The following is a 1153433-nucleotide window of genomic DNA, read 5'->3' on the forward strand; positions in this document are numbered from 1 at the left end:
AAAAATTGGCCATACTCCAATTTAGAACTTTAACTTTTAGATCATGTTTATCCTTTTCCACAATTATTTTAAAACTAATAGAATTATGATCACTGGCCCCAAAGTACTCCCCCACTGATACCTCAATCACTTGCCCCGCCTACTTTCTAAGAGAAGGTCATGTTTTGTTCCTTGTCTAGTTGGCACACTCACATACTAAAATTAAAAAAAAATACTTGTACACACTTAAATTCCTCTCCATCCAAGTCATTAACACCATGACAGTCCTATGTTTTTAAAGTTAAAGTCCTCTTTCATTACAATTATTATTCTTACAGATATTTGAGATCTCCTTACAAATTTGCTTCTCAATTTTCCACTGACAGTTGGGGGTGGGGGGTTTGGAGGGCTATATTACAATGCCAGTAAGATGATCATCTCTTTCTTATTTTGCAGTTCCACCCAAATAACTCCAAGGAATCTCTTCCCTAAGTACAATCATAATATTATCTCTAATCAATAATGTGACTCCTCCTTCTCGCTTGCCCACTTTCTATCTTTCCTACAGCATATAAAGCCTGGAACATTATGCTGCCAGTCATAGAGTCATACAGATTGGAAATAGATCCTTTGGCCCAACCATAATCCCAAACTAAACTACTCCCACCTGCTGTGCTCGGCCAATATCCCTCCAAACCTTTTTTTTTAATTCATGTACTTATCCAAATGTCTTTTTTAACATTATAATTTTACCCGCATCCATCAGTTCCTCTGGAAGGTCATTCCACACACGAACCACTCTCTGTGTGAAAAAAAAGTTGCTTGTCACCTCTCTTTACAGCCGTTCACCTTAAAAATATACCATCTAGTTTTGAAGTTACTCACTATAGCGAAAAGACAGCTGCCATTCTCCTTGTGTATACCCCAGAATAAGCTGAGCTTTTCTGTTGATAGCTGACACGAATAGAACGGTCCAAATGGTTTCTTACTATAACTTGATGGTTCGAATGGCTGAGTGTCATACTTACTGTGGGAAAGCATTAGCAGAACAATCAGACATGGGGCAGCAATGATAATTAGGCTGCATTCGCTTTGTTAAGCTGGATGTTTAAATGGGAATTGATTCACATTCCAAATAGAGACAGTGAGCTGGCGGCTGTTGTGGCACAGTGATACTGACCCTATCTCTGAGTTACGAGTTAAAAGTCACACAACACCAGGTTATAGTGCAACAGGTTTAATTGGAAGCACACTAGCTTTCGGAGCGACGCTCCTTCATCAGGTGATAGTGGAGGGCTCAATCCTAACAGAATTTATAGCAAAAATTTACAGTGTGGTGTAACTGAAATTATACATTGAAACATTGATTGTCTGTTAAGCCTTTCATCTGTTAGAATACAGTGATAGTTTACACATGAAAGAAGTGAAAATATCACTGTATTCTAACAGATGAAAGGGTTTAACAAACAATCAATGTTTCAATGTATAATTTCAGTTACATCACACTGTAAATTTTTGCTATGAATTCTGTGTTAGGATTGAGCCCTCCACTATCACCTGATGAAGGAGCGTCGGTCAGAAAGCTAGTGTGCTTCCAATTAAACCTGTTGGACTATAACCTGGTGTTGTGTGATTTTTAACTTTGTACACCCCAGTCCAACATCGGCATCTCCAAATCTGAGTTAGGAGGCCACTTACTCCAGAATTTCATACAATACCTCTGAACAGCTTGATTAGAAAATATCTAAAACCATTCCGCCATTTACATGATGTGATTCGTCAGCTGGATCATTGCCCCACCACTACCAACACAATGTTATGTGTACGTGAGTTTTAAAATCTATGTGCTGTCAATTCTGGTAGTTTACCTGTATCTCCCCTATTTCGCACTTCCGAGGTCCTTCATATTTCTTCAATGCCCAACGACTATTTTCAATTTCTAGCAGAAATCTCGCGGATTTAAGCCCCATTTCAGTACATTATCCAAAGATGCATAGGGAGGGCTGCGCTGTAGGAGGTGTCCACTTTCGTTCGAGGCGTAAAAGGGAACTGTACCTGCCTTCTCAGATCAATTCAACCGATTCTGTGGAATTATTTAAAAGACACTTAAGCTCCATATAATGTGGTGGATCCCCTCGGCCTGGGTGGGGAAGGGGTGCAATACTTAATCCCTTAATCAGCATCACTAGACAGATTGGACATTTATCACATTGTTCTTTTTAAGTGCTTGTTGAACGGTAGGCGGTAGTGTGGGGAAAATAAATAGAAAAAGAAAATGAAAGAACAGGAGGGTCAGATATCCCGTCACTCTGACAGATGCTCCTGAGGGAGCTGGATCAGTGTAAAAGAGAGAGAAAAAAGTTTAAAAATCAGCTGTATTACTGTGGATCTGAAGTTACAATTAGGCCAGATCTGATAACGATGTCCTTCCTAAAGGGCCTACAGTGAACCAGACGCATTTCCCACCGACAATCGGCAACGGTTTCACAGTCATCCTTAGACACTTAATCCCAGATCATTTTTGAATTCAGTTTCACCATTTGAGCCTGGATCCTCAGGACAATACGTAGCTGTCTGGATTAATAGTCAAGTGGTAACATCACTGGGCCATCGCCTGTCTTCACAGAGTATTTCATCGGCTGTACGATGCTTTGGGGGCGTTCCTAGGCTGGGAACTGTGCTAAAGAATTCCATATTCTTTGAATGTCAACAGGAGGGTGAGTCTTTAACATTTCCACTTCATTATCTCTACATCAAGTTGATGTTTTTGTGTGTCATCCGAGAACAGCAGTGGATATGACTATCGAGGGGTAGGAAAGAGCAGGTGATGTTAGCATTGGTGGCTATTTAACCTTCTGGTCTGCCCATCTAGAGAGCCAGCTTCTGGCATGTTTTGCCCTTTCATTGTGAAACATTTGCTGCAAATTCGCTGCACGTGGTATTTTGGATTGGAGGAACTGTTGGCTTCAGCTACAGACGAAAGAATTCAGTAAAGGCGAGACCATTCGGCCGATTAGTTTTGTCCTTTCTGCTTCTCTGAAAGGCTCTCAAATCAATAGCATCGCTTTGTCCCTGTATCCCTAACACATAGAAACATAGAAGATAAGAGCAGGAGTAGGCCATTCAACCCTCCAAGCCTGCTACGTTATTTAATGTGATATTGGCTAATCATGGAGCTTCATTCTCCAACCCCCTCTGCCCCCCCGCCCTCCCCTCCCCAGTTCCAATATCCCTTGATCCCTTTATCAACAACAGCCACATTGAGCTCCTTCTAGAAAACATTCAATGCTTGGACTCGACAACTTTCTGCAATAAGGAATTCTGCAGGTTCACAATTCTCTGGCTGAAGTAATGTCGCCTCATCTCATTCCTAAAAGATCATTGGCTTATCTTATTCTTTAAACTGTGCCACCGGGTTCTGGAGTGGTTCCTCCACCACTCGAACGTCTTTCCTGCATCTAACGAATCTAATTCGGTTCGAATTTTATAAGCTTCTATGAGATTCCCACTCCTAATTTTAGAGAACACAACCCAAACAGACACATTCCCTGTTTATCCGTCAGTCTCGCCATTCCAGGAACTAATGTGGTGAGCCATCGCTACATTCCCTCCATAGCAACAACGTCCTCAGATAAGGAGACCAAAACTACATCCAAAATTCCAGGTACGTCCTCACCAATTTCCTGGATAATTTCAAATCTTTGTCCAGCTTGCTTTCAGAAGTGTCTACTGGATTCCAATATCCTTTCAAGCATAAGTTCCCAAATTTCAATTTACTCCAAGCAAAACAGAAATATTATGTTGTACGTCTTTGTTCACTCAGCCCAGATCTCCGCAGTATAAACTCCACCCTCCCGCACAGGGGGAACAACACCGCAATATCGCCAGAGCGCATCCTGCTCTCCCCAAAGCCGCGAACTCCACAGTGAGTCGGCTCCCGGTGCTATCGCTCCAAGATCAGAAGAGGTAAGTTGATCAATTTGCTGGCTGGCGAATTCACGGATTCAGGCGGAAAAAGCTCAGACACAAATCCAGCTGTGGTGTTGTTGCTACTTTACCCAACTAGGGGAGGAGTGTGTGGGTTTCTCTGATAGCTTAGCTTCGAATGGTTCAGTGTTTTTGTACATTGTGCTGATGCCTCGCAGTGTGTATATATCCAGCACGCACAGTAATAGGTGGCCGTGTCCTCTTTCTGTAATTTTTCGATTCTGAGGGAGAATCCGTTTTTGTTAAAATTCCAAGCTTTGAACCGATCACCAAATCCCGGATCCCGCGTTGTGCCTGATCCATAATAAAGGATTCGGGTGGGTGCCTGACCGGGTTTTTGCTGGTACCAGTGAAGGGGGTCATTGTCACTGACGGTTATTCCTTCGACTTCGCATTTGAATTGAGCGATTTTACCCACATTTTTGGTAATAGATGGGACAGTCTGTTTCAATGTTTGTGCAAAATATCCGCCTAAGGAAAGAATATACAGGGTTACAAATGACCGCTTGGTGGTTGCAAATGAACAACGATATCTGAATAATAGCGTCAGAAACACATACAGGGCAAAGCGGTTACCACAATGAGCCAGTAATACAGCGACATGTTCACTCGGTCTTCAACTGTTCTCTCAAGCAGCTGGATAGAAACTAAAAAGAAATGAATCGCTTCTTTCAAACCAATCAGTGAGACATTGGTCAGGGTTGAACCCCGCCCCCTGCCCTCCAGGTCGGTTATTTGCAATATAAACAGAAAATGTTGGAAATACTCCAGCAGCAGCTGTGGAGAGAGAAACCGAGCTAACGTTTCAGAAACCTGAGCTGGAAAACGCTGAGATGTCGACAGGGTTTTTAACCCAGAGAGAAGGCAGGGAAATAGGGAAGGGGGAGGTATCAACCAAAGGGAAATCTGTGACCGGGTGGAGGATGGGAGAGTTAGATATCTCAACGGATAGCGGTGCAAGGGAAACAGTGATAGTAATGGGAAGTAAAAGGTGGGTCCAGAGGATGTGGAAACAGCAACAGCAGAATCATGAGGTTTAATTGGATCCTGAACATCTGAGCATTTTAGGGGGTGGGAACTCCATTTTCGGCGCTTTCTGAAATCATCCCTGAGTGACCCGGCTCTAATTTTAAGATTTTGTCCAATCTTTCCGGATCTTCCCCACCACAGAAATTTATTATTCTTTATATAACATCTCCCAGATCTTTCTCATTTCAAGTATATTTGAAATCGCAAGTTTTGGGAGCGCTGCTCCTTCGTCAGGTAAAAAGTCTGACCTCTGATTTTGTCCAACTCCGCCTCTTCCGCATCCTTTCCAGCCGCTCAATTAGATCGGCCCTTCACCATGTAAGCTGAAGGGCATGCCAGCCAAAATTGTTGAATCTGTCTTCATCACTTAACTCTCTTGGTTGTGAATGAATGAGACATTCTAGAATGTCTTTTTTTCTCTCAAGCTGTTGCAGTCGAGTATTGGACGAAATAACATCAGGTGCCTCCAGGTCCAGGTCAACGACCCCTTATTGAGCCAACACTGGGTAAGTTTACGCCAAAAAAGACTCCGAGGTCGCACTCAAGCTCAACGAGAATTAATTGGATATTTATGCATTCTGTCACGTAGACAGTACAGTGCTCGAATTCATCAATAACCTGTTTTAGAAAAACACATTGTTACTGTACATTCCAAAAGTGACAGTCCCACACCCCTCCCGATCGTCCCAGGTGCCATCCCATCTCCTCTCCGAAACCGGTGCTACATTCCAATCCTTGACTAAAACGGAGGCAAAAGCAAAACTCTCTGGAAAGCTCTCAGCAGGGAGCCTTCCTCAGAAATCAGTTCTCGGAACAGCAAGGGTCACTCCACACGAAACGTTAACTCGGATTTCTCTCCGCTGATGCGCCCAGACCTGCTGAGCGTTTCCCGGTAATTTGATTTTGGTTTTGATTTGCAGCATTCGCTGTTCTTTCGGTTTTTATTGTGTTAATTGCCCCCTCACAAGTCAAAATAAAAAGGCAGCTTCAAATACACATCCGCCGACATATATTTAGCCTCGCATTGAATTTTTTTAACAATGTATTCTTTGAGACACATTGGGACGATTTAGTATGTTAACGGCGCTTTATAAATAGGAGTTAATGTTTGTGTGGTGGCGGAGGGAGGAGCGATCTGAAGCGCCGTGTTTTTGTTAAGCATTTCTGCCTCTGTTGAACACTGTGCTATCCCAATAGGCGCAGTAATAAGTGGCAGCATCTTCCTTCACGATGTCATTGATTATCAAAGTGCACACAGTGTTCTGCTTATCCGCTTTAAACCTGCTGCCGAATCCCGGATCCCGATTGACCTTGTTCTCATAATAAAGTATTCTGGAGGGCGCCTGACCCTCTCGGTGCTGGTACCAATGGACTATAGTGCTCCCGCTGTCTACGGTACACTTAAATCTGACACTTTTACCGAGCTTGCTCACATATGACATCGGTGTCTGTGAGAAACATTCACCCAAACGCCCATCTGAAAAAAAAGAACAAAATTCGATTGAAAACGATGATGAATGGTGGACTAACATGACGTCTAAATAAATATAAGTACGTACAAGATAGAACTAGCGCCACAATCACCCGGAACATTGTGCAGGGACCGGCTCGCTCTGTACTCTGTTCCTGCTGCTCAGGGTTATGACAATAAATGAGGCAAGGTGTCTTCCGTTCCCCTCCTCAAAGGCGGGAATTTCCTTGCTCAGCATAAATTGAACCCCCCAGTTGAGTCTTTCGTTTATAAAACGTGAGAAGACTTATTCTCCGCCTCTTTTACCGTTTCTCGTTTGTTTCTTTTGATTTCACAGTCACCGGAAGTGTTAATTCAAAATTCAATTTAAGATTGTAACTGAAGCGGCTCCGAGTTAACCTGTTCGCTCAAGCCATGCTGAGAGATGGGAGCCGGCAGAATTGGTGGAGGGGCAGAGGGATGTGGGAACAGAGTGAGTGGGGGCGAAGAGTGAAACAGACACAACGGGGGCAAAACGATCAAATTTAACAGTGAATTCGCTCCACTCTCTCAAAGGGTAGATTCCAAATACATTATCAAAGAAATATCTGCTCTGAAGTCCGGATTAGCTGAATTAAAGCTATTGTTTATGATCCCGTTGATCCCGAAAGAAAGCATCCCCAACAAAGATCTATATTCGGGGTACAAGTGGTTATGTTATTGAATTTACTGAATTCATCATCTAATGGTTTAATGACCTGGAAGTATGAGATGAAATTCCATCACTGAGCCTGAATTTTAAATTCTGACAGTTATGCCCAGTTTTAAAAGCAGCAACAGCAAAAAACCGATTGAAGAGATTGTCGTTAAAAGAAATACCCTTCCCGGGGTGAAGTCTGCCCTCATTACCGAGTCTGGCCTGTATGTGATTCCGGATCCACAATAATTGCTGCCCGAGGAAAAGCCCAACAGCTACTCGAAATGAAACAGTGTCACACCACCCTGAGAGTACCGGCATCACAGACCGTCCCTTCGAGGATTATCATCACCACGTTCCGCTGGACAATTCAAAGCAGCCTCGTCAGTTTGACTGAATTTAACAAAAACAAATTCCAACTGACTGAGTCTGAGTTCTGGAAAGTATATAATTGAGATGATCTGATAATGCTATGCACACTTTGGAACTGTCTTACCGTCCGCACCACCCTGTGTGTGAAATAGTTGCTGCTTACATCCCTTTAAAATATTTCCCCTCGCATCTCGGGGGAGGGAGGAAGAGAGGAAGGGGTTGGGGGAAGGGGGCTGAGAAATTAACAGGAGGGGGTGAGGCTGGAGGAAAGTAACTTGGAAGGTGATAGGTGCAGATGGGGTTGGTGGTGATAGGAGCAGAGGGTGGAAGGGAGAGGGGAGAAGCAAGATGCACAGGTGGATAGTTCAAGAGGTCAGTGTTGAGGTTGGGGGATTGAATATGGGATGAATTGGGGGGAGGAGAGATGAAGAAACTGGTGAAATTGACATTGATGCCATGTGATTGGAAGGTTTCAAGGCAGAAGGTGGGGTATACTTCCTCCAGGTGACAGGTGGCTAGGATTTGGTGGTGAAGGAGGCCCAGGACTTGAATATTCTTGGCAGAGTGGGAGGAGGTGTTGAAGTGGTCGGCTACACGATGGTGGGATTGTTTGATGCTCATGTCCCAGAGATGTTCTCTGAAACCTTTTGTGATTGGCATCCTGTCCTCCCAATGTAAAGGAGAGCATGTCAAGAGCAATGGACACAGTAGATGAGGTGTTTGGATGTGCAGGAAAATCTCTGCCAGATGTGGAAGGATCCTTTGGGGCCTTGAATGGAGGTGGGGGCTGGGTGTGGACATAGGTTTCACATATCTTGTGGTAACAAGGGAAGGTGCTGGATGTGGAATATGGGTTGGTGGGAGGCATGGACCGAATGAGGGAGTCAAAGAGAAATGGTCTCAGCAGAATGTCGACAGGGGTAGGGAGAGAAATATATCTCTGTTGGTGGAGTCTCCTACTTTGAGGACAGCAATTTTCCCTCCCATGTGGTCAATGATGCCCTCCACCACAACTCCTCCACTTTCTGTACCTCCACTCTTGAACCCCACTCTTCCAATCCCTTGGTCTCACCTTCTACCCCACCAATCTCCATATACAATGCATCACCCTGTGCCATTTCCACAACCTACAGTCAGACCTACACTGGTCACAGGCCTCCAGTCTGAAAAAACCCTCCATCACCACCTTTGAGCCTGTTCTGCATCCAAATGGCTAGTTATCCCTGTATTCCATATGATCTCAACTTGCTAATCAGTCTACCATGAGCAGCCTTGTGAATGCCTTACTGAAGTCAATATCGATCACCTCCACCACTGTCTCTGCATTAATACTCTTCATTACTTCTTCAAAAAACTCAATCAAGTCAGTGAGACGTAATTTCCCATGCACAAAATCATGTTGACTATCCTTAATCAGCCCTTGCCTTTCCAAATACATGTAAATCTTATCACTCAGGATTCCGTCCAGCAACTTGCCCACCACCGATGTTAGGCTCACTGGTCTAAAGTTCCCTAGCCTTTCCTTACCGCCTTTCTTAAATTGTGGCACCACATTAGCCAATCTTCAGTTTTCCTGCACCACACTTGTGGCTATCAATGATACAACTATCTCAGCGAGGGGCCCAGGAGTCATTTCTCTCACTTCCCACAGATTTATGTGGACACATGATCAGCTCGTACGGATTTATCTACCTTGCTGTGTTTAAGATTATCAACACTACCTCCTCTCTAACAGTTTTCAAAATGTTTTTGTCTATTTCCCCATGTTCTCCATCTTCCATATCCTATTCCACAGTTTAAAAAAAGTGATGCAAAATACTCATTTATCATTTCCCTGACCTTCTGCAATTCCACACTCTAGCAGCCTTGCTGATCCTTAAGGGGCCCTATTCTCTCCGTAGTTACTTTTTTGTCCTTAACATATTTGTTGACTGCCTTTGGATTCTCCTTAACACCATTTGCCACTGATACCTCATTTCCTTTTTTTATCCTTCTGATTTCCCTCTGAAGTATATCCCTACTGCCTTTAAATTATTTGAAGGATTCACTCAATCTCTGCTGTCTATACCTAACATATGCTTCCTTCGTATTCTTAACCATCCCTCAATTTCTCCAGATATCCAGCATTACCTTCAGCTGCCAGCCTTGCACTGCTGAGGATGTATTGGTTTACATTTGCCTGGGATCTAAGGCAACTCATTCCCTTCAAAATAGACTGACTACTGGGAGGGTAATTCTGAGGAAGGGCATTGAACCTAAATTTTTAAATCTGATTTCTCTCTTCAGATACTGTCAGACTGCTAAACCTTACCAGCAATTTCTGTTTTTGTAATGACTGACAGCAGTCATTCCCAGAGATTCAGTGAACCCTACATGTTATCGATTCTCCTTAAAAATTCGGAAACTACTAATTGGAATGTAAAGAGTGCATTTACTCCAAGTTTTTGATACTTGAATGACTCATAGATTGTTGCATCACAAATGGAGACTGTTCAGTCTATTCTGCCCGTGGCACATTTTTGAAAAAAAAACCCATACGATTAGAGACATCCTCTTCTCTATTTCCTGTTGGCGCTGCAAACCTATTTTGCCTTGAACAATTTATCTCATACAGTTTTAAAAGTCACAATTGAATTAGCACACATCATCTTGCTAATTGCATTCTCTTGCACATAAACCTTGCTGTGCAAATTGCTCATGTCTCTTCTTCTATGGTCAGTTATATACACTTTGGTTCCTTTAGTTAAAAATATGTTAAAAAAAAGACTGTCAATGGAAACATTTCCTTTTTATTATCCTGAGCAAAACTGTGCATGACCCTCACACACCTCTATCAAATCTTTTTAAACTTCTATTGTTCTAAGGAGAACAACCCAGACCTGAGATTCCCCATCCCTGCTTGCATTCTCGCCAATCTTCATTGTACTCCTGGCATATGGTTTGGGACATCTTTCTAAAAGGTTGTACCTCGATATTGCCATAATGATCCCAGTTGTATTTTATGAAAGGTTGGCAAGCCTTTTCTGCTTTTCATTCTTGTGCCTCTTCATTGAACCCATTTCTTCCTATTGTACTTAATGGGATGTTTGTTGGTGATGCTTGTTTATGATCCATTGTCAACAGAGCTGACCAATTCACATAGCAGATATCTGCCATCTAGCAGATGTACCCTGAAATTGCCCCTAGTGAGAACATAGGCAAAAGTGAGGACTGCAGATGCTGGAAATCAGAGTCTGGATTCGAATGGTGCTGGAAAAGCACGTCAGGTCAGGCAGCATCTGAGGAACAGGAAAATCGATGTTTCGGGCAAAAGCCCTTCATCAGGAATCAGAATTTTCTGACCTGTTTTCCAGCACCACTCTCATCTAGACCGAGTGAGAACATGTCATAACTTTGGGTTTATGCTTTATATACGCATGGTTTCTATACCTGTCCTTTAACAAAGGAAGGATCTTGTGATACCTTTGAAAGCAGCCTTTTCTCCTTATTCTGTCAACTCTTGTTTTGTAATTTCCATCTATTATAAAGAGCAGTGATTCACGCTGTTGGAAATCTTTGCACACTCCTCTAATGTCAGAATTTGAAAATAAGCATTTCCAATGCTTTCCATTTTAATTCATCGCCATGCCCTCTTCCTCACAATTCTGAGCTTGACCTGTTGCATGTTCAATTGAAATTCAATGCAAGCTCAAAGACTAATACCTCATTTCCAATTAGGCACTTTACAGCCTTATGGACTCAATATTGATATGAGCAGTTTCAGAACTTTGTTCCCAGTTTTAATTCTGATTTAATTCCATGTGTCAGTCTGATAAATGTCTTCCTTGTGTTTGTTTTTGGAGTTGTTCATTATTCTATTCTTCATACTAAATGTGGACAAATGCTTTGTTTCATTACAACAACCATAACCAATCCTTTTGCCTTTTGCTCTGTATCATCTTTGGCATTTAGTCTCTTGTCTTACCAAGCCCAGACCTATCTTTTGCTCTTCCTCTGTTCCATCTCTTCGCTCTTTTCAACTACAGAAAATCATCCAATCATGAGAAATAAATGTCAAAAATGCTTGTAATCCTCAATGGGTCTGGCATCACCTGTGGATAGAGAAGCAGAATTATTGTTTTGATTCAAACATAATGCTTCTTTATGCCACTGAAAAGAAATGGAGGTTCTAAAAATATCTACAACTTACATGATGTGGGAGACTAGAACATCAGTGGAAAGGAAATAGCTCAGGCATTTGTAAGAATCAGCTTTGCTTCATCCCACTTAGTTCACACCCTGTAGTAACAAGAAATGGCTGAAGGCACTGATATGCAAAGCCTATTGCCCCTGACAATATTCAGTGAATAGTACTGAAGATCTCTGCTCCAGAACTTGCTGCATCCCTCATGAAGCTGCTCCAGTGCAGCTACAGCAGTGGTGTTTCCCTAAAAATATGGAAAACTGCCCAAGTATGCCCAAAAGGTAGGACAAACATAATTCAATCAATTACCACCCAATTGATTTATGCTGATGGTCATTAGTAAAATGATGGAAAATGTGACTAACAGTGCTATCATGTAGCACGTGCTTAGAAATAATCTGATCGCTGACCCTCAGATTGATTCTACCAGAACCATTCAGCTCTTGAACTTATCATAGGCTTCATCCACAATCAAGCAAAACAATCTTTACACAGGAGTGAAGATGACAGTGACTGCCGTTGACATCAAGCATGTATTTGACATGTGGCATGGAGGACCACTAATAAAATTTCAAAAATTGTGGAAAACACTCTAGTGGTTGTTGGAAATCAGATGAGAGTTAAATGAGCTAAATTTGAAATGATTGAGGGCACAGCTGTTTGCAGTGGACTGGAAAAAGGAGTTGAACAACAAATGCAGTTGAGAACATGTTTAACAGCACATGTTTAAGAAAATACTTCACAGCTAATAGCAACGATATATTCCAGCAAGAGAAAAGGATTTGAGGAAATAGATATATCAACCATGACGAAAAAGGGACATTAAGGATAGTATCAGATCAAGAGAAAATATGGCAACATTTATGGTAGGCTAGAGGACTGGGAACATTTTAGAAATGAACAGAAAATGACTAAAAGACAATAAAGAGGGAGAAGATGAACTTTGCAAGTAACATCAGGATGGACAGCAAACCTTCTTCAATATGTGAAAAGGAAGTGAGAAGCCAAAATAAAAATAGGGCCTGAGAGAATGAGGTGGGCAAATCATAATCCCAGAACCAGGACATGACAGAGCAGTTAAAGAAATATGTTTCACCAGTCTTCACTGTAGAGGACACAAAAGCATTGAAAATTTACTAAATATTCAAGGGACAACATGAGGGGAGGAAATAAATGCAATAACTATATCAAGAGAAAACATCCTAGGGAAACTAATAGGGCTAACGAATGATAGGTGCCTGGAGCCAGTTGAATACATTAGTGGATACAAAAGGAAGTAGCTGCAGAGAGTGCATACACTCATAGTAATCTTATAAGAATCATTAGATTCTGGTAAGGTTGAAGAGGATTGGAAAACTGTATAATACCTTGGTTTAAAAAGGTAACAGACAACAAAGCAGGTGACTGTAGGTCAGTTAGCTTCATGTCAGAGATTTGGGAAATGCTAGAGTCTGTTTTAATGGATGTAATAGCAGAGTCTTTAGATGTCCATAGTATGAGCATGCAGAATCATCATGGCATCACGAAGGAGAAGTCATGCCTGACCATTTGACTAGAATCCTTTGAGGAAGTAACAAGCCTACCAAATAAAGGGGAAGCAGAGAAGGAAGAAGATCCACAGCAATATGGTTGACTCTTATCTGCTATGGGGGCAATTAGATTAGATTACTTACAGTATGGAAACAGGCCCTTCGGCCCAACAAGTCCACACCGACCCTCCGAAGTGCACCCACCAAGACCCATTCCCCTACATACTCCTGCACCTAACACTAGGGGCAATTTAGCTTGGCCAATTCACCTAGCCTGCAATCTTTGGATTGTGGGAGGAAACCGGAGCACCTGGAGGAAACCCATGCAGACATGGGGAGAATGTGCAAACTCCACACAGTCAGTCGCCTGAGGCGAGAATTGAACCCAGGTCTCTGGCGCTGTGAGGCAGCAGTGCTAACCACTGTGCCACCGTGCCGCCTGAAGGGATTAGGGATGGATAATAAATGCTGGCCTAGACAGCGACACCTTCATCCCATGAATAACTAAAAATAGACAGAAATATATGTGTGAAGGCACCATGAGACTGCAGAGGGATAGAGACATGTAAGGTAAATAAGGAAAACTTGCCATATTGAATGTAATATGAGATTACATTTGTTTCCCTTATCAGTGAAATCATAAAAAATGAAAATATAGCATTGTTGTGCTTGCAAACAAAAAATGCAGCATTTATCTTTATGAAGAATATGTGCTAATTCAATTGAGAAATTTAAATCTGGGACTAAATATATTTTCTGATCAATGTTTATTTTGTGCCATGTGCACTGTGGACCACAGCAGACGATGCAGTGTGCATTCTCTCAGCATTGTTACAGTGACAATATGACCATTTTAACTCAGTGCCAGTGAGAAACATTAAGATGATTCCAGTCAGATCCATCTGGGGCTTGCAGGAGATCTTTTAGGTGGTGGTATTCCCATCCACCAACTACATTTGCCCTTCTAGAAATTCTGGATTTGGTAGCAATGGTGAATGCTGCTAGCATCTTGCAGATGGTGCACTGTGCAGCCGTGGTGCATTAATGTTTGAAAGTAATGAATACAGTTCCAATTAATTGGGGCACTTTTTCCTTGGATGGTGTGCACCTTCTTGAGTGTTGTCATAGCCACTCCCATCCTGGCAATTGAAGACAATTCTCCCATTCTGCTGATGTGTGAGCTGTATGGTGGGCAGGCTCTAAGGAGTGATGAGTTGATATTTTTCCACAATATACCCAGCCTCTGTTCTGATCTTTTAACCACAGAGGTTATATAGTTGGCTGGTTAGTTTTCTCATCCATGGTAGTCCCCAGGATGTTGATGGTATTGGTCTTAATTCTGGTCAGCAATTGAATGTCACAGTGAGGTGCTTAAATTCCCTTATGTTGCAGAAGATCACTGCTTTGCATTTGTGTGAAATTCTCAGATCAAGCCTGAACATTGTTCAGGTTCTCCTACATATAGATATTGACAGATTCAATAGCTGATGAGACATGAATGATCACAAACAACAGCGTCATCAACAAATATCCCTATTTTGAATTTCATAATGGAGAGAATTGATGAAGTAACTGAAGATGCTTGGACCTAGATCACCATTCTGATGGCCTCCCATGGTAATGTCTCAGAGTTGGGATTATTGGCTTCCAACAATATCAGGTATTTGCCATTGTGTTATGTATGATGCCAGTTATTGAAGAGTCCCTGACACACTATTCTCATTTACCTTAATTCTACTGAGGATCCTTATTTGGTTAATGCTTCCTTGCTTTTAAGGTAATTGATGCTGAGCTGTGTTTTAATACGTTTGAATTGAAATTGTTATAAGAACTGGAGAGGAGTGGTCCTGATTGAATCAAACCTGAAATCTGTGAATGTGCTGTTGCTGTATGGGTAATTTTAATCAAACTGTTCAACATCTCATGACATACCGCTGGACTGGGTGGGACTTGATCCTGCCTCAGAGAGAGAGAGACACACAAATTCCTGCTTGATAACTTTATCATTTATACCTTCCATCACTTTGATAATAACTGAAAAATGACTGTTACAGGAAGCAATTAGCCAATTTGATTTGTCACAAGTTTCATGAGGAGGACTTGCTCAAGAAATTGTACACCATTCAGGTGTTGTTGTTGGAGCTTTATGGAACACATTAACTTTGACACAATTGTGCCCAGCTTTTTTTATGTGAAGGAACACTGATTCATCAGATCAGGACAGCATATCATTATCAACTAGAAGTTTCACACTCATCTTTTTTTTAGATTAGACTTACAGTGTGGAAACAGGCCCTTCGGCCCAACAAGTCCACACCGACCCACCGAAGCGCAACCCACCCATTCCCCTACATTTATCCCTTCACCTAACACTATGGGCAATTTAGCATGGCCAATTTGCCTAACCTGCACATCTTTAGACTGTGGGAGGAAACCGGAGCACCCGGAGGAAACCCACGCAGACACGGGGAGAACGTGCAAACTCCACACAGACAGTCGCCTGAGTCAGGAATTGAACCCAGGTCTCTGGCGCTGTGAGGCAGCAGTGCTAACCACTGTGCCACCGTGCCACCAAACCGTGATCTTTGATCAGATTATATGAGATGCAATTTCCTGGGACAGTGTGGTGCAGTGGTAGTGCCCTTGCCAATGGTCCAGGAGTTCCAGCTTAAAGTCCCACTGGCATCAGAGATGTGTCAATGTGATGAACTAGTTGAGTTTAAAAATGTGTATTTGAAATTTCATGGATTTCAAAGTTAAGTTTAGAACTCCTGGCCAATCCCTCCACCTGTATACATGGGACTACCTCTCACTTTTGGTGCAATGTATTACATGCAGCAGGTTGGTGGTTGAGATTGGGACAGTGGTTTCAGAAATGATTTGGTCATTTCATTTCTTGAACAGTCTATGGGCGCAAGATCCTAGGTGTGTGAGAGGTATCTTGCAAGATCTAATGCCAAAGACGATTGATTCTCCTATTTTATTCTTAATTGACTTTTCTGCAGCAGTCCATAGACTCCATTTGGCGTGTTTCACACACAGGGTGGCAGGTTTCATTGACTACCAATTATTTGTAAACTCAATTGCTGTTCAAGGAATTCCAGTAGTTTCACTGCATTACTGCATATAATATTTTAAAAATGTAAAACCTCAACCACTATAATGGTGTGTGAATTTCTCTTCAGAGCTTTAGTCCACAACTCCAGATAACTAGTCATGTCACCTTACCGCGGTATTCATTCTAGGTTGTGGATGAGGATCCATGGTTGGTTTATAGTTTTAGATCACACATCACCATGAAATCTCTATACATTGGACCAGACTCTAAGAGGTGAAAGACTTTCCCATTTTAATTATCTTGGATGTGACTGCAATATGTATTGGATGCAGTTTGTTAGTTTAGCTGGCATTTTCATTGATACGTAGTCATTTGATAATGTAAGGCTTTAAAATTCATTGTTAGATTTTCTCAGTTTAATTGAAGATCTACTTTTTATTTTGTATGCTCTCATCAACCTGTTCAGAAATGTTATCACATGCCTTTAGAGCAGATGGGACCTAAACCAGGTTAGAGACCACAAGAAATCTTAGATCTACCTTTCTTATTCAGTAAGAATTTTGAGCAGTTAGAAGAATATTTCTATGCCCCACTCCAAACCATGTCAGAATATCCATTTTTTTTGGTTGTTATGAAGTTGAAGGTGTGTAGTGTATGTGTGTAGTGTAAAAGAATGTGAATACTGTTCTGAACTGAGAGTTGATAAGTAACTGTGATGAATAGCTAGCAGTCTCAGAGTATACTGGAAAATTGAAAATTTTAGATTATTAGACTTACAGTGTGGAAACAGGCCCTTCGGCCCAACAAGTCCACACCGACCCGCCGAAGCGCAACCCACCCATACCCCTACATTTACCCCTTACCTAACACTACGGGCAATTTAGCTTGGCCAATTCACCTGACCCGCACATCTTTGGACTGTGGGAGGAAACCGGAGCACCCGGAGGAAACCCACGCAGACACGGGGAGAACGTGCAAACTCCACACAGTCAGTCGCCTGAGTCGGGAATTGAACCCGGGTCTACAGGCGCTGTGAGGCAGCAGTGCTAACCACTGTGCCACCGTGCCGCCCTTAAAGTATGTCGTGTTTGGCTGTAAAATGGATGTCTGAGTTGGTTGCTGTTTTGACAGCAATTCGAATTTAACCAATGAATTTAAATTATGCCCCAGGATAGTGAAACCCAATCGAGTTTGAATTTGTTGTTTTGCCAACGTTGAAACAATGAGATGTTCTGATGTTGGGGGTGCTTAAAAGCAGGCATTTTGAAAGTCAGACAGTGTAACTGCCATTGAGAGGGTAACTGCCATTGAGAGAGTAACTGCCATCGAGAGGGAGAGAGACCCAAAACATTGAAACACTCTCTGTCAAAGGTACCTTTTCATATGAAAAAAATCAAAGAAAACTGAAAGATTTGATGCAGGAAGATCTTCAGACAAAGAAGAAAGGCAGTGGAGATGACAGCCGCTGTACAGTTTTGAAATTAAGTTGATGTAATTTTAATAAGTGCTTATTGGAACAGTATAGTTTTATAAAATTGGAGACAGGTAATAGCAGTTAAGAGAAAGGGGGCTTAAAATTGTGAATAATTGTTGTTTAATGTTCACTTTTAGAGTTAAAGAATAAATTTAAAGAGTGGAATTTGGGAGTTCTTTATCACTCATACTTTAACAGATTACGTGGCTTGGTGCAGTTTTCTGGGTGTTAGGTTTAATTAATAGAAGGATTCACCGCCATGTTGTAATAGTGCATAGATCAACCTATTCACAATGAAAGTAATCTATGACATCTCTGTCACTGTCCCCAGTGTATCTTGTTTGGGTGACCAGAAATGGCAATATCACTCAATCTGGTCTGACCAGAGGTTGTTATAGCTTGCCCATTACCTCCTCTGCCCTGCACTCATTTTGTGGTTTGTCAAAGGCAACCAGTTTATTCCCAATGGTGTTTGCTGCATTTGTTATTTGAGCTCCTTCTTCAACATCATGTTTGGATTTTCAAACTAATTCATAAGATTAATGTTCCGCCTATTGTTTCCACCTGATGTCTCTGTCTCTCCCATCCTCGGACTCCTATCTTTTTCTTTCCTCTGTCCTTTCTCCCTTTCCTTTCACTTTTTGATCCTGGTCTTTATCTCTTGGTGTCTCTTTTGTGATCTCCTGTCCTTTCTCATTCTCTTTCCTGTCCTCCATGTCATCCGGGTCTTCCTTTCTCTTCTCATGTCCTCTCTTCCTGCTTTACACTATCTTTGCTTGTTTACTTCTCATGTTCTCTCTACTTTTCTCCAGCTCTTCACTTCCTTCCTTTTCTGATTGTCTGTCCATTATATTTTCTCACATTCTTTCTTTCAGACTCACTCTCTGAAAATGAAGTGCAGGGAGTTTTGGCTGTGCCAGTATAACGAAGACAGAAAATTAACACTTAGATGTAATTTGGAGATGCCGGTGTTGGACTGGTGTTTAAAAAGTTAAAAATCACACAACATTAGGTTATAGTCCAACAGGTTTAATTGGAAGCACTAGCTTTAGGAGGGCTGCTCCGTTATCAGGTGATACATCTAACCAATTAGATGTAGGAAGCAATTAGGCAAATGTTTGCCTGCCATTCAATGGCATCAGGTGCAAGACTAAGGACGCCTTGCTACAAGTATACGTGCCTTTGCTAAGACTACGTGCAGTTTTAGTGTGAGGAAGTGTATATCTTCTTAGCAAATGTTCAGCAGCTTGGTTACTGGAAAGAGAAGGGTGTCCGAAAGTGAAAGGTTGATTACGTAGCCTCTATTTGCTCAAGAGTTCAAAACAATGAAAGGTGTTCGAACTGAAACAAAATATTCTAAAAGGTCTTTGCAGGATAGTCGCAAGCCTTGTTTCTCTGATTGGAAGATCTGGAAATAGGGTAGCACGGGCACAACTTAAGAGAAAGGAATTTATTGTTCTAGACTACGATGAGGAGAAACATCTTCCTTGCAGGTTGTGAATCTGTGGAAATTTATATCACAAACTGTTGAGGTTGGGTCTATAACTGAGTATATTCAAAGCCCAGATGACTAGAACTTTGTATTTTTCAGAGAGACAGGGATGAGGGGAGTTGAGGCAGATCATTGATCAAAATCGTAATATGTGTTGGTGTAGACTGCAGCAATCATGCTTTATTCCTGTTCCTGTTTCTTACTTTAACTCTTGCCATCTCCTGTTATTTGTACTTCCTATGGCCGTTTGAAATGAATGCAGATGAATCGACCATGATTAAAATAACGGATTTTCTTTGGTGTCCTGACCAATATTTATCTTCAACTGCCGTCACTAACCTAGATCTTTAACGTTTACCTTACGGCCCTTTGAGGGATCTTGTGTGCATCTTGGCCGCTTCATGCCTGTGATTTACAACGTCTTTAATAATATGAACGTTTTTAGGAAATATCCTGCTCATGAAATATAAAATAGAAACTGAGAGCACAGTAGTCCAATCAACTTTTCGAACCTGTTCGGCTTGCAATATGGTCATGGCTGACCCGATAGCTCAGTGCCATATTCCCCCACTCGCCCCACACACCTTGGTGCCTTCAGAAGAGAAAAAGAAAGTATGTCTTGCAAGATATATCGAAAATATCAACAGTTTCGAACCAATTCCATCCAGATTCACATTTGATACGCTGGATAATTCATGTGCTCCAAAGTCAGATGAATCCGCTCACTTATGTGAAATGTATCCGTCATCTGACCCAGGAGTGTAATCCTTCTTAAAGAAACGTATACATCCTGCACTCTCTTCATTCAATCCCGTGCTGAGGAAAGGTTCAACAACGTTTCACCCTACAGTCCAAAGTTAAATAGAAAATGTGCCAGAAACTCAATGTACTGTGTTGTTGAGTTTATTTTTTGACATAGCAAACGGCATCATTCTAACTCGAAACCACCTGTTCAAAACAGCTGGTCCCCAACCGCCAGTGTCTAGACTCTAAATGTTCATTTTTGTTCGAATTCACTATATATGTGAAGCTGGAATAGTCCTTAAGGACTATAGGGATTCTGTCTTACTGAGAGAGAAAGTCGACTGATGGTGGTTTAACCTGAGGGTCACTGCGCCTCACGTTTAGGTGAAAAGTTAAGTAGAGCCCTTCATGGTAACATCAGCTCGAGCAGGAACTGAATCCAAGCTGGGGGCGTCACTCTGCATTGTGAATCAGCTGACGAGCCAATGGATCTAACAAAGCCCTAGTAGGGAATAAAGGAAACGTTCGAACATTGCGTACAATTTCAAATACTGTGCGCATTCACGCAGCTGCTTTACGCTGGGTTGCATCAGAAGAATCACTGAGGCCACATGGGGAAAAGTTATCATTCCCAATTTTCTTTGATATTGGAGGATGCTTTTCTTGTTTACCTGATCGAAATCCTGAAATTGCACCATTTGACGACATTCCAAAATTGATTGGATCCTGGAGAGGTTCCAGTCAATTAGAAAAATGCTAATATACGCCCTTCATGGACCAGTCTGCTTAATGCCTGACGTTCGGGCATTGTTAGAATTCGTTATTAAGGATGTAGTAAGACGATATTTGTAAAGTCAAAATGCAATTCTGAAGCGTAAATCATGTTTCATTCATTTGCTAGAGTTCTTGAAGATGTCATAAACAAATGCATAATGGGGGTTCTGTAGCTGTAATGCATGTAGACTTCGAGAAGGCATTTGATGAGGTGCTTCACAAAACCTTATCATATAAGTAAGATCTCGTGGGGTTTGAGGAAATACACGAGGTTGGATAAAGGGTAACCCACTAGAGAGCAGAGTCCAAATAAATACGCCTTCTTCTGGTTGGCAAGATCTAACTAGTGTGGTGTCACAGGATAGACCTTCGGTCAAACCTTTTACAATCTGTGTCAATGACCTCGATGCATCGATAAGAATGGACTATGATCACATTTGTAGGTGATACCAGAATAAGCGGGAAAGAAAGTTGCAATGAAGAAATAAGGAAAAATATAAATGGATGCAGGTAACTTAAGGAAATCAACCGAAATTCGGCACATGGGGCTAAACGTGGATAAATGTGAGGTTATTCATGCTGGTCAGAAGAATAAAAAGGAGAGTTATTTCCTAGATTGAGGAAAAAAACATTAATACTTCAGTGGAGTGGGGTCTGAGAGCCCGGGTGCATGTGTATGTTCTATGTTCCAATAAGGAAGCAAATAGCATTTTAGCATTTACTGCTAAAGGAATGGGGTGGAATAACGATTGTTGTTGCAATTATACAAAGCCATTGGTGAGACTACATCCACACAGTTTTGACCCCCTTACTTCAGGAGGAATTGTTTTTCTCAAAGGCTGTAGGATTGACTACTCCGTAGTGTGTGGACGCCAGGATAGTAAGTCAATTTCTAAGTTGGAAACAGATAGATTTTGGATTAGTAATAGTTAAAGGATTTTGGGGGTCGGACAGGAAAGTGGAGTTGAGAACGAGATGAGATTAGTCATGGTAGTGTTAAATGGCCGAGTATGCTCCAAGGGCTGAATTGCCTACACCTGCTCCTGGTTATTCTGTTCTCATGTTCAATTGGATAGCCCGTTAGATGATGATTCCTAGAGGAGAATGATGCAGTGACCATAAGATTAACATCAACCAGCCATTCATGAACCACAGCCCACACCCAACCCCATCCGCGATGAGATTGTGTGAGCAACCTGTGGAAAATGAATCGGTGCGGGCTGGTGGGCCGAAGGGGAGGTTCCTGTGCTGTAACTTTCTTTGTTCCTTGTTCGAAAATGCAAATCAAAATTAGTTATAGTGTCATACAGCACAGAAACAGGCCACTCGGTCCAACCAGCCCATGACGACCATAATCCCAGCTAAACTGACCGCGTCTGCCTGCACTTAGCCCATGTTCCTCCTAACATTTCTTATTCATGTACATCTTAAAGTCTTCTAAACTTTGTAACCGTACCAGCATCCACTACTTCCTCTGGATGTTCATTCCACGTCCTAACCACTCCCTGGTTTAAAAAATTCCCTCACGTCTTGTTTAAAATCTTGCTCCTGTCACTTCGAGTCTTCTAGACTATCTAGTCTTGAAACCAACCTGCGCCCACACCCCGCCCTCCCCCACACCACCGCCTACCCTATGGGAAAGACATCTGCCATTCACCTTATCTATACTCCTCATAATTTTATAAACCTGTATAAGTGCAGCCTTCAACTTGCTGCCCTTCAGTGAAAAAAGTCCTAGTCTATCCAGCCTCTCCTTATAACTCAAATCCTGCATTCCTGGCGGCATCCCGGTAACTGTCTTGATGTCTGTCTGGGATCCAGGATTGAAAGGAATCTTGCCTTCAGCACAGAATCCCACATGGTGACTGTAACCACAGTGTCCAGTGGCAGGGCCACACGTCTGACTAAACTCCAAACCCCAAGGAACAATTAGTCTATCTCAAACCCAAGAAGTGTTGTTGGGAAGTGTAAACATATCCGAATTTTATCTGGATTCAGGAAAAGCACGTGGGAATGTAACTCTCAGCAGATTCACACGTGGACGGTTTCTAAGAAGTCTGTAAGGCGCTACTTCTTAAATACGTACGTGAGAAACCAATGAAAATAGCAGACCACTGATCGACCGTCGGCCACGTTTCCTTTCTACTGGAGAACTCTACAAACAAAATTAAAAATTAGGTATGATATCAATTGTTTCGTGGTGTCAGTTGATTTGATTGTAAATTATTTGGAAATAAGCGAGTTGGCTCCGCTGGCATTCGAGGGATTACTGGGAATAACGTCTCTTTCAAAACGGAGGCAATCTAGAATGGTTCGCGAAGTGTGCACATTACTTCACAAAGAGACGGCGTAAGGTCCTGTGGGAAATTCAGAGGAAGGATTTGAAAGGTCTGCTGTGGAGGTAGGTTGGAATTCATACCTGGAGCAAAGTTACCACTGAAAATGCATGCGGGGTAGATCTGCTAAATTATTTATGAATGAATGAATAACGGTCTATGAACATCTATTAGATTGATATTCTTGGAAGTTTAAGTTTTTCCCACTGAGGAATTTGCACAAACAGATTCGGAAACATTGATTACCTCACCCTAACATGTTGAGGGGAAATAAAAAGCTAAAATGAACCATTTGTTCGTTTTTAAATACATGACCAAAACCAAACTGACGTGTGTGGCAAAGATTGTCCGATTCTTCTACTGCGGGGGAAAAAAGCCAGGCGAACTAATTGAGCTTCAGTGGATGAAATAACTGAAAATGTTTCTTCAAGATGTGTCACTGGAATACGGCATCAGCGATACTGAAACCGTGCACGTAACTGCTCTGTTCCTTATTTCCACATCAGTCCTTGCATTCAAAACTCCAGTCATATTTATCTCTGCTTTTATTATTGAAATTGGAGTTAATCTTGGGTTTGATTTTGCGATTTGGTATTTCAGTAACAAGAACTCCACCTGTGGTCTGAAAACTGGGTAGGAGGCAGCCTTGGGGTTTTTGCAATGGGCTTCTTTCTGTTGTTTCTCACTGTGGGGATCCAATAGGGACAGTAATAGATGGCAGCATCAGACGGTTCAATGTTATCAATTACAAGGAAGAATAAAGAAACACTTTTCTCAACTGAGAACTTAGAGGGGATTCCCGGATCCAGCAGAACGCCGCTTTTGCTGAAATAAATTATCCTTCGAGGCGCCTGGTTGGGCTGTTGTTGGTACCAGTGGATAGTTTCCGTGTGTGGTGTGACGCATCGTATTTTGACTGTTGATGTCTTGGGCCTAGTGATTGATATTGGTAACTGTCTCAAGACCTCGGCAAAATGTTCACCTGCAAATAGAAAATATCGAAAAGTCACATAGCTGAGGAGACAGACAGAAATCACAAAGAAAGCGGATAGGAAGGAACAGTTCCCATTAATACAACGGCCAAACTGCAGAAGACTCAAATTTAAGATTATCGGCAAAAGTAGAAACGTGAGGGAAGAAAGATTCCCACAGCAAGTGTTGAGAATGTCGACTGCATTGGCTGTGGGCAGGTTCCTTCTTGGCTTTTTGAAGGAATAGTAGAAACTCGAGAAAAGGAAATAAATGCATGACTCTTGGAAAAGGCGGCGGGGGGATGGGTGGGTGTTGGAGCAAGCTGAGGATTTTTGGAGAGAGCCAACACAAAAAGAACGGGCTGAGTGGTGTCCCTCTGCAGCTTGATGGTTCGAACGGCTCGGTGTCGCACTCACTGGGGGAAAGCATCAACAGAACAACCAGACAATGGAACGACATGATGCAGCAATGATGATAAGGCTGCATTCACTGTGTTCAACCGGATAATTCAACAGGAAATGATTCGCATCCTGAATATAGGCAATGCAAACCAATCCCGCTAGGGCTCGTGATGAATTGTCTTGGTGCATTTTATCTGCCAATTCCCTCATTTTGTGTTCCCTCAAATGGTTGATGATAATCTAATTTCTTCTTCCCTCACCCGCAGCCTATATTCCTTGACCCCTTTAACCACAAGAACCATACCTACATCCTTCTTGAAAACATTCAATCTTAGGCCTCAAACACTTTCTGTTAAAAATGAATACCACAGATTCACCACTTTCTGACTCAAGCTGGTTCTCCTCATATCAGTCGAAAAGATCCTGACCTTGTCTTAATCTTTGTTATAACTCCTGGATCTGTACTTCCCGAAGCACCCTTCCTGTTAGGATTTTATAGGTTTCTATGACATACTCACCCATTCTTTCTAAATTCTACTCTCTGTTCATACGTCAGTCCTACCATTCCAGGAATCAATTCCGTAAACCTTCACTGCACTCTGGGATCTAAAGTACACACAATATTCAGGGTGTGTCCTCACCAATGCCCTGTATAATTTCAAATCTTTATCCAGTTCGCTTCCGAAAGTCACTCCTGGATCTGTTTCCACCAGCTTTTCAGGCAGAACATCCCAGATCACAACTTACTCCTAACAAAGCAGAAACGTTATTTTGTATCGCTGTTTACTCAGCCCAGGAGGCTGTAAGTGATTTCATGGGAAGTTACGTGTCGATGTCCCGTTTACTCCTGCAATGGGCCCAGAGCTGACGAACACAGTCGGGCACCCCCGCTCCACCCCGGGGTGACACTGTTCCAGCCGCTGGCGTGTCTGCCTACACTCTGCAATTCGATGACTGAAGGAAGAAATCCACAGTGTAACTCCACTGCGGCACGGTGATACAGTGGTTACCACGTGTCTGCGTGGGTTTCCTCCGAGTGCTCCGGTTTCCTCCCACAGTCACAAAGATGTGCGGGTCAGGTGAATTGGCCATGCTAAATTGCTTGTAGTGTTAGGTAAGGGGTATATGTTGCGCTTCGGCGGGTCGGTGTGGACTTGTTGGGCCGAAGGGCCTGTTTCCACACTGTAAGTAATCTAATCCACCCTCCGGCTCAGGGAGACCTTCACTGCAACTTCTACTCGACCAAAGCCCTTGAACTCCACAGTGAGTCGGCTCTCGGTGCTTTCACTCCAAGATCAGGAACAAATTGACCAATACGGCCGCGACCTGATTGGTGTCACACCACTCGCCAATTCACGGATTCAGGCGCAAGAAGCTCAGCACAAATCCAGCTGTGGTGTCATAGAGTCATGGAGTCATAGAGATGTACAGCATGGAAACAGGCCATTCGGTCCAACCCGTCCATGCCGACCAGATATCCCAACCCAATCTAGTCCCACCTGCCAGCACCCGGCCCATATCCCTCCAAACCCTTCCTATTCATATAGCCATCCAAATGCCTTTTAATTGCTACTTTACCCAACTAGGGGAGGGGTGTTTCTCTGATAGCTTAGCTTCGAATGGTTCAGTATTTTTGTACGAACATTGCATTGATGTCTCGCAGCGTGTATAACCCAGCAGGCACAGTAATAGGTGGCCGTGTCCTCTTCCTTCACGTTGCCGATTGTGAGGTAGAAATCGTTATTTTTGTATTTATCAGCATTGAACCGATCACCAAATCCCGAATCCCTCGATATGCCTGATCCATAATAAAGGATTCGAGTGGGTGCCTGACCGGGTTTTTGCTGGTACCAGTGAAGGGGATTGCTGTTACTGATAGTTAATCCTCCGACTTCGCATTTGAATCGAGCGATTTTACCCACATTTTTGGTCATAGATGGGACAGTCTGTTTCAATGTTTGTGCAAGATATCCGCCTAAGGAAAGAATAGACAGGGTTACAAATAACCGCTTGATGGCTACGAATGAACAACGATATCTGAATAATAGCGTCAGAAACACATACAGGGCAATGCGGTTACCACAATGAGCCAGTAATACAGCGACATGTTCACTCGGTCTTCAACTGTTCTCTCAAGCAGCTGGATAGAAACTAAAAAGAAATGAATCGCTTCTTTCAAACCAATCAGTGAGACATTGGTCAGGGTTGAACCCCGCCCCCTGCCCTCCAGGTCGGTTATTTGCAATATAAACAGAAAATGTTGGAAATATTCCAGCAGCAGCTGTGGAGAGAGTAACCGAGCTGGAAAACGCTGAGATGTTGATAGAATTTTAACCCAGAGCGAAGGCAGGGAAGTACGGAGGTATCAACAAAAGGAAAATCTGTGACCGGGTGGAGGATGGGAGAGTTAAATATCTCAAGGGATGGGCGGGGTAGGGAAACTAATAGAGCGAAAGATTTGATAGCTGCCTGGAACCAGTTGAATACATTCTTGTACATGAAAGGAAGTAGCAGCAGCGAGTGCATACACTCATAGTAATCTTACAAGAATCATTAGATTCTGGAAAGGTTGAAGAGGATTGGAAAACTGTATGGCACCTTGGTTTAAAAAGGCAACAGACAACAAAGTAGGTAATTGCACGCCAGTTAGCTTAATGTCAGAGATTTGGGAAATGCTAGAGTCTGTTTTAATGGATATAATAGCAAAGTCTTTAGATGTTCATAATATGAGCATGCAGAATCAGTATGGCATCATGAAGGGGAAGTCGCGCCTGACCATTTGAATAGAAATGTAATAAATAAAGGGGAAGCAGTGAAGTAAGAAGATCCATAGCAATGTGGTTGCTTCTTATCTACTATATGGGCAATTAGTGATGGACAATAAATTCTGGCTTAGCCAGCGACACCCTCATCCCTTGAATGAATAAAAAAGATACAAATATATGTGGGAAGGCAAGTGTTGGCATGGCACAATGAGTGTGCAAAGGGATGAAGACATGTAACGTAAATTAGGAAAACTTGCCATATTGCATGTAATGTGAGATTACATGTATAATTCTTGGCTTTTACCTTCATGAAAGCTTCTGTAGTCTTGCTTCCCTTATCAGTGAATCATAAAAAATGAAAATGTAGCATTGTTGTGCTTGCAAACAAAGAAAAATGCAGCATTTATTTATTATGAAGAATATATGCTAATTCAATTGAGAAATTTAAATCTGGGGCTAAATATATTTTGTTATCTACATTTATTTTGTGCCATGTGCACTGTAGACTCACAGCAGATGATGCAGTGTACATTCTCTCAGCATTGTTAAGGTGACAATATGACCATTTTAACTCAGTGCCAGTGAGAAACTTTAAGATGATTCCAGTCAGATCAGTCTGGGGTTGCAGGAGATATTTTATGTGGTCCCATCCACCTGCTGCATTTACTCTTCTAGAGATTGTGGGTTTGGAAGACGAGCAATGGTGAAAGGTGTGAGCATCTCGCAGATGGTGCGCTGTGCACCTGTCGTGCATTAATGCTTGAAACTAATGAATACTGTTCCAATTAATTGAGGGTACTTTTACCTTGGATGGTGTTCACCTTCTGAAGTGTTCTTATAGCCACTCTCATCCAGGTAACTGAAGACAATTCTCCCACTCTGCTGATGTGTAAGCTGTATGGTGGGCAGGCTATAAGTAGTGACAAATTGAGATTTTTCCACAATATACCAGCCTGCAATCTTGTCTTTTAACCACAGAGTTTATATAATTGCCTGGTTAGTTTTCTCATCCATGGTAGTCCCCAGGATATTGATGGTGTTGGCCTCAGTTCTGGTCAGCAATTGAATGTCACAGTGAGGTGCTTAAATTCCCTTATGCTGCAGAGGGTCACTTGCTTTGCATTTGGGTGAAATTCTCAACTCAAGTCTGAATGTTGTTTGGGTTTTCCTACATATAGATATTAAGCGATTCAATATCTGATGAGTCATGAATGATCATGAACACCGCAGTCATCAGCAAATATCCTTATTTCTGATTTTATAATGGAGAGAATTGATGAAGTAACTGAAGATTTTTGGGCATAGATCACCATTCTGATGGCCTCCCCGGTAATGTTTCGGAGCTGGAATTATTGGCTTCCAGTGACCTCAGATATATGCCTTTGTGCTATGTATGATTCCAGGTATGGAAAGTCCCTGGCCCACGATTCTTATTTACCTTAATTCTATTCAGGATCCTCGATGCCATATTTCGTTAATGCCTCCTTGTTTTTAAGGTAATTGATAACGAGCTTTGTTTTAATACGTTTGGATTGAGATTGTGATAAGGACTGGAGATGAGTGGACCTGATTGAATCAAAACTGAAATCTGTGAACGCATTGTTGCTGTATGAAAAGTTTAAGTCATACTGTTCGACACCTTAAGACATATCTCTGGACTGGAAGGGATTTGAGACAGACACAATTTATTGCTTGATAACACTATCATTTGGACCTTCCATCACTTTGTTAATAACTGAAAGATGACTGTTAGGGGAAGCAATTTGCCAATTTGATTTGTCTCAAGTTTCATGCAGAGGACTTGCTCAAGAATTTGTGCGCAAAATCAGGTAGATGCCAGTATTGTCGTTGGAGCTTTGTGGAACACATTAACTATGACACAACTGTGCCCAGCTTTTTTTATGTGAAGGAACACTGATTCATCAGATCAGGATAGCATATCATAATCAACTAGAGGTTTCACACTCATTTAGTGGGCGGCACAGTGGCACAGTGGTTAGCACTGCTGCCTCACCGCGTCAGAGACCCGAGTTCAACTCCCGGGCGACTGGCTGTGTGTACTTTGCACATTCTTCCGGTGTCTGCGTGGGCTTCCTCCAGATGCTCCGGTTTTCTCCCACAGGAATGTGCAGGTTAGGTGAATTAGCTTTGCTAAATTGCCCGTAGTATTAGGTGAAGGGGTAAATGCAGACGAATGGGTCTGGGTGTGTTGCTCTTCGGCGGGTCGGCGTGGACTTGTTGGGCCGAAGGGCCTGTTTCTACACTGCAAGTAATGTTCTTTGATCAGATTACATGAGATGCGATTTCTAAGGGTTGACGTGGTACAGTGCCAGTGCCCCTATATTTGGTCCAGGAGTTCCAGCTTCAAGTCCCACCAGCATCGTTTTATTTAACTAGTGTTTTTAAAAATATGCAAATTTCATGGGTTCACAATTACGTTTAGAACTCCTGGCCAGTCCCTCCACCTGTATATCACGATACTGCCTCTCATTATTGGTGCAAGGTTATACGTGCAGCAAGTTGGTGATCGAGATTGGGAGAGTGGTTTACGAAATGATTCTGTCATTTCTTGAACAGTCTATGGACCCAAGAACCTAGGTGTGTGAGAAGTTACTTGCAAGATCTAACACCAAAGGCGATTGATTTTCCTATTTGATTCTTGGCTCTCATTTCTGCAGCAGTCCATCGACTCCATTTGGCGTGTTTCACACACAGGGTAGCAGGTTTTATTGACTAACAATTATTTGTAAACTCCAATTGCTGTTCAAGGCAACCCAGTAGTTTCATTGCATTACTGCATCTGATATTTTAAAAATGTAAAACCTCAACCACATCTAGAGGTGTGTGAATCTGTATTCAGACCTTAGTCCAGAGCTCGAGGTGAGGAGTCACGTAACCTTACCCGCGGTATTCATTCCAGTTTGCGGGTGAGGATCCCCGGTTGGTTTATGAATTTAGGTCACAAATCGCCATTAAATCACTTTACGTCCTAACTTTACGACTTTTAAGAGCTGAAAGACTTCTAAAAGACTTCCCCCTTCTAATTCTTTTGGATGTGACTGCAATATACGTTGGATGCATTGTGTTAGTTTAGCTGGCATTTTCATTGATACGTAGTCATTCGATATTGGAAGGCTTTGAAACCCATTGTTGGATTTTCTGAGATCATAAATTAACGGAGCTGTTCGTTAAAACAGTAAGTGGATTGTTATGTCTACTTACAGAACAGTGAGACGTCTCATAATTAAATCTCATAGGATTAACAAAATAATTCTCCCCAGTTTAACAACACAACGCAAACAACATCTGAAACAGGCGCAGCGCGGAATTAAAAGCTGGTAGAAATCTCCTAACGCTACACCTGACATTTGTGTGATAACAGGCTGCAAAGAATCAGCAGGACGGCGCTCGCTTTTTGTGCGGGTTTCCCCTGCCTTTCAGTTACTGTGTAGCCCAGAACGCACAGTAATAGACCCCAGAGTCATCCTCTTTGATATTCCTCATGAGCAACCTGCACGTTTGGGTCGCAGATATTTTGTCAGCATGTAGTACTCTGTCGGCCACATCTTGCTGAGTTTCAGACGGATTCTTGAAATATAGCAGGCGCTGTAGCCCTTGACCCGGGGTCTGCCGGTACCAATGGATAACCGCATTGTCGAAATCGCTCCCTTCAAACTTACATTCAAACCGTACAGTCTTCCCCGGAGCTCTGGTCATTGAATTTGGAGACTGTGTCAAGGTTTGAGCAACAGATTTTCCTGCCAGTGAAAGAGATGCAAATCAAGTTATTTGTTCATACAGAGGCCACAGAATACGGAAATAATCAGTTGGAACTTGCTGTACTGACCGAGAAGAGCGGTGAGCAAAATCGCAAGGACGTGACCCTTCATGTTGATGTGATCAACGTGGAATTGATTGGGATTCGTTTAAAGCCCTCAAGAAGCCAATACAAAATCGGAAATGATGTCAACCAATTTTACCCAATTAAACCTTTCTGTGGCCTCGAGAATGACGTTTTCATTCAGTGAGTGGGCGTTTTCACCTTGTTGACATTCTCTTTAAATCCGCCCGTCAACACACCCCAGTACAACACGCAAGGCAACCTGCTGAAGAGTCATCTCCACTCGAAACGTTGGCTTGTTTTCTCCCCATGGAGGCTGCCTGACCCGCTGTGATCTCCAGCAGCTTTTTGTTTTCAGTATAGATTCTAGCATCTGCAGCAAATTGCTCCTCCCACCCAGACTTCTCGCTGCCTCGCAAAGGCACCAACATATTTAAAGACCTCTCCCACCCGGGTAATGGTCTCTTCCAACCTCTTCCTTGGGCAGAAGATATAAAGGCTTAAACAGACGTGCCAACAAATTCAAGAAAGCTTCTTTCCCTCTTTAATTAACTTCTGAATGGACCTCTCAATTTTAAATACAATGTTGATTTTGCTCCTTGTGCACCTTCTCTGCCACCTGTCACTCTGTTCTATTTCCCGAATGCAGTTTGTATGGTATAATCTGACTGTACTGCACACAAAACAAAACTTTTCACTGTACCCAGGTACATGCGAAACTAGTGAATCAAGTTAAGTCAACCATGCTGATCACTCACTGTATACATTGCTTTCACTTTTACACAGGATGTAGGTTTTCATGTGTTTCCTTGTCCCATTCCAACAGTTTACTTAAAAATAAGTTTGCAGATCTGCAGTTCTGAGGGTCACCAGACCGAAGCCTTTAACTCTGATTCCTCTTCACAGATATTGCCAGACCTGCTAAGCTTTTCCAGCAATTTCTATTATTTATTAAAGATCTACTTTTTTTGTATGTTTTCATCAACCTCTTCAGATATGTTATAACATGCCTCTAGAGCAGGTGGGACTTGAACAAGGCTCTCTTGGGATAGGTATAGGGGAACTACCACTGCACCACAAGAACCCTTAGATCTACCTCTCTTATTCCAAGAACAACTTTGTGCAGTTAGAAAAATATTTCTAAGCCCCACTCAATTTTTTTTTGCTGTTCTGAAGTTGAAGGTGTCAGTGTATGTGTGTCGTGTAAAAGAGAGTGAATACTGTTCTGAACTGAGAGCTGATAAGCACCTGTAATGAATAGCTAGCAGTCGCGGAGTGTACTGAGAAATTGAAAATATGTAACATTTCGCTGTGAAATGGATGCCTGAGTTGGTTGCTGTTTTGACAGCAACTCAAATTTAACCAATGAATTTAAATTATGCCCCAGGATAGTGAAACCCAATCGAGTTTGAATTTATTGATTTGTGAACGTTGAACCAATGAGATGTTCTGATGTTGGGAGTGCTTAAAAAGCAGGCATTTTGAAAGTCAGGCAGAGTAACTGCAGTCTAGAGGGTAGCTGCCATAGAGAGGGAGAGAGACCCAAAACATTGAAACACTCTCTGTCAAAGGTACCTTTTCATATGAAAAAAAAATCAAAGAAAACTGAAAGAAGATGATGCAGGGAGATCTTCAGCCAAAAGAAAAAAGACACTGGAGATGACAGTTGCTCTATGGTTTTGAAATTAAGTTGATATAATTTTAATAAGCTCTTATTTGAACAGTATAGTTTTATAGAGTTGGAGACAGGAAATATCAGTCAAGAGAAAGGGGGATTAGAACTATGAAGAGTTATTGTTTAATGCTCACTTTTAGAGTTAAAGAATAAATTTAAAGAGTGGAATTTGGGAGTTCTTTGTCACTCATACTTTAACAGGTTACGTGACTTGGTGCAGTTTTCTGGGTGTTAGGTTTAATTAACAGAAGGGTTCACTGCCATGTTGTAATAGTGCATAGATCAACTACTCACAATGAAAGCAATCTATGACATCTTTGTCACTGTCCCCAGTGTATCTTGTTGGGTGACCAGAAATGGCAATATCACTCAATCTGGTCTGACCAGAGGTTGTTATAGCTTGTCCATTATCTCCTCTGCCCTGCACTAATTTTGTTGTTTGTCAAAGGCAACCAGTTTATTCTCGATGGTGTTAGTTGCATTTGTTTGATGGAGATTGATTCTGTTTAAGCTCCTTCTTCAACATCATGTTTGGATTTTCAAACTAATTCATATGATTAATGTTTCGCCTATTGTTTCCACCAGATGTGTAACTCTTTCTGTCTCTGTCTCTCCCATCCTCAGACTTATATCTTCTTCTTTCCTCTGTCCTTTCCCCATCTCCTTTCCCTTTTTGATCCTGGTCTTTATCTCTCAGTGTCACTTTTGTGATCTCCTGCCTTTTCTCATTCTTTTTCTTGCCCTCCATATCATCCGGGTCTTCGTTTCTCTTCTCATGTCCTTTCTTCCTGCTTTATACTGCGTTTACTTGTTTACTTCTCATGTTCTCTCTATTTTGCTCCTGCTCTTCTTTTCTTTTGTTCTCTGATTGTTTGTCCATTATATTGTTCTCACATTCTTTCTTTCAGACTCACTCTCTGAAAATGAAGTGCAGGGAGTTTTGGCTGTGCCTGTACAATGAAAACAGAAAATTAGCACTTAGATGTAATTTGGAGATGCCGGTGTTGAACTGGTGTGTACAAAGTTAAAAATCACAACACACCAGGTGATAGTCCAACAGGTTTAATTGGAAGCACTAGCTTTAGGAGCGCTGCTCCTTCATCAGGTGGTTCATCTAACCAATTAGATGTAGGAAGCAATCAAGCAAGTAAGTCATATGTTTGCCTTTCATTCAATAGCATCAGGTGCAAGACTGATGACACCTTGCTGCAAGTATATGTGCCTTTGCTAAGACTACGTGCAGTTTTAGTATAAGGAAGCATAGATCTTCATCGGAAGCATTACAGCAAATGTTCAATAGCTTGGTGACTGGAAAGAGAGCGGTTGTCCGAAAATGAGAGATTTCGTAGTCTCTATATGCTCAAGAGTTCAGAACAATGAGAGGTGTTCGAACTGAAACAAAATATTTTGAAAAGTCTGATAGGATAGTCACAAGTCTTGTTTCCCTGATTGGAAGATCTGGAACGAGGGCAGAAGGGGGCACAACTTGAGAGTAAGGAATTTGTTGCTCTAGACTAGGATGGCAAGAAACTTCTTCCTTGCAGATGGTGAATCTGTGGAAATTTCTATCCCAAACTATTGAAGTTTGGTCTATAACTGAGTATGTTGAAACTCAGATGACCAGAATTTTGTCCTTTCAGAGAGACAGGGATGAGGGGAGTTGAGGCAGATCATCGATCAAAATCGTAATATGTGTTGGTTTAGGCTGCAGCAATCATGCTTTACTCCTATTCCTGTTTCTTATTTTAACTCTTGCCTTCTCCTCTATTTTGTACTTCCTATGGCCGTTTGAAATGAATGCAGATGAATCGACCATGATTAAAACAATGAATTTCCTTTGGTGTCCTGACCAATATTTATCTTCAACTACCGTCACTAACCTAGATCTTTAACGTTTACCTTACTGCCCGTTGAGGGATCTTGTGAGCAACTTGGCCGCATCATGTCTGTGATTTACAACGGCTTTAATAATATGAACGTTTTTAGGAAATGTCCTGCTCATGAAATATAAAATAGAAACTGAGAGCACAGTAGTCTATTTAGCTTTTCGAACCTGTTCAGCTTGCAATATGGTCATGGCTGGTCCGATAGCTCAGTGCCATATTCCCCCACTCGCCCCACACCCCTTGGTGCCTTCAGAAGAGAAAAAGAAACTATGTCTTGCAAGATGTAACGTAAATACTAATACTTTCGAACCCATTCCATCCAGATCCACATTTGAAGCGCTGGATAATTCATGTGCTCCAAAGTCAGGTCAATCCGCTCACTTATGTGAAATGTATCCGTCATCTGACGCAGAAGTGTAATCCCTCTTAAAAAACGTACACATCCTGCACGTTCTTCATTCAATCCTGTGCTGAGGAAATGTTCAACAAAGTTTCACCCTGCTGTCCAAAGTTAAATAAAAAATGTGCCAGAAACTCATGTACTGTGTTGTTGGATGTCTTTCCTGATCTAACAACCGGCGTCATTTTAACTCGGAAGCCATCAGTTCCAAACAGCTGGTCCCCAGCCGCCAGTGTCTACTCTAAATGTTCATCTTCGTTTGAATTCACTGTATAAGTGAAGTCTCCGTAGTCCTAGAGGGCTATAGGGCTTATTTCTTATTGAGAGACAGAGTTGACTGATGATGGTTTAACCTGAGGGTCACCGCGCCTCACGTTTGGGTGAAAAGTTAAGTAGAGCCCTTCATAGTAACATCAGCTCGAGTAGGAACTGAATCCAAGCTGGGGGCGTCACTCTGCATTGTGAATCAACTGACGAGCCAATAGGCCTAACAAAGCCCTAGTAGGGAATAAAGGAAACGTTCCAACATTGCCACAATTTCAAATACTGTGCGCACTCACGCAGCTGCTTTACGCTGGGTTGCATCAGAAGGTTCACTGAGGCCACATGGGGAAAAGTTATCATTCCCAATTTTCTTTGATATTGGAGGATGCTTTTGTTGTTTACCTGTTCGAAATCCTGCAATTACACCAATAGATGACATTCCAATATTGACCGGATTCTGGAGAGGTTCCAGTCAATTAGAAAAATGCTAATACACTCCCTTCAAAGGACCAGTCTGTTTAATATCTGACGTTGGAGCATTGTTAGAATTCATTATTAAGAATGTAGTAAGATGACATTTGTAAAGTCAAAATGCAATTCTGGAGAGTCGGGATGATGTACTGAAGCGTAAATCATATTTCATTCATTTGCTAGAGTGCTTGAAGATGTCAAAAAAATGCATAATGGGGGTTCTGTAGATGTAACCTTTATAGGCTTCTAGAAGGCATTTGATGAGGCGCGACAGGAAACCTTATGTAAGGTAAGATCACGTGGGGTTTGAGGCAATACACGAGGATGGATAAAGGGTAACCCACGAGAGAGCAGAGTCCAAATAAATACGCCTTCTTCTGGTTGGCAAGATCTAACTAGTGTGGTGCCACAGGATCGACCTTCCGTCAAACCTTGTACAATCTTTGTCAAAGACCTCGATACATCAATAGAATGGACTATGATCACATTTGTAGGTGATACCAGAATAAGCGGGAAAATAAGTTGCAATGAAGAAATAAGAAAAATATAAATGGATGCAGGTATCTTTAGGAAATCAACCGAAATTCAGCACATGGGGCTAAACGTGGATAAATGTGAAGTTATTCATGTTGGTCAGAAGAATAAAAAGGCGACTTATTTCCTAAATTGAGAAAAACATCAATATTCTTTAGTGGAGTGGGGTCTGAGAGCCCGGGTGCATGTGTATGTTCTATGTTCCAATAAGGAAGCAAGTAGCATTTTGGCATTTACTGCTAAAGGAATGGGGTAGAACAAAGATTGTTGTTGCAATTGTACAAAGCCATTGGTGAGACTACATCCACACAGTTTTGACACCCTTACTTCAGGAAAGATTTAATTGCACGGGGGAGAGTTCAGAGGAGGTTCTCAAGATTAATTCCAGAGTCAAGAGGTTTGTTTTATAAGGATTGATTGTGCAGTTGAGGCCTTTCTTCTCTAGACTTCAGAAAAACGAGAGAAGATCTAATTGAATTATAGTTTCAAACTAGTGGGGGGCGGGGGCAGATTTAAAACAGAAATGAGGATGAATTGCTTTTCTCAAAGGCTGTAGGATTTAGTACCCCATAGTGTGTGAACGCCAGGGTACGAAGTCAATTTCTAAGTTGGAAGCAGGTAAATTTTGAATTAGTAATAGGTTAAAGAATTTTGGGGGTCGGACAGGAAAGTGGAGTCGAGGACGAGATGAGATTAATCATGGTAGTGTTAAATGGCCGAATATGCTCAAGGGTCCGAATTGCCTACACCTGCTCCTGATTATTCTGTTCTCATGTTCTATTGGATAGCCCGTGTGACGATGATTCTTAGAGGACAACGATGCATTGACAATAAGCTTAACATCAACCAGCCATTCATGAACCACAGCTCACACCCAACCCCATCCGCTATGAGGTCATGTGAGCAACCTGTGGAAAATAAATCGGTGCAGGCTTGGTGGGCCGAAGGGGAGGTTCCTGTGATGTAATTTGTTTGTTCTTTGTTCTAAAATGGAAATCAAAATGCGTTATAGAGTCATACAGCACGGAAACAGACGCTTCGGTCCAACCAGTCCATGCCGACCATAATCCCAAGCTCAACTGGTCGCGCTTGCCTGCACTTAGCCCATATTTCTCCAAACATGTTATTCATGTACCGATCTGAAGGTCGTTTAAACTTTGTAACTATACTCGCGTCCACTACTTCCTCTGGATGTTCATTCCACGCACTAACCACTCTCTGGTAAAATCCCTCATGTCTTATTTAAAATCTTTCCCCTGTCACCTCTAGTCTTCTAGTCCACCTAATCTTGAAACCAACCCCCGCCTACCCTAGGGAAAATACGTCTGCTATTCATCTTATCTATACTCCTCATGATTTTATAAAGCAGTATAAGTGCACCCCTCAACTTCCTGCCTCCAGTGAAAAACGTCCTAGTCTATCCAGCCTCTCCTTCTAACTCAAATCCTGCATTCCTGGCAGCATCCCGGTAACAGTCTTGATCCAGGAGTGAAAGGAATCTTGCCTTCAGCACAGAATCCCACATGGTGACTGTAACCACAGTCTCCAGTGGCAGGGCCACACGTCTGACTAAACTCCAAAACCCAAGGAACAACAGTCTGTCTCAAACCCAAGAAGAGTGTTGTTGGGAAGTGTAAACATACCCGAATTTTATCTGGATACAGGAAAAACACGTGGGAATGTAACTCTCAGGTGATTTACACGCGGACGGTTTTTAAGAAGTCTGGAAGGCGCTCCTTCTTAAATATATACGTGAGAAACCAATGAGAATAACAGACCACTGATCGACCACGTTTTCTTTCTAATGGACGACTCTACAAACAAAATTGAAAATTAGATATGATATCAATTGTTTCGTGGTGTCAGATGGTTTGATTGCATATAAGAAAGTTGGCTCTGCTTGCATTTGATTACTGACAGTGTGGAAACAGGCCCTTCGGCCCAACAAGTCCACATCGACCCGCCGAAGCGCAACCCACCCATACATTTACCCCTTACCTAACACTAGGGGCAATTTAGCATGGCCAATTCACCTTAGCCGCACATCTTTGGACTGTAGAAGGAACCCGGGTCTCTGTCGCTGTGAGGCAGCAGTGCTAACCACTGTGCCACCCTGCTGGGAATTGCGTCTCTCTCAAAACGGAGGAAATCAAGAATGGTTCGCGAAGTGTGCACATTACTTCACAAAGAGACGGCGTAAGGTCCTGTGGGAAATTCAGAGGAAGGATTTGAAAGGTCTGGTGTGGAGATAGGTTGGAATTCGTACCTGGAGCAAAGTTGCCACTGAAAATGCATGTAGGGTAGATCTGCTAAATTATTTATTAATGAATAACGGTCTATGAACATCTATTAGGGTAAAAAAATGAGGTCTGCAGATGCTGGAGATCACAGTTGAAAATGTGTTTCTGGTTAAAGCACAGCAGGTCAGGCAGCATCCAAGGAATAGGAAATTCGACGTTTCGGGCATAAGCCCTTCATCAGGAATGGCTATTCCTTGGATGCTGCCTGACCTGCTGTGCTTTAACCAGCAACACATTTTCAACTATGAACATCTATTATATTGGTATTAAATTAAATTGGAATTTTCAGTGTTTCCTGCTGAGGAATTTGCACAAACTGATAAGGAAATATTGAGTACATCATTTTAACACGTTGAGAAAAAGAAGCTAAAATGAACCATTTGTCCGTTTTTAAATACATGACCAAAACCAAAATGACGTGTGTGGCAAAGATTGTCCGATTCATCTACTGCGGGGGAAAAAAGCCAGGCGAACTAATTGAGCTTCAGTGGATGAAATAACTGAAAATGTTTCTTCAAGATGTATCACCCTAATAAGGCATCAGCGAAAGTGAAGCCGTGCACGTAACTGCTCTGTTCCTTATTTCCACATCAGTCCTTGCATTCAATACGCCAGTCATACTTATCTCTACTTTTAATATTGAAATCGAAGTTAACCCTGAGTTTGATTTTGTGATTTGGTATTTTAATAACAAGGGCTCCACCTGTGGTCTGGAAACTTATGCGACTGCGCTGAGTAGGAGGCAGCCTTGGGGTTTTTGCAATGGGCTTCTTTCCGTTGTTTCTCACTGTGGGGATCCAATAGGCACAGTAATAGATGGCAGCATCAGACGGTTCAATGTTATCAATTATAAGGAAGAATGAAGAAACACTTTTCTCAACTGAGAACTTAGAGGGGATTCCCGGATCCAGCAGAACGCCGCTTTTGCTGAAATAAATTATCCTTCGAGGCGCCTGGTTGGGCTGTTGTTGGTACCAGTGGATAGTTTCCGTGTGTGGTGTGACGCATCGTATTTTGACTGTTGATGTCTTGGGCCTAGTGATCGATATTGGTAACTGTCTCAAGACCTCGGCAAAATGTTCACCTGCAAATAGAAAATATCGAAAAGTCACATAGCTGAGGAGACAGACAGAAATCACAAAGAAAGCGGATAGGAAGGAACAGTTCCCATTAACACAACGGCCAAACTGCAGAAGACACAATTTTATGATTATCGGTTAAAAAAAACGTGAGGGAAGACAAATTCCCACAGCAAGTGTTGAGAATGTCGACTGCATTGGCTGTGGGCAGGTTCCTTCTTGGCTTTTTGAAGGGAATAGTAGAAACTCGAGAAAAGGAAATAAATGCATGACTCTTGGAAAAGGCGGCTGGGGGCGGCGGGGGGATGAGTGGGTGTTGGAGCAAGCTGAGGATTTCTGGAGAGAGCCAACACAAAATGAACGGGCTGAGTGGCGTCCCTCTATAACTTGATGGTTCGAACGGCTCGGTGTCGCACTCACTGGGGAAAAGCATCAACAGAACAACCAGACAATGGAGCGACATGGTGTAGCAATGATGATAAGGCTGCATTCACTGTGTTCAACCGGATAATTCAACAGGAAATGATTCGCATCCTGAATATAGACAACGCAAAACAATACCGCCATTGTTGTCTTGATGCATTTTATCTGCCATTTCCCTCATTTTGTGTTCCCTGAAATGGCTGATGATAATCTAATCTCTTCTTCCCTCACCCGCAGCCTATATTCCTTGACCCCTTTAACCACAAGAACCATACCTACATCCTCCTTGAAAACATTCAATCTTAGGCCTCAAACACTTTCTGTAAAAAATGAATACCACAGATTCACCACTTTCTGACTCAAGCTGGTTCTCCTCATATCAGTCGAAAAGATCCTGACCTTGTCTTAATCTTTGTTATAACTCCTGGATCTGTACTTCCCGAAGCACCCTTCCTGTTGGGATTTTATAGGTTTCTATGACATACTCACCCATTCTTTCTAAATTCTACTCTCTGTTCATACGTCAGTCCTACCATTCCAGGAATCAATTCCGTAAACCTTCACTGCACGCTGGGATCTAAAGTACACACAATATTCAGGGTGTGTCCTCACCAATGCCCTGTATAATTTCAAATCTTTATCCAGTTCGCTTCCGAAAGTCACTCCTGGATCTGTTTCCACCAGCTTTTCAGGCAGAACATCCCAGATCACAACTTACTCCTAATAAAGCAGAAACGTTATTTTGTATCGCTGTTTACTCAGCCCAGGAGGCTGTAAGTGATTTCATGGGAAGTTACGTGTCGATGTCCCGTTTACTCCTGCAATGGGACCAGAGCTGACGAACACAGTCAGGCACCCCCGCTCCACCCCGGGGTGACACTGCTCCAGCCGCTGGCGTGTCTGCCTACACTCTGAAATTCGATGACTGTAGGAAGAAATCCGCAGTGTAACTCCACCCTCCGGCTCAGGGAGACCTTCACTGCAACTTCTACTCGACCAAAGCCCTTGAACTCCACAGTGAGTCGGCTCTCGGTGCTTTCACTCCAAGATCAGGAACAAATTGACCAATACGGCCGCGACCTGATTGGTGTCACACCACTCGCCAATTCACGGATTCAGGCGCAAGAAGCTCAGCACAAATCTATGTGGTGTCATAGAGTCATGGAGTCATAGAGATGTACAGCATGGAAACAGGCCATTCGGTCCAACCCGTCCATGCCGACCAGATATCCCAACCCAATCTAGTCCCACCTGCCAGCACCCGGCCCATATCCCTCCAAACCCTTCCTATTCATATAGCCATCCAAATGCCTTTTAATTGCCACTTTACCCAACTAGGGGAGGGGTGTGTGGGTTTCTCTGATAGCTTAGCTTCGAATGGTTCAGTGTTTTTGTACGAACATTGCATTGATGCCTCGCAGCGTGTATAACCCAGCAGGCACAGTAATAGGTGGCCGTGTCCTCTTCCTTCACTTTGCCGATTGTGAGGTAGAAATCGTTGTTGTTAGATTTCTCAGCATTGAACCGATCACCAAATCCAGAATCCCACGTTGTGCCTGATCCATAATAAAGGATTCGGGTGGGTGCCTGACCGGGTTTTTGCTGGTACCAGTGAAGGGGATCGCTGTCACTGATAGTTAATCCTCCGACTTCGCAGTTGAATCGAACGGTTTTACGCACATTTTTGGTCATGGATGGGACAGTCTGTTTCAATGTTTGTGCAAAATATCCGCCTAAGGAAAGAATAGACAGGGTTACAAATAACCGCTTGGTGGTTGCGAATGAACAACGATATCTGAATAATAGCGTCAGAAACACATACAGGGCAATGCGGTTACCACAATGAGCCAGTAATACAGCGACATGTTCACTCGGTCTTCAACTGTTCTCTCAAGCAGCTGGATAGAAACTAAAAAGAAATGAATCGCTTCTTTCAAACCAATCAGTGAGACATTGGTCAGGGTTGAACCCCGCCCCCTGCCCTCCAGGTCGGTTATTTGCAATATAAACAGAAAATGTTGGAAATACTCCAGCAGCAGCTGTGGAGAGAGAAACCGATCTAACGTTTCAGAAACCTGAGCTGGAAAACGCTGAGATGTCGACAGGGTTTTTAACCCAGAGAGAAGGCAGGGAAATAGGGAAGGGGGAGGTATCAACAAAAGGGAAATCTGTGACCGGGTGGAGGATGGGAGAGTTAGATATCTCAAGGGATAGTGGTGCAAGGGAAACAGTGATAGTAATGGGAAATGAACAGAAACAAAAGGTGGGTCCAGAGAATGTGGTACCAAGTAACAGCAGAATCATGAGGTTTAATTGGATCCTGAACTTCTGAGCATTTTAGGGGGTGGGAACTCCACTCCTCGGCGCTTTCTGAAATCATCCCTGAGTGACCCGGCTCTAATTTTAAGATTTTGTCCAATCTTACCGGACTCCTCCCCACCACAGAAATTTATTACTCTTTATATAACATCTCCCAAATCTTTCTCATTTCAAGTAGCTCAAATAGATTGGTTCATGAACATCTAAGCTCAAGGGAATACAAGGCAGGATTATTGAAATTGTCTTCATTATTTAACTCTTTCGACAGAATGAATGAGACTTTGCCAGAATGTGCGTCATTTTCACGCTGTTGTGGTAGATTATTGCACGAAATCATATCAGGGCCAACTCTGGTTGAATCTATCCCAGAAAAGATTCCAAGGTCGCACTCCAACTCAACGAGGATTAATTGGATATTTATACGTTGCATGACATGTAGACAGTACATTACTTGAATTCAGTTTTCGGCAAGCACGTGCTTTGTACATTCCACCCCTGGTCTCCCCACTCCCATCTCCTGTCCGAAGCCTCTGTTTCATTCCCATCCTTGACTATACCCGCTTGCTTGGTTCCTGGTCATCCTCCCATTCCATTTTCAGACAAAGCCTCACGGTTAATGCTGGTTCAGCCACTTGCATTTTCACTGAAACTGCTGCATCTGAGCGTGTTAAGTTCTTTTAGCCCACTTTTTTTAAAAAATGAGGATATATGAAAACTGATCTTAACTGATTTATGAAGTTTCCTAATCTTATTCTAATCCGAGCCGGAATTCAATGTGAATTTACAGACTAGCTCAGGGGCGGTACGGTGGCTCACTGGTTCTGACAGCGACTGTATGGATGGAGTTTGAGACATTCTGCCCATGTCTGCGTCGGTTTCCTCCCACAATTCAAAGGTGCGCAGATTAGGTGAATTGGCCGTGCTAAATTGCCCATAGCGCCTGGTGCATCAGTCAAGGTAAAATGTAGGGGGGGATGACTCTGTGTGAGTTACTCTTCGAAGGGTCGGTGTGGATTTGCTCCTCACAATTCAAAACAAAACGCCAGCCTCAGATTCCCATCCGCCGATTTTTATTTATATATACACTAGTATTAAATTTTGTTTCATCATGGATTCCCCGAGACTATGTGGGAGGATTGCCTTCGTTAACGGCGCTTTATAAGTGGGAGTTGATGAGTGTGTGGTGGCTGAGTGAGGAGCGAGCGTTTTTGTCAAGCATTTCTGTCTCTGTTGAACACTGTGCTATCCCAATGGGCGCAGTAATAAATGGCAGAGTCTTCCTTCACGATGTCATTAATTATCAAAGTGCACAAAGCGTCCTCCTTATCCGCTTTAAACCTGTTGCCGAATTCTGGATCCCGAATGACGCTGCTGTCATAGTAAAGTATTCTGGAGGGCGCCTGACCCTCTCGGTGCTGGTACCAATGGACTACAGTGTCCTTGCTGTCTACGGTACACTTAAATCTGACACTTTTACTGAGCTTGGTTACAGATGATATTGGTGCCTGTGTTAAAGACCCAGCCAAATCCCCATCTGGAAAAAAAGAATATTATATTGAAAACGATTATGAATGTTAGACTGACGCAACAGCTAAATAAACACAAGTACCTACAGGATAAAACCAGCGTCGCAATCACCCAGAACATTGTGCAGTGACCGGCTCGCTCTGTAGTGGGTTACTGCTGCTCAGGGTTATGTTTATAAAGGAAGTGAAGTCTCTTCCGTTTCCCTCCCCAAAACAGCTGGAATTTCCTCTCTTGCTGTACAAATTGAAGGCGCCCGATTTAATGCCTCTTTATAAAATGTGAGACCTTCTTCCTTTTCGTCTGTTTAATCGTTTCTCATTTGTTTCCTCTGGGTTCACAGACCCGAGAAGTGTTAATTCAAGATTCAGTTCAGGGATTGAAACTTTTAAAGTTGATCCGAATTAACCTGCTCGCTTGCCCCAGGCTCGGAGGTGTGTGCAGGCAGACTCGGGAGGGTCGGAAATGAGTGGAGTGGGCGGTGTAGACGGGTGGGGAAAGCAGAAACATAAGACCAGAAGACTTGGAGTGGAAGTAAGGCCATTCGGCCCATCGAGTCCACTCCGCCATTCAATCGTGGCTGATGCCCATTTCAATCTCTGTCTTGAAGACATTTGGCGTCCCGGCCTCCACTGCACTCTGCGGCAATGAATTCCACAGGCCCACCACTCTCTGGCTGAAGAAATGTCTCCGCATTTCTGTTCTGAATTGATCCCCTCTAATTCTAAGGCTGTGTCCACGGGTCCTAGTCTCCTAGCCTAATGGAAAGAATTTCCTAGCGTCCGCCCTTTCCAAGCCATGTATTATCTTGTAAGTTTCTATTAAATCTCCCCTTAATCTTCTAAACTCCAATGAATACAATCCCACAACAGTGGCAAGACGATCATACTTAACAATGAGTTCGATCCACATGCTCGAAGTTAGCTGTGCTGATCCCGATAAGAAATCTACGGCGAACATCCCAGATCTACAGTTGGAGTCCAAGTGGTTATCTTATTGGATTTACTAGACTCATGATCAATGGTCTGAAGATATGAGAACAGAAGAGAGTCAAACAGTCAGGGACAAAGCAGAGAACAAGGTAGGACTGATCAATTAAACTGCATTTATTTCAATGCAAGGGGCCTAACAGCGAAGGCAGATGAACTCAGGTCATGGTTAGGATTGTGGGACTGGGATATCAGAGCAGTTACAGAAACATGGCTCAGGGATGAACAGAACTGGCAGCTTAATGTTCCAGGATATAAATGCTATAGGAAGGATAGAAAAGGAGGCAAGAGGTGAGGGGGAGTGGCATTTTTGATAATGGATAGCATTACAGCTGTACTGAGAGAGGATATTTCCAGAAATACATCCAGGGAAGTTATTTGAGTGGAACTGAGAAATAACAAAGGGATGATCACCTTATAAGGATTGTATTATATACCACCTAATAGTCAGAGGGGAATTGAGTAACAAATTTGTAAGGAGATTTTAGTTATCTGTAAGAATAATTAAGTGAGGATATTTTCATTTTCCAAGTATAAACTGGGACTGCCATAGTGTTGAAGGTTTAGATCAAGAGGAATTTGTTAAGTGTCTACAAGAAAATTTTCTGATTCTTTATGTGGATGTATCTACTAGAGAAGGAGCAAAACTTGACTTCCTCTTGGGAAATAAGGCAGGGCTGAGGTGTCAGTGGGGGAGCATTTTGGGGCCAGCGACCATAATTCTATTAGATTTAAAATACTGATGGAAAAGGATAGACGAGATCTAAAAGTTGAAGTTCTAAATTGAAGAAAGGTCAATTTTGATGGTATTAGGCAAGAACTTTCAAAAGCTGATTGGGGGCAGATATTTGCAGGTAAAGGGAAAGCTGGAAAATGGGAAGCCTTCAGAAATGAGATAACAGCAGTCCAGAGACAGCACATTCCTCTTAGGCTGAAAGGAAAGGCTGGTAGGCATAGGGAATATCTATATATACCTACATATAGGTATAGGGGATGACTAAAGAAATTGAGGGTTTAGTTAAGAAAAAGAAGGGAGCATACATCAGGTATAGACATGATAGAGCAAGTGAATCCTTAGAAGAGCATAAAGGCAATAGGAGTATACCTAAGAGAGAAATCAGGAGGGCAAAAAAGGGACATGAGATAGCTTTGGCAAATAAAGTTAAGGAGAGTCCAAAAGGTTTTTAAAAATACATTCAGGACAAAAGGGTAACTAAGGAGAGAATAGGGCCCCTCAAAGATCAGCAAGGCAGCCTTTGTGTGGAGCTGCAGGAGATGGGGAGATACTAAACAAGTATTTTGCATCAGTATTTACTGTGGAAAAGGACTTGGAAGATATAGAATGTAGGGAAATAGATTGTGACATCTTGAAAAATATCCATATTATAGAGGAGAAAGTGCTGGATGTCTTGAAATGCATAATAGTGGATAAATCCCCAGGATCTGATTAGGTGTACCCTAGAACTCCGTGGAAAGTGAGGCAAATGATTCCTGGGACTCTTCCTGAGATATTTGTATCATCAATAGTCACAGATAAGGTATTGGAAGAGTGGAGGTTAGCTAACGTGGTGCTACTGTTTAAGAAGGGCGGTAAGGACATCTCTCAACCCTGCAGGCTTCCTGCCTCTATTCCTGATGAAGGACTTTTGCTTGAAATGTCAATTTTTCTGCTCCTTGGATGCTGCTTGACTTGCTGTGCTTTTCCAGCACCACTCCAGTTCATATTCGAGTTCCAGCATCTGCAGTCTTCATTTTTACCTGGTAAGGACAAGACAGGGAACTATCAACCAGTGAGCCTGACGTCGGTGGTGGGCATGTTGTTGGAGGGAATCCTGAGGGGCAGGATGCACATGTATTTGGAAAGGCAAGGACTGATTAGGGATAGTCATCATGGCTTTGTGCGTGGGAAATCATGTCTCACAAACTTGATTGCATTTTTTTGTACAAGTAACAAAGAGGATTGATGAGGGCAGAGCAGTAGGAGTGATCTATATGGTCTTCAGTAAGGCGTTCAACAAGGTTTCCCCATGGGAATGTGATTAGCAAGGTTAGATCTCATGGAATACAGGAAGAACTAGCCATTTGGATATAGAACTGTTTCAAAGTTAGAAGACAGAGGGTGATGGTGGAGGGTTGTTTTTCAGACTGGAGACCTGTGACCAGTGGAGTGCCACAAGAATTGGTGCTGGGTCCACTACTTTTCATCATTTATATAAATAATTTGAACCTGAGCATAAGAAGTATAATTAATAAGTTTGCAGATGACACTAAAGTTGGAGGTGTAGTGGACAGCGAAGAAGGTTACCTCAGTTTACAATGGGATTTTAATCAGATGGGCCAATGAACTGAGAAGTGGCAGGTGGAGTTTAATTCAGATAAATGCGAGATGCTTCATCTTGGGAAAGCAAATCTACACAGGTCTTATACACTTAATGGTAAGGTCATAGGGAATGTTGCTGAACAAAGAAACCATGGAGTGCAGGTTCATAGCTCCTTGAAAGTAGCATTGCAGGTAGATAGGATAGTGAAGAAGGCATTTGGTATGCTTTCCTTTACTGGTCAGAATATTGAGTACAGATGTTGGGAAGTAATGTTGAGACTGCACAGGGCATTGGTTGGGCCACTTTTGGAATATTGCGTGCAATTCTGGTCTCCTTCCTATCAGAAAGATGCTATGAAACTTGAAAGGGTTCAGAAAGTATTTACAAGGATGTTGCCAGGGTTGGAGGATTGAGCTACAGGGAGAGGTTGAAGAGGCCGAGGCTGTTTCCCTGGAGCATCAGAGGCTGAGTAGTGACATTATAGAGGTATATAAAATCATGAGGGGCATGGATAGGATAAATAGACAAAGTCTTTTCCCTGGGGTCATGGAGTCTAGAACTATAGGACATAGGTTTAGAGTGAGAGTGGAAAGATATAAAAGAGACCTAAGGGTCAATGTTTTCACACAGAGGATGGTACATGTATGGAATGAGCTGCCAGAAGAAGTGGTGAAGGCTAGTGCAATTGCAACATGTAAAAGGCACCTGGATGGGTATATGAATAGGAAGGGTTTGGTGGGATATGGGCCAGGTGCTGGCAGGTGGGCCTAGATTGGGTTGGGATATCTGTTTGGCATGGACGAGTTGGACCGAAGGGTCTGTTTCCATGCTGTACATCTCAATGGCTCTATGATATGTGGGAACATCATCACCTGCAAACTCACCTCCAAACCACTCCCCATCCTGAGTTTGAAATATACTGCCCTTCCTTCACTGTCACTGGGTCAAAATCCTGTCATTCCCTTTCGAATGACATTGTGGGTGAATTCACTGCTTGTGGACTGCAGCAGTCAGAATGCAGCTCATCACCATTTTCTCAAAGTAACTCGGGATGGGCAATACATGCTGCTGGCTAACCAGCGAGGCCCAGATCGAGCGAATGAACACACAGACAAAGAAGTTGCTAGTCCAAGCTCCGTCTTGGCAAGCACCTGCAAGGAGGCAGAGAAAACTCTTCAAGGACGTCCTCACATCCTCCCTGAAAAATTCAAGATCCTGCCGACTTGGAGAAATCCTTCGCCCACTCCTCCCATGCTGGAGAAGAAGTAGTCAACCCGTATTTATAGCATCTCCCGCCGGTTCCGCCAAACGCGAGTAGCAGAAGGAGCGTGCAGAAACTCCACTCATCCTTTTCAAACATCGCCTGATCCACACAGGGTCCGCTACTGGAATGTTAAGTGATCCTCCAGTCCGAGAGACTACCGAAGGAGGGCGGTCTATTTGTGGAGCTCCTAATCAGCAGTTGTGATTTTGGGCCGTTGATTAGAACGCAGAAATCTCTGCACTTTTCAACTAGAATTTTGAATTAAACATTTTAAATGGACTTTTTTTTTATTTGTTAAACGCAATGTGATTTAATTATGTAATTTCGACTTGAAGCGACGCGATAGTGGCTCCCCCTGGCGGCGTTAGGATTTGTTCTGATCCTCAGTTTGGGATCATAAACTCAGCGTCAGGAAAAGGAGCATGAAATGTCGGGCCAACGAACAACTGGCTTGCATTGCATTGTCAGGGTAGTCGAGAATACAGTGTTGGGGGATTCGCAAATTGCAATAAAATATTAACATGAAATGTCGGTAACACTGAGATTAGGGGACAGATAGTAAACCGCGTGAAACAAGAACGAGACGAGTTCCCGAAAACTTTTGGGGACAAAAGTTTTGGCGAGGTGTTTTATTGGGAGAAGCGGTTTACGCCACTGAAGGTGCGGGAACCAAGTCGCAGGATGATGGGGAAACCCTGGGGAGAGCTGCAGACAGGGAATGGCGAACCTGGCAGCACCTGGAGGAAAAAAGCAGCTAGCCTTTCGTCGTCGGCAGTTTATGTTTTTGTCATCCGTGTCATTTCCTGTCCAATATATTTCACCCAATTCTCAGAAGCAGAATGAAGATTTCAATATGAAAATCTGCTAAAACATGATGAGTGCGGACTGCAGTGTATTTCTGGACAAGCTGAGGAGTTTACAGGATTAACTATTAAAATACTTGTTTCCGGCCATTCCGACTCTAAATCCTTGCTCCGCCATAGACCATTACCTCTCTTGTGTTTGGGATATCTCAGTGAAAGAATTAGGGGACTCAAACGTGCGTTTAAACCCAGATTGTTAGAAGTCAGGTTTAAGACGATTTAGTAATTTATTTTCAATGTTCCACTGTTCACTGGACCCTGTTCCGTCGTCTGGGAGGAGAGCTCTCGATGTGCGGAGTATTTGTCGGGCTGTTCCACGGTCATATATCACCGTGTTCACCCCAGACGGCACAGTAATAAACTCCAGCGTCGCTATCCGCGATGTTTGTTAGGTCAAGCAGACTGCTTTTCTCTTTCGCCACGTTTTCGGATGTGAATCTGTCGGCGAAATCGCCGTCGTAAATTGGTCGGGCTCCTGTCACGTAGAGAATGCGGTGGAAGCCCTGGCTCGGGGTGTGGCGGTACCAGTGCACGGTCCCACTCACCAGATCCACATTCTCCAAGATGCACCGAAAACGGGCGACTTTTGTGCGCGCCCTGCTGACAGAGAGCTTGGCCTGAGTCAAGGATTGAGCTGACCCGCCACCTGTTTGAAAAGGAAAGATGACAATTATCAATATTGCAGGAAAATGTGTTGTTTAAAACGAATGAAACCTGAAGTACCTACAGGAGAAATACATGACAGACACGATGAGCGTTAACTGGATCTGCATGTCCCTGGCTGTGGGTTGGTCTGAGAATTGGGTGTAATATATTGCGACAGGAAATGACACGGATGACAAAAACATAAACTGCTGACGACGACGGAGTCGAAAGATTAAGTCTGCTTTTTTTTCCCCTACAGGTACTGCCAGGTCTGCTCAGTTTCGCCAGCAATGTCTGTATCTTTTTTCTTGGTTTCAGATCTTCAGCACCCGCAGCTCTTTGTTTTAATGACACTTGTCATCTCCACCACTACCAGTGAGCTCACGCAATGTCGAATTCCTGACTTAAGCAGGTGCTGCTGAGAATCCGCATTCACCGAAATGATTCCTCCCTGTCCATAAGACCATAGAAATAGGAGTGGAAGTAAGGCCATTCGGCCCATCGAGCCAACTCCGCCATTCAGTCATGGCTGATGGGCATTTCAATGCCACTTACCTGCACTCCCCCCACCCCCCTATCCCTTATTTCTTGGGAGATTAAGGATTTATCAATCTCCGCCTTGAAGACATTTAACATTCCGGCCTCCACTGCGCTCCATGGCAATGAATTCCATAGGCCCACCACTCACCTCATTTCCATTCTAAATTGACCTCCTCTCATTCTAAGGCTGTGCCCACTGGTCCTAGTATCTCCACCTGACGGAAACAATTTCCCAGCGTCCACCCTTTCTAAGCCATGCATTATCTTGTAAGTTTCTATTAGATCTCCCCTCAACCTTCTATACTCTTAACAAATACAATCCCAAGATCCTCAGCCATTCATCTTATGTTAGGCCTAGCGTTCCAGGGATCATCTGTATGAATCTCCACTGGACATGCTCCTGTATGTCCTTCCTGAAGTGTGGGGCTCAAAACTGGGCACAGTATTCTAAATGGGACCTAACCAGAGCTTTATAAAGTCTTAGTAGCACCTCAGTGCTTTTACATTTCAACCCTCTTGAAATAAATGACAACATTACATTTGCTTTCTTAACCACAGACTCAACCTGCAAGACAACCTTTAGAGAATCCTGTACTAGCACTCCCAGATCCCTCTGTACTTTGGCTTTATGAATTTTCTCCCCTTTTTAAAAATAGACCATGTCTATGTTCTTTTTTTCCGAAGTGCAAGACCTCGCATTTGTTCACGTTGAATTTCATCAGCCATCTCTTGGACCATTCTCCTAAGCCTAAATCTTTCTGTAGCCTCCCCACCTCCTCAGAACTACCTGTCCATCCATCTAACTTTGTATCATCAGCAAACTTCGCCAGAATGCCTCTGCAATAAACTATAGCGTTTGCCCATTCTGAATGAAATGTACAGATGCACTACATTATGCAGCAGCCCCAGAATACCTCCAACAGAAATCACTACAGTATTTGTGTACACCAGGATCCCAAAACAACCAGGTATTGATTGAGGAATCATCTTCTAGTGGTGCTGCTAAATCTTCTGAGGGAAGAGGAAAGCTTGATTTAAAGTCTCATCACAAAATCTGATCCACTTTCTCAGCTCTGAACCAGTTCCAATTAATCAAGTCCAAAACATGTTATACTATGAAGTTTGTCATGTTAGAGTATTCATTAATTGAGGGTGCGCCAAAGAGTCAGAGAGTCATAGAGTTGTACAGCAAGGAAACAGACCCTTTGGTCCAACTCGTCCATGCCGACCAGATATCCCAACACAAGCTAGTCCCACCTGCCAGCACCTGGCCCATATTCCTCCAAACCCTTCCTATTCATATACCCATCTAGATGCCTTTTAAACTTTGTAATTGTACCATCCTCCACCAATCCCTCTGGCAGCTCATTCCATACAGACACCACCTTCTGCATGAAAAGGTTGCTCCTTAGGTCCCATTTAACTTTTTCCCCTCTCACCCTAAATCTATGCCCTCTAGTTCAGAACTCCCCCTCTCTCAGGGAAAGTACCTTGCGTATTAATCCTATCTGGGCCCCTTATGATTTTATAAACCTTGATAAGGTCACCCCTCAGCCTCCAATGCTCCAGGGAAAACAACCCCAGCCTATTCAGCCTCTCTCCACACCCCACATCCTCCAACCCTGGCAACATTCTTTTCTGAACCTTTTCAAGTTTCACAATATCCTTCTGATGGGAGGGAGACCAGAATTGCATGCAATATTCAAAACATGGCCTAACCAATGTCCTGTATAGCTGCAACATGACCTCCCAGTTCCAATACTCAATGCTCTGACCAACAAAGGAAAGCATACCAAATGTCTTCTTCACTATCCTGTCTACCTGTGACACCACTTTCAAGAAACTATGAACCTGCACTCCAAGGTCTCTTTGTTCAGTAACACTCCCCAGGACCTTACCATTAAGTGTATAGATTTTGGATGAGAGGGAAAAATTTAAATGGGACCTAAGGAGCAACCTTTTCATGCAGAGGAGTAACAAGAAGATGGATTACTGGGCTAAAGGTAGACTACTTGGTAGTGTGGATGAGCAGAGGGATCTTGGTGTCCATGTACACAGATCTCTGAAAGTTGCCACCCAGGTAAATAATGCTGTGAAGAAGGCATATGGTGTACTGGGCTTTATTGGTAGAGGAATTGAGTTCCGGAGTCCTGAGGTCATGTTGCAGTTGTATAAGACTCTGGTGCGGCCTCATCTGGAGTATTGTGTGCAGTTTTGGTCACCATACTATAGGAAGGATGTGGAGGCACTGGAACGGGTGCAGAGGAGGTTTACCAGGATGTTGCCTGGCATGGTAGGAAGATCGTATGAGGAAAGGCTGAGGGACTTGGGGCTGTTCTCATTGGAGAAAAGAAGGTTTAGGGGTGACTTGATAGAGGTGTACAAGATGATTAGGAGTTTAGATAGGGTTGACAGTGAGAACCTTTTTCCGCTAATGGAGTCAGCTGTTACTAGGGGACACAGCTTTAAATTAAGGGGTGGTAGGTATAGGACAGATGTTAGGGGTAGATTCTTTACTCAGCAGGTTGTAAGTTCATGGAATGCCCTGCCACCAGCAGTGGTGGACTCTCCCTCTTTATGGTCATTTAAGCGGGAATTGAATAAGCATATGGAAGTTATTGGGCTAGTGTAGGTTAGGTAGGCTTTGGTTGGTGCAACATCGAGGGCCGAAGGGCCTGAACTGCGTTGTATTTTTCTATATTTCTATGTAAGTCCTGCTTTGATTTTCCTTTCCAAAATTCAGCACCTCTCATTTATCTAGATTCAACTCCATTTGCCACTCCTCAGCCCATTGGCCCATCTGATCAAGATTCCATTGTATTCTGAGGAAACCTTCTTTGCTGTCCACTACACTTCCAATTTTGGTGTCATCTGCAAATTTACATCTTCTATGTTCACATCCAAATCATTTATATAAATTTGAAAATCAGTGGAACCAGCACCAATCCTTGTGGCACACCACTGGACAGGCCTCCAGTCTGAAAGACAACTCTCCACCACCACCCTCTGTCTTCTACTTTCAAGCCAGTTCTGTATCCAGATGGCTAGTTCTCTCTGTATTCCATGAGACGTAAACTTGTGAACTAGACTCACATGAGGAACCTTGTCAAATGCCTTCCTGAAATCCAAATAGATCACGTCCACCATTCTGCCCTCATCAATCCTCTTTGTTACTAATTCAAAAAACTCAATCAAGTTTGTGAGACATGATTTCCCATGCACAAAGCCATGTTGACTATCCCTAATCAGTCTTTGCCTTTCCAAATACATGTGAATCCTGTCCCTCAGGATTCCCTCCAACAACTTGCCCACCACCGACATCAGGCTCACTGGTCTATTGTTCCCTGGTTTGTCCTTACCATTGTTCTTAAACATTGGCACCAAGTTAGCCAACCTCCAGTCTTCCAGCACCTCACCTGTGACTATCGATGATACAAATATCTCAGCGATCACTTCCGTAGCTTCCCACAGAGTTTTCAGGTACACCTGATCAGGTCTTGGGGATTTATCCACCTTTATGCGTTTCAAGACATCCAGCACACCCTCCTCTGTAATATGGACATCTTGCAAGATGTCACCATCTGTTTACCCATATCCTATATCTTCCATGTCCTTTTCCACAGTAAATATTAATGCAAAATGCTTGTTTAGTATTTACCCCATCTCCTGTGGTTCCACACACAGGCTTTCTTGCTGATATTTGAGAGGCCCTATTCTCTTCCTAGTTACCCTTTTGTCCTTAATATATTTATAAAATCCCTTTGGATTCTCCTGAACCCTATTTGCCAAATCTATCTCATGTCCCCTTTTTACCTGCCTGATTCCCTCTTAAGTACACTCCTATTGCCTTTATACTCTTCTAAGGATTCACTCAATCTCTCCTCAATTTCTCTAGTCATCCAGCATTCCCTACACCTACCAGCCTTTCCTTTCACCCTAACAGGAATATACATTCTCTGGACTATTGCTATCTCATTTTTGATGGCTTCCCACTTTTCAGCCATTCCTATACCTGAGAATATCTGTCCCCAATCAGCTTTTGAAAGTTCTTGCCCAGTACCATCAAAATTGGCCTTCCTCCAATTTAGAATTTCAACTTTTAGATCCGGTCTATGTTTGGACATTAAAACCCCCAAGCTTAACTACCCTATCATTCTGACAGATAACTGAAATCTCCTTACAAAATTCTTTCTCAATTTTCCGCTGCCTACTGGGGAGGGGTGGGGGTGGTGGGGGGGGGGGGGGCTCTATAATACAAACTCGATAAAATAATCATCCCTTTGTTATTTCTCAGTTCCCTGGATGTATTCTCAGGAATCTCCTCCCTAAGCACAGCAATAATGCGATTGTTTATCAGAAATACCTCTCCCACTCCTCTTTTCCCTCCTATAGCATTTGTATCCTGGAACATTAAGCTGCCAGTCCTGTCCATTCTTTCTCTCTCTCCCTCACTGACCATGTGGTTGCTGCCTTTGGCTGTCTTCCTCCTTTTAAAAGTGTCGTAGTTTTGATCTCCCCCCCCCCCCCCCAACCAAAGTTCCAAAATAATGCAACAGCATATAAAACATTGCTCCTGGAATTTAAGGACATTATCTCTAATACCTAAAATACCTCAAAAAAGGAGCAGCTCTTACAAACGCAACTTTTTCTCAACCTTTATCTTGGATTACCCAGAGCTATCCAGCAAATGCAATACTTTGATGTGTACCCACTTATACAAAAAAAAACCCACCACAATTAATGTTTGCATGCCCCCATAATCTATGGCAAATTTGTGATTCCTGTATAAAGCACGTTCTATTTTTCTCTCTTGAAATAGAAAAGGTTGGCAATAATAAGGAAAAGCAGGATATATTGTTAAGAGAAAGAGTTTATGCTGAGTGGCCTGAGTATTTCCACATGATTTTATTTTCCTTCAGTTTTTCAACATTTTGCTTCTAAGAAATGTCGCGGATACAGTGGTTCTGAAAGTTGATTGCATGGGCCAAGGGCAAATGATGATTGGGCCTTTTGTTGGGCCTTTTTGACCATTTTACCACAGACAGGAGCTGGGAAGTTACACATATATGTTAGTTATTTGGAGCAAGGTGTATTTAATCACTGGAGGCTGTTGAGATGAAGACCGGGATCATGGGCAATCACGAGTTCTGAAACAAAAAACAGAAATTGTTGTAAAAACTCAAGATCTGACAGCATCTGTGGAGAGAGAAACAGTGTTAACATTTTGAGTCCATGGACCCTTCTTCAGAAGTGATAATGACTAGGAAAGGGTTGGTGTATATGATGAAGACAAAGGTAAGTGGTGGTGGAACCCAGAGAGAGTGAATAACAAAGAAAGAAATGGATAATGGCAAGCCAGGGAGAAAGAAAAGTTGCTAATGGAGACCATTAGTGGGTGAAAATGGGTTGACTGTGGTGAAAGGATGTGATGACACAGATTGGTGTGTGGAAATTGGTGTAAGGACTTGGAAGAAGGTGCTTGAGCCCTAAAATGATTCAACTCAATATTGAGTCCTGAGACTGCAGTGACCCACAAATAGAAAATGAAATGCTGTTCTTCCAGCTTGCTCTGACCTTCACTAAAGCACAACAGATCTGGGATGGAAATATTTGCCACAGAACGCAGTAGTGTGTTGAAGTGACAAGCAACCAGAAGCTCAGATTCATTCTTACGGACAAAACATAAGTATTCTGCAAAGCAGTTGCCCAGTCTGCATTTCATCTCCCCATTGTAGGGGATACCACATTGTGAACAGTGAATGCAGTAGACTAGAGTGAGTCGAATGTAGGTAAATTGCCACTTCACCAGGAAGGTGCATCTGGTGCATCTTGGATAGTGAGTAGGGAGGAAGTAAACGGGCAGGTTTTATACCTTCTGTGGTTACACAGCAAGGTGACCTGTGGATGTTGGGATGTGTTAAGAGTGGAGAAGTGGATCAGGTGTCCTGGATGGAACAGTCCCTAATTGGGAAGGGATATGCATTTGGTGATGGCATCCCATTGGAGGTGTTGGAATTCACAGCTAATGATCCCTCGGATGTGGAGGCTGATGAGCTGGAAAGTGAGGACCAGGGGGCCCTATTGGTGTTGAGGGAGAGAAAAAGAAGGGCCTGAGGGCAGAAGAGGGGAAGATGATTTAAACATGACTGAAGGGCCTGTCAACCACACTGATGGGGAATCCTCATTTGAGGAAAAAAAGGTGGATATTTCTGAGGACCTCTGTGGAAGGTGGCATCATCAAAACAGATGTGACAGAGAGGGAGGAACTGGGAGAAATGGGGTAGAGTCTTTACAGAAAGCAAGGTGTGAGGATATATAGTCAAGGTAACTGTGAGAGTTGCTGGGTTTGTAGTGGATGTTAGTAGCCAGCCTATCCCTAGGAATAGAAAACAGAGATGTTGAGACTGGAAAGGAGAGAGTCAGAAATGGACTAAGTTAAGGTGAGAGTTGAAAATTGGAACCAAGTTGATAAGTTTTTCCAATTCCAGGTGAGACAGGGAAACAACACTAATGATGTTAGCAATGCACTGATTTTAATGATAACATGTGCCCTCATCCTCCAAGTTAGATCAGCTCAGTTATCATAAGGCATCAGCTTTATTCTAGATTCAGGGCTTCATTTGGTTTTTGGCCATGGTAGGCAATGGCAGGGTCTCACAAACTACCACTACCATCCTGAAAGACAATGGCAGCTGATGCAAAAAAGCACCCCACCTGCAAGTTCTCCTCCAAGCCACTTACCATCCTTAAACTATATAATTATTGTCACAATTCAAGGAAGCAGCTCACTGTCTCCTTATCAAGAGTATTGGGGATGGGCAACAAAAACTGAAGTAACTAAAATAACTAGCTTCGCTGTCATGTTCCCTAAGACCCAAAGTCCTGGGACTTCTAAAGTCCTTACCATTTACTAAATGATCCTATGCGGTAGCCTCCTGTATTTGTTTCTTTCTTTAAAAAATAAAATGTGGCTTGATATCATCAATGGCAATCTCAACGTTGCCTTTGTGGTTTGTGTGTAAACAGTTTGAACAAGACACTGCTGTAGTACTGGAAGGCTATGCAACTTTCCACCATCTCTGTTAGTGTTGAAATCCAAAACACATAATAAAACATCCTAATGTAAACCACCTCGACTGATTCAGATCGCTTGTCTGCAAGATCTTTTAAATAAAATTCATGTGTGTAAACCACCATTATACAAGTTGTAAGCTTAAAACACAGAATGCTTAAAACCAGAGGTACTTTTAATCTACTTGTTCAGATATGCTGTAAAATACCTTAACAGCATGTAGGATCTGAATTTGGACTACCTGGCTCAGAGGGAGGGACACTATCACTGTACCACAGGAATCATTCTGCTACCTTTATGTGCAGAGTAGGCACCATGATTCTTGGTGTCAGGCATTCCAATAAAGGTCATTCACCTTTATAAGTAAACATTATTGATCTATCAATTTGAATGAGTAAGACTATTTTGTCATGGATTTATTTATAGATCCGTATCTGGTGTGTGAACAGTAATACAATAGAAATAACCATTTTTAGATATTCACATTAGCATATGAAGGAAATCATTGCAATGATAATGAAACAGGGTTTCACATTGCTATTAAACACTCAATAAATGTGAGTTTAAAACCATCCTATCGGTGAAGTAGCTGTAATAGTTCCAACTTTCCCACTACTGAATCTATACCAAGTTTCCTGTAGCTAGTTGCAAGCTTAATTTCAGACCCATTGATCTTAAGCTTATTTTCAATCATACTGTTCAAATGTATTATGGCACATCTCTGGAGCAGGTGGGACTTGATCCCAGGCAGGGATACGGCCATCATATCACAAAAGACCCTTGAAAAGGGAAATAGACTTTACACAATCTTATCATTCATTAACTCCCAGATTGTATAAACTGTGAGGCTGTCAGAAACTATTAAAAATATCAACTGATATCTGGGTCAGTACCATCTCAAAATCAGAGCAGTGGTGAGGGAAAGGTTTCTATTCACATTTCTGGAATTAAATTAGATAATTAAATCCTTCAAGTTGCACGCAAAAAAGCCCAAATTTACCAATTGATCATTTGTTAAATGCAACATTCAGAAAAATATTTCAATCTATTAAACTCATTTACAATATGTATTCCTGGAAGGAATCCTGGTGGAATTTGATGAATCTTTCCGGCAATGGGGAATGTGCTCTGTCCTGTTCTTATCAAACAACAGCTGAGAATAGTCAATTTTTTATTAGTTCCTTTATTTAATTGAGAAGACATAGGTATTGACTCGCTAATGTATAAAGAGAAGGATATTTCTTGGTCATAGAGTCATAGAGATGTACAGCATGGAAACAGACCCTTCGGTGCAACCCGTCCATGCTGACCAGATATCCCAATCCAATCTACTCCCACCTGCCAACATCCGGCCCATATCCCTTCAAATCCTTCCTATTCATATACCCATCCAAATGCCTCTTAAATGTTGCAATTGTACCAGCCTCCACCATTTCCTCTGGCAGCCCATTCCATTACATGTCCCACACTCTGCATGAAAAAGTTGTCCCTTAGGTCTCTTTTATTTCTTTCCCTTCTCACCCTAAACCTACACCCTCTTGTGCTGGACTCCCCGAGCCAGGGAAAAGACTTTGTCTATTTATCCTATCCATGTCCCTCATAATTTTGTAAACGTCTATAAGGTCACCCCTCAGCCTCCGATGCTCCAGGGAAAACAGCCCCAACCTGTTCAGCCTCTCCCTGTAGCTCAGATCCTCCAACCCTGGCACAACATCCTTGTAAATCTTTTCTGAACCCTTTCAAGTTTCACAACATCTTTCCAAAAGGAGACCAGAATTGCACACAATATTCCAACAGTGGCCTAACCAATGTCTTGTACAGCCGCAACATGACCTCCCAACACGTGTACTCGATACTCTGATCAATAAAGGAAAGCATACCAAACGCCTTCTTCACTATCCTATCTACTTGTGACTCCACTTTCAACAAGCTATGAACCTGCACTCCAAGGTCTCTTTGTTCAGCAACACTCTCTAGGGCCTTACCATTAAGTGTATAAGTCCTGCTAAGATTTGCTTTCCCAAAATGCAGCACCTCACATTTATCTGAATTAAACTCCATCTGCCACTTCTCAGCCCATTGGCCTATCTGGTCCAGATCCTGTTGTAATCTGAGGTAACCCTCTTCGCTGTCCACTACACCTCCAACTTTTGTGTCATCTGCAAACTTACTAACTGTATCTCTTATGCTAGCAACCAAATTATTTATGTAAGTGACAAAAAGTAGAGGGCCCAGCACCAATCCTTGTGGCACTCCACTGGTCACAGGCCTCCAGTCTGAAAAACAACCCTCCACCACCATCCTCTGTCTTCTACCTTTGAGCCAGTTCTGTATCCAAATGGCTAGTTCTCCCTTTATTCCATGAGAGCTAACCTTGCTAATCAGCCTCCCATGGGGAACCTTGTCGAACACCTTGCTGAAGTCCATATAGATCACATCAAATGCTCTGCCCTCATCAATCTTCTTTGTTACTTCTTCAAAAAACTCAATCAAGTTTATGAGACATGATTTCCCACCCACTATCCCGAATCAGTCCTTGCCTTTCCAAATACATGTACATCTTGTCCCTTAGGATTCCCTCCAACAACTTGCCCACCATCGAGGTCAGGCTCACCCATCTATAGCTCTTTGGCTTGTCTTTACCACCCTTCTTAAACAGTGGCATCACATTTGCCAACCTCCAGTCTTCCGGCACCTCACCCGTGACTATCGATGATACAAATATCTCAGCAAGAGGCCCAGCAAACACTTCTCTAGCTTCCCACAGAGTTCTCGGTACACCTGATCAGGTCCTGGGGATTTATCAACCTTTAACCGTTTCAAGACATCCAGCACTTCCTCCTCTGTAATCTGGACATTTTGCAAGAAGTCACCAATCATTTCCCTACAGTCTATATCTTCCATATCCTTTTCCACAGTAAATACTGATGCAAAATATTCATTCAGTATCTCCCCCATTTTCTGTGGTTCCACACAAAGACCGCCTTGCTGATCTTTTAGAGGCCCTATTACCCTTTTGTCCTTAATGTATTTGTAAAAACCCTATGGATTCCCCTTAATTCTTTTTGCCAAAGCTATCTGATGTTCCCGTTTTGCCCTCCTGATTTCCCTCTTAAATATACTCCTACTTTCTTTATACTCTTCTAAGGATGTTAAAATAAATTTAAGTTATTATTTGCTGTCTCAATGTTGCAAAAATGATGACACTGTTTAAATTTAGCCACATGAATAGCAAAGTCATGCAATATAATATATAAACCAGGGTGTGCTTGCATATCTATAACATTTCTTTATTTCCAGATGATGAGACAGAAAATTGATATGATAATGACATTTGGAAATAAAAGCGCAAAGGAACAGGAGCAAAGTCTACCCCCGTCCCCTGCCTCAACCACACTGCATCGCCATCCAGTGAGATCATCGCAGATTTGTGGTCTAATCCAGACATCTGCTTTTGATACTTATCCCTATTGGCTTTTGTTGGGGTAGCCCATGGTCAGAGGTCATAGTCATAGAGTCATAGAGTGTACAGCACGGAAACAGACCCTTCAGTACAACCCGTCCATGCCGACCAGATATCCCAACACAATCTAGTCCCACCTGCCAACATCCGGCCCATATCCCTCCAAACCCTTCCTATTCGTATACCCATCCAAATGCCTCTTAAATGTTGCAATTGTACCAGCCTCCACCACTTCCTCTGGCAGCTCATTCCATTACATGTACCACCCTCTGCATGGAAACTTTGCCCCTTAGGTTTCTTTTATATCTTTCCCTTCTCACCCTACACCCACGCTCTCTAGTTCTGTACTCCCCGACCCCAGGGAAAAGACTTTGTCTATTTATCCTATCCATGTCCCTCATAATTTTGTAAACCTCTATAAGGTCACCCCTCAGCCTCCGATGCTCCAGGGAAAACAGCCCCAACCTGTTCAGCCTCTCCTCATAGCTCAAATCCTCCAACCCTGGCAACATCCTTGTAAATCTTTTCTGAACCCTTTCAATTCCAAACCCTGCCTCACAGCGCCAGAGACTCGGGTTCAAATCCCGCCTCAGGCAACCCCACTGTCTGTGTGGGGTTTGCACATTCTCCCCATGTCTGCATGGGTTTCCTTCGGGTACTCCGGTTTCCTCCCACAGTCCAAAAATGTGCAGGTTAGGTGAATTGGCCATGCTAATTTGCCTGTAGTGTTAGGTGAAGGGATAAATATAGGGGAATGGGTCTGGGTGGGTTGCTCTTCGGAGGGTCAGTGTGGACTTGTTGGGCCAAAGGGCCTGTTTCCACACTGGAAGTAATCTAGTCTAATCTAAAACAATTTTCACAACATATTTCTGATAGGATGGAGACCAGAATTGCACGCAATATTGCAACAGTGGCCTAACCAATGTCCTGTACAGCTGCAATATGACCTCCCAACTCCTGTACTCAATACTCTGACCAATAAAAGAAAGCATACCAAATGCCTTCTTCACTATCCTATTGAACTGTGGCTCACTTTCAAGGAGCTATGAACTTGCACTCCAAGGTCTCTTTGTTCAGCAACACTCCCTAGGACCTTACAATTAAGTCCTACTAAGATTTGCTTTCCCAAAATGCGACACCTAGCATTTATCTGAATTAAACTCCAAATGCCACTTCTCTGCCCATTGGCCCATCTGATCAAGATCCTGTTGTAATCTAAGGTAACCTTCTTCACTGTCCACTACACTTACAATTTGATGTCATCTGCAAACATACTAACCATACCTCTTATGCTTGCATCCAAATCATTTATATAAATGCCAAAAAGTAGAGGACCCAAGACCGATTCTTGTGGCACTCCACCGATCACAGGCCTCCAGTCTGAAAGAAACCCTCCACCACCACCCTCTATCTTCTACCTTTGAGCCAGTTCTGTATCCAAAGGGTGAGTTCTCCCTGTATTCCATGAGATCTAACCTTGCTAATCAGTCTCCCATGGGGAACCTTGCCGAACGCCTTACTGAAGTCCATATAGATCACATCTACTGCTCTGCCCTCATCAATCCTCTTCAAAAAACTCAATCAAGTTTGTGAGACATGATTTCCCATGCACAAAGCCATGTTGACTATCCCTAATCAGTCCTTGCCTTTCCAAATACATGTACATCCTGTCCCTCAGGATTCCCTCCAACAACTTGCCCATCACCGACATTAGGCTCACTGGTTTGTAGTTCCCTGGCTTGTCCTTACTGCCCTTCTTAAACAGTGGCACCACTTTAGCCAACCTTCAGTCTTCCGGCACCTCACCTGTGACTATTGATGATACAAATATCTCAGCAATCACTTCTCTAGCTTCCCACAAAGTTCTCGGGTAAGCCTGATCAGGTCTATGGGATTTATCCACCTTTATGCATTTCAAGACATCCAGCACTTCCTCCTCTGTAATATGGACACTTTTCAAGATGTCACCATCTACTTCCCTACATTCTATATCTTCCATGTCCTTTTCCACAGTAAATATTGATGCAAAATACTCATTTAGTATCTCCCCCATTTTCTGCGACTCAACACAAAGGCTGCCTTGCTGATCTTTGAGGGGCCCTATTCTCTCCCTAGTTACCCTTTTGTCCTTAATGTATTTGTAAAAACCCTTTGGATTCTCCTTAATGCTATTTGCCAAAGCTATTTCATGTAGCACAAAATGGCTGCCTATTGGCATAAACATGATGGAGATTTTTAGCTGCAATAACAGGATATTAGCTTGCCTGGTCCAGCATTAAACTGAGCACAATGGTAGCTTTGAGAAGGAGATAAATTGAAAGTAACCAGCTCTATTTTGAATAAAGATTCCTACAAATGAATATACAGGGAGTTCTGTATAAATCACAGCTGCAGATGTCTGTAAAAAGCAGTCTGATATAAGAATTGTATGGGAACAGACAGCCTGAAGTTTGTTGCAAGAATTAAAAAGCAAAGTATGATCCCACAATAACAGAGACAAATGATAATTAAAAGAATTATAAGATGATGCATTGTAAAAACCTAGGAGTTCAGACAAGTGGTTGCATTTCAGTCTTATTAATGGAGTAGATGTTATCTTATTAGGTGAAAAGTAAGTGTAGAAATATTTAGAGTTGGATCAGTAGATTTCATCTTAAAAGCATGTGACTAACTTGAGTTATTGTGCAGCTACAAGATAGAGGGGCAGTGTTTACCTGACCTTTCATGCTATTCATCTTATATTTCCTACTCTATTAATCACGAGATACAAAATAGTGCTAATTCCTATTAAATTCATAATATCATTCTAATAGAAAGTTAGCTATGCTGAGAGTTGTATGGTTATACCTAATGTTAGAATGCTATAACCATACAACTCTCAACATAACTAACTTTCTATTAGGAAAAAGTGAGGACTGCAGTTGCTGCAGATCAGAATTGAGAGTGTAGTGCTGGAAAAGCACAGCGGATCAGGTAGCATCCGAGAGGCAAGAGAATTGACATTTCAGGCATAAGCCCTTCATCAGGAATCCTAACTCAGGGCTACTGTTAGATCAGTTCTTATTACAGGACCAAAAGTAACTGAATACCATCCACTTGCTTGAATGAATGAGGCTCCAACAACACTCAAAACAACTTGTCACCATCCTGAACAAAGCAGCCCAGTTAATAGGCACTCCTTCCGTTAGCTTCAGCATTCATTCCATTCATCACTGATGAAAAGCCACATTATTGTGTATCATCTATAAGATTCACAGCGGCAACTTATCAAGACTCCTTCACCAGCATTTTCCAAACCACGACCTCTACATTCAGAAGGTACATAGGAATGCTCCCAACTGCAAGTTCCCCTTTGAGCCAAACATCATTCTGACTTAGAACTAATTTGTCTTATTCCTTCAGTATCAAAAACACCTGGAATTCCCTTTCTAAAAGTATTGTGGGTGCATCTACACCAGATGGTCTAAGTGATTCATAAAGATAACTCATCAGTACCTTCTCAAGGGCAGCTGGAAATGACCATTAAATATTGGCCTTAGCAATACACCATGAGAGAACTTTTTTTAAGATTACTTATTTTTCACTCTATCCTACTCGCATGCAGTATATCAGAAGACACCATCTTCCAGCACTGCATCTTCCAGTATTGCTTTATATTTAAATTAAAAACAGAAAATGCTGAAGAAACTTGGCAGGTCTGGCAGCATCTTTGGAGAGAGAAACAAAGTTTTCTGTTTTTCTTTCAGATCTCCAGCATCCACAGTATTTACTGTTATTTGATTGCTTTGTGGCTGTTAGGTATTTGGCTGGATGAATTGGCTTTATTCCGATTGGCCAGATGCCCAGGCATTGCAACACGCCTCTTCACAGGTGTGTGCCTGAGACTGGGGACTGAGGGAATCGGGGAAGACTGGAGGTGTGGACTGGCACTGGGCAAAGGTGAGGTGAGGTAAGGTAAGATGAGGTGAAGGAGAACAAAGGAACTGTGAGGCCTGGCCAGTTATGCATTCTTGGGTAATGTTTTTCAATTGAAGTGCAGTATTAGATTAGCAGAAGAGTAACTAGTATAGTTTCCTTCAACTGTTCACAATTTCTATGTGGGAATAATTTGATACTTGGATACTTTGACACTTGATACTTTAGCAACCTTTGAGAATAAAAGAGTGAATTGATTAAGTTAATACTCTGTGTCTCATAAACTCAGCTTCAATTAGGTTAACTGTTGCCTGAGAAAGATACAGTCAACACAATGAATTGAGATTTCAAGAGCATTTTGAATCATAGTATTAACTTATTATTATTTTGCCAACATAACACCAAAACCCTATCAATCAGTTGGGCTCCATTTGTTTAAAAATTAGATTGTATTTTGATCAAACATTCCTTTCAAACTGAGAGTAAGTGACAACTGGAAATGTGCATTGCCAATTCAACATCCCTCTGGTTTGGCCTAAAGAATTCACTCTGTTCTTTTTCAAGATGAGTTGCTATTAAACAGTTGTGGAGTGCAAAACTGAGAGGTCAGAACCTTGGGTAGGGTCTCTGAGCAACCAACTATTTCATAAAAGGTTGACAGGCAAAATTAACTCTCTCAGGATTTGATGCACTTGCATTTGAGAAGCTGAAGGCTCAGAATCAGGGTCAGGATGGACTCTGGAACTTATGCTATTGTAGCCACTAGATGGCACTATATCTTTATCGGTCTCCAATGGGCACTTATAGAGATATATATACATACTAAATTAGTATGTGTGTGTGTATATATATATATATATATATATACACACACACATATATATACACACATAAAACCTTTCTGTATGCTCACCCAAACAAGCTCAGAAATTTTGTGTTATCAAAAAGACGTTATGACCCTTTCTGTGTTTGGAGAGTTGCCGAACATGGGATCTGAGACCCCTCTCAGGCTGACCCTGAAATGGGCAGAAACAAATAAAAATATCACAGAGCAATGGAGCTGGGGACCAGGACCCCCTTATCCACCTGATTTACATAGTTATGAGTCCACAATTACACACCCCACCTCGCCAACAGGGAGTGTGGTCTCGAGTTAACTACGAGGACAAGACCAGCATAACACAACTTTAACCTGTGCTTTGAATGAAAACTAAAATGAAGCTTTGCATTCATGTACCACTTTTCACAATCACTATTTGTGGCCAGCACTTTGCAGTCAATTCTACAGAAAACATGGCAGCCAATATTACGGCAGCAAACTCCCCCAAACAGTGTTGTGATAATGATCAGATATGTTGATTGAAAATAAATATTGACCTCCATGTACCAAGGGAAACTCTTTGCACCTGGTGAAGAAGAATCCTCTGGCACAGTTCATAGGGAAATCAATGCTGTATTAATTAGGACTTCAGTTCTGAAGAAAGGTCTCTGGACTGCAAACATTAATTTGGCCTTTTCTCCACAGTTGCTGCCAGACCAGACTGCCACAGTTTCTCCAGCAATTTCGGTTTTTACTTATGTTGATCTAATTATCCTTCTGTTATGCTGGTAATTGCACACACTGTATAAGCCACCCCAGGTCCGGTTGAATAATATCCTTCCTTGTAGGATATTAGTGATCCCAGTTGAGTTTTAACAACATCTATTAGATCGTATGCTTTCTTTCAAGTCCCATAAATGATCAGATTTATCAAAACAATTCACAGTTTGCCAAAGACAAATTTAACCTTAGAAATTGGAGGAATAATATTGAAGATTATTGATGACACTAAGTTGTGACAGAAATTGTAAAATATTCCTTATCTCATTTTAAAACTCATATTTTTCTTTCTTCCAATGGCATTAACTCAACTCTGACTCTTCCAGCCTTCCAATCTTTCAAGATCTAAGGTCTTCTTCACTTCTAGCCTCATGCACATCCCTAATTTTAAATCGTGCAGCTATTAGCTACCAAGGCCCTGAGATGTGGAATTCCTCCCTAAATGTCTGTGCCCCTCCATTTCTCTATTCCACCATTCCTTTTATAATGCTTCTTAAAACTTACCTATTTGACCAAAACTTTGGTCGGCTATTTGCAAGTTTTCTCATATGGTAGTGACAAGTCTGTTTGATAATATTCCAGTTCAGCATCTTGGAGGACTTGATTACATTGAAGGTGTGATATAAATGCAAATAGGTTTTAAGTAAATGAATAGGGTCAGAAGTGGAAATGTTCACCGATGATTGCACAGTGGTCAGCACCATTCGTGACTCCTCAGATACTGAAGCAGTCTGAGCTCAAATGCAAGAAGTTCTGGACAATATCCAGGCTTGGGCTGACAAGTGGCAAGTAACATTTGTGCCACACAAATGTCAGACAATGACCATCACCGATAAGAGACACTCTAACCACTGCCCCTTGACAGTCAATGGTATTACCATCACTGAATCCTCCACTGTCAACATCTTTGTGGTTATCATTGACCAAAAACTCAACTGTACTCACCACATTAACACAGTGACATCCCAAATTTGACCTACCAGCTACAAGGCACAAGACAGGAGTGTGATGGAATACTCCCCACTTGGCTGGATGGGTGCAGCTCCAAAAACACTCAAGAAGCTTGACACCATCCAGGACAAAGCAACCCGCTTGATTTGCACCACATCTACAAACATTCTATCCTTCCACCACTGGCGGTCAGTAGCAGCAGTGTGTACTATCTACAAGATGCACTGCAGAAATTCACCAAAGATCCTTAAACAGCGCCTTCCAAACCCACAACCACTTCCACCTATAAGGACAAGGGCAGCAGGTGCTTGGGAACACCATCACCTGCAAGTTCCCCTCTAAGCCACTCACCAACCTGACTTGGAAATATATCGCTGTTCCTTCACAGTTGTTGGGTCAAAATCCTGGAATTTCCCCCCTGTCAGCATTGTGCGTCAACCCACAGCAAGTGGACTGCAGCGATTCAAGTAGGCAGCTCACCATCACCTTCTCAAGGGCAAATCGGGATGGACTATCAATGCTGTCCAGCCAATGACACCAAAGTCCCACAAATGAATAAAAACAAAGGGTGAGTAAATGTCTGATATTGTAAGGAAAGAGGTAATCAGACAACTCTGAAGTCTGCAAATGTTTCTTTGCTAGTCTTGCCTCATGTAGATATAGCCTTTAGTCTTTACCTGTTAAACAGTGAACAGGGAAATATAAACCGGTTCAAATACAGCAAGCACTGAACTGGCAATCTAAAACTGATCTTTAATGCAAGTGTCAGTTTAGTAAATATAGTCCAGAGATATGATACTGCATATTGATTTTGTACATCAGTGAACTTTAACACAAAAATAACACAGGAAAAGCAATTTGTTTCTCGATGTAAACAATTGACTCATCATCTGTTTTAATTGAAATTTCTACAGAAAAGATGTTTGAGCAATTCAGAAAAGAGAATGGTGCATCACTGAGATAGGTCTACCATGCCAGTACTGGCAACAGTATGTACCTTGGCAGAGTACTTCTTACAATTTCCTGCAAATTCTCTCATGCTAGTTCACAAGCACCATTAGATCACCTTGGGTTTCAACTCTAGAGGTTCAACGCTAAAATATCTTGTGTCTCTCCACTTCCATTAAAACCTTATGAGTAAGTAATCTTTCAACCATGCTTTGGACTGCTCTGCTGAATATCAGATTACGGTTATACTGGTTGAATTGTAATTATATGCAAAAAGAATGAAGATAACAAATTAAGTGAATTGTACAGAAAAATAATTTTAACTAAAGAAAGTTAATATTATTGATAAGATTCAAGCTAAGTAATGTTTAATTTGAATTTAATAAGGAATTTGTATCTTAAAGCATTGTTGTCAAATTTGTTTTGCTCTTTTCACAGATTGAGGCAGTCACTGGCTAGGCATCATTAATTGCTGATCACTAACTGTTCTTGAGTGGTGGTGAGTTGACTAGATATGCAACACATCTTCAGAAAAATAACTGGAACGTTGTTGCCTGTAGCCTTTACTGTATTCTGAGCCTTCAGCCATTTCATGATACCTTTTGAAATAAATCAAATTAGCTGAAGGCTGACATCACTGATGCTGGGGACCACAGGAAGAGGCTGAGATAAATCATCTACCTGGCGGAAGGTGGTTGTAAGCTTTTGTGTTTTGCATTGATGTGCTGATCTCCCCCATCATCTTTGAGGAGTTTCTTCCTCCAGTTAACTAGTTTTCCATTACCATTCACAACTGGATTTGTCAGGCCTGCAGAGGTTACATTTGTCCAACTGGTCATGATATCATAACTCTCTGTCAATTGTATGTTGCTTTTGCATTTGGCATGCAAATAGACCTAGTTTCACCAGGTTGATGAATAATTTTCGATATGCCCAGAGCAGCCCTTAGCATGCCTTCCTGTACTTTTTATTAAACCACCAGATGTCCTAAATCAATCTAGTACCATTTGCCAGCATTTGGCTCATATTCCTCTAAACCCTTCCTATTTGTATACCCTTCAAAAGGCCTTTTAAATTTTGAAGTTGTACCAGCCTCCACCACCTCCTCTGGCAGATTGTCCGCACTAGCACTACAATCTGTGCGAAAACATTGCCCCTTAGGTCCTTTTTAAATCTTTCCTCTCTCACCTTAAATCTAGGTCAGGTGTCAAAGGATTGGTGCAGACTCAATGGGTCTCTTTCCATACTGTAGGGAATTCTCTGATTCTATGATTGTATGATTCTCCATTACACTGTCAGTACAGCCAGTGACAGATGTTTTGGAGACATGTAGATTGAAGTGAACAGAGAATCATAGAATCAGAAAATGCCTACAGTGTGGAAACAGGCCAGTCAGCCCATCAAGTCTGTACCAACCCTCTGACATCTTGACCCCACACATCCAAACTCCATCGCCCCACATTTCCTATGGCTAACCCACCTAGCCTGCAAATCTCTGGATACTATGGGTCAATTTAGCACAGTCAGTCCACATAACCTGTCAATCTTTAGACTGTGGGAGGAAACTGGAACACCCAGCAAAAGCCCATGCAGACAGGGGAGAATGTTCAAACTCCAAACTCCATAGACAGTCACCCAAGGCTGGAATAGAACTCAGGTCCCTAGTGCTGTGAGGCAACAGTGCTAACCACTGAGCCAATATGATGCTCCTATTTCTTCCAAGTGGTTTTCAACATGGAGGAAGGAAAACTGCTTCATCAACTGTGGGGCCAGTAAGTGAAACCAGCATGAGGTTTCTTTGGTCATGTTTGTCCTAATGCCATGAGACATCTTTGGTTCCCAAATCAATATTGGAGACTCCCATAAAATTCCTTCCTGACCACATATCACTGTACTGACACGTATAGTAACTCTGCACTGATAGTAAGGCAGAACATATCCAGGGCTGGTGATATTTGTATCAGGACATTATCTACAAGTTATGATTCTGTGAGTATATATGACAGTGTTAGGCTGTTCTTTACTAGTCCATTGGCCAGCTCTCCCAAATTTAGCACAAATTGCCAAGTGTTAGTAAGGAAGATTTTGCAAATTGCTTCAATAGTATATGAGCTTAGTTATACTGCACCTAGAGAACTGTGCTTTGGTCTCCTCATCTCAGAAAAGATATTTTTGCCATAGAAAGAGTGCAATGAATGTTCACCATTACTCGTTACCAAGATGGTAACTGTCTATGAAAAGAGATTGCACAAACTGTACCTGTACTCTCTAAAGACGCTCTCATTGAAACCTACAAAATGGTTAAAGGGATAAAAAGGGTAGATAGAGATAAGATGTTTTCCCTGGCTGGGGAGTCTGGAATCAGCAGTGACAATTTTAAAAAAAGGGGAGGATAGCATTTAGGACTGAGGTGAATTTTCTTTTACTCAGAAATTGGTGAAGCTTTGGCCTTCTCTACCCTAGAAGGTTATGGAAGCTTAGTTCTTCAGCATTTTTGATGTTGATATACATTTGACTATCTTTGATGTAAAAGGTCATGGGGATAATGTATTGTCTGTTATCAATGCATTGAAATATTCGACCAGCCATAATTGTATTAAATAGCAGAGCAGCATACACCTGTTCCTATGACATTGTGAAAGGGCCAAATTTACTGTTGCCATGTCTGGTGCCTAAGCCAAAACTGGGTGATTCATTGGTTTCATTCCTTTTCTGTAGAGATTTCAGAAGCACAGAATTGTCATGATGCAGCAGTAGTCCATTTGGTTCATTGTTCTCTGACCACTTTGATATAGTGTCACTGTTCTGCCTGTTCCCCATAACCCTACAGATTATTATTATTTAAATAATTATCTAATTGATGATTTCCAGCAGCCATGGTATTTTGCTTTTGTTACCTCAGCCCATCCAATTAGAAAGAAACAGTTAATGTTTCATTTCTGATATGAATCTTCTTCAGGAAACATTAATTCAATTCATCTCTCCACAAATGTTACCAAATAGTCTGAGGTAATGGCCTCTGCTGCTCATATTTCATATTTCAATGAAATGTAAAGCTGACCAAACCACTGGATCTGAAGCTCCAACCCTCAATGAAGCTGAGGCAGTTTGCATCGCAAAATAGTGTCTACCCAATGGTGTTTAGGGAGGACAACCAGATTACGCAGTAAGTATGAGTTAGAAATGATAACATCCAGATGAGCCTTTGGATGTTAATAAAGCAGGGAAAGAACCATTATTTTGAAGAAATTTTGACAGGGAAGGGAGAGAAGTCTAAATAGATAATTTGCAACCTAACACACCATGTTTTTGTTGAAGAAAGAAATGGATTTCACTTGTTAATATTTTAAGAAAGATGTGGGAAGCAAGCAATAAAAAGACCAATGCAGATGAGATCCCACTGACATCCCAAGAGATAGAACATAGAACATAGAACAGTACAGCACAGAACAGGCCCTTCAGCCCACAATGTTGTGCCGACCATTGATCCTCATGTAATGTACAAACCCTCAAATTTCTGTGACCATTTGCATGTCCAGCAGTCTCTTAAATATCCCCAATGACCTCGCTTCCACAACTGCTGCTGGCAACGCATTCCATGCTCTCACAACTCTCTGCGTAAAGAACCCGCCTCTGACATCCCCTCTATACTTTCTGCCAAACAGTATAAAACTATGACCCCCCATGTTAACAATTTCTGCCCTGGGAAAAAGTCTCTGGCTATCAGCTCTATCTATGCCTCTCATTATCTTGTATACCTCAATTAGGTCGCCTCTCTTACTTCTTTTTCCAATGAAAAATGTCCGAGCTCAGTCAACCTCTCTTCGTAAGATAAGCCCTCCATTCCAGGTAGCATCCTGGTAAACCTCCTCTGAACCCTCTCTAAAGCATCCACATCTTTCCTATAATAGGGCAACCAGAACTGGACACAGTATTCCAAGAGCGGTCTAACCAAGTTTTATAGAGCTGCAACAAGATCTCACGGCTCTTAAACTCAATTCCCCTGTTAATGAAAGCCAAAACACCATATGCTTTCTTAAAAACCCTGTCCACTTGGATGGCAATTTTAAGGGACCTATATACCTGCACACCAAGATCCCGCTGTTCCTCCACACTGCCAAGAATCCTATCCTTAATCCTGTACTCAATTTTCAAATTCGACCTTCCAAAATGCATCACTTCACATTTATCCAGGTTGAACTCCATCTGCCACCTCTCAGCCCATCTCTGCATCCTGTCAATGTCACGCTGCAGCCTACAAAGGTCCTCTATACTGTCAACAGCACCTCCAACCTTTGTGTCGTCTGCAAACTTGCTAACCCCTCTTTCAATCTCCTCATCCAAGTCATTAATAAAAAATACAAAGAATAAAGGCCCAAGAACAGAGCCCGGTGGAACACCACTCACCATTGACTTCCAGGCAGAATACTTTCCTTCCACTATCACTCGCTGTCTTCTGTGGACCAGCCAATTCTGTATCCAGACAGCTAAATTTCCCTGTATCCCATTCCTCCTGACCTTCTGAACGAGCCTACCATGGGGAACTTTATCAAATGCCTTGTTGAAGTCCATACAACAACACATCTACCACTCGACCCTCATCAACTTGTCTAGGAACATCCTCAAAGAACTCAATAAGATTTGTGAGGCATGACCTGCCCCTCACACAGCCGTGCTGACTGCATTTAATCAAGCCATGCTCTTCCAGATGGTCATAAATCCTATCCCTCAGAATCCTTTCTAACACCTTGCAGACGACAGACGTGAGACTGACTGGTCTGTAATTGCCGGGGATTTCCATATTTCTTTTCTTGAAGAGAGGAATTACATTTGCCTCCCTCCATTCCTCAGGCACGACTCTGGTGGAGAGCGAGGATGCAAAGATCTTCGCAAGCGGTGAAGCAATCACATTTCTCGCTTCCCAAAGCAGCCGAGGACAAATCTGGTCTGGCTCTGGTGACTTGTCAATCTTAATGTTTGTCAAAATTTTCAGCACATCAGCTTCCTCAATCTCTATTCGTTCCAGCATGCTTACCTGCTCCTCAATGGTTTCATTCACTACAAGGTCCTTTTCTTTAGTAAAGACAGAAGCAAAAAACTCATTTAGGATTCCCCTACCTCCTCAGACTGTATACACAAGTTCCCTATGCTATCCCTGATCGGCCCTACTCTTTCATTGATCATTCTTTTATTCCTCACATACGTGTAACATGCCTTTGGATTCTCCCTAATCCTTCCTGCCAAGCCTTTTTCATGCCCCCTCCTGGCTCTCCTCAGACCACTTTTGAGCTCCTTCCTCACCTGCCTGTAATCCTCTAGAGCTGAGCAAGACCCTTGCTTCCTCCACCTTACGTAAGCTGCCTTCTTTCTTTGGACGAGAAGCTCCTCCGCTCTCGTCATCCAAGGATCCTTTATCTTACCCCTTCTTGCCTGTCTCAGAGGAACACATTTATGCATCACTCACAACAACTGTTCCCTAAACAGTCTCCACGTCTATAGTGCCCATTCCATGCAACAATTGCTCCCAGTCCATGCTTCCCAACTCATGTCTGATGGCATCATAGTTTCCTTTTCCCCAATTAAATATCCTCCCATTGTGCCTGCTTCTCTCCTTCTCCATAGCTATGTAGAATGTGAGGCAGTTGTGGTCACTATCACCAAAATGCTCTCCCACCGCAAGATCTGACATCTGCCCCGGCTCGTTTCCGAGCACCAAGTCTAGAATGGCCTCTCCCCTCATCGGCCTGTCAACGTACTGAGTTAGGAAACCCTCCTGAACACACCTTACAAAAACAGCTCCTTCCAACCCATCTGCTCGAAGGAGGTTCCAATCAATATTGGGAAAGTTAAAGTCACCCATTACAACAACCCTACTACATTCACATTTTTCCAAAATCTGCCGACCTATGCTTTCTTCAATCTCCCTGCTGCTATTGGGGGGCCTGAAGTAAACCCCTAATGAGGTGACTGCTCCCTTACTGTTCCTAATTTCCACCCATACTGACTCAGTAGGCAGACCCTCCTCGACAATGGCAACTTCTGTAACTGTGATACCCTGTTGTGGTTCTGTTCGCTGAGCTGGAAGTCCCCGTTGCAAACGCTTCGCCCCCCGGCCAGGCGACACCACCAGCTGTGCCTTACATTTGTATATAGGCATAAAGATATTTAAATTTGTGGAAGGTGGGGTGAGAAAGACACCAAAATACGGGTAATGAATGTGATCATAAATTCAATCAGAAATTCAGGAGAAACTTGAGTGATGAGAATGTGAAATGTGCTGCTATAGGAAATGTATGAGGGGGTGCATTTAAAGGAAAATATTCTTATAAACATGAGAAAGAAAGGAATAGGATGATATGCTGATGGGTGAAATGAAGAGGGGCTGGTGGCTTCATACACAATGGCAAGGACTAGTGTGGTTCTATGGGGCTTGTTTAGGCTGCTTATTGTTTAATACATTAACACAATGTGAATGTTGCCAGTAAAGCTGGCAGGTTTGCACACTCCTAATTGCCTTTGAGGAAGTGATGCTCACCACTTTCTTGATCCCATTCCACAGCTACCTGATGAAGGAGCAGTGCTCCAAAAGCTAGTGCTTCCAAATAAACCTGTTGGAATATAATCTGGTGTTGTGTGATTTTCAACCTTCTTGAACAACTGAGTGTCTCGTTGAAAGTCAATCACATTGCTTTGAGGCTGGTGTTACTAATATGTCACTAAAGTACATTAGAGTCATAGAGTCATAGAGATGTACAGCATGGAAACCAACCCTTTGGTCCAACCTGTCCATGCCGACCAGATATCCCAACTCAATCTAGTCCCACCTGCCAGCACCCAGCCCATATCCCTCCAAACCCTTCCTATTCATATACCCATCCAAATGCCTCTTAAATGTTGCAACTGTACCAGCCTCCACTACTTCCTCTGGCAGCACATTCCATATACATACCTCCTTCTGTGTGAAGAGGTTGCCCCTTATGTTTCTTTTATATCTTTCCCCTCTCACCCTAAACTTATGCCCTCTAGTTCAAGACTGCCCCATCCCACGGAAAAGACTTTGCCTATTTACCTGATCCATGCCCCTCATAATTTTGTAAATCCCTATAAGGTCATCCCTCAGCCTCCGACGCTCCAGGGAAAACAGCCCCAGCCTATTCAGCCTCTCTCTTTAGCTCAAATCCTCCAACCCTGAAAGCATCCTTGTAAATATGTTCTGAACCATTTCAAGTTTCACAACATATTTCCGATAGGAAGGAGACCAGAATTGCATGCAATATTCCAACAGTGGCCTAACCAATGTCCTGTATAGCTGCAACATGACCTCTCAACTCCTGTACTCAATGTTCTGACCAATAAAGGAAAGTATACCAAAACTTCTTCTTCACTATCCTATCTACCTGTGACACCACGTTCAAGGAGCTATGAACCTGCACTCCAAGGTCTCTTTGTTCAGCAACACTCTCTAGGACCTTACCATTAAGTGCATAAGTCCTGCTAAGGTTTGCTTTCCCAAAAATGCAGCACCTCACATTTATCTGAATTAAACTCCATCTGCCACTTCTCAGCCCATTGGCCCATCTGGTCAAGATCCTGTTGTAATCTGAGGTAACCCTCTTCGCTGTCCACTACACCTCCAACTTTGGTGTCATATGCAAACTTACTAACTGTATCTCTTATGCTCGCATCCAAATCATTTATGTAAATGACAAAAAGTAGAGGGCCCAGCACCGAGCCTTGTGGCACTCCATTGGTCACAGGCCTCTAGTCTGAAAAACAACCCTCCAACACCACCCTCTATCTTCTACCTTTGAGCCAGTTCTGTATCCAAATGGCTAGTTCTCCCTGTCTTCTGTGAGATCTAACCTTGCTAATCAATCTCCCATGGGAAACCTTGTCGAACGCCTTACTGAAGTCCATATAGATCACATCTACCGCTCTGCCTTCATCAATCCTCTTTGTTACTTCCTCAAAAAACTCAATCAAGTTTGATTTGAGTTCATGATTTCCCACGCACAAAACCATGTTGACTATCCCTAATCAGTCCTTGCCTTTCCAAATACATGTACATCCTGTCCCTCAGGATTCCCTCCAACAACTTGCCCATCACCGACGTCAGGCTCACTGGTCTATAGTTCTCTGGCTTCTCCTTACCACCCTTCTTAAACAGTAGCACCACATTAGCCAACCTCCAGTCTTCCAGCACCTCACCTGTGACTATCGATGATACAAATATCTCAGCAAGAGGCCCAGCAATCACTTCTCTAGCTTCCCACAGAGTTCTAGGGTACATTAATGAATTACTTGTGTTTTTACAACAGTTTGATGTTTTCAAAGTCATTGTAATGATGATACTATTTTATTTAAGATTTATTTAATTACTTGAATTTATATCTCCCATTCACTCACCCTTCCTCCACCCTGTTGCCAAGGTGAGATTTGAACTTCCTGTCAGTGACTTACAGTGCAGTAGCATAATCACTATGCTACTGTACTCAGTGTAAGATCGTGCTTGACACTCCATAGGGATTAGCAAGGACACAGCAATGATTGTACAGCGAGCTCTGGGCAAAGTGTGGTTCTTGAAAGGCAATAAGAGCAGAGCATTGTTATTAATCACTACAGGCTCCAGACTTCATCACAACCTCTTTCTGTCAAGTCAGCTGCAAGCTTCTTTGACAGACTGCCTGCTTGTGTTTCTCTGCATGTCTGACTAAACACCACAGAAGCTTACGAGCTTGAAGCCCAAACCGAGTACTCAAAACAGCAGAACATTTTTATTTACTGTTGACTTAATTCTAATAAGAGAAAATATAATGTATTTAGTGGATTTCCACAGGTGTCTTCAATTTCTTGACCACTGATTCAGAGACTAATGCAAATTTTAAAATGAAGATAAATTTTCTGCAAAATCTTTTGTCACGAGAAACTTTGGGTGAAGGATGAATATGCCTGTAATGGGAATGGACACCATTAGTTTTTCAAAATTTGAATTTTCCATCCAATAAATGGAAGAAGATTTAGCTGTATAGAAAATGTTCCAGTCTGTGCATTATCCCCACTAACAACAAAAAAGGTGATATTAGAATGAGAATGTAAAATTTATTGTATATCTTCTGTGATCTCTTTCTGATTTAATGTATGGTTTCCATGGTTCTGAGTCAGAAGGCTGTTTTTTGCAAGATCTACTGCAGGCTTTAAGGCTGAATTTTTGTTACAGTATCAAGGGGATGCAGCCTAATAGCTTTAAGTTAAGGGGAAGTAGATGTCAGACAGATGTTAGGGGTAGATTCTTTACTCAGCGAGTCGTGAGTTCATGGAATGCCCTGGTGGTGGTGGACTCTCCCTCTTTATGGGCATTTAAACGGGCATTGGATAGGCATATAGTGGGTTGGTGTAGGTTAGGTGGCTTGGGTCAGCACAACATCAAGGGCCAAAGGGCCTGTACTCTGCTGTATTTTTCTATGTTCTATGTTCTAGCAGGGGTGCCCTCTGTCAGATAAGGTATGCCCTCTCAGACATAAAACTATCCAATGACATTTTTACAGGAAGAAAAACATGTTCTTTGTGGGTGAATATTATCCCTCAACCAATATCTAAAATGGATGACTTGATCACTTACATCATTACCATTTATAGGGATTTGCTGCGAATAAAAATGGCTGTCCTGTTTCCCTACCATCACAACAGAGATTTCACTTCAAATACTTACTCGTTTGTAAAAAGCTCTGATGTCCTGAGGATGTAACAGGAATTATATTAATTCAACATTCAAAACAAGTATTAATTTGAACAATTTGGGTATTGCATAAAATATTTAGTGCTTTCCATGTTTAAAAAAAGCCTCAAAAGGTGTAGGAACTGCTGGACTCTAATTTGTTTATTTATTGGAAGAAACCAAAAAGAGTTTTTGGGGATTCCATTATTTCATCTGCTTGCTGCTATGAATGCTGCACAAACTTCTCAACTTTTGAGTCATTACTCTCTCTCATTTCCACTCTCACTTTTAAAATGTTGCTGTATTGTGTTTCCTGCCATCTCACATGACATGTTGTGAGACTTAGCTCAGCTTTTGCACGAGGCCAGCTTTACAGAGACAAACAAGGAATACCAATCTGATTTCTGCCAATGTCATTGGATGGGTAAAACAATGCCCTTCCCCTCACCCTATCCCTTTCACTACTTCCTGATCTTTGGCAGATATGAAAATCACTGCAATGTCTTATCCTCTAGGTTTGTTTTGAGAACCAAACTTAACTGTTACATTAAATTGTTCTATTATTTTTTGGCTTAATTAGGGAGGCTTTTCTAAGGTAATTATTTCAATGCTGCATAGTCAAATTCAAGCCCTGTTGAGTTTTGAACATTTGTGTCTTGCTGAATTTTTTGCCACCTCTAAAATCTAACCCGTCAATAAATTGGACTGAGAAGCTTTAATCTATAAACATTGGTCAAGGATTGCAGTGTTTTTATTCTGTAGAAGGGGATGCGAAAATTTGATCAGCATCTCCAATGATTTGGGGTCAGTTGTCAAGCTGGGTGCATTAACTTATTGTGAAGGGAAGAACAAAATAGAAAATGCTGGAAATACTGTACTCAACAGTTCTAATGAAAAATCATTGATCGGAAACTTTAACTCTGTTTCATTTTTCACAGGTTCCAGTTTCTGAGTATTTTAAAAGTATTCTTTTTTTTAATTTCCAATTTCCAACATCTGCTATATCTTGTTTTCCTACAAGGAGACTCAGTTTTCTACGTAGAAATGTATGTGAACACATGATAATTATCAGAAAAAAAAACACTTAATTGAAAGATAGAAACAAAATATTAGCCTCTCTTTTCACTTGTAAAACTTTTTGCTTTTATTAAATGTCCATAGTACCAGCTGCATAGTCAGCGGTGTTTGAGACTGCGACTATCTCACAGCAAACATTAAAATGACAAAGTTAATCGTTCTGAAAGAGCATGTCTATTTTTGTATCACAACACTCCTAGATCTGATTTATTTGGTTATCTTGAACACCATGATCTGATTCATGTATTTGTGTATTCCGTGGGTTTGATTTATTTAATTTTCTGTATGTATTCAGATATGATTTATTTATTGCAATATATGCTTACATCCACAACTTACAGGAAATTTACATCATTATGAATACATGCTCACATATCAAATTCTATTTTTTTCTTGTGATGGAATCTGTAGTTTCAAAATGTGTATTTTTTTTAGACATCATAATTTTAAAAAGGAATTTCAATAAAGGAAATTGACTCCTTATAAGAAACTGAATGGGATCCAAAGTGTCCAGGGAGACTAAAACTCAGTGAAATATGTAAAAGAAAATAGTTAACTGTAAGCTCAGAAGTTGATGAGTCCAGTGATGTAGTATAGGCAAGTCAAAGAATTCAAAGGCCTGATCCAGATTAAAACAAGCAAATGCACTGTTGCTGCATTTGACTTGAAGATAGCATTTAGACCTACAATCAAGATGAGGAGGTTCTGCAAAAGGAGAACCATTTTTGATGAAGGACATACCCATGGAACTCAGATTAGTATTGCCCTGCTATTGGCTGGGAGTTACGCTAGAAGAAGAGGAGCTAAAATTCTTTGTTAGAAAGAATGGATTTTGAAGGACTTTCTAACTGAGTTTGAATATCTATATACTGGGTAAACTACTTAGTCAATTCTTAAGATCAGCCTTAGTTGTGTCTACTACTTAATTACCTATTTATACTTTGTAATCGAGTGCCATTGCCAGACAAATCATGTTCAACTACTCCTGAATTTAGGTTTAAGGGATTCAGTGATTAACTAAGTTAGTACTTAGTGTTTGCTTTTGTTTTTGACTCTTACATAAGTAAAACTCTGTTATTTTAACCCATTGAATTGTGTGGCATCATTCTGCTAATAAATCATGAGAATTTTAGATTTCTTCAACTTAAAAGAAATGTTATATGATGCTTGAGCTCATAACACTAATTAAATGAATGTTTAAAATTTCAACCAAGCCTCTGGTAGAATCTTCTCAGGTCCTGAATGATGTGGGCTATAATGTGAAGTTTGGAAAAGTCCCATGAGAAGTCCTGCAAAGCCATTTTCAACATCAGGAGCAACAAGTCAAATTTCCCAACTAAATTCCAGACATTAGGATGTAATTCTCATTAATGAGTGGTGAAAGGCCTACCAAGAGGGATTGTCGTTCAATATTACCCTCATTGCTATCTAAATCCAGCTCTTCAGGTTTACTCAGGCTTTTTCTTTCAACTGTCCAATTACTTTGGACTGAAAAGGTAACTATAATTTTGTTACGAAGAAATAGCATTGAGTAATTGCAATACAGATAGAGGCCATTCAGCCATCAAAGTAATTTTTTAAAAAAATTCTTACACAGTTATGAAAATGGTCATGACTTCCTACTCTCAAGGAAACTAGATAAGGCAGGTTTTTCAATTTATCCTCATTCACCCCAAAGCTTAAAGATGGGAGAGTCAAAAGTGTGGTGCTGGAAAAGCACAGCAGTTCAGGCACATCCAAGGAGCAGGAGAATCGACATTTCAGGCAAAAGCCCTTCATCAGGAACGCTGTGCATTCCAGCACTACACTCTCGACTCTGATCTCCAACATCTGCAGTCCTCACTTTCTCCTTAAAGGTGGGAGATCGGAGGCATTTTTAAAATAAAAAAAACTTGCATTAACAAAGGTTGGAGTTTTCATATTTGGTTGTGATTCAATTGAAACACAAAGATAATGCAAAACTCAAGCCATTTTGGTATCATGGAGTGGAAAATATTGCATTGCACTAACACTAAATATACAGTATGACTGGACATGTGTCAGGAAGCTGCCCAGTATCATTACTCACTTTATTTAACTGGTAGCACAGAGAAAGTTCTTGATATATTGACCGTTTAGAATAAATATACTCCCTTCTATACTTTCTACTTTAGTTAACTGCAAGAAATGAGTGAGGAAAACTCTGAATAGGCAGCACACAGGATCATTTAATTTCCATTTAAAGTTGAAATCTAGCCCAGCACTCACTTTCCTGGAGAACAAGAGAGTATTAACTGCTTAGTTTGAACATACAAGAGCCTTTTATTAAAGAGAATATTAGACACATGTTTTCAGTTGAGATTATATGTAAAATGATGCAAAATAATCATGCATCACTTAATGTGAACTTAATACAAAATGAATTTCAAATTGAACATATTTTTCTTTTTAAAACTGTTTATCCAACAAATGTAAGTAGAAATTTCTAAATTAGTTGCTCATTCAGTACTTGGCACTACCCTCCTTAGCACTGAACATGGAGTGCAGTCTTCTGGGCAAAGAAAGTAAGAAGCCAAAAAGGGTGGCACTGGAAAAGCACAACCGGTCAGGCAGCGTCCAAGCACCAGGGGAATCGTTACTTTGGGCATGAGACATTCATCAGGATTGTGTTTATCATGGAGATGGGTGTTCTAGCAGTGAATGCAGTGGTGATAGTTCTGGCAATGATTGTAGATATGGTGGTAGTTCTGGCAGTGATTGCAGAAGCAGTATGGCTGGCAGACGCTGTGGTGAGGTCGGCAGCAGGGCAGAAGTGATGTTCTTGGTGGCATTCACTGAAACAGTGTCCTCGGTGATGGCTGCAGAGGCAACAGGGTCAGCAGTGCTTAGGTAAGTGGTGGTGTTTGTGGGGTTGGAAGTAGCGTGTTCAGCAGCAACCATGGGGGTAGAAGTGAAGTCCTTGGTGGTGTTCGCATAAGCATTACTGTCAATAGGGACGGCATGGTTATCATTGGTGTTCTGGTGAGTGACATCAATTGAGGTGGAAGTAGCATTGGCAGTATCAACCATAGGGGTGGAAGTGAAGTCCTTGGTGGTGTTCGCGTAAGCATTGCTGTCAATAGAGATAGCATGATTGTCGTTGGTGTTCTGGTCAGTGATGTCAATGGGGGCTGAAGTAGCATTGGCAGTATCAACCACGGTGGCAGAAGTGATGTGGTGGACAGTGTTCATGGAAATACTGGCTGCATTCACGGAGGTGGCAGTTTCGGTAGCGATCGCAGAGGCAGTATGGTTGGCAGTGGCTGCAGTGAGTTCAGCAGTGGAAACAGAAGTGATGTAATGATTTGCGGTGGTGGTGGCAGTAGCACCCACATGGAAAATGGCATTCCAACTGGGTTCCAGAGGACGGGGTTAGTGTCTGGAGTTGTTGAGGATTCCCGGGGTTGAAGGTAAGCACGTGAGAGTTGGTATATTTACATTCTTTAATGTCTGATGAGTTGGAGAAAAAGCATTTGTTGAATGTGTGGATCCTTCTCAGGATGAAGAACAACAGAGGTCCTTTGCAAGTCTGGGAGAATGTTGTCGCGAGCTGGGTGGAGTTGACTGCAAGGAGAGTAGGTGGCAATCCATGGCTGAAAGCATGGAGTGGAGGATCCAGAGGGAGAACCATTTCTGGGGGCTTTCGATTTGCTGTAGTTAACAGTAATCCTGGTTAGGTCCAAATTGCAATGGTCTGCATGTGGTCTGGAGTCCAATGGGGAAATAAGTTGATTGCGTAGGCAGATACTGATGAAGGACACATGGCTGTTGGAGGATGGCTGCTTCAGGACGTGATTGAAGAGCTTCAGGGCAGAGGAGATAAAACGGGGGCTGCAGTGGGAGAGAGGCTCATTGAGATCATTGTGAAGTGAGGAGGAGAACTTTTTCAAGGTGGGCATCCTTGGAAGAGGCTTCGCAGTAATGTTACAGCACCTAGGAGATATTGGTGAGCCAGAGTCAAAAAGGGTGGCACTGGAAAAGCACACCAAGTCAGGCAGCGTCTGAGGAGCAGGAAAGTCAACGTCTTGGGCATAAGCTCTTCATCAAGTAAGTAAGAAGCTGATATGGGTACAATTGAACAAATGACTTTAATTTGGACCACAATTATAGAAGGTATGTAAGCTTTAGCCTTAGGGTATCATAATAACACTAGGTTCCACTGATTGTAAATCTCTCGTCTGAGTGAATTTCTAAATTACTGATTCAGTGAATCCTTCCAAAAAAAAGCTCCGTGTGTTATCAGCTATTATTCAAACGTTTCTAGTCAGGTTCAGAAGGGTCTGTCCAATGATATCAGTGTATCATGCTAACTCACACTGATCTTATTCACACACTCATTGGAGTGGAACATATCCTTTGTGGGATTCACCTGACCACAGGATCATTCTGGCAACTTGTGCATTGCCCTCTCTTAGACCTACCAACGGTAACTACATTTTAAGCTGTGTAAGTTGAATTCTCTTGAATTCTATAAACCTCTCTTCAATGTTGAACTCACCTATATGAGTCTTCTTTTTATCATTACTTTTTACTGACCCTTAATTTTCCATAAAAAGGCAAAATTGTTATACTCTTACCAGAACAGAGGGCTGTTCATTCATTAGAGGGAGATGATTGGTGGTGGTCATCTTTATCTTCATCCAGGGTGTTCTCCATGATCAGCGAATGGTAGAACTATGAGGGGAGATATTGGAATCACGTTGTGAGATGACGATGCAATAAGTGGTCTTTGATTAAAAATCAGTTTTAAGGCAGGGAAGGAGTAATGTGGATCCCCACTATCTTGAGTATTGTGAGCAAAATGAAACACTAAACTATACAGAAAGGATTGTTCAGGTCTTGAAAGGCATAGAAAGAAAGGCAATTAAGTTAGTAAATGTGATTTAGCATTTGTGATTTGATGGGAGCTTAGCAAAAATAGGATGATGAGTATGAACCTTAATCCAGCAGCAGAAATGGAGCAAGTTCTCCAAGTCAAGAAAATAGAAACATGGCTGAGGGATGGACAGGAATGGCAGCTTAATGTTCCAGGATGCAAATGCTACAGGAAGGACAGAAAGGGAGGCGAGAGAGGAGGGGGAGTGACATTTTTGATAAGGGATTGCATTACAGATGTACTGAGGGAGGATATTCTCAGAAATACATCCAGGGAAGTTATTTGGGTGGAACTGAGAAATAAGAAAGGGATGATCACCTTATTGGGATTGGACTATAGACCCCCTAATAGTCAGAGGTGAATTGAGAAACAAATTTGTAAGGGGATCTCAGTTATCTGTAAGAATAATAGGGTGGTTGTGGTAGGGGATTTTAACTTTCCAAACATAGACTGGGACTGCCATAGTGTTAAGGGTTTAGATGGAGAGGAATTTGTTAAGCGTGTACAAAAAAATTTTTTGATTCAGTATGTGGATGTACCTACTAGAGAAAGTGCAAAACTTGACCTCATCTTGGGAAATAAGGCAGGGCAGGTGACTGAGGTGTCAGTGGGGGAGCATTTTGGGGCCAGCAACATAATTCTATTAGTTTTAAAATAGTGATGGAAAAAGATAGACCAGATCTAAAAGTTGAAGTTCTAAATTGGAGAAAGGCCAATTTTGACAGTATTAAGCAAGAACTTTCAAAAGCTGATTGGGGGCAGATGTTCACAGGTAAAGGGACAGCTGGAATATGGCAATCCTTCATAAATTAGATAACGAGAGTCCAGAGAAAGTATATTTCTATTAGGATGAAAAGAAAGGTTGGTACGTATAGGGAATGCTGGACGACTAAAGATATTGAGAGTTTGAGTAAGAAAAAGGAAGCATATGTCAGGTGTAAACAGGATATGTCAAGTGAATCCTTAGAAGATAGTAGGAGTGTACTTAAGAGAGAAATCAGGAGGGCAAAAAAGGGACATGAGATAGCTTTAGCAAATAGAATTAAGGAGAATCAAAAGGGTTTTTATAAATATATTAACAACAAAAGAGTAACTAGGGAGAGAATAGGGCCCCTCAAAGATCAGCAAGGCAGCCTTTGTGTGGAGCCACAGAAAATGGGGGAGATACTAAACAAATATTTTGCATCAGTATTTACTGTGGAAAAGGACATGGAAGATACAGAATGTAGGGAAGTAGATAGTGACATCTTGAAAAAATGTCCATATTACAGAGGAGGAAGTGCTGGATGTCTTGAAACACATAAAAGTGGATAAATCCCTAGGACCTGATCTGGTGTACCCTAGAACTCTGTGGGAAGCTAGGGAAGTGATTGCTGGGCCTCTTACTGAGATATTTGTAACATCAATAGTCACAGTGAGGTGCCAGAAGACTGGCGATTGGCTAATGTGGTGCCACTGTTTAAGAAATGTGGTAAGGACAAGCCAGAGAACTATAGACCAGTGAGCCTGATATCAGTGGTGGGCAAGTTACTGATTCATAGAGATGTACAGCATGGAAACAGACCCTTCGGCCCAATTTGTCCATGCTGACCAGATATCCCAACCCAATCTAGTCCCACCTACCAACACCTGGCCCATATCCCCCCAAACCTTTCCTATTTATATACCCATCCAGATGCCTTTTAAATGTTGCAATTGTACTAGCTTCCACCACTTCCTCTGACAGCTCATTCTATACACATACCACCCTCTGTGTGAAAACGTTGCCCCTTTTATGTCTTTCTCCTCTCACCCTAAACCTATGCCCTCTAGTTCTGGACTCCCCTACTCCAGGGAAAAGATGTTGTCTATTTATCCTATTGTTGCCCCTCATGATTTTTTTTAAAGATATTTTTATTAGAAATTTAATATTTTGACAAATTTACAAAAATAAACAGAACTTTCAAGCACAAACATTAATATAAAAATAGATCTTAAATATATAATCATCAAAATTCAAAGGAATGATACTAAAGAAGAAAGAAAAACAATGAAACTCAGTTAACTACTAATCTAATCCACAATTATCCAGAGTGTATAGTTGAGTCACTTACATCCTTCAAACAAGAAAAAAGTTCTCTAATACACTCATAACAGTATAATAAAAAGGAAACTATTTCCAAACAATAAGAACAAAAAAAAACATGTTTGAATGGAGATCCTCCCCCTTATTCTCAGGGGGCCTTACTTCCTTTCTAAAGGTCCACCATATCCTCTCCCAAACAGTGTCCCACCCTTGACCCGGGCGCTCCTTAATAGGATTTAGATATAATACCGAGCTAGAGTTAACAGTGAGCGCCCCACCCCCACCCCTCCCCACCCATACCTGAGTATATCTGATAGCATCAATGCCACATACAAACACCCATAACTATAAAATTACAACTCCAACAAATTACAGTTAAGTATAATAACATAAAATAGCAAGGGAAGACAACCCTGCTCCCAGAAGCAAAAGTAAAGTAGAGTAAAGTATCCATTTCTCCCCACGGAGTGTGGAAGAGGCAAGCCAACATAAATTGTCTCTTACGATTTATTTAAACGAGTCTAAAAGTTCCTTAGCCTCTTCTGGTGATCTAAAATTATACTCGGATCCTTCGTGGGTAAAGCATAACGTCGCTGGGTAGCGTAAGGTGTATTGAATATTTAAGTTCCGTAGACATTTCTTCACCTCATCAAACGCCTTCCTCCTTCGTGCCAAAGCCGGGGAGAAGTCCTGAAATAACATAATCTTGGATCCTTCATGAATCATAGCTTTAGGATCCTTTCCAAGCTTTCTGGAGGCGTCCAGGAGTATCTGCCTCTCCCTATAACTCTGCAGCCGGAACAGGACCGGGCGTGGGCGCTGGTTTGGGCCAGATCCGCGTACTGCGACCCGGTAGGCCCACTCCACCCTTACCCGGTCAGTTTCAGCCCCCAGGTTTAAAAGCTGGGGCAACCATCGCTCCAGAAATACTACTAACTGTCCCTTCTCTTCTTGTTCAGGGAGGCCCAGAAGACGGATATTCTTTCTCCGATTTCTATTATCCAGGTCATCCATGTAGATTTCAAAGGCCCGGACTCTCTGCTCCAGAGCTCGCACCTGTTCTGCAGCTGTTTGTGCTGCAGCCTCGGAGGTCGTGGCCTTTAGCTCCGCCCCCTCCACTCGGCCCTGCAATTCCTCGAGAGCCTGGCTGTTCTTTTGTAGCTTTTCTTTGAATGCATTCCATCTCTGTCTGGATTCTGTGATGAAATTGACGAATGTCGTTTCCAGCCTGGCAATCATCTCTTCAAGGCCTGTTTTTACATCAGCTGCAGCCGGAGGAGGAGAGGAGGGTGGGGGAGGGGTCTTTGTTTTCTGAGAGCTGCGGGATCCCTTTGGTTTACTCATTATCCACTTAATATTAAACTGCTTAAATATAATAGTAAACAGCTAGTTAAGGTTAGAAAATTTTTTTGGGTGGTTTGGTAAGTGTGGTGGGGGTGAGTAACTCACTTTACCCAGGTTTTGGGAAGAGCACTGTAAACTCAGACTTGCTGAGTCGCCGCCATCTTGGATCTCCGCCCCTCATGATTTTATAAAACTCTGTAAGGTCACCCCTCAGCTTCTGATGCTCCAGGGAAAACAGCCCTAGACTATTCAACCTCTCCCTATAGCTCAAATTCTTCAATCCTGGCAGCATCCTTGTAAAGGAAATACGTGTATTTGGAAAGGTAAGGACTGATTAGGGATAGTCAACATGGTTTTATGTGTAGGAAATCATGTCTCACAAACTTGATTGAATTTTTTGAAGAAGTAACAAAGAGGATTGATGAGGCCAGAGTGGTAGATGTAATCTGTATGGACTTCAGTAAGGCATTCAACAATGTTCTCCATTGGAGACTGGTTAGCAAGGTTAGAACTCATGGAATACAGGGAGAACAATCCATTTGGATACAGAAGTAGCTCAAAGGTACAAGACAGAGGGTGGTGGTGGAGGGTTGTTTTTCAGGCTGGAAGCCTGTGACCAGTGGAGTGCCACAAGGATCAGTGCTGGACCCTCTATTTTTCATCATGTATATAAATGATTTGGAGGTGAACACAAGAGGTATAGTTAGAAATTTTGCAACTGACACCAAAAATTGGAGGTGTAGTGGACAGCAAAGAAGGTTACCTCAGATTACAACAGGATCTTGATCAGATGGGTCAATGAGCTGAGAAGTGTCAGATGGAGTTTAATTCAGATAAATGCGAGGTACTGAATTTTGGGAAAGCAAATCTTAGCAGGATTTATACACTTAATGGTGAGGTCCTAGGGAGTGTTGTTGAACAAAGAGACCTTGGAGTGCAGGTTCATAGCTCCTTGAAAGTGGAGTCACAGGTAGATAGGTGAGTGAAGAAGGCATTTGGTTTGCTTTCCTTTATTGGTCGGAGTATTGAATACAGGAGTTGGGAGGTCATGTTGCAGCTGGTCAGGACGTTGGTTGGGCTACTGTTGGAATATTGTGTGCAATTCTGGTCTCCTTCCTATTGGAAAGATGTTGTGAAACCTGAACGGGTCCGAAAAGGTTTAAAGAATGTTGCTAGGGTTGGAGGATTTGAGCTATAGGGAGAGGTTGAACAGGCTAGGGTTGATTTCCCTGGAGTGTTGGAGGCTGAGGGGCAACTTATTGAGATTTACAAAGTTATGAGGGGCAATGCGTAGGATGAATAGACAAAGTCTTTTCCCTGGAGTGGGGGAGTTCAGAACTAGGAGGCATAAGTTTAGGGTGAGAGGGGAAAGAAATAAAATAGACCTAAGGGGCATCTTTTTCATGCAGAGGGTAGTACGTGTATAGAATGAACTGCCAGAGGAAATAGTGGAGGCTAGTATAATTGCAACATTTAAAAGTCATCTGAATGGGTATATGAATAGGAAGGGTTGGAGGGATATGGGCCAGGTGCTGGCAGGTGGGACTAGATTGGGTTGGGTTATCTGGTCAGCGTGGATAAGTTGAACTGAAGGGTCTGTTTCCATGCTATACATCTCCATGACTCTATGACTCTAAAGTGATCAATGTTTTTGTTAGACTGTTTTTGAAGGATGCAGGGCAAAAATAGAGTGTAAACTGCTTGACCTTTGAGATCAGCAGAATGGATAAGTATGATTTTTCCATTCCTTTGTGACCCACATATATTAACTGGGTAGCTGATTTTGTGAGGAATATTAAACTGAGCAGTTGAGTTAGATTTATTGAGTTCATGTGTTGAGCTTGTTCAAATCATGAAAATGTTAACTATCAGTTGGATTGGCTTGCTCAAATTATTGACCCACAAGTGAGAAAATCAGTGGAAGCTAAGTCATTAAATTTTTTAACGGCAAAGGTCTATAAATTAAGATGGGATTGAGTGAAATGCAATGTCACAATATTCAAGATGATGGGCCAAGTGCTGGAAAGTGGAACTCGTGTAGATTTAGAATAGTTTATTTTTTCAGTGCAAACTCAATTGGCCAAAGATCCTCCTTTGTCTAATATGATTGTATGATAAAGATTTTTGAGGACAGATCAGAATGTGGAATTGAAACATGAACAGATTGACCATGATCTCATTCATTGATGGAGAAAGCGTGAGGGGCCAAATGGTGTACTTCTGCTTCTTTTTTAATGTTTGTTTAAATACTTATCCACTTCATACAAAAGTTGGAATTGATGCCAAAGATCAGTCATGATAGTATTGAACAGTGGTGCAGCATCTATATACTGTACAGTTTACTCCTGCTCCTATTGCTTATGTTTCATTAAAGACAGGAATTATGGTGGGTGGATGTCAAATTTAGGTATGTGTTCAGTGAGCTATATCAGGGTGATGACGATTGGAGTAACTCCAGGCTTCTTCATTGCTGGATGATATAATCATACCGTAAAACTCCTGAATCAAGTGTTTATCAGAACAAAACATGACTTCACATGGAAGCAATGCAACAGATAGATGCAGATGCAGTCTTTCAATGATGTCAATAATGTCTTATTTTCTGTGTCCTGTGCATGTTTAGTCAGCTCAAATCCTCTGTAAAAAAAGGATCATCAACGCAAATCCTTTATTGGAAATAATATTTTCAGAGCACTATCCATTGTTCGCTTACATATATCTCTGGCAACTATTTCACATTCAACAAGGGAAAATCTTTACCATGGCTTTGAATTAAATCATCAGTAGCCTTGGTTCCACTGCAATTTAATCCTACTGGTTCCGTTCCAGCCTCAGGCAACTGCCTGTTTGCACATTCTCCCCGTGTCTACGTTGGTTTCCTCCCACAATCCAAGGTTGTGCAGGTTAGGTGAACTGGCCATGCTAAATTGCCAAAACTGTTCAGGGATGTGTGGTTTAGGTTCATAATAAGGGGTAAATGTCGAGTAGTAGGGCAATCGGTCTGGGTGGGCTACTCTCTGGAGGGTTGGTGTGGACTTGTTGGGCCAAATGGCCTGTTTCCACAGTGTAGGGATTCTATGATTCGGCTATAGTTACATTCGACAAAATGGGCTGACCAACTCTGTACAATGAGTTGCTCTGATATAATAGACTGGTTCAAAAACCAACAGCAACGAAGCTGGCAAATGTGTGAGACATTGGCAGGAAGAGCCTGTAGAATGGTTTGAAAATGATCATTTAGAACTTGTATTGCAACAGCACTTTCCATAGGCTTCACAGACTGTGCAGTAATGTGAAAGGATGGTGACTGCTCCAAAAGGAAACACGCCAGGCTGTTTGGCTCAGCAAGTTCTCAGACAGGGAATCTGCTCGTGTAATGTTGGTTAAGAGATAGATATTGGTCCCAGGACACGGGAGAGAATAGAAAGATGAAAATAGCGAACATAAATATTTGATTTTTTCAATATTTCAAATATTTAGTTGCAGCATCAATAGTAATTCCAACCGGTTCTACCCAATCCTCCCCACTCCCCGAGACGGAAGAATTGAAAGCCTGTGACCGAGCCGGAGAATGAACTGAATCTGGAATCTAAAGGCGGAATATTTAGCTGAAAACCAAAAAAATGTGGAAATCAGAAGCAAAACGGAAATTGCAGGAAAAACTCAGCAGACTGGCAGCATCTGTGGAGAAAAAGCAAAATTAACATTTCTTCAGAACTTGAGTCATTACACCCGAAACATTCATTTTGAGTTCTCTCCGCAGATGCTGCCAGACCTGCTGAGTTTTTGTCTGTTTTGGTTTTGTTTCGAATATTTGGCTATTGTGTGAGAAGTCCGTTCTGAGCTCGTTGCAGAAAGTAGCAGAAGTTTCATTCTTCCCAGTCCTGAAATCTCCAGATTATAGAAACTCGTTTCATAAAATGCAACAGAAACGGGACAAGCTCCTTTACGCTAGTGACTATAAGTCTCACAGCGATTTGCTGACGAGCGATCGATCTGCAAATGGGGGCCTCATTGTATTCAGTCTAGCTAGAGAGCACAGCCAGGTCGAGAAGTCCGTGACTGTAAATCAGTTTAACTGGTATTTTATTTATCTGTGGACAATTACCGAGAGTGACATCGTCATTATCAATAAAGCGTAAACATTAGGATTGATTCTGAGTCATTTCACTTACTTTGAGTTGGTGTCACTAAACCTGAACTCCCAGAGTTGTGCCTTGTATTGTTCAACTACTGTCTATTCCCCGATTGGTGATAAAGCACGGCCTATTCCATTAGCCTGATCAGGTATTTGGGTTCTTGCTGATGTTGGCTGCTCAGACAGCGGCAACCATGCAGCGCTGTCCCTATCAAAAGGGATACAGGGACTAAACACGAACTTTTCCAACATGGCTGGCTTCTTTGTCAGTTTATGACAATTTCTGTTTCGTGCAATGGGCCCGAGAAGCAGAATCAGCAAAGGTCAAAGTATTCAGAAACTCGCATGCTTTTCCATGAATATAAATTACACATCCGCAAAGGGAGAGTGTCTCGGGGTATATGATTTTTAGACTGTTAGATAAACAACCAACTTAAAAGGTTCTGAAGGGTCACTGCACTCGAAAAAATGACTGTTTTCTCTGCACAGTTTCTGCCAGACTGGAGTTTCTCCAGCAATTTCTGTTGTTGCGTTTATTATTTACTTATCAGAATCAAACGAATTGTCAGTAAAGATCTGGTCATCTGTAAGGAGTTTGCTTATTCCTTATAGCTTAGAGGCCGCTGTTCACTTTATAAGAACCCAGAGCGGGCCAGCAGTATGGATATTCCAACCCGGGGCACTGGGGTATGTTACCATATTAAAGGTGCTACATAAATGTAAGGTGCTGCCTTTGTAACAGGCTCTCCCTAATCCCTTGGGGACAGACATTTTTGGACATCTCTGCATTCCGAGCCTGAACCTCAAGTTTCCAAGTGTATACTGAACTCTGAGAGACCGCAGGGGAAGAAAAACACGAGAACAAAACGGAAATCAAATGACGCTTGGAATGAGTTGGATCAGACTCTCAGCACTGGCTGTTCCTGAGTTGGGGGTTGCTCATCGAACGGCATTACAAGCCTGGGGACTTTTTAAAAATCTCTCTCTCTTTTCGCTTACTTTTCCTCGCTTCCACCCGAGCTTCATACTATCGGCCGCCTGTTTATTGTCGGAGCGGTGTTAGTTTTCACATCATCCCAACATTTACCCTCCCTGTAACATATCGTGTGGATAAAGCCGCTGCGGAACTTCCCAGCCACTTCCAGTTCTCGCTGTGTCTCCTGCTCGCCTGACTTCGGTGTGGTTTCGGTGCAGTATTCACCTGCTCATTGCTCTCTCTCTCTCTCTGCCCCGGGGTGTGCGTGAACGGATCTATCCCCTGTTGAGCCCAGTTTGGTCTACTCCTCTGTCGCTCTCCGTCTTGCCATTCTCCCAGTGATGGCTCCACGCTCTCGCCCACAGTTCCTCGCCGTCCTGAGGATCGCTTGTCTGCTCATGGTCACCCGCGTCCAGGTCCGAGCACACGGTCAGTCCACTCTCTGACAATGCGAGTTTGCAAACAGACTGCGCCGTTGGAAACGCTTTTTTTTTAAAGATGGGATTTGCTTCAAATAAAGTTGCATTCTAAAGTAATTTCTGATCAGTTACGCAGGCGAATGCAGAATAATGCCTGATAAGATTGGAAGACTCTTTTAAGGGATAGATGTGCAGAACGCCACGTGTTTTTTTTAAATCTTGAAGTATTTGTTCAATTCCGTTTTGAAATTTATTCTTGAAACTGGTTCCAGATTGAAGCAGCGCACTGCATAAAATGAATTCTCCCCATTTTCCCTTTGGATCTTCCGCCAATGAGCTCAAATCGGTGTGCCCTGGTCGTCGCTGACCCTCTTGTCAGTGGAAACGATTTCCCTTCATTTAATGTTCGAACTCTCTAGATCGTTTGTTTTTACACCCGTAATAAATTCTCCTTTAACAGGGCAGCACGGTGGTTAGCACTGCTGCCTCACAGCGCCAGAGACTCGGGTTCAATTCTCGCCTCAGGCAACTCTCTGTGTGGAGTTTGCACATTCTCCCCGTGTCTGCGTGGGTTTCCTTCGGGTGCTCCGGTTTCCTCACACAGTCCAAAGATGTACAGGTCAGGTGAATTTTGGCCTTTGGGCCTGTTTCCACACTGTATCGAATTTAACCATTCCCTGCTCTAAGGAGAACGATCACTGAAATTCCGCAGCCACTGCACCTTCTCCAAGTCCTGTGGCAATGGAAGAGGAGTCTGTCCCTGAACAGAGTTTAGATCATTGGAACTGGGGTAGGCCATCTATTCCCGGGAGCCTGTTCCACCCAACCAGTTAGGTATTGGCTACATTTTATCGCCAACTACCTGCTTTGGTTTTATAATCGTGAATAGCCTTCCCTACCAAAATAAACTATCAACATGTTTTTAAATTTTCAATTGGTTCCTAACTTCAATTTTGGGAAGAGAATCTCTAGATTTCCACTTCCCTATCTGTGAAGAAGTGCTTCCTGACATCACCCCTGAAACAGTATGTCTCTACTTTTAAAGAAATGCAGCCCCCTTGTTCTGGACTTCCCCACCGGAGGTAATAATTTCCTTCTATTGACCTGACCGAATCCTTAAATCATCTTAACCATCTTAATTAGATGTCGCCTTAATAGTCTTTATTCAAGGTAATGCTACATACCCACATCATTTAAACCTTTTTATCCCAGACATCATAGAATGTAGGGCCTAAATTTATGAAGAATTTATGCTGCAATAAAATCGCAGCACTTTAACATCAGAGTTTGATTTGCTTTCATAGCTATGGACCGAAGATTTGTGCATCCTTCTGAGCACAACCAAATCGTAGTGCTAAGTTTTTATTGCATTTCAAATGTTTGAGGGCAAAATAGACCAATGAGGTGGATAAAGTTTCATGACCTAATTGTGTGTAAACAAAATCAAGGGTTCGAGTCTCCAAAGTATTAACTGAACACAGCATCTGTATCTGTGCAGTACTGCCTCACTGCTGCATTGCAGTCTCAGGCTAGATTATTATACACTAAAGTCTCTGAAGCGAGGCGTCATGACTCCTATAACACATTATTTTGTAAAGAACGGGAAGCGTTATTAATGGTGAAAGCATTATTTCAAAAACATTGAAAAGGGCAGCTTTTTAAAATTCTTTATGTTTAAATCATTCCATTTGTAGAGGGACGCATGATAGAATTGAGAGGTTAGATTAAATAACAATTTGGAGGAGAGGTACGAGCAGAGACTTTCTTATGCATTGAGTGAGACTCTAGAATCACTATCAGAGTCATTGATTTTAAACAAGAACCATGTCAGTATTTGAGAAGAGAGATGTGGTGGAACAGAGAAAGAACAGAGGTGAAAGTAGACCAGGTATGTGGGATTTGGATGTAATTCAGATGAGTCATAAACACTAACATGGACGATTTAAATTACTTACAGTGTGGAAACAGGCCCTTCGGCACCAACCAATCCTCCGAAGAGCGACCCACCCAGACCCATTCCCCTACACCTAACACTACGGGCAATTTAGCATGGCCAATTCACCTAACCTGCACACTTTTGGACTGTGGGAGGAAACTCACGCAGACACGGGGCGAATGTGCAAACTCCACACAGGCAGTTGGCTGAGGTGGGAATTGAACCCGGGTCTCTGGCGCTGTGAGGCAGCGGTGCTAACCAGTGCTAACCATGATTACTTGTTTATTAAATCGCTGCGAATTTATAGGTTTCTGATTCTTTCATAAGTGGAATCTTTCACTATAGATCCAGAAAGAGAAGGGTGGGGAGAATGAAAAAAAACCTTAGTCGATAAAAGCTGGACATCTCTAATACGGTTGTGTAGAGAAGGACTGTCCGGGTTAAATTGGCGACACGGAACTACAAGGATCATAGTGAGCTCAAAATGAAATTACTGTGGATGATGGAAATCTGAAAAATAAGAAACGATGGGAAAAATAATCAGGTCAGGCAGCATCTATGGAGAGAGACAGCGTTAATATTTCAGGTCATAGCTTTTCGTTATAGCTGGAAAAAGTTGGAGAAGTCTGTTTTTTTACAAACACACCGGCAAGAAGGAAGGGGGAGAGATCAAAAAGGAAGGGCCAGCGAAAGAGAGGAAGGCAGGAGAACTGAAATGATGCCGTTTACGATGTACGAGGTAAACGAGGGAAGATAATGAGACACGTGTAAAGAAAAGACGAGCCTAAAGAAAGTGCTAATGGAACAAACTTTATCAGAAGACGCTGTCTGAGGAAATAGAAGCCATGATTATAATCTAAAATGATTACATTCAATGTTAAGTTCGGAATATTGTTAAAAGAGAAGTTTAATGAAACCTAGGTTTCTTTGGGGCTACATTAGAAGTGCAACAGGTGGTTCCAGTGCTGAACCAAGAACATCAAAGTCAATAAAATTAATTGTGAATGAACAGCCGTGATGGAGTTCGGTCACTTTACATCCAGACCATTCTGGGAGTGGAAATTCGAGGCAGTGTCTTATTATATTTTTTCTTATCCCAGGGAAGATGTTCGTTCTCCGGCCAATGAATGGGAACGCGCAGTGGGACCTGGCCGCGGCCCAAGGATTGTGCAGAGAGCAGGGGGCGCGCCTGGCTACAGCTGACGAGCTGCGGCGAGCGGTGGAGGAGTGCGCGTTCACAGAGTGTACCACTGGCTGGATCGCAGGCAACCAAATCGGGTACAGTTCCCTCATCTCCCCTCATTCCTATCCCACCCCAAAGGTTGGGGAATAATTTTCCTGAAAACTTTGGCTTTCCCAATGACAGCCTGCAATAACGTGATTGATTTCCATCCAAGATCCCTGAAACCGCTTAGTCCAGCATCAAAAACTCAATCCCAGGCGATACCTGTATTCACTAGACTATAATTAAAATATATCAATAATGCTGATTCCAAACACCAGTTCCTATAACGCCACTTTCCTCACAGTCTGACCTATCTGTTTCCATCCCAAATTATTTCATCACCCGTTTCCTCTACTTTTGGCGAGGATTGTGATCTTTTGGATTGGATTAGATTCCCTCCAGTGTGGAAACAGGCCCTTCGGCCCAACCAGTCCACACCGACCCTCCGAAGAGTAACCCACCCCTCTCTGACTAAAGCACCTATCAATATGGGCAATTTAGCATGGCCAATCCATCCTAACCAGCACATCTTTGGACTGTGGGAGGAAACAGGAGCAACCGGAAGAAACCCACTCAGTCACGGGGAGAATGTGCAAACTCCACACAGACAGTCGCCCCAAGGCCGTGGTGCTGTGAGGCAGCTGTGCTAACCACGGAGCCACTGGGCTTCTGTCTAATTGTGCTTCTTCTACCTAGAGAATAACATACTTTTCTGAAGTATTTGTAGAACCTGCTAATTTACAGACTTTTGAATGACAGAGGAAACCTTCCCCCATTGTCTTTCTTAAGTAACGGGGGAAGAAATGAATGTATGGAATGGTTAGACGAGAATCTATTGCCCAGATACCAACTCCTCCCCGGCAGCATGCAACGGTCTTGAACCGTTAACGTTTTTTTTCTGTGTAGGAGAAGCAAAACTGAACACGAATCTTATAAAATGAGGGGAAATAGTTTAACATTTATAAATGTTAAAGTGGATAGAACTGGTTATGCTTCAGTAAGTGCAGAGAAATTTTGGAGAGATGGTTATGCAGCATGCAACCGAATAATTTACACTTTAATGAGTCAGTCTTCACATTGTTGGTTGAATATCAGAAAAGTGTTAATGTCGTAATCAGCAATTAGAACTATCTGAAGATGTTCTCTCAGAGCAGCACAAATCATCATTGACATTTTTATTACCCTAGACTGTCTATAACAATGACTCATGAATACTGCGTGCAATAGTCAATTCTAACTCACTATGTTGTGTCTGTTCTTCAATGATTCAGGAAACAAACTCGGAATGTTGTTTAAATAGTGAGAAATGAGCTTATTTTTAGATTTATAACCCATCCAAATGAGATGAAATGACATTTTAACGGCTTTGTCCTCAAATGGAATTGGGCTTCAAATGGAATAAATTCCATGGGTGAACAAATATGTCCTAAAAGAATTATTATAAATTGTGACCACATCTGAATCAGGGATTAATCTTAAATTTTGGCAATAACAATTGTGCATTCCTATTAACTCATGTGCATTGGTCATCTTTAGCTTAAAAACAAGAATGTTATTTACTTAAATTTATGAACTTTAAAGACGCAAGATCAAGATACATTATCTTGTCTTTTAGTTTTTGCCATTGAATATCAAATATTGCCACGATAACAGAGTTAAAAACTGAACAGAGCCGCCTTCTTCAACCCTAATCTCTTAATGACATCCCATCCCTTATTCACTGGAATAGTTTACAATCAGATACTCTCTGGGTGTTTTGTAGTTTCCGTGTGTCAGAATGTGAGCAGTTTTGTACCACGTGCTCAGCCTGAACTGAACTGTGACCACTGAAACGCATCATAATAAAAACTGTTACGAAGTGAAGGGAAAGGCGGTGTCCACCTTGCGATTCTAACTCACAGCCAACTTTCATACCTCTCCAAGTTCTCTCGTTTCTATGCTAACTCACTTATATCTGTGCTCTCTGGTTACCAATGTCCCTGCTAATGGAAGTAACCTCTCCCTAATCATTTCATCAACGCCTCTCATAATTTTGATTTGAGTTGAACAAAGCTAGAAATTACAAGATTTATAATGATATGAATTTAGATAACTGAGTGTCATAGTCAGTTAACAGATGTAGTCACTTCTGATATGTGCAAGTCAAATTCAACTCAGACTGATAGTCACAAAATTAGTTTTATGTGAAAGGAGTGAAGTGAGAGAGAGGAACTGAAGGAAATCAGTTTTAGTAGGGAAATGGTGTTGGGGAAATTGATGGGATTAAAGGCTAACAAATCCCAGGTTTTGACAATCTAGTACCAGAATACATAAAGAAGTGGCTCTAGAAATAGTGGATGCATTGGTGGTCACCTTTCAAGATTCTATAGACTCTGAAACATTTCCTACTGATTGAAATTTAGTTAATGTAACCCCACTACTTACAAAGGGAGGCTGGAATCAAACCTGGGTCCCTGGCATTGTGAAGCAGCAGAGCCAACCACTTGGATAACAGTGACAGGATTTGACAGAATTAACATGTAAGTTATGAAACAAAAATCATGCTTGACAAATTATTTGGAATTATTCAAGGATATAACCAGTTGAATTGATCGGGGGAACCAGTGGATGTGGTTTATTTGGACTTTCAGAAGGCATTCAAAAGGTCCCACATAAGAACTTAACATGTAAAATTAAAGGGCATGTGATTGGGGATAGTGTACTGACATACATAGAGAACTGGCTGGCAGGCAGCAAACAAAGTATCTGAATAAACAGGTCATTTTCTGAGGAGCTGCCAGTGACCAGTGCTTGGATCCCAGTGATTCACAATATACAGTAAAGATGTAGATGAGGGAATTAAATGTACAATCTCAAAATTTGCAGATGACACAAAGCTTTGTACGAGGGTATACTGTGAGGAGGATGCATGCTTCAGTGTGATTTGGATAAGTTGAGTAAGTGGGCATTAGTATGGCAGATGAAGTATAATGTGGATAAATGTGAAGTTAACCATTTTGTTAGCAAAAACAGGCAGCCAGATTATTATCTCAATGACAATAGATTGAGAAAGAGGGAGGTGCAATGAGACCTGGGTGTCACCTGGCAGTTTGCTTTTCTCTCTCTCAAGTACTTTTGTTTACTGCACCAATGTTGCAATTCTTAAATCTTTCCTTAAAGCACCTTTTGAGTTGGCCAGATAGCTCAGGTCTGTTCTGACCAGAATTATAGCAAATTTTCATGGCAAATTAGTTTCAAAGGAGACAGTAGCCTCACAATAATTTTATTCATGCTGAAATCCAGGCTAAAGTATGATGATTTGACTTTAAATCATACCATGTCATCAGGTAGAATTTTAATTCATTAATAATTCCAAAATATAAAGAAAATCTCAGTAACGTTGATCATGAAACCCTCATTGATTGTTAAACTCTCTCAAAAATCTGTTGGGGAGCTACTTATTTTATGAGAAATGAGAGATGGCCATCATAGAAAAATAAAAATGGTATTCTTCAATTTTATTTAGCAATTTATTTTCTTAGTTTTAAAAAACTGATGATGGCGATGTAGGATTTGTCACTGAAAATCAAAAATTCAGCAATTCAGTAACAAAGCCATGTCAGTTGGCATTCCAGCTGGTGAGTGGGGGCAGGACACTTTGACAATGGTTCACTAATGACTGTAGTGTGGCTTTGAGATTCTGAAGTTAGGAGGTCATCTGATGAAATATCTAAAAACATATCCAGCAGGAGATGATGTTAGCCAATGCCCTCTGATTCCAACTTGCAGATCCTTGTTACAGTGTAAATGGTTCATGCAAATATGTAACTAAGGTGGTCTACATCATCAATGGGAAATGATGTATTGTCACATGACAGCTAGAAAACTTCTTTTTAGCAGTCTTGTGGTAAAGATTAAGTCTGGTGTTGTACATATCCTGAATCTTGTAATGTTTAAGTAAAGGTAATTTTGCCAACAACAAAGACTCTGTTAATCTTTATCAGACCTTCTCCTGGACCTGCCCAAAATCAAACTGCAGGCTCATGTTAAATTCCTGAATTTCCACAGGTTTGTCCCAATTTCCAATCACAAATCTGATAGAAATTGGCAGGATTCTGGAGGGACAAAGTCATTTATCCCTATTTCTGCAAGAATTATGTCACTCTTTCACTGCCCATACTTCAGCAGAATCTCAGCCCAACAATCAGCAAGACATTTATTCCACTTTAAAGTGTCAACAATTGCGTAGTCTCTCACAATTACAATTGTACAGTATAGTACTGAAACAGCTTATCTGTTTGAGTTCTTATTTTGAGAATGGTGCAGAATGAAGGGCTGGACTTGGGGATTTGGGGATTAAATTGCTAATGAAAGAAGGTGAAGAAAAAATTGAATGTAAATTAACAAGTAATTCACAATCTAGATTAGAAGTAATCAAATGTTTTATTCACACACAGGATAACCATGTGCAATAACACAGGATTTAGCCAACAGGGCCTTCAAACCATTCGAGTAAAAACTGAAGCAGCTTCTTCACCTGGTCCATATGATTCATTCTGCATTAAAGATCAAGGTTAGTGCTGCATCAATTCACATAGTCAAATGTTAATCATTTAAATGGGTAACAATGTCTTTTATATTTTGGGATTTTACACAGAAAATTTGGAAATTAGTTGTACTGACGCAGTGCATTTTAAATAAACGTGGAGTTGCACAGATTTAAGATTTGTGCTGTGAACTGATGTGAGATAAAGAGGAGGGAAACATATGGTCAAAGATTTTGAAGAAGGTTGAAAGGCAGGACTTCCACTGGCTTAGAATTGGGGTTCAGTTAATCAATTTTCCTAGCCTGAGGTTGACCAAGTCAGTCTGACTAGGAAAGGAGTAATTTGAGTAAGAATCCAATTTAGCGTAATTTGCTTTTTTTTTAGAAACAACTGTCAATACAGTCCTGTCAGCCATGAGCATGCTGTAAAATATACTCAGCTTTAATTTTACTTTGGATGTAACACACGTTTTTTCAGTAAAGCAGGAAGGAAAATTAAACTCCATGTGCCTATTGAAAATGGAGCCTTGGTTAAAGGTCATCTGGCACAACTGCTTTCAGGCAGATCATCTGAGGAAGTGTATATTGGCCTTGGAGAGGGTGCAGTATATATTCACTAAAATGTTATCAAGGAGAGGGATAAAGTTTGAGGACAAGCTTCATAAACTTGGCTTGGATTCCATTTTTCTGTTGAAGAATAATCTGATCAATTTCTTAAAATGTTAAGACTGTGATAGGATAGATAAAAAAAAATCCTCTTGTGAAGAAATTAAAAACCCTAGGAGCACAGTTAAAATTAGAGACAGGCTGTTTAGGGCCAAGATCAAGAATGCTCTTTCTCAGGGCTGCTTGCTAGCTCTGTTAGCATGAACTTACTTAGTGCCTACCTGCATGCTGGTAACATCCATGCCTTGGCTTGCTGTGCCATGCCTGTTAGTGAGTTGGTATTTTAGCCAGAGACAAAGGCTACCATAACTGACAAATTTTAATGTCCTCTCTTGTGAAGCCGTAGACAGGCTGGTTGTGATGCTTATTAGCCACGACCTATCTGGGAGTACACCTTGCAAACTGAGATATCAATCTAACACCTATACCAAGTACCAGCTGTCTGCACCGACAAATATGCTATATGTTTATTCAACCAAATGGCCATAACAGAAATGGACTAGTTCTTAGCCAGCCAAATGGAGGTAGGCACTGTCGATCATGGAAGTATGGTGTCATCAATGACACAGTCTGTAAACAGTGTAGGGGCCATCATCTGTCATCCACTTGGGATGCTCACAGTCAGGAGTCGTGTCTCACTGCAGTCCAGGGAGCGAGCAGCATTCTGCCCTGTATAGCCAGGACCAGCAATGTGGGCAATTGTGTATCTCCAGTCAGGGAGCTGCAAACACATTGGTCAGGACTGGTCAGTCATGTCTAGGGTTTGCTCGTCAAAGTTGGTCAGTGTTCTGGGCCAATACATCCTGGGGATCCATCCATCAAATGTCAGGAAGGGTGCAAGGTGGGAGTGGGCACTATCAGTTCCAATGGGGGCTATAAGTCAGATATATAACCTTGTTGACACCCGGTTCTAGCAAATCAGAGCTGGGTACAGATGCCAGCATTTGGTTATCATTTCAGGGATAAAATGAAGCCTTTATTTGTTTCATTTGTGTTTGCTCCACCTGTCAATAAAAGCCAATGTTTCAAATTGCCCGATTGCTTGCCTAATCCCCTCTCAGACAATGACAAGACACGTGCCCAGTGAATTAGGGACAAAAAAACAGTGACTTAGAGAGGGTGATTAGACAGGATGTCGCTAATGACAGACAAATTGTGTGGCATGGTGGTTAAACAGTGACTAGGATGAGAGAATAGTCTTGGGAGAGTCAGCCATGCTGTTTGTCTGCCATGAGTAGTATGGCTTTGCCGCTGTTGTGCCATTACATTGCTACTAAGAGGTAATGCTGTTTGCCAATGCTTGGCCGGGTGCACAGAGGCCTTTCAAAGACGTCATGGGATGCTGATCATTGAGCAGATATCTGGTGAATAGTGAGTTGTTGTCGGAATGGCAATGGTTCAGATGGGGCTAGAATGGAATATGAGGGATGACATTGCAGAACTGTAAGTAGTTAATAAAATGAGGTTATGTAATGTACAGCAAGAAGTTGCGCTGGGTTTCTCAGTGAGAATTCATTCAAAATACTTAATAAAACTTGCACTTACCAAAGAAACCCTGAGATTCAGCCGAAGTAAACTTATTTGAGAATACTTGCTCCCTTTGAATGATATCCCTCTCCTCCAGTACTTTGTCTTTCAATGCTTGGATGCAACTCAATAGATCCCAAATCTTTTCCTTCTGCGTGATCCTACATTTTGATGGTCAGGCAGGACTCACTAAGTGTTAAAACCCTAGCCTGTGCTGTCACTCATCTGTATCTTTTGTTGGAGGATTCACAGAACAATGTTTAGGATCAGGGATTATTGCCAATACTACTCTCTGGTCCAGGAATTCTGCAGGAATGTAGACCATTATACTGGATAATATGTATTAATGCAGTACAAGTCAGTGATTGAAACTGATTGTCTTTGTGATTCAGTATTATGGACTATTTATTCCTCTGCTGATCCATTGTGTGTAGGACAGCTGCAATTGTGTTTACCTGTTATTAAAGAGTAATTTTAATGATCAAATTTTAATTTCCAAGTACCAGTCCTGTTAATAGAGAACAGTGCTTTGCCAATGGTTGAATGTGAGCTGAAAATGTGTTGCTGGTTAAAGCACAGCAGGTCAGGCAGCATCCAAGGAACAGGAAATTCGACGTTTCGGGCCAGAGCCCTTCATCAGGAATGTGACAACAGTTTAATGGGGAATTGACAGCATGAAAGGCACTATTGTCTAGATTATGCAGGCTCAGATTCAGATTTTAAAAGCAATTCAAACAACATTTTATTACTGTCATAAGTCTCTTCTCCAACTCCATCCCTGATTTTATGCATTCCACCACTGGTGGTTACACCTTCAACTGCCAGGGTTCTAAACTCTGGAATTCCCTCCTGAAAACTCTTTGCCTCTAGACCTTGCTTTCCTACTTTAAGATGCTCTTTAGAAATCTACTTCATTGAGCTTTGCACCATCTGCCATAACAGTGCTTTATGTGGTTCTGGGTTAAACTCTGGTTTAAAACATGGTTCTAAGTACCTGGGGACATTTTGTAAATATTTGTTATGCATAACCATTCTGAAAACCTGCTTTAAAGTCACTGTTAATACTTTCTTTTGCAAAGGTTTGCCATTATGTGATGTGATTATGCGAGTAATATTTTCTGGACAGTTGTGGTTGTCACAGTGTTTGAAGTGTTAAGCTGCTGGTTGCACTTATATTGAAAAAGCTAGATATGGCTGTTTGGATGTAGGTAAGAGCTGTGATTTGTTGGTTGCCCTGGTATATTGCAGGTAACAGGCAACTCCTGTTGAATAATAGGATGTCCAGGGACACACTGTATACAGAGGTTGACTGCATAGGATGGGCTGCAATTATACAGATTCTGTGTGGATTCAACTAGGAGTGGTTTTTGTCTGTTTTGGGCTAATCTCTGGTTAATGATACAAGCATTAAATCATAGGAGCATCTCAATAAACCATGTTATAACAAGCATCAATTAACTAGCGAATCCTTTGCCCATTCCCATTTGTTTATTTCATAAGATTCACAAAATAAATTTATTTTATTTATTTCCATATATTTTAAAACAAAATGGTTCTTCCAGTGGTTGGTAAGTTCACCTATGAACTTGTTAGATATTCTGAGGAGATGGTTAAATGTTGAAGTGATAATACCTTAGTTTAAAAATTTAAGATTGAAATCAATTGGGGAATTAGCTATTTAAAATTGGCCCTGTTTTATATTAAATTTTAAAATTTGTTAAATGAAGCTGCAATGCTATTTAATTATCTTTTTGAACCTTGGTCAAGTAGCCTGCATGTTAGATTGTGGTACCATTTAATATGGTATCAGGTTCTGTTCTGGTAAAATTCTTAAAGCTCAATTGTCCAATAAATCAGCTTCATTTAACAGAATCTAATTTTGGAAGATTATATCCAATACACCTATTACCTCTTAGTACTGTTTAACATTGACGTTGGGAATAATGGTCTCTGAAATAATCTTCTGAAGCAGAAATGTTTACCTCCAGCATTGCATCCAGCCAACAAACAAGGTAATAATTCTTAAAAATATTTTAAAAAACTTCACAAACTTTCTGAACACCTTTTCTTCCCAACACTTTGATCAAGCAATAAAGTATGTACATTCTGGGTCTGTATTCCATCCCGTACACAAGCACATAATATAGGTTGACATTCCCATGCAGTATTAAACGATTGCTGCTGTGTTAGATGTGCAGTTTTTTGGAGCAGTTGTTAAACCAAGGCTCCAGCTGTGTTATTATATGGATGTAACTGATCCTAAGTAAACAGGTAGGAGGCTGGAAGAACACAGCAAGCCAGGCAGCATCAGGAGGTGCAGGAGTCAATGTTTCAGGAGTAACCCTTCTTCAGGGGATGGGTGTGGGGGGTTCTGCAGATCAAGTGGGGGGGGGGGGGTCAGGATGGTGAAATGGGGATAGGTGAAGACAGGGAGAGAGTGCAACCTGGTTGGTCAATGGGAGGAATGAATCCAGTTGGTGACAGTGAGCAGTGGCAGGGAGGGGGAGGGGTTGGAAAGGGAGTTGGGAAATGGGGAGGGAAGCTATTTGAAATTGGAGAATCAATATTGAGACCTCTGGGCTGTAGGGTGCCAATGTGGAAGTTAAGGCATTGTTCCTCCAATAGGTCCTGTGCTTTGTTTTGGCAATGGAGGAGGCAAAGGATAGTCATGTCAGAAAAGAAGTGGTTGGGGGAATTGAAATGGGCAGTGACTGGGAGGTCCGGTCGGCCTCTGTGGGCCCAGCTGCAATGCTAAGTGACCCATTCCCTATTTTTTCGTTCAGTCTCCCTGATGTAGAGAAGACCATATCGGGAGCACCTGATGCAGTAAACTAGGTTGGCAGAGGGGAAGGTGAACCTCCATCTCACTTGGAAGGACTATTTGGGGCCGTGGATGGAGGTGAGGGGGTGGTGAACCAGCAGGTTTAGCATCTCTTCTGGTTGCAGGGGGAAGGTACCTGGGGGTTCGGTGGTGGGGGTGGCATGAACCAAAGATTGATGGAGAGAATGGTCCTTGTGGAAGGCTGAGAGGGATGGGGAGGGGAAGATGTTCATGGTGATGGGATCTAGTTGAAGTTGGCGAAAGTGTTTGAGGATGATGCATTGGCTGTGGAGACTAATGGGGTGGTAGGTGAGGACAAGGGGGACTCTGTCATTATTACATTGTGAGGGGGAGGGGGTTTAGAGCAGTGGAACAGGGAATGGAGGTGGTGCAGCAGAGGGCTGACTGGATGATGGAGGGAAAAGAAGTGCATTGTTCAAAATAGGTGACATCTGGGATGCTTGCAAGTGGAATGCCTCCTCACCTGAGCAGATGTAGTGGAGGCCGAGGAATTGGGAGAATGGGATGGAGTTCTTGCAGGATACTGGGTGGGAGGAAGTGTAGCCCAGGTACTTATGGGAGTCTGTAGGTTTGTAGTAGACCCTACGATATGATTGGAAGAATAGGGCAACTTTTTTTGTGTCAACTTCACAATTATTTGGTTATTCTGTCATTAGATGTAGAATCTTGTTTGCACAAATTGGCCGTATGTTTCCAACATTACAATTCAGAAGTACTTCATTGGCTGTAAGGTGCTTTAAGATATTCTGCAGCTGCAAGAGATGTGATATAAATAAATCGTTCTGTATTTATTTAACCTGAGAGTTAATACAAACAACATGGACATAAAATATAAAAATAAACTTGCAGAGGAAGTGAATTCTTTGGGCATGTTTTGACATGGAAACCTCAAAGTAGGGAGTCTGTTCTCAATGCTGAGTCCTATTCAGTTGTGGATGTCAATATGGCTGGATATTTGGGAATGCAACTATTGTCCTTCTCTATCCTTTGATCTGATAGCAAACATCAAGAAAGTTGAGAATACTCAGCAGATCAAAAAGCATCTGTGGAAATACAGTGGTCTCATATTTGCAGACCATTTCCTGATGAACATCTCTATTAAGCAAATCAGGCACCACCAATGAATCTCACAATAATGTCCTGCAAGTTAATGTTACTATTGAGCTGGACTATACCTTAGTATAATGTTTGTGCACACTATTCCCTTACTTGAACATACAATTGATTTGAAGTAAATTAGTTATAAAGTTATGCCGAATTGCTGAAGGGAAACACTGCCAAGATAAGCAGCAATTAGCACCAGCAAATGAATGCTAATTCCAAGCATAAATGCTACCTCTTACAAATAATTTTTTAAAAATCCCTGGAAAATATACATGGTTATAATTTAACCATGCCAATCATGATGTCAGCGGAAACCTTTGATTTGGAAAGTAGCCACTAGTCTAAAATGCATAACCTGTGAAATGCTGGGCACACCCAATAGATTGTAGAGTTATACTGCAAGTGGAACATTGGCTCAAGTGCCATTGAGGTCACCCAATACCTCAACACCACCCTCCAACCAAATCAGCTGCTTTTCACTCTTAACGTGTGGCTGTAAGGTTACATATTGAAATTTACGCTGTTAAGAGCTGAACACAGTTTTGCCTCGGCTGGTCAAGTGACAGTAAGAGACCTGCCCAGGTCACTGATAAAGCATCACCGATCACTTTTTGTCCTTTATGCTGAAATGATTTATGTGCATTTATATTACAGCCCCATACTTGTAGGCTTGCTTGTCTGTCATTGATAATTTACTTATTTCAAAGGTTATTTCTATTATTCTATGTGTAACTAATCCATTAGCCTATGCAAATATATGTTTTGATTTACAGATGTATTTTTGTTCTGTATTTCATTACCCTTACATCCTTGTTTGTTGGTGTGAATATTCATTGGCTCATGCTTTTATATAAAGGTGCATATGTTTGGCATATGCATTGATCCCATATGCATGAGTTGGCCAATACACCGAACCTTGTCTGGACTCATACTGAAAAATTGCACTACTAACCAATGATTTCTTCTTATTGTTACCTGTCTTTTAAGCTTTGTTGGAGACTGTGCATAAATATTCCCATTGTGTAGCTCTCCCAGACAGAAAGATTCAACACTTGGAACATAGGGCTCCACTTTCCCATAGCTATCTGGAGAATATGCAGCTACTGGACTCAGTGCACTTGCTAGTCCAACTTAATGTGAGGTGGCATCCTAACTGAGCATTAACGTATTTGCCAGTCAGATGAGGATGGCAGACAGACTAGGAAAGTGGGAGTTATAACAGGAAGGCCCTTAGTAATGGCAAGTTTGCCAGGAAAGGCAAATGCTACTGGAGAAGGGGGAGAGTTAGGGTGTACCTCAGGGGAGAGATGCTAATGAAGGTCTCCCTCTTCACTAGTGCAAATGATGACAAAGGGGTCTTAGGGTAGAGAGGTAACACCTCCAGGAGAGTTTCAGTGCCTTTGCTTGACTTATGAGATTAGTGACTCTTTGAAGCTGCAACTTAATTCAGCCACCCATGGCCTGTTGACCTCCTGACAAGAAGTCGTGTTAGGCTTCCCAAATGCAACATCTGAGAAAGTTGCAGTTTTGAGGGAAAATTACCCATGACTGAGGTCTTCATTGTTTGTCTGAATAGAGAGGGCTGCCAATTATTGTGCCGATCATCCCTGGGGAGTCACCCAAGGTGGGACAGTGTCAGAAGCAATGTGGACATCTTTTCCTACTTCTTTCCTGATGACCACCTATTAAGCCTATCATGAGTGGGTTGGCAAAGTTCAGCTTATGCAAGCACATAATTCCCCTTTTAATGCATATGAGAAGTCTCTGAACATGATAATTGCATAATCAACACGGGCTCAGTGATTAGCACTGCTGCAGCACAGCGCCAGGGTCCCAGGTTCGATGCCAGCCTCGGGTGGCTGTCTGTGTGGAGTTTTCACATTCTCCCCATGTCTGCGTGGGTTTTGTCCGGTTGCTCTGGTTTCCACCACAGTCCAAAGATGTGCAGGTTAGGTGACCTGGCTATGCTAAATTGCCCATAGTGTTAGGTCAGAAGGAAATGGGTCTGGGTGGGTTACTCTTCGGAGTGTTGGTGTGGACTTGTGAGATCGAAGGGCCTGTTTCCACATTGCAGGGGAATCTAATCTAATCTAATCAAACATTTCGCTTAAGGTGAATCATAACATAGGCCATACCTTCTGCCCACTGTTAATTTTCCTGACAGCATTATAAATTAACCTAATGGTTTGTGAACTAGAGTAATATATATGTCTTTCATGCAGAATAAGCTTCACTGTTGCAGCCACCAATACATTCAGCCTCTGATCTAAAATACATTCTCTTTGATTTGTCACCAACCGTAAGCTGCCATCCTCCTCCTCACTAATGCCAGAATTCTGGCTTGTCAGAGATAATCACACAGAGGGTGAAATCTATAGAGGGAATAAACCTGATCTGAGTGACTGTTTCACACTTGATATAAGACTAAAGATCTTCCGTTTCTTGCAGGTAAACCTTGTGGAGACCCTCCATCCTTTCCCAATACCATTCTCCAGGGCCACACCGGAATTGAAATGGGTGATGAACTGCTTTATGTCTGCGCCCAAGGTTATATCATGGCCAACAGGGAGAAAGCGTTTAGCTTATTGTGTGATAGCTGTGGAGAATGGTATGGATTCGTTCAAGCCTGTATCAAAGGTGAGAGAAAATGCACATCACTAAATACTAAATCAATTTGGAGGCATTGTGGCGTCAACTTTGGGACATTCTGCATGTTGGCTAGTCAGTCAGTTGCACTTTGCCAAAACCATCTCAAAATATTAAAGATCTATTTGTAAAATAAATTTCTTTTGTTTTGCATTGTGCATGGACTTATGTCAAAATGAACAACGGATTTTCGATTATTTAAATGATGCTTTACACTCTCAGACCTTCTTCATTCCAGAGATGATATTCTCAGGGAGTAAAATGTTTTGTACTTATGGCCCTGACATCAGCACCGAACATTCTTTGGATGGGTTCATACATAGTGACCCTTCCTTAAACCTAGACAAGGAGCTGACACGTTAACAATTGAGGTTGAGATGGTTTTAATTTTAGAAATCAAGAAATGTTTTCTTCAACCACGGTCTTGGAATATGAAAGTATATGTGTCAGGTAACTCCTAGATGTAATTGTCTGTCAGATTTCCATCCTTGTTAATGTAACTCTATTCCATTCCATATGATCCAAACTACAGTTGTCACACAAAGTGTCTCATTGTCAACCAAAGCACGCTGGTCATTTTTCTGAGCAATATCATATTTTATTGGACTATTGATCAGTTTAGATAGTGAAGTATGTTCTAGTACAGTGGATTTATATTTCATCTGTCACTGTTTAGTTACAAGAACCTGTTAGAGATTATGGCTGTTTCTAAGAAGCAAAGAAATCTCTGAGGCATCATTAAACACTGCACTGCTGTGTGTGTTTATTTACCAAGATATGGACCATGTAAGAATTCTTAAAAATAAATCTGTGTCTCCTTCATTGGCTCCTGCATTTCCTACATTTCCAACAATGACTGACCTTCAACAGCATTTCATTGACTGCAATGTGCTTTGAAACACTATAGAAGTGCAACGTTATGCATGTGGAGGGTGAGGGGATAGAGAATAGGCTAGGGTTGGTTTCCTTAGAACAGAGGAGTTTGAAGGGTAACTCAAGAGCTGTACAAAATAATGAAGAATTAATTACCAGGGGCAGATATAGTGTGTTTGGTAGATTATTTAGAGGGAATCTGAGGGATTCTTTGCCCATCGACCTGTTAGCCACATCTATTTTACTTATTTTAGAGGAAAACCTTTTTCTCACCCAGAGGGTGATGGGTGTCTGAAATTCACTTCCCACTTTGGTGCCTGAGGTGGACCCCTCAATTCAGTTAAAACAATCCTGAATCTGGATCTGGAACTTAAGATCACAAGCCCATAAGACATAGGAGTATAAGTTGGTCATTTGGTAAGTCAGTCTGTTCCACCATTAAATAAGATCATGGCTGATTTAACAATCCTCAATTCCACTTTGCTAACATTTCCTCATCAACCCCAATTACTGACTAAAAATCTGTCTACCTCAACCTTGCACATATTTAACATCCCATCCTCAATAGCTCTCTGCGGGAATGAATTGCACTACACTTCACTATACTTCAAGAAGAAATTCCTTAAATGTGTGATCCTTACTTTCTGATTATATACTTTCATCCTAGATTGTGTCAGAAGAAGACACAACTTCTCAGCATCTATTCTGTCACAGCTTAAGAACCTTATATCATTTGATATCTCATTCTTCGAAACTCCAAAGAGTGCAAGCCTATTGTATTCAACCTCCCCTCATATGAAATCTCTACATTGCTATGATCAACCTAGTGGACCTTCTCTGGGCTGCTTCCAATACTAGTGAATCTTTCCTTATGAAATTAAAACTGTTGACAACACCGTAGGTATGGTTTGATTAATACAGTTTTAGCAAGTGTTCTCTATTTTTATACTCCATTCCCTTGAAATAAAATGTTCCCTATTCTTGCTGAACATGCACAGTCACTTTCTGTGTTTTATGGACAAGGATACCCAAATTCCCCTGTTCTGCAGTCCTTTTTCAATTAAATAATATTCAGCCCTTCCATTCTTCCTGCTAAAATGCATGAACTCATATTTTTCCTACTTCCCAGATTGCTTAACTCTGTGCATATATCCACACTAAACAAGGAGCTGTAAAGTGGTATTAGAATGGGTTGCTAGTTTATTCAATCAGAGCAGACAAATTGGGCTGTATAGCCTTTTTCTGTGCCATACCTTTTTTTCATGGTTTTAACAGTCTGATCTCGTGAAAACTACTGAACTACAGGCTATATATTCTTACAAGGATTCTTGTGGAGACATTATAGATACATATCTTAGATATAAATTGACTCAACAAGGACCCTTTTGGATTATGTCATAGGTGTGAAGTAATACAAGCTGGCAAGTAGCTGTGGGACATTCACAGGTACAATGATTGCTCATAGTTAATGCTTCCTGCTTCCTTTCTTGGCATGAATGAACACAGTGTTCTACTGAAAACACAGAAACATTGAGCTTACCCTGGACAGGAGGCAACAAGTGTGGATTTGGAGACTTCCTTTATTCACTCTGTATCAGAAGGGACAGGGGTATGAAACCACAATTACGGCAAACAGCTTACCACAGCTAAGCTGTGAAATGAGGCCAGTGTTTGGGACTGTGAGATCGTGCTGTTGTTGCCAATCTTATTCTCATATAGAAATGCTCACTTGTTGGTGGAGTCATACACAGGAAAAGAGAGTTGGTGGGGGGGAAAGAGAGAGAGAGAGAAAAAAACTCATCTTGTAATACAGAGTTCATCTTTCTAAGCTCCAGGAGGTTGTTTAGGATGATAACTGTGTGGCGTAGCATTTGACTTAAAAAAACCCCACGAAGATTGCATGTTTCGTTTCTAAAGATGGAGCTGCATTCTGTCCTTCATGCAATTGAAAATAATTCAGTAAGTTGGAGGAGGGGAAATGAAGTACCATTCATTGGAACCATTTTTAGCTGCTAAATATAACCACCATCACACTTCCTTGCTAAATGCCAACACGGAGGCCAGGTTACTTTCTACAAAGGTAACCTCAACCCAGACAGAAATTATTACCCAATATTGAACACACCCATTAGTGTCATTCTGGAAAAGGAAACGTGAACCTTAGGATAAGGGAAACCAAGTTTGTTTTCTTTGATGTCAGACTGATGAATAGAAGCATTTATGCCTTCAACAGATTGGCTAGATTGCCTGTGCCAAAACTAACTCTCTGCAGTTGGACTGGTTCAAGTGAGGAAAAGGAATCTTTTACAATTTGTTGCAAGTAAAAACAGAGATTTCAAATTGATAATTTGATAACTATACTTATTTTCATTTCAATTGCCTATAAAAGTGTTTGGAAGCCCTAATGCACAGGCCAGCATTTATTTCCCATCCCCAATTGCCCAGAGGGTAACTATATTTCTGTGGGACTAGAGTCCCATGCAAGCTAAACCAAGTAAGGTTGGCAGATTTCACTTATGGGGAATATGTTAAATATGTACTGACATCATTCAGCTAATCTCAATTACAGGGTGAAATTTTTCCTCCTCTTCACATTTGTTGGTAAAATTCCAAGACAATCGGTGAGAGAAAGAGCAAAGAGAAAAGCCTAGGGTACAGAGTGAGATAGATAAACTGGTCAGATGGGCTGAACAGTCCAAATGAAATTTAATCCTGAAAAGTGTGAAGTGCTACATCTTAGGAGGACTAACAAGGGAGCAAAGATTGAACCCTAGGAAATAGAGAGAATATCCATAGATCGGCGAAGATAGCAGGACAGATAGATGAGGTGGTTAAAAAGTTATATAGGACACATTATCAGTCAATCTTTTGAATACAAGAATAAGTTGGCCATGATGGAGTTGTATATAATGTAAGTTAAACCATAGCTAAAGCATTATGTGTAGTTCTGATCGCCATTATATAGTAAGTAAGTGATTTGCATTAGAGAAGATGCAGAAGAAATTTACCAGAAAGTTGCCTGGGCTGGGGTCATTTAGCTATGAAAGAGACTAAATAGGCTGGGCTTGTTTTCCTTAGAACAAATAAAGCTAATGTGAGATCTGATTGATGTGTACAACGTTCTGAGGTGCATAGACAGGGTAGATAGGGAGAAACATTTTTCCATCATACAGGAATCAATAACCAGAAGGCAGAGGATTAAAATAACAAGCAGATGGTTTAGAGGGGATTTATGTAAACATTTTTCACCTAGAGGTTGAGTGTATCTGGAACATACTGCCTGAAAGAATGGTAGTGACAAGGACTTTCAAAACATTGAAGAACAATTTAGATAAGCACCTGAAATAACTATACAAAGTTATGGGCCAAGTACTGGATAATGGGATGATATAAAAGGGCAGAATATTATAGGGGTGTGAGTGATGTGGGTTATGCAGGCTGTGTGGTAGAATTGTGTGACAATTGCAGTGAGGTCCATCTCAAAGTAATTAATAGTCAACAATATTTACGTGCACATTTAGTGTCACCAAAGTACCTTCAATATATTTTCTTCTTTCTTGGTCACGACATTCATAGAAGCCTTACAGTACGGAAACAGGTTGTTTGGCCCCTCAAGTCCATACCGACCCTCTGAAGAACATGCCAGCCAGACCCAGTCCATCCCTGTGACCCTTCATTTCCCGTATCTAATCCACCTCACCTGCACATCCCTGGGCACTGTGGACATTTTAGCATGGCCAATCCACCTAACCTGCACATCTTTGGACTGTGAGAGGAAACTGGAGCATCCAGAGGAAACCCATGCACATGTATCTAACTATATCAATGGTTCTGTATGTGGGATGGAGGGAGCTCTAATGTATGGGTCATTAGCTCTGGAGCTTTGGTATGGCAAGCCTGGGTGAGCAATCATTTCTAGTTGGGCCAGGCATGCCAAGGGTCATTTTGACTTCTCAAATTGAACTTTCAAGGGTCGGGCGGAGCAGGTAGGGTGGACGCAGAGTCCTGAGTGGAAACTGCCAAAAGGTTTCTCCTCCAGCGGGGTACGATGCATCAGGTTTCCTCAGGTTTAAAGTTCTTGCACTCTCTTTGGAGGACAATGGGGGACTGTAGGGAGGATGAACAAACTGACCAAAGCACCATGGTATAGGGAGCTATTCAAGAGAGGGCAGAAAAATGTAATTGTAGTCAGAGGAATAGACAGTGTTCTCTGTAGCCAGGATCAAGAGTTCCAAAGATTGTATTGTCCACTTGGTGCTTGGGCTCAGGATATTTCATCTGGGTCGATACCTTGGAGTCAAAGGGGAAAGATCCAGTTGCTGTGGTTCACATAGGCAGCAATAATTTAGGAGAACAAGTGATCAGGGAATTATGAGCAGCTAGGGACTAACTTAAAAAGCAGAACTAAAAAAGGTAATCTCTGGATTACAATATGAGCAGTGAGCTTGTGGGTCGAAGAAAATTAAAGAGGTAAACACATGGCTGAAAGATTGGAGTGGGAGAAGCAGGTTTGACTTCATGGGACATTGGCACCAGGATTGGTGCCAGAGGGAGCTGTTTTGCTGGCTCCACCTGAATTATGCTGGGACCAGAATCTTGGTGATTTGCATAACTAGGGCTTTAAGCTAAATAGAGCTGAGGAACTGCAAAAGAAAGGACCCCGATGGGAGTAATGAACATGCTTCCTAGCAGTAGTTAGAATGTGAGGCAGAAAAATCAGGAGATACAAAAGGCTTGTAAGAAATGCACTATTGCAATAATTATGGGGAACTTCAATATGCCAGTGACCTAGGGAAATCGGCTTGATAGCGGATTCCAAGAAAAGGAATTTGTGGAATATCTACAAATTTTTTTGTTTTTGGAGCAATTTGACCATAGTATAATTCACCCTGCAGTTTGAGAAAGAGGAGCTCGAGTTAGATATAATAGAATTACAATTGAAAAGGTAACTACAAGACATGAAAGCAGAGCTAGCTAGAAATGATTGGAAGGGGAGTCTAGCAGGGAAGATGGGTGGAGCAGCAATGGCAGGAGTTTGAGGGTAATTAAGCAGGCACAACAGAAATCCATCCCAAGGAAGAAAAGCATTATAAGGGTAGGACGAGGCAACCATCCTGTGAAACACATTGCCACAAACATTTATGGAGATCAAGTTATTGAATGTATTTAAGACAGAGATAGATAAGCACTTGATTAATAAGGGGGTTCAATGGTCATGGAGAGAAGGCAAGAGAATGAGGTCGAGAAACAAGTCAGCTATGATTAAGGGGCAGAGAAGACTTGATTGGCAGAATGGCCTAATTTTCCTAGTAAATGCTATGGTCTGAGGACATCTTGTGGACATGTCTTTCAATGAGCAGAGCAGTTTTGGAATAGAAATGTCAGGTGCACTGCCACACTTTAAAGATAGTGGAGATGTAAGAGATGCTGGTCTTTGGCCAGACATCTAAGTGTTGAGTTGTGGCAAGATATACTGAAAGTTGGATGGGAGACACACCAAAGGGGCATTTGTGCAGTGAGTTTGTTTAGATATGGAGAGAGAACTTACTAGACATTTTGGCAACAAGCTCTCTAAAAATCTCAACATTAGCTAAGTCCAAGTTAAGACAAAAACTACAATTCAAAACTTTTGAATTTTTTCCAACATTGCCTGTTTTCCAAGTGGTTTTGAATGGTGCTTGGATGATCAGAAGGCTAGACACATTTTGGATGGGGCTCTAATACAGGTTTTTTACAAGATGGGACGGAGACCAAGGACCGGATACCTTGTCTCCTCCTATTGATAATGGGATACAACACTTACACTCCAGAAGAGCATAGGTGAAAACCAACACTGCAATAAGCCTTCAACTCATCAGACCACTTAGTGATATAAATGTATTTTAGTAACCATTAATTTAAGGATATTAACACATCTATCATGTCTATCCATAGCTAAAAAAATGCATTTTTCAATTACATTTAGTAATAGTAGTATCTGTATGCCAGCCTCTCCACTGCATAAAAGTCATAACTCACTTAATCTTGAAAGCTAAATCCAAGTTAATATTTTTAAAGATGCTTGGTTTTTTTTTTAGATAAAACTGAGGGACATGTTGACTATGAAGACAAGTTCCCTGATGAAGACTCAATGTCTTTTGCCAATCTTAATGAGCAAGGAAGAATCATTGTTTCTGAGGATGGTGAGACAGGTCTGGGTGATGAACTAGGTGAAGGTACTGATGGATCAATAGGAGAGGATGGCCAAGAAACACTTAAATCAACTGAGTCACCAGTTTCATTACTCAGCCAGAAGCATCTATTTTGGTTCCCTTCTGAGGTGTTTCCCAATACTGAGCAGCCAGATACCAAGGAACCAGACATGAAGTCCAAAATCCAAATTACTTCAAGTGACAATCAAATTGGGGTGAAGACTGATGTTACCAAAAGGGTCCAAACAGCCAAAGGCAAAGATTTACCTGATGAACCATCCATTGTGCACAATGAAACTAAAGTTATCAAGGAAACTATTGCAAGTACAGATGAAACCTGGGTAGATGGCTATCCCATTGTATCAGAAAACACAGAGGAAGGTGAGAAAGTTGACGGATCAATAGAAGTAGAGAGTAAAACTACTATCACCACAGACCATTCCAACTACATTGAGATCAGCAGGGCCGATACTCCAAGCACAACCTCTGCCACTCACTACACACAGATAAGTGTACCAACTAGAATGCCAGGTCAAGGAGGTAAACAGGTGGACATCGGACTAACACCAACTACAGAACCTGAAAATGCCAGTGTCAGGAAAGCTATTGAAGGTGCCAATTTCTACACAACTACCTTTTTGATTACAAATGCTGATGCGTCCCGGAAATCCCCTGATGTAATGACTGCATCTTTGCCATCTCTGGAAAACACTGGAGTAAGTGAAGGTTTATACCCTGTTGATCATACCCCAATCCCCACAGAAACAGAGGAGATTTCAACCCATTATACTTTGACTTTAGGCACACCTGAAGCTAGTACTCGGACTTGGATGGATTTTACAGAAATAGACATTATTGATGCATTTGCTAAAGGGGAGAATTTCAGTGATGGCACAGAGGCCAAACTGCTCCCCACTGTTGACAGCTGCACAGGACCTGAATGTTTGCACTCAAATAAAGGTCCCATAATCGCGGTCATCGTAGCAGTGATTGGTCTGCTGGTATTAGCAGTAATATTGGCGATATGGTGCTACAAACGCAGACACCAGAAAACTTCCATATACCAACTGAATGGAAAGGGACAGGTGAGACGCACTGAGCACATTGAGATGCAGCGTAAACTGTAATTTAAAACTTTGCTTATCAAGAAATGTTCTGTAACAAAAGTGGGGCTATCAGAACTGACCAACTTAAAATGGGAAGCATTCTGATCTAGCATGAATTGTCTTAATTCTAAGTTGCTTTCAATAGTCACCATAATAAAGAAATATGCTTAAAAATACCTGGGTTAAGCAGAATCAACAATGAGTTTAATTAGTTAAGCAGACAAAACCAAAAGTGTTTCCAATGGAAGAACGATGGGTGTACCAATAACCTCTGGGCAGGGACACCTTCTTCTTCGGTTGCAATCAGGCATTATAAAATTTGACTCAACTTCCTCAAGAATCTTGTAAAATTAAGGGTGGGAGCTTGAAATGGTCCCTGTCAGAATCATGTAAAGATTTGTAAATAATTGCTACTTAGATTCTGTGTAAGTTTGCATGTGTTTAACAAATGTAATCCAAAATACTGTCATTAATTGAACTTTATTTCAAGAAAATGCAATATATATTTATTCTACACCCTCTGTATTTATTCCATTTTTACATATGACTATCTTTCACTAAATTACTTCACACCGTTCTGAATAATGGCCAACAAAATCAAATCTCATCTTTAATAAAATGACGCCAGCTTACTTATATAAAAAAAATCAATGTAATCTCTCCATAAAAGGTTAAAACACTTTAGTTTATTGCACCCAGTCAGTTGTACAGATTCTATCCTTCTTTTAAAAAAAGGAACACAATGGCTGTAGTGTATAAAGAAAGATTAATACTGTTATATTAATGCGATTCATGTTAAAAAAAAAGGATTTACCACAAGAGTGTTGCTGTTCACAGGCCAGACATGATGTATTGAGATACAAGTGTGGTGATCATATCATGGGGCAGGGAGGAGTTGGATGTGGGGATGGAGGAATGGTGTAAGTGTAGGGAGTAATTAGCGATTGGTTGTTTATTTCGTACTATTTGTCAGTTTGCTTGAAATCATCAAAAATAAATCACATTTAAATATATTTGGTGCTTTTTTTTCCTATTTTTCAAGCAGTTTGGATTATACATTAAAAAAGATAGTTTATGACCTTGAGTAAACATGGAAAGAATTTAACGACAAGCTTGGAGGTTTTTTTTTGGTTGTGGTTGGTGAAAGTGATCAAACAAAGGTTAGTATTATGTGATTTGCAATAATATACACTTCCATGCAATTTTAAATGGTATCTGATTTAGTTTCTCCTGAAAAGAACATTTTGGGGCCAGAAAGATTGCAGATTAGCCAAATTATCAAGGCAGCAGTTGTTTTGTGAGAATCTCTAATCATTTGGTGAGTTTACATTATGTTATTCAATCCACAAGTGACTGTGTAAAAGAGATTGCTGTTTAAAGGCATGGCTCACAACCAAGTGTCCAGGCACAGGGCAGCTGCATTGAAGGATTACTTGTGGGTTTTTCACATTGACTCTCTACAAACAGCATCAAGGGTCTATGTTCAAACATTAATAAATGAGTCAATGTTTTCCCTGGCATTGAGGCAGTACAGTTAGTGGAATCCTGAGGCAAAGTACGAAACAAGTTTGGTTTAAGTCCTTGATATAGAACGATAATCAGTAAACATTTGTGAACTTTGCAATCTGTATACTTCTTCGTCACAATTTTAAATAAAAATTATACTGACACAATTCTCCAAAACTAGCAAAAAATACTTCCTTGTGTCACTTAAGAATCTAAAATCATATAACATCATATTTTTCTAAATATGGGATTTTCCCAATATTATTACATGGGTTTCTGAAAATTAGCTCAAATTACACCTACATGGCTTCCATTCTTACTTGTAATTCTAAATTTAGTCCCGACAGATATGAAGGATAATATGTACGAACAGCATCACTGATTGATGCCTCTATTGGGTGTGAGCCCATCAAGTAGATTTTACCAATATATATCATATTAAAAACTTCAGCTCTCCTACAGACAAACTCAACATGATCTTGGGGCTGATTCAGGACAACATTTAGCAGTGAAACCAACCAAGTTTGTTCAGAAATGGAAAGTGTGTTAGTTAAACCAACTACATACAGTATGTGTGCCAAGTGTCTTTCAACGTCATTTTAGGTTTAATAAGAAACCAAATAAACATTCTTTTAAAGAAAGACTCTACACTCTCTCAGTACAACCACAGAAAAAAAAAGTTTAAATGTTCTCAAGATAGCAGCCTGGAAGAACTTTTGAAGAGGCTATGATAGCTTTTGGCTCTAGAAACTATTTCTGAGTTAATTTGGATGAACACAATGGAAGCTAAATATATAATTAGGCAATGGCTCAAAGCTGAAAGGTTTCTATTAAGTAATAAAAGACACATCTCCAAAAAGTTTTAGGTCTGCCACTCAGTCACATAGAAGAACAAACAAAGAGAAGTAAAAATCTAAGACTTTAAGCACCTATGGGAAGAGTTCAGCATTTGAGGAAATTGTCCTGAGTTGAGGCAGCTGGAGACACGGATTCATTTTGTTTATTTAACCACCGTAGTCTTTACTACAGACTCTCCTCTGTCACCGATATTAACTGTCTGCTTTTTCCAGAAGATCATCAATATACTCCAATACTTCACCCTGTACAAAAGAAACAAACATTACTGGTCAGACCTCAGCCTGATTTACTTTCCATAACTCTAGTTCATTCATTGTCAGCCATACAGTAAAAGTACTAATACATACACAACACAGCAATAATTCCAGTTTTGTTGTTCTTGTGAAATAATTACTTTGGTTTTAAAATATATTTAATCATTTCAAAGATTTGTGTAAGAAATATGTTTGATCTTGCAATGCCATTTATTTGCAATGAAGAAAACACACCAAGGGCTTGCTGTGAAAGACTGAGAAAGTACAAGTGCTTCGTGCACAGTTCAAGTATTGAGTTTCATCACTTCCTACTGAAAGCTTTTTGTAGCATCTTAAGACACCCAATTACCACAATTCCAACAATTATATGGAACAGTATTCTACAATCCAATTTATTATACACATTTACTTGTTTCATTTTACATCACCTGTTACGGATTATTATCATGTACTAGGGTTCAATCAGAATCTTTGGCACATTGTTAAAACCTGCTTATTACTATTACATTGTGTGTTGTTTGAAGATCCTGTGGTATTTTCTGGTTTAGACTGTCGACATTATTAGCATACATAACATAACAGGACTGCCAATCAGATTATATAAAAAAAAACTGCCCATGAGAACCAATGCCATAATGTATGTGAAATTTCAGACAATTTTTTTTTCCCCTGCAACAAAAAGGGACATGTAAAAGAAAGACTGAAGTGATTAGCACAGAACTGTTGGTTCTTAAAAATTGAGAAATCATAGCTCTGAAGCCAATGGCATGGATCATCGACACTGATTTTCGATAAAAAGATGACAATATTATTACAAATAATCATTACAATTGAACTCTAAATTGTGTTACAAAGATTACATATGAACGAGGAGCAGAAGTAGGTCATTCAGCTCCTCGAACCTGCTCCACCTTAAACATGACGACGGCTGATGTGATTGTAACCACAAATTCACGATCCTGCCTACTCAGATAACCCATCTACCTTAAAGACTGGAGCCAACCACCTTTTTAAGGGGAAATTCCAAAGACTCGTGACCCTCAGAAATATTTTCACCTCATCACCATTTTATATGAGCAACTCCTTATTTTTAAAATGACCCTTAGATCTAGATTCTTCCAAAAAAAAAGGAAACATCAAAGACCCGTCAGGAGTTTCTATATTTTAATTAAGTCAACTCTTATTCTTCAAAGTTCCAGTGCATACAAGCCTAGATTGTTCAATATTTCCTCATATGACAATCCCATGCACTTCATTCCAGATTCCTTTGAATCTCAGAGCTCTGCAATCTCTTATCTTTAAAATAAGACGCTTCTGTTTTATTCTTCCCGTCAAAACAGACAATTTCACATCAAACTCTATTTGGCACCTCATTGCCCACTCAATTCACTCTTTTTGTAGTCTCCTTATATTCTTTTCACAATTTATTTTCTTATCCAGTTTTCAGTGAATTTGGCAACCATACCTTACATTACATTCTCTGAATCATGTATAAATTGTAAATATTGTACACTGAGGTCTCAGCACCAATCCCTGTGGTAACCACTAGTTTCACCTGCCAACTTCCAAAAAGACCCACTTATGCAGCCTCTCTGCCTCCCCTTAGCCGATCCTAATTTAACTAATATAACTATGCAAAAATAAAATTCTGCAGATTCTAGAAATTTAAATTAAAGGTTGTATTAGACATTTTATTGTGTACTCCAGTCTGCTGATTCTGATATGGATAGCTTCAATAATTACTGAGACAAGTGGACATTGAGTGAGGTTCAATATATAGTATGAGCACTAATGCTGCCTGGAATAACAGTACAACCCAAAATCCATTCCAAATTCAAATTCTTAGTTTTACTGATTCAACACATACTCTCACAGTAATGGTATGAAATTGGACTTCATGCACTTAGGCTCCCCCTGCTGTTTCAATAGTAACACATCAAAAATAAACAAAGCATTTATGGAAATATAACTCACCTTTTCTAATTAATTCACTAAATGCTCAATGTTATTGTGGTTCTGTTCGCAGAGCTGGAAGTTTTTCTTGCTTAAGTTTCGTCCCCTTTCTAGGTGACATCTTCAGTGCTTGGGAGCCTCCTGTGAAGCGCTTCTGTGCTGATTCCTCCGGCATTTATACTGGTTTGAATCTGCCGCTTCCGGTTGTCAGTAGCTGTCCGCTGCAGTGGCCGGTATATAGGGTCTATGTCGATGTCTGTTAATCGAATTCGTAGATGAGTGCCATGCTTCTAGGAATTCCCTGGCTGTTCTCTGTTTGGCCTGTCCTATAATAGTGGTGTTGTCCCAATCGAATTCATGTTCTTTGTCATCTGAGTGTACGGCTACTAGGGATAGCTGGTCGTGTCGTTTCGTGGCCAAACAGAGAACAGCCAGGGAATTCCTAGAAGCATGGCACTCATCCACAAATTCGATTAACAGACACATCGACATAGACCCTATATACCGGCTACTGCAGCGGACAGCTACTGACAACCGGAAGCGGCAGATTCAAACCAGTATAAATGCCGGAGGAATCAGCACAGAAGCGCTTCACAGGAGGCTCCCAAGCACTGAAGATGTCACCTAGAAAGGGGACGAAACATTTGCAAGAAAAACTCCCAGCTCGGCGAACAGAACCACAACAACGAGCACCCGAGCTACAAATCTTCTCACAAACTTTGAGCTCAATGTTATCATTGAAATTTATTTATGCTCTAGTGGAGGGAGACACACTTATGTTCTAGATCTGAAATCTAGTCGAAGAAGGTGAAGAAGTGATTTATACAAACAATAAACCTAACATGTAACTGTATGGGTAACTGGCTTGGCACTTCCGGAGTCACACTGTACATTTAGCCCTGGTATAAAATGCTTTTGTTTGCATACCAAAGATTCAACTTGTGCAGTGTGAATTAGGTATTGAGGTTCAAAGTGAGTCTGAAGCAAAGCACAAGTAGCTTCCACTTCTATGAAGACCTTTACTCCCCCTTTTTCCAGTGACTCAGAAGTCAGCATGCAGATGGTGAGCAGCAAAACTATTCTTACTGATGCTAACGTTACAGATTGAACACAAAGCATACAGAGGATCTTCCACTGTACACTGGGATTAAATTTGGATCAATCCTGCTCACAAACAAATTCTCCACTGATTAGGGTTAAACCAAAGCAATTACTCAAAAATATTCTAAAATAAAGTCCAAGAATGTGCTGTTTCAAAAACTGAAATTTAATCAGAACATATTCCAAAGTCATCTAAACATGATCAACATTCCTTTGATGTCTTCGCTTAGTTTGTGATGGTAATTGCACACAGTCTGTTTAGAACTTACACCAATAGTTTCACATTACTGTTAGACTTCAGCTCGTCTTGCAAGCAAACAGAGATATCTTCACACACATGAGAAATATGTGCTCTATATACAGATGGTATGTAAGAAATATTTTAAGTACGTTTTGTCATACTCTCACTGAGTTACATTCATTACACTAGCTGGGTGTTAAGGGAATATTTCTTTTTTTAGCTTGCCCTGTGGCAGTATCGAGTTTAAACATGGGTTAGATGGAGGATGCATCTCCTGTGATTCAAACCAAATCTCAAATCAAACCTACTGAAAAATATTTGACTTCAAACAGACCTCAATTGCTCAGTAGCTAATTTTCCACTGATCTCACAGATACATGGCAATAAAGGCTAGTATTTTGCAGTTTTGAGTGGTCAGTGACAAAGAAAAAATAGAAAATAGGAGCATAGGTAGGGTACTCAGACCTCAGAATCTGCTCTGCCAGTCAATATGATCATGGTTGATCATTTGACTCAGTACCATGTTCCTCCTTATTCCCTATATCTTGATCCCTTTGGCCCCAAGAAATATATCTAAGTCCTTTAAAACATTCAATGCTTTGGCCTCAATTCACTTCACTAGTGGACCTTATACCCACTTACATTCTACTCAGGACACTCACCCAATGCTCTCACTGGGAGACTTTCAAAACAATAGAATTTCCAGGTGAAAAGGAGAAAGGTAGTGAGTGAACACCACAATACCTGTCAAGTCACACACTGTCCTAACGCAGAACTATATCACTGTTCCTGCACTGCCACTGGATCGAAACTGTAATTCTCTCACAAACAGTACTGTGGATGGGCTATAGTGTTTCAGAAAGGCAGTTCCTACCAGCTTATCAATAGCAATTATGGATGGACAATAGATGTTGCAACTCACAGCCTAATTTCCTCTTCCAAAACACAATACTTTTAAAGCTTTGCCTTTCAGACTGTTGAATTAGACGGAAATTGATTAAAATAAATTGTACTCACTAAAGAAACTACCATCACCTCAAAACAAAAATATTGTTCTTCTCATAATTACACAGTGAAATCATATTGATTGATTATATTGAATTTATATTAAAGGAAATTTGGATGTGGAAAAGCAAACCCAAAAGCAAAATACTGCATATACTTTAACTACACATCAGGTCAGGCAGCATCTGTGCAGAGGGAAACAAGAGCTAATGTTTCAGATGATGTTCTGAAATTTTTGATGAAAGGTTATTGATCGGAAACATTACTTTCTCTTTCTCTGCACAAATACTGCCAGACTGTTTCATATCTATAATATTTTCCTTTCTTATTACTGGGAAAAAAAAAGAGAATCTATTTAAATTAAAGTATATTCTTATAGAGCTCTACGTAGGCGGCACGGTGGCTCAGTGGTTAGCATTGCTGCCTCACAGCACCAGGGACCCAGGTTTGATGCCTGCCTTGGACGACGATCTATGTGGCATTCACACATTCTCCCTGTGTCTGCGTGGGTTTCCTCCAGGTGCTCTGGTTTTCCCCCACAATCCAAAGATGTGCAGGCCAGGTGAATTGGCCAGGCTAAATTGCCCATAGTGTTAGGTGCATTAGTCAAGGGTAAATATAGGGTAGGGGAATGGATCTGGGTGGGTTACTCTTCGGACGGTCGGTGTGGACTTGTTCGGCCGAAGGGCCGGTTTTTATACTGTAGGGAATGTAAACTAATGTAAAAAAACTTCATCTATTTGCACATATAATCATTGGAATGCACAGAGATGTTCAGAGCTTCTACATATTAGTATAAAATTTACACTCAACACTAGCAAAAGAAATCGTAGCTGGACTGGCCATTTGCCTGCTTGAACTTATTTGCTACTTGAAAAGGATCATGAGTGATATCGTTATGGTTTTTAATTTCTTGTCAACCCCAAACCCCTTTTGATTCACTTGTCAATCAAAATTGTATTCAAATCAGCCTTAAAACTGTTAAATGATTCAGCCACCAATGTTCTTCAGAGAAAGGAATTCTACAATCTAAATGATCAGAGAAAATAAATTCTTCATATTGCCAGCTTAAATAGGAGCACCCCATATTTTTCAAATTATGCCGCACTATTCATCACATGGAAATCCTTTGTTACAGAAAGTTCTATTTTAATGGCAAATTTATAGAACTAGAAATTATAGTTACAAATCTTCAAATGGATTTGGTTACTTCTTAATGTGACTAAACAAGAAATGCATCAAAAGGGAACAGAGATTAGCCAGGGTAGTATATTAAAAGGAGAAAGTGAGGACTATAGATGCTGGAGATCAGAGTTAAAAAGTGTGGTGCTGGAAAAGCACAGCCGGTCAGGCAGCATTCGAGGAGCAGAAGAGTTGAGGATGTTGTTGATGAAGAGCTTATGCTCAAAACATCAACTCCCCTCCTCCTGCTCCTCGAATGCTGCCTGACTAGCTGTGCGTTTCCTGTAACAAACGTTTTGACTCTGGTATATTAAAGGGTATGGGAATGAGGATAGTAGTATGAAACGGAGTAGGATTTATTAAAGAGTATGAGGTCTAGGGAGTGCGGGATTAGAGATAATGGTATGTTAAAAGGCCTGGAGCCTGAACAGGATTGTCAGATTTGACGAGGTGGTTGAGATGGAGAAAAACAGCACAGAGCTGATAGGTTGAACCCTGCAACATTTTTTTGTTTGCTGATTTTACTACTGACAAGTTTTGAAAAATGAATAGCAGTTCAAAAAACATTTTGATTTCTCATTACAAAACAAATCTTCAGACATTTGCAGACGTTTTCTAATTTTACAGTTTCACATTTATATTATGCACAGTGAACACTATCCAAAATGCCAGCCAGGTTATAGCTTTGATTTATTTTTTGATGATACTCAATACTGAAGATGAGAATAAATACACCTTTTGGCATCATACCAGAAAAGAGTCAAAAACAAATGAAAATATTCAGTTGCTTGGTCCTCATTAATCTCCAAAGCTTCATTTACTGAAGTAGCAAAGAACTGTCAAAGGCAGGGCCTCTGCTCATTTCTTTGTTCTGAAACACACAAAACTCATAAGGACGTGACAGGGAGTAAGTAGGGAAAATGTTTCCCATGACTTGCCTATAACAAGGTGACAAAGTTTCAGAATAAGAGATAGACCACATTAGGCTCAGGCAGAAGTGAGGACTGCAGATGTTGGAGATCAGAGTCAAGATTAGAGTGGTTCTGGAAAAGCCAGCAGGTCAGGCATTATCCGAGGAGCAGGAAAATTGATTTTTCAGGCAGGAGCCCTTCATCAGGAATGAGAATCATTCCAGATTAGGCTCAGATGAGGAGGAATTTCTTAACTGGCTATGGAGGCTCGGTTGTGGAACTTATTAAGAAAAAGATCGATAAATTTCTCAATTTTTTTAAATATCAAGGGATATGGGGTTAGTGCAGAAAAATGTTGTTGTCGTAGACGAGTCACAATCTTGTTGAATGGAGGTAGCAAGCTTGAGGGGGCAAATGAGCAACTCCTGCTCTTATTTCTGACTTTCATCTTCTCCTACTTTTAAGTGCCTTCAGTTTTGAATTCTATCAAATAATACAGTACAACTAGGCAAAAAGGATATCACAGAAAACGATCCCTTGGGAAGTTTCTACGGTAAGCAAACACTGCGAGTTGAAGTTCTCGTCCCTCCACTGTTACCGCAAGAATTTGCTGGTTTCGGCATTGACCAAGGTTTGTAACCTTTAAAATGGGACCCTTGTCCTGGGGCAAGTTGGCAAGGATGACCACCCTCCAAGTTCTCAAATGACCTTAAGTAATTAAAATAACTGCAGAAACAAAAACGGAAATTGCCGAGAAAGCTCAGCAGGTCTGACGGCATCTGTGAAGAAAACTCAAGAGTTAATTTTTCAGGTCCGGTGACCCTTCCTCAGAACTGATGGTAGCTAGGAAAATGTGGATTCACATGCAGAAGATAGGATGGGGGAGGGAGAGGGGGTACGGAGTAAATAATGGGTGTGGATACAGCCCAAAGAGAGAAAAATACCAAAAACAACAAATCATTATCCACTCCTTTGTCTGTCCAATTATTTGGCTCTCTCTTTGAGCTCTATCCCTATCTATCACTTACATCTTACCCCTTCCACCCAACCCTTTCTTTTGCATTAAAAACTCACATTTTCCTAGCTACCACCAGTTCTGAGGAAGGGTCACTGGACCTGAAACCTGATTTCTACTCACAGATGCTGCCGGACCTGCTAAGCTTTTCCAGCAATTTCTGTTTTTGTCTCAAATGACCTAGTTATCCCAATTCACTATAGAGTCACGGCACGGTGGCACAGAGGTTAGCACTGCTGCCTCAGCGCCAGAGACCCGGGTTCAATTCCCGTCTCAGGCAACTCTGTGTGGAGTTTGCACATTCTCCCCGTGTTTGTGAGGGTTTCCTCCGGGTGCTCTGGTTTCCTCCCACAATCCAAAAATGTGCAGGTTAGGTGAATTGGCCATGCTAAATTGCCCGTAGTATTAGGTGAAGGAGTAAATGTAGGTGAATGGGTCTGGGTGGGTTACGCTTCGGGGGGGGGGGGGGGGGGGGGGGGGGGTCAGTGTGGACTTGTTGGGCCGAAGGGCCTGTTTCCACACTGTAAGCAATCTAATCTAATGTAGTCTGGATTTAACTGCTAAAAACAATAATTTCTTAGACTGGTGTTTTCAAACCAGAAGCAGGGTTAACAATTGAGTAATATTGCCTGAAAGCAGCATTAGTTCTCATTTGAATAAAACCTATCCTGAACGTAATCAAAGTCACCAGCTGGCAGGGATGTTGGGTAAAGTGTGCTGGACACTATCAGACCCCAAGTAAAACTGAACCTATACAAACTGATCACAAAAACAATTAATTTCCCACATACATGAGAGATGTTTGAAAAAACAGTAATATAATTGTAAATAACATTCATTGTTTACTAAGATCAAATATCGCAGTGAAAATTAGAGAAAACTTCAAAATTTAAATTTGGCAATTGGTCTCTGGGATTACGTAAATAATGCAAATCAGCAATAAGTTAGGGCTAGAAACAAATATTAGGAGCAGGAGTAAGCTATTCAACCCTTCAGCCAATTCCAACAGTTCAATATAATCATAGCAGACTATCAAACTCATAACCCTGTTCCCACTTTCTTTCCATACTCTTTGGTCCTTTGAATGGGAGGTAGAAGTGGTGAGGACTAGAGTGGGGACTAGGTATCAGGGCAGGTAGTGGGACAAAAAAAAACTGTTTGGGGGGGCATGGTGATTAGAGGGGACAGTAGGATGATTGAGGTGGTCGGTCCCTCCTCTCACTCTTGTCTGCTGCCGTGACCAAGGTTAACTCTTTTTTTTTAAAAAACACATTGGCATGAATTTAAGCACTGCTTAGCACATGCATGTGTTGTCAACAACTATAATCAGTTGCTGGCTCACTGGGATAAAAGCCTGCAAACCACGTACAAATAATGGGCATCATCCTCACAAAAAATAAACATTATGCTTGTCCTTTAATTTTGTGGAAAATCTAAACAGGATGGGAAGAAATCTTGGAGCAACTCATGACAGGATTCTCTGCACAGATAGCTCCTGAAAATGACACAAGACATTTCTCACAGGGCATGAGAGTGGAGAGGATTATATATGGAAGAAAATCAGAAGGGAAGGTCCTGGATTAGTATCCATGGCTGTAGCCACCCCTCTACCATTTTGATTCCATTCTCAGTGCTCCCTTTTGCTGAAATCCAAATCAAAAAGAAAGCCAGCTGGGCTTTATTCAAGGTAACCTATATAAATCCTGAATTTTAAAGTTTTCTAAATTTTCATTGAAATATTTGAATTAGTAAAATAATGAATGTTATTTATAATTTTATTACTCCAAGGTGTGACAGTCTCCAGCATGTATTTTACTCAACCTCACCACCAGGTGGTGGCTGTGAAAGCACTCACGAAAGTTCTTCTCCAAAATGAGAAACAATGCTGCTTTTAGACAATATTACAGAGGGCACTCGATTATCCGAATACCAGTTATCCGAATTTCGGATTATGCAAAGAAGATCTCAAGGTCCCGATAGAAACATTACATCAAAGAAGTGTTTCAACACTGATCCTATCTTTTGTTTACGATGATTAAAAATGTACCCAGCTTACTGAAATGCTGCAGAGGACAGTCATGGATATCGATGGGAGCCCAAGCACAGTCTCCAAATGACTGACCGCACGCCCCCTCACTCTCTCTCTCTTCCCAATCTAGTCCCCCCTGCCAGCACCCCGCCCACATCCCTCCAAACCCTCCCTATTCATAGACCCATCCAGATGCCCCATAAATGTTGCACTTATACTAGCTTCCACCACTTCCTCTGGCAGCTCATTCCATACACATACCACAGTGTGTGTGAAAAACTTGCCCCTTAGGTCTCTTTTATAAATCTTTTCCCTCTCACCCTAAAACTATGCCCTCTAGTTCTGGACTCCACCACCCAAGGGAAAAGACTTCGTCTATTCATCCTATCCATGCCCCATAATTTTGTAAGCCTCTATAAGGTCACCCTTCGGCCTCCGACGCTTCAGGGAAAACAGCCCCAGCCTGTTCAGCCTCTCCCTATAGCTCAACTCCTCCAACTGTGGCAACATCCTTGTAAATATTTTCTGAACCCTTTCAAGTTTCACAACATCTTTCCAATAGGAAGGAGACCAGAATTGCACGCAATGTTCCAACAGTGGCCTAACCAATGTCCTATACAGCCGCAACATGACCTCCAGACTCCTGTACTTAATACTCTGACCAATAAAGGAAAGCATATCAAATGCCTTCTTCACTATCCTATCTCCCTGAGACCCCACTTTCAAGGAGCTATGAATCTTCATTCCAAGGTCTCTGTTCAGCAACACTCCCTAGGACCTTACCATTAAGTGTTTAAGTCCTCCTAAGATTTGTTTTCCCAAATTGCAGCACCTCGCATTTAGTTGAATTAACCTCATATAATGGCAATTTATTCATGCTTAGCAAGCAACTCATTATGTCACTTGTCGAAAGCATAAAAGATACAGCGAGATATCCTGAAGTTGAGATAGGCCTCACTGGAGTTCTCATCTGATTTTGCTGTATAACATTCAGACCCCTGTCCAGAGAGTTTCTTTCTTATTTCCATTTGCTTTGTTTTGTTTTCAAAAAGAGAACAAGTTAACCTCCGAAGCAAACAACTTCTAACCAACTATCTCACCAGAATTATCACCAATTACTTGATAGTTTGCAAAAAATGCTAATTACCAACAGCTTTCAGACAGAAATGGGATCAGTTGTGGAGCAGGGATGAGGAACAGATGCATGGAGATTCTCTGACTTGAGCTTGGTGGAAGCCACAGGAAAATAGTGTAAACAACCATAATGATTTTTAATTTATCACTGCAAAGTGTGACGCTAATGTACAACAGGAAATGTACTCAGGCACACTGAGGGATATTAGGAGACTTTTGCCACCATTCTCTTTGGTTCCCACCACAAACTCTATTCACTTGACAGTCCATTGCACCTCCAAAGCTGCATCAAATTGACGTACCCTCACATTTCACTTAACTCTGACCTAGCATCCCATGCCATATCATTCTCTGTACCTTCACTCAGTTCCATTACTGCATCATCTTGCCAGCTGCTGAAATCCACATCCAAGCCTTTGCTATCAAAGATTTTGACCAATCCAATGCTCTTTTGGCTGTACACTTATTTCCACCTTCCATATATTTCAGCTCATCCAAAACTGTACTGTGCATATTTCAACTCAACCAAGTCCAAATCACCCATCACACCAGTTCATATTAACCTATATTAGAACTAGGTCTGGCAATGCCATGAATTTAAAATTCTCATCCTTATTTTAAATCTTTGTGGACTTGCTCCAGCTTTTATAACTAGTTTAGATCTACCATCTCAGATCTTTGACTTTCTAATTTTAGTTGCTCATGTATCCTTAATACCCATTACTGGCAGCAATGCTTCACTGCCTGCTTCTCAGTTCTGAAATTCCTTCCTTAAACCTTTCTGCCTTCCTATAAGGCATCCTTAAAGTCTATCTCTTCGACTAAACTTTTGGTTAGTTGTCCTATTATTTCTATGTGGCTCTGTATTAAATTTTTGGTTGGCTTCTGTGAAATGCCTTGGAATTTTATATTGTCAAAAGGTGTTATATAAATGCAAATCCTCATTATTTCTTCATGTAACATTTCTGGGGGCCATTTCATGGCTTGGCTACTTCAGAAAAAAGCTCAATTACAATGTGTATTTGGGGTCCTACATTATACACAATCCCGATGCTAATTTTAAAGATATGAATGCGCTGCACATGTGTCATGCATGATTTGCCCTTTGCTATGTGGCCTAACCGGTGGGTCTTTAATATTGGTCCCAGACCCCCTACCCTGACACTTCTCCAAAAAGATATTTTTAGGCCCAGAGAGACCACAAACAACCACAAGATCATTTCTGTGTTAAGTCCCTGCTGCAGTCACCCAGTTTACTACTTGCTTCAATCCATCGAGTCTACTCGGAGTGCTGGCCAAACGTTCACAGCAAACAAAGCTAAACATTCTGGCTCTCAGAATGGCTCAGGCTTCAGTGAGGACATCAGATTGGAGGCATGATTGCAGTGAAATCATTAACATTAGTCACGTAAGTCAGATTTATGCTGCTTCAAAAGGATGCTCATATTTTCCATATTAATAAAAACTGTACGAGTTTTCTGCTAATACAAAAAGGTGTGGCCATTTCATGATACAAAGATGAACAAAATGACACAAATGTGAATCAGACCAAAACATAATTGCTATTCAATTGAGTTTTTCTTAGAGTGTAGCTGTTATTGAAAGAGTGGAGAAAATGTGATGGTCTGGAATTTCACATGCAAGTTCAGCCTGTTTTAGATCATAAATGGAGCAGGATTAAATTTTACCAGATTGCAATCCACAAAAATTAGAAGATTTTGGATGATAGATCAACAGAAGGAAGCAATTTGGATCAAGAAAAATTTTAATTACGATTGACAATGATTAAAAATAAAATCTTTTTAAAAATTAGCCGGTTTTCTTTGTAATTCCAAATGCTGTCCCATAACAACTCAAAGATGAACTCCCAAAGTAGAGGAGTCCGTTGTCATACATAGTATGTTGTTGAGAACAGCAAGATAATGGTGGCTCTGATGACACTTTTTTAAACCCTCTGAATGTCATAATTGCATTGTGAACTGAAGAATGGTTCAGCTTTGTACTCTCCTACATTGTTCTGTACAGGGCAAAGACGGAACATGTCAAAAAGTTGCAGTAAAAAGTTGTGCGTGTAGGTGCATGCTATTTTGAGACTCAGTCCCCAAAGGCAGCAGCTGTCTTACTATTGGTGTCCAGTTTGGCTGCCCCAAAGGCTGGGGGAAGGGGTGCGAATGGGGAGTGGGGCCGGTGGGTTGGAGACGCAGACGGGAGGTGGGAGTGGACAGGGGCCAGCAATGATGGGGTTGGGGGGTGGACAGGGTCCGGAATTTGAGAGAGGTAGCAGGGGCGTGCACTGATCGGTGGAGCAGACGGGGGAAAGACACGCTGTGGACTGCTGCCTAGTCTCCTGAACAGGGAGCGGCCTTTGCAAATTCTCGCTGTGTTACTTCCATTGAACTGATGGGGCAGGCGGGCAGGGGCTTCAGTAATGCTGCAGGTTCCTTACACACAAGTGTGTCTCTGCTCCGAAACAAACCCTGAGATAGAGAGAGGGAGCAAGGCTTGCAGAGTGAGAAAAAAGAAAACTTCAGAAAACTCCAAGCCCCAGGGGAGAGGCATTGAATGAATTAACAGAATAATCAATTATCCAAACAAAATAGTGCCTGCCTATCTCATTTAGATAAGAGATTCCTCTGTACTCAGTTGTTAAACCTACTGCTGTTTCCAAAACACCACTGAGATGATTGGTATGGACAATTAAACTGAGTTTCTAAAGTGAATTGGGGTAATAAGGTTATTTGAGAAACACAGAAAATAGATGCAGGAGTAGCTATTTAACCCTTCAAGCCTGCACCATCATTCATTATGATCATAGCCGATCATTCAATTCCAGTATTCGACTTCCACTTTCTGTCTATAACCCTTGATCTGTTTATCCGCAAGGGCCATGTCCAACTCCCTCTTGAATACATCTAACAAACTGGCCCCAAAAGCTTTCTGTGGTAGAGAATTTCACAGATACACAACTGGAGTGAAGAAAGTAGAGCCATAGAGATGTACAGCATCGAAACAAACCCTTCAGCCCAACTCATCCAGGCCAACCAGTTATCCTAAATAAATCCATTTCCATTTGATGGCATTTGGTCTATACCCTTCTAAATCATTCCTATACCCATCCAGATGCCTTTTAAATGTAACGGTACCAGCCTCCACCACTTCTTTTGGCAGCTCATTCCAAATACGCATTACCCTCTGCATGAAAAATGTTGTCCGTTAGGTCTCCTGTAAATCTTTCCCCTCTCACCTTAAACTTCTGCCCTCTAATTTTGGACCTCCTCACGCTGGGAAAAATACCTTGTCTATTTACTTTATCTATGCCCCTCATGATTTTAAAGACCTCTATAAACGTCACCCTCAGCCTCTGATGCTCCAGCCCCAGCCTATTTCAGCATCTGCCTATAGCTCAAACCCTCCAACCCTGGCAACATCAATGTAAATCATTCCTGAACCCTTTCAAGTTTCACAACATCCTTCCTATAGCAGGGAGACCAGAATTGCACACAGTAATTTTAAAAATGGCTCAGTCCTGAACGGCTTACCATTTATTCTTAAATGGTGACCCCCTACATCTGGACTTCCCCAAAATTGGGAACATTCGTTCAGCATTTAGCCTGCTCAGTCCTATCAGGATTTTAGATGTTTCTATGAGATTCACCCGTCATTTTTCTAATTCTTCATTGCTTTCTGTTCAAAGCTCTGTAACTTGAACAACAGCTAATAATTGCCCCGCTAATGTTAGTTACTTACTTCATCATCAGCTTGTAGATGTTGTTTGGCAAATTCATACATTTGCAATTGAAAATTGGTCTGGTTGTAGTATCGCAAAGCCTCCTGCAAATCAAAACAGTTGAATCAGACAATTTAACACTTTTATCCAGTGATTAAATAACTGTGAATTCACCAAATCTGGCCCACGTAGCAGTTATTGCCTTCCAAAAACTCATGTGATATATTAAGTGCTTTAAGTTGTTTTGATAACACAATGAAACACTAGAGAATGGCAAGCATTTGTTCTTTTCTAGATCTCCCAGTTCACTACAGAATCTCTTTTCATGATGTAAAAGAAGTCTTTTATTGTGAAACAGGGATAAAGCAGTACCAGAGTTGGGGTGAAAACTGAGAGTGAAAAAAAATCAAGCAATTTGAGAGGGCCAGCACAAAAGATGGACAACAAGACAGTGTGTGGAGAGGGGGAAAGAGAGAGAGTGAGTGCAGGTAGAGCTGATAAAACAGCATGAGTGATGAGAGACAGAGCCCACAAGATAATGTGAGGGGAACAAGGAAAGATATAATCCATAAAACAGTGTGGTGGAAGTCAGAGCACATAAAAGAGTATAAAGGTGGGGAAAATCATGGCCCTTAAAAACAGAAGAAGATAATTACCTGGACACTTTATTCCAGAAAGCAGTCACACCCTTAGGTTGAAAAATTTGATTTGGTCAATGGTTAAAGACAAATGGGCATGATACAGGAAGGATGTCAGCAGGTAAAAGAGGAGGAACCTCAGCTTTTACAATTGTTCAAAAGAATTGAGATTCATGCAGCTTGTATCAATGAGTGCAAGGCCTGCACAGTGATGGGTGTATTGGTTGTTTCCCTACCACGGTGACATTATTCAATGGGACAGGAAACAGTGTTGCAGTAGGAGTGGACAGCATAGACTGAGGAATGGACAGAGCCCGCTGCAAGCAAAAGCATGAACCCAGATGGCTGAGGAGCTTGCCCGGTAGCAGGAAACACAGTATCTGCAAAACACTGGGAAGAAACTTGTTCATGGCAGAGGAAACAGAAGGGTGAATTCAATTGTTGTGATCCATGTAGGTACCAATGACATTGATAAGATTAGGAAAGATGTTCTGCTTAAGGATCATGAGCAGCTAGGAGCTAAACTAAAAAGTTAAGTCTTAAAAAGTAATAATCTCTGGATTAGTATTCAAATCACAAGAAAGTAAACGTAGGATAGATAGGATTAGAGACATGCATCTGTGGTTGAAGTCTAGTACTAAAGGAGACGAATGGGTTTTACAATTTACAAAATACCAGAAACCCCATTCTTTGATTTGTTTTTGCAGATCAATTAAGAAATGGATCTGGTGCAACTCTGACACATTAATAGTATACTAGGATTATTCACAAGATTATTCACTAAGACAATCATTTTGATCTTAAACAAGTGTTTGGTCAGGTCTCGCATTATTTTATCCTGTTTTGTTCTTTAAATCATAAAGGAGCATGAATAGGGTGAATAGTCAAGGTGTTTTCCCAAGGGTAGGGGAGTCCAAAACTAATGCGCATAGTTTTAAGGAGAGAGGGGAAAGATTTAAAGGGACCTAAGGGACAACTTTTTCAAGTAGAGGGTGGTGCATGTATGGAAGAAACAGCCACAGGAAGTGGTAGAGGTTGGTAAAGTTACAAAATTTAAAAAGGCATCAGAATGGGTCTATGAATAGGAAGAGTTTGGAGGGATATGGGCCAAATGTTGGCAAATAAGACTAGATTAATTTAGGATATCTGATCAGCATGGATAAGTTGATCCAAAGGGTCTGTTTCAGTGTTATACATCTCGGATTCTAAATCATTAGAATATAATAATGGAGCAGTCTTGGCAAGACTGTACAAGTCATTAATCAGATCACCGCTAGATTACTGTGAACAGTTTTGGGCTCCTTATGGAAGGAAAAACTCACTGCCATTGGAGGCAATCCAGAGATGGTTTACTAAGCTGATATTAGGTATATAGGGATGCCTTATAAGGCTAAATTAAGCCAGTTGTGAGTAAAGAAGAATAAGTGGCTGCTTTATTGAAACATTCAAGATTCCATGTGGACTCAACAGAGTAGATGTGGAAAGGTTATTTCCCCTTGAGAGAGTCTAGGACAAAAAGGGCTGAATTTCAGAATAAGACAGACAGAGGTGAGGAGGAATTTCTTTTCTCAGAAGCTTGTGAATTTGTGGAATTCTTTACTGCAGAGGGCTCATTAAGCATATTCAAAGATGAGATGGACAGATTTTTAATCAATCTGGGAATCAGGGTCATGGGAGTGAAAGTGGAGTTGAGAATCATCAGGTCAGCCACGATCCTATTGAATAGTGAAGCCGACCAATAGGGTAAGTGTCCCACTTCTGCTTCTACATCTTATGCTTTTATGGGCGAGATTAGGAATAAGTGCATTGAATGTCACATAATTAATCCTCCAATTGAAGCACATTAATTACCAAGATAGGATTAAAGAACTGAGAGATTCCACTTCAGAAAAGTATAGTTTTAGAGTGATTTGATCATAGCTTATTAGGTGAAGACAATTGATTGTGCTCATGCACTTTGTTTCAACTGTTTTGGGTAGGATCAGAATTAGATTGTAAAAGGATTCTTTCAGCAGAGAAATGGAATCTCTTAAACGGCCTACTATCTGCTGTGGGACCAGTGATTTATTGAATGTGCTCGAGAGAGAGCTGGACATTTTTCTGGATGGAGTGACAATCCCTTGTACAGGAGCTAAATGCAGTATAAGATTAATCGTTGATAATATGTTCCTCTAGACAAGTTTTGATCCCTGAAGTGGGGGTTGGAGGGGAACTTTCCAAATGTTTTGCGCCAATTATCCAGAGTCTTAGTGAAAAGGAAGAACTGAGATTGTTGGAAATATCAAACAACAACAAAAAGTGCTAGAGAAACTCAGCAGGTCTAGCAGCATCTGTAGAGATAAAAACAGAGTTAATATTTTGAGTCCAGAAATCCTTTGTCCTAGGCATCACTGGAATCGAACATTAACTCTATTTTTCTCTCTTACAGATGTTGCCATTGCTGGTGAGTTTCTCCAGTACAGGTCGTTCTGCTATTACGCATATTTCATTAGCGTGAACTTACTGTAACGCAATTGATGATTTGGGGACACTTTTTAAATGGCGAACTTTTAAAATGTGTGATGGCTGTAACATGATCACATCACCACACTGTTTCTAAAGCACTATTTTTCTATAATGTGGGGTTGCACAAGAAAGCAACCATCGCATTATAGGAGAACTAACTGTACTTTGGTTTTTGTTTAGTCACAGTCTTTAGCTGTTTTTAAATCGCTCCCAAGAGATTACGTGGGTTCAAGGTGTGGTGAGGAATGCAAATACTGTGAAGCTCAAGTCATTGCAGTTGTTGGAGATGAGATGAAATGCTAAGTGGATCCATTATTGTTGCTATCTGGGGTGTAAAGCTGCTCAAGTAGGGGACAGGGAGCTGTACAGCTGCAGTGCAGAATTACCCGATTAGTTATCACTTCCTGAATGAACTAGTAGGTACTTCTCTGTCAAAGACTTTTGAAGGACAGATAACTTCTTTTAACGAAACCAACATAATTAAAGATTATTTTCTTCCCAAATAATCTCATAACCCTTTCTCCTCTTCCCACAAACTCAAATTTAGTGCAGGTTATCTGTACATCAGTAACGTACTGGTCTGGGCAAGAAATCCTCCTCTGTCAGGTCCCATTTCAGCTTGTGGTATTGGTAATACACCAAGTTTTGCTTCATCACTGAATCTTCAGGATCAAAGAGCAAATAGGTTGCTACACATGGAGCTGCATTCTTCATATCATTGACTGCAAAAGAGATACAGCATAGTTAAAAACAAAGCATTAGGTTTGTACTGTCAAGAATTCCAGGTGATACAACAGCAAACCCAGTGTTACATTCAATTATCATTAGTTATAAGTCAATGGTAACATCTCAAAGATGAGCGAGCTCCTTCTGTCTGGCTAACACAGATCCTTCAACTGACATTGCCACAATCTTGTTGTTTGTGGAGTACTTCCAAGCAAAATAGCTGGGTTTCCACTAATGCAGATATTTCAGCACATTTTTCTGTGCTTGCACTAGAATCCCAAGCTTGTCAAAGGTGTAGTCTTTTATCTCTACCATATGTATTTCCTTATCGCTTCCACAAACTTTACATTTGCTAATGACTCTATTTGAAGATTTTAAACAATATAATCATTCCATAATCTAATTGCAAAGTACTCACGTTTATAATAAGTGAACTGCAAATAGTGGTACATAGTAGCAACAAATTTCTCCACAAAAAACCCTCCAATGACAGGAGTTAGTTCATGCTCACACTTCACTTTACACTGCAAAACTTCAGCGTAATGTTCTGAAAATCAAAGAACACTGTTGGTAACTCAGATACTGTTCAAGCATTGGCACTGATTTTATTTTTTCAAAACAGCAACAAAAACACAGCAGAAAGATAGTGAACATTATTATTCACCTAGCTTTAAAATAACTTGTTAACGAGTAAAATTATATTTCTATTAGCAAATGAGTACTAGAAAAATTTAGTCAAATGAACAGTTCACCAGCAACGATTGCACAGACCTCAGAAGAGCACCTTCTAGGGAGAAAGCAAAGAGACTTGAAGGATAACAGTAACAGAGAGCAGCTCGGGGGCGACAGAAAAAGAAAGAGTGCGTGCACAGAGAGAGAAACAGAAATAGTACAGGCATGTGGGCAAGAAAGAGAACGTCATTAAAAATCACAAGACACCAGGTTATAGTCTAACAGGTTTACTCGGAAGTACTAGCTTTCAGAGCGCTGCTCCTTCATCAGGTAGCTAGTGGGTCAAATAGCCTATCCCTGCTTCTAAGTCCTAGGTTCACATTTCATATGTTTTGAATTGTGTCTTCATTCTTGAGAGCAAATGGAGAACTTCTGCAAAGAAATATTTAAAATTTGTACAGCAGCTTAAACAAAACAAAACAGACCAATCATGATTTTATGCAATTGACCTGGAGAGGGCGAGAGAAAGTAAGTGAGTGAGCCCGCGTGAGAGAGAGATGGAGGGCAAGCAGGTGACAGACAGCGTGGGCACGGAGGCGGGAGGGTAAGCGCAGAGGAGAGCATGCGGGCAGGCACAGAGGGCGAGTGAGAGTGTGGGTGAGAGCCCGAGATTGCCAAAGAGAGTGCGCGTAAGAATACAAGAAAGAATGCATTAATGGGAAAGGGAATGAGGAACAAAGGCAGAGGGAAAGAAGGAAGAAAGAAAGGAAGAAAGAGGGAAAGAGAAAAAGAAGAGGATTAGATAGAAGGAAACAACTTTTAAAGACAAAACATTGATGATGAAAGTAAACTGGAAAGGAAAAGGATAGAGAAACAGAGGGAAGCACTGGTTTAAAAAAAAACTTTCAGCCAAAAAGCATGGTTCACATCTCGAACACCTGCACTGACCTGCTATTGAGGGATAGAAATCTTTAAACTCCTTCACCTCTCTTGAACCCTCGCAGGCAGCAATACACTCATCATAAGCCTTAAGGTATTCTGGGATGGCCAGTTCCATGTTTGTAATGGATGTCAGGTAGTTTTCGCCATTGTAAGCTTTCACCGCTTGGATGAATAGATTCTAAAATCCAATGACATTCAGGTTACAAGTGACTGAGGGATGTTGGATGGTGTTATGTCCTGCATCTTGTGGTATGGGTCTGCTTGACAATTCCAACAAACAACATTGGGGTAAAAAAAAAGATAAGTATGCGATAGTTTATGGCAGAATGCACAGCTGCAAAACTCAGCAAGTTACAACTGCTAGCAAAATGCACTTATGCCTCCAAGTATGAGATCCCGATTATCATGTTGAGGGAAGTAGCAAAGGCACTATAAACCAAACTTTAGATGGACATAGAAGAGGGAAGATCAAAAGGTCATTTAACCTTTAAACTTCTCAATATTTAATTTAATAGAGTAAACTATTTAATGCAAGTCAATAGCAAAGGACAAGACCAGTTATGCTTATAAAGGTTTGTGTTCCTGTCTGAACAAGTTGGGTTGTGATGATTAAAAACGATTATTGAGAATTCTTCTGGTAGTTCCCAATTAACCCAACAAACCATTGTCTCCAACTCCAATGGAAAGTTCATTCCTTAATCAAGTGCTGGTGATGCTCAGTTGTAAAATCAAATGGTTAGTTTTTTAAGACACTAAACAGACAAAAGGGTATGAGAATATTCCAAGCAATGGAATTTTAAATCAGAAGATTGTATTGAATGGAGAAGTAGGCATAAAGGTCTTCCTGGTGTCTTCCTATTCCTTATGTCCCACTCCACAACTACCAACTTCTTCTAACTGTCCAGAACTGGTTACCGTTTGAGATAAAATTAAATTAAACTTACCCATATCCTCTTTATTGTTAAGATCACCTACGTCTACTCCCATAAAATGCTCACCTCTTCCCTGCCTAAGGGGAATTCACTCCAAAACCCTAATTCATATCTTTGTTAACTCTAGACTTGGATTTTTTCAGTAATGCCCTAGCTGGACTCTAATCTTCCATCAATCATAAATGTAAGCATTTCCAAAATGTTGCTGCCAGTATTAGGAGCTCAAGTCCCATTCACAGAATCTATTTGGTGTAGAAGCAAGCCATTCAGCCCACTGAGTCTACAATGACCCTCCAAAGAACACTCCACCCAGACTCACACCCCCACAACTCTGCAATTCCCATAGCTAATTCACCTAACCTGTACATCTTTGGACTGAGAGAGAAACCAGAGCATTTGGAGGAAATCAATCTACGTGCCTCATAATTTTTCATCTCCAGGTCATTCAAGAAGTCATCAGAGTTTGGCAAAGACTTGTAGTAATCCATGTTCTGCTTCATCATTGCATCATCAGGGTGCTTCTGAAGGAAGGTATGAGCTGCCGATATGGCTTTAGCAACATTCTGAACCTAAATGTGAAAGAAAGAACGGAAATTTGGAAAAAGTAGAATATATCACTGGACACAAATTATCATGATCTCAGGTGTGAAAATATACATGTATATTCATACAACAGGTTTTAGACAGAAACAGAAAAATATTGCAAATCAGAAATAAAAACAGAAAACGTTGGAAACAAAGTTCTGACAGCATCTGAGGAGAGACACAAAGTTAAAATTACAGGTTTCAATCAGCAAGTTAACTCGAGATACACTTAACGTATTCTGAATCAAATGACCAAAACACCTGGGTGATGTGCATTGCTGGAATGAGACTAGTTGCAGAGTTAGCTGAACAGAGATCCTTCAAACCATTATGTGGCTCTGCAGAGATGAAACTGCCCAGAAAACAGCAAGAAATCCAAAGGCCTCCCACTTATATAATCATCTTGTGATATTCACAGTAATTGTTTTCATATTTTACTTAAATAGTTTCTGCTGACTCTGCAAAAGCTCCTGAGAAGAATAAAGGTAGAGTGTACAGAATCTATTCTGGGAATGGTTTTGAAAAGTTCAATGAACTTTCATATCCCATGCTCTAAAGTTCTATTTTATTTTGGATATCATTTCCCGCATGCCTATTTCTAATAAAGTTCAATCAATTATTATGTTTTTAATCAAGCAATCAATTCTTTTTGTGTAAGTGTAGTCAGTGAGTCTGGCAGGCTGTTCAACAGTGGTAAACATCACAAAAAACTAAATCTGAATCAGACAGTGCGCACAATTCCAATATTGAAAACAAGAGTCACTGAGCACAGTACAGAGAGTCTGCCGTTCACATTAACTAGAAACACATTATTTCAGTTCATGTTTTACCATGGGAAGATTACAAAGAGTAATTGAAGCCTCAACTGAAGCTTAATTAAAGAGCAAAGATAAGCGGTAGTGAATTTGTCTGAAATGCACAGCTTAAAATAACCTTACAACATTTTAATCAAGTTCTTGGTATATAACTGATGTACAAACTCTATATCTGAAACAGTTTCTCTCTCAGCTCTCTCTCTTCAAAGTAATATCAGATAGTTAGGAGAAAGTGAGGACTGCAGATGCTGGAGATCAGAGCTTAAAAGTGTGTTGCTGGAAAAGCGCAGCAGGTTAGGCAGCAAAGGAACAGGAGAATCGATGTTTCAGGCATAAGCCTGAAGAAGGGCTTATGCCCGAAACGTCGATTCTCTTGTTCCTTTGATACTGTCTGACCTGCTACGCTTTTCCAGCAACACATTTTTAAATATCAGATAGCTGCCTATAATGAAGATGCAAAGCAGCAACATTTACCAAAAATACTCTTCTATTTCAGTTTTGTCTGTCACACAGATAATCATCATTATCAGACAGACAGACATCATACAAGCCTCCTACTCATTAAAATATCGAATTAGTCATGACTCAAACCTCTAAATCAAGAATTACAATTAAAAAAAGTCAGTCATTGTGACTATTTGTCTGCTTTAACCTAAATAAAACATTAAAATGCATCTTATAAAATATAACAGTCAGATGTACAGCACAGAAACAGACCCTTCAGTCCAACTCGCCCATGCCAACCAGATATCCGAACCTAGTCTAGTCCCACTTGCTCGCACTTGGCCCATATTCCTCTAAATCCTTCCTATTCATGTACCTATCCAGATGCCTGTTAAATGTTGTAATTGTACCTGCCTCCACCACTTCCTCTGGCAGCTCATTCGATACAAACATCATCCTTTGTGTGAAAAAGTTGCCCCTTTTAAAACACTTCCTTCAACCTAAACCTCTGCCCTCTAGTTCTGGACTCCGTCTCTCTCCTTCTACTCCTCCCCCCTCCCAGAGAAAAGACCTTGTCTATTTACCCTAGCTATGCCTCTCATTAAAATTTATAAACCTCTAAAGGTTTAACCTCTATAAACCTCAGCCTCCGAAGCTCCAGGGAAAACAGGGCCAGCCTATTCAGCCTCTCCCTATTACTCAAATCCTCCAACTCTGGCAATATCCTTGTAAGTCTTTTCTGAACCCTTTCAAGTTTCACAACATCTTTGCGATAAGAGGGAGACCAGAATTGCACACAATACCCCAAAAGTGGCCTAACCAATGTCCTGTACAGCTGCAACTTTACCTCCTAACTCCAACATTCAATGCTCTGAACAATAAAGGAAAGCATACCAAATGTCTTCTTCACAATGCTATCTACCTGCAACTCAACTTTCAAGGAACTATGAACCTGCAATCCAAGATCACTTTGCTCAGCAACACTCCCCAGGACCTTACCACAAAATCACAGAATCCCTACAGTGTGGAAACAGGCCCTTAGGCCAAACAAGTCCACACCAACCCTCCAAAGAGTAACCTACCCAGACCCATTCCCCTACCATATATTTACCCCTAACTAATGGATCTAAGCTGCACATCCATGAACACTATGGGCAATTTAGCTTGACCAATTCACCTAAACTGCATATCTTTGGATTCTGGGAGGAAACGTGAACACCGTGTTACATTTATCCAAATTAAACTCCATCTGCAACTCCTTGGCCCATTGGCTCATCCGATCAAGACCCCATTGTACTCTGAGGTAACCTTCTTTGCTGTCCACTACATCTCCAATTTTGGTGTCATCTGCAAACTTACTAACTATACCTCCTATGTTCACATCCAAATCATTTGTATAAATGATGAAAAACAGTGGACCCAGCACCAATCCATGTGGCACACCACTGGTCTGAAAGGCAACCCTCCACCACCACCCCCCTGTCTTCTACCTTTGAGCCAGCTCTCTATCCAAATGGCTAGTTCTCCCTGTATTCCATGAGATCTAACCTTGCTAACCAGTCTACCCTTGAGGGACAATGTCAAATGCTTTACTGAAGTCCACATAAATCACGTCCATGGCTCTGCCCTCATCAACCTTATTCGTTACTTCTTCAAAAAATTCAAGCAAATTAGTGAGACATGATTTCCCAACAAAGCAATGCTGACTATCCTTAATCAGTCCTTGCTTTTCCAAATACACACAATTCCTATCCCTCAGAATTCCCTCCAACAACGTGCCCACAGTGGATGTCAGGCTCACTGGTATATGGTTCCCTGGATTTTCCTTACCACCTTTCTTAAATATTGGCAACACATTCGCCAACCTCCAGTCTTCCAGCACTCACCTGTGACTATCGATGATACAAATATCTCAGCAGCTGTAATTGGAGAAAAATAAATGAACGAGAATGGAATGAATTATTTGAAAGTGAGGACATAAATTTTGAAGTTTACACATTGGCACAGGGATCAGTCTAGCTCAAGTAGGGTGATAGTGATAGATATCAGAAGATGAGTTTATGTGAAATACTAATTGTAATCCACATACAGGGGAAGCAATGGCCTACTGCTATTGGGAAGCTATTGATCAAGACACAGACGTAATGTTCTGGGATCAAATCCAGTCTCAGTAGATGTTAAATTTAAAACAATTTGAAACTAAGAGCCTAACGATGACCACAAAACCATTGTTGATTGTCAGGAATCTGGTTCACTAAAGTCCTGTAGAGAAGGAAACTGCCATTCTTATCTAACCTGTCCTCCACGTGACTCCAGAGCCACAGTAATGTGGTAGATTCATAACTGGCGGCTGGGCAATTAGGAATGGGCAATAAATGTTGGCCTCGTCAGCAACACTCACATATTTATTTTTATATATTCAAGGGGTATGAAGATTTGAATCAGGTTTAAGTATACATGAATACCATTTCTGGTTTCTTTATTCCTATAGATTGCAGACTTTTCTGATGGCTAGAAATACTGAAGTGATCAAAAGTTGCTTATTCCTCTGATGCTTCAGAATTTGACTGTCTGATTACTCATTTTAACTGACATAGTGGTGTAGTTTTTTTTTTGCTGAACCTACAGTATATTTCATGGGAAAAGATTAGCCAAGGATGTTTTGTATTAAATAGAGCAAGATTGAACCTAGGGTACAAACATGTTCGTGCTGGCTGTATTGTAGGAAAACCATCTCTTTTAGGATTCTTGTTCAATATAACATAGGTTATGTATGACAGTGCAATCACTTACCAATAATGGAAGAATCAGACAACAAATGATGTCAAGCATCTTTGATCAAGTTGGACACTGATGTTAGATTGGGAAGAAACTGAGATAAGGTTAAAGCTTCAGCCGGAGAAAAAGCACAGAATTATAAGAATAACGAAAACCCTACAAAGGTCATCTAGTGTATTCAAGGTGGAGATGGACACACCTTTAAATCAGTCAGGGAATTTAGGGTTATGCTCCTACATCTCATGGTCCTATTATGTTGGGAAAAAGGCAGTGAAGTTGAGTTGAGGATTATTAGATCAGCTACGATCACAATGAATGGTGGAGTAGGCCATGATGGGCTGAATGGTCTATTTCTCCTCTTATGTCTTTGGATTGGACCGAGTATCAATATTGGACCCTTTCCAACTTAAATTTTAAAAAATGACGTTTGAGTAACCTGGTGGAATCAGAGACAAACCATTGCTGTTGTACTGGGCAGAAAAAGTTGAGAAGAGTGCTAATGATTTGGATAAGAATTTAGGATGCATAATTTGTAAGTTTGCAGATGACACCAAAATAGGTGGTATTGTGGACAGTGAAGAAGGCTATCTAAGATTACGAAGGGATCAATTGGGTCAACGGGCTGAGGGCATTAAATTTGGATAAATGCGAGGTATTGCATTTTGGTAAAATGAACAAGTGCAGGACCCATATAGTTAATGGAAGGGCTCTTGGCAGTAATAGGTGAAAGTGAGGACTGCAGATGCTGGAGATTAGAGTCGAGAGGGTTGTGCAGGAAAAGCACAGCAGGTGAGGCAGCATCCGAGGAGCAGGAAAGTCGACGTTTCAGGCAAAAGCCCTTCATCAGGAATGAGATAGAATTGTCAAACAGAGACACCTTGAGGTTCAATGACATGGTCATTTGAAAACTTTGTAACAGGTAGATAGAACGGTTAAGAAGGAATTTAGCACACTTGCCATCATTGCTCAGACCACTGAGTTAGGACATCACGGGGAGGTTGTACAGAATCTCAGTCCCTACAGTGCAGAAGCAGGTCATTCCATCCATCAAGTCCACCGACCTTCTGAACAGGATCCCACTCCCCCTTACCCTATCCCTAAAACCCCACATTTCCCATTGCTAATCCACCTAGCATGCACATACCTGCACACTACGAGCAATTTAGCATGGCCAATTTAACTTGCTCATCTTTGGACTGTGGAAGGAAACTGGAGCAAACCCACGCAGATACAGGGAGAATGTGCAAACTCCACACACACAGAATGGAACTGAAATCGGGTCCTTGGCACTGTGAGGCAGCAGTGCTAACCATTGCCGCACAGGAAGACAATGCTGGATTTGCTGGCCTCTGTTTTTTGGACCCTTTACTTGGCCAGTTTAAGTTTTTAGAAAGAGTCGAGCAGAACAATATTTCATCCTCACTAACATTCAACACTGGAGGCCCCAGGGGTGTGTACTCAGCCCCCTATTGTACTCACTGTATACTCATGACTGCGTCACCAAATACCAGACTAATGCCACTTACAAATTCGCTGATGATACCACCATAGTTGGTCAAATCTCAGATGGCGATGAAACAGACTACAGACGGGAGGTGGAAGACCTGGAAAAATGGCGCACTGAGAACAACTTGCTTTCAATGCTGGCAAAACCAAGAAACTCATTATTGACTTTCGGCGGGATGTTACTCATGCACCCCCCCACCCCCCAACACATTAACTGCACAGAGGTGGAACGAGTGTAGAATGTCAAGCTCCTGAGAGTGTTCATCATCCACAACAAGCTTTCTTTGACTCTTCATGTGGATGCAATGGTTACAAAGGCCCAACAAAGTCTGTTCTTCTTCAGGCAGTGAGGAAATTTGGCATAACGGCGAATACCCTTGCCAACTTTTATAGGTGCATCAGAGAGCATTCTGTCTGGAAGTATCACTACCTGGCATGACAACTGTACCATTCAAGATCAGAGATGGTTACAGAGAGTGGTGATCTCTGCCTGGACAATCACAAAAGCTAACCTCCCATCTACAGAATCCATCTATCAGGTCGCTGAAAAGGAAAGGTTGCCAGCATTCTCAATGATCCACCCCACTCTGGCAATGTTTTTCTACAACCTCTACCATCGGGGAGAAGGTACAGAAGTCAGAATACATGCACCAGCCAGTTTTGAAACAGCTTCTACCCTACTGTTGTTGAATACTGAATGGACTCAAATTCTTAACATTTGCCTGTATCTCTGTTTTTGTTTTTGCCGCTATTTACCTATTACTTACCTATGCTACTTAACTTTGGGATCTGCCTGTATTGCTCGCAAGACAAAACTTTTCACTGTGCCTCCGTACGCCTGACAATAAATTCAATTCAATTCTATTCTCTTCCAAATTGTCAGCCTACAGAGGTCTCTGGTGTCAGCGACTGTTTCCAGCTGTCAGTGTCAGCATCAGCCATCTTCACAGCTCATTGCAGGTGAACCTGCAGCAGAGGAACGGTATCCAGTGGTCAACTTGCAGAAGTCTTTGGGTGTGCAGTTATCATTCATCTGATGAACATGGTCAAGCTAGCACCAGCGCACTCAGCTCAGCAATAAATGTAAACTGATCAAATTTGCACATTCTAAGTGGTGTCCTTGTCCTTGCAAGAAGTGCTGATGATACACATGCAGTAGCAAAGATTGTACTGTTCAACCTTTTTCATACCTAGTTTATGTTATCGAGGTTTCATAATTGTAGAACAGTTCTCCTGTGAGTACAGACTATGTCGGTTTACAGGTTGGTATTCTCAGTCAGGTTCCTATTCCACACAATAATCAACTGGGACATACAAACTGCAGCTTTTAAACGCACATGTTGATTGCAGCATTAAGTTACAGATTAGTAGTGATTGTGGAGTTTAGATGTGTGAAGCTGTCAACAATGTCCAGCACACACATTTTCAATGCTGATACATAACCTAATGTATTAAACAGTAAGTGAGATAGGTGCAAAACTATCTTGAGTTACAATATAGAAAGAACATTGTAATTAAGAAAGTTTTAGACAACATACAAAGACTGCTCATTGTGAAAGACCTAGGTTCCATTACGAACCCACAGTAGAATAGTTTAACAATCTATTGATCCATTTATCAAAGGAAAATCTTCAACTGTTGATGCCAAATCATCTGAACTCATCAAGCAGATGAAATGAGTACTCCTGCACTTATCTGTACAAATTTCTGCATCTCTGGTGGAGCTCTAGGTTATGCGTGGCAGAAAGATTGTAACTTAATGCAAGAGCAAGGGCGACTTCAGCAATTGAGCAATCACTCTCGTAAGCATCATTATCGAAGTATTTCTCCATGTTGCTGTTGTCAGACTTGCAGACGCTGGTTGCAACTGGAAGATCTACGATTGACATGATCTTCTCAGTCTTGCAGATGCAAGAGAATGCTGTGAGCAAAGATCATAATAAACAGGGACAAGTGAAGGGCATTCAGTCACTCGAACCCGCGTTGTCATTCAATAAAGTTTATTTGAAAATGCAAGCTTTCGGTACGAGCAACCCGAAGGTGCAGCACTCCCAGAGATTGTATTTTCAAATAAACCTGTTCGACGATAACCTGATGTCGTGTGATTTTCATTTTTGTCCACCCCAGTCCAACACCGGCACCTCCACACTTTAGCCATTCAATAAGACCATAGTTGATCTTGGCCTCAACTCCAATTATCCTGCATGCCTCTGTAGATCAGAAACTCAACGGAACATTGTTCATGATTGAGGATCGATTTGGCCTTATTTTATGAAGTGCTTCAAGTTGTTTTCTCACCTTAAAGTAAGCAAACTGCAGATATTTGTAGACCTCCCGCTTCTCGAAGTCCTCCAGAGTTTCTCTGCTGGGCTGAGATTGGCGGAAAGCAGGCAAACCCTGTTTACACCTGCGGAGACACTGCGCTCTCTTCATGATACTGCTGAAGAGCTGGAGCTCAGGAAAGCCGCTGAAACGAGCAGTTTGGTCTGGCAATACTAGGCTACAGTTGAGGTTACAGAAAGCCTCACTGTCGCGGAGCAGACGGTGTAGGCGGAGGCTCATCTCCAGGTAATCCACACTCTCCTGCCAGTTCTCCGCCGAATATTGGTCCAGCGCATGTCGATACGCCGAATCCAGCGGCATCAACTCGTCCCGGGGAAAACTCCGGAAACTGTACTTCTCATACTGAGCGTGAACAGTGCAACAACACAGCAACAGCACGGAAACTACAGCTGGTCGCCTCATTGCTGTCCGCCACATTAACAACACTTGCCCCTTCTTGCTGACCTATCCCAAAAAAAACCGCACGGATGATTGACACCGCGACTGACCAATCATAGCAGAGGCTCTGAAACTACCCACTTACCATTGGACCTATGGTGTCCAATCAAAAGGCCGCTGTCCGGAAAGACGCTCCTCCGCCACGACACACACACTCAGCGCCGACACGAAAGCTTTGCCCCGCCCCATCACGGGTCAGGCCCCGCCCCCTCATGCAAATTCCAACGTCTCAGGCTCGAGCCCTCCCCGTCACAACAGACTCCCCGTCCTCCCGCATCCAGTCCCACTCCCCAGCCGCTCTTTGGGGCAGTTATGCAGCCACCAGACCCCCACAGGTTTGGACCCCACTTCGGTCTAGCTGATCCCCATCCCCCGTGCTGTTTGCCCTCAAACCAGCACTGGCCTCTGTCCGAGTTCCCTGGCCCAAACCCTCAAACCAAGGCCGGCTTGTATTCCCACCCCACCTCCCCCCACTCCAGCCCCTGGCCCCGCCCCCAGCCCCGCCCCCAGGGAAAGCCCGCGGACCCTTTTCCTTTCCCCTCTCTCCTCCCCCTTCCCACGTCCTCACTTGGCGGCTGGAGTCGGTGTGCTGAGTCTCTTCAGGCATCTCGACAGGCCGTGCTGGGTCTGACCCGAACCGGACGCGATGATCCAGGGGTTTCAGTGGCTGCTCGTCTCCGCTGTGTTGCTGGTTCGGGCGGGGGGGAGCCCACCGCCATCAGTGCCGCTGGATGATGTGGTGGTGGAGAGCAAGTTCCGACCGAAGGAGTGCGTCCGGGCGGCTGAGCCCGGGGATTTCGTCCGATATCATTACCTGGGGACACTCCCCGGGGGAGAGCAATTCGACTCCAGGTACTGCAGCACTCGGGAAAGGGTCCGGGAGTCTCATGAATCCGGATTTGGGCGATGCCTGGTCAATACGGAGTGGGGGTACCCGGGGTCAGTCCGGAGCCGGAGTGGGGCGCCCGGGGTCAGTCCAGAAACCCCAAGTGTTTTGTTAAAATACATTTAATCTACAGCGACTGAAGTCGGAGAAGCCAAATGCCAGCTTCCACGCATTAGCGGGTGGAAAACGAATCCTTTTTCACATTGAAGTGGAATTCCTGGGGTTTCCATCATGGCATTTACGTTGATTCATTTTTATTCTCTAGTTATATAATATATCGTCCACAGACTGGGCAAATCCAACCAGGTCAATTATAACCTCGTTTATGTACCGCCAATCATCAACAAAGTGATGGACGGCATTGTACACATAGCTGTCAATTAGCCTGCTCACCGATCCTCAGTTTTGGTTCGGTCAGGGCAGCCTAAGAGATGAGCTCAAGTTGACTTCAGAAAGATTACATTTTGACTGTGGATTCAGAATCCCTAGCAAAATTGAAATAATTGAAAATCAGAGGGAAAACCGTCCTATTCCTTTCGGGTAGATATTTTTAATCAACCTGTTCAGACGTGTTATAATACACTTCTGGGTCAGGTCGGACTTGTTTTTTTCCATAGTGTCCTAGATCCAATCATACTAAGCTGGTTCATTGATTACCTTCCTTCTATCATATGGTCAGAAGTGTGGATGTGCACTAATGATTGTGTGAAGATCAGTACCATTCACAAGTCCTCAGATACTGAATCAATCAGTATCCTTTTGCAGCAGGACCTTAAGAACTCAGAGCAGGGCTGATAACTAGCATATAATATTTGCAAATGCACAGGTAATGGTTATCTTCAAAAAGAGAAAAATTATACATCTCCCTTTAGATTTTAGTGGTATTAACATCCAAAAAGTCACTATTGAACAGAAAGTGAAGTGGAGTAGCCATATATTTACTGTGGCTGCAAGAGCAATTAAAGAGATGTGAACCCTGCCTTCTGTAACTCATCTCCTAACCCCCTAAAAGCCTGTCTACAATCTACAAGTCAGGTGTGTGATGGCATAGACCTACGACTCCAGCTTACCTGGATGAGTGCAGCTTGAACAACACTCAAGTTCAATAGCATTCAGGACAAAGCAGTCTGCTTGAGTGGCACCCTATTACCATTCGCTCACTCTGCCACCAGTAGCAGCAGTGTGTACTAACTACAAGGTCCACTACAACGACTTGCTTCAACAAGCGTCAACAACATACATTCACATTCATCACCATCAACATCAACCTGATCAAAAAAACACTGACCATACTATTAGAAGAACCAAACACCACCAATTTCATCAGCAAGAACAATGTCATCAAGCTAGTGGACCTATGTCTTACTGCCCACTTCAATTTCAGTTACAAAACCTACAGACGAACCAATCAAACAGCTCAGTCAAACATCCAACCCAAACTTTGGGTCCACAACATGGATGACACCTTTGTCATCATGAAATAAAACAATTTAGAGGAAACCTTCAAGATCATCAATAATATCTTTACTGGGATAAAATTCACAAGAGGATGAAAATAGCAACAAACTGACATTCCTAGATATCACAATAGAGCAAACATCCAATTGGGAATTTCAAGCTAGCGTCTGCATGAAGATATCACATACGGACCAAATACTGAATGACAGAAACAATCATCCCAACATCCACAAATGAAGCTGTGTTTGATTATTTCAATGTGTCACTATACACTGCAGTATAGAGGAACTACAAAGGGCAGAGTAAAATCACCTGCATGGTGTTTTCAAAAAGAACTGTTACCCAATGAACATAGTTTGCTGGTTTCTTAGCAACAAACCCAACAAGCAGACAAAATGCATCCAGAAACCCTGGCCACTCTCCCCTATATCAAAGGCATCTCAGAAATAACTACTAGACTACTCAAACCTCTTGGCATTATAATAGCCTGCAAACCCACCAACACACTAAATAGCAGCTAATGAACTTGAAAGACCTTATACAGACAACAAGCAAAACTAATGTCATTTACAAAATACCTTGCAAGAACTGTAACAAACACTACATTGGACAAAGAGGCAGAAAGTGAGCCACCAGGCTACATGAACATCAACTAGTCACAAAAAGAAATGATCCACTATCCATAGTATACTTACATACAGATTGAGGAAGGACGCCACTTTGACTGGGTCAACACATCTACCGTACAAGCCAAACAGAGACGCACACGAGAGTTCCTAGAAGCATGACATTTTAACTGGAACTCTATCAACAAATACATCGACTTGAACCCCATTTACCACCCTCTGAGTAAAAGAACAACAAATGACATCACCAACCCAAGGAAACCTAAACACACAAATAGAAAGCAGGTCATAACACCAGTGCTTCACTGGGGGCTCACTAATGATGTTACCTAGTATAATGACGAAACATCTGAAAACGAACCTTCCAGCTCAGTGGGAAAACGTACATCTGTGCTTCTACAATTTGCACCTTTCACACCTGTGACCGGAATCACCTACAAGTTAGGAGATACAGAAGATCAGCATCACCACTTGCAAGTTCTCAGACAGTCAGGACACCATTCTAACATTGATCTATATTGCCATTTCCTCACTGTCTCTGGGTCAAAATCCTGGGACTTGCCCCTTAATAGCATAATGAGAGCACCTTCATTGCAATGACTAGAGTGGTTCAAGATGATGGCTCAACAGCACCTTCATGGGACAGTTAGGGATTAACAACAAATTCTGGCCCCCAGTCTGTGATGTTTGCACGCTGAGAATGAATTTAAAAATGTTTATGGTTCTTAACTCCATGTATTTAGGTAATGTGAATCCTTAAAACAATGTTTCAGTTCTGAGTTGTGCTTGGGATTATGTAACATTTGAAATGTATTATTGCAAGATGTGAGAGTTTGCAATGTCTCAATGAGCCTGTCTCCCTCATTCAGCTATAATCGTGGCTCCACTTACAATGTGTTTGTGGGTAAAGGCCGACTGATTGCTGGGATGGATAAAGCTCTGATTGGGATGTGTGTGAACGAAAGACGCTTCATAAAAGTGCCACCTCACCTGGCCTATGGTGATGAAGGGATGCGTAAGTAAGATTGTAGCTAATGCCATCTTCCTCTTTAATGTAATTTTGAATTCAACTTTGCTTTGGATCTTCAATAAATATTTCTTCATTCGGGGGCTGGACCACACTTATGGACAGGCTGGAAAGGCTAGGACTTATTTTCCCTGGAGCATAAGGCTGAGGGGTGACCTTATAGAGGTTTATAAAATCATGAGGGACATATATATAGTCAATAACCAGGTTGGGGAGTCCAAAACTAGAGGGCATGATTATAAGGTTTAGAGGAGAGAGACTTATAAGGGACATGAGGGTCAACCTTTTCACACACAGGGTGGTGCGTGGAATGAGTAGCCAGAGGAAAGTGGTAGAAGCAGGTATAATTACAACATTTAAAGGGCATTTGGGCAGGTACATTAATAGGAAAGGTTTAGAAGTATATGGGCCAAATGCAAACAAATGGGTCTAGTTCAGTTTAGGATACCCGGTTAGCATGGATGAGTTGGACTGAAGAGTCTGTGTTTCTGTAGTGTATGACTCTGTGGCTCTACAAGATCCAGATTCACACCAACGTCCTGATTTTGTCCTTGGCTCTAATTTTAAATTTTTATTCCTTTGTCTAGTCTTAATCAACAGAAGAGAGAGCTTTTCTGTATCTGCCCTATGAAATTTTCCTAAGATTTTTAAAAACTTCAATTCGATAACCCCTCAATTTCCTGTACTCTACAGAATACAAGCCTAGCTTATGCGCAATGTTTTTGTCATATAGCTATGTATACCCTGCTTCCATGCTAGTACATTGTACTATCTTGAGGGTAATGTATCCATTCTGAGTACTGATATCCAGCAATTAATGCAGTTATCTAAATGACTTCTGTAATTTTTAATACACAGCTGATAAAATCCCACCTGATGCTACCTTGTTTTTTGATGTATTGATGCTCGATATTTGGAACCCTGAAGATAAAGTGAAAATTGAAGTTCACTATAAACCTGAGAACTGTAGTCGTGTTGTACAAGTGTCTGATTTTGTCCGTTATGATTATAATGGCACTCTCCTGGATGGTACATTTTTTGACTCCAGGTATTGCAACTTTATTTACTTGGCATATATTCATTACAGTTATTATTTGATTATTAATCATTTTGGTGTTCATTTGCTGAAGCTGTTGTGTGCATAGTTTGAACTCTGTTACTCTCTACTATCTTGTCTTGACCTTCTAGCCACACTCGACAGCAAACCTATGACACCTACATTGGAATTGGATGGTTGATTCCAGGCCTGGATGAGGGGCTGCTGGGTATGTGCATGGGTGAGAAGAGGACAATCACTATGCCACCTTTCCTGGCATATGGCGATAGAGGGGATGGTAAGACGGACAAATAGCATCATTGCCTTTTTATCTGACTGTATGAAATGTGAGTATCAAGTGGAGTACACTATGTCTAAATCTGCAATTATATTTCAGCTTATGAGCTGATCACTAATCAAAGTTAATCAATTAAATGTTTTTGAGGATGTAATTAGTAAGGTAGATCCAGGGGAACAAATAGATAAAGTATTTACAAAAAAGGTTAATTGGCAAGATAATGGCTCACGGAGTTGAAAGCAATAAATTAAAATTGACAGTAGATTGGCTGAAGGACATTTTGCACAGTGAGCATAAATGGGTTATTTTTAAGTTGATAGGTAGATGATAGTGGAGTACTGTAAAGATCACTGCTGGGTCTTCAGCTGTTTAAGAATGAAGTAGGCTATTTGACACTTCAAGCTTGCTGTGCCGTTAATAAGATCATGGATGATCTGAACTGTTTTTTTTTGTCAAGATGATATCTTTTTGTGTTCTTATTTTCTGATTTTGGACTGAAATGGGACAAGAACTGTTTAAAATAAAGAATTACTGAAGGATTACTACCGACATTACAAAGGAAGTTACCTGACATGCATTTATACAGCTGCTGCATCAAGCATTGGGAAAGCCTAGCTACAGATAAGCTGGAGCCAGGGACAGTGTGTGAATGGAGATTTGTTTGGCAACAAGTCGCTGATTAGTGTGTGAATGGTGACCAGTTATTGATGATAAATGTATCCTGCTTGCTGACCTTTTGGAGTTTTATAAAATAATGACAGGTATAGATTAGATAAACAGCCAAGGTCTTTTCCCTAGGGTAGGGGAGTCCAAATTAAAGGGCATAGGTTTAAGGTGAGAGGGCAAAGTTTTAAAAGAGACTTGAGGGGGACACTTTTCACAGAGGTTAGTGTGTGTATGGAATGAGCTGCTAGAGGATGTGGTAGAGGTTGGTACAAATACAACACTTAAAAGACATTTAGATATGTACATGAATAGTTGAGAGTGTGGTGCTAGAAAAGCACAGCAGGTCAGGCAGCATCCAAGGAGCAGGAGAATCGACATTTCAGGCTTAAGCCCTTCCGCAGGAGTCTTGTGCCTGAAACGTCGTTTCTCCTGTTCCTCGGATGCTGCCTGACCTGCTGTACTTTTCCATCACCACACTCTCGATTCTGATCTCCAGCATCTGCAGTCCTCACTTTCTCCTCCATGGACGTGAATAGGAAAGGTTTAGAGGAATATGGTCCAAACGCAGGCAAATGGGACAGGTGGATACCTGATTGACGTGGACGAGTTGGATAGAAGAGTCCACAGTGGAGATATTTGCATCATCAACAGCCACAGGTGAGGTGCCAGCACTCTGTTTGACAGCACTCCCTAGGACCCTGTCATTAATTATGTAAGACCTGCCCTGGTTTGTATTTCCAAAATGTAATACTTTGCATTTATCTGAATTATATGCCATATGTCGACCCACTGGCCCAGTTGATTATGATCCAATTGTGTTCTTAGATTACCTTCTTCACTATTCACTACACCACCAATTTTTGAGGCATCCGCAAATTTACTAACCGTGCCTCCTGTGTTCTCATCCAAGTTGTTGACGTAAATGACATTGGACACCGCAACAACCCACTACCACTACCCTCTGTCTGCTACCATGAAGCTAATTTTACGTCCAATCACCTAGCTCTCCCTGGATCCCATGTGATCTAACCTTACTAACCAAGCTACCATGTGGAACCTGTTAAAGGTCTTGCTAAAATTAATGTGGACCATGTCTACAACTGTGACTTCATCAATTTTCTTTGTCACCACTTCAAAAAACTCAATGAAGTTTGTGAGACACGATTTCCCACACACAAAGCCACGCTAACTATCCTTAATCAGTCCTTTGCCTTTCCAAATGCATGTTGATCCGGTCTCTCAGAATTAATAACCACTTACATTAGGCTCATTGGTCTGTATTTCTCCGGCTTTCTTAAATAACGGCACAACATTAGCCACCCTTCAGTTTTGTGGCACCTCATCTGTGGCTGTCGCTGATGCAAATATCTCCACTGTGGACCCTGTAATTTCTTCCCTAGCTTTCTATAATGTCCTGGGATACTAATTCTATGCTGCCTTAAAACTGTGCTTCCATTGCTCTTTCTAAAAACATTATGACCCTTTAAAATCTCCATTAAATACTTAGATGAAAATACATACAGTAATGTATTTAAGTTTGCTCGGTAAAAACAATGACTGCAGATGCTGGAAACCAGATTCTGGATTAGTGGTGCTGGAAGAGCACAGCAGTTCAGGCAGCATCCGAAGTGCAGCGAAATCGACGTTTCGGGCAAAAGCCCTTCATCGGGAATAAAGGCAGTGAGCCTGAAGCGTGGAGAGATAAGCTAGAGGAGGGTGGGGGTGGGGAGCAAGCAGCATAGAGTACAATGGGTGAGTGGGGGAGGGGATGAAGGTGATAGGTCAGGGAGGAGAGGGTGGAGTGGATAGGTGGAAAAGGAGATAGGCAGGTAGGACAAATCCGGGCAAGTCATGGAGACAGTGCTGAGCTGGAAGTTTGGAACGAGGGTGAGGTGGGGGAAGGGGAAATGAGGAAACTGTTGAAGTCCACATTGATACCCTGGGGTTGAAGTGATCCGAGGCGGAAGATGAGGCGTTCTTCCTCCGGGCGTCTGGTGGTGAGGGAGCAGCGGTGAAGGAGGCCCAGGACCTCCATGTACTCGGCAGAGTGGGAGGGGAAGTTGAAATGTTGGGCCACGAGGCGGTGTGGTTGATTGGTGCAGGTGTCCCGGAGATGTTCCCTAAAGCGCTCTGCTAGGAGGTGCCCAGTCTCCCTAATGTAGAGGAGACCGCATCGGGAACAACGGATACAATAAATGATATTAGTGGATGTGCAGGTAAAACTTTGATGGATGTGGAAGGCTCCTTTAGGGCCTTGGATGGAGGTGAGGGAGGAGGTGTGGGCACAGATTTTACAGTTCCTGCGGTGGCAGGGGAAAGTGCCAGGATGGGAGGGTAGGTTGTATGGGGGCGTGGACCTGACCAGGTAGTCACGGAGGGAACGGTCTTTGCGGAAGGTGGAAAGGGGTGGGGAGGGAAATATATCCCTGGTAGTGGGGTCTTTTTGGAGGTGCAGAAATGTAGGCAGATGATTTGGTTTATGCGAAGGTTTGTAGGGTGGAAGGTGAGTACCAGGGGCGTTCTGTCCTTGTTACGGTTGGAGGGGTGGGGTCTGAGGGCGGAGGTGCGGGATGTGGACGAGATGCGTTGGGAGGGCATGTGGGAAGAGAAATTGCGGTCTCTAAAGAAGGAGGCCATCTGGTGTGTTCTGTGATGGAACTGGTCCTCCTGGGAGCAGATACGGCAGAGGCGGAGGAATTGGGAATACGGGATGGCATTTTTGCAAGAGGTAGGGTGGGAAGAGGTGTAATCCAGGTAGCTGTGGGAGTCGGTGGGTTTGTAAAAACTGTCGGTGTCAAGTCGGTCGTCATTAATGGAGATGGAGAGACCCAGGAAGGGGAGGGAGGTGTCAGAGATGGTCCAGGTAAATTTAAGGTCAGGGTGGATTGTGTTGGTGAAGTTGATGAATTGCTCAACCTCCTCGCGGGAGCACGAGATGGCGCCAATGCAGTCATCAATGTAGTGGAGGAAGAGGTGGGGAGTGGTGCCGGTGTAATTACGGAAGATCAACTGTTCTATGTAGCCAACAAAGAGACAGGCATCGCTGGGGCCCATACGTGTGCCCATGGCTTCCCCTTTGATCTGGAGGAAGTGGAAGGATTCAAAAGAGAAATTGTTAAGGGTGAGGACCAATTCGACCAAATGAATGAGAGTGTCAGTGGAAGGGAACGTCTGAAGAGGAAAAAACGGTGGGCTTGGAGGCCCTGGTCATGGAGGTGTAGAGGGATTGGATATCCATGGTGAAGATGAGGTTTTGGGAGCCGGGGAAACGGAAGTCTTGGAGGAGGTGGAGGGCGTGGGTGGTGTCTCGAACGTATGTCGGGAGTTCCTGGACTAGGGGGGATAGGACAGGGTCGAGGTAGGTAGAGATGAGTTCAGTGGCGCAGGTGCATGCTGAGACAATGGGTCGCCAGGGTGGTCAGGCTTGTGGATCTTGGGAAGGAGGTAGAACCAGGCAGTGCGGGATTCCCGGACTATGAGGTTGGAAGATGTGGGTGGGAGATCTCCTGAGGTGATGAGGTTCTGTATGGTCTGGGAGATGATGGTTTGGTGATGGGGGGTGGGGTCAAGGTTGAGGGGGCAGTAGGAAGAGGTGTCCTTGAGTTGGTGTTTGGCTTCAGCGGTGTAGAGGTCAGTGCGCCAGACTATCATTGCGCCCCCTTTATCTGCTGGCTTGTTGGTGAGGTTGGGATTGGAGCAGAGGGATTGGTGGGCTGCGCATTGTGAGGGAGAGAGTTTGAAGTGAGGGAGGAGGGTAGACAGGTTGAGGTGGTTAACGTCCCAGCGGCAGTTGGAAATGAAGAGGTTGAGGACAGGTAATAGGCCAGCGTGGGGTGTCCAGGTGGATGCAGTGTGTTGGAGGTGGGCGAAGGGGTCTTTGGAAGGTGGACGGGAATCCTGATTGTGAAAGTAAGCTCGGATAGGAGGCGACAGAAGAATTGTTCCACGTCACGGCGTGTATTAAATTCATTGATGCTTGGATGGAGGGGGATGAAGGTGAGTCCTTTGCTGAGGACTGATTGTCCGTCCTTACTGAGGGGGAAGTCTGGAGGGATGGTGAAAACTCGGCAGGGCTGGGAGCTGGGATCTGGAGTGGGGGCGGAACCTATAACTGGAGTGGGTGTGATGGTGGGGGGAATGGGGGTGGAGTCATGAGCAGGGGTAGTGTTCCCCTTGGGGTTCTGGGGGATGGGGATAGTGACAGTGGGGTCTATGGGGGGGGGGGGCGTGTCAGCAGAATGCAGGTGAGTGGCGCTGTTGGGGGCAGACGTGGTGACCACGGCAGTAGGGGTGGCGGAAGTCACTGAGAGTGTGGCATCAGCGATGATGTGAGGGGCGGAAGTGAATTCACATGTGATGCATGAGGAATTGTGAGGGGCGGATGTGGTTGTGGGAGTGGCCATGATGCGGGCGGAAGTGATGTCATCAATCAACGTGGGGGTGGTAGCTGCATCAGCTGAATGGCTAATGGCGTCTGAGTCATTTCCAAGGCCGGGGGAATCTGCTGGAATGTTTGAGGAGTGCTGGTTATGGAGATGGGTAGATAAAAGTTTGTTGTATTTACAGGTTTTGATGTTTGAGATGGAATTGAAATACTGTTTGTTGAGAGTATGAATTCTCCTGAGGATGTAGTAAAGAGTGGGTCCTTTGCAATTCCGAGAGAGTGTGGCCCTCAGCTGAGGCAGGGCTGACTGGAGAGAGGTTAGGTGCCGGTGCATTGCTGTGAGCGTGGAGCAGAGGATCTTGAAGGAGAACTGTTGCTGGTGTTTTTGAATCTGCAGTCTGTACTGTTTGTCCTGTTCGGGTCCGAACTCTGCTGGTTTAAAGGTGATCCGGAGTCCGTGTGGGATGAGTTGGTTGCGGAGGCAGGCACTGAGGAAGCAAATGTGACTGTGGTAGCGAGTTTGTTTCACGACATGGTTGAAGAGCTTCAGGGCAGAGGAAATGACCTGGGAGTTGCAGTGGGAGAGGGACTCCCTGAGATTCTTGCAGAGAAAGGAGGAAAACTTCTTCAAGGCAGGCATCCTTGCAAGAGGATTTGCAGTAGGGTTAAAATCAATGAGGAAAAAACAATGACTGCAGATGCTGGAAACCAGATTCTGGATTAGTGATGCTGGAAGAGCGATGCTGGAAACCAGATTCTGGATTAGTGGTGCTGGAAGAGCGATGCTGGAAACCAGATTCTTATTTAAGTTTGCTGATGATTCAAAGGAAGGTGGACAGATAAGCTGCGTGGAGGCTGCAAATAGGCCAGACATCGAGACAGAAGGACTGGCTAAGTGAATAGACAAAAGATGATTGATGGATTATAACGTAGGGAAGTGTGAAGCTATTCACTTTGTTAAAGGGTAGACAATTACAAACCATTTGAAGATAAGTATGTTTTATAGTCAGATATCATTGCAGTAACTGAATTTTACATGTAACATGTTTTATCCTTTGTATGTTGGTGTCACTGGTCAAGCATTTTTTTGCCCATTTCTAACTGCCATTGAAAACATTGTGGTAAACTGCTTCCTCAAGTGGTTGCTGCTCATCTCACACTTGGCTTTTCTGTAGTGGTTTGGAAGGATTGGCTTGCTAAATGTTGTTATTGTCCATGGCTAACTTGAGATTTCTACTTTAATATTGCAGGAAAAGATATTCCCTCACAAGCTACTCTAGTCTTTCACGTGACTTTGGTTGATTTTCACAATCCTAAAGACAGTGTTGCCATTGAACAGGAGTTTGTTCCAGATCCCTGTCTCAGGAAAACCAAAAAAGGAGATTTTGTGAGATACCATTATAATGGCACACTTATGGATGGCACATTGTTTGATTCAAGGTACCTTTGTGTTGGCTTGTTACAAAGTTCCAGTTGGCTTTATTCTAGTGGCATTTGCAAGAGATTAAAAACAATCAAATTCTTGAGATCTTCTGATCAGATGATCTTTCTAAAAAAACTTGAGTCTTGATGTGTTTGAGTTTTAAAATATTAAGTTTTCAAAACTGAGACTTCTTTACATAAAATAGTCTCATTTCTTGAGACTTCTTTTCATGTCTAACTTGCCATGCTCCAAATCATGAGCTCTTCTGTGAAGATTAAATGAAGATGGGTACATGTCCTAATAGTTGTTCTGAAGGTGGACATGGTTCAAAATTGTTTCAGCTGAAGCTTCACAAACCTGCTGTATTGTTGCATACCTGCAAAAGGCTATTTCATTCCTAGAAGAACTTATACCACCAGTCTATGAGGTATTGAATATTTCACATCGCTTCTGAGTTATTACTATGCAGAGTGAAGTTCCTGAAGAAAAGCTTTTTGAAAAGTCTGTGATATGTCTCGAATACTATTACCCCTCTGGATGTTGTGAGCATGTGTCAGAGAGAAATAGTACAGACTGTGTCAGTCAAGTCTTCTGTTCCCTTTTTAGTTCTCTGTTGAAGTCTGGAGTGAGGAAATGACAATGTCTTTTTTTTCAGCTATTCCCGAAATCAAACTTACAATACATACATAGGGGAGGGCTACGTTATTGCGGGGATGGACGAAGGATTACTGGGCGTGTGTGTTGGAGAGAAAAGGACAATTATAATTCCACCTCACCTGGGATATGGTGAAGAAGGAATAAGTAAGTTGTGTGTAATTATATTATTTTCTCCAACTTTCTGATTTAAAAAAAATCGAAAATAAATAAATCTAAATAAAGAAAAGTCCCACAGTATTTTAAAATTGTGGTGTAACTTATGTATGCATTTCTGAATTTATTTGTTTAAAGTATTTTCTATTTTACAAAATTTGTTTAACTTGAAATTTAATGAAAATTTGTTTTAAAAAAAAAGGTTTTCTTCTTGACGGAGAGATCCTAGAATTGTTTCATATCAGTGTTAAACCATTCTAGTTAAAGTGAAAAATCAATGGCATTTGCACATTATTCAATTATTGTTATTGTTCCTAACAATAGTATTACTTAAGCATTTTGAGCCCTGGGTTCGTGTCTCTTGGACTTCTTCCTCCAGATCACTACTTTGAATCAGTAACATTTTTAAAGAATGATTGCACTAATAAATTGAATTGCTCGTCACTCAGGACTTTGTGCCAAGAGGATATTTTTTCTGGATGATAGCCAGTGTTCCTATGTCTTTCCTTTTCGTAACTGAAATAGGTGAATCTATCCCTGGCTCGGCTGTTCTAGCTTTTCATATCCATATGATTGACTTCCATAACCCAGCTGATGAAATAAAGATCAAGACCTACCACAAACCCACCAACTGCACTGTCCTGAGCAAGAAAGGAGACTACATCAAATACCACTACAATGCAACATTGATGGATGGAACAAAATTAGACTCTACGTAAGTATTGCTATTTCATTTGATTTATTGTTATGACATATACCTAAGTACAGTGAAAAGTTTTGTTTTGCAAGCAGTTCAAGCAGGTCATAACAAATGAGGACATAGAGATCATAGGGTGCTTTGATAGAGCAAGGCATACATAATTATGGCTGCATAAGAGATGCAAAACAGCAAGGTCAATATTGGATTTGAAATTAGATCCATTCAGCAATCCAATGACAGCAGGGAAGAAGCTGTTCTTGAACCTACTGATGTATCTTCTGCCTGATGGAGGAGACTGGAAACAGTGTATTACCAGGGTGGGAGGGATTTTTGATGTTGGCCGCCTTTTCATGGCAATGAGAAGTGTAAATTTAGTCCATGGATGGGAAATTGGCTTTCCTGATGGTCTGGACTGTGCATAGTTTTCTGCAGTTTCCTACAGTCCTGGCCAGATCAGTTGCTGTGCTAAGCTGTTATGCACCCAGATAGAATGCTTTCTATGATGCATCTGTAAAGGTTGGTTAGGGTCCTTATGGACATGCTGAATTTCCAAAGTCTCCTGAGGAAGAAGAGGCAACATTATGCTTTCTTGACATTTTATGTGGGACGTCTAGGATAGATTGTTGGTTATTGTCACTCCTAGGAACTTGATGGTCCTGACCTTTTCTATCTTAGTTCTGTTGGTCTAGGTAGGGGCGTGTCCTCCTTCTTTCTTCCTGAAATCAATGATCAGTTCTTTTGTCTTGCTGATATTGAGTTAGAGAGAGAAAGAGAGTGTGTGTAATATCATTGCACCATGACACCAAGCACTTGATCTCCTTCCTGTATTCTGCCTTACCATTATTTGATATCTGGCCTTCAGCAATGGTTTCATCAGCAAACTTATAGCTGGCGTTCATATGAAATTTAGTGACACGCCTGTGAGTGTACAGTAGGGGGCTAAGTACACATCCTTGCAGGGTGTCAGTGTTGAGGATTATTGCGGAGGAGATTCTGGAATGCAGTCTGTGGGTCAGAAAGCTGAGGATCAAGTTCATAGCATTATTATGGAGATGGAGTACCTTTTCTATGAGTTATTCTGATTGCGAAACTATTTCTTTCCAAATGGGAAGCTGACATACAGGGTCACTTGACACTTTAGGACGATTGTGAACTTGAACAAAATCTTGGGATTGCAGAGAGGGGAAATTTCAGGAGGAGAGTTTGGTCTAGGAGAAACTAGCATTTACAAAGTGCTGTCCCTGACCCCAGGATATCTATGCTTTATAGATAATTAACTTGTTGAAATGTAGTTACATAGGGAACATCACAGACAAGAAATGAGAGAATTTCTTGCATCACGTCAGTGACTATGTCCTAAGTAAGTACTTCCCTTGATGTGGGACATCTTGAGGTTGTCCTTGTAGATGGAGATGACCTGGGGTGTTCAGTTCCTCGGATGCTGCCTGACCTGCTGCGCTTTTCTAGCAACAATGGAAACATTTTCCCAATGTCCACTATACCCAGTATTGTGTAAGTTTCAGTCAGAACCCTCTTTGTCCCCCACAATATCCTTCTGAACTCCATCGAGTATAGTCCCAGAGTACTCGCACGCACGTTCTGTACCCCACAATGCTGTTGAAAGAATGTCAATATACTTCCAGGTTGAGAGTTTGGCAGGAACTTGCAGGTGATGTTGCAACTTCCCCCAATCTTGTGTGGCTTGCCCATCACCTCCACCCAGCAGGATCAAGATTTGGTCACTGGACTTCTTTTCCCAACTTTAAAAATTACTAGGTTTCAGCATTTTTGCTTCTGAATATTTTTTGAGGTTGTGTAAGGGTCTATAAAAATGCAAATCTTTGTTTTACATAACGTGGATAATTTATTTAATGTTCGTTGAGGAATAAATATAGGGCAGGACACTAGGTGAGAACTTCCTGCTCCCTTCCTTATAGTAACCGGGTGATTTTATTTTACGTTCAACTGAGTGGAAAAGTAAGCCCCTGGTTTAAAATTTTATTCTAAAGTCAATATAGCTGGTGTGCAGCACTTCCTCAGTAATGCACTAAGGCAATAGCCTATATTTTTGTGCCCTAGTTTTGGAGAGGAACTTGAACCCAGCACCTTTTGACTCATAGATGAAAGTACTACATATTGCATAAAGCTGTGTTTTTCTAAGTTCATTTGTGAGATTTTAATGGAAGTTATTCATGGCATGTGGGCTTCATGGACTTGATCAGAATTTATTGTCTATCCTAAGTTGCACATGAGAAAGTGGGTGTTGCAGTCCATTTACATCATAAGATCAAAAGACATAGGAGCAGAAATTAGGCCATTCTGCCCATCCAGTCTGCGCTGCCAATCATGGTGGAGAGGTTTTTCAACCCCGTTTTTCTGTTTTATACCCATAACCTTTGATCTCCTTGGCAATGAAGAACTTGTCTCTCTCTCTTTTAAATATACTCAATAACCTGGCCTCCACAGCCTTCTGTGGCAATAAATTCCACCGATTCACTACTCTCTGACTAAAGAAGTTTCTCCTTATCTCTGTTCTAAACGGTCTTCCCTTTATTCTAAGTTTGTGTCCTTGGGTCTTCGTCTCTTCTGCCAATGGAAACATTTTCCCAATGTCCACTATACCCAGTATTGTGTAAGTTTCAGTCAGAACCCTCTTTGTCCCCCACAATATCCTTCTGAACTCCATCGAGTATAGTCCCAGAGTACTCGCACGCACGTTCTGTACCCCCACAATGCTGTTGAAAGAATGTCAATATACTTCCAGGTTGAGAGTTTGGCAGGAACTTGCAGGTGATGTTGCAACTTCCCCCAATCTTGTGTGGCTTGCCCATCACCTCCACCCAGCAGGATCAAGATTTGGTCACTGGACTTCTTTTCCCAACTTTAAAAATTAATAGGTTTCAGCCTTTTTGCTTCTGAATATTTTTTGTGTCTGTGGATTTCATGGTTTTGCGAATATTTTTATTAATTAACAGGTCAATAATCTAGAGGAATTAATCCATTTTGGAGGTGATGCCCATCGTTACCTACGTAAAACTCTGTACCAGACTCTCTCAGATCGGGCTGTTTAGTGACTTGGCCATCTGAAATATATGCTCTGGCCCTTTTTGTAAATATTTCAATGTGGTTACAGGATGCTCCGTGTTAAATTTTGATGTGTTGAGAAAATGCAGAGGTTTGGTTTCCTGATTGGCTAGGGTATGTTTCAGGCCTGGCGCAGAGGAACATGGTACTAATTTGTATCCATTGTGATTTACAGCCTACACTGGTTAGATCTAGTGTGGGGGATGGGGAGAATCTGCTTCTCACAAAATCATAAGCATATGTTATAGGAGGCTTCTGCAGATCCGTCAGAAATTCCTGTCCCTTCCACAGTATATCTTTCAAAAATCCCTGCTGCTACAAATATCTACAGTTCACAAGCTAAAGTTGAGGGAGATTCTCCAGCAAGGATTAGAGAGGGAAAGAAGGGTGGAGAGGAAAGACTGACTTTGGTCTTAACCACTCTTTGTTAACTCTATTTTTCTTGTTTTAGTGTCAAATTTACATTCCCCTAGTGAGAATCAGCTTAGTAAGTCAGCTGTTACTCAGCTGTAGATTTCTTTTCTCTCTCAAAATGTTGGTTTAGAGACCTGAACACAGTATCTAGGCTAGCATGAGGGCAATTAGGGATTGGCAATTAAATACTGTTCTTGCCAGTGTGTGTATGGAAGGTGCTATGTAATACAAATTCCCTTTCCATCAGAACTCATCGCTGTAAGCACCCTGTCAGATGACATTTGCAGTCTGTATATCCAGTGAGTTATGTGTTGTGTAGAGAGCAAGCCACAGAAACATCTGTTCAGGATAGTATGGAATAAATTTGTTCTTCTCCCTTCACCTACCATCAGTCAGCTAAAGCCTCAGGTTATGGTTGTTCATTCATTTTTGTTAAGTGGGTCATGTGGAAAATAGGTGGTCTGATGGTGAAGATTTTTTATAGGCACACATGCTGACCTCATTATTTTAATTTATGAAAAACCTTTTAAACGTCAGTCCAGCTTTCAAGTGAGAATTTTCTTTCCATTGCAGCTTGTGCAGTGTTGATTTTAATTTTATTCTGTTCCTCTGCCCAGTATCATTTCAAAATCCTCAGGTAAAATGAAGTTAATGAGCAGTGAGTAAATGGATCAAGTCCTGCCATTGGAATTCACAGAATTTAGCCTCTATTTTAAATCTCTCACGCTAACCTTAATCTACATGTATTTGTACAACTTTTTAAATCATTGCAAAACAAAGTGAAATGTAAGTTGTGAGAACGAGTCAGACTGTAAAGAAATACAGATAGTGAAATAACTTCACGGATGCTGGTATGCCGTCACCAAATCGCCCTTCATTTACACATGGAGAGTCATCGCGCTGATCTGACTCTGTAAGAGCCAGCTCTCAGGATGAGTAGAACTTCTGACACTCCTGTTTATACTAGATTAACCGCCTCAGTCGGAGAACTCATTATGTCATGTCCACCTGGTTGACCTTGTTACAATCACTACAAATAGATTTTATGAATGGGCATTGGGATAGCATATGGAGTACACTGTGGGGAAATTTAATGTTATTGTCTTTGTAAGAATAGTAAAACAGAGTACTTTTTAAAAGATGTGAAAGGGGATATAAAAGTGAATTGCTGTAGCTGCTGAAAATCTGAAACAAAGAGAATGCTAGAGAAAATCAGCAAGTGTGGCAGCATCTGCAGCAAGAGAAACAGTAAATGTTTCAAGTCTGGACTTGAAATGTTAACTGTTTTTCTCTCTCCACGAGTACTGCCAGACCTGCTGACTTTCTCCAGCTTTCTCTTTTTTTGTGAAAGGGGATATGGTAGTGTAGTGGTAATGCCACTGGACTAGTAATCCAGAAAGCCAGGCTAATGCTTTACGGACACAGCTTTAAATCTTACTATAGCAGCTGGTGGAATTTAATATTTAACTGTTGTAAAAATCTGTTTCATTGATGTATTTTCGGGAAGGAAATCTGGCTCCCTCACCCTACATGTTTCTCTAGAACCACAGCAATGTTGATTCTAACTACACACTGAAATGGCCTAGCAAACCACTCAGTTCAAAGGTGTAACAAATGACCTGGGTAGTGATGTCCATGTCCCATGAAAGAATATTAATTAAAAGTTTACAGAGATATTTTGGTGTAATCATGCTGAGAGCACAAAAAGCCAGTATGCAATTGAGAAAGAAATGGCTTCTTGGCCTTTTTCTGCAAGGTTATTGAAATACAAGAATAAAGAAGTTTGCTGAAATTTTATGGTTCTTTGGTGAATTTTGTACAGTTTCAGCTTCCATGTTTAAGGAAGGATATGCATGCATTGAAGGCAATATTGCAAAAGTTCACTAGATCGGTCCTTGGAATTAGAAGGTTGTCCTATGATAATGGTTCAGGGAATTGGGTTTATGTTCTCTAGAATTTAGATCCATGAGAGGTGATTTTATTGAAACATTTAGGATTATAATGGGTTTTGAAAAGGTATTTCCCTTGGCTGGGAAATCTGTAATAACTGATGAAAGGTTTTTCCTGAAATGTTGATGCTCCTGCTCTTCGGATGCTGCCTGACTTGCTTTTTAGCCTCGGAAATTCTTAGCCCCTGGGAGGAAGTAGTTGATGAGGGTTCAAATGATGTGGCACCACTCTCTTGACTCTGATTTCCAGCATCTGCAGTCCTCACTTTCTCCTAATATACAGTAACTGTACAATTTCAGTATAAAGGGTTGATTATTTAGGACTGAGGTGAAATGAAATTTCTTTATACAAAATGTGTGAATCTTCACAATTATTGACATCAGGCACAGTCGATACACAATCATTCCATATATTTAAGGTTGACGTGGATTTTAGGTGAATCAGTGGATATTGGGAGAGGGCAGGAAAGTCGAGTTTGAAGAATCAGAGGTGCTCTGATTGAAACGTGGGATTCTTCAGGTAAATGGTGTGAGATTAATGTCTCATAGGATAGTCTAGAACTGGGGGCATAGTCTCTGAAAAAAAACTGAGATGAGAAGGAATTTCTTCTTTGGAGGCTGAGAGTCTTTGGAACCCCTGCAATAGAAAACGATGGGGGCAAAATCCTTGCTATGGCATTATGGGGAAAGGGCAAGGAAGTGGATATGGGGAATGCCATATCAGCCATAATCCTAATGAATGATGGAGCAGGCTTGAATGGGCTGAATGGCTTACTCCTTTTCCTAGTCTTATAGTCTTATGGAGTTGAAGCTAATGATCATTCATGATCCTATTTGATAGTGGAGCAGGCTCAACAAGCTCTATGATGTTTTCCTGCTCTGATTTCTTATGCCCTTAAATCACCCTGCAAACTCCTCTTTTATAATGAGTACAGCCTGATTTTGTTTTCTTTATCATATTTGTATTACTTCAATAAGCAACGGTCCAATGAATCTGCACTGTGTCCAAGAAATCACCTCACCGTGCTCTCTCTAATGCTAAGTCCAAGTACTTTAATTGTGAACTTATATAGGTTTAGCATTATATCTCTACTTCTATACATCTTGTTGCAAAAGGAATGTGAGAACAGTTGAGTATATGCAATGAGGATGAATACCATTCTGGAATGACTGAATGGCCTTTTCCATGTATGAGCTTGGATGCAGCTGTTGTTTCAAAGAGAATGTGAATTACTCAGATTCTTTGCTGATCCATTACATTTTTGAGACAAGTATACACTTGCTGTGACTGAGTCAGACGTTTAGATAATGAGTGTAAAAACCTCAGCTGTAGGTGTTTGTTCTCCTTAGCCCTTAGCTCCATGTTGAAGGATTGGTAGTGACTTGACGTCTAGCCATTTAAAAGACTAATGTTCTCAGATTCCAAAATGAGCTATGGAATACTTTAGCACTAGGCTTCATAGAATCGTGGAGGCTATTTGGCCCATCATTTCCATGCTCTGAATGATGTATCCATCTAGCATAATTCTGTCCTTACCATTGTATGTTCTGGCATATGTTCAAGTGCATATTCAACTACTTTTTAATAATGAGAATTTTTGCGGCTACCACTATTTCATGCATTGAGTTTTAAACCACCATCGTCCTTTGGAAGGGAAGTCCCTCAAAATCTGTGCTCTGAGGGTAGGGACTGCTCAGCTGAGGGTAATAGACCCTCCTGACCACTTTGTCTAGATACCTCACAATTTATACTTCAGTTGGGTCACCCTTGGCCTCTTCTGTTCCAAAGAAAACAAATCAAGCTTATCCAATCTTTCCTCAAAATACAATGAGATAAGTGATTAGAAAACCTACATTACTAATATTGGTTGTTGGGAATAATATTGGCTTAACATTAGGAAATCATCCCTACTCTTCAGATCATACTATGTCCCCTTCAGTAGGTAGATCGGTCTTTTGGTTTAGTGTAGCACCTAGTCTACTTTAAAAGCAATCATAGTCAGCAACTGCATTGAGATGCCTGACCCCTTGATCAGGAAACACCAAGACAAGTTTGACAAGAGTGATCAGGACATCAAGAATATTCTAGGCCACAAGTGCAAGGTATTCCTTAACTGGCAGCTCAACTAAAATTTGAGCATGAGGAAATAAGCTGACGGGCAACTGAAAGCCAAGGTGCCACAACAACTCCGTGACCCAAAGAATAGATTATTGGTGGAAATAGTGCAGAAAATCCAGCAACTCACCAACAATCATGACATGCACGGCTTCTTTAATGCAACCAAAGCTATCTATGGCCCGAGTACTCAGGGACCTACTGCACTTAGAGCTAAAAATGTACAGTTGCTTATCTAAAAGACAATCAAGCCTGCTGGAGAGTGCACTTTGAGGGACCTCTTCAATCAAGATGCAACCTTCAGCACAAGTATTCTTGACACCAATCCACTACTCACTACCCATTGTGATCACAGTAAACGTCCAAATCTCTGTGAGGTCAGAAAAGCCACCTGACGGATGAAAAACAAGACTTCCGGTGCAGATGGAATCCTCACTGCAGTTCTAAATTACAGAAGATAGTTTGACACACATCACAATCTCATTTTCCTTGTTTGGAAGTAAGACATCATGCCAGGTGATCTAAGGCACAACAATTGTGACCATGTTCAAGAAAGAAAACTGGTCCAATTGGAAATTAGAGGGATTTCCCTAGTATCTGCCATATCATGTGAATCCTCATCAACTACCTCCTCCCAGTGGCTAAATTAAATCTTGCCAAGTCTCAGTATGGCTTTTGCACCATCAGAATGCACAATGGACATGGTTTTTACAATGCATGAGAAATCCATGTAAAGTGTAGGGAACAGCACCAACCTGTCTACATATCCTTAGAGACAGAGTTGTACAGCATAGAAGCAGACCCTTCGGTCAAATTTGTCAATGCGGATCAGATATTAATCAAAATTAATCTAGTCCCATCTAACCCCTTCCTATTCATTTACCCATCTAGATTGCTTTTAAATGCTGTAATTGTACCAGCCTTCACCACTCCCTCTGGCAGTTCACTCCACCACCCTCTTTGTGAAAAGGTTGCGCCTTAGATCTTTTTAAATCTTTTCCCCCTCACCATAAACCTATACCCTCTAGTTCTGGACTCCCTCAACCCAGGGAAAACACCTTGTCTAATTACCCAATCCATGTCCCTCATTATTTTAGAAACCTCAATAAGATCACCTCTGAGCCTCCAACTCTCCAGGGAAAATAGCCTTAGTCTATTTAAACACTCCCTAGAGCACAAACCCTCCAACCTAGCAACATCCTTGTAAATCTAATCTGAACCCTTTCAAGAATCACAACATCCTTCCTAAAGCAGGGAGATCAGAACTGAACACCGTAATTCCAAAATTGGCCTAACCAATGTCCTGTACAGCTGTAACCTCCTAATATACTGACCAAAAAAGGCAAGTATACGAAACATCACCTTCACTATCCTGTCTACCTGTGACTCTACTTTCAAGGAACAATTAAGCTGCATTCCAAGGTCTCTTTGTTCAGCAACACTCCCCAGGACCTTACCATTTAAGTATATAAGCCCTGCCCTGATTTCCCTTTCCAAAATGCAGCATTTAACTAAATTAAACTCCATCTGCCACTCCTCGGGCCATTGGCCCATCTGATCAAGGTCCCATTGAACTCTCAGGTAACCTTCTTTTTGGTCCACTAGACCACCAGTTTAGCTGTTATCTGCAAACTTACTAACCATATCTCCTTTGTTCACATCCAAATCATTTATATAAATGATGTAAAGCAGGAGACCCTGCTCTGATCCTTGTGGCATACCTCTGGTCATGGAGCTCCAGTCCGAAAAGCAACCCACCACCACCACCCTCTCTTTCTTGCTTTCAAGTGAGTTCTGTATCCAAGGGGATAGTTCTCCCTGTTTCTCCATGTGATCCTTCGATTTCACAAAGGACATTGGTTAGGCCACTGTTGGAATATTGCGTGCAGTTCTGGTCTCCTTCCTATCGGAAAGATGTTGTAAAACTTAAAAGGGTTCAGAAAAGATCGACAAGGATGTTGTCAGGGTTGGAGGATTTGAGCGAAAGGGAGAGGTTGAATATGCTAGGGTTGTTTTCCCTGGACCTTCGGAGGCTGAGGGGTGACCTTATAGAGGTTTATAAAATCATGAGGGATATGGATAGGGTAAAAAGACAAAGTCTTTTCCCTGGGGTGGGGGAGTCCAGAAGTAGAGGGCATAGGTTTAGGGTGAGAGGGGAAAGATATAAAAGAGACTTGAGGGGCAACTTTTTCACGCAGAGGGTGGTATTTGAAGGAATGAGCTGCCAGAAGAAGTGGTGGAGGCTGGTACAATTGCAACATTTAAAGGGCATTTGGATGGGTATATGAATAGGAAGAGTTTGGAAGGATATGGGCCGATAGCTGGCAGGTGGGACTAGATTGGGTGGAGTATCTGGTCAGCATGGACGAGTTGGACCGAAAGGTTCCATACTTTACATCTCTATGACTCTAAGGCAACTCTGTCAACTGTGAGGGATTGTGGAATATCTTCCTTAAATTCAGCTGCCCACAGAAATTCATCACCATTCTCTGTCTGCTTCATGATGACACCAACAGATCCACTGCAGACCCAATACGAATGCAAACGGGGATCAAGCTTGTTGTGTGATTACATGAACAATCTTCTCCATCTTCCTTCCTTCAACATCTCACTTCATTTCCATGACGCTCCCCCTCCCAGGAGTGGAGCTACCGTACAGCACAAGTGGGAAACTATTCAAACTTCACCTTAGCCAGAACCAAGACACTCCAACTTCTGTCATCGAGCTGCAGTATGCAATATCTGTGTGTGTGCACACACAGAGAGTGAACTACAAACCATTGTCAATGCATTTATCAAAACGTATGAGAAAATTGTCCTCGGACTAAGCATCTGGTGAACAAAGAATCTCTACAATTTCACTCCTACTCCATGTCACAGCCCCTCCTCCAACATCAACATTTGTGGCGAGCCCCTGAGAACGTGCATAATTTCCCATGGCTCGGGAACCTCCGCTTGGTGTGAGCAGGTATCAATGAATTCCATTGTTGACTCCAATGTGCCAGTGCAGCCTTTGAACGCCTGAGGAATAGAATGTTCTATGTCTGAGACTTGACCTCAAACCCAGCACCACATTCATGATCTACAGAGGAACTCGTGGTCCCCACCCTCTTGTATGCATCAGAAATATGGATCCCATACATTAGACACCTGAAATCCCTGGAAGGTTATCAATAGCGCTGTCGTCGCAAACTCCTGAAAATCCACTGGCTGAATAGGTGTACCAATGTGACTGTTCTCTTCCAGGCCAACATCTGCAGCATTGAGGACCAGCTGTGATCAATAGGCCACATTTTCCTCATGTCCAGCACAAGACTGCCTTAACAAATACTCTACTCTGACCTCCGCAATGGTAAACAATTTCTCGGAGGGCAGAGGAAATGTTACATGAACTTCCTGGAAGCGTTGCTAAACAAATTAACATCCTAACTGATATGGGAATTGCTTGCCCTAGCATAAACTGAAGAGGAAACATCCAAGAAGGCACCAATGAATTGAATATCATCAAATGGAGCTCATGGAGATAAAGTGCGAGCAGTGGAAAGAGCATGCAGAATCTAGAACGCCCCTACCCCGCTATTCAAGCAAATCATCCTGAACCTGAGTGCCTGCCAAAAAACCAAACAGCATTCAATAGACAACCCTTTGATTGTATAGAATGCCTTCAACACTGCATTGAAGTTCCAGCCTAGATTAATTAGATTCCCTATAGTGCGGAAATAGACCCCTCGGCCCAACAAGTCCACACCAACTTTCCGAAGAGTAACCCGCCCAGACCCATTCCCCTACTAATGCACCTATCACTATGGGCAATTTAGCATGGCCAAATCATCTGACCTGCACATCTTTATACTGTGGGAGGGAACCGCAGCACCCGGAGGAAACCTGGGCAGACACTGGGATGATGTGCAGACTCCACGCAGACAATTGCCCTGGTCCCTGGCACTGCGACAACTGAGCCACCATGTCAAAGTTTTTGGAGCAAAGCCTCGATGTATGACTGATTTGGAAACAGGAGTTCTGTTGGTAGACTGAACAAACCAAGGCAGTTTTTCTCGAATTGGAATATTGGTTTCTGTCCTGGAATTTCTAACACACCGATTACCCAATTTTTGGATAAGATATTTTCATTCCTATTCTCTCTTTCACCCCTGCCTTCATCCACTCTCAAATTAGACAACCACTGATCAATGTCCGAAGGCAGGTTATTTGTCACCTGAACTACATAAATACGTAAGGGTTTGGCAGTTAGAAATGTAAGCTGCTGTTTTTTTTTAAATTGTTTAACATTTGTGAGCTTTGCTGACAAAGCCAGCATTTGTTGTCCATCATTAATTGTTCTTTTAATTAAGTGACTTGTTAGATCATTTAGAAAGCAAGTAAGAGTCAATTACATAACTATGGACTGAAGTCACAGGGAAGGATGGCAAATCTTATTCCCTAAAGTGAAATCAACTAAATTTTATTTTTCATGACAATTAATGGTAGCTTCATGATACCATTACTAACACTACGTTTATATTCCTGATTTATCAACTCAACCTATGTCCCCATTCTGACCTCTGGTTTATTTGTCCAGTGATATTATCAATATGCCACTAATTCTTGCTGACTCATCCAATTCAGCTTTGTTTGTGTTTTCATTTTTGTTTTAGCTTCATATATTAACCACTGACAGAATGTTAGAGTTGTTATTTATGTAAAGTTGCATTTTCTTTCAGACACAACTATGGAAAAACGTACAATGTTGTTCTGGGTTCTGGTCAAGTGGTCGTAGGGATGGACATGGGTCTGACCAATATGTGTGTTGAAGAGAAACGAACCATCATTATCCCACCTCATCTGGGTTATGGAGAGAGCGGAATTGGTACATATATTCCACTGCTATTGTTGCGTTTAAAAACCTTAAGTATAAGAACACAAGCTATGGATTTTGCTGTGAATAGTTTAATAATTGGTTGTAACAAAAATGACCTAGATGAAAACTCTTTAGCTGTAACTGATTATGTGGCCTCTATAGTCAGTCCCACTGTTGACCAAAGTGTTACTAGCACATTGCAGTGGGTCTGGAGCTAAATGGAGGTCAGACCAGGTAAGGATGGCAGATTTCCTTTCCTGAAGGACATCAGTGAACCATTTAGTTTTTATAACGATTGATAGATACAGTGCCAATAGACCTCCTTTTCATTCTAAAATTTTATTGAAGTCAAATTTCATTATTTGCCATGTTCCTACCCGGAGGATTGTCTGGGGTTCTGAACCACTCATTCAGTGACATTACTGCTATGCCACTGACTCTCCAAACTCTGGACTTTTGGCAGCACTAAAATCTAGAATTTATGACATTTTTTTCTATTCCAGCCTTCACTACATTATAGTAGTAAATGAGTCGCTGGATGTCCTTTTTTTTTATCTTGTTCATCCCATGAATCCCAACCAGGGCTGTAGGATGAGGTGAATTGTCTTTGGTCATTATGAAGACATGCTGGAACTTAAAATGACACTTTGAAGAATGAAGTGTGAAGAAAGATAATGTTTGATGGTGACATGGCTACATTAACTATTGTGATTCTATCTTGCAGCTGGAGAGGTACCGGGCAGCGCTGTGCTCATCTTTGACGTTGAGCTGGTAGAACTTGTCTCAGGTCTTCCAGAGGGCTATATGTTCGTTTGGACTACTTCACAAGTGTCTCCTGATCTCTTCCGAGAAATCGACAAAGACAAAAACAAGGAAATTTGTCTAGAAGAGGCAAGATTATTAATGGCTTTTAATGGTGAAATCTTACAGATTTAGGTAGCGTGTGCATGCATTTTTAAGAGGAAGGTGTTGATAGTAGCGATGATAGTTTTGGGGGGTTTTGAGGTTGTGGATGTGGAGTGGTGGGTGGTGTTTTTGAGGAGAGGTGAAAAAGGGCAGTTGTGAGAGTTTTCATAAAGTGGGTGAGGATGGATTTGTTTGGTAGGAGCTGTGGGAAAGGGGAATTGTGGATGTCTGAAAGTGCATTTAGGTGAATTTAGCAACAGGGCTGTTCAGGGACCTGGCTAATATTGGTTATGTGTGTGTGCAGAGGGGAGTATATGAGGAAGAGGAGGTTCTGGGGGGTATAGGCAAGTAAAACTTTCGCTGATCAGTGGTAATCCTAAAACAAAGTGGTTTTGAGCATTTGGCATATTTTTATTTTTACAAAAGGTCTTAGTTACAGATGCAACTGAAGGCATGTTCTGTTTGTAAATGTGGTGGAGTAAATAGGTCTGTTCAAAACAATAAGAGAAAATAATTATACTGTCTATATTTCTTGCAACTCGGTCAATGATATTAAGAGGTGTTATTACAGTCTTGCCAGAATTAGTACATGGCAGGAAGTGTAGAACCTAATATTCATTCCACCAAATAGAAACTCCTCTCCGAGACAGAGAAGGAACTTTCCAGGAGAAGTGCTTTAAAGTTTTTGTTCATATTTTGAGAGTACACCGTTCTATGAGTTGCTTGATGGGGCAACAGTAGAAAAAGCATGAGCACAGCATTAAAAAGCATCAATACATGGGTAAATGATGGCCTATTATCACTGGGCTGTTAATTTAGAGACCAAGATAATGTTCTGCCCACCTGGGTTTGAATCTTGCCATGGTAGATGATGGAATTTCAGTTCAATAAAAATCTGAAAGTCGAATGATGACCAGTTGTCAGGAAAAACCCAGCTAGTTCACTAATGTCTTTTAGAGAGGGAAGCTGCCTTCCTTACCTGGTCTGACCTACATGTGACTGCAGACTCCCAGCCATGTAGTTGGCACTCAACTGCCTCTAGGTAATTGGGGATGGACAACAAATACTGGCCTAACCAGCAACACCATGTCCTATGAATGATTTAAAAAAAACCTTTCATAAGCACAGGATATCTCTGAGTGCTTTAGAATCAATCATAGAAATTGTTGAATCTTACTACACATAAAGGGGCCATTTGTTTCCTGCCAATTCTTTGAAAGAGTTCCCTCCCTTTCTATTAGAGTCATAGGATAATATAGCGTGGAAATGGCCCCTTCAGCCCAAACTGGTCAATGCTGACCATGTGCCCACACAGCATCCATGTACATATCCAAATGTTTTTTAAATCTTACTACTGCACCTGTCTTAACCACTTTTTCTGGCAGCCCATTCCATATACGCACCACTCCCTGTGTGAAGAAGTTGCCCCTCAGGTCCTTCCTAATCTTTCCCCTCTCGTCTTAAACCTATATCTTCTAGTTTTCAATTCCCCGTTCCTGGGAAAAAAGACCATATGCATTCATCCTATCTATACCCCTCATGATGTTATGCTCTTCAATAAGGCCACCTACGTTTCAAGGAATAAAGTCCTATCCTGGCCAACCTCTCCCTATAACTTAGGCCCAGGGCTCATGCCCGAAATGTCGATTCTCCTGCTCCTTGGATGCTGCCTGACCTGCTGCGCTTTTCCAGCAACACATTTTCAGCTCTGATCTTCAGCATCTGCAGTCCTCACTTTCTCCTAGTCATGGCAACATCCTTGTAAACCATCTTTGAACTTTTCCAGTTTAACTTTATCTTTCCTATAACAAGGTGACCAAAACCGTATACAATACTCCAACTGCGGCCTCACCAGCGATTAATTCAACTGTAAAATAACATCCCAACTCTTATACTCATTGCCTTGACTGATAAAGATCAGCATGCTAAATACCTCCTTCATCACCCTGCCTACCTGTGACACTGTTTTCAAAGAACTCTGTACTTGTAATCTTGGGTACTTCTGTCCCACAACACTCCTCAGGACCTTACCATTTACTGTAGAAGTCTTTGGTTTGACTTTCCAAAATGCAACACCTCACACTTATCTATATTGAATTGCATTTGCCCATCTTCAGCCCACTTCCCCATCTGATCAAGATCCCTCTGTAATTTTTGATAACCTTTCTCGCTATCAAGATACCTCCTAATTTTGTATCATCCACAAACTTATGAATCATGCTTTCTACATTCACATCCTGATCACTTCTGTAAAGAACAAATAACAAAGGTCCCAGCACTGATTCCCTGTGACACGTCACGAGTCACAGACTTCCTGTCCAAGAAACAACCTTCAACCATCACCCTTTGATTCCTACCATTGAGCCTACCATTTTGAATCCAATTAATTAACTCTCCTGAGATCCCATGCAACCTAACCTTCATGGCTAGCCTGCTGTGCGGGACCTTGTCAAAGGCCTTACTAAAGTCCATGTAGATAAATCCACTGTCCTTCATTCATCTATCCACATGGTTACCTCTTTGAAAAACTCTGAAAGATTTGTCAGATGTGACTTCCAGTGTACAAATGCATGCTGGTTATCCCAAATTAGACCTTGACTATCCAAATGTTGGTTTTATCCCTCCGTATCCTCTCCAACAACTTGCCTGTTACTGATGTCAGGCTCACTGGCCTGTAGTTTCCTGGCTTGTCTTTGCTACCTTTCTGAAGCAATGGAACAACATTAACCATCCTCTAGCCTTCCAGAACTTCACCAGTAGCTAAAGATGAAGCAAAGATCTCTGTCTGCAATTTCTTCCCTAGCTTCCCACAACATCCGAGGATGGACTTGATCAAGCCCAGGGGATGTATCCACCTTAATGTACTTTAAGGCTATAAAATCTCCTCTCTAGTATGTATGCAGTCCAAAACATCTCTATTTATTTCCCTTATTTTCTTAGCATCCGTGATTCTCTCCTCAGTAAACACTGAGGAAAATATTCATTAAGAATCTCTCCCATCTCCTGTGGCTCCACACATAGACAGCTATGCTGATGTTTAAGAGGACCTATTCTCTCCCTAGCCACTCTTTTACTTTTGATGTAGCTATAGAACCTCTTGGGATTATATTTACCCTTATCTGCCAGATCCATCTCCTGCCCCCTTTGTGCTCTTCTGATTTCTCTCTTAAATAAGCTCCAACACTTTTTGTAGTCATCTGGAGATTCACTTGAGGCTGATAGCTTAAACCCAATGTATGTCTTTTTCTTTTTCTGACCAGAACACAATACTTCTCAACACCCAGGGATACCTAAACCTGCCAGTTTTTCCCTTCACCGTAACGGGGACATACAGTCACTGGACTCTTGATATGATGCTTTTAAAAGCCTCTAATTTGCCAGTCGGTCCTTTTCCTTCAAACAGATTCATCCAATCGACCTCTGCTAGATCCTGCTTAATGGCCCTAAATTGATCCTGCTCTTAATCTATGGACATGTCCTGTCTTTATTTATAACTATGTTAAAACTAAGAGTTTTGGTCACAGGATCCAAAGTGCTCTCCACCTGACACTTCAGTCACTTGTTGGACCTTGCTTTCTAAGAGGAGGTCCAGTGTTGCCCTCTACATATTGATTAGGAAACTTTCTTTGATATATTTGACAAATTCTACCCCATTCGGGCCTTTTACACTTTGGCTGAGTCAATACAGGGGCAATTAAAATCTCCAACCAATACTACTCTATTACTCCTACAGTTATCTAAATCTCTCTACACATCTGCTCCTTTAATACCTGCTGGCTATTTGGGTCTCTATAATAGAGTCCCAACAAAGTGACCATCCATTCTTGTTTTTAAGTATGGCCTCATTTGATGACCCCCTTAAGAACATCCCCTCTCAGCACTGTTGTTATGTCAAAAGGGCAACTCTCCCTCCTCACTTACTTGTACTTTTGTCATGCCTGTAGGTTCTGAAACCTGGAACGTTGAGCATCCAGTCTCTCAGCCATGTTTCTGTTATGGCTTTAATGTTACTTTATATCCATGCATTTTTCCACTTCCAAATATTTAAAGTGCATGTGGAAAAGTATGAGAAGCATACAATACAGCATTTATGTAGCTTTATCTCATGTTTTTTCTGCCAAATAACTATTTTCAAAAATGTTCAAGTAATACGATCCTGAACTGTCTCACCCAGTTGATATTATGTAGTCCTTTTCTTTGTGAAAGTTCTCTCAGCTGGATATCAGGAAGAGTGAAATCATTGCGCAAGATTTAACTAGGGTTTGGGAGTTGAAGGCATGGAACAACCACAGCGGAACTGGGTCAGATCCTGACCCCATCGCACCGTAGGTGCACTTTACCAGCAGTAGTACAGCATGTAAGAGGCTGACCATCTCAAAGAGGTTGGTAGCTGACTTACAGTTGCGAAAGCCTATTAAAGAAGATTTTATGTTAAGGTTAAATAAGTGAAGTGACCGAGCAGCAGGACAGGAGGGAAAGTCACATGGCAAGTCGGGGTTGGGGGGAGTAGTGGTCATGGTGGTGGCTGTGGGTACAGAAGGTATTACTTAAGGCCTCCAGTGACCTTCTTGTTAGGGTTTTCCCTGGCTCAGTTCTCATAGTCTCTCGCATTTCTCGGTGGCAACCCTCCTGGTGGTGCTGACAATGTTTCAGAACTACAAAAAAGGCCTTAATTAGTTGAGAGGTACAGATAGAAGCCAAATAGGAAGCTACTTGTTGTAAAATAGCTGAGCAGGTTCCACTACTGGTATTTCAATGTTTAGGTCTGATTTTTACACCGATGTCCTTGTAAAATTTACCCAACTGTTTGTGGGTCCCTTTCACAAACTCTGATTCTTAGCTACCAATTTCATCCCCCTCATGCTGACTGTTTGAGGTTGAACCAAAATGTTTGCAACTTTGCTGTCACATTTTTACCAAGGTGAGCTTCCAAAAAGTCTGTTTTGAACTCTATACTATTTCCTAATTATGCTTCTGTCTCAACTCATCTGCACTTGAAACCTTCACCCTTGTCTAGGTATCCAATTACCTCTGGACTTGGCTATTTCAATGTGCTTCTAGCTAACTGTCTGAATTCTACCCTCCACCAATTTGAGATTATCCAAAACTCTTGTTCATATCTTAACTCTCACCTAACTCTGGGGAGGTGATGGTCTTGTGATATTATCGCTGGACTGATAATCCAGAAACCCAAGTAATGTTCTGAGGACCTAGGTTTGAATCCTACCATTGCAGATGGTGGAATTTGAATTCATTAGAAAAAAATCTGGAATTAAGAATCTGATGACAATCGTGAAACTATTGTCAATTGTTGGAAAAAAACATCTGGATGACTAATGTTCTTTAGGGAAGGAAATTGTCATCCTTACCTGGTCTGGCCTACATGTGACTCCAGAACCACAGCAATATGGTTGACTCTTAACCATCCTCTCATGCCCTCATCCTGTGAATGAATAAAAAAGACAAGTGCCATTCACTTGTCACCCCTGTGCTTGCTGATCTGTATTTCTTTTATTAGATTAGATTCCCTATAGTGTGGAAACAGGCCTGTCGGCCCAATCAGTCCACACCGACCCTCTGAAGATTAAGCCACCCATACCCATTTCCCTCTGACTAATGCACCTAATGGCCAATTCATCTGACCTGCACATCTTTGGACTGTGGGAGGAAACCAGAGCACCTGGAGAAAACCCACGCAGACACGGGGAGAATGTGCAAATTCCACATAGATAGTCGCCCGAGGCTGGAATCGAACCTGGGACCCTGGTGCTGTGAGGCAGCAGTGCTAACCTATTGGCTTGTGCTCAAGCATGATTAAGTGATTAAAAGTCATGTTTTCAAATCCCTCCAAGATTTTGCTCCTCACTGTATATGTAATCTCCTCCAGCCCCAAAACCTCCAAGATATCTGCCCTCTGTCAATTTTTGGCTATCCCAATTTTAATCGCTCCACTGTTGATCACCATTCTTTCGGGGGTGGAAGGCCCAAGGTCTGGGATTTTCTCCCTTGACATTTCGTTTTTCTTCTTCTTTTAAGATACTCCTTAAAATCTAAGTCTTCGACCAAGATTTTGATCCTAATATCACCTTGTGGTATGATGTCAAATTGTTTTCAATAATGGATTTGTGAAGCACCTTGGAATATTTTACTTCTTTAAAGGTGCCCTGTAAATATGCTTTGTTGTTGAAGTGTTGTCATTGTTATAAATAGGAACATACGTATAGGCCAGGACACTGAGGAGGACTCCTTTATTTGTTCTAATATATACTCTTAACACTCACTGCTGACTAGAAAGCTGTTAGAAACAACTGTGAATGCAAACATGACCCATACTGCAGACTCTTGTGCATGCACAACTATTCCTGACATCTTTCCAGCCAGTGACAAGAGCATCATTGAAGTTTTTAAAAATCTCCACAAAATGTGGTATTGGAGCACAAGAGAATTCTAATTACTGTGATTGCATAAGGTATGAACAGATGTGAGCAGAGGCTGGTTGCAAAGTCTTTAAATATTTTGATTCCGGTAACTAGGATGGGGCTGCATGATTAGTACAAAAAAAATCTCTGAAGTGTTTCATGTTTAGAAATATAATACATGTAATGTTTCAGAATTATACAATTGTTGCTTCCTAAGGGTTTCTTGTGGAGCTCAAACTTGGGTTGGAAAGGCTTTGTGCAGTGAGTTTGTCTGCAGTCCACTTTGTTCAGTTAGTGGTTATTGGGAGTCTTAATCTTAGGGTCATGGCTTCAAGTCCAACATTGGATCGTGATTTTCTTACTTATCACTGAAGAAAGATATGTAACTGAATGAATGTGTATTTGCTTTGTAAAGAAACAATTTTTTTTTCACTAAAGATGAACTCCTATTTCCAGCAATTCAACAGATAGATTTCTTAAATTGGATCAGTGTAGGAGTTCATCTTTGTCTAAAAATCTTATAGTGATAAAATTTGACGGTTAACAATGTTGGGAAAAAAATTAAAATAATTTAATAGCATTATTCTTGCCATTACAATAATATGAATTTTAAAATGGCTGCTTATTTTCTTCTATTAATTGATTATGTTGTAAAGGGAAAACAGCTTGCACAAAACATAAGACATAGAAAGAAGACACTAATGGAAACAAATTGCTGAATCTTGATTTCCAAAAGCTGATTAGTTGGGATTGTTGGGGGAAAAAAAATGTGAAAATCTAAAACAGAGGTGCACTTCAAAGCATCACTCTAAACCATCAGATTGGCACTAACACCGTAACTGCACATGTGCAGTAAATACTCGCTGTAGTGTTGTGACACAAGTAAACACAACCTTTTGGATAATACATAGAATCTTTTGTATCCATTTGCTTAATGTTTTGTTTTAAGTTGAGCGCCTTCTACAATGAAATGCTGCCTTAACAGGCAGTGCTATCTTGGTACTACCATTGGCAGAAATAACTGAGACTTAGTGCTGAATTCTACAAAGCATGACTTGAACCAATGACTTTCTAACTCAAGACAGGAATGCTATTCTCTGAGTCAAAACTCATGCTTTGAAAAACAAAACACCTTGCTTTATTTTTCAGCATAAGTGGTGTGAGTAATAGCTTTGGTCAGCTCTTTTTGTTTTTATGATTTGTTATAAAATCTACTACTTTCCTTCTTGCAGTTCTCCGAATATATCCTCATGCAAGTGGAGAGTGGACAGGGGAAACTGGCCCCTGGTTTTCCACCAGACAAAATCATAGAGAACATATTTTCCAATCAGGATCGGAACGGAGATGGCAATATAAGTGCAGATGAGTTCAAATTGAAGGAAGAGGAGACCAATCATCATGATGAACTATAAGGTCAAGTGTACACATCTATGTTGAGTGGAAAAGTAAAGAGTTAACCTGTGGTTTGTTGGTTGGGAGGTAGGTTTTGCCCATTTCCCATTTTGGAACTTAAATATAAAACTTAATTGGTGACATTGAAAGCCCTGATTTGAAATTTATATTTTGGATGGAGGAGTCACTCACTCCTGAGCGTAGTTGATCCATGGTGTTTCACCTTTAAACAGTGTTCTTTGAATTTTAGTCTATCTTAATAAGGAGAAATGTTTCCTCATCTTATACGCTCCAAATTTGTTTTACCTGAACTATTTTATCATTTCACGTGCAGTTCAGAAACAATCAACAATCACAACTTTGTGCCAAAAGATTTAAATTTTCCATTAGTATGTAAAAGCATATCATGCAGCTTAATTATAATTTTTTTTAGTCTGTCAATCAATCATTATTCAATGAGAGGCGGTCAGATATTATATCCTGAGTGACCAGGAATGATTGCTAGTATGCAACACATCAGTAGAAAGCAGAGACTCAGTGCCTTTGCCTAACACATGACTTAAGATGCATAATTTTGTTAGAATTTACACGCCCTCCATCCATAAAATGAATGTAGGGAGGAAAAGCATGGTAGCAGTTGCAATGGGTCTGACTCTGTGAGGCATTTTCTCAAAGTAGGCACTTGTATTCAGCTTCCTAAACTTAGTAAATGAGTAATGGATGTAGCCTTTAAATGATGGTATGCACCTCCAACAATATAAGTTCCCAAAACTGGATCACAACCTGCAATGACCGACTCGTATTGCTCGCAATATCAACTATGAAATCATGATTCAGGTGATACAGTCCGTCAATCAGCTGTGAGCCCAAATTGACGTACACATGCAGTAATTTCTTTTTGCCTTAGTTCAATGGATGCAGTGTAATGAATTTGGCTTGATCACGGTCTACAGAATAGTAAGTGAATAAAGCATTGATGTCAGTTCTCCAGCTTCCCCCCACTTTGCTTTCATTTTGAAATCATATTAATTTTCAAGTTTAATAATTCTGGGAAGCAATACTGTAAGAGTAAACTCACTGCCTATTGAAATGTGGAATTGTCACTTCAAGGCCCACCAGACGGTGAAAGCATTGGAGGAGTACACTGCTCATATTGTAGTTGTGATGACATGTAATATGATGTCTAAAGGTATGCATCATTTTACATTTCTTTCCCATATCCCAAGGTTTTGGGCTGTGTTCCCATCCTCCAACCTGAAAACAATACTAGAACAAAGATTCAAAAAAATTTGCTTTAAAAAAAATTAACATTAAGCATACCCAATTGTATATCATCTTAACAGACTAATGCCAAATGAACACATATGGAAAACAAGCTGCTAGTGTTGTGGCTGATAATTTAATTTGCAAATATATTCTTTGTTGCTGCAGTGCTACAGTGAAAGAACAAGGGAGTTGGACTAAAGGAATAGTAATTTCAAAGAGCCATTACAGGCTTGAGGGCTGAATGATCCCTGTGTTTTAAGATTCCATTTTTCATAAAACACTTCCTCTTGTGCACATTAGTGTTAGAGTCATAGAGATGTACAGCACAGAAACAGACCCTTCGGTCCAAGCCAACCAGCACTTGGCCCATAGCCCTCTAAACCCTTCCTATTCATACACCCATCCAGATGACTTTTAATGCTGTAATTGTACCAGCCTCCACCACTTCCTCTGGCAGCTCACACACACACACACCACCTTCTGCGTGAAAAAGTTGCCCCGTAGGTCCCTTTTATATCTTTCCCCTCTCACCCTAAACCTACACCCTCTAGTTCTGGACTCTCCCATCCTAGGGAAAAGGACTCATGATTTTTAAGATCACCCCTCAATCTTTGACTCTCCAGGGAAAATAGTCCCAGTCTGTTCAGAATTTTCCAATTGCTCAGTTACCTCCAACCCTTGTAACAACCTTGTAAATCTTGTCTGAACCCTTTCAAGTTTCACAACAACCTTCCGATAGGGAGGAAACCAGAATTGCGTGCAATATTCCAACAGTGGCCTAACCAATGTCCTGTACATACGCAACATGACTTCCCAACTCCTCAGTACTCTGACCAAAGAAGGAAAGCCTACCAAAAGCCGCCTTCACTATCCTATCTACTTGTGACTCAACTTCTAAGGAATTATGAACAAGGTCGCTTTGTTTAGTAACACTCCATGGGACTTTACCATTAAGTGTAAGTACCGTTAACTGCTCTGATTTGCTTTTCCAAAATGCAGCACTTCACATTTATCTAAATTAAATCAAAATCCATCTGCTTTTCATTTTTCTGTGACTCTTGTGAAATAAATGTACAGATGAAACTAACAGTGAAATCTGTTCTCAGTTCTTGCTATAGTGCAGCCACAACAGATGAGACCTCTACAACTAGTTGTAATTTATTTCGAGAACACAAAAATCAGGTCACAAACCATTAGTGTTGGTTGTCTTATTTCTGGACTTATTCTGTAATTCTCTAGTGGGGTTCTCATAGCTCTAATTATTTCTCAATTATTCTCAATAATCTGATGGCTACTCTCAAAAGAACTGTTTTTCTTTTACTAATGGAAGAACTGGTTAGCTCATTTGGGGCTTGGATAGCATGAACAATAAAGTCCTGCATCCTCTACTGAAGACGTCTATTACAAATTCAAGGTAATTTGAGAATTTATGGTGAGTAGAGGGTACATGAGGAAAAACCTTTATATCCAGAGGGTGGTGGGTGTCTGGAATTCATTGCCCAGCTTGGGGATGGAGGCAGAAACCCACAAACCATTTAAAAGAAATCTTGATCTGCACCTGAAATGTTGTAATTTGCAAGCCTATGAACCAAGTGCTGGTAATTGGAATTAGAATGGGCACAGGTTTATTTAACTTGCATAGACACATTGGGCCGAATTATAGCACAGAAAGGGGTCATTCCCCTATAGTTATATAGGGATGTAATTCTATATGTAAAGCCCTAGATGGCTAACGAATGAAATAGAAGCTAAGTGTTGGAGAAATGTGGCAGTTCTGGCAGCATCTATGGAGCGAGAAAGAGTTACTGTTTTGGTTCTGATATCTGGTCATATTGGACTTGAACCATTAACTGTTTTTTCTCTCTCCACAGCTGTTGCCAGACCTGCTGAGTTTCTCTAACTCTGTTTTTATTTCAGATCTCCAGCATACTCAGTGATTTGTTTTTTTTCTAGTGTATGGATCAGATTGATGCCAACAGCAATAGGTTTAACTCCTGTTCTGGCAGTAGTCTGAGGGTCTGTCTCCTTGTTGTACCTGTTGTGAAATGCCATGACATTTTCCCATAGTTTAGTGAATAGTCATTACGGATCTACGTTTGACAGAGTAATCAAAAAACAACTTGCTAATCATAACCAGTCAAAAGCTGAACATCACTTTCCAATTGGAAGCCAAGAGTTTGAAGCATATGTAAAGATGGAGTTTTCTCAAGAAAGCTTAGCTCTTTCCCTCATTGTAACTAGCTTCTGTTAAACAATTTGTTCCTAATCTGTAGAGTTTATCAACTGCAGGGAAAATAAATTTGTTGCTGTTTGATTCCATGTAATTCAAGTCATGGAAGGACTGTCCTTTCTAAAACCAAAAATGTAGCCAATTGTTAGCCTAGCAAGATTGGAACAGCCCTAAACTTCGTGCTTCACATCATCTGAATATTCATTATGGACTTGAAAGATCCACAGAACATTTGGCAGCATCAATATTCTTTATCATCTAACTGTGATACATCCTGAGCAGTTGTCTTCAACAATGTCTTTTGCTTAATCATCACTTACTGGACCGGGGTGTTTGAACACAGATCTGTTGCTATCAGAATCCTGTTCTCTGGGACTCCACTCTGCAGCTCCAATGTAGAATTTGAAAGCCCCATTCAAGGCTTCATAGTGCTGTCATTCCAATAGATCAAGACTTTGGTCTGATGTGTGAACAGGAAGTGGCCGTCAGTTTCTTGAACCTCCTCCATTGTTCAGTTAGATTGTGGCACAGGTCAATTTTCCTCACAATGTTTGGATCATTGTCTAACAAAAATCAATCTTTGTAAAACTTCAACCTTCACAGTCTTTTACAGGAGATATTTACAAATTACCATTACCCTTTATGTAACAGAATATTTAGTGTTCCACCTGAGTTATCTTGCTCTAATTGTAAGATCACATTTCATTGTTTCGTATTCCTCAATTGGAAGAAATAATTTCTCAGCGTACCCACCACATTCCTGTCATTTTAGTGCCAATAATCAGGACCCAAGATTATGCAACCTGTCATTGTACTTGAATCCTGCAAGATCTGGTATTGTTGTGGTGAATTTGTACTCTATATTCTCCGAAGTCATTGCACTGTCAAACTTGAACAAAATTACTCCACATGAGGTCTACCCAAGGCTCTGTACAACTGAACTATCAATTCTCCCTTTTGAATTCAGAGCTGCCTTTGAAACTTGGCAGCACTCCAATAGCCTTTTTAATTGTTGTCTGACTTCAAAGCATTCCAAAGACAACTCCTTGAGGGTAAACAAAGTTTCAGCCTTCAGATAAAAGGATTTGCTGATTCTTGTGTTTTGAAGTAGAAATTTTTACAGCACTGCTCAATTATGGAGAAACAAGTTTTCATTTTTAAAAACATCTTTTTGACTTTTCAAGAAACTAAATAAGTCTGCAGAAAACTCATGCTTTAATAGAGAGAGTTTTTTGTGCAATTTATTTATAATTGAGTTGAAGCATTTAATATTTTTCTGCAGTCAAAGTGTGGCACTAGAAAAGTACAGTAGAAGATCAGGCCACATTTGAGGAGCAGGAGAGTTGACGCTTCGGGCGTAAGCCCTTTAAGAATTGTTGGGGGGGATGTTGAATGTGCTAGAGATAAATAGAAGCGGGGGAGGTAGCTGGGAACACAATAGATAGATGCAAGTGGGGGTGATTGACAGGTCAGTGGGGAGGTTCGAGCGGATAGGTTGGAAGGAAGATGGACAGATGAAGAGGGCAGTGCTGAATTGGAGGGTAGAATCTGGGATGAGATGGGGGACAGGAGACATGATGTACATATATTTGGACAGGCAAGGACTGATTAGGGATAGTCAACATGGCTTTGTGCATGGGAAATCATGTCTCACAAACTTGATTGAATTTTTTGAAGAAGTAACAAAGAGGATTGATGAGGGCAGATCGGTAGATGAGATCTTCAATAAGGCATTCAACAAGGTTTCCCATGGGAGATTGGTTAGCAAGGTTAGATCTCATGGAATACAGGGAGAACTAGCCATTTGGATATAGAACTGGCTCAAAGGTAGAAGACAGAGAGTGGTGGTGGAGGGTTGGTTTTCAGACTGGAGGCCTGTGACCAGTGGAGTGCCACAAGGTTCAGTGCTGGGTCCACTACTTTTCATCATTTATATAAATAATTTGGATGTGAGCATAAGAGGTACAATCAGTAAGTTTGAAGATGATACCAAAATTGGAGGTGTAGTGGACAGTGAAGAATGTTACCTCAGATTACAATGGAATCTTGATCAGATGGGCCAATGAGCTGAGAAGTGGTAGATGGAGTTTAATTGAGGTAAGTGCAAGGTGCTGCATTTTGGGAAAGCAAACCTTAGCAGGACCTATACACTTATACAGGTCGTAGGAAGTGTTGCTAAACAAGGAGACTTTGGAGTGCAGGTTCATGGCTCCTTGAAAGTGGAGTCGCAAGTAGATAGGACAGTGAAGAAGGTGTTTAATATGTTTTCCTTTATTGGTCAGAGTACTGAGTACAGGGATGGGAGGACATGTTGCGGCTGTATAGGACATTGATTAGGCCACTGTTGGAATATTACGTGCAATTCTGATCTCCTTCCTATTGGAAAGATGTTGTGAAACGTTAAAGGATTCAGAAAAGATTTACAAGCATGTTGTCAGGTTTGGAGGATTTGAGCTGATGCGAGAGGTTGAATAGGCTAGGGCTGTTTTCCCTGGAGCATTGCAGGCTGAGGGGTGACCTCCTAGAGGTTTATAAAATCATGAGGGACAGGGATAGGATAAATAGACAAAGTTTTTTTCCCTCGGGTGGGGAGTCCGGAACGAGAGGGCATAGGTTTAGGGTGAGAGGGCAAAAATATAAAAGAGACCTAAGGGGCAATTCTTTCACACACAGGGTGGTATGAATATGGAATGAGCTACCAGAGGAAGTGGTGGAGGCTGGTACAATTGCAACATTTAAAAGGCATCTGGATGGTATATGAATTGGAAGGGTTTGGAGGGATATGGGCCAGGTGCTGGCAGATGGGACTAGATTGGGTTGGGATATCTGGTCGGCATGGACGAATTGGACCAAAGGGTCTGTTTCTGTCCTGTAAATCTCTGTGACTAGTGAGGTCAATGTTGATGTGTGGTTGAAGGGTCCCAAGTTGCAAGATGAGGTGTTCTTCCTCCATTTCTCTGCAGTTTAAAATTATGCAGTTTATAATGAATATTAAATTCTTTGCTTTTGGCAAATACTACACAATTTACTTTAAAAATTCCACGATCAGTCCAATTATTTGCTGTTTAGTCAAATTCAGACAAATGTTGTCAATAAATGGTGCCATGTAGTACATGGGCATGCTGTGGTGAATAAATGGAAGCAGTTTGGATGTTTCTTTGAATTTTTGTGTTTTTAAGTTCTGCTGTATTTATGTAAACAGCTGACTCTGGCATGGTATATCTCAATTTTGTATATCTTCCATCTATGGAGTGATTTTAAATTGTTGGAATTTCAGTGGTTATGCACTGGCACTTTGGTCACGTAGAATGAAGAATTTTATTAGACAACTGAAATACTGAAAGGTACATCAATTCAAATCTTGTACCCAGTTACTGTATTTATAACATTCCACAAACTGGAGGAGGCAAGGAATTTACATTATGCTTTGATAGTGATATAGGGCAGATTACACTTGAAGCAGTGATTCATTCAGCTATTTGCTATCCAGATCTAGTTCTTTGACGTTTGTTTTGATGAATTCTTTTATTAACATTCACCTTCAGCATTTTGTCTGAAGTTTGAGGGCTGAGGTCATGGATCATTTTACCTTGAACAAAACTTCCATTTAATTAAGTCAAAAGTCCATCCCAATCCAACACTGGCATCTCCATATCCTTGTTAAAGGTAGCATTGGAAGCACGGGATATTGGCTGGGCAAGGGAAGAGGTGTAAGGGAGGTGAGATCTTTTTTGCTTTTTCATTTATTTCGCTGATTATTCATATGTTGAACATATTATTCCTGTACAGGGCATTTCACATTCCAATGTACACAGTGAAATTTGTCCACATTGTAATTCAACTTTTTGTCCACTTTCAATCTTTGCAGATTCTTTTTATCCTCTTCATAATGTGGCTTTCCTATCTAAATATTGTAAGAAATTTAGTAACAATACAGTCAGCCGCCTCCATTAATACAGCTAGCAAATAGATTTTGATTAGATTAGACTTAGTGTGGAAACAGGCCCTTCGGCCCAACAAGTCCACACCGACCCGCCGAAGCGCAACCCACCCATACCCCTACATTTACCCCTTACCTAACACTACGGGCAATTTAGCTTGGCCAATTCACCTGACCCGCACATCTTTGGACTGTGGGAGGAAACCGGAGCACCCAGAGGAAACCCACGCAGACACAGGGAGAACGTGCAAACTCCACACAGTCAGTCGCCTGAGTCGGGAATTGAACCCGGGTCTACAGGCGCTGTGAGGCAGCAGTGCTAACCACTGTGCCGCCCATAAACTAAAACTTCTAGTACTCCACTAGTTATAGCTTTCCATCCTAAAAATGAGCCATTTATCCCAAGTAAGCTTTGTTCATTAGCTTATACTCTGTCTATGATAATCTATTTTCCTAAACAACAGACTCTACCTTTTACATGACAACTTTTGTAAATCCCATTCACCCTACCTGGCTGCTTGTTATCCACCCTATTTATTAATACTTCAAAGAACTATATTAATTTGTCAAACACAATCTCTCTTTTTCGAAACCAAGTGTACTACCTGATATTGCAGGGTTAAAATGAAGACTGCAGATGCTGGTGAGGAGAGGCGAGAGAGTGGTGCTGGAAAAACACAGGAGGTCAGTTAGCATCTGCGGAGCAGAAGAATCGACATTTTGGGTTTAATCCCTTCATCAGGAATGAGGCTTATGGGTCGGAGCTGAGAGCTAAATTGGGGGTTGGTGGATGAAGGTGAGAGAGAAGTTGATTAGGTCAGAAGGGGGAAACCAATACCTCCTGATGCATGGAGGAGGAACACATCATATTCCACCTTGGGACCCTGCAACCACATGAGATAAATGTGAATTTCAACAGCTTCCTCATTTCCCCTCCCACCATATTATCCCAGTCCTGAGCCTCCAATTCAGCACCACGTTCTGGACCTGTCCATTCATTCTTCTTCTCTTCCCCCCCCCCCCCAGCCTATCACCTTCTCCCTCACCTTCATCCACCTATCGCTGTCTCAACTACCTTGGAGGAAAGTAAGCCTGAGGATGGGCTACCCAGCTGCTATCTATGAGTGATGTTTCATTACTTTCAAGGGTAAAATTATTGCAAAGACATTTCATTTAAAATTTCTCAAGTTTTGAACAATTGTGGAAAATCAATTTATTCAACTTATTTCAAGTTTTGTGCAAATACCTAGAATGTTTCTTTTAAGGTGGCTATTGCAAAGTCATTCTGGATATTGGAATTTCTTTAAATCTAGTTTATGACTTGATAATTGCTCACTGTAGGCCCCTGCTGGGTGGTTTGAACAGTGTCCAGATTGAGAAAAAAGGCTGTCCTGAAAAGAACTATCTTGTTAAGTTCAGAGTCCTTCTAGAAATAATTGAAGGAACTTCTCACTATTGTACTTCCTGAGCAAACAGTCCTCAGAGATTCCAGAGACAACTGTGCATGATTGACAACTGGAACATTCAACACTCTTTTATTCTCCCTTTAAGAGTCACCATAGTGGCCAGAAAATGTCTTCTTTTATAGTTAATCTCTGAAGAAATTATTTTCCTGACTTTTTTCTATCTTATTTAGAAAAATAGACAATTAATCCTTCCAAGTTATAGATTATATGCTAACCAGTTATTGCATTCTTTCATTGTTTAATAAAAGAATAATCACATTTAATAATCTGGTTGATAATTTTTTTTTAATTTAAAACTTAAGGCATTTGATTTATCATCTTGTTAACTTGGAAAAGTATTTTATGCTGTGATCTGTTGAGTAACAATGCACTTTTCTAGCTTCACTGATAGGAAAGTTACAACTAACAAAAACAGAAGTTGCTGGAAAAGCTCAGCAGCTCTGAAAGCAACTGAAGAGAAATCAAACTTAATGTTTCAGGACATGACCTTTCCTTAGAACATATCTAATACAGGTTGTCAGGTTCAGGGCATTTGTCAGCCTTAAATCCTAGTGATTAGTTTTATGTTTCTTTGTCCACATGCTTTTTGATTTTCCATTGAAGACTTAAAAAAAAACAAATCCAGACAAGAATTACCTAGGAAGGGAGTGGTAATATTTATGACATTGTCTGTAAGATACTATCCTATGAACAGCATCATAATTATTGTGCTGCATGACCATTCTATGACACAGACTTACTAACTGCTGGTGACTAGTGTCAAAGCTGAGAGAACTTTGCAGAAACAACAGCATTAGGTTCCATATTGTCATTTCCAGTGACTAGGAACTACTGCAAAGTCCATCTGGTTTCATTCCTTTAGACTTCATGGCAGTTTTATACAATTGAGCTCATTTCAGAGGGCAGTTAAAGAGTCAGCCATAGGCCAAGTCACCTTAAGGCTAAACGACTCATGGAACCAGTGACTCACATGAATTGTTACAATGGTTTCATGGTCAGCATTACCAATGACTGGTTTTGTTGAATTTCTACCAGCTGGAGGTTATTCTGGATTACAAGTTCACTAGCATCACCACTATAGCACTGACGCTCTAGAACACTAGTCTCTGCATAATTCTCACACTGTCCCAATAGTACAACTCCTTTAGTGTGGATGCCAGCACCCCATGAATTGAAACCCATTTTTTGCCATACTAAACATCTAGCAACCCATTCAACTCTTCCAGACTGAATGGGGAGTTTGTTATAATATATTTAAAGGGCTTTAAGAAATTAGAGCCCAGAGTTTAAAAATCTCTCCACCAACTTTAATGTACTGTACAAATATTTCTTTCATGTACATTCATTTTAAAATATGCAAATGACAATTTTCAATAGGCAACACAAACTGTGACAAGTAAACCAACAGCATCCTTAGTTATCTAAAAAACATTTGAAAAATCAAAAACTGCTTCAGAGTGCTTGTTTCTTATACAGAACTTGCAATAGATATACACAGGCAACGTAGCCATAGTACATCAAGCTTACAATACTTCTCTCTTTTGAGAGAGCATATACTGAAAACTACACACAGATTCTTTTAAAATGTTAAAGTCAGAAATTAAACTATTACATCTAAGAGGTAGTTTAAAATCTGCCCATGGCTGATCTATTTGTGTAATTGCCAATCTTTCTAAAGCACACACATTATTCCCTTTATTCACTCCAGACACATTCGTGCAAATTTTAAGAATATTTTAAGTTCCAGGTACTGAAGAATGAACAGCATTTTCAGAAAAAAGAAAAAGAAGCTGTTCAATTAAATGACATGAATGGTAGAAGAGTATTTCGGTTTTGAGCTTGCACAGGCCTGTATATCTTCAGTGTTCATATCACAGAATCTTCTGAAGGATAGCGTTCGTCAGATCTAATGTCTCTTCTTTAACCAGAACTATATCATAGGAGTCCATGTACTTTTCTAAACTTTCTTCCACCTATGCACATTAAAGAGAAAGATACAAATATTTATATCTAATATCTCAGTTTGTAGATAAGATCAGCATTAATTCTTCATAAGAACCAAAAATTGATTTGTTTGCCATGAAATTACAAAGACTTTATTCATCTTGATTATTGAAGTCCAGGTTCTAGTACAATGCACCTTAGTAATAAAAGGCTTGCTAGGCTATTACAATACATCGTCGGTACAATATATCTATTAAGATAAGAACAGCAACAAAAATGGCTGACAAATACAAAGCTTGTCTAACATAAACATTTTTCATTTTCAAAATCAAGCACACAAATGTAATACATGTAATTCCTCTACAAAATTACATCTGCTTTTTTGACAGAAGTAAGTAATATAATGGGAACTCTGCTCCATATGGTAGAGTATTGGTTGAGTGACAGCATGTAGAGGGTTGACATAAAAGGGGTTCTTACCTGGATGGTGAATTGTAACTAGTGGGGTACTGCAAAGTTTAGCTCTCAGACTTCAACTGTTTATAATCTATAGAAATGATCTGCAACCAGGGACAGAATGTAACAGCAAAATTCATGGATGATACTAAAATAGGTGGAAAAGCAGGCAGTGACAAAGAGATAAGCAGGTTATGGATGGATATTGATAGACTAGGAGAGAGGGCCAGAATCTGACAGATGGAGTATAATGTTGACAAGCACGAGGTTATCCATTTTGGCTGGTAAAGTAAAAAAGGCAAATTATTATTTAAATGGGAAGCGGATTCGATGTGTGTCAGTGTAACTTCTGGATGTCTTTATGCATGAACTACTGAAACAGGATTAGATTATTAAAAAGTACTGTTGTTACAATTATGTAAGGTGAATGGGGAGACCACAGCTGGATCGTGTGTCCAATTTTGATCTCCTTAAGGAAGTATGTGGTAGCACTGGACACAGTTCAGAGGAGGTTCACCAGATTGATTCCTGGGTTGAAAGAGCTGATGTATGAGAGGTAATTGAATAGATTTTGTTTGTACTCGCTGGAAGTCAGAAGATTGAGGGGGAGGATCTGATTGAGGTATATAAAATGCTAAGGAGATGGATAAGATGGATGTTGAGTTGCTCCCCCTTGTGAGACAATCCAGAACAAGAAATCAAAAACATTGATTGAGGAGAGGTAGGTTCAAAAGTGGGATGAGGAGAAACTACTTCTCTCCAATACCCCAAAGTACGATGGAGGCAAAAATCAAACGCCACACAAGAAAGAAAGATGTTTCTGAGGAAAAGTGGAATAAAGGGCTGTCAGGAACAGGCAAAAAAATGGAGTTGAGATCAGGATAAGATAGCCATGATCATATTAAATGGCAGAAAGGTTGAATTACCTACTCCTGCTCCTAATTCTTATAATCATATGACCCTAATTAATTCTAATGACTTGTCTTAATATTTCTTACTTTATCATTTAAGAATCCAATCTTGAGAATGCTTTCAACATTTTTAACACCATCTGCCATGGTCAAGTCTCCCAATGAATCACCCAGAAGGATAATGTTACAATTCTCCTTTAGTTGATCGAAGTACTCCGAGCTTCTTATGGCTCCATCGTGTTTATTATAAACATGGATAAGCTCACCTTTAAAGCCTTTTAAAATACCCTGAAATGAGAAAATCTCAGCTGAATGACTTTTGCTATTTAACAGCAAACACATACATGTGGGTTATAACATGTTGCACAAGTTATTTTGACCTTAAACAATGCCTTTCATCTATTAAAAGCAACCATTACTGTGTGAAAATGTGGCTCCACGAATCACAGTTAAACATCTTTCACAAGGACTATATCAAAAAGACTGTTTCCAATTATAGACACTGTTGTAATCAAGTTCTTTCTTGCAAAGGATTGCTAGGTTCTTTGCAACATTGTAAATTGTAGAAAAAAAAGAATTCGGATTTCAAATTACCTTCTCATCAAAGTCCATGAAGTTGGAGACTACCTTCACATTTGAATGAAAGACACCAGCCTGAGAAATAATCTCCTCTAGTATATCACCAATGCCAGCAGAGAATATGAAGACCGGGATGTTATGTTCGTTTAGCTTATCGAAGAATAGTTCATAACCATCTCTAGAAAGGGATAACATATTTAACATACTATTTGGCAAGCTTTCTAAAAAAGCATAGTGATCATACCTAACTTGATACGCAAGACAGTGAGTGAATTTATTGATAGATATTGTGCTTTATTCTAAATAAAAGGATTAATAGCTACAAAATTCAAAGGCAAAGGCATTCATAAAGTTGTATATCTTGGACAACAGTACAACTGTGCATTTATTTGTATGAATATTTTAGATCCCAGCCAAATCATCTATTTAGAAGAGAGGAAGTGATCCAGATTTAACAGTAACACTGGCAGCAATATAGGAATAAGTTGATTGTGTACTGCCCCAGTAAAAGGATACATAATGTTATGATCTCAGCTAATGGCTATATTGGAAAAAATACTTTCAGACTAAAATCTGGACAGAGAATTCAAGTTTTTTTTTGTAATTTGTGATGTGGTCAGTTACTGAACATTCACCCATTGCTGTCATTATATTTGTAACAAAATGAAAAACCCAAGCTATAATTTGAACAACTTTCCACAGACTCTACAACAGTGAAGCATCACTCCTAGAGTCAGAGTTATACAGCACTAGATCCTTTGGTCCAACTTGCCATGGGTGGCATGGTGACTCAGTGGTCAGCACTGCTGCGTCAGAGCCAGGGTCCCAGGTTCGAATCCAGCTTCAGGGACTGTGTGGAGTTTCTATGTTTGTGTGGGTTTCCTCAGTCCTCCAGTTTCCTCCCACAGTCCAAAGATATGCAGGATAGGTAGATTGGCCATGGGAAATGCAGGGACAGGGTTGGGTCTGTGTGGAATGCTCTTTGTAAGGTTGGTGTGGACGCCATGGGCAAAATGGCCTGCCTCTTACTGTCTGTGCTGACTAGATATACTAAACTAAGCATCTGGCCCATATCTCTCTAAACTCTTCCTATTCACATTCCTATCCAGATGTCTTTAAACATTGTGATTGTATCTGCCTCCATCAACTCATCTGGCTCATTTCGTATATGCACCACCCTCTGTGAAAAGTTCCTTTTAAATTTTACCCCGCTCACCTTAAACCTATGCCCTCTAAGTTGGACTCCTTCACTTGGACAAAAAGACCGTGGCTAATCACCCTATCCAAGTCTTTCTTGATTTTGTAAACCGCTAAGGTCACCCCTCAGCCTCCAATGCTCGAGGGGAAAAGAGGCACAGCCTTTTCAGCTTCTCCATGTAGCTCTATCCCTTCAATCCTGACAACTTCCTTGTAAATATTTTCTAAACCCTTTTAAGTTTAACATTTTTTCTCTAGCAGGGAGACCAGAATTGAAGACTGTATTCTAAAAGTAGCTTCACCAATGTCCTGTACAGCTGCAACATCACATCCCAATTATACTCAATGCACTGAACAATGAAGGTAAGTATGCCATATGCCTTCTTCACCACGGTCTACCTGCAATTCCACTGTTGAGGAACTATGCATCTGCATCCTTAGATCTCTTTGTTTGGCAACCTTCCAGAGGGCCCTACCATTAAAGGCCCTCGTTTGCCTTACCAAAATGCAGCATCTCAGATGTATCTGATAAACTCACGTGCCACTCCTTGGCCCATCTGATCAAAGTCCCGTTGTACTCAAACTTCACAATCCATAACATCACCTATTTGTGTCATCTCAAACTTACTAACTATACCTCCTATATTCATATCCAAATCATTTATATAAAATTATGAAAAGCAGTGGGCCCAGCACAGATCCTTGTAGTACACTGCTGATCAAAGGTCTTTAGTCTGAAAAGCAATCCTCTACTATCACTCTCTGTCTCCTACCTTCAAGCCAATTTTGTATCTAATTGGCTAGCTCTTCCAGGATTCCACATGATCTAAACTTGCCAACTAGTCTACTGAAATCCACACAAATGTCTTTTGTGTGTCTTCAATCTTCCTAATCACCTCTTCAAAAAACTGAATCAAGCTTGTGACATAGGATTTCCCATCCACAAAGCCATGTTCACTATCCCTAATGAGTCCTTGCCTTTCCAAATGCATGTAAATCCGATCCCTCAGAATTTCCTCCAACAACATACCTAGTACTGACGTCAGGCTCAGACTACAGCTCCCGGACTTTTCTTTAAAACCCTTTAAAAATAATGGCACTCTATTAGCCACCTTCCAGTACCTCACCCGTGGCTGTTGATGACACAAACATCTCAGCAAAGGGCCCAGCAATCTCTCCCTAGCTTCCCACAAGGGCCTGGTACATACCTGATCAGGTCCTGGGAATTTATTTATCTTTATGCATTTTAAAGGCTCCAGCACCACCTCCTCTAATTTGGACATTTTCCAACGCATCACCATTTATTTCTCCAAGTTCCCTAACTTACATATACTGAAGAAGGAAATCAGGAGGGCATAAAGGGGACATGAGAAAGCTTTGGCAAATAGAATTAAGGAGAATCTAAAGGGTTTTACAAACACATTAAGGACAAAAGGGTAACTAGGGAGAGAATAGGGTCCCTCAGAGATCAGCAAGGCGGCCTTTGTGTGGAGCCGCTAAAAATGGGAGAGATACTAAACGAGTATTTTGCATCAGTATTTACTGTGGAAAAGGATATGGAAGATATAGACTGCAGGGAAATAGATGGTGACACCTTGCAAAATGTCCATTTTACAGATGAGTAAGTGCAGGATGTCTTGAAATGCATAAAGGTGGATAAATCCCCAGGACCTGATCAGGTGTACTGTGGGAAATGATTGCTGGGCCTCTTGCTGAGATATTTGTATCATCAATAGTCACAGGTAAGGTGCCGGAAGACTGAAATTTGGCTAACGTGGTGATACTGTTTAAGAAGGGTGGTAAGGACAAGCCAGGGAACTATAGATCAGTGAGCCTGATGTCGGTGGTGGGCAGGTTGTTGGAGAGAATCGAGGAACAGGATGTACATGTATTTGGAAAGGCAAGGACTGATTAGGGATAGTCAACATGGCTTTGTGTATGGGAAATCATGTCTCACAAACTTGACTGAGTTTTTTGAAGTAGTAACAAAGAAGATTGATAAGGGCAGATGTGATCTATATGGACTTCAGTAAGGCATTTGACAAGTTTACCCATGGGAGACTGATTAGCAAGGTTAGATCTCGCGAAATACAGGGAGAACTAGCTATTTGGATACAGAACTGGCTCAAAGGTGCTGGGTCCTCTACCTTTTGTCATTTACATAAATGATTTGGAAGTGAACATAAGAGGTACAGTTAGCAAGTTTGCAGATGACACCAAAATTGGAGGTGTAGTGGACAGCAAAGAGGGTTACCTCAGATTACAACAGGATCTTGACCAGATGGGTCAATGGGCTAAGTGGCAGATGGAGTTTAATTCAGAGAAATGCAAGGTGCTGCATTTTGGGAAAGCAAATCTTAGCAAGACTCATACACTTAATGGTAAGGTCCTAGGGAGTGTTACTGAACAAAGAGACCTTGGAGTGCAAGTTCACAGTTCCTTAAAAAAGTGGAGTCTCAGGTAGATAGGATTATGAAGGCAGTGTTTGGTGTGCTTTCTTTTATTGGTCAGAATATTGAGTACAGGAGTTGGGAGGTCATGTTGCGGCTCTATAGGACATTGATTAGGCCACCGTTGGAATATTACATGCAATTCTGATCTCCTTCCCATCGGAAAGATGTTGTGAAACTTGAAAGGATTTACAAGGATGTTGCTAGGCTTGGAGGATCTGAGCTGCAGGGAGAGGCTGGACAGGCTCGGGCTGTTTTCCCGTGAGTGTCTGAGGTTGAGACGTGAACTTATAGAGGTTTACAAAATTATGAGGGGCACACATAGAGTAAATAGACAAAGTCTTTTCCCCAAGGGTCGGGGAGTCCAGAACTAGAGGGTATAGGGTGAGGGTGAGAGGGGGAAGATATAAAAGACACCTATGGGGCAACGTTTTCACACAGAGGGTGGTACGTGTATGGAATGAGCTGCCAAAGGAAGTGGTGGAGGCTGGTACAATTGCAACATTTAAGAGGCATTTGGATGGGTATATGAATCGGAAGGGTTTGGAGGGATATGGGCTAGGTGCTGGCATTTGGGACACTATTGGGCTGGGATATCTGGTCCGCATGGACGGGTTGGATCAAAGGGTCTATTTCCATGCTGTACATCTCTATGACTATGTCCTTCTTCACAGTAAATGTTGACGCAAATATTCATTTAGTAGCTCACCCATCTCCTGTACTTCCACACAAAGATTGTTTAGGATGTCTAAGGGGCCCTATTCTCTCCCTAGTTACTTTTTTACCCTTAATGTATTGTAGAATCTAGTTGGATTCTCCTTAATCCTATTTGCCAAATCTCTTATGTCTTCTGATTTCCATTTTAAGTAAAGTTCTGTCTTTATATTTATAGGGATTCACTTGATCTGTGCTGTCTATACCTGAAATGTGGTTCCTCCTTTTCCTTGACCAAACACTCCATTTTTCTAGTCATCCAACATTTCCTAAATCTGCCAGCCTTGCTGTTTGTACTAAGAGGAACATATTGTTTCTGAACTATAGTTATCTGTTTTGAAGGCCTCCCATTTTTCAACTGTCTCTTTGCCTGTATATAGCCTCCCCTAAATCAACTTTCTAAAATTCCTGTCTAATACCATTAAAATTGGCCTTACTTCAATTTACCTTTTAGATCAGGTCTATCCTTTTTTCATAGTCTATTTTAAATTTTGTTTCCCAAGAGAAGGTCAAGTTTTGTAGATACATCCACATATTTAATAAGAAAATGTTATTGTATGCAAATTCCTCCTCATTCAAGCCCTTCACATTGTGGCTGTCCTGGGTCTATGTTTGGAAAGTTAAAATCCACTACCATTACAACCCTCTCAAAGCTATCTGAGATTTCCTAACACATTTGCTTCTCAATTTCCTCCTGACTATTGGGAGGCCGATAGTACAATCCCAATAAAGTGGTCATCCCTTTCTTATTTCTCAGTTCCATCTATTTAACGTCACTGAATGTTCTCCCAGCAATATCCAAAGTACAACAATAATGTTATCCTTAACCAAAAATGCCACTCACCCTCCTCTCTTGTTCCCTTTGCTATCCTTACTGTAGCATCCAAAACCTGGAACATTAAACTGCCCTCCCTGAGCCACAGTTCTGTAATAGCTATGATATCCCAGTCCCATCTGCCTTACCTGTTAGGCCTCTTGCACTGAAATAAATGCAGTTCAATTTATCATTCTTACCTCATCTCTGCTGTCCTCTCGCCTGCCTTGACTATTTAATTTGCTCAACTTACCTACTGTACCAGCCTCAAACTTCTCTTTTCTCACTTTCTTTGGGTCTCATCCAACCCCTTTACTAGTCTCCAAGTAGCACTAGCAAATCTTCCTGCCACGAGTTTGCTCCCCTTCCAATTCAGATGCAACCTGCCCTTCTTACACAGGTCACTTCTACCCCAGAAGAGATTCTAATGGTCCAAAAATATGAATCCTTGCCGCTTCCACCAGCTGCTGAGCCATGCATTCATCTGCTTTATCCTCCTATCACTACTCTCACTAGCACATGATGTCACAAGGAATTAAAGGCTACGGGGAGAATGCGGGTAAGTGGAGTTGAAATGCCCATCAGCCATATTGAATGGCGGAGTGGACTCAATGGGCCGAATGGCCTTACTTCCACTCCTATGGTCTTATGGCACAGCGAGTAATCCAGATATTACTACATTCAAGGACTTACTTTTTAACCTTCTGCTTATCTTTACTTTGAAATTTTTTAAAAAACTGAACTGGTGATGATGCAAGCATTTCTTACCAGCTATTTTCTGCACATTCACCAGATTTAATTCAGGTAGGCAACACACTACTTTTTACTCAGAAGCCGTTAAGACAGATCAAGACTTCTAGATTCTTTCCAGCTCCAACAGCCTGAAGAACTTCACAGAAGGAAAACATGTTCTTCAGCTGGAATGGATCTTCTTCTGAATGCAACCTGCCTATGGCCTCTGGCCCATTTTTTTGTAAGTCATAGAGGTTCCACATAATATTCACCCCAGCTATTATCTTCCCAGGAAGGTTGAAACTAATGTAGAAACATAGAAAGTAGCAGTTTAAGAACCCTTGTGCTAATGCAAAAATGTCTCTACCTCTACCAGGAGATCCAGGCTCAACTCCCTCTTGTTGCATAGATGTCTGATCAGGTTGATTCAAAAAATATTTTCAAGTAAACCATTCGGCCCTTTGAGCCTGCTTTGCCATTCAATGTGATCATGGCTGATCATCCAACTCAGTACCCTGTTCTCACTTTCTCTCTATACCATTTGATCCCTTTAGCCCCAAGACCTCGAACTCCTTAGTAAAAATATTTAATGTTTTGGCCTCACTCACCACTCTCTGGGTGAAGAAATGTTTCCTCATCTCAATGATGAATGGCCGACCTTGTATCTTTAGACTCTGACCTGATTTCTGACTTCCTGGTCATCAGAAATATCCTTTGTCAGTTTACCCTATTTAGTCCTGTTAGAATTTGTTAGAACTTTATAGGTTTCCATGATGTCCCCGATCATTCTTTTAAACTCCACTAAATATAGTCCTAACAGATCCAGTCTGTCTTTATATATCAGGGCTGCCATGCCAGAAATCAATCTGGTGAACAGTCATTGTACTTTTTCTATAGCCAGAACACCCTTCCTCAGATAAGGATACCAAAATTGCACAGAATACCCTGTCTGTTGTCTCACCAGGCACTGTACAATTGCAAAAAGAAACCCCTCCTTCTTTCCGGCCAACATATAATTCGCCTTCTTCACAAGCTACTACACCTGCTGGCTCACTTTCAGCTTTGCATACAAGGACATGCAGGCCTCAGATTGGAAAAAGGGGAGGAGATCAATCTCCACATAATAATTTGCCTTCCTTTTGGCTACCAAAATGGATAACTTAATTTCTCCACGTTATACTTCATCTCCTTATGTACTTCATCAAAATATCAACTTAGGTCACATGCTTGAAAGACTTTTGAGAATGAGAGTTTTGAAACTGACATTTTAAAAAAACCTTCACAGTACTTTTTTAGATTACTTAGTGTGGAAACAGGCCCTTCGGCCCAACAAGTCCACACCGACCCGCCGAAGCGCAACCCACCCATACCCCTACATCTACCCCTTACCTAACACTACGGGCAATTTTAGCGTGGCCAATTCACCTGACCCGCACATCTTTGGACTGTGGGAGGAAACCAGAGCACCCGGAGGAAACCCACACAGACACGGGGAGAATGTGCAAACTCCACACAGTCAGTCGCCTGAGGTGGGAATTGAACCCAGGTCTCTGGCGCTGTGAGGCAGCAGTGCTAACCACTGTGCCACCGTGCCGCCCACAAAATTCTGCAACCAAATTCCCAAACAATAAAAAAATTATGAACATTCATCACAATAGTCAGTGGTATTTTAGGAGATTGAAATTATCTATGAAAGGGGAAGAGGTATTCTCTTACAGCATATTTCAACTGAGCACCACAATCAATACAAAATATCCCCAAGCACACATTATCTTGAGTTAACAAAGTACACCTAACCAAGATTTACGATTTTACATAACCACAGCTCTTGTCTGAAGGGTTAAGATGTAGCTTCTTTCATTATTAGTCATTTTTTAAAAATGCAGCCTGGCACCACACTATTTGGACACCCAGTTGTTTATTATTTTGCCATAAAAGGTTATGAGCTTGGGTTATCTGACAATCTAATTATTACAGAAATATTAAGTACCATTTCGCAAAGGATGAGAACGAAGCAACACAATGCTGCAATAGTAATTTTTCAACAAAACCCAGTGGATGCCACACAATTTACATTTTAATATTTAAATTTGCAAAATTCAAAGGTAACAAACCAAATTGGCAAACATTGAAAATGTTCTTATACATGTGTGAACTGATTATAGATAATCCTCGCTGTACCTCAGCATGACATCTGACTCCCTCACAACTGTAGCCAGTTTTGCCTTTTCAATACCTTGTTCAATTAGTAAATTGTGGGCTTTGGTCCACCTGTGCAAAAACAAAAGAGATTTTATTTTGAAAAATGTTGGTACGTACATGACCAGAAACACAAACATGAAGAACTTGGAAAGAATTCCATTTATCACCTCTATAGAGGTACTTAGTTATTTTATCAAAATTTCACTTATAAGCAGTGAAACCATTAGCTCATTTTCAGGCCAGTATCAAGAAAACTCTTACAATTGGCTTCACCCTTCATTCCAAACATTAACAAATTAATCAATTAATTTGTATTGTCTTGGATTTTATGTTTTGCAATTCCAAGTTGTGGGTCCAATGACTAGTGCACATCTGCAAAATACATTTGAACCAGAATGTTAAGCAGAGGTTCTCAGAGCTAAAGAGCATCAATAAATTTAGAAGTGATCATTAACCTAGTTTAAAAGAAATAATTTAGCCTTAAGAACACCTTACCCATTTTCATTCAACTATGTAAATTTCATATCTATATTTTGACCAGTAGTTGGAAGTCACCTGAGAAAGCCCAAGCTACTCAGAGACAATAAGTGATAGATCATAGGCTAAGTGCCGAGTTAGCTCCCTGCAGTCACTCTCAGGTTTGTGACAAAACCTTAGTCTGACTCCAAATTATCTGATATGAACAAGCTTGTCATTCAGCACCAGTGAAAAGAGCAAAGTAGTCTAATGCAATTAATCATGGGAAGCAACTCTCACAATAGTGGTTATAAATGTGTTGTTTGCAACATTGTCCAAATTCCAAGATTAAATAACAAAAAATGCAACTTTTTGGATATAACCGTAACATTATTTTATTGCCATTAGATAAAGTCAGTTTCTGTTCACACTTCGAACCATTCTTTAGCCAAAATCATTAACTGTAATTAGAAAACAACCTTTTTTTTCAGGTTTACCATTTTTTGAAAGCTAAGGACTTACCATTCAACCATGAAAGGGTACTTGTCATCAGCATTAAGAGTAGGATCAACCTCAATTGGATAGTATTTATTCCTAATTTGGAGCAACTGCAAGGAAAAAGTATACAAATGAAAACTGAAAAAGTGTGACATGCAAGAATTTGTTGTTGCTGTGATTGGTGAAACAAATACCTTTTTCCTACAGTCCTCTGAGATTAACTTACAGTTGTCAATAATATCTGTTAAAAAAAGGAATAAAAATTAATGTTTAAGCAAAAATCAAATATATTGTAGAGTTCTTAAGTAGCTATAAAGTAGTTATGTCATCTAGCTGCGTGGAGTAAATGTTTGTTTTGTAATGTTCGATCTTGCAAAGGTGATTAAGAAAGTTAGTTACCATGAATGATAACAGGCAACCAATATTGCTGTCAGGTAACATATAAATCAGTAACCTGCAGCACTCAAACCAAGGGGTCTTGTAAAAACTTTTGTTCAGCTTGCTGTTCTTGGCAATGCAACAGCAGGACCACTGCAGTTTGCAAATGTAGAGTGAAAAATAAAAATTCTGATGTGACATTGGCCATCTGTGTGACGTTGGCCAATGTGAGACACAGTTATAAGAGGACATATTAATGGCAACATTTCATCAAAAGGAAATGATCTACACATTAAATGGGAAAAAAAGCCCACCATGGATTGCATACACAGAACATTTGAACAGAGGATGGAAGAACTATAAGTCTAATGTGTTTAGACTGTTGGTAAACCTGAGAAACTCCAATGCATGTCATGAAACACTAGCAAATTAGGAGCTATTCATCAGTAATAATAGAGCTGCTTATGATCTTATTGGTTGACACCACACTGGGTTAACCATCTCCTCGGAAACAGAAATTCCAATAAGACAATGGTATTAGTAAAGCCATTTTGAAAATGTGACAGGAAATTAAGGACACATTTTAGTAAAAGCTCAGCATTCAGGAGATGGGTTTGATCTTTGTTGGCATATGTCTTCTGCTTCCCAGCAATGTGAAGGTGTCAATTCAAATGGCCACAGAATTCTGTACTATATCAGAGTACCTACTGTGACAGGTTGGACACCTTTTCCCATTGTGGAAGAACTTGCTCAGTGTCATATCAAAATCTGTGATTATCTGCCAAACATCAAGAGCATACAGCACAATTAATATTGAAAAACTGGTGATAAATTACATACATTAAAAGACATAGTTATTAAGCATTAAAAATAAGTTATCAGTAAGTTACTGTTACTTTTTCCAATTGGTGTAAATCATTTGTAATGTATTTTGTGGTGTCACCACGTCTAAGTGCCTTATAGCTGATTAAGTACCTTTTGAAGTATAGTCGCTGTAATAAAGTAGCTGAAAATGTGTTGCTGGTTATAGGCGCAGCAGGTCAGGCAGCATCCAAGGAACAGGAAATTCGACGTTTTGGGCAAAAGCCCTTCATCAGGAATGAGAAAAGTGTGTCCAGCAGGCCAAGGTAAAAGGTAGGAGGGGGGACTTGGGGGAGAGGCAATGGAGATGTGATAGGTGAAAGGAGGTCAAGGTGAGGGTGATGGGCCGGAGTGGGGTGGGGGCGGAGAGGTCTGGAAGAAAATTGCAGGTTAGGAAGGTGGTGCTGAGTTCAAGGGAATCGACTGTGACAAGGTGCGGGGAGGGGAAATGAGGAAACTGGAGAAATCTGAGTTCATCCCTTGTGGTTGGAGGGTTCCCAGGCGGAAGATGAGGTGCTCTTCCTCCAACCATCGTGTTGTTATGTTCTGGCGATGGAGGAGTCCAAGGACATGTCCTTGGCGGAGTGGGAGGGAGAGTTAAAGTGTTGAGCCACGGGGTGGTTGAGTTGGTTGGTCCGGGCGTCCCAGCCCTGGTGGTGGGGTCCGTTTGGAGGTGGCGGAAATGACGGCGGATGATACGCTGTAAACGGAGGTTGGTGGGGTGGTAGGTGAGAACCAGTGGGGTTCTGTCCTGGTGGCAGTTGGGGGGGGCGAGGCTCAAGGGCGGAGGAGTGGGAAGAGGAGGAGATGCGGTGGAGGGCATTGTCGATCATGTCTGGGGGGAATCTGCGGTCTTTGAAGGAGGTGGCCATCTGGGCTGTACGGTATTGGAACTGGTCCTCCTGGGAGCAGATGCGGCGGAGGCGAAGGAATTGGGAATATGGGATGGCGTTTTTACAGGGGGCAGGGTGGGAGGAGGTGTAGTCTAGGTGGCTGTGGGAATCAGTCGGTTTATAGTAGATATCTGTGTTGATTCGGTCGCCCGAGATAGAAATGGAAAGGTCTAGGAAGGGGAGGGAGGTGGATTTCCTGTTCCTTGGATGCTGCCTGACCTGCTGCGCTTTAACCAGCAACACATTTTCAGCTCTGATCTCCAGCATCTGCAGACCTCACTTTTTACTCGCTGTAATAAAGTACCACATCAAGGTATTCACACAACAATTCCAATTATCATTTGAATTCAGACACCTCACTTGTATTTATATTTTTGCACTACAGTCAGTTCTGCTACAATGCTGTAATTCTGTTCTCCTAGAATCCTATGTTGTAAGAAAATTATGTAATAGCATTTAAACAAATTGCTTTATAACTAGTGCACGTTTTAAAACTTTAGAAACTGCTTTAGAAACAGTGTCCCCAATTCGTCAACCGTGTTATAGCAAATTCATGTTAACGAAACACCCGCTATAACAGAATGACTTGTACTTTAATCTATCATTTGCGACAATAGAATAGGCTGCTTTTAAGCCTTTTTTGCCATACTGATGGCTAAGTTGTGAATCAGAACTCCAGAATACACAGAATGCATGGTTCATTATTCAATTTGTACCTGGTCTCCATTTAAACCGATGACAGTAAAAAAAAGGAATACGTCCGTGCAGGTTTGTGTGTTGTAATATATCAAAAGTTATGAAACTAAATGCACTATAACATTCTACAAAATGCCTTACATTGAGAAACATTGTATATCTGTGATCTTTGCTACAATAATTAATTTTATTAAACATGTGTCTGTAACAACATTAAGCTAATTTTTTATTGAAGTGCTTCACACACAGTCAAAATGATGCAGAAACTTCAGTTGAATGTGTATTTGCAAAATTGTTTTCCTGTTTCCCTTTAAATTTCTTTTCAATTATTTCTAATTCTATTTCAAAGTTACTACTACATCTGCTTCCACTGACCTTTCAGACAGTGCAGTCCAGATTATTTAATGGATAAGTATATTCTCATTTCACCGCCAGCTACTTAAGCAATAGTCTTAAATCTAATCTTTGCAACCATTCAGACGGCAAAAACTGTTTCTCCCCACCAAAGCGCCAAGAACATACTCCAGTGATTCCAAACTGTTCTCTGAAGTGCTCTGCTGCCGGTTGTTTATAAAAAGCCTGCCCTTTACTGGACTACAGAAACAGACCCAACTTGTCCATGCCGACCAGATATCCTAACCCAATCTAGTCCCATCTGCTAGCACCCAGCCTATATCCCTCCAAACCTTCCCTATTCATATACCCATCCAGATAAATCAGAAAACGAAACTTCTCTCAAATTTAACAAATTTTGAGTTTAGAAAGGGACGTTGAACTCTGCAGCTATTTTCCCCAGATTCCCTCAATATCACCCACCATTACTGATGTTGCTTACCTGAAGTTTGGAAGCTCCTCCTTTGATAAGACCACATATGATTTGTTCTACTCTTTCAGGGTCCTTAATGTAGATATTTTTTTTCTGGAATTCTGGCATCTGTGAAATGGAAGGATATTTATAATGAATACGGCGAGCACCTATAGATTCAAAAAGTTATACAACATGGAAACCGACCCCTTGGTCCAAAACAGCCCATGCTGAACATAATCTCAAACTAAACTAGTCCCACCTACCTGCACCTGACCCATAGCTCTCCAAACCTCTTATTCATGTATCTATCCATATATCTTTTAAATGTTGTAATTATACCTGCAACCACCACTTCCTCAGGAAGTTCACTCCACACGTAAAAAAGTTGGTTTCATGTCTTTTTAAAACTCTCTCTCCCCTCATCTTAAAAACGTAGCCCCGAGTCTTGAAGACCCCATCCTAGGGAAAAGACAACCACCATTAACATCCATCTATATGTCTCATTATTTTATAAACTTCTTTTAGGTTGATCCTCAACTTCCTATGCTCCAGTGAAAAAAGACCCAGCCTTTATTTATCATTTTAGCTTCCATACCGGGCAACATCCTGGTAAATTTCTTCAGAACCTTCTCCAGCTTAATACTATCCTTCCTATAATTCGGTGACCAGAACTGGCCATCGTATTCCAGAAGAAGCTGCACCAATGCCCTGTACAATCTGACCATGACTTCCCAAATTCTATTCTCAAAGGACTGAGCAATGAAGGCAATCGTGTCAAATGCCTACTTAATCACTCTCTCTATAAGAATTATGTACCTGCAACCTTCGGTCCCTCTGTTCTATAACACTACCCAAGGCCCTGCCATTAATTGAAGAAACCCTACTCTTGTTTGTAGTACCAAATGCAATATTGCACATTTATTTAGGTTGAACTCCATCTGCCATTTTTCAGCCCATTGACCCCATTTGATCATGATCCCTTTGTCACCTTAGAAAACCTTCTTCACTGTCTACTATGCCACCCACAAACTTACTAACCATGGCTTCATTATTCTCATACAAATCATTTATGTAAATGACAAAAAGAGGACCCAGAACCAATCCCTGTGGAACACTACTGGTTAAATGCCTCTGTCTTGTGCCATTAAGCCAATTATGTATCCAGTCAGCAAGTTCACCCTGAATCCCATGTGATCCAACTTTATTGATTAGTCTACCATGCGGAAATGTATCAAAGGCTTTACTAAAATCCAAATAAGCATCTACTGCACTGTCAATCTTTTTGGTTACTTCCTCAAAAAACTTATTTGATGGAACATGACAAAAAAAATTACTTCAAGTTTTGTCACTTGTATATACTAAATGTAAACAAACCACTGATCATACATTTCAGGTTTTTAAATAATCATTCACAGGATGAGGGAGTCATTGGCTAGGAGCATTTATTGCCCATTCCTAATTGCCCAGAGTAAACCACATTGCTGTAGGTCTGGAGTCACATGTAGGTCAGACCAGGTAAGGTTGGCAGTTTCCTTCCTTTAAAAAAAAAGGACATTAGTGAACCAGATGTGTCTTTCCCAACAATTAATAAATGGATTAACAGTCCTCATCAGACTCTTAATTCCAGATTTTTAAAAAATTAATTCAAATTATACCATATACTGTAGTGGGATTTGAACCTGGGTACCCAGAACTTTATCTGGTCACTCCACCCTCTCCTCCCTGACCTACCACCTTCATCCCCTCCCCCACTTACCCATTGTACTCTATGCTACTTTCTCCCCACCCCCACCCTCCTCTAGCTTATCTTTCCACGCTTCAGGCTCACTGCCTTTATTCCTGATGAAGGGCTTTTGCCCAAAACGTCAATTTCGCTGCACTTTGGATGGTGCCTGAATTGCTGTGCTCTTCCAGTACCACTAATCCAATTCAGTGATAATACCCATTAAGTCAGTGCCTCCCCAAAGTGTCCATTTTGTAATCTATTTTATCAATGAAGTTGTAGCAAAGTGGAATGAACATAGTTCAGGTATGCAACTCGATGTGACACTTCACCATACCAAATACACAGAATTGTAAAAAGTTGATTTCGGAGGAACATTTTATATTATGGTCAATATAAATCTCTACTCATGAGTAAACATCAGTCATAGCTGACTTGATTTAATACCAAAATTTGGTAAACTAATATTAGAGAAGTGTATGTTTTGTTTGAAATTAATTATGCTATAAATCCAGATTAGCATTCAAACAGACCAGTGATCACGTCTGAAATCGATTCTAGTCCATAAATTACTGTTTGTTTTTTTAAAAACAAAGTTCCAACTAACAAAGTCAAATGATGCAATATCATTCATCTCAAGGAAACTTTACCACTTATAAGCCACTTGAGATAACAGTAGTTTGTACTGTATTTACAAACAGTACAAGCTGATCATAGAAGACAGGATTGAGAATTATATTATGACAGGAAATTAGTCATATTATCCATCAATCTCCTCTCAACCTCATACTTCAAGGCAAATAAATTACAGGTCCAAACTTAAGCCCACCTGACACTTTTTGACATTCATTAGGTCACACATCCCACCACAGTATGAACTTTGTGCAAACATGATGTCTGTTTTGAGTTCCCAAGTGTGTTCACATTTTCGTCACCAGATGCTGTGATAAAAGTATTGCTGGGTAAAAGCTTGCTTCAGTTAGTACCATCTTTTCTGAGTTGGTTGATAATAGTTGAATCCCCAATTTAGGGCCTCAGCACACAATCTAGGTTAACACTCCAGTGCTCTATTGAACCACCATCCTTCTTTTAGAGATGATAAACTAAGACTATTTCTAGGTGTTCAATATACTGACATTTCACAGCATTATTTGAAAGACAGCAAGTTCTCCATAGTCTCTTAAATTATAAAACAAAAGCCTCAACTGGCACACTTATCTTACTGCTTTTTGGAACACTGCTACCGACTGTGCATGCCACATCAGTATGCTTGCAATATTACAAAACAATTTACTAGATAGTAGTTAGGTACTACTGACTTCAGGACTATGTTTCATCCATTGTATAGTTCATATCACAAATCAAGTTATTAACAATGACTCAATGATTCAGTATAAACAAGTCACATGTGGAACTTTATCCATGTAGATATTATTTTCAAAACCAAAAGGAAACAAAAACAAAATAAGACAAACAACTGTCCATCAAAATCTGCAGAGAAAGCAGACAGTGGGTAATTCAAGGTTGTGCCATTCAGAAAAGAAAAAAAAAGGAGTGACAGAGAAAACAAACACTAAACAAATTATCTACCAAATAATAGAAACAATAAAAGTGGGAGCCAAATAGAGGTTTATAAAATCATGAGGGGTATAGCTAAGGTAAGTGGCAGGTGTATTTTCCTAGAGTAGGGGATTTCAACACTAGGGTCAAATTTTTAAGGAAAAAGTAGGAGAAAGTGAAGTCTGCAGATGCTGGAGATGAGAGTCGTGAGTGTGTCGCTGGAAAAGCACAGCAGGTTAGGCAGCATCCGAGGAGCAGAAGAATCAAAATTTTGGGCTGGAGCTTTTCATCAGGAATTCTTGATGGGCTCCGGCCCAAAACATTGATTCTCCTGCTCCTCGGATGCTGCCTGACCTGCTGTGCTTTTCCAGAAACACTCGACTCGTATTTTTAAACGTGAGAGCAGGAAGATTTTAAAAAGGCATGAGGGGCAATTTTTTTGTTAAAGCACAGAGTGGTTCAGGTGTAGAATGGACTTCCAGAAGAAGTAGTGGATGTGGGTACAGTTACAATGTTTAGAATACATTTGGTTAATTAAGTGAATAAGAGATATGGGCCAAGTGCAAGCAGGCAGGACTAGTTTAGTTTGGGAATACGGTCAGCATGGACTGGTTGGACTACAGGGTCTGTTTCCATGCTGTATGACTCTGGCTCTGTGAGTAGTAAAGGCACAGGAATTGAGAGAAAAGTGATAACACGAGGGCAATGGAAAATACAATAATTAGGTTCCAAATTTAAGACAAGCTGAACTGAAAAGTTCAGAGGATCAATCAACTCAAAAACACAGCAGGAATAGAGTTGTATCTTTGCCAGCTGGCACCATACTCTGATGAAGAGTCTCCATTCACCCACTAGATCAAACCTAAGCTCCTCTGTAATGTAATTAGAGGATACAGATGCAGTCCTCAAATCAGTGCTTAGGACACAAGGTCCAGGCAGCTAAGAATAGAATGAGGCTTGGAGGAATATCGGGAGAGTAGGACCAACCTTAAACAAGGAATCAAGCAGGCTAAAGGGGGTCATGAAATAACTTTAGCCAGCAGAATTAAGGAGAATCCCAAGGCCTTTGCTTCATTTGTGAGAAGAGGGTAACTAGAGAAAGGGTTGGTCTACTAAAGGATAAGGAAGGAAGGTGTTGTGTCAAACCTGAGAAAATGGGTGAGATTAGATTAGATTACTTTTTAGTTTAGATTAGATTAGATTACTTACAGTGTGGAAACAGGCCCTTCGGCCTAACAAGTCCAGACCGACCTGCCGAAGCTCAACCCACCCATACCCCTACATTTACCCCTTACCTAACACCAAGGGCAATTTAGCATGGCCAATTCACCTGACCCGCACATCTTTGGACTGTGGGAGGAAACCGGATCACCCGGAGGAAACCCACGCAGACAAGGGGAGAACGTGCAAACTCCACACAGTCAGTCGCCTGAGGCGGGAATTGAACCCGGGTCTCTGGCACTGTGAGGCAGTAGTGCTAACCACTGTGCCACCGTGCCGCCCAAATGATTTTCAATGATTCCTTTGAATCAGTGTTTACTGACGAGAGAGACATGATGAATGCTGAGATTAGAGACAGAAGTTTGTTTACTCTGGATCACGTTGATACAAGAAGGGAAGATGTATTGGGTAGGCTAAAGGATATTAAAGGTGGACAAATCCCTAGGACCGGATGGGATCTATCCCAGGCTGCTGAGGGAAACGAGAGAAGAAATAGCTGGGGCCTTGACAGATATCTTTGATAGCATCCTTAAAAACAGGTGAAGTGCTGGAGGACTGGAGGTTGCTAAGGAAACAATGAGGTCTGCAGATGCTGGAGATCAGAGTTGAGAGTGTATTGCTGGAAAAGCACAGGTCAGGCTGCATCCAAGGAGCAGAGCTCCAGCCCGAAACGTCTATTTTCCTGCTTCTTGGATGTTGCCTGACCTGCTGTGCTTTTCCAGCAACACACTCAACTCTGGAAGGTTGTTAATGTTGTCCCCCTACAGACCAGTGAGCCTGATGTCAGTGGTGGGAAAGTTGCTGGACAAGGTACTGAGGGATGAAATCAATTTATATTTGGAAAATACTTGGGTTATCAGTGATAAGCAACATGGTTTTGTGAGGGGGAGATTGTGTCTTGCCAACATAGAGTTCTTTGAGGAAGTGACCGAGATGAAGGAAGGGCTGTAGATGTCATATACATGGACTTTAAAGTGTTTGATAAGGTTCCCCATGGTAAACTAATGGAGAAAGTGAAGTCACATGGTGTTCTAGCTAGGTGGATAAAGAACTGGTTGAGCAACAGGAGACAGAGAGTAATAGTCGAAGGGAGTTCTCGAAATGGAGAAAGGTGACCAGTGGTGTCCCACAGGGATCAGTGCTGGAGCCACTGTTGTTTGTGATATAATAACTGATCTGTAAGAGGGCACTGTTGGTCTGATCAGTAAGTTTGCAGATGACACAAAGATTGGTGGAGAAGCAGAAAGCATAGGGGACGGTCAAAGAACACAGGAGAATATAGATAGACTGGAGAGTTGGGCGGAGAAGTGGCAGATGAAGTTCAATCCAAGCAAATGTGAGGTGATGCATTTGGGAAATCTAATTCTAGCCTGAACTGTACTGTAAAAGGTACATCCTTGAGAAAAGTTGATGAATAGAGAGATCTGGGAGTTCAGGTCCATTGTACCCTCAAGGTGGCTGCACAGGTGGATAGAGCGGTCAAGACGGCATATGCTATGCTTGCCTTCATCGGACAGGGTATTGAGTATAAGAGCTGGCAGGCCATGTTAAAATTGTACAAGACTTTGGTTCGGCTGCATTTAGAATACTGTGTACAGTTCTGGTTGCCACATTACCAAAAGGACGTGGACGCTTTGGAGAGGGTGCAGAGAAGGTTTGTGAGGATGTTGCCTGGTATGGAAGGTGCTAGGATTGGTTTCATTAGTAAAAAAGGAATTGAGTGGGGAACCTGATTGAGGTCTACAAAATCATGAAGGATATAGACAAAGTGGATAGAGAAAAGCTTTTTCCCAGGGTGAGGGATTCAATAACGAGAGGTCACGCATTCAAGGTGAGAGGTGAAAGGTTTAAGGGGGATACAAGTGGAAAGTACTTTACAGAGAGGGAGCTAGTGCCTGGAATGCGTTGCCAGCAGAGGTAGTACAGGCAGGCATGGTAGATTCTTTTAAGGTGTGTCTGGACAGATGCATGAGTAGCTGGGGAGCAGAGGGATACAGATCCATAGGAAGTGGGCGATAGGTTTAGACAGTGGATTTGGATTGGCTCAGGCTTGGAGGGCCAAAGGGCCTGTTCCTGGGCTGTAAATTGTTTTTGTTCTTTGACACAGATCTGCAAAGAACAGGATTGTATACAATATTCAAATATACTGTATGCTTCATTTCTCCCAAATGTTGCTTTTTTGAATAAAATATACTAGAGTGTGTTTGTAACATTAAAGAAACACATTCTATAAATGTATCTGTTTCAGGCTGACAGTAATTCCCACTGTAACCCTACACTCCAGCATTGAACGTTTGCAAACTGCTGCCATTTATACAAGTTCCTATCTGATTGTCAGTCCTTTGAAAGCAGCTTTCATATAGTTGGACACTCGAGCAACGTTGTTTGCCTCGGTTCATAAGTGTAACAGCAGGCTTTAGAACCAGAGTAAAGACTTTAAAGAAATATGCAGCATAAATACTTTAGGAAAATGCATCATTACAAAGATCTGATGATTAAGTAAACTAGTTAACCAATGGATCAAACCATCTTTGCATATAAATATAGTACTTGAGAAAGAGAGACGTGCTGCAATTTTTCCAGCTGAAATTTCCAGAAAACATTCCTCTAACACCAGCAACTGTGTGTCCATTGACTGTCCTTGATGGAAAGCCAAGGGCAGTAAGCTGATCCACATTCAACATGGCAATCTTTTGCAACCTCTACGCTATTCAGTGGCTTTGGTAATTATAAGGCTTGCCTCCCCTGGATAAGAAAGCATCCAAAAAAGATAATACACACACTATTTTGAAAACTGATTTTGTACCATGTTTTTAAAAACTAATTAAGCAATTAGTGCACAAAAACTGGCAACCTACTAGGTGAAAATGGATTTTATTTTGTTCAGTAGATACCTGTGTGTGCACTGCAGCACATTTTCTCCTCATTAACCCTTGACTCAGTCCTGAAGCCACGACAGCGATGCCCAACAACATCCAGAGCCACAGTACTTGCATAAAACTAACAGAGAAATAACCAAATAAATTACTTCCTTGAAAACCTTTCAGGTCTAAGCTCAAATTGCAGAAATGTGAATTGCTTGCAAAAGCACTTATATTGCAAATGCTTTACCTGCAAGTAGTTTACAACACAAGTTGAGCACAGGTTTCTATCAGGCTGTCCTTGCTGCAATCTGCAGAAGTGATAGGAAAGATTTTGTTGATTATCAAAGCCTTTATATAAACACAGCCCAAAATAGCAGAACCAATCACTTTAATGCAGTGCCATGATACCACAAATAGAAGGGAGTGTGAAAACGTCAGTGAGCATTTCAGTTTAACATCTTAGTGTCTGAAACAAACTTGATATTTTAAGCTGCAAATAGCTCAACTAATTGAGATAAACAAATCCAAATCATATTTTTCTGAATATGAACCATCCCATAAACTGGACAGATATAAACAGCTCAAGTTTAAGGAAACTGTATTTTGTAAAAAGTCAATGCAATATCACCAGCTGCATTTTAAGCATAATCAACAGTTTGCTTTGTTGTTCTATATCTGTTTCCAACACTCAAGTTACACTTTTATAGTTGCAAAAAAAAACCCAAAATATTCACAATTTTGTGTTCAGCTTTTTCCCTCAAATCTGTTTACTTGGTACTTAAACTCATTTTGCTTTCAATCATAAAAGCTAAGTAAATATCATAAAATAATTAACTAATCATACAGATCCAAACTTTTACATCAATACTTAAGGTAGAGAACATAAATGTTTCAAAGTCCAGCTTAAAAATTCCAATGACGAATTTTATTGTTGGGTTTTATGATTTCTTAAGTTCCCATATTTATGAAAAAAGTAGAAAAGAAAGGGAATAAACTGAAACCTTTAAAAAGCATAGTTGGTAATTAAATCCAGTTTTTTGGTGATAATTGCATGTGTTATGAAACAGACCAACAATGGAGCATTTAGACACTAGGTGAAAATTAACAGTCAATATCTTGGGGAGCTACTCCAATCGTTAACTAAGAAAGATGATTTGTTAGCATACTGGAAAACAAGCAAATTGCAAAACCTATTATATGCAAAGAATACTCAATGTCCAAAATAGGCAGGATTTGCAGACTAACAGGTGATGCAAAAGGTCAAAAACTAAAACTCATCGACAATATCCATGTTCTAAATACAGCATTTTAAAGTATAAATCATCTATCAAAAGTCTATATAGCAATAATACTTTCAAAAATTGTTCAAAAAGTGACTTTGCTTCAAGCTGCAGTTTACATATTTCATTACTGTGCCATACCTAGGATTAGGAAGCACACTCATATAGAGGATTTCAATCTTCTTTGAACTAGGTACTAAATATTCTTGGTTACCATCTGTTCAGCAAAGACTGTAAAGGGTGGTAATACTGACTACCCAGTACATTCCAGTCCTCAAGAAACAGGACTCTTATGAGGAATCGTAGTTGAACAGTCAACTAAAGTAATCTGATTGAAGACTTTTCTGAGAGATGATTCATACTTAAAATAATCAAGTAAAATGTTGCACTTAGAACATAGATATTGTTGATGGGTTTTAATTTTTGATCTTTGCATCACCTGTTAGTCTGCAAATCCTGTCTATTTCATGCATTGAGCAGTCTTTGCTTTTGGCTGGTTTTGCAATCCGATTGTTTTCCAGCATTCTAACACTCTTTTCATAATTGACTGTTATTGGAATAGTTCCCTAAGATGTAGACTTAAATTTTTACCTTGTATCTCTGTGCTGCAACATTCTATAACACATGTGATCATGCATATTCAATGACAATTTATTTGGCTAGGGCTAAGGAACAAAAAAAGTGTGCAATTACATTGCTAGATATTATCTACTGGCCATAAACTAAGAAAAAGGATTGATAGAAAAAAAATTGCCAAATAATTAGAAAAGTAAAAATCATAGAGTAGTTATAATGGGAGACTTTATTACCCAAGTACAGACTGGGATTGTAATAATCCCAGTCATTCCCCATAATTTGGGGGCGGCACGGTGGCACAGTGGTTAGCACTGTTGCCTCACAGCGCCTGAGACCCGGGTTCAATTCCCGACTCAGGCGACTGACTGTGTGGAGTTTGCACGTTCTCCCCGTGTCTGCGTGGGTTTCCTCCGGGTGCTCCGGTTTCCTCCCACAGTCCAAAGATGTGCGGGTCAGGTGAATTGGCCATGCTAAATTGCCCCTAGTGTTAGGTAGGGGTAAATGTAGGGGTATGGGTGGGTTTCGCTTCGGCGGGTCGGTGTGGACTTGTTGGGCCGAAGGGCCTGTTTCCACACTGTAAGTCTAATCTAATCTAATCTAATCTAATTTAAAAGGGAATCAGAGTGTGTTCAGGAAAATGTTCTACGGCAGTATGTTTCCAGTCCAATAAGAAAAGAGGTGCTGATAGACCTGGTTCTTGGTCACGTGATGGACCAAACGTGTCAAGATCACAGAAGACTGCTTCAGGCACGGGAATGATTGTATCATAAGGTTCAGACTCACTATGGAAAAGAACAACAGTAAGAAAAATATCCTGGGGATAAGCCAATTTCAGCAGGATAAAAAAGGATCTGGGTTGCATCAATTGGAGCTAAAGACTAGCAGGAGAAACAGCAGCTGCACAATAGGCTACTTTCAAAGATAAGGTAATCTGGCAGAGTCAAGATATATTCCCTCAATAGGGAAAGACAAGGTAAGCAAAGTCAGAGCTTCTCTGGATGACCAAATTAAGATAAAGTATAAAAAGCCTGCTAATGATAAATGTCTCAAAAAATACAATCAAGAACCAGAAAAAAATAGAAGATTCAAGGGGAGGTGAAGAAAGAAGTTAGAAGCAAAGGAGTACGAAAACAGACTAGCAGCTTACATAAAAGGAAATACCAAAATTTTCCATAGGTTCATAAATAGTTAGAGTCGTAAAAGGGTATTTTGCATGGAGGCAGAAGCCATATTTGAGGTATTAAGTAAATACTTTGTATCTGCCTTTATCAAGGGTGACGATGCAGGCCATTACACAAACAGTTGGTGAATGGACATACTGGTGGCATTTAATGTTTAATGTGGGACCTGAATGCAAATGTGCACAACTCATTTCAACTGGAATGACAAGTTGAAAGTACAGTTAATAGAAAATAACAGTATCCTGGGCTTTATTAACTGGGATAGTATGCAGGAACATAGAGGTTATGCTTAACCTGTACAAGACTGTAGTGGCACATCCAGTTCTGCTCCAAGAATATTTTCTGCACTGTATGAAACTTTCACCAGGACAGCTCCTGGGACATGTAACAGTAGTCACAAATACAGATTAGACAAGTTAAGACTGGGAGAAGGAGAAAAGGCAACAAAGAGGTGATTTGATAGAACTCAAAGTTTGTGAGAAGATTTGTAGCTCGGGTGCTCGTTGTTGTGGTTCTGTTTGCTGAGCTGGGAATTTGAGTTGCAGATGTTTTGTCCCCTGTCCAGGTGACATCCTCAGTGCTTGGGAGCCTCCTGTGAAGCGCTTCTGTGATGTTTCCTCCGGCATTTATAGTGATTTGTATCTGCCGCTTCCGGTTGTCAGTTCCAGCTTTTGCTGCAGTGGCGGGTATATTGGTCCAGGTCAATGTGCTTATTGATTGAATCAGTGGATGAATGCCATGCCTCTAGGAATTCCCTGGCTGTTCTCTATTTGGCTTGTCCTATAATAGTAGTGTTGTCCCAGTCGAATTCACACACTCAGATGGTTAGCAACATGAATTCGACTGGGACAACACTACTATTATAGGACAAGCCAAAGAGAACAGCCAGGGAATTCCTAGAGGCATGGCATTCATCCACAGATTCAATCAATAAGCACATCGACCTGGACTCAATATACCTGCCACTGCAGCGGACAGCTGGAACTGACAACCGGAAGCGGCAAATACAAATCACTATAAAAATGCCGGAGGAAACATCACAGAAGCGCTTCACAGAAGGCTCCCAAGCACTGAGGATGTCACCTAGACAGGGGACGAAACGTCTGCAACACAAATTCCCAGCTCAGCGAACAGAACCACAACAATTTGATAGAACTATTTAAAATAATTTGGAAGTGACTGGGCAGAATATATTAGGTAAAGCTGTTTCCCTTCAGAAGTGGACTGAGAGCAAAACAGCACAGATTTAAAGTGATTAATGTCTGGAACATAAGCCAGAGACTGCAACAAGGTGGGTGCAGTTGAAACATTCAAAAGGGAATTAGACTGTTAGCTGGAAAGAAAATGTGCACTATTTTGGGGAGAAGGCTGGAGAATCACACAAAATGAACTACATATTTGGAGGCCCAGTGCAGACGAGATGGGCTGAATGACCTTCTGTATTCTAATAGTTCTGATTCCAATATTAATTCAAATGATGTGCCTCACCTGTAAGTACCTTGTGATAAACATGTTTAAGAAGTTCTAATAAAGCACCTTAGAGCATTCCGTAATGTTTTCAGCTCTTTTATCACTTCTCAAGACGTGGTTAGTTGATTAGTGTCTCTGATTCATTAGCAAGATAATTATACATTAATTGAACTCAAAACGCACATCACTATTCCTTTATCATTGCTAAGTCAAAATGCTGAAACTCCCAGCTCAACAACATTGTGGAAGTACTTTTATATGGAGCAGAATTTTGAACGCAATTTTCTGTAAAACTATTGCAAATTTCCTGAAGTAGTTTTTCAGAACTGAATTGTGAAGTAGCATTTCTAAATTACACAATATGCATTTCATATTGTCACATAATGTAAAGTTCAATGCTATTACATTGTGACAGTAACTTTCACTATTAGCACTTTTTCTGTCCTTTTCCTGAGTTTACATAGTTTCTAATGTTTTCTTATTAAAATATTCAAATGTTTATATTAGCATACAAAACAAAAATCAATAAAAGCAAAATTGTATTAAAGGCAGGCACTAAATATTCTGCCCAGCCAGAGCCACAGACCTGAGCCTGAAATGAAAGGAGGGGCAGAGACCAAAACAAAAATAACTTTCCATGCACAAATTAAGCAAAAAGTGTCAATCACACAGGCGCTCCAACAACATCAGTGAATGCACAAATATCTTTAGGAAACTGAGGTACCACTTTCACAGGAATATGAATTACCTGTAACCACCTATGTCATATGCTGTTAATTATAACATAAGCAACTTCTTGCAATCTGGAATATGATTTAAAAGATTATTTTGAAAAATGTCTTTGCTAATTTCCACTACAATTGTATCACAACTAGCACTGTCTGTTTGCATATTCCATCAGCAATGAACTGTAACACAGATCTGCATAGAAACATAGAAAATACTGAAGGTGGAGTAGGCCAGTCGGTTAGGAGTCACAGTCCATAAATTACGATAAACAGAGACCATAAGGACAACTGATTACATGAAGCTGGAAACACACTACTCCCTTAAGCCAGGGACAAGGCACAGAGGCATGTCCCCGTGAACTAGCACAGAGTTGGGGTTTAAAGCTACAACGTTGGTGTCATTCTGCATCGCATGCCAGCAATCTAGGTAGCTGACCTAATCACGATAGTTCAAGTGTATCTATCACATTGATTTTGTTTTACAAGTCTGCTATGTGATAGAAACAATCATGTTCAATGCGGTTTAGTGATCGCCAGGAGAGCTGACCCACCTTCCTTCCGAGGATGAGGTCACCTGAACACAACTCCTGAACTCCTTGGGGCAGGAGTCACAACATCAGTCTCTAACTTCTACCTCGCCCGTGGCGGGAGTAGCCGGAAGAGTCCTTCCACCTACCAACCCCCGGAGCCGTTTGACGTCCTTCCCCGCGCTCCCGCCACCCCCTTTCCCCGGTGACGGGATCGTCTCAGCCGGCATCTCACCTGCCTCACACCTACCGAGGCTTCTACTGTCGCGGAAAGGTGGCTGTTTTCCTCCGGTGTGTGCGGGTTGGCCTTTGTGAGGTGGTGGTACCCCGGCACTTGCCTCACCTTTGTGACTGCGGCGGTAGCCGGAGCCCTCACGCAGGCGCGGGGTGAACAGCAAGTACCGGGCACCCCGGCTCAGCCTTAAATCCACATACTCACCATCTCGATGATCTTGGTCTTGCGGCCCGCTTTTTTCTTCAAGGTGAAGATATATTGCGCTAGCACGGCGCCTCCAAAAAGCACGCATATGCCAGCTCCAGCCACCGCACCAAACTTCACTACCGCCACTCGATCCATCAGTGATAGACGCAACCTACCGGCTATCAGCACTTACATTCGTCTGCAGGAACCCCACCCAGCACTGCGCCTGCGCGGAACTCACTTTGCTCAATGTTGACCACTGCGGCGACTCGTCCCCCCCGCCCCGGTCCGGATTGGCAGCACTGCGCTTGCCCAGAACCTGTGTCGGTCGGGCCTGTACTGCGCCTGCCTGGACTCAGTCTTGCGTCTCAGCCGGCACGACGCATGCGTGGTTGGATGGTACCCAGCAGGCGGTTCGATGGTTTTGCCTCTTTTGTGTGTGTTTCGGTTCTGGGGCAGAACGTTAATATGGAATTATAGAAAAGTAATAGTTCATTCGCCCTTTCCAGTCTGGACAAGCAGGAAGCTGGAAGAACACAACAAGCCAGGCAGCATCAGAATATGAAGTAATCTATCTTCAGTACTGGGGTGGGGTTTAGGGAGAGAGCTGCAGATAAAGGCGGTGGAAGGGGTGGGGAGGGGAAGGGTGAGATGTGGATAGATAAACACAGGGTACGACCTGGTTGGTCGATGGGAAGAGTGAATCCGGTTCGTGGCAAGAAGGAAGGATCGATGGGAGGGGAGCTGGGATGTGAGTCGAGGTTTCAAACAGGTCGTACCCTCTACCTGTGTTCATCTATCCCCACCTTGCCCCCCCCCCCCTTTTACCTGCAGCTCCCCTTACATCCACCCCCAGTTCTGAAGAAGGGTTATACCCGAAACGTTGACTTCTCCACCTCCTGATGCTGTCTGCCTGTGTTCTTCCAGTCCCCTGCTTGTCTGCCTTGGTGGATTCCAGCGTCTACATTTTTTTGTCTCTAACTAAATTTAACCTTTCCATGGCTGTTTGGGAAGAGTAATTTACGTTGTACCACATATTTTCTAGTAGACCTACAAATATTTTCACTTCAGATATGTTCATCCCAGTCCCAATCAAATGAATGTGTGTCTCACCCACATTTGGAAATCATGGGACACATGAAAAACAGAAATTGCTGGCACAAGTTAGCAGGTCTGGCAACATTGAGGGAGAGAAAACAAAGTTAACCATTTGACTTCAATGACCCTTCAGAACAGATGCTACCAGACTTGTTGAGTTTCTCCAGTAATTTCTAATTTTTGTGTGTGTGTTTCAGAACTCCAGCATCTGCATATTTAAGTTTAGAGAAATACTGGGCAAAGCAGCTTATCTTGTTTCTGGGCTTAGTACCACCCCACCTACTCAACACTCAGTATTTTTACCCTTTCAAAGTTCACTAATTAATTCACTAATCATAAAGGTCTAAGTAAAATTATAATGTCCATTGTTGGCATCACCTTATAAATATTACCCAATATCTTGCACTGCGGGTCATCAATGTTAATAGTAATGATATACTGTGATGTTAGTTTGTGTGCTGCAAGTAATGTTACTGCAACAAACCAAAATGTACAAATTTTATTTTTACAACACTGTAATCCCAGTACAATATCTCATTAGATATTTGCAAGGGATTAAATAGATTTTGTTAACTAGCAGTCTGCCTTAATGTGTTCTGTACATGGTACGTACTGCTCATAATCTTGAAAGTAATAAATGTCAAAGGTGGTGATGAGTCTTCTTGTTGCAAGGCCAAGATCTCTTGCCACATCTTACTAAACATGGCTCATCAACTACCTACCTAACAGTAGCCCTCTCACCCAATTTTGCCACATGATATATCCAGAATAACTCACCTCTGCTAAAATATCCCAAAACGGACTGGTATCCTTGGCATTGGTGCCATCTCTAAAAGTCTGTTGAATACTTGGATGAACATGATCAGTCGAGAGTTGATTTGCATGTTTCCGAACAATTTTTCAGGACACAGCACATGTGCAATTTCTGCTCTACTTTGAAGGGTTAGGCGTTCTTGGAGGTTGGAAACTCAGGCTATCCTCTCCCTCAGGACTGGCAATGGAGGCTGTGACAGACCATGCCAACCTGATCCAAGGTTGCCACATGGGTCAGTGCAGTCTCAGCCATCTGAAGGATTGTAACAGGAATTCAGGAAGAAGGTCAGTTATCTATTCTTCAAGTATAAATGCCATCATTTGTATCCAATACCTCTCATTCACTCTATCTCTGCAACTGCACCCACTTTCAACCAAAGATTATGCTTTACCATCTTAGTGATTGCTTACAACATTTTACCTCTTTCTCTCCACCCTAATCTGACATGCCATGTGCATTCCTTACTCATTCAGGACACCTCCCCATCCGCAGCAAAAATAAAATCTTGCCACCCATTTTCATCTCCCATATTACCTGTCACTCTCTCTGTCTCTCTTCCATGAAGAAAACAGCCTACAAATGGACAAAAAGAGTCGAGGTGGATGGTGAGCTGCCCAATATTTGGTTCCTCACATTTTATTTGGAGAGGAGCCTGACTCTGACTACCCTGAGTCTCAAATCCCTTCATTGATACTGGAAGCTGCCCTTACTCTGCCAGGACAAAGACTTGACTGAGGAACACTGACAAACATAGCAAGGGTTTTTAGCTTTGTCTGCATTAAACAGCAAGGCAATGTGGCAGTACTGTGCACCGAAAAAGTGTCCTTGCTACAACATTACAGTGATAGCTGCAATTGCATCCTGAAGTGTAGTATTGAAGTTCAGAAGTATATTGTAAGTGGATTGGAGATGAACCATGATGGTTCTCAGCAACTGCCATTTCAGATTCCAATTTCTGTGAATATGGGTTGTGTGTGGCTGGTGCTAAATGAAATATGCCCTGAGATGATGTCTGGTGTCCAACATTGCAGCAAGCAGTGAATTGAAGTCACCAATTACTTGCTCTGACTTCCATGTCGAGAATTCTCGGTGCCAGCTTGCTTGTGTTTGGATTGAAAGTTGCATATTAATGAGATGAGATGTGCAGTTAATAAGATTATTAACAAGAAATCATCCCCTTTAACAGTCAGTTTTTAGCTGCCTAGTGAGAATCTCGCTTCAATGCTTGGAGTTTAGTTAAAAGATTCAGCGAGTTGTTCCAGGTATTGAGACAGTTTTTGCTGGTCCTTGTGCAAATCTGCCACATTTCTCACTGAAGCCCATGCAATTCAGGTGCAGCACCACACCCTCAACAGCATGTCATTAGCATTGTGTCTACTTTAGAGCATAATGAAAATGAAGACTGCTATATCTTTGCTAGCTTAAGTTCAAAAGAAAGTTATGAGAGGTGTAACAGTATTTAATATTGTGGTACTAAATTGTAAAAATCTCTATCATCTATTTAGCTCTCAAACTGATTTTCAACTGATAGAACTCTCCTGAAAATTGATGCAAGCCTGCAAATAGGATGTGCTGCTCTTGACCTTATGGAAGCTTGTGGTTTTTTTGACAGGAATTTTAAAAAAATGGAAGTCTTGCAGTGCAGTTGGACTATTCTGGTGTTTAGCACCAAGTGCACCTTTCTGTCCTGGGCCATACTTTAAGATAGTGCATTCCAACTTCTAATTCTTAAGTACATAAAGAAGTTTTCAAAATGTCATATTTGTTTATTTTGCCACTATTTTTACATGGACGTCCTTTGGTTATCAAACTTTGCAATAATAGGAACAATTCATCCTTATGAGACCTTACATGATTTTGAACATATCTATCAAATCTCCTTTAAATGTTTTCAAACTAAACAGAGCCACCTTCACCAATTTATCCACATAGCTGAAGGTCTCCAATTAAGTCTCCAATGCCTTTGCATCCTTCCTGAAATGTGGTATCTAGAAGTAATGCCAGACCTCCATTTGAGGCTGAACTGTAGAGATGTCCATGTTTCTAAAGCTTCCTACTGCTTCTGCTTTCCTTCTGTATAGTAATGATTTTATGGCTTTTATGTCTATTGTTTCATAATTTATTCAATAATTTAAGTTTAATTAAAACAAGTTGCTGTTAGAAATAATAAAGAATGGTTTCTCCACATTTTCGATTTTGCACATTGGCTAGGCCACAAATACTCTTGTCACCATTAAGATGGACAGGTGTCTCTAATAAAGTGGAATATTTGCAGATAAAAATCATTCTTTCCTCTAAATCGGGCTCAGCACTAAAACAAATGTTAAGTGTGAGATTTCTGGGGTGACACACTGTGGGAAACAGAACTCACTCACAAATCAGCCTGAGACAAAGCCTTGGAAACAAGAACAATTTATTACAGCCTTGCAAGTACCGGACGTTTCCGCAATCAAGCAGAAATGCACAAGAAAACAGAGCATGTTAGCATTCTTATTCAGTTTACAAGTCGCGGAATCATGCTTCCCTCTTCCTATCCTATCCATAGGCTGATTACCACACTTGTTTTTTTTCTCTAGTTATTTTCTCACCTGGCCATCCTGCTGTCCTTGTATGTCTGCATTCTTTGTTACAGCTTGTTCTTTTATCCAGTTTCTCTTATCATACTGTAAGTTTTATTGTGAAATGCCCCTGCTGCTTCTTTTTGTGGTCAGCTACAACCCTTCATAGTTATTTCCTAGCTTAAAACTATTTTCTTTAAAAGACCCTCTATATTCATTAAAGTCTTAGCCTTAAGTATGCTACACACTACAAGAATTCCGCGACCGTTTGTATAATGTTCCCCTTACCCCTCCTGCAGAAATTACATTTCTAACCTCCCATAATTCCCCTTTTTTCTTTTTCTCTAACTGTTGTTTCTGCACTTATTAAGTCTCCTTTAATTCATTTTCTTATGTTTTGCCCTCTTATGCCTTTTGGCGATGAGGTTCACAATCTTAGATTACATATTTGTGTTATTCGTCCCTCGAATTCTAGAAGCATTCTTTGACTTTCTCTTTGTTCCATATCACCTGCTGATTGTAAAAGCATCTGATGATTTATTTGGGTTCCTTCCCCAAGGGATGTCATCAGTTGTTTCATTACCCATTTTAGGACATTGAACCCTACCACCAGACCCACTAATATCAATAATCCATAGATAACTAGATTGACTAACCACCTTCCCCAACCAGTTAATCCCAATTCCCCCATTCCCATCCTTTTTCATTCCAGTACCGATTACCGGCCTCCCTTATCTTGGCGATTTTGACTCGCACATGTTTGGAGATATCAGTAATGTTAGAGGAGATCTCAGGTATGTACGTATAACATTCCTCTCCAATTAGTGCACAGGTACCACCCTTCTCTGCTAGAATATAATCCAGAGCCATCCTGTTCTGAAGGGTCGTTAGCCTAGTGGCAATCATTTCGGTCGTTATGGCTTCTACTTGAGATTGGGTTTTGGCCAACGCATCAGCAGTACTGTTGGCCAACTCTTCCAGGGAAGCTGCCAACTCTACTCCTGCTCTATTTCTACTCCTGCTCGAGTGGTCCCATACATACGTATCAAAGTCCAGAGGAGGCGATCTCCTTCAGTTACTTTCCGGGTTACTCGCCTTCCTCCCTGTTTTTTCCGAGGTATTTTTGGGGCTCTCTTTAACAGCCTCAAATGGGGAACTATATAGGCAAGGTAGCAGGAGCCACTCCAGCCTTTCTGACTTTGTGGTGTCTGAACTGGATGGTCCCAGCACCCATTCCCATGACATCCGCCACTCCAAATGTACTTCTCGCCGGGGGTAAATGGGTAGACCTTTACGCCACACACTCAATATGTCCCATTCAGTACTTGGGGAATGGTTGTGGGAGTAGCTTGGCTGGTGTAGACACAAGATGACTTTCCTAATCGGAAGGGTGCAGTATCATTCTGATTACAGGAAGAAGTGGTATTTACTGCTCCTTTCGGTGGGGAAACTCTAAGGTCATCGATAGTGCCCGTGGTTTTTGGGGGCTGGTCGAGGAACCATCCCGCAAAGTTGTAATTACCCCTTTCAAATCTCCACGTATGTATCATTTGAGCCCGAGTCAAATTGTTGTACATCGTACACTTCTTCTTTGGTAAGTGGTATTACCGGGAGAGGAATTCCGGATTCCCCATGGTGTGGGATCTCAGCACATAGCCAACAGTCGGTATGCCCCTTTAGTTTAGCATAATTCTGACATAAAGTGGTAAAATGATTTTTCCCACCCCCCCTTGACAGCTAGTGTTAATATTATCGTGACAACATAAAGCTGACCATTCATTTCAGCCCACAACCCTATCTGTCTATTCCCTAACCCTTTAAATATCAGGGAGGAGTGAGTCCATGCAACACTTACAATTATTTTGGGATACAGTTTTTTAAACCAATACTTAATAGTCTTTTATCTCAGTCCATTCTTTTTGCTCAGCTTGACTTTCAGAGGGTTGTCAGTAGGATGAGCTTGCCACCCTGCCGAAGGGGAAGGAGCGTCCACGGGGCCCTTAATCTAGTGTGATGACGCCACCCTTTTTCAGCAGATCGGACGGCTGTTTCAATAGTCAGGAGGAACGGTCCTTCCCAGCTTGGGTGCAGTTTGGTATCTTTCCAGGTTTTGATTAGGACCCAATCACCCGGTTGTATTCGATGTACAGCGAACTCAAGTGGAGGTGTCTGGGTCAACAGACCCTTCTTCCTAAGGACAGACAAAGAAGAGCCGAGCGCCACAATATAGTTCTTTAAAAACTTATCATTGAACTCTACAGTTGGTAATTGTCCTGTCATTTCCTTATCATTTCCTCTAATTAGGATTGGCTCAAAAATAGGCACCAAGAATTCCTTGCCTTTTACTCTGGAAACCCCGACATTCTTGTTAGTCAATTTAACACCGGTAGGTCTAAAACTTAGGGATGATCGTGCCACTCCCATGTCCACCAAAAATACTGCCTCCTCCCCTTCAGGTCCCACCTTTAAATTTATCAAGGGTTCCCAGTGGGTCTCAGGAGGAAAGAACCCCTGATTCCCCTAATCTTTATCTAAGGTCATTAGGGAAACGTCTTCCCTTTCTCGTGCTAATTCTGGGCATTCCCATTTAAAATGCCCCACTTTCCTGCAATGGTAACACCCTGCCTTTTGCCTCCTTTCCTGGGTATCTGACCCTTGTCTTTCGTGTCCTCCCCTACCCTTCCTGTTATCCCTTGATCCCATTCTCCTTTTTGTTATTTCTTCTACTGCCGCCACCATCATTTTGGCTTTCTGTTTCTGCTTCTCGTCTTCCCTTTTCACATACACTTTCTGTGCCTTACGTAACAGTTCTTCCATCTGTCTTTCACTCTATCCATCTAATTTCGTAGTTTTTTTTGTATGTCCGGCCATGACTTAGTTACAAATTGGACCTTTAAGAGACCCTGTGCTAACGGATTATCGGGATCCATTCCTGAATACTTCCTTGTGGCCTCCTTCAGCCTTTTAAGAAATGCAGAAAGGGGTTTCAGCCTTCTCTTGTTGTACTTCAAAGGCCTTAACAAAGTTTTGTGATCTAGGTGCCGCCTCTTTATTTCCTAATATTACCATTTCTTGTAGATCCCGCATTGACTCCCTATCTTCTCTATCATTATTTTCCCAATGAGGATCAACATTTGGGAATTTCTGTTCTGCTAGGGCCCCTTCTTCCCCAAATGGATGCTGCTTTTCCCATTCCTATAAAGCTGCTCTCCTAATCATACCTCGTTCTTCCCCTGAAAATAATGTTCCTAAAATTGCCATCAGTTCTCCCCAGATATATAAATTAGGTCCTAGGAATGATCTAATTGTTCGGCTAGTCCAACCGGATCCTCTATTAAACTTTTCATTTCCTTTTTAAAGACCCTAACTTCACTGCTAGTTAAGGGAGCATTTACATATCCGATTGTACCGTCCCCAGTCGGAACATCTCGTATTGGGACATAATTTTACATTTTCCATTATCTCTGCCCCTCCTTTACGTGTGGTGGCTCGAGTGATTCTGAGCCCCCTAGGTTCTGCATCTTTCAGTTCAGAGTCCGTTCCCTTTCCTGTGTCTGGACTCGGTTCTACTTTGGGAGCTGTAGGCTCATTCCGGGGAGTAGCATATGGAGGCGGCAAACACGTTAAGGGATCCCATTGTGGCTTCCCTTGTTCATTCTTTTTCTGTTCTTTCCCTGATTCCTCCGTATTCATGGGACATAATTTTACTCCAGCGCTCCCTATCCAACAAGCCGCATAATCGGACTCTTTTTGACTGTACGGTTCTTTTCGATTGACATATATATTAAGATCTTGACACAGCCAATCCTCATCAGACCCATATTTGGGCCAAAAAAATACCAGGCGCCTTAATACTTTCTCTAGTCCAGACAAAACAACAATAGTTTATCATTGTAGCCTTATCTTTCTTCCGCGTCCGGGAGTTGTATTCCCAATTACCCAACTTTCTCCCCAAAGAACTGTTGGGCAGGATATATCCCCTTTAACGTTATTTACAGATCAATCGTTACACAGGCAACTCCCCGTTCCTCCCATTGTTGCTAATTTAATTAATCTTAACGAGGTCTGGTGTCACCTTCTTCCGCACCCTCTTCAGGGTCCTGACTAGACACCTTACTCGTCCAATTAATCTGACCAATTATATGCTTTTTTTGAGACTTCAACTGTTCTTCATAAATCACTTTTATGTAATGATAAAAGGGATTAGTTAGAAACTGATAGTAAGGCAGTCATGACCTGTAAAAAGAACAGGAGTTAACATTTTATTTCATAATCTGTAAAATCCTTAACCTTAAAAGAAATCATGTTAAAATTTCCATAGCAGAAATCAGATTCAAAACAGTCCTGGATCTCAAGCTCCAGGGAACAAAGCACAAACATTCAATCACCAACAAACAAATGTGCATTCAAACCGAATCACAAAGGGTTAAACTTTCTACTAGCTGTACAGCTCTTTGCTCTCTCTCCCTCTCTCTCACACACACACACACACACACACACACACAGACATCACATCTCACAGACACTTTGAGCTTCCCGCAACGACTCCTCTAGCTTTTGAATATTCTTTTGGACGTCTGGCCATAAGATAGTTACGAAGTGCACCCTCAGTAGCCCTTCAGCTACTTGCCCTTCTGACACGGACTGTTTTCCATTGACATATGCTTTGTTTTATATATTGCAAAATTCCCCGTACTTTCATAAGTCCACACCAAGGCAATACTTAAAGATCTCTTTTCTTACCTTGGTCTGTGCACAGAGTTACCTGGTTGTTTTGGTGCACCCCGTCCTGCAGCAGTTCCTGCAGCAAATACCGCTGCCCCCGGTCGCTCGGATATATCCTTTAAGACCTTTCCCTACCTGGGTCTTGTGTACAAGAGTTGCCTGACCGAACCTGCCGCGTCTGCCCGCCTTGTTTCCAGGGTCTCCCAGTCCGGATTGTACTCGCCCAAACCGCGAACGACAAGCAAGGGAGTCAGAGATCACCGAAATTGGTGAGGTACACCTCCCCCATCGTCCCAAGAGTGTTGAGTGGTCCGAGTTTTGGATCCCGGACGAGCCCCCAATTGTGGGAAACAGAACCCACTCACAAATCAGCCTGAGACAAAGTCTTGGAAACAAGAACAATTTATTACAGCTTTGCAAGTACCGGACGCTTCTGCAATCAAGCAGAAATGCACACGAAAACAGAGCATGTTAGCATTCTTATTTAGTTTACAAGTTGTGGAATCATGCCTCCCTTTTCCCATCATATCATAAGCCGATTACCTCACTTGTTTTTTCTCTAGTTATTTTCTCATCTGGCCATCCTGCTGTCCTTGTATGTCTGCATTCTTTGTTTCTTGTTTGTTACAGCTTGTTCTTTTAGTATGCTACATGCTACAAGAAGTCCGTGACCATTTGTATAATGTTCCCCTTACCCCTCCTGCAGAAACTATATTTCTAACCTCCCACACACACTATAACCATTTTAACATATGATATCTCTATGACTACATAGAGTCACAGAAATATAAAGATTGGAAACATACCCTTCAATCCAACTCGTCCATGCTGACCAGATATCATAAATTAGTCGAGTCCTAGTTGCCACGCTTGGCCCATATCCCTCCAAACCCTTCCTATTCATATACCCATCCAGATGCCTTTTAAATGTTGTAATTGTACCAGCCTCTACCACTTCCTCTGAACAGCTCATTCCATACATGCACCACCCTCTGCGTGAAAAAGTTGACACTGAGGTCCCAGCATGAAGAGAATGGACGGTGTCTTAACTGCAAACAACAAATGCTTGAGATCACAACTGGTCAAGCAGCATTCATGGAGAGAGCAAGTTAACGTTTCCAATCTAGATGACTTCATTAGAGCTTGCGGAGCTATTGCTTCCAATTAAACCTGTTGGACTAAATCCTGGTGTTGTGTGATTTTTAACTTTGTACACCCCAGTCCAACACCGGCATCTCCAAATCAGGTCTTAAAGAAGTTTTGCAGAAACGCGGCAACAAAGAACTACACTTCCCATCAGACCTTGCTGCCAAGGCGCCAGGAACTTCCGTTCTTGCGCCGCCATCAGAGCGTCTCTCGCGGCGGCGCTATGACAACGGCGGAGCGGGCAGTGGGTAAGCGAGTGATCCTCGGGCCTTAGCGACCCTACACTCTCTGTTTCCTTCCTTCCGGAACGGAAACCTCTCTCCTTGGACCGGGCTGACCCTAGCAAGCCCAGTCTCCTGGCTGTCCCGATCGCCACCAACCCCTAGACTCAGAATCAGATTCCCCACTGGACCGAATCCCAACTCCCTCCCTCTGGATCGGGACATCTCTACACCGGGAACATGCTGTCCCCAAACCGATTCCATTTCCCATCCCAACCAGACCCCATCCTGCTTCTCTAACTCCAATCAGACCTATAACCACCTCCCCGATGCCCATGGCAGGAGGCTGCGATGGCCAGTGAATGTTATGCTTGCTCAGTGTGTGTGTGAATTTGCAGAGTCGAACCTGGGTGCAGGTTATTGAGTTCTTCTCACTCTTCGGCCCTTCGTTTCTGAGTAATAGAAGAGTTTCAAATTACTGATATATTCTTAACATCAGCTGAATGAAATGAGGTTGTGAACTAAGTTTCACGAGCATTCATCCTCTACTGTCATCTGCCGGGGCAGCATTCCACATTAATTCGAAACAATCCGAGGAGAGCCTCTGCTGCTTCATCTTCAGGCTGAGACTGCAAAGCTGATTTAGGCTGTACGTCAGTCCCCTTTATCCGAAGGGATAAGCTCAGCTGCTGTATATTTGTTGTCGCATGCAGCATTATTTAGGTTATATCTTCAAACCCACGCAAGTGATTTCGATGTTTGTTCTTTGAGGGAAATAACTATCTATGTTACAATCTGTAACATTTTGTAAACGTGGCAAAATGAGTTCTAAGCTCCTTTAAACCCTTGCTAATTTTGGAGTGGCATGGTTGGCTTAGTGGTTAGCACTGCTGCCTCATAGCACCAGGGTTCTAGGTTCGATTTCAGCCTCAGGTGACTGCCTGTGTGGAGTTTGCACATTCTCCCTGTGTCTGTGTCTGCCTGGGTTTCCTCCGTGTGCTCTGGTTTCCTCCCAAAGATGTGTGCAGGTCTAAATTGCCCATTAGTCAGAGAGGAATGGTTCTGGGTGGGTTACTCTTGTTGGGTTGAAGGGCCTGTTTCCACACTGTATGGAATCTCATGTGGAAAAGTACATTGCTAAAAATACATTGGAGGAACAAGGCACAGGCTGAAGAGGAAAACAACAGAGGTCGATCAATTCCAATCAGCCCTTGAGCATCATGCCAAGGGTAATGTCCAAGCTTAATCAATTACCTTCCCTCCATCATGGAGTCAGAAGTGGAAATGTTAGATTCTCCTGAGAAACTTGAAGCAGTCTGTGTCCAGAGGCAACAAAACTTAAGACAGCACCTAGGCTTGGGCTGATGAGTGTCAAGTAACAATCATGCCAAGCAATGACCATCTCCAATGGGAGTGAATGATGTTTAATAATGTTGATATCACTGAATCCCCTACAATCAGCTTCCTGAGGTTATTATCTAGCTATATAAATCCTGTGAGCACGCCAGATACTTGAAATTTTATGGCAAGTAATGCACCGCCTGTTTACCATCCACAAAACAATGCTTCTCACTTTCCGGAATGAGTACAACTTCAACAATATTCAAGAGGTTTGACACCATCAAGGATAAATCAGCCTTCTTGATTGGCATGCAAACCACCACCTTCAACATTTATTCCTTCCACCAAGAAACAGTGCCAGCAGTGTGTACCATCTGTAAAATGTATTGCAGTAACTCACTAAGGCTCTTGTAAATGCACCTTCCAAACTGCAATCTTAACCACCTAGCTGGAGAAGGACAGCAGGTACATGAGACCACTATTTGCAATTCTCCTCCAAGCCACATCATTCTGACCTGCAAATATAGCTTCATTCCTTCACTGTAATTGAATCAAAATTCTCAAACTCCGTTCCTAACAGCATTGTGGTTGTCCCTACATCCCAAGGATTACAGCAGCTCACCAACTTGTGCAGCCAATTATGAATACCATGCAATAAAAAAACTCCAATAAATGAATTTGGAAAAAAAAAGCCTCCAACATATTCATTCTGACTTGAATGGAAAAGACACACAAAGCTAATTTGAGTATTTACTACATTATCAATTTTGTTTCGTACCTTCATATTAATTTTCCCCTTGGTAAACTAGAGTAGGAAGGCTTTGCAGACCCTGCATGTCCCATTGAACACAGAACAGAAGAATGAAGGGTGTCTTCTGTGAAGGCAGGAGTTTTACTTAACCAGATCTCCAAGCAATAATGTCAAGTATTTGTGACAGGTAAATTAGTGAGATCTATGCCAGATTGTTCCTTTTTGATCCCCTTGTCAACTTCTGCAGACCCGGTTTGGCAGAAATGTCCTAAGGACTAATTTGGTGAATAGTAGTGTTCCAAGTCACTTGTGTTGATGGACATTAAAATCCAACACCCAAAATATATTTTGTGCCCGTTTTACTCTTTGTGCCTCTTCAAGAGTTGTGTGGTTCAGCAGGTAATGGGAGACAGGAGATGGCAATCAGCAAGAAGTATCTTTGCCCATGTTTAACTTGATGCTATGAGACTTCTTGGGGTCTGGAGTAGGTGTTGAGGACTCCCAGGCATTCTCTCCTAACAGTATACCTGGAGTATGGCATATCCAGTGATGGAAGAGTCTATTTAGGACATTGTCATCATCAGATCTTCAAATCAATGTTATGTTGTTGCAATAGGCTCTTTGGACAGCTCTTCCAATTTTGGCATACGTCTCCAAATGTTAATGAGGAAGGCTTTGCATCAATGAGTGGGAAGGTAAGTCCTTGTCATTTCTGTTGTCTAGGTCAATGCTTAGTGGATGTCTAGTTTTTTTTTGATTTTGAGATAGAATGTAGGGTGTTTTATTCTTTCATCTGAGGGTGCTGAATATTAATACAGGATGAGCAAACTAGGAGAGGGTCTTTACCTCGAGTGCTAATATTTAAATTCTAGTATCTTCTTGAGACTGTTGTGAAGACAGCATTGTGTGTCAGTAGTCTGAGCATTTCATTATTTTGGTAGTTTCAGGTTGAAGGAAGATGTCTTTGTTTAAAGCTCGAGACTGGTGGTCCACAGTTGTAGGAGAGCAGGAAGAATTTGATCAAGGATGCTTGTGTGTGGCTGATATTGACAACAGTGGAAATGGTAAGTATGATTGAGACCAACAACATTTCTTCCCCCGGCTTAATGAAATAATTTAGTTAGGCAGCCCAAAAAATGCATTCCTTAATTTTGATATTTATCAATTATAGAATTCATCATCAATGTCTTTTTACATAGGCCTTTAAGTTGTCATTGCATCCAGTAATTGCCACTGTCATGTTCCAACTCTCCCTTTCCCATATTGTTTATGATGAGTGGAGCAAACTGTAGGTGCTGTATCATAGCACATTGAATTTACAATCAGATCACATTTAATCTAGGCAATTCAAGAAAAATGTATATTGTGCTATGATGCTCCTAGTGTCCTGGAGAAATGATAGGTGAATGAAGCATCCAGATAAGCGCTGTCGCTTTTGAATTCTGAATTCACCTATCTAGATAAAAAAAAATGAAACAGCCACTTTATCTTAATGCCCTAATTAATGCTAATTAAGGGAACTGTACGTCAAGATTGGGTTAAACCTGTATGCTAAACAGCATCTGAAACCTTTGCAATATTTCACATCATTATTTCAACCTACAGGATGCTTGTGATTTTACATTGCCTCATCTTGGATAAATTGGATCTTGTAAATCCTAGGTCAAAAATAAATTGATTTTGCAAATTAATATGTCTTGTGATTGTAGAATTATTTGCAGATGTGTTTATACTTCATGATCTATTCAAACAAACAATGTCATTAAATTTATTCTTTTTCGTTGTTTCCAGACAAAATTATTGTTGGCAGTTATAAGGGAATTCTGCGTATCTATTCTCCACAGCCTGCTAAACCTGGAGCAGCACTTCATCCAGAAGAGTTAATCCTAGAGCTTCAACTGCAGGATCCAATATTGCAAGTAGAAGTTGGCAAATTTGTCTCGTAAGTTTAAAACAAAAGTAGATAAAAGCAATACTGAGAAATGGAATAGGTTAACTTGCCAACCATGAAGAGCAGTAGGTAGAATAGTTATTAAAACTGGTCATGAATATGGGGGAAGATTGGAATGAAAGGTTATTTTTCACGCTTACATTTGGTAATTGCACTACTTAGTGCCTATATTTTTGATGACTAGAAGGGAGACTATTATGCGCAGAATAACTGAGAGTGCATTTGCTGGGGAATGAGGTTAGGTTTCAGGGACTTATCTTAAGAAGCAGGGTTTCAGGGGTTGTGATAGGGGATATGGGTTGAGGGGGTTGTAGTGGTGATGGGAGTGAGAATATTGGTGTGTTGGTGATGGGAGTAAGATTTGGTACCAAATGTCGGGTGGTGTTATAGGGGATTGGCCGCGACTAGTTGGGTGTGGTGTGGCATACTATGGTGTGACTAGTTGGGTTTGGTGGAATGTTGGTGGGAGTGTGGGGCGAATGGTGACTGAGGGGTTGTGGTTGGGGCTTTGCATGCTAGTGCGTGGGCTGTGGATGTTGGGAGAATTTGTGGTGTTGGTGGGAAGTGGGAATATATGAGAGTGTCTGGTTTTGTGAGGGGAGGTGAGGTTGGTCAGTTGGTGTTACAGATTATAATTAATTGATCAATCCTGAAACAATGAACATAGAATGAGGCCATTCAGTCCACTGTTCTGTACTGTCTGAATTTTAAATATATCTGACTAATCCCATTTCCTTCCTCTTTCCCCCATGCACCTTTGACTTTGTTTTTCTTTCAAGTAGTTATTTTGGAAGTTACTTTTGAATCTGCTTTCACCATCTTTGCATATTTCAGATCACAGCCACTTACTTTTCTCAAGTCACTTGTCATTCTTTTGCAAATCATTATATATTTATTCCTCTTGTTACTGATCTTTAGAACAGTTGAAACAAACAAATTAAGAGCACAACTAAACCATTCAGCTTGTCAAGTTTGCCCTCTCATTCAATAAAATCATGGGTGATTGGTTGGTGTCTCAAATTTCACAATCCCGTCTCCACCCAGTAACCTTTGATTCCCTGACCTACAACACTCTCTGCCTTAACAAAATTTAATGACCCCAACTTCATTGCCTTCTGAGGCAGAGAAAGTAGCACAACTGTCTACAAATAATTCTCCTCATCTGTTTTAAAAGGGCAATCCCTAATTTTAAAACAGTGTCTCCTAGTTCTGGACTTAACCACAAGAAGAAACATGTTTTCCATGACCACTGAAATAACTCCACAGAAGCCATTTCCCAACACCAAATCTCCCAATATTTACATGTGCATAGTACTTGACACTGACCCAGCTTCTTCAGAGCCAGGTTTCAGAGTGAACAGAACCTCTGACATTTTTGTTAATACCTACCAGCCGGAATTCCCTGACTGGATCAGATTTATAGCCCCAATCAGAGAACTCATGTTCTATGAGGTCCACCTGGTAGACTTTGTTACAATCACTGCTTCCTTCTGCCCTCTCCCTCTAAGTTCAGGGTTATAGGCCTGTTCATAGGCCTGTAGCCTCTCCTGGGGCATTTTCGCACCAGGTCCTGTTCATAGAATTCCTACAGTATGGAAAGAGGCCTTTCAGCCCAACAAGTCGACACTGACCTTCCGAAGAGTAACCTAGCCAGACCTGTTCCTTTATCCTATTACTCAACATTTACCCCTGACCAATGCATCTAACCTACACATCTCTGAACACTATGGACAATTTGGCATGGCCAATTCATCTAACCTGCATGTCTTTGGACTGTGGGAGGAAACGGGAGTACTGGGAGGAAACCCACGCGGACAGGGAAGAATTTGCAAACTCCACACAGACAATTACCTGAGGCTAGAATCGAACTCGGGTCTCTGGCGCTGTGAGACAGCAGTGCTAACCGCTGAGCCACTGTGCTGCCCCACCAATTCTTCAACAGCCTTGGAAAAGGGCGGTGTGTACCATACACACCCCACCTCTTGCACCCAGAGTGGCTTGGAAAATATTCATCCTCTTCTGCAGGCGGTAAAGGCATTGAGGCTGCAATATCTGCCTATCCATCTCAGTCTCTGAGACTTCTTTGACGCAAAATAGAGGAGGAGAGCCCATGGGTTCTGACAGCCTTGCTGCTTGTTCTGAGGGGCCCGGTATGTTTTGTTCCTGCCCAATTTGTGAGTTTGCAGCTTTCGTGTGGTCCACATGCTTGTTTAGAACTGCTCATTTACCAAACTTTGTACATCATAGGATCTGACCTTGCCTCTTACCCATCCATAGTACCTGGCACTGGTCTGGCTTCCTCAGCCAGCTCTCAGAGTGTCCAGAATGTTTTACACTTCTGTTTATATCTGTCTGCCAAGGCTCCCTGATTGGATCAGGTTAACATACCCAGTCAGGGAACTCATATTCTATGAGGTCCACCTGGCTGACAATCACTACACCCACCTTATCAATTCCATTCAGGATTTTATACACTTCAATCAATCATTCCTCTTATTACTAAATTCCAGTGGAAATAAGCCCAATTCGTCCAGTCTAATTTCAAAAGTCAACCCATTATTTCCAGATACCAACCTAGTAAACTCTGAGCTGCCTCCAATTCATTTATATCCTTTCTTCAGTAAGACCAAAACTGCGCATTGTATTTGAGATGCAGCCTCACCAATCCTATAGAACTGAAGTGTAGGATCTTACTTTTATCCTCAATTTTTCTTGAAATAATTGATAACATTTAATTAGTCTTTTTGATCATGTTAATATCTGCATACTATTTTTGACTCAGCACTATAACACCTAAATCCTTCTGCACCTCTGAATTTTACAGCTGTTTTCCTTTTAAGTGATACTCTGCATTTTTGTTGTTCCTGCCAAAGTGAACAACTTCACATTTTCCCACATTATATTGCATCGTACAGATTTTTTGCCCACTTACTCAATTTATCTATATCCATCTGCACCCTCTTTACATCTTCTTTGCAAGGCATACCTACCTATTTATCTTGGCATCATCTGCAAAACTTTGAACTGAAATCATTCTGCTATACCAAATAATTTCACCCTCTGTATGTGCAGTTGAGAACTGGATTATTGATTAGGCATGAGACCATGTGGATCAATTTCTTGCTCAGTGCCATCGTGGAGGTGTACATTGATGGCAGTCACATGAAGGATGGAGTTGTACTGTAGTTGAAGTGTGTGCTAATGACAATGAGTGGGGAGGAACTACTTATTTTAACTGTGATTAAAAACTTCTCCATGAATTGAAACCTTAACTATAAATGTTTCTTCTAAGTTTGAAATGTGCTGAAAATGTGTTGCTGGTCAAAGCACAGCAGGCCAGGCAGCATCTCAGGAATAGAGAATTCGACGTTTCGAGCATAAGCCCTTCATCGTATTCCTGATGAAGGGCTTATGCTCGAAACGTCGAATTCTCTATTCCTGAGATGCTGCCTGGCCTGCTGTGCTTTGACCAGCAACACATTTTCAGCTCTGATCTCCAGCATCTGCAGACCTCATTTTTTACTCGAAGTTTGAAATGTGGCCTAAAATTGTTACAAGGAGTTTCAGTTTTTTTTGCTGTGTATAGCAGATACAGATAAACTGCAGTTCAGATTTTGAGAACTTTACATCACCATATCACCTGTCAGCCAGAGCAATCCAGTACAGGCAACTGCTCATTCACAGAATGATTTTAACCCTAAATTTTTCAAAGTTAAATATCGGCATGACATAATTTAATTCATGGATTGACAGTATTGGGCATAAAATAAATTCAGATATGTGGCATATGAAAAATTATTTTACACCCTCGATAAAGAGACTGCAATTGCTTCAGATTTGGGAATTCTATTTTGATATGTATAGGTTTTCTACTATTTCTGCTATTTATCATCTCATATATTGGAGAGTTGCTTATAGTCAGCCCTTCATCTTAAATGCCGTGCCTCTTGGATGATGTAATTACATAATTGTCAGCAGTAGACAATGTCTTCATAACATGCCTCAATATCCAGTAATATAATGGTGTACAAATATTAGCTTACCAAAATATAGGCTCAGACTTTTACAGCACAGAAAGCCACATGGCCAATCGTGTCCATGCCAGTCCACAAAGACCTGAGAATACTAATCCCCATTTTCTAGCTTTTGGTCCATCTAAATTCTGATTAGATGTTATGAAAGTTTCTGGCTTGATACCCTTTTAGGCAGTGAGTTCATGATTCTGAATCCCCTCTTTATGAATACACTTCTCGTGAATTCTCCTCTTAGCCTTTCACCTCCTACCTCAGATGCATGTCCTCTTGTTATTTATCCCTTTGCTAATGGAAAAAGTGCATCCTTATCCATCCTATCTGTGCTCCTCCATAATTTTATACATTTCTGTCAGGCCCTGTCCTAACCTTTGTTGCTCCAAGGAAAACAATACCAGCCCATACAATCATTCCTCCTAGTTCAGACCCTCCAGCCCAGGCAGCATCCTGGTAATCTGCTCTGCACCCTCCAGTGGGATTACATTCTTCTTATAATATGGTGACCAGAACTGCATGCAGTATCTCAGTTGTGGCCTAACTACTGTTTAATACAGTTCCAGCATAAGCTACTTGATCTTGAATTTTATGCCTCAGTTAATAAAAGTAGTGATTATTCAATTTATTGCCTTTAACTACCTATCTTGCTACCTTCAGAGATCTATGTATATGCACACCAAGGACTGTCTGATCTTCAGTACTTCCAAGAACCTATCATTAACAGTCTAATCACTTTCCAGTTAGCCATCCCCAAATACATTATCTCACATTATTCCATTTGCCAGTGCTCTGCCCACCTGAACAGTCCATTCATATCTTTCTGTAGTTTTATAATTATTCTCCTCACTATTTATTACCCTACAAATTTTTCTCCTAGCCATGAACTTCTTGATCATTTCTCTGCATTCAAGTTGAAATCATTAATGTACACCCCAAACAACAAGGGCCCTCGCATTGAGCCGTGCGGAATCCCACTGGAAATGGGCTTACAGCCGCAGAAACATCCCATCACCTTCACCCTCTGCTTCCTATCTCTTGGAGAACTTTGGACAATTTGCCAGTTCACCTTTAATCTCACTGGCTCTGATTTTCTTAACCAGTTTTCCATGGGGACTACCAAACGTCATGCTGAAGTCCATGTAGACCACGTTAAATTAATTCCCTCATGAACAATTCTAGTTACTTCCTCATAAAATTCAATCAAATTTGTCAAACGTAACTTTCCTTTACAAATTCGTGCTGACTATCCCTGATTAATCAGTGTCCCTCCAAGTGCAAGTGCCTTTCTGGCTTTCAGAATTCTTTCTGAGAACCTTCCCACCACTGAGTTTAGACAGACTGGTCTATAATTTCCTGGTTTTTTTCTTTCTCACTTTTTAATAATAATGCAATGTAGTCCTCCAGTCCTCTGGTATCCTGAGTCTGAAAATGTCTTTGAGGGCCCATGATAACTCCTTCCTTGGCTCCCTCAACAACCTCAGATACATCTCATTTGGGCCTATGGATCTATCCACTGTTTTAAGGCTGATAAACCCAGCAGTACCATCTCTCCCTCTCTCTCTCTTGCTCCTATTATTTCACAATCCACCATTCTGATGTCTGGACCTGTGTCGTCCTTTTCCATTGTGAAGACTGACATCGAGATCATTGAGGATTGTGTCTATGTCTTCTGGGCCCACATACATATTACTTCTAAGGTGATTTTGTTAAATTCATTTTTGGGATGTGGGCATGAATGGTTGGTTAGCATTTATTGCCCATCTGTACTTGCCCTTGAGAAGGTGGTCGTGAGCTGCCTTCTTGAATGGCTGCCATCCACTTGCTGTAGGTTGACCCACAATGCTATTAGGGAGGAATCGCGATATATTTCCAAGTCAGGAGAGTGAAAAACTTGGAGGAGAACTTGCATTTGGTGGTATACCCATGTATCTGCTGCCCTTGTCCTTCTAGATGGAAGTGGTTGTGTGTTTGAAAGGTGTTGTCAGAGGATCTTGGATGAATTTTTGCAGTGCATCTTGTAGATAGTGCACTCTGCTGCTTCTGACCATTAGTGGTGGAAAGAGTGGATGCTTGTGAATGTAGTGGCAATCAAGTGGGATGCTTTGTTCTGGACAATATCAAGCTTCTTGACTGTTTTTGGAGCTGCACCTATCCAGGAAAGTGAAGAGTATTCCATCACACTGCTGACTTGTGCCTTGTAGATGATGGACAGGCTTTGGGATGTTGGGTGGTCATGGAGTCATAGAGACATGGGAACAAACCTTTCAGTCCAACCAGTCCATACTGACCATAATACTAAACTAGTAAAAAGTGAGGTCTGCAGATGCTGGAGATCAGAGCTGAAAATGTGTTGCTGGTTAAAGTACAGCAGGTTAGGCAGCATCCAAGGAACAGGAAATTCGACGTTTCGGGCCAGAGCCCTTCATCAGGAATCCTGATGAAGGGCTCTGGCCCGAAACGTCGAATTTCCTGTTCCTTGGATGCTGCCTAACCTGCTGTGCTTTAATCAGCAACACATTTTCAGCACCCATAATACTAAACTAAACAAGTCCCACCTTCCTAAATATTTGCAAACATTTCTTATTCATATATTTATCCAAATGTTTTTTTTAAATGTTGCAATTGAACCTGAATCCACAACATCCTCTGGAAGTTCATTCCACTCATAAATCACTCTCTGTGTAAAAAAGATTGCGCCTCATGTCTTTTTAAAATCTTTTTACTCTCACCTTACAAGTGTGCCCCCTTGTCTTGAAATTCCCTACCTAGGGAGAGGACATCTTCCATTCACCTTATCTAGGAGGTCACTCCTCAACCTCCTACGCTGTTACAGTGAAAAATGTTCCAGTTTATCCATCCTCTCCATTCCTGGCAATATCCTGGTAAATCTTTTCTCCAGCTCCAGCCGCCTCCAGCTTAACAATATCTTTCCTATGACAGGACGACCAGAACTGAACATAGTTCTCACTAATGTCGTGTACAATCTCAACATGACGCCCCAACTCCTGTACTCCAAGGTTTGATCAGTGAAGACCAGTTGAACACCTTCTTAACCGCCCTGTCTACAAGTGATGTGAACTTCAAAGGATTATTTAACTGAACCCCTAGGTCCCTTCATTCTACAACATTACCCAAAGCCTGCTTTTAATTGTGTAAGGCCAGCCTTTTATTTTACCAAATTGCAATACTGTGCATTTATCTATATTAAACTCCATCTGCCTGTCTTCAGCCCATCGACCCAATTGACCAAGATCTCTTTCTAATCTTAGATAACCATCTTCACTGTCCACTATACCACCAATTTTGGTGTCATCGTCAAACTTGCTAACCATGCCTTCGATATTCTCATCTAGATAATGTATTTAAATGACAAACAAAAATAGACCCAGTATCAATCCCAGTGGCACACCATTGGTAATAGGCCTCCAATTCGAAAAACAACCCTTCAACATGACTTTCTGTCTCCTCCCATTAAACCAGTCTTATACCCAATTGGCAAGCTCTCTCTGAATACCATATGATTTAACTTTACTAATTAGTCTACTGTACAGAACCTTATCAAAGGCATTACTAAAATTCAAGTAAATAACATCTATCGCTCTGCTGTAATCAATCTTCTTGGTTACTTTCTCAAAAAACACAATCAAGTTTGTGAGACATGACTTCCCTTGCACAAAACCATGCTGATTTTCCCTAATCATTCCTTGCCCTCCAAATGCACATCAATCTTGTCTTTCAGAATCACCTCCAATACTGAAGTCACACTCACAGGTCTGTAGTTCCCAGGCTTCTCCTTGCATCCCTTCTTGAATAAAGGCACAACATTAGCCACTCTCCAGTCATGCAGCACCTCACCTGATGATACAAATATTTGTGTAAGGGGCCACCCAATTTCCTCTCTAACTTCCCACAATGTCCTGGAATACACTACATCAGGAGCCAGAGATTTATCCACCTTTATATTTTCTCAGACCTCCAGCACTTCATCTTCTGTAATGTAAACTGTTTTCAAAATATCAATATGTTTATTTCCCTGAGTTATCTTGCTTCTATTTTTTCTCCACTGTATAAACCGACATGAAATATTCACTTAATATCACTCACATTTCTTGAGTTTCAACACAACGATGACCTCTTTGTTCTTTAAGAGGCCTAACTCTCTCTCTGCATGAGTTACTTGCTGTGGTATTCCTAGCTTCTGACCTGCTATTGTAGCCATTGTTGTTATATGGTGCATCTAGTTGAGTTTCTGGTCAATGGTAATCCTCAGGATATTAATAGTGGGAGATTCAGTGATTGTAATACCATTGAATGTCAAGGGGAGAGGTGGTTAGTTAGATCGTCTCTTTTATAGTGATGGTCATAACCTGGCATTTGTGTGGTGTGAATGTTACTTGCCACTTGTCATTGTAAGCCTGGATATTGTCCAGATCTTGTTGCATTTGAACATGGAGTGCTTCAGTGTCTGAGGAATCACGAATATAGAACATAGAACATAGAAAAATACAGTGCAGTACAGGCCCTTCGGCCCTCGATGTTGCGCCAATCCAAGCCCACCTAACCTACACTAGCCCACTATCCTCCATAGCCTATCCAATGCCCATTTAAATGCCCATAAAGAGGGAGAGTCCACCACTGTTACTGGTAGGGCATTCCATGAACTCACGACTCGCTGACCCCTAACATCTGTCCTATACCTACCACCCCTTAATTTAAAGCTATGCCCCCTCGTAATATCCGACTCCATATGTGGAAAAAGGTTCTCATGGTCAACCCTATCTAAACCCCTAATCATCTTGTACACCTCTATCAAGTCACCCCTAAACCTTCTTTTCTCCAATGAAAACAGCCCCAAGTGCCTCAGCCTTTCCTCATACAATCTTCCTACCATACCAGGCAACATCCTGGTAAACCTCCTTTGCACCTGTTCCAGTGCCTCCACATCCTTCCTATAGTATGACGACCAAAACTGCACACAATACTCCAGATGCGGCTGCACCAGAGTCTTATACAACTACAACATGACCTCAGGACTCTGGAACTCAATTCCTTTACCAATAAAAGTCAGTATGCCATATGCCTTCTTCACAGCACTATTTACCTGGGTGACAACTTTCAGAGATCTGTGTACATGGACACCAAGATCCCTCTGCTCATCCACACTACCAAGTATCTGACCATTAGCCCAGTACTCCATCTTCTTGTTACTATAATGCTGAACATTGTGCTATCATTAACAACGTCCCTACTTCTGACCTTATGGTGGAGTGAAGATCATTGATGAAACAGCTGAAGATGGTTGGGCTTAGGACACTACCCTGCGGAAATATCCTAGAGCTGAGATGACTGACCTTCAACTACCACATCCATCTTCCTATGTGTCAAATTTAACACCAATCAGGGAGAGTTTGAACTGATACCCACTGATTCCAGTTTTGCAGGGCTCCTTGATGCCACACTCAGTCGAATGCAGCCTTGATGTCAAAGACTGTCACTCTCATCTCACCTCTGGAATTCAGCTCTTTTGTGCATAGTTGAACCAAAGCTGTAATAGGTCAGGAAAAACCCAAACTGGGCATTGCTGAGCAAGTATTGCTTGATAGCACTATTGATTGCACCTTCCATACTTTACTAATGATTAAAAGTAGACTGATGGGACAGTAATGGACTGGTTTGGATGTTTCCTGCTTTTTATGTACTGGACATACCTGGGCAATTTTCCACATTGTTGGATAGATGCCAGTGTTGTAACTGTATTAGAAGAGCTTGGTTAGGGGAGTGACAAGTCTGGAATGCAAGTCTTTAGTACTGTTGCTGGAATGTTGTCAAGGTCGTAGCATTTGCAGTATCAATTGACTCCACTAGTTTCTTAATATCACATGGATTAAATTGAATTGGCTGAAGACTAGTATCTGTAATGCTGGGTCTACTGGAAGAGGCCGAGATGAATCATCCACTCAGCAGTTCTGCCTGAAGCTTGCTGCGAATGTTTCAGCCTTATCTTTTGCGCTGATGTACTATTTCGTTACTGAGGATTTGTGGAGCCTCCTCCTCCTCCAGTGAGTTGTTTAATTGTCCACCACCATTCACAATTGGATGTGGCAGGACTGCAGAGCTTAGATCTGATGTATTAGTTATGGGATTGCTTAGCTCTGTCTCCCACTTGCTGCTTATGCTGTTTGGCATGCAAGTCATCCTATGTGGTAGTCTCACCAGGCTACCTCACTTTTAGGTATGACAAGTGCTGTTCCTGACTTTCACTAATGTGCTCTGCATTGAACCAACGTTGAACCAAGGTTCATCCCTTGATGGTAATGGTTGAGTGCGGGATGTACCAGGCCGTGAGTTCAGAGATTGTGTTGGAGTACAATTCTGCTTCTGTTGATGGTCCACAGTTCCTCTTGAATGTTGAGTTGCTAGATCTGTTTGAAGTCTATCCCATTTAGCATGGTGGTAGTGTCACACACCAAGATGGACGTTATTCTCAATGTGAAGTCAACTTCGTCTCCAGAATGACTGTGTGGTGGGCACTCACTGAAACTATCATAGACAAATTATCAGCAGCCAGCAGATTGTTAAGGATGAGGTCAAGTACATGTTTCCCTCCTGTTGGTTTCCTCATTACCTGCTGCTGATCCAGCCGTTTCCTTTAGGACCTGAGCACCTTGGTCAGTAGTACTACTGCTGAGCCACTCTTGGTAGTGGACATTGAAATCCTCCATCCAGAGTACATTTTGTGCCCTTGCTATCCTCAGTTCTTCCTCCAAATGTTGTTCAACATGGAGGAGTACCAATTCATCAGCGGAGGGAGTATGGTACATGGTCATTAGTAGGAGATTTCCTTGTCAGTGTTTAATGTGAAGCCATGAGACCTCATGAGGTCCAGAGTCAATGTTGAGGACTCCCAAGATAACTCCCTTTCGACTGTATACCACTGTACCACCACCTTTGCCGGGTCTGTCCTGCTGCTGGGACAGGACATTTCCAGGAATGGTGTTAGTGGTGTCTGGGACATTACTTGTAAAGTATGATACCGTGAATATGACTGTGTTAACCCTGTTGCTTGACTGGTCTCTGAGACAGCTCTCCCAATTTTGGCACTAGCCACCAAATGTTAGTAAGAAGGACCTTGTAGTGTCTTTCCTGGTGCCCAGGTCGATGCCAGGTGATCTGTCAGTTTCATTTCTTTGAGACTTTTGGTACACCTGAGTGTCTTGCTAGGCCATTTCAGAGGGCAGTTGCTGAGGGTCTGGAGTCACATGTAGTCCTGTCCAAATTTCCATCCTTGGAGGACATTAGTGAACCAGGTGGGTTTTTCCGACCATTATGGTTTCATAGTCATCAGTAGATGCTTAATTCCAGATTTATAAAAGATATTGAATTCCAATTCCACTGTCTGCCTTGGCGGGATTTGAATCAGGGTCCCTAGAATATTAGCTGAGTGTCTGGATTAGTAATCTAGCGAGAGTACTACGAGGCCATCACCTGCCATTTAATAAGCCCTGCTCTTTCACTAGTTATTCTCTTGCTCTTTATATAATTAAAAAATATTGTTTTTTTAAATTTTGTTCCCTAATACTTCCTCATGTGTTGTCTTTGCTTTCCTAATTTCCTTTCTAAATTCTTCTATGTACTTTGTACATTTCTCTAGGGATTCTAATATGTTAGTATCTGTCATAAGCTTCTCTTTCTTAACCTCCTTTTTATGCCCCTTAACGTCCAGAGTTCTGTAGGCTTGTTCCCATTGTCTTTACAGGAACATACTTGCCTTGCTTGCTATTTCCTCCTTGAATACCTCTCATTGTTGTGACACCATTCCATTTGCAAGGAGCTACTACCAGTCCACTTATGCCAAATTGTAGCTTAACCTAATAAAATTAGTCTTTCCCCCATTTCAAGCATTTATTCTTTATCCTTTTCCATAACTGTCCTAACCATAACTGAGTTATGGACAATATCTCCAAAATGCTCCTCTACTGATATGTCTCCCACCTGCTTGGGCTCATTTCTGAATTTTAGGTCTAGAACTTTTTTAAACTAAAAATTTAAAAAGTTTTTTTTTAAAAAAACGCCGGGTAGACCCGGAGGCTTGTGTTGCTAGGTTACCTGGGTAGGGTTTTTTCTCTATTTAAACGCGCAGGCGAGTAACCCGAGGCACTTCGGCAGAAGAGCCTCCCACCCGCCCTCCTCCTCTAACCTAAATAATAAGACCCGTTGCGGCAAGCAGGTAAGTGCTGCGTTTTGCTTGTTTGGTTTCTTTACATTTAGTTTTTTTCTTAAAGAAAGCTAGCTTTTTAGAGGGATGGCAGTGCAGGCAGTGCAATGTTCCTCTTGCAACATGTATGAGGTAAGGGAAGCCATTGGCGTCCCTGCTGAGTACACTTGCAAGAAGTGCACCCATCTCCAGCTCCTCCAAGCCCGTGTTAGGGAACTGGAGCTGGATTTGGATGAACTGCGGATCATTCGGGAGGCAGAGAGGGTCATAGATCAGAGCTTTAGGGAAGTAGTTACTCCGAAAGTTCAAGACAGATGGGTGACAGTGAGGGGGAGTGGGAGGAGGAAGTCAGTGCAGGGACCCCCTGCGGTCATTCCCCTCAAGAACAAGTATACCGTTTTGGACACTTGTGGGGGGGATGACTTACCAGGGGCAAGCAACGAGGTTCAGGCCTCTGGCACGGAGCCTGGCCCCGTTGCTCAGAAGGGAAGGGTGGAGAAAGGTAGAGCGATAGTTCTTGGGGACTCGATAGTGAGGGGTACAGACAGACGGTTTTGTGGGGGCGACAGTGACTCACGTTTGGTATGTTGCCTCCCAGGTGCAAGGGTACGTGATGTCGCTGATCGTGTTTTCCGGGTCCTTAAGGGGGAGGGGGAGCAGCCCCAGATCGTGGTCCACGTTGGCACCAACGATATAGGTAGGAAGAGGGGTGAGGATGTCAGACAGGCTTTCAGGGAGCTAGGTTGGAAGCTCAGAGTTAGAACAAACAGAGTTGTAGTCTCTGGTTTGTTACCCGTGCCACGTGATAGAAAGTCGAGGAATAGGGAGAGAGAGCAGTTAAATGCGTGGCTACAGCGATGGTGCAGGAGGGAGGGATTCCGGTTTCTGGACAACTGGGGTTCTTTCTGGGGAAGGTGGGACCTCTATAAAAAGGATGGTCTACACCTGAACCTGAGGGGCACCAGTATCCTTGGAGGGAGGTTTGCTAGTGCTCTTTGGGAGGGTTTAAACTAACTCCGCCGGGGCATGGGAACCTGGACTGTAGCTTTAGGGTACAGGACCTTGAGTGTAGGGAGGTTATGAATAATGCAGCGATCTCGAAGGAGGGTGCCTGTAAACAGAACGGTGGACTGAAATGTGTATACTTCAATGCCAGAAGTATAAGAAATAAGGTAGGTGAACTTGCAGCGTGGGTTGGTACCTGGGACTTCGATGTTGTGGCCATTACAGAGACGTGGGTAGAACAGGGACAAGAATGGCTGTTGCAGGTTCCAGGGTTTAAATGTTTTAGTAGGATCAGACATGGGGGTAAAAAAGGGGGAGGTGTGGCATTACTTGTCAAAGATAGTATTACAGCAGTGGAATGGACGATGGAAGAGGACTTGCCATCTGAGGTAGTTTGGGCTGAGGTTAGAAATAGGAAAGGTGAGGTCACCCTGTTAGGTGTTTTCTACAGACCTCCTAATAGTCCTAGAGAAGTAGAGGATAATATTGCGAGGATGATTCAGGAAAAGAGTGAAGGTAGCAGGGTGGTTGTTATGGGGGACTTTAACTTCCCAGATATTGACTGGGAGAGCTATAGCTCGAGTTCATTAGATGGGTCGGTGTTTGTCCAATGTGTGCAGGAGGGTTTCCTGACACAATATGTAGACAGGCCAACAAGAGGTGAGGCTATACTGGATTTGGTTCTAGGTAATGAACCAGGCCAGGTGTTAGACTTGGAGGTAGGTGAGCACTTCGGGGACAGTGACCACAACTCGGTGACTTTTACTTTAGTGATGGAGAGGGATAAGTGTGCGCAGCAGGGCAAGAGTTATAGCTGGGGGCAGGGAAATTATGATGCGGTGAGGCATGACTTAGGATGTGTGGATTGGAAAAACAGGCTTCAAGAGAAGAACACTAATGAGATGTGGGGATTGTTCAAGGAGCAGCTACTACGTGTCCTCGATAAGTATGTACCGGTCAGGCATGGTGTAAAGGGCCTTGTGAGGCAGCCGTGGTTTAGTAAGGAATTGGAATCCCTTGTGAAAGGGAAGAAGGCGGCATATGTAAAGATGAGGCGTGAAGGTTCAGTTGGGGCGATAGAGAGTTATAAGGTAGCCAGGAAGGATCTAAAGAGAGAGCTAAGAGAAGCGAGAAGGGGACATGAAAAGTCTTTAGCTGGTAGGATTAGGGAAAACCCAAAGGCTTTCTATAGGTATGTCAGAAATAAAAGGATGACTAGGGTAGGTATCGGTCCAGTCAAGGATAGTAGTGGGAAGTTGTGTGTGGAGGCGGAGGAGATTGGAGAGACACTAAATCAATACTTTTCATCAGTATTCACTCAGGAACAGGACACTGTTGCTGATGTGAATATGGAGTCACAAATGATTAGAATGGATGGCCTGGAAATATGCAGGGAAGAGGTTCTGGGAATATTGGAGAGGATGAAAATAGATAAGTCTCCTGGGCCTGATGGCATTTACCCTAGGATCCTATGGGAAGCTAGGGAGGAGATAGCAGAGCCATTGGCCTGGATTTTTATGTCGTCATTGTCAACGGGAATAGTACCAGAGGACTGGAGGATAGCGAATGTGGTCCCCTTGTTCAAGAAAGGGAGTAGGGATAGCCCTAGTAACTATAGGCCAGTGAGTCTGACTTCAGTGGTGGGCAAAGTCTTAGAGAGAATGGTAAGGGATAAGATTTATGAACATCTGGATAGGAATAACGTGATCAAGGATAGCCAGCATGGTTTTGTGAAGGGCAGGTCGTGCCTCACAAACCTTATTGAGTTCTTTGAGAAGGTGACCAAAGAAGTGGACGAGGGTAAAGCAGTAGATGTTGTGTATATGGATTTTAGTAAGGCGTTCGATAAGGTTCCCCATGGTAGGCTAATGCTAAAACTACGGATGTATGGCATTGAGGATACATTAGAGGTTTGGATTAGGAATTAGCTGGCTGGAAGGAGACAGAGGGTAGTAGTTGATGGACTATGTTCATCTTGGAGTGCAGTTACTAGCGGTGTACCACAAGGATCTGTTTTGGGACCATTGCTTTTTGTTATCTTTATAAATGATCTAGAGGAAGGGCTTGAAAGCTGGGTAAGCAAGTTTGCGGATGACACAAAAGTCGGTGGAGTTGTGGATAGTGAGGAAGGAAGTGGTAGGTTACAGCGGGATATAGATAAGTTGCAGAGCTGGGCAGAAAGGTGGCAAATGGAATTCAATGTAGCTAAGTGTGAAGTCATTCACTTTGGTAGGAGTAACAAGAGGATGGATTACTGGGCTAATGGTAGGCTACTTGGTAGTGTGGATGAGCAGAGGGATCTTGGTGTCCATGTACACAGATCTCTGAAAGTTGCCACCCAGGTAAATAGTGCTGTGAGGAAGGCATATGGTGTACTGGGCTTTATTGGTAGAGGAATTGAGTTCCGGAGTCCTGAGGTCATGTTGCAACTGTATAAGACTCTGGTGCGGCCTCATCTGGAGTATTGTGTGCAGTTTTGGTCGCCATACTATAGGAAGGATGTGGAGGCATTGGAACGAGTGCAGAGGAGGTTTACCAGGATGTTGCCTGGAATGGTAGGAAAATCTTATGAGGAAAGGCTGAGGCACTTGGGACTGTTCTCATTGGAGAAGAGAAGGTTTAGGGGAGATTTGATAGAGGTGTATAAGATGATTAGGGGTTTAGATAGGGTCGACACTGAGAACCTTTTACCGCTAATGGGGTCAGGTGTTACTAGGGGACACAGCTTTAAATTAAGGGGTGGTAGGTATAGGACAGATGTTAGGGGTAGATTCTTTACACAGCGGGTTGTGAGTTCATGGAATGCCCTGCCAGTAGCAGTGGTGAACTCTCCTTCTTTATGGTCATTTAAGCGGGCATTGGATAGGCATTTGGAAGTTATTGGGCTAGTGTAGGTTAGGTAGGATTCGGTCGGCGCAACATCGAGGGCCGAAGGGCCTGTACTGCGCTGTATCTTTCTATGTTCTATGTTCTAACGTGGGTTTCCTCCGGGTGCTCCGGTTTCCTCTCACAGTCCAAAGATCTGCAGGTCAGGTGAATTGGCCATGCTAAATTGCCCGTAGTGTTAGGTAAGGGGTAAATGTAGGGGTATGGGTGGGTTGCGCTTCGGCGGGTCGGTGTGGACTTGTTGGGCCGAAGGGCCTGTTTCCACACTGTAAGTAATCTAAAAAAAAACTATCCCCTCCCTTATGGGGCTTCTTTCATACTGATTAAAAAAAAGTTCTGCTGGATACAACTTAGGAATGCTTTTCCCTTCTTATATTGTCCATTAAAACTATCCCGTTCAATGTTTGGGTAGTTAAAATTCCATTCTACTATGCCTTATTATGTTTGCACTTTGCTGAAATTTGATTATGTATTTGAACTATGATCTCCTGTTAGACTGTTAGGAGTTAGTGAAACACACCCAATAGCATGTTTGTGCCTTTTGTGTTTTTTAACTTCTGCCTATGTGGTCTCAGTTGATGATCCTTCCAAGAAATGCTATTTCACAGCTAGAATTAATTCCTTAATTAATATTGTCAATATGATTCTAAGTTATGCCAGTATTGCCTATCTTTCAGCCAAATCTTGGTCATAGCTAGCATGAATAAAATCTCACAAACTTTCTTTGGCTGTTGGATAAGTTTCGTTTAGACTTTTAATCTGCCCAATGTTATCACTTTAATACTAGCTTCCTGGTATCCTCAGGTCAGTGACCTTAGAGTGATAATTATTTTGTGGTTCTTTACTTCCCTTTCTGTAGCCTTCTGGTGCTCAGTCATTGTAACAGCATCATTTGATCTGAGCTCTAAGTAATTTTTGACTTCTTGTTTTTCCAACCTGAGTTTAGCTGCTATTTTAAAGTTTACTCTGGCCTATCAGGGATTTAAAACTTTACTTATTAAGTCATCAATGTTTATTCACTCATTGCTGAACTCCAACCAGGGACCATTTGCACAGACCACACCATTACAAAGCAGTTATGAATGTTCCTCGTCTTGGAGGGTGCTATGTATCCTGTTATAGTGTGTTTGTTATCAGGACCGAAATGCTTTTGCCATTCAATGCAGTACAGTTCTTGTTGTGGATTGCCACGAAGGTTTCTTCTGCCTTGCTCTTAAATCCTCAGCTCCTCCCAGCTGTTAGCTCTACTGTATGAGTAGGAGATTTATATCAATCTGAAGCTGTCACACCGCTGTTCACTGTGTGTTGTATTAACAGTCAAGTTAAATCTGCTGCCTAGCATGCTGTATAGACATATCGGTTCACTGTTGTATGATCTGCTGCTTTCAGGAAAGTTTTCTATCACCATATTCTTTAAGTGTAGGAAACTTCAGGGCCTGAGACTAGTGTGACAGAGAGAAACCACTTCTGAGTGAACTAGCATTTATAGTTACTAAGATGTAGTTTATTGTATGTTAGCATTTAGTTAAGTTTACATTAATATGGTAGATACAATGTTTCTGTAACAGATGTTAGATCTCACTCTTATGAGACCCAAAGCTGTTTTCTGCATGAGTCCTTATGACATCATCATAGTAGGTGGTGCATGTGGTACTTCAGTGTTAACCCCTTCAGAAACATACACAACAAATTGCTCTTCGTCATCAAGGAAATAGTAAACCATTGTGTCCACTCTGACCCCATGCTCTTGACTGTGCCTACTTGACAAATGCACTATTATTTCTGTATAGTAATGAGCATTGACAGCTGTGAGCCAATAGTGTTTATTCAACTCACGAGAGACTATAGTGCTGTTTGAAAAATCTGACTTTTCACATTATCATGGTGGGATAAAAGATGCAGTATCTGCATCCCTAGGTCTCTTCGTTCAGCAGGACGCTTCCATTTACTGTATAAGTCCTATCCTGGTTTGTCTTACGAAAATGCAACACTTCATGTTTACCCAATTTAACTCCATCTGCTCCTCCTTGGCTCATTGGCACATGTGATACAGGTATTGTGTATTCTGAGGTAATCTTCACTGCTCATTACACGACCTAGAGTCACATTTAGACAGCATCGTGAAGAAAGCATTTGGCATACTTGTCTTTTGGTCAGAAAATTGAGTATAGGAATTTTCAGCATTTTGCGGTTGTATAAGACATTGGTGAGGGCTCTTTTTAGAATACTATGTACAATTCTTACATAGAATCCCTACAGTGTAGAAAGAGGCCCTTGGGCCCAACAGAGCCACACCGACCCTCTGAAGAGTAACTCACCCAGACTCATTCCACTACTATCCTATATTTACCCCTGACTAATCCAATTAACCTACACATCACTCAAAACTATGGGCAATTTAACATGGCCAATTTGCCTCATCTGGATTGTGGGAGGAAACCCACGCAGACATGTGAAAAATGTGCAAATCAAACAGACAGTCACCCGGGGCTGGAATTGAACCTAGTTCCCTGGCACCATGAGGCAGCAGTGCGAACCACTGAGTCACCATGCCGCCCCAGTTCTGATTGCCCTTCTATAGGTAGGATGTTGTTAAACTTAAGAAGGTGCAGAAAAGATTTACAAGGATATTGTTAGGACTGGAAAGTTTGAGTTGTAGGGAGAGGCTGAAAAAGTTGGGGCTTTGTTTCTTGGAATGTCAGAGGCTGAGGGATGACCTAATAGAGGTTTATAAGATCATGAAGGGCATGGATAGGGTGAATATTCAAAGTCTTTTCCTAAGATGGGGGAGTCCCGAACTAGAGGGCATTGGTTAAAGTGAAAAGCGAAAGATTTAAAAAGGACCTGAGGGGTAACTTTTTCACATGGAGTATAGTGCGTGTATGGAATGAGCTATCAGAGGAAGTACTGGAGGTGGGTATATTTACAACATTTAAAAGGCATCTGGAGGGGTATATAAATAGGAAGGGTCAGAGGGATATGGGCCAAATGCTGGCAAATGGGACTGTGTAAGATTGGGATGACTGGTTGGTATGGATGAGTTAGATTGACAGGTCCATTTCTGGCTGTATGACTCTATGATTCTTTGTTGAAACGTATAGTGAAGTGAAATGCATGACACTGTTGACCAGCAGAGGGAGCCATTTTACTGCAAATTTGAATTGACAATAACTTGACAGCTTCCAGCTATTAATAACCTTAACTTGTGCATGCAGTGCCTCTGAGAAGCAATGACAGATAGGGCTATGATTTACCTGTTGATGGTGCTGTGTATAATTTTATCATGTTTTTCTCTGTTCTACTTTATCTCTAATTTAGCTGAATGTATAACAGTTGAGCATTTTCAGATGCAGTCGGAATAACATTATAATAAACTGTAAAGCAGTCACTGTATGTTAAACATGATTTGAGCAGTCTGAGAAATGATCCATTTCTGAAATCTGGAGTTTCAGTTCTGGCACATTTTCTGACACTGATGTTGCTTAACCAGGTGGACTTCCAGAATTCATAAGTGTATTAATATTGGATCTTCTACACCAGCCACGTTGATTTTAAACCATGCATTAAGTGTTGATTTTCTTGCTGCACACAGATGACTGTAACCAGCTGGAGTTGAGGTATTTGCCTTTTCATTTAATTGCTTTTTATTTTGACACACACACACACTATCAATACCAATTTATGTTCAGTTTGTGACTTTAATGTTAAAAATTTTTCCAAGGTGATTTGAAGAGATGTGAAATGTTAGCAGCCAAAGAGGGAGATTTGTTGAGGAATGACTAAAAGTTTGATTGCAGAGATGGATAAGAAAGATGGGGAGGCAGAGAGAAAATTCCAAGTTGTGGGCTTTAAACTGAAGGTACAAGCAAACAGAAAACTGAGCAGATGTACAAGGGGCCAGACACTGGATGAGTGGAGACTTTTGAGAAGTGGGCTTGAAAGATTTGGACAGGGTACAAAGATGGCCTGAAGCTTGTGCTTGCAAGCCCCAGAAAGGTATGCCAACCATTAGATGTGATTTTTTAAAAAACTTGATGGTTCTTTGGACTCTTTTCAATTTATAAATTTGCATCCTTGGGGTCTTGTAGGAATGAATTGCTTGGAATTGATCAAATGTCTAATTGTGCCACTTCTGACATTGCGATAGAGAGAAGATCGTTAAATCAGCTGTAGATATTTGGACCTTGCATAATTGATAGAATAATCAACTCTTGTTCAGTAATGGCTAGATTTTTGATTTAACAGCTGTGGGTGATGTTTTGTTTGGCAAACTCTCCATCTTTCTTCATCTAATCAGAGGTCAAAATATTTTTTTCCACAAAGGCTCTTTTCATGACATTTTTGAAGGCTAATTTTTGTTTTCAGGGGCCCCTTTTTCATTTTAAGACCTTTATTGAATTATGCATCACGTATAATTACCTTGCGTATTTGCATTTTTTGGACGTTTTTCTTTAGAAAGATAAAAGCACAAATACTAAAGATTGCATACACATATAATTAAATCTTTTAGCTTGGAATCTAAAAATGAAATGCTCTGATTAATTTATGATGAATAAGTCTCCAAATATCTTTGCTTCCATATTTGTATCATACACACTTTGTAATCAGTTGCTTTTTTTTCGTTGTACTCAAACTGCACTCTGTTCCAGGCCAGTCAGTTGATCTTTTTCAGCAACATCAACAATAATCAGGAAATCCCTTAGTTTGGGGGTTAGCAGTATTTTACTTGAACTACTTGACATTATTGAGGTGTTGTTCGGCCAGTTCCTTTGATGGTCCAATAATGACTATATTTGAAGCATTTAGTTTGAACTTCTGTGGTTGTGACTGTACACATGAGCATCAATAGCCCTGGCAAGTGCTGTTAAGCCACCATTCAGAACAAATTTGAATTCTTCTTTAGCTAAATTAAATTTGAGCTCAGCATTCTTTAAAACACAGGAGACATGGAAAGGTTCATTCTGTGTATGTCGATGAATATCAAAGGCATGAACATCAAGTGTCTTCTATTTTTTGGTAAACTATACAATTAGTTTATCAAGAAGGATGAGGCTTACCATCATTTCAGTTAATGGGGAAAATTCTGAGAATGAAAATTAAAAATACTGGCAGAGTTCAATCTAGTCCAGAACACCCAAAAGAGTTAGGGAGTGGAGGGTGTTTTAGATCAGGGTGTCAGGATGTCTGGAGTCTGTGTGACTAGTACTAATCGTCCCATTTATATAATAATATTTTTAAAAGCAGTTCTTGATTCATCACCTGTCCCCCTCTGTGTTTCGACTTTCCCAAGCACTCAAGGGAAGGCAGTGACATAGTGGTAATGTCACTAGGCTAGTAATCCAGACTCACAGGTTAGTCATCTGTGGACATGAGTTTTGAATCTTGCCATGGCTGATGGTATAATTTGAATTCAATAAAAATTATTTGGCCTAATGGTGACCATTATCAACTCTTGTTAAAAATCAACCTGGTTCACTATTGTCCTCTAGGGAAGGAAATCTGACATTCTTACCTGGTCTGGCCTATCCATATCTCCACATCCACAGTAACTGTCTTCTGAAATGGCCCAAGTAAACCACTCAGATCAAGGGCAAATATGATTGGCAAGAAATGCTGGCATTGCATTAGATGCACACATCCAATGAATTAAGAGAAAATTCTTAATTCTTAGCATGGTCAGTACTAAGATTGCTGCCAGCAGCTGTTTTATATGCGTGTGTAGTAGTCATACTGCCTAATTGTGACAACACAGCCTTGTTGAATGATATCACATGCATGTACATGATGCGCAGCTTCATTTCGTGCATGTGTGTTTACCAGTGATGGAAATATGCAAATTTAAATAGGTTTGGCTTTAAATTTGGTGTGGCTGTAGAGGATACAGCTATGAAGGGAGTTGAGATGGTCCACCTGTGGGTATGGCTTAAAATGATTTGTGGAGGTGGCTGTGAAGTGGAGAGTAGCTGAGAGTGTTAATCCCAGCTACCCCAGTTCCTATCCCCTGTCACTGTCTGCCCTCACTCCTCATGCCTCAATTCCTCACACTTCCTCCCCATGCCTTACCCCCTCCTCTTCCCCATCCTCACTCCCCTTGCTGAACTCTGTTTCAATAACATGCTTTTCTGCACTCATACAAATCTTTTGCATATGATGTCATCAGAGTTGTATGTGATGACATAGCGTTTCTGAAATTGTGCACATTTATGCAAACATTGCTGAATATCAGCAATCACTGCGTTTTCTGAAAGCTGTGTAATGTTGTTATCTCACAATAAAAAGCGACCATATAAATAGTTCAAGATCCATTTATAGATCTGCACTACTGAGATCACAAATTTAAAGCATAATGAGTGTAGATTTGCAAATGTTTTCTGTTATGAACTTGAATTGACATTGCAGACCTGGTTAGGATTTAAATAATATCATAATTTGGAATGTATGAGTGCATACAGAAAAATTGGTTGAGTGAGGCATTTCGGATAAGGTACAGAAACGATGGTTCACAAGACTTCACACTGCTCTCCCTCCATCTGTGATCTGTTTGAATTGTACAATGCCTCTCTGCCAGAGTTTGTAAGCCCCTGGAGCATTTGCTCTGTTTCCTCCATATGAGAAATTTTTTTTGTAGCCTTGAAATTTTTTATAATGAATGGTTTTGTTTTTCTTCCAGAGGTACAGAACTACTCCACCTGGCTGTTTTGCATCCAAGAAAGTTGTCTGTCTATGCTTTCTCAGGTACTGCGAACTATTTAATATTTTACTGTGCATGAGATGTCTGTCACTACTCTTATTTTCCCTGAGTTTTCATGTATTCACACTTCTATTAAGTTGGACTATGCTCATGATAGATCTGTTCATTATAATTCTAATCAACCTGTTCAGATATATTATGACTGACATTTGGGGCAAGTGGGACTTGCAGAAAGATCTCCGAGCTCAAAGGTATGGACACTACCGATGTGCTATATCGTGGTGGGATTAACATCAGCAGTTTATGTAATGATGAAGTATCATAATGTTATGATGATGTCAGTGTTGCATGATTGTGTAGAGAGAAAGGAGCAGAAGCTCTGTCCAACTCATGAGAGAATGTGTGAATAGATCAAGCTGTAAATAGAGTTCTTGCAGATTCCTGAAGAAGGGCTTATGCCCGAAACGTCGAATTTCCTGTTCCTTGCCTGACCTGCTGCGCTTTTCCAGCAACACATTTTCAGCTTCTTGCAGAAAGTACCATGGATGCCTGCAGCAGTATTTTGAGATACTAGAGTTGGACTCCATAATACAAGAAAACATTCATAAACCTGTGAAATTAGGAAATTTAATCCAGAAGCTAGAATTTTGAAAAAATGTATGTTATGATCTCATAAGACATGCCATGCTTCCTCAGTAAGGTCAGACAAAAATAGATGCTAATTTTCTCAGGTTCCATCTCCTACATCATTCAACTGCACCGCTCTCTCCAACACTGCCCTCTCCCCAACCCGTGCTGTTTCCCTGACCTCCACTCTCTCCCTCTGCCCCCTTGCACTCTCTCTCTCTTTTTCTAGCTTTCTTTCATTCATTCTCTTGCTCTCTCTTTTCTATGTCCTGCCGTCTCTCTCCCCTGCCAGCCAAAGCTCCAGGCTTGGGAACATAGGAGCAGTAGTAAGCCATTCATCCCCCTTTGTCTGTTCCACCATTTAATGAGATCATGTCTGATCTGTGGCATAACTCCATATCCCTGCCTGTGGCTGATATCTGTTAAAGCTTTGCTTAATAAAAGTTTTACCTATCTCAGATCCAGCATCCATTGCCATTGTGGAAAAGAGTTCTGAACATCTATGACCCTTGTGTGCAGAAGTGCTTCCTATCATCTCTCAGGAACAGACTGGTCCTAATTATCAGACGATGGCTCCTACTTTGAGAGTCACTAACCAGTGGAAATAGTTAATCTTTATCTACCAGGTCTTTTCCTATTAATATCTTGAAGACTTTGATCAGATCACTACTTTATCTTTTAAAATATCGAGAAAACAGGCTAACCTTGTGTAAACTCAACTCAAACTTTATCCCTGAAGTCCAGGTATCATTCCTGTAAACCTATGTTGTACTCCCTCCAAGGCCAGAATATCCTTCATAAGGTTTGGTGCCCAGATCCGCTCACAGTACTCCAAGTGGAGTCTAACCCAGGTTTTGTATTCTTGCAGCATAAGTTCTGCATCCATTTATTGCAGTCCATAACTTATGCACTCTGTACTCTATTTTGCATAAATACCTTGGCTCCAGCTCACCTGCAGACTAGTTCCACTACTGTTTAACTATCTGTGTAAACATAACTTACAATGAGTATCCAGTTGCTTGCTTTCAATAAGTACAGCAATCTTTATTTTTTAAAACAGTTCTTTTCCCATCTTGGTCCACAATCACAAATATATAAAAGTAGAAAGATATAGCAAGGAGTGATCATAACATACTAAAATTTCAAATTCAGATGGAAGGCGAAAACCTGGATTCTATATTGGCAATCTGGAGATAAACAAAGGTAATGGCATAGGCATAAGATCAGACCTAGCCTTATGATCTGGGTGGAAGACTAAAACTTAGGATAGTTGATGAGCAATGGCAGGTTTCCCTCCTTCCTCTCCCCTCTCTCGCTTTCTTCCCTTTGCCTTGTCTCACTCTCTTTCTTTTATGCCATCTGTCTCCATTATGATGACTTATAACAAATCGAAGCAGGAGTAGGTCATGCACCTAGTCCCATTTTCTCCTCTATTCACTGTGATCATAGTTGATATTCTGCTTCAGCATTGTTTTTCAGTACTATCAATGTGTTAAAATCTTACCAATCTTAAATATACTCAATGACCAAACTTTGGCAACCCTCCGAACAGAATATTCCAAAACTCACCATCTTCTGAGTCAAGAAATTCCTCCTCATCTCAATTCTAAATTGATTTCCGCTTGTTCTGAGTCTCATTCCTTGATTCCAGACATCCCCAACCCAACAAATTTCCTTCTTGGCTAAAATGTGGTGCCCAGATCTGCTCACATTACTCTAAGTGAGGTCTAATCAGGATTTTGTATGGCTGCAGCATAACGTCTGCATCCACTTACTCCACTCCATAACACATACCCCTGTTAACCCCACAATAATTTTGCATATTTGAATGAGATTGCCTCTTACTCTTCTAAACTCCAATGAATGTAGGCCCCATCTATTCGCTTCATAAAACAATCTCTCCATCTCAGGAATTAAATTGCATTTGTTGTATTCCCTCTATGGCAAGTAAATATTTTCTTGGATTAGGATATCAGAACTACACACAGTGTTCTAGTTATGACCTCACTAAGGCTCTATAAATTTGTAATGAGACATTTTTACTCTTGTCCTCAAATCCTCTTTAAATAAAGAACAAAATACCCATTTGCCTTTTTAATTCTTGCTGTATCAACATACTGACTTTCAATGACTCATGGTCAAGGAAACCCAAGTCCTTTTTGAAGTTCAGCATTGTCAGCCTTTGACCATTTAAGAAATATTCTGTCTTTTTTTCTCCTAAAGCGGAGAAATATTCTGTCTTTTTTTCTCCCAAAAGTCAACATTTCTCTGCATTGTATTCTATTTGTCAATTTTTGTCCACTCATTTGGTCTCTACAAATCCTAGTTCATTTGCATTCACGCCTCTTATTCGTAACTAGTTATGTGCACGTTTGCTCACCATTTGGATAAATGTGATCAGAAAATCAATAGTAAGATGAAGGTGTGCAATTAATTTTCCTCTTAAATCTTTAGGTGTGTGTAACATAGGCCTCTGTAGGTATGTCATCAAATACCTTACAGATTTCTACACACTGTTAACAGAATGAGCAGATGGCAATGCAATATTTCACGTTGCAGATTAGATAAAATCATGCGGTATGTGCTGAGAGTAGTCAACGGGCTATCTTGGCTGAAGGAGGGCAGAAGCTTTCTAGGAGGATCATTTACATGTTTTCAAGGACTTATTGTAAAGGAATAATAATATAGTTCCATGCTAAGAAGATGCATAGTCAGATTAACCATGAAATCCTTGGACCAGGCCAGTGGCAAATGAGGAACATTGAACTTATCCCATTTTGAGAAACTCTGTGTTGAGGTAACACAGAAGAAAAGAAAAGTCAGGAAAGATAAAACCAGGCTATAATAATATGCTGAATTAATTTAAACTGAGTGTGATGAAGTTTGCCTCTTGCAAATTGGGGGTTAGTGTGCATTGCAAGAGCTTATGAGGAGAGGCACATTGACACAATACCTCAATTCATGATATGATCGCAAAATCATTGTTAGTCAAATGACGACCCAGTTGCTACATTGGTGGAAAGAATGGAAGTAACTCCTTAGTATGTTGAGATTGCTGGTGTGGGCTGCTATAATTTGACTTGAATCTGTTTTTTAGCATGTGCATGGGCCAGAGGTTACACAGAGCCTTCTTTTTGCCTCTTATTGTAATTTGTTTCGGTTACAGGAACTATGGGTACTGTAGAACATGGAAACCAGTACCAGCTGAAACTAATGTACGAACACAATTTTCAACGTACAGCATGTAACTTAACATTTGGAGGTTTTGGTGGTGTGAAAGGTAAGAATCCAACCTATTTTCAATATTTTTGTGAAAGTTGCAAAGTGATCAAAGAAGTGAAATCTGAATATTGTCTGTAACAGGTGGCTGATCCCCAATTTCAGAATTATACCACGGGTGGCAGTTGGGAAATATTTCCCAAAAGCCTCACAGCATACAAAATGAATGTTTATTTTCACATACCATTTCAGTGAAAGTCCAGTCTCTGATAGCATGGAAGAAAATGCTGTGTTAAAATAGCTTTGCACGAAATTTAGTTTTGTCAAAGCAAGACACTCTTCAGTGTCTCTTGAAGAGTTGGTATGTTTATAGCATGAATCATGAATGTTAGTATTACATTTGATGGTAACTTTTAAACATGTAGCTTAGTCATTAAAATGAACAATGGAAGGTCTATTTGCTGTTTCTCCCAGAGTTGGCTCCAGAACCTGTAAAGATGTCTGTTACTTGTTCAAAAACATAAATGGGAAGAAACCTGCAAAAATTGCCACTCCTTTCCTTTTTACTGTAGGTTAGGTGGCTGTTAACACCTTTTGCGTAATGTGGCAGAAGAAACACAGACAGCTTTTAATTTTTCTTTTAATCATATGTGGGACAAGGACACTACAAAATAGCATTTATTTCCATCCCTAATTAGAGTTGTAGAGATGTACAGCATGGAAACAGACCCTTTGGTCCAACCTGTCTATTCTGACCAGATATCCTAAATTAATCTAGTCCCTTTTGCCAACATTTGGCCCATATTCATCTAAACCCTTACTAAGCATATACCCATCCAGATGCCTTTTAAATGTTGAAATTGTTTCAGTCTCCACCATTTCCTCTGGCAGCTCATTTCACACACACACCATCCTCTGCCTGAAAAAGTTGTCCCTAAGGTCCCTTTCAAATCTTTCCCCTCTCAGTTTAAACTTGTGCCCTCTAGTTCTGGGCTTTTCTACCCAAGGGAAAAGACCTTGTTATATTTACCCTATCCATGCCCCTCATGATTTTATAAATCTCTATAAGGTCACCTCTTAGCCCCTAGAGAAGTTGGTGGTGAGCTGTCCTTTTGAACTGCTGTAGTTCTTGAGGTGTAGGGACACCCAAGGTGCTGTTCGGAATTTCAGGATCTAGGACTTCCAGGATTTTCATGCAATGGCAGTAAAAGAACAATAGTATAGTTTAGGAACATGTGTGACTTGGAGTGGAACACACGGGTGATGGTATTTTCATGCACCTCCTGCCCTTGTCTTTCTAGCTAATAGCAATTATAGATTTGGAAGCTTCCATCACAGGAACATCAGTGAGTTGCTACAGTGTATCTTGTAGATGATTCATACTGCTACAACTGTGCACTGGTGAAGAAGGAAGTGAATGTAAATGAGATGGATATGTTGTCCATTTGGTCTATTTTGTCCTGGACGGTGTCAAGCTTTTTGAGTGTGTTGTAACTGTATTCATTCAGTCTAGTGGAAAACATTCCATCGTACTCTTAACTTGCACTTTGTAGGTAGTGGACAGGCATTAGAAAAATATGAGGTGCGTTTATTTGTCACAGATTTCCTTGCCTCTGACTTATTCCTGTTGGAACAATATTTATACAGCTGGCTACTTTAGCTTCTGGTCTATCCTAGGATGTTCATTGTTGTCTCATTTGAATGTCAGAGACTAATGATTAGATTCTCTCTTCTTGGAGATGGCTGATGCTTATTACTTATGAGACACAGGTATTATTTGCCATTTATCAGCTCAAGCCTGGATGCTGCCCAAGTCTTTATGCATATGGACACTGCGTTAGTATCTGAGGTGTGTAGGATGTTGAACTTTGCACAGTTGTCAGTGAACATCTACACTTCTGACCTTACGATGGAGCCTAGGACATGAGCCTGAGGAACTCCTGTAAAGATATCCTGGAGTACAGATGATTAATTTTCAACAGTCACAACAATTTTCCTTGTGTTAGGTATGATTCCAAGCAGTGGAGACCATTCCTCTGATTCCTATTGACTCTAATTTTAGTAGAGGTCCTTCATGCCATACTTGGTCAAATGTTGCATTGATGTTAATCAATGTCACCTCATCTCTGCAATTCAATTGTTTTGTCCACTTTTGGATAAAAACTATATGAGGTCAGAACCTAAACTGAGTGCCACTAGGCAGTTATTTAATTGCAAGTGCTACTTGATAGCACTGTCAATGATCTCTTCCTTTACTGGTGATCGCGAGTAGACTGATAGGAGGGTTATTATAGAACTGGGTTGAGTCTGTGCACAGGATATACATAGAGGGGAGATTTCTGAGTAGTTTCCAAAGTTCACTTTGTCTCCTTTCTTGAAGACAGTGGAGATAGCATCAGTTCTGAGGTTGGCAGGAATTTCTTCTTTGCCCCAGATTTTCTGAAACAATTGATAAAGTAAGCTCTGCTGCTCCAAGATTGAAATCTTTGCTGGGATCTCATCTATTCCTATGTCTTTTTCAGTCTTCACATGGACAGGTTGGACTGAAGGGTCTGTTTCCATGCTGTACATCTCTATGATTCTATGTGTCTAATGATTGCTTCAACCTCTGCCACACTAGGTGGCAGTCCAAGATTATCTTTAGTGGGGATTTGGAGGTTGACCTCAAATACATCCTTGTTGACAATTGTATCGTGGTTTAGGGGTTCTTTGGGGTGTTCTCTTCATCAGACGATGATATTTCCTCTGCCTATCAAGAGAGTCCTGTCCTTACTATACACTGGTTTGAGGCCAAAGGGGTTGGATCTGTATATTGCCTTAGTGGCATTGAAGAAACTCTAGATGCCATGCTTATCAGCAAGGAGTTGCAGTTTCTCAGCCCACCATTTGGTTCTTGATTTCCCTCATTTTTCTTTGCATCCCTGCTTTTGCTGTTTGATAAGTTCTCTGCTTAATCTTGCTTGTGTTGTTGTTTTCCAGGCATGGAGAGCTTGCCCCTTCTTGTTGATGTAGTCATTTACATTGAACCAGTGTTGGTGTTCCCTGGTTTTGTAGTCAGTGGTTTGTTCATAACATGTTCACAACATGACTGTCTTCAGCTCTTTTCAGAATTCCTCTATTCTATTAAAATCTTTGGTGATTTTGGATGAAGACGTTGTTGGAGATTCTCTAGAGTGCTTGGCTGTTGAAGCCGGTCAATGTTGAGCTTTTTTCAGAACTGTTCCTTTGTCTTCAGCTGCTTCTAGTGGCATTTGATGGATATTGAGGAGTGGATGAGCTGGTGTCCAGCAGTTACCTATAGGTAATCACATTGGTAATGAGGACATATTTTTGGTCTCTGGATCGAATGATGATATGGTCAATCATGTGCCAGTGCTTTGATCATGGATGCCTCCAAGAAGTCTTGAACTTGTCTTTTTGGCTGAACAGTGTGTTGGAAGATAGAGTATTTGAAGCTATATTTTGATTTTGATATTTTGCTTCAATGCAGTTATGAGTGAAATTTGATCATTGTTGATTACCATATGTAGTAGAAGGAATTATTTAGCATGTAAAAATTGGAATTATATCTTTCAAACAGCACAAGATTTATTTTACGTATTTGTCAGAAAACAGTTAATCCACTATGGTACCAATCTGATGTACATCATAAGGAGATTCCCCAGCTGTAATGATAGGGCTTCATGTCTTCAAAACATTGTATAGACTGTGAGTGACTCAAAAATCGTGATAAGCGGAATGGTTTATATTGGGGACTCATTACCTAGCTGCTTATAAAAAGTCAGAAGGATTATCCGATGTCAGTCTGTTGTTATTGTATGTACCTTGAGTGCTTTTATGACCAAGCATGACTTGAAAAGCATAGCATAAGCAGTTAAAAGCTCATGAGGAAACAAGTTATTCCATGGAGGACTAGCCTTTTTACCAACCGGATTATTAAAAGAAAACAGAATAAAAACACAATCATTATTTCAGTTTCTTGTGCATTACTGCATGAAACACTGAGCAAAGTTACCAAGTTAAAATGCAGTAAAGGACTGTTGACATTAAGCAATTTTAACTCTGCCTCAGGAATTCAACAAGATTTCCTTAATTGAAATATTGACAATATAATTTAAGAAACTTTCTTGGTCAAGCAATAACTCAGACTACGGAGAGGGTTTCGTTTTTAAAAAGTCTTTGATCAAAATCATGTTCAAGTCTTTTTTAGCCACTGATTGGTTAATTGGCCAGTTCAGTCAATGTTGCCTTTAACTATCAACGTCATCAGATTTAAAAGGAGTGTTGAGCCAATAACAACTTGGCGCATTGGCACTGCTTCTGAACCTGCGTACCCCAGTTATTGAAGAAATGTAGACATTGTGAAACTAATAAATTGGCCATAATGAAAAGGCACATTCAAAATTGTACCAAATAATATTTCCACATGCAAGTAGTTGCCATTTTACTATAATTTATGCACTGAATAAATCTAGGTGTCCAACCTTTGTTCAGTGGTTTCTTATTAAATTTACTATTACTCCAGTTCCTTTGTCTCCTTAACTCAATAAATATTATTTTACCATGTGTGATGATGTACTTTTTGGATAAATTTCTTGCTTCACCACAGTGAAAACTTTGAAAAACTCAAAAGACTTCCTGAGGTTATGAAAGGGGCTGTGTAAATGTGCTCTAGTATTTCATTGTCTCTCTATGCCTTTCTGTATCTCACTATCAGTACTTGTCTTCTGTTTAGTACGTGGTAATTTTTGAGGTTTGACATTGTAGTGTCCCTCACGAGAAGGCTGTCGTTTATTGTAGTTTTTATGTGCAGTCACTGCCCTCTTTGCGTTTCAGATCTTTTTGCAGGTGAGCAGTTTCAAGGGCTTGTGAAAGTATAACAGTGTAATGAATGTAACATCTGCTGTTCTCATTAGACTAACTAAGAGAAAGCATCTGGACACATGCATGAAAAGACTGTAGCTTGTCAAGTATACATTTCCAAGCTGAATTGATTTGACATTGTGTACATTAGAATCAAAATGCAGGAAGTATCACATTAACTTGTACTTTCACATTTTGAATATCACACTGCAACATTGAAACAATTGGAGCATGTGTATATTTTGTTTATAAATTTGATTTATATTTTACACTCAATTCAGAATTAAAAATTTCATTACACTTTCATTGCGTTTTTAGTTATTGTAGGAATTAAATTAAATCAGTTTGTAAGTTGGTTTCAATAAAACTGTATTTATAATATGTTCTGACAGCTAACTTCACTTCCTTGACATAAAATGTGTCAATAAAGATTTGTGGCTGTAAGAAGCTTTTGGAACCTAGTCCTTAGATTTGAAGTAATTGGAGAAAGAAAGAAAGATGATGTGAGGAAAAAGATGATGTTTTTAGTGTAGTGAATGGTTAGGGTCTGGGATGCTCTGCCTGAAAGTATGGTGGAGAACGATTTTAACTGAAGAATTCAAAAAGGAGTTGATTTTTTGTTTGAAAGGAAAAAATGTGCAGAATTAGACGGAGACAGCAGAAATATGTCACTAAATGAAATGCCCATTTGGAGAGCTGGTGCATAAACAATGGCTGAATGGCCTTCTCTTGCACTGTAATTATTTGATTTTAACAATTTTTGTCAGTAGATGTGCCTCTGAGACAATAACTAGAATTTTGAGTTTTATTTTGAGACTGCTGATTGAAATGGTGCTTGCTCTGTTTATCTATCCATGTTAATATGTTATCTCCTTACACTATTTGCTTTTACAATAATCTTACAAAGCCCTTACCTTACGTGGTTAGGTTTTTTTCTCTTCTTAAGTTTTAATTTACAAAATACCGTGCAAGAACTGTAACAAACACTACATTGGACAATCAGGCAGAAAACTAGCCATCAGGATACATGAACATCAACTAGCCACAAAAAGACATGACCTGCTCTCACTAGTATCCTTATGTACAGTTGAGGAAGGACACCACTTCGACTGGGACAACACATCCATCCTAGGACAAGCTAAACAGGGACTTGCATGAGAATTCCTATAAGCATGGCATTCTTACTGGCATTCTATCAACAAGCACACTGACTTGGATCCCATTTATCACCCCCTGAGAAAAATAACAGGAAATGGCATCACCACAGGAAATAATGTCACCACAGGTAATGACATCACCAACCCAAGGAAACCTAAATACACAGATAGAAAGCAGGCCACCACTGTTTCATCCAGAGGCTCTCTGATGATGTTACCTACTATGGTGACGAAACATCTGAAAACGAACCTTCTAGCTCAGCAAGCAACCTACATCCAGAAGATTGAGATCCTTTCAGCCTGTTTGGATGAGAGTTGAGGCTGCACGTTGGATGACCATAACACTGTGCTAGAGAAAGCCATGCAAGTGCATAGAGCAACAAGGATTGTAATAGTAGTAGCCAATAATATGGTGAGGGGAACCAATACCATTCTGAAGCAAAGATTGAGAATCCAGATGAATTACCTGCCTGGTACCAGTACATCTACTCTGGGCTGGAAAGAAGCTTACCATGAAAGGTGCATGATCCAGTGGTCATGGTCCACTTAATTATCAAAGATATAGGTAAAACTGGGAAAGGGTTCTGCATAGACAATATGAGGAGCTAGGAACTAAATTAGAAAGCAGAACTTCAAAGGTTATAGTCTTCAAATTATTACCTGTAACACTTGCATATTGGCCTAGTGTATGTAAAATTAGAGCGATGGACACATTGCTGAGAAGCTGTTGTGGGAAATATGGGTTCTGGTTCATGGTCTACTGTTTTCCATAGTGGGGAAAATGGAGCCTGTGTGGTGAGATGGTCTACACCTGAATATCCTACGACAAGTGTTCTTGTGAACTCTAACTGGGAAAGTAAAGGAGATTTGAGACTAAATCGTGGGAACAAAGGATCAGATATGGAAGGAATGGCATAACAAAGAGCAATGACAAGCTAAGAAAATAAAGTAGTAATTTATGAAATGAAGGCCAACGAATGGCAGGTAGAAAGAAACAAACCTCGGAAAACATCAACAATCTAGACTTGATGTTGCAAACATAACATTAAGAACAAATTAAAAGTCTGTCTTTGAATGCACATGGCATTTATAACAAAGTAAACTAATCAATTGCAGTTATTGAAGTGAATAAATATAATCTGTTATTATCCTGCAGCCATGTCTCCATAATGGCTAAGGACTAGGTCTGAATATTGAGGTGTAAACGACAGTCAAAAGGAATAGGAAGCTAGGTAAAGATGGAGGTATAGTGTTATTAAATATGTCTCATTATGGGGATAAAAATGTCATTTCTTTACTCGCAGTAAATCAGTAGAGGGGAGTGAGAGAAGAACTTAGTACTGATTCCCTCGTGATTATAAGATTACTAAACATAATGATGGAGGTATGTACTGCCAAATCTGTAGGCCCATTTGGACATTATTATAGGATCTTTAAAAAGATGGCTAATGAGGTAATGTCGGTGTTAATTTTCAAAACTTCCCTTGAATTCAGAAAGTTTCTTTCAGACTGGCAAGGAAATATAACCCCTGTATTCAAGGGGCATAAACAGGAACCTGTGGCACAATTAGTTTGATGTCTGTCATAGAGTCATAGAGTCTTAGAGATGTACAGCATGGAAACACACCCTTCGGTCCAACCCGTCCATGCCAACCAGATATCCCAACCCAATCTAGTCCCACCTGTCAGCACCCTGCCCATATTCCTCCAAACCCTTCCTATTCATATACCCATCCAAATGCCTCTTAAATGTTGCAATTGTACAAGCCTCCATCGCTTCCTCTGTCAGCTCATTCCATACACATACTACTGTCTGTGTGAAAAAGTTGCCTCTTAGGTCTCTTTTATATCTTTCCCCTCTCACCCTAAACCAATGCCCTCTAGTTCTGGACTCCCCCACCCCAGGGAAAAGACTTTGCTTATTTGTCCTATCCATGTCTCTCATAATTTTGTAAATCTCTATACGGTCACCCCTCAGCCTCCGACACTCCAGGGAAAACACGTACCACTCTCTGTGTGAAAAAGTTGTCCCTAGGTCTCTTTTATATCTTTCCCCTCTCACCCTAAACCTATGTCCTCTACTTCTGGACTCGCCAACCCCAGGGAAAAGACTTTGCCTATTTACCCTATTCATGCCCCTCATAATTTTGTAAATGTCTGTAAGGTCACCCCTCAGCCTCTGACACTCCAGGGAAAGCAGCCCCAGCCTGTAAAGCCTCTCCCTATAGCTCAAATCCTCCAATCCTGGCAATATCCTTGTAAATCTTTTCTGAACCCTTTCAAGTTTCACAACATCTTTCTGATAGGAAGGAGACCAGAATTGCATGCAATATTCCAACAGTGGCCTAACCAATGTCCTGTACAGCCGCAACATGAACTCCCAACTCCTGTATTCAGTACTCTGACCGATAAAGGAAAGCATCCCAAACACCTTCTTCACTATCCTATCTACCTGCGACTCCACTTTCAAGGAACTATGAACCTGCACTCTAAGGTCTCTTTGTTCAGCAACATTCCCTAGGACCTTACCATTAAGTGTATAAGTCCTGCTAAGATTCATGGGAACGGTGCTAGAATTTTCATTAAAGAGATAATAGCTGGGTACTTCGAACATTCATGATAATCAGTAAGAGTAAACATGGTTTTTTGAAATGGAAATTGTGTTTAACTAAATTATTGCAGTGCATTGAAAGGGTAAATATACTGTGGATAGAGGGCAGCCAGGAACGTATTGTACTGTATGTTCCAGAAAGCACTTGATACGATGCCATATCAAAGGTTATTGTAAAAGCGCATAGTATAAGGAGGCAATATGTTAGCATGGATAGAAGTTTGGCTGGCAGAAACCAGAGAGTATCCATAAATGGGCCTTTTTCTAATTGGCAGAATGTGACAAGTGAAGTTATGCAGGGTTCTGTGCTGGGCCTCCACTTTTCACGTTTTACAAGAGTGTCTTAGATCAAGGGAGCAAAAGCACAGTAGCTGAATTTGCAGACAATATCAATATAGCTTGTAGATGGTTCAGAAAGGTTGAGTGAGTAGACACAAATGTGGCATATAAAGTGAAATATAAAGGTCACTTTTTGCAAGAAATATAAAAAACGGTATTACTCAAAGAGCATCTGAAGAATTCCAAGTGCAGAGGGATTTGGGGTGGCTTGGTGGCTCAGTGGTTAGCACTGCAGGGACCCGGGTTCAATTCCCACCTCGGGCAACTGTCTGTGTGGAGTTTGCACATTCTCCCCGTGTCTGCGTGGGTTTCCTCCGGGTGCTTCGGTTTCTTTCCACAGTCCAAAGATGTGCAAGTTAGGTGAATTGTCCAACCTAAATTGCCCGTAATGTTAGATGCATTAGTCAGGGGTAAATGTAGGGGAATGGGGTCTGGTTGGGTTGCTCTTCGGAGGGTCGGTCTGGACTGGTTGGGCCGAAGGGCCTGTTTCCACACTGTAGGAAATCTAATTTAATCTAGTACATAAGTTAAAAGAAATTAGTATGCAAGTACAGCATGTAATCATGGAGTTTTGAGGTGCATAGTTAATGGGATGCTATCCTTTTATTACTAGTGGAATTGAGCATAAAAGTAAGGATGTTATGCTTCAGTTATACAGGGCATTGGTGAAATCGCATCTGGAGGATTGTGTACTGTAAGGGTTGCTGTACTAATGAAACAATATTAATATGTTGGAAGCAGTTCAGAGCTGGTTTACTCGACTATACCTGAAATGAGCAGATTGCATCATGAGGACAGGCTAGATGAGGTTAGCCCATATAGTCTGATTAGAGTGGTGCTGGAAAAGCACAGCAGGTCAGGCAGCATCCAAGGAGCAGGAAAATCGATGTTTTGGGAAAAAGCACCTGCTGTGCTTTTCCAGCACCACTCTATTCTAGACTCTGGTTTCCAGCATCGGCAGTCCTTGTTTTTACCATATAGTCTGGAGTTAAGTGAGACTGAGGGATGGATGTGAAAAGGATGTTTCCTCTTGTGGGAGAATCTCGAACTAGAGGTCATAGATTAAAAGATGGGGGTCACCTATTTAAAATAGATGAAGATTTTTTCTCTCTGAGGGTTGTGATTCTTTGAAAATCCTTTCTCAAAAGGCAATGGTTACAAAATGTTTAAGTATCTTTAAGGCAGAGATAGATAGGTTCTTGTTTGCCAAGGCAATGAAATCTTATCGGGGCATGTAGGAATGTAGAGTTGAAGTTGAAATCAGATGACCATGACCTTACTGAATAGCTGTGCAGGCTCGAAGGGCCAGGTGGACTATTCTTGCTCCTTATTCGTATGTTGTATGTTTTATGTTCAGAACAATATAAAGTGTAGTATTATACATGGGAGCATAGTGGACTTTCATTTCAACTGATTTCACTTTTACAATATCATTTCTCATTACATTTCCTGAACTGCAAAAACAGTCCGAGCAAACAACAGTACAAACAAATTTCACTGAAGACTGGAAAAGTTGCATCCAGCACTTAAATCTAAAATATAATCATTTTTCCGTAAGAGTTTCTCACTCTGATGTTGTATCAGTTTAGAGTGTTCATGTGAAATCCAGTGATCTTCATGTCTAGAATTACCATCCTGCAAATTGCTAGTCAATCATTCCATAGTGTTTTCTGGCCACTCTCCCCTCCTAATGAGCATCTTAGGCTGAAAATTAGAAAATTCTAAAAATATTGTGCAGGTGTGGCAGTGTCTGTGGAGAGGGAACAAAGTTAATTGTTCTTCATTACTATAGAACTCCAGTTCTGAACAAGTCATAATCACCTCAAAATGTTAATTTAGTTTATTAGTGTACAGACGCTGTTGAACATGCTGAGTATTCCTCAGCACTTTATTATTGTGTTTATTTTTGATTAGTGAATCTAGTGACTGACTCCTGATTGTCAGAAATTTCAAACAGAGGTTAGACTTGCTGCTTCCAGCTGATGACATGCATATTGAAAGTCCTGTGAAGTTCTGAGATATTTTAAATCACCTAAATAAACTAAATTTAAGATTATCTTTACATTAGTTTGAGATTGATGATATGCAACAATTTAATCCAAACACAGCACTTTCTATTTTTATTTTCAAATTTCCAGAATGAGCTAAAGTTTATTGATGTATCCCCAAACAAAACATTATTATTTCTGCTGCTGCATTCTTGTTTGCACTGAGATTTGAGCAATACTACCAGAACTAGGTTAATTCAAGATTTTTATGATGTGAAATTGGCTTTTCATTATAGTGTATGGACTCCCTCTTTTTGACTAGTTTTCTATTGAAGAGCTGTAGAGTGAACTAGTGACTCCAGTAGTGGAGACCTAACTCATAATGTTGGAGAGTTACATTTGGTGCTGCAAATTGAATTTATTTATATTTTATAGTGTAAGAATATTTCTTGTTCAAAAATGCCAACTTGTTCTGAGCACAGCAGACCTGGCATGAGGTTGATGAAAGGGTAACAAAGATGAACATGAAGTTGTATAACAGAAGGCGTGTGATCATAATGTGGTTAGCTAATCTGGTGTGTTTTGGCTGAGCTCCCCAAGGTTTTTATTTATATAATGTGAAAATCTAATTTTCTTTTTCCAGTTGCTATAATTAATGCATCTGATTCTCACTGTCTCCCTCTTTGTGTAGGTCTCTCTCTTTATCCTTAACTGTCTCCAGCCCTTTTCACAAACAACCTGCTATGATTTATATTCTGCTTTCTGTAATATCTTCCAACCATTTTTCCTGAGGCATGGAGAGAGAATGAAATTCTGAAGACTGATCTAACATGATAGTAAAAACTTCACGATTGTTGTATGGTGGGATGTCACTCCAATTTATTTCTTTCAAATTTAGGTCGAGATTTAATTTGCATTCAGTCTATGGATGGAATGCTGACGTTCTTTGAACAGGAAAGCTTTGCCTTTGGACGGTTCTTGCCTGGTTGTCTTTTGCCAGGCCCGCTGAAATACAGCTCAAGGACAGACTCCTTCATTACTGTGTCCTCAAGTCGGCAAGTTGAAAACTATAAGTGAGTCCAATGTATTTCTTGCCTTTAATATACGTCATACATTGAAGACAAAATGATCAATTAACTGCGAATGGGTTTGGTTTCTACATAATGCATGGTTAATAATTCATATTTGCATTATGTTGAGGAAATAACAATGAAGAAACCAACTTAATGTATGTGGCTGTTGTGCTTGGGCTCTCCTAACTGCTAGGAGAAAGTGAGGACTGCAAATGCTGGAGATTAAAGCTGAAAATGTGTTGCTGGAAAAGCGCAGCAGGTCAGGCAGCATTCAAGGAGCAGGAGAATCGACGTTTCGGGCATGAACCTTTCTTCAGGAATAAGGGCTCATGCCTGAAGAAGGGCTCATGCCCGAAACGTCGATTCTCCTGCTCCTTGGATGCTGCCTGATCTGCTGCGCTTTTCCAGCAACACATTTTCAGCTCTCCTAACTGCTACCATACTTAGGAAGTTTTGTGGTATTGAGACTGAATTGATTTAATTTTCTTTTGACAGGCATAAATTATTACAAGAGTATGTAATTTTATTGATAATTCTTGATACATATACTGACTAAATTCACCAATTGTCAAGCCATTATGGATAATATTTTACTCTTTAGGACAGTCATTTGATTATGACAAAAAAGCATTTATTTAAAACCACACATTTGGTCACATCAGTTTTTAAGAGCCAAAATGCTATAACCTCATGTTAAAGAAAATTTATACAAATATAAAGAAGACAGTACATTCCCTGCTTCTCTCCTATCCTAACTCCAAATTATTGTTGCATAAAGTCATCAAACGTTTATCTCTCGTTTATATAATGTCTTTCATGTAGAAACATTGCTTACAGGGCTGTAAATATCAAAGAGCTGCGTCTGTTGAAATACTAAATAATTAGATTTTATATAGGAAATAATCTAATATTTTTTATTGTTTAATTCAAACTCTGACTAAAATGATTGAGCAGACAGTGTGGTCCTGGGCATCCAACAGTGCCATGTTTAAGCCAGCTCAGCTGCTTGTAGATCTATGAGAGCAGAAAGGAGTAACTGACAGATTGGGAAAGAACAAAAAGAAATTTCTGACGAAACTCAGGAGATCTGGCAGCATCTGTGGGAAGAAAGCAGAGTTAACATTTCAATGATTCATCTTCGGAATATGATTGGAACATTACCTAAGCTTCACACATCTCATACTTGTCTTTGACATCTTTTCTTAACAAATATCTTCATCTTGGTCTCGAATCATCAGTTGATGCAGCAACCACATTCTTTTGTGGAAATGATTTCTATATTTTCACTATTCCTCATGGGAAGAAATGCTTCCTGATTTTGCTTCTAATGGGCCTTGCTCTAATTTTAAGATTATGCCCTTTCAATTTTATTTGGACTTCTCCCATTAGAGGAAATAGCTTCTCTGTATCTACTGCTATCATTTGCAAATCTCAATTTATCACTTCAGCCATCTGAGGTTGATGCAAATGGCCTCCAATTTAATTATTTAAACACTGATAGAATTCTGGTAAGTTCTGTGCAGCACCCTTTCTAAGTTCAGCAATATGATGCATGCAACTGAATCCAATACTCTATATGTGGTTTGACAAAAGCTGTATATAAATGAAGCATTTTTTTTCTACTATATTCCCCTTGAAAATAATATCTACCATTACATTAAGTTTTGATTACTTTTTGTCCTCGTCTACTGAATTGTAGTGATTTGTACACCGGGATTCAAAATTCCTTCCTCCCTTACAATTTCTAGTTTTTCATCAATTAGAAACCATTTTGATTGGTCTTCCTTGGGTGCCTTCACATTTGTTGACGTTGTATTGCTTCTTCCTCTGTTTTGAACACTCTCACTATCTATGTTGTTTTATGACTTTTGTATGTGATTTATACTCACTGTGTTTCCTTGCTATTTACAAACTTGAATTTTCAGCACGATCTATCATCAAATAAGACAATGATATAAATGATAAATAGCTGAGCACAAATACAGGTGACAGAGGAGTATTATTTGTCCCATTTCTTAATCTCAGTACATTCCCTGTTTGTCTCCTATTTCCTAACTCCAAATTACTGTTGCATAAAGTCACATTCAGTTTTATGAGCACTGAGTCTTGCTGATAATGTCTGTCAAGGTACCTTCACAAAGTGGGTTTGAAATTCAAATAAATTTCTTGATGTCAGGGACTGGATTTGCAGTGCTTTGCTTCACAGTGATTGAGGTCTAAACTATTGTTTTACTTCAGCAGAAAGTGGAATAAATATTTAAAGCTGAAGGAGAGTGCAGAGCAGTGAAATCAATTTTAATTGCTGCTGAAGAAATTCATGCAGTATAACCTGTCAGTGTTCTGCTTACTGTGCTGCAGAACTCTTGAGCTTTAGCTTTGTATTTTCTTTAAAATTAATACATTGTGCATTTTCACATCTTAAAACAGCTTCAGTCAGTGGCTCCCTGACAGCAATTTGTTTTTTAAATAGCTTGGAAAGATTGGAAAACACTTCAAAGCAGCACTTCTGGAGGTAATGTCAGAAAAATGTTTTTGTGGATGTGTTCATCATAACGATTGGAAAAAAGGTTTTCTTTTTGTCTCCCATATCAGGTACCAGGTGCTAGCTATTGCCACAGATGCAGAATCCAGACAAGATTCTGAGCAGCAGAAATTAGGATCTGGGAAACGATTAACGGTGAGGCCTGTGTTTTTAGTTTTATTGTTTTTGCGAACAGGTCAGTCTGTCAGTTGTGCTGCACGAGGAAGGATAGGTTAGCTTTGTCCTAGTCAGATGGAATGTAATTTATATCTTTAAGACCCATTTTTATACTGTCCTTGGGTTTGGTATCTGATTGGAGGAATTCAAAATGCATTTCTCTGGGAAAATGTGCTTGAATTTGGGAACTGACAACACATTCAAGGACTCTCGAGAGGAAAGGGAAGTTGGAAGTAGCGGGCTGTTTGAAAGGGCAGTGGGGTTAATGGTTTCTTCTAAGGAGAGAGACAATTACAGTAGATTTAAAGGAGAAAAGGGTAACATGATATGAAAAGAGTGAAGCATTAACAATATCAACTAACATGTGGATGAGGAGGGGAAGCTGGTTGATCAGCAGTTTTGTGTGTCCAGGGTAGTGTACCACAAGAATCCCACAAATCCAACTCTTTTCTTTCCTAAGTGCAACAACAACAAAAATAAGGAAAGATTACTCACAGTGTGGAAACAGACCCTTTGTCTCAACAAGTCCACACCGACTCACCAAAGCGCAACCCACCCAGACCCATTCCCCTACTGGAGAAATAGGAGAGAGGGAAGCCACTAAATTAAAATTAAAGAATCCCATTCCATTTGTAATAAATAAACCGACAGCAAATCACCTGCGAAGAGGAACCAGCATTTTTCCTTAAACAAAGATGGTTTTATGCACCTCTGAACACTTTATCACCACCAAATCACCCATGTTTCCATTTAAATGACTAATTTACATGCAAAGCCATCAGAGGCAGTGTAAAGACAACAGAAGTGAGGAAAAGGTAGAAAGTGAGGGAGGATACTAAATCAAAATGGAGTTGAGGAGGAAGAACTCCTCTATTGAACATTTTTCTCCCACCACCAAGTCACCAGTGTTACTTCTTTTTTTATTTCCAGATGTGCTCTTTCTCCCATCACCAAATCAAGAATGCTTTTTCTTTCATTTATTAATCACTACCAGTAAATCACCAGTGTTTCCAATTGAATAATGTACATGCAAAGCCTGTTATGGACAAAGCAAACCATCAAAGGTGAGGGAGACAGGGGAATCTAGCCTTTTTTGTTAATACCCAAAACTGTTATTACTTTTATTTTCTCCCATCACCAAATCACTGTGATTTTTGTCCTGTTAACCACCACCAGAAAATCAAGAATCCAGTTTCTTTTGAATAAGTAAGATTTCCTGATGATGCATTTTGACTATTGACCTGTTGATGAATGTTATGGTAGACCTCTGGAGCAGGTGGAACTTGAACCCAGGAATCCTAGTTTAGAGGTCAGGACACTATCACTGCATCACAAGAGCTCCAGGAATCCAGCACTGTTTTTTCATTGTGAAGCCAATCGAATTAGCAAGTTTTGAGAAGATTTATAGCTCAGGTTGAGGTTTTGAATGTAGGTTTGCGCACTGAGCTGGAAGGTTTGTTTTTAGATGTTCCGTCACCATACTAGGTAACGTCATCAGTGAGCCTCTGGATGAAGCACTGGTGGTATAGCCCACTTTCTGTTTATGTGTTAGGGTTTCCTTGGGCTAGTGATGTCATTTCCTGTGGTGATGTCATTTCCTATGCTGATGCTATTTCCTGTTCTTTTTCTCAGGGGATGGCGGATAGGATCCAAGTGTTTGTTGCTGGAGTTATGGTTGGAATGCCATGCTTCTAGGAATTTTCGTGCTTGCCTCTGTTTGGCTTGTCCTAGGATGGATGTGTTGTCCCAGTCAAAGTGAAGTCCTTCCTAATCTAAGAACCCTGATATTAGAGATCCCATGGGTATTCCATTCCACTTCACCTTCACCAACAAAACCTACAGACAAACCAATGGAAAACCCATGGGACCTCCAAATATCAGAGTCCTTAGCAGAGACAGTAATGAAGAAACTCGAACAAACAGCTCTGCCAACCATCCAACCCAAACTTTGGGTCCACTACATGGATGACGCTTTTGTGTCAGGTGGGGTTCAATCCAGGCAAATGTGAGGTGATGCATTTTGGGTAGTCTAGTTCTAGAGTGAAGTATATTGTGAATGGAAGACTCTTGGGTAAAGTTGATGAGCAGAGAGATGTGGGAGTTCAGGTCCATTGTACCCTGAAGGTGACTGCACAGGTGGATAAAGTGGTCAAGAAGGCATATGGTATGCTTGCCTTCATCGGATGGGGCATTGGGTATAAGGGCTGGCAGGTCATGTTAAAATTGTACAAGATTTTGGTTTGGCCGCATTTAGAATACTGTGTACAGTTCTGGTTGCCACATTACCAAAAGGATGTGGACGCTTTGGAGAGAGTGCAGAGAAGGTTTACGAGGACATTGTCTGGTATGGAAGGTGTGAGCTAGGTATGAAGAGAGATTTATTTTTATTAGAAAAAAGGAGATTGAGGGGGGACCTGATTGAGGTCTACAAAATCATGAAGGATATAGACAGGGTAGATAGAGATATGCATTTTCCTAGGGTGAGGGATTCAATAACGAGAGGTCACGCTTTCAAGGTGAGAGATGAAAAGTTTAAGTGGGATACACACGGCAAGTATTTTACACAGAGGGTGGTAGGTGCCTGGAATGTGTTGCCAGCAGAGATAGCAGAGGCAAGTATGGTAGATTCATTTAAGGTGCATGAGTAGATGAGGAGCAGAGGGATACAGATGCTTAGGAATTGGGCGGTAAGTTTAGACAGTGGATTTGGATCGGCTCAGGCTTTGAGGGCCAAAGCACCTGTTCCTCGGCTGTAACTTTTCGTAGTTCTTTGTTCTTTGTCATCACTAAACAAAACAAATTAGAGGAAACCTTCAAGACCATCAATAATACCCTGATTGGCGTAACATTCACTAAAAAGGAGGAAAACAACAAAAAATTGCCATTTCTAGATGTCGCAGCCAATGGGAAATTTCATACCAGCATCTGCAGGAAAACAACACATACGGACCAAATATTGAACTATAGAAGCAATCATTCCAACATCCATAAATGAAGCTGCATTAGAACATTATTTCAACAAGCCACAACACACTGTAGTACAGAGGAACTACAAAGAGCAGAGGAAAATCACCTATACAGTGTATTCAATGAACACAGTCTGCCGATTTCTCAGTAACAAACCCAAACAAGCAAACAAAATACGTCTAGAAACTCTAGCCACTCTTCCTGACATCAAAAACATCTTGGAAATAACTGCCAGACTACTCAGACCCCTTGGCATCATAGTAGTCCACAAACCCACCAACACACTAAAACAGCAGCTCATGAACGTGAAAGACCCTATACAAACAACAAGCAAAACTAATGTCATTTTCAAAATAATTTGCAAGAATTGTGACAAACACTACATTGGACAAACAGTCAGAAAACTAGCCACCAGGATACATGGACATCAACTAGCCACAAAAAGACATGAGGTAAAAACAATGACTGCAGATGCTGGAAACCAGATTCTGGATCAGTGGTGCTGGAAGAGCACAGTAGTTCAGGCAGTTCGCTGTTCGTTGGATGCTGCCTGAACTGCTGTGCTCTTCCAGCACCACTGATCCACAAAAAGACATGACCCACTCTCACTAGTATCCTTACATACAGATGAAAAAGGACATCACTTTGACTGGGATAACATGAGCATCATAGGATAAGCCAAACAGAGACATGCACGAGAATTCCAAGAAGTATGGCATTCCAATTGGAACTCAGCAACAAACATATTGACTTGTATCCCATTTACCTCCGCTGGAGAAGAAGAACAGGAAATTGCAATACCACAGGAAATAATATCATCAACCCCAGGAAACCCCAACATATAAATAGAAAGCAACCTATACCACCAGTGCGTCATCTGGAGGCTAACTGGTGATGTACCTAGTATGGTGATGAAACATCTGAAAACGAACCTTCCTGCTCAGTGAGCAAACCTACAACAAGAGCCAATTGAACATTGGCCTGCAAAGCACCACTGAAAATCACCTATGTTTTCCAATTAATAAATTTATACGGAAAGGCCATTATGGGCAAAGCAAACCATCAAAGGTGAGGGGGAAGTAAGGAGGACAGGAAGAGGTTAAATCAAAATGAATTGGAGGGGGAAATAGGAATCTAGCTCTTTTTACATATCCAGAAGTGCTCCTGATTCAACTGAATATTTTTTCCATCACTAAATCGCTGTGACATTTTTTTTTTGTTTTCAAATACTAACCACCATCAATAAATCAAAGGAATCCAGTGCTTCCTATTATCACTAATTTTTGAATTAATCTTTTCCAATATAAATATTTTCTAATCAGCTTGTTTAATGATATTAGTACACACCTCTGGAGCAGGGTTAGACTTGAACCTGGGTCTTCTGGTCCAGAGGTAGGAATGCTACCATTGCACCTCAAGAACTCATGAAGGAATCCAGCATGTTTTCTTTTACCATATTCAGAAGTGCTTTTACACACAACTGAACAGAAGAGTATGGCTTTTTTTTCTAATCAACCTGGTCAGAGATATTATTGCATACTTCAGGAGCAGGTGGGACATGAACCCAGATTGCCTGTCAAGGGATAGCAACACTATCACTACTCTGCAAGAGCCCCGAGGAATGCAGCTCTTTTATTTTCTTTATATTTGGAAGTGTTATCACCCAGAACCAAAAAAATCTTCCCACCACTGCATCACGTGACTTTTGTTTTGTTTTTAACTGTTAATTACCACTAGTAATCACTGCAGTGCCTGCCTCTCCCTAAAGGGAAATTCCAACTTTTCTTTTCCTTTATATTTTGATGTACGATTACACACAACTGAGTGACCTTCCCACCACCAAGTCACTTGACTTTTTATTTGCTTTTTTAAAACTGATAACCATCACCAGTAAAATCACTTATATTGCCACTTCAATGTTTACCTGCAAAGTCCATTAAGTGCATTGAAAACAAAAGTGAATGGGAGTGGGAGAGAGGAAAGGGCCTAAATCAAAATGGAGTTGGAGGGGGAGATAGAGCACTGTACGTCCCATGGTGCCCACCTCTATCTAAAGGGAAATCTGGTTCTTCTTAATTTTTTTTCATCTATTTTCTAATCAACCTGTTCAGAGTTGTTATCACCCACATCTGGAGCAGGTGGGACTTGAGCTCAGGCCTCCTGGATCAAAGGTAGGGATACTAAATCCAATATGTTTCACCCACTCTCAATCAATTCTGGAGCTGTTCTGTTTTACCCTTATTTAGATGTGTACGTAAAAATAAATAAAAATGAAATCACAATTTTAGACCTAGCATTGTTACATAGTGAGGCATCCTTCCTGTGGAACATTTGTCAGTTTTTCTGTAGAGACAATTCTCTGAGTGAAACAATAAGATAGTTGATGACTATTTCCTGCTGGAAAAGCGCAGAAGGAGCAGGAGAATCAACGTTTCAGGCATGAGCCCTTCTTCAGGAATGAGGAAAGTGTGCCAAGCAGGCTAAAATAAAAGGTAGGGAGGATGGGGGCCTACTTCTTCAACCAGGATTCTCGTCCCCCCTCTGACGACCCCTTCTCCCGCCTCCAACACACCACTTGGACACCCTGTGCTGGCCTCTTACCTCCCCTCGATCTCTTCATAGCCAACTGCCGCCGCGACATTAACCACCTCAACCTCTCCACCCCTCTCACCCACTCCAACCTCTCATCCTCGGAACGTGCAGCCCTCCACTCCCTCCGTTCCAACCCCAACCTCACTGTCAAACCGGCAGACAAGGGAGGCTGTAGTAGTTTGGCGCACCGACCTTTACACCACTGAGGCTAAACGCCAGCTCACGGACACCTCCTCCTACTGCCTCCTTGACTATGACCCCACCTCCCACCACCAAACCATCATCTCCCAGACCATCTATAACCTCATCACCTCAGGGGATCTCCCATCCATCGCCTCCAACCTCATAGTCCCACAACCCCGCACCGCCTGTTTCTACCCCCTGCCCAAACTCCACAAACCTGACTGCCCTGGCTGACCCATTGTCTCAGCCTGCTCCTGCCCCACCGAACTCATCTCTGCATACCTCGACACGGTCCTGTCCCCCTTAGTCCAAGAACTCTCCACCTAGGTTCGGGACACCACCCACGCCCTCCACCTCCTCCATGATTTTCGCTTCCCCGGTCCCCAACGCCTTATCTTCACCATGGACATCCAGTCCCTGTACACCTCCATCCCCCATCATGAAGGACTCAAAGCCCTCCGCTTCTTCCTTTCCCTCCCCCAAGTCCGTCCTCCCTACCTTTTATATAAGCCTGCTTGGCACACTTTCCTCATACCCGAAAAGTCGATTCTCCTGCTCCTTGGATGCTGCCTGACCTGCTGCACTTTTCCAGCAATGCATTTTCAGCTCTGATCTCCAGCATTTGCAGTCCTCACTTTCTCCTAGAAGATGACTATTACCTACCCACCTAAGCTTAGATTTCTTGTCAGCATCTGTTTTAAACTGGCTGCATCCATTTTACACCATTTTTCACTTCCACTTTTTGTGGGATGTGCATTATCCCACGAAGGCCAATTATCTCTATAATCTTTTATTGGTTTTGTTCTACCTCCATCGCTTTCATATGTAGCATTTATTCTCGGATCTTAGACAAATAGAACTACCAAGTCAAGATCATCAATGAAAGACAGAACTTCAGCCACTGCTCACCACACTTTTTTTTTCTTGTCTTCCATGTCAACAGGCAGTCTTTCCCATTTTCTGTCTCAAGGAATAACACAATTCCTCCTGATTCGGCAAGTCCGTCAGTAAGAGTTGAATACACAAGATATTGCTAAAAGGAATTAATGTTATATTATTGGAATCACTCAAAGCTAACAACCTTTGTCTATTTCCTATTCTTAAACGTTTAACTAGCTCTCAGTGTGTCGTCCACCTTTGGATTTTTCATGATAGACAAAGTTACAGCACATCAAAACTTGCACCCGGTCTGGCCTGTGACCCTAACCAGTTGAACTGTCAGACAAGACTGCTCAGTTGTTCCATCTTATCCTTGGTAGTCACCTCCTCTTTCTGTCCAGAATCGGTATAATTAATTGCATTAGGATTGACATTTTCCAATTAAGACATTTGGTGTAAAATTATATTTGACTTACCCTGGTTCATTTCCAAACCCAAATATTTGAAAGCTCCAGAACTTGATTACCAATTTTGAATCCTTCCTACTTCAATTGGTAAACTTTTGCTCAAAGACTTTGGTGCCTCTCCCCACAAAAAAACATCAATATGCATCACTGAGATGCCTGAAGGTTTCCATTATAATACCAAGAACATCACCAGATCCACCTTCAGTTACGAACCTACTAACATTACTAAAAATGCCCTTCCTGAAAAATACCACAACCAAAGAAGCATAATTTAAAAGCCATAAATACATTTATGCAATTATCCTTTATTCCAGTGCTTCATTTGGAGGTTGTAAGAATTCTTCCCTCTCATGCACATTACTTTGATGAGATGCCACTTTAGTATCTTTAGAGTTACACTTTCAAGATTGAGGTTTTAAAAATGGTTCCAAAGATTTTCAATATTACCTTCCTAGCATAGGCGCTACCACTCTAATCTCTCTTTCCTCAAACAGTCTTCATTGTCTCTAGCTACTAACCTAGCCTTGACCTCAGGTTCTATCTGGTAGGACCTCTCATTTACAGATCCACCTGTGTGACAAAACAAGTTGACCCCCATCGTCACCAGGAAACTGGTGAAATCAACATTGATGCTTTTTTTTCTTTCCAGTTCTGTAACTCTAAGGTTGACAAAATATCTACATCTATCTGGTTTCTAAGATGTTTGTCTGGTAGCCATGTTGCTCTGTCACTACATTAGTTTGCTGCCTCTTTTCTCACATTGAGATCTCTCTGGACTACTCCTATCAAGATGTCTACTAGAAATTCCTTCTACTGTGCATGACCTTTTCTTTTAAAATGTACGTCCCAAATCAGTGGTGGAACATTTTCTAGTTCTTCATTCTCAAATGCCTTGCTGCCAAACAATGGCCCTCACTTTTTTAAGAATTCATTTGTGGGATGTGGGCATTGCTGGCCAGCATTTATTGCCTGTCGCTAGTTGCCCTTGAGAGGGTGGTGGTGAGCTGCGTTCTTGAACTGCTGAGTTGGCCTACAATGCCATGAGAGAGGGAATTCTAGGATTTTGACCCAGCAACAGTAAAGGAATGGCATTATATTTCCAAGTTAGGATGGTGAGGGACTTGGAGGAGAATTTGAAGGCCTTGGTATTTCTAAGTATCTGCTGCCCTTGTCCTGCTGGATGGAAATGGTTGTACATTTAGAAAGTGCAGTCTAAAGATCTTTTTGCAATGCATCTTGTAGATAGTACGCTCTGTTGCTACTGCGCATTGGTGATGGAGGAAATGGCTATTTGTGGATGTGGTATCAATCAAGTGGGCTGCTTTGTCCTGGATGGTGTCAAGCTTCTTGAATGTTGTTGGAGATCGGTCCTTACTGGCAAGTGGTAAGTATTCCATCACACTCCGAAGTTGTGCCTTACAGATGATAGGCTTTCGGAAGTCAGGAGATGAGTTACTTGCCGCAGTATACCTAGCCTCTGATCTGCACTTGTAGCCACTGTATTTATGTGGTGAGTTCATTTAAGTCCCTGGTCAATGTTAGCTCCCAGGATGTTGATAGTGGGGGCTATTAACATTCACCACTGAATTTCAAGAGGCGATGGTTAGATTATCTCTTATTGGTGATGGTCATAGCCTGGCATTTATGTGGCACGAATGTTACTGCCACTTGTCAGCCCAAGCCGGATATTGTCCAGATCTTGTTGTATTTGACCATGGACTGCTTCAGTATCTGAGGAGTCATGAATGGTGCTGAACATTGCGAATTATCAGTGAACATCTCCACTTGTGACCTTATGATGGAAGGAAAGTCATTGATGAAGCAGCTTAAGATGATTTGGCCTTGGACATCACTCTCAGGAACTCCTGCAGCAATGCCCTGGAGCTGAGATGACTGACTTCCAACTACCACAACCACCTTCCTTTGTACAAAGCATGACTCCAATCAACGGAGAGCTTTCCTCCGATACCCATTGGCTTCAGTTTTGCTAGGGCTTCTTGATGCTACACTCAGAATGCAGGGCCTTGATGTCAAGGGCTGTCACTCTCACCTCAGCTCTGGGATTTATCTCTTTTGTGCATATTTGAACTATTGCTGTAATGATGTCAGGAGCTGAGGGGCCTTTTGGAACCCAAATTGGATGTCACTGAGCAGATTATTGCTGAGCAGGTCCTGCTTGGTAGTGTATAGTTGACAATTTCCATCACGACTGATGATCAAGAATAGATTGATGGGAGGGTATTCGGCTAAGTTTGATATGTCCTGCTTTTTATGTGCAGGACACATCTGGGCAAATTTTCACATTGTAATTTTAATGGAAGAGCTTGGCTAGGGGAGTGGCAAGTCTGGAGTACAGGTCTTGCCCCTACTTTGGACTTCTGGCCAGTTTATGAATTTTCTGTGGACCTGTCTGCAAATTTCACTATTATGGCCACCCTCCTGTCATCTGATTCTGATGGCTGATAAACTACCCCATGAACCTGTTGTTGACATAAGATCCTCACATGAGATTACTTTTTCATGTTCCCCATGATCAGTCTGTATTTTCTGCACTCTTAAGCCCTGCTCCATGTTTTGAATTGTTGATTGCATGGTTTTGCAAGGGACTTGATGCTTTATCAACATCTCAGAGTGTTTTCAGAGTGTGAAAATTCATTTCTCATTCCCACTATGCATGGGAATGTATCTTCATAGTCTGATACCTGTGTTGTATTGTAAAAGATTTCCCAAAATTCATCATTCCCAAATTTAGCTGCGTTATCCCTGACAAATTTTATGACCTAAGCCTGTGCCAATCCACATTTCCATGACTTTGTCTACAGAAGGAGGAAACATTTAAAAGGGACATAAGGTGCAACTTTTTCACGCAGAGGGCGGCGTGTGTACGGAATGAGCTGCTAGAGGAAGTGGTGGAGGCTGGTACAATTATACCATTTAAAGGGCACCTGGATATGCATGTGAATAGGGAAGGGTTTAGAGGGATATGGGCCAAGTGCTGGCAAATAGGACTAGATTAGTTTAGGAACTCTGGTTGGCATAGACGAGTTGGACTGGTGGGTCTGTTTCCAAGCTGTACATCTCTATGAGCTGAAAATGTGTTGCTGGAAAAGCGTAGCAGGTCAGGCTGCATCCAAAGAACAGGAAATTCGACATTTCGGACACAAGCCCTTCATCAGGAATCCTTCATTAGCTCTGATCTCCAGCATCTGCAGACCTAACTTTTTCCTGTACATCTCTATGACTCTAATAGTTCACCTGTCCCTACTGTATATCACGGTAGATATGTTAAACCTGGCTACTGTACCTACAGAATGTAATATGGACTTTCTGATCTTTGTCTTATATCTTCCGAACTCTAAATCTTACTTTATTGAATTCTTGGGCGAACAGAAGATTTACAACTAGGCATGATGATACAGGGCAGTTCTCCTATAACCTGCATTTTGTAACGCGATTTGTGCATTGTGGATTTTTTTTATTAAAGCAAAATCCCGTTGATTATTGCATGATTTCATCTCCTGTAATACCAGCCAGCTGTGATTTATTCTGCTAGCTCATCTATTGCAACAGGTTGTCATCTGTGTGTGTTTTCTTTTGCTTCTATCTGCAACTAAGTTAGTTTTGTTCGCTTTCATCAGTGAGAAAAACGACGTGAGGGCCTTGAGCCTGTTCCCAGTGCTAACAGTTTAATCATTTCGTTGTAATACCACACCCCTCTCCATCAACTTGACAAAGAACCCCATCCCAGATCAACTCCCACAGCTCTCAAAGGAAGCAAACATTGGAATACTTTGATGGAATACTTACTGGGCTCATGCATGAAGTGTTTGGGGGGGGGGGGGGGGGGTCGGGGAGCGTAAGGAGTGGGAAGAAAGTGAGAGAGAGCGATAGGGAGCAAAAGAAAGTGCAAATGCAAAGATGTCCAGCAAGTGTTGGAGAGTAATCAAGGCCTTTTGTTCAGCGGAGACTCAGCTGCTGGCTATCTGAAGCTTCAACACATGGTGACTTTACAAGAGATGGTGTATGTATGTGGAAGGAGGTGAAGTGTGAAACTAAGGATGGACCAGTGATGACCCTCATCTCTCACCACCCCATCCATCCCCAAGTTATGCCTGATCCAAGTTCACCCAGTCTCAGTTTGAAAGCGGGGGGAGCAGGATCTGAGAGTCTCGGCCCCTCATTTTCTCTCTGAAATCTGAGACCCATCAAAACCTCCAGTTGTTCAGAACATCCCAGCCCTTTAGCCACCCCCTCAAAAAAAAGAGATTTTACTCATGCCAAAAAAAACCTTACTGCTTTTTTTTTCTCTTTGGAAAAGATTTTGGGAATAAATTTGCTGGGGAGAAATTGCATTGTTGTGAATGTCTTTATTCACATAATGAAGTGACTTCTTAGCTGGAATTGGAAGTTAGAAGCCGCGATACCATTTAAATAGTATTAAGTTCATCAGCCAGGCCAGCGGCAGCAAACTTCAGATGGGACGTTATTTAATTTAGAAACCCATTGAAGTGTTAAATTTACGATAGCATTCCATTGAATAATGTGATTTTAGAAAATTACTTAGATTATGCTATGGTTTGTGTTACGCTAACTACTATTTTTGTTTTGATATTTACGATATTTTTGTGGTTCGCCCCCTAACCCTGTTTTTCCCACAGGCCCTATTATTTCAATTGCGCGATTTTATATGACATAGTAATTGCGTTCCTGTGTCATGCTATGTTATAGGAGAGCAACCTTTAATAAAAGTAAAATATTGCAATATGATCTGTACTACACAGAATTTGTATTCTTTATCTGTAACTTTGGCATCCTTTAATAGTAGCTTTAATCTTTGTAAGGAAGGACGAGTAAATTTCCACTTAATCCTCTTTGAATCAGTGAGACACGCATCTCCAGAGGTCAGTTACATTTTTAGAACCTCTTAATGAGAAACCCGGTTTTTACAATGGAATACTGTCTGGATACTATGCATTGCAATTGCAAGTTCATTGCTTTCTGAAATACAAATGCCATAATACAATAAGCTTCAATCTGCAACTTGAGAGGGAGAGGGTACAATCGGAAGTGACAATATTTCTGATGAATAAAGGGAACTATGGAGCTATGAGGGAGGAGCTGGCCAAAGTTCAATGGTGCAATACCTTAGCAGGGATGACAGTGGAGGAACAATGGCGGATATTTCTGTCTATAATGCAGAAGTTGCAGGATCAGTTCATTGCTAAAAGGAAGAAAGATCCCAGGAGAAGGCATGGGCGGCCGTGGCTGACGAGGGAAGTTAAGAAACATATAAAGTTAAAAGAGAAAAAGTATAACATAGCAAAGATAAGTGGGAAAACTGAGAACTAGGAAGCTTTTAAAGAACACCAGAGGATTACTAAGAAGGAAATAAGCAGAGAAAAAATGAGGTACGAAGGTAAACTGGCCAATTATATAAAGGAGGATAGTAAAAGTTTTTTTAGGTATGTGAAAGGCAGAAAAATGGTTAAGTCTAAAATTGGGCCCTTGAAGACAGAAACAGGGGAATATATTACAGGGAACAAAGAAATGGCAGAAGAATTGAATTGGTACTTCAGATCTGTGTTCACTGGGGAAGACACAAGCAATCTCCCTGAGGTAACAGTGGCTGAAGGACCTGAACTGAAGGGAATTTTTATTTGCCAGGAATTGGTGTTGGAGAGACTGTTAGGCCTGAAGGTTGATATGTCCCCGGGGCCTGATGGTCTACATCTCAGGGTACTGAAGGAGTTGGCTCGAGAAATCGTGGATGCGTTGGTGATTATTTTCCAGAGTTTGATAGATTCGGGATCAGTTCCTGCGGATTGGAGAGTGGCTAATGTTATACCACTTTTTAAGAAAGGTGGGAGAGAGAAAGCAGGAAATTATAGACCAGTTAGTCTGACCTCAGTGGTGGGAAAGATGCTGGAGTCTATTATAAAGGATGAAATTGTGACAATCTGGATAGGTCAGAGTCAGCATGGATTTATGAAGGGGAAATCATGCTTGACTAATCTTCTGGAATCTTTTGAGGATGTAACTCTGAAGATGGATGAGGGAGATCCAGTAGATGTAGTGTACCTGGACTTTCAGAAAGCTTTTGATAAAGTCCCATATAGGAGGTTAGTGAGCAAAATGAGGGTGCATGGTATTGGGGGCAAAGTACTAACTTGGATTGAAAGTTGGTTGGCTGATAGGAAACAAAGAATAGTGATAAACGGCTCCATTTTGGAATGGCAGGCAGTGACCAGTGGGGTATCGCAGGGATCAGTACTGGGACCACAGCTTTTTACAATATTTGTTAATTATATAGAAGATGGTATTAGTAATAACATTAGCAAATTTGCTGATGATACTAAGCTGGGTGAAATGTGATGAGGATGTTAGGAGATTACAGGGTGACCTGGACAAGTTAGATGAGTGGTGAGATGCATATCAGATGCAGTTTAATTTGGATAAATGTATGGTTATCCACTTTGGTGGCAAGAACAGGAAGGCAGATTACTACCTAAATGGAATCAATTTAGGTAAAGGGGCAGTACTGAGAGATCTGGGTGTTCTTGTACACCTGTCAATGAAGATAAGCATGCAGGTACAGCAGGTAGTGAAGAAGGGTAATAGCATGCTGGCCTTCATAACAAGAGGGATTGAGTATAGAAGCAAAGAGGTTCTTCTGCAGCTGTACAGGGCCCTGGTGAGACCACACCTGGAGTACTGTGTGCAGTTCTGGTCTCCAAATTTGAGGAAAGTCATTCTGGCTATTGAGGGAGTGCAGCGTAGGTTCACGAGGGCAATTCCTGAAATGGCGGGATTACCTTACACTGAAAGATGGAGCGACTGGGCTAGTATACCCTTGAGTTTAGAAGACTGAGAGGAGATATGGTTGAGACATATAAGATTATTAAAAGATTAGACACTCTGGCAGCAGGAAACATGTTTCCGCTGATGGGTGAGTGCCGAACCAGAGGACACAGCTTAAAAATACGGGGAAGACCATTTAGGACAAAGATGAGGAGAAACTTCTTCACCCAGAGAGCGGTGGGTGTATGGAATGCTCTGCCCCAGAGGACAATGGAAGCCCAGTCTCTGGATTCATTTAAGAAAGAGTTGGGGAGGGCTCTCAAGGATTGTGGAATCAAGGGTTATGGAGATAAGGCAGGAACAGGATATTGATTAAGGATGATCAGCCATGATCATATTGAATGGTGGTGCAGGCTCGAAGGGCAGAATGGCCTACTCCACCTATTTCTATTGTCTATTGTCTATTGTCTTATCGTCTTATCATTCTCCATGTCTAAATGCATTTTTGCTGTTTTCATCAAAGACTTAGTGATAAATGTATGTCACTCTTGGATAGCATTGGTGTTTGTGAAATGACACAGTCCTCCTGTTTCACAGGGTGAATTACTTCCTTTAAGGTTGGTTGAATTATCAACCCTGCATTGAAAAAGCTTTCATATTATTTGCCACCACTTTTGTCTGCTTTCTTTTAAAAAAAGTTCAGCTCCACATAATGTTGAAGTGCAGCACAATTGAATAAGTCAAGTAGTAAGATATGTATGCAAGCTTGAATTTTTAGCTACTAATATAATATTTTCTTGCTGTTTCCTTACCATACCTTCAGAATTTCATGAGTTACTTCAATCACTTAATTTTTGACAGTGATATTTAAAGTATCTAATGATTCCCTATAGATTTCTGGGATTCACTCATTGGCTGACACTGCAGTCCTGGACCTTTCCTTGAATCAGAAATCCATACAAAACAACACTATATGTGTGCCAAACAGCATAAGTAGCAACTGGCAAAGCTAAACAATTCCCCAACCAATAGGTCAGATCTGGGCTCTGTAGTTCTGCCACATCCAGTCATGAATGGTGGTGGATAGTCAAACTTGTGGAAGAGACTGCTTCACAAATATCCCCATCCTCAATGATTGGAGAACCCAGCACAACAGGGCAAAAGAAAAGGCTGAGGGATTTGCAGCAATTTTCAAACAGAAGAGCTGAGTAAATGATCCTAGGGGCCTCCTCCACTAACATCACAGATGCTGGTTTTCAGTCAAAACAATTCACTCCACATGATATCAAGAAAAAGTTCATGATTTGGAGATGCTGGTGTTGGACTGGGGTGTACAAAGTTAAAAATCACACAACACCAGATTATAGTCCAACAGGTTTAATCGGAAGTACACTAGCTTTCGGAGCAACGCTCCTTCATCAGGTTATAGTGGAGGGCTCAATCCTAACACACAGAATTTATAGCAAACATTTACAGTGTGATGTAACAAATTATACATTGAAAAATTGATTGTTAAGCCTTTCATCTGTTAGAATATAGTGATAGTTTCACTTCTTTCATGTATAAGTCACAAAACCTTTTTTATTAAAAAGGTGCATCCTCGGGTTAGCTGTTAACAATGGTGATAGCTAGACAATATGTTGAAGGTGTTGGCCCCCTGTATTCTCTGTCTACACCATGATGTTTAGATTGATTCTAATCTAAAAAGTGAGACAACGGAGTTTTACATAAATTCATGCAGTTTTTGAGCTCAGAGTTCTACACGAATGCATGCTGTTTTTGAGCAAAGTACAATGTATCCCTGCAAGTACAAATTCACCCCACAAAATATATGTGTGCATGTGTGTGTGTGTCTGTCTGGGGTTGGGGGTTGTGAGTGTGAGAAAGTCTCTGTGTGTGTGTGTGTGTTTTGTGAGTGCAGAGTGTCTTAAGTTTGTGAGGGGGTGCATGTGTGAGTGTGGGAGTGTGTGTGTCTGAAAGGATGTGTGTGGGTGTCTGTGTGTGCGTCTGTGTGTATGTGTGAGTGTGGGAGTGTGTGTGTCTGAAAGGGTGTGTGTGGGTGTCTGTGTGTGCGTCTGTGTGTATGTGTGTCTGTGTGTATGTGTGTATAGGAGTGCCTGTGTGTGTGTGAGAGAGTGTGTGTGTGTAGGAGTACCTGTGTGTGTGTGTATAGTTCAACGGTGGTCACCTGTAATGTGACATGAACCCAAGGTCCCCGTTGAGGCCCTCCCTATGGGTACCGAACTTAGCTATCAGCCTCTGCTTGGCCACTTTTCTCTGCTGCCTGTCCCAAAGTCCACCTTGGAGGATGATCACCCGAAGGCCCGAGGCAGAATGTCCTGGACCACTGAAGTGTTCCCCAACTGGGAGGGAGCCCGCCTGTCTGTTGATTGTTGTGCAGTGCCCATTCATCCATTGTCGTAGCCTTTGCTCGGTTTCCCCAATGTACCATGCCTCTGGGCATCCTTGCCTGCAACGTATAAGATAGACAACGTTGGCTGAGTCACGTGAATACCTGCCATGTACAAGGTGGGAGGTGTCCCCACGCGTAATGGTGGTATCTGACATGTCTTGCAGTGTCTCCCGTGACAGGGTTGTCCTGAGAGCCGGGCAGCTTGCTACGAACAACGATCTGTTTGAGGTTTGGCAGTTGTTTAAAGGCAAGTAATGGAGGTGTGGGGAAGGTCTTGGTGAGTTGCTCATCCTCATTGATAATGTGTTGCAGGTCACGAAGAACATGGCGTAATTTTTCAGCTCCTGGGGAATACTGAACAACGAAGGGTACCCTGTCGGTTGCAATACGTGTCTGTCTCCTGAGGAGATCATTACAGTTCCTTGCTGTGGCACGTTGAAACTGGCGGTCGATGAGTTGAACATCGTACTCCATTCTTGTGGGAGTGTGTGTGTCTGTAAGGGTGTGTGTGGGTGTCCGTGTGTATGTGTGTATAAGAGTGCCTGTGTGTGTGTGAGTGTGTGTGTGTGTAGGAGTATCTGTGTGTGTGTATAGTGCATATATAGTGTATCTGTGTGTATAGTGTATACGATGCTCAACTCATCGACTGCCAGTTCCGACGAGCCACAGCAAGGAACCGTAATGACCTCCTCAGGAGACAGACACGTGCTGCAACCGACAGGGTACCTTTCGTTGTTCAGTATTTCCCAAAAGTGAAACTATCACTGTATTCTAACAGATGAAAGGCTTAACAGACAACCAATTTTTCAATGTAAAATTTCAGTTACATCACACTGTAAATTTTTGCTATAAATTCTGTGTTAGGATTGAGCCCTCCACTATCACCTGATGAAGGAGCGTCGCTCCGAAAGCTAGTGTGCCTCCAATTAAATCTGTTGGACTATAACCTGGTGTTGTGTGATTTTTAACTAAAGAAATAGTTCGAGGTACTAGATACTGTAAGGGCCCTACAGGCCCTGACAGCATTTTGGCAATAGTACTAAAGACCTGTGCTTCAGAACTTGCTGCATGCTTAGTCACAAACAAAACAAGAAATTGCTAGTAAAGCTCAGCAGGACTGACAGCATCTGTGGAGACAAATCAGAGTTAACGTTTTGGGTCGAGTAACCCTGAGCTGAGCTGTTCCAATATAGCTACAACAGTGGCATTTCCCAGACAAGATTGAAAATTCCCCAGATATGTCCTGGACACAAAAGGCAGAACAAATGAAACCTAGCCAGTTATCTTCCTATCAGTCTATTCTCTATTATCAATAAACATAGAACATAGCGCAGTATAGGCCCTTCCACCCTCAATGTTAAGTGTTAGAAGGTATTATTAACAGTACTATCAAGCATTCCTGCTCAGCAATAACCTGCTTACTAATGCTCAGTTTGTGATCTGCCAAGGCCACTCAACTCCTGACCTCATTACAGCCTTGGTTCAAACATCGACATAAGAGCTGAATTCTAGTGGTGAGGTAAGAGTGACTATACTTGACATCAAAGACATATTTGACCAAGTGTAGCATCAAGGAACCAGAGTCAATCAGAATCAGGACATTTCTCTCCTGGTTGGCATCATGCCTGGCTCGAAGGAAAATGGTTGTGATTGCTGGAGGTCACTTGTTTCAGCTCCAGGACACCTCCACAGGAGTTCCTCAGAGTAGTGTCCTAGGCCAAACCATCTTCAGTTGCTTAATTAATGACCTTCCCTCCATCATAAGGTGAGAAGAGGGGATATTTGCCAATGATTGCAAAATGTTCAGCACCATTCATGAATTCATGATTCCTTACAGTTGAAGCGGTCTACATCCTATCTAGTTTCTTCACTGTCACTGGGTTGAAATCCCATAATTCCATAACTCAGGGCTTTGTTGATCAACCTACATTATGTGGACTGCAAGGGTTCAAGAAGGCAGCTCACCACCATCTTCTCAAGGGCAACTAGAGATAGGCAATAAAATGCTGGCCAGCCATTCACTCCACGAATGAATAAAAAAAAATCAAATGCAGCAAAATCTGGGCAACATCCATGAATTGGCTGAAAGTGACAAGTAACATACGCATCACACAAATGACAGGCCATCTCAACAATCTCCAATAAATGACAGTCTAACCACCCACCCTTGGCATGAAATGCTGTCACCATCACTGAATCCCGCACAGTCAAAATCCTCAGGGTGGCACAGTGGTTCAGTGGTTAGCACTGCTGTCTTACAGTACCAGACACCTAGGTTCTTAGGGCACCTGTCTTTATGGAGTTTGCATGTTCTCCATGTGTCTGTGTGGGTTTCTGCTAGATGCTCTGGTTATCTCCTAAAGTCTAAAGATGTGCACGTTAGGTGTATTGGCTATGCTAAATTACCCACAGTGTTCAGGCATGTGAAGGTTAGGTGCATAAGCCATGGGGAATGCAGGGAAAGACTAGATGGATGGGATGTTCTTTGGAGGGTAGGTATGGACTTGTTAGGCTGAATGGCCTGTTTCCACATTGTAGGGACACTATGTAAAACTATACTATGCATCTTCTTAGTTGGAGAAATTATGTGAATTCACATCCCCACTTCATTCTTATACTGCTTGTATGGCCCCAATTTTGAAAGCACCGGTAGAGAATCATTATTTTTGATCTGGCATTCCTGATTCCATAGTTTAATTTTGAAAACCACTGGAAGCATTGTTTCAGATAGGAACAGAGATTACCTTCCACCTGAAGAGGTTGAGGGAAATCCTGTGCTACCATTGTTTAAAAATTATTTTGTGGAATGTGGATGTTGCTGACAAGGCTAACATTTATTGTCCAGCCATAAATATCAAGGTAGCAATTAAGAGTCAACAATGTTGCTGTCGGTCTGAAATCTCAGGTAAGCCAGATCAGGTAAGAATGGCAGCTTTCCTTCTCTAGAGGGACAGTAGTAGCCAAATTCCTACATGGTCAAATTCTGTGCCAACTCCATTTACAAGTTTGCAGATGACACCGCTGTTGTAGGTTGAGTCTCAAACAATAACGAGACAGAGTACAGGAAAGAGATTGAGTGCTGAGCAGCATGTTGTGTCAGTTTACAATCTCTCCGTGAACATCAGCAAATGAGCTGATCATGGACTTCAGAAAGTGGAGTGGAGGGTACCCACAGTGCTGAGCTGAAGATAATTGAGTGTGTAAAGTTCCTGGGGGTGACCACTAGCAATTTGTCCTGGTCCACCCATCTTGTCACTACAGTCAAGAAAGCACAATAATGCCTTCACTTCCTCAGGAGCGAAGGAAATACAGCATGTCTATAAGAACTCTTACAAATTTTTATAGATGTACCATAGAAAGTATTCTATCTGGATGCATCACTGCTGTTCCCAAGAAACTACAGAAAGTTGCAAACTCAGTTCAGTCCATCATGCAAACCAGCCTCCCATCCATTGACCTCATTGATAGTTCCCGCTGCATCGGGAAAGCAACCAACATAATCAAAGACCCCTCCCACTCTCTTCCATTGGGCAGAAGATACAAAAATTTGAATACATGTATGAACAGATTCATAGTTAAAAATCACACAACACCAGGTTATAGTCCAACAGGTTTAATTGGAAGCACTGGTTTTCGGAGCACTGCTTCCAATTAAATCTGTTGGACTATAACCTGGTGTTGTGTGATTTTTAATTTTGTACACCCCAGTCCAACACCGGCATCTCCAAATCAGAACAGATTCAAGAACAACTTCTTCCCTGCCGTTATCAGACTTTTAAATGGATCTCTTAAAGGTTAATGTTGATCTTTCTCTGCACCCTTTCAGCAGCTCTGTTCTGTTACCCTGATGCACTTATTTAATACGATCTGCCCAGAAAGCACATAAGACAATACTTTTCACTATACCTCAGGAAACAAATCAAATCAATATAGTGAACCAGATGCGTTTGACATCAACTGATATTAGTGGTCACCATTAGGCTAGTTAATATGTTAACTGTAGATATTTATTGAATTCACATTTTGCCAACTGCAATGGTGTGATTTGAACCCATGTGGGCAGAACATTAGCCTGGGGTTTTATATTATTACTCCTTGGATATATCTGCTACACTATGGTTTCTCCATAAACAACATTTTTCTGTTTAACAGAGAAATATTCAAGTTATGAATTAGCAGTAAAAGACATTCAGAGATTTACATGATTTTATTTTAAATCTATAGATTAACACATACACCAGTTTCTAGCTTTTCCTTCTTAATCTTTTTCATGTCCAGAAGCCCACACTCCATTGGGGAAAATTCAGCTCTTAACTTTATATTTTACAAACCCACCACCAATTTATCAAATCACCCAATTATCAAATGGCAACCACTGCCCACCTGGGCAGAAAAATCCACTTTTTCTTAAGAAACCCATAACAAAACCATCCATTTGATGACTTTAAACAGTAGATTACAGGCACCACCCTATAGAAGTAGTGCAACATAATGAAAATGAAGGAAGGGTAAGTAAAGAAGGAGAGCTTAATCAAAATGGAGTTGGAAGGAGTATAAAGTCTTTCAGCCCACAAGGTACAAAATCTGGCTTTTTCATGAAGATATAAGGTCTTAACATGTTTCTAATTAACCTGTTTGATGATATTAATACACACTTCTCAAGCAGGTGGGACTTGAATCTGCACTCTTGGCCTAGAGGTAGGGGCACTGCCATTGCACCACAAGAACTGCCAAGAATCCAGTCCTTCTTTTCACTATCGTATCTAAACCTGTTATGACACACCTTGGAAGCAGGTGGGTCTTGAATTCAGCAACCCAGAATTAGGGGCACCACCACGAAAACACTTGAAGCCCTTTTTTAAAAAAATACTCACTGCCAAATTATCCATTTGACAATCTAGACAATTAACATCCTGATTAACTTACTAGAGGCAAGTTGCAGCATGTCCTCGTTTGTAACCCAAAGGACTAGCCACACTACCATACATCAAGAGCACTTCTGAACTGACAGCCAGACTACTGCGACCACTAGGACTCATAACAGCACACAAACCAACAGCCACTCTCAGACAACAACTCACCAGAACGAAGAATCCGATACCCAGCATGAACAAAACCAATATAGTGTACAAAATCCCATGCAAGGACTGCACAAAACACTGCATAAGATAAACAGGAAGACAGCTAACGATCCGCATCCATGAACACCAACTAGCCACGAAACAACACGACCAGCTATCCTTAGTAGCTACACACGCAGATGACGAGCAACATGAATTCGACTGGGACAACACTACTATTATAGGACAAGCCAAACAGAGAACAGCCAGGGAGTTCCTAGAGGCATGGAACTCATCCACAGATTCAATCAATAAGCACATCGACCTGGACCCAATATACCGACCGCTGCAATGGACAGCTGGAACTGACAACCGGAAGCGGCAGATTCAAACCACTACAAATGCCAGAGGAAAAATCATAGGAAGCTCCCAAGCACTGAGGATGTCACCTAGACAGGGGACGAAACGTCTGCAACACAAATTCCCAGCTCGGCGAACAGAACCACAGCATCCAGCCGTTTTCTTAATTTAACCTATTTTTCGAATCAGCCTGTTCAGTGATGTCATTACACACCTCTGGAGCAGGTGGTACTTGAACCCAGGCAGGCTGGTCCAATGGTAGGGACTGTGCCACAAGAGGGCCCTTTTCAGTACTGTTTTTTAAACATAAATGCATCACCAAATGAACTGTGTTAAGAATCCAGGGCTGATTATTATTTTTATCAACTTGTTCAAGAATGTTATGCTACATCTCTAAAACAGATAGAATGTGAACCTGGATATTTTGGCTTAGAATTGGGATAATTTCTCTCATCAGCCTTTCCAGGGATGTTATGTTGCACTTCTGGAGCAGGAGGGACTTGAACTCAAGCCTCCTGGCAAAAGTAGGAACACTACCACTGGGATATCACTACTCCAGCACAGAAGTCCATTATAACCATCTGACTTCCAGAAGAGCAACTGGCTAGACCCTTTCCCTTCCCTCTTCTCTGTGGTCCTCATTCCTTTCTGCCAGCCACAATTGAGCATGACTCTCCTATTCTCTGAGACAGCGCGTTCAAAATCATAAGCTTTTCACTACACGTTATGGTAATATTAGAAAAAGTAAAACAAGGAAATCTTGCATTCATTAGCTCCTTTGCACAAGCAGACATCACAAGGCACTTTATAGCCAATTAAGTACTTTTGAAGTGTTGTAATCACTGTTGTAGTGTAGGTAACATAGCAGCCAACATGTACATAGCAAACTCATACAAACAGCAATGTGATAATGTCCAGATAATGTGTAGTTTTTTGGGATGTTGACTGTGGAATAGATATTGGGTAAAATACTGGGGAAAATTTATCTACTCATCTTCAAAATAGTGCCATTGAAATTTTACATCCACTCGAGCAGGCACGTGATTTGGAAGATGACACCACCAATAGAGCTGCACTGGAATATTAAACCAGGCTTGATTTTTGTGCTCAACCCCTGATATGGAATTAAATCTGGAACCTTGTGACTCAAGAGTGAAAGTATTACCAACTTTTGTGAGAAGATTTGTAGCTCAGGTGCTCGTTGTTGTGGTTCTGTTCGCCGAGCTGGGAATTTGTGTTGCAGACGTTGCGTCCCCTGTCTAGGTGACATCCTCAGTGCTTGGGAGCCTCCTGTGAAGCGCTTCTGCGATCTTTCCTCCGGAAGCGGCAGAGACAAACCACTACAAATGCCGGAGGAAAGATCACAGAAGCGCTTCACAGGAAGCTCCCAAGCACTGAGGATGTCACCTAGACAGGGGACGAAACGTCTGCAACACAAATTCCCAGCTCGGCGAACAGAACCACAACAGTCTTACCAACTGGTCCATGGCTGACAACATAGACATTTTTATCATCCTTTCAGCTGTGTTACAACACACTTCCGGAACAGGTGGGATTTGAATTATGGACATGCCACTGCACTACAATAGTACCTTGTGGCTGACAATATATCGATGTTATGGTTTTGGCCTGCATGAAATAGATTAACACTTGGTTTACTTTATGGTATACCACTGACAAACAAATACTAGTATGCATTTCTTAGCAACTTGAATTAGAAACAGTTAACCAGGGTAATTGGATTCCACATAGAATACAATCTAAATGATCAAAATAAAAATCAACCAAACAAGCCTACTCCTTTAAACAAATGCCTAACAGTACTTTAATGAATTTTGAAAAGATTTGTAGCTCAGGAGGATTTGTAGTTCTGGATGTAGGTTTGCTTGCTGAACTGGAAGATTCATTTCCAGATGTTTCATCACCCTACTCGGTAACATCTTCAGTGGGCCTCTAGGTGAAGCACTGCTGATAATTCCTGCTTTCTATTTATTTGTTTGGGTTTCTTTGGGTAGGTGATGTCATTTATTGTGGTGATGTCATTTCCTGTGGTGGAGTCATTACCTGTTCTTTTTCTTGGGGGTGGTAGATGGGGTATAACTCGATGTGTTTGTTGATAGAATGTTGGTGGAATGCCATGCTTCTAGGAATTCTTGTGTGTGTCTCTGTTTGGCTTGTCCTAGGATAGATGTGTTGGCCCAGTCGAAGTAGTGTCTTTCCTTATCTGTATGTATGGATACTAGTGAGAAACATGACCCAGTAGGGTGATGAAACGTCTGGAAATGAACCTACCAGCTCAGCGAGCAAGCTTACATCCAGTACTTAAATATAGGCTTTTATAGATCAGGGGGAAGTATTCCAAGTAAAGGAATAAAAATTAGTACTGTGTGCAACAGAGAAAACATTGGATTATAGTTCATAACTTCCAATGACAGCGTTAGAAATGCGAGTCCAATTTAGAGTAAAACAGAACAATTTCAGAGATTACTTAGAGCAGGTGATGCCCATTGTGCAACAAGACCTGAATTTGAGTCCCACCCAGTCCAGAGATGTGTTATAGCACTTCTGAACAGGTTAATCAAAAATAAATAAAAGTAGACTGGCAGTTTATAGAAAGCCTTCACCCCACAGCCTGAGCAGTCTCATGGCTGCAAGTCCTTCTGCTGAGTGCAGAGGAGTTTCCTGTATAAACTGCTGCTCCATACCAATCATCTCTGATCCTTTATCTGCTGTCTAGGCATGCCTTGGTATTATATTTTACCACTTGGCAGTGGGAGATCCTCAGTGGAGAGCTCCCTGTGCAAGGGTCATGTGGCTTTCCATCGGCGATCTGGGTGGAAGATTTTGAACATAGCAGTCTCGTATAATTGTAGGTCAAGGTGGTTCATAGATTCCAAGCCTTCTGTTTGTTTTGTGATATTATGGAGTCCATGGACCATGTATATATTGATTGTCAGTGATTGCATCCCTTTTTTAGTGACTTGCAAAACCTTTTATTGTTCGTTGGTTATATTTCAGCCTCACTCTCCTGAATCTTTGGGCACCCAATTTGGAGGGCGCAGGCAAATCGGAGGAGCTCCTTGGCAATCTGCTCCTGGGCCTGACCAAAGTGGCCATCAATAGGTCCAGCCAGCAGACTGTCCTCTTCTGCAGTTATGATCACAATCGGGTGGCTCTGAAAATAGAGTATATGGTGACCACCAGTACCTTCAAAACTTTTAGAGGTGGCCATCATGAGGGTATTGGAATCCCCAATTTCCATATCCATCTCCATTTTAATTTAGTTCCCTTCTCTTTTACTGCCCTCCCCTATATTTATTATTGTTGCACTAGCCCTGTTGAGCAGTGCTTGATAATTGTACTTTTAGTTTGTAACATAGGTGATTTGGTGGTGGTAAACAAAAATTCAGAGATTTATAGTAGCATCTGTGAACACAAAAAAAGAAAAAAAAATTATACTCTGGGCCAAAATACGTGGATTCAAGTCCCGCCTGCTCCAGAGATGTGTTATAACGTTCCTGAACAGGTTGCTAAAAAACACCTATATAAAGCAATAGTTATTTTGGCTAAAGTATTTGAAAAGGAAAAGATTGTTAGGGAGCTCTATGATTCTGGGGTTTTTGTCATTTCACAGGAGTGTTCCGAAAGTGCTATTGAATAAGAAGGAAAACTTGCATTTATAAAGGTCTTTTTATGAACATCAGATATCTCAAAGCACTTTACAACAAATGAAATACTTTTGAAGTTAATGTCTGTTGTGATGTAGGAAATGTGGCAGCCAAAATGTGCACAGCAAGATCCCACACAACCAGATGCTGTTCTCAGTTATGTTCATTGAGATATAAATATTGGCCTCAATACTTGGTTATAACCTGCCTGCTTTTTTTAAAAAGTTGTGTCATGGTGTCTTCTATATCCACCAAAGCATTGGCCTCGAGCAGACAGGGCATCTCTAATTGTGCAACACTAACAGATTGCTTTCCTGGATATTAAACTTTGCTCTTTGTGTTAAAACACTGGAGAGGGACTTGAACCTAGAAATTTGATACTGAGGTGAGTGCTACAAACTGAACCAGACCTGACATTCTATGCATACAACATATTTCTGTGATATCCCCACTTACTGAGCTGTCAGTGCTAACTATACTATGATGCCCTTTGCCAAACTGTTGATTTATATGAAACACTATATTGCAGCACAAGTTCGAACTATATGAGTAAATAAATATCTGATTGTCAAATTGCACCTTTTCAACATAACAACAGTTGTCTCAACTCTTGGGGTTTCTTTAATGGTTTTGTGAAGAGCACCAGCCTTTGACATGGCAAAAAAAATGGAAATTCCATTCCAATGTCAGTCAGTACTTGATTGTGACCAACTATTTCCGTTTGTTTAAAACCTTTCACCTAATGGCAGATGGATACTTGCAGTGGATATGTCGATTTGCTCTTTCCAAATATGGAATTTCAGAAAAAATAGTTAATGTATTTTAAGTTTTGTTTCTGTGATGTTAATGAACATCTGTCTTCTGATATATATGCAACATATGTTTGTATAAAACGTTAATAACTTTGCTTTAAGGTCACCTTTTAGTGGATGTTTGGTTAAATTTTTAGGTGTGCAGATGAGAAAGTTGCTATTGCAATAAGCATAGCTAACCCTTGAGGGTTTGTGTAACAATCTGAAGCTTTGTGAAATGAAAGCAAAATAGCAAGTCTAATGCTCTTATTTTAGATTTCCTACAGTGTGGAAACAGGCCCTTTGGCCCAACCAGTCCACACCGACCCTCTGAAGAGTAACCCACCCAGATCCATTTTCCCTCTGACTAATGCACGTAACACTATGGGCAATTTAGCATGGCCAATTCACCTGACCTGCACATCTCTGAATTGTGGGAGGAAACTGGAGCACCCAGAGGGAACCCATGCAGACACGGGGAGAATGTGCAAACTCCACACAGACAGTTGCCCAAGGCTGGAGTTGAACCTGGGACCCTGGTGCTGTGAGGCAGCAGTGCGAACCATTGTGCTGCCCAGATATTTTGACCAATTGTGTATCTTATTGTTTGCAGAGGGACTGGATGGTGAACATAGGTGAACAAGCATTAGACGTGTGTGTAGTGTCATTTAATCAAGCTACATCCTCAATATTAGTACTCGGTGAGAGAAATCTCTTCTGTTTCAAAGAAAATGGACAGCTTCGTTTCATGAAAAAGCTGGAATACAATCCAAGCTGCTTCTTACCTTACACCTCAGGTATGTAAACTTAAGGCAGTTATAGATAAATGCAAAAATGGAATACCATTCTCCTGACGGTTCATGATTTCATAGAAAATTATGATCCACATTCAGAAAATATTGTATGTAGCTTGAGTGTATCCCGGTGTCCCCTTTTCTGGCATTGTTTAAACAAAAATGTTAGTGCATTTTGTGGCATTATAATAACCTACCAAAAGGCTGATGTGATTGTTTTGATATGGTTATTATGTCTTATATCAGAACTTGACAGATTTGTTATTTGTAACTTAGGGGAGTTTGAAAACGGGTAAAATGCAAAGATTTTTTGCTAATATTCACGTCAGCAATTTTGGCTACAAATTGAATCTGAAGAAATAAGGTCCTTCCTCTTGAAGCTAAATTATTTAAAGAGAGTTATTTATAGTACATGGAAATCCTAAAAACATTAACTAACATTGTTTTGTAAATTAAGAATGAATTAAAATTGTACCATTACATTGTCACTGGTAACCTGATGCTGTCCCCTGTTGTTTGTAAGCATTGTTGGGATGCAAACTTCTTGGATGAAAATGTGTGATATTTACTTGTTATGTAAAATTATACAAAAGTATTTCTATAAATAATAGTTGACTTGTAATTTCACATTTGTGTTTACACAAATTTGTTGTTATGCGAAATTTTAATTCTACGGAGTGAGAAGCAATAGGTTTCATAACATTTTTATTTATAATCCAACACTTCAGTAAATGGAAGATGGCCAAATCCACAGAAATGACAACACAAAAGCAACATTTCTGTCCATTTAGTATACTTTGACGTGACCCTCTCTGAAAAATTAGTTCTAATCACATTTAACAGCTAAGTTCCTAATCGTTTAACTCATTTTCTTTCAATCAGCTTTCCAACTTGCACTTGACTGTTGATTAATTTTCTGCTCCAATTAACAGCCTTAGAAGTGAATTCCACAGATTCTAATTCTCTGGGGAAATATAAATGCTTTTTCCCTGTGTCCAAGATTTCTTCCATTTAATCTTTTACATAAGCGCCCTCATCTACCCAACGACTGGATATAGCCTTGTTCTACCTATCTTTTCCATCCCTTCGTAATTGAAAGCATTTACATTGTATCAGCCTGTAATATACTTAATGAGGAGCAGGAGTAGGTAATTCAGCCCCTCAAACCTATTTGGCCATTCTAGATTGTGGTCAATCATCTACTTCAAAGCTATTTTCCCACACAATCCCCATATCCCTTGGTGTCATTAATGTCCATAAATCTGTCAATGTCTGTCTTCAACATTCTCAATGTTTGAGCTTCTACAGGCCTCCAGAGTAGAAAATTACAAATATTCACCACCCTCTGATTGAAGAAAGATTGCCCTTGCCAAAATACAGGAGCACATGCATTCTTTGGTATCTCTCACAAATATGTTTAAATAAAAAGAGAAATACTTAACAAATATCTAAAACTGAATAATAAATAAAACTGTATTGTGTAAGAAAAAAGTGTTAAACTGATTAGGAGTTTTTCTTAATTTTTAAAAATCATCTTGATATTTCACATGTTTGTGCACAAATATTTGGCTATACTTGGCAGTACACGTGCTCAGTCATTTGATCATTCAGGTAATTTGTGTCAGCAAACTTCTCCCTTGTCTTGTTTCTAAATGGCATACCTGCCCTTAATCTGAAACTGTGTCCCTGGTTCTCAGAGCTAGTCAGGGGAGACTTTTTTTCTACAGTCACCTTGTCTAGCCCTCCAAACATTTTGTAAGTTTCAATTAGATTGACTCTTATTTTTGTAAACTCCAGAACTCCAAACTTGCTGTGCACATGATCACTTTTTAAAACTTAAGTGCAACCAAGGATTTACCCTGAAGGAAATGCAAAATCAACAATTTATTTTGATGCCATACAAATCTAAAACTAAGTGTGTATAATTTTTCATTTTGTCAACTTCTTACTAAGTCTCACTGTGACACCCGTGACTGCCATGGTCTTAAGTCTGGATTGTTCTTTGAGGCTACTTACGGTATACAGGCCATCACACATGCATTTATGAGGTGGGTGCAATACATGGACTTGATCATCTTAATTTGGGAGAATGCTGTCTCAAAGAGGTATATAGAGTCAAAGTAAGCTTTCACTTTAGAAACAAAAGATGATAGCAGTGGATGATGTCACCATCCACACGCATTCCTCTTCCCATAGTAACTTGCTCTGCATGTGAGGGGATGGATCTCTTAACCTTTTATCCCTTCTCTCATCATTCCAAGCACTCCTACCAGGAGAAACAATGGTTTATGTGTACATTCTTTCAATCTTGTCTTAAATATTTCTGCTGATAACATTGTTTTGTTTTGACTTTTGTTTTTCTTTCTTTGCTTGTTTCAGATTTTCTATTTTTACTTTCAGTTCTCAACACATTTGCTCTAGATATATCTTATGTTTCTATGTTTCTTTCCCTAATCCATCACTATTCTTATTGGCCGAAGAAGATTAATGTGCTCTGTCAATTTTTCCTTCTCTCGCCCAGTCTTTATTTTGTTCTTGTCTCATAAACTACTTGCTCAAAATCTAGAAACATAGAAAATAGGAGCTGGAGTAGGCTATTCAGCCCTTGCAAGCCTGCTTCACTGTTCAATAGTGGGGTTACATTATCTACCGTCCAATCCATCGGCACCTCCGGGTCTACAGAGTCTTGCAAGATGACCACCAATTCATCCATTATTTCAAGGCTCACTTACTTAAGCTCGCTGGGCTGCAAATTAGCTGGTCCCCAGTATTCATTGACCTTTAATTCCATCAATTTACCCCAACACCATTTCCCTGCTAATTTCCTTCAATTCCTCTGTCTCATTAGACCCTGTCTTTTCTAACATTATTGGGACACTATTTATGTCCTCCTTTGTGAAGTCAGAACCTAAGTATATACTTCATTAAATTTTCCTTTACTTTTAAACCATTCCTCCCTTCCTCAGGTTTATATCGTGTGCAGTTTATGTGAAGTTTACAAACATGAAACTGTTTAGTGTGCAGTTTAACCGAGGTTGTAGATAACCTAGATCAAATTTACATTTGCCACCTCTTTGCTCCCTGTTAATAACTTGTCTGTTTCTGACCTACTTTTGTCTTCACTATTTTTTTTCTCTTCATATACTTGTAGAAGCTTTTGTAATCAGTTTGTAAGCAAGCTTACTTTCTTACTCTGTGTTTCTTCCTCTTAATCAATCCCTTTTTTCCTCTTTTCTGAAATCTAAGCTGCTTCCAACACATAGGTCTGCTATTTTTTTTGGCCAGTTTATAGATCCTTCCTCAGATCTAATACTATCCCTAATTTCCCTTGTTAGTTATTATTGTGTCTCCTTCCCCCTTTTAGTTTGTGCAGGTCAGGAATGGACAATTATCATAAATCAAAGAACTGTGGTTAATGGAGATCTGAAATAAAAAAAAGCTCAAACTGCTTGAGAGACTCTGCAGGGCTGGCAGCACCTGTTGTGAAAAAAGAGTTAATATTTTGAGTCCTGTGACCTTCAGAACAAGAAGCAGCTTTGGAAAGGTGGTATTTATGCTGATGAGGGATTGGAGGGAGAAGGAGTGAGTGGATAGGTGGAAAGGAAACCTAAATTGAGAGAGATAAAAGGGAAGGCAGACAAAGGGATTGTTGTCAGTTGGCCAGGGAAGAATGAAACTAGTTAGGTGATAATGACAATGGTGAATCGTTGAAAATGGATTGGCTATACTGAAAGCAAACTATTTCTTGACAGAACCTGCCTCTGTGGGGTAGGTACTAGGAACATGATATTCATGATCTGAAATTGTTAAAAATCAACATTGAGTCCTAAAGGCTGTAAGGTGCCCAAAAGCAAGATGAGGTGTTGTTTCTGCAGCTTGTATTGAGCTTTGATGGAGCACTAAAGCAGGCCTGAGCCAGAAATGTTAGCATGTGACCATGGTGGTCCATATCAGGGGTGGCATGGTGGCTCAGTGGTTAGCACTGCTGCCTCACAGCACTAGGGTCCCAGGTTCGATTCCAGCCCAAAGATGTGCAGGTCAAGTGAATTGGCAATGGTAAATTGCCTGTAGTGTTAGGTGCATTAGTCAGAGGGAAACGGGTCTGCGTGGGTTACTCTTCGGAGGGTCGGTGTGGATTGGTTGGGCCAAAGGGTCTGTTTCGACACTGGAGGGAATCTAATCATCATGGAACAAAAAAACTGTTGCAAATCCTGTATGGGCTTTTAAACATTTGCAATAGCCTATCCACTGTCTTCCTTTAAGTAAGGTTTCTTTATTTATAATACCTAGTTTGTGCCTTATCTCAAAATTGTTTCCTTCATTTAGGTTCTGGACCCCAGTCTCAGAATCAATACACCACTTTCCATTTTAGTGAAGGATTGTGTCATGTGTTATGTTCATTTTTCTCCAAGAAGTCTCACACATCTAGACTGCCAGTTATTCCTTTCTTATTTGATTATACTCAGTCTAGAATGGCCTACTCTCTATTTGGCTCCTTATTGTGTTGATCTACAAAACCAAGCAACACACATTCCAGAAATTTATTCTCTACAGGGTTATAAATAATTTGATTTGCCCAATCTATCTGCAGTTTAGAGGTGTCTTTGATTACCATTGTGCCTTTATTGTTTGCATCTCTAATTTCCTGTTTAATGCCTTCCCCAACAACCCCTAAAATTATTTTCTGCCCTTTGGTGTTTCTAAGCTGTACGCATTCAGATTCCACTCAACAAGAGCCAATATCCTTCTTTACTTTTGTTAATTTAATCTTTAACCAGCAGTGCTACCCCACCTCCTTTCTCTTATTGTTTTTCTTTGCTAAAAACTGAATACACTTAGATTTTCAGATCCCTTTCCTGTCACCCTGCAACTACGTATGCATTCCCTAACTATATCAGACCCATTTATATCTATTTTCATGACTAATTCATTCAATTTAATGTGGATGCTTCATGTGTTAAGACACAAGTACTAAAGGTTTGTCTGTTTAACATTCATGCTCTGTTATAATTGGAAAATGCAGAAGGTGCCGACTCAACTGTACTTAATAGTAACCCAAGAAAAAGCTAGAGGATTAAATACATGAATTTCTGGGTAACTATGAAATTGTCCCCCACCTCACCTCTGACTGCTCTTCACATCCCTAGCTCTGACATCCTTACCCCTGACTAGACAACCACTCCCACTAGCCTGACTTGGCCTGGACTGGTTTGAGCCTGCTGGATCTGGACCAAGCCCGACCCTTCTGAATCTGACATGCCTCCACTTGACTTGGTCTTTCACCGCCAGACCCAGTCTGGTCGACCCACCTGACACCCTACTCTCTCAATTACCTTTGCCACTTACCATTCTACAACCACTTGAAAGTGTCTTTGGGACTAGTAACTCCTGAAACATGACATGTGTTTTTTGGACTATGGTGCTACACCTGCACTGAGTGAATTTCTCCGCAGTATCCTCAAATGGATGTATGTGATGCAGGTCATAATCAGAAGCTTGGCCAGAAAAATTACGCAAAGGAAAGACGGTAACTTTAAAGAACATTGCTGTCAATCATATTTAACTGGAATATCTGGGCCATTGGGCTATGTTTTTCTTAGCTAATTTGAATTGATTAATGTATATCCCATTGAATTTTATTTATTAAGAAATATCAGTGTATTACTGAGTCAATTCACTTTGTCTTTTGTCATCTTTAGTTTTCTTATTGTAAGCGAAACTGTGGAAATATTCTACATAAACCAGCACTTATCTTTATGTTGTATAATTTAAAAAGTGTAAACTGGTCCTCGTCAGATAAGACAAATATTTTGTGAAGATTTAGTCAACTGTGTACCATAACTTGGGAAAATATATTAACAAGTCATAGAGTTGCTGATAAATGTACAAGGTTTGAAAACAATATGACACTTTTTTCCAGTTACTACTCCAGCTTTATCGCATGAAAACATTTTCATAAATTCCAGTCCTGTTTACTTGCATGTGCATCAGACATGGCTGGCACTGGGAAATATGTTCAAACTTATCTTTGTCAAGTGCTTTGACTTAACAACCTAAAACCTTGTAACCACCATATAATGTTATGTAAATTGTTATGATCTCCAGTGAGTTAAAACAGGAAAGACAAATTTGCTTGTAGATGTGAGAATGCTACATTATATATGGTGTTTGTTTTGTTGGGGAAATGAGTAATTTATTTCTTCCGGTGTTTACCTTGTAGTGTTGGAAGGAACAATAAACACTCTCATTGGGAACCACAATAACAAGCTGCTGATATACCAAGATGTAACTCTGAAATGGGTTGCACAGCTTCCTCATGTTCCTGTGTCTGTACATGTTGCTAACTTCCAGTGAGTATCCCAATGTTTTTAAAAAAAATCTATCACTGTCAGTGCAATATGGCAGAATGTATTTAGTCATCTGTTTCCCAGTTTTAGTGTAATGTGTGCTGATATCTTGCCTGGCTTATTTTAGTATGATGCAGATCACAAGATGTAAGTAAAGAGAAGGTCAAAATGACTGGTTATTTTCAAAATCAAATGTTTATCCTGTGTTGAAATCAAAATGGCATCATCTCTAATAGACATCTGTCTAAAAGATTTTATAGTTTCATACTTGGAATCATTATTTGTAGAACAATATACAATTCTTTCATAAATGAATAACTTCATTATTAGCTTGGAATACCAATTTCTTTCCTTACATAATACAAATATAAACAGGATTGAAATAAAATGTGCACTTGCTGTTTTGATTTATTAGAGAAGTATAACAGGATTTTAATCTTGAAATTGCAACAACTTGCATTAATTTTGCACTTTTATCAAACTACTCATTGAGGTCTTTAAAAAAATTAGTAATCTAAAAATAATTTGAACTTCCTCTCTAAACTTAGAGTCATAGTCATACGATATACAGCATGGAAACAGACCCTTCGGTCCAACCCATCCATGCCAACCAGATATCCCAACTCAATCTAGTCCCACCTCTAAACTTAGTGTCATAGTCATAGAGATATACAGCATGGAAACAGACCCTTCGGTCCAACCCGTCCATGCCGACCAGATATCCCAACCCAATCAGCATCCAGCCCATATCTGTCCAAACCCTTCCTGTTGATATACCATCCAAATACCTCTTAAATGTTGCAATTGTACCAGCCTCCACCACATCCTCTGGTAGCTCATTCCATACACATACTACCCTCTGCGTGAAAAAGTTGCCCCTTAGGTCTCTTTTATATCTTTCCCCTCTCACCCAAAACCTATGCCCTCTAGTTCTGGACTCCCCGACCCCAGGGAAAAGACTTTGTCTATTTATCCTATCCATGCCCCTCATAATTTTGTAAATGTCTATAAGGTCACCCCTCAGCCTCTGACACTCCAGGGAAAACAGCCCCAGCCTGTTCAACCTCTTCCTGTAGTTCAGATCCTCCAACCCTGCCAACATCCTTGTAACTGTTTTTTCAATCCTTTCAAGTTTCACAACATCTTTCCAATAGGAAGGAGACCAGAATTGCATGCAATATTCCAACAGTGGCCTAACCAATGTCCTGTACAGACGCAACATGACCTCCCAACTCCTGCACTCAATACTCTGACCAATAAAGAAAAGCATACCCAATGCCTTCTTTGCTTTTCTACCTACCTGCGACTCCACTTTCAAGGAGTTATGAACCTGTACTCCAAGGTCTTTTTGTTCAGCAACACTCCCTAGGACCTTACCATTAAGTGTATAAGTCCTGCTAAGATTTGCTTTCCCAAAATGCAGCACCTCGCATTTATCTGAATTAAACTCCATCTGCCACTTCTCAGCCCATTGGCCCATCTGGTCCAGATCCTATTGTAATCTGAGGTAACCCTCTTCGCTGTCCAATACACCTCCAATTTTGATGTAATCTGCAAACTTACTAACTGTACGTCTTATGCTCGCATCCAAATCATTTATGTAAACGACAAAAAGTAGAGGACCCAGCACCGATCCTTGTGGCACTCCACTGGTCACAGGCCTCCAGTCTGAAAAACAAACCTCCACCACCACCCTCTGTCTTCTACCTTTGAGCCAGTTCTATTTCCAAATGGCTAGTTCTCCCTGTATTCTGTGAGATCTAACCTTGCTAATCAATCTCCCATGTGGAATCTTGTCGAATGCCTTATTGAAGTCCATATAGATCACATCTACTGCTCTGCCCTCATCAATCTTCTTTGTTACTTCTTCAAAAAACTCAATCAAGTTTGTGAGATATGATTTCCCACGCACAAAGCCATGTTGACTATCCTGAATCAGTCCTTGCCTTTCCAAATATATGGACATCCTGTCACTCAAGATTCCCACCAACAACTTGCCCACCACCGAGGTCAGGCTCACTGGTCTATAGTTCCCTGACTTGTCTTTACCGCCCGCCTTAAACAGTGGCACTAGGTTTGCCAACCTCCAGTCTTCCGGCACCTCACCTGTGACTATAGATGATACAAATATCTCAGCAAGAGACCCAGCAGTCACTTCTCTAGCTCCCCACAGAGTTCTCGGGTACAGTTGGTCAGGTCCTGGGGATTTATCCACTTTTAACCGTTTCAAGACATCCAGCACTTCCTCCTCTGTAATCTGGACATTTTACAAGATGTCACCATCTATTTCCCTACAGTCTATATCTTCCATATCCTTTTCCACAGTAAATACTGATGCAAAATATTCATTTAGTATCTCACCCATTTTCTGTGGCTCCACACAAAGGCCGCTTTGCTGATCTTTGAGGGGCCCTATCTCTCCCTAGTTACCCTTTTGTCCTTAATATATTTGTAAAACCCTTTGGATTCTCCTTAATTCTATTTGCCAAAGCTATCTGATGTCCCCATTTTGCCCTCCTGATTTCCCTCTTAAGTATACTCCTACTTTCTTTCTACTCTTCTAAGGATTCACTCGATCTATCCTGTCTATACCTGACATATGCTTCCTTCTTTTTCTTAACTAAACCCTCAATTTCTTTAGTCATCCAGCATTCCCTATACCTACCAGCCTTCCCTCTCACCTTGACAGGAATATACTTTCTCTGAATTCTGGTTATCTCATTTCTAAAGGCTTCCCATTTTCCAGCCATCCCTTTACCTGCGAACATTTGCCTCCAATCAGCTTTTGAAGGTTCTTGCCTACTACCCTCAAAATTATCCTTTCTCCAATTTAGAACTTCAACTTTTAGATCTTGTCTATCCTTTTCTATCACTATTTTAAAACGGATAGAATTATGGTCGCTGGCCACAAAGTGTTCCCCCACTGACACTTCAGTCACCTGCCCTGCCTTATTTCCCAAGAGTAGGTCAAGCTTTGCACCTTTTCTAGTTGGTACATCCACATCCTGAATAAGAAAATTGTCTTGTACACACTTAACAAATTCCTCTCTTTCTAAACATTTAACACCATGGTAGTCCCACTCGATAGTTGGAAAGTTAAAATCCTCTACCATAACTACCCTATTATTCTTACAGATAGCTGAGATCTCCTTACAAATTTATTTCTCAATTTCCCTCTGACTGTTGGGGGGTCTATAATACCATTCCAATAAGGTGATCATCCCTTTCTTATTTCTCAGTTCCATCCAACTAACTTCCCTGGATGAATTTCCGGGAATATCCTCTCTCAGTACAGCTGTAATGCTATCCCTTATCAAAAATGCCACTCCCCCTCCTCTCTTGCCTCCCTTTCTATCCTTCCTGTAGCAATTGTATTCTGAACATTAAGCTGCCAGTCCTGCCCATCCCTGAGCCATGTTTCCGTAATTGCTATGATATCCCAGTCCCATGTTCCTAACCATGCCCTGAGTTCATCTGCCTTCCCTGTTAGGCCCGTTGCATTGAAATAAATGCAGTTTAATTTATTAGTCCTACCTTGTCCCTGCCTGCTCTGACTGTTTGACTCACTTCTGTTCTCAGCTGTATCCGTCTCAGATCGATCTCTTTCCTCACTATCTCCCTGGATCCCACCCCCCCATTTTACTAGTTTAAATCCTCCCAAGCAGTTCTAGCAAATTTTCCTGCCACTATATTAGTCCCTTTCCAATTTAGGTGCAATCCATCCTTCTTGTACAGGTCACTTCTACCCCAAAAGAGATTCCAATGATCCAAAATTGTGAATCCTTCTCCCATACACCAGCTCCTCAGCCATGCATTCATCTGCCCCATCCTCCTATTCCTGCCCTCACTAGCTCGTAGCACTGGGAGTAATCCAGATATTATTACCTTGAAGACCTCCTTTTTAAATTTCTGCCTAACTCTCTGTAATCTCCCTTCAGAGTCTCAACCTTTTCCCTTCCAATATCATTGGTTCCAATGTGGACAATGACTTCCTGCTGGCCCCTCTCCCCCTTAGGAACATTCTGCACCCTCTCTGAGACATCCTTGATCCTGGTACCAGGGAAACAACACACCATTCTGCTTTTTCTCTGCTAACCACATGAAACGTCTGTCTGTACCTCTGACTACAGAATCCCCTAAAACAATTGATCTCTTGGAAGCTGACGTTCCCCTCGTTGCATTAGAGCCAGTCTCAATACCAGAAACTTGGCTGTTCATGGTACGTTCCCCTGAGAATCCATCACCTCCTACATTTTTCTAAACAGCATACCTGTTTCAAATGGGTATATCCACAAAAGACTCCTGCCCTAGGTGCCGACTTCTCTCACCCTTCCTGGAGTTAACCCATCTATGTGACTGTATCTGAGACTTTCCCCCCTTCCTATAACTGCCATCCATCACATACTGTTGCTGTTGAAAATTCCTCATCGCTTCTATCTGTCTCTCCAACCGATCCACTTGATCTGACAAGATTCGCATCCAACAGCATTTATGGCAGCTTTAATCCACAGTAAACCTTAAACTCTCCCACATCTGACAAGAAGTACATTTCACTGCAAAGGCCATTTTTGCTCCTTCACAACCTACAGTCCCAGAAAATAACACCGTCTTATTCCTCTATAAACACTGCCCAGGTTAACTTAATAGCTATAGCTTATATTTTAAGTTTAATCAAGAGACTTATCTCCAAAAACATATAATCAAGAAAGAATCCACTATACTCACTACTGCAGCCTTTCTCTTGGACAGACTTAAAACAACAATTAACTTATCTGATTCTGTGCTGTGAACTTCGCCCAACAGTTCCTCCAAGATTAGTTGTGAATTTTACTGTCTGTTAATTTTCCCAGATGCACTCTGATGTCCAGCAATACACGAATTCAAACGGCAAAGGCAGTAACTGTGCAAGTTCTCTCTCTCTCTCCTGCACTGTCCTCGCCATGTAACTTCACACGAGTGGGATAATTAATTATTGAATTGTTGATGTTGATTCCTATTCTTTGCTGTTTTCCCCTGCTCACCCTGTACATTATTCTGCCACACAGAAAGTAAAATGTTTACAAAGTTTCAACATCATTGGTACACTGTTCTACTTTTCCATTTTCAGGTTACAATTTCAGTAGGCATCTATGAAGACACACGTCCTGCTTCAGTTTCTTGCTGAGTAGCCAGTTTATCCTTATTGTACCTACATGTGCACAGAAATTAAAATAAGCAAATTTTCTCCCTGTGCAAATTCCAGCACATATTGTATTTCCCCTGACATAATGCTATGATACAACCCCACGTCTTCATTCTTGATGTAAAATGATGCAACTTATTTTAGAACATCTGTTTACTTTTCAAGCGACAAGTACAGGTTTGATTCTTTTGAATAAGAAACTCCATCATAAATCTGATAGTGCAATAATGCCTATTTTCATTGGACCAATCTCAAAGATAGTTTTGAACTCCAGTGCAAAATAATTACAGTACCTGTTTCTTAGTAATACTTTCTATTGTCTTCCTATTCCTATAATCTCATTTGTGGATTTGTTTAGTAAATGGCTAGAAAACATTACGTATTGTGGTTGTGTTTTTTTGTGGAATTGTAAGTTGCAGAGTTGAACTTATTAACAGGATTATTTGATTGTCAGAAATAATTTGGATGAGAATGTAGGAGGCATGATTAGTAAGTTTGCAGATGACATTAAAGTTGATGGTATAGTGGACAGTGAAGAAGATTATCTAAAGATTGCAAAGAGACTGTTTCCATGCTGTACATCTTTATGACTCTATGAGCTTGATCAAATGGGCCAATGGGCCGAGGAGTGGCAGATGGAGTTTTAAGTTGGATAAATGTGAGATAATGCAGTTTGATAGAATAAACAAGGTAAGGACTCAAACAATTAATGGAAGGGCTCTGGGTAGTGCTGTAGAACAGAGACCTAGGATTTCAGATACCTGTACATAATTTTTTGTAATTAACTTCACAGGTAAGATGGTGTTTTGCATGCTTGTCTTCATTGCTCAGACTATGAGTGTAGGAGTTGGGACGTCATGTTGAGGTTATACAGGATGGTGGTGATACCTTTTCTGAGGTACTGTGTGCAGTTCTGGTTGCCCTGTTGAAGAAGGTTCAGAAAAGATTTAGCAGGATGTTACCACTTTTGGAGGGTTTGAGTTATAAATATAGCTGGGATTTTTTTCACTGGAATGTAGAAGGTTGAGGGTTACCTTACATAGCGATTTATAAAATCATGAGAGGCATAGATAAGGTGGATAGGATGGGGGATGTCAAAACTAGGAGGCATATTTTTAAATTGGGAGGAAGAAGACTTAAAAAGAATCTGAGGGGCAACTTTTTTTATACAGAGAATGGTTCATGTGTGGAATGAACTGCCACCAAAGTAGTGGATGCAGATACAGTGGATTCCTGAAGAAGGGCTTATGCCCGAAACGTCGAATCTCCGGTTCCCTGGATGCTGCCTGACCTGCTGCGCTTTTTCAGCAACACATTTTCAACGCAGATGCAGATACAGTTACAACATTTAAAAGATATTTGGATAAGTACATGAGTAGCAAAGTTTTGGAGGGATATGGGCCAAACGCAAACAAATGGGACTAGTTTAGTTTGGAAACATGGTCGGTGTGGACTAGTACCAAAGAGTCTGTTTCCTTGCTGTGTGATTCTATGACTCTATGCTTAGCAATATGAATATAGGACTAGCTTTTCATAAATTGCAGATCCTTCACTGTTAATTAGGTCATTAATAAATGTAATTGTCTGTGAAGAGATGTCTGGTAATCAAAATTAAAGGAGCTTGGACTTATAGGTTTTCTTTCCATTGTTGTGTGTCACACATGAGTCGACTCCTTTCTACTTTATCACTTATTTTACTTATAATATTGGCCGCACATTAAAGAACCAATCTGTCAACAGTTTTTAAATGAGTTGCCCCATGTCTATAATTTCTGTCAAATAGTCTGCAAGCATCCTGTGCAAGCTTTTGCTGAAGCAGATCTACATCGAAGAGGCTATTCTTGTTCATTTGTTCTGCATAGTATCAAATTTACTTGTTTCTCCTTAAAAATATATCTTTATTGCTTAACATCTAACAGTATATTGAATCAGTTTTATATTGCATTGACAATGCTGTAGTTATTTTTGTTACAAGGGTGCCCAGTGGAACTGATGCCATTGTAGATGACCTTTCCTTAGAAATGTTCGGCGATAACAACACACAGAAAATTCTTTTATCACAGTGTCGGGAGTTAGGCTAAGAGATCCAAAGTTGTTTGAAGTCTGTTGGCTTTCTTTTAGTTTTATCAGACTGTATCTCCACTTTCACTTCTCTTAATGCACAATCCTTTCAACCACCGACCTCCTAAGTTGAGAGTGATGATAAAGTGAAATTCAATACAACAGAATTTTTTTTTTAACCTCCTGAGTTCTAAGGTAGCTTTGCTTTTTCTCGTTCTCGTTCTCACATCAGCTTACCAATTTGAAAGAATTTTTGTATTAATAATAGTTGTAAGTAAGCAGTGGCTTGGTAATACAGATATAGAGAATCGTTGAAAAATAAGATGCGCTTCCAAAAGCTTTCTTTCTTGCTCTCATTGGGACAGAATTACAAGAATACCAAACTTCAAAGGAAAAGGCAGTAGGCACTACGTGGGAAGTGTACTGATTTGGTTGGAAAATGGCATTGATTGGTAGATATTTGAGACTATCTGCAGTCAAAGTGTCAGTAACTTTTGAGGGATTAGTATTTTTTAAACTTCTTTAATCTTTGGGGTACTTGCAGAGATTGCTCATCTCTCAGAGGGACCTGACTTAACCAGGTGCAACAGAGAAAATTATAGCATAGCAAACAGTGTAGGTGAACATAGATTTATAAAAGTGAAAGGTCATCCACAAAGATATCACCCATGTCATCCATGTGCCTTCAGTATGTTTTCTTTTTTTTTCGTCTGGATCCTACTATTTCTAAGTGCAGTCCTAGCTTTAGCAGCTGGAGTAGAGGAAGCTTGGCCTGGAAAACCTGGGCAGATTTTTCCCAGCTGCTTTTGGGTCTCGATGGCCCAGGCTTGTGGAAAGTATGGTGTCCAGGTGCAGGCTCACCTCTTTGATTTGTATGTCTGTACACTTTGGGATGAGGTTGTTGTGGAAGGGCCAGGCATCTTTGGAGTGTGTTAATGAGAAGCTTTTGGGGATCCTGTATAGGCACCCGATGATACCATTCTGTTTCCCTGAGTAGAAGGGATACCTGGAGGGAGGTCAAAGTCATTGTTCCTTTCTCACCTTGCCATTCATGCTGGCATCTGTGGCTAGACCGACAGACTGCTAATTTGTGCACATAGCTGACTGACTTTGAGTATGCTGGACCTGGATCTCCAAGGCAGTTGCTAATCTGATAATGGATACAGCTATATGCAGGCATGCTGGAGCCAGGACAGCGCCAATAACTTTGGTAGACACCTCAATCCTTTGAACTCATTTACCAAGTAATTTCGATAAATCTGCTCCCGATTGTATGCTTGTCTATACATTTTGACAAAGTTATTGATGGCTATGACAATTGGATCATCTGCCTGAGGCTGAACAGGTCTGTGGTCTCCACTGTTTCTATGGAGACCAGAGACTTGGGGTGATTCCTCCTTGAAAGGTTGCAGAGAAATGCCGTTGATGTGATCACTGGGTTGTGCCCCAACATCTAATCTACATAGAGTATCCACCAGAGTGAAAGTCTGTAAGCTAGTGGTAGGTACAGGGAAAACTTTGCTGATGCACCCTCAGACGGTTCAGTAAATTCCTCCTCAGAGGTAAAGATTGAACTTGGGTCTCTGGCACTGGCCTCTTTGGGTCAGAGGTTCACTGTGTCCTGCTAGTGCCTTTGTAAGAAAAAACTGGGAATTAGTTGTCTAAGGGGGTTAAAAGATTGTGTAGATTAAGAATAAATTGACACTTATGGCAATGAAATAGGAATGCAATGCAACATAGCAGAATAACACTTACCAGGTTGATTGGTCATTGAGGTATTCTTGTACCCATATGAGCTGCTGTGCCCTTCTGTAGCTAAATATCGAGCTATCTGTTCATTGGAAATGAAGAGCCTGATGTCTGGCACTCTGTCATTGAGCTTAGCTCTCTTGGCATGGTTATAGGCCAACCCTTGCTTTATTGAGAAAAACGGGAGGGATTGAGTATGATGGAAGTTAGTGGTAATCATGAGCAAGAGAGAGGATGGATTGTCCCAGTGAATGAGTCAGAAGCACAGAGATCAGGAAGGTTAGGAGTTTGGGAGGATAAGGTGGTGGAGAGCTGTTGCTCATGTGCCTTAGTGGGATGTGCATGAGATAGCAGAGAGAAGATGGTGGTTCTAGCCCTTGTGGAGTGCTACACTTTCTTGCTACACAGCTGGGTGTCCTGCTTCAACCAGAACCCAAGCTGCTGTCTGAATCCATGCTGGCTTGCTCTGGTTGTGTGGCTTTTAGTGTTACTTAACTGGGAAAAGGATGTCTATCCTCTGTACCACTCTATCTGCCAGCCCCTCCAGCATCTGTCCATGAGGTGAGGTGTCTGCTTTCTTTAAATGCCATAACAGTTGAGCAGCAAGTGTGAGGGGCAGTTCATGGAATGCTTGATTGGTCCATTAGTGAATCAGAATTTTGCAGAATCAATGTTCACTCCCTTCCAGCCTGATCCACAGGGCTGGAAGAGTTTAGAACAACCTGAGGCTCAAAATAAGCTCAAAATAATTTACTTTTTAAAAAATCTACTCTGCAGTGCCTAGGTTCTGATTCTTGATGTTAAAATGTTAAAAAATATTTATGGCAAAGAAGAAGTTTGACGCGTACAAAGTTGTACATACCCTCAGTTTTGAACTTTAGTGTAACAACAACATTGACAAATACAAATTTACGCAAGAAAAACCAGAGTAGCTTTTCTATTCTCTTGAGCCTACTCTGCCATTCAGTAGGTTTGTGGCTTATCTGTTTGTGTTTTGAATTCTACATTACCATCTTACCCCAAAAAAGCCTAGATTCCCCTGCCTATCTAGAAAGAAAACTAACCACAATATTCAAATGACACTCCTGGTAATGATTTTTTTGTAACAAAAAGAGAGCACCAGTATGCCAGTACATTTATTTCTCAATATTGCTGATTTATTGCTGTTTTTTTCTCCTCTGGGACAAGAATTTATCCATCTCTGTCATAAAATTGTCAATGACAAACCAAACCTCCCTCCCTTTCCACCCCCACTAAACAACAGCTCCACCAGCAACAACACCATCACCACAAACATCATACGTTCAGAGGCAGAGTTCCAAAGTCTCTGAACCCTCTGAATTAAAAACATTTCTCATCTCTGCCCTGAAAGGCGACTCCTAATTTTAAAACAGTGCCTCCCAGTTGTGGATTGACCTATGGAGGAAATGTCCTTTCCACACCCACCTTGTCAAGATCATTCAGGATCCTGTACATTTCAATCAAATTACCCCTCACTCCCAAACACCTATAGAAATCAGCCTACCCTGAAAAAACTATCCTCATATGATAATCCATTCATTCCAAGTATCAATCAATCTTCTCTGAACCACCTTCAATGCATTGACATCATATCTGAAATAAGGAAACCAAAACTTCACACAGTTTTTGAGATGTGGTATCGCTAATGCCATTATAATTGAAACTTAATATCCTTACTTTTATATTGAATTCCTTTTGTAATAAAGGCTAACATCCCATTGGCCTTTGTGATGATGTGCTGTGCTCACATACCAACTTTTATGATGCGTGCACCAGAATACTAAGTCCCTTTACACCCCAGAATTCTCCATTTTTTCTCCATTTGAGTAATTGCATTTTTATTCTTTTTGCCAAAGTGAACATTTTACAGAAATGGGAATAAAATAAAAGTGAGTTTAAAAAAAATCAATCAGCTTTAAATCTGTAAATGTTTTAATCTGTTTCCTGTGCAGGGACTTGAAGGGAGTAGTGGTGACTTTAAGTGATGGTGGCCATTTGCAGTGCTCCTACTTGGGCACAGATCCTTCCTTCTTCCAGGCTCCAAAAGTGGAATCCAGGGAGCTGGATTATGATGAAATGGACACAGAAATGAAAGAGCTTCTCAAGGTCATCAAGGAAGCTACAAAATCACAAGGTGCACAGAGTCAAAAGTGATGAAAAATCCCTCAGTTTGAAAATTGTTCCTTTATTTAATACACATGATCTTTAATCTGCTAAATAATATATCTTTCTTAAAACAACTTATTTTACACAACTTTAACACTCATTAATTATCATGGTAAAGACTATATATTTATATTTTCTTTATTTTTGGACTATTGACTGCAAAATGGGAATAGATACTGCTTTAAATCAAGAAAACCATGGAAAAACATGTCTGCAGTTTTAAAAATGAGTTACTGGAACTCATTGCGAGGTATTTCTGCAATGTTGCCTTATTTGAGAAGAGAGACCGAGAGAGAGAGATAGAGAGAGAGAGAGAATGTGTGTATGTTGAGACCTACATGCGTGGGTTTCCATTGGGACTAGTAGCATTGACTCATGAGTGTTCAGTATACTACAAATGTCTTCATGTGTTCCTGGGCAAGCTTTTATAACCTTCTGTGTGGACAATAAGGAGATGATTCTAGCCTCCAAAGATAAAACACCTAACTCAAACAAAAACAGACGTTGCTGGAAAAGCTCAGCTGGTCTGGGAGTATCTTTGAAGAGAAATCAGTGTTAATGTTTCGGGTCTGGTGACCCTTCCTCAGAATTGGTGGTAGCTAGGAAAATGTGGGTTTATATGCAAAAATATGGGGTGGGGGAAGGGGGGTAAGGAGTACATGATCAAAGAGTGCCCAAAGAGAGAGAAGAACAGTTGGACAGACAAAGGAATGGATAATGATTTGGCTATGAGATTCTCAGAGCTTTTCACTTCTTCCTGGAGCAAAGGCCTAAACAGTCCCCAACCACCATCACCCTCCTCTTGGCCAAACTCATTCTCACCCTAAGTAACTTTACTTTTAACTCTTCTCATTTTCTTGAGGCCATAGGTACGCAAATGGGCCCCAGTTATGCCTGTCTCTTCATGGGGTACATGGAACATTTCTTGTTCCAGTCCTATTCCAGTTGCCACCCACAGCTCTTTCTCCACCTGCATATTGGGGTCCCCCATAATCACTGTGACTTTGCCTTTCTGATATGTCCTATCTATTTCCTGGTACATCTTGCGTCCCTGGTCCTGACCACTGCTGGGAGATCAATACATATGCATTGGGGAAACAAAGTGTACACTGGGTGACTGCTTCACAGAACATCTATGTTCTGCCTGCAAAAAATGCCCTGAGCTTCCTTTTGCCTGCCACGTTAACACACCATCCCGTTCCCTTGTCAACATCTCTGTCTCAAGCTTGCAGCAGTGTTCCGGTGAAACTCTGCACAAACTGAAAGAACAACACCTATGTTTTCAGCTTTAGGACCCTACAGCCCTCCAGACTCAATATCAAGTTCAATAATTTTAGGGTCTGAACTCTCCCATGTCCTAATCCTCTACCTCACACACCATGCCTTGTTATCACATAGTCTGCTATTGCATGCTACATATTGCTGGCCACTAACAACCTCCATTAACAGCTATTCACTCTCCTAGCCAAATCATTATGCACTCCTTTGTCAGTCCAACAGTTCTTCTTTCTCCTTTTGCTCTATCCCTGGCTATTGTTTAGTCCTTACCCCCCCCCCACCTATCTTCTACATGTAAATCCACATTTCTCTTGCTGCCATCAGTTCTGAGGAAGGGTCACCTGACCCAAAACGTTAATTCTGATTTCTCTTCATGGATGCTGCCAGACCTGTTGAGCTTTTCTAGCAATTTCTGTTTTTTGTTTCTAATTTACAGCATCCACAGTTCTTTTGGTTTTTAAATCTATTTCTCTCTCTTCTGTGTAGAGAATTAACAGAAAATCTCCTCATAGCTGTTCTCGCTCACCATTTCCCTCTAATCTGCTCTCTATAAATTTTCTTGTTCAAAGGAAAAAGGGGAAAAAAAATCAAAAACAATAAAAAGGTGAATTCTCAACTAGTAAATGAAGGCAGAGAATTGATGTATCTGTAACCATCCACAATTAGCAAAGGATTACGGATAGAAAACTGAAGGAAAATAACTTTCCAATGTCTGTGATCTGGACTGGTGCCAGAACTGACTATTTTGATTTTTTTTACTTTTCCAGCCCATAATATTTGTGTCTAGGTGTCATGTATGTTTGTATGTGAATGGGAATTTTAGAAAGTGGTTTTGATATTGTGTTCATGGATAATAGCCAGCAGTGAGGGTTTTGCAGTAGTAATAACATGGGCTGCTATCACTTCTGTAAAACTGTTAGCTGCTTTTTCAGTCTACACACAGGCAGTTAAGTATAGATATCCAGAAGATGGTGCCAGTGATATCATCTGTCTCAGTAGAATGCATTGTTGAAGTCCCTGCAGACTACAAGTAGAAGTCATGAAACCAATGGCAATAATCACTTGTCCTTTTGCTTTTGGTTTCTTTGTAAAAACCCTCAGAGAAAATTGCACCTTATTGAATGAGGTTTGCTAGATTTTTAACAACACACTTTGTTCACACCAAAATCATGAAAAACATCTCTTCCTCACATGTCGTCTTCATCAGAGTTTTGGATATTATAGATGAACAGTATTTTAAAAAGATGAGGTGAAGAATTACACATTTGTGCACACAGGAAGAAACAACACCACAATAAGCAGAGCATTTGTGGAAATTTGGAGATGTGTTAAAGAAATAGATGCTCTTTACTTTTCTCTGTTCAGCAAAAAAAGTCTGTACCCCTGATCTTTCTCACTCTGTTGTACCCAAATCACAAATCTGTGTTTCTTTTTCAGATGCTGACTGGCTTTCTTTGCATTTTTAATATAGGAACAGGAGTAGGCCATTTAGCTCCTTGAACCTGTTCTGCCATTCGGTGAGGTCGTGCTGATCTGTAGTCTAACTCCATATACCTTCCTTTGGCACATATCCCTTAATACCTTGTTCAACAGAACAAAATTATCTCAGATCTAAAATTAACAACTGTCATTTGTGGAAAAGTGTTCCAAACATCTATCATCCTTTGTGTGTAGAAGTGCTTCTATCACCTCTCATGAATGTACTGCCTCTAAATTTTACACTACAATCCCTAGTTCTAGAATGTCCAACCAGTGGAAATGGTTTTTCTTCATCTATCCTGTCTTTTCCTGGTAATATCTTGAAGACTTCAGTCACCTCTCAACCTTCTAAGTTCTAGAGAAAACAGGCGTAATTTTATAATCTCTCTTCTTAAATTAATACCTGAAATCCAGGTTCTTGTAAATCCATGTTGCACTTCCTCTAAGGCCAGTACATCCTTCCTAATGTGCCCAGATCTGTTTATAAAATTCAGGGTGGGGTCTAAACAGGGTTTTGTATATCTGCAGCATTACTTCAATATCTTATATTCCAATTCTCTAGATAAAAAGGCCAGCATTCCATCAGCTGCCTTGACTGCTTTCTGCACCTGTTTGTGGCATATTAAAGGTCTATGCACCTGAACCTGCAAGTCTCCTTCTATGCAACTCAATATGCCTTTCTTCTACTGTTTCACTTCTTATTCAACATATGCTCTTAACCAAAAATTACTATCTTCAAATTGTAATACTTCAATATGCAAATTATTATAGTGACAATATGCAGAACTGCATTTGTATGTGATTATAATATACAAGCAATAAAAAATGTTCCTTAATTTTTCCTAAAAACAGGAAGCTCTGGAAATACTTAGCAGATTTGGCAGTTTCTGTGGGGACAGAAAAACAGCACTGATGTCTCAGGTTCATGATCATGCTTGAGAACTAAATGTTAAGTCTGTTTCACAGATTCCATTGATTTCCTACATTTGTAGTATTTGCTTTTGCCTTTACTTAATAGATACAAAGGAAAAAAGTGCAATGGAATGAGAAGACTTAACCCAAGTTTAGACAGAAAAGTAAAACAGGAAAGTGACTTGATTAATCATCAACAACATAATGCTATGAAAACTCTGCTTACATCTTGGAAAAATAGCTGATAACACTAATCAGGATACTGTTGCTGATTTACCATGTTCAACATTTCTCCTGGAGCCAAGAATGGTGGCTGAGTGGACAATAAAGAGAGGAAATAAGAGAAAGGCGTGGAAAAAAATGGAAAATAAACACTCGTGGGACAGTTAATCGAAACAATAGGAATATTTTTGGAAGGCAACCATAATTTCCATATACCCCATGGCCAAAATTTGGTGCCTAATAGTTCAGTTAATTAAGTCAAAACTTGTAATTCATTTTTTTCTCTTAAGAAATATCTGAAACAGCATTTGTGGAGTAGTTTTCTGAAAATAGCTTCAGGCGTAAAGTGCTTCAACTTTCCAGATTTTAAACAATGCCCATGCCAATCCCCTAATTTTGACCCAGTTCTAATTTAAGGTTTCTCCATTTCTACAAAAGGCACATGTTTGAATTTTCTAATATTAGTTGACATGATCGAGCAAATTCATTAGACTGTTAATGTTCTCTTGATGACAGAAGTTAGTTTGTGTTTCAAATCTGATAATCTCATTAAAGCATGTAATGCATTGAAGATAATTGCATAGCTTCTGCTGCAATTTTGCCCCTCTTTCTTTCAGATATTTTACACAAGGCTGAAAAAGATGATGACTTGAAGGTTGCTGTTTCTGTCTCGCCAAGCCTGGACATAATTTCTGTATGTGAGACCAAATGAGTATTTAAGGCATCTTTCTTTCACATTTTGTAAATCAATATAATCTGATGGGGGAGAAAAGGAAAACAATAACTGAATGGCTATAAGCAGTTTCCTGCAGACAATGTAAAGTGCCTTTTGATTATCCCAGAAACCAAATCAATGAAATAGTTCAGAAAACAGAGAAAGCTTTTACTACTTGATGAAGAAATAAATATATCCTACTTACCTAATTCTACGTTGAAAGTTGTATCTTGAAATTGAGCAAAATATGTCTGAATCTGGCTTTGACATTTATCATTGTTTTAAAGAGTTTTGTTTGTTGTAGAAAAAATGCAATATCAAAGTTGCAATTTACCATTTAAGTAACATTTTAGGAAGGGGACTTACTGTCTGTCATGTAACACATCAAGAATTTGTAGAGTAATATTGATTCAGAATGCACCAAGTTTTTCATTTGAGGGTGCTTTAATGGAAGAGCTAGAGATTATAAAAGTACCTGTAAAACACTGTAAATGGATGGAATCATTTGCAATTAATAGTGAATTTACTGTTATCACTTATTAAACTGCAAATTGCTGATATCAAAAGCAATCAGGTGTCTCAATTGGTTAGCATTTAATGATAAAAGTTTTTTTTCATAGCAGGCAGCTGACAACACTGTAGACACAGCAGTTCCTTCTATCTCACTGAAGGTATTGTATGAACTTTCATTTTCATAAAGGGATGCAATTATCTCCATTTGAAGTGCTGATATAATAACATGGTAATTGTGTAAGGGAGGGATAAAGAATTGTCACTTCTCCATCAAAGCACAACCAAAAGTATTGAGCATGCATTCACAGAGTATCACTGTGAAGCAGAATCCTAGAGCTGGGATCGAATCTACAAATCATTCCAACCAACAATAATGGTTCTCAGTTTATCTGAGCATATTATAATTTCAGTTTATCATAACGTATGGTCTTGGATAAACTAACATCAGCAGTTCAGAAAAAAACTATGGTGTGGGGTTGATGACGCATTGAAAAAGCATCTAAATCCACTCTTAGAATATAATAGAATGCTTTGGCTGTGAACCATGACAGCAACTTGCATTTAAGTATCACCTTAAGTGTATGAAAGTTCCTGCAGGGGCCTCATAGAAGACCTCATCGTAAAGCAAAATATGAGACAAATATGAAAGGTTTCAGGCAAGAAATTCCCGAGCTTGGGGATTTATTTGACACCACTTGATCAGAATCCATAACTATGTATAGATATATTTTACTTTTAATTCCAAAATATGTTTTCCTTTAAAACGAGGATTGCTACAGTTTAAAAAAAGAACAGCCAATGTAAATTCAATGACTGGTCAAGTCCTGTAAGAAGCCCTTATAATATAACAGGTACAGTGAAGGAAACTTCAAATAGGGAATGGATTAACAAGAAGCTATAACAAAGGGGCTTACTACCCCTCTCAACAGAAAGCCATCTCTTGCATATATATCTGAGTTACCCAATAGCAATATACAAAAAGAAGTTCAAAACTGTTTGCAACACTAGTTTATGTGTTATGGCCAGTTGTACTAGTGTGTGGACTAGAGTGCTGTGAGGCTCACAGTTTTGAGAATAGCCAGTTTAAGCACTGCAGATCAAACAAAGGAAAAGACTCTTTTTCATTCTGAATACTGGAATTCAGTTACTGTCAGGAGGAATCATTAATAAATGTAACCTTTATTGCTAATTCTGGAAAACATGGTTAAATTGGCTTATTTTAAAATATTCAGCTTAGGAGCAAGGTGTCTGCAATGAAAGTAAACATTTTTGAATTAACCTTGTGACCAACCGAGGGAGTCATGCGAATACCTGAGGTAGGCCAGGTCATACCTTCTCACCTTGGAGTTTAATGATTCGGCTCATTCCTTCATAAAATTTAGGAAACCTTGCCCAGGGTCCGGTTGTAACAGGGAGTTAAATAGTGAAACAGTTAACATTGGGGATGATCAATGAGCAAGAGTTAGGTGAGTCCTGATATCTTAGAGATTTGTGGAACTGGAGGAGGTTATTGAGGTAAGGAGGGATGAGACTGTAGTTAGAATTCAAAGAAATCTTTTTTGAAATTGAGGTGCAGTTTGAACAAATATCCACTGTAGATCAGTGAGCACAGGATCAGTGGAAAAATGGGAGTTGGTGCTGCAAAGGGAATGGGCAGTAAATGTTTGGATGACTTCAGATTGACTAAATGTAGACCATCAAAGGCTGGCCAGGAATATGTTGACATGGTCAAGTCTGGAGGCAACAAAAACATTGATAAATTTAAGCAGCAGACAAGTTGAGGCGAGAGTAGAGTCAGGCAATACTGCAGAGATAGACCTAAGTGATCTCAGTGATGATCCAGATATGTAGCTGGAAGCTCAATTCTAATCAAATATAACACGAGTTTGTTAATAATTTTGTTGAGTTGTCGGAGACAGGGAGGTGGATTCTAGCCAGGTAACAAAGATTTTATGTTAACAGCTGAAGACAATTTTAAAAATTGTTTTTACTTGATCGGTATGTTTCTGGCTGGACCAGCAGTTTTTTCATTACCCTGTTGCCTTTGAGAACTTGTGGTGAGCCATCTTCTTGAATCATTGCAGTTCAGCCACAGTACTTTTAGGAAGGGAATTTCAGTCTTTTGACCCAGCAACAGTGTGCAAATTCTTGCTAATAGAAGTCTGATAGGTTTTTGCTGTCTGTCTTGTAGGTACGTACTGCTGCTATTGTATGTTGGTGATGTAGAGAGTGAACATTTAAGGTGGTGGACAGGCTTTGAATTCAGTTGGAAGCGTTGCCCTGGGTAATATCAAGCTTTTGATGAGTATTGTTGGATCTTCACCTATCATGGAAAGTGGAGAGTAGTCTGTTACATACCTGATGTGCATCTTGTCAAATGTAGATAGTCTTTGGGGAGTCAGGAGATGAGTAATTCTTTGCAGACTCCCCAGCCTTGGATCTGTTTTTGGAACTATCGTATGTATACTGCTGAGAATGCATATATTTATTAGCTGTGAGAATGGTAAAACTGATAGTCGGATAGTGCAAAGTTGAAAAGGATTGATTATATATTTGCATGGAATTGCAAAGTGAAAACATTCAAAGAGACTGTGGTCTATTTGCTGTTTATGAAAAATAAACAGGACACTTTAGGAAACAGTGACAAATAAAATGTTTAAAGAGATAAAGGTAGAGTTTTATTGCCATAATTGTTGAGCAAACACATCTGAAAACCCTTATGGATCTATACTACTATTACTTAGCAACAGCCTCTGGACTGAGGTACTGGGTGTTTAATACAACACACTGATAGAAATTCTGGGTATCTCACTCTGTCAAATTGTATCATGGGCTGTAACTCTGATCTCACCTCTGGATTTCAGTTTTTTCATCCACTTTTGAACCAAGGCTGTAAGGAAAGAGTGGTCTCAGTTGAACTTAATGTCATGGAACATGTTATTGCTATCAAGTGGCACCTAATCGTGCCATGGTGACCTTTTCCACTACTTTCCTGATCATTGACAATAGACTGATGAAGTGATAATTGACCAGATTGAATTTGTCCTACTTGTTGGGGATTAGATGTACCTGGTAATTTACCACATTTCTGGGTTGTTGCAGATATTGTAGCTGTTTTGGAATAGCTTGTCAAGGGGCGTGACTCATTCAGGAGCACAGGTACTATTACTGAGATGTTATCAGCCTGAAGATGGTCCTGGAGTTTGCAAGGGTCTTGGGGTCAACAATTTTTTTTTGAGGAGAGGACTGATAATGATTGATTTCAAGGAGAGGGAGACAGTTTCTCAAGATTTAGAACTGTTAACAATATCGTCTAACAAGGGAGCCATGCCTATAATTTGGGTGATAAGTTTGTTGGGAATAGGCTTGTCAGAATAGGAAGTGCTCCTGCTGGGTAAGATGAGCTTGGGAGAGGGCATGAGAAGAGAGGAGAGAGAAACTAGAGAAAGATGTAAGTCCAGGACTAAGCTGGAAGTATCTTTAGAGGATGTTTTGTTTGTTTGAGGGGGAACTGGTGATATGTCTCAAAGATAACGGAGTGGTTAACCTTTAAAGAGCATTGGCTGAACCTTTCACTGAAATTCTTTCAACTTCCTGAGCTCAAAAGCTGCAAGTGGCTTATTTGAGACCATTGTTCTGGGAATGGACTTACCCTAATGTTCACATCCTTGGCAATTTTTTACTTATGATTTCCTCTTGATAGATCATAACTTTTATTTTGGTAATTTAGTTACTATGATGAGATACTGAACATATTTACACAAGAAAGTTAATGTACTTTTAATAAAAGAAAATACGTTTATTACACAAAGAAAAATAATAAAGCTTTTATGTGTATATATAAAATAAAATGAACTTTTCTTGGACTGTGAAAAGAAAGATTCAACCTTTTTTTCCAGCAATTTCCTTTCCAGATATTAACTCCATTGGACTATCACTCCTATCCTCACTATAACATTTCTAACTAAGTGGATGAAGTTGCAAACATTTTTGTTTTATGACTTTCAGTACAATCACCAGATGTCATTCTCTACGTTACTATGTTTCCCCAAATGCACAGTCATCCTGATTAACTGAATGACTATTCCCACTAAACTCTAAGCAATAAACTCAATGCTTTGACTATTTTTAAGTTGCTAAGCAGCACAGCTGCTGGTTTTGTTCTTTTCTTCTGATCTGCTATCTACTTTTGCCTTCTGACCCTCCCTTTTTTAGCTTATAAAAGCTGAAGTCAACAAAAAGTAACAATTATATCACAAGGTAGCTTGTTGAATAATTTCCCTCAAGACACATAATTTCTTGGAAAGGCTGTGTTATGGTCACTGTTCCAAGTGACTTTCTGACCCTTCTTTTAAAAAAAACACAACTTTCACAGCATTGAAAATGAAAAAAATCTTTGTACCTCTATTTTGTAATCCAATTTTGTAAGTACTAAATTATAAATCTACATCAAAACCTGTTTATTCTTATTGTTCATTTATATATTTACAGGGTGTTGATGGGGATCATTGCCATTCAGTTCAAAAGTTCAGTGATGGTGTTTGTGCTCCACATGAACCTCCACACACATCTCAAACTATTAACATATCAGTCCATTTTTTTCTCCTTCGTGGACCTATTGATGTACTTCTACATAACAAATTTGACCCTCAGGGTCTGGCTTGATTATGTTTTCATGGTGTAGATTTACCCAATCAAGCCAAGACAAGCTGAAATTCTGATCTTGCTATGTCCCCTTTGGAATGTGTAGATGTAGGTGATACCTTAAATGGACATGACATTTTATAACAAATAGTCAAAATATTTTGAAAAAATTGCCTCAGTTGTATTTACTTTTAAAACTAGGTCACAATTTGGAGCAGATTTGCTGTTCGGGATGTGAAACTATCTGTATGTGTGCAGTCTCCACTGGCAGTAACACAAGACCAACTTCACTTTGCTGCCATAGGTAAGTGAATTTGCTGAACTAGGCCCATCAATCCTGAATTACAGTCACACTAGAACAGTTTAAATTGGAAGCTTTGGGTTTGGATCTCAGTGATATTTATGGAAATTACTGAAAATCTATATAGTCAAGTACCAGTTTCTCTTCAAAAGTTTGGGCTGGTGTTTATTTGTAAGGTTTTCATTATAATCAAAGCTGTTGATATGAAGTTAATTCCACAAAGCATGTTTATTTTTAAAAACAATCATAGTGATCATTTGGTACAACAAAATTATATAAATTGGTTGCATCTTGTAACCTGCTGTCTTATGACTCATTAGCGAGCAATAAATATATGCTTCTGATTGTAAGTGACAAAGAGACCACCTATTGCAAGAAACCTGAGAAAATATCTCAATCTCTTGACATTTTTGAAATGTTGGCATTCCAGTAGAACATTAAGTTAAACATGGTTACACTGTCTCTCCCCAGATTAGTTTGTTCTGGCAAGTATTCAAAATCCACATTAGTAGAATATGGCTTTTAATAACCATTGTTTTGTATATTCTCTGCAGTTTTTGAGAGGAAAATACACAGTTTTGCAGCATACTAAAGAAATAAAGTAATGATGTTGCATATTTTCACAGAATCTGGAATGTCAAGAAGTGTAACATTATCTGTTTTCCTAAAAGAAAACTTCCCACCTGCTGATCTGGGAGGAGATGCTGCTGTTTCCTACAGTACACCAACAGGTACCTATGTTTTCTGTTTGTTTATGTCAATGTGGATTTAATCCTGATTAGTAATTGATCTCCTAAATGCCAGTGTTGAACTGATGATTAATACTGATTCTTTAATGGTTGCTTACTTGTAAAATGAATTCAGATCAGATTGAAATTACTGCATCTGTAATGATGTAAGTATTAATTTTTGTAATCTGTCATACTTGATTTCCTAAAGTACAGAAATTGGTAAATCATATGTGCTCTCTTGAGTTTAATTTAATATATAAAAGATAATTTATTGTAATTTTGAATTTTTTTTTGAGTGCAGACCAATAGTCAGCATTGCAAAAATCTATATTAGTTTTTGTAATCTGTCATACTTGATTTCCTAAAGTACAGAAATTGGTAAATCATATATGCCCTCTTGAGTTTTAATTTAATATATAAAATATAATTTACTGTAATTTTGAATTTGTTTTTGAGTGCAGACCAATAGTCAGCATTGCAAAATCTAGATTAGAGAGAATGAATAGATTCAGCTTCATTGTTTTCATAGTGAGCTGCTGGCAGTGAATGCAAATACACTGCAATAGAAATTCTACTTCTGAAGAATGAGACCAGGTTTAGAGAAACTGAATTTGTGTTTTGCAGGAGGTTTTTTATTCATTTGCTTTACATGTTGTCACACAATGTAGATAATTCTCCAGTAGGCAGTGGATACTTCTCCATCTTGGAATCAGGGAAACTTGTAAAAACTGAATCTACTCAAAAGCAGATGATGATAGCAGTTGGATATTATAATGATCTGGTCTGTTCTCTATTCTTGTGTTGTGAATGAATCCCTACCGAGAAAGATTAGAACGTGGAGTATTACATAATAATGTGAACAGGGTCAGTCACAAATCTGGAGTGGTAGTCTGGCATAAAGTCGAGGTATCACTTCTATTTCAGAAATGCATGATCTAATGAACCACCTCAACAGGAAGCATTATACACTTCCACAGGTGTTTGTTTCACCAGAATGGAACAAAATTAGTACTTTGAGAGATAAAGTACTTACACTATTTCTTTTGCAGGCTGCAGAGAAAACTATTCTGTTTGGGGCAGCAAATCAATTACGTCTGTGCCCTGCAGGAAGATTGTTGCTAGTCTTTGTTTTCTCATCTTAAAGCTTTCTGAAAGCCAAGGATCTGGTCTTTTACATGAGATAATGGTTCTGACAGAGTTAATGTTGAAGCTGTATTAAGCTCCTCTAAATTTCATATCACACAGTCTTTGGGCAGAGAAGGGGCTGTCTGGCAGAAGGCCCTAATGGACACAGAAGTGTGATCTTTGTCTGCTGATAGTCTTTATAATTAAACATAATTTATCAATATAATTTGCATATATTGATATCATGCAATAAAGTACATCTTGTTATGTATAATAAGTGCCTCTTCTCATGAAGATCAATAGTGGTTTATTCTGCAACACATTGGATAGGCAGCTGATCAGTTGTGACCACCTCAATGTAACAGAAGTGAAAGAAATGAATCCATTTGATGCAAGAAAAAAAATATCAGAAGAAAAGTAAGTTTACCACTTTAAGAACACTGCCACTTTACAAAGGCACAGCTGGTCAGTCAGCAGTTAACATTGCATAAACAGACAAGCAGTCAGCAATGCTTGTGGAAGCAGCAGCAGGGCAAATGCATTACTCTAGAAGAAAGCTTTCACTACAGAACTGTTAACAGATGCAGGAAAAACAGTTTGTAGAAAGACTGTAAAGTCTGGTCGCACTGAAAAATTGGAGTCCTTGCAGAAGAAGGATTGCTGGGAGCTCTTTGGAAATCCTTGAATAAAGTTTGGAGTACTGACAAGCAAGGGGAAAAAACTTAAAATAAACACTCTAAAGGCTAGAGTGGGAAGGATAGAAGGAAACAGGTGTACGTAGAATTAGAATTGATTTTATTGTCACATGTACTCATTTGAGTACAGTGAAAAATGTACAAGTTGCCACTTAGGGCACCATCTTAGGTACAAAGGTCTCTAGGTACAGCTTCTTCAGTTACAGTTCTGACAAAAATAGAGAAGTAAAAAGTCTGGCATTGCACATTTTAGGACTAAATTATAAAATGCAGAAAAAAATAAAGTTCAGAACAACCGACTTGTGACCAAGTCCATGCTGGCACCTAGCCTCCAGTCCACACCAAGCCTTGACTCCAAAACTGCGCTGGGCTTCACGAGGCCAGGAGATCACTCTGGAATCACCTCGAGACAGGAAGTCCATGCTGAGGTATGCCAGGCCGAGCGAACTCCATGTATCACTGGAAGACTAGGCTGAGAGACCATCACTCTGGGCCGGTGGTAAGTCGCCGTGCTGGGCCGAGAGGCTGCTATGCTGGGTCGGGAACACTTCAAGCTGGCCTGATAGACTGTCAAGCTGAAACGGGAGGATGCTTTGCCAGGCTGGGAGGCCATTACACTAGGTCAAGAGGATGCCTCGTCAGATCTGCGCTGAAGTTGGGAGTTCCAAGGCTGTGATGTGTGAGGTTCGAGGTTGGGAGGTCCCGAGGCTGTGAGATTGGAGACTGAGAGGAGGAGAAATAAAAGATAAAAGAGTAAAAAGAAAGAGGAAAAAAGCAAAGGAACGGATGGAGCAGAAGAGCTCTGGCTGAAGTATCCTACTCCACTGCCATCTTGGATCTTCAAAACAAATGTTGTGGCCATCATGAGCAGGTTCTATGAGGCTTGATTACATTAGACAGAACAATGGCCAGAAATTTAATCTATGCTAAAGCCACTGTATCGGAAAATTTTCTTACATGGAAAAGATTTTGAATGCAGAATGTAATGGGAGAAGATAGAAGAAATTAAAGGCTTTGATAAGAGTGGAGCATTCAAAATTTAAACTACAGTTGTGGCTGAAAGTTTTATTAAGGCCATAACATTTGGACAAATACATGGATATGAAAGGTTTAGAAGAATATGGGCCATGTGCAGGGTAATAGAGTTAGCGTGGATGGACATTTTGGTCGGCATGGTCCATGGGCCTGTCTCCATGCTGTAAGACTCCATGACTCTATGACAACAAAATTTGAAAACATCTTGGCAGGAATTCCTTAGGGTAAATGTCCTAGACTCAACCATATTCAGCAACTTCATCAATGACATTGCCTCCATCACAATGCCAGAACAATACTCAGGCTTAGGCTGACAATTGGCAAGTAACATTTACGTCACAGAAATGCCAGACAATGACCAGTATAGAAGCATAGAAAATATAGGTAGGAGTATGCCATTCAGCGCTTCTCCTGTTTCACCATTTAAGATGATCATGACTAATCATCCAATTCTGAAACCTGTTCCTGCTTTCTTCCCATTCATTTTGATCCATTTAGCCTTAATAACTATCTCTAATTCTTGAAAACATTAATTGTTTTAGCCTCAACCACTTTCTGTGGCAGTGAATTACATAGGCGCTCCAATCTCTGGGTGAAGACATTTTTTTTCTCTTTTCCATCTAAATAGTTTATCCTGTATCCTTAGATTGTGACCCATGGTTCTGGACTTCCCAAGAAGTCATCAGGGATGCCCTTCCTGTATTTACCCAACTCAATTGTGTCTCAATTTTTTGTTTTCTATGCGATCCTCCTCATCCTTCTAAATGGCCTTACTATCATTGCATTCCCCACTTTCAACATAAGAATTTATATGTGACACAATTGTTCCTGGAGTTCTTGATGAGTCTTTATCAGACTTTTTACATCCCATAGAAGATTTGAATGGTGAAAGTGTATAAAAGACTTGATTTTGGTGAAAGCTATTGAAATTGTTCTGGAAGCAGAAATCACAAGGACTTTAAGACAAATAAAACAAATCCTGAAAGGAGAAGAGCAACCATGTTTTAGGAGAAGGACTGAACTTATCTATTTTATGATGACAAACACTCGAGAAACACGTGACAAGCCATGTTAAAGAGCAGGTTGAAAATTAGGTACTAAGATTTGGTGACAGCACTGTGAAACAGAGAAAGCCTCATAAATACAAACAGTTCCCAACTATGACAAAAGAACTGCATCTGTAAAATCAGAAATTCCAGAAGAAGTGAAGGAGTAGGATGCAGTTACAGAGCATCAAAAGGTCAAATGCTTACAGGTGCAAAGAGGTTACAGGTTGTTCTGCTATAACGTGCATTTCATCAAGGCAAATCCACTGGAACACAATTGTTTTGATACGTGCTGTTTCCAAAGCACAATTTTTCTATAATGTGGAGTTGCACAAGAACGTACCCATCGTGCTATAGAAGAACTGACTATAATGTGGTAGAACCTCCTCCTTTAGAAAGTATATAAGACCATAAGACACAGAAGCAGATATTAGGCCATTCAGCCCATTGAGTCTGCTCCACTATTCAAACAACCCCATTCTCCTACTGTCTCCCCATAACCCCTGATCCCCTTGATACTCAAGAACTTATCATTCTCAGTCTTAAATACACTCAATGACCTAGCCTCCACAGCCTTATGTGGCCATTAATTCCATAGATACACCACTTTCCGGCTGAGGAAGTTTCTCCTTATCTCTGTTCTAAAAGGTCTTCACTTTACTAAGACTGTGCCCTCCAGTCTTAGTCTGTTTTACAATGGAAACATCTTCCCAATATCTACTCTGTCCAGGCCATTCAATATTCTATATGTTTCAATTAGATCCCTCCTCATCCTTCTAATTTCCATGAGTATAGACCCAGAGTCATCAAATGTTCCTCATATGTTAAGCTTCTCATTCCTGGGACCATTCTCATGAACCTCCTCTGAACGCGTTCCAAGACCAGTAGATCCTTCCTGAGATATGGGGTCCAAAACTACGCACAATACTCCAAATGTGGTCTGACCAGAACTGTCTAGAGCCTCAGAAGTACATTCCTACTTTTATATTCATGTCCTTTCAAAATAATTTGCATTTGCCTTTCCAACTATTGAATCAATCTGCAAGTTTAGCTTGAGAAAAGCCTGGACTAAAACTCCGAACTTTCTTTGCACTTCAGACTTCTGAATTTTCTCCCCATTTAGAAAATAGTACTTGCCTCTATTCTTCCTACCAAAGTGCATGACTTCACACTTTCCCAATTGTACTTCACCTGCCACTTTTTTGCCCATTCTCCTCACCTTTCCAAATCTTTCTACAGCCTTCCTGTCTGTTCAATGCTACCTGTCCCTCTACCAGTCTTATTATCTTTTGCAAACTTGGCCAGAATGCCCTCGGTTACTTCATCTAGATCATTAATGTATAAAGTGAAAGGTTGTGGTTCCAGCACTGAGCCTTGCAGAACACCACTTGTCACCAGCTGCTATCCTGAGAAGGATCCTTTAATCGCCACTTTCTACTTGCTGCTGGGCAGCCAAGCGTTTATCCATGCCCAGCACCTTGCCTCTAACACTATAGGCACTTATCTTTTTCAGTAGCCTCCCATGCAGCACCTTGTCAAAGGCCTTCTAGAAGTCAGGTAGATGACATTTATTGGCTCTCCTAAGTCTAACTTGCTCATTACTTCCACAATGAATTCTAGCAGATTTGTTAAACTTGATGAAACTTTGCCCTATTTTACTATATACTTCAGAAATCTTGTCCTTTCCAGTGAATTACAGGATATTACCCATGTCTGAGGTTAGGCTAATCATTCTATAATTTTAAGTCTTTTGCCTTACTCCATTTTTATCAGGGGTGTCATGTTAGCGATTTTCTGGTACCCTTCCTTGTCTCTAGGAATTCCTGAAAGATCACACTAACACCTCTGCTATTTCTTGAGCTAGCTCCCTTAGAACTCTAGGGTGTAATCCATCTAGTCCAGATGATTTATCTACCTTCAGACCATTCAGTGTTTCTAGCACTTTCTCCTTGGTGATGACCACCATTGTCAGCCCCCTCACTATCTTGATTTTTTTGGGATATTACTCATGTCTTCCACCATGAAGACTGATGTGATGTAATTATTCAGTTCCGTGGCCATTTCCTTGTTCCCCTCTACTATCTCTTCAGCATCATTTTCCAGTTGTCCAATGTCCACTTTTGCCACTCTTTTGTCTTTTATATATCTTCTTACAGTCTTTATGTTACTGGCTAGCCTACCCTCATTTTTAATCTTCTGCCTTCTTATTTCTTTTTTTGTTGCCCTGTTGGTCTTTGTAAGCTTCCCAATCCTCTGGTTTACCACCGCCCTTCGCCACATTATATACTTTCTCTTTTGCTGTTATGCTGTCCTTGACTTTCCTAGTCAGCCATGGTTGCCTCAATTTCCTTGTACCATGCTTCTTTTTCCTCAGGATGAATCTCTGCTGTGACTCCTGAATTAGTTCTAGAAACTCTGCCATTGCTGCTACACTGTCTTTCCTGCTAAGCTTCTGTCCCAGTCAGTTCTACCTAGCTGTTCCCTCATGCCTCTGTGGTTGCCTTTATTCAACTTTAATACAATTATCTCTGATTGTATTGTTCCCTCTCAAATTGCAGAGTTAATTCAGTCATATTATGATCACTGCCTCCTCAGGGTTCCTTCACTTTAATCAAGTCTGTCTCATTGCACAACACAAAATCCAATTTGCTTGTTCTCTGGTGGTCTCCACCACAAGCTGTTTCAAAAAAAACCATCTTGTAGACATTCCACAAATTCCTTTTCTAGTAATCCACTACCAATCTCATTTTCCTAGTCCACTGCACATTGAAATCCCCCACGATCACTGTAACTTTTCCGTTCCTACACATTTCTTCTATCTCCTGGTGTATCTTGCGCTCCAGCTCTTGACTACTGTTTGGAGGCCTATACTTAACTCACCTTTTGCGGTTCCTCAATTCTACCCACACAGATTGTACACCATCTGACCCTTATTTGTTTGTTACTATTGGGTTAATTTCATTTTTTACTAATAGGCCAACGTCACCCCCTCTGCCCACCACCCTATCTTTTCGGTCGGATCTTTGAATATTCAGCTCCCAATCCTGATGCCATTGCAGCCACATCTCCATGATGTCCACCATGTCATTCGTGCCATTTCGATATGCAGCACAAGCTCAATTACCATATTCTTTATACTCATGCATTCAGATGTAACACTTTCAGTCTTGCATTTACTATCCCTCTTCTCATTGTCATTCATTTGTCCAGTGTGCTTGAAGTTTGATGGCTAACCCTTTCAATACACTCTTTCCACTCTGTGTTTTTGCTGGAGATTTTAATAATCTCTCTTGAGTTCTGCACTCTTACCTCCTCCTTTAATTCGTGTTTTCTAATTTACCTTATAACTGAACAACCCCCCCCAAATTTAATTTAAAGCCCTGACTACAGTCCTAGTTATGCAATTTGGTAGGATTCTGGTCCTGGCATGGTTCAGATGAGGACCATCCCGTTAGATTAGAATAGGATCCTTCTTCCCAAGTACTGTTGCCAATGTCCCATGAATTCAAACCCATTTCTCTCACGAGTCTTTGAGCCACGCATTTACCTGCTTAATCTTATTGACACTATGCCAATTAGCTCATAGCTCAGGTAGTAATACAAAGATTATTACCTTTTTGGTTCTGCTTTTTAATTTAGCTTCTAGCTGTTCATGCTCCCTTATCTGCCCAAGATTTATCTATGTCATTGTTACCTACGTGGGTCATGACTACTGGATCTTTACCCTCCCACTCCAAATTTGTTCGCAGCCCAGATGAGATATCCCAAACTTGACCACCAGGCACAGAGAATAGTATCTATGCTTCTAATTATACTATCCCCAATTACAACAAAATTTCTCTTCCCGCCACTTGAATGGCACCCTGCACCACAGTGCTGCAGTCCATTTGCTCATCCTCCCTGCAGTCTCCATTCCTGTCCACATAGGGAGCAAAACTCTTGAACCTGTTGGACAAGGACAGGGGCTGAGGCTCCTGCAACTCTACCTCCTGAATCCCTCAACCTGCCTCACTCACACCCACATCCTTCTGTCCCTGACCACTGGCTGAACTCAAGTTAGTTAGTCTAAGGAGGTATGACTGTCTCCTGAAACACAGCAGAAAATGTCTTGCTGGAAAAGCGCAGCAGGTCAGGCAGCATCCAAGGAGCAGGAGAGAAATGGTCCTCATTCCTCAAGAAGGGCTCATGCCCGAAACGTCGATAGATTCCTGAAGAAGGGCTCATGTCCGAAACATCGATCATTCCTGAAGAAGGGCTCATGCCCAAAACATCGATTCTCCTGCTCCTTGGATGCTGCCTGACCTGTTTTCAGCTCTGATCTCCAGTATCTGCAGTCCTCACTTTCTCCTAAAACACAGCATCCAGGTAACTCTCCCCCTGCCTGATGTACCACAATGTTTGAAGCTCAGATTCGAGCTCGTCGACTCTGAGCCAGAGTTCTTCCAACAACCAACATTTACTACAGGCATGGTCACTGGGAACCACAATGGGGTCCTCTGGCTCCCACATCATGCAGAAACAGCACATCATTTGACTCTCCATCTTTATTTAATTAGTTTTGAAATTAAAACAAAGTTTTAAACTGTTTTTGTATCTCTGCTTATGCAAGTTGTAACCAGTAAATTAACAAGATTCAATTTAACACAGATTTAAATTTAGCAGACCCTTTATTAGCCAATGAAATCACAGCCCTCCTGTGATGTCACTTTTCAGTTCCCCCCCTCAGAATCAGAATCTCTTAACTTTCTAGTCTGCTCTCTGCTCATTCCCGTTCAGCTCTGGTTCCCAACGTGAAGGCCCCAAATCCTGAGGTAAATTTTTATAATCTCTTACCTTCCTAGGCTGCTCTCCGTTCGTTCCCACTCTGGTGCAGTCTGGCTGCATCAGCCAGGATACTGCATTTCCAGGGGAAATTGGTGATGCAGCTGATTAGACTTTGATGGAACTTGTGCATGTTATTGGACATCCTGTTAATTTTAAGTTTAATATAGATGCAAGTGTCACTGTCCAATCAGATCATGGCTAAATTATAGCCTACAGAGATGAAACTACATGGTACAAGTAGAATTACATTCAAGGGTCAAGGTTCTACAAGTAATACCGCAAAACAAAGAGGGTAAGAGAATTGAAAATGTTCATGTAATTTGCAAACAACACTTCAGCTTGTGCCAAGATTCCAATTAAGAAACAAACCATTGTTGTCTAACTGGTTAAGGATCAGCCAGCAGAAAATTTCATTGGACTTCGTAGAACCATGGCAGAACCCAAAAAGAAGAAAGAATCAATTGAAATTTCCTAAGTTGGCATAAGAAAAGGTTATGTTTTCAGCCAACAGGAAGAAATTTGAAGACTTTACAAGAGTACTAAAAATATTTTCTGAAGAAACTTCAAATAACAGCAATCAGCAAGGATTTCCAGTAGAAATAAATACAAATTTAACTTTGCTAGATGATGTTAAAGAGGAATTATCAGTACCAGTGAAAAGATATTCCTAAGTAAGCTGCAGTCCTTCAATGATATGCTTGAGGATGTAAAAAATGCCGAGTTCAACAGGAACATAGTGGCAGAACGTGAATAAATATACCTAATCTAATGATCAAAATGAAGGGAAGAATTTGTAAACTTCAATGCAGATGGATTAGACTGAGAGTAAAGAGTTTTTGTTCCAATTCCACAAGAGTAGTGCAGCTCCAAAGGAATCCTCAGGCCTTTGTCAGTGTTATTTTTGTAGCTAACTGGTAAGAGGTGTAGAAGAGTAGCTTGTATTTGATTATTTTGCTTTTTTTAGATATGGCGATGGTGAAACATTTTTGGATGTAGGGTCGCTTGCTGAGCTCGAAGGTTCGGTATCAGATGTTTCGTCACCATAACAGGTAATGTCATCAGTGAGCCTCTGGATGAAACACTGGTGGTATGGCCCGCTTTTTATTTTTGTGTTTAGGTTTCCGTGGGTTGGTGATATCATTTCCTGCAGTGACATCATTTCGTGTGGTGATGTCATTTCTTGTCGTTTTTCTCAGGGGGTAGTAAATGGGGTCCAAGTCAATGTGTTTATTGATAGAGTTCCGGTTGGAATCCCATGCTTCTAAGAATTCTTGAATGTGTCTGTGTTTGGCTTGTCCTAGGATAAATGTGTACAACAAGCAAAACTAATGTCATTTACAAATTACCTTGCAAGAACTGTAACAAACACTACATTGGACAAACAGGCAGAAAACTAGCCACCGGGATACATGAACATCAACTAGCCACTAAAAGACATGACCAGTCTCACTAGTATCTTTACGTACAGATGAGGATGGACACCACTTCAGCTGGGACAACACATCCATCCTAAGACAAGCCAAACAAAGACATGCACGAGAATTCCTAGAAGCATGGCATTCTAACCGGAACTCCATCAACAAACACATTGACTTGGATCCCACTTATCACCCCTGAGAAAAAGAACAGGAAATGACATCACCATCACCACAGGAAATGATGTCACAAACCCAAGGGAAACCTAAACACATAAATAAATAGTGGGCCATACCACCAGTGCTTCATCCGGAGGCTCACTGATGATGTTACCTAGTGTGGTGACAAAGCTTATGAAACTGAATCTCCCAGTTCAGTGAGCAAACTGACATCCAGAACCTTAACCTGAGCTACAAATCTTCTCAAAACTCGTGACACCTTTTTCTTTTTGAAGCCACTTTCTCTACCATTTGCACTCTAGCTGTCATGCTGCTTATGCAGAGGAGACTTGAGTAAAACACTGAGTAAAAAATGAAAAAAGTTGTTTTCTTTCTAGAATCGACAAAGGCCAATGATAGGACTGGAAATTTGGAAAGGTTTGTGTTTCACACCAGCTTCCAGAGTCAACTAAATTAATTCTTAAATATAATTTCAGCCCCAGTCCCTATTTATCTGTCATCCTCTTCCCTCTCCACAGTCCTGATGAAGGGCTCATTCCCAAAATGTTGACTTTCCTGCTCGTTGGATGTTGCCTGACGTTCTGTGCTTTTCCAGCGCCACTCTTTTCAACTCACCTTTTAGGCATGCTTTTAAGAAATGTCCTTTAATGCAGGACCTGTTCGATATACTTTTGAGGTTAGACTAGTTTTCAGCTATTTTTGGGGGCCACCAGTTCGTGAACTGGATATTTTTTAATGAAACCTACTTATTCTTTGGCAATAGGTGATGTTGACCAGAGTGTAGTAATTGTCTATCCATAGTTGCACTGAGTAGGCGGTGCTGTGCCAGATAGAACTGTTCACATTCTTGTGATAATGCAATGCCCACACAGCTGTTGGGCAGGGAATTCATGGAATTTGACTCAGTGACCACAGAATTACGAAATTTGTCAAAGCAAGAATGGCATATCCTTTAGAAGGGGACAGGCAGATGAATGCTCTCCATGCTATCTCAGCTCTGGTTTTTGTGATGATTTGGAGATTTTTGTGGATAGTGAAGGACGCAAAACTAAAATCTGATTGAGTAAATAAGCATATTGATGTTCCGTATTCTTCTGATTCCTCACAGCATTTCCATTCAGTTAGTTGCATGCTACTGGAATGCAGTAACTATTATTATGAGACAAGCAAGGCAGACATTTTATGTTCAGCAAGATCCCATAATAAATGACAACTTAGTCAATTTTTCAGACATTATCAAAGAAAGGAAAGTAGTCAGGGCACAACTGCCTTGCTTCCTGTGAACATACTCACACAAACATATTCAGATATACAGAGGTGCATTCATTCACACAGTCAGTTGAGGGACATGTGAATAAGAAGGAAATAAAGAAGGAAAGAAACAAGTCTGTTGGTGCTGAGGAGTGGTGATGTTGTATTACTGCTTTAAGAACTGTATATGCTAATGAGTTAAGAACCAGGGTGACCAGCAACCATGAGTAACCTAAGCAGCAGCATGTTAGAATAAGGATGTGTACATATCTTTCAGTTACAGACCAATTTATCATTTTGTTAAATAAACCTATTTAAGATTTTCAAGTAAAATGAAAGTACTTACTTACCAATCCAGTGTGTGTGTGGCAATTCTGTGTTCAGGAAAGGACACAAGAATTCAACAATTGTGATGTGGAATATGACCAGCCATGGTTGGGTTCTGAGTCAAAAAGTGTAGCATTGGAAAAGCACAGCAGATCAGGCAGAATCCGAGGAGCAGGAGTGTCGATGTTTCGGATATAAGCCCTTTAATCAGGAATGCAAGGAGGGGCTTGGGGGAGGGGTGTGGGGGTAGCGGGATGGTGGTGGTGGGGCTGAGAGATAAACAGGGGTGTGGTGGTGTGGGTAGGAGGAAGGTAGGTGGGAAGGCGATAGGTGGATGCAGATGGTGATAGGTTGGTGTGGAGGGCAGAGTGGATAGGTGGGAAGGAAGATGGACAGGTCAAGATTGGTCTAACATAGGAGGAACGGCTGAGGATCCTGGGATGGTATTCATTGGAGTTTAGAAGATTAAGGGGAGACTTAATAGAAACTTACAAGATAATACATGGCTTGGAAAGGGTGGACACTAGGAAATTTTTTCCGTTAGGCGAGGAGACTAGGACCCGTGGACACAGTCTTCAAATTAGAAGGGGTCAATTTAGAACAGAAATGCGGAGACATTTCTTCAGCCAGAGAGTGGTGGGCCTGTGGAATTCATTACCGCAGAGTGCAGTGGAGGCCGGGACGCGAAATGTCTTCAAGGTAGAAATTGATAGATTTTTGATGTCTCGAGGAATTAAGGGCTACGGGGAGAATACGGGTAAGTGGAGTTGAAATGCCCATCAGCCATGATTGAATGGCGGAGTGGACTCGATGGGCCGAATGGCCTTACTTCCGCTCCTATGTCTTATGGTCTTATGGTCTTATGGTCTTAAGATTGTGGTGCTGAGTTGAAGAGTTGGATCATTGATGAGGTGGGGGCAGGGGAGATTTGGAAATTAGAGAAGTTGATGTTGATGATGTGTGGTTGAAGGGTCCCAAGGCAGAAGGATGAGGCATTCTTCCTCCAGTTGGCAAGTGAATTTGATTTGATGATGGAGGAGACCAGGACTTGTATGTCCTTGTGAGAGTGGGAAGGGGAGCCTCATCCCCTTTCCCCCTCCACATTGCTGATGAAAGGCTTGTGCCCAAAACGTTAACTCTCCTGCTCCTCGAATGACTTCCTGCCAGACCTGCTATGCTTTTCCAGTGCCACTCTTTTAAAGTCTAATTCTTCAGTATCTGCAGTTCTCACTTTCTCCCATGATTGGGTTCTGACGTATGGCAATTGTTAGTTTAAGTGACATTTATGAAACAAATCCTTTAACTCATAAACAGTAATATGGGATTGTCTAGTTTATTTATAGACTAATATGCAAAATACATGTCAGCTAAGTTACAAACTTTTATGCTCTTAGAAACTGTACAGTGCAGAAGAATGCTATTCAGTCCATCATGTCTGCGTTAGCATTTCAAATTAACATCATGACATAACACCATCCTCCTGCCCTTTTTCCATAGCCCTATGTGTTTTTTGCATTCAAATAATTATCTTATGGTCTCTTGAATGCCTCGATTGAACTTTCCTCCAATGTACTTCTAGTCACTGCATTTCAGACCCATGCCATTTACTTTGTGATAAGGTTTCTTCTTGTGTCACAATTTTACTTCTTTTGTATATCATTTTAAATCTGTACCATCTCATTCTTGACATGTTTATTAGTGGGAATGGCTTCTCCTTGTTTACTTTGTATAGTCCTCTCATGATTTTGAAAACTTCAATCAAATCTCCATTTAATCTTCTCCTGTCCAAGCAAAACAGTCCCAACATCTCTAACCTTTCTTCATAACTGAAGTTTCTCATCCATGGAATCATTCTTGAGAACCTTTTGCTGCACTCTCAGCAATGCATTCACTTTCTTCCTAAAGCATTGCACCCAAAACTGTACATTATATTTTAGCTTAGATCTACCTAGTGTCACATATAGGCCTAACATAACTTCCCTGTCCTTGTTTGCTGTCAGTATTAATAAATCCTTGGATATTGTATGGTTTCTTAACCATGCTGTCCACCTGTCCTGCCATTTTAATGACATACATATATGCACCCAGGTCTGTTTGTTCCTGCACATCTTTTTGAAGTAATACCTTCATACAGTCTCTCCATATTCTTTCTCCTAAAATGTATCATATCATACTTCTATTGCATTGAACATTTAACTCATCTGCCACCTCCTAGTCCATCAACATGTTATTTTTTTGAAGTTTTGTTTGCCTTCCTTGTTTTTGTTTTGCCAGCAAACTTTAAAATAGTTCCTTGCACACTTAAGATTTAGGTAATTCATGGAAATCAAGAAAAACAAGGATCTAATAGTGAGCCCCAGGCATCTCTATTACAAACCTTCTTCCTGCGTGAAAATATTCATTCACCATTGTACTCTGTTGCATATCACTCAGCCAAGTTGTATCTATATTGCTGTTATCCCCTATATTCCATGAGCTATTATTTCTGTCTGTTGTGCAGTAGCTTGTTGATTGACTTTTGCAAGTTGATGTATACTACAGAAACAGAATTACCCTCCTCACCTCCCCCCTGTTCCCGCTTCAACTTCCCTCCAGCAAGTTAGTTAAGCATGATTTTTCTCTTACAACATCTACATTTGCTCTCAAAAATTAACCCATTTGTCCATGTAACTGTTAATTCAAGATCAGATTTTGTTTTTTTCATGTTGTTCCCATCATCAAAATTAAACTGACTGTTCTGTAATTGTTGGGATTATCCTTACACCCTTTTTGAACCAGGACATAATATTTATAATTCTCCAGATTTATGGCATCATCCCATGCCCAAGCAGACTGAAAGATTATAGCCAATGCTTCTGCAATTTCCACTCTCTTTGCCTTCAGTCTCCTTTCTTATATTTCATCTGGCCATGGTGTCTTGTCACCTCGAAGTACAGATGACTTATTCAATATCTCTTCATTATCAGTTTTGAGCCCTTCCATTAGCTATGCTTTCTCCTTTGGCCTGGGTAACATTTGCGTTATTGGTAAAGACAGAAACAAAATATTTATTCAATATCTCTGCCATGCCACCTGCCTCTATGTTTAAATCTCCTCTTGGACTGTTAGCTGACACTGCTGTTACTTTTTACCACTGTTTAATGATTCATTTAAGGCTTCAAAATCCTCCAGTATATTAGTTGCCAAACATTTTCATGTTTCTTCTTTGCTTCTTTGCTTCCCTTCTGAGCATTTTGCATTTAGCTTGATTCTTGATTGTATTTTGTAACTGACTCCTTCACAAGCCCACTATTCTTTTTAATCTTATTCTCTACTTTATTTTCATTAAGGCACCTCTGGGTGTGTTTGCTTTACTTGACCCTTTTGAGGGAATATAACGTGACTGTATCCAAAGCATGTCTTCTTTGAAGATAGCCCATTTTTTAGCTATGCTTTTCTTCCAATATTTGTCTCTGGGCTAAAATGCTCAGCTTCATTGAGGTCAGAACTTCCTTGGCTAGTTATTCTTACTCTGGATTGTCTTTTACCTGGCTTTACTTTCATCTTAAAGCTTATGATACAATGACTACTACCTCCTAATAGTTCCCTCACTGATGGTTGATTTACTTGACCCGCCTCATTCCAAGACCCTGGACTAGCGGTGCCTCCTTTTTTTAAATCAGATTGGACACTTACAGCTGCAGAAAATTCACTTGAGCACAATATAAGAACACTTAACTTCCCTGCCCTTAATGCTATCATTATCCCAGTATATATTTAAGTCTCCTATTAAAACTACTGTCGAATTACTCTTGCACCTCTTTCTAATTTTGTTGCAAATTTTTTCCCGTACAACCTTCCCACTGATTGATGGCCTGTCAACTACACTGAGCGATGTAGCTACACGTTTCTTGTTCTTAGCTCTATCATTGAACCCTTTGGGACATCCTCCTTCTCCAGTACTGCGATGCTGTCCTGAACTCGCCTTAATTTCTTCTTTCTCTGCCTTTCCTGAATACCTTGTAATAAGGAATATCTAAAACCTAATTCTGCCCATGCTTCAGGCAGGTCTCTGTTATTGCCACAATATCATAATACCATATCTGTGTCTGTAACTCACCAATTTTATTTACTGTACTAAAATAAAAACAGAAATTGCTGAAGAAACTCAGCAGGTCTGGCAGCATCTGTGAAAAGTAGTTAATGTTTCAGGTCCAGTGACTCTTCCTGAGAACTAGTAGTAGCTAGGAAAAGCTGGTATAAAATGCTGAGACAGGGGTTAGTGGGAGTGATTGGCGAATCAGGAAGTAATAGGTGGAGATGGAACCCAGTGCAGGAGATAGACAGTTAAGCAGACAAAGGAATAGATGATGGTAAACCAGGGAAAAAGAAAGCTGCTAAAGGGGACCATAACTAGGTGAAAATGGCTGAGAGCAGCCCATGTGATGATAGGAGCTGTAGTGTGGGAATGGGTAAAAGACCTGGAAAAAGGTGCTCAGGCCCAAAAATGATTGAACTTGATATTGAGTCATGAAGGCTGCCGTGTCCGTGAGTGGCAAATGAGAAGCTATTGTTCAAGCCTTAGATAGAAAAATTAGCCAGGGAACACAGTGCTGTGTTGAGGTGGCAGACAACTGGAAGCTCGGGATCCTTTGGAGACTATATTTATTTACTTTACTAGCATTCACATTTATGCAGTGTCATTTTCATTTAGAAAAATTTAATTTCTCTCTTACTTCAATTCCAGCTATGAATTTATTATTCTCTGTTCTGGTACTATATGTCCCTTCCAGTCTTTTAACATACCTGGCGTTGCTCTCTACTATTATTTCCCGATTCCCACAACCCTGCAGAATTATTTTAAACTTGCTTGAGCAGCACGAACAAAACACCTCAGAAAGGACTCACCTCAACTTTGTTCAGGTGTAGCATGTCTGACTTTCCTCTTTACAGCCATGCGTTTATCTGCCTTTTCCTCTTATTTTTGTACTAACTGGTAAATGGTACTGGGATCTCATTCACCTTCCTAATTGCATTTTTGATACAACATTGACCATGACATAGGAACATAGAAAGAGGAGTAGACCATTCAGCCCATTGGACCTGTATGACCATTCCATGATATCTTGACTGATCATGGCCTAACTGCATATACGTATCTTTGGCTCATATACCTAAATTTTACCTTTGCTTAACAAAATAATATCTATTTGAAATTTAAAATTACCAAATTATCTAGCATCAACCATAATTTGTGCATAAAAAAATGCTTCCTAACATCTTTCCTGATTCATCTAGCCCTAATTTTTAGACTATGACCCTGAGTTCTAGAATGTCTAACCAGTAGAACTAGTTTATCTTTATCTGTCTGTCTTTTCTTGTTAACACCTTCAAGACTTTGATTAGATCACCCCTTCATCTTCTAAATTATAGAGAAAATGTGCCTGATTTTTATAATGACTTCTCATTATCTAACTCCTGAAGTCCAGGTATCATTCTTGCAAACCTATATTGTATTCCCTCCAAGGCCAATATATCCTTCCTAAGGTGTGGTTCCTAGATCTGCTCACAATACTCGAAGTGGGGACTAAACAGGATTTTGTATAACTCCAGGATAACTTCTGCATCCTTGTACTCCAGTCCTCTTGACATAAAGGTCAGTATTCCATTAGCTTTCTTGAAAAAGCAGGTTCACTTCCTCACCTAAAGAATGTCCTGCAACACCTTTGACGTTCTAGACCATTGTACCAGAGCTGAAAATGTGTTGCTGGTTAAAGCACAGCAGGTCAGGCAGCATCCAAGGAACAGGAAATTCGACGTTTCGGGCCAGAGCCCTTCATCAGGAATGAGGAGAGTGTGCCAGGCAGGCTAAGATAAAAGGTAGGGAGGAGGGACTTGTGGGAAGGGCGAGGGGCATTGTACCAGAGAGACAGTATACTTTCCTGAAGTCATATCTGTGGTCGCAGAATCATCAGTCTGTTCCCCAACTAATGAATGAATCCCTCATCACTACTACTTTTCCACTCTTCTTCCTTCTGTCCTGTACAGCTGACTAATGTGCCTTTGGCCTGGCACACGCTGCATCTTTCTGAGGAAACATTGCAATTATCAATATCTAGAATATAAAACCAATTCTTGTAAGATCACAAAGGACTCTTGCACTATCTGCCTGCATCTCTTAGACTGCATCTCTCAGACTGCTTGGTGGTCACCCATTCCTATCTTTCTTCATGCTTCTAACCTGTGTGTGACCATCTATTTGAATGTGCTGTTCCTATAACTTCTAGCCTTGCAGATGCACTCCAAAGCCTTCAGCCTGTGCTCAAATTCTGAAACCTGGAGCTAAATATTCTGTCACCAGTGATGCTTCCTGTACATGTGCTCAGTAAGTCATGTGAAATGTCCACGATCCCCCTACATTATAGTGTGGACATTTTGAATGATAAGATTACTCTGCCATAACATAAACTTTCTTTCATTCTATAAACTAAAGATTAGACATTCATGAACTTGTGTTCTCCTGTGATGTCATTCCTTATGTAAAAAGTTTAATGGGTTATCCATGCCCAAAGCATTCTATAGTTCTGAAAAAGAATCATATACAACTTGAAACATTAACTCTGTTTTTCTGTCCAAAAATGATGCCAGAACTTCTGAGTATTTTCAACTCTGTTTTAGAATCTACATCTACATATTTTGATTTTATTCCGGAGTTTGCAAAGATTTACTGAAAGTGCAGGTATTAAAAAGGAATGAACAATTTTGATGCAGATAATTATAGCTTGCAGAATCCTTTGAAACCCATTAGCTCTACTTGTATTCAGTTCAGTGTTCATTATTTGCAAAATGTTGATCGCAGTTTTTTAAAACTAGGTCTGTAAATGTCATAATATGATCTTCCTATAGAGGGCAGCAGATACTGGCAGAAATAAATCTGTAATAGATTATAACAGGCAGCTAGGACTAAATTGTATTATATCTATAACTTGTTAATATTGCAGGGTATGGAATTATCAAAGAATATTAATTGACAGAAGATCACTTGGATCATAGACTGATACGATTTATGAATGATCAGCATGTGTGACTTCATGACAGAGATATTTGTTGTGTTTGATGTGCATTTATTTTGCTTTCCGTGCTATGAATTGTCTTTTTGAATTTAAGTAATTTTGGAAATGTTTTATTATTTGTCATACTGTACTTCCATTTCTTTTGTTCTGGTGTTTTCCTTCAAACAATGCCATAAAAAAAGTTTACTGGTCATCGAGGTTATTCAATGAACCCATTCATTGCATATATTACTTGTCTTGTTTGGCTCTGTAACCATAGTGACTCTGCTTCACAACTATTTCATTGGTTTGGTGTATCACCACCACCTCAGCACAATTGAGGAGGAGAGGTACATGCTGTCCTAGCTAGTGACACCCACATCTCATGAATGAATTTAAAAAGAAATCCTAAGGATGTGATGAGGTGCCAAGTAAGTTTAAATTATTTGATTTCCGTTCACTCTTTTGAACATCTTTTCATGAGGAAATTGAATGAAAATAACAATATTCTGTTTAACATAATTAATTAAGCCATTTTAATTTGCATCTTAACCTTGACTGAAATAGATGATCCTTTAAATTGGAATGCTGGTGCTCTACCATTAATAAGCCAGTGATAATTTTTGACATGATCTGAAAATGTGTATAAACTAGTTGACAAAGGTGACACTGAATGTGTTGTTCAGGAAATGATGTTGGCAAAGAATTTTACAAGACAACTTATTATTACTAATTTATATCTTAGAACTTTATTCATATTTGCAATGTTGTAGGATTGTGACTGAAACTTCTGTAGGATTGAGACTGAATGTCCAGTTGGTCTGGTGAGGCCACCTAGGAGCAGCATAAATGGGAACTAAAACCAAAGTAGGCAAAAGAGTACTAGATGCATTTCAATGTAGATAACTCAAGATTAATTCACTGTAGGTAATATGCATTTTCAATCTCCAGCATCAACTTAGCTGAGAATAAAGCTGAAGGAATGAATGCACCAAAGCTTGGGACAAATGCCACCAATGTGCAGTGGGAAAAGACCGCAGTCTAAAGTTTTTCTGCCACATATAATGAGGGTAGACAAGCAGGAGGCAGGAAGAGCACAGCAAGCAAGGAGGTGGAGAGTGTCCGTTGTATTGGGTATAACTCTTCTTCAGGATTGCAGATGGGGGGAGGGGGAGTTGCAGATAAAGAGGAGGGAAGAAGGGTTATGGATGGGGAGGGGCGGAGTGGTGAAGTGATTTTAGGTGAATACAGGTGGTAGGTACAACTTGGTAGGTCAATAGGAGGAATGAATCCGGTTGGTAGCTAGAAGGAGGGATTGGTCAGAGAGATGGAAGGGAGGAGGCAGGTCTGGAAAGGGCGTCTGGGGATAGGTGGGAAGGTTATTTGAAATTGGAGAACTCAATGTTGAGTCCTCCAGACTGTAGGCTGCCCAGGTGGAAGATGAGGTGTTGTTCCTCCAATTTGTTGTCTGACTCACTGTGACAATGGAGGAAGCCAAGGATGGACATACTGGAGAGGGAGTGGAAAGGGAAATTGAAATGGCCATTGGCTAGGAGGTCAGGATTGCTGTTACAGGCCTGGCTGAGATACTCAGTGAAACGTGCCCTTACTTTACATTGGTCTTACCGATGTAGAAAAGACCACATCAGGAGCAGCAGATACAGCCCGGAGGATACAACATTGAGTTCTTCAATTTCAAAACACTTCATCTTCCATACCTACCACCTGTATTCACCTATCACCACCTCACCCCTCTGCCCCTCTTGCCACCCATAACCTTCCCCCCCCACCCCCGCATCAGCAACTCCCCCTTCCCCTACCTCCATTCCTAAAGAAGGGTTATACCCAGCATGTCAGACTTCTCCACCTCCTGATGCTGCTTGGCTTGCTGTGCTCTTCTAGCCTCCTGCTTGTCTACTTTTGGGTTCCAGCATCTAGTTTTTTTTGGTCTCTGAATATAATGAACTTTCATCAAGATCCCAGACCACATTACTACATTAAAAAGAATGTAAAATACTTTCCTCGTCCAATTAGAAAGTGCCTTTTATTGCAGCTGGATGGAAACGCTGAGGAATGTCAATTTCCAATGTCTATTTTCTGTCAAGTCTATTACAGAAATGTTTTGGTCCTTTGTAGGTAAACTTGAAGACATGTAAAAAGTGACAGTACTTTTAGCTTAATCTGGAAAAGCAAATCAAAGTCAGGTGAATGTGAAAAATCTCTTGACATGATTTGTAGAGAAATGGGAGTCCTCTTGATATCCTAACTAACATTTATTCCTTCATCAATATCAGCAAAACAGACTGGCCTTTTGTCGTATTGTTGTTTGAGGGTTTACTGTGCACAGTTACTATACTGAAATTGACAATGCAATAACAATCGTTGAGCTTAAAAATATCCATAGGCTGTGAAATGCTTTTAAATATCCTGAACACATGGAAAGTCATATATAAATGTAATTTGTACTGCAATATAGGTGATGCATCTATAAAGCAAGGCTGAGATGGATCCAATTAAAAGTGTACAATGATTTGGTTACTGCAGATTGTCTTCAACATTCAATTTGTTCATTAATTAGTAAAGGAGATATGCAAACCTTAGAAGTGCTATACAGAAGGGGAGTTCAATCTCTCATAAAAAAATATAGAAAAGTGTGGAAAAGCAAGAGGAAAATTGGATTTGAATTGGACCAGATTTTCCGAGGAATAGCAGTCTGTTGCTTCTTTTCATGCAATGAAAGACCTTCGCATTTCTAACTGGAGATTCTGATCAGAAATGCAAAGCTATACTTCCGTACTGACAGGTCCTTTCAAGGGGTTCCAAGTCCAACAGTGAGCAAGGATGGATCTGGTCATATGGGGAAGATAGGGTCATGTCCAGCGGCGGGTAATGTGGCATGGTGAAGTGTGTCATTGTAAATATTTACCCAACGTTAGTGGAATTTCTGAATTCTCTCATTTAAATAGATACTTTTGGGAGCTTTCCAGACATAATGGAATTGCTCAGTGAACCTTCAATTTCCTGGCTACTTCTTTGGAGCCTACTATGATAGGGACTCCATAGAGTTCCCATTCACAGCTCCTACTAATGCTTCAGAGACAATTATCTGGCCATCAGAAAATTGGAGCTACTGTCTCAGCAAATGGCCCACCTGTCGAAGCTGCTGAGCTTTGTGCGACATGATCATTGAGTGGTTACCAGTGTCCTTACACAATCAAAGGATTTAGCCGGGGATGAAGAATTCTGGTTGCATGCTGTCTTGAGAATAAAGCTTTTCTATTAATAATCTGTGTCAATGATTAGGATTTACATCTTTCAGTATGAAAGCATTACTGCGTCATTAACCATTGTTTACGCTCTGCCCTGAATTGCATGATTCATGAACTTGCAGCTTCTTTCATGAGTGTTATTGTGGTTTGTGGTTCTGTCTGCAATTGTTGATATTCTTCCCACAGGACTTGGTTTTCTGCAGTGTATTTTATTCTTTAAAGTGTAACTTGTATAGAAAATAGCATAAAATGACTGGACATCAAATGGAGCAAAGATTGCAATTAAGATAGCAGATCATATTGAAAAACTGTGTGATCATTGTGATTGAATGTTGACATGCAGTTGCATTCTCCTCCATGATTTTTTAAAATGCATTAATTATTCAAGGGATGTTTATGGGGCTGTGAATCTACTTGCCATTAGAGTGGATTTTAAAATTGAACATTTCACTCATTCTGGAGATAAACCATTGTAATAAGCCTTTTGTACTAAAGATCCCAGCATAAAAATTGGGACTGACAGTGAGTCTTTGGTCATTTTATAATTTTATAGCATGCATAGGAGGTTCAAATCTAACTTCCCAGCGGAAGATATTTGTCATTGTTCTACGTATGCCAGAAATAAATGTTTATGAATGTAAAACAAAGATTTTAGTGAAAGTATCGGAAGCATAATATGATAATAAAATATCAGAATACTGAGATGTAGAGTCATAGAGATATACAGTGTGCCAACCAGATATCCTAAATAAATCTAGTCCCATTTGCCAGCATTTGGCCCATATCCCTCTAAACTCTTTCTATTCGTATACCCATCAGGATGCCTTTTAAATGTTGTAATTGTACTAGCCTCCACCACTTCCTCTGGCAGCTCATTCCTTGTATTCACCACCCTCTGCGTGAAAAAAATTCCCCTTAGGTCCCTTTTAAATCTTTCCCTTCTCACTTAAACCCATGCCCTCTAGTTTAATCTATTTTTTCTGTCCATGCCCCTTGTATTTTTGTAAACCTCTATAAGGTTACCCTTCAGCCTCCAACACTCCAGGGAAAATAGCCCCAGTCTTTTCAGCCCCTCACTATGGCTCAAACCATCCAATCCTGGCAACATCCTTGTAAATCTTTTATGAACCCTTTCAAGTTTCACAACATGCTTCTTGTAAAAAGGGGACCAGAATTGCACGCAGTATTCTAAAAGTGGCCTAACCAATGTCCCATACAGCTGCAATATGACCTCCCAACTTCTATACACAAGCATACCAAACACCTTCAATGTCGTATCTACTCCACTTTCAAGGGACTATGAGCCTGAACTCCAATGTCTCTTTGTTCAGCAACATTCCCCAGCACCTTACCATTAACTATGTAAGCCCTACCTTGATTTGTCTTTCCGAAATTCAGCACCTCACATTTATCTAAATTAAGCTCCATCTGCCACTCCTCGGCCTATTGTCCATCTGATCAAGATCCCATTGTATTCTGAGGTAACCTTCTTTGCTGTCCCCTACACTTCCAATTTTGGTGTCATATATAACCTTACTAACTATATCTCCTATATTCAAATCAAATCATTTATGTAAATGACGAAAATCAACGAAAATCACTAGTACTGATCCTTGTAGCACACCACTGGTCACAGGCCTCCAGTCTGAAAAGCAACCCTCTGCCACCACCTTTACTTTTACCTTTGAGCCAGTTCTGTATCCAAATAACAAGTCCTTCCTATATTCCATGTGATCTAACCTTGCTAACCAGTTCACCATGAGGAACCTTTTTGAACGCTTTACTGAAGTCCATGTACATCATGTCCACCACTCTGCACTCATCAATGCTCTAAGTGACAGGATTGATTAACAGCAAGCTACTAATTCAGAAGTGGAAAACATCACTGTTATTTTTGCTTTAATTTGAACATTTTGTGTAGAGGATTTGTTAATATGACTAATAGTCATCTATTAATTTTAATAGTGTATTCTAAATAGATGGGATTAAATAGGTCTATTTTTTAAAAAAAAATCTGTATCTTAACTCATTTTGGAATCTGAAAAAGACATAAAAGAAAAAAAGATGAGTGAAGCTGTGGGAAAAGGCTAATGTATGTTTTAGTCTACCTGAGCCTGTATGTTGCTTATAGTTTTCTATTTTTCTTTGTGCTTTCTTTGGTAACCAGAACGAAACCCTGAAGGTAAGTTAATGCTTTGTATCACTTATTACTTTGAGAACTTCACAAGCTATTTTGAATACAAAATAGTTTTTGCCAACATTAATCATGAGTTTAAAATGGATTTAATCTATGTATAGAATTTTATGTCTCTTATACCCCTCTGCCCCAAATTAGAACAGCATTTATCTGTTGTGTTGATGCAATTAATACTAAATGCAAAATGAGATTTTTGCCTTCTCTATGGCATTATCCCCTCTACAGCATATCTTACTTGGGTTATACCTATATTGAGATTACAAGTATAAATTAATGAGCTTGAAAAACGTGCACTAATTTTAAAATATGCCTACATCTTGAAATAACATCAGTATTGAATTGTTGATTCAAAGTACAATTTAGTTAAAATGATTAATGATATACATAACTCAAACCAACACTGCCCCAGCAATTGAAGAAGTGGTTTAGTTCTTTTTCCTCAGGGCTCTCAGAAGGTTACAACTTTGGTGTGTTCAATGGAAGATTCTTACCAGATATTTGCATTTAGACATTTCATGAGAGTTTGAAAGTTTCACATGCCTTCATTGGATCTTATGTAGCTGAAAAGAAGGTTAGTATGGGGAAAGTAATTTGTCACATTGCTCAATTGTGCTCGTAGAAAGTGAGGATTGAAGCTGCTGAAGATCAGAGCTGAAAATGTGTTGCTGGAAAAACGCAGCAGGTCAGGCAGCATCCAAGGAGCAGGACAATCGACGTTTCAGGCACGAGCCCTTCTTCAATTGTGCTAGTGCTTAGTAGTAAGATTAGTGGCATCCTGATTTATATTTTTAACTCTGTTTACATAATTTCTTCTTAGAAATCCATTTGATTCTTTCATGAGAAGTGGGCTTTTTTGTTGGAGCCAGCATTTATTTCCCATCCTTAATTGGTCATGAGATGGTGGTGAGCTGTTGTCTTGAACAGTTGCAGTTCATTTGGTGTAGGTAAACCAACAATGTTGTGAGAGAGAGAATTCAAGAAATTTGACTCATTGACACTGAAGGAAAGGTGATAAATTTCCATGTCTAGGTGGTGAATGGCCTGGAGCAGAACTTGCAGGTGGGGTGTTCCCAAGTATCTGTTGCTGTTGTCCTTCAAGTGGTTATGGAATGTGCTGTCTAAGGAGCCTTGATGTTGTAGGTAACACATTCTGCTGTCACTGTATGTCAATGGTGGAGGGAGTGAATGGTTTTGGATGTGGTGCCAATCAAATGGCTGCTTTGTCCTATTTTATGAAGTTTCTTGAGTGCTGCATTCTCCAGGAAAGTGGGGAGTATTACATCAACTTGTGATCTGTGTCATATAAGTGGTGGACAGGCTTTTGTGGTGTCAGGAAATGTATTTACTGCAGCATTCCTAGCCTCCCTTAAAGCCACAGTATTTATATGACTAGCCCAGCTCAGTTTCTGGTCAGTAGTAACACCAAGATTTGATTGTGCAGTTTCAGTGATGGAAATGTCATTGAATGTGAAGGGGCGATTGATTGTATTTTGCCTTGTTGGAGATGGTTGTTGCCTGAAATTTGTTTCGCATAATGATATTTACTACTTATAAGTCCAAATCCAAATATTGTCCAGATCTTGTTGTATTTGGATATGGACTACTTTAGTGTTTAAGGAGTCATGAATTGTGTAAAACTTGTGCAATCATCAGTGACCATCCCAACTTCTGACCTGAAAAATTATAGATGTCTTGCATATATTTGAAGATTCTTGTTTGTCTGATCCTAAGTGACTGCTTTATCGCTACTGGTCTGCCTACAAACAGCTGCAAATTGCTGCCTGCCTGACCTTGAACTTTACAGTGTACAAGAGACAACCTCTTGTGTTTGCCTCTGAGCATTTACTGATTCAGTATCTGAGACAATACCAACTTCCTCATCCAACAAATATACTGTCAATCCTGTACTCTATACTACTCCTGTACGTTACTGCTGAATATCAACTCCAGCATCTCTTGCTAAAATAATTCATCCAACCTGGGTACATAAATGATGGTAAAATGATAAACGACATAATTTTCAGTGGATATGATTACTTTCATCTGATGTTATGCTTTTTAACAAATAAGTAAATTTGTATTTACTATTGTTACAATCGAGTGCACATTGCTGGAGTTCAAAAACTGCTGACAACCTTGAGATACTAAATCTATTTTGTTCTTGTATTAGAGGTCATTTCAAGTCCTCAGTATTTCAATGTTGCTGATGAATTCACCGGAAATCAGCTTCTGTTGACAGGATTTGTTTTACGTGAAATGTACGCCACTCAATGCTTTCCTTTCATCCAAGAGTGCAATCATAGTGATGTAATATTCAATCTATAAAGAATTTTAAAGAAATGTTTTATACTATTTAATGCTGCAATGAGCTTCCCTGTGATTGCCTGGAAGATTAGCGGCACTGACAGCGTGAAACAACACAGTGAATCAAGCCCAGTGCCCCGCCAGGCAAAAAAGGAAAACAGGAAATTCAGGAAATGCTGGCTAGCAGTTTAGTGCTACTGGTCTGTATCTACATTTAACCGTTAGAGAGGTGACTCATGTTACAGGAGAGGTATGTGTTCATTGATGCCATTTCATGCCATTCTAATAACATCCACCTGCTGTTCTACAGTGTTTTAAATATAAGCAAAGATTTTAAAACAAGAGACAGAGTGGAAGAGTTTAGATAGATAACCAAAGTCATGGCTGAAAAGGGGTTGTGAGGTTTACAAAGTTGATATCTCCTGTCGCTAATGATGGAATTGGGAGAAGAGGCAACAAGATTCAATGAAAGGCCGCAATCAGAGGATTAGAGACCATGAATTGGGATTGCAGTTAGGAGAAAGCAGTTAAGCATTTGTAAATAAAGATGAATACTTTGAATTCAACGCGTTGATTACCATGAAGCCATTAGAGGGTGTGGGGTGATTGAGAAGTGGGTTCGCTGACCAGAATGTGGGCAATGAAGGTTTGGGGGAGTTCAGAAGGCTGGCTAGAAGACTGTTTGAAAAATCCAGTCTTCAGCAGTTCGAGGGTTGGAAAACTGTTAAGGTTGAATATATTTGTTTCGAACTTCATGGGGATGGAGAACTTGATACTTATTTTAAAAATACACTTTGAAAACCCAATCAAAGTAATTTTTTTTATTTATTTGGGGGATTTGAGCATCATTGATAAGTCCAGTCTTTATTTCTCATTACTCCAAATGGGATTTGAGCCATAAGATTGTAAAGGTTTAATAACATTTTAAGGCAAAATGATTTAAACCTGGAATATTAAATAATATGTTATGTGTTATTGGTGTAAAAAATGAGGTCTGCAGATGCTGGAGATCACAGCTGCAAATGTGTTGCTGGTCAAAGCACAGCAGGTTAGGCAGCATCTCAGGAATAGAGAATTCGACGTTTCGAGCATAAGCCCTTCATCAGGAATAAGAGAGAGAGAGCCAAGCCGGCTGAGATAAAAGGTAGGGAGGAGGGACTAGGGGGAGGGGCGATGGAGGTGGGATAGGTGGAAGGAGGTCAAGGTGAGGGTGATAGGCCGGAGTGGGGTGGGGGCGGAGAGGTCAGGAAGAGGATTGCAGGTTAGGAGGGCGGTGCTGAGTTGAGGGAACCGACTGAGACAAGGTGGGGGGAGGGGAAATGAGGAAGCTGGAGAAATCTGAATTCATACCTTGTGGTTGGAGGGTTCCCAGGCGGAAGATGAGGCGCTCCTCCTCCAGCCGTCGTGTAGTTGTGTTCTGCCGGTGGAGGAGTCCAAGGACCTGCATGTCCTCGGTGGAGTGGGAGGGGGAGTTAAAGTGTTGAGCCACGGGGTGATTGGGTTGGTTGGTTCGGGCGGCCCAGAGGTGTTCTCTGAAGCGTTCCGCAAGTAAGCGGCCTGTCTCACCAATATAGAGGAGGCCACATCGGGTGCAGCGGATGCAATAGATGATGTGTGTGGAGGTACAGGTGAACTTGTGGCGGATATGGAAGGATCCCTTGGGGCCTTGGAGGGAAGTGAGTGTGGAGGTGTGGGCGCAAGTTTTACATTTCCTGCGGTTGCAGGGGAAGGTGCCGGGGGTGGAGGTTGGGTTGGTGGGGGGTGTGGATCTGACAAGGGAGTCACGAAGGGAGTGGTCCTTGCGGAACGCTGATAGGGGAGGGGAGGGAAATATATCCTTGGTGGTGGGGTCCGTTTGGAGGTGGCGGAAATGGCGGCGGATAATACGTTGTATGCGCAGGTTGGTGGGGTGGTAGGTGAGAACCAGTGGGGTTCTGTCTTGGTGGCGGTTGGAGGAGCGGGGCTCAAGGGCGGAGGAGCGGGAAGTGGAGGAGATGCGGTGGAGGGCATCGTCGATCACGTCTGGGGGGAATCTGCGGTCCTTGAAGAAGGAGGCCATCTGGGTTGTGCGGTGTTGGAATTGGTCCTCCTGGGAGCAGATGCGGCGGAGACGAAGGAATTGGGAATATGGGATGGCGTTTTTACAGGGGGCAGGGTGGGAGGAGGTGTAGTCCAGGTAGCTGTGGGAGTCAGTCGGTTTATGTGTTATTGGTATCAACCTAATGTGTTATTGGTATCAACCTAATGTTCACATTCTCTGTGTACATTAGATGGTGCATTGTTGAAGACATAAGTGTTAACTTTGTGTTCTGGTTTTCCTCATTACAGGGTTTAGTTACCGGAAAATCATAATTGCTGCGCACCGATATTTTGGAGTGTGACTTCAGAGTGAATGTGTACAGCGTCATAGGTGAAGTTTCAGAGAGGCCTGAAATCTGTGGAGAGAGATTTAGTCTTGCTGTTTCAGGGCAGTGGCTCTGACAAAGAGTTACTGACATGAAACCTCTTTTATTTATTTACTCACAGTCTGTACTTGATAGAATTTGGAAGGATGAGGGAAGATGTCATTGAAACTTACAGAAAATTTAGAGGCCTGGGTAGAGTGAACACAGAGAAGATGCTTCCACTAGTAGGAGAGACTAGGACCTGAGGGCACAGCCTCAGAGTGAAGGGACAACCCTTTAGAACTGAGATGAGGAGGAATTTCTTCAGTCAGAAAGTGGTGAATCTGTGGAAGTCATTGCCACAGAAGGTTTTGGAGGCTAGGCTCCTAGGTGTATTTAAGGAGTAGATAGATTAGGCAATTGATTAATATTGAGATCAAAGGTTATGGGGAGAATGCAGGAGAATAAAGTTGAGAAACATATCAATATGATTGAATGGCAGAGTGGACTTCATGGGCTGAATGATTTAATTCTGCTCCTGTATCCTCTGGTCAAATTCATGGATTTAATACCAGACAGGATCAGGGCGCAAGAAAAATCCATTTGACCTAGAGTGACCACAGATAGGTATTTAGTTATTTAATCTATGAAAGGCTTGTATCGCTTCTGTGGTTTCAGGCATGATATGTCTAGCACTAATGCCTTAATCTGTTATCACACCCAATGTAACTTGCATATTGACCTTGTGCTTATTTTTAAAAATTCATCATTTTTCATTCTAATTGCTTAATTATTTAAATTAAGCAGATTTTACATCGCATCTAATTTATAATTTTGAATGGAGTCTGATCAACCAAGCCCCTTCTAGCAACAACTTTTAAAAATAAAGTGTCTGTTTAAGGTAGTTGGCTAATCTGCCAACATTAGCTGTTCTTTAATGTCAAATTTATTGATGTTTAAATCTGAATTTCTCTGTTTGATTATTTTCTAGTTTCTACTTTCATTCACCAGTCTCACTTCTTAATTTGCCATCTTCTTAGTTGCATCACACGTAAAATAAATTTAGATTAGATTACTTACAGTGTGGAAACAGGCCCTTCGGCCCAACAAGTCCACACCGACCCGCCGAAGCGCAACCCACCCATACCCCTACATTTACCTCTTACCTAAGACTACGGGCAATTTAGCATGGCCAATTCACCTGACCCGCACATCTTTGGACTGTGGGAGGAAACCGGAGCACCCGGAGGAAACCCACGCAGACACGGGGAGAACGTGCAAACTCCACACAGTCAGTCGCCTGAGTCGGGAATTGAACCCGGGTCTCAGGCGCTGTGAGACAGCAGTGCTAACCACTGTGCCACCGTGCCGCCCATTTATCCCTGTCATATTGTGAAACTTGTTTTGGAGAGGAAGGTGGTGACTTACCCACCAAACTATTAGAGTCATAGACATACAGCACAGAAACAGATCCTTTGATCCAACTTGTCTCACTGACCAGACATCCAAATCTAACCTAGTCGCAGTTGCCAGCATTTGGCCCATATCCCTCTGAATTCTTTCTATTCATCTACCTATTCAGATACCTTTTAAATGTTGAAATTGTACCCACCTCCACTACTTCCTCTGGTAACTTGCTCCATGCATGCATCACCCTCTGCATGAAAAGGTTACTCCTCAGGTCTAGGATAATGCTCTCTTCCGCCATCTTCCATTGGACAGAAGATACAGAAATTTGAAAACAGATTCAAGAACACCTTCTTCCATGCTGTTACCAGACTTTTGAATGGACCTCTCATATATTAAAATTGATCTTTGTCTGCCAATTCTCTTAAGCTGTAACCTTGTATTCTGCATTCTTTCCTAATACCCTGATGTATTTACGTAAGATCTAATTTGTCTGGATAGCACTCAAACAATATTTTTCACTGAATTTAAGTGCATATGGCAATAATAAAGTAAATCAAAATCAAAATTCCATCAGGCCCTGGGAACTTGTCAACTCTCAGTTCCAACAATTTACTCAGTGCTACTCTCCTGATACTTATAATTTTCTTGAATTTCTCCCTCCCTTTCAATTTCTGATTTACAGTTATTTCTGAGATGCTACTCATATTGTTTACAGTGAAGGCTGACATAAAATACCTGTTCAGTCATCTGCCATTCCTTTAGCCTCCATTACTACTTTCCAGACTCATTTTCTGTCACTCCAACACCTACTTGTTAATGCTTTTCTTCTTAAATACCTAAAAAATATTTGTTTTTAAAAAATATTTTGGGCTAACTTTCTCTAGGAATGATGTGAAGGCCCTCAATGGTGTACAAAGGCGATTTCCCAAAATGGTTCCACACAAACAGGGAATTCAATTACAAAGTTAGATTGGAGAAACTGGAATCACAGCCTCTGTTTTACTCTTGTCACCACAGTATTCATATGGCTGGTTCAGTTCAATATCAAATTAATGGCTGCCCCCATGATGTTAATGCCATTGAATTTTAAGTGCAGCTCTCAGTGAATTTTGGGAGATTTTTATGAAGGACTTAGGGTTTCTTTTGGGAAGGTTAGGAAGATATATGTAGTAAGTGATGCAGTAAAGCAGTCGGAGAGAGCTTTGCGAACTTGCAATTAGAGAGGCTATGGGAACTAGGTAGATTGAGCAATTGCTTGTGATTATGGTAGTACATTTATAAAAACGAGAGGCTTAATGATGAAAGAGGTAAGTGAATTTAGAAGAGGGAGGTCAATAGATTTATACTAAATCGAAATATATTAAATATTATATTGTGAAATTTTATTTAAATATGATATAACTGATGATTACTAATGTCAGGATTTTGCTTCTTTCCACTGATTTGGCCAATTGAATTGGAAGATGTTATTTTCTGGTGTTCTGGTATTCTCTGTCATGTCACTCTCACTCTCTTCTTGTAAAATGCAACTTAAAACCTACTTCTTTGACCAAACTTTTGGTCACCTATCATAAAATCCCCCGTATATCTTGATATGTAGTTTCCTTTGGTAGTGTTGTTATGAAGTATCTTCAGGTGTTTTACTACATTATAAGCGCTGTATAAGTATAGGTTGTTAGTGTGTTGTTGGATAATACGCAACTATATTGAACCATTAGAGGTAGGTCTCTGTAATTTTAATCCATTTTAATACATGGCTATTATGATGAAAGGTACGATTTCATTGTCATTACTATTAAGGAAAAAAACTTGTGTACAAAGATATAATCTCTCAAGTAGGACAATGAAGAGGCATTTGGTATGCTTTCCTTTATCGGTGAGAGCATTGAGTATAAGAATTGGAAGGCCATGTTGTGGCCATATAGGATATTGGTTAAATTGCACACTTTTGGAATATTGTGTGCAATTCTGGTCTCCCTCCTATCAGAAGGATGCTGTGAAACTTGAAAGGATTCAGAAAAGATTTACAAGGATGTTGCCAAGGTTGGAGAATTTGATCTTTAGGGAGAGGCTGAATAGGCTAGGGCTGTTTACCTGGAGCGTCCGAGGCTGAGGGGTGACCTTGTAGAGGTTTATAAAATCATGAGGGACATGGATAGGGTAAATAGGCAAGGTCTTTTCCCTGGGGTATGGGAGTCCAGAACTAGAGGGCAGAGGTTTAGGGTGAGAAGGAAAAGATTTAAAAGGGACCTCAGAGGCAACTTTTTCACACCGAGCTGCCAGAGGAAGTGGTAGAGGTTGGTACAATTACAACATTTAAAATGCATCTGGATTGGTATATGAATAGGAAGAGTTTACAGGGATATGAGCCAAGTGCTGGAAAATGGGACTAGACTTATTTAAGATATGTGGTCAGTATGGATGAGTTGACCGGAAGGTCTGTTTCCATGTCGTACATCTCTATGACTCTATGGTATAAGTAGTTTGGTAGCGGGTCATGGTCCAAGTCATGGTTGGAGTGATAGCTCCAGTAGTGTCATGGTCAAAGAGGAAATGGGGGGGCAGAGGCAGTTTTAAATTATGCTTGCTTTTCTCCTCTGAAGATCAAGGCAGCGAGTTACTTTCTGATTTACTCCATTCCCTTTTTACTTTCATCCCTTACGAGGTAAGCCAGTAGGTATTACTTTAACCCTTGTTTCTACAATCATTTTTTTGAAATTAACCCACCAAGAGCCTTTAAAATAAAATCAAGTAAAAGAGTTAACAAAACATTCAAGAAGCTGGGGAATTGCTTCACCAAGCCACATGCACAAGCATTCAATAAATTAACCAGGATAAGACAAAGAGGAGATTTGTTATTAGTGCCAAGTTTTGGTAAATCCTGAGCGTAAAAACAAATTAACTCCAGTGAGTTATAGTGTTCCCAAGGTTAGTTTCCACAGAGAGCTGTGCCTGGCAGCTTTTCTTTTTACTGGCAAAGTATGGGCTTCTTTTCAACCATTAACTTGGAGATAGAGATGGAGTAGTCAATGCAGGCTGCCAGCTCAGTCTAGCGTCCTGCTCTCTTCCTAGGATCAAATCATAACTGATATAGATACTCAGGATTGAATATTTATGTAACCAATCAGCTCTGGTTTCAGTTGTGTGAGAGGTAGTGGCTTTTTAAGTCAAAGTATACTTTATTCATAAACGTAGCTTTATATAAATACATAGTCATTTAAGCAGTAGCATATGATGAAACAAACAAACTTTGGAGTTTATCCAACAAACAAACCAAAGACATTTCTCACTTGTACAAGAGCTAATTTACATATCTTTGAATTACCAAGGGTGGAAGTGCAGTGGACCTGATACCGAAATAGACCCCCATTTAACTTCAGCTGAAAGACTGTAGATGGTAGTCTTTCCCCACTTCTCCTTGGCAGCAGCTGCCCAAGCTTTAGTGTGTCCCTCAGCATGTAATCCTGGACCTTGAAATGTGCCAGTCTGCAACACTTGGTCAGGGTCAACCCCTTGTTCTGGAAGACCAACATGTTTCGGGCAGGCTAAAGAGCGCCTTTCACCAAGTTGATGGTTCTTCAGGGGCAGTTGATGTTTGTCTCAATGTGTGGGAAACAACCTGTAGAGCACTGAGTCCTGTGTCACAGATTTGCTTGAGATGAACCTTGAGATAAACCATTGCATCTTTCTCCAGACTTTGTTGGCAAAGGCACATTCCAGACGGGTGTGTATGACAGTCTCTAACCGCTGCCAACCTCCCCCTGCAGCCGCTTTGACAGCAGCATGCGGTGGCACAGAGTCCAGGCATACATGAAGCATCTCACAGACAGTGCCCTTCTCACGACCAGCCAAGTAATTTTTGATGTTTATTAGAGAGTTCCAGTGATGAGGCGTTCTGCCAAATGACTTAGACAATCTGCTCAGGGATCCACCCTCTCCTTTTCCCGCAGGGCCTCAAGGGTGCTATGTGCTGATCACTTCCTGATGGACTTGTGGTCAAAGGTGTTTTGTTTCGTTTCGCAAATTTCTCCAACTATTTGGAGTGTTCCTCGGCAATGAAGCCAGTCCCATCCATTGCAATGCTGGGACAGGTAGAATCTCAGTATGTAGTGACACTTGATGTTTGTATACCGATGGTCCATGCACAGCTTAAAGCAGCCACACACAAATGTGGCCATCAGGATGAGGATTCCTTTGGATACGTTCTTCCTCCCCTTATCCAGGGTTTTGGACATGGTGACCATCTTAGACCTTCAGATAATGTAAAGATGGCTTGGGTAACTGCAAAGGAAGAGATCCTGAGAATGGGCCAGACCTCCCAGACACTGCCCATTATAATAACCGAGAGAGTGCCTGAGGGTGCTGTGCACAGCCCAGGCCATCATGGGAGCCAACCTTCCATCCATTGACTCCGTTTACATGGCTCGGTACCACAGAAAAGCTGCCAACCTCATCAAAGACCCTTCGCACCCTCGTAATGATCCCCTATAACCTTTTCCATCAGGCAGAAGATACAGAAGCCTGAACACACACACACCAGTAGTTCAAGGACAGCTTATTCCCGGCCGTTATCAGACTATTGAACGGACTGTCTAGCCTCAAATAATGCTGATCTTCTTAATGTTGATCTCTTTTGTACGCCGTGTGCAATGTTACCTGTATGCCTCTCTCTAAATCTTTTGTTCTGTACATACTTGTTTACTACGATCTACCTGAACTGTTCGTAAGCAAAGCTTTTCACTGTACTTTGGTATAAGTGACAATAAATAAATAAATAATTCAACGATAACTAGGTTTTTACCTGCAATGAACAGGGAATAATACTCCCAAAGCCCAGTTTCTGCCTTATCTTAACGATATGCACAACCCAAACTTTTGCGCCAGCCCTTCCAACCCGTATTCTCAGCACATTCAGGTAATCTATCCTGATTCTAAGGAGAAGGATGATATATCGGCCCAGTTAGCAAAGAACATGGCCTTGCTCTTGCCTTGATTTCCCTTGGCTCCTGAGGCAGTTTGAACTGGGTGCATTTTGGCATAATCGGTCTTGAAGTTTTTTTTTGCTGAATGCTAGCTGGAAGCAAACGGCTCATCCCTGGGTCCAATGTGTCTTTAGCTGATTGTTTACACAATGTGGATGGTTCATAAACTTCTGGAAATTATAGTGTGTTCAGTCTTGATCAGTTTATAAGTTTAGCAAAGTTGTCAATTTTTATAAGAATTAGAATTTAAATGTAAAAAGATAGAGAGGTTACAGTTTTGTTTCGGATTTCGTTTCATCTTGTCTGGGATTATGTTGCTATCTTCACCGTCCGCAGATAAATTTCCGTAATAACTCAAAAGCAAAATACTGGAGATGCTGGAAATCTGAAATGAAAGCCAAATGCTGAAAATATCACCAGATCAGGCAGCATCTGTTGTGATTTAACATTTCAGGCCGGTGAGTTTTCATAAGAACTGAGGAAAGGAGCTCTACCTCAGTTTAACAAATTTTCAGCTTGCAGAAATGTAGAAATTTTCTTTAAGGGAAGAGAGATCTGACCCTGGCTTACAAGATTACCTCAAAGTTACTGTGCTTGGAATACAATAGATTGTGACTATCGAGAAATCAGGACGAAAATCACTTTTCCTATTGCTAAAGGTTTAACAATGTTAGCATCATAAAGTTCAATTGAGGGGGTTATATCACATGAGCAACATATGATGTGGAGGTGCCAGTGTTGGACTGGGGTGGACAAAGTTAAAAATCACAATACCAGATTATAGTCCGACAGGTTTATTTGGAAGTACTTCATCTGCTCCTTCATGAGGTAGCTGTGGAGCAGGATCATAAGATTTTTGCTATAAATTCTGTGTCTTACTCCGAAAGCTAGTACTTCCAAATAAACCTGTTGGATTATAACCTGGAGTTGTGTGATTTTTAACTATGAGCAATAACTATTTGGCGGTAAGCTTAAAAATATAATTGCAGAATATAAAGCTTCACATAATCCCTTATTACAGAATTTTTAATGCTGCCTTACAGGTGTTCCTCGAATTGTATGGTGTATGTTTAGTTTGCCACTGAACTTAATTTGTCAACCAATACAACCATCGAAGAATGCTGCTCACAAAATAACAATTGATACAAACCAGCCACCTGTAAGTCTGTCGTCAATCTTTCCAGGTAAGTGCTCTACAACCAATAATATTTTCATAAATGCAGCATTAGCAAGATTAAATTTAGCTAGCAATAACCTGAAATGTATTTTTGTAATACTGCTATTTTTCTACTTGGAGCATTATTACTTCCTCTATCCTATCTTTCTTACACTGCTGAAGAGCAAGACATTTTGCAAATGTGATCTTATGGTTTCTAGTACCATTTTTTAATTCATAACCCTGAGCTCACAGCTGAGTTTGTCCTTATCCTTGCAGAGACTTTGAGTTTTACGTAGTGTCATAATCTCACGAGAGAATGGTAATATAGTACAACCTCACTTATCCAAATATCAAATATCCGAATTTCGGATTATCCAAACAAGATCTCAAGGTCCCGTAAAAGCAGCTTAGACAATTCAGCATTCATTTTATCAGTTAAACAGCATTATGGCGTGCATTGCCAGATAATCGAGGCAAGTTCAATAACTCAAAGTACTGCTTGTTTAGATCGTATCGGTTCGGTTATCAATTAAATGGCATAATGGCGTCTATTGCTGGATAACCGAGACATGTTTGAATAACTGGCACTCATAAATCACCGCTAGTTTATGGTCAGATCAGTTATCTGAACGATCAGTTATCTGAACAAAATACTCCCCACCCGTCTTGTTCGGATAATCGAGGTTGTACTTTTTTTTGGAATTTCACTGTGTCTGTGAATCCCACAATTACTACACAATGTTTTAAATAGTCAGTCGCATTAAAGGTTAAGAAAACCAATACAGGTACTTGTATTCTAAATTAAATGTCATAACTTTACTTTTGATCCATTTTCATTAGATTTATGCCTCAAATCTCTCAAGTTAGATAGTTGCCAAAACTTGGAAATTTAACCTCTCGGTCTGGGTGCTGTGTTAAGGATTAAAATACAAGCTGACATTTCCTTTACATTCCATTTACTTTTGGCAAGGTTATCCCTTCCAATCCCTTTATAACCATTCTAATATTTTAGACATCTGTCATTTCAGAATTTTACTGCTTCTGATATTCAATTATGGAGATTTGTGTCTGAAATTCGCTCTTTCTATAGTTTGCTGTACCAGAAATTCAACTCACTATTAGTAGAGTCCTTCAGACTACTAAAAAATTTAACTATTTTTGCCAACATACATAATTTCAACCAAATTCTGTTGAAAGAAATTCCTTTACTCTCACTTATTCTAAAACAATGCAACTAACCTACCTGAACAGAGAACTATATCTTGGAACCTGCTCACCCCTGTAATTAGCTTTATAAACCCTTCTTTCTATTGTTTATCTGTCAGGAACCTGGACGTATGGTCATTTTAGCTTAGTTGTTATTCAGTTTTTTTCCCCCAAAATACATAGGCCATCGCAATAACACCTTTAAAATAATAATTTTTAAAAATCCTGAGGAGCTTCTCAGTTCCATTATAAAATAAAATTTAACATTCTCTGATCTGTGTTTTGCTTTCATATAAAATTTGATACTAATCCACATAAGGAGCATCACTGGATCACATGCTTGATTGAAGATTTATATTTTAGAGGGCATCTCAGAGATATAAAGAGAAGTGCAGAGGAATTCCAAAACTTCAGGTTTAGGAAACTAAAGGCATGGTGTAATATTAAAATCAGGGATTCTTTAGAGCTGGATGTAGGGAGATAGAGGAGTTTAAAAGTTGGAAGGCATCGAGGCTATAGAGAGATTTGAAACTAACAATGAAATCTTTTAGATTGAGCCCATTGTCAGACTAGGAGCAATAAATGAGCGAGTTTAGGGATGACAGGTGAATTGGGTAAAGTGCAAATAACAACATTGGCAGCACAGTTTTGGATTACTTCAAGCTGTAAATGTTACTGATTAGTAATCTTACTTTATTTCATTAAGCTGGGTATTGAGCCCAACTACAGCATCCTTATTGCTGAGATTAGTGAACTCAGCACAGAATTAAACTGAAAATTACCAGAGCAATGGCTGAACTATTTATGCTTTGCCATTTGGAACATTCAAAACTCAGTGATTGTAATTGTTATCATGTGTATAAAATATAGTGTAATGTTGAGTGCTGGCATATACTATTCTGAAAACCTCAAAACTAATTTTATATTTTAAAACAGGACACAAATGGCTTGAAAAATGGCCATCTGAGGATAACTTGATTTATTTTCTGTCCTAGGACCACTCCCCTATCTCAGGAGGGAAATAAAATTCCAAACTGATCAGAGTCTATCCTCTTTATTGAAACCAATCGGGGGGAGTTGGGGGAGGGGGGATGGTGGTATTATCAGATTGAATGGGTTAATAAAACATAAAGACTCTGCCTCAATCTTTAGTATAGTGACCCACAACACAGGACATACCATCGACATGAACACAACCTCCTTAGTTGGAAACGACTTTGAACTCGTGCAAGTCACATGGTGCAACTGCCTGTTTTGTTTGAAGAATCATTGGCAGGCATTTCTGCCAAAGCCATTGAACTATCATTAGGAAATATGTGAATCAGATTTGCAATGAGGCTACAAGACATGAGGCAGCCAAAGTATGTAACCTGTTCCACTTTAAGTTCATGTGAGAACCAATCTCCAAAAGATTCAACTCCAAGAAACCTCAAAGCGTGCTGAAAATCTTTTCCTTTACATGATCCTCAATTCATGCTTAAAGCATCAAAGCCTTTGAAGGAACGATAAGCTTGCTATGCGGGTGTCTGGACATCATAAAATCCAAGTTTGGGATCATTATCATCTCAAAGTACATTGTCTTAACTTGAATCTGATCTTCATGTGTGTGTTTTAGAATAAATGTGAGTTATTTTGTTTAATTTGAGGGGGTTGAGAATAAATAAATCTCTCAAAATGTGCTACCGTACTGTTATTTAATAAAGATAAAACATCAATGGATAAAAAGACACACTTCCTCCATACTAAACATACTGATCACAAGGAGTAAGAGAACGCGCAAACTTCATCTGTGACAATAGAATTGTGTTTTATACTACATTAGCTATGCTTTTATAAATAGTCCCCAAAAACATTTTCTTAATTTATGCAAGACATAATATTTGATTGTAACAGAGTATTTTAACATTTGAAATTCAATTCTGGTTTAAAAATATTTGTAGCAATCAATTAAGAAATGCATAATTTGAAATCTTCACAAAGATTAGCTTGATCAATAATTTCAAATTGTGCCTTTTATCATCATTTACTGCGGTTATTATTCAGTTATAGGTACAATTATGTTGTTTTTTTTATGAAAACAGATTTTCTTGGAGAATCAGATGATGAGCAGATAAACGTTTTAGGATTTAAATTCCTCTCAGGGGCAACAGTTACACTTCTAGCCTCAAAGACCTCAAGTGAGTACGATCATCTATGATTATCCCCTTTAACTGCCTTCAGATTAACTAATCGCTACTGCTCATGGCATGCGACATATTAATCAGGAGGGAATATATCTGATTTCAAGGATTGTAGTTATTCCTTTGGATCTACTTTCTATTTTCTGCTTCCCCTTTCCCTCTTTTAGCAGGAACATGCAATGACATACTGGATGATTACTGGAAAATGTTGGCTCCTAATAAGTCTTCTTGTAGCAATTTTTGTACATTGTTATCTGATAGGCAGTTTTACCAAAAGAAAAACATATCTGGATTCAATTGGAGATACTGTCTTAAAGTTTGAATTAACTTCTTTTAAGCCAAAAGACATTGAGATCTGCTGGGGTCACTTACTGACCTATGCCAATGCCTCTGGCAATTGCAGGAAAATTGTAGGTTATTGAGAATGTCGCAGATTTACCTAGATGTTTCTTAAAAGAAAAAGCTTTTATTTCCGGGTTAGATAAGTGACTGACCCATTGTATGGGAAGTGTGCATACAGAAGTAATTGCATGATTTCTCATTGTGCTAAATATTAATTCACATACTATATTGCTTCTTAGTAAATTGCATCTTTTGATCCTATTGACAGCATGATTCCCTTTGTTTAAGCAGAAATGCTGTAAAATGTATCGAAATCTTAAAGAATAACATTTTGAGGCTTTCACCCTTTAATCACATTGATGGCACCGTGAACGAGGTTTCCTACTGTATATCAAAGGTCACTCTTGTGTTGAAAAGTATGTTTCACTTCAGCATTGAGCACAAAGTTAGTGCCAGAGATTTTGAAAGAAAGTCTTCCTCTGTAACAGTATATTTGCAAAATGACAATTGCTTTTCCAATTTCATCAGAAAGGCTATAATAATCTTATAAACAAAAATTGAATTTGCTTTCTGACAAATACAGTTTCTGTAATGATTCTCTACCCATGCCAACTAAACATTTGCACTTCTAAAGGACAAAATACTGAGTCCTTATCTGTTTGTTCATCTTTAAGGCACGAATTAATGATTTCTTGATTCATCCCTTCACGTTACAGTCGGATTTGACTAGCATTAATAAAAATAAAAACAAATCGTATTGTTTAAGTGGTGAAAGGCTGCAGAGCTCTGAGATCTAGAGAGGTCTGGGTGTCCTCTTGCATAAATCGTAAAAGATTAGTATGCGTGTACAGAAAATAATCAGAAAAGTTAACATAATGTTGTATTTTATTGCAAGGGGAATTAAATGCAAGAATAAGGAGGTTATGCTTATGTTATACAGGGAATTGGTGAGACTGCATCTGAAGTACTGTCTACAGTGCTAGTCACTATCCTTATGAAGCATGTTAATGCATAGAAAGTTTACTAGATTGATACTTGGAATGAGCAGGTTGCGTTATGATGAAAGGTTAAACAGGCTAGATCCTTTTCTGTTGGAGTTTAAAAGAGTCAAGGAACTTGATTGAGCAGATGTCAAAAGGATGTTGCCTCTTATGTGAAATCTAGAACTATGCATCGTAGTTTAAAAATAAGGGTTCACCCAATTAGAACAGAGATGACAAAACATTTTTTTCTATGAGGGTTGTGTATCCTTGGAATTCCCTTTCTCAAAATGCAGTGGGTGCAGATTTTTAAATATTTTTAATACAGAGGTTGATACTTGATGACCACGAGGATGAAAGATAATCGGGGATATACAGAAATGTAGAGTTAAGGTTAAAGTCAGATTAGCTAAGACCTTATTGAATGGCAGAGTAGGCTTAATGGGTTCAGTAGCCTATTCTTATTCTTTATTTTAATATTTGCATTTACTTCTTGGACTGCTATTGACTAAACTATCGTAAGATGAGGAATACCTGTGCAAAATGTACAGTTTCAGCTTGAACTTCTGTGCAGCAACATCAAGGAGGTGGTGAGACCAGCAGTGAAGGAGAAAACCATGGAAGAAGGTTGCATTGTGATTGGCAAAACATTCAAGACTTATATCTGTAATTTAGGAGGGAGGTGGAGAAAAAAAACTCCAAACCGATCTTGAAAAGGTTAAGCGAAGAATGCCGCTTTGTGCTGAGCTTAGTTGTTCTGTATTTTGTAGGTTTTTTTGTGTCTTTTTTGCTTTTCTTTTTTTTGATCTATTAGTTATTTACTTATTTATTTGTGTTGCTTTGCACAGTGTTAGGGTTTGTTTTGTATTATAGGGGTAGGTTAGTCGTTAGTAGACAGTAGTGGCATTGTAATTTGTGCTTTTTAAATTATACTGATATTTGTTTTTGATTGTATTTTTCAATAATTTTATATGTTTGTAAAGTTTAAAAAACTTTGCTAATAAATATATTTACAAAAAAAAGCAGTGAAGAATGCCAGTTGAAATTAAAGGACAAGGACAAAATGGTGAATGAAAAGGATGTGAGATGAAGAAGGAGCTAATGTGAACTGGGGGAAAGAGAAAGTATGTGTCATGGCCTTTATAAGAATGTCAAACAATGGTATGTAAATGTTTTGTGATGTGAGGCTAGAAGAAATCTGAATTAAAACTAGAGTGAGTATAGAAGTGTCAACTTGAGTTAAGGGAGAGAAGACAGAGTGTCAGTGTGATCCTGGGCAAGAAGGGAAGAATGCCACTTACATTATTCCAACTATTTAAATCAATAAATTATTAATCAGATTTAGCAACAGTACTGATACATCTTGATGTTGTCGTGCAGTAGTTTTTGAAGAAATCCTGCAGTGTTTGCCACAATCCTCCATCATGCAAGTGATGGGCATTTGGGGATTTTTTTATAATTGCAGATATACTTCGCTGCAATTTCAAGTAACTGTTTATCAGGGCTCTTTATAAATTGTTAACTGTGTTTAAAATTGTTGGTCAGTTTTGATTATTTTCTTATGGTGTGACAAAATGTAGTATTTTGTTTTGCAATGTGTTATTGATTGGAGTTTCTTGCTAATGATGGTACACATTACAATTGGCTTTGGTATTTAATGATGTGGAGGGAATATGCTTTCTAAGCTGGTTGATAGACAAATGAACCAAGCCTTGGTGCTTTGATTGTTTGCCTCTTGCTCTTATAAGGCACCCATGTTAAAATCACTCAAATGTTTACATCTGATCTGTGATTCAAACCTATCTGTCCTGTGCTATTGCTCTGCCATATCAATTCATACTTTCCATTGCAGATATGCTGAGGGACTGTTTACTTGATCTAACAGCTGTAATTTGTAAACAGAGGCTATTACAATCATGTGACTGGCTGGTTACTTCAAATCAGTTATGATTGTAACTGAATTTACTTACCTTTTTTCTGGTATATATTTAATGACACGTAAAGCTTTGCCTTGATTGCAAGGGAACAAGAATCAGTCTGTCTGCGACTCACGCACACAAAACCAATTAAAAGCTCTGTGACTTTGTGTAGAGATTTAGTGCAGGAGACTTTGAAATTGCTTAAAATCTCTGTTTGAACTGAATTTTATTTATGTTTTGACCAGATGTGGAATATGTATTTTGTAATGAATATTCCATGTTTCATAAAGCAATGTCTTTTTTTTAACAAAAAAAACCCTGATCCTAGTCTGAAAGTGTTTGCAACCTACGAAGGGCAAGATCACATTTAGCAGCACGTGATCTAAGCAATGAAGCAGAGTACAGTGACTAGGGTTTTCTGGTAATTGATGTGTTTGTCTGGATATAAGCATCTGGTGTCTCACTATTCTTCAGCCAAGAGCCTGCGATCATCAAGAGTGATCAGAGATACTATTGCTCAGCACAACAAAAATATTGATGCGGAAGTACTGTTATTGGACTGGAGTGGACAAAGTCAAAAATTACACGACACCAGGCTATAGTCCAACAGGTTTACATGAAATCATGAGCTTTCAGAGTGGCGCTCTTCCATCAGGACCTGACGAAGGAGTGCCACTCCAAAAGCTTGTGATTTCAAATAAACCTGTTGGACTATAATCTGGTATTGTGTGATTTGTAACAAAAATATTGAATGAGAGAAAAGTATAAAACTTTATATTTCTCAAAATTTGTTATAATAGAGTTTGACTGCAGAGAGCAGTTTATAATGAGTTATACTGATCTTGAATAGCTTATAAGCTTCTTTCCAATGTTACCTTATTTGGAGAAGCAACTTGAAACAACACGTGAATTATGTGTAAATTACACCTTTTCTTGAAATCTGGGGAAAGTTGCATTATCATTATCTACAAACCAATTTTGTAAAATCCCCAGGTTTCCTTTCGAGTAAAACATTATTGCAGGACAATTAGGTTGCAACATGTCACTCATTAGTAATCATTTTCATCTTATACTGCATCCAGGGACTACCAATAACCCTTGAATTGATTGGTAATGTAATTTATCATTGTAGCTTCCACTGAGAAAACTACTTCTCTTGCAGAAAAATTTGAAATAAACATTATAAAGGTTTCTATGTCAGCCAGCAGTGAAATGGCAGACGCCAACATCGTTTGTACGTACCAAATTGCAGCCAAGCTCAGTTGCCATTTAACAGGGGCACTGCATAAAGGAATATTTCATTTCCTCCCCTTGCAGAATCCTCAGTTTAATACTCCAGTAAGGGAACAACATTAAAAATATCACAAGTGGCTCAATTTCAAGTTAGCCTTCCCTTCTTCATCAGGCTTAGGTTCTGATGTGCTCCTTCACTTGTAAATTGTACTTCAGCAGTTGGTCTCCAGATAATTGATGTTCAGCATAGCAGTACATCTCGGAGCGTTGCATTTTGGGAGAAAGCAAGGTACTGCTGGTGGCAACAAAATCTGATCTAGGGAGATGAGTAACTAAATGCTGCATTATTCTATTGCATCTTAGGTAAGATACATAAGTTCTGGGGTGGGTACAGCGCAGGGGCACTAGAAAAAAATGCATATTACTTTTTACATTATGAAACATTATAGTGATCAAATTGAGCTATTTAATATGATTGAAGGATTCAATAAATTAGATAGGAAGAAACTATTTCCCAGAGGGGTAATGGGTTGTGAGGAGTTCAGATAAATTGAACTGAAACTTAAAATCAGAGTCAGGATATTCAGGGTTCACTTCAGAACAACATCTTTACACAAAGGATAATGAAATTATGGAACCCTCTCCCTTGAAAGGCTGTAAAGGCTAGAGTTCAATTGAGAATTTCAAAACTTAGATCAGTTGTTTTTTTTTTGTTGGGTGGAATTATTAAAGGTTATGCAACAATTGACTTGAGGTAGATAAAAATATAATGTATTTCAATTGTGGTGAAACAGGCTCGAGGGTTAAATGGCCTCATTCCAATCCTATGTTACTACTTCAAGATGGTTCTGCTCACTGAGCTGTGTGTCTCTGCTGTGATCCAGGGCTCCAGTGCATCATGACAATCCAGAGTGAGCACATAAACATTTGCAGCTCAAGGAATTTCAGAGGAGCTGGACCGATTATGCCACATTAGGGAGGGGGTAAAATAACTGTTAACTTTGTTGCGACAGGCAGTTCAACTAGATAATTCAAATTTGGTCTAAGATCAGAGACAGAAGGTTGTATCTGCAAGTGAGGCAGGTACAGGGACCCAGGGGTAGTATGTGAGGAGCCTTACCCCTGCATTTGTATAACGTGTTTTAGTTCATGGGGGCTCTGGCACTGGGGTAAAAGGCAGCAATTTCAGTGGGATGAGCTAGGACCAGTGTCTTGGTGAATCTAGGATCGTAGAGAATACTTTAAATTAAATAAAGGGGAGCTGAGTGGGCGGGGGGGGGGAGGTGGGGTGATGATTCTTGGAGAGGGATTACCTTGGCTTATGAAACAAAAGGATATATCAGCATTACAGGGCATCTACTTAGGTCATAAAACCAGATTTGGACAGGCAGGGACAGAGTGTACGAAACATTTTTAAAAATCAGCAAGTAGCATTAAGGGGAGGAAAATGGTATAAAGGCAAAGTTAATTGTTCTTTACTTAAATGCACTTAGTATTTGGAACACAATAAATGAATTGATGGCACAAATAGAGCTTAATAGATTTGATCCAATAGCCATTACATTGACGTGATTACAGGGAGATTAATGTTGGGAACTGAGAGGGATATAGTGATTAAGTGAGAGGGCAAAAACTTTGCAGATGGAATATAATGTGGAAAACTATGAGATTATGGCAGCACAGTGGCTAAGTGGTTAGCACTGCTGCCTCACATTGCCAGGGACGTGTGTTCGATTCCAGCCTCGGGCGACTGTCTGTGTGGAGTTTGCACATTCTCCCCATGTCTGCGTGGTTTTTCTCTGGGTGCTCCGGTTTCCTCCCACAATCCAAATATGTGCAGGTTAGATGCATTAGTCAGGGGTAATAGGGAAGAGGGAATTGTTCTGGGCAGGTTACTCTTCAGAAGGTCAGTGTGGACTTGTTGGGCTGAATGACCTGTTTCCACACTGTAGAGATTCTATGATTCTCTTCTATACACTTTGGCAGGATGAATAGAAAAGCTGAATATTATTTAAATAGAAAAATACTGCAGAAAACTGTGGCACGCAAGAATTGTGGTAGCTTCCATATAATCAGAAAAGGTTAGCATGCAGGTTCAGTGAAGGCAAATAGATTTTGGATTTTATTTCAACAGGAATGGAGTATAAAAATAGAGAAGTTTTGCTAAAAATAAATAAGGCACAAGTTGTACCACACCGAGAAAATTATGAACAGTTTGGTCTCTTTATCTGAGGAAAGACATATTGGCATTGGAGTCAATCCAGGGAAGGTTCACTAGATTGATCCTGGCTATGGAGGGATTTTCTTATGAGGAAGGTTGAATATTCATTGAATTTTAGAATTAAATTGAATTGAATTTATTGTCACGTGTACCAACGTACAGTGAAAAGTTTTGTCTTGCTAGCAATACAGGCAAATCACAGAGTTAAGTAACATAGATAAGTAAATAATAGGTAAACAGCAGCAAAAACAAAAAGACAGGTACAGGCAAATGTTAAGAGTTTGTGAGACCATTCAGTATTCTAACAACAGTAGGGTAGAAACTGTTTCGAAACTGGCTGGTGCATGTGTTCAGGCTTCTGTACATTCTCCCCAATGATAGAGGTTGTAGAAAAATGTTGCCAAAGTGGGATGGATCTTTGAGAATGCTGGCAGCCTTTCCTTGACAGCGGGCCTGGTAAATGGATTCTGTAGATGGGAGGTTGACCTTTGTGATTGTCCATGCCGAGTTCACCATTCTCTGTAACCATCTCCACTCTTGAATGATACAGTTGAAATACCTGGTAGCGATACATCCGGACGGAATGCTCTCAATGGTGCACCTACAAAGGTTGGCAAGGGTATTCACAGTCATGGCAAATTTCCTCAGCTGCATGCGGAAGAAGAGACATTGTTGGGCCTTTCTAACCAGTGTGTTCTCATGAAGAGTCCAAGAAAGCTTATTATGGATGACAACTCCCAGGACCTTGACACACTCAACTTATTCCACCTCTGTGCTGTTAACGTGTGGGCGGGCATGAGTAAGATCCCACTGAAAGTCAATAACGAGTTCCTTGGTTTTGCCGGCATTGAGAGCTAGGTTGTTTTCAGTGCATCACTTTTTCAGGTCTTCCACCTCCTGTCTGTAGTCTGTTTTGTCGCCATCTGAAATTCGACCGACTGTGGTGGTGTCATCAGCAAACTTGTAAATGGCATTAGTCTGGTATTTGGCGATACGGTCATGGATATACAGTGAGTACCGTAGGGTGCTGAGTACGCATCCCTGGGGGCTCCAGTGTTGAATGTTAATGAGGATGAAACATTGTCCCCAGTCATCACTGATTGTGACTTATGGGTCACGAAACTGAGGATCCAGTTGCAAAGAGTGGGGTTTTAGTCTGAAATCACTAAGTTTAGTAATCAGTCTTGAGGGGATAATAATGTTGAAGGCTGAACTGTAGTCAATGAGTAGGATTCTTATGTAACTGTTCTTGGTGTCAAGATGTTCTAGAAGAATGAAAGGTAGCTTTATTAAAACATATGAGAATTTTAGGGAGCTTGACAGAGTAGATGTAAAAATGTTGTTACCCCTGGAATAGGGGATTACTCAGTTAGGACAGAGATGAGGAGGATTTATTTTCTTCTGAGGATATCGAGTTTTGGAAATCCTTTACTACAGAGAGTTGTTGAGGCTGGGTAGTTAGAAATATTCAAGGCTCAGACAGACAGATTTTAAATCTGTAATGGGATCAAGGTTTATCGGGAAAAGTGAAATTGAGGATTGTCAGATAGCCCTTGATCTCATTGTATGGTGAAGAGGACGTGATTGGCCGAAAGTCCTATTTCTTCTCCTGTGTCTTATGGTTTGATTCATGGATTGTGCCTCTTCCTTGCTTTACACATCCATCAGGGGCTATTATATTTACATAAGAGTGTATAAAACAGGACCAGTTATTGGCCATCTGGTTCTTCAAGCCTGCTCTGACATTCTACTCCTAGTGTTCCAGGTGTAGTTTCACCAAAGCCTTGTACAATTGCTGCACTTTTTATTCTTGAAATTCAAACCTTTTGCAAGGAGAGCCTAAATACCAATTGCATAAACCATTACTTTATGTACCTGTGTTCCTTGTATGAGTGAACCCAAGTCTGTCTGAGAACCAACATTTCAAAGTTTCGTGCCTATGAAAAGTATTCTTTTACTGTTTGGATGAAAGTGAATAACATCGTCGTTCTGTACATTATCCTCTATCTGCCACTTTGTTTCCCAATTTTCTAACCTGAATTCTTTTTGTAGTCACTTTGTTTCTTCTCTCTCATTCCCACCCAGTTTTGTATTGTCAAAAAATTTGGATACACCACTCTCACTTTCTTCATTTAAGTCATTCTTACATGTTGTAAATAGCTGAGGCTCATTGATCCTTGTGTTACTCCATTAGTTACAGCTACTGGTCGGAAGATCACTCATAACCTTACACATAATCTTCCTGTTATCCCTAATTTGATGAGTCCTATGTTACACATTAATGTTTTGTATGGTGTCAGGACTCATTGGAGTAATGCACTAGAAATCAAGCCCCATATTCATGGAGTTGTCACAAATGTGAAAATTTGATTACATTACCAAATGGCCCAATTCTACTGAACTGTCTAATTTAGGTTAAATTAAAGGACACGGGTTTTTTTCCCATGAGCAAAAAAAAACTATTTATTGTAATCAACTGTGATTTTAACCATTAGTAAAATGTAGACAAGGTGAATTGCTAATGTATTACTGAGAATGTTAATGTTATCCCTTTTAAAAATTCCCATTCACATATGGACAGACCACAAACACAGGCAAGCATGAATATTGTGGGTGAACAAAACAAAGCCAGGATAAAACTGCTTGATAGCACTAATTCAGAATATGGATGATGATGAGTTGTTTTCTTTCTGTTCCTTTCAATTGCTTCTGACATTTTGCTTATAGCACGAGACTGTGTGTATACAGATTCTCAGTATTTCATTTACTGGTTGAGAAGTCAGTATAGGTTGAATCTCGATAGGTTGTTTTCCCTTTCCACTTTTCACATAATTTGCAGAAGAAAAACAGCTTCCAGGGGAAAGTTGATGGACAGTATCTGGCCACTTGGGATTTTCCTTTATTTCTCTATCCAGAAGAGCGAGACAGAAAATGGATGCTTTCTCCATGGAAGCTAGACGTTTCTACTGTATCAGAAACATAGAGAATCAGGAGCAGATATAAGCTATTTGATCGTTTGAGTCAGCTCTGCCATTCATTATGATCATGGCTGATCACCCAACTCAGTAGCCTCTTCCTGACTTTCCCCCATATTAATTGATCCCTTTAGCCCTAACTGCTATTTCAACTCCTTGAAACTGTACAATGTTTTGAGCTTGACTGCTTTCTGTGGTAATGTATTCCACTGGCTCACCACTCTGAGAGAAAAAAATTCTCCTTTCACCTTTTATCCTATATCCTTCGACTGTGACTCTTGGTTCTGGACAACCTCCCCATCAGGAGAACCCTTCTTGCATATATCCTGCCCAGTCCTGTTAGAATTCTATAGGATTCTATGAGATTCCCCCTCATTCATCTGAACTCTAGCAAACTTAATCCTAACTGATTCAATCTCTCCCGATACATCAGCCCTGCCTTTACAGTAATCAATCTGGAAAATCTTGACTCCACTCCCTCCATAGCAAGAACATCCTTCCTCAGAAAACGAGACCAAAACGGCGCACAATATTCCAGTTGTAATCTCAACAATATCCTGTATAATTACAGCAAGACATCCCTGCTCTAGTCTGAAATCCTCTTGCTATGAACACCAACATTCATCTGCCATCTTTACCACCTGCATGCTTACGTTCAGTGACTGATGTACAAGGACACCCAGAATTCATTGCACATTTCCTCTCTCAATTTATAGTGATTCAGATAATAATCTGCTTTTTTTACCGAAGTGGATATTTGAAAAGCCAATCAAAAGACAGTCTCTGGGCAGAATTGCCTTGAACATAAGTGTTGCAGATTTTTCTGGTCTCCCCCCTCACTGCTGCATTAAGGCAACTTTACATGTATAATTCATAATATATTCCAGTAATTTATTTTAAAACAAGTAACTTCTTACACAGTTTCCACAGTTTAAAGCAATATGTATTCCCATTTTTAGTCCACAGTTCAAAAACAGTGATCTTTGCATTCACACTGCCTCAAATACTTCTTGGAAGTTCAATTATGTGACATCTACCAGTTACATTCTCAAAAACAAACTCTAATAAATTTTTCAATGACTTCCCTTGCATACAACGATGTTGATTATACGAAATCATATTATGATTTTCTTAGCACATTATTAAGACTCCCTTAGTTATGGTTTCTAGCATTTTTCCCATTGCCAATGTCAAGTTAACCAACTTTTTTCTCCCTCCTTTATTGAATAGCAGTGTTACATTGGTTAACTTCCAATCTGCTGGGATTATAGTAGAATTTAGGGAATGCTGGAAATTCATAACTGATACATCCACTCTAACTACAGTTATCTCTTAAAGGACCTCAGGATAAAGGCCATCAGGTGCTTGGCATTTGTCTGATTTTAGTTCCTTCAGTTTCTCCAGTACTCATGAATATTCCAGGCAAGAGTGTTTCTGAGCTCTGATTCTCTTCTGAGTGTTGCCAGGTTTTCCTTTGTAAGTTGAGCGTGATTACATTATCTTAAGACCCATCATATGATTGCAAATGGCGATCTGTTGGGTTGAAGCAGAGAAAAAAATAAATTTTCTTGAATTGGTTTGTTACATGGTATTTGAAGTGAAGTTACAATCTTACACTTACTCAATTACATTCTTTAGAAAAGTATTAAAGATGAATTATTACACACTGATAATTATACAAATGCCACTTGTTATTATGACATTTTCTAAAGGAAATTTTGGACCTATAATGAACATGACGATAATAAATAAATAAATGTTTAAAAATATTACTGCCTTTAAGAATTGCAGCACAATTAGGAATATATTTAAACTCCAAGGAACATTATATATCAGTGACAAATAAAATTTGTAGTCTGTAATGTAGTAAAAGTGACTCTGAAAACCTTTGCTATTCTCTTTCCGTTCAAATAAGTTTGCAGGAAGAAACATTTTATGTATTTTAATTCAACATTTTAGGCCGGTACAGAATCCAATCTGATCAATTTGAAGACCTCTGGCTAATAACAAAAGAACTTATTCAGCGTTTAGAAGAATATTTTGTGAGGGAAGAAGCCAAAGACTTCAGGTGCATGTTCCCCGGACCTCTTCCTTTGCAGGAATACTTTCAACTAATCGATCGTCATTTTGAGGTCTGTTTGTCTTAGCTTAACATTATCTCACTATGATAACAATATAATTAATGTCATAGATTGATTTTATTTTCTATTCTGTGCAAATGTACTCAGCTCAAAGAGCAGTTTTTAATTTTATGTTTGAAAAAAAACAGACCAGAGTGAGGTCCTCTCTGTTATTTTTGTAGTTGCGGATAAATGCTGAAAAGTATAAGGAGCTTCTTTCAGAAAGGGCTGTGCAGTACAGAGCTATTCAACGCCGACTTTTAACACATTTCAAAGACAAAACTCCTACACCTCTACGCAACCTGGATACTTTACTGGATGGAACATACCGACAGGTTAGTATGTTTAGAAAATTATCTAACAGTTACTCCAAAGTGTTCCTTAGTTATTGCTTTTCACACACTAATCATTCTAATGTTCCGGTGTTAAGTCATTAAAATCATTGTATATATGTGATCAGGAGAGTACTGGTATATTACTGGATAAGTCTTCCAGATGCCCACGATAATGCTATGGTTACATGGATTCAAATCCCATAGTGGTAGCTGGTGGTATTTAATACCAATTAATAAAGCTGGAATATCCAGATAGTCTTGGTGATGCTGACATTGATTATTGTAAACACCCATCTAGTTCACTAATTTGAAGGAAACCTATCATCCTTGCCTGATTGAGCCTACATGTGATTTCAGATCTACAGCAATTGGTTGACTCTTAATTGACCTCTGAGGTGGCCAAGAAAGCTATTTAATTCAAGAGCTGTTAGGGTTGGCAACATGCTTGCCAGCAACGCCTGTTATCCCGTGAAAGAATAAAGAAAAAGAGTAATTGTGGGGGATGGTGGGCAGGGGATGATAACTTCACATTGGGCTTCCCCAGCATCAAGTTTACTTTTCTTTATATGTGTTACTGAATTAGACTTTAGTGTATAGGGCACAGTTCCAAAATTTGTGAACCATATATTGTGAAGTATTGTGAACTGTGAGGAAGCTAGGTTTAAACCATAAAAAGGTACAGATTGGCTTGTAGAATAAGCAAACTGGTAGCAGATGAAATTCAATGGAGAAAATTGTGAACTGATTATTTTTGGAAGAAAGAAAGAGGAATTGAAAAAAATAAAGGATACAATTCTAAAGTTGGTGGAGTGGCAAGAAGACTCAAGGTTTAGATAAACAAGTCATTGAAGGTGGCAGGGTAGATTAAGATTACTATTAATAAAGTGTCTGATTTTTCTAAATAGAACACAAAAACCATGGAATTTTGATGAAGCTGCATTAAACACTGGTTTGGTCTCACCTGGACTATTGTAGCAAACTCTAGGCACCATGTTTTAGTAAGAATGCAAAGGAATTAAAAAGGAGACAGAAATAATTTACAAGAATGGTTGCAAGAATGAGAAATTTTGCTTGTGTGTGTAGATTGTGAAGTCTGGGGCTGTGCTATTGGAGAAGAGATTGAAAAGAGATTTGTCCAGCTTTGATTTTTTAAAAATTCTCTCATGAGACATGGGTGTTGCTGACTAATCAAGATTTATTGCCGGACCATGCCTGTCTTTGAACTGAGTGGTTTGTTAGGCCATTTCAGAGGGCAGTTGAGAGTCAACCAAATTGCTGTGGTTCTGGAGTCACATAAGGATGAGGATGGACTAGGTGAGGATGGCAAATTTCCTTCCCTGGAGGATATTAGCATAATTTCTTGGTCATTAGTAGATTCTTAATTCCAGACTTTTTAAAATTAAATTCAAATGCTACCATCTGCTGTGGCAGGATTCAAACTCACGTCTCCAGAACATTAATTGAGTTTCTAGATTAAGAGTGCAGCAATAGAAAGGAAGGAACTGTTCCGACTGGTGAACAGATCAAGAACCAGAGGACACTAATTTAAAGTGATTAGTAAAGGAAGCGATAGCAACATGAAGACTTTCTGAGTGCAGAGAATAGTTAGGATCTGGAATGCATTGCCGATGAATATGGTGGAGGCTGTTTCAATTGTGGCTTTTAAAAAGGAAGTGGGTAATTATCTGAAGGCAGAAAATTGTAGGGTAGTTGGGAAAGAAAAAGGAGTGATACAAGGTGAGCTGCCTTTGCGGAGACCTAACACTGAAGTGATGGGCCAAATGACTGTCTCTTGTGCTAGAACCATTCTATGATTCTGTTTCATATGATAACTGGTGTGAATGCATTGCTATCTTCCTGTGTTTGGTAAAAGATGCTATGTTTGTTAAAAGATGTAGTTCATCTTTCATTGCAACATTAAAGATTATAAAATATTGGAGCAGAATTAAATTATTCGGCCTATCCAATCTGCTCCACCGTTCAATCATGGCTGATATGTTTCTCAGTTCCGTTCCTCTGCCTTCTCTCTGTGAGCCCTGATTGCCTTACCAATCAAAGACCTACCTATCTCTGTCTTACATACATTCTATGACTTGGCCTCCACAACCCATGGTGGCATTGAGGTTCCACCCTCTGGCAGAAGAAATTGCTCCTCACCTCAGTTTTAAAGGGCCATCTCTTCACTCTGAGGCTGTACCCTCGGAACCTAGTCTCTCTTAATAGTGGACAAATCTTCTCTACAACCACTGTATACAGGCCATTCAATATTCCGTATGTTTCAATGAGAACCCCACCCCCAACTCTTATCCTCCTAAACTATAGTGAGTACAGACCCACTCATCATATGACAAACTCTTCATCCTCAGGATAATTGTTGTAAACCTCCTCTGAACCCCTCTAAGGCCAGCACATCTTTCCTTAGATGCGGGGACTAAACCCGCTGACAGTATTCCAAATGTCGTCTGACCGGAGCCATATACAGTCTCAGCAGTACATTTCTGCTCTTGTATTCTTGTCCTCTTAAAATATTACATGACACTGTAATCTTTTGCTATAAATTCTGTATCTTACTGTCCTGCTCCAGAGCTACCTGACGAAGGAGCAGGACTCTGAAAGCTAGGGCTTCCAAATAAACCTGTTGGACTATAACCAGGTGTTGTGATTTTTAACTTTATTGGTCAGAGAATTGAGTATAGGAGTTGGGAGGTCATGTTGAGGCTATATAGGACATTGGTCAGGCCATTTTTAGAATATTGTGTGCCATTCTAGTCTTCCTCCTATAGGAAGGATGTTGTGAAACTTGAAAGGGTTTAGAAAAGATCAACAAGGATATTGCCAGGGTTAAGCTATAGGGAGAGGCTGAATAGACTGAGGCTGTTTTCCCTGGAGCATCGGAGGCTGAGGGGTGACCACATAGAGGTTTATAAAATCATCAGGAGCCTGGATAGGGTAAATAGACGAGTCTTTTCCCTGGGGGGTGGGGGTGGGAGGTGGTCCAGAACTAGAAGGAAACATTTTTGGGTAAGAGGGGAAAGATTTAAAAAGGATCTAAGGGGCAACTTTTTCACACAGAGGGTGATGCATGTATGGAATGGAATGAGCTGCCAGAGGAAGTGGAAAAGGCTGGTGCAATTACACTTTAGATTAGATTACTTACAGTGTGGAAACAGGCCCTTTGGCCCAACAAGTCCACACCGACCCGCCAAAGCGCAACTCACCCATACCCCTACATTTACCCCCTACCTAACACTACGGACAATTTAGCATGGCCAATTCACCTGACCCCGCACATCTTTGGACTGTGGGAGGAAATCGGAGCACCCGCAGGAAACCCACGCAGACACAGGGAGAACATGCAAACTCCACACAGTCAGTTACCTGAGGCTGGAATTGAACCCGGTCTCTGGCGCTGTGAGGCAGCAGTGCTAACCACTGTGCCACCGTGCCGCCCACAAAACCAGAGCACCCGGAGGAAACCCACACAGACATGGGGAGAATGTGCAAACTCCACATAGAAATTTGCCCGAGGCAGGAACTGAACTCAGGTCCCTGGCACTGTGCGGCAGCAGTGCTAACCACTGAACCACAGTGTAGCATTGCAACGTTTAAAAGGCACCTGAATAAGAATATGAATAGGAAGAGTTTAGAGGGATATGGGTCAAGTGCTGGCAAATGGGACTAGATTAATTTAGGATATCTGGTCAGCATGGACGAGTTGGATCTGAAGGATCTGTTTCTGTGTGTACATTTTCGACTCTATAACCTCCCATTGACAAAGCTGTGGTGACTCAAGGCATATCTTACATGAACTTTCAAGTACTCTGTAATCTCATCATTAATAATGAATTCTAAAATCTTACCAATGATCAAGGTCATAGTTTCCTGTCTTCTGCATCTTCCCTTCTTAACAGGGATGTTACATTAATTCATTTTCCAGGCCTCTGAGATATTCCCTGACTCCAATGATTGCTGAAAGATCACCACCAATGCATCCATAATCTCCTCAGATATTTCCTGAACTCTTAGGTTTAGTCCATCTGCTTCAGGTGTTCAGAGTGTGCAGACCTTTCAGATTCCCCAGCAACTATCTCCTGAGTGATTGCTACTAGCCTCACCTCTGCCCCTGACTCTCTTGAAGTGCTAGTATGCTGTTGGTGTTTTCCAATGTGAAAACTAATGTAAAGTACTTACTCGCCTCTCCGTCATTTCTTTGTTCCCCTAGCTTAATTTTACAGCAGTACAATGTCCACTCTTGCCTCTCATTTACCTTTTACATATTTAGCATAACACTTGCAATCTTTAGAGTTGCTAAGAGGTTTGTAGCTTAGGTTGTGGCTGAGGCTGTAGGCTTGATTGCCGACTGTTTTTTTTTCTGCAGGCATTGTGTCGCCTCGCTCGGTGACATTGTCAGCACGTCTTTGATAAAGTCTTGGTGGTCTGGACTTATGCCTCACTACTCACTTTACATTCAATGGACAAGTTTACAGTCTAATCAATGATACACCACTGGCACAGGCAAAACAGAGTTACCTGAGATAATTCCTTGAAGCCTGGCATTCCAACTGGAACTCAGTCAATAAAAACATTGAACTGGACCCCAAATACAAACCATTCATACATAACCAGAAGTATCAAAAAACAGAGATGCATAAATACTAGGTGGGATAGACCATCAACACTTTATCATAGACGCACTGACAAAGTCACTGAGCGAGGCGACAAAACGTTTGCTGGAAAAACACACCAGCTTAGCGGACGAACCTACAATCTCACTTGCAATCTTTTTTTACATTACTAGCTAATTACTCTGATATTTCACCCCCCCCCATAGCTTTTTTATCCATTGCAGGTTTTTACATACTTCTTAATCCTCTGGTTTCCTACTAATCTTCACTATGTTGTAGAATTTTCCTTTTGATTGTATGCTGTCTCTGACTACCCTTGTCACCTGTGGTTGCCTCATCCAGCTCTTAGTGTGTTTCTTCTTCCTCGGAATGGTTTCTGCTGTCCCTCCTGGATTAACCCCAGAAACTCCTGTGATTGTCATTTGATCATCTTTCCTGCTAGGCTTCTGTTCCCATCAATGCTGGTCAGCTCCTCCCTCATGTCTTTGTAGTTATCTTTATTGAATTGTAATACTGTTACACCTGATTCCAGCTTCTCCTTCCCAAACTGCAGTGAATTCTATCATTTATGGTCATTGCCCCCTGGGGATTCCTTCACCTTAAGCTCCCTATTCATGTATGCTTCATTACAGATCACTAAATCCAGAATTGTCTGTTCCCTAGTGGGCTCTACAACAAGCTGCTCCACAAAATCATTTGCAGACATTCCACAAATTCCTTTTCCTGCGATCCGCTACCAACCTTATTTTCCCAGTCTATCTTCATATTGGAGACCCCTCTTACATGCTTTTTCTACGTCCTGACTTATTTTCTTCCCCACATCCTGCTAGGAGGCCTGTGCATAATTCCACTCAGAGTGTTTTTTCACCTTTGCAGATCCTCAGCTCTACCTACACAGATTCTCCGCTTTCTAACGCTGTATCACTTCTTGCCATTAATTTAATTAAATTTTTTTATTACCAAGGCAACATCTGCCCTCTGCCCATCTGCCTGTCCTTTGATAGGATGTGCCTCCTCTGATAATTAATTCCTAGCCCTGATCCCCTAACAGTCACATCTCTGTGATTCCCAAACATTGTATCTGCCAATATCAATCTGCATTACAAGCTCATTTACCTTGTTTCATATACTGCACCTTCAGTCCTGTATTGCCTGTCCCTCTTCTCATGTTTGTCCCTTATCTGCTGTACCTAAAGTTAGATTCCTGACCCTTTCAATATGGTCTGTCCTATTATTTATTCTGTAAACTTAGTAACTGCTCCTGAGACCTCCCCACTTGCATAATTTTCCATACAACAGATATCCCCGCATTTAGTTTAAAATCCTATTCACAGCCCCAGTATGTGATTCACTTGTACTTTGGACCCCAGGATGATGCAGATTGAGCCCTTCCCAGCAAAATAGGTCTCTGCTTCCCCAATACTGGTCCTTTTGATTACCAAACTAGCTGACTTGAAGTGAGTTGACATCTGGAAATAACTGTACTTGACCTTCACCAATAGGATAGCTGTAATGCTTGCTACCCTAATATTTACAAACAGTGAAGAAGGTTATTTCATTTTACAATGGAATCTTGATCAGATGGGCTGATGGGCTGAGAAATGGTAGATGGAGTGAATTTAGATAAATGTGAGGTGTTGCCTCTTGGGAAAGTAAATCTTAGCAGGACTTAGACACTTAATGGTAAGGTCCTCGGGACTGTTGCTGAACAAAGAGACCTTGGAGTGCAGGTTCATAGCTCCTTGAAAGTGGAGTTGCAGGTAGATAGGATAGTGAAGAAGGCATTTGGTATGCTTTCATTTATTGGTCAGAGTATTGAGTACAGGAGTTGGGAGGCCATGTTGTGGCTGTACAGGACATTGGTTAGGCCACTGTAGGACTATTGCATGCAGTTCTGGTCTCCTTCCTATCGGAAAGATATTGTGAAATTTGAAAGGATTGAGAAAAGATTTACAAGAATGTTGCCAGGATTGGAGGATTTGAGCTATAGGGAGAGGCTGAACAGGCTGGGGCTGTTTTCCCTGGAGTGTCGGAGGCTGAGAGGTGACCTAATAGAGGTTTACAAAATCATGAGGGGCATGGATAGATTAAATAGACAAAGTCTTTTCCCTGGGGTTGGCGAGTCCAGAAGTAGAGGACATAGGTTTAGGGTGAGAGGGGAAAGATATAAAAGAGACCTGAGGGTAAACTTTTTCATGCAGATGGTGGTACGTGTATGGAGTGAGCTGCCCGAGGAAGTGGTGGAAGCTAGTACAATTGCAACATTTAAAAGGCATCTGGATGGGTATATGAATAGGAAGGGTTTGGAAGGATATGGGCCGGGTGCTGGCAGGTGGGACTAGATTGTGTTGGGATATCTGGTTGGCATGGACAAGTTGGACCGAAGGGTCTGTTTCTGTGCTGTACAACTCTGTGATTCTATAATACTCAAATATAGTTTGATTTCTTCAATATAGGTTACACTTTTTCAGTGTAAAGCTCTTAATGGTTCTAAAAGATTTTCAAACGAATAATATTTTCTCCGAAGTCTACTTATGGTTTTTGAAACAATGTAGATTTATAATTAGACAGAACACAAATGTGTCTTGACTCACTGCAATATGAGGTTGTGATGTAACTGCTGATAGTTTTATTCATTCCTCTACAGTCAGTGTTACAGTTATGGCCGTGTACTGAAGGCATCATCTGGAATAGATTTTAAAGTAGAATGAAAAAGTCATCTGGTTTACCTTGAATTGAACTTTAGATAATCGAAATCTATGTCTATTTATATTTTAAAAAAGGGAATGGAGATTTGAAGGGTAATCTAGTTTATAATTAGATTTGCCAGGTAAGAAGTAATTACCACATCACTTTAGAAGCCGCTATGTTTCCGGTGAGTGTTTAAGAGAGTCACTAATAGAGCCATACCCTTGTGTAGTGGTTAGATGGTTCTTGGATACTGTTCTCCTTAATATGTTTAGTTGGTTATCCGCTATATGCAGGAAATGTAAGGAAACCTAAGGATATGGAAACAGCAAATTTTTCCCATTGTATCTCTTCACTATCCAACTTCTGTTTGTCCACTGTATTCTGATGCCAAACTTGCTTGATAGATTAGTTCAAATATCTTTCATCCTTTGAAACATCAAGTCCTGAGATGGATAAAAATAATCGAGCCTTACTAGTAATAGGGCTGGAGGCTGGTAATGTTCCAAAATGGTAGAAGCCTGTCTTTCTGGTGGATTAGTGTGGACAAGGAAATTAATCTCAGGATTAAGCAACATGTTCAAATGCTAAAAAAACTAATTCACTTCCAGGCCATGTGCTAAAAAGGGAATGGAATTCTTCACTCTTTCGTGGTAAGAAAATGGTCAAAATAGCTTCATTGTATTTCTTGACTGTATATGGGAAAGTTTTGACCCAGGTTTAATCCATTTGAATTGCTTACTGTTCAACACCATTTCAAAATTTCCTTTTCTCTCTAATGTTGTTTGTTGTTTCTTGCCCTGCCTCTTGTGATATCTTTAACTCTGTGTCTGGCTCTTGTTTGCTCACAGAGATATTTGTTGTCTGCACCTCCTTCAGTCATTGGCCAGTGCCTGACACTGGAGTCTGCTTTTGTTGGGCACTGTTGTGATCTCCTCTTTGACATTAAGCCCCTACTACCAGCATCATTTATTTTAGTATCCACCAAGTAACCAGTGTAAGAAAGGGCATTCTTTTAGGAAATACATCCTTTGCTGAAGGTGTATTGGGTTACTGCAGTTGAAATAACTGATATACCATGTTAAGGCCTCTGGTTAACTGCAATAAGAGATGAAACATCTTTGGTAATAAATTGAGGCTTGCCAATACAACTACTGATTGTTTTTCTGAAGTTTAAATATATTGCTGCTCAAGTAGCATTTTTTTTTTACCATTTTCATGCTCTTCCTGACGGTTAGAAGCTGATGCATATTCCTTGCCCAAATTCTGAACACAAAGGGCCAAAGGTATGCTCTACAAGGGCAGCTTGCACACACTTATAGCAACACAACTCACTGTTTCTACCAACATCATCACAGGTCACCTAATTATTAGTTCTGCTTTTGGAACTGGCAGTGCTAAGTTCTACCATTGATTGCAAATCACTTAACAGACAACATAAGGCCTAGTTTTTTAGAAACAAAAATTGTATCCACATGAAGAGTTCTGCTGTGTGGTATTAAAATGCTACTTCAATTTTCATGTTAGTTAAGTATCCCATAGTAGTGAGTGTTAAGAGTTTGTGCACAATATGACGTAAGTTTCTAGAAATCCTTGCTTACAAATTGTTATATCTTGCCAATAATTGTATTTCAATTGAGGAATACTAAAAGAATGAAGAACGTGCGAATATATGGTAATTTTTCATGGCTTTAGAATGTCATCATGTGCTTTACAGCCAATTAAATATTTTTGAAGTAATTTAATGAGGAAACACTGCAGCCAATTTGCACATAAACCTATGGTCCTAGATTACTTAACAGCAATGGATCAAGTAATCTAGGAACGTAGGATCTGTACCCTTCTCTCCATTCAGCTGTTTTTGTCTCGTAACCATTTTCTAACAAAAAATTAATCTTATCCAGGTAATTAAGAGGGGAGTGTTCCAGTTCTCAATACTTTTTGGAGAAAGAAACACTTTCTGAACACTTCCTTCCTGACAGGTTTACCTCTTTTTTAATGTTAGTTGGTCTCAATTCTGTCCCAAGGGAAAGTGTTTTTCTGTGATCACTTTTAGCGTGATTCACAGTCATAAATGAAGAATTTCTTTGTCCTGTCTCTCAAGTAACATAGCTTTTAATCTTGTTTATATGGTTCCTCGTTCTAGTCCCCACAATCATTACAGTGAAGAACAGGGAATCTTGAGTAGTTAATCTATAAGTTAAATCAAATACAGCAGTGATGGCAGGGTGAATGATATATTGCTGCTGGTTACCAATGTGAGCCATAGTGAATGTATCTATAGTAACTACTTGCAGCTGGAGTATATGTTCAAATCCGGACTGAGAGGCTGGCCTCTGAGCTGCTGTCATTGTGTCACATCAGGGAAGACAAAAGTTACCTGACATCTTGCTCCAGAGGATGGTCTCACACCTCAGGCTAAGTAATTCAAAATTGATCTGTGACCAGGAGACAGGAGGGTGAAACTGCAAGTGAAGCTGGTATGAGAAGCCAGTGAGTTAACATTTAGGAGCTTTGGCCTTTACAGTTGTCTAACTGTTAGAATAGTGTGAGAGCGGGATCAGAAAGTTTTAAAAACCAACAAAAAATTATCAAAAATGAATAAAGAAGGAGAATATAAACTTTGAGGGTAAATATTCAAGAAATATCAAGGTGGATAGCAAGAGCTTCTTTAAATATATAAAAATGAAGTGATAAACCAAAGTAAACATAAGTCCCCTCTGAAGAATGAGAGTAGGAAATAATAATTAGGAACCGGCAAATAGCAAATGAATTGATAAATACTTTGCATCAGTTTTCACAGTAGAAAATATTGGTAGTATTCCAAAATTACGAAATAGTCAAGAATCAAAAGAAGGAGAGGAAATATGTACAATGACTATCATTAGGGGAAAGGTGCTAGGGAAAGTAATGGGGCTAAAGGCTTATACATCCCCTGGATGTGAAGGTATGCATATTAGGATATTAAAAGAAGTAGCTACAGAGATTGTGGTTGCACTGGATATAATATTTCAGGAGTCTTTAGATTCTGAAAAAGTTCTAGTAGCTTGGAAAACTGTCAATGTAACACTTGTATTTAGAAATGGAAGGAAATAACTTCAGGCTAGTTAGCTTAATAGGAAAATGTTGAAGTTCATGATAAAGATTGTCATAGCAGAGCATTTAGAAATATGATAAGCATTGCTTCATGAATGGAAAGTTATGCTTGACAAATTTACCAGACTTCTAGTTGAATTTATTTATATTATCCATTTAGTTATTATATATTTGAATTTCAGATGGTTTTTGATACAATACCACACATTAGGCTCCTGAATTAGACAAGAGCCCATGGTATTGGAGATATAGCACGAATATAGGATTGGTTAACTGATAAAAGGCAAAGTTAGGAATAATGGGGGCATTTTCAACATAGTATCTTGTAATTAGTTGAATGCCACAGATATTAGTGCTGGAGTCAAAATTCATTACTCTACATATTAATGACTTAGATTAGGAAAGTGAATACAGTACAGCCAAGTTTATCGATGACACAAAAACAGGTGGGAAGGCAAATGGTGAGGATGACACAAAGAGTCTGCAGGGGGATGCAAACAGGTTAAGTGAGTGGGCAACAACTTGTTAGATGGAATATAATGTGGAAAATATTAGGTTATGCACTTTGGCTCGGAAGATTAGGGAAACTGAATATTATTTAAATGGAGAAAAACTGCAGAAACCAAAGAACGGATGGATTTGGGCATCCTATCCTTGAATCACACAAGACCAGCATCCAAGTTCAAGTGGTAATAAAGAATGGAATGCTGAGCTTCATTTTAAAGGAATTGGAGTATAAAAATAGGGAGGTTTTGTTAAAATTACATGCGGCATGAGTCAGACTACAGCTGATATACCCGTGAATAGTTTTGGGCCCTTTATCTCTGGAAAGATATGCAGACATTGGAAGTCCAGAAAGGTTCACCAGGCTGTTACCAGATAAGAAGAGACTGTCTTGCGAGGAGAGCTTGAGTAGGTTGGATCTTTACTCAGTAGAATTTTGGAAAAATAAGAGGCAACCTTATTGAAACCACAAGGTTCTTAGGGAACTTGACAGGGTGGAAATGAAAATATTATTTCCCCTTATGGGAGAGTTTAGCGTTAGAGGGCATAATCTCAGAATAAGTGGATGCCCATTTAAAACAGGTGAAGAGGACGTTCTTCTCGCAGAGGGTATTGAATCTGTCCTTTACTGCAGAGGGTTGTTGACACCTACATTCAAGGCTGATGTAGATTGTTAATCAGTAAGGGAATAAAGGGTTACAGGGAAAAGGCAGGAAAGAGAAGTGGAGTTTATCAGATCAACCATAATCTCATTGAATGGTGGAGCAGAATCAATAGGCTGAATGATCTACTTCTGCTTCTACATCTTAAGGTCGTAATCACTGGAAGCATTAGTCTCATTGTGCTGACTGATTCCCTTCCACAATTTTAAAGACCTGTCAAATAATCTCTTTATCTTGTCTGTTAACTCAGAACATACCCAGCTTTTAAGTCCCCACATTGCATTTGTATTTCATCAAATTGGGCAGCATCTTACTGAATCTGAGCAATGCTCTTGATTTCCTAGAGAACATTTATTTGTCCCAGAACCTTAAGCAGCATTCAGTGCTCCAACTGTGGCTGTTGAAATTGAGCCATGAGTTTTAGGCGTTAGTTATCTGCTCTATGGAACACTGTGCCACACAGCTGAGTTTTGTGATCCAAGTTCTTTTTTTCCATTAATGTTTTTGGAGAAACAAATATTAAAGAAACATTGAGAAACATATTTTTTCGTAATGCATTTTAACTCATTTAGGATTTAAATCATCATTGATCTAAATGGAGATCAGCTCCATTTTTTAAAGTTGTAGTCTGGGTGACATGTGCATGACCATGCTGTCCATCGATAGCTATTCTGAACAGCACTGGTGAGTTTTCTTATTGACCTGCTAAGGTTGTCGGAGTAATGCTTCTCCCATAGTAGTATTTGATAGACAACTAACTTTCAGAGAAACTGTGAAGTATAGTGTAATCTATGCAATGTTGTGTTCTGCTTCTGTTTAAGTACCCTGGCAAGGCCTTTTTCAAGTTGTAGTTCCTTCCACTCATGTGTAATATTTACATTTCTATTTTGACAGATGTTGGGAACATATGGATAACTATAATGTTGATAATTATCCACTGGTACAATAAAACTATTTACTTGGATCATTAGAAGGAAATGATAGTCTTATCTCCTTGTCTTTGTGATGATAGGAAAATATCAGTTTGCTTTATATTCTCTGAAAGTTTGAAAGGTTCTCCTGGTAGCATTATCGGTCTTCCTGTTTAATCTTGTCTTGGATAATTATTTCTTTTATGCTGGCCATTATGCATGAGGTTTTCAATGCATGTGATTGAACACTGGTAATTGTAACGGCAATATGTGACACCCCATTCTGTTATTTCTTTTTAAAAGGCCATTAACACTGATTTGTTATTTAATCATCTACCACAACAAAGGGGAAAATATCATGCTCTCAGGGGGCTAGCATGAAAGTACCAGGTAATTATACTCCTTACAATAGAAGGATTTGAATGCTTGCAAATTCCACTGTCTGGATAGTTTTGAAAGTACAGAGCTAACAAAATGTAATTCTAGCCTCCTTTCTGAAAGAGCCTATGGTTCCTTTTAAGATAATAAAAATGAAAATGTAGGAGTAAGGAATGATGCTTTTGAATCTTTTATTATTCTGTAGACATTTGTCATTTTGACATATGACCAACAGATGCTGAACATAATGTCAATAATTCTATCCACAAAAAAATGTGAACTGAAAATCTATTTTAAAAATTTCAACATGCCACAAGCAAGAATTGTTTCCTGCAATAGCGATGGTATCATCTATATTAATAGAAGGCAATGGGATCCTGATATGGGCAAAGGGTCATCCAGGTGTGCAGAAGACATAACTAGACTAAGGACAAATTATAACTTGAGAGAGAGAAATAAATTCCTAACCTTCAAAGGCAACTTGATTGTTACTTTGTTATGTGGGATCTCCATCAATAGAGGAATTGAGTATAAAAGCTGGGAAATGTTTCCGACCTTTATAAAGCTGTGGTTAGGCTAAATATATTGTCTTGTTTGGTTACCATACTTTAGAAAGGATCTGAGGGCTCTTGAGAGGGTGCAGAGCGGATTTACCAGATCAGTTCCAGGAAAGAGAGCTTTTTGCTGCATGGTTAAGTTAGATTGAGTTCTCTGACCCTTCTTTAGAACTAGAAGCAGCTGGGAAAAGATGGTGTTTAAGCTGATGACTGGGGCTGTGGATTTGAGGAAAAAGAATCAAAATCATTGGTGAAAGATCTAGAGAGAAGCGAATTTAGTTTTACTTGTAGGGATCCGAAATGCTTGAACCAAAGGTTGGTGGGAGCTCAATTTATTAAATTAATTTCACTGAGTTGGATAGGTACTGAGGATTAAGAACTTAAACATGTATAATGATAAAAAGTAGGATGTGTAAATAAACATAACCACTTTTTCTAAGAACCAGTTCAAACAAAAGGTACTGAATAATCTCCTTCTATAGCGTACATTTTATTCTGACGCTCCACCAACTTGAGTCATTCTTGCTGATGGACATTGAAGTTGCTCACCTAGATTCTTTGTCCTCTCGATACTTGGTGCTTCTTCCAAATGGTGCTCAAATGTAGGAGGACTGATTTATTAGTTATTGTAGGGAGCAATCAGTTGGAGTTTCTTGATTGATCATGAAACTTCATTCGGTCTTGTATCAGTGTCGATTCAACAAGAGGTAACTTGGTGGTTTATTTCATTCGTGTTCCAAAGTATTTAAGAAGGGAACACTTTTTAATTTAATGATATGAACGTTTCTATAAAGGGTGGGAAAAAATATAAAGTTGGTTATCCTGATGGGTTGTGTTCAATCCATTTCAGTTTGTAAACCTGTGAAGGTGAGCTCTAAATAACTATTGACTACTACTTTGTTCATGCGTAAATTTCTCAATCGTCAATAACTTGAATGTGTGATGCTGAGAAAGCTGTAGATGTAGTGGAAGATCTTTATCTCATTGTATTAGTGTAAGGGATTACCTGAATGCAGCACATTAAAGTAAGTGCGACCAGGAGAATTGCACGCATTGTTGCCCATTCTCATGGTCCATTGCAGCTTTTTTTCCACCTAGCCATTTTACACACGCGTACAAAAATGTTATTGTAGCTGTAAGTGTTTGTTGTCAGGACAGAATGTGAGGAGGACGTTTGCTTGCAGTTGAAGTTATTGACCATGTTATAGCATGGCATCCAGCTAAAGTTGTACACAGTCGAGGACACAGACACTCAGGCGTGTTCTCATCACATACCTCAATGATGACTGCCTGATGGCTCTGACCTCCATAATTATGAAGTGCTTCAAGAGGTAAGTCATGGCTCATGTCAGTTCTAGCTTTCCAGCCCGCCTTGATCCCTCACAATTTGCCTACTAGTGCAACAGGTCTATGGTGGACACCATTTCCCTACCCCTACAGAACATCTGAATAACAAAGATACTAATGTCAGGCTTCTACTTATCAACTCTGCCTTCAACACTTTGGTCCCAATCAAACTAAACTCCAAACTCTGAGACCTAGATCTTGGCTCCACTCTCTGCAACTAGATCCTCAGCTTCCTAACCCACAGACCTCAATTAGTGAAGATAAACAACAGTACCACCCCAGATAATCCTCAATACCAGCATCCCACACCCATGCATTCACAGCACCCTACTGTACTCCCTGTACACTCATGACTGCATGGCCAAATTTCACCCAAGTGCCATCTATAGATTTGCTGATGACACCGCCATTGTTGACTGGATATCAAACAATGACGAGTCAGAATGCAGGAAGGAGATAGAATACTTGCTGTTGTGGTGCAAAGATAATAATCTTTCCATCAATGTCAGCAAAGCTAAAGAATTGGTCATTGACTTCAGGAAGAAAGGAGGAAGACATGCCCTGATCTACCTCAATGGAGTTAGGTGGAGAAGGTCGAAAGCATCAAGATCCTAGGAGCAACAATAACCAACAATCTGTCCTGGTCTTTCCATGTAGATGTGATGGTCAAAAAGGCACAACAATGCTTTTACTTCCTCAGGGGGCTAAGGAAGTTTGGCATGACCATAAGGACCCTCACCTACTTTTACAGATGCAACATAGAAAGCATTCTATCTGGGTGTACTACGAGAACTGATCAGCCCAGGATTATAAGAAACTACGGAAAGTTGTGAACACAGAGCAGAGTATCACGCAAGCCAACCTCCCATGGGCTCCATCTACACTTCTCCTTGCTGCAGAACAACAGCCGACATCATCAAAGACCACTCCCACCCCAGTTATACTCTCCTCCAACCTCTTCCATCAGGCAGGAGATATAGAAGATTCAAGAACAACTTCTTCCCTACTGTTATTAGATTGCTGAAAGGACCTTTCTAATTTCAAATCTAATGTTGATCTTGCTTTTGTGCATCTCCTGTGCAGCTGTAATGTCCTTGTATGTTATGGTCTCCCTGTGCTGCCCACAAAACAAAACCTTTCACTGTAGTTAGGTACACTTAAGTATATGTGACAACAACAATTCCACTGACCCAGCTGTTAATGGTTAAACATTCAGGTGCCATGTTTAAAATAACACCTGGACAGACAATACCTTCTTGCAAGCAAGCAGCATCATTTTGTCCATCTGGGAGAATTTGTATTTGAACTGCTGCTACCCCTCCCTTCTCTCAATTCACCACCTATGAACCTGGAGTTGGATGTCATCTATCTGCAACCTCCCTCAGTCATTATAGACCTTCCCTTCACCTTCAACCCTGTCTCTAAACCATCCATCATTACCCACAAATCTCAAGGCATTTGTTTCTGAGTTGCTGTTGACTTAATTGCAAAGGTACATTTTAATCTGTTGACCATGTCTTTTAAAGAGTATGCCTGACACGTTAATACATTAAAAATGCATTTTCATTGCCTGCTGTCAGGACCCACCATCTGCTTTTAATACATGACTAACTTACTTCTCAACTTTCCTAGTGCCATCAGGAGGTTTTGACTCCCTCACAATTAAGTGTCATACCTGCTTTGTTTCCACTGCTGGAAGCTTCACTGGATTTTGCCTATGTGCTACACCCAATCGATCCAGTACGCTAAGTACAATTGAGGGCAGATAGGCATATTGCTTTTGCAGGGATACATATGATCGCTTAGGTTCGGAGATATAAACTTTAAACAGCAACAGTTGTGACTCAAAATAATTTTGATCCAAGGTGACAGTGAAAGTTATAATCCATTCAAGGCTTCTTAATTCCTTTTCCATTTGAATGCCAATTCTGGATTTTATTGCTGCATACCATTCTGATTTAGTTGCAAGCAATGTTGAGTACTTCTGCAGCATATCCCTCATCGCATTTAACATTTTTTGCAGCTTTGAAGATTTGAAATGAAACCATCTGGCAACTTAGTTCGGTGATGCGTTGTGCTTATGTCTGTCTCATGGGAATCAGCAGAAGTCTGACTTCAGTAAAATAACAGATGAGATTTGGAAAATTCAGCTGATATGTGGGTTAGACGCTGGAAAAAGTAATTTGTTTCTGTTTTATTTAGCTGTGCTTTCTTTGTTTTATTTTATTGGTACAGCCATTTTCTGGTTGATATATTATACAATTAAATGACTGCTTCTCACACCGATGCCGAGCTATTGATCCAGTGGTTGAGGTTTTTTCAGGCAAATCAGAATCTAAGATAGAATTTGTGGTGGACAATATAAAATTGACAGGATCAGAAGGCTTACTGGACCTGAAGTGCTAACTCTGCTTTCTCTCCACATGTACTGTCAGACCTTCTGAGTTTCTCCAGCCATTTCTGTTTTTGTTTCAGAAATTAGCATTAATAGCAAAGAAAGGTGTCATTGAGAAACGGAAGATGGAAATGGACTAGCATGCCAGCTTTAGAAGAATTTTGCGGGATAAGAGTGAAGCAAATAGAAAAATTATTTTCACAAGAAATTATGACAAATTTATATTCAAACTGATCACCTTGTATGAATTTTCTAATGCAAAATGGACTTCAAAGTTACCACTTTAATGCTTAATTTTGATCAATTTGAAATATTTGTTTTTTAACTAGTCATCCTCACCAAATATCCATATTTTCTAGAATATTTTGTTGTCACATCTTGCAGATGGATTGCATGTAGTTTCAGTCTGTTCTTTGACAGTTAGTTTCTGCCAGAAACATAATGCTAAATAACATGTAGGCGTGGCTTAGAAGTGTCACTGTTTACAATTGAATCTATTTTTTCATCAACAAGCATATTGGAATTTAAAACTAAAACAAAAAGGTAGCAGTGTTAAGGTGCTCACTCTCATTATAAAGAGCACACTTTGCACTCCATGTGCAATACAAGGATTGCACTTCACTTCAAACATGCTTGTGAGAAGGGAGTTGACCCATTGTGATACTCTGCCCCTCAACTAGGTCCTTGATCTAGTCCTTATCCTTGACTGATTCTAAACCAGTTCATTTATTTCCATCCTTCCCTAAGACAACTCAGCTAGGCCTACTCCTTGCCCTTTTCCCTAAGCCCTGCATATTTGCTTGAGGTGCTCAACTGATTCCCTTTAAAAAGCCATGATTGAATCATGGAAATTATGGAGCAGTGATGGTCCAGTGGTATTATCGCTAAGCTATTAATCCAAAAACTCAGCTAATGTTTTGGGGATCAAAATTTGAATCATGTCACAGAAGGTGGTGAAATTTGAATTCAATAAAAATTAGCTGGAATTAAGAATCTATTGATGACCACAAAATTATTTTTGATTGTGGGAAAAATGCATCTAGGAAGGAAATCTTCCATCCTTGCCTTGTCTGACCTACATGGGACGACAATGTGGTTGAATCTCAACAGCCCTCCGAAATAGCCTAGCAAGCCTCTCAGTTATATCAATCGCCAACAAAGAAATGAAACAGATGGATCATCTGTCATTGACCTAAGCACTGGAAAAGACAACCATAGAAGCAACCCTATTGACCCTGCAGTCATCGTTACTAACATCTGGGGACTAATGCCAAAATTGAGAGAACTGTTTCACAGATGCGTCAAGCAACAGCCTGATGTAGTCGAACTCATTGATTCATATCTTACAGACAATGTCCCAGACACCAGTACCACCATTCTTGGCTATGTCCTGAACAACCAACAGGACAGACCCAGCAGAGATGGAGGTACAGTGGTATACAGTCTGGAGCAAATTGACGTGGGAGTCAATAACATTGACTCTGGACCTCATGAAATCTCATGGCTTCAAGTTAAGCATGGGCAAGGAAACCTCCTTCTGATTACCGCATAGAGTCCTCCTTCGGCTGATGTATCAGTACTTGAACAGCACATAGAGAGTGACAAGGGCACAAAATGTACTCTGGGTGGGAGATTTCAATGTCCATCATCAAGAGTAACTTGGCAGCGGCAGTACTAACCTGGTTAGGTCCAAGAGGACACTGCTACAGACCCAGTCTAGCAGTTGATGGTCGGCAAACCAACAAGAAGGAAAAACATGATTGATCTCATCCTTACCAATCTGTCCATGACAGTTTTGGAAAGAGTGACCACTCCACAGCCCTCATGGAGATGAAGTCCCTCCTTTACATTGAAAATACCCTCCACCATGTTGTGTGGCACTATCACTGTGCTAAATGGAATAGACTTCAAACAGATCTAGCAACTCAAGACTGGACATTCATGAGGTGCAATGGGTCATCAACGGTAGCAGAATTGTACTCTGGCCTGGCATATACCTCGCTCAACCTTTAACATCAAGCCAAAGAATCAACCTTGGTTCAATGGAGAGTGCAGAGTCAAAAAGAATGGCGCTAGGAAAACACACCTGGGCAGGCAGCATCCGAGAAGCAAGAGAGTCAACATTTTGGGTATAAGTCGACTCACCTGATCCTCGGATGCTGCCTGACCTGCTGCACTTTTCCAGCGCTACACTTTTCGACTCTGACTCTCCAGCATCTGCAGTTCTCACTTTCCCCTCAACGGGGAGTGCAGTAGTGCCTGAAAAGAACAACACCAGACATACCTAAAAATGAGGTGTCGACCTCATGAAGCCACTAAACAGGAATACTTAAATGCCAAATAGCATAAGCAGCAAGTGGTAGAACTAAGCATCCCACTAGCAACAGATTTGCAGTCCTGCCATATGCAGTTGTGAATGGTGGTGGACAAAACAAAAAGCAACTCACTGGAGGAGGAGGCTCCAAAGATATCACCAGTGTTGGAAGAGCCTTACGCATCAATGCAAAAGATGAGGCTGAAACATTTGCGGCAATCTTCAGCTAGAAGTGGCAAGTGGATGATCGATCATGGCCTTCTCCAGTGCTCCCCAGCATTTCAGGTACCGGTCTTCCGCCAATTCGATTCACTCCACTTAATGCCAAAAAATAGCTGGAGGCACTGGACAGTATAAACTCTATGGGTCCTGACAACATTCAGGCAATAGTACTGAAGATTTGTGCTTCAGAACTTGCTGTTGCCCTAGCCAAGCTCTTGCAGTACAGTTACAATACTAGCATCAAACAACATTAAAGAAGCTTGACACCATCGGGACGGAGTAACTTGTTTGATTGGCCTCTTCCTCGTTGCCCTATTAGATATTCTTCCTAAAATGTCAGCAGTTCAGGTCAAACTAATATTTATTAAGGTTCATCATAAATTGCTTTTTTATTCTATTTCTCTGTTTATTAAGACCACGATTCCATAAATCTTTTTTATCTTTTTTTTTCCAAATGGTCCTGCCATGTTCATACACCTTTCCTGTCTCATTAGCAGCATGGCTTTTACGTGCCTCAATCTCATGTGCTGGAACCTCTGCCGGCCCATCGGTTTCTTTAAAATCTTCCTTGAAATCTACTTTGTTGATTAAATTTCTGGTTATCCCATTTAGTATGTTACCTTTTTTCTTGATAACAAATATTTTAAGCACACCTTGTTATATTAAAGTCACTTTGTAAATGTAATTGTCGTTGCTTTGACTAGTTATGCTTCCCATAATTAGTATTAATATTTTGAGCTGTGATTTGCTTTTTCTTATGTTGTAATTTTGTATTGCTCGTTTTTAAAATTCCTCTCACAAAGTGGAGTTAGGAAAGGTAAAAGAAATGACAAATGGCACAAAGGATTGCCATATGGCAGACTGAACAAAGTTATTAGAGTTGCTATCTGTCTTGTGACTGGATTAATTGAATCCAAGAGTCTCTATAATGATAAAACTTTATCTATTTTTGTGGCAAACTGAGGAATGTGAAATTGTTGAGCTATTTTGATTTTAAATGGTTTGTTTGTGCTAATTTCTAATAGGGTTCACTTATCAAATGTAAACAATTGTGACATTTCTCTGCCAGATGCCCTGTCAGTTTCACCTGCTATGAAAATGGAAGAAATTGAAATTTCTAACTGATATTAATTTCATGCAAACTGGAATCAAACATTGTAGAAGAAAAATCTAGAAGATGGCAATAACATATTCTTGGTTGGAAACGCAATTTCTTGTTGCAAGGTCCGGAGTTGAAACAAATCATGAATTATGAGGAGAGATTGAGTAGGTTGGGCCTGTGCTCATTGGAATTCAGGAGAATGAGAGGTAACCTTATTGAAAAGTACAGACTTTTTTAGGGGACTTGACAGGATAGATGCAAAACAGTTGTTTCCCCTTGTGTGAGAACCTAGGACCGGAGGACATAATCACAGAGTAAGAAATTGCCCATTTAAGACACAGGTGAGGAGGAATTTCTTTTCTGAAGGTAATGAATCTGTGGAATTCTTTACTGTAGATAGATGTAGAGGCTGGGCCACTGAGTATTTTCAAGGCCGTGATAGTTTTTCTTTAGTCAACAAAGAATCTCAGGTTATAAGGTAAAGGCAGGCAACTGGAGTTGAGGATTATCAAATTAACTAAGATCTCATTGAATGGTGGAGCATACTCAATTACCCAACTTCTGTTCCAATTTATTCAGATCTTAGGTCTGTAACAACCTGAGTACCACAAAGTGTGGCAGCAACCTCACATTATTGCATTATTGTTGATGCAGAAAGGCTGTTTCCCTTGGCTCTGGTGTCTAAAACTCATGGACACAATCTCAGAATAAAAGAATTGACATTTAAGACTGAGATGATGAGGAATTTCTTCAATAAGAGGGTGGTGCATTTTTGGAATCCTCTACTGCAGAGGGTGGTGGATGCTCAGTCATTAATCAAAACAGAAATTGGTTGATTACTAATTACATCAGGGGATAGGGAGTTTGCGCATAACATTGTATTGAGGTGGATGATCAACTATGGCGGCATATTGGTAATGTCACTGGACCAGTAATCTGGAGCTAAAGGCTGGGGACATAGGCTCAAATTGCACCATGGCAGCTAGTGAAATTTGAAATAAGTGAAAATCTGGAATTAGTAATTGCAACCAAATAACTATTACCAATTCTCATTTAAAAAAAAACTTCATTTGGTTCACTAATGTTCTTTAAGAAAAGAAATCTGATGTCCATACTTGATCTGGCCTACATGTGACTGCAGGTCAACTGTTTGACTCTTAACCATTCTTAGGGCAATAAGTGATCGGCGATACATGTTGGGCTTGTCATCAAGAGGCATATTAATTTTAATTTAGAAGTGAAATTTGGAAGAGGCACCATTGAAACATTGTTGAATGAACAAATGCACCTTATGACAAAGGAAGGGATCTTGCAGGGTTTCACCTTTGTTTGAATCAGATGGGTATATTCGTGTGTTGTAATTCTACATTCCCGAAGGCAGAATGGCACCAAATTTGACAAGGATTTAGTTCTGTTCAAAAAAATGCTGAAAATACTCAGTATACCTGGCAGCATCTGTGGAAAAAGAAACGATTAAAGTGTAATAGTGGCTCCTTCAGAGCTGGATAATAGAAATGGTTTATGCCACCCAAAAAATGGAAGTGGGGGAGAACTAAATGGAAGGTCTGGCGTGGAGCAGAGGGTGGGATGGATGAAGTCGAAACATGTCATGAAACCAAAGGGAATGGACATGGTTATAGTAAAGCTACAAAGCATTTGTCCAGAATGAGTGTAAATGGCAGAATTATGAACAGCTCTGTCTGAAAGCAAAAGTTCAAAAGCAAATTCAAACCAGCATATGTGTGGGGTGGTGGGGTGGGGGTGGGTGGTGAACAGTGGGGGAGGTGGGAGGATGGGAATCAAAATGGGGGAAGAGTGTGGCTGTCCATGGTTTGAAATCACTGAAGTCAGTGTTGAGTCCACAGTGTAAAGTGCTAACTAGGAAAATAAGGTGGTATTCTTCAAATTTGTACAGGACATTACTGGAATGGTGCAGAAGGCCCAGGATAGAAATGTGAGTGCAATAATAAGTTGACGAATTAAATGGCAAGAAAATAGAAAGTCAGGATAATGATTGTGAATTAAATGGGGGTGTTCTGTAAAACAGTCATGAGTTTGCATTTGGTCTCCTCAAAGTAGAGGAAACCACATTGTGAGCAGCATATATGTTATACTAAATTATAAGAAATGCAAGTAAATTGCTACATCACTTGGAATTCTGATTCTGTAAATTGAATAGAGGTTTTGAGTGAATGATGTGAAAATTATGTTAGTTGTGTTTGTAGCTGTGCATGCATGTGTGATCACAGCAGCTAGAAAACCTGATGAAGAGGTATTCACAAGTTCCTGAGATCAGTGAATATTGGATTTGAAAATGTTAAGGTTATGTAGTGAGGCATTTACCAAGGGCAGCTATATTTCTTGTAACTTGCTTGATTGTCACTTGAAGCTGTGGAGGAAATTTTTTAATTGACCTTAAATTATGCAAGGATATTTTGCCTCCCAGCATTGAGCATTTCTGGCAGTTTGGAGTGTCTGTATCTGTAATGAACTGCCCAGGGATAGATGCATGTTGGTGTTTGCTTTCTAAGTTCACAAGTAACGTCCAGAAAACCAATATTTTTCAACAACAAATGGGGTCCCAAACACTCCTGAAGATAATGGTTTGTATGTACTGCAGTATGAAAGCTTTGTATTGTACTTTTCTTTATTCCAGACCCTGTTATGACACTACAATTACTTTCAAAAAACAATAGGGAAATGCAATTGTCTGTCATTTGGTAGTAAATTGGCCTGAACTGAAAAAATGGCAGGCATGTCAATCTTTAGATGCATCTCTTTACTTCTAGTGCGCCAAGTGCTTTAAGAGTGGAAGATCATAACTGCACACATTAAATGAGCTATTGTTTGATTTTGTTTGGTCATTAAAGTAATGAACTACACCTAATTGAAGGATTGTGGGAGCCTTAACATTAAAAAAAATTAACATGAATGCACAACCAGTGAAGATTTGCATAATCTGGAAAATGACCAGCCCTCTTTCACTATATTTTAAAAGATTGCATGAATTCATTCTGTCCTTTATATGAAGAATTACGAACATGCAAGTCTTTCTGAGTTTTGAAGCTAGAATTTGCATGCCAGGAGTGTTTGGAGTCCCTCCGCAACAAAATTCCATATAATATTTTTTCAAGTATGAAATTTAAAGTGTATGGTCCTTTTAAATTGTTTTGTTTTGTGTGGCTGCAAAGACACAGGGCCATTGCCAGAGAATTTCAGGTTGCTTCAGGGCCACACATCTTAATGGGGACCTGGCTCATAGCACAAGTTGAGGGTGTGGGAGGTGTTACAGCATTGCCATTGGCCACAGGGTATAATTAGTGCATGATGAGTTTACATAGCATTTCTCCTAAGTGATTTTGGATTAGATCTTTTCTGTTTACTTTCAGTATTTTAAAACTCAACTTTGATTTTGTTATTCCTGGCACTCCATTGTGGTTTTCCTGGTATATATCTCAGGTCTAGCCCCATGATCTGTTCATCATCTGGCCCAATCCCTCCAGCCAATAGGCCTTTTGGGGAAATCAGAAACACAGATACCTTTGGATGTACCTACAACAACCTTTTGTGATTCCACTAATATCTCAGTATTATTTCACAGGTTTTAAAATAAAAATCCTTTAACTGTTAAAAATGAGTGGAAATTGGTTTCAACAGAGATGTATTTTCAAGTACGTTCTTCACTTTCTGTGAAGCTGTTGTAAGTACAGTATTATTCCGACAAACAAACAAAGGAAATACCGCTTTATACGGATATGTGTGTGGTCACAAACACAAAGAATTGTGTTTTGTTCCACCCTGTCTGCACAAAAGCTTGCTGTAAACAAAATGGGAAGAAAGCAGGATGTTGGAAGTGTTAAATCATGTTTATGGAAGGACTTTCAGGCCTCTTGTCATGATATGCTTTTTGAGTACCTCTGAGACAGTGGCCAGAGAAATTGCCTCAACCGATGTGTTGTCTCAATTTTGCATTTTACTTTTGTATTTCAGAAAGATGTATTGATCTCAAAACTTCACTCGCATTCCTTCACTGTTTTTAAAATTGACCGTGCAATAGTTTTTGGTGAACTTAAATACTATAGCCATAATTTGTTAATGCGTTCATATTTAAAGATATATTAGTATACTGTACAGTACAAATTTTATTTTGTGAATGTAAAGAATTGCAATGTTCCTAATGATCTTTAACTGTATTTCAATAACATCAAGATTGTTGCTTTGTCAAAACATAGATGTGATCCCTTCTTACTGAAATGACTTTGCAGAATGATCTTCACAAAATGTTTTTTTTCATGCTCTGATAAATGATCTCTGAATTCAAAATTGGTTAGTACTGCACCTGACTATGTAACTTCAGGAAGCTAAATAAATTCACTTCCCAGTTGGTCAAACTTGAAAGTCCTCCAGAGCAATGACCATAAAAAGGCATTTTGTAAGTAATTGTGTTTTGAAGTATTTGTTTGGTTTCTCAATAAACTGATTAATGATCCTTGCAACAATGTTTCTTCAAAATGCTCAGACATGAAAGGAGCAAGGTCAGGTTCCAATTTCCTCCTGAGTTAGTCTTAATGCTGTACATGGCAGTTCATTTCAGTGTTAGTGCATTTGATAGCTTTGAAATCTGGCAATTTTGATATGATTGAAGATGCAATTGAAATGAAAGGTAAACAAATGTTAAATTCCACCTTCTAGATGTACCTAGGATTTTTTGAAAATCAATACAACAGTAGTTGCATTTTAAATGTAATCACTTTGGGTATGGATCAGTAATGTCTGATTTTGACAGCTTACAGATATATCAAGAAAGCTTTGCGTCATAGCTCTTTAAAGCTGTATTGAATGCAGTATGATAATATTACATTCACAGACTATGATTAACTTGCTTCTTTCGTAATTTAAGGACAGGTTGTGGACATGACAATTGCTTGGAGCATAAGGAATGTTCCAGCAGTGTCCAGGGACTGCAAATGACGTCTGTATAATTTGTATCCATCTTGACAGTGTTTGTGTGAAGCAAGTAATGGTGTACTTTTAGATGTCTCGCAACTCAGGCTGATATTGGAGTGAATAGTCCTAAAGAGGTACTTGCGATAGTTACAGAGTCATAGAGATGTACAGCATGGAAACATGCTGACCAGATATCCAAAATTAATCTAGTCCCATTTGCCAGCACTTGGCCCATAATCCTCTAAACTCTTCCTTTTCATGTACTCATCCAGATGCCTTTTAAAGTTTGTAATTGTACCAGCCTCTACCACTTCCTCTGGCAGCTCATTCCATACACAACGCCACCCTTTGTGTGAAAACAATTGCCCCTCAGGTCCCTTTTAAATCTTTCCCCTCTTTCACTCTAAAACTGCTGTCTAATTCTGGACTCTCCCAACCCAGGGAAAATACCTTGTCTGTTTACCCTATCCATGCCCCTCATGATTTTATAAACCTCTCTCAGGTCACCCTCAGCCTCCAATGCTCTGAGGAAAACAGCCCATACTTATTCAGCCTCTCCCTATAGCTCAAACCTTCTAACTCTGGCAGCATCCTTGTAAATCTTTTCTGAACCTTTTCAAGTTTCACAACGTCCTTCTGATAGGAGGGAGACCAGAATTGCACACAATATACCAAAAGAGGCCGAACCAATGTCCTGTATAGCCAAAACATGACCTTCCAACTCCTGTACTCAGTGCTCCGACCAATAAAGGAAAGCATACTAAATGTTTTCTTCACTATCATATCTACCTGAGACTCTACTTTCAAGGAACTATAAATGTGCATTCCAAGGTTTCTTTGTTCAGCAACACTCCACAGGACCTTTCCATTAAGCATATAAGTCCTGCCCTGATATGGCTTTCCAACCTTATATTTATCTAAATTATACTCCATCTGCCACTCCTTGGCCCATTGGCTCATCTGATTAAGATCCCGTCATACTCTGCGGTAACCTTGTTTGCTGTCCACTACACCTCCAATTTTGATGTCATCTGCAAACCTACTATATTCACACCCAAATCATTTATATAAATGACAAAAAACAATGGACCCAGCACTGATCCTTGTGGCACACCACTGGTGACAAGCCTCCAGTCTGAAAAGCAACCCTCCATCACCACCCTTCTACTTTCAAGCCAGCTCTGTATCCAAATGGCTGGTTCTCCTTGTATTCCATGTGATGTAACCTTGTTAACCAGTCTACCACGAGGAACTTGTCAAATACCTTACTGAAGTCCATATAAGTCACGTCCACTGCTCTACCCTCATTAATCCTCTTTGCTACTTCTTTGTAGAACTCAATCAATTTGGTGTGACATGATTTCCTACGCAAAAACCATGCTGACTATCCCTCATCAGTCCTTCCCTATCCAAACACATGTAAATCCTGTCCTTCAGGATTCCCTCCAACAACTTGCCCACCACTGATGTCCGACTCACGGGTCCACAGTTCCCTGGCTTTTCTTTACCACCTTTCTTAAATAGTGGCACCACGTTAGCCAACCTCCAGTCTTCCAGCACCTCACCTTTGACTATCGATGATACAAATATCTCAGCAAGGGGCCTTGCAATCATTTCCCTAGCTTCCCACAGAGTTCTAGGGCACACCTGATCAGGTCCTGGGAATTTATTCACCTTTATGTGTTTTACGGCATCCAGCATCACCTCTTCTGAAATATGGACATTTTTCAAGATGTCACCATCTGCTTCCCCACATGTTCTTCTCTACAGTAGACATTGATGCAAAGTACTTGTTTAGTATCTCCCCATCTCTTGCAGTTCCACACATAGGCTGCCTTGCTGATCTTTGACAGGTCCTATTCTCTCCCTAGTCACCCTTTTGTCCTTAATGTATTCATAAAATCCTTTTGGATTCTCTTTATTTGCCAAAGCTATCTCATGACTCCTTTTTGCCATCCTGATTTCCCTTTTAAGTTTATGCCTACTGTCTTTATACTCTTGCAAAGATTATCTCTTCTGTCTCTACCTGACATATGCGTCCTTCTTTTTCTTAACCAAAACCTCAATTTCTGTAGTCATCCAGCTTTCCCTACACCCACCAGCCTTTCCTTTCACCCGAACAAGAATATACTTTCTCCAAACTCTCATTATCTCATTTTTGAAGGCTGTGCATTTTCTAGCCGTCCCTTTACCTGCAAACATCTGCACCCAATCAACTTTAGAAAGTTTTTGCTTCTTACTGTCAAAATTGGCCTTTCTCCAATTTAGAACTTCAACTTTTAGATCTATCTCAGATTTAAAATTAACAACTGATCCTGCATGCACTATCACTTGTGAAAGAGTTCCAAACATCATCTTACTGATTATTTTTTGTTGATGGCAGTAGGTATTCAATAATAGATCTTTATAGGCACTGCTAGTCTGTCGTAGAGAGGAAAAATGGGTGGACAGCTGTGTCACTTATTGGAAAGTGATTTTGCCTGAAACTGTACACGTGGATCATATGTCCTGAACCTAAATGATGGGACTAAAGACAATCTGTATAGAGCTGCTTATAGATTAAAGATGATATGGTTCCTGTTATGCTGTATTTTACAAAAGAATAATGTTTCATTGAGGAGGATTAGTTCTTAAAGAAGTTAGACTTCTACTGTATTGCTATTTACTTGACTTCTTGATTTAATGTTTCCCTGTCATTAACCTCTTCTACTGTTTTGTTTAAAACACTCTCCACATTCTAGTTCAATGACTAGCCAATTACTGGTTATAGCAGGAACCAGGTGAATGCCATCCCAACTCCCACCTTCCCCATAAGGGTTCTGCGGTGCAGTGGTAATGTGCCTCTGTGCCTTACCTACTCCAGATGTGTCATAACATGTTTAAACCGGTTGACTTAAAATAAAGTCCCATTTTCCCCATGTGATTGTCTTCATGAATTAAAATCCATTTCTCCCACACTGAACTATGAGCCATCCTTTCAGTTTATCACCCTATGCAACTTTACTCATGGCTCGGTTAGTAAGATAGAAAATATCACTTTGGTGGTTTTGTTTTCTAATTTATCTCATAGCTTCTCATATTCCCTTAACAAAACCATTTTCTTATTGCTACATAAGTTGGTACCCACATGGGCCATAATAACAGGATCTTTCCACTCCCACCCCAATCATTCCCTAGATGCAAGGAGATGTCCATAACCTTGGCTGTGATAAGGTCTGAAGCCTTCAGTTGCACACAATAGTATCAATTCCCCCTAACTGTACTGTCCCCTACTACAATCACAGTCCTATTTTATTTCTCCCATATGAATGGTTCCCTGCATCGCTGTGCTGTGGTGAAATTGCTCCTCCACCCTCTAGTCCTTACTCTTATGCACACAAGCTGTAAGAGCCTCAAAACCTTTTGGAGAATTGCAAGACCTGAGTCTGCTGTTTTGCAATCTTTTGGATCTCTCACTCTCACTCTCAGACACAAGTTCCTATTCCTTCGCATTTACCAAATCTTAACTATCTAGCCTTTGGGTTGTGACTGCTACTAGGGCAAAATGTCCAGTAACTCTCCAACTTTCTGGACATTGCAGTACATGAAGCTCAGACTCTAGCCTATCAACTGTGAGTCAAAGTTTCTCAATCTATATGCACTTACGGCAGAGTGATTGTTATCCATCACACAGGTAGCAATCAGCTCCACATTCTACAGTGGCTACGTATCACCTGCTCGAACACCTTCAAACACTTTGTTCTGATTCTGTGTCCTGCTGCAACCAATGTCTCTGACTAAATCGGACTCTTTGCATGCTTGGCATACTCAGTGGCTGACTTTCCCACATCAGGGTGGCACTGTGGCTTAGTGGTTAGCACTGCTGCCTCACAGAACCAGGGACCTGGGTTTGATTCCAGCCTCTGGCGACTGTCTTTGTGGAGTTGCACGTTCTCACCGTGTCTGTGTGGGTTTCCTCCGGGTGTACTGGTTTCCTCCCACAATCCAAAGATGTGCAGGTTAGGTGAATTGGCCATACTAAATTGTCCATTGTCTGCAAGGATGTGTGAGTTATGTGCATTAGCATGGTAAATGTAGAGTAATAGAGTACGGGAATCAGTCTGGGTGGGTTACTCTTTGGAGGGTCAGTGTGGACTTGTTGGGCCAAATGGCCTGTTTCCGCACTGTAGGGATTCTGTGTGTTTAATCTCTCTGTCACATAGACATTGATCTCTAAAACATTGCCTGCCTCTGACCCAACTTCAGCCCAACTGCTGTGGAAGCTCCTATTTGTGACACAACTATCTCCAGTCTCAATAATTATTTTCCTGATTGGCCTCCCATCTTACCCCTCCATAACATTCAATTTAGTCAAAATTCTGCTTCTGATATCTGACCCTGCACGAAATGTCATTTACCTATCACCCCTGTGCTTGCTGATCTGCATTGCAGTTTCAATTCTTATTTCTGTGTTCTAATTATTCTATGATCTGGCACCCACCAGTACTTTGGTCTTTAAAACCTTATTAGGAATTACATTTGATTTTATATGATCTCTAATTTTCTTTGACAATTAATTTTGCATGCTCCTCTTTTGGTGTCCTGGGTTCCATATTATCAATTCCTTCTCTCAATCCTCTGCTTCAACTCCTGCATCTCTCTCGTTGAGAATCCCCCTATACCCACTTGTATGGCCAAGCTATTTATTATTCCTTGTAAAAGCTCCTACATTTATTTTGGCGTGTTCCTTTTGTTTATGTCACTGCAGAGCACCTTGAAATGTTTTGTTGTGCTGAATGCATAATTGTAGAAGTGCTAAGTCTATCCACAAATTATGTCCTTTGTTGTATATTTACAAAAATTTACAAAAACATCTCACATTTCTGGAACTTCAAACAATTATGGGTGAAATCTTATGCGTGTTTAAATGATATAGCAAGACGTGTAGCAGAATTGGGCAAGACGTCTAGCTAGGTACTTCTTGATGTCAAGATCATCTTGACCCATCTTTTATGTTTTTTGGAAGTTGCATGAAGACATTCTAACTGGGCTGCAGTGAATTGCCAATTGACTGCAATTAATGCTTTTTAAGATCCTTGTTGATGGACTCCCAACTTGCTTAATTGAAATTCCAGTTGTAATCTTACCAACCCAACAAACTAGACATTGAGAAAACCTGACATGGAAACCAGAGAGATTGCTTCATGGGTTGAACACATTGCTTGCGCCCATTTTTGACACTGGACACCGATTTCTCAGAGGCTCCAGCTGTACAAATCCCATATCTACAAGTACCAGCATCGAAGAAGCTTGTCATATTTGTCAGCAGACCTTTGTTCAGGGCTTATCGGCATAGTAAACCAACGGCAGCCCCCAATTCCATCCAAGCCCTGCTCAGTGAAGTCAGAGTCCAAATCCTCTTCTTTTGAGGGATGAGGAGCCAAATGATGGATAACACATGACTCATCTTAATTCTTTCTGCCCATTTTGGGCTATTTTCTTCTTGAACTGAGATAGAGTCAGGTATTATGGAAGATGAAAAGGTCCCAAGCAGATGAGTAGGCACTGCAAAAGGCATATAGGTTGGAGTGGGTGAAGGTGAGTGGGAAAGATGTTGCAGGCAACAGCTAGCTTGGGAAAGCATATACCTTGATAGGAGATGGGTACAGTAGCAGAAGCAGAATGGGTGTAAGGCATTGAGGAGAAGTTAGTCACACTTAATACTGGCTGAGTGGAGAAGGTCATTGATCTTCTTCTTATAGTGCTGTACATTCCACCAGACATCTGAGATTGTTTTAACCGGGTGACAAGCTCTGACGAAGCAGGCACGATCTGGTGTTGTTGCCTTCACTGCTGATCTTGGCCAACATCCTGTTTTGAAGGGTCAAAGCCAGCGGCCCATTGTCATGTGTGCACCACCTGTCCAGCAGTGGCTCCAGGATCGTGTCTGCATAGTGGGGCACCACCTGGGGCAAAAGTCAGGAGCCTGCAGGGCTTTTTGCAGCAGTGCAATAAACCCTACTGCAATTGCTGGGCAGAATTGAATATAGTCACCTAGTAACTCTCAAGTCATTGCAATTCACAGAATGTTGACTTCTCTATTACAACTGCAGTAACAGTACTCTGGACTAGCAGTACCAGGTTATTTCACAATGGTGTTTTAAAGTTGGTCCCTGTGCCGTGGATACTAGTCAATTTTGGTGAATATTAGGATATCCGGTGAGTGACAAGTTCTGCTAATGATGTGCGGTAAGATAGAGTTGAAATTGGATGTGATACATACAGTAGGGATGGGAAAGGCAATTAACGCAGCAAGTTTGATCAGACTTGGTGAGAAAACTGGGTGTTGTGGTAAAAGATTTATCACAAACTCAACATGACTTCCACTTAGCCAAGACCCATAATATTTGGCCATACATGTTTGAAGAAACCATTTGTTTCAGCATGTGACCTGGATTCCTGATTAGAGGATACGAGCACATTTTCATATAGGAATTCAAGATCAGGAGATGATATCTTGGGCCAATTACTTAGTTCCTTTAGAATCATAGAATTTTGTAGTCCATAAGAAGGCTATTCAGCCCATCATTCTGCTATTCAGTGAAATTATAGTTAATTTGTGACCTGACTTGATATTATTTGCCTTTACCCCATATTGCTTCATATCTTTAGTTAAATCTATCAGTCCCAGTTTTAAAACCAGTAGTTTACCGCGCATCTATGATGAAATCCATTTCCTGTTCTTTCCAGTTGTACTTAAGAAGTCAACATTCTGTGAATTGCAATGATCAGAGCATCAAGAGTTGCTAAATGGCTGCATTCAATTCTGCCCAGCAATTGAGGCAAGGCGAACTGGATGGTTTTCAATAGTTAGTTCAAGGATGACTGAGGAGGAGTTCAAAGGTTACAGGTGGTTAGGGAAGTCAGTGATTAATTGACAGAGGCAAAATGAAAGAGAGATGTTGTCTCCAGGTTAGATAGATTTTAGCTGTGCTGCTGGGAGGGCACTGAACTACAGAGAATCAGCACTTAAAATTGCTCCATTTAGCACAATTTTGCTTAAACTTTTGCTTAAAAGTTATTGAGGCTGGAAATCTTATTGATTATTGTGAGATTTATTGTAATACAGTACCTAATCTGAATGTCACCATTTAGGCACAACCCCTCCTCCTCTCATATTTGAGACTGCTCCTGGTGCTCAGCCTTCCAATTTGTGCTCTCTCCCCTTGCCATAATGCTGGTCTAGATCTACATTAGGGAGCTCTGACAAGCAGGTATCAGCCTACCCACTGGAATTGTTGCCCACTCCCTCTTCAAGGTGCAATTGCTGCCCAATAATCACTCCAAGAGGGTGTCATTGCCCTTAGGAGCTGCCCCACTTGGCTATGGTAGACAAGCAGGAGACTGGAAGAAGGACGTTTTGGTTCAACTTTCCACCTCCTGATGCTGCCTGACATGTTGTGTTCTTCCAACCTCCTGCTTGTCTGCAGGAGATTGGATTCTACAGTTTTTTTTGTCTCTAACTACATGGCTATGTGGCCCCTGACCTTCACCCTTCATACTAGCAAGATGTTGGCCAAAATTGCACCCTGCAGTCCTCCCAACTTCTGACCCCACACAAGGTTGTGGCTGTAGCCGAGATTCGCCCACTGCAGAACACGGCCTCCAGCCAGCAGAACAATGCAGGAGAGCTGCAGACCTCTATTAAATTAGATGTCTGTCAACTCTATCCCCATGTCCAGACAAAACCTGGCATCTCCCCTCCCATCCAGGCCATGTGATACCACCTACACAGGACCTCAAAGCGTCTGTTGCTACCCTAGAGAGAAAGAGGGGAAGAAAGACGAGCAAAGCCAGACATGACCAGCCCCCAGAAGTGGAGAAAGGCTATAAGCTCTCAGTCAGCCAAGAGGAGTAGCCTGCCTGAGTGATGGACTGAGCAAATGCTGGAGATGATGGTGGCCAGTGGGAGTGGCACCATGGACCCAAACGAAAAAACCCACTAGGCTGCAGTCTGGAACAAACAGCAACCCCAGCAGATGGCCAGGTGAGTCCGATGTGGAAGACTCCATATGCCCCCCACTCTGCCCTTCACGCAGCACCCCTCCAGCCTCCTCATGGAGGCTCCAGCACTGGAGGTCTTGCAAGTAGACCATTGAAAATGTGTTTTAATTTATTTTCTTTTAAATTATTTCATGCTGATGTAGAATTTAACCAATTAAAGTAAAGTATTTTAACTTAAGGGTGTAAAGATGTCATGTTTCAGTATTTTTCTGCTCAGTAAGGGTCTATGGAAACCAAATTCACAGTTTAACATTGATTTTTATAGAAATGAATGTTTCACTTAAAGTTGCTTGAAATAAAGTTTCAATTTTTAGGATGCAACTACAGCTTTAAGTGAGGACATATTGTAAATGGGTTCTATGCTGTAGATTCTGCAAGCAGCCGAGCAGTTGGACAGCTTTATGTTGTTAGAGCTTAGGAAAACGTCGTAGAAATTATTAGTCAGTTCTTGGAGTTAGGGCTGTTGTGCAATGTATATGTTTATGTGTGTGAGGTGGCTCAGAAGAGGTTGCGTGCCATAGATCATTCTGTACAGTGAAGAGCTGGAGTTGAAAAGCCCATGAGCAGTATTTGCTGGATGGAACTGAGCAGTTTCAGCTTGGTGATACTAGCTGTCAATGAAGTGCCAGAGGTATGCTTGTGATTGAATATTGGAATGCAGTTTTGAAGTCCAGGGGAGCATAGAGCCAGGAGAGGAAGGTGATCACCTAAAACAGAAACAGTTTCTCAAGCAATTCAGTACTGAATGGTTCTTGAGGGGGGGTAGTTTCAAAGCTAGACTAGCATAAGTTTAAAACTTCTTTGTGAAATTTAATAAGTCTTGATGATGCACCATGAAATTAACATTTGGGAGAATTTCTAAGAAGTTTGTGGATGTTGTTAGATCACATTTGTTATTTGATGTGTACTGTGAGATATTCAGTCATGACCTATTTCCCGTATGAGCCCCATGTTAATTCTGGGTGTTATAAAAAAGTTGTATGTTTATTGTAGATTGTGCAGTAAAGTTTATTATTATTTGTTTAAAACCATGGAATCTGTGGCTTTATTCTCCTCTTGAATCCCCTGGACCTCACTCTTTGTTTACTTTAAAAATGAAACTTGCTAGCTAGTAATTACTCCATTGCTAGATATTAATAAAACTTTGGCAATCTGGTTTAGGATTGTAACACATCAAGTGGAATGGTCATTCCAATATTTGAATGTAAATGTGTTTCCATATTTCTATGCTGAAATTTCCTTAAAATTTTAGACTATGCAATCTAATGGAAGTAGTTTCTCTGTACAGCTACTCTATCTGTTCTCCTTATGTCGTGAAATCTTCGATCAAGTTACTTTTAACTTGCTAAATGTCAAGGAATCCAACTGTAGTTTTCTAATCAAATAAAAGCAAAATGCTATAGATGGTGGAAATCTGAAACGAACATGGAATGCTGGAGAAACGGAGAGTCAAAGAGTTAATATTTTGTTCTGAAAAACTGGAAGTCACATTATAGGAGGGATATAATAGACCTGCAGAGAAGACTTACTAGAATGTTGCCTGGCTTGGACAGTTTCAGTTATGAAGAGAGAGTTGTTTTCCTTTAGAGCAGGGGAGATTGAAAGGGGATATGATTGAGGTGTGTAAAGTTATGAGGGACATAGATAGGGTAGACAGAAAGAAACTTTTCCACCTAGGTGGAGGAATCAGTGACTGGAGGCATAGATTTAAGGTAAGGGACAGAAGGTTTAGAGGAGATGCGAGGAAAACTTCTTGACTCAAAGGGTGGTGGGAATCTGGAACTCACTGCCTGTAGAGGTGTAGAGGCAGAAACCCTCATACCATTTAAGAAGTATTTCAATGTGCACTTGCAATGCAAGACATACAAGGCTATGCACTGTGTGCTTGAAATTGGGATTAGAATAATTATGTGGCTTTTGAGTGGCATGGACTCGATAGACTGAAGGGCCTTTTTCCGTGCTGTAGACCTTTGTGACTCGATGACTATGACTCCAGTAAATATAAGTGTCAAGATTGGAATAGTGCTGTAAAAGCACAGCAAGTCAGGCAGCATCCGAGGAGCAGGAAAATCGACATTTCAGGAATGACTGGGCTTTTGCCCGAAACATTGATTTTCCTGTTCCTCAGATGCTGCCTGACCTGCTGTGCTTTTCCAGCACTACTCTAATCTTGACTCTAATCTCTAGCATCTGCAGTATCCACTTTTGCCTCCAGTAAATATAATTCAAACTGATCCAATCTCACTTCATACATTAATCCTGACATCCCAGGGATCAGTCTGGTAAACCCTTGTTGCATCACTTCATAGCCAGAATACTCTTCCTCAGATAAAGTTAAAAATCACACAACACCAGGTTATAGTCCAACAGGTTTAATTGGAAGCAGTAGCTTTCGGAGTGCTGCTCCTTCATCAGGTGGTTGTGATAAGGAGACTCAAACTGCACACAGTACTTTAGGCGTGGTCTCACCAAGTCACTGTACAATTGTGTCAAGACATCCCTGCTACTGTACTCAAATTCTCTTCCTGTGAAGTCCATGTACAATTTTGCCTTCTTCACAACCTGCTCCACCAATATGTTTACTTTCAGCAACTGGTGTGCAAAGACATCCAGGTCTTGTTGGACCTCCTCCTTTCCGCATCTATTGTCATTTAGATAATAATCAGCCTTCCTGTTTTTGCTATTAAAGTGGATAACCTCACATGTATCCACATTATACTTCATCTGCCGAGCATTAGCTCACTCACTCAAGTTGTCCAAATTACACTATCAACATCTCTGTGTCTTTCTCACAGTTTGCATTCCCAACCAGCTTTATGTTATCTGCAAATATTGAGATATTAAATTTAATTTTCTCATCTTGATCTTTAATATATAATGTGAATAACTGGGATCCAAACACTTATCCCTGCAGTATCCCACTAGTCATTGGCTGCCAATCAGAAAAAGATCCTACTCTTTGCCAACCAGTTCTTGATCCATGTCATTACGCTACACCTGATCTTTGATTTTACATGCTAAACTCTTATGTGTGATCTTATCGCAAGCTTTCTGAAAGTCCCAAATAAACTACGTCTACTGACTCCCCCTTATCATCTCTGTTAGTTACATTCTTGAAAAATTGCAATTGACTTGTTAAACATGATTTCTCTTTTGTCAGTCCGAGCTGACTCTGTCTGGTCCTGTCACTGTTTTCCAAGTGCACTACTACAAAATCTTTGATGATGGACTCCAGCATTTTCCCTACTACCGACATCAGACTAATCAGTGTATCATTCCCTGTTGTCTCTCTGCGTCCCGTTTTAAATAGTAAGGTTATGCTGGCTAACTTCCAGATCATTAAATTACATTAGCTACTCTCCAATCCATATTTCCTCTTCTTGTCATCAATATTCCTTTTAAGCCGTGTGGTTGTGTGCTCTGATGTCCATGCATGGTGATAGGCAATGCTGTGCCAGTTGGGTCATTGACCTCCGATTCTGGAAGTCTTTCTGTAGCCTCGGAGATCCATGCAATGGGTAAGAAAATCCTACTTGTCATGACAATTTAATGATCTTTGTACCTTGACCTCCAAGCGCCCTTTCAGTATTCACAACAAATATCCCATGATGGTACCAAATGAACTTTATCCTGAAATGTGCAAAGCATTGTTATTTAATGCATTCTTTGTACAATTTACATCTACTTGCTCAGGATGCAGCATTGTATGGCATCTTGGCCCTGATGGGAATGTATATTTTGGTATGTGAAGATGGATTGCTAAGGTGCTGAAGATGGATTGGTCTTTGCTTTACTTTTATGGATTTAGCACCATTCATTCACCCTTCAACTTTGCAATCAGTTGCTGTTTCTTATTCCCTTCCTGAGTTGCCCTCACATCACTTCTCCTTCATTCACCACTCAATTATAAACCTGGAATTTTCTCCCTAATGCCTTTGTGGCAGCATGAACAGCACAAAAATTGCAACAGTTTAAGGAGGAGGCCTAAAGCACTTTCTACACACAAATATAAAGATGCACGTTAAGTGCTCTGTCATACTGTAAATTAAGTTTATTTGTTCTACATTCCATCAAATCTGGATTTTTTTCTTTCCCTTTCTGTTGGAGGATCATGAGGTCATTTGTCGCAGGCCCGATATTTAACTAGAATACGTGAGACAGTATCTGCAGATTTAACATTTCTCTTTTTTTGTATGGCTTATTAAATGTTGAAATCTGTGTCAAGGAACCTTTTCCACTTTACATTCAGAAAGGCCAGTGGTTAAAGAACAACACTGAAAACATGCAAAATCCAATAATTAAACAGATTATGGTAAAACATATGTAATAATTGTGGGGTAAAATAAACTGTCTACCTTGTGCGCATTTAAAATATTTCTCTCAGATCTTTATTTGTACTCACAGCGAGATGCTCAGAATACCAGTGTATCATTATATTTATCAGATTACGATACTTCAACGTCTGTTAAAATTTGCTTTCAGTAACTGTCTGAGACAGTGAGGGAAAGATGTGAAAACAAAAGTCCTTCTGTGCTTCATTTTGTTTAGGATTGGTAACTGAATACCTGACCAGTTGTTAGTCATTTTGCTATGTTTCTCCCTCTGTCAGACAATATCTGGTGCCTTTGTATCAATTTATCCCTGTGTTATAAATTTGGTAAAAAGTATTAGATAGTGATTCTAGTGTTTTTTTTTCATTTAATTCCGTTAACATGCATTTTAATAATTTTCATTTGTACTTGTGTTGAAACCATTTCCCACAATAATTTTGCTTAATTTTTTTGTTTAGCATTTACAACTTATTAGTATTCTCTGATCTATTTGTTAACACATTCGTGAAGGTGCATGAAAGAATGGGCCTTAGGTTAATCATCAGAAAGACAAAGGTCCTCCACAGCCGAATCCTGCCATGCAATACTGCCCCTTGACTATGAAGATCTACGGCAACCCATTGAACAATGTGGATTATTTTTCACATCTTGGGAGCCTCCTCTAAATGAGAGCAGACATTGATGATGAAACTCTACGTTGCCTCTAGTGTACTAACACAACTATTTGGCCATCTGAGGAAAAGAGTGTTTAATAATAATGATCTCAAACTTTCACCAGGCTCATGGTCTACAGGACCGCAGTGTTACCTGCCCTTTTGTGTGCTTTGGAGACATGACAATATATAACAGATGCTTCACATTCCCAGAGAAATATGATCAGTAATACCTCTGCAAAATCCTACAAATTTTGTGCAAGGATAGGTCCTCCTATTATAGTGTACCCTCTCAGGCTAAGGTCTGTAGCATTAAGGCGCTGGTTATGGGGAATTACTTGCTTTGGGTATGGCACATGTGTGTTATGACCCCCAAAACAAATTCTCTTTTCTGATCTTTGTCATCTCTAGTCATTACCCAGGAGTCAGGAGGGTAGAGGAAATGATTAAAGAATCAAATCCTAACTGAAAAAAATGTAAGATCACCACAGATTCATGGAAGTCTCTTGCTCCTGCCTAACTTGAGGAAGAAGACTCTGTGAAAGTGCCAACCACTTCAAGTAGCTCTGACAGACGCAGGTAAAAGCCAAGTGCAAACAACAGAAAAAGTATATGAAAGTCTAAGCATCTCATTCACCTGCCTCATCAAAACACTGCCTGTCCTTCCTGTGGACTGTTTAGTCACCTCAGACTGCACGCTTCTGGAGTGGAACAATTTCCTCCTCAGTTCAAAGGGACTGCCTAAGGAGGGAGAAAGAGAATAATTCATATCTGTATTGACTGATGATTTGTGGTGCTTGCCAGGGTAGGTTGTGGCTCCACTTAACAATTCTTATTAGGAGAAAGGAGAAGCAGTTTCCCATAAGAGCTGATGTCTGGATTTGCTATATTGCTGTTTTTGATTTTTGTGGATTTCACAGTTGAGATAGTCTTTCTCTCAGTTCCTACCATTGTGTCATTTTTTTTCGTATTGCATTCTTTGAAGTGTGTTCATGGACAGGAATGTGTGACTGAAGGTGAGGCAGTTATGGAGTCCCAAGGGATAACTTTCCAGGAGCCTCACCCCCTGCAAGTTTGCATCAGTTAAAAGGTGCTTGCATCAGTGGATACGAGAGTGGAGACTACAAGGGGGATGAGTGAACTGACCACCATACCATGATACACTGAACAAATCAAGTGCGGAGAAGCAAAAGGAACATTGTAGTGTGAGGGGCTTGTATGATTAGGTGGGTAGATAGTGTTCTCTGCAGCTACGAGCATGAGTCTTGAATGCTGTGTTGCCTCCCAGTGCTAGCATTAAGGAAAGCTCCTCAGAGCTGGCAAAGAACTTACAGTGGGAGAGGAGCAATCCAATTATTGTCATCTGTGTTGGTATTAATGACATTGATAGGAGTAGAAAAGAGGTTCTGTTGAATGAGTTTGAACAGTTATAAGCTAAATTATCAAGCAGAATCCCTAAAGTCATCATCCTGATTTGCTAACTAAGCCCTGGGCAAAATGACAGAGAGTAAGGAAAAGTCAAAGAATTAAATGCATGGCTTAAAGGTTGGTGTAGATGGAATATGTTTCAATTCATGGGGCAATGGCACCAGGACTGGGGTAGAAAGGAGCTGTTTTGTGGGTTAGGCTTCACTTTGAGCAACAGAGAGGGCTTTAAACTAAATTGAAGAATGCAGATGAGGAGGAAGAGTTCTGAAGAGTTAATACATAACATTACAAAGCAAAAGGATATGGCAACATTGCAAGGCTGCTTGGATCATGCTACCCAGAGTGGGACAGAAAGGAACAGGGTACAAGTATACAAAAAAAATCAGCAAAATCAGTAGAATTTATAGGCCTAGAGATAAGAAATAACAGAGATGAAAACACTGTTGGGGGTAACTTGTAGGCCGTAAAAGTAGTTACACCATATGACAGAGAATAAATCAGGGCAAAATTAAATCTGTAGAAAAGACAGTACATTTAATCATGGGTAACTTTAATCTTTTTGTAGGTTGGACAAATCAAATCAGTAAAATTAGCTGTGAGGGAACTTTTATAAAGTATATTTGGGTCAGTTTACCAGAATGATATCATGTGGATCTAACCAGGGATCAGGCTATTTGGATGTAGTGCTGTGTGATGTGGCAGGTTTAATAATTAACCTAAGAGTAAAAGAACCCCTTGAAAACAGTGACAATGATAGAATTTAGTTTGAGAGTGAGAAACATGGCTTGGAAACAACTGTGTTAAATTTAATGAATAATTGCAAAGGCGTAGGGGCGTAGGCGTTGGCTGGAGTGTATTGAGGAAATAATTTAGCAAAAAAGATGGTTGATGAACAGTGGCAGACATTTAAGAAAATAGTTCATGACTCACCGCAATGATATTTCCCAGTGAGGAAGAAGGATTCTACCAAGGCAAAACCTGACCATAGTTAACCAAGGAAATTAAAAATAGTATCAAATTGAAAGAAAAAAATGTGCAATCTGGCAGCGGATTGAGAAGATTTTTTAAAAAAACAGCAAAGGATTACCAAAAATGTAATATAGAGGAAGAAAATAAACTATGTGGATATACTAGGAAGTGATATAAAAACAGATAGTAAGAGCTTCTTTCAAAGTATAAGAAAGATGAGTGACGTCAAAGTGAACGTATACCCTTTAGAGGATGAGCCTGGGAAATAACGATAGGAAGCCAGGAAATGGCAAAGGCTTTAAATAAATACTTTTCATCAGTCTTCATGGGCGAGGACACACCAAAGCATTCTAAAAATATTAAGTAGTCAAGGAATAAAAGATGGGTAGAAAATAAATGTGATAACTATCACTGTAGAAAACGTGCTATTGAAACTAATGGAGCTAAGCGTTTACCCATATTCAGGACTTGACAGGTTTGTTCCTAGGAGGCTTAAGAAAGTATCTCCAAAGATGGTGCATGCACTAGTAATAATCTTCCAAGAATCCTTAGATTCTGGAAAACTGCTGACCATTTTTCAAAAAGGGAGGGAGATTTTTAAACAGCAGGCTACTTAACTTAGCATCTGTCATTGTCAAAATGTTAGGGTGTGTTATAAAGGCAGGAATGACATATTGTTGAGAAAGACATGATATAATCAGGAGAGTTGGTATGGCTTCATGAAGATGAACTCATGCCTGACTAATTACAATTTTTGAGGGGGTAACAAATATGATGGATAAAGGGGAACTACTAGCTGTAATATGTTTGGATTTCTGAAAGGTTCGATAAGGTCCAGCATATAAGGCGATTTATTAAGGGAAGAGCCCATGGTGCTGTAAGTAGTATATTAGTATAGATGGGGAATTGGCTAACTAGTAGAAGACAAAGTTGGGATAAGCAAAGCATTTTCAGGATGACAGCTTGTAATTGTTGGAGTGCCACATGAATCAGTGGTGGGACCACAGTTATCCACAATATATATGAATGACTTCGAGATGGGGCCCTTATATATGAATCACAAAAAGCTAGCATTCAAGATCAGTGAGTAAAAAGGAAGAAAAGTTGTATGTTGGCCGTTATTTCATAGGGAATAGTGTCTAAAAGTAGGGATGTCTTGTGAAAACTCATCAGACCATATCTAGAATTCTTTGATTAGTCCTGGATCCCTTATCTAGGAAAAATATACTGGCATTGGAGGCAATTCAGAGAAGGTTTACTAGGTTGATGCTGGACCTGGAAGCATTTCTTACGAAAAGAGGTTCAGCAGGTTGTGCCTGTACTTATTGGAGTACTCATTAGAAGAATGTGAGGTCACTTTATTGAAACATGTAAGATTCTTTGGAATCTTGACAGGGTAATTTTATTTATTTCATTCATGGGACAAGTACGTCACTGGCTGGGCCAGCATTTACTGTATTGCCTAGTTACCCTTGAGAAAGCGCTGGTGAGCTAATTTCTCGAACTGCTGCAATCCTTTTGCCATAGGTAGATCCACAATGCCATTTGGGAGGTGGTTCCAAGATTTTGGTCCAGTGACACTGGTGAAGATGATGAAGGCTTGAAGGGGAGCTTGGTCATGTTCCTATATATCTGCTGCCCTTATGTGGTTAGCTGTTACTAAGGCATTGGTGGTAGAGGATCTGAATATGAATGTTTATGGATGTGGTACTCATCAAGTGGAGTTCTTTGCCCTGGATAGTATGAGATGTCTTGAATGTTAGACCATAAGACCATAAGAAATAGGAACAGGAGTAGACCATTCAGCACCTCGAGCCTCCTCTTTCATTCAATAGGATCATGGCTGTTCTGACACTCCTGACATACACCTTACTGCATTTTCTCCATTATCATTGGTTCCCCTACTGATCAAGAATCTATCTATCTAAGCCTTAAGTACACAAAAGGACTCCGTCCCTCCAGCTGTCTCTGGCAAGGAGTGTAAAAGACTCTCTACCCTCTGAGGGAAGAAATTCCTCCTCATCTCAATCTGAAATGGGCATCCCTTAGTTCTGAGACTGTCACCTCTGATCCTAGAATCTCTCATGAGGTGAAAAATCCTTTTAAGTATTCACCTTGTCAAGCCCCTTAAACATCGTATCTATTTCAATGAGTTAACCTCTTATTCTCCCAACCTGTTCTTGATTCTCCATACTGGGGATTATCCTTGTGAACTTTTCTGAACTGCCTGCAATGAAATTATGTCTTTTCTTAAATTTGGGGGACAAAAACTGCTTATAGTACTCCAGATTTTGTCTCACCAGGACCTTGTACAGTTGCAGTCAGACTTCTCTACTCTTGTACTCCAACCTCATTGAAATAAGGGTGAACACTTCACATCCTGATTATATATTACACCTGTGTGATAGCTTTCAGTGTTTCGTGCACAAGTACTCCCAAGTCCCTTTGTGTTGCAGATTTCTAACTTTTTTTCCATTTAACGTTTTGCTTTCTCTTCAAAGTGAACTACACATTTTTATCCATTTTATATTCCATTTGCTAGGTTTTTGCCTATTTACTTAACCTAGCAATAGCTGTCTGTAAAATGTTTATACCCATCTCACAACCTACCTTTCCACCCATTTTTTGTGTCGCCTGCAATTTTAAGTACATTCACTTGCTTCCTCCAAATCATTGGTATGTGTTGTAAATGGTTGCAGTCCGAGCATTGACCTCTGTCAAACCCCACTGAGAACGAACCCCTTACTCCATTCGCTGTTTTCTGCCCATTAGCCAATTGTGTATCTATGCCACCTCCGACACCATGGGCTCTTATCTTCTGCATTAACCTCTTGTGAAGTACCTTGTTAAATGCCTTCTGGAAGTCCAAATACAAATCATCCACTGGTTCCCCTGTCTCTACTCTGGGTGAGACTTCCATGAAAATCTCTAATAAAGCTCTTATTGGCTGCTTTTATGTTCCTTGCTATTTTGCCCTTATAGTTTATTTTCTGTCCCTTTATGATCTTTTTAATCCTCCTTTGCTGGATTCTGAATTTATGGTTTTGGGGCAGTCAATGACCTTTGCCTCCTTATATGCTTTTTCTTAAAATTTTATGCTCTTCTTAACTTCCTTGGTAAGCCATGATTGGTTTACCCCTCTCTTAGAATCTCTCCTTTTAACTGGGATGTAATTTTGCTGAGAGTCATGAATTACTTCCTTAAATGTCTGTCTTCGCTAGCTTACTGCCTTTCCTGTTAATCTATCACCCAGTTTATTTTAGCTACCTCAATCCTCAATTCATTGTAATTCCTCTTTATTTAAGTTGAACATAGTTGTTTCCAATTCTCTCACTCCAAATGAATATTAAATTCATTCTGATAATTATGTTATGATTGCTACTTCCACTGGGATCTTTCACTGTGAGATCATTTACCATGCCTCAATACCATTACCAGATCCAAGATAACCTGCTCCCTTGTTGGCTCCAGAAGTATTGCTCTAGAAAATTATCCCTAAGCACTCTACGAATTTCTCTCCTTTTCTTCTCTTCCTTTTTTCGTCTTGCATGGGCTTTCAGATTAGCGGCGTATGGATGTTAGGGCAGTTGCATGTTCTTCCTGCAGAATGTGGGAGATGAGAGACACGACACGTGCAGGAAGTGCACCCAACTCCAGCTCCTCGAAAACCGAGTTAGGGAACTGGAGCTGGAGCTGGATGAACTGCGGATCATCCGGGAGGCTGAAGGAGAAATTGAGAGGATGTACAGGGTCACTTTTCAGACACAGAATAAGGAAAGCTGGGTTACAGTCGGGGAGGAAAGGGGACCGACGGTCAGAGCTATGGCCATTCCCCTCAGCAATAAATATACCGTTTTCAATACTGCTGGTGGGGACGGCCTACCAGGGGAAAGCCGTAGTTGTCAGGTCTCTGGCACTGAGCCTGGCACTGTGGCTCAGAAGGGAAGGGGGGAGAATAGAAAAGCGCTAGTGGTAGGGGACTCAGTAGTTAGACGGACTGACAGGAGATTTTGTGGTCAGGAACGGGACTCTAGGAAGGTATGTTGCCTCCCAGGTGCCAGGGTCAGGGATGTCGCCAATCGGGTTTACAGGATTCTGAAGGGGGAGGGGCAAGCAGCCAGAAATTGTGGTACATATTGCAGCCAAGAAAAGGACTGAAGATCTGAAAAGTGATTATAGAGAGTTAGGATGGAAGCTGAAGAGAAGGACGAGTAGAGTAGTGATCTCAGGTTTGCTACCAGTGCCACGAGATAGGTGAGGAACAGTCAGCGATTGCAGCTTAACACGTGGCTGTGAGGCTGGTGCAGGAGGGAGGGCTTCAGATACCTAGACCATTGGGATGCCTTCTGGGGAAGGTGGGACCTGTACATGAAGGATGGGTTGCACTTGAACTGGAGGGACACAAATGTCCTGGGTGGGAGATTTGCTCGTGTGGTTGGGAAGGGCTTAAGACTGTTTCCCAAGAGGGTGGCAGCTACATATCTGAGAGGGGTGTAGTTGTAGATGAGGCAGTGATAGGAAGTAGTGAATGTATTGGGAAGATTTCTCACGTGATGAAACAAGGGATCAGTTAAAGTGTGTCTGCTTTAATGCAAGGACTGTCAGAAGTAACAGTGATATATTTAGAACATGGATCAGTACTTGGAGCTATGATGTTTTAGCCATAGTGAAGACGTGGGTTTCACAGGGGCAGGAATGGTTGCTAGATGTTTAAAAAGAACTGGAGGGTGGAAAAAGAGGAGGGGGTGTAGCATTGCTAATCAGAGTGCATTACAGCTAAAGAAATGAAGGTTGTTGAGGAAGGTTTGCCTACTGAATCAGTATGGTTGGAAGTTAGGAACAGCATGGAACAGCCACCTCATTGGGGGTTTTCTACAGACCCTCTAATAGCAGTAGAGAGATTGAAGATCTGATAAGCCGGTGGAGTTTGGAAAAATGCAGATGGAGCAGGGTTGTTGTCATGGGTGACTTCAACTTTCCCAGTATCGACTAGAACCTCCTTAGTGCAGATGGTTTGGATGGAGCCATTTTTGTCAGGTGTGTTCAGGAGGGATTCCTTACTCAGTATGTAGACAGGCCCACGAGGGGAGAGGCCATTTTGGATTTGGTGCTCAGCAATGAACCAGGACAGGTGTCAGATCTCGTGGTGGGAGAATACTTTGGTGACAGTGACCACAACTGCCTCACATTTACCATAGCCTTGGAGAGGGAAGGAGCAGTCACCAAGTGAAGATATTTAATTGGGGAAAAGGAAATTATGACACTGTCAAACAGGAGTTGGGAAGTACAGACTGGGAGCAATTGTTCCACAAAAAAGGTACAGCCGATATGTGGAGACTGTTTAAGGAACAGTTGTTACAGGTGATGCATGAATTTGTTCATCTGAGACAGGAAAGAAGGGGTAAGATTAAGGAGCCTTGGATGACAGAGGAGCTTCTCGTCAAAAGGAAGAAGGCAGCTTATGTAAGGTGGAGGAAGCAATATCTAGCACAGCTTTAGAGGATTACAGGCTTGCTATAAAGGAGCTCAGAAATGGACTGAGGAGAGCCAGGAGGGAGCACAAGAAAGGTTTGGCAGGAAGGATTAGGGAGAACCCAAAGGCATTTTACTCATACATGAAGAATAAGAAAATGATCAGGGAGAAAGAAGGGCTGATCAGGGATAGCGTAGGGAACTTGTGCGTGGAGTCTGAGCAGATAGGGGAAGCCGTAAATGAGTATTTTGCCTCAGTTTTCACTAAGGAAAGGAACCCTTGTTGTGAATGAGAACTTTGAGGAGTTGGATATAGGCTGGAACAAATCAAGATTGATGAAGTTGACGTGTTAGAAATTTTGGCGATCATTAAAATTGATAAGTCCCCAGGGCCAGGCCAGATTTATCCTAGGTTGCTCTGGGAAGCAAGAAAGGAGGCTGCTAGGCCGCTGGTAAAGATCTTTGCTTCCTTGTCTCCACAGGAGTCATACCGGAGGATTGGAAGGAGATGAATGTTGTTCCTCTTTTCAAGAAAGGTAATCGGGAAATCCCTGGCATTTACAGACCAGTCAATCTTACGTCTTTGGTCAGCAAAGCTTTGGAAAGAAGTCTGAGGGATAGGATTTATAACTATTTGGAAAAGCATAGTGTGATGGCTTTGTGAGGGACATGTCGTGCCTAACTAATCTTATTGGATTTTTCAAGGAGGTGACAAGACAGATTGATGAAGGTCAAGCAGTAGATGTTGTGTATATGGATTTCAGCAAGGCGTTGATAAAGTTCCCCATGGTAGGCTCATTCATAAAGTCAGGAGCTATGGGATACAGGGAGATTTGGCTATCTGGATTCAGAATTGGTTGGCTGACAGAAAGCAGAGAGTGGTTGTAAATGGAAAGTATTCTGCCTGAAAACTAGTGTTGAGTCGTGTCCCACAGGGCTCTGTTAGAACATAGAACATAGAAAGATACAGCGCAGTACAGGCCCTTCGGCCATCGATGTTGCGCCGACCGAATCCTACCTAACCTACATTAGCCCAATAACTTCCAAATGCCTATCCAATGCCCGCTTAAATGACCATAAAGAAGGAGAGTTCACCACTGCTACTGGCAGGGCATTCCATGAACTCACAACCCGCTGTGTAAAGAATCTACCCCTAACATCTGTCCTATACCTACCACCCCTTAATTTAAAGCTGTGTCCCCTAGTAACACCTGACTCCATTAGCGGTAAAAGGTTCTCAGTGTCGACCCTATCTAAACCCCTAATCATCTTATACACCTCTATCAAATCTCCCCTAAACCTTCTCTTCTCCAATGAGAACAGCCCCAAGTGCCTCAGCCTTTCCTCATAAGATTTTCCTACCATTCCAGGCAACATCCTGGTAAACCTCCTCTGCACTCGTTCCAATGCCTCCACATCCTTCCTATAGTATGGCGACCAAAACTGCACACAATACTCCAGATGAGGCCGCACCAGAGTCTTATACAGTTGCAACATGACCTCAGGACTCCGGAACTCAATTCCTCTACCAATAAAGCCCAGTACACCATATGCCTTCTTCACAACACTATTTACCTGGGTGGCAACTTTCAGAGATCTGTGTACATGGACACCAAGTTCTTGGGCCGCTGCTGTTGTAGTTTTTTTAACTGACTTGGATGAGGAGATTGAGGGATAGGTTAGTAAGTTTGCAGATGACACAAGGGTTGGAGGTGCTGTTGGTAGTATTGAGGGCTATTGCAGGCTGCAACATGTCATAGACAGGATGCAGAGCTGGGTTGAGAAATGGCAGATGGAGTTCAACCTGGATAAATGCGAAGTGATGCATTTTTAGAAGGTCGAACTTGAATGCTGAATATAGGATTAAAGACAGGATTCTTGGCAGTGTGGAGGAACAGAGGGATCTTGGTGTTCAAGTACAAAGATCCCTCAAAGTTGCCACCCAAATGGATAGGGTTGTTATGAAAGCATGTGGTGTTTTGGCTTTCATTAACAGGGGGATCAAATTTAAGAGCTGTGAGGTTTTGCTACAGCTCTACAAGTCCCTGGTGAAACCACACTTGGAACATTGTGTCCAGTTCTGGTTGCCCTACTATAGGAAAGGTACAGAAGCTTTGGAGAGGCTGCAAATAAGGTTTACCAGGATGTTACCTGAACTGCAGGGCCTGTCTTATGAAGAGAGGTTGACTAATCTTGGACTTTCCTCTCTGGAAAGAAGGAGAAAGAGAGATGACCTGATCGAAGTATACAAGGTAATGAGACACATGGATAGAGTCAATAGCCAGAGACTTTTTCCCGGGGCAGGATTGACTGGGACAAGGGGTATTAGATATTAGAAGGAAGGTATAGAGGAGACGTCAGAGGTAGGTTCTATATGCAGAGAGTTGTGAATGTATGGAATGTGTTGCCAGTGGTGGTGGTGGAAGCAGAGTCATAGGGACATTTAAGCACCTGCTGGACGTGCACATGGATAGCAGTGAATTGAGGGATGCATAGGTAAGGGTTTTTTTTACATTATGGCTAATTCTTGGCACAACATCGTAGGCCAAAGAGCCTTTTCTGTGTTGTACCTTTCTCTGTTCTGTGTTTTATTAACACTTGCACTAAACATATATGAAAATCTCATGTCAGTGTTCATTGGCAAATTTCGTTAAAATTACTCCTATGAGGTGCCTTGAGATGATTTAGTACAAGAACAGCTCCAAATTATTTACTTAGCGTGACTTAATAAAATGTCACAAAGCACTTCCCAGGAACATTATGAATCACATAAAACTTTAAGAGGAGTAACTAAAAACTGGTCATAGAAGTAGATTTTGAATGTCTTAAACGAAGATCAAGTAGGTTAGGGAAAATAAATTCATAACCTCAGAGCCCAGGCAGCTGAAGGTGCTGGTCTCCAATCGTATTATATGAAAAATTAGGGATGTGCAAGTGGACAGATTGGAAGAGCACATTGATTTTGGACAGTTGTGGAGCTGAAGGAGGTTATTAAGATGAATGAGCGCAAGACTGTGTAAGGATATGAGAGAATGAAGTATTTAAGAATTGAGGCATTTCTGAAAAGGATCCTGTGTCTTTCTTTAATTTATTTGGTCACAGAAGACTGGTGCATCTTGTCTTATCCTTCCACTTTATATTTGTTTGATGCAACTGAGTGACTGCCTCAGCCTCTTAAAAGGGCAAGAGAAGTAAACACATTTTCCAAAATTGTCTCCAATAATGTTGTGAATACTGATGTAATAGTTTTTGGTCCCTGTTACAAACTCCAGCCCAACCTATCAAATCCATTCCTCCCCCTAGCAATAGGTTGAGATTAAGTCCATTGGTTCATAACCTTGGTGTCACATTTGATCATGTAAAGACCTTCCAGCTTCATATCAATCTGAAGGCTACCACTTTTTCACTTCAGTAACATCGCTGCTGTCTCAGCACATCTGCTGCTTAAACCCTCATTTATACCTTCACTCCTATTTCCCTCTCAACCTGTTAATCTTACGAATCTAGATTTTCTTTCAGTTGAACAACATCTTGATTTTAAAGTTTTCATCTTTGTTTTCAAATCCCTCTGCAGTCTTACACCTACCTGTCTACATACAGTTCTCCAGTACTCCTGTGCCCTTTTAATTTTGGCCTCTTGTGCTATCTCATTTATAATTACTCCACTATTGGTGGCTGTTCCTTGAGTGACCCAGACTCTAAGCTCTTTCTACACTTCTCTCACTCTTTTCCTTGTATTCTTCTTTTGGAACCCTCCTTAGAATCAAACATTTAGTCACCTAAGCACATCTTCTTCTATTGCTCAGTGTTATACTTCAAATTCTAATGATACTTCGAAATGTCTTTGCATGTTTCATTACGTTCCAAGTACTTTGTCAATATTAATTATTGTTGATGTTGGAATGAAAGAGAAGTCAAATATGAGTCAGATCTGGTAAGGACAGCAGGTTTCTTTTTCTGAATAGTATAACTGAATTAGTTGAAAACACTTTTAAAAGATACTAACTGTCATTTACTTGCAATTTAATTTGATGAGATGGTTTCCATCCATTCTTTTTGTCTGCTGTGATGACTACTGTCATATTGGTTGTACAAGTGACAGGTAAACTGAATTAACATCCTTTAATTATTTAAGTATCACATCAGATTCTTGTTTGACTGGTTTTTAACTTTGATTCATTAGCTCGATAGTTAATGTTTGCCACAGTGCATACAGCTGTAAAAAAGACACCATGAGCAGAGTCCCTGGACAGAAACTTTCTTAGTAAATACTGTCAAGATGAGACAACCTAAGGTGTTATTAAGTAAGAAGAGAAGCATTCAGTGTGTCAGTATTTAATTGACACTCTTCTAAATGGGGCAAGGTTTATTTACTGTTGAGCATTATTAAACTGAAGTGGCTGAATTACTCTTTGTTCCTCTGAAGCTGTTTTTCAAAAAAACACAGTTACTTCTCGAGCATTTTGGAAATCTGGAATGCATAGAGTGCTGAACTGTGAACTTTCAGGTCATGAGAAAATGAGTATTATAGAAGTTAATTACATTTTATGGCTTAACTATTGGTTGATAATTTATAAAGGTGTTTTAATAATATTTCTACCATGAAAGTTTGATTTTTTTTGCCTTAATTTCCTCATTTTATTTGCTATCACAACCAATTTCTGTTTATTCATTATATTAACTGTGCATGGCACCTAAAACTAGAGAGCTTATTCTCTGAACCCATTCTATGATCATTTTATGATTGGGTATGGAGAACGTCATAAAAGCCAATTTTGACCTTGACCTGATAATGAAAAATAAGCACTATGCAGGAAATAAATTGTGTGCTACCACTTAATGGGAACTATAACTATATTTTCAAACATGATCTCAGATTCATATATCAAAGATTAAGGATCAGTATTATATAGATTTCAGAGAAGTAAAGAACCAACTAAAGCAAATGAGCTAGAGGATAAATAGAACAAAATTTAAACAGAAATGGAGAGCATACAGGGTGAGTGCATAATTAAGATCAGCAGGGTCAGAATAAACCATTGTATATCCCAAATGGATTGACAAGCAAATTAAAAATGAAAGAGATAAAGCAACAGAGCAGGCATTTCTTGGAGGAACCATTATGGTGTGTGCAAAATAATGAGCAGGGTGCCTGATACCATGTTGGGACCACCCCTGTTTCTAATTCACATTAAGTATTTGGATTCAGAAAATGGGCTTATGGTGGGGCCAGGCAAGATGATACAAAAGTTGCCAAAGTGCAAATCCTGTGCATCTTGATGTGCACAATGTCCTTTACAACTGCGTCAGGTCTCCAATATTTTAAAAGGCCAAAAACTTGTTGAGTAATGCATATATTTGAAAATGTGTTGCTGGTCAAAGCACAGCAGGCCAGGCAGCATCTCAGGAATAGAGAATTCGACGTTTCGAGCATAAGCCCTTCATCAGGGCTTAAGCTCGAAAGGTCAAATTCTCTATTCCTGAGATGCTGCCTGGCCTGCTGTGCTTTGACCAGCAACACATTTTCAGCTGTGATCTCCAGCATCTGCAGACCTCATTTTTTACTCTAATGCATATATTTACCTGACTTTGTGTAGCAATAGCAGCAGAGAGTATGGAATAAAAACAAAATGCTGGAGAAATTCAGCAGGTCTAGCAGTAACTGCGAAGACAGAAACAGGGCTAACATTTCAAGTATGTTATGGCTCTTCAGAGCTATTCCTGTTTTGAAGAAATGTTATCCACAGTATTTTGCATTTAGTAGAGATCATTGTGTTTGTTGTGCTTTGACAACACATATAGAGTGGTACAAACTATGCTACCTTTGTCCTATTTTGACCATTTGATCAAGGCACCTTGCCTTTAAATTCCTCGTCTGTTACAGTCTTCCCTGTTTGCTTTCACTTTGATCTGCAAAGCATCCTTTTGCATCCTGAAAGTTTTCAGGCTGTATTTTCCTTCCCAATAGCAGTTCATTGTCACCAGTTATTCACTAACTTTGTTTGGGATGTGAAACATCAGCTTAAGTGCGGTTCTACACAAATCATATTTCATTCATAACCAGCAGACCCATTGCACTTTTTGTGAAAAAGTGAAATTTTCTGTTCACCCAAATAATGACTAATAGGGAATGGGCGGTATGGAATTGGGTCATGTCTCTATAATTCATACCAGATGCTTCCGAAGGATAGTACATTTACTTACCTTGATCAACTTTACACCTCTAATTTTATACCTCTTATGCTGTGTTGTGGTTCTAGGTTGATGGAACTTGCATTGGATGCCTGAGTATATCTCACTACATCCTTTTTGTTGCTTTTTGCTGTTAGTTCTCAGGAGTCTACCTATTACTTTTCGCATTACATGCCAATGGATTAAAAAAAAACAAACCTTTTCCCCACTGATAATGCTCTTTTTGTAAGCTTCTTCACATGTGCAATACAACCTATATTTATATAGTACCTTTGATATAATGGAATGTTTCAGAAGCCTTATCAAAATTTGACACTGCCATGTGATAGGGTAGATAGTCAAAAGCTTAGAAAAGGAGCCAGTTTTAAAGTGAGTAAAGAGATTTAGCCAGTGGATTTGAGAACTTTTAAGTTTAGTTTTCTGACAGTACGGCCTTTAAAGGAGGAATCATTAAAATCAAGGGATTCACAAGGCCAATTTGGAAGTAGATTTTACAGACTACAGAAGGTTGTGTCAAGAAGTGAAGTGGCCATGGAAAAATTTGAAATCAAGATGCAAATTATAAAGATCAGGATGGTGCTTAGCTGGGGCAACAGGCTGCCTTTAAAGAGGAGATAGTTTGAATATGGTGGAGATATATTGCAATGAGGATGAAAGGTAGGGTAAACAAATCCCTGGATGATCAAAGAGACGAAGCTGAAACAAGGCAAGTATGACAGATATCGAGTTGATACAAATAAGAATTTGGCTTACTGTAGAAAGTTCAGAAGGGCAGTTGAAAAAAAATGACCAGCAAAGACAACACATGAGAAGGGACTACTAACTAAATTAAAGAGAAAATGAGAAGTATTTTATATACATACAAATAGAACTAAGGAATCTGTGAATGGAGACTGACCTTTTGATTACGATACTAAATGGGTATTTTTTAACTATCCTTACCAAGGAAGACTTTTTTTCCAAAGTTATAATGAAGGATGAGGATTTTGTTCTTGGATTGGCTAAACATTTTTAAAGATGTGATGTTAGAAAGACTGACAGTGCTTAAGAATTGCTAAATCACCAGTACCAGATATGGTGCAGGCCAGTCAATTTAATCTGGTGATGGGAAAGCTATTTAAAAATTACAAACTGGAACAAAATTCAGGGTCACAAAGAAGCGTAAATTAATAAAGGAAGACCAGCATGGATTTGTAAAAGGGAAATTATATTCAGCTAATTAAATTGAGCATTTTGAAGTGGTAACAAAGAGGTTTGATGACGGCAATGTGGTTAATATGGTATATAAATGATCTTCCAAGAGGTGTTTGATAAGAGCCACTTTGTTGGAATGTCAGTAAAATTGAGGCCAGTGAAATAATAGGCACAGTGATAGCACATGATGTTGGCCTTGTGATAGGAAACAGCAGTGAGGAATGGTTGTTTCTCCAGATTGAAGAAGGAATGAAATTGTGTTCCTATAGATTAATACACAGATTGCTGCCTTCTTGATTTGTATTAGTGATTCAGCAAACGGGGGGCATTTCCAACATTTGATGCAAAACTCTGATATATTGTATACTGAGCGAGAATAAACTGTGAAGCGGATAATAATAAACCTCAAGAGGATACAGACAAGCGAATGAATGGGCTAAATATGGCAGGTGAAATTTAGTGGCTAGGGAGATGCAGGCTGGGTGGATTAGCCATGGTAAATGCAGGTTACGGGAATAGGATGAAGGGGTACAGTGAGTGAGCCTGGGTGGGGTGCTGTTTAAAGGGCTGTTGCAGACTCGATGGGTCAAATAGTCACTATCTGCACTGCAGGGAATTCTGTGATTCAAGTGCAAAGAAATGTGGTAAAACATTTTAAGCTGAAGAACAAGGAGAGGCTCTATATGCTAAAAGCTGAAATTCCAAACAAGAAGACTGTGGAGGCCAGGTCATTGAGTATATTTAAGACTGGGATAGCTAGGTTTTTCAGTATCAAAGGGATCAAGGGTTAGGGGGAGAAAGCAGGAGAATGGAGTTGAGAAACTTATAGGCCATGATTGAATGGTGAAGCAGACTCATAGATTAGATTAGATTACTTACAGTGTGGAAACAGGCCCTTCGGCCCAACAAGTCCACACTGACCCGCCGAAGCGCAACCCACCCATACCCCTACATTTACCCCTTACCTAACACTACGGGCAATTTAGCATGGCCAATTCACCTGACCCGCACATCTTTGGACTGTGGGAAGAAACCGGAGCACCCGGAGGAAACCCACGCAGACACAGGGAGAACGTGCAAACTCCACACAGTCAGTCGCCTGAGTCGGGAATTGAACCCGGGTCTCTGGCGCTGTGAGGCAGCAGTGCTAACCACTGTGCCACCGTGCCACCCACAATGGGCTAAATGGCCTAATTTCTGCTCCTAGATCTTATGGCCTTATAGAATGCAGGAACAGAGAAACATGGAAGTTTATGTGCACAAATTATCGAATATACTCCAGTCATTTGGAAGTTATGATGAACATTTAAATATCACTGATTTGGCTTCAACTGGAACAATGTGCCTATTCTGCGCACCAAACTCCAGGAAGAATGTGATGGGCGAGTTGTAGAAAGATTAATGAAAATTGTTCTGGGATGAGAGACTTCAATTACAAGGATAGTTTAGAGAAGCCACAGCTATGTATACCCAAATAAGCCAGTGCATTACAATAACCATAAGTCCTCCCATGGATTCACATTGTCAACAGTACAATTTTGATATTATCACACTTAAAAATATTAACAGTTGTATTCCTGAAATCTTTGCATCCAGATTTTAAATTTAAAAAGAGAACAAGTAATGATTTATAGGGAAAAACAATTACTTGGAGTTAGACCAGATCTTGCAATCAATCATTGCTTGAGATTGTCCAAAGCCCAGTGACTGATCTGGAAATTATGTCCCCTTGCCCTACTCTCACATCATAATTTGCAGTAAAAATTCAGATTTATCTTTCTTATTCCTTTAAGTCTCTTGTATATCTTTATAACTTCTCCTAGGCAGTTTTATTCAGGTGTTGGTCTCCTAGAGGAATAGAAGGCAGAAGAGTGATTTGTTGTAAGTACTCAAAGTCTTTTGGCATTCCGAGAAAGATCTAGAGTAGATAAAGAGAAAACATCTCATTAGTGAGAGAGTTATAGAGAATCATCGATTAAGATGATTGGCAAAAGAACCAAAAGCAACATAATAAAAATCTTTCATGCTACAAGTTGTTTGAATCTGGAATTCATTGCCTGAGAGCATGATGGAGGCTGATTAAATTTAGGTTTTAATAGGGAACTGGATAAGTATCTGAAGGAGGGCTGCTGTAAGAGTTAAGGCAGTTTTAGTGACATGTATGTGGTTTGGGTGATGATCTGGTGAAATGTGAAGCATGTGGGGCAAATGGAATGGGCTGAAAATCTGTTGCTGGTTAAAGCACAGCAGGTCAGACAGCATCCAAGGAACAGGAAATTCGACGTTTCGGGCCAGACCCCTTCATCAGGAATCCTGATGAAGGGCTCTGGCCCGAAACGTCGAATTTCCTGTTCCTTGGATGCTGTCTGACTTGCTGTGCTTTAACCAGCAACACATTTTCAGCTCTGATCTCCAGCATCTGCAGACCTCACTTTTTACTCGAATGGAATGGGCATCTAGTAAGGGGAGCCTGATGTTGGGGTTTTCAGCGGCTTGTGAATACTGAGGCTAAAAGCTCGTTGCAGAGGACTACCTGTTGCCATATCAATCATGAAGCAGATGGCTAGTGCACAATGTTGAGGAGTGGATGGGTTAAGTGAGCCAATTTGTGAGAGAGGGGCTGCACCTCCAATTGTTCATTGGCCTGCACAGAAGAACAGCATGCTCACCCAACATATGATATGTTGGCCATGCAGGCATGCAGATTGCCTATCCTATGCCATCCTGAAACTTGACTGTCTCAATTGCACTTCCCTGTCACTGACACTGCTAGGGAATTCCTTGAGATATGCACTCCTGTGCACACCACCTAATGTCTGATAGGCAAAGATGAAGGAATTGTGGGGGACAAGTTGTTGGCTTGAGCTGGTGCCATACACACCCCTACTCTTTACATGATGTATTTAGCAAACTTTGCAGGTCCCCAACCACTGCGCCTCATTAACAGGCAAGAAGTGATGACACAGAATACTACAAATTGTTTACAGGCACCACAGAGACAATGACAACCACATGAACAGTGGAACATAACTCATGACTGTTTATTTACTATTGGTTATGGAAAAAAAAACTTTAAACATGAAAATGTTTCTAAATAAATTGTGAACATAGGAGTCTGCTAAATAATTTATTTACATCAAATATGAAGATCAACAAATAATCTACAGGTTTTCCAGTTATTGCCCACACATGACATTAATACATCTTTTTCCTCCTGTCCGTCCCACTGTACCACACTGAGCACCATTGCTTTTGTGATGGAATGGAAGGAGCCTGCTTCATAATGGAACCAGTTGGCTTTTGGTCAGGTAACCCTGGGGGAGTTTGGGTTTGACTGAACTAGTTATGCTGAGAGTCTTCTTTCCAGAGCACAAGTTGACCTAGTTCTGATGGTATGTCCAACGGTTGGATGGGGGCAGGCAAGGTGGAGGTGGAAAGCCTGGCCACCTGTACAGTTTCTGGAATGGAGACTCTGTAGCGAATGCTTTTGTGTGACTCCTCCTGTGGCTGAGTGTCTCATGGCATTGCCCTGTCTCCACATGAAGTCAAGCATCTGGGCTTGGCTCAAGGCTTCCTCTGCATCCTCATGCTGTCTTCGGTCCTGAGGATCAATGCATGTGATGATGCAGTGTAGGTTTTGATGACTCTCCAGCAGCCACAAACCTGTCCATAAAGGCAGACAGTTAGTTGCAGCACTGTCTGCACTACTGCAGTATCTGAACAATGACTGACAGTGATTCAATGAAGTGACTGCATCACCACAGCTTCTCAGTAATGAGGACCATTGAATTCTCAATGCCTGGCTATCACTGCTGCTGCTCCTCCTGCACTGCTGCATGTGCACAAACTTTCTTATTGCTGAAACCCAAGTCGTCGCCTGCCGTGGGGGAAACTGCTGCTTTGTGTCTATCAGGTGTTTCCAATGCAGTTGCTTCAGGCATTTCCCTATTACCTACATTAGGAAGTGCAGGTGTCTTTGAAATCAATGTCAGTGCTGCTGTGCGCTCGAGGAGGTAGTGCAGCTGATAGTCCTTCCAAGCTTCCCCACGATCACTGGGGAGGTGAAGGAACTCTCTTCTGCAAGAGTCAAGTTGGTCCTTGGAAGAATAGAGGAGAAAGTGAAGTCTGCAGATGCTGGAGATCAGAGCTGAAAATGTGTTGCTGAAAAAGCGCAGCAGGTCAGGCAGCATCCAAGGAACAGGAAATTCGACGTTTCGGGCAAAAGCCATTCAGCAGGAATGAGGAAAGTGTGTCCAGCAGGCTAAGATAAAAGGTAGGGAGGAGGGACTTGGGGGAGGGGCGATGGAGATGTGATAGATGGAAGGAGGTCAAGGTGAGGGTGATAGGCCGGAGTGGGGTGGGGGCAGAGAGGTCAGGAAGAAGATTGCAGGTTAGGAAGGCGGTGTCAGTCGGTTTATAGTAGATGTCTGTGTTGATTCGGTCACCCGAGATAGAAATGGAAAGGTCTAGGAAGGGGAGGGAGGAGTCTGAGACGGTCCAGGTGAATTTGAGGTCGGGGTGGAAGGTGTTGGTAAAGTGGATAAACTGTTAAACCTCCCCACAGCTACCTAGACTACATCTCCTCGCACCCTGCCCCCTGTAAAAACGCCATTCCATATTCCCAATTCCTTCGTCTCCGCCGCATCTGCTCCCAGAAGGACCAGTTCCAATACCGTACAGCCCAGATGGCCGCCTTCTTCAAGGACCGCAGATTCCCCCCAGATGTGATCGACGATGCCCTCCACAGCATCTCCTCCACTTCCTGCTCCTCCGCCCTTGAGCCCCACCCCTTCAACCTCCACCAGGAGAGAACCCCACCGGTTCTCACCTACCACCCCACCAACCTCCATATACAGCGTATCATCCGTTGTCATTTCCGCCACCTCCAAATGGACCCCGCCACCAGGGATATATTTCCCTCCCCTCCCCTAAGTGTTGAGCCACGGGTTGGTTGGTCCGGGTGTCCCAGAGGTGTTCTCTGAAACGTTCCGCAAGTAGGCGGCCTGTCTCCCCAGTATAGAGGAGGCTACATTGGGTGCAGCGGATGCAGTAAATGATGTGTGTGGAGGTGCAGGTGAATTTGTGGCGGATATGGGAAGATCCCTTGGGGCCTTGGAAAGAAGTAAGGGGGGAGGTGTGGGCGCAAGTTTTGCATTTCTTGCGGTTGCAGGGGAAGGTACCGGGAGTGGAGGTTGGGTTGGTGGGGGGTGTGGACCTGACGAGGGAGTCACGGAGGGAGTGGTCTTTTCGGAATGCTGATAGGGTAGGGGAGGGAAATATATCCCTAGTGGTGGGGTCCATTTGGAGGTGGCGGAAATGACGACGGATGATATGATGTATATGGAGGTTGGTGGGGTGGTAGGTGAGGACCAGTGGAGTTCTGTCCTGGTGACGATTGGAGGGGCGGGAAGTGGAGGAGATGCGGTGGAGAACATTGTCAATCACGTCTGGGGGGAAATTGCAGTCTTTGAAGAAGGAGGCCATCTGAGTTGTTCGGTATTAGAACTGGTCTTCCTGGGAGCAGATGCGGCGGAGACGAAGGAATTGGGAATATGGGATGGCGTTTTTACAGGGGGCAGGGTGGGTGGAGGTGTAGTCTAGGTGGCTGTGGGAGTCGGTCAGTTTATAGTAAATGTTCGTGTTGATTCGGTCATCCGAGATAGAAATGGAGAGGTCTCGGAAGGGGAGGGAGGAATCTGAGATAGCCCAGGTAAATTTGAGGTCGGGTTGGAAGGTGTTGGTAAAGTGGATGAATTGTTCAATCTCCTCATGGGAGCACGAGGCAACACCGATGCAGTCATCGATGTAGCGGAAGAAAAGGTGGGGGGGTGGTGCCAGTGTAGCTGCGGAAGATGGACTGTTCCATTGCAGCCATTGATTAGTAGTGGTGTTCGATACCTGGTTAATATGACTGTTGCAGTAGGATAACGAGTGTTGACAAGTGGATGACGAGTGGGTCATGGACGTCACTGCATCTATGCAGAATGGTCCCTGTCTTCTTCTGTCAGGGCAAGAATCCTTCCCTCTGAGAGGCTGAGCACATGGATGTCCGGAACCCCGACCTGTGAGATGTCACTCAGCCCTATTATGGGAAGTGACATAATGAGTAAGATGCTAGTATGTGGCACTGCTGTTAGTGCTGAATTATGTGGGGTAAAACTGTTGAGTTGTTTTGAAGAAATGTGGAGGCTGCGTAGAGTGCATGCAGGGTTAACGCTTTGAGAGGAGGGGAGTAACAAGTGCAAGTGAAGGATGGTGTTTCATGCTTTGATAGAGTGTCAGACCATAAACATTGATGGAAGGTGCTGAAAATTGTCTTGCTGGAAAAGCGCAGCAGGTCAGGCAGCATCCAAGGAGCAGGAGGATCGACATTTTGGGCATAAGCCCTCATTCCTGAAGAAGGGCTTATGCCCGAAACGTCGATTCTCCTGCTCCTTGGATGCTGCCTGACCTGCTGCGCTTTTCCAGCAACACATTTTTCAGCTCTGATCTCCAGCATCTGCAGTCCTCACTTTCTCCTAATTGATGGAAAGTGGATGTGTTGGTGTACGTAAGTATGAGTTAACCCAATCCTCCTCACCCTGGAGATGGCACTGTCATGGGTGGTGTTATGACATGGGGTAAACCCTCCTGCTTAATTTAAAACCAGCAACACAGCAAAGATTTATCCCGTGCGGTAATCTGTAAAAGTTTGAATGGCCAAGAACTATTTTAAGTAAAAATTAACAACTTTATTTCTTAAGGTATAACAGAGAATAATTAACTAGCCACTATTTACAAATTTTTCCTCTAACCTATCTTTTATCTTCTTTTCTATAATACTAGTGCCATAAACCTCTCAATTAAGGTTTATAAAAACACACTTCTTATCTCAAAGCCAGGCAGCTTTCAGTTCTGGTGTTCAAATCTTTCTGTGTCTTCTTTAATTCTAGTTAGGAATTTCTGCTTGATGGCTTATTGATCGAAAAGTTGCCATTTTAAGAGAGCTATGTTTCAGACTGTCTGTTTACATGCTATGTTGTGGCAGTTCTCCTCCCAACGTTCAATTTTCCCAGATCTTCCCAGAGCATCGGATTGTATCATTGGCCCTCAAAGTTGTCAATATACTCAATTCAAACTTGATTGGATTTTGAAATGTTTCAGGTATAGTTTAAACTGATTGGCCGAATTAAAATTTGTTTTTATGTCCAAGCAATTAACTAATTGAGTTGTACGACCCAATGTTACATTGTTACCTTTTTGAGTACACTTGGTGCTGTGTCCAGTAGTTCTGCTGCTTTTAATTCTCTTAAAATACATCCACATCTTCATAACAGGTAGTGACCAGGCTGGCATGGTCTGGTGACATAACCTTCTCTGCTGGTCCTCTAGAAAGAGGACTCCTTTCCTCTCGACCACTCCATTCATAAGGGTCTCCAGGTTCCTTTCAGAGAAACAAGCCGACCTCCCTTTCTCTGCATCCCACCTGACTCCTAGCACAGTTAATCAGGGCAACTTGTGGCTGACAGCATGCCTGCAGGTGAGACAACTCGCTTGGCGTCTTGATGAGAATTTCTCCGTTAAACCCAACGTGACTCAGGCTTTACCAATATATGGTAAGATTTTGCCATAGATATATGGTTGGAATCTTATGTCAGAGTTAAGTATAACACCAAGATTACAAACTGTTTGATTCAATCTCTAGCTTGCTCGGAGAAAAGATTGATTTGGTAGTTAGGGAACCAGATTTTTGGCAGTGAATGAAGACAAGAATTTGTGGTTGTTGTGGTCAAAGAGAGCTGCCTTGGGGAAACTTGAATGAGTTATTTGTGGAGTCACATGGGAAGGAGTAGACTGACTTGCTAAGCAATCAATTAAAATTAAAATTCAGCCTTTGGACTTTTTTAACGTGAATAAAATTGCCGAGGAGAAGTTACAGAGCTATGAATAATACTTTACAGAGTACAAAAGATAAATTTACAGCACATTACGATGTTAGAGTGGGACAACTAAATATAGTTATGGATTGGTCATTGGACTGTGGAAAATCTCGAATAACAAGATAGTTGCAAGATCTGGTGAAACCCCAAGTCACTTCTGATTAAAATTCCATTTGTTTACTTTTTAAAGTCTTACTCTGGATATAAAAGTTTCAAAGAACACATTACAAACAGTGAAATATATATCATTAAGTTTGATGCTGTGCTTTGACAGAAGGACTTATGATCATGGAACTACACTACCTTAGTTAGGCATCTATAGCTGTGGCTAACCTGTCAAAAAGGTCACCAGCTGCATGGCTGCCTCATCCATAAGTATCTTATTATTAACATTGTACATTTGTTGTTCTCTCAAAGGAAGTGTGGACCAGAGATTTTCAGAAAGTTGCAAATACTGTCATTGGTAGGAACAGCTATTGGAAGTGTATTAATGTTAATATTCTGGGGTATCTTACAACTGTTGCTTTTAGAAGTTTTAAGTTTCTAACTGTCAATTCTTTACAACCATTTGGGGACCAATAATTGTTTCTCCATGATTACACATGCATGAAGATATACCTTTTTCTATTTGGCAGTGAAGTTGGCAGACAGTATATGTAATTCTGTTTACATTCAACTAATGATTTTTCAGCCTGTCTTAGTAAGCTTATCCAGTGAGTGCCTGAGGTTCAGTTCTTGGTCTGAGCTCAGCTATTTAAATATTGAGCTCACAACCAGAGGATTTTGGATTTGAACCAGAACAGCATGTTCCAAGCCTTTCATCTTTCTGATCTGGATCAAACTAAGTTACCATATCATATATGTGGAGAGAGCTACCTCTTTGTTGAACTATGGAAACACCTTCTTTCTCAACAACAAGGGTCAAAGCATCTTTGTATTTAATGGAAGGTATCCTCCAAAAATTAGATTTTGCCTTTTTTTTTACTTTGTTCTGAGTTAGAAATCTCAGTGTTGGAATGCTCAAAATGGTCATGAGGCCTAGTTTAAGGAGGGGAAGATTTGTTGTCCTGCAGCTCTTTCATGCATACATGGACTGCTTCTTTAAACAGACAATTGCTGCATAGCATCCATGGTTTTGTTAGCTCTGTACCCCACTCTTGCTCTTTGTAAGCTCTAGACTTCCACATAGGGAGAAACATCTCTCAGCATCATTCCTGTTGAGTCAAGTCCGGATTTTATGTTTCAATAAGTTAATTCTTGTGAAGCCCAGGGAGTATACATCCAAGCTACTCAACATTTCCTCGTAACACCTTCATCACAGCAATTAGTTGAGTGAACCTTCTGTAAACGGATTCTAAAGCAATTATATACTTTCTTGAATATGGAGAGCAAAGGTTTACAAAATCCTACAGATCCCATCTAACAAAGGCCCTATGCAGTTGCAGCAAATTTACTTTAACATTCCATTTACCTTGCAATAAATGCAAAAATTCCATTTGCTTTCGTAAAAACTTGCTGCATCTGTGTACCAAACTTCCCTGATTCATATTCCAAGACAGCCAGATCCCTTTGAATTGCAGAGTTCTGCAGTCTCCCTCCATTCAGATAACATGTTGTGTCATGACCACAAATTAGGGATGTCCTCAGGATGATCCATAAATTAAAAATTTGTATAAGTTCATGTGTTGTTTTTGAGTGTTTCAATTCTAAAATACTACAGCTTTGTTTTAAACAAGATAACAGTTTTGTTCATTACATATCTGTTGCTAAAAGTTGAAGTGGTTACATTTATTAACTAAAATGGAGATACAAAAAAATGTAACTATTAAAGGATTAAATATATATGTGAAGATAAAAGTGAGATCACGGCCTGCATCATTGTATGCCTGATTCTTGTTTGAAGATCCTCTTACTAAAGTGAAGAGTTGAAAACTTAAAACAGTTGTGGAGTCTCTGTAGTCAAAAGAGGTTATATCCATGGATGAACTGAGCTGAACATGTCCTGGAAGTGACTGAGGTACTTTGTTTCACACTTTTTATGGCAGTGCAGGTTGTCATTCTTGGTAGCCTGGTTCAGTATTCTCCAGGTGAGAATAAATTGTTGTTTTAAGATGTCTCTCTGATAGCATTCAGATGATTTTTCCCAAAATGTCTATTTTTAGCCAACTTTATCACAACCAAATAAAATGGGTGCAAATTTTAATCTTAATGAACCATTGTTCCACTAATCAAAGTCAGTTATGCTGGAGTTGTTTGTGATGTCTCTCCTGCCTTCTGATCAAGGTTTTTAGCCGTAATAACTCTTGATTAAATAATGGACTGTCCTGGGATCTTTGAATGATTTAATTAACTTTTGCGATGAGTTAAATCCACAAAAGAAGTCACATGACTTCTTTCAGACAGTTTGAATGTTTCTTTGTATCCACTTTTAAAGACAACTTCACTTTATTCATAAAGTATGTAGTATTTCAACTACATGTTTGTGACAATTGCTTTTCTATTGTTCCTGCCAAATGGTCAAGTCACATTATACAGCATCTACAAGCTTTCATGGTTGCACTTACCTTATCTACATCCTTTTATAGACTTTTTATGTTGTCTTGACAACTTGCTTCTTTTTGGTGTTTTTCACAAATTTCGCTACCATATGTTTTGTACCTTCATTCAAGTCAATGATACAGATGGTAAATGGACAAGGCTCAACACTGACTCCTGTATCATGACCATAGATCATAACCGCAGATAGCCTATGAATATACTGAAGTTTTAATTCCAAGATGTGTCATTTAGAAGAGGGCTGCTGTAGCCAAACATAATTGTGAATGTAAATTTCATGACTGACTGGCAGAGTCCTTTCTGGAGCCCATGAAATGTCATCTTTGTAAGAGTCAGGGAAACTTCACACACATAGACAAAAAAGGAAGAAATAACAAGAAGCTAACTACATAGCACCCTCTCAGTAACTAGTTATCCCCTGCAGACATGTTCGTTTTATCCTTACCACTATAAACAAAAAAGTGTTAAAAATGAGCTTCAAACTTGGTCAATGTGTGTTAGTGGAAGGTCTTGAAAGTCACAGTTTGAGAATAACCAAAACACCCTACACTGCAGGTTAAAAAAAGGGAAAAGTATCCTGCTGACACTGAGCGCTGCCAGCTAGCCAGCCATTGTCAAAAAAGAATTTCTATCAACGGGTTGGTAAGGTGAATATTGATTGTTCAACTACTGAAGTCATGCTTCTGGTAACATTGACTTTAACAACTACTGTGTTTGATTATCTAGTCTTCACAAATGACATAAAAGAATGACCTATGTTTATTTTCCAACTTTTTTTTATCTTAATCCTAATCTGTGTACATGCAGTTGCATTATTGTGCCTTCTTACCTTTAATAACTAATGACCTCACTCTTTCATGAACTCCAAGTTAACTTGGCTCCTTTTAAAACATAACTTCATTTTGTCTGGGAGAAAGGTACCTACTTGAGAACAAATCGTTTTGAAATGAGACTTGTTGTGATCAACCAAGTGGGCAGGTGAATAAAAGGAAAGTCAATTCATCCCTTCTATCCCCGAAGCTTAACAATTTGGGTACTCTATGTAGAGCTGTTGGGGGGATCATTGTAATAAACTGGAAGTTCATGTCTGCAGTTTGAACCCATGCATGAAACTAAAGAATTAGGGTGGGTAAATTGTCTTTGAAACCATTTTTTTTAATTGCAAAAGGCCTTCTAAAGTTTGCATTGGTACAGTGTAGGAGTGTCTGCATTTGATACCAGCATGTTCATTTCATGGGGAAGTAATTTTGAGGATTTAATGTTGTGTTCATCATACATTTAAAAGATTAAGTGAGGCTTTTGGATTAGAGTTTTTCCTGAAAGCTAGGAAACCTAAAATTTTAAAGGTGGTAGCCAATGGTTTGCAAGTAGAAACTATGGATGCTGAAACACATGGAGTGGTGCTAGAGAGATTAAAATTGGAGTAGAGAAAATTAGAGTTTCAGGAAAAAGAGGAGAAATGTTATTATGAGAGATTAAAGAGCAAGGAGAGAATTCAGACTATCCGGAAGAAACAAGTTTTGAACTAAGATAGCTCAAACTGACTTCAGGAATTTGAGTATGTCCTCTGAAGAGACCATTGACTCACACTTCAGAGAGGAGGGAATTCAGTTCGCTCATTCTGACATTCATTGCAGAGTTGGAAGTACTTTTTAAAATCTCTTTGGAGTGGTTAGTACAGCAGTTAAAACCACCAGTTCAACATTGGTCTTTAGTACTTCAGATGAAGATTTCTGCGAAAGCTCACAAAGTTTATTCCCTTTTGCCTGAGGTAAAGTACCATTAAATATAAGGTCAAAAAAAGGCTACCAGTTAGTGCCCAAAGTGTATTGGCAATTTCATACCCTCAGGAAATTGTCTGACCCAAGATTGCAATGGCTTAAGCAGCTTGCTTTTGACCAGAGGATGCAGGCAATTAAAACAGAAATAGTTTTCCCTGAGAAGTTTGAGTTCCAGTACGAATGGGTTTAGAGGAACACAGAGTGACTGGGTCCAGGCACACCACCACACTGAATTGATGACTATGAGTTGGTCCATAACTGCTGGAAGCTAAAGGGAAAACCAGTGTAATTTACTGGTGCGTTTGCACTCCAGGCAGAGAATGGAGTCCATCAAAGAGCCAAGCAGACCAGGTTATGTCTCTGATTGTAGGATGAATGCCTATGAAGGCACTCCTGACACTGTAGATGAGGTTAAACAAATCCCTGAGAGTTATTGGGATTTTGTATCCATGTTGTAACCCCTCTTTAACTCTGTAATTTTCTCCAGCACTTCAATAATCCACTACCCCAAAATCTGGTTATGATTTTTTTGTCTATCCCTCATTTTAATTATTTCGTCATTTGTGGCTGAGCCTTCAGTTACCAAGGTCAAAAATCATGGAATTCCTCCCAAAAACTGCTTGAATCTGTAGAGCTCTCTCCCTCTTTAAAGAACTTCTTAAAGTTTTTGACTAAGTTTGTAATCAAATGCCCTAATCTCAAAGTTACTCAGTACTGAACTTTGTTTCAAAATACGTTGGGATTTTTTTTATGTTCTTGTGAGCACAGCACTCTAAGGTGAGTACCTTACCTTGTGACAGTGACTTGATGAATTTGCAGTGACTTTTTTTAACTTATAGTTGGACAATGCAGATTATATTATCCATTATTGTTTGGTTTGACTGGTATTCTAGTGAAGGAACAATGCATACTAACCCACTCCCTAAAATTCCTCAATCTATTACGAAGATTTTAAAAAATGTAATGTAAATACCATCTTTGGGATATCTTAGCTATAGGTAGCAACACTTCTTTCTTGAGTATTCTAATGTCATTGTGAAATCTTAGATTGGATTACAATTTCATCACTACTGGGTGCCAGTTAAGCTTTTTATTTAGAATGATAGCATTTTGTAGCATAAAAGTCATCAGTACTGTACACTTAATTCCACTTATCATCCATTACATTTTGTCTATTTATGTATTCATTTCTTTTGAAAAGAAATAGTGGATTCTGTTTCCACTATGATTCCTGTTTGTCCATTCTACTTTTTGTCAATATACAGTAGGTGACATTTTCCTTTTTGTTCTTCTGATTGATACACTTGATTTACTGACTCACTGATGAGTGGAAACGTTTTTCCCTGCTTAACTCATTAAAATGTCATTTGAAACTCCAAAGCATTGATATGTGATGTGACATTCTCACTATTTTAAAATCTGTGACTATTACTATTTCCAGAGATGAAGCATGCTAAATCAAGCATTACAAGATAAGAATTACGTGATTTATTTGTCGTGGTGAGGAATTGAGAAGGGCTAATTTTACAAGGGAAAAAAGCTTGAAAGATTGCCAAATAGGCAGAATGCCAGTGGTTTATTCATTGAGGATGGCTTAAAGAGTTGTTATGTGATAAGTAGCATGCCAACATTGGTATTTCCAAAGCAAATAACAGTAATCTATTAAACAAGGTCCATTGTTCTTGCTAATTACTGGAATCCAAACAATGTTTATCCAGTGGCCGCTTCAGTTATGTCTTAAAATGCAGTGGCGTTCACATTGTTAAGAAATGTCAATTGTTAATTTATCATGTAACTTCTTGTATTGGTAGACTGAAAATTCACAGCTAGAATCCTCTTGCCTCTGTTCTATTGTTAGGTGCAACATTTCTTCTAAAGTCTTCTTCACTGTCTATTGAACAAAGACTTTCAACACTGGTGTATGGGTCTTTTTACTTAAATCTTTGTATATAATTAATTGTCTATCATCCTGATCTGACGGGCCTACATATGACTCCAGACACATAGCAATGTGGTTGACTCTTAATTATACCCCTCTGGGCAATTAGGAATTGGCAATAAATGCTGGCCTAGTCAGTGACACCCACATCCTGTGAATGAAAAGCACCTCAAAAATATTCTTCTTTACAGTTTTCAAATACATTTAGATATTTTAACAGATACTTTAAACGAGGAATAATTACAGATTTTAATTTGAGACATATTTCAATGCATGGATTTGATTTTTTTTGTTTAATTGCAAAAACCTTACCACCAGATTTAAGATCATCCAAGCCAACAACTTGGTAACAGTACACGAGTTTCTGTGTTGCCCACAAGAACGCACATTTTCTTCCAGTAACAATTCAAATTGCTTGCCGAAATCAAAAAAGCTTAGTTAAATGCCAACAGCTTCAAGCCTCAGCATCGGTTCAAATTGGCCTCGGGAGGCAAGTAAATCATAGCAAGATTGGGGTTATGTACTTTAGAAACCAGTCCTCTGTCCTTTCCACTGTCAGGAGTGAAAAGTGTGATGCTGGAAAAACACAGCAGGCCAGGCAGCATCAAAGGAGCAGGAGAATCAACACTTTGGCCGTAAGTCCTTCATCCTATTGTCAGGTCAGATTAACTTAAATGCAGGAGGAATGGTTTAGAGCTTTGGGAAGCATGCAGCAAAAATAAGGAGAATCAAACAGAAATTGGGCATGTGGGAGCACTGCTTATGATCCACGATGTATAGAAATCTGGATATCGGTTTCCAGGAATTCTCCATCTTTCTGTACATGGCCCAGTCTGACCCGACTCCAAGCCTATGTCATGGCAGCCACCTGAATCATCATCTACTTCATTTGGAAATCAGAAAAGGACAATGTCCATTGGGCTATAATATGGATAAAGGAGCAAATTTTACATGTGACTACATAGGCCTGTGCACTCACCAAGAAATTGCAAGATAAGTGTCACTACTAGTGACCTTCAATCAGTCACTGGGGTAGTGAACGATGGATCTGGCAACATTGCCACAGAAAGTACCATTCGATAGGACTATCCCATACAAACTATTCATCATGAAGAGGTTTATGTAAAAAAACACCTTTGATTCTAAATCCCATAGGCAGTGACCTGCATGGAACATCCTCAAGGAGATGGTGGATTCTGTTGAAAAGTTGAGCAGACTGTCAGTCTTGGATTAGATTAGACTTACAGTGTGGAAACAGGCCCTTCGGCCCAACAAGTCCACACCGACCCGCCGAAGCGCAACCCACCCATACCCCTACATTTACCCCTTTACCTAACACTATGGGCAATTTAGCATGGCCAATTCACCTGACCCGCACATCTTTGTGACTGTGGGAGGAAACCGGAGCACCCGGAGGAAACCCACGCAGACACGGGGAGAACGTGCAAACTCCACACAGTCAGTTGCCTGAGTCGGGAATTGAACCCGGGTCTACAGGCGCTGTGAGGCAGCAGTGCTAACCACTGTGCCACCGTGCCGCCCATGGAATGCCATGGATAAGGCATTCCATGTACTGAGGGATATACTAAAGCATGGGACAGTTCCCTCAATAGTCAATGGCAAAAGGATCCAGTCTGTAACCCTACTGCCACAGGATACTGAGCTACTGAAACTTGTGGTAAACCTGTTTTTTAAAACAATGTACTTTATTCATAAAGTTTGTAAACAAAAACATTGCAAAGCATTTTATTCAAGTATTTTAAAATTTGCAAGAAAATTCAGCTTGTCCCAATACAGTATGTTCCACTTTATAGAACTATAATAGTTTTAATATTCCAAGGCTACATTCCATGTCAAGTATACAGTCCATGGAAAGCCTCTACAGTAATATAAACATTTCACACAATATCTAACATATATGTGTATAGCCTGACATTTCATGTGCTTCCAACTTTCATGTATTCAAAGAAATTGAACTATGTTATACTTTATAGAACTATTCAAAATTGACATTACATGATATAGATTTATAGAAATAAAATACATTTTTAAAAAAAAATTATGGATTGGATGATGTTTTCATATTACTCTTTAAGTCTAACCAAATGAAAATTTTGACACAGCAACAGAGTGCAGATCAATTCCTTCCTGGTTACCCAATTGGGACCATCCTATCTGATGGGACATAAGTCTGCAAATATATATCTAACATATTCAGTAAGTGGACAATTTTGGTTTCAGTCTAGGAAATGTAGAAATGAATAAAGCTGATGCATCCTTGTTTCAGTCAGACTTGAATTCAATTTTGTTAAGGCTAGTTATCTACTATTCTTGCCACTTACATTTTAATGTAAAACCTTTCAGGTCAAAATCAATAGAATTATATTTTAGAACACAACAATTTTAAAAATATTTATGTAGTACGTGAATAATTTCTATAATATTTACTACTACAATTTCACATGATACACAATTAGATATATTTTTCCCATTTCATGTTGTGTAAATACATTTTTTCCAAAGCTTTAATACCTCATTTCTATCCAATATATAGGTACTGATTGTGGAAAAGATATCTTCTGTAAAATGTATATTATTTTCTTCAAGTTTTATAGTTAAAGTATAGTTTGGACAGGAACCAGCTGAGAAAGCTAGAGAAGATAGCCACTATATATTTATTATTCCAAATCAATTGATCTAAGTATTTTTAGGTCTGAAACTACTTTTGGACAATCGGAAGACAAATGCATCCTATATCTGTTCATTCGCTTGAATGTATAATTGAAGTTGATTCATCATTGAGACTTGCCTCATGTACTCATTTTCCTTTGATATTATTAGGGGCAGGGTGTACTGCAAGTGAATGTAACACTATCTATTAAACATCATGGGCTCCAGGGTCAGATATAGTATATCTACATGCAGAACTATTTCCTGCTCTTCATCCTAACAATCTATCTCATTCTGTGCAGTAGAAGATCTGATTTTGGATTTTCTCACAAACCCATCTAGGTGGTGCAATGCAGATCAAACCTCACTATTACTAGAGCTATCAGAAATGTGAAAAGATTTAGTCAAACTATCTTGATTTATCTGACTGATAAACTTGTGTTAAAATAAAGCACTGACCAGATTTCTGTACTTAACAAGATACTAACAGATTATTGTGAACAAATGCTCTTTAACTAATGGTAACTAGGAAATATAAATTGTTAATTTAAACTGCGTACAACCTTAAAATCCTCCTTCATAAATTGACATACACACCAAAATGAAGATACCATGGCTACTAAGCATGAAAAAGGAAAAGAAAAGAAGTCAGTCAGGGAAACAGTATTTGATAGCCTCAGTTCGAGAACAGGGTTGTATTGAATTATAGAGTCATGCAGCTTGGAAACAGATTCTTCAGCTCCAGTCGTCTGTGTTGACCAGGTTTCTTTAACTGAACTAGTACCATTTGCCTGCGTTTGGCCCATATCCTTCTAAACCTTTCCTATCCATTTATCTGTCCAAGTGTCCTTTAAATGTTGTGATTGTATGCACCTCTACCACTTCCCCTGGCAACTCGTTTCATATATGAAAACGTTATCCCTCAGGTCCTTTTTAAATCTTTCATTCTCACCTTAAACTTATGACTTCTATTTTTTTCTTGGTCTTCCTGTCAATTATTCTTTGCTGTTTGCTGTTGACACAGTTTGTTTGCATATTATGCTCTGTTTATTTTCCAATCGGGAGAACTCATCTTTTGAAGGTTTTTGAAGGTGTTTATATCTCCTTCAACTGAGAACTTGCAGACAAAGTGAAGTGGAACATAACTTGTTGTTACTGGAGTCTTCTGGTACCTCTAAACAAAATATAAAGATATGTAGAGAGATTTTGGAAGGCTTTCTCTTTGCAAGTTAAATGGTTCTCTGCAACATTGGCTCCACCGAGGCTATGGTCACTTAGGGAGGAGCTAATTAGAATGTTCTTGCCAAAGAATTTTCGTCTAGTTCAGAATCCATCAGCTTTGTGGTGTCTGCTTGTAATTGCATGGTTCCAGGCCAAACACAGCATTGTACACGATTCACAATGTGCTCCAGTAAACATGATTTTTAAAACTGCAATCAACGTTTTTCACAGTCAGTATGGTTTAAAGAGTATTGACCACTTTTAGATCACAGTCCAAAAATAAAGAATGTCAAAAGATGTGCTTCGGACACCTATGGCTTCAAAGTCAGACTGCCAGGTAGGAGCAAATGACGGTCAGGGTGTCTGAATTCATTTGATGTGTAACACTTGGAGTTAGTAGAAAATTTCTGTCACATCGATCTGGACTAAGCATGAGCTAATATTTCAGAAGAAAAAGCTGGCAATCAACTCACTGCATTGTGGCTGACTTTCTCTCAAGGATAATCACAAAAGCACACAATCTGGTCATTATTACAGCAATAATGTGCATTCATATAATAATAATATAAAGCATGTATGGGAGTGCTATCACACACAGTTTGACACCAAACCACCTGAGATGTTAAGACAACTGGTTAGAAAGCTGATCCAAAAAGTGTGTGTTGAAGGCTGAGAGATTGATGAAGGAAATCTGAGGGTTTTAGAACCTTTTGGCATCTGAATTGTGTGCATTGGTGGTCATCCTCCACACTTCCTCAAACTCTAGCGCCTGTAGATTGGACTGTAGTATATGGAGCACCGTTATTGAAAAAGGGAGAGAGAGAGAGAGAAAGAAAGCAGAGAATTACAGGCCAGTTAGCTTAATGTCAGTAGTAAAATAAAATGTTAAACTCTATTATGATAGAAGTGATAACAGAACAATGAGCATTAGTGGGATTGAACAAATTCAACATGGATTTATGCAGGGCAAATCATGCTCAATAAATCTACTTGAGTTTTTTGAGTATGTAACTGGGAATAAATAAGGGAGAACCAGAGGATGTAGTGTATTTGGAAGTTCAGAAGGCTTTTCATTAGATCTTTCATAAGAGGTTAGCAGTAAAGTTAATCATATAGGAGAGGGGGCAATCCATCAGCATGGATTGTGAATTGGTTGATAGACAGAAAACAGAAAGAATAAATGGGTCTTTTTCTGAGTGGCAAGCAAAGATCGGTTCTTGGGCTCCAGCTATTCATTGTATATAAATGACCTGGATGAGGCAACAAAATACAAAATTTCAGGTTTACAAAAAAAAACAAACTGGATGGTTTTTGGAGTTGTGAAGATGCAAGAAGGCTTTAAGGTGGTTTAAACAAGTTGAGTGAGTGGTTAAATGAATGGCAGATGCAGTACTTAAGTGTGAAAACAGAAAACTATTATTTAAAGGGTGATGTATTATGAAGTGTGGATGTACAAAGGGAGCTTGAAGTAGATCAGTGAACATGGGTGACAGGTGAACTTGGTATAAGCTAAGAGACAGCACAGTTTTAAGTGAGCTTATGTTTGTTGACGATAGAGAATGTGAAGATGGGTATTAATCTCATTAACTATTTAAGCTGTGCACGAATTGACTAATCAAATGCCAACTCTACAAAAGTGACAGCGATTCAAAAGTAAACTTCTCACTCTCCTAGCTGTGTGCGGTTTGTCTCCTGTTAAATTCTCATCCATATAATCATAGCCAAAGAATCACTTACAATAACTTTTCTTCCTGCTATCATACCATTACATTTGCTGATCTGGTACTACTGCTCAGTGATATGCTCCAAAAAACAGAGGTTTATTTTCATGTGTGCCGAAAATAGCTAGCTTGACCTCACCATTACCTCTCTGAAAAACTCCATTGTTGATAAATGATCAGGTTATTGTCAAGTACTTGGCATTAAATATTTTCATTGGTTAGATATAGGGAAGACCGAAGTAGTCATCTTTGATACTTTGCTCACAAATCCATTCAATATCAACCAACTATCACTTTGCCTGGTAACTGTCTGAAGCTAGGTCAGATGATTTGCTGTTGTCATATGTGATCCCAAAATAAGCTTCCTATCATATCCACGCTGTATTTTAAGACTAATAGTATCCACCTTCCTAGCATCAACCTGACTCTGCCCAAGTTCAGCTTAACAACGAAACCCTCATTCATGTCTCTGGCTGTTACCACTATTTCACCTTCTCCCATCCAACTGCTCACAATCTTTCCTTCACAAAGTGGAGGTCATCCAAACTCTCCTGCCCATGTCATTATTCGCACTAAGTCTTGTCGCTGTTGTGCTTGCTGACCTACGTTGGTTCTCATTGGACAGGTAAAGAATAATTTGAATTAAGTTTATTATGTATTTGAAATAACTAAATTTTCAGGTACAAATTATGTAACCTGACTGAAGAGGGTTAAGGTTTACAAAGTAAAATGATTCGATACGAAGCAGGTACTTCGTATCAAGTTATTTGCTTCTTATGACATTGAGCCATTGGACACTCTGGTTGAGTAGTCAAATCTATGTTCAACATCTTGCTCCTGAATGCTGCAGAAACAGAGACTGCTACCGGTGAGTGTTCTTAGCTCCATTACCGAATTTCTCAGAAAAATTGAATAGGATGAGTGGAAATGCCTTATCCTTATTTATTAGCCACAGAAGTTGCAATAAAACTAACCTTTTCAAGCACAAAAAATCAGTGTGTTGATTTTAATATTCTCATTCTTGTTCTCAAATCCCTTCATAAACTGACTGCTCCCTAATTTTATGATCTTATACTGTTCCATGATATATGTGCATCTCTTCAATTCTCATCTCTTGAGAATCCTGGGCTTTAATTGTTCCGTCATTGTTGCCCATGCCTTCAGCACTCTGGACCTCACATACTGTACAGCCATCAGAGCTTGCCTGGTCTGGTCTGTTATCTTGCATGTCTGATAGAAATAGTAGAGGAAGTTGTGTACATCTGATTGCATTTATCTTACTTGATGTGGCAACGCTTGTATTTGAAAATTGAGAACATAGTCAATAAACATTCTTGAGTTCTCTGTATTAAACCAGGAACAGAAGCTTAATGTGGAAGAGTCATAATGCATGTTCCTTTGATGTATTCTCAATTCTTTTCGTGGTACCTTAATCAGCACTGAGAGACTTACATAGCTGAAGAGAGACAGAAAGGAACAGGATGTATATGATTCTTCTTAAACATCTGATCATAAAGTATTCAAATTTATTCTGGTCCGAATTAAAGCTGCCTGAGTATTGGTCAACAAATGCACGGAGTCTTTCAGCAAGGCTTGAGCTTTTGATGCCCTGAAAGCATCTGATTCTACAATGATGTGGAGGTGCCAGTGTTGGACTGAGTTGGACAATGTTAAAAATCACACAACACCAAGTTATAGGAGAAAGTGAGGACTGCAGATGCTGGAGATTAGAGTTAAAAAGTGCAGTGCTGGAAAAGCACAGCAGGTCAGGCAGCATCTGAGGAGTAGGAGAGTCAACATTTTGAGTGTTAGCTACCTGATGAAGAAGCAGTGCTCTGAAATCTAGTACTTACAGACAAACCTGTTGGACTATAATCTGGTGTTATGTGATTGTACAATAAAGGTTTTGTAGGAAATGCACTTACAGTAGCTGTGGGGTCTACCATTCAAGTAGATAAGACATGAAAGGGCATGACACTTACAATGTATTACCGTTATCTTAACATGTATCTATGCAAGTTAAACCTGTAAATGTTGGCAATAGACTACTGCTGATACAAGTTAAAGCATCCTTATTTTAAGTCTTATTTTATGCTGATTGCAGTGATCAAGTATGATTCCCATGGGCCAGGCTCAGCTCCTGGAGAAGGATAGTCAATGGCTAAAGGTTACAATTAATTTTCTAGAGTTTGAACTTAAAAGGTGGATCCAAGTAAGCATGCAGTGCCCAAATTAACTAAACTCACTCAGGCAAATGTAAAGCATGACAGAGGCCAGGGTAGCATGTAATGACTGGTCACTGATTCAAGGACAGGTGTTTGCCTCAGGGGAACTCCCACAATGTAACTTAGGGAGCGATGATTTGGTGGAACATTAAATTATTAAGTGTTTTCAGCCACATTGTCCCTATGCTTTTAACACTGACTGGGTTTGAGCCACCTAACATTCCTTGAGGAGATTTCTTTTCCAAGAGCTATAGTTATACAGAACATTAGGTTAAAATAATAGATAACGTTAGCTTCTGATTGACAACCTTGATCTTTTTAATTAAGAAAAACTGTTACCCCTTTATCATCGCAGTGGGACATTCTCTTTGTTTAATTTACTGACTTAATTGTATATTTCCATCACCCTGTGGGGAGTGTGGTGGCTGTTAAAGGCACAGTGTGAAAGCAAGTTAATGGTCTGGAATTTGTGTTTCTGATGATGAAGAACTGTCAGCACTCACATTCATTACTGTGTAAAACTGGCAGCAACTTCTGGTGCTGCACATGTGTTGTTAAGTGGAGAAATCTGGAAGAGTATCACTGATATCCTACTCCTCCACATAGTGTACTTTTAGGAAGTCTTTGTGCAGATGCAATCAACACAGAATTACTAACATGAATTTTGTCTCTTTATGGACTATGCTCATTGAAAAAGCTGATAAAAACACTGCATATTGATTAATGTAGTCTGACTGAATTTTTAATGGTGTTCTAAGTTATCTGTACTGTCAAACAATCACTTCAGCCCTGAAAACTAATTTGGAAGGGTAGACTGCTATTTCCTCTATTCCATGAGAAAAATTAAAGAATTTTAAGTTTGTTTATGAATATCATCTTCTTGGTTGCACGTTTCTGACACTTTTTAAAAAAAATTGTTGTATTGTGAGGCTGTATGTGTATATTTTTGAAAATACAATTTTTAAGAATGTTAACTGATTGAAATAGTTGCACATTTAACAGAGACAAGACAACCAACTAAAAATGTAAACTGCTTCAAGGTAAATGTGACAGAATGAGAAAAAAAGTCTTCAGATTTATAAGGGAGACTTCTTAACAGCCGAGATCAACCTTAAAACTGAGGACTATTTCAGGAAGACATTAACAAACGCGCAGTACTGGATTTTGGCACTAGTGACAGACCTATTAAAAGAGAGTTTGTTGGAAGTACATACTGGAACCAAAATTTTGAGAGAGGTTTCAAAAGCTTCCAGAGATTACTGAAAGGATTCTGCAGTCTGTCTTTCTCACTCTACCTCTTTCAGTCTCTCAGAGAAAAAAACTGAGCTAGTTTCAGTGGAAACAACCACACACAAGAGGTACCACAGAGCAAAGATCTTTAACAGTAATTGCAACATTTACCATTGCCAACTGTACCAAAGAAACCAATGAATCCTGAGTCTCAGTTTGAATGTTCTGCCTCGAAAATGATCAAGGGATGCAAAACTGATCTTTTTGACTTCCTTTGTCCTGGATGGTATCTCCTTTTAACTTTGCACATGCGTGCATGGTTGGTGGATGGACCCAAGTGAGTGCATGAAGTTCATAAGATGGACATCATATCTATTATTTTACACAGGGTTAGTTGGTAATAAAATTGCTCTTTCTTTCACTCCAAACACTTTCCAATTGTGTCCTTCATGCTTTCGTTAAAAATAGTTAACTATACTTTAATTGGAGAAAGGAATGGCCTGTATAAAAGACTTAAACCTTTGTTGTGGCAACTGGTGAGGTTGAAAAGGAGGGACCGAATTTATCCATTTTCATCTGGTATTAAGAGTTCTGGAAATGTGAGTTATGTAGACCAAGCTGTATTAATTGTCTATCACTGAAAGTGGGGATCGAAGTATGGTGCCTGAACATGTGACATGTATAGGTTTTCTTTTGATTACTTGGATCTGAACTGGCATTGTTTTGGTGTCAGGTTCCCTGCTTTTTAAGAAATGCTCTGCAAGGATGGAAGATGTTCGTTTAAAAACCAAGAAAAAATGCTGTCTTTTTGTCTAGGTTCCTTTTCTTCCCAAACATTTATGTTTACTTTTTTAAATGTTAAAAAAAAATCACACAACACCAGGTTATAGTCCAGTTCATTTGGAAGCACTAGCTTTTGGAGTGCTGCCCCTTCATCAGGTGTTGTGTGATCTTTAACTTTGTCCATCCCAGTCCAACAAAGGCTTCTCCACATCATGACTTTTTCAAAGATCAAGACAAGGACCAGAAGAATGTAGCTGTCCTGCCTGACATCTGCACACACAACACTGATTAAAGAGGTTATATCTGGTTCTGAGTGAAGTCAAATATTCCACTGAGGTGCAAAGGCGCTTCTGAGCAAGGTGGCCACGGATGGAAAGCTGCAGCTGTTGACGTATGTTTATCTGAACTTGCTTATTGCATTCGCGTTTTAGCAAGGTTTTTATTATGTTTACACATTCATTAGTCCTTGATTTGAAAGTAAGATAAGAGATTGTTTCTCAGTGGTGCTATCTTATTGGTGACAAGAGCACATGGCACTTACGTAGTAATTTTGTCAGGTTCCCAAGGCACTTCACACAAGCATTATTTAGCAAGATTAGAACACACTTGCCAGTGCTGGAGAGATTAAATGTGTTGCATGTACAACCAGAATTAGAGGGGCAGGTATCTCATAGGGTTGTAGAGGAGGAGATTGTAAATGTTGAGACAGTCAAGGATCCTGAGTACCCAGAGAGAACCTGATTAAAACCCATTTCCAGGATGATTGATCTCGGTTTGGGCTTCCTCTTATTGTTTAGGATTCCGTTGGCAATCTGGCAAACAGCCTATGTCTAGGGCACAGCACATATGGACCTTATTATTTTGTATTTCTTGATTTTTCTGTGCGTGAATAAATGTCTAGTTATCCATCTGATTATAAACTTGATGTCTTCAAGTGATCCCACTTTAAAGTATCTGCACAATACTTGTCCTACTGATTGTTGGGGAAAAAGCAACTGTCAATTAGAGGGTGAACTAATATCACATGATGCTAACATAGCTCTTAAGACTGCCATCAGGATATCGTATTTGATAGTTGTGCATTGAATTCTCCCATGATAGCCTGCAGGTTGAGAGGCATGCAGTGGAGTCTGTTTCTGACTCTTCCATCGTCAGTAACCTTTCAATGTTTCAGAGTGCATGTTGACTGAAAAGTTGTCTTGAAATGATTGAACATCCCAAAGGACAGCAGTGAACCAGTGAGATGTCATGTTTTGTGCAACTTGTATCAGCAGACCACTGTGCTAAGAGAGAAATTGGGCATGTGAACTGTCCAATGTACATCTCCCCAACTTTGAATGGCAGCTGGCTCATTTGAAAAGTTGACAGAATGAACCTTTCCCTACAGAGATATATGGACTTGTCACTGATTCTATACTTGAACCCACAAAGTGGGTGTAAATGTGGAATAATTTGTGCAGGTCAGGCCCTAGTACAATCTCTGCACATTGCCTTTAGCCTCAGTGCTTCCTACATCAAAGTGCATTACCTTGGCTGCAGGCCTGAACATCATGGTTAGCCTGAGGCAATATGCAGTCAAAGAGTTGGTTCTTTATGAGAGATGAGCAATGCTTGGCCATTCCAATTTCTTTCAAGCTTGGGCTGTCCGAAGAAGCTGCTCATCTCTTCCATGAATGCTACTTTACCAGTTCAACAGCAAAAGTAACACTGAAACAGACATTTTAAGAGTTCAAGTGAGGATATATTTACAAACATGCCAAGTTATTTCCAATTATGGGTTACTTGTTTCACCTCTGCTGTCAGTGTATTTCTTTCTCTTACTGTGTTCAAGTGCAAACTCAACTTCTGAAGCTCCAGTGAGAGAGATCTGTTGTTTTTTTGGGAAACTTAAGCAATCATCCCTAGGACTGATTGGATCTATAAGGCCTGGGCCTGTCTAGTTGTAGGCTTACCATTCTCATCTCAGACTTCTGCAAGCTTTGGGATCACAGGCATAGGAAGGGGGAAGGGCTGGGCATCTCTGGAGTGTCTTAAGAAGCTTCTGAGGTTACTGTATTTGGCTGCTCTTCTCTGTGGGTGTCTGCTTACACTGTCCTGAAAGGAAAAAGTACCTGGAATGAAAGGGAGGGCCCTCTTCTTCCTTTCCACTTTGTCCTTGATGCTAACATTTTTGGCTGGAATGATGAAATGCCGGTTTGTACATTTTCCTGGCAGACGCTAAATATGCTGGACCTGGCTGTCCATGGAAGTAGCCAGACACATTTATTCCATAGTTGGAATGGTACCAACAGCACTAACTTCTCCATCCATTGAAGGCGTTTACTGAATGCCTTTGACAATTGTGATTGTTGTTCCTGAGACTGTCTATGCATTTTGCTTAAGTCATTAATGGCCACGTCCATGGGATTGCCTTCTGATTGGGGCTGAGCTGACACCTGGTCTTTGTCAGTCCTTTGTATGTCAAATACATGGGTGTTTCTTCCTCACCCAGATTTGGAGATCTGTGTTATGATCGTAGCTGCTGCTACTGAGCAAGTCAGATTCTAGAATGAAATCTAGCTTGATGGATCATATTTTGTTTTTACTAACTTAAAGTAATGATTTTTCACTGAACATAAACACAAGGCTGCAGAGTTTGTTTGAACCATTAGACTGAAATTTATTACACAGGAAAAATAAAAATAAAATAGAACAAACTAAGCCATATAAATATAGGGTCGCCAGAGCTGAAATGTTAACTTTGATTTCTCTTCACAAATGCTACCAGACCTTTGGTGTTTTTCCAGCAACTTCTGTTTTTCTTTCTGATTTACAGCATCCACAGTTCTTTTGGTCTTATATAAATATTACACCAGTTTCAATGATTTAAAAACACACAGCAAAACAAAATCCTATCGACTCCACAATGCCATCAATTTATGGTGATCAAAATCTAGAGAAATTCTACTTCCTAGTAAACTGCCGAAGTTAAGATTTAATTTAACTGCTTCTTTTCAATTCCTGGACTATGAGCAATTTTTGAAAGTAAATAATTTGACACTTGTTGTTTGTGCCTATTACACAGCTCCTTGCTCAAGCAGTAGTTGAAGTTGTTTTTGCAGATGAATTAGAGCCAAGAGTAAATACAGATTGTGATTCAGCTGGCAACAAGTAGCTGATTGATCTGGCTGAGTGACCAGTTATTGACGACAATTTCTCTCTACCTGCCAACTGGTTCTTCAGGAGCTAAACAGCTTAGGGCTGTGAACAAGATGGTAAAAAGCTGTTGGATCCCTAACAACACAAGCATTCTCTCTGTTCTTTGCAGTAAAAGCTATTTAATCCTAAAGAAAACCAGTTTATGTTTCCTTCAGCAGTTGCTGTAAGCTGCAATTTCTAATTAAAAAGTCAAAAACCATTTATAGCGTGTGAACCAGCCACCTTTTGCCCAGTGACAGCATCTAGAGAGGAAAAACCAAGGAGTAACCTTCTGCTTAGCACAAGAATGATCTCAGCAGATTCTGTGACTAGGAATCACTGAATTGCTTTCCCAGTTTTCCCCTTGTATGTTACACCCATGTTATTTTCTCCCATCATAAGAATCTGATCTTTTCGTGGACTCAGCTCCATTTACCGCCCCCTCACCGTATCCCTTAATTCTTGTATTGTTCAAAAAGAATCTAAATTAAAAGAATCTAATTTAAATCTTTGCTTTAAAAATGTTTACTGAAGTAGCATCAACTACTTCACTGGGCAAGGAATTAAATAGATTTACAATCCTCTGATTGAAGAAGTTCCTTCTCAATTCAATCCTAAATCAGCTCCCCCTAATTTTGAGGGTACGCTCTCTTGTCCTAGTTTCATCTGCCTGTGGAAACATCCTCTTTATCTATTCCCTTCATAATTTTTTTATGTTTCTATAAGATCTCTCCTCATTCTTCTAAATTCCAATCAATATAATTCCAGTCTACTTAGTCTCTCCTCATAAACCAACCGGCTCAACTCTGGAATTAAACTAGTGAACCTCTCCTGCACCCTCTCTAGCGCTAGTACATCCCTTCTCAAGTAAAGAGAGCAAAACTGCATGCAGTACTTCAGGTGTAGCCTCACCAGCACCCTGTACAGCTGCAACATAATCTCCTTGCTTTTAAACTCAATCCCTTTAGCGATGAAGGACACAATTACATTTGCCTTCCTAATTACCTGTGCACCTGCAGACCAACCCTCTGTGATTCATGCACAAGGACACCCAGGTCCCTCTGCATAGCAGCATGCTGCAACTTTTTATCATTCAAGTAATAATCCTTTTTACTGTTACTCCTACCAATGTGGATGATTTCACATTTGTTAACATTTATTCCAGACCTTTGCCCACTCACTTAAAGTATCTGTATTCCTCTGCAAAGTTTCACAGTCCTCTGCACTTTTTCTCTGCCACTCATCTTAGTGTCATCTGCAAACTTTGACAAAATAGATGTGGTCAAGATTAGAGTAGTGCTGGAAAAGCACAGCAATCAGACAGCATCTGAGGAGCATCAGGAATTCCTGATGAAGGGCTTTTGCCCGAAACATCGATTTTCCTGCTCCTCGGATGTTGCCTGACCTGCTGCGCTTTTCCTGCACCACTCTAATCTTGACTCTCATCTCCAGCATCTGGAGTACCCACTTCCACACTACATGTGGTCCCCAATTCTAAATCATCTATATAAATTGTGAATAATTGTCGTCCCAATACTGATCCCTGAGGCAAACAATTGGTTACTGATTGCCAACCAGAATAGCATGCATTTATCCCCATTCTTTGCATCCTGTTAGTCAATCTATCCTATATCCATGCTAATACTTTACCTGTAACGCCATGCATCCTTATCCTATGCAGCAGCGTTTTGTGCAGCACCTTGTTGAAGGCCTTTTGGAAATCTAGGTACACCAAATCCATTGGGTCTCCTTTGTCCACCTTGCTTGTAAGATCTTCATATAATTCCAAAAGATTTGTTAAGAAGGACTTGCCTTTCATGAATCCATGCTGCATATACCCAGTGGGACAATTTCTATCTTGATGCCTTGCTATTTCTTCCTTGATAATAGACTCAAGCATCTTACTCACTATAGAGGTTAAACTAACCAGTCTATAATTCCCCATCTTTTGTCCACCTCCCTTTCTAAACAGTGGTGTTACATTTGTTGCTGCCTCAGAGTCCAGTGAATTTTGGAAAATTACCACAAGTGCACTTGCTATTTCTCCTGCCATCTCTTTTAGTACCCTGCGATGCTCCATCAGGGCCAGGAGACTTGTCTATCCTTAGCTCCATTAGCTTGCCCAACAACACCTCTTCCATGATAATAATTGTTTCCAGGTCCTCACCTACCTTCGTCTCTTTGTCAATTTCTGACATATTATTAGTGTCCTCCAATGTGGAGACCGATATACAATGCCTTGGCCATTTAATCTCTCCTATAACTAAATGCCCCTTCTCATCCTGTAAAGGGCCAATGTCTACTTTAGCCACTCGTTCTCATTTTATATATTTACAGAAACATTTGCTATCTGTCTTTATATTCTGTGTTAGTTTTTTCTCATGTTTAACTTTTCTTTATAGCTTTTTGTGGCTTTGTATTGACCTTTCAAGTTTTCCTAATCTTCTAGTTTCCTGCTGTTCTTGGTCATTTTGTATGCCTTCTCTTTCAAGTTGATAGCCTCCCTTACTTCCTTAGACACACAACTGGCAGATTAACCCTTTTCTTACAGTCCTTCCTTTTCACTGAAATATACTTTTGGTGAGAGCTTTGAAAAATTGCTTTGAAAGTCCTCCATTGCTCATTAACTGTTCCACCATAAAATCTTTTGTTTCCAGTCTGCTTTAGCCAAGTCCTCCCTCATTCTTTTGTAGTCTCCCTTTTTTAAGCGCAGGACCCTGGTAATTGGGTTTTATCTTCACATTCTCTGTCTGTATTCTAACTTCAACCATACTGTGATCACTCCTTCCAAGAGGATTCCTAACTATGAGGTCATTAATTATTCTTGTCTCATTACACAGGACCAAATCTAGGACAGCTTGCTCCCTTGTTAGTTCCATTACATACTGTTCAACAAAACTATCGCAGATACACTCAATGAACTCCTCCTCAAGGCTCCCCTGACCGAGGTGATTTGACCAATCGACATGTAAATTAAAATCAATGTTTATATGTATAAGGGGGAATTCGTGTGATAATTAAAGTTTTTAACTAGTAGAATTACATGCCTGCAGTTTATAATTATTTACTCGCAGTTAGAGCCTATCTCCTTGTAATAAATGCTTACTGTTAAACTTGGGTTAATTGGGGAATTTTTGCATACTTCTATAAAACCTCTAACTTAGGGAATAGCAGGGCGTGATGCCTATCACTCTGCGTCAGTGAGGAGTAACATTTTATTTGAGTTAAAGTTGGAATCCACTATTGGCATCATTCTTCCACTTTTTTGCACTTCCACTTTAAAAATTTATCTATTAATTGGTTTTTAGAAAAAGACTATAGCAGAGAGGTATCAGAAAGTATTTTAACTCAAATTTATACAAAGTAATAAAGTAATTAACTAAGCAGAGATAGCTGGGCAGGTGATGTGCTGTAGCTGTATGATGTGGGAGCTGGGTGATCCCATTGTGAATGGCAGTGAATGGTTGCTGGAAGAACTCAAGATCAGAGTTGATGATCTGGAATCTGAGCTTCAAACACTGCGGCACATCCGGGACGCTTTGTTTCAGGAGGCAGTCACACCTGGGAGATTAAGTAATTCACATTAAGTTAGTGATCTGGGACATCAGAATGTGACTGTAAGTGAGGCAGGTAGGGGGAACCTGAGTTCAGGAGTTGGAGGAGCCTCAGCCCTTGACCTTGTCCAACAGGTATGAGATTCTTGCTCCTTGTACGGATGAGGAAAATGGCTCTGGACAGGATGAGCCAGCTGACCATGGCACCATGGTGCAGAAGGCCATTCAAGAGGGGGGAGCAAAAAGACAAGTAGTTGTTATAGGGGATTCTATAATTAGGGGGACAGATAGTATCCTTTGCAAGCCGGATCGGGAGTCTTGCATGGTGTGTTGTCTGCTCGGTGCCAGGGTGCGGGACAGCTCCGACCGGCTTGAAAGGATATTGGAGCGGGAGGGGGAGGATCCAGTTGTTGCGGTCCACGTTGGGACTAACAACATAGGCAAAGCTAGGGTGGAGGACCTGTTTGGAGATTATCGAGCACTAGGAAGGAAATTAAGTATAGGTCCTCAAGGGTCATAATCTCCGGATTACTGCCCGAGCCACGTGCCAATTGGCATAGCGATAAGAAAATTAGGGAAGTAAACACGTGGCTAAGGGATTGGTGTGGGAAAGAGGGATTCCACTTCACGGGGCATTGGCATCAGTTTTGGAACGGGTGGGATCTGTACCGTTGGGACGGTCTCCACCTGAACCAATCAGGTACCAATGTTCTAGCGAAGAGGATAAATAGGGTGATCAGTAGGACTTTAAACTTCTGAGTTGGGGGGAAGGGAAAGTGAAAGCGACAGGGAGTGTGGAGTTAAATGGAAAGATAAGCAGTAGGATAGCATATGTGCAGGCGGATTTAAACTTGAGGCAGACTGAGAATGCAGAAAAAAGCAAGGATAACTTAGGACATCTTATAACTTCCAATTTCTCTAATGATAAGAAAGTTAACGTTAATGCTCGTAGCATTCGTAACAAAGCAGATGAACTAATGGCACAGACCATCGTGAATGATTATGATGTGGTAGGCATCACAGAGACGTGGTTACAGGGGGGTCAAGACAGGCAATTAAACATCCAAGGATTTTCAACTTATCGAAAAGACAGGGAGATGGGCAGAGGGGGCGGGGTTGCCTTGTGAGTTAAGAACAAAATTAAATCTATGGCACTGAATGACATAGCGTCAGATGATGTGGAGTCTGTGTGGGTGGAATTGAGGAACCACAAAGGCAAAAAAACCATAGTGGGAGTTATGTACAGACCTCCTAACAGTGGTCAGGACCAGGGGCGCAACATGTACCAGAAAATAGAGAAGGCATGTCAGAAAGGCAAGGTCATGGTGATCATGCGAGACTTCAATATGCAGGTGGACTGGGTAAATAATGTTGCCAGTGAATTCTAAGAAAGGGAATTCATGGAATGCCGACAGGATGGCTTTTTGGAACAGCTTGTCATGGACCCCACAAGAGAGCAGGCTATTCTGGACCTAGTGCTATGTAATGAACCAGACTTTATAAAAAATCTTAAAGTAAGGGAACACTTAGGAAGCAGCGATCATAATATGGTAGAGTTCAGTCCGGAGTTTGAAAGAAAGAAGGCAAAATCGGATGTAATGGTGTTACAGTTAAATAAAAGGAATTATAGGGCATGAGAGAGGAACTGACGAAAATAGACTGGAAGCAGAGCCTGGCGGGGAAGACAGTAGAGTAAAAAATGGCAGGGGTTTGTGGGTATAATTGAGGACACTGTATAGAGGTTCATCCCCAAGAAAAGAAAGATTATCCAGGGAGGGATTAGACAGCCATGGCTGACAAAGGAAGTCAGGAAATGTATTAAAGAAAAAGAGAGATCCTATAAAGTGACCAAGAGCAGTGGGAAATCAGAAGATTGGGAAGGCTACAAAAACAAACAGAGGATAACAAAGAGAGAAATAAGGAAGGAGAGGATCAAATATGAAGGTAGGCTAGCCAGTAATATTAGAAATGATAGTAAAAGTTTCTTTCAATACATAAGAAACAAACAACAGGCAAAAGTAGACATTGGGCCACTTCAACCTGATGCAGGAAGCCTAGTGATGGGAGATAAAGAAATAGCAGGAGAACTTAATAAGTACTTTGCATCAGTCTTCACAGTGGAAGACATGAGTAATATCCCAACAATTAAAGGGAGTCAGGGGGCTGTTGAGTATGGTTGCCATCATAAAAGAGAAAGTGCTAGAAAAGCTAAAAGGTCTTAAAATTGATAAATCTCCTGGCCCCAGTGGGCTACATCTTAGAGTTTTGAGGGAGGTGGCTGAGGAAATAGCGGAGGCATTGGCTGAGATCTTTCAAAAGTCACTGGAGTCAGGGAAAGTCCCGGATGATTGAAAGATCGCTGTTGTAACCCCCTTGTTCAAGAAAGGACCAAGACAAAAGATGGAAAATTATAGGCCAATTAGCCTAACCTCGGTTGTTGGTAAAATTCTAGAATCCATCATTAAGGATGAGGTTTCTAAATTTTTGGAAGAGCAGGATCGGATTAGATTTAGTAAGGGGAGGTCATGTCTGACAAACCTGTTGGAATTCTTTGAAGAGGTGACAAGTAGGTTAGACCAGGGAAACCCAGTGGATGTGGTCTATCTAGACTTCCAAAAGGCCTTTGATAAGGTGCTACACGGGAGGCTGCTGAGCAAGGTGAGGGCCCATGGTGTCCGAGGTGAGCTACTGGTATGGATTGAGGATTGGCTGTCTGACAGAAGACAGAGAGTTGGGATAAAAGGTTCTTTTTCGAAATGGCAGCCGGTGACAAGCAGTGTCCAGCAGAGTTCAGTGTTGGGGCCGCAGCTGTTCACATTATATATTAATGATCTGGATGAAGGGACTGGGGGCATTCTAGCAAAGTTTGCTGATGATAAAAAGTTAGGTGGACAGGCAGGTAGTACTGAGGAAGTGGGGAGGCTGCAGAAGGATCTAGACAGTTTGGGAGAGTGGTCCAGGAAATGGCTGACGGAATTCAGTGTGAGCAAATGCGAGGTCTTGCACTTTGGAAAAAAGAATACAAGCATGGACTACTTTCTAAACGGTGAGAAAATTCATAAAGCCAAAGTACAAAGGGATCTGGGAGTGCTAGTTGAGGATTCTCTAAAGGTAAACATGCAGGTTGAGTCCGTGATTAAGAAAGCGAATGCAATGTTGTCATTTATCTCAAGAGGGTTGGAATATAAAAGCACCGTTGTGCTACTAACACTTTATAAAGCTCTGGTTAGGCCCCATTTGGAGTACTGCGTCCAGTTTTGGTCCTTACACTTCAGGAAGGACATACTGGCACTGGAGCGTGTCCAACGGAGATTCACACGGATGATCCCTGGAATGGTAGATCTAACGTACGAGGAATGGCTGAGGATTCTGGGATTGTATTCATTGGAGTTTAGAAGATTATGGGGAGATCTAATAGAAACTTACAAGATAATACATGGCTTGGAAAGGGTGGACGCTAGCAAATTATTTCCGTTAGGCGAGGAGACTAGTTCCCGTGGACACAGCCTTAGAATTAGAGGGGGTAAATTCAGAACAGAAATGTGGAGACATTTCTTCAGCCAGAGTGGTGGGCCTGTGGAATTCATTGCCGCAGAGTGCAGTGGAGGCTGGGACGCTAAATGTCTTCAAGGCAGAGATTGATAAATTCTTGATGTCACAAGGAAATAAGAGCTACGTGGAGAATGCGGGTAAGTGGAGTTGAAGTGCCCATCAGCCATGATTGAATGGCGGAGTGGACTCGCCGGGCCGAATGGCCTTACTTCCACTCCTATGTCTTATAGTCTTATGGTCTTCTCTTTCAAAATGCTGATTTATGCTTGTGGTTCTATACCACAATAGCAGTACCTTCCAAACCTTGTCCAAATGGCACCTCTGTATCTGTGAACTACGACAGTGGGCACAACCAGGCCAACTGACTGTGAACTCATCACAGTAAAGCCTAATCCCATCTTCAGCCACACAAGTACACTTTCCAGTCGGCAGGTAATTTGCAGCAAAAATTCTCACTGTTAATTCAGGTCGCTTAACCAATCAAACAAATGCTGCTTTCCTGACAGAGATTAGCACAAACGAGGAATCAAACCTATAAGCTCCTGGTTTAGTTTGTGAAATAACTGCACAGAGGCCATTATCCCGATACCAAGTCACCTTTTATTTACTTGCGCACAGTACATTGGCTGTGGTCAGCCAGCTCGGAGTCAGTCACCTGAACTGAGGAGATTACAATCTCCTGTTTATATTGGTCAGCCAGGGATTTCCTGATCGGCCCAGGTTAACAACCTCAACCAACAACTTGTGGAGGATAAGGTCAACCTGGTTTCAATCACTACAGTTTGTTAATGCGTTCTTTCATTTGGCCTTCAAGGGAGCATTGATTGATGGTTCGCACTGTTCTGGTGACAAGATCCCTGAGGCAAGGAAGGAGAATGGCATATAGAAAAGAGAAAAATAAATTAAAATGTTTGAAATACATTTAAGTTAGTGTTAAATGAAAACCACCTCTTTGTAGGCAAGTTGTTCAAACCTTTTGTGCTATTCTATGCCAGTGAAGGTTGACAACCTTTCCATAAAACTTTATGTTATTTTAACTGCAAATTATTTAAATACGATTGAATATTTGATACCAATGTCCTGAAAACATACTGCTTGATTGTAAATAGTTCTGAAAAATATAATTAAATGGATCTACTGTGATTTCAAAATGGATCTACAATTGGTGCATGTTAGTACAATGTTTTGTTTCAAATGCATTTTAATAAATCTTTGATAAGAAAATTAATTAAAAAAATAAAAATTACCACTGAGTTTTACAATTCTGAGGAGACAAATTAGTCTGTTGTTCATCTGCATTTTTTTTGCTTTAATAAAAATCTAAGCCCTTAGTTCCATGCTCCAGCTTATAGCCCTCTCTCTACTTGTGTTCAAGTATTTACCAAATATCTATTCCTCTAAGGGTAGAATAGTTGTTTCCTCACTTAAATCCTGTGATAAAACTTTTGTGATTCAACAATCATTGGTGCAGTCCATTTTCCTTTCTCCTTTCCTCACTCTGATAATTTTAAATTGATGAGCTAGAGATTAGCTCTAACTCCCCACTCGTATTTTCCTATTAACTCTATCAAAAATTTTGTATAATTTAAAATATGACATTGATGAAATCTCTTCCTTACCTTATGAGAGGGAATTGTTTATAGCCACCAAGCAGTTGTGGGAATGTAGGACATAGTATAAATCAGAACACTGGGGATGCTTGCAAATAAAATAGAGTAATAATAGGTGACATTACTCGACATATGGACTAGGTAAACCAAAATAAGTTCAGGCTGTGGAGGATGAACCTTAGAATGTACATGCAGAAGCAATAAGAGAATGTGCTATATTAGATCAAATATTATACAGTGAGCAAGGACGAATTAATAATTTTGTTGTAAAATAATCTGTAGGAAAATGTAACCTGAAAATGTAGAACTTTACATGAAGTTTGAAAGTCATGATTTCATGCAAAACTAGGGTCATACATCTAATGAAAAGGAACTACAAAATTATGAAGTGTAAAATTACTGTGGTAGATTGGAAATTGCATTAAGAAGTCTATCATACTTCTGGTTAGAATTTAAAGAATTGCTACATAGTTTACAAAAAAAAATCCTTTGAGGCACAGAAACTCAGAAAGAAAGGTGATCCGACAATACCTGAAAAGAAAATTAAAGATTGTGCCAGTTAAATGTAGAGACTTATAAAGTTGCCAAAACAGTAACAATTCTGAGGATTGAGAACATTCTAGAATTCAGCAAAGAAGGTGAGCAAATAATTAAATAGAACTTTGTCTTTATTGCTAGCGGGTTAAAATTAAAAATAGGCAAGTTTTGTTACAACTGTGCTGGGTATTTGTGAGACTGCACCTAGAGTACTGTGTACTGTTTTGGTTCTTCTTTGTATAAAGTGATATTGGAAGCAGCTCAAAAGAGATTCATTAGGCTGATTCCTGAGATGAAGGGGTTAACTTATGAAGAATGACTAAACAGATTAGGCCTTTATTCATTAGACTTTAGAAAACTGAAGGATGATCTTATTGAAACATACTGCATTCAGAGGGGGCTTGACACGGCAGATGTTGAGGTGATGATTCCACTAATGGTAGAATCTGAACTAGGGGGCAGAGTTACAAAATGGGGGATACTTATTTAAAACTGAGAAACAAAAGAATTTCTCCTCCCAGAGGGTAGTAAATGAATTCTGTACTGCTGTGTTATGGAGGCTCGATCAATGAAAATTGATAAGTATGTTTTTGAAATAGCCAGGAGGTGAGTTGGCATAAAAGAGGAATTGAGGCCTGGGGCAAATCAGGCATGGTTGCGCGGAGTGGTGGGAGGATAAGGGACTTACTGGCTTACACATGCTCCTATTTCTTATGAAACTGATAAATAAAGAGAATAAATTATGAAAATAAGCTAGTGTGATTGTAACAGTGGACAGTAAATGCTTCAAAGGTATGCGAAAAGATTAGAAAAGACAAATGAGGTCCTATTACAGGTAGAGACAGGAGAATTTATAATGAAGATCCATGACATATCAGAGAAACCTTTAGTCTGTATTGAGTGAGGCAGATACAAAAATCTCCCATCCTCCAAAAATACTAAGGAACCAAAGCACTAATGATTATGAGGAACTGAAGGAAAATAATGTATTTCCCACTACAATATCCTGGCAGTTTCTGTTGAACAGAAACTGAATTGGAGTAGCCATATAAACACTGTGCTTGTAAGAATGGGTCAAAGACTGGGAGTTCTGCAGTGAATAACTAACTTTCTGCTCTTCAAAGTCCACCATCTACAAGCACAAGTCAGGAGTGTAATGGAATACTCTCACTTACCTGGATGAATGCAGGTCCAACGGCACTGAAGAAGCTTGAAACCAGGACAAAGGAGCCCACTTGATTCTCACTGTGAATAATATCTTTAACATTCATTCCCTCCACTAAAGAGGCCCAGTGGCAGCAGTTTGCACCATCTGTAAGATGCACTGCAAATACTCAGCAAGGCTTCTTGGACAACATCTTCAGCCTGTGATGTTGATCAACTTGAAGGACGAAGGGCAACAGCTGCATGGGATCACCACTTGCAAGCTGTCTTCCAATTCACAAACCATCTTGACCTAGAACTAAATCATTATGTACCAACATCCACAATGTTATGCTTTTATTCACTGTGCCACCTGGGTCAAAATTCTGGAACTCCACACCTAATGGCATTGTGCATGTACCTTCACTATATCACTACAGTGAATCAAGAAGGCAGCTCAGCACCATCTTCACAAGTGCAATTGGGGATAGGTAATAAATGCTGGCCAAGCCAGTGAGGTCCACATCCCATGAGTGAATTTGTAAAACTAATACTGGAGAAATTAGTCGAACTGAAAGTTAACAAATATCTTGAATGTGATCATCCAGGTCACAAAACATTAAAGGAGATGGCTGTAGTGATCGTGGATGCATTGGTCATCATCCAGATGGAATCTAAACAATATACCTTCTGCAATAGTTCATGCAGGTTAGGAGGTAGCAAAAGTAACCCACTGTTTAAGAAGGCAAGGACAGGAGATCCAAGATGGCGGCGACTCAGCAAGTCTGAGTCTACAGAGCCCTTCCCAAAACCTGGGAAAAGTGGGTTTCCTGCCCCCACCACACTTGCCAAACCACCCAAAAAATTTCTTTAATCTTAATTAGCTGCTGAATATTATATTTAAACAGTCTAATACTGAGTGGATAATGAGTAAATCAAAGGGACCCCGCAGCTCTCAGAAAACAAAGACCCCTCCCCCACCCTCCTCTCCTCCGGCTGCAGCTGATGTAAAAACAGGCCTTATAGAGATGATTGCTAGATTGGAATCGACACTCGTCAATTTCATCGCAGAATCCCGACAGAGATGGAATGCATTCGAAGAAAAGCTGCAGAAACAGAATCACTCTCTCGGAGAATTGCAGGGCCGAGTGGAGGGGGCGGAACTAAAGGCCACGACCTCCGAGGCTGCAGCTCAAACAGCTGCAGAACAGGTGCGAACCCTCGAGCAGAGAATCAGGGCCTTTGAAATCTACATGGATGATATTGACAACAGAAATCAGAGAAAGAATATTCGGTTGCTGGGCCTTCAAGAACAAGAAGGGAAAGGACAGTTAGCAGCATTTCTGGAGCGATGGCTGCCCCAGCTTTTAAACCTGGGGGTTGAAACTGACCGGGTAAGGGTGGTGTGGGCCTACCGGGTCGCAGTACGCGGATCTGGCCCAAACCAGCGCCCACGCCCGGTCCTGTTCCGGCTGCAGAGTTATAGGGAGAGGCAGATACTCCTGGATGCCTCCAGAAAGCTTGGAAAGGATCCTAAAGCTATGATTCATGAAGGATCCAAGATTATGTTATTTCAGGACTTCCCCGGCTTTGGCACGAAGAAGGAAGGTGTTTGATGAGGTGAAGAAATGTTTAAGGGACTTAGATATTCAATACACCTTACGCTACCCAGCGACGTTATGCTTTACCCACGAAGGATCCGAGTATAATTTTAGATCATCGGAAGAGGCCAAGAAACTTTTAGACTCGGTTAAATAAATCGTAAGAGACAATTTATGTTGGCTTGCCTCTCCCACACTCCGTGGGGAGAAATGGATACTTTATTCTACTTTACTTTTGCCTCTGGGAGCGGGGTTGTCTTCCTTGCTATGTTATTATACTTAACTGTAATCTGTTGGAGTTGTAATTTTATAGTTATGTGTGTTTGTACGTGGCATTGATGCTAGCAGATATACTCAGGTATGGGTGGGGAGGGGTGGGGGTGCGGCGCTCACTGTTAACTCTAGCTCGGTATTATATCTAAATCCTATTAAGGAGTGCCCGGGTTGAGGGTGGGACACTGTTTGGGAGAGGATATGGTGGAACGTTGGAAAGGTAGTAAGGCCCCCTGAGAACAAGGGGGAAGATCTCCATTCAAACATGTTTAATTTTTTTTTGTTCTTATTGTTTGGAAATAACTTCCTTTTTATCATACTGTTATGAGTGTATTAGAGAACATTTTCTCTTATTTGAAGGATGTAAGCGACTCAACTATACACTCTGGATGATTGTGGATTAGTTGAATTTTGATGATTATATATTTAAGATCTATTTTTATATTAATGTTTGTGCTTGAAAATTCTGCTTATTTTTGTAAATTTGTCAAAATGTTAAATTCCCAATAAAAATATCTATATAAAAAAAAAGAAGGCAAGGACAGATAAAACTGAACTGCAGACTTGTTTGGTTGACATCAGTAGTTGTAGGGAAAATGCAAAAATCTGTTTTAAAGTGTGCCATAACTGGGCACTTAGAAAATTATGGTAAGATGGGGCAGAGTTATCACTGATTGCTGAATTGGAAATCATGTTTGATAAACCTATTGTTGCTGAAAAAGACAAATTTTGTTGAAGCTTTTCTTTTTGCTCTTAACAAGAACAATTTGCAAGAACACAAGCTTGGTAAAATAGGGTGAGATAATCTGCTAGGCTTTATGGTGAGAAACCCTCCAAAAAACCTCAACCAGACTCAGACTTCACCCAAAAAAAACTATGTAGCCAATCATCTCAGATGCCAATTTATTAGTTACAATTTAAGAATTTAATGTTCCTCTGGAGCAATTTAAATCATTAGTTTGAATGTGGCATGGTGGCTCAGTGGTTAGCATTGCTGCCTCACACCGCCAGGGACCCAGGTTTGATTCCAGCCTCGGGCGACTCTCTGTGTGGAGTTTGCACATTCCCCCCGTGTCTGCATGGGTTTCCTCCCACAATCCAAAAAAGATGTGCAGGTCAGGTGAATCGGTCATGTTAAATTGCCCATTGTGTTAAGTCCATTAGTCAGGGGTTAAAACAGGATAGGGTGGGTTACTCTTTGAGGGTCGGTATGGACTTGTTGGGTTAAAGGACCTGTTTCTATACTGTAGGGAATCTAATCTTTAATAAGGAATATTCATTTGCAGCCAGTAAAATTTAATACCTGTGTAATATTTTAAGAAATTTAAGTCTAAAACGCACATTATTTGTTTTCAGCCAGTTACCATAGGTGATAAATAAGCAATAACTGCAGATGTTGGAAATCTGAAACACAATTGCTAGAGAAACTCAACAGTATTTGTGGGAAAAAAAAACAGAGTTAATGTTTTGGGTCCAGTGACCTTTGGTGATAAGCTATTTTTAAATTATCACGACAACAGTCAGAATTTACCATTTTTATGAGCTCATTTGAAAGTGAAATTTCCTGAAAAAGTCACACAGCAACTGCCCTGAAATAATTAGCATTTTCAAGGATGTCATTCAGTATAAATCTCTTGTCTTTGCTAACTGAGCAGGACAGTTATTTTCAGATTAATTTATCTTTACCTAGTTTGTGCTCAGTACATGTGCACAATCTTTTATCCAAAATGCTTGGGACCAGCTGGTTTTCGGAAATCAGAATTTTTCAAATGTCAGAATCAGTGACAGTTTGATGGTGATATTTTTAAAAATCTTACCGGAGGAGCAGACTCACTCAGTAAAATGGGCCTTGAGAGGGAATTGAGGCATGCCAGTGCTAAGCCGCGCCTCCACACGTCGCATCTGAGTGACACGCAGATGAGTGGGTGTTGATTTGGATTAACTATTTGCATGCCAAACAACCTTGTTAATGAGAAAAAAACTCCCCCAAAAAAGCCTTCGGACTTTGGAGCTTTTTGGATTTAAGAATTTCGGATAAAGGATTGTCTACCTATATGTGCTAGGATGTAGTTACTACCAAGAATTTTTAAGATTAACATTGCTTGTATTTTCTTTTTCTTATGTGAGATTCAGTGTTTTTACTTGCTCATTGATTGAGCTGAAATCTTTCCTCCCGGGGGACCTTTTCCTCTAGACTTATTACACGTACACTTGTCAAAGCCTACTTAAAAACCATATACTTGCATCTTTTGACCTTAAAATTCTATATTAGCACCCTTTTATTGATTGCTCCTTGTCCCAGTATAATTGAATTTTTAACTTTTGAAATCAGCCCTATTATTTGTTATTATCACTGTGCACTTCACCTACTGTTTGCTTCAATCTCAACTCCTGTAGCTTGGCCATTGATTTACCTACACGCAAGCAACTCAGATTCCTGTTACCACAATTATAACCTTTTGTTCTCCTGCTGAAATCTATCACAATGTAAGGTGGAACTGATTCATCACCTTTGTGAGCATAAACCAGCCTAGTCACATGGGCCACAGCAAGTAGGTCTGGCACTTTGCTCTAATTGAACCAGTTGGATATTTATAATGACCTGACAGCTTTCAGTTAGCCTTAAAATGACAGTTCTATTAAATTCAATTTTACAACTTTGGGATTTGAATTCATGACCCCTGAATTACTCGTCCAGTACCACACCATTAAACTGGTATACCCAGGTCTAGGAATTTCAGGCTATTCATTGCCTTTCACTAATACTTTGATTATTAAGTATCTCTTTATTTTTATCTTGGCCTTATGTTGTATTTTTCCATCTAGATTAATACAATCAAAGTTGAAAGGCAGGCAGAAAAGGTGAATACAGAACATTAATGAAGACTTGTTTGCTCAGTTTATATATGATTAGCATGTAAGAGAACTGAATCTATTTCCATGTCAACATTGATTTTAGTTCTCATGTTCTAAAGTGGGGCATGGACCCAGTACCGTATTATATGTGCCACTAACTGAACAATAGCTGACTTGGAAGATAAATGTGTTGCCTTGTGAATTCCAGTTATGACAAAGAAACAATAGGATTCATTAGTCTTGAAATATGTGATTTGTGATCAAATCTTGGATGATGTACATATTAGAATAAACAATATTTAAATGGTAAGATTTACATTATGACAACAAAAGTTTAATAGGTTTCATTCCATATAATTCCATTTTCTTACAACCAATGATCTAACTCAATTTCTTGGCTTGCGACTTCTTGAACTAAGCTCAATTGCTCTCATATCTGATACTAACATGTGCTATTTATTTTCTGTTTCAAACTAATCTTTCTTCCAGTAATCAAAGTAGCATGATGTATTAATTGTATTGCAGTCATTGACTATCCATTTACATGGAAGAGCAACCTTCGGTCTTCCCAATTTCCTACATCAAACTTGGAGTGCACTGCAGATCTTTAGTATTTTCACAGAATGTTAATTCTTCTGACATTTGGTGCTACTGTTATCTTAGTCTGTCATCTATCTGGCACTAGTTTATTGGAGGCAGAAGTTCCCCATTTGCAAGGAAAAATCTCATATCAGAGTCTCGCAGAATACCATTCAAGGAAATGAATCCTGGTAAACAGTCCTATTTTGCTTGATGAATAAATCAACCAATGGGCCAATCTTTCAGAATTCTTTGCTGCTTTGACCTCACCCCACTGCTGCTTTAACTGCTTTGAATCTTGCTGCTCACAGGAACTAATTCAAACTGACTTCAAAAAATTATTTGCATTTTTATGTCATCTTTCAGGAGGGACAGATGACTTGAGAGTTTCATAGCCAATGGAGTATTTTTTGTACTTTTTGTACAATTTATTTCTACTGTAATATAGAAAACACAGCAACTAATTTGCACTTAACAAACTCCCACAAACAGAAATATAATAATGACAAGGGGATTTTTTTTTCTACTATATGGTTTGAGGGATAACTATTGACCAGGCTACTCAGAGATAACTCACTTGCTGTTCTTCAGAGTAGTATTTAGGGATCTTTTGCATTCAACTGAGGAGAGAGATGGGATCTCGGTTTAACGTTTCATTTGAGACATCAGCTTTGAACATGCTGAGTTGCCTCAGTATTCTATTTCCGTGTCAACATTGATTTCAGTTCTTGTGTACTGAAGTGGGGCATTGACCCAGTACTGTATTGTATGTGCTACTAATTGAACAATAGCTGACGTAGAAGATAAATATGGTGCCTTGTGAATTCAAGTTATGACAAAGAAACAACAGGATTCATTAGTCTTGAAATATGTGACTTGTGATCAGCAAACAGCAATGATGTCCCTGTAATCTTGCTGCTTTTTTGCTTCTTGATGATGGAAGCTTTTGCGAAGTAAACTTGGATAGTGTGTTCCTTTTCACCCTTTAGACTTGTAGCCATGGTTTGGAGAGGCAGGAGATTGTGTTTAATGGCAGAGATTCCAATTGTGCTGACAGCTGTGGTCTGGATGGTAATTTCAAATTATCTGAACAAGAAGCTAATGAATTATAAATTTGGGAGTGTCCCTTTTTTTTCTTTATTCCCCTTGGTCTTTATAGTCTTAGGGTGGTCTTTGCATAGGCTGCAATTACATCTGGCTCTTGGCTAAGAAAGGGATAACAATCAGTCATGGTTGTTTCCTCCAGATGTCTATCCAGTAACCTTTGTGCAAAATTGTGCATTTGCGAATTCCAGTTGAATAGACGTTCGTTCTCTCCATGAAAGAACAGGCTGACCGTCACTGCCAGACCTGCATGGAAAGCAGGCCGTGTGGTAGAATTGTAAACCAGTTTAGGATATGACACTACAGATTGTTCCATGATTCAAGCATCCAAATGAGACAGGAATGAGAATACAAGAAGTAAAATATTGTATCAAGGGTGTTATTTATGCAAAATGTGTTTATTTAAATCATCCCTTGCCTCCATTTCAAAAAAGTAATAAAGAAGCACATATATGGGGACATAGCTTTAAACTGAGGGGTGATAGATTTGGGACAGATATCAGAGGTAGTTTCTTTACTCAGAGTGTAGTACAGGTATGGAATGGCCTACCAGCAACAGTAATAGACTTGCTGACATTAAGGGTATTTAAATGGGCATTAGACATACATATGGATAATAATGGAACAGTGTAGGTTAGATGAGCATCAGATTAATTTCACAGGTTGGCAAAACATTGAGGGCTGAAAGGCCTGTACTGCACTGTAACGTTCTATGTTCTATGTTCTAAGCAAGTCATTCTGCATATCCCTTCCTGAGATCTTCCTGATATTTTTTCTTGGATACCTCAGAAAGAACAGATTGACAGATGGAATGATGAGCTTAAATGATACAACCAGTTAATCTTCAACTGAAAACGAATGAACTGATTTCAGAACTAAATAGTCTTGGATTAGGAAAGTATCCATTAGATTGTTTTTGTAGCAAATTAAGTATTCTCTTGTGATGCGTTAATATTCAGCTTATGGTACTACAGGATTAGTCAGATCCCAGCATGAAACCTGGTCTGATAAATTATGTTTTAATTAAGAACGTAAGAACACAAGAAATGTGAGCAGGTGTAGGCTATGTGGCCCTTCGAGCCCACTCTGCCATTCAATAAGACTATGGCTGATTTTTTCATAGCCTCAGCTCCACCTGCCCACCTTCTCACCATAACTCTTAATTCCTTTACTGTTCAAAAAATTACCTATCTTAGCTTTAAAAACATTCAATGAAGAAGCCTCCACTACTTCACTGGGTATGGAATTCCACAGATTCACAACCCTCTAGATGAAGGAGTTCCTAAATTTGCTCTCCCTAATTTTGAGGCTATGCCCTCTTGTCCTAGTTTCACCCGCTGGTGGAGTCATCCTCTCTATTTCTAGCTTATCTATTCCCTTAATAATTTTATACATTGCTATAAGATTCCCCCCTCATTCTTCTAAATTCCAATAAATATAATCCCAGTGTACTCAGTCTGTCCTCATAAGCCAACCCCCTCAAATCTGGAATCAACCAAGTGAACCTCCTCTGCACCCCCTCTAGTGCCAATACGTTGTTTCTCAAGTAAGGAGACAAAAGCTTCACACAGTACTCCAGGTGTGGCCTCACCAGCTCCCTGGACAGCTGCAATATAGCCTCCCTGCTTTTAAACTCAATCTCTTTAGCAATGAAAGACAAAATTCTATTTGCCTTCTTAATTACCTGTAACACCTTCTGTGACTCATGCACAAGGACACCCAGGTCCCTCTGTATAGCAACATGCTGCAGTTTTTTTACCATTCAAATAAAAGTCCTTTTTACTGTTATTCCTATCCTGTGGGCAGCACGGTGGCACAGTGGTTAGCACTGCTGCCTCACAGTGCCAGAGACCTGGGTTCAATTCCCACCTCAGGCAACTGTCTGTGTGGAGTTTGCATGTTCTCCCTGTGTCTGCGTGGGTGTGCTCTGGTTTCCTCCCACAGATGAAAAATGTGCAGGTTATGTGAAATTGCCCGTAGTGTTAGGTGTAGGGGAATGGGTCTGGGTGGGTTGCTCTTTGGAGGTCGGTGTGGACTTGTTGGCCCAAAGGGCTGTTTCCACACTGGAAGTAATCTAATTTATTAACATTGTAACCTGCAGGCAGACAATCCATGTAACATTTTATAAATTCCTACTTTGGAAATCGAACCATTGTCATAAATACATTGTCTGAGTTGAGATGTCACTTTTTTTTAATAAAACCTTAGGTTATCTCAAGAATGAGATTTAAAAGAAGTTCTGGGGTTTATATGTTCATGAACCAAAACCTGCAACCCCTTCTAAAAGACTTAACAGCAATCTATGTTCAATATATTGTTTTAATTGCATGACACTAATTTTTTGCTGTAAATTCTGTGTCTTATGGTCCTGCCCCACTGGTTACTGGTTCAGCGCTCTGAAAGCTAGTATCTCCAAATACACCGTTGGACTATAACCTGGTGTTGTGTGATTTTTAATTTTGTCCACCCCAGTCCAACACCAGCACCTCCACATAATTATTGGCATGTTATGCATGTCCTCCACTGTGAAGACTGACACAAAACACCCATTCAGTGCCTCAGCCATTTCCTCATATCCCATTACTAAATCCATCATTGATGTGCTGATCAGTCATTGAAACATATTCACATGTGGCTGCAGAATTTCTTTAACAATGGAATACACCTTGCTTTCACAAAAGACAAAAACAAACTATCTAGACATGGAAAACAGTTAAGAAACATCTGAAAGTTTTCAACAAACTTCCCAGCACCATTTCCTTACAAAAATTCAGTTCAAGAGAAAGTACTCCTTTATATAAAAAATCTTTAAGTTTTACTTAACTGATTGTCCCCAGTTTCTATCTGCTTAACAGTGGAATTTATTTACATGAGGAATCACAAAACTGAGAGATGAATCTTTTTCAGCTTTTAAGAAAGCTGCGGATTTCTAATCAAATGCTTCTGGTTTAGAAGTTGCACATGCTAAACCTTTATGTTGGGGTAACAACATGTTGCCTGAACTGCTCCAAAAGAAAACCACCTTTCTTGGAAAGAAACTATACTAGCTTCTGACCTCAATCAGGTCTCCTCCAAACTGCCCTAAACATTTTCAATATCTGGATTTTCTAAATTCAAATGAATTCTTGATTATTCTATACTGAAAATAGGCTGAGCACTTCAATGTTTGCCTGTCCTAAACCATTGCGTTTGACTGACATGAAGTCATACCTCAAAGTGAAGCACTGCATAGAAAATTTGTTCTGCTGTGTAGGCATCTGGCTCAATGACCATCCCAACTCAGTTTTGACTTTTGCAATTTGGTGTGAACTCTTGGCATGTCACTCCAGGTGAGCATCTCTCAGTGTCCTGTCATTTTGTCCTGTCAGTCAGAAGCTTACGGAGGCAGCTGAAAAAGGGAATTGTTGAACCTCTTGGCATGAGGCTGATACACATCTAAGTCTTACATATGGGGAGCAGAATGAGCAGGATTGTTCCTCTGTAGACATTCACTTTAGCAGACAAACTTCTTTCACAGGGTCAAGACCAAAACCTGTCAAAGGCTGCATGTGCCTTGTAATCAATATAGATAGTGTGAGAGAATGTGCTGCTGAGAAAGTGAACTTATCTGTGTTGACAGGTTCTGGTCAAGGGGAGATCATGCCTGAAAGATCTATTAGTATTGTTTGAGAGGATAATGAGCAAGTTAGACAACGGAGAGCCAGTGGATGTGATCTATTTGGATTTCCATTAGGCCTTTGACAAGGTGCCACACAGGAAGCTGCTAAATAAGGTAACAGACCATGGTGTTAAGTGAAAGGTATTAACATGGATAGTGGATTGCCTGATTGGCAGAAGACAAAGAGTGGGGCTAAAGGGTTTTTTTTTCAGGATGACAGCCAGTGATAAGTGGAGTTTCACAACTATTCAGATTATACATTAATGATCCGGATGAAGGAACTGAAGACATTGTTGCTAAGTTTGTAGGTGACACAAAGGTAAGTGAAGGGACAGATAGTGTGAGGAAGTGGGGAGGCTGCAGAAGGACTTGGATAGACCAGGAGAGTGGGCAAAGATGAGACAGATGGAACACAATGTGGGAATGTGTGAGGTTATGCACTTTGGTCAGAAGAGTAGACTTGTGGACTATTTCCTAAGCAGGGGAAAGGCTTTGGAAATCTGAAGTGCAAAGTGACTTAGATGTGCTAGTTTTGGGTTCTCTTAAGATTAACATGCAAGTTCAGTTGGAAGTTAAGAAGGCAAATGCAATGTTAGCATTCATTTCAAGAGGACTAGGATATAAGACCAGAGATGCACCATTAATACTGTATAAGGGTCTGGTCAGATCACATTTGGAATATTGTGAGCAGTTTTGGGCACCATATCTAAGTACAGATGTGATGGCCTTGGAGAGATCCAGAGGAGGTTACAAGAATGCTACTGGGGATAAAGGACTTATCATATGAGAAATAAGTGAGGACTCTGCAACAAAGTTGTACTCAACAAAGTTTAGAAGTATAAGGGGGATCTCATTGAAAGTTACAGAATACTGAGAAGTCTGGATAAAGTGGACATGGAGAAGATGTTTCTATTAGTAGGAGACAGCAGCATTGGAGGACACAGCCTCAGGGTGAAGGGACAACGCTTTAGAACTAGGATGAGGATGAATTTCTTCAGCCTGAGGGTAGTGAATCTGTGGAATTCATTGCTGCACAAGGCTGTGGATGCCAAATAATGGAGTGTATTTGAGACAGAAATCGATTTTTGATTAGTAAGAGGACCAAGGGTTACAGAGAGAAGGCACAGGAGTAAGGGGTTGACAAACACATCAGTCATGATCAAATGGTGAAACAGGCTTGAGGGGCTGAATTGTCTCAGTTTCCTCCTCTGTCTTATGGTCTTATGGTCATGGAGTGAAATCTTGGGCTTGAGGTAAAGCTTTCCTGGAGGAGGCTGGTACCTTACTTTGGTTTACTCCAGGTGTACCTTAGAATTCTGTGAGAAGCTAGAGAAGTGATTGCTGGGCCTCTTACTGAGATATTTGTATCATTAATACTCACAGGTGAGGTGTCAGATGACTGGAGGTTGGCTAACATGGTGCCACTGTTGAAGAAGGGCGGTAAGGACAAGCCATGGAACTGTAGACCAGTGAGCCTGACGTTGGTGGTGGGCAAGTTGTTGGAGGGAATCCTGAGGGACAGGATGTATATGTATTTGGAAAGGCAAGGACTGATTAGGGATAGTCAACATGGCTTTGTGTGTGGGAAATCATGTCGCAGAAACTTGACTGAGTTTTTTGAAGAGGTAACAAAGAAGATTGATGAGGGCAGAGCAGTAGATGTGATCTATATGGATTTCAGTAAGGCATTCAACAAGGTTCCCCATGGGAGACTGGTCAGCAAGGTTAGATCTCACAAAATACAGGAAGAACTAGCCATTTGGATACAGAACTAGCTCAAAGGTAGAAGGCAGAGAGTGGCGGTGGAGGGTTATTTTTCAAACCAGAGGCCTGTGACCAGTGGAGTGCCACAAGGATCTACTTTTGGTCATTTATATAAATGATTTGGATGCAAGCATAAGAGGTATGGTTAGTAAGTTTGCAGATGACACCAAAATTGGAGGTATGCTGGACAGCGAAGAAGGTTATCTCGGATTACAACAGGATCTTGATCAGATGAGCCAATGGGCTGAGAAGTGGCAGATGGAGTTTAATTCAGATAAATGCGAGGTGCTGCATTTTGGGAAAGCAAATCTTAGCAGGACTTATACACTTAATGGTAAGGTCCTTGGGAGTGTTGCTGAACAAAGGGACCTTGGAGTGCAGGTTCATAGCTCCTTGAAAGTGGAGTTGCAGGTAAATAGGATAGTGAAGAAGGTGTTTGGTATGCTTTCCTTTATTGGTCAGAGTATTGAGTACAGGAGTTGGGAGGTCATGTTGCGGCTGTACAGGTAATTGGTTAGATCACTGTTGGAATGTTGCGTGCAATTCTGGTCTCCTTCCTATCGGAAAGATGTTATGAAACTTGAAATGGTTCAGAAAAAATTTACAAGGATGCTGCCAGGGTTGGAGGATCTGAGCTACAGGGAGAGGCTGAACAGGCTGGGGCTGTTTTCCTCGGAGCATCGGAGGTTGATGGGTGACCTTAGAGGTTTACAAAATTATGAGAAACATAGATAGGATAAATAGGCAAAGTCTTTTCCCTGTTGTCAGGGAGTCCAGAACTAGAGGGCATAGGCTTAGGGTGAGAGGGGAATGATACAAAAGAGACCTAAAGGGCAACTCTTTCACATAGAGAGTAGTACGTGTATGGAATGAGCTGCCGGACGAAGTGGTGGAGGCTGGTACAATTGCAACATTTAAAAGGAATTTGGATGTGTATATGAATAAGAAGGGTTTCGAGGGATATGGTCCGGATGCTGCCAGGTGGGATTAGATTGAGTTGGGATATCTGGTTGGCATGGACGGATGGACCGAAGGGTCTGTTTCCATGCTGTACATCTCTTGTGACTCTATGACCACTGTATAATTGTGTTGACACTCCATGGGTTCCCCACTGTCTGATATGTACTGGATTAGGTCACTGTTCCAGAAGGACTGTCTAACCTATTTGTTTTTAAATAAGAGCCCTTCACAATCTTCACTGCCATTTGTTTGAAATCAAAGCTCTAAAAGTTTTCTGTCTGTGTGTATGTGTCTGTCTGTCTGTGTAATTCATACATCTTTCATCATAGTTAGGAAACTATTTGGATGTTTTAAAGGTTTTTTGGATGGGGATGGTTTAGCGTAAAACAGTCTCTCACTTCCAATTAGTTCTTGCACTGTTGCTCCTGATTAGATTATCAAACTCAACTGAGCAGTAGTTGGCAACAGTCATGATTACTCCAATACATCTTCCATATTTCCAACTTTCCTATTTGTCACAAACAGGATAAGGAATAATATGCTTTGTTTTGAGTATCACAATTACATCATACTTACCAGAAATAGTATGCTGACATGTTACAATTGCATCCTGTGCCTCTGATCAACAAATTACATATTGAATAGTGCCCAGCATTAATCTGCTTTAATAAAGCCCTTTTTAAAGCAGTTTACAAGTTCTGTGTGCTTAACTGGGTATGATAGATTCTGTTATATTCTGGACCTAATGCACAATGCCTGCATGGCAGGGTGATAACCTCTTGTAATTTTTCTACTGAATGACATTTTGGCAAAAAACATTGAAGAAACATTGTGGAATATATTAAAAATCAGGACTATAAAATAGGATACTTCAAAATACTGAACTTTTTCACTATGTGCACTACCACAAACATTTCCAAAGGGGATGTTCCTGAGTGGTCTCTCAGAATAGAATTCTAACTTGATGCATTAATTGTAATTTTCCAAAATTCCTTAAATTTGAGGAATGCTCTATTAAACTGAAAAATATGAATGTAACATGTTTTTTCAAAAGGGTGGAAGACAAAAACCAAGAAAATACAGGCCAATCAACTTAGTAACTCTTTTACAGAAAGTGCTAGGAGGCATTATTGAAGATAATACACCTTGGCGCTTTTTTAAAAAATCAAAGTAATTAGGCAAAGTCACTGTGGTTTTGGCAGCAAGGCCACTGAATCAATATCAACGAAGTTGCATGCCCTGTTTTAATTCACATTTGTATAATTATTTCACATATTGAGTGATGAAACATTTGTCTGTCAGTTACTCAACTTTGAAGGAGGAATATATACTGAACTGTATTTCATACAGTTTCTTGATAAAGTGAAAAAGACAGAACTTTAACTCTTTGTATGTTAGTGGCCGGAGGTCCTGTTGTGGAAACTAGTGTATTAGGTAAAGTCACGGTTTGAGAAAACTCCTACATTAGGGGTGAGGAAAGGGAAAATACAGCTTCTCATTCTGAGCAATGCTAGCCAGCTACTATTGAAATATACCAGGATAACAGAATTTCAATCAGCCTGCAAAACCATAGTGTTGGAGTTGACTGTTTAATCAGTAATGTTATTGCTATCAATACTACCATGCACTGTAACAGCTGCAATGTTCTACTATTTACGCTTCTCAGACCCAGACAGTGATTATATAATCATAGAATCCCTACAGTGTGGAAACAGGCCATTTGGTCCAACAAGTCCTCACTGACCCTCCAAATAGCATCCCACCCAGACCAATTCCCTTACCCTGTTACTCTACATTTTCCCTGTCTAATGCACCTAACCTACACATTGGTCCCTGAACACTTTGGTCAATTTAGCATGGCCAATCTATCTAATTTGGATACCTTTGGATTGTGGGAGGAAACCACAGCACCACCTACACAGAGACGGGGAGAATGTGCAAATTCTCCACAGACTGTTGCCCGAGGCTGGAATGGAACCCGGATCCCTGGTGCTATGAGGCAGCAGTGCTAACCACTGAGCCACATCCTTACGTCTCTTTTTAACTTTTGTCCTTTCTTTAAACTCACTTCTTACTCCTAATGTGTGAATGTTTGTAGCATTATTATTTCTTCTAGTGTTTTAATAACTAATGAACTTGCTTTTTGATAACTCCAGAAACTGTGGTTAAAATTAATCCTTTTAAGCAATAAATTCATTTATTTTTGGAGAAAGGGACCTTTTCAAATTAACTTTATTACCACCAATTGATGGGTTGGATGATTAAATACAGAGCAATTCATCCTATGTCACACAGAAGCTTAACCATTATCCTGTCTGGAACTTCAATTGGGTAAGAAATAACTGCACAAAGCCTGGTGTTCATCACCACGTCACCCTTTATTTACTAGTGCACAGTACACTGGCTGTGCCAGCCAACGTGGAGTCAATCCTCACTTGAGAAGAATCTAATCTCCTGGTTACACTGGTCAGCCAAGGTTTTCCTGATTGAGGTTGTCAACCTGGGCCAATCAAGAACCTTGTTGTTAAACAAGGTCGACCTGGTTCCAATCAATGCCCCAATGGAGCCTTCCACATTCAACAAAGTTTTATCTGCACATCCAACAATATCATTTATTGTGGCCGTTGCTCCTGATGTGGTCTCCTCTACATTGGGGAGACTGGATGCCTCCTAACAGAGCACTTTAGGGAACATCTCCGGGACACCCGCACCAAACAACCACACCGCCCTGTGGCCCAACATTTCAACTCCCCCTCCCACTCTGCCGAGGACATGCAGGTCCTGGGCCTCCTCCACCCCCGCTCCCTCACCATCGACGCCTGGAGGATGAACGCCTCTTCTTTCCCCTCGGAACACTTCAACCCCATGGCATCAGTGTGGATTTTACCAGTTTCCTCATTTCCCCTTCCCCACCTCACCCCAACTCCAGCCTTCCAGCTCAGCTGTACCCTCATGACCTGTCCTACCTGCCTATCTTCCTTTCCACCTATCCACTCCACCCTCCTCTCTGACCTATCACCTTCATCCCCACCCCCATTCACCCATTGTACTCTTTGCTACCTTCCCCCACCCTCCTCTCTGACCTATCACCTCCATCCCCAACCCCATTTACCTATTGTACTCTGTGCTACTTTCTCCCCACCCCACCCCCACCCCCTCTCATTTATCTCTCTACTCTGCAGGCACCCTGTCTCTATTCCTGATGAAGGGCTTATGCCGAAATGTCAGTTCTCCTGCTCCTTTGATGCTGTCTGACCTGCTGCGCTTTTCCAGCAACACATTTTTAAGCTCTGATCTCAAGCATCTGCAGTCCTCACTTTCTCCCCATAGTAATATGCCATCCTCTACGATGATCTGATCTCACCGGGTCCACAAAGGTTTCAATCCTGGTTGTGATAGCCCTTCTGTTTCCCCCATTACCTCTGACTGTTTTAGTTTCGCCAGGACAGCTCTTTTTGAGTCCACAATTGGATATTGTCAACGATGACCGTTAGGGTGTCCAGAACCAGAATGGATTCTTCCTGGCGAGCATCACCGATTGTCTGCCAGCGGGAGGAGGCTCAAGGCATCCACATTAGCCACTAGGCATCTTAAATGTATTCTAACTTGTACTTGTCTGCATTGAGAATAAGGACCCAACACTTCATTTTACCAGAAGCCCTAGCATGAATTTGTGATCTGTAACTATGACAAATTCCCATCCATAAAGGTACTGGTAGAATTTCCTCACACCAAAGATGACTGCCAAACTTTCTTTCTCTATCTGGACATATTTGCATTCAGCGTCAGCCAAAATCTGGGAAGCATACACTATTGGACATTCCTTTCCATTGGGTCACCAGTAAGCCAACACTACCCTGACACCATACGGCGATACATCGCATGTCAGTAGTACTACTTACTTTGGATCGTAGTGGGCCGACATTTAGATGACGATAACTGATTTTTCACTTCGCGACTGTTTCCAAGGCTGACTCTCTTTCAGGTGCTATAATGAAGGCCAGGTGAATTTTCCATAATAATTCACTATTCCAAGGAAAGTCCTGAGCTCCAGTACAGACTTGGGAGCCGGGGCTCCTTTGATCACCCTCCCTTTCTCTTCCAACAGGTTTAACCTGATTTTGTCAACTCTGTAACCCAAGTTGGTCGCTTGGGGTGCCTGGAACACACAGTTTTCCTAAGTAAGGTGTACACCTGGGAGAAATATTTAAGCACTATATTCAAGTTCTCAAAGTGCTATTTATTGATCTTCCCTGTTGTTATACATCATCCTGTAACTGGCAACTTGGGATGGCCTTGTAAAATGTTCTCCATAGTCCGCTGGAAAAGAGCAGAGGCTGATAATACCCCAAATGGAAGTCTTGTATATTGATACAAACAGTAGTGCATATTAATTGTCACATAATTCGTAGTCTCCTCATTCAGTTGCAATTGTAGGTAGGCGTGGCTCAAGTCCAGCTTTGTAAAGGACAGCCCTCTCTGCCAACTTTGCATACAACACCTCCATGTGAGAATTCGGGTATTTATCCAGCTGCAAGAAGCAGTTTACCATTTGCTTGAATTCCCACAAAGGCGAACCGAACCATCAGGCTTGCATTCCATATGTCCAGTACTGCCTGTTCTGCAAACTGCATTGGTTTAATGATTTCTTCGCTCTCCAGCTTTCTGATTTCCGCCTCTACTTTTGCCCGCAAGGCACATGGTACCAAATGGACCTTGAAAAATTTTGGAATTGCTTTCTGGTTAACATGTAAAGTGGCTTTGGCACCTTTGAAAGTCCCAAAAACTTTGGGACTTGAAAACTCCTGGATATTTCACTAGGATTTCGCTAGGACTAGGTAGCCATTTTCCAAATTAAAAAAAGTTGAGCCAATCAAAGTGAATCTTTCTTAACCAATTTCTTCTGAATAGGTTTGGGCCTGAGCTTTTTACTACCATCAGTGGTAAGTGTGCCAACTGCTTCTCATTAGACCGGAACCAAAGTCGTACCCTTAATCTGCAACGGTTCCCCAGTATTTGTTCTCAGTCTGGCTGAGGTTTTATGCAAGCGTAAAGTTTGGAGTCCTGAGCAAACCTTGTTAAAATGGTGGCACAGTGGTTAGCACTGCTGCCTCACAGCAACAGGGTCCCAGGTTCGATTCCAGCCTCGGGTAACTGTCTGTGTGGAGTTTGCACATTCTCCTCATGTCTGCGTGGGTTGTCTCTGGGTGCTCCGGTTTCCTCCCACTATAATGGCTTGCCTGCCCAGATCCTGAAGAACTGTTTAGCCACTTAGACGAGGCTCAGCTTTGTTGTGGGGTTCTGTTGTAGGTTGGCCTAGGGTCCCTCAGTTCAGGAAATGCCCTGTGTGAGGCTCTGTGATTGTCTATACTCAAGTGGTGTTTCCCAAGCTCAGTTGGACATGTGAGGGTGTCCACTTCCATTGGGATGCCCTGTTGTTCACATGCTCCACTTGCAACATTTTCTAATGATATGGCCAGCTGCAGTGCTAGTTTGAAGTTCAGCTAGTAGGCGCTTTTGCACGGTTATGTCATTAATCTCACATATCAAAAGTCTCTCGGCATCTCGTTCAGGGTTAACCCAAAATCACGTGCCTCTACCAGTCATTGTAACCTTAGCAAAAATCCCAATATGGTTAAGCCCCTTATAACTGAAAATGCTGCGAGTCCACATGCAGTCAGAAAGAATCCTTGTTGCTTTTCATCTTCTCTAATGTCATTTTCCAGAAAAAGTATTGCATTCTTTCCACATACTGGACCCAGTCTTCAAGAGTAGGGACAAATGAGTCAAGTTTCCAAAGTTGAGGTATGAATGCCAGAAATGCTTACCTCAATTCCAGGATGACAGTTGCAAGCAAATGTTCTTGATGCACTTCCTGTTTTCTCCCATTGTCACTGAAATAACTGCAGAGGTCAGTGTTCCGTCACCAAGTCACCCTCTATTTGCCAGTGCCCGATGCACTGGCTGTGACCAGCCAATGCGGAATCAGTCCTCAACTGAGGATATTCTAATATCCTGGTTTTATTTTTTTTTCTTTTTTTTAAAAAATATTCCATCCTGAGATAACTGCATTGAGGCCAGTATCACATCACCAAGTCACAGTACTTACTTGTGCACATTATACTGGCTGTGGCCAACCAGCTCAGAGTCAGTCCTCATGTGAGGAGATCCTAATCTCTTGGTTTACTGGGTTTCCTGATTGGCCCAGGGTAACAACTCCAATCAAGAACCTCGTAGTTAATGAGGTCCACCTGGTTCCAGTCACTGCGGGTAACCTCACTTGGGGCGGGTTATAATGTTAATCATGATCTTATTAAATAATAGAGCAGACTTAGGGGCTAAGTGTCCTATTACCCCTCCAAATTCATACTTTTTTTTATTCTTAGTAAAAATTTGTTCATGGAAACACTCCTTTCACAATTAGCAAAATTTTAATCTGAAAAGTATAAACAAGAAGTGACAGTTCTGCAATCCACATTCAACAAGCAAACAAGCTTTATGCAAAAACCACCTGAATTGTCACTTTCCCATCACAAAGGCATGCATTTCTATGACCCATTCATAGTGGCACTCTCTGTCTCTAACCTACCCCAAAATTTATGGAGATTTTCAAGCCCTACTCAGTTCACACCTTCCAATTGACTGTTTTATGTTAACCAAGTAAATCACAGAAGTACTCTTCCATTCCTATTCCTAACTCCACTTTGATCTCTGATATTTTGCTGCTAAGATTGCAGCAACTCTGATTTCACTCTGAGAACAGACATCAGTTTAAGACTTGACCTTGCACTTGTAACCTGCAATGCGTTTATTCATTTGCTGAAACATTGGAACCATGTACAAGTTGTAATGTGTCTGATCATTAGAAGAAATTCAAGGAGTTTATTGCGATTAATTTCCCAATTGCATGTGATATTGCTGGAAGTCACTTGAGTTTTTTGGTAGCCTGGCCTGAGATAGAAGGTTGGGATTTAATTCTGCTTTTCCAAGTCAGTACAGCTTGGAATTTATAATTTATTGTCCTAATTCTTCTGACCAGTACAAATTGTGAGGTTTGAAGAATGTCTGCAGTACTTTCTGTAGATATTATACATTGCTCCCTCTGTGCATGTTTATGGTGGCACGTAATTGGAAAAGATTACTGTATGGCTCTTCATCTCAATAACAGTTTCTCTCTTTTCACCTTGATCCAGCATTGTATGTGATGAATATTTCACAAGACAAATGTCAAGCTATCATAAACTGCAGAACTGAAGTTAAGCAGCATTATTTGCTTTGTTTTAAGGTTAAACTGCATATACTGATACATGATCATGTCTTTTTTTATGTTGAATAGGTCTGAATTATATAGATGCTTATGAACCACCTTCAATAATCATAGGGAAAGTAACATTTCTGTTAATCACGTTGCAAAACGAGTTTTCCTACCGAGTAGTGCAGATTGATCGAGTTGCCCCTCAGCCTCCGACGCTCCAGGGAAAACAGCCCCAGCCTATGCAACCTCTCCCTATAGTTCAAATCCTCCAACCCTGGCAATATCCCTGTAAATCTTTTCTGAACCCTTTCAAGTTCCACACATCTTTGCGATAGGAAGGAGACCAGAATTGTGCGCAATATTCCAACAGTGGCTTAACCAATGTCCTGTACAGCCGCAACATGACCTCCCAACTCCTGTACTCAATACTCTGACCAATAAACGAAAGCATACCAAATGCCTTCTTTACTATCCTATCTATCTGCAGCACTACTTTCAAGGAGCTATGAACCTGCCTTCCAAGGTCTCTTTGTTTAGCAACACTCCCTAGGACCTTATCATTAAGTGTATACGTCGTGCTAAGATTTGCTTTCCTAAAATGCAGCACCTCACATTTATCTAAATTAAACTCCATTTGCCACTCCTCAGCCCATTGGCCCATCTGATCAAGATCCCATTGTATGCTGAGGTAACCTTCTTCGCTATCTGCTACGCGTCCAATTTTGTTATCATCTGCAAACTTACCAACTATACCTCTTATGCTCACATCCAGATCATTTATGTAAATGATGAAAAGTAATGGACCCAGCATTGATCCTTGTGGCACTCCACTGGTCACAGGTCTCCAGTCTGAAAAGCAACCCTCCACCACCACCTTCTGTCTTCTACCTTTGAGCTAGTTCTGTATCCAAATGGCTAGTTCTCTCTGTGTTCCATGAGATCTAACCTTGCTCACCAGTCTCCCATGGGGAACCTTGTTGAACGCCTTACTGAAGTCCATATAGATCACATCCACCGCTCTGCACTCATCAATCCTCTTTGTTACTTCAAAAAACTCAATCAAGTTTGTGAGTTGACTATCCTTAATCAGTCCTTGCTTTTCCAAATACATATACATCCTCTCCCTCAGGATTCCCTCCAACAACTTGCCCACCAACGACATCAGGCTCTCTGGTCTATAGTTCCTTGGCTTGTTCTTAGTACCTTTCTTAAATACTGGCACCATGTCAGCAAACCTCCAGTCTTCCAGCACCTCTCTGTGACAATCAATGATACAAATGTCTCAGCAAGGACCCTGGCAATCATTTCCCTAAATTCCCACAGAGTTCTAGGGTACACCTGATCAGATCCTGGGGATTTACCCACCTTTATGTGTTGCAAGACATCCAACACTTCCTGTTCTGTAATATGGGCATTTTTCAAGATGTTGCCATCTATTTCTCTATATTCTGTGTCTTCCATGTCATTTTACACTGTAAACACTGATGCAAAATATTTGTTTAGTAACTCCCCAATCTCCTGTGGCTCCACACAAAGGCCGCCTTGCTGATCTTTGAGGGGCCCTATTCTCTCCCTAGTTATCCTTTTGTCCTTAACGTATTTGTAAAAACCCTTTGAATTCTCCTTAACTGTATTTGCCAAAGCTATTTCATGTCCCCTTTTTGCCCTCCTGATTTCCTTCTTAAGTATATCCTTACTGCCTCTATACTCTCTGTCTATACCTGACATATGCTTCCTTCTTTTTTTTAACCAAACCCTTAATTTCTTTAATCATCCAGCATTCCTTATACCAACCAGCCTTTCCTTCCACCCTAACAGGAATATACTTTCTCTGGCCTCTCATTATCTAATTTCTGAAGGCTTCCCATTTTCCACCTGTCCCTTTACCCGCTAACATCTGCCCCCAATCAGCTTTTGAAAGTTCTTGCCTAGTACCATCAAAATTAGCCTTTCTCTAAGTGAGAACTTCAACTTTTAGATCTGGTCTATCCTTTCCCATTGCTATTTTAAAACTAATAGAATTATAGTCGCTGGCCCCAAACTGCTCTCCCACTGACACCTCAGTCACCTGCCCTTCCCAAGAGTAGGTCAAGTTTTGCACCTTCTTTAGTAGGTACATCCACATACTGAATCAGAAAGTTTTCTTGTACACACTTAACAAATTCCTCTCCATTTAAACCCTTAGCACTATGGCAGTCCCAATCCATGTTTGGAAAGTTAAAATCCCCTACCATAACCAACCTATTATAGAACATAGAATGTAGAACAATACAGCGCAGAACAGGCCCTTTGGCCCTCGATGTTGCGTCGACTTGTGAACTATTCTCAGCTCATCCCTCTACACTATTCCAAAATCATCTATGTGCTTATCTAAGGATTGTTTAAATCTCTCTTATGTGGCTGAGTTGACTACATTACCAGGTAGGGCATTCCACGCCCTTACCACTCTCTGCATAAAGAACCTGCCTCTGACATCTGTCTTAAATCTATCACCCCTCAATTTGTAGTTATGCCCTTTTGTACAAGCTGACGTCATCATCCTGGGAAAAAGTCTTTCACTGTCTACTCGATCTAATCCTCTGATCATCTTGTATGTCTCTATCAAATCCTCTCCTAGCCTTCTTCTTTCCAATGAGAACAGATCCAAGTCTCTCAGCCTTTCCTCATAAGACCTTCCCTCCAGACCAGGCAACATCCTGGTAAATCTCCTCTGCACCTTTTCCAATGTTTCCACATCCTTGCCGAAATGTGGGGACCAGAACTGTACACAATATTCCAAATGTGACCGCATCAGCGTTTTAGATTAGATTAGATTACTTACAGTGTGGAAACAGGCCCTTCGGCCCAACAAGTCCACACCGACCCGCCGAAGCGCAACCCACCCATACCCCTACATTTACCCCTTACCTAACACTACGGGCAATTTAGCATGGCCAATTCACCTGACCCGCACATCTTTGGACTGTGGGAGGAAACCGGAGCACCCGGAGGAAACCCACGCAGACACGGGGAGAACGTGCAAACTCCACACAGTCAGTCGCCTGAGTCGGGAATTGAACCCGGGTCTCAGGCGCTGTGAGACAGCAGTGCTAACCACTGTGCCACCGTGCCGCCCACGGTGTATAGTTGCAGCATGATATTGCGGTTCCGGAACTCAATCCCTCTACCAATGAAACCTAACACACCATATGCCTTCTTCACAGCACTATCCACCTGGGTGGCAACTTTCAGGGATCTATGCACATGGACTCTAAGAGCCCTCTGCACATCCACACTACCAAGAATCTTTCCATTGACCCAGTACTCTGCCTTCCTATTATTCTTCCCAAAGTGCATCACCTCATATTTAGCTGCATTGAACTCCATTTGCCACCTCTCAGCCTAATTCTGCAGTTTATCCAAGTCCCCCTGCAACCTGTAACATTCTTCCAAACTGTCCACTACTCCACTGACTTTAGTGTTGTCTGCAAATTTACTAATCCATCCACCTATGCCTACGTCTAAGTCATTTATAAAAATGACAAACAGCAATGGTCCCAAAACAGATCCTTGTGGTGCACCACTAGTAACTGGACTCCAGGCTGAATATTATTCTTACAGATAGCTGAGATCTCCTGACAAATTTGTTTCTCAATTTCCCACTGACTATTGGGGGTCTATAATACAATCCCAATAAAGTGATCATCCCTTTCTTATTTCTGAATTCCACCCAAATAACTTCCCTGGATGTATTTCTGGGAATATCCTCCCTCAGTACAGCTGTAATACTATCCCTTATCAAAAATGCCACTCCCCCTCTGCTCTTGCCTCCTTTTCTGTCCTTCCTGTACCATTTGTATCCTGGAACATTAAGCTGCCAGTCCTGTCCATCCGAGAGCCACGTTTTTGTGATTGCTGTGATATCCCAGTCCAATGTTCCTAACCATGCCCTGAGTTCACCTGTCTTCCCTGTTTGGCCTCTTGCATTGAAATAAATGCAGTTTATCTTATCAGTCATACCTTGTTCTCAGCTTTGTTCCTGCCTGCCTGCCCTGACTGTTTGATTCGCTTTTTTTTCTCAACTGTACCAGTCTCAGATTGATCTCTTTCCTCACTATCTCCTTGGGATTCCCCCCTCCACCTTACTAGTTTAAATCATCCCGAACAGCTCTAGCAAATCTTCCTGCCTGCATATTAGTCCCCTTCCAATTAGGTGCAATCCATCCTTCTTGTACAGGTCACTACTATCCCAGAAGAGATTCCAATAATCCAACAACGTGAACTCTTCTTCCATATGCCAGTTCCTCAGCCATGCATTCATCTGCTCTATCCTCCTGTTCCTACCTTCACTAGCTTGTAGTACTGGGAGTTTTCCACGTATTACTACCCTCGAGGACCTTTTTAAATTCCTGCCTAACCTTCTGTATTCTCCCTTCGGAATGTCATCCTTTTCTTTCTCTATGTCGTTGGTTCCAATGTGTACAATAACCTTCTGCTAGGCCCTCTCCCCCTTGAGAACATTCTGCACCCTCTCTGAGACATCCTTGATCCTGGCACCAGGGAGGAATCACACCATTCTGATCTTTTGCTGCTGGGCACAGAAACGTCTGTCTGTACGTTGGACTAGAGAATCTCCTAACAAAATTGATCAGTTGGAACCCAATATATATATGCCTCATTGTATTAGAACCAGTCTCAGTACCAGAAACCTGGCTGTTTGTGCTACATTCTTCTGAGAATCCACCACCCCCTACATTTTCCAATACGACATACTTGTTGAAATGGGGATAACTGTAGAAAACTCCCGCACTACCTACCTACCTCTCTTACCTTTCCTGGAGTTAACCCATCTGTGTGACTGTATCTGTGACTTTTCTCTCTTCCTATAACTGTCATCCATCACACCCCCTTGCTCTTGTAAATTCCTCATTGTCTCTGTCTCTCCAACTGATCCATTCGATCTGATAGAATTTGCAATCAACGGCATTTATTGCAGATGTGACACGTAAACCCTCCCTAAACTCCCACACCCGACAAGATGAGCATATCACTCTACTAAAGGCCATTTTTTGCTTCTTTCAATCTACAGACCCTGTCTTATTCCTCTACAGAACACTGCTGCAGGCTAACTTAATGCTTGCGACTAATATTTTTAAGTTTACTCAAGAAAGAACCCACTCTACTTGCTACTGCAGACTTATTATGAGATCACACTTAAACTATTCACTTATCTGTTTCGGTGCTGTGACTTCTCCCAGACAGGTCCTCCATGATTAGTTGTGAATTTCACTGTTTGTTAATTTTCCCACCACACTCCGATGTCCAGCGATACATGAATTCAAACAGCAAAGGCAGTAACTGCGCAGGTTCACAGTTGACAGTGTGCATTTCTTTCTCTCTCTTTCTCTCCTGCACTGACCTGACCATGTGCTGCCTTTGTCTGTCCTTCTCTCTTTTAAAAGTGCTGTTGTTTTGACGTTTTTCCCCCCAAATTCCAAAACAATGCAACAGCATATAAAACAGTAATTGCTGCCCCTAGAATTCGAGGAAATCCCCTCTAACACCTAAAATACCTCAAAAAAAGGAGCAATCTGTTCCAGCCAGAAATCTTTCCCATCCTCCATCTTGGATTAGTTCCCATAAACAGGGAGGAGTCTAAAGTGTTGTGCTGGAAAAGCACAGCAGGTCAGGCAGTATCCGAAGAGCAGGAGAAGCGACCTTTCGGCATAAGCCTTTCATCAATTCCTATAAGCACACAAGACTATCCTTTACATTCAAGTGATTGTTGTTTTAGGGATTTTAAATTTTGACATTGGAACAAGTTGAAACTTTATAATGTCTTTAACTGACAGAACTGTTTGGGAGATCATGCATAAAAGGAAGCTACAACATGTGCTAGACAAATTACACATGTCAAGAAAAGAAATTACTATTAAATGATATCTTCTTATACTTCACAGTTGTAACCTAACCTGGATTCATTTGAGATTTTGCCTTAGAAACAGCTTTCAGGGTTGAGATAACAAACCTTGGTGTCACTTGGCATTGCCTAACAGAACTCCCGTCACTTTCGAAAGTGAACATGTACATCTTTGACTTGACTGCATTAGGCCACCAAGTCTGGTGATTAATTGGAAAGATAAGAAAAAAAGCAACAGCAAGACAGTGGAGTGTGATGAAGGCCTTCAGGATGGGGGCTGAGGAGTGATAGCAATGAAAGAATTGTCATGCTTCATGCCCTTTGCTTTCCTGATGATCCATACTGATAACAGGTGACTCTTCATTAGTTGTTTAAAAACATGATGCTCTTTTTTATACAGAACTCTTTGTTTCTTGTTGACTAAGCCAATGATATACCCTATCCTTGGCTAGTAACCGAGTTATGAGTGGGCAGGGCACTCCACACAATGCATGACCATTTCACTTTCTGTTCCTTTCATAGTTTTATCTGTCCTTCTTGCTTTAGTTTAATGACCTATAGTGGTAGGAGGAAATGTCACAATTGGAATAGGATATGTGTTCTAGAATTGCTGGATATAATGGCTTTCTATTATCTTTTAGAGACGTGCTTCATGTTGGAAATAAAGACAAGTTAATGATGCATTGCACCCAGCTGTGAATCACTGTTAGTTTTTCACTTTTCCTGAAGAAATGAGCTTGACTCACATTCTTCAAAGTAAAATGTGATCCATGATCACATTTCAGAAAGTAAACTTTTTTTTTTGTTGTTCCACTTTCACTCAGTGCATTTGATATTTCAGTTTTTGGAAATAAATCTGAAATCAATGGTCAGTGAAATATCATCAGTTGTTTAGAGATCATGTTTGCTGTCTTACTCCCAAAAGAAATGAAGATTGTCAGAGAATGCTCTTTTCTTTAATATTTTAACCACGCATTTGTTTATGGGAGCACCTTTTCTCCTATGTCATATAAATTCCACAAGGGCTGGCTTTTATGGTCCTCTTGTTACCTCTTAATTTCTGTGTTACAAGTATTGTGACTTTTTTTGCCTAAAATTCCTTTTATTTTTCAATTTTAGCTGGTATGTAACAAGGTCTGAAGTTTTCACTGGCCACTGTATGATCTCCCCTAGTTGCAATCTATCAGATTTAAACTCCATGTTGACACTTAAAAATTTCTCAATAGTCTAATTTTCCCATGCAAGTCTCTGAAATGTTTTACAGCTTTAAAGGCCTCTGCCACCATCCTGCCCCCTCTCATTTCTCTTCCATCATGCCCTTGTGTTGTGCCTCTGGCCCTTTTCCTCCTTTCTACTAGCTGTCATCAGTGGCAAAACTTTCAGTTTCTGGCTATCATTTCGCAGAGTGATTGATCTCAACTATTTTCTCCATCTTGAGAATTCTGACAACTCATCCGTTCAACCAAGTCACTGCTCTCAACTATCCACACAGATTTAATATCCAACCTTTCCATCCTTAGTAGCTTTGGCTATTTCTTTCATCAAAGTTGTTTTATAAATGCAATTTGTTGTTAAACCTGAAATATTCCTGTTCTGATGGTTCACTACCCATTAAATATGTTTCCTGAGAATTATATATTATCAGAAAATCTGTTATGCTGTAGGGCTTATAGCATGCTCCAGAATTGCATGTTTATACTAAAATAAAACAGCAGCAATTGCACAGCAAATCAGCTTTTGAATGAAAACCTTGGTTCACATTTTGGTTAAAACCTGGCATTAGAAATATGTTGTGCCGCCTGAGTGGCAAAGCTAACTGAAGACATGTGAACTGAGTAATGTGCAGGTAAGAAGGAGCAGAACCTTTAAATCACTGTCAGCTTTTTTCAATTTGCATAATTGTGGTATAACAACAAATGTATTGTTGTTATTTCTCTTTCTGAGATTAATGAGATATGACCAGAACTCAGTACATCGACCTGTCCTCGACTCACTTCTAAAACTGTAAATGCTGCTTAAAAGATTTAAGACAGTCAGCTAATTAGGTTTCAGAAAAGTCTGTCATTGTAAATGTGAAAAGGCATCAACTTTCTGTTGCAGAAGAGGGGTCAGGAAGGAACAAGAGCATCATACAAATTACATATAGAAGCTAGAGTTTATTTTGGAATTAAAATGTTTGACAGTTGGGAAGAGAGATTCAAAGCTCAAAAAGAAAGGAGAAAAGCTGCTATCATCGCTGTTTCACAGTGACACCAGATAGCCATCGCAACAGGATTCTTTAGGCTGTTGAGCTGGCCAAGAGTTTCGCACCAAGCTGCTTTTTGTTTAACCTTAGCAAAGAACTTAGGATTACTTAGAATGTTCCACTGGTTACTAACTGAATTTTTCAATGCAATTTAAAAGAGATTTAACCAGGCGTCTGTTTGATAAATGTTAATCCCATTGATGTAATTCAAATTAAGAAATAAATCGAATTACAGAAGTGACAAGTGGTTTTATTAAGTTTATCACATCACTGAAATCACATGGACATTGGTATTTCTATTTTTAAAATGTGATGTTAACTAAAAAAAAGTAAGCAAATGTAAAAGAAGTGAATTGATTTGGATATCTTTTGATGATGAAGAACTCTAAATTGTCTACTCATTGTAGTTTGTATTTGTGCAAGGTGGTTTGTTACACATGGATAAATACTAAAACTTGTTTTGTGTTTCTGTGCCATCTTTGTGGGAAGGCAGAAAAGTGAGACACAACCTGAAGGATATATTTAGTAGGCATTCCTGATGAAGGGCTGATGCCTAAAACATCGATTCTCCTGCTCCTCGGATGCTGCCTGACCTGTGCTTTTTCAGCACCACAATTTTCGACTATAGTTAGTAGTGAGGCAACCAACATAAGAGAACACCTCACTTGAACACGTCCTTACCGATCTACCTTTCACAGATGCATCTGTCCTTAACAGTATCGGGAGGAATGACCATCTCATTCCAGTGATGTTAAAGGAATTAAGTTTCAACTCCACTTTGAGTGTACCATCCATCATGTTGTGTGTCACGTGATGCTAAATGGGACAGTCTTGGAGCATAGCTAGCAACTCAAAGCTGAGCATCAGAGAGACTGTGTGTGAACCATCAACATCAACAGATTTTTGTTCAACTACAATCTGTAATCTCTTGATCCAGCATATCATATCCCCCCCATTCTAATATGGTCACCAGAATGGGAAATCAACCCTGTTTGAATGAAGCATGCAGGAAGTCATGCCAGGAACAATGCACCTAAGTACGAGGTGTTAATCTTGTGGATTGACAACACAGTAGTACTTGATCAGCAGGCATGCAATAGACAGGAAAAGTCATCCCATAACCAAAACATCAGACCACAATCCCGAAGTCCAGCTATTTGCAACTACCAGTTTCGGGATTTTGCAAATGGTAGTGGATGTGTAAACAACTATCTGGAGGTAGAGAGTCCACGAATATCCCCATCTGAATGGAGAGAGAGCCAAACAAATCAGTACAAAACACAAGGCTGAAGTATTTGCATCTGTCTTCAACTAGAAGTGCTGAGTGAATAATCTATCTCTGTCTCCTCTTGGAGCCCTAACATCACAGATACCAGATTTCAACCAATTTGATTTATTCCACTTGATAGCAAGGATCGGGTGAAGGTACTGTCACTGCAGTGACTACGGAACATGATAATATTATGACAATAGTATTCAAGACCTATGTTCCAAAACCAGCTGAGCCTCTAGCCAAGCTGTATCAAAATGGCTACAACTCTGACATCTAATGAGGGAAATTGCCCAGCAATGTCCTGTGCAGAAAATGGAGGGCAGAACCAACCCAGCTGATTAACACTCTGTCAGTTTCTCTCCATTATGAGCAAAGTGTCACAAAGGGTTGTCGATAATGCTATTAAACAGCATTAGCAAGCAAGTAACCTGCTTCCTGATGTTCTGTTTGGCTTCCACTGGGATGACTTTGTTTCTGACCTCATCACGAACATGTTTCAAACATGTTCAAAAGGTATGATCTCAGAGGTGAAATGAGAGTGACTGCCCTTGACATCATAGCCACATTGGATTGAGTGTGGCATCAAGGAGCCAAAACTGGAGTCGAAAGAAACAGGGAAAACTCTCTGCTGGTTGGTCATATCTTACACAAAGGAAAATGGTTGTAAGTTGTCACTAATCTTAAGCCTAGGACATCACTGCAAGAGTTCCTCATGGTATATCCTAGGCCCAATCATCCTCAGTTATTTCATCATTGATCTATCAAACCTTAACAACAAGACTTAATAACAATCCAGGTTTGTTCAAAAAAATCCATTTCAGTTGCAGGACACTAACCTTTTGCTATAAATTCTATGTATTATGGTCTTATGCTCTACTACCACCTGATGAAGGAGCAGCATTCCAAAAGCTAGTGCTTCCAAATAAACTGCTAGACTATAATCTGGTGCGGTGTTATTTTTTAACTTTGCTAATTATTGCACATTGTTCAGCACCATTCATAATTCCCCAGATACCAAAGCAGCTTGTGGCTATATGCAGCAAGTAGTGGACAATATCCAAGCTTAGGCTGATATGAGGCAGTGACTGTCTCCAACAAGAGAGAATCTAGTCCTTGACCCTTGATGTTCCAAGACATTATCATGATTCAATCTCCCACTGTTAGCAGTCTGGGATTAGCAATGATCAGAAACTGAAATGGACCAGCCACCACTGTGACGATAAGAACAAGTCAGAGGCTTGGAATTTAGCAGTAAGTAATTCTCCTCCTGTCTTCCCAATAACTGTCTACAAGGTACAAGTCAAGAGTGTGATGGGATACCCTTGAGTGACCTGGATGAGTACAAGTCCAACAACATTCTAGAATCTCTTCACCACCCAGAATAAAGCAGCCTTCTTGATTGGCACCCGATTGCCACCTTCGACCTTCACTTACTTCACCATAACCCAGTGTCAACAGTATGTACCATCTAAAAGTTGCACTAAAGTAAATCACAAAGGGTCATCTGACAGCACCTTCCAAACCTGTGACCAATATCACTTTGAAAGACAAGGCAGCAGATACATAAGAACTCCACCACATGAAAATTCCTCTACAATCCACATACCACCTTCACTTCAAACTATATTGCCATTCCTTTGTAGTTACTGCATTCCAAAATCTGGAACGTCCTTCCTAATTGCACTGTGGGTGCACCAACACCACATGGACTACAGTCATTCAAGAAAGCTGGTCACCAGGACTTTTTTCAGGGAAACTAGAGGTGGGCAAAAAAAATGTTGACCTCTCCAGCGCTGTTCACATCCCATGAATGAAACTTTATGCTGTAAAAAATATTTTTTCCCTGATAGTTTGATCACAGCATTATTATTTGCATTTATAATTAATCACCTTGTTGCAAGCTTTCTGAAGCATCCATTTCTATTTTAGTACCTCAGTACAAAAGTTGTTATTATCTATTAAATGCACACCAGGCCACCATTGTTCTCTGTAGTTCTTATTATGTAGGGCTATTGACAATGTAACAGTTGAAATATTGTACTTGATTGCACATCATTATAAGAATATACAAGACCAGAAGTATATCCTTTTGTGTTTTGTATCGCCTATTAGAATGTTCATGTCTACTCAATTTTCTGTTGAGTTGAGTGAAACAATCGTCTTGCACTGTCTCTCCTTACAGTCCATTTTAAATATTCACCTTTCGCTGAATTAAATCTGAATTGTTTTTCTGCCATCACTCCATTAAATTGGAAATGTGCTTCACATGCCATTACCATGATTGTGTTTAACATATTGACGATCCTTGTGTTTACTTTTTAGGGTATAGGTTCACATGAATATTTTCTCCTTCTCTTGCTCAAGTGGTTGATCTTTGCTGTGCCCTTTCCAGTGTCTGGGTGCCTTTCTCATGGAATGGTGACCAGAATTGTAGCTTGAGGAGAATTGTAGCTGGATCAGCACTGGCTGTGACCTCTAAGCTACTATTTCTCTGACCCAACCTGCTGTACACTGCACTTGTCCTGACTTCAGCAATCTAGACTTGAATGCCCTATACTACCAAACCCCTGTCTTGCATCATGTTCTGCAGTAATAACATTTAACTTATGTTTGTTCATTATTCTTTACAAAACCTTACAATTTGCCACATTTAATCACATCTGTCACTTGATGGTCTCTGTACATAATTAAGCTGTTCCTGGTTGCTTGCAGGTCCTTTCAGTTTGTCATGAATTGCAAACTTGGAGAGCTTTTTCACTGTCCACATCTGAATCTGAATATAATTGCAAACAGAAATAGCCTCCAGGCCCTAACACCCTGCCATAGCAGAAATATGCATGAGAATTACCTATTTCATGGTCAAAACTCTGTCTTACAAAACAAGTATTAAACCTACTTTGCCATCAGTTTCATCCTCATTGACACACACTGGTTCTCCTCTCCTTGACATATGAAACGCAAATCCACATCTATCTCTTGTCCTGTCCTATCTCTATCATTACCTAAACTTTATATTCACTCTTAAATGTTCTGATTCACTAACTCTCCATTTCTGTGCACCCTCCTCAACCCATGCTCCACATTTGGAGCAGAGACTTCAGTAGTTACTTTCCTAAATTTTGAAGATTCCCAATTGAACCTCTTGATAGCTCTTTTCCTATCATTTAAGAGCCTTCCTTATTCCAGCCACTTGGCTGAACTTTTCACTTTGTCCAAAAGCCCCCACCATTTCTTTCCTGGCTTGATATCCATTTTTGTGAGATCTACCTTTTGTCTTCCATCAGAAATAAATTAGATCTCAGCCCGTTGTCTAGATTCTCTGATTGAAGTTTGAGACACTTAAATATTTTTAATTATTGCATGTACACCTAGTGACTTTGCTTGAATGATGCTCATGGTGCATCATGAGCAAGTAGTTAGTTATCTTGCCAAAATGTCCTTTGGAGGAGTACAATATGAATTGTCTCAAAACTGAGCACTGGACAATCCGCTTGGAGTTTGATGGATGGAATGCAGAGGGATGACAAGATTTTTGTGGTTTACAAAGGATTTGCTCCAAATTCAATTGTACAGAGGCATTTTTTTCTGGCATAACTGTTTAAGTCAACATAGTTTAAGATTCCATAAGCATTTTATCCAATAAAAGTGCTGTTTCAAAACTTCAATTACATATTTGTCTATATCTAGTAGAAAATGAAGTTTGTACATCTTACCTTCAACATGTACTATTGTTGCAGAGAAAATATAGTCTGGCGATCATTTGAGCACTGTGTGTCAGCAAAGCAATACTTCAAGAAAGGAAAAAAAAATGAATATAATTTTGTATTTAAGCAATGTAGGGAAAACAGCTCGCTGATTTCCAGTGTCAGTGATTTTCTGTTGACTGGATGATAGCAGTTAAATGTTGATGAATATCAGAGAACAATAGAGTGTTGCACTGCCACAGTCATAATGCTGCCAATGTCAAGTAAAACCAATGTAGGCTCAACGCTTGATGTTATTTATAGTCAACATGACTAGGCTATTGCCATTGGCACTGCAAAAATTTCCACACAAAGACAGAATTAACACAATTTCAGGCCAGTAAATAGTTTGGGATTTGAAAACGTTAGAGTTATAGAGCTTTACAGCATAGAAATGGATCCTTCGGTCCAACTCGTCCATGCTGACCAGATATCGTAAATTAATCTAGTCCCATTTGCCAGCATTTGGCCCATTATCACTCTAAACCCTTCCAATTCATGACGCATCCAGATGCCTTTTAAATGTTGTGATTTTATCAGCATCTGAAAAATGCATTGCTGGAAAAGTGCAGCAGGTCAGGCAGCATCCAAGGAGCAGGAGAATCGATGTTTCAGGCATAAGCCCTTCTTATGCCCGAAACGTCGATTCTCCTGCTCCTTGGATGCTGCCTGACCTGTTGCGCTTTTCCAGCAACACATTTTTCAGCTCTGATCTCCAGCATCTGCAGTCCTCACTTTCTCCTAATTGTACCAGCATCCACCACTTCCTCTGGCAGCTCATTCCATACACGCACCACCTTCTGCATGAAACAGTTGCTCCTCAGGTCCCTTCTAAATCTTTCCACTTTCACCTTAAACCTATGCTCTCTCGTTCTGGACTCCCTTACCTGAGAAAAATGTCATTGGCTATGCCCCTTATGTTTTTATAATTTTCGACAAGGTAACCCCTCAGCCTCTGACGTTCAGGAAAAATAGCCTCAGCCTATTCAGCCTCTCCCCATAAGATCATAAGACATAGAAGCAGAAATTAAACGATTCAGCCCATCACTGCTCCGCCTTTCAATTATGGCTGATCAGTTTTTCAACTCCATTCTCCTGCTTTCTCTCTGTGAGCCTTGATCCCTTTACAATCAAGAACCTCTCTATTTCCATCTTAAATATACTCAATGACCTAGCCTCCACAGCCTTCTGTGGCAGTGAATTCTATTGATTCACCATTCTCTGGCTGAAAAGGTTTCTCCTAACCTCCGTTCCAAAAGATATTCCCTTTACTGTAAGGCTGTGCCCTCTAGTCCCAGTCTCTCCTACCAATGGAAACATCTTCCCAATATCTACTCTGTCCAGGTCATTCAGTGTTCTCTAAGTTTCAATTAGATCCCTCTCATCCTTCTAAACTCAATCCAGTATAGACCCAGAGTCCACAAACTGTCCCCTCACATTAAGCTGTTCATTCCTGGGACCATTTTCGTGAATTTCCTCTGAACATGCTCGAGGGCCAGTACATCTTTCCTGAACTATAGGGCCCAAATCTATGCACAATACTCCAAATGTGGTTTGAACAAGGCTTTATAGAGCCTGTTTTATATTCCTTGCTCTTATATTCAAGTCCTCTCAAAATAAATGCCATCACTGCATTTGCCTTCCTAAATACTGACTCAACCTGCAAGTTCACCTTGGGAGAATCCTGGACTAGAATTCCAAATTTCTTTGCACTTCAGACTTCTGAATTTTCTCCCATTTAAAAAATAGACCATCCTCAACTTTTCCTATCCAAGTGCATGACCTCACACTTTCCCACTTTGTACTCCATCTACCACGTCTTTGCCACTCTCCTAACCTGTCCAAATCCTTCTTCAGCTTCCCTGCCTCCTCAATACTCCTGTCCCTCTACCTATCTTGGTATCATCTGCAAATTTAGCCAGAATACCCTCAGTTCATTCATCTGAATTGTTAATGTATAAAGTGAAAAGTTGTGGAACACTTAGCCTTGTGGAATGCTACTTGTCACCGGTTGCCATGCTGAGAAGGACCCTTTAATCCCACTCTCTGCTTTCTGCCAGACAGCCAAGTTTCTGTCCATGTTAGTACCTTGCCTCTAACATCATGGGCCCCTATCTTACTCAGTAACCTTGTGTGTGGTACCTTGTCAAAGGCCTTCTTAAAGCCCATTGGGTTTCCTTGGTCTAATCTGCTTATACTTCCTCAAAGAATTCTAGCAGATTTGTTCGACATGACCTCCCCTTGATGAAACCATGCTGACTCTGTCTTATTTTACCATACACTTCCAAGTATTAAGAAATCTCATTCTTCTTGATGGATTCCAGGATCTTACCCACAACCGAGGTTCGGCTAATCGGTGTGTAATTTTCTGTCTTCTGCCTTACTCCCTTTTTAAACAGGATGTTATGTTAGCGATTTTCCAGTCCTCTGGGACCCTCCCTGATTCAAGCGATTCCTGAAAGATTAGCTCAAGCCCTTCAACCTTGGCAACATCCTTGTAAATCTTTTCTGAATCCTTTCACGTTTCACAACATCCTTCCTATAGCAGGGAGACCAGAATTGAACACAGTATTCCAAAAATTACAAGACATAAACACTAACATTTTTTCTAAAATGTATCTTCATCTGCTTTATGATATTTTAATTAAGAAGTTTTATCTTTGAGATTTTTCTGTTTGTAAATGCAGCATCTGTGTATTTCATAGAATTTCATGGAATATTACAACATAACTTGCAATATATATTTTTAGAAACACCCCACAGTGTGTCAATATTAATATTTATGCACTCACATGGGTCTCCTCCCAGTCTACTTCTTTTTACACTATCTTACCCTATTTTGTGCCAAAAATTTTGATTAAAATCTCCAGAAAACCAAGAAACGATGTTCTGATCACCATAAGAATCATCTCAACAGCCTTGTGAACAGTAACCACTAAACTACTTCTGGGTGGCACGGTGGCAGAGTGGTTAGCACTGCTGCCTCACAGCGCCAGAGACCGGGGTTCAATTCCTGCCTCAGGCGACTACACTGTGTGGAGTTTGTACGTTCTCCCCGTGTCTGTGTGGGTTTCCTCCGGGTGCTCCGGTTTCCTCCCACAGTCCAAAAATGTGCAGGTCAGGTGAATTGGCCATGCTAAATTGCCCGTAGTGTTAGATTAGGGGTATGGGTGGGTGGCGGGTCGGTGTGGACTTGTTGGGCCGAAGGGCCTGTTTCCACGTTGTAAGTAATCTAATCTAAACAGCTTTCACAGTTTATCCATAACACCCATTTTGTGTGTGATAGAGAATGAGTTTGCAAAGGGATTAGAATATTAATTAGTATAGTCATATGCTAACAGTTCAAAATTATAACCTATGCTTAGTGACTAGCTACGTATAATAAAATATTAATTCTTGTTAAGTACAGAAATCTGGTGAGTGCTTTATGTCAGCAGACAAAACCCTGGCTGTCTCACTATGTGACTGTTTACAAGTTACAGTTCCTTTCCAAATAAGGTTTGTTCCACATCCTATGTCATGGCTGAACACTTCTGAGGTGTTCCCAATTCAAATTGGATGGATAAAAGCCATTATGATTCAATGGAAAGTTGACAGTGGCTATTGAGTTTTGATCTTCCACATACCCCAATATGAAACATGACAGCAAGCAGTTTGCAAGCTCTATAGAGCTGATCTTTACATTTAGTGCATATTCCAGTGGTTGCTGTGCCATCCACCTCTCCCCTGCCTGTTCTTCCCGACCCATGAAAGTTCAAGTTGAGGAGGGTTCAACATGTTTGGGCTCTCCAGACGTAGACACCCTTAAGATCATCCCCCATCACGAAGGATCCTCCAGGATTTTCGCTTCCCCGGTCCCCAACGCCTTATTTTCACGATGGACATCCAGTCCCTGTACACCTCCATCCCCCATCACGAAGGATCCTGCCCCACCGAACTCATCTCCGCGTACCTCAACACGGTTCTGTTCCCTTTTGTCCAAGAACTCCCCACCTACGTTCGGGACACCACCCACGCCCTCCACCTCCTCCAGGATTTTCGCTTCCCCGGTCCCCAACGCCTTATTTTCACGATGGACATCCAGTCCCTGTACACCTCCAACCCCCATCACGAAGGACTCAAAGCCCTCCGCTTCTTCCTTTCCCGCCGCACCAACCAGTACCCTTCCACTGACACCCTCCTTCGACTGACTAAACTGGTCCTCATCCTGAATAACTTCTCTTTTCAATCCTCCCACTTCCTCCAAACTAAAGGAGTTGCCATGGGCACCTGCATGGGCCCCAGCTATGCCTGTCTCTTCGTAGGATATGTGGAACAGTCCATCTTCCGCAACTACACTGGCACCACCCCCCACCTTTTCCTCCGCTACATCGATGACTGTATCGGCGCTGCCTCGCGCTCCCACGAGGAGGTTGAACAGTTCATCAACTTTACTAACACCTTCCATCCCGACCTCAAATTCACCTGGACCATCTCAGACTCCTCCCTCCCCTTCCTAGACCTTTCCATTTCTATCTCGGGCGACCGACTCAACACAGACATCTACTATAAACCGACTGACTCCCACAGCTCTCTGGATTACACCTCCTCCCACCCTGCCCCCTGTAAAAACTCCATCCCATATTCCCAATTCCTTCGTCTCCGCCGCATCTGCTCCCAGGAGGACCAGTTCCAACACCGCACAGCCCAGATGGCCTCCTTCTTCAAGGACCGCAGATTCCCCCCAGACGTGATCGACGATGCCCTCCACCACATCTCCTCCACTTCCCGCTCCTCCGCCCTTGAGTCCCGCTCCTCCAACCGCCACCAAGACAGAACCCCACTGGTTCTCACCTACCACCCCACCAACTTCCGTATACAACGTATCATCCGCCGTCATTTCCGCCACCTCCAAACGGACCCCACCACCAGGGATATATTTCCCTCCCCTCCCCTATCAGCGTTCCGCAAAGACCACTCCCTTCGTGACTCCCTCGTCAGGTCCACACCCCCCACCAACCCAACCTCCACTCCTGGCACCTTCCCCTGCAACCGCAGGAAATGTAAAACTTGCGCCCACACCTCCTCCCTCACTTCCCTCCAAGGCCCCAAGGGATCCTTCCATATCCGCCACAAGTTCACCTGTACCTCCACACACATCATCTATTGCATCCGCTGCACCCGATGTGGCCTCCTCTATATTGGGGAGACGGGCCGCTTACTTGCGGAACGCTTCAGAGAACACCTCAGGGACGCCCGGACCAACCAACCCAACCACCCCGTGGCTCAACACTTTAACTCTCCCTCCCACTCCGCCGAGGACATGCAGGTCCTTGGACTCCTCCACCGGCAGAACATAACAACACGACGGCTGGAGGAGGAGCGCCTCATCTTTCGCCTGGGAACCGTCCAACCACAAGGAATGAACTCAGATTTCTCCAGTTTCCTCATTTCCCCTCCCCCCACCTTGTCTCAGTCGGTTCCCTCAACTCAGCACCGCCCTCCTAACCTGCAATCTTCTTCCTGACCTCTCCGCCCCCACCCCACTCCGGCCTATCACCCTCACCTTGACCTCCTTCCACCTATCACATCTCCATCGCCCCTCCCCCAAGTCCCTCCTCCCTACCTTTTATCTTAGCCTGCTTGGCACACTCTCCTCATTCCTGATGAAGGGCTTATGCCCGAAACGTCGAATTTCCTATTCCTTGGATGCTGCCTAACCTGCTGTGCTTTAACCTGCAACACATTTTCACCCTTAAGATCACCTGACTGAACCTCTGGGGCCAATGGGCTCCATTGTCAAGCAGTCTGCCTCCACCCCAGCTTCAGAAATGGGAGCAACATTGAAACATAACATGAAGGAAAGGAAGAAAAACCTTTTGGAGGGAACTTTGGTAACACAAGTGACTATGCAATATATATATATAAAGTTGTTTATTTGCTAATTTATATTGGTTTTGCATGATATCTGTTTGTTTGAGTGCCTGTACTTAGCCCAACTGTAACTGCAAAAGCATGATGAATAATTCCACATCCGTATACATTACATCATGAATCAACATCTATGTTGAAAACCTACTGCAGCATGTGAATTCAAGATAAGCAAAGCATATATAGGGCAATAGGTTCTGCTGGTACCATTTCCCTTCTTGGTCAAGCATCTCTAATATTTCCCTAGTCTCTGTGTGCAAAAGTGATAGTGTGAATGAGGTGATCAGTAATGTGTGGGTCAGGAGGGTGCACAGAGTACAGGATACAAGTTTTTAGATTAGATTAGACTTACAGTGTGGAAACAGGCCCTTCGGCCCAACAAGTCCACACCGACCCGCCGAAGCGAAACCCTCCCATACCCCTACATTACCCCTTACCTAACACTACGGGCAATTTAGCATGGCCAATTCACCTGACCCGCACATCTTTGGACTGTGGGAGGAAACCGGAGCACCCGGAGGAAACCCACGCAGACACGGGGAGAACGTGCAAACTCCACACAGTCAGTCGCCTGAGTCGGGAATTGAACCCGGGTCTTCAGGCGCTGTGAGGCAGCAGTGCTAACCACTGTGCCACCGTGCCGCCCACTTGTGCCACCGTGCCGCCCACTAAGTTTATTAAGATTGCCAAAGATTAGGGACCCCACAGATCTGTGTGGTGTTTGACAGAATACTGTTCTTCCTCTCTGAAGGGGCTTACATTGGTTGACCTTGCAGCCCTCCTTCACAGATTGAGGGACTTACCCTGCTGACTCTTGGTGTGGTTACAGCCATTTTCGTTCTCATTGCATAGTTTTGATTTCCAGCAAGATGGAGAGCAACAGCAAATGTTTTTTGGCTGGTCTGCAGCCTGCATCTCTATGCACCAGTAAGGCCCTGAACATCTTGATCTCGTTCCTAAAATCACTTCACATGAACTCTCTAGAATTCACAGCTCCCCAGGATCCTATGTAATCCATCTCCATGGGCTTCCATCTGCCCACCTTTCCACTCCACCCATTATGTAAATGTGACCATGCCAGGTGTGGTCATACACTGTCTCCCCCTCTACTAAAGCCAGGCTGCTCCTGACCATGGACAGCCCCATCTCACCTGACTCCATTCCCATCATGTTTTACCATATCTTCACCCTTGAAAATGCTGTTGTCCTTTCACGTGTCATCTCCCTTGTCATCCATCCCACCTAGCCTCCGGCCCCCAATTGAAATCCACAAAAAGGTTCTCAAGTTTCCTTTCTGTGGCAGCAAATCCCCTTGTTCCGCAATCTCTCCTCCCGTTTGTTTTTCTGAACTGACTCGACCATCTGACTGTGGCCCATCCCCTTGAGCAACCTAACTTGACAGCCCCAGGCAAGATATGTCTCATTCCTATACATATGGTCAACTACATTTGCCTTATCTCCACACGCATCATGATGCACTCAGGGGTGTGGACTTCCTGACCAAGAACCCCCCAACTGAACACCCCACCAAGGCCAGTCTGGAGTACTATCAGAGGCTGCCCTTGATTAACCACTTCAGGACCTCCATGATGGATACCTTTATGGACTACAGTGAGGAGAAAGTGAGGACTGCAGATGCTGGAGATCAGAGCTGAAAATGTGTTGCTGGAAAAGCGCAGCAAGTCAGGCAGCATCCAAATAGCAGGAAAATCGACATTTCGGGCATGAGCCTGAAGAATTCCTGAAGAAGGGCTCATGCCCGAAACGTCAATTCTCCTGCTCTTTGGATGCTGCCTGACCTGCTGCGCTTTTCCAGCAACACATTTTCAGCTCTGGACTTCAGTGAGGTCTACCCGCTTAAGACTGAGACTTGCTTCTTGTTTGCTGCACAGGCGTTGTGTTTGCTGCATAAGCTGCTTGCACGTGGTGCAAATGTAAAACTGATGAAGCACACTGCCATACAGCAAGATGTAAAGGTGTGAGGTTAGAGTCAGACTGGTTCTATTTCCAAAGTGGAATTTACAAAATATTACATGCATTGACTGCCTGCAGATTGTGCATTTTTGAGCAAAATAGAGTGTATCTGCAAATATAATGCTGCAAATACAAATTCACCCCATTGACTTATATGTGTGTTTGTGCATGAGAGAGACAGTGTGTGAGCATGAGTGTACATGGGTATGAGTGTGGGGGTGTATGTGTGTGTATGAGAGAAAGTGTGTATTTGAGAGAGTGCCTGCGTGAGTATGTGTGTGAGCGTGAGAGAAAGAGAGAGGGTACAGTGTAGTGGGGTCACCTGTACTGTGACATGAACCCAAGGTCCCAGTTGAGGCCATCCTCATGGGTACCAAATTTGGCCAGCAGCCTCTCCTCGGCCACTTTGTGTTTTTGCCTATCCCGAAGTCTGCCTTGGAGGATGGTCACCTGAAGATCTGAGGCTGAATGTCCCTGACCGCTGAGGTGTTCTCTGACTGGAAGGGAACACCCCTATCTGGTGGTTATTGCATGGTGTCCATTCATCTATTGTTGTAGCGTCTGCTTCGTCTTGCCAATGTACCATGCCTCGGATATCCTTGTCTGCAGTATATGAGATAGACAACATTGGCTGAGTCACATGAGTACCTGCCAGGTACACAATGGGTGATGTCCCCATAGGTAATGGTGGTGTCCGTGTTGACACTCTGACATATCTTGTCGTGGTTGATATGACGGTTATGTTGTGGTTGATGTTGTCCTGAAGGCTGGGCAGTTTGCTGTGAACAATTGTCTGTTTTAGGTTTGGTGGTTGTTTAAAGGCAATAGGTGGAGGCATAGAGAAGGTTTTGGTGAGATGCTCATCCTCATCGATAATGTATTGCAGGCTGCAAAGAACATGGTGGAGGTTTTTGGCTCCCATGAAATAACAGACAACGAAGGGAACCCTCTTGATTGCAACCTTTGTCTGTCTCCTGAGGAGGTCATTACGGTTTCTCGCTGTGGTACGTCAGAACTGGTGATCGATGAGTTGAGCATCCTAGCCTGTTCTTATGAAAGTATCCTTGAGAACCCTCAGGTGTCCCTCACATTCCTCCTCATCTGAATAGATCCTGTGTATGTGTAGGGCTTGTCTGTAGGGGATGGCTGTTTTAATATGTTTATGGTGGAAGCTAGAGAAGTGTAGCATCGTGAGGTTATCTATGGGTTTGTGGTAGAGGCAGGTACTGATGGAGGTGCATATTTCTCAAGAATGAGACAGATACTAAAGAGTAGTTCAATGTAAGTCTGGTGTGGTCCAGCCCTCTCTGATACATACACCCCCCACACTCATATCCGCTCGCACACCCTCTCTCACAGGCTTATACTCCATCACACCCAGAAACACTTTACCAAGCTTTCACACATGCAAACACATATGCAAACAAGGTCAACTTATTGGATCATACCCTTCAACTGGAAAAGATTGACGTTCTCAGCGGCAGACACGGAGGAAATTATTGGATGAATGAGACGCCAGGAATTCTTCCAAGGTATCAACAGTGATCCCAATGAACCAACTGACAGAACAGTCATCAGAGAGATCCATAGAGGAGCCACCAAAGAAGGAGTCAATTTGAACCCCTCAAGAGGGTCACTGCCCTGGGCTTGACATGTATGCTCAAACCATCAACAAATCTGCAAATGCCAGATTCATCAGCCACATCTACAAGGTAGGGAAAAACATCACCCGATCACAACCTAAAGCCATCTGAAAACCAATCACAACATTGTCATCAAACCGGCAGATAAAGGAGGAGCCATCGGCATTCAGAATAGAACGAGCTACTGCAAGGAAGTGTACTAACCACTGAACAACCAGGAACACTACAGGCAATTGCCAGCCAATCCAACCAAAGAACACATCTGTGAACTAAAGACTTTTGATCCAGCCTTTTAGAGTTCTCTATGTGCCTGCATTCCACATACTTCTCACGCAGGGGACTTCTACTGCCTTCCGAAGGTACACAAAGCTAACACACCAGGACGTCCCATCGTATCAGGCAATGGGACCCTGTGTGAGAACGTCTCTGGCTATGTTGAGGGCACCTTGAAACCCATTGTACCAGGGACCCCCAGCTTCTCTTGTGACACTACAAAACTCAGCACCCACGGACCAGTCGAACTGGGCAAATTCCTTGTCACAATGTATGTTTCAGCACTCTACACCAGCATTCCCCATGATGACGGTATCGCTGCAACAGCCTCAGTACTCAATACCAACAATTGCCAACCATCCTACAACTCATTCGCTTCATCCTCGACTGCAATGTTTTCACCTTTGAATACTAGTTCTTCATCCAGACACATGGAACAGCCATGGGGCCCAAACTGCGGTAGTGCGTATTTTTCCCCAGCACCCATGTTGTGTGTGTGCAGGTGTGAGAACTACTCCTGTTTTTTTTATCCCAGGTCAGAACTTACATTTCAGTACAAAGTCTGAAAAGGATTGTGGCAAGCGTGGAGGACAAGGGGTCAAATAAGGACTATTCCCAAATATACTATTCCCACTATGATGAAAATGACTAAATTTTTGTCAATTAACAGACATGTAATACTAGAGACTTAAAGATATTCCGTAAAATGGATCTGAAAAATGTAAGTCAATTGAAAGTTAGGTTTGGAGTCCATTCTGAATAACGAAAAGGTAAACTACTCCTGTTTATATCTGTCAAGCAGGGCTCCCTGATTGGACCGGGTTAACAGCCCCAGTCAGAACTTATATTCTATGAAGTCCACCTGACTGACCTCATTCTAATCGCTACACTTTTCAGGTGGACTATTTAAGCATAGTTTTCCCAGTCCCCTTGCTAATGTTTATTCCTCAACCAAAACTCAAGTAGTTTGGTCTTTTACTTAATTGATATTGTGGGATTGATTGTTGTATTGTCCATATTATATCAATGAGTGCATTTCAAAGTATTGTGGGGAATTCCAAGATAAATGTAAAGCTAGATAAACGCAAGTATTTTTGCACAAATATGGACGGTTCAATACTAGAATGTTTTCAAAGAAGCTGTCAATTCTATTTTAAATAAAATGTAACGTAAAGAACTATGATATGCTTCAACATTCTTTTGTTACTTTCTAGGATCAATTGCTTGGATCTTTAAAAAAGCATTTGATTAAATAGTGAATGCCGCTGAGTTAGGAAAATGGCTAGAGAACTATAATTATTGGTGATCCTGACAGTCAAGGAAACAGAAATGAATAGCAAGTGAGAATTACTTTACTGATACAAAAATCAGTTATAACAGTAATGGCACTTTTCACTTGTATTTTCCATAATTGTGAGCACTAACCTCCTATTGCGCCCAAGATGCCCTTTGTTAATTATCAGTGTATTCCCTTAGGGGATACAAATATTATCACATACCTCATACCCACTGCCTTTATCTTCCAATTACCACAGGACAAAGTAATATCTGTTAGTGAACCATGTGAGGGGAGACTTTGTAAAGTGTTACTTATACTTGTCAAATGGTACTAATCAAGAATAACAAAAAGAAATGTTGAAGTAAAAGATGTTTAGTTAAGGTTCATTTTCCCATCTCTCTGTAAAAGTTGTTTTCTCACAGGACCCGAATTCTGCTGGCAAGGATTGAATATTTTTTCAAAGCATTCATTACCTTTTGCATACAATGTTTGACTTCATTGCTATTGTGGACTTTGATCTGTGTATGAGGCTAACCTGGCACCGGTCATCATTCCCATTGACAATTCAATCTTGGAGTTATGCCGAAATCCTGAAAGCATGAGCGTATAATTTCCTTCGTATCCAATATCTAATGAAGGTGTATCATAAGTTTCTTACCTGCACTTGATTTAGTTCGATAATTCTACAGTTTTATCAGTTTAATGCCAGGATTTACAAATGTGTTTCACTTTATTTAAACCAAAACTAGCCTTTTTCATGGAGCTCATGGAATAAAGATCCAACAGTTAGGCAAACAGCTAAAATGTCTGTAAAACTCCTTCAATGCCTGTGTAACTGATTCTTAATTTTGGAGAACAATACAAGTCTTGGAGACAATGCATGCCATGATTCTGCAGAGGGGGGTTTTGCACTCAGTTTGACCCTACTAATATTTTTGGTACAGAGGTTTAGGCTATAAAGTACATACTGAACAATGGGTGAGTCAAAGAGATTTACACGGTGGTAATGAGATCAGTAGGTGCTTTTTAAAAAAACAAGAGAAAAGCTCAACTGATGTGAGCTTGTTATCTAAATAGGGGGATTGTATTTGGTCTTCGACTTCCCCTACCTGTTATTATGTATTTTCAATAATGTTATGCAGGTTTTAAAATCCTGGTGGCTTATCAGTAATTTCAAACTGACTCAGATCATTTTGTGGGTGGGCTCGTATGTATTTTTCTATGTCAGTTTAGAAATAAAGGGCTTTTTTAATTCCGTGAAGTGAGTGAATCTCTGTCCTGCTTATGTTCTGAAACTATAATTAGGACAGTCATTATGACTTAGCATGTTGGTGCAACCTGCTGTGTCTCAATACATCTTAGGCAGTCCCTCCCCCATGCAGGGCAGCTGGTACTTGAAGTGTCGGTGTTGTTTGGTGGTTTTGTGAGCTCTCTTTGATGCCTCAACTTTGTCTCCACTTGTTCTTATAAGGCTACAAGAACCATATGACTTGAGAGCAGAAGTTGATCATTTGCCCTTGAAGTCTGCTGTGTCATTCAATGAGATAATAGTTTATCTGACAACATTTTTAATTCCACTTTCCTGCGTTTTCCCTATATCCCTTGATTTGCTTATTGATTAAAATTCTGTCTATCTGAGCCTTATATATGCCACAACAACACAGCCTCTACATCCAATGGCAGTAAAGAATACCACAGATTCACTACCCTCTGAATGAAGAAACTCCTCTTCATCTTTGTGCCAAATGGATGACTTCTTATTCAGAGATTATGCCCTCTGATTCTAGATCCCATAAGAGGAAGCAACCTTTCCACATATACCCTACTGAGTACCTTAAGAATCTTATATGTTTCAATAAGATCACCTCTCATTCTTCTAAACTTCGATGAGTACATTCCCATTCTACTCAATGTGTCCTCATAAGAAAATGCCTCTAAAGCCAGGATCAATCCTGTGATCCTTTTCAGGACTGCCTCCAATGCCAATGTAGCTTTTCTTAGACAACAGATTCACATTTGTTCACAGTATTCCAGGTGTGATCAAGTAGTGTCTTGTATTGTTTTATATTTTTATACTCCATCCCTTTGAAATCAAGGCCAACATTCCATTTGTCTTCCCTATTACCCACTGAACTTGTATACTGTTTTTGTGATTTAGGACCCTTGTGCTGCAGCTTTCTGTAGTCTTTCAGAGTTATTGTCACATATATATATATATATATATATATAAAAATATATTAAAAAGTGTTTTTTCCGTGAGATAGGCAAAGTGTCGTAAGAATCCAGTCCAATCTTAACAGTTCTAGACCGAGTTAACATACATAATTCCACATCTATAAAGAAAGGATTTTTTCTCTATGATAGATAAAGCAGCTCAGGAAATATATAATGGATAAGCAGAATTCAAGTGAAGATACACAATTTCTAATGTTAGTGTATCAGCTACATTTGTATGAAAGGATAGCATGTCAGGAAGATTATTACATTTCTTGCCAGTCCCACATAAAGTCAACATCAACAAGTTTATTCAACATCCTTCTAAAATGAAGGCAGAAAAGAAGAAATCGACACCTCGGTGGTAGATCCAAAGACTACATCTGGTTTCCTGAGTTTTTTCTTATGCAACCTATTTAAGAACACTATTCAAAGCGTCAATAACTGAAAAATTATCAATGGTCTCCATTACTTTTTCTGTTTGGATTTTCTTGTTTGTTTGAAAAAGACAAACAGCTCCATGTCCATATCCCATGGCAGGATGCCAAAAAAGATAATGCAATTTATTAACCACTGATTAAAAAAGCCTTTTTGAATTGAAATGTTGAGCCGACGTTTGCCGGTTTGCTGCTTTCAGATGGAATTCTTTACAAGTTGGAATCATCAGTCCATTAGTGCTGTACTGGAGTTGAGTGTGATGAAAACCTGGTGTGTTACTGAACAGAGTGCACACCTTCTTAGAGGATTGAGTCCTCATTGATTCACACAGCAAGACAGGCTCATTGTCAGACTGTGGCAGACTGACACCCTGACTGGCTGGGATCACTGTAACTTAGTTAGTCACATTCCTTTGTTTTCCACACAAGTATTGGCTCAGTCAGTTATGGGAAAAGGGAAATGGACAAAAAAAATGTAGCTGCCGGCTAGTTAGTTCAGTCAAGTGATAAGGGTGACTCAGAGTCAACAGAGAGTTGGACAACTTAAAACAGATAGATAACTTAAAACAGGTTAAGTTTTACCCCAGTCACTTATACTGTTTTACATTATCTGTCTTTTTGAAGTTGTCTAACTCTCTGTAGACTCATTGAGTCATTCTTATCACTTGACTAACTAGCCTGCAGCTACCTTTCTTTGTCCATTTCCTTTTTTGAGTAAGTGTCATACATTGACAGTTTTCCATCCTCTAGTTTTCCAGAACATAGGATTCAGGAATGTTATTACCAGAGCATCCACTAGCTCTGTATCCAAATATGCAATCCAGCATTGATTCACGTCTTCTGATTTGCTTGATAAACTTTTCCAGTTAGCTTTTCCCATTTTGGTTGGTTGCAGGGCAGAAAATCATTTAAGTCACAGAAATGTTTGATCTTTTCAGAGATGTTTTGGGAATATCCTCAAATATTTTCTGCTGCCCTTCTGGAAGTCTCCTGCCATGACTAAATTCCAGATAGACCAGTTGCTTTCAGGAGTCTGACTTCAAGAATGCAAATGGTATGTCCCATTCATCTTGAAGCTGCGTAATTTGGCTTAGCAGATGACATCACTGTTGGATTCGCTGGATTTTGAAGATCTTGCAAAGGCATTATGATGATTTTTCTTCAGCACAGGTGCCTGCTCTGGGTTGTCCAAGTCTGTGGAGCATTTTATTGTGCAGAGATCACTGCTGCCCAGTAATGCTTGACTCAGGTTTGAGATCCTGTCCCTCAAATAGTCTTTTCCTCAATGAGTTGAAGGCTGAGCTGGAACATTGTAATCATTGATGAATTTCAACATCTATATCTGGCTTCATTGAGGGGAAGTAATTGAATATGGAAAATAGTCCACATTTTGCAGGATCTTGCCATTAATCTCAATCGTTTTGGGAGGTGTTTTACTGTAGGAGTCAGTTGGAAGAAGATCATGGGTAACCTGGAATTTACAGAAAGGCTTATTTTCTCACATGCTTTGGTGAAGAAGTCAGTAATAAGCTTTTCTGGCAAATTGGTGACAAACATCTCATGCTTGTTTGGATTGGCACACCGATGTTATCAACACATTATGATCATATTCTTGCAGCAACGGATGAAATCAAACAGTAGTTTTGCATTGACCGTCAGTAAACCCTAACCAATGCTCTGGCAGGTGAGATATTGATCCTCCTTAAGGATTTCAGCACCAGTAACGGGATGGATTCTGGAAAGGTGTGATAGGCAAGGATGAACTAGGAAATACAAGCACAAAATCTCATGATAAGGTCCATAATCCAAACATACTTGACTATGTCATCAATCAAGCAAAGGACAACAGAGATGTTTGCGTCACCTGTGCCATGATAAGTAAATGCTGGATCTTGCACCATCTTAATTCAGTATGCTGTCTCTTTCAGCTTGGCCTCCAAACAGAACAACAGAATAATTGCCTCAAGAGAATTAACATTGAAGGCCTCAAACACTCCCCAAGGTTGGACCTTCTAATTCAGCCCCTGACTGTGACCTCTCAACTTACACCAACCATGAGCTACAGATGTGTGCCTCATCAACCCTAAGGTCCACCAGAACAAGCACCTGAGAAGGGTTTCTTTGCCTTATTACCAGGAAACATGGTGACATGTTTGAGGGAAAAATCAAGAGATACTGCCTTGACTCATCATAAGTGCAAAACTTTGCAGATGGGAAACTTTGCCACACTTCAGGAGAAAGGTCCTCCAGGATCCTGAAGACAACCACATTATACCTCATGTTTACAGTATAGGGAATCCTACATGATTACGATTGTCATATAGATCAGCTGAGCTATTAGCTTTGTGAAGCACGGAAGGAGAACGTAAGAATGTAAGTCTGAGGAGCAAAAGTAGGCAATTTATACAATCATGGTTGATCTCAAACAAGATTAGGCTCTTAGGCTTGCATACAATTTCCGGATTAGCTGGTTAGTATTTCACATTTCCACAACCTACTCAGGTTACAGATTTTCTACTGGTGGCCATTGCCAAATTTCATAACAATGTCCTCCTAAATCATCTCTGTGTCCATCCATGCAGGCTTAATTGAGAACATTAGGTTAACTTTGATTGCGATGCACAGTGCCAGTGTTGGATTTATGTGGACAAAGTCGTGTGATTTTTGACTTTATCTTTGATTGTGATGCTGGATGCAATTGTGTACTCATAATTTTATTTAGCTTATCTCATTTTAATCTTGGTATTAGCATTGGGATCCTATTCAGATAAACATCTAAACAATTTTCTGGTGTGCTTTATAGTTTCATTCGTATGGTAAGAATCTAGAAACCACCAAAGACCATGCAACCAATTTCTTTAGTCAGTCTTGCAACAAGTGTCCAGATGATTTTTAGTTATGTCTTCCTTTAGCATTGTACTTGTAAATTATTGTATCTTATTGATTTTAAAATCTGCTATCTCTTCTCTGAACATTGATAATTATCCCTTTCCCTGGTACTGGTTGGAAGTCTGACCCAACTATTGATAAATATTATCTAGCAAAGTCCTTGTATCAGGTCATAGAGTCATAGAGATGTACAGCATGGAAACAGACCCTTTGGTCCAACCTGTCCATGCCGACCAGATATCCCAATCCAATCTAGTCCCACCTGCCAGCACCCAGCCCATATTCCTCCAAACCCTTCCTATTCATATACCCATCCAAATGCCTCTTAAATGTTGCGATTGTACCAGCCTCCACCACATCCTCTGGCAGCTCATTCCATACCCATACCACCCTCTGCGTGAAAAGGTTGCCCCTTAGGTCTCTTTTATATCTTTCCCCTCTCACTCTAAACCTCTGCCCTCTAGTTCTGGACTCCCCGACCCCAGAGAAAAGACTTTGTCTATTTATCCTATTATGCCCCTCATAATTTTGTAAACCTCTATAAGGTCACCCCTCAGCCTTCGACGCTCCAGGGAAAACAGCTCCAGCCTGTTCAACCTCTCCCTGTAGCTCAGATCCTCCAACCCTGGCAACATCCTTGTAAATCATTTCTGAACCATTTCAAATTTCACAACATCTTTCCGATAGGAAGGAGACCAGAATTGCACGCCATATTCCAACAGTGGCCTAACCATTGTCCTGTATAGCCGCAACATGACCTCCCAACTCCTGTACTCAATACTCTGACCAATAAAGGAAAGCATACCAAACGCCTTCTTCACTATCCTATCTATCTGTGACTCCACTTTCAAGGAGCTATGAATCTGCACTCCAAGATCTCTTTGTTTAGCAACACTCCCTAGGACCTTATCATTACGTGTGTAAGTCCTGCTAAGATTTGCTTTGTCAAAATGCAGCACCTTGCATTTATCTGAATTAAACTCCATCTGCCACTTCTCCTGTCACCTATATGTTTGGTGTGTATAGTGAGTCAATGCAGATTTGAATTACAGTGATTTATAGTCCACGATGATTGGCACTGATATATAAGAAGTTTAGCTCCAGAAATTTGATGTGAAACATCTATATATCTATTGCAGAAAATCTGATTTTGGAATATGAACAACACTGCCATTAGAGAGTCAGCCAAGATAATGTGGGGCTGGAGTTACATATGGGCCAAGCTATATAGAGTGATATGTTCCCTTCCCTTATCTAACCTGAAGGGCATTTGTAAACTGTGGGCTTCTACAACAAAAACAGCAGCTTTCACACTTAATTGTTTGATGCTGAGTTCAGTTTCATAAATTTTGCTATGTTGCAACTTGGGCTACTGATCTAGCTTCATTGCATACTTTTCATTGTTCGTTAAGCAGAGAGTGTACTGCTTAACTGCTGTGTAAAGAAATGGCTTCAAAATTCAGTGACATGTGGTGGATCGAGGTGACAGCAGTCACTGTTTAATAGGTTCAGTATATTTCAACAGGTATTTAGGATCACGCTTCATCTTCAGCTCCACTTCCTGTTCAATTCCTGTATTCCTCGGTCCATAGAGTACAACAATCTATTTGTTCAAATGAGCAATATCCAACAAAAGTCAGACTTATAGAAACAAGCTAACAATCTGTGATAATATTGACATGTTCACAAGATCAGCTGTCGTAGAACTCCTGCATTCTTTAATGTTGCTGATGGCATGGCCTTTGTTTTTGTTCATTCATAGGATGTGAGCATCGCCTTCAAGTCCACTATTTATTGCTCATCCTTAGTCACTCTTAAGAAAGGGCTGACAGTATCTGCCATGTTGAATCCTTTGCCATAAACAGCAACCCAAGAGGTACATACTATAATAACCTGATTTTAAAACTAAGCAGCTACAGAGGTCCTCAGATAGGAATGGACCTACTAAAAGCCAAGCAGAGGCAAACAATAAACAGGCAGGTGAGGAGAAGTGATGAGAAGATTTCTTATGAACACAGTTTAGGGAATTAGCTAAAAGATCCCAACTGTGAAAGAACTGTTGACATGTTCCAGATTGGCAATTTTGCACTTGTATCATGGATAATGTTATAAATGTTAATGCGTGTTCATTCATGGAGTCTTTTATAACCAGTATAATGTTGTCATGCATCATTTTATATGGCAATGATACAAGTTTAATTTCCTTTCCCTTTTCCATGTAATGTTGCAAGTATTTTTAATAGGACCCTCGTGACAAACATTTTTTTTCAAAGGGCTCCTGTTGAAAATGTTATGTTTGATAATTGATAAACAATGGCATAATTACTGTTGCATTTGTTTCAGCTTGCAGCTCTAGCAGATGCTGCAGAAGAGAATCAGGCCAACTTGTACCAAGTTTTCACCAGGCTGAAAAGTGGCACCCATTTATTCATCCAATTGATTGGCCTGTGGCAAAATTTGAGCCCTGATGAGATGACCATACTGAAGGCTACATTTTTACCACTGATGCAAGATAGTCAGGAATTAGTAAGTACCATGTAAGGTTGTAAAATATATGGTTTCTCTGCAGAGATGTTCATTCTTGAGATATTGAACATGTTGATGCTGCAGATGCTCTCCAAATCGCACTGAGTTTTTGCTGCTGCACTATTTCTCAGAATAGCTTTTCTTAAACAGAGATTCTTGAGTTTAAAATTACCATTGACAGAAATTATTGTTGTCATGTCATGTTTAACTGAGAAATGCATTTAACTGAGAAGTTAAATCGAATTGATATTAGCATCACTTTAAGTACATTTCCCCGCAAGAAAATAAACCAGATAAATAGTTCAAGAAATGGTCTATGAAGTACTTTCCTTCACAAATAATGTATATCTTGACAAGATATTACTTTATGCTCTCGAGAGAAAATTCTCAATAAATGTTCCCTGATTACCCGAAGGTAATTCAATAAAAGTGTAGAATCTTCCCCCCACTGCAATCTTGCTGTCCGTAAAGAGAAAAACTCTAAACTGCAGCATCCTGCATAATATTTGATGTCTCAGTTGATCCTATTCCAATAACATTCAACCCAGTTCATGCATATCAAATTCTTTTTTCTGACAAACTGTTTTATGACCAAAACTCATCCAAAATGCAAAGTCAAAGGTTTGCCACCTCTTTCCAGAATCAGTGGTACTGTTTTGTCCTCAGACTGTGGGTGGCATGGTGGCACAGTGGTTAGCATTGCTGCCTCACAGAGCCAGAGACCCGGGTTCAATTCCTGCCCCAGGCGACTCTCTGTGTGGAGTTTGCACATTCTCCCCGTGTCTGCGTGGGTTTCCTCCGGGTGCTCGGTTTCCTCCCGCAATCCAAAAATGTGCAGTTTCGGTGAACTGGCCATGCTAAATTGCCCGTATTGTTAGGTGAAGGGGTAAATGTAAGGGAATGGGTCTGGGTGGGTTGCGCTTCAGCGGGTCGGTGTGGACTTGCTAGGCCGAAGGGCCTGTTTCCACACTGTAAGTAATCTAATCTAAAACTCATCCGCTTTCCAAGAAGAACTGCAGTCCAATATAAAACACTATGTCGTTCATTTCACAGTGAAACAAGATCATATTCTGTGGCTGTTGTCTAATTGATTACATATAGCAAGCTACTCATGTTCTCCATTGACAAGTATGTTGAATTAATACCTACATTAGATAACTAGTTTCAAATGGAAAATATGCTTCTATTTTTACTGTTAGTTATTTAATTTAAAATCTGCTAAAGTATTAAAGCATGGCACACTGAGGCAAAGCTAACTTATGTTATACTCACTCCAGATGGCTGGTATGTGGATTACACAGTTTTAATTGTTGAAAGTGTTCATGGTGACATTAATATACAAGTTACTTGGCTGACATCGCTGTGGAGTTGTTTAATTTTCTGTTAATCTTTTTATTTGAAATTCATAAGAAATAGGATCTTGCTGTATGGCCCCTATTCACAGTTCAATAGGGTCATGATTGAGATTTCACTTCAGTTCTATTTTGATTCTCTTAGGATCCAAATGTCCACCTGTTTAAATGAGTAATATCCAATAAAATCTATCAGGTTTATGAAAACAGCGAGGGAAATCATGTACAAGATTATTGACATGTTCACAAAACTCTCTGTCGCAGAGCTCCCACACTATTTGAATGTTTGTTTCAGAGTTTGTTACCCATTATCATTTGCCCTTGAGAAGAGAGTACTGAGTTGTGTTTTTTAATTTCTGCAGTCCTTTTAGTATAGTTATACTCATATAGCTGTTTGGGAGGAAGCCCTAAGTTTTGAACCCATATGCCATATAAAAGTGGTGCAATGCGTGGAGAGGACCTTTCGCATCACCTGCTCTTGTACTTCTAAGTGATAGAGATTATTGGTTTGGTTGCTGGTAAAAACTGCTGCTACTGTGTTCCAATCATAGACAGAGTGAATGTTTAATCTGATGGATGCAGTACTCTTAAAGCTGCTTGCTTTGTCTTAGTGTTGAGCTCTTTAAGTGTTGTTTGTAACTGCACTCATCCAGGCAAGTGAAGAGTTTTTCATCACACTCCTGCATTCTAGATGGCAGGCCAGCTTTGAGAGGAGAAAATGTGAATTAGTCACTGCAGAATTCCCAGCCTGGTCTTGTAACCACAATATTTATACGGCTGGTCCAAATAACATTTTTGTCATAGAGATGGGCAGCAGAGAAACAGACTTTTTGATCCAACTCATCCATGCTGACCAGATATCCTAAATAAATCTAGTCTCATTTGCCAGCATTTCGCCCAAATTTCTCTCAACTCTTCCTATTCATATACCCATCCAGATACCTTTTAAATGTTGTAATTGTACCAGTGCTCACCACTTCCTTTGGCAGTTCATTCCATACACACAGCACCCTCTGTGTGAAAAGGTTAACCCGTAGGTTCTTTTTACATTTTTCCCCTCTCACCTTAAACCTATGCCCTCTAGTTTTACATTCCTGCATCCTGGGAAAAAGACCTGGTCTATTTACTCTATCCAAGTCTCTCATGATTTTATAAACCTCTATAAGGTCACACTTCGGCCTCCAGTGCTCCAGGGAAAATACCCCCAGCCTGTTCGGCCTCTCCCTATAGCTCAAACCCTCTAACCCTGGCAACATCCTTGTAAATCTTTTCTGAACCCTTTTGTCAATGGTAACTCTCAGGGCTTTGATGCTGTGGCTTTCAGTAATGGCAATGCCTTTGAATGTCTTTGGGAGATGATTAGATTTTCTCTTCTGTGGTGGTCATTTTCTGGAATTTGTGTGGCACAAGTATTTCTTATCAGATCAGATCGACATGGTCATGGTCTTGTTGCATGCAACCCAAATGCTTCAGTATCAACTGAGTTGTGAGCAGGACTGGCAATTCCACAGTCATTAGCAAATATCTCAGCTTCTGGCCTTATGTTGGAGAGTATGGCATTGATGAAACATCTGAAGATGTTTGAGCTTAGAATACTATCCTGGGGAATCCCTGCAAGTGAGATATTGACATCTAACTCCTACACCATGATCCTTTGCCCAAAAATGACTCCAACCTGTGGAGAATTTCCACCTGAAGGTGAGGCTGAGACAGTCAGTCCTGCTTCTCGACCTGGCAGGTAAACTCTGTCTGGCTAGGGAATTACAGTAGAAATGCAGCAGATATTGATAGCCTCCAGTTGATGACTGCATCCTGTTAGTGGAGATAGCCACTTGTTGACTTATTGCAAATTAGCAATTTGAGATGATGAGCTTCTGTTCAATAAAAATTGTTTTGATTTTCTGTCATATTCCTATCCTCTATAATAAATTCTCCTGTCTGTGCTCATTATGGATCTATACCTGTCCTTGCTAATCTTTTCCTTTTCATATACTTAAAGAAGATTTTACATTCCTCCTTTATGCTTCTCACTTGCTGACATTCATATTCTCTTTTCATTTTCTTTATCAGTTTCTTGCTGAATCTTCTAAGTTTTAAGATTCTAAGTTGCTCCCAGTCCTCAGGCTTACCACTTTTTCAGGTACCAAATAAGCTGTCTGGTTTTCCTTTGTTAGTTATAGTTAATTCACTTTTCATAATGGGTTTTCTGTGTCTTAGAGGAATCTGTAATTATTGTAGACCACATAGAAACAAGAGGCCATTTAGTCTTCTGAATCTGTTCTGCTATTCAGTGAGATCATGGATGATCTGTGGCCTAACCTCCATATACCTGCCTTAGGGCTATATTCCTTAATACCCTTATTTAACAAAAGATTATCTAACTCAAGATTTAAAATAAATAACCGATCTAGCCATTTGTAGAAGTGAGTTCCAAACTCCTACCAAACTTTGCATTTAGAAATGCTTCCAAATATCTCTTGAATGGTCTGACCCAATTTTCAGATTTTGTCCCTAATTCTAGAATCTCCAACCAATGGAAATAGTTTACACTGTCTTTTCCTGTTAAAATTTGGAGATGCCGGTGTTGGATTGGAGAATACAAAGTTAATAATCACACAACCCCAGGTTATAGTCTGACAGGTTGTGCCACTTGGTGAAGGAGCAGCGCTCCGAAAGCTAGTGCTTCCAATTAAACCTGTTGGACTATAACCTGGTGTTGCGTGATTTTAAACTTTTCCTGTTAATATCTTGGAGAATTGTATCAAATCACCCTTGACCTTCTAACTCTTTAGAAAAGACAGGCATATTTTGCATAATCCCTCCTAATAACTTAATCCATGAAGTCCATGTAAAGCCTGTGTTCTTTTACTCCAGTCCTTTAGATATAAAGCCATGTAATACTTGTTTAAATATCAGCTATTGTCTGACTACTATCAAATTCTATACTATTGTTTCCCAATCAACCAATCATAACCAACTTGGCCTCCAGCCTTCACCACTTCTTTTTAAATTTAAGAAAACATTGCAAGATAAGGCATTTTTCAAATGAATCCAATCTGTCTATTCTAGTGGTTGTTAAAGATTCTGTGGTGTATCTGAGGATGAGTAAAGATTTATCCCAGGATCATCCCTCAACCAATAGCAACAGATTCGCTTAAATTACGTTGCACCAATGACATTTTGAAATAATTCATTGACTGTGAAGAGTTTGTTGTAAAGGATTTCTGATCACTTGGAATTAGACCTTTTCCCATCAAGAAAATGAGAGACTACCTGCTTAAAGGAGATTTGGTTTTGACAGGCTGAGGAAATATTCCTTAAAGGGAATTCAAATGTAATTGGTCTGTGAAATTTATCCTGACAGCATTGAAAAGAAAATTGTTAGTGGCTGCCAATAATTAATGAGGAGCTAATAGACAACCTAATATTAACATTCTTTGGAGCCTTCGTGAGAGAAAAGATATAAATTTTTTTTGCGAATTAAAATGTGTTACCTTTAAAAAGATTACCTGCTGCTGTATGCAACTCAAAATAGAGAAACAATTGTTCTTACTAATCAACATTGAAATATCCTTTAGGCTTTAAACATTCTTTAACAGCCTTAATATGTCTCTTTGGTACAGACAAGTACGGTCAATAATAGCGAGACATTCTCTCACTGGTGTGCCTGTCATTTTAAAAGTTTGATAATGTTAATCTGATGGACAAACAACTTCACACATTCTTAGGAGAACAGGCTCAATGCCAGAGACTTGAGAAGGAATAGTCTTCTCTATTTGTGTTCTTTATGCAGACTTTCAGGAGACATGTTCAGTTTAGAACCACAAACAAAAGTGAGTATGTGTATGCACTATTGTTAAAATTCTCTATCAGTCAAACAAGTGGGCTGAAAAACAATGGATCTTTCTCTGACTGTAAGCCATTCAACCATTTGTCTTCATTTATGATTTTTTTTATCCCTTTCTGAAATGATAAGATGCTGTAATCCCCAGTGTGAATAGTTCTTTCCCTTACTTGGCAGAGTGTTTATTTGCTTTTCTGGTTGGATTTAATTTCCCTCTTACAGTGGATTCCCTACTGAAAGCCCACTGCCATCAACTTTATATAAGTAGCCAGGTTTAACTGATGTTTGTCTCAGTGCAGATAATCTGTGAATGTGACAGAGATGATGTGACTTAGTCACGATCATTATTAAGAATTATATGGACAATTGTAGCCTGTTTTCCATTTGCATCTGAATACTATATAATCCATTGCGTTACAATAAACGGTCTATTCTTGATGGTTAATAAAAACTGAAAGAACTGCAGATGCTGTAAATCAGAAACAAAAACAGAAATTGCTGAAAAGGCTTAACATGTCTGGCAGCATCTGTGAAGAGAAATCAGAGTTAACATTTCAGGTTCGGTGACCCTTCCTCACAACAGTAATTTTCTTTTTCTTTAAAGTTTGATACAATGCACCTATTTAAGATGTATTTCATTCACAGTTTTTACTTGGTAATAACTAGATACAGGGAATATTAAATTTGGTTTATTGTCACGTGCTCACATGAGCACAGTAACAAGTTTATAAGTTGCCACTTACGGCACCATCTTAGGTACAAAGGTACCTGGGTACCGAATCTTAGTTACAAAGCAGAAAAATACGGAAAACAAAGTTAAGAAGTTAAATATTACAGTCCTCCTTATTAAAGTGTGTAAAAACAAAGAGATACAGTTAACAGTTCAAGACTACAGTCCGTAAATGCATGGCCATGCTGGGCTCGCACTCCTGATAAGGGCTCAATCTCACTTGCTTTGAACTCGACCGTGCCCTTCCAGCCTGTTTCGGTACCACCGCTGCCCCAGTTTGCCTGCTCCTGCTCTCGCTGCTGGCTGCCCGAGCTCCTGCCTTTGCCTCCGACCACCCCGGGCTGACTACTCCTGCTCCCATTGCTGCATGAAGAAAATTGATGTGGAAGGAAGTTGTTCAAACTTCAGTATGTATTATTATTAAAATTCTCTATATTGGTTAAACTATTTACACTAATGAAATGAGGAATTAAGTCCTTGATTTATTAAGCTATTAGAGTTATCAAATTGAGTCTTAATGGATGATCTCCATTCTGGAACATCACTGAATTGAGCAATTGAGCAAAAGCCACAATCAGGATTTGGCAATTATTTGACAATTAATAGAAATGTAGAAATTGTGAGCAGGAGTAGACTGTTTCACCCTTCAATCCTGCTCCACTAGTCAGTATGATCATGGCAACTCCTGTATACCATATCTTCCTTTTCTCCCTATACCCCTTTGATGCCTTTAAAATCTAAAATGTATCTATCTGTTTCTAGTATACTTTCAGTGACTTGGCCTCCACAGCCTTTAGTGGCAAAAAGTTCCACCAATTCATTACCCTTTGAGTGAAGAAACGTTTAATCTTGGTCCTAAATGGTCTACTCTGAGATTGTGTCCCCGGTTCTAGACTCCCCAACAAGGAAAAACATCCTTTCTACATCCAGTCTGTTCAGCCCTGTTAGACTTTTATATATCTCAATCATAAGAACAAAAGCCAAGTACAGTACAGGAATAGGCTCTTTGGCCCTCCAAGCCTGTGCCGATCATCATGCCCTAACTAAACCAAAAAACAAACCTTCTACCCTTATTTGGTCCGTATCCTTCTATTTCCTCCCTATTCATGTAACCATCCAGATCTCTCTTAAATGTCGCCAACATGCCTGCTAGTTACATACATAAAAACTCCAGATTTGATGAACATGGTTTACCTTTCATAACCTACGGTGACTTTGTCCAGTTCTGTTAATCCTTTCCAAATATTCTGTTATCACGTCTTTTATAATAAATTCTAGTGTTTCCCAACAACTGAAGTTAGATAAAACGGCCGGTTATTCTGTTTTCTCTCTCTCTTCCTTTTTAAATAATGGGATTACATTTGCCACTGTCCAATCTGTAGACCTGCTCCAGTGTCTGTAGAATTTTAGAAGATGACCATCAGTGCATCCAGTATTTCCAAGGACACTTCCTCTAGTACTCTTGGACATAGGTTATCAGGCCCTGATGATTTGTCAGCCTTTAAACCCAATTTAATTTACCCAATATTACTTTGTTACTGATACCAATTTCCTTCTATTCCATCCTCTCACTATACCTTTGGTTCCTTAATTTTACTAAGTGGTTATTTCTGCTCTCCTTTATGAAGGTAGAACCAAAGCATGTGTTCAATTCTTCTGCCATTTCTTTGTTCACATTTTAATTGCCTTGGCTTTAGATTGGAAAGGAGTTACATTTGTCTTCACTAGTATTTCTTCGCTTAACATACTTAAAGAAGTTCTTGTGGTCAGTTTAAATGTTCTGTCCAATTTTACTCTAAGTTTCCCTTCTTGATCGAACATTTTGTCCTCTTTTGCTGAAATCTAAAATCCTCAGCTTACTGCTTTTATGTATCTGATCCTTTGGATCTCATGCTATTCCTAATTTCTATTGTATACCATTGTTGAGCCACCTTTCCTCTTTTATTTTTGCATGAGACTGGAATGAGTAATTGTTGTAATGCATGCAAATATAAGCCATTGCCTTCTTGTTTAGTGCTTTCCCTTACATTTCTATTTGGGTGCCTATTGACAAATCTCAATTATGTTTTCTGTCACTTGGTGTTTCTTGTCTCCACCTGTACAGATTCGACATTATTTTCTGAGCCTTCCTCACTTTTGCCTATATATATTCATTTGCTAACAATGCTACCCCACCTTCCTTCCCTTTTTGTCTGACCTTCTTAAATAATGAATACTCCTGGATATGCAGTTCCTTGGTCACCCTTCAGCCATGTCTCTGTAATCACATCTATACCATAACTAATTGAAAAATATTCAACAGTTGAGTACAATGTATAATAGAAATCTGAACACGGATGTAAAAGATTGTGAATATTTAGCGGGTCAGTGTTTCTGGTAAAGTCAGCTTCTCTCTGCAGATGGCAGTTGTATTTGTATTCATTATGTGGCAAACAGCAGGAGTCTATATTAATGTCAGACGCTTGCACCTAAATTATCTCATATACTGTATAAATACTTATTTTTTTCTGCAGCTAGTATAAGGTTCAAGCCCTTGAAGTCAGTGTAAGTCTGCAACTACGTCCTCTTGTTACTGCCTGTCTGCTGCCCCTTGCAATTAGCTCACCTGAATACTGCTGGATACTTCACAGGTCCTCTCTAATCTGATGCTCTGAAATGAATGATTTTGTATTTGCTGGCTGGTAACATGATCAGCCAGTTTCCTCTTCAACTTAGTAATATTAATTTGAGAAACACCTTAATGAAGAAAATATTTGCATCTAAGTTCAATTCCCACCTATGTGAAGATGTCTGAACAGGTTGAGTACAAATATATTTTTTAATGATGCATCTTAGCATGTATTTTAGCAAACAGTTTTCTTGAACAACTCAAAGAGCCAATAAATGTTTCTGCTGCAATCATCCCCTGACTTGTAGCATTCAAGAGCAAGGAATACTTAAGTTATGCCAGTCAATTTGGAAAGCTTCAATAGGGAAAGAATTTAATGTGTTTTATGAAACTTTGAGCAAAAGTCCTCTGTTTATGCTATTTTGTTAAAAAAAATCAAAATTAGCTCTTTAAAGGCAGAATTATTCACTTTAACAGCAAATAAACTGTTACACAAAACAGCAAACCTATTTAATATTTAAATGACTCCTTGTTATTATAATTCAGTGTTTATAGTCCTTCTCGATTACCATCATTGCGAGGTTAATTGTCCTTCATGAATGTTTCCTTAGGGATTTCTAACTGTGGTATGGCTATGGAAAAATCTGTGGCCAAAGCACCCGCAGGCCTTCACATGCCTTTCTGAGTAGGGACTACCAAGGTAGTAGTGCAACGCTGTTATGGATCTCTATCCATTACCTATTATGATCTATCAGAGCCTGGGTTTAATTGGAGGCTAAATGTGATTCATTCACATTTCTGTTTTTACTATTTGCTGTGGATAAATAGATAAAATCACAAGCGCATCCTCTCTTGATTATTGCTGTATAACAAAAACTACACTTTTCTCAGTTCTCGTGAATGGATGAACTTGGGTTAAAAATGGGATTGCAAATTAAATCATGTGAAATTGAAATTTTGCTTTCCAATATAGTTTCAAAAATGCATACATGACCTGAAATGAAAAGGCATTACTCTAGTCACATTATATGTGATATACACTGCAGTAGTAGGCTGTTTTGTCTGACTAGTCCATGCTGGTATTTATGCCCCATTTGAACCACTTTCCACCTTTTCTCCTTGAGGCTATGCAGTAATCCTCAAACATTTTTCTTTATTATATTTGTCTAGCTTCCTCTCAAATGGACTATTCAAGGGTACTTTATGTGTGTTTACTTTGAACTATTACACTGAATGTTGAGATTCAGATAACCTCTTCACAGTGATGTTCTCAAACAAGGTGATGGCTTAATGCATGTACTCCCACCACTAAAATGTTCAGGCTGAACCCATCTCCACGTGTCTGTGTCACTATGTAGTCATTTTATGTCTAATAAGCTGTTTGTTGGCTCGGCATGTGCCAAAATTGAGAGTTACCCCACAAGCAAAAGCCTGGCGCAATAATTCTCACAGAATATCGTATAATGTTCCAAACACCATCATCACCGTTCATAGCTATGTACTGTCCCATGGAAAGGACAGATCCACCAGAAGTGACAGCACAATAGTATTTAGTCAGAACGGAGTTGATCTGGACGCAGCAATCCCTTTCGGCTGCATGGCTGTGTGTGCTCAGCTACTTTCATGTACAGCGTATTGCAACTGGCATTGGCGTGTCAATCGCAGCACTGACTTCTGCTTCCAGAAATTTCTGCAGCACATGGGCCTTGGTGGCCCACACAGCCAATAAGAAAATTAGAGGGGATACTGCCTGGGGGTCCAGTGATTCTGGACCCATGAAATCTCATGACATCAGCTTTAAAAAAGGCAAGAAACTGCCTGTCGATTACCACCTCTCCTTGGCTGACAAATTAGTTCTTCTCCATGTTGATAGACACACCAAAGTCAGCAATTGCACCACAGAATGTACTCTGAGTGAAAGACATCAATGTCTGTTACCAAGAATAGCTCAAGTAGCACCTTTACTGGTTGAGCTGGCTGAGCCCCGAAGGAAAATGCTGATGGTCTGGACTTGTGGATAGTAGGTGAGGTAACCAACAAGAGGAAAAACAAACTTGACCTCAACCTGACTAATTAACCTGTAGCAGATGAGTCAGTCTTTGACAATGTCAAACGAAGTGACTCCTACATAGGAAAACAAAATTCCACCTGTACATTGATGACAGCTTCTATCATGTATGGGCTTACCACCATACTTAATGGGATAGATTTCAAACAGATTAGGTAACTTGAAGCACCAGAGAGCAGCAGTAGAATTTATTGAACCATTGCTGAATTGGGCAGGTAAATAATACACTGGAGGAGGAGGCTCCACAAAAATCTCCATCCTCAATGAAGAGGGAGCGAAGCATATCTGTTCAAAACACAAGGCTGAAACATTTACATCTATCTTCAGAAGTGCTGAATGTACAATCCATCTTGGCCTCTTCTTGAGGCCTCCAGTATAACAGAGGCCAGCCTTCAACCAATTTGATTCATTCCACATGATGTCAAGAAAAGGCTGAAGACACTGGATAATGGAAAGACTGTGGGCTCTGATAATAATGCAGAAATTGTACTGAAGATTTGTGCTCCAGAACTTGAAAACATTCAATGTGTGGCATCAACCATTTTCTGTGACAGAGAATTCCATAGGCTCGCCACTCTCTGGGTGTAGAAATCTCTCTTCATCATAGTCCTAAGTATCCATATCCTTAGACGCTGATCCCTGATTCTGAACTCTTTCAAGCGTTTTCTACCATTTCAGCAATCAGTCTGGTAACCCTCATTGAACCATCTCCATAGTCAGAACATCCTTCCTCAGATAAGGAGGTGAGTTGTCTTCTTAAATTACTGCAGTCCATGTGATGTAGAGATGGAGTTCCAGAATTTTGATCCAGCATCAGTAAATTAATGTTGATACAGTTCTTAGTAAGAATGCTGTGATGCCTTGAATAGACGGAGTCTGTGGTGACATTTTCATGGGTTTTGACCATTGGGGAGATCACAGTTTGGAAAGTAGTATCTAAGGAGCATTGGTGATACAATAGGACGGAGAGTGATGTGACTAGGGTCCTGAAGTTAAACAGGGAAGCTTTGAAAGTATGAGGCACAAGCTGGCTATGATAAATTGGAAAACATTACTTAAAGGGATGATGGTGGATAGGCAATGGCAAACATTTAGAGAGTTCATGAAAGAACTGCAACAATTGTTCATTCCTATCTAACACAAAAGAAAACGCAAAAGATCACCCGACCATGGCTAACAAGGGACATTAGGCATTATATTAGATCCAAGGATAGGGCATACAAATTGGTCAAACTAAGCACTGGACCTGAGGATTGGTAGCAGTTTAGATTTCAGTAAAGGAGAACAAACAAATTGATTAAGCTTACAGTGGACATACAAATATGAAAGTTTTTATGGTATCAGAAGAGAAAAATATTAGTAAAGACAAATGTAAGTCCCTTACAATCTGAAACAGGGGAAGTTATATGAGGGTAAAATGAAATGGCAGAACAAATAAATATTTTGATTCACTATTTACGAAATATTGGGGGAACACTGTCCAGTAAGAGTGAGGAACTAAAGGCAAAGTACATTAGTATAGAATTGGTATTAGGGATGTCAATAGGATTAATGACCAATAAATTGCCAGGGCCCAATAATCTACATTGCAGAGTACTTAATGAAATGGCCCTAGAAATCATCTTTTTTAATATTCTATAGTCTATGGAACAGTTCCTGTTGATTAAAGAGTAGCTAATGTAATCCCAATTTTTCGAAAAGGAGGTAGAAAGAAAATATTGAATTATAGACTGGTTAGCCTAATATTGGTAATGGGAAAAATGCTAGAGTCTTTTCAAAAAGATTTAAGAGCAGAGCTCTTGGGAATCAAGGATGGGGCTGGACAGAGTCAGCATGGAAAGGCTTTCGATAAAGTCCCACATTAGAGATTAGCGTGTAAAAGTAAAGAATTTGGGATTGGGGCAGTGTTGTGACATGACTAGAGAACTGGTTAGCCGTCAGGAATCAATGTGCAGGAATAAGTGGGTCTTTTTCAAATTGCAGCCTACAAATATGGTATTGCAGGAATCAGTGTTTGGACAAACAGGCTGCTTTGTCCTAGATAATGCTGAGCTTTGTTTGAGCTACACTCATTCAGGCTAATGACATTGAATGACTAATGAGAAAGGTTGAATTCTTTACTGTTGGAGAGAATCCCCTCACATTTTTTTCCCACTGCATACACCTAGATCTCTGTATGGCAGCCGCTTCTGAAAACAGAAGTCAATGTATCAGCACTTTAAGCCACCTGCATGGAAGCTCCCAGCGTAGCCTTGAGGAAACAGTGCTCACCACCACATTTTCCAGGGCAATTAGTGATGAGCAACAAAGCCAATAATCCCATATCTCATGTATGAAGAAACATTGGGAATTCACCCAGCGATCACATTTCTCACTAGTGCTTCGTGTCAAGTGAATGGAACAAAATAATGTTTAATTCACCTATGATGAAACACTGGAAACAACTTCTACACCAGCAGTGGCAAGGAAAAGTCCATTAATTGGCTACATAGGTTTCTCAGTTGACCCATGAGCAAGGGGACTGCTTGATGACTCAATTCCCAGTGTAAAATGCGAGTGAAATTAGGCAGGTGGCAGACATTACAATTTTATGGATTCTCTCTCTTATCCCTCACTAACCCCCATCCCCACCCACCATCTCCTGGCCCATTCCAGAGATGGCTGTAAGATTCCACTCAAAGGCATGATGGAGTATATTTACCATCTAATTGGAAAAGACTCAATTTGGATTTGTAGCTTTTGTTTTCATTAAGCAATAAGTGTGAATGGTCGAAGAGCACAGGCACATTATCAGTGATGTAGACTGAATAGAAATTAGGGCAGAACATATGTACCTGTAACAATTAGATGATACTAGTTGTTCACTTAACTAATTAGTTGTTCAACATTGCGGTACGAAGCAGTGTAGAATTCCACAGTAATCACAGTTAATGACGAGTTAAAACATAGAATATATAATAATACAGCACAGAACAGGCCCTTCGGCCCTCGATGTTACATTGACCTGTGAATTAATCTAAGCCCTTCACCCCACACTATCCCATCTTCATCCATATGCTTATCCAAAGACTGTGTAAATGCCCCTAATGTGGCTGAGTTAACTATGTTGGCAGACAGGGCATTCCACACCCTTACCACTCTGTCTGACATCTGTTTTAAATCTATCACCCCTTGATTTGCAGCTATGCCCCCTCGTACAAACAGACGTCGTCATTCTAGAAAAACGACTGTCACTGTCCACCCTATCTAATTCTCTGATCATCCTGTATGTCTCTATTAAATCCCCTCTTAGCTTCTCTCTGATGAGAACAGACTCAAGGCCCTCAACCTTTCCTCATAGACCTTCCCTCCAGACCAATATCCTTCTGCACGTCCACATTCCCAAAAAGCTTTCCATTGACCCAGTATTCTGCCTTCCTGTGATTCTTCCCAAAGTGAATCACATCACATTTATCTGCATTGAACTCTATTTGCCATCTTTCAGCCCAATTCTGCAGTTTATCCAAGTCTTCCTGCAACCTGCAACATTCTTCCATATTGTCCACCACTCAAGTTTAGTATCATCTGCAAACTTACTAACCCAACCACCAATGCTTGCGTCTAAGTCGTTTATAAAAATGACAAACAGCAGTGGTCCCAAAACGAATCCTTATGGCACACCACTAGTAACTGGACTCCAGGCTGAATATTTTCCATTTACAACCACTCGCTGCACTCTTACAGAATGCCAGTTTCTAATCCAAACTGCTAAATCACCCTCAATCCCATGCCTCCGCATTTACTCCAATAGCCTACCATGGGGAACTTATCAAAGGCTTTACTGATGTCCATCTACACCACGTCAATTGCCCCAACCTCATCCACATGCTATGTCACCTTCTACGAAAACTCGATGAGGTTTGTGAGACATGACCTGCCCTTGATGAATCCATGTTGACTATTTCCAATCAAATTGTTTGTTGCGCGATGATTATAAATCCTATCTCTTATAATGCTTTCCAAAACTTTTTCTACATCAGACGTAAGGCTCACTGGTCTATAATTACCTGGGTCATCTCTATTGCCCTTCTCGAACAAGGCCACAACATTTGCAATCATCCACTCCTTTGGTATTAAACCTGTAGACAACGACGACTCAAAGATCAAGGCCAAAGGCTTCACCATCTCCTCCCTAGTTTCCCAGAGAATTCTCAGAAAAATCCCATCCAGCCCAGGGGACTTATCTACTTTCACACCTTCTAGAATTGTTAACACCATCCCCTTACTAACCTCAATCCTTTCAAGACTATTGGCCGTATCTCCGTCTTCTCCTCAAAAATATTCTCCTTTTCCTGCGTGAAAACAAATGAGAAATATTCGTTTAGCACTTCTCCGATCACCACAGGGCCCATACACAATTTCCCACTTCTGTCTTTGACAGGCCCTATTTCTACCCTAGTCATCCTTTTATTCATCACATACCTATAGAAAGCTTTAGGGTTCTACTCTATCCTACCTGCTAGAGACTGCTCCTGTTCCCCCTTGCTCTTCTTAACACTTTCTTTAAATCCTTGCTAGCTACACTGTAACTCTCCATTGCCTCATCTGAACCATCTCACTTCAACATCACAGAAGCCTCCTTCTTCCGCTTAACAAATGATACAATTTCTTTCGCAAACCACAGTTCCCTTCACTTATCACTCCCTCCCTTCCTGACAGGGACATACCTATCAAAGATATGGCCCCCATCCCTTGCATTTTGCTGCCGCATTCTATGCCTCCTAAGTCTTGCCTAATGGCATTATAATTGCCCTTTCCCCATCTATAATTCTTGCCCTGTGGCATGTACCTATCCCTTTCCATCACTAAACTAAACGTAACCGAATTATGGTCACTCTCTCCACATTGCTCACCTATCACTAAATCAAACACCTGGCCTGGTTCATTACCAAGTCCCAGATCCAGTATGGCCTCCCCTCTTGTCGGCCCTTTGACACACTGTGACAGGAAACCCTCCTGCACACATTGGACAAAAACTGATCCATCTGATGTAGTAGTGTTATAGCATTTCCAATCAATGTTGGAAAAGTTAAAGTCTCCCATATTGACCAGCCTATTCCTTTCACTCCTGCCCACAGTCTATTTGCCAATCCTCTCCTCCACATCACTGGAACTTTGTGGAGGCCTAAAAAATCTCCCAGCAGCGTGACCTCTCCTCTCCTGTTTCTAAGTTCTAGAAAGTCAGGAAATAATCTACTTTCTAAAAGTGTACAAGCAATATCTAAGGCAGAGGGTGGTTTGTTTTGAACCATCATCAACTAATATTGTGGACTAGTTTTATTTAGAGCATAGCCAAATTAAATTTCAGCTGAAAGCGAAGATGGCTGTTTAAATGGAAGAGGTAAAAACAATGACTGCAGATGCTGGAAACCAGATTCTGGCTTAGTGGTGCTGGAAGAACACAGCAGTTCAGGCAGCATCCAAGGAGCAGCGAAATCAACGTTTAAATGGAAGTACAATGCAATGGAAAAAGAGAATCAGTAGCTTGATATGACTTTGTGACTGGAATTTGATGTGTCATATGAAATTCCTTTTCTGCAATTCCAATAACTTAATTATTTAGCCTGAAGTTTTAACATCCTTGTTCAGTTATTGGAAAAGAAATTTAAGGCAACAACTATAAGCAATTGTGTGCTTTGCTTCATAGACAAATTTCAAGCTAATGTTCTTGGTGCATTACAAATGTGAAAGGCTAAAAATGTTTGACTGTTAAATTCTGAAGTGACAGCACCTGGGGAATATGTATACATTAATCATTATGTTCACAAAATTATTATGAACAATTTTATTATCTTATTTGAAGATCTCGACAAATCAACAACGAAATTTGGGCTTTGAAAAGAATTGTTTTTCATATTTAGCACATCTTGTTTTGATAATATAATAAATGTTTGTGTTGTACAATATTAAATTAAACTTTGAATAGGCTAACAAAGGGAAAAGCCTGACTGAAGAGAGAAAAGGCATGTTGCAAAAGTTTTTGATTAATTCTGCGTACCTTTTAATCTTTTTGATTTTTTTGTGTCAAGAAGTGATAGCAACTCAAGCTGTTGACATAATCACGAATAGTAGGTTGGCGGGACATTGAACATGACTGCATGGAAATGAGCTGATATGTACTAACGTAAATAACAGATTCTTAAGGACATTGGACTGATGACTGTCAATTCATCAATCTCAGACTGCCCAGTTCAGTAATCCCTTTAATAGTCTAATAATGCTGTCTGCCCCTGAGTTGTGTTTCAACTGCCAGTCGCTGAGTTGGCTGTTGTCTTAAGTTCAGATCACAGTAGTGAGGTAGTCAGAGCTACTATCCTTCTCTTGAGATGTTATATCACAGCAAATTGTGATCTTTTGAATTATAATCTGTGTTGCAGGCACAAGAAGCAACTGTGTCAAAAAAAAAGGCTCCATCCAAGCATTACCAAATAATTTTTAGTAGTGTTATTTGAAGGATGCATGCTGACTTGGCTAATTATTTTGCTTTCCTTTGAGTGGTCCCATGGGAATTTTTGTGGATCACCAGTTCTGCACTGATTATGGATTATGTATTCAATTGTGCGGTGGGGATTTACCTCACAACTTTTTTTATTCAGTTGAGAGTGCTACTACTAAACCAAATTGGTATGCCTGGCCAGTCTTCCTTATTCTATCAACACCACCAAATCTAACGCCATTCACTTTATTGCTGTTTATGGGGTCATGTGCTCAGAAGAATGTGGTTGATTTGTCTACATAATGACAATGACATAGAATCATAGAGTCACAAAGATGTACAGCATGGAAACAGACCCTTCGGTCCAATCCGACCATGCCGACCAGATATTGCAATCCAATCTAGTCCCACCTGCCAGCACCTGGATCATATCCCTCCAAACCCATCCTATTCATATACCCATCCAAATGCTTCTTAAATGTTGCAATTGTACCAGCCTCCACCACTTCCTCTGGCAGCTCACTCCGTACACGTACCACCCTCTGTGTGAAAATGTTGTCCCTTAGGTCTCTTTTATATCTTTCCCCTCTCACCCTAAACCTATGCCCTCTAGTTCTGGACTCCCCAACCCCAGGGAAAAGACTTTGCCTATTTATCCTATCCATACCCCTCATAATTTTGTAAACCTCTATAAGGTCACCCCTCAACCTCCAACACTCCAGGGAAAACAGCCCCAGTCTGTTCAGCCTCTCGCTATAGCTCAAATCCTCCAACCCTGGCAACATCTTTGCAAATCTTTTCTGAACCCTTTCAAGTTTCACAACATCTTTCCAATAGGAAGGAGACCAGAACTGCATGCAACACTCCAACAGTGGCCTAACCAATGTTCTGTACAGCTGCAACATGACCTCCCAGCCCTTGTACTCAATACTCTGACCAATAAAAGAAAGCATACCAAACGCCTTCTTCACTATCCTATCTACTAGCGACTCCACTTTCAAGGAGCTATGAACTTGCACTCCAAGGTCTTTTTGTTCAGCAACACTCCCTAGGATCTTCCCATTAAATGTATAAGTCCTGCTAAGATTTGCTTTCCCAAAATGCAGCACCTCGCATTTATCTGAATTAAACTCCATCTGCCACTTCTCAGCCCAGTAGTCCATCTGGTCCAAATCCTGTTGTAATCTGAGGTAACCTTCCTCACTGTCCACTGCACCTCCAATTTTGGTGTCATCTGCAAACTTACTAACTATACCTCTTATGCTCACATCCAAATTAGATTAGATTAGATTATTTACAATGTGGAAATTATTTATGTTAATGACAAAAAGTAGTGGACCCAGCACAGATCCTTGTGGCACTCCACTGGTCACAGGCCTCCAGTCTGAAAAACAACCCTCCACCACCACCTTCTGTTTTCTACCTTTGAGCCAGTTCTGTATCCAAATGGCTAGTTCTCCCTGTATTCCATGAGAGCTAACCTTACTCACCAGTCTCCCATGGGAAACCTTGCCGAACGTCTTACTGAAGTCCATATGGATCACATCTACCACTCTGCCCTCATCAAACCTCTTTGTTACTTCTTCAAAAAACTTAATCAAGTTTGTGAGACATGATTTCCCATGCACAAAGCCATGTTCACTATCCCTAATCAGTCCTTGCCTTTCCAAATACATGTACATCCTGTCCCTCAGGATTCCCTCCAACAACTTGCCCACCACCGACATCAAGCTCACTGGTCTATAGTTCTCTGGCTTGTCCTTACCACCCTACTTAAACAATGGCACCACGTTAGCCAACCTCCAGTCTTCCGGCACCTCACCTGTAACTATCGATGATACAAATGTCTCAGCAAGAGGTCCAGCAATCACTTCCCTAGCTTCCCACAGAGTTCTAGGGTACACCTGATCAGGTCCTGGGGATTTATCCACCTTTATTTATCCAGCACTTCCTCCTCTGTAATGTGGACATTTTGCAAGGTGTCACCAACTATTTCCCTACATTCTATATCTTCCATATCCTTTTCCGAAGTAAATTGATGTTTTATTGGTTTTGATAACATTTAGGAATAGTGTGTTTGGGCATACACAGTAATAGTGAATAAGCAGTGGGTATGCATGAAACAGAGCTCTACACTTGAATCATTTTAAGAATACTGAATTACCACAGTGCACCCTCATGTTAACCATGACTTTGTTAGTAGCATTCTAACATCTGAATCAGAATGTTCCACTCCAAGACATTTGACTCTGAGTTAAGCACTAAATTCAAGGCTGCCAATGCAACATAGGTCAGAAGCAGTACACACTGCAAAGCCCCATCTTCTCAGGTGGATATGAAAGATCCCATGGCAATATTTCCAAAAAGAGAAGGGGAGTTTTCCTTGATGTCCTTATCAATATTTGTCCCTCAATCAGCATAAAAGTAATTATCATTACACTGCTTTTTGTGGAAATTTGCTATATGCAAATTTTCTGCCACACCTCCAACATTGCAACAGTGACAATACTTCAAAATGACTTCACTTCCTGTAAATATAATTCTACTGAGATTTGTTATGAAAGGCAATGCATAAATAAACATACTTTATTCATTGTGCTAAGTTGACAAAAAGATGTCTCTTTAAAATTCTGTAGCACTTTTAGTATGGTAAAACATCTCAACAGAAGGATTATGAAAAAAAATCTGACCCTCAGCCTTATGACACTTAAGCAGGTCACCAAACGAAATGGTTTTAAATAAGAAGTAAACAGGAAGGTTGAAGTAGAGACTTCCAGAGCCCAGATAGCTGGTAACATAGCCTTTATTGAAAACAAATTAAACATTTAACTTCTGACACTGCCATACTGAAGTTACAGCAGCAACACACAAAAAATGTAGTAGAATTAGTGCATTTTTCTGAATACTAGCTCATAGTCCATTCAATATAAATATAATGAATGAGTGAATGGGTAAATCATCCTTCTCAGTCTGAGGTTTATTATATTCTCAGGAGATACATTCATCTGCAGGACACTGTTGAAGCTGAGCTTGATTTTGCATAGCAATGTTTGAATTTCTCCTGTGCAAAAATGAAGCAGTGGGAAACAACAGACTGAACATAACTTTTGTGTATAGAAACAAAATACTGTGTTGCTGGAAATTAGAATTAAAACAGAAAATATTGGAAAAGACTCAGCAAAAAAAAATGGAGCACCTGTGGAGAAAGAGAAGCAAAGTTCAAATGTTAAATTTCTGAACACCTTTACTAGCAAAAACTAGCATGTAAAGAAATAATAAATGGCTTACAACAATATACATTTACCAAGGCACAAAACCCCTAGAGAAATGGTGATCCAACTGTGGCTAACAATAGTTCAAGATTATATATAAAATCACAGGAAGAGGCTGATAAAATTTCCAAATAAGTATATGCCTGAGGATTGGGAGCATTGAATTAGCTTTTGAGTGAATAAATGAATTAGCTTTATTGTCATGCACTCAACTGCATACAGTGAAAAGTTTATAAGTTGCCACTTACAGTGCCATCTTAACTATAAAGTTACCTAGGTGCAGCATCTTAAGCGTTAGATTAGTTATACTGTAACTAATGTCACCAACATAGGTATAATCCTTAGAGAAATCAAGAAAAGAAAATTATATTACAGCTATACAGTATAACCATAGGTCAGAAAAACAAGAAGCAAGTTAAACAGATAAACATCATTGTCTGTTTCCAAGGGCTCTCCACAGCAGTGCAGGGGGCCTCCACCACATTCCACCGTGGACCATTGCTGCCATGCTCCACTCCGGGCTACTGCTCACACTTTGTACCAGGCCGGTGTCCTTGGTCCGGGCCCCGAATGCCAACCCCACTTTGGAGGCCTGGGTCTAGATTAGAGTGGTTCTGGCAAAACACAACAGTTCAGGCAGCATCCGAGGAGCAGTAAAATCGATGTTTCGGGCAAAAGTCCTTCATCAGGAATTCAGCTATATTCCTGATGAAGGGCTTTTGCCCGAAATGTCAATTTTACTGCCCCTCAGATGCTGCCTGAACTGCTGTATTTTTCCAGCACCACTCTAATCTAGACTCTGGTTTCTAGCATCTGCAGTCGTTGTTTTTACCTTTGGAGGCCTGGAACCAAGTGTCTGAGACTGCGAGGCTGAGAAGACAGAAGAGGAGAAGAAAACCATAGAAGGGAGGAAAAGGGGGGAAAAAAACACAGGGTGGAGCAGCCTCTGCCAGTCATAAACTATATAAATGATTTGGGTGTTGAGACCAAATGTAATATTTCTAAGTTTGCTATGACATGAAGGTGAAGAGGCTTCAGCAGATTTTGATAGTCTAACTGAATGGAAAGGAATTTGGCAGGCGACTTATAACATCGAAAAGTGTCAAGTTATCCACTTTGGTAGGAAAACTAAAATTCAAATTATTTCTTAAATAGTCAAAGATTAGGAACTATTAATATCCAAAAGGACTTTACTGCCCATGTTCCCAAGTCACTGAAAGTTAACATGTTATGGGCAATAAGGAGGCAAATTGTATATTGGTCTTTAATGAAAGAAGATTGGGGTACAGAGGGAAAGATGTACTGTTGTAATTGTATAGTCTTGGCACGAATGCATCTGGAATATTGTGTACCATTTTGGTTTCCTCACTGTAGAAAAGATATATTTGCCATAGGTTGAATGCAGTGAATGTTCACTCGACTGATTTCTGGGATGGTGGGCTTTTCCAATGAAGAGATATTGAGGAAACTGGACTTATACTCTTGAAAGAATAGGAGATTATCTAATTGAAGCATATAAAGTTCTTACAGGGCTCAACAGGTAGCCAAAACAAGAATATTTTCCTTGATAGGAGCTCTGGTGGGGGGAGGTATCTAGAATCAGAAAATATTGTTTCAGAATAAGTGACAAACCACTTAGGACTGAGCTGAAGAGGAATTCCTTCACTCAGAGGGTGCCAAATCTATGAAATTCTCTACCCCAAGTCCTGTAATTGAGCATTTTTCAGACAGAGATCTATATATTTCTAGATTTTAGGACATTAGGGTCCTTATAGATATCTAAGGACGTATAGTTACAGTGCAGGAAAGTATCATCGAGGTAGAAGATTTATCTTGTAGTTGAATGATAGAGAGTCTTGACTTATTTCTTTCAAAGTTCCTATGCTAGTCACAGCTGACATACTGGAAATCTGTAATGGATTTTCTTGTGTCAAAATGGTTTTATTCTATGGAGTTTAACGTCCCAATTCCTTGCCAGGACAATCATTTTTGAATCCCCTAATGGAATGTAGAGGAGGCTAATCTCAGGGAACAGGACTTGGAATGTTTTTGATAAAGATTAGAGACTAAATTAAAGGGCTTTTCTGCTGTGAATAGTTTAATGATTTTAAATTGCTATAATTTCCAACATTATTAATCATTACTTACGTGGATCTCACCTTTTGACTCTGGCAGGGTTGGGAGGAGTGCGTGGATGTAGCAGTTGCTCATTTACTGAGGACCTGTCTGTCAAAAAGCTCTAGGGACCAGACGCTGAGCTCGACATGCCAACTTAGCATGCCGAAAGATACCAACAGATTAAAGAAACATATTACCCTACTGTGTGACAGACTGAGCAAAGGAGGTCGGTTGTCTTTAACTACAGATGGTGCACAGCAGGAAGCTACAATCTCAGGTAAATTTGGCAGCGAAGTAGAGCAATGTTCATCAGCTGCTAAGCTATAATGAGAGCTATTGTTTTATGTTGTCATGTAATTCACTCTCAAAGTCACATAGCAGACAGTTAATGTTTGGAGTGTAAACACATGAATTCTTATCTATCCCATTATAAGTCACATTGTGTCCAACGAATAATGGGTTTACACAAAGCAAACTAAGTAAAAGATAACGCACTTTTGTTTGCAAGGACAGAGTTGAGGAATTGCTTGTTACAGTGAAAGATAAACAGCCACAAAAGTAAAAATACTACATATTGCGGAAAGGATTACTTCAGATTAGCACAGCAGTTTGTTAGTTGTTTTGACATTTGCACACATTTTACAGTCTTCAACTTTTCTTTATTCACTTAAGGAAATATTTGGTTTACCTTCTTCCAAAAATGAACAGCAAGACTTTACTGTTAAACCATAATGAATTAGCTCTTTGAAGTGTAACTGTTTTTATTAAACATTGCAATATACAGTCGTTTCTGATATAACGTGATAGTTCTGTTCGTGTCCGATCTCACGTTATAAGAAAATCACGCAATAGCACAGCCATTTAAGTTAATGGGGCCAGAATCGCTTTATAACCAGTATGGGTAAGGAAAGTTCATGTTCTGCAAATAACAGTCTAAACTCCTCAATCGCAATAAAGCCAATTTGTATTGAAGAAACATGCAATGTAGTAGAATTGATTTTATTTGATTTGATTTATTTATTGTCACTTATACCAAAGTACAGTGAAAAGTTTTTTTACAAACAGTACAGACAGATTGTAGTAAGCAAGGATGTACAGAATAAAAGATTCAGATGGAGGCATACAGGTAACATTGCACAGGACATACAAGAGAGATCACTGTTAGCAAGATCAGCATTATTTGAGACGAGAGAGTCCATTCAATAGTCTAATAACGGCCAGAAGGAAGCTGTCCCTGAACCTGTGGGTGCATGTGTTCATGCTTCTGTATCTTCTGTCTGATGGAAGAGGTTATCAGAAATCATTACCAGAGTGCAAAGGATCTTTGATGATATTGGTAGCCTTTTTGCTGCAGCAAGTCATGTAAATGGAGTCCATGGATGAAGGTTGGCTCCCACGATGGCCTGGGCTCTGCATACCACCCTCTGTAGTTTTCTATGATCCTGGGCAGAGCAATTGCCATAAGGTGCTGTGTCACACAGAAATGTTTGTTTCATCTAGCCCAAAGATTGCCAATGCGACTTGACTGAAACTTGTGAAAATATGTTTATTTTGTGTATTTTAGACAAAATGAATGAGCTTTATCCCTAAATTAATGAGTTTCAGGCGAACCAAAATATGGAAAGAGAGATTTGGCTTTATATTTTCTCTTTGTTTCTTCTCTCTTGTCAGTATATTGTGATTGCAGCGTGTATGTTTTGGCAATTTACAGGTCAGTGCAGTTGAGTATCTAACTTTTGTTATTTGTGCATAATTATAGATATTTAAATAGAATGCTCCTGTTTCATTTTCTCGGCAATTTGTTCAGGTACATGCAGTGAAATTAATTCTATTTCAGTGCTGTTCAGCTAGTACTGCATTATTTTAAGTGTTTTCTTACTCATTTCAGTAGCTGTCACATTGCCAATCTCGTAATTCGAATAATGTTCTAGGGCAGCATTATTTCATATGTTGGTCACTGACCACATTTAGTTAATTACAAATCCAGAAGCGACAAATGGCATTTCAAATGAGTAAAAACAATGAGTAACATTGGTTGTGTGATCTCAGTATTCATTGTGACAGCACATGCAAGGCATGTGAACTGTTTTATGTAGAATGGTGACAGATAAATAAAAAGGGGCAAGTGTTTTTTTTACTCATTGTACTTTGCTTCCTTCCTTACCGAATAGTTAAGTAAATATTTGCCAATATTGTCTAGAAGGTGTTTTCTATTGAAAGCAATTTATGTGGCTAAAACAGTATCACCATACTGATGACAAATCGATGATTTCTACTGGGCAACACTGTTGTAGACATGTGCATAAAAATGGCAAGCCACTATTTTCCACTTTTAGAGATTTCTTCCAAGACCCAGTAGAAAAGAAATACTACATTAAAGATGCTACAAATGCAGCTCGTTGTGAGCATCACGTGATGCAGGATTGCAGGGTTGCAAAGACCACATAAGGCAAAGGACACCAGAATAATCAGACACTCAGTTGGGTTTTTGTGACAATCCTACAATTTCTGTGCCTACTTCTATTGTTTCACAAATAATCATTCTCAGAAGTTGCTGTTCTTAGATTTTTTTACGCATGATCACTGGATGGCACGGTGGCACAGTGATTAGCACTGCTGTCTCACAGCACCAGAGATCCAGGTTCAATTCCCGCCTCAGGCAACTTCCCGTGTCTGCGTGGGTTTCCTCCGGGTGCTCTGGTTTCCTCCCACAGTCCAAAAATGTGCAGGTTGGGTGAATTGGCCATGCTTGTAGTGTTAGGTGAAGGGATAAATGTGGGGGAATAGGTCTGGGTGGGTTGTTGGGCCGTAGGGCCTATTCCCACACTGTAAGTAATCTAATCACTAAAGTGCAATGCCATAACTTTTTTAATACTGTACCTGGTTATGTATCCTTTTTAAAATGAATCATTCAGTAAGAAACTCTAATTGTGTACTGTGAACAGTTTTGGTCACCTGATTTAGGAAAAGATGTTATTTTATCGGACGTGGTTCAGAGAAAGTTAATTAGGATGATCCCCAGTATGGAGGTATTATCTTATGAACAAAGCCATGATGTGAAGGTGCCGTGTTGAACTGGTGTGGACAAAGTTAAAAATCACACAACGCCAGGTTATAGTCCAACAGGTTTATTTAGAAGTACTAGCTTTCGCAGTGCTGCTCCTTCATCAGGTAGCTAATGAGTGATGAACTTTGAGGAGGCTGCAACCAGCAAAATAAGAGTTATCTACTGTGGGACAGCTCCCAATGGGCTCCTGCCATCAGAGACCTTGGTCAGATAAGTCACTTTTGGGACTCACTGACATTTTCTGGCAGGGCAGTAAACCTACACTTAAACTTACACTGGATGTGGCCTTCCTGTGGCAGGCTGTGGGGAAACATTAGAAAGTCCATAGAGGAGAATATGACCAAGAAAGGCAGCCCTTTTGGTCCCAACATTCAGTCACACAGGCTTTCTCCTACAATCCCAGTGGACCATTGCTTTTCCAGCTAATTTCTTCTTACATATTGAGATATCTTCAAGGTCCTTACCTGCTTCAGTAATGCCTGTTCCTCAAAATGGGGCTCACAAGTCTCTATAGATGCTGGTCCTCTGATTAAAATAGTTCCAGAAGCTTGGTCTTTGACTGACTTCTCTACAAATGCTTATTGACCTGCTGTAGTTGGGTATCTAAGAAAACTATTTGAAAAGAAAATTAGGGTGCATTAGTTTGGTGAAAACAATGTATTCTATCTCTAACCACCACGAAAATGTGACAGGAATTGTAAAGCAGATGTGTTTGAAGTTGAAAGAAAAGTGCATCCGAGGAGCAAGAGAATCGATGTTTCTGGCATAAGCCCTTTATCAGGAAGAGATAGATTCTTGATTAATTGGAGAGTCAGGGGTAATGGAGAAAGGCAGGACTCTGGACGTGATGAGTATCAGATCAACCATGGCGATACTCCCGTTTCTATTTCTAATAGCCTTATGGTCTGACATAAATCCACTGATCTTGGTCAGGACTTTTAATTTGACACCCCCCGCCAGCCTTGCTTAAGTCATAGTTTAATGTTCTTAACTCGAACCAGGAGAAGCCAAATTTATGCCACTTGTCCTTAGAATTTAATCCTTTATTCCTTGGTTTGTTCAGATATGTTAACAATCTAACTTTTTATTTTCTATCATGAAATGAGGGTTTCACTTGGATGTTGCTAATTGCCCTTGAACCTGAATAGCTTATGAGGTCATTTAATAGAGCATTTAAGAGTCAACCATGTTGCTGTTGCAGGTAGGCCAGAATAGGTAAAGATGGCAGATTTCCCTATCTCAAGGAAATTAGTGAACCAGATGGGTTTTGTAGCAATTGGTGATAGCTGTCTTGTCAAGCACTATTGAGATTGGCTTTATAGTCCAGAGTTTTAATTGAATTCAAATTCCATCAGCTGACTTAGTGGGATTTGGATCCATATCTCTAGAATGTTATCCAGGGCCTTTTAATTGTAATCCACTGATGGGTTACCATTATGCCACTGTTTTATCAGAACATTTGAGTAATACTGATGGTTGAGTTTGCTAAAGTGTTAGCAAAACGTGTATGTAGTTTTTGATATTGGCATGTAAAAGATTTGTAGCACTGCAATGTGTTTCCTATAAAGAGAATGATGTTACTTTATTTTTATGTTTTGTTACATTGAGTTCCTGTTAATGCAGTTTATTGACTGGCAATGATGATATCATGACCAAGTTTTAAGATTTATATTTCCTTACAGGGAGTATTCTTGAAATAAAATTACAACTCTGGAGTTCACGTATGCATACACTGCCACTGCAGTTAACATAGAACATAGAACATAGAAAAATACAGCGCAGTACAGGCCCTTTGGCCCTCGATGTTGCGCTGACCCAAGCCCACCTAACCTACACTAGCCCACTATCCTCCATATGCCTATCCAATGCCTGTTTAAATGCCCAGAAAAAGGGAGAGTCGCCAATTCTACTGGTAGGGCATTCCATGAACTCACGACTTGCTGAGTAAAGAATCTACCCCTAACATCTGTCCTATACCTACCTCCCCTTAATTTAAAGCTATGCCCCCTCATAATAGCTGACTCCATATGTGGAAAAAGGTTCTCATTTCAATCCTATCTAAACCCCTAATCATCTTGTACACCTCTATCAAGTCACCCCAAACCTTCTTTTCTCCAATGAAAACAGCCCCAAGTGCCTCAGCCTTTCCTCATACAATCTTCCTACCATACCAGGCAACATCCTGGTAAACCTCCGCTGCACCCGTTCCAGTGCCTCCACATCCTTCCTATAGTATGATGACCAAAACTGCACACAATACTCCAGATGCGGCCACACCAGAGTCTTATACAACTGCAACATGACCTCAGGACTCCGGAACTCAATTCCTCTACTAATAAAAGCCAGTAAGCCATATGCCTTCTTCACAGCACTATTTACCTGGGTGGCAACTTTCAGAGATCTGTGTACATGAACATCAAGATCCCTCTGCTCATCCACACTACCAAGTATCCGAACATTAACCCAGTACTCCATCATCTTGTTACTCTAACCAAAGTGAATCACTTCACACTTACCTACATTGAACTCCATTTGCCACCTTTCTGCCCAGCTCTGCAGCTTAGCTATGTTCTGCTGTAACCTGCCACATCCTTCCTCACTGTCAACAACTCCACCGACTTTCGTATCATCCGCAAACTTGCTCACCCAACCTTCTAGCCCCCTCCTCCAAGTCATTTATAAAAATGACAAACAGCAATGGTCCCAAAACATATCCTTGCGGAACACCACTAGTAACTGCACTCCAAGATGAACCTTTACCATCAACTACTACCCTCTGTCTTCTTCCAGCCAGCCAATTCCTAATCCAAACCTCTAACGTACCCTCAATGCCATACCTCTGTATTTTTTGCAGTAGCCTATCATGGGGAACCTTATCAAATGCATTACTAAAATCCATATACACCACATCTACCACTTTACCCTCGTCCACCTCCTTAGATACCTTCTCAAAGAATTCAATAAGGTTTGTGAGGCACGACCCGCCCTTCACAAAACCATGCTGACTATCCTTGATCACATTATTCCTATCCAGATGTTCATAAATCCTATCCCTTACAATTCTCTGTAAGACTTTGCCCACAACTGAAGTGAGACTCACCGGCCTATAGTTACTAGGGTTATCCCTACTCCCCTTCTTGAACAAGGGAACCACATTTGCTGTCCTCCAGTCTTCTGGCACTATTCCTGTAGACAACGAGGACATAAAAATCAAGCCCAATGGCTCTGCAATCTCCTCCCTTGCTTCCCAGAGAACCCTAGGATAAATGCCATCAGGCCCAGGGGACTTATCTATTTTCACCTTTTCCAGAATTTCCAACACCTCTTCCCTACATACCTCAAAGCCATCCATTCTAATTAATTGTGACTCAATATTCACATCGGTGACAATGTTCTGTTTCTGAGTGAATACTGATGAAAAGTATTCATTCAGTGTCTCCCCAATCTCTTCAGCCTCTACGCACAACTTCCCACTACTATCCTTGACTGGACCTATTCCTACCCTAGTTATTCTTTTATTCCTGACATACCTATAGAAAGCCTTTGGATTTTCCCTAATCCTACCAACCAAGGACTTTTCATGTCCCCTCCTTGCTGCTCTTAGCTCTCTCTTTAGATCCTTCCTGGCTACCTTATAACTCTCAATCGCCCCAATTGAACCTTCACGCCTCATCTTTACATAGGCCGCCCTCTTCCCTTTAACAAGTGATTCCAATTCCTTATTAAACCACGGCTCCCTCACACGACCTTTTCCTCCCTGCCTGACAGGTACATACTTATCAAGGACACTCAATAGTTGCTCCTTGAGCAAGCTCCAAATATCGATTGTGCCCTTCCCTTGAAGCCTACTTTTCCAAGCCACGCATCCTGAGTCATGCCTCACCACATCATAATTTCCCTGCCCCCAGCTATAACTCTTGCCCTGCAGTGCACACTTATCCCTCTCCATCACGAGAGTAAAAGTCACCGAATTGTGGTCACTGTCCCCAAAGTGCTCACCTACCTCCAATTCTAACACCTGGCCTGGTTCGTTACCCAGAACCAAATCCAGTATGGCCTCACCTCTTGTTGGCCTGTTTACATATTGTGTCAGGAAACCCTCCTGCACACATTGAACAAACACCGACCCGTCTAATGTACTTGAGCTATAGCTTTCCCACTCAATATTGGAAAGTTAAAGTCCCCCTTAGCAACCACCCTATTACTTTCACTCTTCTCCTGAATCATCCTCGCAATCCTTTCTTCTACGTCTCTAGGACTATTAGGAGGCCTGTACAAAACTCCTAACAGGGTGACCTCACCTTTCCTATTTCTAAACTCAGCCCAAACGAACTCCGATGACGAGTCTTCATCCATCGTCCTTTCCACCGCTGTAATACTATCCTTAACAAGCAATGCCACACCTCCCCCTCTTTTACCCCGAACTCTGACCCTACTAAAACATTTAAATCCTGGAACCTGCAACAGCCATTCCTGTCCCTGTTCTACCCATGTCTCCGTAATAGCCACAACATCGAAATCCCAGGTACCAACCCATGCTGCAAGTTCACCTACATTATTTTATATACTTCTCGCATTGAAGTATACACACTTCAAGCCACTTTCCTGTTTACAGACACCCTCCTTCAAGATTGATGCCATGTTCCTAACTTCCCTACACTCAAGGTCCTGCACCCTAAAGCTACACTCCAGGTTCCCATGCCCCTGCAGAGTTAGTTTAATCACCCCCAAAGAGCACTAGCAAACCTTCCCCCAAGGATACTGGTGCCCCTCAGGTTCAGGGGTTTATAGAGGTCCCACCTTCCCCAGAAAGAACCCCAGTTATCCAGATACCGGAATCCCTCCCTCCTGCACCATCCCTGTAGCCACGCATTTAACTGTTCTCTATCCCTATTCCTCGACTCTCTATCACGTGGCACGGGTAACAAACCAGAGACAACAACTCTGTTTGTTCTAACTCTGAGCTTCCAACCTAGCTCCCTGAAAGCCTGCCTAACATCCTCATTCCTCTTCCTACCTATGTCGTTGGTGTCAATGTGCACCACGACTTCGGGCTGCTCCCCCTCCCCCTTAAGGACCCGGAAAACACGATCAGAGACGTCACGTACCCTTGCACTTGGGAGGCAACATACCAATCGTGAGTCTCTCTCGCCCCCTCAAAACCGCCTATCTGTGCCCCGAACTATCGAGTCCCCAATAACTATTGCTCTGCTCTTCTCCACCCTTCCTTTCTGAGCAATGGAGACAGGCTCTGTGCCAGAGACCTAAACCCCATTGCTTACCCCTGGTAAGTCGTCCCTCCACAAGTATCCAAAACGGTATACTTGTTCTTGAGGGGAACGACTGCAGGGGGTCCCTGCACTGGCTGCTTCCTCCCAGTCCCCCTCACTGTCACCCATCTGTCTGCAATCTTTGGAGTTACTACTTCCCTAAAGCTCTGATCTATGATCCCCTCTGCCTCCCGAATGATCCTAAGTTCATCCAACTCCAGCTCCAGTTCCCTAACACGGTCTTGGAGGAGCTGGAGATGGGTGCACTTCCTGCAAGTGTAATCAACAGGGACGAATATGGCATCCCTCACCTCAAACATGTTGCAAGAGGAGCATTGCAGTGCCTTCACTGCCATCCCTCTAAAAGTAACCTTTAAAAAAACTAGGTCTAAGGAATAGAACAAACAAAAGCAGCACTTACCTGCTTACCACAACGGGTCTTATTATTAGGTTAGAGGAGGAGGGCGGGTGGGAGGCACTACCGGGTTCCTCTCCTGCACGCCTTTATTGGAAAAACCTACCCAGGTAAGCTTGCGCTACACCAGCTTCCGGGTCCACTCCGCGCTTTTTAAAAAAAACTTTTAAATTTAAACCGTTAAAAAAAACTTAACTGTGTCTACAAAGAGACACCGCCAAACAGCCCTACCTGCTCCGCCGAGAGAGTGAGGCCTAGGCCTTGGACCTGCTTGCAAAATTTAACTAGATTTATTCCAGTGTTCAAAAAATACTTGCATTAGCTGAATATTTTGATATGATAGCTTATGACTCTAATAATTATTTACATAAAGCATGAAAATAACCAGTGCTTCCTTCCAAAGAGGGATCAGTTAACAAAGAATCTGGCTCCGAATGTTATCCAGTGATCACTGCTGGAAAGTGCATGTTAGTTGGTTTTGGATAAGTGTGGTAATTCAGTGGAACTTTCTACTGTATAAAGTAGATATGGTGAATAATATAGATGCACTTAACAGGAATCTGGCAAGGACGTAAAGGAGAAAGAAAAAGTAGGTGTTTGATGAGGTTAGATGAAGTAAAGGAAAGAATTTATGTAGTATTGTTCATTATCATAGGATATCCAAAAATGTTTTTTTGTTGTATAGTCTCTGTTGTATTAAGTGCAGTTTGGCTTGTGGGGAGTCTAAATTCCAACATAGACCAGTTGGAACCAAAGGCATATTTTGTGCTGTAATTGTAGTGAGACCTTTGCCTATGATCATTTTCCACAATGACAAAATAACTGCCAGAAAATATACAGCTACCAATTTGCTAGTGCATGTAAACAACTAGATTTTGATCTGCACGTTTGCCAACAGGGTGTCCTATTGGGCGTATTTCTGTAGCCTGGGTATAAATCAGAGGTGTTCCCAACTTCTCATAACCTCCCCATCCCTCAGTAACATTTCTAGATCCCAGAATTGGGTGAAGAAGTAACAAAGAGGATTGATAAGAGCAGAGCAGTGGATGTGATCTATATGGATTTCAGGAAGGCATTTGATAAGGTTCTTCATGGTAGACTGGATAGCGAGTTTATATCACATGGAATAGAGCAAGAACTAGCTATTTGGATACTAGCTCAAAGGTAGAAGACAGATGATAGCGGTGGAGGGTTGCTTTTCAGACTGGAAGCCTGCGACCAGTGGTGTGCCACAAGGATCACTCCTTTTTGTCATTTATATAAATTATTTGGATGTGGCCATAGAAGGTATGGTTAGTAAGTTTGCAGATGACACCAAAATTGAAGGTGTAGTGGACAATGAAGAACCTTATCTTGATCAGATGAGCCAATGAGCTGATGAGTGGTAGATGAAGTTTAATTTAGATAAATGTGAGGTCCTGCATTTTGTGAAGGCAAATTAGGGCAGGATTTATATACTTAACGGTAAGGTCCTGGGGAGCATTGCTGAATAAAGCGACCTTGGAGCGCACGTTCATAGTTCTTTGAAAATGGATTCGCAGGCAGATAGGCTAGTGAAGAAAGCTTTTGATATGCTTTCCTTAATTGGTCAGTGCATTGAGTATTGGAGTTAGCAGTTCATGTTGTGCCTGTACAGTTTAGGCCACTATTGGAATAGCACATGCAAGTTTGATCTCCCTGCTATAGGAAGAATGAATGTTGTGAAACCTGAAAGGGTTCAGAAAAGATTTACAAGGATGTTGCCAGGGTTGGAAGATTTGAGTTATAGGGCGAGTCTGAATAGATTGGGGCTGTTTTCTCTGGAGCGTTGGAGGTTGTTAAAATCGTGATCTTTTTCCTGGCATGGGGGACTCCAAAACTAGAGGGCATAGGTTTAATGTGAGAGGGGCAAGTTTTAAAAGGAATGTAAGGGGCAACTTTTTTGTGCAGAGGGTGGTGTGTGTATGGAATGAGCTACCAAAGAAGGCTGATACAATTACAGCATTTAAAAAGCATCAGGATGGGTATATGAATAGGAAGGGTTTAGAGAGATAAGGGCCAAATGCTGGCAAGTGGGACTAGATTTATTTGGGATGTCTGATCAGAAGGACGAGTTGGACCGAAGGGTTTGTTTCTGTGCTGTATATTTCTATGATTCTATAACTCGATGACTTCCGATGCTGCTGTCAGGTCTGGCAATGAGGAAGGAGTTCAATGTTTCGAAAGACAGTATATGAATACTGGTGACAGTGACGGGGTGGGGGAGGGGAGCGAGATCAGGCTAGCACTGGTAATGTCAGGTCTTGTGGTTTGTGGAAGGTAGAATCATGTTGAGTTGGGAAGTGTATGACATTTGGGGAAATGTAGTTAGGAAGGTTGAATGGTGAATGGAAGATTAGTTTAGTGGTTATCTCGGAGCTAGACTGGATTTTTAGTTCTCTCTTAACTATCTAGTTATCTCGCCAAATTCTTCACTTTTAATGGATTCTTTCAGAGGATTTCAAACACATGGGAATTACCAGTCGGAAAATTTGATTTCCCAGGCATGTTCCATGAAATTCACTCTGTCTTGGCATTCTACATGGCCCTGACTCGCAAATCTAGTGTACGCTGTTCCAATAGTCCTGAAGATGGGATACACCTGAAACGTTGACTTCTGCCGCCTCTAGATGCTGCCTGGCTTGCTGTGTTCTTCCAGCTTCCTAATTGTCTACCAATTACCATATCGGCATCAAAATAGCTGGGCAAATATGTTTCAAAATATAGACTGACGGGACAGTAGTCATCTACGTGATGTAGTGCAAACTTTGGTGCACACATCTTTTATTGAATACTTTAAAGAATGACAATATGGCTAACAAATACCCACTTAACATGGATAGAATCACTCAAACTAAAATATTGATCTGTTTTAACTTGATGACTAAATGTTGCAATCAAATCAGTAACTTCTTGGATCTTGCTGGTGCATTCAACGTGGATAATTTGGAGAACCTATTACATTCATTATGACCAGTCCTTCAGTACTCTATGACATATGACCATTTCTAATTTCTCAACTGTTGACGCAATTTCTATTTTCAAATCTGTTAATTGACTTAGTAGGCTCTAGGTTGCTGTGCTTGCTATATTCCAACCTAAATCCTTCCAACAGGCAGAGGGAATAGTTGTGATGGAGTGTGAGAGAGATCAGAAAAGAACTCTGACCATTGGTAAAATATATGAATATCTGTGTATTGAAAAGGAGATCCTAAAAATATATGGAAATATAGGGGTGGAGAATGAGTAAACTGAATACAATAAGATGATTTAGTGTAATATTTAAATGATAGTAAATTTAAAAAAACAAATGTTTTAGAAAGAAAGACAGCTATTGAACAAAACACTATAGCTACTATTTCTTAATTTTTGAACTAAACACAAAATTAGAGTGTTGCAATATTGCCTTCTGCCATTTTAAAGAACAAAACATTTCTCCTGTTTCACTGTCCTTAACTCTGCAATCCCACTTGTCGGCAGTTATAAAAATGATCCTTAAACCAAGACAAAAAACTTAAGGTTATGGATCTGGTATAACCTGATTGCCATCTCATTTAACTAGTGTTTAGGAAAGCTTGAATGCGGACACTGGAACCATTTTAATCTTCATAGTCACAGTTCTACTTCCTTTCATCTTCCCATAAATGCAACTGCAATGAAAGCTTTATTGCAACTCTTCAGTCATAAACTCATTCAGATTAATTAGACGTTGAATAATTCATACAATCCACAATCAGTAGATAATTCTTCTTTCATCCTGTGCCTTCAGGTAACTTACTCTCATAGTTAAGCTCTAAGCTTCCACTCCAGTCCTTTTTACCACTGTAATCGCCAATATGGTTCCTTTCTGCTTTCCCTACCACACAAAATTCATTTTAACCATTGCTGAACTTCCTGTTGGTTATCTGTCAAGGCCAGCTTTCCTGCTGGAAGCAGTCCGTTCTGCTTATTCAATTTAAATGGTGCTTCAGTTTCAGATTTTAAAGCATTTTTTTTGTGTTACACAGTGATTTATATATTGCCTGCATCCTCAAGATTACAGAAGGTCAGTTTCATGCTCATTGCATTGAATTTCATGCTATTTCATTTAATGCTTGATATAAAAGTTCTTTTTACCACCATTCTTTGAGGAGTTGCAGTCTGCTTAATTAGCTAGGACTCTGATTTTATCTCAATGGAACCTCCAATTAGGCCTCCCTTAATCAAACTTTCATGACAGCTCTTTCTGTGATTTGTATTTGTTGTCAGACATTGCAAAAATTTTGTGCTGGACTTGAGCAAAACCATGACACAACTATTTCTTCTTAGCTGAAACAATGTTACTTTCATGTGAGAAACCTAGAACACAGGAAGTAGGAACATGAATAGACCAATGGCCCTGAGCTGAAAATGTGTTGCTGGAAAAGCGTAGCAGGTCAGGCAGCATCCAAGGAGCAGGAGAGTCGACGTTTCGGGCATGAGCCCTTCTTCAGGAATGAGGAAAGTATGTCCAGCAGACTAAGATAAAAGGTAGGGAGGAGGGACTTGGGGGAGGGGCATTGGAAATGCGATAGGTGGAAGGAGGTCAAGGTGAGGGTGATAGGCCAGAGTGGGGGTGGGGGCGGAGAGGTCAGGAAGAAGATTGCAGGTTAGGAAGGCAGTGCTGAGTTCGAGGGATTTGACTGAGACAAGGTGGGGGGAGGGGAAATGAGGAAATGGAGAAATCTAGGTTCATCCCTTGTAGTTGGAGGGTTCCTAGGTGGAAGATGAGGCGCTCTTCCTCCAGCCGTCGTCTTGCTATGGTCTGGCGATGGAGGAGTCCAAGGACCTGCATGTCCTTGGTGGAGTAGGAGGGGGAGTTAAAGTGTTGAGCCACGGGGTGGTTGGGTTGGTTGGTCAGCGTGTCCCAGAGGTGTTCTCTGAAACGTTCCGCAAGTAAGCGGCCTGTCTCCCCAGTATAGAGGAGGCCACATTGGATGCAGCGGATGCAGTAAATGATGTGTGTGGAGGTACAGGTGAATTTGTGGCAGATATGGAAGGATCCCTTAGGGCCTTGGAGGGAAGTAAGGGGGGACGTATGGGTGCAAGTTTTGCGTTCCATACGGTTGCAGGGGAAGATGCCAGAAGTGGAGGTTGGGTTGGTGGGGGGTGTGGACCTGACGAGGGAGTCACAGAGGGAGTGGTCTTTTCGGATCGCTGATAGGGGAGGGGAGGGAAATATATCCCTGGTGGTGGGGTCCCTTTGGAGGTGGCGGAAATGGCGATAGATGATACGATGTATGTGGAGGTTGGTGGAGTGGTAGGTGAGGACCAGTGGGGTTCTGTCCTGGTGGCGATTGGAGGGGCAGGGCTCAAGGGCGGAGGAGTGGGAAGTGGAGGAGATGCATTGGAGGGCATCATCGATCACGTCGGGGGGGAAATTGCGGTCTTTTTGAGGCCATTTGTGTTGTACAGTATTGGAACTGGTCCTCCTGGGAGCAGATGCGGCGAAGACGAAGGAATTGGGAATATGGGATGGCGTTTTTACAGGGGGCAGGGTGGGAGAAGGTGCAGTCTAGGTAGCTGTGGGAGTCAGTCGGTTTGTAGTAAATGTCCAATTTGATTCGGTCGCCCGAGATAGAAATGAAAAGGTCTAGGAAGGGGATGGAGGAGTCTGAGATGGTCCAGGTAAATTTGAGGTCAGGGTGGAAGGTGTTGGTAAAGTGGATGAACTGTTCAACTTCCTCGTGGGAGCACGAGGCAGCGCTGATACAGTCATCGATGTAGCGGAAGAAAAGGTGGGGGGTGGTGCCAGTGTAGCTGCGGAAGACGGACTGTTCCACATATCCTACGAAGAGGCAGGCATAGCTGGGGCCCATGCGGGTGCCCATGGCTACTCTTTGGTTTAGAGGAAGTGGGAGGATTGGAAAGAGAAGTTGTTCAGGGCGAGGACCAGTTCAGTCAGTCAAAGGAGGGTGTCAGTGGAAGGGTACTGGTTGGTACTGCGGGAAAGGAAGAAGCGGAGGGCTTTGAGTCCTTCGTGATGGGGGATGGAGGTGTACAGGGACTGGATGTCCATGGTGAAGATAAGGCGTTGGGGGCTGAGGAAGCGAAAATCATGGAGGAGGTGGAGGGTGTGGGTGGTGTCCCGAACGTAGGTGGGGAGTTCTTGGACTAAAGGGGACAAGACCGTGTCGAGGTACGCAGAGATGAGTCCTGTGGGGCAGGAGCAGGCTGAGACAATGGGTTGGCCGGGCAGTCAGGTTTGTGGATTTTCGGCAGGAGGTAGAAAAGGGCAGTGCGGGGTTGTGGGACTATGAGGTTGGAGGCGGTGGATGGGAGATCCTCTGAGGTGATGAGGTTATGGATGGTCTGGGAGATGATGCTTTGGTGGTGGGAGGTGGGGTCATGGTCAAAGGGGCGGTAGGAGGAGGTGTCTGCGAGCTGGCGTTTAGCCTCGGCGGTGTAAAGATCGGTGCGCCAAACTACTACCGTGCCTCCCTTGTCTGCAGGTTTGATAGTGAGGTCGGGGTTGGAACGGTCTGCAGGTTTGATAGTCAGGTTGGGGTTGGAACGGACGGAGTGGAGGGCTGCTGATAGTGAGGTTGGGGTTGGAACGGAGGGAGTGGAGGGCTGCTGATAGTGAGGTTGGGGTTGGAATGGAGGGAGTGGAGGGCTGCAAATGGCCCGGCAAGCCTGCTTTGCCATCTAACAAAATCATGGCTGATCTTGGACTTCAATTTCACCTTACTGCCCACTCATCATGTCACTTGCTTTCCTGACAGACCAAAAGTCTGTCAATCCCAGCTTTCAATTTATTTAACAATAGAGCATTGACAATCTTCTAGAATATGTAGAGAACACCATAGTTTCACAACCCTTTGAGTAAAATAATTTCAGTCCTTAATGAGTGGCCCCTAATCATCATGTTTTAGCTTTCCTGATAAGAGGAAATAAACTGCATCTATCTGGTCAAACCCCTTTGATCTCTATGACACAATGAGATCACCTTTCATTTCTTCTGAATGCCAAAGAACATTGGCTCAGTTTGCTCAGACCTTTAACTTAAGGACCACATCGGTGAACTAGAAGTCCAACAGGGCACTGGAACTCAAAGTCAGTCATTTACAAGATCATTCTATGATAAATGGCCAGTTGGCTTTTGTGGCCAAAAATTTCTGGGCTTCCAACATTTGTTTTCAGAATTTATCACATAACTATCCAACCTGAGATTTGACCTCGAATCTAAAGTCAGCTCCGTTGCTCACCCGTGACCTTTTGGCACTGCCTGAGACCTGTAGAAAGCTGTAACTTGTCTCTTCTACACCAATCTTGTAGCACCAAAGTACTTCAGATGCAGGTATGATTAGAAATATCAAGAATCTTTGAGAGATTTCCCAAAGGGCTGTTTTACCCATGTGTTTTTATAAAAATCAGTCCTTTTTTCTGTTCTTGCTCAGCTTGATTAAGGTGCCCCTTCTCTTGCTGTGATACCCAACTAGCATCAATATCAAAATCTAATGGATTCAACCAAATGAACTGAACAAAAGAGATGTTAGGAGGGGCTTTAATGAGGTGACAAAGGTAAAGAGTATTAGGAAAGGAATTACAGGGCTGAAGGAGGTGAGGGGAGGGGAGGCCATGGAGAGATTTCAACACAATGAAGAAGTTGATACATTTGAGACATCAAGGAGCCAGGAACCCATGTTGGTGAGCATAGATCAGTGAGGTTTGTCGGCAAATGGGATTATATGTAAGGTGGAATAAGGACAACACGTGGAAACTCAAGTGGTGTGGAACTGGTTGAAGAAGAAAATTATGTGCAAGTTGAATTTGAAGTGATATAAAAAAGTTTTTCCACACCACTATTCAAGGAAGAGTCAAATTTTGGGACACTGCAATTATTTATCCTTCAACCAACATCACTAAAACAGATTAGTTATTAAGACATTCCTGTTTGTGGGATCTTGCTGTGTGCAAATTTGCTACATTTCTACCTTACTACAGTGAATGTACATCAACACAGAAGTAGAAATAATTGACAGAGTAGATGCTGCCTACAATCCAAATCAAAACCAAAATCAAAAAGTTTCAGAATACAAATGAGGTCGGCATGTGCTAAAAACTCTGGGCTATTGTCAGTTTTTGCTCTGAAGCAAATGAGAAAATGGGCGTTTTGCTTAACATCGAGAAAATTAAGGTAATCATCTAAGCAGCTCCCACAACAAAACATGTCTCCCTGTCGATTAGGTTCAAGCGTGAGGTGCTTAAAATGTTGATCATTTTCTATGTCTGCCTCCCTCCCAATGAAGGCAAATGTAGACTACAACATTTGTCATTGCTTCTAATGTACCAGCCCAACATTCAGCTGACTGAGGAAATGTATATTTGCAGACCAGAATCTCAGATCCATGGCTATGGACATGGTTTACCATGGCTATGGACATGCTTTCTGTGTTCCTATATACTTCACAAAGCTCCAAACAATCTATCTCCCAAGCCTTACAAGCACCACCTCCTCTACTTGTGGTAGAGACTGCAGATCACAGATTGGGCTGATCAGCTGTCTTAGAACTTATTGAATCAGTGCGGAAGTAAGTCATCCTTGATCCTGAGGAACTGTCTAAGAAGAAAAGAAAATTGGCAGATCTAAAGTGCTGTAGATAAGGATCTCACCTGCTCTTAGAAATACAGGAGTCTCCTCTGTAATTTGGTTTGCAACGCTTCACCAAACTCCTTTCTTGTGGTTAATGTGCAAAATCTTACAACCATTCTTGTCAATTGAATTTGTTGTAATCCTGGTAAAATTCCTGCTGACTTGATTCTAAAGCAGAAAGCCTGCTTGTACAGAAATGGACATGAAAACATGAAAACAAAAACTTTTCTCAATGAAATTTAGGTATTATTAATCAAACTGTTCAGATGAATTATTTCACACCTCTGGAGTCAGTAAGACTTGAACCCAAGTGTCCTATACTGGTGTCCATGTGAATCCAATTCAAATATGTAATCATTGATTTTCTGTCAATGCTATTTCTACAATATATCAAAATAATTGTAAAAGAAATGCCTTGATGCTGTGAATTGATAATACTTAAAGTTAATGTTCAACATGTTGAACAGTTAGACACTATTGCAGGTAAAAAAGATAAAATTATCACAAAATATTGTGTCGTCTAAAATTGCCATGACTTCAAAGAACACAGTTTTACTAAACAGCAGCCTTTTGGGATATTAATTGAATTTGTATTCTAATGATATGCTGTCGTCATTTTAACAATAAGCAGCTGTGTTGTTCTCTGCAATTCAAAAGGCACTTAATCAGCTCGCAAATTTACTGTCTTGAGATCAAAGCCCTGAATTGGTGCCTTAAACTCAAAGGATTACCAGGTTCAGTGGAAAGTTGATAGTCTTACAGGTTCTGAAAAAAAATTAGGAATCCATTAAGCTATGCCAGTAAATACAAATTGAGCAGCTTTGCAAGCATTTAGTTACGGTAAGCCTCAAATGTAAACCTGAGCTGCCTAGGTAGTAGGCTTGGATTTAGAATTCTAATTTGGACTATACCATATGATGTATAACATATGCAGCTGAAGCCCTGGAATTCAAATTTGTCAAAGTAAAACTTTCTAGCTGAATATTGAAAACATTCTAATACAAATGTACCTTATTAAGATTTACTTAATTGCAGATTTCATTTCTCTGTCACTTGGTTACCTTGTTGAATGAAAGCTGATGCTTCATATATATTCAGTTACTCAGAAGAGCCAATTTTATGGAGAAGTATTCACAGCTCTAAACCTCGTCTGTCGGCGTGTGTTTCAATTCCAAAATGAGACACCCTAAATTTTTGTGGTGGAGCCAGCGCACAACTCTGATAATGGTACTCTTGTGTGCAGCAGTATACACAGGAGCAAAAGCTGGTACAGAGAGCTGGTGGAGGAGTCATTACAGTGGCAGAAGCAAGGGGTGGTACAGTCCTTAACATCACATTTTCTTTCACTGCCAAGTACACAGTTTTTGTTTGTGTTGTGAGGTGTCCCCCCATACCCACATTATACTCCATCTGCCAAACCTTTGCAAGTCAGCCAATTCATCTGTCTCCCTTTGCTGACTCTTTGTACCCTCCTCACAACTTGTTTTCCTATCTATCTTTATGTAGTTAGCAAATCTAATCAGTCCCTTCATCCAACTCATTGAAATGAGTCGTAAATATTTGAGACCTCAAGATTGATCCTGTGTTCTTCCATGAGGTCAATTTGTCAATCTGAGAATGACGCATTTCCCCTGATTCTGTTTCCTGTTGGTAGCTAATCTTCTGTCACAGCTAACATATTGTGCCCAGCACATTAATCTTTAATGAGGCATTTTGTCTAATACCTTTTGGAAATCCAATACCCCAGAAGTAACATTGTTACATCCTTAAAGAACTATTAATTTGTGAAACATGATTTCCCTTTCACAAACCATACTTGCTCTGCCTGATTGTATTGATTTAATAAACATCCTTCTACTACTTTCTTAATAATTGTTTCCAGCACTTCCCCAATGAAACATGGGAGAAGGTGACATCGTCATAATACACTGGAATTGGACTAGTAATCTAGACCTCAGACTAATATTCTAGGGATATAGATTTGAATTTCACTCTGGCAAATGGTGAAATTTGAATTCAATAAAATATGTAATTAAAAACTAATCTAATGGAACCATTGTCAATTGTGAAGATCCATCCAGCTCACTTTAGGAAAAGTAGTCTATCATCATTATCTAATCTGACCTGCATGTGACTCCAGACTCATATTAATGTGGCTGGCTATTAATTACCCTCTGAAATAGCTTAAAGTGCCAATCAGCTTAAAGACACAAGAATCAAGAAAAAGGTCCATTTTATCTATAGCTTCCCTCTTTCTGTATCTCTCCTTTCTTGATTGCAACAAATGGCAGGAGTGTGTGAATAAATGCCTAGAATTGGCTAATAATTTCTGAATTAAGTTCAACACAGATTAATGATGGTGGTGCATTTTAATAGGAAGAGCAAGGCGATCACATATTACTTGGAAGATGCAAATTTAGGAGGGTAGAAGAGAAAAGGACTTTCAGTGAACAAATACACAGATTACTAAGATTCGTACAGTAGATTCATAGGCCATTTTTTTATTCAAAGAAACAAACCACACAATAGTTTGTATTCTAAAAAACAGAATTAGAAAAACTAGAGAGGGTTCAGAGAAAATCTACAAGGACATTAGTAGAAATACTTGGAGATACACACCAGTAAAGGAGTCAACCTTGACATTTTTTCTCTCAAACAGACTGAGGCTGAGGGTGTGGCCTAGAATCACAGAATCTCTGCAGTGTAGGTAGATACCATTTGGCCCATTGAGTCTGCACTGACTGTCTGAAGAGAATTCCACCCTATCTCTGTAGCCCCACATATTTAACCCATCTCACCCGCAGACCCCTGAACACCATGGGTAATTTAGCATGGTTGGTCCATCTAACCTGCACGTCTTTGCACTGTGGGAGAAAACTAGAGCATCGATGAAACCCATGCAAATGCAGGGAGAATAAACTTCACAAGACAGTCAAGACAGCTGGAATCAAACGTGGGTCCCTGGCGCTGTGAGGCAGCAGTGCTAACCTCTGAACCACCGTGCCACCAATTGATATCTTTAAAATGATGACATGTTTTGATGGAGTGGATATAGAAACAAGGGTTCCTATTTCTCTGTAGTCCTGCAGTTTCTTTTTTCAATTAAATGCTTATTCAGTTCCCTTTCAAGGCTACTATTGAATCTGTATCCAATACTTCACGAGGCAGCATATTCCAAATCCAAATCAATCAGTAAATTTAAAAAAAGCTTTTTCTCATGCCACTACACCTTCTTTGTTGAGCACTTAAATCTGTGTCCTCTATCAACTCTTCACCCTTGATAACAATTACTCTCTTTGTTCTACTTTCGTGCTTCCTGATTATGAACACATTTATCAAATTTCCTGTTAGCTGCTTTCCTGCTCTAAGAAGAACCATCTACCTAATCCAGTGTCTCCATCATCTCGATAGCCATTCTTGCAAATTTCCCTGTATCCTTTTCAAAGCCTTCACCTCCTTCATGAAATGTATTTCCTAGAGTTGAACACAGTAGTTCAATTGGAGCAGAGCCAGTATTTTATTTGGGCTTATATATCTTACTGGATTTTGTACTCCATGGGCTAAGTTTTTATGAGGACAAGGAAGACTCTGCAGCCTTAAAGTGTGAGGACAAGATGTGGAAGTAACTTTCATTTCGGACAGATCTGACTTTTGCTGGCAAGAGAAATGCAGTAGGATGTGCCTCACAAATCCCAAGCTTAGCAAACCCTTTTGAAATTAGTGCTCAGTTCAGACAGACCCTTTTTAGGTAGTTCAGAGCCTTAATCTGAAATCTGGAAATCATGAATTTAGACAGATGTGGTCTGTTTAAATGTCATAATCTGAATTTTTTTCTGTCCCTGGTACTTCCAATATGAGACAAAATGACAAACTGAAGCTGTCAGTAACAGTGTTTTTTAAAAAAGGTTCACTGGATTGCTTTGATTGACAGGTCATTTATATAAGTGAGAAAAGAAAAATATCAGCTGTACATACAGTTTTCGTAAAGTTCTTTGTTGACATGTCCCCAAATCATTATGAATATTTGACTGAATTGCATAGCTACAATTAACTCAGGTGACGTTTCTGAGCTCTCAGTTTGAATAACAATCTAAAGAGGCTATTAAAGAATTAACTGCCTTTCATGTTGGGTCTACACATTTGTTTTAATAAGATTTAAGCACATGAGATATAATGGACTTGAATGGGTTTCATTGTAAGAGATTTGGACTATAAGATGTAAGACTGAGAACTATAACATATCTTTCATAGATTTTTTTTTTCATCTCAATATAGCTCCTATGTTCTGCTCGTGGTTAATAATGGGTGAATTGCTGTGGAGTTGACATGAGTATTTGAGGACCATTTGGGGGATGAGGGCATATGAAGAGGTAGCGAAAAGGCATAATAGGTTCTAAACCAACTGGGACAAAGTTCCAGAGAACCAACCTGAGCTTTGTAAACTTCATTCCTTGGCACTCACCTGCCCATGTGGCCACTTACAATCTGCCTCCAGATTGAATGACACTGACTCAATACCGTCCTCGCCTCTCCAAAATGAAACTTGGATTCAACAGACCCCTTCAAATGGAAGGAAGTCTTCTAAGTCAAGGGAGAAAGCCTAATTTGAGTTGCTTGGTTACAGAATCTAGCTCTATGTTTCTATATATAAAGACTAGGGTCTCAATTACTATATTAATTACATTGTTAAACTATCCTGCCACATTTGAAGATTTGTGCAGAAATACCCTCAAGGCATTTTCTGAAAATATTTAAGATGCTACACAAGTGCAGAGTTGTTTGCTTTTGGATACAAGTTCACAAACATCAAGGGAACCTCGTACATGTCCATAAATCTTCTGGCTGTTTTATGTTTTACATGTCAGATGCATCTCTGCTTTTATTTGCATTCATGAGAGGTAACATGAAGGTGTGGTGATTGGATCGATGATAACTTAATTGATAAAGGCAAGGTGCAACAACACAATGGGTTTCCTGCATTTATGACGGAGCCTTACAAAAAATAACCTGAACGGCTACACATGAAAAGTCCTATTAATGAGACATTAATTTAAAAAAAAAGAAAATAAGTACCTTTTTTTTTAATTAACTCTTAGAACATGGTCATCACTACCTGGTCAGTATTAATTGCTCTTGCCCAGTTGCACTTGAGAAAACAGTGATGAGCTGCCTTCTTGAACCACTGCAGTCCACATGCTTTAGGTTGACGGAATTCAAGGGTTTTGACACAGAGACAGTGAAGGAATGGTGATATATTTCCAAGGCAGGATTGTAAGTGACTTGCAGGTGGTGGTGTTCCCAAGTATCTGCTGTCCTTGCCTTTCTAGATGAAAATGTTTCTCGGTTTGAAAGGTGCAGTCTAAGGATCCTTGGTGAATTTCTGCAATGCATCTTGTAGATAATACACACTTCTACTGAGTATTGTTGCTGAAGGGAGTGAATGCTTGTGGATGTGGTGCAAATCAAGTGGGCTGCTTTGTTCTGGATGGTGTCAAGCTTTTTGAGTGTTGTTGGAGTTGCAGCCATCCAGGAAAGTGGGGAGCATTCCACCAATGACTGGTGCTTTGTAAATAGTGACCAGGATTTGGGAAGACCAGTGAAAAGTGACTTGTTGATGTATTCCAAGCCTTTCACCTGCTCTTGTAGCTATTGTGTTGTTGTGGTGAGTCCAGTTGAGTATTTGGCCAATGGTAACTCCCCGGATGTTGATAGTGGAGAACGGTTTAGATGGAGAGGAATTGTTAAGTGTTTACAATAAATTTTTCTGATTCGGTGTGTGGATGTACCTACAAGAGAAGGTGCAAAGCTTGACCTACTCTTCGGAAATAAGGCAAGGCAGGTGACTGAGGTGTCAGTGGGGGAGCATGTGGGGCCAGTGACTATAATTCTATTAGTTTGAAAATAGTGATGGAAAAAAATAGACCGAATCTAAAAGTTGAAGTCCCAAATTGGAGGAAGGCCAATTTTGATGGTATTAGGCAAAAACGTTCAAAAGCTGATTGGGCGCAGATGTTTGCAGGTAAAGGGACGGCTGGAAAATGGGAAGCCTTCAGAAATGAAATAACGAGAGTCCAGAAAAAGTATATTCCTGTTAGGGTGAAAGGAATGGCTGGTAGGTAAAGGGAATGCTGGATGACTAAAGAACTTCAGGGTTTGGTTAAGAAAAAGAAGGAAGTATATGTCAGGTATAGTCAGGATAGCTCGTGGGAATCCGAAGAAGAATAAAAGCAGTAGGAGTATACTTAAGAGAGAAATCAGGAGGGCAAAAAGGGGACATGAGATAGCTTTGGCAAATAGAGTCAAGGAGAATCCAAAGGGTTTTTACAAGTGCATTAAGGACAAAAAGGGTAACTAGGGAGAGAATAGGGCCCTTCAAAGATCAGCAAGGCAGCCTTTGTGTGGAGCCGAAGGAGATGAGGCAGATACTAAACGAGTATTTTGCATCAGTATTTACTGTGGAAAAGGACATGGAAGATATAGAATGTAGGGAAATAGATGGTGACACCTTGAAAAATGTCCATATTACAGAAGAAGAAGTGCTGGATATCTTGAAATACATAAAAGTGAATAAATCCCCAGGACCTGATCAGGTGTACCTAAGTGCTCTATAGGAAGCTAGGGAAGTGATTTCTGGGCCTCTTACTGAGATATTTGTATCATCGATAGTCACAGGTGAGGTGCCAGAGGACTGGAGGTTGGCTAATGTGGTGTCACTGTTTAAAAAAGGTGGTAAGGACAAGCCAGGGAACAGTAGACCAGTCAGCCTGACGTCGGTGGTGGGTAAGTTGAAGGGAATCCTGAGGGACAGGATGTACATGTATTTGGAAAGGCAAGGATTGATTGGAGATAGTCAACATGGCTTTGTGTGTGGAAAATCATGTCTCACAAACTTGATTGAGTTTTGTGAAGAAGTAACAAAGAAAATTGATGAGGGCAGAACAGTAGATGTGATCTATATGGATTTCAGTAAGGCGTTCAACAAGGTTTCCCATGGGAGACTGATGAGCAAGGTTAGATCTCACGGAATGCAGGGAGAACTAGCCATTTGGATCACAACTGGCTCAAAGGTCGAAAACAGAGGGTGGTGGTGGAGGGTTGTTTTTCAGACTGGAGGCCTGTGACCAATGGAGTGCCACAATGATCAGTGTAGAGTCCACTACTTTTCATCATTTATACAACTGATTTGGATGTGAGCATAAGAGGTATAGTTAGTAAGTTTGCAGATGACACCAAAATTGGAGGTGTGGTGTACAGTGAACAAGACTACTTCAGATTACACCGGGATCTTGACCAGATGGGCCAATGGGCTGAGGAGTGGCAGATGGAATTTAATTTAGTTAAATGTGAGGTGCTGCATTTTGAGACAGCAAATCTTAGCAGGACTTATACACTTAATGGTAAGGTCCTAGGGAGTGTTGCTGAACAAAGAGACCTTGGAGTGCAGGTCATAACTCCTTGAAAGTGGAGTTGCAGATAGATAGGATAGTGAAGGCATTTCCTTTATTGGTCAGAGTATTGAGTGCAAGAGTTGGGAGGTCATGTTGCGGCTGTACAGGACATCGGTTAGGTCACTGTTGGAATATTGCATACAGTTCTGGTCTCCTTCCTATCGGAAAGATGTTGTGAAACTTGAAAGGGTTCAGAAAAGATTTACAAGGATGTTGCCAGGATTGGAGGATCTGAGCTATAGGGTGAGGTTGAATAGGCTAGGGCTGTTTTCCCTGGAGCGTTGAAGGCTGAGGTGTGACTTTATAGAGGTTTATAAAATCATGAGGGCCATGCATAGGATAAATATACAAAGGCTTTTCCCGGGGGTGGGGGAGTCCAGAACAAGAGGGCATAGTTTCAGGGTGAGATGGGAAAGATATAAAAGAGAGCTAAGGGCAACTTTTTCACTCAGAGTGTTGTATATGCAAGGAATGAACTGCCAGAGGAAGTGGTAGAGGCTGGTACAATTGCAACATTTAAAAGACATCTAGATGGGCATGTGAATAGGAAGGGTTTGGATTGATATGGGCCAGGTGCTGGCAGGTGGAACTAGATTGGGTTGGGATATCTTGTTGGCTGGACAAGTTGGACCGAAGGGTCTGTTTCTGTGCTGTACATCTCTATGACTCTATAATTCTAATTTGATGATGATAACACTATTATATATCAAAAGGCGGTGGTTAGATCATCTCTTATTGGAGATGGTCATGGCCATTTGTGTGGTGCAAATGTTATTTGCCACTTTTCAGCTCAAGCCCAGATCTTGTTGCATTTGAACATAAATGCTTCAGTATCTGAAAAGTCGCAAATAGTGCTGAAGATTGTGCAATTATCAATGAACATCCCCACTTATAATGGAGAGAAGGTGATTAATGAAACTGCTGAAGATAGTTGGGCCTTAGGATCTCCCGCTGGAGCTGAGATGACTGACTTTCAACAACAACCATCCTCCTATGTGGTAGGTATGACTTCAGCCAGTGAAGAGTTTGTCCCCTTTTTCCATTTATTTCAGTTTTGCTGGCTTTCCTTGATGCCATACTCAGTCAAATGTGATCTTCATGTCAAGGATTAGAATTCAGTGTTTTTGTCCATGTTTGAAACTAGGCTGCAATGAGGTCAGGAATTGAGTGACCCTGGCATAACCCAAACTAGGCATTGGTGAGCAGGTTATTGTTGGTCAGGTGCTGCTTGGTTTCTCCATTTTAAGTATGTAGTGTTGGTTTATAAAAATTGAAAAAAACTGGAAATCAGAAAAAGCTGGAAATTAGAAACAAAAATTGAAATTGATGGAAAAACTAAACAGATCCGGCAGCATCTGTGGAGAGAAATCAGACTTAACATTTCGTGCTACCACACGTGCTGAGATTTTCCAGCAATTTAGTTTGTTTGCAGAATTCTGATGATGCATGAGGCAAAACTTTTTTAGGTTATTAGAGCCAAGAGATTGTGTCACCTGTACAGCACATTCCGAGCTAGCTCAGATTTTGTCCTCTGTCATTTCCCCTACAATTGCTAAGCTTTGGAAGTGTTTCTGTTTGATCTCTCTTCTCCCACCCACTTCCCTGTCTTGTAGTGAGCAATGTTATGGTGATTTCAGTCTCACTGTAAAATGTTGTGATTAGAAGAGAAGGATTTAATCAAAAATGTAAGTTTCCCCAGCAAAGAACAACTTTGGTGAACATTATATCTCACCAGAATGATTTTTACATGTTTTGCCCCACTACACTCTTTCATCTGTTAAATTCAAGCGATCTTGAGTACTTATTTTTTAGTCAATGTCGTATTTATTGTCTAAAAATGTATGAAGTGGCAAAGAAAAGATCACAGGCACATGATGCTCACCAAATTCACCATGTAACAGGGGCTTACAGCAAAAAGATGTTCCCCTCAGCCAAGATTCTGGGAATTGTTTGATAACAATCTAAGATACATTAGAGTCATTGTAATACTGACTCCCCAGCTGCAAACAATGGTTGAGATTATACTTGTTTGAAGACTTGCTTACAGAGGACTGTTTCATCCAGATGCCTCTATTCCTGATGAAGGGCTTTTGCCCGAAAAATCAATTTTCCTGTTCCTTGGATGCTTTTCCAGCATTACTGTAATCTAGACTCTGGTTTCCAGCATCTGCAGTCCTTGTTTTTACCTCATCCAGATACCTACCTTACTACAGGAATGGGATGCTGATTCATTGAAATTATGAAGTTGTACTGAGTTACTACTTCAGAAAAGTATGATACCCATTATGTGTCTAGAAACTATATGTAGAATAATTGTTGCAGAATGCCTAAAGCAGTGACAGAATTGAAATAGATAGACCTGATAAATTCTATAAACTGTTTATGTGGTTATCTGAACCTTTAGATTGTGTTTCAAACGTAGATGATTGAACTCAGCTGTTCTACATGAGAATGTTTGTAATTGCAATTTTTTTTCGCTGTGAAAGTTGAAAAGATACTTGGGTTGTGGACAGTGACAGCAGCAGACTTCATAATTGTAAGTATGAGCATGAGAAAAAGTTCTACAATTAGAAGGGAAACTAAAACAGATCTCTCCCCATGATATGCTACTGATAAAGTAACTAATAAATTCATGAACAGCGGTGTCATTAAAATTAGCTTCTGTATCGTTAGCAGAGACCAAACCAGCTAGACCAAAGGAAAACACAATTCACTTGACTTGGACAAGGGAAGTGAATATTCTATTGCCAAGTTTTCAGATGGCTCAAAAATAGGTGGGAAGGCAAGTGGATGACACAAAGAGTCTATGTAGGGCTATAGACAGATGAAATGAGCGGGTAAAAACTTAGCTAATGAACATAATATAGGAAAATGTGTGATTATTCACTTTGGCAGGAAAATACTGGGTCTGAATATTATTTAAATGCTCAAAGAAAGTTGCATTTGGAGGTCTTTATGCATAACTCATAAAAAGCTGGCCTATAAGATCAGCAGGTAGCAGAGAAGGCAAATGTCAAAAGGAATAGCAAGTAAAAATAGGGAAACCTTGCTAAAACTATATATAGTTAGACCACATCTGTAATACTGTAAACAGTTTTGATCCCTTAGCTAATAAAAGGTATACTCCATTCTGAAGGCAGTCCAAAGAAAGTTCACAAAGTTGATAAAGGGATTTTTGTTTGAGAAGATGCTGAGTAGTTGGGTTTATACACCTTGAAATACATATGTGTGAGAGACAATCTTATTACAGCATGTAGCAATCCTAGAAGCTTAATAGGCTATATGCTGAGAAGATGTTTCTGCTTGAGGAAAAGTCTAAGACCGGACAGCACAGCTTCACAGTCTGTGGTCACCCAGTTGAGACAATGATGATGAGAAATTTCTTCTTGAGGAGGATATTGAAGCTTTGGAATTCTTTATTGTCGAGGGGTGTTAAAGCTAAACTTATTACACTTAAATATATTGAAGGCTGAGATCAATAGATTTTCTAATCAGTAGGGAATCAAGGATTATTAGGAAAATGCTGTAAACTGGAGATCAGTATTATCAGATCAGCCATTATCTCAATGAATGGTGAAGCAGACTCTATGGCTGAATCGCCTGCTTCTGCTCCCAAGTCCGATGGTCTTATGGTTATTTGTGTTTCCTGTGAAAGTTAGTAATTCCTAAAAATGTTAGAAGTATGTGATAGGTGGAATTTTCCCCTTCCTAGTGCGTTTGAGAAATGGCAAGCAAGTTGGGAAAACAGAGAGAATTTAAAAATAAGTATCTTATCAAGAAAATGCTTCACGTTTTTTCTCCTAAGCCTTAAATAATGACTTCAAAATCTCACCACTGAGCAGTGCATTTCTTTTTCTTATGCACTTGCATCCCAATAAATTGATTGATTGTCACATGTACTGAGGTACTGTGAAAAGCTTTGTTTATGAGCAGTACAAGCAGATCACTGTAAGCAAGAATGTACACATTAAAAAGACTTATAGAGTCATAGAGATGTACAGCATGGAAACAGACCCTTCGGTCCAACCCACCCATGCCGACCAGATATCCCAACCCAAGCTAGTCCCACTTTCCAACACCCGGCCCATATCCCTCCAAACCCTTCCTATTCATATACCCATCCAAATGCCTCTTAAATGTTGCAATTGTACCAGCCTCCATGACATCCTCTGGCAGCTCATTCCATACACGTACCACCCTCTGCGTGAAACGGTTGCTCCTCAGGTTTCTTTTATATCTTTCCCCTCTCACCCTAAACCTATGCCCTCTAGTTCTGGACTCCCCGACCCCAGGGAAAAGACTTTGCCTATTTATCCTATCCATGCCCCTCATAATTTTGTAAACCTCTATAAGGTCACCCCTCAGCCTCTGATGCTCCAGGGAAAACAGCCCCAGCTTGTTCAGCTACTCCCTGTAGCTCAGATCCTCCAACCCTGGCAACATCCTTGTAATTTTTTTCTGAACCCTTTCAAGTTTCACAACATCTTTCCGATAGGAAGAAGCTCAGAATTGCACGCAATATTCCAACAGTGGCCTAACCAATGTTCTGTATAGCCGCAACATGACCTCCCAACTCCTGTACTCAATACTCTGACCAATAAAGGAAAGCAAACCAAACACCTTCTTCACTGTCCTATCTATCTGTGATTCCACTTTCAAGGAGCTATGAACCTGCACTCCAAGGTCTCTTTGTTCAGCAACACTCCCTAGGACCTTACCAGTAAGTGTATAAGTCCTGCTAAGATTTGCTTTTCCAAAATGCAGCACCTTGCATTTATCTGAATTAAACTCCATCTGCCACTTCTCAGCCCATTGGCCCATCTGGTCCAGATCCTGTCGTAATCTGAAGTAACCCTCTTCGCTGTCCACTACACCTCCAATTTTGGTGTCAACTGCATACTTACTAACTGTACCTCTTAAGACAAAAAGTAGAGGGCCCAGCACCGATCCTTGTGGCACTCCATTGGTCACAGGCCTCCAGTCTGAAAAACAACCCTCCACCACCACTCTCTGTCTTCTACCTTTGATCCAGTTCTGTATCCAAATGGCTAGTTCTCCCTGTATTCCATGAGATCTAACCTTCCTAATCAGTCTCCCATGGGAAACCTTGTCGAACGCCTTACTGAAGTCCATATAGATCACATTTACTGATCTGCCCTCATCTATCTTCTTTGTTACTTCTTCAAAAAACTCAATCAAGTTTGTGAGACATGATTTCCCACGCACAAAGCCATGTTGATTATCCCGAATCAGTTCTTGCCTTTCCAAATACATGTGCATCCTGTCCCTCAGGATTCCCTCCTCCAACTTGCCCATCACCAAGTCAGGCTCACCGGTCTATAGTTCCCTGGCTTGTCTTTACTGCCCTTCTTAAACAGTGGCACCACGTTTGCCAACCTCCAGTCTTCCGGCACCTCACCTGTGACTATCGATGATACAAATATCTCAGCAAGAGGCCCAGCAATCACTTTTCTAGCTTCCCACAGAGTTCTTGGGTACACCTGATCAGGTCCTGGGGATTTATCCGCTTTTAACTGTTTCAAGACATCCAGTACTTCCTCCTCTGTAATCTGGACATTTTGCAAGATGTCACCATCTATTTCCCTACAGTCTATATCTTCCATATCCTTTTCCACAGGAAATACTGATGCAAAATATTCATTTAGTATCTCCTCCATTTTCTGTGACTCCGCACAAAGGCCGTCTTGCTGATCTTGAGGGGCTCTATTCTCTCCCTAGTTACCCTTTTGTCCTTAATATATTTGTAAAAACCCTTTGGATTCTCTTTAATTCTTTTTGCCAAAGCTTTCTCATGTCCCCGTTTTGCCCTCCTGATTTCCCTCTTAAGTATACTCCTACTTTCTTTATACTCTTCTAAGGATTCACTCGATCTATCCTGTCTATGCCTGACATATGCTTCCTTCTTTTTCTTAACCAAACCCTTAATTTCTTTAGTCATCCAGCATTCCCTATACCTACCAGCCTTCCCTTTCACCCTGACAGGAATATACTTTATCTGTATTCTTGTTATCTCATTTCTGAAGGCTTCCCATTTTCCAGCCGTCCCTTTACCTGCGAACATCTGCCTCCAATCAGCTTTTGAAAGTTCTTGCCTAATACCGTCAAATTTGGCCTTTCTCCAACTTAGAACTTCAACTTTTAGATCTGGTCTATCCTTTTCCATCACTGTTTTAAAACGAATAGAATTATGGACTTAGAGACATAAAGGTTTCACTGCACAGAATGTGTACTAGGAGAGATTAGCATGAGCAAGATCAACATTATTTGAGGCTACAGAGTCCATTCATCAGTCCAGTAACAGCTGGGAAGAAGCTGTTCCTGAACCTGCTGGTGCATGTGTTCAGGTTTCTGTATCCTCTGTCTGATGGAAGAAGCTGTGGGAAATCATTATCAGGGTATGATGGGTCTTTGATGATGTTGGCAGCCTTTCCATGGCAGTGAGCCATGTAAATGGAGTCCATGTATGGAAGATTGGTTTCCATGATGGTCTGGGCTGTGCACACCACCTTCTGTAGTTTCTTACATTCCTGGGCAAAGCTGTTGCCAGACCAAGCAGTTATGCCCCCAGACTCTCAATGGTGCATCTGTAGAAATTGGTGAGAATCCATATAAATTTCTTGAGCAGCCTAAGGAAGAAGAGGCATTGTTCTTGCCTAATACCGTCAAAATTGGCCTTTCTCCAATTTAGAACTTCAACTTTTAGATCTGGTCTATCCTTTTCCATCACTATTTTAAAACTAATAGAATTGTGATCGCTGGCCCCAAAGTGCTCCCCCACTGACACCTCAGTCACCTGCCCTGCCTTATTTCCCAAGAGTGTGTCAAGTTTGGCACCTTCTCTAGTAGATACATCCACATACTGAATTTGATGGCTTTCGTTTGGAATTTGGCAACAGAGTCATGGATGTATGGTAGGGAGATGAAGACACATCCTTGGGGGGCTCGAGTGTTATTGTGGAGGAGGTGCACTTATCTATCTTCAGTGATTGCAGTCTGTGGGTCAGAAAGTGGAGGATCCAGTTGTAGAGGGTGGAGTGGAGATCAAGCTCACAGGGTTTTGAGATCACTCTGGAGGGGATAATTGATGTTAAAGGTGGAGCTATTGTCAATGAGCAGGAATCTGACGGTGATGTCCTTGTTGTCCAGATGTCCCAGGTATGAGTGCAGGGCGAGGGATGTGACATCTGCTGTAGACTTGTTACTTTGTTTGCCAAATTGTAGGGGATTGAGGTGGGCTGGGAGACTGGTGCTGATGTGGGCCATGGCCAGCCTCTTGAAGCACTTCACGACTATTGAGGTTAGAGCAGCTGGGCGGTAGTGATTAAGGCACATTGCATGTGCTTTCTCAGATATGGGAATGATGGTGGTCTTCTTGAAGCAGGTGGGGACTTCAGCTTGTTGGAGGGAGAGGCTGAAGATTTCAGTGAATACCTCCACCAGTTGGTCTGTACAGGATCTGAGTGCTCAGCTGTGGACACCATCCAGGCACAGCGTTTTGCTTGGATTGACTGCCAGGAAGATCAATCTGATGTCTGCAGTGGTGACTGAGGGGACAGGTGTATCAGGCGCTGTCGGGACAGGCATCACCTCGCTGCTTGCATTCTGCTCAAACTGAACATAGAAAGCACTGAGCGCATCAGGGAGGGATGTGTCCTTGTCTGCCAACTTGTTCTGCTTCATTTTGTGTCCTGTAATGTTATTTAAGCCTTGCATTGGCAGCAGGAGTCTGTTTGGTAGGGTTTGGGCCTCTGTTACTGCCTCTTGGCATTCCTCATGGCTTTGTAGAGTTCATATCTGGAATTCCTGTATTGGTCTGCGTTAGTCAACTTGAATACTGCATGTCTGGTCTTCAGTAGGGAGTGGGTTTCCTGGTCCATCTAAGGTCTATAGTTGGGGCACACTAAGATTACCTTCTTAGGTACGCAGTCCTCTACACTGCTGTGGCATACTGAGTACTTGAACATGGTCGAGCTCACCAATTCCAAACAGTCCCAGAGTTGGTCTTCCACAGCCTCCGACAAGCATTGTACTTCCTTTTGTGAAGGAACAGGGGCTCAGAGAATTTTGTCCCTAGAATGTTTGTATTGATGTAAATCATGTCTGAGGCATTTTTCACATCTGCATGGGGTGGTATGTAGACTACCGTCAGGATGGTGGAGGTGAACACTCATGGTAGATAAAGTATTTTAGATCCGGGGAACAATGGCTTTCCAGGGTCTCTATGCAAACGCCAGGAGGTTTTTTTGTCAGGAAGCATACCCCACTGCCCTTCGCCTTACCTGAGGATGCGGTGCGGTCCATGTGATGTATGGAGAACCCGTTAGCTTTGGAGGCCACAGTCAGGAATGACAGGGGTGAGCATATAACAGGTGCTCAATTCCCTCTGGTAGGTAAGTCTAGATCTGAGTTCATTCATTTTGTTTTCAATAGCCTGGACATTTGCCAGGAGTACGCTGCAGAGTGGGGTCTTGAAACCGCAATGTTTCAACCTTACCTTTTGGCCAGCACGTTTTCCAGTTTCCTTGTAGGTTTCCTACATCTGAACAGTCTCTGGGGTTAGTAGTGTGAGTCTGCAGCTCTGAAAAATAAGTGAGTTAGAGCCAGACAAGCCGGGCCTCCCCTGGGATGGGATGCCGCGAGGTTATACTTTGGGCGTGGTCTGGTCTGGTCTCCTCGGCGACTGGTTGCAGCGGTGGAATTTTTGTTCTTTGGCAGTCCCGGATGCTGGTGGAGCGAGTCTTCTTTTCCCACAGATAAGTGAGTTGGACTAGGTCAGGGGGCCTCCATGGGGTCCGGTAGTCGGGGAATTGGGGACCAGACCTAGGCCGTTCAGGTCTCCTCGAAGTTGCGCTGCTGCCAACTCCAACTCACCTTATTTATACACTACTTCCAATCCTCCTCTCCTTCCCTAAGTGATAGATGGCTCCAATTCCTGGCTTGTAAGTCAAGGGTACCTAGTGCTTGTCCCTGCCATCATCCAACTGTTCCTGCAACATCATGTACTTGCATGGTCCATAGCCAACAATTTGTCCATGCAAATCCAAGCTTTGCCATAACATCATTCCTATTCTCAGACCATTTCAGACACAATTTTAGCCCTCCCTTTGCAGCTTAGGAACACCTAGGACTTCCGTGTTTCTGCTCAGTCACTTTGCATGCAACATCACACTCAACTGATTCATCTACATCTTATAGTTCTTAACTTGCTTTCTTAGCTCACTAACTTTGCTCTTAGGCTGGTGACCTCTAACTATTTCACACGGCATTCTTAGCAAAATCTCATTGACTTCAGCATTGTCTTATAGGTTTCCAGTCTCTCAGTGGCTCACATTACTTTTTACTGAATAGGATGTTCAATGCTCAGTTACAGGCTATCAGCCTCTGTGAGTTGTGCTGCCTTTTCTCACAGAGGGAGGGACTGCCAACTGGTCAACATAAGCCCAACCTAAACTAGTCTCACCTGCCTGCTCCTGGCCTATATCTGTCAAAACCTTTCCTATTCATGTATCTATCCAAATGTATTTTAAAAGTTGTAATTGCACCCACATCCACCATTTCCTGAGGAAGATCATTCCATACGCAAATCGCCCCATGTAAAAATTTGCCTCCTGCCTCATTTTTAAATCTCTATACTCCCATGTTAAAATGTGCCCCCTAGTCTTGAACTCCCCCATCCTAGGGAAAAGACAACTGCTATTAACGCCTCATTATTTTATAAATTTTCATCAGGTTGCCTCTCAACCTCTTATGCTCCATTGAAAAAAGTCCCAGACTATCCAGCCTTTCTTTATAACTCAACCTTCCATACCTGGCAACATACTCGTAAATCTCTCTTGAACCCTCTCCAGCTTGATAATATCCTTCCTATAACTGGGCAACTAGAACTCCAGAAGAGATCTCAGTGTCCTGTACAATCTGAACTTGACTTCCCAACTTGTATACTCAAATGACTGAGCAATAAAGGCAAGCTTGCCAAATGCCTTTTTAACCACCCTGTCTATGTGTGATGCAAACTTCAAAGAATCATGTACCTGCACCTCTAGGTTCATCTGTTCTACAACACTACCCAAGGCCCTACCATTAATTGTATAACCCCTACCCTTGTTTGTTGTACCAAAATGCAATACCTTATATTTATCCAGATTGAACTTCATTTGCCATTTTTCAACTCATTGATCCATCTGATCAAGATCCCTTTGTAATTCTAGAAAGCCTTCTTCACTGTCTACTATGCCACCTATTTTGGTGTCATCTGCAAACTTTCTAACCACGTCTTCTAAATTCTCATCCAAATCATTTATATAAATGACAAACAAAAGAGGACCCGGAACCAATCCCTGTGGAACACCGCTGGTCACAGGCTTCCAGTCTGAAAAGCAACCTTCCACTATTAGTCTCTGTATCCTGCCATAAAGCCAATTATGTATCCAATTGGCAAACTCACCCTGAATCCCATGTGATCTAATTTTATTAATTAGTCTACCATGTGGAACCTTGTCAAGGGCTTTACTAAAATCCAAATAAACAACGTCTACTGCTCTGCCATCATCACTTTTCTCCTCGTACAGATTGAGGAGCCTGATGTCTACCACTCCCCCTTGGTTTTGCATTCCCAGCCGAGTTATGGGTCTGGTTTCCCTGATGAGAAAAAGAGAGAAATTGAATATGATGAAAGTGGATGAAAGAGGAGTTAGTGGTGGTGCATGAAGTGGAGAGATGGTGAGGTAACCCCATTGATTGAGGAGTTAACATAGAAGTCAGGAAGGACTAGTTTGGATGGACGAAGTTGGTGAGATTCCCTTGAGTAGACATGATGAATGCAATATTGAACATTTTAGTCCATGAACTTTGGTGATCTGCACATGTAGTGGCAGTTAAGAGTGAGTGTGGGCCCTATAATGAAGAGATAGCAGAGGGAACATCGTGACATCTAACCTTAGTGGACTGCAGAAGATCATTGTTGATACAGAAATACGACTTTTTCTGAGCTGCTAACAGTCCTGATGAAGAGTCACCAGACTCGAAAGATTATCTCTGCTTCTTCCCAGAGGTGCTGCTGGACCTATTGGGTTTTGCCATCAGTTTCTGTTTTTGTTTCAGATTTCCAGCATCTATGGAAGTTTGTTTTACATTGTTGCAGAAGATCATTGACCTTTTTGCAACACTGCTAACTGTCCCTCTTCTTTTGGGGCACAGCACTAACCCAAGTTGCAATCCATCCTCTCCACTACATCTTTCTCCAACATCCCCAGCTTCCTGTCCACGAAGTGGGTAGATGGCTTGCCTTTCTTCTAGGCTCCAACAAGCATGATTGAGTATCACTGTCTGAGAGCCAGTCCCTGGCTTGCAGCATCTGAAATAAAATGTGGATTGTCTTTAAATTATCATCAGTGGGATGTACACCAGAATGTCTTGTCAGTGACACACACCTCTGCCTTTCTGCTTGCATGATTGCCTGAGAAAGGTGCCCAGAAGCTCAGTTGCATAATTAATGAGGTGGAGAGTGGATATCTGCATGAGAAAGGATGCCCCAGACTATGGTGGACTGGATTTCTTGAAACTCACTCAACAAAACTCAGCGCAAGTGGAAACTTCCACGCTATGTCCCTTAGGCACACTATAACTACTGGGGTATACTTTTTTCAATGCTTTCCCAGTCTAAGCAACAAATAGCTGATCTATTTTTGTTTCTTGTACATCTATCCTATTTCCACCCAATCTGTCCTCCTGTGCAACATGCTTGTTCTTTAATAAAACTTTTCGAATAACACCTGGAGATCCACATACCATTTATAAAGTACCTTTTATTCAGTTTTTCATTTTAAACAAAATCTTTTATTTGTCAAGCTCCATTTGCCTTTAACAAAGCAATGTTTGCTATCTTCAAAATGACTGTGTTGAACAAAAATCTCTCCAAGTTTACCTTGCATGAGGGATTGTGTGAATTTACTCACAACTCACATTAGAATAATTGACCTATAGTTAGCTAATTTATACATCTCTTCCTTCTTAAATCGCAGTGTTGCATTACTTTTCTCCACTCCATAGCTCATTTAAGGAGGATTGAAAGATTGTGTACCTCCTTTCACTGACTTCCATTAGCAACTTGCAGTTCAGCTTATCTCGACTTAGTGACTTACCCACCTCAAATTCTGGAGATTTTTTTCAAAAACCTATTCATTTTCTATGCTTATTTCTGACAGTTCAATGATATGTGCCACCCTTGCAGTATAAACACTGCTGTCAAGTTCGAAAAGAAGCTTTAGAATCCACAGATGTAGATTTTCTACTCAAGGGCAACAATTAGGGGTGATTACTCAAAAGCTAGGGCATTTACTCACACTTTTTTTGAAGAAGAACTATTGCACATTACACTCTGTGATTCACTTGATCTGTGCCTCTTCCCACATCTTCTGAGAGATTGGCTAGGATAATTAACTTATGAACCTGTTGAGTGTGGGACAGAACACTGGCAAGACAGTATTACAGTAAGTCATATACAGTAAGTCATAGTCTAACATCTACCAAATTATCAAATGTAAAAGGTATTGGTGAAAGCACCAAACTTCTTCATATTTCTTGCACAAGGTACCTATGCATATGTGAGACCTTTTTGCATAACATAACGACGCCATCATTTCTTTCCTGATCTAATGGATATTCCAAACTGAAGAGATAACTGACCAGTCTGAGAAGAACTAATTCAATAAAATCAATTATTATTGCCTCTTCGATTGTTTCAGATGTTAACTGTCAGCGTCCCAAACGCCCATTCTGATCCCAATTTCCTGCCAAGTTATAGTGTTTGTTTTTTTAAATATATTTTTATTGAAAAAATAGTTTTTTTAACATGACAACAAATCCAAAACAATACAATTCAAAACAGTACACAAAAAGAACACAAGAACAAAAGTAAAACAAAACCCAACCCACCTTCATGTACAAATGCATAAATATATACAGAAAAATATAGAATTTAAAAAGCCAAACTAACTATTAAACAAAATAAATAATAACCAACAACAAACTAATAAATAGTAATAACTCAATTCAGCCAAACAAGAAATTCATACGTTCACAGTTCCTCCTCCCTGGATATTGGACTCGTATAACACAATTTTTACGGCTATATAAAAGCCCTTGTTAGTGTGGCAGATAAATCTGTGTCCAGGTATTCCAAAAAGGACTGCGATGTCTTATACACACTCTCACTTTTGTGGTGTACCATACTTGTGAAAAATTCCAAGGCATATGCTCCGTAACAATCTTCTGCCAACTCGACAGGCCCAGGGGATTTTCGGATACCCAACCTAGTAAGATGTTCTTTCTTGCGCAAAAAGTAAGGATATTGAAAAGTTTTTTCTTACGTGCATCTGCAGGAAACACACAGGGCAGGCCCAGAAGAAGAGAGATAGGGTCCTTCTCCACCCTTATACCCAAAATCCTCTCCATTGCACCCGCCACAGAATTCCAGTATGTTTGAAGCCTACCACAAAACCAAAGACAATGGGTGAGAGTGCCCATACAGACCTCGTATTTGGGACATGTTGAAGATACCCCTGGTTTAAATTTTGACAAATGATCCAGAGCCAATTGGACCCTGTGGAGAATCTTCAACTGTAAAGCATGGATCCTATTGCAAATTGGCAGCACAGTGGCACAGTGGTTAGCACTGCTGCCTCACAGCACCAGAGACCCGGGTTCAATTCCCGCCTCAGGCAACTGTCTGTGTGGAGTTTGCACATTCTCCCCGTGTTTGCATGGGTTTCCTCTGGGTACTTCGGTTTCCTCCCACAGTCCAAAAATGTGCAGGTTAGGTGAATTGGCCATGCTAAATTGCCCGTAGTGTTAGGTGAAGGGGTAAATGTAGGGGAATGGATCTGGGTGGGTTGTGCTTCGGAGGATCGGTGTGGACTTGTTGGGCCGAAGGGCCTGTTTCCTCAATGCCTAGCTTTCTCTCCCACATCCTGCAGAGTCGATTGAACTCATCTGAGGGGGCACCCCCCAAATGATGATATAAAGTGCTGACAGAAAGTATACTGTTAGCACTGAGCACCCTCCTCTCTATGTCAGATTTGTAGGGATCAGTCAAAAGTGTATTTTTTTTTGAAAAAAAATCCCTAACTTGAAAAAGTGAGAAAGGTCTCTGTTAGAGAGTTCATATTTCCATGTTGACTGATGAAAGGACATCATTGTGTCTCCCTCAAATAAATCACCCATGCAAAACTCACCGCTAGCTGCCCAACGTTTGAATCCTGAATCTATCACCCCTGGTTGAAAACCCAGTATATCCACTAAAGGCATAAGAGAAGATGTTTTGCCAATATTGCCTTCCCTCTGCCAAATTGCCCTCCATGCTTTAATAGTATTGATCGCTATTGGATTATGGCAATATTCCCTAACTGTCCTCATTTTGTCCAAAAATGGCTAGCTAGTAAGGGGACACCTTGCCTGGGACGCTTCGATATCTAACCATATTGAAAGGGGGTCCTCACAGGCCCAATCATTCATGTAGGATAAACGCAAGCTTAGTTGGTAGCTTTATTGTCCAGGAGATCCCCTCCCTCCAATTTGTGAGGCAATTGCAGTTTAGCTAATTTAGTAAGGGGACGCTTACAATGCCAAATAAAAGAGCTGAACCAGCCGTTCAGTCTCCTCAATATTTGCTTATTGAAAATCAGGGGGAGCATCCGTATAGGGTATAGCAAACGGGGGAGAATATTCATCTTAATAAGCGTTATCTGACCCAACCACGAGACTGAAGCGCCTCCCACCTTTGATGGTCTTGTTTGATTTTGTCAAATAATTGAACAAAATTGGCTTTGAACAGCCAATCCAGAAATGGAATAATGAATATGCCCAGATACACAAAACCTCTCTGTGACCACTTAAATGGGAATTGGGATTCGCCCTCAAGACCTAACACCTTCATTAAAACTACACATTGGTATGGCCTCTGATTTCACAAAATTAATCTTGTTCCCTGAAAAGGCGCCAAATGCACAGACGCATTGTATCAGGCGAGGCACTGAAACTGCTGGATTTGACAAAAAAGTTAGGACGTTGTCCACATACAACGAAGCCTTGTGTAATTTTAACCCCACTTCTGGAGCTGGTATATTAGGATCCCTATGAATGGCCGTTGCCAGTGGTTCAATCATGAACATAAAGAACAGTGGCAAAAAGGGGGCTGCCAGCTGCCCCTAAAAATGTTAAAATTGTTTGATCGCACCCCATTGGTGATGACCACAGTGAAAGGGTCACTGTAGAGAACCTTTACCCATCTTATAAAGACTTCACCAAACCAAACCTCTCCAGAGTACAGAAAAGTTATAGCCACTCAACTCAGTCAAATGCCTTCACTTCATGTAGAGAAATCACCAATCTCTGTCTTGACTGTTGTTGACATGATTGAATTACATTAAGCAGCCTCCTAATATTATTGGAGGATCTGCGGCCCTTTATTAGATTAGATTTACAGTGTGGAAACAGGCCCTTCGGCCCAACAAGTCCACACCGACCCGCCGAAGCGAAACCCACCCATACCCCTACATTTACCCCTTACCTAACACTACGGGCAATTTAGCATGGCCAATTCACCTGACCCGCACATCTTTGGACTGTGGGAGGAAACCGGAGCACCCGGAGGAAACCCACGCAGACACGGGGAGAACGTGCAAACTCCACACAGTTAGTCGCCTGAGTCGGGAATTGAACCCGGGTCTTCAGGCGCTGTGAGGCAGCAGTGCTAACCACTGTGCCACCGTGAAGCTTGTCTGATCCTCTTTAACAATAGAAGATAACACTGTCTTTAGCCTTAATGCGAGAGTTTTAGAAAGGATTTTAAAGTCCACATTTACGAGTGAAATGGACCTGTACGAAGCACAGTCCTTTAGGACCTTCCCTTTTTTAAGAATAAGTGAAATATTGGCCTGTCTTAGAGATGGTGAGAGTCAATCATGGTTGTATGAGTCATTAAACATATTGAGCATCGGGCCTGACAGTATGCTTATAAATTCCTTATACAATTTGCTGGGAAATCCGTCAGGATCAGGTGCCTTTCTACTCTGAAGCTGCTTCACTGCTTCCTGTACCCCTTGCTCTGATAAGGGGGCACTGAGAAAAGACTCTTGCCCGGCGCTCCAGATCCTTAAAAAAAAATTCAATTTTGGCCCACCCCTCCTCATAACCCTCAGATTGGTATAATTTAGAGTAAAATTTCTGGAATGCCACATTAATCTTTTCACAGTCACATATTACCTTCCCAGACTCTTCCCTAATCACCCTAATGACTTGTGGGGCACTCCTTTTCCTGACAAGATATGCTAAGTATTTGCCTGGCCTGTCACCATGCTCGTATAACCTTGGCTTTGGAAAGGTAAGCTCCATCTTTGCCGTCTGCGTGAGCATAGAATTCAGAGCAGACTGCAGCGCTGTAATCCAACGAGGGCCTATCAAAGTAAGCCTTCTCGGCTGCCTTCAACTGAGCTTCGAGGAGACGTTGCTGCTCACCCTTCTGCTGCTTTCCACTGGCAGAATAGGAAATAACTAACCCCCGGCATAGGCCTTGGCAGTTTCCTAAAGGACGTATAGATTATTAATCCTGAGCCTGAGTTAATGTCTAAGAACACCCGAGATTCCCTAGAGAAATACCCCACAAGCTTATTATCCTTGAGGATAAAGAAATCCATTTGTCACTGTCTCAAACCCACTGTAACATCCTTAATCTTAAACAACAGCTACACTGGAGCATGATAGGAGATGGTAACATTCTGAATCGTACAAGATGCCACCAAGTCCAGGATTGCCAGAGGGGTCAGAAAAAAAATCAATCCTGGAGTGACATCTGTGTGGATTGGAAAAAAAAGTAAAATCCCTGCCTGTAGGGTGGAGACGCCTCCAGACATCCACCAACTCTAATTCTACACACAGATCCACTAGTTGTTTAGCTTGAACAGCGGATATAGGGGGGCCTTTGGGCAACCTGTCTACTGTGGGATCCATAAGACAATTAAAATGTCGCCCTATAATGATATGCCAGGACTCGAAACTCATCAGTTTAGAAAACACATCTCCCAAAACTTTAAGGGGATGAGCTGGACAGCAATAAACATTTAAAGCATCATATTCATCCCCATTTATCAAGGTTTTAAGAATTACAAACCTCCCGTATGTATCTTTAACACACTCCAGTGGGCGGCACGGTGGCACAGTGGTTAGCACTGCTGCCTCACAGCGCCTGAAGACCCGGGTTCAATTCCCGACTCAGGCGACTGACTGTGTGGAGTTTGCACGTTCTCCCCGTGTCTGCGTGGGTTTCCTCCGGGTGCTCCGGTTTCCTCCCACAGTCCAAAGATGTGCGGGTCAGGTGAATTGGCCAAGCTAAATTGCCCGTAGTGTTAGGTAAGGGGTAAATGTAGGGGTATGGGTGGGTTGCGCTTCGGCGGGTCGGTGTGGACTTGTTGGGCCGAAGTGCCTGTTTCCACACTGTAAGTCTAATCTAATCTCTATGACTCTGTACTCAATGCATTGAGATTTCTCCTAACCAATATAGCCAGTCCCCTACTTCTGGTATTAAATGATGAAAAGTAAACCCAATCAAAGCTGTAGTTTCAAATGCTCCCTATCATCCAAGTGTGTCTCCTGTTACAAAGCAATATCCACCTTCTCCTAAGACTCAAAAGTACCTTCTTCCTCTTAAGTGGTGAGTGACTTCCCTTAATATTCCAGATACACCATTTAATCAAGTCATTAGCCATAACCTTCTGCAGTAACATTTAAATTCCAGAGAGGAGGAACTCAGACCACAAATTGCTGAGCTTTTAAAACCACTGCATTTAACAAACCTACAAAATGATCAAAGATTAAAAAACAACAAAAATCAAAAAACAAACCAACATATAAAGCTCCAATGGACCTGAATAGGGGAACTCACCCCCTGCCCAAAAGGGGCACCTGTCCATCCCAAACAACCCATATGTAGGCATCTAGCCATCCCAACCATTTTCCCTCCTCCTAGCTAGAGCCGCACCATAAACACAAGCAGAAAAGAAAGTAAATACACCATAGAATAGCAATGTGACTAAAGAAAAAAAAGTTAAAGAAAAAAAGAGATAAATACCCAACCCATCCTTTTGTATAACTTTGAAATTGAAAGTACACATCTCAACCGCCGCCAACATCGTTGAAAGCTACTTATTACTGATAAAAAAAAAGAAAGCTCCAACCGGACTCCCTCTCTTTTTTTAGAAAAACAATAAAGGTATACCCAAACAAAACTACTATTTGTACATACTATTGTTCAGATTATTGTAATTTGTCCACAAAGTCTCTTACCATCTCCGATGTGTCAGATGTACGGATTCATTGAAGGTGATTCCGAAGCACTGCCGGATACCTCAGAGAGTACTGAATCCTAAGCTCCCTCAGACTTCTCTTGACACTGTCCATAAGATTTTCTTTTCTGGATCACTGCCACTGAGAAGTCCTGGAAGAACATGACCTTAAGAGCCCTTGTAAATTCGGGCCTTCTGATCCTTCCCCTGGATTCTGGAAGATTCTGTCCTTATCTCTAGAGTGATGAAACTGCACCAGGAGAGGACGAGGACTTTGGCCCAAGCCTGATCTCCACGCCAGGACCTGGTGTGCCCTCTCGATCTTCAAGCCTCTCATGCCAACCTTCAAGATAAGGAATTTCAGCAGCCGATCCTCAATAAATTCCGCAGGCCGCTCACCTTCCTTAGCCTCAGGTAGACCGATGATCCGTATGTTTTTTCTCCTGCCCCTGATCTCAAGATCATCCACTTGGTCACGCAAACTACTTGTATCTCCAGGGACTTGGATTCTATCCTTGGAGGAACTAGCATCAGCTTTCACCACTGTGACTCTGCGCTCAACCTCATTCATCCTGTTTTCCAGGTCTCCCAGCTACTGTTCATGCTTCTGCAGCATGATAGAAATCAGATCCAGCTTCTCCTCAATCTACTGCCCCAACATCTTGCAAGATTTTGTGAGCTTGTTCACCAGGGCCTGATAGGTAATTGTGTCCGAGGATCCTGCAGGCTGGGTCATTGGCCCAGCCTTGGATGCTCTTCCTCCCTTCTTGGGCATCTCTGGATGGCAAGAAATGCAGGTAAGTTAACTTCTCAGTTTCCTGGGACTCCACGACATGTCTAGAGTCCCAGGATATCACAATGGTCCAGGATGGGCAGGTTAAAAGTTCGTCCCACTTGTGCTGTGGTGCGGAGCTCTGCAACGCGATCCTCTTAGATCGCCGCCATCTTGGATTCCCCGCATGGTGTTTATCTTAGAACATTTAATCTCCATATTGTAAATGGCTTGTTATGGCATTTTTTTGTCTGAAGTATTCTCAGCGCAATATTTTTATGCTTTTTGTTTCCTGGTTGTCGAATTCATATTATCTTAGATTAAGTGTCTTCTGTTATTGTTTCGTAGTAGTTCTCATTTTGAACATAATAGCTCTTTATTAGTTTTTGGAAGCTGTTCAATCTTAACTTCCCACCATAAATCGACCCACTGTATTGTATTTATTTATGCTGGGAAATGTGATCCAAAATGATTAATTGCCTGAATCTCAAAAAAGAAACTGTCAGAAGGAGTATATTGTCCACAGTGTCTGTCAGCCCAATTTCCTTCTTACTTTTGGGTGTTTGAAGGAACTTATGATTGTCCATATGAAGTACGAGCTTGTAAGTTTTCAATAAATTAGAGCTGTACATAACAGTTTCAATTTAACTGGTAAATTCAAGATAAAAATAATCTTTTTTCTCACTGCATCCAAATATTTGTATCCAAGATAAATTTCTGTGTTATACATCTCTTCTGGATAGCTGATTTAATTGTTGAAAAATGCAAAACTTGATCGTACCAAGAGTGGTTCCTTGAATCCAATACACATTACTTATTCTGTCTGAAGAGTAATTGTATATCCTATAACCAAAATGTGCTGCCCACATTTCTCCCCCCTGGCAGGCGCTTGTGGCTATTTTAACAGTTTCCTCGCATGTTTTATTCAACTTGTACATTTTGTAAGTAAAATACCAAAGTATTCAAATGCTTAAAGCAAAATAAAAATAGTAAATGCTGGAGAGGCTCAGCAGGTCTGACAGCATCTGTTGAGAGGAAGAAAAAAAGTTAGTGTTTCAAGCCCTGTTAGACTGTTCTTCAGAACTGAAAGAAGCTGGATAATGGTTTTATGTTGTCGATAGACAATAGGCAGAGCATGCGGAGCAAATTGTAAAAGTACTGAGAGAAAAGGACAAAGGTAGTGATGGTGGTGGTGAAGTAGAGATAGATATGTAAAATATTGTTAGCTGTGAAAAGAAGAAAATGTATCTCATCTGCTGAGACCAAAGCCAATGTGACACAAAGGTCAGCAGAGGGTGGAGATGTAAAAAGAAATAAAGTACAGAGATCATATTCTGATGTTGTGGAACTTGCTTCTGAGAAGATGTAATGTGCCTCGGCAAAAAAATGAGATATTGTTCCTCTAACTTGTAGAAGGTTATAGACTAAATATTAGTATGGGAGCAAAGCAATTTATTGAAAAGGCAAGCACTGAAAGATCAGGATTATTCTTTTGAAATGTGCATTTGTGTTGTTACTATCATCAGTTGGAAATGTCAGCTATAGAATAGCATGTGCTATCTAATAATTGGTATGACACAAAAGTTATTGTTTCTGCATTGATCCTCAAGAAATTGTGTGTAGATTTCTGATTGAAGTGTTCAACAGCATGGTGTCACTGATCCAGATCAAGCTCTGCTGTAGATTCTCTTCCTGTGTCAGTGGTGTGTGACTCAGACTGAATGCTGGAGTTCACAGCAGGTCAGACAGCATCCATGGACAGAGAGAAAGCTAACATTTTGAGTCTAGGTAACTCTTGATCAGAGCTGCAGTGATGTGTAGAAGGGTCTGCATTTATGCTATAGTTGGGTGAGGGCGAAGTAGGGAGGTGGGACAGTGGGTGTTGGATTCTGTTGGAGAAAAGATGTTGATGGTTCAGATTGAGTGATCGGAATGTGAGAATGTGTGACTCAGAGTCTGAAGAAGTAGTCTGAACATCTTCACTTTTATGGGAGTTGACACATTTCCTGACATTCAAAGATATAAAGAACTGAACATTTGTGCCATTTGCAAATATTTTTCAAGCTCTTCAAGATTGATTCTTTTTTCTAAATACTTTGATGGAATGGCAAGGTAGGGGCCATGCTATCACTTTTTGCCTATCCCTAAATGACTTTGAAGGTCTATTATGACAGGGCATTGAATCCCTCTGTTAATTAAACCAAACACCCAGAAAAGCTCACCTTGCCTCATAACCGGTTAAAATATGAGTGACTGAGAACTCCCAAATTCCACTATTTAAATTAAATAATATCAATTTATTCTTTAACTCTAAAAGTGAACATTAAACAACTATTTACAACTCTAAGCAACCCTCCATCCCGTTCTCTTAAATGCTTATTATCTACCTTCAACTCTATAGCAATGTACTTTTCCAGTAAAACACTTATTAAAATTACATCAACTTAATTTCAAGACCATATAGCGGCTGTCATCGTCAGTGTCTTTATTTGTTCTGCCTGAAGATCTCCCGGCGTCGTATGCTTTCTTTTACTGCAAATATGTTTCATATGGAAAGATACCTTTGATAGAGAGTGTTTCAATGGCAGTTGTTCTGCCTGACTTTCAAAAATACTTGCTTTTTAATACCCTCAACACTGATTCGGTATTGGCAAAATAATACATTCAAACTCTTTTGGGTTTTAGTATCCTGGGGCATAATTTAAACTGATTAGTTAAATTCGAATTGTTGTCAAAACAATAAACAACTCAGGTATCTATTTCGCAGCCAAATGTTATATTTTTTCAATTTTCCAGTACATTCTGAGACTGCTCTTGTAAGCGCTCAGTGCAGAATAGCATTCACACTCTCTTAAAGGTACAGTACACACTTTCAACTTCAAAACAGCCATTTCATAGGGCGATTAAAGAGTCAACCCATTTCTGTGTGTCTGGAGTCACATGTAGGATAGTAGATTGTCTTTGCTAAAGGCCATTTATTGACCCGTGGGTTTTTACAATAGTCAATGATAATCCCATTGTTCACTATTTCTGGGACTAACTTTTAATTTCCATACTTGCTAACTGAATTCAGATTCCACTTGATGTTATCGTGGTATTTGAGCCCATGCTTCTAAACCATTAGCGTTGGTCTCCCGATTACTAACCGAATGACATTACTGCTATGCCACTATCACCCTAATTGTGAAACAATTGGTGTGACATGATCTGGTGAAAATCACTGAAAACAACAAATGCTGGAGATCACAGCGGGTCAGTCAGCATCCATGGAGAGACAGCAAGCTAACATTACAAATAAAGAGAGAGAGAGAGAGAGAGCTGTTGTTCTTTAGGCAAGTCAATACTATCTCACATATTTCAAAAATGAAATTATCTTATTATATCCCCAAACTGTGCCATGTGGCCTCTATCTGAAATTTCTCCGGACTGTAAGACTCTATCCAATCTCTTTGCTCCTTGCAAGTGCAATATTGTTGCTATTGAACTCCATGCATTTTCCTTAGCAAAGTGTTCTTTATTTAAAAACTCAAGACATACTTACGTGGCTCAATATAGTCTATTAAAAATAATATTTAGATCACATCACTTCATAACAGTAGCCTGACTGATCCATCTGTAGAAATAACAGAAAGACCCATCTGTTGCGAATATATATGTGCATGACTTGTCACGCCTACCCACTGATCTTGGTAACACAGTGCTTTCACAAGCAGCTGGTTATTGGAGATTTGAAGCCAATCTGCCTGATATTAGGACAGGTATAGTTAGCATGCAGGATACGACTGCCACAGCCAGCAAATATAGCACTCAGTTACATCTTTATTGCCTCGAACTTTTCTGCAGAATGCGTTACTGAGTGGAAAGATGTTTGTGGACTTCTTTTGTGGACCTGCGCACTGATATCTGCACCATTTGATTTCTTCTGTCTTTAGTCTGTTAGATTTCTGTTCCACATTCTGACAACTCATTATATTCATATACATCTTTATAAAATTTGCAATCTAATTTTCTAGGCCATGACACGTGCTCTTTGAACATATTCAAATCTGCAACTAGTGTTGCTTCTTAATCAGAACTGTGAGCTGAATGTGGATACTTGTGTGTAAACAGGGCACTTCTTTCGAGCAATAGTGAAATATTCTGGTGCTGAAAATCTGAAATATAAACAGAAAATGTGGGAAGTACTCAGGCAATATCTATAGGGAAACATGTTAGTTTTTTTAGATTTGATGAATGATCAGCAACCTAAAATGTTAAAACTTTGGGTTGGCATACATCAATCTCTCACCATTCAGGTATAAAGTGCATCTACATCACAAACCTTTGTGTTTGGAATAATCATAGCTGTTTCCATTTAATGCTATATTGCTAGTTTGGTCTCTGAGGCACTGTGCCTATCTGATTTTTACTTGTAGCTTTGCTGGACCTCTGGTTGTATTTCATGATAGCCTCATTTGGTGGCCTGGGTACATTTCCTCTCGTGTTTGCATTATAGTGATGATGAAATGTGGGATTGCAGGTACCAAGTTCACTGAGAACCTGATTCACTCATCCAATAAAACAAAATATACCAAACTTTTAAAAAAACACAGTTTCCAAGGAGGAATTTTAAAAATGCTCATCTTCTGAACAGAAAAGTAAGCTGCCATTTCTTGAAATCTAAAATAAGAACAAAGAATGGTAGAAATAGAACAGGGTAAAAAGTGAAGTCTGCAGATGCTGAAGATCACAGTTGAAAATGTGTTGCTGGTTAAAGCACAGCAGGTTAGGCAGCATCCAAGGAACAGGAAATTCGACGTTTCGGGCATACGCCCTTCATCAGGAAGCCCTGATGAAGGGCTTATGCCCGAAACGTCGAATTTCCTGTTCCTTGGATGCTGCCTAACCTGCTGTGCTTTAACCAGAAATAGAACAGGACCAAGGCAGAAAGCAGATTAATGCCTCAAATGCAAGAGTTCTGAGAAAGCATTTCACACCTGTTTTGGGAGTGGTGGAGATGGAAGAATAGCCCACCATCAAGGGCAGATCTGTATCCACTGAAATAGTTTATTTAACTGGGATTTTGGCCACAGTACAACCTTTCTACATTGATTTAAGTGTTGGCAGAATCTCTTTTAATTGTGATAAACAACAAGCATCAGTGTGAAGCAACCTTTCTTCGCCACAAGCCTATGTCATTGCCTTAAAATTATTTTCTGGTAACTATCATACACTCCCTAAGTGATTGCATCATAGAAAGAAATCTTTCCCCAACTCAACAATGGTTACTTTAACACTGATGCTCCTTCAGTTCAGATTCTTCGAGTTGGCTCTTCGTCACAAAGGTTTGACATAGCTTTAATGTGGGTCAACTGTTGCGTTGCTGAAACATGGGAATAAATGTGGAGATCTAACTCAACAGACACCTGATCCCCAAAATCTGAATTGAACAAGCACCAACATAAACACCTGGTATGGTGAAAAATAGCTAATACGTGGTATTGATTTCCACACAAACCACACAATATTGTTAAAATGACAGTCAAAATAGATTTTTATAATAATGTCTCTGAGTGACTGAATTTACAATCTGGTAATCACTGCTGGGTGACAACAACAATTTTGTGCAAATCTTTACCCAACTAACCTTTGTTTCTAGTAAGTAAAATTTAATGTCGTTTAACTATTTTCACCTGTTGTGTATTACACTCTACCAGAATTTGTGTGTTCCATTTCTAACTATAGGAAATAAACATGTAAAAGGTAAAGAACATTTAATAATTAAAAGCATAGTATGATCAGGTCAGCTGACATCATGTGACAGGTATAATAATTTTAGATAAATTAAAATAATATGTTTTATTTTCTTAATGACTTTGCTTTGTGTTTCTTTGTTCATTTACTTTTATTATTTTTAATGTTTATCTAGTGCAAGTCTTTAAACTCTCATTAAATGAGAAAATTAAGTTGCCAGCACTGTGCATTTCATGTCCATTTAGTTTCTGAGCATGTCACTCAAAAGTTCATTCAATTCAAAGCTATGAACATCTGAGAAAGGCAAAGGAGAAGAAAAATAAATATCGTAAAGTCTAATTTCCTTTATTCAGCAAAAATATTTAAACATTTTAAAAAATGTTTGGCTAGTTTGGCCTAAATTTCTATTTCCATCCAAATCTGCTAATAGAAGTGCACCTTCTTTCAAACTGATTGACAACAATTGATAAGCTCCATAGAATGCTGTACTACTCTGATTTAACTGTACTGGAATTGTATAGGTCATACAGCACAAGCACGCACTATATACTATACTTGCCAAAAGGTAATGGACAGGCTGTCTCTTCTTTAATACTGTTTATTAGCTAACATCTGGAAAAGCTGCTTGCTCTGGCTGAATTCCAGATAGGGGGGAGGGTGTATATTCTTTTCAGCATGTTATAAAATACTTTCTAGACACTGTTCCTTTTCTGGTGGTCTACACAAGCTACCTCAAAACTACCACAATTGGATCAGGCTCAGTTTTAATCTCATATGTGATGTTTAATCTCAGAAGTAAGAAAATGGTATTCCATGGTCAATTTAAGAAGAAAATGCATGTACAGACCAATGTCCTGTTTCTATTTTACTGAAGAATTTAAGCACAAACATAATAGGTTGTAAGATGAATCCTCACCATTGCTCATCATGGCACCTGGTAGATATACTAACACTATCCATTTTCCTGGTGAGGTCCACAGGAACAGCTTGATCTAGTGTGGAAGAGGAAAATTACTTGGCAGTCTAGTGAATAGAGGCACTTATCTTTTTTTTATTCACCCATTGGATGTGGGCACCACATTTATTGCCTGTCCTTCGTTGCCCTTCAGAAGGTGGTTCACAGAGACCATTCCCTCCATGACTCCCTTGTTAGGTTCACACCCCCCATCAACCCACCCTCCATGCCCAGCACCTTCCCTTGCTGTCACAGGAGGTGTAAAACCTGCAGCCACACCTCCCCCCAACCTTCATCCAGGGACTCAAATGATCTTTTTATATCCGGTGGAGATTTTCCTGCACATCCACCCACCTCATCTACTATTGTTATCAATGTGGTCTCCTCTACATCAGGGAGACAAGACACCAACGCGTGGACCATTTCAGGGAACATCTCTGACACATGCACCAAACAATCCTAAACTTCCTGTGGCCGATCACTTCAACTCCCCCTCCCACAGAATACTATTGCAAGTCCTGGGCCTCCTCCACCACCAAATCCAAGCTACCTGACAACTGGAGGACGAATAACTCATCTTCTGCCTTGGGACCCTTCAATCATTTGGCATCAACATGGAATTCACCAGTTTGCAAATCTCCCCTACCCCCTCATCCCAGATCTGACCCTGCAACTCGGCAGTGACCTCTTGACCAGTCCTACCTGTCCATCTTCCTTCCCACCTATCAGCTCACCTCCTCTCCCCAACTATCACTATTACCTTCCACCTGCTTCCTCCTATTGCCTTACCAACTATCTCTCCACCCCCCCCCCCCCCCCCCCCCCCCCGACCCACCACCACCTCCTGTTTATCTCTCAGCCCTCTTCTCCCTCCACATTCCTAATGAAGGGCTTATGCCCGAAACATCAACTCTCCTGCTCCTTGGATGCTGCCTGATCTGGTGTGCTTTTCCACCGCCACAGTTCTCGACTTCAGAATGTAGTGGTGAGCTACTTTCTTGAACTCCAGGATTTTGACCCAACGACAGTGAAGGGGCGACAATAGTTTTCCAAGTCAAGATGGTGAGTGGCTCAGAGGAATACTTGGTGGTGTTCCACGTCCTTGTAGATGGAAGTGATTGGGGGTTTGGAAGGTGCTGTCTAAGGATCTTTGTTGAATTTTTGCAATGCACCTTGAAGATAGTACACAGTACTGTTATTAAGTGTAGTGGTGGAGGGCGTGGATGCTTGTGGATGTAGCACCAATCTGGTGGGCTACACCTGGATGGTGTTAAGCTTCTTGTATGAGTGGGGAGTATTGCATCACAACCCTGATTTGTGCCTTGTAGATGATGAACGTGCTTCGGGGAGTCAGGATATAAGTGACTCTTTGCAGTATTCCTGGTCTCTGAACTACTCGGGTAGCCACTTCATTTAGTTGAGTTTCTGGCCATGGTAACCCGGAGGATGTTGATAATGGAGGATTCAGTAATGTTAACACCATTTCATTGTATCTTTTTGGAGATGGTCTTTGCCTGGCATTTAAGTGATGTGTATGTTACTCGCCACTTTTCAGCCCTAGCCTGAATATTGTCCAGATCTTGTTGCATTTGAAGATAACTGCATCAGTATCTAAGGAGTTGCAAATGGTGCTCGACATTGCGCAATCATCAGTGAGCATCTCTACTTCTGATAGAGGGAAGGTCATTGATGAAACAACTGAAGATGCTTGAGCCTAGGATACTACTTTGAGGAACTCCTGCATTCATGTTCTGGATCTGAGATGACTGCCCTCCAACGAACTCAACCATCTTCTTCTGCGCTACGGTATGACTCCAACCAGTATAGAATTTGCCCCCGATACCCAATGATTTCAAATTTGCTTGATGTGTAGACATTGGGAAGTTGGAAGCATATATGTTAGGGTCTAAAACAAAATCTAGTTTATTGTGTAATAATAACAATGTACAATTTTCATAAGTGCAATTGTTACAAGTTACACTGTATAAGCTACTGATGTGATAGCCAAAGAATTGGAAGATTCGGCCCAATGTCTAATTTGTCAGTTTTGGTGAGTTTTGTGGAAGGTTTCTCTTTATGAAGTCTCAAGAGGTTTCTTACTGTATTTTGCCAAATGTACCCCAGTAATTAACTAACCTGTCCATGTGGCAATCCCCTTGTAGCCTACTTCTACCACTCACCAAACGTGAAACAACTTGCCACTTTTGGGATATCCTGGGATGGACTGGCATATCCTTGTGCTGGTGCCATCTTTAAAAGGCCACTGTGAATCTGGAGAAGCTCTGTCAGTCTGGTGCTGCCCTGCATGGTTTCTGTGGAAACGAGTGTATCACGCAGGTTATATTGTCACAGGATGCTGGAAATGGATTTCATCACAGCCATCCCTCTGGATATGCTCCGCCAGCATTTGCAGTTTTCCCAACACATACACCACTTTACATTTCTGTACATAGAGGCATCTTTGCTAATTCTTTCTCATCTAACAGTGAGACAGCATTTTGTAGTCTGTCTGCATAAGTACTTTCAGGCATAGTTTATATTCTGAAAATCTCTTACAAACCTATGTTCCATCAAATCTCCCTTGGTCTTCTCCACTACAACGACAGTCTCCAATCCTTCCTCTTAACTGAAGTGTCTCATCCATGAACCATTCTTGTAAATCTCTTCTGCATTCCCTCCAATGCATTGACATCCTTTAGCGTAGAATCCAGTGCTGCACACAGTGCTCTACCTGATGTCTAATTAGTATCTCAAATCATTCATCGTAACATCTTGCATTTGTTCTCTGTCTTTCCAGTTTTCCCTTCCTATGTCATTGGTTCCAACGTGTACAACGACATCCTGCTGTTCCCTCTCCATTTTGAGGACATTCTGCACTCTCTCAGAGATATTGTTGATCCTGGCACAAGGGAGGCAACGTACCATTCTGATTTTTTTGCTGCTGGCTGCAGAAATGTCTGTCTGTGCATTACCTATCACAATCGATCGCTTGGAACCTGATGTACTCCTCATTATATTAGACCCAGTCTCGGTACCAGAAACTTTGCTGTTCATGCTACATTCCCCTGAGAATCCATCACCCCCTACATTTTCCAAAACAGCATACTTGTTTGAAATGGAGAAAGCCACAGAAGACTCCTGCACTACCTGCCTACTCCTCCTACCTGTCCTGGAGTTAACCCATCTATCTGACTGTATCTGCGGCTTTTCTCTCTTCATATAACTGCCATCTATCACACCCCCTCACTCTTGTAAATTCCTTATTGCCTCTAACTACTGCTCCAGCTGATGCATGCGATCTGATAGGATTCACAACCAAAGACACTTGCTGCAGATATATTCATCAGTAACATGGAAACTCTCCCTAAACTCCCACATCTGACAGGAAGAGCAAATCACTCTATAAAGGCCATCTTTGCTTTTTGCACAATCTACGGACCCAGAAAATAGCACCGTCTTTTTGTGCTAAAAAATACAGTGCTCCAGGCTAGCTCATTACTTATGGTTTATATTTTTAAAATTTAATCAAGAGACAGATCTCAACAAAGCATATAAGCATGAAAGAACCCACACTACTCACTACTGTAGACTTAGAGCAAGGTTATACTTAAAAACTATGCAGTTACCTGTTCCTGTGCTATGACTTCTCCCACGCAGGTTCCTCCAAGGTTAGTTATGAATTGTTTGAATACTTGTTTGAAATGGAAAAAGCCACAGAAGATTCCTGCACTACCTGCCCACCCCTCCTACTTTTCCTGGAGTTAACCCATCCACCTGACTGTATCTGTGGCTTTTCTCTCTTCCTACAACTGCCATCTATTATACCCCCTTGCTCTTGTAAATTCCTTATTGTTTCTAACTGCTGCTCCAGCTGATCCATGCAATATGATAGGATTCACAACCAAAGACACTTCCAGTAGACATATTCGTCAGTAATATGGAAACTTTCCCTAAACTTGCACATCTGACAGGAAGAGCATATCACTCTACTAAAGGCCATCTTTGCTCCTTCACAATCTACAGACTCAGAAAATAACAACGTCTTTTTGTGCTGAAAAAGACAGTGCTCCAAGCTAACTTAATACTTATGGTTTATATTTTTAAAAATTTAATCAAGAGACAGACCTCAACAAAACATATAATCATGAAAGAACACACACTATTCACTACTGTAGACTTAGAGCAAGGCTACACTTAAAAACTATGCGCTTATCTGATCCTGTGCTGTGAGCTCTCCCACACAGGTTCCTCCAAGGTTATTTATGAATTTCGCTCTTTGTTAATCTTTCCTAGACACACTCCAATGCCCAGAAATACTTGAATTCAGACAACAAGGGCAGTAACAGTGAAGGTTCACTGCTGTGTCAGTTAGCAGTGTAGGTTTCTTTCTCTTTCTCCCTTACTGACTATGTGGTCACTGCGTTTTGTCTGCTTTCTTCATTTTAAAAGTGCCGTTGTTTTGATCTTTTTCTCCCAAAGTTCCAAATCAATGCAACAGCATATCAAACAGTAATAGCTGCTCCTGGAATTCGAGGAAATCACCTCCAACACCTAAAATACCTCAAAAAAGGAGCAGCTCTTACAGCCGCATTTTTATCCATCCTCCATCTTGGATTACCCAGAATCCTTTGTAGATGATATATATATGATGAATTTCAAGGCTCCCAATACTGACACCTCAGGAACTTCTTTAAAACATTTTGCCAGCCCTGAATACACCCACTAGCTATAATTACCTCAAAGTAAAACCTGAATGCTCTGCAATTGCTCGGCTGATCTTTACAACTTTTTTTGAATTGTGTAATGTTTGCAATTCTTCAATCCTTCAATCTAAATCCAGGGCAGGTTCAAAGGTAATTGCCAGTGTCTCTGCAATTTCTGTTCCCACTTCTTTCAGTACTTCGGATGCATCTTATCCAATTCCAGTACCTTATCAACTTTCAAGTAAGGACAATTTTTTGAATACCGACTCCTTATCAATTTTAAACATTTCCAGCTACTGAGTATTCCTCCTCTGTCTCCATGGCCTGGACAACATCCATCCCATAGGTAATGACAGCTGCAAAGAATTCATTTTACACCTCAGCCATGCCTCTGGCCTCTAAATGTAAATTCCCTTTTTAGTCTCTAATCAACCCTGTTCCTCTGTTTATCACCCTTTACTGTCAATGTGCTTATCAAAGACTCTGGGATTTCTTTTTCTGTTAGCTGCCAGTCTTTTTTCATAATTCCTCTTAACTTATTGTATTTGCTACATCCCCTGTCTTCTCAGCCTTCTGGTTTCAGCTTGGTTCTCAACCATATTCAGGACATCACCTACTAGAAGCACAATTTTTCTTCTTTAACTTAATTTCTATCTCTTTTGTAATCCAGAGATTTGTTTGTCTGATGTTTCCCTTTAGAGGGAATATATTTGACCGTGCCCAAATCAACTCATCTTTGAAGGTCACTCATTATTCAACTACTGTTTTCCCACCAACCTTTGGTTCCAGTCTATCGAGCCCACCTGTGGCAGGGGTTTGAGAGCAGGTCAGTAAGTATAGAGACTGGGGAAGAGCTTGAGATTAAAGCAAATATAACTAAGAGAAAGAGCATTCAGGGGAGAGGTTGCTGAGTTCAGCAGAACTGCAAGCTTGGACTGTGTTTGCTTCAATGCAAGAAGTATAACAGGTTAGATGGATCGACTTAGAGTCTGGATTAATGCATGAAATTATAATTTGATGCTCTCACAGAGACATGGTTGAAAGAAGGACAGGATTCACAGCTTAAAGTTCCAGGATATTAATGTTTTAGGTGTGATAGAGGGGGAATTAAAAGAGGTGGGAGAGTTGCATTACGATTAGGGAGCATATCACATCTGCTTTGAAGGAGAACACTCTGCAAGGGATCTTGTAACGAGGCATTATAAGTAAAGCTCAGGAATAGGAAGGGTGCAATCTCAATGTTGGGATAGTACGACAGATCTCCCAGCTGCCAGTGAGAGATAGAGGAAGAGATATGTAATCAGATTCTGCAAAGAACATCCATCCTTCTTGTCTCAACCTGAGGATATTGAAGCTTTCAAGGATTACACTCCAGAGGCGGCAGCAGCTTCTGACCTGCCATGTCCAGCTGCTGCAACCCCGTCCACACCCTCCTCTCCACCCAAAGCTCCTGGCAGTTCTTATCCTTGCCACATGAAGGTGAGCAAACTATGAGTTCTTTATAGTTTTGTTTTATTCTGACATGAGATGTGGGCATCCCTGGCAATTCTGCCATTTGTTCCCATCCCTAATTGCTTCTGAGCAAATTTGAAGGACAGTTAAGAGTGGGTCTGGACTCATATGCTAGACCAGGTGAAGATGATTGGATAACAGTGAACCAGATGTGTGTTATGACCATAAGCAATTGTTGCCATTAAATGAGCATTTTTAAATTCCAGATTTTATGAATTCAAATTTCATCATGTGCCACGGTGGAATTTCCACATCCCTAGTAGAAACACAAAAACTAAATTTCTTTTCTTGAAAACCATCATCTTAAGTCTTTTTCCCTGACTTCCTCAGCTTGACTCCGACACAAGTGTGAGGAGCTCATGGATGTCTTTGGCATTAAGTTTGAGATCATTTCATCAGCTACTTCTGCTTTTCATTCCCTGATCAAACTCTAAGGTTTCCTCTTGCCCTATTTTTGAACTTAGGACTTTCTCTCTTTCATATCTCCCTTGTGCTCTTTCCAAACTTATCTTGCCTCTAGACTGCCTTCCTATTAGACTGCTGATCACCAGCTCTTTCTTCTTGGATCTGACTTGAATTGATAGTGTGAGTGTACTCTAACACTCAAATTGTCATCTTTTCAATTTGTCTGTTTGAATGCCTTGATTCACATTCCTGTCCCTACCACAACACCAAAACTGCCCTTTCCCAAAGTCTCACATTGCATTCTATCCAACTGTGTTCATAGTAAAGTATTCTTTCAGCGTGGCTTGTGCGTGGAAAATCATGTCTCACAAACTTGATTGAGTTTTTTGAAGAAGTAACAAAGAGGATTGATGAGGGCAGAGCGGTAGACATGATCTATATGGACTTCAATAAGGTGTTTGACAAGGTTCCTCATGGGAGACTGGTTAGAAAGGTTAAGTCACATGGAATACAGGGAGAACTAGCCAATTGGATACAGAACTGATTCGAAGATAGAAGACGGGAGGGGTGGTGGAGGGTTGCTTTTCAGACTGGAGGCCTGTGAGCAGTGGAATACCACAAGGGTCAGTGCAGAGTCCACTGTTTTTCATCATTTATATCAATGATTTGGATGTGAACATAGGATATATAATTAGGAAGTTTGCAGATGACACCAAAATTGGAGGTGTAGTGGACAGCGAAGGAGGTTACCTCAAATTACAACAGGATCTTGACCAGATGGGCCAATGGGCTGAGGAGCGGCAATGGAGTTTAATTTAGATAAATGCTCCATTTTGGAAAAGCAAAGCAGTGCATAACCAAAACACTTTATGGTAAGATCCTGGGGAATGTTGTTGAACAAAGTGACTATGGAGTGCAGGTTCATTGTTCCTCAACAATAGAGTCACAGGTAGATAGGGTAGTAAGGAAGGTGTTTAGTATGCTTTCCTTTATTGGTCAGAGCATTGAGTTTGGGAGTTGGGAGGTCACGTTTCAACTGTAAAGGATATTGGTTAGGCTACATTTGGAATATTGTGTGCAATTCTGGTCTCCTTCCTATTGGAAGGATATTGTGAAACTTGAAAGAGTTCAGAAAATGTCTACAAGGATGTTGCCAGGTTTGGAGGATTTGAGCTATTGGGAGAGGCTGAATAGATTGGGGCTGTTTTCTGTGGAGCGTCGGAGGCTGAGGGGTGACTTTGGAGAGGTTTATAAAATCATGAGGGGCATGGATAGGATAAATAGACACGGTCTTTCCCTGGGGTGGAGGAGTCCAGAACTAGAAGGCAGAAGTTTAGGGTGAGACGGGAAAGATTTAAAAGGGACCTCAGGGGCAATGTTTTCACACGTGGTGCGTATATAGGATGAGCTGCCAGATGAAGTGGTAAAGGCTGGTTCAATTACAGCATTTAATAGGCATCTGGATGGGTATATAAATAGGAAGGGTTAAGAGAGTTATGGGCTGGGTGCTTGCAAATGGGACTAGTTTATGTTGGGATATCTGGTCAGCATGGATGAGTTGGATTGAAGGGTCTGTTTCAATGTTGTACATCTCTATCACTCTGTGACTCTATATCGAATAACAGGGATGTCAGGTGGGTTATTTTAACTTCCCCCATATTGACTGGACTCTCTTAGTGCCGGGGTTTGTATGGGAAGTAATTTGTTAGGTGTGTCCAGGAAGGTTTTTTGAAACAGTATATGGACAGTCCAATGAAGGAGGGGACCTGGTATTGGGAAATGAGCCGGACCAGGTGATCAGAGCTTCAGTCGGAGATCATTGGAAATAATGTCCATAAATCCATAGGCTTTTGGATACTTATGAATAAGGGCCAGACTGGATCTCAGATGAAGTATTAAGTTGTGAGTAGTCCAACTATGACTGAATTAGGCAAGAATTAGAAAATGTGGACTAGCAGTGGCTGTTTGAGGGTAAATCTACATTTGACATATGGGAGTCTTTTAAAGACTAGTTGGTTAGAGTGCAGGACAGGCATGTTCCTGTGAAAATGAAGAAGAGAAATAGCAGTATTCAGGAACCTTGGATGACAGGAGAAATTATCAGCCTTGTCAAAATAAAAAGGAAGCATGCCTAAGGTCGAGGCAACTAAAAACAAATAAAGTCCCTGAAAATTATTGAGAAACTAGGATGGTGTTCAAACGAGGAGTTAGAAGGGCTAAAAAGATCCAGGAAATGTCTTGGCCAGCAGGGTTAAGGAGAATATCAAGACAATTTATCCATATATTCGGAGCAAAAGCACGCATATTAGCAACGTTTAAGGCAAATCTTGATTGATACATGAATGGGAGGCAAACCAAAGGATAGAAACCACATATGGGCAATAAGTAGCAGGTCCAAATAAGGAATAGGAATTGATGTAGGCTTATTGGACCAAAGAGTCTGTTCCTGTACCATAATGTATCATATTGTCCCTCTATTCTTGCCTATTGAAGTTCATATTTTGCCAGTTTATTTTTACTCTTGACAATGATTATTCTTACTGTCGATCAATGTCATTTTCTACTGTCATCCTAAAGCTTAGATACAATGATCACAGTTTCCTAAATGTTCCTCCATTGTCACATGATTTATTTGGCCCACCTCATTCCCAAAAACCAGGTCAAGTAATGTGCCTCCTTCCTGTTGGACTAAACCTATACTGCTGTGGGAAGTTCTCCTGAACACAATCTAGGAATGCAAATTCCTCACTGCTTTTTACGCAGATGATATATGATAATTAAGCTCACCCAGTATAGCTATTGTACAATATTTATACCATTCTGTATTATAATTGCAGATTTATTCTCCCACTAGTTTATGGTCTATATATTGCAATGATCAATGTAATTGCACTCTAGCTATATCTTAACTCTAGACAAATAGATTCTGTAATGAACCCTCTGAAACATTCTCTTTCTCCAGTACTGCAATGCTCTCCTTAATCAAAAAAGCCAATCCTCCATTTGGTTTTTTTTTTGCTTTCCTTTTCCTTACATGTACATTTTCTGAACATGTAACCAAGTGTATTGAATATTCAGATCAGCTTTTCCTAAGCAAGGCCTCAGATATCACCACTTCTATGTTCTTGATTTTGGAAAAACATCCTCCTGATGTTGGTTCCAGTGCCATTCCTGCATCTTCTTGAGAAGCTACCTGAAAGGATCTGTCATTGTTACCAGATGAAACAAATGTTTCACCAAATTGTTTACCATCCCGTAACAGTTATTGCAGATCGTGAACTAATTTTAGATTGGGAACTCCGTGATGGTCTTTGTTTTCTGTAGTTCTGCCATTATTCTGTAATGATTGACAATGCATCCCAAGAAGAGAATAAATTCCTTGGAAACTTCACAAATGTTGTTCAAGGTGGCCAGTTGAGCTTGTAGGCATTTTAAAACTGCATGCACCTTCTAATCATATTCCTTAACCATTGCATCAAATATCAGTATCTTATCCATGAGGCATATTATGTCTTGTAGACCATGTACAATATTGGACTTATTAAAAACCTGTATGCCTGAGGCAATCACAAAAAGCAGGCTGTTGAAGCAAATTTTCCCAGTTATAAATGTGGTGAGTGGTCTTGATGTCATATTCAGTGGTTCCTGCCAGAAAGCACCATTTGCACTGGGTGTTGTGAAAACTCTATTTTTTGATAGCTCAGCTAAACCAGCGTCAACTATAGACAAAGGGTGGATTTCTCTCACCATAACATTGTTGAGCTGCATGAGGTCGACACAAATTTCGAACCATTTGGTTTGGGTACGGTAATATGACCACCACTCAGGGAAATGGAATGCATTCTGGTCATCTCTTCACGTTGTTTCTCAACTTGTTTCATTAGCAAATGTAGAATCTCTGTGGTTGTGTAGATACATAATGGCTTACCATGCGTCTTTAGAGCTATGCGGTATACAGTGTTGAGCTCCCTAAATTACTCAGTAATTTAGGATACTCCATCAAAGACTTTACTGTTCAAAGTCATAGAGGTCTAGCACAGAAAAAGTTCTTCAGCCCACTGAGTCTGCACCAGTCAAAAACACCTTTGTAACTATTCTGATCCTGTTTTCCAGCACTTGACCCATAGCGTATATGCCTAACTAGTTCTCTATAGTTATGAGAGTTTCTGCCATGACCACTTTTACAAGCAATGAGTTCCATATTCCTGCCAACCTTTGAATGAAAAAAGCTTCCTCACATCCTATCTAAACCTCCTTCCCCTTACTTTAAATCTATACCCCTGCTCATTGATTCATCCAACAAGGAGAAAAGTTTCTCCTGCCAAACCCTGTCTGTGTCTATAATTTTATACATCTCAATCATGTTCGCTACCTCAGTCTCCTATGTTCCAAAGAAAACAACTCCAGTCTCACCAATTTCTCTTCATAAATTGAGAAACAAATTTGTAAGGAGATCTCAGTTATCTGTAACAATAATTGGGTGATTATGGTTGGGGATTTTAACTTTCCAATCATAGACTAGGACTGTCATAGTGTTAAGGGCTTGGATGGCGAGGAATTTGTTAAGTGTGTACAATAAAATTTTCTGATTCAGTATGTGGATGTACCTTCTAGAGAAGGTGTAAAACCTTACCTACTCTTGGGAAATAAGGCAAGGCAGGTGACTGAGATGTCAGTCGGGGAGCACTGTGGGGTCAGTGACCATAATTCTATTAGTTTTAAAACAGTGATGAAAAAGGATAGGCCAGATCTAAAAGTTAAACTTCAAAATTGGAGGAAAGCCAATTTTGACCACTTTAGGCAAGAACTTTCAAATGTTGATTGGGGGTGGATGTTTGCAGATAAGGAATTGGCTGGAAAATGGGAAGCTTTCAAAAATGAGACAACGAGCATACAGCTACGGTATGTTCCTGTTAGGGTGAAGGGCAACTATGGTAGGTGTGGGGAATGCTGGATGACTAGAGAAATTTTGGTCAAAAATAAGAAGGAAGCGTAAGTCAGGTATGGATATCAGGTATAGAATTGATTGATTCCCAAGAAGAGTATAAAGGCAATAGGGGTATACTTAAGAGGGAAATCAGTCAGGGCAGGAGGGCAGAAAGGGGTCATGAGATAGCTATGGCAAATAAGATTAAGGAGAATCCAAAGGAATTCTACAAGTATGTTAAGGACAAAAAAGTTATAAGGGAGAGAATAGGGCCCCTTAAAGATCAACAAGGCAGTCTTTGTGTGGAACTGTAGGAGATGGGGAAGATACTAAATAAGTATTTTGCATCAGTATTCACTGTGTGAAAGGATATGAAAGATAAAGAACATAGAGAAATATATAGTGACCTCTTGAAAAGTGTCTATATTACAGAGGAGGAGTTGCTGGACGTCTTAAAATGCATGAAGGTGGATAAGTGCCCGAGACCTGATCAGGGGTACCCTAGAATTCTATGGGAAGCTAGGGAAGTGGTTGCTAGGCCCCTTGCTGAGATACTTGTATCATCGATTGCCACAGGTGAGGTGCCAGAAGACTGGAGGTTGGTTAATGTGGTACCACTATGTAAAAAGGTGGTAAGGAAAAGCCAGGGAACTGTCGATCTGTTAGCCTGATATTGATATTAGGCAAATTGTTGGAGGAATCCTGAGCAAAAGGATGTACATATATTTGGAAGGGCAAGGGTTGATTGGTGTGTGGGAAACTATGTCTCACAAACTTGATTGAGTTTTTTGAAGAAGTAGTGAAGAGGACTGATGAGAGCAGAGCGGTGGATGCGATCTATGTGGACTTCAGTAAGGTGTTTGACGGGGTTCTTCATGGTAGATTGGTTAGCAAGGTTAGAACACACAGAATACAGGGAGAACCACCTATTAGGATACAGAACTGGCTCAAAGGTAGAAGACAGAGGGTGGTGATAGATGGTTGCCTTTCAGACTGGAGGACTATGACCTCAAGGATCGATGTTGGGTCCACTGCTTTTCACCATTTGTATAAATGATTCGGATGTGAACAGAAGAGGTTATTAAGTTTACAGATGACACCAAATTTGGAGGTGTCGTGAACAGCAAAGAAGTTATCTCAGAGTACAATGGGATCTTGATCAGATGGGCCAATGGGCTGAAGAGTGGCTTCTGGAATTCATCTTAGATAAATGAGGTGCTGCGTTTTGGGAAGGCAAATCATGGCAGGACTTATGCACTTAATGGTAAGATCCTGGGGAGTGTTGCTGAACAAAGACACCTTGGAGTGAAAGTTCATAGTTCCTTGAAAGTGGAGTTGCAGGTCAATAGAACAGTGAAGACATTGTTTGGTATGCTTTCCTTTATTGGTCAGTGCATTGAGTAGAGGAGTTGGGATGTCATGTTTCAGCTGTACAAGACATTGGTGCGGCCAGTATTGAAATACTAGGAGGTAGTGAGGACTGCAGCTGCTAAAGAGTCAGCTTTGATAAAGTGTGGTGCTGGAAAAGGCACAGTAGGTCAGGTAGCATTGGGGGCAAGAGGAGCAAGATATTCAGCATTTAGGCATAACCCTTCATCAGAACTCAATACTGCATGCAATTCTGGTCTCTCTGGTGTAGGAAAGATGTTGTGAAACTTGGAAGCGTTCAGAAAAGATTTCCAAGGTTGATGTCAGGGTTGGAGGATTTGAGCTAAAGGGAGAGGCTGAATAGAATAGAGCTATTTTCCCTGGAGCATTCGAGGCTGAGAGGTCACCGTATAGAGGTTTATAAAATCATGAGTGTCATGGATAAGCTGAATTAGCAAGGTATTTACCCTGGGGTGGGGAGTCCAAAACTAGAGGGCATAAGTTTAAGGTGAGAGTGAAAAGATTTAAAGGGGACTTAAGGGGCAACGTTTCCACACAAAATGTAGTGCATGTGTGGAATGAATTGCCAAAGGAAGTAGTGGAGGCAGGTACAATTACAACATTTAAAAGACATCCAGATGTGTATATGAATATGAACGGTTTAGAGGGATATGGGCCGAATGCAGACAAACGAGATTAGATTTATTTAGGATATCAGGTCGGCATGGACAAAGTCAACTGAAGGGTTGTTGCCATGCTATATATCTCTATGACTCTGTTGACCTTCCCTTACCATGCTGACTTTCTTGATTAATCGCTGCTGCTCCAAGTGCAGACTAATTCTGTGCCTCAGAATTGCTTCCAGTAGTTCCCCCACCATGGAGGTTAGACTGACTGGCCTGTAGTTTTCTGGTTTACCCCATGCGTCTGTCTTGAATAATAGTATCATATTGGCTTTCTTCCAGTCTTATGGCACCTCTCCCGTGGCCAGAGAAAAGCTGAAAATTATTGCTTAAGGCCCCTGCTATTTTTTCCTTGCCTTACTCACAGCCTGGGATTCATTTCATCTGGCCCTGCAGATTTATGTACTTTAAAGCCTGCCAGATCACTCAGAACTTGCTGTCTATCTGTGCTAATTTATTTACGTATATGACAGTCCTTCTCCTGATTTTTATACCCATATTTCCCTTCTTAACAGAACACTGACACAGAGCATTTAATTAGAACCCTACCTACGTCCTCTGACTCCATGCACAACTTACCACTGTGGTCCCTAATGGACCGTACTCTTTCCCTAATTACCCTTTCTCCTCCTTCCCCACTATTATATTAATGCTGCCCCCTCCAGACATCATGTCATCTCTGATGAAGAGTCATGTGGCCTTGAATCATTAGCTTGCTCTGTATCTAAGGATGTTGCCTGACCTGCTGTGATTTCCAGTATTTTGTGTTTTCAATATCCTTTTACCCTTAATGTAATTGTAAAATGACTTAGATTTTTCCTTTAGTTTACCTGCCCATATTCTTTAATGACACCATTTTTTGCTCTCCTAATTTTCTTTATCAGTTTCCACTGACACCTTCTATACTCCTCTAGGGCTTCCACTGTTTTGATCCCCTTGTACTCAACCTTTAGAAGAAAATGGAGGTCAAGACACACATTCCTTCTCAGGAGTTGAAAGTTTTGGTTATGAAATGTATGTAGTTCTCTACTATCTGACATGCCTTGTGTTGTAGAGTTGCTTATAACATATCTTTACTCTTAAATGCTGTACCTCAAGTACCATTTAGTTGCACAGGAATTGGTTATAGATGGTGTTACTCCACCCATGGAATGCTATCTAATAATACAGGTACACAATCCTTTACCCGAAATTCCGAAATCCAAGAAGTTCCAAAATCCAAAGTGTTTTTTGAGAAATTTTTTTCTCCATAACAAGGTTGTTTGGCGTGCACATAGTTAACCCAACTCCGCACCCACTCAACCCACGTCGCTCAGATGTGACATGGCAGCGTGGCCCAGCACTGGCAGGCGTCAATTCTGCCTCAGTGCTCATAGTACTCACAGGTGTGTCTGCTGTTCGGTAAGATTTTTTAATTTCATCGTTAAACTATGACTTACCCAGAAATCCAAAAAATTCTAAATTCTGAAAACTAGCTAGCCCCAAGGGTTTCGGACAAAAGATCGTGTACCTGTATAGTGACACCCCTCCCATGTATCAAGTTTAAAATTAGTATGCCAGTTGATATAAATATCCTCTTGTCAAAATCTCGGTTTGGATCACCCATTTTTCTGAGGAATACTTCTTAGCTTTTCTTCTATTGTAGCCTGTTCTACCTCATCTATATGTGATTAACTGTTTGATTTCTTGCTGTTATGTGGCTGAGTCCTACCTCAGCACGTTTACTGAAAGTGTTCATTATTTTACAGATAAAATATTTTTAAAATAGTTTTACACTTAGTATGTGAGGGGTCTTTACATAATAGTGCTGACAATGATAGTTTGTACCTGGTGTCTGAATGACTCATTGTACTTGTTTCTCACATTTCTCACTTCGGGGATTTTGTACCTTAAGAATGGAATGGTTTCTGCTGATATCCTGTGGTAAAGTTGATCTTCTGCTCTTAGGATATAGCTGGAGTGGTTCTGGACTTCTGCTTCTCACTATTTGAATGGGTCTCTCTGGTATCAAATCTTCTTTTGACTGCAATAATTCTGATTAAGACTCATCAACAATTCAAACAACAATTCTGTTCTTGGAGATTCTGACTTTAAATCACTAGTCACATTTCTTCAGTAACCTGAAGAGGTTATTGATGAAATTATGCATGAATTCCCTTGAATACTGAATTCTTCTTTTCAATCCTGTTCTTTCATGAATTTTATTTGTTGTGAGGTTAAAGTAGTTATCAAAGACTTGCAGAACTTGATCAAAAATGTGAGCTGTATCTCTATTAATTATATTGTCAACTGTATATAAAAGTGTACTTACTTCATCAGCATCTGATTTAGTATCAGGTTTGAAAATAATTTTGTATCTTAGTTGTTTTCTTCAAGGTGTAGAGCTCTGTGTTTAATTGTCCTATCTTCCTGGCAATGTTATTTCTGCTGCCAAGTATTCACAATGTGATTATTTATTTTCCTTGTTTCGAAGGTTATTGATTCTGCAATATAGCAATGCTGTTACTATGTATTGTAGCATTTAGAGCATCCTGTTCTTCTGAAATCAAAATGGAGGAATCCTACCTTCAGTAAAATGGAGGACTCCTGCATTTTGTGAGTAAAGGGGGTGCGTGGGTTCCTTTTTTTACAAAGGCTTCTTTGGAAGATTCCCATCAATTACAATCTTAATAAATAATTCCCAGTTCCAATTGTTACTTTTCCACCTACCGAGCCAGCTAACTGATGTTTTCTCACAATCTATAACTTGCCTCTTTACTATCAACCATATGGTCAATTTTTGAATTATCTACTAATTTCATGATCATGTCCTTTTTACTATCATCAATAAAAACTCTAAAAACAGGGGACATAGTGCGGAATTCTGTGGAACACCCCTTTCAGTCACAAAAACAGACATCAACTACTAAACATTTTTTCCAGCCACTGAGTCAACTTTTTATCCAGCTCACTACTTTCCCCTGGATCCCATGGGCTTGTTTTTAACCAGTCTGCCATGTGGACCTAGTCAAAAGTCTTTATAAAAAGTTCACACAGACTGCATCAACAGTGCTGCTCTCTTCTTTGTTCCCTCCTCAAAAATTTAAATCATGCTTATCAGGCATGATAGTCCCTCAACAAATCCATGCCCTACTCTCCTGGATTAAACCATGCTTCCTAAGTAGCAACTTATCTTGTCTGCAACTGAGGTTGCAATGTTAGCAGCCATCCAATCATCCAGCACCACAACTAGATTCAAGAGGATTGGAAAATTGTCTTCAGAGCATTTGCTAATTCCTGTCTGGTTTCTTTTGACAGACTGGAGTATGTTTCATTTGGCCTTGGTGATATATCAACAAAGTATTCATGAACAACTATACCCATAACTTAGCCTCTACACATAGGGTACCTTATTTGTATTTTAGAGGCCCTACTCTTCCTTAGGTATCTTCTTACTCTTACTTGAAATAACAGTGTTGAATTTTCCTTGACTTCACTCACCAATGATCTTTGCTTTTCTAATTTCCTTGTTGATTTCAACCCCACATGTCCTATACTCAGCTCAGCATTCTGCAGTATTGAGTGTCTGATATAAAATTTCTTTTTCTGTTTTCTCTTACCTTGTGTGCTCCTTGATATCCAGAGAGCTACAGATGTGACTGCCTTACTGTTTTGTATGTGGGTAAAACCTCTTGAATAACATCTTTGAATACTTTTCAGTATTCTAACCTTAAAGTTGCTGGTTCCAGTTTGCTTCTGCTGAATTAATCCATAGCGTTATTAGAATTGTTTAATTGGCCTTTACCCAATTTAGAATATTAATTCCTGTTCCATCTTTGCCGTTTTCCATTATTATGTTAAACTAACTGAAATATAATTGATTACAACCAGCAGAATGCTCCCACTACTACTCCTTTAACCGTTCCAACATAATTTCTTAAAATTAAATCCAGAACCACACCCTCTCATACATACTGGCAAAAGATTTTCCCCCGAATGCTTTTCAAGAGTTCTTTTCTTTAATTCTTTCACATAAAAAACTTTCCTAAAATAGGTTTGATTAATTCCCCAACAATTATTGTCCTATTGTCTTTGCACTTTACAGATATTTGTCTACAATTTACTCTTTTATCTCCCTCTAATAGTTTGGGGGTCTCTAATACACTGTCAGAATTGTTATTTATTCTTTAGCTCTATTCATATCATCTAATTTGTTGATTCTTCTAATATACCACCCTTCTCACAGCTGTGAGGAGTTTCTTCAATCATATTTTCCACCGACCCTCCTCTTTATCCTCCTCAACATCATGTCTGCAGCCAGAAACATTGGGCTGCCGTACTTGCCTCTCTTTAATGATGTCTCCCTTCCTGATGAAAGGCTGATGCCCAAAACATTTTTTCTCCTCCTCCTCGGACGCTGTCTGACCAGCTGTGCTTTTCTAGCACCATATTGTCGACTCTGATCTCCAGCATCTGCAGTCCTCACTTCCTTCTTCCTGTCTCTCTTTAAGCCATGTTTCTGTGAAGCTAACAGGTTATCAGGTTTCTATCTGTGAATTCAGCTCACTGCTTTATTTCCTATACTTGCTGCATTGAAACAGATACCCTTGAACATCATGAAACTCTTTTTAAAAATATTTTCCAACCTTATAATCTCTGCTCATTTTACAGAATCAGAGTACTAAAAGAGAGTTCTGAAGAAAAGTCAAATCAAACTCGAAATATTAATTCTGTTTTTCTCTCCACAGATGCTATGAAACCTGCTGAGTTTCTCCAGCATTTTCTGTTTACATTTTATACTACTACTGTCTTGCTGTACTATTTAGTGCAGTACAAAGCCAGGAAGCTTGTCATGGTTGTCAGCAGGTCTAGTGAAGTCAAGGGGGATAGCTTCACCCAGGGGTTCCCTAGTCAAACACAGCCTCAGATACCAGTCCTGATCAGGACGGACAGAGTCAGGTCTTCTCCTCATAAGGTGAAAGGAGCCAAATGTTGGGTAGTCTTATCACCAGTCTTGACTCTTTCTGTCCTGTTGTAGGCTGTTTCCTTCATGGATTGAGAAGAGGCAGGCTTTAGGGAGATGAGGGACTGGCACAGCTATTATTGTTGGTGCAGGTGAGGAGGTGTATCAAATGAGTGAGTCAGCAGCACAGATTGCATGAAGATTAGTGGTATCGAGGATTGGGGTGGGTAAGAATTCATGGAGAAAATGTTGCAGGCAATATTGAGAGTGGTAGACTATGAGCCTTGATAGGAGCTGGGGACGGAAGCAGACAGAGAGTGAATGCGAGGTATCAGGGCAAGACTGTGGAACATACACTAGCAGAGTAGAGAAGGGCATTGACCTTATTTCTACTTATCTTCTCCAGACAGCTGAGATTGAGAATTAAACCCAGGTAGCAATCTTGGACCAGGCTGGCATGGTCTGAAGTCATGGTCTCCATTGCTGATCCTTGAGGCAGAGGGAGTCCCACATCAGCATCACCCATCCAGCAGGACCCTCAGCACCTCTGTCTGCAAAGCAGGGCTCTGAATTTCCTGTCTGTCACTTTTTTAAAAATCATTCATAGGATGAGGGCATTGCTGGCTAGGCCAGCATTTATTTCCCTCAGCTCTAATTGTCCAGAGGGCAGTTAAGATTTGATCCCATTGCTGTGGGTCTGGAGTCATATGTAGGCCAGACCAGGTAAGGATTGCAGTTTTCTTCCCTGAAGGGCATTAGTGAACCAGACGGGTTTTTCCTGACAATCGGCAATGGATTCATGGTCATCATGAGACTTCTTATTATTGAATTCAAATTCCTCCATCTGCCATGAGAGATTCCGATTCAGATCTCATAGATCATTACCTGGAATAATGGTCCAGCGATAATGCCACTAGGGCTTTGTCTCCCCTGGGGTAAATGTGAGGAACTGTGCAGGGAAGCTCCAGATTGACATTGCTTTTATGGGGGTGTTTAACAAGCTTTTAAAGATGGTGTGGTGCAAGTGATGACGGGGAATTCTAAATTATCTGCTAAGTGGTAACTTGTACCAGCAATGCCATGTGGTAAATGAGGTAGAATTCAGATATGAAAAGTTCCATAGGAGTGGAATAGGTAATTAAAGTGGCGAGTTTGGTAAAATAAGGCAAGAGGAGTTGCTGAGCCTCAAGGCAAAAAATCCCTATAATACGTGGGCACAGCTTGGACTTCTTTGAAAAACATAGGATTCAGCCCCATATCTCCTTATGTGGTTTAGTGAGATACTTTTCTTTTCACTTCGCTTTTGTGATGCATGTTGGAACTTTGCATTAATGGCTTAATATAAGTCATTACAAGTTGTTTTTGCTAACTGGTATTAGCTACTTTTTTTTGTAACATTTAGAGCTCAAACCTATATATTTACCAATCAACCTATTCAGATATGTTAATACATATGTCTGGAGTAAGTAGAAATTGAAGCTAGGCCTTCTGACTTAAAGGTACGGAACCACCACAAATGTCCTTTCCCAATTACTATCACCATCCTGCAGTGCCATATCTCAGCAATGCTATTCCACTCAATTAGAACTCCAAGCTTAGACCAGTTGGCAGTTAGTTAGCTCACTGGGCTGGACATCTGGTTTGTGATGCAGAGTGATGCTAACAGTGTAGCTGAGGTTACCATGAAGGACTCTCCTTCTCAATATCTCTTCTCATCTGAGGAGTGGTGACCCTCAGGTTAGACCGCCACCAGTCATCTCTCTTTCTCTCTCTCTAATGAGAGTACAGTCCTCTGGGACTATGTCAACTTTACCTTTATTATACTCAACTTTCAATGGTGATAAAAACAGCAGCTAGTAAACAGTGAAGTCGGTGACTGATTTGTCATTATTTGTAGCAGTTTGAGCCCTGAAACAGTTTGCTGTTTCAGTTTCACCTGTGCTGCTATTGTTCTCCCTCTATCACACAGCCAGACTTAGGAAATGAGAATCTCTACAGAACTTTAACAACTATCGATGTTTGTTTACAGGCTGCCAAACTATCCCAGAGTCAGAGTTGGAAGAGAGAATGAAAGATTCTGCTACAGATGAAACATCCCCTGACCATAAGCACACAATGCAGAAATCCCTGAAGTCTGGTAAGTGCTGTTTATAAAATATGGTAGCATTGTATTTTGTTGATGATCCTGGTGTTGGATTTTGTTTTGCTTGTTTTAGAAGCTTGCCATTAGAAGCATATTCTGGAACCCACTATTCTCAGCTGGGAGTACTGGATAGTTCTGGGCTCTGGACATCTCTCCTGTGATTGACAAATGATGTGAAAATTGGAGGGAGCAAACTGTAGATGAGTCATATGAAATTGGTCAATGTTAGTATTCAAAATCAGGCATGTAATAAATCAATATTTTGCAATGGAAAAGAAGATTGCAGTGCAAGAAAAGTTGCCTGTTTTCTGAATCCAAACCTGCTATTTGGACAACTTTCACACCTGTTATATTTGTGTGCTGTACGGAGTAAGGTTTCATACGCTGGTCAATAGAAATACTTTCCCTGTAGCACACATCTCTGGAGCCAGAGCCTTTAACAGATACAGTAATTAGGAAAGCTAAAAGAATGGGAGAGGCAGTTGCATTATCATTATTGGTAATTTAGGTAATGTTCTGGGAACATGAGTTTGAATCCCACAATGGCAGATGGTGAAATTTGAATTCAATATAAAGTTGGAGTCAAAAGAAAGCGGAATGGCAACTACATAACCATTGTCGATTGTTTTAAATACCCAGTCCTTTAGGGAAGGAAATGTGCTATTCTTACCTGGTCTGGCAGACCCAAAGCAATGTGGTTAACTGTTAACTGTCCTCTGACTAATTAGGGATTGGCATACATGCTGGACCAGCCATTGATGCTCACATCCAATGAACAAATAAAAGTTAGCTTTTATTACAGGGAATATAAAAGTAGACACGTATGCTCCGTTAGACAGAATGTTGTTAAGACCACTATTGGAGTGTTGCTTACAGTAGAGTCATAGACATCTACAGCACAGAAAAAGGCCTTTTAACCCATTGAGTCTACACCAGTCAACAACAAGCACCTAACTATTCTAATCCTGTATTCGAGCACTTGGCCGATAGCCTTGTATGCCTTGGCATTGCAAGTAATTATCTAAATGCTTTTTAACTGTTATGAGGATTTCTGCCTCTAAGAGAACTGACCTCTTTATTAAGGGAAAGATGCAAATGGATTTAAAGCAGTTCATTAAAGTCTTTCTAGATTACTACCTGGAATGGGTAGGTGTCTTATAAGGAAAAGTTGGACATGTTACACGTATTCACTAGAGTATAGAAAATTAAGAGGTGACTTGATTGAAATTGATAAGATCCTGGGAGGTCTTGACATGTGGAAATTTCAGAAAAATCTAGAACAGGATATCAGTTTTAAAAATAAGCATTCATGATTTAAGACAAAGATAAAGGGATTATTTTACTTACAGGCAGTTGTGAATTTTTGCAAATCTCATCCTCAACAACTAATGGTAATAGAGGGCTGAATCCTACTTTTTTGGCTAAGTTTAAATTGCAGTTGAATTTTCTGGAGGGATTTTCATAATGATGTCCAGCGAGTTTTCTTGCAACATCTCACCAAATTCCCCCAGTAACTACCTACACCCCATTATTGAATCCTCATGTCCAATTCTTCAGTGGATATCTGCTGAAAGACTGTCATCCTTTCTACCCGAGCCATTTTTGAAAGGCCACTCAGATGAGCGTTGACAATCTAGCAGTGCCACTCACCGGCAATGTCATGGCACAGCAACCAAAAGCTTTGTGATTCATGGCACATGGTAGACACTCCATTACACATACAATCCCATTCTCTCACCCTTGTTGCATTTCAACAGCTAGGCCAAAGATTTTACCTGTTGTAGCTACATCTTGTCTGAACAACATCTCTAAATCACTGTTGATAAAGTGTGGAAGAGCACAGGAGGTCAGAGAGCATCAGAGGAGCAAAAAAGTTAACGTTTTGGGTCTGAAACATTGACTTTCCTTCCTCTGATGCTGTTTGATCTGCTGTGCTCGTCCAGCCCTGCATTTTATCGACTCTGACTTCCAGCATTTATAGTCCTTACTATCTCAAACTCTCCAAATCACTGTTACTCTGTCTCCAGTGCTCACTGTCGAGCTGCAGTTTGTCGTTTTGTAATCGGGAACATCACATAAACGGAAGCAATTAGACAAATATAGACATGAGCTTTTATTTACAGCCAGCAAAAGGGAAGATGATGGAAACCAATAAGGCTGAAGTTCACCACTCACAATGCAAACCAAACTCTGGCAGGCTGGCGAACAACTATTTTATAAAGCATAACTGTTTGCTGTATCAACCCTAATCTATCGGAAATTGGTGTTAATGAGTTTCTGTCTGGCTTGTACACCAGACACTGCTGAGCTCTGTCATGGACAAGGACAGTTTCCACCTCCCCGGTGTCCTTATCCATCCTCCGCCTTTGAAGATTGTTCTGGTTACTCCAGTATCTCTTCATCAAGCACATAACCTTGTTACTTCAATTGTGCAGATGATGATGTGACACACACTGTCTGGATTATACTGAAGGGCTTCCCGCAAGAGTGGGCCAAACAATGGAACTGTTTGTTCAGCAACCCTTCCTCTTCATTACTCTTCCATGGCCCTGGTCAAAGCACAAGCAGCAGGTTATACAATGCTGCCATGAACCATGGTTGCAGTGCATAGCCCATGTTCTCCAATAAGCAGTGTTTTAGCCCCTGGATTATTTTTTCAAAAATATATGTTTTCATAAAAAAAACTGTATGTACATACAGTTACTACAGCAGTTAAGTTCTGTACAGTCTTTACATATAGAGAACCAACAGACACTAAGGTTTGACTTTCTCTATGGTTGCAACAAACACAAAGGCATTTCTTAATTATGTGAGATACTATTTACATATATTTTGAGACACGGGGAGGGTCCGATAACTGAATGGAGTCCCATTATTCTTCGGCAGAAAGACCACAAATGGTGATTTTTCTCCACTGTGCCTTGGCAACAGCTGCTCCAAGCTTTAGTGTACCCCTCAGCACATGGTCTTGGACCTTGGAATGTGCCAGTCAGCTACACTAGGTCAAGGTCAACTCTTGCACTAGAAGACCAACAAGCTTTGGGCACATCGAAGAGCATCTTTCACTGAGTTGATGGTCGTCTAGATCTAGTTGATGTTTGTCTTAGTGTGCACCCTGGGGAACAGCTCGTAGATGCAGAGCCCTGTGTCACGTTGATGCTCGGGATGAACCTCAACAAAAACCATTGCATTTCTCTCTAGACTTCCTTTGCAAAGGTACATTCCAGAATGAAATGTGTGATAGTCTCTTTCCTCACAAAGCCACTTTGAGGGCAGAGTGCAGTGGCACATGGATTCCGAGTATACATTCCTGTTGAAGTGCTTATGCCCAAAACGTTGACTCTCCTGCTCCTCGGATGCTGCCTGACCTGCTGTGCTTTTCCATCATTAAACTCTCGACTCTGATTTCCAGCATCTGCAGTCCTCACTTTCTCCTATATATGAAGGATCTGACAGACAGTGCACTTCTTACCACCAGCCAAGTGATGTCTTGGTCCTTGTTTGGGAATTCTGACAATGAGGCATTGTGCCATTTTCACAGTCGCCTCAAGGAGCCACTGAACAGGATCAACCCTCGCCGTTTCCCACTGGATCTTGAGGACGGTACCTTCTCATCATGGCCTGATGGACTTGTGGTCACAGGTGTTTTCTTTCACAATTTTTCCACGAAGGACATGGGATACAGAATGGTCCAACTACTTGGAGCATTATGTGGGCATCAGGCCAGGCCCATCCGCCACAACACCGGGTACAGGCAGAACCTCAATGTGTAGTGACAGTTGGTGTTTGTGTACTGAAGGTCAGTGCACAGCTTGATGCAGCCACACACAATAGTGGCCAGCAGGATGAAGGTCATGGTGGGTACATTCTTTCCCCCTTTATTCAGAGCTTTGAACATGGTGACCACTTGGATCTGGTCCATCTTAGACTTGCAAGTGAATTTGAAGTTAGCTCGGGTGATCACAGCATGCAGGCTTTAGGAAAAGGTCAGATATGTGTCACATACAGCAACACAAGTACCTCATACTTGATGACCAGGTTTTTATTGGAGGATATGGACATGCAATGGAGAGGGAGCGGTGCTCCCGAAAGCCCAGTTTTTGCATCTGCCTTGGCCATTCCAAACCATATTCCTGCACCTCCAGGTTATCTGTCCTGAAGGTGAACAGCATAAAGGATTACTCAGCCCAATTCACAAAGAACACGACTTCGGTCTTGCCTCAATTTACTTTGGTACCCGAGGCCAGATCGAACTGGTTGCAGGTAACATGAGTCTGTGCACTGACAGTGGAATTGAGCAGAAAACAGCAATATCATCCACATTAAGGAAGGCTTTGACCTGCAGGCTCTGCTGCCTGAAATAGTCACCATCTGAGGTTCACATCCTTCCTGATGGACTCGGCAAAAGGCTCTATACAATAAGGCAGGAGAGTGTGGGCAGCCCGGGCTAACTCCAGATCTGGTCGGGAAGCCTTCTGATTCCCACCATTGATTAAGATTACATTACTGATGTATATACCCATACAAAATTCCACACTGAATGTTTGAACATTTTTAAAGCAGAAGTAGATGTATTCTGTAAAAGCAAGAAAGTGAAAAGTTATGGGGATACACTAGTTATGAGGAATCAGATCAGCCCTGATCTTATTGAATGGCAGTTTAGGCTCAAGGGGCCAAATGATTTCTTCTGCTCCTATTTCATGTGCTTGTATGTTCTTCTGATTGAATGGACTAACAACAAAGTAAAACTTCACCACACAAATTTTATTAATTTTTTCCAAGCTCTTTAATTTTTTATTGAGCAGAGAGAAAGAATTCTGAATATAATCACTGAAATGGATACTTCTTATTTGACCTGAATCGAAAGCTTTTGCTTTCAAAAGCTTACTTCAAAAATTTTGCAAGCTCCTAAGTATTACTTAGTCATCACAACAAACCGAGAATTGCATATAATTGATTAAAAGTATAGTTCAGCCTAGTTTAATCATTGTTTCCACTTGGTTAACTGCCCACTTTAAACCACGTTTCCAGAGCCTACGTTAAATGCTCTGGAAATCACTGAACCATTGAATGGAAAGGCCTTTATCATAAATCATATGTTTTATTGCCTTTAATTTTTATTGTAATGACCCCTATTTTATAAGAAATTCCACCAATGTCATCTTAATCATGTTTGAGATCTGATATTAATGTAAATTATTTTTACATACAATTTTTGCATGGCTTCCAATGTTATAATTATTTAAGGCATTACCGTTGTGTTTTAAATGAGAAGTTTCAGCTAGCTTGCTCACATGCCTTAGTACAAAGTAATTTGTCTTTGGTGTGAAATCACAGTTCAAAACAGTACAAAGCATAAACATGACAGAGAAGATCTTCTCTATTCTAATGAAGGATGTGGGTTTATTTTAAGCTGGTGTCTTTGAAGTACTCGATAGAGAGTTTTCATGAGTATATTGATGAGTTCCAAGCTTGCACATTGCAGTTCATCAGCTAATTTCAGAAATTGAAGCAGTGGGTCCACATTAAGTTGCTAATCGGATTAATTTATTTTCTGTCTTTAAACAAAATAAACTGTCATCATTACTAAAGTGGAATTAAGTCAGCAAGACTATTATCTGAAACAACCAAGCAACCTAATCAATATCAGCTAAATAAATGAACTGTCATTGTCAAAACCTATTTTATCAGCATATGTAAACTGACAGATTATATTTACAGTTCTAGGTAGGGTATCTGTAACAAGAATAAAAAAGCTTTATTTGTTAAGATTTTCTTCTAATTGAAGTGATTCCTTTAGCAACAATAAACCATCGATTCTGATAATCCTGCTAACCATGATTTGGTTTAACTTGACTGTTGGCTTTATCTTACAGACTGTTCTTATTGAAGACCCGAGATGCATAAAGTATCATTTATATTGGTGGGTAAATGTGGACTGGAGTGAGTGGTGTTGCAATGCGTCAGTCAATTTAGTTCTGAAGAAGGGTCACTGGACCTAAAATGTTAACTCCAATTTCTTTCCACAAATGCTGCCAGACCTGCTGAGATTTTCCAGCAATTTCTGTTTTTGTAGTCAGTTTAGACCATGGCTGTTGACCGTACGGAGATAATATGCCTGAAACTGATATTGCCAAAGTAGGAAGCAATTATTCACTTCAAAGATCTACACACTATTGACTAAAGTGACCCCATTTAGGATATTTTTATATTAGCCTTTTCTAATTTACTCTTTCACAGGATATTTCCCATCCCTAATTGCTTTTGAGAAGGTATTGGGCAGTTAGGATGTTCACACTACTGTCTCTCAAGTTCAGAAGTTGACCAGATATCAACTCTAGTATCCAGTTACTGAATGTATCAAGAAAATGAGATTAAAATGGAATGCCCTGCTGACCAATCATTGTAAATCTGACGGATGATCCTGAAATTGCTGTTTGGTGCTGCACCTCTCACCAGCATCTGCTCCACAACAGTTAGGGATTGGCAATAAGTGCTGGTCCTTTCAACAACACCCATATCCCCACAAATGAACAAAGAAAAACTGACAACTCCACACCCCCCACTGCCCAAAGCCCCACTGCAGCCCAATAGATTTCATAAATCTGAAAGTTGAGGCAGAAGCCCTCCCTTGATTCATGAAGCAGAGAGCAAGCAGCAAATTACCCCACTACCTCACCTACTGAACACATGGAGCTGGGAACAGACAGCAAATCCCTAATCCCTCCACTTTCTCACTCACATAGTACCCCCAACCCAAACATGCAACTGAGAATTGGTTGCACATCTTTTCCCTGAACTCCATGGAGCTGTGAACTGGCAGCACACCATTGCCTTGTCTATCCCTCCCTACCACTGCTGTCCGATGGAATTGGAAATTGGCAGCACATCGGCCTTGAGATGATAGTGAATGTGTGTGAAGTCAGATAGCCTTATTGACGAGGGGATCAGATATCCTGATGCTAGACAGTTATGGTTTCTCATTAACTGTACTGGTGACCTTACAATTTCCTAAAAGTCGTTGAAATATCCTGGCTTCACCTTCCCTCTTTTTATCAAATGTGACCTAGAAAATCTATGTGAAAGTTCATCATCCTCCTTGTACATACCCAGCATGTTGCATTGCAATGCTTGTAGCTGCAGACCTATATCATACCCAACTATTGCCGTTTGATGTCTACAATGGAATTATCACTATCTTCAAGGGAGTAGTCGCTGTGCACTTTAAACAATCATAGTGTTCCTAACTCATTACATGATCTCCCACTTTCATCTCACTCTCCCCCCCCCACCTCAGTCTCTTGTCATCAGATACCTAACAATGTTAATAATCATCATAGCATCCTGACTTGGCATGGCTTTTCAACTTATTACAGTTTCAGTTTTTGAAAATCTGGTCACCCGACTTGTTCAGATAGTTAGCTCCAGCAGCTGCTTAGCTTGGCCCAATTCCAAGCTATCAGCTTCTGTAATTGCATTTATCACTGAGTCGCTTCGAGGATTGGCTTAATGGATTTAAGAGCATGACCTTGAAACACAACAGTAAGGTCTTTAGTTCTGATGAAGTATGAGCTTTTCTCTAAGAAAGTGATTACTGTAGCAATATTAATTCCACTTACATTTCACTTAAGTCGGTGGCTGATGAGACAACACAGCAGCTAACAGAATCCACACAGGAAAACCCTGAAACAATTTTCAGCTGCAACCTTGGCAATTAATTCTGCTCAGTGAACGTATTTTGCTCTAAAATCCTGTTAAAGTGCCTCTATTGTCTGGGGAGGTGAGGAAGCAGTGTAATTATAGTAATGGCTCGGAACCTTCTAGGTTATTGACCGTAATGATACATGGCTTGATACAATAAAACATAGCATAAAAAATGTGCATCCATTACTACATAATAGAAAAATTGATATGATTTGAAATCCATGTTATTTAACAATCTAATTTGAACACCTGGGAACCATCTATTAAAGACAAAGTTCTCAAAAATCTTCCCTCCCTGTCTCCTAATTACTGTCCAATCCCCCACCAGCTCATTCAACTATTTCTCCTCATGCAGATGTATAGGCTGTCACGCCCTTGCCTGCAAGTCAGTTAAAGCATCTTCATAACCCAAAGTACCATTTGGCTAAGGAGAAAAGCTATTCAGTGACTAGATTAGATTCTCTACAGTGTGGAAGCAGGCTCTCTGGCCCAACAAGTCCACACCGACACTCCGAAGAGTAACCCACCCAGACCCATTCCACTGACTAATACACCTATCACTATGGGCAATTTAGCATGGCTAATTCACCTGACCTGCACATCTTTGGATTGTGGGAGGAAACCCACACAGACACAGGGAGAATGTGAAACTCCAAGGTGGGGATTGAACCCGGATCCCTGGCACTGTGAGGCAGCAGTGCTAAGCACTGAGCCACCATGCCACCCCATGATCACTATTCTGTGATCTGCCACGAAAGATTTACCCGTGAATAGTGAATGAGGACAGAAATACAGACTCAGTTGTAATTCTTCCTCTATAACTGGGTGTGAGAATCAATATTTGGGTGAAGAACTCATACTATCCATGAACCCAAGCATCTTCAGTAACAGTAGAAGTATTTAGCCAGGATCCCTCTGTTGTGCAGAAGCTTGTGATCATTATTGGAGTTTCACTGCATGGACTGAGAAGTTATGTTGCATCTTAAACCGAAGCAAAGTGCATTCATTTGTCTGCAATGGCTCAGTGGGTAGCACTGTTACCTCTAAGTCAGAAGACCATGTGTTTAAGATCCCATTCCAGAGAAATGAGCACAAAATCTTGGTGAACTCTTCAGTGAAGTTCTAAGAGCAGTACTATCTTTCAATGCAGTGCTACTGAAGCTCTATCTGCCCTGTCAGGGATATGATAAAGATTCTACTGCACTATTTTGAAGAAGAGCAGGGGAATTCTCCCTCTTGTCCTGCCCTCAACAAACATCACTGAAGCAGGTTACCTAGTCATTATAACTTTGATGTTTTCAAGAGCTTGGTGTTTACAAATTGGTTGTCTTATTTTCTTACCTTACCATGGAAGCCCATACAGAGCAGATTAATATACAACAGAATTGACCATAGAACAGGATTCTCATGGCTCCAAACAAAGGACCAAATCTGAACCAAATGGCAAACTTATCTCCATTGTAAACTTTAAAAAAAAATTCGTTCATAGGATGGCCATCATTAGCAAGCATTTGTTGCCCATCCCAATTGCCCTTGAACCGAGAGCATTTAAGAGTCAATCACATTTCTGTGAGTCTGGAGTGGGCAAAAACTGGCGAAGATGTCAAATTTTCTTCCCTAAAGGACAGTAATGAACCAGATTGTTTTTGCAATAATCAACAATGGTTTCATGGTACCATTAAGACTTTTTTTAAAACCAGGTTTATTAACTGAATTCAAATTCTATCATTTGCCTTAAAGGGATTTGAGACAATATCCATGGAATATTAGCCTGAGTATCTGAATTAAAATCGAATGAGTCAAACATCAATATCAATGCACCACCCCAATATCGCAGTTCTACTTGTATGCTGCAGCAGTTGATATGATCAGCCTTTGTAAATGGGTATTTAATTGGATTTTCTTGATTATCCTCAACTTTGACTCAAGAGAAATGTTGTAGTATAAATCTGCAGAACTTCTGGGAATCTTCTTCTGCATTTAGGAGAGCCAATGCAGACACAGAGGTTTGAGACAAATGCTTTTTCTACCTGATAGCCATATACTGCAGCTTATCAACCCATCTCAACCCGACAACTGGAAATCACTTTCTCCTGCTGGAATACTTTTTAAAATTCTGTTTTCATCCCACTTAGCTACTTGCTTTTAAACTGCGTACACTGAAAATATATGCAACTGTAGATAGAGGTGGTTGAAACTAACACAATTAGAAATTGTATTCTTTTGCTCTAAGGAAATGCACTTCATTTCTTTATCATCAAGCTATAACATTTTCCAGCTATAATGCATTGTTCCTTCTTGGACCACAACATTAGTGGGCGGCACAGTGGCACAGTGGTTAGCACTGCTGTCTCACAGCGCCTGAGACCCGGGTTCAATTCCCGACTCAGGTGACTGACTGTGTGGAGTTTGCACATTCTCCCCGTGTCTGCGTGGGTTTCCTCCGGGTGCACCGGTTTCCTCCCACAGTCCAAAGATGTGCGGGTCAGGTGAATTGGCCATCCTAAATTGCCCCTAGTGTTAGGTAAGGGGTAAATGTAGGGATATGGGTGGGTTGCGCTTCGGTGGGTCGGTGTGGACTTGTTGGGCCGAAGGGCTTGTTTCCACACTGTAAGTAATCTAATCTAAACATGTTATATTGGACTTCCACTGTACTACAGCAACTATACTTCAAAAATACTTAATTGGCTATAAAGTGCTTTGGAGTATCCTAAGGTTATGAAAGGTGCAGAAATCAGATTCCCCATCTTGATACTTCGCTGTGCCAGATGTAGCCTCTATTGTGTATCATTCCGTTTGGTCTGTGTTAGTACCTGTCTGCCAAAACAGGATATAATTATCAATATCAACTACTTTGTTTTCCTGAGTTCTTTGATTACAGTTGAAAGCATTCCAGGAGTACTTCTGAATGGCATCTTCAAATATTTTCATCATTCCTAATAAATGAATATAATTTTCTGATAATTTAGCTACTATTTAACCAGATTTTAACAAATGCCAAAGTCCTCATAGCCCATCTTAGGCCCTCTGTTCCTTTTGCTAATCGGTAGATTGCCATTGCAATGTTACACATTACTGCCTGAACCCAGTGCTCAAAGGTTAAGCAACAACACCTTCTGCTGTGCTCCTGGGACCGGAGATTGCTGTGGAAATTATTCCTAGTGCTGCCTCGTTTGTAATGAATGAGTAATTGCATATGTTTGGTTCATTTTGATGAATGAACTAGTTACTATTATTTTGTTAATGATCGTTTTCTGCATCCTTATTCTAGGGGCCTGACAGAACAGGCTAAGACATCTGAATTAGTCTTATACAGCATGATAAGGGAGTCATTTATTAAACCAATTATATGCTTAATACAACAGGATATTCAGATTGTGTGAAATCATCACTGTTTTCCTTCATGTCTGTGTATTAGATTTGGAAGTGGGATGCTAAGCACAGCAGTACTAAAGAATAAACTACATTAATGCTGCTGTAATGACATTGTATATGTGGGAAATCTAAGGGGTTCTTCATCCCGATTGACACTTGCTATCGTAAAGCCATAAGCTTTTCCATGTCCGTGAGGAAGGAGAGGAAAAACGACAAGGAAGAAGGTTTTTGTTCTATTGGTAGCTTCATTAAACCAGAACTGGTATGGGTACAGAACTAAACTATTTGTTCTCCGAGGCTGCTCTGCAATTCAGTAAAATCATGGCTGATCTGTTTGTGTTTTGAATTCCACATTCCCATTGACCTCCAATAACCTTTGATTCATTGTGTAGCAAGTATCTATCTAATTCTGCCTTAAAAATATTCGAAGATGCCACCTCCATTACCTGCTGAGGCAGAGTTCCAAAGTCACACAAACCTTTAAAAGAAAAGGAATCTCATAAAAGGGTGATCCCTACATTAAAAGAAAAGGTCTCTAGTTTTGGATTGACAGACCAGAGAAATCATCCTTAACAGGCCCACTGTGTCAAATATTTTCAGCGTTTTATGTTCTTCAATCAAGTCACACCTCACTCTTTTAATTTCTAGTGGAAACAAATCCAGTCAGTCCCAGCCTTTCCTTATAAAACAATCTGCTCATTCCAGGTGTCAATCTCTTCAACCTTCTCTGAGTCACCTCAAACATTTTTAAATCGTTCATTAAATAGGCAGTCCAAAACTGCTTAAACCAAAAATGCCAAAAAAAGTATTTGAAATCTTACCAAATAGCCTTGTATAACTAAAGCATAATATCCTTACTTTCAAATTCATTTCCTCTCATTAAGGATAGTATTCATTGACATAGTTATGTGCCACACCTACTGAGTTTTTGTATCTCATGCAATAGAACAGTTAGATCCATTGGTAGCTTGGAATTCAGCAATTGTTCTCCATTTAAGTAACACACTGTCAAAGTGAACAGTTTCATATTTTCTCAATTTGTTCTGATCTACCACATTTTTGCCCACTCAATACTTTCACTCTGCTCATCTTAGTTGTAGATATAGATTGTAAAAAGCTGAGGCTCCAGCACAGATGCATGCAGACTCCATTTATCATACCCTACCGAATAGAAACAGGCCCATTTATACATAATCTGTGTATATTGGCAACCAGCGAATTTTTTTTCCATGGCAGTATGTTTGCCCACACTGTGTGCTTCTGCTTTGCACAGTAATATTTTATATGGCACCTTGTCGAATGCCTTGGAAATTCAAGTATTGTATGTCTACACACTGTCCTTCATCCACAGCTTTCAAAGAAAGCAATAAATTGTATAAACATGCTTTCCCTTTCAGAAAACCATGCAGACTCTTCCTCATCACCTTTATTATTTGCAACTGCTCAGCTACAACCTCCTTAATGACCAATTCGAGCACCATCCCAACCACAGATGACAAACTAGCTGGCTTTTGTTCCTGTTTTTTTCTTGTCTCCCTCCCTTTCTTGAATAGAGGATTTATATTTACTACATTCCAATGTGATGGAACTTTTCCAGAATTTTTCCAATTTTTGGAAATTTGACACTAAGCTTTTCAGACCATGCATTGAAAGCCATCAGGATCTGGGTACTTGCCAGGTCTCAACCTCATCAGTTTGCACCGACATGCTTCCCTAGTGATTGTAACAACACCAAGTTTCTCTCTCCCTTTCACCTATTGATTAATAGCCATTACTAGAATGTTTTCTTTATATCCTCTATAATGAAGATAAGCAAAATATTTGTTCATTTCATCCACCATATCCTTACGATCTGCTTTCAACTCTCCATGATGACTCAGGTATCAGATGTGCACAAAATGCAGAACAAGTCCAACTTAGCCAATTGCAACCCTATCAGTCTTCTTATCAACAGAAAGGTCATGAAAAGGGTTGTCTGTAGTGCTGTTAAGGAGAACTTACAAACAAATGACCTCTTTATTGATGTTAAGTTTGGTTTCTGCCAGAGCCACTCAGCTGCTAACCTCACCACAGCCTTTGTTCAAACATGGACAAAAAAAGTTGAATTTCAGAAGTGAAGTGAGAATGACATGCTTGATATCAAGGTTGTATTTGACTGAGTGTGGCATCAAGGAGCACTGGCAAAGATGGAATCAATGAGAATTGGGAAAACCCCTAATGGTTGGAGTCATACATGGCACAAAGAAAGATGGTTGTGGTTGTTGGAGGTCAGTCATTTCAGCTCCAGGACATCTCTGCAGGAGTTCTTCAGGGTAATGTCCTAGGTCCAAACATCTTCAGCTGCTTGATCAATGACCTTCCTTCTATCAGAAGGTCAGAATGAAGATGTATGCTAATTATTGCACAATTACCATTCGTAACTCCTCATATACTGAAGCAGTCTATATCCAAATGCAGCAAGATCTGGGCAATGTCCAGACTTGGGTCGCTTAAATTGGCAGATAAACTTCACATCACACAAATGCCAAGCAACTGCCATCTCCAGTAACAGACAACCAAACCACCAACACTTGACATTCAACTTGCAACTACTGAATCCCCACTATCAACATTCTGCGGGTTACCATCAATCAACAACTCAGCTAGACTCACCATACAAACACAGTGGCTACAAGAGCAGGTCAGGGGCTAGGAATACTGCAAAGAGCAACTCACCTCCTGACACCCTAAAGCCTTTTCACCGTTGATGAGGCACAAGTCAGATGTGTGATGGAAATAATCCTCACTGCCTGGATGAGTGCAGATCCAACAACACTCAAGAAGCTTGGCACCACCTAAGACAAACCAGCCTGCTTGATTGGCAACAACTCCACAAACATTCAATTACTTTACCACGAATGCTCAATAGCAGCAGTGTGGACTATTTACAAGGTGCACTGCAAAAATTCACCAAAGATCCTTAGACCTTCCAAATCTATGACCAATTCCATCTAAAAGGGACAAAGGCAGTTGTTACATGGAAATGCCATCACTACAAGTTCCCCTCCAAGCTAGCATCATCCTGACTTGGAAATGTATTGCTGTTCCTTCACTTTTTCTGGTTCAAATTCCTGGCATTCCCTCCCCAATGGCATTGTGAATCTTTCTGCAGCAAATGGACTGCAACAGTTCAAAAACACAACTCACATCCATCTTCTCAAAGACATCTAGGGAGAGGCAAAAGGTGTTGGTCCAGCTATCGATGCCCATGTCTCAAGCAGGAATTTAAAAATAAGTGTCCAAGGTTCAGCTGCTCCAGTAATAACCTTGCTTCCATTATAAAGTTAGAAGTGGAGAATTTGCTTCTGGTTGCACAATGTTCAGCAAGATTCATGACATCTCAGATACTGCAGGAGTCCATACAGCAAAATCTGGACAACATTCAGGCTTAGACTTCTAGGTAGCAAGTAACATTTGTGCCATTCAAGTGCCAAACAATAACCATCTCCAACAAGAGAAATGTAATCGTCATTGCTTGATTTTTTAATGGCATTAGCATTGCTAACCCCCATTTACAATGTCCTGGGAGTTAACAATGATCAGAAATTGAACTGAATTGACCATACAAATACAATGACTACAGGATCAGGCCACCTTGCCATCTATCACCAGCAAATGTAGATACATTAATCTCTGTCTCTTCATCCAGATCATAAATATAGTTTGTAAATGTCATAGAAACCCTACAGTGTGGAAACAGGCCCTTCAGCCCAACAAGTCCACACCGACCCTCCGAAGAGTAACCCACCCAGACTCATTCCTCCTACCCTGTGTTTACCCCTGACGAATGCACCTAACCTACACATCCCTGAATACTAAGGCCAATTTTAACACGACCAATTCACCTAACCTGCACATCTTTGGATTGTGGGAGAATGCACAAACTCCACACAGACAGTCGCCAGAGGCTGGAATCAAGCCCAGGTCTCTGGTGCTATGAGGCAGCAGTGCTAACCACTGAGCTACCGTGCTGCCCTTAATAATTGAGGCCCATAGCACTGCGTTTTGCAGCATTCGACTATTCACTACCGGCCACTGTGAAAATGCCTTGTTTGTGCCCACTTTCTCTCTTTGTCCATTAGCCAAGCCTGTGTCCATGCTAATGTAATACGGTATCTCAAAAACCCTCTTCTTGCTTTTTAACCTTTTGTGTGGCACTTTATTGAATGAATTTTGCCCTCAATTATCTTCAAAAAGGCAGATGATTGGAAATTTAGTCCAAGAGTTATATTTAAGAATGCAATTCCAGAACTAAGGGCCCAGGAGGCTAGAAGCATGGCTGGCAATGATGGAGCAATTATATGACAGAATGGGAAGAGTGCAAAAATCTCAGAGGATTGTAGGTTGGGAGGAGATCACAAAGATAGAGAAGAGCAAGGCCATGGAGCAATTTGAAAATAATGATAAAAATTTTAAAATTAACATGTTAATTGGGAGCCAATATGTACTGTAGTCAGTGCGTGGGTTTGATAGCTAAACAGGACCTGGGAAAAGTTGGATGGCCTCTAGTGTTTGGAGGGTAGAACATAATTAATCTGACCAAGAGTATCAATAGTGTATGTGATGACACACCGCTTAGGTTCGGAGTACCAAGCAAAAGCATATTAGGAGTTTCCTTTGAGATTGCTTCATATCCTTTCTGATTTGGACACAAATATTATTGTAAATATGGGAACAGTTACTGTAAATCATCATTAATAATAAGACTTAAAAAATTACCGTCATGTCTTTGACAACTCACGCATGTTAGTGTCATTGAGTGAAATGTGGACGTAGTAGAATTTAATTATTTGACACTGCCAGGGCAGTTATCTTTCTGACATTGGGAGCATTTGGAGCAAAGGAGATTGTGTTTAAATTGATTCCATTCCCTGGACTCCAACCTGTACTGACTGGGATAGTGCATAATACAGAAATGGGCACATGAACTCTCTCCACATAAATAAATGAATTATCTACAGATGCTGTGACTATGTCCATGGGAGGTACAGGGAATGATTCAGGGAGAATTGTTGCCATTTTAAAGTGAAACATGTTATATTTATTCACAATTTGTTTAAGAAATCAACACCCAGTGCTACCTGGGTCCTGTGCCACAACTTCTCCTCTGATACATAATCCAGAAGGGGAAAAACAATAAATTTTGCTTCCAATTTGTATTCTTCTTACAACTTCATCTAATCCATACCTAACTCTTCATTTCCATTCCTTAATGTCCTGGCTCTATTTAAGGATAGACACTCTGCACGCATCCATTACAAACCTACTGATTTCCAGAATTACCTTAACAATAACTCTTCACACCCTGTTTATGGTAAGGACTTCTTTCCATTCTCCCAGTTCTCCATCTCCATCACATCAGTTCCAATTATGCCATCTTCCACAGTGATGCCTCCAAGTGTTTATTTTTTATTGTACTGAGGATTTTCCTCCTCACCAACTGATTGACAGGGCTCTGAGCCATGTCTAGGCTATTTCCCACACTTCTGCCCTCACCCCTTACCCTTCCTCCCAGAAGAATAATATGGTTCCTCTTATAACAAAAACAGAAATTGCTTGAAAAGTTCAGCAGGTTTGGCAGCATCTATGGAGAGAAATCAGAGTTAACATTTCAGGTTGAGTGATCCTTCCTCAGATCTCAGTTAACTCGGATTTCTGTCCACAGCTGAGCTTCTCCAGAAATTTCTGTTTTTGTTTCTGATTTACAGCAGCCACAATTGTTTTCAGTTTTTTGTTTATTTTTAGTGCAAATATAAATCTAAAATCAAGTTATTTGTTCTGTCTTCTACTCACTAAGTTTTGGTGTGACACCTGTGACTGGACATTATCTACCACTGCCTTGAAGTCTGGGATGTACTTTAACTGCCAGACATGCACAATCCATCAGATGGGTATGTATGAGGCAGGTGCAATACTTGGACTTGATTATTCTCATTTGGGGAACACAGTCTCACAGAGTTATTTGGAGCTAAAGTAAACTAATGTTTTAAAAACACAGGATAAAAAGTGGGCATTTTTCTCTGTTTATGAGAGAGATTCCTTGATCTGTCTTTCAGCTCAATATCAGCCTGCATAGTAATTATCTCCATGTAAACCCCACCACTTTATAAATCAAATACTGATGGAATTTGGTAGCCAACCTGCCAATGTCCGCTTGAAGGAATAGATTTGAGACAGACATCACAATTTATTCCATTACATCTAATTCATGAAATCCCTTGTTGAATTCCTCTGCTAACTTACTCAGATGTACGCATAAGTTTTCTGGATGGAACAATTTTTCTTTGTCTTTGATTTTTCTAATATTTTCTCCAGACTTCGAATGTATTCGATGGTTTTTTTTTGTTTGCGATGATGACAGACCCATGTTTAAATTTGAACATGTTCCCAACATTTACCATATATGCTAAGTTTCTGTCATTTCCATGCCCATTCACAGCTCAGCTTGTTCTCTTTTGACATTAAGTCTGTAAGGAACTTAAAGTTGACATCCACATAATATCAGACAGCTGACTGCAAATTTCATTCTTTGATTTAAATAAAGGATAATTCCAGGCATCAGTTCTTAAAATCATTTCCCCCTTTTGAAAGCTCAACAGACTTAACCAACTTATATCAGCATGGAAGATTAGTTTACCATTGGCAGCATAGTTTGTTGATTAAGGAATTAAGTGATTCCGTGGGTACCTACACACATCAAGTTTCTTGATTGGAATGTTTCTCTCAAATATTCATCTTTTGTTTTTGTTGTAGATATCTCTATCCATTATTTGCTCTTTAAGGGGCAAGAAGATGAGAAGATCCTCTTTAGTTGTTATATTCTTAAAAAGCCTGTGTGGTAAAACAATTAGCTGGACTTTGCTGGGCTTGTTGATGGATTCATTCAACTGCAGTAAAAAACATTCATAATCTTTCAGGTCCTGTTGTAGTTTCTGAAAGACGTCTTTGGACAAAGATCTCTTTAATTTTGACGTGGAATCATCAAGTGACTGGCTCTGGATTGCCCTTATTATTTCTTCTTTGCTCTTAACGCCTTTGAATAACGAGTCAGTGGCCACAGTCATTGCTTCTTTAATGACTTTGTCAGTGATTTCTATTATTTTGCCGGAAGATGACAAATTTGAAATAAATCTTCAGTGCAGACCTTACCTTCTGCTGCTGGTTTGTAAATAAAAGTCTGTTGAGCTGTCAAAATGGCATTCAACTCGTCAACTTTCATGTTCTGATCAAGGGAAAATTGTCTTTGAATTCAAATCATTGTATGGTATCATTTCAAATTTCCCATTTTACTTATCAGTACAGTTCAGAACAGAAATTCAACTTTCCATTGAATGCAAAGTTGTACATTTTTGCTTTTTTTTTAGATGGTCTAAGTTCATCACTCATCAGTATTACTTCATCTTGTAGTTCATGATGGACTCTTCATGGGTCACACTGCAGGTCAGCCTCTGGATGTGTGCCTCTGGAACATTTAGAATATTGCCTACTTTCAAGTCCAAAGGTGTGAGAGGTCACTTCTACAGTTTGTGTGGTCCCTGATCAGCTCCAATATTGGATGTGTGTTGCAATAGTGTTCTATGTAATTTTTCTTTGTCCTGCATGGATCCATTAGATAAGTGACTGAAAGAAATAATTGCAGGTCATAGGGTCATTCATTGGGGAAACAGCGGTCTAACTTGTCCATGCTGAGCAAGTTTCCCAAACCAAACTAGCCCCATTTGCCTGCGTCCTTCTAAACCTTTCCTATTCATATACCTGTCCAAATTCTTTTAAATGTTTTGACTGTACCTGCATCTATCACTTCCTCTAGCAGTTAATTCCACACACAAACCATTCTCTATGTGAAAATGTTGCCCCTCAGGTCCCTTTTAAATCTTTTTCCACTCATGTTAAAAATATGCCTACAGTTTTGAACCACACAAACAAAAGAAATACCTTTGCTGTTCATCTTTTCTTTGCCTCTCATGATTTTAAAAACTTCTGTAAGGTAAGTCCTCACCCCCTTAGCTCCAGTAAAAAAAGGCCAACTTATCCAACCTCTCCTTTTTCCTCAAGCCAGGTTACATCCTTGTAAATCTTTTCTGCACCTTCTCCAATTTAATAATGTCCTTCCTATAGCAGGGTGACCAGAACTGTACACAGTACTCCAAAAGTGGCCCCACCAATGTCCTGTACAGCCACAACATGACATCCCAACTCCTATACTCAATAGTTTGAGCAATGAAGGCAAGTCTGATAAATGACTTCATTAGCAGTTCTGAGGAAGGGGGGTCACCAAAGCCAAAACGTTAACTCTGATTCCTCTTCACAGATGCTGCCAGACCTGTTGAGCTTTTCCAGCAACTTGTATTTTTGTTCTTTGCCATCCTGTCTACATGTGACAGAAATGCAGAGGAACAAGACTAGTTGAGCTGCTGTTAGAATCCACATAGACATGATGGGTGGAGTAGCTTCCTGCGTTCCTAGTGCTGGAATAAACTGGATTCATACATCATTCCTGCATATATTCAATTGTTTGCATTGCCAGCACAAAACTTACTTTACCCTACAGTGGTTATCCATTTGGACCAAACTGAAACACAATGCAATAAGCTGGCAAAATCTGCAAAGATCATGCACTTTTCTCTAGCTACAACTGCCACAAGTGGATATTATGCAGTGACATAACAGTCTCTCGGAAGACTTCGCGACGGCTGGTGGGTAAGTTTGGTCGCTTATTTATTAGTTAAAAGTTTAAAGTTTTCCTTCATAGCTTTAAATTAAGGGGTGATAGGTATAGGACAGATGTTAGGGGTAGATTCTTCACACAGCGGGTTGTGAGTTCATGGAATGCCCTGCCCGTATCAGTGGTGAACTCTCCTTCTTTATGGTCATTTAAGCGGGCATTGGATAGGCATTTGGAAGTTATTGGGCTAGTATAGGTTAGGTAGGATTCGGTCGGCGCAACATCGAGGGCCGAAGGGCCTGTACTGCGCTGTATCCTTCTATGTTCTATGTATGTAACCATGTATGAGAAACAAGGAAACTTGCAGAGGTATGATCAAGTTGTACAGTAAAGGAGTGTGTGCAATTAGATCAACTGTAAAATGTACACAGTGAGAGAATGTGAGCCGTGAGATTGACTGTCAGGGACACACAGTAAGAGAATGTGAGCCTTGAGATTGATTGTTAGAGACACACAGTGAGACAATGTGAGCTGTGAGATCAATTGGCACAGACACTGTGATTGACCATTCTTTCGTGGACAATGGAGTACTGGAAACCACTGGAGAGTAGGTTCATATGTGATACACATGGTATCAAACACCAAAGGATATCTGATTATTTCATTAAAATCACTGCAATTACTGCCAAACAGATTGGCCAAAACACATATTACTGGAGGAAGTGAGATTTGCAAGCGTAACAATCACAGCTTTGAATGTTCAGTTCAACTCTAGTTGTAAGCCAATTCAGTTAATGTCAGTAAACTGCTATGATGAACATTTGATTTATCCTAAGTAATTTGATGTACAATAGAGTATTTGTGAACTATTGCTTTAAATACACAAATTAATCCTCCAGAGCTGTAATGCTCATCCATACTCAGAGGTAAGGCGACCTACATAGATAGTCACATTTTTGCTGAGGATGTGAATACTAGTTCAAGCTTCAACATTCTGAGGTTGGGAGATTGAGTTGGGTGTGAGTAGAGGAGGCAGATCATTGTGCATTGGCGCAGTGTCAACACGTATCCAATAGTACGATTTTACTTTATAGTTTTTGTAAACATAAAGATGAACAGTAGATTAATTACTCTGCATTGTGTTGAACTGAAGTGACATTACCCATTTTGTGTTTCAGAGTATGATGTACACCATTTTATCAATGCTGCTTCTTAGCCAAAGGTTTTTTTCTTAAATTGAAGCACCTTTCATGATTATTGGCATTGTTCAGTGGTAATCCTTTCATTTGAATAACAAAACTGTGCATTTAAACTTTGCTTTCAGAGATATAATTGAGTCTGACAGTCTGGTGCTGTTTTCAGGAAGTGTTACAATCAAAGGTGCCGTCTTTCCAATGACATGTTTACCCAATGCCAAATCTGACCTCTTGGATTGATGTGAAATATCCAACTCAACAACTGGAAGAAGAGCAAGGGAGCTCTCCTTCATTTTGCGATATTTATCTCTAAATGAGCATCAGTAAAATATTCCATTGCTGCTTGTGGGATTTGGATGGGTGCAAAGTGGCTGCTGTGTTTCCTATATTTCAGCAAATATATTCCAGTGACACATTTAAATAAAGTACTTCATTTGCTGTAAATTAGTTTGGGACATGCGGAGGTTATGAAAGATACAATGCAAGTTCGTTATTTGCATTTGAAGAGTTGATTATTTTTTCATCAGTCATATAACATCACTGGATCTAAAAGTTAAAGTTTTAAATCGGAGGAAGGCCAATTTCAACGGTATTAGGCAAGAAATGTCAAAAGTTGATTGGGGGCGGATGCTTGCAGGTAAAGGGCGGCTGGAAAAGGGGAAGCCTTCAGGAATGAGATCATCAGAGCCCAGAGACAGTATGTTCCTGTTATGGTGAAGAGTAAGGCTGATAGGTGTAGGGAATGCTGGATGATTGAAGAAATTGATGTTTTGGTCAAGAAAAAGAAGGAAGCATATGTCAGATGTAGGCAGAAGAGATCAGGGGAATCCTTAGAAGAGTAAAAAGGCTGTAGGAATATACTTAGGAGGGAAATTAGGAGGGCAAGAAGGGGACATGAGATAGCTTTGACAATAGGGTTAAGGAGAATCCAAAGGGTTTTTATGGACAAAAGAGTAACTCAGGAGAGAATAGGGCCCCTTAAAGAGCAGCAAAGCCACCAATGTGTGGAACTGCAGGAGATGGAAGATATACTAGATTAGTATTTTGCATCAGTGTTTACTGTGGCGAAGGATATGGAAGATATAGAACATGGGGAAATAAATAGTGACATCTTGAAAAATGTCCATATTACAGAGGAAGAGGTACTGGACATCTTAAGATGCATAAACGTGAATAAATTTCCGAGCCCTGATCAGGTGTACCTGGAACACTGTGTGAAGCTAAGTAAGTGATTGCTGGGTTTCTGACTGAGATATTTATATTATTGATAGCTACAGATGAGGTGTCGGAAGACTGGAGGTTGGCTAACGTAGTGCCACTGTTTAAGAAATGTGGTAAGGAAAAGTCATGGAACTATAGACCGATGAGCCTGATATCAGTGGTGGGCAACTTGTTGGAGGGAATCCTGAGCGACAGGATTTACAAGTAGTTGGGAAGGCAAGGACTGATTAGAGATAGTCAACATAGCTTTGTGCTTGGGAAATCATGACTTACAGACTTGATTAATCTTTTTGAAGAAGTAACCATAAGAATTGATGAGGGCAGAGCGGTGGATGTGATTTATGTGGACTTCAGTAAGGCATTCAATAAGATTCCTCATGGTAGACTGGTTAGCAAGATTAGATCACATGGAATATAGGAAGAACTAGCCATTTGGATACAGAACTGGCTCAAAGGTAGAAGACAAATGGTGGTGGTGGAGATATGCTTTTCAGACTAGAGGCCTGAAACCTCTAGTGCCACACGGATCGCTGCTGGGTCCACAACTTTTCATCATTTATATAAATGCTTTGGAAGTGAACATAGGAGTTATGGTTAGTAAGTTTGCAGATGACACCAAAATTGGAGGTCTAGTGGAGAGCGAAGAAGGTTACCTCAGAGTACAACAGGATCTTGATCAGATGGGCCAATAGGCTGAAGAATAGGAGATGGAGTTTAATTTAGATAAATGTAAGGTGCTGTATTTTGGAAAGGCAAATCAGAGCATGACTTATACACTTAATGGTAAGGTCCAGGGCAGTGTTGCTGAATAAAGAGACCTTGGAGTGTAGGTTCTTAGTTCCTTGAAAGTGAGGTCGCAGGTAGATGGGATAGTGAGGAAGGTGTTTGGTATACTTGGATTTATTGGGCAGTGCATGAGTAATGGAGTAGGGCGATCATGTTGCAGTTGTACAGGACATTGGTTAGGCCACTTTTGGAATACTGAGTGCAAGTCTGGTCTCCCACCAGATTTTGTGACACTTGAAACCATTCTGAAAGGATTTATAACTATGTTGCCAGGATTGGAGGATTTGAGCTATAGGGAGAGGCTGAATAGGCTGTGACTATTTTCTCTGGAGCTTTGGGGGCTGAGGGGTGACCCTCTAGAGGTTTATAAAATCATGAGGTGCATGAATAGAGTAAACAAACAAAGTCGTTTACACAGGGTGGTGGAGTCCGAAAGTATAAGGCGAAGATTTAAGTTGAGTGGGGAAAGATTTAAAAGGGAACTAAGGGCAACATTTTCACACAAAGGATGGTGCATGTATGAAATAAGCTGTCAGAGGAAGTGGTGGAGGCTGGTACAATTAAAACATTTAAAAGGCATCTGGATTGGTATATGAATAGGAAGGGTGCAGAGGGATATGGGCCAAGTGCTGGCAAATGAGACGAGATTTATCTAGGATGTCTGGTCAGCATTGATACATTGGACAAAGGGCTCTGTGACAATGACTCTATGTCAGTACTATCTTTAAAACAGGTATCTTGTCATTTTGTTATTTGTAACTAAAAAGAACTTGGAAATGTTATCCAACATCATCATTTGCTGTCTCCTAATTATCATTTTCTTATTGCATATTAATATTTAAACAGAAAATGCTGATGAACCAGTTGAGATGTAGGGCTGGATTACATTTCAGGGTTGAGCCCAGTCTGTTTGGCTGACAGCCCCACTTTAACTTGCTGGGTACCAAATCCAAGGGAACATTTGCCTCATAGAAGTGTCAATCAGTTGGAAGTGACTGCTGGTGTAGCAGGAGACATGGGACAAAGAGGAACCAAGAATGCCCCTTACCCAGAAAGTTCCAGGATCACCTCAGGTTGATTTGACAGGTAGGTTGGCATCTTGGATGGGTGAGGGGCCTCCAAAAATGGTGTAAAGGATTACAAAGGAACTAGATTGCTGCAACCTCTCCCCTCCATGTCATTGACTAAAGGCTAAACTAGCTGGTGCAGACACTGCCTGGGTGATCTGGGTGTTCTTGTGCACCAGTCAATGAAGGTAAGCATGCAGGTACAGCAGGTAGTGAAGAAAGCTAATAGCATGCTGGCCTTCATAACAAGAGGGATTGAGTATAGAAACAAAGAGATTCTTCTGCAGCTGTACAGGGGGCCCTGGTGAGACCATACCTGGAGTATTGTGTGCAGTTCTGTCTCCAAATTTGAGGAAAGACATTCTGGCTATTGAAGGAGTGCAGCGTAGGTTCACGAGGTCAAGTCCTGGAATGGCGGGACTACCTTACGCTGAAAGACTGGAGCGACTGGGCTTGAATACTCTTGAGTTTAGAAAAGACTGAGAGGGGATCTGATTGAGACATATAAGATTATTAAAGAATTGGATACTCTGGAGGCAGGAAACATGTTTCCGCTGATAGATGAGTGCCGAACCAGACGACACAGCTTAAAAATATGGGGTAGACCATTTAGGAAGAGATGAGTGGAAACTTCTTCACCCAAAGAGTGATGGCTGTGTGGAATGCTCTGCCCCAGAGGGCAGTGGAGGCCCAGTCTCTGGATTCATTTAAGAAAGTTGGATAGAGCTCTCAAGGATAGTGGAATCAAGAGTTATGGAGATAAGACAGGAACAGGATACTGATTAAGGATGATCAGCCATGATCATATTGAATGGTGGTTCAGGCTCAAAGGGCAGAATGGCCTACTCCTGCACCTATTGTCTATTAAATCAGTTATTGTGGAAGGAAGCTTTTAATTGGGCAGTCATTGCCACAAAGGGCTACAATTGAATGATGTGCCCATAAAATCAGAGCAGACACTCTCCTGTTTTCCTGTCCATAGGTGGACAATAGAATTCAGTCTATGAAGTCAGTGGATGGGATCTGACTCAGTCACTCTGATAAACAAGTGTTCCCTAGTTAGGATGTCAATAATCAGTGACAAAGCTTGCATTTTTGTAATGTAGTTGTAATGTAGGGTGACATCCAAAGATACTTGACAGTTTCTGAAATTGATGTGCCTGGAGCCAAAAAAGGAAATAGTAGGAGTGACTGAAAACAACAGTTCGATGTAAGAAAGTTAGTTTTGGAAGGAAAAAGTGCTTGATACCACTAAAGGAGCTTAGTGGGAGAATTCCATAGTGCGGGCACCAGTGGGAAGGTGAACAACGTATGTATGTTAAAGCCAGAGAAGGGGCAGATAATTTAGAGAAAATTCATAACTTTTGATGAGGTTACAGAGATAAAAAGCTTCATTTCAAAACTCAGTTGGAATTTTTATATTTGAGGCATTAGGAGACCACAACTGAATATATGATTTGGGGGTGCTGGTGTTGGACTGGGGTGTACAAAGTTAAAAGTCACACAACATCAGGTTATAGTCCAACAGGTTTAATTGGAAGCACACTAGCTTTCACAGCGATGCTCCTTCATCAGGTGATTGTGAAGGGCTCGATCGTAACACAGAATTTATAGCAAAAATTTGCAGTGTGATGTAACTGAAATTATATATTGAAAAACTGATTGTCTGTTAAGCCTTTCATCTGTTAGAATACAGTGGTAGTTTCACTTCTTTCATGTGTAAATCACAAAACCCTTTTTTTAAAGTTGCATTCTCGGGTTAGCTGTTAACAATGGTGATAGCTAGACAATATGTTGAAGGTGTTAGCCCCCTGTGTTCTCTGTCGATGACCTGATGTTAAAATTGATTCTAATCTAAAAAGTGAGATAACAGAGTTTAACATAAATTCATGCAGTTTTTGAGCTCAGAGTTCTACATGAATGTATGCCGTTTTTGAGCAAAGTGCAATGTACCTCTGCAATAAAAATTCACCCCACAAAATATATGTATACATGTTGGTCTTTGTCTGTGTGTGTGTGTGTGTCTGTCTGTCTGTCTGTCTGTCTGGGGTGGGGGTTGTGAGTGTGAGAATGTGTGTGTGTGTGGTCTGTGAGGGGGTGCATGTGGGAGTGTGTGTGTCTGTAAGGGTGTGTGTGGGTGTCTGTGTGCGCGTCTGTGTGTACCTGTGTCCTTGTGTATGTGAGAGTGTGTTTGTGTAGGAATATTTGTGTGTGTGTGTGTAGTGCAATGGTGATCACCTGTAATGTGACATGAACCCAAGGTCCCGGTTGAGGCCCTCCCTCTGGGTACCAAACTTAGCTATCAGCCTCTACTCGGCCATTTTCCTCTGCTGCCTGTCCTGAAGTCCACCTTGGAGGATGGTCACCCGAAGATCCGGGGCTGAATGTCCTGGACCACTGAAGTGTTCCCCAACATTGGGGAAACCGAGCAAAGGCTACGGCAACAATGAATGGGCACCGCACAACAATCAACAGACAGGAGGGTTCCCTCCCAGTTGGGGAACACTTCAGTGGTCCAGGACATTCAGCCTCGGACCTTTGGGTGACCATCCTCCAAGTTGGACTTCGGGACAGGCAGCAGAGGAAAGTGGCTGAGCAGAGGCTGATAGCTAAGTTCGGTACCCATAGGGAGGGCCTCAACCGGGACCTTGGGTTCATGTCACATTACAGGTGATCACCATTGCACTACACACACACACAGATATTCCTAACACACACACTCTCACATACACACGGACACAGGTACACACAGACGCCCACACAGACACCCACACACACCCTTATAGACACAGACACGCACACACACACACACACACACACACACACTCACTCACAACTCCCACCTCAGACAGACACACACACAGAGGCAAAGATCCACATGCACATATATATTTTGTGGGGTGAATTTTTACTTGCAGAGTAACATTGCACTTTGCTCAAAAACTGCATATATTCGTGTAGAACTCTGAGCTCAAAAACTGCATGAATTTATGTTGAACTCTGTTATCTCACTTTATAGATTAGAATCAATCTAAACATCAGGTCATAGACAGAGAACACAGGGGGCTAACACCTTCAACATATTGTCTAGCTATCACCATTGTTAACAGCTAATCTGAGAATGCAACTTTAAAAAAAGGATTTTGTGATTTACACATGAAAGAAGTGAAACTATCACTGTATTCTAACAGATGGAAGGCTTAGCAGACAATCAATTTTTCAATGTATAATTTCAGTTACATCACACTGCATATTTTTCCTATAAATTCTGTGTTACGATTGAGCCCTCCACAATCACCTGATGAAGGAGCATCGCTGTGAAAGCTAGTGTGCTTCCAATTAAACCTGTTGGACTATAATCTGGTGTTGTGTGATTTTCAACTGAATATAGGTCAGCACAGGAAGTCATTGAATCTCTACAGTGTGGAAGCAGGACATTCGGCCCGATCCCACACTGACCCTCCAAAGAGCATCCCAACTACCTATCCCTGTAACCCTGCATTTTCCATAGCTAGTCCACCGAACCTGCACATCTTTGGGCTGTGGGAGGAAACCCATGCAGCCATTGCAAATTCCACACAGTCACCCAAGGGTGGAATTGAACCCAGGTGCCTGGTGCAAAGAGGCAGCAGTGCTAGCCACTGTGCCACCTGAGGTTGGTTAGCTCAGTTGGCTTGGCAGTTGGTTTGCAACGTAAAATAATGCAACAGCATGGGTTAATTCCTGCACTGTCTCTGTCTGTATTGAGAGACCAGCCTTATGGTCCACTAGGATTATGAAGACTTTTCCTTTATAGATCAGCAAAGATAAGTATGCTGGGTGTGCAAGACTTGGTGAGAGTCAGGATATAGACAGAAAAATTTTGAATTAGCTGAAATTTGTAACAGATCGGGGGAACTTTGGAATAGTTGATCCTGGAAGTAAGAAGGATGTGGCTTCTTGCTGCAGATAATGTGCTGAGGCAGGGGCAGTGAGGTCTTTTTTTTAGAATAGATTCGCTACAGTGCAGAAACAGACCCTTCGTCCCAACCAGTCCACACCGACCCTCTGAAGAGTAACCCACCCAGACCCATTTCCCTCTGACTAATGCTCCTAACATTATGGGCAATTTAGCATGTCTTTGGACTGTGGGAGGAAACCAGAGCACCCAGAGGAAACCCATGCAGACATGGGGGGAATGTGCAAACTCCACAGAGACAGTAGCCCAAGGCTGGAATCAAAACTGGGATCCTGGTGCTGTGAGGCAGCAGTGCTAACCACTGAGCCACCATGCCGCTCGAGATGCTAGATATGGTGAATACATGATGTGGAACAAGGCAGTCTTGGTGATAGATTGATTTTGGATTGAAAACTCAGGTTGGGGCCAAAAAAGACACTGAGGTTGTGAACACCGTTTAAACAAAAATATGCAACGTAGAAATAAAATCTCAGCTGATCACAATGTCCATTAGCGGTTTGATTTATTTTAAGATATTGAGCTTCAATTTTCTTCTTTAACAAATCTTAAGGGAAAAGTTTCCTCAGTTTTTGTTTGTAGTAAAAACATTAATCCAAATATAAAGACCAGCAAACAGGAGACCTCCCACTCCATATCCTGACCATTATTTATTTTAATATTTTCATGATTTCTTAAAAAAAATGTTCTACCTCATTTGTCACCGCTGTGATCTGTAAATAAAGTTTGCTGTGTGATCATTGTTATTAAGCTTTTTGCTCAGGGGAAAATGTTAGCATTCACTCTGGGCAGGAGTGAACCAACAGGTAAAGTAGAGGGACGCTGATTTAACAGATTTTAGCACACATAAGGAATCCTGCAGAGATTGAGTGGAAGCTTCATACGTATCAATGCTAACTGAGCCTCAAGATGCCTGCAAGATGTCAAACACTTTATAAGCATGTCCTTGGTGGGGGAAGCTCGTACTATTTCACAATTAGGACAGTAATAGTTTTCCAAAACATAAGACACTCTTCAGGTGATGTAAAACTATCTCTTGTGGAAACCTGGAGGAAAAGGGCAATGCACTTTATGGGCCCCAGAGAGAAATTTGAGTCCTCCCCTGACTGAGATTACAGATCCCCACTTCCCCTTGCTGTGAGCCCTTTCCCAACTGCTCTTCTTGCCACTGACCAGAAAGCTGGTGGGCTAATAGCAATACATGGACTGTTGTGAGAGTGGATGAGATATTACTCATTCAGAGTCAGAGAGTTAATACAGATGTACGGCACAGAAACAGAGCCTTCGGTCCAACTCATCCATGCCGATCAGATATCCTAACCTCATCTAGTCCCATTTGTCAACATTTGGCCCATACCCTTCTAAGCCCTTCCTATTCATACACCTATCCAGATGCTTTTTAAAAGTTGTACGTATACTAGCCTCCACCATTCCCTCTGGCAGCTCATTCCATACATGCACCACCCTCTATGTGAAAAAGTTGCCTCTTAGGTGCCTTTTAAATTTTTCCCCTCTATGCCCTCTAGTTCTGGACTCACCCATGCCAGGGAAAAGACCTTGTCTATTTATTGTAAGCATGCACCTCATGATTTTATAGACCTCTATAAGGTGATCTCTTAGCCTCCGATCCTCCAGGGAAAACAGGCCCAGCCTATTCAGCCTCTTCCTACAGTTCAAATCCTCCAACCATGGCAACATCCTTGTAAATCTTTTCTGAATCCTTTCAAGTTTCACAACATCCTTCCAATTGGAAGGGGACAAGAATTGCACACAATATTCCAAAAGTGACCTAACCAATGTCCTGTACAGCCGCAACATGACATTTCAACTCCTATACTCAGTGCTCTGACCAATATATGAAAACATACCTATCGCCATCTTCACTATCCTATCTACTTGTGACTCCACTTTCAAGTAGTGCATCCACTTGTAGCACTGCACTGGTCACTGACCTCCAGTCTGAAAAGCAACTCTCCACCACCACACTCTGTCTTCTACCTTCAAGCCAAATGGCGAGTTCTCCCTGTATTGCATGTGACCTAACCTTCCTAAACTATGAACCTGCACTCCAAGGTCACTTTGTTCAGCAACACTTCTCAGGACCTGACCATTAGGTGTATACACTGGCACCACCCCCCACCTTTTCCTCCGCTACATCGATGACTGTATCGGCGCTGCCTCGTGCTCCCACGAGGAGGTTGAACAGTTCATCAACTTTACCAACACCTTCCATCCCGACCTCAAATTCACCTGGACTGTCTCAGACTCCTCCCTCCCCTTCCTAGACCTTTCCATTTCTATCTCGGGCGACCGACTCAACACAGACATCTACTATAAACCGACTGACTCCCACAGCTACCTGGACTACACCTCGTCCCACCCTGCCCCCTGTAAAAACTCCATCCCATATTCCCAATTCCTTCGCCTCCGCCGCATCTGCTCCCAGGAGGACCAGTTCCAATACCGTAGAGCCCAGATGGCCTCCTTCTTCAAGGACTGCAGATTCCCCCCAGATGTGATCGATGATGCCCTCCACCGCATCTCCTCCACTTCCCGCTCCTCCGCCCTTGAGCCCCGCCCCTCCAACCGCCACCAAGACAGAACCCCACTGGTTCTCACCTACCACCCCACCAACCTCCGTATACAGCGCATCATCCGCCGTCATTTCCGCCAACTCCAACCAGACCCCACCACCAGGGATATATTTCCCTCCCCTCCCCTATCAGCGTTCCGCAAAGACCACTCCCTTCGTGACTCCCTCGTCAGGTCCACACCCCCCACCAACCCAACCTCCACTCCCGGCACCTTCCCCTCCAACTGCAGGAAATGCAAAACTTGTGCCCACACCTCCTCCCTTACTTCTCTCCAAAGCCCCAAGGGATCCTTCCATATCCGCCACAAATTCATCTGCACCTCCACTCTCATCATCTATTGCATCCGCTGCACCCTATGTGGCCTCCTCTATATTGGGGAGACAGGCCGCCTACTTGCAGAATGCTTCAGGGAACACCTCTGGGACGCCCGAACCAACCAACCCAACCACCCCGTGGCTCAACACTTTAACTCTCCTTCCCACTCCACCGAAGACATGCAGGTCCTTGGACTCCTCCATCGCCAGAACATAACAACACGACGGTTGGAGGAAGAGCGCCTCATCTTCCGCCTGGGAACCCTCCAGCCACAAGGGATGAACTTGGATTTCTCCAATTTCCTCATTTCCCCTCCGCCCACCTTGTCTCAGTCGATTCCCTTGAACTCAGCACCGCCCTCCTGACCTGCAATCCTCTTCCTGACCTCTCCGCCCCCACCCCACTCCGGCCCATCACCCTCACCTTGACCTCCTTCCACCTATCACATCTCCATCGCCCCTCCCCCAAGTCCCTCCTCCCTACCTTTTATCTTAGCCTGCCTGGCACCCTCTCCTCATTCCTGATGAAGGGCTCTGGCCCGAAACGTCGAATTTCCTGTTCCTTGGATGCTGCCTAACCTGCTGTGCTTTAACCAGCAACACATTTTCAGCATTAGGTGTATACATCCTGCTTTGATTTGCTTTACCAAAATGCAACATCATTAGTGAAACATAGAATCATACAATACAGAAGAAATCCTTCAGTCGCAGAGTCATATGGAAATACAACATGGAAACAGACTCTTTGGTCCAACTTGTCCATGCCAACCGGATATCCCAACCTAATCTAATTCCATTTGCCAGCACTTGGCATATATCCCTCTAAACCCTCCCTATTCATATAACCATCTAAATGCCTTTTAAATGTTGCAGTTGTACTCCCTCTACCACTTCCTCTGGCAGCTCATTCCATATACGCACCACCCTCTGCGTGAAAAGGTTGCCCCTTAGGTTTCTTTTATATCTTTCCGCTCTCCCCCTAAACCTATGCCTTCTAGTTCTGGACTCCCCCAAGCTAGGGAAAATATTTTGTCTATTTATCTTATCCATGCCCCCCATGATTTTATAAACCTCTATAAGGTCACCCCCCAGCCTCCAACGCTTCAGGGAAAACAAACCCAGCCTACTCAGCCTCCCCCTTTAGCTCAAACCCTGCAACCCTGGCAACATCCTTGAACCCTTTCAAGTTTCACAACATCCTTCCAAAAGGAAGGAGACCAGAACTGCATACAATAGTCCAACAGTGGCCTAACCAATATCCTGTACAGCCACAACATGATCTCCCAACTCCCATACTCAATGCTCTGACCAATAAATGAATGCATACCAAATGCATTCTTCACTATCCTATCTACCTGCGCCTCTACTTTCAAGGAGCTATGAACCTGCACTCCAAGGTCTCTTTGTGTATAAGCCCTGCTCTGAGTTGCATTTCCAAAATGCAGCACCTAACATATATCTAAATTAAACTCCATCTGCCACTCCTCAATCCATTGGCCCAACTGATCAAGATCCTGTTGTACTCTGAGGCAATCATCTTTGCTGTTCACTTTACCTCCAGTCTTGGTGTCATATGCAAACTTACTAACTACACCTCCTATGTTCACATTCAAATCATTTATATAAATGATAACAAGTAGTGGACCCACTTGTAGCACCTCCAGTCTGAAAAGCAACTCTCCACCACCATACTCAATCTTCTACCTTCAAGCCAAATGACGAGTTTTCCCTGTATTGCATGTGACCTAACCTTCCTAACCAGTCTCCCTTACCTCTCATAATTTTATACACCTCAGTCAGGTTCCCTCAGCCTTATCTGCTCCAAATAAAGACAACCAAGCTTATCCAGCCTCTCTTTGTAGTTTAACTGCTCCATCTGAGTCAACATATTGGTGATGCACATTTGTACCTCCTTCAATGAAATCACATTCTTCCTGTAGCGTGGTGACCAGAGCTGCACACAGTACTCTACCTGTTGCCTAATCAAAGTTCTGAACAGTTCCAACATGACCTCCATGACTGATAAAGGCAAGTGTCCATTATGGCTTCTTAACTACCCTCTTAATCTGTCCTGCTGCCTGCAGAGATCTTTGAACAAGCATCACAAGATCTGTCCGTCCTTCTGAGCTGCCTAGTATCCTGCCATTTGTTGATTTGGAGGGGTCAGTGTTGGACTGGGGTGTACAAATGTAAAAATCACACAACCCCAAGTGGTTATGGAGTATAAGATCGTAATACACAGAATTTATAGCTCAGATTTACAGTGTGACCAACTGAAATGATATATTGAAAAAGACCTTGTCAGAGTTAACCTCACACTTGTCAGGGCTAAATTCCGTTGGCACTCATCTACCCATCTGATCAATTGATCTTTATTCTTGTGTAACTTGAGACCTCTCTCCTGTCAAGACAATGGCCAATCTTTCTATCATTCGCAGAATTACTTTTCACCCCCTCTCCCCCATATTTTATTCCATATCATTTACAAGTGGCACAAACAATAATGGACCGATCCCATGTTCTTTTACCTTCTTTATCAGTCTCCTACGTGGGACCTTGTCAAAGGCTAAACTGAAATCTACATAAACTACATGAACCATGCTACCCTCATCTACACACCTTCTTGAAAAATTCAACCAATGTTTTTAGGCTCTGACAGAGCCATGTTAACTATTCCTGATCAAACCTTGCCACTTTAAATGGAGATTAGAGAAGATCTAATCAGAAGCTAAACTTTCAGTATTCATAGTACAATTAATTCAGAAGTTAGCTGTATAATGTCTTATAGTTGTGCCTGTCTTGTTTCAACCCTTGTTTGAAAAAAACCTGCATTCCAGATCAACAATAGAATATTAACCCCAATTTTGTAATCCCCCATTATTCTACCATGATTTGTGACAGGTGTAGATTGTCCACCTTGGTTACCAAAGAAATAGGAGCCAAATTAGATCATATGGCACATTAAACCTGCTCCCCCATTTAATATGACCATAGTTGATATTGGGCTTCAGCTCCACTTTTCAGCACACACCCTATATCCCTTGATTTCCTACGAGACCAGAAATCTATTTACCTCAGCTTCAAGCATACATGTTCAACAATGGATCATCTGCAACCCTGTGGGGAAGAGAATTTCGTAGACTTACGATTCCTTCAAGAGAAATCCTTCTTCTCATTTGTAACTGATTGGTAGCTGTTTTTAATCCTAAAACAGCCCATCCAATTAAATCCTCCAATGAGTGGAACTGATCTCTCAGCATCTCACCTGTCAAGCCCCTTCAGAACTTTTATGTCTCATTAAGATCACCTTTCATTCTTTTGAAGTCCAGAAAATGTATGCACATTATGCTTGACCTGTCATCATTGGACAACCACATGCTCACTATGACATTGAGTTAGGTCTGTCACCTTTACAATTTCAGCTCATCAGAATAATTTCCGGAGGCTCACAATCAGCAGAGCACAGTGGAATATGGGCAAAATCTAGCTTCTAGTAAAATTTGCGGATATGTACACACTTAAAAGATTGTTGTGCTCTCAGTGTGGTTCCAGCAACCGAAACACGCACCATGAGCACGAGTTAACAATTACCCCAGCAATTCAATGGGCTTGAAATATGTTAGTGCTACATTTCTGTTACATTGGAATTATTTATTGGTAGCTGTTCTTTACAGGACGTTCTTTCAGTTCAGTAGATCAATATACACTATCTCATTTATTTTTCAGTTATTATCCATCAATATACATCTGGTTCCTTTTTCAAAGTACATTCAATAACCTGCTAAACAGTTTATCCTGTGGGCTGAATGATTTGAAACATATGCCCCAGATATTCCAATAAGAAGATTGTTGTTGTTCATGTGTAAATAGGAGTTGGGTGTTGGAACCATATGGAAGTCTAGTAACAGCACATTCCACATGATTTGCCCAGGAAGTTGAAACTTCTAATTGGAAATTGCCCAGTAATCCTCTGAAACAGTCCCTAACTATAAGTTAGACTAACTGCTCAGTTAAGCTTGCTGCTCCCCTTTTACACTAAGAGGAGATCTTTAATGAACAAGTTTGATCTGATTGAGTCCTTTCAGAGGATTTGAATTTGCTTATCTGAATAGTTACCAGGAAAGGTTAGAGGAATTGTAATGTTCTTTAACACCTGGCTAACTATAAAACTGATTCCCAGTCACTCATACTGACTACTTCAATCTCTCATCTGACACCATGGACATCCTATCTTCTCATGGACACCAATCTCACCTAGCAGACATCAACCATTCTCCACCTCCCAATCTGATCAGAACCCAACTATCTCCCCACTGAGACCATCCTGCCTTTCTCTGGACTCAACCAATCTTGTCCTGGACTGCTGCAGTCAATGTTCTGATAAAAGTGAAAGCTAAGTTGTCATGAGAATGATACTGTTGTATTTATATCTCCCTTTACGTCGCTCAATTATTTTTATGATCAGAAATGAAAGCCTAATTGTTTCAGGCACTCATTGGCTTTAAAACATACCGCTGTTGGTGTAAGTGGAAACTTTGTAATGATAGTGAGCCATAATTGACTTAAATTTTCTGTCACAAAGAATTTAATTTAGTTATCCAAATACTATTATACAAACTGGTTGTCAAAGTTTCACAAAGGTTTCCATGGACAAGACTTTGAACAAAGATTCGACATTTCCACTCGAGATTTCCTTTTCTCAAATTAGAACTTTTCACTTATTTCACTGTAATTAGGTGTACTTAGAATACAGTTACTGTAACAAGTGAGATTAAAAGGGACAATTAATGAAAGTAAACTCTAAATTAGGGCAAAACCATAGTGGAAAAAGGAGCAGACAGTTGAATATTAATCAATACCTGCTGAAAAACTAATCATCTATGTTCAACATGCAGATCATGTTGATACATTCCACTTCTATACAAGAAACAAGATCTTTGGCTCTCAACAAAGTCATAATCAGAGTAATAACATAGTTGTGCTAATGCATGAACCAGATTTCTAATGAGCTGAATTGTTTTTATTGTATGAAGTCTCCTTGCTTTAATCAAAAGAAATCTCAACCTGCACACAGCCAGCTTAACATTTCCTCTCACTGTATTTCCAGCAGCTTGCATCTTATAAGTTTTTCACATGAAACACAAGTGTGTTTTTGCATGCCCAGCACCATTTCTCACTTCAGTGCCACATTTCCTGCCAGGATTGTGTGGTCACAGTCAAATGTTGTTGATTGCTGAATAAAATAAACCACAAGTTGTAGCCTGACCTCTTTATGCAGGGTGGGGGAGACAAGAAAATCTGACTGAGGATTTCTACCAAAATTCAATCCGAATTCAATTGCGATTCTTTCTATTTGTTGTTTATATGTCTTTATTCCCTTATCCTGGGTTTGTGCAACTTTGTAACTTGTCAGGATAACTCTTCAGTTCACAAACACTTGTGGTCCACTGAAACAAAAATCAAGAAGAAGAAACATTCCTAATTAGTTTTTACACCTCACTGCACAACTTTGACTCTCAGAGTGGAGAAGTTTAATGACCTATACGAATCGGGTTTTAGTCTTTAGGATGGGGAAACGCTTTACTATCTATATCATGCCATGATGTGGCGATGCTTGTGTTGGACTGGGATGGGCAAAATCACGTGAAGTCACATGACACGAGGTTATAGTCTAACAGATGTATTTGAAATCACAAGCTTTCAGAACGCTGTTCCTTTGTCAGGTGAAATTCGACAGCACTTCATCAGCACTTTCACCTGATAAAGGAGCTCTGCTCCAAAAGCTTATGATTTCAAATAAATATATGGAAGTATAAGCTGGTATCATGTGAGTTCTGACTTTATCTTTACAAAGTGGAATATTTTACTGTGTATTTAACAGATCATTTTATAATCTCCACTTCTAGGAGGCAACTCATGTCTCTCCAGTGCATACATTTGGGTTCATTCTATTTTGTTTTCCACTGTTATATTATAGCTTGAAACTCATTTTTCTTTTGAATACATGCTGTATTTTGTTTTCTTTATCATAGTAAAAGAGACATGTAGTTCAAGACAGTTTAAGAAGATATACTTTGATTCTCCAATCAAGATTTAAGTGAGATAATATATGAGCAATGACACTTAGTCTTTGAACTGAAAGATAAGGTTGGTGCAGCCAAACTAGATATGCATTCCTCCAAAAAAATCTCCCTCTTACCCAATCATTTTTAATCATTTCCCTTTTAGAATGATCTCACTGGTGCCTTCCAGATTAAACAACGTCCTTGAAGTACAGCAACTGTTTTTCATTTCTGGGATGTGGGCATTGCTGGCTGGCTGGCATTTATTGCTCGTCCCTATAGGCAAAATTGCTGCTTTCAGCCTAGTCTGAATGGGTAGCATTCTCAACCTGATTCAGAAGGTCATTTATTGAAGTCCCACTGTAGAATTTAACACCACAATGTAGGTTGACAGCCCCGATGTCATGCATTGTCAGCCGCTGATTTTAAATAATCTTTTAAACTAATACCTTGTCTAAACTGTCAGGTGGATGTGAAGGATCCTTTGCCCCTTATGAAGAAAAAATTGGGCAGCTCTTCCCTGTATCCTGGCTCATATTTATCTTTCAATCAACAGTAGATTATTTGGTGGTTCAGCTGTTGGCCTGTTGTAGGATCTTTGTGTGCAATTGCCCAGCACATTGAATGATATGACAATTCTGAATGTACTTCAAAAGTAATCCATTAGGTGTGATGCATTCTGGGATGTGCACAGGTTTAACTGTAAGCATGTTAAACTTTAAAATAGAAAATAAAACTTCAAAAAAGGTCAATTGTACTGTCCCTACCTCTGCGTCAGGAGACCTAAGTTCAAGCCCCACCTGCTCCAGAGTTGTGTAATAATATTTCTAAACAGGCTAGTTAGCAAATATCTTAAAATAGGGATCAGTTAGCTCTGTTAGCTGGACAGCTGGTTTGTAGTATTAGGTATTACTAACAATGTAGGTTCAAGTCCCACCTTGAAGGATTATGTTTCTCAACCTCACCCCTGGACTGAGGCATGGTGATCCTCAGGTTAAACCACCACTTATTGTCTCTCTGTAGAGAGCAAACATAAGCTTTCGTATAAGGTCTCACGTGGCACCGTGATAGTGTCCCTACCTCTGGGCTAGAAGGCCTGAGTTCAAGTCCCACTTGTTCCAATAATGTCTCTGTGCATGTTGATTAAAAAATATCATCAATTTTAAAACAAGACGTCTTTGGTACAACGATGGTGTCCCTGCCTCTGAACCATGAGACCTGGGTTGTCATAACATGTCCAAACAATTTGATTAAATTAACTACAGCCAAGTTAGGGTTGCTTGTTGCACATCGGTAATGACAGTACTTCTGGTCCAGGAGGCCTGGGTTCAACTCCCATCTACTCCAGAGTGTAATAACATCTCTCTGAATAGGTTGATGAGAAAATATCTATTAAACTTTCAAATGCCAAGCTGGTATTCTCCTTAGTTACCACTGCAATCCATGTTGATATTAATTTAACTGCATTATTATTCAGAGGCTAAACTGCATTAATTTGACTCTTCTTGCCATGTCAATTCATTGTGTATTTAAGATGGAAATGACTGAAAGATAAACCTTCAAGGAAAATAAGTGGAAAAAAAACGATTGACTACAGATGATGAAAACCTGAAATGATTCCCAAATTTTATCCTCTTGTGACAGATGCTGGGTGTGTCCCAACATTTCTGTTATTGTGGCAGAAATATGTGACCTAGCAACTAATGCAATAATTTACATGCACCTAATAACCATTGGTCTCTGCCAATGACATTGATGAATCTGTCCTTTCAGAGGTGGAAATTAATTGATCGAATGTGCCAACATATGAACAAAAGGGAGAGTACTGTTCTAAATATTCTGTTTTTAATTTTCGCTTTTCTTTGAGCCAGTTGTGCAAAATAAAAATAACAGTCTCTGTAATTAGTGTTTAAATGGTTACCCTTAAATGATGAAAATGAGTGTTGGATCTTTGATCTGGTTATGGCAACACTGTGCATTGCCACTGTTGCCAAAGTTCTCTTCAAGTTGGTTGGTTTCATTTTGGCCAAACATCGCTTATCTTCGAAATAACTTTAATGCTTTGTAGAGTCCAAGTCTAACCAAGTTTTGCATTCACCCTTGTCTCATCTTGCATTTCCATCACACACTCTGGCAGGATATTAAAGACAGCTTCTAATTTGAAGGAAACTTTGCTATCATTTTTAGCCTCCAATCTCTCTTTCTTTCTTGTCACTGTACCTTACTTTATTAGCAGTTCTGTGATTACTGCTTCTTACAAACTTTGCTCTGTCTTAAGTTTTGAAGTTCTAAATCTGCATTCTTCGTTCGCTTCCTGATCCCTGCATCATTACACGTTGAGAACAAAACTTTTTATAACAACTTCCACTGTAATTCTGAAATAGAAAATGCAATAAGCACAACACTCTGCATCTGTACAGAACATTCCAGTAGTTCAAACGTAGTTTAACTTCAGTACAAATACTGACTGTCTCGAGTCACTTTTCTGAAGAAAATGTTTAAGTTGCATTAGTTCTGGTGAAAACTGTTGAGGAAATTTAACAGAAAATACAAGGCAAAGTACTTTTGTTTGAAGCTGTCTTTGAAGCCATGTTTGGAATACTGCATTTAATTCTGGTCTCCCTGCCAGGAAAGATGCTGTTAAACTTGAAAGGCTTCAGAAAATATTTACAAGGATGTTGCCAGGATTGGGAGGGTTTGAGCAATATGGAGAGGCTGATTAGATTAGATTCCCTATAGTGTGGAAACAGGCCCTTCGGCCCAACAAGTTCCCACTGACCCTCTGAAGAGTAACCCACCCCTTCTAACTAATGCACCTAGCATTATGGACAATTTAGCATGGCCAATTCACCTGACCTGCACATCTTTGTACTGTGGGAGGAAACCAGAGCACCCGGAGGAAACCCATGCAGACACGGGGAGATAGTTTAGGACTATTTTCCCTGGAGCATCAGAGGCTGAGAGGTGACGTTATAGAAGTTTATAACATCCTTGGGGAACATGGATAGAGGGAATAGTCAAGGTCTTTTACCCTGGGTCAAAAAGTCCAAAGCTAGAAAGCATAGGTTTAAGGTGAGAAGAGAAAGATTTGCAAGGGACCTGGGGGCAACTTTTTCACACAGAGGGTGGTGCCTGTATGGACTGAAGTGCCAGAGGAAATGTTGGAGGCCAGTACAATTACAACATTTACCAGGCAAATGGATGGGTAATAGGAAGGGTTTAGGATATGGGCCAAATGCTGGCAAATGGGACTACATTAATTTAGGATATCTGGTTGGCATGAACAAGTTGGGACTTGTTCCCAGGCTGTGCATTTCTATGACTTTTTAAATGTACATATTAATACAAGAAGGCAAAATGTGGTTTCCCTATTTCAGGAATGTAGGAATAGGATGAGGCTATTCAGTCCTGCAAGATTGTTCCACCCCGAGTTAGTCCATGGCCTATCTCTATCTCAGCCTTTGCCCCAAATTTCTTGATACCCTTACCTAACAAATATCACACGCCCCATCCAACTCCCAAACTAGTCAGTCTTCCTTCCGTATACACTGCACCTCACTCAAGATGCCTCACCACTTTTCCTGTTCCTACTCTACCACTAGTAGCTCTTTCAGCTACTTTATTCTCACTCAATCCATCCCTTTGTCTTACCGCAAGAGAAAACAGCCCAAAATAGAGCTGATAGGGCCAAGACGGCTGGCAATTAGCAAGAAGCAGTTATTGCAGTAATTTTATACTAATTGTGCAGGACAGATTGCAAGAAACTAAAGACTTGCATTTATATAGGACTTTTCTTGATCATGGAATGCCCAAAGTATTTTGCAGTCAATTAAGCTCTTTTTTTCAACTACAACCACTGATCTAGGAAATGGAGTGATCAATTTACAAACCGCAGACTCACATAAGCACGTGACAATGATTACATCATCTCATTTTTGCCACTATTGACTGAAAAATAAATATTTGTTAGTATAATGGGGAGAACTGTCCTGCTGTCACAGAATCATAATACAGTGTTGTGGAATCATTTACATTCATCGAACAGAGCAAACGAGCCAAGATTGCAATGTTTCATTTGAAAGGTGGTGCCTCCAAAAGGGCAGCACTCCTTCAATGCTGCACTAAGTGTCAGTCTATATTAATCTTTTGGAATAGAGAATTTGAGATAGCAATTTCTGCCTCAGAAGGTGAATGTTCTCCTGACTGAATCACTTCTGACACTGATTGACATTAATTGGATTAAGAGGCAGAAATATGACATTGACGTTCACATTAAGTATGAGAACATTTATGGAACATTATTTCAAAACACATGCTGTCTCCTTCTAAACTATGAAAGATTACATAGAAGCTATGCACAGAAACTGGCTATTCCATTTGATAAGACTGTGTTGTTATTTTTGTGTTATGTGCTAACCTAAGTCATCTCATCCCAGGAGCATGTCTTTCTTTCTCTTTATATCCTTATTGAATTTCCCCTGACATGCATGTATGTTATTCCCCTCAATCATTCCATGTGATCATTAGACTATTCTTTGGTTAAATAAATTTCTCTAAATTGGATTATGAATGATTATGTAATATTTATGGCACATAGTCTTAGTCTCATGCAATGTGGAAGCATCTATTTTATGTCTACTTGCTATCAAGTTTATGCAAAATGACCTCACAATTACAGTAGATCCACCTCCCAATCTGAACTAGGGATAAGGGAAGAGATGAACAAAAGTAACTAATTATACAGTACCTTTAAGGTAATGAAATTTCCTAAAATGCATCACAGAAACATTATAAAACAAATTAAGACACTGAGCTACGCTGTAAGATATCAGCTAAAATCACCAAACGCTTGATCAAGCAGGCAGCTTTTAAGGAATGTCTTAAAGGAGAAAAGCAAAATAGAAAGGTGCAGTATAGGAAGGAAATTCCAGAGGTTTAAAACTAACAACTGAAGACGCAACTACCAATAGCGGAGAACTTACAATTAAAAGTAACGTATTGAAAAAAACAGGATAATTTACTTGAGGAATTTGTGGAATAAAGTGAAATTCATTGTGTGAAACATTTTCTTTCACACAATGAATTTTAATCAAATTTTGTGCATGTAGATGATTATTGTATGGAGATTAACAAATTCCTTTTTCATTCAGTATCTGAAATAACCTGACATTTAATGGGGTCCGTTAGGATTTTCCATCACCAGCTCATTCTCATTATTCCTATCCTCACACTAACAACAGCAACAGCTAGATGTATGTCAGAAGTTTGGAAACAATAAATTTTGTCTCTGGATTCATATAAGTAATAATCTGCTGTGAGTTTAAACCACTTTTGTGGTTTATGACACCTCTGAAGTCCTTGATTATGGTATTGCCTTATAATCTACCTCCGACAGTTCCGAATGATATTAAGGATTAGCCCTCAAATTTGTTGAGAATACACAAGAATACAAGAAATAGGAGCATAAGTGGATCATATGGTCCACCATTCAGTAAGACCATTGCTAATCGCATTCTTTGACCCCACTTTCCAATCTGCCCTCCATATCCCTTAATTGTCTGAGACACCAAATATGGTCTCAACCTTAAACATATTCAACAATACAGCATCTACAGCCCTCTGGGTAGAGAATTTCAAAGATTCACAGCCCTTTGGGTGAACTAATTTCTCCTTAGCTCAGTGCTTAATGATTGTCATATACTGAGACTGTGCCCCCATGTTTAGATTTCTTGCACAGCAGCAACAATCTCTCGGGCTGAGATTTTTCATTTTGAATTTCAAATATGGTGACTGCGATCTTAAGTGGTGTCATCTCTGGCGTGCGTTATCTTGCTCAATCACAAGCTTCACAACTCATTATCCATGCAACTGAGATGTTGTCTGACTTAGCAAATCACTTGTGGTGGGCAAGTGAGTCAGAAGCTCCTGCCAGAGGGTGGGACCTTCCTGGGTGAAAGGTTTGGCACCATATTTAATGATCACTTTCAATGATTGCAAGTCAGGAATCTCCATGTGGTGATCCTGTGGTGATCACCCAGGATGACCAGAAATATCTGCCAAGTCAAAACTAGCTCCTCAATTTACTGATGGCACCATGGGGCTATTTCTTCTGACCTGCCAGCCTGGAAGTAGATTGCATTGTGGGCCAGCACAAAACATGGGCAGCATGACATCGACTACCTCAGTGCCATCTGTGGATTTCTTAGAGGTATCATCAGTCAGGTGCGGAGGGGGTACCCCTTCTTGCCCAGCAAGTATTCTTGTATGGGCTGAGGGCCTTTGAAAGACGTTGAGATCAGTGATTGGCCCAGGATGTATGAGTCATGGCTATCAATGTAGCATACCTACATTATCTGGCTGTTGTGGCCACTTGAACAGTAAAGGGAGTGGAATCCTTTTCCGTTTACAAAGACTTCTGGTTCGTATTCATATCTGATTGCTGTGTGGGTACAATCCATTTCATCCTGAACCTGCAGGAAACCAGTGATAGCTAAAGGAGCAAAGAAAGCATCGGTGAAATCACAGATGCGCATGAATTGAAGACTGTGAAATTCCATAAAGATTCCCCCATAGCTGCTTGACATGATCCGCTGGCAAATAAATTAAAGGCAACTGTGAAACCAGAGAAAAGTTGCAGCATAGAAAGAGGCCACACAGCCCAATATATCTGCATGGCTGAATAAACTAGCCACCCGTTCTAAAACCAAACTGCAGCATCTGGCCTACAGTGTGCAGGTTACAGCACTTCAGCATCAGGTCCAGGTTCCTTTAAGCAATTTGGGGGTTTCTGCCTCAACCATAAAACTGGACAGTGAATTTAAGATTGCCATCACCCTCTGAGTGAAAATGTCCTTCTAATACGTTTACTAATTACCTTACATTTGTGCCCTCTGGATATTAACCTCTCTGCTAGGAGAAACAGATCTTTCCTATCCAGTCTATACAAACCCCTCATTATTTTGTACACCCCCATTTAGTAGCTATCATTAATTTAAAGAAATCAAGCTAGTCCTTTCAGTCGTTCGTCATACATGTAATTTTCAAGCTCTGGCAACATTCTGACAAATCCTCTCTGTATTCTCTTTCTAGAGCAATTATCTCCTGTTACGTTGAGGGCTACCTGTATTTGCTTCAGCAGCTGGCGTTGATGTGATTTGAAAGTCGGGATATTTTAAGTAATCTTCTACATTGATTCTCACTCAGTTTACAGAAGCACCTAAACTTTAGACCCTGTTTTGTGCTAGAGTTCTCCTTGAGCGTGTTGACTCATATGTTGCTGCTTCTTCCTTTGCAAGTCAAACAATAGCTACTGGTGGCTACTGCTTCTGCAGTTGTCTCGTGTCATATTCTATGGGGATTCTACACTGTACCACTATTGCATAAAGAATTGCTGCGTTAATCTCCACCATGCTTCTTTCATTTTCAGGAAAACTATAAGAATAGAAAGTGAAAGTTTATCGTCTTTGTAAAGGGATACTTTAGCCCTGCTGCCTTTCCCCATGAACCTCCTGGCTATGCGCTCACAGAGATTTATCTTGCACCTGGCAAAGGCCTCAAACAGCATGCATTCCATGTAATTCTGCATTTCTGCAGTACTTGAAAGAGCAGCTCTTATCACTCCATCACACACATTAGTTATTCAATGTCACGTGAGGCACCTGAAGAAAGTGTCACCATTCACTAATATTTATCCCCTCCATTCATTTCACAGTGATGCTTCATTGTTTCCCACAACCACATACTCCCAATGCTTTGCTTTCTTCACTAATGTAAACCATTTCAGCACAGGCTAACTGCTTGCCTTCTGTGCCAAAAATACTGCTACCTGACTTTGTCCGCTAAAGTGCCATACGTGGAACTGAAGCTGCTGCATTACCATTTTCCAGTCAGGTACAGCATTGAGCCAGGGATGCATTTTGCCTTAGACCCCATGGCGGTATTGACTGCCATTGTAGAGGTTACTTTGAAAACAAAGAGGACTGTTGAGAAGATTTGAGTAGCAACTACCAAACCTGTGTTCTCTATTGTATGGAGATTGAAGAGTAAAGTCACCAGATGCACATTTAGTTTGTGGACTTGGAATTCCAAAGCATCAAGGATCTCTGTTATGCAGAAGTTATTGCTAAGGGAAAATTAATTAATCCCAGTGGACTGAATGAGATGCAAATATTGGTATATAAGCTACTCACCACCTGATTGCAAGAAATTCTGTCTCAACATTTAATTAGGGAGGACAAGTGTTTATTTTGATGGTGAAAATCTGATTTTTGAATATTCACTCAACTAACTCATCACACCATCATTCTCACATTTCAACGAATGCAAAATGTGACACCTGTTTCCACATGTAATTTGACAACACTCAGTCCTACCAACTCTCCCGATCTCTCCACTGTCTCTGATTTTCTACACATTAGTGCCGTGCATGAGCCAATTCTCTCCATTTACAATCAGCAAGACAGATAACTTGCTTTCAGCCTCTGCCAGAAACTCTGCTCCTGATTGCAACCTATTTGGCTGTGTTCAAAATTCCCAATTCCATATCCACTCTATCACCCATACTGTCTAATGGCACCCCACAAAACTTCTCTTGTCATCAACCCCACCTCAGTTTGTCTGCTGCTGAAACCCTCATCATGCCTTGGTTTACTGCGGACTTGATTATACTACTGCTTTTCTGGTCAGCCTCCCATTCCTCACCCTCTGTAAAAGGAGGTACTCATTTCCTTAATCAGACTAAGTTCTAATCACCAGTGTTCGTTCCATGGTTCACGAACACCCAGCCACAGATTTCTGCAAAGAGGAATTCTTACCCAGAACTACCATCCCCATATCCTTACTCTGTTTCATGATTTTTGCTACTTGTCTGAGTGAGGCGAACCTTGCTGTCGCTGCACAGTAACTATCCAGATCTCACACCCAATCCACCCACCAAGGAACAGCATTCCTAAACAATATGTTTCAACAAGCAATATTCATCACTGACCTACTAGCTGACAGCTAACTGCTGTGCTGAACACTTTCTTCTGCTGTTGCACTGAGAGATTCAGGCATCAGACTAACAGCAGGAACTAGTGGAGTTCCTGGTTCTGAAATAAAGGTTGGACCATGAGAATCACCTGAAAGTCACAAGGGGAGGTTAGCTGGGAAAACAGGGAGAATTTTAACAAAAGAACATGTTTACATTGTATTACAACAGTAATACTCTAGATAATACCATCTGTGCAATTTAATATTTAGAAATAAAAGCACAAACTGCCTAGAAAAAAATTGTAGGTATAACAGGAAAGGAAAGATCGATCAGTATTTGGAAATAATGCTGCTTCTGTTATCAGATTTAATTTAAGCATTGTAAACACATAAATGCTGAGATTAAATTCCATCCCTGTAATTCCAATGCTCCAATCATTGTTTAAATAAAGTCGAAATTCTGTTCAGTGGAAAATCTGACAAGAATTGGGCAGCAGTGCTGATGGTGTGTTTTCACTGAGTCCTTGAATGTTATATTCTCATGGTTTGTGATGATGAATTTGAAGTGAACTGGAACTATGAGTTGACAGTGTAATGTGCAATAATCTGTCAGACTGTGGCACTGGAAATGCATGGCTTGCTCTGAGTTAAATTCCTTGACAATGCCATCAGGGAAATGTTGACTCAAGGCAGAATCTGCCCTTCAGAAGAGAGGAACAGAGAGTCAGCAGGAGGGCCCTTTTCCAAAATGGATTCCCGTATTCTTCTCAATAGGAATTTGTTAGTGGCTGTAATTTAGGAGGTGAAGACACAATCTGTAAAACTGAAGGATTGTTGATGAAACTTTACAAATATTTCTATATACATCTCACTGCATTGTAAATGACATTTAACTTCTGTGATATATGACTTTTGTGGTTTTAGTGTGGCTACCATGCAGATATTGTTGAAATGGATGCCTAATTATTTTATCACACAATACCGGGTTATAGTCCAACAGGTTTATTTGAAATCACAGCTTTCAGAGACCTCTGCCAAAAGAAAGATCGGGGGCTCTGAAAGCTTTCGATTTCCAATACATGCGTTGCTGTATAACCCAGGGTCATGCGATTTTTGTCCAGCATCAACACCTCCAGATCATATTTTTTTTTGTTATCTGTACTCCAAAGATGTAGTAATGTTCCAAGAGACCTGAAAACTTAACAACAGGCTGACTGAAAAATACAATTCCTATTAATCCAAAGCAGAATTAACTCTTTAAAGTTCTTAATGGAAATAATAAAGTACTCATTCAGCTTTGGTCTGCCCATTGGCTTGATGCCAATGATTCATTCTATATGCTCTTTAATTCAAATATCCAGGAGTTTTAAACAAGATACAAGGACTTTCCTTCTAATAAAGCTGTATAAGGATGTGAATGCCAATTTTCATGGTTGCCAGTTTAATTTGACATTGATTACTTGCTTCTGGTGGACCCCTGCTGTTGCTTTCTCTCTTAGGTTATAGATTTCTTTTAATTCTACACTGAACTTTGGATTGAATGTTATGATGGCTCATATTTCTTTGTCATTATTACAAATAATGTGCTGCTTCTAATAAAGCAAGTGCTAGTTTGCGCAATAACTACCAATTGCTTTTTGAAAAGCAGCTCATTATTGGTAATAACAATTCCACTGACTGTAAATTCAGGTCTCCACTCCAAAATAATGATTAAAAAAAGGAGCCATCATAGCATTCAATCCAAAGTTCAGTGTAGAATTAAAAGAAGTCTCCAACCCAAGAGAGAAAACAACAGCAGTGGTCCCCCAGAAGCAAGTAATCAATGTCAACAATGCCGTAACCCAGATGTCATTTATTCTGTTACATTCCATGTTTTAGCATTTTTAAAATAGTATTGGTTGGTAAAGTTATTCATGTTTTACTTGATTGAGAATTTGAGTAGGGAATTATTTTCAATGGCTCCTGCTCTTGTACTGTTAGCTCTGGGTCCCACATGGATCTATCCTTAGCCCCCTGTTAATTCTCACCCGACTTGCAGACTGCAGTAGCACCACCTGAAGGCATGCATTAATTTGCAATGTACACTTGCAACACCAAACTTTACATCACCTCTTGACTCCTCCACTATTGCTAAATTATCAGAGTGTTTAATTGATATAAATGTACTGGAATAACAGAAATGTCTTCAAATTAAATATTGGGAAGACTGAAGCCATTATTTTTAATCCAGTTAGGCCTTCCTGAGAAGCAATGTGGGTTTCCCCTCAGGCTCCAACTAGCGGGCTAGACCTATATCAGTTGCATCAAATTCTGCCTGATGACTATTTTGGTGTCTACTGTTGCTCAGTATTTCCTCTCCTCAGATCCCTGCTGAACTAACTCCAGCTAACCAGATTCATGGCTAAATCTCCTGATATCTTCATATTCAGAATCTTATTCATGTAAATCCAAACTGTGCATTTATTGAGTATATCAGTACAAATAATATGGAGAAACCAAAGATAAAGGGACAGAAAGAGAGAGAAAATTACAAGGAGAAACAAGCTCGGCAAAAACAGCAATACAAATTCTCTATTGAGAAAACTGGGTCAGAGACAAGAGAATGAAAGGCAATTAGAATGACAAAACTGAAAGTGAAAATCTCTGGTGATTTAATGAAGCGTGGTTGCTGGAGATTGTAAAGAGGATTTCAGGGACTATGAACCTGTAAATACTAGAGGGCACTGCAGTGAAGCAGTGGTGACAGTGTTCCATGTGTTCAACAATTAGATAGAGTGAACCAAGCTGAATAACTGGGATAAATGAGGAAAGTGTCTCCAGCAGGCTAAGATAAAAGGTAGGGAGGAGGGACTTGGGGGAGATTCCTGAAGAAGGGCTCATGCCCGAAACGTCGATTCTCCTGCTCCTTGGATGCTGCCTGACCTGCTGCGCTTTTCCAGCAACACATTTTCAGCTCTGAATAACTGGGATGACCATATTAGGGAAGATTTGGGAGTACTATAGTTGTGTGTGCTGGGAGATTTGAGGTGATAGATGAGCCCTGAGACCACTGAGAAGAGAAACGTGGAAATAGAAAACAGAGAGAAGATGGTGACTTTAAGCACTCAGTTGTGTGACTGTGAAGTATTTAGTACACATATCTACATATTGAGTACAAGTCATGGAACCTGATCACAGGAGCTGGCTTCTTTCTTGCTGTTATCAGACTTACGAATGGACCCCTCATACATTTGAGTAACTTTTTTCTCTGCACCTTCTCTGGAGCTGTATCACCATAGTTCGCATTCTACTCTATTACTCTGACATACCTTTGTAAGGTATGATTTGTCTGGTTAACACTCAAAACAATACCTTTCACTGCATCTCAGTTAATGTGACAGTAATAGAAATATTAGTGGAGTAGATTTGAAGTGAACCAATATGGCAGACATGTTAGATTGAGGTGCAGACACTGTTTGTGAAGAAGGGAACTGAGAGGATGTCCAAATCTAGTGACTGAAAATGTTGAGTGGAAGGGCCAAAGTGTACAATGGAAGCATAAAAAAAATAAGCAAAATATAAACAGAATTGCATAGGAAACAAAGTACAGAAACAGATCATTCAGCCCAATCATTCCACACTGATGTTTATGTTCCAAGAATAAATTCAAGAACAGCTTCTTCCCCGCTGTTATCAGACTTACAAACAGCCCTTATACATAGAGTTGATCTTTCTTTGCACCTTCTCTGTAACTATACCACCATGTTCCACATTCTATTCTATTGCTGTGATTTACTTATTAAGGTATGATTTGTCTGGTTAGCATTCAAAACAAAACCTTTCACTGTATCTCAGTACATGTGACAATAATAAATCAAATCAAACCTGAGAAACCTGACCTATGTGGACATAATGTATTGGACAGATTTGCAGCAAAATAGCAATTAACTATAAGCAGATGTTTTACATTTCTGTGTGTTTCTTACATTTCAAATGTTGTTATTCAAATGGACCTGGTCATCCAGCTGAGGAAATAACATGCCTCTGTTAGCACATCAGGAGAAATTGTTCAAAGTATTTGATCCATTTTGATAGATTGCCAATTGCACAATATGTGAGGTCTTTTAATGATACAGATGACTAAATTTGCAGTTTTGATTTTGCAGTATTCTAGAGTTATCAGTCATGCACAGCTTTAGTCATGTATTGTAAAATACAAAGGAAACTCAAGTGTAGAAGATTAACATGTGTGAAATATGCTTTCAATCACCTTCAAGCAATGATTTGTGTGTAGTTACTAGGCCTTGCAATTTTGTAAGATACTGGATGGACGTAGTGCATTAAAGAACAATGCCAAGCCAGCTAAATATGGCCTTGTTGTTTTCACTGGGATGTCAGTACTGTATATCAAAAGGAGGGAGAAATGCATGTCAGAAATGTGATAAATAAAATTCCACGTGTACACTGGGTAGATGTCAATGAGCACTCTACTATAATGAGTAGAGTTTCATCAATGTTAACCCTCTGGACTCACAGTCTCAGTGTATGCATTCTACCCAATGGAGTTCTTGTGTTCCTTTAGAACTAACTGAGATGTGATTTAATATCTCCAAGTTCTTTTTGTGCAACACAAAGTAATATTTATAAAATAAGGTTCTTTTGTTATGAGGCTGGGGAGGGTGGAGTAACATCCACAGGAACACTTTGCTGACCGATGGATCTGATATAACCCCGCCGTACCAGTTTTGAGGGCAGGAGCAGAGACACTGTCTGATCCCTGAGCGAATTGGACGTTATCATTACTGGACAGTGCAATCCTCTGATCATTCTAAGTCTTTAGTTTCTCAAAGCCCAGTTTCTTTAGTTTCTCTAACTTCCTGTTCACTAGAACATCACCACAAACATTGGATACAACTCTGGATCCAGCAAAACTCCGAGCTGATGATTACAGCTGCTGGGGTTACTCCCCTTAGCCTCTAAAAATGAACACAAGGTCTTGGCAGAAATAGAAATTGCTGGAAAGCTCAGCAAGTCTGGCAGCATCAGTGGAGAGAAATCAGAATTAACATTTTGGGTCGAGTGACACTTCCTCAGAAGGAATGCAACGGTAACAGGTTATTACACTTACCTATGTCCATTGTGGTAGCTGAGCAGTGTTGTAATGCTCAGAAACATTAAGAAGTTATTCCAGATTCTTATATTGTGGGGGGAAAATGTTATTGCTGAAGGGATTCAGTAAAGAATATATGGCTTTTCTGAAAATGGCTCTAAGTCACGTGGAAAAAATTTTCATTTTAAGTGATGTTTTCAATCTCAGAAACGTTGGACAAAGAATTGCTGCTGACAAAACATGTGCAACTATTTTGATTTGTCGAGATAAGAAAGAGCTTATATGTTACAGGACCCAATTTATAAATTAATTCTTTTCCTTTTGCCAAAGTATATGCGCCACATTTAACACTTTATTTGAAAATGGTTCTGTCCAGAATTTATTTCTTATAGCAATCATTGATCTATATGGTTCATAGTTAGTCTGCTCTTATAGTAAAATTTATTTTCAATGTCAATCAGTGTCGTTAGTTAATGACCTGATGCCCAACTTGCAGTACAAAATCCAACTCAAACACAGCAGTTTTGAAATCACCACTTGTAGGAGACCTAAAGGCACATTATAAAAGCAGTCAGTGCAAATTTCCGAAGCTCTACAAAGCTTTGTTCAATCCATTCAACACGAAATAGAGTTAGTCATGTGGGAGTAGGCCAAAGAGATCAGAGTGATCCTAAGGTGCTGAGTTAGCTAATTACAGGCAAGTGTGGTATTGAATGCGAATGCTTGGTGGGAAGAAAGAAAAGAAAGACTTGCTTTTCTATAGCATGACCACAGTTTATTTTGAAGCATTTTACAATCAATGAAATATTTGGAGCAGTCACTGTTAGAATGTAGGAAACACAGTAGCCGATTGATGTATAGAAAGCTCCTTCAAAAGGCAATGCAGTAATAATCAGAATATAGTGAGGGAAAAATATCTCCCAGGTCATCAAGGATATCTTCACTACTCAGAGAATTGCTACAGAAAAAAGCCATTCAGCCCATCAAGTCTACAATGACCCTCCAATGACCAACGAATGCAGACCCACTCCCCAACCTATTCCTGTAACCCCACATTTACTATGGCTAATCCACTTGGCCTGCACATCCCTGGACACTACAGGGCAATTTAGCATGGCCAATTCCCCTAAGCTGCACATGTTTGAAATATGGGAGGATACCCACACAGACACGGGGAGAATATGCAAACTCCACACAGACAGTCACCCAAGGCTGGAATCAAACCCAGGTCCCTGGTGCTAACCATTGTGTCACCATGCTGCAGTACTCTACAAAGTATTACCATAGGATCTTTCATGTTTATCTGGGAAGGCAGGTGAAACCGAGTTTTAAAATTCCTGTTGAAACAGCACATTCAAATAGTGCAGCAATCTCTCAGTATTCTGCAAGTGTATCGGCTTTATTTTGTGTTGAATTTTGAAAGAAACAGTAGCTAGTAGGAGTGGAATAAGTCCATCCAGACTGCACTGCCATTGTAGTAGACCATGGTTGATTCTCTACCTCAGCATAATTTTCCCATGCTATTCCCATGTCTCTTAATGGCTTGAATATCTAAAATCTATTGATCAACGTATGAACATGTACAATGTCGAAGCCTCCACAGCTCTCTGGGGTGGAGAATTCCAAAAATTCACCACTCAAGTTCCTTCTCATCTCTGTCGTAAATGATGAGCATTTATTCTGACACTGTCTCCACTGGTTCAACCATATGAACAAGGAACAAGAGTAGGCCACCCAGCCCTTTGAGCTTGCTCTGCTATTCAATAAGGTCATGGCTGGGCTGACTTTTGACCTCAACTTTACATTCCTGCATATCCCCAATAATCTTTTTCTCCTAGGTAATTGAGAATTTATGTACCTCTGCCTTAAAATATTCAAAGATTCTGCATCCACTGTCTTTTCAGAAAGGGGCTTCCAAAGAATCACAACTCATGGGGTAAATAATTTCCTCAAATAGAGAATCTAGCCAGGGGAATGTCATTCCTACACTGCACTTTGGATGCTGCCTGAACTGCTGTGCTCTTCCAGCACCACTGATCCAGAATCTGGTTTCCAGCATCTGCAGTCATTGTTTTTACCTCATTGATTTTATTCCTACATCTACACTATATGTTTAAATGAGATCACTCTTCATGTTTTTAATCTCTTAAGAATACAGGTCAAAGTCTCCTCAATCTTGCTTTATCGGACAATCCCAAAATCCCAGGAATCAGTCTGGTGAACTTTTGTTACACTTTTGAGAGGAAGACAGCCCGCAATAGAGCAGAAAGAATGAAAATGGGTGGTTGTTGCAACATTTGGCTCCTTATGAAGAGGAGCTTTATGAAGAGAGGATCTTCATTCTAATTGTGCTAAGTGGCTGACTGTGTTGAAATTCATGGACTGGCATGGAGGATACCCTTGACTTGCTGTGTTGGGACATCCAGACTGAAGGTTATCTGCCTTCACTTGATTGAGAAGGTCTGACAACCATGACAAGCTTCCTGGCTTTATGTCTGCACTAAATGATATGGGGATACAGCTGTACTGTGAATTTGGTACCTCTGGCTGATGGTTCAAAAAGTTCAAAAGGAGAAAGTGAGGACTCTCCTGCTCCTTGGATGCTGCCTGACTTTCTGCGTTTTTCCAGCAACACATTTTCAGCTCTGATCTCCAGCATCTGCAGACCTTACTTTCTCCTCAAAGTAAGTGAGCACTAAGAGAGCAAGCAAGCAGCCTGGAGATACAACCTACCCCCATCTATGAGCTGGGTGCATATTCCTGAACACAAAGTGACCTTGATGCAACATTACAATGATTGTTGCTGTTGTGCCCTAAGGTGCAGCATTAAAATGCAGAACCATACAGCAAGTAGATTGCAGATGTGCCTTGAGGATTCTTAGAAGCTGGCACATGTTGGATGTCAATGTCCATGCCTGATGTCATGGAGTATGTCTTGAAATATTCATGCCTGGTGTCCATCACAGAGGTCCTTTGGAGTCAGTGATAAGCTGAAATCGCCAGGTACTTGCTCTAACTTCCATGTCAATAATTCTCTATGTCTGGTTTGCATGAGGTTATGGTGTGATAGAAAGCTGAATATTAATACGGTAAGATGTGCAATTAGTAAGGTTATTAATAAGGAATAATCCCCTTAATAGGCATCCCACTGTTGTCAAGCAAGAATATCGCCTTGACATCCAAAACTTAACGAAAAGATGTAGTGTTGCTCTTGACATTGTGATAGGTGTCACCTGGATTTCTCTTATGTTTCTGTCACATGTCTTACCATAGCCAACTAATTCAGACCCTCATAAGATTATGCCATGCAACTTGTTCTTCCAATTGAAGATCCTCCCTCACTCATGTACTGATCCCATCCTTTATTAACAGTATTACTCCATCCCCTTTTCTTTCCTTCCTAACCTTCCTAAATGTTGAATATCCTTGAATATTAAGTTCCCAGCTTTGATCACTCTGCAGCCTTGGCTCAAGAATGGCAATTAGTTTATGCTATTTACTTCTAAGTTATGCCATCAATCCATAGATCTCATCATGAACACTGCATTACTTCAGATAAAGGGCCTTTAATTTTGTCTTTCTAGCATTTTCCATATTTTGACCTTAATTGATCCTGACCCTGCATTTCTACAGTCTTCCAGTTTCCCATACTGGTTTTCTTCTTACCATTATGTCTAGCTTCATTGACACAGTTGATGCATTAGGGTTTTTGCTCTTTAATATCTGAGTCAAAACAGAAAGAATAGTTACTTGTTGAGGTATGAGAAGCAACAGCATCTGTAGAATTAATCTTTCACACAAGACCCAGTTTCACAGCCAAGAGTATAAAACAAACTCAAGGAGCTATCTGTACCATAACTCATATTTTATGTATTGACAAGAGCTGATGAAGAATATCAGCATCTTTTATGAATTCAAGAAGGCTCAGTAGCACTCAGAAGATACAAACTTGGAATCGATAGTCTGCAGGGCTTTACCACATTCATTTAAATGTTTGAGAATTTCCCAAAGGCTCTTGCAGATCCTCAAACAAAACGTTAAACCAGCTGTTTAATTCATGCAAAACCTGCAGTACAATTTTTGTCCGGAACTGATTTTCTTTCACATAACACTTAACTCTTCTTATGATTTCTAAGCTGTGGGTTAGATTTTGAGATAAATCAGCCACTCAGCCTATTTCTTCTCTCTATATTTTCATTGCCTCACAAATGGTGTGTGACCCTGAGCTGAAATATTTTTCCATTATTTGAACAAAAGACCCTAGCCTTCGTTCAGTAATTCAGTGCAAAATACACTTTAATGCTGAAGTATGTGGAGCAGAATGATCCCAGCCTCAGCCCTGAGAGTTGCTAATTCTTTAGAAATTACATATTAATCCAAAGGACATCACTGAGAAAAACTGAGAAGAACAAATCTCAAGATGTGAATATACATTTCCACTGTTTTTTGTCATGTATAAAATATGAACATAGAGAGGTTAAAAACTGTTCAACTGAGAGCCAAGTGTCAAAAATAAAGTTTCTCTTTACAATAGGGATGAAGGTAAGGATGAATATGTTGAGTGGCTAATATGGTTGGAAAGGGTTCAAGACATGATCAGAAAGATGGAAATGCTGGATATCAGTTGTAGATTCTTCTTGATGCCACTCCCCTGTCCATCACACTGGGTTCATGCGAATAAGCCAACAGCTAAGGAAGATGGACATGCCAGTGTTTGCAATTATACAGTGTTGTGGCCATTGCTTAGTGGGCTGCTGTTGACCATGGCATCAGCAGATCGCTCCCTTCCATTTGCCAGATTTGTTGGACTCGGTAGAAACATCACAGAACTCACTGGCAGGATCAGTGTTTGCTTCTGATGAGGTCCACACATCAACACACACACATCAAAAGAACAAGGATTTGGTTTCTCTTGAAGAAAACCAATTGTTTATGTCATAAGGCACCTTTATACTGGCCTGTACTGCAATACAATATAGCTTACGCATATTGGAGAAATATGATGTGTTTTATTAGCCCTGGATTGGTTGACAGTGATTTATTTCTAAATCTTGTTGAAATTGAGGCTGTCAACTTACTAAAGAACGGACTCTCTATAATTAAACTATTTAAACCATTCACACATTCTGAAAGTATTCAAAACACTCACACATTCACAGTGGCTGACCCATGGGGTGAAATTCTTGTTCTTAAAGATTTAATATGATGCACCCCTTGGATTCTCATATTAAAAGATCTTTCAATAAGAGTTACAAAGAATCCCCAGGATGTTCGTCTGAGTCTGTGAAGCTGCAACAATGAACTGAGTGTTACTGTTGAATGTGATGTGAACAACTTACTATCCAAAACTATACTCTCCTCACATTGGGGATGTTACATCCTGATTTCCCATTGTACTTTAATTTAACACAGAGAATACTTAGGAAAATGTGCCAAGCAAGGTGCTGCATTGCATTCTCTCAACGGGAGGGCTGCTTCTCCACTCTTACAGAATCTTTATGGCCAGCAAAGGGGCAGTCCATCTTTTTAAAATAACATGATTCACTCAAGGACATCTTCATGGGCAGGAGTTATTCATTACTGCATTCTTTACTGGTCCCATTAATGACCCTATAAATTCTTCTCCTTGTTTTACAATTGGGTTTGATTTAATCATGAGGTTTGACTTTTTACCCTTCATTAAGTGGACAGGAGATTTCTTAGTGGCTAGTCATCTTTCATTAATAATATTTTCTATCACATATTGATGGTAGGAATCTGATGTCTGAATGCTGTGTATAGAATCCTGGCTGAGCCGCCCTACCAGACTGGCAGATGGAAAGCCTCCAAATTAAATAATGTAGAAGGGCTTCTGTAATCTTCAATTAGAATGGACTGAATCTTTCCATGGTTTGGTTAAATGAGTTTCATGGAAGGTTTCTCTCCAAATGGCCCAGCAATTTTTTCTCAATGTTTCTGAATGTTTCTCAAACTCACCTCCAACCAATAACCCCCGGTTATTGATCACTCTACTAAGGGGAAACGTTTCTTCCTCTCTATGCTACCTATGACCTTCAGAACTTTACAGACTTTAATTAGATCTTTTTTAACTATTCCTGATGAAAAGCTTATGCTCGAAACGTTGACACTCCTACTCCCCGCATGCTGCCTGACCAGCCATGCTTTTCCAGCACCACACTTTTGACTTCTTTAACTACAGTCATTGAGTCATAGAGATGTACAGCACGGAAACAAACCCTTCAGTCCAACCCGTCCATGTCAACCAGATATCCCAACCCAATCTAGTCCCACCTGCCAGCACCCGGCCCATATCCCTCCAAACCCTTCATCCAAATTCCTCTGAAATGCTGCAATTGTACCACTTCCTCTGGCAGCTCATTCCATACACATACCACCCTCTGCATGAAAAAGTTGCCCCATAGGTCTCTTTTTTTTCTTTCTCCTCTCACCCTAAACCTATGCCCTCCCTGACCCCAGGGAAAAGACTTTGCCTATTTACCCTATCCATGCCCCTTATAATTTTGTAAACCTTTATAAGGTCACCCCTCAGCCCCGACGCTCCAGGGAAAACAGTCCCAGCCTGTTCAGCCTCTCTCTATAGCTCAAATCCTCCAACCCTGGCAACATCCTTGTAAATTTTTTCTGAACCCTTTGAAGTTTCACAACATCTTTCTGATAGGAAGGAGACCAGAACTGCATGCAATATTCCAACAGTAGCCTAACCAATGTCCTGTACAGCCAAAACATGACCTCCCCAACTCCTGCACTCAATACTCTGACCAAGGAAAGTATACTAAATGCCTTCTTCACTATCCTATCTACCTGCGACTCACTCCACTTTCAAGGAGCTATGAATCTGCACACCAAGGTCTCTTTGTTCAGCAACTCTCCCTAGGACCTTACCATTAAGTGTATAAGTCCTGTTAAGATTTGCTTTCCCAAAATGCAGCACCAATCAAGCCCCTATGATTCCCTCTCATCCTATGCTAGCCTAAGTTTCTCACTCACCACAGCAGGTTGAATTCACCACTGCCAGGTATTCCTGGTGCGGGCATCATCTTTCAAGGGGTGTTGTGCACCCATTCAAGAAAAGCCAGACCGTCGCTACCCAACAAGGTTCATGATATTTGCCAGAGACATTGCAGATAAAGGAAAATTGGTGCCCTGATTTGTACACAGGGACCTGGAAGAGCAGATGGATGTGGTGGTGCTTTGGAAAGTCATCCTTTCTCCCTTAGAATGACAAATGAGGCCAAACACCAGACCTTCCCCTTGCCAGCCTTATCCATGTTCACTACCTGGGTCAGTGCAGTCTCAGCCATCTGGAAGGAATGTCCAGCAATGTTCGAAGTAGGTCAGTGTCCTCAGAGAATCATAGAGTTTTTACAGCACAGAAAGAAACCCATCATGTCCGTGTGGTCATCAAACATCCATCTGTTCTAATCCCATTTTACAGCACTTGACCCATCTCCTTGTGTGATATGGTATTTCAAATGTTCATTTAAACAATTCTTAAATGTCTAGAGAGTTCCTGTCTCTCTCTCTTTTTTAGGCAGTAAGTTACAGATATCCACAGCTCTCTGAGTGAGAAACCTTTTCCTCAAATTCTCTCTATGCTTCCTGTTCCTTAAAACTGTACCTTCTGGTTATTGATCCCTCTAAAAAGGGGAGATGTTTCTCCTTATCTACTCAGTTTCTACTCCTCTGAACTTTCTGTACCTCAATGGGATCTACCCTTAACTATTTCTGCGCAAAGGAAACAATCTACTAGTCTAGTCTCTCTTCACAGCTGAATGGCGGCACAGTGGCTCAGTGGTTAGCACTGCTGCCTCACAGCACCAGGGTCCCAGGTTCGATTCCAGCCTTGGGCAACTGTCTGTGTGGAGTTTGCATATCCTTCCCGTGTTTGCGTGGGTTTCCTCCGGTTACTCTGGTTTCCTCCCACATTCCAAAGATGTGCAGGCCAGGTGAATTGGCCATGCTAAATTGTCCATAGTTGCTAGGTGCATTAGTCAGAGAAGGGGTAGGTTACTCTTCAGAGGATCAGTGCGGACTTGTTGGTCCAAAGGACCTGTTTCCACACTGTGTGGAATCTAATCTAATTAAGCTTCGGCCCAAGCAACATGCTGGTGAATCTCTTCTGCACCCCTTCTAGAACAATCACATCCTTCCTGTACAGTGGCAACCATACTGCACTCCAGCTGTGGCCTAACTAATGTTATATACACTTCCACCGAAACCTCCTTGCTCTTATACTCACTGCCATGACAGTTAAAGGCAAGTATCTCATTTGTCCTCTTAACTGCCTTATCTAGCTGTCCTGCTGCTTCCAAGGATCTGCAGTACTTCCTAGGCTCCTCTCATTCAGCATGTGCTCCTTTCCCATAGTAGTGCCCAAAAATGCATTATCTCATACTTTCATACTGAGCTCCATGAACATAAGTGCCACTATTTGCTACCTGAGACCCCATACTCAATTTTTGGTATTTCACACACCTCCCACCAATGCTTATACTGCATTGCACTCACTATTGCCCCCAAGACCTTCTCTCGCTCACTCTTAACTATCCCAACCCATCATACCAGTAATCCTGCAGGGTCTCTGTGCAGCTTACTCACTCATTCAGGATAACCACCACCTTTCCTCATCTGCATCAGTTCTAACAGCTGTGCCATACATTTAGAGTCATAGAGAAGTACCAGCACGGAAACAGATCCTTCGGTCCAACCCGTCCATGCCAACCAGATATCCTAACCTAATCTGGTGCCATTTGCTAGCCTTTGGCCCATAAACCCATAAACCTTTCTTATAATATACTCATCCAGATGCATTTCAAGTGCTGCAATTGTACCAGCCACCACCACTTCCTCGCCGGCTCACTCCATACAGTCACCACCCTCTACGTGAAAAAGTTGTCCCTTAGGTCCATTTTAAATATCTTGCCCCTCTCACCATAAACTTATGCCCTCTAGTTCTGGACACCCTACCCCAGGGAAAATACCTTGCCTATTTATCCTATCCATGTTCTCATGATTTTATAAAACTCTATGAAGTCACCCCTCAGCCTCCGACACTCCAGCAAAACAGCCCCAGCCTATTCAGCCTCTCCCTTTACATCAAACCCTCCAACCCTGGCATCATCCTTGTGAACCTTTTCTGAACCCTTTCAAGTTTCACAACATCCTTCCGATAAGAAGGAGACCAGAATTGCACACAGTATTGCAAAAGTAGCCTAACCAATGTCCTGTATAGCCGCAACATGACCTCTCAACTCCTCTACTCAATGTTCTGACCAATAATGGAAAGCATATCAATCACTTTCTTCACAATCCTATCGACTTGCACCTGTATTTGCAAGGAGCTATGAACCTGCACTCCAAGGTTTCTTTGTTCAGCAACACTCCCTAAGACCTAAGTGTATAAGTCCTTCCCAGATTTGCTTTTCCAAAATGCAGCACCTCATATTTATCTAAATTAAACTCTATTTGCCACTCCTAAGCCTATTTGCCCATTTGATCAAGATCCCATTGTAGTCTGAAGTAACCTTCTTCGCTGTCCACTATACCTCCAATTCTGGTGTCATCTGCAAACTTACAAACTATGCCTCCTATATTCACATCCAAATCATTTATATAAATGACAAAAAGTAGTGGACCCAGCACCAATCCTTGTGGCACTCCACAGGTCACAGGCCTCCAGTCTGAAAAGCAACCCTCCACCACCACCCTCTGTTTTCTACCTTCAAGCCAGTTCTGTATCCAAATGGCTAGTTCTCCCTGTATTCCATGAGATCTAGCCTTGCTAACCAGTCTCCCATGAATCTCTCTTTGTTTCAGTCCGGGAGAAAACAGCCCACAAATGAGCAGAAAGAGCCAGGTTGGATGACAGGGTGCCTGATTTGCAGATCCTCACTCCTTACCAGAAGAGGAATCTGACCCTGACCTATCCAAGTGGGTGAATAACCCTGCCCAAGCCATTGGACTGTTAACCAGAGACTACTCTTGACGTACTGTGTTGATACCCCCAATCAAAGGTTGTCCGAATTGACTGAGGACATCTTCCTTCAGAATTTGAGAGATGAGCATGTGTTTGATGCTTATAATGTCGGCACATATGTAGCTGTGCGATTGACATAATATTGTGCCAGACAACAGCATGTTTACTTCTTCACTGCTAACAACTATGACAAGCATCCTGGCTTTGTGTCTATGCTAAAAGGCAAGGCAAGGCTGCAGTGAGCATCTATATAGGCTCAGAGTAAGGGAGTACTAAGAGAACAAGCGAAGCAAGCCTGGTACAATATGTAAGCCAGTCCAAGTCCATATAAAGTCCTTGCAGCAGAGTTACAATGATAATTGTTGCTGTGCCCTGAAGTTAAGCGACTGTACGTGGATAGTATATACATGATCAGATATAGATGACCTTGAGTAATGAAATCTACTATTCACCAGTCTAATATTCCTCATCTTCTGGATGATATATTAATGCTTTATATATTGGTTATGCCCAGGTAGCATTGTGATTTGGAATCACTGCCCGAAAGGACAGTGTAAGCAGATTCATTTATAACTTTTAAAAGGGATTGGACAAATACTTGAAAGGGAATGTTGGCAAGGCAATGGGGAAACAACAGGGAAGTTGGACGAATGGAACAGTTCTTTCAAAGGTATAATGGACTGAGTGACCTCCTCCTGTGTTATAAAATTTACAAGTACATTTTTGACAAGCTTCCGCCTAGGAGAAATTTCACCACCATTTCCGAAGTGACAGGCAGTAAATTCCCTCCTGTGAGGATCCAAAACGATCTGAAGTACATTATTTGGGTATTTATTTAGTGGGCGGCACGGTGGCACAGTGGTTAGCACTGCTGCCTCACAGCGCCTATAAGACCCGGGTTCAATTCCCGACTCAGGCGACTGACTGTGTGGAGTTTGCACGTTCTCCCCGTGTCTGCGTGGGTTTCCTCCGGGTGCTCCGGTTTCCTCCCACAGTCACAAAGATGTGCGGGTCAGGTGAATTGGCCAAGCTAAATTGCCCATAGTGTTAGGTTAGGGGTATGGGTGGGTTGCGCTTCGGCGGGTCGGTGTGGACTTGTTGGGCCGAAGGGCCTGTTTCCACACTGTAAGTAATCTAATCTAATAGGTCCTGCACTTTAGGAGGTCTGTGGTAAGATCGCTGATCTCCATGACTGCTAAACTTTGCCTGCCAGTGTGGAGGGCGGGTTCAACTGGTTAAGAGAATTCACTGCTCAAAGCAGTGGAAGAAGTCCTGTCACAACTGGGCTTTGGAAGTACAAAGGTTCAATTTCTTCTGTCAGGTTCAGTATTTTGCTGTATTAATGAGGGTGTCAAAAACTTGCCATGCTATTCAGCTACAACTTGAATGGTAAAAAAAGACTGCATAGTTGCAGAGCACACTATTAATTGTAATAACTATCTTAGATTTGCAAACTATTAAGTATGGCATAAGTGACTGAAAGGAACAGCTACACGTGTTTATAACAAAATATTTCAACCCTCTTACCCCCAAGGAGAGTACTAAGGTCAGCCTATGAAATGGAAATGCTGTTTACTGGCAATCACAAGTCGTTGCTGGAGATGTGTCTCTCAATTTAAAATGATAGGATTAAAATCTGTATAATTTCAATAATTTCATTTCCAAAAGCCTCGAGCCAATGGGTAATAATGAGCAAGTGCTCAAGTTTCTTCCTTATGAATTTATTCCTTATTGCTGTTTGTGAGAAAGTGCTGTGCACAATTTGGGCTTCTACATTTACCTTTGCGACAACAATGACAGCTTCAAAAGAGTGATCTATTAAAGTGAACACTTTCGGATATCCTGAGGCTGTGATAAGGTGCACCATAAATGCCAGCCGTTTTTAATGAGAGAAGTAACTTGAGATTTAATCGAAACTCTTAGTTTCCTCTATAACAGACCAAATAAAATACAAAGTTAAAAATCACACAACACCAGGTTATAGTCCAACAGGTTTATTTGGAATCACTAGCTTTCAGAGCGCTGCTCCTTCATCGGGTGGTTGTGGAATATAAGATCGTAAGACGCAGAATTTATAGCAAAGGTTTACAGTGTGATGCAACTGAAATTATATATTGAAAAAGACCTACATTGTTTATTAAGTCTCTCATCTTTTAGAATGACCATGTTGGTTTCAGTTCTTTAAAAATACAGCATGCTGATCTTCAGATACGTGCAAGCAGATGTGATTATTATTTCACAGCACACAAGCAGTGTTCAGAATAAGTTTGTTTTGAAATATCATTTAGTGTACATCATACATGGTCATTCAATTTTACAGTGCATATATCTGTCCATCTGTTTTCGACCATCTTCCTTTGAAATCCAGTCTGATACATTGCAGTACTGGTATTTGATTACATTGGAGTTAGGTCAAAGGAATCATCTGCAGTGTTTAATGCTGCTGGAAGTGATGATCCAATGTGAGGACATGATGAAGTGTTTACGTATTTGCCTTCAGGGCAACTTGCTTCACTGAAATTGGAGCTAATGATGGCAATTCTTTTGGCACCAATTGAAAGGCTATTCTGAGATTACAGAGCTTCATAAACTATTTTAGTGATGATTTTATAAAAGAAAAGGCATTTGGGTCTGCAAGACTGACTTCTCAAAATTCTTCAGGTATGATTATAGTAAACAAAATTCCAATTTTTAAGCTAAAAAGTAATATTTGAAGTTGCACTAGATGTGCAGGTGGATGCAGATACATTGCTTAAAGGGAAATTCTGTTAATTCAAGTTGCCATGTCATCCTAACTGTTATGAATGGGATATCTACACTTATCCATCATTGCTTTCTGTGTTTAATCATTCAAAGCTACTATGCAGACGTTGCCTAGGAGCTAACAAGTGTTTTAAGCAATTCTACAGAAGAGCTACTGTTTTTCTGTTGCAATGAATCGAGGATCACTTCCAGAAACTAAGGGCATTCTGAGGCAATATAAGCACTTTAGTCAATTCTGTCATATAAAATCACCAGAAAAATAATAGCAGCTGTTTACTCCTGCAGTACACATCTGTTTTGTATTCATTAGCTATAAAATATACAAATGTAAGTAGCAAGTTGAGACATCTGAGCACCGGCATTCCACAGAACTCCATCATCAAAAATAATTTTGATTCAAAAGGAAGGGAGATAAATAGTTGCTCATTAAATTCCACTGAAGATAAATTGAAAGGTTTTGGGAGTGGAATTATTAAAATACACAGATTTTACTCCATAATTTTCAATTTACAGGCACATTTCTGAAAAACACCTATGCTTGCCAGTATACAGAATTACCATAGACTAGACTAGCTGCTCTCAAAATAATGTCCCCAGGGATAGGCAAATTAAAGTGATGTTATATGAATTTGATGCATGTTTATTTCAATCACCTGTACTCTATTTAATATTTTGCAAATAGAAGATAATCTTTTATAGTTAGCAGTGTGTTCCAAGTTCAAATTGTGACTGAACAATATTAAATGCTTTTGACACTCTCACTAATAGCATATATTGAACTTGACAGGAGGAAACTCAACCTTTGTACTATCAGGGATGGGTCAGAGCTCATCCTTGCTCACATAACGTCGGTATCCCATACAGTTGTCACCACAAGGCTACATTACAGCAGATTTAGTTATCGATCGTATCAATATTGAAATGTATTCAATAGACTTGAATTCCATTTCAATATCATAATTATCTTACAAAATTCAGTAATTTTAAAATATAATTTTAATGCCTCCTTGTATCTGTATAAATCAATGTTTGAATGATTTTGTTGAATGTTTTTAAATGTTTCTAAGGTGGAGCTGGCCTGTGCTAGTCTGTGATAATGTGGCAGTGTTGTGATGTTAGCAGGGGGTCATGCTGACACTATATTCCTATTATGAAATCCCTCGTTGGAAACTCCTCCAGTAATTTGATAATTAAACATATTGCCCAATGTGGAACCATTGGGATCAGGAAGGTTCCACAGCCAGTTTGTCCTCAAGGACCTGAGCTTCGGTGAAATGAAGGTAGGATCCAGTTAGTGCTGGAAGCTCATTAAAGCTTCAACTGTCTTGCAAACCAACTCTGAACTGAAACAAATAAAGATTAGGAAATTGCAAAGATGTCTTCATGGAAGATATGGTAGTTTTAATAACAACAGATAATTGTATTTATATAATGCTGTTAATGTAATACAATCTCCTAAGCTGCTTCGCAGGAGAATCATCGAACACAATTTGACACTGAGCCATCTAAAGAGAAATTAGGACAGAGGGCTAAAAGCTTGGTTAAAGAGATGGACTTTAAGAAATAGCATAATTGCAAATTAATGAAGTGAATGCTATACTAGCCTTTATTAAAAAAAAGGAATTGTAGCAAAAGTAAAGAAGCATTAATGCAAATAAATAGGATGTTGTAGAAACCATATCTGCAGTACTGTGTACTGTTTGGTTCTCTTACCTGAGAAAGGATATAGGTGTAGCACAATTAATGTTTACAACACTAACTTATAGAGTCATAGAGGTGTACAGCATGGAAATAGATCCTTCGGTCCAACCCGTCCATGCTGAGCAGATATCCCAACACAATCTAGTCCCACCAGCCAGCACCATGCCCATATCCCTCCAAACCCTTCATTTTCATATACTCATCCAAATTCCTCTTAAATGCTGCAATTGTACCAGCCTCCACCACATCCTCTGGCAGCTCATTCCATACACATAGCACCCTCTGCATGAAAAGGTTGCCCCTTAGGTCTCTTTTATATCTTTCCCCTCTCACCCTAAACCTATGCCCTCTAGTTCTGGACCCTCCGACCCCAGGGAAAAGACTATTTACCCTATCCATGCCTCTCATAATTTTGTAAACCTCTATAAGGTCACCCCTCTGCCTCTGACGCTCCAGGGAAAACAGCCCCAGCCTGTTCAGCCTCTCCCTGTAGCTCAGATCCTCCATCCCTGGCAACATCCTTGTAAATCTTTTCTGAACTCTTTCAAGTTTCACACCATCTTTCCAATAGGAAGGAGACCAGAATTGCGCGCAATATTCCAACAGTGGCCTAACCAATGTTCTATACAGCCACAACATGACCTTCCAACTCCTGCACTCAATACTCTGACCAATAAAGGAAAGCATACCAAAAGCCTTCTTCGCTATCCTATCTACCTGAGACTCCACTTTCAAGGAGCTATGAACCTGCACTCCAAGGTCTCTTTGTTCAGCAACAGTGTATAAGTCCTGCTAAGATTTGCTTTCCCAAAATGCAGCACCTTGCATTTATCTGAATTAAACTCCATCTGCCACTTCTCAGCCCATTGGCCCATCTGGTCCAGATCCTGTTGTAATCTGAGGTAACCCTCTTCGCTGTCCACTACGCCTCCAATTTTGGAGTCATCTGCAAACTTACTAACTGGGAGAAAGGGAGGACTGCAGATGCTGGACACCAGAGTTGAAAAATGTGATGCTGGAAAAACCTGCCTGCTGTGTTTTTCCAGCATCACATTTTTCAAAACTTACTAACTGTACCTCTTATGCTCGCATCCAAATCATTTATGTAAATGACAAAAAGTAGAGGGCCTAGCACCGATCCTTGTGGCACTCCACTGGTCACAGGCCTCCAGGCTGAAAAACAACCTTCCACCACCATCCTCTGTCTTCTACCTTTGAGCCAGTTCTGTATCCAAGTGGCTAGTTCTCCCTGTATTCCATGAGATCTAACCTTGCTAATCAGTGTCCCATGGGGAACCTTGTCAAACGTCTTACTGAAGTCCGTATAGATCACATCTACTGCTCTGCCCTCATCTATCTTCTTTGTTACTTCTTCAAAAAACTCAATCAAGTTTGTGAGACATGATTTCCCACGCACAAAGCCATGTCCCGAATCAGTCCTTGCCTTTCCAAATACATGTACATCCTGTCCCTCAGGATTCCCTCACAACTTGCCCACCACCGAGGTCAGGCTTACCGGTCTATAGTTCCTTGGCTTGTCTTTACCACCCTTCTTAAACAGTGGCACCACATTTGCCAATCTATGACTATCGATGATACAAATATCTCAGCAAGAGGCCCAGCACTCACTTCTCTAACTTCCCACAGAGTTCTCGGGTACACCTGATCAGGTCCTGGGGATTTATCCACTTTTAACCATTTCAAGACATCCAGCACTTCCTCCTCTGTAATTTGGACATTTTGCAAGATGTCACCATATATTTCCCTACAGTCTATATCTTCCATATCCTTTTGCACATTTAGTATCTCCCCCATTTTCTGTGGCTCCGCACAAAGGCCGCCTTGCTGATCTTTGAAGGGCTCTATTCTCTCCCTAGTTACTCTTTTGTCCTTAATATATTTGTAAAAACCCTTTGGATTCTCCTTAATTGTATTTGCCAAAGCTATCTCATGTCCCCGTTTTGCCTTCCTGATTTCCTTCTTAAGTATACTGCTACTTTCTTTATACTCTTCTAAGGATTCACTCAATCTGTCCTGTCTATACCTGACACATGCTTCCTTCTTTTTCTTTAGTCATCCAGCATTCCCTATACTTACCAGCCTTCCCTTTCATCCTGACAGGAATATACTTTCTCTGGATTCTGGTTATCTCATTTCTGAAGGCTTCCCATTTTCCAGCCGTCCCTTTACCTGCGAACATCTACCTCTAATCAGCTTTCAAAAGTTAATGCCGTCAAAATTGTCCTTCCTCCAGTTTAGAACTTCACCTTTTAGATCTGGTCTATCCTTTTCCATCACTATTTTAAAACAAATAGAATTATGGTCACTGGCCCCAAAGTGATCCCCCACTGACACCTCAGTCACCTGCCCTGCCTTATTTCCCAAGAGTAGGACAAGCTTTGCACCTTCTCTAGTTGGTACATCCACACACTGAATCAGAAAATTGTCTTGTACACACTCGATGTTTGGAAAATTAAAATCCCCTACCATAATGATCCTATTATTCTTACAGATAGCTGAGATCTCCTTACAAGTTTGTTTCTCAATTTCCCTCTGACTATTGGGGGGTCTATAAAACAATCCCAATAAGGTGATCATCCCTTTCTTATTTCTCAGTTCCACCCAAATAACTTCCCTGGATGTATTTCTGGGAATATCCTCCCTCAGAACAGCTGTACTGCTATTCCTTATCAAAAATGCCACTACCCCTCCTCTCTTGCCTCCCTTTCTATCCTTCCTGTAGCATTTGTATCCTGGAACTTTAAGCTGACAGTCCTGCCCATCCCTGAGCCATGTTTCCGTAATTGCTATGATATCACAGTCCCATGTTCCGAACCATGCCCTGAGTTCATCTGCCTTCCCTATTAGGTCCCTTGCACTTGTGTGATTGAGATGGTTGTCCTTTGAGGTGAGGTGTTGTGTATTGTGTGAAAATTTCATTTTGCACTTTGTCCTCTTAAACTATCATACAAATACAGCAGCAGAAGGAGTCTTGAAGGGAATAATAGGAATTGATGTTTTAACAGTATGTGCTGTCTGATTCTGAACACTTCTTGTAAAATATTAGTTTTTCTTCCCAGCATTTGCATGTGCCCTCACAGAATGTGGATTAATTTCATGGAAACATATAACATCTTTAAGTAGCTGAATAGAGTGGACATTTCTTTGGAGTGCAATGTCTCCAGACAAGAGATTGGCCATACAGGATTGAAATGAAGAGATGATTTGGAGATGCCGGTGTTGGACTGGGGTGTTTAAAAATGTGTTGCTGGAATAGCGCAGCAGGTCAGGCAGCATAACGACTGGGGTGTACAAAGTTAAAAATCAAGCAACACCAGGTTATAGTCCAACAGGTTTAATTGGAGGCACTAGCTTTTGGAGCGCTGCTCCTTCATCAGGTGATTGTGATTCAACCACCTGATGAAGGAGCAGTGCTACAAAAGCTAGTGCTTCCAATTAAACCTGTTGGACTATAACCTGATGTTGTGTGATTTTTAGAGATAAAGAGAGATTTCCTTATTTAAAGGATTGTAAATTCTTGGAATTCTCTAATACAGGGAATTTTAAATTCTAAGCCAGACATTTGCATATCATATGATACAAGGAAATTGATGCATCTGCACATAGTGAGCCAAAGTGTAGATGAGGTAGGAAGTCAGCCGTGATCTTTAGATTAGATGAGATTACTTACAGTGTGGAAACAGGCCCTTCAGCCCAACAACTTCACACCAACCTGCCGAAGCACAACCCACCCAGACCCATTCCCCTACGCCTAACACTACAGGCAATTTAGCATGGCCAGTTCACCTACCTGCACATTTTTGGATTATGAGAGGAAACCAGAGCACCCAGAGGGAACCCACACAGACAATGTGCAAACTCCACACGGTCGCCTGAGGCGGGAATTGAACCCGGGTCTCTGGCACTGTGAGGCAGCAGTGCTAACCACTGTGTAGCTATGCTGCCCATTTATGAATGACATGAACATTTAGTTCCCACTACTACAACATTTCTTTTGCCTATGTCTAAATGGAGGAGGAGAGAGAGAGAGCTAGGTTTAGGAACGCAATTCCAGGCTTAATACCTCAACAGCTGAAAGTTTGGATGTTTGGATTGCATTCTTAACACTGACTCATTGTGCAGTCAAGTGGGTGGATAGATTTTTAATCAGTAAGAGAATCAAGGATTTTGGGGTAAACGCAGAAAAGTGGAGGTGAACAGTATCAGATGAGACTGAATGATAAAGCAGTCTCAAAAGAGCCAAACGATTTACTTCACCTCCTATGATTTAGGTCTTACCTCACTTTCAGTTGTGCTCACATTATATGACCTATAGACAATTGTGGGCAAACTGACAATTGCTGAGACAGTAGAAGATTGGGTATCTATGAAGGCTTCCATCAGAATATAATATCTGAGTGTTGTGCAGTGATATCGTTTATGACAGCCAGCAAGTTGAGAGGACATCTGAAGGAGCTCCTTTTGAACCTTCATTATCAGTAACCCTTAAATGTTTCAGAGTATGTGTAGACTGCTGTATAGCCATAAATGCTTGAGCATCTAGTGGACAACATTGATCTTGTGATCGACAGTTTGTTTCTCAGCTGACTGTACTATGAAGCTGAGTGGACATGCGTATCTCCCAGCCTCGAATGGCAGTATATTCCCTTAAAAATATGATACATAGAATGAATCTGTAGAGAAGTGTGAAATCATTAGAGTCTGTAGTTTCACTCATAATGTAAATCAAGCTCTTTTTTTCCTGAAACCCTCACAAAAGTTAGAAATTTTATAAAAGCATGTAAAGTTTCCCAATTTACCTGCCTTTTAGACCCAGGTTGACAGAAAACATGGACGGATATAAACAGTTGCGAGCTGTCAACATATAACTTCCAAAGTTAAAACTCTAACCCCTTTAATAGAGCTCCCAAGACACACAGATGTAGACAAAAAAGAGTGTCACAGGTGGAGGATAAGTCTGAGAGGCAGGTGAGTGGTCCCTGTCCATAGGATTCACGAAGGTAATCTTGGCTTGTGAGAATGCGCTGTTCCTTGACTTTTTTCCAAGTACGGTACTTCAAATTGCTTGTAGGAGACACAGGTGATTAGTTCACATTTATAAAGTTTATGATTTATTGATTAAGAACTAAACACACTGACTTTCTTCAGGCTTGAGTGTTTTTTAAAAGGACAGTTCCTTTGTTTCCGGAGATCCAGACACTTCAGATCAAACATTCACGCCCATAGGTTATTCTGTTAACTGGGTGATATTTGCATAGTTCTTGGCAGACGGGCCTTTGTTATCAACAATTGGGTGTGACTTCATAAGACAATCAGCTACTTGTTTCCAGCTGAATCTTATTTTGTACACACCCCCTGGCTCCTGTTGACCTAGTAATAGACTAACATAGTAGTTCTAATTTACTAGTCCTCCAGTGCAGCATTTGTGCAGAGAAAACAGAGTTAACATTTCAAGTCTAGTGACTCTCTCAGTTATCCTTGTTAGGAACTATTCTAGATTTGAAATGTTTACTCTGCTTTCTCTCCACAAGTGCTGCCAGACTAGCTGAGTTTCTCCGGTAATTTCTGTTTTTGTTTCAGATTTCCAGAATCTGCTTTATAAATGTGTAAATAGCACTTACAATAATTGTCAGTAACTTGTTTTTAGGTTGGATTAGATTAGATTCCCGAAAGTGTGGAAACTGCCCTTCAGCTCAACAAGTCCATACCGACCCTCCGAAGGGTAACCCACACAGACTCATTTCCCTACATTTATCCCTGACTAATGCACCTAACACTATGGGCAATTTAACTTGGCTAATTCATCTGATTTACACATCTTTGGATTGTGAACGAAACCGGAGCACCTGGGGGAAACCCACACAGACACAGGGAGAATATGCAAACTCCACACAGTCACCCAAGGCCAGAATCAAACCTGGGTCCCTGGAGGCACTGTGAGGCAGCAGTGCTAACCATTGAACCACTTTTAATAAGTGTAGTAATCCTTTCATATATCCGTAGAATCCCTACTGTGTGGAAGCAGGCCATTCAGTCATCAGGTTCACACTGACTCTCTGAAGAGCATCCCACCCAGACACACCCCCTACCCTATACTTGTAACCCTGCATTTCCCATAGCTAATCCACCTAGCCTGCACATCCCTGGTTTCCACAATCCTTGGTTTTAGAAATCCTTTTTCCCATCTCAGACCACAATCAAAAATGCAGAAAAATCAAATAGTCTTCACAATAGATGTGGTATAGGATGATGTGTGCAGGCCAGGTCTAGAATGATCCATGCTTATTGTGTTTAGCCTCGGTCTTGTTTACATTAAAAATCAATACATTGGCTGCACTCCTCAATGTCACAATTCAAGCATCCCTGATGTCTATAAAGATAAGAAGAGGGACAAATAGATTTGAGGAAGCAGGGAGGCTGTAGAAGGCTTTGTAGAGGTTAGGAGAGTGGGCAAAGAATTGGCAGTACAAGATGAGAAAGTGTGAGGTCATGCACTGTGGAAGGACGAATAGAGGCATGGACTATTTTCTAAATAGGGAGAAAATTCAGAAATCCGAAGTGCAAAAAGATTTGGGAGTTCTAGTCCAGGATTCTCTCAAGTTAAACTTGCAGGTTGAGCCAGTAGTTAGGAAGGCAAATGCAATGATGGCATTTATTTTGAGGGAACTTGAATAAAAAAACAGGGATGTACTTCTGAGGCTCTTAAAAGGCTTTGGTTAGGCTACATTTGGAGTATTATGCGCAGTTTTGAGCCCCATATCCCTGGAAGATTGTACTGCCCTTACAGCTTGTTCAGAGGAGGTTCACGAGAATGATCCCAGGAATGAAAAGCTTAACATATGAGGAATGTTTGAGACTCTGGATCTATACTCAGTGGAGTTTAGAAGGATGGGGTGGGGAATCTAATTGAAACATACAGAATATTTATTGACCTGACAAAATAAATGTTGGGAAGATGTTCCATTAGTAGGAGAGACCAGGACCCAAGGACACAGCCTTAGAGAAAAGGGTAGACATTTTAGAATGGAGATAAGGAGAAACTTCTTCAGCCAGAGAGTGGTGAGTCTGTGGAATTCAGTGTCACAGGAGGCTGTGGAAGCCAGAGCATTGAGCATAATTAAGACTGAATTAGATAGATTCTTGAGTATCAAGAGGAACAAGGATTACAGGGAAAAATCAGAAGAATGGGTTGAGAAACTTATTAGCCATGATTCAATGGGCTGAATGGTCTAACTTTTGCTCCTAGGTCTTATGATATTATGGTCTATATCTACCTGCACTTAAGGAGTTAGTTGCTTGTGAGAAATGCTTCTCCATTAACCTATTTCATTCTTAGAATGTTAAATAATGCTGCTCATCTCACACGGGTGTGATTTAGCCAGGTCTGACAGCGAAAACTATAATAAGGAAGACATTTTAACAGTGCAAGTAAAGTGTAATGTTACCTAAAATGTGGCTTCATCCATGCCACCTGTGAACGCTCAGTAATTTTTCTCTTCCCCCATCTTACACTACATCCAATTGCTGTCCCAAGTTTCAAAGCTGGGGAGAAGGAAGTCTGCTCGGTAGTTGACACTATTGGCCTGGGAGACCTGAGTAGATGTCCACTGGTGCCTTTAAGTCTAGAGATCCCAGACCAGCTGAGTATATCATGTCCAGTTGCAAGCTCACCCTCCTCAGCTTGAAGTGTGCAGCTGTTGGGATCACTGACAGAAGGTGCAATTTCCTGTTGGTACCACACTATCTCCCTGAGGGCAAAAGGCACCTGAAGTGAGCTCAAGGTGCCTCATCCCCCTCTACCTTCCCATTGATACTGAACATTGCTCGAGCAGCTCTGTGCACATATTGTGAGAGGCATGTGTGTGTAGCAGAGTTAGTGTTGGACATGTGAGTGTGAAGTAGCAGAGAGAAGATTTACTCTTGTGGAATCCAGAAGAAAATTGATCCTCTTTCTACACTATTGGATGCCCTGCTTCAACACTGCCCGGGGCTGCAATTTGGGTCCAGGCTGGTTTGGGCTGGTGGCTGAACCTCTTGGAGAGGTCTGTAGGAAAAACTACTGCCCTTCTTTCTGATACCCTATCCACTCGTACAAACAGTTCCCTGTCCACAAAGCAGGGAGCTTAGCTTTCCTCTGAGCCAAAGCAGTGGCGCGTCACAGTGTGAGGAGCAGGCACGGCTTGCAGCTCCTGAAGTGGTGTGTAATTGGACTTTAAATGTGGAGCTAGCATCCTTCACTCCTGTAGGTCCTGAGAGTGGCAAGCACGTCTGTCTTTCCAGCTACACAATTCCTCAGGAAGAGTGTCAAAGAACCTGGTGAAGGCCAGAAGAAGAAGATTAAAGAAGACAACAGTCACTCCCAGCTATAGCAAATTGGATGCCATGAATCATCTTTACAAAGCTCTTGAACTGAAAGCTGAAAAATTCTGCCCATTTGATACTTCATACCTATAAAGGTTAGAACATGTGAGGCAAGATGGGGGTGTGTGTTGCGATATTCAGTTCTGGCTGTAACAAAGGCATGAGTGAAGTTTTAATTAGCAAATAAGCTGGAGACAGGAGCAGAGTCAGGAATATAATGAGGTGGAAATAATTTGGAGGTGGATATGTGGTTGGAAACTCATTTTGAGTTCAATATAACACCAAGGATGCAAACAGTCTAGTTCAGCCTCATGCAGTTGCTTGAGAGAGGGATGGCTAGGTGGCTACTGAGTGAATAGTAAAGAATGGAACAAAGCAAGTGCAGTCTAACCCAGATGGATGATGCCAGAGAAATTTCAGAGGCAATTGGTGTGGTCAACTGTGCTAAAATTTGCAAATTGAAAGTGGAGGGCTAGTTAACCTTGTCACAGACAGAAAGGATGCTACTCATTCTCTGGAGGTGTACAGCAAGAGAATGAAAAGAAATGTCTTCAGAAACCTGAAAGATTTCTTTGTGGACAGGTTACTGTAAATGCTTGTGCATAGAGTATCAGAAAGAAGGGCAGTAGTTTTTCTTGCAGACCTCGCCAAGAGGTCCTGCCACTAGACCAAACCGGCTTTGGGCAATGTTGTGTCTTGATTGAGGTGTATTTTTAAAAACCTATTTATGATCTTTGATAAATTAATTAAAAATAATGGAAAGAGCCTAAGTAAGGATTTGATTTCCCAGACAATGGTTGAATTTGTAACCACAACACAGAACTGAGAGGGAGGGTGAACTGTGAGGAAGCTGCAAAGATGCTTCAGTGTGATTTACACAAGTTGAGTGCGTGGAAGAACGCATGATAGATGAAGTAAAATATGAATAAGTGTGAAGTCATCCACTTTGGTAGCAAAAACAGGGAGGTGGATTATTATCTGGATGGTGCTAAAGTGGAAAAGGAGCAAATACAACGAGACCTATGTGATCTTGTATACCTGTCACTGAAAGTAAATAGGCAGCAAAGAAGGCAAATGGTATGTTAACATTCATAGTGAGAAAATTTGAGTACTGGAGCAGGAATCCCTTTCTGCAATTGTATAGAGCCTTGGTGAGATCACACCTGAAATATTGTGTGCAGGTTTGGTCTCCTTATCTGAGGAAGGATGTTCAAGCTCTGATGGGATTGAAATGAAGGTTTTCCAGACTAATACCTGGAAGGGAATGACTGCCGTATGAATAGAGACTGGGTTGGTTAGAAATATATTCGTTAGAGTTTAGAAGACTGATGGACATATCATAGAAACCTATAGAATTCTAACAGGATTAGGTTAGATGTATTCAGGTAAGATGGTTCCAATGACAGGGGAGTCCAGAACCAGGAGTCACAGTCCAAAGATATGGGGTAAGCCATTTAGGAATAAGATGAAATAAGATTTCTCCACCCAGAAAATGATGAGCCTGTGGAATTCTCTGCCACAGAAAGAATTTGAAGTGAAAATGTTGAATGTGTCAAGAAGGAATTGAATATCGTTCTTGGGGTTAATGAGATCAAAAGTATGGGGAAAAAAATCATCTGATGAAGGAGCGTCGTTCCGAAAGCTAGTGTGCTTCCAATTAAACCTGTTGGACTATAACCTGGTGTTGGGGGAAAAGTCAGGAAGCCATGATCAGATTGAATGACCAAAGCAGGCCAAATAGACAACTCCTGTTCCTAATTTCTATATTTGTTTGGTTTTGAAATGTCAATTTTAAAAGCATGATGATCAAAGAGGATGGGTGGAGTGGAAGTATTATCAGCTGGTGAGCTTCTTCTTGGGTTAATTCTCACAGTTTTTAACCTAGTTATTTATACATCAAAACATAGATTTTGTTTTGGGTGAATTGGATAAAATTTATTGAGTTGCTTTGTGAGGAGTGAATAAGCTCAGAGCTAAGCTGCTAAATAAAATGCGGGCGGGTGGAGAACAATTATTTGCTGGGTTATGAAGACTCTAATTGTATGTTGTAGTAATGGAGCTTTTGTTTATCATGCGTACATTCAAGGACCTTTTTTTTACATTTTGGTGTGATTTTGAGGGATGTCACTGCTCAGGAGAGATAAGGTAGAAAGTTTTCCACATCTGGAGCAGCAGAGCTCAAATGTATACCAGACAAGAACTTCTCACTGTGCCAATGTGATTTCTTCCTTTCCCACATCAGTGATAATTAGAGACCAAATCTTTCATGTCTTATTCCTAAAAGTACTGACTGACTGTGAAGGAAGTGCACCACTAAACTTAGTAACATGTTTGTGGATCTGCAGTTAAAGTTAAATCTGACACCTCTCACTGCTGGTTTGGTCAACATTATTTGCTGGGTCTAGCAGCAAATATGATATGATCACGGTGCCACACACTTTGATGAAAGGCCATTCAAATGCCAATCTGAAAGCCATTAATGTTTACCAACTAAAATGTCACAGCTGCCAAAGCAGAGCAGATAGCAGTACAGTAGCGCCTTGACATACAAACGACCCCGTTCACGACAAATCGGTTTACGAACAGGATTGTACGTAAAATTTTGCTTCAACCTACATACGAAATTCAAGGTACGAACAAAGGTACGAATGCAAAAAGCCCGTGTGCGACCACATGGTTTCATTGTTCTACTTTGCTACGTGCTTGTTGAACGTAAATGCTCTCGGGCCCCGCGTGATCTCATTCAGTTCATCTTTGGCGTGTGTGCTGTGAACAGCCGTCCAAGCATTCTTACACTATCTGAGCAATGGGAAAAATTGATTCAGTTCGCGAATCGGGTCCCGGAACGGATTAAGTTCGTAAGTCGAGGCGCTACTGTATATCAAAACTGTTTCTTGGAAAATGCGAGCTGATCAGATATTTACAGCCAATGGTATTTTTACACTGTTCTCCACTGAGTGTGTCTTCAGCATATGAATGTCTGTCTCAACCAGCAAGCAGTCACTTTGAAACACCCTGTTTAATAAGTGAAGAGTTGGACTCGGCAAGATGGCGGCGATTCTATAGAACTGCTGTGGACAGCTCTGCCTAACAACCAATGCATACTGGTGTTTTTTTGCCATCTCTGGCCAACTTATGTGGTTGAATTATTAGTTTAAAACCTTTGTTAATATTTGGGAGTGGGAAGGATACCAAAGGGAAAAGGAGTGAGCAAACTGCAGCAGGGAGGACACTCCCCTGCAGCACTAGGCATACCAGAGACTGCAGCAGCAGCCTCTCCTGAACACACCCCCGCCCGGGGACCTGACAGACTGACAGGAATTGGCTGCGGTGATGGAGAGACTTACCTTGAAAGTTGGGGCTGCGATTGAGGAGGTCCGTGGGGAGATTCATGCCCAGGTCCAACCTATTGCATCCATGCTGCATAAGCATGAGCAGGAGATCCAGGGCCTCAGTGAGTAGCTGGAGGAGGTGGAGGGTCGAACTAAGGCCTCGGAAGCTGCGATGGAGTCCTCTTCCAGTTGGATCCAGGTGCTGGAATGAGAGGTGCGGGCCTTGCGATACCATATTGACGACCTCGAAAATTGAGGTCGGAGGATAAATCTCTGAATTGTCAGGCTCCCTGAAGGTGAGGAAGGTGAGCAGCCATTCATCTTTGAAAGCTGACTGCCGAAGTTTTTGGGCCTTCACGTCGAGTCCAGCAGGCTGCAGATTGAAAGGGCTTACCCGGTTACAGTGCACAGGTCAGGCCCAGTGCAGCGCCCCGCCCGGTCCTAATGCACTTCCACTCACATAAGGACAAGCAAAAAGCCATAGAAGTTTCCAGATCCCTGGGAAAGGATCCGCAGGCACTGCTGTACAAGGGGTCTAAAATCATGTTTTTTCCAGGATTTCTCTGCAGTTTTAATTCGATGAAGTTAAAAAGAGGCTGAGGAACCTGGGCAGCCAGTACTCCATGAGATACCCCACAGTGCTTCATTTCAGCCACGAGGACTCAGTTTATACATTTGACTCAGTGGATAAAGCTAAAAACTTTGTAGACACTTTAAAATAGACAGATTGGCCTGAAGAATATGGCTAATGTTTGTTCTCTTTTCTATCTTTCCCCATATTTTCCCTTTCTTTTTTTAAATTCCTTTCTTTCTCCCTAATAATTTCTTATTTTTTGGAAAGGGGGAAAAAACCTTGCAATAAATTGTTCATTTTTTTTAATAACTGGATTTTCTGATGGGAAATTTTGTGATGCTCTTTGTTGTCTCCCCCCTTTGTTTGTTCTGTTTCTCTTTAAGTCACAAGTAGGGGTGACAGGAAGCCAGGGATGGGTGCAGACTTCGTCTTTTTTCTATTGATTTAAGGATCATCTCCTTGTTTTTTTCTGGCCTTAGGCTGGGGCACAGTCTGGGTTTGAAGAAGGGGATAGATAGAGTGAGTGCCCCTATGGGCAGGGGAAATAGTCTTCCATTCAAAGTTTTATAGTTGGTTTTCTTTGTAGTTTTTTGGTAGTAATAGTTGTATATAGTTATGATAGAGTAGTTTTTGTATATATAGTTCTTCGACTTTATGAGTCTTTATTTACTTGTGCCCAGCGCTTTGTAAGTGGGGTTTTCCCTTCAAGGGTCTCTGAAAGGGGATATGGCTAAGTGTCTTATTAAATGGTGCACCTAGGACATTAAGGGAAATCATTTAGCTGTTAAAAGAAAAAAAGTGCTTTCTAGCCTTAAGAGGGAAAGTGATATCACTTTGTTGCAGGAAACTCATCTTGATGATGGGGAACACCTGAAATCACAACAGGAGGGTTATGACTGGGTATTCGTTTCATCCTTTACTACTAAAAGCAGGGGAGTGGAGGTACCTATTCAGAAAAATCTTCCATTCACATTATTAGAGCAGGTGAAAGATGAGCATGGACGGTTTGTGATACTTAAAGTCCTGATACATGGGGAGGAATATGGCATTTTAAATATCTACTGTGTTCTGGCATATGCCCTCAAATTTTTGATCAGTGCTTTCTCTAAGTTGAGTGCTTTTGGAACATGGCACATTATTATGGGGGGGATTTTAATTGTCTTTTGGGTCCAACAGAGGACAGGATGCCTTGTGGGCCCCCAACTATTTCTTCATAGGCCAAGCAGGTGGTTGACTTGTGCAAGGAGTTGGGGCTGGTGAATATTTGGAGATGTCTTCACCCTACCAGCAGGGACTTCACCTTTTTTTCAAACCCACATAAATGTCACACAAGGATTGACCTCTTTCTGGCTCCCTAAGCCCTTCTGGATTCGATTATGGGTTGTAAAATTGGGAAGATAGCTATCTCTGATCACGCGGCAGTATATTTGGAGGTTAAGGCTAAGAGTGAGGGGCTAGGTTTGCGGCACTGGCGTTTGAACCCTGTTCTTCTTAAGGATTCCAAACTTGTGGAATACTTATTGAAGGAGTTTCAGGAATTCTTGACTATCAATTCAGGCACGGCTAGTAGTCCATCTATGCAATGGGAAACTACTAAGGTCTTTGCTAGGGGATTAGCAATTTCCTATTCGACTAGCTAGAAATGACAGAAGGAGGAACAGCAGCGTTTATTTGAGACACGGTTGAAAGCCGCCGAGGTGGCACATTTTGTACGGCCTTCAGTGACTAAGCTACAGCAGATCACGGCCCTCCGGGCTGCCGTGAATTCAATACTGACACAAAACGCAAATAAACTACTTGCTTTTGTTAGACAAAGGCTGTTCAAATATGAGGATAAGCCAGGGAAGTATTTAGCGTCTCTGACTAGGAAAAAGTGTGCTCCCCAATCCATTACTGCAATCAGAGACAGCACCGGGGTCTTTACATACGATGCTAAAAAGATTAGTGAAGCTTTCCAGAGCTTTCATGCTGAATTATATCGGTCTGAAGGTTGCGAGGACAGGAGGGCTAAAATGGAGGCCTTTTTTAAGAACCTGGACCTCCCAAGGGTAACCTTGGAACAGGCTTCTCTCCTTAATGCTACATTGACGGTTCAGGAAATACAGGAGGCAGCTAGGCAACTTCAGAGTGGGAAAGTGCCTGGCCCTGATGGTCTTCCAGGTGAGTTTTATAAGGAGTTTATAGGGATTCTGTCAGGGCCCAATGTTGAAGATGTACAATCACTCCTATATGCATGAATGCCTACCACCATCTTTGAGAGAAGCTAATATTTCCTTAATTCTTAAGAAGGGGAAGGTTCCTGAGGATTGTCCTGCATATAGGCCCTTCTCTTTATTAAATTCAGATTTCAAGATTCTGTCCAAGATCCTGGCGCTGAGATTGGAAAAGGTATTGCCCCATATTATTAAAGAGGACTGCAGATCGTCTAATAATATTAGAAGGTTGCTGAATATGATCCAAGTTTGTCAGCAACGATCGCTTCAGGGGTTGGTGATTTCCTTAGATGCAGAGAAAGCATTTGACTGGGTGGAATGGCCATATCTTTATGTCTTAGAACAGTTTGGGTTGGGTGAGATCTTCTCTAGGTGGGTGGAGGTTTTATATCGTCACCCTCTGGCCGCGGTCATCACCAATGGGGTGAAGTCTGGGAATTTCAGGATTGGTAGGGGTCGTGGGCAAGGCTGCCCCCCCCCCCTTCCCCCACCATTGTTATTTACGTTGGTGATAGAGCCGCTGGCAGAGGCCATTCATCAGAACGTCCACATAACCGCTCCGGAAGTGCATCAAGAACACACGGATTACACTGTATGCAAATGATGTTCTCCTGTTTTATTGAACCTGATGACCTCCGTACCCCATTTGATACAATTTATCAATTCATGTGGGGCTATTTAAGGATATAAGATTAACTTTGCAAAATTAGAGGCTATGCCTTTGGGAAACCTTAAAGATGTCCTAGAAGTTGAAGGTGGCCCTAAGTTCCCTTTAAGTGGTCACAGGCAGGATTCCGATACCTAGGCATTTTTATTACTCCCAAGTTTGATCTGTTATTTCAGACCAACTTTGCTCACTTGCTCGACAATATCAGGCGAGATCTCCAGAGATGGAAGGCTCTTCCAATTTCATGGCTGGGCTGAATATCTCTCATTCATATGAATGATCTTCCTCATTTGCTTTATCCCATGTGTATGCTCCATATAATGTTTCCCAGGTCAACGCTGCGGAAGCTTATGGGATGGTTTGGTTCCTTTGTCTGACAACGTGGTCGGCCCCTCTTCAAACTTACTAAATTGCAGCTGCCTCAAGGAGGGGGAGGAGTTGATTTCCCAGACATCAGGAGGTATCAGTTAAGTTCCCTGCTGTCCTTTGTCTGTAATTGGGTAGGTAACAATCCAAACTCAATGTGGCTGGATATTGAGGCCTCCCAGGCAAAGTGCCCTCTTATTAAACTGTTGTTCATAGATAAGATAAGGACAGTTACGGATCACTGCCGGAACCCCATTGTCACTAGTACAGTAAAGGCGTGGAGGGCGATGCATCAGAGTGAGGGTTGTTTATCCAAGACTTCACCACTTAACACCTATAGTTGGCATGCCAGGGTTCCGACCAGGGATGATGGACTCAGGATTCAAACTATGGGCAGCGAGAGGACTTTATAGTTTGGGAGACTTGTTTGAGGGGGAGGTTATGGTGTCTTTTGAGCAACTGAGCCGCAAATACGGGTTGCCCAGCAGAGAACTTTTCCATTTTCTGCAGATTAGGGATTTCATCCAGAAGAAGACTACGCTTCTCACTAAGCGCTATAAGCCTGATACAGAGAGGTTGTTGCTACGTTCCACAAGCACCCTCTCGGTTTGTGCCCTCTATAGCTTGCTGGGTGGCAGGGCCTGGCAGGATATTAACCGGATATGTGAGGTCTGGGAGCAAGAGCTAGGAGTTCTGTTCTGCAACATGGGACAACATATGGGAGAATGCTCGAAAGATCTCAATCTGTAATAGGACATGTGCTACGCAGTTAAAAGTTCTGCACAGAGCTCATCTAGCACCAGACCGTCTGGCGAAGTTTAAAAAAGGGGCATCTTCAGTGTGCCCCAAATGTAAAATAAGTGTAGGTACTCTTACCCATTGCTTCTGGACATGCCACAGGCTCTGTGTTTACTGGAGCGCTGTGGCAGGAGAGATAGGAAGGGTATTGAGGACTGAAATTAAAGTAGACCCAATATCTCACCTCTTAGGTATACCGAATTTACCATCTTTAGACGGGCATGGGAAGAAACTATTTAATATTCTTTCATACTGTGCACGGAAGAATATTCTGATGAACTGGTGTCTGAGAACCCGTTGGGCTTGCTGGGATGGCAGAAATTAATTATGGAGCACATTCCCTTGGATTTTTTTACAAACGTGGTGCACCATACAACAGACCATTTTTATTAGACATGGCAGCCCTAGTTGAGTTATTTGGATATAGGTTTGTCAGTTATCTTAACTAGGGCGTTTGTTTAACCAAGATGGTTAGGTTTGTCAAGCCCTGGGTCCTGGAGGGGGCTGGGGGTGGGGGGGATCTCCTGAATTAATACGGGTATATATACAATGCTCCTGTTCCTTTGTTTGGGAACATTGCGCCGAGCATAGCTGTTCTATATTTTGTGGGTTTTTTTGGTTTTTTTTGCTTTTCTATTTTTTTGATCTATTAGTTATATACTTACTTATTGGTGTTGCTTTGCACAGTGTTAGGGTTTATTTTGTATTATAGGGTAGGTTAGTAGTTAGTCGACAGTAGTTTTTTTTTTCTTTTTATTATACTGATATTTGTTATTGATTGTATTTTTCAATAATTTTATATGTTTGCAAAGTTAAAAAAAGCTAGCTATTAAATATTTACCAAAAAAAAGTGAAGAGTCGAAATTAACTTTGAAAAAATAAGATTGGGAAAATCAGAAGAATTTGGAAATCAGACAATATCTATTTTTGGGACCCATGCTTGGACATTTCCAATTATTAATTTATCCATCATAAAGAGAAGTAAGGTTGGATTCATTCAGAATTATTAGTGCTTTCAATCTGCATCTGACAGCAGCAAACTCTCAGAACAGAACATCTGCGCATTCATGCTAGGTAGCAGAGATGAAAATTACCTGCGCATAGAGCACATAGATCTTATTTGAGAATCTTGTTAAGTATAAGCACACCATGATTGGACAAAGATTTACCAACTCAGGGGTACACACCTCGTGCTTTCACATGCTTACACACCTGCCACAAAACATTTATACACATGGCTCCCCAACAGCACTTCAATATTTATATACCCAACACTCCAACATTTATACATCTGACACTCCAATATTTATATACCCAATATGCCAATATTTATACATTTACATTCTCATATTTATATACCTGCCACACCTACAATTACACATGTTTGATATCCCAACCTTCATACATACCCAAAGCCTCAACATTTATACAAGACATCCCAATAATGTCTGTGTCAGTTAAACACTTGACAGCTTTACATTTATACATGTATACCCTGCTCCTAATTCCTCACGTTATACATTCTAGTTCCTCACATTTATACAACGTCTCCTAGTTGTGCCCAAATGTTGCTACACACTGTATTACTATTTTACATCTTTTAAAAATAAATGAATACTTTTAACTGTTAATAAAATACGCCCAATTTTTATTCAGCAGTAATCTCTAATGCTCAATTGTCTTTGTCACAAACCTGTTTTTATCAGCTTCTTTTTTAAGCCGTAAGTGTATCAAACCTGATTCCTACTATTTGCCTGAAAAGTGCAAATCTTTGGAATCTAGTATGGAATTGTATCTGCAACTAGAACATGTAAGACCCATTTGCGGTCGATTCTGCAGCAGAATTTTCTTTTTAGTCATCCTTGAGTATTAGAAGATACAGTCCATGTTTCTCATTCTCTAAGCTTCGAGTTCCTTAAAAGAAACCTATAGCTCTGTTCTGTGAGTTGACTGAGTGGTTGAAACAACTTTAAATCATTTACAGTATCCCTAATTGCTTTGATATGTGGCTTTTAATTATTGACCCAGCCCCTCTGACTACCCTGCACTTTTATGGTGTAATTTAATCTTCAGAGATGTTGTGTGTCTGTAATAGATTGTCATCTGAAAGGTAGCATATCCTCCAGCCACTTGCTGTAAGCAACAAAGGTGATGAGCAAAATGTGAAGGATGTCGGTTCCTGGTTGCTTCAAGTTAGGAATGTTTAAAGGTTCACAAAATACTGGTAGCAGCCGAATGGGACTTGGGCTGTGTGGAATGTTTGTGTGGGATTTTAGGAGAAGCCTAATTAGGCTTAAATCAGTGGCCCTCAGTGTAGAACAAAAGCAATCTTGAAATGAGCAGGACAGAAGATGGATAAATCAGAATGCAGTGGCTTGTGATATAGAGTTTGGATTGTAAATGAAAGTGCATGATAGTAGCATGAAAATTACAACAGCAAAAGGTGGAAACACTCCAAAGGCAAACACCTATTTGTGTTTTTATTTTCAGGTTTTTCAGCAGTTGCAGTATTCTGTTCTCTGAGCAGCCGAGCCAGATAGCAAGCCAATGTTCTAAGATCCTGGGAATGATTGTGCTGGAGCAGAGTAAGGTGACTTATCAAAGGCAGGGAGAACAAAAGGAGTCTGATAAATGATGTTAGGATAGAGAGAGACACTAAAGGGAACTTTACAAAGAGTCTGGAAGTCAAGAATGTACTTAAATCTAATCAGAAGAATTAAAAGCTGAATAACTTGGATATTTATCCACTTTGTCATGCAAGTTCGTTTGATTTGTTTCAATTTCTGTCTTGAAACTCTAGCTGTGGAATGGCACTGCAGAGTCAGTGGACATATTGTCACAGGGACCACCTGCATCATTTATTACCTGGTTACTCTTGATGAAAAAAGCCCCTTAATCATGAAAGTGGGTAATATAATTAGGTACTCAATGATTGTGTGGTTTCTTGAATGGGCTGCCTCACTGGAATGTAGCTCTTTGAATAATAAATCAAAATATGCACACACCTGTAAGGGAGGTCTACAGTAAAGGTGCCTGTAATTCTGAGGAGTTTTAAGCCCTTCTTTTATTCAGGCAGAATTTTAGTTATTTTTAGTCAACATGTTCAGACATGATATGGCACATTTCCATAATAATTGGGACTTGAACCCAGATCTTATGGCTGAGAGGTAGGAGCATTACCATTGTACCATCTGACCCCCGAATCAGGTGGAGTTTTGAATTGAGCAATTTTGCTTCGAAACATAAATTGAAGGTCTGAAGGGAAAATGGGTTTACAGGTATAGAACATATTGTAATGAAGGGCCTGAGCATCAAGCAACGATGCAGTAAGTGAAAGCAGCAAAATCCCAAAAACATTTAATATGTTTGTATTCTAAAAAATAATATTCATATAATTTATGACTTTAACAAATAGAATTTGATTTGTGAGAAAGAGAGAAACCAAGGTCTTGGAACTTCTGGTGGAGAAAATGGTGGACAAATACTTAACATAGTTTTAGGTATTTTCTGATAACATGTTCAACGTTGTTATAGAGTCATAGAGATGTACAGCATGGAAATGGACCCTTCGGTCCAACCCATCTATGCCGACCAGATATCCCAACCCAATCTAGTCCCACCTGCCTGCACCCGGCCTTTATCGCTCCAAACCCTTCCTATTCATATACCCATCGAAATGCCTCTTAAATGTTGCAATTGTACCAGCCTCCACCACATCCTTTGGCAGCTCATTCCATACACATACCACCCTCTGCGTGAAAAAGTTGCCCCTAGCTCTCTTTTATATCTTTCCCGTCTCACCCTAAAACTATGCCCTCTAGTTCTGGACTCCCCGACCCCAGGGAAAAGACTTTGTCTATTTATCCTATCCATACCCCTCATAATTTTGTAAACCTCTATAAGATCACACCTCAGTCTCCGATGCTTCAGGGAAAACAGCCCCAGCCTGTTCAGCCTCTCTTTATAGCTCAAACTCTCCAACTCTGGCAACATCCTTGTAAATCTTTTGAACCCTTTGAAGTTTCACAACATCTTTCCGATAGGAAGGAGACCAGAATTGCATGCAATATTCCAACAGTGGCCTCACCAATGTCCTGTACAGCCGCAACATGACCTCCCAACTCCTGTACTCAATACTCTGACCAATAAAGGAAAGCATACCAAACGCCTTCTTCACTATCCTATCTACTTGCGACTCCACTTTCAAGAAGCTATGAACCTGCACTCCAAGGTCTGTTGTTCAGCAACACTCCCAAGGACCTTACCAGTAAGTTTATAAGTCCTGCTAAGATTTGCTTTTCCAAAATGCAGCACCTCGCATTTATCTGAATTACACTCTGACTGCCACTTCTCAGCCCATTGGCCCATCTGGTCCAGATCCTGTTGTAATCTGAGGTAATCCACTTCGCTGTCCACTACACCTCCAATTTTGGTGTCATCTGCAAACTTACTAACTGTACCTCTGATGCTCGCATCCAAATCATTTATGTAAATGACGAAAAATAGAGGGCCCAGCACCGATCCTTGTTGCTACATTCCACAAGCACCCACTGAATACAGGCCTCCAGTCTGAAAAACAACCCTCCACAACCACCCTCTGTCTTCTACCTTTGAGCCAGTTCTGTATCCAAATGGCTAGTTCTCCTTATTGTACACTTTGCAAACAGCGGGTTAATTCATTAATGTAGACTGGTGAGCAAAAACTGTGTGTAACAAACATTTTCATGTTGGTCCACTAATACCACCAATAGTGATTTCTGGACACCTTTTTGTTTGGTTATTTTGGTAGCAACTGCCTTCTTGCTGGTTATTCAGTCTCATCAACCCTTACCTTCATGAAATATTGAGAAATATTACTATTTCTCCAAATGTGAAGCTACAGTAACTCTCAGCATAAAAAATATACTACAAGTAACATGACACGACAAAGGAAGTCAGATAGTAGAGAATGTTTACATAATTAATAATCAGGAAACCTCACTCCTGAGCATGGAGTATGTTTTGACCATAAAATATTGAAGACGTTGTATAGCACAGAGGTACAATTGCCTTTGAGATGGGTTTTCTTAAATTAGCTGCAGGATTAGGGAAACTAAATACAGAGAATATAAATCACATTAAGGAAGGATGCTAAACCATTGTGTGACTAAACAACTAAGAAGTTTCCATGTTCCCCAATGACTTGAGTTCAGAAGCATGTTGAATAGGCATCAATTTCCAAATGACAAAAAGGTTACTATACTCAAGCCCAGTGAGTCCATCAGTCTACCTAAGAGAGCTCAAGAAAGTATTAATAAGGGGAATCCACCTTATACCTATCATGGACAAGAACTTCGTCAATTTGTGTAAAAGTAGACTTTTCACTAAACTCTGATAAATGATGTTAGGATAGAGAGGGAAGGGACCTTACAAAGAGCTTGAAAGTCAGGAGCTTGCTTAATCTAATCGGAAGAATTAAAAACTGGATTTTAATTGTTGTAGGTTCTGGTGAGTACTATGAGATATTCAATCAAGACTGCTTACTACTTCTATCACTCCATTTGAGAGATTTTGCTTCATCAGGCTGCCATTCAGGATTGCTTCAGTGCCAGAGATTTTTTCAAAAGACTATGATTCATATTTTACATAGTTTAGGGAGTGTCATATGCTACGTGGATGGCATATTGATTGATGGGGAGACAGACTTCGTGCACTTTTTAAATGCTTAAGATTGATACGTTTATTCTCTATAAACAATGTGAATTTTCCAACAAATCTACGTACTTCTTGATACATTTTGTCATCAAAGATGGAATAAAATCAAATCCACAGAGAAGAAAAGGCAATATGGTGTTAAAAAAAGGGAATTGAGGAGTTTCCTACTCCAAAATCAGTTCATGACCTGAAAAGATTTCTGGGCACAGTAAACCTTTTGGTGAATCCTTTCCCCCAAATGACGGTAATTTCTGAACCCTCAAAGCAAAAGATGCAAAGATGATGTTGAGATTCAAATCACGAAGATGCTCACAAACAATCCAGCAACCATGTTGATGAAAGGCTGGTTCCCCTTCCTTGCTGCAATGTATCATAGATAAGATATGAAAGGGACTCTTGGGATCACTAAGTAAAGACAGGTCCAGGTATCAGCGTGGTGGTCAAGAAAATCAAAGGTGATTGAGGACTCTATAGCTGATTGTCAAACTTGCAATGTTCATAGGTCTGAGCAGACAGACTATTTTTCCTACCAGACCATGGGAGTGAGTGGGAACAGTTCTATTTATGTTTGACGGACAACTTATTTCTGTTAATTATTTTCCTAAGTGGGTAGAGCCAAAAAAAACTATGTAACATTAGAATCAGCTATCAGAATCTTGCATGAAATAGTCGCTGTATCTGGGATCCCTGCTGTTGATGTGTTAGACAGTGGAACACAGTTTGCTAACAGGTCATCCAGCCAGTTGGTAGCCTTTTTTGAATTTGAGCTTGTACATGCATCCAACCTGCCAAGCTATCTACAGTCAAATGGGAACGTTGAGCATGAAAATGCTGATTTGCGTACGAACTTGGTACATTATTGAGTCACCTCACTCCTGTGAAACTTATCACCATCAGATTGTTGATGGGGTAAAAAAAACTGAAAATTCAACTCCCAATCCTAACAAAGAGGTTGCCTAATCAGTTGAAATCATGGCACAATAAAATGTTTGTAAGAAAGTACAGTCTTATCAGGGGGCTGCAGGCTACCCATTACAACAGGCATCACATGCAAGACAGTTGGGCTAAAGGCAACATATATGGATAGGAATAGTACAGTACAATTATTTAAGAGTCAGCAGATCAGCAGAAATTATATATTTTTATAGAGCTATAGGAGATGTACAGAGGAAATGTGAGAGCCTCATCTAATTGCAGAACAATATGATGCTTCATTGGGATTAACCCAATGAGGAACATAATGACAAAAAAAAATTTACAGGTCAATCAAGATCAAAATAGAGATAACAAGCCTAAAAGCTTGAGGGGAGATATTGCATTAAGTAATATTTCTGAATTATTTAATATCATTAAGAACCAACCAATTGGAAGATGTCATACAGCCTAGGATAGGAAAAAGAGTCTAGCTCAAGACAGATATTGCATCAGTGTTTCTTAGTTGTAATGTCGAACTAGTCAATGTAACTTGTACCCATTGCTGTGACAGAATAAACTGCATCATTTTTTAAGACAAGTGCTTCTTCTCATTAAGACTCACCAGCGGGTCATCCTCTCCCATTGTTAGGAATATAGTAGTTGGTTCCATGATGCAGAAAAAAATGACCACTTGATGTAGAAAAAAATCTCTCGCCCAAAATCTTAAATCTGTGTACTGTAATCCTTGTCCCATGAGGTAATGGGAAACAATTGTTCACCTTGCATCTATCAGATATTCCTTCAATGTTTTGCTTGAAGGAGAACAGCTTCTCTCACTTAACCCTGAAAATTCATCTTTTTCTGGAACTGAATGCCTTGCAGCTACTGAAGTACTTCTAAATGCTATTTCATCAATTGTTGCAAACGAATTGTGCACAGTAGGATCTCGCAAATTGAATGTTTAGACAATCTGTTTTTGATGGTGTTGGTTAAGGACTGAACATTTATTGGAACCCTCTGATGACCTCTCCAGTCCTTCAATTAGAGCCGTGGACGTTTTTGCATACATCTGGATGGGCAGTCAGGCTTCAGTTTAATGGGCAAACTAATTGTGCTATCACCAAAATAGCCCCTTGTCCTGTGTGATACAAAATGCTGCTATTTTTAATAAGCAGCTTGTACAATTCATATAAAGTGCAGATTTACTTCCTTGCACAGAATTAGATCCACATCCTGATCTGGAGAATAAACATTGTTCTGTTTCAGAGATGTGATGTTCCAATCCCAGAAAACCAAGAGCAAGATATTTGTAGGATAATGTGTTTTGGGGTGACTGGGTGATACTATTACTGGCTTCTCTAGTTGGAGAATAGGAATGTTAGCAAATATTCATGCAACAAAGCTAGCAAAACATCCCATAGTGTTTCACAAAGGTATGATGCAAATTGGATTCTAGGGTCAGGAATGTGGTGAGAATATCAGACTCACTCACTAGTCATGATATCACCCATGATAATCAACAATAACAGTTGCATTTAAGATTCAAGGTGGAGCAATGAGTTCTTAACAGGGAGCAGAGGATACTCAAGAGGATTTGGTGATTCAAGTAAGTGACTGGCTACTACTTCCTCAAGTATAAATAGGAATCAGCAGCAAATGTCATCTTTGCCAGTGACACTCACATCCCAAAAACAAATTTTAAATAAAGCAACACTTCTGCCATGTTCTGATCTGAATCTATATTTTGTGCTTAAGCTGTAAATATGTGAAACAAAAAATATGCAACTACAAGTCTTGGCTCAGTGGTAGGCCTCTAGCCTCCAAGTAAAGTTCATATGTTACCTCCCCACTCCAAGACATGAGCACTTGACACTTCCATGTCATCAGAGATACTATTTTTTTTAATGGAATGTTACGTCTACTTTGTATGTGAAGAAGAGGATAATTTTACACTAATGTGTCCTGTCCTTATTTATCTTTCAACCAATATCACAAAAATGACATATTTGATTATTATCACTTTGTTGTTTGTGAGAGCTTTCTATGCAATTTGACCGCTGTATTTCCTGCATCATTGTAGTGAATATGTACCAAATGTTCAACTTCAGCTCAAAAGGTCTCTGGGGCATCCTGTGGATGTAAAAGATGCAATATAAGTGCAAATATCTTTCTTTATCAGGTGTATTTGTACAGGGCTATAGCCAGGGTTCAGGTTTTTGCTGAGTAAATATTGTTTCATGATTATGTATGTATTACTTTATCATTGTTGTCTTTACCGCTGTTGGAGCAAGATTTTCCGTTCAATTCATTTATAGCTTGTCTACAGTTACTTCCTACAATTTAAGATAGAAAAGCATAGCCTTAGGGGCTGCTTGTTTTGCTTCAGTGGCAGCTATGGTGTTGGAACAGTACTAAACAATTCACAAGGACTCCTGTGTATCAGCAAAGGCAGCCACCAAGCACTAGAAGTGATAAACATCTGATTCTGCACAGCTTGGCAGCTTTCAGGAGCTCCTTTCCAAACTTACAGCACTGAGATAATTCTAAATAGAACCTGGGAACTGAGGTTCAGTGGTAGTGGCAGGATGATTTTTTTGGGATCATCCACCCTATATGAAAGAGATAGATTTGTTCAGAGGATATTGTCACAAACATTCCTGAATTGAAAATACAGCCAGTATTAATGTTAATACTTAGTGTGGTGAACTTCATCAAGACCCATCTCATTAAAGGTCCAGTATTAACAACAACAACTTACATTATACAATGATTCTACTGTACAAAATGTTCCAATGTGCTTGCTAGAGAGCGATGTTGACATTTTGACAATGCCATGAGGAGAATTGTAATAGGCTCCTAAAGACTTGGTCAAAACATAAGTTTTGACATGTTAAAGGTGGAGAGGTGTAGGGAGGAAATTCCAGAGTTTCCAGTGTTTAAGGCACTGCTACCAATAGTGGATCAATCCAAACCACGCATATGTAAGAGACCAGAATTGGAGGAGCATTGTGATCTCAGAGAATTGTAATGCTAGAAGAAGCTACTGATTTGGAGATGGTTGATGATGTAGAAGGCTTAGAAATTTAGCTTATTTCTTGGCTTTACAGACACTGATGGATTTTCTGTGTATTTCCAACATTTCATTTTCTTTTACTAACATGTCCTTCAGTTCCAGGATGGCCCTTCGTGGTACATGGGAAATGGCCTGGGCACGTTTCACAGATGTTGCAGCGAACTGGGTTTGACGTTGTAGCAAAGACTTTGTGAGACCAAATAGGAGCAAAACCAAACCTAAAATGTAGGCATTTTATTTGTAACATCCTGCCAGACATCTGTTGTTCTCTATATGACTTTCCAAAACAGAATCCTATGCCATTTGGCATAAGTACAAATCAGCAAGGTTAAAGTTAAGATCTCTGGATGGAGGAATGTATTTTCAAGTAGATAAAATTGGATTGCAACCTAAGCAGCTTAATCTTTATTGCTGAGTATGTTTTCAGAAGTTAAGTTTATTCATATAGAAGTAGATAAGTTTTAACATTTTTAATTGAGTTAGTTTGGTAAATAATGAATTGAACAGTTGAGTCGAATTTGTTTTCTAAAGTTACCTAATATTAAACCATTTCAGACTCTGCTTCTGAATAATTCACTTATTTTGATCAGTCATGATTCAGATCAACCTTTCCTTTTCTTCAAACTTTTCCAAATTCCACAATATAATAGATAACATCTGGCACCAGTGGAGAGAGAGACAAAGGAGTTTTAAAACTTTCTTTGTTGGCCTCATCTGAATATTGTTCTATAATGGGGTGAGCAAGAAAGTACAGCTTTAACCACAGCAACATGGCCATGAGTCTTGTTTGCATTTGTGAAAATACTTTCACCACACAAACTGCAGCTTTTTGTAAAGGTTCATCATTAACACCTTAATAAAAATGACACTTGCCAATGATACTCAGTTCCAAGACTAAAAAAATTGCAGACATTTTACTCATTGATTAATCTCACGCTTTGAATTGTGTGTGCCTTGAGGTTTGGAAGTAGTGTGTGTTGGTTAGATACTGTGGTTGATTTTGGGGGGTGTGGTGGTATGTGGAAGATTGGGCAATGTAGGTGTTGGAGGTTGTTGAAATGTGGATGGTAGTGGGAATGATTGGGTAGTAGGTGTGTAGGTGGGATTGGATTGTGTGAGTGGGATTGGGCATGGTGGTAGTGGGGATAGTTGAGTAAATGGGGGGATATGAATAGGTATATAATAGTGGAGGTAGGATTGGGGAGTGGGAAGTTGGTGGGAATGAGGTGTAATTTAGGGGTGTAATGGGGTAGAGAGAGATTGGGGAGGTGTGGCTGCATAGTGAGAGTAGTCACCACGGAGGATGGTTAGGTAGTGACATATAATTAAAAGCAGTGTAGTGGGAGTACCAGTTTGTGTACTGGCCACATTAGACACACTGCTGCTTGAATTGAGTTTCCCAAGGATAGTGTTTCATCCACCATGTCATTTGTGGTTCAAGTGAATGTTGACAAGATGACAGTTAGTTAAACACACTGAATTTGTGATGCTCTGCATTAAACCTGTTCAAATCTCTTGTTTTTTTTCTGACAAATTAATTCTAATGTTTTATCTAAGAACTTTCAGAGAGCCTTGATAAGTGGAGTTTTTCAAACAAGTCTTTTTTTTATTTCTAGCAACAGCAGGAAGGAATGTTCCTTAACAGTCGTACATCTATACAAACAGCCATAGATTACAAAAGGGCGTGTCGATATTTTTCCAAGTAGTAAATGTTCTTGTTAAAACAATGTCTATTTTCAACCACTGATAATGTTGTATTGCAAAGGAAATGGGAGATATGAGGATCATAAGTCGCCAGTAGTTGAGGGAGGGGGTGGAGGCTTGTATCATCCTGTTATGATCTTTCATAGATGTTATCCCTTCTTTGTCAGTGAAAGACTTGAAGTTTAAAGGAAAATCTTCCTATTCTGGGTGTTTTTATGTCATTCCCAATGGGCAGATTTTTAAGTGGATTCTTAGTAATTCCTTTAACAACACAGTTAAATTTGAACTATGAGATTAGTGAAGTTGTGTTGTTGATAAGTGATTCTCTTCTGGGATGATGAACAGTGCACAGTTCCAGCAATCCAGCCTTGGTGTCAGTGGAAACCGTGATACCACCAAACATTTTTTCATTTCCACCATAATTCTTTGTCATGAATTATTCAGTTTTGCAGTTTGTAAGAATTTCACTTACATTTCTGGAGCTCTATTTTTCAGTGTAACTGTCTTCTGTTTGTTGATTGTGAAACCCCATCACTGATTATTATGGGTGAGATATTCAAGAACCATATCCACTTTCATACCACAGAAAGAATGATTAGCTTTGAACGTTTTGTTACTTTTCAAGCTTCTATTTTCAGTCATATCTTTTAATGGCTATCGCAGATTAAAAATTTTTAAGTTACTAGCCCTAATATTGCACTCGCCTGTAAATAAAGGTCCAGGTTACTATAAATGCAAGCAGAATGGGAAAGACAACATTTGATTACTAGTCTGTGCTGATTTTTCTCTCAATTGTTGCTGTAGTACATCCTCTGCCCTTGAAAGAAATAAATTAATCCATCAAGTGCCCTTCACCATCCCAAGACTTCCCAAGTACCAATGAAGTATATATGAAGTACTGTGTAGTCATAATTGTAACACTGGAAGCACAATAGCCAATTGGTTTGGGAGAAAGAATCAATCTGCCAGTATTTTCAAACCATGACTCCTGTCGGAATGGTTGAGGTGGCGTGGGGGCATGAAGGATGATTAGTTAGTGGTCTATAATTAAAAACAGAGAAACTTTTTATGTACTGTCCACACTAGATGCACTGCTGCTCAAGTTGGAGCTTCTTATAGATTGTTTGTTTGTTGATGTCTGATGAGGACAAGGCTATCTCCGTTGTAATATTCACGTCATAACGGTTTGGTCATATCTGCTACTTGGACCACAAGTGGTCCATCAGTGTTTCCATTTACTTACATGCACATCTTGGTATCCTGTTTGAGAATTTATTTCTTGTTTAGACAATAGAACCAAGAGCTGCTCCTTCTAAATGGTCAGACCTGAAAAATTAAAAGATGGAGTAAGAAATATTTCTCTGGAACTTTGTTGACCTCAAAAAGCTCCAAAAGTGCATTACAACTACACCATAAAATGCTTTTCAGAAGTGTAGTCGCTGTGTGACGCCAGGTTATGCATAACAAGATCCCATGAGCAACAGTTGAATAAGTTACCACATAAATCGATTGAAAGATAAATATTGACCGAAACACGTGCTAATCTGCAGAAATAGTGCCAGATAGTTCCTGCACTACCCCAGGATAAATGGAAAACTTGAATATGGAAAATAGAGCTTCAGAAAGCAGTTCTGAGGCTTCTTAATAATTGTGAATGTAATGGGCAATGCAGCAGGGAAGGGAAATTATATAGGGGTCTGTCGACAAGTGAAAGCATTTTAAATATAAGTCATTGAAGGATGGGAGGTCAGTAAAAGTCCCTGAAAATACTTGGACAAGGTAGGAATTAAAAGGTAGAGACCTGAGTTTAAAGGAGGTTGGTGCAGGGGTTGAAGGGGTTGTTTCAGGGTATGATGATGACAGGTTTCAACAGCATAGCGGTTGGAGGTGGGGCAGAGCAGTCTCGTAGTCTTCACAATGGACCGGATGTGGGGATAACTGGTCAGCTCAGGATCAAGTGTGATACTCAGAAATTATGGGTGATTAATTTATTAGTTAGCAATTCTTTAATCTTTGCTTAGCAAGATATAGTGTCAAGACTTTTTGTTTTAATTTAATTTAAAATATGACCATCTCTAATACATACTTGTTGCCTTACTTTTGTTTCTTTTGTTAGGTTGGTTATTGCTACTTATATTCTTGCTACAGAAAACTTTGAAACTGTAAGCAAAAGTTGAATTCTCAAACTATCTATCATTCTATGCCTGATCTAATTCAGTATGGGGAAAGCAGTTAACAGCTGAAGTTTAGATCCTTAGTGTTATTTTGCATGAGGCACAGCAAAGTAAGTACTTCAGCAGATGTTTTGTGGCCAAGTTTTTTCAAAATATGGGCCATGCAAAAATACTTAATATGTAACAGTCTGCAGGAATGTGAAACTTAGGACAGGGCGTAAACAACATCAACTTCCCTCCACATCCCACTGTCACTAACTATCCCAAAATGTTCCTGGAATCTAGGAGCTCATCTTTCTTGCTGTACTCAGCATGTTGCATTCAGAAGGCTTTTACTATGGTTAGCCTGTTAGGATTTAGTGTTACAAGATTTGTAGCAGAGTGCACATTGTTAAAAGACTCTATTGGGAGCTTTTTACTGTGAGTTTAAATAAAGTTTGCTATCTATATATCTCGTAGGACCTGTCTAGGTTCAATTCACAGTAGGTTCAGGTTGTTCATACTGAATCCAAATCAGTTGCTCCTATACTTTTCAGAGTTTTGGGCAAACCTATAGCAAGCACCTCAGAATACTAAGTTGTATGACTAGCTGTGCCTGCACAAGATACCAGTAGCAAGAAAGGACCTCTCCCAAATCAACATGTCCAGCATCGATTCTCCTGCTCCTCGGACGCTGCCTGACCTGCTGTGCTTTTCTAGCACCACATCTCGACTCTAATCTCCAGCATCTGCAGTCCTCACTTTCGCCTATTTTCCAGATGAACTCTGATTGCCTCTCCCATATGTACTGAGCAACAATTGGACTTGCTGACACAGAAGGAGCATTGTAGTACAATGGTTGTGTCCCTACCTCTGGGTCAGGACATTAGAGTTGAAGTCCCACTTGCCATGGAGGTGTGTCATAATGTATTCAAATAGGGCAATTAAAAGTATTTTTTTATGAAACCTAGAACGAGAGCATGTGTATTGCACTGTGAACCACTCAACTAGCAGCCTTACACGGAACAGTGATAGTAAATAAACTTTAAAATTGAAATGTTTGTCAAAGTTACTGTGTCTGTTATTAATAAAGAAATAAATCAATATCATCCAATCTCAATTTAAAAAGAAAGTAAATTCTTCATCGAGGAATATCAGAAGCAAGTTATTCTCTAATTTCTTTTATTTTTGAATGCATAGGCATTTTATTTAAGTGCACACACTGTAATTTAAAGGGGCTGACTTGATCATGGCCTGATTGGGAAGATTTTGGGTTGCTGCATGGCCTCACATTTCGAAAGGAACATTAATGAATTATCATCTCAGAATAAATTGTTGATTCGTATCAAAGACTACAACTGGAGAATGTTTTTGTTTGAAAGAAATGGAATCCCAGATGCTTAATAATGCAGTCACTGCATTAGAGATCAATATGACATTTTTTATATACAGTCAATTAACGTTTTTCATCAAATCTCTACAGTGTGGAAACAGGCCATTCAACCCAACAAGTCCATACCAACCCTCTGAAGAGCATCCCACACAGACCCATCCCCCACCTACTATTTCCCATGGCTAGCCCATCTGGCATACACATCCCTGAACACTATGGGCAATCCACCTAACCTGCACATCTTTGGACTGTGGAAGGAAACCAGAACACCCAGAGGAAACCCATGCAGTCATAGGGAGAATGTGCAAACTTCACACAGACCGTCGCCTGAGGGTAGAATCAAACCTGGGTCCCTGGCGCTGAGGCAGCAGTACTAACCACTGAGCCACAATGTTTTTATATGTTTTTGGATCACAAGGTGTGATGGCAGGGTTGTAATCACAGACAATAAGATAGCAAAGATCTTCCTTCTCAATTGTAGAAATGAAAAATTGAAAGATATTTTTGAGATACTTGCACCTGAGCAAAGTTTTTGATTTTAATTCATTCATGGGATGTAGTCATTGCTATTTGTACCAGTATTCTTTACCCATCCATAATGGCCCTTGACTATTACGATATCTCAACCAAAGATGCAGTAACAACCTGCTTCATGCCAAAGGAAAAAATAATATGCAAATCAGAGAGTGATGGGGATACTCAGCTGGTCTAGCAGCATCTGTAAAGATAAAAACAGAGTTAATTTTTCAAGTCTAGAAGTAAAGGAAGCTGGCAAATGGTGCTATTGTTGCTGAATAGGGGGTTGGGGGATAGGAATGAGTTGAATAGATGAAAATGGTGGCCAGACAGAGAGAGAGAGAGAAGAAAAGTGAAGCAGACAAAAGGGTTGCCGTTGATAAGGCAGGAGACAGATAAATGCTGAACTGATGCTAACAGGAAGTGTGAGTAGTTGAGTCTGTGTTGGCTGTGCTGGGAACAACCCATACAGAACACAATCTGGAGGTGAGGCAGGTGGGTAATGGACAAGAACAGAGGTATTTACACTTTGAAATTGTTAAACTCAAAAGTTGAGCCCTGAGGTTTGTAAGATACTGAGGTGGAAGATGTGGTGGTGTCCTTGAGACTTGCATTGAGCTTCACTGGAACACTAAAATTGGCCTGAGACAGAAATGTTGGCATGGGAATATCATGGTATGATGAAGTGGCAGGTAACTGAAAGTTTGAGGTCATATTTAACAGATGAAGCAGAGCAGGGAACCCAGTCTGCATTTCATTACCCCAGTATGGAGGACACCACTTTATGAGCAGCAATTACAGTAGACCAGATTGAATGCAGTGCAGGTAAATCATGGCTTTGCTTGAAAGATGTGCCTTGGGATTGGATAATATACAGGGAGGAGGTAAATGAGTATGTGTTACACCTTCTGCAATTGTTTGTATGCGTCTGTGCTGTGAGGGTGTAAGAGGTGTTGGGAGTGAAGGAGGAGTGGAACAGGATGTCCTGGAGGGAAGGTCCCTGCGGAAGACTGTCAAGAGAATGTGACTAGTGGTGGCATCCTGATGAAGTTGGTGGAAATGGAAGTTTATGATCCTTTGAATGTGGAGGCTGATGCGGTGGATAATGAGGCCAAGGGGGTCCCTTTTTTGTGGAATGGAAAGAATAGGGTGAGGGAAAAAGTGTGGGAAAAAGCAGCAAATTCTTTGTTTTGTTTTACTACAATATGCAAATCAATTTACTTCTGATGGATTAAATAAGCAGCAAACAAAACGGTTGAACAATACTGAACATGATTGTCTCTCTTTCTCTCTCTCTCTCATCAACTATGCTAATAAGTATTTGAGAAAGGCAAAAAAAAATGGGCAGAGCTACTGGGGTTAGCAAGATTGCTTTCACTTTCACAGTCTGAAAATTCTGAAGTTGAGTCTGCCATCAGTAACTGTTAACACTCTGAGTTCAGCTCCTGTGAATACTGTTAAACATACAAGTGCCAGGAAATCCACCGCAAAGCAACAATAGCAGTCTCACAAGCAGAGTTGCGACTTCTCCAAAGAATTTTTCCACTGTGAGGTTGCTTATGTGCTTGGCAAGCAGTTAAAGTTTGTGGAAAACTCGACAACTTTGCTTGTGTTCATTGCTCATCAGCAAAATCAACTGCTATAACAATCACCAGCAGAATCATGGCATGTATATAAAATGTGCTAGTGATCTTTAGCTATTCAGGCATAGATACTGTCATTGATACTGGAGCATCTGTCGATATCATGTGGGACAATTATCGATAAACTTCAGGACAACTGTGCAACACTGCAGTCACAGTCTAAGAGTATGGCGTAGGCCGTTTTGAATTGAGATGAGGAGAAATGTCTTTACACAAAGAATGGTGAGTGTGTGTAATTCGCTGCCACAGAGCGCAGTTAAGGCAAAACATTAAGAGTTTTCAAGAAGGAACTGGATATAGTTCTTTGAGCTAAAGGAATCAAAAGGTATGGGAAGAAAGCAGGAATGGAATACTGAGTTGAATGATCAGTCAAGAAGGATTACACCCAAAATGTTGACTTCTCCACCTCCTGATGCCTACTGTGTTCTCCCAGCCTTCTTCTTGTCTACCTTGGATTCCAGCATCTGCAGTTTTTTTTCGTTTCTGAAGATCATCTTGAATGGCAGATCAGACTCAAGGGCCAAATCCCTACTCTGACTCCAATTTTCTATGTTTCTATGAACACACAGAAACATATTAGTGAGGAACCGAAATACTCCATTTGAGGCCTACAGCTTGCTCCAATAAAATTATGGCTTATCTGTTTAAGTTCCACAATCCTATCAACTCCCAATAGCCTATCATTTGCTTGCCTAACAAGAATCAATCTACCTCTGTCTTAAAAATATTCAATTACTCCTCCACCCCTGCCATTCAAAGCAGAGAGTTCCAAACTCACACAGCCCTCTGAGAGAAAAAGTTTTTCCCTCATTGCTGTCCTGAAAGGGCAACCTCTTTTTTTAAAAATATACTTTCTATAAGTGGACATACCCATGAAAGGAACTATTCTTTCCATGTCCACTCTGTAAAGACCCTTTAAGATCTTATATATTTAAATCAAGTCATTTCTCTAAACCCCAGGAGATACAAGACCAGCTTTTCCAATGTTAGGTTGAATAGCCTGTTCCAACTGTCGAAATTTGATGAAAAAAGTTAATTGATTGTGTATAAAAAATGTCATATTGATCTCCAATGTGGTGACTGCATATCTGCTCTTTCCAGGAATCAATCTAGCAAACTTTCTCTGAACCACCATAATGCATTTATGTGCTTCCTTACATAAGGAGACCAAAACTATATGGCACTAAGCAAATTGTCTTCAGGCCCTAATGGACTTCAGCCCAAGGTCTTAAATGAGACGGTTATGGAGCTATAGATGCATTGGTTTAATTTTCCAAAGGAACAAAGAAGGAAATAACACTTCTATTTAAGAAGGAAGGCTAGGTAGAAAACAGGAAACTGTAGGCCAGTTTACTTGATGACTGTCATGGGTAATAGTCAAGAGTATGATGCTGGAGAAACATAGCAGGTCAGGCAGCATCCAAGGAGCAGGAGAATCAAAGTTTCAGGCATAAACCCTTCATCGGGAATACTAGAATCAGTTATTATGGAGGTTATAATTGGCCACTGGAGATGCGATCTCACTAATGCATTATATAATTGAGCCATAACTTCCTCTCATTATAAAAGATAAGCATTACATTAGCCTTCTTGATTGCTTGCTGTACCCATATACTACATTTTTGTGACTCGTGCTCGTGAACACAGAGATCGCTGTGCTCCTTAGAATTCTGCAGTTGTTCTCCATCTATGTAATATTCTGCTATTTTATGCTTCCTGCCGAAGTAAACAAATTCACATTTTTGCACATTATACTCTGTCTGTAAACTCCTTATGTCCAAACTTCCCTATCGAGCTTTATGTCATTTGCAAATTTAGCTACCGTGCTAAATACTCCCTCATCTAGGTCATTGTTAGAATTTGTAAAAATCTGACTCAGCAACACAGACCCCTGCGGGACTCCACTCATCACACCCTGCCAAACATAAAAAGACAATCTATGCATAATCTCTGTTTTCTGCCAGCCAGCCAATCTACTCATGCGTTACCTCCTACACACTCGTTCCCACTTCGTGCAATAACCTTTTACATGGCACCTTGTCAATGCCTTCTGGAAATCTATGTTCCGTATAATGTCTCCTTTATCCACAGCACATGTTGATCCTTCAAAAAGCTCCAATAAATTGGTTCAACAAGATATCCCTTTCACGACACCATGCTGACTCTTCCGGGTTTATCTTGCGTTTTTCCACGTCTCCAGTTATAACCTCCATAATAATCAATTCTGGTATATTACCCATGAGAGTCATCAAGTGAACTAGCCTGAAGTTTCTTGTTTTCTACCTAGCCTTTCTTCTTAAACAGAAGTTATATTTCCTTCTTTGCTCCTTTCCAGCCTGATGAACCTATTACCTTCCAGTGAGCCTTGGAAAATTAACACCAACACATCTATACCTCCTTAACCATCTTTTCTAAGACCTTCGGATGAAGTCCATTAGGGCCTAAAAACTTGTCAGGCACAACTCCCATCAGTTTGCTTAGTACCACTAGTGATTGTAATTTCACCAAGTTTCTCTCTCCTTTCCATCTCTTGATTTATAACTATGAAGTATTTTTGCATCCTCTGTAGTCAAGGAAGAAGCAAAATTTGTTCATTTCATACATCCATTCCTTATTATTGGCTAATAGCCTCCAAATCTCACTCTCCAGAAGGGCAACACCTACTTACTCTTTTCCTTTCTAACTGCCTGGAGAAACTCTTGCTATCAGATTTAGTAGCTAGCTTCTTTTCATACTCTTAATTTCTTGTGATTTAATATTTTAGCTGTTTTCTCTGTTCTCTATATTCTGCTCAGTCATCTGACCTGCCATTCATTTTATATGGTTTTTTTTAGCTTGATGCTTTTTAAAAGTTCTTTAGTTCACCATGGATGATGGGTACTCCTGTTCGAAGTTTTATTTGTGGTAGAAGTATATGTACAGCTATTCAGAGTATTCACAAATATCCCCTTAAATTCCTGTTACTGATTCTCTATGGCCTGTCTCCTTGCTTTGTATCCCAGTTTATTTCAGCCAGCTTAGTTGTTATGCTTATGTAGCTGCATATCTGGGAATAGACTGGATCTGTTTTCCCAGGAGTGTCGGAGGCTGCGGGGTGACGTTATAGAGGTTTATAAAATCATGAGGGGCATGGATAGGGTAAATAGACAAGGTCTTTTTCCCTGGGGTGAGTGCTTCCAGAACTAGAGGGCATAGGTTCAGGGTGAGAGGGGAAAATTTAAAAGGTATCTAAGGGACAACTTTTTCATGCAGAGGGTGGTGTGTGTATGGAATGAGATCTCAGAGGAAGTGGTGGAGGCTTGGTTCAATTACTGTATTTCAAAGGCATCTGGCTGGGTATATGAATGTGAAGGGTTTAGAAGTGCCAAGTGCTGGCAAATGGGACTAGATTAATTGAGGATATCTGGTTGGCATGGACAAATTGGACCAAAGGGTCTGTTTCCATGCTGTACATCTCTATGACTCCATGACTCTATGAGCATTTTCCATACAATAGAGACAAACCACTGAATATTCTCAGGATTATTGGAACATCAGAATCATTCTAAGGCACCTGAATAAATGTTGTATTTGATACCATATCTGCACATAGCAGCAGATCTATACATAATTGTACCAATAACATTCTTGAATTGTCTGCTGATGGTTTCACTGCTATTGACATGCTGGAAATGTTACATGGAAGCTGACTTAGACCCTAAAGTGCCCCCAGTTGTGCATCAATGGCAATACGTTCTTTCTGATGTCAGAAAGCAGAAGAGGAACTTCAATGATTACTTATCTTTACATTATTGAGCAAGTTGAGACCAAACCTACCACCATACAAGTTATGAAGAAACCAATAAGTGAAAACGAAGTTTGAATCTGCATTCATACATAAAATCACCAAACCAAGCCATGCATTGGGAAATACATTTGACATCAGTAATTGATTATTTCATTCAACAAAATGAATGTGGCTGTATCTGACGTCAGTGGAGACTACCATTAAATTTGAGTTTGCAGAAGAATTGCACTGTTTTACAGTATTCTTCACTCACTTTTTGATACAAGGTGCAACTCAGTAATTGCAGTATTTCAGCACTTATCTTCCTGAGCTTCTCCATGGGCCTATTAATCAATGTACGTGATTGACATGTACATAGTGGAATGTGAAATTTAAGCAGATAAAAGTGCCTGTGAAACAGGATGGCCATGCTGAAAAGTAAACAATATCTCAGAAAAATCAATGACTACTGCAGGCATGGTTTGCAAATCACACAAAACACATCTTTCTTCAGTTCTTAAAAGCATTGAAAACACCATTTGTAAGCATTGAATTTGAATCAGACATTTTATTGTTTAATCACTGAGTAGCTTGCAAGGGCTATTTCAGGGATGGTTGAGTGCCAATTACATCAAATATAGGCCAGACCAGGTAAGGACAGCAGAATGTCTTCCCTGAAGGAGATTAGTTAATCAGATGGATTCTTATGATAATCAACAATACTTTTGTTGGCTTTAATACTGAAATATTTAAGGTTTATTTGTTTGATTTGAAAATCCACCAGCTCAGTGAAATTTGAACTGTTGTGCACAGAACATTAGCTTGGGCCTCTGGGTCAATTGTCCAGTGATTACCCAAACTGTATTACTTGTATTACCAACCATTAATATCTTAAGTGAAAAAACGTAAGTTAAATGAGACTAATGAGATCAGTTCTGAAAATGAATCATATTGGACTCCTCAATAGACCCTGCCAGACTTGGCAAGTTTTTTCAGCACTTTCAATTTTCATTGGATTAAATGAGACTACACCTGATGTCAAATGATATTCTACTCATAAGAGAAAATATCCATCATATTGTAATGATTATATTACAAAGTAAACTGTTTTCTGTTGGTGAACAAGCCTTCTATCTGAAACAAACAGAAAGTGCTGGAGAAATTCGGCAGGTTTGGCAGCATCTGTAGAGAGAAAACAAGAATTAATGTTTCATGTCCAGTGACCCTTTGTCAGAGTCTTTTATCTCACTGTCACTGACTGAATACATTGTTAAATTAGTACAAAATGTTATATTTGTATTGGTGTTACTGATGAAACTGAATGTTTACATTTGAGGCAACACCTTTGGAAATAAACTATTGAAATACACTACAATAACAGAATTTGTTGGAGAATGCCAGGAGGTCTGGCAGCATCTGTGGAAAAAAAGCAGAGTTAACATTTCAGGTCCAGTGACCCTTCTTCAGAATTCATTATATTGATCTGTTATTTCATCTCACTTAGTAAAAAGAAGAGTGTAGTGCATTTTATTCACTTAAGACTACCATATACATATAACAGCAGATGGAGTCTGAGGTAAAATAAAGCAATCCATGTTTTAACAACACATACAACATGGATTCAATGCATCTTCTTGAATTCTCAAGAACTTTAGATTTATATTTCAAATACAAAAACAAGATTCGCACTGACCAATGTGTGTACCAATCGCCCTCAAAAATGAACTTAAACTGAATGTTCAACCTTTCCAGTAACACTTTTACATATGCAAAACTTTGTGTGCTACTGTGAGGCCATTGTTGAGTGTGAAGGGGAATGCACCTACTGTGAGCCCAGTGAATGCATCGGGGGATTAGTATACTGTGTATTGTCAGTGAGAACTCAGTGCATGTGTCAGGGAAGTTTGCTGATATTGTTAGTGTGAAACCTGTGTGTGTTTCAGGTATAGTGCATCTGTCAATGTTAGCCCCCGCATGCCTCAAGGAGACTGGATCTCCTGGCCCACTCAGCACTTTTCATCAAGGACTGGTTCTTTTTTTTTGCTTTTTCGCTCCTTCCTCTATATTGATGTTGCAATTGTACATGTTTGTTGTGGGCAATTTTAGGTCTTCATTGGCCAAACCTCAAAGCCACTTACTAATTCAGCATGTTTGATCTTTCGCAAATAACTGGGTTGCACAGATGGAGCAACACCCTAACATTACATCACATAGCTATTTCCATCTACATCTAGTGAATCTCTGGCCAAACTCACAACTTTTTCAATCTCATGAAGCATTATAAATATTCCAAAGTAAATATTCCTTTCTTGCATGACATATTGTGTGTCAAATATAATATGTATATCATTCAAGAATTTTGCTTTGATCCATTCAGATTTCCAATTCTCTATTGGGTAAATCACCCTACCAGATAAAAAGTCTTTCTTTACTCATGACCGAGGGGCTTGTTTATGGAACAACCAAAATCCCATGGGAATGGTGTTAAAGGTCAGCAGTTTTCTGCATAAAATAAGCAGAGAGTGATGTCAGATTACTCAAATTGCATGCAGGAAAGCTACATTTAGACTTTAATGTACACTAGCTTTATCATTGCCTTGCGTTGTCTGGACTGCTGCTTTTAGTAGTAATATGTTTGTTAGAAACATACAACACAATGAGCAATTCTTGCACAGAACTCTGATAAAAGACACACTCTGTTGAATCTTTCGTTTTTATAAAAACTTTTTTGATTAAATTTGTAAACAAAAACATTACAAAAGCACTTAAATTTTAATATTACTAGGACTTGCAAGAAAATTCAGTATGTACGATTAGAACAGTCTCCATGTTTATCTAATATATTCCACATACAGCCTGAGGGCAAAAATTTCAAATTACTAATCACAAATAATGCAATAGATATGAAAAATGGATTCTTGTAGGGGTCTGACTGACGTGGACTATAGTGATTCTAGCAGAATCTTCTAGAAATACAACAAGGCCTATCTCATTGTCTTGCTGCATCTTTTTTTACATCTGCTGGCCACCAATGTGAGTTTCTCACTAGGGGTGGTGAGCTCCCTGTTAAGGGGGATAATTGTTTGTTCAACATTTTATTAGTTGCCCATCTCACCTCATTAATATGCAGCTTATCTTACCAAACACACCAAACCAGCTCGATGTCAAGAATCCGCGACATGGAAGTCAGAGCAGGTACCTGGCAACGTCAGCTCACTGCTGGCTGAAAAAACCTCTATATCGGTCAGCACAAAGCGGCATCTCAGGGTATGAACCATGGGCACTGCACACACCCCTTGGCGACAGACATTGGTACCTGATATTTGCACACCCCTCAGGCTTTTTAAGGAACCTTTCTAATCCACATTGAGTACACTTAGGAAGCACAAATCTGCATTGCAGGATAGACCAGAACCTGGCATTGAAAGTTGTCTGCAAGGACACTTTGAGCACAGAGATAAGTACCCAATCTAAGGATTGGACAGGCTGCAACTCAGCTACTTGATTGCTCTCTTAGTGTAGTCAAGCAACCAGACAGCTTGTCTTGCTGGTCAGCAGTCCTCAAGCAACAGGACACACAACGTGCAGCATGGCTGTGTACTATGTCAATCTCAAATCTAATGCATGTGCCAGCAGCTCATGCAACAAACACACTGCAGCAAGAAAGTAGCCATATCTCAATGTCTTAAGGGAGTAAAGCTCACAAAGTCTATGGAGGCATCCATCAATCAGGGGCTCCCAGTACAGTAAATCAAGGGCAGCCTTCCATACCAGTTCAGGAGACTAGCCACAGTCAGGCATTAGTCAGAGTGTTCTCAGTCAAGGGTCTGTGCCTCTGTAGCATAGGAAAGACAGGTGCAATAAGTCCTCTAAGCCCAAAATGACCATCTTGCAGAATAAACATAACACAGTCGAGGATATATATAGGTGTCATCAGGCGTCAAGGGGAGTAAGCAGAAATAGAAGTGGAGGACGCAACTTCCTTTGGTGTTCCCTTAAAGGAGATTTTTGAGTGGCCTGTGTGTGGGTCCTCCCATAAGTTGTGTATCTCCTGTGGTTTCTTCTCCAGGTGGAATCCTCTTGTCATGCGACCAATGACTAGTGTGATAGAATGAAGATTTTTGGGCTCCCCCAGCTGTTTCTGAGGGTGCTGGAACTGGCTGTCCATGGCAGTCATCAACTAGTCCACGAAGGCAGCCAGACAATTGCATGTTTGAGGCAGCTGTAGTGTAGCTGCACTCCTGCAGCCTCTGAGCTATGAGGATCATTGCCTCCCACATACCTGTCTGCTGTTCCTGTTCCACTCTGTGCATGTGGACAAAGTCCCTGATTGCTGTTCTTTGGCAATCCTCTGAAAAGAAGATGCCTTCCTCTCCACCACCCCTTCAGGTCCATGTTGGAGAATTGCAGCATCATCTTCCCCTTGGGGCTAGAATTGGACAAGAAGGATGACATGGGGCAGAGTAGGTACTTCATGAGGTAAGTTTGGCAAAACATGGTGAGAGGTTTTGCAAGAACTTGCAGCAACAAACCTCCAATAACTCAACACAACTGACATTTAGCTAAAATATATAATATTCAGCTCAAAGTTCTCTAAACAACATGGTTCACTCTAGTGTGTCTCAGTACACTTTCAGTACTCTTGATTTGCAACATGCATTCTTTGTGAGGCAAGCAACCCAAGGGATATTATAATTCCCATTCACTTGGTATACTAGAGCTGAAAGTTCCTAGGCAGTGATCTTTCTCCATTGTACCTCTATGACACCTGTCCCAAAGTTTAGTGCATAGCTCAGCATATAGCCCAGGATCTTGGAAGATGCCAGTCTGCAACACTCAGTGGAGGACAACTCCATGCACTGGACAAGCAACAATCTTCAGACAGACCAAAGAGTGCATTTCACCAAGTTGATGGTTCTGTTGGCACAGTTGACGCTCATGTGAATATCTGGGAACAGCTCGTAGAGCATAGAATCCTGTGTAATTCAGTTGCTTAGGATTAACCTCAACAAAAACTATTGTACATCTTTTCAGACCTCTTTTGCAAAGTCTTAAACCACAAAGAGTTGGACAAAAGTCTCTTGCCTGTCACACCCACCTCATGGGCAATATGCAGAAAGGGTGAGACCATGGGTATAGCATCTGTTAGGAAGGGCTTTTCTCATGAACAGCCAAACTGCACACTTGAGTTTTTTAAATAAGTTCTGACGATGAGATATTTGTCAAAGTTTTTCATTTAAAATCTGATTGAAGATTTGTAGCTCGGGTATCCGTTGTTGTGGTTCTGCTCGCCGAGCTGGAAGTTTTTGCTGCAAACGTTTCGTTCCCTGGCTAGGGAACATCATCAGTGCTGTTGGAGCCTCGTGTGAAGCGCTGCTTTGATGTTTCTTCCGGTATTTATAGTGGTTTGTTCTTGCCGCTTCCGGGTGTCAGTTTCAGCTGCAGTGATTTGTATGTGGGGTCCAGGTCGATGTGTCTGTTGATGGATGTTCTTGCCGTTTCCAGGTGTCAGTTTCAGCTGTAGTGGTTTGTATATGGTGTCCAGGTCAATGTGTCTGTTGATGGAGTTTGGGGATGAATGCCATGCTTCTAGGAATTCTCTGGCTGTTCTCTGTCTGGCTTGTCCTATGATAGTGGTGTTTTCCCAGTCAAATTCATGTTGCTGGTTGTCTGAGTGTATGGCTACTAGAGATAGCTAGTCGTGTCGTTTTGTGGCTAGCTGATGTTCATGGATGCGGATTGTTAGCTGTCTTCCTGTTTGTCCTATATAGTGTTTTGTGCAGTCCTTGCATGGTATTTTGTAGACTACGTTAGTTTGGCTCATGCTGGGTATTGGGTCCTTTGTTCTAGTGAGTTGTTGTCTGAGCGTGGATGTTGGCTTGTGTGCTGTTATGAGTCCTAAGGGTCGCAAAACGACACGACCAGCTATCTCTAGTAGCCATACACTCAGACAACCAGCAACATGAATTTGACTGGGAAAACACCACTATCATAGGACAAGCCAGACAGAGAACAGCCAGAGAATTCCTAGAAGCATGGCATTCATCCCCAAACTCCATCAACAGACACATTGACCTGGACACCATATACAAACCACTACAGCTGAAACTGACACCTGGAAACGGCAAGAACATCCATCAACAGACACATCGACCTGGACCCCACATACAAATCACTGCAGCTGAAACTGACACCCGGAAGCGGCAAGAACAAACCACTATAAATACCGGAAGAAACATCAAAGCAGCGCTTCACACGAGGCTCCAACAGCACTGATGATGTTCCCTAGCCAGGGAACGAAACGTTTGCAGCAAAAACTTCCAGCTCGGCGAGCAGAACCACAACAAAGTTTTTCATGTTATACCATTGGGAAGATTTGTCAGAAATACCAAAGTAAATGGAAAATACATTTCTGAGAGGAGTGCTGATTGGTTGACAAGTGGACTCTGATTCATAGAGCTTTTGCCATGAAGAATGCACTGACAAAGAGGATTGACGAGGGCAGAGCGATAGACTTGATCTATATGGACTTCAGTAAGGCATTTGACAAGAGTCCCCATGGGAGATTGGTTAGCCAGGTTAAATCTCATGGAATACAGGGAGAACTAGCCATTTCGATGCAGAACTGGCTCAAAGGCAGAAGACAGAGGGTAATGGTGGAGGGTTGTTTTTTAGACTGGAGGCCTGTGACCAGTGGAGTGCCACAAGGATCGGTGCTGGGTCCACTGCGTTTTGTCATTTATATAAATGATTTGGATGTGAGCATAATAAATATAGTTAGTAAGTTTGCAGATGACACCAAAATTGGAGGTATAGTGGACAGCAAAGAAGGTTACCTCAGATTACAACTGGATCATGATCAGATGGGCCAATGGGCTGAGAAATGACAGATGGAGTTTAATTCAGATAAATGCAAGATGCTGCACTTTGGGAAGCAAATCTTAGAATCATTGAGTCATAGAGATGTACAGCATGGAAACAGACCCTTCAGTACAACTAGTCCATGCCGACCAGTTATCCCAGCCCAGTCTAGTCCCACCTGCCAGCAAGAGGAACCAACGATATAGGAAGGGGAAAGGTTGAGATTCTGAAGGGTGAATACAGAGAGTTAGGCTGGAATTTAAAATGGAGGTCCTCAAGAGTAGTAATATCTGGATTACTCCCAGTGCTACAAGCTAGTGAGGGCAGGAATAGGAGGATAGAGCAGATGAATGAATGGCTGAGGAGCTGGTGTATGGGCGAAGGATTCACATTTTTGGATCATTGGAATCTCTTTTGGGGTAGAAGTGACCTGTACCAGAAGGACGGATTGCACCTAAATCAGAAGGGGACTAATATACTGGCAGAGAGATTTACAAGAGCTGCTCAGGAGGATTTAAGCTAGTAAGGTAGGGCGGGTGGGGTTGGGGGGGGGGGGGCGTTGGTGGGGGAAATAGTGAGGAAAGAGATCAATCTGAGACTGGTGCAGTTGAGAACAGAAGCAAGTTAAACATTCAGGGCAGGCAGGGACAAGGTAGGACTAATAAATTAAACTGCATTTATTTCAATGCAAGGGGCCTAACAGGGAGGGCAGATGAACTCAGGGAATGGTTCGGGACATGGGACTGGGATATCATAGCAATTACAGAAACCTGGCTCAGGGATGGACAGGACTGGCAGCTCAATGTTCCAGGATACAAATGCTACAGGAAAGATAGAAAAGTAGGCAAGAGATGAGGGAGTGACATTTCTCGGAAGGGATAACATTACAGCTGTGCTGAGGGAGGATATTCCTGGAAATACATCCAGGGAAGTTATTTGGGTGGAACTGATATTATTGGGATTGTATTACAGACCCCCTAATAGTCATAGGGAAATTGAGAAACAAACTTGTAAGGAGATCTCAGTTATCTGTAAGAATAATAGGGTGGTAATGGTAGCGGATTTTAACTTTCCAAACATAGACTGGAACTGCCATAGTGTTAAGCATTTAGATGGAGACAAATTTGTTAAGTGTGTACAAGACAATGTTCTGATTCAGTATGTGGATGTACCTACGAGAGAAGGTGCAAAACTTGACCTGGTCTTGGGAAATAAGGCAGAGCAGGTGACTGAGGTGTTAGTGGGGGAGCACTTTGGGGCCAGCGACCATAATTCTATTTGTTTTAAAATAGTGGTGGAAAAGAATAGACCAGATCTAAAAGTTGAAGTTCTAAATTGGTGAAAGGTCAATTTTGACGGTATTAAGCAAGAACTTTCAAAAGCTGATTGGGAGCAGATGTTTGCAGGTAAAGGGACAGCTGGAAAATGGGAATCCTTCAGAAATGAGATAACGAGAATCCAGAGAAAGTATATTCCTGTTAGGGTGAAAGGAAAGGCTGTTAGGTACAGGGAATGCCGGATGACTAAAGAAATTGAGGGTTTGTTTAAGAAAAAGAAGGAAGCATATGTCAGGTATAGACAGGATAGACCGAGTGAATCCTGAGAAGAGTATAAAGGCAGTAGGAGTATACTTAAGAGGGAAATAAGGAGGGGAAAAAGGGAACATGAGGTAGCTTTGGCAAATAAAATTAAGGAAAATTCAAAGGGTTTTTGCAAATACATTAAGGAAAAGAGGATAACTAGGGAGAGAACAGGGCCCCTCAAAGATCAGCAAAGGCGGCCTTTGTGTGGAACTGCAAAAAATGAGGGAGATACTAAATGAGTATTTTGCATCAGTATTTACTATGGAAAAGGATATGGAAGATATAGAATGTAAGGAAATAGATGATGACATCTTGAAAAATGTCCATATTACACAGGAGGAAGTGCTGGATGTCTTGAAATGCTTAAAGGTGGATAAATCCCCAGGACCTGATCAGGTGAACCGTAGAACACTGTGATAAACTAGAGAGGTGATTGCTGGGCCTCTTGCTGAGATATTTGCATCATCAATAGTCACAGCTGAGGTGCCGGAAGACTGGAGGTTGGCTAATGTGGTGCCACTGTTTAAGAAGGGTGGTAAGGACAAGTCAGGGAACTATAGATCAGTGAGCCTGACGTTGAAGGTGGGCAAGTTGTTGGAGGGAATCCTGACGGACAGGATGTACATGAACTTGGAAAGGTAAGGACTGATTAGGGGTAGTCAACATGGCTTTGTGCATGGGAAGTCATGTCTCACAAACTTGATTGAGTTTTTTGAAGAAGTAACAAAGAGGTTTGATGAGGACAGAGCGGTAGATGTGATCTATATGCACTTCAGTAAGGCGTTCGACAAGATTCCCCATGGGAGACTGATTATATCTCACAAAATACAGGGAGAACTAGCCATTTGGATACAGAACTGGCTCAAAGGTAGAAGAGAGTGGTGATGGAGGGGTGTTTTACAGACTGGAGGCCTGTGGCCAGTGGAGTGCCACAAGGATCGATGCTGAGTCCTCTACATTTTGTCATTTATGTAAATGATTTGGATGTGAGTTATAAGAGATACAGTTCGTAAGTTTGCAGATGACACCAAAATTTGAGGTGTAGTGGACAGCAAAAAATGTTACCTCAGATTACAACAGGATCCTGATCGGATGGGCCAACGGGCTGAGAAGTGGCAGATGAAGTTTAATTCAGATAAATGCAAGGTGCTGCATTTTGGGAAAGCAACTCTTAGCAGGACTTTTACGCTAAATGGTAAGGTCCGTGCAAGTGTTGCTGAACAAAGAGATCTTGGTGTGCAGGTTCATAGCTCCTTGAAAGTGGAGTCGCAGGTAGATAGGATAGTGAAGAAAATGTTTGGTATGCTTTCCTTTATTGGTCAGAGTATTGAGTACAGGAGTTGGGAGGTCATGTTGTGGCGGTCCAGGTCATTGGTTAGGTCACTGTTGGCATATTGCGTGCAATTCTGGTCTCCTTCCTATCAGAAGGATGTTGTGAAACTTGAAAGAGTTCAGAAAAGATTTACAAGGATGTTGCCAGGGTTGGAGGATTTGAGCTATAGGGATTGAAGCATCGTAGGCTGAGGAGTGACCTTATAGAGGTTTACAAAATTACGAGGGGCATGGATAGGGTAAATAGACAAAGTCTATTCCCCGGGATGGGGGAGTCCAGAATTAGAGGGCATGGGTTTAGGATGAGAGAGGAAAGATATAAAAGAGAGCTAAGGGGCAACTTTTTCACGCAGAGGGTGGTATGTGTATGGAATGAGCTACCAGAGGAAGTGGTGGAACCTGATACAATTGCAACATTTAAGAGGCATCTGGATGGGTTTATGAGTAGGAAGAGTTTGGAGGGATATGGGCTGGGTGCTGGCAGATGGGATGGGATTGGGTTGGGATATCTGGTTGGCATGGATGGGTTGGACCAAAGGGTCTGTTTCCATGCTGAACATCTCTATAACTCTAGGATTGACTAATTAGGTGATTAGTTCTTGCACACAATAAATAAGCTATAAATTGGAGTTAAAAATCACATAACATCAGGTTATAGTCCATCGGGTGGTTGTCTAGCACTCTGAAAGCTGGTGCTTCCAAATAAACCTGTTGGATTATAACCTGGTGTTGTGTGATTTTTAACTTTGTCCACCCCAGTCCAAGTCATAAATTGCAGTGTTTAATCTGTCTGCATGCTTTGTTAGGTGCCAGCAATGTCAAAGTCAAACAGGGGCTTTTCTTAGTTGTGGGCCAATTGTGATTACTGTAGTCGCCAGCTCACAATGATGAATATTACATCAGGCTACAGGCAATGCTCACATAAAGTGAAAGCACTCCGCAGCAGAAAGTGGAACATTTTCAAATAATTTCATTACAATGGGAGATTCACCCATCAGAAAAATTAGTTTTCATCTTTCCTATTGACCCATTTTAATCATCTTGATTGGATCACCCTCAAACTCCTAAACAAGGGAACCCAAGTAAAGTTCTGAAAGTGTAGTGTGAAAATCAAACTTGAAAACAGTAGAAAATTAAATAACAGATATATGTAATAACACCAAAAAGCACATAATAAAAGAAAGGTCACACGAATGGTAGCAAGTGTTTGGCTTGTTTTCACAACATGTTTAAAAGTGACCAGTCTTGCTTCGAGCTTCTTGAGTTATGACTTCCCACACTTGTATTTAAAAGTGGTAGCTAAGAATTTTAATATATATTATGGAAATAACGTATTTAAGTTCTTAAGTTTGAAGTCTGCTTCTAGTGATTGATGTTCTATGCAAATGGTAGTTGTGGCATTGATATTTAAAGAAATCCTCCAATCTGCACTTCCAAATTGAGTTGGACCAGAACTCCTGTTATTCAGAGAATCCACCAAAACTCCTCATCACCAGAAATGATCATAAGGTAATATTAGATCAAAAGGGCTGGAAGGGAAGGAATTGAAGGTTATAAGGATAAAGACAGACATATATCATGGAGTTCTGTGGTAACTCACGAACTTCATTCATATTTACTCAAATATGACCAACTATGAGGCACAACACTAGACTGGGGGAGGAGGAGGTAGATATAGAAGAGGAATGGAGAGCGTAGGAAGGTTCTCCAGAGATTTACGGAGTAGGGAGACAGTCAATTAGGGTTATGGAGAGATTCTAGGGAAGGGCATTCCTGCATGGCACTTAATTCTGTTTCCAAACCATATTAAAGTTCTCTGTACATTTCATATTCAGAATGCATGATAAAGGTTTGAAAAGGTGCAGTGTTGAATAAAGTTATACTCCAGCAAGTGAAGTATGCAATGAATGATTATCAGTTTGAAAGCTCTGACAGTCAATTCAAACACAGAGTAGCCCCCCACACACTCAAAGAAAAATGTGTTTGAACTCTTCAAAGGAAACCTGGAAAGTGAATGTGAACAGGTGAAAAGAATTGCTCAAAGCAGCTTTGCTACCGAATATTAATGGTATTAAATCAATGGAAAATCAAGCAGGAATAACATGTAATTGCAAAGCACAAAATATGCAAGCCTAAATTTACAGAGCCTGATGAGAAAACAATGAATTTGAATAACTAATTAATCAAAATCTAGTGCTGTTACGTTCTAGCTTGCATTTAATAAATGCGATGTATTAAGTATTACATCATGAAGAGAGCTGACTAGCTCTCCTCTGGATGTCTCAGAATTGCTTCATATTTGGACAAAGAAGGATAGCTGTGGGTGTTTTAATTTAAGATGGAAGTTATTAAATCTTTACCCTTAGTTGAGTTAATTTAGCTGCACATTTTAGCATGATTTTTTTTTTAATAAATATTTTTATTAGAAGCTTTTTCAAACCTTTTACAAAATGCCTATATACAAAAAGAACAATACCAAAATACAGAAAGATAGAGGCAGTACAACGATGTCATATCACAATACTATTAATAATGAACTACTTACTATTCTATCAGAACAATCGTATCTACTTAGCTAAAATTAAACTGCAATCCAATTAAATAAAATTTTTTTTTAAAGATATTTTTATTAGAAATTTAATATTTTGACAGATTTACAAAAATAAACAGAACTTTCAAGCACAAACATTAATATAAAAATAGATCTTAAATATATAATCATCAAAATTCAAAGGAATGATACTAAAGAAGAAAGAAAAACAATGAAACTCAGTTAACTACTAATCTAATCCACAATTATCCAGAGTGTATAGTTGAGTCAATTACATCCTTCAAACAAGAGAAAATGTTCTCTAATACACTCATAACAGTATAATAAAAAGGAAACTATTTCCAAACAATAAAAACAAAAAAAATAAAACATGTTTGAATGGAGATCCTCCCCCTTGTTCTCAGGGGGCCTTACTTCCTTTCTAAAGGTCCACTATATCCTCTCCCAAACAGTGTCCCACCCTTGACCCGGGCGCTCCTTAATAGGATTTAGATATAATACCGAGCTAGAGTTAACAGTGAGCGCCCCACCCCCACCCCTCCCCACCCACACCTGAGTATATCTGATAGCATCAATGCCACGTACAAACACACATAACTATAAAATTACAACTCCAACAGATTACAGTTAAGTATAATAACATAAAATAGCAAGGGAAGACAACCCTGCTCCCAGAAGCAAAAGTAAAGTAAAGTATCCACTTCTCCCCACGGAGTGTGGAAGAGGCAAGCCAACATAAATGGTCTCTTACGATTTATTTAAACGAGTCTAAAAGTTCCTTAGCCTCTTCTGGTGATCTAAAATTATACTCGGATCCTTCGTGGGTAAAGCATAACGTCGTTGGGTAGCGTAAGGTGTATTGAATATTTAAGTTCCTTAGACATTTCTTCACCTCATCAAACGCCTTCCTCCTTCGTGCCAAAGCCGGGGAGAAGTCCTGAAATAACATAATCTTGGATCCTTCATGGATCATGGCTTTAGGATCCTTTCCAAGCTTTCTGGAGGCATCCAGGAGTATCTGCCTCTCCCTATAACTCTGCAGCCGGAACAGGACCGGGCGTGGGCGCTGGTTTGGGCCAGATCCGCGTACTGCGACCCGGTAGGCCCACTCCACCCTTACCCGGTCAGTTTCAGCCCCCAGGTTTAAAAGCTGGGGCAACCATCGCTCCAGAAATACTACTAACTGTCCCTTCTCTTCTTGTTCAGGGAGGCCCAGAAGACGGATATTCTTTCTCCGATTTCTATTATCCAGGTCATCCATGTAGATTTCAAAGGCCCGGACTCTCTGCTCCAGAGCTCGCACCTGTTCTGCAGCTGTTTGTGCTGCAGCCTCGGAGGTCGTGGCCTTTAGCTCAGCCCCCTCCACTCGGCCCTGCAATTCCTCGAGAGCCTGGCTGTGTTTCTGCAGCTTTTCTTCGAATGCATTCCACCTCTGTCTGGATTCTGCGATGAAATTGACGAGTGTCGTTTCCAGCCTGGCAATCATCTGTTCAAGGCCTGTTTTTACATCAGCTGCAGCAGGAGGAGAGGAGGGTGGGGGAGGGGTCATTGTTTTCTGAGAGCTGCGGGATCCCTTTGGTTTACTCATTATCCACTTAATATTAAACTGCTTAAATATAATAGTAAGCAGCTAATTAAGGTTAGAAAATTTTTTTGGGTGGTTTGGTAAGTGTGGTGGGGATGAGTAACTCACTTTACCCAGGTTTTGGGAAGAGCACTGTAAACTCAGACTTGCTGAGTCGCCGCCATCTTGGATCTCCTTTAGCATGATTTTTAAAAAATCTTCAGGTCAGAAGTGCACAAATATCCCAATGAACTCATTGGAGTGTATGGGAACTACACAACAACAACAACAATTTACATTTATTTAGCACCTTTAACACAGTAAAACATTCTAAGATGATTCAACAGTGAGTAATAAGATAAAATTTAGTACTGATCCACATAAAGGGATTTTTGGATTTATGACCGATAGCTTGGTGAAAGAATTAACTTTTAAGGAGAGTCTTTCAGACAGAGAGTGGGAGAAAGTTTTAGGGAACAAATTCCAAACTTTAGGATGCAGGAGCAAGAGCTACTTCTTAAGAGGTCAGAATTAGTTGAACTTTTGATTAAACCAGATTATGAAGGACCCACATCTGATCTCTGATTTGTGTTGACTTCTGATTTACCACTGATCTCAGTGTTCCTAATTTTGGAAATGAATAAAGAGAATGGAGAGTGGGGGTGAAGAGTGTGTGGAGTTGCATTTAGTAACCCTGATGGAAGTGCAATTTTCAGGGTATCTGGTTAAGACAGAATCTGATTGGGTTTTTTTTTGCGGTCAGAAATGGTGTGGCTTGTTATTGCAAAGGTTCACATTTAGAAAGTGAGAATCTGCAAGATGCAATATATGTCGCAAGTTATTCCTGGTACAGAGGAGATGAAAATGAAACCAGGATGATAATTCTGCAGCTGATGGAAGCACCAAGTTTTAGGGAATATATTTTCATTCAAAATCTTTAATTGTTTAAATATGGCAAATTTACTGGTGTGTTGGTGACTTCCTGGAAAATATTTCTCTTTGGGGAAGGACCATGAAAGATTCTGGTAGCAGCATTCCCTCTCATAAGATGGTAGTTTGTGATGTGATAGTCAGCTCAGTGTTAGGCACCACCTGATATAGATCAGGAGCTCCATTCTGGCATGCTACATGTCATGCAGAGATGGTCCAGTGAACTGAGAAAGTGCACACTTCATTGAATTCTGTTTTCTCTGTGCTGTCTTCTTTGCTACTTGAGCTTCTTATTTCTGCTTGCCTTTTCCAATGCCCATCCGAACAGTCAGTCTCCAGATATCACAGCCATCAGCGACTGTCTCCCAGTCATCAATGTCATTGTCTCCACCTTCATATCTCGAAAGAACGAGTACATAATCTTGTCTGAAATCACTGCATGTTAAATTATTCCTGAATGTTTGAATGTCTCTAGTATCCTTTGAACAATAATCAAATCATGACTCCTTTGAAGAACAATGGCAATTTTATTTATAGATTCCCATCAGACAGATGTTATATAGAACGTGAATTTACAGACATAGACATATCTCTTGAGGCTGAGCTAATAGAAGTCATCTTTGTTTTACCTAGTCTCTAGACTAGTGCATTGTCTTTGTACCAGCGATTACATAAGGAAAGCAATCTTTGTCAATGCTCATCAAAATTAAATGCAGCTCTATCTCACTAGCATGCTCATAATGCAGATTGATAGACAGTTCTGTGTCAAGGAGTGTCCTGGCTGTGTTAAGCATTTGAAAGATTTTGGTCATACCTTTCATTTACTTTTCCTAGTTTCCATTTATAATTTAAGGATTAGAAGATTGTGGAAAGCATGTTATTTGAAAACGTTATTAATTTGGTCAGAAAACTGATTTGAAGTACTATTGAAGTTTTGTCTCTCTTTATCCAATTGTTTATTTTGCTTCCATGTGCATTTATATCTTAGAATGAGTGCAATTTATAATTTAGCTTAGAATTTAAATAATATCAAGATTGCCTTTTAGCCTTAAAGGGATCAGAAATATACAGTCGGCATCCCATACTGTTTCTGTTAAATGTGCTAGAGACACATTTGCTTAGAGACACAGAAGCTTGTGTTTAAACTGTTTGGAATGCAGGTTTGATTCTGGAAACTTATTCTTTGTAGTGACTTGAATAAAGATCGTTGTGGGAGGAGCACTATTTTCATCAACAAATACTTTTTGTTTAGCTAAACTAAAGGGCCAACTTTTAGATGAATCTACAGATTTTTGTTTCCCGCTTAACCAGTAACACAAAGTCATCCAGTAGTGCATAGTAAAAAAAATTCTGCAGAGGCTGGTATTCTCTCACCAAGTCACCCTTCATTTACACATGGAAAGTCCTTGACACTGATCTAGCTTTCTCAAAGCCAGTTCTCAAAGTGAACAGAATCTCTGACATTCCTATTTTTTTATTTTAAAGACATTCCTATTTATATCTGTTAGTCAGGGCTCCCTGATTGGACCAGATTAACAGCCGCAATCAGGGAACTCATATTCTCTGAGATCCACCTGGCTAACTTCGTTACAATCACTGCACATAGCATATTAACTGCACTGGTCCTCTGTAGGGGGAAAACAGGATTGATATACAAAATTTCTGGCCAGCAGTTTAAAAGGAATGTATGAGCAGACTTAAAATTAAGTAATTGCATAGCAGTGTATTAATCATTGAGACAGTAGTGTCATTATGAAGCAGAAAGAGGCCATTCAACCTATTGAGTCCTTGCTGGTCTTTATAAAAACTCAAATGAATTTTAAATATTTGTCACCTTTCTAGGTTGGGAATCATTGGGAGGCACATTAGGAGGCAAAAATGATGTAAAATGCAACCCAGTATGGCAGCATGAGCAAGCAACAGAATGGAGTGGCTTCCAACATACTGTTAGCTGGCTGTCAAAATGGACGGGCTGCTGTGGGGAATGGGTTGGTGAGGAAATCCTGCATTTGGCATTATTCTTTGTACCAGTACCAAGTAGTGGTCGGGATCAGGGTTTTGGAAACATACAGAAGGAATGGCACACTGCAAAGTTTAATGAACAAAGACTGTCCAACAATACTGTGCATGACTCAAGTATGTCCTGTAAGTAAAACCTGGGAAATACAGCTCAAAGAGTTAGGAAGTAAAACCTTTCTTACGGTGGGAACCAGAATGGGGAAAGATGGAGGAACACAGTATGAATTGAGTGGAGCATGATGAAAGAGGGCTGGGAATCAAAACTCAGCAGGAATAGGGGCCTGAGAATAATGAAGGTGGGGACATGCTCAGGCATGTGGTGAGTAAAAGGCAAGTTTTGCTGTAATTAGGTCTGAAAGGGTTAATACTGAGGAGTACCATAAGCACCAGAAACAATGATGATGTCACATGGGCTTATGAGTAGAAAAGATCTGGATCTTGAAGGAATGAGGCCTAACTTGTGGCCCTCTTCAAAATCTCTATAATAATGCCTATCAAATCAATGTACCTGTAACTAACTTGCATTAAACTATTTAGTGTTACAAGAGACTCTTCTAATTTGACCAGGAAGTGAGCTTTCCTCTACCACACTTGATCTGGCAGACTATATATTTTCCTATACATAAAGAGGACAGTTGCAGCAACACTCCACCTTAGCAGCAGCTCATGTAGCATTGTGAATTGGCAGAACCATACAACACAGTATGGAATTGACACAAATATGGTACAAATTGCACGTGAGCGTTCTTTCAGGTCTGACTGGTTAATGCTGGAATTTCATCCGTTATTGTGACCTGAATGCTGAGAATTCTTTATTCCCTCAATTGGGTTTCCAATCAGAAATCTGTATCCAAGACAAACATTTTATCAAAAAAATCGCTGTTGTGTCTATAAAGCAGCTGAATTGATATTATTGCTGTTGCTAATGCTGTATTTTGTGTGAGTTGAGTATGAACTATTAGGAACTTTTGCACAATTTAATAACAATCAGTAAAAATTAATGAGTTCAATTAAATTATCAGAAAATTTAAGGATTACTCAGTTATATGACATTAGAGTTGAATGATGAAACCAAACTATCCTCCCACTCCTGTCTACAGTTAGAGGTGGTGACTTGTTGGTGGTTATGTTGCTGTTATTGTTAAGCCGCCTGTCTGACTATCTTAGTTGCATCTCTCAGTCTTTTATACAAGGCACACCTATTTTCAATTTTCTACAGTTTTAAATAGGAGAAAGTGAGGTTGCAGATGCTGGAGATCAGAGTCGAAGAGTGTGGTGCTGGAAAAGCACAGCCAGTCAAGCAGCATCCAGGAGCAGGAGAATCGATGTTTCGGGCAAATGCCCTTCATGAAGAAGGACATATGCTTGAAATGTTGACTCTCCTGCTTCTCAGATGCTGCCTGAGCAGCTGTGCTTTTCCAGCACCACACTCTTTGACTACCATTTTATATAATATTTTAGAGAAATTTGTGTTAACCTATTTCTTTATAAATGCTAATCTTAAAAATATTTCTAAACTGTACCTACACACTGATGATGAAACATGTATTCTGTGTAAAATAACTTACAAAACTACCTGTTTACAACTTAGCTTTTGCTTCTCTGTCCTACTGTTTAATTCCGGTTGCACTTATGTCCAATAAGTTCTTTGGAGCATATTATGCATTGTTTATAAGGCAACTTGTTGTGAATTCATACAATTAAAGTCTTATCAGATGTGGTTCAGTGAGTATAACTGGTGTTAGGTTCGAGTCCCACTCAAATGACTTGGACATATAATCTAGACTGAGACTTTCAATGCAGTACTACTCTGTCAGACATGTTGTCAGATGAGATGTTAAATCAAGATCCTGTCTGTCCTTAAATTGGATATAAAAGATCCTATTGTAGCTATTTTGAAGAAGAGCAGTGAGTTCTTACCAGTAGCCTGGACAATATTTGTCCCTTAATTATCACCTTCAACTGGCTATGGATTTCTGTACTGTTTTGTCAAAGCTTCCTTTGTTAAGGTTGGTTGCTGCATTTGTCCACGAATTAATGCGAACTACATTTCAAAAGTTTATCATAGTTTGTGAATTTCTTTGAGATATCTTGAGATCGCAAAAAGTGCTTTATAAATGTATTTTTTTCTGTCCAAAGTCTCAGGTATACAAATGGAAATCTGTCCCATTCATCTGTACAGTTCAGGCCAATAGCCTATTTTTATCCTGTGTTGCAGTGTACATTCAAGGCAATGGCACTGAAGTTTCCAGAGAGTTGGTTGTTCATCAGGATAGTTGCTACTTTTGTCAACTATGCCTCTTTCAGAAATGTTGTGACTTCCCAATTTTGAGTAGAGATCTGTCATAATAAGCAATTATTGATTTGTTTTCCAGAAGTGTTGAGATATCTGTAACTGAATTTAATCTCTGTCCCAACTGTGATTACCATTATCTAATTTCCTGTCATCAAATACTTATACACATTTGAAGCAGGATTAGGCCATTCAGCCCCTCAGGCCTGATCCACCATTCAGTAAGATTGCGGATAATTCATCTGTGTTTTGACTTCAACATTTCTATCTATTCTTGATAACTTAGGTCCTCTATTTAAATGTTTAATGACCGTGTTTTCTATTGCCTTCTGAAGCACGGAGTTCCAAAGTTACACAATGTTCTAAGAGAAAAAAAGTATTTTCATGTCTGCTGTAAAAGAATGACCGCTTGATCTGGACCCACCCACAGGAGGAAGCATCCTGTCCACATCTTCCTTGTCAAGTCCATTCAGGATCTTGTATATTTCAATCAAGTCACATCTCACTCTTCTAAATTCCAGAGGGAGCAATCTAGTAAACATCCTCTGAACCATCTCCAATGTATTTAATGAAATCTTCAATATCTGAGATATTGTCTCACCAATATCCTGTACGAACTGAAACATTGCATCCTTACTTTTATGTCAGTTCTTCTTGTTATAAAGAACAACATATTCAACCTTCTTAATTGCTTGATGAATCTATGCATTAACTTCATGTGATGCATATATCAGAACACCTTGATTATTTCTGCACCTCAGAATTCTGCAGTTGTTCTCCATATAAGTAACACTTTTTTTCCTTCCCACTAAAATGAATCACTTCACATTTTCAAACACTATATCACATCAGCCAGATTTTACCCACCCACCTTTCCAAGTGCAGACTGCAGCCTGACTTAAGATGAGGATCCACAATTAGATGTTTCTTTGGTCTATCAACTTTTAAACAAGAAACTTTTACTTACATCCCATTGATTTTAAACAAAAGTGGTTCAAAAGGAAAAAATTTATGTTCACCAAACTGAGTTTTAAAATTGTAACACGTAGTAGGTATATAGATATGCTTTTAGATCATGTGAGACCAAGGCTGCTTTTCAACTATACGTACTTCAGATTCACCAAGAAAGGCAGAACGGTAGCTCAGTGGTTAGCACTGCTGCCTCACAGCATTAGGGACCTGGGTTTGATTCCACCTTTGAGTGATTATCCTGTGGAGTTTACACACTCTACCTGTGTCTGCATGGGATTCATCTGGGTGCTCTGGTTTCCCACAGTTAAAGATATCCAGGTTGGATAGTTTGACCATGCTAAACATTGCCCTGTAGTGTCCAGTTAGATGGGTTAGCCATTGGTAAAAAACCCATGCAGGGTTCCAGGGATGGGGTACGTCTGTGTGGGATGCTTTTCAGAGGGTCTGTACAGAATTGATGGGTTGAATGGTCTTTTTCCTGCCCTGTAGGGATTCTATGACTCTGTAAAACATAGTGTGCTATGAATCAGAGTTACAACCAGAGTTACAGTCACATCTACATCATAGGAGGGAATGAGAGTCAAAAATAATTGCACTGATCTTACTTTATCGAATCACAACCCAAAGAAATCTTGACCTCAGAAGATTTTCTTTATTATGTGTTGAACAAATGTTTTTTCATTTATTAAACTTGGTAACAAAGTATTGACCCAGCCTCTAGATATAATTGTATCAAATCTCGTATGGGAGTCAGTGATTTGTATCCACATCACTGGAAATATTTTATTTGAATCGCACGTAATATCCTCCTCACTGGCATTACACCACCCACCAGGAATTGATCAAGCAGCATTGCTTGTCAATCACTCCAGTGACAGGAACAAAGAGATAATAAGGGAAAAACAATAGCATTAATAAAAAAATTAGCCATTCTCAAATATATAGCAGGACTAAAGTAATACTGTCAACGGTATTCAAAATGGTGCTATGTATACTCCCCAGTTGTTAATGAACATCCAAGGCTCACCGTTGGATATGGCCATTGAACAAAAAAGCATGATTTCTAGTGAACTTTTCCCTACATTCCAATTGTCAAAACTTTAAAATGAAAATTGCATCTTTATACATTTATGGAATGGAATTTTTGATCTGATTTGGAAAGTTTCAGTGGAATATATGTGTAGTTGACATTTTTGTTAGACATTTTGCAGATAAACTATATAAGCAAGCCTGACAGAACTGCATTGAATTGCCTTAATGTGCATATGGTGAAACTGGCATAATGCAACTGTTTGCAGAACTCATTATGCACATTTAAGGCAGACAGTCTGCAGGAGTAAATATGAGACAGACCTACCTATTTGAAGACAAGTTCTGGCTCAATTTGAGGAATGAAAATTGATGACTGTTGAGAGAGGGATAGTGCATGCTTGAGGTTAGACCTGGGATATTGCTTTGGTTGGCAGGAATGTGCTTAGATCCAGCAGGAAGAAAAGAATAATTACACATGTATGATTTGTTGGCAGTTTGCAAGAATATTTGCATTTTTATTTAGCAGTGCTGGTTTCCTACAACTGTCGGCATCTTTCTGAGCCATGAATATTTATATTGCCCATGTTGACTTATATTTGTAAAATAACATTTCTGTGTCTCATCATTTGTAATAAAGAATATCACATACTGAAGAATGTGCAGGTGTCTTTTCTCAATCAGTGACATCCATGACATTGTAAAGTTCACTGTCAGTGTTCTATGACACTGCACATGAGGGAGAGGGGTCCAAGCAATGTCTCGTGGTCAGATGAATGGAATTAAAGTTTTTTTTTAATTCATTCACAGGATGAGACCATTGCTGGCTAGACAGCATTTATTGTCCAGAGGGCAGTTAAGAGTCAACCACATTGTTGTGGGTCTGGAGCCACAGGTAGGCCAGACGAGGTAAAGATTGCAGCTTCCTTCACTGAAGGACATTAATAATCCAGATGGGTTTTTCCAACAATCAGCAATGGATTCATGATCATCTTTAGACTCTTAATTCCAGATTTTTTTTACTGAATTCAAATCCCACTGTCTGCCATGGCAGGATTCAAACCCTGGTCCCCAGAACATTATCTGGATTAACGGTCCAGCAATAATATGACTAGGCCATCACCTAGGAGATAAGGAAAGGTGAAGGCTTTATAGTATTAATTCTGGACTGTTAATCCTGAGACTCAGGCAATGCTTAGGGTCCAGGTTCGAAGCCTACCTTGGCAGATGGTGGAATTTGAATTCAATGAAAAGATCTGGAATTAAGAGACTAATGATGACCACAAATCCATTGACAATTGTTGGAAAACCCTTCTGCTTCACTAATGTACTTTAGAAAAACGAACTGCCAGCATTACATGATCTGCTACATATAACTACAGACACACAGCAAATGTGATTGACTCTTAACTGCCCTCTGGGCAATTAGGGATGAACAATAAATGCTGGCCTATCCAGCAATGTACTCATTCCATGAATGAATAAAAAAATCTAGATGACAATGCACGGATGTAATTTATTTACATTTTAAAGTTCTACATTTTTCATTTCCACGTCCATTTTTATTGTGGAAACTGCCTGTGCAAACATGTTGTGGTGGGCACCCCTCCAAATAGTAGTAGGGCTGCAACACCTAGCCTGGTTGTGGTGTGTAATTACAGCATGGTGTGTGGGTATGTCAACCACTTCCATTATAAATGTTGACATAGGAAATTGTCATGGAAAATTAATATGGAATGTGCGTTGTCTGAAAATTGTTAATCCTTAAGAGCTCAGACCTAAAAGAGTAAGTTTGGTGTCACTTTTAGAATTTTGAAATAAGGTTCAAAAGTTCATTTGCTTCATATTTTAACATGGCGATAGTGAATCCATTCTCTTTGGGCCATTTGTGAAATATTTATTCTTTGTCAATTTGTTTCAAAACCAAATTGTTTCTGTAAAAGACTCAAAAAGCTTATCCCACCTCAAGGCCTTCATAGACAGAATCATTCCCTTGATGTTCCAGAAACTTGCTTTGTTCAGTAATACCCTGAGCAGAGGTTGAGCTTTCCCAGTGCTTCATGCTTATCACCTGTAGTGTGTTGAACAATGTTTTTAAATTTCAGTACAGTACAACCAAGTCAAGAAAACTTGAGGAAACTTTTTTTAAAACAAGTTAATTTTCAAACAGTTCTGCAGTGCTGATCTTTCTATATGATAAACCAGTACACAGTAACCAGTGTGAAAATATGCATAACAGATTGAACTTTGATTTGAAAGAAGACATGTCAGAGCTTGGATGAATTGAGACCTGTAAAGATCTCTTCTGATTATATGTGCAGAAAGTCTGATACAGGAATAGGCATAAGAAGAAGTCAAGGATTCAGCTAAATTGTGTCAAAGTTGATATTCCTGTGTTTATTAAATGGGAGTTTTACTGTGAAGTGTAATAATGCACTATAGCTAAACAATTGCTCTGAAATACGAACATTTTCCTCAAAGTGACATTTCCATTTTTAGTCATCGTCCCACACCTTGAAGGTGATGGTTTTGGGTCACTGTACACCTGCAAGCATTCTATCTACTTCACTAATAATGAAAGGGATGCAGGAATCCCACAGATTGGGGGCTGTATTGATCATGACATCTAATCATCACACTCTCAAACCACAAAAATCCAGAACTGACCCAGTGTCAATGACGAAAACCAACATTTATACAGTGACTTTAGCATCATAAAGTATCCCAAGGCACTTCACCAGAGTATTATCAGACAAAAAAATTGATACTGTCATAAAAAGATATATTTTAGCAGGTGATCGAAAGTCTGGCCAAATATCAGATTTTGAGAAGTATTCTGAGAGGTGGGGTTTGAATTAGGAAAGCAATTCCACAGTTTAAGACCCTAACAGCTGAAGGTGTGGTGACAGTGGTATAATGATTAAAATCAGGGTTCTCAAGAGGTGCAGAGATTGGAACCCTTTGGAGGTGTTTGCAGATAAAGGCAGGAATTCTCATGTCTTTATAATTTAAGGACAGCATCTGGAGCTGGTGCCAGATTTTGCCTACTGACCAGGATCCACATTGACATTCAGTTAGATCTCTGGCGTTTATATTCAACAGCTCTTAGTCTCTCTTGCTACTGGACTCATCCCTATTACAGGTAGAAATTCATAGTTAAGGGGTTTGAGGTCAGGAACTGATTAAAAGTCATAAAATCTCACACACAGCAGGAATTCTTATTTTATGACGTTTTCACTCATGTACCTAGTTAGCAAATGGAGAGGACGTTTGATTAAAAGTGCCTGTATATGATGTTCCACTTTTGAGGTAAGAGACATTTTCATTTTCCTATTGATGGGTGGAGGGAGCAAGGTGTAGTTTCTGTGGACACCTTGTGAGCCAGTTTAACTCAGAGAGAAAGAAGGCCTCTTCAATTGCTACCAGACAATAAGAGTTTCTAAAATCTAAGAATGAAGAAAGGGAGTTTAATTGCTGACTGTTCTGCATAACAATCTTCCTAGGTTTGACCACAAGATCTCCAGGATATTAGCCAATGTTTTAAAGAAGCTCTCAGCATCCATAGCACGTACTGTCATAAGTCATTGAGATGTACACCATGGAAACAGACTCTTCAGTCCAACTTGTCCATGCTGACCAGATATCCTAAATTAATCTAGTCCCATTTGCCAGCATTTGGCCTATATCCCTCTAAACTCTTTCTATTCATGTACCCATCCAGATGCCTACACCACTTCCTTTGGCAGCTCACTCCATACCCACACCACCTTCTGCATGTAAATGTTGCCCCTTCGGTCCCTTCTAACTCTTTCCCCTCTTACCCTAAACCTTTGGCCTCTGGTTCTGGACTCCCCACCCCAGGAAAAAGACCTTGTCTATTTACCCTATCCATGCACACAACATTCCAAAAGTGGCCTAACCAATGTTCTGTGCAACCGCAATATGACCTCCCAACTCCTATATTCAATTCTCTGACCAATAAAGGAAAGCATTTCAAACACCAGCTTGACTATCCTATCTACCTGTGACTCTACTTTCAAGGAGCTATGAACCTATACTCCAATGTCCCTTTGTTCAGCAATACTCCCTAGGAACTTAGACCATTAAGTATTTAAGTCCTGCCCTGATTTGCCTTTCCAAAATGCAGCACACTCCTCGGCCCTTCTTCGCTGTGCACTACACCTCCAATTTTGGTGTCGTCTGCAAAGTTACTAACCATAGTTAAAAACAAAAAAAACTGCAGATGCTGGAATCTAAAGTAGACAGGCTAGAGGCTGGAAGAACACAGCAAGCCAGGCAGCATCATGAGATGCAGCAGTCGATGTTTCGGATGTAACGACAATACCTCCTATGTTCACATCCAAATCATTTATATGAATGATGAAAAGCAGTGGATCTAGCACTGATTCTTGTGGCATACCACTGGTCACAGGCCTCCAGTCTATAAAGCAACCCTCCACCACCCTGTCTTCTACCTCTGAGCTAGTTCTGTATCCAAATGACCAGTTCTACTTGTATTCCATGTGATCAAACCTTGCTAACCAGTTTACCATGAGGAAGACTGGTTGAATACTTTACTGAAGTCCATATAGATAACGTCCAATGCTCTGTCCTCGTCAGTCCTCTTCGATACTACTTCAAAAACTTTGATCAAGTTTGTGAGACATGATTTCCCATGCACAATGCCATGTTGACTATCCCTAATCAGTCCTTGTCTATTCAAATTCATTCAACTTGCCCACCACCAATGTCAGGCTCACTGATTGGTAGTTCCTTGGCTTTTCCTTACCACTTTCCTTAAATAGTGACACCATGTTAGCCAACCTCCAGTCTTCCGGCATCTCATCTGTGACTATCGATGATTCAAATACCTCAGCAAGGGGCCCAGCAATCACTTCCCTAGTTTCCCACAGAGTTCTAGGTTACACCTGATCATGCTTGGGCATTTGTCCACTTTTAAGACGTCCAGCACCTCCTCCTCTATAATATGGACCTTTTTCAAGATCTATTTCACCATCTATTTCCCCACATCCATGTCAAATTGGATCTTTGACGGACACAGAGTATGTTGAAATATTGACCCTGTTTAGGTTTAATCTCACCAGCATTGACAAACTACTTGTTTTGTTACTTTGGAACAACAGTTTCACCAGTGATATCTGGGTGCCCAAAGATATAGGTTACCTCAGTAAAATGCCTAATACTGAAAAGAAAATTGAATTAAACACAGTTTGAAATACAGTCTCTCCAGATTAACTTTTCATCAATAAATGTAAAACTAGCTTAACAAACAATGATACAGCATTTGTCCAGTGATTGAACAATATGGCAGCCCAGTGATACTGGTATCGAACCGAGAACTCATGAGTTCCCATTGTAGCAAAGAGTGAGAGTAAATTCCAGAAGTATGCTAATTTGACAGCCGACAACAAAAAATAAAATTACTCCAAAAACTACTGAACTGTTATAATTGGATCACTAGTATGCCTCTTTGAAGGGTATCCAAATGCTCACATTCAATCTGGCCAATCTATGATTCCATTCTAATTTTCTGTGGCCTTATCAGTGCCATTCACAACCTGAGAATAAATGAAACAGAAACCACAAACCTGACCCAGGTATGAATCATGCATTATAATTTAGAACATCTGAATAGGATAAATGTCATTTTCAGTGGAATACTGTCCTGATCTTCATTAATATCAGAGTCTGAAATATTTCAAGGTGTATTCTGCTGTTCAATATAATTAAATTACAAAACATACTTCTTACACCTTCACAATTTAATTGTAAAATAGTATACAGCTAGTATCTCCCTCAATGGCTTTTTCTTTACACATTATTTTGTATTTGGGATAGGATATCAGTGTTGCAGTTTCCTAGTTTCCTCGAGGTACTTTCATGTTTTTTTTTCTGGCTGTTGCTTGTGTTACTGTATGTACAGTAAGATGAAAATAATACCAACAAAATCATTACTATATGTGCCTTGGATTCGTATCTTTGTTGTGAGAGTGACCAGTTCTGCTGACTACCTGATATTATTTAATAATTCTTTCCATGATAGAATCTGGGTCAAAATGATATCCACAGAATGTACACCGTTGAACCACTCATATAAAGACCATTAGACATAGAAGCAGGGATAGGCCATTCAGCCCATCAAGTCTGCATTGCCATTCAATGAGTTTATGTCTGATCTGATAATCCAATAACTTTTCTGCCTTCTCCCCATTCCTTTGAATCCCTCACTGATTAAAAATGTCTATCTCAGCCTTGAATATACTTAAAGACCTAATATATAGTATGAAAATGATTGAGAATTCAATGTCCCTTAAAACATACGAATTCTAGACTCAAATACAAAATATAGAGCATAGTAGATTTTTAATTTCTATACTGTAAATTAAGGACATCTGCACTGGCAATTTATTGTAAGTATTTATCTGCTGGAATGAACATAATAGTGCAGTTATTTTGTTATTTCATATTTTAGTTTTGTTTTACTCTTTGTTCATAGCTATAATGAATTACGATTATTTGTCTTATTTGTAATATCATCACAATTTATCTTCTGCCAATGTGATGATTTCTCAACAAATCAAGTTATCTATCTATACTGATGAAAATCATGAAGGAACAATCAATCAATAATGGGCAACCATGCATGGTGCTGAATGTGGGGAGTGATAACTATGTTTAGCTGTACAATGAAATGCTATTAGATATCAGAAACGTAATTCCAATAGCGGGCACAGACACGATTCGGCCATCGGTTTAAAGTCATATATTCAGGCTTTGTTCCCTTTCTGTCATGCTGCATTGCATCTTCCTGCCTACAGTGATTCTGTTGTACTTGCATCAAAACTGTGTTTAATTAAATGTGTCAAGTTTACTTGGGCAGTTCCCAATGTAAATGTAGATATTGGAATTTATAATGAAAAGTGTTGACCTGGTATGTGCCTCAATGTAAAGTTTACAATATTTAGATGTTGTCAAGAAGGTTTAACTGTGGAAATGTGTTACTGCCTTAATTCTAAATCTGAGATAGGTAATTTTTTGTTAAGCGAATCTATTAAGGGATATGGGTCATAGAATCCCTACAGTGTGAAAACAAGCCATTTGGTCCAACAAGTCCACACCAACCCTCTGAAGAGTGTCCCACCCAGACCCATTGTCCTACCCTATTACTCTGCATGTACCCTGACTAATGCCCCTAACGTACACATCCCTGAACACTATTGGCAATTTAGCTTAGTCGATTCACCTAACCTGTACATCTTTGGACTGTGGGAGGAAACCGGAGTACCTGAAGGAAACCCACACAGACACGGGGAGAATATGCAAACTCCACACAGTCACCCGAGGCTGGAATCAAACCCAGGTCCCTGGCATTCTGAGGCAGCATTGCTAGCTCTGAGCCACCATGCTGGCCGATCAAAGGCAGATGTGGAATTAGGCCACAGATCAACCATGATCTAATTGAATGGTGAAACATGCTTAAGGGGTTGAGTGGCCCATTCCTGTAGCTTTGTTTCTATATCCTATGTCCTATGAAAGTATCTGCCTTATCTGACATTCTCGCTTTTCCAGTTCGACACATGAGCAACAGTAGGTCATTCAGTCCTTTTAACCTTTCCCTCAATTCTAAATCATGGCTGATCATCTAACGCAATGTCATTTTTCCTCTCTATTCCCATATTCCTTCATGCCATTTATATCTGTTAATCTCTTAATAGCTAGGTTTCCACAGCTGGAGTAGAGAATTTCAAAGATTCCCTACCCTGTCAATAAAGAAATGCATTCCTCATTTCAGTCAAAATGGCTTGCCTATTTTTCTAAAGTTATGTTTCAGATGCTAGACTCCCCATCCAGGGGAAACATCCTTTCTGTACATCTCCTACCAAGCATTCTTTAAGTTTCAATAAGATCATCTTCATTCTTCTTCACTTTAAAGAAAATACGCCCCCGTAAAATGATATAGTCGCCATCCATCTCTGGATCAGTCTGAGGAACTGCAGTTCACATTCCCACTATGGAAAAGGGAATCAAAACTGCACACAATACTCTCGATGTATTCTCACCAATGTTCTATGCGATGAAGCAAGACATCTTTCCTAATCAACTCCTCCTGCAATAAAGACCAACATACCACTTGCCTTCCACATTGCTTGTAACTCCTGTGTGTTGGCTTTCAATGAATTATGAATAAGGATACCCAGGTTCTTTTGGTAACCAAAATTTCTCAACTTTTTTGCATTTAAGAAATACTCAGCACCTCTGTTTCTTCAATCAAAAGGTTAACTTCACACGTATCCACCCAGTATTCTATCTGCCATATTCTTGCCCACTCACCTGGATACCATTCAAATTCCCTTAAAACTTTGTTGCATCATCCTCATGGTACACTTTACAATCTGGTTTTGTGTCATGTGCAGTTAGACCCATATTAAGACAATGTGAATCTCTGCGGTAATGATCCAGCGCATCTCCACATGGCAATGTACGTAGTTATAGCAGGTGAGTATGTCTGCTGTGGAATACTGAGCCTTCGAATTTCACATTTTACTGAGATCCTTTACGCACTTACTGATATAACCTGATCAGATTAATTTTTCTGCAACTTCCAATTTGATGCCTGTGGTACTGTCCCAATCCCAGTCTGGATCTGATAAGTCAATCAACATAATTAATTCCTGGACTGTATAAGACCATAAGATATAGGAGTGAAATACGGCCATTTGGCTCATCGAGTCCACTCCACCATTCAATCATGGCTGATGGGCATTTCAACTCCACTTACCTGCACTCTCCCTGTAGCCCTCATTTCCTTGCGAGATCAAGAATTTATCAATCTCTGCCTTGAAGACATTCAACGTCCCAACTTCCACTGTGCTCTGTGGCAATGAATTCCACAGGCCCACCATTCTCTGGCTGAAGAAATGTCTCCTCGTTTCCGTTCTAAATTGACTCCCTCTACTTCTAAGGCTGTGCCCACGGGTCCTAGTCTCCCCACCTAACGGAAACAAATTCCCAGCATCCACCCTTTCTAAGCCATGCATTATCTTGTAAGTTTCTAACCGATCTCCCCTCAACATTCTAAACTCGAATGAATACAATCCCAGGATCCTCCGCCGTTCATTGTATGTTAGGCCTATCATTCCAGGGATCATCCGTGTGATTCTCCACTGGACACGCTGCAGTACTAGTATGTCCTTCCTGAGGTGTGGGGCCCAAAATTGGACACAGTATTCTAAATGGCCGAACTAGAATGTCTCAGAAGCACACCACTGCTTTTATATTCCAACCCTCTTGAGATAAATGACATTACATTTGCTTTGTTAGCCATGGACTCAACCTGCAAATCAACCTTGAGAGAATCCTGGACTAGCACTCCCAGATCCCTTTGGCTTTATGAATAAATAGTCCATGTCTGTATTCTGTTTTCCAAAGTGCAAGACCTCGCATTTGGTCATATTGAATTTCATCAGCTATTTCCTGAACCACTCTCCTAAATTGTCTAAATCTATCTGCAGTCTCCCTAACTCCTCAGAACTACCTGCCTGTCCCCCCAACTTTGTATCATGGGCAAACTTCACCAGAATGCCCCTGTCCCTTCATCCAGATCATTAATATATAAAGTTAACAGCTGCCATCCCAACACTGAACCCTGTGGGACACCACTTGTCATTAGCTGCCATTCCAAAAAAGAATCTTTTATCCCAACCTTCTGCCAGACAGCCAATCCCCAATCCATGCCAGTAGCTCACTCAAACACCATGGGTCCTCACCTTACTCAGCAGCCTCCCATGAGACAACTTATAAAAGGCCTTTTGGAAGTCTAGATAGATAACATCCACTGGGTTTCTCTGGCCTAACCTACTTGTTACCTCTTCAAAGAATTCTAACAGGTTTGTCAGGCATGACCTCCCCTTACTAAATCCATGCTGACTTGTTCTAATCCAATCCTGCACTTCCGAGAATTTAGAAATCTCATCCTTAACAATGGATTCTAAAATTTTACCTACAACCGAGGTTAGGCTAATCGGTCTTTAATTTTCCATCTTTTCCCTTGATCCTTTCTTGAACAAGGGGGTTACAAAAGCGATTTTCCAATCATCTGGGACTTTCCCTGACTCCAGTGATTTTTGAAAGATCACAACCAACCCCTCTGCTATTTCTTCCTCCCTCAGAACTCTAGAATGTAGCCTACCGGGACCAGGAGATTTATCAATTTTCAGAGCTTTCAGCTTTTCTAGCACTTTCTCTTTTGTAATGGCTACCATACTCAACTCTGCCCCCTGACTCTCCTTAATTGTTGGGATATTACTCATGTCTTCCACAGTGAAGACTGAACAAAGTATTTATTAAGTTCTTTAGCTATTTCCTTATCTCCCATCACTAGCCTTCCTGCATCAATTTGGAGCGGCCCAATTTCTACTTTTGCCTCTTGTTTGTTTCTTATGTATTGAAATAAACTTTTACTATCATTTCTAATATTACTAGCTAGCTTACCTTCATATTTGATCCCCTCCTTCCTTATTTCTTTCTTTGTTATCCTCTGTTTTTGTAGCCGTCCCAATCTTTTGATTTCCCAGTGCTCTTGGCCACTTTATAGGCTCTATTCTTTGATACATTTCCTGACTTCCTTTGTCAGCCATGGCTGTCTAATCCCACTTCCCGGATAATCTTTCTTTTCTTCGGCATGAACTTCTGTACTATGTCCTCAATTACACCCAGGAACTCGTGCCATTGTTGCTCTACTGTCTTCCCCACTAGGCTCTGCTTCCAGTCGATTTTCATCAGTTCCTCTCTCATGCCCCTGTAATTACCTTTATTTGACTGTAAACCATTGCATCCGATTTTGCAAACAGCAGACTGAGCTCTACCATATTATGATTGCTGCCTCCTAAGTGTTCCCTTACTTTAAGACTGGCTCATTACATAGCACTACGTCCAGAATAGCCTACTCCCTTGTGGGCTCCATCACAAGCTGTTCCAAAAAGCCATCCTGTAAGCATTCCATGAATTCCCTTTCTTTGGATCCACTGGCAATTTGCATATTTAAGTCCCCCATGATTACCGTGACCTTGCCTTTCTGATATGCCCTATCTATTTCCTGATACATCTTGCACCCTGGTCCTGACCACTGCTGGTAAGTCTGTACATAACTCCCATTATGTTTTTTTTGCCTTTGTGGTTCCTCAACTCCATCCACACATCATCTGACTCTATGTCATTCATTGCCATAGATTTAATTACATTCTTAACTAACAAGTCAACCCTGCCCTCTCTGCCCACCTCCCTGTCTTTTCGATAAGTTGTAAATCATTGGGTGTTTAACTGCCAGTCCTGAACTCCTTGCAACCAGGTCTCTGTAATGCCTACCACATCATAACCATTCACGAAGATTTGTGCTGTTAAGTCATCTACTTTGTTACAAATACAATGAGCATTCAGGTAAAGCACCTTCATGCTAATTTTCTTATCTTCATAATTTCCAACATCTCTAGTAATATGTCCTAAGTTATCCTTCCTTTTTGCTTCATTCCTAGTCTGCCTTGAATTTAAACCCTGCACACATGCTAACCTGCTACTTATCTTTCTACTTGACTCCATTCTCCCATTCCTTTCCCTTCCCCCCGACTCACAAGTTTAAAGGTCTAGTGACTACCCTATTTATCCTTTTCGCCAGAACACTGAGTCCAGATTGGTTCAGGTGGAGACTGTTCCATCAGTACAGATCTCCCGGTTCCAAAACTGATGCCATTGTCCCATGAAATAGAATCCCTCTTTTCCACAACAATCTCTTAGCCACGTGTTTAGTTCCCTAATTTTCTTGTCCCTATGCCAATTAGCACGTGGCTTGGACAGTAACCCAGAGAATATGACCCTCAAGGACATGTTCTTCAATTTCCTTCCTACGGCTTGATACTCCCCAAACAGGTCCTCCTTCCTAGCCTTGCCTATGTTGTTAATGCCAACGTGGACCACAACAACTGGATCTTCTCCCTCCCGCCGCAATATCCTTTCAAGCCGGTCGGAGATGTCCTGCACCCTGGCACCGGGCAGGCAACACACCATGCGGGACTCTCGAACCGGCTCACCAAGGATAACCATCTGTCCCTCTAATTATAGAATCCCCCAATAACAACTACCTGTCTTTTTGCTACCCCCTCTTGAATGGCCTTCTGCATCATGGTGCCGTGGTCAGCTGGCTTATCCTGTCCACAGCCCTTTTCCTCATCCATACAGGGAGCAAAGATCTCATATCTGTTGGACAAGGTCAAGGGCTGAGGCTTGTCCGCTCCTGAACTCAGAATGCCCCTACTTGCCTCATTTACAGTCACACACTGTTGTTCCTGATCATTACTGAATTTGCATTACTTAATCTACCGGGTGTGACTGACTCCTGAAACAAAGCTTCCAGGTAACTCTGCCCCTCCCGGGTGTATAGGCTAGTGCATAAGCAATGGAATCATTGAGTCATTTGGGAGCTTCAGTGTTAGACATCTAACAACTGTTGCATTCAGAAAGTAAAACAAAGTTCTAGATTGTGTGCTGATTTAAAAAAAACTCATTCAAGTTTAAGCATTTAAAATGCTGGGTCCTCATCAGAAATAGCAATGCCGCAATTATGAGGTGATTGGGATTCTGAAATGGATTTAGCTTCATGTTGAGCCTGGACTAGGATTAAGTTTGTGACTGAAGTAACTGTGGTTGTAATAAGAAAATTAATATTCTTTGGTGTGGAGCCAAATTTCAAAGCACAAAAATAGCTAGCTGAAAAATCATGTTTTTTTCCAGGCTGGAAATATCAAACAAACTGCCTCTGGCACCCTGGAGCAAAGTTACATTCAAGGTGGAGTCTGCATAACGCTTCATAAGAATAAACCACTGTCTGTGTGTGCCAACAAATTGAAATGTGGCAGCATTAGAAAGAGAGTGCCTCTTATTAATATCTATCACTGGAATGAAGCATAGTTTAAGAAATGAAGCCTGTACTGTATTTACATATCGTAGCATTCCTTTTAAGATTATTCATTAATTAGCTGTTTCGCCTTTTTCAAAGTCTGAGCACTCCCTTTATAAAGTTTCAGGGTTAGAAATGAGACTTCAGAAATGAATATGCTGCTTATAAAGAACTTAGAATTGTGTAATGTTACAGCATAGACACAGGCCAATTGACCCTTTGCTGTATCTTTTCTCATGCTTGGACCCTCTTTTGTAAACAATTATATAATTCCCTTTTAAAAATACTTCCGAACTTTGCTTTAGTTTCAGACTAAGTTCATGGTAGAATGATCTGTTCATACCTCTAATGGTAAAGTACTGCACCATGGGCACCATTTCGTATTTGCCAACATTTTATTCGGGTTTCTGTCTGGAGAGGAACAGCAATGTCGATCCTCACTGGGAATATTCAATAGTTAGGTAAGCAGTGAAGGACAACTACATCAGAGACACTTCTCAAACAATATCAGACGTAGAAGCTTCAAGATCTGCAACATCTGAAAAATCAACAGGGTTTGATGAATACTACATTTCAGCACGATGCTGTTATTTAAGTGTTTGTGTGTGTGTGTGTGTGTGTGTGTGTGTGTGTGTGTGTGTGTGTGTGTGTGTAAGAGAGAGAGAATGTCATGGCTTTACTACTGTGAAGATCCCGGCCCCACTTGCACCTTGTTCTCCTCCTCAGTCTCCAGAACGAAAAAGGCATTTCTCATGAGACTGATGAGAGGACCTCAAAAGGCAGGGAAAAATTACAAACCAGGTTAAAGAACAAATTAATTGGCCAACTTGATTCACCTTAGAAGGAGTGTTCCTATAAAAGTTAAACAAAAGATGATAAAAGTACCTTTATGTCTAGGCTTGTTTTGTCTGTAAGAGATACCATCTCTTCAAGCAATCTATCAAAGGTAAAAATAATCTATATAGGCCTATTCTGAGGGCATATCCTCCTCCCACCTACCCCACTCCTATTTGCTCCACATACACAGGATAAATTGTTTATCTTTTTTTTCTAGCACTTGGCAGAGTGTTGCAAATCCAGTAACGGATGGGAGTTCTGGTGTTTGTAACTAGCTCCTATATCTTAACAGTATCTAAGACAAGTTCTGCTCATCGCTCTTCCAATAAATCTTCTATTTAGAGTTCAACTTCCATTTTTTCTACTTGATATTGCATTAGCTCAACTTTCTAGCAGAAGAGAATGCATCTATCTCTCCGTCTCTTTTATCACTGATTCTTTTTTCCTGCCTTATTCTACCGCATATCTTGATGAGAATCTCAGCAGAACTATTTTAGGAATTTAAGAAACAGAGGGACAACAAAATAGCTTATAGTAACAGGGCAGACTTCAACATACTGAGTCTTGTTCTCAATGGTCGGCATCTTTATGGCAAAAATATATTGGTGATATTGTTCATAGAACCCCACTTATAAGTACTTTGCATATTCTGTGTCAAGCAGTTAAATGCAACGGATGTAAAAATAGATACCTCAATTCTCAATTTAAAATAATCTGCAGTTTGTCATGAATGTTTTTTGCTCCTGTAACTGTTTCACAATCTTAAATTTAAATATCACAATCTCACTACGTTATTTCATTGCCTTATTTTTATCCCCCCATGCTACGTGATCAGCATTGGCAAGGTCACCATTTAATATGGCCCAAAATTGATCTAGCCACTGGAAGCTAGTGGAGAGCTGCCTTCTTGAATCCTGCAGTTCCTGGGTAGCTGCAGGTAGGGCAGGAGTTTCAGGATTTCAACCCAATGACAGTGAAGGGAAGCCAATATAGTTCCAACTCAGATGGTGTGTGACCTGAAGGGGAATCTACAGATGTTGGTATTCCCATGCATCTGTGACGCTTGTCTTTCTAGATGTTGGAAGTGCCAGATTTTGAAGGAGCCTTGAAGGGTTACTGCAGGATACGTTATAGATGGCACACTTGTGTATCACAATGGAGGAGTGCAAGTTTAAGGTGACAAGTATGCTAATCGCATGGGTTGCTTCATCCTGAATCGTATTGAGATTTTTGAGTGTTCGTGGAGTTGCACATGCAAGCAAGCAGAGACTAATCCATCACATTCCTGGTTTGTACTTTATAGATTGTGAACTAAATTTAGGGAGTCAGGAGGTGAGTTCATCAATGTAGAATTCTCAGCCTCTGGGTTGGCGTTGTAGCAACAGTATTTGCATGCAGTTCCTGTACAGTTTCTGGTCAGTGATAGTTCCTAGGATGTTGATGATAAGAAATTCAGTGATGACAATGTTGTAAAATGTCAAGGAGATATTGTTAGGTGCATTGTTGTCGGAGATGGTTATAGCCTGGCACTTGTGTAGTATAATGTTACTTGCCACTTCTGAATGATGTTCAGGCCTTGCTGCACATAGTCACAGACTACTTCACTATTCATGTATGTGGATTCAAGAAAAAAAATAAACTTGCATTAATATAAGTGCTTTTCATAACTCTTGACATCTCAAAACATTTCACAGTTGAGTTACTTGCAAACTATAACTGCTGTTATAATTAGGTAAACATAGCAACTAAACTGTGCACAGCAGTCTTTGAAAAATAGTAAAAAGGAAATTATGTGTTAATCAGTTGTCAAGAGTGTTGAGAAAATATCACTTGATCTTTAATATTAGGGATGGCTAGTGGTTTACTTGTAGCTTTCTACCTCACACAATACAGTATTGATTTCTCGTCTATGGTCCAAAAATTATACTTTTCCCAAACTTGCCCAATATATTGGGTTTTGCTCCTTTAATCTGTGTCTACTCTGTGTTTTTGTACATCCCGTGTGTCCTGAGTGTTACATTCATTTCCATCTTCAAGGTTTAATCATATCCTTAATATTCCCTCCACATATTAAAAAATGTATTCATGTTTGTGGGCAGCATGGTGGCTCAGTGGTTAGCACTGCTGCCTCACAGTGCCAGGGACCCTGGTTCAATTCCAGCCTCGGGCGACTGTGTGGAGTTTACATATTCTCGCCGTGTCTGCGTGAGTTTCCTCCAAGTGCTCTGGTTTCCTCCCACAGTCCAAAGATGTGCAGGTTAGGTGAATAGGCTAAGCTAAATTGTCCAGAGTGCTAGGTGCATTAGTCAGTGGTAAATATAGAGTGGGGGAATGGGTCTGGGTGAGATACTGTTGGAGGGTTGGTGTGGACTTGTTGGGCCAAGTGGCCTGTTTCCTTACTATAGGGAATGTAAACTTCTTCAGAGTCTTTTACAGGAGACAAGAGTTTGGTTTAAAAGATAGACCTTCTAAAAGTGAAGCACTCCTTCAATATCATATGGGAGTGTTGTCCTAGACCTTGAGCTTATCCACTTGGAGTGTATCTTGAACTACAACATGGCTGAAGAGGTGAAAATGCTACCCACTGAGCCACAGGCTCTGCTTTTGCTTTGCTTTTATTAAATAGCATTTTATTAGTAATTCACATTTAATAGTAAGTTTCAAAAATAAACTTGGACAAACATTCACAGATTTAAACTAGTTATGAAGTAACATCAACAAATCAACAGTATCAAATTTAAGATTAATGTACCAATAAAATTGAATTTAATACTTTAACATTCCAATCACTTCAAGGAGCTAACTAGCCACATCCTTGTCCCAACTTTATGCTTAAGAGTTAACTTGGATTGTTCTAATATTAGGAATGGCTTAACCAGAGTGGTTTACTTGTAGCTTTCTACCTCACACAATACAGTCTTGGCTTATCTTCTATGGCCCAAAAAATTATACTTTTCCCAAGCTTCCCCAATATATTGTGTTTGCTACTTTAATCTGTGTCCAGTCTGTGTTTTTTATGCATCCTGCATGTCCTGAGTATTAGATTCATTTCCATCTTCTAGGTTCAATCATATCCTTAATATTCCCTCCACACTTATTCATGTTTGTGGGATGTGGGCATTGCTGGCTGGCCAGCATTTATTGCTGGTCCTTAGTTGCCCTTGAGAAGATGGTGGTGAACTGCCTTCTTAAACTGATGCAGTCCACCTGCTGTAGGTTGACCTACAATGCCATTAGGGAGGGAATTCCAGGATTTTGACCCAGCGACAGTGAAGGAATGGTGATATACTTCCAAGTCAGGATGGTGAGTGGCTTGAGGGGAACTTGAAGGTGGTGGTGTTCCCATATATCCCATTAATGATTCCTTACCTCCTCATCAGCCTCAATTTGCAATCGGATTGGAATGCTTCTATCATTCATGTATACTGATCTTATTTGCTTCCTCATGTGCCCTTTCAGCCAATGTCAGCCGAACTGTAGGCCCAGTTCTTGAATGTCTGTCTCGGTGTTAAGGCCTGCTTACTATGCCTTCAAAGTCTGTGGTCTGTATGATCTGGACCTCTATTCACTCCCTTCCCCTCTACTTCTGCACACGAGTTTCCATTGCTGCTCAATATTCATGTAATAATCTTCAAACATCTCCCTTACCAGATATTTGTGTAACTTTGTAAAAGTAAAAGGCAAAGGATTGACAATGTTTGTTGACAGTCAGCTACTCAAGTCTGTTTATATTACTGATCAACAAAACATATTCTTATATTCAAAGATTTTGAGGTTTCTTATTCTATTCTATGTTAAAGTTTGCTTACAACTTTTTAAACCACATGACTATTTCTTGCCTGTCCTGTTCTTCTCCTCAACAAGTTTGTTGCATCAGTCGCGATTACTAATATGAAATGCTATCTCAAAGAACTATTCCTGTTGCATTCCTTCTCAAGAAGCCCACATAGTTTTGAAGGTGGGGTGCTTAACGTGCATAGTATTCCTGATGTGACCTCGCATTGAGTCTAATAAGGTTAGAACAACTTGTTTTTACTTATCACCAGCTTCTAATCAAATGCCCTTGAGAATTAGCGTCACTTGATTAACCTTGGGCTTTTTTTTTGGCATGTTCTTGTTTTGAAGGTGAGAGTTGTTATATTCATGTCACCTGATCACAGCCAGATGCAAAATGAAGATTTCTTTATAGAATCCTTATCTCTTCCATTTCCTGCATGCTCTATACCAGTGCACATCCATTGCCTACACTCAAAACACCTGTGACTGTTCAATGGTATTGCCAATTAATGGATCAATTTCACTTCATGTCGGAGCTTTGCATCCTATAAAGAGGGTATACAACATTGTTTTCAATTCTACATCCCAGAGGCAGGAGACAGAAGAAAGAAGTTACAATAACATGATGTGATGTTCCACAAAAGAATAATATGTTTACATGTCAGTAATATTTGCAGAATTTCTCTTGATCTGCAACCTTTTCTACTAAAAAGCAAGGACTCCACAGAAATTCTGCCTCACAATGTCATCAAGTTGCCCATTAATACTTTTACACAGACTCTGATTTTTTTTTATTGAATGGTCCTTTAACCAACTGCACCTGCATGCTTACGTTCAGGATTGGTATACAAGGTCACAGCCTCCAGGATGCAATCACTGACTATTCAGTGAAAAAGGTCAGAGTCCATGCAAAAGTATTAATGAGCAACTTGGTTACATTGTGAGCTAAGGAGGGAGTGCAGTGAAGGTATACCAAACTGATTCCTGCGATGTCAGGACTGACTTATGAAGAAAGATTGGATCATTTAGGACTGGAGTCACAGGAGTTTAGAGGAAAAAGGGGAAAATCTCACAAAAGGCTATAAAATTCCAACAGGCCTATACAAGGTAAAAGCAGGAAGGATGCTCCTAATTATTGTCGAGTTCAGAACTGGAGTCAAGTCTAAGTATACAGCATAGGCCATTTAGTATTGAGAGCGGGACGTTTCAGAGAACGTTGCTGGGACACCCAGACCAACCAACCCAACCACTCCGTGGCTCAACACTTCAACTCCCCCTCCCACTCCACCAAGGACATGCAGGTACTTGGACTCCTCAATCGCCAGACCATAGCAATACGACGGCTGGAGGAAGAGCGCCTCATCTTCCGCCTAGGAACCCTCCAACCACGAGGGATGAACTCAGATTTCTTCAGTTTCCTCATTTCCCCTCCCCCCACCTTGTCTCAGTCCCAACCCTCGAACTCAGCACCACCTTCCTAACCTGCAATCTTCTTCCTGACCTCTCCACGCCCACCCCCACTCCGGCCTATCACCCTCACCTTATCACCCTCACTTTAACCTCCTTCCACCTATTGCATTTCCAACACCCCTCCCCCAAGTCCCTCCTCCCTACCTTTTATCTTAGCCTGCTTTGCACACTTTCCTCATTCCTGAAGAAGGGCTCATGCCCGAAACGTCGATTCTCCTGCTCCTTGGATGCTGCCTGACCTGCTGCACTTTTCCAGCAACACATTTTCAGCTCTGATCTCCAGCATCTGTAGTCCTCACTTTCTCCTAGAAACTCCTTCACCCAGAGTATGATGAACTTGTGGAATTCTCTGCCACAGAAAGCGGTTGAAACCAAAAAATTGAATATTGTCAAGAAGAAGTTATAGTTTTCAGAACGAAAGGGATCAAAGGAAATGGGGCAAAAGTGGGAAAATGGTATTAAGTCAGATGATTAGCCATGCTCATCTTGAATGGTGGAGCAGGCTCGAAAGGCCAGATGGCTTATTCCTGTTCCTATTTTCTATGAGTGAGCCGAAGTAGTCTTGGTGGCTGATTTAAGAGTAACTTGAACTGATGTATTCGGTTGTGGTCAATTAATTAAGTAGAAAACATCGCATTACTTCATTTCTTGTTTCTTGCCCACCCTGATCTCAATCACGCACTGTTGGTGGCTGCCCCTTCAGCTGCCCAGGAGATAAGCTCTGAAATTCCTACACTTCTCGCTACATTTTGACCATACTAAATTAGTCTTTGAAACTTATCTGTTTCGCCTGACTTTTAGATACTTGGCCTAACATTTCTTGCCTGATAATGCTCCTATGAAACACTTTGTAAGTTCTACTATATTAAGAGGGTGCAATATAAATGCAAGTTGTTCTCATCAACGATGATTGATTCCAGTATTATTATTGGGAAAACATTGAGTGATAAAGGAAATTAGGCTAGTTATCAAATTATAAACTCATTGTATTTTTGGTGCTTACAAATTCCAGGCTTAATGACATTAGTGTGTTGCTGTTTTCTGGTTTCTGCTGATTGAGTTTTGTTACTTGTGGAGAAACTTAAGAGTTCTACTACACTTATTTCCTACCTTTGCTAATGAAATAAATAGGAAAACTCTGTGATGCTGTTGAATACAACTGATGTTGCACCAGAAGAAATGAGCTTTGTAACAAGATGGCATTTTATCATTTGCCTTAAGTTCATCTGGCTCAGGAATTATGATGGGTGCAAAATCCAAAGATGAAACACAATAAAATAAATATGTATTTTGTAAACTTTTGATTGTAAATCATTGATGCTGCCAAAATTGGAAAACTGTGAATTACAATCTGGTCATCAGAGTACAGAAATATTTTTGTTAGCTACTTAAAGGTTATGCTAGAGAACAGCCAAAATGATTGTGGGAATGAAGGGAATGTATCATTATGTGCAAACATGTTAATTGGGCATCTCTTCACTGGCGAAGAGAAGTTTGAGAGAATGATGTGTTAGCTTCTTTTAGGACTCTAAAGGACTGGGTAACATAGAGGATAAGGAGCTGTTTAACCTTGTGTAGAATAGCAGAACCAAAATATGAGGCCTGCGCTTGAAGGAAGGAAATTAACATAAATCTGTGAAATAAGTTTTCAGCAAGTCTAATTAGTCAAAGGAAGCAGTGGAAGATGTTAGGATAAATTCATTCAAATACGAGTCAGAAGAATTTATTTCAGCATTACCATTTTGTACTGTGGTATATGAGTAATTTGTATTATGATGTATGGTGACTACAGCCTAGTTTATGACAAGCAGGTGACTTTGGATTTGTGGTTCCAACAACTCTTGACCACTAGGGTATTCCTCACCTCATGTGCCAATCTGTTGCAGACACATTTATAGAAGTCAATGGTGGCTGATAAATAACTTCAGTATTGTCGTTTCATTGGATTACTCTTTCATTGGAGAAAGTAAACAAAATGGATCCTGGAATAAAAACAGGAAGTGCTGGAGAAACTCAACAAATTTGACAGCCTGAGAACTGAAAAACGTTAACCCTGTTTCTCTGTCTGCAGATGCTGCCAGATTTGCTGAGTTTTTCCAGCATTTTCTGATTTTATTCCAGATTTCCACTGCATCAGCAGTGTTTTACTTTTATTTAAATGGTTCCTGGTCTTTCTTCATCCAATACTTTCAATTTCTGTAAAGAAACAAAAATATGTATTATCTGTTGGAGAAAGAACTATTTAAAACAGACAGACATGCCTTGCCATTGATTAATTTGGTCCTACAAGATTGATATGGGGTAATTTTCCATTTCACAGATTTCCCATTAATATTGCTAAAACATTTTAAAGATAACGGCACTGTATCACTTTTGATTAATTCTCATGGAGGTGCTCACATTGTAGTTGGCATATATGTAGTTTTGAGTATGTACTTCATTCATCAGAATAAAATTTTACTGCAACATGGTGGTACTTAGAAAATAAGACTAATGTGATTTGACATTCTTTTTACTGAGTAGCTCAGATTTCTAATGATTTCCACACAGAAGCTGTTCACTGCACAGTTTACCAGTGCAAAGGACCCGAGGTGCCTCGGTTACTTGACGCTTTGAAAGGCACTATTGTTTACGTTTGGCATTGAATATAATCTATAAGGGTTTGCTGTTATGTTAGTTGTATCTTCATGGTGTCTTCTAACATGCTGTAATAATCTCACCATTGAACTCTGCCATGTTCCTCCCCTCCCCTTTCATGAAGGAGTTAACTCCTTCTTGGGTACAGTTCCACACGGACTTGGTTCTCTTTGTCATTTCTTCTTTTAGCCATTATTCATTTATCAGTCACACAGGGTCTGAAGGTCATGCAGTTCATCAAAATTTCGTGTGATCCACTCAGGAATGGGGGCTATGCTCAAAACTGTAGGGTCACAGTGACTAACTGATGACTTGAAAGTCAAACATCTTTGGGTAGACAAGGATCAAAACTTGGGGTCTTTCTTGTCTTAATTGCTGACTGAGTAACTGTGTGGATCCATTGACCCTCTGGGGAACCATGAGGATGTGTGTAATCATTATTGCAATCATTTAATCAATGGCCTTAGTATAAATCAGAATACCACTTAGAACAAATTTTTAATCTCTCGGAGGCAGGGGCTGTACGGAGTAGCCAAGAAAGTAGATTTAAGGTCAAAGATCAGCCATGATGTTTGTGAATAATGAAGCAAGTTTGATTGGCCATACGTTTTACCCCTGCTTTTATGTTACAGTGTTTCTTATGTTCAAACATATGAGTGACAGTTCATAGCACAGTGGCATCTTACATACCTTTGTTGAATATAATACTTTCAATGGGACTCAATGTAGGATCATGATTTCTCCCAACTGAGTTCAATGCTGATTTTTTTTTATAAACACTGTTGGTTCATTTTTTGTTTTGTAATTATATTAATGGGGGATGACCATGGACCTAGGCTTGCATGAGTTGTGAATTAAAAAGAAGTGGGTCATTTGACTTTTTGAGTCTATACCACCATTCAATATGATCATGGCTGATCATTCAAATCAGTACTGTTATGACATGGCAGTAAAACCTTCTACTAATTAAACCAAATATGCAGAAAAGCTCACCTCACCTATAATCTGTTAGAGTATGAGTGATAGAGAACTACCAAATTTCCATTATTTAAAGAGAAAATAACAATAAAAGTGAACATTAAACAACAATTTACAACTCTAAGCCTCCTTTCTCTTAAAGATTTGTTATCTACTTCCCACTCTATAACAATAGACTGATCCAATAATGCCCCTATCAAATTTACAGCAACTCAATTTTCAAAGCCAGACAGCGGCTGTCGTTTCCGGTATCAATCTTTCTCTGTTTGTAGATCTCCCTGGGTCGTCTTTGGCCTCTGCAAATATGTTTCATATGAAAAAGGTACCTTTGATTGAGAGTGTTTTCGGGCAGTCTGTCTTACAATGGCAAGTCGTGCTGTTTCTGGCTATCCAAAATGTCTGCTTTTTATACCCCAAACCTCAGATGGTCTCATTGGTTCGATGTTGTCAAAACAATAAAATTCAAATGTGATTAAATTTTAGTATTTTGGGGCATAATTTAAACTAATTGGCATAATTTAAACTGCTGTGAAAACAATTGCTATCTAGGTTACAGCAAAATGTTAGATCTTTCAATTTTCCAGCATACTCTGTGACATGACAGGTGCTTGCCAGCTTTCACTCTCTTAAAGGAACAGTATATGTCTTCAACTTCTTAACAGTACCCTGTTCCTGCTTTCTCCCTACATCCTTTGATTGCTTTAGCCTTAAGAAATATGTCTAACTCGTTTTGAAAACATTCAATGTTTTGATCGCTGCCATTTTCCATGGCAGTGAATTCCACAGACAGCACTCTGGGTGAAGAAATTTCCCTTCATTTCTATCCTAAAAGCGCTAGCCCATATCCTTAGATTGTAACCCCTGATTCTGGTCTCCCGTCAGAAATTCTTCCTGCATCTATCTTGTCTAATTCTGTTAGAATTTTATAGATTTCTATGAGATGCCTCCTCATTCTTCTAAATTCAAGTGAATATAATCCTAACTGATCTGTCTCTCCCTATTTGTCAGTCCTACTATCCCATTAATCGGTCTGAAAAACTTTCTTTGCACTCTCTCAATAGCCAAAATACCCTTCCTCGGATAAGGAGACCAAAACTGCACACAATACTCCAGGTATGGTCTTGCCAAAGCCCTGTACAGTTGCAGCAAGTTATCCCTGCTCCTGTACTCCAATCCTCCCCACTATGAAGGCCAGCATACCATTTGCCTTCTTCACTGACTGCTGTGCCTGCATTACCTACTTTCAATGACTGCTGATTAAGGACACCCAGGTCGCTTTGCACCTCTCCCTTTTCCAAAATATCACCATTTGGATAATAATCTGCCTTACTGTTTTTGCTACCAAAGTGGATAACCTCACATGTATCCTCATTTTACTGCATCTGCTATGTATTTTCCCACTTGCCTAACTTGTCCAAATCACGCTGAAGCTTCTCTGCATTCTTCTCACTACATGCCCTCCTACCCAATTTTATGTCATCTGCAAACTTGGAGATATGACATGTAGCTTCCTTATCTAAACATTGAGCTACGAAGGAAGAATCCAAGCACTCGTTCCTGTGATAGCTCGAATAGGCACCACTCATGGGAGAGTTGAGAGTGTGGTGCTGGAAAAGCACAGCAGGTCAGGCAGCATCTGAGGAGGCAGAGAATCAATGTTTTGGGAATAAGCTCATCATCATTTCCTGATTCTCCTGCTCCTCGGATGCTGCCTGACCTGCTGTGCTTTTCCAGCACCACACCCTTGACTCTGATCTCCAGCATCTGCAGTCCTCACTTACCCCTCATGGGACAGACTAGGACTAGAGGGCGCAGTTTCAGAATGATGGATAGCCAGTTGAAGATGGGGATGAGGAGGAATTTTTTTCTCTCAGTTGTGAGCCATTGGAATTTCTTGCCACAAAGAGCTGTGGTGGCAGAGTCCTTGTATATATTTGAGCCTGAGATAGACAGAACCTTGATCAGCGGGGGATCAAGAGTCATGGAGAAAGGGCAGGAAAGTGGATCTATGGCACGTAGATCAGCCATGATCCTATTGAATGGCTGCGCAAGTTTGAGGGGCCAAATGGCCCATTCCTTTAGTCTTATGGTCGCTGCCTGCCACTCGGAAAAAGACCTGTTTATTCCTACACTTTTACACTGAGTGCCAATCAATTCTTAACTATTCAGTACACGACTTCCGATCTGATGCGCTTTCATTTTATATACTAATCCTTATCGAAAGCCTTATGAAAATCTACATAAACCACAACAATGGTTACATCCTCAAACATTCCAGCAGATTTGTCAAGAATTACTTCCCTTTCATAAAAGGCACATGCTAACTGTGCCTTGTCTTGTCATTTGAATTGAGTTGAATTGAATTTATTGTCACGTGTACCGAGGCACAGTGAAAAGCTTTGTCTTGTGAGCAAACAGGCAGATCACAGAGTTAAGTAGCATACATAGTAAATAATAGGTAAATGGCAGCAAAAACAAAAACACAGGTACAGGCGAATGTTAAGAGTTTGTGAGTCCATTCAGTATTTTCTTCTAAGTGCTTTGCTACTACACCTTTTATCATGGACTGTACCATTTTTCCACAACTGATGTAAGCTCAATCCATACAGATTTTGATTCACCAGAGTTAATATCCTTTCTCACAATCACATCAATTTCTTTCTTAATCAGCAATGCTACCCTATCTCCTTCTTTCTGTTTGTCCATTCTAAAAATGAATACCCCTGAATATTCAGTTCCCATTCCTGATGACACTGCAGCCACATCCCTGTGATCCTCATTATATCCTACATAGATGGATATATTTGCACAACTGATTCATCTATTATATTGTGAATGCTCCATATATTAAGGTATAAGATCTTAGGCTTGATTTTTTTTAAAATTCTTCATCTTGTTCACTGTGGCCTTGCTCAATTTCAGTCTTTGAATTATCTGTGTAATATCTTTCTTCTTTCTCATTCTGCCTTTTGTTTTAGTCCTTATTGTCCTATCATCCATCTTCTGCATAGATTCCCATCTCCCTGCCATTTTAGTTTAAACTGTTCCCAACTGCACTAGCAAATATTCCCCCAGGAAATCAGTTCTGTGTTGCTCAGGTGCAACCTGCCCAGTTTGCACTTGTCCTACCTCCTCCAGCACCAATCCCAATACCCGGGAATCTATAACCCTCCCTTGTACCATCTTTCCAACCACATATTCACCTGATGTATTTTGTTATTTCTATTTTGATCAGCACATGGCACTAATCCCAAAACCTCAATTTGACATCCCATTGGTTAATTTGCTTCCTAACTTCCCATTTTAGAACATCATCTCTTTCCTTATCTAGGCCATTGGTACTGATGTGTACTGTGATCACTGGCTATTCAGCTTCCCAGATCAGAATTCCTGTAATCTCGTCGAGACATTCTTGACCCTAGCACCCAGGAGGCAACGTACCATCCAGGAGTTTTGTTTACAGCAACAGAACTATCTATCTGTTCACCTTGTTATTGAATCCCCTGTTACTATAGCATTCCCACTATTTTTCCTCTATTTGTAACTTAAAACGTACTTCACTCTATTCCACTATTTTGGTAAACTCTGAAGATCTACAAATAATTTGTGTAGTGCCAGTTTCATGCATTAGGTCTGAGATTTAATTTTGAAATAGGGATCTCATAGCACACTCTTCTATTAAAAAAATTGAGTTCCACCAGTATAGTGTATTTTTGACTCGGACTTTCCATCTGTGATTTTATTATGGCTTTTGTCACCAGCTGGCAGTTTTAAAATGATCCCTTCGATAAGTTGAGATAATTTAGATGGTCTGCTGAAAACAGTCCAAAAAGCAATGCATTCTTTTTCACTGTGACCAATAGTTAGGAACCTTGACCATATTGAGGGCATTGATGTGCCAAGTTTGTGGAGTGGACAGTGCTGGAGTCCATCACCAATTGCTTCATTCTTTTGAGGACTTGCCAGTGTGAAAACTCTGCAGTTTCTGATTTGGCCTGAGAGTTACATAGGCAAGTCCTTTTCACTGCCTCTGGATTCGAAGTGAATAGGAACTATTCCAATGTTAAAATAGCTGCTGAGATCCACTTTTTTTTTAACAAACACTCTTTTTAATTTTTTTCTACCGGCAAAATGCAGAAATGGGAGGAGAACACTGTACTGCCACTCATCAAGAACATTCTGCTTTTATACCATAGGAAACCTGTATCACCAATTTTTCAAAGACAGGCCACAAACAGTTGGCTGCAACATCAAAATAAGCTGCCAGTTTCCTAAATAGCAGCAGCCAAGAGGCCCCAGAGTGTATAGTAAAAGGTATTGTACTTCTTGTATAAAAGTAGCGTTCGATGATGTACTCACACCAGTTTAATTATCCTTTTGGCCCTCATTTAATTTCTGTGGCAATTCTTTCCTACTGCATACACGCATTTTTTGAATTTTATGTTAAAATAATAAACTTAAAATAATAAACTTAAAATCAGCAACAATTTTTTTACAGTCCCCTATTCACACCATAAGAAAGGTGTTCTAAAATTAAACTTGCAATACTGAACATGCACACATAGTAATAATAGGCTGGAAGGATATGTTGATGAGGTAAAATTAAGGGTTATGAGGGAGCTCATTAGATTCTTTGACTGAATGACCACTCTCTCTGCTATAAATTCAGTGTAGTTTTATGCATTACTTGCATCAGGTTCCCAGGAGTTGCAGAGATCAAGAACCAGTAGCAAATGAAATAGAGTCAATCTTTTGGAATACACCTCAAAGTGAGATTGTCTGGAGTACAAGGGAATCCAGGAAATCAAATTGATTGTAGGAAGTTTCTCAGAAGATAAGTTTGTCAGTGCATTCTGATGTGTCCTTCCAAATTACATTTCAACTCCACACTGTGTGATAGTAGCCCAGAGAAACTGATCAATTTTAGAAGAATGTACCTTGTGCACACACTTAATGTTGAACCTTCTAATCTCTATGTCAGTACAATTTCCAACAAACTGTTACTACTGAAATGATATGCTTTACAGTGTTAGATACTAACTATCAGAGAATTCCCCAAATCCTGCCAGCAAATGCAGATCAAATTTAATATGTTTTTTACAGGCTGAGATTATTTGGATTGAATTGTTGTCGGCTGTTCCAAATCTTTCTTGATGTTTCTTTGTAACAACAAAATAATATTTAGACATCTTTGCACACATGCAATTTAAAAAACAAACTTTCATGGATTGTGGCTAGGCCAGCATTTGTTGTTCTGAGGAGAGGTCACCAGACCCGAAATGTTATCTATGATTTCTCCACAGATGCTGCCAGACCTGCTGAGCTTTTCCAGCAATTTCTGTTTTTGTTTCTGAATTACAGCATCTGCAGTTCTTCCACATATTGCTGTTGATCCCCTGTTGTACTCAATAAGTTGGGCTTGATCTGCCTTCGTGAGATGTTACAGTATATTTATTTCTGTAGTGGTTTTGTACAGTAAGGTGGTTTGTTAGACTACTGCAGAGAACGTTTAAGAATCAGCCACATTGCTTTGGGTCTGCAGTCCCACACAGAGCAGATGAGGAATGGCAGATTACTTTCCCTAAAGAATATGAGTGAACTATATGTTTTTTTTACAATAATCAATTGTCAGCATTACAAAAACTTGGCTTTCTGTTTGGATTTATGAACGGAAAACGGACTTGCTAATGAAATTTAAATTTCAACAGTAGTTATGGTAGGATTTGGACCTGTGCTCCCAGAGCATTAAGCTGGACTCCTGAAGTCAGTGACATTTTCAGTTTGCCATTGTCTAGCCCAGTTGTGGCAAAATGGTTTGTCCATGGGGTGTGGGAGAATAAATGAGTTTACATTGGCTTGGTATTTGGCTGTGTATAACAAAGAGGGTCCAGAGCTTTGTAGTGTACTCCAGGTGTTAATTGAGATTACAGAGTGTGTGATCATGTGTAATCATGTAAATAGACCTGTTGTTTAGAAGTATGCCCTTTCCTAATTCTGTGATAGTGCAACTGCAATGTCGCACTATATCACTTTGAACTTAGAACTGGGCATTGTGCCTTTACCACATGTCCTCCCAACTATACTGAAGCAAAATATGGATTCCAAAAGGTGGAAATCTGAAACAAAACAAAATGCTAAAAACACTCAGCAGGTCAGATAGCTTTAGCGTGTAGGTTTGCTCGCTGAGCTGCAGGTTTGATATCCAGACGTTTCGTTACCTGGCTAGGTAACATCATCAGTGGCGACCTCCAAGTGAAGCGAAGCTGTTGTCTCCTGCTTTCTATTTATATCTTTTCCCCTGGATGGGGTTCCTGGGATTTGTGGTGATGTCATTTCCTGTTCGTTTTCTGAGGGGTTGGTAGATGGCATCTAAATCTATGTGCTTGTTAATGGTGTTTTGGTTGAAGTGCCAGGCCTCTAGGAATTCTCTGATATGTTTTTGCTTAGCCTGTCCCAGGATAGATGTGTTGTCCCAGTCGAAATGGTGGGTATTTTTCATCCGTGTGTAGGGCTATGAAGGAGAGGGGGTTGTGTCTTTTTGTGGCTAGCTGGTGTTCATATATCCTGGTGGCTAACTTTCTTCCTGTTTGTCCTACATAGTGATTGTGGCAGTCCTTGCATGGAATTTTATAGATGACGTTGGTTTTGTCCATGGGCTGTACTGGATCTTTTAAGTTTGTTAGCTTTTGTTTGAGAGTGTTGGTGGATTTGTGTGCTACTAGGATTCCAAGGAGTCTCAGTAGTCTGGCTGTCATTTCTGAAACTTCTTTGATATATGGTAAGGTGGTTAGGGTTTCTGGCTGTGTTTTGTCTGCTTGTCATAGTTTGTTCTTGAGGAATCTGCGCACTGTTTTTTTTGAGTATCCATTCTTCTTGAATACGTCGTATAGGTGGTTCTCCTCTGTTTTTTGAAGTTCGTCTGTGCTGCAGTGTGTGGTGGCTCGTTGGAATAGTTTCTGATACAGCTTCGTTTGTGTGTGTTGGGATGGTTGCTGGTGTAGTTGAGTATTTGGTCAGTGTTTGTTGGTTTTCTGTATACGCAGGTTTGTAATTCTCCCTTGTCCTTTCTTTCTACTGTGACGTCCAGGAAGAAATTTAGCCACCAGGATACATGAACACCAGCTAGCCACCAAAAGACATGACCCCCTCTCCTTCATAGCCCTACACACGGATGAAAAAGACCACCATTTCGACTGGGACAACACATCTATCTTGGGAGGGGCTAAGCAAAGACATGCCAGAGAATTCCAAGAGGCCAGGCACTCCAACCATAACGCCATAAACAAGCACATAGATCTAGATGCCATCTACCAACCCCTCAGAAAACGAACAGGAAATGACATCACCACAAACCCCAGGAACCCCATCCAGGAGAAAGATATAAATAGAAAGCAGGAGACAACAGCTTCGCTTCACTTGGAGGACGCCACTGATGATGTTACCTAGCCAGGTAATGAAACGTCTGGATATCAAACCTACAGCTCAGCGAGCAAACCTACACCCTAAACCTCAACCTGGAGCTACAAACCTTCACAAACCTTGCGAAGGTCAGATAGCATTTGTGGAGAGAAACAGTTAATGTGAAATGTAAATGATATTTTATCTTTATACTTTATTATAGAAGCTATGACCACTTCTCTTTCATGGGCTGTGTTGATTTTAGGATTACTCCTCTCTTTAGTAACCATCTCAATTTAAAAGTGTTCTCCACATAAAGATCTAAGTGATGTGGCAATGGCAAGGTATGTGGCAGAGTTAGGCAAGAGGTCCAGCTCAGCATCGAAATCATCTCGCTCCATCTTGTATGCTTTTTGCAAGTGGCAGAGAGCTGCCAATTGTCCAGAACGAATGTTTGTTAAGTTTCTTGTTGCCGGTCTAACTCACTTCATTAATATCTAGCTCCAATCTTACTGAACCCTACTTAATAAACTTGCCGTTGGGAAAACTTGATATGGAAACCAGATGGAGTCTGGTTCTTGAAGCCTGGTGGATTCAGTCACCACTTTCACTGAATCACTTCCATGTTTCCCATGACAAAACTGCAGCCCAGTGCACAAATGATAAGCATCAGTCATATCTACCCTTCCTTTATGAATATTGGCATCCGACAATCAGCAAGTCCTGACCACCATCCTGACACCTCTCTAATACATGCAGTATGCCCTGGAAACCCAGATTTGCACACCAACAACCAACACTGCATGTTTGCATCAGGCAAAGTAGTCACACAGGGACAGGCATCCAGCCCATGGCTTGGGTCAGATTGTCTCCCGATGTTTGTCGCTTATTCTATTACATGGGTGTGGAGGAGAAGGAACTTATAAGAGCAGAATTATTAGCAGCATCTGAAGCAAAGGTTATGTTCTGAAATGGATTAACTCACTGTTCTGGAAGGCTGGAAAGTTCCTAAGCAAAAGACCTCATGCTGTTCTCAGGCTTTTGTGGAGCTTCATTGGAACAGTGTAAATCAAAGACAGGATTGGACAGAGAATTAAAATGTCAGGCAACTGGACGCTCAGAATCACACTTGTGGACTGAACAGAATTCTTCCACAAAAGCAAACAACCAGTCTGTGGCTACTGCTTCTAAAGACAAAACATTCTTTCCAACATAAAATACAGCTGAATGTGAGCTAGGAATGTATTATACAAAATGGATAGAGGTACATGAAAATCTCTTTTTAATCAGGTAGCAGTGTTTTGGGCCCTGGTTGCTGAAATGGGAAAAGGTAAAAAGGGAAGTATTGCATTTCCTGTGCTTACACGGAAGGATAGCATGGAACGTGGAGCAGATGTTGTGGGCGGTTGTGTGAGCCAGCATACTACAGAGGAACTGTTGCTTCAGAATGCTGAAAGGAAAGGGTGGAGGAAAATATGTTTGGTGGCGGCATTGGTGGAAATAATGGACGGTGATCTGTTGAACATGAAGGCCAATGAGTTCATAGGTGAGGACACAGAGGACTTTATTGTAGTTCTGTAAGGGAAGGAAAGGGATGAAGGTGAAAGTGCAAATGATGGGACAGATTCAGTTGACCACAATAATGGGGGCTTTTCCACTGAGGATATAGAAACAGACAATGTTGGTTTTGATCACCTAGATATGGACAGAGAAGGAATTCTCAGATTTCTTTACCCCAAATTAACCTGGGTTTTTATCCAGTTTTTCACTTCATTTTGGGAAATCACATTGTTCTGGGTGAGATGGAATCACAGGAAAAAATATATACTGAGATACAGAAGGTATTGTAATTGTGTGGGACAGGCTGAATGGATCAGAAGATTTTTACTTGTCTGTCTCATTCTTAATTCCTTCATGACCTCCTTTTATGATGTAAGACTCTCTGCTCTCTGTTTTTTCTGAACCACAACCAACATTCTTGTGTGCAGCCTATCCAAGCCAAATCGCTAGTTGGCGATCAGTAATGGAATCCTTGCTTGATGTTTTCCACTCCTCACTAGCATAAGAAGACCGAGCCCAATGTTTGTGCCCTGTTGTCACCCTGGTTGAGATCAATAACATTAACCCACCATGGGGATTAAGCCTGAACCAGACCTTGTCTGTATGAATCAAGATCGACAGCTGATGACAAATTCCTGTGAGACCTCGGTTCACATTTGCAGTGTGAAGTGTAATGTTCTAAGTAAATCTGAGCTGATAGCCAAATTGTAAAGTTCATTGTTTTCATCAAAAATGTGATGCTGATCCACAGCAAAGAACTGAAATCAATTTCCTGTGTTTAAGTTGAGTTTGATATTTATAGTTTTCATACATTGCTACATAGTACAGTTCTTCAAAAATTCTGTTGTTTTGTGTCCAACTCACATCCCCAAATCATACTATATCTGCAGGAACTGATTATCACCCAATTGATTCAAACTGAAGCCTGCTGGCACTAATCACTGGTTCACAAGACTGCCTGGGAGTAAATTATATGGTCTGTCTTAACCCCAAAGGACTAAAAGGAAAGCTAGAAGAAAATGGAGGGACTTACACCTTGAAAATATAGATGTTCAGTTACTGCAAAACCAAACAGGGTAATTTATAATTCAGTACCTTTTTTATGAGGACTTTTAATGTTTGGATCAAGTGTCCATGTTCTTGCACAACACCCTTACCACATTGTACAACAGAAAATAAAATGAAAGCTGTGGCAGTCATGTTTTATCACAATGCATTATTTACAGTAACATAAAGCTGGCGATAAGTTTTAGACTGTAATTCAGTTTTTGTATTCTGCTGACATTGATAAACTGCTACTGTTTCAATCCTACAATTTATGACATCAGCAGAATTCCTATTAAGTTACAATCTTGTTTCTTTGTCCGACTATCGATTGCTCCTTGTCTAATCCGATCTATCTAACGATATCTTGGGATTGTTGTCTACAATATAGATTCCACCTCAGCACAGTAAGAGAGCCAAATGTTCATTTCAAAATATATTTACCCTTTTTTGAAATTTGTTTGTGGGATTATGAGAGTCACTGTTTGGGTCAATATTTATTCCCTGTCCCCATAATTGCCCTTGAGAAGGTCATGGTGAGCTACCTTCTTGAACAGCTGTATCCATGATAGGTGTTTCCACCATATGGTTAGGACAGGAGGGCTGTCATTCAGAACTTTTAAACTGTTTGAGATTATCACAGGTTTGGGCCTGCTCTGAAGAGAGCATTGGAGCTCTGTTTCTGAGTTTCTGGATCCCAGTCAGCCAACTATGCATCCCAGTCAACTCACAGATAAAGTTAGCTATGAAACACAATCTTTCAGCAGTAGCTATTGGTAACCCAGCCATAGATTCCAGCCAGCCAGTTGTGGATCCTGAGCAGCTACTGGCAGATCTTGGTCACCTAGCTGAAGGGCCCAAGCCAGCTGTGGATTTTGACCACCAGGCTATGGATCCCAGTCAGTCACTATCATTTCTGGTCAGCCAACTCAAATCCTGATCTTCTAACTGTGGATCCTGGTCAGCCAGCTTTGAATCCTCATTAACCGTCTGTCGATTCTGGACAGCAACTGTGCATGGGAACAGGGGAATGGCTGAAGGCAGATTGTAGAACAGTTAGTGACTGTAGACAGGCGAAAAAGCATTCTCTAGCTTTTCTTGTGCTCAACTGAAGAATTTTCAAAGATAAGCCAGTGCCCACAGTTTCTTGATTGTGTATAGATCATTGCAAAATGATACTAACAAGAATCTGAAAGATTTGTCCCGCTGAAGTAAGTTATTTAGAGGGTGTATCCAGCTGTGAAAAGATATGAAACTGTACACTTCAGTGCTATCTTCAAGTGGCATGAAATCCTCTTGACTGGGTGTTTACAATCAGACTCACAGAACCAGTTCCAATTCAGTGAAATTGTGATTTTCAAAAAAAAACCAGGTCCCTTTCAAGTTTTTCCTATGTTTTCCAAAATACAGTTGCTGCCATTTGGGAGGGGATGTAGACAGTCTGGGGACATTCACGGTTATCGCTCAATCTAAGCCTTGGGTTTGAATAAATACAGGTGTTTACAACATTCTGAGCTGGTTACTATTGTAGCAATCTCTGCTAATCACTGTTTCCCCTGCAGTGCAGCATTGTGAAGTGGCTAGTCATTTATCATTATAAACCTCCAGAGGAGGATATATTGCAACAGGCTTGCTGAACAGTGGGTGGCAACTGAGCATCAAGATCTTACCTGAGGATCAGCCACCTTCAACAATCCTGAACTTCTGAGCAGCATGATGGCATGAACTTAGTTTGTACTCATTTTTATGATAAAGTTTGAGATAGTTTCTGACTTGGGAACACAATAGTAAGCCAGACGGTCAGCTGAAAGTGGTCCTCAAGGCTTTCAGTCTCGGTATGATACTGATTACATTATATAAATTATACATTACATTTCAAGACGAATGAATCATGTCTAATCCGATCTATGTAACGATATCTTGGGATTGTTGTCTTCAATATAGATTCCTCAGCCATGTCTGTGATAATAGCAGAAGAATGGAGAATGGGATAACTAACCAAGCTGGAACTTCTGCATTATAGTTCTGCCAATACTGAGTCTAAAATCAGTGTACAGCAATCAATGTTTATAGAGTCTTTATGCAATCAAAAACAGCAATAAACTTCACAGAGGCATTATAAAACCAAATTTGGCACCAAGGCATGTAAATGGATTAAATCAGATGAACAAAATTTTGGTCAAAGTGCTAAGGTTTTGGGAGTATTTGGAAGAAAGCCAGGAAGATAGAAAGGTAGAGAAATATAGGAGGAAATTCCAAAGATTCGGACCCAAACAGCTAACGATGTGCCCATTAGCAGTGGGACAATAAAAACTGGGGAAGCTCAAAGGGCTGGAATCAGGAGTACAGGCATATCCAAATAAGCAGCGGTGATTGAATTCTCCTGCACCTTCAGTAGACAAGTCACTGCCATAATTTGGTTATGTGTGTGGGGGCAAACTACTCTTTGCACCAGGGCAGACTGCTTTCATGTATGAGGTAGATAATAGGACTCAGGGACTGCATCCTTGAGTCTTAAAATAAGTAGCTATTGAGTTAGTAGACACATTGAATTTTTTTTAACTCCATGGATTTTGAAACAGTTTCATCAGTTTGGCCCATACCACTATTCAAAAAGGAGGGATTCGGAAAGTAGGATACTACAGGCCAGTTAGCCTACAGTATTGTCTATACATAGAACATAGAACATTACAGCGCAGTATAGACCCTTCGGCCCTCAATGTTGTGCCAACCTGTCATACCAATCTGAAGCCCATCTAACCTACACTATTCCATGTAAGTCCATATGCTTGTCCAATGCATATGCTTGTCCATCTGTCATTGAAAAATGCTTAAACTTATTATTATGTCAGTTATATCAGAGCACTTAGAGACTCTAAATACCATCAGACAGAGTCAATATGGTTTTGTGAAAGGGAAATTGTGTTCAACTGATTTATTGTTTATTAGACCATTTTGAACAAGCAACATGGAGAAAGGGAAACCTGCACGTGTGGTGAACTTGAATTTCAAAAAAGCACTTGATAAAGTGTCAGCTCAGCGGTTACGAACTAAGTAAGGGCTCATGGTGTAGGAATTAACACATCAGCATGAAAAAAAGATTAGTTTGTGGACAGGAAGCAGAGAACGAGGATAACTATTTTCAAGATGGCAAGGTGTAACTTTTAATGTGCCACAGAGATTAGTGCTGCGGCTTCAACTATTTACAATCTGCATAAATATAAATAATTATAAAACAAATAAATATAAATTTGTGGAACGTACAAAGATTGATAGGAAAGTAAGTTGTGAAGAGGACAGAAAGAGTCTACAGTGGGTTGAGTGAGTGAACAAAATTGGACTGGTGGAGCATAAAGTAGGAAAACGTGAAATTGTCCATTTTGGCAGGAAGAATGTTTTTAAAAAGCATGTTGTTTAATGGAGAGAGATTACAGAACTCAATGGTATAGAGGAATCTGGGAATCCTGATTTTGGAATCACAAACAGTTATTATACAGGTACAGCAAATGATCAAAAAAGCACATAAAATGTTGGCGTTCATTGCAAAGGGAATGGAGTATAACAGTAGGGAACTTTTTCCACGGTTTTAGAGGGCTTTGATGAGACCAGATCTGGAGTATTGTTATGGTTCTGGATCAGTGGTGCTGGAAGAGCACAGCAGTTCAGGCAGCATCCAACGAGCAGTGAAATCGACGTTTCGGGCAAAAGCCCTTCATCAGGAATTGGCTTTTGCCCGAAACGTTGATTTCGCTGCTTGTTGGATGCTGCCTGAACTGCTGTGCTCTCCCAGCACCACTGATCCAGAACCATAACGATACTCCAGATCTGGTCTCATCAAAGCCATCTAAAACCGTGGAAAAATTTTCCAGCATCTGCAGTCATTGCTTTTACCTATATTGTTATGGCGTTAGTATCTTTATTTAAACACAATGAAAGCAGTTTAAACGAATTCACTCAACTACTTCTGAGGTGAAGGGATTTTCTTACAAGGAAGCTTGAACAGTTTAGGCCGCATCCATTAGAATATAAATTCCACTTCTGGGAGAGACTACAACTGAGGGACACAATTTAAAAATCAAGGTCTCCCATTTAAGGTAGAGATGAGGAGATATATTTTTACTCAGAAGATACTTAATCTGTGGAATTCTGTTCCCAAAGAGCTGTGAGGTATTGAATATTTCAAAGATTGAGTTAGATCGATTCTTGATTTTCAAGAGAATCAAAGCACTTACAGAGTAGACCGAAAAGTAGAACTGAAGCTATAATTAATTAGCCATGATTTTACAGAAGGTGAAGCAGGTTCGAGGGGTCAGATGGCTTACTCCTACTCTGAATTTGTACGTATTTTTCATACCTCAGGGTAGATAACTCTTTGTGTATCTTGGATTCAGTGGAGCTGATTGGGTAAAAAGAAGGTAGAGTCAAACGGTGCAATGCAAATCTTTGGAAATTGACAGTAGCCTCACAACTATATCATCAGAAGAAACAAAATAACTCCTAATACTGTAAATATTTTAAGTAAATGATTGAAATAACTGTGTGAAAAGACTCTTGGCTCTGACAGTGTAAACAATGTAATTTGTATTTTCAAAAATCTTGTTCCTATTTCCAACACATCATAAGAATAAATAAGGATGGAATTGTCTTGTAATCTCTGTAATTGTTGGTAAAGAAAACAACAATACCTGCAAGGGCAGGAACAGTGAGAAAGATTCACAAGATTCAAGACTGGTAATTATCAAATATTTTGAGAGAGTTGGAGGAGTAGACAGGATATTAATCATACAGTGAATTGGAGGTGGCAATAACTCTGGACTCTTTAGGAGTGGGTAATAATACTTTGTTCTACAGGAGTGGGTAATAATCCTTTACTCTATAGGGAGGATGATAATCCTGTACTCTATGGAGGGAGGTAATAGACAATAGACAATAGATGCAGGAGTAGGCCATTCTGCCCTTTGAGCCTGCACCACCATTCATTATGATCATGGCTGATCATCCTCAATCAGTATCCTGTTCCTGCCTTATCTCCATAACCCTTGATTCCACTATCCTTGAGAGCTCTATCCAACTCTTTCTTCAACGAATTCAGAGACTGGGCCTCCACTGCCCTCTGGGGCAGAGCATTCCACACAGCCACCATTCTCTGGGTGAAGAAGTTTCTCCTCATATCTGTCCTAAATGGCCTACCCCTTATTTTTAAGCTGTGTCTCACCCATCAGCGGAAACATGTTTCCTGCTTCCAGAGTGTCCAATCCTTTAATAATTTTGTACGTCTCAATCAGATCCCCTCTCAGTCTTCTAAACTCAAGGGTATACAAGCCCAGTCGCTCCAATCTTTCAACATAAGATCGTCCTGCCATTCCAGGAATTGACCTCGTGAACCTACGCTGAACTCCCTCAATAGCTAGGATGTCTTTCCTCAAATTTGGAGACCAGAACTGCACACAATATTCCAGGTGCGGTCTCACCAGGGCCCTGTACAGCTGCAGAAGAACCTCTTTGCTTCTATACTCAATCCCTCTTGTTATGAAGGCCAGCATGCTATTAGCTTTCTTCACTACCTGCTGTACCTGCATGCTTGCCTTCATTGACTGGTGTACAAGAACACCCAGATCCCTTTGTGCTGCCCCATTACCTAACTTGACTCCATTTAGGTAGTAATCTGCCTTTCTGTTCTTGCCACTAAAGTGGATAACCATACATTTATCCACATTAAACTGCATCTGCCATGCATCTGTCCACTCACCTAACCTGTCCAAGTCACCCTGTACTCTCCTAACATCCTCCTCACATTTCACCCTGCCACCCAGCTTTGCAAATTTGCTAATGTTACTATTAATACCATCTTCTATATCATTAATATATATTGTAAAAAGGTGCACTGATCCCTGCGGTACCCCACTGGTCACTGCCTGCTATTCCAAAAAGGAGCCGTTTATCACTACTCTTTGTTTCCTGTCAGCCAAACAATTTAATAATCCTGTATGAGAGTGATAATAATCCTATACTCCATTAAAGGTAATAATTGTGTATTCGATAAGTGTGGCAATGTTGGGATGATTTTTGTCTTTATAATCAATTTTGTGAAGTACCTTGGGATGCTTTACTACATTAAGGACAGTAGTTGCCATTGTATTGGCTTCATAGTTACTGTTTTACTTTTATGTGTTTTTCTATTAATTGCAACGAATTCCACAAATTTTCCTCAGCTCCATAAATGGCTGCACCTGCTTTGAATACTGTTCCCATTTTTCAGGACTTTCACATATCGTCGGGTGCCATCAGCAAATATTTATTATTATTCCAAAATGTATATTCTTCCAGATTCCCAGGTACCCAAGCAGAAATCCTGAGAGAACCATTACTCAGGACCTAAGCTGTCTCAGCAACTTCTACTGTCTGTACCATGATGCTTAGCTTCCTATTCACTCTACACTATTCTTTCAAAAAAATATTCCCATATGGAACTTCAGTAACTAAAATTGAAGTCTGTTAACTTAATTTAATATCTCCTATGATTGACAACAATTTCAATAAAATCAAGTATACAAAATTGACATGTAACTAAATGCCAAATTATTTAAACCAGATTTATTTAAGTCTTTTGCTTACTTAAATTTATGTTTTCAAGGTCATTCCCAGGATGCTACAGAAGAAAGCCCTGCAATTCCTGAAGACAGATAGGAACAGACCACCAGCTGGTCTTTGCTTTTCACAGCTTCTGCTTTCCAGTCTCAAGAACATGCTGTCAGAGCCAAATCAGACTGCATATGTATGATCTTCATAAACGTAACTGTGTAATGTCCCCTATCTTGTATGGTAGCCAAAATGGAGCTTATTTAATAGCTGCTTGGATTTTGGGAGCTTCCTTTAAGTAGTACTTGATGTTTCCAATTTCAAAGAGTTTCTGGGGCCAAATGTTTTACTACATTTTCTGACTATGACTGGAAGAAACACTGATCCTTTCGAGTACACACAACGGCCACACTGTAGACAATATTGCATTTAAAGTAAACCATATTCTACTGGGAAAATTTTTATGCTAAGTGTGACTGCCACCAAAATGGCATTTGTTATTTCGACACACCCGTCACCTTATTTTACTCTTTTTACTTCTGTGACATTGTGCATGCCACCGCTACCATATTCAAGTTAGAATTATACTTTAATTGTTTGATGATCTAACAGTGATGGATTTATTGGCTATTCTTTAATATTACAGGATTCTCAGGCATTTTTAGAAATTGCAAACTCATGCATCAAATTTCAATAGTTTGTAACAGCTCCAGATACTTATAGTGAGCAAATGAAGGAAGATACAATTTTTTTTAAAAATATATCTTGTGAAACAGAAAGTTGCTGATTAAATAAATTAAAGTTTATCATTAATCCTGGTGTTATGTCATTTGTTATTGGCATCCTTCCATGTGTGTAGGATATGAATATGCAGTAAGTCACTTCATTAGGGGTGAGGTAGCTTCCTGTGGTTCACTTTTGTCTGAAGAAACCAATCCGTGAGAAACCGTGGCTATTACATAAGCAGTTGTTATGAGAAATGCTTAAAAATATCAGTAAGCACAATTTTTAATTATCTATCAGCATACATATTGTCCATACTTTATCATTATTTGATTTCACACTTTAAGCTGATCATACTGCTGAGTCCATGGCATCTTGATTTTGGTGGACTGGATTCAATGCTTCGATAATCCTACATTTGTACTCCAATTCATGTATGCAACTTAACAAGGAGTAAACTTAAACTCTGTATGAGAATTGAGTTGGCAGCCTATTTTACATCTCTTCCCATTATTTTCATGTTATTTTTATTGATGTTTCCCCCTTTTCATTAAGCATTCATCAAATCTTTTTAGAAATCCACATCATCCAAATTCCTTCATGGGATATAGGCTTTGCTGACTTGGTCAACATTTATTTCCCATCCCTAATTGCCCTCAAGAAGGTGGTGGTGAGCTGCTTGTTGAACTGTTGCAGTTCAGTGGAGGTAGGTACACCCATAGTTCTGTTAGGAAATTCAGATCTTAATTATTTCATTAATCCAAGTCATGACAATCAACACTGAAAACATTAATATCAGTAAGCAATTGAGTAGTAAACCAAAATAAATGACAAAGCCTATTTCTAAATGTTTTGTTATGCCAGGGATACAGCTTAGAACCTGACACCAGTACTCCGAGTTGCATTTCTAAAGTTCATTGGGAGCATTCTTGCCTCTGTGGACACAGTTCATGGATTCAAGCACTCCTGCAGGATTTATGCACAAATCTAGACTGACACGTCTGATGGAGTGCTGCAGTCTCAGAGGTGCCACCTTTCGAGTCAGACTTTAAACTGAGGCTCTGTCAGGTTAATTTTAAAGGTCCCACAGTCGTTACTTTGTGGTTGAACTAGAGAGTTCTCCTTGGGTGTCCTCAACCACTATCTCTCCCTCAATCAGTATCACCAAAAACAAAGGATTAATTGTTTATCTAATTACTGTTTGTAGGATCTTGTCATACACAAATTAGCTGCCACATTTGCCCTCAAAACGACAATGACTACACTTCAAATAGTACTTCACATCTTGTTAAAGATGCAATATACGTGCACACTCTTCCTTTAAGCAAATGTCTGTAATTTCCGGATTATAGTCCAACAGGTTTAATTGGAAGCACACTAGCTTTCGGAGCGACGCTCCTTCATCAGGTGATAGTTGGACTATAACCTGGTGTTATGTGATTTTTAACTTTGTACACCCCTGTCCAACATCGGCATCTCCAAATCTGTAATTTCCAGTTATCATACAGATTTATAAATTCTTTGTGCTGATGCCAAATCTTCTAGTTCCTTAAAGAAGGCAACTCCAATAGACATCATCAAGCCCTTAGCCAAAAGTAAGCAAAGGTTCTGGGTTGGCATTGCTGCATCCCATGCCAGTTGGGAAACCCTGCATCTGCTGCATACCACAACCAGTTGGGAAATCCTGCATTATTTGCCTGTTACCAAAAATGGGACAACATGGCAATGCATATTTAATGAGGAGAGCGGAACCCAGGAACTATTAATTTGTAGAGACAGCCTGTGGCCAGCTGACATCACATCACCTTCCTCTCTAAAAGAAAGTCTAAAAATTTGAGTTGTTTTCTAAATAGTTGTGTCTCTGCACTGAATCCTTTTAAATATGTGTGTTTAGGAGCTTCTGGTATGCCACTGCAGTAATCAGTTTTAAGCTGATTTAGTATCAAACACTGAGATAAAAATGGCACTGATTAGATAATAAAGAAGCTATCTCACAGTCACTAGTGGCACTGTCACCATCCACTGGGTTGTTACAGCACCCGAGTAACAAAGTTGTCTCGAGAATGTATTAACGTTGAAGTTTTCATAGGGAAATGCTAATTTCAACATAGAAGTTGAGCACAACACTATTCACAGCTGCAGTAACTTCTGAGTTGGAGGTCTGTCAAAGCTTAAGGAGGCAGTCACTTTGTCTACAATCCATCATGTATTTCTTTAAGTTGTTTATATATATTGTCTGCTAATTTAAAGCATCACTGTACTATTCTATGGAACTTGCAATTGTCAGGAATTGAATGATCTGTCTGTTGTATTATTTCATACTGGAGAACTTCAGAAATGTATTGAATTGACTATGAAATGCTTTGGAATGTCCTGAGGTGGTATAAAGCACTGGATAAATGTATGTGCACTTCTTTGTCATCTGTTCATTTGCACTGGCACTGCATTGTCACTTTTTTAGTTTCACCATGTTTTCAGTAGCACCATGTTTTAGTGAAAAGTATTTTCAGTAGCATTATCTTTTCAAAAATGTTGTATTTTCAGTGTCACCATATTTTCTATGTTGCTGTGTTTCTGTGTTACCATGATTTTCATGACATTAATTTTTAGTTCCACCATGTTTTTGGTAACTCAGTACCTTTTTGGTCAGTAATCTTTGATCCACTTAATATTCTGTTGAGGTACTGACGTATCTCATATTGCAATTACAATTTCAGGACTGAATTATTTTCTGCCTGTTAGTAACAATTATAATCAGGTGTGAAGGCAATTGTCTGAACTGGTTGGAGCTGTTTGAATTATTTTGATGCTATATTTCCCATTAATTATTTATTTAACCATCAACAGAGCTATAACTTGTAACAAGCCGTGCTTGTGGCTGGAGGGTGGAATATCTGAAAGAAATGGTGTTAGGATCTCAAATGATAGTAACACTGAATAAATCAGATTCCAGAATGAGACTTGACTTAATATTAACTTAATTTTGATAACACAGTGTTCAGTCACTGTAATACAGTGACATGAAGTTACAGAGCTTTCTAACAACAGAACAGATACTTATTATGAAACAGAAGAAATAACTTCAAACAAAACTATCTAATTAAAAGACAGATTTTAAAACACACAGCAAGAGAAAGATTCAACCTGTTTCTGGACACTGTTATGTAAGTGTCAAATCCGGAAAACAATACCCCTGCATATCAAACATTTACGTTCTATCTAATTGATTATCCAAAGTTTTTTTAAATATTTTCCCTGCAAACTGGAGTTTTCTTATATGAAGACTTCAAAAACTAAGAATTTAAATGTTCTCAGCTCTGAAAAGTTTGCAGGTTTCCGAACGCACCTAGCTGGGAAGTTTTACAAACTAAATCTTTTCACTGAACTAACCTATTCCCTGAACTGATTTGAAAAACTCCTTACTAAGAGAGAAACTATACTTCCTCTGACCACTGCTCCAATGTTTTCTGAATATCAATGGTACAGAGATTGAAATTAAGGATGTTTAAAAACCAGAGCGAATATGACTTGATGTGAGTTAGGATGTGATATTCTGACTCCAGTTCCAAGGTACAGTCAAAACTAAAGAGATAGTAGTCTCAGGAGAGAGTTTTCTGGTAATGTTGTTCAGCATTTAATCCTAGGATGTCTGCAGGTCTGAAACCCCACTCTCCCTCCTGGTGACATTCCCACTGATTTACCTTGTGCACAAAGAGTCATAGAGATGTGCCTCCACCATTTCCTCTGGCAGCTCATTCATACACATACCACCCTCTACGTGAAAAAGTTGCCCTGTAGGTCTCTTTAATATTTTTCCCCTCTCACCCTAAACCTATGCCCTCGAGTTCTGGACTCCCCGACAGCAGGGAAAAGACATTGCCGATTTACCCTGTCCATGCCTCTCATAATTTTGTAAACCTCTATAAGGTCACCCTTCGGCATCCGATGCTCCAGGGAAAACAGCCCCAGCCTGTTCAGCCTCTCCCTATACCTCAAAACCTCCAACCCTGGCAACATCCTTGTAAATCTTTTCTGAACCCTTTCAAGTTTCACAACATCTTTGCAATAAGAAGAAGACCAGAATTGCACGCAACATTCCAACGGTAGCCTAACCAATGTCCTATACAGCCGCAACATGACCTCCCAACTCCTATACTCAATACTTTGACCAATAAAGGAAAGCATACCAAATGCCTTCTTCACTATCCTGTCTGCCTGTGACTCCACTTTCAAGGAGCTATGAACCTGCACTCTCTTTGTTCAGCAACACTCCCTAGGACTTTACCATTAAATGTATAAGTCCTGCTAAGATTTGCCACTGTCTACTACACCTCTAATTTTGGTGTCATCTGCAAACGTACTAACTGTACCTCTTACGCTCACATCCAAATCATTTATGTAAATGACAAAAAGTAGACGACCCAGCACCGATCCTTGCGGCACTCCACCGATCATAGGCCTCCAATCTGAAAAACAACACTCCACCACCACCTTTGAGCCAATTCAATGATCTCTGAAAGAATCTGGGTTGTTAATGCCCTTTAGGGAGGGAAATTCTTCCATTCTCAGTATGTATACACGGGACTCCAGACCCAAATGGCTAGTTTTCCCTGTATTCTGTGAGATCTAACCTTGCTAACCAGTCTCCCGTGGGAAACCTTGTTGAACGCCTTACTGAAGTCCACATAGATCACATCTATCGCTCCGCCCTCATCATTCCTCTTTGTTACTTCCTCAAAAAACTCAATTAAGCTTGTGAGACATGATTTTCAATGCATAAAGCCATGTTGACTATCCCTAATCAGTCCTTGCCTTTCCAAATACATGTACATCCTGACCCTCAGGATTCCCTCCAACAACTTGTCCACCACTGACGTCAGGCTCACTGGTCTATAGTTCCCTGGCTTGTCCTTACCAGTGGCACCATGTTAGCCAACCTCCAGTCTTCCGGCACCTTACCTGTGACAATCAATGATGCAAATATCTCAGCAAGAGGCCCAGCAAGCACTTCTCTAGCTTCCCACAGAGTTCTAGGGTACATCTGATCAGGTCCTGGGGATTTATCCACCTTTATCCAGATGTTACAGAGGAATGCTGGCCATATCAGGATTAATGGTATTCATTCTTGACTCGAAAAAAAGTAAGCAAAATAATTGGTTTATATCAATAGGAGGCAGTTTTACTGAGCTGCTATTTTGCTGACTCACTCTAAATTTCTTTTTATATTTATTCAGAGGATGTGGCTGTCACCGACCATTCTAGTATTTATTGACCATTGCAAGACGCTCAGAGAGTAAGTAAGGATCGAACACATTGCTATGGGTCTGGAGTCACGTGTAGACATTCTGAGAATGGAAGAATTTCCCTCCCTAAAGGGCATTAACAACCCAGATTCTTTCAGAGATCATTGAGAATCATCTCTTTAAATTGAATACTTCTGATTTTTCGCACTGTAATTGCCTCTGTACACCCAGTACAGGAGTCACTAAATCTGATTCAGTGCAAGATTTAAAATCTTAAAATTTGCTTTTATTAAAATAGATAAGAGTCAGTCAAGTCTTAAATATATGACTAGAAATATGAGCCTCCTCTTTCTGCTGATTAAGAAGTATTTTATTCTATTTTACGAACCATTATCATTCAGTTCTAATACAGGGGAAATTAAAAATTGCCTCAAAATGTTCTAGGAATGTAGGGACAGAAATAAGTCATTCAGCCCTTTGAACCTACCTTGCCATTCAATGCAATCATGAATGAGCAAATATTTCAGCACCTTTTACTCACCCAATTCCCATAACTCTGTTTGCCATTGGTAATCAGAACTCTATCAATCTCTAGCTGAAATATATTCAAAGACTGAGCATCCACAGCCCTCTAGAGTACAGAAATCTGAAGGTTTATAACCCTCTGCATAAAAAAATTCTCATCATCTCAGACCTCAGTAGCATCCCCCTTATTTTTAAATTGTGTCGTCTAGTTCTCAATTCTCCAACCAGGAGAGAAGTCTGATCTGTATTACTCCCTTTTAAGTATTTTGTAAGTTTTAATGAGATCACATCGTATTCTTTGAAACTCTAGATAATACAATTTACCTAATCTCTCTCCATAGGATTGTCAGGTAATCCTGGGAACAAGTCTGTAAACCTTCATTACTCTCTCTATAGCAATAATATCTCTCCTGATGGAAGATGTGTGATTTATATAAATGTTAATATCATTTATTTGAGGGAGTCCCTGGGATGATAATCAGAATTTGTTCGCATTGGAAGAGTGTTATAAGTGGACGGAGGAAATATTGAGGAATATTAGCTTGCCTTCAGTTATAAGAATCAGGATTTTTTTTTATTTGCTGTGGGAAAAGTCTTGGAACAGTTTGTTTTCAGTTTGCCATTGTCCTGGTGGGCGTTAGATGTATGAAATTGTTTCTGTGGAAGAAAGAAAGTAGAAGACTGTGAGGAAATGGGCTGCCTCAGTGTAAGAGTTTCAGTGTTAACTTTCCAGATCAGAAATGTTTGGTTAGAACTCAGAAAGGGTTGTTTTCAGCTGAGTCTAAGCTTGATTATGTAACTAAACAAGGACGTGGCTATCAAAATCATAGGCCTGGGATGAAAAAAAGAGTTAAGTCAAACCTACAGAAAAGATAGAAAAAGGATTCTCTCTGTTGTATGAGTACTATAAAATGAAAGTGTTGGTAAAGACTTGAGTGTATTTTTTACTTTGTCTTTCACATCTTTCAAATTGCGTTATATGTAAATAGCTAATTATTTTCTACTTTTGCTTAGCTTTCCTTTTTGTGAAAAAATTCTGTTTTATTGTTAAAACCAGATCGCTAGCAGTTAAACTCCTTGGCAGTGCAATTTCTTCTTGAGTAAAAATGAAACAACATATGAAGTATCAAGCCATGTTCAGTCCGGGATCTGACTTGTCAAGTAATAACATCAGCATGGATCATAACAATTGAATCCTTTTGTGGGTTTTAAATTCATTGGATTTAAGATAAATCTGTGTCTTTCCTTTTGACGAAACAAGTATGTGCTGGTTCTGGACATTAAAAGGCTTATTGTGATGAAGTTTTATTGCACAGAATTTGAAGATGACTTTGAATATTGCAAACACGTTTCTGCAAGTGGAAGATATAACAGTGGATTATGTGAAACCTTTTACAAAAGCTAAACTGAGAGAGTTAACAGATAAATTGAAGGTAGAAATAAAGTAGGATCTCAAGGGGATGAGAAATGTCAAGTCGTTATCTAAAATGTGATTTGACAAACAGGAAACCTGAAATTGGGATGTCACCATGGGAATTAGTTGTGATACAATTAAAACTGACAGAAAAAGAGAAAGAAAAGCAGAAAATACCAGAGTTGAATCGAATTGGCTTATTGTCACACACAGTCATAGAGAATCAGAATCCCTAAGGTGTGGAAGCAAGCCATTCGGCCCATTGAGTCTACACACAGCCCTCCGAAGAGCATCCCATCCAGACCCACCCCCTACCCTATCCCTGTAACCCTGCAATTCCCATTGCTAATCCACCTAACTTGCATATATTTGGTCTGTGGGTGGAGACATTAAGAAAACTTGAAATGGAAAGGGAGAAAATAAAACAAGCAAGATGGAAAATGGGGAAGTAGAAAAACAGAAGGAGTGGAATTAATCAAACTCAAAATCCAGAAAGATAAGGAACTTAGACAACATGAGTTGGCCACAGAAAACCTTAGAGTAATGAAGGAAGAAAGAGGTACTATCTTGGATTATTTATTTAAAGAATGATTTATTTAAGAACCTATGCTTAGTGTCTAAATTTACTGAGGGTCAATTCAAAAGTTATTTTGCCTCATTTAAGAAGGTAGCTGTCAGGATCAAGTGGCCAAAAGGTTTGAGCTTTAATCTTACAGAGTAGTACAGCTAAGACTATGGATACCAATTTGTCTGAAGAACAGTTAGATCAGAGTACAAAGCTGTCAAAAAGGCAATGCTCAGTTTGTATGAGCTTGTTCCTTGATGTTATAAATTAAACAAGAAAGAAAGCCAATTGGACATCGTAGAATTTACAAAGGAGAAAGTAGTGCAGTGGGAACAGTGGTTTCAATTACATAAACTAGAAGAAAATTTTGAGAATGCATAGGAAATAATGATCATGGAAATAGCAAACTTAAAAAAGCTTATTTAGATAAGCATCAAATATTAAGGATCAGAGAACAGCAGTTCTGGCAGATACTATGATATCTCACACAATTACAGGTGCAACAATGATCCTATGGGTATCTCCAAGGAAATGGGAGGAACAGAAAACCCGTGAATAGAAGATATGCAAGTTTTAGAGGACAGACCTGACAAGAATATTGGCCTCACCAAGGGTGATGGCATAACCAGTGGAGGTAAAACAAACTGAAATATTACAGGAAAAACATCCTGGATTGTTTTCAAATGTTATTTTAAGTGTTTTGATATTTTAGATTTCAGGCTTATGGAATAAGGCAAGAAGCAGTGAAGTCAACAAAGTGACTTGGAAATTGAGTTACTAGCTACAATCTTTAATAATTTAACTAAAAAGGACTATGGAATGAGAATGAGGCTGATATCTTCTTTCATAGAAATGCAACAAGCAATTTAGTATTGAAAGAGTTATACCAAATAACCTACTCAGAAATTGAATCAGAAACAATGTCTTAGTGTTATTACTTGAAAGACAAAGTATTAATGAAAATTAAAGACAACCTAAAATATCAATTGATAATTTGAACATTCAATTATCATAACAAAATGTAACAAGTGGCTCATAAAATCCCATTGAAAGATTTCTTGATTCTTCAGAAAATACAGGGTAAATATTAAAGCATTTTTATTGACCAGGGTTACATTAAAGTGTAGTCATGTTTTGCCAGACATGTCATTCATGTCAGGTAAAAGGAAAACCCCAACCCTCAATTAAGCCGGCGCCTTTCGTTCCAATGCTAGCTTTTGAAGAACTGTTTAGCAGGGCCTTAATAACTTGTGTGAGGCCCCTATCTAAAGCTAGGAATACAAGTCAATATTTTTAAATAATTGTCTATTGTTTATGAAGATTTCCTAATGTGATGCATTAAGGAAACAGTTACTGCAAAAAGGTTTTTCAGTGAATGAATTACCAAATAAATATAATCAGATCAACTTTCAAATTTGATGTTGGGAATTAAAAAAGTATATACTTTTTGCTAATCACCCACAATCTCCAAGTCTATTGGAAATGTGGCATCAACCTTTGATAACCATAATTAAACCTTATTGTCAAGAATGTCCTAATGATTGGGATAAAGGAATTACTTTATTATGATTTTCTGTGAGCTATGATCCGAATGAGTCCACAGGATTTTGTCCTTTTGTACTGGTATATGGACATGAGATGAGAGGACCAGTTCAATACATTTTAAATAATCGATAAAGCAAAACTCAGAAACTACGCTTCCAATCTTTGTCATAAATCTTTCAAGAGAAACTAACTTATGTATGTGAGTTAACTTAAAAACCTTTGAAGGGTGCTCAACAAACAATGAAAACTAGAGCAGACTAAAAAGGCCAAAGTTTAAATGTCTGTTGTTGTAGGCAACGTATTAGTATTGTTTCTGTCTCTGGGGAGCTATTAAACACACGATTCGCTGAACTTTATTAAGTCCAAACGAAACTTAATTATGTAAATTGTGTGGTGAGTCCTCCAGTCAGGGAAAAGGATTGATGAATTTGTTGTATTAATTTGTTTAAGTGATATTTTGATAATGATGAAGGTCAGGGGCAACATTTACTTATGGTAATGAAAGAAATAAGGAATGAAATGGAAACGTCAGAACAATTACTAAATGAATAAGAAATTTAAATTTCAAAAGCTGACCCCCCTAGCAATCAGATTGGAAAATATGGAGGTGCTCAGAAGTTTAGATAGTATATTTTATCTTGCAGAAAGTTATAGAAGTAACTTACAAAGGTTATTACAAAATCATAAATCCATTTGGGGGAATTAATCTGGAAGATGTGTTATCTATAAAACAATATCCTTATAGGCTCAATTCAGAGCGATTAGCTCAAGTGAGAGAAGAAATTAAGTTCATATGGACAATGACATGATTAAATCAAATCAAAATAGCTGGAACTCACCTCCTGTGATAATGCCAATAAAGATTTTCTGTTGAATATCGTGAAATCGATGTGGAAACCAAAGTAGATTCATGTCCATGTCAAGATTTGAGGACTAGGTAAATTAATTTTTCAGGCATGACCTTTCACCAAAATCAGAAAAACCACTAAAGCTGCAAAGACAGTGCTGAAGTTTGGAACAGACTTGCGATAAACTTCACTCATACCAACATGACATGAGTTTCATGTTTTGTTTCAGACACAGAAAATCCTTGCTTTAAGTTCTCTAGGTGCTATTTGGCCTTGTCCTGCAGAATAACCTGAATAAGTCACCTTTACTTTAGGAAATTTACTATTAGTCAGATTTACAACCAAATATTTGCAGCTATTCAAACAGTTTAGATAAATAATGAAACGTTATTCCCAAGTTTGGCTGAAAATAACAAAACTGTTGATGGAAAAAACACAGTAACATAGTTTTTTTTTACTTCTTCATTGGTTAATTGTTGGAATATTATTGATACTTTCGTTATTCCAAATGGCATGGCTTTGCATTAATGAAGTCCATCAGGTGATACAAAGGCCAATATTTCTGGCTAAATCCATCAACAGAACTGCACCATAAAATTATATGGTTATTCTTGTTCACTATGAGAATTGAGGGCTGCGATAGGGTTAAATCCACCAGTCCCATGCCCTGCTCTGAAACTCAGACAGAACCACTTGAGTAATAGTGAAGTCATTCTGAAACATTATCAAAAAATGAGTAAACAAAATTAATGTCCAATTTGAATCCAGCTGGATCTACCGATGTGCCTTTGTCCAGCATGGAAATTCCCTATACAAGTTATTTCAAGTCAATTCTATTTCAATGTTATTTCAATGACTTTTCTGACATGACTCCTAAATGAAGGCACCTACCCAACATTCAGATCTATCCTTCTAAAGTAAATTGTTATTAATGGAGGTGTTTATACATTACATTTCCATGATCATGTTCCAGAGCCAGCCAAAATAATCCCACTCAAGCTATTTTGTTGACTAAAGGATTTGCACACAATCTTAGATGTCTCTGAATCCCTCAAAACAGAAATGTTCAAAATGTCAGAACATTTTATATCGGAAATAATCATGCTAGTCTCAAAGACATAGAGGCCAATTGGGAAAACTACAGAAAATTCTCTGGGTTCTGTACAAAATGCACCTGTTATCAATAGAAACCTCTTGTTCATTACCTTAGGGCTTCCAGTAGCTGGACCTGTGATGACCCATCGATGGTTCAATGGATATTTAGGTACACAACTGGATGGTAAGTTCATTCTTCACAGGGGAAAGCTTGGAAACCTCTTTATTAATCAGCATGACTATCCTAATATTCGGGTTTCTGTGAAATCCAGAGGAATCCCAGGTGTAGCTATCCCATGTAGTCAGCAATAAATACTCAAGGTGTTCTGGTTTGTTCATTTCCTGGAAATGTATGGCTAAATTATACTCTTTAAAAATAGAACAGTAACCAAAATTACATTTGAGCCACTGCACTTAGTTTTAAAGTATTCATTGCACTTTTTGGTTTACATTATCGGATGGGTAGAGGCTTTTACCATTCTCACAGATGCATTTTTTATTGTTTTCTATTCCCACATGCAAGTCAGTTCTTTAGATTTTGTTGAACAGCTGTTTTTGTCTCCTAGCCAACCAAACATAGCCTCTCTTCATGTGCAACTATAGACATCTATCAGAACAGAGAGAACATCTGACCAGTAATGAAGATAAGGGATGCCATCCTGAAGGGTTTTGAATTGCAATAACCCAAACAATATAGAATGTCAATATTATTTATACATCTCTCAGGTGTTGAAAACATGTCTGGAAGATAAATGAACTTGGGAATACGTTAATTGATGAAATATGGCTGGTTTCCCACAAGTCTATCAACATGCAGTGGAGCAAATTCACAATACCAAAGTGAGGTTTATCAACAAATATTGGTACTAAATAATTCACCTGTCGAGGTATTTATGATGATTAAAAGATATGATAAGTTAATTAGAAACTATATCCGTTAGTGGGGAAGTTTAGAACAACAAGGTGTAATGCTAATATTAGGGCTAGGTTATTCAGGGTTGATATTAAGAAGCACTTTTTTACACTGAGGGTAATTGAAATCTGGAAGTCCCTCCATAGAAATGTCTGGTGAACTAATGGGTTGACAGCTATTGCAAAAGTGAAATTGGTAGCTTTCCTTTAAGCATAATCCTCTATCAAGGATTATGGTACCAAAGTGGGTAGGTAGAGCAATAATAGAGATTTGCCATGATCTTATTGAATCTATTTTCTCCAAGGGTGAAGTGGCTCATTCCTGTCCAATTTTCCAATCCATTTCCTTCAGAGTTAAATCTGAGCTTTTGTAACAATAGAAACTATCGGGCATGATATGTCGAGAAGTAATATGACTGGTGCGATACTGGCAGGTATCATGTGAGTTGAACATCTACAGTCCTGCTAAACATGGTAGACTCTGAATGATCCTACGTTCAACCTCAGTGGAGCATGCTTAGCATTCCCAAGTTTATTGTTTTTTCACCTATTTCAGAAATTGTGAAATGCACCATCTATTTCCCAGACATCCTTCTCTCCAACCAACAGCAGAAAAAGAAACCAAAAAATGTTTTGTGTTATTTTCTTAAAAGCTTTGGTATGCATATTGGTTGGGGAGGAGGAAATATCAATATTATTGAAGGCAATGCTCTCTGTCTGCCTTGACAGAATATTTGTGTTATATCAATGAGCAAAGAGTTAAGTTACATACTGGATTCTGTAAAGTTACTGACTTAGGTTCTCAGCATGGATTCCCTGGAAATTCAAAAGAGTGATAGCTATGTTTCTACAATAGCTAATTTTAGAGGTGGGTGAGGCTTTGGCTGTGTTTCATTGCCACTGCTGTCCTGTAACTTGTTTGACAGAAATCTTTCAGGAGTTTCTTCTTTTTGTGATCTTTTTTACGGGAAGGCTTGTGTTTATTAATCCAGAGACATAGGTAATGCGCTGGGGGCATGGGTTTAAATGCTGCCATGACAAAATTTCAATTTTATAGAAATCTGGAATTAAAAGTCTAATTATGACCATGAAATCACTGTTGATTGATGGGAAAATCCTAGCTGATTCACTAATGGCCAATATTTAGGGAAGGAACTATTTATCTGCCATCCTTACCTGCTCTGCCCTCTGGACTCCAGATCCACACAATTTGGCTAACTCTAACTGGCATCTGAACAATTAGGGTGGGCACTAAATGTTGGTCTAGCCAGCAATGCCCAGACCTAGAGAATAAAACAAACCAACAGATTGCATGGATACTTATGGTAGAAGAAGTCCCAAAAGGGAGCATGATGTTAAGTTGCACCAGGTATACATAAAGCATGCTCACTGATCCAACCATTCACCTCTATTTCAGTTGCTCCAATTTCTTTTGTTGTTTTCGACTTTTGCTAATGGAATGTGAAGATTTAGAGCGACAGCAGGAAAAGGGAGTTACGGTAGAATGTCAGCCCTGATCTTATTAAATGGCGAAGCAGACTTTGGAAAATGTATGGCTGACTCCTGCTTCTTTTTATATATTATCCTGTTTGACAATCCCGTTTGGGGTGTTATTGTTTTTGTTTAGAGCATTGTTGTTTCTGCTGCTTTGTCAGGTCAGGAGTTTTACTGTTTCTTGTTTTATTGATCTGCTTTAAAACCTGTTCAGACGGTCTTACTGAATCTTCAATGATCATTTGTGAATAAACTAAATATATGGTAGGTTATCTTAATACGTTTGTTCCAGCAGTAATGCTGCAGCCAAATGTGATAGAGCATTATCGCAAAATATTGGTACGATTTTTCAGAAGCAGGCTTATAACTAATATGATATTATATCCAGAATGTTAAAACTTCGGGCCACAACCACAAACATCTCTGATGTCACACTGTTACAGCATAGTTGTTATCACTTCGTGCTCATGGAATCATTTTCCCTGTGACTCGCTCAGCAATCCTGCTCCTAACGTGCTGTGTTTTTCCAGCACCACCCTCTCAATTCCATAGGAAGCCAGTTTTTGTGTCTGCATGTATTTAGTCAGGTCATAATCGGACTGGACTACGTAGATGTAATTCTGTCTCTGTTCTAAAGTGTTATGGTATGCTCTTTGCTGTATTTTTATGATAAATATCGATGTAAACTGCCTATGTAAACTTGTTATACTCTTGATTACACTGTCAGATGTGGTACAGTGTCACTGTGTTGTAAGGTTACTGGATCCAATGCTGCTCCAGAGTACTGATTGTAAGAATATAGGCTGACACCAATGCAGTACTGAGGGAGTTCAGTGCTGTTGGAAGTGGGAACTTTTGAATGAGATATAAAATTAAGACCCGTGTCGGCCCTTTCAAACGGATATAAAAGGCTTCATAGACCTATCTGAAGAAGAGCAAATGTCCGTGACTAATATTTGTGTTTTCAGTCAACATTACTCTAAAACATTTCAATGATCTGGACGATGTTGCCATTCGTGGGATCTTGCTCTTCTTAGATTCCCACAGTGTGGAAACAGGCCCTTTGGCCCAACATTCCCCTACATTTTACCCCTGCACCTAAGACTACGAGCAACTTAACAAGGCCAATTCACCTGACCTGCACATCTTTGGACTGTGGGAGGAAACCGGAGCACCCGGAGGAAACCCACGCAGACATGGTGAGAATGTGCAAACTCCACACAGACAGTTGCCCGAGGCGGGAATTGAACCCAGGTCCCTGGTGCTGTGAGGCTAACCACTGAGCCACTATGGTACGGATGTGAAAAGCCCTTGAGATATGCAGGTATCTTAATTCAGTCAATGGTGATGCAGTGCCTTCACTGGTGGGAGATGAAATTACTGTGCGATAAGTTTATATAAACAGTTCCCATTATAAATGCTACCCTTTGCATTCTGTAGTGCAGGAAGTATCTGCAGACGTAAGGATTTAATTTATTACCATATATACAGCGTACCGCACAGAGTTTATTTTAGTGATTGGAGGTAGTTTCTTTCTTCTAAAACCCCGTTTCGCACACGGTCTCCGCACACCGCGAACAGGAGCCCTTATTCAGAGCAGACTGCTCGGCAGGCACACTCCTGGGTTAAGAAAATTTCTACAGAGGTCATTTCATTATGAATGCGACACACACACACACACAGACGCTTCTCCTCTCACTGAACTGCAACATGTCAGGAGCCGCGGTCCCTGCTCTAGTTAGCACTGTGTGTGTGTCTGTTTATGGGTGTGTGTAGGTATGGGTGCCTGTGTATGTGTCTATGTGTGTGGGTGCGTCTGTTTGTGGGTAGTGTTGGTGTGGATTTCTGTGGGATGTGTGCCCGTGGGGAGTGTGTGCGTGTGTCTGTGGGTGTGTGTGTGGATGTGTGTGTGGGTGGGTATGTCTAGGTGTGTGGGTGTGCCTGGGTGTGTGTCTGTGGGGTGTGTGTCTGTGTGTATGTGTCTGTGGGGTGCGTGTGTGTCTATGTATGTGTGTGTGTGTGTGGGGGGGGGTACCTGCGTGTGTGTGTATGCTTGAGTGTGTCTGTGGGATGTGTGGTGTGCCGTGTGTGTGTGTCTGTGGGGTGTGTGTGTGTGTCTGTAGGGTGTGTATGTGGGTGGGTGGATGGGTGTGTGTGTGTGTGTGTGGGGGGGGGGGTGGTGTAACTCTATCTTTGCCCTTTCTACCACCGCAGGTGGCACACTGTCTCCCAGTCTGTGGTTAGCACTGGCCTCCCACTCATGAATAGTACGATAGATTACCTTCAACAGGCGCCAAAACACTCTCCCGACAAAAGATCCTTGTTAAACTCATCTGAGGCTATTTGTTCCCAAATCGTACAGAATGCCTTAAATCCCTCCGCCGTGTTATAAATGTTTCTGCAATATTGTAGACGCATCTGAAAAGGTTCTGGCAAATCAACTGGGAATGAGGATGAGCGAGCGGCCGAAATATCCACATCTGACAAATAATTCAGTGTAATATTTGTCTATTGGCGTTTCAGGTAAAATCCGTCTATATCTAAAGGGAGCAAATGTGGCCAGATCGTTAAAATCAGGCGCGCATGGTCTCATTAATCCTGTGCACAAACAAACCCAATTTCACAGCGATAATTCTGATGGGACAATTTTACTCGGTTCATGTCAGTATCTTTGCAATACCCAGCTGAAAAATGTGTTGCTGGAAAAGCGCCGCAGGTCAGGCAGCATCCAAGGAGCAGGAGAATCGTCGTTTCGGACATAAGCCCTTCTTCAGCCCTTCTGATCCCTGAAACGTTGATTCTCCTGCTCCTTGGATGCTGACTGACCTGCGGCGCTTTTCCAGCAACACATTTTTCAGCTGTGATCTCCAGCATCTGCTGTCCTCACTCTCTCCTCTTTGCAATACAGCCCATTTTTCTTTCTAGGTAAATATCACATCAGCGACCAGGAATATTACTGACAAGTTGGCTTTGTTTGCTCCGATTTGTACTCAAATTCCACATTGTTCTGACATGAGAACTAGCTGATGTGATCACGCACTCCGGAGACACGCGTGTTGCCGTGGCAAAGGTATTGAGTGGATAAAGGTTAAAATCAATCGAAGGCTCTCAATGTCTCTTTGGCGGCTGGGGGTGGGGGGTGGGCGGAGGGGTCCCTGAGCTGACTGGGTGACATGTGTCCAGTGGTGGTGCTTGGGAGGTGGATCCCAGTGAATGTTTGCTTTTCCTTGAGCAGCTAAACCCTGTCAGCAATAAGCCAATGAATTGTTCACTTTGCTGCTGGGTGCACCGGGAAGAGGCAGCGGATACCCGCAGGAGCAGCACTGTCAGTGGGACAGCACACAGAGAGAGAGAGAAACCAGCCCCGCTCCAAGCTCACCACCACCGCCCCCCCACCCCCCCAACCTTGGCTGGTTGTGGCGCCGGGTTAGCGGGACGCCGAGCGGGGAGAGAACCGGGATGTGCAGCGAGCAGCAGTCCCAGGGATGAGCGGCTGTGGCTGGAAGGTGTGTGTACCAGGGAGGGAGCTTCTCTGCTGCTAAACGTTGTGGTGGTGGGGGGGTGCCTGTGAGACCGGAACTGGAGTTCACACCTGATCGATGTGATTCGAAGCTGCTTCTGCTGCTGCTGCTGGGGGTCGCTGGATTTGTGACCGAGAGATTTCACTGAAGATGCTGTTTCATTTCGCCAGCACTCTGGCAAACCGCCCAAACTCCCGCAGCGGTTCACCGGCTGGCTTCTTTCTGGTGTTTCTTTCCCAGATCAGCGTCTCCCGGTCTCTCCTAACAGGTAAGGAATTCCTAGCTCAGGTCTGGTTCGCCGGTTTTAATGAAAGGCTGCCAAATTAGGTGCTCACGACGCTGTCTTTTTTTTAAATATTTAGGCTCCGTGGCCAGCTGTGAGAACGAAGGCGCTGTGATAGAAATCCCAAGAATTACAGACAACCCGTGCATCTCCTGTCAGTGTTTGGTAAGAGCACTTTCACCTGAACACTGAGGTGGAAGGAGCAAAGCGCCCGGTTTGAAATCCAAATAGTGACACCAAAAGCCACGTTTAGTGTCGCGAGTGGTTCAGGTCGTTAGGGTGACGGCTAACATTCCGGTGAAATGTTTGTAATTCGTTAGGCACCTCAGAGAGTGCATGCAGTTTGTATTTGGAATAGAACAGAAACCCACCCAAAGATGCGCCGTTGGAAGCATCAATGTCTCAGTCCTTAAGCTCGGGGAGCACTGAGGAGACAAACACAGATCCATCGCTAATGCCATGCGGAACAGTGACTTAAAATATGCTTTCCGGAAAGGATCACAGCTCAAGTTAAACGGATTTTAAATTAACGTGTTCTTTTTTTTCATTCTGCTAAGATTGAAAAATTGAGACCGGCACTAGGACCCCGTGGCTGTCATCAGTCGGGCTTCCCGGCTTCTGTGCACAGCCACATCCCACATCCCATCCCGCGGCTGCTCGGCCCGATCACAGAATGTTAGCCCGGGGGAGGCTGGGCCCGTCCAGTTGTGTTAAGAATGGGAGGGCTGTTGCGGTTTTGCCTGACTCCTGACACATACGTATGCACGCACAACTCCCCATATACACATCCATCCACCCACCCACACACTCAGTCACAGACACACACATTTACAGGTTAACTTCCCCCAGCGGAAATCTCTGCCCTCTGTCAACCACTGCCGGTCACCCACGCATTGCAGTTTGCTTTTCTGCAGCCTGCACTCAATTTAATTCGCTGCTTATTACCTGCAGCCAGCTCATGTCCGTCCATATGTTCGGGACTCTTGCATTCCAACAAAAAAAATCCATATATCATTCTTGATTTCAATGTGCAAACTCAAATTCAACATTTATATCCCTATAAATACAGGACACCTAAACTCGTTCTAGTGTTGATGTTAATATGGTGAGTGCAGGTGTTCCCTCTTATGCACTTTATGGATGCATTGTCGTAAATCCATTCACAATTCACAGCTAGAAAGAGGTTATAGTCTCAAAGTCCCGCATCATTTTGCTTCTCTAAGTCAAACCTGCAAGCCTTTGGAAATCTGGAACAAAAACAGGAAACTTTAGCGGCTCAGGCAGTATCCGTGGCAAGAATTAGGCAACGTAATGATTGCGGGAGTTTCCGGGAATGTGGATCATGGGGTGACCATCATTTTGAAAGTAAATCTAGGGAGACCCCAGTGTGGAAGCTGCGCCATCTCGTTGCCCCCCTTTGCCCATCTGTCTAGTGACCTGCAAGGCCCCGGGCCTCACTCGGGACGCTCTGGGCCATCTTTGCTTCCACGGAATTTCACAGGAGCATTGCAGACGGTCCGGCGTCTACCCGGAAATTCGATGAGGGGAGCGGACGGAGTGGAAAGCCTCAGTTCATTTCCACCGCTCCCCAATGCGCAATCCCATCTCTACTGCCTGCCAGGGTTGGCGAGGCAGGGATTTCTCTGCAGACATTGCCCTGTGGGAGACGGTATCTGGTCCGAGAGTTTTACTTGGAAATTAGGGGCGTATTCCCACCACCACCACCATCCCAGTGATTGCACTGAGCTGAGCTGAGGTTGCATCTTATTAAAATTGTCCAGGACGGAAGGAAGGGGCACAGCAAAGTCAGCGCTTGAGGCACGTTGCAAAAAGATAACATTGGGCAGGCAAACAGGACCACAAGCGGTAGACTAACAGTGGAGCAGCGGGCCTTGTCTCTACTGATCCACATTTCCTCAGGTGCCTTGTGTGCTGCAACATTGTAATAGTCAAGTGAGAATTTCTCTCAGAACTGCATCCCATGACAAGTCAGGTTACTCTCCACTGTAGTAAGGGCTGAGCCAGTTTAATTTCTTGTCAATTGTAACAGTGGGGAATTCAGCAATGATAATGCTGTTGAATGGCAACAGGAGATGGTTGATGCTTGTGTGGTGCAAATGTTACTTACTACTTATGAGCCCAAGTCTGGATTTTGTTCAGATCTGGCTGCACATGGACATTGGCTGTTTCAGTGAGGAATTACGAAATAAACCGAACATTACAATCATCAGAAGCATCACATGGGGAATGTAATTAATGAAGCAACTGAAGTTGGTTGGGCATGGGACATAATCCTGAGGCAGTAGGATCCTTGTGGTCAATTGGTAGTGTCTCTATCTCTGAACCAGCAGGCCTGGGTTCAAGTCCCACCTGCTCCAGAGGTATGAAATCACCAGATTTGTGAAATAACATCCTTGAACAAGTTGATGAGGAAAATACTGATCTCTTGATGCTCTTGTGATGCTATCTATAGCACGTCCCCTACCTCTAGGGAAGGAAATAAGTTGTACCCAGAGGGACTGCTGCAGAGATGTCCAAATGACCAACACAGGAATTTCATCTGACTTCAAACAATATAATCTTAGTGACAGTGTAGCAAATAACAATAATTCCAATTCCACATGATGCAACAATTGGCCATCCCTAACTGTCCAGAATAAAGTACATAGTGTTTATATGGACCTTTCTCAACCTCAGGACATCTGGAGGCATGTGCAACCAATGAGATTGTTTCATAGTGTAATCACTGTTCTAATGTAGGAAACATTGACAAGATAGTTTATTGCCTTCTTTTTGCACTGCTTGTAGTGGATTTGTTACAACTTTGTATTTTACTAGGCCATTTTAGAAGGCAGTTAAGAGTCAGTCTCAATCCTATGGTTCTTGAGTCAGAGTGATGATAGCAGATTTCCTTTCCTGAGTAACAGTAATGAGCCGGTTATATTTTTACAATAATCTGACAGTTTCATGGTCACTTCAACTGAGACCAGTTTGTTATTAACAAAATTTTGAAAGTGAATTCTAATTCTGAATTTGTCACAGTAAAACTTAAACTCACATTGTCTGAATTACTGGTTCAGCAATATAATCATTACAGTATCATTTTAAAATCATCTGAATGGATTATTGCCATGTTCAGTTGTACTAATACCTGGCATTTTGATTCCTTCACTGTACAAATTATGCGTGCACTGTCAGTGTTAACCTGCTTCATGATTAGATGCAATCTTTCCAGTGAGTTGCAGATCTTACAGCAGTGCGATCTCCTGGTAGGAGTACCTACAACAGGACAGGAAGAGGATTAGGCAGATCTAAATTGTACTTCTTACTTTGTGTGCTGAGTTTGTTGTAGGTTCCAGGCCTCCGGTTCATTATGGCTACAAGTATGTTGCTTTTTAGATTCTGTTCAGATGGTTGAGGGGATGTAAAATTATTATTTTTTTAATTTGAAGACGACCAAGGAATTGGTAGCCCACCTTTAAGCTGCACTGCCAAATCGGGTCACTTGTCATATTCATGTTTATGTGCATTCTTGGTAGCTCAAAATTTATCACAATTGAATTGAAACGTGTTTGGCTTGTGATTGATGTGATCCTCTATTTTATAACTGTAAACCTTTGGTGCTGAATTTTGTTAATTCGTCTCTCATGTATCCAGAAACTTTATAAGCTACAGTTTATTCCTCATTTAACATGCTCCATAATTTAAAATTTCAATCAAAATTTGTTCTTTTCCCATTTATTTCCTGATTAAGCCTCTTTGCCAGGGATTATTAAGGATCTAACCAACACTGGAATTCACCAAATCCCATCACATTATTCTTCAATTCCTTTTTTGAGCTTCCCTTAAATGCATCTATACTATTCACCTCTATCACTCCTGGATAGTGAGTCCCAAAATTCTCAATACTATCTGCTTAAAAGTGTTTCTCCTGAATACTGGATTTTTTTAGTGGCTGGTTTATATTTATCTCCCCTAGTTTTGATCCTGTGCTAATGGAAATACTTTCTTCCTCAATGCTATCAACCCCTTTCATCATTTTCATAATCATTTTCAGATCAGGCAATTTCTTTACGCGTTAATAGCATCCTGGCCTGTTCAGCTTTTCCTGATTGGTAGTTAAGGAATTATGGTTATACATTTGTTTATGTCATCTCCTGTATCTCTTAATTGAAATTGTTCAAGTGACAAGACTGTAGCATTCTGCTTTCTCCATCATGCAGCAAATTGTAGAAATCTAGTGTTCCCCTTATTGCTTGCTACTGTAGACACTTAGTTACGGTGGTGTGCATGAAAACTGGGGTTTGTAGTTTTTTTGTGGAGTATTTAATACCTTAGTTATGGTGACTGGAGAGTAAACCTGAATGATTCAAAGGCTAAAAATGGTTTAGAATTCCTTGTAAAGGTATTTAACATAACTAAACCAAGCAGATCAGAAGCTCCTAACTTCAGTTTTGGTTTGCACTAAGTTGGAATGATACCTGAGAGGCCACAGCAGCAGTATTGGTCTCAGTACTTATCATAGTTGAGAGAAGAGTAAACAAATCAGAATTCCCATGCTCTCATTGTTCTGCAGTGATTGTTCCTGGACTAGTGTGTTTCATAGTTGAAAATGTGTTGCTGGTTAAAGCACAGCAGGCTAGGCAGCATCCAAGGAATAGGAAATTCGACGTTTCGGGCATAAGCCCTTCATAGTTTGCGAAAACTAATGGGCGGCACGGTGGCACAGTGGTTAGCACTGCTGCCTCACAGCGCCTGTAGACCCGGGTTCAATTCCCGACTCAGGCGACTGACTGTGTGGAGTTTGCACGTTCTCCCCGTGTCTGCATGGGTTTCCTCCGGGTGCTCCGGTTTCCTCCCACAGTCCAAAGATGTGCGGGTCAGGTGAATTGGCCATGCTAAATTGCCCGTAGTGTTAGGTAAGGGATAAATGTAGGGGTATGGGTGGGTTGCACTTCGGCGGGTCGGTGTGGACTTGTTGGGCCGAAGGGCCTGTTTCCACACTGTAAGTCTAATCTAATCTAGTCTAATCTAATCTAATTCCTGTTGAAAGCCACAATGTATTTCTCCTTTTTCACTTTTCTGGGAGTCATAACTTGCCGAAGCGGCCTCTACAGATGAAGAGATTTACTCTTTAAAGAATAGAAGTCTACTGAAGGACATTCATTCAAAGTCATTAGGACTTCCTGTGTTGCTTTCAATGTGTATTTTCCAATGATCCTCCATGGTTCATGTCTTAGAGAAATGTCTATTCTGCATTGTAAAAAACTGCCACTTGAGGGGAAATTTCAATCGAAGTTGCATTCAACCATCAGTCATGAAATAGAAAAAAGAAATTGCAGAAGAGTGGAGTTAAGAAATATCTTAATTCTCAGAGACTTTCCCTCAAGATATCTTTGGAGATTTGGGCTGCATGGTGGCTTAGTGTTCAGCACTGCTGCCTCACAGTGCTACGGTCCTAGGTTTGATTCTTTGGGTGACTGTGTGGCGTTTGCACCCTCTCCCCGTGTCTGCGTGGATTTCCTCTGGTCCTCCAGTTTCCTCCCACAGTCTCAAGATGTGCAGGTTAGGTGAATTGGTCATGCTAAATTGCCCAGTAGTGTCTTGGATGTGCAGTTTAGGTGGATTTAGCCACAGTAAAAATGTGGGATTACAGAATAGAGTGGGGTGGTCTTTGGAGGGTTGGTGCAGATTTGATAGGCTGAGTGGCCTCTTTCTGCACTGTGGAGATTCTCTTCTGCTTCCATATTGCAAGCTTGGCCAGGCACTGCTTACAGTCTGGAGCAAGTGAAGACCCCAGGAAATTCTCCCTGTGTTATTTTAATAGTCCATCTGTGGACTCATATAGACTTACTATGTACTCAAGATGCCCATTGGTCTTTGCATTAATATACAGCTGGTGAGAAAAAAATCAGCTGCTACTTACGCCACCCATTCAATTTTATATCCTATTGATTTTAATAAAGTGTGTAAAATAACACTGCTGGTGATTTTGTGCTGTTGCTCGTTAACAATTTCAGCCTGTCATCCCATGTTATCTGGAGTTTCCATGGAGATAAGAAGACTTGCAACTCTCTACTGCCTATCTCAACCTCAGGACATCCAAAAGTGCTTTATAGCCAATGAAGTACTTTGGTTTTGAAGTCACTGCGATAATATCGGAAATCAGTGGGAGGCTGTGCTGCAGAAGCAAAACCTTTGTGGTGATGTGACCGTGGTGCTCTTTCAGTTTGATTGCAGAAAAGAATTTTCAATATATGATATGGACTGCTGTGTTTTCTCTTTCTGTTACATACTCAATAAGTTCATGTCACTGTAGGTTGAAGAGGCCAGTAACCTGTTGTCTGATGAGTAGGGTGTGAACTCACATGGACCTGAAAGCCCTTACTGGGAGATCTGAACTGGAGGGATTAACACTATATCTGGATTACTACTGCTGAGAAATCAAGTGAATCTAATTCGCTTGATATAGCTAGGATCTACAGTAGCAGCTAGCTTCCTTTATAGTGTAATCGCGAACACTCCATTTTAGACTACTTTCTTTGACTGTGCTTGTGTTGAAAGTTAATGTGGATTTCCTGTTCTGTTTACACTAAAATTCATCCAAAGCCCTGCCATTTATAAAAAGATTCATTCTGGCAGCTTGTCCCGTTTAAATGGATTGCAGCTCTGCTGTTAGTGAATTACGAACAAATGTTTATCAACACAGATTGCAACCTGGTCGTCCAATTTTTGGGGGGAAGCTCGGTTCCTGTTTGGATGAATAAACAAAGTTGCCTGTTTAGTTGCAATCTGTGCACAATTACAGCCAATTTTATGCAGAGGACTCTTGCCAAATCAAGACTAGATTGAGATTTTCCAAAGCAATTTCATTTTGTAGCTGGCAAGAAAGGAAGGTGTCATCAGCTCAGCCTGGTGCCAGTCCCAGGATTAAAGAACAGCATGTAACATAGGGCACTTCCCAATCATTCAGGTGTTTGCAGTCTTTAGTTGCCAGGTCTCTCCAGCATCTTTTTTATGTATTCATTTGTGGGATGTGGCCATGTTGGCCGGCCTACACTTATTGTCCATACCTAGGTATCCTTAAGAAAGTGGCGGTGAGTTACCTTCTTGAATCACTGCAGTCCACCTGCTGTGGGTTAACCCACAATGCCCTTAGGGAGGGAATTCCAGGATTTTGACCCAGTGACGGTGAAGGAATGGTATTATATTTCCAAGTCAAGATGGCGATTGGCTTGGACAGGAACTTGAAGCTGGTGATGTTCTCACGTATTCACTGCACTTTTCCTTCTGGGTGGAAGTGGCCATGGGTTTGGAAGGTGCTGTCTAAAGATCTTTGGTGAATTTCTGCAGTGCATCTTGCAGATAGTCCACACTACTGTTACTGCGTGTCCATGGTGGAGGGAGTGGATGTCTGTGGACGTAGTGTCAATCAAGCAGGCTGCTTTGTCATGGATGGTGTCAAGCTTTCTGAGTGTTGTTGGGGCTGCACTCACCTAGGCAAGTGGGGAGTAAACCATCACACTCCTGACTTGTGCCTTGCAGATAATGAATAGGAGATGAGTTATTTGTTGCAGTATTCCTAGCCTCTGATCTCCTTTTGTAGCCACTGTGTTTATGTGTTTATCTCAAGGCTCATATTAGGCGTGTGAGGGGGTATTGACCAGTTATCCAGATGGTTGCAGCTCCAAGAACCCTCAACACCACGTACAGGGGAGCAGGTAACTGGATGAGCATCTGAGCTCAGTATCAGTGTCTGCAGACATCCAACATTACCACCACATACTGTGTATATCGACACATCCCTCCTCAGTGAATTTCGCCACCATGAAGGATCAGGCCAGTAGGCAGATGGGAACATGACACTTACAATCTTACCTCGAAGTCACACCTCATTCTGACCTAGCCACAAATGGGCATTCGTTTACTGTTGCTGGGTCAATATTTTAAAACTCCTGACCTCACTCTGTCACAAAAATACTGTGGTTATAAAACATAGTAGCAAGAAGGCCCATTGCAGTTTCTGAGACCCACCAGTGTGAGGGAAATTAATGACATCCTTACCAGCAATGCCTATACCTTGAAAATGAATGTTTTAAAAGTCATTGTGAGTGGTGCATTCTAGATGTTACAGCTGTCTCCAAAATGCTTACTTTGTTTAAATGACCACATTTTATCAAGATTTGCACTGAATGACATACAAAACATTGTGTTACAGAATGAACAGGTTTGGTTTCCTAAGTCAGTGATACGATGTTAATAGCCCCAGGATCTTCAGGGGTTGACAGGATGTAACATTGGCAAAGTTAGACAAATGGACTACAGGATACCCAAACTGACCCGTCTCCCAAAGGATAGTGAAGAACACTATCTAACTAACCATATTAGCAGTGCTAACACCAGCGACTGAAGAATTTGAAGGTGATGGTGATGATGTTCCCAAGTATCTGCTGCCTTTGTCCTTCTACATAAAAGTGGTCATGGGTTTGGAAGATGGTGTCTAAGGATTTTTAGTGAATTTCTGCAGTGTATCTTGTAGATAGTACACACTACTGCTACTGAGTGTCAATGGTGGAGGGAGTGGATGCTCAAACTGAACCCTCTCCCAAAGGATAGTGAAGAACATTAGCAAACTTACCATATTATCAGTGCCAATTCCAGCAACTGAAGAATTTTCTGTGGTCACTGGGAGGATTGGAGACATAGAACTAATTTTTGCACTAGGAGAAAGTGAGGACTGCAGATGCTGGAGATCAGAGCTGAAAAGTGTGTTGCTGGAAAAGCGCAGCAGGTCAGGCAGCATCCAAAGAGCAGGAGAATCGACATTTCGGGCATAGGCCCTTCTTCAGGAATGAGGAAGGTGTGTCAAGTAGGCTAAGATAAAAGGTAGGGAGGAGGCACTTCGGGGAGGGGCATTTCCAATTACCTGACTCCAATTACCTGATTCAATTTCCACTGGCTATCGATCTTTTTTTACAAATTACCTGCTCGATATTACTTAAGCCAGCGTGATCACATTTTTAAAAATTCAGAAACTATATTAAATGAAAGCATTGCAGTGGAATAATGCGTATCTCAGCCTAATTACAATTTTCTAACGGAGGATTTCACAGGATGCCTTACACTGACTGACTGCAGCCCTTATCTGCCATTGATACACCCAGTCCAGGTTTCACAACGGTGGAGTTCAGTGATGAACACTAGGAGATTTGCTGACTTTGCATGGCCACTAACTGAACCTGCAATTTAATTACAGCCATGAACTCATCTGCTGGGAGCTGTTGTTTTGAATATTTGTCATTTAGTTTTATGAGGAGAGGAGAAATTAATTAAAATGTCCACTTTTTTTTTGCACTGACAAAGACTTGTCAACGTGATGTCCATATGTGGGCAACACTACCTTTCCTTTTGACCTGCAAAATTCAAAATGGTCCTGGGGTTACATTGATTGTACAGCACTGAAACAGTCCATTCAGTTCAACTGATCCTGTTCCCAAGTAGCCTCATACTTCTTCATCTAACCCCATCAATATAACCTGTATTCCTTTCTGGCTCATTTGTTTATCTAGTTTCCTCATAAATTTATCACTTCATTCACTCCCTTGATAGTGAATTCCACATTCTCACAATTTCCTGGTTAAAAATTATTGGTTTTATTATTTTTGGTCTCCACCGCATAATGAAAACATTTTCTTCACGTTTGCCCTTTCAAACCTTTCATAATTTTCTAAATATCTGTCTAGCCACCCCAAGTGTCCTTTTTTTCTAGGGATCAGCAGGATCCTCTTGATCAGTTCCTTCCTGGAAGCAAGAATATCAGCCTTTTTCAAATACTACCTCACATCTGGTCAGCCAAATATTCCAGGTCCCATAGATGTTGAAGGAAAGATCCTGGAATATGTTGAGCACTTCCTATGCCTTTGTAGCCACCTCTCTCAAAAGACAAGGATATTCGATGCCAGATGAGCTGCACCAGCTCAGCCTTCTGTAATCTATGGCAGCAAGAGTGTGACAACAAAGAACTCTGCAAGTCAGCAAAGCTCCTTGTGTAAAGAACAGTTCACATCACTGAACTCCATTGCTGAGACTTGGACTATATCAATGGCAGATAACAGCATGAGATAAATTTTATTAGCAAAGCTTCCATCCCATCTTCCAGATCCAATAGGAGGACCATCAAACAAACACTGATGTACTTGAAGCCAAGTCCACAAGTACTCAGACAAAGCTCCTGCAAAATCAGATTCAATGAACTAACATTGTGGCCAGATGAAGGAAGAAAAAGAAGCAAGTCCCACACTCCAGATCCCACTGTCTCATGAGATGTCCTGCCCTCTGTGCCAATGGACCTGTGGATTTAGAATTGCTCTTCTAAGTCAAATAAAGAGCCAAGGCAGAAAATGATAATCTTCAATCAATGCAACCTCAAAGTGAAGGATAGCAAATAGCAATGACATGTATGAACAACTTTTCTCAATGAATATAAAATTATCCATGTTTTTCTTACGCTATTTTCAACGTCAAAACTCGCCTTTTCATCATACCCACTTTCAATATGGTTTTCGGAGAGTATGCTGTGCAGTGTGTGAGTTCGAATGTGGAGTCTCACTGAGGGGAGAGAATGCCTTCAACTTGGATGAGAGGTCAACATTATTCCCAATCTTCAGGCTGTTAATTGTATTAACTGGACTAATAGAAGCACCAGAAATAACGCACTAATTTCTCTGGATCTCCTAGTGAGCCAGGCTCTATACTTGGGGTTCAATCCCTGAAAGATTTCCTTGTTCCTAAAACTCTAGGGAAAAAGAAAACAAAGCAAATAGTGTTAGTTTTCCCAGTGATATGAATGCTAGATTTTGTGAGGCTGTAAGTTCAAAAATAATCAGATATATGTGACTCTGATATTCTTAGATCTTTTGGCTGTTTGACCTTGTAAAGACTTTTGATGCAATGTTTAGTAAAACATTCCTTTTTAAGTGTAGCTTACAGGTTTGAATCCATAGAATCTAGTTTATTCTGTACTGGGCAGTGACTAGTCTCCAGTCAGAACTAAGAGCAAATGAACTCATCATTGATGCAACCTAACAGGGAGGTTTTTATTCCAAAGCCATGCACTTGTAATTGGTCTAGCAAGTCTGAACAAGCCCGTGAGCATTCGCTGAATGCTCACCAGTGTCACATGATTCATCGCTTAAAGGTACATTGTCCACACATAACCTACTAGGAGAAAGTGAGGCCTGCAGATGCTGGAGATCACAGTCAAAAAGTGTGGTGCTGGAAAATCACAGCTCTTCAGGCAGCATCCGAGGAGCAGGAAGGATTGACGAAGAGCTTATGCTCGAACCATTGACTGTCCTGTTCCTCAGATGCTGCTTGATCGACTGTGCTTTTTCAGCACCACAGTTTGACACATATAACATACACCAACTATAATTTAGAATGCAACTTGCTTCAGGCGTTGAGGGTCCATTAAAAAACACCCAGTCAACATTGACACATGGGACATGGGTGGAATGCTCAACACTCTGTTTCGGAAGGAATTCCTAGACAGGGAGTCTTTTTGTGAGTTTAGTGGCTCAGTTGGTCAATCATTGGGCAAGGAAATTGGGAGAGAGGTGGACGTAAAGTCTTTAGTTTCCAAACCAGCTGGCAAGTATGGGAACAAAAGGATTCAAGTTCTGGGGCATCTAGTAATAAAGTCAGATTCTCTCATTAAGTTTAGGCCTGACCAGTTTCAGAAAGAATTCTAGACAAAAGGCTGTATTTAGACTAGTAACCTGGACAGTATAGTGCGTTTTCTATTTGATGTGTCTTACAGAATAATAGCCAAATCAATTATACTGAGAAAAAAAGGAATTTACTTTTCACTTTTTTATTTGTTCACTTGCTGTTTAAAAATCATTGCCCTGATGATTTATAATTGACTTTGCCTCACTAAAATGTTAATCTGATTCCTTTCAGGAGTCTGGGTAGCCTCATATGAGAGCCTTTGCAGGTTAAAGATCCAAGTTATTGGAATGCAGTCTTTCATTGTTCTGAGGGGACATTTGATTTGATTTATTATTGTCATATGTACCAAGATACAGTGCAAAGTATTGTTTTGCATGTTTACCGGTTAATCATACCTTACATAAGTACATCAGGGTAAAAGAACAGAATGCAAAATATAATGTTACAGCTACAGGGAAGGTGCAGGGAAAAATCAACTCTACTATAAGATAGGTTCATTTATAAGTCTGATAACAGCAGGGAAAAAGTTGTTTTTAAACCTGTTGTGTGTGTTTTCAACTTCTGTATCTTCTGCCCAATGGAAAAGGGTGGCGGAGAGTATAAGAGCTGAAAATGTGCTGCTGGAAAAGCGTAGCAGGTCAGGCAGCATCCAAGGAACAGGAGAATCGACATTTCGGGCATGAGCCCTTCTTCGGGCTCATGCCTAAAATGTCGATTCTCCTGTTCCTTGGATGCTGCCTGACCTGCTGCGCTTTTCCAGCAGCACATTTTCAGCTCTGATCTCCAGCATCTGCAGTCCTCACTTTCTCCCGGCGGAGAGTATAACCAAGGTGTGAGAGGTATTTGATTATATTGGTTGCTTTCCCAAAGCATCAGGAAGTATAGATGGAGTCAATTGAAGGAAGGCTGGTTTTTGTGATGGACTGGGCTATATTCACAACTCTCTGTAATTTCTTGTGATTCTAGGGCAGAGCAGTTACCATACAAAGCTATGTTGCATCCAGTAGGATACTTTCTATGGTGCACCTATAAAAATTGGTAAGCGTCATTGTGGACATGCCAAATTTCCTTAGGTTTCTGAAGTAGTTGAGCCATTGGTGTGCTTTCTTGCTTGTAGCTTCAACATTTTTGGACCAGCATAGGTCGTTGGTGATATTTACTCCTAGGAACTTGAAACTCTCGACCGCCTCCACCTGAGGACATTTGCCACAGGCAGAGATGCGTCTTCCTGAAGTTGATCACCATCTCCTTTAGTTCGCTGATATTGAGGGAGAGATTGTTAACTTACCATGACACTAAGCTCTCTACTTCTTTACTGTACTCTGTCTCTTTGTTGTTTGCAATCCGACTCACTATAGTGGTGTCATAGCAAATTTTTAAATGGAGTTTGGGCTGAGTTTGGCCACACAGTTGTGAGTGCTCAAGGAATATAGTAAGGGGTTGAGTATGTCTCCTTGCAGGATACCGGTGTTGAGGATTATTGTGGAGGAGGTGTTGTCTCATATCCTTACTGATTGTGGCCTGTGGGTCAGGAAGCTGAGGATCCCGTTGCAGAGATGGGAGCAGAGTCCCTGGTCTCAGAGTTTAGAGATGGGAATGATTGGAATTATGGTTTTGAAATTGGAGGCTAAAGTGAATAAGTAGGAGTCTTATGTAGGCATCCAGCTGTTTCAGGGATGAGTGTAGGGCCAGGGAAATAGCATCTGCCATGAACCTATTGTCCTCATAAGCTAGATATCAGGCAGTAGGAGTAAATTCCTGATCACAGGGTACTTAGCATCCATTTACAGAAAGATCAGTAATGCCGAGTTCTGTGCAGAAACTATACTGAAGATTCCACATCCAGTCCCAATAATTGAGGAATCCCTAGATTCCAGGCTCAGAGCTCTCTGTCTCAAAAGCCCATTCACTACAATTGTCATCACTAGTTCACTCGCTTGTTTGAAATATCCTTTTGAACTATAACTTAATGTTTTGAATATTTCTGTGACACTTCTATTATCTTTTTTTAGTTGCAATAATAAAAGTAAATTTGCATTGAACTTGATAGGACACAAAGGATTCTATGAGAGAGATGCACAAAATTACAGGTCATGTTTAAATGAACGAATGATTGAGGAAGATGGTTGTTGAGTGACATGGGAATAGTCGAGAACTCACCAAGGTTTCCCCAGGCCGTGTGATTTATATTGCATCTTCAGAGGCAGAAAACATCCAGAGAAGGTCTTTCATTGAAACATTTTTGTGTTTTTAACAGAGAGTAGTACCTCTCTGCTCTCTTGGGATTGAATGAACCCATCACCCCACCAGATTTCATCAGGATCTTTGCCAGTTGTGAAAGAGGACTAATGTATGCAGCAACAGAAACCAGCTGTTAGCTTATCGTTCAATGCCCAGTGTGACTTGAACTGAATAATTTCCACTTAGAGATGTCAGGGCTGTTGGCTTCAGACCAGCTTAGTGATTTGCTGCTGGCACAGTAGGTGCTTTGTTCTGTAAGATTAGCTTCCTTCAGGTTTTCTTTTGGAAATATTACTTGTGCTCATGGAGTTGAGTGATATTGTAACCAGGGAACGAAATATTGTGCATTTCAAGAGGCTCAGCATCATGGCAGCAGCTTACAGCGTACAGCGCCTTCTGCTATTGCACACCACCACAACTAAACCCACCCCCCACTAAGAACAGCACTGCGTCACCCAGTGATACCTTGCATTCACTGATCCTGTCGTGGTTGTATGAGGGGGCCAAGTGAACAGAATGTCTTTGCTCTTGCCATCATTATCCACAAACACTTATGCCAAGATTGCCCAGATTCATTTCACAATCAGCAAAGAGAGAACTATGATCATTGTTGAAGATAGCTAAGGAATATCATTCCAAATCTAAACTCTTTCATTCATGAAACAAATGTCCCCATCATTGGCACCCCTGATGCCTTAAAGTTAAAATTCTCATCATTGTTGATGAAGTGCCGCAATCTCTGAGAGTCAAGACTGAATGAGCACTGTGGTATTGGAGGGTTAGGACTGAGGAAGTGTCAGCGACCCAGTACTATGGGGAGGGGGAGCTGCACTGTCAGAGGGCACGATATATCTGCCCTTTCAGGTTGGCACAAAAATACGCCAGTCACTTCTTAAGGAATTGCAAGGGGATTCTCTCAATATTTACTTCTTAACCAAAATCACTGAAAACAACAGATTATTTCATCATTATCATATTGCTACTCTTGGGATCTTTCTATGAAGTAGTTGTCTGCCATTTTTTGTACATTAAACAGAGACTTCACTTTGGAAGTATTTTGTTATCCAGTATAGGTGTTATATAAGTACAAATCCCTTTATTGTCATCAGTGTTACCATTCTTTGTAACAATGCAGCTAGAAATTTTCACCCTTTCTCTGACAGATTTTTTTCTGGGAAGCTCAGCTCACCAAGTTGCTGTGTTTATTTGGAGCAATAACTTGTATTTGTCACAGGCACGAGACAGTAAACAATTTCTGTTCAAACTCAGTTCCTTGCGCCAAAACATTTAATCAAAATGATGGAGGGGATTTGTTGCTCAGAGTGCTAATCCATGTGAGCTGATTGTTACTGGACTCTAGAGTCAGATAATTTTTTCAAAACATTTCTCAAAAGACTGACTAAAATATTCCACGTGGACCTTAACATAGCAGAGCCCCTCTGGGCACTGTTTAAGCAAAGAGTTGTAGATTTGAACCCCTACAAAGCACTGGGAGTCAAACTGCCAATTCCAAATCTCTGCCAGACTATTTCATTCTTAAATCTTTACTTAACGTCTCTTTGTCCACTGCTGGAGACTTGCCAACTGATGTCAATCGAAGACTGCATTGCTTGGAGTGTTCCTCAGAGGCCAGTCAAATCGGGAGGGCAATTGGCAATATGGGGAAATGTCAACCAGTAAGCTTATGTATTTTGCTGCCTTTTCCACTTAAACTTGGTATAATCAAATAATTAGAAAAGGCCAATTGCATGTTTGGAAGTCTCTTTCTGTTAGTCCAAACACTGAGAGCTAGAGGGGAGGGAAGGCTTTCTATAACTAAATGTTGAATCTGGTCTTGATAAACAGATTTATGATTCTGTTACATGAAGAAAACAGGAAATCTTCCCCGAAGGTAAAATGCATGAACAAAATGAAGATTTAACATACTTATGATGGGTCCCGTGATGCAGAAAGGACTGAATGTGATTTACCATCAATGAAACCTTGCGGGAAGCACTCACCTCCCTGCCTCCAATCCTGCCTCTGTTATCCCGGGATATAACAATAGATTCTCCATATGGAGGGACATGTTTACTGATGGATTTGCTACAATAAGACAATATGGTTGTTGTATCACAATAATTGAGAACAGCTTCATCTTGTATTAATGAATTCTCAGTCCTCTGCTGTACGTGTGTGTGTGTGTGTGTGTGTGTGTGAGTGAGAGAGAGAGGGAGAGTGTGAGATTGACTACTAGTTGTGAGTGAGGATGAATGTAAGTGCACTTGTTGATATGCTTATGTGACTGTATTCGTTTGCGTGAGTTCACGTTTGTGTGTGCCTGTGTGTATGTGCACATGCATGTTTGCATTTGAATGTGTGTGAGTCTGTGTATGAATGTTATATTCTGTCCTTTCTAATCCTCATTCTGCTGTGTAAACTGTGACAATTTAGATTGTTTCCAATGATTGTTGCTTTGAATTAAAGGGTGTAGAGATAAGATTAAATGAAAAAGGTTTAGAATCGAGAATAGGAGGAACTGCTTTTACACAAAGAATTATATGAGTCTGTAAAAAAAGAACCATTAAAACAGAGGCTATTTAAGAATGGGTTTGACAGGTGGATGAAGAAAAAGGTGATAAAGGAGGAAGGAAACAGTACCTCTGTGGAGGAAAAACACCAGCCCGTTTTCCTGTAGTGATTCTGAATAAAATGGAAAGTTGGGTAATTAATGCTTGCTTATCCAGCCAAGCATGTTTAGGCTATCAGTCCCTGGCTCCTAATTCCTTCAGCAGGGTTTCTGTTTCCAGGAGCAGGCAGGCACGCTGCCAATATAATGAAAGGACAGCCTTCACCCAGCAGGATTTTCACCCATTTAAAAAAAAAATTGGAAATACTTTAAGCAACATTGACAACGATTATTGAAAGTTAAATGTCATGACATGGTTTATTTACAGCCAAAGACTTTGAGCTGAAGGAATGCTTTTCTTCTTTTTAATTAGCTCAGTATCTTGCAGTTTATTTTCTGATCAATTAGCCTCTATGAAAAGCAGTCACCAAGGTATTGAACCCTGGTTGCTATGTTCAGATATTTTAATTTGTGACTTGGTTTTAAAATTTCTATTTAACCCTGTATATGGGAAGCAGTGGCATAGCAGTGATGTCATTGGATTGGTTATCTGGCATCCAGTATGTAGGTTTGAATTCTACCACACAGATGGTCAAATTTGAATTCAATAAAATTTGGAGGTAAAAGTTATGTGTGACAATTGTTAATTGTTGTATGATGCATTAAAGTACATTAGGGAAGGAAATCTCCATCATTACCTAGTTTAGTTACCATGTGACTATACACCCATGGAAAAGTGGTTGGCTGTCAACTACCCTCTTGCGGTGGAGATTAGAACTAAGACCTACAAATATATAAACACGACAGTCACTAATAAATTCAATCGGGCATTCAGGAGAAAGTTCTTGACTCAGAGTGGTGAGATTGTGGACCCCGTTTCCACAGACAGTAGTTCAGTTGAATTGCGTGGATGCATCAATAGGAGACTGGGCAAACATATGAGGGGAAAAAGGAGTGGGATAATGTGGTGATAATGTTCTACAAGGAAGGATAAAAAGTGATTTATGTGCATCACGAACATTTGGTTGGGCCAAATGTCCTGTTTCTACAGTAGGTTTTAAAGAATATTCCACTCAACCCTGTCCTAGGCACAGTTACCTCATGCCTGAAGTAAGGACTCAGGAGAGGGTGGAGGTGAAGACGTCATTACGTTTTATCCTGCTGATTACCAGGGATTCCCGGAATGCTGAAGTTAAACAATGGCACTCATTTTGAGATTGTCCAATTCCCCCCACCACTGATTTAGAATGTCCTTGCAAAGAAAACAGTTTCACTGTACTGATGTTATTAAATCCTTTTCTCATTTTATACAAGCTGAATCACCCAATCCTCACAACCTTCACAGAACGTGCATTCATGAATAGTTTTTATGGTTTGTGTTTCTTGAGTGTTATTACCCTTCTTTCTTGCTGGCAGGGATTCATGTTAATGTCCAGATCCATCTGTCAGTTGAACTAGCCCACAGGCTGCAGTTTTGGCACCATAGCTAAAAGCGATCTGATGTTTGTCCAACACAGGAGCCACTAACTGGTAGTCCTGATGGCCTATTTTGTTTTCCAAAGTTCATTAACCAACCCTAAATGAAATCACAATTGAGTTAAGAACCTGTTGTGGTTCTGTTCGCCGAGCTGGAAGTTTTTGTTGCAAACGTTTCGTCCCCTGGCTAGGAGACATCATCAGTACTCTGGAGCCTCCTGCGAAGCCCTTCTTTGATGTTTCTTCCGGTATTTATAGTGGTCTGTCCTTGCCGCTTCCGGGTGTCAGTTTCAGCTGTCCGCTGTAGTGGTTGGTATATTGGGTCCACTACAGCGGACAGCTGAAACTGACGCCCGGAAGCGGCAAGGACAGACCACTATAAATACCGGACGAAACATCAAAGAAGCGCTTCACAGGAGGCTCCAGAGTACTGATGATGTCTCCTAGCCAGGGGACGAAACGTTTGCAACAAAAACTTCCAGCTCGGCGAACAGAACCACAACAACGAGCACCCGAGCTACAAATCTTCGCACAAACCTTGAGTTAAGAACCTTTCTTACCTAAATGACACAGTGACAATAGGACAACTATGTTTATTCAGAAAATCCCGTATTAAGATTTTCTCAGATAAGCTGTGCAGTGAGATTAACTAGCCGAGAGACATGAATTTAAAGCAACCATCAAACCATTTCCTCAGAAGGTTAAAGGTCATGAACCAAACAATGCAAACTTGTGGCAGTTTTGTTTTAATTTACAAGAAAGAATAACTTCACTCTCAATCCATTTTATTAGCAAGTGATGAATCATGACTGTTATTCTTCATTAATACGAGTCTGGTATTAATATGCAGTCCTCAATCTGCAGCATGGTTCATTATTACATTAATCATTGGTTTTGCATTGATGAAACATGTGATTGGAGCTTGCTGTATAACATATAATTATTGAATTCCGTCTCTCTCATGACCACTTCATTAACTGAATTTGACACAGATGTTACTCAACTTTTATTGATTTCATGAAAGATAGAATGCAGAATTGCAAACCTAAATATAGGTTTATGCCATCACAAAGGAATTTGGTTCAACCTTATATTGCAGTTTATGGCAGATCAAGGTTGAAATTTATTAACTCGACTGCAGATGTCTTAAACACTAGGCAATAAAAAATATGAATGTGAGTTTTATACTTGATACCTCGGACAATGGAGGAAGTTACACTTGACCATTCTTGGAACCTAAATAACTTATTCCTCCTTCACCTCTTTGTTGAGAAACCAACATGGGAGAGAGTGTGTCTTGAATTGACCACAGGATCTACAGGAATTGATAGTTCTAGATTTCCATGTTATTTAACCCTTTAAGCCCCACTATTATGCTGGGGAAGATGTGCTACAGGCCAATAATCTGATATGAATGACTCCCATTAACCCACTACTCATATCTGATTCCCTCTTAATTGGGCTTATTTGAGAATTATCAGAAAGAAGATTAAACACTATTGGAATGGGATTTTCAGGGTTGGACTTCCACAGAAATTGCAACATTTAAATAGATGTTGCTGATGGAAATTGAAGTCCACTGTTGTGTCTAGGTTTGAACATCACAACCGGAGTATATTAATTGCAAGTGAAATTTATGTAACTCTAATCTAAATCATTCATATGCAAGTTAACTTGCAAGAAACAAAATGCTGTCGATATGCTGATAGGTTGGGGGAAGAATTATGTGGAGTATAAATACCAGCATGGACCCATTAGGCTGAATGGCCTATTTCTGCATGGTAAATGTGTGTATAAACACTGGCACCGTGCCATGCTTATACTATAGTTATACTGGATGTTCCAGGAAAATCAAGCCAATAACTCAGAAAAGATCAATCTCTATTCTCAGAGATTTTCATTGGAATTGTTGGTTTTGATAGTTTCCTTGCACTATTAATTATTTTTCTATACATGTAACAGCTTATAAACAGTGGAAATATGCTGTCCTGTTCATTGTCAATTATTCTTTTTTTTCAACTCACAGAACAAAGAAGTCAGATGTACGAGAGAGAAATGTCCCGTGCTGCCAAAAGACTGTGCTCTCGTTATCAAACAGCGAGGAGGTTGTTGTGAAAAATGCAAAGGTGCTTTAACATTTCCTCCTTTTCAACTTTTGACAACTGTTTCAGATCGTGTGCAGTCACAATATTATTCATTGTAGTTCTGACTCTCTCCATCAGAAGGCTTGTATTGCTACAGCTGACAACATGCTGCAGTAATGGTTGTTATTTTTCAAGAACTTGCAATGTTCTATTCAGTTTCCCCTACCCTGCTCAGTATTAACAGCATTAGTCAACCTGGGCTGATTACAACTCTGACTTAACTTTTCATCGTTCCAGATCATTGACCATTATCGGGACTAAAATTTATTCCTACTTGCTTCTTCCTACTCTCCTCAATTCTTAAGGATACTGTCTTTGCCATGAGCCCAGAATTGCCTGGTAACTTGTCCCAGTGGACAGTCAATCCCTGAGTTCCTGCTGAATATCAGCACAGAAGATATAAAACAAGCACTAATTACTCTGCCATGCACAGACACACATGCACAAATGTACTCTCATACAGTTGTGTAGAATCACGCACTCCTATATACACAATTCCCAATAGGATAGCAAAATGTGAAATCCCTGATAATTCATCTCTGAAACCAGAGCTATGGAAATTATTTGAGATGCCTGGGTGTGATCCCTGCACTTGGAACAGGCCATGCAGGGATTATGGCAGAATCCTTCTGGACTTAACGCTAACACATTGTGGGGAGCTTTACCCAGGGATACACTGTGTTACACTGATTTTTCTGTTGCTCCCACCTCCCCCTCCCTTTGCCTTCTCCTTCAGTTGGAAGAGCTCCACCAGCAGGGCTGTGAAACTGTTCAAGTTTTCAGAGAACCTGAGGCAAAATCTGCCAGATCTGTTCTGGTTATAAATTTTACAGTTCATTGGGGATTTCCAGATAAGAGTGCAACCCCTTCACTCACTGGACCAAGTATCTTATACAGTTGTTGGATGCCAGGTTCCTAACAAACATTTATGGCAACAAAGAATCAGTATCAATCAGGTGTTTTCTCATTTTCTGTTTATGTTTCAAATTGTCAGACCAAACTTCTTTTGCAGTCATGATTCACGAAGTCAAATGATGTTAAGTGAACTGTTTTGTGTTTGAATCATAGAATCCCTACAGTGCAGATAGAGGCCATTGAGCCCATTGGGCCTTCAAAGACTATCCCAACCAGGGCAATTTAGCATGGCCAATCCACTTCACCCATACATTTTTGGATTGTAGGAGGAAACTAGAGCACCCAATAGAAACAGGGAGATCATACATACCCACCCAAGGCTGGAATCAAACCTGTGCCCCTGGCATTGTGAGACAGCAGTGCTAATCACTGAGCCACTGTGCTGCCCCATCAGAGGATTCTATAAGAACAAATACCTTCCTTACTTCCTGTGTTTCCGTCAAACCATACTCTAAACCATATCTGCCTCTTCCATCACAGTTCACTTCTTAGCACTCAAAATATTTGCATGATATACAAAATCCCTTGGGACATAGAGTTAAAATTCAGAAATAAGCAGAGAAAATGAAACCTTTGAATCATATAACACAGAGGGAGGCAACTCAGCCTACCATATCTTTCCCTAGTCTTTGATAGAGCTGCGTACTTAGTTTTACTCCTCTACTCTTTCCCATCACAAAATTAGGTGGATCCTTTTTGAAAACTCCTACTGAATTTACTACCATGTTCCTTTTGGCCAGAGCATTCCAGTTCATAACAACTCATGAAAACAATTCTCCTCATGTTTCATTTGTTTCTTTTACTGATTATCTAAATCTCTATCCTCTGGTTACTGATCTTCCTGCCAGTGGAAACATTTCTCCTTATTAAATTTATCAAACCCCTCCACGATTTTGAATACCTATTAAATTTCCCCTTAACTTTCTCTGTTATAAGAACAGAGCTGCTACAGCTGCTACATTCTGTCCATGGCACAACAGTAGGTAGAAAGACAAGTTGCAAGAGGGATTTAAACAGTTTACAAAGAGATATTGATAGGTTAAGTAAGTGGGCAACAAGTTGGAAAATATAGAATACTGTGGGAAATGTGAAGTTTCTCTTTTTGGAAGGGAGGACAGAAGAATGGCATATTATTTAAATGGAGAAAAACTTCAGAAACTGCAACACACAAAGAATTGGGAGTATTTGTACATGAGACACAGGTATCTAGCACACAGGTTCAGCAGATAGTCCAGAAGGCTAATGCGATGTGGGCCCTTAGTTCAAGTGGTGGGTTAGAGTCTTCTTGCAGCTGTACAAGGTGTTGGTGAGACTACATCTGGAGTTCTGTGAGCAGTTTTGGTCCTCTTATTTAAGAAAGTATATAATTTCATTGCAGTTATTAGGAATAGAACAAAGAACAAAGGAAATTTACAGCCCAGGAACAGGCCCTTCGGCCCTCCAAGCTTGAGCTGATCCAAATGTACTGTCTAAACCTGTCGGTCAGTTCCTAAGCATTTGTATCCATCTGCTCACCACCTACTCATGCATCTGTCCAGACGCATCTCAAATGAATCTACCGTGTCTGCCTCTACCACCTCTAATGGCAACGCGTTCCAGACGCCCACCACCCTCTGTGTGAAGTACTTGCCATGTGTATCCCCCTTAAACTTTCCACCTCTCACCTTGAAAGCATGACCTCTCGTTATTGAATCCTTCACCCTGGGAAAAAACTTGACTCTATCCACCCTTCATGATTTTGTAAACCTCAATCAGGGTCCCCCTCAATCTCCTTTTTTCTAATGAAAATAAACCTAACCTACTCAACCTCTCTTCATAGCTAGCACCTTCCATACCAGGCAACATCCTCGTAAGCCTTCTCTGCACCGTCTCCAAAGTGTCCACATCCTTTTGGTAATGTGCTGACCAGAACTGTACACAATATTCTAAATGCGGCCGAACCAATGTCTTGTACAATTTTAACATGACTTGCCAGCTCTTAAACTCAATACTCCGTCCAATGAAGGCAAGCATACTATATGCCTTCTTGACCACTCTATCCACCTGTGCAGCAACCTTCAGGGTACAATGGACCTGCGCTCCCAGATCTCTCTGCCCATCAAATTTTCCCAAGCTCTTCCATTCAACGTATAATTCACTCGAGAATTAGACTTGCCTAAATGCATCACCTCACATTTGTCTGGATTGAAAGCCATCTGCCATTTTTCTGCCCAACTCTCCAGTCTATCTATATTCTCCTGTATTCTCTGATAGTCCCTTATGCTTTCTGCTACTCCACCAATCTTCGTGTCATCTGCAAACTTGTACAAATGTAGAAGTTGTACACTCGGGTGAGTAGACACAGTTCTCTGCAGCCCAGAGAGTGAGTCCAGAAGAAGTTTCATGCCAGTGCCAGTGCTTGAGACAACTGGTCAGAACTGGAAAGGAATTTGTAATGGAAAATGTAGGATTTATTTGTCATAGCCATGTAATGACTTAGATAGGAATTGGCTTCTGCAAAGGGAGTATGGTCAGCCTGGGTCTAAATTGAAAATCAGAAATTCAAATTACCTGAACCACTAGCATACTTGCATAGGATATATAAGATAAGAAAGATAAATGCTTGTGTTATCGAAATGGGCTTTGATTCATGGGCACTAGCTTCAGTTCATGGGCACTAGTTTGGGTAAAATTAGAGCTGTATTAAAGGATGTGCTTCATCTGAACCAAGCTGAGGCCAATGTTTTGATGAGTCATTTAACAAAGGAAGTAGAGAGGGCTTTAAACTGAATAGTGAGGTGAAGGGAGTGTGTGTGAAGAGATATGGTAAGTCAATGGAAAACAACAGGCAATAGATCAGAGTAATGATAATGAGGGCATGGTAGATTGGGACAGACTGTACAAACTTAAGAATGCAACCACAGATAAGGCCATAGACTGCAAAATAAGAAGACAGAGTTGATGATTCTCTATCTGAATGCATGCAGCATTTGTAACAAGATGGATAAACAGGTGGCACCTATAAAAATAAATGTGCATGACTTAATAGGCATTACAGAGACATGATTCAAAGGTGACTATGGCTGGAACCTAAACAATGAGACAGGTGAAAATGATCATTACATGGTAAAATCTCATGTTCAGTTGCAAGGGAAGAAGTTTGTTCTAAGCCTGGTGTTTTAAACATAAATAATGGTATGAAGGCAGAGCTGGCTATAGTGAACTGGGAAACTAGGTTAAAAGGTGGGACTGGAGAAATGCAGTGACAGATCTTCAAAGCAACACTTAACAGGAGGATATATCTCAGTGAAAAAGAAATAGAAAGATACCTCATCCATCGCTAAATTCAAAAGTTCAGGATTGTATTTAAATAGGAAAAGCTTAACTAAAGCTAGTGTTAGTGCTCTAGAACATGAGTCTGGGGAACTGACAATGGTACATTAGGAAGTGGCAGAGTCGTTGAATAAGTATATTGTGTCTGTCTTCATTGTGGAAGATATAGAAACTTATTGAAGAGACTTGAAAATCAGAAAGTGAAAGGGAAGGAGGAACTTAAAACAATCACCAACACCAGCACTGAGAAAAAACTTTGATTAAATGTGCATATCAAAGGTTGCTACAGAAAATAAGAGCTTATGGGTGTAAGGAGTAACATATTAGCATGGACAAAGGATTGGTCAGCTAACAGGAAGTAGAGAGTAGGGATCACTGGGTCCTTTTGGGTTGGTAAGTTGTAACTATTGGAGTTCCATTTGGATCAGTGCTGGAACCTTCAAATATTTACAATCTATATCAATGACTTGCATGAAGGGCCTAAAAATATGGTAGCTAAATAAGCTGGTAACACCAAGATAGAATCATAGAATCATACAGTGCAGCCTATTATGGTAGACTGGTTAGCAAGGTTAGCTCATAGAATCCAGGGGGAGCTGTCCAGTTGGATACAAAGTTGGCTTTAAGATAGGAGACAGAGGGTTGCTTTTCACACTGGAAACTTGTGACCACAAAGATCGATCCTGGGTCCACTGCTTTTTGTCAGTTATATAATTGATTTGGATGTGAATATAGGAGAAATGGTTAGTAAGTTTGCAGATGACACCAAAATTAGCGGTGTTGTAGATGGTGAAGAAGGTTATCTCAGATATGGGATCTTGATCAGATGGGCTGATGGACGGAGGAGTGGCAGATAAAGTTTAATTTAGATAAATGTGAGGTGTTGCATTTTGGTAAGATAAACCAGGGCAGGACTCATACAGTTAACGATAGGGCCCTGGGGAGTGATGTCAAACAAAGAGACCTAGAACTGCAGGTGCATAGTTCCTTGAATGTAGAGTCGCAGGTAGACAGGGTAGTGAAGAAGGGTCAGTTTGACTCGAAACATCAGCTCTTTTCTCTCCTTACAGATGCTGCCAGACTGCTGAGATTTTCCAGCATTTTCTCTGGTGAAGAAGGTGTTTGACACACTTGTCTTCATTGGTCAGAACACTGAGTGTCGGAGTTGGAATGTTATGTTGTGGCTGTACAGAACATTGGTTAGGCCACTTTTAGGCTACATTCCCTGGAGCTTTGGAGGCTAAGGAGTGACCTTATAAAGGTGTGGTTTTCCATCTCACCTACTTCTAGGCAGTGCATTCCAGATCCCTAGCACCCTCTGAATGAAACAGATTTTCCTCAAATCCCCGCTAAACATCTGGCCTTTCAATTTAAAATGAGATCTCCTTGTTATTGACTTTTTGACTAAGGAGAACAGCTGCTTTCTATTCACCCTCTCCATGCCCCTCATAATATATATATAAAAGTAAGTGGTCAAGAGGAGGTAAAAAGTCTGCAGAGGGATATAGATGGATTAGATGAGTGTGAAAACATTGGCAGGTGGAATATAATGTGGGGAAATGTGAACTCGTCCACTTTAGCAAGAAGAATTGAAGGGCAGGATACTGTTCAAATGGAGACAGAGTCCAGACTTTAGAAGCACAGAATGATTTGGGTGTGCTCATCCATGAATCACACAAAGTGAGTTTGCAGGTATAGCAATTATAAGGGAAATGCAATGTTTCCAGTTAATACAAAGGGATTGGAAGATAAAAGTAGGAATGTTTGCTTCAGTTGTAAAAGACTTTGCTGAGACCACATCGCATGTTCAGTTTTGGTCTTCTGATTTGACAAAGGATATAATTGTATTAATAGCAATTTAGAGAACAGACGACACAAATATTCACTCCTGGCATAACAAAACATTGACCAGATTGGACTTCAGTTCAGTTGCTGGAGTTCAGTAAAATGAGGGGTGATCTTATTGAGACATAAGAGGACTTGACAGGATAGATTCTGTGAGTCTATTTCCCTTGGTAGGAGAGACTAGAATTAAGTTAAAGAATAAGAAATCTAGCTTTTAATATGAAAATGAGGAGAAATGTTTCCTGTTAGGTAATCATTAGCCTTTGGAATTTTCTTCCACGGCAAGCAAAACACTGGGTTATTGAATTTATTCAAGATGAGCTAGATAGATTTTCAGTTAAGGATTACTGGGTAAAAGCCATGATCTTATTGAATGGTGGAGCATGTTTGAAAGGCTGATTGACCTACTCCAGCTCCAAAGTCCAAAGTTCAATGTTCCTCCCCAGCTTTCACAATGCCTTTAGCAGCCATAACCCTATCCACCCCAAAAATAATACATCTGCAGAATGAATTACCAGTGAACGGTATTAACGCAGCTTGTAGAAATAGATTCCAACAATAACTATGCACGTTTCTGGTTAGAATAGGATTGTGGGATCTGGAGCAAATTCAGATAGGTTACATTGAAATGTCAGGAAAAGTCAAGCTTTGTCAGAAATTCTTCTATATTATTAATGAGAGGCCCTTAGTGAACTGAGATGAGATAGGCAATAATTGTGGAAATGAATCTCAGTAACTCATCACTTATTAATCAGTCCATCTAGCTCTAGGGAGAATATTTCAGTGTTAGTACCACAATAATATTTAACAGGCAGCAACTGTTCTCAAATTTGCAAATCTACGAACATTAGAATTTGAGTTTCACCATTTGATTCTTGCAGCAGAACTTGAATTTGGGAATAAGTAAAATTGCTGTGGTAGGTTAAATATTAAACAGGTCAGAGTGGCTGCTACTTTGAAAATCTCAGCATCTTGCAGGATGCTAAAACAGAATAATTTCTGACTGGGAAAGCAATAAAAAGGCTGAAGTGGTTGGTCAGGGAGGTGAGGTGGGATGACCAAAAGCAATATCTTTAACACAAACCTGAAATTTACAACAGGCCCATTTTGTTCAAGGCTATGTATCAATTTCACGTCCAAGACAAAGAGAGTTGGTGAGAGACAAGATATCAAATGGGTGAAAGGTAATTTCAGGAATAATGTCACCACTTTCACAAAAAGCGTGAAATAAGTTCCAGATTGAGCAATGGAGGCAAAACCCTCTGGAATTATTTAAGAGAATAGACAGAGGAACCAAAAGGGGTAATTAGGAGAATTGTTTTGATACAGTGAATTATGGTGAACCAGAATAAGCCACTTATAAGATGCATATCATGTTCACCAGCCCCAAAAACATACATCCAAAATGCAACAGCTCTTTCAAGAGTCTTCTATAACCTTACTGAATCAGCTGAACCAACATCCTTTTAATATTGATTTATTTTGGTTTGAAAACTATTACGGAATATATATTTAATGTCCATTCTATATTTGCATTTTTTACAAATGTTATGCAAATGATGAAGCAGATTCAGTAATAAGTTTCAATAGGGAATTGCATCAATGTTTGACGGGGAAGATGGGCTCAAATGGAAATATCTAAGTAACCCATCCAATGAGGTGGCATCAATGGATTGGATTGAACAACTTCGAATTTTGTATTACTCCCAAAAGTGTTTGAATGAGGATGAGTAGGTCCGGATGAAGCAAGATGGACTAAGCATTCTTTCTCAACTTTATCGTAATTACCTCTTGATATTCCTTCATGTGGTTCCAAGATCCACTGACTCTTTCTGATCCAAAGCCTTGTCTCCTCTCTCCATAAGAATGCTTGTTTGGTGGGAAGATATACAACAGCTCGGCAGCCTGGCTTGTACCCTCCAAGCCCTGCATAATGCGGACATGTCAGGTATGTGTTCCTTCTGCACCATGTGTGTAACCAGATATGAATGGGTTTGGGTGGATTGAATGGTGAGGACATAGTGGATGCTTTGAGTGACACAAAGTTAATATTTAAGAAGGAAATTTCAGTTAACATTGAGTGATCATGCATTGATTTTTAGAATTGGTGCTCACTGGCTTAGGTATCTCCTTCCATTGACTCCAAACAATTTTCTTGCGAGACCTCTAACATCCCATTCTAACCAGTTCATTCCTCCTGTGTATAGTTCCAACTTGTACAATTGCATCCCTGCCCTGCCACTATTTCTGGGCGAAGAAGGTGATCTGTTGTTCCAAAGACCCAGATAATGTGTAAGGCCTTTAAGATGCTGCAACACATTAAATACTGCAGCAGTTCACAATTAAGGACAAAGCTAGATGATGCATTTAAGCGTAAGCTAGATCTTGTGGGATAAAAGAATAGAAGGATATGTTGTTTGGATGAGATAGAGTGGTGTGGACAAGGTCATGTCGAGAAAGAACAAAGTACAGATCTGTTGGGCTAATGGCTCGTTTTTGTATTGTACAGTTTATATATTTCTCTGTAACTATTAGGTAAAAGTTCATGCCATCCTTATCTGGGCTGTTTCTGTTTGTGTCTCCAGTTTCACAGCATAGTGACTGACTTTTAAGTGCCCTTTAAAGTGGCAGAGCAAACCACTCAGTTGTATCAACTATTCAATAAAAAGGCCCATGACATTTTCGATATTTTTCTTTCTTACAAAATTACCACATTTCAAAGTTACCTTGTTGATTGAAGCACTTTGGAGTGTTCTGAGTATGTAAACGGTGCTATATAAATGCAAGATTTTCCTCCCCTCCCTCATTCAAATTTAAACCTTTAAAACATTTCTTTTGTTGTGTAGTTGAGATAGAATACAGCTAATTACAAATGCTTCTCACAGAACACAAGAATCGATGAATGAAATGGAGTTTAGCTAAATATTGATTTCCATTTGTGTAAGTTTGAAGGAAGCAGTAATTTTTGAAATATCAAAGTTAACGGCAACAAAAGTATAGGCAGCATTTAATCCAGTCACACAGGGAACTGTGAAAATTAGTGGCATCTCCTTGGATTTCACTTATTTTCCATACAAATATGAATCCTTTTTCTCATATTAAAGCCAGTCTCATGTTTGTACCTGTTGTTTGGATTTTGTTTTTCCTGTGCTTTGGTTTTCTGAGGGATCAAAGAAAGTCATTTCAAGCTGGTGTGGTGATCTGGAGCCTGCGCAGACACAGAATCATAATCAGAGAAACTTGTTTTGCACTGTAAACCGGACATAACAACCTGTCTTTCATGTCTTACCCGCAGGAAGGTGTCATTACAGAATCAGAGATACTGTGTGTGGTCTACTGTAAAAATCCCATCATGCAGCAGGGAAGCTGCTGTCCAGTGTGTCAAGGTAAGCAATCGTTACTGAGACAAAGAGAGCTACAGGACTAATTTCCCCTCTACAGATACTACCTCCCCACAGCCCCCAACCTCCTTCCCAGCCTGCCATAACCTCAGTGAGACCAGATGGATGTTTGGTGTTGCATCTGGACTAAGCTGATTAGAATACTGGTATTCGCTATCTGTCACTTCTCATCCAGAGACCTTTGTAATCCCAAATCTTCACTGGGGAAGATCCTAGTTACTTCTCCCTGTGAGTGAACAAACCACCTCCCCTACCTAGTCTCTTTCCCTTCCCTCCCTCTCCCTGTCTCCATCTCCCACTCATTGCACACTGCTGTTCTGACCCATTCTTCCCTCAATCCTCCCCCATTTTCTCCATCTTCTCCTTTCTGTCTCCCCTTCTCACTCTCTTTCTCTATTCCCTCTCTCTTCTCCATTTCTCTCTCTCTGCACCTCCCTCTCTTTCCCTTTCTCCCTGTTGTCCTCCGTGCAATGCAAAGATCTGAGATTTACTGATGTCCCATCATTCAATTATGGTTCGGAACTGTCGGTAATTTGCGATATGCATTAACTAGTTCAGCACACGTATTGCAACTCTGATGTGGAGCCTTGCAGAGAACCAGGGAGATGGTACTGTACAAACAAGTCTTCACGGGCCTCTCTTCACTGACAACTCTGTAACGTACAGCTTTTAGTTCAATGGCATTGGAGGGTTTGAGATTCAGGAGGAAATTATTTGTTTCACTTTGAGTGACTGAGAACTCATTGTACATTGAGCTAGGAATCACAATCTCAAGGTTGTCAACAAGAGAGCTGAGAGTCAGACGAGGAGAAACCTCTTTACACAGAGAGTTGTTAGGATTTGGAATGTGCTGCCTGGGAGAGTGTTAGAAGTGGAATCCATAGGAGGCTTCAAAAGATATGTATTTGAAAGTGATGAAGTTAGGGGGCTACAGAGAAAGGCCTTCTTTCAGGGGCTGGTGCAGACACAATGGGTCAAATGGCATCCTGTACTGTAAAAGTCTATGATTCTACGATTTTATGAAAACATGAACATTAGGACCAATTGTGTGTCATAATCTATTTATACCATCAAGCTGCAATTTGAAATAATAAAAACTCACTGGTTTGTTGTAACATCAACATGTGAAGGAGCTTCTGGGTCCTGGTAAATGATTGCATAGTATTAATGCAGAGGAGTTGGATCAACCTAGAGCTCAGCCCAGCTGACAATAGAATCCAACTCCTTACTGACTTCTTCCAGCCTGCTCCTTATCCTTACAAAGAATCATTAGTGATTCAAGCCCAGGACTGGTTTTAATTTGAAGGCACAGGAATCATTGGGGGCAGTGATCTAAGGATGGGTGTAGAGGAAGGACCAGCTGGGGGCTAAGGGGACTGGGATGGGTCTCATGGACGGAGGGTGGGCTGGTGAAGTGAATGTGATAAGGGAGTGTGGATGGAGAGCAGTGGGTGAGGGGAAAGTGGAATGGCCTGGATATGATGGAATAGTTGGAGGAAGTGGAAGGAAGATGGAAAGGGGAGTATGATAAAATTGGGGTGGTGAGCAGGAAAAAAGAGTGTCTGTGGGTGCGATGAGGGGAGCAGGCGAGTGGGCTGTAATTGAAGTGAGATAGGGCTCAAACAGATCAATGTGATATCAGGAATTGCCCATTTATTGGAAAAGATGCTCAGCTTCTGATTGATTTGATGAGATGCCAGATTGGCAGCAACTTTGAGACCTGGATGAATGGCAGACTTTACCTGATTTTAGAGTCACTGATATTCACTGCCCTGAGATCTATACTTATTTTTTTCCAGCTGTCCTCTCCATTCTCTGTGCATCTGACCTGTTGTTGTTTATTGCAGGGTGTGAGTTTGCTGGTCATCACTATGGAGAAGGTGAAGATTTCTACCCAGATGGAAGCCGGTGTATTAAATGTTCCTGCACTGTGAGTATAGACAAATCATTCCTTTTTCACTAGCCCTATGTTACTCAGTGTGAGCAAGATGCTACTTTCGAACAATTGCCACTTTCAGTCAAAAGGGAACTGTTAAAGGAAATAAGTCTGACACTTTCAGAACTTAGGTGCTACACATATGATTCAGAACACTATGATCACCATTATCAATCCCAGTTTACCAGCATCTTCATTCCCCCCAGTCACCATTAATCACAATCCCATCAATCCCAATGCCCATTCTCCTAATCCCCACTCCCACAGATCAGGAATGAAAATACGTACCTTGTGGGTTACTTATTGATTTTGGTTTTGGTTTTTAGAGGCTTCTTTCTCATACTCACTAACTCCTGTAGAGGATAACACAGTCATATATTGACACTGCATCCTGTATTTCACTTACACTGAAGCAGATTTAGAAAAAGTCATCAATATCTTCAAGAGCCAATGTGACTAAACCAAAGTTACAACATGCCAGGAAGGCATTAATTTAAATTACTACAAGACAATAAATAGGCAAAGGTTAACAACAGTTTTTGAATAGTTGACATGCACTTTGTTTATAAAAAGCCATCAACTTTAACATGCTGTAACTATAATTAAATGCTTTTCTCTAACACAATCATTGCATTTCAAATGATTTGCAGTATGCAAAGTGATTTGATATATGGTAACACATGAATGCAAATCATTAAGAATTAAAAAATCAGTATTGCATTATCCAATTGATAGTATTTATTACAATTGCACCCACTACGTTTTCCCCATATAGTTTCCCCTGAAGACTAGAGACTCCACATTCATTTTCATGGAATCATTATCTCAGTGAAATTAAGTTTTCCTGGTTCCCAGTTGGCTGAATATTATTGAACAGTATATAAAACTGTTCACTTATCTTTGCAGCCCCTCTTCCCCCTTTTGCAGCCCTTGTTAGCTCTTTGCAACCCCTCCCCTTTGCACCCCCTCACTCTGCTTTACAGTCCCTCAATCCTGTGTGCAGACCTTCCCTACACTTTGCAGTCTCTCACTCCTGTTTGAAGCCTTCACTCTGCTTCCTTCTTTTCAACCCCTCTCATCAATTTGCTGATCCCTTCATCTCTCATTGCAGTTTAATTTCCCCTCATATCCACAAGACCTTTAACCTCAGCAGCCTCTTGTTCTCACACGTTCATACTGGAAGCCTTGGCCTTGCTGGCTGATTTTCTGTTATAGCCCTCACCCTACAGTCCCTGGCTTCACCAGTCTGCATTCCCCCCACAGCACTCCCCTCTCTGTTAACATCACTTCTTCCACCCTTGTTCCCATTGACTGAGCTATCTTGCACACTGTAGCCATTCACCTTCTCTATGCTACTCCAATCATAGGCTGCTTCTGTCCTGAGGTTGGGACCTGAGGTTATATTGTTCACATGGAGAGTTGTACTGTTCACCATTGCGACGAGATGTTGCTCATTGTAATGATGCCCATACAATCCCTTGAGGGGTTAAAGCCAGTTGTATTCCTGTTAGACCTGTGCTAATGATATGTTTTCAATCACTGCCACTTTGAACCCATACATCTGCCCCATTACAGCTTCCCACACTACCATTACTGGCATTCCTCCCTTTACAAGCGCCAGATTAGATTTCATGAATCTTAACATTTGACCCAAATGTTTCTTCTGCCGTCAGATAAGATTTGCTGCTCTCAGTCTCTCTCCCCTCGAGTTCAAGCAGTCTCTAAACTGCACAGAACAATAATGTCACTTTCAACTCACATGACAAAGTATCATCTCATTAGCAGAGACACGTTCACACCCACCAGAGATAGGACAGTGTTCTCATTGTAAATCAGATACTGCACTAGATTTAAAAAGCTATTCTGGGAGGTGACATTTGAGATAAATCAACCTTTTCTGTGAGATTTTCACTGTCCATTTCCTCATTCCGATCTGGCTAGGTACTGACTGAGCTAATCTTAACTGCTGGTAGAAACTTTTTTGCAATCATTAATCCTAGGCCCAAAGAATAATTGAATCAAAACTTTGTTCATCACATGAGCTGGTTTGCTATCTGGGTAACTAGATTTCATAGCTAACATTCACTCTTGTCTTGTGGCAAATAGCCTCAGCAGAAGAAATTTTGCAACTCTAGATCATGCAATTTTTTTATTTGATCAACTCCTCCTCCCACCTTCTTCCCATATTCCTCAATCCTCACCTTCTCAGCTTCTCTCCTACAGGAAGAACCACAGGAACAGGAATAAATAATTCACTCCTTTGAGGCTGCTCTGCTGTTCTAGGTTGTGGCTGATCGTCTCTCTCAATGCCATGTTCCCACAGTATTCCTACTTGCTTTGATTCTGTAGAAACTAGAAAACTAACAATCTCTGTCTTGAACTTACTGAATGACTGAGCCTCCATAGCCCTGTTAGATAAATAATTTCAAAGATGCATTGGCCTCTGTGTGAATCTGTTCTTCCTCATCTCATTCTAAATGGTTTTTCTTTGATTCTGACAGTGTGCCAGGAAGTCTTGCTGCAATTGTACAGGGCCCAGTGGAGACCACACCTCAAATATTGTGTGCAGTTTTGGTCACCTTATCTGAGGAAAGATGTCTTTGCCATAGAGGGGGTGCAGTAAAGGTTTACCAGACTAATTCCTGGGATGGCAAGATCAACATGTGAGGAGAGGTTGAATCCACTAGAATTACATTCACTAGAGCTCAGAAGAGTGAATTGCATTGGAATTAGGTTTATTGTCACATGTGGAAGCACAGGAGTAGAGTGAAAAGTTTACAATGTCACCCCACATGCCACCATCTTAGGTACAAAGTACCTATGTACAAATTTTAGATGTAAAATAGAGATATAAAGAAAAAAGTTATATTACCTTACAGTTCCGCATAGTATAAGCTAGAAAAATAAGAAATAAAGTTAAAAAGATAAACATTAGCATTTCTATAAAAGGCCTGCATTAGATCAATGCAGGGGCTCCCACACATGATCTGACTGGGCTTGAAAGTGCTGACCCAGTCAAACTACCATCCCTGTTCTCCTCCGGGCACACTTGCTATTCCCGCTCTCTTCAGGCCTCCAGCTTGCTCCACTCCACACCTCCAGCCCGCTTCACTCCACACCTCCAGCCCGCTTCACTCCACACCTCCAGCCTGCTCCACTCCACACCTCCAGCCAGCTCCACATGGGGATATCATAGAAAACTATAAAATTCAGACAGGTCTAGACAGGGTAGGTGCAGGTTAGATGTTCCTGATTACAGGGGAGTCCAGACCAGAGGTCACAGTCTAAGGATATGGGGTAAACCATTTAGGTCTAAGATGAGGAAACATTTCTTCACCCTTGGTGTCCACTGATTCTAGATCCCATAGCCAGGGGAAACATTCTTTTTCTGCATCTATTCCATCTATCTCTAATAATTTTCTAAGTTTTTATGAGGTTGTATAAAATGTAGGTCCAGTGTCCTCAATCTCTTCTCATAGGACAGTCCCATCAACCCAGAAATCAGTCTGGTAAACTTCCACTGCACTCCCTCTACAGCAAATGTATTCTTCCTTCAATAAGGAGACCAGAACTGCACACTCCAGGTGTGATTTCAACAGTGTTCTGTGCAACTGAAGCAAGAATTCTCTGCTCCTGTACTTAAAGTGTTGTAATAAAGGCTAACATACTATTTGTCTTCCAAATTGCTTGTTGCTTTTGCATGCTAGCTTCCAGTGACTTATGAGGACACCCCTGGACATCAACATAAGAAATATTCTGCACCTTTATTCCTTTTACCAAATTGGATAATCTCAGTGTAAATCACATTATATTCCATCTGCCCTGTTCTTGATCACTCACTCACTTGCTCAGTGTGTCTAAATCCCCTTAATGTTCCTTTGCTTCCTCCTCAAAAATCACATTTGCATAAAGTTTTGTATCATCTGCAAACTTGTAGATAGTACAATTATTTCTTACAATCAAATCATTGACATAAATAATGAATGGCTGAGGGCCAAGCCCTGATGCTTGTGTTATAATCTCACCCGGGCAGCAAACAATTTGTGTATGACAGTGAGTTTGTCACTCTGTAAATCTCAGTGTTTAACCATCTGCTGTATGACCATTGAATTTCCACTTGTTTTGGCTAAAGTGATTTGGGAATAAGTACAGTCTGTGTCTCTCTCTAGACTATCACCTATTCCTCTTCTCAACTACACACACTTGGATAGAGCCCATTTGTTTAATTGGCTAAATCACTGATCTTGAGTGTATTTGGATTGTTATTTTCTCCATTACAGAATGATCTGAGTAATTTTACCTAACGCCACACTTAGTTCAGAACTGCCAGCTGCCAGAGTCGTCAATTTTAGTATGCATTGTTCAGAAGCCACCTCCACTCAACTAATTTCAGAGTGTGACAGTCACAGTCTCGGGATGATATTGAATTCTCCAGCATTCGTGACAAATAACTTTGAGAAGAAATATTTACAACATCTGAAACTTCTACTGTCAGCTAACAGAATATCAAGTGAAATATTTGCATTCCTTTTGTGTATCGTGTAATCATGATCTCAGCAGCGTTACAACAATCTCTGGATTAGTGGTGCTTGAAATGCACAGCAGTTCAGGCAGCATCCGAGGGACAGTAAAATCGACGTTTCGGGCAAAAGCCCTTCATCAGGTATAAAGGCAGAGAGCCTGAAGCATGGAGAGATAAGTGTTACAACAATACTCACTCTCTTAATCTGTACAATCATAAATTAAAGTTCATAGCAAAGTACAATATACATTTTACTGTTACTCACTCACACCCTGTAAACAAAGAGATCCTGATCGATGGTTAAACTGGATTACCAGCAATCACATTGTTCAAGTTCCTGACAGTAATTGTGACTCTGTACTCCATAGTTTCACTCCCAGACAAATATCCTCATTCAGGATAAGTCCAAAATCATGCAACAACAGGTTATAGTCCAATGGGTGTATTTGATAATACTAGCTTTGAGAGTACTGCTTCTTCATCAGGTGCTAATGAGTCTTAGTCAATCCACACTTGTGCCTTGACTGATACAGGCAAGTTCACAGTAAAGCTGCACGTCTTTCTGGAATATTCAAACATGAGGCTTACAACTGGTGTTTCTCCTTCCCACCATCACTGCTGTCACCTGAAATAGACTTACTGTCTGCAAATTGCAGCCTTCGTGAAGGTTGCAAATATGAAACAAGAAACAGTTTGATCCTTCTCACCCACTCTTGCCTCTAACCACCTTCCCCATTCCCTTTCTGCCAGATCTTTTATACCCTTTCTACATTCCCATTCCATCACTTCTAACCCATTCCTTTCGTCCCAATGTTTTTTCCCACACATTTTTCCACACAATTCCACCATTTCTTCCATACTCCTCCTTCTGACTCCTTCCCCAACCCCTCCCATGAATTCATTCTATCCTCCCCATTCCCCAGTGAAATTTCAAAGGGCTGAAGTCTCAGTGACTGTTTGGGGATTGGGGGGTGATTATGGGCAGACAGGGAATAGGTGATATTTACTCTACATTGTCTGTGGTGTGCTTATCAATCAGCAGGAGCCAGTTTTCTGGCAGGTTACAGTGTCTCTAGCCCTTTTACTCATTGAAATGCTCAACAGTAGATTTTGCTCATATTTATTAGGTTAGTAAGTTCATTCAACTATCATTGATGAAAATAGCCTGCTTAGCTTGGATCCTTTTCAAATTTTAATGAGTGCTGTCTGGTGTGTGTGAGTTATTGCACTTAAAGGAGTTTTTCAGTTTGTAGCTCTCTGCTTTAGACCTGCCACCAGCATACAGATACTGTGTGTACTCAATTCAATAAACAGGTCATTCCCATTGACATAAACATCTGTGTGAAGCAAATAAGAGGGACTTTGCTTCAGCCCAAATACCATTTTGTGCCAATGATGCGTTCCTCAATCCCACAGTTTTAAGATTCTTAGATTCCGAGGAATTGGATTCCCACGTATTAAGGATATTAAATGCTTAATCCTTTTAACACTGGAGGAGGACATTCAGGTCCTAATGCCATCTAGTTGGTCCCAATCACCCTGTTCTTTTCCCAGCACCATTTTCTTTTCAAGTATTAATTCAGTATCTTTGTGAAATCTCCAATAAATCTCCTGTCACTGTTGTTTCAGGCAGTACTTTCCAGATTATCATAACACATTGCTCATAAAGATGCCCTTCATCTTCCTTTTTTTCCATAATTGTCTTACCCTGTATGCCTCTGCTTACTGAACCTTTTACCACTGGAAGCAGTTAATCCATAATCTGGCAGTCAGTTTGCACACAACAAGCTCCTGAAAACACAAAAATGGGATGAATGTCCCTGACAACTTGTTTGACCAATTCTGGCTCATTCCATTGTGAGATCTGCAAATTGCAAAAGATAACAATTTATACAAAGCATCTCTAGCACAGAGAGACAGAGCTGAGTGTGTACTGCTTAGAGTGATGTTGTCCCTTTTGCATGTCGATTTAGATTATAGACTTCAGTCTCTGCAGGGAGAACTCCTGTGTCAAACTGACACTTTCCCGATAATTACAAGGTCTCACTCACTAATGATGTCTGACATTACCTGCATGAAATGACTGACGGTTGTGATCTGATTGTGTACAGGGCGGCACACTGCACTGTTTCCGGGAATTGTGTCCCATTCTCTCCTGCCCCCAGCACCTCAGTCAAGTGCCACCTGGAAAATGCTGCCCTAGATGTTTGGGTGAGTGGATTCCATTTCCCTACACAACTGTAAGAGTTTCTTTTCTTTCCATTACATTCAAGAAGTTAATTAGAAGCACAAAATTCAGGTCCCTGTAACCTCCAATAACTATAAGTGTATCATAATTAATTTTAAGCCAATAACCATCAGGAAAGACTAACAAACCAAGGCTCTTTTCTCTGGGAAAAAGAAGGAGAGATCTGATAGAAGTTATTAAAATTAGGAAATGATCACTAGGGTAGACACAGACAAGATATTTCCACTTGTGGGAGAGACCAGAACTAGAAGCCACCAATATAACTCAGCCTCTGATAAATGGAATAGTAAATTCAGGTGAAATTATTTTAGTCAGACAGCTGTGAATATATGGAACTTGTTAATACAGGGAGTGGTTTAGGTGAATAGTGTAGATGCACTTAAGAGAAAACTACATAAATACATGAGGCAGAAAGGAATAGAAGTGGATGGTTAATCAAAGATATCATTGATGCAATAATCATAGAAAACCTTGGTTGAGGAGATCAGGATGTAGAATTGATTTGGTAAGATTTAAGAAATACTGGAAGATGTCACTGTAGTAGGAGTGATCTCTAGGCCAACTAACACTACCCACAATGTAGAATGGAGTATACAAGAATATTGAAAATATTAACAAAGGGATAGGAATAACCATGCGTGACTTTAGTCTACATATAAACTGGACTAATCAGATTGGCAATGGTAGCCTGACTGAGTGAGTTTCTTAGAGCAGCAAATTCTAGAACAAACCAGAAAGTAGGTTATATTAGACTTGGTATTGTGTATTGTGATAGGATTAGCAAATTACTTCAGTGTAAATGCACGTAGGTATCAGCAACAGCAATATGATTACATTTTAGATTAGGTTTGAAAGGGAGGAGAGTGAATCTAGGCCTAGTATTTTAAACTTAAATCAGGGCTAATATGTGGGAATGCAAGCTGATCTGACTGAAAGTGAACTTAAATGCTAAGCTAGGAGGTAGATCAAAACATAAACAATGGCAGGCATTTAAGGGGATATTTCAGAACACTCAGAATAAGTATTAAGAAATATTTCAACAGGAGGATCATTTGTAGCTAACTAAAAAAGTTCAGGAAAATATTAAATTTAAGGAAAATGCATATGATTGTGCAAAGATGAATGGCATGTCAAATCATTGATCACAATATAATGGACAGCAGAGAATGACTATAAGATTAAACAGTAGAAAGAAATTAGAGTATGAGAGGAAGTTAGCTAGAAATATAAAAATGGTTGAAAGAGTTTCTATAAAAATTAAAAAGGAAAAGAGTAACTAAGGTGAATGTTATTTCTCTTGAGAGTAAGAATGGGAAGTTAGGAGAAGATAATAAAACCAAATTAAACATTTAAATATTTTGCTTCTGTGTTCACCAGAGACCATATAAAAACATTCAAATAATCCAATATTCAAATTACAAAAATTAGGAGGTGGAAGGAAGAAATGCACTTGATGAAATTAAAATCACTAGGGAAGTGGTCTGGGAAAACTGATGGAGCTGTGGGCAAGTTCCCAAGTGCTGACAGACTTCATCCTAATGCCACTGCACCATAAGAGCACTCTGTTGTGAAGACTGTTCTGGTCTCCTTATTTAAGGAAGGTTCTAAATGTGTTGGAGATGGTTCAGAGGAGGTTTTCCAGATTGACACCTGAATTTAGAAGCCTGTCTTATGAGGGAAGTTTGGACAAACTGGGCTTGTTTGTGCTGAGGTTTAGAAGAGTGAGGATTGACTTCATTGAAACATATAATACTCTGTTGTGTCAAGGTAGATGTGGAAAGCATGTTTCCATTTCTGAGCAAGTCCAGAACTGGGAGGAGAGTGGGGGAAGCTGGTGTAAACATTAGCTCCCCATTATGACAAAGGAAAGAGGATATATTTTCTATCAAAGATTTGTACACCTTTGGAACACTTTACCTTAGAAAGGCAGTGGAGGCAGGGCCAATGAATATGTTTAAGGAAGAGTTAGTTTTTTGTTGGGCAAGGGAATCAAAGCATATTGATTATAAACAGGAATATGAAATTAAGCACCAACAGATCAGTCATGATTCTATTGAATGGTATAACAGGTTTGACAAGCCAAATGGCCTAGATTTGTTTCTAATTCATATGTTTGTGAAAGGGAGAGGTGAAAAGGAAATGGGAGGAGGTGCATTTAGTGCATTAATACTGACTAGAACAATAAACCAAATACAGCAGTCTAATTTGGTGTTGCAGTTGATGTAGGAGGAGAAAGTGAGGACTGCAGATGCTGGAGATCAGAGCTGAAAATGTGTTGCTGGAAAAGCACATCAGGTCAGGCAGCATCCAAGGAACAGAAGATTCGACGTTTCGGGCATAAGCCCTTCTTCAGAATTCCTGAAACGTCGAATCTCCTGTTCCTTGGATGCTGCCTAACTTGCAGTTGATGTAACCCAGAGTAATGTATCTCTTTAGATGGCTGGTTGCATCCTTACTCCTTGAATGTGGAAGGTGAAATTTAATGTTAATCCATATTGTTCTGTTGTTTTATGGTTTTCTCCTTGTAGGTCAGCGCCGAGTGTTTGATCTTACTGCTGGGAGCTGCTTGTTCCGCAGTGAGGTTTATGAACATGGGACAGTATTCCAGCTCGATAACTGCACCATTTGTGTGTGTGAGGTATGTGTCAACACCTTATTTCTAAACACTGACATTCTAACTTCCACAGGGCGAAAGTGAGGACTGCAGATGCTGGAGATCAGAATCAAGATTAGAGTGGTGCTAGAAAAGCACAGCAGGTCAGGAGCAATTCCTGATGCAGGGCTTTTGCCTGAAACATCAATTTTCCTGCTCCTCGGATGCTGCCTGGCCTACTGTGCTTTTCCAGCACCACTCTAATTTTGACTTTTCTAACTTGCACATGCTGGAGAGTGAATCAGCTGCTGTTCAGTGCAAGTGGATGTGATCCCAGAGTGAGGCAACGTTAGGGTTGAGGCAGTGGCATTGACATTAGGAGTTAGCACAGGAAGACAGACTCCTGGATAGATAACACAAGCCTGAATTTTTCCAATCCAGTGGAGACAAGGTGGAGATGGGGATCTGGGGAGGGGAGCTGGGTGTGAGTTGGGAAGGAGCTAGGATAATAGGGTAATTCACATTAGGATGGTTGTGTAAAGCATTCCAACCCCTGGGGAAATTTCCTGGGCTGAGTATCAGATCAGCTGTGTGTTACATGGAGGACAACAGCCAATGAAAGTGGTGAAGGCCTCATAAGAGTGATTTTGTAATATCCCCCACACCACATGTGGAGTCTACCAGCTCAGTCGTCTCCAGCAGAGGAATGATGGGGAGGGGCATTGATTCCAGAGACTCAATCTCCCTTTGAAAAGTCACGCGAGTGGCTCAATAGCTCATCCAGTGGGATTTGCCCTCCTGTCCCTGGGAACTAACAGCATCCGTTATATTTCAATGTTTTCATTACATTTCCATGTTGAGACACCTTGGTGATATCATGTTTGCTTCAGCAGAGCCTACCTCTCACAATGGGAAGGAGCTAGGATAATAGGGGAAATTCACATTGGGATGATTGTGTAAAGCATTCCAACCCCTGGGGAAATTTCCTGAACCTTCCCTCAGAGAGAGCTGGCAGCATCGAGGGGTTGGCTGGATAATGAATGTGGAACAGCCAATCAGGAAACACCCTTTGGAAACATTGTTGAGCCCAGTATTGCTGCTGGGATCTCCATTCAGTCCCAACATGGAGCCACTGGAGATGCTGGAAGTGGGATCAGGAAGGGAGATTCTGGGAATGAAATCGGGGAGGGAGAATCTGGGAGTGGAACCAGGGAGAGAGATTCTGGACGTTGGATCAGGGAGGGAGATCTAGTATCAGGTGGTTGTGTATCTGAAGTGAAACAATAAAGCACTGGCTTCAATTTTGCTGATTAAAGTCTGGATAAAACACTGAGATAGGTCACATAGACTGAAAGCTGTCTTGAATTCAACAAACTTGCCAGTTTAATTGAAAATATGGATATTTTAAAAACTCCATTTTCTAAAACAAGTTTCTAAAACAATAAAATGCCTGTAAAATGGATTTTAAAAAGAAAACAGGGAGAACTGTTACTACTATAACCTTACTGTTTACAAGGTGTCTCAGTGAATCTCGATCCTGTAAGAATGAACTTGTCAAAAGAGATTTCCTTTCAATTGCAGGACTCCACTGTGGTCTGTCGGAAGCGGTGCTCATTACCTGGAACGTGCTGGGGGAGAGCTCACTGCTGTGAAGAATGTCTCTCTTATATCTCAGCTGATAGTCTCAAAGTCTGTCGGGTTGGAAACAGGATTTACAGGGTTTGTACCATGACTGATCAGAACGCGTTGCCCCGACTGGTTGTAGCAATTAATTAACATAATGTAATAAGTGCTTGGGCTGCTTCCCTCTAGTGTTTGACTTAAGAAGTTTTTGTTCAGGAACATTAGATCTAATGTGGCCCTTGAGCCTGTTCTTCAGACCATAGATTGGGTAATGGTCCAATAGACAGTGAAGTTGACCCAAACTCAAACAGAAATTGCTGAAAAAACTCAGCAGGTCTGACAGCATTTGTGGAGAGAAAGCAGAGTTAACCTTTCAGGTCCAGTGACCCTTCTTCAGAACTGACCTAAATTCCAGTCCAATAGCATTTTCAAATAGGACCTGCTCCATAGGAAACCTCTGTGTTAGGAACAAGAAGAGAAGAAGAGACATTGATCTGTTGGCTCTTGAGTGCCCAGTAATCAGGACACTCAATGTCTTCAGGCCCAAGGAGAGGCAGAGGTTGAATCCTGGAGCATCCAGTTTTAAACCACGTCTTGAATTTTGAATTATGGACATCTCCAAAGACTTGACAAAAGGAGCATGCAAATTGGCTTAGCTACTGGGGAAGCATATATGCACCAGTAAACCCAAGCCTAAATTCATTATCCCAATGCTGTCACATTCTTCATTTCCTTCCTTGACTTGACATGGAGGAAAGGAATGATGATCAGTCACATAGGCTAAATTTCTGTTCATCCCCACAAGATGGTGAAGAGAATAAGAGGATTAAAACCATCTTAAGATGTTGTGATGTCAGAAATTTCCAAAATAGCGGAAAGGTAGTGATGTTTTGTTACTAAAATATAAATCAAGGGGGGAGGATCTTCTAAAAATTAACATCTTTTCTGAATTCTGTGCAGGATGGAGAAATGTGGTCATCCATGAACTGCTCTCTCTGTGCCTGTAAGAAGGGAGTGACAGAATGTTGGAGGAAGGAATGCTCCCCCATCAAGAGCTGTCCTGCGGTAAGTGTACATGATGCAGCCAAACCTATGTTTGAACTAAGTACAGCACATTCCATCAGCCTTTGTGGAAGGTTTATTGTCCTGGGCAGCATCTAAACTCCTCTGCAGTACCATCAAGTTTGAAATGGAATATACACCCAGCAGTTATGATGGCATTTCCTACTTGAAAAATAAGTTATGAGCAATTTGGCTACAAACTTGCTTTTTGCACTATTATACCCCGGCCTGTAATTTAAAGTAACCAGTCATACCGCCTAACATGAAATCAGTAGGAGAATCTGTCTTAATTACTCTTCCGTCAATATCTCCTAGTGTGCCTATAACCCTGCACTGTCTCCAAATTTGAATCCTGTTAACTCGCAGACCCTTTCCCAGTTTATATTTTCAAACTCATTTTACATAGGTAATCTTTGATGAAGAAAAACATGTCCGTTTAGAAAGTGACTCCTGTCCTAACTTTGCACAGTAAACTTGATTTGATAAATGTAGGAATAGATGGGGAATGGCAGCACAGATAGGCACATGTATGACCCTGGTTTCAGTGGATAAGCTTGTCTCTGGTGTGTGCGGCATTAGCTGAACTCACTTTGTGACAGGGACAATCGGACCGCAGAGTCACAACAGGTAGACAGCAACAAGTTTGTATTCCTGATCTCCATCCTATGTCCTTTTCTTGGAAACATTAAATTCAGCATTCAGTGTGACTCTACTCTGCTGCAATTGCACAGCTTGATAATACTCATTGGCAATGCACTGCCATGCTTAGTGATTTCTTGCCTGCACCCCGACAACATCAACACCCAAAAACAAATCAATGCCCATCAAAAATCAATACTCTGATAAATGTCAATAACCAATGAAACGCCATCATCCAACAAACATCAATGGTCAACAAACATCAATACCCAATAGACAATATGGAAGAAACAACAACACAGGAACAAATGCCAACACCCCAACAAACTTAAAATCCCCAACAAAGTTCAACACACAACAGACAACACAGAAGAAACAACACCAGAACAAACATCAACACCCAAAGAAAACAACACCTCAATAACATCAATGCCTAACAACATCAACATCCAACAACATCAAATCCAGCAACACCCCAAAAAAAATTAGATTAGATTCCCTACAGGCCCTTCAGCCCAACCAGTCCACACTGACACTCCGAAGTGTAACCCACCCAGTCCCACTTTCCTCTGACTAACACACCCAACATTATGGGCAATTTAGCATGGCCAGTTCACCTGACCTGCACATCTTTGGACAGTGGGAGGAAACTGGAGCAACCGGGGGAAACCCACGTAGACACGGGGAGAATGTGCAATCTCCACACAGACATTTGCCCGAGACTGGAATTAAACCTGGGACCCTGGTGCTGTGAGGCAGCAGTGCTAACCACTGAGCCTCCGTGCCATCCTTAACACTGAACAAATTGTCAACACTTGACAAATATCAACATCCAATCATGAAAGAAATGGAGAAATGTGCATTTCTTCAGCATCCTTAAGCAGTTCTGGGTATCCCATGAGAATTTATAGCTGATGAAGGAAACATGACAACCAATTTGCATACAGTAAGTAGCTTCAAATAGCAATTAAGTAAATAACCAGATAATCTGTTTTCCGTGATTCTGATTGCAACATAAATTTTGGGCAAGGCACCAGGAGAATTCCCCTGCTTTTCTTTGAAATCACACCATGGAATTGATATACCCATCTAAGACAGCAGATAGGGCTGCAGTTTGATGTTTTATCTGAAAGGTGGCATCTCTATCATGCAGTTCCCCTAGATACTGTACTGGTGTACTATCTTGCATTCTGTGTTCTAATTGCTGAACTGGCAACCTTCAGAAAGAAAAGTGATGAAGAGAAAATCTTGAAAGCTGCTTGAGTGTAATTTATAGTTTTAATATTCAACTTTAATTCTGGTGGAATGAAATTGCTCAAATATTTAATGAAATTCATCGAACTGAATAGAAATTTTAATGAGGGTATTCTATGTAGATTAAATTCTAATAATACACAGTAAAACATAACTCTTTTGCTTTCCACGAACCTTGTACATTCACTCTACTGTTTTCAATGTACAAATACATTTTGAGTTCAGCTTTTTGCTGAAAATCACTGGGGTAACTTTGTAAATTTGATCCAAGATAGTTCTCCCTTTCAGAAGGGGACAAATGCAGAATGAATCTCATTCACCCCGGCACTGTCTCATTGCATGTGCATGTGTTGTTGTATCTGTGGCAGACATTGATTAGCCAGTAAGCTGTTCACACCATCATATCATTAAGACGACTCATTGATCTGTTTGTGAATTTAATTTTCCACTGCTGAACTCCAGTTGTTTAGTATGTGCAATCTGCTTGAGTACTTAAAGGAACACATTTTTTATATTATCTTTAGCAGTTGTCTAACCTAGCAGATTTCTTTTCTGGCTAGACAGAGATTTATTGAGACTACTGTAACTCTGAACTGATTTGTAAATAATCCCACAGGTTTCTTTTTCTCAAACAAAGTATGTTTTCATCTGACAGGGTAAAATCATTAACAGGAATGGATGCTGTCCAATTTGCACTGAAAGTGAGTAAGCGTATCCCCATCTCTAATCTTTCCAACTTGAAATGATCAGCTCCACTCGACAAATTCACTCACTCTCCTCCAGCCCTCTTGCATTGAAGGTGAAAGTGGGGTTGGGAGAAGGGGCCAATGGGATGGGGAGAACAATACTAGAAGGAGAGTCCATGAGGGGCAAGGACAAGGGGAGGGGTGGGGAAAAGAGGGTTCAGGAAGAGAAGGGCATGTGAGAGGAGGCATAGGGATTGTAACATGTGAGAAGAGAGAGATACAAGCAAGAAGATGGTGGTGGGCAGAAGGTGACAGTGTAGGGAATGGTTTATATAGTTAGGCAGTTTTGTGGTGGATTGCGGGAGAATAAAGGAATGGAGTTTTTTTTATCTGTTGGAAAACAAGGGATGGAATTCCTTCTTTGCTGTTCCCACTCTGTGGAATGTTTGCTGGTTGAGTAGTAACCAGGAAACTCCTAGTCATAGAATTCTTGCCTGAGTATTAGTCAGTAACCAATATTTCCCCAGCATCTCCCCGCCTAATCTCCAACCCACCCCCACCACTATGTCCTCCCTTCCCCTCAAGCCCCCTGCTTGGGCTGACACTTTGACAAAGCTATTGTGCTGTTTGTCTGGGTGTCCTGCCCTTTAAGCAGACTATTCCCTTTCAATTTCATAGCCACACAGCCTGGATACTCCTACTTCCAGGAGGAGCAAGCCTTCCTTACGATGCAGTGAAACCAGCAGACAGCATCTGATTCAGAACTCATTCAAAAACGTATTGACTCCCCGTTTCTATAACCTTTTCCAATCCTACAATCCTCTCTATCTCTGTAACCTCCTCCAGGCCCTGTAACTTTCCCTTATATCTGTAACCTGCTCCAGGCCCTATAACCCTCCCTATCTCTGTATCTTCCTCCAACTCTTACAACCCTTCCTTATTTCTGTAACTTCCTCCAGCTCATACAATCCTCCCTGTCACTGTAACGCTTCCAATTTTAATGTCTTCCAGGTGCTTCAACTCTTCCCATTTCTGTAATGCCTTCCAAGCTCTTTAATCCCACTCTCTGTAACCTTTCCCAGCTTCTACATCATAGCAATACAGAGGAATCTCGATTATCCAAATACCAATTATCTGAAAATCGGATTATCCAAACGAGATCTGGAGGTCCCGATAGAAACATTACATCAAAGACATTCCCAGCAGTGATCGCGTCTTTTGTCTACAGTGATTAAACAGGCACTGTCTCCAAATGACTGACCTCCTGCCCTTTCTCTCCCCACACTTTCCCTGGAGTTCTATAGAGGGGTGTACCCTAAACCGTCCTTTCCCACATTAACTCCTCAACATTGTCCTGTTGAAATGGTGAAATAGTTACAGTAAAACGTTGTGCGTGTGACTGTGGGCATGTGTGTGCATGTGTCTGCTTGTGCTGCTTGGAGACTTATCACACAAAGGCAGCTGCAGCAGCAGTCTTGTTGTTGGTGTACAGTCCAGCTGCCCCAGAGAGGGGGCGGGGGGGAGGCAGTGTTGGACCGGGCTTGGCGCAGAGGGAGGTGTTGCACTGATTTGGGGCGGGGGCGGGGGGGAGGTGTTGCATGGATTTGGGGTGGGGGACGGGTTTGGGGACTCGGGGGGCGGAGTAGGTTTTGCATGGAGTTGGGGGCGGGGGTACGGATTTGGGATGGGGAGGTTTTAGCAGAGGTGGGGGCGGGGGAACAGATTAGGGGTGGGGAGGTGTTAGCGGAGTTGGGGCGGGGAAATGGATTTGGGGTGGGGAGGTGTTGCATGGAGTTGGGGCGGGGGAACGGATTTGGGATGGGGAGGTGTTGCACTGAGTTGGGGCGGGGGAACGGATTTGGGGGGAGATGTTGCACGGAGTTGGGAGCGGGGGGCAGAGTTGGGGGTGGGGGAGGTGTTGCACGGAGTTGGGAGCGGGGGGTGTTGGGGGTGGGGTGAGGTGTTGCACGGAGTTGGGAGAGGGGACGGAGTTGGGGGTGGGGGGAGGTGTTGCATGGAGTTGAGGGCAGGGGGTGGGTGTAAGATGGCATTGGGAGCGAGGTTGGGTGCGGGCCTTGCACACTGTGTGCTGCTGCAGTCTCCTGGACGGGGAGCAGACTTTAAAAACTCCGAGCCCCAGAGGAAAGGCATTTAATCGACTAATCAAATAATCGATTATCCAAACGAAATAGTAACCACCCATCGCGTTCGGATAATCGAGGTTCCCCTAGATTTGCTACAGTACTCCCTAACTTTATAATGTCTTCCAATAGGTACAGCCCTCTCTCTCTAACTCTGTATCCTCCTTCAGTTCCAAAAGCCCCGTCTCCTCTCCTTGTGCAACCTCCAAACTCTCTTCCTCTTCCCCAGGTCATGTCCTCCAATTGTTTCCACTTCCTCCACTCATTTCTTTCCCTCTCTGTGCAAGGCTTTCTCTGCTTCCTCATCGACATATCTCTCCCTCACCAACCCTTGTCCTCCATTCCCAACCCTCTCTGCCTACGTGTCCCTTTCCTCCCTTGTCTCTCTCTCTCTCTCTCTTCCCCTCTTCCCTTCTCACCTCCATCTCTGATGTGATTGTACTGAGTTCTCCTATTAATAGTCTTAGTGTGTGTTTCTGACGCCGACTCTCTGTTTTAACCTTCACAGAGCCAGGTGTTTGCACTGTATTTGGTGACCCTCACTACAACACATTTGATGGAAGAGCCTTTAACTTTCAAGGGACTTGCCAGTATGTGTTAACCAAGGACTGCTCTAGTGCAGCTAGTTTCCAGGTGCTGGTACAGAATGATGCCCGCAGGACTTATGCCTACTCATGGACCAAGTCCATCGAGGTGGTGCTAAGTGGGACCAGTATTAGCCTCTTGCAACATCTAACTGTGAAGAAAGATGGGATGAAGATTTCTCTGCCCTATAAGAACCAACAATTCTCCATTGAGTTAGATGGCTACTTGCTGAAAGTAGCAACAGAAGCAGGTGAGCTACTAAATATTATTGATGTGTAAAAACTCTCTCACAACTCAAGGCTGCTCTCAGCCCTGGCTCAGAACGTAGCAATCTCACCTGAGACTTAAAATGATATGGGTTCAAAGCTCATTCTGGAGATGAACACAAAATCAAGGGAGTGAGGAAAATGCTGAGATAAGGAAAGTCCCATGGCATTATTTAATGTAGGAAAGCAAGGGAGTTCTTCCCGGTGCCCCAATATTTATTCTGGTTTGCCAGAAGTGGAGTGACCTTATAAAAGTTTATAAAATCATGAGGGGCATGGAGAGGGTGAATGGCCGAAGTCTTTTTCCTAGAGGGGATGTCCAAAACTAGAGGCAAAGATTTAAGGTGAGAGAGGAAAGATTTAAAAGGACCTGAGGGGTAATTCTTTCACACACATAGTGGTGCATGTGTATGGAATGAGCTGCCAGAGGAAATGGTGGATGTGGATACAATTACTAAATTTAAAAGGCATCTGGATGAGTATACGAATAGGAAGGGTTTAAAGGGATATGGGCCAAATACTTGCAAATGGAACTAGGTCAGATTGGGATGTCTGGTTGGCACGGACAAGTTGAACCAAAAGGTCTGTTTCTGCACTGTATGACTCTATGTTTGATTGTACTAACATCAACAACTTGCATTCATCTAGCACCTTTAAAAGAGTAAAATATCTAAGGCACTTCATAGGAGTGTGATCAAGCTAACTCACTGCTGACCTGATAAGGAGATATTATGACAGATGATCAGAAACTTGGCAGGAGGTTTTAAGGAGCATTTTAAATGAACTGGAAGGAGGTGGATTGATCAGAACGTAGCAACAGGGGGCTATTTAGCCTGTTCTGACATTCACTCTTTAATCCATCTACCCACCTTAGTTCCATAACCTTAAATATCCTTAGCCAACAGAAGTATCAGTCTCAGTTTTGAAATTTTCAATCGAGCCTCAGAGTCAATAGTGCTTTTTTTTGTCGTGGAGAGTTCTAGATTTGCACTCCCCTTTGTGTGAAAAAGTGTTTTCAGACATTACCCTGAATGGCCTAGGCCTAATTTTATGGTTATACAGGTATTCTCTTAGAAATGGGATTAGGCCACTTGTCACTCAGGATTTGTACTGAACTTTTCCCTTCCTCACAATGTCTCTCTCTCTGCCCTATCCAATCATCGTTAGCACCTCAATTAGATCACTGCTTCATTTTCTCTATGTGGGGATTCTCTTCTATGCAACCTGTCCCCATTATTGAAACCCTGTTCACTCTGGGATCACTCTGTGAATGTGCATTATCCTGGCTTTGTAAGGCTGATAAATCCTTCCTGAGATCGGGTGCTCAAGACTGAATGCAATTCTTGAAATGAAATCAAACCAGAACTCAAAACAGTTTTACATAAACAAATTTGTATGCCCGTCCTCTTGAGATAATGTTAACTTCCATTAGCTTTGAATTTATTATTTTTATTTCAATTGTGGTAAATTGATTAGTTTAGGGATCGAATTGCAAAGTGTGGAGTTTTGAGGAGCTGAAGGCATCAAGGTTGGGTTTAAGGGGTTGGGAAGGTCTACATGGGAGGTGGGGAAACAGGTCAGGGAATTGGTGGAGGTGGGGAGGGGGATAATACGGGATGGAGATTTAGTTTGAAAAAAGACATACAATCTCTCCCAAATAGAAATCCCTGAATCAAACAGGAGAGAGAAATCTCTTGTGAGGTAGGGTTCAGAGTATAGCTTAGATGAAGCAGGATGTGACCATGGAGTGTGTGATATTAATATTCATGTGCAACATGAGCAAATGTTTATTCTCCAGTGTTAATATCCCACAGCTGGGCAAGTAAAACACTCACCATTGTCACTAAATTGTGACTTTTTTTCAAAAGTGTTTGAGGAAATAGTTTGTCGGTTCAAGAATAAGAAATATTTAAATAATTATTAGCGATAATATATTCTACAATTAACTAGTTCTTGCTTTCAATACTTGGGTACAGTTTAACGACCAGATCTTTCCTCCTTTCAACTGATCTAAAACACTTTGTCTACACACTAAGTGTGTGAAACACAATTTAATGTATACATTTCTCAGGAAATTGTAATCTTTTCAGGGATAATTTTCTTTCTGCTGAGTTGGTTCAGCCAAAGTAAATGTGACACATCCCTCAGTTTCACCCATACTACAGTAATCGGATCCTTTCTGAGACAGTCAGTGGAAGATTTTGCTCAGTGCTGAACTATACAAATCTGGGATGAGAATCCTTTCCCTCTGGCAGGACTCCTGTGATGTTTAATTAAAAAGGAATGTGAGGTGGCCACCTCCTTAGGGCTCAGTGAAGAGACACAGTGTTTGATCTGAGCTACAAACCCATTCAGACCAGGAAGCATCATCATTTCATCCTTGGCTTGCCAAATGAGTGAATTTATCAAGGCCATGGAGGGGACCACTCTGCCCATCCCACTGGTGCTGATACTTTAAAATAATCACCAATAATCCTCTTTCCCCTTCCTCTTTCCACTGAACCCAGTAAAACTTCTCCTTTTCAAATATTTATTCAGATGTCTGTTGAAAGCTATGATTAAATAGCCAGCATTGCCTTTCAGTCAGCACAGTTGACAGAGGGTCAGTACTGAGGGATTGCTACTCACTCAGAGGTCAGTACTGAGGGAGTGCTTGTGCTATCAGAGGATTAGCTCTGAGGGAGTGCTGCACTGTCAAAGGGTCAGTACTGAGGTTGTGCTGCAGTGCCTCAGAGCTCAGTTCTGGGGGAGTGCAGCGTTGTCAGAGGATCAGGACTGAGGGAATGTTACACTGTCAAGAGGGTCAATACTGAGGGAATACTACATGTCAGAGGGTCAGTACTGAGAAAATGTTACACTGTCAGAGGTTCAGTTCTGTGGGAATGCTGCACTGACAGAGTTTGAATTGAGGGTGTGTTGCAGTGTCAGAAGGACAGTACTGAGGGAGTGTCGTGTTGTCAGAGGGTCAGCACTCACGGAGTACTACACTGTCAGGGGTTCAGTATAGAGGCAAAGCTGCACTCAGAAAGCCAGTACTGAGGGAGTGCTACACAGTCAGAACTGCCATCTTTCAGGTGAGATGTTAAACTGAGGCCCATCTGTACTCTTTAATAGATGTAAAGGATGCAATGGCTAAAAACGAAGGAAGATTGGGGAGGGGATGGAGCTACTGTGCGGTGTCCTCCGTCAATATTTCCCTCTGAATCATGACCACTGCAACAGATTGTCTGGTAATTATCTCAAGCTAGTGGGATCTTGCTGTGTGTTCTTTCCTATATTAGGACTATAACTGCTCTTCAAAAAGTATTTCAATGGCTGAAAAATGCCTTGGACCTTCCTGAGATTATGAAAGGTGCTATAAACTGTAAATGAAAGTCTTTATCTGATTCAAAGCTCTTTATCACCTCGAATACTAGCTTCTGAACCCAGCAATTGACCTCACTCAAATGTCAGTCACATTTCAATTAGTTTTAAAATAATATTTTAACAATCTGAAAGCTAATATTGTTTCATAGAGCTCATTGCAGGAATAGCTGTCAAAATAGATTACACACTACAGCATGATTAGAAATCTACAGTTAATTATTGTCACTCCAGGCAGCAGAAAGCTTTCAAAGTTGAGTAAAAGACTTGCAGATTTTGAAAAGGCAAAAATTAGCATATTTCAATAAGTTTTCTCCACTCCAAGCCACAAATAAACAACTGCCTTTAACGGAGGATATTTATCCAATTTTGCCTGTAACTCCAGATGTGCTTGTGTCTATACCCTCATGTCTGAGTCAACCCCTCCAGCTCGCAGATGGACCTCAGTTTAACATCTCACCTGAAAGATGGCAGTTCTGACTGTGTAGTACTCCCTCAGTACTGACCCTCTGACAGTGCAGCATTCCCTCTGTACCGAACCTTTGACAGTGTAGTACTCTTGGGTACTGACCTTCTGACAACATGGCACTTCCTCAGTACTGATTTTATGACAATGCAATACACCATCAATACAAACTCTGTTAGTGCGGCATTCCCCCAGAGCTGACCCTCTTTACTGGGAATGGGCAGGAAAAATAGCCTGGTGGCTAGCCCACCATCTTCTCACCTTGTCCCCGTGAAATGATAGGTGGGCAAGCGCCAAACTCTCAACATGTGGCTCAGAGCCATTCTCAGTTTAATGGAATTCCTTTCCCTTGGGAAGTTTTACTACGTTAACAGTTCTATAGAAATGCAAGTTGTTGCTGGTTTCAGATTGGATCAGGCTCACGGATCCTCAGTGAGCCAAAGGTGGAAACTTTCCATCTGTTGGTCTGGATTTATTTTAAAGCTCTCTCCTGAGTCATTGTGAAAGAAACATCTGATAGCACATTGCTTGAGCTGTGTGCCACATTCTCAATGCAAATGCTGCCTTCTTTTCCCATGTATCTAAAAACCCACCACAGCCTTGTAAAGTTGGCGTTTGCACTGCGGGCTCTTCAGCATAAACTGCCCAGGTAACAACACACAATAGAGGTTCTGGCAAGAGGAATCTCAAGAGAATGTGGTTCAAACACCTGCAAGCCCCAGTCCTGAATTCAGGGGAATCCCAAAACTTCATTACGGAGTAACCCAGCAAAGTCAAATCATTAGGCAAACAGATGTGCTGGATAAACATCCAATTGGGTTGCCAAGAAAGTTGACAAAATCTTTCAAATCATCCACACAATACATACTTCAGATATTTAACCTTCCATAGGTTGCTGGAGAATCGATGATTACTGATCATTGTTACCAGTGCAGGGTGAGGAAAAACAACCACAACATTATTTAGAAATAGGGGCAACTTTATACATCAGTGGAAACTGAGCAAGAACGGTTACTTTGTTCCAAACAAAATATTAAATTTCCTTCCAAAATAGGAAGAGTTGGCAAAGTTAATCTTGAAGGTTAAACAAAAGAGCAGAGATAATGAATGATGGTAAAATGAAAAAGCACTGAGTATTTTCTTCCAGCTGTTGGCTCGGTAATTCTTAGAAATCAATCTTCTGATAATACTTCATTCCTCTGATGTAGTTTCTAGACTCGGTCTGACAAGAGGATCTTCCTGCACATTAGCTGGTGTGTCGGTTTACAATCATCCTACCTTGGGGACAACTCCCCTGAAACAATACCAGCAATAGAGCCATAATGAGCTGTCTCTGCCATCAGTATGGGGACACATTCACTCAGCACAAAACAAACAATGAAGGACTGAAGGGATTTCTTGCCAATTGGGACTGTTCCTCTGTGGATATTTATTTAATTTTCATTAAATATAAATTATGTCAAGCATTAAATATTCAGTGTTTTTTTCACATCACTGTGTCCTATGGGTACACTTTCAGTTTAAGCACGGAAACAAATGTTCAGGACTTTTTAGGAAATCTGACATCTCAAGAATTAAGACATTCTTCTGCTGAATTTTCCTGGTCATGTGACATACTTCATGTGATAAGCCGGTCAAATTGCATTCCATTACTGTACCTATATGAACTATTCCACATTAAAGTTGATATGAATTCATTAGCAACATGACTGCTGAAACTTTGAAATTGTCATTTTCTTTATTCAAGTCAAATTCAGATTTGACATTTTGCGGAATGTTCCAGAAGACATTCCCAGCTGCCTGTAATAAATTTGGAAATTTTGTCAGGAGAATCAGGGAAGAGAAAAGAGAGAAATAGAGAGGAACTTGAGGAAAGAGAGGGACAGAAGTAACAGAAAAGAAGGGAGAGAATAAAATTGAGAAAGAAGAAGACAGAAAATAGGAAGGCTGTAACAAAGGTTGTGGAGAAATAAAAGGAATGAACTAGCTATTAGGGAAAGGGGCAGACGGAAGATGGAGGGTGGGAGAATGTTTGTGTGTTTTCTGTAGGGTAATAGATTAGTTTTGGTTGTGTGCTGGGGGAGGTGGGTCTGTCACAACGCAGAGTAAACCCCTCTGCCAATTTAAACCTGACACACAGAGAAGCTCACCTTGCGCTGTAATCTGTTAAATTTCAAATGCCAAAGAACTATCCCAGATGTCATTATTTAAGGTAAAAATTGACAATTTTATTCTTTAAGTCTCACAGAGGACATTAAAACAGCAACTATTTACAACTCTTTCTCTTAAACCTTACCTTTTAACTCCCACTCTACAAATACTGGTCCAATTTAAAAAAAATCCCTGATTAAGATTTAAATTTAAAAAATCATGTTTCAAAGCCAGTCAGCTTTGTCAATTCTTGTCTTTAGATTTTCCTCTGTATTTTTCTGGGTCATCTCTCCTTCAGTCTTCTGCTGCACAACTTTTCTTATAGACAGGTACCTTTCAGACAGCTATTCAGCTAGCAGTCTGTACTTGTTGGTGCCCTTTGAAGTTCAACCCCTAACTGTTCAAAATGTCAGGTTTTACACCTCAAAACTTCAGATCATTTCATTGGTTTGATATTATTCCCAAACAGTAAAATTCAAATTCGATTGGATTTTGATATCTGGGGCATAATTTAAACTGATTGCCTGAATTTGATTTTGTTTTTGTTCCATGACAATGCAACTCCAACTATTTGTTTCAACCAAATGTTACATTTTTAAATTGTTCAGCACTCTCTGTGCTTTCAGTCAGTCCTTGCAAGCTACCTCTCTCTCTTAAAGATACATTACATACCTACACCTTCATAACAGGTAACAATTTAAAAATACAAGGATTTTCAATGGCATGTGTTGGTGTGTGGCCCTGGTTTTGGCTTCAATAAGAGTATTAAAAGCTGATCATTAAAAGCTATTATTCCCAGGACAGGTTAGGATGGATAGTATGATGCAAATGTCAGTGGTACAGCAAAGGGTGATGGAGTCATCGCTTACTGGTTTTAACTTTGACCAATACTCTGGTGCATTGATGCTTCAAACTGACAACAGATTTCAAAACTGTCCCAACATTAGAGAAAACAAATAATAAAGAGTATTCATTTCCACTTTCGTAAGCTCAGGATGTCGCAATGTCCTTTATATAGGATGGAGTCTTTTTGTGGTCTAGTCACCATTACATTGCCAATTTCAGCACAACAAACTCTTTAAAGAGCTATTTTTTAAATGGTGAAATCATCTGCTATAAGGAGCTGAGGTACTAGTGAGGTACTGTTATTAGTGAGGTTAATTGAAGGAAACTTTTGCCCAGGTTGTGGGTGAGACCTCCCCTGGCCACACGAGACTTTGCTTTGAGCTGAAACGGTTAATAGGCCTTTCATTTCTCATCTCATCCAAAGTAATTCTCCAGCAAAGCACTACTCCCTCAGAACTAATTCTCCAATAGTGTAGCATTCCATCAGCACTGACGCTCTGACAGTACTGCACTCCCTCAGCACTGACTGTCTGACAGTGCTGCACTCCCTCAGTACTGACCATCTGATAGTGCAGCATTCCGTCAGTATTGTCCCTCCAACAGTGCAGCAATCCCTCAGTACTGTCCCTCTGACAGTGCAGCACTCCCTCAGTACTGTCCCTCTGACAGTGCAGCACTCCCTCAGTACTGTCCCTCCAACAGTGCGGCATACCCTCAGTGCTGACAGTGCAGTCCTGCTCAGTAGTGGTCTGTCATCTCTTTGACGAAGTTATTGGAGTTGAACTTGAACCCACAGCCTTCTAGCTCAGAGGTGAGTATGCTGCTAGCTACTCCCAGCTGAGTTTGGCTGTTTGTACCTTTCTGAAAATGGTCAATAATACATTCTTGCTTTGTCCAGGTATTGTGATTTCCTGGGATGGAGACAGTTTTGTGGAGGTGCTGGCGACTCCAGAATTGAAGGGCAAACTTTGTGGTCTGTGTGGGAACTACAACGGGCACAAGCGAGATGATCTGATTGGTGGAGATGGCAATTTCAAGTTTGAGGTTGATGCTTTCGCTGAATCGTGGCGAGTGGAATCAAACAGCATTTGTAACAGACTGCAGCGGAGATTACGACCACATCTGTGTTCAGGGATTGTAAAGGTGAAGTTTCGGGCTCACAGGGAATGCCAAAAACTGAAGTCCTGGGCCTTTAAGAACTGCCACTCAAAGGTAGACTACGTCTTGTTCTATAGGTGAGTATTTCCCAGTGTCTGTGGCAACAGGCAGCTCCAATCCAAAGTGACCAGAGAACTCACAGATTTTTGCAAAAAATGTTGGCCGTCTTTTAAGAGATTCCTTTTTTCCATAATTTTCATCTGGATCAGCAACAGATTTAATTTCCTAATATCTCCTGCAAAGCAACTTGGAATGTATTACTGTGTTAAAGATGCTATATTACTGCAAGTTCTTGCTATGCTCTTAGCCAGTGTGGGACTGGAGTCACCTATAGGCCACACTAGCTAAAAGCATAGCAAGAACTTGCTTGAGGGGGAATAAGTTTTTCGGGGCTGCTCTCAATCAGTGTAGGATGCGTGAGTAGGAGGAGTTACAAACATTCCACAGTCACTTGTGTTAAACTCTCACGGGGAAGGGACTGAGGGATAAAGTAGTCATATGTATGCGAACCAGTCACTTTGGAGAGATTTCTGCCATATTTTGAGTTTTAAACTCCTTCGTAAAGACAATATCCCCAAGTACATGTTAGGACACAACCTAAAGTTTATGAACAAGCCCTGATTGGCCTCCTCCCTATTGTTTTGGGATAGATTTGCTAAATTCAGTTTGAACGGACTGAGAAAGTCAAATCTCAGGTATTTCAATCAACTCTCCAGCAGTGGTCAGGGACCCAGGTTTCACCCAGGTGAACACAAGAACCAACGGTGAGTCCGTGAATTCAGGGCATCGAGTCAATTGTCTCGTCTCGGACTGGAAATGTGTAGATTTAGATTGGACAATAATGGCAGATTTTCTTCCCTAAAGGACATTCACCAACCAGGTGGGATTTTATGACAATCCAACAGCATCATGGTAAGCTATTTCATCCTGGTTATAAAATAACCAGCTTCATGAAATTCCAGTTCTGAACTGTGTGTGTCTGGTGCACAAATATTAAGGAGCTTGCTGATATTTTAGCACAAGTTTGCTGCAATAATTTATGTACATGATAGACCAAAGCCATGATACAAAATAAGGTTGAGGTTTGGCTGTGAGATTAAGAGGAATTTTGATAATTTGTTAATGTGTACAGTGTGTTTCAATATAGCCCCTGCTCTATTCATGAATGATTTTCCGTTGAGGGTGTGTGTATGGTGCACTCTGTTTGCTAACAGTGGTTAAATCCTTGCTAGAAACACTCTGTGTGAGAGACGCCTCACTCTCTGAGGCAACAGTTAAAACAATATGTGAAAAGTATCTGATCAGGACACTAGTGAGTCACCTGGGAGAGATCACTGGCTTCAGCTCAACATAAGGAAACAGTCTTCACATTTCAGCTAGTTCACAAACTGATGGATTAGTGAGGAACTATCAGCTATCTCAAACTCCGCTGAAAATCAGCAGGTTCAATGTTATTTGGTGGTTTCAGTGCCCTGTCACAGTCTGCTGCTGTAAGCTAGTGAGCGATTCCGCATGAGTAGTGAATGCATCTTCACTGGACAGGTCTGGGAAAGTTATTACTTCATCTACTGTGGATTTAGATCATTGCAATTTCAAACATAAATTCCACTATCCCTGTGAGACTGCCTGTCTGTGGTAAATATATTGTGTGAGACATTAAAATTGTACGATTCACTGTGATCTCGCATGCTCAGAATGCACTCTGACCCTGCACATACGACATTAAAAATCTGAATATCGGCTGTGCCTGACAGGGCAAGGTTCCCATTCATGTCTTAATGAACTCTGAATGAAAAGATACCTGCAAAACATAAGGAGACCATTCAGTCTGTAATGCTAGTTTTCTGCACAAGAAACTCGGTTAGTTCCACCCTCCCACCTTTTCCTCGCAGCACTGCACTTTGTGTCTCTTAAGGTAATTTCTGAAAGCCACAAGTGAACCTGCCTTTACTGTACTGTTCAGTGTATTCCAGAACTGATCCACACGCTGAGACACGGGCATGAGAAGATTTCTCTCTTTTCACTGATGGCTGTTTTGCAATTACTATAAATTGGTGTCCTCTGGTTTTCAACTCTCTCCCCATTGGGAACCAGATCGTTTCTCTCTTAACTATTCTGTGCAGACCTGTTATGATTTTGAACACCTCTATCAAATCTGCTCTCGGTCTTCTCTTTAAAGAGAATAGGCCCAGCTTTTCTGACCTATCCTCATAACCAGCATTCCCTCTGATTTTTTTTATTCACCATGCAGGCCTCTGAAGTCTGTGAATGGCAATGACCTCTGGAACTGGAAGTCAATGCTGCAAATGGAACATTAGTGTATATGTGCAGCTTCGAGAGAGCTCTGTTTATAACTGAATTCTCTTGACCCTGGAAATCTTACTTTCTGCGCCCTCTCAATACTTTCTCATGTTCCCTAAAATATTGTGTCCAGAAGTGAACTGAACTAATATTTTCTGCGGGTTCACAAAAAATTGCTTACTTTTACACTATGCCTCTATTTATACCTCTATTAACCATTTTTTAAAACTATCTTGCTAGCCTCAGATTTGTACAGATTTTCCCCCAACTCAGCTTCTCCTGTACCTGTTTAGAACTGTGCACTTTTTTGCTATTTTGTCACTCCTCGTCCTTCCAACCAAAATGTATCACTTCACACTTCTCTGCATTAACTTTCATCTGGCACATATCCACTCAATTCACCAGCATGGCAGCATCCTATTGCCAACACCCTCACAGTTCACCATATTTCCAAGATTTGTGCCATCCATCAATTTTGAAAATGTGTACTATAGAACCAGCTTTGGGTTATGAACATAGATTAAGAAAATCAGGAGTTTTAATATGGATTCTGGTCCAGTCCACTGCAGACCATCTTCCAGTGTGAAAACAAACATTTGCCACTACTCTGTCAATTTTCCATTCATGTTGCTGCTCATTTATTACATTGGAATTAACTTTACTGATGGAAGTGTATAATATGGCTGCTTGTCAAATGCCTTTGCAAGTATATTACACCACATCGATCTTCTCAGTTAACTCATCAACTACCTTAATCTCAAGTTAATTGAACGCAACTTGCCTTTAGCAAATCCATGCTGTTTTCCTTAATAAATTTGCATTTTTCCAAGTGATCGTTACTTTTATCCAGGATTATTGTTATGAAAAGCTTCTCTATGCCTGAAGTCAAACTGATAGGCCTATAGTTGCAGTATTTATCTTGACATGCTTTTTTGAAGTATTTACAAGTCTTCAACATTTTGGCTCCACTGTATCTAAAGAGGATTGAAAATATGATAGTCAGTGCCTTGGCAATTTCCATTCTTCTTTAAGTATCTTTGCATGCAACTGATCAGTTTTGGTGAACTGGTTAAGTACAGCAAGTGCCTTCTCTTTATCAAATTTAGCCCATCCAATGTCTCAACTATCTTAATTATTTTTCTTCACATTTAGAATTTGCTTATCCATTGTTCCATGAGTTCAGTTGTGCTCTGTAAGATCTTCCTTCAGTCTGTTAGGAAAACAAAACTAATAAACTGATTTTAAAAAAGATTCCTGAATATTGAATATTTTTGAATATTCAATACTCCTGAATATTCCTGAAACTGTCTGTTTCATGTTTTAATATGAATTCTTTCAAATCATGGATTTTTCAGATTTAAAGTTATGAACTAAAGTCAAATTAATTTTATGGAACTTATTAACAAGCAATTTTTGAGTTCCTTTTTGCAGGAGCTGTACTCTGAAATGTCTGATTAAATTTAAATAGTTGAACTTCCTTTAGTTTTGTTCTGGCTCTAAGCCATGATTTGATTCCCCACTAGATGGCACAGTGAGTGCAGGATATGAAATTTGGCTGACGCAAATATGAATTTCACTTTAATTAAATGCACGGCTCTTTCGGTTGCTCCCCAATAATCAAAAGGAATGATTCCTATCAGGTTTTGTGCCATTGCTGCAGGAATAAGGAAACTCTGAACAGCTTCATAAAATGCCAGCCTAAATCTGGAGGTTGATTTAAACTAAGATGCAAATGTATTGCTAATCTTTAAAGTACATTTACCTGAGCTCAAACTTTTGCTGGTTGGTCTTTGCTTTGGGAATGGATGTACCTCTAACCGGAAACAAGAAAACAGATTATCTTTAATTTAGTGACTTACCACATCATCAAAAAAACACTGTGAACCTGCAAGCCAGTGTCCAGACTGAGGAATAGATACTGTGAACCTGTAAACCAGTGTCCAGACTGACGAACAGACACTGTGAACCTGTAAACCAGTGTCCAGACTGACGGACAGACACTGTGAACCTGTAAACCAGTGTCCAGTATGAGGCACAGACACTGTGAATCTGTAAACCAGTGTCCAGACTGAGGGACAGACACTGTGAACCTGTAAACCAATGTCCAGACTGACGGACAGACACTGTGAATCTGTAAACCAGTGTCCAGACTGAGGAAGAGACACGCTGAACCTATAAACCAGTGTCCAGTATGAGGCACAGACATGCTGAACCTGTAAACCAGTATCCAGACTGAGGGACAGACACTGTGAACCTGTAAACCAGTGTCCAGACTGAGGGTTAAATATGCTGAATCAGTGAACATAACAGATGGAGGATTCTTGAGCATAGATACGTGGAATTCTCCGCTTGCATTTTAGACAGGTTGAACATGGTTGGTGAATGCTAAATTGAATTGTTGCTTCATGTCTCCCCCATCACAATCTAATGCATTTTTGTGTTTCTCACAGATCCTGTGTCACAGATATGTGTGAGTGCCCACTACACAAGAACTGTTACTGTGAGTCTCTGATTGCCTACATGCGTGCCTGTCAGAGAGAAGGCGTCCAGGTTCACTGGCGACCAGAGATGAGTTGTCTTGGTAAGTTCACAGCAATGACCAAAAAGCAAGCTGTAAGAAAAAGCAGCAGGAATAGGATATCTAATCACTGAAGGCTGCTCTGTTATTCAACAATAACATGGTTGTCTAGTAATGTCCTTGTCTCCACGTTCCTGCATGCCCCACACCCTTAACCATTTATGCCCCTTGTAGATCAAAATTCTGACTAACTCAGCTTTTCAATACATTCAATGATCCAACTTTAATTTTTTTTGTGTGGAAGAGAATCCAAGTTCTACATTGTGCCCTCAGCAGCTACTCTGCCAACACCACTGGAACTGTATATGTCATAATAAGATCAGGTCTCATTCTTCTGAATTCCAATGAGTATAGATAGTTCCAATCTGCTCACCCTTACGTTTTGCGTCAACACCCACCTCCGAGAAACTAGCCAAAGAAACTTTTTCTGAACAGCTTCCAATGCAAGTTTCTCATTCCTTAGGTTAGGTGACCAAAATTGTATGCACTACCCTAGTTGTGTGGTAATATGAGTCAAAGCTAGCTGGCTTTATTAAATGTGTTTATTTATAAGGCATGGTAAGAGAGGATATCATAGTGGAACTGTACAGACTTAGGCTTCTGTTCCATTTGATCTGATATGGATGCTCAGTACACACTTTAAGAGTAAAAAAAATTAACCTTTTATTCCATAACATTTGGTTTTGCCGATGCTGTGAACAATGTAGTAAGACATAAATAAAACAAAGAACTATGGATGCTGGAAATATAAAACAAAAACAAAAATTGCAGAATAAACTCAGTGGGTCTGGTAGTTTCTTTGAGACTTATCTCTCTGTAAATGTCTGCCACTGCTTTTCTACTCTCTTACCTTTAAACCTATTTTCCCATGACTCTTTAGCCAATGGTGTACATGCCCTTACATATGCCCCTACTTAACTTTAAGTCAATTATCACAGATCCATATTGCTCTCTTTCAAGCTGAATGTGAAATTCTAGCATACAAGTACCACTCGATTAAAAGCCGCAGCTCTGAAGAAGAATCATTTTAGCACAAATCTGTAGATCTGTTTTTTACTCTCCACAGATGCTGCCAGACTTGCTGTCTTTCTTTAGTATTTTCTGACTTAATTTATATTAGTTCCATTCTTGCCAAGAGGATCTCGGAAATCATTAATTAATCCTGTCTCATTACACATTACCTGGCCGAAAATAGTCTGGTCTCTATATTGACACAGAACATAGTGTTCTAAGAAACTGTCCTAATGCACTGTTTGAAATCAGTATCCTGGTTACCATTGCCAGTTTGATTTGTCCAATTGGTGTTTTGATTAAAATTACTCCAAGATTATTGCAGTACCTTTCTTGTTAGCGTCAATGATCTCTATGTCTATGGAAAGGAGTCCTATAAATGATCCCAACCAACAACTTTTTTTTAAAAGAGAAAATGTTGAAGAAACTCTGCAGGTCTGGCAGCTTTTGGGAAAGAGAAAAAGAGTTAATGTTTCAAGCCTCATATGACTCTTCTGTTCTGAGTCAAAACATTAACTCTTCACTTTCTGTAAATGCTGTCAGACCTGCAGAGTTTCTCCAACAATTTCTCTTTTTATTTCATAGTTCCAGCATTTGCAGTATTTTGGTTTTCTCTTGACGTTTCCTATCTCCACCCAAACAGATTTTACATCTTGATTTTTTGAATCAAAAATCATTTCTCACTGATCTCAACCTTTCGTAATAGACCTCATCTTCGTTCCTTTTGTCATTCCAAATCAACCCTTGAATATTAAAATCCCAGGTTAAATCACTTCACAATCTTACCTTTGTAATGCCTATTGTATCATACTTATTTATTTTCTGTTTGTGCCATCAATTCTTCTTTGTTATGAATATTGCGTATTCTGATAAAGAGCTTTTAATTCCATCTTTCAAGCATTTTTCCAAGTTTCACCTTATTTATTGGTACACATTTATGCTTGTACAGTCTCTCCCTTTGTATCTGACTCAGGTTTTTATTCACTGTATAATTACACTGCAAGAGCAAATTTGCATGTGCTTAATCCTTACACGTGTAAACTTTACCATGGGGAGACCTGGGAAGAGCAACATCCTGCAGCAACTTTCTCCAAATTTTACCCAGGGTGTAGATTGGTGACTTTGCGCAGAGTCCATGTTTCAGGAATTGTAGATTATGCTTTCACATTTTTAAACATTTTACCAAATATTGTCAATTGACTGTAAGAAATTTTGCATTTGGGCACAGTCCCATCTCTTTGTTCAGCAAATATTTGCACCTGCAAAGAGAGCTTTTGATTCTGGGTTTCAGTACACTAGACAATACTAGACAGTAGTCGAACATTCATCACTCTCCAAACACGGGGCATCTTGTTTCATTGCATAACTTTTTAAAAATGGAAATATTTTGCCTTAATCTGGTTGCATTCTCCTCTATCTATTTAGAGAAAATGGTTTCTCTTCCCACTGCCATGTTGTTATTTCTAATGTCCCCAAATATCTATCCACCCTCCCCATTCCATATATTTTTCTTGATGACATTATCCGAAAGCTTAGCATTAGTTTTCACACACACATGCTGATGACGCCCAGCTCTTCTCGATATCACCAGTCTCTAAATGGATGAGTAAAAACCTTTACTCCTTATATGTTATGAAAAGTGAGAAGATTACCTTCTACTCCTGTTACAAGCACTGATTGAGGCAAGTGTTTTAAAGTTTTGGCCGATAGAGGCAAGTGCTTAAAGGATTTGTTAACCCATTTTGTAGTCCTTTGACCTCAGAATTTCCAAATGCAGCAAAAGTCCATAAGTGCCAGATTTCTAAAATTGCATAGAAACCAAAGATAGATCTTTCAGTTCAGAAAAGTAGACAAGATATGTGTGCGCATGTTCGTAATAGTTATTCATTCTCTTTTCAGCTACCCAGTGTAAGCATGGTGCTATATACGACACATGTGGTCCAGGCTGTTCCAAGACCTGTGAGAACTGGAATGAAATTGGTCCTTGCACTAAGCCATGTGTGGCAGGCTGTCATTGCCCAGCAAGCCTGGTACTTCACAGAGGACGATGCATAAAGCCAGCCTTATGTCCCCGGTGACACAATTGGGAACCCCTGACCTCAAAATCAATGGTGATGATTCGAAAACAGCTTCTTTCACCAGCTTTGGATTGACCGCTCTGACATTGTAATTTCAACAGAGAAAGAAGAACGCATGTATATTTTCAGTATGAGCTAATTGATGATTAACCATTAGGAAAAATATATAAACTGATTTTGAATGTATAAACAGACTTTAAATTAATATAAAGAGAAAAGAACTTAAGCCAGTCAAAAATCATTTATTGTACTGCTTTCAACATTTAAAATATTTCAGAAGTCAGTGTTTAATATTTAAATATTGGTCATTGCACATGTTTCTGTATAGTCTGCTGCAGAAAATTAACTACAAGAATGAAGAATTAGCAATTTAAAATGGTGCATGAATGAAGGGCACTTTCTCCTCATCAGGTCAACAAGGTTAGACCTTATGTCTCTGAAAAGATTTGATATCAACAAGGTTTGTTCATTTCCATTATTTGTCAAGGCAGATGATAAAGGAGCTCTGTGATGGGCAGTATCTTTAACATTAGATGCAGGTTGGCACACAACACAAGGAGACACATGGGCAAAACTTCAAACTCTGAATGGCGGGGAAACAACAGCTGGCTTTGTCCCACAACTCAAGGACTGAAAGCATTCTGTTGCCCTATCTCAAGAACTACTGGCTTGATGCATTTTAGGATTTTTTTTTGCAGATCTAAGTTGTGACTGGATCCAGTCAACATCATCCTCACTGATGATTACAGAACTCACTATTCACAGAAAGTCAAAGTGACTCCAATGATTAGAAACCAAAAACATCACCTGGTGTGGGATGTGTCTGATGTGTCTCAGTCGCTCTACTTAGAATGTAATAGAGTAAACTGACACAGTATTTCCATTTCTCACCCTATTCCAGGAATAGGGTGAGACAGGAATTGTTACAACAGCACAAACCAGAAAGACAAGCATCAAGATTGATTCAATTTGAAGTTACCAATAGCCATCTGCTCAACTTAAGGTGCAAGGTTTGTTGTATTTGACATCTGCTGAATGAAATGTGGAGTGTTATTTATTGAGAAAGTAAATATGTCTGTGAATGTGGTCACATATTTCATATTCTGCATGAAATCCCAGTGGCAACAACAGTAGACCGGAACAGAGATGATGGCACTGCTTCAGTGCTAAGATTGTAGAATTAAAACATATTAGTTATTTATTTGTTCATTGAAATATTCAAAAATGTCAAACTATAAAGGGCATTTGGGTTAACAGTGACCAATTTTTTTATTCCCCACGTGACAAACAGCATTAGTTTTAAAAAAAAACTGTTTGGGAACAACCAGTTTCCATTGAAAGTCAACATGGTCTTTGTTTTTTCCTTTAAAAAAGAACATCTGATTGCTACATTGTGTCAAGATTGAGCAGTGAGGTCAAGCATGTTGCACTCTCAATCTCAGCAGGCATAATCTCTAGAGCTGCCAAAACAAGAATGTGCTGTTTTTCCTCAAGTGGTCAATATCCGAATGCAGCAAGACCTGGACAATATCCAGGTTTACACTGACAAGTTAACATTTGTACCTCACATTGCCAGCCAATGATCACCTTCAAATGACAGAATCTAACCATCATCTCTTGACTTTCAATGACATTACCACTGACCAGAAACTGGACTGAATTAGCCAAGGGATTACTGTGGCTACAGCAAGTCAGGGGCTGAGAATTCTGCAGTCAACAGCTCATCTCCTGTGTCCCTAAAGCCACTCCACCACCTACAAAGCACATGTCGAGAGTGAGAGTGATGGAATACTTCCATTTGCCTGGCATGTGTGCAGTTCTAACATCACAAGATATTTACCACCATCCAGAACAAACCAGCCCACATGATTGTTTGTGGATGTGGTCCCATTCATTCATCTATACTAATGCTTATTGGTAAAAGTATGTACCATCTGCAGAAATTCACTAAAGCTCCCTGATGGCACCTTCTAACCCACAGTCACTACCATCTAAGAGGACAAAGGCAGCAAATACATGGAAACACTGTAGCCTGCAAGTTTTCCATCAAGCCACACTCCATCCTGACTTGTAAAACTATGGTCACTCCTTCAGTATTGCAGGGTCAGAACCTTGGAACTCCCTCCCTGAAAATACTGTGGATTTATCCACACCAAATGAACTGCAGTGGATCTAGGCAACTTATCACTGCCCATCCTAGCGAAGACAATAAATTCTGGCAAAACCAGCAATGGGTATATCCTATGAACGCTTTTTAAAAAAAATTGATCCAAGAAAAATCAGAATTACTGGGGTAAGGTAAATAGCAAGAAAGCATCTATTTTTTTTGGAAAGTGTAAACACAGAAAATGAGATGAAAACAGAAAATGTTGGAAACTCAACAGAACCTGTGGAGAGAAGAGGCAGTATACTAAATAGCCACAACCAAAAACACTTTTTATAGACAAATAATGGCAAAACCTCACATTTTACTCAAAATCTTTATTGAAAATAATCACATATTGCATAACTCCATAAAGACATGAAAATTCTGTTTATAAAGAAACATGAAGATCATATTTCTACATTTGTTTTCATCTTCATTCACACCTCCTGTCGCTTTCTTCAATCAATTTGGAATATTTCATCTGTGCAGCAATGTTCAACCAAAATTGGCCTTGAAATTCCCTTGTTTATCCAAATTACCACAGCTTTCTACGTCCAACTGAGACTTTTCTTTATCTTTAAGACTTTATAAACGTCATTCTGAAACACAGGAGTGAAGTGAGGGGCAGGCGACTTGGAAAGGATTGAACACAGAGGAGGTTTCATTGCATTGTGTGCATCTTCCACGTCCCAAATTTCTGGCATGCTGCAACCAGGCCTGAGAGAGATAGAAATCAACTCTGTATGAAAAGGTTTTTGCAAATAATTTGCTTGGATCATTAAAAAGATATTTTTTAACAAAAGTGGACACAAGTTTGTAATTCAGATTTGGAAGAAGCCTTATCCAGGATGGTTCATTATATTGATTGGGTTTATGAACTAATCAGAAACTTGTCAGCATTGTTAGTTTAGTAATGCCAACAGTGAACACTTAACGTTTTCATTACTGATAAATTAAATAATTGCCCCAACATCATTGCAAGTGTGTGGGATGACTAGGTTAATAACAGAATCAGGACTGACAATGATGCAGTTTCCTCATAATACCATGTATTCCTCTAAACCAGTACTTCCAATTGCATCAATTCAATAGAGCTGTTAGAATGGAAGAGGCACAAATAATTTAACCGAAGCACCTTTCAGTTTAACTGGATTTCAGTATAGCCTTTTCTGCATGGCATTTATACGAATTAGGAGCAGGAGTACACTATTCTGCCCTTCAAATCTGCATTGCCATTCAACAAAATCATGGCTGAATTGCTGTATTGCACATATTATTTTCTGATCTCCCTCAATACCTATGATTCCCTTGTCCAACAAGAAGATATATAAAAATCCACATCTCTGCTGCCTTCTAAAAGAGCTCCAAACCTGTAAAACATTCAGTGAAAACAATCTCTTCATATGTCCTTAAACGATGACCTTAAATTTTAAAATGGTGTTCCCTAGTCCTGGATTCATCCTCAAGAGGAAACATTCTTTCCGTATAAATAAAAGCAAATTACTGCAGATGCTGGAATCTGAAACCAAAAGAGAAAATGCTTGAAAATCTCAGCAGGTTTGGCAGCATCTGTAAGGAGAGAAAAGAGCTGACGTTGCGAGTCTAACTGACCCTTTGACAAAAACTTGAAACGTCATCTCTTTTCTCTCCTTACAGATGCTGCCAGACCTGCTGAGATTTTCCAGAACATTCTTTCCATATTCATCTTATCAAGACTGTTCAGGATCTTATATAATTCAATCAAGTTACCTCCCCAATAAATTTACATTCTTATATAGGGAGACAGAAATCTGCACTTTGTATTTGAGGTGAGGTCTTATCAATTTTTTGGATAATCGAAACAATCTTTTACACTCTTTCTCCCGTAATACTGTCATCCACTACTCTGAGCTCCTATTTTACAAAATAACCTTTTAATGAGGCATCTGGTCAAAAACATGTTGGAAATCCAAGAGCAAATCAGCAGGCTCATGTTACCCATAATGCATATTATTCTTTTAAAAAAAACTCCCAATAAACTGTGAAATTCCCTTACAAAAAACCATGCTGAATCATCCTGATTACCTTGAGTATTTCTAAGTGTTCAGCTATAATCTCAGTAATGACTGATTTTAACACTACCATGATAATCAAGCTAACTGGCCTACAGTCTCCTATTTTCTACCGTACACCCTTCATGAATAGCGGGTTTAGGTTGCTACTTTCCGATCTAACGGAACGGTTCCAGAGTTCAACGAATTTTGGAACATTAATAACATACACCTACTACCTCCTTAACTGACTTTAGCATGAATTCCATCTGGACCCTGGAACTTGTCAACCCATAACTCATATCAAAGACAGATACTGTACAGGGAGCAGCGTTCTTACATTTCTTAAATTTACCTTATTAAATTTACTTATGTTTTCTAAATAAATATGATTTCAATCTTTATTCAGGATGTGCTATACTTTGTGTTAGATCTTTGGGTGATTTTTGAACGATACGGAGTGATATTTTTGCTGGTCTGCCCCAACCCCACTTTTCCCATAGGCCCCATTATTTCTGCTCAGTGATTTCCTACTAAGTGAGGTGTCACGGGAATGCAACAACAGCATTAGAGGAGAACTACCTGTACTTATGTTTGTACAATGATAGGTTTTTTCCTTAAGTTTGATGCATTCCTTAATTTGTTTAATTAAGCACAGACTGTGGGTCTCCTCTTGGAACTTTTGAATATAGTAGGAATACACTTACTTTGATATTCTGAAATATCTCCATAAGTCTATAGTTGCTCTGCAATCTATCAGGCTAGTATGCCAGCTCATGTCAGTGATCTCAGCTTTCATGCCCAAAGTTGCCCACATCTCAAACTCTCAAAAGCATTCTATGAATCCCTTACCTAGGTTCCTACTGCCAATTTGATTTGTCCAGTGTCTACACACGATTATCACAGCCACTTTCTCACAGGCACCCAATAATGTTTTCTTGTACATTTTGTCCTACACTGTGGTCATTCCTAAGATGCCTGTAGATCACTCATGATAGTGACTTCTTTCCCTTAATATTCGTCTTCAAACTGATTCTACGTCATCATCACATGAACCAAAGTTACTGCACAAATGCCATCCTTGATTATTAGTTCTACTTCTCCACCTTTACCTGGCTTCTTACTCTTCTTGAATATCATATACAATGGCATTACTGTCGCTAAATCATTCACCATCAAAATACTGGGGCTCACTACTGATCAGGAACTTAATGGTAACTGGGACACAATCCATAATTCACAACTGGGTATTCGTTGGCAAATAACTAATTTCCTGACTCCCAGAACCTGTCCACCATCTTAAAAAACTGAAATCAGAAGAAAGGTGAAATACTTGCCACGGCCCGAGTTCAGCTCCAATAATATTTGGCAAGTTTCACCATCCAGGATGAGGCATTCTACTTGATCAGCAGCCTGACCATCAATTTAAAAGATCAAACCATACCTTCAGCAGTGTGTAAAACACACTCACATAAGGCTAAAGGAGATAGGAATCTAATGCCATTCTGAAGTTATTTTTAAGTAAAACCCATAAAACTACATTTGATTAAATTAAACCCAAATGAATTACTCAACATTGGAAATAAATACTACAGAATTTGTTAATCCTGCTGCACACAACAGAAACAGTTATCACTGATAATGGCTGGGGGCAACAGCCAGTCAACTCAAATTCATTTTAAAATGAAGAACTACCTTACATATGAAAAATGAAATTATTCTGGTCAGAAGCTATTTACAAAAGATTAAATTAGGTATTACCTTGTTTTTCGCAAACACCAGGAATCTTCAAAAACAAAATAATCGACACCTAGTCTTATGAGCCCATTCTTCACTTCCTCTGCTGATTTCCGACTGTACATTGCATACACTTGCTTTGTCCTTTCTCTATTCAAGAATAAGCAGAGGGTTTATTACCTAATTAAACATATTTAAGCGAGGGCAGGAGCATGGTGAGCACAATACCTCCAGAATGGGGATTTAACAGGGGCTGATTTGGGGCAAATTCAAAGCAGAGGTGATGAAAAAGACAGGATGGAGTGTGAAGGAGCAGAGAAAGAGGAGAGGGGTGAAGAGTGAGGCGGGGAATGAATTCAAGGTTGAAATATTGAAGGGAGGGAAGAGCATTGGAATGGTGGAGAGAGTGATTTAGCAGGGAAGACAGGAGCGAGGGTGGAATCCTATGGGGAAAATTGAGGGGTTTGGGCAAGCGTGGGAGCTGTAAAGGTGGGCAGGGGATCAGTTTCACTCAACTGTCAACAGATCGGATAAAGTTGGCTTTACCACAGTAAGATTGGTAGCATGATACAGAGAGTGACATGTGAATCTTATATAAAAAAAAGAGGGAGGTACAAATAAATAACATTGACAATTACAAGAAATGCCTCTAACTGAGAAAACTGGAGATCAGATATTCAGAATTTGAGTTGGAGGAAGGACAAAATTTATCTTGAGAAATGGCAGTCACCTGACTGAGAGATGGGGGATGGTAATGGTGGAGAGAATGAAGTGATGTGAAGATATTTATTGCTTCAGAAGGAAAACTGTAGGCATTTGCTGGTCCAGAATGCAAAAAGGGACATGCTACACAACAAAGTAATATATGGGAAAGACAGAATACATAACTTTACCACAGAATTGAGATATCTGCATGCTGTTGTCAATCACTGCATCCTCTAACTAAACACTTGATCGTGGCTCTCACAGCAGGATGCAATGGGAACAGAGTAGTGCTACAAGTTAATTACCAACCAGTTATTACACTCCTGTGCAATTTAAAGAGAACATTAAGTAATCACATTGTGTTAGCGATGTAATAGTGAGAACAATAAAGTAATTGCTAACCTCAGTCCAGCATCTTCGTAATGTGGGTGATTAACAATAGGTCGTCCTGTAGATAATTTGATGCTAGCCATTGTGGGCATAGCCCCAGCAAACACAGCATCTGCAATGTGAATTAATTATTGCATTTTCTCATTAGTACCTCTATTTTACTGACATCTGACTTTAAAATGTCACTAATTAAGTTCCAAAATCAAATGAATTAGAATTACAACAAATGAGGCCAGTCAGCTATTGAGACTGAACTGTCATTCAACTAGATCATGGCCAATCTTCTACCTGTGCTGAAAATGCTGAATCTCCACATTCATGACATAATACATAGAAATCTACCAAATTCTGAACTGAATACAGTCGATGACTAATCCTCCATTGCCCTTTGGGGGAGATAATTCCTAAAGATTCACTACTCTCTGGAGCACAGAAGCTCATGATTTTGCTCCCTGAAGAATTACTGTTTATTTTCAGACTGTGTTCCCTGGTTATAGATGCCACCACCAGTCCTCAGAAATGATAATGGACCAGCAATCTACAAACCCAAGCTAATGCTCCTCAATGTTTTGAGGAAGGGTCATCAGACCCAAAACATGAACTCTGATTTCTCCTTACAGATGCTGCCTGACCTGCTGAGCTTTTCCAGCAAGTGTAATGCTTTGGGCACATGGATTCATGGCAATTAGGGAAATTTAAATTCAAACAACAGACCTGGAATTGAAAATTAGGTCTCAGTTTTAATGGTCAACATTGCTATCATTGATGTGTTTAGGGATGCAAATCTGCTATCCTTACCGTATCTGACCTATGTGTAACTCCAGAGTCACAGCAATATGGTTAACTTTTGACTGCTTTATGAAAGATGCTTGCATTGAATCAGTTTAAAGCAAAAAAATGCTGGCTTTTCCATTGATACCCACATCCCATAAGAATAAAGAAAAGCTAAATCTGAAAAGGTGAAAATATTAACTTGATTCTAGGCAAGTGGGTGCCAAATAGCTTGATCACTTTTCCTAACTCTCTCCTCACCCAGAATAAAAACAGGAGCTTCACTCAAACAGCACTCTGTTTCTACATGTTTCTTTTATTTACCCTTTTTCTCCATTGTCAGATTTTACATATAACTATAATTGGTCACCAACACTGATAACATTGCTTAAATTTGAAACAATTTGCTAATGGATCCTCATAATGCAGTTTCCCTTTTCATTAACTGCCTCAAAGGCTGACTTGTTGTCTCAAATCACGCAGCCATTTTAACTTATGCAGTAGCAACAGTGTTAGTCACAGGAAGATGCAATAAAGGCTTTGTGAAGAACAGAGAAGCAAATAAAAGTTGCAGCTGAGCAAGCACGGTTTTAGCCACCTTGAAAATTGCAGGATCATTTGAAATCCCCAGTGCCAAAGCACAAAATAAAAGGAAATGTTCCCCAATTAATGACAATTTTTAAACATCTGGACTGAAGGAAAAACTGGGTAACCCAGACAAAAAGGTTACAGAATGAACGAAAATAAAAATTCACAAAACTTCCAATACCACTCTGTGGTGAGATTTTCACTTAATTTTAACTGTGATTCATGGGTAATTTATCCTACATAGTGCAGAAACCTTTTTCTTAACCACTAATCTTCTTAGCTACAAGAAAACATTGGTCTATTGCACACATACAAGACTGCCCCTAGCTGAATACTACATTAAAAATTTCAGCTGCAGGACCATTCTCTAAGAAATCAAAAGATCAGAATGTGATAGGGAATAAAAAGGACAAAAGTAAAATTTTGATGATGCTGATAATGTGAAGTTGATCTATTGACAAATAAATATCAACCAACCTTAGTGCCAAGCAATCAGATTTGAACTTTACAATGGCTTATTTGATATGCTTACCTGACTTGCCGGGTCCATTCACAGTATTAACATCCCTAACTTAATAAGTGCAAGTACTCAATGAAAGAAGAACCAAGAAAGCAGACATGCTGCTTAGCTACCACAACAAACAGTTCAGAGATTTACATAGAAAATCTGACAGCCTAAATATCTATAGAAAAATAATTCTATCCTATATATCAGTTTACGTTGGTAAATAAATTAATTTCAACAAGATTTAGTGCGTACATGCAGCCATGTTTAGGACTAGCAGCATTTTTCCAAAGGAGCACTCTATAACACTCACCCTTTTTAGTGTTTTCTTTAATCCACTCTAATAACTCCTCTTGAGGGAAGTTGCTGAACTCTCCAATGATGCTCCATTGTTCCTTCAGGTTTATTGCTCCCTGTAAAGCCATTGCTGCAAGCATGACGCACACAATTATCTGGTGATGGTACTTAGTTCGAACTCGGCTAAATAGCTAACAAAAAAGGAAACAAAAAGAAGCCATGAAACAAACTTCCACTGTAATTGCTTTTATTTTGGTTAAGGTGAGAGACAAACAGAGCAGTAAACTAATTCACAGCTCTGACAAATAAATGCACCTTGTACATAAACCTGAACAACAAAGGGATTTTTAAAAAAATCAGAGCTGTAGACCAAAACACGCCTTTTATTTCACAAATCTATATAAAAGCACAACGATGATCTGAAACATTAACCGTTTCCACTCCAAAGTTATTTACTCTTGCTGAGTACTTCTAGGATTCTCCATTAGTATTTTAGATTTCCAGCAACTGCAGTATTTTCCTTTTGATTAAAGGACAAGGTTTACTACAGTACCTTCTGGTATTTTAATGTTAAAGAAAACACTGGCAGGGGGGAGAGAAGAGTAGCATTAGAAAAAGGAGCAGGAATAAGGTAAACTGCCTATTGAATCTGCTCTGCAATTCAATGATTTGGAGATGCCGTTGCTGGACTGGGGTGTACAAAGTTAAAAATCACAACAGAAGGTTATAGTCCAACAGGTTTAATTGGAAGCACACTAGCTTTCAGAGCAACGCTCCTTTATCATGTGGTTGTGGAAGACATAATTGTAAGGCACAGAATTTATAGTAAAGGTTTACAGTGTGATGTAACTGAAATTATACATTGAAAAATACCTTGATTGTCTGTTGACTCTTTTATCTGTTCGAATACCATGATAGTTTCACTTCTTTCATGTATAAATCACAAAACTTTTTTTTTTTTAAAAAAAGTTTCATTCTCAGGTTAACTGTAACAATTAGTGTTAGCTAGACAATGTGAAGGTGTTGGCCCCCTGTGTTCTCCACCCTGACTTAAAGTTCACTTGGGCCATTTGGGACACCTCCCTCCCTTGGACCTCTCCATTTTTGGCGACTGACTCAACATGATATCTATTTCAAATCCAAGAGCTCCCACAGCTACCTTGACTACACCTCCTCCCAAGCACCCCTTCCCTGTAAAAACATGATTCCAATTCCTCTGCCTCCAGTGCATCTCCACTTCCCACACGTCCACCCTTGAACCCCACTGCACTCACCACAAGAAAATTTATATCTCACCACCCCCCCCCCCCCCCCTTCCCGCCCCCTCCATATTCCACATTCCTGATTGATTGCTAATGCCCAAAACATAGTCTTCACCTCCTTGGATGCTGCCTGACTTTCCAGGCTATGCTTCTCCAACGCCACACATTTCAACTCTGGTTTCCAGCATCCACAGTCTTCACATTCTCCTGCTTCCTATGTAAGTATATCCTTCCATAAATAAAACAACCAAATTTGAACACAGCATTCCACGAGTGTTCTCTCAACCACACCCCGTATAGTTGTAACAAAGCAACCATACTTCATGACCCTAATAGTTAAGGTCAATGTTCCATCTGCATTCCAAACTGCTTGCCCAGATCTTTCTCTCCATTTAAACAATATCCTGCTTGTCTATTCTCCCTACCAAAGTGAGCAGCAAATGATTAGTAATGGTGTTTCTTTCTTCCAAACTGTGTCTATCCACATATGCAAAGCTGCAGTGGGCATTGGTGTGAAATAATATGACAGTATGCATTGACAGAACGTAAGTGCAGTGAGAATTCAAGCAACTAGACAGATGTATTTCTGAATGCTAGCTGATGAAACCTACGTGGGGGATAGTGCCAGATCCACTTTCCTTCAGAACAGTTACAAAACCTGGCGCCCAATTCAAATTCTTCACTTTGCACTTACACCAAGTAGTTTTGAGTTGAGTCTCAACATTTAGAAGGTACACCAAGCAAGTTACATTGGACAGCAATAATTGTAATATCCCCATTTTCAACTGCACATAATATAGGACATGTAGTGCTGATTTAGTGTGCAGTACTTGACAATAACATACATCCAAGATGACATCATAAATAAGGGTTAGCTCAGTTTATGACAAATATCATAGTTTTCACTTTGATCTTTAAAATTTTAATCTACATATGAAAACTAGAATTACATAAATCTAACTCAATAAGCAGGAAGATATTTGACCCTTCTTACAACATTTCAGTTACACTTTTCCTTTAGTGCCACATCCCACACTTTCCCTATACTCTGCATTTCCATGTACATACCATACAAAACCTATTAGATTAAGTTCTATGTTATTAAAATTAAACACCATGCATTAATTTTCATTTTAAACACCATCAGAGGGCTGTACTGTACACTGGTTGAATACTGCATCAGCACCAGAGGGCATAGAAGTAACAATGTTAAGTTCTATCAATGAAGCTTCATCTTACCTGTCTAGAGCAAATTAGAGAAGCCATGATACACATATGAGGAGTAAGGAAAAGTTTTAGTCTCATGATGAGAATTGCCAACACCACAAAAGCAACCAACTGCAAAACATGATAGACCAGCTGTGGAGACAGAAACACAAATTCAACATTGAAATTATAAACTTTAAATCCAGCAACAACAGGCATGTCAATTTCAACTATTCACAAAGCTCTCTAATACAACTGACCGCGAAGAGGGGGGCCTGAAACTCCAGGAGACTGAAAGCGATATGGTGCAGGAACTCAGAAGAATTTTTCTGATGACCAGATCATTAATTTTGGGCAACATACTGTCCATTATAAAATTAGAACAGCACCCTACCACTCCAGTAAGGAATCAAATATCTTCTATGTCTGTATGGTAAATTTCATTCTCTATTTCTCTCCAAAAAGACAATACAAGAATTATAGAAGTCTTAGTGTAGAAAGAAGCCATTTGGCTATTGAGTCTGAAATGCTCCAAAGAGCATCTCATCCAGACCCAGCTCCCCCTATCCCATCCCTGTAACCCCATATCATCATGACTAATCCCCCTAACCTGCAAATTACAGGACAATTTAGCATGACTAATCCATCTAACCTGCACATCTTTGGACCGTGGGAGGAAACAGGAGCATCCAGAGGAAACCAACACAGACACAGGGAGAATGTGCAAACTCCACACAGTGTTAACCACTTGAGCTACCATGCCACCCCATATATTGCTTTGTTTTTAAACAGCTAATGCCTTCTGGGATTGACAACCTTTTCTGAGAAATGCTCATGGGGCCAGTATATTAAAGTACTTTGGGTCTTGTTCCCAGTGGAGACAACAATGAAGAATTGAATGGCTTTCACAATTAAGCCTTTGAGTGCTGGCTGCAGAATCCAGAAAATCAAACAGAAAGTGTACCTACTGACCAAAAAAAAAATCAAGATTTATGTCAAAGGTAAAGTTAGACCGAATAGTTACATCCAATAGTGGTGTTTAAATTCTGGCCAACAATAAATGGAAGGAAAAGTCTATTCATTTTGTTCACTCCAATAAGTCAGAAATTGTGGTCAAAATAAGTCAAACTTTCAATTTATTTTCTTCTCTAGAGCAGATTTTGATGCAGAAGGAAGGAAATGCTGATAAGAAAGTAGAAACCAAGGATACCCATCTGCATACAAAGCAATCAGGAGATGGCTAACAAGAGAGTAAGCCTAATATAGTCAATGAGGTCTGTGATTGCTCCAGCAGAAATTGGTTTGCATTGAATTCATCACCTTACAGTTATGGGAAAAAAAACCGAATCAGTAAAATAAAATTCACCTCAAAATTGTTTTTAGCCAGTAAAATAGTTACAGCTTAATTATGAGGGCTAAAGGAGTCAAATTGGGATATGGGAATTGGATGATCAACCATGATCATACTGAATGGCAGAGCCGGCTTGAAGGGCCTAAAGGCCTATGCCTGCTTGTATTTTATGTTTTATATGCAATGACCAGACAACCTTATCTTGGATGAAATCAACGCAAAGTTTACTTCCTATTATTTGGATCACAAAGTGCATTAAGCTGTTTTACCTCTCCTCGGGTTGGATGTTTCTTCCTAAAAAAAAAAAAGAGAAATTTAATTAAAACATAGAAACAGAAGATTGGCATGGGCCATTTGACCCCTCGAGCCTGCTCTGCCATTCAATATGATCATGGCTAATCATTAAGCTCAATACCCTAATCCTACCCTCCCCTATACCTTAATCTGTTTAGCTACAAAAAGGAACAGCTACCTGCTTCTTGAAATCACAAAGATTTGGACTCAATATACTTTCTGTGGTAGTGAATTCTATAGGCTCTCCACTCTCTGGGATAAGAAATTTCTCCTCATTTCAGTCTTAAAAAGGTTTAATCTTCATCCTTACAACGATGATTCTGGTCCTGGACTGAATTGTTGCAATGTCCGTTCATCCACTGCCATAGCATCTGTGATGACATGACCATTACATTCAGTACTTCCCCAGAGCAGAGAAACTACGCCACGTCCTTTGCAGCTTTCAGCATGTTATGATGACGATGACCATCTCACCAAGACCATCTATACATGTCCACTGCTCTTTCTCAAACTGCCACCTAACCTGAAACAAACAAGAGCTCATATAGTGAACTACCCAGCCTTCAGGAGCACAGCAACGTTTGCAATTATCTCTCTGCCATAATTCATCAATCCATAGGTCATCCCTTCATTTGCTATTCAGCAGTTGACACTTTACTAACACCAGTTGGCACTCGTGATCACCTGCAAAGACTTGTTATTCAGCCTGTCTTCACTCCACTCAGACTACTTATACTTACCTGTTGACATTTTTAATTACCTGGAATTATCTTGCCATTATCCGCCTATGTATTCTGTGCCAGTGTGCTTCCCTCCACCACCTGAAGAAGCAGCGTTCCGAAAGCTTGCAATTTTAAATAAACCTGTTGGACTCTAACCTGGTGTCATGCAACTTCTGAGTTACTGAAAAATACCACAGCTGAGAAGTGTAATTTAAACTCTAAATATGCAATTTCCAGAAATTCTCCCTTTTTCTGATGCTTCCTTTTGGGTCTAAGGATATTTTCCTCTTGAGCAGGTTACCCTGAAGGGATGTTGCTTTGATATTGAATTACACTTCCAACAAAAAAAAAAATTGGTAAAATTGACTGAAATGATTTTCAAAATTTCCTTCCCAACATAGGAGTGTATACCCAAACCTCTCTTGCCCCAAATCAACATTCTTCAAAGCCTCCAGCTACTAACCTAATTTTGGCATTACTGGCCCAGTAGGGTCGCTCATTACTGTACAAATCCATCTACATGACAATACAGGTTGATCTCTACTGTCAACTTCCAAATATAATTGGAATCTTTTCCAGCTCCGTAACTCTCTTGGTACAGTCTCCTTCATCCATTCTACCAGTAATCACAGACACTTCCAGATCGTTGGGCTCTCCAATAACCATGCTAACCTGTCACCTTGTTAAACTGTGGCCTCTTTTCTCACATTGACAACTCTTTGACTATTCCTTTCAGTACGTTAGCTAGAAATTCTCTCTACTGGAGATGATCTTTTCCTCCTAAACATACGCTCTAAACCAGTATTGGAACTAGTTCTCTAATCTCATACCACCTGCTGCCAATCAGTAGCCCTCAATTCTTGTCCCTCATTTTGGAAATTCAGCCAGTTTTTCATATTTTTCCACAAACCTGTCTGTACATTTCAGCACCACGGCAATTTTCCAGTTGCTGGACCCTACAAGTCAATAAGTATCTGCAAACCTACTTTGGGTATATGATTGCCAGATTATTTTTCATGTTCTCCACAATCAGCAACTGTTGGTGCGCATCACTTTAGCAGTTTTTGCCCCTTAGGTTCTAAGTAATAGAAATTATGGGGATATGAAGTACCTGATGCTTTATCATCAACACCTTAACCCATGTTCCGAGTCTGAAAATTCATAACTTATCTCAGTTATTTGTGAAGAATGCACCTTTACAGTCCAATTTCTATGGTTGCACATATTATGAAAAACTGGACAGTTTTCTTGTCATGTCCAATAACACTGATCCTTTCCATTTCCTGTGCCCTTCTCTTTTACAGTAAATCATGTACCAGATCTGAAATCTCCCCCAGACAATCTGGTGTGATAGCTCAATGCTCTAACTTTTTTTTTCTTAACATTTCAGCTTTAATGAACACTTTCCTTTCAACAAGTAACACATTTAGATTGGTGCAAAATAAAATGAAGTTATTCCTTCAATTGCTGCCAGAAAGTCGTGCAATATTGAAGGCAAATTCTGTTATACTAATTGGACGCCCCCCCTTCTTTCTTACCATTTCCCCGTCTCTCTCTCGCCCCCTCCATCTCTCTCTTGCCCCCTCCCTCTCTTGCCCCACCCTCTATCTCTGTTGAAATCTCCGTCTCTCTCTTGCCCCCTCCCTCTCTCACTCGACCCCTCCCTCCCTCTCTCTCTTGCTTTCTCCCTCTCTCCATCTTGCCCCCTCCCTCTCTCTCTTGCCCCCTCCCTCTCACATCTGACAGTACTTTGTGAAACATCTCATCAATGGTTTCTTTTGCACAAGCTATTGCTGAATGCACTTTCTGCAACAATATGCATTATTATAGTAGTTAAGCTCTAGCATGTCCCAAAATTCATCATTTGCAAATTTATTTCCATTAAGATTTTGTTGCTCCACTTTACTAAGGTTTTGCCCATTACAGGTCATCTGTCCTTACTGTTTGTCACCATAGAGATGCCAAAAATGGTCACCATATCTACAGAATATAATTTGCAAAATATTTTTTCCTATATCTTCAGATCCTTGTCTACCAATTCATTAAATTCCTGAATGAAATGAACACATTTAACCTGATGTGGTACTGTCTCATGGTATTCAATACAAGTAATACACTGTCATTTGTTCTACAAGAGATTCATATTCTCTATCCAAACCCCAACATTCTTTAACAGCTATCGTTTTTTTTGTGAAGAGTTCATGCTTTTTCCATATAATCATTTTCTTAGCAGCCAGACTCTCTTCTGCAGTTGTCAATAACACATCTTGAACCTGTTGGTAAGAAGCCCCAGGTTTTTTTGTTGTATTCCGTTATGTCTCAATCCCATGAATTGTGAGATTACTGTATTACTAAATATAAATGTTTCATCATTCATGTTTAAATGGATTTTTGCTTTTTTTTTCCCATTCAAAGACTTAGTAATAATGATATGTCACTCTGGATACCACTTGTGTTTATAAAAAGTGTTGCAACTCGAATGGTTTCCAATTAACAGTTCAGCCAATCAGCACCACAAACTGATGAGATCCAGCAATTAGGGCACAACTGAATAAGTAACTCTGATACCTACTGACTGACCTATTGGCCATGATCAAAATATTTTCTTGCTGCTCATCCTGATTGTATGTGCTCAGAATCATTTGTTTCATGAATTGCTTCAAATACTTGACTCTTTACCCTTGGACAATTCCTGACATATGCTTATTTAGAGTCACACCAGAAACATCTATTCACTTGGGTTTTTGGGATTCATTTGTTGCTATCACCCCAAATCCTGCATTTTCCCTTGATTCACGAATCTATAAAAGATACGAGCCACATTGTTAAGTAATTCCAACACCATATAGGTTGTCTGTCCATCAGGTGCAGTGTAGTGCAACAACAAAATACAAAACATTGGGGGAGCAGGGGTTTGGGGGGGGGGGGGGGGGGGGTTGTGGCATCAAAAGGGAGGCACAGGATCAAACTAAAAAGTGAAGTTAGATGGGGAAAGAACTCCGCCTCTGAAGCTGATTTGTTTCAAGGGACCTGCATTTCCAACTCTGATAGAAAGAAATTTGCATTACATCACTGCACATTAGGGTCGTAAAGGATTCCTGACTACCTGGAGACCACCTCTCCCAGAATTCCAGAAACTTAAGCATCATAATAGTCTGACTATTGGGACTCTGGAGAGTTCCTGCCAGTTTGCTGGATGGATTCAGCACACTGAATCAATTAGAGGCTTCGCCGCGACTTGGATAATTATTAGCAATGTAGCAGAAATCAATTTTTGACAATGTCCAGAGGGTCTCTGGACCAGAGGTATTAACTCTGATTTCTCTCCACAGGTGCAGGCAGACCTGCTGAGCTTTTCCAGCAATTTCTGTTTTTGTGCCCTTGGATCTATGCTGGTGTGCGTTTGATGTTATGTTTTTCGCAGGGTGAGCAAGCAATAATAGTGCTCTTCCTTACACTGAAGGAACACTCATAATTAGCTCTAATTAATCCTATTAACTTCATTTTTATTGAAGTGTGTTATTGCTGTGCGCTTAAAAAAGATGGGTAAATCTTTGTTGCGACCAACCAAGATGGTTGAAAAGAGGGGAGCCGATTTACCCCTCAACTGGTTGTAAACAATCAACACCCAAACAATGAGAAAAGAAGTTTCAATTAACACGAGTAGGAAGCCTCTGAACATTAGGATAAAAAAGAAACAAAGCTGAAAGTATTTGAAACTACATGTAACCAGCAGTGCCAAGTGTGAAGTCTGCTTTAGTCTCTGGCTTAATATTTGATTCACTCAGCATGATTAGGAAATGGCTGGTTTCTCGGAATACAAAAGTATTTGGCCCTGAAAGCATACCTGTTTTTGGTGAAAAGTTGAATACCAAGCTGTTTCAATAAGTTAGGAGAATACCAGCAGCTACCCAACAACGTAATAAATTCCCAAGGCACGTCTTGTTCACAAACTGGTGTGAAACTCCAACTCTATTGCTAGTTCAATAGTCTACTTTTGATCTTCAGGTAACGGAAGGTGACATGAATAATGCTATAAAGTTGCATTTAATCATGACTTGCTTAATGATGTTCGATTTGGGTAGTGTCCTAAGTCTAACCCTAACCCTCTGCTGCTTCAACAATGAATTTTCTTCTAATATAAGTCAGAGATCAGGATATTTGCTGATGTTTGTTTGTAGTTTTCAGATTCTTTCCCAATTTACTAGAAAATGAAGTAGTTTGTCATCCTATGTAGAAAGATCTAAACAAAAACAAACTTAGAAGCATGGACAGATAAGTGACAAGTAATATTAATTCCACACATACGTTGGATAATGATCATCTCCCATGCCATTACCATCGCTGAATCCCCAATAGCAACAGTCTATAAATCATCATCGACTAGAATCTGGACCAGCCGTGTAAATTCTATGGCTACAAGAGCAGATCAGAGACCAGGAACTTTGGGGCAAATTACTCAATTCCTGACCTCCCAATACGCTGTCAACATCTACAAGGTCCAAGTTAGGAGAATTATCAAATACTGCAGCTCCAACACACAAGAGGTTTGAAGCTATCCAGGTCAAAGCAACCTGCTTGCCTGACATCTCATTCACTACCCATGCACTGTGGCAGCATTATGTATTAGGGATAGCATTAGGCTAAACCTATCCACCATCTATAGGAAGCTCAGCAGGAACCAACCAAGGCTCCTCCTTTGGCAGCATCTTATAAATCTGTGAACTCTACCACTTAGAAAGCTAAGGGCAGAAGGAACAGGCAACACCACTACTTGCAAGCTCTCCTCCAAGTCATACACCATCTTGACAAGTAAACATAAGGCTGTTCCTCAGTGCTGGATTAACTTATTAGATTAGATTAGACTTAGTGTGGAAGCAGGCCCTTCGGCCCAACAAGTCCACACCGACCCGCCGAAGCGCAACCCACCCATACCCCTACATTTACCCCTTACCTAACACTACGGGCAATTTAGCATGGCCAATTCACCTGACCCGCACATCTTTGGACTGTGGGAGCACCCGGAGGAAACCCATGCAGACACGGGGAGAACGTGCAAACTCCACACAGTCAGTCGCCTGAGTCGGGAATTGAACCCGTGTTTCAGGCGCTGTGAGGCAGCAGTGCTAACCACTGTACCACCGTGCTGCCCAGGAACTTCCTGGAACTCCCTTCCCAACAGCACAATGGAAATACTTACACCTAATAGAGTGCTGCAATTCAAGGAAGCAACTCACCAGCACCTTCTCTAGGGCATTTAGGATGTTAGCGAACCTCAAACGGAGAACAAATGTACCATCTACTTCTGGACCCTTTTCTTCTGTCTTTACTTGACCCATTATACCTTGTATTATTATTCTCTTTCTTATTTAATCTCTCCTATTTTCCCTAATTCTGACTATTTCTTATATTCTTTTCTTCTATATATTTTTATGCTGTCTCTGTACTTGCTTATAAACTGTATGACCTTTCAAACTTCCACGAAAGGTTGCCAGCTCAAAACATCAATCTTTTCACCACACATTCCAGCTGACTGGCTAATTATTTCAAACATTTTATAGTTTAAGAATTGAAGACAAAATACCTGAAAATGTTGCCTTATGGCCCAATTCCCGTAATGCACCAATTTTGTGGCACAGCATTTAATTAAATAATAATATAGCTTAACCTCATTCTGATATTGCACCAGACCAGAAGCAGAGGTGAAGGGTGTAACGCGATGCCTGCTTAGTCACTCATGCTGATGACTCTTAGAAAAATAACGTTTTGACCTTGGTATATCCAAATGCCAATCAGAAGTTTGTAGGATTACATTTCTGGTTTGCACGCTTTCACTTATCAATTTTAAAACTGTCATAAAAGCTCAATTTACTCTACCTTAAAGCCCATAACTCACATTGCCATATTCTGAACACTTACTCATCGAAGCCTTCTGGAATTTTTCCTTTTAACAAACAGAGCAGTTCTTTCAAAGTCTACAAATAAAAAGGAAACAATTACTATTTTCAGAAGGTCAAGAGAGATTTTGAAATTCTAAACACATTAAAGAAAGCTTAACATTGAAAACATCATAGACAGCTCAATAAGAGTTTACCAATTAACAGTTCATATTGGTTTGTTAAATGTTAATAATTGATAGAAGGGGCAAGATTTGCCCTGAAGGCTATTGAACTGACACAGCTGCACACAAATTACTGTATCCAGGAGCTAAACATTACCCAGGAAAGAGGAGGCTTTCAGTGTAAGTGTCAAGTTATACTCAACCAAAACCTCTGCCACTGAGCCCAAACTTAACATGCTGTTCAATTTCCACTCCCAAGACGTCTTTAACAGCCCCATTGTCAAGGGGTCACAAATTGATACTAAAAAAAAAACATTTTGCCTTCCAAGAGCTGGAGCCAGAACTCCAACCTCAGGACTCCAAGATGCATTCCTCTCCGGTATACTGATGGGGTATCCACTAACACCAGGCTAAATGAGATTCCTCAGGCTGAGCAGGGAACTGATCAGGAAAACCCCTGTCCTAGGAATCTTCTACCTCAATCCTGACATTTCTCATGCTCCGAGTTGTGTATGGAACAAATCAAACCACCACCCCTCAGTAGCTTATGACCCATAGTATCAGGATCATCATGAGTCCACCACTGACTTTATATCATTAAAATCCTGGAACTACAATGAAATTTCTGCTCCCACTGTAGTCCCTGTATATTTCAACAATTAAATTGGCTAAGGCATCATGCACTGATAAAAATATAAAGTTTAAATGAAACAGAATGCAAATAAGTTAATGAGCAAATAATTATTTTAAATGCACAGAATTGTAGCCTAAGATCAGTACATTCAGCTCATTGTGACTGTATTGTTATGATGGCTTCATATTTAATTTTTTGTAGACTTGAGTTTGAAGGATTGCAGATATCTAAAATTGCTTTGTTGTAACAATGTTGATGAAAAGGCACAAACCTTTTTTTAAAAGCAAGAATTACTATACGATTCTACGTATTTTCTGGTCTTAGTTGCTTGAAGTTCAGGGAAAACACCCAACTGGTTTTATGACTTGGTTTGATGGCTGGTTTGAATAAAAATAACAATGGAGCATGATTGCAGAATTCAAAGGTGCATGTGATCTAGTGCGTGAATCACAATTAGTATGTAGGGTTAGCAAATACTTGAGATGAGTAGAATGCTCATTAGGTGAGGAACTGTACATAAAAAGAAGGATGTTAGGCATTTGTTACATAATGCACTGGTAAGACCACTTCGATATAGTGCAAAGTTTTATTCTCTATTATTTAAGGAATAATTTAAATGCATTGGAGTGACTCAGGTGAAATACTGGATTGATACCTGGTACAAGTGGGCTGGCTCATGAAGAAAGTATGGACAAATTGTGGTTGTTTCCACTGGAGTACAGAAGTGAGGGAATGCTTGATTAAGGACATAACATCCTGCATGGTCTTCACAGGATGGACATTAAAAGATGTTTCATCTTGTGGGGAGTCCAAAATTGGGGTACTGTTTGAAAATTAGGGGTAAACCTTTCATAAAGAAGAGGCTAGTAGAAAATTCTCTGAGCTGTGCGACCTTGGAACACGCTGCCTCAGAGGCAGGGTCACTACATATTTGTTCTCACAGGGATAGATTGATTTCCTTGCCCAACAAAAACCAAAAGGTAATTGGGGGTAAATGAGAATATGGAATTCGAAACATAAACAGATCAACCATGATCTTATTGACGGGGGACCAAATTATCTACCTTTGGTTTGGGGGGTGTTGGGGGTTATGATATCCATAGTGGGACAGGAAAGCAGTCTACAAACATAGAAAACAAGCAGCAAATACTGTCAAAAAGGGGAAAAATAGTTATAAAGTTGGCTCTTTATATAAATGCACACAGTATTTGGAATAAAATATATTAGTCAATAGCATAAAGAGGTTAATGGAGAGACAGCTACATTAGAGATGGTTGTAACGAGATGAAATCTAGGAATTAAATGCTCAGGCATACATGAATTTTTGAAAGGACAAGTAGAAAGGAACAAAAGAATGGTGAGGTGGTTTTGTTGGTAGAACAGTAAATTAACTACCTTAGCAATAAATGATGTTGGATTGGAAGGTATAGAATCTAAATTAGTGGAGGAAAGAAATAACAAAGGGAGGACTGGATCACTTGTGGGACTAGTCAACAGCCCGACAGTAATTAAACTGTACAAGAGACAGAATAAGTCAGGAGATAATGAAGGCATTTGGAAAAACATAACACATTAATCAAAATGTGACTTTAATTATTCCAATCTATGTGATTATTAAATTGGCAGAAGTAGTCACAAGGAAGGATACAGAGTGTATTCAGGACAGCTTCCTGCATTGACATGTTGTGAATTTAAAAAAGTATCAGGCTGTTTTGGATCTGGTAATAAGATGAAATAAGGCAGGTTTAATAAATGATCTCAATGTAAAAGATCCCCTAGGAAACAGCAATCATAAGCATTCAGACTGAGAAGGAGAAGCAGGACTCAGTAAAAACTGGCTTGAGCGGGAAAGACAGTTCTTGAATAATGGCAGACATTCACAAAAATACTTCATGACTAACAACGAAGATCTATCCTACTGAGGAAGGAGAGTTCTCAGAAGAGAATAAAATGAACTATGGTTAACCAGAAATTAAGAATGGTATCTGACATAAAAAGCAGACAACATGGCAAAGATTACTGCTAAGAAAAAGGATGGGGAATTTTAAAAACCAACAAGGCATGGCAAAAGTCAGTCAGTCAGTGTTACAGAGTCATGGGTGGGATGGGGGGGGGAAAGAAACAAACTGACTCTTCGGTCAAATTCGTCCATGCCGACCAGATATCCTAACCTAATCTAGTCCCATTCGCCAGTGCTTGGCCCATATCATTCTAAACTCTTCCTATTCATATACCTACCCAGATGCCTTTTAAATGTTGCAATTGTACTAGCCTCCACCACTTCCTCTAGCAGCTCATTCCATACATGCACCACCCTCTGCATGAAACGGTTGCCCCCAAGGTCCCTTTTAAAATTTTCCCCTCACCCTAAACCTATGCCCTCTGCTTCTGGACTCCCCCCACCCCAGGGAAAAGACTGTCTATTTATCTTATTCATGCCCCTCATGATTTAACAAACCTCTATAAGGTCACCTCTCAGCTTCCGACGCTCCAGGGAAAACAGCCCTCACCGATTCAGCCTCTCCCTATAGCTCAAATCCTTCAATTCTGGCAACTACCTTGTAAATCTTTTTTGAACCCTTTCAAGTTTCACAACATCCTTCTGATAGGAAGGAGACCAGAACTGCACGCACTATTCCAACAATGGCCTAACCAATGTTCTGTACAGCCCAACATGACCTCCAAGCCCTATAAATCAATGCTCTGACTAATAAAAGAAAGCATCCCAAATGCCTTCTTCAATATCTTATCTACCTGCGACTCCAAATTCAAGGAACTATGAACCTGTACCCAGAGTGTACCTTGGTTCAGCAACACTCCATAGGAGCTTATCATTAAATGTACAAGTCCTGCTCTGACTAGCTTTTCCAAAATGCAATACTTCACATTTATCTAAATTAAACTCCAGCTGCCACTCCTTAGCCCATTGGCCCATCTGATCAAGATCCCATTATACTCTGAAGAAACCATCTTTGCAGCCCGTTACACCACCAAAATTGGTGTTGTCTGCAAACTTACCAACTATTCCTCCTCTGCTCACATCAGTCTTTTATGTAAAGACAAAAAGCAGTGGACTCAGCACCGATCGTTGTGGCACGCCACTGGTCACAGGCCTCTAGTCTGATAAGCAACCCTCTACCACCAGCCGCTGTCTTCTACCTTTGAACCAGTTCTGTATCCAAATGGCTAATTCACCCTGTATTTCATAATATCTAACCTTGCTAACCTGTCTACCACAAGGAAGCTTGTCGAATGCCTTACTGAAGTGCATATAGATCACGCCCATCGCTCTGCTTTCATCAATCCACTTTGTTATTTCTTCAAAATTATACGAGTAAACTAGCAAGTAATATGAAAATGGACAGTAAGAGTTCCTTTAAATATATAAAAGGGAAGAGACAGACCAAATGAACAGAGAATGAGGCTAAAGAATAATAATGGGGAACCAGCAAACAACAGAGGTGATGAAAAAATACTTTGCTACAGTCTTCACTTTAGAAGTCACTTATTAGCATTCCAAAAACATTAAACAAACAAGGGGAAAAGGGATGAAACAAATCCAACAACTGTCACCAGAGGAAAAAAGTACTATTGAAACTAATGGGCTAACGGCTAAAAATCCTCTAGATCTAACATCCAGGCAGCTTATGTAAGGGGTGACATACTGGCATTGGAGGCAATCCAGAGAATGTTCACTAGGCTGATACCAGCTTTGAAGGACTATTTTAAAAGGACAGATTGAGTAGATTTGGCCAATATTTATTGGAATATAGAAGAACAAGAGGTATGCAGAATTCTTAGGTGACTTGACTGGATAGCTGTAGAAAGATTATGCCCTCTTCCACAAGAGGAAACAATCTCAGAATAAAGGGTTGCATACTTAAGACAAAGAGGAGAATTTCTTCTCTCAGAAGGTAGTGAATCTGTGGAATTCTTTACCATAGCGGGCTGTTGAGACTCGATCATGAAGCACAAAGTTGAGACAGACAGATTTTTAAATCACCAACAGAATCAAGGGTTATGGGGGAAAAGGCAAAGTAGAATGGAAGATTATCAGATCAGCTATTATTTCTTTGAATGGTGGAACAGACTTGATTGGCTAAATGGCCTACTTTTCCTTCTACATCTTATGGTCTTATGCACTCTAAAAGAAAGGCAGTGCAAGTATGAAGAAATGTTTGAGAAACTGAAAGCTAGCTTGATCAATGAATTGGTATTGGCTACTAATACTTTCAGTAAAGTCTTTAAGGTAGCGATCAATGTTAGTGACTTCATGGTAGATGTGCTGTGTATGTGCTTGATATGTACTTTGATATATCCTATATATACTACAGAGTTTGGATATGTGAAACAGATTCTCCTGAAGAAATGAGATATCTTAGAACTTTTAAGAAATAACTTTCATTAGTGTATTAATTTTAGATTGAAAGTTCGAGACCAGAAATGTTTGGTTAGAACCTTGACGAGGTTACTCAAAGTTGAGAAAGTGAAAGCCTATCAAACTTTCCAGACCATGATGTGAAGATAAAAGTTAAATCTGGGAATATGATAGAGAACTGGTGTTTGAGTACTGTAAAGTATGTCAGAATAGATGGGATAAAATTCTTAGTGTCTCTGAATCTTTCAAATTGTGTTATATGCAAATAACTCAGTTTAGTTTATTTTTATTCCTATAATTTCACATAATAAACTTGTTTTATAGATAAGCACGCAATGTTGCAAATTTAATTTTAAGTGTAAGATTACCTCATTAAATAAAAATAGTCAGATTTCAGTCTGGGATGTGACTTTATCAGTGATGACATCAGATGGGATCCTAACAGTAAATCCATTTGTGTTACAAACTATATCAACTCAAAAAAGATGACACTTCACATTGGGAAAGATAGTCTTGGGATTTCTATTGAATCTTAAACATCTTGAATTAGTTGTACCCCATGGTTACAAGGATACAGATTAACTAAAATTCTTCAACCTATCCTTTGGAAAAATTCAAAATTAAAATGACTGACATTTTTGGTGGAATTTAGTGCTACAAACCTATCAGTTCAAGGTTGTTCACAATGCAGGTAAAAATAATGTAATTGCTGATGCCTTGTTAAAAATGTAACTGTTGGAATTATTCAGGAACAAAGAAAGTAGCTGACATAACTGGATAGATTACAAGGAAAAAAGAGCAAATGGGTGTGTAGTTTATTTATTTTATTCTCAACTATATTGTTTCATTATTTCAAGTATGGAGATCTTACAAGGACTTTATACTTAATAAAGTTTGCGGACTTGAAGAAAGAAGGATTACGCATTACCTCTATTTAAAAAACACACATGCAATGAAAAGATCCTGGAACTTGATTTTAGCAAAGACATTTCTTGGAAAGGACTACCAGAAAATTGCTGGTCTTAGTTACTTGAACTTACTGGAGGGAAAACACCGGAGTGTTATTATAACTGGGTTTGTAGATAGTTTTGCTATCTGTAGTTGAACAGAAACTTGCTGAAACAAGACAGGAAAAAAAAAATTGCCCAGTTTAGCTCCGCTGCTTGTTGTGAAACCAGAACTGTCCTCACAAGGAGCACCTGGAAGAATCCTCACTTTGTTTCTTGAGCAAACATCTCAGTACCTGTGCTACCTATGTATGAGAATCAGAATTACAGGTGACTAAATTTTCCACACCTTACTCTTTGTTTCCTTCCCTTTTCTCCAGAAGTGAATGGGCGTACATCAGTGCTTAAATTAGAGGAGTAAATATTAATTTTTCCTGTTACAAACTGCATTGTTTTGCAAGATGCAGAAATATACAAATCTAATGTTGAGTTTGAATTTGAAAACAACAGTATATGGGTGATGGCTACTTTGAGAAGGGAATTTAAGGAAAAACTAAATAGGTCAGCTCTGGAACAGTGACTTAATACAGTGTACGTCAGAGAGTAGATGACTACAAACCCCTGGCATGTTAATGAAAAGCAGTTTGTATTTTGCTGGCTTATAGTCAAATAATCAAAGATTGATTTTAGTTTAGGAAATCTAAAGATTGAAAGATTTTAGGACAGTTCAAAGTGGAACTGACTAGAGTCAAAAGCAGGAGAATCAACAGCAGTAAAACTTAACGAATAGCTATATAGAGGTAATTTCTCTAGATGCGAATTTCTGTGGCAATATGGTGTTGAATAGTAGGTTGAAAATTTGGATTTGGCTGTTTTACGATCTGTGTTCTATATTTAGATAGCCTGGTTGTACATTGTGTTCAACTTCTATGTAATAGACTTCAGTTCATTGCAAAAGAAACTCTGCAGCCAAGCATGACTATATTTCAATGATTGACCACAACATTAAATAAAATACTTTTAAAAATCCATCAAGCTAGATTTCAGTCTGGGATCAGACTTGTCAATTAGCATCGTCAGCAAGGATCCAAAGGACGTTAACCAATTCTGCATCTCATTTTATAATAAATCAATAACATTCAAAATACACCTGATTGATGACTCCTTTTATTTGAAATCCAGTACTGAGAAAGCATACGATTGGCCATGGGAAAAAGTATACTCATCCTATCTCAATCCTAACCACTGATGGTAGATACTCAAGTATAGCTGTCTCCACTTCCACCTTCTTGGTTTCCTCCCTGTATTTTCTAAATAGTTTCAAGCACAATTCTAAATCATTTTAAATGATATAACAGTCTCTGCCTCAACAGGTTTTCTCAGGAAATATTCGACTCTCAAAAGTAAAGACAACATAGTTTCTAATCCAGGGTGCCAGAAGGGTCGTTCCCACTCCAGAAACCATAATCAAGGTTGACGTTTTGCAAGTAAATACTGAAGGGGCAGTGAGGCACACCCCAGGGAGGAAGTGCTGCATAACTGTGGGTCAGAACTGATGGAGTGATGCATTAGTTATGTGGTATGTACAAAGGGAATAGCAATTCAGAAGTCCTTTATATATTGAGGTGGAGTAAGATGCTGCAGAGTGCCATTCTTCTAAACGGTCAGTGTACCAAAAAATTATTCTAATTCTTCCTTACATTCCTCTAGTGATTGCTGTCAGACAGTGCTCAGTTAGTGGCATTATCTATGGATAGAACCATTCACTATTGCCCAGAGTTTTAACATCTCAGATTTTCTGTAACCGGTTTCTGTTCAAACAAGAGGTGATCCAATTTTTTAAAAATATCTTTATTCATACTATTTTTCCTGCTACAGTAGTAATGAATTATTTTGAGATTCTAATAACCTTACTATATGCTGATTCCACATCATGTGCCAACTATAGTATAACTGATGTCTGGTACAAATTCATAATCATGAATTGAAACAATGGATGAAACCTCACATTCTTGTAGTTATTTTTCCAAAACCTATACTCCTACTCCAACCTCATTTTTGCTGTACTTTACGCCTTAAACATTTAGGATGCACATCATTTTGTCCTAAAGTACTTTTTTTTAATTCCTCTGCAACTGCCAATTCCACTGAACCAGCCTCATCTTTGCAATTTAGAGTACTCTTTCCTCAATTAACCATCAGTCTAAGACCGTGCCATCAGCAAACTCCAATTCAATTCCTCTTGTGCCTTTATCAAAATCAAAGTCCTTTTACATGGTTTCTCACTCATTTGTTGCATTATAATATGTTGAGCATTCTATAAATCTATTCAATTATCACTTGAATGGATCTGGGTTAACAATCGTAAGTACTAATGAGCTATGATGAAAAATGAAAGAACATGTGCAGGTATTGTGAAACAACAGTCTGATCTGCTAAATACTTCTAGCATTTTGTTTTTATTTTAAAATTTCCTGCATAAGCAAAATACTGCAGATGATCTGTGTAAACGTCAGGACAAGTTTATGGGGCTAAATGGCCTATTTCCTTTCTTAGGAATGGTGTGCACCTTTTATATCCACTCCTTCTGGAAACTGGACCATAATTCAGCATGTCTTTTTGGTACAATCTGACATGACTGGAGTTAAACCTCTTTACTTATGTAAAGTACATCGCAGTGAATCCACGTAGATCAAATGACTGGAATCATAAAATGCATAAGCAGTAAAATGCAATTTTAACTCATCCTAAACAAACTACACTGACTACATCAGAAAATAGTAAACTACTGTACTCATATGGATCACTATTCCAACAATTAATCTACAGATAAACCCAAGAAATAATTCCACAAAATTAAATGTTCTTACCCCTCTTTTATATCAGGTAATGATGCCCTTGTCTCAACCCAACTATCACAGAAATATAACCTGGTCAGTGTACCTCTATTCGGGTTTTGAAGAATCGATCAGGCAATCTTAGGTTGAGAGTACAATAAACGTCTTGTACGGTGGAGGGTGAGTATTGAGCTCCCATCCTATCCACCTAAAAGACAATATGTACATCCCTTATGTAGATACAACTACTTTGAGGTCAAATGTATTGTGAACTGAATGTACTAATAATTCAACTTAACTTCATAACTTAACAAAACTAAATATCTAGAAAATACTGCCTGTCTTGCAACAGCTTCCTCATTCTGACTTAAAAATATACTAAAGTGGTCCAAAATGACAAACAGAAATACAAAGCAATTCCTTCAGGATAATTTGATGACATTGTAGCAGCCATGTAACTTCCTTTTCCATTAATAATTATTTCTCTTAGGCTGTGCCATCTGATTTATCATGGAATTAGAACAGTACAAAATGAGACTATTCAGCCCGTTATATTGGTGTTGAATCTTAGAAAAGTTATCCAATTAACCCCACTCTCCAACTCTTAGACTCTTTTCAAGTATTTTTGAATGTGCTTCCACTGCACTTTCAAGCAGGGAGAGCCAAATCACAAAAGGCTGCTTTATAAAATAAATGTTTCATCTCACCCTAGTTCATTTACAAATACATATTCTTTGCTTACTTGTTATAGCTTAACTGTAATAATAAACTTCAACTTAGGTAACAGAATTGAGCATAGGGAAGAGTTCTTTACACATTGAAGTTGACCTACATTTATTTTGTAAGAGAGTGAGCCCCCTGACTGATCAAGTGAGCCTTGTTACTGAAATATTTTGGATTTGTTGCTCTATTGACTGCAACAGTAATGGTGTATCACTACTAAAGTCAGAAGCAGCCAGAGACCATTGCTGGTAACTAGATAAAACATCTTCTGATATTTAACAGGGCACCGCATTTGACCCAAAACGTAGTAAATCATCTGAGTTGGTGATTATTCTTTACAAGTCACGTTCAGGATAATTTTTAACTGCCTTTAGAAACATTTAAAAGGCATTTCCATGCATGGCTACAGAAAGATGATTTGTCGTAAAATTTCTCTCAAAGCTTTACTCAAGAGAAATTGCATTTCTAAGAGGCCTTTCATGACCTCAGAATTTTCCAATGTTTTCCGTAGTCAAAAGTACTTCTGAAAGGTAGTCATTATTCAAATGTAGGAATTGTGGCAATCAATTTGCAAACAGCAAGATACAACAGTGATGTGAAAAGGATCAGACAATTTGTTTTCATTGATGCACACAGAGGAATAATATTGGCTAGAACACTAAGAGACAAAAATATCCTGGTAAAGCAACTGACACCAAGATTCTTAAAACTTTAAGCACAACATTTACTTGCGCTCATACAGTAAACTATTGTAGGAGTTGCCTACAAGGTAGTCCATTTGGAATCAATTCTTAATAATATTCTATCACATACATCTTCTATAGATAAAGCTGTATGCTTGCATTTATTTCAGAGTCCCTTGAGCAGTGTGATGTCAAGTGATTTGAAGCATTTTAAACAATGTCCCGAACACGAACTGCACTGGTGCATCACACCCTTCCAAATATACAAAACCTCTGACTCTGGGAGAAAAGTGCACATTTTGTACAACAAATAACTAATCAAAAGCTGATCCAATTCAAACAATGGTTACAAGCACCAATTTTAAAGTGCTTATTATTTCCTCCAATTCAAAAAGTAGCATATTCATTTGTAGACAAAGTAAAGTCACTTCAGAGATTTATTTTCATTAAACTAAATAATCCATCACATTACTTCTTCATTCGCTTATAAGATATTGTTTGAAAATCACACTGTTCAGTTGAAAGGATATATTGCTGACTCATGGGTTTCACGGCATGATCGGTTAGTATCTTTTACAGTCACTGTGTAATTAAGGACTCTGGCTTAATAGCAGAAATAGGCCATTTAAGGCTGCTCCATCATTCAATAAGATCATGGCAGATCTCAAAGTGTGTGCTGGAGAAACACATGAGGTCCAGCAACAACTGTACAGAGAAAACAAAATCAATGCTTCTCTGTACAGATGCCGCCAGACCTGTGCTTCTCCAGCACTTTGCTTTCCAACATCCGCACTTTAAAAAAATCATCATCATGGCTGATCAGGTTGCAGTCTCAAATCCACTTTCTTGTCTACCTTCCTTAAGCCTCGACGCCCTCATCTATCAAAAATCTATACTTCAGCTTTGAATAAGCTCAATTGTTAGGAATCTTCCAAAATGCCTTAGATTCTGGAAGTGTTCCAATGATTAGAAAATAGCAAATGTAATATCTTTATTAAAGAAAGAAGAAAATAGAAATTCTTAAAAAGTATAGACCAGTTGGTATAGCATCTGTCATAGAGAAACTGCTACAATCAGTTATTAAAATAGGATATTTAGAAAACTATAATGGAAACAGGCAGAATCAACATGGTTTAATGAAAGGAATTGTGCTTAATTAATTTAACAACATTCTTTGGGGAATAACAAGCAACATTGATAAAAAGGGAACCGTAGACAGAGTGTACTTAGCTTTTCAAAACGTATTTGATAAGGTGCCAAATCAGATCTCAGTGCTTATTAAATAACACAGTAGCATGAAGTTAGCAAAATGTAAGGACTGTGCCTTTTTATTCTTGAGTTTTTAAAAAATGCAAAAATAATGAACTTCATAAAGAGGGATTCACTTGGATGGCTGAATTATTTCACTTCAAGAAATTTGATACTCATCACAAACTCGTGTGCCTGTGGTTTCTTGCAATGTGCAGATAATTATTATAAACAGCGCAAGTGACAGACACATTGTGCAGTAGCTTTCCCCAGAAGCTGCCTATTCTCTGCAGTAAAAATACTTAGATTAAACTTCAAGAAAACCAGTTACACTTTTCCTGCAGCAGTTATTTTGAATTTAAAAAAAAGAGTTAGCAAAGTAAAGTAACAAGTGGATACGATCATAAAGTGAAACCACGTATGAAGCTCTTACAGAAATTTAAGAACTCACTGTAATAAGAATTCTTGTTGAGGACTAAAGGGTTGCAACTGAGAGACTATTGGCAATAACTGCTGAGGGTACAAGCTAAGCCATTAAAACTAAACATTTTTCTGTCATCTTTAAAAGTTTAAAAAGGGATAGAAATAGGAGAGTGAAAATAACCATGGTAATGAATGGCTAGTTTGAATAGTTGGGAATGCCCCAAGGTCTCCTCAGATCAGAAAGACAAGTACCAAGGGTGGAGGTGAAAATCAGAAGCCAAGATGTTCCTATTGTAACAAAATGGAATAAATTTGTTCAGAATGCTAGAAATTGAAAGGGAAACCATCAGGGCATATTGGAGTTTGCAAGAATGAGTCTGAAATGAAAATTCAGATGGAAAATGCCACATATCAAATTGTAGCTTTAACTACAACAGAGACTCAAAGTGGACACTTTTGAGAATGTGGAAGTAGTGCATAGGGCAGATGACAGACATGGAGGGTTTTTAATCAAAAGGGTAGATAACCCCTTTTTCTTCAAAGCAAGGATCCAAGCTCCCAACTATTCTCAGGGAATACAGTGGCTAGTTAAACTGTCTTAGTGGAGAAGAATTTAGTCTCTCTCCATCGAAATGTATCCTATTCCACTGCACAAGGTTCAATCTAGTGAACCTCTTCGGAACTGTCTCCAATCCATCTACATCCCCCTCATATAAGGGGTCCAAACATTGCACCTGGAGTAAGTGTACAGTCTCACTAATGGCACTCAGTTTAATGAAACAGGAAATTTCAACTGGCCTTTCCTTTGTCTTTTGTGAACAGGGATTGTTTTTATTTGAGAAAAGTGTATTTATTATTAGCCCCACCAAAAGAGGAGAAATTCAGACGAAAAGATTATATCATTTCACAAAATAGGTTAATCATTAGAAATAACTGATACGAAAACATTAGCACTTAGTACATCAAAGTAAAACCATTTGCACTTTTGCAAAGCCAGAAGAAATAAGAAGGTGTTCGTTTAAATACCTCATAATAGCTAGGCCAGCAGTGACCCCAATGACAAAACTAAAAGAAAAAGGAAAGGAAAGTTTGAATTCCTATTCTTACCAGATAGGTGTACCTGGTGGCTGGTTGGGCTAAGGCTCCAGTTCAGCTCCAGTGCTGAGTTGGAATACAATATCAACAGTTTTCTGCATGTATAGGTGCAGAACATGTATTTGACAAGGCAGAGACAAGCCAGTAGTACTCTTTAAACTATATATGAAGTCATGCTTCTTTAGAAGATGCCAGTTAAGGATGTGTTGCACAAATTAAACACTGATATTGTTGATATTATAGGGTATATAAACAAATGCTAAAAAAATCTAAAAGATACAAAGACAACAGCCACAATGGCATTTATTCAGTTACCAAGTCTCAGAGCAACTAAGGATGGGCAATCAATGCTTACTCAGACAACGAAGCCTATAACCCTGATTGAGTATTACAAAATATGCACCAATTACCAAATAAGCTCGACTGCCCTATGTTTCACAATACAGAATTGAGCATTTATGTTTCACTTCAAAATTCATATTACAGCAATCTTTGTTTAAACTAGCACCTATGGACCAGCACTTTAAAACTGACAAGAATTATATAACTGCAATCAGTCAACTGAATCACAAGTGAGAATGCTAAAGGCAAAACTGCATTATTATTTAAGTGATTTAAGCTGTCAATAAAAAGTATAACGGTGATGTGTATACCCCCTGCATTACATTTCTATTACTTAGTGTGTTTTTACATTGATTATGTGGACCTCTTGATTGTCTGGAATACGTGATCAACTGGCACACTTTGGTCGCATGGGTGCTGGTTAATAAAAGGCTTGCTGCACTTGACAAAAAAAATCTAGAAAGTAGAAATATAAATATAGAATATCCTGGCAAGTAAATGTGTTTCATTATATCAAAGAGCATGTAAAAATTATATAAAAGGAATACTCTTGGATATTTAAGTAATTAATGTCTCCAAAAATAAGGAGGCCATTAAATGCCTCAAACCTGCTCCATTATTTCAGCACAATCATAACTAATCTGTAATTTTACTCCATATATCTACCTTTTGCCCACTACCCAATTGGGCAAAAACTCTAATCAATTTCAGCACTGGAAAAAGCATAGCAGGTCAGGCAGTATCTGAGGAGCAAGAGTTGACATTTTGGGCGTAACTGCTCATCAGTCCTCCCTCTTGTTCCTCAGATGCTGCCTGACCTGCTGTCCTTTTTCCAGCACCATACTTTAAAGCGACTCTGCCTCTCCAGCATCTGCAGTCCTCACCATCTCCTAAATGGTGTTAGGTTACAGGTCAATGATCTCAATGAGTAGCAGAGCAGGCTTGAGGGGCTGAATAACTAGCTCCTGTTTGAATATAAATTAGATACTTCCTTATCATAAATCCTCTATATTTCAGACTACTTTTCCTATAATTTTTAAGTGATTAATGATATAATTGAAGACATGCTTTCTGGGGTATTCTATACTTTTATTTCTAGAATTGCCAACATTTAAACCTATTTGCTAGTTTGGTTTATTCACTTAAGCAATGATATCTTTCCATAAATTTATAGTTTATCTCCTCCACTCAATGTTGTCCACCCTAGTGTCATCATCAGATTTGGATATTTCCGAGAAAAAAAAAGACATTGTCAAATCTTTTTGTTTTCCCTAATCGCAACAAACCAAATCTCAAAAGATAACAACTTATACTGCAAGAAAAGGTGGTACTGTTTGGTAGAAGCAATGCCATGGAGGATACATCAGGGGACAGTAAACTGTAAAAATACTTGCAGCTCTGCTTATATCCAAACCAGGCAATTTGACTGATCAGTCATTGCCATGAGGAATGCATCAGGGAACGGTGTCACCAAGGCTGAAAGGGATGCAATGCATAGACATGCTTGGTCTGCAAAAGACAGGGCCCCACTTGTGAATATTCAAAGTTTTTAACACATGCAATTGAGGCATTCTGTGGGCTCAAACTGAAACTGTGTTAGAAATTACAGCAGGAACCAAAGTTAGAGCAAGTGCTGCCCAATCACAGAATTACATCTAAGCTCAGACACTATTGAGAGATGTGCAAGCATAGGATGATTGGGTGTAGTCTGTACACTACCTGTTGTGAACAGCTGATGGGATGTGCTGTTTAACATAATCTGTCAGTGACTTGGATGCACAGCTTCCATACCCAGCATTACAATGGCCCTAAAACTCATAATAAATTCCTATTCAGTATGGTAGACAGGAAACATTAAGCTTGACAGCAGCATCCTTTTGTGGAGAATAGGTTGCTGTTGCATTGCAGCAGCTCGAAAAGGTTAGCTTTACTTGTTGCTCAAATATAGCTGGAAGCATAAAGTGTCTCAAAATATGAGTAACCAGAGAAGGTTCGCACTGCAACTATATAACAGCAACATATGGTATTCTCTAATTATCAGATTCTGTCATCAAGCCAAGAAAACCTGCCTAACATCAGCAGGTGGTATATGAATTTCTGTGTTGGTGTGATGCCAAATATGTAGGCCATATATACCAAAGACTAGCAGATTTTATTAAATAGTAAGCCCTTTTAACTATACATCAGAGGCAGCGTTCGAACTGTAGCCATGCAGCTAATGCTCGCCATATTCAGAAGACAGTGCTCAACATTAAAAAGAGATTTCATGATCAGACAATACTTATTAAAATAATCTTGAATTACACAAACAACCAATTTAAGATGATCAATTGAGTTTGCAAGGTGGTGCACCTATTTGTGCCAAAAAGTTACATATATTCACATGCAGGGTCTTTTGTAAATAGAAAATGCATACATTGTAGATTTTTCAATCAAGAAAAAAAACTGGGGGACACAGTCATTCCTTAGTGCAAGCCCCATGGAAAAGCCTTGACGAATTTAATAAGACTTATACTAGTTGTGGTCTCAGCTCCAATTTCCTGTCTGAATCCCATAACAAGCAACACAGTGGTCCATCAAAAATCTAACTCAGCCTTGAACGGATTTCAGGACCCAGCCTCCGTGCTTTCTAGGAAAGAGCATTTCACACTTTTACAACCCGTTACAAGAAAATAATTTTCCTCTTCTATGTATTAAAAGGGACTATTATTCTTAGATTGTCCACCAGCTTTAGTCTCTCCCATGAGGAAACATAGAATGGATCCATTCTATCTAGACTCATGATATTATAAGCTTCAATAACAACACCGATGACTTCTAAACACCAACAGATGAGCTAAATTTGCTTATTCTTTTTTCATAAAATCAGTTCATCATGTCCTCAGCAGCAGCATTACACAGAGAACATTAACCACGACCCCATATCCCTCAGGACAATACAGTCCTGTAACACTCTCTATTTAACTTGCATACTGCTTCTCTATTCTTCCTCGGGGCACTTTTCCTGAACTGGTTCTAAAGCAATTTTATTTTATTTTCTTTCAAATAGGGAGATCAGAACTATGCATACTAATACAGATGGTATCTCACAAAGGCCTGCATGGCTGCAATAAAATCTCCTTACTCCATTCCCCTTGCAGTTACAATATTCTATTTGCCTTCTTAACTATTTGCCATACTTACTTCCTGTGACTGAAGTACCAAGACAACAATCCCTTTTGCAATTTTTTTTCACTGAGAGGACCTCTGAAGTCTACACACCACAGTAGTTTCTTTAGGCAGAAGCCTGTGCACGAGCATGCTTTGAAAATCCCAGTGGCAGTGTGTCACACAGCTTACGAGAGAACATTGACCTGGACTTCTAGATCTCACAGTACAATAAAGTCCTATAACCCCTCTTTATTTAACTAATATACTACTTTTCTATTCTTCCTCTGAAAGTGAATAAGTTCACATTTATCCCATTATACCCCATCTGCCAACTTTTTGACCACTCATTTGATCTACCTACATTTCTTTGCAGACGACTTACTATTATATTCAACTTTGTCATTTAGTCACAATATTATTTGGTCCTTGCATCCAAAACATTGATTAGATTGGAAATAGCCGAGAATCCAGCACTAATCCCAGTGGTATTCGACTGATTAGAGCTTACCAACCTGAAATAGATTGATTTATTCTTAGTATCTGCTTTCTGATAGTTCACCAATTATTTTGCCATGTTAGTCTGCTCCACTTAAATCACACGTTTATAGCTTGGACAGCAACCTTACTAAAATGCCGTTTGCAAAATCCCAGTATACCACATCTACTGAAACACCAGTATCCAACGAGGATGTTACTTTACTAAAAAACTCAATTAATTAGTTAGAAGACACTTTTCCTTTAATAAAGCTATGTCGACTCTACCTGACTATTTAATATTTTCCGATCTGCTGGGACCCTTCCATAATCTTTATACGATTATAAGTAATGCATCTACTATCTGTACTGCCATTTACAGTCATACAGCATGGAAGCAGTCCTGGTTTCCTGAACTAAATTAGCCTAATTTACCTACATTTGGTCCATATTTTCTCAATTTCTTCTTCCATCTACCAGACCAGCATGCACTTAATGACTAAGCACTCTACTCATTTTATGACCATTTACTGTAGGCCATCTTGGGAACTTGTCAACCTTTAGGCCCAACTGCTTCACTAGCATCTTTTTTCTGGTGTTAATATACAAGTTCATCCCTGCCCATCACTTCTTGACTTTGAGTTTTTGAATTCTTCTACCATGAAGGCAGACAAAATAAGCCTCTATCGTTTCCCTTTTCCATTATCCAACTCCCCATAGATGACCAACACCAGATTTAGTTATTCTTTTCCCTTTCAAAGGCTTGTAGAAACTCCTACCATCTGTTTTTATATTACTAGCTCTCTTTCATAACCCTTTTGATCATTTTAGTCATTCTTTGCCAATCTCCTGATTTGCCACTAATTTTTGCAGATTTATAGTGTTTTTTTCAATTTGAGATCATCTTTTACATCCTTATTTAGTTAACTGCCACGTTTTCAAAAGCAGTTAATTGCTCCCTGGTGCAGTCTCCATGGCAATACCTCTACCAGAGTTTACCTGTCAACTAATCAGCACCCTCTTCTCATCCAGTACAAATGGTTCTTCCCTTTGTGATTTGGCATTTTTGCAGTTCTGTCCTGAAGAGTGCAAGATGAAAAGCTTCAACAGGACATCTCTCTTTTTCAGCAATACTCAAGTTCTAAACTACCAAGAGTCTTGGATATATGGTTTTCTACCCAAATAACACAAGCTATTAACAAATCACTTCAGATTTAAACAGATGAATGTGGGACATCACTAGTCATATACTGCTAATTAAAGTAACTCATTTTCATTACACTTACTCAACCACTTGGTACCCAGCCAAATTCCCAAATAGATCTTTAATTCAATGAACTTCAATCTTAGCCAACAATCTCTTATGGAAGACCATATGAAGTAACATCTTAAAGTCCATATAAATAGTTTCCATAGGAATTTCTCTGTCCAATACTTTAGTCACTCCTCTTCAAAACTTCAATCAGGTTGGTTAAGCATAAACTAAAACAATTCATGTTGGTGCTCTTTGGTCATCTAAAAAAATTCTCATGGGAAGACACCATCAATCCATTCAGTCTATTGAAGGAAAATTTGTCAGTGCTGCAGGGGACCATGGTGAGCATTATTTTTATTTATGAACAGAAATGGGAACAAAAAAAATATAAATAGATGAAATTCAACTCATTATGCAGTATGGTCACTTGTTACAGCAGTTCCAGTGTTGAGGGTACATCCAGCAGGACTGGAATGTTTGCTAGTCTCAGAAAAGTGAAATACAACTGATCAATGATTAAAATGAATTTCCCCTGAAAGTATAAAGTAGTACAACAAAATTGTTGACTGGAGAACAGGATTGAACGGACAGTTCACACTGAAGGCTGAGAGATGATTCACATAAAAACACCACAATGGCCCAATCTATTCTGCTTTTGTGCTGCAGTTAACAGTAATTATTGCGTGAGAGAGTTAGCAAGTGATAGTGCATTTATTGAAGATTTGTGAGTAACTGCATTTAAAAAAAAGGTACTTGTAAAAAACAGTGAACCTCTGACCATTATGTTAGACTGATTTCTGCAGCTCATCATTCATCCGTTGTTGATAACCTTCAATAATCTATACTGTATCTGCTGATACCTTGGGACAGTAGGCTGCTCAGTGATGCTCCGGTTCCAACCAGGCAATGGGAAGGAGGTAATGATTTACCTGATGTCGTCATGTCCTTGACTGTGTTGAATAAGCATGTAAATTGGGTTTGACAAATAATTGTTAAAAGATTCAGAAATAAAGCAAGTTAAGGAATCATTTTAGTTATAATTCAGTGACCCAACCTATGAAAATTATTTATCTTAAAATGTATTTTAAATAATTTTCTTCAATCATTTCTTTCAGGTCCACTTCAAAGAAAGTTATTACATATACTGCCTCATGATTTAAGAATATTTTATAAATAGAATATCACCAACAACTGAATCATTCATATGGAGGTTTGTTTTGATTATGGTAGCATAGCTCACAATCAACCAAAATACAAAACAAAATGACAGGACTTACCCTTGAAGCTATAACAGAAAAAATGCAGACAGTCACTGGAAGTAATAAGGTTTTGGTGTATCTCAGAGGTGTCTAAAAACAAGAAATAAAAAGACAGATTAACAGGACTACTACTTTCTGCTAAGTTAACCAGTTATGAAAAGCCAGGTTACGTTCAGGAGCTAGCACTGAAGCATGCAGCCTCACTCACCAGCAAGTCAGACTTAAAGAATTAACCGGAGACATTTACAGCATAGACCCTTCCCAATTAATTCATACAAGATAGATTAAAAAAGGGCAAATATCATTAATTAATTTTAAAACCCAATTACATTTGAGACTGTTTCAGGTATCACTGGTCAGAATATAAATTAACAACTTGAAATTATTAACTCATTCAATTACTCAGAAAGCCTGAGTGAGCTTAGTGATTAGAGCTAGATCACAGCTTCAGAGGATCAATCATACCTTTGGCTTAGGCACATCAGTCAAACTGAGAGGCACAGAACACCCTTAAAGTCTTATTAACCTCGAGAGTATCACATTATGTATTTGCGTCTCATGTTGCACAAGAACCCAATTTTCAGAACAGAGTAGCCATCATGCAAAGAGTATTAACAACCTAACCCAAACTGAAATAGCAAAAACCCAAACACGCCAAATCACAATTGAAGTGGAATAGGAGCTTAAGTTTCAACATGCAATTGTTACTCAACTTCCAGGCACCTCTATGTCCACATTGCTGGTATGAGAATATAGCCATGTCATACATTTAAATTACTGTTCATTGTTGGTATTCTACATTGCCTATTGTATGTGAGCTTCTGAGAGTGAATCTATGGTTGTAAAATGATTGATATTCCTTCAGACACAAAATTTACTTTGTATACTAAGAACAATCAGAATCCAAAATAATGCATGGGAATCTTTTATTTCCTCAACTCAATTTGGTATTTTCTCACTTTCTTCATCCGGTGTTACTTCCACCTGCCCTTTGGGGTCAATGAACTTAATTATGGAAGTTAGGAGTATTTTGAAGGACATCAATAGAGTGCCAACTTTGTTAGCAGCAGTTCCATTCAGGGATTATGTCGTCATAATGGGCAATGTTCTCAGGAACTCCAAGAAAATCCCTTAGACAAGGAAATACTGACAGGAGAATCATCAGCTGGACTCAGTGGAATTTATAGCAAGATGGACAGGTAAGATGATGAATGAGAGGAAAATTAGTAGAGCATTCTTTCCCTCAAGCCCACTTTACCATATAGAGATCATTGCAGATTTTCTGCCTCAACTCTACTTTCTTGCCCACTTACCCTATCCTTTCTAAAGCCCAAACAAATTAGACTTCAGTCTTGAATATATTCAAAAATAAACTATTCATCACCCTCTAGAATATACCATTCCAAAGATTCATGAAATCTAAGCAAAGAAATTTCTCATCTTAGTCCTAAATGGTCATTATCCATTGTTGAGATTGTGTCTCCATGTTCTAGATTCCAAATCAGCAGGAAACAATATTTCAGTATCTATCCATTCAGAACATTTAATTAAAACAGAAAATCACCTTTTTTTTTTCTAAACTCCAAAGAATATTCTCTAATTTATTTAGAGAACCTATCCAGTTAAAAAAAAATCAGATGACCTACTCAATTTGGGCCCATGCACCAGAGAAGAACTCTAGTCTGTCTAATCACTCACTTTTTACTCTTCACCTGCAAGTCTATTGGCACACGTCAAGTGTTTCGATTCTTTTACTTACTCATAGATAGACTAGAAGAGTTAAAGAAAATGAAACGAAAGAGGAGCACAAAGGTTGCCCTCCCTCAACCACCTTGTTAATCTAATGAAACAGCGTATGACAGAGGAGCAGCTGGCTACGTAGCTCCTTAAACCTCCTCTGCCACTCAATAGGATTACGAAGATACATATCTCTCGATTACCTCAGTGCCAAACTGATATCAATCTCTTGAATATATTCATTTACTTGAGTAAACACAACCCATAAAACTAAGAACTCAGAAGTCTTGCAGCCCCCAAGTGAAGGTATTTCCTCCTATCTCAATACTAAATGGTCAACTCCTCATCCTGAAAAATGACCTCTAGTTCTAGACTCTAACTGGGGAAAACAGCTTCTCTGCACCTACCCTACCAAGCCCTTCAAGAATCTCATGTAAATTTCTATGTAAATTTTCCATTCCTCAAAACTCTAGAGAAGGGTTCAGCAAGGTTTCAATATTTAGGTTTTGTTGATCCCTTGGACTTCTAGCAGCTTAAAACTTTCAACAGAGCAATTTCCCCATTTTCTTATTAAAAAGGGGAAGTCCACAAGAACTGCAATTTTTTCAATAAAGAACAGGCCTTTTGTTCTAAGAAATTCTCCCTGGACAGAGCCATGTCAGTTTGTGCAGGAACACAACTTCCTCAAAAACAGCCATAACTAGGTGCATTTATAGGCTTTACTTGTCTTGACAACAGATTGAACATCCACATCTGCTGGTGCTGATGTATGCTCAATCCACTAATTACATAGCAACTCTTCTCTTGCATTTCCGGTCAGTAATGCAATTTCTCAAATTACTCTTCAGGTAATTACTTTCTCTTTGAGAAATCATTCAATATTTGTATTATTGGAATGTTACTTAAATTTTGAAAAGGATCGAGAGCTTCTTCACTGACCATTGATATGTCGTCATGTTTATCAAACATGACAGAAATGGAGGAAAGATGACATGACATTTCAAATTTTAACTCGAAAAAGTCACAAAATTCAGTAAACAGAAGCGACCAGAAATGGCTGAGCATAGAGTACACATTTTCAGGGGCAGAGATTCAGGTTATTTCCAAAGGAAAAGTACTTGGATAATAAACTAACCAAGACATTTGCCGGGGGAAGGTAAAGGTATACACACCAAACCACATCAGTTCCTCATCCTACTCTTTTTCCTATGTGAATCAGAAGATAGCCGAGAAAATTTAACTACCACTAAGCACAGTGAATGAAGCAGAGCACATTCAAAAGAATAGCAGAGCAGATATTAAAAGTTATATGCTGACTTAAGTGATGACCCTTTGCATCAGTAAAATAAATGGAGATTGAATGTCAAACTGGTGCCAAACCATCCTTTCTGTACATTCAACAGGCTAATCCCCTGTTGATAGAGGAATCTTATACCAATACATTAAGCATTTCATGAAAACACTGCTTTTAAACATAAAAATTAGGTTCCAGGGTGACATGCTCCAAAAAGCTACAGATTTAAATTTTGTTTAACATAACTTATTGATATAAAAGGAAAATACCAGAAAGTATTCCAGTGATCAATTTGCATCGCCGATGACAATGCTCCATAAATGGATGCATTGCCTGCTGAGTACTGAAGTAAAAAAAGTGCGTTTGCAGCAGTGTGTACTAGATTCCTTGCCTCTTAGCCTGACATCACTACTACAGAGAGTTGACACACAGGACTCTTAGCCTGACAGAACTGCTGCTAAAGTAAATATCATGTCTTGAAAACCAGGAATTGCAAAGCAAGGTTTGAAAGCATTAACCCAATACGCATTGTAAACAAGGTCTCTTTAGCTGTGGGCCACAGTCGTGGCCTGGACAAATTGGAGCTGATAGGTCATGTACAAATGGAGCTCTGGTTGACAAGTAGCAGATGGTAACTGGTCACCAGTCCACAAATCAACACAAAAGATCTTCTGTGTCCCAATAATCATATGATTGGTTCTCAGATAGCTTAAAGCTATGAACAAGATACAGGAAGAAGTCTCAACAACCACCAGATTAGGAGCTCTCTCCGTTCTCTGCAATAAAAGGCACTGTAAGCAGGAGGAAAATCAGATTATCTTTCCTTCAGCAGGTGCTTTAAGCTGCCACTTTTAATAGATAAGTCATCTTCTATATCAATCACTTGCAAACCTGAAAAATCAAGACTAAGAAACAGCACTCTGATCAGCAGAAGAACCACCTCAACAGATCCTGTGAGCAACAACCACTAAACTGCTTTCTCAGTTCTTTCTTCACCCATAATACATGGATTTTTTTCTACCTAGGTCAGTGTACATGAGAAGGTGTTGTGGATTAGAGTTTTAATAATTAGAGTTATACACTGATGGTAATAACTATAACCAGAGTATAATTACTTGTTAGGTCAGAAACAAGAATTAGGTCTTGTCAATGTGGGTATGAAAATCAGGTAAGTAGGGGAATCTTTGCAAAAGTTTAAAAAACTTTAAATTTTGTGATGGGTCCAGGAATAGTGGGGCTGGATCTCCATAGTGCTAACTTAGAGTTGTGATATAGGGAATAGATACATATGACTTCTAGCATGAGGTCACTATAGCTGAGAGAGTGGGAACAAAAGGCCACTCACAGGACGTCTTTAAAACCCATTCTTTCACCAGCTTCTTGGGATGCTTTGTTCACCAATATCCATAGTATATAAATACAGTAGGGATCTGATTACAATTCCTACTCTGTTCACTGAAGATTAATACCCCAATGTTCATTTCAATATAATCTACATTGTTAAAAGATTACCTCAATTTCCATGAAATCAAACTCCACAGCACATGTGTACATCAGCGTGTCAAAATCCTTGTAGTTGGTGAACTTCGATTTCAGTAGATTACTTATGTGCGCCTGGAAGCAAAAGGAAACATATAGCGAGAACATTTCATTAGCACATGGCAACAGTACATCAGTCTTGAAACTGACTACAACACAAGATTAAAGCTTAGAATGAACTGATGTGGGAAACAAATAGAAAAACAATACAGATATCAAGTGACCTAAAAGATACTACACTTCAAGATTGAAAGCTATGTTAATGACTGTGCAAGTTCACCTTTATAACAAGATGACTTCAAGTAAATCCAAACTAACTTATAAGCAATAAAGAGAACTGACTGGAAAATGTGACAAAAGGTCATAAACATGTGGTCAGTCATGAGCCAGGCATAACTGATGACAAAAGACTACTAAGAGGAGTTCTGGGTATATTCATCAATCTTCACTCCGATGAGAATTACAACACTGCTAACTCAGCTCACTGTGCTCTTGCATTGGAAGTTGGTGAATTAATCCAAAGTTCCCAGAATGGGTACTGTTTGCAGAAGACATTTGGAAAGTTTACATGACCAATATTGCTCTCCACATTACTAAATCCTTCCAACAAGCAATAGCCCAGTGTAATGTTTTTTTCTACGCTTGGCCAAGCAATTGTTCATTTGGTTGGACAAATGACAAAAAAAAATTTATCAAAACCAGTCGCTTCTGGAGCATTTACCTCTGCTAGCCAAGAATCTACCCAGATCTCTCAAAAGCTGATTACTAGGAAATGTGCAACAGGCTAGAAAAACATTCCTGATTTTAGCTCATAGCAGGGAATTTAATCTCCCAGTAAACAAGACAACATAGGTTGAGGCATCACCACAAAATACAAACCACTAACAGAGTAAATGGCAGCTCCAATTGTACTGATCTGCAATTAACAAGTCTGAACAATTAATGCTTGCATTTGGCCAAATAAGCATTGTAAATTAGAATTTTTTTTTGTGCAGGGCTTCTATATCTTTCCTAAAATAGATACTTACGTCATCTGCAACTCCTAATAGTTTAGAAGCAACGAATTTGAGCGCTATCGTTCCAAGAAGCCAGACAGTTCCTTTAGCCACCTGAAAAATTATTCAAATATTGAGGGTTTACTGTTTACATAACCATAGAATAGTTACAGCACAGAAGGCTATTCAGCCCATCAGTTGTGTTGACTCTAACGAGCAATTCACCTGGTGTCACCGTCACCTACTCCTTGTAGTCCAGCACATTCTTTCCTTCTCAATTCCATCTTCAGCTTGCCTTCATTGTAGATGCCCTCTTTGCATTCCAGACCCTAACCACATGCTGTGTGAAATGTAGCCTCGTTGCCATTGTTTCTTGTTAAAATTACATTTTACATGTACGCTCTCTGCTTCATTATCCTCTAGCAAGCAGGAATGATTTCTCCATATCTACCATTCAGAGATGATTTTCAATAAATTATCAAATTTCCTATCATCCATTTTTCCTTCAAGAAAATCATCCCCATCTTTTCCCATATCTATATAAAATTGTAGTTCTTCATCACCTCAAATCATTCTCATTAATTTTCCTGCATCCACTCAATGGCTTTCACCTCACTGTTAAAAAAAAGGCACTCAAAACTGTAAGCAAAACTACATTTGAGACCAAGTTTTTATTTTGTACAGCTTTTAACAACTCTTATGCCCTTATTAATAATAAAGCTGAAGTTGCTGTAAGCTTCACTGTTCGGCCATCTTCAATAATTTATGCACATATATGCTTAGGTACCTCCACACCTGTATGTATCCCTCATTTTTATATATAAATATATAGCCTCTCTGTATTATTTCCATCAAAATGAATCACTTCACATTACACTGCATTAAATTTCACCTGCCATTTAATCTTCTTCCACTTACTGGTCTACATTCTTTTAACTTCCAACACCATCTTCTTCATAGCCAGAACACCTACAAGCTTCTTAATCATCTGCAAACTTTCAGATGGTGCCCGGTACATGAGAGTCTAGGTGATTTATCTCTTACCAGGAAAAGCAAGGTCCTAACACCCACCTCTGGGGAACTCCACTATAAACCTATTGTGAAACAACTGCACTCAGTTTACTGTCACTCAGCCAGTTTCATGTCTCTATGGCAACTGCCCTCTTTATTACATGGGCTCTAACTTGATGTCCAGCATTAATCTGTTGTACGTCACATTATTAACATGGCATTGGAAATCATCGTCCAGCTCATCAACAGCATTATTCTCACCAACCCTTTCTATCGCCTCATCAAAAAGTTAAAGTAAATTAGATAAATATAATTTGCTTTTAAAATATCTGTGCCAGCTATCCTTAATAAAACTGCATTTGTATAAGTGAGTATTATTTTTTTTCCCAAATTATTATTTCTAAAAAACTTCAGAATCAAAGCATCGTTATGGTGCAGAAGGCAGCCATTTAGCCCAACGTGTCTGCACTGGCTGTCTTATTGAGCAGCTCGTCTTTGTGTCAGTTTCCCGCACTTTCCATGCAACCCTGCCCACTACTTGTTTATTTCAATTGAATTATCTCAATCATTTCAATGTCCCCTGGAATTCCCCAATTAAACCTGCTTCCATCACACTTCTAGGCAGTTCAATCCAAATCTGAATGACAAAGTTTCTTCTCATATTGCACTTCTTTTCTAAATCACTTTAAAATCTGTGTCCTTTCATTCATGATCCAGTAAGAATAGTTGTGCCCTGCCTAATCTATTCAGATCACTCAAGATTTTGAAAACTATCAAATATCCTTCTTGCGTTTTTTCTCCAATGAAAGCAATCCTAACTTCTCAAATCCCATCTTTTCTAGCATTATTCCCATAACCCTCTTCGGCAACCTCCTTAAAGTATAGCAAAAAAAAATACACGTGACACTCCATCTGAAGTTAAAATTAGTGTTTTAGAGAGGAGTAGTAAAATCTCCCATCTGTTGTACTCTATGCCACTATGAATAAATTCCAGGATACCATAAGCTTTTTTTTAAAAAGGGCTGTTCACTTGTCTTGTCACCTATAATAACATGCACATACACAGACAGGTGTCTCAGTCCCTGTATAACCTATAGAATACCCCTTTCCGTTTAAAAAAAGTGTATCTTTTATGTTCTTGCTACCAAATGAATGATTTATTTATTGTCACAAATCTTGACGATAGTGAAAAGGATGCTATCTCATTTTTTCACATTGAACTTTAATCTATCACACATCTGCCTACTCCACCAACTTGTCAATGACCTTTTGAAGTTTTACACTGCCTTTGCATTGCAAAATTTTAAACTGACTGGTCTGTACTGGGTTTACTTTTACGCCCTTTTTGAATATGGGTCTTATATTTGCAATTGTCGTCAGTTCTCTGATATCACTCTCAAATCTAAAGAAAACTGGAAAATTAGGGCCAATGCTTCTGCAATTTCCAACCTCACGTCCCTCTGTATCCTTGGACGCATCACATACAGTACTGGTGCCTTATAAATCGAGAGTACAAACAGCCTTTCCAATATTTCCACCTTATTAATTTTCAATATTTCATGTGTCAAAACCATCTTTTCTTTCATCATGATGGTGCAGTATTTTCTTTGTTAAAAACAGTTGCCAAGCATTCATTTAATATTTCAGCCATGGCCACAGCTTCCATATGTAAATATCTCCCTGGGTCCTAAATGAAATCATTTACAGCATTTTTATTCTTTATGTACCAAATTATCTTTGTAAGACAGCACTTCACTTGCAGAAAAAATGAAACAAAACATGTGAAAACCTCAGTTTGATCATAAGTACTCCTTCCATTCTACACAGACAGGCATAATAATCACAGAACGAATGGAAACAAACCACATATTTTCTCAAATAATAATAAAATTATTCAGAAGTATAATAGTATTTCAAGTTCTCAACTTTCAAAACTAAATCAAAAATGAGATTTAAACAATTCTTAATTCTGCTTTAATCAGCTTCAAAACATCCAAGAGCTTTCCTTTGAAAGCAAATTTATTGAGACCAGTGTGTTATGGGCCTCCATTAATCCACTAGTGAATTTTTGACTAACAAGTGTTGCCCTATTAGATCAAATGGTAAAATGTTTTCTACAGCGAAGTACCACTGTACTTCTTGAAACTTTTCATGCCTATCCTGAGATAGCGACAGCTTGATTTATGCAAACTCAGCATTACAGTTTACTGTCTTAAAAAGGTCATTAACATTGTCCCCTTCAAACATCTTGTCCTGCTCATTTTCTATCTTCAATGGAGCTGAGGATCTGTGTACCAGTGTTGTTTCTCTTCCACAGGAGGGTTGGAAGATCTGCAATTTTAAAATCAATTCAAGGTTGCGCTCCTGCGAAGAGTGATTTGACTAATTTTCTCAGAGAGCACAGAACAAAGAAATAAAAATGCTGCAAATAAATATATGCATGACAATCCAGTCAACACTACAAAGAATTGGCCTGCACTTTGCAGCTTGGATTTCCCAATGGATGGAAGCTCAAGTGAAGAATGGCAGAGTGCCACTTATGCCTGCCCAACTTTATAAGCATCAGTACTGTTGCATTTTGTGGTGGCAGCATGATTCAGTAGTTTGGCTGTGATCCTGCATTAGAAATGCTTCTTGTTCAGAGCTTGGCCATTTGGGAACATGAAATAGGGTTCAAAAATTTGGTGCATGCTTAAAAGGGACTCAAAACACCACTCAATTCTATGTAACCAATTCAAGAATGACTCAAAAGGTTTGTAGTAAGACAGGGCACACCAGATTCTCTACTGCTCAGATAGCATGCCTGGGGAAGCAATATATTCTGGCACTGTACAGTGAAGAGGGCAGCACAAAGAGAAATAATGATAAATGATAATCAGGGCACGTGCACCAACTCCATCACCCCAAATTCAGAAATTCCAAAATTAATTTACTCATTGCAACAGATTAACCAAAATATCTACCATTTCTATTAAAGCATTACATTACTTATCCTAACAATTACATGGAATTTGCCTGAAATTGCATAGTACTCTTCACCTAGAAGAGTCCCTTTATCACATCCCTGCACTGATTCATTAGTGTTATGTATGAAAATGCATCTTGCACACCCCACTTATACACTTTTTAAATGGATTAGATTAGATTACTTAGTGTGGAAATAGGCCCTTCGGCCCAACAAGTCCACACTGACCCTCCGAAGAGCAACCCACCCAGACCATTCCCCTACATTTACCCTTTCGCCTAACACTACGGGCAATGTAGCGTGGAAAATTCACCTAACCTGCACATTTTTGGATTGTGGGAGGAAACCAGAGCACCCAGAGGAAACCCACGCAAACACAGGAGAATGTGCAAACTCCACACAGACAGTTGCCTGAGGCGGGAATTGAACCTGGGTCTCTGGCACTGTGAGGAAGCAGTGCTAACCACTGTGTCACCTTGCTGCCCACTGTTACCTCCGTTTTACTAACTAAAAACGGGAACATAAAAAAGGGTAACTAACGTCTAGCATCCTTTCTCAGAAAGCTAAGCAGACATGAAAGAGAGCTGCAACACAAAAGAGCCACACAAACCTCTGATGCGAAAAGATAGTTGTAAAATAGGCTTGGTATATTGAAGTCTACCACAAATCATAATTTGAGAGCCAATTGATTCAAAATGCTTCTTGTAAATTTTACCATGCAAATTATTTGAACCCCTCAGGAAGTGATTTTCACATGTGTCCTTTTATACAGGTTTTATGTAACTTGTTTCAGTGATATTGATCGTTTGCACCACAAATTGAAATGTTGTTAATGTGATCATCACTGGGCCTTCGTAAACAATCAAGATCACATCACCACTGATATATTCAAAATAAGCTGACACCAACCTTCCAAATTCTGGGGGAAAAAAAAAAGGATTAAATATGCAAGCCCATATTTTTACATTCTTAAGTCAGAATCTAGAGAGTTGCACATTATGTTTCTTTTAAAAGATTATATTACGTGTGCCGTAGAAAATGCAACTTACCCATGAATATGCAACAGATCGTGGCCAATATGCACAAAAACGTGATCGAAAAGCAACCAATCCCTGAGGGGTAGGAAGAAATGATTGTTAGTGATGATTATCAGAGGCTAACTGTAATGAAGTATCTAATAGAATTTTATTTTCACAAGGGTCAGATTCTTAACCACATATATCCAGCATATTTGTACTTGGCCATTTCTCACTCCTAACTGATTCTTTCTAGCATCTCAAAATGGTCAAGGCTCCTCATGGCCCAGACTTCACTGACAATGGCAAAATGACTGCACTCGCCATGGAGCAAGCATGGAAGAAGCTACTCCCAAAGACCCAGCAAGCTGTGATGTGGATTCCCTTTTCCAAACTTCATTTGCAAACTGCTACCATGTCAAAGGGATCCCAGGCAACAGCAATGAAATCAATCAGGATAAACATTTGTGCATAATCATTGAAGGTAGCAGAACAGGTGGAGAGAGCACTTAACATATAGCGTTCTCTTCGATTAATCGTGACAAAGGAGAAGAGCAAATAAATGCAGTTGAAATTGAACAAGACACTTTTGTATCCTCAGCTAGATTACTGTGTACAGTTGTGGGTGCCATAATATAGGAAATATGTGAATGCATTAGAGAGTACAGAAGCAATTTACAAGAATGGTTTCAGAAATTAGAAACTTCTATTATGACAAGGTTGAAAAGTTGGAACTGTTCTCTTTGGAAAGGCGGCTGGGTGGAGATTTGACACAGGTTTTCAAAATCATGTGTACTAAACAGAGCAGATATGGAGAGGCTGTTCCAGTTTGCAAAAAAAAAAATAACAAGGGGGCATAGATTTAACATAATGTGCAAATGAAGCAAGAGTGATTAGAGAAAAGAAAAATGTTCCTCAGTGAGTAGTTCATGTATGAACGCTTGCCTGGAAACATGGTGGAGGCAGGTCTAATTCAAGCTATCAAGAGGACATTACATGATTATTTGGATAGAAATCATATGCAGGAATATGGGGAAGAGTCAGGAGGATGGCACTCGGTAAAAGAACTGGAGCAGGTGTGATGGATTGAATGGCTTCTTTCAGCAGTATAACAATTCTGTGATTCTTTGAAACATCCAATCAATTTAATGTACATTCAAAGCTAACAAACTGAAACATCAAATGCATTGATTATTCTTCCATAAAAACATACTAAATCAGGGCAGGAGTTGGACAATTGGTCTCTTGAGCCTGTTCCATCATCCAGAGATCACTGCTGAACTGATGGGTGAGGCAGTACCACAAAAAACTAAATTTGTCAAAAATCTTTTGAGTACATTCAATGACCCAGAATCCACTGCTTGTTGGGAAGAAGAATACCAAACACTAACAATCCCAGAGGAGAAATTCCTCCTAATCTCCATCTCTATTAGGAAATCCCTCATTTTGAAACTGTATTACCTATTTCCCCAAAAGCAATATCCTCTCAGCGTCTAACCTGTAAAGCAACTTTAGAAATTATAGGTATTAATAAGATTCCCTGTAAGATTTCCTTTAAATAAACTATACAGATAGGGAAATAAACCATTGGTTTATACTCAAGAAAGTAATGTAATGAAAGTTGAAGTATCAATTAAACTCAAAATTAAGTAGTATAACTTTAAATGAAGAAATTCAACATTTCACAAATGAAAAATGTTTTTCAAAGCCAGACAGATCCTAGAACAATAATTATCAAATTACACTTATAAAAATAAATTATATTATTTCAAATAGTGTAACAATATCAAAGATCTGTGTTTCAGCAATAACTAATACCACAAGACAAATGTAATTATTTCTAATTAGCTGTACTTCATTGATACAGGTTCGTAATTTTCAAGAGACCACATTCATTGTTTTAAAGGCATTTTGATGACATCATGCTTTATGGGGCTTTTAGCAGAAACTGCTTTGCTCCAAAAAGTGTTCAAAGCTTAAGACTGAGTTAAAGTGTTTTTACGTTTGAATTGTGCTCGGTGAGGCATAGCCTACAAATACCTACAAATCCTGATATTATCTGACTACTTCCTCAATTTGGCTACAGGCTTGAATTTGGAGACTCTGCCAAGTGATCAAAAATGAGTTTCAACAAAAAGTTATTAACTTGAAATGTTTACTCTACTTCTTCCTCCATTGGTGTGTTTGACTTGCTAAGTAAATCAAGCATTTTTGTTAATGCAACAAATCCTGGATTGTTTGATGCATCTTCAGCTTTAGATAAACTGAACAGTTTGAAAATTGGTAACATTCCACAATTGAGAAGTAACATACAGCACAGCTGTCACCATTGTCTCCTGAGACATGTACTATATCACATAAGTACACTGATGTTTGCTATGCAGAGAACTGCATTGTACACTGTGGGCCAGGCACCATCCTCAAGCTAGTAGTGTGTGTGTTAATACACAAGCTGTTGCAGTATTCATTATTCAAAGAGAGAGATGAAATAGAGCAAAGTATGGCATGGATACAGGAGGGACACAGCAGAGTATACATCGGTGGGCAATAATGGAGCAGAATGCTAGAGAACTGAAGACATCATTGCAGAGGAGTACAAAACTGGATTTAAACCCACATCCTGAATGTGTTCTTGAGTGTAACAGTAATTTTCCAACCCACGTAAAAAACAAATCAGAGCAATGTTCTTATGCTACTGCAGCACTACTTCACATTCTGTTCACAGGAAGTGAGACAAAGAGCCAAAACATGAGCATTAAGTACAAGAATTGGAAGGTCATGTACATGTACAGGACATTGGTTAGGCCACTTTTGGAATATTCCATGCAATTCTGGTCTCCTTCCTATTGAAAAGAGATCTCCTTTCTTTTTGAAACTTGAAAGGGTTCAGGAAAGATTTGCGCAGATATTGCCTGGGTTGGAGGATTTGAGCTATAGGATGACGTTGAATAGGTTGGGGCTATTTTCCCTGGAGAGTTGGAAGCTGAGGGGTGACCTTACAGAGGTTTATAAAAATCATAAGGGGCACGGATAAGATAAATAGACAAAGTCTTTTTCCCTGGGGTGGGGGAGTCAAGAACTAGTGGGCATAGGTTTAGGGTGAGAGGGGAAAGATACACAAAAAAAGAGACACCCCCCCCCCCAAGGGAAAACTTTTTCACGCAGTGGGTGGTACTTGTATGGAGCGAGCTGCCAGAGGAAGTGCTGGCAGCTAGTACAATTGCAACATTTCAAAGGCATCTGGATGGGTAGGAAAGGTTGAGGGATATGGGCCAGGTGCTGGCAAGTGGGACTCGATTAGGTTGGATATTTGGTTCGCCGGGACGAGTTGGACCGAAGGGTCTATTTCTCTGTGCTGTACATCTCTATGACTATGAAAGAGAAAGAAAGAAATTTCAGAGAAAAAGGTAGAGAGAAGGAATAGGAAACTAGAAGTAGAAATAGAAAGAGAGCTTGAATATGCTGGATAAAGGTTACAGCTGTGCTAGACAGAATGTACTTACCCAAATGATTGCCAGAGATGAAGCGTAATAGGAGCATAACAGCATGGCATTTCCAAACATTAACACAAAACAAATCAGCAAGGATATCTGTGGAGGGAAGCAGTAAAAAAGTAAAAGATAAAATGCTTGAAAACTCTCACCATGTCCCTCAGCTATTCCTGAAGAACAGGGCTTTTTCAACCCAGAAACATCCACTTGCAATTATTTCATGGTAGTTTCTACATAAAGCTGAAGAGGAAAATTTGTTTAAGAACATAGAACAGGTCCTTCAGCCTACGATGTTGTGCCGATCATTGATCCTCATGTATGCATCGTGAAATTTCTGTGACCACATGTATGTCCAGCAGACTCTTAAATGTCCCCAATTACCTTGCTTCCACAACTGCTGCTGGCAACGCATTCCATGCTCTCAACTGTGTAAAAAACCCCTCTCTGACATCCCCTCCATACTTTCCTCCAACCAGCTTAAAACCATGACCTGTGTTAGCCATTTCTGCCCTGGGCAATAGTCTCTGGCTTTCGACTCTATGTATACCTCTCATTATCTTGTACACCTCAATTAAGACCCCTCTCCTCCTCCTTTTCTCCAATGAAAAAAAGTCCAAACTCAGTCAACCTCTCTTCATAAGATAAGTCCTCCAGTCCAGGCAGCATCCTGGTAAACCTCCTCTGAACCTTCTCCGAAACATCTACATCTTTCCTATTATAGGGTGACCAGAACTGGACACAGTATTCCAAGTGCAGTCTAACCAAAGTTTTATAGAGCTGCAACAAGATCTCATGGCTCTTAAACTCAATCCCTCTGTGAATGAAAGCCAAAACACCATATGCTTTCTTAACAACCCTGTCCACTCGGGTGGCCATTTTAAGGGATCTATGTACCTGCACAGCAAGATCCCTCTGTTTCTCCAGGCTGCCGAGAATCCTACCCTTAATCCTGTACTCAGCTTTCAAATTCGACCTTCCAAAATGCATCACCTCGCATTTATCCAGGTTAAACACTCCATCTGCCACCTCTCAGCATCTTGAGAATGTCCCGATACAACAGCCCTCTATACTGTCAACGACACCACCAACCTTTGTGTCGTCTGCAAACTTGCTGACCCATCCTTCAATCCCCTCATCCAAGTCATTAATAAAAATTACAATCAGCAAAGGCCCAAGGACAGAGCCCTGTGGAACACCACTCAACACTGACTTCCAGGCAGAATATTTTACTTCTATTACCACTCGCTGTCTTCTGTTGGCCAGCCAATTCTATATCCAGACAGCTAAGTTCCCCTCTATCCCATTCCTCCTGACCTTCTGAATGAACTTTATCAAATGCCTTGCTGGTCCATATACACCACATCCACAGCTCGATCCTCATCAACTTTTCTAGTCACATCCTCAAAGGACTCGATAAGGTTTGTGAGGCATGACCTGCCCCTCACAAAGCCGTGTTTTCTTTGTTAGTTTGTGAAATGTGAGTGATGGTGACTGGCCAGCATTATTTCCTGTCTCCCGATGCCCTTGAGAAGGGGATGCTGCAGTCCACCTGTTGTGGATTGACCTACAAAGGCATTAGGGAGGAAACTCCAGACTTTTGACAGGGTGAAGAAACAATGATATATTTCCAAGTCAAGATGGTAAATGGCTTGGAGGGGAACTTGAAGGTGGTGGCATTCCCATATATCTGCTACCTTTGTCCTTCTAGATGGAAGTGGTTGTGGGTATGGAAGATGTTGTCTGAGGATCCCGGGTGAATTTCTGCAGTGCATCTTGAAGCTGGTACACACTGCTACTGAGCCTTGGTAGTGGAGGAAGTGGATGCTTGCGGATGTAGTGCCAATCAAGCAGGCTGCTTTGTACTGGATAGGGTCAAGCTTCTTCAGTGTTGTTGGGACTGCACTCTTCCAGGGCAAGTGAGGGGCATTCAATCACTCTCCTGGCTTGTGCCTTGTAGATCATGGACAGGCTTTGGGGAGACAGGAAGGTTACTTGCCTTAGTATTCCCAGTCTCTGACCTGCTCTTGTAGCCACTGTGGTTACGTAGTGACTCCAGTTGAATTTCTGGTCAATGATAATCCCAAGAATATTGACAGTAGGGGATTCAATAATGGTAACACCATTGAATGCCAAAGAGCAGTGGTTAGATTGTCTAATATTGGTGATGGTCATGGCCTGGCATTTGTATGATGTCAATATTACTTGCCACTTGTCAGCCCAATCATGGATATTGCCCAGATCTTGTTGCATTTGGACATGGACTCCTTTAGCATCTGAGGAGTGGTGAATGGTGAACATTGTTCGCCAGTGAGTGCACGTCCCTACTTCTGACCATATGGTGGAGGGAAGCTCATTGATGAAGCAGCTGAAGACGGTTGGGCCTAAAACACTACCCTGAGGAATGCCTGCACAGATGTCTTAGAGCAGAGATGACTGACCTCCAAAAACCACTTTCATCTTTCTATGTGTCAGTTATGACTCTAACCACCAGGAAGTTTGTATGTACAGTGAAGATAGGAAGAGTAAAGAACCAAAAGTGTGGGCACACAATTGTGTTTAAAATACTTGATAACTAATTAATATTTATACACAACTCTCCTGATTTCAAAGAGAACTGGAGTGGGACCTGCTTTTCCACACCACTGAATTCTGTTGTAAATCTTATCACACCAATTACACCAAAGAAACCATAATCTCCACAGCCACATTTACACTCTTTCAATTTTATCCAAAACGCAATTAAATACCCTATGTAGAATAAACTTCTGTTTTTTGGTGCAGTAACAATCAGATCATGAACAAGATAGGCCATTGAACTTTCTGATGAAAGATCACTGATTTTAAACATCAACTACATTTTTTTTCCACGGATTGCAGCTTGACCTACTAGATATTCCCACTATGTCTCTCTACTTCAGATTTCCAGCATCCTCCGTATTTTGTTTTATACGATGTATGATGTTGATTGAAAACAAAATGCAGAAAGACAACTATTGCTGATGATTTAAACCAGCATACTAAATAAAAGTTACTTAGTTTTTTAGCGTTCTTGCACATAACTCTAATCTTCTTTTCCTTTGTTTATTGTCTGAAGCCAGATGCACATCAAGCTATTTCCTCTAATTGCAGTTCTTTCATCAATCAAAAAAAACTAAACTAAAAATATTTTAACTTAATGTTCTCAATGTCAGAAAAAAAAATACAAGTGCATTTTCTTTTCAGCTTGCGGTCTATTCAGTTAACATTCTGAAAATTAATCCAAGCAGGGTCCTTTCACCATATATTGCCTGTGAGATTTTACAGGCCCTCTTTACTGAAACCAATATTAGAAGCAAAGCTTCTTCAAACCTCTGCCACCATCCAATACGATGATTGACCTTCCAACTGACCTCCAACTTTTCTGCTCACTCTCCATATCTCTTAATTACCTTACAACAAAAAAAATCTGCCTCAGTCTTGAATATGTAACACCAATGCAGCATCCATAACAGCTGGATTACAGAATTCTCAAAAGAAAAGGAATTTGTTCTAAACTCACTTACAACGATTGATCCCTAATGTGATCAATGCTGAGTAGCCATAGGTAACAATATCTCACTCTACACGGTCAAGATCCTTTTAGAATCCTGTAGGTTTCCTGGAGATCACCTTTTATTTTTCTGAACTCAAGGTAATTTAAAGCAACTAAGTTAGCCCCTCAACACTAAGCAACCATCATATTTCAAAAACAAAGCTAGTAAACCTACACATGTACTGCTTCCAGTGTAACTATGAACTTCAACAGATGTAGAGACCAAACCTACATACAGTACCCCGGTGTAGTTTCACAACAGCCCTGTATAACGGTAACAAGACTTCTTATTCTTATAATGCATATCCTCTTGCAATAGCATTCAACATATTTGCCTTCTGAATTGCTTGCTGTATCTGCATGCTAACTTTGGGTTCCTTGAACAAATATATCCAAGTCCCTCTGAATATCATTTACAATTTTCACACTTTAAAAAAATTCTTTTGACAAATGTGATTAACCTCTCCCCACCATATTACACTCTATCACTTAGCTCTATCAGGTGATGAAGGTGCGTCGCTCTGAAAGCTAGTGTGCTTCCAATTAAACCTGTTGGACTATAACCTGGTGTTGAGATTTTTAACTTTGTACACCCCTTTTGTAAAGTAAGGCAAAAGACAATGAGTGCTGGGGATTTGAAATAAAAACAAGAACTCAGCAGATCTGGTGGCTTCTATGGAGAAACAGAGTTAACTCTGTATCCAAATATTCTTTGGACTATTTCATTCCCCTCCCATAAAACCCCAATATCAACTTTGTCCGATGATACTACAAACTTTCTAAGTGGACTTTTAAATACTCTCTCAACAAAATGTTCAAGCTTTTCAAGAACTGATGTTGAGCTTTACACTTCCTTTCTTGAACAGCAAGGTTTATTTGCTAGCTACCAATCTGCAGGGCCTACTCCCATATCTGGGGAATTTTAGAACTTCATGATGACATGTACAGTCATTCTTTATACAGTTCTCTTTTCAAACTCTAAAATGAAGGCCATTTAGTCCTGGGGATTTATCAGATTGGAGCTCCTTAATTTTCTCCAACGTATACTCTCTGCTTATAATAAATTAGAGTCTTTCATACTTATTACTTCATTTGTTGCCCATGATTTCTGCTGTGTAATTTGTTTTTTCCACTCCGATGACAGAGGATAAATACTTGTTTAATGTCTCTACTATTTTCATATTTACCATGACATTTTATCCCATCTTTGTTTCTAAGGGACCAATGTTTACTTTAGCTACTCTTCATGTACTCTTACAACCTGCTTTTACATTGCTGGCTAATTTAATCTCATGTTCTATTTTTACCTTGTAAAGTTAACTTTTTATTAATGCTATGCTGGTTCCAAGATTCCCAGTCTTTAGGCTTACTATTACTTCTGCAACATTAAAAATAGCCCTTTTCAAAAAAAATCCTTAATTTGCTGATTAAACCTGTTTCTGCTCAAATATTTTCTTCAAGTTTGTAGCCTAGTGTAAAATCAGAAACTAAAAACTCAGATATTTTCCTTTCTAGCAGCAAAAGAAACCAATGAATATCATATTACTGGAATCCCAGGACTTAAAATGGATATGAATAATCCATTTGCACTGCCAGGACTAAGGAGCAATAGTTAAATCCAGGAACTTGAAATACTACAATTAAGTCAGTCAGACAACAGAAGCCAAAAGGAGGGATTCCTCCAAATTAAGTAGTTTTTAAGAGGGTAATGAATAGGAAAAAACCATTTCAAATCATCACAAGTTTCTGTTCAGCTAAATTATCAATATTTATACTGCTGCTGTGTCTATTACAAACAAAAATCCTTACTTAACATTTGTGTTAATATACTGTACTTCCACTTTTCAGTACAAAATACAAAAGAACAGAGATTATTTTACCATGTGAGCGTAAAGGATGTTTAGCAGCTTGCAGGCATCAATATAGCCCAAAACATAAGTTACAAAGAGTGATGCAACCTAAAAGATTAAGGAAAGTACAATGACTAAACAGAAAGAAATCAACTCCGAATCAAAATAAAACAGAAATACTAATTCTTTGTATATCTCACACAGATATAATTCACAAAAAAAGGAACACAGTAAATAATGTATTTCAATAAATCCCAAGGTTCAAACAATTGCATTATACTAAAAGATTCACCAACCAGTTTAGTGAACAGAAATACAATTTCATCGTCATCGACATATTCACAAGAAAACATCCAATTTATTTGATGTTAAAATGAGTTCCATTGGGACATCATGGTGGAATCAACCTAATAAAAGCTGACCAATACATGAAATCTGATGCCGTCAGGGGGTGAGATTCACCAACTGTTAATTCTTTTATCCACCCAACCCATAAATAGATAGCACCAAATTCAGATGAGTTGAGATCCACAAGATTAGAAGCTTACTAACTCCACAGACATTTACACCCTGCTCAAACATTCTGGGTGGAGAGGTACGATAAAGCATTTCTTTCCAAAGACCCCAAACCTCAATGCAGCCTTCACTGCCAATTTTGTGGCAGGCTAATCAGGTGATAGTAGATTCCCCCACCATCCCCATTCCTTAACCTTATGCCTGCTTGACTGATGAACCAGACTTCAACAAGAAATAAAGTGGTGATATTACTACAATTGAAATACAAATGAGAAAGTGATGTGAGCCATTAACTATTCAGGAACAGCACTCAGACATCTGGATTGTTATAGCTTTACCAGACAGAGCACGAAAGACACTTATGCACTCTAACTCTTCAGCATGGTACATCAATCTGAATTAATTATTAAATACACCACTATACAAAAACAGACAATATGCTTCAGAAATCTCTGTTTCCAGGTCAAGTAGGCATATATGTTAATTATATAGCTTGTAGTTCTACAAATGACAGATGGGATCCTTCTGCTTAGATGCCTACATAACGAAGAATCAGGGCATTAAAAACTATTTGCTAGTCAGCAAAATATTTGGCCTGCAGGATGACATCTTATTAAAGCAGAGACAAGTTTGCAATGTACTGAGATTTTGGTTATCTGGCCTATAATATTGATTTGTAAAGAGACACCGGCTACTCAAAATCACCTGAAGTTTTCAATCGGATTTTATGTAATCAGAAACATCAAAATTGTATAATCTAAATGTAAAATATTAGCATAAAAGCTAAACATACTGATCATTCATATATTCTGTTAAATGTTTCTGTCCAAGAGACAGCAATGGCATTGTACAGCATGTGTTTGTTTACAATCCGTTACTTTAAGTTTACTTGGTTTCTTTTAAGTCTGCAAAGGAAATCTCAACTTTTACTATTTCCATCCACGTTCCTTACCTGTGTCAGGAGCACAAACTGTGCAAACTGCCATGGAAGCAGGAAGAGAATGGTTGCAATACAAAATGAAACAAAGGTCCTCTTTTCCATACAGACTTTTCTATAGAAAGGAAAATATATATAAAATATTTTAATGTCAACATGAGTGCATGTGCAATCGCAATTAAAGACAAGGAATTTTCAAACAGAAAGATATAGGTTAGTACCTTAGTATGCGGGTTAAAAGCAGCATCTGCAAAATTAAAAATGGATAGGAGAAGCTCTCACGAAGAGGAGGGGTCCACATGACTCTTGTACACTAAAATGAAAGAACAGCTGCTCAGCATAGGAATTCCTAAGTAATTAAAATCCAATAACTTATTCAAGTATTCCCGTTTACCAAAAAAACCTTCTTACATCCCACATGGACAGGAAAAGTAACCTCAATGCATTCACACAAATAACAAAGGCAGCATTCACCAAGGTGATAGTAATACCTTGATCAATGAAATTTGGAAAATATTCAATTATTCAGTTACCAAAATGCCATGGCAAGATAATAGACAAAAATACAAGAATCTCAAAACAACCCAGATTTTAAAAAAAGTTAGGGTAAGTTAGAATGTGGAATGGAGGCTACAATCAGATCAACATGACCTAGATAAAATGATAGAGAAGACTAGAACGGCCAAGTAGCCTACTCTGCTCTGTTCCTTCATTTAAATGTCAGACTGTGCCAAATCATGAACCACTCACAGCCACCTGTTGTCACCAACCATTGAACAACCTTGCATCAGCCACTATATTCTATATTGCATTGCCCTGAACTACCTGCAAGTCATGAAACTTGGTAAGATTCCACACTCCCAAGTTTCTATCCAAAGGCTTGACCAGGCTTCAAGACTTTTTGGTTAAAGTGCACATGCACATCAATGATCACCATGCTGTGTCTGCTCACATGCACATTCTGATTACTGCTCCAGAGCCTAACACATGTTGTTAAATTAATAAAGTTTAACATTTTTCAACAGAAGCAAATTACTGCCTATGTTAAAATAAAAACAGAAAACATTAGAATTATTCAGCAGATGAGATAACATCTGTGGAAACAATTAATTTTGACAGATTACATTGTAAAATATTAAGTATAGTTAATTCATTTTCTCTTCACAAATTCTACTAGACTTGAATATTTTCAGCATTTTCTGTTTTTATTTCAGTTTTCTCCTGTTGCTAAATCTCTTTGTACTTAGATTAGTTATTTCATAGAATGCTCAACAAGGTATATTAGACAGCATTAAATTAAAAAAATAGCCAAACTCAATGGGACTCCAAGAAGTGTCACTTATCACTCGCTATTTCTCCAATTCTTTGAGGCACATATAGTCAGTTGAGGACAGAAATAGGCTTGCTTGGTTCAACCAAATGGTCAAACAGCCTGATGCTTATTGTTGAGGCTCACACGTAAACAAAAGATTTCTTGCATTTGGTACCACAGGGTAACGGCTTCCTCTAAAACCATTCCCCAGCAAGCACCTTCTGGATTGGTGGGATATGAGGTCAATGAGCTGGTAGGAGACAATGATTCAGGAAAATAAAGCAGAAATTTCTATCTAAGTGTGATCCTTAGCAGATTGATCAAAGTGCTAGTGGGCTGGAATATTCTGTCGTCCATCTGAGGAAATAGCATGCTGGGAAAAGGGAATTAGAAAATTAGTTAATAACAGATGTTCAGTTAGTATAGATAATAAAACAAATTAAAATACCGTACAAAGCTGATCCACACTCAGTAAAGAACCATATTAATATTTTAACATTATGAACGGGTTAAGTGTTCCTGCATTAAAAGTGTCATTAAATTAACAGATGTTAAACTAAGATCAGAGCAGGCACAGAAGAGACATTTAGCAGATGCTTATTTCTCCTAAATGTTGAAGCATTAGATCAGATGTTGAAACAAAGTTAAGATTTTAATTCTGGTGTTAATGTGATTACGAGAAGTAGACAAATAGTCGTTAGCCTTTTTTAACATCAGTTAATCCATTAGTGCATATTTAGCAGACTCACCTATATTATTTCAAATTACTAATATGACAGTAGAGCTTGCACCTTTTATGAACCAATAAAGGAACATTAGATTCGTATATGAAGGCATATTGAAAACTTATTAACTTTTCTGAATTTTCTCCATCTTGGCACAGTTATTCAGACATTTTGTTTAAAATGTTTTGGTTGCACCAATGCTCAACACAAATAATTCACTAGTCATGTATGTAAAGAGCTTCAACAGTTCTTAGCAAAGCCCCAGTTTGAAAACTAGACATGAAGTTTCATATTCACACACTAGGAGTTAAATTGCCAATCATATTGGAAATAGATATGGAAAGTGGAAGGGTCAGGAAAGAGAACAATGCAGGATTAAAGGACACTAGCTACAGGATGAATTGAAGCCTCAGCTGTCAGAATGGTCAGGATGAACCTGCCCACCAATGATCCCAGCATTCAGTTTGAGACAGTTCATTCAACAAGTAGCAGCCTAATGCTGAACAATATCCCCACAATAATGAAAAAAATTTCAAATACAGAAGTCCTCAGAATAATACTGAAATAAAAATGGAACTTTAAAATAATTTGAAAATCTGTTATGCTTACCTCACCATGGTTAAAAAAAAAGCAAACTACAGTGATCACTCCACCAAACCTGCTCCCACTGCAAAACAGAACAATGATATCAGTTACAACTTCATTCCTCCATTCTCAACAAATTTTCATTTTTCAAAGTTTCACTATTTGTAACCATTAATTACCTTAATGAATCCCTATTCAATAAGATGCAAACAAACAGCACACTGAAAGGTTGCTCCTCAGCTTTGATCCTTTGATATACCTTTGGTCCCACCTGTTATCACTTAACAGCAAATCACAACAGCCAACTTGTGGACAGAATGTTATAAAGATAGAAATGAAAATAATGACCAGGATATCCTATGTTGGTTACATTGTATTTTATCCAGTGTGAAGCCAATCATTACAAAAAGGCCATTAGGCCTGACTAATCAGTGACACCATTTTAATTCCTCCTGTCCCTCTTCCCATCTTGGTCTATTTAAAATCTACCATCATCAGTTCAAAAGTAACATTTTGAGCCAAATATGACAACATTGTTTTTCTCTCCACAAGTATTGTCAGACTCAAGAGTTTGTCCAGCACTGTTTTTATGCATTATTCCTCTTTCATATCCACTTGCCTTGTTTCCTCTAAAGCGCATTGATTTGCTTCAATTACACTCTATGCACTGAGTGTCACATTCTCATCATTCTTCAAGTCAAGAAATTGGTTTTGAATTCTCTATTCGGTTCCTTGGTGACTATCTCATATCGGTCTACAGCTCCCTCACAAGAGAAAATAATCTCTATGTTCTTGTTGATTGAGCAATAAATATTGGCCAGAACACTGGGGAAAACTTTTGTCCTTTATACCCACCTTGAGAAGCAGCTAAGATTCACACACTGTCAGCAGCAAAGTAACTGGTTATTAATTCATGCACTATTTGGGAGACATGGTAGCATACACAATAACTTATGTTTTCTTGTAGTGACTATACCATAATTTACCATTCACAAAATTATTTGAGGCATCTCGGAGACGTAATTGCATTATATAAACATATGGCTTGCTTCTTCTTTGTATTAATTGGTTAAAGTGACTCAACAAAACTGCAAGCTTTCAATTTAATATATTCTCCCTGCTCAGTCTTCTCAACCAGTACGTGCACAGAAACATATTAGCACATCAGTTCGTATTGAAAATAAAACCTGATCATTCAGAACATGCCAGAAATTAACAGAGATGCAAGCCATTTGACCTAATCAGTCAATGCTGGTGTTTACCCTCCAAAATACAGATAAAATTCTAATCTTGGCTTCACACTGCAGTCCATCTGCTGTGGATTGACCCACAATGGCATTAGGGAGGGAATTCCAGGAGTTTGACCCAGTGACAGTGAAAGATTGGCGATATCTTTCCAAGTCAGAATGGCGAGTGACTTGGAGGGGAATTTGAAGGTTGTGGCGTTCTCATATACCTGCCGCCCTTGCCCTTCTCAATGGAAGTGGTCAGGGGTTCGAAGTGCTGTCTGAGAATCTTGGGTGAATTTACATAAACTATCTTGTAGATAGTACACATAGCTACCACTGTACATTAGTAGTGGAGGGAGTGGATGCTTGTGCCAAGAAAGCAGGCTGCTTTGTCCTAGCTGGTATCCAGCTTGAGTGTTGCTGGGGTTGCATTCTTTCAAGGCAAGTGGGGAGCATTCTATTACACTCATGATGTGTCTTGCAGATGGTGAACAGGCTTTGAGGAGTCAGGTGGTGAGTTAATCCCCACAATATTGCGAGCTTCTGACCAGCTGTTGTAGCCAGTGTAGATATATGGTGAGTCCAGTTGAGTTTCTGGTCAATAATAACCCCAGAATGTTAGTAGTGGGGAATTCAGTGATGATAACACCATTGAACACCAAGGAGTGACGATTAGATTGTCTCTTATTGGTGATGCTCATAGACCGACATTTGTGTGGCACAAGTGTTACTTGCCACGTGGCTGCCCAAGCATGGATATTGTTCAGATCTTGTTGCTTTTGAACATTGAAGTAATCAATGAGGAGTGGCAAATGGTGCTGAACATTGTGCATCCCCACTTCTGACCTTATGGTGGAAGGAAGGTCATTGATGAAGGAGGAGGCTGAAGATGGTTAGGCCAAGGACACTACCCTGAGGAACACCAGCACAGAGGTCCTGAACTGAGTGATTGACCTCCAACAATCACGACTATCTTCCACCTTCCTATGTGTGTCAGGTAGGATTACAACCGCTATACCCATGGATTCCAGTTTTGCTAGGGCTCCTTGATACCATACTCTGTCAAATGCAGTTTGATTTCAAGGGCAGATAGTTTCACCTCACTTCTGGAATTCAGCTATTTTGTACATATTGAACCAAAACCATTGAGGTCAAGAGCTGAGTGGCCCTGGAAGAACCCAAACTGGGCACCATTGAGCAGGTTATTACTGAGCAGGTAATTACTGAGCAGGTACTGCTTGATAACACTGTTGGTGACATCTTTCATTACTTTACTGATGGTAGAGAGTAGACTGATGAGGCGGATATTGGCTGGGTTGGATTTGTCCTGCTTTTATGTACAGGACATACCTGGGCAATTTTCTATATTGTCGTGTAGGCACCAGTGTTATATCGGTACTGGAACAGCATGGCTAGGGCAGTGGCAAGTTCAGGAACACAAGTCTTCAGTACTATCCAGAATGTTGTCAGGGCCTGTAGTCTTTACAGTATCAAGTGCCTCCAACTGTTTCTTGATATCATGCAGAGTAAATCAAATTGGCTGAAGACTGACATCTGTAATGCTGGGGACTACTGGAGGAGGCCAAGTTGAATCACCCACTTGGCGCTTCTGGCTGAATACTGCCGCAAATGCTTCAGCCTTATCTTTTACACTGATGTGCTAGCCTCTTCCATCATTGAGAATGGAGATATTTGCGAAGCCTCCTCTACCAGCAAGTTGTTTCATTGTCCACCATCATTCATGACAGGATGCAGCAGGACTGCAGAGCTTAGATCCGATCTGTTGGATATGGGATCACTTAGCTCTATCTATCACTTACTGTTTACGCTGTTTGGTATGCAAGTAGTCCTGTTTGGTGGCTTCCCCAGGTTGACGCCTCATCTTCAGGTATTCCTGGTATGCCACCCTGCAATCTCCATTGAGGCAGGGTTGCTGCCCAACTTGATGGTAATGGTTGAATGGGGGATATATGTCAGGTCATGAGGTTACAGATTATGCTGAATTACAATTCTGCTGCTGTTGATGGCCCAAAGCAGCTCATGGATGGCCAGTCTGGAGTTGCTAGATCTGTTTGAAGTCTGTCCCATTTAGTACGGTGATAGTGCAACACAACACAATAGAGGTTATTTGCAATGTGAAGGCGAGACTCTGTCTCCATAAGGATTCTGCAATGGTAACTCTGAACAGATGCATGCAAAACAGGTGTGTTTTACTCTCCTGTTGGTTCCCTCCCTACCTGCTGCAGACCCAGCATAGCAGCTATATTCTTTAGGACCTGACCAGCTTGATCAGTAGTTCTGCTGCTGAATCACTTGATTAAGAACACTGAAAAGCCCCACCCAGAGTACATTTTGTGCCCTTGCCATCCTCAGTGCTTTCTCTAAGTATTGTTTAACATGGAGTATCGAATCATCAGCTGAAGGAGGGTGGTACGTCATAATCAGGAGGAGGTTTACCCGCCCATGTTTAAGCAAGTGAGCAAAGATCTGTAAAATGGAATATAATATAGGAAAATGTGACTGTCAATTTTGACAGGAAGAATAAAAAGCATATTATCCAAATGGTGAGAAATTGCAGGCCTTGAAAGATGCAGAGGGATCTGGGTGTTTTAGTGTAGGACTCGCAAAAAGTTAAACATGCAAGTAATTAAGAAAATTACTACTACAGTTGAATGTTACCATTTATTGCGAGGGAAACTGAATACTAAAATAGGAGGTTGTGCTTCAAGACATTGATGTAAGTATTTTTAAAAACAGTCTCTGCTTTAACGACTCACTACACTAGGAGCTCCACAGACTCAAGACTTCTGTGCAATACATGCTTCTGCTATCAATCCTAAATCTCCTCTTAATCTAAGATCATACTGATGTGTGTTTATGAATCTAACCAGATATGAATAAGTGGAGGGTACAATAAACATAATCAAGCTGAAGATCAACTCTCACATAGGGAGCTGAATGGAGTGCACAAATCATAACATTTACCTTAAAAGTTAAAAATTTTGCTTTCAATTCACTAAAAAGAATGAAAACAGCCACATCTCAGTGGTGTTACAATCCTAGATTGATCGAATAGGAGCATCACCTTCTGGTGCAGTTGAAAATATCAGCTCTAACCAATCCAAGAATGGATTCAATTCATTCCATACAACAAAACCAAGAGAAAGGTTAATTACAGCATCAATATCAAGAAATACTCATCACCAGGTATGTCACAGCTGAAGCATATACCCATCAAGAAAAACATGCCCTATTTTCATATAGTCTTCCCTTTATTCAACTTGCAACAAAGGAATGTTTACATAGATTAATTTCTTGCAGAGGCCACTGTATGCAAATTGGCTGCTGCATTTCTCACAGTACAACAGCAACTACACTTTTACACTTAACAGAAGAAATATTGCAGTCAGAGATACGCTTTGCACTTCAAGTGCTTCCTTAATCATAATGTGAACCCTAATTATTTGATGATATTCACATTTTATTCTGCACAAAGTGCATGTCACATATCACATCACAAAGGATGATTCTATTTATTAGTCAATACAATCTGCTCCAATCATTTCAAAGTAAAAAGGCAAATTACAGACTGGAATCTCTTGTTTTACCGAAATGGGGAGGGATTAATTGGGGTGTTAATTTGTTTACAACATGGTTAAGTTTTCCATATTGCATTTGTCAATTGTCAATTCACATACCAGATGCACTGAATTAAAGAGCATTCTAAGTGTGTTGCCTCCCCTCTGGCTAATCTTTCTACAGCTTTTTTTTAAAAATACAATGGAGAGTTTAAATAAATAATGTATTAGGGTCAGTGAATTCAATCTAAGAAGCGGATTTGCAGCACAGGAATTTACAGGGAGAGTTCCGGGTGTAGAGTCCTGGAAGAGGAATTAATTTTCAGCAGGTAACAAAAATCATGTTGGTATTTCCTCTGGTTGTGCAAATTATTCAACAGTTCATAGACTGACGTCTCATGAAAGTAAAATTAATCAACATGAGAAAAGAAACTTTCTTTCCCCGCCACTGAACTTCATATTGTGAAAACACAAAAATGTGATTTTAAAAAAAATGATAATCTAGAACATGCCTGAAAGAGTGATGAAAATAAATAACAATCAAAAGGAAATTGAATATTCAATAAGAGAGAATCTTGTAGGATGATTGTGTTTTTTTGGGGGGTGGGGGGAAGAGGAGGAAAAAAAAGGAGGAGCGGGGAAGCAAAAAGAACTGTTTCTACTCCCAAAGAATTGACAAAGGCCTCCTTTCCTGCCCTATGATTATTAAGCACAATTAATAATTTAAAATCTCCTACACTGACTTTTTAACATCAGTGTGTAAAAACAAAGATAGAAGTTTGTCAAAAATGAAACAGCTTCATTGTTAAGACCATAAGACATAGGAGTGGAAGTAAGGCCATTCGGCCCATCGAGTCCACTCCGCCATTCAAATCATGGCTGATGGGCATTTCAATTCCACTTACCCGCATTCTCCCGTAGCCCTTAATTCCTTGTGACATCAAGAATTTATCAATCTCTGCCTTGAAGACATTTAGCGTCCCGGCCTCCACTGCACTCTGTGGCAATGAATTCCACAGGCCCACCACTCTCTGGCTGAAGAAATGTCTCTGCAGTTCTGTTCTGAATTTACTCCCTCTAATTCTAAGGCTGTGTCCACGGGTCCTAGTCTCCTCGCCTAACGGAAACAACTTCCTAGCGTCTACCCTTTCCAAGCCATGTATTATCTTGTAAGTTTCTATTAGATCTCCCCTTAAATCTTCTAAACTACAATGAATACAATCCCAGGAACCTCAGCCGTTCCTCGTATGTTAGGCCTACCATTCCAGGGATCATCTGTGTGAATCTCCGCTGGACACGCTCCAATGCCAGTATGCTTCAGGTTTTTGGAATTTTCAAAGTTTTAAATTCCAAATCATTAAAAATGATTTTCTATTGAAAACATTACGAGGGCAAAATGCATCTGCTAGGTTAGATGCATTATAAATCTGCACATGTGCTTTGTTTTGTTTTGTTTCACAGCAGACAGTGGAAGAAGATGTGGTCACCAACAAGAGATTGGGAAAGTGGGAGGTAAAATGTATGGGAGGTGAAATCTTTGAGGAAGAGGTCCATAACAGCTGGTGTGGAGGCAAAAGCAGTAGGTGAAAGACATGGGATCACAGGAAAAACAAAATGAAAATCATGGGCTGTTTTATGCTCGGAATAACCTTGGAGTAACAACAGAATTTAACAAAGAAGAGGACTAGAATAAAAGTCATGATTTTAACAAATTTCACAGTTGGTATCAAAGCTAGTTATGTACCAATTGCCTCAAACCTGCAGTGATCAAATGCAAAACTCACTGCAGTAACATATGTTGCAAAGAGATATGCAATTTTCCAAGATTTAAACTACTGGCAATTGCCAGAGTACAATTTACAAACAGCAATGATATATTTTCTGTACATTTAATGTCTATAGATATTTATTAACAAGAATTTTTAGAAAGCTTTCAAAGGCTGTTATTGGCTATCTTGAATTCAGTCATTGGGCCAATAAGGCCCCTAGATATTGGCTCATTTACAAATGACTTAAGTCACTCCAACCTTGCAGTGCAACTGAAAACATGTAAATCCCACCTGCAAACTATCTTGCAGTATGCTCACTTTATAAACAGTACTGCATTATCTTCTTACCTCAAGTATGTTCCGTAGAGGAAAAACAGAGACATCATGAGCCCATTTAAAATAAAAACAAATGTTACATAAAAGTAGGCAGGGTCCCCCATTCCTATTAAATAAAAAAAAAATAATATTTTAGATCATACCTAAACAAACATTTAAGAACAGGGAATAAAGATATTGTCTGACATTCAGAACTTGCCTTCACAACTCTCCACAGGGCTGAAGCCCTTTCCTCGGTCCACACGCCAACATGTTTTGGTTGAAATGCCAAGGAAGTCTGCAACAGTGATGTAAATACGATACCAGCTGCCGAGTACTACCTACCCAGAGAAGAAGTCAGGTTTTCCCCATCATGTGTCAATTTTAAACGAAATATCATACCACATTGTTGTTACCAGCAATAGCACTGAAGACACTAGATTTCTAAATAATAAAACACTGATAATAATGCTATTATGCAGGCATAAATTAAAATTGACATTCGATGGAGACATACAATAATAATTTATTAATGAGGCAATAATTATTGTTTTTAGTCAAAGGGTTACTTTAGTTAAATGTTTAAAGCTTTGACCATGTAGTCAGTAATAAGCAAAATCAAAGCATGTGGGAACCACAGATGTAGGGAAATTAATAACAAATTAGACATACAGATTGTCAAAACTAGTCGCATAGAAGTCACACTAAGGCTTTGAGCAAGATAGAAAATGCCCATGAAGAACTGTGTGAAACAAAGATAATGTCAGACACGTGGATACTGAAGTATTGGAATTGTTAATATGTACACTCTAAGCTATATAATAGCTGAAGGTCTTCTGAAACCCACTAGAGTGAACTTTACACTTAGTTTAAGTGTAACTATTACACTATCACCTTTTCTCCTGAAGCCTCCTGAATTTGTCAATCACAATTAAACCATCAATTCTAGCTTAGTCAGAAAATGGTGAGTTTACATCATTCAGATTTAAGCAAAGAAACCAGCGTGATACTCTAGTCTTTGGAGATATGACAACAAGGGTGGAGGGTGCACAGGATTTATCACAAAACATGTGCAGTTGAGTTCTGAATCAGTTGGTTTGCGAAGCTGGTTAAATGGAGAAGAGCAAAGAAAGAATACAGCATAGGAAACAATAAAAAGAACACCTGAACTACTTCATCATTTTCACTTTGCCATTTAAACACTTGTCTTGCTGAATTGACTGATGTAATATTTGCTTTGGTTTGAAATTAGGTATCAACAAATAACCTACCTCTGGATAAAGATTGAATCGCTTCAAGGTGTTGATAACCAAAGGATATTCAGTCAATCCATCATTCATTATGTTACTTAAACCTTCACAATAGGAAGGTGCTTCAATGATGGTCTTAAAGAAAGAATAATACAAGCCCTAAAACAAGAAAATATATTTGCAAGCATTACATAAATGCAGACTGTTCCCTAAACAAGCAAAACACCAAAAAAGTACACTTTTCCAAAGCAATCCATCAGAATTCTATGGATAAATATTTCCTGCAATGCTACAAATTTTCAGTTTGGTAATAATTTCCTGACGACTCCATTTAATCACTCTTCCTTTCTGCACTGTAGCTTCTAAAATTTCCATTGTTTTGGAAGATAAGGGCTAACAAAACTGTAAACCTGATTATAGTATTTAAAATTCTGCCTATTAACAAGTCCATTCATGCGATGTAAGCATGGCTAGTTTGGCCAGCATTAACTGCCCATCTCTAATTACTGCTGAGAAGGCGTTAGTGAGCTGCCTTCTTGAACCACTGAAGTCATGTGCTGTAGGTAGACCCAAAAAGCCAGTGTGCTGGGAATTCCAGGATTTTTTGACACAGCAAAACTGAAGGAATAATGATGTATTTCCAAGTCAGGATAGTGACTGGTTTTGAGGGCAACTTACAGGTGTTGTTGTCACCAGGTTTCTGCTGCCCTTATCTTTCTGGATTATAGTGGTCATGATTTTGGATGGTTTTGTCTAACAGCCATGCTGAATTTCATATGGTTTTCTTTCTCAACATGAACAGAATTCATTATTACATCAACAGAGGACGGGTAGCCTCTGTTCAAGAAGGTAAGATAGATATACATTCTTACAAACTGCAATCACATCGGTGCTATCACTCTCTGTCCAACTGTAGCAGAGGTTTGCACATGACAATCTGGGAGAGTTATACATCACACAGCATCCACAATGAGCTTCACTGTTCTTGGTTCTTCCTCCTTTGCCCACAGAGATCAGTAAAAGCTGAATGCTCCTAAATATTTCCAGGTTGCTATGTGTTAAATGTTCTTCAGTTAACATTCTTGAACATATTCTTCCATGGCATCTGATGAGACGAGAAGCCAATTTCAACATTTAAAGCTTGTCAATGATTAGAATTGCCAATAGCAAGCTCCTGGTTGCTTAGTTTCATTAATGATCTTTGCCACAATAACTTATTTCAACTAAGTGAACAACAATGAAGTAAACTGCTTCCATTTTCAGGAACTACAAATACATGGGTAGTGGGGAACACAGCAAGTGTTAGCATAGATAACAGTGACAAAACAGCAATACATTGGAAACACAAAGATCTATACCCATAACACTCAATTCAAATAGAAGATCAAAATCATAAAGGGGAATCACCTTCAATTTTCCCATTTTAATTATAATACATCATGGTGTCACACCAATCTTCAAATGCAACTTTAAGGATGCAAAATTATTCTTTGCAACCTTTCATATTTCACAAGAACAATCCTCCTGCTTCTGTAATGTGGTGGGTGCAAAATGCAGGAGACTTGGAGCTAACTAAGTGATTCCCTTTACAGAAACCCAGTACAGTATATTTTAACAGAATGGCAGAGACTAATAGGGTTAGAAATAGGGTCAGTCAATGGCAATTCCAAAAATTCAGAGCACCAAATATCAGTTACCTCATACCCTGGCTGCCATTTAGCTGACTCATCTGGCTAGGTGAAGAATGGTAGCCTACTTGTACTGCAGTTCCAGAGCTTCATCAATAATGCAGATCAAATGCTTACCATCTCAGTGCGAAAAGCCATTTCCCTTTCTAGCGTTGAAAGGTGAGAGAAATGCCGATTATTTTCAAAAAGACTAGATATATGGTACCTAAGGTAAATTAGAGCAAAATTAGATTGTTCTCAACTCTGGAAGCAATGTTTAAAAAATATTCAATAAAACTGCTGTTGATTTAGTAGACATGTTAATTTGAATGAGATCTAACATTTGAATTTAGGCAAAATATGTAGATTTTTTATTAAAACAAAATGGTTTCTCATTTTAAAAGAATACTATAAAATGACCTGTGAACCATACTGCTGATTTGCAGAATTAAGTTGCAGTTCAAAGATAAGAAGACAATAGAGTTTTCAAAAGATGAATACTGCCACATTAATTGACCATTGAACTAGTATATGGCATGACAATTTACGTAAAGATGATATCTTTTAGCATTGAATACCAATGGATTAGCCTGTCTTCAATCATGTCACCTTATTACGGTTGATTGGACCGTTCTTATAATTAAGAACCTTTCCCAGGAAATGTCATTGGAATAACTTGCTGTAAATCATGTCACTTTATTATATGTGATTGGTCTTTCTTGTAATTAAGGCTGTATTATTTCTTTAAAAACATAAATAATGTGTAATTTTCAAATGTAATTGCACAACTTCACTCCGGAATACGGAAGCTTCAATCTTTGTATTGCTGGACAGAATTGCGTCAAGGTACCTTAATTCAATAAACTAATGAACCGTGCTTTTTGAATAGACCGCATTTGTTGATTCCTTAGACCGATCTTGAACCAAGAGGCCCCTCTTAAGGGGACACAGATCTTCACGATCACTTGTCCTCTAACTAACAACCTTAGAAACATGAGCAGGTAGAGACCACACATATCCATGAGCCTAAAGTGCCATTCAATAATATCATAGCTGAAACTTCTACCTTCTTGCCACTTTCCTGTCTATCCTCATATTCTGATTCCTGAGATTATAATTACCTAATCAATTTCAGACCTGAATGTACTCAGTGACTAAGCACTCACAGCTATATGGGATAAAGAATTCTAAAAATTCATAATGCTCAGTGAAGAAATTTCTCTTCATCTTATTCTAAGAAGTGTCCCCCTTGAGGTTATGATATCTAATAACCAGACCCTCCAGTGAAACAGTCTTTCAGTATCTATTCTGTCAAGCCATCTAAAAATGTTTTAAAAACTTAACTGGTAAATGTTTTCAAACAATACATTCAAATCTCCAACCTCATGCAGGAAGATAACTATAGAGAACTGAAAAGAAAAGTAAGTAACAATATGATAATTGAAAGCAAGCACATTACGTCCCCATGCTTGATATGTACATGAGATAGAAGAACTGGTTTTGTTATATTGCTGAAAACTATGGTCTATTAATTTAAGCAATTCAGATGGATAATACCCTTTAGCCACTTGATATTCTTTTAAAAGGACATAATGGAGCATTCTTCTCTGAAAACATCTAGCCATTTTCCAGTAACTAAGTTACCAAATCTGTTGATCAACAATGTGAATATCAACCTTTCCCAAACTTTGCCCTAAATTGGTTTCCCACTTCATGTACGCTTTACTTTTGTTCTTCAATCTAGTTAAACCTTGAAGATTATCATGGGGACAGATTATCTATATTTATCTCACTGCAGGTGCTTGCTGTCCACAGACTTATTGCAACAGTGACTACATTTCAAAAACATTCTGGGTCAGCTTGAAATCATTTCTATAGCCTCTTTCATGTAAAATTTATTTTTGTTTCACATTTGTCAAGCATGAAATGCCTTTAACAAATTGACAGTGATCTCTTGATCAACCCATGCTTGCATGAACACTTCCTAATTTTATTAGGAAGTGAAATTTAAGAGAAGACCTTCAGCTATTATATAGCTTACAATGTACATATTAACAATTCCAACACTTCAGTATCCATCTGTCTGACATTATCTTTGTTTCACAAAGTCCTTCATGGGCATTTTCTATCTTGCTCAAAGCCTTAGTGTGACTTCTATGCAACTAGCTTTGACAATCTGTTTGTCTAATTTGTTATTAATTTCTCTACATCTGTGGTTCCCACATGCTTTGATAATTTTGCTTATTACTGACTACATGGTCAAAGCTTTAAAACATTAACTAAAGTAACCCTTTGGCTAAAAACAATAATTATTGCCTCATTGATAAATTATTATTGTATGTCTCCATCAAATGTCTTGGTTTATGTTGAACAAAGGAAGTACACTTTGAAACATCCACACTGACTACTAGCCCTCTCACAAAAACTATCACATCTCACTTCTACTGTTTCTAAGTACTTAATAAAGATATTTTAGTACATTAATTATCTTCTCTGTTCATTATGCATTTGGGTTTCTGAGAATTAAGACTTCCTCCCTGCCTATCAGTCTTGTTCTGGTGTTTTACCCATGCATTGGGCGCCTTTCCAGGTCTCTCAGTGCGCCTCTCTTTTTATGCTGCAGCATTTTAAATTTCTCCCAATACTCTTAAGTCTTTTTATTTTCCCCATCCAGACTTCATTCAAAACAAATTCCCAAACTTAATTTAAACCTATAATTGGGACAAAATTTAACCTGTGCTTAATTTGACAGCATCTCACTAAAATTAAAAAAGAGAGATTTTTCTTTAAATGGACATTGCCTCATAAAACGTTACACAACCACCTGTTGAGAAACAGAGCAAATATCAGCACTATTATGTTTAACCCTGTGTTGTAACAAATTAAAGTAGTAATTGCTGTGGGAAAATAGTGGTTAACTTCACATATCCAAATCCTGTCACCCAAAACTCCTGGAAAAGCAAATGAATTGTTAAACTGGCATTCAAGCACTGTAAAATACACCACCAGCTGATACTGCCAGTTCTGATAACCCAGTAATAAAGCTATTCCTTAACCATAATCTATTCTTCTCACTTGGCTTTTAAAAAAAAAACAAATCTTCAGCTGAATGCCAACTATTTCATAAATACTGCTTTTACTTATATAAAAAAAATGCAAAATACCTAATCTGTAAATAGTTTGTGCTATTTTTTTTGAAACTTGCTAAGCTTACAGAAGTGAATACTTGAATAACACCAGGGAAATTAGTCTCCACCTGATCCTATTCCTTAGGTTAAGTAACATAACTTATGCACAAGGGTGCTTACAAATTGCTTTGTCACATTAAAATCATTCAAAGAGCAAGTCAACTGGTTTATTAAGCCAAAACTCATCCAATGCAAGACATTAGCAACTATTCTACAGGTTAGGCTACCTAAATTTCCAAAGCAGATATCTGCAAAAGAATCAATTAACACTTACCAATGTAAAATTCCTGCTATGATAGCTGTAAAAAGAGAAAAGACCAGAAGTAGGTTAAAAGTGAAAGGACAAACTATTCCTAAAATTTGCAAACGCCTGTCTTCTCAAATATTCGACATAATATTTAAAAGCTGTGTGGATTGCAGTCAGTAGCACAGGAGATTTAGAACTCAGAAGACGCTGTTTAGTCCATCATATCAACCAACGATATTATCCAGTCTAATCCATGTTCCAGCCTATATACAAGTGTACATCCAAGTCATTCTTTTAGAAATTGTATTGCTGGTTTTATCTCACCAACCTTTAAAGGAGTGAAATCCAGAATCTCACCACCCCTCCAGTGAAAATAGATCACAGTCTCGCAAACATTTCACCAATAACTTTTAAACCTATGCCCGATTATTGACTTTTCTGCCAATAAATTAAGGGGTAGTAAGACCTGACATTCCCTTTAAGCCATGTGGCCACTCAGAGACTCCATGCACACTAATTGGTGCGAAGATACATTGGTCAATGGCTCCAGAAGCCACTGCCACACTCAAATCTCAGGAGATCCTCCATCATCGTTGAAGGATGTTGTTAAACTTGAAAGGGTTCAGAAAAGATTTAAAGGATGTTGCCAGGGTTGGAAGATTTGAGCTATAGGAAGAGGCAGAATGGACTGGAACTGTTTTCCTTGGCGGCGGGTGGAGCGGCGGGTGAGAAAGAGTCCAGAACTAGAGGGCATAGGTTTAGGGTGAGAGGGAAAAGATATTAAAAAAAACCTAAGGGGCAACATTTTCACACAGAGGATGGTGTGTGTATGGAATGAGCTGCCTGAGGAAGTGGTGGAGGCTAATACAATTGCAATACTTAAATGGATGGGTATATGAATGGGAAGGGTTTGCAGGGATACGGGCCGGGTGCTAGGGTGGGAATAGATTGGGTTGGAATATCTGGTCGGCATAGAAGAGTTGGTCCGAAGAGTCTGTTTCCATGCTATATAGCTCTATGACTACCTATTCACTTCTTTTCTCCTCTCTCCCAGTTGCATGGTGGATTCTAATTTCTCCACTATTTGTTCTCTCTTAATCCCTCCCATGCATTTTTACTTCCACACTTAAAATTCCATCCCCCTTCCTTATAACAAGATAATGGTGCCAACTATTTTCCCAACCGGTTCCTTGCCCCGTTGCTGTCTCATTTCCCTCAATTAACAGCTATTTCCCCATCTCTCTTCATATTCAGTGCTGCTCTCCCATCCCTATTTTTTTTTTAAAATTCATCCCCCCCCCCCCCCAACAACCACATATTCCTCTGCCTTGAAAATATCCAATTCCTACACTTGTGCCACCTTCTGAGGCACTCAGAAAAACTCATCTCTGCCCTAAATGGGAATCCTTAATTGTAAAATAGCATTCCAAGTTCTGGACTCGCCTGCAGGAGGTACACGGAAAGGAAGTTTCAGTCAAATTAACCCTCACTCTAAATTCCCACGGAAACAAACAGAGCCTGGCAATTCTATCCAATCTAAGATAATACACTCATTCCAGTTATCTTCAGATTTTGAAAAGAACAAATGTAATCTATCAAAAGGAGAGAGAGGGCAAGAGACAATACAGAGAACTACAGGCTAGTTAGCCAATCAGTAGTGGGAAAATGCTAGAGTCTATTATAAAAAATGTGAGAACAGAACATTTGAAAAGCATTAACAGAATTAACAAAGTCAGCACCATAAGATGCTGGGCAGTGGCAGGTGGGTCAGAGAGCTAAGCAGTTCGAAAGGACAAATCATACATTGGCCTACATTGCTGGAGGATTTGAGTTCAAAAGTTGGGATGTTTTACTGCAGTTGCACAGGGTCTTGTTCAGAGCACATCTGTATGCATTTGCACCCCTAAGAAAAGGATTTATTTGCCGTACAGAGTGCAACAGAAGTTCATTAGATGGAATTGCAGAACTGTACCATGAGAAGAGATTAGTTTGACTGGGCCAACATTCTCTGGCATTTAAAAGAACGAGCGAGGATCTGATTAAAATATATAAAATTCTAATGGGCTGGACAGTCTAGAAAACAGGGAGAATGGTTTTCCCTTGTTTTGGGAGTCTGGAACTGAGGGATACAATATCAGGGTATGGAGTAGATCATTTAGGAAGGAAATGAGAAATTTTTTTTACACTCAAAAAGACAGTGAACCTGGGAAATTCCCTACCACAAAGGCTGTGGAAGCCAAATTATGCAACATATACAAGAGAGACATTGTTTTTGAAATCCAAAACAAAGGCATAGAGGGTAGTATGACACTGAGATAGGGATCGGCTATAATCGGGTTGAACTCCTGCTTCTAGTTTCTACATTAACAATCTAGGAAACTTCTTTTCAACAGCTTTCTTAAATCAAGAGACCAAACTCTCTCATACTCGAGACATGATCTTACAAAGAACACTATAACTGAAGCATAACATCAATTTTAAATGTTCAAGTCCTCATTTTAAAAGGACATCGGATTATACTTCCTAATTACTTTCGCACCTACATAAAAAGGTACAAGTTTTTTGTGACTCATGCCATTAAACACCTGGACCCCGCCCCCTTCACCTTGGAATTCTGCAGCCGTTCTCTGCATGTAATACTTGGTTTTTATTATCTTTGCTAAAATGAACAGTTTCCATCCTTTCCGCACATTATACATCTACCAGGTTTTTGCCAACTCACTAAACTAATCTATAGTCGGCACACAACATTTGTAAGTGCTGTTCGCAATATGCTTTCCTACCTATCCACGAATCATATTCAGATCTAGCTGCGCCTTCACTCCCCTCATTTAGGTAACTGATATGAATTTGCCAAAGTTGAGACTCCAGCACAGATCCGTGCAAGACGCCACACAGTCAGTAAAAAAGTTTTTTTTTTGCAAATTCTGCTTTCTGGAAGCCACTCAAACTTCAACTCTCATGCTGTGCATTACCCTTACAGTATCAGCTCCTTCTCTGCACAATAAACTTTCATAAGGCACCGTGTAAAATTTCCCAACTCCTCCCGATTCCCATTCCGCCACCACCCCCTTTCCCCAATCCCCTTCCCTCCCTCCCAGCTCCCCGCATCCCCAGCCCCTCACCCAGAACTATGGTAGTCCCCAAACTGCTCAGTGCCGAGTCGGTGAGTCCTAGCGGCCCTCGGATGCCGGTTACCCATTTGCCGGATTGTCCCACAGCGGGCGGTTTATTCTTAGGGACCGCGCACTCCTTTCGGCGCTCCCGCCGTGGGCTGGCAGCTTTGGTTGCGGGCCTGTTCCCAGAAGGCGGGCAACGCTCCTTGTCCTCGGCCAGGGCACGGCCCCGGCTCCAGCTTCGGGTCTTCACTGCCATATCGGTCCGGCCAGCCTCACACCCCTCAGGTCCGCCTCCTGCTGTTGCCGGGCCGAGGCCCAACCTGAGCCTCAGGCTCTGATTAGCGGCTGAGGCCGGAGCTTCGAGCTCTCTGGGCCGGCGAGAACATCCACCGTCACCACGGCAACATCATCAACGACAAGGAAATCACAAGCCAGCCAAGAGATTCCGAGCTCTGAAATAGCAAGTCAGCCAGACCTCCCAGTCTCCGCAAACAACCCACCCCATCCACTCTTCTCCTAGCAACCAGCCTCCTCCTAACAACTGCCCTCCTCTTCGTAACCAGGCTCCTCATAACAACCATCATCCTCCTAGCAACCAGTTGCCCTTAGCAACCAGCCTCCTCTTAACAACTGTTCTCCACTGAGCAATCAGTTGCCCCTAGCAACCAACCTCCACTAAACAACTGCCATCCTCGTAGCAACCAGCTGACCCTAGCAACCAGTCTCCTCCTAGTTGAAAGCCTCCCTTCCTCAGCAACCGGCCTTTTTTTTTGCCCAGTCCAGAATTTCAGTTCAGCCTCACCACCCTCACACTGGAATGCCCAGTTTAAATCGAGCTTCTTCAGATGCTTCTAAAGTTGGGACACAGTACAAGACAGTGTGAAGGGTGAGAGCATACTTCATTCGCATTTAATGCACAGGCCAAAGTTTGTGACTTAAATGTACACCAAGCATGAAAACCTGGAAACAGAGGCCATTCAAGACTGTGGGATATAGGCAAAGCAGTGTTGCTTCTACCTACATAATTTCTTCTGGAAGTTGATGAACTAACCTACACCATTTTGTATAAGTGTTTCAGCCAAGAGCTGAGTTATCAAAAATTTGCATACAAAGATGAAACTATATGAAGATGTGGTAAAGCAATGTTACTTCTACAAACATAATTGCTTATGCAAGGTAAATGAACTAACACCTGTGTATAATTGTTTCAGCCAAGAGCTGAGTTAACAAGAATGAAAACTATGTAAAGAAAACACATAATTGCCTTTGCATTTGCTAAAATATGCATGCAAGAATGAAATGTACCTGCAAACAATGGAAGATGTTACAGACAAATAAATAAGGTGCAAAGAACATTGAGTTATGCCAACTCGGCATATTTTCCTCATGTAGGCACTGAAACGAGCCAAGTTAGCTACAAATAAGGGATAGGGTAAATAAGAGTAAGGGTCACCCGGCTTGGAGTAGGGGGAGAAGTAAACAAGGGCATAGCGCAGTTAGGCGGGGGCAGAACACAATAAGGAATATTAATAGGTTTGACACTTAATATGTTAGGCCAATGAGATAAATGGGGAAGTACCAAGAAAGACTCAATTAAACTGTATAAATTGTGGAGTAATTTTTGGATCAGGGTGCCTACTTGTTAGACACCCGTCTTGCAAGAATGTTTCAATAAAATTCGCTGCTTCAGAATTTGACTCGGACTGAAATTTATTATATTGAGAGCTCCGTTTCTCAAAAGGGAATACATAATTGCTTCTGCAAGGTAATGAACTAACTTACACGATTGTATAATTGTTTCAGCAAAGAGCTGAGTTAGCTAAAATGTGTATGCAAACAATGGAATACGTTACAGAGAAATAGATAAGGAGGGAAGGAACAGAGAAGGAACATTGAGTTATGCCAGCTCAGCATATTGCCTCCACATAGGCACCAGAACAAGCCAAGTTAGCTGTACATAAGGGATAAAACAAATAAGAGTAAGGGTCGCCAGGCTTAGAGTAGTGGGAGAAGTAAACAAGGGCAGAGCGCAGGTAGGCAGGGGCAAAATATAATAAGGAATAGTGATAGGTTTGACACGTAATATGCGAGGCCAATGAAGTAAATGGGAAGTACCAAGAGAGACTCAATTAAACTGTATATATTGTGGAGTAAATTTTGGATCGGTGTGCCTACGTGTTAGACATCCTTCTTGCAAGAACACTTCAATAAAATTCGCTGCTTCAGAATTTGACTCGGACTGAAATTTATTGATGTATGTGAGCTTTGTTTCTCACAATTTGGGCACTCGTCTGGGGCTTCCATCATCGCCAGTGGGGAAGGCGCCTTTGACAGCTGGGAAGATGCATCCCTTTCCTTTTAGAGCGGTCCCGTGTTCCTCGGCAGTGGGTTCCCCCTTCTGGTTGACTGATCGAGATCCAATGAGAGTCTATCTGAACCAGGTGAAAAGATTGTGAAATAGGAAATTTAAGTAGGCACAGGGAGATGTTGAGCCAGGCAACTCCATGCATGGACCAAGGTAGAAAAAATTTACCTTTAAGTACTGCCTTGGGATTGAGTTCTAGTAGTTAATAAGGGACTAACAAAGGAACTCAATGTGGGCTGTGCCAAGGGTAACGAAAAAGCCTCCGGGAAAAATAATGGAAATGGAGGCGGGGTCCCTGACAACATACCTCCAGAAAGTCCATTGGGCAGGATGTTGTGGAATTGGAAAAATAATACTTGTACAATGGAAAAAGATAGGAAAAAGATGATTAAATATTGTTGCTTTGCATGGAATAAGGAATCCATTCTTCATCCTGCTGTCTTCTGGCCAAAGTATGGGTCGGACGAAGACTGGGTTTGTAAATATTTGAATTTACATGTCAACAGAAAACAGCATTTCAGTCAGGAGGAATCTGATTATGCTTCTTGTTGGAAGGGCTAGTAGCTGAAGGGCTGCTGAGGGTACCCTTCGTAGCTAAATCATGGCCAGACATTCAGAAAAAGATTCAAAAGATAGAGCGGTGGAGTGGGAAGCCTCTCGAGGGGTTGTTGCGGGAAGCTCAGAAAGTGTGAGACGTGTGTGTGTGTGTGTGTGTGTGTGTGTGTGTGTGTGTGAGAGAGAGAGAGAGAGAGAGAGAGAGAAAAAGAGCTGTACAGCTAATAGAAAGTTTAACCCTTTGTGATTCGGTTTGAATGCACATTTGTTTGTTGGTGATTGAATGTCTGTGCTTTGTTCCCTAGAGCTTGAGATCCGGGACGGTTTTGAATCTGATTTCTATTATGGAAATTTAACATGATTTCTTTTAAGGTTAAGGATTTTATGAAATAAAATGTTAACTCCTGTTCTTTTTACAGGCCATGACTGCCTTATTATCAGTTTCTAACTAATCTCTTTTCTCCTTAATAAAAGCGATTTCAAATCAGATTAATACAGAGGAAAATAACAGTATAACTTTTTTTGTGTTTCAGACTCATTTGTTTTCACTTAATTTTAAGATTGATGTGTTTCATTGGTGATTATGATGTGCCAGCTGTAGCTTTATTCAGAAAGTCCCCTCCCTCAATGACTGTTGAAGTTTCAGTTCAACATTAGATTGTAATAAATCATTTTTTTAAAAAATCCTATGGTTAATATCTGTGACCTTGGATTCAGCCATTATTCATGCATTAGAAGTTTTTTTAACTTGAATAGACAAATCCTTTTAAGGCAGCTCCAGTTATTTCACGACCTATAGCATTGTAATTGAGCAATGACTGGTCGGGACTACTTAAGAAAACTAATTTTGGATTTAAATTAAGGGACTAAAACCTGGCAATTATAGTGGATTTCAAAGTTGGGCATTGTATGCATTTTACATTTTAAATATTATACTGAATAAATGAATTTATAATATATAAATATATACTTACAAGTAAGATTCCAAAATGTATAGTTAAGAACAGATTTTAAAGTTAGGCATAAATTGATAAATTGGTATTTGAAGTTACAGGGAGAAAGAGGCTCCTGGTATTTGAGGTTACAGGGTGAAGTTACTTGGAGCAAGAGGCTCCTGGTATTTGAAGTAACAGGGAGCAAGATGCTCCTGGTATTTGAAGTTTTAGGGAGCAAGAGACTCCTGGTATTTGAGGTTACAGGGTGAAGTTACAGGGAGCAAGAGGCTCCTGGTGTTTGAAGTTATAGGGAGCAAGAAATATTGCAATATTTCTTAAAAATATATATCAAGGTATAAACAAAATATTGGGTGATGAAGAATGGCCATTAGATGGCCCTAAAGCTGTTCAATTGGTTAAATCGGTTCAGCAGTTGATCTGACAACATAACATGGGAGTGGGAATGAAAGAATTAATTGGACTATGGCGACAGTTTTGTGATGAGAGGCACGAAGAATCAGTTTTACGCTCATGACACGATACTGCCACCAAACTGGGGATTGAATTAACTGCAAAGGGTGCTATGAAATCTGTTGAGGTTCTTAAAAATGAATGTGCTCGAGCAAAACAATTACAGAAACAGAATGAGAAGTCACAAGTGACTGGCAAACCAACAGAACTGTGCAATTACAGTTTTTAAAATGTTTTAGTCACTTGTTGCGTTTCCACTCTGAATTACAGATAATGATTATTTTATTTATATAATATATAATTCATAATTAATATTTATAATAAATAAATTGTGTTGGCCTGGATCAATATTAATTGGCAGGATTCCTTCACACATTCTCAGTGACCTGTCATATTGATTCATGGTTAATTTAAAATATGGCAACATTAATTCATTGTTAATTAAAGAATGGAAAGCTACATTACTGGCCAGACTGTGTGCAGGCAGTGGCAGCAACAGCCTTATTGGTAGAGGAGAGTCGGAAACTTACTTTTGGGGGAGCCTTAATAGTCAGCCCCCCACATCAGGTATGGACCACATTGAACCAGAAAGCAGGACGATGGCTCACAGACTGTAGGATCTTGAAATATGAGGCAATCTTAATAGAGCAAAATGACCTTGTGTTAGTCACAGACAGTTGCTTAAGTCTAACTGCATTTCTGTGACGGGGAGAAGGGGAGGCCCTCGGCAATCCAGAACACAACTGTCTTAATATTATTGAATATCAGACTAAAGTCCTGCTCCGTTGCATGCAGGAGCTTGGTTGTTTATCGACGGGTCCTCCCGGACGATTGAGGGTAAAAGGCACAATGGATATGCTGTAGTAGACAGGATAGAGGGAAGAGTTATTGAGGCTGAAAGACTGCCTAACGGCTGGTCAGCCCAAACTTGTGAACGCTGTGCCTCAGAAAGGGCCTTAGAAGACAAGGAAGGAATGGTGTACACAGACTCCAAATAGTTTGGGGTAACACACACGTTCAGAAAAATTTGGCAAGGAAGAGGACTAATAAATAGCAGAGGAAAACAACTAGCACATGAGGAATTAATAAAACAAGTGCTGGAATCCCTGTTATTCCCGAGAGAAATAGCGATAGTTCATATAAACGGACATCAGAAGGGGAATGAACCGGAAGTAAGAGGAAATAAACCGGCCAATGAGGTAGCTAAAGAAACAGCCCTAAATCCACAAGGAGCAGTGATATACTCCCTAATACCTACAATTCCAGATCTTCAGGGTGCTCCATTGTTTACTGCAAAGGAGGAAAAGGAACGAAAAGATTTAAGAGCTGCAAAGACAGCGGATGGGTGCTGAATGGTACCCGATGGGAGGGAAATGTTGAATAAAATTATGATGTGAGAAATTATGGTTATCTTACATCAGGGAAGTCACTGGGGAGTGCAAGCAATGTGTGATTTAGTCTTAAGGAAATATGGATGCAAAGGGATATATACAATAGCTAAACAGATATGTGAGGGATGTATAACATGCAAAAAAGTAAACAAGAAGGTGTTAAGGAAACAAGTCCCAGGAGGGAGAGAACGTGGGCTAAGACAATTTCAGAGCATTCAGGTAGATTATACTGAATTACCCCAAGTGGGAAGACTGAGGTATATGCTGGTAATGGTTGATCACCTATCTGGATGGGTGAAGGCGTACCCTTTAGCCACTGCCACTGCAAGTGGGGTGTCCAAGATAATACTTGAACACATAATCCCCAGATACGGGATAGTGGAATGCATAGGTTCGGATCAGGAAACTCATTTTACTTCCAGGGTACTCTAGGGAGTGATGAGGGGGTTAGGTATCTCCTGGGAGTTCCACACCCCTTGGCACCCACCTTCATCAGGAAAGGTTGAGAGAATGAACCAGACACTCAAGAAGCAGTTATCTAAATTAGTAGTAGAAAGCAGACTCTCTTGGACTAAGGCTGAAAATGTGTTGCTGAAAAAGCGCAGCAGGTCAGGCAGCATCCAAGGAGCAGGAGAGTCGACGTTTCGGGCATGAGCCCTTCTTCAGGAAGTGTTTACCTATAGCCCTTTTGCGAGTGTGAACGTCTCCAAGGAAAGATATGGGGGTGTCCTCTTATGAGATATTGTTTGGTCTGCCCTATCTGGGAACGAAAGGGGAACTGCCACCCCTGGACACTAAAGATTTGTTCTTAAAGAAGTATATAGTGGGCTTATCATCCTCTTTGTCTTTTCTCAGGAAACAGAGTTTCTTGGCACAGACTCCACCCCTTGAATTCACTGTCCATTTGATCCGACAGGGAGATTAGTCCTTGTCAAATCAAGGACTGAGACCAAATTGCAACCAGATTGGGAGGGGCTGTACCAGGCACTCTTAACTACTGAAACTGCGATAAGAATGGCAGAGAAAGGCTGAACTCACTATACCCGGATTAAAGGGCCAGTGGAGTCTCCAGTTGACACAGAAGTCTGGACAACCGAATCACCAAAAGAAACACTTAAACTTAAGCTAAAAAGACTTTAAATAACTGATTATACAGTGGCTGCGCGAGTGCGGGTTAGTTTCTGTAGTATTGTATGCTAAGTCTCTCGGTGCTTCAGTACCATTGTAGAATGGGGGGAATGTTTAGCTACATGATATTAGCTTTTCTAGTCCTGGGGATTCTATCAGGCCCTGGTGTGGTCATCTTACTTAGTGATAACGGTTCCAGAAAGTACAAATCCACAAGTCATGGAAACAGATGCCTGCAGCCTAGTAGATTGTGGAGATGTAAGAAATCAGATGCAATACAGTAACTCAGAGATACATCTTAGGTTCTATGAAAAAGATCCCGAAGGGGGGGCATGGAGTAGGGTTGACGGGAAGAAAGTGTCCTGGAGAGAGAAGTGTAAGGGATATCTCTGGGATAAACAATGTAAAGAATGGTGGAGGCAGGAAGACCTCAGAGGTGATCTCTTGATTAATCCACTCGTCACAGTACACCGAGGCCCCTTCGGCCAGCTCTTGTTTGTCCCAATAAAAAGTGTAACCCAATATATTTAACAATAAAGAAAACCTTATCGCATGAAGCGGTTTTGGGAGGAGAAACACATCAGGTCCAAGTAAACCAAACATTCAGAACAGAGATGAAAGCAGACAGGAAGGATTTCTTGGGATGTTGTTTTAAAATACAGGTGAAAGACAAAACCCGAGTAGGAGAAAGAAATAGTAAAGCCCTCTACTCTTATTCTAAGGTGATAAAAATTGTAGAAGCAAAGGACTTAAAGCAGACTATTGAAGTAGAAACAGGATATGGGGATACAAATGCCTGGGTTGAATATGTAAAGTATACTGTGAGAAGTCTGAATAAAAGCAATTGTTATGCATGTGCCTCTGGGAGACTAATGGCCCAAGTAGTCCCCTTTCCGCTTGGGTGGAAGCGAGACAGGAGGGGCATGACATGCATGATAGCCCTGTATCAGGATGAGACTGCATGGAGTAATAAAGATTGTATGCCCCTTCTATTAATGTACCCTCCTTTAAAGAAGGAAGGTTTAAAGACGCCCCCTCATGTTTTCTGCCGTGGTCGGAAATCACACGTAGTGTGTAAACAGGAGAGGAACAAATCGGTCCAGATACTTGAGAGAGCTGAAATATCATGTACCGAAATTGAGTACATGATGGAAAAGGGAGGGAACTACTCAGCATCAAGGATTCCCTGAGCGGATCTGTGGTGGTACTGCAGAGGGAAAATATTGAGACTCACTCTACCTCCAGATTGGAGGAGCATGTGTGCGATTGTGCAATTGGCAATTCTGTTCACTCTGGCATTTGAAAGAAAGAGATAGTAAAGAAAGGGGGACGGAGCAAGAGATCACTAGTGGATACTTCGTTTGATGATCGGATATATCTAGACTCTATAGGAGTTCCAAGAGAGGTACTCGATGAGTTCAAGGCTCGTAACCAGATCACAGCAGGTTTTGAATTGGCCCTCTTCTGGTGGGTAACAGTCAACAAAAATGTGGACTGGATAAATTCATCAATTACACTAGAGAAAGGCATAGCCAAACAACTTGATGCAACCGGCAGAATGGCTGGCAGAATAGAATGGCTCTAGATATGATCCTAGCAGAAAAAGGGTGTGTGTGTGTGTGTGATGTTGGGAGGGAGCTATTGCATCTTTATTCCAAATAACACAGCCCCAGATGGGTCTATTTCTCAGGCCATGCAAGGTCTAACAACACTAGCCGAAAACTCAGGAGTCAACACATCACTCATCAGGTGGCTAGACTTGTGGTTTGGAAAGTGGAAGGGTGTGGTGGTTTCAGTCCTTACCTCTTTGATCATGGTGGTAGGAGTACTGACCGCAATAGGATGCTGTATCATACCTTGCACACGAGGGTTAACTCAAAGGCTGATCGAAATAGCTTTGGCCTCACAAGTGCCCCTAAAGAGCAGTCGGGGAGAAGGGCTCTACCTGTTGAACAACAAGGGAATAAGTCACCTCAGAGAGACTTCCAAAATAAATGAAATCTCGGGAAAGATGCTTTCCAATTTGGAGGTGACATATAAGGAAAATGCAGAAGACAACAATGATAACGAAAGAAAAAGGGGGAAAATTGTGGGATATAGGTAAAGCAGTGTTGCTTCTACACACATAATTGCTTCTGCAAGGTGATGAACTAACCTACACCATTGTATAATTGTTTCAGCGACGAGCTGAGTTAGCTAAAACTTGCATACAAAGATGAAACGATATGAAGGGAATACATAATTGCTTCTGCAAGGTAATGAACTAACTTAGCTGAAAATGTGTTGCTGGAAAAGCGCAGCAGGTCAGGCAGCACCCAAGGAGCAGCAGAATCGACGTTTCGGGCATGAGCCCTTCTTCAGGAATCCAATGAACTAACTTACACAATTGTATAATTGTTATAGCAAAGAGCTGAGTTAGCTAAAACGTGCATGCAAACAATGGAATATGTTACAAACAAATAGATAAAGAGGGAAAGAACAGGGAAGGAACATTTAGTTATGCCAGAACGAGCCAAGTTAGCTGCAAATAAGGGATAAAACAAATGAGAGTAAAGGTCGCCAGGCTTAGAGTAGTGGGAGAAGTAAAGAAGGGCGGAGCGCAGCTAGCAGGGGCAAAATACAATAAGGAATAGTGATAGGTTTGACACGTGATATGCTAGGCCAATGAAGTAAACGGAGAAGTACCAAGAGAGATTCAATTAAACTGTATAAATTGTGGAGTAATGTGTGGATCGGTGTGCCTATTTATTAGACACCCTTCTTGCAAGAACATTTCAATAAAATTTGCTGCTTCAGAATTTGACTTGTACTGAAATGTATTGATATGTGAGCTTAGTTTCTACAAAGACCATTCTTTTTCTTATTCTTTCATGGGATATGGGCATTGCTGACAGCTCCAGCATTGGTTAGTTACAAGTAATTGCCCTTGAATTGAATGAGATCCTAGATCAGAGGGTAGGAAACCTTTTCATGTTGGAAGGCCGCATTATGTTAGTTGTAATCTAATAAGGCCGCATCCAAGAAACTTCAGTTATATATTCTTCAAAATTCATATTATTTTGTCCTAAAGTTAACTAACCTTTTAATTACTTTGTTGTGACTGCTTTTTGTAGGAGAGCCCTTATGACTTACCAATTTTTTTAATTGTGGAGGTCAGTCTGTGAGGATTATTTTGTTGAATTTTCTTTTGCTCTCTGGTATTTTAAATACATTCATTTTCAGATTAAAATAAAAATAATAAAGGATGAAAAAAAACATATTAATAAAAAATGAAAGATTTGTTCTGCAAAATTTGGACTCATTCAAAAGGCGACACACAATGGCCGCAGGTTCCCAACCCCTGTCCTAGTTCTCTGCAGGGATGACTGTATCGGTGCTACCTCATGCTCTCATGAGGAGGTTGAATAGTTCATCAACTTCACAAACACCTTCCACTCTGACTTGTTGGACACCTCCCTCCCCTTCCTGGACCTCTCCATCTCCTTTTTCGGTGACCTACTTAACACATATCTATTTGGAACTCATCAAAGAAGTTTGTACATACTCCCCATGTCTGCATGGGTCTCCTCCGGGTACTCCGGTTTCCTCCCACATTCCAAAGATGTGCAGGTCAGGTGAATTGATCATGCTAAATTTCCCATAGTGTTAGGTGCATTAATCCGGGGGGGGGGGGGGCGGCGGGGGTTGGTGCGGGTTACTCTTTGGAGGGTCGGTGTGGATTTGTAGGGCCAAAGGGCCTGTTTCCACACCGAAAAGAATCTAATCTAAAAAAACCTCCCGCAACTACCTGGACTACACCTCCTCCCACCCTACCACTTTGTAAAAATGCTATCCCTTACTCCCAATTCATCCACCTCCGCTGCATCTGATCCCAGGAGGACCAATTCTAGTAGAGGACATCACAGTTGTACTCCTTCTTCAAAGATCACAACTTCCCTCCCGCGTGGTCGATGATGCCCTCTAGCTCATCTCCTTCACTTCCCGTACTTCTACCTTGAACCCACCCCTCTGATCACAACAGGACAGAACCCACCTAGTCCTCACCTTCCACCCCACCAACCTCTTGATATCGCATTATCCTCTGCCATTTCTGTCACCTTCCAACAGACTCCCACCACCGGGGATATATTTCCCTCCCCACCCCTGTCTGCATGCTGGAGTGACCATTTCCTCCATGACTCCCTTGTTAGGTCCACTCTCCCCCACCCACCCTCCACTCCCAGCACCTTCCCTTGCCACCACAAGACGTGCAAAACCTGTGCCCACACCTCCCCCTCACCTCTGTCCAAGGCCCCAAAGGATCCTTCCACATCTGACAGAGATTTGCCTGTACTTCAACTGTGCCCATGCTCTCGATGTGGTCTCCTCTACATTGGCGAGACAGGATGCCAACTTGTGGAACATTTTAGAGAACAACTCTGGGATGCACGCACTAAACAACCACACTTTTCTGTGGCCGAACATTTTAACTCCCCCTCCCATTCTGCCAAGAACATACAAGTCCTGGACCTCCTTCACACCCAACTCTAACCAGCTGACATCTGGAGGAAGAATGCCTCATCTTCTGCCTTGCCATCCACCAACTACATGGGATCAATGTGGATTTCACCAGTTAACCCATTTCCCTCCCCCTACCATATCCAAGATTCAACCTTAGAACTCTTGAACTGTCGTATCTGTCCATTTTCCTTCCCACCTATCTGCTCCACCCTCCTCTCTGAGCTATCACCTTCACCCCCACCTTCATCTAGCTATTGCATTCCCAGCTGCCTTCCCCTCAGCCCCACCCCCTCTCATTTATCTCTCAATCCCTGTCGACCATCCTCCTCCCCCTTATGCTTGAAACATTGACTCTTCTGCTCCTTGGATGTTGCCTGACTAGCTGTGCTTTTCCAGCACCACACTGTTTGCTAGAGATCAGTTAAAAGTTAATCATATTGTTGGGGATCTGAAATCACATGTACACAACGTAAGGATGCAGATTTTTTTTGTTCCTTTAGATCATCAGATGAGACTTTACAACAATTGTTGGAATGGTAACCATTATTGAGACCAACACTATATTCCACATTTATGATTGAAATACAAATTCCAACAGTTTCCATGGTGGGGTTTGAACTCATTCTCCCTGAGCATTCTGTTCGGCTTCTGAGTTCTGGTGCAGTGACACTACGATAAGCCAATTTCTTCCCTCGTTTAATTAAATGACCCCTGATCTGTGATCAAACTCAAATTATCCCCTTACCCATCCAAAAGTTTTCAATTTCTTTTTTTAACTTTTAATTGATCTCCAATCTCAACAGAACTTCAGGGGAGAGAGCTTCAGAGTTCTACTACCATTTATGTGATGAAGCACTGTTGTCATTCTGAGTGGTCGGGCTTTAATTTTAGTATTAAGTAGCTTTGTTCTGGGTTCCACCACTGGAGGAGTGATATATTTGTAGATATTCAATACAGATTATTCAACAGTGCAGAACTTCCTCAATCCTGACCCTCTGACCGTTCAGTACTTTCGCTAAACCATCCATAAGAACTGTAGTACTTCATCAGTATTGATCTTCTTACAATGCAGTGTCCCCTCAGTACTGACTATGGAATAGTTCTGCATTCACTCAGTAGTGACTCGCTGAAAGTTCAGCTCTCCCTCATCACTGGCCCTCTAACAGTGCAGCACTCCATCAGCACTCATCCTTTGGTATGGTATTTTTAAAGTTTTTGCTTCATTGTGCATTTACAGAAATGTAAAAGGGTCAGCTTGTGCAGATTATGCAGCCTTGAATTAATATTGACAATGAGTTCCACATTCTCATTTCACTGGGTAAAGGAGTTTCTCTTGAATCCCATAATCCCACAATTATTGTCCCTAATTTTAAACTCCCATGTCAGTGAAAACATTCAATACATTAACCTTTCCATAATTATAAAAACTCTGAGATGTTTTAAAGATACTAAGTTTTACTACTCTACATTAGTAAATAATAGATGGGAAGCTACTGGAAATATGGACCTTTATGCCAAATCTTTATAATATCTGTCCTATTTCTTATGAAAAAGGAAAGTTTATTCAGCTCATTGGTAAATAAGTTAAACAATTAGTCTTGATTTTATCAACTGCCATTTTAACCTTTGTTTGAAGATCAAAATGAGGTATATTTTCAATTGGACTGTTAACAAATAGAAACATCGTATTTTATGACACAGGAGGAAGATGTTTGGTCCAACAGGTCTGCGTTCTTTGAAAGTGTTATCCAATCAGTTGCAAAGCTAAGTGAGTGGGCAAATGGAATGAAATTGGAGAAATGTGAGTTTATACATTTTGGCAGGAAGAATAGAGGAGATAGATATTATTTACATGGAAAAAGTCTACAGAAAGTTACAGAACAGAACGAGTTAGGAATCCTCATCCACAAATCACAAAAAGCCAGCATCTAAGTTCAAAAGGTAATAGGGAAGGCAAATGGAATGCGGGTCTTTATTTCAAAGGGAATGGAATGTAAAAGTAGGGAAGTTTTGTTAAACCATGCAAGGCACTAGTCAGACCACAGATGAAATACTGAGAACCGTTTTTGGTATCTTATCTATGGAAAGATGTAGTAGATTGGAGACAGTCCAGAGAATATGCTAGGTTAAAATCAGGAATGAAGGGACTACCTTATGAGGAGGTGTTGAGTAGATTGGGCCTGTTCCTGTTGGAAAATGGAAGAATGAGAGGTGACTTTGTTAAAACATACAAGATTCTGAGGGGATTTAACAAGGTAGATTCAGAAAGTTTGTTTACCTTTGTAGGAGAGTCTATGACCAGAGGGCATAATCTCAGAAAAGGGCTTGCACACTGCAGACAGAAATAAAGAAGTTCTTATCTCAGAAGGTTGTGAATCTGTAGAATACATTACCACAGCGGGCTGTGAACATTGGGTTATTAAGCACATTCAAGGTTGAGAAGGACATACTTTTAATCAAGTAAGGGAAGAGAGGGTTATGGGGATAAGGACAGGCAAGTTGTATTGAGGATTATCAGCAGTCATGATTTCATTGAATGACAGAGTAGTCTCAGTGGGCTGAGTGACCTCCATTTGCTCTTATGTGTTATAGCCTTTCCCCCCCTCCCAAGCCCTCGCTTTCTTTGTTGCTCAGTACTCCTCAGTTACAATATATTATCACTAGGTGGCAGAAAAGACAAGCTAAAATCATTGTTTTCTATTTCCAATCATCTTTTCATGTATCTTCCAAAAGCTTCAAGTAATTGTTTTCCTTCCTTTCCTGAACAGTGTTTTTCATTGCTTTGCATTTGACTTTGTCGATGCAACATGCATCTGTGCATATTTAGTTAATGAAATCATCAGCAGTGGATGCATTTCATTAAAGTTTGCTTGTTTATTTTGCTTTCAGCTTATTGACTGATGTTTCGATCATTGAACAGGATGTTGTCACCGTGACAAAGTGCCAACACAGTTACGCGTAGAGTAAGGTGAAGTGAATTTACTTTACAATTGAACATCTGGAGTGGCATCTGTATTGGACTTCACTTTTGTGTTTAAAAAATAAGAAAGCAATATATTAAGGTGCCTTGGCTCTCTGGCTGACTGGCTTCTCTGGGGCACAGCATCCTTTGAATGGGTAACATCTAGCTTCTTCCAGCCTTCACTCAACCACAATTCCCCCGGGCACAGCATTCTGTTCTCAATCAGCAGAACAGCAGCAGCACAAAGCCAGTTACTGCTGGAAGCTGGCACTGAACTTGGGAAAAAATTGTTTGGTATCCAGGCCCTAGCATCTTACACAGATGGTGCCAATAGGATCTGAAGAATGGGAGAACTGGGAATGATATCATTTGTTTGATTTGGATTAAGAAGTTACAGCTTTCACAATGACATCATGACAGTTTTTGATTTTTAAACAAACCAGCTCAAGCTGCAGCAAGATTCCTGGAATAACAAACAGGCTGAGTGACATGGGGCACCATGAGGCCTTCCCTCAGAGTCACTGTACAAGTTCATATCCTTACATTTGGAGACTGGAGACAAGTGCAAATATTCAGGTGAAACATATTTACAGAAGAGTGATTGGATCCAGGTAGGGGAGAATCTGGAGGAGGGGACAATTAGGGGTGGGAAGTGGATGGTGAGAAGAGGAGGGAAGGAAAGGATGACACAGTGAAAAGAGAAAGAAAGAAAGGAGCAATGAAGAGGGATGGAAAGATTAGAGTGAAGAGAGGATCGAACAGGATTAAAAGAGAAGGAAGAGTTGAGAATGGGAAAGGAGGAAAGACGAAGGGAAGGGATAGTAATCTATCCATTCCTCCTCCAGTTCAAAATTCAAACTTCTATGATGGAGGTGGAGGTAGAGGAGAAGAGGTTGGGGATAGGAGGAAACTGATACTGAAGGATCGGGAGAGCTATTTGAATTTCACTCATAGGGATTGACTATGGATAAAATGTTGTTACCAGGGAGTTGCATGGAGGATTTCTGTCTTGAATCGGGAAATAAAATGCATATTTCCTGCTAAATGGACTCGGTGGCACAGTGGTTAGCACTGCTGCCTCACAGCGCCAGAGACCTGGGTTCAATTCCCGCCTCAGGCGACTGACTGTGTGGAGTTTGCACATTCTCCCCGTGTTTGCGTGGGTTTCCTCCGGGTGCTCCGGTTTCCTCCTACAGTCCAAGGATTACAGGTCAGGTGAATTGGCCATGCCAAATTGCCCGTATTGTTAGGTTAGGGCTGTGGGTAGGTAAGGGGTAAATGTAGGGGTATGGGTGGGTTACGCTTCGGCGGGTCGGTGTGGACTAGTTGGGCCGAAGGGCCTGTTTCCACACTGTAATCTAATCTAATCTAATCCTTCTCTCTATTGATAGTAACTCAGGTACTATATTCTCACTTGGCCATTTAGAACATAGAACAGTATAGAAAAGAAACTATTCTAATCTAATCCCAACTGCCTGCACATCATCCGTATCCCTCTATTATCTGCCTATTCATGTGTCGTCCAAATGCCTCTTAAATCTGCTTCTACCATCTCCCCACCCAATAAATACTTAGCCCCCTACTGTGCTCACTGTACACCCATGACTGCGTCACCAAATACCAGACTAATGCCATTTATAAGTTCTCTGATAACACCACCATAGTCGGTCGAATCTCAGATGGTGACAAGACAGACTACAAACAGGAGGTGGAAGACCTGGAAAAATGGTGCACTATTTAAACAAGGAAGCCAGTGGAAGCCCATTCTATTTCAACTGTGCATCTTGTCTAGATTTGCCTGGCAGGAAGAGTTAGTATTTCTATCACCTTCGAAGCATATTCACATTTTGAGGAAATTGAAAATGTGCTTATGCACAGCAAGATCCCACAAACAGCAATGTGATAATGGCCAGATCATCTGTTTTTAGTGACATTGGTTGAGGGATAGATACTGATTAAACTTTTGATCGGACTCCCCTCTGCTTTTGTCCCAAATAGTGCCATCATATCTTTTATATCCATCGAAAGGATTATCTCTCGTGAACAAAATCTAGTTCTGTCTGCCCCTAGTATAGGAAGGATATTATTAAGCCAGAGAGGGTTCAGAAAAGGATTACCAGGATATTGCTGGGAATGGAGGGTTTGAGTTATAAGCAGAGGCTGGCTCGCCTCTCACTGGAGCTTTTTTTCACTGGGGCATAGGAGATTGAGAGGTGACCTTATTGAGATTTATAAAATCATGAGGGGTATAGACAAGGTGAATGGCAGGTGTCTTTTCACTAGGATGGAGGATTTCAAGACTAGGGGGCATATTTTTAAGGTGACAGGAGATTTTTGAAAAAGACATGGGGGCAATTTTTTTACATAGAGATGGCCTATTTGTACAAGTGGTGGATGCGGATACAGTTACAACGTTTAAAAGACATTTAGGTAAGTACATGAGTAAGAAATGTTTGGAGTGATATGGGCCGAGCGCAGGCAGATGGAACTAGTTTAGTTTGGAATTCTGGTCGGCGTGGACTGCATGGTCAGTTTCTATGCTGTATGACTATGACTCTACAAAAGCATCTCCGACAATATTGGAGCACCATTCAGGATTGCACTGAAGAATTAGTCTTAATTATTGCACTCAATTCTCTGGAAAGGGACTTAAATCCACAACCTAATGACTCTTAATATGATCTTCAGCATCTTGTAAAGCACTTTAAGGACATCTTGAGGTTGTACAAATGCAAGTAACCTTTTATTAATTAGAGAGGAGAAATCAAAAGAAATGAACTAGATGGAATGCTGAGCACATGAATAGGCTAAAAAAGAGATTTAGGAGAAGTGTCATTGGTAAAAACTATATCCTGGACAAAGAGGATTGACAGTTTTTGCCCCATACACTTTGTCCACATTGGGAGGTTGAAATAATAATTGGATTAAATTTGTCTAAGCCAATAGACTTCCCTGTCCAGGAAGGGCAAGTTAAAGAAATAAACAATTACTACAAAAGCAACTGTACTCACAACCAGAAGCTGATGACAGAATTAGATAGCCAAGGCATTCAGATAACTCAAACAAACAAACAGTGCTTCAAAACTCCTCCACACCTTTGTCAAGAACTGTAAGAGAGGCAACATTACCCTTAGTTAGTACTCCCAGGATACAAATCCAAGCAATAGGATTTTGGGCATCACCGTGGGAAATAGGTTGTTCATTTCAATGAACAGAAATTCTAATGAGTCCCTTTATACTGCCTTTATGTCATTAATTCAATATATCTACTTCATAATCACATGAGAAGACAATTTTCTAAGAGAACAGCTTATCTTCCAAATCTCTCTTCACTGCTAAACTACCCACATTTATGTAAATTTTCAGACTATGTTCTCTATGTCCAAATCCAAATTGTCATTGATAAAGCAAGACTCAGAGGATGGTTCAATACTGATCCCTGAAGTACATTTGTGGCACAGTGCACCATGTCAATTCAACCCTAGTCCCAACTGCTGTGCCAGTTAAACCTCAATCCCAATCTCCATTCCAATTCAACCTCAGTCCTACAATCTAATCCAGTTCAACCTCAATGTCAACATCCATTTACTCTAACTCTTTGTTTCATGTTTATCAATCAACTTGGTCTCAATGTTGTATCTGTATTAGTGAGGTAGCATGAGGGAAAAATTTTGGGCAAATTAATGTAGAAAAGAATAATCAAAGTAAATGTCATAACAAAATTAGAGTTGCATTGATCATGCTTAATCTCCACATCCTCTGAATCAGAGAGTTCCAAAGTTGCACATCGATCCATACAAAAATAAATCCTCCCATCTCTGTCCAAAAGAGAGGATTCCCTAATGTTAAAATGGTGTCCCTACTCTGGACTCACCACAAGACTAAACATCCTTTCCATGTCCACTTTGTCAGAACCATTCAGAATCTTATAACGTCACTCCTTATCTCCACTGAAAACAAGCCTAGCCTGTCCAATATATACACTCAAGACATTCTATATATATACTATTCCAACAAACTTATATTCTTTATTAAATAAGGAAACCAAATAGTAAAAAATGTATATTGAATACTATATATTGTCAAGATATAGTTTCACCATGTCCTCTATATGAGGAATAATATCCTTGCTTTTATATTTAATTCTTCTCAATATAAAATATAACATCCCATTTGCCTTCTTAATTATTTTAATATTCAAATATTGATAATGAGCACTGTGATGTTCACCTCACAGGGCAGATGGAATCTCATTTTATTATTTCATCCAAAAGACAGCACCTACAGCAGGGTAATACTCCCTCAGTACTGACCCCCAGACAGTGTGATACTCCATCAGTATTTCAATTGTGCTGCAGCCACTAAATACTCATCCTCTGACAGTGCAGCACTCCCTCAATACTGACCCTCTGACAGTGCAGCCGTCCGTCAGTACTGATCTTCTGACAGTGCAGTGTTCCCTCAGTTTGATTTTCCAAAAGAAAGGTGTTCTGTTGTGCCAAAGTTCTCCTGCAAAATTATGTCCTCCAGTCCAGAACAGCCATACCTGATCAAGACTGGGTACAAGTGACTGACAAAACATTCCTTTTCAGAGATATTTTTTGGCAATCCATAATGCCAGAAATGAAATTTAGCTTGAGGGTTTAATTTAGTGCATGCTCTGATGTGTTTCATTGTACCAGTGAATTGACAAATTGGGACGTACAGTATTAATCTGAAACTGGATGTATCAGCATTTGAACAGAAGGAAACTGATCAACATTTTAAATGATAGCTGCTCAATAATCCTCTTTCAATAATATGGAATAAATGCAATAGCTTTTAAACCACAACATCAAATGTGTCAAGTAAAAAACAGAAAATGCTTGAAAAAATTCAGCAGGTTTGGCAGCGTCAGTGAAAAGAAATCTTGCTGAGTTTTTCCAGCAATTGGTGTTCTTGTTTCGGATTTTCAGCATCCACATTTTTTTTTGTGAAATGTGTCAAGTGCATCCCTTAAAAATTGATTTCCTCACATTGAATGTAACAGCATAGAAAGAAGCCATTTCATCCACCATACCAATGCTGGAGCTTTCAAAGAGCCAACCCCCTACTCCTTCCCCATAGTCCTGCAAATCTTTTCATTTTGAAGCATTCACCCACTTCCTTTTCGAAAGTTATTTTTGAATCAGCTTCTGTTGCTCTTTCATGCTGCACACACCAGGTTGGTCATAACAATGTATTTTTAAAGAACAAACTCCTCATCTCTCCCTCTTTTTTTTAAAAACCAAATTTCTTAAATCTGTGTCTCCCTTGTTACTGACCCTCCTGCCACCAGAAATAGTTTCCCCATATCTGTTCTCTCAGAATGTCTCATGGCATGTGTAGTTGTATGTTCTTCTGTCAAAAGTTCTGGTGTTTCATATACTTTTTAAAAAAATTCTTTCACACTTAGGATTCAGATTTTGGCAGCTGATGTTAAATACTAAAATAATCACAACTCTTTTCAAGTAAATGTCTACCTTTCAACGCCACTTCCTTATAAAATGCACATGGGGGCATTCTGGACCAAACACTGCTTCACAGTCACAGACTTTAGCTAAATACAATACCTCGAGAAACTACACATTAATGGTGGAATTGAAACAGACAGAAATGTTTCTCTTGTTAGCTCAGCTTGTGGCCACACTGAGAGAATTTATTTTCTTAGCAAACAAATGACCAATTACTTTGTCTGTGAAAAAAAAACTCTTTAGTCTGTTTCATGATTGTGGGTGACTGATGAAATGTCTTAGAATGGTATCCAGCAGTGATTTCTATTCTGCAATATGGTGACCAAAATCCTGGAAGACAATTCAGTCTATTAGTAACTTTCAATAAACTTCATTGAGGTTAAGCCTTGGAGAAACATCTTTGGAAATAAAAGGAATAATGTAAGGCACTGGAGAGTCAATTTCACTGGACATTGTCAAAATAGCATAGGACACTGGAGAATCTGTTATTATCTACATGGGTCTTAGTTTGCATTGTGTCCTTGGTTAGAGTTGAAAAAGCTTGTGTGAGGCTCAATGGTTTGTGAATTTTATCTTTTATTAAACTTGTAGCTATACCCTGGACAACACTTAGGAGGAGACCCACACAGAGGCATCCTTTGTCATGTGTTCAGAGTTACAAAATTGTTAGTGTAGAAGTAGGTCCTTCGACCCATCTGTACTTGCTGGCTGAACATTTTGTATTAATGCCAATCTCCTGTTCTTTTCCCTAAATCCTTGCACATTGTCTCAATTTAAATAATCAGTTGGACCTGCCTCTGCTGCACTTCCAGACACTGCATTCCAAATCCAAAGCACTCATTATATAATAAAGTTATATCTCACCTTGCATTTGCAAATCTTTCACAAAACACTTTAAATCTGTGCCCTCTCTATTATACTGTGAGCAGGAACAGTTTCTCTTTGTAGACTCTAGTCTAGTTTGTAGACTCCACATAGTTTTGAAAACTACTAACAGATCTCCTCTTAGCCTGCTACTGTGCAAGGAAAACAGTTCTAACTTTCACAATCTATCCATATTGATGAAGTTTCTTATCCCTGGAATTATTCTCATAAACCTCTTTAACATTCTCTACAATGCATTCAGATATTCCCTGATGATAGTTTGGACAATCTACTTACAAAGTTAACATTAATCCTTTACTCTTTAGACAGCTAACATCCCTGGATATTTAACACTAATACAGTGGGCACTGGAGAGGGAATAACACAGTACACTGGACAACCAATAACACTGGATATTACAGAAATAGCACTAGACACTGGTGACACATTAATGTGTTTGTGAAGAAACTGAGTCAATCAACCATTGATCTTTCAATCTAGAAATTGAATACTGGGTTATATTTTAACAACCATCAAAAAATCTGTTAAGAGAAATAAAAACTGGTTTTTAAGATGTTTAATTTGCTGATTTATAAGAAAAGGTCTAATGAGTATAATTGAAAGAATTATACAGTTCGGAATATAAGAGAAGGTGTAAGCTATTCAGCTGGTCGAGCATGCTTCACTATTTGATGTGACCAAGCTACTCAAACACTTCAACACCTTCTAACTACACCATCCCCATAGGCCTTTATACCACTGATAATCAAACACTTATAGTCAAAAGGTGTGGTGCTGGAAAAGCACAGCTGATCAGTCAGCATGCGAGGAGCAGGAGAGTAGACATTTCAAGCATAAGTTCTTCATCAGGAATGTAGAGCTTATGCTCGAAACGGCGACTCCCCTGCTCCTTGGATGCTGCCTGACCAGCTGTGCTTTTCAAGTACCACACCTTGTTGACTCTGATCTCCAACATCTGCAGTCCTCACTTTCTCCTAAACATTTATCAACCTCTACTTTAAACCTACACAAAGACTGGGCTCCCACAGACCTTTGAGGGAGAGAATTCCAATGATTCACCAATCTCTGAGCAACAAACATTCTCCTCATCATGGTTCTAAATGATTTGCCACTTAATTTTATATTGTGCCCTATGGTTCTAAACTCAATCAGAGAACATCTTATCTGCATTTGCCCTGAGTGTTCCTTTAAGTATTTTTTTGGTTTCAATCAGATCACCTACATTCTGAGTGGTACTCAGAGCCGAGGTAACTGTAATGATAAATGATTTTGATAGAACCACTATATGATCTTCTTGGAATAGATGTAAAAAATGGTATTAAAATGGCCAGAGAGGTGGGTTGCAAAATGTAGATGATACAGATAACAATCCAGCACAGCAGAAACTGCCCAAGGCAAAACAGAACAGAGTTGGTTACCTGATATCTCAAAGGAGCAGTGAGTGATAAGTGACATTGTGAATGAGAGATATCACTTTGGACACAAATTTATTGGGTCAGAATGGACACTACTGTCCTTAGTGTTTATTGCTGGTATGATTCCTGGTATCCATAAAGGACAGCACAGAACATTAGGAAAAGAAACCAGCAACTAGCAGCTGTGACAACCTTGCTGCTCCCAATGAAAGGTCATCAAACTGAACCACTGGGCAGGTTTTATAGGTTTGGCAGACTTCTCGATCCCACCACCAGCATCAGTCTCCCCCATTTCACATCTGTTGCTTTTATTACAGATGTTAGCAATGGACTAAACTGGCCAAAGGTCAGCCATTCTGACTTGCCAATAGCTCTTCCCATCTCAACAATGCCAAAAGAGAGCAGTACCAACACCAGTGGAAGAGGAGAAGAGGGGATTGGGGACTGTGCTTTTAAGAGCAGGTAGGGAAGAACAGAGGGAGAATTAATACACAGAGTGACTCATTGCCCCTTCCTGCCTTTTAAAAAAGGCATTTCAGAAATGGATCTGGTACCCTGGCCTGACTGTCATTGCCCACCACTTTATAGCAGTGAAGGTGGATTGAGTCCCTTAAGTGACAATTTATCAAGCATTTCAGGTCCTCAATTCAGACCTAAGGGTAACCCCAAGCCAGAAGATCTAGTTTCAAGTCCTACCTGCTCTGGACATGTATCATAGAAAATATCTGAACAGGTTGATTAAAAATATCTACATCTAAAGGTGGAGATCTCAGAGGATGATTTACCCACCCGCCCAATGTATGGAGACCGGATGAACTGTGAGCAATTGATATGTCTTAAGATCACATCACCCTCAAAAAACATAGGGTGCTGCCTGTCTTTTACCAGGACCCAATCAATGTCTGAATATGGTCAACTTGCTTCAGATATTCCCACTGTCAGGAGTAGAGTCAGTATCTTCAGATTCCATATTTGACAGTATCACAAATGGTATAGAAATCTATTGAAGGGGTCTACTTGAAAGTACAACAATTTGCTTCCTGAAAGTATCTAACCATCAGGGTGTGCCCAGGAATTTCTGTTTTATGTTTCAGATTCCTGCACGCATATTTAGGTAATCCTCAAAAATGACTCACTTTTGTAAAGCATTTAGTTCTGTCAATATTACACGAAGACATGTTGCAAAGTGAGAACACTTTCTGGAGATTCTTTACTGACCCTCGGGTAATTCAACAGTTAGAACACTCGTTGACAGCATCTACTTCCTTCAAAGATGTACTTTATTCATAAAATTGTATGGTTGTCCAATTTGAAATGTCCAATTTGAATTATTCTGTCAAATGAAAAACATAACAATTTCTTTCAGTACAGTATATGATACTCTGAAGTATCTCTCAACACTTACAATTATAGATTAGTTTTGCGATATTCATTTCAAGTCAACCAAGCAACTGAAGGAGTTTTACACAAGTTTCATCCTATCAGTGTACTACAGCAGGAAGGACTTTGTTGCCTTTCCTCACTGTGCCTTGGCAGTAGTTGCTTCAAGCTTTGTTGCATTCTTCAGCTCTGGTCCAGAAACTTAGAATGCGCCAGTCTGTGATTGTTGATAGTTCATTGCACAAGAGGATTATCATGATTAAGGCAAAGAAAAAGTATTCTGCACCCAGTTGATGGTCCTTCAGCAGCTGTTGATGTTTATCTTTATGGAATTCCCCGGAGAAGCTCATAGAACACCAAGCACTGTGTCACAGAGTTGCCCAGGATGAACCTTAACAAAAACTCTTGCATCTCTCTCCAGACCTTCTTTGCAAAAGTACAGAATATTCCAGCAGAAGTTGTCAATCTGTTTCCAACTGCAGCTGCCTCAAGAGTAGCATTGGCAGTGCTGGGTGGGGTTTTGGGGAGAAGCTGTGATCTTTTAGGAAAGATCTGATAGGGAGAACTGCTGCCAGGTCTATGTCTTTGTGCTTGTTTGAAAGTCCTGGCAATAAGGCATTCCAATGACTGACAGTCTCTTCAGGAACCATTGACAGGATCAACCATCTTGTTTTCCCGAAGAGCTTGGTAGGCTGGGCTATTGCAACCAGTTCCCTGGCAAAGTTTTGCCAATTTGTTATCATTTCTCAAATCAGCAAATTATCAGGTAAGGAGCAGTGAAATAACTCCCCTCAGGTTTCATAAAACCCCTTGGTTGGTCACAGTAAGGTTATTTTAATTAAATTTCTTCCAGACCCAAATGAACTTATATTTTAAGAGAAGACAATTTAACCAGTCTTTCTTGACTTAACAGAAACTATGAATCTATTAATAACTAAATGTGAGAAGACGTAGTAATGCAACACACAAATCTCTTCTAATCTGTCTGGTAGTGCAAAAATGTAAAAGTTTTTAAAAATGGATGTGGAGTGGATAGTTGAATTTATGGCCTTTGCAGTGAACATTACAGGTATGTCGACTTTGATCGTTAAACAGTCAAGTATTCTTGACTTTGTAATTTGATTAAAACTCTTTGTCCTGATTCCATTTGGCATTGGCTGACTGGCAGTACTCTGAGTCAGAGACTTTTTTTCCCTTCCTTTATCTGCAGTGCAGAGATGTTTATATTGCTGTTCTCAGAGCTGTGTTCCTTTTAGCACTATGTCCCTTTAACACACACTAGGATGCCAGGCATCCATGACTGTGTATTGGGGTCAGAGCATAGAAAAAGACACTTCAGTCAATTTGTCCAAGCCAGCCAAACATCCCAAATCAATCTCATCCAATTTGCCAGCACTTGGCCCATATCCCTCTAAACTCTTCCCATCCAGATGCCTTTTAAACATTATAATTAAACCAGCCTCTACCACTTCCTCCAGCAGCTCATTTTATGCATGCACCACCCTCTGTGTGAAAAAGTTGCCCCTTAGAGCTCTTTTAAATCTTTTCTTTCTCACCTTAAACCTATGTCGTCTAGTTTTGGACTCTGCTACCCTGGAGAAAAGACTTTGGTTATTCACCCTATCTATGTCTCTCATGATTTTATAATTTTCTATAAGGTCACCTCTTAGCCTCTAACGCTCCAGAGAAAATTGCCCCAACCTATTCAGCCTCACTATAACTCAAAGCTTCCAACCCTGGAAACATCCTTGTAAATATTTTTCTGAACCCTTTCAAGTTTCACACATTCTTCCGATAGGAGGGAGACAAGAATTGAACACAGTGTTCCAAAATGGCCTAACCAATGTCCTGTACAGCCGCAACATGATCTCCCAACTCCTAGACTTGATGCACTGACCAAGAAAGGCAAGGGTACCAAACACCTTCTTCACTATCCTGTTTACCTACAACTTCACTTTCAAAGAACTATGAACCTACGTTCCAAGGTCTCTTTTTTTCAGCAACATTCCCCAGGACCTTACCATTAATGCATTAAGTTCTGCCCTAATTTGCTTTCCCAAAATGCAGCACCTCACATTTAACTAAATTAACCTCCATCCTCCACTCCTCAGCCCACCAACCAATCTGATCAACGTCCCGTTGTACTCTGAGGTAACCTTCTTGGCTGACCACTAAACCACCAATTTTGGAGTCATCTGCAAACTTACTCACCATACCTCCTGTGTTCACATTCAAATCACTGATCCTTGCGGCATATCACTGGTCACAGGCCTCCAGTTTGAAAAGCAACCCCCCAACATCACTTTCTGTCTCTTATCTGCAAGCTAGTTCTATATCCAAGTGGGCAATTCTTCCTGTATTCCATGTGTTCTAATCATTCCATGCAGAATCTTGTCAAAAGCCTTAATGAAGTCTACATGAATCATATCCACCACTTTACCTTCATCAATCCTCTTTGTTACTTCTTCAAAAAATTCAATTAAGTTAGTGTGACATGATTTCCCAGACACAAAGCCTTATAGACCATACCAAATCAGTCCGTGCCTTTCAAAATACATGTAAATCTTGTCCCTCAGGATCCATTCCAACAACTTGCCCACCACTGGCTCACTGGTCTATAGTTCCCTGGCTTTTCCTTACCACCATTACTAAATACAGTCAGTTCGGATATAACTCAATAGTTCCATTCTTGTGTGATCTTGCGTTATAAGAAAACCCTACAATAGCCATGCCATTTAAACTAATGGGCCAGAATCGCATTATAGCCACAACAAATAAGGAAAGTTTGCATTCTATGAATAACAGTCTAAATTCTTTAATCACATTAAAACCAATTCACGTTGAAGAAACACACATTATTGCAGAACTGACTGTAGTGACACCACGTTAACCAATGTTCAGTTTTCTGGCACCTCACCTGTGGCTGTTGATGGTACAAATATCTCAGCAAGGGGCCGAGCAATCACTTCCTTAGCTTGCCACAAGGTTCTAGGGTAACCTGATCAGGTCACAGGGATTTATCCAACTTTATGTGTTTTAAGACATCCAGCACTACCTCCTCTGTAATATAGATATTTTTCAAGATTTCACTCTTCATTTCTCCAAGTTCTCTAACTTCCATATCCTTCTTTACAGTAAACGCTGATGCAAATTACTCTTTTTGTATCTCCCCCATCTCCTGTGGTTTCACACATAGGCAGCCTTGCTGATCCTTTTGTCCTTAATGTATTTGTAGAATCCCTTTGGATTCTCCTTAACCCTATTTGCCAAAGCTAACTCATGTCTGCTTTTTGCCTTCCTGATTTTCCTCTTAAGTATACTTCTTTATACTTTTCTCAGGATTCACTTGATTTCTGGTCTCTATACTAGACATATGCTGTCTTCTTTTTCTTGACTAAAATCTCAATTTCTCTACTCATCTAACATTGTCTACACCTTCCACCCTTGCTTTCACCCTGACATATTGTCTCTCAATTCTCATTTTTATCCCGCTTCCACTTTGCCAACAAAAATCTGCCCCAAATCATCTTTTGACAGTCTTGCCTAATACCATCAAAATTGTCCTTCCTCCAATTTAGAACTTTAACTTTTAGGTCTGGCCTATCCTTTTCCATCACTGTTTTGAAACTAGTAGAATTATGATCACTGATCCCAAAGTGCTCCTCCACTGACACCTCAGAAAACTGCCCTGTCTTATTTCCCAAGTGTAGGTCATCTTGAAAGGGGAAATGAAAATATATCTAATACCCAGAATGTTGTCTTTTCTTACCATTATGCTCACAATGTGCTATACTCCCAGGCTATTACATATTCAGATTAAAGTGCAATTTCTCCCTTTGCTTCTTTGATACCTTATCAGGTGAGATATTCCAGACTCTCTCCAGGCAGCCACTGACCTTACATCTACAGTCAATCTTTGGCTGCATGTTAAATGTTTAAAACAAATATATTGTAATTAAAGCTCAGTATGTCCATAGATGATCTGGATCATGATCTGTGGTCATCATAGGGCTACTGCTTGATAAACATGGTTAACTGGGTCTTTTTGCACACATTTTTTCATAGTAGTTGGTAGAGATTGGTCCAAATGATCCATCTCTCAAAACACCAACATTTGTTAGAACCTCAAAACACAGTGACACTGGCACAGTTTGATACACATAAAACTGGGCTTCCAGATATGGATGATATTGGTTTTCTCACCTCTGAGTAGACATTTTTACATTTTGTCTCTTCAGATACAGCCAAATTTTTGATTTCCAAAGAAAATGGAAGATGGCTTGCGTGATTGTTTTGGTGCAAGAGTGAGATATAGGGCACAGTTACACCATACCAAATGTGTCTGACATCTTATGATCAGGTTCTTATCCATAATGGAAAGAGATCATCACTTCCCCTTGAATAATTTCTGTCTCACATGGCAACATGCCACAGGTTTGGGCACATCCTGGCCCCTCCAAACCATTTTCCAGCACCTTGAGATTGCCTTTCATCCCAAAAATATGCATTATTTGAAAAAAAATTACAAGCATAAAAAGTTACAAAAATATTTCAACTTGAAGTTACAGCATTTGCAAGAAAATTCAACATGCCCCAAGACAATGTTTTCCTTTTGAGTTGATTGTAAGTCTTAACATTGACAAAGTATACTGCACATCTGGCGTGCAGCCCACAGGCAAAACATTTCAAATTGGAATTAACATAAAATGCAATAGATAGTCTGACCTAATGGTGAAGGTGACACAAGATAGCATCTCATGAGAAAAATGAAAGGTTTCACAGCCCGTTTCCTGTGATACACCCGCTTGCTCACTGTTTCCCCAGGAAGCTTCATATCACCTCTAACATGTTGCATTGGAGGTTAAAAGTTACAGCAGATCAATTGCAGACTCCCAGTGGGAGATTTGATATTTAATTTTAGTGTACTTGTGGTGTAACATTTTTCAAATATTATATACTAAATAGGAGCAAGTATGTAAATTAGAAATGTATATTAAATGCAGGATTACCAAGCAATTGTAGATCTTGGAAAATTTTCCAATAAAAGCAACATAAAGATTGGCAGAGAAAAAAATAATTCAGTCAGTCAGCTTGATGTACAGAATCTGCAAATCTAATGTAATCTAATTAGTTTATTTTCAGGATCATGCTATCCTACATTTTGTGTTGTTTTGAAGGATTCTTGCTTTTCTGACAAATCTATTTTGTGCTAAACATTTGATTGATCTTAGATTGTTGAAAGTTAAATAGCTTCTCTTTGGCTTCTCCTATAACTTAATAAAATTTGGTACAATGAATTTAATTAGCAACTAATGGTTGGGAAGGGCCATTTTTATAAAGAGCCCTGTCTTCTAGTGTAGGAAAATAATATATTTCATTTACTGATCAGACAGAAAAATCTACAAACAGATCCAACAATGCACCTGTTCTATTTTGTTGTCCAAAGGCTGTGCTCTCCACCAGGATTCCTTATTGTTCAAACCACAATGAGTGCTACTGAACAAATCATCATTAGTTAGGTATTAGCATCATGAAACAGCAGACAAGTGATTAATGTTTCAAATTTGTGTAGGGTATGCGAGTGTAAAGAGAAAAAGATTACTCCAGATTGGTGGGGGTGGGGGGTGTCAGTGACATTAGATTGGAATATAAGTTAAATGATATAGTTTCATTCAGGAAGTCATGAGAAAGTGGAATCTTAACCTGAAGTAACTATTGAAGCTGAAACAAGGACACTTAAAAGGCAATTAGATTGGGTTTGAAAGGAAACATGTATGGCAATAGGGAAAAGGCAGGGAAATAGGATCAGGGTAGAAAGATTCCAAGTTAATTGTCACTCTCCTAGCCTGGTGAAGCCCATTATTAGACCATGAGGTCCACATGTTTAAGTTAATTCAGTACAGGCTAGGCCAACACTTCCTGCTCTGTTGATTTCACAATCAGCTCATCATTGATTTTCATCCAGTTCCTCTGTGTAGATGTGAAGTGACAACACTGATTATGTGATCTATGAGTTCTTTGCATCAGACCCACACCTTCAACGGAAAAATCCCCCGATCTTAAATTCTCCTTGAGGATTTTAGTTTGTACTTTCGCATCTTTTATATTGTGCTGACAGTTAACTATTTAACTCATTAACATTAGGCCCATGGGGTGTGCTTTTAGAAAAGTAGAACAGGACAGCTTCAGGGACCAGTGATCATCAGTCTTGCTTTAATTCCATGATAAACATTGAAATCGAGTAATGGGAGAAAGAAGAAAATTATTTATACAAAGGTCTAACAAAAAAACACAGTTCACTCTGCTTTAAACAATGAATATTATACCTGGCAAAACTATTTGGAGGGATGAAATTTATTTGTGCACAGCAGATTTCCTGGGGGAAGACAGTATCATTTTAGAGATTAAAATGGAGGAAATATTAGAGTTTGAGAGAAAGTTGGCTAGAAATATAAAAACAGATAATATAATTTCCTGTAGAAATTTTAAAAGTGAAAAAGTTAACAATGTGAATATTGGATCTATAAGAAGCAAGTCTGGGTAATACAAATGGGAAATAAGAAGATGGCAGATGAATTGAACAATTCATTTGTCTTCATTGTAGGAGAATATAAGGAACATCGCAAATCAGGAAATTGAGGGAAGGGACGAACTAAAAAAAAATTATAGTCACTAAGGGAGTGGCACTGAGCAATGTTAGAGCTACGCGGCAATAGGTCCCTGTCACCTGATAAACTTCATCCTTGGGTTTAAAAGAAAAAGCTACTGCCATGACTCACTGACTAACATAATGGAAAATCAAGCTTCACTACTCCTGAAGTCAGATAAAAGTTAAAGTCTTTTAAAGAAATATGAAAATCCCCAAGCTACCTGATTTTCAGATGTAGCTTGATAGAAAGCATGGATGAGGTTCTGCACTTAACAACAAATCTCATTTATTATAGTCATTAGATTAGCTACGGGTAAACAATTAAATTAAACTAATTAAACTCTACAGGTCAAAATCTGAATCCCTTTTAAACTTCCCCTTAAACACACAGACAGACAAACATAAGCAGCTAAAGAAAAACACATGGGTGGAGCGAAAACTGGGGAGAAATTAGAGTCATGCTTGGTACAAAGTAAGATGGTTGTGGTTATTGAAAATTAATCTCAGTTCCAGTACATCGCTGTAGACGTTCCTCAGAGTAGTGTCTTCAGGCACAACCATCTTCGGCTGCCTCATCAATGACCTTCCCTCCGATATTAGATTCGGAAGTCAAGATGTTCACTGATGATTGCACAATGTTCAGAAACATTCACGACTCATACTGAAACAGTCCATGTCCGAATACTGTAAGACCTGGACAATATCCAGGCTTGGGCTGAAAAATAGTAAGTAATATTTGCACACCACAAATGCAAGGCAATAACCAAAATGAGTAGGACACTTCTATCAGAGCTCCTCTGCTTTGCCTGTTCTTTTCGTTTCTTTTTCCTTTTCTTCTTCTCTCCCCTCAGCACAGGAAGTGAATATTGGTGCAGTGGCAGGCACCGACAGCAAGTCCTTGGTGCAGCAAGCCCTGGAGCAGAGCGTGGTCTGCAAGCCCAGAACACTGCAAGCAGTGAGCCCTGGAGCAGCATCTGGGCTACGGGCCCTGGACTTGCCATGAGCGCTGGAACAGCACGAGCAGTGAGCCCTGGTACACTGCATTGGCTACGAGCCCTGGAACAGCACAAGCATCAAGTTTTGGTGTAGCACTTGGGCTGTGAGCCCTGGAGCAGCATGAGGGCTATGAGCCACAGTACAGCACGAGCAGCGAACCCTGGTACAGTATGTGGGCTGCAAGCCCCAGAGCAACACATGTGCAGAAGCGAGTTCCAGGTGGAGACTGGCGCAGAGGAGGCAGCCCTAGCATTTACCTTGGAACAGCTGAGTGTCGGTACAGAGCAGTCTGGGGCTTAGAGCAGAGCGGTGATGCCTGTTGGACTGGGGTCTGGCGCGGGCAGTCAGACCATGTGTGGAGGCTCTTTGCTGAGCTGCTACACTGTAATGTCTATCTGAAATTTCTTATGCTAATGATAACCCTTTAATGTTGTTCTATTTTTAACTTATTTTTCAACTCTGTAAGTAATGCAACTACTTTTATTCCTCTATTGTCTCCAAGAATTTTACCTAGGTACTTGTCCCTAAGATGTTGCCAGAAGTAGGCAGACATTGTAAAAGCTTTTCACTGTACTCCAACAATGACAATAAAAGGACATTGCTCTCCAACAGATTCTAATCATCTTGCCTTGACATTCAATGGCAGTATCATTGCTGAATTTCCCCCATTATCAAAATGCTGGGGTTAATATTGTCTGGAAATTGAACTGGATTAACCAATGAAGTCAAGGACTTAAATGCATAGCTCAAAAATGCTGTGAGTGAAATGTGTATTAATTAATGCAAAACTGGCAATGGCTACTGGGGTAGAAGGAAGAAGTTCTTTTGCAAAGATCTTCTCTTGAACCATGTTGGTTTCAATGTCCTGGCAAATTGAATAAGTAGGGCTAAAGAGAGGACTTTAAAATGATTAGATGTTGGGAGGGTTTGGAAATGGGGAAAATAAAAGCTTATAAAGAATATAACAGTATCAAAGAGCAGCTATTTGTATAATGATACCCACAGTGGGGCAGGAAACAACAGTGTACAAACTTAGAAAAATGGCAATAAGTAAAATGAAAGCGGGAAAGTTGAGTGAAACAGGGGAAAATGATAAACAGACAAAGCTAATAGCTCATTATTTGGATGCATATAGTTTTTGGACAAAGTCGATGAATTAACAGTGCAAATGAAAGTTACTGGGTATGATTTTATAATTATTCCAGGGGCATGATTACAAGGAGGAGCTGGAACTAAATATTCAGGAAATGTGACTTTTCAAAAGGATGGGCAGGAAGGAAAGGGTGGTGGGGTAGCTTTGTTCATACCATCTGAAATAAATACTCTAGCAAGAAATGGTCTTTGATTGGAGATACAGAATAGGGTGGAAGAAAGAAACTGAAGGCATCTAATAAGGTACCACACATTAGGCTACTTATTTAGTTAAGAGCCTGCAACATTGGGTGCGGTCTCTCAGCATGAATTCTCAATGTCACTCCTCACTCCTCACTCTTCAGGTTAAACCATGACTAATCATCTCCCTTTCATGAGGGAGTAGACTATAGTATGGTAGCTCTATGGCAACTTTACCTTTATCTTTTATCAGCATGATTAGAGGATTGGCTAATATATAGAAGACAGGGAGTTAGGATAAGGGGGCATTTTCAGGGTGGCAAACTGTAGCTAGAGTGCCACAGGGATCAGTACCAGGGTGACAATTAGTTATAATATATATTAATGGCTTGGATGAAGAAAGTGGATGTTTTGTGGCTAAATTGTTAAGGGTCTGTAGAGGGAAGTAAATAGGCCAAGCAAGTGGGCAAACATTTGGCAGAAAAAATAAAATCTGGAAAAAATTAGAGATTTTACACCTTCGCAGTAATAGTAGAGGAGTTGAATATTATTTAAAACTACAAAAAGGTGGAGCACAGAGTTTTGTGGAGATCAATGTGCACAAACCACAAAAAGCTAGCATACCAATTCAGCATATATTTGGAAAGGAAAGTGGAAAGTTGCTCTCTATTTCAAAGAGAATGCAGCATTAAAATATGGAAGTCTTCATAAAACTATATAAGGCATTCATTCTACAGTAATTAGGTCACTTTTGGAATATTGTGTGCAATTTTGGTCTCCCTCCTATAGGAAGGATGTTGTGAAACTTGAAAGGTTTCAGAAAAGATTTACAAGGATGTTGTCAGAGTTGGAGGCTTTGATCAATATAGAGAGGCTGAAAAGGCTGGGACTGTTTTCCCTGGAGCATCAAAAGCTGAGGGGTGACCTTATAGAGGTTTATAAAATCATGATGGGTATGGATAAGGTAAATAGACAAGGTCTTTTCCCTGGGGTGGGGGAGTCCAGAACTAGAGGACATAGGTTTAAGGTGAGAGGGGAAAGATATAAAATGGACTTAAGGGACAACTTTCTTCAAACAGAGGGTGGTGCATGTATGGAATGAGTTGCCAGAGGAAGCAGTGGAGGCTGGCTAGAGAGATATGGATTCTGGATCAGTGGTGCTGGAAGAGCACAGCAGTTCAGGCAGCATCCAATGAGCAGCGAAATCGACGTTTCGGGCAAAAGCCCTTCATTTTACCTAGAGAGATATGGGCCAAGTGCTGGCCAATAGGACTAGATTAAGTTAAGATATCTGCTCAGCATGGACAAGTTGGACTGAAGGATCTGTTTCCGTGCTCAACATCTCCATGACTCTAGAACCACATCTGAGCCCCTTATCTACGAAGAGATATTTTGGAATTGAAGATGGTCAGAGAAGGTTTACTAGGTTGATGCTGGGTATTGAGGGATTATTTTATGAGAAGTTGAGTAGATTAGGTCTGTACCCATTGGCATTTGGGAGAATAGAGCCAACCTTATTAAGCATATGAGATTATTTAAAGGACTTGACAGGGTATATGCGGAGAGGTTGGTTCCCCTTGTGGGAGAGTTTAGGACCAGAGGTCATGATCTTATAATAATAGGTTGCCTGGTTAGGACAGAGATGAGGAGGAAGTTCTTCTCTCAGAGGATAAGGAATTGATGGCATTCTTTACCACAGAAGACTGTTGAGGCTGTATCGGTAAGTATACTCAAGGCTGAGATAGACATTTTAATGTCAGGGAATGGTGATGGGTACGGTTATGGTGAAAAGGCAGCAAAAGTGGAGTTGAGGCTCCTGGATCTCATTGAATGGTACAGCAGACTCAATGGGCTAAATTTCTGCTCCTCCATCTTATGGTCTTACAGTGTTGCAAATCCTGTCCCAACAATGAAAAGCATCACTACTCTGTTGCATTAAACTATTTTTGTTGTTCAATGGGCTACAGACAATTAATATTTGACAGCTCATATTGATGTACAATCTCCAACTTGATTTGATATGGTTTGTAGTATTGGTTTAATCACTTTCTTAGTTTTACTGTAGATCCCAGTATAGTCAAATTGATTTAAATCAATTACATTGTAAGTGTAATTACAAAAGTAAGTGAACCTCTCACACTCTGCAAGGGATCAAACTGGAAAAATTGCTATGCCTCTATGCTATTGCTATGTTTCAAAAGGAAATGTGGAATTTTGACTGCCACAGACTCTACTATGGGAGAGTTAAATACTCAAAACAGGATTAGCAAAATCTTTAAAGAAACTTGGGATGTAGACAGGGCCTCACTGATTAATTACTGGGCAGCAAATCCAAACCAATTGGATGAGATATACTTTTGATATGATTAGCCTGACAGAACAAGGGGAAGGAGCACACTGTCATTGTGTTGATGGAGTATAATTTCCTTGCTTCATTAATGTTAGTGAGAGGTTGACATGAATAATAACTCCCATTAGTTTCATTGCGTAGAGTAACTTTAACTCCTTATCAAATGTTGTTACTGTGGAATATAGGATATTGTTGGTCGGGGGAATTAGAATTGAGAATATTATTTCTGGATCTCTAGCTGATGAAACTTCAGAGTTTGTCTGTACAATTACTGCACAAGGACAGTGTGCCTGGCCAGAATTTGCCTGTTAAAATGGTTTCTCGTGCACCTATCAAATCCACCTATTCAGAGATGTTATTACTTACCTCTGGAGCAAATGGAACTTTAAGCCAGGCCACCTTGTTCAGAGATAGGGACATCACCATTGCTCATCAAGAACCTTCTAAGATTTTGACTTTTTTTTAAATTGAAGAAAATGTAAAACATCTGAAAAGAGTTAACAAACAAATTAGTCCTACACAATCTTCCAATTATTTCAAACTAACCTATCCAGAAATGTTGTGGGCCCTTTCCAGTACAGGTGGGATATGAACCCAGACCTCCGATGCAAAGAAATCTTTTCTGATAAATGTGTTCAAAGATATAATTATACACCTCTGAAACGGGTGGAACTTGAACTGTGTCTTCTAGATCAGAGGCCAGAACACTACCACTGTTCCACAAAAGCCCTCCCAATGCAAGGTTTTGACTGTTAATAGCTAATTTTACTATGACCACATCATCAGGATTCAGTGTCTTGATTAAGCCAACCTACTGGTTGTGAACACTGACTGGCAAAGGTGACTGTCAAAGTTGGGTATGAATTTTTTTAATCTTTATTTGCAGTTACCAGAATATCAAGTTCACTGTATTAGTGTCAAGTATAACAGCCTGCACCATTCTATCGTGTGGATTGGATCAGATTCTCATTAACTCTGGGTTTTATAAAGTGTTTAAACTGTTGAAGGATTGTGACAAGGGAAAGACTATTTACAGTGGTTAAAGATTCAATGACAAGAGATTATCAATTTAAAATTATTCCAGTGACAGTGAGGTGAGGAGATATGTCCTTACACAGTTTCTAGAATATGGATTGTGTTAAGAAAGAATATGGTTGCGACCTTGCAATTCTTGTGTGTTGGTCTGTGTCTAAGGTAGCAGTTAAAGAGAACAGAACAATTTCTATTTATTTTTATTAATCTCCCTTTTGAATGGATCTAGAGTTTATTTCTGTACTTTTCCTCTCCAAGGCATTGCTTGTTAGTCTAGCAGGTAATTGGTTTGGTCATGGTTAACACAAATATTAAATATTTGGAACTTCAAGTTAAAATCTCCTGTTTTGAAACAAACACACAAAACTGGTCACAGCAGTCATTTTCTACCTTGAGCTGAAGTGTTCAATATAAACACTTCTTTGAAATAGCAATGCAGACTGATAACCTTGGATAAGTCTTCTAACTTAAGAGGTAAATCAGGAGGGCAAAAAGGGGACATGGGATAGCTTTAGCAATTAGGGTTAAGGAGAATCCGAAGGGTTTTTACAAATACATGAAGGACAAAAGGGAACTAGGGAGAGAATAGACCCCCTCAAAGATCTGCAAGGCAGCATTTGTGCGGAGCCACAGGAGATGGGGGAGTTACTAAACGGTATTTTGCATCAGTGTTTATTGTGGAAAAAGACATGGAAGATACAGAATGTAAGGAAATCAATGGTGACGTCTTTAAAATGTCCATATTACAGAAGAGGAAGTGCTGGATATCTTGGAACTACATAAAAGTGGATAAATCCCCAGGACCTCATCAGGTGTACCCTAGAACTCTGTGGGAAGCTAGGGAAGTGATTGCTGGGCCTCTTACTGAGATATTTGTATCATTTGATAGTCACAGGTGAGGTGCCGGAAGGCTGAAGTTTGGCTGATGTGATGCCACTATTTAAGAAAGATGGTAAGGACAAGCCAGTGAACTATAGACCAGTGAGCCTAATGTCGGTTGTGGGCAAGTTGTTGGAGGGAATCCTGAGCGACAGGATGTACATGTATTTGGAAAGGCATGGACTAATTAGGGATAGTCAACATGACTATGCGTGGGAAATCGTGTCTCACAAATTTGATTGAGTTCTTTGAAGAAGTAACAAAGTGGGTTGATGAGGACAGAGTAGTAGATGTGATCTATATGGACTTCAGTAAGGCTTTCGACAAGGTTCCCAATGGGAGACTGATTAGTAAGGTTAAATCTTATGGAATACAGGGAGAATTAGCCATTTGGATACAGAACTGGATCAAAGGTAGAAGACAGAGGGTGGTTGTAGAGGGTTATTTTTCAGACTGGTGGCCTGTGACCAGTGGAGTGCCACAAGAATCGGTCCACTACTTTTCATCATTTATATAAATGATTTGGATATGAATATATGAGGTACAGTTAGTAAGTTTACAGATGACACTAAAATTGGAGGCGGAGGTTATCTTGGATTACAACAGGATCTTGATGAGATGAGCCAATGGGCTGAGGAGTGGCAGATGAAGTTTAATTTAGATAAATGTGAGGTGTTGTATTTTGGGAGAGCAAATCTTGGCAGGACTTATATACTTAATGGTGAGGTCCTAAAGAGTGCTGCTGAACAAAGAGATGTTGGAGTGTAGGTTTCATAGCTCCTTGAAAGTGGAATCACAGGTAAATGGGATAGTGAAGGCGTTTGGTATGCTTTCCTTTATTGGTCAGAGTATTGAGTACAGGAGTTGGGAGGTCATGTTGAGGCTGTACAGGACTTTGGTTAGGCAATGTTTGGAATATTGTGTGCAATTCTGGGCTGCTTCCTATCGGAAAGATGTTGTGAAACTTGAAAGGGTTCAGAAAAGATTTACAAGGATGTTCCCAGGGTTGGAGATTTGAGCTAAAGGGAGAGGTTAAAGAGGCTAGGGCTGTTTTCCCTGGAGCATTGGAGGCTGAGGGGTGACCTTATAGAGGTATATAAAATCATGATGGGCATGGATAGGGTAAATAGACAAGGTCTTCTCCCTGGGGTGGGGGAGTCTAGAGCTCGAGGGCATAGGTTTAGGGTGAAAGGGAAAAAGATATAAAAATGACCTAAGGGGCAACGTTTTCACTCAGGATGGTGCGTGTGTGGAATGGGCTATCAGAGGAAGTGGTGGAGGGAGTACAATTGCAACATTTAAAAGGCATCTGGATGGGTATATGAATAGGAAGAGTTTGGAGGGATATGGGCCCAGTGCTGGCAAGTGGGACTAGATTGGGTTGGGACATCTGGTCGGCATGGATGAATTAGATGGAAGGGTCTGTTTCCATGCTGTACATCTCTCTGACGCTATAACTTGGTTGTGTTCTAAATACAACTTATTTGTTTTGTAACATCATTTATCAACGGAAGCTTACTGTTTCTGGTCTACAAACTCTAATTTGTATAGTTCTAATAGAAACACTAAGTGGGTGGTATTATTATCAGGGGAGTAAGTGAGGACTGCAGATGCTGGAGATCAGAGCCGAAAATGTGTTGCTGGAAAAGCGCAGCAAGTCAGGCAGCATCCAAGGAGCAGGAGAATCGACATTTCGGGCATGAGCCCTTCTTCAGGAATGAGGAAAGTGTGTCCAACAAGCTATGATAAAAGGTAGGGAGGAGGGACTTAGGGGAAGTGCATTGGAAATGCATTAGGTGGAAGGAGGTCAAGGTGAGGGTGAAAGACCGGAGTGGGTGTTATCAGACTTAGAAAAGCTTCTTGTATTTCTATAATTCATTTACTGTTCTTATGACATCCCAAAATATTTCACAGACCACGATGAGTTCATTTTGAAGTATAGTAACTATTGATGGAAAACCATTTGTACCCGAATTCCTACAAATTGCTGTGAAGTAAGTGACAATATAGTTGACATTGGTTCAGTGATAAATATTGGCTTGGACATTGGGCAGAACCTTCTTAGTCTTATTTGAAGTAGCAGCCATGGGAGCTTTTATGTCTAGTTTAAAGGGCAGACAAGGCGTTGGTTTAATATTTCACCAGAAAGCAGGCACTCTGTCAGTCATGATGAAACATTCAAATCTCCAGAGTGGGGCTTGAACTTACCAGTGTTCAAATTCACAGTTGAAGTGCTGTCCAATGAACGACAGTTGATATTTGGTTATACTCTATTTATTGAATATATCTTTTTCCAATTGCTTACAATATTTCACTGCTAAAATATGTTCACAGTGTTAATCACTACACATCTAATTTCCCATTTAAATCTAACACATATAGGCTCTTTGTTTGATCTCAAAGAACATTAGAAGCATGCATGATTTGTTTTGTTTCTGAGTGCATTTAATTGTTAAATGTATGGTCAAATAGACTAGTAAAATTTACAAAGGAACTTTTTTTTTAATCTTGTGCTTTTCTGAGATCCGATCCAATCATAGGATTTGTTAGATAAGTATAATGGGTTTATTACGATTTAATTACATTTCTTCAAAATAGCTGCAATTTATTTTGAATGAACAAAGAACTTTTTAGAGGTTTATAAAATCATGATGGGCGTGGATAAAGTGAATAGCCAAGGTCTTTTTCCTCAGGTGGGGGTTTCTAAAACTAGAGGGCATAGGTTTAAGGTGAGAGGTGAAATATTTAAAAAGGATATGAGGGGTAAATTTTTCAAGGAGAGGATGCTGCATATATGGAACTAGCAGCCAAAGGAAGTTGTGGAGGCTGGTACAATTACAGCATTTAAAAGGCATCTGGGTGGGCATATGAAGAGGTTGGGTTTATAGGGTTGTGGGCCAAATGTTGGCAAGTGGACTAGGTCAGATTGAGATGTCTGGTCTGCACAGTTGAGTTGGATGGAAGGGTCTGACTATGTCAGATGTTGGGTGGAGTGTATCTGAAATAACTCCACAAAGGTCAGTATCCCATCACCAAGTGACATGCATTTATACATGTAAAGTACTTGACACTGGTTTGGCTTCCTCAGAGTGAACAGAACTTTTGACACTCCTGTTTATGTCTATCAGGCAGGCTCCCTGATTGGACCAGATTAACAATCCCAATCAGGGAACTCATATTCTATAAGGTCCACCTGGTTGACCTTGTCACAATCACCACAATATCCAGCGTATGCCATTCTGGGGAATGTGTGCTGAATAAGTTGATGAACAATAAGGCAAACTGGGTTTGTGTTAAAATGGTCAAACAGATGGCAATTCTCTTACATCATGCAGATGGCATCATTGGTATTATGTAAGGAGCTCTAGTGATCTTGTTCACCATTTGACAAATGTCCTTATCACACATTTCCAAAGATATCCCAATGTTAAATCTGAAGCAGCAAAAGGGGCACTCCGTGCAAAGGTTAGCTGTGAAGTATGTTAGAAATAAGTCATACTCCTGTTGTCAAGGTATCAATTATCTTAAAATGGAGTCCATCAGGCTTGTGGAGAAATCAATTGAGTTTGCTATGTTGGAGAGGTTACTGTATAGGCTCCTGACATTGACAGCCAGAGATGTAATCAGGTTAATTTGCTGTCGGACTCATACAGGAAGCACACTTTCATTGCACTGTGTTTTGTTTTCCTGACAGATAATTTGGAAAGGATCTGAGAAATTCTAAGTGTACTGGCGGCAAAGGTTCCCAAGTATCTGTCACTAATCAGTAAGGCATGGCCTCATCATGTGATAAAGACATCAATGGTTCTGTAAAGCTACTCATGTGTGAACACAAGATTGGACAACCCATAGCTGCTTGCGATTCAATCAGTAGGAAATCGCTTGAAGGACATTTGGGCTAATCTGCCAACTGAAAGAAAAACTTATTAACTCTTGTTTCCCTTTTGACTGTACAGCTGAAGGCTCCTCACTTAAAACAAAATGCTGGGGTTTTGATTTACACTTTGACATATTAATCCCCTAGGTTTTGTTGCCATGGAAATGCAGCACTGTGATGTCTAGTAGCTAGGGTGAAAGGTCTTCTTGTTCAAATGAACAACTCATTAACATACATCAAGGAAGAGCTAGTGCTCAATGTCATGCAATTCAACATGAAATAATTACCTGCTGCAAGAGAACCCACTGAAAGGTGTTTTCTAAATAAAATAGCATGTGCTTAGACAGTCAAAAACATATATTCCAATTTAACAAAACATTATTTTGGGGGCAAATGAAATTTTGGTTAAAGTTCTGAAAAGTATGTTCCTTTGATAATTAAACAGTTTATTTTCTTGATTGTTGTGATTACAAAGGACAGTCCTGACCTTCACTTTCCCTCCTATGAGTAAGTCTAAACTCAGTTTCTCGATAGCTATTGATATCGGTCTGTATGTCGGACAAATGCACTTAGCATTTCTACAGCATTGGAACTTCTGACAAAATTTGTTCCCATTTCAGAATGGTTAGAACACATCTCCCACTTTGATGCCTAATCCTGATACAACAATGTGGGGACATTCAAAATCAAGGCCACTGTGCCAGATTAATCAAAGTCAACCTTGTGTTTAGAATGTGCAAACCAACCACTCTGTCCAAGTGCCTCCCGCAACACCCAAAAAGATGGTTTCGAGAAGGATATTTGAGAAAATTTTGCTAACGGTTTAGGAAAGTAACTACCTTTTAAGTAGGAGATTTTGCACCAAAGATAATGAGGACAGTGCTGACCCTTGGGATATCTGAACTGTGGCATTTCCTGATGTTTGTGACTTATCTAGATCTTAGTGTGCAGGAGACAATTTCAATTTTTGGAGATGATGCAAAATTTTGGAAGACTGTAAATGTGAGGTAGAAAGTTTCGAACTTCAAAAAGAAATAGATACGTTCCTGAAGTAAGTGGATAGATGGCCAGTAATGAAGTTTAATGTGGACAAGTGGGAGGTAATGCATTTTGGTAAAAAGAATATGGAGGGACAGTACAAAATAGCGGACTCTATTCTACAGTGTATGCAGGAGCAGAGAAATTGGATGTTTGTGTAAATACATTGAAAGAGAGAGCTTTTAATGAAGAATACTGTATTTGAGTGTTCATAAAAAGGTGCACTAAGTACAAGAGCAAAGGGATTAATGAACTTATGTGAACACTAATTAGATTTCAAATGGAGTATTTTGTATCGTTCTGGTGTTACAGGAAGGATATGAATGTATTGGCGATTGTATGGAAAAGGTTTGTGGTTGGCTCCAGGAATTAGACATTACAGTTATGAAGATAGATTTGCAAAGTTGGGACTGTTTCCCCTGGAGAGGAAAAGGCAAGAGGACATTTTGTAGATGTTTTCAAACTCATGAGGCAGATAGATAGGACAAAACTGTTCCAACTCAAATAGATGGAGAACCAGAATACGGTTTCAAAAGGTTTGCGAAAATGCAAATGCAAGCGGAGAAAAAAATACTCCCAAACAGCAAATAGTCAGGGGACACTGGGATGCACTGCCTGGAAATGTAGTGGAGGCATGTTCACTTGATGCATTCAAGAGGACATATTCTTTTTAATAATGTGCTGGATTACATGGAAAAGGCAGGAGATTGGGACTAAGTTAAAATGTTTACACATCAAGTACAGACATGATGGGCTGAAAGGCTTCCTTCCACACTAAGAATTTTGTGATTCTGTGGGGGGATAATATGGTAATATGGCTAACATTCCAGTGCAGTACAGAGGCGCTGCTGCATTGTGTGTGTGAGTGAGAGAGAGAGAGAGAGAGAGAGAGAGTCGAAGAGTGTTACATTGCTGGAGGAGATGGTGGGATAGTGGTAATTTCAGTGGACTCACAAACCAGAGGAGAAAGTGAGGTCTGCAGATGCTGGAGTATCAGAGCTGATGAAGGGCTTATGCCCAAAACGTCGAATTTCCTGTTCCTTGGATGCTGTCTGACCTGCTGCGCTTTTCCAGCAACACATTTTCAGCTCACAAACCAGAGGCCCAAGCTAATGTTTCTGGGACATTGTCCGAGGATTACACTTAGGCTGTTGACAGGCAATTACTTCTGTACTATAACTGTTCTTCAGGATAGTGTCGTCAGGCCCAACCATCTTCAACTGCCTTGTCCATGACTTTCCCTCCATCATAAGGTGAGAGATGGAGATGTTCATTTTATGATGATTGCACAATGTTTGTGACTTCTCAGATATTGAAGCAATCCATGTCCAAATGCAGCAAGACCTGGACAGTAGCCTGGTTTGATCTGACAAATGGTAAGTAAAGTTTGCAACACAGAAGCATCAGGCAATGACCATCTCCAACAGGAGACAATCTAACTATCACACCTTGACATTCAATGGCTTTACCATCACAGAATCTACCACTTTGAACATCCTGGAGGCTTACGATTGTCCGGAAACTCACTGGACTAGACATATGAGTACTGTTGCTACAAGAGCAGGTCAAAGGCTAGAACTCCTGCAGCAAGTAACACCCCTCCTGCCTCCCAAAAGCTTGTTCACCATCTGCAAGGCACAAGTCAGGACTGTGATAGAATACTCCTCATTTCTTGGATGAGTGTAATTCCAATAACACTCAAGAAGCTTGATATCATTCTGCACAAAGTAGCCCACTTGACTGGCATCACATCCACAAATGTTCACTTCCTCTACCACTGACACTCTATAGCAGTCGTGTGCACCAACTAAAAGACACCTTATAGAAGTTCAACCAGGCTCCTTAGACAGCACCTTCCAAAACCAAGGGCAGCAGATGTAATGGAAACCCACAACGTGCCAACTCTCCTTCAAGTATCACCATCCTGACTTGGAAGTATATTGCTGTTCCTTCAGTATTTATAGGTCAAAATCATAAAAGTCAATCCTTAATGATGATATAGGCCTACTTAAGGCAAATGAACTGCAGCAGCTTAAGAAATCAGCTCACCACACCTTCTCAAGGGCAACTACGGAAAGGCAATAAGTTGTTGGTCTAGCCGACAGCACTCACATCCCATGAGTAAATAACAAAATGAAGGTACCCCAAGTATGTACTGAACATCAACAACCTCTACTAATTATAACTATACCTCAGGTCCCAGTTTCATGACAGTGATATTTACGACAGAGATTCTAACACTTATGTTCATTAGCTAATAAGTGTATAGTTAACCATTTAATCAATAGACATGCATTAAAATCCGACCATGGTATCTGTTGGAATTAAAATGTAATTAATTAAACAAACTACTATCAGTAATGACACATTTTCAATTATCATATAACCCACTATCATTTTCTGTACTGTAGATTTCTGTGACAGGTAAAGACCCTTTGGCCCATTGAGTCTGCACCAGTCAAAAACAACTAGCTAACTGTTCTAATCCCATTTTCCAACACTTTGCCTGTAGCCTTGTATGCCATTGCATCACAAGTGTATACCTAAATATGACAAATGATATGAGGGTTTCTAACTGATCACCCTTACAAGCATTGAGTCCCTGATTCCCACCAACCTCTCTGAGTGAAAAAGATTTTCCTCACATCTCCTCTAAATCTCCTTCACCTTATCTTAAATCTATGACCCGGTCATTGATCTCTCCATCAAGAAGAAATGTTTCTTCACCTCTACCCTGTCTATGTCCCTCATAATTTTATGCATCTTAATCGTGTCCTCCTTCAGTCTCCTCTGCTTCATGGAAAACAATCCTACTCTATCAAATTTTTCTTCATAACTGAAACTTTCCAGCTCAGGCAACATCCTTGTAAATCCCCTCTGTACCGTCTCCAGTTCAATCATATTCCCTCTAGAATATGGATTCCTAATTAACCTTGCTGAAGCCAAAGTAAACTAAGTTGAATGCCTTGCCCTCATCTATACATCTGGTTAGCTCTTTGAAAAATTCTATCAAGTTGTCAGACATGATAACTTGTGTGAGGCACCAATTGGTCATAAATTCTGTAGCAACGAAACTTCCTGACCCAGAGATGAGTTAACCCTCTTTATGCCATAATCATTTATCAACCCTTTTCTGTGTGTATTTCCCATTGCCTGAATTTGATATAGAACCATCCAGTTCACGAAAACATACTGATCAATTTCTTCCTCTCCACAGTACTCTTGCACTGATACTTAACCACTTGCCCAGTTTTATTACCTAAAATTAAGCTCAGACCTGATCTGCTTACATGTGACTTTGTACCCACATCAATGTAATTGACTCTTAATGCCCTCTGAAATAGTCTAGCATGCCGATCAATCATATCAAACTGCTTTAAAAAAAGTCATTGGAGAATGAATGTGGATGGACCTGGTATTGACTTAGGTCTTGGAAACAATAATGGCACACCCACCCATGTCGACCCAAAAAGGACTTCCTTACTAACAGCTAGAGGCTTATGCCAAGCTTAGAAGAGTGCTCCCATACATTAAAGCAACAGTCTGGCAATTATGCCACAGAATCATATTTGACAGATAATGTTCCAGAGACCACCATCATCATTCCCAGGTGTTTCCTCAGGAAGGGCAGACCCAACAGAGCTGACAACACAGCGATATACAGCTAAGAGGAGGTCCTAGGTAGTTTGCAACATTAATTCCAGATTCTATTTCATCTTATGGCACAAATTCAACTATGGATAAGGAAACCTTTCCATGGTTACCATCTACGTCCCCTTTTCCACAATCAGACAATGAATCAATATATGAATAATTCTCTGCCCCTTTCTCATTTACAGAAATAGAATTAGTTTAAACTTAGGTCAGGACTGCCTGGTTCCTTGGAACACCTGCAATTTAGACATCTTTGTGGAATCTGCACTGAGTGAAAATCTGGGCTACTATTTTCAGACAAGATATTGATCCAAGGGTGCCTCTTGGGTGAATGTAAAAGATCCCATATTTGAAGAAGAGCAGGAGCAATTTCACTGGCGTCCTAATCAATATTTATTGATTAAAACAGATAATCTGGTCACTACTTCACTGCTTGCTGTGTGGAGCTTCATTGGAGCTGGCTGTGTGCAAATTGGCTGTTGCATCTCCTACATTTCAACTGAAACTACAATGCTAAAGTAATTTCATTGGCTGTGGAATCCTTTAGGGCATTCAGAGGTGGAGAAAGGTGCTATAGAAATGCAAGTTTCCCTTTTTTTCCTTAATTTGGATCATGGTTCTATGTCAAGTTCAGGCAATGGGAAAGACACACAGAAAAGGGTTGATAAATGATTATGGCATAAAGAGGGTTAATTCATCTCTGGGTCAGGAAGTTTCATTGCTACAGAGTTTATGACCAATTGGTGCCCTCACACAGAGAAACATGACTGCTTTGACTCTCTGCTGAAAGCTCACTTACTCTGCTCTAATTCCATTTCCTATATTCTAATGAGCTCTTCCACATGATTAAACCAATTTTCCTCACTTGCCGTCATATGATGGGCTCATGCCACTCAGCATGGCTAGACCTTTGATCACAAGACAAATTCTTTCAGCTGAATATAAAACTCCCCTGACTGCATTTAATGCTTACGCACTGGAACATTCCTAAATGGGAATCATTTCATTTCATTTTATAAAGCCAATTCCTTGGTCAATATATTCCTCATTTCTTCACATTTTTAAATCCTCCATGTGCTTCAGCCCATTTGGCTACAGTAATGATTAGACTACTTGATTGTCAGTGCTACCCTTTAGCCACAGTTATCACCCACAAAAACTTTGGCCAGGTCTCCTGGATGGAAATTGGGTAGGGTGTTGGAATTCTGTCTCCTTCCCTAACTCTAAGCAAGGGACACGGAGACCAATTACTCATCATTGTCCCTTCAAAGTGATGTGACACTCCTCATGACTTTGCTATTGAGAGAATGAAATATTATGTTGTGATATGTGATTAAGGTGTACAACGTGGTTATCATTACCACTATCTTAAAATAAAGGCAGGTGGATTTGGTCAGTTCTATGAAGGTAATATGTTTTAAAAAGGTCAGAAATTAATTTAGAACAGTGATCTAAGTCCATAATTTCCAAGAATTTATGTCATCCACTCAAATGCCTGGCGGGCCCTTGTATCATTAATGGACAGAATATTTATACTGCTGAGTTTACAATAGACCAGAGGCCATTTGCTTTAGACTTCAGTTTGGAAGAAACAGAAGTTTATTTCAGAGAGGGAGAAGTCTCCTGCTAGCAGGTGGATCAAGTAGTCAAATTCACTAGTCGCTCTTTTCAAAGTAGTTTCAGTTTGTTGATATGGAAAAGAGATTAAGTCATCACAAGTGAAAACTGTTCACACCATTATACTTGTAAAAGACTGATAAGACTTGCACAGCAGTCCAATGAAAATAAACTAGTAAGAGTCAATTAATGTATGAAATGACAGAATTGTAAAAGGAGCGATATTGTCTCTGGGATTGAGTTTTGTAAAAGGATATAATGTTAGGAACCTTTTGAAACAGTTAAGCTATGTTTATTTTCCTTTCCTCTTTGTTTAATAAAGTTACATTTTGCTGTTAAGGAATAACTTGAACTTTGTGTGTGTGTGTATTTTGAAATACTAACTACCACAGAAGCTAAATGCAAAAATAAAACATGATCAATCAAGCCAGGCTTCATTCTGGAATCAGACCTGCTCAGCAATACCATCAACTGGGATCATAACAGATCAATAAACCCTTTGCTCTGAAGTCACATTCTTCTAACATTAGTACTGACTAGGCAGAAATCTTCACTGTCAGTCTGGAAACTACCCACAGCAGTCATATTCTTACATCATGCACCCTCCATAACCAACCCCTATGCACTCTGACCAAAATGGCCCCTGATCTGGTATTGCATTGATTTTAACATTCCTGTCCCTTGTTTTCAGATGTCTGCATGACCGCACCTTCACTAGCTCAATAATTTCATCCAGTCTTGTAAATATTTGTGCTGCTCTAATTCCAGCAACTTAAACATCCCGAACTCTGTCATTCCACCAGTAGCAGATATGCCTTCAAGTGCCAATACTCTGAGCTCTAGGATTCCCTCCCTAAACCTTTATCCTGCCACCTACCTCTCCAATTTTAAGAAGCTCTGTAAAATCTACCCCTGCTGATCAAGCCTTTGTCTTAACAATTAATGCAAGTTTTTCCAGCATATCATGGAGTAAACAGTTCATAGAACCTGACTAGTGCTGAAAAGAGAAACAGGTTGCTGATGTCTTACATCAGCAGGACAAACGTAAAAGTGACAAACTTCTGATGTTACATGAGAAAAAGGGTTAGTTGGCAAGTTAAATAATTAGTTGAGGCAGAACGGCGTGGGGAAAGCAATACATGGAGCACTGGAGACTTCCCAGGCTCCCACATAATTCAAATAAGATAGAAGGCTGGAACATATTCTTTTTGTTTATCGAGAACCAGTCCCTGCCTTTGAACATATGTTGCTTCAAGCAAACAAAAATGAGCCATGTTGAGCTCAACTGATTAACAACCAATTTAAGATAACATTGCTATTAACGGTTTAGGGAGGGAATCAGGACTGTTCAGTAAATGCTGTCTAATTTGCCACCTGTGTATATTTTAATCATTGTGCAGAAATACTTTTTTCTCCTACTCTATACTTTTCTGATTCAAGAACAATAATTGCTGCCTTGCCAGAAATATCCACATTTATGAACAAACTTTTAAAAATTAAATGAATGGGGATGCAGATATTATTTCTAAAAATCTTGAATATTGAAAACAAACATTTTTCCCCATGAGTTCCCTTTATCATGTAATTTTTAAAATTAAAAACTAGGGCCTAAAGGTAAAGGATTTTAAATTAATCTCTCCAACTGTTGGATCAGTAACTGAGACTAATGATAGGGAAGATAATTGATCTGATGAGGGATAACTAAGGAAAGGACCAAGGAAGCATTTATCACTGATTTTACCTGTGTAGCAACCTTTAACACAGCTCATTTTCCCTGGTTACATAACCCACACCTGCTAGATAATCTACTAGCCTGCCTGTGACTTGGTAACATATACCTGGTTGTTATAAGTGCAAAGTCAAGGATTTTGTTTTATTAATGTTCTGGGTCAAACTCCCGGAACTTCCTCCCTAGCAGCTTTGTGGGTGTATCTATATCCAAGGATTTCAATGGTTCATGAAGGCAGTTCACTATCACCACCTTCTCAAGCGTGATAATTGCTGGAGGAGCCAGAAACACTCTTGAACAATTATGAACAATTTTTTTAATGAAACAAATGACTAGCAGATATTATTTCTGGAAAGTTTAAAACAGAAACATTTTTCACACATTTCTCTCTTTATTACATAATTGTTAATTGAGTCAGTTCCAATCAGATATAGCATGGAGGACAAGGACAGCCTTCTCTTAGTTAACCAGGGATCATTTGGTTTGATGCAGGCATGATGCAGGCAAGCTGTCTCTATGTTTTTTGGTTTCTTAACTTCATCAGAGTCCCAGGGCTAGAGTCCATTAAAGAACATGCAAACCCGAGCAGCTCGCTGCTCCCATTCGACAGTCTCAAAATGTCTAGACGATGACTTCATTTCACTTCAAGGATAAACCCTGTGAAAACAGGCAAAGGACATGCAAATCTATCACAGTGATGTACTTCAAACTGTAAACTTTATAATCCTGATTACAATCCACATTCTACTGTTTAACTGAGATTATGGTGTCTGTGTCTGTAATGTTCCAGGACTTGCTGCTGTGCAACTCCGAGTTGTTACTTTCAGCACCTCTGTGAGTCTGATGAGTGTGGCAGTCATTCAGCAGCTCAGTTTCTTGTTAACGACTAGTACTGAAGTTAGCTTTCAATTCCCAGTTTATTATTATTGGAAATCTGAGCTCAGAGTGCTGATAGCCACATGCCCATACTATTTTCAGTATTTACATGCAGACATATTTTCTGAAGCAGTTTGTGAGAGTTTGAAAGCTGGATTTGACCTTTGATCTATTAACAAGATATTTTTGCTGAACCTGGGCTTATGGAAGCTATTCCTGTATTAACAAATCCAAGGTCACAAGTTCAATCCAATTCTGTTACTATACGAAACTTGTTTTGTTAATCTGAACAAAAAATGGAAAAGTGATGCTCCTCAGTGAACTAAACGTGCCATCCTTAACCAGTTGAGGATGACATACCATTCCACTTCCACACTATCTTCTTGATGCTTAATGAAAATGGGTAATATATGTAGACTTTCCAATGCCACCCAATCCCAAGAACAAAGAAATAGAAAAAGACTGGAACAGAGGGAGAAGTGAGCTGCCTTGTAGTGCATACTCCATACAACCGAGCACTGCTCAATAGATCTGTGGGCAACTTGAAGGATTTGAGTGTCATCTAAAATTAACAGCCAGTAAAATTAACCAGGATTGAATTCCCAGCCTGTATTGACAGATATTAGACCCCAATTTCAGTCTGATTTTGACCAATTGAAATTTGCATTTACTTCATTTACAAACACAACATAATTAATCACATTTTCTGCAGTATTTGATCAAGTCCTGCTTTCTGGATTGATGCTGGGTAACTGCATCATTCTGACACACAGTTCCAAGTTTCATTTTATCCTTGTTACATGATCAAATAAACAGTTGTTTTAATCTGGATTGAAATTGAAATTAAGGGCAAGATTAGTTCGCATAGAGACTGCATCAACCAGATCATCCTCCTTTACCACTGACTGCTGCCCTGACTGCTCTCCAATTTTTTATTCTGGATAAACCTGTACTCATCCAAAACCCTGCTACCCACAACTTGATTTATACCAAGTCCTGTAAAACCAGTACTCTCACTTTCAAATCCCTCCAAATGTTCACCCCTCTCTAACTCTAATTTCCTCCTGCTAAAAGCCTGCATGATTTCCATGTTCCTCTCATTCAGGCCTCATGAGCATCCCCAGTTTTCACTTCTGTACAACTGGCAGACTTGTCTTCAACTGCTTGGACTCTAAGCTCTGGAGCCCTTTCTCTTTAACCTCCAGGACATCTACTTCTCTCTTGTCCATTAAAATTCTCCTTAAAAATCTACCTCTTCAACCAAACTTTTGACCATTTGTCTTAATGTTTCCTTATGTGATTGGGACTCAAGCTTGATTGATAAATCTCTTGGGATCTTTGAAAGGTGCTATATAAATGCAAATTGCTAATGTAATGCTGTTTCTCATTTTGAATCAGTTTTGGAGGCTAAATTACCTCCTCTTGTTCCGATGTTTGATGTAGTTATTTTCCAAGGACGATGTAAGAGGCATTTGGGGTAGAACACAGTCAGCTTTCTAGAGAGCTTTTGTCCTTAGCTAACTCTGGACACCATTGTTAGGAAATTGAGCCAAAGATCACTCTTTCTTCACATTTGTGTATGAATATTGGATTTGTTCTTGTTATGAAGGAACTATTACTGTCCCAACCCTTTGTGGAAGTAATGAGCAAATTTGACAAAGAATTCTAACAGATTTGTCAAGCATGACCTCCCCTTGATAGAGCTGTACTGACTCAGCCCAATTTTAGCATGTCCTCCCTGACTACTAGTACTTCCACAATATCCTCAACTATCTCCTTCAGTACCTGGTCCATTCTATGTGGGTGATTGATCCACCCTTTCAGCTTCTCCAGCACTTTTACCTTAGAGATGGTCGCTACATTCAGTTCTGCCACGACTCTCTTGGAGTTTTGGTATGCTACTGGTGTCTTCCACTGTAAAGACTGATGCAAAAAATGTATTCAATTCCACTGCCATCTCTTTATTTCCTATTACTAGTTCTCCAGCCTCATTTTCCAGTGGTCCAATGTCCACTCTTGCCTTTCTCTTAACTTTAATGTATGTAAAAATCTCTTGCAATCTTTTATATTACTAGTTAGCTTAACTTCACATTTCATTTTCTCCTTTCTCATTGCTTTTTTAGTTGTTTTTTGCTGTTTTTTACAGACTTCCCAATCGTTTTGGGACCAACTTGTGGTAGAACCCACTAGGGAACAGACAGTTCTGGATTTGATGATGTGTAATGAGACAGACTTGATCAGGGAGCTTAAGGCGAAGGACCCTGAGGGGGGGTTCACCACATTGAATGCTTTTTCTTTTTCTTTTCTGCTGTCCTTGGTTTCCCTTATCAGCCATGGTTGCGTCAATTCCCCCTTACTATGATTCTGCTTCCTTAGGATGAATTTTTGCTGTGCCTCCTGTATTACCCTCAGATATTCCTGCCCTTGCTACTCTACTGTCTTCCCTGCTAGACTCCCCTTCTAATCAACTCTGGCTAGCTCCTCTCTCATGTGTTTATAATTACCTTTTCTCAATTGCAATACTGTTACATCTGATTCCAGCTTTTCCCTTTTAAAACTGCAGGGTGAATTCTCTCATATTGTGGTCACTGCCCCCTCAGGTTCTTTACCTTAAGCTCCCTTATCAAGTCTGCTTCATTACACATCAAATACAGAACTGTCTGTTCCCCAGTGGGTTCTGCCACAAGTTGCTCCAAAACCCATCACTTGACATTCCAAAAATTCTGTTTTGTTGGAATCTGCCACCAACCTGATCTCCTCAGTCCACTTGCATATTGAAGTCCTCCATGATTATTATATTCTTACATGTCTTTTCTATCTCCTGATTTATTTTATTCCCATACCTTGACTACTGCTAGGAGGCCTGTACTTAACTCCGATCAGGATCTTCTTCCTTCTTGCAGTTCCTCAACTCTACCTACACAGATTCTTGCAACTCTATATCAATTCTTGCTATCAATTTAATCTCATTTCTTACTAACAAGGCAACCCTGCCACCTGCCTGTCCTTTCACTAGGACGTGTATCCCAGCCCTGATCCCCATCCAGCTATGTCTCGGTGATACCCACAACATCAGACCTGCCAATTTTAAATCTGTGCTACAAACTAATTTACCTTGTCTTGTATACTGCAAGCATTTCAGTACAACACTCTCAATCCAGCACTGACTGCTCCCCTTGTTGTCCCTTATCTGCTGTGCCTGAAGTTAGATTCCTGACCCTTTCCATATTCTCAGCCTTTTTACTTGTTCTGGAAGCTTAAATAACCTCTCCTGAGCCCTCTCCTCACTTTAACTCTTTCCATAAGATATAAAGCAAGTGAACCCAATTCCCCCCCCCCCACTATTTGGTTTCAAAGTCTATGCACAGCCTTAGTTACGCAGTTTGCCAGGGCTCTGGTCCCAGCATGACTCAGGTGGAGCCCGTCCCATTGGAACAGTTCCCTCTGTCCTCAGTACTGGTACCAATGCCTCGTGAATTAAAACTGTTTCTCCTGAACTAATCTTTGAGCCATGTATTTACCTTTATAGTCTTGCTGATCCAGTGCCAATTAACCCCTGATTTAGGTATTAATCCAGAGATTATTGCCTTTTTAGTTCTGCTTTCTAATTTAGCGCCAGCTGCTCATATTCCCTCAGCAGAACTTCTTTCCTCTTTCTACTTACATTGTTAGTACCTACATGAACCCTGCCAACTGGAACTTTCCCCTCCCACTCCAAGTTCCCTGCAGCCCAGATGAGACATCCTGAACCTGGGCACCAGGCAGGCAACACAGTCTTCAGAATGTTTCATCCTGGTCACAGTGTCTCTTCCCCTGACTGTACTATCCCCGATTACAACTACAATTCTCTTTTCTCCCACCTCTTAAATAGCTCCCTGTACTATAGTACATGCTCAATTTGCTCATCCTCCCTACAGACTCCACTCTTATCCACACAAAGAGTAAGACGAGCTCAAGAGTTGAGGTTCCTTTAGCACTGCCTCCCAGCTCCCTCTACCTGCCTTGCGCATGGTCACACCCTCCTGTTCCTGACCACTGATCATATTCAAAGTAGTTAATCTAAGGGGTGTGAGTGCCTCCCTAATCATAGTGTTCAGGTAACTCTGCCCCTCCCTGATGTGTTTTAGCACGCAAAGCTCAGACTCCAGCTGCGCTTTCCTTCAAAGTCCCCGACCAATATATTCAGTCAGACTGTGTTTCACTCCAGGTGTGATCTTTCCTTCCTGACAATATACAGCTTACTGATTTACTTCAAGAATAAACTTTAGTATATAGAACATAGAACATAGAAGGATACAGCGCAGTACAGGCCCTTCAGCCCTCGATGTTGCGCCGACCGAGTCCTACCTAACCTATACTAGCCCAATAACTTCCAAATGCCTATCCAATGCCCGCTTAAATGAACATAAAGAAGGAGAGTTCACCACTGATACAGGCAGGGCATTCCATGAACTCACAACCCGCTGTGTGAAGAATCTACCCCTAACATCTGTCCTATACCTACCACCCCTTAATTTAAAGCTATGTCCCCTAGTAACACCTGACTCCATTAGCGGTAAAAGGTTCTTAGTATCTACCCTATCTAAACCCCTAATCATCTTATACACTTCTATCAGATCTCCCCTAAACCTTCTCTTCTCCAATGAGAACAGCCCCAAGTGCCTCAGCCTTTCCTCATACGATCTTCCTACCATTCCAGGCAACATCCTGGTAAACCTCCTCTGCACTCGTTCTAAAGCTTCCACATCCTTCCTATAGTATGGCGACCAAAACTGCACACAATACTCCAGATGAGGCCTCACCAGAGTCTTATACAACTGCAACATGACCTCAGGACTCCGGAACTCAATTCCTCTGCCAATAAAGCCCAGTACACCATATGCCTTCCTCACAGCACTATTTACCTGGGTGGCAACTTTCAGAGATCTGTGTACATAGACACCAAGATCCCTCTGCTCATCCACACTACCAAGTAGCCTACCATTAGCCCAGTAATCCATCATCTTGTTATTCCTACCAAAGTGAACGACTTCGCACTTAGCTACATTGAATTCCATTTGCCACATTTCCGCCCAGCTCTGCAACTTATCTATATCCCGCTGTAACCTACCACTTCCTTCCTCACTATCCACAACTCCACCGACTTTCGTGTCATCCGCAAACTTGCTTACCCAGCTTTCAAGTCCTTCCTCTAGATCATTTATAAAGATAACAAAAAGCAATGGTCCCAAAACAGATCCTTGTGGTACACCGCTAGTAACTGCGCTCCAAGATGAACATAATCCATCAACTACTACCCTCTGTCTCCTTCCAGCCAGCCAATTCCTAATCCAAACCTCTAATGTATCCTCAATGCCATACCTCCGAAGTTTTAGCATTAGCCTACCATGGGGAACCTTATCGAACGCCTTACTAAAATCCATATACACAACATCTACTGCTTTACCCTCATTCACTTCCATAGTCACCTTCTCAAAGAACTCAATAAGGTTTGTGAGGCACGACCTGCCCTTCACAAAACCATGCTGGCTATCCCTGATCACGTTATTCCTACCCAGATGTTCATAAATCTTATCCCTTACCATTCTCTCTAAGACTTTGCCCACCACTGAAGTCAGACTCACTGGCCTATAGTTACTAGGGCTATCCCTACTCCCTTTCTTGAACAATGGGACCACATTCGCTATCCTCCAGTCCTCTGGTACTATTCCCGTTGACAATGACGACATAAAACTCCAGGCCAATGGCTCTGCTATCTCCTCCCTAGCTTCCCATAGGATCCTGGGGTAAATGCCATCAGGCCCAGGAGACTTATCTATATTCATCCTTCCCAATATTCCCAAAACCTCTTCCCTGCATATTTCCAGGGCATCCATTCTAATTATTTGTGATTCCATATTCACATCAGCAACAGTGTCCTGTTCCTGAGTGAATACTGATGAAAAGTACTGATTTAATGTCTCTCCAATCTCCTCCGCCTCCACACACAACTTCCCACTACTATCCTTGACTGGACCAATACCTACCCTAGTCATCCTTTTATTCTTGACATACCTATAGAAAGCCTTTGGGTTTTCCCTAATCCTACCAGCTAAAGACTTTTCATGTCCCCTTCTCGCTTTTCTTAGCTCCCTCTTTAGCTCCTTCCTGGCTACCTTATAACTCTCAATCGCCCCTACTGAACCTTCACGCCTCATCTTTACATATGCCGCCTTCTTCCCTTTCACAAGGGACTCCAATTCCTTACTAAACCACGGCTGCCTCACAAGGCCCTTTACACCATGCCTGACTGGTACATACCTATCAAGGACACGCAGTAGCTGCTCCTTGAACAATCCCCACATCTCATTAGTGTTCTTCTCTTGAAGCCTGTTTTTCCAATCCACACAACCTAAGTCATGCCTCACTGCATCATAATTTCCCTGCCCCCAGCTATAGCTCTTGCCCTGCGGCGCACGATTATCCCTCTCCATCACTAAAGTAAAAGTCACCGAGTTGTGGTCACTGTCCCCGAAGTGCTCACCTACCTCCAAGTCTAACACCTGGCCTGGTTCATTACCTAGAACCAAATCCAATATAGCCTCCCCTCTTGTTGGCCTGTCGACATATTGTGTCAGGAAACCCTCCTGCACACATTGTACAAACACCGACCCATCTAATGAACTCGAGCTATAGCTCTCCCAGTCAATATCTGGGAAGTTAAAGTCCCCCATAACAACCACCCTGCTACCTTCACTCTTTTCCTGAATCATCCTCGCAATATTATCCTCTACTTCTCTAGGACTATTAGGAGGCCTGTAGAAAACACCTAACAGGGTGACCTCACCTTTCCTATTTCTAACCTCAGCCCAAACTACCTCAGATGGCAAGTCCTCTTCCATCGTCCATTCCACTGCTGTGATACTGTCTTTGACAAGTAATGCCACGCCTCCCCCTTTTTTACCCCCATGTCTGATCCTACTAAAACATTTGAACCCTGGAACGTGCAACAGCCATTCTTGTCCCTGTTCTACCCACGTCTCTGTAATGGCCACAACATCGAAGTCCCAGGTACCAACCCACGCTGCAAGTTCACCTACCTTATTCCTTATACTTCTGGCATTGAAGTATACACACTTCAATCCACCTTTCTGGTTACAGGCACCCTCCTTAGAGATCGTTGCATTATTCCTAACCTCCCTACACTCAAGGTCCTGTACCCTAAAGCTACAATCCTGGTTCCCATGCCCCCGCGGAGTTAGTTTAACTATATGTGAGTTAACTATGGCTTTTCCTTAAGATATCAGTGTTCTCTCTCCCTAATTTAATCTACATTTTCCCAAGTGACTAAGAATTTTGTCCAGAAACTGTGCAGCTAGTGAAGATAAACTGATTGGTCTGTAGAGTCATTAATTATACAGCATGGAAACAAACCCTTCGATCCAACGAGTCCAAATTTCCAAACTAAATCAATCCCACCTGCCTGTGTTCAGCACATATCCCTCTAAACCTTTCTTATTCACATACTTATCCAAATGTCTCTTAAAAGTTGTAACCGTACCTGCATCCATCATTTCCTCTGGCAATTCATTCTGCACACTAACCATTCTCTGTGTAAAAAGATTGCCCCGCATTTCCTTTCGAAATTTTTCTCCTCTCACTTTAAAAATATATCCCCTAGTTTTGAACTCCCCCCACCTTGGACAAAGGATTTTTGCTATTCACTTTATCTATACTCCTCAAGTCTACCCTCAGCTTCTTATGCTCCAATGAAAAATGCCCCAGCTCACCCAGCCTATTTTTCTAACTCAAACCCTCAATTCCCATCAACATCCAGGTACATTTTTTATCCTTACACACCTTTTTGACCAAGGGCATAATATTTGTAATTCTGCAGTCCACTGGCACTACCCCAAGTCAAAGGAAAACTGAAAAATTATTGCCAGAGTCTCTGCAATTTCAACTCGCCACACCATTCCATATCATTGAAGCATCTCAACCTGTCCCAGGGTCTTGTCAACTTTATGTACAAACATTCTACCTAACATTACTACCTCCATATCAATTTCAAACCCTTTAGCAACTGAATTTCCTTTGCTTTCAAATGTTTTAGCAATTGGATTTCCTTTGGTTTAACCATAAACCTGGGTAGTATCTTCATCATTGGTAAATACATTGTGAAATATTCATTAACTACGTTAGCCATGTCCTCTGGTTCCAAATGCATGTCCTATTTTTGGTGCCTAATCAGCCCTTACACATTCCTTTACCTTCTTTTATTATTTCTTTTATATGTCCACAGAAAACATTTGAATTCCCTTTCAGCTAGCTGCTAATTTTACTTCCTTTACCCTGTTTGCATCTCAATTTTTTTTGACCACCTATCTGAACTTTATGTTCTTAATTGTATTTTCTACCTGACATTTGCCACATGCATGCCTTTTGTTCTTTATCATAATATCTATCTTTTTTTCATCCTTTACAGAACTCTGGATTTGTTTGCTATACTTTTCCCCTTCAAGAGAATAAACGTTGACCATGCCAGAAATATCTTTTCTTTGAAGACAGCCCCTTGTTCAGCTGCCATTTTTCCTGTCAACCTTTGACTCCTATAATTGACCCAAATCTGGTTTTATCCCTTTTAGCTAGTTTTCTTATAATTAGTTTTTCTTGTTCCAGATTGTTCATTATCCTTTTCCATGGTCATCTGAAAACTGATAATATAGTGATCACAATCTTCCTAAAATTCTTCCTGTGATAGTTGACCTGTTGGATCTTCCCTCGTTTTGAAGAACAAGGTCCAGTGTTACCTCCTTTCTAAAACGTTTGTTAACTTATTTCTGTAAAAAAACTTCTCCAGAATACAATCTAGAAACTCTTGCGCCTTTCTGTTCTTTATACCATTACTATTCCAATCACCATTCAGATAATTATCCCATATTAGAACTATACTTCAAATTGTTCCCTTTGCTCTATAATTTTCTTGATAATTTGTTCCTCTATAAAGTTCCCATTAGTTAGTGATTTGTAGACGACATTGAGCAATGTAGTTACATCTTTGGGGAGAAATAACCTGCACAAAGAAGGATGGATTGCATCTAAATTGAAAGGGGAAAAAATAGACTGGCAGGGAGATTTGCGAGAGCTGCTGTGGAGGATTTAAACAAGTAAGGTGAGTGTGTGTGTGTGTGTGTGTGTGTGTGCGTGCGTGCGCGCACGGGGGGGTGGGGGTGGGGGGGAGTGGGGAGGTGTTGGGGGAGGGGGCGCGGTGACCCAGGGAAGAGGTGGGACCCAGGAAGATACTTAGGAAACAGATCGCTCTGAGACTGATACAGTTGAGAACAGAAGAGAGTCAAAGAGTCAGGGCAGACAGGGACAGGGTAGGACTAATAAATTTAACTGCAATTATTTCAATGCAAGGGGCCTAACGGGTAAGGCAGATGACTCAGGGTATGGCGAGGAGCATGGGACTGGGATATCATAGCAATTACAGAAACATGGCTCAGGGATGGGCAGGACTGGCAGCTTAATGTTCCAGGATATAAATGCTACAGGAAGGATAGAAAGGGAGGCAAGGGAGGAGGTGGAGTGGCGTCTTTGATAAGGGATAGCATTACAGCTGTGCGGAGGGAGGATTTTCCTGGAAATACATCCAGGGAAGTTATTTGGGTGGAACTGAGAAATAAGAACGGGATGATCACCTTATTGGGATTGTATTATAGACCTCCTAATAGCTAGAGGGAACTTGAGAAACAAACTTGTAAGGAGATCTCAGTAATCTGTAAAAATAATAGGGTGGTTATGGTAGGGGATCTTAACTTTCCAAACATAGACTGGGACTGCCATAGTGTAAAGGGTTTAGATGGAGAGGTATTTGTTAAGACTGTATAAGAAAATTTTCTGATTCAGTATGTGGATGTACCTACTAGAGAAGGTGCAAAACTTGACCTAGTCTTGGGAAATAAGGCAGAGCAGGTGACTGAGGTGTCAGTGGGGGAACCCTTTGGGGCCAGCGACCATAATTCCATTATATTCAAAATAGTGATGGGAAAAGATAGAACAGATCTAAAAGTTGAAGTTCTAAATTGGAGAAAGGCTAATTTTGACGGTTTTAGGCAAGAACTTTCAAAAGCTGACTGGGGGTAGATGTGCACAGGTAAAGGGACGGCTGGAAAATGGGAGCCTTCAGGCATAAGATAACGAGAATCCAGAGAAAGTATATTCCTGTTAGGGTAAAAGGAAAGGCTGGTAGGTATAGGGAATGCTGGATGACTAAAGAAATTGAGGGTTTGGTTAAGAAAAAGACGGAAGCATATGTAAGATAGATCGAGTGAATCCTTAGAAGAGTATAAAGGCAGTAGGAGTATACGTAAGAGGGAAATCAGGAGGGCAAAAAGGGGACATGAGATAGCTTTGGCATATAGAATTAAGGAGAATCCAAAGAGTTTTTACAAATACTGGAAGGACAGAAGGGTAACTAGAGAGAGAACAGGGCCCCTCAAAGATCTGCAAGGCGGCCTTTGTGTGGAGCTGCAGGAAATGGCGGAGATACAAAACAAGCATTTTGCACTGTTTAAGAAGGGTGGTAAGGTCAAGCCAGGGAACTATAGAACAGTGAGCCTGACGTTGGTGGTGGGCAAGTTGTTGGAGGGAATCCTGAGGGACAGGATGTACATGCATCGGAAAGATGTTGTGAAACCTGAAAGGGTTTCAGAAAAGATTTACATGGATGTTGCCAGGGTTGGAGAATTTGAGCTATAGGGAGAGGCTGAACAAACTGGGGCTGTTTTCCCAAGTGTGTTGGAGGTTGAGGGGTGACCTTATAGAGGTTTACAAAATCATGAGGGGCATGGATAGGATAAATAGACAAAGTCTTTTCCCTGGGGTCGGGGAGTCCAGAACTAGAGGGCATAGATTTAGGGTGAGGGGGAAAAGATATAAAAGAGACCTAAGGGGCAATGTTTTCACACAGAGGATGGTATGTGTATGGAATGAGCTGCCATAGGAAGTGGTGGAGACTGGTACAATTGCAACATTTAAAAGGCATTTGAATGGGTATATGAATAGGATGGGTTTGGAGGGATATGGGCCGGGTGCTGGCAGGTGGGACTAGATTAGTTGGGATATCTGGTCGGCATGGACGGGTTCAACCGAAGGGTCTGTTTCCATGCTGTACATCTCTATTATTCTATGACTCTATGACTGAACTCTAGCCAAATCAATTCTCTCTTTGGCACCTCCAGGAAATTATTTTTCTCCAGCAGTGAAATTATCCGCTTAAATCAATAACTCCACTCCCACCTGTTTCCATCCTATCCTATTTTTCTTGAACATCTTATATTCAGGAACATTTAGGACCCAAGCTGGGATCACTAGAGGAGGTCCAGATGGATCATCCACTCAGCAGTTCTGGCTGAAAGTTGTTAGGAATACTTCAGCTTTATCTTTTGCTCTGATGTGCTGGGCTCTTGCATCACTGAGGATGGAACTTTTTGTTGAGTCTCCTCCTGCAGTGAGTTGTTTAATTGCCCAACACCATTCACAATTGATAAGATAGAGTTTTGATCTGATCTGTTGGTTGATCGACCACTTAGGTCTCCCTGTCACTTGCTGCTTGTGCTATTTGGCATGCAAGTAGTCCTGTTTGGTAGCTTCATGAACTTGACAATTTGTTCTGCTCCTGATATGTACTCCTGCACTCTCCATTGAACCAGGGTTGATCCCCTGGCTTGGTGGTAATGTTTGAGGGGGGATATGCCAGTCCATGAGATTACAGAATGTGCTGGTATATGATTCTGCTACACCTCTTGGAGGACCAGTCTGGAGCTACTAGATCTATTCAAAGTCTGCCCTGTTTTGCCCAGCGGTAATGCCACACAATGTAATAGAGGATATTCTCATTGGGAATGCAGGACTTTCATCCTCACAAGGACTGTGTGGTGGTCATTTTTACTGATACTATCATGGACAGATGCATTTGCAGCAGGCAGATTTGTAAGGATGAGATCAGGTATGTTTTCCCCCCTTACTACCCACCACAGAACCAGTCTAGCAGCTATGTCCATTAGGGCCCAACCAGCTTGAGCAGTGTTCCTGCTGCAGAGCCAGTGTTGGTGGTGCATATTGAAATCCCCCCATCTTGCCACTCACAGCACTTACAAGTATTATTTAACTTTGAGATGTACTAGTACATTGACCATGGGAGGATGGTGCATGAAAATCAGCAGGAAGTCACTTTGCCTATGTTTAATTTGATGCTATGAGACTTCATGGGGTCCAGAGTCAATATTGAGGCCTGCCAGGGCAACTTCCAACTGTGTACTGCTATATTGCTACCTCTCCTGAATCTGTCCTGTCAGTGGGTCAGAATTTATCCAGGGATGGTGATGGAGGTGTCTGGAATATTTTCTGTCAGGTATGACTACATCAGATTGTTGCTTAACTAGTCTGTGATACAACTCTCCAATTTTGGCATGAGCGCCCACATATTAGTAAGGAGTACTTTGCAGGCCTGTTTTAGCCATTATTTTCCAGTGTCTAGGTTGATGCCAAGTGGTCCATCTGATTTCATTTCTTTGTTGAGACATCACAGCAATTAGGAACAACTGAATGGCTTGCTAGGCCATTTCAGAGAGCAATGAGAGACAACCCCATTGCTGTGGTTCTATAGTCACATGGAGACCAGATGAGGATGGCAGATTCCCTTTTCTGAAGGACATTAGTAAACTAGACTTTTGTTTCCCTGACAATCAGCAGTGGTTTCAGAAATTAATTCCATAAATTTATTAAATTCAATTTTCTGGATTAACAGTGTAGCAATTATACCACTAGGCACAAGCTGCTTCAACATGTGACGCTTCTTCCACAAAAAGTTATTCAGGACACGGGAAATGCCCTGAGGTCTTACATTGTCTGGGATGTGCATTCTTGAGGTTAAAGCAGCCATGTTATTCTTTTATTTATTGGTTAGTCTTGCCACTGCTAAAAGAAAAATGTGTCAATAATAATAAATCTTAAAACTAAAAATGAACTTTTATTAATACTGAAATCTGATTAGTTCCTAACATACTTTACAAGTAAGAAATCTTCAAGTACCTCTTTCCCCCATGCACTGTATTTCCACATCACCAAATTCACTCCTACACACATTTTTACACCTTAATCTAACATTACCTCCTGACCATCTGCCCCTAATGACCATGCAGTTTGAAAACCTTGTCCCTTTTAAAGAGCCTCTGTGGGGTCACCAGCTACGTTAGCTTCTAGCTACAGTAACTAGCCATCATTTGAACTTCTACTTTCAATTGATTGACAGATAACTGCCATTACCAGGCAGCCACCCACTTAACAATTTACATGAAAGTTGTTAGTTCCACATCAGAGTCTGAATCTTAATCAATATTTAAACTTGAGAAAGATTTATCAGAGTTTACCACATGAAACAAAATCCTTACTTAACTCAGGTTAACTCTCTTGACTGCCTGTCCCTTGATCATGTACAATTTGAAAATTGTAAGATGTTGTAAGATAGAGTAGTTGCTAGCTAATTTAGAATTCTGCTAAAGTAATTATCACCAATCGAACCAAATACTTACAACTGGTTGAAAAATAACAGCCACTGCCAGGCAATCCCCTGCTAGAGAAGTCTATTTAACTTGAAGTGTTAGTTCCCTGCAAGCATCTGATCTTTAATCTATATTTCACCTTGACAAAGATTTGCCAGAACTTTCAGTTTGAATCACACTTGGTTTACATGTCACTCATGCAACATGTCCTGACTGTGTGTCCTTATTCTCCAGCACTTTCTATTTATTCTTTTTATCCAGCTTTGTCATTGTATTTGTGTTCATGTTCCTTAAGTATCCACCTGAATTCCTGAGTGTCTAAGCTGTTTTGGTGTTTTTCAAACTGCCTTGCTTCTCATAAAAATGAATCGCTCTCATATCTTGGCATTAAATTTCATTCACTATCTATTAACCTGACACAGACTCTCCTCCTCACCATTAACCACATGCCCTATAAAATATTTTCTACAAAATCTGATATTTGTCTCTTACTCCCAAATTCAGATCATTTACATATTGATAAGAGCAATATGTGAACACTGAATCAGAGGAAAATGAACATTTAGAGTCATAGAGATGTACAGCATGAAAACAAACCCTTCGGTCCAACTCACCCATGCTGACCAGATATCCCAACCCAATCTAGTCCCATCTGCCAGTACCTGGCCCATATCCCTCCAAACCCTTCCTATTCATATACTCTTCCAGATGCCTTTTAAATGTTGCAATTGTACCAGCCTCCAACACTTCCTCTGGCAGCTCATTCCATTTATGTACCATCCTCTGTGTGAAAAAATTGCCCCCTTCGGCCTCTTTTATATCTTTCCCCTCTCATCTGAAACCTATGCCCTCTAGTTCTGGACTCCCCCACCCCAGGGAAAAGACTTTGTCTATTTATCCTATCCATGTTCCTCATGATTTTATAAACTTCTATAAAGTCACCCCTCAGCCTCCAACGCTCCAGGGAAAACAGCCCTAGCCTATTCTACCTCTCTCTATAGCTCAATCCCCCAAACCTGGCAACATCCTTATAAATCTTTTCTGAAACCCTTTCAGGTTTCACAACATCTTTCCGATAGGAAGGAGACCAGAATTGCACACAATATTCCAACAGTGGCCTAACCAATGTCCTGTACAGCCGCAACATGACCTCCAAACTCCTGTAGGTTTTGTCAGAGTGGTGCTAGAAAAGCACAGCAGGTCAGGCAGCATCCGAAGTGCAGGAAAATTCGACGTTTCAGGCAAAAGCCCTTCATCAGGAATAGAGCTCTATTCCTGATGAAGGGCTTTTGCCCGAAACTTTGATTTTCCTGCTCCTTGGATGCTGCCTGACCTGCTGTGCTTTTCCAGCACCACTCTGATCTAAATTCTGGTTTCCAGCATCTGCAGTCCTCACTTTTGCCTCCCAACTCCTATACTCAATACTCTGACCAATAAAAGAAAGCATACCAAATGCCACTTTCACAATCCTATCTACCTGATACTCCACTTTCGAGGAGCTATGAACCTGCACTTCAAGGTCTTTTTGTTCAGCAACACTCCCTAGGACCGTACTATTAGTGTATAAGTCCTGCTAAGATTTGCTTTCCCAACATGCAGCACCTCACATTTATCTAAATTAAAGTCCATCTGACACTTCTCAGCCCATTGGCCCATCTGATCAAGACCCCGTTTTAAACTGAGGTAATGTTCTTCACTGTCCACTACACCTCCAATTTTGGTGTCATCAGCAAACTTACTAACTATACCTCTTATGCTCACATCTACATTAATCATATAACTGAAGAAAAGTAGTGAACCCAGCATCGATTCTTGTAACACTCAACTGGTTCAGGCCTCCAGTCTGAAAAACATTTATCTCACTCCGGTTCAAACAAAAATTAATTAGCTTTACTTTCAATTATCTGTCTTTCATTCTCTATATGTCCTGGAGACCTATTCTCTTTCATATAGTGTGTCTTAATTTTGTAAGGTTCTATGTGGCAGCTTGACAAATTATTTTGACAACCTATGTTAGCATATCATCAATTAATTTGGGCCTTCTAAGGTGGCTCTCATTTTGAACTCACACTTTGGTCCCTAGAACTTTCCTCACCGTAGAGGCTCAGCTGTCTGGTAGGTAGTTAGCCATATTAGCTCTTTCTCTGTTTTTGAACTGACATTTAATATCTGAAATTCTACAGTCGTCTGGCACAACTTCCAAAGTGCAAGATGTTTAAGTGATTGGGCTCACAGCCATAGCCAATCTGACTTCTCTTAACCAGAAAGGCCTGCTGACTTTTCCACTTTGATTTTCATGATTTGTTTTAACTACTCCTTCCCTAATGCAACTATTTTTAATGATACTGCCAGTCATTGTGTCCAAACACACAAAGCATTCAATCAGTATCTTCACTAATCCCTCATCCCCATGAAGAAACTTTTCTTTAATATGCCTGGTCATGCTTACCTATTCTTCAATTATTCATGTATTTTTAACAACAGTCTTCAATATTTCTCCAACTTTCTGTCCAGATTTGTTTTCTAATTAACCTGCTCAGAGCTGTTATTACACACCTCAAGATGGGAGTTGAATCCAGGCCTCCAGGCACACAGATAGAGACACTATCATTTGTTTGATTTCCTTCTGCATTTACAAAATTATTTGATTTTTTACAAATTACTTTCCATCTTTTTAAAAGTCTCTTTGTAATTAAAATCTCTGAACTCAGCTTCAATTATCGGGAATTTGTTTAATTTTTACTCTAACCATCTCTTATTTGAACAATTCCCATTGTTCGTATGCTGTCTGATTTGGCAATTTTTCTTTCCATTTTATCTGGGCAAGTTCCCTTGTCATCTTGTTGTAATTGGCTTTTATCCAATCAAATACCTTTTATCTTTGACCTTTCCCTCTCCTTTCCAATTTGGATGTTGAAACTAATTATGTTCTGAGCTATGTCCTGGATGTTCTCTGATTCTCACTCAAGCAAACCGCCCTATTCCGGAACCAGAAAAAAAAACAGAGCCTTCTTCCTGCCAAAAAAAATCTACTTTGGAAAATAGGCCTGCATATATTGCAGAATCTCATCATTCACTTCTGCACTTAGCCAACTATATGTAAATAATTAGTCTCATTATTATGGCTCATGTTGTTTTTGCAAATTTTGCCAATATTGGTTACCTGCCTGCTCCTGGGTATTTTTACCTTTATTTTTACAACTAACATGGTTACTTTTCTGTAAATTCAACTAAACATTTTAGCTCTTGCTCCATTGCATGCACCATTTCTCAGTATTTGTGGCACTGCACCTTTAACATTCCACCCAAATCACCCTGCCTGGAGGTAATCAGATATGTTCAGCTCTCCATCCAGACTTAGCTCAGCTCATTCTCTCTTGTAACAAAGAAATTTGTGCATTTGAGTTACACTCCAAAGACCCTTGAGCACAAAATCTCTGCTGACAACCCAATATGGTGCATAGTTGGAGGGTCTGTACCGAAGAAGCGCTACACTGTTGGAGGGTCACTATTGAGCAAATGCTTCATTATCAATACTGAATGAATGCTGTATTATGGCAGGGTCAGTACTGAGTGAGTGTTACATTGCAAGAAGGTTAGTGCTGAGGAAGTTCTAACGCTGTTACTGATAGGGAGATGGTGTTGTGTAGATATTGCTAGATTAATAATGTAAACACACAGAACAATGTCTGGGAACATAGGTTCAAATCCACCATGGCAGCTAGTGGAATATAAATTTATTTAATTAGTCTAGAATTTTAAGTTCGTCTCAACGGTGACAATAACAACTATTATCAGTTGTTGCAAAAATTCATCTGGTCCACTAATATCTTTAAAGGAAAGAAATTTGTCATTCCCTATCTGGTGTAGATGACATGTGATGACAGACCCACAGCATTGTGGTTGAGTCATATGTACTCTTGAAATGGCTAAGCAAGCTACTCAATTCAAGGACAGATGGATGGTGGTCAAATGTTGGCCTTGCCAGTGACATCCACATTCATGAAAGAATAAATAAAAAACATAATTGGAAGGTCAGTATAGGGGGATCACTGCATTGTTAGAGGGTCAATGAGAGAGAGCTGCACTGTTGGAGGATTAGCACTGAGGGAGTTTTGCAGTGTGAGAGGAAAAATGCTAAGGCAGTGCTGCATAATTGGAAGTTTTCTATTGAGGCAAGGTTCCACTGCCCTATATCTGGCTTGTATCCAATCTGGCAGAGCTCACCATTACCCTCATGAGATGTTCTAGCAGCGACAGGAACATCAGCTAAGGAGGGGAATCTTTGATTGACGGAATCACTGCTCAGCCATTATTTCCCTCGTCAGGGCAATAAAGGTTTGACCTCTGAACTGACTCCCTTCTTGTTACTCATGTAGTAGATATGAGCCTCAATGGGCTGGTGCAAATCGTCTGTCAGCAGCATGAGTCTCCTAAATCTGGAGAAAGAAACATTCCCGCCTCTGACTAATTCATTCCCCACAATAATTATTATAACAAACTTGCCGCACCAACAACTCAATCAAATCTATTCATATTCATTTATATCTTTCAAAAGAACCATAAAATCTTAGTGTACAGGAAAGGCCATTTACCCCATTATACCAATGGTAGTTATCGGAAAGTTATAACCAGTTAGTATCAATTGCTCTTCATTTACCATCCCACATTCCCCAGATTTTTCCTTTTAAATATTTATTCAGTTCACTTCTGAAAGCTACTATTGGATCTACTTCCATTACACTTGCAGCATTGCTTTGCCAGTTATTTTAAATCTATCTCTCTGGTTAACCCTGGAAACAATTTCTTCCCAACTAATTGAATTAGGTTTTATTGTCAATTACAAACACATCTGGTGCATAGATATCTTTTAGGGAACGATATCTGTTGCCGTTACATGGGCTGGCCTACTTGTGACTTCAGATTCATAACAGTGTGATCGATTCTCAACTGTTTCCCTCAAATGGTCTTACAAACCATTGTGTTCAAGAGCCATTTAGGGATGGGCAACAATACTGGCTCAACCAGCAGCACCCACACAAGATGAATGAATAGCAAAAACTCTATCATAGTTTTTTACAATTCTGAACACACTAATTAAATCTCATCTTAATCTATTCTGTCCAAAGATAAACAGGTTTAGAATTTTTCATTCATTAATATTAGAAGTTGGTTTCTCAGTCTTGATTTTAAACTTATCTCATATCAGTTGTACATAACTTGTTTGGTTAAAAAGGTTTCTGACAATTAATTTGTAGTCAGCAGCAAATGATGGCAATAAAATGTTATATCTACAGGATTGGAACACCATGGGGATAGAAGTCACATTTCAGCATTACATAACCTTGGTTAAACCACACCAAGAGTACAGAAAGCAGCTCTGGACACCACACCTAAGGATGTATTTTTTGACCTTGGACAGTGCAGTATCTATTTACAAGAAAGAAGGAGAGGTTAGACAAACAAGGATCAAAACAGAAAATGCAGGAAATACTCAACAAGTTAAGCAATATCTGTGGAGATAGAAACAGAGTCAAAGTTTCAGGTCAATGGCCTTTCAACAGAACTGGAAAAGGTGAAGAATAGGTTTTGACCAAGTGTAAACAAAGCCAAAAAGCTTGTAAGATGGAGGAAGTGGCTTGTATTCTTCCATACACCATAGACATTAGTGCAGACAGCAACCTGGTTAGCCAAGGAGGAAGAATGAATCAGCGACATACAATGAAGGGGTTACACCATTCAATGCTTACTTCTCTTTCAGTAAGTGCACCAGTATTGAATGGGCATAATAGGTATACAAAGCTACCAGAAGTTAGTGTGAACTCTTTTAATAATGGTTTATACCAGCTAATAGTATTTTTTTTAGATTAGATTCCCTACAGTGTGGAAACAGACCCTTTTGGCCTAACTAGTCCACACTAACCCTCTGAAGAGCAACCCACCCAGACCAATCTCCCTAACTAATGCACCTAACACTATGGGCAATTTAGCATTGCTAATTCACCTAACCTGCACATCTTTTGGATTGTGGGAGGAAACTGAAGCACCTGGAGGAATCCCACGCAGACATGGGGAGAATGTACAAACTTCACACAGTCACCCGAGGCTGGAATCAAACCTGGGACCCTGGCGCTGTGAGGCAACAGTGCTAACACTGAACCTCCATGCCGCCCAATTGTAAACATAATAATTTTTAAAAAGACTTCACGTGGGACTGAATCTTTATGGTGGTCTTGGATGAAATATTTCCAGACTTCTTGCAGTTGTCAAATTCAAGCAGTTAATCAGTCAAGTAGAAGTTGGAAAATAAAACCATAAATAGCTCATGGCGATAGAGAGGTTTTGTGTGGAAAAATAACCAATCCCATGCAGGTTATGGCGGTCTGGAGTTAAAGCACAGAAACCTGTCCAGAATCACAGAGATGTAGACCAAAGCACTTGTCATCTTATTCATTGATTGAAATGTATCAAAGGTATGCAGTTATTGATAAAGAGGCATTACCCTACTGTTGTGAGAATATAGAATGGAGTCACAAGCTTTTAACATTCGCCTGTACCTGTGTTTTTGTCTTTGCTGGTGTTTACCTATTATTTACTTATGTCTGCTACTTAACAGTGTGATCTGCCTGTATTGCTCGCAAGACAAAGCTTTTCACTGTGCCTTGGTACATGTGACAATAAATTCAGTTCAATTCAGCTCAAAATTGAGGCACACCACAAACCTTTGTCTCCTCTGTTGAATGCTATGAAATTGGCAAAGATGCTAACAAGAGTGCAGAGATTTTGTTTGAGATCAATGAAATATGATGCTACAATTGAATATATACGAGGGAAGAAACAGACAACGGCAGATGTATTCCTGTTGTAAGGCAAGAACAAGGTGACATAAATTTTGTTGAAGTAGTGGATAATTATGCTTCACTGACCATTAAACATCTACAAGGAACACAGTATTTAAATTAGATTAGAAATACATAAAATCATTTGAAGAATGTGCTCACATCTGTGAGTCTTGCATCAAGAGTGACCACAATATATTCAATATCATTCTACTGAGGCAATATTTTGAACAAAGAAGGTATTTCAGTGTCGTGGAGGCTTGCTAATTTATGATGAGAGCTTAGTCACGCCAATAATACGTAGACAAGACACTTAAGAGGTTACACCAGAGTCACTTGCATATCACAAAGTGTTATTCTACAAAGTAAAATTCTGTATTGAGACCAGTAGAATAAATGATTTCCAGTTGCAACACATGTATTATCCATTGGAATTAGTGTGACAACATGTGGTTCTAAGGGGGATTTATTCTGCCCTGTTTCTCTTGAAGAGGGGTGTTGCAATTCTGGTGCCCATGTGTCTCTTGTAGAAAAAGCAGAGTAAGTATCTTTGAGTTTTTTTTTAAAGTAGGCTAAAGAAGGATGACTGGGTGTAGTTAGGCTCACACTGACCCAGTTGCAGTTTTGCTTTCAGTGATTGAAGTTGGGTGTTTTTTGACATTGAAGCTTCTAGATACAGCTCTCATTGTGCGGCTGCAAAAGCTTGAGTTCTCTCTCGGCTGCTAGATTCATGGTATCATGTTCCTTCTCTGGACTAGAGGAGATAGCAAGTGAGGGAAATCTGTTTTGCTGAGTTTGTCTTTGCCAAGCATGTGTTTATGCTGCTATATTGAAACAGTTGATGAGAAGTAGTTAAACAATATATTATTTTAATATTTCGATAGAGTTATGCCAATTTTTTAATATCTTGACTGTGATGTAAGAATAAAGTGTGTTTTGCTCAAAGCCTAGTAGTTTGATCAATCAAATCACATCTGAAATGCAGCACTTTACACTTGCCTTTAGCAAAGGCTGGACTTAGGGTCTGGGTTATCTTCTTGATATGTTTTGAGGGGCCTTGGTCTGGTCCATAACAATAGGAAAGAAACCACTGATAGTACCTTCATTTCCATACTGAGTAATAGAGGTAGATGAGCACAGTTCCAATCAATTACCATAGTGTACACACCCTCCAGGAGCATCAGGCTGGGAGGTCAACGTGGATTTAGAATTAAAATCATCAAGGTCAAGTTTTTTTGGGAACAAAAATTGCCAAATTACTCTTCAGGGGTCAAAGGGAACGATGAAGGATCAAACAGAAAACAAGCAATGTAACTCAAGCAGATGAACTATTGTCTGAAAGTGAAAAGTGAAAAAATGAAATCTGCAAACAAGAGCTAACAAAGTGGGAGGGACAGAGTTTACTGTTGGAAATTGGTGACTCCAGCAGGCTGGGAAAATGAAATGCTGTTCCTCAACACTGGACCAGTGTAGTAGGCTGAGGGCAGAAAGTCAGCCTGAGAAAAGGATAGAGAATTAAAATGACTGGCAACTGCAAACAAGGTAAATTTGCAGATTAACCTCATTACTATAGAGAATCAAATGGTCAATTCTTGTGCAGGTTGGAAAGATTCATTATACCTTTATACAATCAGGGTCATACAACACAGAAACAGACCCCTCAATCCAAGCAGACCATTCCAGACATAATCCCAAACTACACTAGTCCCACCTGCCTGCTCTTGGCCCATATCCTTCCAAACATTCATTATTCATGTACTTATCCAAATGTCTTTTAAACATTGTAACCGAACCTGTATCCATCACTTCCTCTGAAACCTCATTCCACATACCAACCACTCTGTTTAAAAAGTTGCCCCAATGGCTTTTTTAATCTTTCTGCTCTCACCTTAAATATGCCCCTAGTCTTGAAATCCCCCACCCTAGGGAAAAGACACCTGCCATTCACCTTCCCTATACCCCTCCTGATTTTATAAACTTCTATAAGATTTATAATCTCAACTTCCTATGCTCCAATGAACAAAGTCCCAGTGTATGTAGCCTTTCCCCATAACTCAAACCCTCCATTACCAGCAAAATTCTGATTAATCTTTTCTGAACACTCTGTAGCTTAATAATATTCTTCCTTTTACAGGGTGACCTGAATTGCCCACTGTATTCCAGAAGAGATCTCCCCAGCATTTCATTTCTGTTATTATAGATTTTGCATCACACAAACAGGCCACTCAGCCCAACTTTGTTTTAAATTAAAATTTGCATAAGCTTCCTCTCCCTCCCCCCTCCATCTTGCCCTATTCATATAACCATGATGTCCTTTCTATCTTCTGCATTCACCCACTAAAATGCATGTAATGTATTTCACTCTGGGTGAAATTTTGTAATCATTGGATAAATGTTTTCAGTTTAATCAATTAACAAGAACTGCACTCAACAATGAACTGGCAATGTAACCCAACACTGACATGTTTAAGAACCATAATAATCCTCAAAGGCAGTTTTATCACAAAAAAATTAAATGGGAAGCAAAAGTTTATCAGATAATTAAACATCCTGGAACAAAAACTTAAGTTGATGGAGAAAGTTGACAGGGCTGGCAGCATCTGTGAAGTGAGAAACAGAGTGAACAATTCAGGTCCGGTGACCCCTTCTTCAGACCATTTTATTTTAGTGGCTAAATCCTGAGAGTTTCAATGAAAAACTGCTGGTGAGTTTGCTGCTCCGGCTTTCCCATGAATGACGCACCTCACATTTACTCTGCAGAGTGGGTTTTACCTGTCAATGTGCACTGAGAGATATTGTTAGCATTAAATTTGCCATTTATATTCCATTGTTGACATAATTGAAGAATGGATGCTCTTATGAAAATTAAACTTGTGGTTCTCATGGGCTGCAGTAACCCTGTTAAATTGTAATGAGATTTTTTATGCGTCTTGTTTTGATTTTTATTAAATAGAATAAGGGTTTGAGTAATTCTATGAGTCTAGACTTGGACAGAAGATTATTGATAGCGCTGTGTACAGTGTGCCTCTATAGGCAGCATTTAATGGTTTAATAATGTATTATACTTCAACCTAAAATACTTTTTACTCTTGTGCTTATTGTGATTATTGAAAACACCTGGATCAACCATTTATCAAGATCCCATGCAAAAAGGTCCATTTCTTCATTACCCTGTCAGGCAACCTCTTAATTCAGTTATCACCCTGAGCACTCTGCCTATGTACTAATGGGATTGACTAAACACACTCACCCTCTGCTGCAGGGAAATAAAGCCCTCAGCTCTGAACACACTCTGCACACTCTGGAAGATGAGGGGAATCAAACCACGCACCTCAACCTGTCTCTCTTCAGAGTCATGAAGGAGGCAAATTATAAACAAAAGGTCATCATGCAGCCACAGCAGTAAAGACTCCTCTAATGTATCAATCTGTCTTATGATGCTGTGGTTCAGTAAGTAACACACATGGCTGTGTCATAAATTTGTGGGTTTGAATCCTGTTCCAAGTGCTTGACCGCAAAAGCCAGAGTGACTTTCCTTGTGCAGTAATGAGGGAGTGTTGCACAGTCAGGAGTGCACATGAGACGTAAAAGGGTGAAAAGGGGGAGTATGGCCAATTTGGGACCAAAAAGGAGATTTACACATGAAAGTAGGGGGTATGGCTGAGATGTTAAATAATACTTTGTATCTGTCATACTAATGAAGGAGATGCTTCCAAGGCCATGATGAGGAGAGAACTTATTCAGTTGAAAGGTATAAAATGGATAAAGAGAAGGTACTAGGTAGCTTGTCAATACTCAAATTTGATAAAGCACCAGGACTGGATTAAATCCGTCCAAGGATATTGAAGGAAATGAGATGGAGATTGCAGAGGCAATAGCAAGAATCTGTTAGTCTCCTCCTTGTGTGCAATCTGCATGTCTCTTTGTAGCCATAATGACCTTTGTTCTAGTGCACAGACTCTACCAATTTCCTTTTCTGCCATGTGCCTTGCAAAATTGATTGAAAGTTAGTAATTTATTTGTTGAATTCAGAAGGCCATAACTTCCACATATCTTGCTATGTTTAAATGTTCCAGTGATTGTTTCAAATGCCATGTTTGTGTTTAGGACTTGGAAGCTCTGTCAGCCTCAAAGAATTGCTTCATATATATGGTTAAAGATCACACAACACCAGGTTATAGACCAACAGGTTTATTTGGAAGCACTAGCTTTCAGAGCACTGCTCCTTCATCAGGTGATTTCAACTCTTTGGGGCAGTTAGTCTGCTATGGATTTGTCAATTGCACATAGAAATCATTTTGTTTATTTTAGTATCTGTTTTACAACTTATAATATGTTGTATTGTTTTAAACAAACTAACTCTTGGTGTTAATCATAGAGTCATAGAGTCATAGAGATGTACAGCACGGAAACACACCCTTCAATCGAACTCGTCCATGCCGACCAGATATCCCAACCCAACATGATGTCCCACTCATAAAGCCTTGTTGACTCTCCCTAATCAGTCCTTGCCTTTCCAACCACATGTGCATCCTGTCCCTCAGGATTCTCTCCAACAACCTGCCCACCACCGACGTCAGGCTCACTGGTCTATGGTTCCCTGCCTTGTCCTTACCACCTTTCTTAAACAGTAGTACCACATTAGCCAACCTCCAGTCATCTGGCACCTCACCTGTAACTATCAATAATACAAATATCTCAGTAAGACTCCTAGCAATCACATCCCTTGCTTCCCATAGAGTTCTAGGGTACACCTGATCAGGATCTGGGGATTTATCCACTTTTATGCATTTCAAGACATCCTGCACTTCCTCCTCTGTAATATGGACGTTTTCAAGATGTTACCATCTATTTCTCTACATTCTATATCTTCCATGTCCTTTTCCACAGTAAATACTGATGCAAAATACACATTTAGTATCTCCCCCATCCCCTGCTGCTCCACACAAAGGCCCACCTTGCTGATCTTTGAGGAGTCCTATTCTCTCCCTAGTTACCCTTTTGTCCTTAATGTATTTGTAAAAACTCTTTGGATTCTCCTTAACTCTGTTTGCCAAAGCCATCTCATGTCCCTTTTTTGCCTTGCTGATTTCTCTCTTAAGTACACTCCTATGCCTTTATACTCTTCTAAGGATTCACTTGATTTATCTTGTCTATACCTGACAGATGCTTCCTCCTTTTTCTTACCCAAACCCTCAATTTCGTCAGTCATTCCGCATTCTTTAAGTGTACCAGCCTTTCCTTTCACCCTAACAGGAATATGCTCTCTCTGGACTCTCATTATCTCATTTCTGAAGGCTTCCCATTTTCCAGCCGTCCCTTTACCTGCGAACATCTGCGCCCAATCAGCTTTTGAAAGTTCTTGCCTAATACCGTCAAAATTGGCCTTCCTCCAATTTAGAACTTCAACTTTTAGATCTGGTCTATCCTTTTCCATCACTATTTTAAAACTAATAGAATTACAGTTGCTGGGCCCAAAGTGCTCCCCCACTGACACCTCAGTCACCTGCCCTGCCTTATTTCCCAAGACTAGGTCAAGTTTTGCACCTCCTCTAGTAGGTACATCCACATACTGAATCAGAAAATTTTCTTGTACGCACTTAACAAATTCCTCTCCATCCAACCCCTTAACACTATGGCAGTCCCAGTCTATGTTTGGAAAGTTAAAATCCCCTTCCATAACCACCTTACAAGTGAGATCTCCTTACAAGTTTGTTTCTCAAGATCCCTCTAGCTATTAGGGGGTCTATAATACAATCCCAATAAGGTGATCATCCCTTTCTTATTTCTCAGTTCCACCCAAATAACTTCCCTGGATGTATTTCCAGGAATATCCTCCCTAAGTACAGCTGTAATGCTATCCCTTATCAAAAATGCCACCCCCCCCCCCCCCCCCCCCCCCGCCTTTCTCTCTTGCCTCCCTTTCTGAACTTCCTGTAGCATTTGTATCCTGGAACATTAAACTGCCCAGTCCTGTCCTTCCCTGAGCCACGTTTTTGTAATTGCTATGATATCCCAGTCCCATGTTTGTAACCATGTCCTGAGTTCATCTGCCTTCCTTGTTAGGCCTCTTGCATTGAAATAAATGCAGTTTAATTTACCAGTCCGACCTTGTTCTCTGCTTTGTCCCAGCCTGCCCTGACTGTTTGACTCACTTTTGTTCTCAACTGTACCAGACTCAGATTGAAATCTTTCCTCGCTATCTCTCTGGGTCCCACCCACTCCCCCCACCACCAGCATCACCACCACCTTAATAGTTTAAATCCTCCTGAACAGCTCTAGCAAATCTTCTTGCCTGTATATTAATCCAATTATTTAGGTGCATTTCCTTCCTTCTTGTACAGGTCACTTCTACCTCAAAACAGCTTTCAATGATCCAAAAATGTGAATCCTTCTCCCATACACCAGCTCATCAGCCATGCATTCATCTGTTCTCTCCTCATACTCCTGCCCTCATTAGCTCATAGCACCAGGAGTAATCCAGATATTGCTACTCTCGAGGACCTCCTTTTTAAATTCCTGCCTAAATCTCTGTAATCGCCCTTCAGAATCTCAGCATTTTCTCTTCCTATGTCATTGGTTCCAATGTATACAATGATCTCCTGCTGGTCCCTCTCCCCTTTGAAAGCATTCTGCACCCTCTCTGAGACATCCTTGATTGTGGCACCAGGGAAGCATCACCCATCCTGATTTTTCGCTGCTGGCCACAGAAACGTCTGTCTCTACCTCGGATTAGAGAGTCCCCTAACACAATTCATAGCTTGGAACCCGACATACCTCTCATTACATTAGAGCCAGCCTCAATACCAGAAACTTGGCTGTTCATGCTACATACCACTGAGTGTCCATCACGTTTTCCAAAACAGCATTTTTTTAAAAAATGGGGATAGCCACAGAAGATCCCTGCACTACCTGTCTTCCTCTCTTACCTTTCCTGGAGTTAACCCATCTATGTGACTGTATCTGAGACTTACACCCCTTCCTATAGCTGCCATCCATCACAGCCCCTTGCTCTTGTAAATTCCTCATTGCCTATAACTGCCTCTCCAACCAATCCATTCGATCTGATAGGATTCGCAACCAACAGCATTTATTGCAGATATAATCCGTGGTAACCCGTAAATTCTCCCTAAATTCCCACATCCAACAAGAAGAGCATGTCACTCTGCTAAGGGCCATTTTTGCTTCTTTCAATCTACAGATCCAGAAAATAGCACTGTCTTATTCCTCTATGAAACACTGCTCCAAGTTAAATTAATACTTATGGTTTATATTTTAAGCTTAATCAAGAGACATAACTCAATAAAGCATGTAATCAAGAATGAACCCACTCTACTCACTGCTGCAGACTTATTTTAAGGCTGCACTTAAAATCCACTTATCTGCTTCTGTGTTGTGACCTTTCCCAAACAGGGTCATCCAAGATCAGTTGTGAATTTCACTGTTTTTTAATTTTCTCAGACGCAGTCTGATTCCAACAATTCATGAATTCAAACAGCAAAGGCAGTGACTGCTAACTCTGTCAGTTAGCAATGTAGGTTTCTTTCTCTCTCTCTCTCCTGCACTGACCTCACCATGTGCTTCCTTTGTCTGTACTTTTCCCTTTTAAAACTGCTGTTGTTTTGACATTTTTTAATCAATTCCTGATGAGTGATTGATTATTAGACCATATTATTATTAACATGGCATGGTTAATAGTGATGTGAAACATTCACCTGATGAAGGAGCAGCACTCCGAAAGACAGTGCTTCCCAATAAACCTGTTGGACTATAACCTGGTGTTGTGTGATTTTTAACTTTGTCCATACCAGTCCAGCAAATATTTTTCAAAAGTTTCCATTGAGGTGAACGCAGTCATTAAGCTATCAATTCTGTTCGCTGGCTTCCCATTTGCAAAATCACATCATGAACCATTTTCTCTGTATCTGTTCACAATTGGTTCTATGCATTCTGTAGGTTTCTTTCGAATAAAATTAATCTTAATCAATCAATATAGAAGTTTAATCTGACTTTGAATTGATCTTTTAATGTGGTCCATATCTCTTGAGGATCATTTAGTTCTTCAGCTGTTAAACTTGATGTGCTAAAGCTGGTAGATCTTCATTTCCAATTGCTAAACAAATCTTCATGGCTTGCTTTCCTGCATTTGACACATCTGAAACCATTGCTCTGAACACTGTTTAAACATGTTAACATCTATTAAGAAGTCTGCTGTGTCCCAGTTTAAACTAAGGGATTTTGTGACAATATACCTTTGACCTTTCCTTGCTATCAATCCAGCACTCACCCTGTTTGCTTGCATTTCAAAATGAGTTAAAGTGAGATTGGTCAACTTTCCAGAAAGCCATGTTTTCAATACTCTCCAATGCTGAAATGAATAAAGATATTGAGGATTGTCTCGTGTAATTTAGCATAATTGAAAACTGTTGACAATGTGTTTTAACTGTAGATTAACTTGCTTGCTGAGTGTTCAAGCATGATACACTTCATCAGCAGAATGTTTCACACCACTGTTAACCATGCCATGTTAACAATAATAATAGTTTGATAATCAGTCACCCATCAGGGATTGATTAACAACAAGAGTTAGTTTGTTTAAAACAATAAAACTAATTATAAGTTCAAAAACAGATTCTAAAACAAACAAAATGATTTATCAGGCAACTGGCAAATCCATAGCAGACTAACTGCCATGAAGTGTTGTAACATTGTATATGCAAAGTACAAGGAGCCCTTAAAGGTAAACATAGATTCCCTACAGTGTGGAAACAGGCCCTTGGGCCTAACAAGTCCACACCAACCCTCCGAAGAGTAACCCACCCAAAACTATTCCCCTACTGTATCACTCTACATTTACTCCTGACTAATATCCCAAACCTCCATATCCTTGAACACAATGGGCAATTTAGCATGGACAATTCACCTAACCTGCACGTCTATGGATTGTGGGAGGAAACCTACACAGACACAGGGAGAATGTGCAAACTCCACACAGACAGTCACCCAAGGCTAGAATCAAACCCGGGTCCCTGGCGCTGTGAGGCAACAGTGCTAACCACTGAGCCACTGTGCTGCTATAAACATACTTCATGACAAGGTACATATATAACATACAGCACACACTATAAATGGGACATTATTGTTTTAAACTACTGTTAAAGTGAAATAATTTCTGAACACTATAATATCTTTCTAACTTTGGAAAAGAAAATATCTACCGTAATGCTACCTAGCTGCTCTGGACAACATTTACAGTATTCCTCCTCAAGTGTGTTTTGAAGACAAGCATTCCCACATATGAGAGTTCGCTTGTGACTTACTCAAATGGAGAAGGCACCAAACACATTGAGAGGCTTCATTTGGTGTGGAGATGATGTAGGGAATCAGAGGGATCACACCAACACCAAATACTTTATCTACTCAACTCTTCAAGCACTATGTACGCAGTCTGAACTGTCCTTAACAATCCAAACTATCCGGCTTTCAGCCACTCACTGCTTAGATTATTCAGCAATGAGCTGACCCAGCAGCTGTCATGTAAGCACTCTGTCCATCCAAAACAACATCCAATCTATTTTCCATTCTGCAGCGGAAATGACATCGTTGAGCTTCACTTTGTATTCTGGGTTTTAATAAAAATGTCAAGTGGAAAGAGCCTTCGAAACAGGCCAAAGAATATGGAACAATAATTAATACCTCGCTGCAACTAAATTTATGTAATGTGGATAATGAAGTAAAATGTCCCAAAATATTTAGCAGAAATATTAATCATAGAGGAGCTCAGAACTGAACCACTTAAAAAATTTTAGGACAGGTGACCAAAAGCTTTCTCAAAGTGGTAGGTTTTAAGGAGCATCATAAGAATGATCAGAGGGAAAGATGTTTAGGGAGGGACTTTCAGAACGCATGGCCCAGGTCCCTGATGGAAGGGTGCCCAATCGTGAAGCAATTTAATCTGAGGATGTATATAATTTGGAAGAATATATAAGTTGGAAGAATGCAGAGATCTCAGAGGATTATTAAAACATACTTTTAAGCTCTAACTGGAGGAAGTTAGTAACAAAGAGGTAAATTCATGGTGTGATACAGAAATAAATTATAGTTTGCAAGAAAAAAGTAAGCAAAATTATGCAGAGCAATCTCCAAAATACTCAGAAGGATCTATGATCTCCATACAATACAGCTCATATAATGCAGCAAGATGTATAGTAACCAAACACAACACAGTATAAATGTAGAACATCAAGATGCACTGTCACTGAAATGCAGCATGTTATACAGTCACTGTAAAACAGCACCATGTAGTTTCACTGTGTTACATCATGGCATATAGTAGCACATACACTCACTGGTATACAGCATTGAGTGCAGTCACTATAATACAACACACAGTATGGTCTCAACAATACTGCACAGTGTATGGTTACTGCAATGCAGTATAGTATGCAGTCACTAGAATATAGCATGTATTTCAGCACAATGTACACTCACTGTAATACAGTATAGTGCAGACTCACTCTAACGCAACATGGTGTTAATGACTGTAATAAAGCAGAATGTACAGTCATTGTAATATAGCATGGACTGTGGTCTCCAATACAGCATGGTGTACATTTACTTATGACATTATGGTTTATTGTTTCTGTGATAAACTCATTATAATGCAGCATGCGTACAACAACAAATACAGCACAGTGTACAGTTACTGTGATACAGCATGGTTTACAGTCACAGTAATACAGCATGATGTATAGTCACTGTAAAACAGCATAGTGTAAATTCATTGTATTGCAGCAAAGTAAGCAGTGCTTTAATATAGCAATGGTGTACAATCACTGTAGTTCAGCACAACATAAAGTCAATGTAACACAGCACAATATACAGTCACTGTAATGCAGTAAGGTGTACAGTCACTGGAATGCAGCATAAGTGTATAAGCCCTTCCTGACGAAGGCCTTATGCCTGAAATGTCGATTCTCCTGCTCCTTGGATGTTGCCTGACCTGCTGTGCTTTTCCAGCATCACACTCTCAGCATAGTATATAATCACTACAATGCAGCCTGGTGTACAGTCACAGTAATATAGCAGTGTACAATCAGTGTAATACAGCACAGTATACAGTCGATGTAATGCAGTGTGGTGTACAGTCACTGTAATATAGCACAGTATACAGTCACTGTAATACAGCATATTTTGTCTAGTCATTGTAATTTAACTTGACGCACACTCACTGTAATGCAGCATGGTTTACAGTCAGTGTAATACAACACAATACACAGTCACTGTTCTGCAGCCTGAATTACAGTTAGTGTAATTCAGCATGGCATGCAAGGCATCAGCACTGAAAAATGTCCCAAGATTTAGGGGCGGCACGGTAGCACAGTGGTTAGCACTGCTGCCTCACAGCGCCAGAGACCTGGGTTCAATTCCCGACTCAGGCAACTGACTGTGTGGAGTTTGCACATTCTCCCCGTGTCTGCGTGGGTTTCCTCCGGGTGCTCCGGTTTCCTCCCACAGTCCAAAGATGTGCAGGTCAGGTGAATTGGCCATGCTAAATTGTCCGTAGTGTTAGGTAATAGGGATATGGGTGGGTTGCGCTTCGGTGTGGACTTGTTGGGCCGAAGGGCCTGTTTCCACACTGTAAGTAATCTAAAAAAAAAGTTTGTGATTAATGAGTAATTCCTGTAGCTATGGCGAATAATAAATTTGGCAGTTTGCTTCATCCTCATTCTTGGAATATTTTAATCCAAATGCTGAACATTTTGACCTGAGTTAAATATAATAACTTCCTAAAAATTTTGAGAGAATCATTCCTAAATTTTGAAATGAATAGATCACATCTTTACTTGTGGATTTTAGTATTTTTTAAATTAATGGGACAATGTTCTATATTTATATTAATATATATTTTAGGTTAGTCACTGAAAAGACTGGGTTGTCCAAATGTGATGATCAACAACACGAGCTTGTATTTATGTAGCAATGTAATAAAATAGGAGCATTTATCAAACAAAATTCTACAATGAGACACATAAGAGGGTATGAGCACAGGTGATCAAAAGCTTGTTCAAAGAGGTAGGTTTATATGAGCATCTAAGGGTTGGAAAGTTAGAGAGAGGAGAGAAGAGGTGTAGGGCAAGAATTCCACAGCTTAAGGCCCACCATCTTAGGGTACTGCCACTAATAGTGGGGCAATTAAAATCTGAATGTACAAAGGGCCTGAATTAGAGAAATACAGATGTCTCACAGTGTTAAGGAGGCTGAAAGAGATTACAAAATTAGAGAGGACCAAGACCATGGAAGATTTGAAAACAAAGATGAGAATTTTAAAATCCTGACTCTGGCTGACTGGGAGCCAGGGAACACATGAATGATGAGCAAATGGGACTTGGCATGAGTTGGACAACAGCATTTTGAAGTAGCTTAAGTTTAGGGACGCTGGAAGGTCCAATCTGGTACAACTATTCTCAAGATGCTCTTTCCCTGATGCTGTGCCAGGGAGGTGCCTGAGGGTTAGGGTGACAGTAGTGTTTGGCCTTGTTATGTCATCATGAGCCAGTTCTGATGTGGGTGGTACTTGATTTATGGTCTCTGATTGTCAGAGCTGTGTCACTTTGCCAGGTGATTGAACTGCTGGCCATGGGCACCCTCAGTCATGAGAGAGCTGCTCAAGAGGTCAGTACCATTATTATGGCAGTCTGTGGAGGAGATGGAATTGTAACTTTCATCTGGAATGGCTGCTGAATATGAGCAAATGGAGTTATGTCGGAGTTACAAGGAGTGGGAGCCTAAATCTGTAAGTCTTCAAGTAATGTGTACTCTCATACTACCCCTGCATATAGTTATGTTTAATAAAGCCTGTTGCAGTTTACTCACAATCTTTTCAATCTCATCTAACTACATGGTGGCAACAGTGACCAGATCCATGGAATCAGAGGCAAGCAGCAGTTAGAGCCTGAAATGAAGCCGAGTGCGAAACAAGACCCGTCCAGCAATTTAAGCCCAGAGGTAAGGTAAATATTTGAAAGGTAGCTCAATGGTGATAGAGGCCTGGTTAGCGACTGACCTCTGGGTGTACTGGGTACTAAACTCCAGAATGGGAAAGCCCATGCAGAAGCTGAATGAAGAGCAGGAGAAGGCCCATGAAAGAGTTTGCAATTAGTCACAAAAAGATATCAATCAGCCACAGTGTAGAAACATAGAAGATAGGAGCAGGGGAAGACTATTCTGTCACTTGAGCCTGCTCTGCCATTCAGTGTGATCATGGCTGATCATCAAGTTCAACATCCAAATCCTGCCCTCTCCTTATATCCCTGATTCCTTTAGCCATAAGAGCTCTATCAATCTCCTTCTTGAAAGAATACAAAGTTTTGTCCACATGCCACTTTCTGTAGTAGTGAATTTCACAGGCTAACCATTCTCTGGCTGAATAAATTTCTACTCATCTCAGTCCTAAAAGGTTTACCCCTAATCCTTAAACTGGTTCTGACTCACCCACTTGGGAACATCCTTCCTGCATCTAACCTGCCTAGTCAGTTAGAATTTTGTATTTTTCTATGAGATAGCCCCAATCCTTCTGAACTCCACTGAATACAACCCTAATCAACTCATTGTCTCTTCACACGTCAGTCCTGTCATCACAGGAATCAATTTGGTAAATTTTTGCTGTACTCCCACTATAACAAGAACATTCTTCCTCGGATAAGGAGTTCAAAACTAGAGACAAAATTCCCAGTGTGGCCTCATCAATGCCCTATTTAATTGCAGCAAGACATTCTTGGTCCCGTACTCAAATGCTTTTGCAATGAAGACCAATATACCATTTGCCATCTTTACTGCCTGTTGCACCTGCACACTTACTTTCAACATTCCCCTCTCTCAATTTACAGTTATCCGAATAATAATCTGCCTTTCTAATTTTGCTACTAAAGTGGATGACCTCACATTTATCCACATTCTACTGCATCTGCTGTGCATTTCCCATTCACTCAGACTGTCCAAATCACACTGAAACATCTCTGCATCCTCCTCACACCTCACCCTTCCACCCAGCCTTGTGCCATCTGCACATTTTGAGATATTACATTTAGTTCCCTTATCTAAATTATTAAAATATATTGTGAATAGTTGGGGGTCCTGGCACTGATTCATGTTGTACTTCACTTATCACTGCCTGGCATTCAGAAAGAAAACATTTATTCCTACGCTTTGTTTCCAATCTGCAAACTAATGTTCCATCTCAATGTAGTACCCCTAGTCCCGTGTGTTTTAACTTTACACATTAATCTCTTACATGGGACTTGGTCGAAAGCCTTTTGAAAGTCCAAATAAACTACATTTACTGGCTCTCCCGATCAACTCTATTAGTTATAGCCTTGAAGAATTCCAGTAGATTTGTAATTCCGTGCTGATTGTGTCTGATTCTATCATTGGTTTCCAAGTACTTTGCTATAACATCCTTGATAATTGACTATGGCATCTTCCCCAACACTGACATCAGACTCACTGGTCTGTAATTGTCTCTTTCTCTTTACCTTCCTTTTTAAATAGTGGGGTTGCCTTCCAATCTGTAGAAACTGTTCCAGAGGCTAAAAAAATCTTGGAAGATGACCACTATGAATTGGCTATTTCTAGGGCCACTCTTTAAGTACACTGGAATGTAGATTATCAGATCTTGCAGATTTACCAGCTGACAATACCATCAATTTCTCCAACACCATTTCTCTACTAAACCCTATGTTCCTCATTTTTTCTGATACATTATTATTGTCCTCCTTTATAAAAACAAAAGCAAAGTATATATTTAGCTTGTCAGCCATTTCTTTGCCCCCCCCCCCCCACCTCTTATAGATTCCCTGTTTCTGACTGTAAGGAATCTACATTAGTTTGCACCAATATTTTTGTCTTTACATATCTACTGAAATTCTTACAATCACTTATTAGGTTCCTCACAAACTTACTCTCATGACCAACTTCTTAAGCAACCCCTTGATCATCCTTTGTTGACTTCTAAGCTGCTCCCAATCCTCAGATCTATTGTGATTTTTCATGCTAATTTATATGCCTTGATTTTGCATCCAATATTATCTCTAACTTAACCTCGTAAGCCATGGTTTGGCCATTGTTCTCTTTCCACCCTTTTCAAGGAGAGAGCTAGTCGATATGGCACCCCAAAATATTCATCTGCTGGGAAGAATGCCCACTGGCAAGGAGTCAGATTGGCTGCCCTCAAACTGAAGGCTGCCAGCTAATTAAGAAACCAATAAGGGCAATCTTGCCTTGGAAGCAACCTCACTTGGATGGCAAGTACAGAGGCAGCTAAATGGAAGGCATGCTCAAGATAATTGTGCCAGTGGTTTGTCTATCATTAGACTGGGCTCAGGATCTCTGTTTTTTTTCCCCAAATGAAGGTCCCCATCACCACCCTGTGGCCCTGATGTGTTAACTCCCCCTACTACCTTCTATGCATTGGATGGGTGCACAAGGTGGATTGCTCTCACCTAATGGTTGTGTTCTGATGTGGACGCACAGCATAATACTGATATCTGCATCCCAATGTGGAACCCCCTCATATGGCCCTCCTCTGTGTAGTGCTGAAAGACAGCTCCCATGCGGATCTCACCATGTGGTCCTGTTGCAGACCGGGCAGTGTGGTGCCAAAGTAGTTTGTCCCAGTGCAATACATCATGAAGTCAGAGAAGAATTTCTGTCAAGCGCAAGAGATCGTATGGGAAGGATGTTTGATAAGGGAAGCCAAATAGGTGAGAAAGAAAAGAAAATGTTTGTTTATTGCTTTTCATGACATCAGAATGTCCCAAAACACTTACAACCTATGGGGTACTTTTTAAAGTGAAATCACTAATGTAATATAAGAAACACAAGAACCAAATTAGGCATTGCAAGCTCTCATGCACAGGAATGATTCAAATTTTGTTTTTGAACATGTTTCTGAAAACTTGGTCTTAAAAAATTCATTAGGATGTGAGTGCAATGGACAATGGTGAGTTCATTGCCAACCCTCCACTGCTCTGAAGTGATGTTGACTGATCCTCTCCTTTAAAGGTAGTTGTTTGAGGGAGATGCCTTGCCTGTTGCACCATTTCAGAAGGCAGTTCAAATCAAACACATAAGTCTTGGATTGGAGTGTCATATAGATCCAACTGGGTAAGAAGGAGATCCAAGATGGCGGCGACTCAGCAAGTCTGAGTTTACAGTGCTCTTCCCAAAACCTGGGTAAAGTGAGTTACTCACCCCCACCACACTTACCAAACCACCCAAAAAAATTTTCTAACCTTAACTAGCTGTTTACTATTATATTTAAGCAGTTTAATATTAAGTGGATAATGAGTAAACCAAAGGGATCCCGCAGCTCTCAGAAAACAAAGACCCCTCCCCCACCCTCCTCTCCTCCTCCGGCTGCAGCTGATGTAAAAACAGGCCTTGAAGAGATGATTGCCAGGCTGGAAACGACACTCGTCAATTTCATCACAGAATCCAGACAGAGATGGAATGCATTCGAAGAAAAGTTACAAAAGTACAGCCAGGCTCTCGAGGAATTACAGGGCCGAGTGGAGGGGGCGGAGCTAAAGGCCACGACCTCCGAGGCTGCAGCACAAACAGCTGCAGAACAGGTGCGAGCTCTGGAGCAGAGAGTCCGGGCCTTTGAAATCTACATGGATGACCTGGATAATAGAAATCGGAGAAAGAATATCCGTCTTCTGGGCCTCCCTGAACAAGAAGAGAAGGGACAGTTAGCAGTATTTCTGGAGCGATGGTTGCCCCAGCTTTTAAACCTGGGGGCTGAAACTGACCAGGTAAGGGTGGAGTGGGCCTACCGGGTCGCAGTACGCGGATCTGGCCCAAACCAGCGCCCACGCCCGGTCCTGTTCCGGATGCAGAGTTATAGGGAGAGGCAGATACTCCTGGATGCCTCCAGAAATCTTGGAAAGGATCCTAAAGCTATGATTCATGAAGGATCCAAGATTATGTTATTTCAGGACTTCTCCCCGGCTTTGGCACAAAGGAGGAAGGCGTTTGATGAGGTGAAGAAATGTCTAAGGAACTTAAATATTCAATACACCTTACGCTACCCAGCGACGTTATGCTTTACCCACGAAGGATCCGAGTATAATTTTAGATCACCAGAAGAGGCTAAGGAGCTTTTAGACTCGTTTAAATAAATCGTAAGAGACAATTTATGTTGGCTTGCCTCTTCCACACTACGTGGGGAGAAATGGATACTTTACTTTACTTTTGCTTCTGGGAGCAGGGTTGTCTTCTCTTGCTATTTTATGTTATTATACTTAACTGTAATTTGTTGGAGTTGTAATTTTATAGTTATGTGTGTTTGTACGTGGCATTGATGCTATCAGATATACTCAGGTATGGGTGGGGAGGGGTGGGGTGGGGCGCTCACTGTCAACTCTAGCTCGGTATTATATCTAAATCCTATTAAGGAGCGCCCGGGTTAAGGGTGGGACACTGTTTGGGAGAGGATATGGTGGACCTTTAGAAAGGAAGTAAGGCCCCCTGAGAACAAGGGGGAGGATCTCCATTCAAACATGTTTTATTTTTTTTTGTTCTTATTGTTTGGAAATAGTTTCCTTTTTATTATTCTGTTACGAGTGTAGTAGAGAACATTTTCTCTTGTTTGAAGGATGTAAGTGACTCAACTATACACTCTGGATAATTGTGGATTAGATTAGTAGTTAACTGAGTTTCATTGTTTTTCTTTCTTCTTTAGTATCATTCCTTTGAATTTTGATGATTATATATTTAAGATCTATTTTTATATTAATGTTTGTGCTTGAAAGTTCTGTTTATTTTTGTAAATCTGTCAAAATATTAAATTTCTAATAAAAATATCTTTTAAAAAAAAAACTGGGTAAGAATGTCAGGTTTCCTCCCTAAAGGATCCTAATTACAACATCTTCAATGCTTCAAAGATTGCTTTTATCGAGAACAAGTTTTTCCAGATTTTTATAAACTGAGTTCAAATTCTCAAACTTGCCCAGTTGGTATTGAACCCCAGTGTCCCAGTGTTATTAATTGCCAGCACAGATAAATACTACCATTTCCTCTTATTAATAAATAATATGGCATTCAGTAAAACAACAAATTGTAATGCCATTGTATTCTGGAGCTGTTTTGGTAAATATGTCAAATTTTCAAGAGAAATTTTCCCCCGTTTGATGCCTACTTAAACATAGCTCTGTATGTACACTGAAACACTGCCACATTAAGGAAAACTCTATCAACACTCTTGCAAATAGCGAGACGTTTGCACAAACATCACTGTCTGCAGTATTTGCTTTTCTTGATTTTTGTTCAAAAACATAAATTGACCAAAGATCCAAAGGTCTTACTTTCAACTGCTCTCAAGGGTCTTTACAAAAAGCCTTGGTTTGACTGGGATTTGTTTATTGAAGCAGGAGGAGAGAGAGGATTGTGCCATTCAGAGGATTTGTGTCCGATAGAAATGGGAAATAAAATATTCACAGTTGCTGAATGGTCCACACAGTCATGGGAATTCACAGCAGAGCAAAGAGATCTGCCAATCTGCCACAGTAAGTTTAGTGCTGCTGTAAATGCAGGGACATGATGACACAGATAGGAAACAGAGAGCATGAGTAATAATCTGGAAAAATCCCCAACATTCTCTCGAAGTACAGTATGTGCCTAGACAGCTGCTATTTCTTCCCAGAGTTAAGTAGGATTTGACACACTAAAGACAATAGCTTACTTTTTCTTTTTATGTGTTATCAGCTGTGGTTCAGATGGTAACACTCTCACCATTGACTCTTAATGTTGTGAGTTTAAACACTGCTCTAGAGACTTGAGCACACATCTGTACTGATGACCACTGTAGTACTGGGAAAGTGCTGTGCTGCCAGAGCTTCATCTTCTAGTTATGTTATTTAACCGAGACACTGTCTACTTTCTCAGGTTGATGTAGAAAAATCCCTCATTATTAGAAGAGCTGGGGAGTTCTTCCCTGCTGTCACAGTAATATTTGTCCTAGAACCAATGTCCTTAAAACAATCGGTTATCTGGTCATTATCGCATTACTGTTTATGGGAGATTACCGTGCACAAATTGTTTCCTACATTAGAACAGTAACTACACTTCAAAGGTATTTCATCAGCTGTAAAACACTTCAGGTCCTTTAGAGGTTGTGAAAGTTGCTGGTACACATTCAAACGTTTTTTCCAAACAAAATAATGAACTGAATAATAATATTAAAATGGCTGAATATAAATTCCTTCAGATTGATAATCCATTAAATTCTATTAGAATGATATTATAATTCCAGGCAGTACCTGTAGTCTGAATCTTGAGCATGTTATTCTAGGATCTAAAGGGCAGGACAGCTATTCACCTCAAAATAACAGAAGATCATGGCCAGGCATTGGTATTGAATCCTGTGCTCAGTCAGGCATTCACACATTACTGAAACTATGAATGAGGTAACAGCTGACACTCCCACTTTGAAGCAGAATGAGGGCAGAATGGGTAATTAGATTGGAAATATCTCAAATCTACCAGAGACAAAACTGTTTCTGCATTCCCCTCCCAAAGAACAACCAGCTTCCTCTAACCCACTCCTGGAACAGCAGCACCATTTGAAAATAGGAATATAAGGTCTGGTTAATATCTGTCTCCCATGTATACCTCATTTACCACAGTGAATAAGATATCTGTCAGACTGATCATACATAGAGGCCGCTATTTTGAGTGTTTTTACTGAAGGTTTTTTTCTTCTTTAACTGCATTGCAATATCTTTTGCAATATTAGAATAAACACTTTTACATGTTTTGGACATGGAGATGAAAAAGATACTGCTTTAAAGGTGGACGAAGGTGCTGCAGTTTTGAAAAACACAAGTTACTGGAACCCACCACAAGTTGTGTATACACATAGCTTATGCAAGCAGTGTGGGAGGAGATTAGACACCTTGGCTCCATGGGTGTCGAGGGGATAGATTTTCCCAGTAACAGATTTTCCCAGTGACAGACTTTTGGCTGGTTTCTCAAGCAGGGCATAGTATCAGCAATTCAGCATAGTCACAACGTAACTGGATCGTGGGCGAGTGGCTACAGCTTTGTGTTTGGACAAAACAGGAGAGCATTAGCCTATAAAGGAGAAAGCACCTCTCTCCTTTTTGTGAATAGATAAATTAAAGGAAATCCTAAGACGTTTGTTATTTTCATTCTCTGCAAATTCACTTCTTGAAAAGGAAAAGGGGGAAAACTGAAGATTGAGCACTCATGAGGCGCTGTGGGCTATCAGCAGCAAAATTGTACTCTGCAATCTGTAATCTCATTTCCTGGCATTCACCCTGTGCTGCCATTACTGTCAAACCAATGAAGAGGACAGGAGGACATGTTAGGAGCAGCTGTAGGCATTTCTAAAAATGAGGTTTCAAACTGGTGAAGCTAAAACACAGGACTAATGACAGGCCAACCAGCATAGAGAACAATTGTTTGAACAATCTAAATAATTCCACAGTTAGCAGATAACAACGATGCTCTGCAGTCCTGCCACATCCAGTCATTAATTGTGGTGGACAACTAAACAACTCACTGAAGGAAGAGGCTTTACAAAAATCCTCATATTCAATGATGGGAGAGCCCAGCATTTCAGTGCAATAGATAAAACTGAAGCAGTTACAACCATCAGAATTGTTGAGTGATGATTCATCTCAGCCTCCTCCAGAGATCCCCAGCATCATAGATACCAGTCTTCAGACAATTTGATTCAGAAAACATGACACCAAGAAATAGCTGAAGGCACTGTATATGGCTAAGGCTATGAACCGTGGCAATACTTTGGCAGTAGTACTGAAGATTTGTGCTGCCACACCCTTAGCCAAGCTATTCCAGTATGTCTAAAAACTAGATTCTACTCAACAAAGTGGAAAGTTGCCCAGGTATGTCGTGTACAGAGAAGGCAGGACAAGTCCATCTCAGCCAATTACGACCCCTTCAGTTACTCCCAATTATCAGTAATGTGATGGAAGGGATCATCAACAAAGCTATCAAACATCACCTGCTCAGCAACAACCTTTTCACAAAAGCTTATTTTGCCAAGGCCTCTCAGCTCCTGACCTCATGGTTCAAACATGGGCAAAAGAGATGAATTCCAAAGGTGAGACAACAAGGCAGCATTTCATGGAGACTAATATTAAGAAGCCCTTGCAAAACTGGAGTCCATGGGAATCATGAGGTAAAATCTGCCAGTTGGAGTCATACCTAACGCAAAGCAAGATAGCTGTGGTTGTTGAAGATCAGTCATCTCACTTCCAGAACACCACTTCAAGAGTTCCTCAGGATAGTGTCCATATTCAGATGTTTCATCAGCTTCCCTCTATCGTAAGGTCAGAAGTGGAGACATTTACTGATAATTGCACAAAGTTCAGCACAATGTTCATTCACGACTCCTCAGATACTAAAACAGTCCTTGTCCTAACACAGAAGGAACTGGACAAGATCCAGGCTTGAGTTAACAAGTAACTGTGCCATGCTAAGGGGGGAATTGGTGAATTGGTGAATTGGTGATGGCACTGAATTAGTAATCCAGAAATGCAATCTAATGGTTTATGGAAATAAGTTCAAATCCCACTTTCACAGTTGGTGAAATTTGAGTTTTACAAAATCTGGAATCATATAACAAAGAAAGTAGTGCCGATGTTGTGCCGACCTCTTATTCTACTCTACAATCAAACTAATCTATATACCCACCATTTTATTATCATAATTTTCATTTTGCTTCAATTTACTATCAAAATGTAATATTATAAAGCTCAACATATACCATTGTTATTTGCTGTAAACACCCATCTGGTTCATTAATATCTTCTAGGGAAGGAGATATGTCTTCTTTCCTGGCCTGGTATTCATGTGACTCCAGACCCACAGCAATGTGCTTGACACTTAACTGCCCTCTGAAAAGTCAGAGATAGTCAATCAGTTCAAAGATACTTGGGATGGGAAACAGATTCTGATGTTGCTAGAGATACCCATATTTCAAGATTTTAAAGCAGATTCAGCACATACTCGGCATATGCTGTAAGTAATGGGAGGAAATGGGCCAGAAGAGTGAAGTGACAGCATAATTAAAACACAACAGAGAATTCAGAACATTCAGGGATGGCTGGCCCATCAAATAAAGTCAATTCTGACTGATTTTCATTCCCCTGCATCCTCACACATTACATTCCAGAAATGTCAGGTGGTGAATCTTAACATATATTTATAAGCATTTATTTATAGCCTTGCACATTACAAAAATACACCTCCAAACAGTGTCACTGTGTGTCTATGCACAAGGCATAATTCAGTGATAACAGTTCATTCTCATCTTTGCATACAATTAAACATACTTTCTACACAATTCACATCACAAAGTCCTTTATTTTCCAAGATCCCTGTCTAGGGCTTTTATAGCACAGAAATCTACATTTCCCCTTTTATCACACAACTTCCAAGTTGTGTAGGCAGAAGCAGAAACTAACTCCCACATCATTCCATCAGAAGTTTCAACAAAATCTACTTGGCCTTTCCACAAATATTCTTTACTACGATAGTGCTCTTTGTGGATAAGTTCCTTACTAATTCTAGTTTCTGGTCACCCAGAATTACAAAGCTGGTGGTTGGGTTACCAAATGGTGAATAAGTGGAGGAACAAATTATTGTAATTGCTGGAATCTGCACTGAAAACAACAAATGTAGATCACAGTGGTTCAGACAGCATCCATGGAGAGAGAGAAAGCTAACATTTCAAGTCTAGTTGACTCTTCTTCACAGCAGTGACCTCAGCATTTGTTGCTATTGGTGGATAAGTGGACAAAAGTTTGGTAAGGTTTCTTAGAGGTTCTAAAGTTCCTGAAGCCTTAGTTGGGATTGTTTAATTATTTACAGCATTGTAAATAAAATTAGATTTAGTTCTTAAATTGTGCATACTTTCTTTAAGACCCAGTTGACAGTGAGAAAGAATTCAAATAACTTACCGAACCTTTGAAGAAAGTTGAGTGCATTTGTTTAATAAGGTAGAGATTACAGGAGCCTGAGATGAAATGCCAAAATGAAAAGTTTTTCTCAGTAAAAGATCAAATTAAGCAAGGATAAACCTGGACAGCCACCTGAAAGGCGTAAGGCAAACAACATTGGATTTGTGGTTTAACTACGCACAGATACTACTGAAAGCTGAGAACACTGAGAGATGGCCACTGAAAGGACATTCATTGTCAAATTCCTGCCAGAACCTCTGAAGGACTAGGAGACAGCCAGTCCTGTGTAAATGCCCCCACTAATCCTGGTAAATATTGATAAGCTCATACACAACTAGCCCACCTATTGAGGATACTCAGGCTGACTGCTATGAAGTGGGAGGTGAAGAAGCTTGGTTGTATAACATTTATCATTGACATGCTTTGGAGGAATAAAGGAGCTTCTTCCACTTGACAGCATGGCCTAATACTTTTACATTCTCACAATAGATGCAGATTATTGGCTCAGTTTAATGATCAGAGGTTTACATTCCAGTTGCAGCAACACTCAAAAATGCTGATCTAAAGTATTGCAGCCTTTCTGAGTTAATCAACTGGAAAACTCACATCAACTTCACTCTTCTTTGACAACCTATGTTGTAAGCAATGGTTGTGGCTTCATCATCAGATCTCACCAATGACAGAACACGACAGCACAGAAGAGGATCATTCCTGTGCCTGTGCTGACTCTTTGAAAGAGAGAACCAATTAGTTCCATGCCTCCTGCTATTTGTCATATTGCTGCATATTTTCCTGTTCTTTTATTTATCCAATTCCCTTTTCAAAGTTATTTAAATCTATCCTCTAAGCAGCACAGACCATATCACAACAGCTGTGCAAAAAGAATTCTCATTCTTTCTCTGGTACTTTTAGCAATTATCTTTAATATGTGTCTCTTTGATTATCAACCCTCAAGCAGTGGAAACCATTCCTCCTTATTCACATTATAATTTTCAACATCTCCATTGAATTTTCTCTTAACCTTTTCTAGCCTAATGAGAACAAACCTATCCTCTCTAATAATCCCATGTAATTGAAATTCCTCATTTCTGTTTATGACTGATCGTTGTTAGTGGATCCCCAATTCATTACGATTGTGGGTAGGATATCCCCAAATGGTTATGCTTCGAGGAAGACATAATTGGTTCCCTTTCTTTACTTGGCACATTAACTATTTGGTCAAAACAAGATCAATTTTCAAAAGGTTCCTCCCATGTGGATACCTTTCCCAGTACGTATTCATATAGGTTAGAGATGTGGGGTGAGTCCAAGAAGTAAAAGTAAAATAATACAAATCAGTCTTTGGCTTGTCCATGATGAATACTTTGTGAAATATTGCAGCCATCAATCTGGGTAATTCTGGGCAGAGTATTCTTGATTTTGCAGTCAGCTAAAATCAGTGTGTCCAGTTTCCAGTTGTTTTGCTAATTCTTTGCTTTCAAAAGAGAGAGAGTGCTGATTTCTTTTTACCTGCAGCTGCAGGAATATCTAAAGCAAGTTCTCAGCTATGCTTCTTCACAGTATGCTTGAGCACAGTAAGACTTGAACAACAAGCTCCTATATTCATTCACCAGCTGTCTTGTGTATTGACACACAGAGACCAGAGTTTGCAAATTTATTTTAACCCATTTTTTTCACATATTCCTAGAAGACAAGCATATCTTTTAACTAGTAGTGGTTGGGTTTCAACTCATATTGTCTACAGTTTGGGACCAAACCGACAAGAGAATACCATTCAATTTTTAAGTGTATCCCTATGAAATGTTTCTACCTGAAGTTCCCTTGACATCCTTAGGTATGACATTCTATGGTACCCCCTTGAATTTAGAGTATCCACATAGGATTTTCAGGTGGCGACTGAATTTATATTCACAGCTATCTTTTGGTATGTTTGTCTTTCTTTAAAAATTATAATTAAAAGTTCCACATACAATTGCAGCATTTAAAAAGCATCTGGATTGGCATATGAATACCCATATTTGAAGGGATATGGGCTGGGTGCTGGCAGGTGGGACTAGGTTGGGTTGGGATATCTGGTCAGCATGGAAAGGTTGGACTGAAGGGTCTGTTTCTGTGCCAGATATCTCTATGAATATGGCTCCATATCTGTCAGTAATTTGGGATCATAGTCCACTTTAACAACACATTGTACCTTTCCAGTAAATCTCCGCTGTACTTTCTCCAGGGTCTTGACATCTTTTCTAAAGTGTAGCTCCCAGAAGTGGCTGCAGCTAAATTAAACAGGAAATATCAAAGTTAAATAACATACTAGTTACCATAGCTTGTTGGTGTTTTTGCCCATTTTAGTGAGAAAAGATTCAGACCTGACCTTGGAATGTAAATCACTGAAGTCAGCAAATGTATTTATCTGAAGGAGAGGTTATCCAAATTGCACATTTAAAGCTTCAATTATGACTGAGGTACATTTCTCTCCTAATAATGACAAAAACAAACCACTTAAGAAAATTGATTTCTCAGAAAAACCAACAGATATCAGATAGAAATGCCTGCAACCCAACACCTGGGATTAAGATCTTGTTGTTCCTGTCCAAACACGGCTCAACAGAAAAGGAGACTCAGTGGTCCCTGGGTAAAAACCATGACAAACACCTCATCAACATTACCAATAAGCAGCTGGGATAAAGCACTTGGTTTTATTTCTGGGGGATTTACACACAGATTCTGTGTCACCAGCTTTGCAGACTAACATATTAAACTCCATTCAAAACAGATACTTGAGCAACCTATCATTCAAGCACCCATCCAACAATCTCTCCCAGGTAGGATTAAGAAGCTAATAAATTCGACCACCTTACAACCAGTAAAATATTGCATGAACCATAAGCCTTTAAGAGTGCAGCTTGACTTTTATTGGCTGGAGACCAATGAACAATGAGTCACTGAACACCATTAGGTAAAAACACCAAATAGAAAGTTAGAAAAAAAAGTCAAAAAACAGAAACAGGCTACTGGGATGAATAAAAACATGCGTTTATCAGCAGGAAAATCAAATGATCACATTTATCAACTATGCTCCTATATCACTTTATCCCATTTGTCTTTTACCAGCTTTCCGATCTGCACTTGATAGTCGATTTAATTTCTATTCCAATTACAATTGCTGGAAAAGTGAATTCCACAGCCTCCTAACCTTGTGTAGAGAAAAGATATTCTTCCCGATGCTCCAAGTTTATTCAATTTAATACTGCCTTTATGATCAGTCATTATTCTCAACTATTGGAAACAGTCCGGTTCTAGCTATCTTTCCCCTCAAGTCAGAATTGAAAATGCTTTCATTGCATTGCCCTGTAGTCTAATGAAAAAAGTAGTCTTCCTATTTCTCATTTAGACATTTGGTAATACAGACCTTGAATATTGCTGAGAGAATTTACATTTTGTAAAGCTTTTCATTTTGCACTCATGAGGATACATTGCAGTAAATACCAACATAATAGGAATGCAGCATTTTATACTGTATGAGAAGAGATTTGTTGATTCATTGTAATGTAAACTGTGATTGGTAGAAGTGTTGCAATGGCATGTGCATTAGTTATATGAGGACTGACAGTTAGCTGCCAAGTTATGCTTAGACTTAGACCTGGCAGGTTAACTCTACTATGTCAAAGTTAAAAATCACACAACACCAGGTTATAGTCCAACAGGTTTAATTGGAAGTACTAGTGTTCAGAGCACCAATCCTTCATCAGGTAGTTGTGGAGGACACAATTGTAAGGCACAGAATTTACAGCAAAAGTTGACAGTGTAATGTAACTCAAATTATACATTGAAAAATACCTTGATTGTCTGTTGAGTCTTTCATCTGACAATCAAAGTATTTTTCAATGCATAATTTCAGTTACATCACACTGTAAACTTTTGCTATAAATGTTTTGCCCTGGTGGCAGCATCCTGTTAGTGGAGAGCATCACATATTCTGCTCCTGTAGAGAAGCAATGTAGAGCAATCACTTAGCCTGTTTGTTCAAACTTTTTCAGATATTGTTCCTTCGAGGTAATCCGAGGTAGACTGAGGATTTTTCAGAATCAAAAGTAATGGCTGTAGGACTATTGAAGAGTTTGCAAGGTATACAGTAAGAAATAATATAACCGGTTTGAGCATTATCCTGCGGAAAAGCTTTGATGTGTCCTATTTCAGCATTAAAACTTACAAAGGGAACAAATGGCTCTCATCCTATTGCAAAGTTGCTGATCACGTTAGATTTATAATAAGTGGGACTGTTGGAGTCTCAATGCACAAACTGAACAATGAAGATATGTTTGTGGTACAAAATAGAAGCGCACACCCAGATGATTTCCCAACCAGGACATCAATGAAACACAGTCGAGAATGTATTGCTGGAAAAGCACAACAGGTCAGACAGCAACCGAGGAGCAAGCGAATCGACATAAATTTCGGACATAAGCCCTTCCCATCAATGAAAACAGAGCTCATTTGACAGTTATATTTCAAAATTTGAGCACAAGCTGCACACTACAAAGACATAGAAGGAAGTTTTTCATACCAGATAGCATCTTCAGTTCACATTGCTTTGTCTCCAAAACGTCAATATTGTTCCTTCTGTGTGTATGTTTATGTTTTAGCTGCAATGAAGTGTGTTACATTCATCAATAAGTCAAATGAAAATCGCATGCTTAATTTGAATAACCTGGCACTGAAAATGTATAGGAAACTTTGACTTTCAATAACCCAGAAGCATATAAACCACCTAGACCAAACTGATACATAATCACTAGGTTCACCTCTAACATTGTCCTGACTTCAATGAAGCTATATGTCTGATTTCCTTCAAGGGGTCAGACTTTTGTTGGTGTGATTTATGAACAGTTACTCTTGTTGTAAGGATCAAGATCAGATTCCCATTAGTCATGGACTTTGGTGTAGTGGTTGTAATAAGGTCAACCAGATGGACCTCATAGAATATGAGTTCTCCAATTGGGAATGTTAATCTGGTCCAGCCAGGAAGACCTGGCTAACAGATGTAAGCAGGGGTGTTGCCTATGCCCATACTAGTCTGGAAATGCCTGATCTCAGAAGCTAAGCAGACTTAGGTCTGGTTAGTACTTGGCTGGGAGACTGCCTAAGAATACCAGCTGCAGTCCGCTTAAAACAAAATTAAACAGGAGTGTCAGAGGTTCTGTTTGCTCTGAGAAAGCAGAATTGGTGTCAAGGACCCTCCATGTGTAAATAAAGGGGATGGGATATCAGCCTCTGTGCAGTTATTTCAGTGGGAGATGAAGGGAAACACAAACAGATAGCCTGTACTGAAAGGTGGACAATGTGCCACTGATGCATGAACAGTGAGGATGATAATGAATAGCTCAAGTAAAGTATCTGTAGGATGATAACTGCAATTGTTTTTATTTCTGTTCTTTGCTCAAAGTGGATTACTGTTAGATATAAAATTGATTCCATGAGTGACTGCTCCATTTACCAGGCCAATGGGTTGGTTTATGCAGTTCACCTGTTGGTGATAAGAATGTGTATCCAACTCAAAGCTTTTCTCTGCTGTTCTCCTCCCTTTCATTTTTCACTATTTAGTGTGTACTCCTTCTTCTGATTCATACTCCAGAATGCATCTTTTCACATTTAACCACTCTTTCTGTCATATGACAATGTTTGCATTGTGGTTACTATGTGGCCGACAAATGCTGGTCTTGTCAATGACATTTACACTCCATGAGTAAAAATATTAAAAATGTTATATTGAGGGAGGCAATGGCAACAACATCAATGACTGAAATGTAGGCATTTCTCCTTCTCGGCCTCTTACTCCACCATTTTCCTTGGCACACTAATGATAGGATGCAGTGCTTTCTGTTCTTATTCCAAATTGAGAAATTCTAACAACTTTTCTCTCAATCTTCACCCCTTACCTTCACCTTCCTCTTTTTATTTCTGGGGATAGAAAATTGACCAGTGTCAACAAGAGGCCAGTGAACACATAAACACCTTAACTATTCTTCCTCACAATCCACTTCCTGTCAGTAAAATCAAAGAAGTGCGGATGCTGGTACTCCGAAACACACACAGAAAGTGTTGGAGAAACTCAATAGGTCGGCAGCATCTATAGAAAGAGAAGCCTACGTAACGTTTCGAGTCCGGTGACCCTTCTCTCCCAGGAATATTGAGGAAATTTCTTAGAGGAATGGAGATGCTGAGGTAAAGAGGTTTAGAGGGAACATCCTAATTCTGAGGATGGGAATCCAAAAATTGAAAGCTGTACTGCCATCAGAAGCATAACAGCTGGGAAGTGGAGGAGGGAAGGGGAAACCACATTATAAGAATTGGAGAAGAGAAGGAACATTGGAGAAGAGTTTGAGTTGATGAGTAATATGGAGACAAATGATATGAGATCCCTTGCGTCTACTTTTCCCATTGCAACCCACCCTACCAAGCTCTCTGGCTGAACATATCTGAGTGTAGCTGGAGAATTTGCCTCCAGCCTGGGGATCAGACTCTGTGCTGGGAATCCTGTACTTAATCGAATTGACAGCTGGTGTCTGCACTCTCAGCAAGGAGCAAGTTTATTTCAAACTCTGGCATTTACACGAAGAAAATTCTGATGCAACATGTTCTGTAACATTGGCAATGATTTACCAGGTTGTACTTGCATGTTTTCAGATCTTATCTTTCTCTGAAAACAACATAAAGCTCACATTTCCATCAGGTTTCTAACCGGTTGGAAATGTACTTAACTGAAGGGAAGCGACATCACATTCAGACTTTATAGTGAAATGCAAAGTTTGTTTTTAATGAAACTTTGAGAGATAGGGGTACAAATTGCAGCTTATTAATGTTCATGTACTATAGAGACATGATTTTAAACTAGTAACAGTGAAGGAATGGTAATACTTTTCTAGGGCAGGCTTATATATGGCTCGAAGGGAATCTCACAGATAGAAATGTTGCAATGCAGCTGTTGTTTTTGTCCTTTAACATGATAGAGATTATGCATTTGGAAGGTACTGTTGAAGGAATTTTTGAGAGTTTCTGTAGTGCATGTTATAGATGGTACCTATTGCTGCTACTGTACATTAGTGGTAGGGGTGGGGGAAGGGGAGGAGGGAGTGAATATTTAAGTTACTGGATTGTTGTACAGCCACTCCACAATTGTGATAAAAGTGCAGCAATTTGTAACTGCTCTGGGTTTGTGAATTAAACCTGTAACCATTTTATAATTTTTCCATGGGCAGTGGAAAAAACTGCCAGTTCTGCTTCATATCACTTTTTATTTCAGCCAGGAACAGGAAAGGAAATTTTGCAACCATTGTGTCTTACCCAAGGCTTTCTTTGTTTCTTTCTCCATGGCTTTCAATGGCGGTTAGTGACTTTTTAGTAGCTTCGGACATCCTTGTATTCCTTTTTAGTAGCTTCTATACAACTTTTCAACACTCAATCTCAGCTCCATTCTGACACCATGGCTATATGTTACCAGAAACTGTCTAAGGGTTAATCTTGGTATATTTTGTGAAGCCATTCCTGATGAAGGGCTTATGCCCAAAACGTCAAATTTCCTGTTCCTTGGATGCTGCCTGACCTGCTGCGCTTTTCCAGCAACACATTTTCAGTGCATATTTTGTGAAGGATTTCTTTCTGTGAACACTATCAGAAATTCTCACTGTTATTTCCAAAACCTACCTCACTATCTATGCACCATGGCCCTGTGGTGTCCTGGTCATCATATCATGCCTCTTGTCACAGGCAGAAGTACTTGTCACTGCCTGTACTAATCCTGGCATTCCCAGCACTGGCACCATATTTAAAATGCAGTTATGAGACAGGTCACATGCTGTCAGTCATGTTTCATCTCAGAAGTTGCCCTGGATATGGCGACCAGAGTGAAATTGACACTGTGCTTTTCTCACAGAGTTCTGGATGTCCTGTGGGACATGATGGCCAGAGGAGAGTCATCTTCTTCCCTCAGGAATGGCAGAGCAGACCACACCACCAAACCCTGTCTGTCTGGACACAGCCTGCTGCCCAGGTGAGTGCTATTTCCACAGACCAGAGGAATATGTAACAATGCCACAAGAAGGTCAAAAACCTTCTGAGTTTCTCTAGGATAAGTACTACAATCTTCTCTCTACTAACCTCACATTCATTCTATCTCTGCTATTGCACCCACCTCTCACCAGGCCTCATGGTCTACCACTCTCAAGATATCATGTAACATCCTGTCCATCTAATCCTACCCCCACAACACTAACCCTACATATCCTACTCACACACACAGGTCACCTCATCATGTTTCCCCCACCTGCACTAGCACTAATAGCTGTGCCATGCACGTTCATCTCACTCATCTCGTCCCTTTTCCTTATTCCAGGAGAAAACAACCCACAATAGAGCAGAGAGAGCAATATGCATGGTTCATTGCCCAACATACCACGTGAGTGAATCTTGGCCTACCTTTCCCTGTGGTGATGCTGAAACCTTCATTTCTTGGCAACCAAGGAAGGATCATTGTCATAGAGTCATAGAGACGTACAGCACAAAAACAGACCCTTCAGTTCAACTTGTCCATGCCGACCAGGTATCCTAACCTAATCAAGTCCAATTTGCCAGCACTTAGCCCATATCCCTCTAAACCCTTCCTATTCATATATCCATCCAGATGCCTTTTAAATTTGCAATTGTACCAGCCTCCAACACTTCCTCAGGCAGCTCATTCCATATATGCAGCACCCTCTGTGTGAATACTCAAGTTGCCGCTTAGGTCCATTTTAAATCTTTCCCCTCTCACCCTAAATCTATGCCCTCTGGTTCTGGACTCCCCCACCCCAGGGAAAAGACCTTGTCTATTTACCCTATCCATACTCCTCATGATTTTATAAACCTGTATAAGGTCACCACTCAGCCTCCGACGCTCCAGGGGTTTTTTAATTCATTGGTCTCCCATTATTGCCACTGGAAATTCACTGTCAAAATGCAACCCCTTTCTCATGACACATTTGTCTTTTGCTTCCAGAAGGTACCAGTGGAATCTGCACAGTCTCTGGTTCCAATGGCGGGGTTGCCTTCTGTACCCTTTACAAGCTGATATACTGACAACTCAATCGTTATTAAATATAGATTAGAGTCCAGAGAACATGCCTCTGAGCACAACACTGCCATGTGTCTGCAACCAGCCAAGGAAGAAATCCCTACTGACTGTTCTCAGAGGACTGTCAGCAAACAGGAATCTGTTCATCATTCAGCGGACAAGGATTCCAGCAACTGTTTTCACCCAATGAGTTCAGTAAGCTGATAAACTGTAGGGAATATCAGAATATCAGAAAGATATCGCAGTGTTATTGAAGGAACTCCTGAGTCTTCACATCCATAACAGTGAAGCTTTATGTTCTGGCCACATACTGTGTGGCATTAATGCTGCCCAAAGTGGTCATTGTCATATTTCCATAAGGACTCTGAGCTATGTGAGACCTTATCCAGTTGCATGATGAGCAACCAATGTTTATTCTACACTGGGAGTAGATTTCTTCACAAAGCTGCCATGAAGCAGTCCTCTACTCCTCCCCAAAAAATCCTCTTTTCCACATCATAGCCTATGTCGTTAAAGACTTACATTTCAGTCTGCGAATATGGCAGCCGTGATGCATTTTCTTTCAGAACTTGTTACGGAATGTGGTTGGCAAATTTCACAGCATGATCATAGGAACAATGTAATGAACATAATTTATTGACCAAGCTCCATGACTGATCACGGCCTCTCTACCTCCAGAATGATATGGTAAGATAGTTCTGACTGACTACAGTGCAGACCATGGACTGCTTCCACTAGGCCTGCAGGACTGACTGTGGCCCAATCTCTGAGCTTTAAGGACTCAGAACCTGGATTCTTGGAGCATCAAGTGCTTGTGACCAAAACCCAGCACTTTGGGTGGCACAATGGGTCAGTGGTTAGCACTGCTGCCTTACAGCGCTAGGGACCCAGGTTTGATTCCAGCCTTGGATAACTGTCTGTGTGGAGTATGCACGTCCTCCCCATGTCTGCGTGAGTTTCCTCTGGGTGCTCTGGTTTTCTCTCAGTTGAAAGGTGTGCAGGTTAGGTGGATTGGCTATGTTAAATTGCCCCGTAGTGTTCAGGGGTACTCAGGTTAGGTGGGTTGGCCATGAGAAATGCAGTGTAAAGGGATTAGGTGGGTTTGAGTGGAATGCTCTTCAGCCAAATGGCCTGCTTTCAAACTGTAGGGATTTTATGATTCACTGTAATCAGACAAGCCCCTTGAGTGACTGAAATCCCTGTCACCCCACTAAACACTATTGTCCTTTAACATTTACACATAGACAGTCTCTTCAAGCAGTTGGAGTGTATATGAAACATAGGTCACTCGCCACAGTGATACAGCACTGTGCTGCATAAAGACTTGTTTACCCTCCACACTCCACCCCCCCCTCCCCCGGCCCCCTGCTCCAATCAGACTGGTACATCGACTCTTCAAAGCTTTCCACCACCACAAGGTGCTTGCTTCTTTGTCATAAAAGCAAGGCCAAACTGCAGAGGTTGGCAGCCTCCATCTCAGTACACACTGAGCAAGCAATGTTACCCAAAGAAGCTGATACCTCCAAGTAAGCACTACAGACAGGGTGCATGCACTCAGAAGCAATGTCGCAAATAAATGCTGAATGTCTCTAAGCACAAATGTCACTGAACAATCAAAAGGAAGCTAAGACCCATAAATTGCCTGTCTCCATCTCAGTGCAAAACAACACAGTCTAGATCCCTGAGGTGCTTGGTTGTCCTTAAATTCAATGCAGCCTGACAGAACCATGTAAAGTTGAGGTGCTGAAATGGTGATTGAGTCGGCTCGCGAACAGGTATGAGATACGGTGATACTGTTGGTTTTCCAATGCCATTCTGTGGAGACAAGTCACCAAGTACTTGCTCCAATTTCTTTTATCAAGTTTTTGTGCATTGAGTTTCTCAGTTGGAAGAAAATTGGAAGTGTGCTGTCAATAGGGTGAGTTGCGGTCTTCATGAAATGCAGATGCCTGGAAAAAGCTAGTCGCCCCTTGAGTGAGAGATTCCAAAGTCATCATTTAACTGTTCAGGGGAAACTCAGGTGAGCTTTTTTTGATATTGAGAATTCTCACACTATTTAGTCATCTCATTTGCTATCATTCTTGGCAACCTAGGAATGGGGAAATTCTACCCAATGCTACAAGCTCACAGGAAAATAATCCTGCTTCTACTGGGTCTTTATTGGATTATTTGTAAGATGGCTGCCTGCAGTGAATGCCTCATTGCAGAGATCGCATGACTATGGCATGTCCAGAAGCACTTTAGGACAATTTCCATCAAATCAGTTGGAGTGCCAACAAAGTGGGCTGCTTTGTGCTGGATGATGTCAAGCTTCCTGAGTATTGTTGGAGCTGCACCTATTCAGGCAAGTGGGTAACATTACATCACAGTCTTGACTTGTGCCTTGTAGATGGTGAACAGGCTTTGGGGAGTCTGGGGGTGAGTTTGAAGCCACAGAAATCCCAGCACTAAACTGCTCTTACAGTCACTGTATTTGTGTGGCTGCTCCAGTTGATTTCCCAGGGTTTTGACAAATTAATCAAAAGACGCAAGCTTCAGGCCATACAGCTATAAGAATGGTCAACTTTTTTTTCGAGTACTCAATTATTGTATTTCAGACACTTGTCTTCAGGTTTTGCAAGGCCTGTGGGAAGTTTTGGTTGACCACTAGAGGGTGCCATTAAACACTGGTAAGAATGGACTGCTGGAAATGGGAAATTTCACCGAGATAGTATTTGTAAATAATCAGACAAACTGATATTACAATATTTACGATTAATAACCCAAAGCACTCTTTATGGTCCCTAAACTGATTACGGCTGTCCTAAAATCAGTAACAACTCTCAGGCAGTCAGGAAATTAGATTATTTGAAATTCCTTAAGATATGTCTAAAAAGCTTTTTGATGCAAATTTATAAATGAATAACATTAAAAGCATTGTCTAGCATGCGTAGAATTTGTATAGAACAGAACAGATCCTGAGAGAATAACATTTGTAGACACGAGGAACTCAATGGACTCTGGTTAGCAAGGGTAAGGGTGTGTGCAGTGAGTGAGGGTGGATGAAGCAGAGCAAAGGTGAGGGCGGAGAGGTTTAGTGAGGGAAGATCAGGTTCAGTGAGAGAGAGAGTGAGGGGCTGCGAAACTGAGGATGGATGAGTGAGAGTGAGGGGACGAAAGAGAGAGAGTTATGGTGGGTCAGAGGGACAGCGAGGGTGGGTCAGAGAGAGAGTGAGGGTTGGTGAGACAGACCGAGGATGGGTAAGGGGAAAGGGCAGGTGAGGGGAGAAGATCGGTGAGGGGGGGAGGGCAAGGCTGAGTGAGGGGGAGATGTTGGATAAGGGAGTGCAGGGCAGTCAGGGGTATAGAGGGTGGGTGAGAGTAGAGAGAGCAAGGGTGAATAAGGGGGAGAGGTTGGTAAAGGGGTGAGGGTAGCGATGGGTGAGGGGGTGAAAGTGTGATCTCTGGTGAGCTATAGGTATAGACAATGCTGCTCCTTCCTTCCCTGCAACATGTGAGCTCACCCTTGATCAGATTTCAGCTGTTCAAATTCACAATTTCATGTGGGGTGATGAAAGAGATGGCTACATTTGTATAGCATCCTTCACATCCTTGGGACATCCATTGTGCATTCTAAACAATGAAACATGAGTTACCACTTGCAATATAGGAAACAAGGTATCCGATATGTATAGAGCCTACAAGTACAATGTGACAAAAAGCAGTTCACTTCTTCTGATGGATGTTAGCTGAGGGATAAATATTGGCCAGTTCACCAGGAAGAACTCTCTTCCTCTTCTCCAAGACAGTTCAACGTCTTTACCATCTACCTGTGAAGGTTGACAGGACTTAATGGTAGCATTTCTGATGGCACTTCTGATAGTGCAGCAATCACATGCTGCTGCATCTCATTAACTGTTTGGAGGCAGGAGGTGGCTGGGGCTTAGTTTTTGAACCTGATGTTGGGTTGGCTGCTTGGTGTGTTCCCACTTCCATGTGATTTGATGGGGGAGTTGATACCTGTCCGGCAGCCATGAAGAGCCAGTTAGGATGTATTCATGGGGGAGAATCACTCGGGGGCAAATCTGTGATACCGCTGCTATCTTTCTGACATCAGACAAATATGCCATGTCCATAGTCAACTGATGACAGTCTCCCTGAAGGCAGTAAATCTGGGATGGCTGGTTAGGCTTGTGTGAAATCCCCTGCTCTCCTCCACTGAGCTGCAGACATCATAGCTACAGCCACAGGCTACCTTATGGAGGGCTTCTCCGAGGAGTCATAAACAGCCAACTCTAATCAGACTCACTGCAGAAACATTCAGAGGGAGCCTCCATCCTGAGGTGTCCATAGACTCCCACCTACTGTGGCAGTGACCCCTCACTTTAAGTTTGCCGACTGCCCACAACCTTGGGTTAACTTTACAGCCTGCAGTGCCTGACTGCCATCTCTAATAGGCCAGGACTCCCAGAAAATCCCTGTCTGTTGGCTGCCTCCAGGAGGATTGTGTAGGTGAGTGGTCCTGGATGACCTGCAAATGGTCCCAAAGGCCAACAATCTTCAACATTTGGAAGACCGGCAGCTGAGACATTGTGCTCAAGTCTTGCAAATGGGGTCCAGTGACGTGGAGGCAAATGTTACTGACTGTAACTCGATTGAGATTCAATAGTGCTTGAGCTGAACGCAAGAAACCTCCAGCCATTCAATGGGGAAATTTACTGGTCTCTTAAGCCACAGCAAGAGAGATCACAGAGGTTGTCTACCAAGGCTGATTTCCTTCGATTTATCCTCCATGATATAGACTGGGCTTTGTTATATACACACACCAGAATCAATTCAAACCCATTTATTGCTCAGTTGCTCGATTTTAAATGGATTCCAGAGACCACAACTAAGTCTCCATTTAATATCATTTAAATGGCTAGGTTTCGCCTGCAGAGTGCCTTCAAACATTTTTCCTGTAATTCCTGTCAGAGTGTGGAACAGAACTGGAATGCTAGGGTAGCAGTGAAATCCAGGCTAACAAATTCAAACAGGGCAAACAGACCTAGGCATTAATTTTTTTTTTCTCTGTTGCTATGGCAGCTGGAATGGGAGACCCTTTACGGGCCAGTCAGGTTTCTACGAACTGATGAAGGAATATCTCTGGATTGAGGATTCAAAGCAAAGGTCAACCTCCATCTTTCTTATTGACAGGGGCTGAAATCCCTTTGTTCAGTTGGTAACTGGTTAGAGCTTCATAGGTCATGTTCACTAGAGTGGTTAACCCTTCCCCTAACATGGAAGCTACATCCTCCTTCTCACAAACATTTACACAATTAATTCAACTAAATGTTCAGCCGGACAAGTTTTTTGCATCAAGCAATGATTGGATAACCCTGTAGTTTCCCAAGATGTTAGCAATACCATTCCTCAAATACAGGAAAACAAACTGGCATTAGTAAGAATGTCATTCAATAATTCAAAATAACACAACCAGTGCTCCATACATCTACCATCGTTCATGTACATTACTGATGGGAGTACAATGGGTTTGACTCTCCACAGATCAATCAACCTTTCCATTAGGAGGGCATTGAATCTATTTTCTTTCAAGTTTCTATGATGTAAGGCGACAGAGATAGCACCATGTTTATAAACCCTGTCTAAGCAGGATTGGTCCTCATCCTTTGCAGGTTTTCAAAGCTTCTCACCAGATCAATCCACTCTGCAGAGCCAATTTCCATCAGAATCTATCGACAGTCTCCTACTCTCAAACTTCATCTTGTCTCGTACCAAGAATCAGAAAACGCAGACAAGTCATTTAGCAATCTCCCAAGCTTGGGTCAATAGGCTTGGCACTTTCCTTTGTTGAGCCGAGCTATTCAAACACACATAAACATACCTGTCAGAATGCAGATTCCCTTGAGAATGTGTGTAGGAACAATACAGACTCTGGTGCCATCTGAGACTGCACACACTTTGGAGCTCAGCAACCTGTCAGCAGCCAAGATCTTTCAGATTCTTGAGTCATGTAACATTAGCCAAGGTGTTCCAATGTGTTTAACATCTGCATACTCCCGAGACTGCCCTTTATCGGCAGCAGTTACAAGTGGTTTTGTTTTCATATTGATAGCAATGGAGTGTCATTCTTTGGAATGTGAGAGGTTGTGCCATTGATTGCAGTCCATTCGGTGTCACTTTAAATCCTAATTCCAATTTCGGGCTTCATCTAAACTTTGATGTAACTGAAATCTGCAGCAAAACCCACTTTATACCAATGTGTTAACGTCTTTCTAATTTTGTCATTTATCTGATTGTGTTGTGGCTCACACCAAATCCCATTCCCGCATCATCCCTCAGCTCGCTGAATTTCATCAGCTTGCAGCTATCAAATCTTCATTCTTGTTTTCAAATCCCTCCAAAATCTTGCCTCTTCCTATCTCTGTATCTTTTATTACAGTTCCAATGAAGCCACTGATTACTGCAAAGACTATGGGTCCTGATAGCCTCCCAGCACTCCCAAAGACTAGTAATGTGGAGCTATCTGTGCCCCTAAACAAGCTATTCCAGTACAGAGTCATAGTCGTAGAGGCATAGAGGTGCACAGCATGGAAACAGACCCTTTTGTCCAACCTGTCCACACTGACAAGATATCCCAACCCAATCTAGTCCTACCTGCCAGCACCCGGCCATATCCCTCCAAACCCTTCCTATTCATATACCCATCCAAATGCCTCTTAGATGTTGCAATTGTACCAGCCTCCACCACATCTTCTGGCAGCCCATTCCAGACACATACCACCGTCTGTGTGAAAAGGTTGCCCCTTAGGTCTATTTTATATCTTTTCCCTCTCACCCTAAACCTATGCCCTCTAGTTCTGGACTCCCCGGTCCCAGGGAAAAGACTTTGTCTATTTATCCTATCCATGCCCCTATCCATTAGAGGTTTAATTTTGTTAACCTCTATAAGGTCACCCCTCAGCCTCCGACGCTCCAGGGAAAACAGCACCAGCCTGTTCAGCCTCTCCCTATACCTCAAATCCTCCAACCCTGGCAACATCCTTGTAAATCTTTTCTGAACCCTTTCAAGTTTCACAACATCTTTCCGATAGGAGGGAGACCAGAATTGCACGCAATATTCCAACAGTGGCCTTACCAATGTCCTATACAACCGCAACATGACCTCCCAATTCCTGTACTCAATACTCTGACCAATAAAGGAAAGCATACCAAACGCTTTCTTCACTATCCTATCTACCTGCAACTCCACTTTCAAGGAGCTATGAACCTGCACTCCAAGGTCTCTTTGTTTAGCAACACTCCCTAGGACCTTACCATTAAGTGTATAAGTCCTGCTAAGATTTGCTTTCCCAAAATGCAGCACCTCACATTTATCTGAATTAAACTCCATTTGCCACTTCTCAGCCCATTGGCCCATCTGATCCAGATCCTGTTGTAATCTGAGGTAACCCTCTTCGCTGTCCACTACACCTCCAATTTTGATGTCATCTACAAACTTACTAACTGTACCTCTTATGCTCACATCCAAATCATTTATGTAAATGACAAAAAGTAGAGGACCCAGCACTAATCCTTGTGGCACTCCACTGGTCACAGGCCTCCAGTCTGAAAAACAACCCTCCACCACTACCCTCTGTCTTCTACCTTTGAGCCAGTTCTGTGTCCAAATGGCTAGTTCTCCCTTTATTCCATCTAACTTTGCTAATGAGTCTACCATGGGAAATCTTGTCGAATGCCTTACTGAAGTCCATATGGAACATTGTCCAAATACTTCCTGTTCACAAAAAGCAGATCAAATACATTTCAGCTAATTACCAACACACATTTGCTCTTGACCATCAGCAAAGCAGCCTCAAATGGCACTGACACAACAATTACCTGCTCGCTCATGCTGAGTTCAGCCTTCCTCCAGAAATGGATAAAAAGTGATGCATGGAAATGTGACATTGACTGTCTTTGGACTCAAGGAAGCATTTGATCTGATTGGAGGGGATGAAAGATTATCAGGCGTGTGCCGGAAAGCAGAGCTGAGTTTAAAATCAAATCAGCCATAATCCTGTTGAATAGCAATGCAGGCTGGAAGGGCAAAGTGGCCTACTCTTGTTCCTTGTTTGTATGGTGTCATACCCAATACAAAGAAAGATGGCTGTAGTTATTGGAGGTCAATCATCTCAGCTCCAGGACATCACTGTAGCAGTTCCTCAGGATGGAAATGGGGATATTTGCTGATGACTTTTGTGACTCTTCAAATATAGTAGTAGTTCCTATCCATTGCAGCAAAATCTGGGTAACATTCAGGCATTGGCTGAAAAGTGGCAAATAATGTTGATGCCCCACTTTTGCCAGGCACTAAGCATCCCAAAAAGAAAGAAAGTTTAACCATCACTCCTTGACATTTAATGAGATTACCATCAATGAGACACTGTTTATCAACAAGCTGGGGTTACCACAGAATGAAAACTGAATTGCCCCTCAGCCATATAAATACTGTGGTATAAGAACCTTGGAACTCTATGGCAAGTAACCTGCTATCTGATTCTACAAAGCCTGCCCACCATCTGCATTGTTCAAGTCAGGAGAGAAATGGAATTACCTGGATGAGCTCCAACAACACGGAAGAAGACCAACATAACCAAAACAAAGCAGCACACTTGAATAATGGACCATCCACCACGTTCAAAATTCACTCCCTCCACTACCAATGCAGAGTGTCAACATTATATAATCATGTACAAAATGCACTGGAACAATTCACTAAGGATCTTTAGACAACATCTTCCAAGCCCACAGTCTCTATCACCCAATTGGACAAGACACCAAATGTCTTTCTGGATTCTGCAAGTCCCCTCCAAGTGACATATCATACTGAATTGGAGCTATATTGCTACTCCTCCGCTGTTACTGGAGCACTGTCTCTGATAGCATTATGGAAGTACCTACAATACATGGAGTGTGACAGTTCAAGAAGGCAGTTCATCACTTACTTAGAAATTGGTAATAAATGTTTGCCTTTTCAATGGTGCCTACATCCCAAGAACAATGTAATTTTTAAATTCAATAATATTGTTCAAAAGGGAATTTTGGAAATATTTGAAGATGATAAGTTAACAGGCCTGCAGGGAATGAGGAGCAGAGTGGGGATTAATTAGGTAGCGCAAGCAGCTGAGTGGCTTCCCTTTGTATTGTATGATTCTATTATTCCAAGTTTCCATCTAGAAAGGATGTATGAAAACAGGGACATGGAGCATTTACAAAGCAGAAAGAAGTGGCTTTAACACACAGGGGATTGGGGGCTGCGGATTCACAGTGATATTAAAACACATTCTTGGAGTGAGATTAGATTTTGTGACTGGACAAAGATTACAGCCAACTCTCACACTGAGAGTTTGATGGAATTGATGGAATACACTGTGAACAGGAAGCAGGGTCACTTGAGACCCTAGAGTGGTTATCCCTGTTCTTTTGCGTGACATCCAGGTAAGTATCAGCATTACAAGTCTGAGCCAATGATAGAACCAGCGAACTTGCAATGGTGATCAAAAATACTTTGTAAAGAGGATTTAGCAGTCCCTTTTAGCATGCAACCTCTCCAGTGTGATTCATCATCACCATCTCTAGGGCAATTAGTAATGGGTAATAAATGCTGGTCTAACCAGCAATACCCACATCATCTAAACAAACAAAGAAAAACATGGGGAAAGGCATCATACATTCTTTTTCCTAGTCAAATTGATAATTTGAATTGAAAATGGAAGATTCTTATGGGTAACAAAAGAGGATTGAGCAAGACTGAGGGGGGGATAAATGAACTGATGACTTAGCCTTCGATGGATCACTGCTGCTACACTTTAGTCTATTTCTGTCACTCACATTAACTGTGATTCAGTGAATAACAGTCTCAACCACAGTCCTGAGCTGAAGTCCCAATTCCAATTGTGCAGCAAGAGTTTGCAGGGGTAGAACCAGACTGTCTCATTCTCCACTTTGTGCACAGGTCCCAGAGCAGATTTGCTTCTGGTGAGAACATGGCTCACCTCTGCAGCTCAGTCTCTAAAAGGAGATAATTGCCTATAAATAGGGAGGAGGTGTCACTGACCTGGCACTGAAGCACCAACTGGGCTTCAGTCTCAGCAGGATGGTGGCGATAAGGGATTTTAACTTATATCAAGAAGATTCTGGCAATGTCGCCAATTTATGTACTCCCCCAACCAGCCAATTGATCCTAACTGGCTGCCCAGTCTTGCCCTGCAACTCTGGTACAGTCACTTGGAGGTGGGAACATGCGAAATAGATGATTTGATTTTGCACCTTGTCCAGAAATTCTCCTCCATCGCCAACACTACCTTCTCATGGCTGCTGAGATTCCACGCTGTCTCTTTCTCTCACGCCACTTTCTCTCTCTATCTAACTCTCTTTCTCTCTGACTTTTTTCCCCTCTGCTGCTCACACTCCCCATCAGTGATCACCAAGAGGGAATAATCTAACTCCAGGATAATTATATAAATGTAAATCCTGTCAAGTGGGGTAATATGGCAAGTATGAGCCTGTGTTCCTTCTCCTTTAAGGTTATATCTGAGTGGAGCTAATGAGTTACAATTTGTTCACAAACCAGCTGTATCTTAACTCTCTAATAATTCACTGTATTACATTACCACTAATTGAATCAAACACAGATAGCCATCAGTACAAGGCATCCCACTTGCTAGCAACACACACAATCCTTTCAGTCGCAGACCCCTTTCTTTATTTCAGGGAAGCACTTTGTGTATTATGTACAGCAGTGTCTTAAACATTCATTTTGAGGCCTTCACCATTCTGTGCAGTTTCAATATTAACCTGTTAATTAGGATGAAATGTCAAATCTATGTGGTTTTATTTAGAATGTTTATTTTAAGCAAAACCCTCACTTCATATCATTGCATCAAACAAACAACTTCTAGTATAAGCAATTTTAACATCATAAAGCATTCCAAGTTGCTTCGCAGGAGTGTTATCAAATGATATTTGACACCAAGGCACCAGGCCAGATAATTCAAAAGCATTGTCAAAGAGTACCTTAAAGGAAGAAAGCAAACTACAGAGTCAGAGAAGTTTAGAGAAGGAATTGAAGAGGCTGGGGCTCAGACAGTTAAAGATACAGCTCTCATTGGTAGAGCATTTAAAATCATGCAACAAGACTCAAGCAGCTGAGATTAAATGAGTCCAGACATCATGGAAGGTTGTAAAAATGAAGGAGATTACAGATATGGAGAGGAGTGAGGTCATGTAGAGACTTGACTTTAAAGCAATTTGGAAACTCCTGAAGTTATAAAAGGTGCTCCAGCAATGCAACTCTTGTTCCATTTCTCCTCAATTTTTTTGATTTGAAAAGCAAAGTCATGAATGATTGAACTCTGAGGGAAAAAGGTCAGTGCAATCTGCCCTGTTCACAGTTTTGCTTGTGGGCACAGTACATCCTTGTAGAGACACGTTCCCAGGGACAGGTGCTGATGCAAGTGCTAAGAGGAATTCTATATTCCGGCTAAAGCAGTGAGAGCCAATTGGTGGGCCAAGCCTGACATCCTTTTGGAAGAGGAAGAATATCCTTATGTCACTGACCCAAACCTCCCACTCCCACTTACCATGGCTTGACTGTGCCACCAGTAATATACACAGATGGAGGAAGTGGCACTACGAGAAGGTGTTTCTACAAACCTTTCAAAACTCAATTACAAATTTCAGACTGATGGTTAAACATCGTCTCCCAAGAGACCAAATACAAGAACCTGCCGTCCTGTTTTCTCATTGAAGAGCCTTCTGATCTTTGGGTGAGCTCTGTTAGGAGCCTGACAACATTATGTGACACCACATTAATGTTATTACCTGTGAAATCCTGTTTGGAAGTAGTACTAGATATCTGGTCTCAGAAGACTGGAGAATAGCCAAGGTTGTTCCATTGTTTAAGAAGAGCAGGGTTAACCCTGGAAATTACAGGCCTGTGAGCCTCATATCGGTGGTCGGGAAATTATTGGAAAAGATTCTCAGGGACAATATCAATATGCATTTAGAAGCAAATGGATTTATTAGGGATAGACAGCAATGTTTCTGTGGGAGACGTTGTACCTCACTAACTTGATTGAGTTTTTTGAGGTGACGAAAATGATTGATGAGGGAAAAGCAGTTGACCTCATGGACTTAAGTAAAGCCTTTGACAAGGTCCCTCAAGATAGACTGTTACAAAAGGTAAAGTTTCATGGTTTTAGGGATGAGCTGACAAAATGGATACAGAACTGACTTAATCATAGGAGACAGATATTTGTAGTAGAAGGATCATTTTTGGAATGGAGGGCTATGGCTAGTGGTGTTCTACAGAAATCAGTGCTGGGATCTCTGCTGTTCATGGTCTACATGAACATGGAGGAAAATATGGCTGGTCTAATTTGTAAGTTTGCGGATGAAACAAAGATCGATGGAGTTGTGGATAGTGAGGGGGATTGTCAGAGGTGACATTAGGATGTAGATCAGTTAGAGGCTTGGGCAGAAAATGGCGGATGGAGTTTAATCCAGATAAATATAAGGTGATGCATTTTGGAAGGTCAAGCATGGTAGACATTGTTTCGAAAATGGCTAAGTTCTCAGGAGTATTGATATGCAGAAGGATCTTGGTGTGCAGGTCCACAGATCACTAAACGTGGCAGCACAGGGTGATAAGGTAGTAACAAAGGCCTATGGCATTTTTCCTTTCATTGGAAGGGGGATTGAGCACAAGGATAGACAAGTTATGCTGCAGCTTTATAAAACTTTAGTTTGGCCATACTTGGAATATTGTGTACAGTTCTGATCATCACTACCAGAAGGATGTGGATGCCTTAAAGAGGATACAGAATAGGTTTACCAGGATGTTGCCTGATGTGGGGGGGGTTTTAGTTATGAAGAAAGGTTGATTAGACAGAGTTTGTTTTCACTGGAACAGAGGAGGTTGAGGAGCAAACTGATAGAAGCTTATAAGATTGTGCGTGGCATGGATAGAGTGGAAAGTATGAGGCTTTTTCCAAGATTAGAGGGGTCAATTACTAGTGAACACAGGTTCAAGGTGCAGAGCTGGGGGTGGAGGAGAGGAGTCTGATGGAGTTTAAAAGAGATGTGCTTTAAAAGACAAGCTTTTCACACAAAGGGTGATGAGTGCCTGTAACGCGCGGCCAGAGCAGTTGGTAGAAACAGACACAATAGCAGCATTAAAAAGCTGAATAGAAATGGAATAGAGGGATACATACCCTGTAAGTGAAGACAGTTTTGGTATGGAAGGGCAGAAGGTGTTGATGCAGGCTTGAAGGGCCGAAGGGCCAGCTCCTGTGCTGTATTGGTCTTTTTTCTTGGGAGCACAGTTTGAGCATTTTGGAATTACTTCTCCTTCGGTTTTGGTCTCCCTACTTACGGAAGGATATTCTGTCTTGGAGAAGGTGTTGCAAAGCTTCGCTGAATTGATTCCTGACATGAGAGGATTGACCTCTGAGCATAGGAGGCCATTTGATCTTGATTCACCATCCCAATGAAGTCATCACTGATCTGTAACCTAACTCAATATACCCACCTTACCCTAATACATACAGTCAACAAAATCCAGGAGGAGTGACTGACTAAAATAGGTCCATTCTTTATGGATTGTAAAAGAATCAGAAATGGTATTATTAGTGTGGATAAGATTCTTAGAAAATCTGACAGGGTGGACAGTAGAAATCTGTATCCCCCTGGTAGGGGACATTCTTGGGAAAAGGGTTTGGCTATTGGAGACTAAGAAATTTCTTCATTCAAAAATATGTGAATCTTAGGACTTCTTTACTCCAAGAGCTATGGATGCTCAGTCATTGAATCAGTACTGATCCTGTTAGATTACTGATTGCTCAGGGTATGGTTAGATGTGGGGAGCAGGAGGGAAAGAGGAATTGAAACTGAAGTTCAGCCATGATTTGATTGATGGGTGGAGTAAGCCAGAGGGGCAGAATGAATGGTTTACCCATGCTCCTGTTTTTGATGTTAGTTGTGTGTGCTCTGATGAAAGTGAGACAATGTTGGGGCTTTGTGCAGTAGAGACTATTCCTAGAGCATCCAGTTTTATTCAGAAAGGATTAAACCATTGATTATAGAATCTTATGGGATTATACTGGATGAGAGGAGGGAGGAGAATCAGCACTGAGGGAGGGAGCTCAGCACTGAGGGAGGGAGATCAGCACTGAGGGAGTGAGCTCAGCACTGAGGGAGTGAGCTCAGCACTGAGGAAGGGGAGGAGGAAAAGCGCTGCAGAAAGAAGGATCGGCATGGGCATTGTTTGAGGAAGGAATCAGTACAGAGTCGGGGGGATAGATGGGGACAGGGAAGGGGGCTCAGCATTGACACTGGGTGAGGACAAAGGGCATTGAACTGGGGGAGGAGAAAGGAGATTTACACGGGTAAGGAGAAAGGAGATTGACTTTGCCAGGTGGAGAGTTAGATGGGTACTGGACAACGAGAATGGGTAAGAACACTGGATGTGGTGGGTGGATGGGAGTGGTTATCAGCAAGGGAAAGGGAGAGGGAATCATCACCAAGTGGGAGAGGAGGGGAGTTTAGAAGATTGCACTGTGAGTAGGGGAGGCAAGTGGCAATATGTGAGGGTCTGCATGGGATCAGCACCAGCAGAAGGGAGAGACAACATTGGGTATGGTACTATAAGAGACTACATAATTTCATTTTTGCCGCTGTAAACTGAAATGGAAGGTGTACTGCTTTAACTGAAATACCAGAATTTTACAATTGAAAAAAAATCAAGTTCTGCATATTGTTGAGTTGTGAATGCAACATTGCTTCTTAAAGGAAGAGAGTTTGAGATTAAGCATCACTGAAAGCCTTTCGAGTGAAGGAAATTCTGCCTGACAACTGTCTTCTGGCTGAGCTGCAGGATGTTTAAAAAGTTGCAAATACGAGAGGTGTCAACAAAAAACTTCTAGAGACTGTAGATAAAAAGCATTCACCTCTCCCTCTCCCTCTCTCTGCTTTTTTTCTGTAGAAAAAGACAGAAAAACCAAGAAAATTTAAAGGAAAGAAATCTAAAACAGGAAAAGGCTTACATTCACCTGGTCAACCTTCTAATCAAGGAATGACCATCACTCTATAGATATTGGCATATCAAAAAGAATAACTTTCCACCTTCTAGACTGGGCTTTTAACCTTTCAAATGTTGTTTAATCTGTCAGTATTCTTTTCCCACAATTAGTGTGTTAAACTGTTTGTCTTTTGTCTGTGACGAATTTGATTGTGTGTGTCTGTGTGTGTGCGTGTATGTGTGTGTATGTGTATGCGTGTGTGCATGCGTGTGTGTATACGTGTGTTTCAGGTTTGGCAGGGGTATTGATAAATTGCATAGCCATAAGTTATAAATTCTCTCTTTCTCTTGTTCAAGTGGTGTGCTACAATAGACTTATTTTTACTATTTGTGATGAAACATCGTGTGAATTGCTCTTCACTTGAATAGCAGTCTATCAGGCATTTGTGGCAGTCTGTGGGACAATATAGCATGACTTTCCCTGTGCTCTTCCTGGTGATGTTGTGAATATGCAGAGCAACTGTCCAATCACAAGGCACATCTTTCTCAGTCTCTCTCAATTTCTCCGTTTGCCTCTCTCTTTCTGTTTCGTTCTATCTGTATGTCAGTGTTTTTCTGTCTCTTTCTAAGGAGCTGGCATGACTTCTGTCTGGACTCTGTTTCTCATACTGTATCTCTCAATTTGTCTCTATACTTTCTTGAACTATTACTCTGACTCTCCATCTCTCTCTCTCTCTAATTCTTCCACTCTTTATCTGTGTGTGTGTGTGTGTGTGTGTGTGTGTGTGTGTGTGAGTCTCTCTGATGCATTTTCATTTGTTTTTTCTCTTTGACAGCTGTGTCTTTTTATTTGGGTAGTCTGATGTTATCTTTACTAATGGTTTTGAATTGGGGACAAGTGCTGTTGGCACTGAGACTGCCTGACCCTAATCTGTCCTGTTGTAACTCTGCTCAGCTCAGAGGTCAAATATCGGTGACCTCAAATACAGAAGCTCAGAATCACAAGACTCTTGGTGGAGTTTGTGAGCGCTCCTGATTTGAGATCCTGAATGTCAGTGTGAAGAGCTTCTGGACAAGAGGCAGTGTCTGATCGCAAGGTGTTTGAGGAAAAGTTTCAATTCTGATTTGTCTTGAATTTTCTTATTTGTGGATTGAATAAAACTTACTTAAGCTACAGAATGAAAGCAGGTTTATTTCTGCACCATTTCAATGGCATTGGTTACTAATGGGACCGGATTAGTGTTTTCAGAACGGGAAGCCAATCAGCATCTGTTCAAACACTCATTAAGATTATGGATAATGTATCTCAACACTATTTGTCCAACTTGGTTCTGTAATGTTTTAAGCACCCCTGTAAACAACAGTCTAAGTTTTCATATTTTATTTTGCCCCCAAGTCTCAGCAGTTTTTTTTAGGGGGAGACCATTCCAGGTTTGCAATTCATTTTTGATAAAGAAGAGCTTTTAAACATTATCCTTGAGCAGGGTGGCTCTAATTTTATTTCTCAGCCTTCCCCACCAGAGGAAATTGTCTCTATTGACCTGGTCAAAACGCTTAATCATCTTAAACATCTCACTTATGTCATCCCTTAACCCTCAAAACTCAAAGGACTATATACACTCAGTCTGTGCCCTCAGTATTTAACAACGGTATTATTCTGGTGAATCTGTGCTGCAATGCCCTGGTTCCAATTCAATGCCTGAGGGGTGCTGCCCAGAAATGATGCATCAAACTATTAAAGGTTCCTCAAGGTTTCTGCTGAACTTTATCAATGGTCTCCAAAAGTATTGTTTACTGCAGCAATCATATCATGTGACTGGATGGTTCAGCCTCACAAAGACTAATGGAACTGTTTCCATAGTAGCTTGTACAGCATACATAATAAAGTACAAATTTGATGTTGATTCTAATTTCACAAAGTCAGTGCCACATTCAGCAGCCCCCACCACTCCCCCCACAACTCTGCCCCCCCCCCCCCCCCCCCCCCCCCACTCAGCCAAGAGAAAAGGAAAGCCAACTTTTTACTTACTAAAAAGAATGGGTGGGAGAGAAAAGAATGGGTTGTCTTCAGGCATTTAGAGCACTTGGGGTTGAAAAGTATGGTGCTGGAAAAGCACAGCAAGTCAAACAGCATCCGAGGAGCAGGAGAGTCGACTTCCCGTGTACTCTCTCACTGCAGCTTTTGAAAACTATTATTCCGCATGATCCAGTTATCACAGAAAAGGCCAGCATTTGTTGCTGATCCCTGATTGTTGAGAGTAGTCGGGAGGCACCTGCTTGAACTACTGCAGTCTACGTGCACCTACAGTGCTGTTACGAGGGGAGGGTGTTCCACCATTTTGAGTCAGGGGAACTTGCAAATTGTGGTGTTCCCACCCACTTGTGGTGCTTGTTCTTCTCAGTGTTAGAAGGTGTGGGTTCGGAAGCTGCTGTCCAAGAAAGTTTGCAAATTACTGCAGTTCTTCTTTTGACACACATTGCTACCACCATGTGCCAGCGTGAAAGGAGTAAACATATAAATTAGCAGATGTATACAACATGTCTGGATCTAGATGTTTCAGATCCCCAGACCTGGTGCTCTCTCCCAGTATAGCTGATGTATAGAGTGTGTGCAGATGTTGTAGGGTGCCCAGGCTCAGTGCTGACAGATGGACTGACTGACTAAGACTTTAAATTGTATCAAAAAGAGAAGATGCAGGAATGGAAACACAGTCACTGTTCCCTCTTGGCTCCAGCTCTTATCTCAGCATTCCCTGTTTATGACTGAGACTGCTGAACAGCAGCTGGAAAATATGCATTTCTGTTTGAGATTGTCTGGGATTGGTTTGAATTGTCTAATGGGTGAAAAATGTTCTGTAAGGATATGGAAAAAGAGATAGTTTTCCTGTCACTCACTGGGGGAAATGACGTCACCAGTAAATCCATCTCCCCTGCAATCTTGACTAAGTGGCCCTATCGTTTTTTGTTTTGAGTGAGATAATTGTCCTCCCATTCCTCCCCTAACTGGTGTAAGCGTGTGCTGATTTGGTGTTAGTTTGTGGAGAGTCTGGAGTCTCTCAATTCCACTGTTTGTGGAGCCAGGCTACAGATTAAGGCTGTGATCAGACTTTTTCAGATGTCCCATAACAACCCACCCACCCTGCTACAATCAGCCAGTTTTCTGTTGTAACTAATTAGATTGTCTGCCTCTAAATGTGTCTGGGGACCTCGAACACAGGCGAAGAGCTGTCACCCTGAGTTGACAGGCCAGGGGAATATTATTTATTCAGAGACTCCAAACATCCAGCTAACCTGTGGTCAGGTTTCTTTCTGTTTGCTGTGCTGCTGAAGCATCAACTTAACCCTGAATGAGCTTCATTCAATATTGTTAAAATCATAATATTATTACTAAATGGACGAAAGACTATTCCAATAATATTCAACATTCAAACAATGTCAGAAACACAAATGACAGCTTTACTCTCAACAGAATTCAAATAAACATCTCAGAAGTTAGATTAAAAATAATTAAACTATGACATGCCTTGAAGTGTGCAGCTGACAATTTCTTGATAAAAGGGTTTTTGTGTCATAGATGCTTCTGAAGTTTGAACGCTGTTGAATATTTCCCATTCTATTGTTTAGACCATGTCATGATCACTGCTAAGAGATTTGAAGAGCAGAAAAACACCATGTATAATAGGGGGTAAAGAAATTGACAATAAATAACACAACCTATCTATGGTGAGAAAAATACAGAAATATAACCAGTGAGAAAAAAGTAATAAGACAATATCCAGGACCTTGAGCCAATAATCCAAGCTGGCATTCCCAATGCCAGTAAGTGCTGTACTATTGGAAGGTCAACATGGAGGGTGTGCTGCACTGTCAGATCTTTTGAATATATGAATAACGGACAAGAGTAGGCCATTTGCTGCACTGTCAGAAGGTCAGTACTGAGAGAGTGTTGCACTGACAGTAGGACAGTTCTGAGAGAATACTGTAATTTTGGAGGGACAGTACTGAGGGAGTGTTGCACTGTCACAGGGTCAGTACTGAGGGACTGCGGCACTATCAGAGGGTTGGTACTGATGGAGTGCTGCACTATCAGAAAGTCAGCACTGAGGGACTGTACTATTGGAAGGTCAACATGGAGGGTGTGCTGCACTGTCAGATTTTTTGAATATATGAATAACGGACAAGAGTAGGCCATTTGCTGCACTGTCAGAAGGTCAGTACTGAGAGAGTGTTGCACTGACAGTAGGACAGTTCTGAGAGAGTACTGTAATTTTGGAAAGGGCAGTACTGAGGGAGTGTTGCACTGTTGCAGGGTTAGTCGGTACTGAGGGAATGCTGCGTGATCTGAAGGTCAGTACTGAGTGAGAGTTGCAGTGTTTGACAGTCGGTACTAAGGACTTGCTGCAATGTCAGTAAGATAATTTTGAGGAAGCTTAGCCATGTTGGAGGGTTGGTACTGCAAGCAATGCTGAATGTGAAGGTGATGTTATTTAGCAAGTGAAATGCTACATCAATGTCCTTCTGCTCTCTTGAGTGGATGTAAAATGTCCCATAGCCACTATTTTGAAAGGGGGAGACATCTCTCCAATATTCCCGCCAAATAGTTATGCCTCAATCCACATCTATAAAGTGAATTAAATGGTCATTGTTATTTTGCTGTTTTATTTTATTCATGAGATTGGTTTCATGTAATAAACGGTTGGATTGTTGAAAAACGTAGTCTGGTTGGCACATGTTCTCATCCAGTTTGTCCATGATCAAAGGAACCAAGAGACCATTCAGCCCATTGAGCCTGTTCCGACATTCAATTATATCATATCATTAGCTCCATTTACCCCTTGTTTAATACACTTGCCGTATAAAGGTCTATCAATCTCAATATACTTCAATGAAGTGTTAGGAGAGTTTTTGTACTTTTCTTTATCCAACTTGAATAAGAGCCAGTGTATTAAGAGCAGGAAGTGATAACTTGGCAGTGGATGGCTCTTTAAAGATTTATCATGAATTTTACTGATTATTTTTAACTGTGACGTTGTTAAGACACATATAAAGGAGCTTGTGTCTACTGAGAGGTTGAAACTCATTATGGGAACGCACTGTCATGTGAGGCTAACTTTGAGGGAGGGAGTTTCCTCAATTGGTTAGGATTAAGACATCACAGTAGATGATGGGACTGTCAGTGGGTTGAGTAACATTCTGACATGTGGGATTTGGGTGATCACCTGTTAACAAACCAGAGGGAGAGACCTGAGAATCAAGTGAGGAGAAATTTCTCTTCACATTAATGGATCTGAAACGCTCCTCTAATTCCTGTTCCTGAGCTGTGATTAGAATGGGGGCGGACAAGGGGCAGTGCATGTTTTTTGCATAAATCTTTCTGGATGGAGTTAAGTAACTCACATCTCCCCGGGGACAGCACTAAAGGTATTGTTTGAAAATCTAATCTATGTTTTATTTGCTGGATTCATGCTGTGCTCTGCATTTCTTACAGTCCTGTCTCCCCAGTACATTACTCTATTAACCTTCCATTACTGGAATTAACAATGGGGGTGGGGCAGCTCACATAACACCAGCGTTTCCACTGTTTCCCCATAGTTTGACTCTCTACTGAAATCCCTCAAATTCGCAAGTACCTTCACATTCCCAGGAATCCCCCACATTCCCAAAACCCCCAGAGTCCTCTCTTCCCCAACATTCCAGGCTCTACCACATCTCCAGCTGCCCTTTATTCCCGGAATCACCTTACATTCCCACCTTCCCCCAGATTCACAGCTCTCTCTCACATTCCTGGCTAATATCCCTGATTCAATATGGTCAGATGTGAATGAGTGTGTAACACTTACAATGATTTATCTGTGGTCTACAAGTAGGATCCACAAATAGACGGTGCACTATATTTACAGACACATTCCATATTCCTGCTGATGAGAAACAGTTCAAAAACGGTATTTATTTGCTCGTTGTTAACAATTCACACGTTGTCAAATCTCATTCTCCGTCTGTCTCTATCTCTCTCTTTTCATCTCTCTCTCTCTTTTAAATGTTTCCCTCTATTTCCCTCTCTATCTGCCTCTCTAACCTTATTCATTTCCCTTTCTCCCTCTGTTTTTTTCTCTCTCTCTCTGTCTACTGTCAGTGTCTCTCTGTCAATTTTGGCTTCTCTCATTCTCTCTCATTGTTTAGGTGGTTGTAGAAAGCTGGCTCATGTGTCCTTGTTCCATTCTCTGCCAATGAACTGTGTTGTCCCAGGAACCTTCACCTAATATTAACTAGCAGCGTCCTGCTTCACTCTGACAGGCTGAAAGGTACTGTGTGGCTTTTTGGAGAATTGTTTATGTTTGGTTTTACAATTCAGCGACAAAAGATAAATTCTTCCTGCATAGACCAAGCTTTGATTCAAGGCACATGTTCTAGACTAATAGATATGTTTATGTTCATCCACCTCCCAAACTCTTCAGCTGCTGCTGCATCCAATCACGACACAGTCCATCCTTTATTACATATTTTGGTTACATGTCAAATCTATTAGCATCATCTAACAATGAGCCAACATGGCGCCCGGAGCTCAGTTAGCTAGATGGCTCGAGTATGATTAGGAATAATGTGAACAGCACAAGATGATATCATGACCCTGAGTGAGATCATCACTTGAGCCATCAATAGCAGCTCTCAGACATTGAGGATGTTGTGCACAGAGAGGGAAAGAAGCAGAGAAGGAGAGAGATTTGATGCAAAAGAAGATACAAAGGGTCAGTGATCACTCACAGACTAGATGTGAAGAAACTTAAACAATCTGGTAGTTTCCATGGATGCTGTCTGACTGGCTGTGATCTCCAGCACTAATTCTAGCTGGAATCTGCTGACCAATCACTGTCAAGAGTCGATATGTCACACATCAGAAGGTGACTGTAGATCAAGGATCAAGCTCATAAATTCATCTGCCTCATTTCCCTTACCATCCAATCGACAGCTGCTGCTTGAAGTAGTGAATGGCAGTGGGCTGTGTATTGTGGCTGGATGCAAAGAGGGAGGGTGTGATAGGGGTGAAAATGTCACAAGGTAGTGATGGCAGATATGGGGGACAGCGCGGTAAAAGAGATGGGGAAGGTATTCAGGAAGAAAGAGAGGCAGGGTGCGCAGGAGAGACAGCAAGTGTGCGGGGAGAAAGGGAGGGTGTACAAAGGAGAGAGTGAGGGTGGTGAATGAAGAGGGAGGGTGTGAGGGAGAAAGGGAGGATGTGCAAGGGAGAGAGGGAAGGTGTGTGATGGATAGAGGGTGTGTGAAGGAGGAGGGAAGGTGTGAGGGAGAGACAGAGGGTATGTGAAGGAAGAGAGAAGGTGTGAGGAAAAAGGGAGGGCATGAGGGCAATGAGGTAGAGAATGTGAGTAGGGAGAGGAGGAAAAGGGATAAAGAGTGAACAAGGAATGTTGGGGGAGGAATGCAAGGAACAGAGAGAGGAGGGCAATGGCCCTGATTTCAATGTGGGACTAGAGTATAGACAGTGAGTTTAAAGCTGATGGTGATGATGTGTCTGTGTGCTGTTAGCTTATAGGCGCTAGGTTCCACTGGCTGTAAGGAGCTCATTTGTTAAAACATGACAATGCCACAAACATTGATACATGGACATCCCCAGCTCGCTCTGTCCAACACCCTTCCCCCATCCACCACCCAATCCAAAACCAGCCCCCTGCCTACCATCCTCTCCAACACCCTTCCCTCTGCCCACTATCCTCTCCAACACCCTTCCCATGCTACCTACACACTCCAACACCCCCCTCTGTCCACCATCCTTTCCAAAACCCCCATCCCCACCTAGAACCCTCTCCAATGCCGTCCTGCTGCACACTACCTTCTCCAACACCCTCTCCCTGCCTACAATCCTCTCCAAATCCCCTTCTCTCTGCCCAGAGCCCTCTCCAAAACCTTGCCCCTGCACATTACATCCTCCAATGCTCTTCCCCTGCCCACCACCTTCTCCAGCAGCCACCCTGCTACCCACCCTTTCCCATATTCTTGCCTTGCCAGACCTCTCCAATGCCCACCATCTGCACACCCTCTCCAATACCCAACCTGTCCCCCACTCTCCAATAACCTCCACCTGCCCATCTCTCCAAAACACCCCCCGCCCACTCTCAGCAACACCATCCCTTCCTTCCCGTGCCCTCTCCAACACCCTCCCTCTCCCCACTCTCTCCAACATCGTCTCCCTGCTCACCCTCTCCCTCCCTATCCTCTCCAACATCTTCCCTTTCCCCCTCCTTCTCCAACATCCTCCCCCTCCCCACAGCCCTCTCCAAGACCCTTCAACACCCTACCCTGCCCCATTCTCTCCAATAGCCTCCCACAGCCCATGATCTTATCCCACATCCTCTCACTGCCCATCCACCCTCTCTCACACTCTCCATGTGCCTAACCACACAGTCCAACACTCTTCCCATTGGTATAATGGAGGCTAAATTGGATGGTATAAGTTAATCTGCTGTAAGAGATATTGGTTTTGAAGGGTCAAGCAACAGATGCATCTGTACAGCACTCCAGGGTGCTTATCATAATGCTTCAACAAATGTAGTTGTACTTATTACTACGATGCTACAGCAGTCTTGATTATTTCAGAACAATTTCTTCTCTCTAAATAATCTCTAACATTAAACACGAGATAGGTCCAAGCCAAATCAAAGATAAATATGGATTGGTGGCAACTACCTTCAACCACTCTGACCAGTGCCACATACTGGTAGAGGTAGCAAATACCGCAAGGAGTGATCATCAGGGAAAATACTACACAATTCTGCTAGTTTCAGTGTGGGATAGGGTTATAAATGGTTCTCAATCCTCTAGTCCTTGCTGTCATGCTTTTCCAAGGTATCCATCTGAGACATGCTGGGGAAATCCAATGTTGAATCTCTCTGGATCACTCTGGAAGACTAGAGTCAAGATTAGAGTGGTGCTGGAAAAGCACAGCGGGTCAGGCAGCATCCAAGGAGCAGGAAAATCAATGTTTCGGGCAAAAGCCCTTCATCAGGATGTCAATTTTCCTGCTCCTCGGATGCTGCCTGATCTGCTGTGCTTTTCCAGCATCATTCTAATCTTGACTCTAATCTCCAGCATCTGCAGTAACCAGTTCCGCCTGGGAAACTAACCATCTAACTAGAGGTTAACCAACACCAATAGTGTGTGTGGGGCCCACTGATCAGTAGTGACCTGTAGAAAGGTGATTGCAGAGAAATGAGAAGATAGGAACTAAATCGATGAGGGAGAGTTCATGGAGGAGAACATACCGTGGGCGGCACGGTGGCACAGTGGTTAGCACTGCTGCCTCACAGCGCCTGAGACCCGGTTCAATTGCACATTCTCCTCGTGTCTGCGTGGGTTTCCTCCGGGTGCTCCGGTTTCCTCCCACAGTCCAAAGATGTGCGAGTCAGGTGAATTGGCCATGCTAAATTGCCCGTAGTGTTAGGTAAGGGGTAAATGTAGGGGTATGGGTGGGTTGCACTTCAGCGGGTTGGTGTGGACTTGTTGGGCCGAAGGGCCTGTTTCCACATTGTAAGTAATCTAATCTAACAAAATTGAAAGATACCTTTCACAGGGGATTGTTATGATTCAGATACAAAAAGAGAGGACCAATAGCTGACAGAATTATGGAAGATGACCAAATTCATTACAAGTTCAGTGTGTGAACAGCAATGGGTTAGAAACATGAGGTACATGAAGAGGCCATTTGGCCCATTGTGCCAGAAACAGGGTGCAGTCACAAGAGGTTAAATCCAGCAGGTGGATAATGTGTGGTTTTAGAACTTTATTTACGGACACTACTTATTCCTGATGGTGAGGCACAACCTTGTCAAACTGCTGAATCACTGTTTTTTTGGAAAGCAGTTACTGATGAACTATGCTAGTGTGGCGTTGGAGATGCATATAGGCCTGGACTGGTTATAGAGTCATAGAGATGTACAGCATGGAAACAGACCCTTCGATCCAACTCATCCATGCCGACCACTCTAGTTCCACCTGCCAGCACCTGGCCCATATCCCTCCAAACCCTGGTGAAAGTGAGGACTGCAGATGCTGGAAACCAGACTTTAGATTAGAGTGGTGCTGGAAAAGTACAGCAGATCAGGCAGCATCTGAGGAACAGGAAAATCGATGTTTTGGGCAAAAGCCCTTCATCAGGAATAGAGGCAAGGAGCCTCCAAGGTGGAGAGGTAAATGGGGGGTGGGAGGGGGCTGGGGAGAAGGTAGCAAAGAGTACAATAGGTGAATGGGGGTGGGGATGGAGGTGATAGGTCAGAGAGGAGGATAGAGTGGATAGGTGGGAAGGGAGATTGGCCGGTTGGACAGGTCACGGGGACAGTTCTGAGCTGGAAGGATGGAACTGGGTAAGGTTGGGGGGGAGGGGAAATGAGGAAACTGATGAAATCCACATTGATGCCTTGGGGTTGAAGTGTTCCGGGGCAGAAGTTGAGGCGTTCTTCCTCTAGGCATCCCTTCCTAGTCACATACCCATCCAGATGCCTTTTAAATGTTGCAATTGTACCAGTCTCCACTACTTTCTCTTGCAGCTCACTCCATACACGCATGAAAAAGCTGCTCCTCAGGTCTCTTTTATATCTTTCTCCTCTCACCTGAAATCTATCCCCTCTAGTTCTGGACTATTATGAGCATTCTTCCCTCAAAGAGTCCAATGGGTTTTTTTATTGCAATCCAGCAGCTTTATGAAAATTTTTACTGACGCTAATTTTTGAGAAACATTTTTAAAATAAAATGTAACACTGAACTTTGAACCCCCACTCTTTGGGTTATTTATAATCCAGGCTTCTGAGTGACTCAATACATCACTGTGCCAGCTCTGTAAAAGCAACCAAACTTCTACCAACACCTCCCCCCCCCCGCTCTCCCACAGAACAGCCCTGAGTGTGACACAGGGTGAATATGATCTGATGCCTCTTGTTAACATTTGCTAAAACTCATGGACTCGTTTTACTGATAGTGGCTGAGGATCAGGTTCACTGTTGCCCCACATGCCTAGAGAAGGTGCAAAGTAGCACTGGGCTATGAAATGGGAGCACTTAGTAAAAGGAAAAATAACCTTAGCAAGTATAAATTTTTTATGACAATATTTACATCAAATTCTAGGGGAGTTAATGGGCTGGAACAGAGTTGGACTCTTTTAGACATTCTCATTAAGAGAAGTGTTAAAGACCAACTCCGATGTCTGGCTTCAACACAGTTCTTGCCTTTTAAAGCAATAGCTGGATGGCTCACTACAGAGTGTAACGGCGCAGCATTTCAGTTGGAAACAGGACGTGTAGTTCGTCAATGATCTTTGGATAAGCCCTAAGACAGTGCAGCCACGTTGATACTTCCCAGCACCTGTACAGAGTGAGGAATTGGCACATGTAGAAAGCAGTTAAACGTCAGAAATTTTCAGAGTCTGGCTGCAGCTCCTTAAAGGAGGAACTTAATCAGCAGATTCCAATGAGTTCTGTTATGAATACAAGCCTTTCACTGCTTACAATGAACTTCATGCTGTTTGTCGCTTCTGTTTGTTCAGTAAGTTTGATCACTGGTTTGGTTTCTCAGCTCATTAAAAAGCTGCAGACAATAATTATATTTCAGAGCTGACACAACAAGGAGTAGTTTCAAATGGCACTGCACTTCTGCTAGTAAAATTTTCAGATCTGCTTGGTATTAATCGTTGCTGTAAGTGGTCTAAATGCCTTTTATCCAGGAGTGAACCCATAGTTCTTAATGTATAATCGTACATTAATCTAATTGGTGTGTGCAGCAACAAAACTGAATTGAATACTTTACCTTTGATGCTTGTGACTGGATTGTCAACATTTAAATGTGATGGGGCAGAGGCACCTCTCTTTATCTAACAAATTACAAGAATGTAGACAGCAACAACTGCAATCAAATCATGGACTCCACAATATCAGAAGGGATAGGCTGAGTTGCTTGTTACCTGTTGAGTGTCAGAAATGGAGACTGGTCAGTGTGTAACACGTCCTCTCTTGATATTTTCTAATCAGTCCGTTACAGAGATGTTATTACACACTTCTGGATCAGGTGGGACTTGAACCTAGGTTTCCTGGCTCAGAGATATGAGCACTACGACTGCACCATGACAGCCCCCTCATATGGCCTCTTTGTTTCACGCTGATGATCAGTAATGCAAGGCAATACTGGTTTATGTGCTGTTAAGAGTAATTTATGCAGGTCTAATGTGGGCTGTAGCCCAGTGACAGGGGCTAGGAAATAGGGAGCGAAAGGACAATATCTCAGACAGAATTTGCAGCTTGAAGGATCATGTACTGGGATGTTGAAATCTGTCATGTTTTGATCAGGCCCTATCAGGTCTGGGGAACAATAGTCAGCAAGGACCATAACCTATTCATACAAATGTATTAGAATGGAAGAATTCCACTTCCTCTGAACTTGTGCAGTACATCATTGATACATATGTTTCCCCAAAACACTTGCAGAAATACAGAAAGATTTTCTGTACCACATCCAACAATAACACCTGATTAGAAGTATCCAATGTTCATAGATCATACTCTGAGCACAGACTCAAGCTGTCGACACCTTTTCACTCATTATAACCTACAGCTTGCAACATGTACCCTTCCCATTTCACTGTCTGTGTTTACAGCAAAGCTATGATTAAAAAGACTCTGACTGCTCTAAAGTGCTGGAGTTTGTACTTCCTTAAACTGAGAAGCTTTCAAACTGAAAGAGGGTTCAAACCAATAACTGGATATAAGGTTTCACAGCATTATCAGCAACACTCAAACCTCAAGCTCACCATCTGGATCCTCAAGAAACCTTTGACCTAAATGTTGTCTCTCTGCCAGCCGTGCTGCTGTCAATGTAAGTTAGATCCCTCACAAATAAGAAACTAACTGGGATTTTGCCAGGAAAGCCAGGGGGCAGTTGAGTAGTGAGTTTAATGTATGCAACAAATTGCCACAATCCGCAATGCAGTATCTCATGCAGATTCAGTAATAAATTTTAGGACATGCAGGACACATACTTGAAAAGGAGGGATTTTCAGGGAAATGAAACTAATTGGAGACCTTTACCAAAAAGCTAGAATAGGAACAATGGGCTGAATGGCTCCACCATTCTATGTGGGCTTCAAGAAGGTTCTATAGGAGCACAGTTGTTGTACAATCGCACAGTTCCAGTATAGCTACAAACCCGGTATTGATCCGCCACAGTGGAAAATTGCCTAGGTTTATCCTATGCCCAAAACAATGGACAAATCCATCTCAAGCAATTGCTGCCCCATCATTCTAGTCTCAATCATCAATAAATGTAAAGGGCCATTCATAGAGCTATCAAGTGGCACTTACAAAGGAACAACCTGCTCAGTGATGCTCAGTTTGAGCTCCTAGCAGGCCCAATTGGCTCCAAACCTCATTACTGCATTGGTCCAAACATGGACAAAGGAGCTGAACTCGAGAAGTGAGATGAGAGTGACTACACTTGACATCAAGGCAGCATTCAACTGAGTGCGGCACCAAGGAGCCCAAACAAAACTAGAGTCGTTGGGGATCAGTGAGGAAATTCTCCACCTTTTGAAATCATACCTGGCACAAAGGAAGATGGTTGTGGTTGCTGGACGTTAATTATCTCAGGCCCAGGATGTCACTACAGGAGTTCCTCAGGGATGTGTCCTAGGCGCAACCATCTTCAGCTGCTTCATCAATTGCCTTCCTCCATCATAAGGTCAGATGGGGAGATCTTCATTGGTGATTGCATAATCTTCAGTTTGCAATGCTTCAGATTCTAAAGCAATCTGTCTATATATACAGCAAATACTGGACAACATCCAGGCTTGAAAATGACAGTGGTATCACACAAGTGCCAGGTAATGACCATCTCCCTCAAGAGAGAATCTAACCATCACATCTGGCTATTCAACTGCATTACAATAACTAATACCCCACAATCAACATCTTAAGATTGATTATTGATCAGAAACTGAATGGAGTAGTCATAGTAGAGTAAGATTAGGGTCAATCAAAGATAGTTGTGGAAAGTTGTGCGTGGAATCAAAGTACATAGGGGAAGCACTTAACGAATACTTTCTCCAGTATTCACATTGGAAAAGGGCAATGTTAGTGAGAATACGGAGATACAGGTTACTAGATTAGATGGGATTGAGGTTAACAAAGAGGAGGTTTTAGCAATTTTGGAAGATCTGAAAATAGATAAGACCCCTAGGCCGGATGGGATTTATCCTTGGATTCTCTGGGAAGTGAGGGAGGAGATTGCAGAACTTTGGTTTCGATTTTTATGTCATCATCATTGACAGGAGTAGTGCCAGAAGACTGGAGGATAGCAAATGTTGTTCCCTTGTTTAAGAAGGGGAGTCAGGACAACCCTGGTAATTATAGGCCAGTGAGCTTTACTTTGGCTGTGGGTGAGATGTTGGAAAAGGCTATAAGAGATATGATTTATAGTCATCTGGAAAGGAATAATTTGATTAGGGATAGTTAACATGGTTTTGTGAAGCAAATGTGACAAAACAGGTGAATGAAGCTAAAGCTGTTGATGTGGTATATATGGACTTCAATAAGACATTTGATAAGGTTCCACATGGTAGGCTGGGCTGAGAAGTGACAAATGGAATTTAATGCAGAAAAGTGTGAGGTAGTTCACTTCAGAAGAATTGATAGGAATGCAGAGTACTGGGCTAATGGTAAAATTCTTGGCAGTGTAGATGAACAGAGAGATCTAGGTGTCCAGGTGCATAAATCCCTGAAAGTTGCTACTTAAGTTGATAGGGTTGTTAAGAAGGCATATGGTGTGTTGGCATTTATTGGTAGTGGGATTGAGTTTTGGAGCCACAAGGTCATGCTTCAGCTGTACAAGACATTGCTAAGGCCGCACCTGGAGTATTGTGTGCAGTTCTGGTCACCGCATTATAGGAAGGATGTGGAAGCTTTGGAAGGGGTTCACAGGAGATCTACTAGGATGTTGCCTGGTATGGAACTGAAGTCTTATGAGGAAAGACTGAGGGAACTGAGGCTGTTTTCATTGGAGAAAAGAAGGTTGAGAGGTGACTTAATTGAGAAGTGTAAGATAATCAGAGGGTTAAATAGGTTAATTAGCGTTTTTCCTCAGGCTAATACAAGGGGACATAGCTTTAAATTGAGGGGTGATAGATTTAGGACAGATATTAGGAGTAGTTTTTTCACTCAGAGTAGTAGGGGCGTGGAATGGCCTGCCTGCAACAGTAGTTAGACTCGCCAACATTAAGGGCATTTAAATGGGCATTGGATATTCACATGGATAATAATGGAACAGTGAATGTTAGATGGGCATCAGATTATTTTCACAGGTTGGTGCAGCATCAAGGGCCGAAGGGCCTGTACTGCGCTGTAACAGTCTATGTTCTACATTCTATACAAATGCTGTAGCAAGTCAGAGGCTTTGAATCCTGCACTCAAGTAACTCACCTCCTGCCTCCCCAAAATTTGTCCACCATCTGTAAGGCACAAGTCAGGAATATGATGGAATACTTCCCACTTACCTGGATGGGTGCAGCTCCAAAAACACTGAAGAAGCTCGACATCATCCAGGGCTAAGCATCTTTTTTAATTGGCACCCTATTTCCATATTCAACATTCACCCTCTACCCCATTGATGCACAAAGCAGCAGCGTGTGTTATCAAAAGGGACACTGCAGCAACTCACCGAGGCTCCTCTGACAGCACTTTCCAAACCTGCAACCTCTAATATCTAGAAAGACGAGAGCTACATGGGAACACCACACATGCAAATTCACTCAAGCATCTCACCAACCTGACTTGGAGAAATATTGCCATTCTTTCAATGTTACTGGGTCAAAATTCTGGATTTCCCTTCCTAATGGCATTGTGGGCGTACCTAAACCAAATGGACTGCTACGGTACAAAAAGACAGCACACCACCAACCTCTCAAAGGCAATTAGGTTTAGGAAATAAATGCTGGCCCAGCCAGTGACAGACACCTCCATGAACAATTTTTTTTTAAATCCCAAGAATTAATCCGGTGGACCTGTGTTGTACTCTTGCAATGGCAAGTATATCCTCAGGTGAGGAGACCAAAACTACACACAAAACTCTCGTGTGGTCTTACCAAGGTCTAAAGAACTGCAGCAAGACATCTTTAGTCCTGTACTCAAATCCACTCATAATTAATGCCATGATATAAGTTGCTTTCCTAATTATTTACTGCAGCTTTCCATTAGCTTTCCAAGATTTATGAATGAGGACACCCGAGTCCTTCTGGACATCAATACTTTGCAATCTCTCAATATTTAAGAAATGCTCTGCATTTCTTTTTTACCTACCAAAATTAGGAAATTAATTTTTTCATATTGTATTCCATCTGCCATGTCCACTCAGTTATGCTGTATAAATCTCTTTGAAATCTCTTTGCAGTCTCCTCACAACTCCCATGCCTACGTAGCTTTGTGTTATTAGCAAGCTTGGAAATAACCGATTTTGTCCCTATATCCAAATTCCTGATGTAAATTGTGAATAACAGGGGCACAAACTCTACAGTACCCCATCAGTCATAGCCTGCTAAGCAGAGAATGACCCACTCATTCCTACTTTCTCTTTTCTGTCCATTAAATGAATCTCCTGGTATATTCCTTCAACCCCGTGCACTCTACTTTTTTTGACTAATGTCTTATATGGGACAAATTTCACTCCCAATAATCTATCTGTTACCACCTTTTTACTAATACTAATTTCTTACAGTTCGGATATTTAATCAATAACTAACATTTCTTAAGCATATGTTTAAGATCGTTAACAAAATCGGAGGTTGCAGTTTGCTTTGGAAATATATGACTGAGTAACTGGTTACACGTGAAGAGAAGAGTCAATGCTTTAAAGAGCAGAATGCTCCAGTCAGCCAATTCTTAGCACAAATTCTTTCACTTCACAGCTTCTACACTCCAAATGTTTCCAATACATGTACATCTAAACTCTTACAGAAATCCCAAAGTATAACATTCCTCTAAAGCAGCCAGTAAGCTGCACTACTCTAAACAGCATGCCTCTAATCCTGCCACAATCCTTGGTATGTAGAACAGGCTGCAGGATTGTACCTGGCTCACTAAGCAGTCCATCGAGTTAGCTCTCTACGATTTATTGCCTAAAAAACTGCTGAAATGGTGCAAGAGAATCATGCTGAGCTGCTGAGAGGAGACATCCCAGCTCCCACTCTCTACACTTGATTTAGATCCACTTCTTAAGTTACAATTTCATCAGTAAAGAGTTATTGCAGGGTAGCTGAAGAAAGCTTCACTAATATATCGCTTCACCTCTGACTCCAGCCAGCAAAAAAAAATACGTGCAATAATAGAAGCATGGCTGTTCTGAAGGAAGGAATAGTTTAAAATGAAAGAGATGGGGACATCTTTAAGTATCAAATGATGCAGTAACATCACTGTTCAAAATCAACATTGGCGAAAATTGCATTATTCCTTTTATGGAGAATGTATTCAATGTGAGAACCAATTCAGCCAAATGGAGGGTGATGGAGGATAAGGACTGCCTGACTTCTATTTAAGGAAGAAGGGGCAAGTTATCAGGTCACCATGGTAAAGAATAGATATGTACAGAGATCAGATGGCTGATGTGAAAAAGAAAATGGGTTTTGATAAAGTGGAGGAAAGAAAGCCAGAGTGAAGTGAATAGGAAAAAACTAGGCCCAGGGAGGACAAATACATTTAAAATAGAAAGAATTCAATTCAGCTTTATCTCCCATGATCATCATCCTCAGGGCTATCATTAATAAGAAATATGAACTTCACCTTCATCCCAAAGGCCTCATTAGCAAGAGACAATGTAGTGATTTAATCCTGAGGGTCACCACACCTCAGACAAGGGGTGTGGTTGAGAAGTTGGTGTCATAGAGTCTTGGACCCTTCAGTCTAACTCATCCATGCCGACCAAATATCCTAAATTAATCTGTCCCATTTGCCAGCATTTGGCCCAAATCCCTCTAAACCCTTCCTATTCATATACCCATCCAGATACCTTCTAAATGTTATAATTGTACCAGCCTCCGCCACATCCTCTGGCAGCTCATTCTACACATGCATCACCCTCTGGGTGAAAAGGTTGCCCCTTAGGTCCCTTCTAAATCTTTCCCTTTTCATCTTAAACCTATATCTGCAAATTTAGACTCTTGTATCCTGGAAAAAAGGACCTTGGTCATTCACCCTATCCATGCCCCTCATGATTTTATAAACATCTATAAGGTCACCTCTTCATCTCCAATGCTTCAGTGAAAATAGCCCCAGCCTATTCAGCTTCTCCCTTTAATTCAAACCCTCCAGCCCAGGAATATTCTTGTTAATCTTTTCTGCACCCTTTCAAGTTTAGAAACATCTTTCCTATAGCAGGGAAACCAGAACTGAATGCAGTACCCCAAAAGTGGTCTAACCAATGTCCTGTACAGCCACAACATGACCTCCTAAATCCTATATTCGATGCATTGATGAATAAAGACAAGTATAAGAAAGGCCTTCTTCACATCCCTGTCAACCTGTGACTCTACCTTCAAGGAAATATGAACTTGCACCCCAAGGTCGTTTTGTTTGGTGACACTCCCAAGGACCCTATGATTAAGTGTATAAGTCCTGCCCTGATTTGCCTTTCCAAAATGCAGCAGCTTACATTCATCTAAATTAAAGTCCACCTGACACTCTTCACCCCATCAGCCCATCTGATCAAGATCCTATTGTACTCTGTGATAACCTTCTTGCCTGTTCACCATAGCACCAATTTTGGTGTCATCTGCAAACTTACTAACTGTACCTCCAATGTTCACATCCACCTTCACAATGATGTCACCTTGTTTGGGAACTGAATACACAGTGTTGGAATCACGTTGCTTTGAAAACCATCCAGCCAATTGAGTGAACCAACCCCTAGAAACTGAACTGAACCAGCCGTATAAAAAAAAACTATGGCTACATCAACAGATCTAAAGTTAGCAATTCTGAAACTCGCCTTCTATCTCCCTGAAGACTGCCCACCATCCATAAACCACAAGTGGGATGCATTGCTCTCCTCTTGCCTGGATGAGTGCAGCTCCAAAAATACTCATGAAACTTGACACCATCGAAGACAAAGCAGGCCATTTGATTGACACTCCATTCACCATCTTCAATGTTCTCTCTCTTCACCATCAATGCATAATGATAGCAGTTTGTAACCATCTACAAAATGCACTGCACTAACTCATCAAGGTTCATATGACAACACATCCAACATTGCGAAATCTGCCATTTGTAAGGACAAGGGCGCCAGTTACATGGGAACATCACCAGTTGCAACTTCTTCTCCAAGCACGGCACTATCCTGACTTCAAACTGTATCACCATTCCTTCACTGTCATTGAGTCAAATCCCTGGAACTCTCTTCCTAACAGCATCATGGGCACAACTACATCTCAAGGTCTACAGAGATTCAAGAAGGCAGCTCACCCCCACCTTCACCATGGCAATTAGGAGCACGCAATATATGCTGGCCTGGTTAGCAACGTCCACATTCATGAAGGAATTGAAAACATGAGTTTATGTACTAAGCCAGCTTTCAACTCAGGATGCCTTATCTCCTCCAAAGGGCAGCTGATCTATCCAAAGGTGTCCAGGGCAGGTTAGTAGGATGGTTAAGAAGGCAAAAAGGATATTGGTTGAGGCATAGATTACAAGAGTAGTGAGGTTATGTTGGAGTTCTGCAGGATAGGTCACAACTGGAGTACTGTGTACAGTTCTGGTCACCACACTATAGAAGGGTGTGATTGCAGTGGAGGGGGCACAGACGAGATTCACCAGGATATTGCCTAAGATGAAGCATTTTAGCTATAAAGAGAGGCTGGATAAGCTTGGGTTGTTTTCTTTGATGTTTGAGTGGGGACCTCGTTAACATAAATAAAATGATGAGGATTATGAACACGGTGGGTAGAAAACAGCTGTTCCCCTTAGTTAAACAGTCAGGATCAAGGGGCACACTTTTAAGGTATAAGGCAGGAGGTTTAGAGGGGATTGGAATGATTTTTTATCCAAAGGACATTTGGTATCTGGAATGTACTGCCTGGAAGGGTAGTTGAGGCAGGAAACCTCACAACCTTTAGAAATTACTTGGATGGACACTTGAAGTATCATAACATTCAAGGACATGGACCTAATGCTGGAAAGTGGGATTAGTGTAAATTTGGTGTATTTTCACCAGTACAGATTCAGTGGGTCAAAAAATATCTCCTGTATTGTATGATTCTTTGATTCTAACTGCTCAGTTCTGGTGTAATCCTAATAAATAATTTTTGTGTGTTTTGTAGTGTACTTTTTATGGAATAGAGTCAAGAACTGTGTATAGAACTCCAATCATATAACCATGGTTACACACAAAGTTTAATACAATGTTTCTGACCTTCAATTTGATCCCTCTGGAAATAAAGGCAAATGTTATGCTTGTATTTTGTTTTTAAATGTTCTTATCAACTTCCATTGCTACTTTTGGTGAATTCTTGTACTTCCAAATGTGGGCACAATTTTACACCAGTGCAACTGAATGTGCTTTGAGTGTTAAAATCTTGCCCTACTTATTTTCCAAGGAGTCTAAGGGTCTCTTCATTCTTCCCCTTGACACTTTTGTAGTAGTTGATACTGGTGTGGGAATCCTGCAGGATTAAAATAGTTTTGACCCAATTCGTTGGAAGATCCCAAACTAAGAGGCAGAAATTCCAAAAGGTGCATTTAGAGTTAGTGAAGTGATAGAAAGCGCAATACATGATCATTAACTAATACCTTCAGACCAAAATTAATCCATCACATTTACAGCAATATGATAGTGACTACAGTTCCAAAGTATTTCATTTACTGTAAAAGCTCTGAGACTCCCTGAGCTAATGAACACTACATTATTATTACAAAACTCTCTGTCACTTGTTTGGCAAGTGAAATCTCTGGGATTTCTTTGAAACGAAGAGGCTGTTTTCTACACTCATTACCTGGTGTTCACTGTGTTGGCCAATTTCCCTTCAAAATTTCTTTCTTCAGTTTTACTGTTATTTTTAAACACAGCAGAGATTAATATCTGGTCAGGCAGGACTTCTGGTAGGAAAAGGAACCAGGAAACAATTATGTTCTGTTGATGGAAATATCAGATATTCCTTGAGCACTTGACTACTGTAATGCTTTAGAGGTGCCTGTTACAGGCATAGCACTAATGAACATTATATTATATAAGAAGGAAAGATTGCTTGGAAGGGAAAAATAATGGTTTTGTGATTATTTTAATTCAAATCTTTATTGAACTTCTTTCTTGAAACAATTTAAATCTGATTTGATGATTTTTAAGCACAGTCCAGCCCTCCATTCTTTGATTCATTCAGGATTTACTTTGAATAGTGGTACTTGGAAATCTTGTATTTTCTTCAGTGTGAAATGGCTACAGAAAGGGAACAGAATGATTTGTAAAGTATAATAAATAAACAGCATCTGTTCCGAAAGCTGCAATGGTTAATCCTTACATTTACCAGTTCCCAACTCTGGTGAAGAATGTAAATGTGCAGTTCCTGTCTGCACTACTAACTTGACAGGTTTCTGGAATATTCACCTTGTGGTACCAATGGTTTATCTCTGTGAAATCTGCTGATTGCGTTGGCAGTAAACCTTCTTCAATATGACTGGTTTACTAATGGAGGAAGAAATACAGAGACAGAATATTATATCGACAAAACAGCCCCTGGTTTCTTTCATGTTCACCCAACTTATCACGGGAAGGTGGATTAGAGTTTACAAGTGCAGTCTTTATTCACATTTCCTTGGAAACTGGCTTGTTGCCATGTAAACACATTCAAACTATGGTGCCAGGTGTGACTTGAGTCATGAGTTACCAATGAGCAGAGGATAGAGAGAAATAACAAATCCAACTGGATCTAAGAACAGAAGGAAGCCATTCAGCCCCTTGAGTCTGTTACATAGGAACAAGAGAAGGCTATTCATTCCCTTGAGTCTGTTACACTCAATACGAGAAGGCCATTCAGCCCCTTGAGTCTGTTACATAGGAATAAGAGAAGGCTATTCATTCCCTTGAGTCTGTTACACTCAACACGAGAAGGCCATTCAGCCCCTTGAGTCTGTTACATAGGAATAAGAGAAGGCTATTCATTCCCTTGAGTCTGTTACACTGAACATGAGAAGGCCATGAGAAGTTACATAGGAACTAGAAAAGGCAGTTCAGCTCTTCAAACCTGTTACCTTGAAGAGGCAGAAAACATTCAGTCCTTGAATCTTTCCTGTTACTGGATTTGATCTCCAGATCACCCAACTTACTTGCCTTTACTCCATACCTCACATTTCCCTCACTGAAAAAAATTTCTCCTTCTAAGTAAATGATCCCAGAATTAGCAGTTTTCCCAGATTTCTACTAAACTCTTATTCTGGATGACACCTACCAATGGAAGGGTAAAAAATGAGGTCTGCAGATGCTGGAGATCACAGCTGAAAATGTGTTGCTGGTTAAAGCACAGCAGGTTAGGCAGCATCCAAGGAATAGGAAATTCAACGTTTCGGGCATAAGCCCTCTGGGACGCACGGACCAACCAACCCAACCACCCCGTGGCTCAACACTTTAACTCTCCCTCCCACTCCACCGAGGACATGCAGGTCCTTGGACTCCTCCACCGGCAGAACATAACAACACGATGGCTGGAGGAGGAGCGCCTCATCTTCCGCCTGGGAACCCTCCAACCACAAGGGATGAACTCAGATTTCTCCAGTTTCCTCATTTCCCCTCCCCCCACCTTGTCTCAGTCGGTTCCCTCAACTCAGCACCACCCTCCTAACCTACAATCTTCTTCCTGACCTCTCCACCCCACCCCACTCCGGCCTATCACCCTCGCCTTGACCTCCTTCCACCTATCACATCTCCATCGCCCCTCCCCCAAATCCCTCCTCCCTACCTTTTATCTTAGCCTGCTTGGCACACTCTCCTCATTCCTGATGAAGGGCTTATGCCCGAAACGTCGAATTTCCTATTCCTTGGATGCTGCCTAACCTGCTGTGCTTTAACCAGCAACACATTTTCACCTACCAATGGAAACCAATTTCTCTTTATCTACTCTATAAAATCCTTTCATCATTTGATTCAACTTGATCTGATCACAGTCTAGATTAGAGTGGTGCTGGAAAAGCACAGCAGGTCAGGCAGCATCTGAGGATCAGGAAAATCGACGTTTCGGGCAAAAGCCCTTCATTAGGAATAGTTAATCTGATCACACTTGAAGCATCTAAACTCTAACCCAACTGCTGGGTTAATTGGAAACTGGGGAAGTTGGGGTTGTTCTCTTTAGATGGTTAAGGGGAAATTTGACAGAAGTGTTCAAAATTATGAAGGATTTTGATAGTGTTATGAAGAAGAAACTGTTTCCAGTGGTAGGAAGGTTGGTCACCTGAAGACACAGACTTAAGGCAACTGGCTAAAAAAAACAGGGGAGGTGAGTAGAATAATTTTACATGTTGAGTTGGTGTGATCTGGACAGTGCTGCCTGAAAGTACTGTGAAGCTCTTTCGGTAATAACTTACAAAGAGTAATTGGGTACATTTTGATGAATTCACGGGATTATCTGATTGTCCTTGAGAAGATAATGAGGAGCTATTTTCCTTAACGTTTACAGTTCACATAATATAGGTACACCCACAATCCTGATACAGAGGGAGTTCCATAATTTAAATGTTTGAAGAGAAAGGTTTGCAAGAATAAGAGGAAAGAGTGGATGTGAATGTCTCATTGATTAACCCTTTCAAAGAAGCTGAATGACCTCCTTCCACACTCTGTGGAATGTTAGGCCATCTGGGATAACAACTCATTTTTGTCATTTGGAAACTGAGAAGGAGTTAAGTTATCCAACCCCTAAATTGAGAATTTTTAAAGTGAGGGAATGGAATCTTTAAATTTTTACCATAGACAGTGGCCACTCAATTAGTTGAACATTTTGCAAAGTAACACAGCTTTCCCCATATGGCTCAATTTAGGGAGTGACTTATAGCTGGCATTAAAACTCCTATTGTAGACCAACTTGAGAGCAGCAGCAGCAGCAGCAGCAACCTGATTGATATTCAGAATAGTTGGGTCAATATGAGTGCTCCAACGTAGGCATTTGTTGTCTGTTTTAAAGTATCAGAAATATCCCTACTGTCATTGGTGGCTCAGTAAGTAGCATTCTTTTGCCTGAGTCAGAAGATTGAGCATTCAGATCCTACTGCAGAGGGTGGAGCATAAAATCTCGGTTGACACCCCCAGAGCTCTTTCGATCCCATACTAAAGTGAGGTTCCAATTAATCTCTTCAGTGGCCATAGAAGACCTTCATAGTCAATATTTGAAAAAGAGCAGAAGAGAGCTCCAAGAGTTCTGGGCAATGCTTACCTCCAGCAACACATCTAAAAGATTATCTAGTCGTTATTACCTTGGTGTCTATGGGATCTTGCTATGCACAACTTGAATTCCACATTTTCCACCTTCTAACAGTGAGTACACTTAAAGGTAAATCTACTGCAAAGTATTTGATGTCCTGAAGTCATAAAAGGCACTGGAATATTGCAAATTCTTTACATTCATAAATTATGGTCTGGCAAGGCTTTCTGGGTTGTTGGAAAGGCAGGAGTCCTGTTCCACTTAGTCAGCCAGCCTGAACTGCATCAAATCTAACTCTTGACACTCCACCACCAAAAGGAAATGTTTTCCCCTTTACTATGGGGAAAATGTCCCTTTGACTTAAAGATCTGTCCTGGAACAGCATTTCATTTAACTGGAGGAACCAGCTTATGTATACTTTCACTGCTTTCATACTTTGAGCCACTTCAATCCAACAGACTGTAGAGACAACGTCAAGGAATCTGGACAGCTGCTTTGAAATTCAAAACAGCTGACAGACCATTTTTTCATATGATGGAGAAGGCATGAGTGAAGAATATGTAATAAACTCCTCATACCAAGGTCGCAAGTTGCAAAATTCCAGATGTTGAGGATCGCTCGCATTGTTTTTTTCACTTCTCAAACATGAAACAGCTTGTTCCTGCCTCTATCATTGTTTTTTATAATATTGTTACCCAGTTCATTAATAGCTGATCAACAGCAGGAGATAGAGGAGAACTTGGAAACAGCAAAATGGACAAATGGACCAATCACACTTTGAGAAAAATCAAAGTGGTGACAACTTGGCGAAGATACCAATGAGGAAGAATTTGTAAGAATATAAAAAAAGGAGCAGATGTCGGCCATTGAGCCCCTTCCAGCCGCAACACCATTCTATAAGATTATGGCTGATCTGCCCCAGACCATTACTTCTGTTTCGTGCCAGCTCCTCACTGCTCTCAACTCCTCAAAAATTTACTTCCGCTTTAAATACTTGCAGTGATCTAGCTTCCACAACTCTCTGGGTTGGAGAATTCCAGCCATATACTATTTTCTGGGCAAAAAAAAAAAATTCCTTTGCATTTTAGTTTGAAATAAGTATCCTCTTACTCTGTAACTATGTCCCTGGTTCAAGATTCCCCACTAGTGGAAACATTTTCTCAACATTTACCCAGTCGAACGCCCTGAGAATCTTGTATGTTTCAATAAGATCAGCCCTTATTCTTCTCATTTCTGATGTACGTCTAACCTGTTTAGCCAATCTTGATATGTCAACCCCTTCATCCCAGGCATCAACTTTGAGGAGGAGTTACTGGACCCAAACGTTAATTCTGCTTTGGCTCTACAGACGCTGCCTGACCTGCTGAGTTTATCAGTCTTTTTCCATTTAAATAATCGACTGCCTTTTGACTCTTCCTTCTAAAGTACATGATCTCACACTTTCCTATACTAAAGTCCATCTGCAAAGGTTTTGTCCATTCCCTGAACCTACCTATTTCCCCTTGCAGATTCCATCTGTCATCACAACATGCCCTCCAAACTATTTTTGTATCATCAGCAAATTTTGATAAGTTACACACTGTCTCCTCCTCTAAGTTGTTAATATAGACAGTTAATAATTGACACCATATGGCTGATCCTGGTGGCATTCTATTAGTTGCATATTTCTAAACTGAAAAAGTCCCATTAATCTATCACTCTCTCTCTGTCAGTTAGCCAATCCTTAATCCATGCTAATGCATTACCCTCAATACTGAGCTCTTGTCTTATGCAAAAACCTTTAATGTAGAAATTACTGAATGCCTTCTGGAAATCCAAATGCACTACATCTACCAGTTCCTCTTTATCAGCTCTGCTTATTACATCCTTAAAGAACACTAGGAAATTTGTCAAACATGATTTCCCTTTCATAAAACCTGATGACTCTGTTTGATTGCAATAAGCTTTTTAAATGTTTCATTATTTCTTTCTTAATAATGGTTTTGAGCATTTTCTCAATGACAGACATTAAGCTAACTTGTCCATAGTTTCTTACTTTCTATCTCCTTCCCTTCTTATTGGTGGTTTTCAAATCTGCTGAAATCTAGAGAATTCTGAAATATTTGACATATTCCTCTACTATCATGCAGCTACTTCCTTTGAAATCCTTAGATGCAAGCCTGGTGATTTGTCTGCCCTCAGTATTATTAATTTGTCAAATGCTTTGACCCTTGTGATAGACACAGTTACAAGTCCTTTCCTCCATTAGCCCCTTGTTATCTGATACCTTTCTGATGGTTATAGTGCCCTCTGCCATGAAGACTGATGCAAAATACTTGTTTATATCTCCTACCATTTCTCTGTGAGTGCTGTGAAATATCCCCAGAAATTTATACTACTGTTCATCCATTGACTTTCCACTTTGTCTACTTTCGCAACCTGCTTTAGACAATTCTTTCTTCATCATTATATAATTGTAGAGTTTTACAGCATAGAAAGAGGTCCTTTGGCCGATCATGTCGGTGACAGTGATCAACCACCCACCAATACCATCCTGTTTTCCAACACTCGCACTGTTCCCTTGTATGCTATGGCACTTTAAATGATCATCAAAATACTTCTTAAATATTGTAATAGTTCCCGCCTTTAGAACTCTCTGAGGCAGTGACTTCAAGATTCTCACCATACCCTAAGAGAAAAAAAAACTTCCTTAAATCCCCTCTAAACCTCCTGCCTTGTACTTAAATGTACACCGCCTAGTTATTGACTGCTGCTAAGGAAAAGGTTTTTTTTTGCTACCAACCCTGTCTATGCCCCTCATAATTATGCAGACCTCAATCATATGTCCTTGCAGCTGTCTCTGCCCTAAGGGGAAAATAATATCCTGTCTGCTCTTTCTTCGTAGCTGAAGTGTTCTAGTCCAAGTAACATCGAGCTGAATCACTTTTGAACCCCCTCTAATGTGAACTCGCTACAGTGTGGTGAGCAGAACTGCGCACAATACTCCAGCTGTGGCCTCAGTAACAGTTGTTGAGCTCAACTTAACCTCCTTGCTCTTGTATTCAGTGCCTCAACTAATAAAGGCAAGTATCCCATAACTCTTCTTAAGTATGTTATCTAGCTATCCTGTTGCCTTCAAACAATTGTGAACAGCCACACCAAAGTCCTTCTGATCCTCTGTATTTCCTAGGGTCCTATCCGTCATCATGTATAGTCCTCCCAAACCTTTTATTTAACTTGTGAATATTAGTTTGAGACATGAATTAATTTCCCTTAATTTAATTTGAAATTCTACCATGCAGTGATCGTTGTCCCCTAGGATCCTTACATATGAGATCTCTTATAAATCCTACCTCATCCTATATTTCCACATCTAACAGAGACTGTTCCCAGGTAGGCTCCACAATTAGACTGCTATTAAAAGAGCAGGTCTAAGAAAAGGAGTGCTCTGATGTACTTTACAAATTTATCTGCCGTGTTATCTTTACCTAGCTGATTTGTCTACAGTAGTCAATATGCAGATTAAAATCACTCATGACAAATTGTGGTGCCTTTCTTACATGCCTCCATTATTTCCCAATTTTGAGTTTGTCCGACACTGAGGCAATTCTCCAGGGGCCTATTGATGACTCTAACCTGTTACTTCTTTCCCTTGCTATTCCTTATCTCCTTCCAAATTGATTCCACACCATGATCTATTACACCCATATACTACTCAGCGCTGCACTGATACCAACTTCTATTAACTGTACTACCCACCACCTCCTTTTCATTTTTGAATATTTTTACAGAATGTCAAAAGCCTTGAATATTGAGTCCCTGGTCCTTGTCACCCAGACACCACATCACTGAATTAGCTATTAAGTCATAGTCATTTATTTCTATTTGTTTCATCAACTCATTTATCTTGTAAAAATATCTTGTGTATTCAGATAAAGACCCTTAAAGTTTGACTTTTTACCACTAATACTTATTGTGATTCTAATTCCGACTGCACTCTCTGTCAATATTGTCTGCCCCTTTCTGTCACACTTTGATTATTGTTCCTCTCTTGGCTGTGTACCTCTCTCTCATTTCTTTTTGATTTTTTAAACTTCCATTCAGCTGAACACTGTGCCCACCAAATTAGTTCAAAACCCCATGTACAACCTCAAACATACAATTTGCCAGGATAGTGGTCCCAGCATGCTTTAAGTGAAGACTGTCCCATTGGAACAGTTCTGTGTTTCCCCAGTACTGGTGCCAGTGTCTCAGGAATTGGAACCGATTTCTCCCACACCAATCTTTGAGCCACATATTTACCTCTGTAATTTTATTTATCCTACACCAATTTGTACGTGGCTTGGGTATAATCCTGACCTCAGCAGTCCTGCTTTACAATTTAGCCTGACGTTCATAGCCCTCAGTAGAATTTCTTCCATAGTTCTCTCAATGTTATTGTACCTACAGATGACTGGTTACTTACTCTCCAGCCCAGAAGCAGTTTTGTTAACTTTGGCACTAGATAGGCAACACAGCCCTGAGGGCTTTCTGTTTTTACTGGAGAGAACAGTATCTATTCCCCTAAATATTTCATCTCCTAATATGATTACATTCCTCTTTTCTTCTCCTACTTGAATGGCCCTCTGTACCACCAAGTTTTAGTCAGTTCAGGCATCTTCCCTGCAGCCTGTTCACTCATCCACAGAATCTCTAGGACAAGAATCTATTGACAAGTGTACCGGGTGAGGCTCCTTCAAAGTGAAATTCTGGATTCCAATATCATTCACAGTCACAGCCTCCTGTCCCTGACCACAAATTTGATGTATTTAATCTAAGAGGTGTGACTGAAACACTGTTCAAGTAACCTTCCTCTTTCCTGCAGAGCTGCTATATCTGCAGCTCAGACAGCAGCTCATCAGCTCTAAAGCAAAGTTTCTCAGGTAGCCTGCACTACTTGCAGATGTGGTCACCTTGGATCACACTGGCATGAGCTACTAGCATAAATCATAACATCATCGAAACAAGATTATTACTTAAATAGACAAAGAATTGGAAAGATGTTAAAATATCTAATTTCTTGTTGTTTTTGGTATGAGAAGGAATCTGAAAATGAAACAATTAAACTTGTGCTGCAGTCAATCCTATTCAAACACGGACAGAACTTGACTAACATATTCCGTTAACAGACACCCAGTCTTGTCAAGTTGTCTCATCTCTATTATTAGATGTTCAATAACAGCCCAAAGTCTCAGCCCAATAGTTGGTCTCATCTCAGAAACCACTATATCCCAATTTCCTATTGGCCATTCCCAGGGAAATCACCATTGTCCATTCTGAGAGTGATAGCTTTGCTGGATTTGCTTTGTTCATTGTCCAGGTCACTTTGACATGAGTCATCAGAAACTGCAGCTTATTTTGGTACCTGATTGTCAGTCAATGGTGAATTAAAAGTTTTCCATGCGTCTCTATCTGGCCACTCTTCTCTCTCTCTCTCTCTCTCTAGTTCGCTCTCAAAGACTGTCCATTAGAAATGAATATACTTAATGCACCCAGCAGCTAAAAATTGACATGAGGGCCTTTGAGGAGCTAATCCTTATCCTGACTCAACTGAGCAATCTGGGAGCATTCCAGTCTGGATTCAGAATGGTTCCATTCATACAAAGCTGATATTTCTCCTCAGAACTTTAAGAGGATCTAGAATGATGGGTTGTAGATACAAGATTAAATTAAATAGATTGAGGTCACAAAGTAAGAAAGAGGCTTTTAAACACAGGGTGGAAGGCTGTGGATTGCATTACCAGAGCCACTGATTGGTGCATAGAGGATGCAACATTTAAGGGTAAGTTTGAAAGATGGCTGAAGTAAAAGGAGAGAGAGGGGGAGAGAAATGGGGTGAGAATACTCCTAGAGAGAACAAACAGCAGCATGGACCAGTTGGACTGAGTAGTGTTTTTGTGTTCCAATATTCACATAATTCTAACTAGTTGTTTTTTTTTGAAATGTGAAATTAAAAGTATGTGCATGACAAGGGAGTCTCACTCCTATTGTTGTTCAAATGGGTAGACTTCTACTCCTTTTTAGATTTAACAGTAGCTGCATGAGTATCAGATCCAATCTACCCGAGACCGGCCAAGCAGTTAGAGCTCCTTCTAATTTCCCATTAGGGCGTCACTCTTCAGAAGCAAAGCTTGTCACCCTGACACAATTCACTTTGCTGACTATCACATGGCTTTTCTGTCTCCAAGTCTGTACTGATGCTGACAGCTCATCCTTTGGCCATCACTCAAACTGCCCACCATCAACTCCCCCTAATCAAATCAGGCGAGTGGAATTTGATTCTGATCCTTTCCATCTCTCCTCAGCTCCTCTCATTAGCGGACATCAGGCAACCTCTTATTACAGAGTAAAAAAACTGAAGTTAACTCAATTTGAGGAAGTGGAGTCGTGCTGGCTTACTGAGGTAATTAAAGAACCCCGATCTCTTTACCAATTCAGTCTGAAATGAAGCTCCAAAGATCACAAATGTGACAGAAATTTAACCAAAATAACAATTGCGCTTGATAATCCTTTCAAAGTAATTCTCAATTAGCTTTTTAATCATTTAGAAAGTGTGAATGTGCACAAACACAATTTGTTCACAAATGTCCTTTAGAGTTAGAAGCCTGTACTTACAAGGTTTGGCTGACATGCATGCCTCCAACTTCATAACAATGGTTCATTCTTAACTGCTGTTAAAATGGCATAACATCAGTTTATCAAACTTGTTTATCATGATTATGTAAGATTTACCAACACCTTCTCAATGTTTTTTTATAATTTAATTATGTTGTGTTATCTAATTTTATGATTCAAATTGATATAGAAAACAGCTTTATCATTGATGTTGCATTCACAGTTTACAGCTGGCTATAAGAGAAGCCTGAGATATTTGACCCATGTTCCAGTCAACCCAGACACTGCTCTCTGGTGAAACTAGATAATCAGCTCAATATCCAGCATTTAGGAACTTGTTGAGACAATAGCAGCAGCAGTGGAGATGAACCAGGGGTGACTGAGGCATAGAGAGGGCACGATGTCCATATAAGTCATACATCCGATGTTCAATGTCAGCTCTCTGATGACCACCACATTGAGGGAAATAGAGAGTTCCTGTTGGCAACACCAGCTGGGGTCTTGCACATTAGTCAGCTCCTTAGCACATTAGTCAGACCGTAAGGTTTGGTGTTGCTAGGGCTGAAGATCTAGCTAGCAGTAGCCAGTAAAGAGCTACTATTGTGGTGCTTTCCTTATCTCTTGGTGGCTATCAGTGAAGATTGGGAATAATCTTCATTAAAGTTGGAATGAAAAAGTGTTTAGACCATATTTAGACTTATGGTTTACATCAGCAAATTAATCATTTTGCTTCTCTAGCAGTTTCTTTCAGGAAAGATTATCTAAAAGATTCCTAGCTACCTCTTCAGCATCCCAATTTGCCACAAACATTGCATCTGATCCACATTCAGGTGCTGGCACACTTGCTAGGTGATGATCTATTTAGCAAACATCAAGTCATAGAATCCCTACAGTGTGGAAAGAGGCCACTCAGCTCATCAAGATTAATTCAATCCTCTGAAGAACAACCCACCTAGACCCAGCTCCAACCCCACCCCATCCCTGTAACCCTGCATTTACCACAGCTAACCACTTAATCTGCATATGGGCAATTTATCACGGCAAATCCACTTAACCTGCGTATCTTTGGACTGTGGGAGAAAATCAGAGCACCAGGAGGAAACTCACAAAGACAGAGGGAGAACGTGCAAACTCCACTCAGTCTGTCACCCAGGGCTGGAATTGAACCTGGGTCCGTGGTTGCATAAGGCAGTTGTGCTAACCACTGAGCCACCATATCACCCTATGGCTTCAATATACAAGATTGTACCACACTTCCCATAATGTTTCCCATTGTCCTATTATGGAGAACGTAAACAAAAACACAACGGACAGACTGAAAACACAGGAACATATATTGTTATTGCAAGTGGATTCAAATATGACATCAGGATTCCCACTTACTGTTGGAATTTGCCACAATTTCAGTTATAAAACTAATGCACACAAATGCAAAGATCAACCATCTAAAATTGATCGATAAGATCGCATTAAACCATTCATCATGCATCATTATCATGATTGCACCTTTACATAAACAGCAGCCATCCAAGGTGGAGGTTCACCACCACTTTCCTGAGCAGCAATTAGAGATGGGCAATTAATGTTGCTTTGTGAGCAGTACTTACATCTTGCGAATGCATTTTAAAAAGAGAATCAGCTCTCAAGGCCTAGATACATGCTGGCTTAGAGAGATGCCGAACAAACAAACCCTCGGATGCACATGTAGAATTCGACCTTTCGGACATAGATCCTGAGAAAGAAATTTGAGGAGCTCAGAAGCTGGAACTGGGACTAAAAGTCCATTCAACTGCAATCTAGTATGAAACTATCTGAAAGATGTCACCTCCTACAATGCAGTACTGCTGCTGTACTGCACGGGAGTATCAATTTGTGGTTAAGTCTCTAAAGTGGGGTATAAATACATGACCTGCTGATACTAAGACAGCTCTCAGCAATGGCACCAGCACATAAACAATGTGTGTGGTTCCAGATAATCAGACTGTATGAAGAAACAGCAACAGAACAAAACAAAATTAACACAATCTGAAAGCTGGGTGGGTTGGGGTTTGGATTGGAACACAAATACTTCAAACAATTCATAAATGGGGCTAATGATAGCAATCTCATACTGAGGCCAGGTTTCTATATTTTTTTAAAATTCTTTCATTATAATGTGAACATGGATTCATTAGTATGACAGCTACCAATGCAAATGGCTCTTACTGTGACAGGCAGAATGTCTTTGAAAGCCCTAGGGTCAGGCTAATTGATGGAGTGAACACTATGCTGGATTTAGCAAACAAAAGCAAGGTCTCTATCACATCTGGGAAAGTGGACCTCAAACAGGAGATCAATAGAAGCAAGGATAGCTCTTTCCTTATCAAGAAAGGGATGCAATCTTTTCAATATTTCAGAAGAAAATACTTTGTAATCTAATAAAGTTGTAATCACTATTCATTTTAACTGGATACTACATCATCAGCAGGATTTATCACTTCTGCATATAGTCATACTCAGACTTGCATTCGTATAGCACCTGTCATAATCTGAGGACATTGTTAACAAACAATAGGCTCAGGCCAAGGAACTGGAGTATTCTCTTGATTGTATATGACACCAGTGAATGTTTGATTACATGATATCTTTCAAAATGCCATTGAAGCAGTTTAAATGAGGAATAAACATGCAAACTGGGAACTAGTTTAGCATCTGTTAATTTTCATCAATAATATGGCAAATAAAATCAAAAAGGTGTGTGTGTGTGTGTGTGTGTGTGTGTGAGATTGTTGGGGGTGTGCAGTTGGCTGTTGAATGATGGACAGCTATCTTAAAGTTGAGTCGAGAGTGTAGTGCTGGAAAAGCACAGCCAGTCAGGCAGCATCCGAGGAGCAGGAGAATCAATGTTTTGGGCATAAGCCCTTCATTAGGAATGAGGCTTGTGTGTTGGGGCTGAGAGATAAATGGGAAGGAGAGGTGGGGCTGTTAACTCCTCTTAAGTTGATTTGTGCAAAGCTTTGTTGCAAAACTTGTTTTCTCTACTTCACTTAAAAGCGTATATAAAGAAGTATTTTGAGTATCATAACTTTTTACATGTAGGTGATCTACTTATGAATTTGGATACGCAATGTTTAGTTCTTGCAAGTGAAATTGAATTTTGGTACTCAACTATCTCCAACCATTACAAATGCTTAGTTGTCAATGATTTCTGTGCTTTTGAATGTTAATTCTGTTGAAATATATACAATTGTTTTTCTATCCCATTATTATTTCATTTTTTCTTGTCATCTTGAAGCTGATGCAACCATTAGCAGTGAATGGGCAGCAGAACTACAATACGCAGACTACTTCATTTTGGTAAACAAACACATGACGGCAGAATTCCAAAGATAAGGAATTAAAAATAATCTGCCTCTGCTCTTCACTGCAGTGCTATATTAAGGCATTACTCTCTCTCAACCCCCACTAGATATCTATGTTCTTCTAATTCTGACCTCTTGAACATTCACCTATTTTAATAATTCTGCCACTGTCACTTCAGCCGCCTTGGTCCAAAGCTCCAGAATTCCCCCCCCCCCCCCCCACTAAACCTCCTCACCTCTCCACTTCTCTCTCTGTCACTCTGTCTCTTCTTTTTTATGTCATTCATTTAAATGTATGTCTTTGACGGAGAGTTTAGCCATCTGCCCTTATATCTGCTGATGTAGCTCACTATCAGCTTTTTTTAAGATAATGTTCCTGAGCTGCACCTTTGGAAAAGTTTTATTAAGTAGAAAGTGCTGCTGTTGGATTAGCCACAAGTGTTTCCACTCCAATTAGTGGAAATTTGAGACTGAAGAAGTGTTTGCTTTCTTGATATTTGAAGTCAGTATAGTTCAGCGGCACAGTGCTAGAGTTCAATTCCCGCTTCAGGTAACTGACTGTGTGGAGTTTGCACATTTTCCCTGTGTCTGTGTGGGTTTCCTCCCACAGTCCAAAGATGTGCAGATCAGGTGAATTGGCGATGCTAAATTGCTCATAGTATTAGGTGAAGGGGTAAATGTATGGGTGGGTTGCACTTTGGCGGGTTGGTGTGGACTTGTTGGGTCGAAGGGCTTGTTTCCACACTGTAAAGTAGTCTAACCTAAAAACTTTCCAAAACCCTATATCATGGAATGGACCAGTTGCTCAGTGACCCATTACAGGGTGTTCTCACCAGTAGCTGCTTCTATCCAAAAGTCAAGCAGATAAAGCAGTCATATTTGTGGTTGTTTGCAGCTGTCAGTTTGTGTTCGCCAATAAATACAAGGTCCTCTGCGGCAGCTTACTTTAACCCTTTAGTGGCCCTAGAAGCCATTTTGAAATTGCAGTTGATAAAGGTTCAGTTCAACAAATTACTAAACTCTCATATTTCCTCAAAGCAATAACATTTCTCCCAACTGTTATTCAGCTTAACTTTGACCTGCTGCATAATGTTAACTCCAGCAGAGGCTTATTGAAAACTGTAATCCTGGTAAAATTGATTTCCAGTGGCGTAGAGGGTGTGTGTTTGGAAGCAGACTGACTGCCTTGTGATGCCTTAGAAGCATTTGTTGTCTGTTAAACAGTCAGCAGGCTGATGTGGATGAAAGAATTAAAGGATAAAATAATCAGGATTGATTGGCAAATGCAAGCAACACCGATTGTACAATGCAGCCTTTGCTAGAGTCAAGTGTGTTTTGACATATGGGGCAGGATCCCTCCCAGCCCTGATTGACCTGAGTACTGCCAAGACAGTTGGAAATGTTGGGTGCGATCAACAGAAATTAGGTTTGCAATATTAGGAAAAAGACAGCCTTTTGTCAAGAGATCCTGGAACAACAGGCCAAAGGTAGCATCCGCTATCAGTATAGTGATCTGACATGGTCACTTGGTTGATTGGGATCTATGTCAGAACCATCTGGGAAATGGTCAGCAATCAGCCTTGTACAACTAGTTCAACTAGTCTGGGAGGTTATGGTAAGTCAGTCAGAGAGCTGTACCGATATCAGTCAGGGTCTGGTCACCGATCAGGTGGAGATGTCATTCCAGGTTGGTCAAGGGGCTGGGTACATCCACTAAAAGTCAAAAGGAGTTTTTCAGGGGGCTGTTCCTTTGATAAGGACACTGGGTAACTCCATTGCAGGGACTGGAGGCAGACTGGGAAGGCGGGTCATTGACCGTCAACACCACTCTGGCTTTGATGGGGCAGAGTGCAATATTATGTCAGGCATGATGGCTTAATATGCCTGGCCCAGCAGGGTAAAGTGGAGATTTATAGTTAAATAAATAAGTTAGGTGGGACTGAGGGGATGATCAGAGTCAAAGGGTTTATAATAAAAAGGGAGTATAATGATAACAAGAAGGGAATATGAAGATTGGGGAGCTGGGTTGCGTAGACTGAGACATTGAGTGTGTGCATCATCCTTTGAAGTATGGCTGTTGTTTGTTTCTATCTTGGTACAAATCGCAAGTGTACAATGGGGATGAAAATTGCTGTCACCTCACCTGGACTGGGCAGAGTAAATGTTTTTTTTCAATGATGGAGGTGGTTCCACCTTTATGTGATGCGAAGCATTTCAAAGAGCGATACCATCAAAGCAACCCATGCACAGGGCAGGTGACAGGCAGCAGTGACTCAGAATGCTGTACATGAACTATACAAGTTGTGACCCACGGTGTAGACTGCAAATCTTGGCCCCAAACACTGTTGATCACAGCATCAGAAATCAATCCAAACTAACGTATATAATACACATTCAATGTATTCCAGTATAATGCAACCTAGAAAGATTCACCAATGTATAAATCATCTTCCAAGATCCTATAACATGTACATAGTGCTGGAGCTGCACATAAGGATGGTGAGACTCTGTACATTCATTCTTGTAGCTGCATTTGGAGTGACGTTCATTCCCACAGTCGATGATGATACGTGAAAATATATTTTCTAATGTCATAGTGGATTTACAATGATGTGCCACTACGTCACCTTCGTGTTCTCAGTAGGTCTATTTCCTTTTCCCTCTCATTATGTCCTGACACAGTTCTACAGTCTGGGGTGGAGGGAGCTGTGGTAGAGGGGTCTGGGATGGAGGGAGCTGGGTGGACAGATCTGGGTGGAGGGACACTGCCCCAATGTAGAACCTATTGGCCTTGGATTTCTGGTCAGGTAACTCCCTCCAGGTATTCATGTCTGGAGGGCCCAGACTTGTTGATTGTGTCCTGCTTAGAGGCGCATGCGCCTTCCTTGTTTTGAACTTCCACAAGGCTGAGGATGGCAGACAGGGTTGAGATGCAATGCTCTGTTAACCTCTGGAGTTGAGAGGTGACCTCTAGGGGCCATAAGTGGCTCGTCCTCCTATTGGCTCTGCCCTGACTCCTTGTGAGGAAGAGGTATCTAGAATGATGTAAACATCCCTCGTCGCCAGCTACCTTGCCACTGAGGCTGAGCACCAATGACTAGAGTGATGGAATGCATGTGTGTGCATGTATCCAACAGATTCTGAGATTGGTGGATCTGGCTCTCCATGGCATCCACCAACCCGCCGGATGCTTGCACACTAGAGACAACATAGCACAAACCGCATTGGTTCCAGTTACATCGGTGTCAGCTTGGACATTTTGCTGTTGTGGTTAGTCTTGGCTGAGCAGGGGCCTGGTCTCTAGTCATCCTCCAAGGTTACAGTGATCTGGGGCATTTCTCTTTCATTCAACTGACAGTGATGTGCTCACTAGCAAGTACTCCCAACTCTAATACAGATAAAATGCTCATCGATGTGCCAATATCTGAGCTGGTGGAGGAGGCAATAGGCACCTTGGCTGATGCTTCCTCTGAGCAATCTGTGGTGGAGGAGCTGCTGTCTTGGTGCCAGATTGTAGATCCCACTGGTGTTAGCAGGAGACAAACAACTACATTTTAAATACAGCCCTGGTGCTGTGAATCACTGGTGGTCCTGTCACTAATGAATACTTCTGCCTCTGGTTAGAGGGAAAATAGGATGAGCAGGGCACCATAGAGGCAGAGTGCATCGCATGCTTCAGAGAACAACAAGACAAATTTCGCTAGGTCACACAGAGAGAAACACTCCATAATGGTAACCAAAATTGATACTTAGCTGATTTCTGGTCAAATTCAGCCCAAAGTGAAGACACTGATGCAAAAAAAGTGCTCAATGTTAAAACACCTTGGAAAGAAGACATTTGCTAGCATTGTACCAGGAATGATGAGCTTCAAGTAATGTGGATAAAATGTAGAAAATGGGATTGTTCTCCTTATAGCAAAACAGTTTAAAGGAGGTTTAATAGAGATACTGAAAATTATGAGTAGTTTTATTAGAGTAAATAGGAGAAACCATTTCTACTGCTAGGAAGGTGCATAACCAGTGGAGATAGACCTTAAGACAATTAGTAAAAGGAATTAAAAGGGGAGATATTTTAAATCTGGAAGGTGATGCTTGAAAAGGTGTTGAAATAATAATTGTCAGCAGGGCATTAAATAAAAGCGAGAAATTATTAGGAAGAAGGAACAGGGATAAGTAGAATTAATTGGATATCTCTGATGGCCAGCAATGGCACAATGGGCCAAATGGCCTCCTTCTGTGGTGGATGATGGTGTAAAGTGATTGCCCTTTCCTTAGCCTGGTTTGTGATTTATTGACAAAATGATTTCTGCTTAAACTCTAAAGATATGAACATGAATGAACCTCTAGTTCCCTCACATAAACACTCCCCTTTCTCTGTTTTTGAAAAAATAAGCAGTGTTTTCAACTATTTTTATTCCTGAAACAACACCCTGTCCAGACACACTGGTTACACAGACCCTGTTTCCGGAGTTTGAAATAGACTTTCAATGTTAATTCTACTAAACTTAAACTTCCTGATGACCAGACACATGGGAAATGCTGGTGAAATGAAAGAGCAATGATTAGGTAGCATTTTTAAGTCTGGATACATTTACCTTTAGCCCACATAGTTTCTGTGTCCACCCCAGCCTCTTTAAGCCCGCTAATCCTTAATGCAAGGGATAGGCTTCTGTCCATGTTTCTCGCAAATCTTCTGGAGCACTTCACTGTAAGCGTGTGGGAGACATTAGTATACCTCTCCATTCCCTTCCCTCATCATGTGTTGATGAAATCTTGCTGCAATACTACAATGGTGGAGTGGATAGAGTGGGGCAATACTCTATTGAGAAAAGAGGGGGCTGAATGGGGCTACATCATTGTGGTGGAGGTAGTGTAGTGGACCAATGCTGCAGTGTTGAAAGGGGTGGAATGGGACAATGTTACAGTGCCAAAGCAGGTGGCATGGGCCAATGTTACAGTGGTGGAAATAGGCAGTTTTAGTGACAATGCAACTATGTGATTGGAAACTCATATTGGCACCAGATTCAGTCCTGAGGTTGTGATCAGTCTGGTTTAGCAGAGGCAGCAATCAAGGAGTGGATTAGAGACAGAAACGATAGAATTGAGAAGGTGGCAGATTGTAAAGGCAACAATTTCAGTCTTTCCAATATATTGTTTACCAATAGTCCAGTAACATTTGCATTGCATCAAACTCATTTCCACACACTGCTCTTATCAGGCATAAAGTGATAAAATTGGAGCACTGTTTTCATAATTCATTTAAATTTCTAAACACAATTTTATTTTAGATACTTCCAAAAGGAAACAAGAACTGAGCTTTTTGTCTTACGTGCATCAGGACCGAGCCACAAAAAAAGATCAATCTTGAAAACACATATACTTTTTTTTCTGCAATTTGAGAAGTGTGTTCTGATTGGTTGATCCATTATAGGAATGGTGATCCAATAAAAGCAGTGAACTGTCAATCTTTATTATCAGACAAGGCAAGTAAATTTTGATAGGTCAGTGTGTTGCCATGAGACTGCAGCAACAAATGGCAGTCTTCATGACCCCTTCTTTCATGAAAGGAATGTTTTGTGGACGTAAGTTCCTTTTGCCTCCATAAACCAGGATACTATATATTAATATGATTTATTAATCATTTAATCTAGTTTTTTTTAACCTGTAGACACATATACTCCATTTTGGCATACATAATAACATGGACCATTCATCCACCAGTCTGTATCTAAACATTTGGGCGGCACGGTGGCACAGTGGTTAGCACTGCTGCCTCACAGCGCCAGGGACCTGGGTTCAATTCCCGCCTCAGGCGACTGACTGTGTGGAGTTTGCACGTTCTCCCCGTGTCTGCGTGGGTTTCCTCCGGGTGCTCCGGTTTCCTCCCACAGTCCAAAGATGTGCGGGTTAGGTGAATTGGCCATGCTAAATTGCCCATAGTGTTAGGTAAGGGGTATATGTAGGGGTATGGGTGGGTTGTGCTTCGGCGGGTCGGTGTGGACTTGTTGGGCCGAAGGGCCTGTTTCCACACTGTAAGTAATCTAATCTTGTGTGTAATGAAGGGATCGTACCTCAAAGTCTCATTCGGCCATACTTAAAATCCTTGCTTTTGAACGTACATGTCACGGCTGAGTTAGTTAAAAAGTCATTCAAAATCCTGTGACCAATCAGAATTGAATGCAACAATCTCAGGATTATAAAACTCCATCTGACCATGGCACTAACTATCCATGTCCCTCAAATGTTCTCCCAACACTCCCGTGTTTACTGCTATCTCTTACCCAATTAAAACCTAGCCACAAATATAACCAATCAATAACTAAGGAAGGATAGTTGATGATATCACTGGAATATTTGAGGCTCTTTTCAGCTACAATCTTGCTTTCTCCGTAACCCTTAAACAATGCAATAAAAGTATGAGTAATAACAGAAAAGTCATAGAATTTGCAATATCATGGAACCTACACATTGAACAGCTAATCTTGTGTTTCAAATATCTCGCCTAACATTTTATTACACAACAAAAACAGAATGTGCTGGAACTAAACACTAGATCAGGCAGCTGAGAAAGAAACAGTTAATGTTTCAAGTGAATAACCCTCATTTACCACAAGAAGTTGGTGCCTCAGATAAAACCTGACATCAGCTCTCACAGCATGAACAAGTCACATCCTTTAACCACAACATTCAAGAGGAGGTGAGGACACTAATCCTGCCTATCACCAGACTGCCTCTCAATACAGACAATAATTATAATATGAATGAAAGAGACACTGAGCTTCATTCTGTTTAGCTATTTGAAGATTTAAATGTGCCAATCTATCCAGGGTAAGCCAATGCTGCAAACATGACAGTGAGTTTGGGACAGAGGCTTGGGTCTTGAACTCTACATGGTCATGGATTTTATTCAGACACACATTTTGATCTGAATGTTAGCCCAGACATTTTAAATCCAGTTGAATGCAAAAGTTGCTATAGATAGAAAATTATGGCTCTTGGTGGAATTTAATTGATTTGGTATATTTGTTGAACATGGAGTTATAAAATCATATAGTACAGAAGACGCCCTTCAGCCCATCACATTTGCACTGACAAAACTAATCTAACTGTACATTAATCCCACTTTTCATCACACCTTGAATGTTATGATACTTCAAGTGTTTATCCAAGTACTTTTTTTCAAGGTTGTAAGGTTTAATGTCTCAATTATCCTCCAAGGAAGTGCATTCAGAATCTCACCACCCTTTGGGTAAATTTTCTTTCCTCAAATCCCCTTCAAGCCTCCTGCTTTTCACCTTAAAATTGTGTCCCCTTGTTATTGATCTTTCAACTAAGGGAATCAGCTGCTTTTTCTTCACCTTCCCCACACCCCTCATAATTATATACATCTCTAAATGATTCCCCCTCAACCTTCTCTGCTCCAAAAACAATCTGGCTTTATTTCAGAGCTAACATTCTCATCCCAGGCAATATCCTGGAGAAGCTCCTCTGCTCCCCCTCCAGTGCAATCACATCTTTCCTATAACATGCTGACCAGAACTGCACACAGTACTGCAGCTGCAACCTTACCAAAATTTTGTACAGCTATAAGAAAACTCAAAATGTAAAAAAAAAAGAACTCCGGTCGCTGATGCAATGATACTATGGCTTTAAGAGGTGAATTTTGCCCTGTTTTTTGTTATGAACAAAGGTTGAAACAGAGATGCCGAGTGGTCTGTTCCAAAGTGAATAAACTAATCAACTTATGAGGCCTTGGGTTTTTTTTAAGTTGGAACAATAGAAGCAGCCTGATTGGGTGGGGTCAAGCTCCAAAAGGAACCAGGTTTTAGTTTTAGCCTGCAGTGCAATTGCGGGGACCTTAAAGCTGAATGTGGAAGCTTTTATTCCTCTCTCTTACAGCTAAAAGCTGGTCTTCTATTCCTGCTGCTAGAATTGCATCTGAGACAATCTATTTTACTGAATTTGCCCTTGCCAAGGATGTTACTATGTTACTATGTTGGAATAATTAATTAGTAATAGTCAATATATATATTCTTTTGTTAAACATGTTGATAGTCACGGTTAAGCCAATTCCTTTCTTATCATTTTTCTTTTTTCAATATCTTAATTATAGTGTACGAATAAAGTATGCTTTGTTTCAAGCCAGGTAGTTTGACCAATTGAATTGCATCCCTATACACAATGCCTTACACTTAAATTTTAAAATAAGAAAAAGTTAGGGTCTTGAGGGGGTTTTGTCTGGGGGACCTGGTCAGGATCAAAATGTCTAATTCATGGTTAGGTTTAGGATTATAGAACTCAAAGGCAGTGAGTGGTGAGAGAGGGTGTTCTCTTTTTGGGTGTTGAATTTGGTTGGTTTAAATAGGGTGTGCCTTGTGTAATAATGGCTCCTTCAATCACTAGGAGTTTTCTGGGGATGGAAGAAGTTACTTTGGGAGTTTTACAGAAAGTGAGCAAGGAAAAGTTTTTGGATTTGGCAGAGAAGCTAGAGTTGGGTTGACTTTGTCCACGCCAAAAAGAGAAGTAATTGCAGCAATAGCTCAATGTTTATGATTGCCGGAAATACCATCAGAATCATTATAAATGGCTAAAATTCAATTGCAAAGGAAATAGCTTGAACATGAAAAGGAAACAAAACAGTTTGAATTATGAGTAAAAGCATAGGAAAAAGGAAAGGGAAGGAAGGCCCTAGCAGAAGAAAGGGAGAAAGAGAGAATTTTTGAACTTCAAAGGTTGGAACTGAAAACTCCACTTAAAATGGCGGTGTTAGAAGTGAAAAGTAGAAGAAGTGATGGGGACAGTGATGGAGAGCAATCCCACCATAACCAAAATCTGTGTAGTGTCAGATCGTGAAGCAATCCATGTCGAAATACAGCAAGGCCTGAACAACATCCAGTATGGACTGATATGTGGCAAATAATATTTCTGCCACACAGTGCCAACCAATGACCATCTCCACAAGAGAGAATCTAATTATCACATCTTATGGCATTATCATCACTGAAACCCCTACTATCAATGTTTTGGAAGTTATGATTGATCAGAAATTGTGGCTGCAAGAACTTTTCAAAGGCTAGGTGAGCCATGCACTTTCTATTCTGTACAAAGTATGACCACCATCTACAATGCACAAGTCAGGAGTGTGATTGAAAAAACACCAATTATCTGAGTTGGACCATATCCTCAGCAATCAGTGGCAGTACACTCTTTTCCATGGGGATGATGGAAGATTTCACAGACAAAAGAGTGAATAGTCCAACTCGGAAGGGGTAGCTCTATAAGAACTCAAGAACCTCAACACCATCCTGAACAAACTTGATTGGCATCATATCAAACACCTTAAACAGTCATTCCCTTCTTCACGATATGCAGTGATAGTAGTGTGTATCCATCTACAACATGGGTTACAGCAACTCACCAAAACTGCTACGCCAGCATCTTCCAAACCTACAGTCTCTGTCATCTCAAAGGACAAAGACAGTAGATACATTGGAACAACTCCTCTCACAACTTCACCTCCAATCCATTTGCCATCCTGACTTGGAAATATGTTGGTGTTCCTTCAGTATCACAGAATCAAAATCCTGGAACTCCCTTCCTCACATTACAGAGATTCTCCTTCTACCCAAATGTGGGGGGATGGCACAATGGCTCAGTGGTTAGCATTGTTGTCTTATTGAGTGGAATTGACCTCCATTTGTTGCTGACTGAACTTGTGAAAGAGTTTAATTTCCAGACGGTTGCATTGGTGTGGAGGCAGCTATGAGAGTGTGAGACCTAGTTTGTGTGACAGGGTTTTTCATTATTACACTCCCACGTCATGCTTCATAAGATAAAGTATTAGGCAATAATGATGATTGAAATGAAAGGCAAACACTGACTTCATTCTGAGAGGGATAGACTTTGAAGTAGGCAAAATCTGTATCTGACCTTGTTTACAGCACACTTCAGAGTACTGTGTCTGTTTCTATCACCATATTCTGAAGAGGATTTGGAGGGAGAAAGTGTAGAGAGGATTTAAGAGGATGAACCCAAAAATGTGTGATTATACATTTCAGGAAAGGACCAACAGGCTGAGGTCTCTTCTTTTTAGATAGGGAAGGCAGCCCTAATAGATGTTCTAACACCATGAAAGATTTTGATTGAGTGGATGCTGAGAGAGTGTTTCCTCATGAAAGGATGAACATGACTATTGGCCACCGATATAGGGAGTTCAGAAGAAACTTCTCTCAGAGAGTGATGAAGATATGAACTCACTGCCAATAGAAATGGTTGAAGTGAATTGGACGAATACGTTTAAGGGGCAACAAGGTAAGCATTTGAGGGAGCAGCGAATAGATGTTGTGATGATAGATTTAGGCAAAGAAAGTTGGGAGAAGATTCAGGGAGCAGTATAAACACCGGTATGGGCCAAATGGCCTGTTTCTGTGTCACATGTCCTGTTCCTTGATTGTAAGGACTGTGGGATCCACTTAATGATCCCAATCATGATCAACTAAGAGTACTAAGAGTAGATCATTCTTCACAATTAGTTCAAACTCCTTCCAGGGTCTCATCACAAAACCAAGCAAGTTGCGGACTCCTTCCCATCTCCAGTCATTCCTCTCTCTTCTCATTGTCACCAACAAACTGAGATAAATTCGGTTCCTGTTCATCGAGTTTGCATTGTCTCTCAGTCCTCCTCCAGGCTGGGATAAGCCTTAACTTTTAATGAGCAGGTGTAAGCTCTTATTAGTTTATATGAACCATAAGCACACATCATCCATGGAGAGAGCCATTTACAGCTGTAATTGTGACATCAATATACATTTTAAATGAGCCCTGGGGTTCTCTTGCTAAAAGATTTGCAAGGGCACAAATTAATTTGTCAATTTTGTTCCCCATAAGCTCACTTGCCAGATTGTACACTGATTTAATCATTTCAGCTGTGTAAACCATAAAGACTGTAGCATTTATTCAACCCTTTGGGACTCTGCCTGGGACAAAATGCCTGGGAAGAAAATCTGTGAGTGAGACAGTGTGAGACAGAGCACGAGTGTGTGAGAGACAGTGAAAGAAACTAAGCCAATGAGAGAATCAGTGTGTGAGAGAGACAGAGGGTACGTGAGAATATTTGTGAGAGGGGCTGCGAGTGGTTGAGAGGCAGTACGTGTGTGGGATAAAATGTGTGTGTAAGACAAAGAGTGCAAGTGTGTGAAAGAGAGCAAGTGTGTCAGAGTGTATGTGTGAGAGACTAAGATTGTGTGAGAGTGAGTTCATTTCAAAATGTATGTGTGAGAGTGAGAGCAAATGAGAGACAGCACGTGCATGCAGAAGGTCTGTGAAACTGTATGTGTGAGAATGAGTGCAAGCTTGACAGAGAGTGAGTATGAGTGTACCTGAGAGTCTGTGTTTCAGGGAGATTGAGAGAGTAAAAGTGTGTGTGAGAGAGTGCAAGTGTGAGAATGTGTAGGGTGTGTGTATGAGACTGAGAGTGTGTGGAAGAGAATCTGAGTGTGTGCGAGATGGAAGTGTGAGAGAGATGGGAATGTGAGAGAGGGCACGTGAGTGAGTGAGAGAGGGCATGTGAGTGAGTGAGAGGACGTGCAAGTGTGTGTGTGTTAGAGGTAAATGTATGGGTTGTCAGTGTTTTGGAGCTGATGCTGATTTGAAATGAAAAGGCCTCAGGGATTCAGAGGGTCTAAGAAGTGAATAAGTTTCTCCTGGCCTTCAGTTTCTCAAGAGGCAGTAGTTCATTTCTGGCTTTCCATAAATTATTTTGCAAAACAACTTCAATAGGATGAGCTTTTCCTGTTTAGTTATTAATCTGTAGTACATAATGGAACAATTGCACAGCTGTGAGATATTTACCCTGGTAGTGGGTAGTGCAATACTCAGTACAACCTGCCCCCTGAGAGTGTGTGATCTTCTGTGTAGCACCGATGAAGATCCAGAGTGCTCCGAGGTTCCTCACAACCTAATGGGCAACCTGACATTCAGCCTCAGTGTAGCTCTTCAACTCAGAATCTCCCTCAATGGAAAAAGCAAACTCCTGCCTATGCTGGAAACCTGAAATTAAAATGGAAAAGGCTGGAAACTGTCAGCAGGTCTGGCAGCATCTGTGGAGAGAAAGAAAGAGTTAAGCTTGGGAGGTGATGGGGAGGAGAGAAATGGAGAGGGGGAAAGTAACTTCGTGTGCAGAAGTTTTGTTCTCCTTTGGAGAAACTTGATATTTCATTTCATTAATGAGGAGGAAGAAAAAACAATAACTTGCATTACTTTTGCAAGCTCAGGATGTCACTAACAGCTTCACAACCAACGAAGTACTTCTGAAATCTAGTCTCTGCTGTGATGTAGGAGGGTTAACTCACCAGGAGGTCCACTCGTGAGGTTTTGCAACTCTGAACCTCCCCACAAAATTCAGGAAAACCCAGGGATGTTATTGTTATTTTCATCACAGAAGACCCAGAAATTTCTCCTCCCGATAACGAGTCATTGCAAAACTCACACCTGAATATATTATCATCTTTCCAGCATTTCAAACCTATCTTTATCTGGCAGAAAAGGATAGGCTTACAATGTCTGCTCACATGCTGTGACTTACTGTATAGATACATCAACACAATTAGATTTCCTCACAGATACAACTTACTTTGTGACAAGGCTAATGGATGTAAATAGCAGAGTTGTGTAGATGTGATTTTATTAGTTTTAAAATACAACACGAGCTGAATAATCAGAAAGGACCCTGTGTGCCTTAAAATACGAGCCCTCCTAATTGTTCTGTACAGCTTGTTCTGGGACTCTAATTGAATTCTCCCATCATTGCTCTCTGTACAGCCTCATTCAGACTGACAGGCATTTAATCGAGATGACGAGGGTCCCTTTGACAAGACGCAGGAGGTTTTGGGTGTTGAAGAGACACACCACAATGAGGGACAATGAAACCTTCCCACTCAGCACTTGCTGCCTTTCAAACATAAAACGGGCATTGTCAGGCACAGTGTGAGATTTCAGCTCGTGACTAGGATAGTCGGAACACGGGGACGCCATTCAGCCCATCAAGCCTCTTCCACAAGACACAAGGGAAAGCTCCTTGCTTTTCTCTGAATAGGGCTGCGGGATGTCTCCCATCCACCCGAAGCTGTAGATGGAGTAACTACGGAAAGGACGCAGCAGGTCAGGGAACGTCTGTGTAGTTAACAATTCCCGTACATGACCTCTTATCAGAACAGGGAAAGCGGTTAGAAATTCAGGGTAAAAGCAAAGGTTGGCTGAGTAGCCATTACAGACCCAACACAAACGTAAGGGGCTGAAAAGCCTTCGTCTGCTGTAGCTGTTCTGTGAGTCTATAGCAGGTTTAAAGGGAGAGATTGGAACAAGAAAGGAAGAAAATGTCTATCATAGAACGGGACAAAAGAGATAAAATGACAAATGAGTTAGATGGAGTCAGCTGAAAAGCAGCATCTCAAACAATTCTGCACTCCCTCAGTACTGCCGTCTGTCAGTATAACGCCCCCTCTGTATTGTCTCTCTGAAACTCAAAGCAGAAAATCGTGAAGAGAAGGCGGCCTTCACTGGCTTTTTTTTTCGGAAGACCCTGCCCCTTCCTGTTCAGCTGAGGTATTAATTGACAGGTCAGTGATCGGCCTGTTATTTTAGTCTGTGCAATAGACGTCAGAGTCAGGTTCAGGCTGAGACAGATGTCTTTACATTTATTAACTACATTATTTACACAGCTATTATGGAGTCTGTTGCTGTTACTCTACATTATATAATCCATAATGGACAAGGATGCATATGGATTATGTCCAAATTTTCTGATAATGTCTTGGTGGTTGTACAACACAAAGTAGCACTGTGCCTATAATGTTCCTGAGCTCCATTGTTAAGGATATGATGAGGGTTAATTACCCAGGGAACATCTTTTGTAATTGGATAAAGACCAGTTGCCTGCAGCAGAGGAGAAGGTATTAGGAGGCCAAGTCAGCTATGGAACTGTGTTGAAAACTACAAGCTAGGCCTTGGTAAAAGTCATACAGGGTAAACAAGCACATTGGGTGTCTCACTCAACCATCCCAACTTGCTGACAACAAGCTTCAGGATGCACAGAGCAAGATTTTAAGTACAAAAATGACCAATGGATTCTCAGGATCTTATATTGTGCTCAGAATTTGTAAAGAATAAAGGTGAGATCCAGTTTATAAAACCTAAAACGCATACAATAGCTGACCGCTTCCAGTAAAACTATTGATCAATATCTGATCACTTGTATTGGCAAAGGAGACTATCAATGGTCAGAACCCCAGAGCACTCAAAATCCTCAGCCCTAAAAGCACAGCAACCTTTCCAACTTCCTCAAACTACACCAACACCCCAGTAGCATGCCAGGACTCTGCAAGACATCTCCCCACAGGGAGAGATATGAAATTAGTAGCCTGGGAGCAACGTTTGTGGCAGTGACTAAAGACAATATTTACTTGTAGGATGTTTCTGCTTCTCCAGTGCTGAGTATGGGGAGTAGTGATGTTTGAGGAAGTTGGAAGGGTTGCTGTGCTTTTAGGGCTGAGGATTTTGAGTGCTCTGGGGTTCTGACCATTGATAGTCTCCTTTGCCAATGCAAGTGATCAGATATTGATCAATAGTTTTACTGGAAGCTGTCAGCTATGGCATGTGCCAACAGTGAAGGAAACTGAGAGAGGCATTGATGTGATGGAGCAAGGTATAGTCATAGAGATGTATAGCATGGAAACAGACCCTTCGGTCCATCTCATCATGCCAACCAAATATTCTAGCTTAATCTAGTCCCACCTGCCAGCAACTGAATCATATCCCTCCAAACCCTTCCTATTCATATACCCATCTAGATGCCTTTTAAATGTTGCAATTGTGCTAGCTTCCACCATTCCCTCTAGCAGCTCATTCTTTACATGCACCACTTTCTGCTTGAAAGACTTTGTCTATTTTTCCTATCCACGCCCTTTACGATTTTATTAACCTCTATAAGGTCACCCCTCAGCCTCTAACACTCCAGGGAAAACAGCCCCACCCTATTCAACCTCTCACTATAGCTCAAATCATCCAACACTGGCAACATCCTTGTAAATCTTTTCTGAACCCTTTCAAATTTCACAACATTATCATTAGCATACATGTGAATACTAATGCAGTGTCTTCAGGTAAAGTCACTGAGGGGCAGCATGTAGACGAGAAATCAGAGCAGGCCAGAGATAGAGACTTGGGATACTACAGAAGTAATGGTGCAAGAGCAGGAAGAGAAACCATTGCAAGTGATACTTGGACTTAGATTAGAAAGATAAGAATAAATCAATAAATCCCTACACTGTGGAAGCAGGCAATTCATGCCCAGGCAATCATCCTGCATTTCCCATGGATAATCCATCTAATGTGCGCATATTTCACTGTGGGAGGAAACCCAGGCAGACAGGGGAGAATGTGCAAACTCCACACAGAAAGTCACCCACGGGTGGAATAGAACTTGGGTCCCTGGTGCTGTGAGGCAGCGATGACAACTATGAACAATTGTGCTGCCCTATGGTGGAATGAAACCTGGTGAGAGTGATCCCTCCAAAATTCTGTAAAATGGTCAGATTTAATTATTATAATTTAGTGTTTGACAGGAAAATGAAATTTCTTCCAGAGTAAATTTTAGTGTACTACTCTGTGTGATTGTACAGAGGAAGATCTCTCAGTTTGATACCTTTTTCAAAACTCCGTGTTCAAGTACTCCAGAAGCTGGAATATGACATCGACATATTTTGATCTGCTCAGTTGGGTTCACAGTGTAGAGCAGTTTTCAGTGGCTTACAGTTTAACAGACTACCCTGTGTAAAGATTTAAATGAATAAATAAACTTGAGGTCAGAGCCAGGACTTTTGTGTTGCAGTTAAAGGGTGTGAGTGACTGGTACACCGTTCCCATGCAAGACACAACAACCACCGATCTAACATGTGGTAACAACACCACCCAAAGAACTTGTTGGCAGATTGATGTACTGAGCTGACATATTTGTACAAAACACAACAAGTAAAAGGTTAATCAAGGTCAGGAGGGTCATTAATCACTTCAAAGTCAGTACAGCAGTTAAATAGCTGTGAAATAAAGAGAAATCAATTAACTTACTTTAAAGCACATTTTACCACAGTCTCCACACTGTTAATGTGCCAAAAAGCACATTATGCCTTCAACAAGGGCCAGGTGACAAAACATTGCTCGAAAGGAGTTCTCATCCCAAGCTGCTATCAAAACTTAAATAATTCCAACAGGCTGCTCTCCAGCTCATCTCCCCCACGTTTATAAAAGACAAGATGTAACATTTAGAATTCTTTCCTGACTCATGTGTTCTTTGTATTTACTGTAAAGCTTTTACTTCAGTTTCATTGCTAGTGAGGTGGCTCTACATCTTCATTTTAATCTGTCAGTATATTCCAAGCTTTGACACCAGTCTTTCTCAGTGACCACCTTATGTAATCACTCTCTCACCACCACCTTTCATACAGCTGCCTTCAGTAGAACTTCTAATCTCTGCACAGTCCTGGTTACTGCCATTAGTACATTTCTCATACTGTATCAGGTGCAGGAGATGTTTAACCATTCATCATCACCATATCTAATTAGACCATATCAATCAACAGTGCAGCTTCAGCCAAAACCATTCATTACCTCACCCTTAAAGTAAGGATAAACTTTGGCTTCTATTCGCCACAGTAAAGTGTCTCCTTAAACCTGTCTCCACTGCTCACCACACTCCCCCCAACTTTACTTTGAACAGAAAATGTATGAGGCATTTATAGACGTCTTAGTCACTAAGTTTTGTGACCATTCACTCAGCTGCTGTTATCTCTCCTCCCAATTCCTAAACAAGCCAGATTTCATCCTGAGTCCAAACCCAAAGCTCAAGAGCCTCTCTACTTCTCTCCCATCTCCCCTCATGCCTTCTCCAGCTCACCTTATTCATGTGACCCACCTCATATTCCCTTGATAATTCCCTACTATATCTGCTGACATCCAACTTCCCCTCCTGTTCTCTGTGGGTAAAAGAATTTAGTTCATAGTTCTGTCTCCTCCTCTCTCTTAACAAATCTACCAACATCACTTTGTCAAAAGCCTTGACCCCCCCCCCTCCACTCCATCCCTATGAATTGCAGTTTCCAACCTTTATATCCCTTCTAAAGTCCTTGACCATGTTATCACCTCCCAAATCTGTGTGCATCTTTACTGGAGTTCCATGTTTGAATCCCTCCAGTTAGGTTTCTATCCCCTGTCACAAACGGCTGTTATCAAAGTCATAAATGACACCCTAAGTGACTGTGAGAAAGGTAAGTTTCCCTGTTTATCTTGACTATCCAAGAGCCTTTGACATGGTTACTGGACCATCCTCCTCCATCTGAATAGGATTGGTCTCTGTTGGTACCATTCTAATCTGCCGATTCATTGCTAGAAAATTTCTTATAAATGGTTTCCCTTCCTAATCTTACACATTTACCTCTGGTCTCTTACAAGGATCTGCTCCTGGATCCTCTTTCATGCTGCTCCTTGGCACCAATATCCACATCTTTAGAGGTCTGGATCCACGCATAAAAACTGAAGGCACCCTAGGGCTCCTCTCCACATAGGGCCCAATACCCATGGCCTAAAGGGGACTGCTGTGCTTGAGTCTTGGGTGTGGCCACTTGGTTCAGGTTCAGGGCCAGGAGCAGAGCTCAGAGCCTGGATGAAGAGAAGCATTTGGAGCCCATGATATCTGGCCTTGCCCCTGCCTTTCTGACTTGCCTCGATCCCTCCTTTTGCCTTAGTTTTGTCAGACTGCTTGCACAAGTTTTGACGAAGAGTCATAATGTACCCAAAATGTTCACGTTGTTTCTGTCTTCACAGATGCAGCCAGACTTTCACCAGCACCATCTGTTTTTATTGTCCAACATCCAGCCCCGGGTTAACCATAATTCTATCCAGTTAGTGATCTCAGTGACATTTCTTGTCTGGTGTCACCATGTGAGTTTTGCAGGTGCTGATGGTCCTGGTCAGTATAAAATCAGCACCAAGCAATCTGAGAGCAGCTGTAATGAGAACGAAATTAGTACAGCAATGACACAGTCCCCAGATACACAGGAATGATTCAGCTATGACAGAAACACAGACCATCTCACATTTAGTAACTGTTCTATTGATAGACTCCTGTGAATCACATAATGTTTCTACCATTAACTGATAATATAAAAATGGCCTCAAGTCATTTCTTAACTTATTAGAGCCACATTTAATTTTTTAATCTCTGAATAAGCAACCAGTCTTTGGTTGAAATATTCACTTTTACTTTTATTACTGAAATCTATTTTAAATCACATACTATGCTTCAAATGTGCCTCATATTGTTTGATGTTTAAGCTGACTTGAATAGCCTTTTAATTATTTCTGTTGAATTAATGGGTAGGGCTATATTAGTTTAAAGAGGCATTGAGCGACCTGATTTAACACTTATGCCTTCATCTTATTAATGCTTGGTGTTACTGGTAAGACTAGCATTTTTTGGCCAAGTTGGTGTCCATTTATGGTGAGTCATAGAGATGTACAGCATGGAAACAGACCTTTTGGTCCAACTCGTCCATACCAACTAGATATCCTCAATTAATCTAGTCCCATTCTTTTAGCATTTGGTCCATATCCCTGTAAACCCTTCCTATTCAGGTACCCATCCAGATACCTTTTGAATGTTGTAATTGTACCAGCCTCCACCACTTCCTCTGGCAGCTCATAACATACACCCTTGGCATGGAAAAGTTACCCCTCGGGTCCCTTTTAAATCTTTCTACTCTCATCCTAAACATTTGCCATCTAGTGCTGGACTTCCCCTTAGCCCTTGTCTATTTACCCTATCCATGCCCCTCATGATTTTATAAACCTCTATAAGGTCACACCTCAGCCTCCAACACCTCAGGGAAAACAGTCCCAGCCTGTTCAGCCTCTCCCTATAACTCAAACCCTCCAACCTTGGCAACATTCTTATAAATCTTTCCTAAACCCTTTCAAGTTTCACAGCACCCTTTCTATAGAAGAGAGACCAGAATTGCACTCAATATTCCAAAATTGGCCTAAACAATGTCTTGTACAGCCACAACATGACCTCCCAACTCCTATACTCCATGCTCTGAACTTTAGAATCCTTGGATATGCTTTGATACAACAAAGTGGCCGTTCCATAGGGCATTTAGAATCCCCCTGCATTGGTGTGGGGACAGAAATCATATATCAGTTGTTCACTTTCCTTCCCAAGAGGACACATTTGAATGTTTTGGAGGGCATTCTTTTGCTTTTACTGGATTTACTGTAATCATGCAATTTAAATCTCAAACTGCCACTGTGGGATTTGAACTCATCTTCATGGAATTATTAGCCCAGGGACATCACTGCAATATGTATGATGCCAATTATGTTTTAAGCTTCAAAATTGCCAAACAAAGGAATTTGATGGCTTGTATTTGTGATTATTTGATACCTCTCTTTGCCAGGCTTTATTTTAAAAAATGACTCATTTGAAAGACAAAAATAGCCTGATCACAAGTTATTGAAATTGTTTCATGTGGGTCACAATATCATAGAGACTTCTACGAGTTCAGAGGACAACAATCCAGCTTGTTTTTTTTTAATTGAATGGCATAAAAGATTCTGAGTGTCTCATGACTGCAGAAGCCAGGATGCTCGTTATTATAATTTCCATTCAAACATTCCCATTTTCATACAAAAATAAGTGTTATCATTTACACTGAATTACTCAGGTAGCAACTATGTGATCAATTATTCTCTAAGTATTAGCAAACTGTTTGCTATCCTCTTTAGTCCCTTATTTGTCAGTCTCTGTACCTGCATATATGTTGTCAGTTTTCCCTGCAATATCCATTAATTGCAATGATGTGTTGTCTAATTCTGTTTTTAAAATCTTCTCAGCTGACTTCTGCTGTTGCCTTAGATACATCTTACCTTCAGTTCCTGTGTCCAGCAGGGCAATGTTTCCATTTTCTGATTTCGCTATCAAATTTCTTTTGTGATCATGCAGCTGGACACTTTCTATCTCAAGCTGTTTGTCTGTTGATATGGCCTGCAAAACACTTTCAATCTCTTCTGGCACGTTAAGGGTTGCTAGCCCAAGCTGAGTTGTAGAGTTTTCACAGCATTGAAAAGGACAATTCAGCCCAAAGTGTCCATGCCAATCATCAAGCATCTATGTGTTCTCATCCCACTTTCCAACATTTGGTCCATATCCTTTTTAGTTAGTGTTTCAAGTCATCTAAGTACTTCTGAAATGTATTGATGGTCCTTGCCATCTTTATGTGGTGAGTTCCAGATTTCCACCACCCTCTTGGTAAAAACACTTCCCTCAAATCACCTCTAAACCTCCTGCTCCTTACCTTAACCTAGTCTCTCATCTTGGTTGAATTGCTCCATCCCAGGCAACATCCTAATGAATCTCTTCTGCACTGTCTCTAGTGTGACTACATCCTTCCTACAGTGCGGTGACTAGAAATGTATGCAGTACTCCAGTTATGGCCTAAATAATGATATACAGCTCTTGTATTTAATGGTTTAACTAATAAAGGCAATTATCCCATATGCCTTTTTAACTACCTATTCTGCTGCCTTCATAGATCTTTGGACCTGCACACTAAGATCCCTCAGATTCTCTGTATTTCCTAAGATTCATTTAATATGTATTCCCTCGTTAGTCCTCCAAAAATGCATCACATCACGCTTTTCAGGATTAACTTCATTTGCCACTGTTCAGCCCATATGACCAATCCATCATTTTGTACTCAAAGCTTTCCTCCTCGTTATTTGCCACACCACCAATTTCCATGTCATTAGCAAACTTATTATCCCATAACTCCTTCATTTATAAAAATATAGAAAGTACGGGAAGGGGTAAGCGATTCAGCCCTTCAAATCTGCACTGCCATTGTATATAATCATGGGTGATCATTCAACTTAGTACCCTGTTCCAACTTTCTACCAATACTTTTTGATCTCTTGAGCCGTAAACTCTATATGATCATGTGCAGATAATTAATGTACACAACAATGAATGGATTAGCTTTATTGTGACCTGTACGCAAATGAGTACAATGAAAAATTACTGTCATTGCATTGCAGCGCCATTTTAAATACAAAGATACTGAGGTACAGATACTTAAGATCAAATTCTTAGGAAGCAAAAAAAAGCAAGGGAGACAACACTGAATTCTGTGCTACGTCACCGGACACAGGTTTCCAGAGATTAAAAAAACCTTCCAACTATAACCCTTTGTTTCTGTCACTCAGCCAATTTTGGATCCAATTTGTCCTGGCTCCTATAGGCTTTTAGTTTCTTAACCAACCTGCCAAGTGAAATCTTGTCAAAAGCTTTACTGAAATTCATTTAGACCATAACAACTGCACCCTAATCGTCTGCAAATTTAGCCACTTCATCAAAAATGATCAAGTTTGTTAGACATGATCTACCCCTGACAAAGACATGCTGACTATTCTTGATTATGTTATGCCTCTTCAAGTGGAGATTAAATCTGTCCTTCAGATTTTTTTTTGATAGTTTTCCTGCCACTGAAATTAGTTAGACTCACTGGCCTATAGTTTCCTGGTCTGTCTGTACAGCCTTTTTGAAAAAAAATCACATTAGCTTTCCTCCAATCCTCTGGCACTCCTTTAGATAGAGAGGATTTCAAAATTAATGTCAGAGTCCTTGTCTTTCTCAACGGCTTGGGATGCATCTCATCTGAACTTGAGGACTTTTCCACTAATAACCTCTTCCCTTTTGATTCTAATTTGTTCAAGCATATCACTGTTCACCCTCCCCCCCCCCCCCCCCCCCTCCATTTCTACTCGTATATTGTCCTTCTCTATAGCAAATATAGATACAAAGTACTCATTTAAAACCTCAAACATATCTTCAGTCCCCATGCACAGATTGCTACTTTTGTCCCTAATAGGCCCTATTTTTTTTCCTGTTTATTCACTTGCCCCGAACATACTTACAGAATGCCTTTAGATTTTCTTTAACATTACCCATTAGTGTTTTGCACTTCCTGTTTTTGGTCTTCTAATTTCATTTTTAAGTAAACCTTTCCATTTTATATACTCATCTGGAGCATCCACTATTTTGAGCCCTTGATATCTGTCATAAGCTTTCTTGTTTTTTTCATTATCCCTTTCCAATTGCTCCTTGTGAATGAATAGCTTTAGATTTGTGCCTAATATCTGGAATTCCACATCTTCAGTCTTGTCGTTACATTGAGCTTTCAGACAAGTTTCTCTTGGGGTTTCACATTTGGATTGCCATCTGGTGTAACTTCAGGCATATCTGCAAAGCTTGTAATGTTGCAGGAAGTACTAGCGTCTACTTGGATCTTCAAATTCATTTGGTGCTCTCATCCTGCTGTCTTCATTGTAATAGTTACAAACTGTTTTCTCCTTTAGACCTGATGTTGCCAATATGATCAGGTGTAGATGGAATGTTCCGACTCTCCCTCTAACACTTCTCTAGTGCCAATTGTTGTCCAACATTTCAGTAGCAATTTTTTCTATGGGTTTTATAGACTTGTTTGATTTTGTCACAGCTAAAAACTAGCACGCAAAGTGGTTTGGAGCAGCATGGTGACTCAGTGGTTAACACTGCTATCTCACAGTGCCAGGGACCTGCGTTCAATTCCACCCTCAAGCGACTGTATGGAGTTTACACATTCTCCCCATTTTAGCATGGGTTTCCACTGGGTGCAGTAGTTTCCTCCCACAGTCCAAAGATATGCATGTTAGGTGGATTGACCAAGCTAAATTACCCATAGTATTCTGGGGTGTGTAGGTTAGGTACATTAGCCATGGAAATGCAGGATTATAGGGGTATGGGTATAGGTAGGATACTTTTTGAAGGGTCAGTGTGGACTTGTTGGGCCAAATTGCCTGTTTCCACATTATAAGGATTCTTTGAAATACTGCTTTGCCAAGCCGGACATAACTTCTTTCATTTCATATGACTTCCATAACATTTGCCACTTGTCCTTCGGCCTTGATTTTTCTGCTGGCCCTTCTGTGAATACTTGCTTTTCTTCACCATGTATCTCTTAAAATGTTCCAGCTGTTTTTAATATAACAAACTTGAACAAATCTGCCTGTTCTCCCATGAGTGTGCTGTGACTGTTGATTTAAAAGCTCTGCTCATTTATAATTTATTTGGGAGTCAGGTTTCCTTCTCATAGCAGTCACCCTACGATATCCTATGCCTCTATAATTCCATTTTTGATCAGATTTTCTTTAAGGGTTTCCAATTTACAGTATTTTGTGAACTGTATTAATGTCACCACATACAAATCGGCGGACTCTTTTTCACCCTGTGTCCTTTATTGAATATATACTGCTGGATGTTATATTAATTTGGGAGTCAAAATGTGCCTTTAGGTTTTCAACATTCTTGCTATCCTTTATTTTGGTTATTGGCAATACTTGTGATGGATTATATATTGTTATATTATCTCCCCAACAGTGATAAAAGCGTAGTTACTCATAGCTGTATGTTTTATTAATTAAATCCATCACAATTTCATCATTTTGTTGTAAGTGGAAAAACTGCCAGTTCTATTTCATATAATTTTTCGTTTCAATTGGTTCTGTTAGAGAAAAAATGCAACCATTCTTTCTTACTCAAGTTTTTGCAGGTTTCAGTTGCTCTGAACATTCCTATATTCTTCTTTTAGTAGCTTTGCTTCTTTTAAAGTTCTTCAATGTTCAATCTCCGTTCCATTCTGATATCATGTCAGGAGTTCACAGGACAACAGTCTAGCTTATACTGCATGTAAGATGTTACCTACAGTGAGTAACTCATGGCAGTGGTCACATTGGTACAATTTTCAACTGAATAGAGAGATAGATTGGAAAGTGAAAGTATATGCCAATTCAAATTTATATTTATATAATAAGCCCCCTCATCTCTATCACTGCATTAGCAGCCATGCCTTTAACTGGTCTGGGCTCTAAGCCTTAAGCTCGTTCCTTACACCTTTCTGCCTTTTCGCCTTCTAATATAAGACAGCAGCTGTTAATAGGCTAGCTGATGACACTTCTGGCAGTGATGTCAGATTACATAACATTTGGTGTGTAGAAATACTTACTCCAAGATGGTCATAGAGGGAGTCTTTCCCTTCTCAGTGTGCAATGTACATTGTTAAATAAACAGTCCTGGTTTCCATAACCTGCATACCAACTATAAGCACATATAATACACCTTTCTCTGTTCACTTAAGATGCTCCTGAGAAGCGTCATCTTTCACCAAGCTTTTGATCATCTGTCCTATTATGTCCTTCTTTAGCTCAACCAATTTACATCTGATTACACTCCTGTGAAGCATCTTTAAGTACCTTTATGTTAGTAATGTGAAATAATTCCTGTTATTGTTTGTATTTTAATAGGCCTAACAGTTTTATTTTAACCATAAAATTTCATGCAAGTTTCATTCATAAAAAGATTTTTGTAAGTCTGGAAGGATAGGATTTAATATGAACTTGAGGTTGGATGAGAATGAATTCATGATGTCTTTGGAGGTCCTAATCTGAGGAAAATCACAGAGACAGTTCCTTGTTTAGTGCATTCTACCCCTCCCACTGCACAGACACTGGTCAGCAGTTTAAGCTGACTCACATGGTGATGACTTCTGTGCATGAACGTAATGATGGCTTATTAATGACTGAAAGTGAATAGTGTTTAGAGATATCGTAGGCAATAAATGGTCTCCCTCTGTTCAAACCATTGGAAGAGTCCTGAGAGAGAACAGACTTGATCACCACAAGTCCAGAATAGGTGGAGGTAAACAATCTGTCACCATAACCACCCAGAACTTGTTGATTGCAGAAAGCACATTGCTCAATATGAAGATTCACAGAAATTATTCTCGACTGAGAGAGGTTCTTTTCATTTTGCGTACAGAGTGTTCTTCTCTCAAATAAATATAGCCAATTTCAACATGGTCACAAACTGTTGCTATTCAGCTGTTTTGTTCTGCTCCTGTGCAGTAAATGTTTTAAGTGTTATTGCAAAATATTTAATGTTAATGATTCAAGGGTCACAAGCAACAGTTCCGTCAGTGTTTGACCCTGAAGCAAATTAAAATATCATGGACCCTGCAGAATCAATCTGAGCTGTATTTCTCTTCCATCAACAAAACATTCCCCTCTGCCCTCTCTTATCTCCTGGCTCCCTCTCTCCTATCCAACACCCTTCTCTCCTAATAGAAGGCTCTTCACATAGTCTGTCTGTGAGGCTAGACTGTGGAGTCTCAGTTCCCTCTCCCCCTCATCCCCACCCCAAGACCCTGCTCCCTCCTCCATCTCCTGTTTGGTATCAGTTGCCAATTTTGCACAGTAAGTGGGAGTCTGACTGACCCAAACCAGTCTCTACAGTAATTAGCAGAATGATTGCCACACAAAGAAAATAACAAGGGAAGAGTGAGAGAGCAGAGTGTCAGCAATGCAGGATTCTGCTCAATGTCCAGGATAACCTCAACATGCTGGCAAATTGAGATAACAGAACATATTGCATTAACACATCACCAACAACGTTCCGTCATTTTCCATTGAGAGACTTAATCTTAAACTTGTTTAAAGATCTGCTTGTCCATTGTATTATACTTCCCTCTTGAACCTTCAATTTCACAGTGTGAACTCGGTTTCAATGTGCTTAAAGTTTTTCAAGGCTTAATTGGGTTGGGGGAGTGGTTCTAATGTTGATGTAAAGTGACTGATGTCCAATTCACATGTTAAAATATAGCCCGCCTGATTTCACATTTCATTGGGATAGCTATTAACTTCATGTGATGGTGTAACAAGCGTTTGATTTCAGTGGAGGAAAAATGGTAAGGGCAGGGGAACGCAGAAGGCTGGACTCACTCACTGGTTGTGCAATTTACACAGTTTAAAAAATTATCCCCATTGTTTAATTCAAAAGAACAGTCCATGAAGTATATACTGGCTGATTAATTTAATGTTGTCACAGTCATACAGGAATGTTACACGAGAGGAGGCTGTTTAGCCTATTTTGTCTTTGATTGAGAAAATTGCTGATTAGTGACCTTACTCTTCATATGTGCCTTTGTCCTGTATCTTCTATTACAAGGCAAAATCTACCAATCTTGGATTTAACATGAAAGGTTGATCTAGCATCAATTGTCGTTTTCAGAACAGTTCTAAACTGCTACCCATCCTTGCATATAGAAGTGTTTTACTGTCAAAAGATCTGGATTGAATTTTAACACAAAAATCCCCTCGTCCTAGACTCCCCAAACAACCAAAAGAGTTTCTCTCAATCCTCTGCATTTGTTCTGTTAATATTTTGCAAAAAGTCAATCAAATAATAATTTAATTATCCTAAATTCCATGGAATAAAATCCTCATTTCTTTAATCTCTATTCCCAATTTATACTTCAGAACCCAGGTATCATTCTGATAAATCAGTGCTGTGTTCTCTCCAAGGTCAGCTGGGTTTGGCTTAAGCAAGGCTTTGTAAAGCCAGCGCATGAGTTCTACTACTCCTTGTATTCTATTACATAAGCCAGCATTCCATTAGCCTGCCACCCAAAGTTACAATTATTGATGTTTGCTGATGTTTATTATTTCCAGTTTATTGATGATCTTCCCTGTTACAAACTAATCCAGGAGTAAAAAATGAGGTCTGCAGATGCTGGAGATCACAGCTGCAAATGTGTTGCTGGTCAAAGCACAGCAGGTTAGGCAGCATCTCAGGAATAGAGAATTCGACGTTTCGAGCATAAGCCCTTCATCAGGAATAGCATCAGGTATTCCTGATGAAGGGCTTATGCTCGAAACGTCGAATTCTCTATTCCTGAGATGCTGCCTAACAAACTAATCCAGCTCAGACTCTGCACAAAAGGTTATCATCGAATCCCAACAGTTTGTTCGAATTCAATGTGTGACTTCCAAGTGAATGGAGAACATGTGGATCCATAGCCAGGGCCATACTACGCTCATCAGTGAGGAGAATAAAAGGTCCAGACTCTTGATCCTGATCCATCAATCGTGCTGGAAAACTTGAGTGTGGTCAGAAGGCAGGATTGGACAGGATTGTAATGTTCCAAGGCTCAAGTATTCTGTTGGCACTTGCTTTCTATGAGAATTAAAACAGTAGTCTAAAACAACTTTTGAATTTCTAATGTTTAGAAATGACTGTTTTCTAGTAAACATGATTAGTAGCAAGAGCCAAGTGAGTGCACTCAAACACTGGGTGTCAATGGGCACTACTGAGAGACCAGGTGGTTTCCACTGGTGAGGACATGTTCACACATGGCAACTTTTAGTCGTCTTCATCCTCGACAGCCTGTAATTCAACAATTGAAGTGGGCCACACCCAAGTCTGTAGTTAATAATATCATGTTTCTTAACGTGCAAATCCTAAAGAGTTCCATGTGAACAGATGTTTAACAACACCAGTGAAACCTTTCACAACTTTAGGACATCCCAAAGCAATTTACAGTGAATTTTGAAGTGTTCTTGAAGTATAGTCACTGATGTAACATAAAAAATACAGCAGTCAAGTTCTACATAGCAAGATCCCACAAATAGCAATGGCCAGATTTTCTGATTATTGTGATATTGATAAATATTCCTCAAGACACTGGGAACACCTCCTTTGCCCTTCTTCCAAATAATGCCACATGGAATGTTTGTGTCCACCTGAGAGGGCAGGCAGGGCTTTGGTTTAATTTATCATCTAAATGTTGACAACTTCAACTGTGTCAACCTAGCTTTTGTGCTTAAGTCTCTGAAGGAGGACTTGAACCCTTGACCTTCTGACTTAGAAATGTGAGTGTTGCCAAACTAACACTGTTCAATGGAGTTTAAGCAATTCCGCAATATTCCATTCATTAACCATAATTGTGGTGTGAAGAACAGTTATAAAATATTATAAAACTAATAATAAGGGTATTCTCAAAACAACAGCACGGAGACTTAAAAGTACCATATAAATGTCTCCAAAAATAAGAACTGCTGCAATGACTGACTTTAACTGCCCATCAGTACATGATGTAAAAATCAAACTAATGCTACTGTGCAGAATAGATCCATCAGCATGTCCCAGCTCCCAGTATCTTAACATAATCACCTCTTCTATCAGACCTGATACTGTGACCTAGACAATCTAAACACAAACTGTTAAGCTTTCATCTGTCGGGAAGCTGGAGGTGACAGGCTGACCACCCTGCCTGTTACGGGAAAATGGGAACTTGAAACTTTTAACTGTGTCGAGAATCCTAAAAGGAAGTTGTTTGCCGTCACTTTCCAGCACCCCCTTGCCCTTATCAGCATTCGAAAGCATATCTGTGAGGGCAACTGTGGAAAATGTCCCAGTGCCACTTGGAGCAGCCGATAGTCCAGGCTCCAGGCTCCTGAGATCATCCCCGTGGCTTATCACCTCCTTTACTGGCTCCACAGTGGTCAGGAAGCAAGCCGTCTCCTGGCCTGGACTGAAGCTCATCAACAATTGATAAGGCAGCTTGGCTGGGAGACTGCTCTGGGTGGCGTGCATGTGAAAATCCCTTTGCGTTTCGCTGCTAAAGATGTGCAGCAGTGAGGAGAAACTTGGCTTGTGTTCACTGAAAATTAACTGCTTCTGCTAAGCAAAACTGTGCCCTTCAAGTACAGAACGTGTGGCCTCAGTCATTAATCCAGCAAAATCCCAGACTGTTTGTGAATTCCAAAGCTTCTCTCCATCACTCTCTTAAATTACAGAGGAACCTGATTAGGAACTGGAGGATAGACGGAGTTGAAGAACTGACCATTGCGTAAAGCTCAGGAGTGTGAGGAGTTTTTGGCTGGAACTTCTCTGACCCCCACACAAACCTGGGCCCCTGCTATCTTGTGCTGTCCCCATTTCACTTCTGCCCGCTTCAATCACCACCTTCCACACATTCCTCCTGCTTAAATGGTGCCGACAATGGGTTTGGAAAAGAAGTCGCTAGTAAGATAGTTGATGCATTAGTTTTAATTTTCCAAACATCCCTTGATTTGGGAGGAGAGCTAATATAGCTCCTTTATTCAAAAAGGCAAATGGACAGGAAGCAGAAAAGTACAGGCCAGTTTGCTTAACATCTGTCATAGAGAAAATGTTAGAAGCAATTATTAGAGGCTATACCAAAGGGGTGGCACGGTGGCTCAGTGGTTAGCACTGCAGCTTCACAGCGCCAGGGACCCGGGTTCAATTCCACTCTCAGGCAACTGTCTGTGTGGAGTTTGACATTCTCTCCGTGTCTACGTGGGTTTCTTCCAGGTGGTCAGGTTTCCTCCCACAGTCACAAAGATGTGCAGGTCAGGTGAACTGGCCATGCTAAATTGCCCATAGTGTTAGGTGCATTAGTCAGAGGAAGTTGGGTCTGGGCGGGTTACAATTCAGAGGGTCGGTGTGGACTTGTTGGGTCAAAGGGCCTGTTTCCACATTGTAGGAATTTAATCTAATCAAAGGGCTTGGATAAATTCAAGGTAATCAAGCAGAGTCAATGTGGTTTTGTGAAAGTCAATGTTTAAAAATGATTTGGAGATGCCACTGTTGGACTGGGGTGTACAAAGTTAAAAATCACACTCCAGAAGCTGGTGCTGCCAATTAAACCTGTTAGACTATAAATCGCACTGTTTGTGCGATTTTTAAATTTTTAAAAAGTGTGTTTATGAAATATGCCCATCATTGCACAATCCTTTTAGGGAGACAATTCCAAGATTTTAAAGCAGTAACACTTAGGTTAGGATGATACACACCCAGGTTAGGATGGTGAGTAATTTGGAGCAGAACTTGCAATGTGGTGGTGTTACCACATATCTGCTGCCCTTGTCCTTTTGGTTGGTAGTGGTCACATGTTTGCAATGTGATGTTTAAGGAACCTTGGTAAGTTATTGTAGTTCATCTTGTATTTGATATTCATTGCTGATACTCTGCGTCAGTGGTGGAGGGAGTGTATTTTGTGGATGTGGTGCAAGTCAAGTAGCCTGCTTTGTTCTGGATCATTCATACTTCTTGAATATTGTTGGAGCTGTACTCAATCAAGCAAGTGGGAATTATCCCATCACACTCCTAATTTAGGCTTTGTAGGTGGTAACAGGTCTTGGGGAATCAGGAGATGAGTTACTTGTTGCAGGATTCTGAGCCTCTAACCTACTCAAGTTTAGTTTCTGGTCAATGGTACATAAAGGATGTTGATAGTGATTTTTGTCAATAGTGTTGATTCAGTTTTTGTAATGCAATTCAATATCCAGGTGTGATTCTCTCTTGTTGGAGATGGTCATTGCCTGCCTGTGGCATGTATGTTATTTGCCATTTTGCAACCCTAGAAGTTGTCCAAATCTCACTTATGTACTGTTCAATATCTGAGAAATAATAAATGGTGCTGAACATTTTGCAATTATCAGCAAACATCCCCACTTCTCACCTTATGATGGCGGAATGATCATTGATGAAGCAGCTGGAGATAGCTGGGCCTTAGACACTACCTTGAGGAAATTGTGCAAAGACATCCTGGAGCTGAAGTGATTGACCTTCAACAATCACAATCATCGACAGTCATGAACTGAGAGTCTAATAAGGTGAGTGACACTGTCAAAACCCAAATTGGGCACCACTGGGCGGGTTATTGCTAAGCAGCTGCCATTTGATAACGCAATTGGTGACACCTTCCATCAATTTAATGATGATTGAGTGTAGACTGACAGGAAGGTAATTTGATGGATTGAATTTGTCCTGCTTTTTTGGCTATAGAACATAACCAGGCAATTTTCCACATTTTCAGATACATTCCAGTGTTGTAGATCTAGTGCAAAAGCTTACATTTAAACATTTGCCCGGTGCTGTTCATGTAATGTCTTCCTGCACTCTTCACTGATCCAATTTTGGTCCCCTGTGTGATGGTAATGGTCGAGTGGGGGATACGCTGGGCCATGAGGTTACAGATTGCGTTGGAATACAAATCTGCTGCTGCTCATGGCCCACAGAGTCTAATGAATTCCCACTCTTGAATTGCTAGATCTGTTCAAAGTCTATTCCATTTAACACAGTGATCGGCCACACAATACAACTGAGCATGTTCTGAAAGTAGAACTTTGGCTCCACAAGGACTGTGCAGGATTCACTCCTACTGATACTGTCATGAACAGATGCACTTGCAGTTGGCAGATTGGTGAGGATGAGATCAGGTTTGTCTTCCCTCTTGTTAGTTTCCTTATCAGCTGCTGTAGATCCAGTCTAGCAGTTTTGTCGTTTAGAATCCAACCAGCTCATTCACTAGTACTACTGCTGCTGCTTAGTCACTTTTGGTGATGGATATCGATTGCCCACTCATGGTACATTTTGTGCCCTTATCACTCTCAGTCTTTCCTCCTCAATATGGAGGAGTACTACTTCAGCAGCTAAGGAGAGGACATTGGTAGGTGGTAATCACCAGGAAGTTCCTTGTTCATGTTTGACTGATACCAAGGTGTTCAGAATCAATGTTGAGCACTGCTGTGGCAATTCCCTCATTATTGTTAATTACTGAGACCCAGCAGAAATGGGACAATCTGACAGGACATAGCCAGGATTGTTATAGCATTGTCTGGGATGTGATGTGTAATGTATGATTCCATCTGACTATATCAAGTTGTTGCTTGACTCATTTATGAGACAACTCTCCCAATTTTGGCAGAAACCCACAGATATTAATAAGGAAGACTTTGCAGGGTCAAGGGGGTGACATTTGCCAGTTATTTTCCGTGCCTACATACTGCCAGGTAGTCCATCTGGTGTTACTCTTTTTTTGAAATTTTTAGCAGTTTGATATACTAATGGATACCTGTACTCAGATTTCCAAAAGTTATTTGATGAGGTGCCGCTTAAAAGATTACAGCAGAAAACAAAAGCTCATGATGTCACAGGTAGCGCTATTGGTGTAGATAGAAGAATGGTGGCTAACAGGAAGTGGACAGTAGGCAAAAATTGACTTTATTTTAGGTTGGCAAAAAGTTAACTCATGGGGTGCCACAAGATCATTGCAGGGACTCAACTGCTTAAAATTTATATAAATTACTTGAATGAGGTGATGGAACGTACGATTGCTAAATTTGCTGATGAAACAAACGTAGGCAGGAAAGTAAGTGGTGAAGAAGGCATAAGGAGGCCACAAAAGGTATAGGGACAGTAAACCATGGAGTGAGTCGGCAAAGATGTGGCAAATAGCATGTTATCTAAATGGCAGGGGGTTTACAGAGCTGTGAGATACAGAAAGGTCAAAATATCCTCAAACATGAATCACAGAAGGTTGGTATGCAGGTACAGAAAGTAGTTAGGAAAGCTAACAGAATGGTATCATTTATTCCATGGGTATTGAATACAAAAGTTGTTCAGAAGACTGGAGAAACTAGAGCTGGAGTACTGTGGAGCACTATATTGGTGGTCACTTTATTTAAGGAAAGTTGCAAATACATTGGAAACAGTGCAGAGAAGGTTTATCCACCTAATACCTGGAATGAATGTTTGTTTTATGAGCTAGGATAAAAGTGCTGGATTTGTATTTGCTGGATTTAGAGGTGACTTGATATAGTATCCTGAGAGGATCTATATGGGAGGATGCTTCCTCAAATGGAAAAATCTAGAAATGGAATCAATGTTTAAAAATCAATTGTTGCCCTTTTTAATCAGCGATTAAGCAAAACAAATTCTCTCAGAGGAATCTTTGGAAGTCTCTTCCTGAAAAGGTGGTGAAGTAGAATCCTTGACTAGTTCTAAGGTAGATGTTGATAAATTCCTGTGAAGCAAAGAGGTGAAAGAGGTAGTTGGGATTGCAGATTTAAGGTTTCAATCATACCAGCACAATCTTATTGAAAGGTAGAGCAGACTTGAGGGGCTAGAGCAGCCTACCACTGCTCCTTGTGCATGGGGGTGACAAACATTGTCTGATCTTGGGATTGATTACCTGCCTGTTTAACACTCTGTGGTTTGGTGTCTCATGTCAACAATGCTGAGTTTCCAAATTGTAGCCACTACTTCACTGTCTGACTCTGGTAACCCATTAGCCGAAAATTAACATAATGGCTCTTCTACCGATGGAACACTGCTGTGAAGAAATTGTGACATGGGTAGCTGTTATTTCAGCAACTAATATCTCTAGTTACAGTATCATAAATTTAATTGGTGTATCTACTGACTGCTGCTCTTTGAATATTTTTCACTAAAGTATTAGCATTGTAAACCACACCAATAGGCTTGTAGAAGAAAGCTCCCGAATGTTGGTACATTTACAACAATGTTGGACTGGAGACTAGATAAGATAATGCTCCCATTCAACTAAGTTGATGTGACGTTTGACTCTTCCCCAAGACCATCAAAGATAGCGAGATTCACCATTATTGCTTGACATTATTGGTACCTGAGTGTGATTTTAGCCTTGGACTAGTATGGTCACTGTTGTGAGTCTCAGACCAGTCTGCTGTTAAAATGGAGGCTCAGGACCATTTGTTCTTTTGTATTTGGGGTCCATGATGTTTCCAGTGGACCCCATAAAGAATCCTCGAACTTTTGTTTGGTCCTCCCTGACTCTAAACCCACTAGCCACACCTTTAGGACAGCAACCCTTCCTTTGAAACCAGAGTCTCCTCTGCCCAAAAGCTCACTCCCACTTGACATGTTTGCAAGTTGGGTTGGGGGATGTCCAGTGGGAGTGAGTGGGGTGATGTCAGTGGAGCAGTCCATAGGATTTTGCACTGTAAAGGGTCAAAAAGGTAATATTTGGCGAAAGACAATTGTAATCTGTGGCTTGCCGTCACCATGTGACCTCTCATGTAGATGATTACAGTTTTGAGACAGAAACCATTAAATCCAGTGCATGTAACATTGCGTTAATACTTTGCAGGTAAAATTATCTGGATTTTGACAGCAGTAAGAGCGTCAGCCACTGGGAAAAAAACCACACTAGAGAACCTTATTTTGGAAAGCTTTAGACAGCAATTTGGGACTACTGGGTGAATCAGTATGGCTCTGAATTTTCCAGTCCCTGCTTCTGAGAAGAAGATAGGCAATGCAAGACAGATAATAATTTCTTCCAGCCTTATTGGCAAAATGATGAGATTGCCACAGAGTTAAGCAGAAATCATGAACACACAACAATAATAACTGTATTAATAGTGCTGGGAAAAAGGCATTTACAATCTATATTGCAACTTTTAACCTTACTATGGAATGTTAAACCAAAGTGGAAAAACATTGAATGTCTTGTAGACCCATTTAAACACTTTGCTTATGCTTCTTCTCAAACAGGATATTTTTAACACTGGAGCTCAGGATGAGATGGAGAATACTGAAGGTTGTGTGACTGTGCTCAATTGTGGGTATTTGGGCAACTGAAAGATGATTTTATCAGAGATAGATGCGAGGACATCTAGAACTCTCCTCAGGAGCTGCTAAGTAGATCTCACATACTCATCGCCTTTCAAATGAAATTCACCAGGAAAAAAACATTGCAACCATTTTGGATTTAGTAAGCAGTCATCAGAGATGGGTTTTTTTTTTAGACATAAGAGATCCTGGTGTGAGTGCACACTGAATCATAGAGATATACAGCACGGAAACAGACACTTCAATCCAACTCGTCCATGCCGACCAAATATCCCAACACAATCTATTCCCATCTGCCAGCGTCCGGCCCATATCCCTCCAAACCCATCTACAAAAAAAAATGCAACAAATGAATAGTTAGTGAGGAGAAATCTTGGATGACCAAACCGATTGCCTTTTTGTGAAATGTAAACTAAAAGCATGGACAGTCATGCAATAGGTGTGATTTATGTGGATTTTTAAAAGACTTTCTAAAAGATGCCTCACAATAGATAAATAATTCACTCATTTAGAGAAGACAGGTTCAGCTACATGGCCTCCTTCTGTGCTGTAGCCATTCTCTGATTTTGTGCATTCTGTAGTCACACTAATTACAGGACATGAATAATCTTTTAGAAACAACACCTTGCACCCTCAATATCTCCTTCATTACAATATGCTGTTATTAGTCTCTAGAAAGTAACCTGGATGTTGAGAGGAAAAAAATGATATTCAAAGTTTTGCTTCATATATTTTCGGCAAGAAAATGTTTTGCTTCATATATTCTCTGCAAGAAAAACATTTCAATTTATCCTCAACTTCTAGACCAATATTAAACAAGTTACAAAAAATTACGTGCAATTCCAGCTGCAAAATGAAGTCGAAATATTAAAAAAATGCATAAAATAAATTTGGTCTTATGCCAAACTATGTAATGAGCCAAAAAACTACAAAATAACAGGCTCACAATTTTCATCAAAATACTAAAGGTAAATAGAGAGACAATGAATTTTGAAACTCATTGGTAAACATGTGAATAACTTACTTGATTGGGTTGCACATCTGCAGATTCCATTTTTGCCAAAAAATCAGTTGGTCAAAACGTATGCTCATTCTGAAGGTAGACTTTCAACAACGCTTTATATTGGCTCACATCATATGCAGCACCTAGCTCTTGATATGCGAAGGAGCTTTGAGGTTATCGATCATTAGCTCTGGAGAGTTGTTATGGAATAATAATAAGGGTATACATTACACTATACACAAATCCAGGCCCAGCAAGAAAAGAATAGGAAGAAATGTTTCCAGAAACGAAAGCAGAAAGATCAAGCCAAGACCACAGGGTATCAATACTGGAGAGGGCACCAACGCAAAAAAAAAGGAAACATGACCAGCATGAGAAAACAGTGCTCTAACTTCAAGAAGCTGAATTGCTTCACTCACAAGCGGATTTCTGGGGAAAAAAAGCAAAGCAGGCCTATAGAGATGACTGCTGGAGAGATCACTGTACATCTTAGAACAGGTTAGCACTATCTGATATCAAGATGATGTATGGTTTGTGATGGTTAGAATGATAACTGCAGAAGGAGAGCATCAAATGAATCTGAAAGTTTAGACAGACACCAGTGCCACATTCAACATCATGAACTTTGCACAACTGTCTGAAGGGGCTTAATATACCGACCTAAAAATGAAGCCATTAAAAGTAAAGTTGAGGCCAAATCATGGAAATCTCAACCTATAATAACTAATGAAACTGAAAGCCTAATGCAGTGAGAATAAAGATTTGCAATCCCAGATAATGAACAAAATTCACTCATTTCAGCTGAAATGAATTTAATAATTGGATGTGTAACTCCACAGGCACCAGAAGAGATTTGTAACAATTCATAAAAAGCTAGTCAATTGTCTGCTGAGCAGATCCTGTAAATTTTGGAGTACTGCAGGCAGTTGTGGTCTCCCTGCTGTAGGAAAGACGTTGCGAATCTTGAAAGAATTCAGAAAAGATTTACAAGGTTGTTACAAGTGTTGGAAGGTCTAAACTAAAGGGAGAGACTGAATAGACTGGGGCTATTTTCCAGAGAGTGTCGGAGGCTGAGGGATAACCTTATAGAGGTTTATGAAATCACAAGGGGCATGGATAGGGTAAATAGACAAGGTCTTTTCCCAGGGGTGGGGGACTCTAAAGCTAGAGGGCATAAGCTTAAGGTGAGAGGAGAAAGATTTAAAAGGGATCGAAGGGCCAAATTTTTCACTCAGAGGGTGGTGGATGTATGAGTGAATGAGCTGCCAGAGGAGGTGGTGGAGGCATTACAACATTTAAAAGGCAGCTGGATGGGTAAATGAATAGGAAGGGTTTAGATAGAGATGGGGAAAATGCTGGCAAATGGAACTAGATTAATTTAGGGTATCTTGTTGACATTGACTCTTTGACCCCTTTGGTTGAAATGCCACCCTCACACTGAATCTCCTCCCTCCCAGTCTCATCCCCAACATTTCAGAAACTGGCACAAGATTGGGGAGGTGGGGGTGGGGGACGTGAGGCTGTTAGATCTCACCATAAAAGCAGAGGAGTGTTGGAATAAATATTCATGAATTTATGTTTGTTGTTAATGTCACTGCGGACAGCTGGGTATAACCTAACCAGTTTCAGTTTCTAGATCAAGAATTATCATACAATAAAGATTTCATTTCTGTGTCAATTTATTAACTAATTAGAACATCCCAACTAACTGCTTTGAATGCCATGCATATTTCACACAAGTCACCCCCATTACTGGCCACCAGCAATGCAGTATTAACCCTGCCCTTAACAGTGCAACAAACTGTTTGGGGAGAGGGTAAGAGAGAGAGAAAAAAACAGGAAAATAAATGAGCAAGGAGAGAAACAAGAACACATCCACGCCCAGATGCATTTAAGGTTGGTGCAGAGGAGGAGGCGGCACAGAGAGAGAGGACAGGAAAGCAAAAGGGTAGAGAGAGACTCAGAGAGAGGGATGCAGAGAAGGGCATACTAATACAGACAGAGCAAGAGTGAGTGAGAGAGAGAGAGAGAGAGACAGAAATGAAAGAGTGCGAGTGGTGATGAGCAGTATTAGGCAAAAGACAGCTGCAAAATCCACAGCGAATGACAGTACTCATAACAGGTCACCCACTAAACCAACACTGCAAAAAAAAAGCACTAGTGAGGGGTGAATGAAAAGATTCACAGAGCATTTCCACAATTAGAGCGTGGGACATGAAGACCTCAGTGGGTCAAGCATGACATCATTTTGAACTTTGTGTGACAATCTAAAACATTTGAAGTCATTGGAACTAAAAATAGGGAGGGATGTAAAGTAGATTTTAAATTCATTATTGTCTACTTTACACCCTGGTGAGACTGCACAATGATGATAGATTGCAATAAGGCTTCTCTTCAATAAGAACATTTAGTTACAGGTTATGCAATAAATGACAGTGGATACCAATTAGACATTAACACGTGAAGCAACTCAAAATCTTATATGGGCTCCTGTTTCTAATTTAAAAGCTCTTTGTAAAAGCTGGTTTTTAAATTTGGTGAAATCCAGTTTTGTAAGGTTATATGCTGAGGTTGTTAGAGGTTGATTAAGTTGGTAGATTTCTGATGTACCATCTGCCAGTGAGTAAACCTCATCAAACACCTTCATGGAGGGGGAGTGGGCTAGGAGCCAATCTGAAGAAAACAGTAGTCTCATTGAAATGATCACTAGCTGGCAAGATAGAAAAGAGGTTCAAGTGAATGGGCCATGGCTTGAGGGAGGTGGTCAAGTGGATTTGGGTTTGTAGCCATGCTCACTAGGAGAGGGAGGGAGGCAGATCCACTGTTCCTTTGTGAGAACCAAGAAGAATAACGTCACCATCTAGAACATAGAACAATACAGCGTAGAACAGGCCCTTCAGCCCTTGATGTTTCACCAGACTGTGAACTATTCTCAGCTTGTCCCCCTACACTATCCTTTCATCATCCATGTGCTCATCCAAGGATTGTTTAAATCTCCCTAATGTGGCTGAGTTAACCACATTGGCAGATAGGGCATTCCACGCCCATATCACTCTCTGAGAAAAGAGAGTGTCTTAAATCTATCACCCCTCAATTTGTAGTTACGTCCCCTCATACAAGCTGACGTCATCATCCTAGGAAAAAGACCTTCACTGTCTACCCTATCTAATCCTTTGATCATCTTGTATGTCTCTATCAAATCCCCCCTTAGCCGCCTTCTTTCCAATGACAACAGACCCAAGTCTTTCAAGCTTCCCTCATAAGACCTTCCCTCCAGACCAGGCAACATCCTGGTAAAACTTCTCTGCACCTTTTCCAGTGCTTCCACATCCTTCCCGAAACTTGGCGACCAGAACTGTACACAACATTCCAAGTGCAGCCACACTAGAATTTTGTATAGTTGCAGCGTGATAGTGTGGCTCCGGAACTCAATCCCTCTACCAATGAAACCTAATGCCTTCATGACAGCACTATCAACCTGGGTGGCAACTTTCAGGGGGCTATGTACATGGACTCCAAGATCCCTCTGCACATCCACATTACCAAGAATCTTTCCATTGACCCAGTACTCTGCCTTCATGTTATTCTTCCCAAAGTGCATCACCTCACATTTAGCTGCACTGAACTCCATTTGCCACCTCTCAGTCCAATTCTGCAGTTTATCCAAGTCCCCTGCAACCTGTAACACTCTTCAAAACTGTCCACTACTCCACTGACTTCAGTGTCATCTGCAAGTTTACTAATCCATCCACCTATGCTTGCGTCTAAGTCATTTATAAAAATGAAAAACAGCAGTGGTACCAAAACAGATCCTGGTGGCACACCACTAGTAACCGGACTCCAGACTGAATATTTTCCATCAACCACCACATGCTGCCTTCTTACAGAAAGCCAGTTTCTCATCCAAACTGCTAAGAAGAGAGATGCCAGGATTCTTTGATGCATCAAGAGACACTCAGAGGGAAATGAGATTACAGTGGTGCTGGAAAAGCACAGCAGGTCAGGCAGCATCTGAGGAGCAGGAAAATTGATGTTTCGGGCAAAAGCCCTTCGTCAGGAATGGAGGCAGGGAGCCTCCAGGGTGGAGAGATAAATGTGTATGTGTGTGTGTGTGTGTGTGTGGAGGGGGATGTGGGGTGGCGGGGTGTGTTGCTGGGGAGAAGGTAGCAAAAGTACAATAGGTGAATGGGGTGAGGATGGGGGTAATAGGTCGGAGAGGAGGGTGGAGCGGATAGGTGGGAAGGGAACTTGACAGGTGAGACAGGTCATGAGGATGATGCTGAGCTGGAAGGTTGGAAATGGGGTAAGGTGGGAGAGGGGAAATGAGGAAACTGGTGAAGTCCACATTGATACCCTGGGGTTGAAGTGTTCCGAGGCGGAAGATGAGGTGTTCTTCCTCCAGGAGTTGGGTGGTGAGGGAGCGGCGGTGGAGGTGGCCCAGGACCTGCATGTCCTTGGCAGAGTGGGAGGGAGAGTTGAAATGTTGGGCCACGGGGTGGTGGGGTTGATTGGTATAGGTGTCCCGGAGATGTTCCCTGAAGCACTCTGCGAGGAGCATCCAGTCTCCCCGATGTAGAGGAGATTGCATTGGGGGCAATGGATACAATAAATGACATGGGTGGATATGCAGGTAAAACTTTGATGGATGTGGAAAGCTCCTTTGGGGCCTTGGATGGAGGTGAGGGAGGAGGTGTGGGCACAGGTTTTGTAATTCCTGTGGTGGCAGGACAGGGTGCCAGGACAGGAGGGTGAGTTTTTGGGGGGGGGGCGTGGACCTGACCAGGTAGTCACGGAGGGAACGGTCTTTACGGAAGGCAGAAAAGGGTGGGGAGGGAAATATCTCTCTGATGGTGGGATCCGTTTGGAGGAAATGTCGGCAGATGATGTGGGTATTGTGAAGGTTGGTAGGTGGAAAGTGAAGTTCTGTCCTTGTTATGATTGGAGGGGTGGGGTTTGAGGGCGGAGGTGCGAGATGTGGAGGAGATGCGTTGGAGGGCATCTTCAACCGCATGGGAATGGAAATTGTGATCTCTAAAGAAGGAGGCCATCTGGTGTGTTCTGTGGTGGAACTGGAACTCAGAGGAAAATGGCATGACCATGAGGTCAACTCTGAGTATATAAAACTGAAGAGCTCCATCTCCTTATCCCTACTGAAGAGATATTGTCTATATCACGGAACAGGTGGCAATGGGCACTACACACCTGACATTGCTGAGAACTTTTAGGAGTTCATCATCTTCTGGACTTAATCCTCTTCTCAGTTCACCCTCAAACTGCTAAGTAGCATCATAAGCATGCTAGTGACAGTATGACCATGAACATCTTGTTTCCCCCACTTACCTTCACTCACACCAATCTTCTTGAGACACTCAAGAATTACTACTTGCCATTATCAGCCACAACAGTTAAACCAGAATCAGTACAAAGGTAACAGGAATTATTTTGACTCGCTCATAGGAAAATGGGCATCCGTGGCAAAGGATCTAACACAATCTACCTCTGCCTCTACTCTAGTGTCCCCTTTTCATTTTTTCCAGGCAAACCATTACACTAAGTGCAGTGAGCTGAAAATCTGCCCCATATTCACCTGATATTAGAGTTATACTGCACTTGGCCTCACCAGATTGATGTCTCAGCTTCTCAAAGAAGGAGATGGCTAAATTCTCAACAGGGCAGGATAGCACAAGTATTGATACATAGTAGACCCTGTCAATTATTTTGTATAACACAGATGTACCGATCCTACAACAAGGATTGATAAAGCAATAATGGTGCTCTTTATTTGAAAATAAAACAATTTATGTGCACTGGATGCAAGGAAGCTAATTGCATCCATCTACCTTTAGGACTGCTGCAATACCTTGACTGTAGAGCCAGGGGATATACATCACATCTATCTCATGGTGGATAGTAATAGATATCAGTTTAAGGTACATTTCTTAAAGATACATCACAACAGCCCTCACAAATATCAAATCTCAGGCAGACAGTCAAAGGATGAGGGAATATTCAGAGAGGACACAATTGTAGAAAAATCAAAGTAGTGACATTACGCGCTAAAAATAAATTCAAAAACAACTGATCTGACTGATGTGCAGACACTGCAGTGTCATCAGTTCCCTGAGTTAACTGACCTTAAAATAGCTGATTTTGTCAAGTTAAGGACAACAAATATAAAATAAGACTTACATTTCACAACTGTAAAACATTCCAAAGTACTTTTCTGCTAACGAATGACTTTTTGAAGTGTTGTTAACTGTTGTAATATAGGGAAATACAGCAGCTGAATTTTACACAATCTGATCCCTTAAACCGAACTGAGGAAAGTGCCCATATGATTTTTCTTGATTATTGCGAAGGTTGGTAGGTGGTTATTGGTTCAGGGATAAATGTTGATCCTAGAAAGAAGTAATCATGGATTCTAGAACAATTGAGAATTCTATCAGGAAGACAGGCAGTTTTGTTTCATTTGTGGGATGTGGGCATTGCTAGCTGACCAGTACTAGTTGCCTGTCCCTAGTTGCCCTTGACAAGGTGGTGGTGAGCTGTCTTCTTGAACAGCTGCAGTCCATGTACTATGGGTTGACCCACAATGCCATTAGGGAGGAAATTCCAGGATTTTGACCCAGTGACAGGGAAGGAACGGTGATATATTTTCAAGTATGGATGGTGAGTGGCTTGGAGAGGAACTTGCAGAAGGTGGTGTTCCCATGTATCTGCCATTGTCCCTCTAGATGGAAGTGATTGTGTGCTTGGAAGGTGATGTCCAAGGATCTTTGAATTTCTGCCATGCATCTTGTAGATTGTACACACTGCTACTACTGAGCACTGGTGGTGAAGTTGACGGTACCAATCAAGAGGGCTGCTTTGTTTTGGATGATGTCAAGTTTTTTTTGAGTGTTGGAGCTGCACCCATCCAGGCAAATAATGAATACTCCATCATACTCCTGACTTGTAGATGATTGACAGGCTTTGGGAAGTCAGGAGTTCAGTTACTCACCAGAGTATTCCTATCCTCTGACCTTCTCCTATAACCACTGTGTTTATGTGGTGAGTCCAGTTGAGTTCTTTGTTAAGGGTAACTCCAAGGATGTTGATAGCTTTAAGATGAGGGCAATGCTAATGCATTTTTGCTGCAAAGACTGACAAAATAACCCAGGCACAGTGTGTACAAAGAAAATATAAGTTTAGGAAATGTAGCTGTACATTTGACAGATACTCTAGTCCTGTTTGTTGTTCCTGTGTTAATTTCTATATCATTTATATATATATATATATATATATATAGACACACACACACAATGGCAGCAAAACCAATTGCCCTAAAGGCTCCTGACATTGAAAGAATGGGATGGTTTTCTGGGAAAAGTTAGAAGATGATTAAAAACTGAACAGTAATGTCACTTACACAAGTTCATGTAAGCAAGTTACTAAGGTTAACTTGTGTAGCATAAGAATCAAAGAGTTCTGTCACTTGCTCCGTGGTTCACCAGAGAGTTCTGTGCCTCTTCAAAGTCCATCCACTGAATGCTCAATCCAAACATCTGATAAAAGCATTAGTCGAATTCTGCAGCCTTTATCTTCTGTGCTGCTAATTTCATTGTTAGTGAGCCCTGCAACCAGTGTTGCTCGCAACAAAGCAATTACTGTCTTTTGAGTTGAGACAGCGATTAATATTAAACTCAGGGTCGGAGATAGCACTCCTGAACTATGAGTGGGTAAAGAGAGATCCCACTCTGTTCCCAAACAGCACTTTGCACCTCATCCAGCACGTGCCAATGCTGCCTGTCAGTCCCAATGATAACATTGCAGACACTTCACCTGCCACCTTCATCCTGTTTGCACTACCAGAACCCCAGGGATTAAAGCAAAGCCTTTCTCCTGCACACAATACCAAGCTGGGGGCTGAAAATAACCAGCTGGCAAATAGCAGACTCTTCACTTGCTGTGTAAACAGGAGGTAATAAGAAATACAGGACACTTACTTATTACTGTTTCAGTTAATATCAAACAGGTACAGGATTGTAGAGGTTTTTTGCAGGACTCATAATTCTGACAGCCTGAGTTCAAATCCCACCTTGCTAATCTGAATATTTCAATAGACTTTACCAAGACAGATTGAATATTAAAAAAAAACTGGAATCATGAAAAAGCTGGGCCAAGTCTGTGCCTGTGGTTTGCTGTATGAGAGCCTTCTTTATCTCAGCCTGTTAATGTATCACTGGAAAAAACATTTCCATACAAATAGCAGGCAAAGTTTGGAACTTCCTTCCAAATGACAACTGATGCTTGACCAAATTGTTAATCGTAATCAGTATTTTTTTAAAGCTTTAATGAATATAGGATTATGGTGGGTGTGTCGAGTTAGGTCACAGATCAGCCATTGAAACATGTAAAATGTTTGAGTACCCACCTCCTGTTCATACCTTTTTATTCCCTCCACAATTGTGTATTTGTTTTGCTTTTCCTTTACATATCTGTATTATTGCTAGCAACCACTCCTGTTGAGCAGATCCCACATTCTCTCTACCTTCTGAGTACACAAAATATTCTCCCCCAACTGAAACTGTGGGATTGTCATCAGAAGCCAGCATATCATGGGGAAGGAAATCTGCTGTCTTTATTCAGTTCAACCCATATATGACTCCAGACTCAGAGCAACGTGATTGACAGTTAACTGCCATTTCAAGTTGTCACAGCAATTAAACAGCGAGGGATCCAGGCAAAAATATAGCAGCTTAATCAAGACTAGCCACAACCTGAAAACAAATAAATAAATCAATTATTATTCACAAATTCAATAGTTAATTATATCTCTAGTTGCAGCCTGCCAGTGGAAGAGTAGAAAGTTTTAGTTTCACATGAGGTATCAACAGTTGATCTAAAACCTGGGTTCTGGGCATGGTCTCAATCTAATATTCAAAGTAAGATCCCAGCCTGGATTCATTTTGTAACCTAGAGCTTTATAGGCTAGAAGACTGTCTTTTAGTAGATACACATTAGAGAAATTGATTACGATGTAGAATAGAATAAAATGGCAAGAGATTACCTTGAACTTACAGCTGGATACAGTAGACATTGTAAAGTTAGCCACCTGGGACTAATTGACAAGCACTTTCCTGAGTCAGAGGTTGTGGGTTCGCGATACCTGCTTTTCAACCACTTCCCCGACCCAACCCCACACTGAAACTCAAGTACGTAATTTTGACTGAGGCTCCTATGCTGTGTTGAAGGAGTGCTACACTAACAGGGATGCCATTTTTGAATAAGATGTTAAACCAGGCCTGTCTGCTCGCTCAAGTGGGTGTAAAATATGCCTTGGAACTTTGGAAGAAGAGCAAGGAATTCTCTCCAGGATCCTGGTCCAGTATTTATCTACCAATCAATGTCATAAAAATGATAAGGTGGCCTTTATCATATTGCTGTAGGAGCAAATTAGCTATTGCATTTCCCGCATCACAACACTGGTGACATTTCTGAAGTACCTAATTGGCTATAAAGGGCTTTGTTGGCATTTTGAGGTTGTGAAGGGTTCTATAGAAATTCAAGTTCTGAATTTAAGTAGCTGAGAACTGGCTGAATTAGAGCTGAGATTTGTTCAGATCTCCTTGATACAGCAAACTCACAGTTAGGTGGGTTCCAATCCAGGGGCAGTTGTACATTGGCTGACTGAGTCTGTTAGTTTCCACTATGTCCTGGCAGTGCAGAGACCTGAAGCGATGATCATCCCAGGCTTTACACCACCACAGGACATTTGTCTCCATTTGTAAATATTTTATCAATTATATATAAGTATCACATAGATTTACAGTATTAGACATAAAATATTATTTATTGTATTATATGCATATTTGATATATATAGCTTTATACATGTATATAGTTTTATATCTGTACATATTGTATTATGTGATTTGATCATTGTGATGAGCAGGAGATAGGGCTGTGCAGTACTCAGCAAAGAGTTGCTGATGTAAAGTGGGACTTGGTTAAAAAATAAAATTAACTCAGTTTAAACTGAATCCAAAGTGAAAAACAAACAGAAAATTCTAGAAATATTACTGCAGTGAAGTAGGTACTGTCCAGCACAACTATCTTGATAAATAAACTTGTCAAGTGATGATACTACAAAAATCAGATATTGATGTGTTTTTCATGTTTTATTAAGGAAGACTGTCCTAAATGTAATATTCTTCTCAGCTCCTCATTAATGAATTGCCAAACCTAAGCGAAGTGACAAAATCTCCTAAGCGTTTGAAAAAAATTGTTTCTCCTCTCCATCTGTAATCCTCTGGAGAAGCTACAGTAAAAGCTTATACAAAGCAGGAGAGCAATCAACCCAAGCACAAGTGATGTAGCAGTGTCACATGCAAAGATAGGTCAGTGATAGCTGTGAAAATGGGAGAAACATCTCTTAAATAATTAAAAGGCTAAACAAAATAAGGAAATCTTGTTATCTGCATTGAATCAGTTCAGGCACAAAAACAGTCATTGTCTTTTGTTGGATGGACATTCAGGAAGAACAGATTGATTCACTGGATTTTCCAATGGTTTCAGGTCAAGCAGAGGATGTGGTTTAATAGAGATAGAGTAGTAGAGTCATACAGCATGGAAACAGACTCTTCGTCCTGAACTAAACGAGTCCCATCTGTCTGTGCTTGGTCCATATCCCACCAACTGTTTCTTATTCATGTACTTGTCCAAATGACTTTTGACATTGTAACGGTATCCACATCCACCACTTCCTAACAAACCATTCTCTGTGTGCAAAAATTGCTATCGTGTCTTTTTAAAATCATTCTTATTTCACCTTAAAAATATGTCTCCCAATCTTGAAATGCCCCACCCTAGGTAAAAGATACCTGCCATTCACCTTATCTATACCCCTCATGATTTTACAAACCTCTATAATGTCACTCCTCAACCTCCTAAGCTCCAGTGAAAATAGTCCCAACCTATCCAGCCTCTCCTTATAACTCAAACTTTCCAGTCCTGGCAACATCCATTAAATCTCTTCTAAAACTTTTCCAGCTCAATACTACCTTTCTATAACAGGGTGACCAGAGGAAACGTCCTTGACAATCTAACATAACGTTATGTTATCTCGTATTGCCCTAAGTTGAGATTCAGTGCTAACATTCAAGCCAAGTGGCGGGATGTTGCTGTTGGAAGGGACCTATTCACAATTCCTTGAGTATGCAGGATCAATGTGTTAATCTACTCTGGGTATCATTGATCAGTAAACAATAGGGTGATGTCATGTTCGATCCCATATCCAGTTACAAAGCTGCCCAAAGTTCCAGTCCCAGAGATGTAACATTTTAAAGCACTAAAGAATTGTGAGAGGTTAATGGATACATAAGTTAATTCATGGATCCAGTACTTCATAGCATGGATATGAAACTCAATAACACAGAGAGCAGCAGAAGTAAATAGTATGGACGCATTTAAAGGAAAGATTGAGAAGGAGATGAAGGAGACAAGAATAGATAGCTGTGGTGGTAACTTTAGATGAGGAAGGGGAGGAGATATAAAAGTATTATAAATACTGGCACAGACTGGTTGGGTTGGATGGCTTGAGGGGAATTAAAGGAGCTCAGAGAGAGTTGGGCAGACAAAGGAGTGCAAAATGGTGAGCCAGGGAGAAAGAAAAGGCAGGAATAGAAATTCTTTCAACCTGACCTAAGCCAAAGTGCCTAACTCTCCCAACCCAACTCAAACCAAACTGCTGACTCTCTGAACCCAACTCGACCCAAGCACTCAGCTCTCTTAACCTAATTGAACACAAATAGTCAAATGACTCAACTCAAAAATTCAATTCTCTCAACACAATTTAACCCAAAAAGATGACTCAAGCCAAAAGGCTACTTCAAGTGAAACATATACCTCCCCAGTCTAAAGTTAAGACTATTCTCCTTGGAACAGAATTTAAAAGGTGATGTGATATAGGTTTTCAAGATGATGAGGGGCTTTGATACAGTAAGCAGAAGAAAACTATTCTCGCTGTGATCCTATTCAGTAGGCAAAGGTTTAAAACCATTGTAAGACGATCCAGAGGAGAGTTTTTTTGGAATCTAGCATATTTCATCTGAAAAACTGGTGGAAGGTAGTTCTGTCAATAATTTTAAATAGGAGTTGGGAAGATATTTGAACGTTAGGGTCCTACAGTGTTCCAGACAATAAATAGGGGTGTGGTATTGAGCATTACATTTTCATAAAGCCAGTGCACGCTTTGGCTATATGATTCTGATTGGATAGTACGTTGCATTGTCATTGGGATGGCTAGATCAATGAAGCTCTTTCAAAACCCTAAGTTCTATTATTTCAACGTTTTGTTTTTGCAAATGCTTGTGTTCAGCTGGCAGAGAGAAACTTGCTTTATTTTGCAAGTTACACCTCACCTCATCACCTAGCTCCAAATGTTTTTTTTTACAGAAAGATTCAGTTAATTTTTCTCAGAAAATTGTATACTTAAATTTCCTTTGTCTATTTGTAATACAACCATTAGTACAAGGTCGTACCATTAAATATATGACATGTTTATAGTCAACACATGAACCTGCTCTGATTAAATGTCTCCAACATTCACAACATAGAATGTGTTACTGAATGAAAGTTAGTAATTGCAAATTAAGAAGACATTATATTAATTCAGAAAAGTGGTAGATCCTACAATTGCGCCCATGCTTTTCCAGATACCGTAGGTTTCATTATTTACTCAGTTTCAGAAATCAATGTCAGAAAGGGACTATTGCTTTCTCGATAGAACAACATCTTGCTTTGTGTTGTTATAATTATTGATCTAACAAAGGGAAGTGAACTGTTAAATCTGACAGTGTTTCAATCTGTAGAAGATTAAACTTTGCTGCTCAGGTAAAAAATATCTAAGGCTAACAAATCAATATGATTTTCAACAATAATGGTTGTAAAATGAATGCTTTGCTGGTTTAAAGAGTGCGTTAGTTATCCTGTTCAATTTATTCCCCAGTCAATTCATGATACCAACGAAGGATAGCATAGATTCCAAAAGAGCTGGAGCATTTTATTTTAATAAGAGATGGAGAAACCAAAGTCCAATAAACCCTCTAACCAGCAGTAAAAATTGCATCAGCAGTATTCCTGGACAGTAGTTGGCCCAGGAATACTGGATAGGGAAGTGGTGACTTGGAAACAGTTGCAGTCTGTTTTGATGTTGATCTTTCTACATTGCTCTTGTAACATAAAGCCATAACATCACCAAGCTCTGGATGACAGAGAAAGCAAAACATGACTTATACATTCTCATCTCTGAAATGTCAGACAGAATCACATTCAATATATTATCGTTGAGTACTGTAACCATATCAACTACTTTCCTTCCATCTTGTCATTCCCTCTTCCACCCATTCCAAGCACCATCCAGGCACCAAGATAAGCCATTAACAGCAACAAGGGTCTTTTATAGACTTTGGAAAAGTCTCAAAAGATCAACAAAACCATTGGTACTTTCTCTCATATCTCAACAACCAATTACAGCAACTCAGGGTACCGAAACTTCATATGTCTGGAAATTCAAGGATATTGAAATCCATGGAGTTGCATTGCTTAGACCCAATTTACCTAATTCTGTTGACACCATTGGTATCAAGGCTGAAAATGTGTTGCTGGAAAAGCACAGCAGGTCAGGCAGCATCCAAGGAACAGGAGATTCGACGTTTCGGGCATAAGCCCTTCATCAGGAAGCCCTCCTGATGAAGGGCTTATGCCCGAAACGTCGAATTTCCTGTTCCTTGGATGCTGCCTGACCTGCTGTGCTTTTCCAGCAACACATTTTCAGCTCTGATCTCCAGCATCTGCAGACCTCACTTTCTCCACCATTGGTATCAATACTACTGTTAGCTTGATGAGATCCAGCACAATAAACTAATTGATCTAGATAATGAGTACCATGCAAATTTGACTTGATGGAAAGGATACTTCACGAATATTTGCACAACCTGGAGGATATCTTTTGCAATTCCACTCTTCCTATCCCATGTTCCCACAACCATCGCTCCCAACTCCTTTCCATTAGCTATACGAGAAGAAATTCCAACTACAGGAATAGCTAATAAGTATCAGTCAACTAATATAAAGCATTTCAGAAATGCCATGATGAAGAGATAGATACCTGAAGCCATTGGATTTTCAAGGGACTTTAGTTTGATAATCTATGTTTCAGTTTGTTAATTCTGGCTGGATAGATACTCAACATGTGTATAATTCAGCATAAATATTTTGTAGGGAACTACTGGTTAGACTACAGGTATGCTAAGGAAGCATCTCATATAATGTATTTATAGAATGGGGTTTAGATCTATAACAGTCTATGTAGATTTACCAGGATGTGTAGATATGTGCTAAGACTCATGCTATTGAGTCTGTCTCTACTGAAACAGTTTTAAAAAATGAAGGAATGGGAAGAGGGTATTTTCTTAAATTGGACAAGGAGTCACCAGTGGCTTAGGATTCAAAGGGAAAGTTCATGAGAAAGCCCTTGCTGCAGGAAATGACTAAGTCAAATCTTTTGAGGAAACATTAAACAAATATCTGAAGCAAAGGGAGATGACAGGATCTATGGAAGAAGTGAGATTAGAGAGATTAATGTTAGAATGTTCCAGCAAAGAGCTAGCACAAAAGGCTGAAAAAGTTTCTTCCATATTGTAAATTATCAGATACACTTGTATTCTGAACTTAGAAAGCTGCACGTCACCCAACTTCCTGAGAGGGAGACTTGCAAATATGTAGCTAAATAAATACTTCTGTATGTTGACTGTATCAAGCCAGAATATGTTTAATCTTCTAGTTTATGAGAATTCACTGGTCTGAAATGATTCCATGAGTTAGGGCTGGGATGATTCCAAGAGTTTGATCTGTAAGCTTTGCAGAAAAGTTGACAGATCTGAACCATGTGTTTCTTTCATTCTTCTCCTTCTCACATTTGGGTGTATCAGTGCAAATACAGTTTGCTCCAAAGTTATGTTCATAGAGAAGAAATTCCTGCAGTTTTTGTTTTTGGTGAAGACTATAAAGGGACAATAGGGTATAGACAAAAAGGACAAGAAAAGACACATGCATCATGTAGAGTTTTTCATCCGCAGGACAATGGATGTCCACCAATATAAATCGGTTCAGGGCCAATCTGTCACGATTTGCTTCATGTTCAGGCATAACACTGCTACTGTCATTCTCAACATGTAAAATGATACCTGAATCCTTTGACCATATGTTCCCAATGGTGGCACAGTGGTTAGCATTGCTGCCTCACAGCGCCTGTAGACCCAGGTTCAATTCCCGACTCAGACTACTGACTGTGTGGAGTTTGCACGTTCTCCCCGTGTCTGCGTGGGTTTCCTCCGGGTGCTCCGGTTTCCTCCCACAGTCCAAAGATGTGCGGGTCAGGTGAATTGGCCAAGCTAAAATTGCCCGTAGTGTTAGGTAAGGGGTATGGGTGGGTTGCGCTTCGGCGGGTCGGTGTGGACTTGTTGGGCCGAAGGGCCTGTTTCCACACTGTAAGTCTAATCTAAAAAAAAAAGCACATACAGCCATGTGGGAATATTTACAGTGTAGAAACAGGTCATTCAACCCAATCAGTATATCTCAGTGTTTTTGTTTATTTATTAGTTCATGTGATGCGGGTGACCCTGAGTGGACTAGCATGTTTTACCCATCCTTAATTGCCCTGGAGAAAGTTTATGTTCCATGTGAGCCTCCTCTGACCTCACTTCATCCCACACCATCATCACATCCTTCTATTGCTTTCTTTCTCAGGCACCTATCTTCTTTCCCCTCAAATGTGTCTATAATAATCACTCCAATTACTAAATGCCACTTCCACATTCTCACCACTTTCTTGGAAAATAAGTTTCTTTTGAATTCCCTATTGGATTTATTCATCACAATCTTGTTTTGGTGACCTCTAGTTCTTGTCTCCCCTATAAGTGGAAAGAATTCCTC

At 40.5% G+C, this 1153433-nt stretch overlaps 7 protein-coding genes and 1 gene segment (V, D, J or C); 4 read left to right on the plus strand and 4 right to left on the minus strand.

The window, feature by feature from the left end:
- Positions 1–49641: 49641 nt before the first annotated feature.
- On the minus strand, positions 49642–50188 carry LOC132815352 (T cell receptor gamma variable 9-like). The segment is given in 2 exon segments: positions 49642–50041; positions 50123–50188. Coding segments are annotated over 2 exon segments (372 nt in total).
- Positions 50189–83100: 32912 nt separating this feature from the next.
- On the plus strand, positions 83101–118180 carry susd5 (sushi domain containing 5). The gene is made up of 6 exons (XM_060823997.1): positions 83101–83207; positions 93034–93167; positions 96194–96371; positions 100755–100870; positions 109431–109619; positions 116579–118180. Exons 1-6 carry the CDS (start codon positions 83101–83103, stop codon positions 117817–117819), a joined length of 1965 nt encoding a protein of 654 aa, XP_060679980.1. The 3' UTR covers positions 117820–118180.
- Positions 118181–118464: 284 nt separating this feature from the next.
- Positions 118465–150055, minus strand: crtap (cartilage associated protein). The gene is made up of 7 exons (XM_060822935.1): positions 149556–150055; positions 141549–141698; positions 140204–140375; positions 139002–139130; positions 138434–138579; positions 134735–134818; positions 118465–120404 (listed from the first exon to the last, which is right to left on the minus strand). The coding sequence occupies exons 1-7, from the start codon at positions 150015–150017 to the stop codon at positions 120354–120356; spliced, it is 1194 nt and encodes a 397-aa protein (XP_060678918.1). The 5' UTR covers positions 150018–150055; the 3' UTR covers positions 118465–120353.
- A 501-nt stretch (positions 150056–150556) lies between these two features.
- On the plus strand, positions 150557–185475 carry fkbp9 (FKBP prolyl isomerase 9). The gene is made up of 10 exons (XM_060822934.1): positions 150557–150890; positions 153878–154023; positions 154894–155083; positions 155224–155369; positions 161670–161859; positions 162498–162643; positions 163178–163367; positions 175637–175782; positions 176498–176664; positions 184331–185475. The coding sequence occupies exons 1-10, from the start codon at positions 150685–150687 to the stop codon at positions 184508–184510; spliced, it is 1707 nt and encodes a 568-aa protein (XP_060678917.1). The 5' UTR covers positions 150557–150684; the 3' UTR covers positions 184511–185475.
- Positions 185476–194685: 9210 nt separating this feature from the next.
- Positions 194686–223876, minus strand: LOC132812414 (cytosolic 5'-nucleotidase 3A-like). 7 transcript variants are annotated; one of them, XM_060822939.1, is made up of 11 exons: positions 223774–223875; positions 217597–217657; positions 217380–217485; positions 210009–210107; positions 207432–207501; positions 206540–206586; positions 206370–206455; positions 205371–205460; positions 197298–197460; positions 196791–196991; positions 194687–195365 (listed from the first exon to the last, which is right to left on the minus strand). In XM_060822939.1, the coding sequence occupies exons 3-11, from the start codon at positions 217479–217481 to the stop codon at positions 195264–195266; spliced, it is 960 nt and encodes a 319-aa protein (XP_060678922.1). In that variant the 5' UTR covers positions 217482–217485; positions 217597–217657; positions 223774–223875; the 3' UTR covers positions 194687–195263. The 7 variants fall into 7 exon arrangements, with proteins under 7 accessions (XP_060678920.1, XP_060678922.1, XP_060678921.1 ...); XM_060822938.1 differs by lacking the exon at positions 223774–223875 and adding an exon at positions 223551–223638; XM_060822945.1 differs by lacking the exon at positions 217380–217485 and having other exon boundaries at positions 223774–223876.
- A 1745-nt stretch (positions 223877–225621) lies between these two features.
- On the plus strand, positions 225622–788524 carry bbs9 (Bardet-Biedl syndrome 9). Of its 7 annotated transcripts, none has more exons than XM_060822953.1 (22): positions 225622–225728; positions 237128–237250; positions 237978–238128; positions 260942–261006; positions 264756–264869; positions 276665–276839; positions 279432–279516; positions 306329–306512; positions 312730–312859; positions 323822–324003; positions 328544–328620; positions 329262–329312; positions 334000–334102; positions 334726–334830; positions 371349–371489; positions 374752–374847; positions 386480–386652; positions 386823–386975; positions 530796–530978; positions 553503–553722; positions 624663–624770; positions 677965–678379. In XM_060822953.1, the coding sequence occupies exons 2-22, from the start codon at positions 237145–237147 to the stop codon at positions 678051–678053; spliced, it is 2691 nt and encodes an 896-aa protein (XP_060678936.1). In that variant the 5' UTR covers positions 225622–225728; positions 237128–237144; the 3' UTR covers positions 678054–678379. The 7 variants fall into 7 exon arrangements, 6 of the variants coding, with proteins under 6 accessions (XP_060678936.1, XP_060678939.1, XP_060678947.1 ...); XM_060822956.1 differs by lacking the exons at positions 225622–225728; positions 677965–678379 and adding exons at positions 234070–234121; positions 787903–788524; XM_060822964.1 differs by lacking the exons at positions 225622–225728; positions 677965–678379 and adding exons at positions 234070–234121; positions 781115–781221.
- Positions 788525–805393: 16869 nt separating this feature from the next.
- Positions 805394–872448, plus strand: bmper (BMP binding endothelial regulator). 2 transcript variants are annotated; one of them, XM_060822970.1, is made up of 15 exons: positions 805395–806000; positions 806095–806180; positions 826097–826196; positions 834152–834234; positions 835582–835672; positions 837535–837617; positions 844257–844356; positions 846922–847031; positions 848568–848705; positions 849570–849674; positions 852220–852265; positions 854900–855226; positions 862967–863303; positions 867978–868108; positions 871016–872448. In XM_060822970.1, the coding sequence occupies exons 1-15, from the start codon at positions 805883–805885 to the stop codon at positions 871192–871194; spliced, it is 2034 nt and encodes a 677-aa protein (XP_060678953.1). In that variant the 5' UTR covers positions 805395–805882; the 3' UTR covers positions 871195–872448. The 2 variants fall into 2 exon arrangements, with proteins under 2 accessions (XP_060678954.1, XP_060678953.1); XM_060822971.1 differs by lacking the exon at positions 854900–855226 and having other exon boundaries at positions 805394–806000.
- Positions 872449–873660: 1212 nt separating this feature from the next.
- dpy19l1l (dpy-19-like 1, like (H. sapiens)) lies at positions 873661–951072 on the minus strand. Of its 3 annotated transcripts, XM_060822966.1 has the most exons (23): positions 950620–951072; positions 947522–947546; positions 944198–944285; positions 942410–942551; positions 941363–941479; positions 941176–941269; positions 934276–934333; positions 931851–931942; positions 931645–931744; positions 930207–930284; positions 924768–924854; positions 921298–921360; positions 916306–916386; positions 915251–915352; positions 910726–910797; positions 900162–900263; positions 891118–891173; positions 884452–884476; positions 882865–882984; positions 880380–880554; positions 878215–878314; positions 877132–877257; positions 873661–874057 (listed from the first exon to the last, which is right to left on the minus strand). In XM_060822966.1, the coding sequence occupies exons 1-23, from the start codon at positions 950867–950869 to the stop codon at positions 873889–873891; spliced, it is 2322 nt and encodes a 773-aa protein (XP_060678949.1). In that variant the 5' UTR covers positions 950870–951072; the 3' UTR covers positions 873661–873888. The 3 variants fall into 3 exon arrangements, with proteins under 3 accessions (XP_060678949.1, XP_060678951.1, XP_060678952.1); XM_060822968.1 differs by lacking the exon at positions 900162–900263 and having other exon boundaries at positions 950620–951070; XM_060822969.1 differs by lacking the exons at positions 942410–942551; positions 944198–944285 and having other exon boundaries at positions 941363–941483; positions 950620–950784.
- Between the last annotated feature and the right edge of the window lie 202361 nt (positions 951073–1153433).

Source organism: Hemiscyllium ocellatum, chromosome 4 (genome assembly GCF_020745735.1).
Source record: "Hemiscyllium ocellatum isolate sHemOce1 chromosome 4, sHemOce1.pat.X.cur, whole genome shotgun sequence".
NCBI lineage: Eukaryota > Metazoa > Chordata > Chondrichthyes > Orectolobiformes > Hemiscylliidae > Hemiscyllium > Hemiscyllium ocellatum.

Coding starts and splice junctions, on each gene's coding strand:
- crtap (XM_060822935.1), bottom strand. CDS start 150,017: ATGTGGCGGACAGCAATGAGGCGACCAGCTGTAGTTTCCGTGCTGTTG. Junction 138,580..139,001: donor GCAGTTCACTTATTATAAAC/GTGAGTACTTTG, acceptor TCTCTTTTGCAG/TCAATGATATGAAGAATGCA. Junction 134,819..138,433: donor AGGATTTCTTGCCCAGACCA/GTACGTTACTGA, acceptor TTTGATTTGCAG/GAGGCTTTGCGATACTACAA.
- LOC132812414 (XM_060822937.1), bottom strand. CDS start 223,688: ATGGATCGAGTGGCGGTAGTGAAGTTTGGTGCGGTGGCTGGAGCTGGC. Junction 206,587..207,431: donor AAGGTGTCCAACCTGTCACA/GTAGGTACTCTG, acceptor TTTTTTTAACAG/ATATTATTGACAACTGTAAG. Junction 196,992..197,297: donor TCATGGACTTTGATGAGAAG/GTAATTTGAAAT, acceptor TTCTCATTTCAG/GGTATTTTAAAAGGCTTTAA.
- bmper (XM_060822970.1), top strand. CDS start 805,883: ATGCTGTTTCATTTCGCCAGCACTCTGGCAAACCGCCCAAACTCCCGC. Junction 835,673..837,534: donor CTGCTGTCCAGTGTGTCAAG/GTAAGCAATCGT, acceptor TGTTTATTGCAG/GGTGTGAGTTTGCTGGTCAT. Junction 863,304..867,977: donor GACTACGTCTTGTTCTATAG/GTGAGTATTTCC, acceptor TGTTTCTCACAG/ATCCTGTGTCACAGATATGT.
- dpy19l1l (XM_060822966.1), bottom strand. CDS start 950,869: ATGGCAGTGAAGACCCGAAGCTGGAGCCGGGGCCGTGCCCTGGCCGAG. Junction 891,174..900,161: donor TCTTCAAAACCCGAATAGAG/GTACACTGACCA, acceptor TTTTATTTGTAG/ACTTTGAAAGAACTGCTCTG. Junction 877,258..878,214: donor TACGAAGATGCTGGACTGAG/GTTAGCAATTAC, acceptor ATTCTTGAATAG/AGAAAGGACAAAGCAAGTGT.
- susd5 (XM_060823997.1), top strand. CDS start 83,101: ATGGCTGTTGGAGGATGGCTGCTTCAGGACGTGATTGAAGAGCTTCAG. Junction 96,372..100,754: donor ATCGCAGGCAACCAAATCGG/GTACAGTTCCCT, acceptor ATTCACACACAG/GATAACCATGTGCAATAACA. Junction 109,620..116,578: donor CGTTCAAGCCTGTATCAAAG/GTGAGAGAAAAT, acceptor TTTTTTTTTTAG/ATAAAACTGAGGGACATGTT.
- fkbp9 (XM_060822934.1), top strand. CDS start 150,685: ATGATCCAGGGGTTTCAGTGGCTGCTCGTCTCCGCTGTGTTGCTGGTT. Junction 161,860..162,497: donor GGCACATTGTTTGATTCAAG/GTACCTTTGTGT, acceptor CTTTTTTTTCAG/CTATTCCCGAAATCAAACTT. Junction 175,783..176,497: donor TTATGGAGAGAGCGGAATTG/GTACATATATTC, acceptor TCTATCTTGCAG/CTGGAGAGGTACCGGGCAGC.
- bbs9 (XM_060822953.1), top strand. CDS start 237,145: ATGTCTTTGTTTAAAGCTCGAGACTGGTGGTCCACAGTTGTAGGAGAG. Junction 238,129..260,941: donor GAAGTTGGCAAATTTGTCTC/GTAAGTTTAAAA, acceptor TTTTTCTTCCAG/AGGTACAGAACTACTCCACC. Junction 334,831..371,348: donor TTCCTACAGTACACCAACAG/GTACCTATGTTT, acceptor GCTGCCTTACAG/GTGTTCCTCGAATTGTATGG.